The sequence below is a fragment of the Netta rufina genome (assembly GCF_964035555.1).
Source record: "Netta rufina genome assembly, chromosome: 13".
Taxonomy (NCBI): domain Eukaryota; kingdom Metazoa; phylum Chordata; class Aves; order Anseriformes; family Anatidae; genus Netta; species Netta rufina.
Window position 1 is genome coordinate 12,350,988 of NC_140136.1, and position 1,116,529 is coordinate 13,467,516.

Genomic DNA, 1,116,529 nt, shown 5'->3' on the forward strand with positions numbered 1-1,116,529 from the left:
TGGGACGGGACGGGATGGGATGGGAAGGAATGGGACGGGATGGGATGGGATGGGACGGGATAGGATGGGATGGGAAGGAGTGGGACGGGACGGGACCGAGCCGGGGCGCACAGAAGCGAGCCGAGCAGCGCAGAACCAACCCCAAGCCGATCCCATCCGCTCCGCTCCGAGCCCCGCCGTCCCCCCCGGTGTCCCCGCTCCGTCCCGGCCAACTTCTCCCATTGGCGAGGCGGCGGCAGCTCCGCCCCGCTCCGGGCGTTTATAACCGGCGGGGCGGCGGCCGCACGCGGCCGGGCGGCGCTCCCGGTGCCGGTGCCGGTGCTCGGGGGGCTGCCGGCGGCGTCGGGGGTTGCTCGGGGGGCGGATGGAGCGAGCGGAGCGCTGGGCGTACGGCGCGCTCTGGGCGGCGCTGGGCGGCAGCCTGGTGCTGCGGGCGGCCCGGAGGGACGTGGTGCTGGGCCGGGCGCTGCTGGTGCCGCTGGCGCTGCTGGCAGCCCTGCAGAGCCTGTGCCGAGCCTGCCTGCCCCTGCCCCTGGGGCTCGCCTTGGCCGCCGCCGCCGCCTGCTTGCTGCTCCGCCGGGCCCCGCCGCGCAGGTTGCTGCCGGTGGCGGGCAGAGCCGTGCTGGTGACAGGTGAGTGAGTGAGTGAGTGCCTGGGGGGGGTTCCCCCGGAGCTGCGCGATGCTGGGGGTGACGGCTCGCCTCGGGGCTGCCTCCTCCTCTTCCTCCCCCGGGGAGCCGCTCGCACCGCGTCCGGTCCAGCCGGGGTCCCCTCTCCCCTTCTCTGCCCTCTCTGGGAGCTGCTGGGGGTGGCCGAGGCTGTGTCCCCCTTCTCTGCAGTTTCCCTGTCCCCAGGATGTGCTGCTCAGCCCCTGCACGCCTCCTCGGATGCGGAGATATCGTGCACTCCCAGCTCAGTGTCTTCATCCTGGCTGTATTTCTTTGGGGTGTCCCCGTTTGCAAGCACCTCGTGTCCCCTCTCCTTCCTCCTGGCCATGTGCATGGGACAGCAAGGGCAGCCAGAGCCCCGTGGGGCACAGAGGGGTGCAGGTGGGCACCCCCGTGGTGGTGCAGGGCTCGGAGAGCCCCCAGCTCACACCAGGAGCTACAGAAGGGGACAAGCATCCCTGGCTTGTGATGGGGAGCACCAGCCTGAAGGGCTCTGCGGGCAGGTGGGAAGAGAAGCAGCTTGTGGGAGCACGGGGAGGCCTCCGAGGAGCGGGGCAGCGGATGAATGAATGACTGAATGAGCACAAGGCAGGGCTGCCTGGAGAGGATGCGTGCGTGACGGCCACACACAGCAGTCCCCGCCGGCCGGTGCCCCGTGGCTCACCTGGCTGCTGGCAGACCGGGTCAAGCCAGCCCCAGGCCTGGCATCGCCCGTGTAATGGGTGAGTCAGTGGCTGGAACAAGGTGTTCTTGCCCCGGTGTGCTGAAGTGACACCTCTGTGGCTCCGCCGTGTTTGCTCTGGGCTGTAAATACTTTGTGGTTTTACAGGTTGGAGGCGCAGCTGGCCGGGTCGGCGTTTCCTTGCCGCTGCTCCGGCAGGTGCCTGCGACGGTGCGGATGCGAAGGGCTGGGGCAGCATCAGCCCCCCGAGCATTTGCATGCCAATTAGCCCGATGCTTTCTGAGGATTAATCCTGCTCCTCCGGGCAGGCTGGGCTGCCGGCTGCCCTGTGAGAGCGGCAGTCTGTCCGTCCTCCTCCTGCCTATGGGAAGCAAAACCCCTCGGAGGGAGGGGAGCAGGGCTGGGTGCCTGGGGATGCAGGGCAGAGGCAGCAGCTGCGGAGCTCTTTGCTCTCTGTGCTGCTTGAAAAATGGAGCGGGACCTTCCTGGGGCAGGCTGGGAGTCAGCATCTGATGCTTTGGCTCCACGTAACCACCATGGAGGTGAACATCCATGGCTTGGCCTCTCCTGGTCCAGCACCTGAGCAGGGGGAGCTGCAGCACAACTCCAAGCAAGGGCCCACGCTCCATCTACCTGGCGTGGCTCGGTTATGAGCCCAGATCATCCTTTGGTCCTTTCTGGCCCTAGGGGATGTCTAAAATTCAGGGATTCCATCAAAACAGCCCAAGAAAAGTGGATTTCAGTGTTTGGAGCTGTGCAGCAAGGTGTCTGTTGATCCTTACACTTGGATGAGGAGCTGAAAGGAGTGAATCTTTGCTCAGATTGTGATGAAGCGAGCAGCTCCAAAATAACACAGAGTACTCAGCTGCTGGCTGGGGGGGTTATTTGGTTATTTGGGTGGTTTGGGCCCCTCGCATCCCTGCTCCTCCCTGGTGCCCACCAGCCTGCGGGGCCAGCGGGTGTGCATGGATTGCCCCAGCTCCAGGCAAAGCACCTGGGTGAGCAGGGGCAGCCAGCGGGCTGGCTGGGAGCGCGGCAGGTCTGGGTCAGGAGCATCGTTCCTCCTCCTTCCCCGCTGCAGGGGAAACTCGTTTTTCCTGGTGAGGCTCTCTGGTTACAATCGCATGCCCCATTAACAATCCGAAATGGGTCAGAGCTTCAGATCGTATTCAAGGTTAGCAGCGGTTTTGCAACTTGATCGTAGCCGAGCAGCGCTTCGGCGTTTCCCATGGACTCAACAGATGTTGAAGCATCTGGTGAGTGCAGCAGGACGGCGTGATTCAATCCAGATGTCCGGGCTCTCGCTGCTCGGCTGTGAAGGTGAACCGCTGTCCTTGTGAGAGCAGCAGCATCGCTCCCACCCCGACCCTCTGGGCTCTGGGTGCTGTCCTAAGCCCACTTCTTCTGTGGGTGACGGGGTGAAGACTTTGGAGCTGTTCAGCACTTTGTGCACGTGCTGGGGAGCAGTTGTTGGAGCCGGGTCCCTGGGCACCCCAGTTGCTGGGGATGAATTCTGTCCCGCTGGCTCTGCAGGGCAGCGTGTGCTGGTGCTGAGCACCCAGCACCGTGGGGATAATTGGGTTAAACGGGGCTGTCCCAGCAGCAGGTTGCTCCATGCCTCCAGCTCGTGCTTTCCATTGCTCCCAAGTGCTGGACGCAGCATGTCCAGCCCCCAGGAGCGTCCAGGACGCAGCAAACAGCTCATGGAGGCTGGTGGTGAGATGAGCAAAGCTCTGTCCTGGGCTGTGCTGAGCCTCCTGCAGCCTGCGGTGGCCGTGCCAGCCCCTGGGTGCCCGGGATCCCCGTCAGCAGCTGGCTGCAAATCAGATCGCTCCCTGCAACTGCCCTGGTTTTCCAGGGTCTATTAAAAATTAACAGCAGGGACAGCTATTCCTGCAAGCTGGGGTAAGGGGGGGGGGGACAGGACCCAAACCAAACACCCCAGCCCTGGTGCATGAGCAATCTTTTGCATTAAAAAAAAAAAAAAAAATCGAAAATAAAAGCAGCACTTAACTCTGGTCAGGGGTAGAAGCATCAGGTTGTTTTGCTGGGAGCGGAGCAGGAAACCTGCCTTTTCTGCTTCTCTTTGCAGCGCTGAAGCTCTTGCCTCACTCTGTCAGCAGTTCTCCAAGGCTTTAGGATTCTTCTTCCCCTTGATAAGCTTCAAAGCCAGCGATCTTCCCCAGCCCACCGCAAACATTTCGGTGCATGCGCTCAGCTTTTTCTCACCGATCCATGAAAGGAGCCCTCTCAGAGCCCTCTAATGACACAGACCCGCTGGGCACCACGCGTGTGTGTGTGTCACCAAAAAGCGATGAGCACAGCTAATTAGGAGGAGAAGCACAGCGAAGCTGCACGCTGCAGGAGGACGGAGCTGGTGGCGAGACCCAGGCGGGCTTGCTCAGCGCTCAGGGTTACGCCGGGACATGAGAGCAGCCAGGCAGAGGCTTCTCTGCAGAAATGAGAATGTCAGATGGTGCCGAGTGCCTCGGAAGCGGGGAAGTGTAGGCAGTTGCTGCCCTCTAGGCCAACGAGCAGCACATCTGCGCCGAGACCCCGGGTTGTGTTACCCGCTGGCTTGCCCCGAGCCGCGGTTCTGCTTACAGGGCAGCCGGGCTGCCCCCGTGGGGCTCGCCTCCCGCTCGGTGGGGTGATGCTGCAGGCTGGCGAGCCATTTACCTTCTCATAATCTCCCGTGGTCCATGCTGGAGGGTTGTAGGGCTTTCACCCCTTGCACTCTCCCCCTTTTCACCCCCTGGAATCCAGCCTGAGATCGCAATCTGAGCTCCCGCGGGGTGGGAAGCGTCAGGGACCTTTGCGGTCAGGCTGTAGGCACAGTTTGGGGCTGTTTTCCTTGACTCTTGCCAGAAGTGTGCCTGCTGTCTCCTTCCCCTGTTCTCCCCGCCTGCTGCAGCCTCCAGCCCCTGTTCTTTCCCCCCAGCCCATGCGTGCCTCCACGTGCATCGTATCACTCCCGCTTCCTTGTTCCCTGGAGGGCTGCCAAGCCCCAGCCTTTTATCAACTTTCTTGGTCGGGGCTGGCTTTCCTGTCGCACATGGTGCCGTCCCTGGATTTGGCTGTAATCTTGAGAAGCACTTTTCGGCTTTACAGGCTTTGCTGCCACGCGGCCCCCTCGCTGCGCCGCCGACCCCCCGGAGCCAGATGGTGGGAGCTGCCCGGGCAGCTGGGGATGCCGGGGAGGGACGGGCTGGTGGCTGCCCGGGGAAGAGGTGCCAGCCCCAGTGGTTTCTTTCATTGTTTCTTCTGCTGGTGGCGATTTTTCCAAGCTGGGTCTCAGCTTCTACCTCAAACACCCTTGGGGAGACCTGTGATCCCTCTCCAATTCCTCCTCTCCAGTGCTGGGGCTTCGCTTTGACATGCCATGCATCCATTTCTCGCATCCTTTCCCAAAGGCACCGTGACCCGTGGTTGCTCCCTCCCCAGGTCCGAGATCCCAGGTGGGGACAAGCCCTGTAACCTGGTGCGTGGCCATCCCATGGTGACTTGTCCCCACATCAGCTGGGACACTGCGCTATGCCTTTAGCGGCTGGTCCCAAGCAGATGTGTGCATGGGTGCTGCCCTGTGCCCCATCCTTCAGTGTGACCATGTGCTCAGAGGTGCTCTCCATGTGTTTTGGGGGCAAGGCACCAAAATTGGCTTGTGGCACTTGAGCTCTGCCTCTGACGAGCTGCTGGGAGCTGCTCCCTACAGCCTTCCATCGCCAAGACACCCCAACACTGACACAGCTCCATCAAAACCAGCCTGGCTTTACCGTACCGTCACGAGCAATGCCAGCTCTGAGCTGCTTAAAACCATCCAAAGCCAACTGAGACACAGCACAGTTGGCTTGGGGGGGCCCTCAGCGCCCACCCAGTGCCACCCCCTGCCACGGGCAGGGACACCCCCACCCCAGCAGGCTGCCCAAATCCCCATCCAGTGAGCACCGCCAGGGATGGGGCGTCCCCAGCTTCTCTGGGCAGCCTGTGCCAGGGCCTCACCACCCTCAGAGTGGAGGATTTTCTCCTAACATCTAATCTAAATCCCCCCGCTTTTAGTTCAAAGCTTTAGTTTAGCGCGGCCGTGGCTCTAGCTCATTGTGGTCATGGCTGGTGGAGATTCCTGGCTCTCCAGCCCGGATCCCACCCCGTGTCCTGGCCTCCCCGTGCTGTGGGAGGCTGGGTTGCCTTCGGTGCGGGCTCTGCTGTCCCTCGACGTGTCCCTGCTGCTGGCCCTGCGTCCTTCCCAGCGACAGCTCCCGCTGATGGATCGCCCTCGTGTCTCGGCAGCGCCGTGTCCCTGGTTCGCCGCGTTCCGCCCGAAGGTGATTATTCACCCGGTTATCGCTGAGGCTCTTCACAACTTCCTCTTCTTGGGGGGACATAAATTCCACATTAGCTTCGAAAGGAACACGCTGTGCCATCGCCCGGGCGGTGTTTGCGCTCGGATCTGTCACCACCTCGCTCATCCCCGCCCGGTTCCTGCAGCAGCCGAGGGGAGCGGGCACGGGGGGTGCGCAAATCCCAGCCCGTGGGGGGCCGGTGCCTCTCGGCGATGTGCCGCTTCTAGGAAATTCTCGGCACACGCTTTCTGTGAAACCCCAACTCTCTGCAATAGCTCCTGCTCAGAAGAGGCACTTCCTCCACCGCCGTGGTTTGCTGAGCCTCCCTTCAGCCCCGGTGCAGCAGCAGAGCACCGAGGTCTGGCCTTGGCACTGGGGGCACGCACCCTGCAGGTCCCTTGCTGTTCCTCACCAGCAGCTCATGGTGCCGGGTTGGGTTGTCTCCTGGGACGTCCTCCACCCGTTGCCCCTGCCTCTGAGGAAGACCCTGGTGCTTTTGCACAAGCATCTGCTGAGCCCGTTGATGCAATATTTGGGCTGAGCTCGGCAGATCTGGGTGGCAAGCAAGCTTGCAGCGTGCTGTGAGGCTCTGTGCAAGTGGCTGGGTCAACCCAGCCCTTGAGCATCGCACCAAGCACTGGTCTCCCTCAGCACAAGGTGCTCGGGCTCGTCCCTGTCCTGGCTGCTCTGCCACGAGTGGAGCTCATCACTCCATCACCCCTCGTTTGCAACCCGTGGTGCCCAGCTTTTGGGGCTGGGGGCAGGCAACTGGTGGTTTTTTGGTGCCTGATGTCTCCCCACGCTGATTTATCTCACACCTCCTCTGGTGACGTTGAGCCCCCAGCACTGACGCACTGGAGCGGGTACCTGCTGCTGCAAAATGGGCTTTAATTCGGGAGCCCTGCTCGCGCGTCCTCCAGGGCTCCTCTCCATCTTCACCGCCGCGCCCGGCTGCCGCTGGTTGTCAAGGCAGAAAATCAGATTTTCCCCCGCTTCTCTTTGGTTTGTTAAGTGAAACATATCCTCCCAGGCAGAGGTTACGGCACATAATGCTCCATAAACACTCGGCTGATCCTTTGTAATTCATACCATCTGGCTGCTCCAGCCCTGCCGCAGCCGGCAGCCTTGTTCCCCAGCCCCTGCTCGGGGGCAACAGGTCCCAGAGAGCCCCTTGGGGCTCTTTTTTTTGTTCTCTTGTGGCTTTTGGGGGGATGTATGGGTGGTGTGTCCCATGGATAACATGTCACAGGGATGGTGCATGCCATGGATGGTACATCCCATGGATGGTGCATCCCATGGATGGTGTGTCCCATGGATGATGTGTCCCATGGATGCTTTGTCCCGTGAGGACCAAGAGCAGCCAGCCAACAGCATCCTTTTCCTGTAAGGGCTGGGATTGGGGCAAACGTGAGCCAGGGTCCAATTTCAAATTAATCCTATTAAAATCCAGACGTTTAATTTAAAGGATCTTCGTGGTCAGACTTAAAAAACAATGGAGGGATGGGGCATGGGGCTGCTCCCCTGGTCCACGAGCCCCACCATGGGCTCAGGGTCCCAATAGAGGACACACCACTGCGGATGTGTCAGGGACACCCACCCATGCATGGGGGGATGTCACTTGCTGTCCCATTCCCGTCCCCTCACCAGGAATTCGGGGCTGGGACACTGCTCACCCCAAAAGACCTCTCCCAGGGCATTCCTTGCATCCCCAACCCACGCACTGGGGACAAGCAGCGTGGGCTGGGCTGCTGCCACCTTCCACCACTCCCCACCACCTCCTGCCACCCTGGGGCACGGGGGCTGCTCCCGGGGGACCCCATGACACGAAGCCACCCAGGGCACGGTTTCCTGGTGACAGGGAAGGAGATGGAGAGGCCGGGGCGGCTGCGGCGGCTCAGCTGCTGCGGGCACAGGTGCTGCTCCGGTCCCCTCCCTCGACGTGGCCCTGCCAAGAATTTGTTCCCTCTCGGCACGGGCTGACATCACCCGTTTATCGCTCCCCTCTCCAAACGCGCTCGGCATCCGGGAGGTGTTGGCCGCGGGGCCCTGCCCCAGACACACGGGCTTTTGTCTTCGCTTCTTCCTCCTGCCCACCCCGTGCGCCCCTCGGGGTGCCCGTGTCCCCTGCCCGGAGCAGCGGGGATGTCCGGCTCCTCCGTCTTTGTGCCATGGATGTTCCCCACCTGTTGATGCTGTTTCTTGCTGCTCTCTCTGTCCTCCTCCTCTCCATCCCAATCCCAATTCCCTCTGCGGAGCAATGTGGCCCCACATCCCTTGAGACCCTCGAGGACAAGCTCAGCATGACCCCCCCCAGCCCCTTTGCCACTGACACCCATGTTCTGTCTGCATCTGTCCAGCATCACCACCTGCAGCACCCGTCCCCTCCGTGCCACCACCGTGTCCTGCTCTGGCTGCGGGGCTCCCTCCTCTGCAAGGTTTTTTTTTTGTGGGGCAGGGGAAGGTCACCGCCTTGGCTGGGACCGGGGGCTTCCTTCCATCCCCGTGCCAGGCTCAGCCCCGGCAGCGTACGGAGCACCTCCGAGCAAAATGTCAGCCTTGTTTAGCTTGGCATCCCAGGCAGGATTTGCGCTTGAGCCTCTGGAAACAAGCAGCTCAGCGTGCTAATCCGCTTGGCCGCGGCGCCCGGCCCCCCTCCGGCTGATGGTGTCCTTGGGGCCGGCTCCGTCCTCGCCCTGGGCTTTGCTCGCACGAGACTCCGCAACCACAGGGCGCAGGAGGAGCTTTTGCTTTGCACCCTCTGGGATTTTCCACTTCTTTCAGCTTGGAAGAGGTTCAGGCACCTTGGGAGCAGTGCTGGTGCTTTGGGGGATGCTCAACCCCAGGGGCATCCCCTACCCAGCGGGGTCCCTGGGGATGCTGTGGGGTGGCTGTGGGGAGAGCAGGTCCCACGCACACCCCCGTGCTCTGAGATGTGACCCCGTGGGGATGAGGACATGCGGCTGGGGGGAAGCCACCCCCACTCCAGCAGCCCTGCGTCACGTCCCGTGTCGGCGGTGGGCACGGGGGGGTTGTGGTTTGACAGCTACCGGCTGGTAGCCGCCTTGTCTCCTGGCTCAGATCTGCTCAGCAAAACTGCGGCGGGCGCCTTGAGCACGTGTCCGGCCCCAGTGCCGGCTGCGGGAGGAGACCTGAGACAGCAAAATGTGAGCACACTGCATAGCCTGGTTAAGCACCCCCCCAAAAAAACGTGCCTGGACCGGAGCAGGAGAGCGGTGGCTGGGTGCTCAGCACCTGCAGAGTCTTTTGCTTGTGCTGGTGAGGAGCATCCCTGGGGCTGGGCAGAGGCAGTGCGAGGAGCACTGAGCATGCAGCATGGTGAGCATGCACTGCACCGAGCCTGAAATGTGCCAAGTAGGCAAACGTGAAGAGCCTGCGATGTGGTGAACATGCAACGCGATGAGCACACGCCGTGATGAGCACAAAATACAAGCACAAAAAATATGACAAGCTGTGCAAAGAGCATGCAGTGTGACGAGCACGCCAAGTGACGAGCATGCAATGCACCATGCATGCGAGGTGCTGAGCACGCAGAGCACTGAGCACACGATGCAGGCAGTGCTCATCTCCCTCCTCATCCTCTTCGCCACCCCCGAAGCTGGTGCTCAGTGCCCAAATGCGCCGCAGGATCCGGCCGAACCTCCTGCAGAGCCCCCGGGGCAGGCTCCCGTCCCCGTTTGCAGCCTGATTTTGCAACCCAGGCTTCGTCTCCGCTCGGCCCCTGCTCCGAGGCAGGCGCTGGATTGCCGCTGGCTCGGGGCCGCAGCGTGGGAGGGCCGGGGGGAGGCAGCTCCGCCGGCAGCCCCTCGCCACTCGAAGCAAAACCATTTGGCAGAGCCGGGGCTGGGACGGGGGAGAGCTGGCTTCTGCGGCCTCCTCGTGATGCAGCATCCTCCAAAGGACGCGTGCCCAGCGCCTCGGCTCAGACTGGCCGGCTCCAGCGCTCCCCGGAGGGGCGCAGCGGCTGCGGTCCCGGGGTTTGCTCCTCGCTCCGTGCCCAGCCCTGCGCTCGGGGGCATCGCGGGGTGTGCGGGTGCTGGGCACGGGTCGGGCAGCAGCACCGGTGCTTTTGGGGGTGAATTCAGCACCCCTCTTCTTTTGCTCCCGAGACCAGTCCCAGCAGCCTCCCTCCCCCGGTCCGGCCTTTATTTGCCTTTTCTCACGCTGAATTTTTGCCACGGCTGTGTTTTCCCATGTCTCCCCTCCCGGGAAGCCCGGCAGCGCGTTAACCTCCTCGGCCGGCCACCGCCTGAGACCTTAAATAACACCAGAGCATCGCCGCCCTCCTCCCGCCAGCCCCGAGCAGACTTTGTGTGTGTGTGTGTGTGAGAGACCGAGAGAATAAATTAAAACTTCCGAAACCAGCCTCCAAGGCACCACAAACCCTCCCAGCAATTGCTCCTAGCGCTGCCCGGCCGCGCTTTCTCCCTTCTCAGCAGCCTGGGCCAAAACAAGCCCGGCTCCCGCTGCAGCCTCCCTTGCCAGCCTTTGGGGATTTATTTATTTAATTATTTATTTGGTCTCCCTGGGATTTTTTTTTTTGGGGTGTTTTCAGGTGTTCTGAGGATCTGGCGTGCAGCCGAGGGGGTGCCGCTTTGTGCTGTGACCGGGAGCTTTCGTGTCCCCGGGGAAGGCAGCGGGGAGCCCTGGGGACACGGCTGCGTGCGCTTTTATTTTCCAACTTTATCTTTATTGCCGTTTTCTCCTGCCCTGTTGGGCAAGGCGAAATGCACCTCCGGCCCCTTCCCACCCGCTGAGCACCGCGGCGGCCGGCTCCGGGGCGTGTTATCGCGCTGGCGGCCGGCCAGGCTCCTTTATGGATTTATGACGCAGCAATAAAGTCGATGGGAGATGGGGACCCGGCCGTGGACACCGAGCCCAGCACAGCTTATCGGGCTGCCCCGGTGCTGGAGCAGGCAGCGCCCTGTTCCTGGCTGGGGGCGATGCAGCTGCACGCTGGCTCCAGGTGAAGGATATGGCCCCGTGCCTTTTCTTTTTCAATTACTTTTTAATTTTTAATTTAAAATCAGGGCTGGCTGCTTAACCCCGCTCGCTCCCCCCCTCCGTGCAGGTCACCAGCTGTCCCTTCGTCCTGCCCCGTGCAGGTCACGGGTGCCCCCAGGGAGCACCCAAGGGTGCCAGGGCACCCTCTGGGGCCCCGCGGGAGGGTGCAGGCGATGGGGCTGGCCTGGCAGCGCTCCCCCTGTTAATGGTTAATGCGGTCAGGCAGCTGGGGCGGCGCGGGGAGCTATCAGCACTGCCATCAGCCCCGGGAACACGCTGTACCGGGCCGGCTGTTTGTTTCCATCCCCGCGGCACCCATCTCCCTGCCGGCAGCACAGCCCTGGAGCTGTGGCTCTGCTCCGGCCGAGGGCACGAGGGACGTCCCACGGGGCTGCTCCCCCGGGGCTTGAAGGTGGCAGGAGAGGACCAGAATCGCTTTTTCTTCCCCCCCTCCCTTCCCCACCAGGTGCTGCTGTGTTTTTGGCACTATTTTCAGGAGGCTGAACGTGTTCGGGGAACTGCAGCATCTCCCACCTGGGCTTGTGCCGGTGTCTAGCGGTGGCTGGTGGAGGGGGTCTTTGGGATGCTGTACCCAGAGGGGGATGTTTGGGGGGTCCCCTGGCTCCCCACGGGGCTCTGGGATGTTCACGGGTGCCGGTTCAGAGCCCGCCAGGCCGGTGCCTCGCTGTGCCCGCGGGTGTCGAGCCTGCCCTCCGCGGTTTTATCAGCTCCTCGCATCAGCGGCACACTCGGGGCGATGGGTTTGCCGATAAGGGAGTGTTTTCTTCCTCCCATGCAAGAGAGAGAAAACAGCAGCTTCGTGACCTGCGGGTGCCCCAGGACAAGGTCACGTCCCCAGTGGGTGCTGGGGACCCTGGGGCTGGGGGCGTCGGGGACAGGGGGCACACGTCTGGTGGCTGTCGCCGGCCACCACGGGGCTCCTGTTGGCTCTTGCAGGCTGTGACTCCGGCTTCGGGCAGGCGACGGCGCGCCACCTGGATGCTTTGGGCTTCCGCGTGTTCGCCAGCGTGCTGGATCCACGGAGCCCCGGCGCCCAGGAGCTGCAGAAGAGCTGCTCACCCAGGCTGACGCTGCTGCAGATGGACCTGACCAAGCCCGAGGACATCCAGCGCGTCCTGCAGCACATCCAGGCTCACACCAACAGCTCAGGTGGGAGCCCGTGGCACCCCCGGTACCGTGTACAGCCCCCCCCGGGACCTCTGCTTGTGTGCAGCGTGGTGGTGCCCACCCACAGGCTGCATCCTTGGTTGCAGCCACGCTAAAAGCTCTGTCCCAAGGCACCCTGTGGCTCCGGGGGGGCAGGGTTCCCACCTGGGCCACTTTTTTGAGCGTCCCCCTTCCCCCAGGTCTCTGGGGTTTGGTGAACAACGCCGGCTTCAACGATATCATCGCGGACGCGGAGCTCTCGCCGCTGGGCAACTTCCGCACCTGCATGGAGGTGAACTTCTTCGGCTCGCTGGAGCTCACCAAGGGGCTGCTGCCCCTGCTCCGCTCCGCCGGCGGCCGCATCGTCACCGTCAGCAGCCCGGCGGGTGAGCAGCTGGGCTTTTGGTAGCCCAAACCTTTGCCCAGAGGGTGGGTGTGCAGCCCTTAGGGGTATTTTCTGCGTGGAGCTGCGTGGGAGCCGTGGGTTTGTCCTTTCTCCCCTCCAAGGTGACCTCCCGTTCCCCTGCCTGGCAGCCTACGGGGCATCAAAGGCTGCCCTCAGCCTGCTGATGGACACCTTCCGCAGCGAGCTCCAGCCCTGGGGCGTCAAAGTCAGCCTCATCCTGCCCGGGTACTTCAAAACAGGTGAGAGGCACCCAGCAGGCGGACCCGGAGCCCCGGGGAGGGACCCAAGGCAGCGGGGGAGCTGCGGCTGCAGGGTGCTGTGAGCGCAGGGGGGGCATCCCCGGCCACCACCCTGGGGAACGGGGCCAAATGGGTTCAGGGCTGAGTCCTATGGGGTGTGTGGGTGCTGGTACCTGTGGAAGGCTTGGTCAGGATCATGCCCTGCTGCCTGCTCCTTTACCTCTGGGATGGTTGAAGGTGGTGAGCACCATCTCCAGCCACCGCCTCTCCACGGTCTTTGAGCGCCCACCCCGTGGCAGATCTCCACCGGGGTTTTGGAGAGGTTTTTTGGACACGGCCGTATGAGCTCGGGCACCACGGGGCAGGGCAGGACGGGGGCGCCCAGCTCACGGTGTGGGGCTCACATCCCTGCAGGAACGTGCGACCCCGCCTTCTGGAACCTGCAGAAGCAGCAGCTGGTGGCCCGGCTGCCCCAGGAGCTGCTGCAGGCCTACGGCGAGGACTACGTGGAGGAGATCAACCGGCAGTTCATCCAGTTCATGAAGGTGGCCGTGGAGGACCTCAGCGCGGTGGTGAACAGCATCACGGACGGGCTCCTGGCTGCCAACCCCGCCGTGCGCTACTACCCAGGGCAGGGCCTTGGGCTGATGTATTTCATACACCGCTACCTGCCCTATTTCGTCCGAGACTTGTTCCTCAAAGGATTGTTCATCAACCCCAAGCTGCCCCGAGCGCTGCGGCCGGAGCAACACACGGCGGCGAAGGAGGCCTGACCTCGGCCCGCATGCGGTCGCGGGGCAGGAGGGAGCCTTCTCCTGGGATCGCCAGGCACAGCAGCCCCCGAGCGCGTGCGCAGCCGCCGGCATCGCCGCCCTCGTGCACCACGGGGGGGGGGGGGAACAATCAGCACTAGACCTAAAACCAAATCGCTTTCCCAAATCAGGCAGATGCAGATCTATTTTCTATCGTGCAAGAATCAACGTTTTTCTAGAGACTTTGTTTTTTTTGTTTGTTTGTTTGTTTTTGTATTTTTTCTAACCGTGCATCCTGCGACGGGGCCACTCTTGCCTGACTCTGCATCTCCGCACCAGGCGCTGGGACGTACCTGGGGCACTTCTCAGCTCCGTGGCAGCTCCCCGACCGCTGCTGGAGCTGCCTCCGTCTCCACCACCCCGCAGCTGGGTCGGGCACGGGGCGCTGCGGGTGCTGCCGTGCCAGCCCTGCCTCCCCGCGGTTCGTTTCACACTCCACGAGCTCCCAGCAAGAGCAGGAGGCTGCGGGCACTGCAGAGCTCTTCACCAGATGAACTACGTGATTGTCACTTTTTAAATAAATCTCTTCTTGATAAGCCACTGGGCTCTCGCAGTCTCCTTCTGCGTTTGGGGGTGCCCTGCCCAGAAGGGGCACCCCCAGCCAGCCCCGGGGCAGCCAGGAGAAGCACCCCGCCAGCACGGGGCCCTTGGGACGAGCGAGGAGGCGCTGGAGAAAGCAGGGAGAGCGCAGTGCAGTAGGCAGATATTTATTGGTGTGGAGAGGAGGGGGGTCACAGGGTAACAAACACTGCAGAGGTGACCACGGCACAAGCTGGGACAGAGCCGCTGCTGCCAGGCAGGACGGATGGGGAGCACCGGGAACTCCCCATCGAAGCCCCTCTGCAGCCCCCAGGCCAACCCCGAGGCAGACAGGGGGTGGCTCTGCCCCGGCACCAGGCGTGCCCTACATCCATGCAGCCACCCGGAGCAGGGCAGGGGCTCTCCCGTGTCGCAGCAGCACCCGCAGAGCCCAGAGCCTTGCACCTTGTGCCAGACACAGCTCCAAGCCACGGGGTTCGCAGGGGAGGAAGGAGCTCAGGCGGCTTACGGAGCCCTTTCAAGCTCCAGCGACCGAAGAGAGCAGCTTTTGAGGACGCTAGCCCTTAGTGCAGATGCTGCTGGAGCCGGGAGGAGCGCGCTCCACACATGCTCTGGCTCTGCCCTCACGTTCCCACAGGCTCCGTCCCAGCCCTGGCCAGGGCTGCTCAGCCTGTCCCACCTCAGGGTTCGCTACGAGGGATGCGGGGATTACACAGCAGCATTGGCTACGCTACAAATCACACTCCAACTAAATCTCACGGGGACAACGCTGAGGAGGAGGCGTGCTCAGAGCACTGACAGCAAGGACTCCTGGCCGTGGCAGACCCTGACGCACTCCTCTGCAGCGGTGGGAACCACTTGGAGGCAGCAAGCCCCGGCTGGTGCTTGCTCTGCGAGCAGAAGCACATACAGCAGGTTAGTACAGGAACACGGCTACTATGAGATACACGACAGGAGGCGTCCCTCCCGCTGCACAGGGCCAAGCCTGAGCCACCGGCCCCTCTGGACCCCTCACTGCACACACAACTCAAACTTCAGCTTGTGAATAATTTAACTAGCGACTGTACAGTTTCCCCATCCGAGCCAGTTCGACAGGTGGGACATCCCTGGAGTCTGGGCAAGGGGTAACTCGGGGGGCACGCAGAAGATAGACAGGGGTCCCTCTGGACTCCAGGGGTGGGAGGGTCGGGCAGGAGCAGGGCAGGGTTAGAAGATGGGAATGTAGTTGTCGATCTTGGTCCTGTGCCGCTGGGCGATGCACTCTGCGATCCACACGATGTTGCGGCACTCCTGCTCCTTCAGCTTCACGAAGGCGTAGAAGACTCCGAAGTGGAACTGGTTGAGGAACGCCAGCTTGTTCAGCTTCACCTGGGGAAAGCCCGGAGGAGGATGTCACTTGTCCACCTCTGCCAGGCTGTCCTCTGCTGGAGGAGGCAGCCCAGGCAAGGATGGAGCAGCTTGGAGGTCCTGCGACTTCCCCAGCAGGCTGGGGGCTCCTGGCTCAGAGAGGACAGGCTCTGGCACTTGAAGGGGGAAGGATTTACACCCTCACATGCTGCCAGAATCCTCCTTTCCCACATAATGACTCTGCTCTTGCTCTCGGTGGACCAAACATCCATCGGCAGCCCCAAACCTGCCTCCCACACTGCTCTAAGCTGTCTGGGTGACAACTTAGCACGAGGCTGGGCCCCCACAGCCATCAGTACTGAGCACCATTCCCTCCCTGGAGCACAGGGAGAGCATCCTCTTCCCTCCCCAAACTCTGCTGATCTGCAGCACTGACGCTTGGGAGCATCAGGCAGACAACCTTGCTGCTGCCCTGAGCTTTGGAGGAGGCCCAGGCAGCCACGCTTGTCGAGCGGTGTCTCAGGGCTCACTCACCTCATGCTCAAAGAACCTGTCTTCAAGGGTCTTGTCTCCAGGGTTGCTGCCAGCCCCTTCAAACAGCAGCTTGTACTCCTGCAGGAAGACATCACGAGAGGATGTACCCGATTCCAGTACCCTCAGCAGCACGCCTGGGCCCCATACATCAGACCCCCAGCCACTACGTCGTCAGCAGAGGACAGAGAAGCCAAAAGTCATCTGCCCTGAGAGCACACGAGCACACAGGATGCTGTGAGGCTGCACTGCACAGACCCCACCTGGGGACCTGCTGAAGACAACGCCCAGAAGAGCAGAGAATCTTTCATCTGTGAGCATCACAGGTCCAGCCAGGGATCCTGCCCCTCCACTGAAACGTGCAGTGCTCGTGGTGTGGTGCCTGCAGGCAGGATGCAGCAGGCACATCCCTTCCACGTACAGATCAGCATGTTTAGGCCATGCCCCTGCACCCACAAACACTGGCACACGCTGCTTCAGCAAGGGGACACCGAGCTCTCCGACCCCAAGTAACAGAGAACAGGCAGCCCCCACCCTAAGCTGTCCATCCACACGCTCCCCAAGCCCCTGAGAAGCTCTGAGGCAGAGCAGGTCCTTGCACCAGTCCCCCAAAGCACTCACGGGGTAGTAGTCAGCAACGTTTTTGACTTGTTCGTAGTCATCTGCTCTGGCCAGCTGAGCCAGCCCCTCGGGGTAGAGCTTGCCGCAGTGCGGGAACAGCTTCGCCCGGTCCTCCTTGGACAGCTCCGTGCCGAACGAGTTGATGGTGATAATGAAGGCCCTGCGGTCAGCTTCGAACTGCGGGAGAAGAGAGTTTCACCTCGGGCTGCAGGGGCTTTGACAGAGGTTGGTGGGTAACGGTGCTGCTCTGAACAGAGCCGCATCAGAGGGCGGCACGAGCTCGGTGCCTGGGACACACACAGCAGGGCTGGCTACACGTGGGGGCCACCTGCAGGACCACGAGGTGATGCCTGGAGAACTCAGGTGAGGAAATCCCCACCTCAGGCACAAGCCAAGGCACTGAACAGCATCCCAAGCATCTGAAATATGGGCGGAGTGCTGAGTATCACCACAGGAGTTTCCAGACCTACCTCCAGGATTGGACACATGGCATCTGCCGTGGTACCTCCAAGTGCCTTGCAGAACTTGTAGAAGGACTCCAGGTATGCCTGCAAGAGAGAGAAATGAGCGCTCTTCCACCCAGCTTCCTTTACTGCCCCACAGGGCCACTCAGGAGGGGGCAGAAGGCGAGCAGGGATGCTCCCAGACACTTTATAGCACAGCACAGCCTCTCTCACCCCGTGTGAACTTGGACACCAAGCCCACACGAGGGACAGTGCTTCCCCAGGAGCCGGAGACATGAAGGGCTGTGGTTTGGTTTGCTCAAGTGACTGGATGAGCTTAGAGCAGGCAGAACCCCAGGCAAGAAGGTTAAAGCCTATTTTGCTCCTTTGAGTGGTCTAACTCCAAAGCATTCGCTGAAGTTTCACATGGTTTCCTGACCCCGCTCTGGCCTCTCCAAGCATGCCAAGCCACACAACTATAGCTGCAAGACCTAAGCTCAGAAAGTAGCCCTGTGTAAGCGGAGTCGAGATGAGACAGGACATCTGTGAAGGAAACCAGCCATCCTCTGTAATTCTCTTTTCACACTGCAGCCGCTTGGTCTCCATCCCAACTGGAGCACTGCAGAAATCATACGAGGCTAGGCACAGCCAGGCTGCCTCCAGGAAACGTAATCCTTTGTGGAGATGTACCATAATCCAGCTGGAAGATGACTCCATCTCCCACGGGGAGCCGTGGAGGCAGAGCACGGCTGAAAGTGCCGTTCAGCAAAAACTTTCTCAGAAGAAACCATCATGTGCTAAAACACCTCCCTGCACAGAGCTGCGAGCGGGATCACATAAAAGGAATGGCAAAGCAACGATGCTGAGACATCACAAACCTCTGCCTCGTCATAAGATGGACCACAAAGATGTGTGCTGGACACCCTCGGCTCCAGAAAAGCACCTGGATTATTGTGTTTGGCAAATAGTTGACACCACATGGTGCACAAGGGCACTGCTGGGTGAGCACTGCTCATCACAGCAATGTGATGTGAGCAGCAGCCCAGCTGAAGGGCCTCCACACCAACGCACGCAGCATGGGAAACGAGCAGGAGGAGCTGGAAACCATGGTGCAGCGAGACAAACATGACCTGACTGCTGTCACGGACACGTGGTGGGATGGATCCCACAACTGGAGCGCTGGAACGGAGGGCCAGAAACCCTTCAGCAGGGATAGGCAGGGAAGGGAACTGATTGTGGAGAAACAGCCACGGACAGGTTGGGAGCTTGTGGGTGAGGGTTAAAGACCGATAAAGGACAGGTTGTGGTTGGGGTCTACCACAGGTTCAAGGAGCACCTGTGGATGAGGCATTTGGGCTTCGGCTGCAAGAAGTGTCGTGCTTGCACGCTCTCCTCCTGATAACTTTTACCATCTGGATTGTCAGCTTGGAAAATGACACAGCAGGCTGTAAGCAAACAAAATTCCTAGAGAACACTGAGGATAACTGCTTGGTCCAGCGTTACACAGAGCGAGCAGAGGGGAAGTGTTACAGACCTGGTGTTCACCAGCTCCAAAGAGCTCATTAAAAGAGGTCAAGACCGGAGGCAGTCTGGGCTGCAGCGACAACGCCCTGGTTGAGTTTGTGATCTCGAGGAATAAAGGCCTGGCAAAGGGCAAAGTCAGGGCCCTGAACTTCCGAAGAGTAAACTTCAAGCTATTTTAAGAGCTAGTAGATGACATCCCCTGGAACGCAGTCCTTAGGGACAAAGGAGCTGAGCAGAGCTGGCAGCTCTTGAAGGATGTTTTCCTTAGAGTGCAAGAACTCGCCATTCCTCCTATAAAAAAGCAATCGGGGAGGGCAGACAACTGGGGTGGCTGAGCAAGGACCTGCTGGTCAAACTGAGGCACAAGAAGGAAATGCACACGCAGAGGAATGACGGGGACACGCGGCCAGGGCTGCAGCACGGATGTGCAGGGATCCACCAGGGAACCTGGTGCCTTCTGTGATGGAGTGAGTGCATCGGTTGGCAAAGGAAGAACGACCAATGTCACCTACCTGCACTTCTGCAAGGCCTTTGACACGGTCCCACATGACACGCTGGTCTCCCAAGTGGAGTGATGGATTTGATGGGTGGATCACTCAGTGGGTAAGGAGTTGGCTCGATGGTCACACCCAGAGAGTGGCGGTCAATGGCTCTGTGTCCAAGTGGAGGCTGGTGACAAGTGGTGTCCCTCAGGGGTCTGTCCTAGGACTCGTACTGTTTAATAGCTTGAGCAACAACACAGACAGTGGGATCGAGTGCACCCTCAGCAAGTTTGCAGATGACACCAAGCTGAGTGGTGCAGTCGGTACATCAGAAGGAAGGGATGGCATCGAAAAGGACCTGGACAAGCTGGAGAATTGGGCCCACGTGAACCTAATGAGGTTCAACAAGGCCAAGTGCAAGGTGCTGCACCTGGACCAGGGCAATCCCAGACATGAGGACAGGCTGGGAGAAGAACTCATTGAGGGCAGCCCTGCAGAGAAGGACTTGGGCGTTCTGGTGGACAAAAAGCTCAACATGAGCCAGCAGTGTGCGCGCAAAGATGATCAAGGGGCTGGAGCACCTCTGCTGTGAGGAAAGGCAAGCACAGAGCATCACCCTGCAGAGCTATCACAGGAACAAGGGCACAGATATTGAACTTTGCTTGAGGTCCACAGACAAAGGATGCTGGACAAAAGGTTCAATCCCAGCTCTGCCCTTCCCAGAGCTCACAAGCAAGCTTTAGGCCTTAGAAGCAAAAATGGGTGAACTCAGATACCCAGCACTGAGTGAGAATCCAGCATCACAGGCATCATGGAGACACGGGCTGCAGGAAAGCTGCATGGGTACCCTCCCCTGCGGACCCCTCCACAGCTGACATCAATTTACAGGAAACTCTCCGCTGTCCAGAAAACCATATCGCAGAAATAGCAGTGTGCTTGCACTTAATAGTCTTCAGAAGTCTTTTATTTCCATGACACCACTCAATTACCCTCTGCCTCCTGTTAGTCTTGTTTGTCTTTCACATCCAGACTGAAGGGAGATCTGTGGCTGGGCTGTCCATGGTGACTCTTTTCAACATCATCCACAATTTTCATCATGATTCACTCCCCTTCCAGCTGAGGAACCCAAACCTTTTTTGTAGTTTCCTATACAGAAGTCATTGTACCCAAACCTTTATTATGTCTCTCTCAGCAACTTCTGTTCTGCTCTTCATATTTTGAGATGGGAGAGGAGAGGAACAGACCAGCAAATGCACAGGACAAATGCACTACAGATTTACGCAGCAGCACGGTGATGTTTGTGCAGTTCTCCCCTGTCCTACTGTTAAGAACAGACTGCCCTAGACAGAGACACACTTACTGAGGTCGGTCACAACCCAAGGGTTCATTTAGGTAGAAGAAGGAAACCTCACTCTACAAGTGGGATGAGGATTCCCTCCTTGCCTCTCCCGTGTAACACTCCACATTTATCCCCACTGATGTGTCTGCTGTGCGTTACTGTCCAGCCACAAAGCTCCTTCGGCAGGTTCCTACAGGCAGGTTGCCAGCAAAGGCTAGCAGCCAGCCAGCTTCGTTTCAAATATCCAATAAAGACACGGAAAAGAAGGAGTAAGCAGCAAAGATTACGATGCTGGCATGCCTCCACTGCTGACCTCCTTCTACTCGAAGAGCTGGCCGCTTTTATCTTCCGCTCCTCATTGTAAACATATTCAAGAACCTCCTCAGTTGCCACTGCTTACTTAAGAGCTTTCAGAAAGAAACATTTGTAATTGCTTTTCTCCTGTGAATCCTCCTCAAACCTCGTCTGTGTGCTTGTCCATTCCTTCAAGAAGTGCCTCCAGTAGGTCTGGGTGGCCATGAGCATCTATCCCTGGCACCCATCTGCTGTGCTCTTCAGAGCAGCTCCACAGAGACATCAGACCTGATTTTACTTCCCTAATCTGCCCACAAAGGCCATTTGCATTGTGTTATCCATTTTCCAGACCCTGAGGCTGCCAGTGAGCACCTGTAAGCTGCAGTCACCTCTTCCACCCCTGCATCCCCGTGATTTATTGCTGACAGAGCAAGCAGCCTGCCCCTGCTCTCCCCGGGGGCTGCTCGTTAGGAAGATCCAGTCCCAGCACACACTGAGAGGTACCAGGCAGTGACACTTCAGTTTAGGGCTAGGAAAAGCAGAAAGCAAAGGAGTAGCAGCCTCAGAAAGGAGATGGAAAGGACGTGGCAGCTGGGAGCCAAGGAGAGGGCACCCGCCAGCCTGTTTGCTCTGTGCTCGCCCTGCTCCCTGCCTCTCCCCGGCTCAATAAGGAGCTCTGCACCCTGCGAGGGTGCAGGTATTTATGCGTGCCGGCATACCTTCCCCCATTATAGCAAAAGATCGGTACATGCCAGAGGCCACACGCAGCTGGGCATGACTGCCAAAAGGCAGCAGCTTCTCCCCTCCCTTCACCTTCTTCCCTTCACGCCTGACCTGTTCTCCACCTCTCCAAACGGGTCAGGGCTTCCTTAGGAAGCAGAGGTCACAGTGACTGCTAGCTGGCCGTGACCGGTCAAAGCAAGGTTGGCAGATACAATCTGCATCCCACCCGTACTCCAGAGAGTCGAGATGAAGAGATAGCCACAGCCTGCACACAAACACACGCTTTTACACTGCCAGCTAAAACCAGACGGGGCCAGCAGAGGAGCTGACAGCTTCCCGTGCAGGCTCAGGACCAGGAGGTGCCGTAGCCCCTCCATGTCCCTGTGCCAACGCTCTCCCCAGCCTGCCCGATTCCTCCACCCCAGCTTTACTTTTGTCTGTGCTGCTCCACCAAGAGCATCTAATCCCTGCCACAGCCACTAAAGGCTTCAGGAGATTGCTGGAGACTCTTCTGAAGGAGCTCAGTACATCCAGGTCCACAAAAGTGCTTCGGCCAAGTTTAAGATCAAGCCACTCTGAATGCAGTAACCTCATGTCCAAACTCACCTGGGTAAGCAGCAGCCTTCTCCTGCCTGCCTGGGACCTGAGGAAGTTTATTCAAAGGCAGGACCTTTGCAAAATCTCATGCACAGACTCTTGACACTGACAACTCCAAAAAAAAATCACTCAGCCTAGCTCTGGTGCCCTGACTGCCGTGCTGGGTGTTCGGGTGCCAGGCCCCTCCAAGGGCATGGTCTTTACTTTCCAGCAGATGTAACTGGTTCTTGTGCACATCCACTCAATCACCACTCCCGGGAAGAAAACAGAGAGGAAGCAAATTTATTTTTGAATCTATTCTAAGAGGAGAATACCTTCTTCCCTCTATTTGAAGCAAGCCAGCCTCTCGGCTGGAGCTCCTGGCTGGGCAGAGCTGTGGTCACACTAACTAGGGAAGTTAACACCTCTGTCCCTTCCCAGTCTCATTTACCTTGTAGAGCGTGTTTCGAATGATTTCAATGTTCATTTCATCCAGGTCCTGTTCGGATATGCAGTCTTGGAAGAAAGCAGCTGAAAGAGAACCACAGACAGAGTTAGTGCTGCCCTAACCAGACCCACGCCCAGCCCTTCCCAGAGCAGTCGGAGAGCCCTCAACAATACCAGGCAGAAGCACGCTTTATGCTGAGCTGGTCTGGCACTCACCTTCAGTGCCACCAAATTACTGTGACTTAAAACCTCAGGCTCCACCACGGCTCTCCAGGCTGCAGTCATTTTGGGGGCACTCACCTGGAAGTCTTTCTTCGCCTCTGGAAGAATTTCTTCACCCTTTAGTCCTACCGTTTGGTTAACAGCCCATTCCAGGCAGAAATTCTCAGCATCAGTGCCAGATGAGCCCATGTTAAAAAAAAAAAAAAACAAACCCAAACCCAAAACTGTTCCCAGATGTAGGCTCTCAGAAGTGACAAGACAGCTTCCGAACTGCCTGCTGCAGCACAGCAGCAGTGTCTATGCATCTGTGAGACTGCAAGTCCTGAGGAAGCTCGTGTGCTTCTTGCTCCTCCAGCATCTTACGTGGGCTAAGGAGACACGGGGATACCACAGCCCCTGCAGCCTGGGACACCCCACGTTTGGAGTCAGGAGTGGTTGCCCCCTGGCAGGTCTGTCAGCCCTGTTTTCCTTTGATTTCTCTAGCCTGAGGTAAGCAGCAGGAGACAGGAGGAACTGGTGTGTTCTGGTGGGAAGCTCGGCCCAGACACTTTGCCAGATTATCTCCGGGAGGGCGTTTGGGAAGCTGTTACCACACAAAGAACACGAATGGGTTTCAGATCTAGCGCGGGGTACTACAAGCTGCAGATAAAGATGGGCCTTGTACATCTAGCCTGACAGCAGGCTGCTGTGCCACTCTCTTGTTAGCAAGAGCACAATGAGACCCATTGATGGGACTTGCCTGACTTCTTCAACTCTTCCCTCAGCAACCAATTCTGCTGAATTTGCTGCAGAGAGAAATATGATCTTTCCCAGTTCTGCACTCCGGCTGTGGGTAAGGGACATTGCGCTCACACCGAGAGCTGACCAGCGCTCTGCTGAACCAGGTACGCTCTGGGTTCACGCCTCTGGTGCCCACCACTCTCACTGCACGAGCTCCATGGCAGGGACAGCAGCCACGCTGGGGATCCAGAGTCCTGAGCAGTTTCTTTGCTACTCTTTGCAACAGCATCAGAGACCAATGCCACGTAGCTAGAGGCTCGCTACGGCTGGCAGAAATGAAAACCGAGTGTGCCAGGACTGGTTTTCACTGCAAGACTCACTGGCTAGCCCAGATAGCTAAGCAGTGGCTACTTCAGAGTAGCAGAGGAATGAGAACACAGCTATTTCAGTTCTTGGCCCTCCAATATCCCAAATTAGGCTAACAGCAAGACTTATTTTGCCCTGCTAACCTATGAAAGCCATTTGGGGTTAGGCATTCCTACCAAGCCACGTAGCTATTCAAGTCCTGCAGGAGATAGAGCTGCTGTTTCTTCGCGTGTGGTCACTGGAAGGAGTGCAAGTTAAACAACTGGAGCCTGCATGCTTGCTTGTTTAGGCAACACGGCTACTCCCCACGTACTCCTGCTGAAGAAATGCCACACTAGATGGTACACAGCCTCAAGGGCACAGCCGGGGCAAAGGTCTGAAGAACTTGGGCCAGCAGGGCAGAAGCAGGCCGGGCTTGCTCGTGTACAAGTGCCTGAACAGGAGAGCAAAGACCCTCAACCACCAGCTGCGTTCTCCAGATCCCCCCGGCAGCGTAACGAGGTGTTTTCACTCCATGCACAGCTTGAAGCTTGAAGCTTTCTTGAGAGCTAATAATACCTTTGAAATACTTGGTTCTATCTGATCCCCAAAGTGGGAAGCTTCACGCGTCCCCTTGAGGAGGATTTTCTTCCCACACACCATCCCTACCGCGGGCTCGGCTCCGCTGCGTGCAGCACTTCTCCCGCTGCGCTGTCCCACCTGGCGAGCCCACCACGCTCAGCTACACTCACACCCACGCCCAGGGAACACCAGGTAAGCTCATCGGCCTTGCTGCAGATGCTCCTTCCCTCCTCGGATGCCCGAGGGGAGCTAGACCTCTTTAGACATGTTCTCCCTCCTGTGCTGGGCTCTATCTGGCAAGCCGGTTTTCCATGACAGCTATCTGATGTGCCCCATTACTCCAGAGATCATTTGTGAAAGCACTTTCAGTTCCAGAAACGATGACTGCCATCAAAGACAATACGATGATTTAAGTGTTTTGCACTTTCTAGCAAGCCCAGATGAATGATTAATCCCTGACTCAGGCGTACCTCGTTACTTGTGCCCACAGATGCTAATTTAGAAAGTCTCCTGTGACTACCTCTCCTACTACTGCACAGAGACTTCCATATTTTCTCCACAACCACTTCCTACAACTTTTAGCTTTAAAGAACATGTCTGTCTGACTGGCTGTTCGTAAAACATTTGTTTTTACAGAGTCATGTGCCTCCCGGTCAAGGCTTGAAGCCCTGGGACAGTGCCTCAGTGCAGGGTCCTGCTACATAAACAGCTTAAAAAGCTTTTGGGTGCTTTTTGTTGTTGCTGTTGTTTAGTTTAGGAGGTTTTGGTGTATAAAGAGCTTTCCTCAATATAGAATTAATTTGATCAGTGTCAGAACAAGATCGGCCATGGGCAGAACTTCATCGTTATCTGCAAAAATTGCCTACAAGACATTGCTCAATGATCCAACCAGAAGTGCTGGAACGTAGAACAACATCACAGCAGAGGGTCTGCTAAGGTAGGGGGGGGGAACCAGGTGATCTTTAAGGTCCCTTCCAGCCCAAGTCATTCTATGGCCTTCGCTAAGGAAGGGCACGCACCACGTGTCCAACAATAATTATTACAAAGATCACTTTCTCCAAGACCTCTCGAGCTTTCTCCTTCCTCCCTGCTTCCAGGGCACGATTCCCAGAAGAGCTGGCAAGTGGCTACGTGTGGCAGATGAGATCTAACCGCACCTGCACTCCCGTGACAGCTCAAGGCTTGGCTCACACAAACCAAATTCCCCAACAGCCTGAGCTACCAGAGCGCTGCTTGGGACATTTGTTGAAGCACACAAGGCTCAATGGCCCTCCAGATGGAGAAACTGGCATGGGGCAGGCAGAAACATGAACTTAAGCCCAGCCACCGCAGGCAGTACAGCCACAGCTGTGCATTACCCACTGCTTTGTCTTCCTGGAGCACGACTTGGACCTAGTTGGACCCTGATAGACTGGAAAGGGAAAGGGACATCTGCTCCACGCACAGCTGAGGGGTACTTTGAAAGGCTCCACTCACCCAGGGGAGTGTCCACCAGGATGGCATTGTAGAGCTCCGCAGGCGTCTGAGCAATGTTCACGGCTTCCATCTGCTCAAAGCTTCCCAGAGGATGGCACTTGGGCACCAGCTCGGAGATGGAGCGCTGGTGCAGGGTCCCAGTGATGAGCAGAATGACGTTGTCGATCATGTAGCTGTACCTGCAGGAACCCAAGACAAAGCCTGTCACAGACGGGCTGCTGCTTCCTTAACATCTCCTCATCTTCCCTGCCTCGATATGGAGAGTCAGGTTCGTGCTACAGCTCAACTGCATCCCTTTGGCATCTCCCACTGACCAGTGAAGAGCAGTAGATGGGAAGGGAAGCTTTGTGGAGGTTTTTGGCCAACCCTCCTGCTCCAAGCACAGCCAGCTCAGGCTGCTCAGGGCTTTGTCCAGCTGAACTTTGAGTCATTTCCGAGGATGTGCAGCTCGCAACCTCCCTGGGGTTCTGCGCTCCAGTGTTTCTGACCACCCTCACAACACAAAGGCTCTTCCTAACAGCTCCTCAAGGAGCCTGGCTGTGTAGCTGGGAACAGCCGTCCCTCCAGCCGTCCTTCCAGCCTTCCCACTGTTCTCCTCGTGCTGCCTGCTCTGCACAGAGCAGCTCACCCGTGCCGAAGCCTCCAGCACCGCAGTGAAGGGGAACCCGCAGATAACCTGCCTCGAGCTCGGTTTGGGTGCCAGCAGCACCACTGCACCTTGCCAAGAGACGGAGAAAAGGTCACACCTCTGCACTACCACTCCCTCCTAAAAACAATGGGGCTGGCAGCTTTGGCACAACCTTTATTCATCCCCTCGTGGACCCACACAAAGCATTTTCACCCCTCTGCCATCAACGGATGCACGCTCTCACATTAACCCCTGCTACGAAGTCCCTAACCACGTCCTCTGCTTAAATTAGGCAGGATTAGGGATCAGGCTGCCTCGGGAGGGGTGTGAAGAAGTGCAAAGGAGGCACCAAAGCAAGTTTCAACTGGGGAGCAAAGCTGAGACTGAGAAATGGCCCTCGGTGCTTTGAGCAGTTGGTGAAAGGAGGCACAGACGGCCTGAAGACTGGGAACGTGAGAGCTGGTGGCCTCGTAAAGGGTCTAAACGAAGGGATAAAGGTGCCAGGCGAACACAAGGAAAAGCAGGAGCAGGAGTGGTGCTCTGGGCACCCTGACCATGAGCTGAGAGAGCTGGGAACCTGAGAAACGTGGAGCGAGAAGAGCTGCTGAGGTCAGAGGAAGGGGCACAGATGCTGAAAGAGCCCAGAAGATGCTGAAAGATGCCCAGAAGGGAACCTCAGCAGGAGCTGCTCCAAACCAGACAGGACGGGGCCTCAGTCTGTATGGCAGGTGGGGCTGTGTGAGGCTGGAGCAGCAAGCCCTGCTCGGTTCAGGCTCCCCATGGGTACCCGGGCACTGAAGCAAGGCAGCAGGAGCCGAGGCTTTAAGGGCAGCAGGACAGCGAGGCTCTGAGCACACCCCGCTGGGACAGGCAGGGGGATGCTGTGCCCGAGCTAACCGTGTGGCTGCTTCCCTTTGAAGCCCGGGAAGGGCAGGTGAGCAGAGCCAGTTACGGGCAGATTCCCGTCGTTTTTATTAGACAAGCTCAAATATACACTCAAACGGCACATCCATGAGCAAATCCACACCTTAGCTCCTCAAACAGGTGGTGCGGGGCTGGGCAGCGCCCCGCCGGCCCCATTACTTCTGCAGAGCGCCCTGCTGCACCCCGGGCAGCCTCGCAGGGACAGCAGAGCTCTCGGGGCACTGGGAAACCTCCCGCTGCCTGAAACCTGCAGGGTCATTATCCTCGTGCTGTTTGTGCAGCCCGATCTCCCCGGCAGCAAGAGGGGCTTGTTTGTAAGAGCCCAGGGCAAGTCCCTCGTGGCGCGGCGAGCGGCTGCTGCGGGTAAATACAGACATCTGCAGCTCCCTGGGGTGTGCCAGAGGAAAGGCAGAGCGTTAAGGGTCATTTTCCAGCTCTGCCATCTGCCCTCAGGCACACACAGGGCTTTTAGGACAGAGTGCATGGCAGCAGGGCTCTCGCCAAAGAAAGGTGACAATGTAGGGCCGGACCCCATTTCTTCAGCTTCCACGTTGGAGGAAGAGGTGAGGAAATCAATCACTTCATGATAGGCTCTTTCCTAGGCTCAGGAAGGAATCTTGCAATCCACAACCTATTTGTGACTTATTTGCAAGGAGCCCGGCCAGAGGTGGAGAGGGACCGAGACGAAATGCCTGGAGCCCTTTCTAGCTGTAGGACTTCCGAGCAGCTTAGCCTTGGTGTGCTGGATCAACGTTCACGGTCAGAAGAAGATTTTGTCCTTGCAGGAGTTACCCTGGGCAGAACAGCAGGAAATTTCACTTTTAAATTTCCTCTCTGACAGTGTTGCAAGCCCGTGCAGTAACGAGAGCTGCAGCAGGACAAAGGTCTTGGAGGGCCTGCCAAGGCCGGGCAGACACCAGCACACCCCAGTAACCCTGCCTGAGAGTTAGCTAAGGATGAATCCCGTTTCCTTCAGGCAAGCCCAGGCTCATACTCGGCCCCCGCTGCAACCCAGTAAAAATCGTTATGGCTTAGTCAGCCGTGGTTATGAGGTACATCTCCCGGTGCCAGGGCAGCTGGAGAAGCCTCTCCTCATCTGTGCACGGGGCAACGCTTGGCTTTCCCGTGCCAGGATCCCAACGAGAACGCATCTGCTCCCAGTAGCACAGCTGTACGAAAACCAGCGGAGAGGTCCTGGCTACTTCAGCACTTCCAGCCGAGCCCCACGGATCAGGTTTGTTGGTGGCAGCAGCTCTCCTCCAACTACTTTTTGAATTGAGTGGCCTTTGTCGTTGTCTTCCTCATCGCCTACCAGGTTCTTATCAGCTTCAAACGTTTCATGGTTAATGCACGCCCGGGCTCTTCAGGAAGACACGAGCCTGCTGCGTATTTGAGCTCCAAAAGCATTTTAACCTTCACTCTCCTTACAGCCGGTGAGGGGAGCGGGCTTTAGGGCACATGGCAGGGAACAGGAGCAGCACCACGAAGCCCTGCTGCAGCCTACGAGGCAAGAACAGGCTTCATGCTCGGGCTCTGAGCTGCTCCCTGCCCACACAGGGCCCGAAAGGGCTGGCTGGGTGATCCGCCAGCACTTCACGTGTACGCTCACATCCTGCCTTGCTTCGCTCACTCGATTCGAGGTGTGGCGTATTCCAGAAATTCACATTCACAGAAGCAGGGTTTCAGCCGATTCCTAGAAGCATCAATACCGGTTGACACTAGAGCAGCCTTTCTTACGTGGGGACAGGAAGGAGTTATCGAGCACAGACACATCACTCGCAGCAGGAGAGATGCTGCCTGACGGCTTCCTGAGGTCCGACACGGCCAGAGCAGTACCTGTGCTCCTCCAGCAGCACCCAGCTCAGCACCGTAGGACCAGGCAACGCTCAGCACACAGCACAGGAGCCAGGACAATGCCCAAAACAAGCCAAAATGTGCGTGGGGGGGCGGTGTGAAAGCCTGCCTTCCAGGTCAGAGAGATCCTCCTCACTTCTGGCTTCGGGAGGTGCGGTCACAGATGGGCACGGCGGAGGCCACCCCAGGAAAGCAGAGCAGAAGCAGGCTGAACGCTGAGAAAGGCTTTTCACCAGGGGAGCACATAAAATGCAGGAACGCTCATCACGTGGGGCGTTTACAACGCAGCCTGCAGGCACCAGGGCAGAGCCCTGCGAGGCAGCGACCCCACGACAGCAACGGCTTCTCCCTCCCCCACTTCCTAATCTAATCATAAAGAGTCATTGTCCCGCAGCAGATAGGTTGGGTTTTTTTTTTTTATTGCTTTCTGCTCCAGGATACTAAAGAAACCGTAAACAATACCGCAAGTGGTCACAAAGCATGACTAATGACAGAACACTGCATGACCTGCGTTTCTCAGGGATCCTCCGAAAGCCCTGCCAGACTGCAGTGCAACAGCTGCTCCGCGCAGGGTCAGGAGGACAGCCCGGGGGGCAGCGGTGAAACGCAGCAACCGGGGGGCTGGTGTGGGAGCAGAGCCCCTGGAAAAGTAAAAGGGCTCAGGGGCTTTGCGTGCGCTGCTGCCGGAGCCACAGGTTGAAGGGAAAGGCTGGGGATATCCACCCCGAGCCTCCTTTCTCCCCCAGTGCAGGAAAAAAGCTCGCCTCCCCCCCAGGGCTGCGATCCAGGCTTGCAGCTCGGAGTGACCTGAGTCATGCCAAGCTATTCTGAGCGCTCGTGGCCAAGCAGCCGGCGCTGCGTAAGCACAGCCAGCGCCGCAGCGAGGGGCCTGACCCTGCAGCTCGGTACCCGACCGCATCCCCGAGCGTGAGGGATGGGTTAAGGTATTGCTCAGGCAACTTCAAGGCTTTCCAAAACCAGCATCAGCCTTCAGCGCTGACCGATGCAAGGCAAAAGGCTCTGGGAGAGTGCCCTGGGCAGTTACTCAGATCACTGTAGAAACACGTGTTTATTTTGGGATGAAAGGGAAAACTCCAGCGGGATGAGAGCAGCGCTCTGAATTGTGTGAATTCTAGAGGCAGCTTTAAATTACTATGAAGTTGTACTGACTGCAGGCACTTACATTTAGTGCCTCCCTCTTGCAGCTCATTCAGTTCAGGGCTGGGGAAGAGCAGCGGCAGGAAGTATTTTGGGGTCAGTTGTAGCACTGCTTCCCTGGGGTTGTGCACAAGCAGCCAGGATCACCTCTACATCCCACGGGGTTCAAGACCCAAGCAAAGGTGCTGGTACACGGAGCCATTTCTTACATCTCTCTTGGGCTCCGAATGCAAGCAGCTGTTGGGGAAAGCAAGGTACAGGCTTCAAAGCACAAAGGAGCAGGAGCTGACCCTAAGAACAGTGCCAACACCTGAGAGGTTTGCATCTGGAGCATGGCTTTACCATTATCAGGACACAACCGTACAGCTGCCCTGAAGGGGAAAGGAAAGGGACCTCACCAAGATCCCAAGCTTCGAGGCTTGTTCGAGTAATAGACAGCACTGAACAGGATTAAATCCTGAATTTTTCAGCTCAGAGAAGAAGAAATCAGAGCAGCCGCTTCTGCTGATGAAGTTTTACCCCGTCTGCAGCCGAAGTTCAGGCAGTCCAGGGAACACAACCACAGCGCGATCACCTCCAGCGAGGTGTGCTGAGTGCTGACCTCTTTCTCTCTTTCTATGCTCTCTTTCCTAGCATCACACCAACAAAAACCACACGTAAGCGGTAGTTTTGTGAACCTGCTAAAGAGAAAGCTGAGAATTTTATGGTTGCCACCACAAACCAAGGGCACTCAGCCAATAAGTGGGTGCTCTACTAAACTTAGATCAACGAGACCATTTCACAGCAGAGCGCTATAACTTCACAGTACTACAGAGGCTGTGGCAGCCTTTCAAATCCAAGGATCCAGGAATGTTCTCAGCATTAATCTATATTTAGCCGCATCTCCACATGATTTTTACCATCTTTTAGTGAGTCTAGATCTCTTGGGATACTGACCTCAGTTTTCCAGTGGTATCATCCGGCAGCTTATAAGCACTCATTCAGCATTAGCCACAAAGGCTAATTAGAAGAAAAAAAATCAAAGAAGTGCTTTAATTTTGAAGTTTTATGAATATGATGATGTGTTCTAGATGCATACAACCCCCTGGAAACAGCAGAGTTGTCTTGAACCCCTCACAGCCTCGTGCAAGAGTCTCTGGTTGCTTAAATTCGATGCCTTAAAGCTTGACCTCACAGCTCAAGAAACACTAGGCTGGTACGCGAGGCTGAGCCCTGGCACTCTGCACTGTGCTGAGGCAGACTTGAGCACTAATTACATTTTAAATACTGGCCAGAAACATCTCATCATGCTGCCTGCACATAAACCAGCTGCAAAAGCCAAACTTGCATATACTATTTTGCTAAGTCGTGTGATGTGAGGAAGGTGGCAACGTTTACACAGAGTTGTGTGAGCATCTGTGGGCTTCCAACTGAAGAGGGACCAAGGCACGCCAGCCTTCAGAAGTAACATCTCTTGGCCTCCAGGCTCTCTTGGGGCTGAAACTGCCTGTCTAGCGCACTGAGAGAGGCAAATCTATGGGAAAGTAGAAGGAAAATGAAAGCTGCTGAGGTCTAACACCAAAAGACCTCGAGAAGAGTTTCCAGGAAGGAGTGAAGCACCTTACACGGGGGCAGAACATTCATCCAGCTGAAGGCGTGCAAGGTGCCTTCTGAAAAAGCTGCAACCATGCATAAATCCATCAGAGGAGCACAGGTAGCCTCACACCATACTCCTTCCCCCTTGCTTTAATGCCTCCAAGAGATACACTGCACAGAGAGAACTGTGAGAAGGAACAGGAGGCAAGGGCAAGAACCCTTCCTGCAGGCTGCAGAATAAGCAGAGAGAATCAGCTTTAAGCAAAGGCAGAGCAGGCAGTTAAATCCACACACTGCCTCTCGACGAAACAGCACCAGCGTGGATGTGGGTGTAGTGCAAGGTGATGTGTTCTCACCTAATCACCTACAGCTCGCCTGCTCGGGCCCCTTCCCGGGGCTGCAAAGCTTCGTTGGGAAGATTTATGTTTGTTAATGAAACAGGGGCTTCCATCTGGAGCTCATCACTACCATTTTGCTGCATCTTTATTACCACCAACAATAATCACAGAATATCCAAATTGGAAGGGACCCACAGGGATCATCGAGTCCAACTCCTGGACTCGCTTTAATAATGCTTTGCTGGCTTTTCTGAGGGTTGCTGCAGCTCGGTGTGCTTGCCAGGCACCATGCTAACACCTTCCAAGCGAAGAAGAACAGCGCTGGTCAGTAGAAGCAGGGTTATGGTGTCCCAGATTAAATGAACTGGCGAAGTGAAATGTTCTCCAGGTGCTACAGGCTTGGGAAAAAAGCACAACACACAGTGAAATCCACCTTTCAAAGAACACGCTGCCCTTTCCAAGGCGGACACCCACGGCTCCACAGTTTTCAGAGAGGACTCCTGCAGCCACCACGCAGGCACACAACCCAGTTAGCCTCCCCGACACTCATTCTGGGAAACTGGTGCAAGCAGGAGAGCAGATGCAGCTCTGATGCTACCACCCGGAGGACACAAGAGCCTGCGATTGTTTCCAGACCATTAGTTTTGTGCCCTCTTATTTTGAATGTTGCATAACACCCCTCCAAGAACTTGGCTTATCAGTTCAACTTTGCACTCCCTGCAAACAGGGAAGCTGTTTGTCAGGAACCTGTGCTGCTCTGCCAAAACCATCTCTGCCAGAAAAGGCTCATAAAACCTTTTATTGCAGGATCCCCAGCTGCTATGGTAATTTTTCCTCCCCAGTCCCACCTCCACCAAGGTCTCAACAACTAGTTGAAAATAGCAGAGTACAGTTTTCACCACAACAGCATTGGAAAAGATCCTCCAGGTTATTGCATTTGCCCAAGTAAATTGCCAGTGCCCGTAATGTAAAGCATTCGGAGCTATTTTTGTAAGAAAGGGCTTCAAAAGGAGGTAGTCATATTTTGTAACCTCACGCAGCGATGCCAGGATGCACACTCCAGTACATTTAGAATAAAGACAAGCAGCTTCCTACTCCAGAGGAGAGGATTATTGCTCTTCAGCTCAAGTAGCAGCTGAAACAGTTTGGCTTTAGAAAACCACTGCCGTAAGATTAAGTTTCAACTCGAAGTCATGCAGCAGAAACTAGATCTATCCAGTGCTGGGGAGAGGCAGAGCAGGAACGGGTCACGAAGAAGGTAGTAGAGGGAAGTGTCAGCTAAGAAAAGGCATGTGCAAGGGGAAAAAGTACATGCAGCCTCGTCAAAAACAGGTCTTGTGACCACAAAAAACACACCAGAAGCCAAGTTCCCAGGTACATCACCGGGGCAGCAAGGACCCTGTTCTTGAGGTCTAGCAGACTGGTGAGGCAGAGATAAATGATGCCCTAGCCTGTCCCCTGCTGACAGGCTCGATCGCAGACTTGGACGATGTGTTCACACCCGGCTTCACCTCCAGCTTTGCTCCTGCAGTGGCCTGAGTGGTTTCAGCAGCCAGCAGCAGCTCCCCCAGCCTGACTGTGAGATCGAGCCCTCCTCTGCCCACCAGCTTGCTGCAGGGGTGAAGGCTCTGAACGACTGCCCGAGCCCCCAGCCATGCTGCTGAGGAACTGGGCTTTCACCAGCAGGAAAAACCCTGTGCTGGAGCAAGGGCAAAAAGAGCTTTTCCCCCCCTCCACTGGAAAAATACCAAAGCTGACAATCTGATCAGGCTACAGCTGAGTAGAGTCAGGAGAAACGGCACGGAGCAGAGATAAAAGGATCCGATCTGAACGGCAGGCAGGAGCACTGGAAGGAAGGACAGACAGGACATGGCATTGTGTCAGGCTAACACAAAGAACAAAGCCTTCACAGAGAGGCAGGGCAGAACATCACTGAGAAGAACCTAAAACCCACTTCCATCCCGCAAGTCAATATGTGCTTGCTGAGTTCAGGAAGTGGGTTTTGCTGCTTCAAGTACACTTAATACCTGTTTGTTGCTGCCCTACAGAACGCTGCCACATTCCCTCAGCCAAGCAGGCAATTATTTGTGTTGGAGCAGGGAGGCTGACAGCCAGCTTGTGCCCATCGCTCCGACCCACTACGGGCGGCTGAAAAACACAGGGAAGCACCAGCAGGAGCAGCGAGGAGCCGCACAGCGAGGCACAGAGCTAGCAGGTGTTTTATAGGGGCCGTGGAAAGCTCAATAAGTTGAGTTCTCGGTAAGCTGAGTTCCTCCTTGCAGCAATGTGCAGCGGCACAGGAAGCCAACTACAGCTAGAACCTGAAAAAACAAGAGGGAAGTCAGCCAACTTCCTCAATATTTTGGTACTGACAACGCGGTGCTGCCACGGAGAGGATCGGGGCCAGGGAAGTCAGGAAAGGAGCACCACCGGACAGAAATCAGAGACACCAAGTGGCTTTTTGGGAACAAAGACCTTGCTTTGGGGCTGCTGCGTGGCTGAGTTCTTGGGGCGGCTCAGTCCGTGTGCTTTTAAACACCCTCCTCTGCCCCGGGCTCTGCAGGGGAGCTGGCTCCTGCTCACCTCGGTGGGTGCCCACCCTTAGCTCTGTGCTGCGGGCAGCTGCAGGGCTGGAGTGCCACCTTCTGGCAGGCTGCGGGCAGCACTGCCTCCTCCGGGAGCTGGTAAGGACAGCATCGGGGAACACGGGTCCTCTGGGAGCTCCTAACCCAGCTCAGAGCCAGAGGTGTGCCAGGGGGTTGGAGTTGGATGGTCTTTAAGGTCCCTTCCAACCCAAACCATTCTGTGATTCCACGATCTCCTCAGCAATGTGACCCAGGTTAAGGTCTGAGCACCCTCCAAAAACAGGTAACTCGCGCGTGGATCAACTCAAAAGCATCCCAGACTTCAGCCGGGTGTTCACAAACTAGAAAGCCTCTTTTTTTTTTAAATTCTTGATCCACCTCAGGGCACCAGCCATCTACAGCCGCGCTGCTCTCCGTGAGGCGGTACCTGTCCCGTGTGGCATCCTCCAATGTTTTCACAAAGGCCAAAAATTAAGTACATAAACAGCACCCTACACTAGCGAGTTTTGGAGCTGTACTGGACACGCCACAAAACATTTGCTTCCATTTTAAGCTTGACATACAGCTCCTGCAATTCCACGCCAGCTACCCAGAACACACATAGGAAGCTCCGAGTGCTGCAATGCTTTGAAGCTACTGCCCCCTGCCCCACACCAAGATCTACTGCAACCCCTGGGGCAGTTTCAGGGAACAGAACACAGCCTGAAAGGCACCCCAAGGAGTCACCTCTAGCCTACCCCCTTTTACACCATCCCATTCACTAAATATATTAGGATTATGAAGAGAAGGGCAAAACCAGCACCCTATCCAAACTCCTGGTGCTTCCCTATCCTCATTCTTCTGTTTTAACCTGTCTGCAGTGCCACCACTTCTAATATGCTGACAGCAACTCCCCCCTCGGTCCAGCTGAAGCCATGAACACATTCTGTGTTTCAGCAATATGCCACGGGTGTGATGAGGGCAGACCCCGAGGAGGCTGCTCCACCAGCAGCGCACCAGAACCACGACAAAATGCAACCGAATACTTGGACTCCTTGCAGAAAAGGCTCTGCAAGAGGGTGGAGACTCTTCCTGCGGGAAGAGTTTTTATTCTGCTTCATCTTCTGCCTTCCTCCAGGCTATGAAGACAGCGGCGTTAAAATCTCCAGTAAAAAGGAGAGATGAGAGCAGAGACAATTCAAGCAAGAAACGTCCTGTGCCAAATGGGAGCGATACGTCCGAGAAGAGATTAAGCAGTAGGCGAGATACACGGATATCTGCACGGGGTTGTTTTGTTCTGCACAGCTCTCCGCAATCAGAGACGGAGGCTGAACAAGATCAGAGTTAAATCAAGCTGAGAGCAAACACCAGCTTTAAAGCTAAATCATTCAAACGGCCAGGCTCTAACCCTGCTGATGTTTTTACAACAAATCCAAGTTTGGCCAATTGGCGTTTTGAAACTTCTCTTGTCTGAAGCTTCAGAAAATAGACGAGATTGCTCCACACAACTGCGATGACGACCTAGAAACTGCTCCAACCACTGCGAGTGCTGCTGCAAGATGCGGGCTTTGCCGTGCCTCGCTGATGTCATGCTGCGTATCCGGAGCCAGAGAAGGAAATTCCATGGGCTTTAGTGACAGGCACGTAAGAAAAAGCTACCTCTCAGAAAATAGGAAAGGCTTAAAAAAGACAGGCAGCTTTAGCACAGTGACCCAGAAAATTACAGATATGAGGCACTGGGTTAGACAAATGAGATAGCGGGACTGTTTAGACATGGAATGATTACAACAGGAAGGCTCTGCAAGAACGCGGTGCTATTTCGAGCCTTTTACATCAGCTGAAGCAGCTGTGGAACTGCACACACAGGAGCCCAGTGCCTGTTCACACACTGACAGAGGCATGCTGAGGCTGCCCCAACCCTGTCCTCTCCTGCTGCACACCCTAGACCCTCCTTTTCCCTAATTGTTGGATCCCACCAAGCTAGCTGAGGAAACTAAGTAAAGATTAACCCCAAAAGGAGAAAGTTGTTCAATTTTTGGCCAGCTCAGCTCCCTGAACCAGTTTACGATGGGGTCAGACGCAGGCTTACAGCCACCGGGATGGGATGGCAGGTAAGCAGCAGTGCAAACAAAGCACACACACCCTGGGAGCAAAAGCCTTTAGCACCACAGTGATGCTGCACCAGCTTGTTTGAGACCTCCAGAAGAGTTTCAAACAGCTGTGGAAAACACAGCAGGTACAGTGCTGAGCGTGGAAGGTTGTTCTGAGAGTCCCTAGAGGTTTTGTGTGCTGCTCCGAGCAGCTGGTACTCACGTAATGAAGTCCAGAAAACTCGCTAGGGGCTCGTAGGCGTGGTTCCTCATGTGCCGGAACTCCACCACCATCTTCTCCTTCAGCTTGTCGTCTATGACGGAGACGGTGAGCGGGGACGCCTCGTTGGCCAGGAAGTTCCCATAGTCGGTGCTCTGCAGGTGCAGCTTCAAGTCTGGAAAAGAAAGCACGGGTCCACGCTACAGGGTTTGTGCTGGGAAGGGTTCTGAGCATACCTGAGGGGGCTGGGGGTCAGCTCTGGGTATTCCCTTCTCTGAAAGGTCACCTGAAAAAAAAAACCCTACGCGTTAAGCCATGTGGTTACGTTTGTGCTCAGCTTTACTGAGGATGATCTAAATGCAGAAAAAAAAATCGGTTTCACTGCAGCAGCCATGCCCCATCTGAAAAGGGAAATGGTCACTGCCTGCATAACTGGGCACACCTTTCTGCCAGCTGTGCTCGGTAAGATGGAAGGCTGCTGATTTTCTAGGAAACAAGTCTTTGCTACTGGCCTTGATGTCTAGAGAACTGAATTCTTATTTCCTCTAGCCAGAAGTGCTCTGGACACAGGCTTCTGCGAAGTGACCAGGACCGAGAGCCCACCTGCCTCCAACAAACAGGTCCCCTCAGCAATGACTGGGAGGCAGGAGGCATCCGAAACACTTTCAAAGCCAAAGAGACGCAAGCAACAACCCTGAAATTACAACAACCTTGGTGAAGTCAGGCATTAAAAGGCAGAGAAGGGCTGGAAAAGCCCATCCTCACCCATCTCGCACAGCTGGCACTCCCTGCTCAGGATGGAGGAACACGCTCAGAAGCCTTCCTCCCATCCAGCTTCGAGCAGTTGTCTCTGGTACCCCTGCTGCAGGTCCGGTGCCCAACTGAGCTGCAGTGCTGGACAACAAGCAACCACAGCACGCTGAGCTCTGTCAAGATAAAAATCCCTGCGTGAGCCAAAGGCATTTAAGTGTCCGTATGGAAAAACTGAATCCAGAGCTGAGGAACGTCACAGAGTCCCATTCCTCAAAGCATTACGAGCTGCGCTGGTACACGGTGTTCAGCTCCCTTCAGCTTCACCTCGGAGGGCCAGTTAGGCAAGCATCCTCCCAGGGATCCAAGGCCTTTATGGGGGGAAAGGAGAATAGCTGGAAGAGTTTAGCCAAACCAGATGTGAACGCCCCGTCCAGAGAAAACAAACAGAAAACCCAAGAAACTTCTCCCTGCTTTCCCTGAAGCAGGAGCGCTGGGGTCGCCTTCCCCTCCTGCTGAGCCGTGCGTGTCCTCAGCACCACGGGATGAGCATGGCAACCTGCACATGGACAGAGAGGTAAGTGAGAAAAAGGAGTGTGTATATATGGCATGGGTCAAGCTGAGCTTGAGGAGACTGATCTCTTGACATTACAGTCAGCTACGGCCACGAGCTGGACAGCATTCTCAGCACTGAGCTCCAAGCTGAGCCTGTACTGTACAGCGTGACACTGGCCTCATCCAGAGGGGCAGAAGGGTCAGACAGCTTTCAGGCTGACTTAAATCCTTCTGGGTATTTCCAATGGGGTCCAGCAAAGACATTTTTGACCCAGCACTGTTTCGTTCCGAAGACGTTACCACTGCTGAGTCTCACAGGAAACAGATGGTGGTTATGGAGGGGGTGAAAAAAGGCCAGACACTTAATAGCACTCAGTTTCTGTCATGTTTCTCAGCAGTTTCCAGGACAGTTTCATACTCCACTTACTTTTAACAAGGAATCCTGGATGCAGCAAAGAGAGCTACTTGCTCAACAACTCGCACCGTGGCTGAAGCAAAGCAGAAACTGAACCTAGCTCCCTGCTCCCCAGGCTGTGCTGCAGCCCAACAGCTGTGCTCTGTTCCACCACGGCACCGTGAACTCCTGCTCGCACTTCTGAGATGGGAAAACACGGGCTGGATAACGGAGAGATGGAGGCTTTTTTTTTTCCCCCAACATGACCTTTCAAGGCTTTTGTGCCAAACTCAGAGAGCCCCTCGCCTCAGTGTGGCCTGCACAGGTTCGTTACTGCTGACGGTCACCTCCTACCTGATGGCAATCCCTTGGTGAGCCCTGCAAAACCCAGCTCCCAGGAAGCTCCCACCGAGCAGTTCTGCACCTCACTGGCTTCCGACAGCTAAGAGAGAGACAATATACCAGAATTAAGTCTTGCTGAGTTCTCACTCCCCCTAAAAATAAACCCTAAAGAGGTTTAGAGAGGTCTGGGCTAGAAACCAAGACCTAGAGCTACAAGGCAAACTGAGGCAACGCTGACATCAGCCTTTCCAAAACAAAAAGACTTTTAGATGAGCTTTGGAGTACGAGTGGAAACGAAGTGCTGCTGTCAGATCAGAGCTTTACCAGCTTGCGTTTAATGGAAGCACGGAGCAAGAGTCAGCAGCTGCTCACCAAGCATGAGAGAAAAGGTTCCAGGAGGAGGACTGTGCCCGTGGAATCAGGCTGCAGGGTAAGGCTCAGGGGACGGCAGCAGCGACACCCCCGTACCGCCCTGAGGAAAGCTCAGGCTGTGCAAAAAGGCATGTGATGTTGTTTTGCAGCTACACGGGAACTTGGAGAGGAAACCGCTCACTGCGCATCGTCCCACCAGATCTTGTTTCAGCAGGGAAACTTCCCAGGCTTTCAGCTTATTTCCTAGAGAAGAGAGGGGAGAAGTGTTTGAAGGATGCCTTGCGACAGCCCCATTGCAGCCACCAGCTCCATGAAGCTGCTCGCTGAAGCTATTTCTCAGCTCAAACGGCTCGCTGAGAGCAGTCCATGGTGCAGACAACACGGGGCTTTGGCTGCGTTTGCCCCGATTTCAGCTTCAGCTCTCCTCAACGAAAGCGACGGATTTGACCCAGCCCTGGAGCTGGGACCTCCCAGCAACACCAAGCCTCCTGCATTCCCCTGGACCGCGAGGGAAATGAAAACACCAAGGGAAAGCTGTAAGACTCCCGAGGCAGACAGTCCCATCCCCAACACCTTGGGCATGGCGGGAGGCCAGGCTGGGAAAGCTGGTGCCGAGCAGAGGGCTGGCAAAGAGAAGAGCTCAGCGCTTGTTCGGCGAGCTGTGTGCCACTTCTGGCCTGCCCGAGCTGCTGCGGGAAGGGACCTGGCGGTGCCACCGCCACCTCCTGCAGCTCAGCTCCCACCTCTGAGGCCACAAAAATCCTCCTTGCTGCCTGGCCAGGGATGGAGGGACAGGAAAAGCACAGCTAAGAGGGCAGAGCTGCCCCCCACGCGCTCTGGCTGTGCCTCGCAGCCTCTCCATCACCAGCTCCGAGCAAGCTCTGCCCGGCCGGAGCGTTTCATCCCACGCAGCGAGGGGGCTGCCCCCCACGCCACAGCACAGGAGCCAGCACAAGGCCGTGCTCTAACAGGACTGAGGTTTATGTAACACTTGGAAGTCGCTTTTACAGGCAAGGCCAGCCACAAGCTGCAGGAACCCAGCTCCTCTGCGCCTCCTCGCATCCAAGCGGACGGAACACATTTTCCAAGAGCCGGGCTGGGGTTGCAAACCCTGCCTCAAAGCACCCCACGGCGTAGCAGCGCCTCGCACGAGCCCGTCCTCCTCCAGCCGTGCTCCCCAGGTGCCATCCAGGAGGGTTTGGGAGGTGCTGACCGATCCTGGGGCTCTTCCCAGGTGGAATCCCCTGCCACAGGAGCCTCGGGAGCACGGTGCCTGACAAGCAGAGCCACTACTGAGCTGGAATTGGAAATCCTCACGCTGCTCGGGGCTCCCACCTGGAGATGAGCTGCTCCTGGCGAGCCCCTCCAGATGCTGACTAGCAGGCCTCAAGCTGGGGACCGCTTCCGAGGGGAGCACTTGCCTGTTTCGGCGCTTCTCCAGGTGGTTCACGCACTTTAAGAGCGTCCTGAGCCAGCAGCTGGCAAGGGAGCTCGTGAATCACCACGCTGCTTTTGTTCTCTCGCCTCCCCCGCAGAGCCCAGTAACTCACGGCTGGGTCACAGCTCCCAGAAAGCTGCCTCACGCGGGAACACAGCAGCTCCTCAGACCCACGTCCTTTTTTTTTTTTTTCCTGCTGGGTATTCCTGTGGAGCAGCACACGCCACGGTAATCTCGAGCACTTACAGCAGCCTCCTTCCAGCCCTCGGACCAGGCACTGCGATTTGGACACGGTTTGCTGCCAGCTGAAGCTTCCTTCGGTGCACAGCTGTGCCAGCGCCACATCTGGACCCTCCAGGTGACTTCTTGCGGGACCTCACAACCACAGCAGTAACAGGACCCTCCCCTGCAAATCTGCTTCATCACAACCCAGAATTGAGCTGTTACTCAGCCCTTCAGCCACCTGCCTGCCCCCAAAGCCTGCCCTGCATTACTCAGACACTCCTGGCGACCACCAGCTCATACGTCCACCCCGTGCTCTCCAGCACCCTCCTGAAGCCGTGCTGTTCAACACCGAGTTCAACTTTTGGGCGCTTCCAGCAAGGACTGTGAGTGAGAGGACGATCGGTCATGAAAGCTTCCACAGCTTCTGAGCTGAACCCATGTTTTTGTGCAATTACCTGCTGCAATCCCAACATCTTCTCACTCCATCGCTGCACATACACAAAATCAAAGCAGTCTCCCCATCAGCTGATCGCCCACGTCTCCCTCCAGAAGGCTGCAGCTCTCACCCCCCAGCCTGTCGCTGCGTTTATAGCCACTTCAGACGCTTCTGAAACAGATTCTCTGAAACCTGACTTGAGAAACGCCGAGAGACCCTTTCCTTTTCTGCAGAATTTCAGACTTTTCTGTGGTTGCAAACCAGCGTAAGTGATGTTCCACCTCTCCGGTGCCAGGCAGCAAATTCCACCGCACCACAGCTGGGCCCAGAAGCCACTTCTCTGGCCCTTTCCCCATCACTGTGTCACCTCTAACTCTCCACCTTCTGCTTCAGAGGTCCTCAGCCCATGCTCCTATCTCTGCCGAGGGAAACCATGGCTGCAACCTCCGAAGTCCCGGACGCTGCTGTGAAACCTAGCGAAGTTGAAGGGAAAAGCAACAAATCACTCAGAAGCTAGGAGGAACGGGGCAGAAGCAGTCCCACGCCGCAGGGACCGAGAGCAGAGGAGGAGGGACACCACCAGGACACCAGCAGCGAGGGGCTGCAGGCGATGTGTGCTGGGAAGGCCGGGCACTGCCATCTCCTACCAGGGGGCAGGAGCCAGACAAGGCATCAGGCAGCACCCGAGGAGCAGCTGACCTCAGGTGCCACCTGAAGCTCAGCCATGCGAGGCTGTGGGGTTGGTCTCCACCTGGTAAAGGGGGCCAGAACAAACAGCAGCGAGCCTCTGGTGAACCCTGCAGGAAGCCAGAGACCACAGCGTTTGGCACCACGGCTGGGCAAGGGCCGGCGTTTATTTTTGACGTGTTTTGCTTCAGCTTGCTTCAAGAGGAGAGCCCCGGCGGGCACAGGGCAGCCTCGGGGCTGCTGCTCTTTTGTCACACTCGCTGCGGGGCAAGAACACTCCCGAGCCCTGCTGCGGCCCCAGAGCTCTGCCTGGGGCATCAGATGTGGGATGGGAGCTCCTGCACAGCCACAACGCACCCCAGCGAGCCCAGGGCCAGCTCTTCACAAAAATAAAAGCAGATGCCAGGGCAGCAGCCCCGTCCTGTGTTTTCAGGAGGTCCCTGCACGTGTAAAGGCTGGGCTGCTGCACCTGCAGAGCTCCAGGCTCGGCCTGAAGCAGCCTCCAAGTTCCAGGTGGTCCTGAAGCGTGGCAGGGCTTAAATCCATCGCCTGGCCTCCAAGAGCATGGTGATAAAGCCCGAGAGAGAAGGGCAGCACGGCCTCTTCTGCTCCTCTCTTGGGGAAAGCAGACGTGGGGAGCGCTCGGCCTGCAGCACGATAAAGCCAAGGCCTCCATGGGAGGAAAGGAAGATCCTCGGGGCTCTCACAACAAAACTCTGCGCTCAGCAGGAGCCCGTGGCACACACAACACCCACATGCTGGAGCCAGGAGCGCACACAGGCCCTTGGTTCAGTGCAGAGCCTCCCTGTGCAGCGGGAGGACAGCCACGATGCATCCCCCCTGGCTCCAGTGCTTTTCAGAGAGTCATTAAGGTTGGAAAAGCCCTGCAAGACCATCCCCTGCCACCACTGTCACCACCAAACCATGTCCCCAAGCACCACGTCCAACCTCTCCTCGGACACCCCCAGGGACGTCCTCTGCCCCAGCCCAAGCACCCCCAGCTCCCTCAGCTGCTCCTCACAGGACTGGTGTTCTTTTTTAAAAAAAAAGTCATAAGTGGAAAAAGGCCTAAGAAAAAAAAGTCAGAAGTCAAGTCATAAGACTCCTCTCATACAGGAAGGCAGCAGGATGCTTGAAAACTGGCCACTGCTTTCTGGTGTCTCTTGCAAGCAGGCAGCCTGCAGTCAGAGCATTTCATCGCCTCTCCTCTGCATGGAGGAGGAGAGGGAAGGGGACAAGCCATCAGAGCACGGATGCCCCTGGAGGAAGCATTTAGGGCAGCAAGCCCTCAGCAACCCACCCCCGAGCTGACTGAGGCAGCAAAGCCACCCCGAGCAACCCTGGAAATGCTCTTCAGGGCTCACCACCAGCCTGGTGCTGGCTCGTTCCACAGCACCCAGCCCAAAACTACATCCCTGGGGACTCCTCCTTTCCTCAGGAACCACGTTTATCCATTATCTGCCTCTCCCAAAGGCACCTCTGAGGCTCAGCTGGCTCACACCAAGCCCAAAACAAGCCCCTGCCACTGCCCAGCTGGCTGCGTCCCAGCCCCATTGCCCTCAGCCAGCAGGGGAAGGTAAGCAGTGAGAGGGGAGGGAACGCTGATGAGAAGGTGCAGAAGGTCCTGCTCCTAAAGAAAATCCTTTTGCTCACTTCCCAAGCTCCGTACGCTGCCTGCAGGGCTGAACACCAACAGCAAGGCCTGCCTGGAACTGATATTCCTGTCCCAGATCGAGCTCCACTCCTTCCAGCAGCTCTGCTGTGCGACTCTACCCAGGGTACGATGTTCTCCAGAGCAGGCTCCAGACCTCCAGCAGGATGCTGCAGCTTCTAGGAGCTCAGCATCCTCCCGACAAGAGAAGTCGCAGCGACTCCTAAGCCTGGTTATCCAGGAGAGCGGTGTGCTTACACAGCTGGAACGGGGAAGCAGCTCCAAGCCCGTCACTGACACCTCGTGTCAGAAGCAGGAACTGGCTGCAGCGAGCTCCGAGCATCCCGCACGGGCACACCAGGACCTCTGGCTGGGGAACAGCCCCAGAACCAGGGCTCCTGGAGCTGAAAGAGAGCATTAAACAGGTTGTTGCTGAGGGGCTCCGGAAAAAGCATAAGCCAAAGCAGCCGTTGTGCTCTCCTGGTGATTCTCGTCACGTTTTCCAGCCCTTTTTAAAGCCAGGTGGGAGCCTGCCTGCTCACAGGGAGCTATATGGCTCCATGAGATGGCAGTAAGCAGTCTCAGCAGGAGTTTTAATCAGCTTACTTCGCGATCAGACGAGCAGGGATGGCAGAGGATCACGCAGAAAGGCAAGCCAGCACCTACCTCGATTTAGTGCCGAGAGAGAACGCACCTGGAAGTCTACAGAGCACAACAAACTGGTGCTGTGCTAGGAAAATCGTAGCTACAGGGACAGAGGAAAGAAATGGTCTGACCACAGACCTACGTAACCGATCACAAGCAACGTTCCTTGAAGGAAAGCCTTCTGCAGGAGCCAGGCAGAGGAGGAACGAGAACAGCAGCAGCTCAGAGCAGCCTTTGAGGTCTGAATGAGGCTTGACAAGGAGCACAGCAGCCAGCAGAGAGCCATCGGGGCAGGATGATAACGACACCGTGATAATCACACTGTCCTGAGCCACTTCAAATGCAGAAGGCACCACAGGAGGAGCCAAGCTTACGCAACTGGGTTAAGAAGGCAAAGAGAAGGGAGAGAAAAAGGAGAAGCTGAAAATACAGAAACACCCCAAAGAGGAATTAGTCCGCGGGGATACAGTTTCGGGCTGCTGACTAGCAAGGCCACAGGAATACCTCCTGTCACACTCCTTCGGGCCCTGTGCTCCACAGCAAGAACAATAAAGGCTCCTCTGCAGCTCTTTGCTTGCAGCAGTCTGCAGAAAATAAGCTTCTGCCCTACATAAAGGTATTACAGATACTTTTACGGTACACAAAGGCTGAAGCAAGCGAGAGCATTCCGTTCCCATTCTGTTGTCTAACATCTGGGTGAGCAGCTCCAGGTACACACAACCAAAGTCCACCTGCCAAGGACTCTCCCAGGTGCTGAGCTTGGATCTGAATCGCTCGGCAGCGACCAAGACAGAGCTGACACTTCAGAGAGTACCCCGAGCTGGAAGGGACCCACCAGGACCATCGAGTCCAGCTCCCGGCACCACACAGGTCCACCCAGCAATTCAGACCATAGGACTGAGAGCACAGTCCAAAGGGTTCTCAAACTCCAGCAGGCTCGGTGCTGTGACTGCGTCCCTGGGGAGCCTGTTCCAGTGTGCGACCACCCTCTTGGTGAAGAACGTCTTCCTGATGTCCAGCCTGAACCTCCCCTGCTGCATCTTGACTCCATTCCCTCAGGTCCTACCGCTGGTTACTAAAGAAAACCGATCGGCGTCTGCCCCTCCACTTCCCTTCACGAGGAAGTTGTGGACCATGATGAGGTCTCCCCTCAGCCTCCTCTTCTCCAGGCTGAACAGACCAAGCAACCTCAGCTGCTCCTTGTACATCTTCCCCTCAAGGCCCTTCACCATCTTTGCAGCCCTCCTCTGGACACTCTCCAACAGTTTCACGTCCTTTTTGTGCTGTGGCGCCCAGAATTGCACACAGTGCTCGAGGTGAGGCCGCACCAGAGGGACAATCCCTTCCCTCATCCAACTAGCGATGCCGTGCTTGGTGCACCCCAGGGTACATTTGGTCCTCCTGGCAGCCAGGGCACACTGCTGGCAAAAACCACCACACTCACCCCCAGCTTGCTAGCAGTTGCCTGGCATTTTCAGAAGTTTAGGACAAATCCAACCATTGCAGTGCCACTGACACCTAAAGACACGCCTGTCTCCGACCCGTTTCACTAGGGAGCAGGTGTTGGTGTTTGTGGGTTACAGGCAGATCCTCTTGGCACCTAGGATGGCACAGAGAGCAGCGTGGCACCGACCAACTGGGGTGGGATGGCCACAACCAAGTGGTGCAGTCGGTACACCAGAAGGAAGGGATGGCATCGAAAAGGACCTGGACAAGCTGGAGAATTGGGCCCACGAGAACCTAATGAGGTTCAACAAGGCCAAGTGCAAGGTGCTGCACCTGGGTGCGGGCAATCCCAGACATAAGGATAGGCTGGGAGAAGAATTCATTGAGAGCAGCCCTGCAGAGAAGGACTTGGGGGCTCTGGTGGACAAAAAGCTCGCTGTGAGGCAGCAGTGTGTGCTCGCAGCCCAGAAGGCCAACTGCATCCTGGGCTGCATTAAAAAAGGGGTGGGCAGCAGGGGACAGAGGGGATTGTCCCCCTCTGCTCTGCCCTTGTGAGACCCCACCTGGAGTGCTGCGTCCTCGATGACTCGATGATCTCGAGGTCTCTTCCAACCTCGACAATTCCACGATTCTGTCCAGGGCTGGAGCCCCCAGCACGAGGAGGACGTGGGGCTGTGGGAGCAGGTCCAGAGCAGGGACTCGAAGGTGACCAAGGGGCTGGAGCAGCCCTGCCGTGAGGGAAGGCTGAGGGAGGTGGGGGTGTTCACCCTGGGGAAGAGCAGGCTGTGGGGACACCTCACGGAGAGCTTATAAAAGGGCTGCAGAGGGACAATTTGCTTGGGTAGATGACGAGAGGACGAGGGGGAGCGGGCTTGGGCTGAAAGAGGGGAGATTTAGGTCGGATATGAGGAGGAAATCCTTCGCTCTGAGGGCGGGGGGAGGCCCTGCAGCGGGTCACCCAGAGAGGCTGGGGGTGCTGAAGGCAAGGTTAGACGAGGCTTTGGGCACAAAAAAACTTAAAAACATACATATAAAAACGTCATAAACACATAAATAAGCAAACACACAACAAGGACCCGACCCCCCCCCCCCCAATAGCTCACCCTCCAGGCTCTCGCACTGCACCAGGTTCACGTAGTCGCCGTGCCGCAGCACGCCCGCCTTGAAGCCTCGCACCAGCCCCTCTAGGTAGCCGTTGTCCACGTTGAAGTGGAGCTCGGGGCAACACGACATCATGGCGGCAGCGCCTCCTTTCCTCTCTTCGCCTTCCTTTCCCTTCCCTTCCCTTCCCTCCCCTTCCCCTTCCCCCGGCCGCTCGCCTGACGCCGGCCGCAGCCCCGCCCGCTTCACCGGCCCGGCGGGCCCTGCGCGGGAGGGAGGGGTTGGCGCGGAGGGGAGGGGATTGGGGGGGTTTGGGGGAGGTTTGGGGGGAATTTTGAAAAGGAGAGGGAGGGAGGGGGTTAGGGGAGGATGGGGGAGGCTGAGGGGGAGTCAGGGAGGAGGCTGAAAGGGTTTTAGGGGGAGTTTTAAGAGGAGACTCAGGGGGTCTGAGGGGGATCATGAGGGGATCGTGAGGGGGTCTTAGGAGGACGCTGAGGGGGAGTCACAGAGGAGCCTGAGGGGGTCTTAGGGGGGGTATTAAGGGGACAACTGAGGGGAATTGGAGTCGTAGAGGGGAAACTGAGGGGTAATTGGAGTCTTAGAGGGGAGTCTGGGGGGATTCTGAGGGGATCTTGGGGGGAGTCCTAATTGAGAGGCTGAGGGGTCAGAGGGAGTCTTAAAGGGGATCCTGAGGGGACCCTGGGGGAGGCTGAGGGGGGTCACAGAGGAGACTGAGGGGGTCTTAGGGGGAGTATTAAAGGGACACTGAGGGGAATTGGAGTCTTAGAGGGGAGTCTGAGGGGATTCTGAGTAGATCTTAGGGGGAGTCCTAAGGGAGAGACTGAGGGGGGTCAGAGAGAGTCTTAGGGGAGGGTCTGAGGGGAGTCTGGGGGGATTCTGAAGGGGTCTGAGGGGGAGGCTGAGGGGACTCTGAGAGGAGTCTGGGGGAGACTGAGGCTGATGGGGAGTCAGAGAGGAGCCTGAGGGGGTCTTAGGGGCAGTATTAAGGGGAGACTGAGGGGTAATTGGAGTCTTAGAGGGGAGTCTGGGGGGATTCTGAGGGGGATTCTGAGAGGAGTCTGAGGGAGAGTCTGACAGGAGTCAGGGAGAGCCTGAGGACAGTCTGAGGGAAGCCTGAAGGGACCCAGGGGGAAGCCTGAGGCACCCTGTGGGGAATCTGAGGGGATCCTCAGCCCCCCACCCCAGTACAGCCCCACACATCACACCGGAGCCCCCCCTGTGGGGAGGCATTTCCCATCGGGAAGTGTTTCTGTGCAATGCCGGTGGCTGAGCGCAGGCACAGGTCACCCAGAGGGGCCACGAGGTCTCCATCATCAGAGGTCTCCAAATCCACCCAGGCTTGGCGCTGGGTGGCCCTGCTGGAGCAGGGTGGCACTGGGTGACACCAGGAGGTCCCTGCCCACCCCAGTCACCCTGAGCAGGACACCAGCCCCAGTCTCGCTCAGTGATGGGTTTGCTATCGGCTGCTTTATTGGAGCTGCGGAGGAAGAGGCTCGTGGGGAGAGGCCCATAGTGGCCCCGAGGGGCGAGGAGCGGGCAGCCCGGCGGCACTAGTTCTTGCCACAGGGGAAATTGGTGCTGATCTTCCTGCAGTAGCAGAAAGCGTTGAAGAAGCGGCAGTAGCAGGTGGCGCAGGGGTCGCAGCAGGGGATCTGGTGGCCCAGGCAGGACTCCAGGAGGCGGACGCAGCGGCGGGGAGAGCGCTCTTCTCGGCCCGGAGCCTGCAGGGCTGTGGATGACGCCTGCCAGAGAGACGAGGAGGGAGAGGGTTTGTGGTCTGCTGGCTGGTGAGGAAGAATCATTTTGGAGAGAGCCAGGAGCCCAAGGCAGCTCCATCTCAAACAAAATAAGGCTTGCCAAAACCAGAGATATCCAAGAGAAGACACTCGGGGCTTTGTGCTGAACCCTTTTTTCACTTCAGCGGTTGATCCATGACCCCCTTGAGTCGGGTGTAGCAGGAGCAGGTCCTGCTTGGACCCTCCAAGGGGAAGGACGGGTCCGTGTTTTGCTCTAAAAGGACCTGACGGTCCTCAACAGTGGATTCCCTGCTCCCATTCCCTCTGGCTGGAGGTGTCCTCACAGTCCCCGCTGATTTTTACTGAACAATTGGTCTGGCTTGAGACATTTCAGAAGAGGATGTTTCACGCCCATTTTTCATTACGGAAACGCGTGGTGGGAAGTTTCAGTTCCCACACTTTCTTAGGAAATTAGGCCGGGAAACCTCGCCTGCCTCCAGAACTTCCTCCAGCCGCTTCCCCTCCCAGCCCCTGCAGCAGTGTCCCTGGAAGGCTGACCCCAAAGGAACAGCTTTCCCAGCCCCGTGATGTCCGGCTTCCCAAATCCCAGCATGTCCACGCTCCTCAGCGGACAGCGAAGGGATGCTCCCTTCCCAGACCATGTTTAGGGTTTGCTCCAAACCACCCCGACCACTAGGGCGTGGAGAAGCCCGGTGTGACTCAAAGCAGCCCTGGTCCTTTTTTATTTTTTATTTTTTTAAGGGAAACACAAGGTCACGGAGCAGTACCTGCGGTTCCAGCACACTGCTTTTCTGCAGGAGGTCACCATCAGCTTCTTGGACCTCCAGGGCCATCTGATCAAACTCCGTCCTGGGAAGAGCTCCTGCAAAACAGAGAGAGGCTGGACACTGGCACTGCAGGGGGGGCTCCCCGCTTGCATTTTGGGAGCCCGGGCGTGCCAGCAAGGGTCGGGGAGCGCAGGACTCACCTGCAGGCTCCACCACCACCTCCTTGACTTTCCGCAGCAGGCTGGGGTAGCGGGCTCTGTCTGCCCCGTACAGCCCGGTGCTCATCTTCTGCAGGTGGCCGTGGCTGAGGTCCGAGGTGAGGATGGCCTGGATGCCCTGCAGCAGCCCGTAGCACAGCAGCAGCACGTTCAGCATGGTCCTGGGGTGACCTGCATGGGGGGGACAGGGCCAGCGTAAGCCTGGTCCCCACCGCCACCGCCCAGGTAACTGAGGGACACGGTGCTGGCCAAGGGTGCTGGCCAAAGGTGCCCCTATGGGTGGCACCCGAGTTCAACAGCAAGAAGAAGAGGGAAAGCTGTGAGGTCTGATGCTCTGCCCCCACCACCAGACTTCAGATGGGAGCGTTGAAAGCAATCCAAAGCTGGTTCTGCCTCCCGGAGATGGGACTCCAGCTGTTTGTGGAGGCTCAGGGTCTCCCTGCCCATCTCCCACACCACCCCGAGGCCACACGTGCCCGCCTGCCAGTGCACAGGCTGCGGCCAAAACGAGTCCCACGAAGCTCTTGATAACACTTAGGCTCACAGAGCATGGAAACGCCGCTGGTTTTAAAGGCCAGAAGCTGATCCTTCCAGCCCGGGCTGCATCTGGGCTTCATCACATCGCTGGGGGGCTCTCCAGGTGCCAGCCCTCGAGCTGTGGTTCGTGCCCAACCTTAGGGACAGGTTTGCAACGCTCCGGGCAGGAGCTTGGTGCACGGACAGGAGCAACTTGGTGTGGCTGCAGCCTCCTGCACTGCACATGGCGTTGCACCCAGGGCCGCGGTGATGGAAACGTCCCCAAAGGCCCTGGGACTCCAGGGTCTGGATGTCACTGCAGAGTCCCTTTCGGGCACCTCCGAGCCATGCGGTTACCCCAATAACCCACAGAGGCTCATCGGGACGGCTGCTGAGCACCGAGTGTTTGGGTGCAGCCTCCTTTGCCCGGCCAAGCTGCCTGGAGCTCGGTTGCCATCATCTGATGTCCCCAGGTGGGACCAGCCCGTGGTTTCCCCCTGCCCCCTGCAGGGCTCCCTGCCCGTGGGGGAATCCAGATTTTCCTCTCCCAATGCAGGACAGGGCTGCGAGCTTCAGCAGCCTGAAAACCACGCGGGGAGCCAAAAAAAGGGACCCAGGAGTGGTGACCCTGTCCCATGCAGGCAGCCCAGACCCATGACACCCAGCTCCTGCTCCTTCAGTTGGGCCAAAAAGCCACTCAGGGGGCTCCAGCCTGGCAGCCCGGACCCACAGACCCCTCCTCACCCCATAAAACCACCCCACGCTGTGCCACGGGACCCCTACAGCCCAGCCCCATTCCCCAGACCCTTCCCCGGGGCAGAACCCCACCGACCTCCTCCGGGCACAGAGGGGCTCCGGGCGCGCTGCTCCGCCGGGCTCGCTCTCCGCCTCGACGCCGTCCCCACATGCTTACGGGAATTTATATCGGCTCCCTGCTAATTAAGTGCCGCGGCCGCGTCACTCCGCTAACCAGCGGGGATGTGGGCTGCTCTGGAAACGGGGCTTCGGCTGGCCGGGGAGGCGGGCGGTGCGTGGGAGGGGGGGCTCCTGCGTGGGGCTACGGCGAGGAGCTCAGCCCCACCTGCCCCAAAATCCAGGGGTGGCCACCCAGGGGTGCGAGGTCCCAGCTGCCCCGTGCCAGAGGAGCCTCCGGTTGTGCCCGGCCTCGCTCCATCATCCCTCGCCGTGCTTTGGAGAAGGGATCAAACATCAGCGCTGCTCTCCCGAGGCACCCAGAGCTCTCTGCTGCTTTTTGAGGGTCAAATTGCCCGTCCCTAGCTCCTGGCATGAACCCAACCACGGCTCAGAGCCCATTTGCAGCCTCCGCTCCCCGTCTGCAGGGCCTCGGGGCTCCCATCTGTGCCAGCAGCACCTCTCCTTCCTCGATCCCTTCCACAACCTGTGGCATCTCCGAGCTCCCTGCACACCCAGGGCTGCTCTCCGCCACGGTGAGGACGACCAGCAGCAGCCTCCAGCCCTGATGGCATCTTCCACAGCCCCATCGTGGCTCCTCGAGCCTCTGGGTGCCGGGACATTCAAGCACTGCTCCCAAACCCAAAGCTGCAGTGAAGCCTGGCGTGAGCTGGGCACGCTTGGAGGCAGCACCTCTGCCCCTGGGCAGCCTCTCACCCCGCTGGGATGTCCCCAGCCGCACTGTGGGGTCCCCCACACCCCACACACAGGGTGCAGGCCCCCCGTGCCCCTTCCCACTCCTGGTGGGCACCGAGTGCCCCCTGCCCCTACACCCCAGCGGGGTCTGGCTCCCAGGGGAGGGAGCAGCGAGCGGTGACGCCAACCCCGAGCGGGCTCAGCCTGGCTCATTAGGGTCCCGCTCATTAATGCCCGGCTCGTTAGGGTCTGGCTCATTAGGGCCGCGCTCGGAGGGCTTCTGGGAAGGCATTAGCGGAGCGGCGCTGAGAGCTTTTTCATCTGCCGGAGCTTTTTTTAGCCCCCCGGCCCCTAATTAGCTAAACGAGCCGCTTCCAGGAACGGCCCCGGGCTCCGGGTCCCCCCCCCGCAGGACCCCCGCATCCCAACCCCCCCCCCCCGTGCTGGGTGCGCTGAGCTGCGCCCGGCCTCAGCTCGGGGCCGGGGCCCTTTAAGGCGCGCCCCCGCGCCGCGTGACGTCAGCGGGGCGGGCGCGCCGCCGGGACGCAGCAGCCCCGCGGCCCCGAGCTCCGGCGGGCGGTGAGAGGCGGGGGGGGCAATGGGAAGGGGGTTTGGGGGTGCACTGGGGTCTGGGAGGGGGGTTTTGGGGTGCGAAAGGGTCTGGGAGGGGGGTTTTGGGGTGCGCAGGAGGCTCAGAGTGGGGTTTTGGGGTCTGCAGGGGTCTCGGAGTGGGGTTTTGGGGTGCAAAAGGGGCTGGGAGGGGGGTTTTGGGGTGCATTGGGGTCTCGGAGTGGGGTTTTGGGGTGCAAAAGGGTCTGGGAGTGGGATGTTAGGATGCACAGGGGGCTGGGACTGAGGTTTTGGGGTGCACAGGGGGCTGGAAGTGAGGTTTTGGGGTGTGCAGGGGTCTGGGAGTGGGGTTTTGGGGTGCACTGGGGTCTCGGAGTGGGGTTTTGGGGTGTTGGAGAGCTGGGAGTGAGGTTTTGGGGTGCTCACGGAGCTGGGAGTGGGGTGCTGGGATGTGCAGGGGTCTCAGAGTGGGGTTTTGGGGTGCACATTGGGCTAGGTGTAGGGTGTTAGGGTGCCTAGGGGACTGGGAGTGGGGTTTTGGGGTGCACAGGGGGCTGGGAATGAGGTTTTGGGGTGTTGGAGAGCTGGGAGTGAGGTTTTGGGGTGCTCATAGAGCTGGGAGTGGGGTGCTGGGGTGCACAGGGGTCTCAGTTGGGTTGTGGGGTGCACAAGGGTCTGGGTGTAGGGTGTTGGGGTATGCAGGGGGCAAGGAGTGGAGTGCTGGGAGTGGGGTTTTGGGGTGCACAAGGGTCTGGGAGTGGGGTGTTAGGGTGCACAGGAATCTGGGAATGAGATCTTGGGGTGCATAGGGATCTGGCAGTGGGGTTTTGGGGTGCTCAGGGGGCTGGGAGTGGGGTGCTGAGTGCTATGAGTGAAGATTTGGGGTGTGCAGGGAGTTGGGAGTGGGGTGCTGGGGTGCACTGTGGCCACAGGGTGGGGGTTTTGGGGTGCACAAGGGTGTGGATGTGGGGTGTTAGGGTGTACAGGGTCTGGCAGTGAGGTTTTGGGGTACCCAGGGAGCTGGGAGTGGGATGTTGAAGTGTGCAGGGGGCTGGGGGAGTGTTGGGGGCCTGGGAGTGGGGTTTTGGGGTGTGCATGGGGCTGGGGGGGTAGAGGTTGTGGAGTATTGGGGTGCTGAGGGCTGGAAGTAGGGTTTTGGGGTGTGCAGAAGACTGGGGATTGGGGTGCCCAGGGTTTTGGGGTGCTGGGAGGGCTGGAGGTTGGGGTGCTGGGGACCAGGGGATATTGGGGTGCCCAGGTTAGTGGGATACTGGAGGTTGGGATATTGGGGTGCTGAGGAATGGGGAGGTTGGTGTGTTGGGAATGGAAATTGGTGGTATTGGGGTGACTGGAGGTTGGGGTATTGGGGTGCCCAAGGGGATGGAGACCAGGGGGATATTGGTGTGCCCAGGGTTGTGGGGTTACTGGGATGCCCAGGGGACTGGGGTGCTGCGGGTTGGGGAGTGTTGGGGTGCCTGGGGTCATGGGGTAATGAGGCCTGGAATTTGGGGTTTCAGGGTGCTGGGGATGTGGAGATTGGGGTGCTCAAAGGGAAGGGGGTTATTGGGGTACTGGGAGACCGGAGTTGGGCTCCTTGTGGTGCCTGGGGTGCTGTGGGCCAGACTACGGGGGTGCAACACCATCAGTGCCGGGTCTCCACCGACCCCAAAGTCAGAGGGGGTGCCCGGTCCGCTCAGCACCCCCCCCCGTGGCCCTACAGCGCCCCATGCCTGTTTTTTGCCTGACGCCGCCATGGCCGAGGGGAAGATCGCGGGGCTGTACGACCTGGAGCGCACGCTGGGCAAGGGGCACTTCGCGGTGGTGAAGCTGGCGCGCCACGTCTTCACCGGGCAGCGCGTGGCCGTCAAGGTGATCGACAAGAGCAAGCTGGCGGGCGAGGCGGCGGGGCAGCTGCTGCAGGAGGTGCGCTGCATGAAGCTGGTGCAGCACCCCAACGTGGTGCGCCTCTACGAGGTGATCGACACCCACTCCAAGCTCTACCTCATCCTGGAGCTGGGCGACGGCGGCGACATGTTCGACCACATCATGCGGCACGAGGGCGGGCTGGCCGAGGGCCGCGCCAAGCACTACTTCGCCCAGATCGTCCACGCCATCTCCTACTGCCACAAGCTGCACGTGGTGCACCGCGACCTCAAGCCCGAGAACGTCGTCTTCTTCCAGGAGCAAGGGGTGGTCAAGCTCACGGACTTTGGCTTCAGCAACCGCTTCCAGCCCGGCAAGATGCTCACCACCAGCTGCGGCTCGCTGGCATACTCGGCGCCGGAGATCCTGCTGGGGGATGAGTACGACGCGCCGGCCGTGGGTAAGGGCGCAGCGAGCGGGTGATGCCCACCCCGAGCTCGTGCCTCCCTTGTGTGTGTGCTCGTTGCCCTGCCAGGATGTGGTGTACGGGTGTGAACGGGCTCGCTCTGCTTGTGCTCCCCCTTCCCGTGGTGTTTTGGGCATCCTCGGGGGACAAATCCTGCACTGGGTGCTCGGCCACAGCGGGAGGCTGAGCGAGGCTGACCCGGTGCAGCTCCAAGCCGGAGGCAATTCAGTGCCGGAAGGAAACCTGCTCGGGATGCTGCTGCCTGCAGCTCGGAAAGTTTCCTCTGCTTGGCCCCCGCCCTGCTGGAGCTTCCTGCCGGGGTTCGGGGCCCGTCCCGGGGCGCGGGGAGGCCCCACGGGGACAGCGGGGACGTGGGAGGAGAGGCAGGGCCGGGAGCAGCGCCAGCTCCGCTGGAATTTGGGGCAGGAGGATTGAGCAAAACAAAGCGCTGGAGCTCTTAAAGGCAACGGCCCGGTTTCAGCACGGAGGGGGAAGGATCCTAAAGCGGGAGCTGGCAGGGCTCAGAGGGGCGATGGAAGCACGAATGCCTAGCTCTGCAAAAGCAAATCAAGCGAGAAAGCCGGCGCAGATGAGAAATGTAAAAATGCGGGCACTTAAGGAGCTGAAGGTATTAGCAGAGAGCCCCGGGCCTGTGCTCAGCATCCTAAAAATAAAACGGTTCTGCAATAGCAAGAAAATCAGTCTCCGAGCTGCCACGGGGGGCGGGAGCGCTGCACGGGCGCGTTCCTGCCGCGGGTCCGTGTGGCAGTCACAGGGAGGCACGTGAAGATGACTGCTGCGGCTGGCGGCGGGGCTGGCCCTGGCCCTGTCCCCAGAGGAGGGCAGCGAGCCCGTTTGGGCCGGTGCCCACACAGCTGGGAGAGAACAGCTCGGGGCTGCTGCAGCCTGTAGGGCAGCAGGGAGCTGTGGTGACAGTGCCACCCCGCTTTGGGGACCCCCTCCAGAGGGGTTTGTGTAGCTGTGGGCTGTGGGTGCGTGCTGGAGCGCTGTCCCTAGGGGTCCCGGATGGATTATGGGCACCCAGTGCTTGGGCAGGTGGCCCACAGGTGGCTCTGGGTGACAGGGACGAGGCCGTGGTGCTGTGATGTGTCCTAAAGGGTGCTGATCCCTGCCGTGGCTGGATCCTGCCACCACCAGCCGGAGCCTTCCCGCTGGGTGTGCTCGGACCAAGACCCCAGGTGGTGGTCTCAGGGCTGCCCGGAGCTGTTGGGGTCACGCAGCCCCTGGTCCCACCTGTCCCCGCTGTCTTTGGGGTGTCCCCTCCAGCACATCCCAGTGCTGGGATCCAGCTGGGACCTGTGTAAGGGCATGGCTGAGCTGGGCTGAGTGCAGGTGATGAAAAACAGGGATGAGGAGGTGACAGAGCAGGTGGCCTTCACGCCCTGACCACCACCTCTTCTGTGAAGTCCCTGGGGACCTGCTTGGATATGGGATAGGCAAGATCCTTCCCCGTGTTGGTGGTGCCTGCTATGGGGCAGGACCTGGAGCAGCACCCCAAGGGACCTGCACGCTGCTGGAACCTGCTGGGGGGTACCTGGGCTCTCCTTGGGGGTCCTCAGCGATGCTGGGGGACATCAGCCTGGCCACGGCGGTCACGCTGGCTCGGGTTGCTGAACCTCCTCCTCCTCCTCTTCCTCTTGCAGACATCTGGAGCCTGGGCGTCATCCTCTACATGCTGGTGTGCGGGCAGCCGCCCTTCCAGGAGGCCAACGACAGCGAGACGCTCACCATGATCATGGACTGCCGCTACACCGTGCCCCCGCACGTCTCGGCACAGTGCTCCGAGTAGGCACCTCTCCCCGCTCTGTAACCCCGGGGCAGCTGTCCCCATCCCCGTGGGTGTCCCCGCGAGTGTCCCCGTCCCCGTGGGTGCCCCAGGATCGGGTTGGGGATGGGGGAAAGCTCCCGGCTGTGCACTGATGGAGGTTCCTGGTGTTGCTCCCTTCCCCGGGCAGCCTCATCTCCAGGATGCTGCAGCGGGACCCCCGGCAGCGAGCCTCCCTGGAGCAGATCGAGGGCCACGCGTGGCTGCAGGGGGTGGACCCGTCCCCCGCCAGCCGCTCCCTGCTGCCCCTCACCTCGCACAAGCGCGTGTCCCGGGAGGAGCACGAGATCATCATCCAGGCCATGACGTGCGGGCACATTGCCGACCGGGACACCATCCAGGAGTGAGTGTGGGGCACCTCTGCGGCCGGGACAAAGCGTTGGGAAAGAGGTTGGAGACCCCCAGGGTCGCCCCTGGGAGTGCCGCATCCCTCAGGCACTGATGCTCGGCCCTCCCTGTGTCGTGCAGGGCACTGGAGGCCGACCGCTACAACCACATCACGGCCACCTACTTCTTGCTGGCGGAGAGGATGCTGCGGGAGAAGCAGGAGGAGCAGGGCCGCCGCCGGAGCCTCCTCTACGACCTGGCCAAGCAGGTGCAGAGCAGGTGAGCCCCCGCCGCCTCCCCGTCTCCCCCCCAGCCCCACGCTGGGCGCTGACTCCTCCGCTCCTCTCCGCTCTCAGGACCGACCTCTCGGACACGTTCAGCCCCGTGGATGGCAGCAGTGGCCTTCAGCCCTTCGCGGAGGCGCCCGGCAGCCCCCAGCCACCCTCCCTGTCCTCCTGTGGGGACAGCGGTGACAGCGGCCGCGGCCTCCGCCAGCCCCCCCGGGTGCTGCTGAAGGCCCCCGCCATCGACACCGCCATCACCAAGAGCGCCCCGGCCCTGCAGCAGATCTGTGAAGAGGAGGAGGAAGAGGAGGAGGAGGAGGGCAGGCCCGCCGTGATGGAGAGGAAGAGCAGCTCGCTGAACCAGGAGCAGATGCGAGATTTCCTCCGTGCTGGGGCCCGCCGGCTGTCGTGCCGCGGGGAGGTGCCAGGCTGGGGGGCCGAGCCGGGGGGCTGGGGCGGGCGCCCGGGTGTCATCGGAGGCGGGCGAGGAGCCCCGGGGCCCCTGGAGCCCCCCAAGGGGAGGGAGGAGGACGTGGGGAGCCCCCAGGAAAGGGGGCCCGTCCTGCCGCCATCCCCAGACCCCACGGACAAATGCCAGGGGGCCCTCAGCAGCCCCCACATCCAGGCCCGGCGGGCGGTGGAGAGCTCGGGCCCGGGGGGCACCGAGGCGGGCGCGGAGAACGTGATAAAGCTGGACCCGGGGAAGGGCAAGAGCGGCAGCCTGCGGGACCGGCTCCTGCAGTTCCCTCTGTGTGAGAAAGCCCTGGCCTTCAGGATCCGGCCCAGCTCCAAGGAGAGCCTCCTGTCCCTGGGGCAGTTCAACTGCTGCCACGTCATTTAGCCCCGGGCAGGGGCTGTGTGCGTCCCCCCGCAGCCCCCCGGTGCTGCTGCACTGCTTCCACCCCGCTCGCCCCCATATCACCCCCATCGGCCACCTCCCTGCCGCGGGGCCGGCTGGGCACATGGAGGAGGGGGGGAGCTGGGCTGGGGTCCCTGCCCTCCCCGCTGTCCCCAGCACCCCGTGCTCAGGGATGGGTGGACAACGACATTTTTTTAACTACTAGAAAGAGTTTTTTTAAATAGTCTATTTTAATGTAATTAAATAAAGATGGCTATATTCCCCCCCCCCCAGAGCCTGAGCAACCCTGGGACTGTAGCCCCAGGGCCAGGCTGTCCTGCCTGCCCCCCCAGCCTGTCCCCCCCTCACCCCAGATGCGCTTCCTATTTATTACCTCTTTGTTTTCTTGCTGGCAAGAAATGAATGACGAGGGAGGCGGGCGCCCGGCCCGCTGCGCACTGAAGGGATGGGAGCCGCTGGGAAGCAAAGTTCATCGGTCCAATAAACCACGCTTCGGGTTTGATGCGGTTGCCTCTTCTTTCTGGGGTGGGGGTCTTATAGGAAGAGGAGGAGGTTACGGTGCGGGTTGGGTGGTGGATGGACAGACAGACAGGCAAAGCAGACCCCGGGTTGGGTGGTGGATGGACAGACAGACAGGCAAAGCAGACCCCGTGCGGGTTGGGTGGTGGATGGACAGACAGACAGGCAAAGCAGACCCCGTGTACATAGGAAAAGAGGCAGGAGAGGGTGCCTGGGGCAGGCTGCAGCCACCCCAGCCCTCGGGCTCCCCTTGCTCACACCTAAAGGATAAAGCTTTCGCCTGAACAGGGGCTTGAACCCTGGACCCTCAGATTAAAAGTCTGATGCTCTCCCAACTGAGCTATCCAGGCTCATGTTTGGGATTTTGGGTGATGCTCAGAACAGCCCCGTGAGCCCCCCCTGTCCCTGTGCCACCAGGGGGATGAGGTGGGGACTCGCTGCTCCCACCAGGCTGCCCCCAGAGCCCCTCTCCCTGCCCCTGTCCCGGGACACCGCGGGATGCCTGAGGGCAGCCGTGGGACCCCTGAGGGAGACGGGGTGAGCACAACCCAAGGCGCTGTGCTCGCCCAGCGGTCAGTGCTCTGCGCTGTGGCCGCAGCGACCTCGGTTCGACTCCGAGTCCCAGCAATGGTTTTGCAGAGACCCAAAGCAGCACCCACGTCCCACATTGTCCATTTTGCTCTCTGAAATGTTCCTCTGTATGCCCACAGCTGTGCGCTGGGCTGGACATAGGTGGACATGGGCACCTCGGGGAGCACAGGGAAGGGGCGTGAGGTGCTGGAGAGCCCAAAGCCTCCCTGCTTTTAGGGAGAGGAGGCGCTGAGGGGAGGCACTGAGGGGAAGCCATGAGGGGAGCCCGGCGCCATGGCCGCGCGCTCCGTTTTTGCCTCACGCTTCTCGTCGAGCCGCCCTCATTAAGCAGCTAATTGCCTCCCTGAGGAGATTTGAAGGGAGGATTTGAAGAGAGAAAAAGGAGGGGGGCGCTGTGAGGAGGCGGCGCTCCCTCCCCGCCGCCCTTTCGGGCCCTCGGCAGCCACCGTCGCGGGGCCGTGAGGCGGCAGCGAGATGGCGGCGGGCGGCGACCCCGCGGCGGCTTTCGTGGCGTGGTGCGGGGCGGCCGGCGTGAGGCTGAGCCCCAAGGTGCGGCCTGAGGGGACCGGGAGGGGGACATTGGGGGTGTCGGGGGTGTCCCCTGCCCTGCTGACGGGTCTCCTCTCGCCGCAGGTGCGCCTGAGCCGGCAGGGCACGGTGTCGGGCTACGGGCTGGTGGCAGGCGAGGAGCTGGCGGCGGGGGAGCTGCTGGTGGCCGTGCCGCGCCCCGCGCTGCTCTCCCAGCACACCTGCGGCATCCGCGGGCTGCTGAGGGACGGTGAGCACTGGGGAGGGGCCCAAAGTGTCCCCAGAGTCTCCCTAAAGTGTCCCCAAGGTGTCCCCAGAGTGGCCCCGGGGTGTCCCCAGGGTGCTGGTCCTGCCCGCAGGATGAGTCTGTCCCCCCCCCCCCGGTTCTAAGCAGGCTCCCGGGGGGCTTGTGGGCAGAGCGAATGGATGAAATCTGCCTTTAACCTGCTTTATTTTCTCTGTCATCGCTCTGTGCATAGCTCAGGACGCTCTGCAGAGCCAGTCCGGGTGGGTGCCGCTCCTGCTGGCCCTGCTCTACGAGTACACGGCCAGCAGCTCCCCGTGGAGGCCCTATTTTGCTCTCTGGGAGGACTTCAGGAGCTTGGATCACCCCATGTTCTGGTAAGGGGGCACAGGGGGATGTGGGGTGGCCCCTTGGGACAGGGCAGTGATGGGGATTCGGCCCCACAGCCTTAGGGGTGGAGGTGGTGCTGCTGGGAGACTCCATCTCCACTCATTTAGCCCTGTGCCAGGAGCCTGAGGGATGCTCCAGACCCTACCTGTAACAGCAATCAAAAATCCAGAGAGCAGGGGGAAGCTTAATTCCCTTTCCTTTATCAATTCCCTTTCCTTTAGGGGAAGGAGTTTACAGACCTTTCTTGCTGAAGCTGCTCTTTTCTTTGCACCAGGCCTGAAGAAGAAAGGAGCAGGCTGCTGCAGGGCACTGGCATCCCCGAAGCAGTAGACAAGGACCTGGCTAACATCCACCTGGAGTACAGCTCCATCGTCCTGCCCTTCATGCAGGCCCACCCCGACGTCTTTGACCCCAAGGTGCACACACTGGAGTTGTACAAGCAGCTGGTGGCATTTGTCATGGCTTACAGGTGAGGAGGGAGGGCTTTGTGCTGACAGAGAGGAGGCAAAAAGCAAATTGTAGGATGAGGGGATGGTGAAGGATCACAGGCTGCATTATTTAAAAGGTTGCAATTGCACAGGAGTGCAATGGTAAGCCAAATCCCTGTATTGCAAGATGTAAAATAGGCCTGTCTTCATGTCCCTTGTCTTAGTTTTCAGGAACCTTTGGACGAGGAAGATGAAGATGAGAAGGGACCCAATCCTCCCATGATGGTACCCGTAGCAGATATTTTGAATCACGTGGCCAACCACAACGCCAACCTGGAATATGCTCCTGTGAGTGGGAAGCTCTTGTACTGGGCCCCATCCCAGAGTTGAGGCCTTGTTCGTGCAAGGTTTGCTCACTGACTCCACAGCAGCACTACTCACCTGCCAGGGCAGCTCCCTCAGAAAGAAGAAGCTATTTTGCTTGACATAGGCAGCTGCTGCTTGCCTTGCCTTAGCCAGGAAAATCTTAGGGTCAGCTGAGCCTCTCTGAAGACACTTTTGCTGTAGGACAGGAGCTGAAGCTTGTTTTTCTCGTTGCCTGCTATTGTGCACACAAGGTAGCTTTTTCCCTAAGATTATAGGTAAGAGATTGCACATACCTGAATCACCTTCCTGGGAACGGCGCTGCTGAAGGAAAACCCAACACCCGTGCTCAAGAACCACCCCCTTCACAACTGGTAGGATTGCCACAGCTGCCTCTGAACCTCTCCCCTCTCTGCTTGCAGAAGTGTTTGCGCATGGTGACAACACGGCCCATCAGCAAAGGGCAAGAGATCTTCAACACCTACGGGCAGATGGCCAACTGGCAGCTCCTGCACATGTACGGCTTCGCGGAGCCCTATCCGGGCAACACCAACGACACGGCCGACATCCAGATGGTGACGGTGCGCAGGGCAGCGATGCAGCGTGAGTGGCACAGGGGGAAAGGGATGGAGCAGGGGTGGCTCCTGGTAAATAGTGATGTAATGAAACAGGGCTCGAGGATAAAGGGAAAATGAGGCTGTTCTGTAGCATTTCGAGAGCTGGGGCTGTGCCCTTTTCTGCCTCCTGTTTCCCCTTCCCCACCACTGCAAGGTGAGTTGGCTGTTGCAGCTCTGCCACGTTCCAAACAGGTGCCAAAAACGAAGCACAGCGGCAACTGGTCTCGGAGCAGTGGGACTTCTTGTGCCAGCTGGAGATGGTGGGGGAGGAAGGCGCCTTTGTGGTTGGCTGGGATGAGGTGCTGACAGAGGAAGAGCTGTCTGTGACCCTGAAGGTAAGCAACACTACACAGTTGCCAGGTGGAACAGCACGGACACTGCAGCTGCTTGAACAGCATGTGAAAGGGTGAAATGAAGGCAGACAAGCATGGGAAGGGATTTTGGTCCTAATATTTTGTGGGAAAGGAATTTGCAGGTGGCTTTGTGCTGTTTCACACATCCGTGAATTAGAAATAATGAGGAAATAAGCAGTAGAACCAAAACTTGAGCAAGGTTGAGATAAATTAACTTGGGTACAGTGTTGAAGATGAGCTTTGGGCAGTGGCTAATTGCTGGCTGGTTCGAGGCACGTGTCTGCGGGTCTCTAATCAATTTTATGACTGATTCAGGCACATGGACAGCACATGGGGCTACGGGGAAAGTATATGTAGTGGAGAAAGATAGCAATGACGGCCTTCTGTTCAAGAGCCATCAAGTGTCCATGTCTTTCATCTCTTCCATAGTCCTGTGTGGGAAGTGGTAGGGGTGTAGCTGCCCATCTGCCAGGCTTCCCATGGCTCTGTTACCGTCCTTCCCTGGAGCAGCCACCTGCCCTCAAGCAGCTCTGTAGGGTTGTTACCTTTGTAGGCAGCAGCTGAGGTTTCTGATTTGGAAGCTCTTTTAATCATGGAATCATAAAATGGCTTGGGTTGGAAGGGACCTTAAAGATGATCTAGTTCCAAGCCCCCTGCCATGTGCAGGGCTGCTGTCTGAGCTGGTTTTACTTGTACTGCAGCCAAGGAACAATTCACCTGCTCCCTGTGGCCCTAAGACTGCAGTTCTCTGGGGAGGAAAGCCTGACACACCCACGGTGCCACTGACCCGTCTCTTTGCCTGGGTCATTTCAGGTGCTGTGCATGTCAGAAGAAGAATTCAAGGAGTATAAGGAACAGGATGGCTGGGAAGATGACAGTGAGGAAGAGGAAAGCTCCACCCTTTCTAACGAAGCTCTCTCCAGACTTAAAGCCCCTTGCAAGAAACTCCTTTATGACAGTGTGCTGCTGACCCTGGAGTCCTACAGGTCAGACCTGAAAGCAGACCAGGACTTGCTAAAAAAGGAAGCTTATGAGAAACTGAGTCAAAGGGAGCAGCAAGCTTTGCATGTACGCTATGGACAGAAAAGGATCTTGCATCAGCTGCTAGAGCTGGTACGCTGAAAGCCTCACTGCCCCTGGAAGTGAACTGCCTGCAACTGTGCTCGTAGAGGGAAGGGCAGCCTTCAGCCTTCCCTTCTACAGCAGCGAGAATGGATGCCAAGATTGAATATGGACCCACTTGTTCCTCACGGTTTGTGGCTTTTCAGCTACCTCTACATAGATAAAAAAAAATCTTGCACAACAATAGCATTGTTGGGTGGCCTTATCTTTCAGGGAAAGCTCTGGAGCACAACTACTGTCTTTTTCTGAAGAACTTAAAATCCAGATCTGGTTGTTCAATGGTTGCTTAAGGGAGACAGACATACACCATCATAATAAAAAGTGAATTCCCTCATTCAGCATCCCAGGTTTAAAGCAAGAACTGCGCCTTGTCCAGGTGAACAGGGCAGAAAGAAAGCTAGCTGGTAGGTTCAGACTAGGGATGCTAACAAACAACTCTTCACACAATTTCTTAACACTAAGCATTTTACAAGTACGAGCCCATCTATCTCTGTTTTTTATGTATGGCAGAATGTTTCCTTTTACTTCTGTGAAAAGCACTCCTGTAAGGGCTTGAGAAGACCCCATGTAGGAGGGTCACAGGTCTGCAGCTGCTGTAGGTGAAGCATTTGATACCCGCACTCCAGCTGATGCGGTCCCTGAGCTCAGGCTCTGAGGGAACATTTCTTACCCAGTGCAGTCTACTTCAGCAGAGTGCAAAGCCCCAGCTAGAAGAGATCTTTGCTGCTGCTGTTACTGCAAACCGGCAAACCCCAGACTGTATCCCTGGGTATAAAGGTCAGCTACATCCCGAACTGCACTGCTGGGGCCAGGGTGCTTTAACATGACCCAGTGTGCTTCTCCCCACCCCTTTTACAGTGGTACAAGGCAGTGGCTGTTCAAAGTCCCAGGCTTGGCTCTTCACACAGCAGGCTACGCTTCAAACTATGCACACAGTGAACAGAAAGCCTTAAGTTCATCAACGTGAGTACATTCTACCCAGAGTCTCTGCTGGCAAGGACCCCAATAATCTCCGTGGAGTGACACCAGCAGTATTTGACAGTACCAGCTGCAGGATCCTTACCTGGTAAGAGGATATGAGATGTAGTTGCCTCTATCCTACCAGCCTGTAGGTAGGAAATTAACTTCCTGTAATGCAGGTTGGGATCTTGGCCGAGTCCTCTCTACCTTCAACTTTCTTACACCAACCTAGCAGTTCCTAAGGCCGGAAGAGAACTAGCCATGTACAGCAGCATTAGTACAGAACCAGAGAGACCTTTGAGCTTCAGCACAGCCAGTGTTAGGAGCCAGTAGGACAAGCCAAGAAGCTCTGCATACGGTTTTGTGAAGTAGCAGAGAAACCCCACCAAATTGGGGTAAAACTGGTTACTGATAATTCACTGTATTCTAACCAGGAGGGGAGAACAAGCTAGGAGTTTCAATACCGTAAGAAAATGATTCCAACTTTAAAATGTCCAATTTCAGCACAACTGCTGACCTGCCAAACAAAGGCCTGGGAAGTGTAGGAACTGGTAAGCAACTACTCCTTTAAGTTCTTGAGCCACAGTCCACCTGCATGTTTGGCTCCGTGGTCCCTTGGATCTCATTTTCTCTCTGTGCAGCAAAAGCACAGACAGGGAGAATCCCTAAAGCTCAGCAGGGAATCCTGACCTCTCTGCCCATGTAAAGAAGGAAGCAGTGAATCCCTTTTCCTTGTATGGTATAGGCTACAGGGAACATTAGCAGAGCATTAGCAGTGCTAAAGCTACCTATTCTTACAGGTTGAGCTAGCTAACTAGCAAGCTTGCACATATGCCTGCTGAAAGAAGCACCTTATCAGTGAGCAAATAATTAGAAACTAAGCTGGTGTGCTACCTTTGCTCTGCGTCCCTCCACTGCAGTCTCCTTTCCAGCCCAACTTTGTCAGAGATGAACTCATGAACTCACAACTACGGCGTCTCCATCTCCACACAGCTACTGTGCCCTTCCCTTTTGCACTTCAAAACGAGGCCCTATCTATATGCGTAACATTTTCCCTCTCGCCTCAATCCTAGAAGCAAACCCAGTTGCTCTTGCTAGACACTGCCCAAAATACACTGGGAAGTTGCAAATTTTGGATGGGTGGAAACGGACTTTGAAAGACATCATCTGGCCAGGTAGGATGGAACTGGAGAGAATAAGCACAGGGGCACGTGCTGCATGTCATGACTTTAATGTGTAACTACAGTATGCATACATACAAGAAGTGGGAGAACTAAAGCCCAAGAACTAGAAAGGCTACAAAATACAACACATGGACCAATACTTTACAAAACATTCAAAATCCTTACAAAATGGGCTGTATTGGTCCTTTTTTTCTTTGCTTTTGTTTTTTTTTTTTTGCGTGTTTTTTTCTTTTTTTTTAAACAAACTTATACTGTGTGGTCACAGGGTAGGGAAAGGTCTAGATTTATTCCCCCCCCTCCAAAATTTACAAGTGTCAGGAGGAAAAAAAAAAAAAAAAAAAAAAAAAAGCTATAGGCCTGGTCTCTGGTTTCTTTACTAAAAACAGCTGACCCTCTCCCAAAGGGCCTGAGGTGTGTCTTCAACAGAAAGGAGGCGTTCTCTGACTGCCACACCACTTGCTGTCTGTCAGCATTTGATGGGGTGGGGGGGAAAAGAAAAGCTGAACCTCAAATCCCTCCCTCACCCTTCCCCCTAACTCCATAATATTCCCATATTCCAAACGTATCCACCTTTTTTTTGTAAAACAACTTAGTGATTTAAAGGTCCCCCATCCACATAAAGAAAAAATAAGTTACATAATAATATAACTGGCTTTTCAATATTCTTTGGGAGTCTGGGAATGTCAGGACAAGGAGGTCTGCCCCAGACAAGTGCTTGGCATCAGCAGCTGCCCCTTTATTACAAGCTGGACAGGCACCAGTTACCCACCTGCCTTTTACACAATTTGCACAAACCCAAAAGTCCAGACAAATGTTTCTGTTCCTTGTATTTACACTAGTTCAAAATGATATTCACAGCATCTTCTGAATTTTGGCCAAAAGTCAAAAAACTTGTTTCAAACTTTGGAACGTGCCCACACAGACTTTCACCCAGGATCTGTTGCATGTAACCCAATCGAGGGAGCTGGGAAGGTCGGGAAGAGCCTTACGGATTCTTCTGTCGGTCGATGGGACGGGGACCTCCAGGCCGGCACGCTTACCGCACGAGATGCAGCTCACCTAACTGGCACCCGTCCCTTCCATCACTTGCTGGGCCTGCTTCTGCCCCATGCAGCACTGTGCAACCGACTGGAACAACCTGAGCACGGAAGCAGAGCATCGTTAGGTGCCTGAAGGGTATTCGTCCTTGCAATCTGACACGCTGCCACGTCCATCACCATAGGTGCACAAACTCACACTGCATGTGAATTAGCAAGCCCTCAGCTGGGCAAAGAGGGCCAGGATCTGATCTAGAGTGCTGCTACATCACAGAAATGCAATGCTCTCAGCTCAATCCCCATTAGGATACAGAGGAACAGTGTTTGAACAGTGCTGGCATTATAGAGCAGGCTGCTCTGAACCCTCTGTACTGAGGCTGGCGGCAGCCCTGTTCCCAGTTCCACAATCTTTTAAAAGCATCTCCAATATCTCCTCCCTTTGCAACCTAAAAATTCACTGTGGAACAAACATCCATGCACACAGGACAAGAAAACTTAGGCATCTCACAGTAGCCTGCTCTTGACTTCCAGTAATCCCTTTACATTCTGCTCTCAGGTTGTGTTTCCTCCTATTATGGCAGCAAAGGGTGCTTCCACTACAAAGCACCAGAAGCTCAAGGTACAGCTCAGCCCCTGCTTCAGGTATATTGTTCGAGTCGTTTTGTTGTTAAGTTATACTCACTTCTCAATTTCTGGAGCACAGTGAACAAACTCATGGTTCCAGAATTTAAATGCTGGATTTTTTATCAGCTCAATGAAAGTAATAAGGAGACCCCAGGGATGAGGTCTATTTACAATCAGTCGTTCCAAGAGAACCCTAGAATCCAAAAACAAGAACAGTTAGACCAACAAAGAACTGAAATACACAAGGAAGGAAAGCAGGAAGCTGAATTCCCTCTCACCTAGTGATCTGCTCCTGGATAGCCTCAGTGTTGGCCTCTGCAAACAGGTAAAGCATGGTGCAACTGAAGTAGTGGGTGTGACTGTTGGGATATCGCAGCTGGTTGGCGATTGCATTCAAGAAGAGGTACCGACCTGCAGAGGAGGAACAGCAACTATCAGTGGTTTTGCTTACACACCACACACACACTAAAACAACTCATGGGCTTAAGATTAAGGTTTGTGAGCCTGCCCTATACAGGTTCAAGAAACAAGAACAACTAAAGAACCCTATCAACCTGCACTGACGGGGCAGTAAGAATTCCATTCCTCTTCATTAAGCTGTTCTCTCATTCCCTTGCACACTTTCAGCATTTGGTTTTAATATTGCTCTCATATTCAGAGTTCGGTGTTCTAATGTAGCACTACTTACTGTGAATCCACAAGCAGCTATATGAAATCTTCAGCATTTCCCACAGCTCAACCAAGCTGCTGTTAAATTAGAAATGACGTGAACTACAAGTATTCCCAGCTCACCTTCAGTGTCCAGGTCTACAGCCAAATTCTGGAAGATGTCCATGTGCGCTGAGTGGGTAATGGTGCTCATGGACGGTGTGCTGCCTTTGTTGTGGATGTGCGCAATAGCTTGAGTACCTACGTAGAGCACCAGTGCATTAATCAGCTGGATGTTGTAGCGGTTGCCAGGTTCATTTGATACCTAATAGGAAAGATACAAAAAGCATTAACGTTTTATGTTCCTTCAGTAACCCACGGTACAGCATGTACAACAACAGCACCCAGACCATCTTGGTTATACAGAAGACAACACAGTTAGATGCCCACAAATTCAATCTGGCATTTTCCCTTTTGCAATACAGCGGTTATACATTCAAAAGCACCCAAGTGTTGACAGACTTGACATAGAATTTTTGCACTCCCTACTTGAAAGAAAAAGATTGCCTTTACCAAATCTGAATTCACTAGCCGTGCCACAGACTGCCTCAGATACACACTGCTTGTGTGAATTGGAGCAATTTTCTAAGGAAGTCTGACCTCAGTCCTGAATTCTGTTGTAAGCCATACCTCGTGATGTATTAAATGCATGGAGTTGGCTAAAAGCTCTGAGCTGGGCTTCAGCTAATTTGTCTTTTCTACACCCCCAAAGCATTATCATGCAGATCCACAGACTTCAGGAACTAATGACCACTTGGAGTAAGAATTTAATTAGTTTCTAAACCAGACTGCAATTGAGTTAAAGAATGCTGAATATCAGACAATGCCTGTGTAAACAGCGCTGGAATCATGTGATGCAAGCCACAGAATTCTTTATCACTCAGTGGTACGGGACAAAAGCAAGCTTGATACAATCAACTCTGACTACATTCTTCTCTAAGATTTGCGAGGTTGTACACTAGAAGCATGCAGGCAGAAGAGTCAGAGCTTTAGATAACCTCACTATAAGCATTTGGCAGCTCACAGAGATAAAACCAACTTCTCTTAAATTAGATCATTTTAGGGTTCCTAAAGTCAACACTCCTGTTTTCTTAAGTTGCCCTTCGATGAAACTGCTTAACAGACTTAACCCTGCTGGGAGGCTGGGGAAAGAAATACTCAGTGAATGGCATTTTCAGAGGCTTTTCTACTGTTTGGAACACATGCTTGCTACACACCAACATAATCCCTGCAAGGAAGGAAGGTGACTCAGCCAACGAGATCATTTGTCTCACACTACTCATTAAATCCAGCATCCTCAGAACCGAGCCACTCACTTGTAAGTTGCTGCGCAAGTCAGACAGAAAAGTAACTGGAGAACGGGTTTTGAGATAGGAATCCAAGTCTTTCTTGAACTGTGGTGGCATCACTCCAGTGAAATTGGTGAGTATTCGTGGAGCAATATTAATTTCACTTAACATGTCCACCTGTTAAGAGAAAAGCCAGTCAGCTAAAGCATAAACAATTTGTAAAGGAACAAATTACAACAACACGTAAGTGCTATTACATCAGCTACTGCTGGTGATAGCTTTTTCCTATGAGCAGGAGCTTTAGATAACCTCACTATAAGCAAACTTAAAAGGTGACTGTCTGGGAAGAGAGAGTGGAAGACAGAAGAATTCAAGCGGGAAGGCCACGGGGGAGTTCAGTCACTGCCTTTCAAGTCTCCCTCATCTACACTCAAGACGGTTTGGTAGTTGAAAAAAGTACAAAACATCCCTGTCGGTCAAGAATAGCCGCCTTCAGTCTCAGCAAGAGCTAGCTGAAAGAGTGTTGCCACTTTGCTCCCATTAGTCTGCATCACTCAAAGACAAAAAACAGGGCAATTTCAAAGCAGTGTGAGAAAGTTCATGCTGCCACAATCATTCCATGATTAGGACACTGGCGTACGCCCAAACATTTAATTGCATTAACACTTCTCAAAATCTCTCCTCATTATGCAAGAGGCTTGCTTCAGAACAGTGTTTTATCTCATTATTTTAAGATATGACAGCATCTGTTTCTCATTAAAAAGTACTTCTGATTAGTGCTTGGACACAGTAACTCTTTAACAATTGCTGAACTGAACTACAGCCCGCCCACATCCTGCAGAGCACGAACTGTTCAACACGTGCTGAACAGAACTGAGACAAGAACTATTAGCTGGACTTTCAAACCAAACTGCAAAGACTGCTTAAGTAGTCTGTTTTCCAGTGACAAATGAGATAGTGAAATGATAAAGATGCCCTAGCTCCAAGACCACATGCCAAGTCAAACCGAGGGGCATGGAGTCAGTCTCCCTTTGCAAAAGGAAAAGCCCCCCCATCTTCCATACAAAAGCTTGGATCTCATTGATACACTTCTTGGGTCACACAAGCCTCAGCACCCTGTCCTTACAGGCCGAATCTGCACAGATTTTGCAGAAAAGTTAAATATCTTCTGTTACTAGTGAAGTCAAGCCAGCGGAGGGAGGCTTTATGCTTCCAACTGCAACAAGTTTCGTACCACTGTTCTACAGGATGAGGACTGCATCCGCCTCTGCATGGAAACTGTCAAACATTGAGCATTACAAACATAACTGAATCCTACGTGCTTTAAAAAAATGCATTTCTGCCAGCTGCTATGTGGCTTACATTGCGAATGGCTGCATTAATTCAAGTATCAGTTAAACTGTTAAAAGAAGTGTTCACAGCCTGTTCCAAAATAACTGGATAAAAAGAATTTGGAGCATAAAAGTTTCCCGTTACTAACCTCAAGAAAATAAATCCTACCTTTAGATTGGGGGTGAAAGGGTCTGGAAGCCTCATGTTCCGTGGGAAGGCACTCAGGATCAGATTCCTTAGCTGAATACAGTTGGGTGGGATCACATCACAGAACCCATAGTGGTAGTCACAAAGAAATTCTGGGAAATCATGCAACAAGACCAGCAACACACGCAGAGTGCCCTGCAAAACCAAATAGAGTGGCTATAAAAGAGGTTCCTAATTGTTGAAACCTGCCCAAGAGCTTGCAAAATCATCTGTGTCATACAGTTAACATTAACAGAAAGACACCAATCTAGGCAGGTAGCCTGTTTCTGTCTCATGACAGATCTGTATTTAACTAAGAAATATTCCGTGAAAGAACAGTAAATGCTATTTTGCTACCAGAGTATGTTTTCCATTCCAATTCAACTCTGTTTTCAGGCTTTGGTTGGAAATAGCATCTATTAGCTGATATATATTTTTTACCTTGTAAAGAATTTGCATAGGTTTGGTGAGTTCCACGTTTCTGAGGAAAGGAGCCAAGTACTTGAAAAGATCGATCAGTAACTGGGCATACATAGGCCAACCCTGTCAAGAAAAAAAACAGCAGATAGTAAACGTGCAACAAAGAACAGCCATTTTTAAGTTCAAAGCCATAATTAGGTTGGTGTTCATATCAGCCTGGACCCCAAGTTAAGTCCTACTGCTAGTTCTATCAGTGACAGCAGCACCGCTCATTTCAAGGAGCTCAGCTGCACGCGACATGCTATGGGTGCTTCCCAAACACTCAACACACCATACTGAGATGACAGTATGAAGTCTAGACTACAGAGCTCTTCCAGACCTGGCAGTCATGTTTATTAAATTCCAATCACCCTCTACTCAATACTTTACTGACATACAGCCTCTCCTCCATGCAGTTAGGTTACTATGAATATGGAAGACAACACAAACAGAACAGCCATGCTAGTGCACTTCAAGAGATGTGAAACAGCATCACACCAGATAGGCATCCTTCTGCGTGAGCTTTTTAATTCAGAAAAGATAAATTGCAGCCACACCTTCTGCTGTGGTGTATGTGCCAGCATTCTTGCAATAAATATCCGGTGGGAGATCAGTTCCAGCCAGGCATAAACAAAACCTGGAGCTTTTGTAGGCCTCAGGATGTGAAATGTGTTACTGAAAGAAAAGTTAGAGCAGGTTAGAAGTGCACAGCAATAAGATTGCTTTTCATAACATTGAGAGAAAACAAACACAGCCCTAAAAGCAAGGCATTTTAGCATCTTGGTTTTACCAGTGATTTTCCTTAAAAACAAGCAAGTGGACAGTCTATAGGAGAACCAGTTATTCTGAATGTGATTAAGCCACCACAAAGGAACAGTCAAGATCAGCCTTCAGGTGAAAAATCTTGACCCTACCCGGAAAAGATGAGCACTGTGGCCACTCTCAAATACGTACCAGAAAGCTGTGAGTGTCTGGAAGTTGATGGTTTCCAGCACATGCTCAGGAGCATTTAATTCCAACAGCAACATGATGAAGATGCGATGGTAAGGAAGCTGCTGAAACTCACTCTGCCGAACATCGTGGTCTTGCAGAAGAACTCCCACCACAATACCAAGGACCTGAAGAGATCGACATATTTCAGTGGCAATGGCAAGAATTACTTTTTGGGTCATGTCACACAAACGCGTTAACCATCAGAAGAAATCAGCTCTAATAAAAAGCAAAAATTCCAGTTCCAAGTTAATACTACAGTCCATATCAGCAGTCCCCAAGCACTACACGTTGCTGTTGTGTAGATCACAACAGTTGACTGAGCACTGTTGAAAGGTCTTTGCTACCTATGACCACCTAGCTATAAGCCAAATAGTGTAGAAGTATATAGGGAAGGCCCTCAAAAATAAAAAAACAAAAAAAAGGCAGGACCCAGGAAATTACCAACATCAAACCACAGTTCCTAATGGCTCAGAACATCAGCTCAAGACCTAGTAGCTGACTTTTCCATTTCAAGGTACAAAGGTGACTTTCAGGTTTGATAGAAATCTTTGTGAATGAGAAAGCAACTTGGCATCCTGATATTCCACCCCATTTATCAGTTCAATGACCAACACATTCAAGCATTCAAGTCCTCATCTGGTATTTTATCAGTAGCCCACGTTAAGTCTACGCTTCACATCAGCAAAGGCAAACACCATTATGCACTTTAACTGCAAGGACAACAAAAACGGTTCACAACCTTGTTCAGGAGGTTGATCTTTGTAACAGTGTTGGTTGCCTCTCCAGAGTGTTTCACCAGCAGTGCAATAAGTCGCACAAAGGCATCCAGATTGTGGTAGCACTTGGCTCGAATCATAGTGGGGTTGGCAGCAGGGTTGTGCTGTTGCTCAGCCTGAGCACGATAGCTGATTTCAACACACATTTCGGTGCAAAGACGGAAAAAGCGGGTGATCAGGTCATCCGTTTTCAGGATTCCTTGCTGGTGCATCTATCAGGGAAAGGAAAAACCCTCAGAACCATAAATGCAACAAGTTCATTTTACAAATTATTTCAAACAACAAATGCTTTACATGGTATCCACCTTACCTGGAGAATTAATTTTTACCATGCTCTCATGTGCTAAGTAGCAAGCCATCTCCACTACTCTTCCCTAAGCTGAAAGTTTTCAACACAACTTGGTGGTGGCACCACAATTCTAGCACATTTACTCCCAAATAATCTTTTGATCCTAAATCTTTTCCCTCAACAGCAGAGCTGAGAAGCCTGCTTCAGTATCAGTTCTGCTACCAGCACTCAACCTTGCACAAAGCAGGTAAGAGGCAGCAGCAGTTTGGTCGGCCAGGCCTCGAGGAGCCCACACAGAGGTAACAAGCTGTGGGAAGGGCAGAGTTCAGCTAGCTGCTCAGTAAGCATCATGCTGTCACGTAGCAACACTCTGGAGGAGCTAACTGCATCTGGATAATAAGCTTTCTTTACAGGAACATAACATGAAGAGAATGGCTGGGTATGGTGGCTTTTTTTTTTTTGGCCCTTTTTCAGGGATTGTTTTTTAATACTACACATCAAAAGAGACCTGTTACCCACAGCATTAAAGCCATCAAAATTAAACCAAAACTGAACTACAGGAAGCCTCCGGGTTTTGTGTAAAGCATCTCGCTTCCGAACTCCTACTGCACAAACATGAAGCTATATGAACAGCACAATCACTGACTCAGAGAACTTCTAATATTTCTGGGGAGCCTTTTTTTTTTTATATATTATTAATAAAAGGCAATTCATGTATTTGCCTTGAAAGCTGTATGCGCCTTCTTGCTCTAAGAGCTAACAGAAAGAAAGCAATCTGGCTCCTCTAAGAGGTGTTAAGTCATTTAATGTCCAGTAATAAAAACTTTGTTTAATGCAATTATTATAAAACACTTCTTTAAAACCCACATCTGTCACCTGCAAGGAAAAAAATTATAAATACTGCAGTTTCATATATTTTGGTTAAACTTACAGAAGGTAAGCACACATGGCAAAAGAGTGAAGCAGGGCAAAAGCGCACTGAGTATTACGACTATACTATATTGAAGTATAGTTTGAGCATACTTCATGGTACAAAAACAGGTCGAAATGAAATGGGACCTGGGACCTAACAGAGGAAAAAATTTAAGAAGCCAGTAATAACACAGGATCCATTAAAACATTTAGAAAAGACTATGCAGGAGGAATCAGACCAACACAAGGAAACTAAGCAAAAAAAAAAAAAAAAACAATCATTGCATCAGTCAAGATCTTTATGCATACTACATAGCTTGAACTGCTTTTGATTGTTGGCAAAATCTGGCATGTCCGTGGTAGTAGCACCAAAATTTAAAACAGAACCAAATAAAAATAGAACAAAATGGGTGCTTCCTTGCAGCTGCAATCAAGGAGCTGCTAGGAACATGTTTTTGGGAAGATGACTGAAGGTAGTTTGTTACCCCACGTGCTGGGTTACTGAGTGCATCTCTTCTCAGTCACACCTGGATGGTAGGTGTGTGCTGTTCTGTTAAGATGCTCTGGAGCAAAAATGCTGGAGGGGCTGGCTGTTTAAATTTAGGTGCCACTCCAGCTAATGATTTTTCAAGTTTCTCCTCTCCAATGACTCCAGTTAGATAAAGGATTCCCCTTGTTCACATGGGCTGAAACAACTCACTTGCATCTCTACTAGTGATTTACGTCTGTAGGCCATCAAGAGCTTTTATTCTTACTTATAAGGAGCAACATTAGACAAGCTTCATTACACAGAGCATGTAAGAACTGCTGCCAACAGCTACCTCACTTGAATTCTTTATCCTACATGACTTATCCCAGTATTTATGGTTTGAACTGACAGCTTGTTGCCAGAGTACCTAAAGAAGAACCTTATCTGCTGAAGGGTTTCTACAGAACTTCAAAGGAAGACAGAACTTTGATAGTCAGTTTCAAAAGGATGTCTAGCATTGGTTATTACACTGCTTTAGAACGGAGGGCATCACACCCTACTTATGTTGAATAAAAAGCACCTTTCTTTCCAAAAGCTCTACCTGTCCAACAAACGCAGAGAACGCTTTGGTACTGTCGCGGCCCGCTGCAGCCGAATGGTAGAGGTTCACCCACTCCCTCAGCAGGTATTCTGCCTTCTCCCTCAGACCTGGTGGATCATCATACTCAGAGGCTTGGGAAATTCCAGAATGCATCATGAAATTGGGACCTCCGTGAGCACGGTCAATCATGGCTTCATAATTTGATCGGACCACTTCCATCAGCTGGGGTAATCTAATGCAACAGATCAGAGCAAGAGCTGGGTTAAAATTCTTTCTCCCTGTCCTGAGAGGGTACAAGAACAGAAAGCTCAATCAAGTATGTTTAAATGAAAGCAAATTTCACAAACACAGCGCATTTTTTTTTTTTTTTGATCTTCCAGTCCTCACTGGAACAGTAGACTATGTCCTGAAAGCAGACATTTATGAGGAAAGACAAAACACTGAAATCACGCAAGCTCTGAAAAAAAGCAATACACTGGAGTTGTGTTTCCATATCCTATGTGGAACATTTGTCATGTGAGATCAGTGGATGTTTCCTTTGTAGGCTCTGACTGAAGAAACCAAAAAGGTTATCCAATTTGATGAATTGCTTGTGATAAACAAAGAAATTAAAAATTTTAAAAGATAACACAATATTGCCTGAATTTGAAATAAAGCAGGAATTCAAGCAAGTTTCTCACAGTACCACGGTACTTTGGAGCACAGTGCACAGAAATTTTCCTGTGCAAGCATTCAGCAGCCTCTATTTTGACCAAAAATCTGAGCAATTACGTTAGCATGTCATTAGAACAACAAAACCATTTCAGCTAACACTAGACTGCAGCCACAGAGGAAGTTTAAAGCTGTATGATTTAGTGATACAAGACATTATCTAGATAACATTTCAAACCATAAGTGAGCATACAAGATAAGTAATATACTGCACAGTATTTCAATCTCACCCTTCTGGGGCGTTTCCTCTGGAATGAGCGTTAATCCTCATAAGTGTCTCGATCGTGTGGAACAGGTCTGCCTCTGTAACATGCGCGACACTTCTCTCGTCCACCAACAGGATCTTTACCAACTGCATGGCGAATGCCACAGCCATGTAGTTCAAGCCGTTCTCCATTGACTGCCAGAAAGAAAAAGGCATTAAGGCTGAAGTTCAACCACAAGTCTTAGGAAGAAGTGGCTGTAACTCTTCCCCTCCAAGAATGCATGTTCTCTTTACCTGAGCCAAGTGAAGATCGTACTGCTGCATGTTAACAAGGTGATTGCGGATTAGCAGCTCCACAGCTTCCACGTTGTACTTGTACTCATCCCTGCATTCAATCAGGCACCTGGAAGAATTTGACTTCTTTTCACAAGTGTACTCAAACTACAGAGTTTAAGTGAAGCAACACAAATCTAACACTAGAGAATCTCCACAATCCACTACTTAGCTCCAAAAGAAGCCTCTTCTGGAGGATTATTTAATGTAACATTTCAGTTCAGGAACAGTCGAGTCTCAAGCACTTGCTGCCCTGCACTACTGGCCAGAACAGCCCTCCCAGAGCTTCAGTCTATTCAGTATAAGAAGCTTTTCTTCTGAGCACAAAGTGGCATAGCTTCTAAAGCACTAGTGCTTCTGCTGCGGGCATACACCATTGTCATCTAGTTTGTGACTGCACGTAGAGAGGTTCTGTATAAATGAGGAAAAAACAGAGCACCTCCAATGCTTCACCCTATGAAAGAATCCTGCCATGTTCTAGGAGGAAGCTGCATTAACAAGACATCTCATTACTTTTAACGTTAAAAAGATTACTTTTCTGTCCGAGCTGCATCAGTGCAAAATATTAACAAGTGATTCAAAAATAATACAGTAACTCCCAAAAGATGAGGAAAGCTGCATCCATCCTCATGTTGTCTCATAACTGACCTAGTAATCTGTTTATTACACCACGGAGATCCATATGCACGACCGTCCTGCAGAGCCTTCAGCACAAGCAGATGACACTCACGGTAGCGCAGCAGGAGGTCAGCATCTGCCCCACTGGTGGCATCCAGTAAGCCCTCTACAGCCTAGAACAGATGCAACCTGTTAGCAGAGGAAAAACCAAGTCCGCTTCCAAATCTTACACAAACCAGATCAGCAGCACCTACCCCCAGAAGATTCGGCAGTTACATAAAAAGCTACAGTTTAGTCATTGCACTGACCCTGCTAATAAAACTGAGATTTTACCAGCTGTTGTGGCATCTCCACGTTCCCTGTACATGGCTGTCCTACCACAAACAAGCCCACGGTCTCACTATGGCCCACTGGCTTTATATACGCACTCAAGCAGTATGAAAAACCGCATCAGTTTGTGCTGCAGCTTCTGCGAGTCAAAGTCAAAGCTGTTCTACACATGGCTCATGGAAAGCCACATGAAAGAGGACACGCAGAACTTGACAGAGGACTCCTTCCAGATTCTTTAGACAAAGAGCTGCAGTGCTCTGATGCACCTGTGGTAATCTATATGAAATGGAAGTCCTTTACAGGGGAAAGCAAATTCATCTCTGTCCAAGTCTTAGTGTTGGTACCTATTTGAAGGATTTAGTCCCGACTAAGTCAGGAATACAGAGCTTCCACTGAAATGGTTTCCAGCTTCCAGTTACTTTTATTTTGCCACTGCTCTTGGATCCTCATGCAGACGGCTCATTGTCTTTCTACTGTTCTCAAACAGATCTTCCTCTGCATCTGTCACTGTGTTCTGCACTAGTTACTACACAGACTTTGGTGCCAGTTCATGTCACAGAGCTCACTGCAACGCTCCCCAGCTGGTAGTTTACTAGCTCTGGCTGGGACGGAGTTAGTTTTCTTCAGAGCAGCCCGTATGGTGCTGTGTTTTGGATTTGTTGCTGAAACAGTGTTGACAACAACGTTTTGGCAGTTGCTGAACAGTCTGTGCAGAGCACCACGGCTTTCTCTTTCCCACTCTGCACCCCCCAGAGTGAGTAGGCTGGGAGTGCGCAAGAGACTGGAAAGGTACACAGCCAGCAGAGCTGGCATCAACTGACCAGAGGAATATTCCATGATGTATGACATCATGCTCTAAAATAAAAGCTTAGGGAAAGGATGATTAGGGGGAGACATTCACGGTTATGATGTTTGTCTTCCCAAGCAAGCAGTACGCTCACTGAGGCCCTGCTTTCCAGGAAGTGGCTAACCATCTGCGTGCTGATGGGACGAAGAGATTTATTTTTTTTTGCTTTGTTTGTGCACACAGCTTTTGCTTTCCCTATTAAGCCATCATTAACTCAGTGCACAAGTCATTTTGCTTTCCCTTTATTTTTTCCCTGTCCCACAAAAGTGGAGTGAGTGAGCAGCTAGATGAGCACGTACTTAGTTACTGCAAAATACAAAGCAGAAGTGCACTGCTATAAAACCAGTACAACGTTCAATACAAGGTAGTTCAAGTAGCAATTCGAGTGTCTTATTAGACTCCGTCCTGAAATCAGAAACTATTCTTGACTGTAACAGCTCTCTACTTGCTGCATCTGGGCAAAACTCCCCTAAATCTCAGGATACTGTACCCACTTCTTCCTGCAGCACCTTGGCCAGAACACGTATTGTACCAAGAGAACAACCCAGCCCTCCTCCAGCTTTATTCACTGAATTTCCGAAGAGGGAGGTTGTTTAGTACCATTCACCAAGCAAGCTCCGCAGGATGCATGAGGATACGCAGTCACCACAAGTCAATCTACAACCAGTGAGCAATAAACCTGAGGTGAGCTGTAACAGGACAATTGTTAACACTCACCTTCTGCAGCAGCCCAAGCGCAGCGATAGCATCACGGGAGTTACGAGCCACTACTACGGCCTCCAAGAGGCTGCGCAGTGCTTGAGCCTGAGGATTCATGGCCAGGGTATGTGGAATGGACTGCAGGTGTTGCTCCAGTTCTGTCATACACTTGTCATAGATTTGTGCCACATCGTCTGTAGCCCAAGCTTGCTGCTTAAGAGAAGGTGGGAATGAGTGATTTTCACAAGGACCGTATTTTGAAACAAACACTGCTCTTCTCTTCTGTTTCAGAAATCATAGTGCCCAGAATGTAGTTTTCTACAGTAATATGGTTGGTTATGCTGGCATTTTAAACACACAAACATGGGTAAATTGAGCTGTAGAAATAACTAGGAAACAATTTTAGCAGTACTTGTAATCTCAAAATCAGTGCTTGCCATACATGACCTTCCCCAAAAGTAACCTGAACTCCGAACAACACTTTTCACTATTTAAAACCAGAAATAATATTACTAAGTTGAAGATGATGTTGCAGTCTATGTTAGAAAAACAGTAACAAATATGGTGTCCCAATCTATGTTACAAAAAAAACCAACAATAACTAAGACTGGGTGTAAGAACAGCTTTACATTGCCATTGGTTTAACTTTAAAACGAACAAACCTTTCAACCAGTATTCCCAAGCAATACAAATGCCCGATTTTTACTAGCCTTCCATCAAAGGACACAAGTTCTGCAGCGTTCACCAAAAGGGCCATGGTACTCAACCTAATTAGAAATCTCTACCTTCATAGGCTGAGCCAAGAATCCCGTAGGCTGAGTTAAGTCATTGGTAGGCAAGAAGCCAGGGACATTGCGTGCAAACTCTTCGTAAACAGCCAGCTGTTTTGGGTCCACACCTCCAACCTTTGCAATAAAAAGAAAAGGCATTAATCTCACTGCTAAGCACCGTAACAGTAAGGAACAAGGGCTACTTGTTTGTGTAACAGGTAGCTGCTCTGACACATTCATAAATAGAGTGACCTAGACATCAGGAAGTAAGGTTCTGCTGCCCTGCACGGAGGCCATATCCCTCCTGGCACACCACCTAACCAGAGGATTTTCTTTGACAACTGCAACTCATTCCCAGAAACAGAAAGAACTGAATACTGGCCTCACGCTTCTCAGAAGCATAAGAGAAATGCTCTGAAAGCACAAAGTATGCCCTTTAAAAGGAAGGAAGTATATAGGAGACAACAAAACAGACCAGTGATCTTTAAAATGTAAGGAACAGCAGAGTGGGAAAGATTTAACTTCCTCAGGGAATTGAGGAAGAAGATATGAACACTTATTCTGGAACAGTGTATGAATGTGTTTCCGTTACTAATCAAGCTAACAGCAGCTCCGCTCTTAGACCATGCAGAATTGCTCGGCTGAAGCTGCATCAACCATTCTTCGTTATCAGGAGAGGAAGAGCAGCATCGGCAGGTGGCTCAGTTAATATCCTCACCTTTAACCTGATCTGTTCTGGCATCCGTTCAGCTTGGTAAGTTAACACAACAGGATCACAGTACCGACGACCCTCTTGTCTAGCATGTTTTCTGAGCTCAAATTCCTGGGGAAGAAAGCCAAACACTGGATTTGAGACACAGTCTGGATGCATACGAACACGTATAAAAACCTTTCAAAGGCAGCACTCCCATACTTACAGTTGCTAGCCTCTTGTCCATTTCAGGGCCTGCCTTTTCCACAGCTGTCTTCTGGATAAAGCAGCACGCTAGCTCGCAGTTATCCTGTGCTAGCTGGGCAGCTGCTTGCTCCATCATGTCCCTCTGTTGTGGGGAGGCTGCCTATTGAAAAGCAGGACAATCAGTGAAAGCTGTACATTTTCACTGTACGTAGCCAGTCACAAAATCTGCACCACTGCACATACAGAATGCCAGCACAAAGAAGAAATGCTCCTAAGAAGAAATGCTCTTAGAAATGTGCTGTCTTGGCACAGAATACTCAATAATAAATTTGTTTTTGCATAGCTTTGAATAAAACATGTAGGCAAGAAGACAGTGAAGACGTTCAACAAGGAACAAAACAGCAGGAGGTTCCCCTTCCTTCCCACCAGCCTACCTCCAGAGTCTGACTGAAGCTCCTACAACAGATCCTAATACAGGAAGAGAAACCCTTGCACCAAGGCCTAAAGGTTTTTCCACCTCCGAGGTTGTAATCAGAAGATATAAGGGTGCCTCAACGCAAAACAGTAATCCCAAGCATTTTTTCAGTGGGTTCCCTTTCTGATATTTTTCATTTCCCCGGGAGTCTGCTTTATGTGAAAACTGAACAGATGGACTTCTTTTCCAGGGTGCAAAGCAGCAACTTCCATTGGAATACACGTATAAATGCACTCTCCAATCTCCTTGGATTTCCTTTCCCATTAAGACCTACCTTACTTCATTAATTTCTGAAAACTACACCGTTTCCTTCAAATAAAAGGAGTCCTTGCCTCATTAACGCACTGCGTGCGGTAAGCTAGATGTGAATTTTTAAGATGCCTTGTACAGCATTTCTGCAACACAGTGTGCTGTGTAATAATGTCATAAGAAAGCTTCCTTGGATTACAGCTGGACCTGTATCAATACCATACATCTTTAAGGGACTATTACATTGCTACGTTTTCATAATTCACTACATCTTGCAAGCATACAATACCCTACAAACCACATACAAAACCACCGTAGCATTTCTCCAATTGCCTCCCTGTCTGAACTGTGGTCAGATCTGATGAATCTGAACCAAAATATTTATGCCCCTCTTAACAGAGGTTCTTTTTCTTATGGTTATTTGCTTGACAGCCAAACTCTGATTAATTAATGAAGGTGCTAACAGCAGCCCCTGGCTCAGCTCTCACATTAAAGCAGACCTATCCCAACCTTAATTTGTGTTTAATATTGATAGCTTGGGTCATGAACTTGTCATACGGCTGTGCTACATCATCCATAGCCCAAGCTTGATGCTTAAGAGGACACAACCAGCTCTTGATCTCACCAGTCAGGTTGCTTAATGCTCTGAATATGAAGGGTCAACAGGGTTTGAGGCAGACTATCCATCCCATACGTATAAATGCTCTGTACGCCCTTCAGACCTTTAACTGGCTCAAGAGGGCAGGTTTTATCATGCAAGTGAGCAATTCCATTGCAAAAGGACCTTCCCACTTTCGTTCCCCATGAAATGGGCAATAGTGACACACCCTTAAGAGGTAGGCAGTCCTTCAGCTTCTTTTTAATCCCTGAAAGCATAGTGAAGTCTTGATCTTTCCAAGATATTCTGCTGTGTCTGTTGTGACACTGATTGCAAGCATAAGTCTTCTGGGTTCTGACCAGCAGTTCATGAATCATATTCCATTTCGCCAGGAGTGGAAAGTTACCTCTTTGACTCCAACTTTTCTTGTTTGCCAAAAGACTTGAAAATGTCCTCTAAAAATGCTAGCTGTTGAGGACAATCTTAACTACTAATCTGCTAACAGCAGAACTGAGTGAAATCTACCTGAAGCAGACAAGCGTACTGAGACAACCCATCACCAGAAAGGCCCAGAATCAACTCAATCCTCCCCATTCTAGCTTTTCTATCTCAAAAGCCATGGGAAGATAAGCACTTCAAAGCTTCCATGATGTGATCAAACTCAACAGCACATGTGAACAGCTCAGGGAGCTCGCAGGCGATGTTATGATGCCCACCTTTCAGGTTGAAGACTACACCACACGAGCTGTAAGCAGTTTTGCCCATTGTAATTCCTCAAGTCATGAGACTTGTCTGCTAAATTAATCTCCACACTAGTTAAGCCATGTAATGTTAATGAAGAAATCTACGCTTAAGAGGACTGATTTGCTAATGCTGTGTGTCTACACTTCCTGTGAGGTTGGAAATAAGCTTCTGACACAACGTGACTCTTACCCTCAGCGCAGTAGCAAAGCTGTTCTTCAGGTTGGTAGCTATGCTCATGAGCAAAGGTTCCCTGCAGGTAATCATGGCCATCCCGGCAGTCAGGTTCCGCATCATATGGTGTGCGGCCACACGCATCCGCGACTCCTCCGAATCCAGCGCGAAGTCCTTCCTGACTATCTGTTCGCACGTCGTCATGGCAATCTTGATGGACCGATCGACCACGGGATGGACGAGCTCTTGCACTGCTCGCTCAATCGCCTGCCGCACGCACTGCTTCAGCTGGGGGTGGGCCTGGAACAGCGGGATCTGGAGGAGGGTTAGGAATGTTACGTTAGAAGAGTACACCAGAATATCATCTACTCTAGATAGTCACATTTTTCAAACCATTTTTAACTATACTGTCACAGATCACATACAGTGTGGCACTTGTGTTCCACTTGCAGTTATTACAAAATCTATTTGATAATTCCGAAACTGCAACGCTTGCCACGCTTTCTTCCAAAGCTGCAGCTGAACACTGACTGGTAAAAAAAGACCAAGGAAGCTCTCCTTAAGCTGAAGTCCTGTGAGTAACTACCCCAACTCACATTTATTGCTAGAATTAAATTAGGAATTAACATATGTCACAGTGAAACTTGAGAATCTAGTAACTAATAGTTAATACTAATAACTTCCCAAATTTTCCATCTGGTTATTTGTTAGCGTTCATCCTCCTCATTACTTCTGAGAAGCAATACTCTACAAAATTGTTTGAACTTCTACCAGCTCTAACACTTACCGTAGGATTTAAGGTAATGTGTGGAGCCAACCCTCCTAAAGAATAAACGTTGATGTCATGGTAACTGTACTGGGGCTGTGGAGGAACCGTGGCTGTACAAGTGGTGCTGGTAGCTGGAGTTGTAGAAGCAGCTATAGAACACAAAAATGTTTATATTGAAGCATTACTGAGAGTGGTTATAGTGGAAGCATATACCTCTAATTTAAATCAGAAACTGATTAAGAAACAAAAGTTTGCAGTTTATTCATGAAGCCTCCTAAAGGTAACTTTTTTTCCCATTTCTGCAATGAGTAGTACCAAACTAACTTCAGTACATCTTAGCAGAGCTGCTTTATACAGCGTAGTTTAAACTCTGCTATCTCATTCACAGATCTCCCTGCTTCCGGTCCCTTCTGAAGGACAGTTACACACAGCACATGCAAAATTAGTCCTCAGGATGGCTTCTATTCCTTTCCCACCTCCAAGTTCTTTCTGTATGCCTGCATCTATTACAGGAACATTCAAGTGTTCTTAAGCACTCAGCAATATTACGACAGGGTACATGGCTTCACATTCTTCTCTGCAATAGCATAACCTGTGTTTATTAAAACTTGTACAGTGTGGTTCTGAGTTCTACCTGGAATGTACTTACTAGTTGTTGTGATGGGTGGTAGCTCTTCTGGCTGCTTCACATCTTTCTTTGGAGCAGAGAGCTGCTCATCCAGATTTTTCAGGCGATCCTTGTCTTTCAGGAGACTTCCAGGTTTCAACTCATTGATGTCTAATGCAAGATTCTTGCAGAGCACTTCAATCTCAAACTTTAGATTCAACTGTACAACAAATCTAGTTTAGGTTATGTCACAAGGAAACAACCCTGAAATATTTATTGGCAGCTCAACTACCAAGTTTCCCAGCCTAACCCACTGATCTCCCCACCCCATTTTTTTCTTTTTTAAAGACTTGGATAGTGACTGAGGATTAAACAGGCATCTTGCACATGCACACTAGCCTCACAGTAGTAGAGTTTCATCCAAGTTCTACTAAGTTAGTAATGCCCAGCTTTCCCCACACTAAAGCAAGAAGTGAAATTTGGTCCCACACAGAATCTATCTTTACTGCTATGTCAGGGAAACCTCATGCTCAGTAGGTATAGAAAAGAAAGATGTTTACTTTTAGGTCATGTTCTTGATGTAGCTCAGCTAAAACATTCATAATGGCCATCGTCCATGGGTTTGGAGGCCTGAAGACCTGCAAGAGAAAATGGAGCAGCATTACACAAAAATTCTTGAATGGCTTAGTTAATTTCTAACTGGGAATTTTTGAAGCACAGTTATGTGTGTATATTGAAAACTGCAGTTTGTAGAGCTGTAATTAGGGCTGAATTTATAATTCTGAGTGAAACTAGATCAAGAAGCAAGCTGAACACTGAACTGGAAAAACAAAGACTTGGTACTTCTGCAATCAGCTGTTCAGCTAAGCAAAACAGAGAGGAGCTGATCAGGGACAGGAGGGGCATATCAAGTGCAGAGGGAAGTAAACAGATCCTAGAACCCCTCCAATGGCTTCGGCATCCATCCATTTCTCAGTGGAGTTCTGTTTGGGGATACTGCAATTCGGTTCAGCCAACATTTTTTTAACTGCAAAAAGCTGCACAACCCACGTACTTTCTCTCACTTGAGCAGAACTCACACTTCAAGCCCCGATCTCTCTTCTCCCCCTCTATAAAATTTCATTAGCTTTCACTTTGTAAAAATAAAAGTTAATTTCTGAAATGCTTATCTTGCCAGTCAAACAATAACTGTGCCAGCACAAAGTCACTTACCACACTCCTGACACTGGATTCTAAGACTTTGGCAACAAATGGTACTACATAAAGCAATTCCTGCTGTCCCTTAACATATGCTTCCAGTAGCAGCGATTTCACATCCAAATCCTGAAAGATACCATCAACAAGTGATAAGTGGAAGAGGGCAGAAAAAACACCAAGACACCACAAAAATACCACTTACATGCTATTTCCTTACAGGATATAATGGCAAACTTGACTCAAGACAGTCCTTCAATTTTACAGACTGCTAAGGAGCAGTTGTTCTTTTGAACAAAGATTTACATACATGTGTTTTTACATAGAATTACTTCCTTCATCTTGCTGATTTAACTTCCCAAACAGCCTATGCTGCTGCTGCCTAACAACATAACGGTTTGTATCAAGCAAAACAGAAGCTCACCGTGTGCAAGATGGGCTTATTTTTAGCCAGTGTAATCATTCCCAGCCAGTGACCAAGGTTCTTTAACAAGGAACGGTCCGAGAAGTTGGCTGCAGCTTTATCTGATGTCAGTAGCACCTAATGAAAAAAGCAACTCAAGCAATGACTAGAAGATAATCACTCAAGGATAAAATCAAACAGTTGGTCTGACTCAAGACAGAAGTTTTAGAACACAGAGTTCTGAGCTAAACGTTACAGAGATTCTCAAAACCAGCCTTTACTTCAAGGCAGCACCCCATAAATCTGTACTGTAACAACTCCAAAATTCCTTTCTTTCAAGAGGATCAGAAAGGATTACACTTTTCCAGACCTTACAAGTTACTCTTGTCAAGATTGCTATGTCTACTCAGTAAAATGCAATTTGTGCGGGCAATGCTTCTTAACGCTTCATCACAGAGCTGAAGGCTACCATCTGCCTTTCTAGTGAAACAATTTAATTCTTATTTCAAGACTTAAATCATGCCCCAGCATTCTATTGTTAGCTCTGTTCCTTAGCTTCAGAGTAGCATCAGCTGAATAGAAGAAGGCCAGCTACGCTCCAAGAAGCCAGGAGATTCTTTTGCACTACAGCGTAACCCATGGCGGCTGGGAAATTCCACCAACAGGTTTAAAAATAGTGCTTGGTAGACAAACTTGTTTCACTCATCTCTTCTGCGCTATCCCTTCCCTTACCTCCTTACCTTCACATTTTTTTAGTCCTCCAGGGATTTTTATTTGTTACACCCCCGTTTTCTAAAACCTTTATTCACTAAAACGTTTAATCTTTAACCAAAACATCAGAATGTAAACATAAGAGCCACATTCTCCACACAAAAGAATGAAAGCACAAGCAAATTTTCCCTGTTATAATTTGCAAGCCTTGCATAAATTTAGAATTCCCCCCCCCAAAAAAAAAAAAAAGAATTCAAATGCAGATCTACCCTCTTAATCATTCCTGAACAAAAACAGAACTACCCTAGTAATTACAAAGGTAGCCTGTTAGCTGAAGCACAGATGTTCCACATCTGAAGATAAGACTAATGTTCTAAGGAGAACAGCACACCTCTAAGTCTTGAAATCTACCCAAGGTATTAGAAATCTTGCACTACTCACCTTGATGTTTCTGTAAGTTTCATTCAGAACCATTTTATTAAACTCCGGATTCTTAAGAGTGTCAAGGAAGTTTGAATATAAGCTGTGAAAATTTGGCTCAATACTGACTCTTTTCATCACGAGATACTGCGATACCCAAGGCATGAACTCTTCTTTCACTGTCTCCTTCAGTTCTTCAACCTGTCTCCACAGGAGAGAAAAAGCACACCACAACAGATATGAGAAGAGGACCACAAACTCATGGGGTCCTCTATTGTTTGTTTTTCTTTTAAACAGCTCTGAAATCAGTATTTCATTACCCAAAGATCCGGTCAACCAGTGAGGACTTAATCATAAAGTAAGTGAGGCACAATAGTTTCTCTCCCCTCCACTTCCCATCTTAATAGCAGGTAACTTCAAAATCTAGGGCTGTCAGTAGCTCATGTTAAGGCAGTCTGCCCGTAAGACAGATATCATATATGGCAGCAGTACTGCAAATTTCTACAAGTTCAGAAAGCTACCCCAAATTCCAGCTTGAAATGCAAGAACCTAGCAGCATAACTGCAATATCAAATTGTATCCTGCCCATTTATGACATGAATGTTTGAACAAACTTGTGTCTACTAGAAGTACTTTCCTGAAAAAAAACACAAAACTAGTATTTTACTGCAAAAATATCTGGCTATAGGAAAACAAGGTGACTTGTACAAGTTGAGTAAGATTAAGAATCTTTCACTTGTCCCTCTTTTCCCTGAAAAATTGCATGTTCAAAGAGGTTCAAACAACAAGCGATGGAACTATTTCCATGAGTGACTCCCCTCCCTTTTTTTTTTTCTCCAAATTTTATGAGTTGGAATTTTTTGAGAAACGTCACCTACCACTTTAGAATGGAATTCCAGAAATATATTAAAATTATTTTTACTAGTGTTCTTCCATACTTGCCTTCTGAGTCATGTTTGACTGAGACAGATTATTAAAGATGAAAGCAATTTTTTCCTGGACATTTTCTGGAGGTTCCACAATTCTCTCAGTTTGATCTGTTGCTACTAACAGCGTATCAATATTGGTGGTATTAATGGAAGGCTGTAGGGAAAACAAGAAGGTAAGAACAGACAATACCTAGAAGTAACATCAAAAGACAGTTTAACTCCATTTTGTCAAGTGAAAAAGAATTGAGCTTTTTCACATAATATCTACTGCCTCTGATGCATTTTTAGCAGCATTCTGAAGTAATTTTACTCTACGATGATCAAGACTCAGCAAAACAACTCTGCTGTATGAAGATCAACCCCTAACACTTCTGTTCATATATGGTAGGTGCCATTCCAATGGCACCCATCATGCTAGCAGTCTGCACACAGAGTTAGTCTGGAGAACATGACAGTACAGCAGCAAGCAGTACTTGGTACAACTTTAAGTCTCCAAGAGCACTTCAATACTAAAGTAGCAGAGAGGAATCCCACAGCTTTATCTGAGACCTTTGTTTTTTGACTTCCACCTCTAATTCAGGGAGCTTCTTTTAAGAGAAGCACCAGCAAGCAAGACAGACTTGACTTGTTGGTACATCTGTTACCCTACAGTCACAGCTCTACGTGTCCTCAGTGTACATGCGGGATCAAACATGCTCCACGCTGTGGAAGCACCCATACATCAATCTGTCAGCCCTGCATTAACTCTGACAGGTAGTTAAGAGTTACATCTACATAAGGGACTTAAGATTTGAGAAACCTAATGCAGTTAAATCTGCTAGGTCAGACATCATTTCTCAAGTCTTAGGCAGGATAGTAAATGCAACTGCTTCAGGAGTCCTATGGCACGTCATTAAGAGAAATTAATTCTGTAACTGTCTCGCTAACTAAAGCCACAAGAAAACCACCTTGCTATGCCAAAGTAATTTCACAGTTTCCTGATTAAAATGCATCCATACAAAAGCATGGGTCATATCTGAAAAGGTTATATGCTTTAGACAAAAAAAATATCGAGCAACAGGACTACGGCTTGAAAACTGGCGGTACAGAAATTTAACGGGGTTTTGTCTCCATGTACTCAGTCCAGATCAACAACTTAACTGTTACATCTCCTGTGAGGGCTCTGAAGTCACAGAATGCTTACCGGCACATCTTTCTTGAAGCTGACTCCAGTTGGTCGAGTGATTGTGATGGTTTTTGCAACAGTGGTTGTGGTTGAGGTGGTTACTATAGTGCTGACTTGGCCAGCAATAGGAGCTTTTGCTGGAACTTGGGCCTGGGCCTGAGCCTGGGCAAGTGCAATACTTCCAGGGGTGGTGATTGATCCCTGCATCTTCACAGGAGGATCTCTAGACTGCTGTCCGTATTCTATGTACTACAACAGGGTAAACAAACACACAGGAATTCACATACAGCAGTGTAAATAAGGAACAAGTTTTAGCACGAGCAGTATGAAGTATTAAAGATTGTCAGCAAACATTTAACACTAACGCCATTAAGACAATCTGCAAAATACCATCAAGCCCCTTTATAAAGGGCATGCCTTAGCACCATTTACTTCCCTTCTTTCTGGAGAAGGGCCAGAAGCTCTACCCCTGACCTCAGCAAGCAGTTATCTAGTGTCAAGAGACACAACATCCTAAAACATTTTACAGAGCACTACCCAGGAAATCCCATTCCTGCAGGGTTAACAGACCAAAACAGGGGGACTGCATAAAAAAATGTGTATCCAAAAACGTGCTACAAAGCCAGGAAGAAGTCCTCCCCCCAAGGATCCCTGCAGCCACATAAAAATGGTAGTCTGAAGCTCATAATGAATAAGTAAAAACCACAGTTTTTAAATCCTGTAAAGGAATTCTGCAGCAGATTTTCTTTTTTCTCCACTTAAATGCGTTTACCCAGGTATTTGTAACATCAAACAGCCATTCCAGGGACACAATCCAAAATGCACCAGTGAAGCTGAGACTGCTGTTGAACTTCACAGTTTCGGGTAGATGAAGTCTCACTGAACAAGCTGTATGTTTTTTTTTCTTATTCAGATTATGCTCCCAAACTCTGCCACTAGGATTAGTTTTTCTGTATATCTCCTACCCATGAAAGACAGACACCGCATGATCAACACTACTTTTACTCTCTGAACTACAGGGTATTTCCATTACTTTGATCAAACCTGCAGGAATTAAGTTTTTCTTGCCTTTATCTGGATTTTGTTATCAGGTCTGAGTGTGAAAGTATAAACACCTCTGAATACCCTCTATTTTACAGAGAAAGCACAAATCTTTAAGGGACTGGAATGTGACTCCATGGAAGCACTTTGAAATCTATGTGCATGACCATGTGTCCTGGTTGATCATGCAGTTAAACTCAAGCAGCTATTTCACTGCAAGCAACCCCAGCAGGTTTACAGGAACAGAAGGGTATTGAACAGCCACCTTCACACTTCAAGAAAGGGCATTTGATTCTCTGCACGTGCACTACCTAAAACTGTGGCAGCTTAAACCATTTCTCCAATGGAAAACAGCAAATCTGTTCAAAAGATTTCAAAACCACAGAAAGCCAGTGCACCAACGTGAAGCACTCACCTCCTGTAAGTGATGAGGGAACTGTATAAAGTGACTAATAGAAGCCAAGTGCTGACAATACTGGGGATAGTCCTTCAATCTGTCAGAAATAATACACGTTAGTCAGCAGCGTTAACCCTGATCAGAAACAATACTAGAGAGCAATATAAACTTAACACTGGTATGTCATTCCCATACTGCATCAGAATTAGTTCTGGTCTGCTCACAGCAGCTGTGCTATAAACAACATTTTCTACAAAGCAGTTTTTGTTACAAAAGCCCTTGAAATGAATTCATTTAAGAGCAAAACACAAGGTCAATTCACAGCAATCCAGCTTAACCTAAATCTCTATACTTCTGACTGAATACACAATTGCATTTATATTCAGCTTTCACAATAAGATTATTGCTAAGTGATTTGTAGACTGGCTCACTGTTTTGAACAGCAAATGAGAGTGCCCTTAACATCAAAGACGAAAGCTTCACCTAGGCACACTGATTATTATAATTCTACTTCTGAATGCTACACCATTACTACTCAGTGAGAGCAAAATCTTCAGGTCCCCCTTAAAGAGGTTTTTAAGAGAAGGAGCAAGGTGGTGGTTAAACCTCAAGTATGTCAGCCTCCAATGCCTTTATTCATTGTTGCTAAATCCGCAGCTACAATATCCAGCTCTGAATGCTGCAAGCAGCAGCTTTTAGAGCAGACAAAATACCATAGGGCAAGAGGTAACACGCTCCTTGCTTTTGAATCCACGCTGCAAGTCCACACATTTCTAGTCATTAAATAATTCCAAGGAACTTTTTAATACATTTCAAGTATCTTCCTCCAAAAATGGGTGTGCATTTTGTCCAGCGTGTAACAATCCTGCCACAACTACAGTCTGCCTTGGGAGCTTTCTCTGCATGCATTCCAATTAAGAATTTGAGAAAGTTTTTTTTTTTTTTTTTGTGAGAAAGTTTTATGTGTGTCACCAACCCACAGCTATTGACTTTCTGGAAGATTTGGGCACTGGAGTAATACCCTTCATAATCTTAGACAAAGTTAAAGTCGAGCATTCTGAGTAACAGACGATCCAGATGCCATACTGGAGATTCAAATTCAAACCCAAACTTAGTTCCTACCCAGTCTTTTTACTAATGAGTAGTGCAAATGGCACTATCAGAGGGCACCTGTTAAAAATATTTATATCCACTCCATTTCTAAAAAGCTGACAACTTCAGGCAACTCAACACTTCCCTGAATTATTTTTATAAAGGGAGGCCACTAAGTTTCAGCATCTCAGTTTGTCCCATATTTACACAGATACTGAATTTAATACTTGGATTTCAAACGAACCTAGCCACCCCTTTCCTAGCATATCACCATTTTGTTTCAGCTCAGCATTTATTAAAGGTAACCCTGAACTTGATATATGTAAATTTCTAATATATATAAGCAATCCTGTAGTGCATAACTAGTGCAGGTTCAAGGTTAACAAGACATTGCACAAATTGTTGGGAGTATTACCAAAAAAACACTCACCTATTTTTAAATCTATCTAGTGCAGCAATACCAAAATAGTACATTTTGGATGCAAAAGGCTTTCGTAAGGCTTCAAGAACATAGCGCAGGGCCAGGCCCAATGCCATATAAGTAACCAGTCCTTTCTCTATTATCCCACCAAAGAGGCAGGCTGTTATGTGCAGCTCTTTATCTGGGTACTGGGGAAAGAAACGGTATTCCTCAAACAAATTCCTCAGCATGCAGTTAAACACTTCTCGTTCCCGTTTAATGTTGGAGTCCTTAAACCTCTGCAGCATTTCCAAGACCTGCAAAGAAATTGGAAACTGTTACTACCAGATTTGCTTTATTTCAGCCCTTCTGCATCTACAGGTTAAGAACACAAGTAGCTAAGGTAGAGTGCACTACAAACCAAACAGCAAAGTAAACGTCTCATCAAGAAATAAATCTCATTTTAGCCAGTAGATGCCACATCACTACAATTAGCTTTATCTTTACACTTCAGCTTTGTTTCCTTTATTTTAAGTAACTGTCCTTAAATAAAATTTCTTGCTACCTCCTACCTCATTGCTTCAAAATTGGAAGATGTTGAACGTTAATTTACATTTTTCCTATAGTTTATAACCACATACATACATTAAATTAAGTCTGAAGTACTTCAGAGAGCAAGCACATCAAACTGATATGCTTCGATACTCATGGTTTGGTTACAACGAAAGTCATCATAATGTAGAATTGAGGACATTTTTATATATTTAGAAGTTGCAGTCATTTTTATATACTTTAAATACATCCAAAGCGTAAGCATAACTTAAGCACTTATTTTGAATATCCAAGCTTCCACTCCATACTGAAGTCTTGCCACCTGTGAGACTTGCATCATTTTAGGAAAGTTAGACGGCTAAAAAATTCAGTGCACAGGATGGAAAAGTTAGATGTAATGAGGAAGTTCACCAACTATATAGGTCTCTAGACAGGTGATGCAACTGCTACAGAACGGAACTTACCTCATCTACAGACATGGTCGGATGTGGTGGATGGTTATAAATACGCTGGAAGTAGCTGTTTGCCTCATCATCTATTTCTTTGCTAAAGTGCTGGTTAGCCTCTGGCCACACCTGAGATAAGTCAGCTGTTAAAAAAAAAAAAAAGGGACAGGCATTACCTTCAACTCCAAAGGGTCAGGATTTCATCTAGTCCTTTTCAACTCTTCCACAAATCTATACAAAGCCTGCTAGTTCTCATAAAAAACAATTACTTAACCTTTCTAGTTGACAGGAGTTCTTATTCAAAAATTTGTTTTCAAGACACTTTTGCAAAAGAACTGAATCCTGAAGATGGAATTAGCCTCATACTATTGTATTCCTAGAACCCACTGCAACCCAAGCTAGCCTCAACTGACACCTAAACCAAATGAATGTAAAACAGACTAGAATAAAGCATGCTACACAACACTAACATGCAGACAAACTTTCACACAGACTTTCAGGCCAGCCAGTGAGCTTCAAACAAGTTTATACTGAACGCTCAAGCCCAAAAAGAAAAAACAATGGTCACTAAAGCTGCCTTCACTGTACATCTATGGACATCTGCAACTTTTATGGAGCAGCTATCAAAGACAACAAAGGTATGTAACACCAGCAAGGGGGAAGATTTAGCATATGGCTAGACTTCCTAAAGAGAACATTTGTTTGCTTCAACATTTCACTGTGAACTTACTTAGAGATATAAATACGCTAAGGATAATGACTCAGTTTTAAGGACCAAATCATTCTTTAAAGAAAAAAGAAAAAAACAATCATATTCCTCCCATCAACCTGTTAGTCTTATTTCTTTCCAGTGGTGTTGCCCAATTCACAGGTCTCCTACAACAGGACCTTACCCAGGTAGTTCTGATGAACTTTGTTACAAACAAAACAAAGAACACCCTCTTACAACAAATATGTAACTCTCCAAAAAGCAGGGTAACACTTTTGTTCAAAACACAGCACAACAAAAAAAGGACATAGAAAGAGACTGTTCATGCAATTCCTTGACATTTATATTTACTCTGGTAGCTTTTTTTTTTTCTTCTTAAATCCCCTCCCAGCTACTTGGCAAGCTGCTAGTATAGAAGTTCAGAAGCACCTTTTCCAGCCCATCAGTACATGAGCCACGTTTCTACTATTTGTCACCTCCAGGTCCACACCACCCCCAAAGGAAATGCAGATTAACTGCAGACCACAGTCACACTTCACAGTCACAGACAACACTACCACTTACAAGGTTTCATCTTACTCTGCTGGAATGTAGGTTGGTTCAGTCCAGATGTGCTCAGCTTCCTTTGCACGAATGGGTCATTGTTCACTGCAGGGAGGCCCAGGGCTCCAGTTCCTATACCAGTCAGGCTACCCGTAGTAAGACCACCTACTGAAAAGCAAACAAGGCATCGGTCATCTCAGCTGCACCCTTCCTCGTACGCATGTATCACTTTCAGCACCTTGCTGTTTCCAAGAAATGTTCAGAGCCACGCAGCCTCCAAACTATCCAGTATCAAGCAGTTTTTTCCTCAAGCAATTCCTTATCTCTGTCCCAGCCTAAAATGATGCAGCTAAAATCCATCTAAAACATAAACCCTCTTGACTCTCAAATTTTATATCTACTGCAGTTGCAACATTTCAAAATGTTGTTTCAGCAGTGACCCAGGAGTAAGGGCTGTACGACTCCCTCCCCCACAACACCGCTGCCTGTCCAGTCTTTCCAGCCACAGCACTGACAACGGTCTTACAAAACACACCCCACAGACAGCAGTACCTGGAAGTTGTGAAGAGAGTCCTCCAATGCCACTGAAACCTGTTGTCTGGTTTTGGGTGGAAAGAGGGGGAAACGCTTTTGCTGGTGACTGAGGAGTACTGAACGCAGAGCCCAAGTTCGGAGGGAAGCCTTGCATGCTCTGGGTATGAGGAGCAGCTGAGCCACCTAAACTAAGAGATGCCATGCCCGCAAGCGAGTCGATCTGAATGAAAAAAGGGAAGATTATACACAGACAGACACAGACCGCAACCAAGCTCACTCTTTGCAGGTTTTGTATGAAGACAGCTTACATATTAAAACATCCTGAAAAGAGTTTTTCTGCACGGTCACTTTAAATTCTGAAGTCATCCAGATTACCCCAAAAAGGCTGTTTGTCTATAGAATGCTATTTCACTTATTCCTTTGCAATCCCATAAAATCCTACTCTGTCAAAGGTTTTACAGAAAGGCTGATTGTTCCCTAGTTTCTAATTAAGTATAACACAACAGTAAACACAAAAAGCAGTGTGTAGATTTTTGTGCTAGAGCAGTTTAAGCTCTGCGGTTTGAGAGCTCACCAAGACTTAATCAGGCTAACAGAATATTTAACTGTCTGAAGGATCCCAGACTGTCCACTTTTCATAGCTAAACACCTGAGAACACAGCCACCAATAAAAGCCATTAAGATCTGGGTGATGAGTAGGAGGGAAGGCACAGTACCAGCAGACATAGCAATAAATTAAGAGCTCCTGTCCAGGAACTGCAGAAAACTGTTACCTATCCAAAAGATGGCATGGATTCAGACTCACATCTGCTGCCCTACTTCTTCACATCAGTTATATGCAGCAGGTTGCCAGGATATTTGGTACATTTGATGAGCAACTTCAATAAAGTAACAATTCACATGGATACTGCTCTCTGTATCGAGTTTACATAATCTACTGATGCTTCAGACATTCTTCAATGCTGAATTGCCACTGATTCGTGTGAATAAGTTTTCACCATTTTAAAATCTGCCAATGAATGTAGTTGCTAGAAGCAAAATCTGTCTGCAATGTGTTGCTCCCAGAGGAGGAAGGGATGATGAGTGGCAGGGAGTAACTTAAATGTACCTTGTTTTTAAAAGAGCAGTTCAGTTGAGAGCTGAAGAGCCCCAGTTATAACAAGTCCTTACGCTCTAGCACTGTTGCTTGGCCCGTGAAGCTACAAACAAGACACATCAGGTTCAAAGGCAGTGCTTAATTCTCAAAAGTCTTAGAAATTTTTAGCACTTTAAAGAAACCCTCAGCTATTTTAAAATATACCAAACCTCTATCACTCTTCAGTGCTCCCATCCTGCTATACTTCCTTTATTTCTTACAGACATCCGTGATGTGAGAGACAGTTCTGAACTACAACCCTCAGGCATTAATCTGCTACAGGAGAAGTTATCTAAACATGCAAGCATAAAAAAAAACTAAGGGAGCCAGATGATGTTTTACGTAGTCCTGCTGAAAGAGCTCAAATAGTGCAGCAGAACTAATGTGAATCAATGTTTCTAAACCCACAGCGTGCTGTGATTTATCTACTACCTGTACAGGAGAGATGGCATCCAAGCTGCTCGCACTGGGTGGGCGTCCCTTTGGCATGACTCCGGGTGGCGGCTGCCTAGCCTTGTTCATGACGCTGCTGCAGTTGGCCACCATGGTGAGTATCGTCTCTGACAGCTCCTGAGAAACGCTCCTAGAGCAGAGGAGGAGGACAGTGAGGCATCAGCGTTCACCAAACTCACGCCCCTGATTGCTTTCCTTCAGGAAACAGGGCCACATTTCACAAACTGAAGCTGCAAAACAATCCCAGCAGAAACCACACTCACAACAATTGCGTTACAGCCATTTCACTTGGGATGAGCTCTATTTTATATAGAAAAAAACCTGCAACTATAATAATTCTCTGATAGCATATTCCCCCATTTTTAGTAACTCCAAATACTGTTATTCCAGCAAATAATGACTCAGAGAAAGCTGGGATGTGCATCTGTCTACCTGGCTTCAATAGCCCGTGGCAGAACAGACTGTCTGCAACGCTCTTTGCCTGCTGTTTGGTACAGGCTATACGCAGCTCAGCCTCATGAATTCAAACACACAACAGCTTCTGCTACAATCCCTTGGTCAAATCAGCTCCTCGAGGCTCCTCCCTGCTCCCAGACTTCAACATTCAGGATTGTTCCCACTTGGAGGATCGTTAGACAGTCTCTCCAGAAGAGAAATATGACAGGACTAAGAAGCTTGCACTACAGAGACACGCACAAACGATGGGAGTTAAATATCCCCCCCAGTTCCACTAAAATTCATCTGTCTGTAAACTGACAGACACGATTCATCGGACCATCAATAAGCATTTAACCAGAGGCAACAAATCTCTGCTTTTCAAACAGGTTGACTCAAAACCCAGCAAAACAGACTTAGGCCTGAAGGCACTGCACGACTGAGGGAAGCCAACACCTTTCTGAACAACTCCGTGTCTGGCTGCCAGGCTTCCTAAGGGGATGGAAAGCCAGCTCTGCTGCTGCTGTACCTAAAACCACAAACGTACCCATGCAACACTAACATTTCACTCGTGGAAAACACAGCCAACTATTTACACCTTTCTTAAGCTCTACCTTTTTGCTGAGTACAACTAAAGCAGCAAATTCCTTCCTGTAACTGTGCAACTGGGTTAAACTCATCTGGAGATTCCTCGTTTTCACTGAATTTTCACAAGCTTTTCACTGCACGGATGTCAGGATGAGGAGGAAAAGGAAGCAGAACCATCCCAGCAACTAGGGCAGGAAAAGCAAGTGCTGAGTAGCCCTCAGCTTTGGCAGCCGTCCCGTTACAGGCTGCACAGGGTTAAGGGCTTCAGCTTGTTCTCCCAAGCCAGTGCTCCACCACACAGTGTGGGAAAAAGCTGTCCTGGGACAGGCTGGAGAAGCTGGGGAGCTACCATGGACAGGCATCTTTCCAGGCAGGTCAATGTGCATTTCATCAACTGCTCCAGAAGCTGGCTCCTCCAAATGTTTTATATCCTCTTACCAGTGTCAAGAGACTGAAAAGCAAACTGCCTGGGAGGGTGGGTTTCAAAAAGAGATCAGAAACTCACCTTCAAAGCAAGCTCAGCTAAGGAAACACTTTGCATTTCTCCTTGACTCGAGTGTGAACAAACCAAAAGTTTTCTAATCAAGCTGTGAAAGCAGTAAAGTACCATCGACAAAAGACTTCATTTTAATCATCTGTGGGGAGTCTTTAAAAGTCCTTTGGAAACAAAGGTGTATATTTGCATGACCATTTCTGAATCTAAAGAATACTGAGAGGCTTCCTTACACAAAACCTGCATTTATTTATAGTTGTTTCCTCTTTGCAAGCCATACATCTGCTATAAATGCCCAGCAAGATATTTCTTGCCCTCTGTCATTTAAGATATGGCCTGTGAAACAGCCTGGCCACACAGGGAATCAGAAGGGATTTCTGTCTCAAGAAGGTGCAACCAGACCTGAAGACACAACTCTGAGGCACGGCATGAGGGAGGCTCAGAGTTTACGGCACATATTTACCTCCAACCCAATTCCCCAGAACCACAAATCCCCATAATGTGCTTGAGACCAACTAGCAGGAAGGAAAGCAGACACTCAAATACCACAGCGTGCTTTAAGACAGATCCCAACCTGCTGCAGCTAGAGGTTACTGATCACGGGGCAGCCCACGATGCATAACACAGCTTTAGAATCCTCAATTTGATGCTTATGGTGACCAGTTAGGTCATTCATGCTTTGGAGCAAACGACTTGCTTTTTGTCCTGCCACCTAGACAGATTAAAGATTAACTTTTTATGTCATGAGACGTTGCTGTATGTCAAGATATATACCACAGTATTTTTTAAATAGTACTGAGCTGCAGGTTTTCACAAAAGCTGCATCTGAGGCAAACGATGTGAAGTAGTAAACAGGGGGGCATGCTTCTTTATCCAACTAGATCTTAAAGCAAAAGTTCACATTTTTTCAATTCTATGTAAAAATATACTCAGTCAGCCAATCTCAGAGCCATTCCAGGAAGAGAACTGAGGGAAAATTGTGGAAAAGACAATTTTGAAAGATGAGTAATGAGGAGGGTCAGGGAACACAGTCGGCCAGCTTGAGGAGAAGAGAAGTGTCAGCCTAGAGGAAAGCTCCAGCTCGCCGATGGAGCAACTTCACATCTCTTGCATTTTTTTTTTTTCCATTTATACAAAAAGAAAACTGCTCTCAATTTCTTTGATTTCTTTACTGTTTCTGATTTCTTTCTGCTTTACCCATACAAGCCAGGAGCACCACTAGCACTCCTATTTTCTACCTCTGCCCATTCCTACCACCACTCATCTCTTTACAGAGGTATTGATGCACAAGCAGGGAGGATGCCTCTTCATTCCTTTAGGCACAGGCGGCCAGAAGCATCGCCCTGTCCTGAGGCCGGGAGTGAGGAGGAACCACCAGTGCTGCCAAACCGACTGTGCTGGGCATGGGCAGGTCCTGCTGCCACTCACCTCGCTGCAAATCCCTGGGGGGAGGACTTTTCACAAGCAGTTGGTTACCAAATCACACCCTCAGTCAGTAAGGCAGCTTGCGGTGCCAAAACCACCCTGGCTTCATTTGAAAAACACTAAGTAATAACAAGAATGCTTCTTTCTTTCTGAAGCCTCGCTGCTATGTGCCACAGCAGCACTACACAAACTGCATCAACACAAATAACGGGTCCCAGGGGCTAAAAAGTGTCCCACCTACAGCTTAACTGAAGGAAATGACTCCTAAATCAACTACCCCCAGGAGCAAACTTCAGGTGGTGAAGCAGAAGCACCCTCCCAGACATATTTAATGTTACTATGATTTTAGTCTCCCGGTCTTTCCAATGCCTGCTTCCATTTGTGACTGAAATGTAAACTAATCCAAGTGAGTGCTATCTGAAAGAAATTAAGCGTTTTCTCTTTAAGGCTTAAAGAGAATAACTCATGGAAAATGACTGCAAGTAGGTCACATTCTTGCATAAATGGGAATACAAGCGGCTATAAAAAGAAACCAGAAGCTGAGAGAACTGTGCCAGTGGAGAACTGCTAGCTTTTGGATTAACTGAATAAATAAAACTTGGTAACACATTAAGATTCAGAACACAGTGACATTAGATGCAAGTCAAGTCTACAATTAACTATTACATCTCTAAAATCTGGACGTGGCAACATGCAAAATACTGGAATTTCAGTCCAGTTTGTAGTCCCAGGAGATGATGTACGTGGAGTAACAGGCATTTTTTCAGTCCAGAAGATGGACTAGACAGTAACAATTCAGAAATAGGACTTGAAATTTAATTTTGTTTAGGAGAACCTTTTCTCCTAAAAATCTTACAAGGATGCCTGAAATTCCCTTGCAGTTCAGGCAGCAATCACAATGTTGGTATTTGTTTCCTTGCTGTTTACACAAGCTCGGAATCATCTGACACTTTGACATCTGTTTCCTCTATCTGTCAAGACATCACTGCATAACGACATAATCCTTAGACCAGCTACCATGCGCTTGGGTATGCCAGACTCCTTAGGTGTCAAAATTTAACACCAAAACCAGCCCCCTCTCCAGCTTCCAGACCCTCTGGCTCATGTGTCACACTGTGTTAAGCCTAGGGAACTCCAAAACATTACTGCAGTCAAATACCACCTTGATCTGACAGCATTAACAAGCAACACCACCAATATTTTGCAACATTTAGTCATTTTTACTTAAAACATTATTTAAAATTGATTTGTCCACTTTTGGCTCGCTTTAGTCTTTCTGTAACCTGCCTCTCCCTCTCGCAGAGGGCAGGTCTCTAGGACCCACACTATTTCCTTCAGGATTTTAGCTAAACAAATTCATCTGCAGAAGACCTTAGCTATTTTCCCATCCTTTGACTACTTTGAGACAGTTGGTATTTCAAGTAAAAACAAGCAAAGTTACGTGTCTAGTTTCAGTCTCAATTACATTACAATCTCCACCTCTCTTCTAAGCATAAGGAGCGCATTAGCCCTCTCTGCTAGGGCAGCAACCACATATTTGCCTAACATGATCAAAAAACCCTTTATAAAATCATTGTTTCCCATGATGCTGCCCCATTCTGTAGTTATGACTTTTGGACATTCCTTTTTGTCCAAGTCACAGCCCTGCCTCTTATAACTCTCAGCAACCCCTAAGAAACTCCAAACCAGCCGTGAACACGTGCAGTACGAGGCCAGCAAGCAGGCTTCAAGCAGATAACATTCAGGCTTAAGCAACGTTGCCCTTACCCAGCACAAGCTTGCAGACACGCCAACATAGTCGCCAAGGTTTCTGGAGGAAGCTGAGCACTTTTGGGTTGATCTTTTTCCGGAGCAAGGCCACCCAAGATAGATGGACATCTTCTCTTTAAGAAAGTCATGCAGGCCTGGATGAAGGGCTCCTGAGGAAAAACAAGTCAGCTTAATCTCCCAAACCACATCCAAGCCATTATTTCAAACTTGGCAATTGTACCGTGGGAAGAATCACGCTAAGCTATTATAGTTCAGTGAAAACGTTGAACTATCAGACCATGGACACTTTCCACAACCTTAAAGCTTCTTATAAGATTATCAAAGTGACTTAAGCTAGTCACCGACAGAATGCAGAAATAAAAAGAAAAATCCTGCTTTACCCCATGTTCCCGAATTTTATCTGTGAGCCATTTGTCAAGTTTGAGGTATTCCCGTCGAGAGGCAAGTGCAGCAAGGTCAATAACAAAGGCAAATGGAGTACCATTTAGCAGCATTGACAAGGCCTAAAGAAAAAAAAAATCAGAAGACTACTAGTGAAGACACAAGGATATCCCCTTCTCCTTCCTAATCCCCATATAGTTTTTAATAAAGAAGCCTCCCTATCACAGCCTGCTGTGCTTTCGTAGTCAACAAAAAGACTGGTACTATCAGCTTCACAGTTTGCTCGTGGCACAAATAAGAAGGAAGAGCTCTCATCTGAAAGCATTGCGTGGGCTTCTTGAAGAGACCTTGTGCTTATGGTTTTTTTCCTCTGTATGAAAATCTACCAGTAAGTGGCCAAGAACTACCAAGACAATTTTGCAACAGAATTAGTCAGAATAACCCAGTGTCTCCCTGCCAACAGACCTTAACCACTTCAGAGCCACTCTGAATGCATCTGATCAGCGTTCATCCTTGAACACAGGAACTGATATAACAAAACTAATTTGAAGCTCTTGCACTTTGGGACACCCAATTATTTTGCATCTAACTTTAGAAGTGATAAAGGCCTTTAAGAAGTCAGATGTAGCTTCCAGTCTCTTTTGTGAACGTGTAAACGATTGAAAAATAGCAGTATTCTCAAGAAACCCCCATTCCATCAACCTCAGTGGTGCCTCCTTCAAACAAATGTCTGAAGGATATTGTCTACATTCCCATTTCAATGGTATTCAAGGTTAAAACAGTTGAAGCTCTTCCTGGATTTACAGTACATGCATATAGCAAGCAGTTCCATTACACTGCTTCTTAGTAATCCTTACTAAATTAGTCACATCCAAGTTAAGCTTAGCCTTTGTTACAAGATGAGCAAGTCTGCATAAGACACCAGACAGAAAATAATAATGGTGCTTTGCAAAACTCACCTTCAAGTCTTGCGCCACATCAAGAATACGTGACAATTTTGCCTGGTCATACTGCTCCCCTCTCATGTACCATTCTGCCATTGCATGCATGATAAGCTGACGAATCGAAGGAGACTGACCCTAAGAAGAATTAAATTAGGATTGTACTTCATGCCTCTAGGAAAAGGATCAACTATTTGAACATTTAGTAGGTATCTTACCTCTAAAGCCTAACACACAAACATTTACTCTTCAGTTTAGAGCTTAGTTTCTTAGTTGGACTCTTAGCATGTGATCAATAAAACTATCCAGGAGTTCAACTAAAGGAACGATGAACATTCCTCTCAGTTACAGAGAAATAGCTCTTGGAATATGTGAATCACAGAACGTTCTGCCTGATGTGCTGCCTGAAGCCAGAGCTGCCATGTCACAGCCTGACATTGCAAAACCAGCATCTAGCTCTTTGCTCACACATGAGCAATCAAAGTGCAATTCGAGTAAATTTCTGCTGGCAGCAAGGGTTTTGCTTTCAGTTCCCACATCTGAGGAAGTCAAACATCCTCAAACTGTAGAGCAGCACCCTGTCACATGACAGCTATCACTCTGTACTTTATTTTGGAGCCTAGCCTGCTGAAAAATTGCATATTCTGCCATTTCAAGACCTTATGCAAAGAACACATCACTTCTATCCCACCCCCATTCTGCAGTTTAAAGATTAATACCAAGAAAACGTAACATCCATAGCACTTCAGCTAGTGAACAACCATGACTTTGCAATGAATATGGACCAAGAACCCCTGAAGTCAAGTTTTGTATCATCAACTCCACTGTACCTGAAAGGGCAATATATTTTCTCATGCAGATTCCCCTCCCACCCTAGAGGCTTCCTCTGCCTTAAGCTTCTTCCTATGACTTGTATTTACTTAACTACCAGTGAGCACAGTGATGAGAGCCATGATGAAAGGCAAATTATAAAAAAAACTACTTATTTGCCCATTAAAAACATAGGGTTTATATGCATAGTTGCCTTCTCTCAGCATGGAAGTTCTCTTTGAAGAAGGGCAGCAGCCAGTCCTAAATTTTCAGAAAACTACACTCTCACTACAAATTATGTTACATGCAGTTTCTTTATACCTAGAACAGTCTCCAATGCACTTTGCTAGAAGACAGAGGGTATCTTATTTTGAACCATTTCCTCTCTTACCGCTTAAAGTTTCTACGTTTTAAATGTGCCAGGCTGTCTCTCCCCCTTTGGCTTTCTGTCCCTCCCTCAAACTTGACATTTTAAGCAAAGGTTAAATGCCAGTGAAAACACTCACCTGTCCATGCCATGCATAGTGCAAAATGATGGCTGAGTTGGGATGGTTGCCAAGGAAAATCGGCATGAGCGTGGAGATGAGTTCATGGCGCAAGGTGTGCCAGGAAGTGTTGATCTGCAATAAGGCCAATACCAACATATCCGGGCAATGCTTGATAGGAAAACTGAAGAGCTGCTTAACCTGCTCGTACTGTCCCACTTCTGCCAATCGCAACAGAGATTCGATCAAATCCAGGCTCTTCCTAACAAAAGGAAAAAACAAACAGACAAGCCCCCCTTAAAGTTACAAGTAGTTTGCTTACAGGATCCTGGATTCAAACATTTTGTAGCATCAACTGCAAGACTACATAAAGTAACACCCGCTGCAAGCAGCCTGAAACTGCAGCTCCTGTCAAATCCAGTTAAGCCTACAGGAATATTCTTATATATGAGAAGTAACTTTTCTTTTTTTGAAGACAAAAACAAAAATTACACCAATTTAATAGCTTAAGAGCTCTTACTATTCTTTTAAGGAAGATGGAAAAACAAACTTTTTCTAAACCTGACAGTACACACCTGTGAAATCTGAAGATACTTTACTGTTGTCTATTTAAAAGATATAGACATTGTTACCTTCTCCCACTTTGACCATCTTTCCTATCCTTAATTCCTTGAATCAGGCTGTACAACAGGAATAGAAACAAATATCTGCATTGAAATCAGCTACAAGCTATATTAAAAGAAGCTGTAATTGTCAGCTCGAGGAGTCATATTACTCAGCTTTGTGCAATAACTGAGCAATAGCTCTATACATTTATTATTTAAATCCCAGGACTTATTTCATGTAAGTGGAACACGTTTCTCTAACGTCATCCTGGAAAAAGATTTAAATTATCTCCTCTATCCCTCTCCCTCCCCCCATATATTTGGATTCACCAAAATACACTGGCAGAAATTCTCCAGACAAGCAGAAGACTCCATTAAAAGCAACAACTAGCAAAACATTTTCAGATATTATGGAAGTACACAGGAAGTTCTAACGTGAAAACTTCCAGCAAACACTGAAAAATACTGACAGCCGATCAACTGTAATGTACACAGAGCTACAGACATATCATGTTGCATGAAGGTAAAGTCACATTTGAGCAGGTAAGTTGTCTTACTCTAAATCTAGGTAAGAAAAGCAGTTTGGGGAGAGCAGGTTTACCATGTGGCAATTTCTCGATTGTCATCCTCTGGTGGTGCTTTCAGGATGTCTGTGGCAACAGTATGACAAGCGTAGTCAGCAAAACAGAAGATGTCAGGGTTTATGAGGGAATGTTGAATGAAGGAGAGCTGGTGTAAGAGATATCAAAAATAGTTAGTTTAGGTCTTTGAAATTACAGGTTCCTTTCCACTACATCCAGGGACATTTCTGAGAGCAACACAAACCAACAAGGCAGTAGAAATGAGCCAAGATTGACTATAAGCATGTTTTACACCAGACTGAACTTCACTAGAGCATAAGAACTACTCTTCCCACGGTTTCTGAGCATGATAAATAAGCGTGTGCCCAGGGCACCTGCCTGCATTGTAGTGCTCTGCAGAGCTCTAGCCTTTGTGTAACCATGCAACCATGTTCTCAACCATGGCTTGTCTGGAAATGCACATTACCAATCCACAGCTGCCATTTGTGAAATTCAAGAACTTCTTAAGTTTTGTACAGACACAGACAAAACACTGGTAAACCTACCTGGCCCTCTGCATGTTTCCAAGGTCTGTATATGGCATTAACTGGAAAAACCTCCATGCCCAAGCCTCTCTGGATGCCAAACACCACAATATGCAGGCCCTTGCTGTCACGAATCTGAAATCCTGGGTGGTCCAATTCATAGGTTACTACTTTGAAGTCCAGGCTAGGATTCTGCATCCAGAAAAAACAAGGGACCAGTTAGCCTTTAGCATTACAATCTTTGGTACTTTCTTGTAAGAACCCCCACTTCGTCAGTATTTTGCTCAGCTTAACATCCTCCCAACTTTTAGTTGAAGGCAATTTGATTTAAAAAACACAACTTAGATAGTTTTGAGAACTCAATGCAAGTTACTGCTTGAAACCAGCCTGCGAATCTCACCTCCCCCAGCACCACAGCCAGTAGCTGTTCATCTTTCTAAACCTCTCTTTAACAAGTCTTTAAAAAAACAAAAAAAAAACACAAAAACAAACCAAAACCAACAAACACCCAAAAATCCACCCAGCACAGTTCCTTTCTTAGCATACTAACTGATTCCTTTTGTAGGCTTCCATATGCCCTCCAACAAGAAACAGAAGGATCTGACCAGCTGCCAAGCACAACTTGTTTTCCATTTGAAGGATTTACAGTGCAAGTGTTTGCAAGCACCTATTAGATTTTCAGCAATAGCATAAAACCTTCAGGATGAGGGGGTTTGGAGGGAACTATGGCAATTACAGAACAGACCTCTCCTTCCAAAGATAGGTGAGCACCACATACAAAAAGATAGATACTGACTGCTCACTGTGCAGTCAGTATCAATTTCCTGACAAGCTGATGTAACACAGGGTAAACGTGGACCACGTCAGATGTGTAAGAAAGGGCTCAGGCATGCTTACACAACTGGAAAGTTAGACAAAAGCATGAAGTGCCTGAAGAACAGACAATACTTCATTGATAACAGAATGAACATACAGGAGAACTCACGCTGTTTGTGCTAATAACTGCAGCTGTAGCTTACACGCTATGTGTATGCTTCCATAGAATGAAAAAAATTTAGAGCTGTTTCCTTAAAGGAAACAGAAGGTAGACGCAGTACAGAGCTCTCTAGGAATAAAAATAGTACACCTACATTAGCACACAAAACCTGTCATCTATACAGCACAATGGGACTCAGATACTGGTACATCATGTAGAAAAGTCTAGCTGTATTTTTTGAAAATGATTTGGAAAAAAAACGTAACAGCAGCTCCTTTGTAGATTAGAGGGACCACACAGAAAACTCACCCAATACACGGTAGGCAAAGGAAATGGTATTCGTGTTTCACTGTGTTAATTATGAAAATTGCTGCTTATAAAGCAGTGGAAAAGCTTTTCTATTTTTGAAACATCATCATGCACAAGAAGCACGGAGAGGTTTGGAATGAGTAGCTACAAAAATATTTTGGTTCATTTTAATGCCTGCAGTTAGAACCTTTGCAAAATAAGGTGCGTGACGTACAGACTCCTTCCACTGTTGAAAATAAATTCTTCAAACATAAAACCCCTCAGACAACACATGCTGGAGCACGTGGAAGCAAGCAGTGTGGAATGAATTGCAGGTTGCACCCACTTAGCCATTCAAGTAGTTTTTAGTTCTCACAATTCCTCAAAATACTCTTGTTCAAAGGGAAAAAGACAGCATTTAAGCACAGCAGCACAATTGTATTCATGAGTTTCAAAGGCATTCAGGCTGCTAGGAGCTTTTAAAAAAACACTTCATATTCACACTGGGCCACATCCTTTTTTCAGATGTTCTGCGTTCAAGGCCAAGGTGCTCACAGAACTTACCAACTCTTTAAGAACATCAATTAAGACCTCCACATTCCAGGTATGGGCTTGTGCTCCATCACTTTTATCCTTCCCATCACTCCAAATCCCACTGCCAGGAGCCGAAATAGACTGCAAATAAAATACACCCAGTCAAATACCAGCTGAAAAACACCAAGTCTCAGAAACCACTAACCACTAGAACTCTCTGCACTAAATGAGAAACAGAGGTTCAGCCTGGTAACGACGCCAGTTACACAGTTCTAAGAATCCCTCACTCAAAACTGTATTACAAGACATTTACGAGAGAACAAAAGGATAAATGTTGAATAATAAAAGCAAGTCTTAATTTTCAGTTAAAAAAACACATTCCCTCTCCCCCCACCCCGCCCAGACCACTCACTTGTAATGGAATACCATCTGTCAACCCTGAATGAGTTCGAGCCATCATCCCCAAAACCCTGGCAACCTGGGCAGCCGTGACTTCCCGGACACCAAACTGCATGATTATGTTGCGACATTCTTCAACACTAAGATGCAACAGAACAGACAGACCTTAGTACTAAAGCAGGTTTCACTGTGGCACAAAAAGCCATAAGAACTAAAGCACAGACTGTTGGGAGAAACTAATCGCAAATGGTAAAATATGACAATTTACTGGGCTTCACAGTTGTATCAGTCAAATGCTCCAACAAATTCTAAGGTAAGCAACAAGACAACTTAGGCAGAAAGTCCATGCAATTATTTCCACGAAGCATACAGTGCTGTGTATTTAATTCAAAGCTAGGCAGACTTAAGTCAGTGAGACACATTTGACAGCCTATGCCTTGTCAAAGTAAAAACACAGGGTAGGTTTAGCAGTGTTTGCTGTTAAAAGCACTTCTAAGTATTTATCTATGACACAGAGCTTCAAAGACTGAAGTTTTCTTCTAGCTGAAAGTGAAACAAAGGCTCCAACGACACATTTCAGCAATGCACATCACCAGTTTGACAAGGTAAACTGAAAATATGCAGCTTGACCTGATACAAGCCACAGTGTTTCTGATCAGAGGTCAGTAGCAAAAACATTCAAGGAACCAAGAGAGCAAACAATTACCAGAGGCTTAAACACTTATTTTTCTAAAAAAAATAAATTTAAAACTCAACTTTTTTTTTGCAATATTTGTTTCACTTTAACACTTAAAGAGGCCAGCAGTTAATACCTACGCAGCTTCAGCACAGATCAAGTATGTTTTATTTGCAGGCACATGCTAACGAATTCATTTTCAATACCTTGAACACATTTATGTCCTGTTTGTATTCCACCACATCAACAGAAGCTTAGTTAATACTATCTTTGAGATCTTATCACCTCCTCAGCATGGTCCAAAGTCTTTCAGAACACAAATTTATTTCTCCTAGCTTATGCTTCTTAAGTGAATCTTCCCTTAAGAAATGTTAGGTTCAAACTGAGGGCTGAACCTAAGTCAAAACTGGCCACACGTTTGCAGTCTCCTGCTAGCTAGGTATCAGAGAACTCTCATTGATCCCTAAAAACTGCATGAATAAATCCAATTCAGTTTTTGAAAAGGTAACAGATGCACAGTATGAAAGCTTTTAGTATATTCTAATTAACTCTTCACTAGAAGTCTAGCTTAGGTCTAGCTGCTTCTACTTTTCTGGTAACAATTCCAAATCTCACATGCATATAACCCATGTAATAGACTATTTGTGTTAGGTGCAAAGCTGTGTAGCACTGTGCATGCCGCTCCCAGCAAGTCCCCACAGCTCTGTACATGACAGCCCAATTCATGCAGCACAAGCAAGTGCAGTTAGAGCTGCATATAAAGCATTTCAGAGTAGGGGCAGATAGCAAGAGCATGGAATACTGTCGTGAGGATGTGGGTGAAGTATTTCTACAAATATACACACAAATTCAGGGGAAGTTTAAGGCAGCTGTGTTTTTACCAAAATAAGCCTAAGCAGGCACAGACCGAAGATGATGTCAGGATACTCTGCTTCATCACCAGCAATTCATTACCATAATTATACCCTACAGCTTCAAATAATCACTATTATGAAGTGTACCACACCCATCACAATCTAACACAAACAGAAAGCTGCTGTTGGTCAGCTCTCTTCAAAGAGAGATTATCATCTTTGGTTCTTCTCTGTTTCATGTGGACAGTGAACTAACAGGAGTCTGTCACAAGAACAGTTCTCCTTCAGGTCTAGTAGGGTTTAGTTTGAATTTATGCCTATCTGACTTTCCTGTTTTTATAAAAAAGAATGCTGGTCAAATCCTTCTCAAACCTTCCCAAGGAAGGTGAATACCTTTAGCTAACATTTCTTACCATGACAAAATCATACACAATTTCAACAGATACGCTATGCATGCTAGAAGCAAGACACAAAACAGGAATAAAAGCAGGTAACCTCATAATACTTCTAGTTATTTTAGTACTTAAAGTGTTCTTTTTCTTTACCTTTTGCCTCAAGGAAGAGAAAGAAAACCACCACCACCCAAGATGATCGATTCCACGTAAGAAATTGGGTTTTCCTACAAACCTTGTACAAAAGCCATAGCCAACTTCTTGCATGAAGTCTGCCAGAGAACTCTCCATCATTGTTTTGGCTATCCCTCCAGAATCAGGCAGGATCCTGTCCATTAGAATGTCCCGTTTTTCAGGGTATAGAAGTGGTGCAAGCACCACAGGACAACGCTCCTGGGGAAAATCTGAGGGCAAGAGGAACAAAACCCAAGTCAGTGTCAAAAACCCACAACACCAGTTACATGCAAGTGACTATTCAAAATAACTTGAGCGCTCTACTAGAACTTCCCTGCTGCTGCAGGTACCTGGAAAGCACTCAGAGCCTTCCTCCATCCCATCTACCAATTCTCTACTGGCACTTAAATATTCCTAGAGAACAAGAATGTAAAATAGGCTACACCTTAATACAGGTTCACACTGCAGCTGCCAAAAAAGGCTAGCAGCTGCAGTGGTAAGTTTACAACTAGATTGCCACTAACAGCAGTTATCCAAAAAAAAGCAGAGCAGGAAATAATACAGCAGTAAAGCAAGGCTCTCCTCCAAATCAAGAAGCATTAGGAAACTAAGGAGCTGCTACTGAGTGCTCAGCCTAAGATGTCCAGCAATCCAAGTGTGAAATTTGGGGATGGAAGGAGAGAATACTCCTTTCTTCCTTTCAGGGAAGCAAAGTTTAAGGGAGACACAGTCCTGAGAAAATCAGAGGTGTGGGTAGGAGTTTTACTCGCAGTGGAATGCAGCAGAGTAAAGACAACTCATGGGCAGGCCTTCCTTACGCAGCATTATCTTTAAGATGATGTGTAATACCTCCATACCCTTTGGGGCCATTCAGAGAAGAATTCCCAATTTCCCAAAGCAAAATGAGAGGAATAACAGAAGATAACCACTAATCAGCATTAAAGAAAGCACGACCTAAGAAGTTACACCTAAACAGAAGAAACATTCTGCTTTTGCACAAAGGGTGACGTCCTCCAGGCCTGGGCAGAACCAAGCAGTGTGTTGTGTTAAATGCAGTTAGCTCCTGAGCCCAAGTCCTGCTCATTCTGAAGGGTTTACAGCAAACAGTCTTGTTGTGGAAAGGAAGAGGCTACCAGTTCATAGCCCACTGTCAGCATCCCCTGCCATCACACAGGGACCACGGTAGATTCCAGGAAATTAACTATTTTTATTCAAAACCACTTCATTTGCTCTGCTAATATTTCCTCATAGATCTGCACCTAATATAAACACAACTTACCCATTCAAATATGTGGACTTTAATGCATGTTCCTTACCATGTAAGGAGCTCAAGTTTTTTCTACTACACTGTATGGGCTGCTGCAGGGAAAATTAACTCCATCCCAGACAGACCCAGCACAGGTGTTACTTCAGGTGAAGCTGTGCCATCCCACACAAGCAAACACACTAGCATATTCCCTTCGTTTACTTTGCTTATTTATCAAAACACTTTTTTAAAAAAAAAAAAAAAAAAAAAGCCTTGAGGTTGTCTCATGCTACTGCTCACCGAAAGAGAAATATGCTAAAACAACAGTATTTTTCTTCCAGTTTTGTTGTGAAGATTTAGTGAGCTCAACCTCACCCCCCCCTTTCAGCAGTCTGCACTGACTGTAAGTTACAAAAGCCCATCTCAGAACCTGCAGTTAGTCAGGCTCCAGAAAAACACCACACTTACCTCTACGTAATGTTTTGAGGAAAGCGTCAATTTGTTCCTGTCCCACCCCAAACGCTCCCTTCTGCCCAAAAAGGAGATGGGAGAGGAGAAGGTGCAGGACCTCTATTGCAATATCTTGGAAGCCACCTTCTTGATTTCCACTGACGTCCGCGTCAATGTAAGAGCGCAAAAGATCCGGGAGTTTCTGTTTGATGAACTGGGCAGCTTTAGAACACAAAAGAAACTGAAGTCAAAACCTGAAACTTCTTTTCAAGATAAAGACTCATTTTAGTTTAAGTACCATTCTCTTACCCAGAGTTCGTTTCCCACAAGCTGCAAGAGTTCCAACTTAAATAGAAACCTCACAATCCATAGCCCTGAGCTCAGTATTAGTGGACAGCTAAAAAGCTGAAAGATATCACAATATCTGAACTTGATTCATCATCTAGCACATCACTGATGGAAGGGACCCCCACCTTCATATAAGACAAGATGACCAAGCTACGTATTGACTCTCTCGAAACGCTCTTCGACTTCAGTAGCTCCCCTGATTGCAAGGTGATGCATGCAAACACCTATCCACCTCGAAAGTCCATCACTTACAAAGAAAAAAGGCGCTCTTGCTGCAATAGCTTGGAAGCTTCACTTACCAAAACCTCGTAGATCTGAGCTGAAAGAGTTCAGTAAAGCGAGACCGAATATCACCTACAAAGAAAAACAACCATCACAGTAAGGGGACTTCATCCTTTCCAACAAGCTCAGTCATAAAACACTGAAATATTTTGGAAATAAAACGTACACCTACCTCTTGAACTTTACTTAATTTGATGACTTTACTCAATTGGGCAAATAAATGGGGTGAAGGCTTTAGACTCTGAAATAGGTAAGAAGAGTTAAATAGAGCTGATTACATGATTAGTCTCCATGATTAGTCTCATTTGTCATGCAGCAGGAAAACTACAGCTCATTTAAAGGTCTTCAATTTCATTAACTGCTCTACTGTAGGTTAACACAAAGCCTGTATTGGTAAACTAAGCATCTCTAGAGCTATTTTTGGATACGTCTAGACTAAAAGTTTATTCCACATATCCCTCTATTAATCTATTTCAGCATTAAACCCCCATCATGGCTTTCATACTGAAAGAAACACATGAGCACTGATCATTTATTTTGGTACCGTCTGCCAGAAACAAGCCATCAGGAACTAACATTAGATTAAGCTTTTAAAATTAGTTTTTTGTTACTCTGAGTGACTGAGTAACTAGCTCAGTTTAACAAAACAGAACTTCCACCAAGCTCAATTTTTGAAGATTTTAACACAACTGAGCTTAGCCATAAAAAAAAAAAAAAAAACAATAGGAAAAACACAAGGGAAAAACAGGAGGATCCTTTTCAAAAAGCACACAGACCTTCTGATAGTGCAAGGGATTGTCAATGGCGTAGGACAGCGTCGAGATAAAGTTTGGTTTCGTAATCAGCGACGCACACTCCTGGATCAGAAATTGAGTCTGGAACGAACAAAATTTGAACATTCATATTGTTTCAACACAGAACAAGACAATAAAGCTGCTGCTTTTCACTAAATGCAGTATCATTAAATATAAGAAACCTTTAAGCCTTGCAAGTGCCTAAATTCTCATCAGCACTCATTTAACTAATTTCCTTTCAGTCAAGTTTACTTCAGGTTTTGTTTGGTTTTCCCTCTAAGATTAAGAAAGTGACCAAACATTTGCATAAAATGGCAAAGAAAACTGATTTGCAAACACACAACATTTCGTTTTCTGCAATTCATTCACACACACGCAATAGAGGATCTAAGAATATTTGGTTCTTACTTGTGTGCTAAAAAGTCTGTGCCAACATTGCTTAAGGATGAAAAACACTAGCCAGTACCAGACAAACCAGTTAGTGGACTGGGACAAAGTTCTGAAGAGACAAATACAGGCTTTTGAAGTAGAGCACTGTACGTGGTAAGAAGAAAAATTGTACTTGAGCTGCTTTTCCAGATGAAGGTATTTTAAGAGTCAGATATTAACAATTTTTGCCCTCAGACTAGAGGACTGCCAACATTTGCTTCCAATTGAAAAGCTGAATGACATAATAGTATTTTGCTTGAAGCTACCATCTTCAACCTCCCTTTGTGCTTAATAGAAAAATCTGCAACAGGATTTGATAACAAGCAACACTAACAAGCAGCTGCCTCAGTGCAAACTTTACCTGATGGAAATCTTTGCCACTGCTTTTACCATCGCCACTGAAATCCACGTGCGAGAATAGGCAGCGTAGTAAATGCCTGTCTGCCTCGGGACCGTGCCTGTTCACAATCTGGAAAAAAGCATCCAAAAACAACTTGGTAACAAACAGTCATTACACAGCATGATCTGGGACCAGCACTGTGGACAGAGCAGTGCTCTGAGTGCTTAATACATGTGGAGTTTCAACAGAATTGAGAACGTTTCCCTTTTAATTAATAACCTAGAAAACAAGTTATTAAACCTATTTGCAAATGAAAAGCATAAAAAGATAGGGAAAGAATCTAGACACAAGTCACTTTGAGAGAAGCAGTGCATTTCACAGGTAGGGTTTGTAAACAACCATTAAGAGGGGTTTTCAAGTCACTAGAGGGTGATTTTAAGCTTCTCTGCCACTAAAGCAGCCCGGAATCCACACGGTGCCATGGTCCTGCTTTCCCCCATATTTTTTCCTACCTCTTCTGTGCCTCAGTGTGCAAGAGTAGAGCCCTGAGACAGCCTGCATCTGTGTGCCACACCTATGTATCAGGTATTTCTCCCAGACAGGCCACTGTAGGGCACCTTCCTTCAGCTTGCAGACAGCTTCTACCTTGTCTCCCGGTCGTGACTGACTGCCACTACTACTCCAGGCCCTTTTTAGACAAAAAGGGAATACTATACAGTGTTCCCTGCCATGTAAAAAAAAAAAAAAAATAATTTCCCATTTGCTCATTAACAAACTTTAAAATCATGCTGCTGGGCAGCAAGCACTCAGCACATGATACTGTCCTTTGAGCTCATTCAGCCAAATTCTGTAGCTCAGTCTAAACAGGTGATTCACATGTGTTAGTTTCAACATCTCTTACTCATTATTAGATCTTCGTAACACCACTCCATTTCTGTTAGCGTGCCCTACGATTTGCCTTCAGCTTAACTCCTGGGTACAGCTCAGCTCATCAGCTTGCTGCCTGAAGCAGCTCCAGGTTGTTTTGGCCTGTTTCAGCCTGCATTCCTTTAAGCCTCACCTAACTGCACAGCACCACTCGTTTTCAGAAGAACCTAGAGTGGCAGAAGGTTCCAGTCACTTCATCACCAGCAACTTGCTTGATTTGTCCAAATGACAGCAGCTAACACCAAACCCCACCTCCACCTGTCAGCAAAGTTTGGCCATTGTTTCCACAGCGTGTGGAAGCACGCCCCGGCAGCTCTGCCCTGCGCTGTGACTTCCTCCACCAAGTTCAGGGCTGCACCCTGCCACAAACATCCTCGTCTGCTGGTTGTGCAAAGGGCCAGACAGCGTTGCTTCAGGCTGCATCCGCCTCAGCTTCTCCGAGGGCTCTGCTCAATTCCTCTATCGTTATCTGACCCTGGACTTCCCCTTCCCTCACGGGCTGCTCACTGCAGGGGCTGCCAAGTTTTGTTCTGCTGGAAAGGAACATCCGAGTCAGGATAGCTCTGCATCATGACCAGGGGCTGGAACATACACGCTGCTGATACATCAGCCCGGAGCAAACAGCCCCCTTCAGTTAGCTGACAGCACTGTCCTCAACGGCAGCTGCCCCCCAGGATTAAGTGGGAAGATGCTCGGATTCACGCAAAAGGAAATTCTAAGTGAAAAGCAAATTCTAAGTGAGCTCAGGCTTCAGAAAACAAGCAATTTGCTTAAACAACTCCAATTAAGCGTGTAGCTTGAGATATGGCAACCAGACTGGCACAAAACAGGATCAATCTTCAACGAGCTACTTGGTGCTGTAACCAAGATGAATTCACAAAAGCAGATGGACGCCGAAGAAAACTGCACACACTGAAGCTATCAACACGACATCTCTGCATCAGAATGAGATCGCTGCCTTGTTTAGGAGCAACTTGTGAAGGTTATGCATCTGAAAATTTAACACGCGGTGGGGGAAAGCGAAGGCTGGAAGTGCAGCGTCGCATTTTTCAACTCTCACTACACTTATTCTGTACTTCTATTCAGAAGTTCTTATTCTGTTTCCTAGAAGAACTGCTAGCTTTGTTGTAGGAAGAGCTGAAGGAAATCTTCGTTTGGCAGCCTTCCTACACACTGCCAAGACAGCGTACCTGCTCATAAAGTCATCCCTGAAGACCGGCTGCCCTGGGAAGAACAGCTGCTACAGCGTGTTTGCTGCTAAACACGGAGGGTTACAGCACAACTCCTGTTTCATGACAGCAGCTCAACAACAGCAGCACGTTACTCCAATAAAGCAGAAGCCTGGCACTTTTTCAGGGAAAGGGTAAAGCATTGTCTGCACCACGCCACGAATATGAGTCGAGTACACATTTACTCCCTAGTTAGTTCTGTAGCTTGTATTTCCAACTACATCCACAATATTCCAGGACAACAGCAGCCCTGGAGGTGCCAGTCTGTGTTTAAGAGGCCTTGAGCACTTACAAGAAACCTGCCTGCTTCTGGTAGCTGCAAAACCGAGCTCAGTTTTAATCTATAGGCAGCAGGACTGCCAGCGCTCTTCCCCTACCAATTACAGAGGATGAAGCTTGAGTGCTAACACTACTACGCCCTCCTAAAGACTCAGAGGAGCACAGTCTGGTGGCCCAGAGCTGCTACTCCAACATCTCTGCACTGTTTGGGGCAGGGCATCTGGTGGCACAGAAGAGGCTGAGGCACCTGACGCCTCCTGGGTGGCCCTACTGGAGCAGGGTGGCACCGGGTGACACCAGGAGGTCCCTGCCCACCCAGCTGCACCGTGATGCAGGATAAAGCTCAAACCACCCATATTCAGATTTAACATACAGGGACAAGTTGGATTTTGTTTAGGCAAACACGGGCTTAGCCCAGAAATAACTCTGCTTTTCAGCTCTGCTCATCTGAACGCGGACGGCTTTGCTTTCCTAGATGAATGTCCGCAAAGCCCTTCCCAGCTCTCCACTCGGGCTCTCCTTACCACTAATTCAGGAAAAAGGAAACCACAAAACCCATTTCAGAGGAAGCTGCTCTTTAGAATTCATCCCTTTGATAAATACATAGGAGATTCTTTTCTAAAATATACATTCTTTTTTTTTTTAAAAAAAGTCTTAAAGCATCACATATGTTAAATGATTACTGAAAGCATGTTAAAGCAAAAATCAGCTGCTCGAGCTCTGCCACAGTTACAGTCACTAGCGATGGATTCAAACGTGTCATTTTGGTCAGAAGTGCAAGCTGGAATAAAGCCAGGAGCTCAAGATCAGAGGCCCTTTTCACTAATCACTTGGGAAAGGAACAGCTCCAAGCATGCCTTTCCAGCCTGTGTGCTTAGACACGAACTTTGTAAAACTGAGTTATGCCAAAAATTTACACCAAGCAGCGCGCTGCGAGACAAAGGCAGTTGAGGCATGTACATGGAACCTCCAACTATCTAAGGCGAAATTGCACCAGGAACCACAAAAGTAAAGCGATACCAGCAAGTTAAAAAAACACCGGGGATCAAGGAGGTTTTAGGAATTTAGTTTTGAAATCCTAGATCCGTGTTATAATCAACTATACCCAATGCAGCCTTCCTGCTGACTAGCTCGCAGTCACTCAGCACAGCAAGAGGCCTGGGGTGGACCTGCTTTTAAACAAGTCTCTTGTTATAGAAACTGACTCTGCTTAGACCCTTTGGCCCCCAAATTTCATTCAAATCGCTATCGCACTGCAGCGGTGTAAGAAAAAAAAAGTTGAAGCAGCCCAGCTGCCTGCTGGGAACTGAACTAAACCCGTTTCTAAAACTGGCTCGGTAGCATTCACTTCCTCCTGAGTACTCTGCCCCGATAAGGGTTTTCAGCCCATCCTGCAAGTCAGAGCTATTTTTAAGAGGGTCAGCTGAACCACAATTGTTGCTCAGATTTTGGATCTTTCTTGGTTTCAATACGCAGCTACCCTGCCTGCCTTCTGAAAAACCAGGGGCAACACAGTTCCCTTGGCTCCACCAGCGTGCCACACTCCTTTGAAGCAGGTAAGGAACAAAAAAAGCTTCCATCCAAAGCAAGCAAAGGTATTCAGATGAACAATTTTTTCACTGCAACAACTGTGAACAGCAAATGTGTGTGGTTCCAACCCTCTCCCACCCAATTCTGTTCTTCAGGAGCATCCAGAAGTTGAAAACTTTAGCCTGAAGGAGTTCAGGGAAGCTTTGCACACCATACTCCAAGAGCAGGAGCTAATCCTAATATGCAACCACTAAATTATCCCGGTCTCAGGATAACATCCTGCTGCTGTATTCCACCGCTCGGCAAGCGAAACCAACAGGAACACCTCGGAGAAGCGAGCTGCGGTTCTTGGCGTCGGGGGAACAGAAACGTGCACGAGGAGAGAGAAACTCCATCCGACACTCCCATCGTTTCTTCCCAAAATTTCTTCCGCAGCACCTCTAGCTACTTACATGCTGTATTTCCTGCTGGCTGGCTCGGTAGTTTTTCTTGGTTAAATTGTCCACCAGGTAGCTGATTTGAGACAAGGCCAGCGAGAGCGAGTCAAGATTCATTGCTGGTTGGGGCGGAAGCAGGCGGCCGAGCCCGGCGCAAAATCACCATTATTCCCCTTTAGTCACCTCAGAGACAGGTTAATTGTTTTTCCCCCAATTAGCCTGTATCTGGTTGTGTTACTTTCTTCAGCTCTTCTTCCTCAGTTGTCTTCCTCTGTTCTGAAACATGGCACCTGAAAGACAAAAACCTGCATTAGCTTCGAGTCCTGGGGCAACTTTACAGCTGTGCTCCAGGCACTGCTGTTACCGTGTTGCAGATCATTACCCAATAAAGTTTTTCTTTCATTTCCCGATTAAAAAACCTTTAAAAAATGGACATAATATTAAAAAGCTCACGGTTTCTCTGCATGTTTGGATTTCCGGCAGAACACCATGCAGTGGAAACAAAACACAAACTCAGCGTTATGCCTAAGGGCCTTTTCTGCTCATAAGCTGAACTGCGGAACAGGAAAACTCCGGTTCACCAAAGATGTTGAGAACAGAGACATTTTTGATGGCTTAACTTACGTAAACCATTCAACGTAACTATGTCCACAAGGAAAAAGAAACGTTATTAAGTTTCCACAACACCAGCTCGGCTGTTTTCACACTCCCCAGCCACATTTATTCGTTTCAGCCAGAGGAATGCCCACCCTCTCAGCGCAGGAGAAAACAAGACGCATAATAAATGAGATCCCACCCAGCAACAATCGGGGGTCGCCATCAGCCAAGGCAACCATCGCAAATTTACAGGAAAACGCCACTTTTCAGCCATTTCTGCGGTATTTTCCCTCGCTGCTCTCCAAGTAGCATCGCACTCAGGCGCCCGCACCAAAACAAGGGATCGTGAATGAGCAACACGCGCCGAGAGCTGCAATAAACTAACCCTAACATTTGGCTTCCGCGGAAACAGCTTTCCAGCGAGCGAGAACAGCACAGCCTGCCAGCTTAATAAATTACTCTGCGAACACAGAACTTGGCACTTGACATCTCGTCTGTTAAATTACAGATTGCCAACGCGATAAAAATCGCATCCCAAAGCGAGTCCCGCGCAGCCAACAGTCAGAGGAGGCTCCCAGGAAGCTGGAAGGCGCCCTGGGAAGCGGCTCTGCAATTTGTCAGGGCTGGAAGCACGCTGGAGAGCCGCTGCTGTGAAGCTCCGCTCGATCAGGACACAAAGGTCACCAGGCTTCTTGCCAGGAGCCTGAAGATGCCGGTTGTGGAATAAAAACTCTTTCTTTGTGCTCTGGTTGCACGGATGAACGCCCAGCACACGGCTTCAGTGCCCCAGCCCTGCTGGATCATCAGCCCCACGGCCCTGCTGCTGCTGGGGCAGGGCAGTGAGCCTGAGTGAGTTGCAGGGTCATCCATTTTTTTTAAAGGAAAAAAATTTGCCAACTTCTGTATTGCAACAGAAACCCTGCGTATTCGGTGAAGCTACAGAAGATCCCACCTATGAAAAAAGCCCCTAGGTCTTACGACAAAACTTTTCCAACTAACATTGAGCACCTTCTTTTTAAGATTTCCAAGACAAGCTAGTAGTGTTACGAAAGGATTTCATAACATGCTTAAAACTGCAGCTAGGAAACTTGCCGTTTTTATTTGTGTACAGCTGGCAGGCTCCCTCACTACCTTACCTGCAGGTTTTTAACCCTAAAAGTTTTGTAGGAAGTGGAGTGAGTACACAAGTTACCAGGTTTCTCTGTAGCATGGTACCTGATTGGTTTTTGTAAGTGTTAAGTTAGTTTTAGAAAGCATCTGTGGACTAAATAGTAACTTTTAAAAGTACCACTAGACATCACAGGTGTATGCTGCCCAAGCAGATCCCACCAGCAAGGTTTAACACACCAGACAAACCTAAAGCTTCTGAAAGTATTTGCTTAAAACCAAACAGCTCCAAAGGCGCAGTGCTTCCAGCTGCAAAGCCCACCAAGCAGCACAAGCAGCCCAGCAACAGCCTGGTGCGGGCTCAAGAGCAGGACCCACGCCAGAGCTCCAACCCTGTCCCTCTGACAACACTCCCTGAAGCTTCAGAGCGTGCCTCTCCGGCCGCTAGGAATAAAACCAAACATTTCTCTGGGTATTGTTCCTCGGACTGAAGCAACCAGCACAGCATCGCACCCACCCCACCCCAAATTAAGCATTTAAGCCCTGGAGCTGGGCAGCAAACCGCTCTCCCCCAAGAGAGCAGAGAGCACCAGCCCTGCGTGCTGCGATCCCACGGAGGCACAACCACCATTCCCTCTTCCCAATCACAAAATCTGGCAGTGCCAGAGCCCACGATCGAGTCAAATCCAGGTTTTTCCTTCTCCAGGAGGCAGAGGGGACCCTGCAGCTCGAGGACGGAGCACAGCAGCTTCCTATTTACCCAGAGTAAGGCAGAGCCCCCAGGAAAGCAGCAGCGCACACAGGTAGCTCCCTGGCTGCCCAACACCAGGCTGAACGTCAATTTCTGCAGCAGGGATCGAGGAAGCTATGAATGCTATGCAAAGCAGGCTTTATTTTTAGATGCATATATTCTTGGTGGGAATCAATCTCCCTACCCTGGCCTCAGGAATTCAAGGAGCTCCCCGCGCACGGGGCACGCCTGCTGTCTGTACAGGTTCAGAAAATCTGAGCCTCGGCCAAAAAGACTTGACCAAAAATTTAAGTTTGCTGACAAAATCGGCAGCTCCTATCACACATTAATGGAATAAGGTATCAGACGCAGGACCTGGGAGCTCTTATTCACACATCAAAGCATCACCACTGGACGCTGCACAACACAGCGGATTTTTAAGAGGTAGAAAATACTTGCTGAAACCTGTAAGCACGAACACTTTCTAAGGAAATCGATGTGCCATCCACGCAACGTTTGGCAGGGAAAAGCTTCAGCTGATCCTCTTCAACACCAAAGCTCTGCGAGGTTACTATGTCAGAAATACGATACAATTCAAGGCAAGAATCCCAAAGCACAAAAGAGAAGACCAACATGTAACCAACAGCCAGGTTTGACCAGAACAAGTCCAGCCAAAACACTCCCGAATAACCCAAAGCAGATCTCTGGCAGTAACTACACCTCGCTGCTGAGGACGAGGGGAACAAATCTCAAGTCCTCCACGCATTCAGGAACAACCTTACGAAGAAAGTAACTTCAAACTTTAAGCCAAACTTTGGATTTTTTTTAATATATTTTTTTCAGAGCTAAATAACTACACTCCCTAGGTTTCAAGGGCTGTTTAAGCCATGTGTACTGCACAGGGAGGATAAAACAGCACAAGTGACAGAAACAGCAACGCAGTCACTGGCTAGGTTCTGAGCTCCTGCCACTAAAGAGCACACACTAAAAGTGCCACTGCTGAAGTTGTCCTTCAGAACACGGGCTCCTACCCGCTTCCTCAAATCCACACGCCAAGAGAGCACACAGGAGAGCAGCACACCTCTCCGAAGCCTCACGTGAGAAGTGCTCCAAGGGGGATGAGGGTTTTGAATCATGCCGCAGTTAATAGACTCCTGGATCTCATTTTGAAATCTACAGGGAAAAACCTTACAGCGTAAGTCAAGCAAAGAGAGAAATAAGCTACGGAATAATTTGCCTGGCTCAAATGTAGGTGTTTACACAGGAGAACCACCCACTTACTGGAAAGCTGCACACAATTCCAGTCAACTGGAAGCCACCGATGCTGCTCAGACACGTTACTTTCAGTTTCCACAGAGCGCCTGAGCTCAGCACGTACGTTTGTGCTGCTACGTTAAGGCCAGCTAAGCTTCAGGTCTGGAACCTACCTCAAAGACGCCAGGCAAGCATCATGACATGGCAACTCCAGGCATTTCACATCTCAACCAGGACTGTTTACAAACATCCAAGCAACTCTGACTTCCTACTTCCCCTTCAGTCCAACACCGCAGGATAAAGCTTCCACTGGAGGTGAGGACCCGCTCTCAAAAGCTCTGTGCTGCTTTGCCATCCAAGAAGTCTTTTAAAACAGTTAAAGGCTACTTCAAAGAGGCAAAGCAGAACTACAGCATCCACAGAACGTAAGAGAGAGCTGGTTGGAATCGCCACGTCCTCAGCCACAAATCTCAGGGGTAAGAATTCCCTACACCACGCTGTGATGCCTCTTCACAGGGTCACACAATGTCCCTATAAACGTTTCCTAAGGTGCACTTGCACAATTTCCCTTCCCTGTACTCAGTGTTTAACACACCAGTAGCTGCTGCTTCAGCACGACTTAAAAAGTGTTTGAAATCTAGGAGCACTATGCTAGAAGAAAAAATAATTAGGTATTTGTCTGAAAATAAGACAGGGAGATAGCAAGCTTGCTAGGAGCTTGGCTTCGAGAAACCAGAGCAAGAGGGTCAGTAGTTATCAGAATGCTTAAAAGCATGAAAGCAGAAAAAAACAAGCAAATAAGACTTGAGAAGGAACAGGCCCACGTCCTACCAGCTACGTTTGCTTCCTGTTTGGAAGAGTCACCTCACCTGGACCTATCCCACCTATAATTTAACTCCATGCCAATGTAGTTACCGTAGAAACAGGAAACACTTCAGTTATGTGCACTAAGAATGACTTGCCAGGAGTCACGCCTGTTTTGTTACCTGCTTAAAAAAACAAAAAAAAAGGGGGGGGGGGGGGGGGGGGGCAAGTTCCACCGTGAGCAGATGCCATGCTTCCTCCTCAGAAGTCAGATTCACGAGCAGACACCCCCTCAGCTCATCTCCTATCAAGAAATGAAGCGTCTGGCTCTGATTTTTTTGATTATTATCTCCATTTTGCTATAAACACAGCTCGAAGATCGTCTGAGCGAGTTGTTCACGGCTTGTTGGGGGTTAGGGCTGCTCGCTAACCCACCGGTACAACAGAACACGGGGCTCCCGGGGAGTAGCAACGACCACAACGGAGCTGCCTGACAGAGCGGCTGCCGGGACGGCCAACTGTTGATGTCCCACAGCGCTGCCATCCCCCCTTCTCCCACAGCCGTCCCTTGTACCGCACAGCCCGCCTGCAACCGCAGCACGGCGCCGAAACTCCCCTTTAGGGTCCTCCTGAGGGGGCTGCGCCTTCCCGGCCCTCCCAGGCGGCAACAAGCAGCGGGGATCCTCTGAGGGCACGGCCGGGCCCTCACGGCTCCCTCACGGTCCCCTCACGGCTCCACCAGCGGGCCGGGAGCCGAGGCGAGGCAGAAACCCTCACAGCCGAGCCCCCGGGGAGCCTCCCCACCTCAGCTCCCACAGCGCGGCCCGGCCCGGGGAGGCCTCATCCCCTCAGCGCCTCAGCAGCGCCTCAGCAGCGCCTCAGCAGCGCCTCAGCACCGCCGGGCCCCGGGCCTCCCAACCCCTCACCCTCCCCCGGGCCCAGCTCCGGTGCCCTCCGGTGGATCCCGGAGCCTCCCCTCACAGCCTCCGGGGCCTCACCTGGGGGCCGCCTGTGGCCGGAGCGGGGCGCGGGGCCGCGGCCTGTGCGCGCTGGGCTCCGCCGCTCCGCGACAAAATGGCGGCCGGGGTCGCGCGCTCACGTCGCGGCCTTTCCCCTCCCCCGTCCCCTCGCGGCACGCCAGCGGGAGGGAGGGGGGGGGTGGGTGGTGGCGAGGGGCGGGGCGAAAAGGGGTGGTCCCGCCCACCCGCGCAGGGGTTGGGCCAATGGGAGCGCGGCTCGCCGCGCGGTTCGGCCAATCGGCGCGGCGCGGCCTCGAGGGGGGGCGCTCGCCCGCCCCCGCTGGCCGCGCGGAGAGGGCGCCGCGCTCTGATTGGCCGCGAGGGTTGGGCCAATCGGGGGGGCCGGCTGGCGCCTGCGGGCGGAGCATGCGCGGCGGCGGCCAATCAGCGCCGGCAGCCGAGGCGAGGGCTGTCGGGCAGAGCCAATCAGCGCGGGGCAGGAAGAGGAAGCGGCGGGGAGCGCCAAAGGGCGCGAGGAGGCAGGAGGGGGGGGGGGGGGAGCGGCACCCCTCCCCCGCACCTCGCAGTGGTACGGCCCGCGCGCGGCTTCCCCCCCTCCCCCCCCGCCCCCCGTAGTGGTTCGGTCCCCTCAGCGCCCGCCGCCATTTTGTGCCCGCCCCGAGGCGGCGCCGGAGCCGACCGTTGGCGACCGTTGGTGGCCGTTGGTCGCCTCATGGGGCACGGCAGCGCCCCGCCGGGCCCTCACGGCTCCGGGCTGCCCCTGAGGCGGCCCTGCTAAGCCCCACGAGCTATGGCTGCCCGGCCCCGGGCTGTGGGGATGGGCCTGAGGGGCGCTGCGGGATGTGGGCCCGGCCCTGTGAGGGCTTCGAGGCCTCCGCCCGGCCCCCTGAGGCGTCCTGGGCCGGGAGCAGCCCCCCAGAGAGCACAGGGAGCCACACGCAGCACAACCGCACGTTTATTGATCCCGGTCAGCCGTGTTTACAGGTATTAAAGGCGGACAAAGGCCAGTAATCTGGTTACCTGCACTCCCACGGAGACACTGCACGCGTCCCACAGCCCATCTCCAGCCCAAGCCAATGCTGAGCATGGTTTGTACCCACCAAAGGCCCCAGTGAGCACCCCAGTCCTGCAGCTGGGCTCCCCTTCCTGCTCAGAGCCCTCCTGCTGTTAATGCAAACCCAAAAGAGACATTAAGGATGCTTTTGTCCACTTTTTTTAAACACCAAAAAGTTCTTCAAGCTCCTGCTCTTCAGCAGGAGAAGCACTGGAGGCAGCCTGTGCCTGCAGTGTTCGCACTCCCCTGTGGAGCACAGATGGGCTGTGTTTAGATGAGACACCCATTAACCCCAGGCCCTGAGGCTCCTTTCACCTCTTGTTCTCATCCTGGAAAAGCAAAGCGTGTTTGCACACACACACGGCATCCTCTGTCCTCCCTCCAGCTCTAGAGAGCTCCGCACACCAAAACACTTCTCTGTTCCCAGGCAAGCACACGGGTGACACAAATGGGGGGGCTGCTGGAGTCTGTTCTTGTCAAAGCTGAGGCTTGGAGCTACCTCGGAGGAGCTGGAGGGACACAATACTTCACACAGTCCCTCGAAACAATTTATTGGGGGGTTCTTTCTCATTCTCCATCTGGATTTTCCCCTCTTATCTCAAAGAGTGGTGGGGAATACTCGAAATGCAGAGCGGGATCTGGGAAGAAACATGCATTGGGGGCGAAGAGCCCTTCCCTGCAGCGCTGCGGGCTGAAGCCACCTCTCGTCAGCACATTTCCACACCGCAGGCACTGGGAGGGAGAGGTCACGCGCTGCCACGAGGACGGGCCCACGTGCTGTCCTCTCACCCACCGCCGGCTGGTCGCAGAGGGCAAGGAGCACAGCCAGGGCAACCTCAACGTCTCACGATTCACCTTAGGACACCTGGACGACGCACAAGGATATTTACACATCAATCCCTCCCTCCCCCAGGGATGTAAAAGGCAAAGATCTCGATTTTGAAAGTCTGATCAAGAGCAGCTGACTGCTGGGATTTCACCACCCCCAGCCCAATCTGCAGCTGGAGGAACTGAACCCAGAGAAACCATCAAGGAGCAGAAGTGAAACTTTCCAGAAGGGCTAAGGAGGAAGCGCCCAGAGCAACAACAGCCGGATACAGGGACTCAGCCGGACTGAGGGAACAACGTAAAATGGATTAACGCCGACTGCTTTATCCCTGAAGCATCCCTTAACACCTACACCTGCCCCATTCCTTGGACAGCCACCCGGGAAGAAGAGGATTTGAAAGTCAGAGATGAGCCCGGCCCTGGCGTAGTGCCTCCAGCAGGCCCTGCAGTCGCAGCACCTTCTCTAGTGAGTGCCAAGCCCCTGCGCGGAGGCTGGGCTGGCAGTGTAAACATTGCAGCGGCGCGGCGCTACCCGGGGTCCTCCCGATCCTCCTCCAGCAGCACGTTCAAACCAGGCTCAGCGTGCTGGTTGGTCCCTCTTCCAAACGGAAAGTGCAACCCAGGCAGAGGAAAATGGAAGAGGAAGCCCTGGCAGCACTGAGCTAGGACAGAAGACCGGCGAGATGAGCCACGGGAAAGCAAAACTCAAACCGAACCGAACGCTGGCAAGTTATGGCACGTTCCCTTTATGCAAGACGCTGTCTCCCTCCAACACTGTAGTGAGAACAAGGACTGGAGAGGAGTTCCCTTGACACGGAGGCTGCTTTCCTGTGCAAACCCCAAACGCCATCCCGTAGTGATGTCTGCCCTGGAGGGGCAGGAAGGATTTGACCTGGATGTCGGCACGGAGCGAGCGGGGATCTCCACGATCACAGCGCTCCCCTCCGCGGGGTCGCAGGTCTCCTGGTAGTGATGCTCTGGCTTCACCAGAGAGTCAGGGCCGAGGCGGCGAGCCTGACTGCCTGGTGCGTGCAGACAGTGAGATACGAGGCCCTGCAGGGCTCTTTCAGCAAAACCCCGGATTTCAGCGTTCCTCGTGGCTGCTCCCAATATACCCAAACGTTTCCTTCCCGCTCCCCCTTGGTCCTGGAGCAGGAAACGTGCTTCCCCGTGGCAGGCAGCCCGGAGAAGGCGTCAGGCTGTGAGATCCACAAAGATGGCATTGGCGGTGGTCTGGCCGAAGATGAAGGCTCCCAGGGTGACCATGAACACCCCGTAGCTGACCTGGGCCCACCAGCTGTGGACGCACAAGGACAGAGCGCGTTGTAGGTGGGACCTTCTCTACAAAATGCGCAGGGGGAGAGGGAAGCACGTTACCTGAGCGCCCTGGTTTCTTGGATCTCGGAGAGTTTGGCTTGAATCAGGCAGAGCCCTGAGAGGAAGAAGCAGCAAATTAAACCCAGCTGAGGACTGAACAGACGCCCTGCAGGCCAGGGAGCTGAGCTGCCACTGAGGCTGCCCTGCTGAGGGCAGGAGGGACAAATCCTCTCCTATTTCTCCTTGGCATCTTCCAGCCCATAGGAGATGTGCCACGGGAGAGGGGCAGAGCACGTTGCTGGCTGACGGGATACAAATTTTCCACCCCCCAGTCCTCACCTAGCCCCCTGCCTCTCCTACACTCCCAGTCACGGAGCAGAGACCAGTCAAACCAGTGGTCCTGCTCCTCTAAAGGCCCCCTTGCTCCCGTGTCCCCGTCCCGTCCCCTCCCTCTCTGAGATATGAGGCCAAGAGACCACCCCAGGACGCGGTACCTGGGAAGACGAAGATGAAGCAGGCGGCCAAGCCCCCGATGACGGAGATGACTTTGCCGATGTCAGGGATGAAGAGAGCCAGGAGAAGCGTCAGCAGGAACCAACTGACGGTCTGCAGCAGGCGCCTCCTCCGCTCCCGAACCACGTCCTCCTCCACCGTCACCCCGGTGTAGCGCAGCCAGAGGCCCTCCAGAACGGCCCTGCGGGCACGGAGCCGGGGAAGGAGGCTTCCAGCAGGGCTCCTCCTGCCCCTCCACCGCCGCCCTCCACTCACCGGCCGCAGAAATGCAGGATGGGGTAGGAGGTCAGCACGCACAGGATGATGAAAGCCCGGGCGAGGGCGACGGGGATGTCGTTGGAAGGGTAGGAGAGCAGCACGTCCTGGTCCACGCTGGCCCCAAACGTCAGGAAGCCGCAGACGCCTGCCGAAGGGCGCAGTCAGCGGGGGACATAGAAGGAGTCCCGTGGTTTAATCCCCTCCCTGTACCTCTGCTGCCCAGAGGATCTGTGTCCTCCAGGAGCTCGCCACAGCCACAGAAGCCACCCCGTGGTCCCCCTCACTTACCCGTGCCCGTATAGACAAAGAGAGCGATCACCATGGCCGCTGTCACCACCGCCCCCCAGGTCTTCACCTCCGGCTGCTTCATGCTGTTAAAGACGGGCACGCTGCTCACGTGGCACTGCCGGAGACACCAAGAGAGCGCGGGGACACGCGCTGGGCTGAGCCGGGGCAGCGGGAGCCGCGCAGGACCCCGTGCACCACACGCAGCCCCGGCAAAGCTCTGCCAGCGCTGCGATCCCCCAGAATTGTCACCGGAGAAGGCAGTGGGGGCAACGGGATTAAACGGGCCCATCTCTCCCCCACCCTGCTCACAAAGCAGCTCTTTGCCCAACTAAAAACCGCTCTCCTGCCAGGCTGGATCACACCAGGGACATGGGTTTTGGCTGAATGTCCAGGGAAATATCCCCAGACCAGATCAGGAGGGGGAGCGCCTGGCTCGTGGCCTTACCTGGAAGCCGAAGCAGATGGTGGGCATGGCGTTGAACACGGCCATCCAGCTGGAGGGGCTGGGGAGGGAAAAAGGCACCGGTCAGAGCAGGGGGATCGTTCCTCTGGTCATCTGCCCCCTCCTCAGCAGCCCCTCTCTCCATCCCTGTCCTCCTGTCCCCTGTGGTCTCCCCGGTCCCAGCTTTTGGGATTCCACCCCATCCCCAACAGCCTGCAAGATGTTTGCAGTGGAGGCAGACGGGGATGCTCTGATGTCTGACAAGGGTTCAGCTCAGGCCGCAGTGATGGGAGACCAGGACAGGATGCCTCCAACAGGCTTTTCTCTGCTCTTTCACCACCTGCTCCCACAAAACATGAGGAGACGCAGCCACCTGGAAGCTTTTGGCAGCAAAAAGGGACCTGGGAAGGGACCTTGGGAGGATCTGTCCCCAGCCCTTGCACCCAAGTCCCTGCCCGGCCCTGCGGTGCTGTCAGGGTCACATCTGCACATACCTGGTGGGGATCTCCACAGGCACAAGCTCCTTGTCAGGCCAGATGTACTTGATGATGATGACGGCCGTGACGTACCACGTGCCGATCACGCTCAGAGAGCTGTGAGAGGGGGCACAGAAAGCCCATCAGCGCCCCGCCTCCCAGCCCTGGGGACATCCCGGGGTCTCCTCCCGGCACCTCCAGCCCCATCCTTTTAAATTTTGGTTTAAATTTCGGTTTGGGGAGAGAGATGAACGTTAAAGGAGCGGCCGCGGTGTTTCCAGCCGTGAAGTTGCACCCAGACGCCTGGTGGAGCGTCCCCTCACCCACCTGGCGTACTTCTGGAAGCCGATCTCCTTGGGGATGGAGAGGGGCAGGATGAGGAGGAAGGCAGTGATGCTGATGGTGAACTTGCGGTCGGTGTACCAGCGGCTGCTCCCCGCTTCCTCGGGCTCCGTCACCAGCGCGGCGATGACTGCGGGGACAGAGGGGTTGTGCCTCCCGCCCCTCCCGTAGGAAGGGAGTTCGGCCGCTCGCTTTTTGGGGCACTTACTCTTGTCCTCCTGGTCTCCGATGATGATGAGGAAAGCGATGCAGGTGCCGAAGGTGTAGACGGCGATGGCCACCTCGCACAGCACGCCCGGCACCTTCCCGCACACCGCCCACACCACCTCTTGGTACGTCCGCTCGTTGCTGGCCTGTGAGCAGTACGCCAGGATGACCAGCCCCCCGATGATGAAGATCAGCATGCACTGCGGTGGGAAGAAGGAGCCAGAGCACACAGTGAGGCAGCAACAAGCCGAGGTCCCCAGGGTGCTCCGTGTCCCACGGGGCCACTCCAGGGCCACACATGGGGCCGTCCCCTCCATCTCTCACCATCTGCAGCGCGATGCCCGCGGCCACGCCGCCAGCCGTGTTGAAGGCAGCGGGGAAATTGAGCAGCCCGGCCCCGAGGGCGGCGTTCACCACGATGAAGACTGCGCCCAGCGCGGACGTGGCCCCCAAGCCGCTGCCTTGGCTCTCGCCGCTCTTGGGCACCGTCTCCACGCTGGGGCTCTGCAGGAGCCTGGCCCGTTCGCCGGCGTCGGCGCTCCACTCCCAGTCCCTGTAGTCACTGTTGATGCTCCCGGTGGCCTGAGCCATCTTCGGGCAGGATTTGTCCCTCTCGTGTCCCACTCGTGTCCCTCTCGTGTCCCACTAGTGTCCCACTACTGTCCTCCCACCGGGCTCAGCCGAGCAGCGTGAGGAGCGTCCCCAGCCAGCGCTGGATCCATCGGGCACGGGGACGGCACACGGCAGAGCAGGATCCGGGCGTTTCGCCGCTCCTGGAAGGGGACAGGGAGGGACAGGAACCTTCTGAGGATTGTTGGGAAACTGAGACACACCTCGGTGGCGTGGAGGGGCAGGCAGGGGGGTGGGCACCCCCCGGATCAGCCCTCCAGATGGATTTAAAAGACTGCAGCCAGCAGGGAGGTGGGACAGATGGCAGGGAAGGAGATCCACGTCCTCTGGTGGCACATGGATCAAAAATGTGGCCGGCCGGACCTGGGGCCACCCCAAAACCCTCTGACCTACAGCCTGCCATAACGAGGGACAGCGTGGGCTGACAACCGAGTGGGACAGAGCGAAAACGAGCTCCCCACGTCCCGGCTCGGGATCCCAGCACCCGGGCACCCAAATTTCAGCAGGGCTGCTCGGGGACGGAGGGCGCGGGCGGAGAACTCACCTCTGCTCTGTAAAATCCGGACCGGGGCCGGTGCCCGGAGCTCTGCCGGCGGTCCCGGGGCCTCCCCACGGGCTTCCCGTTCCTGCGGCCAGGAGCCCCGTGGCCACGGCTCCCGGCTCGCTGGGTTAAAGTCCGAGCCCGGGGGGCCTCAGCGAGCTTTGGGCACCCCCTGCGGCAAGGGGCAGCCTCGCATCCTTCAGCACCGCCCGGCCACGGGGCTACGGGGGCTACCGGGACCTGGCCCCTCCCGGCCCGGCTCAGCCCAGCCCCGGTGCCGGTGTCGCAGCCCCGCAGCCCCCGCTCAGCGCGCAGCCTGCCGGGGTTTGTAGGCTGCACCCAGCCTCCTCCCAGCCTGCGGGAATGGGGCGGGGGGAGCGAGGAGGGGCTGGGAAAGCAGGCGGGAGGAGGAAATTCTTGCGCTGGGAGGGGGGTGAGGAGCTGGAGGCTGGCCGGAGAGGCTGGGGATGCCCCATCCCTAAGGGTGTTGGACGCCAGGGTGGACAATGCTCTGATCTGATCTGGTGGTGGGGTCCCTGCCGTGGCACAGGGTGGATTTAGATGGGGTTCAAGGTCTCTCCCAACCCCAACCCATGCTGTGATTGCACAGCTACCTAAAAGGTGTGGGGGAGCTGGGGTCGGCCTCTTCTCACAGGTACCCAGGGATAGGAGCAGAGGGAATGGCCCCAAGCTGCACCAGAGGAGGTTCAGGTTGGAAATGAGGAGACATTGCTGCTCAGAAAGAGCAGTCAGGCACTGGGACGGGTTGCCAAGGGAGGTGGTGGAGTCAGCATCCCTGGGGGTGTTCAAGGAGAGGTTGGACGTGGTGCTTGGGGACAGGGTTCAGTGAGTGACAGTGGTGGTTGGACCAGGTGGTCTCGGAGGGGGCTTTTCCAACCTTAATGATCCATGCTCTTGGCCAAGGATCCCACTGAGATGGAGGAAGGTGGCAGCTACAGGAGCAGGGCCACAGTGTGGGGCTGGGCCCTTTGGGAACTCATAAAATAATCAACTGTGTAGGCAGCTGGGTTAGCTGCATGGGAGTCCCACAGCCCCTGCTGCATTTGGGACGAACACGTGGGCACTGCCCTCCCTGTTCAGATTGGGGTTTCACCAGCCCCGTCAGACTCCCTCTGCTGGCACAGCCCTGGAAGGGGACATCGGGTGTGTGGACGGGACAGAAAGCATCTGTACCATGATGGGAGGAAGGCCCAAGCTTGACCCCACCCTGCATCACTTTATTAGGATTAAAAAGCTCAGCGTTAAGCGAGGCACAGGGCATTTTGTCCTCACATCTTTACAAGGAGAGGATAGATTTTGAGCTACCAGCTCTGTGCTCGGGCTCCTTCTATCCCAATTTCTGGCATCACCAGACACGGGCTGAAGGGAGCAGACGAGATGACCACTCCCAGACCCCCACCTGAGGGTGGACACAGCTGGTTTGTGGCTGTGGGACACAGACCCTGGCTTGGAGGCAGAGCCAAGGTGCTGTGGGCAGAGCGGGGAGAGGCAGAAAAGCACAGAGAGCAGTTTTCAGAGAAGGTTCTTATTGAAGGGCAAGGAATTGTCACCTTATAGCAGGGGAAGGGAGGTTCAGAGCAGTGACAGGGGTCTGCCACACGCACCAACGCCACCGTGAATTACACTTGACAGATTTCCAGCTGCAAAGAGCAGAGCCCAGAGGGGAGCACGTTTTAGTAGTTACAAGTCCTCAGAGCCTTTACGGCCATTGTCGGGGGGCAGCTTCAGCGCTGCCTGGCTCTGAGGTGGAAAAGGAGGGGAGCCTGCAGCAGGATGGGTTCGGGAGGACACAGGAGTGATCCCAAACAGCCCCCCCTCAGCCCACCCCGCTCCCTGACCGCTGCTGCCCGGGCGAGCAGCCTCACAAAGCCTTCTCATGGAGAAATGAGCGTGGGCATGCCTTCGGTGCCTACGCAGGCAGGATGGCCGAGCGCTAACTGTTTGCTTCCTCCAGTGCAGACGGGTGCTGGGGCTGATGGGCAAAGGACGAGCAGCAGGGGAGGATGGCTGTGACACGGGGGAGCCAGCACTGCTGTCCCTGCTCCACAGCGTGGTGCGATTTTGACTAGGCTTCTACAACAACTCATCTACAAGATACATTCAGCAGCGGCGTTAAGTGCTGTGGTTGGAAGGTTTCTGCTTGCTTCCTTTCCTTCCCCTTCTTCCAGCAGCGGGGAAGGCCGACAGCTCCAGAGCACGCTCTGTCTTTACTTGGTGACCTGGTGGATGGCATGAGCCAGGTAACCCACGTTGCCCGACGTAACGCCCGCCATGGAGATTCGGCCGTCCTTTGTCATGTAGATGGAGAACTCCTTGATCAGCCGCTCCACCTGGGATGAAAGAGCAGAGTCGAAAATTCAGCACGACCTCTACTCTGGAAGATGTTCTTATCAAGAAAAACCTGTCCCTGGAGGCTTATCTGGCACCCACAGCCCACATCTTTCTGACAAGAACTGCAAAGAACACCTTGATACCAGGGGAATTGCGTTTACCTGCTCGGGCTTCAGCCCCGTGAAGCAGAACATGCCGATCTGGTCGGTGATGTGCTGCCAGTTGTGCGAGGATCCCTCTTTCTTGAGGTTGGACACCAGCTGAGTCCTCATGCCGATGATCCGGTCAGCCATGCCCTTCACCTCCACCAGCCTGAGAATTCAACCCAAAACCTGCTCAGAGCAGAGCTGTGATGCTCCAGTGCCACTCCCTATCCCCAGCTACCTGGGAAGCAACCCTCTCCACCTTGCACCCCAAAAACACAGGGTGTGCAACCCGAAGCAAAGCAAACCCCACAGAGCATGGACCTGTTGCCCCGGCTGGGCAGTTGCTTCTTTCTCCCAGCATCCAAAAGTGAAAAAAAAAAATGTTATTTATTCCGTTAACTGTTGGACACTACAGAAGAGTCTCAGCATCTCTCACTGCTGAAAGCCATGGCAGAACTGGAGGCCTCACGGCAGCACTACCCAAACACAAATACACATCAAATAACACCTGGGGTGTGCAGGGGTCTCCCACAACGCAGACAGCGCCAGCTCCACGGCCGTGCAGCGAGGAGACATCTCTGCCAGGTCCTGGATCTGGCCAAAGCAGTGCAGCCCCAGCGAGGCCCCGACACAGCCAGCCTTTGTCCTGCAGGGCCAGCTGCCACCAGGGACCCAGCACCCTGCAGGAGCAGCGCAGGCTGATGCCAGGAGGCTTGGGGCACGAGGGTTACATTCCTGAGCCTTTATTCCCAGGGGATTTAAGCTTCCACTTCCCCCACGTGAGGCTCAACGCTAGACTTGTAGCTACTCAAGTGGCTACAATGAGTTAAATCAGTCTTTTGTGCTCCCGAGACAAGCAGCTCTGCAGACTTCAATCCTAGGGAAGCTCTGTCGCCTCCTCTAGAGGGTTTTCTGCCTCAGTAACGCAAGGGAAACCCGCGTGTGTGAGCAGGGATTTCCCCAGAGGGCAGCAGCAGCTGGTGGTGCTGACTGTAACCCTGCAGCTATCAGCAGGGCAGGCAGCAAGCTCGGCTCCACGCCTCGCCTCATGGGCACTAGCAGCTCCCTCTTACCACTCCTTCCGCAGCTCGGGGGTGTTGAGGATGATGGAGGCGATGCGGGCTCCGTTCAGGGGTGGGTTGGAGTACATGGGACGGATGAGGATCTTCAGCTGTGACTCCACCCTCTTGGCTTCCTCTGCGTCGCTGCAGATCACCGTGAAGGCTCCCGCGCGCTCTCCTGAAACGGAGACAGCCCGGTCAGGTCCCAGCCTGTGGATATCCAGGGCTGGGGCAGGACTCCTCTGAACACCACGCTGATTTAGCACAGCCCTGCTTTCTAACGGGGTTCCTCAGCTCCCTCCTGCGCCCTGTTCAGTACCACAGGACAGCAGCTGGCACTGGGAGAACGCCAGGCATCTCTAGAAAGTCACTGGCTGCTAATCCAGCCTGGAATCGTCCCCGCACCACCCACCCAACTCACCGTACAGCCCCATGTTCTTGGCGTAGGACTGCGACAGCACGATGTTGATGCCCTGCTCGATGAAATGCCGCACGGCCCAGGCGTCTCGGTTGATGTCCCCGCTGGCAAAGCCCTGGTAGGCCATGTCGAAGTACACCAGGAGGTTCCGTTTCTGCCAGAGAAGTGACAGTGTCACCGAGCGGCCGGCTGGTGCTTGCGAGGAGACCCCAGGCACGTGAAAGAGGGAACCCAGAGTTGTGGTTTTCCCAAGAAGTGCGCAGCGTTCCCGGGACACCTCACTGCTCACCTTCACCATGGCTGCCATCTCCTTCCACTGCTCCTGCCGGGGATCCACTCCGGTGGGGTTGTGAGCACAGGCGTGCAAGAGGATGATGCTCTTTTCCGGAATTTTCTAAGGATGATGGAACAGATAATGAGGGATTGGCAACATCCGGGCACTCTCCTCAGGTGGAGAGATGAGGCTTGCCCTGGATGTGCCCTGCAGGGCTCCCAGCCTCCACTCAGCACCTCACCCATTCCCCACCTCACCTCCCTGCTTCCAGCTGTGAAAGGCAACTCACAGAAATGTCGTCCATGGCCCCAGCGAAGTCGAGGCTGCAGGTTTTGGGGTCGTAGTAGCGGTAAGCCTGGAGCTGCAAGCCCGCATCGCGGAAGATGGGTGTGTGATTGCCCCAGGAGGGTTTGGGTAGGTACACGTCGCGGCTGGACTTGAAGAACCGTTGCTGAGCAAGAGAAAGAGAGAGCGTTCAACAGCCTGGATCCAGCTCCCGCCAAAAGGATGTCTCTTCCTTCCCAGGCCGGCCAGGGACTCACCAAAAAATTGGCTCCAATTCGCAGAGATCCAGTCCCAGAAATACCCTGCACGGTGACATACTGCGAGGAGAGGAACACGAACAGGAGTCTGAGCAGACTGAGGAGCCTGGGGCTAACCAGCCAGCAGCTCCGAGGCACCAGCAGCCACGCCAGCCCTGCTTGGTGCCCACGTGCTGCCCACCCCCTGCTCCCCAGCCCGCTCCTTACCCGGCCGCTCTTGAAAGCCTCGCTGTTTTCGCCCAGCGCCAGCTCTGCCGATGCCCGGGTGAAATCGGCCAGCCCCCCGATAGGCAGGTACTCCTTGTCCATCTTCTTAGAGGCTATCATGGCCTCTGCCTGGAAAGGAGGACGCACGGTCAGCACGGAAAGCATCACCACGGAGAGGACGGAGGGCAGCTCACGGTCGCTTCTCTTCACATTTGCTCGCTCAGAAGCAGCAAAGGCCGACAGGAGCTTCCCCTCCCCTAGGGCCCATCCGAGCCAGAGGAGCAGCACATTTCTGGTGACACCCTGCTTTTACCATGGGACACGGTCCCCTGGCAGCCACCAGATCCCTCAGAGGAGGGCACCACTTCCAGCCCCGCACGAGCTAGCGCTGCTGCACAAGGACACACATTTCTTTGCCCACACTGGAACTGTCCCGCAGGATGGGGAGGCTTGGCTGTTATGGAGGAGCACAGACTCTCTACACACAGAGACACCCCAAACCAGGTAGGGCAGCAAGCCCTTCGTGGTGCCTTGTCATGCTGGGAAGGTTACTGAACTAGATAAGATTCAAAAATAAATAAAGAAATCCAGGAAACCCAGCCAATTTTGAAAGCAGCCTGACTGCCAGCCAGCCTTTGTTGGTGGCTGCCTCCAGCCTTGCTGATCTCTGCTCCCCTCCGGCAGCGCTGGCACCAGAACCAGTCCAAGTTTTTGTTTGACACAGCGTCAGAGAAAAATACGGCCACGTGGACAACTGGAGTGATCTGGGAACCCTGTTTGTGCTCTCAGAGTAGCGGGACGGACGCTGGCAGCGTTCACACAGCACCAGAAGCTCCTCCTGACACCACTTGGGCTCCCTGGGCATGACCCAGCTGCAGTGTGGGCAAGGGATGGCTTCAAATCCCACACCAGCGGCCTATTTCTACCCGCAGAGCCCCCGAAGGCTCCATAATCCCCTCAAGGGCAGCGTCCGCATCCAGCTCCCAGGCTGGCGTTTTAGGCTGGCTTATGGAGAAGCTGGGACAAAGGCTCAGCACAATTTCTAAGGCTAATCCGGCGAGGGGACAGCGTCAGCTCTTTCCTCAGCCCAGAGAACATCGGTTTGCTGAAGGAACACCTTGAGCTGCGCTGTGCTGGGGGGCTCCTGGACGTCAGCAATAAATTAGACAGCCCTGGAAGGGGCCAGGACGAATATTCCTGGTTTTACCCCTGGCCACGCAACCACCCCGTGCCCCAGAAGCGTTGGCACTGCCCGCAGAGCTCCCTGCACAGCGCCTGCAGCTCCCGGCTCACCTTGCGGACGCAGCTCAGCACGTAGGGCTTCCCGTTGTCGTCCCGGTACGCCCCCACGCCCAGGTTCATCTTCTTGGAGTTGGTGTCGCGCTTGAACGCTTCGGTCACCCCCAGGATAGGGTCGGGGGGACCCATCTCCACGTGGGACCACCATGAGCTGGAAGGGAAGGAGCAGCTCAGGGTTAGGAGGATGGGGCACAACCCCCCTGTGTCACCTCCAAGCACGGCAGGGACATTTTTGGGGGCCCAAGCAGAGCAGCAAGAGCGATGTATTCGCATGGAGCACCTCAGTGAGCTTCTTCTGAGATCCCAGAGAGGCTCTCGTGCATGAAGCCAACCTGCTGCTCCCACAGCGCTGGCTTCCTAGCAGCTATTTCCCCTCCCGGCCCTACAAACCCCGCCTGGCTCTCACACGGGGCTGTTCTGGCAATCAGGCAGGACGCTTTCTCCTCACTGCGATGAGCTCCTCGCAGCCAAGCACGAGCCCTCCCTGCGTCAGCTCCCGCTGCCGGGCGTCCTGAAGGCAGCGAGCTCCTCGGGACGCCAAGGCCAGGCTATAAAAAGCATCTCCTTGGGCCCAGCCTCCCCCCGGCCCGCTCAGGCTGCTGAAAACAGCAAGCACAACTCACAAGTCCCCTCATCTGGTTTAAAAACGGAAGTTTTTAGCCTCTCCAAACCCACGGAGGGGTAATTAGGACTCGTTGAGCACAGGATCAGCCTTGCAGGATGACTCAGTGGTGCCAGGACGCACCCCTAGCGGGACACAGCACATCCCTGCGTGGTTTACCTGGCCTGTGCTTATTTTGGCCCCGAGGGCTGCCCACCCAGAGGCTCCCGGTGTTGGAGGCGTTCAGGTCCTGCACACCTCAGCAGGTCACAGCTGTTGCAGCCAGCACTGATCCCGAGGGCATTTCCCTAAGCCCCAGGGCTCCCGAGTTAAGCACTTTTGTTCTGAGCCTTTCCATCAGCTTAGGGCTGCTTTAGGGCCTCTTTAGGGCCGATTTTCTCGTTCTCAGCCTGAGGGCTTCGGGGTGAAGGCAGCAGAAAGGCTCCTCTGCTGCTCCCAGGGAGCTGGCAGGAGGAAACAGCCCGCCAGGGGATGTCCAAACACACCCAGCAGGGATCAGCTGAAGCCTGCCCGAGGTGCTCGGGACCAGGGACCTAAGCCCTCAGGCCCTACCACACCCCTCGTTACCACCACGCGCCGTCCCTGCGCCGCATTCTAGTTTATTTCAGGCGATCCCAAGAGCGCTGCTCTCAGATAAAGGTCAGAGTTATAAACTGCCCAACCTCCCTGCCCACGCCGCGGGGCCGGAGAGGCGTTTTGGTGCCGAGCCCTAAGTGAAAAGCAGCTCAAGCTGCGGTTTCTCTGCCGGAGGTTTGCTCAGGGCAAGCCAGGAAAAGTTTTTCCGTCCACTTTTGGGCAGGAGTGAGTCAGCGCCGGGGCGTGGAGCGGGGCTGTTACCTTGCAGCCTCCCTGCTCTCTGCCAGGCCCTCCTCCACGTGCGATGGGGGGACAGGAAAGGCAGAAAACACAGCAGGAACCCCAAAAAGGAGCCTGCTAACAGCGTGTGCGGAACCCAGGGCTGTGCATTGGGGCTCCCAGCAAACTTTCCTCTGGGCAGGCACTCACGGCTCCACTGAAGGTTTCCTTTGTTCCTTTCCTTTATTCCCCACGCCGGGAGCTGCTTTCAGAGCCTCTGCCAAAGCCCTGCAAGCCCCAGCAGAGCACGAGGCCAAAGGCTCTGCGCCCGCGATGCCACAGCTACGGCAAATATTTACAGCGGGACGCCAACGGGACACTCCTGCCAGCCCCGAGAGCCCCGTGTGGCCATGGGGAGCCCTTGGTGGGCTCAGCCCCCTGAGCGCTGCCTCCACGGTGTCCCCAGGTGATGCTCTGTGGGTCTGGCTGCACCCCGTGACCCCACATCCATCCCTCTGCTGCCTTCAGAGGGGAGCCCGGCGCAGAACAGCTCCTGCGGGAACACCACGTGCCAGGCAGCAGCCCCCGACCCCATCTCAAGGTGCATGGGGTCCTTGGGCCCCCCTATCCCTGCTGCACACCCCCAGCCCCATTTCTTGGTGCACAGGACCCCCCCCCCATCGTGTATGCTGTACTTGGGACCCCACTGCACGCCCCCAGCCCCGTGCCCTGGTGCAGAGGAACCCCCTGTCCATCCCGGTGCCCAGACCTCCCCCACCCCATTATGTGACCCCAACCCCATATCTCACTGCACAGCGACCCCCTGCCCCATCCCACAGCGGGCAGCACCCCCCTGACCCCAATAAAGACCCCAGCTCCGTGTCCCGGCGCACAGAGCTCCCCAGCCCCCCTGCACGCCCCCAGCCCTATTCCCCGGGGGGCAGCGCCCCCCGCCCCAATACCGCCCCCCGCCCCATATCCTGGTGCACAGGGCCCCATCCCACAGCAGGCAGCTCCCCCCCGCCCCCATACAGCCCCCCCAGCCCCCTGCCCCATACGCGACTCTCAGCCCCCCCCCGCCCCATATCCCGGTACCCTCCGCCCCCCCCTCCCCGCCCCCTCCCCTCGCCCTCCACGCGCCCCCTCAAGGGCAGCCGGGGGCCGCCGGGCCCGGCCGCAGCCAATCAGAGCGCGCGCCCCCCGACTCGCCCGGCCGGCCCAGCCAATGGGCGCGCTGTCTCCATGGCAACGCCGCTCCCGCCCCCCCACCCACCGGCCTACGGGCCGCGCCGAGGGACACTCTTCCTCACCGCGAAGCCCCCCTCCCCGCCCCCCCCCATGAAGCCGCCCCCTCCCCACAAACGGCGGCGGCCGCGTCCCGGAGGCGGCGAAACGGCTCCGGTGCCGCCCCCACGAGGCCTCCGGGCCTCACCTGGCGCGGGCGGCGGCGGCGAGGCGGGGGGCGGCGAGGAAGCGGCAGCTCTGCAGCAGCGCCATGGCGGCGGGCGGCGTGAGGGCGGCCGGCAGATACAGCTCCCCGCGGCAGCGCACTGCGCATGCGCGGCGCCTCACAGGAAAGGCCACGCCCCTTCGTGGCCCCGCCCCCTCGCAGCTCCGCCCCGCCCACAGCGCCCCCTGGCGGCCTGGAGGGCCCCGTGCGGCAGCGCCCGGCGGGAGGCACTGGGGTGTACTGGGGTGTACTGGGGGGTACTGGGCGGTGCTGCACCCTGCTGGGCTGTACTGGACAGTGCTGCACCCTGCTGGGCTGTACTGGGGTGTACTGGGTTATACTGGGTTGTGCTGCACCCTGCTGGGCTGTACTGGGTTATACTGGGCTGTACTGGCCTAGACTGGGCTGTGCTGCACCACGTTGGCCTGCACTGGGCTATACTGGGATGCGCTGCACCCTGCTGGGCTGTACTGGGCTGGGCTGCACTGGGCGGTGCTGCACCCTGCTGGGCTGTACTGGGTCATACTGGGCTGTGCTGCACCCTGCTGGGCTGTACTGGGCTGTGATTCACCATACTGGGCTGTACGGGGCTGTGCTGCACCACATTGGCCTGCACTGGGCTATACTGGGATGTGCTGCACCCTGCTGGGCTGTACTGGGCTGCACTGGACTATACTGGGCTGTGCTCCAACCTACTGGGCTGCACTGGGCTGTACAGGACTGCACTGCACTGTACTGGTTGGTACTGGGCTATACTGGGCTGCACTACACTACACTGGGCTATACTTATGCTATACTGGGCTGTACTGCACCGTACTGAGCTGTACTGGGATATTCTGGGCTGTAAAGGACTGTACTGGTTTATACTGGGCTGTACAAGACTGCACTGCACCATACTGGGCTGCACTGGGCCATACTGGGCTGTAGTTATGTTATACTGGGCCCTACAGGGCTGCACCACACCGCACGGGGCTGCAGAGGGCAGCAGTGGGACACACTGGGCTGTACAGGACTGCACTGGGCCATACTGGGCTGTGCTGGGTTACGGGGGTCTGTACTGCCCCATACAGCCTGTACCGGGCCATACAGGACTGCACTGGGCTGCATTTATGTCATACTGGGACATACAGGTACAGGACCGCAGGGCGCCATACTGGGCAATACTTGCCTTATACCGGGCCTTACTGGTTTGTGCTGCACCATACTGGGCTATATATGACCGCCCTGCACCATAGCAGGCCATACAGGGACATATGGGGCTGTGCAGTCCCCCAGTGAACCACTGGGGATATACTGGGCCATACTGGGCTCCCCAGGGCCATACAGGACTGCACTGCACCATACTGGGCCGTACTGGGCCATACTGGCTGCCCCCTGCCCACCAAGCCCGGACCCCCTTGGCGTCCCCTACATCCACAGCCCCATGGGGCTGAAACCTGGTCCTGCCACCCCATTTCCCACAAAAAAAAAAAAAAAAAAAAAGCATTTTAGGGAAAAAAAAGAAGAAAAAAATCCAGCCATGAATGAATTTTGCGATCAGTTTTTTTTTTCCCATTTTTTTTATTATTTTTTTTGCTCTAAACCTATTGTTTTTGCCCTGGCGAGGCGGCCCAGCTGAGCCCCCGTGGTGCCGCGGCCCCCTCCCAGCTTTGTTTGCGAGCTCGTCTTTGGTAACCGAGAAAAAAAAATAAATATAAATAAATAAATAAAATCAACTCGAGAAGAGACCGGAACCCAAAATCATCCCCCCCTCCGAGAAATAAACAAAACAACCGAAAAGCAACCGGGTGGACGGGATGAAAACCGAAATAAATTAAAAAATAAATAATAGATGTTTATGCCTGATTTTAACGGGGGAAACGAAGCCGGGGCACGGGGAGGAGGAGGAGGAGGAGGGAGCCTAGACGGGGGGCTCGCTGCAGAGCACGATCTCCAGCTCCTTGCGGTACAGCCGGCCGCCGTCCGACAGGTTCATGATGCTGCGGCGGTAGTTGGTGAGCTGCTGGATGCTCATCTCCTGCGGGGGGAGAGGGGCTCGGCGCGCACCCTTGGGTGCTGGGGCCCCCCCGTTCCCTCCGTCGAGGAGCTGCTGTCACCTCCTGCCCTCCCGGGGTAGGATCCGTGGGGATGGGGACACGCGGGGTCCCCCCAGGCATGAGGGACCCCCCCCCGAGGGAGGTGTTCGTCCCCCAGGGCTCCGTCCCCCCCTGCCGGTCCCCGTTTACCTTCTTGTTCTTCTCGTAGAGGTCCTTCAGCAGCGCGTCCAGCTCGTGCTCGTCGATGAAGCCGCTCCCGTCCTGGCAGGGGGACGTGAGCAGGACACCAGCCCAGGACCATGCCGCGGCCCCAAATCTCCCACCCCGTGGAGGAATCGGGACATCTCCCCGAGGAGACCCCCCCCAGGGCCGCCACCTCCACCAGAATCTCCCCAAAGCGTCCCCCAAGCCCTGTGGGGTGGGAACAGCGCGGTGCTGAGCTGCTCCGTCCCCACATCCCACTCTTTGTCCCCATGTCCCCCACTTCGTCCCCACATCCCCATCTCCTTACCTTGTCATAAAACGCGAAGATAGCGTTGAATTCCTCCGAGGAGAGCTTCATCCCCTGGGCAGCGAGAGACACGGAGGCATGAAGGGGAGCACAGAGGCACATCGCAAACATAGGGTCAGAATTATATATAAACATATATATATATATATATTTATTATTATTATTTTTTTTACCTGAAACTTAAGAAGGAAGTTCTCTTGCACTGGCAGAAGCCTGAAAAGCAAGGGGTGGGTGGAAAATTGTGAGCCAGGCTTCCCCAAAACACCGCGGCGGAGCAGGCACCACCGCGGTGGCCGAAGTGGTGGCGGTGGGTGCAGAGCCCCCGCTCACAGCCCGCCCAATCCCTTCAGTGAGCAGGGAGCCCAATTTGGCCAAAATCACTATTTTTCCCCCCTTCTTTTGTTTTCCAGGGTCAGTTTTGGGCTGAATCCATCCCCGAGCCACCGCAGGGCATGGACGGGGTGGGGGCTCAGAGGGGCGGGAGCGCAGCCAGGTGTGGGATGGTGGCGCAGGGGGCACCTGGCACCCGACATCACCCTTCCAGAACGCAGATTTGGGGCTTTCTTCCTTAAAAACCACAACCAGCGAGGCCAGGTGGGTCCTCACAGTCCCGCCCTGACCCTTCTCCTTCTCAGGAGGACGCCGTGGGGTGGAGGAGAGCCAGAGCCACCTCCCCACGGGCATCTTTGGGGCTTCGTGTCCCTCCCCACCGCCCCGCGGCCTTACCGGGACATCTCGGAGAGCCCCAGCTTCCCGTCCCCGTTCATGTCGAACATCCGCAGCTGCAGGACACAAGCGGCCCCCGGTCACCCCCTGCTGCCCCAGCGCCCCACCGGGAGGGCAGCGATGGCTCCGGGCTCCCCCCCACCCCCTGTAGGGCTGGGCTGGGGGTGTCCCCCCCAGCTCCAGCTGCCACCTACGATGGTCTGCGTGTACTCCTGCAGCTTGGGCTCGTCGTATGGCCGGTTTGCCTTCTTCAGCAGGTCAGACAAGAAGCCCTGTGGGGGTAGGGGCCACGCCATCCCGCTGGTTGTCACCCCCCAGTGACAACGGGGACGTCCCCGCGCCCGCCCGCCCCGCTCGCAGCCCACCTTGAGCTCGTTGGCCTCGATGTAGCCGCTGCGGTCCGTGTCGTACCGTCTCCACGCCTGGGAAGGAGCCGCCGTGAGCCCCGGCGGGTGGCCCCGCACGGATCCTTACCCCAAGGGACACCCCCGCGGGGATGGGGACCCCGATCCCACCAGCGACCACCCCGCCTGCTGGGTCACCCACGGGGCAGGCGGCTTCTTGAGCTGTGGCTTTGCGCCGGGGTTGAGGCACCCTTGTCCTTGCTGCGGCTCGCCGAGCAGGTAATTAATATTTAATTACCTCCCCCAATTAAACGGAGCTCTCTGCTCTGCTTTCAGGTGTCGATGCTGGGGTCAATTTTCCCCCCAAAATTGCTCGGGGATGATTTATCCACCAGGCTGCTTTCTGGGGCCGGTTTTACCCCAAAAAGCAGAGGTTTGGGGCTGCTCCTGAAGATCTCCTCTCCCCGCAGCGCCGAGTACCAGTGCGAGGTGCTGGGCTGCCCCAAAGTGCCCCGAATCCGGGTGGATTTGGGTGGCAGTGCCACTTATTCTGGCAGAGGATCTGAGCACTGCAGCGCCGGGGAAGGTCCCCATGCATCCTGCCCCGCTCACCTCCATGAACTCTGCGCTGGAGCCCACGTGCTGGCGGAAACACAGCAGGAAATTCTCCTCCGTCGGCAGGATCTGGGCCAGCTGTGGGGACCGTGGGTGTCAGGGGGGCTCCAGGAGCTCAGGGTGCCCTGCTCGCAGCCCTGACCCAGCTTTGCCGAGCCCGGCTGCACTGCTGGTCCCGCAGCCCCGTCCTCCTCCTCCTCCTCCTCCTGCCTCGCTCACCTCGGCCATCTCGATTTTGCCGTCCGCGTTTTTGTCGTATTTGTGCATGAACTCCTTCATCTTGTCGCCCAGCTTGTCCTTCCGGGAGTCCTGCCGGCAGCGAGACGGGTCAGGAGCATTTTCCCTGCCTCGCTGTCACAACCCCGAGCTGTTCTTCCCATCCCATCCCATCCCATCCTATCCCATCCCTCCAGGACACGCAGCCCAGCCAGGGTGACATCAAATGGCACAAGTGACAGGGCCACCAGCGTCCCGACACACCCAGACTCAGCTTCCCATGCAGACCCGTGCCTCAGTTTCCCCCCCGTGCATTCAGGAAGCCCTGCAGCTCCCCCTGATGTTATTAATTAGGGTTTTTCTTCACGGCACGCTGCCACCGACCTGGCGGTGACCCGGGGGGGGTCCCCACCCGCGGGACCACGCCGTGCCCCAGCGAGGTGCAGCTGCCAGCAGCCCAAAATCTGGGGCAGGAGGGATGCGGGGAAGGAGGAAACAAAGCCAGGAGAGCCCCTTACCACCCCGGCCCCTTTCCGAGCGCTTTCCAGCTCCTGGAAGAAGTTTTCCAGCTCTTTCCCTTCGATGTAGCCATTTCCTGGGGAGGAAATTAGGAAAAAAAAAAAAAAGGGAGCTAAACCCCTCGGGTGTTTTCCAGGGCAGGGATATCCCCGGTGGATGTTTAATTAAACCTCTTGGTCCTGCTTGAGCATCCTCCAGCTTTTGGGAAATGGCGCAGCCCCGGGGTGGGACAGAGGTGGCCGAGGGCTGGGTGAGCATCCATAGCGTGTTCCCCCCCAAAATCCCCCAATCCTTCCCCGTTTCAGCCTCGGGGGCTGCTCAGGGCTCGGACCATCGGTGCCGGGGGACCCCATGGAGCGGCTCCACCATGGCTCCTGCAGGGGTCCCACCGGGACGAGGGGGTGGGCACCAGCCCGGCGGGGGATTTTGGGCTCCTTCTGCCTCCGTCACCCTCTACTGGGCTCCGTCACCCAGCCAAGGTCACGGCCGCGGCGTCCCCTTCCCAGCAGGGACCTCCTCGCCCTGGAGCTTCACCGGGGATGGGCACCAGCCCCTCGCTGCGTCTCTCCCGCTGCCCCCCGGCTGGTTTCGTCCTCCCCACGGGGACGCCCACCCTTGGGTGCCCACGTCCCCGTGCCACCGCCACCGGGCACCCCTGGGTCCCGTGGAGTGGGGCCGGCACCGGGAGCCCCGGGAGGGGGCAGCTGCAGCAGCTGGAATGAACCGCGGGGCACCCGGAGCTGCTCGCCCTTTTTCTTATTATTTTCGGCATTATTTTTGCTTCTTCTCTACACTTTTTGTGTCCCCCCTCCTTTTTTTCCACCATTTTTTTTCCCCAATTCGATTTGCCTTTTTTTTTGCCAGCCTGATACACCTTTTTCTTGCCAGTTTGTTTTGCCTTTTTTCTTTTTTGCCCCTTTTTGCCAATTCGTTTTGCCCTTTCTTGCCAGTTTGTTTTACCCTTTTTTGTCAGTTTGTTTTGCCCTTTTCCCCCTTTTTTGTTCCAACTTATTTTGCTCTTTTTTTTTTGCCCTTTTTCCTTTTTTTTTTTTTGCCAATTTGCTTTGCCCTTTTCCCATTTTTTCCCAATTTATTTTGCCAATTTTACCTTTTTTTCCCCCCCAATTTGTCTTACCCTTTCTCCCTCTCCTTTTTTTTTTGCCAGTTTGTTTTACTTTTATTTTTCCCCAATTTGTTTTGCCTTTTACCCTCTATTTTTTTTTGAATTTGTTTCATTTATTTACTTATTCCTAATTTGCTTTGCCGTTTTTTGTCATTTTTTGACCTTTTCTCTCTCTCTTTTGTTTTTTTTTTTGCCAGCCTGCTTTACCTTTTTCTTGCCTTTTTTTTTTTTTTCCAAATTGCTTTACCTTTTTACCCTTAATCTTCCCAATTTGCTTTACCTTTTTTCCTTTTTATTTTTTTTGCCAATTTGCTTTACCATTTTTTTGCCAAGTTGCTTTGCCTTTTCTCCCCCCTTTTTTTTTTGCCATTTTGCTTTACCATTTTTTGCCAAGTTGCTTTGCCTTTTTTCCCTTTTTTTTGGCCAAGTTGCTTTGCCTCCCCCCCCCCTTTTTTTTTGCCAATTTGTTTGCCTTCCCCCCCCCCCTTTTTTTTTGCCAATTTGTTTGCCTTCCCCCCCCCTTTTCTTCCCAATTTACTTTACCTTTTCTTCTTTTTTTTTTTTTGCCAATTTGTTTTACCATTTTTTACCAAGTTGCTTTGCCTTCCCCCCTCTTTTTTTTTGTTTTGCCTTTTTTCCCCTTTTTTCCCAATTTATTTTCCCTTTTTTTTTCCTTTTTTTTTTTTTTTTTTCCTCGCAACTCATCGCACTGATTCTTTTGATTCTTTTTTCCCCCTCTTTCTCGCATTCCCCTTCTCCTCCCTAGCATCATCATCATCAGGACACGGAGCATCCCATCCCACCCCATCCCATCCCAGGGACCCCCCCCACCCTTTATCCCCCCTCCCTGACCGTCGGTGTCGAAGTGCCTCCAGACGTCGAGGAACTGGGACGCGCTCAGCTCGGCCAGGTGCAGGTGCGGGGCGCGTTGCGGGGCCGCCCCCCCGTGCGGGACCGGGGCCGGGACCGGGGCCGCCGCCGCCTCCCTGCCGGCCATGCTCCGCCGCTGCCGCCGCCGCCGCCGCCTCCCCCTTTTATACCGGGACCGGCCCCCAGCCGCCGCCAGGGGGAGCCGGGGCACGGGGCGGGGGCGAGCGGGGGTGGGGGAGATGGGGGGACACGGGGCTGGGCTCGGCCCGAGGGGGTTTTGTGCTCCGCGCCCTGTCCTGAGCCGCTTCTGCCCGTGCTGCATCACCTGCCCCTGTCCTGGGTCGCCTGGCCTTGTGGTGTGCCTCCTGTCCTTGTTCTAGGTCACTTGTCCCCATCCTGTGCCACCTGCCCTTGTCCTGTGCCACCTGCCCCTGTCCTATGTCACTTGTCCCCATCCTGCATCACCTGCCCCTGCCCCATGTCACCTGCCCCTGTCCTATGTTACCTGCCCCTGCCCAATACCATCTACCCTTGTCCTGTGCCACCTGCCCCGTGTCACTTGTCCTTGTCCTGTGCCTCCTGCCCCTGTCCTGTGTCACTTGTCCCCGTCCTGTGCCACCTGCCCCCATCCTGTATCACCTGCCCCTGCCCTATGCCACCTGCCCCTGTCTTGTGTCACCTCTCCTTGTCCTGTGCCACCTGCCCTGCCTCGTATCATCTACCCCTGTCCCATGTCACCTGCCCCATGTCACCTAGCCCTGCCCTGTCACTTACCCCTGCCTATGCCACCTACCCTTGTCATCGCACCTGCCCTCTGTTACCCACCCTTGGTCAATGCCACCTCCCCCTGTCCTATGTCACCTGCCCCTGCCCCACATCACCTCCCCATCCTCACACCTCCCTCTGCCCTGTCCCCAACTCCTCCCCATCACTCTGTCCCTTCCTCCCTGCCCCGCCAGCCCCTGCCCGTGTCACCCAGCCATACCTGTCCCCACATCCCTGCCCCATGTCCCAGTGCTATGTCACCAAGAGGTGAGGGACAATGCCAGCAGCCAAGTGCCACCTGCACCCCCCCCCAGACACAAAACCTGCCCCTTTTGGAGGAAGAATTGAGGAGTTTTAACGAAGAGCAACCAGTTTTATCCCACAAAATTCCCCCGTGGGGACGTGCAGGATGTGGCCCCCAGACTTTGCCTGCCCTGCTGGGGGGTTTGGGGTGAGGGGGGAGCACTCCCCGCTCCTTGTCCCCAGGTCCCCAGGTGGCAGGGACACTACCCACGCCAGGCAGCATCCCCTGGCTTCTGCCACCGCCAGCCAGTGGGGAGCTGTTGTCATGGCTACGGGGGGGAAATGATAATTCACATCCCGAAGGCTCGGCCGATGATGGAATTGCTTAATTAATGACGAGGATGGACATGCTTAATTAATGAGAAGGATGCAGGGCAGTGCAGGCAGGCACTGGGCAGGGGCTTTGCGTCCCATGGGTGACAAAAGGATGAGCAGGGGGGCGAGGGGCTCCCCCGAGGGGCTGAGGCTTTTGGGATTGGGTTTGGGGACTCAGTGCCATGAATACATCCCCGAGCCCCGTGGTGCAGGGGCAAGATGCAGGCACAGGAGGGGAGATGCTGCAGCAGCATCCATCAGGATGGATCCATGGCAGGATGCTGAGAGCAGCCTCAGAGTGGGCACAGAGGCCCCAACAGGTGCTTTTGGTATTCATTTTACAGTTTCTGCATCCCCAAAAACTTCCTTTTCCTTTTGGATCATGATTCCTCTCTCTTCCCCCTTGCTTTTCCTTCCTCCTCCCTTCCAAGATTTGCCACTGAGAGAGGTGAGGATGGAGACAAGAGCATCGAGACTTTGTCAAGAAGACTTAAGTTTTGGGGAAAAATACACCAGAGCCCCCTTAGTTCAAATGCAGATTTTTGGTAAAGAGAAACCTCTGAAGGAGTTTTGATAACTTGAAGGCAAAGCACATATGCAGGTGCCAAGTAAGAACAAGCTTTATTTCCTCCCCGTTTCCTCCCCACACACTGTTGCAGTCCAACAGGCTGTGATCATGCGTGAGCTTTCACCCCAAAAGCCCCTTCTGGAGGGGCCGGGGGCCCTGCCTGGGCAGAGGAGCCCCTCCAGCTGCCCCCAGGCCGGTCCTGGTGCCTGGTGCCAGGCTATTTGGGGACTCCACCTGGCTCGGGAAGGGCCAGCACCACACAGGATTTGGGAAATTACCTGGCCACCCTCTGCCCTGTGACAAGCATGGGCTGGAACAAGCCCGAAAAGGGAGCAGGTGAAGCTGGCTGTAACGTCACCTCAGCCAACACCACAAACCACCGGTGCTGCAGGAGCACAGATTTTGGGCTTCCAGATTTGTGGGCTTCCAGGGGCTTTGGAGCAGGCCCTAGCCAGGCATCCCCAGCAGACACCGAGCCCCGTGCCTGTCTCTCACGGCTCTGGGGATCTGCCAGGGGTCGTCGGGAGCTGTTTGGAGCCAGAATGCTGCTGTGGCCCTCCTTGGCCAAGAGGACAGCTGGCTGCATACAGCAAATGTTTCAAAGCAAACCCTGGCTGAAGCACGGGGACAAGACCCCCGGTATATTCACAACCACGACAGCAGGAGGGGACAACCTCACCCCAGCACTCTCTGGGGTCTCCGTGCTGTTATATGAAGGTCAATGGCTGCGGTCGGGGGGCTCAGGGGCTCTCCCCCAGGCGTGTGGTGAGGCGCACCAGCAGCCTGCGCAGGGCCTCGGCCCGCGCCACCGAGACACGCAGCACGGCCTCGTGGCTGGCCTCCTCGGGGCTGCTGTAGCTCGTCGCTGCTCTGTTGGTGATGAGGGACAGCCCGAGGACACGCAGGCCACAGTGCCTGGCGACGATGACTTCTGGGACAGTGCTCATGCCTACGGTAGCGGAGGAGAGGATGGGGATGAGTCGGAAGGGTCGGGACAGGCACCAAAACGAGCTCTCATACAGCAGACCTGCAAGTGTTGAGGAACAGCCTTCCGCGAGCTGCTTCAGTGACCCAGGACCCCCTGAATCACAGCCTGGAGGAACCTGGGGATCCCAACGCTTACCTCCCTCATGCACAGGCAGGGTGGTTTCCACATCTGCCCTTCCTAAACCACCCAGACTCCCATGGAGGACTGCTCTGTATGGAAGGGGCACAGTGCCAAGAGGGCCACAATGTTAAAAATAACAGAAAAGCACTGTTTGTGATTGGGTCCCACCGAAGTGGAGCCACTCGAGTGTGTTGTATGGGAAATATGCAGAAGGTTTTGCTGGGCCCCTTTTCCTGGGCAGCCCGAAGCACACAGCGCTGTACTGCAGAACCATCCTAGGAGATGCACTAAGCAAGCAGGAATACATTTCTCTAGGCCTAGAAGACCTGGATGGAGACTGAAAGACTGGGGAGAGTCATCCATGGGCAGAACGAGTTATTTAAGCTCCTGTCCGACCCCACAAGAGCAGCCTGTGCTTCTTACCCACAGCATCTGCCCCCAGGGCCTGCAGCACGCGGCTCTCGGCGATGGTTTCATAGGAGGGACCAGCCAGCATGCAGTACACCCCTGTGTGGACGAAGCTCTGGAAGCCCAGCTCCTGCGCACTCTCCATCGCCAGGCTGAGCAGATCTGGGTCATAAGCATCAGACATGCAGGGAAACCTCACGCCGAGCCTGCAGGGCAGGAGAGGGCACAGCCAGGCTGGCATCGCTGCCCCTCCTGCTGGGTCTGACCCCCCAAAACCCTCCGCACGCCTTCAGGTCTGGTTTTGGTTCCTGGCACCGCAGGATCACACCTGGGGAGAGGAGCAGGTATAGGAGCTCCAGAGCCACATTTAGCTTTCATCCTGTGCTTCGAGGCTGGGTCTCTTACTTGCTCTGGATCCTAACACAGCAGCTCAGTCCTGCTGAGTTATCCCAGTCCTGCTCCTGCCTGAATCCTCCTATTGACTCACGCACAGCAGCAGCAGGTAGCAAGGGCTGGTGCACTGCTGCTAGCTGGCAGCCTGCTCCCAGCCCCGTTCCCCAGCTCAGTTCAGTTGGGTGGATCCGGTCGCTCACCCAGGCTACTAAAGCTCTGGCAGCCTTTCATGTTCCTCCAGCTGAACGCTTAGGGCAGTAGGTGGCTTATTTTGTGCTCATAAGCCCTAAAACATTATAAACAAACAACTTTCCTAGCTGCTCTAAGGGAATAAGCATTCATCAGCATGAAAATTGCTTCCTTCCTGAAGGACACCCAGCAATGCCAAGGCCAGTCTCTAATTTACTAGATCAAACCCCGAGATTCTTGCCTGTATTCCCTTTCCACATCACTTCATTGCCTCCAGTTTTTCTGTTGTGCTCAGATAAACCCTTCCTGGTGGCTGAGTTGGACTGGCTTTTAGAAAGGGTTTGCTCTCGTGAATCAGCTCGCAAAGTATTTCAGGACCCTTTGCCCATTCTGACACCTCGGCCAGCACCACAGAAGCCCCCAGGCGCTGCAGCCTGCACCAGGAAGGTGCCTCTGGGGGCACTGAGACAGCTATGCTGCCTTTGAATGCCGTCCAGATGAAGTTATTGTTTGCTTTTCCTCCTGCTCCTGAGCAATTTATGCAAGTCCAGAGAGCCGCAAGCACTCCTCCACGCGGCCTCTTTGCTTTTAATCATTTTTCCTCTAACGCCCAACAATACCTATGAAGACATTAGGATGTTCTGCTTTAGATGGGCACTGTCCTAGGCTGGAAGAGGCCATCGAGCTCAACCTCCTGCTCAAAGCATCTAGGTCCAGTAACAGCAGGAGCCCAGCAGTGAGGATGTGTTAGCAGCCCCTGTGCTCAGCCCGCAGGGAGGATCCTGCACACCCAGCACAGGATCCCTCTGCCCCAGCTCACGGCTCCAAGATCTGGAGGCCCCTAGGGAGGCTGCCAAGACAACCACCTCCCACCTGCAGAGGAGCTGTGATGCTAATGAAGGCTCCCCAGTTTAATGAGCTTCTTACACGGGTGGCATTGGTTCCCTTGTGGGGAGCTGGGTCCAACCTTCATCTCTCAGTATTTATCAGCAGGAACAACCAGCAGCCTGAGGCTGGGGTAGGAAAGGATTCACTGGTGGCAAGGGGCTGAGGGCTTAGCCAGGGACTAGGAAAGATGCAATTAGCTGTAAGGCCACTTAATTCCAGTGTGGGCCAGTAGGAAATGAAATGGGACAGAAGCTGAGCTACAAGTCTGCAAATATCCCCCCCTCCATCCAACTGCAGAAACACTTTTTTGCTCACCTTGCCCCAGGAGGAGGAGACCTTCTTACCTCTCATCATTTGGCCCACGCAGCGGGTTCTGCCCTCCCAAGCCAAACATGCTGATGTGGTCCCTGATGAACATGATGTCCCCCACCTGGAAGTGGTGGTTCAGTCCCCCGGCAGCATTTGTGGTAATCAGGACCTCCACCCCCAGGAGGGAGAAGACCCTGATGGGAAAGGTGACCTGCTGGGACCAAAGGCACACATAGGGTGAAGACCACAAGGCTCAGCTCAGGTGTTGGGTGTTGTTTGGTGTTCCAGGAACACAGTGTGAGGTCGGGCTTCACATGGGTGGGATTGCCAGATCGACTGAGAAGATGTGAGGATGCCAAGAAGAAAAAAATCAGAGTGGATCGCTAATGAAATTAAGGCTAAAGCAGGCATGAAGTAGCTGGTCAATTGTCTCCGTTCAATTACAGGTAGCAGCAGAAAAAGACATGACGACTGTGACCAAGAGCATTAAGAGCATAGGAAGGATGGGGAGAAAAGAGACAGCGCAGAGGGTTTGAACCAGGCTGCAGTGCCCTTCCTGGGGAGAAGGAGGGTTTGTAGGCAGCTCACGCTGTGCAGAAAGAGGCCTCTGTGAGCCCACAGGGAGACAAACTAACCCTTGTCTCCGATTTAAATTCCCCTTAATTTAAATAAAAATACTTCTAAAGTTTTAAAACATATTAAAAGCTAATTCTGAAATGAATACCATTAAAATTCAAGCCCAAATTTATTACAGTTGCACTCAGGTCGAATAAATGCAGCACAAAAAGAATATGCAGATAATTTTTCCTTGCTGGCAAGGTCTTGCAGAGATCAAACCGCTGCTGATTGGAGAAACTACTTATGCACATGGACCTGGAGCTTAATTGATACACCAGCTTCTTTACAGCAGCGATGCATTTTGCAGAAGTACAGAGAGTGCCTTCTTCATTTGGGCTTATTCACACTCAATAACCTGCTTATTGGGAGTTAAAGAACTGCTGGGAACTGAAAAAAAAAATCAAAAAGTTTGATTTTGAGGAGTGATAAAAGAACTGGAGTGATAGCTGCTGCTTCTGAATGTGAAGGAAACCGTGAGCAGAAATGATTTCCTAACTATGGTCATTAGCAAATGAGTTAATTTTAATAGACAAACATATTTCGATAATCTAGTTCTGGATCAAGTACATTAAAATAGTTTTGTTCTATAAAAGATGTGTTGCCAAGGATTACAGTTTGTATCCAAATGCAAACTGACCTTGGCCACAAGAAAAACCTCAAATCCAACTAAATAAGAGAGGAGTCCCTAAACTATCAGCCAGTAAGTGATATTTGGGCTTCCTAACAGAAATCTACAGATGGGCATCGTAGGCAACACGAATATGTGGAATCTCCATAGCTCTGTGTGTGAGCTGGGAGACTACACCCAATTAAACTAGCCAATGAGCTCTTTCTATGGGGAAAAAAAAAAAAAAAAAAAAAAAAAAAAAAAAAAAAAAAAAGCCTGAAACTATACAAATCTGAAAAGATGAAAATAGATTATTCCTATTAATCTGAATTTCCTGGCTGCTGCTTCAAACCATGATTGAACTGATGGAGTGGAGCCACGTGAATTAACCTGCCTTGCACTGTACGTGGTGTTGTGGATGCCTAACACCAGCTCCATGTGGAGGGAGCCCTCACTTTCAATTCCCCATTTAATTTTCTTTTTGCGGGAGAAATCTATTCGTACGCTCAGTGCCAGAGCTATCCTCCTGCAGCTAAGCATCGGAGCAAGCGGTGGTTTTCACCTCTTTGCAAAAACCTCTTTGGCTGCAGGAATGATCTGCTGGAGGACTCACCGTGCTGCCGGAGTACCCTTCGTAGCAGTGGAAGCGCCCCTGCATGCACACGCACGGCTGCCCGCTCAGCTCCCCGAACACCAACCTGCCCGCGTGCCCTGCGACTGGAAGGGAACTGTGTCACTGCGGGTACCAGGCTCGGGGTCTTGGCTTCTGCAGGGGTTTGTTGGCTGATTATGGGTTACAGCAGGGCCACGTGCTGCAGAGCTGAGGGCTGGAAGGTAAATAGCAATGGCAAAGTACGGAACCGTGCAGGTTTTTGTTTGTTTGGGGGTTTTGCGAAATTCTCCTGGTGCTTGTCCTACCGCTCAGCCTGATGAGACCACTGCTCCTGGAGCGTGCCACCAGAAGGAGCTCTGGCAGTGTGAGGGGCTGGTGGTGGTGCATCTGAGATATCGATTTCTGCTCATTGGCAGGGGGACCAAGGGCACAGCATTTCTCATTGGGCCCTACAGAGTCGTGAGATGCTCAGAACAAGCAGCCAGGAGTGAATTTGCACCGACGGCCTGCAGCTGATGTTCCAATTTCTTGAGTTTCCTTCTATCTAAGAAGGCTTTTCTTTTGGTTATAGAATTATAGGAATGTGTAGGTTGGAAAAGGCCATCAAAATCACCAAGTCCCACCACTAAACCACGTCCCTTAGTGCTTCATCCACACGTCCCTGAAACACATCAGGGATGGGGACACTACCACTTCCCTGGGCAACCCATTCCAATGCTTGGCCACCCTCCCCACCAAGAAATTCTTCCTGACATCCAATTAAACCTCCCTTGGCTCAACTAGAGGCCGTTAATCAACTTGAATTCTTTCTTGGTGATAGCAGAGCCGTTAATTTACAGCTATCACACGAAGGTGTGGTGCATGGTGTGGGACAAGGGCTGGTGGATGTTACTGAAGCTCTGTGAGCGCACATTGCCCCACCGAGGGACCCTTTGTGCCCAAAGCCAAGAGCTGAGGGAAGGGCTGGGTGCTGGTTTGAGTTGTCTACGTCTCTCTTTCTGCTGCTGGATGGGTTGCTGATGCCCGGGGTTGTGCCAACCTGTGCTCCGTGGGAAGTGGGGGATGTCCTCGTACGGAAAGACTGCCTTCTTCTCTAGCACATCAGCCAGATCGCCCAGCCCGGACCCGCAGATGATCGCCGTCTTTGGGCACTGAGCAGTGCGGGCTCGTAACCAATCTGCTGTTTCCTTGCACACCTCGTAGCTGCTCCTGCAGAAGGAGAAGAGGTCAGCGAACCTGTCAGCCCATCCGAGGAACAAATTTCAAAAGGTAACAGTCCTGAAAAGGTGCAAAGGAAAAAAAAATCATTAAGACTAAAATGATAGGAGCTTCACTGCTATTATGGAAGATGTTTCTCTACAGCAAACACTTAATCTCACATTTTACTCCAGGCCACTGGCAAATCATCTGAATCCTCTCTGCCAGTTTTATTCTGAAGCGGAAACTGGCTAATGATACCTATATAACACAAATGTCACAAGGCATTACAGTTCCTGCTTCTGATGCGTTCTGGTCTCTCCCGAGTTAGTGAAGGAATGGAAAAGCACAGTCTGAAAAATTGTAACCTCTGTGTGTGCATGGGGATGTCCAACCTGTGATGGGGAGGAGACAGGTCCAGGGGCAAGCACCATCTGCAGAGGTGGGGAACCCAAGCTCCAGAAGCTTTGGGGGCTTCTTTCCAGAACTGGCCATACTTCTCGGACATCCACCTGCTCTGTACCTGGTGGTTTCACTCGAGGATGCTGAACATGGATCTCTCATTCGCCCTCTCCACTGGGTTACACCTAGGCAGGAGGCCCAATGGCACAAGCCTACTTGAAACCAGAAATTAAGCCCACAGATTGGGGTTCCTGGGTTTACTTTGTCTGTTTTCAATGGGGCTGCTTAGATAAGACCCAAAAATGCATTTTATCCAGTGCTGAGGCACATTGTTGGAAGGTGGGATGGCAGAAGCTGGCATTGCATTGCCTGTTTTGTACCTCTCTCTGTTAAGAGAGACGGCTTTGATATTCAGCCTGGCTTCTATTCTTCAGTGCAGTATTCTTCAGATGCATTAGTCAGTTTTGAAATGCAATCAATAGAAGATTAATCCCATAATCCTGCTTAAAACAGGACAACAAAGACACTTTCCAAAAGTCAATGGCAAGGTTGATTGGAAAGTCTCTTCAAAAGCACGGGCGCTGATAGCATTTCTTGGTAGCAAATTGGTCATTGCCACCGATGGGTGCAATTAGGGACTGCAACCAACACAGGTGGGGCATGAAAGGCCTATCTGCCTATTATGGGCTGCCAGGGCCAGGCACCACGATGATGAAGGTGATGTAAAATTGACTGAAGACACTGATAAACAGTAACTTCATGATTTTCTTTTTTTTTTTTTTGGAACAGGTCTCTTGTTTCTGGTGACCTTGTTTGTGCTGCAATTCTGCTGCCTGCAGCCTTGGAGGATGTGCAGAAAAGCTTTCAAAGAGTTGCTCTGCATCCCAGGAGGTCTCAGGCCACTGACGAACAGGACCTAGGTGTCAGTGTAGACCTGGCTCATCTAACTGGAGCATCACATTCAAGCACAGGATCTCAATTCTATCATTCTCTTCCTTCAGGCTGAGGAGGCAGGTAGTTACTCCATGGGCTTCTTCTGCGAGCTTTTTCACCTCCTAGCTGTCCAGTGTCTGGTACAAACATGCTCCTAGTTAGGATCTGCGATGTCAAAAACACTTAAGTATCTCACAAATTTGTGATCCAATGGGATGAAACAACTTCCATAGTTCTGAGTTAAAATGAAGGGTCATTTAGCTGAAATATTTTTCAAAGGAGAAGTCTGGAAATGAGTGTATTTACCATAACATGTTGTTGAATTTTCCAAGTGTACCCTAAGCTCTTAAAATAAGCAAAAGTTATCAAACTGACATTATTGAAGCCTACACTCATCTGGCTGTATTATCCCTTGCCCAGCTACAGCTGTACCAGACAACAACTTTAAAAGTGCTTTACATATATTACGGAAGGACTCCCCACACATTTCTGTTGAATTACTGTAACCTTTATCCAGAAAAACTATCGAATAACTGAAACCCGTAGAGGGAACCAAGAGAATTTCAATGCAGCTCCCAGGCTGATGAGGCACCTGTGGCAGACGAGAGAAATAATGAGGTCACCAGCATCTGCTCTCTCACTGACAACCAGTCCCCAATCTCTTTCTCTTTTTGCATTTTTAAAGAAAGGTTCACATGCCCCTGAAAAATAACATTTAAATAATGGACATTATTCCTAAAAGCCCAGGAAGCTCGGGACAGGATGACGCTGATTCAACAACAGCTGAAGACAATGGGATTGACTGAGCTGTACAGGCTTTTGGGAGGGGGATTTTTTTTTCCTTCTAGTGCTGTCCCTAGTGTTGAGCTCCGTGATGCCCAAATCCATTTGCTGTGCCTGCCTGTGAGGCTTTCTGCTGGGTTCCCAGGAATTTCCCGGGTGCCCAGCAGCAGGAGACCACAACCCACGGGTCAGTGAATGCAGCATTCAGCCTGCAAGTGCACGAGCCCGAGGTCCGTGCAGGGTTTTTGGCAGCCTGAATGGGTACACGAAGCACAAAGCCCCCCGTAGCTGCTCCACCTCCCACCACGCACACCTAATGATAGTGCTCAGCGGCATCGCTTTGGATTAAATCACAGGATCGGCTGAAAGCACAATCCCCTGCATTGTGAGCGCTGTCATCCACTGGAGAGCCGCATCTGCTGCAGAGCACAGGACTGCCACCGATGACAGATCCTTTATGGCACAAAACCTCCCTGCTCGTTCTGGCTGGCAGCAAATCCATGTAAAATGCAGCTTTGCCGCACCAAGAGATGGAGGTTTATATTTCAGAGAGGGGCACACGCCTGGGCGACCAATGCCTCTGCCTCCGCTTCAGGTTTGCACCTCCTGGCCACGACCTCTGCCAAGGTCGCCTGCTGGCTGCCGAATTTCGTAACGCCAGCACCTGACACGGGCAGACGGCCAATTTCTCTCCGGTAACGAGATGTTTGCTCCTGAGCAGCCTCTGCCTGATGGCAGGAAGGAGGAGAGGGAAGCAGGGCAAGGCAGCGTGGCGCAGCTCCCCCATCCCCTTCCAGCCTCACCATTCCCATTGCACGGCGCCTTACCTGTCCTCCTCTGCATGGGCCATCTTCCACCTTGGCTACCAAAAAAGAAGGGGACGGCTGCTGGAAATGGAGCCACGGCTGTTGGAAAAGGGCAGAAAGGCCGAGGAGCAGATCCCCACGGGATGCCCCCAGTTGGGACCTGTGAGGCTTGGGTCCCCGAGGAGCTGGGGACATCAGCTGCTCTGCTCTTGTCCCCACGACGCCGAGCTTGGCGGAAAGCTGACGTGTGCACTTTTATAACGCAGGTGAAGCCTGGAGAAAGTTCACACGCAACTTTTCAGCAGCCTCTCGGAGTGGAGCAGCTGACAGCAAATCTGCATAGGTGTCACCTGCTGCTGTGACATCCAGACCCCTGGGAGCACGCAGAGCAGGACAGCCCATGCCACACAGCCCCGTGACAAACGATGAGACATCCCCGTGTCCCTTATCTTCCCTGGTCCCCAGCTCCCCCCAGATTTTCACTCATTTGATGGTTGTGTCCATCTCAAAAAGAATTACTGCCTCCAGCTATCCTAAGCCTGTTCAGCCGATTATGTTAGGGAAGACAGGAAAAAAAATAAATCAAGGCCCCACCCTACACCTTTCTGATTTCCAAAGCTGCTTCCAAGGCAATCAAGTGCCAAAAAAAATTTGCAGATTGGTGATGAGGAGAGAAGAGATGCTACGTGCCCTGGGTGAGAGGCAGCAGCTGCAGTGTGCTTTCACACCTTGCTGGATCCAGAAAGGCCTCATGGAACTAGAATTTATATTTATAAGTATTCCAGGCAGGGAGAAAGCCACAATCAGAGCTAGTCAAGTCTGAGACAAATCAGCCAGACATAAAGAACTTAGAAAATTGGGCTACCCCAGGTTTAGGTCTTGTAATGTTTCATAGGCCTTCCATTCAGGTTTGTGTGTTGGTCCTGAAGAGCACACATCAAACATCGCCTCGGTTGCCCCGGGAAGCTCTCAGAGAACTTCAAAGTCAAGCAGGGAAATAAATGCAGAAAGAAAAGCCTGGGTGTTTTGAGAGATACTTCATGTTGGAAGGAGCCTGCTCCAAGGCAGAAACCCACATCGTACCCCAGTACGGGCTCAGGTCCTTAAAAACAAGCAGGATTTAGGCATTAAGAGTAGCAGAAAGTTCTGTTGCTAAGAGGTTTTTGTCGAAAGGCACAACCGGCACCACAGAACAGAAGATGCATCTGAAGAGGAGCCACAAGCGCCCTTTCCCCTCAAGTTCTTGACCTTCTCCTTTTCTTCCTGGTATCACACTTCATCTCCTGAATCACTTTCTTTTAGAAAGCTTCCCAAGTCTCTCCCACAAAGACCAGAGGATGTGGGTGCTGCTGCTTTGGGAATCTGTCGTGCACTGCTGCATGGGGCAGCAGAGAAAAAACAACCCCACCGTCTCCCTTCCCATCCCCTCCTTCTTCAGCCATCCCCCCAAAATTCTTATTCTTCCACAGCAGGCAGAGGACCTTGTATTTTGCTGCCACTTGCCCAAAGCTGCAGTCTCAGGGCCACCCCCCTGCTCCTTCTGTCCCTTTTGCCCCCCGGAGCCCCTTGCCCCTCTCGCCAGCACTCAGCAGTCCTCTGAAAGCCATCGTCTGCCCCTGTTCATTTAACAGAGGGAGCAAAGCTGGGCCTCTAGCATTGATTTTCCACAGAGTTCTCTGGTATCAGCAGACTTCTGATGCCCCCAAGATATGTTCCCTTATTTAGCCTTAATCTGATTATGTTCATTAATCTGATTTTTTTTTTTTTTTTTTCCTGCAAAGGAGACAAGATATCACACAGCCTGAGAGCTCTCCCCAATTTGTTCTTGTCTAAGACAATCTCCTCCCTAGCTGGGATTTACATGGAAAACAGGATTACCAGAAAGGGACCATTTTATCTATCTTCCTGCAGCACCTGTTATTTAACAAAAGTTGCTCGAGGTTTAACCTGTGATGGTGCATTAGCTGGACAAGTACAAGATAAAGGCTCACTCTACTAGCAAAAAATGATTTCAGCATCGAGGGCATTTGTGCCTCTTTAGAGAGGAAAAGAAAAAACTAATTAAACCTCAGCTCCTGTATAGGTACTGTGGAGCAGATCTATCTGAAATAAGTTATTGAATAGATTGTATAATCCTTAAGAAAGAGTATTGACAACCTTTGTGTACATGTGTCCGCAGCAAAGCGCATCTGTAATCCCGATCTTATTGACCTGGTGTCATTCCAGTCCCATTCCGAGGCAGAACTTCAGCTGCTCTAGGCCGCAGACACCATCACCTGAAATAACTTCCTAACAGCGCTCTACATTCCCGCAGCAACTTCTATCTAAAGAAGTGTTGTGAAGTATTTTTGCACGTTTCGTTAAAACAGTTAATTAATGCTTTCGGGTAAGTCTCCCACGTCGCCAAGCATTCGCGTTATCGCAGCACCGAATTCTCTTGCAGCCTCCTCACGGGCGCCGCACGTCGTGGCTCCAGGGGAGCCAAGTGGGGTCTCTGCCCCTGGGGACAGCTTAAATCAGCCAGGCCCAGGGGGAAAAATCCCCCCAGCAGTGCCTTACAGGCATTGCCATACCCTCATGGTGCTTGCTGCCATCTCTGCCTGGGGGCATTTCCACCCAATTCTTAGACAGAAAAGCCAGGATTCTGCTTTGGTAAAACGGATAAACCCGGGAAAGATTTATGTTGCTTTCCTGCTGATTCAGCAAAGTGCAGGTTCCAGGTTTGGTTCCAAAATTCCTAAGTGCACTCTAAGAACTAACCAGGATTCCCACAGTAATTTGGAATTTCATTGCCTGAGAAGCTCGTCACATCTTTGCGTGCTTGCTATCGGAAACAGCCGCAGGAGCGTCACCGGCTGTAAGCAAGGTAAATACAAGCAAACAACTCATCAGCAGAGCTATTCCCCTGGAGACTGCTTTTATCTCCAGGAAGCCCTGCCCGAAGCCCACTGCCCATCACACTCCTTCAGGAGGGAGACCTGCACCCCCCGTGAGCGCAGGAAGGGGTGAGCAGGGGAGCAGAAACCCAGAAGCTGCTGCAAGAGCTTGTCATGGTTAGCTGAGCAAAACAAGACCTGAGCAATGCTCTGATGGCAGTCTGCAAATGTTGCCATGGAGGCAGGAGAGAGACAGAAACTTCAGACAGGCACCAGGACACTGGGGAGATGTGTGTGCAGTTAGGCTAGACATTAGCAAAAAGCTTTCAGCTTCCTGAATTGCACAGCTCTGAGCAGCCCCCCTGCAAGGGCACGGGGGGGAAAGGCTTCAGGGTGGAGATGGGTTTATGTAAGGGCTGGAGGAGGTGCACAGGCAGGGACACAGACACATCATTGATAAATTTTGTGCTAGCACTAAAAACTCACCTTTTCTGCTTTTGGGAATTAAGACTTTGGACTTGTTTGGATTTAGCCAAGTGATACCACTGCAATTAGGAAAAGAACTCAGCTGTCCTAAGGCCACGCAGCATTTCATCTTTAGCTCCAGGACAGGCGTCAGAGGTCGAAGGAAAAGGCTGGGGTTGTGGTTGGGGGAGCTCATGGAAGGGAAAGAAGTGCTCCTGTCAAGGAACTCAGCAGGAACGGGGTAAAAAGGATCACCTCGGGGTTTAGGGCCAGGAGCTTTCTGGAGGGCTAGGAACAGCACAGCCAGGGATCAGCAGTATGTCAGTCTTGGCATGAACGGGTGGGCTTCATGCTACAACGGTGCCTTGAGGCAGGCAGGAAAAACAGGTAGCTTGGGGAAAACACCTGGGAGCGTTTCAACAACAGCACAGTGAGGATATGTGGAAGAGAAACTGGGAATCCTGGTGGACTGGAAACTGCAGAATGCCAACCCCCCCTCAGGCCTACAATAAGCAAAAATAACTGAGAATTAAGGACTAAAAAATGAGTTAGAAATGCTTTCAGCCCTGGCACAGAAGAAAACATTTCTCAGATAGTTAAATGTTACAGTGACTGTATGCATCACTGCTGATTTCTGCAGTCAGATATATTTCCTTGTCTGGCACAGGTAGACGCAGTTCCTGCCCTGGCATCACAGCCAGCCTTTGGCCTGAAGCTCTGTAGACACAATTACCTCTCCATGGGAAGGATAAGGACACTTCCCCAAGCCATGACCACCTAGGACCAACGTTTATTCCATTCTGTGATCAGGTTCTTGCACTAGTCACTAACACCTTCACACAGCAGAGGCCAGACCTCTTACCCTTCTCCTGGGTCACGTTCCCACTCCCCCCAAAGCCTTTTTGGAGAGAACTGCTTTCTGGAGGCCAGCAGGTGAACACACTGCCCTTTGTAACCATGGTCCACCAGGAGGTATTTTTGCTGTCCCAACAGGCTCAGTGCTTTCTTAATAACTCATCTGCAGTGCAACGATGCCACAGAATTGAACTGGCTGTAGGGGTTCCCTTTTAGTTTCCATTTCAGTGATTTTTGTGTAGAGAAGCAAAGGCTGAAAAACTGCAAATCATTTTACCAGTCATCAACAGTAAATATTGGTTACTGAAGTCTCACAGCTCACTTTCCTTATAGCAGCAGACTGATCACAATTCCTCCAGTGAAGAAAACACAATATAAGACTTCAGGCTGCAAGCCAGAAGAGCCCTCACAGACCCATCCCCAAGGCCATGCCAAAGCACTGCATTAAGGACAACCAACCTTACACATTTTGGGGGCTGATCTTTAAAAGCAAGGTGAGAAGTAGCAGGTGTCCTGGAGAATCTATAGTTTTTTCTATGACTCTGCATGCTCTTTGCAGCTGCTTTCCTGTACATCTGATACAAATAAGAGATTCCAAAACCCTCCAGGAACATTTATCACATAGCATGGTGTGTGCATTTCACTGTTTCACATGTAAAAAAAAAAACAAAAACAAAACAAAAAAAAAAAAAGAAAAAAAAAGTCAGAGGCACAAGAAATACTACTTTATTTTTAATTTAAGAACACTTTGTAGTGTTTAACTGCACAATATTCGTTTAAGGATGCTCGCTCCTGTTCAGGGCTTTCAGTGCTACAGCTGTGCACGCATCTTATGATCTGATAGGCAGAAGGACAACAGGTCAGCTATTGACCACCTGATAGGAGATCAGCTCTGCAGAAGTGGAGCTAATCCAGAAAGCAAGTGCTATGTTCCCACACTGAGTTTCTCAGAAGAGAAGACTTCTGAGTATTAAGAATAAGATAGAAGTACCTACTTGAACTTCTGCATTAACTTGAGAAGATTTAATAAAGTGTAGGAGAAGTTCGCAAGCTGAGTCAACAGTTTAATTTCAGATTCAGAAAAAGCAACATTTTTCTTAATCGTGATATTTATCTGTATTGCTTTTAGCTTGGAATCTCATAACATTGCATGCTTACCGATGAATAATCCTTCCCAAAATTTTTGGAGAATACTCTCCTCATCAGTCCAGCAGATTGCAATATACAGGCATTATAAGCTGTAATAAAAGCCTAGAAGAAAAGGGCTGAAAAGGTAGAAGTCCTACTTTCATACCACTTCCCCTCAAGTGGCTGGATTGTACTTGCTCTCTTTTTGGTATTTTCTTAGGAAAAAAAATAAAAATAAAAAAATAAAAACACCTAAGGACTCAGTGGCATGTGAAAAAGTTATTTAGGCATTTGAGAAAAGTCAACTCTAAAACACAATGATTTAAAGAACCTGCTATCCACAAAACTCAGTGACTGCAATTCTGATAGCAGGTATGTAAGTGTGTGACAATAGTAAAAGGAAAGTAATTGAAACATCGCAGTATTACTGTGCTCACATCAGAAAAAAAAAAAAAAAAAAAAGGAAAGTTATATTTAGTTTCTTAACTACAAACACAAGGAGAAAATATTTGAGACCATAGAGAGCCTGTTATACTCTCAATAGAGCTAAGCTAAGAACAAAAGAAAATGTTATCAGTGACATTATTATTACAGCATGTTCCGTACAATGAAACTTAAAGAAAGACCACAAGAGACCCTAAAGAACCATCTATAGCCCCACCCCACCTTATTAACAATTTAACAGTTTCAACTTTCCCCTGCCTCTTTTTTTTTTATTATTTTTTTTTTATTTCTTTCCTCATTTTCAGTAGCCAAACACATTGATTGATTGGAGTGATTCTCAAACAAGCCAATCAAAGGGGGAAGAGGCTTTGCGCACAGGCATAAAAATCTTCCATCCACAGGTGAAGTTCCTTCTGGTGAAGGTTGTTTCTGAAATGGCAGCTAGTAAGTATCTTTGTTACACAATGTTTATCAAAGTTAAATATGCTAATTTTAGTTTTAAAATGTATTCTCTTCATTCTAAAGATTTAAAGTATAAAAACTCTAGTCTTGTGTTTGTATTTATGGGTAGCCTAACTTATACGTATTTTTCACATAATCACAGAATTATATGTATATCTAAAGTTCTTTCTGTTTCATAACAGTATTCCTTCAATATAGAAAGCAAATGTTTTGGCAGGGAGGTTTTTTATAAGCTTACATAGCCTGTCATAATTTTAACATAACAATTCCCTTATACTCTCCTGACAGCTATGGGATAGGATTTCTCACAGAACGGGAGAAAGGATTACCTATATATTATGACTATATCCTTAAGATGGATACGTCAAGACTTTATACTGATTACTTAACATCTAGCAAAATTTTCCATAGTTATACCAGTTTTGGAGTTCCTTGTACTCATAGTAAATTTCTGTGCTAAAGCAAATTCTGGCTTTGGGCTGGATCCCACTTTATCAATGAGAAATATGTGAGTGTAGAAGTTAATAGCAGCAAACCTGGCAACAAAGTGAAAAGAATTTCTGCTAACTCATGCTCCACTGTTGGCTGCTTGCTCCCAAACAAGATGGTGAGCATCTCATTTCCTAACCTGTGTGTAGTAAAATCCCAACAATGTTTAAAATACGAAGCTTGCACTTTCTGCTGTGGTAGTAGCTTTCTAGCCTGCTTTGACCTTTTTGCTTGCACTTGCTGATCTGGTGTCAGTATACGAAGTGTGTGCATGTTTCCAGGGATGCTGCAATGGGTAGATAATTACCAATTCTGCTTGTTGTTGCTGTTAGCATTTCAGGGCTCTTGCTTCTTGTATTACCTTGTGCTAACCCAAGTTCAGGTGACAAGTCTCCTAAGCCTTTAGAAAGGGCAGCAATGCGGGTTATCACAGACAAGAGGAAGCAGCAAGAGTTTTCTTAAGCCTAATGAGTGCCTATGTGTTGCAGCCAAAGCTTTGTTTTCAAACTTTTGAGCATCACTGCAGGTTCTGGAGATGGAGGTCCCACTGGAGACCATGTGCTGACACACTGTGTCCCCAGGGCTGGGAGCTGATGGTGCCTTGCTCTGTCTCCAGCCTGCTGGCAGCTTCCAGCTCTGCAGAGCTGGCCTCGGATGCAGGGAGAGCTCTGACCCTTCTCAAATGGGGCTGCTTCGGAGCTTTCATCCTTGTGTTTTTTTTTTTTTTTTTTTTTTTTTTTTGTTTTGTTTTGTTTTTGCCGAGTGACCTGTAAGTACAATCAGGTGGTGAGTATTTATGACCTATATAACTTCAATAAAGTCTCACTACTTCCTCCTGCAATGAGACATTCTTCCAGGCCGTGTTACTGCTGGGAGGCTGCTCCCTGCCTCCTCCCCTACAGAAACAAGCCAGCCAGGGGGTGAGTGGGGCTTGCGGGTGAAAACCCTGCTTTCCCCTCCCTGCCACCGCAGCCTTGCAGCACCTCCCCGTCCCCGCTACCACCACGGGCGCTACGGGGGGCACACGAACGGGTCCCCCCCCGGCCTCGCCGCTCGTCCCCCTCCTGAGAGGAGGAGGAGGAGGAGGAGGAGGAGGAGGGAGGAAGGCAGCGGGGCGGGGCGAGGGCCTGGGCTCCTGTAGCGCCGCCGGGGTAAGGAGCGGGGCCGGCGCTAGGCCCCGGTGAAGCCGCGGCCCTCGCGTAGCGAGCGGCCCCCGCGGGGAGCGGCCTCGGCGGGGAGCGGCCCCGGCGAAAGGCCGGGGTTGGGGGGAGGCGGCCGGGCCGCGGAGCGGAGCAGAGCGGGGGGCGGGTGGGGATGGGATGGGATGGGAAAAGAGGGGGAGGCCATTTCGCCGCTTCCCCGGGTGATGGAGGAGGAGAAGGGGTGCAGCGAGGGGTGCGGGTGGCTGGGTGCTGGGGGAGTGCTGGGATCTGCAGCAGGATGGAGCTGAGGCTGTGGCTACCGTAATGGTGACCTGGGGCATTGCTGAGCTTTGGGATTTGCTGTCCTGGGCCTTACCTAAAAGGCTGTGCCCACCGTTCTCCGTGAAAATGATGTAAAACTAGCGTAGGATGCAGAGCTTTCCCATACCGAGGGCTGTAAAGCCATCGTTTTATTGCTTGTCCCCAGCGTGTGTTGTGATAGAATACGTATTTCAGCTTCAACCTAGCCTTCATGAATGAAACTGAAACTAGGTGTGTTTACACACCGAAAGGCGGCTGAGCTGGGGAAACGAGAGTGCAAACTTCACCCAGATGCTCACCACGTGCTGCTACCCGGGCTGAGCCTTGTGAGGGAGGGAGCTGTGGCAGTGGGGCAGGGGTGGCCTGAAGAGGTACTTGGGTGAAAAGGGAAAAAGTGGGTTTGGGCCATTCTTTGTCCTCTTTACCTCCTCAATTTCTAAGCCCTTTCAGTTGTAATCTAATATTTTTCTTGGTAAACTGTTCTGTAATTCTTTACAATGCTGTTTTGTTGTACTGTGCTTCTGAGGTAATGAAGTGGATTTGGGGATGGTTAAAATGATGTGCTGAGGGATTTCCTGTCTCCTGTGGTAATTTTGATTAAATAGTGTTGCTTAAATGAAGAAGTCTTGGTTGTTGAGTATATTTCTGATTTATTTTTTTGAGGCTGTTAGTGGACCTAAACACTCTTGTGCTTTGTGCTGTGTACTGGAGCAGATGGCAGAAGATGCGCCAGCTTTGCGCAAGTATGCTCGTGTTTGCCTTGATCCATTCCGAGCACAACTTTGCACTATTCTGCTCATGAACATGAAGCACGAGTTAAGTGTTGGCCACAGATGCAAGAAAACCTTTTCTCGCTTCCAATTTGTCACCCCTTTTCCAGCAAGGAAAGCAAGGTGTAAGGATTTGAAGTGGCCTGGCCAAAGTGTCAGTCGTAACACTGTGCACAGAAAATGGGTTTTGATTGCAGGCTGGTGTTAAACCTCAAACAGCCCCTTAGCTGGAGACCCCCTTGTCATTGGGGTGCTTGTGAGGAGCTCTGCCAACATCTTGCTTGCTGGAACTAGAATGAATGTTAGCTGTGGTGGGTTGGCAGGGAAGGAAGGAACAACTGTGCTCCCTCTCTGAGCTGCCATTGCTTGTGCCCCTGAACTCCACGTACTTTGAACACTTGGATAAATACTGCTGTAATTGTGTGAAAAGAACTGTGGCCCACTTGGTTAATTTGTATAGGTTCTGGCATGTTCTGTGTTGTGCCCGAGATACTTGTATTTAAGTGTTTAGATGCATATAGTGAGTATTGAGAGCATGAAGAGCCAAAGCAGCAGCCAGCACTTCTTTGCTTCCTGTGAGCAGCATAACAGGTAATTGAACCTGTGACCCTCCTGATTTCCAAATAGCCCTTTTTCAACATAGCCCTCATTTATTTCATTTTTCTCAGTGATGGATGGTTCTGTGAAGATTTTTTTTCATTCTGTAATACAGAGGTTAAGCAAGAAGAATATTCTTTAAAAAAAGAAACCTGTTTGTATATGCTTGTGATTGAAATGACATTTTTCTCTCCTGTCACAACCAGGTTGTGAGTCAGTCCAAGAATGAACAAATGTAAGAAGCCCTACTTTGAACAGACTGCAAATCTTGAAAAATTCAGTCCTGAAATTCTTTCTGAAGTTGAGAAGCTCTTTGCCAAGAAGTTTTCTTATACAAAGCCACCGAATAAGGAATGGCAGCTACCAGATCCCAGTGATGCCTTTACATGCGATCACAAAGAATTCAACTCACTCCTTGCTCTGAAGTACTCGATGAATGAAGTGAAGAATCAGCTGAGTGATAAGAACCTTGATGAGTGGCATCAGCACACCTCACTTACCAATAAAGCAGGCAAAATAATTTCTCATGTGAAGAAGTCTGTGAATGCCGAGCTGTGTACCCAGGCCTGGTGCAAGTTTCATGAGATCCTGTGCACTTTTCCTCTTCTTCCTCCAGAAGCTCTTCAAGAGGGAGAACTGAATTCTGTTCACCTCTGTGAAGCACCTGGAGCGTTTATAGCCAGCCTCAATCACTACTTGAAGTCCCACCATATCCGTTGTGACTGGAATTGGGTAGCTAACACTCTGAACCCATATCACGAAGCAAATGACACCCTCACGATGATTATGGATGACCGTCTTATAGCAAATACGTTGCCCTGGTGGCACTTTGGCCCAGATAACACCGGTGATGTGATGACCTTGAAGCATCTGACAGGACTTCAGAACTTCGTGAGTCGTATGAGCACGGTTCACTTGGTAACTGCTGATGGCAGCTTTGATTGCCAAGGAAACCCAGGTGAACAGGAAGCTCTCGTCTCGCCCCTCCTTTACTGTGAGGCAGTCACTGCTTTAATGATCCTGGGTGCTGGGGGATCCTTTGTTTTGAAGATGTTCACCCTCTTTGAGCACTGTTCTACCAATCTGCTCTTTCTGCTGAACTGCTGTTTTGAGGAGGTCCACGTCTTTAAGCCAGCCACCAGCAAAGCTGGGAACTCAGAGGCCTATGTGGTTTGTCTTCGTTACATGGGCAGAGAGAGCATTCACCTGCTGCTTTCTAAGATGATACAGAACTTTGGAACAGAAATGGTCAACAAAGCTCTTTTTCCCCAGCACGTGATACCAGAATCTTTTCTTAAAATACATGAGGAATGTTGCATGTTCTTCCACAAGCGCCAGGTAGAGACCATCTGTGAGAACATCCAGCTCTTTGAGCGCATGGAAGAAGCAGAGCAGACAAAACTGGACAAGTTAAGAGATTGTGCGGTGGAGTTCTTCATGCAAAAATTTCATATGAAACCCATTACCAGAAATAACTGGCTTGTCAAGAAGTCTCAGACTGGTTGCAGCATGAATGCAAAATGGTTTGGGCAAAGGAACAAATATTTTAGTACGTACAATGAAAGGAAGATGCTGGAAACCCTTACATGGGATGATAAAGTCGCAAAGGGCTATTTTAATAAGTGGGCTGAAGAACATAACTTAAACAATGCTGGTAAAATGTGCACACTGGAAGGATTGTCTGGTAACATTAACTGTAACTTGTGGTTCATTTTGGAAGGAAAGAGGCTACCAATGGTGAAGTGTTCTCCATTTTGTGATGGTAAAGTCTTGGAAAATCTTAATGAAGCTATGAATGAATTGGTGGGGAGGCTGAAAAGCAGACCAGTGCTGCAGCAGTGTCACTCCTGTGAGGTTCTGCCTGGGGAGCTGGTACTGGCTGAAGTGTCTGATCTGTCCAGGTCTTATCAGGTGGCGCTCGATGAGAAGCGTGGGGACCAGTTCAAGTGCCTTGTGGTGGACTTTCCATCCCTTTGTGATGCAGAAAACCAAACTGGTATGGAAGTAAAGCTCCTAGATTCAGCCACGCTGCTGACTTTCAGCTTCTCTTTGCTTTACGATGGAACACCAGAATACCAGCAGCGGCTTTTGGAGTGTGTTCTGCATTCATTGAACCAGCTTACGGTGGGAGATGCCTTGATTCTGCCCATCCTTTCCAGTTTTACACGGTTCACAGCTGGCCTGGTCTTTATTCTGCATTGCTGCTTCAGATGCATCACATTTGCTTGTCCCATGTCCCACGAGCCGCTGAGGACCAGCGCTGCTTTGCTGTGTGTTGGTTATCGGGGCATCCCCGGCCACGTTGCTGAGTACCTGCAGCAGCTGCATAAACTGATGAGCTCCTTACTGGACTCGGACTCCCCCCAGCAAGTTTTGCAGTTCGTGCCGATGGAGTCTCTCCTCCAGGGCAAGCTGTTGGAGTTCTTGTGGGATTTGAACACAGCCATTGCAAAGAGACAGCTCCACTTGATTGTGCAAGCGAAGCAGCAGCAAATGACTAGCGATGGTTCACTATAAAATAATTGTAGGGCTGAGCAGGTTGCTGCAAGACCTCATTTCCCAGGCAGGTAGAAGTCAAAAACCTTGTTAATATGAAGGTAACGTCCCTGTAGGACTTTGACAGGGCATTGTTAGTGATGGGAGGAGGTTTTGAGCTGCCAATCCCACTTGCACCGTACTGCCTGTCCTGCAGGAACACGAGGCTTAATCTCAGGTGTGGGGGACTTGGGTGGGACAGGGATTGAAGTGAGAAACTTTCTTCTGTCACAGCTCCCTTCAGTGTTCCTAGCTGCCTTTGTGAGGAGGGGTGGGGTGGTGCTTTACCTCTTGCTTCTGGCCGGGCCCTGCTGGACCCAGTTGGCTGACGTTATCCCTCTTCTGTTGGACAAAACGTGGGAGTTCTGCCCCTAGGGTTTGGGGAAGCTGATGCTTGGGCCACAAACTGTGCAGTGTGCAGGCCTGATGCATGTCTGGAGGGCTCAGTGTCTCACAAGCAGGCAGCTGGCTCACGAAGACTGGGTTAAAAGCAGCTGTCTTTGAAGTGTCCAGGGGAAGATGCTCCTTGATTTTAATTTTGTGCGTGCCAAGAGCATGCTGTATGGCTTCTGACAGGTGATTGTATGGCCTCGCCTCCCCGCCCCATCAATGAATGGGCTGCTATAATTTTATTTTTAAGTTTATGGGCTCCTCCTTAAAATAATTTGAGACTCCTGAGTGAAAGTGAAGACTTGCATCTGCCTGCAGTAGCAGCTATTAATGAGGAACTGTAAATGATTTTCAGGCAAAAAGCACGGTCGTGTGCAGCGTTGTGTGCCAAGAAATGCTTTGGGGAGTGCTGGAGGAGTGTTAAGCTGAAGAAATATGTGATACTTTCTTTGGGAAAGTATGATTAAGATTTCATTTGGTTCTCCTCAGGGATAAAAATGATGAAATTGCTAACTGACTATTCCTTTAAGGGAGTCAAATTTTATTTTCCATATTGCTCCTTTGAGAGCGAAATTCTGAGACCTAACGTGTGCGTATTAACGTTTAGCTTGATGTTTGTGGCTTACATGGAAGAATCTGCTCGGAGGGAGGAATGAAACTTAAGGAGAAAAATGATTTGCTACTGATAGTGCAAGATCTTGTAGGAAAAGGTCAGAAGTGTGGAGTTAGAAGGAAAATGGTCTTCTGATTAATTACCAGTCACCTTCTGGAAGCACTTCTAATTATGTGATGTAGGAGTTTGAAGGATAATTGATTACTGGTAAGGATTAAACATACAGCTGAAAAACTGTTTTGTCTGGAGGTGCTGCACATTTATTAAGCTTTTTTTTTTTTTTTTTTGCCACATTGATTGGGGCAGAATTTAATGCGTTTAACAGTTCATTTTTCATTTAAGAATTTGATAGGTGAATGAGCTGCTGGCTCAGGTCTAATTGATAACATTTTCTAAAAATCTTGCTTTCTAAAAATCTTGCTTTTTACAGCTGCATATAAATGGAATCAGAAGTCTTCCTAACAAAAGCTGCTGGGCCTGGCCACTATTCCTTTTCATTTATTTAAATGAGCTTGCTCCTCTCGCTGTGAGCTGAGTCACGCTTCCTCCCTCCGACCAGGAAGGTAGGGGTAGAGGCTGATGTTGGGAGACGATGCAGTAAGAGCTTCTCCTCAAAACACCAAGTGCAAGCAGATGAATGGGTTAAAAAAATACTGAAAACTAAAAATAGGAAGGGAGGGAGAAATAATCTAGAAGAATGGATGACAAGGCAGGATCAAAGACCACCTGTGAAAGCCTTCATTATCAGAGTCAAGAAGCAGGATGAAGGCATTGTCCACCAGACACCCCTCTGTCTCTGCCACTGTTTCAGAGGTGATTTATGCCTCAAAATCCCCCTGAACTGAAGCATTTGAGAAGACTTCTGATACAGCAGGGGCAAATGAGATTAAGTGCATTTAAAAAAAACAAACATGGTATTTATCTACTGGATGGGATGCTCGTGCTATGCTACCCATGCCTCCATAGTAGAATATGACAATGTGAGTGTCTCATCCAGTAGCTAAATACCTTTTTGCTAACATTAGTCTGACACTTTAAAACTTTTTTTTATAGGTAAAATAAAATCCTGAGGTGACTGACACTGTGAGCGAACACATTTTCAAACTTTGTTGTTTTGTACATCTGACAAACTATGCAGACATCCTTGAGATTGTTCCCATCTGTATCATTTTGCCTCCCTTTCTTCCTGAATTTTTAGGACAAAGCATTGCAGATGGTCACAGAAGCTTGGGGGAATTAGGACTATGAACTTCAGGACACAGACTTCTAGGCTGAGCTACTGGGGGAATGTAATCCATTTGCTTGGAAGTACCAAAAAGGCGTTCAAACCCTACTTAAAAAAAAAAAAAACAAAAAAAACCAGATCTCTAAAATATGAGATCTAGCGCCATGCAGATCCTGATGCATGACTTGCTCTGGAATTGTTTATTGGCAGATGACAGGAGTGGATGGGAGGAATGCGTTGACAGCAGCTGCCCCTCCTGTTGAAAGATGAGGCTTGCAAAGGTTTTTTTTTTTGTTGTCCCAGTGGCAGAGGTTTCAAAGGTAGGAATGACGCTCGTCCTTTTAATTGTAAGAGTCCTGCATTGTCCTAGCTGTCCTTAGATCAAAGATTTATTGGAGGAAAGTGACACTTAATTTCTGTTGTGACTTTTGGAATATGGCAGAATGTATTAACCTTTGCGGACAGGGTCTGATGGCTCCTGCTTTCGTTGACGCTGTCAGTTCCTTCGGCCAATTTGATTTGGTTTTGGGTGATAGCTGATGAAGTGTCTGTGTCCTGGCTGCTTCTGAGCTGTTTTTTAAACCTATTTGAAGACAGGCTGGGTATCTGTTCTTGTTTCCCAGAGCTTCATGTTTCATGCAGAGATGTTGGGGGAAAAAATAAGGTGGCTGTGAGGCAATCAAGGTGCACACAAGCTTGAAGCAAATTTGGTTTTGTAGCCCTGCTGCTGCATGTGTCCAATGGAGGACGGATACCTGTGCCTACTGCTCAGCAAAGAGCTCTGTTGTCTTTTCTGAATCTTTGTCTCTTTTATTTTAAGCTAACATTTGACATAAATAGTCACATGGGAATTGAATGAATTGGGTACTTCAAGTAAAAATATTGGCATTTCTTTTTAGTTGAATTCTGTTAAAGTTCAGCGACTTGCCAGTTATTTTTACAGACTTTATATTGTATGTGGATTAATTTGGATGTGCACAGATTGTGTTCTTGCCACGGGCTTTCCAATTTAGTTTCTACAAAACATAATGAGATTTATGGTATGAAATCCGGTAGTCTATTAAAACAGTGCTAATTGGTGTCTATTTATCTTAATTTAAGCTGATCTATCAAATTATTGCTGGTAAAAGTAGAATATTTAACAGCATTATAGGCCATTAGAAGCACAACTTGGGATTTAGCAGGAGGGGCTTAATATTGCCTGTGTAGGAAGTGGGAGGAAGGGGGAAGAAAAATGAACAAGCCCCACACCTTGATTTCTGGCCACTTTAATAGAAAAATACTGACGCCTTGGTTCATGGCAAACAAAGGCTGGCCATTAAGCTGAAGCCTCAGCCTTACTTTACCTAAAAATCACTTGTTGACATCTGTTTAACTCAGATGATTTTCAGCATGCTAATTCTTAATGGTGAAGTGGGGGAAATCCCGTGTTCATTTGTCTCACCGTTTTAGGTGGTGTAAAATGGTTTTGTTACCAGTACTCATCCCCATTTCTTAATTTTAAACAAAAGCCTCCACTTCAGCTGTAACCTTTGAATGTCTCTTATTTTTTTTAGCACTTTCAAGACAGGGAGATTAACACTGCCTTGCCAGAGTCTGGTAATGTTTTTTTTCCATCTTTCTTGCAAGTCTTTTCGTGAATGCCATACTGATATCCTTAGTCCCAGTTCTTTTGTGTTTTATTCACCTGACAGAAAGATCAAACAGAGCTGTTTATGCCAGAAACACGCTCAGCCCGTGGCTGTTCATTTCGTACTCTTTAGGGACTAATTTGGATTGCCATCAAGCCTTCCCGTGTGACTCCTATGGGTCCAGAGCTTATTTCAAGTCTGAAATTTGCTAAGAGAATTAGCTGGTAGCTGTAGAGACTTAGGAAAAGCAGAACCTTTAAGAGACATTTAGATGTAGGACTTTTTCCCACCAGCAAGAAGAGGCCTTTCCTGGCTGAGAATTCTTTTTAAAAGAGCTACTTTGAGGCATAACCACCTGAGAAGGAAGGAGTTCACCAGTTGTGTGCTGCCTTTCCTGTAGGCACACAGCTGCATTCCTGTTGGCACGAGTGGAAACCCCCAGGATCGTACGGTGGGGAAGAATTTGCTTTGTAATTCCTCAATGTGTGCTTTTGTTTTGAAGGATGTATATATTTTCTTGAAGTAGATTAAGGGAGGTTGATTAAAGGATGATTATTGCATATTTTCATTTGGTCTGAGAATGTGTTAAAGACCTCTTTTTAAATGGAAAATTTATGTGGAAGAAATAAAACACTTTTATTTTGGATTAAATGTTGCTGTTTGTGTCTCTCTACCCAAACATGGAACAGAACAAGGAAGCACAGCAGGGAGAAGTCGGGGGAAGTTCAATACTTCACTTTTTTGGGCAGTTTTTTCTACCTGCCATTTGGATCTGTCCCCGATGAATGAAGGAGATGGGGCAGCCTGCTTAGCAGGGGGTGTCTGCTTCTCCATTCTGTCACTGCCTTTGCACTTTTCCACTTCAAAGACTCAGTGGCAAATGTGGCATGAGCATCGTGTGGGAGGCCTGTGTCAGGTTCCTGTGGCCCTGGTGTCCAGCCTGAAAACACACGCGCTTTCCATGGCTGCAATAGCCTACTTTTGCAGCAAGGTCTCTGTCTTAAGGATCTTCATCTTCTGGCTATGGCAGCCACTGTGGTAGGAAAAGCCTGATACACACTTCAATCCTGTCTGCCAAGTCTTTTATTACTCCTTATCCAAATGTTTTAATTCTAAACACTTGCCTTCATTGAATGGTATTACAGAAAAAAGCTGGGTACCTTATTTCTTAGGGCTGGCTCTGCTGTGCTGTGCTGACCAGGGTTGCAACTGTCTTTGGCTTGGCTGCCAGATTTGTCTCGTGACTTCTTGCTAACGAACTCTGACTGCAATTATTGATAATATTTTTCTGTTTTGGAAGTGAAGGAGGAGAACCCCAGATTAGGGAGCAGGGGAAGACCATTCTGTGTCCTACAGGTATAAGAGAAGTCTGCAATTTGGGGGATTTCAGGTATTTGGGGAAATCTTTAAATCTGAAAGAGGAGTTAAATGTATGCTTAGAGGTGGGACAGCATTGTCTCACTTGATTTTACTGAAGCTCTAGGCTTAAAGCATTGGCAGTGAACATCAAAATGTACTTCTCAGGACATGCAAGGAGTTCGGAAGCAAATGACCTCTGAAATGGCACACTGGGTTGGAAGGGCCTGTCTGAACGGCTACGCTGAATTTGGTGAAGGTATTGCTTATTGTAGTTTTACTGAATTACAGGAAAACGTAAATGCTCATAATTTTATTTAACTTACTAAACAGTTCTTTGAAATATTTGCTTTTCCAATACTGCGGAATAAATTTATTGAGAACATGAGACTATGTGAGGCTGAGAACATATGAGACTAGAAGCTAGACGTGGCTGTCTTCATTTTTGCTGTTACAGATCTTAAACTGTATATGTGATTTCTTCATTGCTTAAGGTCACTTTATACACTACATTATGTTGATTATATATCTTATTAAGATCTATCAAAATTTAAATACGCTAGCTGGTCTGCCAGCATCTGATTTTTAGTTGTCAAAGCTAAGGCAAATCACTGAATGGAGAAAATCAGCTCTTGCTGGCTGGGCAGAGATTTAGTGAACTCTTTCCCTCCTGTATCAGTTCCCAGTATCTGCCAGCATCACTGGGTAGATGAAATTTTACCTGTAATGCAACTCCTGTTTGAAGGCAACTAGCTCACCACAGTTAGTGGCCACTTCTCTTCAAGAATATCTTTCCTCTACAGGGAACCTGAACCCATTTATCCAAGTACATCTTCATAGTGTTTTATTAAATGGGGATGACTGCTTGCTAACTAATTGATTTATCTAAATTGGGAGATAGCAGGAAGAAGTGACCGTTGTTTGGTGATGAATTGATTTATCTAAATTGGGGGATCACAGAGAGAAGCGAGTCACCAAATCTTATTTGTTGCAGAAGTCAGAGATTATCATCTGTACAGCTATGAGATGGATGGACTGATGCTGCCTGATGGAAATGAAAGCTCATGCTGCAGCACCCTTAGGTCCTAAGCTGTCAGGTACCCGTGCCTCAAAACGATGACCCAGTAGCCAGTCAGTAATAAAACCTCAATTAGGCTAAGGAACACGGGGACTGCGGTGGTGAAGTGCCTTAATTTAAGTCTCCGGAGAGCTAAGGTGATTAAATACTTTATAATCAGTTGACTGCCCAAGGTTAGTGACAGAGCACTCCGTAGCTGTTGAGCTGAAATGTAATGAAATCTGTCTCGGGGTCACAATTAGACTCGGCCCCAAGGTGGCCACAAATAACGATGCTCTCTGGCAGATGTGCAGAGGAGTGGTGTGGGACAGGGCTGCTGCAGGCATCTGGGTCACAGGAGCAACACGAGCTGGGGCTCACTGCAGCCACACTGGTGTAAAGGAATGCAAAACACTCTGCAAGCTGCCTGGGTGCAGGGCCCTGCGTGGAACAGATGAGTAGTGCATGATGTTCAGGACTGCTCTGCCTAGGATTGGGGTGGTTGCATGATTTCTGGCTGGTGGAAATGCTGCTGGTCAGCCCTGGAGGCTTGCTGGTGCTCCTGAACGCACAGCAGCCCAGCATCTTGGAGCTGGCATTGAATGAGTTTGTGCAGGCTGCAGGGGACCTGCATCCAGCTGCTGCCTCGTCAGAGGGGAGCTGTAAACCCTGCAGAGCTGGCCTCTGCTCCCAGGGAACGCTCAAACCACTGCCGTGAGCTTGCACTTGGTATGGGAGCACCAGGGCAGGCTGGGTGTTTAATAGCTGTCAGTACCAGAACTTTAACTATAAATCACAAAGTAATTGATTTCGGGGTGTTAATGAAATGTAGATTTACAGCGAGGTGCAGTTATGCCTAAGATGCACAGTTAATAGCACTGGCTCTGCACAAAACCTAAATTGGCTTTGTGTTTCCATTATGCAACAGGGTAGCATAAGCCCATAAATTTATATTCATATAGATTGCTTGGCTCTTAATCATGAGTCTAGCTTTATGGAAGCTTGTGCGCCTCTGTGCTTAAGCACAGATTTTGGATTTGGAAACCTGGTCAGAGCTCTGGCTCTTGTCCACTTTTTGTTCGCGAACCTTCCCCATGGAGTGTGACAAAACTGGCCAAGAGGAGACAACATTACCTGATCAAACTTTTGTGGGGTTCTGGATATGAAGAGGATTAGGACTAAGTGAAATCCTATCTGGCTAGCTCCTCAGTGGGTTACAGAGGGGACAGGGTGCTGATCCTTAGGCGCTGGATGCTGGGTCGGGGGGGTTTGCAAAAGTGGAGCTAGGACAGGAGTTACAGACCAGTTTTGAGCCCTGTGGTGTGACTCTGGGAGTATTCAAGGTATTCAACCAGCCTCTGAGTAAGACTGGGTCGAGCATATGTGGTGCATCACAACACCTCCCTACTCCTACTGCTCCAACCATCCCATTGCTCTTTGCAGTCTTGAAGTGACCTGAACTGCTTCCCAGGGGGAGCGGTGACAGCAGCAGCAGTCTCGGGAGCATGAGTGGAAGTAATGAAGCAGTAATTAGCAATTAATAAAATGTGGTGAAACTTATAATTTTAATAACTGCTGCACTGGCCTAGAGGTTTGATGCTGAAATGTAGCAGTCCCTTGAAAATCTACAACTCTGAAGCTTAATTATGATAATTTCCCTTAGACACCATCTGCTCTTAGAGCCAACTTGAGTATTTATTTTTTTCCCCTGAAGTCAGCAGAGCTGTTAAGGACTCCACTTCTGTGGCTTTTCATAGCAGAGCTTAAATTGAAGCCGGGATTAGGATATTGGGGGGCTGAGGTGGCCTCTGTGGCTTATCATGCAGGGGCTGGAAAGCCAGGTTTTGCTAAGTAGCCAGCAGGCTCTGAGAGGTGTTGGAGTATGGAAGGAACCGGGAATGCCATGGCCAGAACTTCTTCTGGAGTTTGTGGAGGGTTAAACTTCATTTCCAGAGGGAGTACAAATTAGCTCTGCTGGCTGTATGCTCTTTTCCTTCCTGCATTAAACCCTCCCAAACCCACTGAGCAATGTCTGGAAGATGTCAAACCCTCGCAAACCCTGTGATATAATGAAAATGCAAAGTCACCTTCTGGCCTGACTTTACTGTTGGGTTACTGGCATCAGGCAAGCTCAGGGGCCAACAACCCTGTTCTGGGGAAGAGGGACAGTCCCAAAGCAGCGGTGATGCACGGTAGCAGAGCCCCTTGCTCCTCACATCTGTTGTTTTGTTTTGCTTTACCAGTCGTATGCTGTTTTATGCCTTGCTGAGCACGGTAAGGGCAGTTCAGGTCGGAAGCCAAATCAGATCACCGTTCCCTTATCTCTTAAAGATGAGCCTGAAGATTGGTCAGATCGTGAAAACAAACAGCCAAACAACCCCTGGCTTCCCCAACTCCCTCATGTCATCGCTGATGGCAGGACAGAGGAGCCAGTCAGTCAGGAGGGTCGGATTAAGCTGAATTCTTTTTTTTTTTTTTTTTTTCCCCTCTCAGCTCTAGAAATGCCCGACGGACTTGAACAGAGCAAAACACTTTTCAAGCAGCAAAGGTGAGAAAATGGGACAGGGGAATTGGAAAGATGCAAGTGCAATTTTAGACGTCATTCAGCTCCTCTGAAGGGCTGTGTTAAGGATTCAATTTTGTCTTGTGTAAATCAGTTTTAATTAATAGAGCAGATGCACCAACAATGCATCTGGAAATGAAACGGAGGGGAAAGAAAAGAGGCAGCTGGTGCTACTAGATGTAAATATTTGCTTTTTGGGAAGTGAAGCTCTGCTGCAGAAGCTTCAGAGACTCCATTTCAATTTGAGGAGCCTTTCTTTTGCCTGTGGAAATATGTGGAGCAGAAAAAATCAGCTGAGCCATAATGCTTTGTTTGATCCTAGTGCATGCAATGTAAGAAGCACACATTTTCTTGGAGCAGGGCCAGCACATGCAGTCTGGGCTCCTACTGAAATATTGAGGCCTAGCTCCGTATTGGTGTATGATGCATTAATTTCAGCAGAGCCGTCTGTACCAAGAAGCTTTCCCCTGGCCTCTGCAATACAGTCTTAATCAAGATGCTAATTATTGGCCCACTCGAGCAGGGCAGGGTGCGGTGACGTTGACTAAATCGGGCCTTGCTGGCAAACCAAGTGGAAGAGGTGCATGCATCTGAAAGCCTCTGAGGAGGCATGGCAGGCATGGATGTGGACTCTGAGCATGTCAAACTGAGGGTTTTAGGGGGGAAAATGGGCAAGATATGAAGCAGGGCTTTGTATGCTTGGATGGGACCCTCCACAGGTCTGCTGTGTTGTTTTTGAGTCTGCTTGAAGCGCAGAAGGGTTGTGTGCCAAATTTTTTCTCACTTCATTTCAATACCAGGCTTTTCCTCAGATCCCTGGCTGCTCATATTATGATGTGAAGAGCTTTTGTTCTTTTTTTGGTTATTGCCTATAACTGCTGAGGACTTGAAACGCAAGCCTAAAAGTGGAGGATTCTGAAGCAAATAAAGACGTAAACAAAACAAAAAAAGCAAGCGCACAAAAAGGGGGGGAAAAAAACAACTTCTAAACCAAGCTAAAACTGGAAAGCAGCAGAGTCCAACCTGGGACTGGCCATGCCAGAGGCAGACAAGAAGGAAAGGTTGATCCAGAGCAGGGTTTTGTGCTTCGTGCACCAGACAGGGGATGGGAAGGAACTGCCCTAGGTAGGGAAGGTGATAGCCCAGGCACTACTAGTGCTTATGGCAAGCTCTCCGAAGAGAAGACTGCCTGTCTTTCTCTGTATTTCTGTCTAGAGTAGTGTGTCTGGATTCCTTGTACCCAGCCTTGTAAGCATCTATAATGTAGGGAATGCTCAAATGTATTGTACTTGCATTGTTACAGTAATGCCTCGCTATCTGTTGCTTCCTTTTAGGGCTCTGCTGCCAGTTATTTGATGCCCTGCTCTGGTTCCTGCTGTCATTGTCCTGTTTTCCATCCTTCATCCTTAATTGACCTTCAGCAGCAGGAGTCTTGAAGGTGAAGGTGAAAACGTAATGAATCAGAGGAGGCAGCGGTGAAGGATTTGTCAGGTGCTCAGCCTCGCAGGTGAAGCAGCCGAGATCTTTCAGAACAGCGATCTCTCTTCCAAGATGGATCAGGCAGAGTTGCCCAGACACCATGAAGCTTGATTTTGTGTTATAAAGGGATCTTCAGCTCTAAACCTCGGGCGAGCAAGCAGTCATTTCTTGGTATCTGAAAAGCAGTCAATCTCCATTACTTCTGTCATTACCAGATGTTGAATTGGCAGCCTGCAACTCCAGTGGTCTTGCTTCTGTCTCTTCATCCTCCAGGTCATGTACGCTGTCTCTGTGTGTTTAGGCTGTGTGCATTTCTGAAGTCTGGGCACATTCCTCTCCGTCCCAGTGATTCCTATTCAGAAAAATTGAATTAATCACAGTCATGCTTTCAAGATTACATCCTCAGCAGGTGTCCTGGTTTCAGTTAGGACAGAGTTAATTTTCCTCCTAGTAGCTGGTAGGGTGCTATGGTTTGGATGAGAAGAGTGCTGATAACACACTGATGTTTTAATTGTTGTAATCTCATCCTAATACAAAACATAGCACCCTACCAGCTACTAAGAGGAAAATTAACTCTGTCCTAACTGAAACCAGGACAGCAGGTAAGGGGATATGCCTGAAACTGTTATTTGACTTTTTTTTTTTTTTTCCAGAGCCACTGTTTGAGTTAAACGAATTAAAAATGCTTGAACAGCAACGAGTACATGAAAATACTGCAAAGCTTTTTACTACAAATGCACTACTGCATTGCCCCGAACTGCAGAAGCTACCATGTAGAAAAGCAGTTAAAATAATTCTTTGCTGTTAAGGTTTTCTGGAAACTAAATGGAAGAAGAGTTCTGCTTCTGACTCTAATTCCTTCAGGACCCCCTGTAGCCAGGCTCAGTCTGTATTCCTGGGGTGCTCCTTTCTAGTCCTGGCCTTGTGACAAGAGTTGGTCCACTTGGTGTTTGTGCTACTTAAGTAGTTTATGGCAAAAACCAGATGTCTGCATCCAAGATCATGTTGATAATGTAGTTCCTGTTTATTCTGAGGCAGAGATGTTTCTGTTATGCTGTTATAGTTCCTGTTGCAGGGTCTTGTACCCGACTGAGTTTCCAGTGCAATCAGCTCAGGAAATCAGTGATACCCTCTACCACTTACCTGTTCGTGCACCTGAGTGGGACATCCTGTATCATAAACCTGGGATCAGTTTTAGCCACACAGTCCTTGCACAAGGTACTATTACACTGACAGCTAGAACACCTAGTCAGCAATGCAAAAAAAAACAAGGCAGGACATTGCTTTTCTGACCCAGGAAATCTGTTCCCAGCATGATTTGGCCACAAACACTAGGATCCAGGTGAAGTGTAGGTTACTGATCTGCTGTAATGAACTGGCTGGAAAGCTGTTGTATAAAATCACACCCTTTCTTGCTAAGAAACGGGAGATCTTTGCTTATTTAAAAACTGTCAGTTAACTTCTAGGTGCTGGAAGTAGTAGTTGGGGATTGGACACCTACTGTGTTGGCGTGGTACAGACATCTAGTTCTGGACTGTCAGGGCACAGCTAGCTTCAGGAAGGGTGTGGGGTGAGGAGGACAGTCTAGGCATAAAAGCAGAAGTTTGAGTGGCTAAGGATCCTGAGGTCCTTTGAGTTTGGGACTCAAGCACAATGAAAATGTGTTCAGGCTCAGTGGACTGATTGAGGGGCTATGGCAGGTAGGATGAGGTTGTGCCTAGAGAAAGAGCTCATGGCTCCCTGTTTAGTGCAGTCTGGAGCATTTTTTTATTCTTTTATTTTTATTTATTTATTTATTTATTTTTGCTTAAATGCTCATGTACCCACACTGTAGCCAGATGGCCACTTCTTGCCAGCACAGCCCCACTGACTGTCGTGCCCCATGAGTACAGCGGTGGTGGGTGGCAGATGAGTTCCCCGGCTGCACATTGCCTGTTGTCTTACCTGCTGTGAGTTTTGCATCTTCAAAACTAACAAAGTTCAGAATCTTTTATGAAGGGTGAAGTGCCCCTTAGTGATGCTGAGGCCCTTAGAAAAAAGCTTGTTGCCTTGAAGATTTGTTCTTTCCATTAACAGTAAATTGTACAGGAATTTGGTGTGACAAAGGGAAGTGTGAGAGCAGAGGGCATGAAAGACCACGCTGGCCTGTGGAAGAAGACCGACTGAAGGTTTTGTCAAGGACTGGACTTGCCAGCTTCCCACCAAGCTTTAAGATGCAGCTCTCAGCTCCATCTAGATGGAGCTCTGCTTCAGAGCTGCACTTGAAAACCTCATGGAGAATGAGCCTGCAGGGGGGACCGTAATTGCCATGTGTTGTGGCCGTAATGATATGGGGGAAAGAACAGGGGCAGCTGTAGGGAACAAATGAGATGTTATGCCTGACTCCCAGATCTCATTTTTCTGGGTGTTAGGTCTGTCCTGGAAGGCAGGAGGCGGGCTGGGAACCTGGCTCTCCTCAGCTGTGTGCATGCCCTCTTTTCATCCAGGCACAGCAGCGAGATGCCTGTCAGAAGGCAGGAGCAAGAAGAGAGACCGGGGCCAAGCTCTCTGCTAGCAGAACCACCCTAAACTCTGCCTCTGCACCAAAGGGTAACTTCCTTCCAGGGCTGGGGGGCTGAGCAAATGTTCCCCATGTAAGGGAAATGACTTGTTCTGTCTCCCGCTACCCTTTATGGGGTCAAACTCTGATGGATATGGGATCACTGCACAAAAGATGAGTTGTGTGGAGTTATTTTCAAAACGTAAGTGACCTCTAAACCAGAGCAGAGGAGAAAGGTCGGGGTGGCTGAGCTTTGGATTTAGCTCCTGCTGTGGCTCTCCAACAGGACCATGAGCAATTGCCCATCCTACTGTACGTGGCCATGAGCAGCACAGCCTGCTCTAACACCTGTCAAAGCCAGGAACAGTGAGCCTGTCGGATCAGGTGAGCATTCTTCTTTTTCCAGCTTCACTGGATGGAAAACAATTGTGTCCCTTCCTCACCCTGCCATCAGCTGTGACAGTCTCCGTATCCTTTACCTCTGGGCAGCAAAATGGGATGTTTGCCTTGTTACATGTGGTTTCCTTTAGGGCAAACAAAATACCAAGTAATTTTTTAAATTAATGTTAATTCTCATTCTGACTTCATGCAGTCTGGGCTCTCAAATCCTGACTGCTCTCCCCAGCCGTCCATCACCGACTCTCATGTTTTGATGGCTCTTGTCTCAAACAGTTGGGTAAAAAGACCTTGGTTATTTTCTTTCCTTTTTCCCCTCTGAGAAGTGTCTCATTTACTTTTTGCAGCTGTCCTGACTCTCTCCCCCTATCATTACTGTGAAGCAATGTGGCAATTACGGAGCTGGCCACCCCCGGGAGGAGGTGTGCTCCACTGGCTTTCAAAGAGTTTGCAGCACTGTACTTTGTGCTCAGCTCCAAAGCTCTTCTGTTCTCCCTGTGAAATGGGATTTAATGTTCCGCCGTTCCGAGTACAGTAGCATCTGTACAGATACAAAATGTCTGGATCATGGATTGGTTTCAGGAAGCTTCGATTCTTAATTTCCTTTGCAATTTATATTGCCCCACGCTTCCCCTTCCCTCTTCATTCCCCTCAGAGGACAGCTGTGGTCTTAACAGAGTATCTCAGGTGGTGTAAAAGCATCGATGGTTTTGGTGTTGAAGTGCCACGTGAGGACAGAGGAAACAGATATTAGGCTTTTTCTTGCAGCATCTGACCCTATCGTTGCAGTGCCAGAGGGGGATGCCCCTCCAGAAGGGATGGAGACGCTCAGGTCTCGTTGCTGTCAGCCCGTGGCAATGTCCTGGCTTGGTGGAACCGCTTCACAGCTGCCTGTCCTCCCCTGGCTCTTCTGGGTGCCCTGGCCCAAATCTGGAGCTGTTTGGTTCCTGCAGGCCAGCTGGCTGTTGTGGAAATCGAGGTGGTCAGGCAGCAGGGGCTGGGCTAATGAGAAAGGAAGGCTTTGGGGTCTAGCACTGATCCTGCTGAAGCCACGTACATCAATAATTCAGACTCCAATCCTATTGCTAGGGCTCAGCCAGACCTGGTGGTTTTTATTGAAGACAATGGGGTGTTTGGTAGTCGATGCCTAAACCTGTGGGCAACCTCAGTGCCATTTCTTTGGTAGCTTGTGGGAAGTATTTGGGGCTTTGTGTAAGGTGGTATAAAGCGATCCCACACAGCTAGAGGCCAGAGGGAAGGGTATTTTAGGGCTTTGAAGATCTCTGCTCCAGTGACAGCTGTCTTGCTGCTGCCGTGGTCAGGCTTGTTTCTTCACTTGTTTTGGAACCAATGAACAACAAAATCTCCTTTCGTTCCCTTTGCTCTGAGGTGGGAGAATTAAGTCTTAAGCCCTAGTAGAATTAATGAGTGTTTTGTCGGTCTCTTTCCCTGACGTGGGCTGGGTGCACCCCCCAGAAGCACAGGGTTTGGAGCACGGACTGGATGAGTTGGGAGGATTTCTGCCATCGGGGCTGAGCTGCAAAGGCAGCAGCAGGTAGGGGAGGGAGATGCTGGTCCTTGTGGTGGGCTGACCTCTCTTTTTGAGGGCCAGCTGCTAACAAGCTGCTTTCTGCTGGCAGGGCTGAGGGCCCATCAGTCTCCTTCCTCAGAGGTGAGCCCACAGGAGTCCCTTGCTACGGGCTTCGCTGCATAGCTTTGTTAGAGCCTGACAGCACTTGACGTTTCCCAGACAATGCTTAAATCTGCCAATTGGCAGTACTTAATGCTCTCCTTCTGGCCTTCCAGCAGTGGTGCCTCTAAACTTTTGTTTTCCCTTCAAAGCATGGTTAGCAAAAGCTTCTGCATTTTGTCACTTGCCAAATGCCACCAGTGAAGCTCGGCTCTTGTTGCTTTGGGCATTTACAGTTGCGTTTAATTAGGACATGTGCTTGTCTGGCCAGGGGCTGATGGACAGCTTGAGTGACAAAGACCAGGAGAAAAATAGAGGCTTTACTGTATAGCTACTTGAAGGAATATTTCTTTAGTCCAATTGTCTTTGGACGTGTCCTTTGGGAGGGGGATACCAGGCCTCAGAATTGATCTATTTTGACCATTTTTTTTAAGATCTGAACTCTTAAGGGTTAAAATACATTTGTCCATAAGAATCAAAATATGGGGACTTAGTAGTGCTCTAGATTGAACAGACAAAGGAGTTGACCTGCACTTAGCGAACTCCCTGGCTGTGAATAACTCAGCCAGCCCCGTGCCTCACCTGGAGACACCTGAGGCTTGTTTGGTGTTCACTGCAGAGACTTCAGGCTGTGACAGAGATGCGGCTGGTCTGCAAGTTATTGCTTTGCTGACCAGAAGGCAGGAGGCACTCTCAAGTAGCTTCTCTTGATGGAGACCTGAGACCTCTGCCTTTCAGTCCTGGACTTCAGACAGCGGCTTTCACAGATCCCATCTCTCATCTCAGGAGGGTACAGCTTTGCTTTGCCAAGGCTTGGTGGCTGAAGACATCCTCAACTGTAGATCCATAGGAGATATACCCCTCTAGCAAGCCATATTCTATCAAGATACCTATCAAGACACAGGGCAGCCTTAACAGTTAGACCCCTGGCTGTACGAACAGGCAGGCAGCAGCTCTGGCTTTGCCTTGGCTGGGCAGTGGATGCCTGCTCGATCCGCAGGGCTGCTGCAAGCATCCTCCCTGCAAGCAAGAATCTTCTGAGTGGCTGAGCTGAGATCTCCAGGTTCCTAATCAGAGGGAAGGCTGTCCCTGCCAAATCAGAGTTGGGCTCCTGATTGCATCCTGATAGAAAAGATTACTCATTCAGTGGAAAATAGAGCTACTATTTTATTGAGGGTTTCGGCATATGTTAGCTGAGCAAATCTTGGCACTCAGTCTGTGCTGTGGCTCTGCTTCTCTGAGCCCGTGAGCTGGCCTGACTCAGGAATGTTACTTGCTTTCTGTTTTTCCTCCTCTGTGTGGCTTGGGCACTACAGGAACCCTTTCCCTTCTTTCCATTTCAGCAGCCCATTGACCATATGCTCCATCAGGTTGTCTGGTACTCTGGCCTCTGTGTCTTGGCTGAAACCCTCTGCTTTGTACCAGCAACTGTCTTTCTGGATGCCGATCCATGCCTTGCTGTGTTTGTGTGCAGCTGATAGACCAGGAGATGATGGTGCAGAAGCCAGTGCTGTTGTTAAACCCCTGCTGCCACTGCGAGGAGCTCTGGGTGGTTTCAAAAGGGCATACTTCCTGAGACCAGAACTTAAAATTCCTATAACGTAGGTAACTGTGGCTGAGAGTTGTGTTTGTCCTTTAGGTACTATTGCCCCGAGGATCACATTTATTTCTTCCAGGAAAGAGAAAAAGGAGGAAACTCAACATACCAAAAAACAAGTCTAACTTTTCTTCCTGACTTTGTTACAAGAGCCAGTTCAGGTTGAATCACTGACATGCTGAGCCTTCCTCCTCTCACCGGGAGAAGTCTGGAAATCTGTATCTTCATATTTCTTACTAAAAATGTCCTAGCACAGACGTTCACACTTCACTATAACATATCTACTAGGAGCGGTTACAAGTCTGCACCAATTTATTGCAGTCAACCATGCTTAAAGTGAGTGGTGCCTATTCACCTTGCAGTAGTGACAAGGCTGAATTGAGGATGCTTTGAAAAATTCTTGCTATCAGGGCTTAGATTTTTGATATCATTCTTGCTCCCCATGTACAGTACTTGCCACAGGGATATCTAGACCAGCAGCATCTGCCTCCCCACGTCAGGGAGCACAGAGCCACTGGTGTGGACAGTGGTAAAGGTTTGGTTAACCCAGGTAAAGGTTTAGTGAACCCGATGTGCTGCATGCAGCCAGCTCTTTCAGGGCAAGGGAGAACATTTGCTGTGGAAGTATGTTGGATGATCTGGCCCATACCAGGTCTGCTGCTGCTAGTTAAAGATGGGATCTGTAGAACAGTGGCATTTGCTGTTCTGTTACCATCTAAATGTTGTTCTGACATCCTTGGTTGTTTCTCCATCCTAGCACCCAGCTTCTCTGCCCACCATTCCCCATGTGCAGAGCAACGTGCTAGAGTTCCAGCGTTGCCCTTGGGGACAGGCCTGGGTGCTGCTGCATTGCCAGACCGTGAAGAGGCAGGTATCCTACTCCATCTGCAGGGCCAAGGATATGCCAGCGTCTGCAGTTTATCTCCTGGTAGATCAGCTGCACAGAATAAATACGTGGATGGTGAGGAGAGGGCTGCGTGTCCTGATGCAGCTTGCTCAGTGTTGGAGGAACCGTTTGGAAACTCCGTTTGGACCATCGAGTCTTGATCTGACTCGTGCCAGAGATGCCCTATATACCATGGGGTCAGATATTCAGCCTCTCCTAGCTGTGGGACAGGCTGTAGGGTGTCGGGGGGCCCAGGCTACAGAAAGCAGAGAAGCCAGAGCACTAGCCAGCTCCTCTGCCTCCAGGCCTGGTGCTGCCGCTGCTTTTGGCTGATATCTGTGCTGTACCTGGAGTGAGAATCAGCCTTTGTTCCAGACCCAGCCTCCCAAAAAGTTGTTTCCCTGTTTCTGTGGGGTTACTGGTCCATTGCACATTCTCTGGCGCTCATATGCACAAGGCAGATAACCTCAGTGCCTTTCAGCTATACACGGGCCTCCCTCTTTGGTAGGAAGCAGCTGGCGTTTTTATCTCGGCTGATGGTTCAACAGATGGCTGCTTCACAACAAAAAGCAACCCAAACAGGAGACTTTCTTCTCTTCAATTACCCAAGGACTTTGAAGGTGTGTGCTGAGGTCGGCTCCCAGAGCAAGGGCTGCAGGATCACAGTGCAGAATGTCTCTTGTCACAGCCGATGACAAACTTGTGTCTGGAAACTTTGAAGGCAAATATGGGCTTATGGGGCCTGGAAGGTGGGGAATCTCCAGGCTGGGAGATATTAAACACTGCTGGATACGTCCATGTGCAATCTGATTTATCTTTGAACATTGGCCCTCTTGTGAGCAGGGGATTGCACCAGAGACATCCAAAAGTCCCTTCCTCCTAAACTTTTCCATGGCTTGGCCTGATCCAACTGATGATCATGCGCTCTGCTTTGTGAGGAGCAAGGGAAAGGAAGAGAAACGAGCATTACAGAACATCTGGAAATGCAGTGGTGTTCTTGTCTGCTGTAAGATCTGATTTGGGAGCAGCTGCCAGCTGCCTCTTCTCTTTGAGATGAATTCGTTTTACTGGAAAGACGGCTGCTGCTGCTCTGAAGTGGCCAGATGGACCCGTACTGAAGACTTGGGGGAATTTGGGAAGGCAGGGAGCCCACACTGGCAGCAGCCCCTGCCCTGCTGGGGTGCTGAGCAGGGCTTTGGGAGGAGTGTGCTGGGGGTCAGTTCCTTGTGTTGCTTCTTCCGAAGAGCAGCTGTTCCAGGCTTACCTGAATTATCACCATAATGAACAGAGCTTCCTTTGGGAATACATCCTCAGAGATAGCACTTGATATCTGACCCTTGTTTGCATTTCATGCCAGGTGTCTGAAATTTTGCCGTGGGCTCAAATGGACAGTTAGATCCAGGAGGAGAAGTGCGGGATTAGTTCCCAGGGAGACAGGATGTGTGCAAGTGTTTTATTCTCTCATAGCTTTTGCCGAAAACAAACAAGCTTTGTTGTGAGCCAGGAATAGCAGGACTAATGACGGGCACCTCTACAGGGTGATGTGCCTTCAGAGCTCTCTGCAAATGCCTGCCCATTTGTCTGCTCGTCGGGAGGGAGGGATGCTGCCTTCCCGACTGATTGCCTGTCCCTGACTGCCTTTCAGCTTGCTTTGCTAGCGAGACAGGAGAAAAAGGGCAGCCCTTCTGTGGCTTGTGAAGAGATGCAGCCCAGCAAGCTGGAAAGCCTGGAGGGGCTGCTCCAGGGCCCTCCCTTGGGTTCAGGATTGGGGAAGGAGGGAGCTGAGTGTCCAGCAAGGCAGGAGGACTTCCCGAGCAGCACAGGGCAGTGGAGCCAAGCCCAGGGACCAAAACTGCCTTTATGGGTTCAGGTGGCCTGGCGGAGAGGAGGTTTGTTACCTAACCCCTGCCTGTCTGGGGAGGGAGAGCTGGCAAAACAGCAAGAGCTGAGCTCTGTTCACAGCTGGAGCCCCCCCAGAGCCAGCCTGCACAGCTCCCTGCTTTCACCCAGAAGCATTACTTGGGGCTGGGTTATTTGCCCAGATCTGCTCTATAAGGAGACCCATCGTCTCCCCTTACAGCCCAGCTTTTCCTTGTGAAGGTTCGGTGTAGCAACACGGATAATTCCAGCTGTACCTTTAATGAGGTATCGTTGTAAATGGAGTTCTCGCTGCTTGTGAGACCAGCCAGGAGAACAAAACAAAAACAAAACAAAACACTTCCAAACAGACTTGGAAGTGTTTGTCTCCTAGTCATAGAACTAAAGCTAAGCCACCCACCTGTGCTCAGCCCCACAAGTTGTGGCTGTGAGATCTTAGCATCCAGCTCTCAATTCAGAAAGGGGGAGCAGCAGCTGGGCAGGGTTAAAAGAAGACATCTGCCTTGGGGCTGTGCTAAAGAAAAACCGTAGACCTTTATTTCTCACTAAGTTCAGCTGATGGATGCTTCGAGAAGGTCTTGGTGCTTGGTATAATTTTAATTTGCCCTGTTCTGTTTGTTTTTTTTTAGAGGTGGAGGGTGCTGTTTTGGGCTGAAGACACCAGCTGGACACTCAGTGCCCTTCCTTCGCTCTTTTCTGCAAGGTCTGTGGGTCGGTGGTGGGGGCAGGCAGCTGCCCCTGCCTGCAGACGTGCTGGGCATCTCACCCCACAGCAGAGGTGGAGTGTGACACCTTGTGTCCTCTGCAGGACAGGAACCTGCTCATGGGCAATTAATGCTGATACCTAAAACGCAGACCTTAATTTTCCTGCACATTATGATGGGCATCTCAGTTCTGTCTAAAAAGCTGATTTTTTTTTTTTTCCTTTAAGGACTGCAGCAAGCACATGCTTTAATGCGCTGATATAGCCAGCAGGCTTGAAGGATATGGGTGAGATAAGGTGTCCCATACTTTGGGCTCCAATCCAGTCAGCCTGGTGAAAGGCCTTTTGTACAAAGAAAGCTTATTCTCTTTGTTACTGAAGACACTGAGCTGCTCAGGCCTTACAAAAGGAGAAGCTAGATGAGCACTGCGGCATTCACAGAAATGTGGATGAGCTGTTTGTGAGCCCTTTGCCTTTTCTTAAATAACTAACTACTGCAGGACTTGGCTTACAGGGAAAAATCGAGTCCCAGGGAGATCAGTCAGGTTGCCTGGTCCCTGTAATGAGATCAGTGCAAGTCTCTGACACCCGCTGTCATCCTTGGTCTGTCTTTGGTCATGCTGCTTTTGGCATGGGAGGGATTATTTTTTTTTCTATCTGCAGGAAAGAGGAAAAGGTTGTAGATTGGGTATGAAAATGGATATTTTTTCCTGCTGTGGGAGTTAGGGATGAAGTCCTTGGGTTGGTGTGGTGGAAGTGAAGGCCCCTGGGTGAGGAGGAGTTGTTTGGGCTGCTTGTTTTGGCTTCTCCCTGCTACGGGGGGAATGATTGTGATTAATTGTAATTAAACTAATTGTTGTTAAGCCCATTTTAGGGATGTTTAACACTGATCTGGTAGAACCTGCTAACAGGTTCCTTTTTTCACCTCTGTCCTAGGTGAGTGGTGGCGTTTTTAAGTGTGACTCAGGATGCCCAGAAATGCCAAATTTCCAAGCCACATACAACTTGGGAAGGCTTCAGCTCACCCCTTCTCGCAGGGACAGGAGCATTCCTGGCCGTACAGTCCTCGTGCATCTGTCCTGATGAATTTCTTCCTGACAAGAGGATCTCTTGTTTACCAAGACTTAATTTGCTGCTGCTGTTTATTGCCCACCTGAAGTCCTCCTGCTGGCCTTGTTGTCCTTCCAAGAGCAGCCAATCATTCTCCCACTGCAGCGGGAAGAGGGATGGGGTCAGTGCTTGATGGCTGACAGCTCCTTTTTATGTTCCCATCTGTTCCCTCTTTTCCTTGTAATGAGATCAGGTGCCGGAGTGCACTGAGAGGACTTCTCAATGTGAGAGGAAGTCACAAATGGGGCACTTAGGTCCTTGCTTTCATCTTTGGCAGTGAGAGGCTGCTCAAATCAAACCTGCACCCTCTTGAGCTGCTCCTAGAACAGACCCAGTAACGGGAAACCGAAGCTGTGTGGTGGGGCTGCCAGCTCTGCATCAGGTGAGGCCTGCAGTGCTGAGCTCTGCCTTGCAGAGCTGCAAACCTGGGTTTGACTATTTTGCCAGTTTTTTCACTTCTATTTTTTTCATGGCTACTGTCTTGTCATCTATAACCCTGTCAGCTTTAAATAGTGTTATCTGTGGCTTGGCAGCTTTATTCTTTCAGGCCTTTGGTGCCCCCTGGGCAGACCCCTCCAGCTTTCTGATCAGCCTTTAGTGCCATGGCAGGCTCCAACCTGCTTTGTGTTGAGGTTTTCCCCTCTGCTTTTGGGGCCGTATGTTTATTACAAAACTGGCCTTTTATAGGTGGGAAGGTTTCTCTCAAGGACAACCTGCAGCAGGTGTTGGGGGCTGTTTTGGTTGCTGGCAGTGTCTTTATGGCTGTTCTTGTGATGTGTGAAGGATGGAAGGGATTTGAAGGAGAACCTAAGGAGCCTGTTAAACAACTCAGCTGGATCAGTCCATGGAGAATAGAAAGTTTCCCCTCCACTCCTGCTGCCAAAATGTGATGTGCTGGGAGTCAGTGTGGGGACATTGCTCACATAAAAGCCATAGAGTCCGGTAATACCCCCACATAGCCTCTTTTTAGGGATGTACTATGTGCCCAAACAGTGCTTTGGATTTAGCCCAGGACAACCTCCCTGTGGCTGTTCTTTACCAAAACCTCCCAGCTCTTTTGGCTAAAGGCATCCAGATACAAATACAGTCAAATATTTGAGCAAAAGACACTCCAGTGTCCCTTTTTAGGCAAAAGAGCAACAGCTTTGGGGTTTTGCTCGAGTTCAAACTCTGCTCCTGTGGCAGTCTGAAGGTGGCTAAAGTATCCAGCCTGCGAAGGCAACTGCCTGGAGCAAATGAAGCCACACTTAGCTTTTTGTTTGTTTTCCTCAGTGCTTGCTTTCCTTTGTAACTTGGCAGCAGAGCTGGCAGCTCGTGGTCGACGCGGTGCTTGCAACCAGCTCTTTCCTTCAGCGCCTCACAAGTGATTAATAAAACAGGCTACTCCTTGCACATCACTGCTTCTGAGCTCCTCGTGGTGCTTTGTAGCTGCTGTAACGGTGCCAGGTGCTCCTGTGGGCTCAGGCTGAAACGTGTCGCAGGCTGGGTTTGTCCTTTCTCTGTGTCCTGCTTACAACCGTATATTTTTCATCTTTCTTTCCCTTGCTTCAGGTAACAGAACCAGATGTTGGTGTTTGAAAATGCCCTGCAGGAGAGGAACTGGACCTGTGGATGGCGTACTTGCTGAGAGCCAAGGAGACCTATTGCATGGACTCTGGGCCGGTCCTAACACAAATGAAGCTGCCAAATGATGCTGGAAACCACAAGCTGTTGTAGACCAGGATAGGCAAGTGAGGGTTTTTTCCTCAGCCTGGAGGAGCTGCAGGGAGGAAGGTGCCTCTGGCATTGAGCTGTGAGCCCTGGAGCTGACCATAGCAGCATCCTGCTGGGCTATGGGTGCTCAGGTGTTACCATGTGTGATGCCAAGCAGTACTCGGGCTCCTGGAGGCCAGTTTCCCTGTGGAGTTGCTGCTTGGTCTGGCCAAATCTCCTCCTGCCCCATTCCTGTTTAAGGAGCTGAGACTGACCCCTGCTCTGCCCTGGTAGCCACAAAAGATCATGAAATGAAGACTTCAGTGTGGTGTGCAGCATATTTGCCCTCTGTGTCTCAAGGACTTCAGGTGGTCTTTACCTCACAGAGGTGACATGGGGCCAGGACAGCTGGGATTAAGGCATTCCTGGGGTTGTCACTATTATTGGACAGCCCTGTAATGGTATAGGTGATAGGTCCCTAGACACCTGTCCCCTTTCTTTAGACTGAGATGCTGTATGAGTGCTTGGAGTCAAGCCTCCATCCAAAACCTGCCTATCATCCTGTGGCCTTGTCTCCTGAGAATGACAGCCTCAGTTATTGCCTCGCTGCCCTCCATATCAGAGATTCCCCTTGAACTGTGATTAGCTTCTCGAGGCTTATATATTTTCTTGTGCATTTACCCACTACGACAGCTGGCTGGATTAAGTGGTTCCATAACATTAAGGGAAGAAAAAGAAACAAAACACCTCGGAGGCATTACATTTGTGGGGGACACGGTCTTTGCTCTCTTCTAAAGAGCTGTGGAGAGAAACAATTTACTTTTTTTTTTCCAATTTGATGGCTGCACAGATAATGTCAGGGTCTCCAAAATGTATGTATTTGACATATTGTCATGTTGTCTTGGAGAAGAGAGCTCAGGTTTTGGAAATGGGACTGAAAGTAAGCAAAAAGTAAGGAAACAATAGATTACCGTGATAGGAATAAAACAGGAGAAAAGCAAACCCAGGGCTGTGCACTGAGGTCTGTGCTACCAAGAAAATCAATGTTCTCTCGTACAACATGGGATTAAACTGCTCAGAGGAAGGCGGGGGGAATGTGGCTAAAAGGAGTCAAGTTTTATTCTCCTCTTTTCTCAGAGGGGAAAAGAAATATGAATCCTGCTTGAACTGAAGAGGATCATTTGGGACGTCACGAAGTTGCAGTTGGGTAAGTGACCTCAGTGCTGTTATTCAGTAAGAAACACTTTGATGGCATCTAACATTGTTGTAGATGCTGCGGGGTTGATGGGGTTAGCACGGTAATGATGCCAGGAGAGGTGCACTTCTGAGTGCCTGGTTCAAACCCACCTGGGGGCCCTGTTTTTGGTGTTCACACGGCAGGCAGTGCCGGTGTCATCAGGCCTCTCAGCTCAGAGCCTGTGGCAGGGCTTCTGGGAGGGGCTGATGGCACTCTGCATCCTCCTAACACTGCAGCAAGGGAGAAGTTAATAATGCATTGTGCCTGCCCACTGCCCTGCTGTGTGCTTGTTTGTTTCTGCAGGAGGATGAGGGCGATGTAAACAGCATTTCCCAGGGGCCAAGGAAAGGATTTTCAGCCCTGTTCAGCAGCTGCCTGCACGGACTGAGTTATCTGCACCTCTAGAGAGAGCAGGGCTGGGAGGTTTGTTCAGCCCCTGCTGGGCTGGTGACTTGTTTGGGGAGCTGGGGGAGCAGGGTGGGGAGGGAGGTGGATGGATTCTGTGCTGGGCTATACTTGGGTGTCACCCCCTGTCCCTTTCCTTGGGCTTTCCCCTTCCTTGGGACATGGCATGCTGCTTGGAGCAGAGCAAAACAAGGTTATGGGAGAGGTAATGCTTCTAATTAGGAGAGAATGAGACAAACCTTAGCAGAGACTTGTGCTTCTTCAAGCCAGAAACACAGGCAGCCAGCTGGGAGGCAAGTGTGAAGCAGGAGTGGTTGCTCAGAGTTGAGGTCTGTGGTGGCACTTGGGTATCGTGGCAGAAAGCAGTGGTGAGCTCCTGGAGCAGAGGGGGTGTTAGCAAGGGAAGAGGGGCTTGTTTGTCCTTTGGGAGCAGAGAGTAGGAATGGAGGAATGGAGAGGGGGCAGCTGGAATGGGTGGATGGGGCAGTGATGTGAACCCTGTACTTCATCTGAGCTTGTGGTCCTGAGCATCTGTGGATAAGTTTCCCTTTCTAGTCTCTGAGAATGCAGGTCTCCTGCTATGGCTGCTTCATTTGGTGATGAGCTTGCAAGCCTCTTCTGGAACTGATAAGCTGTGTCCTGAGGAAGAATCATGGAACAGATTCTGTCTCGTGTGCTTCAGTCCTGATGTGGGTATGCTGGTCAGTCCTGCTGCTAGGTATGATGCTTTCCTGGCCATGATGCTCCAACAAAGCAAGGAGAGCTTGCTTGGCCAGCACATCTCCACCATCCCTGGCCTGCACTTAATGCTGAGGCACTTGCTCCTCTTGCAGGAGCCCACCCAGATCCTTCCAGTCTTGATTCACCACCACCAAGGCTCTCCTGTGAGCCAGCTCTGGTAGCAGGGAGAGGATTTACATCTTGTGGGTGCATACTGTGTGTATGAGCAAAGTGTGTACCCCCAAATATTGATTTGATGTCCATTGCTGGTTAAAAAAGGCAGCTTGGCAGGGTTGTCTGCTGTCTGTAGAACCACGGTTATGGTGAAGAAGCTACAGGAGAAGCTGGCTGTGGCTTTCCTCTGCTCAGCTGCCACCAATGGAGGACAGCCTGGCTGATGGTGTACACCTGCAGTGACACTTCCCTGCCGTCCACTGTGCTGTCTATTGAGAATGTGATGTATTCGTTTCCCTCCAAGTCCCTGCCAGCTAGAAAAAGTAATAATCTGCAGTGTTTACCTTCCCTGTTCTCAGAAATTAAGCAGCTTTGGCAGAACGTATGTGTTTTGCAAAATGTTGGAGCCCCCCAAGGGTTTTGTGTGCAGAAGCTGAGAAAATTGAATAAAACAGTGCTTTGCACAGGGAGCATGCAGTCCTTTGGCTCCATCACCAGGGTCTCTGCAGCTCTCATCTCACTGCATTGGCTTTCACCTGCTTTCTGTGAGGGCTTTGAGTGATTAAGGTCTTGACAAAGGGATTTGACCCCTCTTTGGGCTGGCTCCAGGGTTACCCAGCCCAGAGAGGTGCCTGAGCCAGGAGCAGGGCTGAGCCCCCTGGGTGCTGTGCTTCTCCAACCTGCAGATGGCCTTGGTGTGCCCCTACAAAGTGGGGACCTCTTAAATGCTGTAATCTGGAATTTCCCCAGGGATAAACCATGTCCTTGTTTGTCCTGGCATCGTTGCCCTACAGTAGATGGGTTTGGATATGTTCAGCCTGGTGTCTGAGGTCCAGTCTTGGCAGTAGCAGATGGAGTTTTATCTGGAATTGAGGTAAGTTATGTTGTGGAAATGCTCACCTGCTGCTCTTCATCCAGCAGGCTGGCTGGTGCACAGCTGGGTGAGTCTCTGCACATCTCTGCCTTGGTACCAAGGTGGTTCTGCTCCTGCTGTGGCTGGCCGCAGCCCTGGGAAGGTAGAATCTGGATGTGGGAAGAGGAGCCATGGAGAGGAAGGCTTTACGGTTGAAGTCAGCACACAGGAAACTCTTAGCGTGGTTTATCCCTACCCAGCATGTTTGAGCTCCCCTATCACAGGCTTCTCCTATGCTGTTAATTCTGGTTTATTTTGAGAAGAACTTGTCTAGAAAGAAAAAAAAAAAAGCTTCAACTTTTTTTTTTTTTTTTGTGTGAAATTATCAGGCATCCTTACTGTGGTGTCCACTGGGTAAAGTGGGTGTAAGCAAACTGACCTGCACCCACTGCTCTCTGGCTGATGGAAGGAAAACACCTACAGGTCACATCTGGGCACTGACCTCAGAGCCCTGCCGTTCCCTCTGCCTGTTAATGACTTGCTCATCTCCGTAGCAGCGTGGGGAACATAAAGGAAAGAGAAGTCAGCACATAAGTAATGCAACTCTTGGGTCAAAGCACAGTGGGAGGATGAGCTCAGGTTGTTCCCCTGCTGAAGGCAGTATTGGGACAGGGTGCCTGCCTGGCCAGAGGGTGATTTGATGCCCTATGTACCAGGGGTGACTTATCGCAAGGATTTGAATCTCTTTTGCTTGATACTTTGAAGAGACTTTAAGGAATGCCTGATTCTCAATGTGCATATATATGTTCCATAATTATGTACCTCATCCTGTGACAGTAGATAACTCTGGCCTGAAAGCTTTGTTTTCCAGAATGACAGGATACCTCTGCAACTGTTCCTGACTGTGATGAGAAAGCCCTGATATAAGATGGCTGCTGAAGACTGATAGGAGAAAATATCTGCTAGCCTGGGAATTTGTCTTGGGGACCAGAGGAGCATCCTTGAGGAGTGCAGGTGGCATCCTTCAAGTTGTAGTTGGGCACCTGAGAACCAAAGATGTCCTGAAGATACCAATGTTAAAGAACAAAACAAACATTATTGTTCAAAGAAAAACAATGAAAACTAAAACCACCATCACCTATGAGCTGTCTCAGGAGGCTGGCTGAAGTTAGTAGCACCTACTGGTTACCTATAGATGTTGGTGTCCTATGCCCACTTAGGTCTCTGATATAAAATTGTCCGATTTTTACCCCAAGTGGAGATTCTCAGAGAAACTTCCCATGGTGCTTGTGCTCCTCTTGTTTTTGTTTCCCTCCTCAATCAGGCTGCAGGTTTGCTGGAACATTGGGTTAACTCTGATGCTCCACACACCATGATGTGGATCAGCTTTGAAGCGAGGCTGCTTTGGTCCTCTTCCTGGGGTGGTGGTTCTCTTGGGGATCAGTTTTAGACCCCTTTTAGGTTGATATGACCTAGACCCCCCTTATGGCATTGCTTTGAAGCATCTAGTGCTGGTGGTTTTATGATTGTGTATGTACATGATCTGTCATAAGCATAGTATTGGTAAGTATAACCTGTTATAAGCATAGTCCTGTTAAGTATAGGCTGTTGTAAATATATTTGCTTTTATGGTATTGAGTAATCCATAAGTATTAATTCATAAGTAGTTTAATTTATAAGTATTACTGATTTACTTAATAATGCATAAGTATTTTTCATTCCTCTAGTATTATTGATAAACTGGTATTGTAAGTTCAAACCTATATTTGCTGCTATATTACTGATTTTGTCCTACCTCTAATTGCCTTTATTTCTAACTGCTGCTACTATTAATTAGTGCTATTCTCTTAATAGCTACCGCATATATTTGCCTTATAATCACAGTATACTTGCTAATGGTGATTTGTGACCTGTAATAAAAACCAGCCTTCAGAAATAAAGCCTCTGTGCCTTTGTGTTAAGGAATCCTGCGAGCTTCCTGCTGTGATCCCTGCACACCTGTGGGCTGGGTAATCCCCACCTGGGGGCTGTGACATGGGGACGTGAGGCACAGGCTGCCAGCTGCAGTGCATTAATGGCTGTGGGCCTGCTCTGTTCCAGTTACTTAGGCAGAAGCCTTTTTGCCTGAGTGTTTAGAGAAGATGAATAGCTGATATGTTCTTTTAGATAATTATTTCGCACTTTGCAGTCCTGTGGCATTTGCCCAAGGCTTAGTTTGAGGCGTCTGGGACTGATTCCTGGCAAAATACTGGTGATGCTCACTACAAATGAGGAATTAATTTCTAGATACCTAATCCAGGAATGCTCTCACTTCCCATTTTATGAATTCAGTTTTCCACTGTGGTCCTGTCAGCCAGTGAATCAGTTCTTTCCTTAGCTGCAGGAGCATCTGTGGCTTGAAAAGGACATGAGGGGTTGAAGCAAAACTTGGGGAGCAGTGAACTCCCTTTAGCCCTGCATCTGACCCTGCACAAGTGCCCTGAGCAGAGGCGCTCAGGTGAAACGTGTTTGAGTGGACCACGGGGATGGAGCTCAGAGCCACCTGGAGCTCCTCAGTGACGGAGTGTGGAACAAGCTGTGTTCAGTGACGAGTCTACAGCTGTCTGAGGCTGCCCTTAAGGGAGGAGAGGGTTTATTACAGAGCTTTCCAGAGGTGGGGCTGCTTCCCCAGGGGTGACAAGGCTGTGCTGTGCCAGGCTGGGTGCTGCAGGAGCCCGGCAGAGCAGGTGAGCTGGGGACCAGGCTGTGACAAGGCACAGGAGGGGGCACCTCTGTGAACAGACAGCGCCTTTTGGGGGGCAATGCTGGCAGTTTTTTTTTTTTTTTTTTTTTTTTTTTTTACGGTACTTTAACATTCTCTGTTATCTGCACTTCCATCTGGTGTGTGGCTCTTTCCTCAATCAGCCCTGTGTTGTGGCTGGTGACAGACCTGGGAGAAGCACTGGGGTCTGCTGTGAGTTCCCCGGTCACCTCTCAGTTTTAGGATAAACACAGGGACCTGGCTGTGCCGGGAGAGCCTTCACTGTGAGCTTTTTGTGGTTATTATCTGCTTTCCCTGAGCCTTTGTTATTTGAGACAAGGTGCTGCTCACCACTAGTCCCTAGTGTCTGTGCCTCTTTCCTTACAAATACCAGGGGGATAAGAGCAGGGAAGCACAACTAGGTAACAGCAGGAGGAGAAGGAGCACCAGGCCTGTGCATGGGGTGGGTGCCGGGCGTCCCCACACCCAGCTGTGGCCCTTCTGCGTCCCGCCCGCCACCATGTCCCGCAGCCGTGGCCTCGCTGCCATGTCCCCGCTGCTGTGGTGACGTGAGGCCTGCGGGGCGGCCCTGTTGCTTTGGGAACGAGGAGGGCAACAACAGCCGGGCAGCCACAGCGCTGCGCGGCGGGGACTGGTGTGTGAGTGCGTCCACGGAGAGAGGAGGGCGGTTCTGGGGGCTGTGACCAGCCCCACAATGGGGTGATGATGGCTGCATGTCCCCGTCCCCTGTCCCGGATGAAATGGGGGGCTTTTGGTGCAGGGATCTGGGGACTGGTGGGCTGGGGGGGGAACACAACCCTGTGCGGTCCCATGGATCAGGAAGGGACATGGGTGACTGTGGTGCTTGCCTCCTGTGGGATCTGCTCCCCTGCCAGGAAGCTGACTTGGGGGTGAGATTGCACCCATGGAGTCAGATGAAGAGCAGGATTTGGGGATTTTTTGCTCCCCAAAAGCGAAGGATCCCAAACTTTTCCCTTTCTGCCCCTCTCTGAGCGTGCAGACCCGCAGCCAGGCTGGGGATGAGCTGTGGAGGGCAGTGGGATGCCCAGCCTGGATCCCAGAGGTCCCCATGAGCCTGAGGTGAGTCCTATGGGCTTCTGGATCCCTGGTTCTTGTGGGGGATGTCCTGGCCTTAATTCTTTGTAAACGGGGCATGAGAGAGCAAGCATAACCTGTAAAATGCTCTGAAGCATTTTGATGAAAAATGCAGCAGGTGGCATAGACCGGAGAGTTTTGTGGTCACCTCTTTCCTTGCATTTTAAATCTGTAGGTGATTTTCTAAGAGGAAATCCCTGGGTACATCTAGGGGAAAATACAAAGGCTTGGTGTCACTGTGATTCCAGCAGGGTGCGGATTGCTCTGAGTGGGTTCAGGAGCCTTGTGTCCCCTGTCCGAGGATGGGGATCGCTCTGTGAAGCCAAAGTATTTGGTATGAGGCTTGAGCCAGCCAAGGTGGGGTTTGGGGACTGAGGAGATTGCTCCTGCCTCTGCTTTTAGTTGGTTGCTTGTCTCCAGTTTGGTGTCTTGGAATTGAATTTGTTCTTAAATTCATGTTTATGTTCTTCCAGAAATCAAAACTGCACTGCGAGAACTGGGTATGTGAATATATATAGCTCTATTTCACAGAAGTTTCTGAAGATGGAGATTAAAACAGCTTGATTTGGGTGGAGGTTGGTAGGATTCGAGCACTATGGGCAATTCAGCCGAAGCCAGGTCCCTCAGGGTCGCTGCTGGTGAGAGCAGCTGGTCGGGATGCCAGCAGCAATGCAGTCTGTGCTATGCGCTGCAGGGCTGCGGGCTGGTGCTGCAGCAGCTGAGAGCTGGTTCAGAGAGGGACACTGGGTCTTTCAGGGATGCTGGCAGCCTCCCTTGTTCCAGCTTGGGCTGTGCAGGTAGGTGGTGGATTAATTAATTAATGCACATCGGCAGAACTGTAGCTACTGTTCACATGCTGGAAGCCCTTGGGGAATGCAGAATTGTTTCCTTTCACCGGAGCTGTTGTACGCGAGTGCGAGTCGCGTGTCCTAGCACTTCTAGGGTAAGAAATCACATGTGGATACAGCCTGATATTCATAGGAGTCTTTCTGTGATTTCCATGAACTTCGGATCAGGTCTTGACAGTAGCTAAAGAGTGATACTGCTCAGCTGACTCTGGATTCAGTGTTGCAGAGAAAGCTCTGACCCCATGCGTGGCTGCTTGTTCCTGACCTGGGCATCCATTTCTAGTCCTTTGGTTTGTTTTTCCACCCCCAGATTGTCAGCTGCTTGGAAGCTCTGAGTTACAAACCAAAACAATGTTCCAGCTGCCAGGAAATAAGCAAACAGAGAGGAGGAGTTGATGCCAGTTGCAAAGTCAGAGTAGCAGGGCTCAAACACTGGGAGAGGCAGCCAGGGAGGGCAAATAACACCAGAAAGACTTGATGCAGGAGCCATAGTTGCAAATTACAGCATGTGGGGCTGGGGAGCCTCCAGCAGACCCTTGGAGGAGAGTTTGGGCCACCTCAGTGCCAGCTGAGAGCTAGCTTAGCAAAGTACCAGGAAGGTGTATGCTAGACTCCTATTAATTATCTCGGCTGTGGTAGAGCTTTTGTAATAAATTGCAGGATGACAGCACTTAAGTGATAAAATATGGAGGGAGCGGAATATAAAGGTGGCAGGTGAGGCTTCCTGGGTAGTGAGACTTGATTTAGAAATCACTGAACCACTTAGCGGTGAGCTGGACGGGCAAGAGATTAGTCCTGGAAACTCCTCTTTTCCTTTCCTGGCTTCCTTGAGATGCTGTTTATATGGTAATTATGGCTAAGCAGGTGATATCTAGGCAAGAAATGTGATCTCGCTACTTAAGCCTGAGCGGGGCAAGATGATTTAGCTGAACAAAATTGTTCAATAGCATCCTGATGCTCAGTTTTAGCAGATCTCCTGTCTCTCTCTTCCAGCAAAGTGTAATAGAAAGGCCAATTATCCGGTTACTCCGGTGAGATGCTTTATCTCTGTGGGAGGAAGAAGGAAGGATTTATTGGGAGTGCTGAAGGAGGGTTCAGCCCCAGCTCTGTGCCCCTACAAGTGAAGCTGGGTGCTGCAGTGCACAGGGCATGAGGGCCAGCAGTCAGTGCCAGACCAGCTCAGAGGCTGCTGCTGCAGCACAAGTGGTGTGGGGTCCCTTGACATAAGAGTGCTAGCATGTGGCATTGTGATAGGCATGAAACTGCCTTTATATGAACCCCTCTTTTTTCTTAATGTCTAAGAAATTGGCTACTTATTCCTCATTTCATGTCTCTTCTGCGCAGCATCCTCGGAGAGCTGTTCAGTTTTACTTTAGAGGGAAACTGCTCGACAGATGCACAAAGGGATTTGGATGCTTTAGGGCCATATCTAAGTGCCTCCAGCAGCTTCTTCAAAAGAGCTTTTGCCAATCTCACAGGCACCAAGGGGCCTCTCTGTGCTTTGATTTGCTGCTGAACCTTCTGAATTTCCCAGTCCTGGCAGGACGGAGCTGGCCTGAAGCCCTGCCTGGTGCCTACAGGTCCATGCGATCCCACGTTGGTTGTGTGATCCCACGCTATCTCATGAGCCAGGTAGTGTTCAGAAGTTAATGCTGCTGCCCTAAAGAGGTGAAGGTGCTTTTATCAACCCCCAGGGTAGCTCATGCCCATAAGTCCCTGAGAGCAGGGGATGCTGTGCAGGCCCCTTGTTGCAAGGAGTCACTGCAGCAGCCGTGAGCCCACAACATCAGGCAAATCTTTTTCCTGCTCTCTGAAGATGTTCCTGGTCTCTCTTATTTTGATTTTTTCTCCTTCCAGAGACTGCTTAGTATTGCATTTTAAATAGCTATTAGCTAAAAGACTTTGTGATCCAAGGGAGCAGAGCCCACCAGCTCTACCCCTTCCTCCTTGCTTCCTTTGTGTGGCGTTGCTGGGAAGGGAAGCAGTGACCTTGCCTGGGCTGGCAGCTGGATGTCCAAGGTGCTCTGCTGGGACATGTGGGCTTGAATCACCAAAGCCGTGGAGAGTCTTGAGCTGAGCTCGCCCCTTCCCTGGGGTCTTACTTTAATATGGGGAGGAGGAAGCCTGCCTGGAAGGGGAATGGTCAGAGCAGATGCTGACCTTGGTGCCCACCTCAGTGCTCCAGCACTGCACGGCTTGTAGCTGGATCTTGGCCTGGCTCAAGCTTGGGTGGGTCTGGGGACAGAGCAAGGCATTAAAACCTTGCTTCAGGTGAGATCCTGTCCTAAATTCTTCTTGCAGTCAGAAAACCTGCATCCAAGCCCAAAGCTTTGCAGGTCTCCTGAGTCCACAGCTAGCACCCAAGCCAGTAGAGCAGCCCGGCTGGGGCTCTGCACCTTTGTTTAACGAGGGCAGTTCTTTCCTGGTCACAGGCTGCCTACTTCAGCAACTCGTTTGCTCCTTTGCCATGGCCCTAAAACTGGGAGTGAAGCATCTGTGTGAGGTAGTGCCCTGCAGGAGCTGTGAGGGTGCTCGGTGCCAGCTCATGCTGATGGGGTGCTGCTGCCCAGGAGGGCTGAGGGATTTGGCTTCCTCCATCTGCCCAGCAAGGCAAGAAATTTTGGGCTGGAAGCAGGAAATTGGTGTGTGTACGTGTGCTAATTGGAACAAGCTCATGGGGGGGGGTGTTCACGAGGTGTGGCAGCAGCAGAGGACACCCCCAAAGGCACATCCAGTGCTGCGGTGACAAGGTGCTCTGCCCTAGGTCAGGGTCCTCCAGGGGTGAGGAGAGCAGAAATTAAATCCTTGCTTTGTAAGACTGCACAGAAACGTTTTCTTTGCTCTTAAAGAAATGATTAGCTTGTCTGCAGTGTCCAAATTAATTTGTCTGATGTTCTGTGATGTTAACAAATGCTACTCGAAGGCGTGCTTTCCGACACTGCCGCAATCGTTCACTGCGGAGTGAGATGTTTAAGAAATAGATGGGCTGCAGTGGTTTGCAAGGCTGTAACTCTTCTGAAGGCATTTCAGTGACATCACAAACCACCGGAGGAAGGGACCACGGCAACCCACTGCGATTCTGAGGACGTGCAAGGCAGAAAGCAGCCTCGGTTCCAGCCTAGAGCAGCCCCAAATGCTCAAACATGTTTCTGTGCCTTCGGACGTGCTGGAGGGTTGAGGAGAGGGGCATGTGGGCATCCCCCTTTCCAAGTGCCATCGGTTGCCCTCCAGGTTCCCTTGGAAGCCACTGGCCCCGTCGGTTACTGCTCCCGAGCAGCACCGTTGTGCCAACGGCTCCCCCCGGGCTGAGCAGAGCCACCAACAGGCCCCGGTGGTTTGGGGAGCGAGGCCGGACACTGCACGAGGTGAATCCTCCCCGAGGAGCCCAGGTTACCCATTGCCCCTAAAGCACGGGGAGCAGAGCCCTGGGGCTGCGGCAGCTCCGTGCTGGAGGCTGGGGAGAGGTGGGGGGGGTGGACCTGGGAGCACTCTGGAAACGGGTGCCGTGGGCATGATGGACAGGATTAATTTCGAGTGGAGTGAAATTACAGCTGGGAAATTGTAACAAATAATCCAGTTATTCTCAAGACCCAGCAATAAAGCACGGAAATGCAGATTAATGTTGTATCATCCCCGTTTAAATTTCCCTTGAAAAATAGTTATTTCCAGCTGAAAATCCTAGCTCTTTGCTGGAGCGTGTCCCCATGCCTGCAGGACAGGGCTGTGCTCTTGTTCTTCGCAAGGACAGAGGGGTGCAGCCCCTTAGGTATCTGGTTGTGCTTTTGGGGTCCGGGGCTGCCTTTTAGTCCCATGTTTGTCTTTCCCAAGCATGGGATAAAGGGCCTGGTACCATGAACATACTCTTTGGGGAGTGAATTTAGGATCTTCCTGGGGCTGCTTTGCCTTCGTCCCTTTCCTGCACACCCCCTTTTTGTGGCTGGAGAACAGCCCACGGCCCTGCCAGCCCCTGCCCCTTGTGGAACAAAGGTCTGGAAAACCGCAATTATGAAGGAGTCTTAAGTGGCCCTGCTTTCACACATGTTGTGTTTACATTTGAGCTAATTGCTCATGTTCTTTTAATGGTTTTATGCTCTTATTTCTACTGTTACAGCCTGTAGGGAGCTTCGGGTTGGGTGTTAAGTGAAAATTAGGGCCCTCATTCTCCACGGAGAAATGCTCCTGGGCACTGGGGTAATTTCATGCCTGGAAGAAATCCTATTTGCTGGATAACTTTTGTAACTTAAGACAACCAAATTAGCCTTGAAAAAGGATAATTTCCCATCAGAGTGTGGAACTCTGTGCTCCAGTGGTTAGAAATGCGGCAAGGCTCCTTGCACGAAGGGAAAACTTGGCTGGTAAAGCAGGACAGGGCTGACTTGGTTAATGTGTGGGGCAGCCCCAATGCCTGACTTGAGGGGGATTAGTGGTGAGGTTTTGGCTGCTTGGGGGAGGCTGAGGGGAGCTGCTGAGGACTCAGAAGTGTTTTCCTCTTCACTGTGCTTCACCAAGCAGGCAGGGGCATTAGGTTTTTGCACAAGAAGGGTGCTGCAGCTTGGGGACACGGGTGCATCCTGCGGTGCTCTGCGAGTGGCACTGTCTGCGTTTGTACCAAGGGCCCCTGCATGGCTTGGGGGCGAATGCTTCTTGGTCACCCATGCCAGGAAGGAGGTGGCTTTTAGCCAGTAGGAACCTATTGGGAGGTGGTGGGAGGCTCTTTTTTTCCAGGCATGAGCATGGATAAGAGGAGAGTGGGTGCTGCTGGGGATCCTCATGCTCTTTTCTGGGTAGGAGAGATCATATCTCCATATCATCCTCTTTTAAGTCTCCTTGCTGCTTCTTGCAGGTAACCCAAGCCATGGCTGCCAGCAAGCTCCATCGCTCCATGGAGTCCTCCAGAAGCCCTGATGGGTTCCAGGGCAAAGCGGTGTCACCTCGTAATCAGCTGGTGGCTGAGGCAGAGGAGCCTGTGACAGTAAGTACCTGCTGGGGCCAGGCAGGAGCAGTTGAAGTTGGATTTTTTGAGCACAGATTCAGCTCTGCAAACTACAATGGGACGAGGATGATCCCTCATCACCCCCAGGTGCCTCCTCTGCATGCTGAGGCTCTGTCAAGGAGATGCCCCTGCAGGCTTCTGTAGGGGGGTCCATGAGGCCAGTCCAGGGAGCGAACAAGCACAAGTTAAAATGAGATGAACGAGGACTTGAACCTGTTCCTCTCCCCTTTGGCATTGGCACAGCGCTGCTTCCCTTGGCTCACCCACCAGGGACATCTCTGCATGCGGAGGGGTTGTGAGCACTGAGCGGGGGGCTCTGACAGCTCCCCCCACCTTCCTCAAAGGCCACGGCTCAATCCAGTGACGCTAAAGAGGAAACAAATACCCAAAGAGCAGAAATCCCCAAACATGTCACATCGAATCACAACAGAGAGGCTGATGGGACAGAGCTGCTCCGTTAGAGTGAGCGTGTTCCGCTCTATATAATTAATTTACTGGTGATGAATATTTCAGCAGGTAACTTACGGGGCTTCCAGGACTGTCCTAGCAAGCACAAATTATTCATTGGTGGTGCCTGAACAAGAAAAGCCTTTCTGGAGAAAGGCATCTCTGCAGCCCTGGCTGGTGTCTTGCCTTGCAGCTGACTCCCTCTGCCTTCCTGAAGGAGATGTCCCTCACCACCCAGCAGAGGCTGGCCACCGCTCGGGACACGCGCCGGCCCCACATTGTCCAGCTTCTGGACATGAGCGAAACCTCCCATCAAAAGGTAGCCTTTTCCTGCCCTTTTCCTCACTGTTTGATGTGACATTTGCAGTGCCTCCCTGAACGCCCACGTGGCTAGGTGCTGGTGCCCTTTGGAAGTGCTGCTGGTGGTGGGGTTCATCCTGCCTCGTGCTCAGGGAAAGGCAAAATGCTTCCTGCCCTGCTGAGGTGTTTCAGTGCTGGGCCAACATAAACCCTGCTGAAATCAGGGCGTTTTGCTGGAGGTTAGTTGCCCTGGCTGAAGCACAGCACTGGGGGAAGGATGGAGCAGGACATGAGCTGCCTTTTTCCATCCTCTGTCAGAAATGGCCACTTCTCCTCTCACTTTGGAGCAGTCACTGTCATGCTTGGGGTCGTGGCTCCCCTTGCTGGTGGCAGCATTGACCCTTGGAGCCTGTAGGCCCTACTCTAATTACTCAAGCTCATCAACAAAAACGACTGCATTGATATTTTGGGCTGGAACAGCAGCGGGGACACCTGAAGGTGCCTGGCTTCAGGCTGCATGCTGCTGTTGGGTGCCTACAGCTGGTGGGGTGAGTGGATGTGCTGCATCCAGAGCAAGCCTCCTGCCTGCTCAAAGCTGTTTCCAAAGGGGCTGCTCAGTGTGCAATGTGCTTTTGAGAGCTCCTGAGCAGAGAATGGGCAGCCAGAGACCTGTAACGGGTTGCTCCAGGATTGCCCTAGACAGTGGAGGAGACGAAGAGTAGCAGTATTAAACAAAACCATAATAGAATACAATAAATCATCCCTCCCAGTAAAGCTCATAGGAGAAGGGGATGCTGGATTCAGGCTTGCTCAAGTGTCCAGTAATGCTGACAAGGTGTGAACCTTACAACCATCCAGCATTCACCTCACTTGCCTTTTTCCTACCTCCTCTGTTGCTTTTTTGGCCTCCCCTCCTATGGTACTTTTCTGTGCTTGCTGCTTTCTAGGCTCCGTATCCCCATAGGCTTCCTGGGGACCCATGGGACTAGATCTGTCTTAGTACTGGGATGAGTTTTACCCTGTCTTAGAGCCCCACACAAGCTCTTGGGCTTGGGTTCCTCCCTGAACACTTCACAGCTGCCTTGGTGAGCACTTGGGAACTGTGTGGCCACACTAGCAGAGGGCTAAGCTGGAGGTGAGTGCAGCCTTGCTTTTGGCGAAGGCCTTCTGGAGAAACACCTCCAGGGATGCCTGCTAACTTGCTCCAGTAACTTGTGGTTGCTTCGGGAGGTAGGTGGGTGAGCTGCTGTTTCCCTAGAGGAGCTGGGCAGGTGTCCCCCTGAGTGTGTGCGGTGCAGGATGCCCCTTCGTGCATCCCTTCTCTCACGGATGCCTTGCATCTCCAGTTCTCAGCAGTTGACCTGGATCAGAGCTTGTTCCAGCCTTTCCCCTCAGAGGTGGTGTTTCAGAGCTATGTCCCCTGCGAGGTCTACGAGGTGCCGCTGGTTCTGAGGAACAACGACATGGTAAGTGCAGGACCGTGGAGGCTTAACGGGGGAAGAGCAAAGTACTCCACTGGGACACAGCATAGCAAGTTCCCTTCTGAAGCACAGCACACTCAGAATAACACATCTCATCTTCATTTTGTGAGGGTGTGGAAATCTTCCCATGTCGTGGGGATTCTCCCCATGGTGTTGGCCGTGCATTGGTGGGTTCTAACCCAAAGGAGCTCTTCCAGTCAGTGCTTTTCCTCTGGAAAGCTCTGCATTGGTGGCATATTGAGGGCTGCGTAGTTCTTTCCTTCTTTCATCGTGTTTCCCCTTGAATGCTTAGCGTTGGGCTCCTGCTAAGCTTGGTTTGATTCTGCCCAGGCTTTTCTAAGATGTGGCTCTCTGCTTCCCTTTGGAGAACCACAGCTTGTCCAGAGCCATGTGCTCTTGAAGGCCTTTGTCTTTACTCAAAACAACTCCTTACAGGTGGCATCCAAGAGATGGCCTCGTGGTGAAGAGGCACCTGAGCAGTGAGATGTGCCTGAGGGGAGGCCATGAACTGGCCCCCTCCCCAATTTACCTGCTGGGGGACACAGGTGGGCACAAGAGCCCTTGGGGGATGTGGCAGGTGGAGGAGCAGCGAGAGAAGATGAGTGTACCTGGAGACAACGGGGTGACTGAGGGCACAGTGTGGTCCCTCCCTTATTCCCATGGAGCTCCACTCCTGACGTCTCCCTTGGGAATATCAATAAGATGCAGCTTGGATGCCCAATATTCACGTAGTCTGCACGGTGATCTTGGGTGCTCAGTGCTGTGGGTGTCCTCTTTCCTGGTGAAGACCCCCCTCTGTTCCTTTTCCTACTGCTCTGCTTCGTTCCCACCAAGCCTCTTGGCTCCGGCTGACCCGTTATCTGTGTGGCACTTCAAAACGTTTGTCTCTGCCAAGTGTCGGTCAACAGGCAAACAGTTAATTTGCTCTATTCATGCTTCCTCAAGTGGAAAAGAACATCTGCATCAACATTTCTGCCATTCCCAGTAAAAAATAATAAACTTGTACAGCTGCACCTTGGGATTTGTATGCCCTACTGGGAGAGACAATGTGTGAATTGTTGATTTTTTTTTCCCTGAAATGAGTTAGTTCTCGAAGTTATTAAGACCTCATCCAGTGGACAGCACTGCTGTAAAAGTAGGATTTGCTCTAAGGAAGATCTTTGGAGTATTTTGTCATATGGAGATGCCAATCCCAAGAGGGGCTGTTGTATTCTAATTGTGTTGGCTCTTGGCAGTGTCCTGGAGAGAACAGCGCTGTGTGCTCCTGTAACTTTCTCACCGGGTTCTCTGAATGATATTGCCTTGTACCACGCAGTAACCTGAGACTGCTCTGTAAAATCCAGTATGTTACAGAGAGGCTCTGCAATGACCTGGGTGCAGAAGTGCTTTGGTGTGTACGTCCTGCCCTTGTCTGTTGTAAAGATGCTTTTTTGCCTTCAGGCTGCTCCTTATCCTCTGAGATGTTCTGGGTGGCTTTTGCTGAAGCCAGGAGCATGTGTGCTTGTCTTCCAAGGGTCTCAGTGACCAAAACATGCATGTGGTGGGGAATGGGCTCCTGGAAGCCACTGCCCTAGGGTGTCGTGGAGAGCCAAGGGCACTTGGAGGCTTCAGGGCTGCCTTGTATGTAGGGTACCAGGCTCCTGAGGGTGCTGCAGACCCGATGCGTGTTTCCAAGCCTCATGTGGGGTTGTTGTTCATCAGGAAAGCTGACTGCTGGCTGAAATTGCTTATTTGAGAGGCTGAGATGAGCTCTGGGGTGCTGGGGTCGATACCTGTGTACCAGAGGATGCCTTACTTGCTGTTCTGGGGGGCAGCAGCAGGCAGCACGGTGCCCACGGGGAGCAAGGCACACAAAGCTGCTTGGTTTCAATCACCAGGCGGCCTCTGGTAAGCTGGGATAGGGTCTTAATGACAAAACCAGCTGGTGAGTTGGTGCTGGCTGTGTATCTCAAGGCAGAAAAAGCCTCCGAAGCCCATAATTGATAGGCACAGCCTGGGGGGAGGAGGTAATGGTAGTCCAGCTGTCCATCACTCTGGCAAGCTGACTGCTCCAATCTCCTGGATCAGCCTTCCCAATGGAGCGTGGCGCTCCCTTGCTTCTTCACAGCCCCCTTTAGCAGCTCTTTGTCACCCCCCTTTTCTTCTAGGATCATCTTTGCCTTCTTATGTCCTCCTTTTTATCCCCAGTGTATTGCACAAATATACCTCCAGGGCTAAAAATGCTGTGGGAAGGTGGTTGAGGAAGGACGTCACCTGGACAGGGTCATGTCTTTTCTCTGTTTCCACCTGGGCTGAAAAATCTGATAGCTTCACGTTGTCCTTTGCAGGTACCTCGGCTGGTGAAGGTCGTCCTGGAGAGCTCACCTTATTTCAAGTTGATCAGCCCCACTGACGTGTGCCGTAAGGTGGCACCTGGCATGCCTTCCACCTTCCACATCCTTTTCACCCCTGAGGAGAACAAGGTGAGACAAGAGGTCCCAGGAGGCTGGTGCCTTTTGGTGGAGCATGAACCCATGGGGCTGGATTCAGAACGATGAGAAAGTGTGTGTTTAGGGATTTTTCCTGGTTTCAGTGGGGTTGTGCTGGAATCAGAACTGAGAGAGTCTTTCACCGTGGTAGAGGTCCTACTTAAGCTGTAGGTTCTTGTTTCAATCTGCTTTTGTGCTTCAGTGCTGGAACATTTAATGTTTAGTTGGTGTGGCTGTCCTTGTGCATGTTATTGTGGTGAGGGCTCTACTGATGGGCACCCATTCCATGCTACTGTGCTTGTTTCTGCACCAGGACAAATGTGTGAGGTCTCTCGGGGCATGGGCTGCTTGCTCATCTCTTATTTGCTGCTTAGTTATGCTTTAATTTCACAATTTGTCCCTTCCTAGAAGAGTAGATATAGACAACTACAAAGGAAATGCCCTGTGGTCCCCAGCTCGCTGTGCTTGTGGAATAATCTGTTCCTTCGGAGGGACTGAGAAATTATTTAACATCATTAATATTTAGGGTAAAAATTGGGTTTGCCTAGGGCAGTTCTACAAACTACCCAAGTGACACAAGAGTTTAGTCTCATGATGTAGGCTTTGCGAAGTGCACTGGTGCCTTTAAAATGTGATTTATCAGTATTAATTACTGAATGATCACTTCGGGGGGTGGAAGAGGAAAATGGGTGCCCACAAAGGGCAGAATGCTGCTCTTCAAGCTCAGAGGGGCAGCAGAACTATGTAGGGACATCACCAGAAGCAGAAGTTGGGTGGGATGACACAGAGAGCACTTGGGAAATGCATGGTCAGGAGGTGCACAGCGCCTTGAAACCCCCCTAAAAATGAGTTCTGGGTGATGCAGGGAACTGGGATGTAGGCACCAACCCCTCTGTCATGGCTGGGGAAGTCATCCTGGTGCGGGGCTGCTTTATGGGATTTTCTTGCTCTCATTTCTGATTCACAGAGCTGGGCTGCAGCTGAGCCCTCAAGAAGAGCAGCATGCAAGTGGTTAGGGGCTGAATGCCACATGCCATGTAGCCCTCGCTTGGAAAAAACGAGCGGTTTCTTGCTTGTTGGGAGCACGCTGCATGGTTGAGTTGTCAAAATCAACATGCAGCTGGCATGTCACAGTTTTCATTGGCACCCGTGTTGCAGACAAAATGCTCGTTTTTCTGCTGGGCATTGTTTTCAATGATTTACCCTGTCGTGCTCCATGTTATGGCTCTGGTTGTGCCGTGGGGGTGCCCTGGCAGCCCCTGTCTGGCTGGAAACCCTCGTGGAGCAAACCATCTGCAGGCAGGGATGCTTGTCTTGTCCTTTGGTTTTGTTCATAGATTATCTTGAAGGAAGGAGGCAAGAAGCATATAAAAACAGCACAGCCTACCTTTTTTTTTTCCCCCTTGCTCTCTATACTATAGCAATGCAATGTTTTCAGGCAATACCAGTTCAGTCTGTAAGGTTTGCAAAATTTGTCGCTGATGCTCAGCGGAGACTGAATTTAATGCTCATTGATTAATATGAAATATGACAGGACAATGAGTTATTATGTTACTGAAATTAACTCCTTTAAAATTCAGGCCAGCCCTGCTAGAGAAGCGTTGCAGCCTGCAGCAGCTATTGCAAGCGTATTTTTGGGATGAGTCCTGCGGGGAGGAGAGAGGACAAAAGATTGAGGCAAATGAAGCTGGGGCAAAAGGGCCGGTTTCAAAGCACCCTGTGAACCGGTAGCTGAGGAAGGCAGCAGAAGGGTACTCGTTCCTGTGCGATGCTATCATCACACTCCAGCCTCTCCTCGCTTAATGGCCCTTATTTTCCAGCCTTTATGGTATCGTGGTTTCAGCAGGGAGCTTCCCCGGTAGACTTCCTACATTACCTTACCCTACAGGACCTTTTTTTTTTTTTTTTTTATTTGCAGCTGTCTGCTGCAAAGAATTCACTGAAGTATTTTGAAGTTAGGTGGCTGACACCTGAGTTTGCTGGCTTCTTGGGCAGTTAATTACTGTCACGCTGCTATCAACCTTAATGTGAGCCCGGGATGACATCCCCGATGCCAGCAGCTGCGTTCATTTCAGTGGGCACTCATACAAATGCCAGCAGTCACACTTTGAAGGCTGGAGCTTGCGACTTATTAACTTTCGAAGGTGAATTAGGGAAAAGGCAGCATTGTGCAATGATTTCTACTTTCCTTGCAACAGAGAGGCGTCGTGTGAAGGATGAGGTCATATTTTCATGGAAATCTATAGCCTAAAGCTGGGTGTAAACACAGCACAACCTTTAAATCATGCAAGTGATGCAGCCCCTCTCTCTTCCAGACAGTTTTGTTTAGGAAAGTGCCTTTAAGCAGTCTGCTGAGGGGTTGCAGTTGTGAAGCACAGCAGGATTTAGGCCAGTTTCAGCTATGCCCTTAGACCGTAGCTGAGTGGGTGGCAGGGCCACCGGTGTCCTGGTGTTGTAGGAGGGGTTTGCAGCTGTCATTGTCCCATTCTCTGCAGCAGACCCCATGCATCACCATGCAGGTGGCCCTGGTGCTTGTGCCCCATGCAGGGGTTTGAGCTGGGACAGGTATCAATTCTTGGGCTTTCATTTACATCCCTGTTGATCCACTCCCTCCTTAGCAGTGACAATGACTTGAAAATGAGTTCCCATTATTTCCCTCAAATACCTCTGCTTGCTGAAGTTTCTTGCCTCGTTATCCCACTGCTGATCTGGGCTCCTTGTGTCCTCCTCTGTCTACCTGGCATCTGGAGGGGAGAGATAAGGAAATACAGCATGCCAAGGCTTAATAAGGCATGCAGCTTTCAATTGGATTTACAAAGCCTGTGTTACACCAGGGTGGCCAAAATAACAACAACAGAAAGTAAATTACTTGCTTTATTCACTAGTGTGGTTTCTGAGGATCCAAACAGCCCAGAACAAGAAGTATGCAGATGACAGTAGCTTCAAATTGGCAGGGGCTGCCCTTCTCCTTTATTTTAGAGGGCTTAGGCTTCAAGACTGAGTATGAAATTGCTAATTCAGAAAGGCTTGCTGCTGATGAAACTCCCTCCTGAAACATGATATTGGGTTCTGCAGTACCCTTCCTGGCATTTTACCCTCTAAAGATGAGAAGCCAAAGCCCTTCTGCAGTTTCCAGTGAAAATTTGAGATGTGTCTAGAAAAAAAAAGACCGTTCTTGATCCCTTTTTTTACATCTTGGATGCGACAGCATCTGTTACTGCAACTCTGAACCCCGGGTGAGCGCGCTGTGCCTTGCTGCTGGAGCAAGGTCTGCAGCCTGGTGGTGTCCTGGTGCCCAGGGCAGGGAGGAGGAGGCAGGGAAAGCCCAGGCACAGAGGGCTCTGGATGGGTTCTGGCTAAGGAAGCTCGATGCTAAGTGTAATTCCTGCTAAAACTTTATGCCATCGCATACTTGAAGCAGTAAGGAGATAATCTCAAACGAGTTCAGTGCCCCAGGTAGGCATGCCAGCAAGGCACCAGTCACTTATTGCAGAGAATTTACAAGGGAGACATGATTAAGGCATCAACCATGCCAGAATATTCAGCACAGAGGAAGCAAAGCTATCTTCTGCATCCCCTGAGGCTAGGATTAGACGCAGAGGGAAATGGAGATCAGACACGAGGAGAACTTTGTAAAGCTGGGTTAGAGCTGGAACGGGTGCTGGGGGCGGGAGGGAATTGTTAGTGCTAAAAGAGCCTGTTGGGGATCTCAGGAATAGTTTGGGCATAGGGCTGAGCCGCTTTGGGGTGGGAAGATGGACCAGACAGACCTTAAGGGGCTGTATCCCCAGCCTCGTCATTTATGGCACTACTTGGGGGGGGGGGAGAATAAACACCCCTGTGCACCAAACAGCTATCACAGCAGATATGGTGTCCAGCTTAGTGCTTCATCCAGGAGTGGCTGTGGATCGTGTGTGTGGATCTTTTCATGCTCTAATCCCTTATGGGAAATCTTTCTGTGTTGGCACTTCAGAATCAAAGCATCAGGTAATTTTTGTCCTCTGATGGCATAGAGGTGGCTCTGCCAGCTTGCTGTGAGAGCAGGTGAAGCAATGGGACTGCTTCCTCTTTGCAAGTTAACAAGACTTTAGTGGTCATCCCACTGGAATGAAAGGTCAATAAATAAAAACTACTACTGCATTATTGAACAAAGTGACAGAAAACAGCTGTTTTCCTTCTGCTGTGGTAATAAACGCACTTTTGCTGATCCTGTTTCTTGCCCCGCAGGATTACTTCCATGAGCTCACCTGCATCACGGAGAGGGAGAAGTTCATTGTGCCTATCCGAGCCATCGGTGCCCGAGCTATCCTGGACTTCCCCGACCAGCTCAACTTCTCAGTCTGCCCGGTCAAGCACAGCACCCAGAGAACTCTGCTGGTTCGCAACATCGGGAACCGGGAGGCCCGCTACCACATCAGCACCCAGAGGTAAAGGAGCTTGGCGTCCCGATTGTCCACAGAGCTGCTGTGTGATGGCATCGAGAGCCAGAGCATCTGTGCAGCTGTGTTGTAGCAGCTGGAAATGGGCAGGATGTAGGTTTTGCAGTCACTTAGTGCTTTAGGGATGGTGCAGTCTTGGATAACTGCAGCTAGCAGGGTTGTATAATGCAGTGGTGTGTATCCAGCACGGCATCTCACCAAGGTTCTGCAAGGGACATGTGAATGAGGGCAACTTGATGCCCTTGGGCTGGGCCAGATCCTGCACAGCAGACAGCTATAGAAGCTCAGGTCAGATAGACCTAGATCAGGGTTTAGAAATGGTCAGATATGAGCAGGTGAAAGAACCCATAAAGAATTTATTGTGTACTATCAGAGCTCAGGAGGTCAAAGCAATTGGTAGCGAAGCCCTGAAAATAACACTGTGGCTGGGGACCTTTATTTCACTGTAGGTTTGGTCTGGTCCCTGGGACCAAATATTAAGTGGAACGAGCTCTTCAGTGGAGATGAGCAGACCCTAACTTCAAAACTGCTCTACAGCTCCAAACCAGAATGCTAGTGGGGGCAAAAATGCAGCAAGTAGCTAGTGCAGGGATGGGGGCCCACCAAAGGCTGGTGAGGTTTCATAAACGGGGTTCTGGGATACTGCTCCTCCCTGGTTCCTTCCTAGGAATCAGCCTGTGAGGCCACAAAGTGGAGCAGGGAGGAGCATGGTGTCTTTTGAAGGGAAAGGGGTATATCCTATACAAATCCCACATGTATGCTGCTGCCTCTGCTGAAGCCTTGTAGCAGGGGAAAATCTGACAAGGTGCTTAGCATCTTTTCCAATATACTTACCAACTTGTCTAGCAAATGATATAACATATGTTGAATGCTATGGATATTAAAAGTTTAAGTTGGGTGATCAAATACCACAGTCCTGATTTGCAATAAGGAAATGGGAAGCATTAGAAAAGTTTTCTCCAACTACACAAAAAGCAGAGCTCTGGGTAACTGGATTCTGTGCATATGAAGATCAAAAGCCGATATGATTTCCCTTGTCTGTTGAGGGCGTCTGTCATCTCTTCCGTTTCATTACCAACTTCAGAAAACCAGTTTGAAATTTCAAACAGATGATTTAAATCCTTGACTATGAGCACCATTTCATTCTAATTAAGAGTGGCACCCACTTTCATTCAGATTTCTTCTGAGCTACTCAGAAGTTTCTGTGTTTCTGCTTTATCTCTTTTTTGCTTTTGTTCACTGAAATGTCATAAAGAATTCTTCAGTGGGATCTTTTTGAAAGGTTGAGTTCCTCTAATGCCTGTCTACCATCTGTCTATGTGCGTTCACAGATGTATAGGAAATGGGAGAAATTTGGGGAAAATGTGAGATGGAAATGGGATGATTTAGAATTATCAGGTAGAATCATAGAACAATTTAGGCTGGAAGGGACCTCTGGAGATCACTGGAGCAAACGCCCTGCTCAGAATTTGACCAGCATCAGAGTTTGATCAGGTTTGCAAGTGACACAGCTTCCTACTCGGGCCATTTTTGTGTTGAGTTTTCAATGTCTTCAACATTGGAGGTCCCATTGCTTTGCTGGCTTCTAGTGTTCGACCACCTGCATGGTGAGGCTTTTTTTCCCTAATATCTGCTGAGATTTTCCATTACTGCACCGTGTGTCCACTTCCCGTTGCCTTGTTCCCTGCACATCTCCAAGATCTCCCCTGTGCCCTCGGCTTTATGTAGCTGTAAGCAGCAGTGAGATCTGCATTCATCTTTCCTTCCAAAGGCTGAGCAATCCAGCATCTCCCTGTGCCCCAGCCCTACCACGTTGGCTTACTGAGCAGAGGCAGCGATCCCTTCCCTGGAGCTGCTGGTGCCCTCTTGTCCACGATGTCCTACATGTGTTTGGCCACCTGCCCGTTCTCCTCTTGTCAGCAAGCATCACCCTGAGGTCCTCTTCTGTAGAAACATTTTCTATCCATCAGCACCCAGCCTGTGCTGCTGCCTGGGGTTGTTCTGTCTTATATCCTTCAGGGCCCTTGACCATGCCCGTGAATTTCCACGTTTGTGAGTGAGCCTCATTGCTGCTTCTGATAGCAGGGCCCCAAAGCTGGCTCCTTGCTCGCCCTGCTGCAGGCACAGACGTACACCGAGCTCTGAGGTGAGGCTCTTGCTTCCAGCAACCCCAGCAGGAAAGAACTGGCCTCCCCCTGATGTGACGGGGGATCTGAGCCAGGCCGATGTGCTGCTCTGCAGGCTAATAGATCATTAGCCAGCAATTGTCTCTGAACGAATATATTTACACCGCCTCTAACAAAAGAGGCTGATTTCCTGCTAATGTTAGGGGATTAATTTCCCTGTTAGAGAGGGTGGAACAAAGGCTTGCATCATTATTAACAGAGGTAGTGAAGATTTAGCTTAATAAGTCACTACCTCCTGTGAATGACTTCCATAACGACTCAATGATTAATTACGGTCACAGTACGTTTTAAATTGTGCCGGGAGCTTTGGAAATGAATGACTTATGTTCCCTGTCCTAGAGAGCTTAGTGTAAATATGAGATGCGGTAATCAAGAGTTATGGCATAGGTACTTTGGGGAAGGAGTGGCAGCTTTATGGGCTTAAATTTGGATAATTTTATTCTGTTCTTATTTAGCAGATTATTTAAGCAGTTTAAGTTAAATGTATTTTTTTTTTTTTCAAAATAAAGATGCCCTTTTGTTGCAGTCTATCTGAATGTCATACAGCATCTGTGTATTGATATGACACATGCATATGGTAGGGAGAGGAACTGGTGGAGTAGAAGGGAACTAGAGACCTGTCTAAGCTTTTCGAGCCATCATCTGAGCTCTGTCTTACGGATTCCTTCTGCTTCTTCTGTCCTTATTCTCCATTCACACAAATGAAAGTTCCCTTTTTGTTGCTCCAACTTCCCTTTTTTTTTTTTTAATTTATTTTTTTAATCTAAAGAAATGCAGGCTCTCACCCGTTCATGAGCCTGCTGTGGATGCCACCATTTTGTAGCTGTTGTATTGCTCATCACCTTTCTTTGCCTCCTTCCTCTGCATTCCCTTCTCTGCAGCACTAAACATATGCTGTCTGCTTTCCACTTCAATGCATCTTTTAGTCCTGGGAAAATTGCACATGTGATTGCAAATGCCAGCCTCTCCTTTCAGTCAGAGCTCAGCTCTTGCATGTGGTCAGTTGGCGGGGACCCTCTGAATAGGGCCTGAGGACACCTATAGTTTCTGTGGCACACTTCACTCCAGGGAAGAGCTCCTAAGTGAATCCATGGAGCTCACTCAGCATCCTTCAGCTGTTCCCTTATCAGAGCTTTCCCTTGCCATGGCATCTACCAGAAAATATTACCATGTTTTGACCACCAGTGAACAAAACATTCCCCATTATGCAGTCTGGCATTATCTTGTCTGTGTTCCCTCTGCGTGACCATACCCAACTCCTTCTGCAAAACTTGATAATAAAAAATAATAATAGCATAAATATAGAAAGCCTCTTCCTCTCCTTTTCATTGTTAAGGCAGGATAATGAGTTTCTTCTCTGATATTCAAGAAGATAAATGTCATTCCAGTACACTCAGGTTGAAAATGGTGTCTGGAAGCACATCTCAGTGCAGCACTGCCTTCTTTCTTTAACCCCATCGTTGACAATGGCAAGCATCGTGCTATGCCATGCTTCAGGGCTGGGTAGGGTTGGCCTGAGATAGGCACCTCCATTTGGGAATGCCCCCACAAAGACTTGGAAGCTGGCAGGGTAAGATGCTGACTCCAGGCAGGGCTTTTCAGCACATGTGTGGAGGCTTGGATGGTCCAACAGGCTCACTTTACTGGAACAGTTACAAGCTTGACTGTGGCTGCTGTGCCATTACTAAAATTAATATATGCTGAGATTTAATGATAGATGAGGCAATTCAATCATCAGTAGATTGTGTTGTCTTTGGGGTAGGAGGCAGCTTTTAATGAAATCAGCGAGAAGGCTGAAAATTGACCATTTTTTTCCCCCGAATCAAATGTTTTTAAAATGCAGATTAAGGCCCTAGTAGACCAAAGAGAAAGTTTGTTTGGTCATGGAGATGAATGTACCATGGGACCTGGTGAAGGAGCCTCCTTGCACACTGTGTTTATCAAATGGCTGTAGGAGAAAGGTTTGAAAGCCTGAGTCATGGCTTTGCTCTGCCACTTGTTTCTAAGTTGTGAGGAGTATTTGGTGTCCTTATGGAACACGACGTTTGTCAGCCCTGTAAGGAAGGGGAGCTGATGCCTGGTGAAGGCAAGTTGTAAATGCCAAAATGTTTCATTATGAAATTGTTTCAAGTCTAGCGTCAACCCCTTTCCCAGGGGCAGTAATAGATGAGATCTCAGCAGGTACCAGCGGAAAGGCCTCCTGCAGATTGGCATGGCAAGTACCTGCATACAGGCTGGGGATCTGCCTGTCACTGCAAGGCACCACGGGCTTATTATAGATCTGGACCCGTGAAGCTTTGATGTGCACCAAAACAAACATCCACACAGACACAGTTGAAAAGTATGTCAGGAGAAAAGAAGCTGTTAAAAAACAAACCCCAAAGCTTATCTGTTGAAAGATTTCCTGTCCTTTGGGAGCAGTAGTGATTCATTAAAAGGGCAGATCTAAGAGGGCCAGAATTATCTTAAAGAGCAGCTTACAATTAAATCTCAATTAATGGATAAAAGGCCAAGGTTTAGCCTGCCAGCTCCATCTCTTGGCAGTGGTTTTCATTTGGCTATTACAACACATCAGCGATGTCTCCTCACCCTTTCTTATCTGTAGGCTGCAGGGAACAGTGTAGTTGTGTTGCCAGAAGTTTGGAGGAGTTGAGTTCAACCATGGGGCTCGCATTTGGGGTCTTGGAGCACCAGGTCTACGCGAGGGGTGATGAGCTCCTGCCACAGCAGTAGCAGTTGTCCTGTGGGTATGGTGTGGGGTGGGATGTAGGAAGTGCAGTGTCTGATTCATGCTCAGTTTTTCAGTGATCTGAATTATGGCTCTTGGCTATTCTCTGTTTCTCCTGACAGATAACAGGGAAGGGGCGTTCATCTTGCCAGGTGGCCGCCATCTGGAACGGGATGTATAGGCTCCCTCTAAAGCAGCATGGAGAAGTCACCTGAGGATGGGCTGTTTTTGCCAATTTGTCTCATGTTGTGCTTGTGTGGGGCACAACATGGTCCTGAACTTGGCTGGATCCTCCTCCTCTTGTGACAATGTGAAGCTAGGATGATGCCCTGTGTGTCTGGGGACCTCTCTGCCCTGGGGACAGAGGGCGAGCAAAGCTGGGCCTGGAGCCATGAGGCTCTGGGACAACGTGGGTGTCCCCAGCCACAATGTGGGACCATGCAGCATCCCTGTGCTCCTGCCACGTCCCACATCCAAGCACCAGCAGCAGTGCTCTCACTAAGAGTAATGGGAACAGGTCAGTCTGCTAATTGCAGCTCTCTCTCATTACTGAGCGGAAATGCCAGCAGTTTTATCAGCTGTCACTACTCATCTGAACAAAGTTCTGCTTGCGCACAGGTCCGGTTGTCCTCGTTATTTTTGTGGGTGCATTGCATTCTCTAATCACGGTAAAAAAAAAACACTCTTCAGAACAAGTTTTGGAGGTGGCAATTTGTCCACCAGCACAGTACTGAACAATAACTTGGGTCTTCTGAGTGGGGCTGTGCAGGCTGCCACCTTCCATCTGACTTTTCCGGAGAGCTATCCCCGAGCATTAAGGCAGATTTTCACGTCTGTCAGCTAAGAACTGTTTCCTTGGTGTCAAATCAGAATTGTTCACGGTAAAACCAAAGTACGCTGACACATTTTTAATAGGTATTTCCAGCACCTTGCACAGAATTTTTTCTGGTGGGCCAAGCAAGCATAATTCCCAAACTTGGATTACAGCCCAGGCTGTGTGGCTTGTGCATACAATGAACCCCTCCTGTTGACCCCACATCGGTGTGCTTCGTTTAGGGACTGAATCCTTGCTAAATGGAAATGGGATGCTCCTTTTGTTTCTCTATTTTCTTTGCTGTGGTATCACCAGTCTGCATTTGTACTCGGGTTTCTCTGATTGTTCCTTTTCTTCTTCTTATAGCAGCTTTCATTGAGATGCTGGTATAACATGCCCTTTCTTAGGTTAAAACAGGTTATTTTCAAAGAAAGAATTCTGAATTCTGCAAATTAAATCATAATTATTCTCTGGTCTTCTAGTAAGACTTTTCTCTGTATCTGATTTCTAGGCTGTAATCTCTTTGGAACAGACAGCCTTGACATTTGCATCTCTTGAGGTGAGGTTTATAGGTGGAAGGGTAAGAAAGACTGGAGGAAATTGGGGTCAGCTTGGCATGCAAATAGCAGTTTTAGTCTCTGCTGTTCAAAAACAATCCTCTGATTGCCTTGCTAGCAGTCTGACTCTTGGGACTTGCTGCGGAGAGGCAAAGCAGGATGCAGAATATGGGGAGAAAGAGGTCCCTTTGCTCTGTGTGATCTTCTGAGGGCTGGATCTCTTCAGAAGTGGTGGTAGCTGTATTTCCGATCCTGCGTGTTCTTTTCTCACTCTGCTGCTGTGTCACTTGGTATTGGCTTGCAGAGGGAAGGAGGTGAGCTAGTTCTAGGCCCCAAAGGGATTGTGGTCCCCAAATCCTCTGTGATGTCCCTGATGTCTGTCTTTGCCTTGCAGCCCCTTCTCTGTTGATCCCTCCATTGGGACTCTTGGGATTGGTGACACCATGCAAGTCACGGTGGAGTTCCACCCGCTGAAGACTGGGGACCATTCCAGCTCCCTGCAGGTTCACTACGACACAGGTGAGTGTGAGGCCATGCATGTTCCTTCAGGACACAGCCCTCCCCAAACCAAGTGGTGTTAAGTTTGCCTCCCAGTCACCAGCTGTCACTCCTCATTGTCCTAGCCAGCTCCCTTCCCTCCCAGGCAAAGAAACACAAAAAGATCCCATGTGGACAGGACGTGGACATCCACCTGGCTCCTTGTTGTGGCCTCCTGGAGCCCCATGCAGCCTCCTGGGGGATGAAGCCAGGATTTCACTCCTGACTCTCAGTACAACGCCCTGGTTACTTTTAAGCAAACCACTGACTGAGGAGCAGAGCAAGGGAATAATTAAGGGATTATCTCTTTAGCTTGGCAGCATACAAATAAGTAAAAAGGCTGCGGAGTTTAATTGCTGAAATGAAACCCAACCATTTAATCAATCGTTCTTAAAAGCCGCTCATCGCAGGTGCGGTGCGGAGCCCCAGGCGACGTGCCCCAGCCTTGTCCGGCACCGAGTCAGACTCCCCACGACTTGCATACAAAAAGCGGCTGTGCTGCTGCTGCAGAGCCACCGCCAGACTGTTTGTTATGAAACAAAAGTGCTAAGAGCTAAGTAGCACTTTAGGATGGCGGGAGGCATTTTGTTTGCATGGCTGTGGCTGTATTGACCCGCTAGCTCGCAGGTGGCAGTGGTTCTTCATGGGTCATAGAGTCCTTGTGATTTACAGGGCTGGGTGCACACAGTGTGGTTTTATTTCTTTTGCTGGGGTTACAAAGTTGGGTTACAGAGTTTACAGATATGTGAAGAAAATGTATTTGCAAGGAAAACCTGGCCTTCAGTGCTCTACGTGTCCAAACTCCTCCATGTCCCCCATGTGTGTGTCTGGATGTGAAAAACACTGAAATGAAGGTGGCTTGGGGTTTTCTGGGCTGCAGAACATCTATATTCATCACCTTAACCTCAGGTGGTGTCAGGCAGGGTTTTTGGAAGCAGCCTGGAAGCACACCTGCTGGCTCAAAAGGGTCCTGCATGTGGTGCCACTAAAAGCCTGGTTGGTGGCTTGGCTCTTCCCAGGTGACTGCTCCCAAGAAGCATCGCAGTATGATAGGGGGGTGATTTTCAAGCTGTAAGGCCAGATCCTGGGCTTGCACGTGGCTGTCTGCAGTGCCCATGGGACCTCGTGGCAAGGTGCTACCACACACTTCTAGTCCAGGAGAAGACTTGTGCAGCTCTGAAATGTCTCGTACCCTTTTTTCCCATCAGCTGCCGCATCCCTTGGGATCCTTTTGTCAGCACAGGAAGCCTCAGTAATTAGCAAAGCCCCACTGAGCTTGTGCATGGCTGACAGGCACGATATACTGAGATGCTTTTATTGCTGTCAGTGATAAAAGTAATTATGCAGATCATTTTCCGTCGGTGGCTCTGTGAGAGTGATGCAGCAGCAAAAGCCTAGGGGCAGGATCTTGCCTGCTTTGAGGGGAGAGATCAGAGGCAGTGAATTTTGGGAGACTGCATATCCAGGCAGAGCCAGCCCTGAAGCAAGAGTGTCTGCTCTGTTACTGTCCTGTCTCCTCGTGGCACAGAGCTCCTGAAAGCAGCTCTCCCAACCGAGATGTACTGAGGAACAGTCCTCAGTGCTGTTGGTCCTGCTGCAAGCCTCCAGCCTAGTGCTAAAAGCCCACCGAGGAGCCATCTGGGCATCTGACAGATGAACGCCCTGATTTCCTTTGGTTTCCCGCACACCACTACGCTCTGGGCTGGCAGTCCCTGAGCAGGAGCTCTCCTGGAGCAAATCTCAGCTCGTGTGCTGAGACACGATGTGGAGCTGAGCTTCTCCCACCCTGGGTCGGGGAAGGGCAGCCTGGTTAAGAAATATATATAACATGTTTTCCTGGGATGCCATGCCCTATGTGGGATGCCATGCCCTACAGCCCTCCTTGGTGTAACCACAGAGAGGATTTCTGTGCTGCAGAAGGCCATGGAGCAGCAAGAGGTAACTGCCAGCTGGAGAAAGCATGGGCATTTGGTTTCAAATGGGGAAAATGAGGTATGAGATCAAAGGGAAAAATTAAAGCATATTTAATAACAACTGATTAAGGAGCTGTTGTGGAGCTCTCTGGTCACCACGGAGCAGTAGGAAGTTAGCTGCAATGTGTTGGAGCCCTTTGGGGTTGGCATGGGGTTGCCAGCCAGGAATGCTGACTTTTGGGGATGTTGAGTCCCTGTCTCCAGCATCAGTTTTACCCACGTTGGCTGGATCAGCTTGCTGTAGTAAACCAGGCCACCCATGCAAGGGCTTGGCAGCATGCTTGTGATTGCTTTACCCATGTGGGAAACTGATTAAATCCCAGCCTGGTTTCTTTTTACTGCTCTTTGAGGCTAAACAAGTGAACAGAGGATGGGTCTGCTGGCACCCCGAATATCACAGTTACCTGCAATGATACAGCATCTGAAAACAGCACTCCCTGCTGTGATCTTCATCTGTGCTCAGATGGAGGCAACCTCCTCTACATAGCTCTGATCTCTTTCCTTTAAGAACCTCCTTCCTTCCCAGGGTCTTGTCGTCTGTCTTGTAAGGCTGGCATTGCAATCGATGGCTTCCAGGAACTTGTTTGAAAATGAAATGAGAACCATATCGATTCTCTCTTTAGAGAAAGCATTTTACTTTATTTTTTTTTTCTGAATCCAGTGATGGACATGAATAAGCAATAGGGTTTAGCTGAGGTTGAGCCCTTGCTGTGCTTTACCTTCCTGAAGTCCCTCAAGGCACTCGGAGGTGCTGCCCAAGGTAACGCAGCACCGAAGCACGTGGGGACCATGGTCTGCTGGTTTCTGCTGCGTGGAAAACTGGTGGGGACCCCATCTCCCCACCCTGGGGCCTCACCTCCCGCACCAGGTATATTTACAGCAGCTCTGTAGATTTGGGAGAGCCGGGGGCATCTTCTGATTCCTGACTTTGCATCTGGACAGCGGCAGCTCTGCAGCAGACTGAGGAGCTGTAACTAACACTTCACACAAATGGTTGGCTGTAGGCTTTTATAGCCCGAATCAATGAGGCTGATGAGGGGGGTTTAATTGGTCTCCAAAGCACTCATTTGCGTTGAAAGAGCTAATAGCTGACAAATGGTTCCTGCCTTTATTCAGATTTTCTGGAACCGCTTGCAATAATGCCTTTTTATACTGATTTAGATAACTTTGTCCTACCTCTTGCAAACAGAGCTGGACTTTTGCACCTCTCCAGGGCCTTGTGAGTCAGGACGGATGGTCTTACATGGGAGGTAGGTGAGGGGGGACAAGCAGCAAGATGAGCACAGCTTCCAGAGGTTGTTCTAGGGAGGGTGGTGGGGAATGCTCTGGGTGCTCCATCCCAGAAAAAGGAGCCTGTTCTGCTTTCTCAGAAGCTTGCAGCCTGTCGCTTAGACCACTGCCAGCTGGTCATTGTTTTCCATCTGTTTGCTTCAATTTTTGTCTCACGGCTACTTGCATTTGGGGCAGAAAGCCTCTTTTTCCACTTTGTGCCAAAGCGGTGACAGCCGTGCCGATGGGCCACACAGGGAGGCACCGGGGTGGGAGGCAACTGCGTGTGACAGCAGCAGGGAGAGAAGAATTATTTATCCCAGATCGATCTGAAAGTATTACACCCTCTGGAGTGAAAAGATCTGCTTTTATTTCATTTTATTTTTTTTTCCCCCCCTTACCAAATAGGACCTGGGAGGGATGACCCAATACTTGATTTCTTATTGAGATTATAAAAAGTTACGATGTGCAAAAATGCCAGTCTGCGGTCATGCAGATGGCTTCTGGAGTAAAACAGCGGTGTTTCTGCTGTTTGGGCATGCATTTCAGGAGTGCACAGCCCAGAGCATCTGCTGCAAGGCTCTCTGAGAAGTCCAGCTGTGTTTCCATGTCAGGCACTGCTTCGCTGAGGTCGCAGAGTGAGAGCCGTGTCTTGCTCTCTGTAGGAAGTGTATGAAAAACGTGCAAGGAGGAGAGAGCTGAGAGCCTGTGATAAAGGTGCTGTGTACATAATGATAGGGCAGAGAAGTCCGGGTTCAGTGAACGTGCCTTCATGGCAGCAGAGCATCCTCAAGTGCATACTGTGAACATCACCCCATCAAGACAAAAATAACCAGAGCTACATCCCTGCCAGAGCCAAGACTTTTCTTTAACTAACACATCAAACAACAGTGAGTCTTCAGTGAAATGTTGCATCCACTTTGGCACCTGGGATGGGAGGCAAGTCTCTTACGCCCTGATCCATGTGCACGTTGGACACATTGAACATTGCTGTACTCCCCCGTGGGCTCTGGAGCTGGCGGTTCGCTAGGCTGGAGGCTTTATTCTCATCTCTCTTTAGTAGCTGCTGCTGGTTTGGTCTTCTAAGAATTTGTCCCGTTGCTCTCTGGGTTTATAGCTGTTAGCCTCTACAGCATCCTACGGCAGCATGTTCTAACGGAAGGAATGTTCTCTGAAAAAGTACTACTTGTTTTATGTAACTTCTGAGAAAATTATTTTGGGTCCTTGGGTTCCTATCTTATGACTAATGGTGAGATTTTTCTCCTTATTGACATTCTCCAGGCCATTCATGCTTTTACAAACCTCTTAACTGTCTCCCCTGTGTATGTTTTCTAGGTCGAGGAATCCTATTCTGCCTCTCCTCATACAGAAGCAGCTCCATGCTTTTAATCATTCTTTCTGCCCTTCTCCGTTTGAAATGCTTCAACCTTTTTTTTTCTTTCTTTTTTTATTTTTTATTTTTTTATTTTTTTTTTTTTCCTTGAGATCACAACTACACCCAATATTTCAGCACCAAAACTCTGCCTGGTACTTCAAGACGTGTGTGGCCGCAGCTTTAGGCAGTGGGACAGTTGTAGTTTTCGTGGTGTTCATTCTGTGATGGTTCCTGCCACTGGTGTCTGGTGGTTGTAGAGCATCAGCTGGTGTTTCTCCGAGCTGGATGTTCTCCAGGCACCTTGCGCTTCTCCCACTTCTTGGTCGTGGTTCCTCTGCGTGCCAGGTATTCACAGGAGGAGAATTCACATGTCTGACTCTTCTGAACTTCATTTTTACATGTTAAGTTGCCCACTATAGAAAAGAGATTGTCTAGTTATTGGGAAAGTCGCTGTCTTTCTCACAACATACTTAGCTCTGGCCTGAAACCACCACTACTGCAGCTCCCTTCAAAGCAGGACGGAGGCAGGATGGCTAAATTCTTCCTAGTCCTGCCACCAGCTGTCACTTGCCTTGTTCCCTGAATGCTGTAAGTGCTGTCAGCTTAGGGGTAAACCTCTACAAGGACAGCAAGAAACTGAGTGCTTAAGGTAGTGCCCCAGACATCCTCGTGCTGTGCTCAGGGCAGCTATCAGGAGGTGGTAAATGTGCTGATCCTTGGAACAAATAATCCAGCTAAAAGCTGTAGATGGTTTATTTCTGTTAGCTGGGTTCTGCTCTGTTCCTTGTGCTTCTTCCAGCAAATGACCTGAGCTGAGCCAGGGCTCTGCTTTGCCTTGTTGCAGGTGAAGATGTTCACACAAGCCTTTATGGAGCAGCTGTAGACGTCAACATCAGGCTGGACAGGAACTCCTTGACAATCGAGAAGACTTACCTCACGCTGGCAAACCGCAGGTCGGTCGTCATCCACAATCGGAGTGAAATCATAGCCCACTTCCAGTGGAAGGCTTTCGTTACTCAGGAAGAGGAGGATCAGCACAAGCTGAGGTTTGTTTGAAGGGTTCGTTTCAGCACGGTACTTGCATGTGGCTTCAAAGGGGTGTTGGTGATCCCAAATGGATTGGGACGAGTAAGTCGTCTGAGGTGTTGGGGTGTGTGATGCTGAGTTTTGGGGCGATGGAGCTCAGCACTTCAGGATTTCTGCCCATACTCCAGCTGGGGATAATATTTTTGGGGAGAAAAGTTTGATCACAACAACTGGATTTCCTCAGACTGCAAACAGGCATTCTATGGGAGTGGAGCACAAAACCCTGAGATCTGGGGATTCCAGGGCTATGGGGGTCCATGAAGACTGCATTCAGTAGGAGCAGCACAGCTGCAGGTGACATCCCTGTTACAATACCTGCCCTGGTGTCTTTGTCCCATTTTTGATAAGATGAAGGCTCCTCTGCCAGTAACAAGCAGGCAGAGGGGTTCCTGCTGCAGGATGCTGAGCTGTCCTGCGCTGCCAGGTTTCCAGCACAATGAGGCACCTCGCTGCCTTAGGGGCTGGGTCTCTCCAGATCCCTTAGGGGTCTGCAGGAAAGGCAGGACATAGAGGCTTCAGCTCCCTGCGTGGAGGGATGGGGCAGACTGTGACGGTATTGCTGAAGTGACAAGGGCTGGGACAGGTCCTTCAGGGAGTCCCTTTGGTGGAGCTGGGGGATTTCCATCTCAGACAGCAAAGGTACACGTGCAGCCTGGGAAAATTACACTTACAAGCTTGGATGACTTAGGGAATCCTTGTGCAACTTCTCAGGCTTGGGTGGATGTAGGTATATTGGAGTTGCTCTGAGCCCATTGCTGATCAGGAGGCTGCCTTAAACTGGAGCACTTTTTAAGGGCTTCTGAGCAAATAAAGTTCAACATAATTAGGTCGGAAATGCCTTGAAGGCTAAAGCTAGTTTTCCACTGTTCTCTATTTTTAATTACAAAGCGTGTGACTTGAGTGCAAGCTCAATGTGTTAAAAGAAAACCTCATGACCTTCTCTTGGTGCTTCCCTGAACCCTTCCTTCACCATCTCTTCCTACCTGTCTCTGCCTGGACCCTGAGCCATCCCCTTTGCCCCAGAAGCAACCACTGTTTCCTCACAGTTACCATCCACCTGATTTTTTCCCCCAATTACATCTGATCTCATGCCAGTTTGAGTTCTAGGCTTTGTCCAGGGCATTCTGGTCTTCCTTGCTTGCAAGCCTCAGGGATGACCCTGGCTCCAATGCCCCTGCCCTGCTGCCACCCCCTTGATGCACACACTGTCATGTGCCCTGCTTGCTGGGGCTGCCCATCCCAGGAGGAACATCTGGGGCTTCACAAAACTGCCCGGTTATCAGTTGTGTTCATCCATGGGGCACGTGCTTGGGTCCCTGAGGGACAGCAGCATCTGCACAGAATTGTTGAGCTCTGCCCAGGAAACACCTGAGCTGAACCTGCAAATTGTGAGTGCAGCAGTGGTGCAGGTAGGGCTGCTGTGAGCTCCTTGGAGAAGGATTCGTTTGGGTTTGAAATTACATGAAACACAGAATTCGGCTGTGCCTTTGTGCCTTTCACACCTGTATCTGTTTCTTTGCCTCACAGCTTGGTGGGCTGGTCCTGAAGGATGGGGTTCCCACAAGATAATTCTCGTGGGGTGCCTCGGGCTGAGCAGGCACGTACAGAAACTTATAGAAATATGGGTGTGCTTGGGGCGCTATACAAGATATTCAGCTTTCTGGGCCTAAAAAATATGGGTTTTGTGTCACTCCTCTGCAGTTGAGGAAGTGAAAACCAAACCCTAGAGAAGCTGGAGGCCTCACAGCAGGGAAGTCTGTTCCATGGGGGTAGACTGCACTGGGTCCTGCACTGGGATTTGTCCCCAGGAGACCCAGATCACTAGGAGGGGACCATCCAGGGCTCTGCTCCACATCCCTCCAGGGACATGACGGTGGGATTGCTGCCTGTGGATGGAGGTTTGGTTCAGGATTGCTCATCTCAGTGCCTTCTACTCCAAAGCATTGTAGGTCGGCCATGGAGAAAGATTTCCTATTGCGCTCTACGGGGAGCTAGCCAAAGCAAGTATTTTTGGCACTAGTGACAGCATTTGCCCGAGGCTCTGTCTGTGTGCAGCTCGTAACGGCCACGACTGTATTTCCTTTCTAATTGCATTTGAATTTAGCAGGGTGATGACTGCTATCCTTTTTATTCTGCGTCACCTCAATTTGCCCCATACGGAGCCTTCCGCTCGTTCCCCCCGAGCTGTCACCTGCTGGGTCTTCATGGCCAGGGGACTGGAGCGTGAAGGGGGACAGCAGTGCGCCGGGTTGGAAGCTGCTGCTCTGTCACAGCGCTCCCTTCTCATCTCTTGATCGGGATCTTTAGACACCAGAATGATTTCTGCTGCCAGCGCAGGGAGAGACTGGGCCAGGCTCTGCGGAGAAGGCAGAGAAGAGGGGAGAGATGAGGCTGTTCAAGGCTGGACTGAAGGGGCTGAATTCAGAGGTGCTGGTCCTGACTTCTTTGCTGGGTGATGCTCCACAAAGTCCTTTACTCTGTTTTCATGTGCATAAAACCATCCGTTTCATCCAGCTGATGTGATGCTCAAGTCCATTAGTTTGCTTTTAAAATGCTCTGGGACCCTATTGCGGAAAACCTTGTAAGGAGCAGCAAGCAGATACCGTGTTCTGGTCCAAAAGAGAAGAAAAGCAGCTGATGCTAGTAAGCCGCAGCTGAGATGTGGTGAAGCACTGGGGTGGGTGCCCCGTGTTTCTGCTCCCTGCCTCCCATGAGCAGCTCCGTGGGTAGGAGAAGCCAGGTGGGGCAGCTGGTTGGATTCTCCTTTAGTTGCAGCAAAGGCTTTGGGTTTAGAGGCTCTGCTAGGAGCTGCTGGCTTTCAAAACCCTTTTCTCACCTTGTACTGAAAAGAAAATCACCTGCTGTACTGGCGAGCAGTGATCCAGCCCATGCAGGACCCCTGGGCTCTGGACGAGCCCCTCGCTGTGCTGCTGCAGCTCCTCGCTGAGCGTGTCGCCGGCCATGCTCTCGCACGGCAGCCTCTGCAAATATGCTGCTTATTAAATTATCCGCTTGGTTTCTCTCTCCCTGTGGCCTCAGGCTGTGTGGCAGGCTGCAGCAGCAGGAGGAGGGCGAGATGGATCGCTTCATCAAGGAGTGCGCCGTGGACCCCACTCTGCGAGAGCGCCTCACCGTGCTCTCCCGCATCTTCCACAACAAGCGGGCGAAGGTGCGGGGGGACTCCATGCTCTTCTCCGACAACATCTTCACCGTCGAGCCAGTGGTAAGCGACAGCCGAGAACCTCTCCCTTCTCCTCCTCCTGAAATGAGGTCGCTCGGCACATCCCTGCCTCGGCTGGCCTGGGAGAGAAGAGATCAGGTTTCTAGCAAGGCTGGGAGAGCGGAAAAAAAAAAAGCTGCAAGAAGCTGCACAAAGCTGAGCTGCTGAAGGGCTGTGAGTTTACTGCTGTAGGCAGCAGAGTGCTGCTGTGCTTGCTGGATTGTGTGGGGATGGGTCAGTACCTGGCCCTGTCTTACCTTGCTCTCCCCAGCATAAAATGGGGCTGGGAGCAGCTTCCAGTTCAGCCCAGTGTCTGAGGAGCTCCCTGGGAGCAAGGCAGCAGTGCTGGGCTGTGAGTGCTCGGCTCGTGCTTCCTGAGCTCTTCTCATCCATGCATCCATCTGAAATACACTTGGAGCTTGCAGAGGCAGCATTTCGGGCACACCTTACACGTCCTCTATTGCAGCTTAGCAAAGGACATCAGAGCATTGTCAGTTCACACAGTAATTCAAAAAAAAAAACACAACAAAACCAAAGGAGGCCAAACTCAGCCCAGGTTTAACTGTGGAAGTACCAATCCCTTCATGTACCATGTGTGAATCTCCTGCCCACTACCACCTCTGAGCCTGGACACAGGGCTGGTGGATTGAAACAGGCTTTTTGAGTTCTGCAACATGTAGTCACAGAAATATTTTTGCTTTTCTGTTTACACAAATCCCCAGGTGTTTCAATCAACCCAAGCTGTAACTGAGTATCTGCATGGTCTGAGGCAATGCCTGCTCTGAGCAGTGCAAAACCTCGGCTCATCTTTGGAGCAAACTCTAGAACGAGACCAACCTCTTATTTCCCTTAAAATAGGTGAAACTGTTTTTTTTCAGAGGAGGGGACCGTGTTCTCTTCCTTATAGCCCCGATGTGGCTGAGAGCCACCAAGGTCAGCACAACAACAGCAGTTTCACCTTGCTAGCTTATAGCAGCACAGTTGACCAGGATATAACATCAGAGAGGTAAGAACAGTGTTGTGAGCAGAAGCTGAGCACTAAAAGCATCCCGTGGGGCATCAGGGCAGTGTTTGGAGCGTGTCCCAGGGCTCAAGTCCTGACTGGAGACGTTTCCTAGCTGGCCCTGTTGCTGTTACACACCTTGCTCCAGGACTGACTCTAAATGAGCTTACACACGAGTCTCTCCCCTTCTGTCTTGTGCAGCATTGCCAGGCTTTTGTTTTCTATTAATTCCGTTATTTATAGAGCAACCATTTCCATATTCAGCTTTGGTCCCGTCTTTCTTTTCCCCCTGCCCAGCACGAGGATTTCTTTTCATCAAATAGGTATTTTGTCCTCTTTATCAAACGCAGAATCTGAAACTCCACCGTCAGTGACTCAGCCTCCTTCCTGGCGGTGGCCTCGTGCCCCTCTGCTTTGGCAGACACCCTTTGTGCTCTTCCAGGTAAACCTGATGAAGAGGATGCCCAAGGCTGGGACCTTGATGCCTCCACAGACCTTCTGGCCATCAGTAGAGGCTGCTCTCTTCTTCCTCTCATTGTCTCTGGTATACGAGAGCACCCAATGAAAATTACCAAATCCTTTTGTGACCAGGCACTGGAGGAAGGATGGGTTAAAGCTGATTCATTTTTAAAGCCCTCCAATTGTTTCCAGTAGTTAGGAAGCTGATGGAGGCTTACAGGCTGGAGAGCTTCCTGGGCAGGATGGCTCGGCGGAGTTTGTGCAGGAGTTTTGCTGCCCACGTGGATAATCATCCGCTGGTATTTTCAGCTGTGGCTGCCTGTAGAAGCTGCAGCAGATCGCTTCAGTCTGCGCGGGGTTAACGAGCTGATGAAAATTATAACACCGCCGAAGAGAAGGCAGTGATTTTGGAGCTACCACGTGACGACAAACATTTTGAGCAGCCGTCCGAGCCTGTGGGAAACAAGCTGTTACACAACTCCGACTTCCCCAATGCATCTCAGATTTGGCTTAATTTGTTTTTGCAAATACTCACAATATGTCAGCAGAAGCAGCTGCAGTAGAAGCCCAGGTGGCTACCGCAGGACAACGTCCTTGCTTTTTTGCTGCATCCTGCCCACCACAGCCCGGCTGTAAGTCACATTGCAAACACGTGGGAGCTGACTCCTTGGAAATGGAAACCAGGGGGAAAGGGAGGGCATGGGTTCGTTACCATTGCGCTGCCCTTGATGAGCCATCGCTGTCCTGCCCTTGCCTGGTGGTGATTCCTCAGCACCACGTGCGAGCTGGGAGCGGATGGAGGTGGTCTGCAGGATTTCCAGGTGTTGAATTTCCAGGTTGTGTTTTGGAGGCAGAGGTTGGGCCAGGAGGCAGCAGCATGGGAGTTCCCTGCCTCGGCTGGGGAACCAAGCTGCTGCCCATGCCCAGGGAGGTTCCTGCAGGTTGTGGCAGAAGGCACAGGCTCTGCTGAGAGCAGTGGTGCATCCTGCAGCCTGCCATGGGTTCAGCTATTTATGGGAAGAGGCAGCTGTTAGGACACACTTCGGGTGTTGTTTCGGTGCTTCTGTTGCCAGCAGGGTCTTTGGTTCGATGTCTGCTTTGAACAGCAACATCTATCCTATGGCTCACGTCCTCTTCTGCAAAACTAAGCAGAGGATTTGGTGAACTTCTCAAGAGCAGCTTGTTCTGCTTCAGGCTGTCAGGAAACTGGTGGATTCTCATTATTTAAGGACTGAGAGAGGGGAAAAAAGGGATCTGCAAACACCTGCAGTTGGATTCTTGCATGGAGACCACGTGTGCTGCTGTGAGTCCCAACGTGCTGCTGCATCACTCTGGCCACAGCCACTGCAGTTTTTGTGCTTCACCATCGTGTGTCCATCCTCTGCAATCGGTGCCACCAGCCTGAGGCTGCCATTGAGCTGTCAGCATCGTCATATGGTGTCTGCAGCACCCTGGGCTGGGTTCCTGCCCTTGATAACAGCCACAGCAGGGTCCCGTGCTCTGTGTTCTCCTTGCAGACAGCACACCAGCCCAGCAGACCACTTGCACCAGAGCTCTCAAGGCAGGCACGCCTGCAGCAGCTAGCCTGAAAGGGTGGGAAATGAAGCATATCCTTTTAACCAGCAGCCCTTGTTTTCCCAGGGGTAGCAGAAATGTGGTGAGGAACCTCTTCAACAGTCTATTTTAATTTCCCAGGAGAAATAACTCATAATATCTTCTAGCTTTATAGTCTGACATACTGCAATAACGAAGGGAGAAATGACCAGAATTTCCCAGAATAGTTATGACTGTCTTAAAAGAATTTGTTTTAGTCGTGGAACAGTAGAATGAAATGTAACTGGTAATTTTTTCTTGCCCTCCACCTTTGGAGTCAAGCCACCAGGCTTACAGACTCGCTGGCAGAACAGGGAAGTTTTCTCTGGATGGATTTCTAAAAGTCTTTCTTAAAAATAGGCTGCATCCTGCAGCAGGGTGATTTCACATCACGAGATGGGTCTGTTAACTGCTGATGAAGGCTTTCTTGCACGTGAGGATGAGTGCAAGGCTACGCTGATAACTCTGCATTAGAATTATCCTGGAGGGCTGTGCTGGAGCCTGGGTTTTGCTGCCAGTCCTTGGGCTTGTTTCCTCCAGAGCCTTGGAGGCGTCTCATCTGACCCTACGCTGGGATGGGGCCACGCTTCAGATTTATGGAGATGTCCCTTGCCAGGATCTCGGCGTGTCACTGAAAGGCTTCCTGGAGCGTTGTTCCCATCACCAGGGTCGTGTGCTGCACCCTCACCTGTACAGGCTGTAAAACATCTGCCCCGAGCCCTGGGCTGCCCCCCACGGATTAATTGTGCAGTGTGCGGGGACATCCCAGCAGCATTGCAGCAGTTGCTGTGGTCTTGGTGGTCCCACAAATCATCCCACCAGGAACAGAGTCACTCGGAGCAGCACCTGCAGAGACTCATTTCCCCTCCCTGGCTGTTTGGAGATGTAAATCTGCAGCGTTCTCCCAGGTTGTTGCTGAAGGTGTATTTCTTTTTGGTGTTGGGGCTGCCCCTCAGGCTATGCAGTGCTGTGGATCCTTGTTTTCCTCTGGCCAGTGCACTCCTGGTGTGGTGCAAGGACTGGAGAAGGGTTTTAGCTTATCCTGGGGTGCCCATGCTTTTTGCTTTTGGCACAAAACTTGGGGCTGGAGGAGAACCTGGGTTTGTTCTGCCTCGTATCCCCAGGCTCCCAATAGATTATCCAAGAGCATGGATGCCCTGAGACAGCCCGCTATACAGCGGGAGCTCTCCTTGGGACACTGGGGCTCTGGATTTTTTTTTGGCTGAAGGTCAGCCCCACTTCAAGGGGAGCACTGGTGGTGCTGCGGGACCCAGGCCGAGCTCTGCTGGGGGTCAAATCCTTGCTGTGCTCAGCTTCTGAACATGTTTTTGGAACATGGCTTTTAGGGTGCTCTCCCTGAACCCCTCCCTGCCACAGCTGCAACGTTTCCTGGTGCTGTTTTTGAGTGGTTTCCCACTCCTGTCCCTGCCTTCTGGCTCTGTGCCACCTCTCTGGGTCCCCGTGCACTGCCAGGCCTGTCCTTACTACGAGATACATTGCGGGGCCGAGCCCTGGTGCTGCATCGGCCCTATTTCCATCACAGATGTGCTGGCCTCAGAGCTGGTCGAATCTCACACTCAGCTAAACTCACTCAGCTAGAAAACCACGCTGTTGTTTGCAGATACATATTCATTAGGCCAACGGGTTTTTAATTTTCTCCCTTTCCTGCTTAGGTTCGTTTTTTGCTTATGAATTGCGTTACGCTCGCTTTCATTAACGGGAGATGTATTGCCTCTGTCAACCGCTGAGTAATAACCCAACTGCCCCGAGGTGCCCACGGGGCCAAGAAGTCTGATTTTGGTGTGTAAGGCAGCCCGCGAGCAGCAAAACTGGGCTCTGCCAGGCAGCTGACCTGGAAGAGTGGTTCTGCCGCATTACACCCACGGGAGTTTGTTGCTGGGTCTCTGGAAGGAGGGATGTGCTCTCGCTTCCTAGGCATGATTGGACTCAGTGGGAACTTGTTCTGCTACTATCAATGTTGATATAAAATATCAGCTTGCTTTTCCAGACACTTTCCAAAGATTTACAACAAACACGGAGTCCCAGCATTGGTCATTTTGTGGTAGGCGATGTCTGGGCTACCCAGGGGAAATTTCCCCTCGGTTCTGCTCTGTAGCAGAGCTCTTGGTCTTTGTGTGGAGGTGGTGTTGGACGATGGCCTCTTGTTTCTTTGGGTGCCTGCACAGGAGGCATTTGGTATTGCTGATCAGCCCACACCAATTAGATTAGACCCCGAGGAAATAACCCAGGGAAGCTTTGCCTTCACCCTATTCCTTGCAGGATCTGGCAGATGTTTCACCTCTATTTTTTTTTTTTGGAGTACAACCCAAGCAACTTTGTGCTTTCAGGCTTTGTGTTGATGTGCTGGCGGTGATTTCTGGGTGTTGGAGGAGGTTTCCTCCTCACCTGCTTTCTCCTTCATGCAGCTCTCTCTGAGCAGGCTGCGTGCTCTGGGAGCTGTTTGCAGCTGCAGCCCAACAACTCGCCGCATCTCTTCGATCTCCGCGGGAGCCGTCCTCTGAGCTCGAAGCACCGAGTCGATGGGAAGCGTTACGGCTGCTTAATATTCCTGCCCAAGGAGCGCCAGAGGCTCCTGTCAGCTCAGGACTCTTCTGGACAAAGCACTGAGGATACCCAGCAGCCAGCAGAATTAAGGCCCTACTTTGTTGATAGAATAATAACTCCGCTCTCTTTGTCTCCTTCAATTTCTTCATCCCTTGCAGGGTAGTATTATAATAATTGTCAGAACTGCGCGTTTATGCCAACAAAGGTACAAAGAAGCACTGGCGATGTTAGGGCTCGAGTCAGATGCTTGGGATGCCTCTAAGCAAGAGCACGACAAAAGCTATTTTACCTGATTTTTTTTTATTTTTTTTTGGGTTGAAAGAGGTGCAGAGCTGTAGCAAATGCCATCACTGTGTCTGATCCTGTGTTCAGGAACAGAGGGGGTGTGCATCCTGCAGAGGCAAACAGGCCACATCTGACTGTCAGCTCCTTCCTCTGATCTTTAACGAAATGCCCCTGCCAGGTACCAGCAGAGGTGAGGGATTTAGAAACAGGTGTTTTCAGCCGATACCAAACTCTCTGATAAGTTTTGTTGCTAAGCATTCACTTGCTCCTTGCTCTTCATTGATGCACGAATATAGGCTACAAGGCTGTGGTTGAAAAGGAGAAAGGTGATGTCTGGAGATATAACCGGTTTGCTGCCCACTTCTCTTTCAGGAGGGAGACATCTGGCCAAACTCCTCAGCTGAAATTAACGTGATCTTCAAACCCCGGGAAGCTCGAGTCTACCAGCAGACCATCTTCTGCGACATCTCAGGTACGGCTCCCCTCTCCCTCTTCCCTCGCCCACCGTGCTGGTGGCCTTGCCCTTCCTCTGGGGCTCTGTATGGTGCCTGTTATGCTCCATGAGTGGAAAGGAAACATCATTTTTTCCCCACGTTGTCCCCATTGAAGAGGAAGAGATGCGAGGCCGTGGTCCTCCAGCAGCCAGGCTGCTCTGTGCCGTTCCCTTCCGAGCTGGCGGATACAAATGTCACGGAGCAGCTTTTTATTTATACAGTAATTGCACGGGGTTTGCTTGGCAAATGCCACCTACGGTAATTACACAGGGCTTGTGTTAACAAACTGTCTTCCTGCCCGCCAGCTGCAGTTGTTAGAGATGTGGAAGGGAAGGGTTTATTTTAAAAGTTGTCTCCCGGGGGATGCTGCACGCCAGCTCTGTCGTCCATCGCTTTGCTGCAGGCATCTCCAGGGCTTGCACCAGCAGGGCTGCTCCATGGAGGAGAGGGAGGAAAACTGCTGGCGTGCAGTCCTGGAGCCAGCCTGGGCATGGAGCTGGGCAAGCAGCCTGCTTCTGGGAAAAGGAGCTCGCTCTTTCATGCCCCCGATGGGCCCACAGAGAGCTCAGCTCTTCCACTGGCTCCTTGCAGGATGACTTAGAGTAGGTCTTTTAAATTGTGCCGAGCCCCTCTCCTTGTAAAACCAGAGCAGATCCACTGTGCTATCAGGGTGGGAACTGTCAGAGTCAAGGTCCTTGGTGCAGAAAGAGTTTGAAGAAGAAACAGCCACTCTCAGGTAGGGAGTCAGTTGATTATGCCTTGTTTCCTCCAAGAAGCGTGGCTGTTCCTTGTGCATTTGGATGCTGGTCACAGGTGCCTTTGGAGTGCGATGTGCAGGTGGCCCACATGTCCCTTGCTGGGAATAGGTGGAGGTTTTGCCCTGAGGCATTGCACAGCTGGATCTCATGCCCCACGAGAAAGGTGTTTTGGCCTCCACTTCTCTGCAGGTGTCTCCTTGCGTTGCTTGGAAGGTCCTGGTGGATCAGGGGGTTTACAGAATTGATCAGCATCGTGCAACCTGCAAACCTGGCAGTTAAGAAGTGATTTGAAATTTGCTCTCAGCAAATATTTGAGCTCAGAATGAACCTTTAGTTATTCATGCAAATAAAACCACGGCTCTTGAGTTGCTGGAAGGAAGCATGCAGAAGAGGATGGGGGCTCAGAGGCACAACATCATTCAGTTTTCGGTTTGTCTGCTCTCAGAAATGTATTAGGCTTGGTATTAGGACTGATTTATTCCAAAATCCCTTAAGCCTCTCACAGGCCTGGGCCATGAGAGCTGGAGGAGCAAAGCCCCAAATGATGAGCCCAGGGGTAGAGCCGTGTGATGTGAAGCTATGGATCTCTGAAAATCATGTTCAAAACCAGCCACAAAACACGGGGCTGCTCTGTGAGCAGAAAACAGGTGTCAGAAGCAGCAGAAATTAAGGATTTTGACAGCAAAGTCCTGTGCCTTTGGGCCACTTGCACTGATTTGGAAGCAAGACAACTGTCTGGAAGCAGTGCTGGATTGCACGCCTTGCACAATGTGTCCAGGTATTATCCCTCCTGAGATCCAAATCTGCTCCACAGCATCGGGTGTGTGGGGTTGAGGCCCAAAAGGAGGCTTGTTTTTAGTCTCAGTCCTCCTGAGCAAGGCTGCCTGTACTTTAGTCTGCAAGGAAGAAGAGCAAAGTTTCTGTTATTTCCTAAATCTCCAGGACCAGCAGAGGGTTTCTGTGGGCCTCTAGGAGAGGTTGAGGACGTCCTGCAGGAGGAGGATCTGGTTGGTTCAGGTGCAGTGGCCGTGGGACACATTGCTCAGGTGCATGCACTTCAGCTTTGCAGTGTGATCATGGACAAAAGCTCATCACTTGAAAGCATTTGCCATTTCCTAAGAGCTTTGGTGGTTTAGACCTAGAGTTTTTAATGAAAATGAAGCCCCTCGTGATGCCAGATGGAGAAATCTTTTGACAGTGAGCACCCAATGCTGCCTCCTTTACTCTGTCTGTGAAAGAAAATCCACAGCCCTCCAATTAGTGTCTGAGCTGTGAAACACAACTCTCATCTCTGCTGTCGGCTGGCCTTTGGCTGTATCCATTTAAAAACTGTTGAATTCAACAAGGCTCCATAGCTCTTGCTTTCTGGCTTTGGGCTTTTATCGAACATCCTTACCTCGTGGCTGCGAGATCAAAAAGTCAGACGGCATTGAAAAGGCTGTGCCAGGAGAGTGTTTCAAGTTGTGGCACAGTCACCATGCTGTCGCATCTGGGTCCCTCTTTCCCACAGCAAGTCGTTTAGGATGTTTTTAGGGCATTTTTAATGGTGTGGCAGAATTAAAAATAAATAAAAAAAAAACAAAAAAACACAACCTTCAGACCCTAATCTTTAATAAATGGTGGGCATCACTCTACTTTCCTCTCCTCCTTCTGCTACTCACCTTCTGTGCAGGATGTGATGGCAGCAGGGAGACCCAAGCCCAGACTTGAGGTAGGATTCAGACTGCTCCAGTGGTTCAGAGCAATCTTTTGGACCCAAAACTCCTGTATTATGTCACCTTAACAGCCCTACAGAAGCAAAGGAGCATGGTGGAGTTCAGGTGTAAAGCTGTGCTCCTGCAGTGAGGCTGGCGGCTCTGGGGGGCTTCGTCTTGGGCCATGTGTGTCTGTCCTCGCTTCTGTTTCATGATCTTTGTGCCTTCACCTAATGGGTTTCAGCCTCACCCAAGCTCATGGGTGGAAGTTTGCAGATGATGTGTGAAGTTCAGTGTTTTTTCAGGGCACAAGCTGATGGCTGCGTTAGAGACTGTCCCAAGTGGGCACTCCTCATGCATCCCTGTGTCTTCTGCTGGAGCATCCAGAGCTGGTCCCTGCCCATGTGGGGACAGAGCCTGGCACTGAGGGGCACAGAGGGAACAATGGCACTGAGCTGGAAACCTCTCCAAACCTCTCCCCAGGCCGAGAGACCAGGCTGCCCCTGCGCGTCAAAGGGGAAGGCGAAGGGCCCAGGCTGCGCTTCAGCTTTGACCAGCTTGACGTCGGGAAGGTGTTCGTGGGATCAGCCCACAGCTACGAGGTGAGATGGAGGAGGTTGTGTTGGGTCTCAGCACAGCACTTCTGTGGTTGGGGTTCAAATCCAGGGGGCCAGGCAGAGTCTGGATGCTTTTGGTGGGGCCTGGGAGACGAATGTGGTGTGTCAAATCCTACTTCTACTCTTGGTAACCTTTGGGGGCAGCTGGGAGGCTTCGTGCACAAACTCAAGACCTGAAAGCAGCACTAGGTCGACAGGGTAAGTGTTCAGAGGCTATGGGTTCAGCCCTGGATGAAATGTGCCTCTGTACCCTGGCTGTTGAAAAGCAGCCAGAAGGAATTTGAAGTGCAACCCAGTGCAAAGAGGCTTTGGTGGAGCCATCCTGCCTGGTCCTGGGCGATGGAAACCACCCAGTCCCCAGCTCACATCTGGTCCTTGTGCAGAACCAGGGAGTACCCTCTGCTGCCTATCACCGAGCTTCAGACTTGGTGCCTCCCTGGCTCTATAAAGAACAAAGCCTTTCTGCAAATGAAGCCAAGAAACTTTCCATAGGTTTGCCCTACCAATAGCATAATTTTTTTTTTTTCAAATTAAAAAAAAAAAAAAGAAAGCAGAGCAACTGAGGTAGTAAATGAGGCAATGCATCATGCCAGACATTTTCAAAAGCTTGACTGTGGCAGGGAAGGACATGTTGAGGTGTTTTCTTACCAAAATATTTTGTGTTTGATGCATTTTTAATGCTGATACCTTATTGCTTCTCGCTATATCAATTTATTATTTTCATTACCTGAGAAAAGACGAATAAGCCGATGATGCTGTTAGTCAGTGCTGTCCGAAGCAGCTGGACTGGAGATAAACCTCAGCTCGGGTGGGCTCAATAAGTGTCCAGTGTACCAGTGTGGGGTTTGAATACCTGAATATTTTCAGCAGCAGCTGCAAAATTAAAAAGCAAAAGGACACTTTTATACATCTGTCTCAGTTTTTCCAGCAGATTTCTTGAGGGCAAAAAGTAGGGAAAAGAAATCCAACGTGCACAGACCAGTGCGTGGAGAGGGCAGGGTTCGCCCCACACCGGTCAGTAAGTGTACAGCTTTGCTGCAGGGGGTCTGGGGACACCACCAGCACTCCAGGAACCTGTGAGCACCTCGCAGAACTCTGCAAGTGCCCAGGGATCGTCGTGTGTTCAAGATAGTAGGTCTCTGAGTGTTCTACAAAACACAACATTGGTTCTAAATTCACTTTTTTTTTTTTTTTCTCTACGCAACAATAAAATCTTAGGCAATGGCTGCGACTGTTTGTAAAGAGAAATTCTCAAACAGGGGGAGCTGCTCTGCACCTTACTCTCATCCTTTCCTGGCACTGCTGGTTGAGCAGGCTAAGGAACTGGCAGACTAAAGAAAAAAATAAACCCAGAGTTGCTCCATTCATATGAAACACCTCCCCGTTGCATGAGGAGCCCAAAGGCAGAATTTGTCTTGCTGTATTTTCTTCGGCTTCTGCCAGGCAGCAGCACACAGCTGCCTTTTACAGATGTTAATTGTTTGACTAGAAAGCAGGTCAACCTTTTGTAAGAAAGGAAGATTCCTTACACGCTTACATTTCTCTCGCTGCTGCAGGCGGTCCTGTTCAACAAAGGAGCCATCGATGCCCTCTTTAACTTGACGCCTCCCACTACCGCTCTGGGCTCCTGCTTCACCTTCCTCCCCCGGGAGGGCATCCTCATGCCGGACGAGCTCCAGGTCATCCACATCTCCTTCAGCTCCACCATCCTGGGCCAGTTCAGCGAAGAATTCAGGTTCAGCGTGTATGGGTCTCCCGAGCCCGTGACCTTGACCATCAGGTGAGGACAGTCAAGGAGCTCAGTGGCACTGCCTGCTGTCCCTGGGTAGTCATGTCCCACCAACCTCCTCGTATGGTGGTGCAGGGAAAAAGGTGTCTGGGGGCTCAGCATGGGGATGCTGGGGTACGATTCCTAGCCTGGAGTCCTGCAGTTGTTTGCCAGAAGTCTAGTTGCCTGCAAGAGGGACAGCCGTGCCTCCCATGCTCTCAACACCACCCTTTAATGAAAAGCATTGGCTCCCTCTGGGAAGCAGCTTCAGCACCGTGACTTTTCCAGGACCCAGAATTTGGTGTTGGGTTCTTCTGTGGCTCCCTGGCACAGAAGCGAGGGTATGAGCACAGGCCAGTAGGGTTTTGGAGATAGCTGAAGTGATTCTGCACCCAGAAGCAGTGTTCTTAAAACCCTGCGTTAATAATTTGTACAAAACAGGGAGCTGCATCCTCAACATCACGTCTAATGATGATGTGTTGGGACAAGATGTTCTCCTGGCTCTGGTACCTCCTTCCTGCAGCCAGGGAAGTGCTGATGTGGCAGACAGGGAGCTCTGCAGCAACTGCGGGGACTTGGGCAGCATCCCTTGGGTTGGTGCCATCACAAGAGATAAGCCCACCAAGCAAAACCAGGGGAAATAAATAGAAGAGGCAAAGGTAGCTTCTTGGGACCAGAACACCACACGAGTTGGACCTTTCCATGGGCTGGTGGGACATCGTGGTGGAGGCAGGAAAGCTGGTGCTGGGTGCTCAGGAGCTTTGGGCTGGCTCTTCCTACTGGGTGGCTATTGGGAGGCACCAGAGCAAGCACTGGGGCAAGGCGTGGAGAAATGAACACAGCCTGCAAGTCATTTTTACCAAAGGAAAGGGAAAATAGGTTAAAAAGAGCAAAAAGGTTATGACTTTGCAAGAGAGAGGTGAGTGGGTCTGTTGACCTCTGGTAAAGAAACAATTATGTTGGCTTTGTGTTTGGAGGGAAAGTGATGCTTTTTTTGGAAATCAAGAGGGAACATTTCACAATCAAATAATTTATTCTCCTCTGTCCCTCCCCCCAAATTGGTCATGGGATGTTATTGCATAAGCAGCTTTCTCCTTGAGCAAGGGCAGGTTTTGATTGTGAAGATGTGCTTATCGCAGCTGCTGTAAAGGTTTTCTTGTCTCGTGCCCACTCTGCCCTGCGATGGCCATGCTCCTGAAGGAGGTGGCTGTCCGTGGGATTGGTCTCTTCTGTTTTCCCCCAGCTGAATGAAATGGCTCTGGTTTCTCCACTGATGCTCTGCCTCGCAGAGCTGCAGTCTCACTGCCAGCACTTTTCCCCTTTTTGTGGTCCCTCCCTGCCTTGTTCTGCCAGCACAGCCCTAAGATCAGTGCAGACCGCACTGCTCAGTGAAGGAGGATTGCTCTTCCTCTTGTTTTTGTTTTTTTTTTTTTCTTCCCCTTCTCCATCCTTTTACTCCTCCATCCTGTATGGTGGCTCCTTCACAACCCCTCTGATATTACCGCAGCCTCCCCGTCTGCTCCTGCCCTGCTGTCCCTCAGCAGGAGCTCCCGGTGCACCCTACTCCTCCCTTGAGTCCTGGAAAGACTCAAGGAGTAGGACTGAGGGAGGACACGTGCATTAAATAATGCTGCTGTAAGGCCAAGCTATTGCCAAAACCACTGCCTTTCTCCCCAGTTCTTGCAAGCTGTTGTGTACAGAGCTCAGGTAGTCGGGTGCGTGTAGCCTGAGCCTGGCAGGGCTCTGCTCCAGCAGTGTCCGCTGCGATACCCCATTTGGAGGTAGTTTTCCATCATCTCCTGGGATGGGGCTGTGATGGGAAGCATGTCTGCTCCCTTTGCGCTGTTCAGAGTGAGCTGCATGGGCTTGGGAGGTTAGGGCTGATCACACGAGGTCCCCAGGGAGGGAACTGATCAGCAGTGGGGATTTGTGAACTGGCTGCTTCTCAGGAACTGATGGGGTTTTGTGAATCAAGAATTAGCTTTGCACTGAAACTCCTAAAAGCCAGTTCTTCTGCGTGCTTCCTGACTGCATGATAACAAGATGCCTAAACCACAGGTTATTTTTTTCTTCTGCTTGGACACCGACCTTACGGGGTCTTGAATGCTCATTTCTCTGGTGTTCAGAGGATGGTGGGAACAGGGCTGCAGGGAGGAAGGCAGATCCCTCCTGCAGGGTGCTGAGGTCTGTTCGTCTGCAGAACAGGCATGAAGGGAGGCCTGTGGATAAAACTAGAAGGCACCATTCACTGTGGCCTCTGATTTTTAACTAAGAGGCACAGCTGGTGGTGATGGGCATCAGCCATGAAGTAATGGATGTGCAGCTCCAGGGGCAAGGAGATGTGCTGGGTTTGGGACGCTCACATTTGGTGTTTCAAGATGCATTGCTCATGGAGCTGTCAGCTGGTGCGCTGGTGACAAGCTGATGCTTTTGTCCATGGTGTAGAGCTGTTGCTGTTCTGGTGCTGGTCAATGGGTGTTTGGGGCTCCCCGGGCCTCAAAATCCTCCATTGTGTGCTCTAGGTCCCCTGAGGAAAAAGATCTTTGTAAGCTCCGTGGGAACACTAGTTCCAGCTAGAAAATGCCAAAGCAGGGAAAATACAGCTGGGAAGGCTGGTTACAGCAATTCCACTTTTGTGTGGGCACCTCCAAGTTCGTGTGTTGCAAATGGGGAGGTTGAGGCACGGGGCCATCACACATTTAAGGTCCTTCATCTGGCAAGCACTGAGTTGGGAGCATACCTGGCCTGGTGCCCCAAGCCAAAGCAGCTTTTGGTGGCCCTGCTTTGGCTGCTGCCTGCCCACGTGGGTGCCATGCTGAGCACATGGTTGCAGGGTGATGGAGCCGAGCACCTTGCCCTCCTCCTTCACCACCCCAACTCCTCCTCTGCCTGCCTTTGTCCCCGCAGGGGCTGTGTCATCGGGCCGACCTTTCACTTCGATGTGCCATCCCTCCGCTTCGGCGACGTCCCCTTTGGTGAGTGTGCCCTGGGGGTGTGGGAGGTGGGTGCTGTACCAAAATGGAGCATGCTGGTTGCAGGAGCATCTGTCAGGTTTGTGGCAGCCTTTGGGGTGCTAAAACCAGGGCTGCTGGCTGCCTAAACAGTATTGTGCCACTACTACTGCACACTCAGTCATGGGAAAAAGCTCATGGGCTGAAGCATGGATGCACCGGCATGTGTGAGAGCAAATTTCCAGCCCAAGTGCCCCAAAGGAGAATAAGAGGATTTGGATGTCTTTAAGAGTTTAGGGCAATGAGTGAGGGTTAAATGAGTGGAGTTTCCTATCGGTTCACCCTCTGCATCACGGAGATGGGGGAACAAAATCACAGTGGAACTGGCACCGAGCAGAATTTGTCCTTCACTGCTATTTTGAGCAAATGAAAGCCATGGTGAGGTCAAATAGAAATGAAGGAAATGAAAGCTGCTGCTTTACAGCGTCCCTCAAGCCCATTTAACCTGAAGCTCCCAATCCTTGGCAGCAGAACGACCACGAAGGGCCATGCTGCAGGAGGGCCCAGGGGAAGGGAGTGCTGGAGAAGGGCATTAAACCACATGCCTGCCTGTCGTGCTCCAGAGCCAGGCGCTGTGCGGGCACCCCGTTATCAGGTGCCGGGTATGGCACCAGGCACCGATGTCCCCAGAGGTGCAGGGTCCTGCTCCTCATCTGGCAGCGCCTGCGGCTGCACGTCCAGAGCATCCCCATTGAGATGCAGATTCTGATTTCTCCATCTCTAGCTCACAAAAGGCTTTTTTGCAGTGATGATCTGAAGTTGAAATGTGAAATCAATCATGGATTGATTGAAGGGCCATTATCATTCTGCGCCCGGGATGCCTCTGTGTTTTCATGCTGTTCGTGGACTTTTAAAGAAAACTCATTACCTTCTCTGAGCTGCTTCCTCCTCTCTCTGCATCACCACTTTTCACCTCTTTGTTTCCTTTTGACCAAATAAAACAAGAAACACGCCTGGCAGAAATGCGGTTACATAATACGGGATTCACCCGATGCAATCTGATTTCATTAACAAGGCCTTCTCAGCCGAATAAGGCAGCTTTTGTGGGTTTAGCTTCTTTCAACCATGCTAACGATTGTCTGCATCTGGCAGCTTTGGGATTCTGCAAACTCTGTGTTGGTCCTTGTGTACAAGGGAGCAATCGAAGCCAGTGTGGGTGCGACTTCCCTGCTTGTTAGGAAATACGAAGCACATTTCCTGCTGATTTCTAAGCCCCCTGTAAAGTTGGCTCTAAGGTGTCATGCACCCCAAAATAGGAGATCCTTTAACAGGAGCCTCCAGATGGACACGGGTGCTCTGTGAGGTCTGTGTTGTATTTTTCCAGCCTGACACGTACCCAAGGGGCACTGAAGGTGTCCCTTGGTGTCTGTGCTCCCACCCAGCCCTGTGTAAGTACGGTTAGATGCCTGTCTTAGAGGAATAGCAGCAACTTCTTGATCAGCTCAAGGTTGAAAGCAGGGCTTCAGGTCAGCCTCGGGATCTGAAAATCCATGGTTGGGGTGAAATTACCCTGCCTCAGCCCAGACTGCAGGCATTTGACAGTGAGCAGGAGGCATCTGAGGAAGCAATCAAACCCAGGAGCTGGAGGCTGACCTAGTGAGGTGGAGAACAGTGAGGGGGATCAGGAAGCAGGGAGACACAGAAGGGTCTGTAAAAACAGGCTAGGTGAGGGCACGGTGTGTGTGAATGCAGCTTTCAACTCAAAGTTCCTGCTAGTGGGTGCAGAACCTGCTTTTTATGGGTGATTTTTGTCCGTACAGGTAATCCAGCCGTGATGGGATCAGGGTAGAGAAAAAGTCCAACCCTCCAGCTGAGCTAGGTGTTGTGCTGATGAGCATCAGCCTCAGTTGATGATGAGAAGGAAGCACTGCGGGAGTGTTGCGCTTGCAGCGATTAACCAGAGGAGCCTGCAGGCTGGGATGCTGGCAGAAAAGCAGATGCAGCAATGAGCATTTTATATGCAGGCTTAGTTTCCAGTTACAGGAAGACTTTCACATCCTGGATCATGCCGAACACAAGTGATTTACTTGTAATTAAGTTGACTGGACTTTCCTCACAAACTTGTGGTAGTAGGATCACAAGAAAGCACATTGAAGAGTTTTTTTCTTTGCATAGTGCTGTAATTCCCAATTTCATCCTTCCTTTCTTTTACTGTAGATGCTCTTCAGTGGCAACCCACTGCCTTTACAGACTGAAAATCTTGGGGTATTTCATGGGTTTGAGATAGTGTTCAGCCTGAGCATGAATGGCAGAACTTGAATTTTATTGATTGGGTTTTCAGAATAGATAAATCCATTACTGTCTGTCTGGATGCACTCTGATAAATGAGAAGTGACTGGTGCTGGTTTGGGGGCGAAGGACAGGGCTCCTTGTGGTTAGAGAGAAGGAAAACCTCTGGTGATCGGCAGCGCTGGGAGCGAGCCGTGATGGGAGAGCGAAGGTTAACTCCTCGCTTAGCTTCTCAAACAGCTGTCATTCAGATTTGTCAAAAAGCTGCTTTCCAAGCCCAGGCTTTTATTACAGGATATTCACACTGGGAACCAAGGGATATCAGGGGCATATGCCTGTGTTTGTGTCATTTCGTAGGCTTTCCTCGCACCTTGTCGTGTCGCCTCAGTAACACCTCCCTGGTGCCCATGACGTTCAGCCTCCGCATTCCGGGGGACGGCTCTGGAGCCCCCAGCGTGAGCAGTTTTGTCCAGATGTCGGACAACACCCGCCTCTCCTGGAGAAACGGAGCTCACGGTGACCTCAAGCCCAGTGAATTTACTATAACACCCTGCAGAGGAACCGTCCGCTCCCAGGGACATCTGGATATCCAGGTACAGCACGGGTCCAGCCATATGTGCATCTTTCAGCAGGTGGGGATGAAGTTTCTCTTGTCTCTAATGGGGACAGAAAAAGCTGTGGCAGCCGTGAGCTGTCCAGCATCCACTGGGCCACTCTTTTCCCTTAGAAGGCTGAACTCCTACTGTTAAAGCCAACAGATTTCCTCTGGATTTATGCTATTGTCGCTGAGATTTAAAGTTAATGGAATAATTTTTGTACAGTGGTGAGTAGGGGAGGAAGAGCTTTAGTCGACTTGTGTTTTAATTTAGTTTGTGGGTGCCCTGATAGGTGCAAGGTGTGTTTAACAGCTCGGACATCATCAGAAGATTTGTGTTATTCCTAGAAACTGTGCTCCAGCATAAAATGAGAGCAAAATCCTCCCTTTCCTTATTGTGGAATGGAGGACCACAAAGGGTTCAGGCAGGCCAGCACACTGATGGCCTCAGTGTCACTTTGCTCTGTGCCATAATGTCCCAGGCTGGGAGCATCCATGCTCCAGTGGTGAGGCTCATGCTTGCTTCACTCCCAGAGCCTGTCTGGGATTAATTTGCCACTGCATTTTTATTCCAGGCAGTGTTTCTTGACCTGTGGGTTGTTAAAAACTGGCCCACTTTGTTAAAGAGCATTCCTTGGAAGGGAGCTTTGTTTCTCAATCCCCTTGCCCCTTTGGTCTCCATTAATCTGCAGTGAAATGCTTCCTGGAGCAGGAACATCTACAGCTCCTCGGTGGAGTCTTAGACAGCCCAGGCTGGTAGAACATTCTTCAGAGATGCTCTCTCCCACCCACTGGCCCCAGGTTTGCCTCATGCATGGGCAATGGCTCTGGGGAGTCAGCGGGTGTTTGCTCTTCTCTCCTGCCAGGTCACACTGTGCTCCAACACCGTGAGGCAGTACGAGCTGGCGCTGGTGGTGGACGTGGATGGTGTTGGCAAGGAGGTGCTGGCACTCCTCCTCACGGCCAGGTATCGTGCTTTCCTGCCAGCTCGTCCTCTCTCCTGGGGCTTCCACCACCTCTGTGCTGCCTTGCCCACAGCCTGCTTGCTCTGGCCCTGCTCAAGAAGCACAGTTTAATGAGCACGTTCTGCCCAGCTGGACGCAGAGTTAAATCAGCTATGAGAACAGCAGGGATTTGAGAGCGTCACGGGTCAAAAAGCACCTGTGTGCAACGAACAGGCATGGCCTGAGAGTTTTCCTAGAGGGAATGGTAATTACAGTCATGATTCGCCTGGTTTCTGGTGCTTGAAGTGCAATAAGTTTCCAAAGAGCCACCTTGCTTCTGCTTGCTAGGGGAGGGTGGGCTTGTGCTGGGTGGTGACCCAAAGGCTCTGTTCTTCCCATCTGGCACCCAGCAAGCTGCCTGCAACATGCTGGGGCTTGCTCAGCTGATGAAGGCGCAGGCAGAGGGGAAAGGGGCTCCTGGTGCAGCTGGTGGGGGGAGAATAGGGGCAAGATGGGGAAGGAAGGGAAAAGTCATCCTTGGTGCGAAGCGTGAGTGCAGTTTTCTCCGCTTTCCTCTGGTTCTGCTGACCATTAATTAATGTTCGAAGCCCAAAGTTGATCTTGTTGCAGCCAGACTCCAATCCCGGTGTGCTGCAGTAGGTGTCAGCTGAATTATGAGAGGGGTGCGGTTCAATCTGTCCATCTAATTACCTCGAAGTGCCCGACAGCCGGAATGATGTTATCTTCATAAGCCTTTTAGGATGACATCTGCAGCATCTGCCAGCTGAATGCTGCAGTATGGGAGGAGCAGTTTTACCCACAGGTCCTGGTACAAATTCCACCTTCTCTCGATCATCTCTTTGCCCAGGTGCGTTGTTCCTCCGCTGCGAGTGCTCAACCCTACAGTGAAGTTCGGGCGGTGCTTTCTGAAGCACCCCTACCAGCAGGAGCTCACCCTTGTGAACGACAGCGATGTTCCTGGCTGCTACGGGCTCCTCCCGCAGGTCTGGCCTCCTGTCTTCCTCCTCATGACCTTATCCAGGGGGTTGCCCAGAGTAGGAACTTACTTGGGGATAAGGGACAGCAAGGTGTATCCAGATACATATTTTTTTTCCCCTAAGAAACACGTATGCTATGGTTTAGGAAGCAATTCTAGTCTTTGGGGGTGTTTTTGTGCAGGAGGATTTAGGGAGTCACAAAGCCCTGCTGCAAGGGTTGCAGCAGCTGGGTGCCTTCAGCAGGAGCTGTTTCCCCACACCTGCTGGTGGACCCCTCGGGATGCTAAGCACATCCACGTCCCGCATCTGCTTTTGTGCCTTTTAGCTTTCTCCTAGGGGGTTGTCAGCTCCTTGACATTTACCACAATGACAATTTGCGTGGTTTTAGCTTCTCTCTGAGGTCGTTCTGAAGTCGTGTTCATCTCTGTCCCCCGCAGGAGCACAAGGAGGGCGCTGCCGTGTGGTACTCCAGCCCCGCGCCCTGCGGGATCATCCAGCCCCGCAGCTCGGTGCAGGTCCCGGTGGTGCTGGCAGCCCAGGTGACGGGGGAGCAGTGCACGGCCGCTGAGCTGGCGGTGTTTGGGAGAGAAGGAGCCCCGCTGGTGAGTCCCAGCAGCCGCATCCCTTCTGTCCCCATGGCTCATCCTGCTGGGTAGGGGAGAACGTGGGCAGGGGCCAGATTCTGCCATGTCCTGAGAGGTGTTTGCTATTCCTGGAAGTGAAAGAGGTGCCAGGAGCTCCACATCACACCCACCCGTGACTGGCAACCAGCCCAGTCCCACACCAGGGCAGTCCCCGGTCTCACTCTGCTGTCAGACAAACGCTGGCCGCTGCCTCATCGGGAGGTTTGCTGCGGAGCAGCCCTGGCCCTGCTACAGCACAGGGCATTCAAGAAACCAGGCTGGAGTGCAGTTCTGAGCTAATCTGGGCATAAACATCTCAGAAAACCACATCTGAGAAATATCCATCCTACTGCTTTGCCAAAATCCCCAGCCAGAGAGACGCGAGTGTCTGCACAGCTTGCATCTGCAGCACAGAGACCTTTTTCTACCAAGCTGGGAAATGGATGAGGCAAAGCTTTCCTTGGCTAACACCTTCTAAAATACGTTGTCCATAGTCATGCCTACACAGCAGCAGCAACAATGATAGCAAAAATTAGGCAAGAAAATCCTATGTAGTGTCCTGGCTTCATCTAGAACAAATTTAGGTAATTAAACTTTAATTGAAAGTGATTTTAACTTTTCAGTAGCTCTGCTAAAATGTCTTGTCATCCCTCTGAGCATGAAGTAGGATGTCAGAGGGTTGCTGGGAACCTTAAGCTTTCTGTAACAGAAAGGGAGGTTGACATTTTGAAAGCTGTTCGAGGGATTTGGGCTTTCATTAAAATGAATGGAGGAGATGCTGCTAAATCCCTCATACGCCACTGAGCATCTCAGCCCAGGGCTTTGTGGGGCTGAACGCAAACCAGGCAGGTGAATTTTGCAACAAAGCTGAAGTTTGGCAAAACAGTTGCTGATAAATGTAAAGCTCAGTTCCTTAAAGGGGAGGGTTTCTCCCTGGTAGAATAACCCAGTGGTTTAGCTGTTAGTTTGTTTTTTAACCACCTGTACCAGTGGTGTTTTCCTATCGTATCATTCAAATCTGTCCTCTGTGGAGTCGCCGCCGTGCGTTCCAATAAAACCAAACGGGAGCTTGTGCCTGCCTTGGGACCAGCACCAGAAGGCAAACCTAACTTCTGCCAAGGTTTTAGGGGAAACCTCCTGTGGATCCTTTGTCTACACCATGCAGTGTCTCCGTAGGGTTGTTGTCTGGTGCTTTGTTTGCAAGGGATTGCACACCTGCCTGACACTTGGGACCTTGCCTCTAAGACTGCTGAAAGGGGATTTTCTTGCCTCTTCCAAGAAATCTGTAGATAAAGGTGTGGGTGTTTTTTTTTTTTTTTTTTTTATATGAGCCTGTTATTGCTGAGGACATATGATAGTACACACTAACGAAGCCAAGCAGGTTTCCAGGTGGCCTGGGCACCCTCCAGCTGTTGTTCTGCTCATCTCCAAAGGGTTGTGCCCTGCCTTTTCTGCTCCTGCACCACTGTCAGCTGGGGGCACAGCTCATCCCAGCACCTCCTGCTTCCCAGGAGCCATGGGCAGCATTACCCAGAGCGCAGAGCTCTGCTCTCCTGGGGGTGAAAGCCCCATCGTTTCCTATGAGTTCAGCTCCTTATTTCTGGGGAATCAGTTTCAGAGCTTGATTTTGGCTCACATTTGCACACAGCAGCATCCTGTCAAGAGCACTTGCGGACGCTGCTCCTTCTGGCGGAGTTGGAGGAGTGATTCTGACAGCTGCCAATGCCCTGTCCTGCAGTCAGACATCAGCATGGGTTGTACATCGCAGAGAAAGGGTTTTGTGGTCAAATCCGACTCTGTGCCCTCCGGTGGATCGTACAGCATCTTGTCAGGGTTGGAGCTGGGTGCTTTGAGGTCTTGTTGGGGTGTTTGGGCCTGGTGAAAGCCAGCAGGGCTGGATAAATCCTCATAGTTTTAATGATGCAAGGAGGGGATTTAGTAAAAGGGGTCTGCATTTCTGCCCTGATGCTCTGCACTGCTTCTGCAAGAACAAAACTTTGGGGCCACAGACTGGTAAAGGAGAAAAACACTGAATGATGTAATTAATAATTGACTGTTACTCTTAGTGTTAGTTGCCTTCGAGCTGTGTTTTTGTATATTCCTAACCTTGAAGAGCCTGCTTTGCTTCTGATGTGTGCTGGTTTTTACAGGCATAGCTCTGATTTTCGTGGGGCTCCTATCCAAGCCACAGCAGGAGTCAGCAAGGGTGGTTTGGGGCAAAATTGAGCAATAAAAGGGGTGGGAGTGAGTGCAGGGCAGCAGAAGGAAAGCCAGCAGTGAGCAGGAGGTGTGGATGCAAGCACGAAAAAAGCAAGCAAGGGAAGCTGGGTTTCTGCACCCCCGATGAGGGAACTTGTGTCTTTCAGGTGGGATCACCCCATACCCCACACTTGCCACAGGTCTTTTGTATCAGTGTTACAACGCTAAAAGCTTCAATCAGCCATAATTACCCCTCAATCTAGGTGTACCTGGAGCGCTGTCTAATCTTTTTAACCTTTCCCTGTTTTTTGGGGGTCTTTTCTACATGCCTCCTGGAGCAGAAAATCCATTTAGTGAGCACCGGAGAAGGCCCAGTAGTCTACGTGCGTCCGAGTAAGATAGATTTTGGCAATATCCAAGTTCTGCAAGATGCTACCCGAATTCTCAACCTCTCCAACCAGGCGGTCATCCCTGCATCGTTCTGGGCAGAGATGGTAAGTGCTTTGTGAGGCTGTTTTCCAGCAAAATGCGACTGGTCCGTAGCAGCCTGTGACTTGGTCTTATACACAGCATTTCCATGTCATCATCTCAAAGAGAAAGGAAAATATTCCATGATCATGCAGCAAAAGGGGTTTTGGCTCTGTGAGGTTTTAGCTGGGGACTTCCTGGGAAAGTGGAGGATTTGCATAGATATGAGCAGACGTGAGTCCAGATCATTTCCACAAATTCTGTTTATTGTGTGAAAAAGCACAGGCTCAGCCTCCTGGGATGCGTGAGGGGCTGAATTTCCCTCTTGGGGCTTTTCCAGCTGCCTCACTCCAGTTTCTGTGCCCAGGTGGATGAATGTAAAGTGGGGAATTCCCAGGGCATTTGGTCTGGATCCACGATAAAAATTTGTTTTCCGCTGTAATCAGCCAAACACCCTTGGATGGGTGGTGCTTATTTATAAATGATAGGTGGTTTTTTTGCCTTTTTTTTTTTTTTTACATGATGTTATGTTATTGCTTGTACCTATGGCTGCTGTCCCAGTGCAATGCCTGCCTTCCCTCCCTGGGCAAGCCAGTGGGGCTTGCAGGGAATTTCTGTCTCTCAGTGCCCTTATTTATGGCACCGGGTGATAAATCCCCTCAATCTGCAAACATTGTGGCTAACTGATAAATAGAACAATAACGTAGGTCAGGCTGGTGGTTGGCCCTGATGATCTTGAAGGTCTTTTCCAATCTAAATGGCTCTGATAAATGAAAGCGGTGCAGAGGTAGACTTCTCTCGCGGTGAAAATGGGGGCTGTGATGCAGGGGAGCCCCTGGGGACCTGCTCCATCCTGATGGAGCAGGCGTGCAAGGTGTACTTGAGCCTCTCTCATCCTCAGCAGCTGCTTTGATGCTGTTCTGCTGCCTCCATTGAGGTTTTGCCCTTTGCTGCTGCTCCTGATGGGAAGAAGAGAGGACTGAATGGTTGGGGAGCTAAAACTGGAGACATGCTGAGGTGCCGGGGTGCACTGCGTGTGTTCGTCTGAGAGCAGAGTGGGCTTTGGATGTCCATCCATCCCTCCCCAGAAGCCTTGTGTTCCCCGAGATGCCAAAGCTGCTGCTTGGATTTCCTGCTCGGAGACTGCAGCAGGACAGAGCTGTCATTTCCCTGCCTCCCATCCGATGGCTAATCTTGAAGCCGCGGCTATTTGCGCCGAGGCTCATAGATCACAGCCCCCACTTGAAAGAAAGAGCTATCGATTGAAATTTTCACAGCAGCAATGTTAGAGTGCACAAATGGGCACCTCAACAAACTGAACGAGATTAAATTAAGTGGCAGCAACAGGGAAGGCTTCAGGAGTGTCTTCTTGCAGATACTCTGACTGTGATGTAAGGGATTCCTGGGTGTACCCCTGGTGCACGGGGTACCTTCCCCGCACCCATCTCCACTTCCCTCTGCTGGATGCTGGGGGCAGCCCTGAGCATCTCTGGCATCTCTGGTGAGTGTCCTGAAACCACCGCTGGTGTCCTGGCAGAACCAGGAGGTCTCCACGAGCCCTGTCCCTGCTTTGGGGTCAGCTTTCAGACAGCTTGCTCCAGGAGGCCAGGGCTTCTGCTACCAGGTGTTGAGAGCTTTGCAACCTCCCTGTGCAGAGACACTGGGTTCCTGCATGAGCAGAGATGTTGGCACTGTCCCTGCGCTTTGGGACATTGCAGACATGGCCTGGCCTGCTGAAGAGACCCCTCTGGGGGAGGATTTGCCTTTAGCTTCAGTAAACAGCAGGACAAGAAGGAGCTGTTTGAGCTTAGCTGGGGGCTGGTGTGACCTGCAGAAAGAGGTGGCTGCTTCTCCTCACTGCTGCTGTCATCTTTTCCCATTTCCTTAAGCATGGTGTGATTTTTGCCGTATCGACAAGCACAAAGCAGTCATATTGATCGATGGGAGTGCACGCTTTCCTCGCAGAAAGGCAGGGATGTGGCAGGAAAAAGCATTCATCTTAGATCACTTCCCCCTTGCTCTTCATCTGTCGCTCTGCCTTCGTGAGGGATTATTGTTCCATCATCAGCGATGGCACCTCCTGGCATCACAGGAGGTGGCTGCACGTCACGTCTGGGTGATCAGAAGGGAAAAGACGGGCTTGGTGTGAAGTCTTTGTTAATCAGCAGCTGCTTTCTTCTCCTGCTAGGACCACCATGCTGGGTCTGAGATGTGCTACCAGAGGGTGGGGAGTGGGAGTTTCCTAGTGCTTTGTAATTAGGGAGGAGGGAGCAAACCTTTCTTGGATATTCCCCTGCTACTGGTGGTGCTCTGCTTCCTGGTTTGGACCTCAGTTTAGGGTCCTTATCCTTAATCCAGAGCCTTGCGCTGTGGTGCTGGAGGTTGCTGTGCCTTGAGGTGCCCCAGACCCTGTCCCTGCCACCACTGTTAACGCCATTCCATCCATGCTCGGGCCTCGCTGGGCTTCAGAGCCATCAGATGAGCAGGTCAGGAGCATCCTCTGAAGGAGACGTCTCTTCTTCAGGAGGTGCTGGTGAGCAGGTCCCCTCCCGTGCTCCAGGAGACGAGCTGCAACAGGACTCAGCTGCAGCTGATGCCGTAGCTACAGCAAAGGTGCTCTGCTCTGTCTCCTACCTGGTGTTCACTGGGGCAAAATTGCTTCTTTGAAGTGTGTGAAGGTCCTGGTCAAACTCGGTGTAAGTGAGGGGAGAACGCACAGTTCCCATTCGCACACTTGCTTCTCTCCTCATTAGTGCAGGATTTGTTTCATTTACGAATTTCTGGTCTATTATCTCGAGCTTTTGCTGCGATTCCCTGTAATAAAGAAACAGCCATATGGAGAGACAGCACAAGGCAGAGATAGACGTACAAACAGTGCTGATAAACGGCTGCTGCTTCGGCGCTTCTGTCGCTGCTTCTGGCTGGCAAGGACTTTGTAGTGCGGGCTGCAGGGCAGGAGGTCTTCGGGGAGCATCAGCATCGCCCACAGCTCCCTCCAACTGCTCCTGCTGCAGTCAGAGCAGACTGGAGTTGGTACTTTTAAGTGTACTGTAAATTGGATTTTTTTTGTTTGTTTTTTTTCCCCAAGCATCTGCATAATTATCCGGCCCGTCAGTGTTTGCTCACAGCAAGGCACACGCAGACAGCACCATGCCCTTCAGATGTGAGCAGGCAGAGATAGCTGCGATGCTATTTGGAAACAAGTGTTTAAATAACTTCCTAGGGCATGGGCAGCACTTGCTGAGTGGCCTCTTCCAAGATGAGCAGAGGTTTTGAAGACGAGATGTGTGGGTTTAACTCTTTCCAGAGCTGTGCCACCAGAGCCTCGTGCTCTGAAAGCTCACCTTGAGACAAAAACCTTTGGTCTGGATTTTAAAGGCAGTGTTTTGCTAGTACAGCACTACCAACTCCTGCCCAGCTTGGGGTTCGGTCTTGCTGAAGCAGGAGGACCAGTTCCTTGCAGAAGTCCATGCTGGGAGCACAGCATCAGTCATGGATGTGGGTTATGACCAGGAACTTTCAGCCTCGTGCTGGCCATCAGTGGCACCAAAGCCTTCTGCATCCTTCCCAGGCATGGGTTGCACAGGATTAGGTTCTGGGCATGCAGCTTCTAGAAAGAAGAGCAGAGATTTGGAGGAGACTTTAGGAAAAGTGCCTAAAACTTGGTCCCAGGGAGGAGTTCTTATTGCATCAGTGTCTGACATGAATTCGTGCCCTTTCAAAATTGCTGTATTTCAGTAAACAAATAAATTGTTATTCTGCTCATCTAGGGAAACTGAACTCGCAGTATTCTGCTGCACTCGTTGGGCAACCAAATTAAAGAGTAGAAGAAGTCTTCAGGGCAATTGTGCTCCTAGAAGCAAGAGTGACTCAGCCGCGTGCTTTTCCCAAAGGAAGGCAAAAAGGGCTTGGTTATTAAATGTTCTGCTTGGCAGCAACCAGCCGAGCTGTGTCTGCATCCTGGCTGGCGAACCCCAGTGCTCGGAGCGCTGCTGGGGAGAGCTATGGGCAGGGGACACAGATGGCAACGAGCTTCGTTAGCTCGCTCAGCAGTCTGCGATGAGCTGGACTGAGCACGACAAATTAGGCTCCATTGTCAGTGGCAGCAAGTTCCACGCATCAATTTGGAATTATTATTATTATTTTCCCCCCGGCATTAGAGGCTCTGCCTTTTGGTGGCCAGAGTGTGGGCTCTGCTGCAAGCCCAGCTCACCTCCCTGGGCCTAGCCAAGCACGGCCAAGGCAGACACAAGGGACCAGGACCCGGGCGACCTAACGGGGACACAGCCCGTGCTTCTCATCCCTGCTGGGAATTTTTCTCCCATCACTTCATCCCAGTCCTCTCCTTCCAGCGAGCAGTGTGCTGCTGTGGCACTGGAAGTGGTCTCTGATCATGGTGGTTTCTTCCACCTTCTTTTTCCCTTGGTGTACTTGAGAAGATCCTTTTGAGCCAGCAGTAGCTGTTGTGCAGCATCATTCCTGGCTGCCTTACCTATTACCTAGTCACCCCTGAGTTTCCAGAGATGCTGGTTCAGTGTTCCTTTTTATATGCCTGTAGCCAGAAGACAAAATTGATGTTTTCTTGACGGTTCCCCTGCCTGGCTGAGATCCCAGATAAAACACCAGCCGTGTCCCTGCTCAGTTAGCTGGCCCTAAAAAAAAGGGTTGGTGAATGGGATGCTCCTGTGGGACTGTCCTGGAGCTGCCCATCTTTGTGGCACTCGTTGTTCTTTAGCAGGAACTTTAATCTCCCAGGCGCAGATTCTCAATTCTGCCTTTGGGAAAAGGTCCCAAGGTGCCCCCTGGGACAGCTAAACCACCTGGGGCAAAGCTCTGATGTGGGATGGGTGTTTCCCCTTCACACACAACCTCTACAAGGGGTAGTGGGTCAGCCTGGCAGGCTGGGAACACTCTCCAACCAATTTTGGCAGCTCTTACTCGCGATGGAAATCTGTCCTGTGAGAAGGCAATGATCCCAGCGTTCAACTTCTTGATTAAACGATTGATCCCAGCCCTTGCCTAGCACTCAGGGACTCTGCTGGCTGATAATGCAAGCTCCTACAGGGACAAAAATAGCCACTGCCTTTGTCTATTCAGTGCCTTAGAGCAATTGCATCATTTTCCAGAGCATTCAGGGGTAAGCAGGAACCAGGAATGCTATCAGAAGTCAGGTCTTAGTCTCCAGAGTGGCTTTTTTTTTTTATAGTTGGACTATGTGGCACTGCTTACCCCGAGCTCCAAGAGATTTCTGGTCTTGGGGACAGCCCCGACCAGCATGTGCAGAGGCTGCCCCAAAAACCTGTCTGAGGCTGGCCCGGCCGAGCCTTTTGGGCCTGGCAGGCTCCTGGCCAGCGATGCTCTGTGCTGCCTCTCGGACCCACGCCAAGCATAACCGAGGGAATGGGGACACCACAAATCCTCCTGCGGAGTCAGCTGCTGGGCTGCCAGGGCACGGTGGGTCTGTGCCGGGTCACCCTGGGAAATTCCCAGTCTGGCTCCCTCCAGCCAGCCTATCATTATTCCTCAGTGATGGTTTCTTGGGTCCAATTTACTGCCCGGCTGGTTGCCAAGCTTTGATGAATTAGCTTTGTCAGATAGCAGACTTGCAGATTCACCTCTGGAGCAGAGCTATCAGGTCTCCTTTTCAAGCGAGCTACCCTATGTCAGCATGAATCAGAGGAAAAGCTATACGTTAATGTCAAGGAAAAGTTAACACCCACTGGCGTGCTACGAACGTGTTCTCTGGCTGATTGCAGCGTGGTGGATCCCTCTAAGGCTGGTGACCAACCACGCAAGGACAAAAAGAGAGGGTTGGTAGGATCCAACCCACCTGAGGTCTGTTTTCTCTTGTCCACCAGCCTGGGCTGTGTGTTATCACTGGCTGGGATAAGGAGCCTCTGAGATGCAAATGAATTCAGGGCTGAGTTTTTGGTGGGGTTTCAGGAGGCCTGGTGACCATAGTGTCTCTCGGAAAGCAGGCTGAGCTCTGTGGACAGGTTTTACTATGTTTGTCATCTTCCAAGCATGCTAACCACCCTGCAGCAGAGTGGTTTTCCAGCACTGCTTCTCTGCATCCAAGGCCAAGGAAACCTCATGGGGTATATAAGTTATTCCTCAATGGATCAGCAGGTCCCAGACCTCAGAGAATAAATTGTGGATAATAATGAAAGGGAAAGAGCAGGAGTACAAATAAATAGTGTTGGGTAACTGCTTGCCCTGCCCTCCATGGAGAAGCAGGGCCTCAGTGACTGTGCTGACGACCTTCCCCCATGCCATTCTCTCTCTCTCTCTTTTTTTTTTTTTTTTAAGACTTTCTCTTGCAGCTCCAGATAACAAATTAAATGGAGCTGGGTTTATTAAATTTGCCAGTGCCTGGAATAACTCACTGCCTTTGGCACGCTCCGCCCTGGGCCCTCCTGGGCAGACCTGACCTGCTCTCCACGCAAGGTGCATCATAGCTGGGGCACCCGCAGACCCTGCTGGGACCCTGGGTGCCCAGCAAGTTATTGCTTCCCTGGCCTCCAGCTAGTCTTACCCTCATCATTAGCAGAGGTCTTCTGGGGCTATTTAAAATGTTTTCTGTGACTTTGAAGCACCACTTGGTTTTCTGATGTTGTTTTCCTGCTGGAGTTCAGTGCCACCAACCTGATGAAACTCAGGCTGACCTCACTCCAATCAGGAGCTGCTTGATTGTCAGGTCTATGAGCACATCCTTGCTTCTCATTTAAAACTACAATAATAATAATAAAAAAACCTCTTCTCTTACATAATACTGCAGCCTTTTGGGTGAGCAGTTAGTGCCAGTCATCCCAAACACGGCACCAAACCACGGGATGTGTACCATTAACACCACAACGTCTGTTTTGAAGCAGCACGTACACATCCCAGAACGTTTGGTGCTGGCCAGGGAGCACTGTATGTGTTTCTCGTCTGCTGCTAGCTTCTTCCCTGTGAATGTGGTTTTAGATGGGCTGGGGTCCAGCACCCCTACTGCCCCATCCACAGAGGAAGGTTCATGAGAAGCCAGAAGTGAATGCTTGGGAAGCTGTGGCTATGCCCACAAGGCACATATTTGCAATTTGCTTTCCACTTATTTCTTTATTGTCCTACTACAAACAGTTACAGCTGAGTTTTTGTCACTGGGGCACCTTGCTGCAGCTGACAGTCGGTGGGATCTGGGTGCTTCAGTCCTTCAGGTGCTGTTGAGAGACATTTCCCAGCTTTTAGGGAAGAAGGCTTTGGTGTCAGGGCCTTGGCAGGTTTTATGGAGTTTTATGGTTTTATGGAGTTCTTCTTTGGGCTCCCAGCTGGCAGGGGATTTGGGCAGTTCTGGCTTCCCCTGTCCTCGTGTCTTTGCAGAAACTCAGCCACTGGAGCCATGAAGCCGGGAGAAATAAAGTAGCTTCCTGGGTATGCTCTCCAAAAGAGAGACTGGAGGGGGAAGAAAATGAAAATCCCTTGGGTTGGGCAAAATTGGGTCAGTGAAGAGAGTCTGCTACCAGACAGGTAGAATAAGCTCCTGCATACTTGCTGTTTCCAGACCCCATAGGTTAGATTTAGTGAAATTAAACCTCCGTGCTTTTTACCCTCGTATCTTTTAGTCCTCCCTCTGCCTGCACTCTACAAGGCTCCACAGCTTTTACCATAATTTGGCACTTGTTTCTCTCACAGGTGGGCAAGGGCTCGCGCTGGAGGATTGAACCCCGTCGAGGCGAGATCCCCGCTGGGACTGAGGTGTCCATGGCCGTCATCGCCAACCTGGACGACACCGAGAAATTCAAGGACAAGGTGAAGCTCTGCATAGAGAACAGCAACACCTACGTGATCCCCGTCCAGGCAGTGGGCACTGGCACCACCATCGTCACCGACAAACCCTTCGCACCAGCGCTCACCCTGGGGCCACACTTCAGGTAAGGGCTGGGCAGGGCCGGGCCTTCAGGCCGAGCCTCCCACCCTGCTCGGGGCCCAGCCACCATTTTATTGCCATAGGAGGTGCAGGAATCCCTGTGGAAACGCTTTATGGCCATTCGAAGGGCATTAAGCACTCACTATCAAAAGCCACTGCCGTGAAACCAGTTGCTGTATTGTCAGTGAATTGCCCTGAGTTATAACACATTTATTTCCTCGCTTAAGATGTGGAGCAAACCAGCAGGTCCCAGAAGCCTCTGGCTGAAAAATGCCCCGTTACCAGTATAAACATGTTTCCCTTTGCAATAGTGTTGCTTGCTTTTCCGCTCGCTGTGGAGCATCGTTTCACAGCAGCGGAAAACCTGGCAGTAGCTTGTTAGCAGCTCCTTGACGAAATTAATGACGCTGTTTTATTTCCCCTCTGCCCAGGAGCACTGGAGGAGCAACAGAATTTGTCGTTGCCCTCAATCATCCCCCAACTCCCTTGTCTTCTCCTGCTTCCCCTCCGGGCTTCTTGTTATTAGACATACTCTTTCCTCGTTTCTCCTGCCTCGTGTTTTTGTTGTTTGTTTTTTTTTTTTTTTTTTTTTTTTTTTTCCTTTGCTGTCTCCTCCATCAAAGTGGCAGCAGCCTGAGGCACAGGCTGGAGGCTGGGGAGAGGCATGTCCCCTGGGCATGGCGGACCCTTTCCTGACTGGCTTTGGAAGTGAAAGGAGCAAACGTCTGCTCTGTCTGGGCAGGATAAATCAAGAGCTAATGGGGAAGGGCTTAGCTCGAAGGAAGGAATCAGCGTCTGCCAGCAGGGGAGGAAGGCAGGTCTTCCCCAGGTGCTCCTCAGCTACCTTGTGGTGGGCACCTCTTGGGCTGTGGGGCCCAGCATCTGGCTGAGCTGGGATTCCCCAGAGCCACCTCGGACAGCTGCAAGTTCTCCTCTCTTGCTGTCCACCAGATAAAATGTCTCATGCAGAGTTCTTGTGCACCAAACACTTCCTAGCAGTCTGTACCAAAGGCGAGTTTGTGCTACACCGTCACTTCTGCGTTTGTGTTTAGCTGCTTAGTGCAGATGTGTGTTTTGTAAGCTGCACGTTCTGTACCTCTCAAAGATGGTTAGCGTTCCAGGAACCGTTCATTTCCTGGCCAGGCTGAGATTTATGGAGGGTAGAATAATTACTCCAACTAGCCTGCAGTTAGTGTTTTCTCACGTGAAGGAATCAATTTCCATTGAACATTCATTTTGTCTTATATCTAGCTCCACTTAGTCATCCCCTGGTGTCGCTCAGCTACCTCAGCAGCCAGAGCTGGTCTTGCTGCTGTGTTCATACTGGGGAAACTTCCATCGATCCAGTGTCCCCACCGTGCGTTTATCTTCCTGAAGCACAGCACCAGCCATGCTGTTCAGGCACAGGATGGTGATGCGCTGTGGGCAGCGAGGGTTGGCTGCTCCCTAAGCATGGAAGCACCTGGGGAAATTATTCCAAGCGTCAAGCACAAAAGGCTGGTGATGCTCTGACCACAGGGCAGCCAGCCAGCTTGCCCCCAGCATCTCCCCAGTGGCCAAGATGTTCCTTGCAAACAGACCAGCTGCTGGATGCTGATAAACTTGGGGGCAAGCAAGATTTGGCTTCTGCTGTAGCTTTGAGCAAGGTCGGCCTTCTCAGAGGTGGCTTTACTGCTGAAGGTGCAGTTAATGGAATGGCACTGGGGTACCGGTGCTGGGTGACCACTGGGAAATCTCAGTTGTTTTTTTTGTTTGTTTGTTTGTTTTTTACTCTTCCCACCCTTTCTTCTCTTCCAGCTTGAGTCCTTGCTGTTACCACTTCAAGATAACGAACAAGGGAAGGCGAACCCATCAGCTCTACTGGACAACAGAAGGCTTTGCCCCGTTTCGCCAGCATGATCGTCTCCCTGCTGTCGGTAACACCAAGGGCAAAAACTCCTCCCAGAGGTCCCAGCCCGCATCTCCCGTGTTCAAGCTTCGACCGCTGAGGATGGAGCTGATGCCAGGCAGGACCATGGAGATGATGCTGGAAGGCTCCTCCAGCACTCCAAAGGTGAGGTCGAGCCCTTTCCACCAGGTCGCACCCACAGGGTCGTCTTCAGATACTTGCCTGAGAAAATGAGCAATTGCTTTTAAGAACTGATTTAACTTCACAAGTTACCATGGCAGCACCAGTTGATTTCCTTGCTGGCCACCATCAGTTGCTAAGGCTTTTCTTGTTTCTATAGCTACCATAAACCCATCTTGCTGATACCAAAATATGGGCTGAAGAAAGTGCTGCTTCGGTGGGCAGATGACAGGTTATAAGGTGTCACGTACTGGGACAGAAAGGAAGGGTAGAGAAAGGAGTTAGGCTCTCAGAAACTAGGAATGCAGGCAGAAAGTAAATTAAAGGAAAAAAAAAAAAAGTAATATGTCTGGGAAAAGCATCCAAAACACCTGTGGAGGGAGGGAGTGTCTGGGAGCAGCATCATTTTTCCTTTCTACATATATACAGGCAGAGGGCTTACCTAGCACCGAGTCCTGGAGGAGAAAAATGAATACAGTGCATCAGCTGTAATGATCACACAGGGACTTTCTCCACATGGGAAACTGTTCCCAGAGATCGTTAGAATTGACAGCTTGGGCTTGTGTCAATATTTCCATACCAGCTGGTCCCAGTGCCCCCAGGGCAGCCAGGTCTTGCAGTGAGGCTGTGCACCCTTGGGTCACAGCTTGGAGGGGAATGTTTCAATGGGATCACTGCATGTCCCGCCCAATACCAGCTCTGAAAAGTGTTTCAGAGAGTTGCCTCTGTGGCAGGGGGAGGAAGACTGGGTAATTCACTCAGCTGACTGATGGGACTCTCCTGTTATGTCCCTATGCAGTTTGGAGCTCCAAGGGTTTTTCTGGGGAGATGGAAAAGGTAACAGAAAGGAAATAAAAAGACTGGGGTAGTGGAGGGGATGTCCTGCTTGGAAAGCTGGAAGGGGATCTGTGAGCTCAGCTGGGACTACCTGGGGCTGACACCAAGCCCCTGGGAGGGGGCTGTCTCCTTCCTTGTGCCTGGAGAGCTTGGTGCTCTTCAGGTGGTCCAGAAGCCGAGCAACTTGTGTTAGGCAGCATCTCTGGAGGCTGCTGGCTCCAACAGAAGTTGGGCCAGGAGGTTGAAAAGTTGGGCAGAGGGGAGATTTGAGAAAGTTGATACCAATAGAAACCAGAATTTAAGAGCATTTCATTTGGGCAGAGGGCTTCCACCCAAGGCATGAGACATCTCATTCCTGGCGTTATTTCTTTTAAAATCAGACTTGGGAGACAGAGTGCATTCCTAGGAACGTGATCCCCTCTTCACCTGAAGGCAGGACAGCCATTGGGGTTTTTCCTGTGCATCCTTTCCACTAAGCTTCGGAGGGAATGTTTGGTGGCATTGGGTCCTCTTATCCCCTGTTTCCCTTAATACAGTTATTTTTGTAATGTCACCCTACAGCTTGTTGTAAGGGTTACGCTTAGCAATGAGGCACATCAAAGCGATGATTATTTGGGGTGTTAATTACTATGACTGCAGACAGCACATGGACTTCAAGTGCATTTTGTGGATGTTGGGGTGTGGCATTATGAAAGCTTGTGTGCTGAATAAAGAGGACACAGCATAAAGAGCAGGGGGAACTATTGAGGAGACCGACTGTATCTGTATGGCAGTAATATGGCCAAGGTCCCATGGCAAGGTGTGTCCCCAGGCTATCAAATCCTTCATGCCCGTGGCCGGCTGGCTGACAAACGCAGTGCCCTGCTCGTGCCCACCGGTGATGCGTGACTCTCGTGTGCAGGTGGTGACGGAGCGGCTGCTGTGCCACGCCATCATAGGCAGCAAGGCAGGGAAGGCACAGATAATGCAGGTGGACGTCACATGCGAGTTCGTGGCTCCCATCCTGCAGTTCTCCTCCAGGGAAATCACTTTCCGGGTGGAGAAGGTAAGTCTCTGGATTGCATCCTGGTGTTTAGCGGTGCAGCTGATGGCTGAATGTCACTTGTTAAGTCCAAGCACGCACACACCCAGGAGAAGGTAAACACCTCCAAGCCCACAGGGCTCTTACTATTGATTAGAATAGGACCAAGCTTTTGCTGTTAACACCAAGATCGTTACTTCAGTTCCCCTAGGGTCAGGACAGGCTCTCTAGGGCACAAAGTGAGTCGTTGGGACTATGACAGCAGCATAGGTGGTGTGTGGGTTGTGGAGGGCAGAGCCCTGCAGCGGTGTGATGCTCTGCCCCTCCTCGCCCCTCGTGGGGTTCTTTGTAGAGTTGTGGAGGGTGGTTTTAGAAACAGGACCTTCATTTCCTCACCCGTGTACAACTGGGATTGTGGCTTCTCCACAGAGGCTCTCTCATGGGCTCTTCTAGAGGGATACCAGTGTCTGAATTCATTGTAAAGGGAGGGTTCTGAAGGTCCTCCAAGGCACCCTGAGCATTGATCCTGCGGGGAAGTTGAGAAAACCGAGACTCCTGTCAACAGCTCAGGCTGATGAGGAAAAACTCACGGTCTCATCTCCCTTCTGCCTTCTCAGCTGTTGGTATGGATGCTAGCTCTTTGCATTTCCCCATCCTCACCGTGTTCAGACGACCTGCAGACGTCCTTCAGCTGCAGTGATGAGGGCAGAGCAGCTGCCCTTTGGTCTCTGGATCCTGCCTTCTGCATCATCTTTCCCTTTCCCCCAAGGTGTCTGAAAAAGAAAACACTTCATTATTTAGCTTCTGTGTTTTCAGTTCTCCCTGGCTCCCAGAGTGGAGCAGCTCGGATTTAATGGGAAGCTTTCTGGTCCTCCCTGCTGCCTGCCTGCGCTGTGCTTGTTGCCGTGCGCTCCCATTTATCGCGTGCTATGACACTGCAGATGTTTGGTATCAATTCATGTAGAACTTGTTTCCCAAACACTGCCTAGTTTGTCTAAACCGTACAGGAAGCCCAGGGAAATGCAGTAACAGGAAGAAATGGCTTAGGCTGGAGCTCTGCTTTAAAGCTACAGGCAGCTTGTCCCTAACGGGCAACAGAAGGCATGCTGCAACCCAACTGACGAGGCTTCTCACCACCTGTATGTGCAAGCAGATGTTTAAACTTAACCTTAGGGTGCTGCAGTCTCTCCAGTCCAAGTTAAATCCCGCTTGCTGTTCTCCTCTGATGAACCTCACTCTTTTCTAAGAGGCTAATTGAGCCAAGAAGGTTGTAAGAAATTACTGTATGTGAGTGGAAATGCATCTTCTGCCTTTTGGCCCAAGGGAGGATGCAAAACTGGAGAGGAACAACCTGAATTGGGTTTTTGTTTTGACCTTGTTGATGCATCTGCCTCCCCAGGGTCCTGTTCCCTTCTCTGTACGTGAGGCAATGATGTCTCCCAGTCCCCCAGGGGATCCCATAGCTTCTAAACATGAAAAGCATTCAAGGTTCTTTGAGAAAAGCCTTCTAGAAGGGTTTTCTCAAAGTGCAAAGTGGCAAACTTTTCTTATGAACAGCAAGTAGAGCTGTATGCATTTTGGGGGTTGAAAAATGTGAAACGCAACAGAAAGGGAAGGAGGTCCGTGGCCTTCAGTTTTCTCCCATTTGTTGTCTCCTGTAGCAACCCAGTGATGTCCTGACTCTGCAGTACAAGCCTCTTCATTTAAAAAACATCTCCTCCCTGCCGCTCAGCTTCGTCTTGCTCTTGGACCATCCCTTCCTGATCTGCGATGCAGAGCAGCAGCCCCTCTCGGCGGGTGTTGAGGTGAGGAGCGAGGGCCTGATGGCAGCGGTCCTCTGGTAGAGAAGCTCATTCCTGAGAGCCAGCAATGGTCAGGCCTGAACTAGAGTAGATGTGAAATGAGCTGCTGAAGGAAATGAGTTTTCAGAGCATGAAGCATTTGTTCTCGTAAGTAAATGTGTGTTTTCCCTCTCTGCTGCGAGCCTGAGGCTGCGGTGCCAGCGTGCGTGGGCTGAGTGTGAGGGTAAAGTTCTTCAAGAGTCAGGGCTGGAGGGCTGGCAGAGTGCTGGTGTGGTTGTGCTTCTAGCATACAGCCTTTGCAGGCCCAGAATTCAGTAGACTGATGCTTATTACCCTCATATTGACACAGAGAGCAGAAACGTAAGCCTGAGATGGTCTCAGATGAGTGTTTGTGGTGTGTGTGGTCAGACACATGCTGTGAAGATAAAGAGGGAGCTCACGCTGGCATCACACGTAGGGCATCGTGCCGGTGCCTGCTTCATGCTATCAGACCTTGGAACTTTATGAACTTCATCACACTGTTGATTAATATCTCCTCATCTCCTTGCAGCCAATGAAGCTGGGGGTAGGGGAGGAACTTCACCTCTCCATCAGATTTGACCCTGCATACAAAGAGGACCTGAATATCCGCATAGCAGAGAAGGCTCTGAAAATACAGTTTCTTGAGCACCCCCAGGAGGATCAGGTTACTGTTCGGGGAGAGGTCTACTTCCCAAACCTCCGTATCCAGACCATGGCCCTGGACTTCGGCTGCATCTTGAATGACACCGAAGACGTGCGTTACATCGAGATGTCCAACTGCAGCCCGCTTCTGGTGCGGTACCGCTGGGCCTTCCTGACGGGCAGCCACACGAGCCAGATGAGGTACGTGCCACTTTGCCCTCTCCTCGAAGCTCTTCTCCTTCCTGGGGGCCTGTCTGTGCTCTGCAAAGCCCGAGGCTGTTTGCCTGGGAGCTGACAAATTGCTTTCAATTCTCCCATCTGGAAATAACACCTGCCAGCTGTGGTCAGGGTGGATGCTCAGGCAAGAGGTGACCTCTGCCAGTTTCAAGCTGGGAAGGACAGAAAGTTCTCCAGCCATAAAACACCTCAAGCATAGCCCATAGAATCTCACTTTCTTATCTCTGAAGCTACAAAGTCACACATTGGCTCAGGCACTTGGATATACATCGTGGATGTATACCATGACCTCTCTTCCCTCCCTGCCAACCCTATTTGTTGTTGTCTTGCCCTACAAGCCCACATAGGCACAGCCACCAGAGCAATGTGCTGCTGCCCCAGCCTCTTGCTGCTGCTTTGCTACAGCCCCCGTACTGGTTCTGCTGGGGAAAGAAAGGTTCCTCCAGCCCTCCTCCGAGGCAAGCACCATCTCAGTAAAGTGTGTTTTGATCTATTAAATTCCATTCACAAAACAGCTCTTTGGGGCTGTTTTACAGCAAAACAACAGGTTCTGCTGGAGCTTTAGGTGCAGCTGCAGAGGTTGGTGGGAGCTCTCTCCTGATCACCCCCGGGGAGCAGGGCTATCCAGTGCTGGGCTGCAGCTGCCAAGCCCAGCAGCGATCTTGCAGTCACAGTCACACTGGAGCACGTTTTTAGCCGTTCTTCCCACTGTGGCCTCTACGTAGTACAAAAGTGGACGGTTTTAATTACAATAGCAAATGGTTTTTCCATAATGCCCTAGGAAACCTAGCAAGGTTAACCACTGTGTGTCGAAGTGCTGCTATTCCAAATAATACACACAATCAGTGAGCAGTCGTGTTTGGGGAACTGGGGTCTGGCTCAGAGGAGAAGACCTGCTGGGAGCTGGAAATCAGCGAGGGCTATGCGGAGGGCTCGGGGAAGAAGACCTGGCACTGGGGTACCCCATCACAGCTGGGTCTTAGCAGACAACAGAGCACCTATGGGGGCCCCTTCTTGATGCACTTCATAAGCAGACCCTGCAGGTTTCCAGTCGTGCAGGGAAAAGTCTGCAAAGAGAGGTGGGCACGCAGGAGGGGAGCGGGGCTGAAGTCTCTGCTTGGAGGCCTCTGTCATCTCCTGGTAAATTAGATTACGGTTTAATTACCAGCTAAAGGGAGAATCTAATTTTGATGACAGAACAATGCTTATATTTTATAATAACAGAGAAATAAGCACATTACTGCAAAGCCTGTGTGGAATTAATTTCCTCTGGGGCCACTTGTTGGCCGGTTGCCTGTTTATCTTTACTGTTATTTTTTTTGGAACCTCTTTGAGTTTTTGGAAATGTGAATGCTGAATCAGTTTTCGGTTTTTAATCACTGCGCCTCCGCCTAAATTGGCTTTGCTGGACCCAAACCTGCAGGTGCTCATTCTTCCAGAGGCTTCTAAGGCGCCCAGCCCTGCTGGCTGGGTAGCAGCCGGGGGTCCTCAGTATCTGGCAGGACAGCAGACTTTGCCCAGTGGTCTTTGGCATAGCCCCTTTGCTGGCTCATTAGCGACGTGGACATTAGGACAGCTCCCTTTTCTGCTCTGCATGCTAATTAAGCAGTAATGTACTCTCCCCGGGTCCCTCGGCAGACACCATGTGATGCTCCGTGGCAAGGCTGGAAATGAAGACAGTCTCCAAGCTATTAACACCTCAAATTGCTCATTAAGAGCCCAGCAGAAGGGCAGCATGTCAGATATTATTTCTGGTACCCATTAAGCACTGTTGGTATTCTAAATTATCAGATCAAACTAACTCAGCCTGACACGGAGAGAATCAAGCATCAGGTCCCACAAAAGTGAGATCGATTGAATTTAGCCATCCACACATCTAACCTGGCTGGAGGCCGTCGTCAGAGGCTCCCAGCATCAATCAGACACGCACATTTATTTTGGCCAGGAGAGAAAAATGTTGAGCAGAGCCACCACACGACAGCCCAAGCCTGGCTGTGTGCTCGGACGTGCCCAGACCACGCCAGCCATGCCCCTTCCCCAATGATGCTGAGCCATCAGCACCTTGTGGTTACTCCTCTCCTAGACCTACGTGGGCAGAGGCAGGCTGGGAACAGTCTCTCCCTTCCCCTTGGACCTCTGATAACTCAAAGCCAAGTTAAGGCTTTGCACCAAGGAGTTTTCTGCTGCCTCGGAAGGAATCTCCAGTGAGCCAGCCAGGATATGTAGCTCTGGAGCCACGTTCAAGCAACATCGTTCTTACCTTTAGGGTTTCTTGCCTGAAGACCAACTTGTCCCCCTCTCTAAGGGAAATATCCAGCCCCTCAGCTGTGTTCGGGATTCCCATCAAAAGGAAGACATTACATCCAAAAGTTGTACAAGGCTTTTCTTCCCGAATAACCAGAGCCCCCTGTGAATAACCAGAGCCCCCTTCCTGCTGCTGCCAAAGGCTTAGCCCCAAGCTATGCTGTTCTCTAGAGTTTCATTACTAAACAACAAGGCAGGGCTCTTCCTGAGCGCTGCTGTTCCTGCAGGACCCCTTTGTCCCTGTCCCCATTTCCTTCACGGGACACGCAGGATGCAGCTAGCACCCTGTCAGCTCTGTGTGCCGGGGAGGATCAGCCCGAAGCTCTGCACCTCGTGGCACGTGTCAGACCCGCTCCGTGCATCGACCCGATGTCTCTGCAGAGCAGCAACTTCTTGGCTGTGCATCCAGCACAATGAGTGGCCGGTAGATCTTTTGTGGATAGGGTTTGGTGAGCTAAACATGTCTAAAATGCCTGCCTTTCCTTTCCATCCAGGGTTTTCTCTGCCAATTTGTTTTGAACAAACAAGGAGTCTTTCTCCTCCCAAGCAGTTCTTCTGTGGCATTAATAATTCCTTGTTCCTCTGCCCTCCCTCCGTGTCCCCTGGCAGGCTGCACCGCAGGGGCCCTGCCAGCCAGATTCCTGCCTCGGTCCTGACAAAAACAATTCTTTGTTATACTTGATGGGGTTTTTGTTTTGTTGTTTTTATAATAAGGAAGAAATAGAAAACACAGACAATGAAAAACAGTGCCAGGCAAAAATCTGACAGCGGTGCTCTGTCAGCCACCGGAGGAGAGAGGTAGCAACAGGAGCAGCAAGAATATACATCTGAACCGCACGCGTCCACTGTGCCCCAGTGCTCAGGAGTCTCAGATGAGCCACAGGAGCACCTACCCTCTGAAAAAGTGCTATCACGGGCTGTGCTGTGTCTCGCTAAATTTTCAAGCCCCTTGGAGCAGCACGTTTGGGGTTTTGGTAGCATCAAGGACTCTGCTTGTCCCATAGCCCTCTTGTTCTGCTGGCAATGTGCTGCGAGCAGCCTGGGGAGCCCCTGCCACCCTGCTGCCACTCTGCGTGCCAACGGCAAGTAAGCTGACATGATTGTCCAGACCTCATTTCTCTTAATTTCTACAGTTGTTTCTCCACTTTCTCTCTTTTTCTACTTTACGCATTCCCTGCATCCAGCAGCTTTCAAGGGAAAACTCTTTCGAACCCACTGGCTCATTGCTCTGAGAGTGCTGTTTCCAGTATCATGCTCATTCTGGTGTGTCCCTGTCTCAGTCCTGTCTTCACAGGGTGGCTGAGGAATCTTTAAGCTTTTAGGAGAAGGTGCTCAAGCCAAATTTCAATCTTGGTATCAAATCTTTGCATGCCTGGGGGTGTGAATCTGCCTGGGGGTGTTTTTTGTGATTCCTTCCTAACACAGAGGTGATGGAGATGGTCCTGCAGAGCGAAGAGGCTGCGTGGTGCTCAGGAAGGATGTGTTTATTCTTGGCCAGATCCTTTGCACAGAGGGAGGCAGGAGCTCCTGGGGTGCCAGACACCCCGAGGGTCCTTCTGGGCCACCCTGTATGCCATGTGGTTTTTGAACCCACTGAACTCAGTCCCTCCCAGGGAGACCGTTCCTTCTCCTCAGCATGAAACCTTTCCATCCAGGAGCATGGTTTGCAGGGGCTCTTCCTTACTCAGGGGAAGTGTTGGCTCACCCCAGGTACAAAGCTTGTGGGTGCTGGGTCATTCCTCTCCTTCTCACCCACTGATTTCCCTGGCTTCTCCCATTTAACCCAACTCATCCCATTGCCTGCCTGGGTGAGGTGTTGAGCAGCTCCTGGGTATACTCACCAGCCCAGCAGAACCCATTAAAGAACTGGTTGGGGTGGCAGAGCAGCAGCTCCTCACTTCATTCCCTATAACAATATCTTTATCCTCACCTCATCCATCCCAATCCACTCTTCACCCTGGTCAGCTTTTCCCACTCATGGGCACCTCTTGGCTTCACCCTAGAGCCCTCCTTCCTCTTCGATGGCACCTGGCACCTCTCCCTTGCCTGCCTCCATCACTCCTTACCTGTCCTGAGGTGTCCCTGATGCCTCCTGGATGAGGCCACCCCATAGGGCTGTCCCTGGTCCCATCCCAAATGAGGCCAGGCTGCTCAGCTGTGACCACATTTCCTGCGAGTGCATCTGCCTCACCCTTGGTAAAACGGGTACTTATGTTGTGCCGTGACCTTTAACAATAATGCGGCGATGATGCTAACTAGCCATTTGCACAGCCCACATAAATGATGGTAAAAACCCTGCACGGCCATAAATCCGTCTGTAATGCGTGCTGGCGTGACGAGCCCGGCTCCTTCTGGACAGGGGATGGATGGCAGTGCCAGCGTCCTCAGCAGGGTGGAGCTCTGGCAAGTGGCTTATTTTGGGATGCTGCCCCAGGAAGGATATTAAACAAATGGGAGCTTTCTTAGGTTTGTTTTTTCATCTGCATTCTTTCCTGTTGCTCCTCTACCTCCTCCTGCCTCTCCCTCTGCGACCAGCTGCAGAACCCCATCGGGAAGGCACGCGGGGTTGGGATGTGCTGCATGGGGCAGCCTGCGTCAGCGTGGGCTGGTGGGGCTCAGCCGGAGAAGCTGAGGTGAGCAGAGATGTTTCCTCCCAGCTGAGGACTTCAGGACGTGCTTCAGGCCCTGTTTTGTTCATCCCTTTCACAAAGTGGTGGAGATCCAGCTTTGGTCTTCTGCAGTCCTCACCCTGCAGAGAGGATAAATGGAGAAATCTCATTATTCATGGCTGGGAGCCTTCTGTAAGCTCTCTTGGGCCCAGCTTGCTGTTCTCAACAGGCTGTGCTCAGCCTTCCTTGGCTCCCCATTTCCTAATACTTTTAGCAATTGCAGCCCCATCTTTTGTTGTTTGCTAGGCTCACACCTCATGAAGGCATCTCAAAAGGGTGAAGCTCCACATCCCCCGGGCGATCAGCTGCAGGAGACACTGCGGCCACCCCTCTGCCTGCAGAGTTACGTTTTGAAGTAGCTGGGAAGATTGTAGTCGTTGCTGATTACTTTAAACAGCACCTCCAAATTATGGCCGGCGTGGCTTGTTTAATTTCGAACCAAGAGTACAAATCGTGTTTATCATTAGAGCTCCTGATTTGTTCAGAGAGACCTTTGGCCAGGGTCTGATTGAGAAGCGTTTCTGTCTGATGGAGACTCGGGAGCTTCCTACCGCCTCACCTGATGTTTATCAATCACACAGCAAAGCAGGAGGAAGGAGAGGACTCGAAGGGAGATGTTTTGCAAATGTTTTATAAAATCAGAGCAGGTCCCAATAAATCCGGTAAGGTCAGTGGGGGAGACTTCTTCCAGCACAAATGCATGGAGAGAGGCAGAAGCTAGGGCAGAAGGAGCTTTCAAGACCCTCTCCCATTTTTCTCGTGGGAAGTGATGGGTCAGTTGAGGTTTTGGGTGTTTTCACGTGCACCAAATCTTTCTCAGCAGGAGATGAGGACTCTCAGTGTGCCCACAAATCAAATCCCGTGGTTCCCTCTGAAAGGTGCTGGGGAGCTTTGGTTGTGGCCACGGGAATGTGGCATGCTGCTCTGTGGGAACAGAATCCCTCAAAAAAATATATATAGAAAATAATACACATCAAAATTCTCCCTCACCTCTCAAAAGTGACCTTCTTGACTCAAAGAAGTAAAGTGTCTGCTAATACCACATATTAACTGTAAGTTAATTAAAACTCAGTCACAGTGGGACATCCCTGGACCGCTCGCTGCATCCTGATGCACGCCGAGCCCTGCACACGCAGAACAGGAGCTGGAGACATCACATCTCGTGGCAGTGCTGCTGCTCTCTTCTGTCTCACCTTGTCTGAATTTCAATAGGCTCTGTAAACAGCCGAGAAAATGAATTTATCCCAGAAAAGAAATACTCTTCACGGTTTTAGTTTCCTCTCTTGCTGCTCCAGTGCAGTGAGGAGGAGCAGAACTCTGCAACGAGCCCTCCTGAAAGAGGGGGCTCGCTCGCATCCACCCGTGGCTCTGGGGAAGTGCAGTTTTGGGGTGCCTGTCCCGATGCTCACAGCTCTTGCACAGCCTGAGCCAGCGGGCTCACGCCACCCCGCCTGCGTCTTCGCGTCGAGTTAGCGGCTGCGGTGTGACTTCTAGCTCCTCTATTTCGGGAGGAGGGTGTGGGAAGCAGTGTGAAGCTGTGCCCTGGCAGGCTGAGGTTTATTTCTAACCTCTCGCAGCGGGGCACCGTGCTGTCCTGGCCCTTCTCTCTCCCTGGTGCCCATCTAGCTCTGCTCCCATCTCATCCCCACGCTTTGTTCCACAGGCGGCTTGAGCTGCTCTCCCCCCAGTGCAGTGGGGCAGCCTGGAAGCGCTGGGTGGAGGATGTGCTTATGGGGTGGGAGATACAGAGCCAGAAGGTTACCGACCCCTCTGCCCCTTCTTTCTGCTTTCCTGAGACAGCTGCCTCTCCTTTGGGAAGGCTCCTTATCCCAATAAGCAGAAATACAGCAGCTTTCTGTGGACACCTCGCCTTCCTGGGGTGCGTGTAGCTCCCTGCCTTCCTTGTCTTACACTTCTCATTCATTTTGGCTTTCCCCCACTGGAAAGAGTCCCTGGCTGCGCTTTGTGCCTCTCCACAGCAGGGCTCGCTAATCACATCATCTCCCGGGCTCCCAGAGGGCTCCTGCTTTAGCGTGAAAAATGTTGTTGTTGTCTAGGCACCGCGGTCCTGTGAAGTTGCCTCAAACCATTCTATAGAACTAAAGGTAATTTAATAAATGATTATGGATTTTCTATCTCAGGGCTTTACCTCTCCTCAGGAGTTGTTATTAACTCGCAGTATTTATCTCAAGCAGCTCCGAGACGTGGTTTCATTTCCTGGCCAGGATGGATCGTGGCTGGCACTTTGGAGGCAATGTGCTGAACTGGTGCGGCATTGGAGGGCTTCCAGGGTCTCCCACCAGCACACCCCAACACGTACTGGGGTGCCACAGCTCAGGGAGAGAGCTCTGTGCAGGTGGGGCCATGGATGGGCATTGCTGTGCGGGGCAAGCAAATGCTTCCCTGCCCTCCGGCCCTGCTTTGTGCTGCCCTTCGGACACTGCCGGGGTCTTGGTGAGGCCCCAAGTCCACCCAAAGGCTGAGGCAGGTGGGACCTCTCTGGGGTGGTGGAAAACTTCCAATCCAGGAGCAAACACCAGGTGTAGACAGTAGCCAGATACTCACCAGGCAGAGATTTATTAAAGGGGGGCACTAAGATCCTATCTAGGAATGAAGCAGCCAAGGCTGCAGCTCAAACCTGCCTGGTTTGTCTGTGGGGAGCATCTGTCCATCCATGTGGTGTTGGAAGCCAGAGCAGAGCTGCCACAAGTGCTTACTGTGGTTTAAAACAGGGAACATAATCTAAATCCTCCGGGATTATTTAGAAACTTTGAACCATATACATTTATTGACAGTCGCTGGTCAAACTATAAACTCAAATCCATCTCTTAAATGAGCCCCTGAGCTGGTTTGCTGGATCGTTTCCCAAACCATTCCTCGAGCAGTTTGTGTTCAGAAACTGCTGGGTGATCACACTGTTGGATGGGGAATGCCCATAGCATGTCGGGAGCTGAATCACCACACAGGATTTGCAGTGTGTTGGTTAAAGATGACCAAAGCTTTCTTCCCCACAGTGCTAATTGCTGCTGGTGCTTTGGTGCTCATCAGCATTGACCTGCTCACGGCCACCAGGCTCATCCCCAGCATCCTGCCAAGGGGCCACGTGGGCTCATCCATCTTACACAGGCCTTCCTCCTTCCTGCTGCAGGTCCATGTTCAACCATTTTATTTTCCAGGTTCAGCCCTCCGGTACCTAAATATTTCATCCAACCTGAACCACCGCAAGAGGAGGGAGCCACGGTGGAGCCCTCAACATCCACAGAGAGCAGCTACAGGTCCGTGGGTGTGGAGGAGTCAGCCCAGGCCATGGGAGCAGCAGAAGACCCTGCCCAAGAGCCAGCAGATGCAGAGGACTCGCTGGAGGCAGAGGTAGATTTCTCTGTAGACCCACCACCTGTGTTGCTTCCCCCTGTGGGTATTGCAGTGACAGCCACAGAGCAGATGGGTGCTTTTCTACAACAAAGGGTTGTGGCCAAAGGCTGGTGTCTCTTGGCTTTGGGAATTGGTTTTGGTTTGCTGCCCTTGCTGGTGAGCCTTGCTTCTTTAGAGGCTGACCTCGGTGGTGGTGGGAGCTGGCACCTTGGTCTGCAGCCTGGGCGATAAAAAAAAAAAGGATGTGAGTAAGCATGAGAGGTTCAGGAAATGCCATGTATGCACAGGCAAAGCAAGGAAATCCAAGTGGATGTGGCCAAGTAATATCCAAAGTTGCCTCAGATCTGTTCTGCAGTTTTATCTTCTGCCCGTGTCAACATATCAAGGCAGTATCTGCACGGCCTTCCTGGGGAGAAGGGAGATACAAGTTTAGAAGTGGAGTGGTTAGCACCTTTGGGAATGCACACTTGGCAAAGCTTTGCTAGCTTTAAAAACGTGAGGATGACAGAAAGGGTGTTGAAACCAAGAGGCATGTCTGTATCAAGGGCCATGGATATGGAGAGGTTTAGGCAGGGCTGGAAATGAAATAATCCCACTATTGCCTCCTTCGGGGCTAAGGAGAAGGGCAGAGAGCTGTGCTCAGAGCCTTGCACTGCTAAAGCAAGCAGCAGTGGTTGTGTGTTTGCTGAAAGCTCTGTAACTGACCAAAAACTAAACTACACAAGGCCAAAAAGAAAAAAAAAGAAAAAAAAAAAAAAAAAGTATGCTTTGTAAAGTGTATTGAGGTAGTGCAAATCTTGCAATTTCTTCCTGAGAAGAAGACTGAGAAAACTCAGCCCACCCCTGTGCTTTATCTGCTGGGGAGACTGAGCCTCTAATTGGGTCTGGGGATGTCCCAGAAATACTCCTGCAGCTACTGCTGAAGTTGAGACCACAGCACAAAGCACTTGTTCACGTCAGGGAAGAAGCACATGTTCTTCAACTTCAAGAGCAATTACAAAGCCCTCATTTATAAACAGGGGTCAAAAGCCCAGGGATGAGGCTCCTTCTGAAAGACACTGCTTTTGAGGTTAAATACCACAGAGAACCATCTGTGAGATGGAAAACCATCTCGGCTGCTTTGTTCGGGGTGGGGATGTTCAAGAAGAACTCCGCAGTGAAGATTTTCAGTTCTGAAGAGCACACGAGATGAAACCTAAGCACCTCCTGAAGTGGGATAGTTCTGCCCAAGCACTTCCCAAGTCCTTATCTTTCAGTTTTTGATACATGCTGCTTGCAGCTGTTCCTACTTTTGGCAAGGAAACCCTAACCTGTGGGTTTGGGGGCTTGGGGTGATCTTTGGGCAGCGTTTGAACATGAGCAGTCCATGGTCTGCTGCTGGGAAGGTGGCAGAGGGGACTGGATGGCTAACACTGGCTCACCCTGAAGGCGATGCCCAACACGGATCTTCCCTTGTAGGGCACAAGCCTGGTGTTGAAGCATTGAGTGAGGGGGAGAAGGGGAGCTGTCCCGGGCAGGGGCAACACTAAATGACAATTGCAGGAACGAACCTGGGGTTGTCGTGTTGCGCAGCCTGTGTCTGGTCTGCCTGCAGTGGGTGCAAAAGGCCCCTCGAGGTCTTTGCCATGACCAAGCGTTGGGTACAGCTGCAGCTCCCGGGGGGCATTTTCCAGCTGCTGCCATGTGCTGCCGAGGAGCTGGCAAGTGCTGCGGAGTCTCAGAGCCAGGTGGAGATCAAGGACCTGATGGAGTTTGCGGAGAATGAGCCCCTCACCTTGGGTGTGGAGGAGGTAAGAGGGTACCTGCCCTGCCTGCCTGCCTTCCACCTTTCCAGCGTGGCACACCGATGGCCCCGGTGCTTCTTGGAGTGGCCTCGTGCCTCGAGCACAGCATCACAGCCCAGAAAGGCTGTGCAGGACACGTCCTAGGGCTGGCCGAGGTTCTCCCCTGCACAGCAGCTGGGGCAGGGTTAGTCATCCTGTTGGAGTTAATCAAGCGGGCATTGATTAGGAGTTTTCTGCAGTGGGTTTTGCTGTGGCATCTCCCCAAAGAGCAGCGTGCAAATCCAAGAGAGGATGGGAAGGACGAGGGCCTGCGAGCTGGGCTGGAGTCCTCCCCGAGGAGTCGCCTCCAAGTCTCACATTCCTCCAGAGGCAGTAAAAGCTGCCTCTAAAGGCACAGAGAGAAATCTTTGCTGCCAGACCTCCCACATTACATTAATGCACCATATTAATTAGTGAATTAAATAGCAAGCATGGGAGAAGGCTTTCCCATGGTCGCTCCTTGGAAGTGGAGTGGATGCAGGAGGAGGTTAGGATGAGTTTTGCCTGTTTGAGGGCTCCTCCAGAAACGTCCTTCACTCCAAGCCGAGGCTGTGGAGCTCCAGCCTCTCTCCAGAGCCCAAGGGCTGGGTGGCTCTTCTGCATCAATCCTGGCTTTCCAGATCTTGACTTCCCCTTCCTTTAGGTCTTTGACATCCTGCCGCTGTATGGCGTGCTGCAGCCCGGCGAGAGCCAGCGGGTCACCATCACCTTCTTCGGCCACGCCAACCTGGTCACCCACGTCACGGCGCTGTGCGAGGTGGAGGGAGGCCCGACCTACGAGGTGGCACTCAGCGGGGAGGCCTCGCTCCTCAGCTACCTCTTCGACATCAGAGAGATCGACTGCGGGCTGCAGGTACCGCAGCCGCTCCTGGTCTTGAAGCTCCTAACAGCTGAGGCCCAAGGAGATGCTCTTTTCTAATGCTCTTGATCAAGCAACAAAAGAAACCAGGCAGGAAGTTAACTTGAACTTCCCAGTCAGTGTAGAGGGAGAGAATTTCCCCAAATATCCCCTGCTTGCCTTATTTTCAGTTCAAACCCCCTCAGATACTTCTGGCTGTTGGCCCTGGTTGAATTGCCCCGGGTCTCCCTTTTTGCTGTTGCTGCTGGCTTGCAGGCAGGTGCCCATCCAGGTGTTGCAATGCACATGCCACTTTGCCAAGAATAAATGAAATATTGCAGCTAAGTGGTGGGGCAATGACCAAGAGAGCAGCCGCTGGGTTTTGGCACTGCTGACCAGGGCAGCTGCCCAGATCCGTCTGATTTTGGTGGAATTTTTGGCCCTGGCTGGTCCCAAAGCAGCTCTGCTTCCTGCAGAGCAACCTGAGAAGCAGAGGAAGCCCTGAGGAGCAAATTTCACTGGAGATGGGTGTTGGGGGCTGAAGGGGTTTTGCAAAGCAGGTTCCTCATGCTAGCTGAGGGCTGCTCACTAGATAGGAGCAGCAGATGATTGGCCATGCCCTGCCCTAAAGCAAGGGGGCAAGAACAGCGTCTAGGGGAAGGAGTCCTCCTCTTTGGTGCCTCAGCCATCTGACAGATGATGCCTTAAAGTGCAGAGGACTTTGCGTCCTCCTTGCTTGCTTTGTTGCTGAGCTTTATGGGGTTGCTATTGCATCCCTGTGAGCCCTCGCAGATCTGTTCCTGGGTCCTGCATCTGTGGGTTCCCCAGGTTTTGTCCTACCATTGTGGGTCAGCACTCATCTTCTGTCCTCCCTCCAGCTGTTTAACGAAGTCACGGAAGCCGAGCTCACCCTGCAGAACAGCGGGAAGGTGGGATTCAAGTACCAGGTGCTGAGCCCCAGCACGGCCCCCGCAGACAGCCCTCTGCCCGGCGTGCCCCTGGTCCTGCCCAGCACGGTGAGTGCAGGGGTAGCACCCCGGCCCCATGTCCTGCTGTCTGGGAGAGGGGTTATAAAGAAAAAAAAGGAGAAAAAGAAAACCCAAACACCAAACCAGCCAGCAGCAAGGGCTGTAAGCTGCTTAGGGACGGAAGGTCAAGTCCTGTTTGAGCCCCTTATGGGGGCAGGAGGCTCTGCACAAAGGACTTGGCAGCTCTCAGCCCCGGCTGCTGAGCTCTCTGCCTGTGCTGGCATTGGAGCCATGTGGTGTGGGCTCCTTGCAGGTCCCCCCCTTGTCCCTGTCCCCAGGAGAGCTGCCTGTCCCAGCCAGGTGAGGCTGAAGGCTCCTTCCCATGCGCTGAGCAGGAGCCCTCGCTGCCAGCTCAGCTCCTTCTCCTCCCTGGCTGCTGGCAGCATAGCACCAAGCTGGTGTTTTGCATCGTGTCCCACACCCATCCCGGCTGCTGTGGGACCCCAGGGGAGGGGAGCTGCCTGAAGGCACCAGTCTGCCCCTCACGAGCTGTCCTGCCCCCACACAACAGAAATGGGAGACCTGTGTTAACCTCTGTGCATCTCCAGCACATCCTCCTCCACTTTCTTGGCTGTTTTTTGGGACCAGACCCATCCCGTGCCCCAGCAGTGATGTCTGAGCTCCTGCATTTTGTGCATTTTGGCTGCTCTTGCTCAGGCATGCAGCTCCTTTGCCAGAAATTGGAAGCGCTGATGCAGGTCCCTCGGGCTCCAGCTGTGCTGCTCCGCAGGAGCTTTGTGGGGCAGCCAAGGAGGAGAGGAGTGCAGGGCAGTGGGATGCAGCACGGGGCTCTGTGCAGGAGCAGGCTGCTCTAGGAGCATCTCTCCTCCCAGCTCCTGCGTGCTGTGTGGTTATCTCCGAGCTGGAGCAGCGTTCCCCATCCATGCCCCTTTAGGAAGAAGTGGCCCAAAGGGTTTTAGTTTCTCCCATTTCCTCCTGCCCGTCTCCTACAAGGATGACACGCTGATGCCCTCTTGCTGCGAGCTTCTGAAGGCACAGCTGAGTCTTCAACAGCATCAGCCCCAGCAGCTGCCCATCGCCAAGCCCCCCTCTTGTCCCACACCCTGCAGGGTTACATCGGACCTGGCAAGGAGCAAGTACTGAAAATCTCCTACCTGCCGGGAGTGCCTGGAGTCTTCTGCAAGACTTTCCAGATCCAAGTGGGTCACCTGGAGCCAGAGAAATTCACCCTGAAAGGAGAGGGGAGCTTTCCCAGGATCTACTTGGATCTGCCCAGGAATATCAAAGGTAGGCGCTGTCCCTGGCCTCAGGAACATCTCCTGTTTTTCTCCCATGTTGTACGCCCAGCTCACACCAAGTCTGGAGGTTTCAGGGGTGTCAGCCCCCGATGCTCAGCCCTCTGCCTTCTTCTTGAGTCTCTAGCAGAGGAGGCCATGTGGCTTTGCCCCAGGAAACATCCTGCAGAGCTTGCCAGCATATCTGTTGGCTGGAAAGATGATAGCTGGACAGAAATGCTCGGGAAAGCTGTAACACAGAGCAGCAGGGCTTTTGGCAGGGGCAGATTTGCATCACACTGTGGGGGATGATGTGTTCCTGTGTGGGGAGGATGGTGGGTAGAAGTGAGCATCCCAAATCAGAGAGGAAGAGCAGCATCCACCTGCCCCAGCCTGCTGGCAGAGAGGACAACGTCAGGGGAGAGGAGAGGGGCTTCCCAGCTTAAATGGGATTGGCGCTGTGCCCACACCTCTATTTGTTGGATGTTTTCTTCAGGACATGAAAAATATGAGAAGGTCCTCAAGGAGGCGAAAGAAAAGATGGAGAAGGACGAACAAAGAGATGAAGCCGTTGTCCTGGGGGAGGCCACAGCCACTGAGCTGCCCATGGATGACTCAAGCACAGTGGTGAGAACGGCTGCTGCTCTGTGTGGCACATGCCACCCTCCTGCTGTACCCCACACCTGCAGCAGGGCCGTGCATGTCCCACCAGCACTTGGGACCTTCCTGGCCATGCGTCATCCCAGCATCATCCCAGGGGATTGCTCAGGTTGCCCACCTTGCAAGTGTCCTGCTAGAGATTGGGGTTTGGGTTCCTAGTGAGCACATCCGCAGCAGCAGTCCTGCATCCCTACTTCACCCCACTCCTGAGCTGCCACAGGCTTCCAGGCCAGTTCACAGACCCTTCTCCTGCTGCATTTGTTATTTGGATGAGAGAGTGTTGAAAGCACGGTGCCACTGCGTGCTGTAGGAGCAGGTAGGAAACTTGGCAGGGGGAAACTCAAGTGAAGGAACCTAGAGCCAGCAGCCTGACAGTGCCCTGGGCTTGTGCTGGGAGCTTCATCTCCAAAAGCACCAGCTTTGTAGTGGCTCCTGTCTCCAGAGAGCTTTTGTCCAAGATGCTGTGGCACCGACTGAGCGCCATGAGGTTCCTGGCTTGTCTGCATGTTTGTCTGGCCAGATCAGCTTTTATAATAGAGACCGGGCAGGCGAAGATGCTGAGTTCATTTCCTTTGACATAAGGTCCTGGCGAAGGGAGCAGGAGGCACTGCAGACCCTGAGACAGGAGGACCTCATCTCCCCTCTCGACAAGAGCAGGCTGGGCTGGGGAAGGACTTTTGCCAACCTCTGTCTTTGCTCCCCTCAGCTCAACACACGGCTGCAAATGCGGATGGAGGAGATGCTCATAGAGGAACACACCTTGGAGCAGCAGGAGCTCATTGCCTCCTGTCCCCCCGAGGATGCGGTCTTTGACCAGCGTGCTCGTCGGAGGCTCCTCAGGTCAGTGGGGGATCCTGGTCCCCGTCTCGGGGTGCCCTGAGGGTAACACCCAGCGGTGCTCCTCTGCTCCTGAGAGCTCCTGCAGAGCTGGGATGAGCTGGGGACTTCAGAAGGGGCCTGATCCTGAGGGGTTTGAAGTGTGGATGCCTGAGTGTCATCCCCTCTGCAGTGCCACCCATGAGATTTGGAGGTGCTCAGCTCCACACAGGCTCCATTCTTAGCCCTAAGGGGTCTCCAGTGCAGACCATTAACCCCACCCAGGCACTGTGGGCACCATGGAACCTCTGGAAGAAGCAACTCACAGTTGGTGTCATTCATCCAACAAATGGCTGAGGAAGGAGACACTCTGCAAAACAGCTCATTTTTGTGTTTCCCTGAGTGAGATTGCTCTAGAAAAAGACCTTCCCACAACTCTTGTTGGTTACTGTGTTTACTGGTGCTGCTTTGGGGATACAGGTGGTTGGTGAAGGTTTTCTGTGGGGCCAAGTCTTATTACAAGGTCCTGGAGCAATTTCATGCGTGGTCTGTACCACCAACTCCACCAAGACCATTGGAGGTCCAGTGCACTTATCTGCAACAGCTTTTTGTAGCAGAGGGGCTGTGACCAGTATCCACACACACTTATTCCCTTTTGAACATATTTCCTTTTGTTGTAAGGCCTCATTGCTAGCTCTGGTTTGAGGATTCCTGCTTATTCCTGCTTTCAGAGCCCAGCTGCCCGAGTACATCCTGGACTTTGGCTACGTCGTTCTCGGTAACATCCCCACGCACATCGTGAAGGTCACCAACACCGGGCAGTTCCCAGTGTCCTTCCACGCAGATGGACGGGTCCTGCGTGACTCAGGTACCCAGGGCTGGAGACCCTTCATGTGGGCTCAAAGGAGCCATCTCCCAAGGTGTAAGCCACTCGATATGTGGAGGGATTTGTGTGCTTGCTTGTACAGCTTGTTCTTCCTCAGGACACCATGCCCCGTGCTTTCGAGCCTGAGTTCTTCTGGCCAGAGACCTGGCCTGTCCCTGACTGCCCTAATGCTTCGCTGCAGGGGTGAGGTGGTCCCATCACCTCGGTCACCTCTCAGCATCTCCTGCTCTTGGGTGCCACGAGCACCACCTGAGGCTTTGGGCACTCTGTGGGCTTGTGTTGCAAACAGAGGGACCCTTTGTGGTTCAGAAGTGCTTTGGTGTACAGTTCCAAGTGCCAAAACACTTCTCTTAGTCCTTAATTGAGGAAACAGCTTGTGAGGTCTTCTGTTGTATCAAAGGAGGCTTCCAAATCAGGGTTTGAGGTAAAGCTGTAGTTCCATCAAACCATGAGTGTCTGAGGTGGTCAGGTGCCTCCTCCAAGTTGTCATCAGGGAACAAAAAGAACTTCACAGAGCATCCACACCTGTATGGCCGTAGCATGCTGGGGCCACATTTCCTGTCTCTTGTGTGTCTCAGCTGCTTTATTTTCATCTCTTGAAGGTTTCACTGTGGAGCTGGACCGTGTGAGGAACCTGCCGTACTGCGAGACCGAGACGTTCGAGGTGCGCTTCGACCCGCAGAGCGCCAGCGTGCCGCTGGGAGCAGTGGATGTGCTCCTGCCCATCAAGGTACCACACGCTCCTGTGCCCATGCCACCTTTTTTGGGGGCCCACCTCGGAGGGGGCACAGCAGTGGGTCTTGTCTGTGCTCTCAGCTGGATGCTCTGCTCCTCGCTAGGTAGCAGGAGGCCCCACGTTTCACATCTGCCTTCGTGCCACGGTGACTTTGCCATCCCTCAGCCTCTCCAGGGACAGGCTGGAGTTCTGCAGTGTGCAGTGTGGGCAGTGTCGGGAAGAAACCATCCAGCTCCACAATCAGTTCCAGGTTCCCTGTAAATGGTTCATCACCATAACAGAGCCTGTTAAGAAGGTAAAGCAATGACAACACAACATGTAGCTTCTCAGCTGTGTTTCCTTGGCCTCTCTTGCCTTTCCTTCCCCTGTAACTGCCTGAGCACTTGGGCTACAGTTCATGGAGGGGACAGAGTGAGACTGGTTCACCTGGACCAGTTCCCTGGCTGGTGCTGCCCTTGTTTGCCACCTCCACCCCTTCCTCCTCCTCTGAGGATGGAGCCTCCCTGTCCTCAGCACTGGGGCAGTGCAGGAATGGTGGGTCTGTCCTTGCAGATCCTGCCATGGGGTTGGTTTCTGTGCCCAGGTGGACAAGCATTTGCCAGCAAGCGTACGTCGGAAGCTGCAGCAGGAGGCGAAGGCCAAGCCCTGCGTCTTTGAGGCACTGCCCTTGGCTGGAGACCTCGCGCCGGGGCAGCGATGCAACATGCGGGTCAGGTTTTCACCCACAGAAGAGGTGAGAGGGGCAGGTGTCCACCACAGGATGGGCAGTGAGGTAGTGAGAGCCCAGCATAGGGAGCAGGGCACAAAGGCAGCCTCCACCACTGTATTTTGCCTTCCCAAAATAGAGCTTTCACCTGATCACCATGGCTTGGAGCCTGGCAGCGTGTGTCAGTATGTACATGGGTGTTCATGTGCCTGGAAACAGCCCCAGGGATGCTGCAGTTGCTAGCTGAGATGTAATCAGCTCACCTCTGGCTTTGAGCAGAGCCAGGCACCGAGCAGCATTGCTCCTAGCCAGCAAGAGCCCATCTTCCTCTGTCATATAGCTGATGTGTGCCTGATAACTCTATGTCTGGGCATCATCACCTCAGCAAGGAGGTGAAGCAGCTCCTGGGCCTGCAGGAGCCTGCTCCTGAGGACCTTGCTCCTGGGCATTGCACTCCTGTGTGGCTAGCTGAAAGCATTTGACCGACTATTTTAGAGCCACCTGACACCAGGGCACCCCTGTACTGCACTCCTGCTTCACCCCAAGCACCCAGAGCAGCATGCAGATGCTGTGTGCTGTAGAACCCCCACACTATGAGTAAATGTGTTTTCCACTCACCTCAGAAGTACCAGTAATACCCCAACCTTGGAGCAAGGGTTGAATTGGAGTCTCTGTCACCCAGGACTGCCTGTAGGAGCCTTCTGCCCTTCTCTCCTTCCAGAGATCCTACAGAAGCGAGCTGAAGGTTAACATCTGCCAGAGCAGCCAGCACTTCCAGCTGCCGGTCTTGGGGCACGGGCTGGAGCCACAGCTGGAGTTCAACCCCCCGGTGCTTGAGCTGGGACCAGTGCTGCCGTACAGCAGCGGGGCGGAGGGGACGGTGGTGGTGAAGAACCCGTGTGAGTTCCCCATTGAGTTTTACTCCCTGGAGTTCGACCAGCAGTACCTCGCTGAGGAGCAGGTGAGGAGGTCTGGGCCCCACGTGTGCTGCCATGGCCTCATGGCACTTCATTTCATGGAGGCAGTCCCCACTGGTGGCCTTTCAGGGTCAGCCAGCTCTGCTGGCAGGCTTTGGAGGATCTTGATTAGTCTATGATGGGTGGAAGGATCAAGGGAGAAGATCTAGGTTGGCTGGGAAAGCAGTTCATGTAATGGAGGTCTTCATGTAAGGGCTGGTTTCTCTTCCCCGCATGCACAGATTCTGCGGGTGCTGAAGGAGTACGATTGCCACAACACCCTGCTGCTGCCTCCGCGTGCCCCCGGCGAGAAGCTTCCCCCAGAGGTGCTGGAGTACTACCAGGAGCAGAAGAGGCTGCAGGATGAGCAGGGGAAGCCCAAGCCTGGGGAACCAGCAGGCCAAGACAATGGTGAGGCTCTGGCACTGGCTGCCCTGCATGTGGGCACAGCGGGGGGACCAGCACACGTATCCATGAACTCATTCTCCATGGAGGCAGGCTTCAGTCTGCCTTCAAGCATTTGTGCTCAATGGAGGGATTCTGGGGTGAAAGTCTGGTTTATGACCTGCATCTGCTACCAGCCCTGAGTGCAGCCACAGCAAGCTCATCCCTGCCTGCCATGGCCTGGGAAATACCCTCTAAATAACCAGAAGATCCTCTTGTGTCTTAACCACTAAGAATAAGATTGGATGAGTTCTTCAGCCAAGTCTAACATTACCAGCTATCCTATTTTAAATTTTCTCCCTCCCAACAACAAAAACACAAGCTCAAACTTCCCCAAAGGGCAGAGGAATCTTGGACAGGCTTCTATGTGCCTCGAGCATCTCCCTTCTTTGGGGGATTTTTCACCTTTTTGCATGTGGCCATGCAAAGTGACGAATGGCAAAGAGCAGCTTGCCTGGCCATGTTCTTCACCATCTGCCCTCTCTGTGTCCTTCTTCCTCAGCAAATGCCGAAGACATCCAATCTCTCTCAGATCAAGGAGGGAAGTACTCTGCTGGGATTGTGCACACCATCTCATCCCACAGCTCCATCATTCCCTTCTCCATGTTTGATGAAAACCAGTCCACCAAGGTAGACTCTAAATCTGAATTGGGAGAAGAGGAGGCAGAAGGTCTTGAGAAAAGGCGCTGGACAGGTAATGACCCTAAGATCTTTGCCTCTTCTGTGTCCATAGAAGCAGAAGGGCCTCCATGGAGGTCTTTGGCGTCACCTCCCATCACTCCACTGCAGCCTCATGACATCTTCACTTTTGCACACAAAGTCTGTAAGATCTTGACAAGAGTCTGGTGCAGGGACAAGAAAGAGGCAAGGGAAATTGTCCCCAGCTTTGCCAAATGAGCACCTCTGCCCCCAGGAGCCACTGGGATGTTGCTGTTCCCTTTCCTTGGCAAGGCAGTGCTCGCTCTGTGTGACCACGGTGGCTGAGGCAGCTTTTGGTGACCTCCTAAGAGCAGAGCTGGAGCTCTTTGACAGTGCTGTTGTGGAGAATTACATGTAAAAGCCCAGCCAGGCGTAATATTCCTAAATCACCCAGCTCTGTGGCAAAGGAGCCTGGAGGAGGAGAGCCTCTCCCTTGGGCCTGTGCGTGTCCTGCTCACTCAGAAGGCCCTGGGGCTTTGGAGCTGTTCGTGGAAGGAGACTTGGCCTGGTCCTCTGAGGCCCCTTTCTGCCACCCCGCTTACCATAGTGTGACCGGGCACCATCAGCAATGCTCAGGACAGACCCCAACCTGAGCAAGCCTTAGGGAAGAGCATGAGGAGTCCCCATGCATGGCGTTATTTCATGCATCCTCCTCTCCCGGGACCTGAGGGGACAGGGAAGAAGCCCAGGACCGGTGGCATGCAGCAGACTGACTCGTGTACCCGGTCCTGCCCAGCAGAGCACTGGCAGAGCACCAGCAGCAAGGACGCCGCGGGAGAGCTGGACGACAGCCCCGTCTGCAGGGCCATCGCCCGCCACCTCGGCCTCGACATCTCTGCAGAAGGCCGTGCAGCCCAAAACCGCAGAGGGATCATCATCATCATCCACGGGGCACCCCTGACGGGTACGTGTGATGTGGGGAACCAGGCCAGGGGTGTCCCGGGGGGCCGTGGTGCTTGGTTGGTGGGCTAAAGTGGGCAGACCTTGGATCCACTGTGCGTGACACAGCCCCAGCCTTCTCCTTAACCATGTCTTAACCCCAAACCATGCCTGGGTGTTGCACGACCCCTCTGGGACAGGCTGCCAAACATCTAGGACAGGAGTGGAGCACTCAGGCAACCACAGAGGACAAAGATCCCCCTTTGGCATGATCCCTCCATCCCCAGAGGATATTTCTAAGCACATCCAAGCTGCCTCTCTCTGGGTTTCCCATAAAGGAGTGACTCAGTGCGAGTGTCACCACGCTATTCTTCCTCTCCCTCCAGGAAAGACGTCGGCAGCAGTGGCCCTCTCCAGACACTACGGCGCGGCCTGCCTGACCATCGACTCGGTGGTGACCGAGGCCATCTCCGACAGGAGCAGCTCGGCCGGGCTCCGTGCACGGGAGCTGTGCCTCAGGGCAGCCATAGAGCAGAGCCACAAGGAGACGGAGGACGCCGGTAAGGCCTCTGAAAGCTGCCCCAGCCACCCGCTTCTTCTTCCCCCTGAAGTAGAAGTTTGCCAGCCCACAGCTCTGTTAGGGTGCTGTGTGTAGAGATGTAAAGCCAACTCATAAATCATCGCTGGTTAGGTGGAATCTCTTTATATTAAGGCTCACGCAGGGATGCTTATTCTTGCCCATGGGCTGCTTAGCACATGTCCTTTTTCCCAGGAGTGGTGAAGCGCACCTGCATTTTTCTCATTTTTTTTTTTTAATATTTCCTCAAAGCTGAATTCACCCTGCTCCTCACGGCCACCAGGCAGAACTGCTGCCCGTTTTAACGAGGAAAAAGCCCTCTGAAGTGGCTCATTAAGCACTAGATGCCTGACTTGGAGCGTGGTTTCACAAACATGAGAGAAAGGGAAGAATAGCCTCCCCAAGGAGCTTCAGATCAGAGACATGCTGAAGATCAACTCTTTTCTCCAGAGATTTTTCCTATATATGCTACCGGGTCACGCGGCTCGTGGATGGTGTGCTGTTCTCCACACGAGACCAGCAACTTTTAGGGTATTTTATCGGGCAGCTGGTGCTGTGAGCTGTGCAGGGTGAGGCCAGACCCTGCCTCTGGAGGGGAGGACTTGCACTGCCAAGCAAGGGAGAAGGCAGGATGGTTTGGGATATCCAGCGAGGAAGATGTAGCTCCAGTGGAGATGGCTGATGGCAGCTGGGGCATGGCTGTGTGTTACAGTGCCCAGGGGAGAATGCAGGATGGCTGCAAGGTAGGGAAACGGTGCTCCTGGGTGGCCAACCCTTGGCTCAATCCATAGGGGAGCTACCATACAAACGGTGTGTACTGCATGCAGACTGCCCTGTTTGGTAGGAAGGACACAGGGCTGTGCATTAAACCTCTCTGCCTTGAAAGCCCACTATCCAACGCTTACCTGCCGAGCTTCTGTCTCCTCCACAGGTCAAAGCACGGAGGCGTCCCTCAGCTTGCAGCCCAGCACTGAGGCCAGGCACAGCCCGGCCACGAGCCAGTCCAGCTCTGGGGACAAAGCCAGCCAGCACTCCATCGGCTCCCGCAGCCGGGCAAGTGCAGCAACAGGCAAGAGGAAGATGGATGGACACGGGTCCCAGTCCCAGAAACAGCAGCACGCGGACCTGGCAGGCTCATGGGTGATGACACCAGTAATGCATGGGACCTTTCAAGCTTTGTGCTGGCTGACACCCCAGCTCCAAGCAGATGGAGCTGCCTGCCTCTTTTCCAAAGTGTTTTATTTTCCTTGTGATGTCTGACACTGCAGGGCTCCTCCAGTTCTCACCGCGTCTCGCTGCTTCCCTGCTTTCCTTCACAGCAGTGGCTGAGCGTCGGCGGCAGCGGTGCAGGAGAGATGGGTTTGATGAGCTGCGTGCTTCCCGAGGACTTGCTGGGGGCCATCCTCTCGGAAAGGCTGCAGGCATGGCATTTCTCCTCTGCCTTTAGGGTCAGGAGGGTGGGGGGCAAATGATAACATCCCTGGTGCAAAGAGGCATGGGGATGCCTTCAGGGACTTGTTGGAGGGAGTGCTGGGTGGCCAGCAGCATCCTTGGGTGAAGCTGCAGATGCCATCAGGTGCATCAGCTCCAAGCTGATGGTCAGCATTTGGTTTGATTGCCAAGCTGAGAGCCTAATGCATGCTGCTACTGACTCTCTCTTCCTTTTTGGCATTATTCACAGCTGAGTGACTGCTACCAGGGAGTGGTGTTTGATGGCCTGGAGACCCTCTTTGCAGGCAGCATGGCATCTGCTCTCATCTGCCTGCTCAAAGCTGCCAGAAACCGGCCTCACATCTATTTTGTGAACCTCGTCCAGGATTATGCCTCTTTGAAAGCCAGAGAGGCAGCTGCAAAAGAGCAGGAAGGTGAGAACCATCTCTGTGCCCCTCAAATGTTCTCTCTCAAGCCCTCGGCCTCATCCATGTGTCCATTTGGGTGTTGTCGATGGAACCTGTAAGAGATGTTTTAATCCTTAATCCCTCTTGTGGCTGAGCATCTAAGCCCCGCGCAGGGCACGTGAGGCATGCAGGGCACAGAAGCGTTTTGGGGGATTCTCCAGCTGCAGCAGGGGTCTGGGCTGCCCACTGCCTCCTGGCAGGACGTCCAGCTGGGGCTGAGCAGGGCTCTGAGCCCTCTCAGCTCACCCAGAGCAGCCAGCTCTGCCTGCAGCCACTAACCATTCCTCCCCTGGCTTGTGCGGAAGAACGGGAGCAGGAGGAAGCTGCCAGGAGGGAGAAAGCACGCCTCCAGGAGATGGATGAGGAGGAGTACGATGCCCTCACGGAGGAGCAGAAAGCTCAGTTTGATGACAGTATACTACAAGTCCAGCGTGAGAGGAAGAAGAGGTCTGTAAGCTCCCCAGTAGTGTCCCTGAGGGGTTTCCCTGCTCCTGTCCCACATAGGACCCCTGAGCACCCACCTGATGCCCTTTCCCTCCCCACACTGGGTGCCAGCAGGCTGCTGGAGACCTTGGTCCAGCTCAGAGGGTTTTAAAACACAAGCCAGAAGTGTCACTGCAGTGCCAGTTCCACCTCACCAGTTCCCAAGGGGGGAAGGAGCTTTTCTCCAGGGAGATGAGGACGACCTCTCCGTTATCTTAGCAGCAAGCCCTCCAGCTTAGGCCCTGGCTGCAGGGAGCCGGTGGATCTTATCAGAGGAGCTGCACAATTTTGACCCAGACTTGGCTGGCCCTTCCAACCTTTCCTCAGTTCGGGTGTTCCCAATCTTCCCAGGTTGAGGGAAGCCCACAGAGGTGGTCTAATGGCTCTGCCTGGCCTCAGGGTCAGTGAATGAAGCAGGGGACCAGCTGGGGTTGCAGCCAGCCCAGCTTTCTGGTGGTGACTGTCAGGGACGTTTTTTGTTTGGTCTGCTGAAGGAAGATGGAGCGGCTGGCTCGAGAGCTTGAGGAAAAGCTCAAGCAAGAACTGGAACGCTTGAGGGAGGAAGAAGAGATGAAGAAGAAGTCCAGGCGGGGGAAGAGAGAGCTTGGGAAAGAAAAAGACAGTGCCTTGGGGAAGAAAAGCCAGCACGGAGGCAGACAGGTGGGTGGCTGTGTTTACAGAGAGGAGAAAAGCCCAAAACAGAAGGACCCTCTCGTTGAGTTGTACCACCCCACAAGAAGCCACACACTTCTGTGCCCAGGGATGGGTACCTGGCTGGGAGAACATGGGGCTGGGCTGGGAAACCACGCTGGTTGATCACAGTGCTTCTCCACCAGGGTGTTCTGATTTCCACCTCTATCATCACCATCCCACAGCACTGGGGTCGGTGCTTTGAAGTGCTCACTTCTTTTCCCCTCTCCTCCTGCCCAGAATTTGACCACCTCCACCAGCAACACCAACGTGTCCACCAGCAACCGCTCGGACATCAACGAAGGGGTAGACAAGAAGGGGCACCTGGACTCTGTTGCAGGTGACAAGGAAGACAAGAAAAAGCGGAGCAAGGTTCCCCTGACGGATGGCAGCACGGGGTCAGCTGTGCAACCCACAAAAGCTGAACAAGAGGAAGCCAAGCAGAAGACCATGAGCGATAGCGAGAAGGTCTTGGCCAAGAGGTTTAAGATCTATGAGGCATCACAGAAAGACATCGCATATATTTTGTCATCCTGGGACAGGGCTCAGGGCATTCTGCTGTCCCTTCTGAGCCAAGAGGAGGCAAGGCACCCAGCAGAAGACCAGCACCCACCTCTCTCCAGCCGCAAGAGCCGGAAGGACAGAGAGAAGGAGCGCCAGGAGAGGCTGGAGAAGGAGCGGGCGGAGAGGGAGCGGCTGGAAAAACTGAAGGCTATCGAGTGCAGGTTTTCTGGGCCGGAACGGGAAGGTGCAGACTCGTCAGCCAAGGGCCAGGATGTCGGGGTGCCTTGCTTGGACATCCAGGTGCTGAGCGCAGAAGATGCTACGGGGAAGATCCTGGAGAGCGGCAAGCTGCCCACGGCAGAGGAGGTAAAGCCCCTCGGGGCCCGGGTGCTGAGGTTTGGGTCCTGGTGCTTTGTGTCCCACCGGGTGACATCAGCACAGAGCCTTGTCCCAGGCTTGTTCCACCGTGGGTCCTCAGCAGCTACGTGGCTGGGGAGGTTCTCAGTGTCCCTTGTGTGGGTGGAAAGAGGGAGCACTCCCTGTTCAAGCATCTTGTCTGTTCCAAGACTTTCCTGGTCTGCAAATCATTAAAAATGGTCCCAGGGCAGGGTGACTCGTGGTCATTGCTTCCTCTAGGTCCCACTCATAGGTTCTGGCAATGCTCTGGAGACTCCCCACCCCACTCTACCCCACCAGGCATAAAAAACCACAGTACTCCATATCAAAACATTGCCAAAAGTTCAGTGCCTGTAGGGAAAGTGTATGAGGATGAAGATGATGAAGGACAAACAGGGTTTTCTCTTATCTTTTAGATCCTGGATAGCCTGGGACTGGGTCCCTCGGGGCCTCCCATTCCTCCTACCACATTTTACTCAGTGATCCACTACCCAGAGAAGAGGGTGGCCCCTGCAGGAGAAGCCCTCAAGCACTTCATCCTTGTTGCACCAGAAGGGGCGGTGGTGGAAGAAGAGAAGAAGGAAACGGAGAGCCTCATGGATGCTCCCATCACACTCACTGTGAAGGTGCCAGGGCAGAGGGCCGGGCTGGACGGGGTGTGGAGGGTGGGTGAGATGGAGAAGGAGGGCTGCAGGACGGGGATGTCTCGGGGCCAGTCTCACTTCTCTCTCCCTTTTCTTCCTTGGTGCCAAGGCGTCGGAGGAGCAGGTCACCCCCACCAGAAGCCGGTCGAGGAAAGAGAAGGCTGAGGGCATCCGGGAGGCTCTAAAAGAGAGGCGGAGCTCTGGCCGGAGCAAGAAACATCTCCAGGGACTGGGCATGGGGGCACCACCACCACGTCCCCCTGAGGTGGACCAAAGCAGCGTGGACTTGGGCCCACCTCTGGGGAAGCCCCTCAGGTGAGCCCCGAGGGCAGAGGGAGGCGGTGGGCGCGCTGGCCGTCCCACCAGGCGGGTAGCCCTGGGACAGTGAGTCCCAGCCCTCCTCCTGCTCTGGTTTTCTCATTAACAACATTTTGAAGTATCTTTTTTAACCACCAGGCTGAATAGCTTCCGGTGGATCGTGCCTGCCCGTGGCCAGGCTGAGCTGAAGGTACACTTCAGCTCCACGGTGCTGGGCCAGTTTGACCAGACGCTGCATTTTGAGATCCTGGGGACAAACCGACTGCACCAGCTGCACTGCAGGGGCACCTGCCTGTACCCCACCATCAGCCAGGACCCACGGTAAGGCTGCTCCGTGCAAACCTCCTGCTCTGCCTGCCCCTGCCTCTGGAGCTGGGGCTGCCCATTTTGCCCCAGTGACCACCTCCCCACTGCCTCGTGGCTCCTTTTAGCCCCATGATGAGCCCATTGTGTGCTGCCTGAGCACCCGAGCATCTCATCCCATGCTGGGAGCGGGGAACCCCAGCTGCTGCTGAGGGCTGTGGCTTTCTGGCCAGCTTTTCCACTTAGAGCTTCTCATCCTTTTGCTTTTTTTTCCCTGCCCAGGCTGGTGTTTCCTCACCGGAGGAAGAGCAAGGCAGATGGTGACATTGTTTTCAAGCAGTACATCATGAGCACAGGCGTATTCCACTTTGGGCCGCTGCTCTGCGGGAAGTCCAGAGACTGGTAGGTGCTCCCCAGCCAGCCATGGGCAGCCTGGTGCCCCCCACCAGGGCTGCGTGGCAGTTTTGGAGGCACCCTGTGCCCTCCCTCCCCATCTCCGACTCATCACTTAGGAAAATGAGCTTAATAGCAGACTGAACGAGCAATTACTCTGTGGATGGTGTTGGAAACCACTGATTGATTTGTAATGTAGTCAGGCTTTATGATGTGGCCTGTCAATGTGTATGTGTGTGACCTGCAGAGGAAGAAAAATAGGATTTATGTTTTCCTGAAACTTACTGCTGGATAAGGTCTGCTTATAAAAAGTCATTGGAGCTGCTGGTGTGTGTCTATTTTTAACTCTGATCTTTTTTTTTTTTTTTTTTTAATATTAGAAATGAAGCCCTTATCTTTATGGGAGCCCTGGAGATCTAGCGGTATTTTACAACTCAGGGGAATGAAATAAAAACTTTATTTTTTGATTTAAAAAAAAAAAAAAAAAAAACAAAGGGGGATCTTTAGCCAGCCTGATGAATGGTCTCAGGTTTCTGTTTGTTGTTTAACCATTTAACTCCAAGTGCTATTTCACACCTTAGGGAAGGGACACTTGTTAAATATAGCTCTCCTCTTGGGAATGCATCCTTTTCTTTTTTTTCCTTCCCGAGACTTTGAGCAAACCCATGAAACACAAGGCAGTCTCATGGCTTTTCTGAATGAGAAAAGCTAAACTATTTTTAAAATCCCTTTGCAAAGGCATTTTTTAAACCCTGCAGGGAAAGAAACTTACCAAAGCAGTGGGGAAGGGGCCATGTGCCTGACTGGCTTTTATTTGTGCAGGAACACTTGAATTTACATTTTGCAAAATGCTTTGTGGCTTGTGCATCGTCACGCTTCTAGGACAGGGGCACCAGGCGAAGGCGCAAACGTGGAGGTGCCAGAAGGCTGAGCCCACCATGCAACGTGCCCCTGAATGTGTTCCTTTTTCTTAGCCTGCTTGTTGGGTCATCCTGGGAGGCTGCAGAGAGCATCCTCCTGCCAGGACACAGCGTGGCCTCGGTGGGTGATAAAGGCAATGACTCCAGCAGCTCTGCTGCAGCCTTCTCCCCTTCTGTGGACAGGTACAAGGCACAGAACTACCCCAGCAACTGCGAGAAGATAACCATCCTCAACACCACCTCCTTGGAAGCAGAGGTGCATTTCTTCTTTGAGCACGACCTCAAAGCAGACACGTTCCTTTTGGACCCTCCCAGCATGACGCTGAAACCCAACGAGAAGCAGGTAGGGGACGGGCAGGCAGTGGTGGCAGCACCCAGGGGCTGCTCCTCCTGCTCACCAAACCCTCTTCTCTGCTTTTTTGGGGGGCTAGGAGCTGAGCCTTTGGGCGTACCCCACGTCAGCTGGCCTCATTGAAGACAACCTCGTGTGCTGCATTAAGGAGAACCCGGAGCCGGTGGTCTTCCCCTTGTGCTGCCAGGGGGTGCGGGTGGAGCTGGGGGTCAGCCCCAAGCAGGTGCACTTCGACAAGCTGCTGCTGCACAGGTCAGCTACCTGGGGGCCATCTGCTAGGGCAGGAACAAGAGCAGTTTGGGCTCTCTGGCTGGCTGTGTGCCTGCTTAGGATGGGACTGTACCGACATCTCCCCTCATCACTTCCCAGTCTCCAGCTCACCATTCCTCGCTGGCTGGGACATCCCGTGGTGGCTGTGAGCTCCACAGTCCCCAGCAGTGCTGGGCATTGGGTATCCTGATCCACAGCAGAGCTGTGTGTGCCCCGGTGCTCGTGTTAGCTGACTCCAGCTGGACATGCTGGAGAAGTCCCTGTTCCACGTGCTGTGGCCCTGAGCCACTGCTTCATCAGTGTCTCTCTGTTCCCAGGGGAAGAGCCTGCTGGTTCAGCTCCAGCTCTCCAAACACCACAGCAGTCCAGTTGCCCTTCCCTAACTCCCTTTTTCTGGCTGCTGTCCCCCAGGACCTCACCTCTCAGGCTTATCACATAGGGCAGACACCCAACTGGTCTCACCCATGGGGCTGCCCCGAGCTGCCTCCAGTCGCGATGCTCGCCCAGCCGCCGGTGCTGAGCATCCCCGTGTCCCTGCAGGAGGGACAGCAAGAAGCTGGTGCTGCGAAACTCCAACCCGCTGCCCGCAGCCTGGAGGCTCAGCGGGCTGGAAAACCTCGGCGAGGACTTCTCGGTGTCACAGGATGAAGGCGTGGTGGGGCCCTGCACAGAGCTGGAGGTGTACCTGCATTTCATGGCCACCAAGGCGCTGAGCGTGAAGAAGACCATCCGGCTGGAGGTGAGGGCACCCTGCTCTCCCCAGCAAGGCTCACCTGAGGTCCTGAGGGATGGAGGCAGTGCGGGGAGGGTATCCTTCAAAGAGGGCTAAAGGAGGAGGCTTCTTGAGCTTCCTTCTGCTTGTGATTTTGGGGTGGGCAGGTCTTAGCAGCAAGGGGCTCCTGCTGAAGAATGGCTTTTTGGAAACCAGGTGACTACTAGGGTGTTCTTGCAGCCGAGCTTCATCAAGCAAGTGTAAAACCACCACAGCAAGTAAATTGTGGAGTGAGGGAGAGATGTACATGCAGACACAAGCTGTGCCCCTGACGCCTGCTGCCTCAAACTGTATTTGCAATGCATCCCCGAGCATCCCCATCCCAGACAGCCGGGTGTTGTCCCCACGTGGTGTCAGCCTGGATCACGGGGCAGCATCCTGAGCCCATGCCACAGCACCTTGCTGCTCTGCAGGGCTGAATGCTGTCGTTTGGTTGTCCAGACATTGGTGCGTTCTCAGCACCCATCCTGAAGTCCATCTGTGGCTTTTAACATAGGGCAGCAAACTCTCACCCTGGGATTTTGTCCCCCATGGCTGCCTTTCAGTGAGGGTGCTGGGTGATTTAAGAGACCGATAGCCCACAAAGCAGGGGAGGCCATGGTGGAGCCAGCCAGTAGAGACAAGGACCATTCTGTCACCTACTGAAAGAATAGAGGAGAATTGTCCGAGCAGTGTTTGTTTCTTGCTGCCTCAGGTTTCAGATGCAGAGAACATCCTGGGGATTGTTCAGATTGAAAATATCCAGATCCACGCGGAGGCCTATGATGTTGCTCTGAGCATCACCATCCCTAAAGGTCAGTGGTTGCACCCAAACCAACATAGTCCAGGTTGCAGGCTGCTGGCATCTCCTGGAGGCGCAGCGTAGCACATAGAGTTGGTGGATCTGTGCTTGGAAGCAGAGAGATGGAAACCAGGCTCGTTAGCTGCTGACTCCTGCAGGTGCTCTCCAAGCAAGAGAAAGGGCAGCGGAGCAGCTAGGGAAAGCTCCCAGGATGGGGAAACCTGCTGAGGATTTTGTGATGTCTGAGAACTTTGTTTATGTACCTTGTCGCTTGGTGCAGCCTCCAGCAGCTCTCAGATATTCACCATCTCCTACCTCTCTCTGTGGGAACACTGCAGGTACAGATGGCAACGTGGATTTTGGAGTCCTTAAGGTGCTGGATGATACAAAGCAAGCACTGACCCTGAAGAACAAAGGGAAATATGAGATCGCATACAGGTGGGTCGCAGCTCTGGCTGCCTGCTCTGTCCGTGCACAGTGCCACCCTCTGCCCAGCTCTGTGTCCCGGTCTGTCCATGGCTGGAACCTTTTCCCATGCTGGCTTCCTCATAGTTTGGGTAAACACAAAATCCAGGCTCTCGTACCTCAAATATTTTAACAGAGCATACAGCCACAAGTAGTTCTTGTGGCTCAGCAGGAACCAAAAGAAGAGGCTGAAATTTAAGCTCCCCGTACTGCTGAGATTGGTTCCCTTCATTTGAGGGTGTACTCATTTCTCTCTGTGAAGGTCTTCAAAGGAGGGAATGACAAAATCAGTGTTCAATTGAGCTTACAGCACTCCTGTCTGTAGACTGTGTCAAAATCTGGGATTTCCCAAGCAGAAATGGATCCTTTCATTTATTTATTTTTTTTCCTTAAGGTCCTATGCAAGGTGCTGGCTGTGCTGCTGCCACCCAGGACCTCTAACCACGGAGGTCTTTGTTCCTTCCCTTTGTCCCCAGCTTCCTGATAGAAAATGCAGATACCAGCATCCCAGACTTGGCATCCCACTTCTCTATCCAGCCACAGGAAGGCATGCTGACCGTCTCTGAGCGCCCCGTGCAGGTCCAGCTGCTCTTCCACCCCAAGGCAGAAATAAGCATCGAGGACAAACCCATCCTGAAGTGCCAGGTGAGCTGCCCAAGCCAGGGGGCACTTGTCCAGGTGTTAGCAGGACGTGTGTCCCCTGGAAGGAAAGGTTTAGCTGGGGAACCCTCTCTTAGATGTATACAGCAGTCTTCCAGAAGCTGTTGGGGATGCTTCTTAAGTAGAGCTGAAAATCTGGCTCTGGAGGAGGCATTGAAACAGCTGGATTTAAATAGGGGAGGTTGAAGGGGACATGGGGTGGCATTAGGGGACAGCGGGGCTGGCTGCCTTGCTGCCTTACCAACCCCTCCCCTGGCTGCAGGTGATTGAGCCCAGCCTCTGCAATGGAGGGGAGACCATCGCCATCATCCCCGTGCGGGTGTCCGCCAAAGCTGTGTTCAGCAAGTACAGCATCACCCCGGCCTCGTTCATCAACTTCGGCGCCCTGGTCAACGGCACCAAGAAAACCTGCGCCATCACGCTGGAGAACAGAGGCAGCCTCGACTTTAAGTTCCTCGTCTGCAGAGCGGACCAGGATGTGTCTGGGCTGGCAAGGAAAAGGTGAGGGAAGAGCTGCAGCACCCTTCCCAGCCAGGGCTGCGGGAAGGGAAGGTGTGTGACCAGCAGGCTGGGCACTGGGTCCTGGTCCCTTTGTGAGCAGGGGACCCAAAATGCTTCAGTGTCTGCACGTGTAGGACAAAGCTGGTGGTATGGCTGGTCTGTCCCTGCCCTGTGGCAGCAGAAGGAGCCGTCAGGAATGTGAACCTGGAAGGATTTCCTTCATAGGGAGGAAGGTCAGCCCCTGGCCTCGGAGGATGGCCAGGGGAGCTCAGCACCGTGGGTGTTTCTGCTTTCTCCCCCCAGTGCCCTTTACAAGAAATCCAACCACTCCCAGGAGAATGAAAACGTAGGCAAGGTGATAACCTCTGCGAAGCAAAGCAAGCAGTCCCTGCAGAAGGAGACGAACACCTCCATGCAGGTGGGTGGCTCCTGCTCCCCCAGCGTGTGGCAGGGTCAGGGGGCTTGACTGTGCCTGGGACGGGGCTCATGGCTGTGGAATGGGATATGGTCTGTGTGTGCAGGTGCTTGGATCTCAATCCCTTCCCAGCCACCAGCAGAGGCTCGGACCTGGAGCCCTTTGGGGCTCTCCCTTCCCTGCCCTCTCACCGGGCCGCCTCTTTCCCCTCCCATCACTTCTCATGGTTGTTTCTGCTCTCCTGTTTTACCCTTGGAGGCTGAAGGATCCCAGCTACTGCCTTCACCCTTTACACCCAAACTTCCTTCTCAGTGTCACTTGGGACAAGCCAGCACAACCTCCTGGCTTGCTCACATCACCCTGGGGCTGCCCCTGGGCCTTGGACCATCCCTTCTTGCCCTTGGCCCATCTGGAGGCCAGGAGGTGGCACAGTCCTTGCTGGGGATGCCCAAGGCCAGGCTGCCAGCCCTCAGCCTCTCCCGGGGCTCTTTCTGCAGGCTCGCTTCACCGTGGGCATGTTCACGGTGTACCCCGGCTTCGGCTCCATCCATCCTGGGGACGAGCAGACAATCACGGTGGATTGCCACGCGGAGCCGCTGGGGCCGTGTGAGGAGCACCTCTCCATCGATATCAGCGACAGGGACCCCAGTGACAACCCCCTGGGCATCCCCTATACCCTGCTGGCCGAGTCCTGCCTCCCAGGTACGCCCATCCCCAGGTTCCCGTGGCCAGACCTGCTGCTGCTGAGCACCCGGACCTCTTGAAAGGGCTGCAACCCCTGAGGGTTTTCATGTGCACCAGTGGGAGAGGCTGGGAGGGGTACGTAGAAGGGCAAAGAGGAATTAATGCCCTTTAAGACTGAGGGTGCCTGGGCTTCCAGGCAAGAGTTTTGCAGTGACTTGGCCAGAAGGGGCTTATCAAGCCTTCTGTGAGGCCAACAAGGTCCAGCTAAACCCAGCAGGAAGCCTTCTCCATCTCAGCCCTCCCTCCTTTCTTCTCGCAGCGTTTGTGGCTGACGACGTAGGGTCCATCTTTGAGGAGCACCGCATCTGCAGCAACACCAACCTCTGCCAGATCCTGCAGACCATGCAGGACAAGGGCGTATTCATCACAGACGAGAACAAGTTCATCTTCACCAACGTCCTGGTTGGGCACCGGGCCACTGCTCGCTTCAAGATCCGCAACGTGGGCAAAGTCCCCTGCAACGTGGTCCTCTCCATCAGACCCATCTCTGGTAAGGTAAGAAATAGAAGCCAAGGCGATTGTTGTTCTTCTAAGGTAGGAGCCTGCCTCGTTCTCCAGGTGCACCTCACCCGTTCTAGTCCAGCTCTGTGCAGATGAAGCTATGGGGGAGAGCAGCAGCCCCAGGTGGCAGCTGGTTTGAACTCAGCATGTCTCAAGCAAGGTTTTGGCTCATTCCTCTGTTTGTGGAAGCACTCAGAGCAAGCTTTGGCCCTCCTGGGCTTTATGGCAGCTCCGTCTCTGAGGCCAGCACCACTTTGGAGCCACCCCCCGAGACAGAAGGGTCCTGTCCTGTCCCCAGCCACCATGACATGTATCAGACTACACCACACAGAAGGGTGTTTCCTCCTAACTCTGCTCCGTGCGCTTCCCCCAGCCCAACAGCCGCATCAGCGATGTTTTCGAAGTGGTCCCCGTCCAGATGTGTGTGCCCAGCCGCTCCCACACCTTCGCTACAGTGACCTTCACTCCACAAACCATGCAGAGCTACCAGTGCACTTTTGAAGCTTCACTTGATGCCCAGACAAGGTAATGCACCCTGTGAGCTCACAGGGGGACCTCTCTGATAGCTGCTTCTCCTCTGGCAGGATGTGGACCTGTCATCAATCCTGGCTCTTGTAGTAGCCCTAGGAAGAAGAGTTAGCACTGGATCACGTAGTAACTACTAGGTAGAGCAGGGCAGAAGAATAAGAGTCATAGTTTGGAGTGTATTATTGGCTATGAAGTCTGCTCAACGTTAGGTAGCCAACTGGAAGTTAGTGAATCAGAAAAATGTGGAGGTGCAGCTGCTGAGCTGGGGCTTTCCAAGGCCAAAGGGCTGGATGAAGTGGTTTCTGTGGCAGGAAGCCACCATACGTTATCTCCTCCTCGTTTATGTTCTAAGGAGACGACTGTATGTGATTAACCTAGGGTACGTCATGGTATTCCATATTAAAAAACAACTGCAGCCCTTGTAAAAGCAGCTGGTTACTCTGTCCTGGAACCACGTTCAGGACATGGGAGGATAGGGACAAGGGGTGCTGTGGGTGGCACACATTCATTGCCTGGCAAATGGAAAACGGGTTATTGCCAGCCAACAACGAATTCTCCTCTGCCCCTCCTGCAGCCCTACAGCAATTAAAGCCCAAAGCCTGACGTTTGATATCAGTGGAGAGGGGAATCTGCCTCGGGTCACGGTCCTGCGCCCGGTCCTTCACAGTAAGGGAGGGAACCCTCTGCTCCTCTTCAAGAAGCTGCTGCTGGGTGACTCCGAAAAACTCCCTCTGGTCCTTCATAACGCTGGCGGCGTACCCGTCCAGGTGAGGACTTGCCCGGGGAATGCACCCTCTGCTCTGGGAACAAGCCCTCCTCCCGTGGAGGAGAGAGAGGCCCCAGAAAACACGGCTGGGATGTGCTGCTACCCTGCATGACCCCTTCCCACCCCTCCCTGCTCGCGTTTTGGTTCTCAGTGGCAATGCGTGGTGTCCTAGTTACGTTATTTTCTATCTGACCACGTTTTTACTACATTTTCATTAAACTCAGTTGTCGTTTAATTCCATTCTGCTCATTACTTCTTAATACTCTGTCCTGTTTACTTATATTTTAACTACGTTCCATCACCTCTGACCACTTTTTCTGTCTGATTTTACTTCCACTTCACGCTAAGAGTTGTGTGTGAAGCAGAGCAGCGTGCTGGGTTCCTAGTGGTGGACCAGCAGCAGCTCAGTGGTGGTCCATGGGTTCTCCTGTACCCTCACAGATGCGGTCTTGCTGTGTTCCCTTTTCTCAGGTGATGATAGATCTGTTGGACGAAGGGGGGGTTTTCTTCCTGAGAGCCCGGCCAACCACGCAGTGCATCTACCAGGCTGCAGGTATGAAGGAGGACTCTGCTGGAGAAGGTAGATGCATTAACCATGGAGTGTGGTCATCCACACAGGGAAGGGTGTGCCCCGCTTATGGTTTGGCCAAGCAGCAGGTATTAGAGACAGTTTCTTCCCTGGGGCTTTCTCTACCCCTACCTTTTCACGTGGACTTTGCACCACAGATTGTGCTGCTCCAGAATTTCTTCCTAGCGAGCTGTAGGAATTTTTTCTGCTCTTCTGGGCATGGTGGGTCAAGCTGTGGGAAAGTCCTGGGGAACTATCAGCACTTCAGTTGGACCATCCGAGGTCTTTGCTGCATGTGGGGAGCTACCAGCCTGAACGAAGGCAGCCCTTGATCCCACAGCCAGCCACCAGAAGCCAAAAACACTATTTGATTCAGCTTAGGTATGGAAGGAGCTGGCTGGAGGCAGTTTGAGAGCCAGGTGTTAAGAAGTTAAGACACTTCAGGATATGCATGGTGTCATCATAGTCTTGTGAACACAGGAGGAACATCTAGAGCCTCTGGGGGGAGAATCTGTGCTTAGAAACAGCTGGGTTGCAGCCACTTATTCCTCTTATACCCTTTGGAGGTGTTTTCTCTGTACAGCTGTGTCCCTGTCTCTCACTTCACTCTGCAGGGACGAAGCCCCACACCGCTTCCCTGGTCCTGCACCGTGGGGAATCAGCAGAGTTCGACGTGCTTTTCAAACCCAGCCTGCCCCAGCGCGTGGAAGGGAAGATCCACCTGTCCGTGGTGGACAACCCCTACGAAGAGACCAACATTCAGCTGGTGGGTGAAGGCTACGAGGATGACTTCACGATAGACAATATCCATGGACTCGTGGCAGACAGCGCTGAGGAGAGCCCTGAGGAGACCTCTGAGGGTGATCTGGAGGAGGACACAATTGAAGGTAAGAGAGGAGAGGCTGCCAAGAGGGAATAAAGAATAGGAAAGTACACGTTTCTGTTCACCCTGGGCCAGTGTGGTGTGGCATAGCCTTAGTGGACAGATCCTGTTGCCTTCTGTAGCCTGCACAGCAGCCACACGTGGGAACACGAGGGCCACAGGAGGTCTATTGGCATGTGGTGTCCTGTGGGGATGAAGGCCATCTATGATCCCATATCCTCTCCACCAGGATGTCCCATGTCACTCACCAGGCCTGGTGGTCTGTGAGCGTGCCTGCCATGGGTATGCTGCAATGCACGTCCCTCTGCACCACGTTCAGGGACGTGTCAGGGTGTATCTCTGAGGGACGGGGGTAGAGCAGGGAAGTGCATCTCCCAGATGCAGGAGGGCTTGGAGCAAGGAAAAGAGTTGGACGTGCATGTTCTGGGGGTGGATGGACCTGGCTGCCCGCTGACATCCCTTGTGCTTCTTAACAGCTGTCAGAGCAGATCACATCCAGTTCGGGGACTGTCACATTGGGAAGCCCTACCAGGCCACCTTCACGATCACCAACCGCAGCCGGGCGGAGGCGATGCGGTTCGAGTGGCCGGCAGGCCCCCCGTTTCACTTCTCCCCCCAGGTGAGCTCAGGCAGTTCTGCCTTTCCCACTACCCAAACACTGCCAGACATCTCCTGGGATCCACCGGTGACTTTCCACGTACTGGTGCCACGTTTCAGTGCCCCAAGCAGATGCTGACTCTGCCAGACACGCAGCTTTGTTCGGGCAGGGCTCTCCACCCCACCAAAAAGGCTCTCTGCTATGGGAGGTGGTGTCCTCACTGCCGGTCCTGCCCTTGCTGCTGATTCCAGTTTGGTTGGCTCTCTGCTGTAGGTGGGACACCTCCATGCTGGCTGCACTAAGGACATCACAGTGACCTTGAAATCAGACGTGGCAGTCACCTTCAGAAGACAGCCTGTGAGGTGCAAGGTGGCCAGGATCGCCTTCCAGCTGCCACCGGAGCAGGTCACCGACTGGGACGACCGCCTGCGCACTGTCAAGTGGGTGGATACCACGAGGGACCAGGCAGCCACATGGCCTGTCAAGAAGAAGGTAAGGAGCACGACAGCAAAAGCTCACCCAGCTTCCACAAAACTAGGTGGCCACGGCAGCAGGCCACCATCTGCTGGCTTAGCAGTCCCTGCTTCCCCCTGAAATGTGAGCCATCTGTGAGTTTTAACCAGTGGTGTGTTTCTGGGGAGAGATGGATTCACTGCGACCTGTTATGCTCACACGAGATGGGGAAGTCTGTTGGTGAGAGGTGTTTTAGTCACTTGCAAATGTCGGTCTCAGAAGTGTTACAGCCCATGTTATTTTATTTTTAGAACATTTTATTTAGAACATTTTATATTTAGAACACATTTTAGGGTGTTAATAACTCTTCATCTGATTCAGTGCCTTTTGTGCCAATGGAGAGTTAACCCCACTGTGCTCTAGCTCTTCTTTTGAAGTGGAGAGTGAAACTTGCTCTCATCTGCGCACTCTGGCTAGCCCACTGGCACATTTTGGGTGAGCTCTGTTTATGCTACTGAGATTTCTGTTGTGGTCTCTATATCATGTGGGATATCTCATAATGGAGCAGCCCCAGCAGCATGGGGCAGTCATATGGGAGTCCAGAGTATAGTCTCTGGAAGCTCTTGCTTTCCTATAATTAGTGATGAAGCACTCTTGAGCGTCTCTTCTTTGGTTTCTGAGCTGTTGTAAGACCCCCAAACCATTTTTTTTCCTCCAACCTTCTACCATTAGTAGCCAGAGATTTCCCTTGTAAATTCATTCCCATCCCAGGATGCCTGGCAGCTGTTGTCCCACACGTGACATTTGGAAAGCACGTTCTAGATTTGTTCATTCTTGGGTTTCTCTATTCACGGAGCTCCACCAGGGGAGCTTAATCCCAATTTAGAGACGTGACAGATTTGTAGGGTGCCAGGAAAAAAGGTCGCTCTACAGAATTAGAACATGGGGACTGATAGCTGGTCATCATCCCCACCAGTGTGCTCACAGTCATGGTGGTGACTGCTTCAAGCAGCATGAAGGAACAAACACCTTAGTGATTAGCAGCAGGGCCAGATTTTGTCCTCCTTCCAGGGAAATAAATGGGAACGGTCCTTCCTAACCCCTAAACGTGGTTGGTTTTGGAGGCCCAAAGGCTCCAAGCTCAGTCTGGCTTTCTGGGCCCTGCTCAGTGATTCCTCCCTGTCCTCTTTGGAGGTGATTGAGACAGACCCAGAACCAGCACACAGCCTCCTGGAGAGGAGCAGCCGCGAGGTGGAGCTTCGCCTCAGCGCTGTCGTTGATTACGCCGAGTTCAAGCTGGAGACGGACGCGATTCAGTTCAAGGAGACCTTGCTCTTCCAGACGAGGACGTTCACGTGAGTGGTGAAGGTCAGGCAGGGAGCAGCCTTTGCCCAGGCCTGCCACAGCACCACACAGCCAGTGCCTGCTTCCCCAGAGCCGTGGTGGGCTCCAGTGGCCGCTGCTTTTCCTTCTACTCATGCTCCCATACCACCAGCCCCTGACACGCTCATTGCACAGCCATTTCATAAACCTCTTCCAATTTCCATCAGGCTGCTGAGACTTGGAGGGGAATGCTCCTGGCTGCGGTGCTGGGGAGGTGCAATTCTGATGGGCCTTTCTGCTGAGAGCAACCATGGTTTTGCTCTCCTTGCATGTTGCCAGTCCTCACTTGCTCAAGGACAAGTTTGCTGTCAAAATGATGCCAACTTGAGACATGAGGCTGGAATAAACCCCTTGGGTTAAGTCTCCCAGGCACCGTGTCTGCACCTTCCTCTAAATTCTAAACTTGCAATTACTTTGCCCCTGGCAGCCCAGGACAGCAATGGAGGCAAGGCTGGGGAAGAACACACTGCTCAGCACAAAGAAGGGCGCCAGGAGCCCACATGGCAGTGTTACTTCTCTACTTGGTTCAAATTTATGTTTTTTGCTTTGTTTTGTTTTGTTTTCCCTCTTGCTTTCCAGTTTCCAGCTGTCCAACACAGGGAACGTGGCCCTGGAATACACCTGGATGGAGGACGTGGGGGATGAAAGGGCAGCAAGCCGAGCTGGGGAGCTGCTCCTCACCACCCTGAAAGGTAAGGCACTGGCTCTGCGTGGCAGCTGGGGTTGCCCGGTGTGTTTTAGTCACTAATTTAAACTGGACTTAATGCTGTCTCTAAGAGATGAGGCTGTCTGACATGAAATAGCACCCAGAAATTTTCCCAGGTGCTATAACACACTGATCTCTACAGCTAGTTGACACAGGTTTGACCCAGGCCAATTCTGACAGTAGTTCCTGGAAATATTTTGGGAGCAAGCGCTGGCCAGAAACCATTCTGCGGGAGAAGTCTGCATCTAGTAACTCCATTCTGGAGATGGAGAGAGTTTAACACGGAGTGAAGCAGCTGGCTTCAGTCCTGCGCTCATTTAATTTGCTAACAGAGACATAGCCTTCATCTGTGGAGTGATGTTCAGTGTCGTGTCGTGTTTTGATCTAAGTAGTTCTCTCGTTCTGCTGGGCCTTTTCACTCTATTTGTCCTCTCCTGTCCCCAAATCTCCCTGCTGTCTGTCCTCACTTTCACACCTATCCTTGAGACTTTCCAGGATTACAACTCGGCCAGCAGTGACACAGGAGCAAGATGACCTTGACCACTCTGTTCCTCGATGGGAGACCTGCTGAAAGCATGGCCTTAGGGACATGCCAAGAGCATCCCGTCTCTCCTCCCATCCACTTGCAGCAGGAGGAGCACCAGATTCCTTCTTGGAAGAAGATGTCCTGCTAACCTCTTCCTTCATGCAGGGCATTTCGTCTCCTGTGCTTCTGGTGCCTCTGAGAAGCTCCAGCCCAGCCAGAGGGGCCACTCTCTGGGGCACGACTCGTCCTCCCTGAGCTCGCCCCCGAGCACCGTCTCTGCCACCTCGCTCTTCTCTGTCGAGCCCCGCAGTGGCACCATCCCTGCCGGCCAGGAGCAGCCCTTCCAGATGAAGTTCTCCCCGGTGTACATGGGGGACTTTGAGAGCCGCATGCTCTGCAGGTAGGAAGCATCCAGGATCGCTAACTTGTTAACTCAGGCTACCCTGAGTCATGGTATTGCCTCTGACTTGGGGGGTGGGAATGCAGAGCTGGGGACAGCAAACCCCAAGAGTCTGCAGAAACAACGAGCACTCAGGACCAAATAAAGATGGACTGGACTTGTAAAAGCAGATATGGAGACACTGGGAAATGACATTTTATTTTTAAGCTCCTGAAGGATTGCGAAATCTGGAATGAGAGATCCAGAAAGGCTGTCTAGGGGCCAGCTAACCCCTAGCTATGCTTTATCAGACAAACACGACCTCCTTCTCCATGCGGAAATTTGTGTGCTGCTCTAGGCACACCTCTGTTCATGTTTCTGCCATGTCAGCTTTGCAGTTCTGTTTGACAATGCTTGCACTGAGAGAGGATGCAGCACAAGCAGCCAGCAGTATGGAAATAATAACACCAGCCCCTTTCTTCCTAGTATTCCCAACCTGAAGCCGAATCAAAAGGGCCCAGAAGTGATCGTGAAGGGGAGAAGCCAGATGCCATTTTGCCACTTCGAGCTGGAAGACTCCGACTACATCACTGCAGAAAGGCGCAGCCCCGAGCTGCAGAACCCGAAGGGGACAACACTGGGCCTCAACACGAGGGTGGTCGAGTTTGCAGCAATCGGCGTGTGTAGCAGGAACAGCAGGTAGGTGTGGGCATGGCTGCCCCTGTTGATGGTCTCTTGGTCACCCCCCTCAACCAGAGACCTCTCCAGCTCCTCTTCCAAGCCCCATGGCACATCTGCACCACATCTGTGACCTGCTGACGTGGCTGGAACAAGCTGGTCAGTGGCCAAGACCACGTGGCCAATTTTTTTGTTCTCTTTGCCCTTTTCTTCAATATCACAGCTGGTAATGCCTCCTCAGTTGGTGTGGGTTAGTCTGGGAGGACCACGCATAGCCTGTGTTACGTGGCCATACAGCCTTTGTCCCTTTGAAAAGCATCCTCAGGACATTTTTGCTCCTTTGAGGCACCGGTCAACAGGGTCAGCAAAGGCTGCAACTAGTACAGACACTATCACCTTCCAAAGGAGTCTTGCTGAACTTGATTTACCTTTTTAATGTGCAAAAGTTTGCCTATGCCCTTGCTAATTTCTTTCTCAATGGCTGTTGTTATGTCTGCCTGGGAGACAAACAGGGCTCCCAAAAAGCAGCTGCAACGTTCATGGTGCCAGCATTGTCCACCTGTACCCAACAACTGGATGTCAACCAGGACTGGCGGTGCCTGATATTTGCAGCAGGATGGAATTATTGACCTCCCAATGCCACCTTCATAGTCTTTTTCACTTTGTGTGCCCAGGACCTTCATGGTTATGAACCCAACCAGTTCAGCATACTCCTTCCAGTGGACTTGCCAAGACCCTGCAGCTCCACCAGGACAGACAGCTTTCTTCTGCCTCACAGAGAGAGGGCAGATCCAGCCGGGGAAGAAAGCAGAGGTGGGTGCAGAAAGAGAAGAAGGTGGGTTCAGCACACATGCGCACCAGTTTGGCACCAGCTGTGTCTGCACTCTCGGGATGTCCCACCTCATTGTGAGCTTGCTAAACCATGAAGCAACCTTTGAATACAGCACAAACAAGCTGGGAGATGAACCTGTTGTCACACTGTACCCCACTGGCCATGCCTTTGGGCTGTAAGTGGCATGGTGGCCTCTTTCTGACTTGGCAGTGCATGAGGTGGAGCTTTCTGGGGTTTCTCTATGGTGCAGCATGCATCCCTCTTCCCTTACCCCTGCCAAGGGCAGCAACTTCCCTTCATTTGCCTCTTTCTCCCCAGATGAAGTTTGAATTCATCCCCCGGCATCTGGACATCACAGAGTCGTTTTGGGTCTTTACGATCCCTGAGCAGAGCGTTTCTGTCCCGTTCCTGCTGGTGGGCAACACCACCGACCCGCTGGTGACTCTGGACAGGTCCCACCTGAACTTCCACTTGCTGTTAGTCGGTGAGCACCACGGTTGTACCTTATGCACTCAGATGTGTGCTGCTCCAGTCCTCCTGCTCCAGCAAGCTCCAAAAAGGAAGCTGGAAATGGGATCAGGCACTGGTGTGAGCAGATCAGCCAGATCCTGGACATGAGTGTATGAGGGAGAGGAAGGGGAAGGGAGGGAGACGTGGGTGTTTGGGGCATAGTGCATGGCTGGGGCTTCTAAGAGAGGATTTGGAGGTGATACTGGGGATCCCAGGGGTCAGAAGCCCGTGCTCCCCCTGGCCAGGAGTACCATGCAGCAGTGGCCCAGCTGCCAAAGGGTTTGCAGCAGCTGCTCCATCCCTTCCCCAGGGCACAAGGTACACCAGACCATCTATATGATCAACAGCGAGAAAGAAGCCTTCAGCTTTGCCTTCAGAGAAAGCTCTCTCTTCTCAGAGGGATGCAACACCTCCGTGAAAATAGAGCCCCTGGAAGGCTCCATCGCTCCCCTTTCAAGGTAATGCAGCAGCATCCCTGGCCATGTTCCCTTTCCCACCTGCCAAACATTGCACGCTCACCTTGCTTTTGAGGCTTTCTCCCCTCTGTAGTCATGAGATGACTCGCAGCAATAGCACACGTCCAGCTTGTTTCAGTCCTTCCCCCCTGGGGACACCATGGGTCAGCACGTTTCTCTGTCTGGTGGCTGTGTCTGGGTTTCGCTGGACTTCCAGGCCCCTTTCCTAGAAAAGTGTGAGCTTGGATCTTTTATTTTTGATGACAAAAGCACATTCTGGGGCTTCACCCTGAGCCAAGGGCTGTGCAAGCAGTGCCACAGGCCACCAGCACACCTGCTGACCCACCGAGGATGTCCCTGTGCCTACTCATAGCCTGCCACAGTGCCTGGAGAGAATGTGAGCTCTGGGTGGCTTTGCTGTGGCTTAAAAGATGCTGAGTTGTGACCTGGCACCGGCTGTGTGATAAGAGAGCACCCCATATCAGTTACTGCTCTCCCATGAGCCAGGCAGTACAGGGCCAAAAAAGACGTCAGAGGTGGTGAACGGAGCAGAAAAAAGGGTCTCCTTTCCCCAGGCTTCCCATTACAGTCTCCTTCACACCGACACTGGAAGGAGAGGTGGTCTTCAACCTCAAGTGTGATGTCAAGAGGAAGACGGAGCCCCTCTGCTTGAATATCAAGGCCAGTGGCTACAGCACGAGTGTGTCCGTCAGGTGTGAGCATGGCGACGGCTGCAGCACCGAGCTCAGCACGCAGGACATCAACATCATTGATTTTGAGGAGGTGAGCAGGGCTTGGTTATCTTCGTTTAGGTGTATAAGCTGGTCTCAAGAGAGCGAGGCTGAGCCTTGACAGCGGTCCCCAGCCCCAGGAAGGCCCCAGGAGCACACGAGGAAGGAGCACGTGCTGTCAGCTGGTGCTCCACGTGTCCTCGCCTCTGTCTCCCTGCAGGTGCAGCTGAACGAGAGCACCAAGTGCGTCTTCAGCATCCACAATAGCGGAAAATTCGGCTTCAGCTTTTTGTGGGAGCTGAGCGGCCCTGCAGCCCGGGTGCAGCACCTCACCCTTGTCCCTCAGACGGGCAATGTGCAGGCTGAGAGCAAAGTGGAGACCCAGCTGGTCTTCCACCCACTGAAAATGTGCTCTTTAAAGGACGTGGAGCTGACGCTGCAGGTGAGGCACCCATGTTTGGCACGGGACCTTCGCCTTCCCCATGCACCAGCAGGAGCCATGACTCCCAAAAACCTTCCCCTCCCAGGCCACCTTCTGCTGTCCTTCGGCACCTGGTTTTCCTTATTGTCCCCCGTGCCATTCCTCAGCCACCTCTGCTGTTTGTGGTTGCAGTTCCCATCCCTTCAGCTGGCTCACGCTGTCTCTCTGCCCCCCAGATCAGCCAGGGTCCCACGTTTATCTGCATGTTCCTGGCCACCGTGGTAGTGCCCGCTGTCCAGTTCTCTACCACCAGACTCAACTTTGGAGCCTGCTTTGTCTACCAGGCTGGGATGCCACCTGCCCAGCAGATCCTCATCATCACGAACAAAGCAGACAAGGATGTCAGGTAGGGCCTCACACGCTCCTTCAGCCCTTGCTTGGTGTGTCCTGGCTCCATGTCCTTGCAGCAAGCAGGGCTGTTGGCCAAACAGGGGTTGGGCTGCATGAGGAGACAGGGTCGGGTGTCACAGGCAGGCTGAGCAGGCTGCACCGCTCTGCTCTGAGCTCCTGGGGTCTGACCAAAAGCCTGGCTGAGGTGTCCCAGGGAAGCCACAACAGCAGGGAGCTGGGTGCAGCCCGTGGACCCAGCCCATCCTGCACGCTGAGCGTGACACCCTGCCTGGCAGCAGGAGCCCCTATCTGTTTGTTGAGCTTTTCGGCTGCTTTACCCCAGAATTGATGCTATCTTTATGTTCAAACGTGCTGCTCCCTCCTGCTGTGACACAGCAGGCTCCTTTGTGCCCAGCTGTGCTGGCTGTGAGGCTTCACTAAGCATTCCCCTGGGATGCATTTGCCATCATTCACCTCTCCTCGGGCTGCCAGCCACACAAGGGACCAGGTCAGCCCATTTCCCACTGCTGAGCACGAGGAGACCTCATGCCAGGATAACGCACCCCGGGAGGGACCATCCGGGCCCTCCTGGCCTGAGGATGCAGTGAGAGGAGATGGGAGAGCCCCGAGCAGCCCCGATGTCTCTCGTGGAGCACACGCAGCCTTGTGACACCTCTGCTTCTCCCTGTGCTTTCTGCCAGCCTGAGCTGCCTGTTCGAAGGCACCGCGTACCTGGAGGTGGGCTGCCCAGCGTGCATCCTTCTCCCGGGAGGGGCCGTGGAGGTGCCCGTCACTTTCTATCCCAGAGAGGTTGCATCTTACCAGGAGCTCATCCGTTTTGAAATCAATGGCCTTTACCACCAGACTGTGGAGATCCAAGGAAGGGGCACGGAAATGAAGGTGGGATGACATCCAAATCCTAAAACTCGAGTTACAGCCCGCCAGCATGGCTCTCTCTCTCACTTCCCCACCCCTCTTCCCTTGCCCTCTTCTGCTTTTCTGCCATGAGGGGGTAGAAAACCTTTCCTCCTCCTTGCCTTTTGCTTCATACTAATCCCTCCTGCCTCAGGTTGATGTCGTGGAACCACAAGGAAAGGTGGTGAAGCTGGGAGCCCTCTCCATCGGGCAGACGGTGAAGAAGACTGTCACCATAGCAAACAACAGTCTCGCCCCGCTCACTTTCAAGCTCAGCTTCAAGTCCTCTGTGCCAGAGCTGCAAGAACACGGGGTAAGGCTGCTCCAGGTGGGAGCTAGCATTAATTGCAGTTGTGTGCTGTGTTGGCTGCCGGTGTGCTGCCCTGCCCTGCCTCCTGAGGGTGCTCGATCAGCAGATACCTGCGATGTGAGGTGTCACAGCTCCCCTAGCAGCCAGCAGTGAGAAGCAGGCACGATTCCTCTAGCTTGGTTCAAACACCAGTGTTTGGATGTGGCCGTGTATTTCAGATATGGGAAGGTAAGGGAGGCAAACCAGTCTTTGATGACCGAGAGTTACAGCTCTCTTGAGGTTTGCACAGAATGGCTTTGGAAGGTGCAGTCCTGCTTGCCATGGCCAGAAGGATGTGTCACAGGAAAACACCTTAAGAGGGCGAGATTCACAGCTCGGTTGCCAGATGAAGCAGTTTCCACCCGTTTCTTTGCGCAGGTTCTCTGCTTGCACCCCACCGGCGAACTGAATCTGAAGCCCAAAGGAGACACCTGCAAAGTGGAGGTGGTTTTCTCCCCAAAGCGCCGCATCCAGCCGTTCGCTGGGGAAGTGATTCTGGAGAGCAAGGGGCTGGCGCTCTCCCTCTTCATGGTGCGGGGCTCCTGCCAGGGCATCCACGTCAGCCTGGACCAGGAGCACCTCAACTTTGGAGCAGTGCTGCAGCAGAGCCAGGTGTCGCAGCGCATCGTCATGCAGAACACGGGAGACATAGGAGTCAAGTAAGGCAACCCCCTACTCCGTCTGAGCGCTGGGAGCTTGGGCGAGGGTTGGGTAGTGCTGTAGCTTGCCCAGACAGCTCTCCTCTGCTTTTCTCGTCCCACTGGAGAGCTGTGCAGCCGAGATTGTGCAGCTGGGATACACCCACATCTTTTATAGACGGGTGCAAGCTGAGTCCTGCTCAGCTTGAAACCTTGCCATCCCTGAGATCCTGCGGAGAAGCCCACAGGAGGTTTGGAGCAGCACATGGCATCCGCAGCCTCCCCATCGCTAATCCTTCCTTCTGTCTTTGTGCTCTCCTTGGCAAGGTTTAGGTGGGACGTCAAGAGCTTCAAGCCCGATTTCTCCATCAGCCCCACGAAGGGGTACATCTCCCCAGGAATGGACGTCCCCTTCGTCGTCAGCTTCCACCCCTTGAAGCCGAGCCTGGCCATCCAGTACGAGGGGCTGCGGTGCTCCATCCAGGGCAGTGAGCCACTGAGGCTTACGCTGGCAGGGTGCTGCCTGGAGGCCCCCGTGAGCAAAGAGGTAACAGCAGCAGGGCCAGGATGGAGACTGGAGGCCCCTCACCTGCTCCCCATTTCTTTCTCCCCTCCTTGGGAAGCTGCAGCCTCATCAGCAGCATGCAAAAGACTCGTTCCTCTCCCTTTTTCTGAGAACAAGCAGCTTGGTTGACCCCAAAGCCTATGGTCTGAATGGACATGTTGCATATAACTTTTCCTAAAATGTGTCTTGCTGCGCTCCAGAGCCTGGTATAGATCCGTTCGGAGTCCTTTACAGCTCTCCCAGTCCCCCAGACAGCGCAGGACCCCCTTCCAGCTGGGGCTGATAGCCCACACTGCCTGCCCCACAGCTCCCACCCCAACACCAGGCTTCTGCCTCTTCTTTTGCCCCCTCTGCCAGCTGGTGAGCAGGTGCCAGCCCCGTGGCAGTGAAAGGATCCCTCTGGACAGCCAGGCCCCCTCTGTGCTCCTCCGTTGCAGACGCTGATGTTTGCATGTGACGTGCGTGAGACACACAGCCAGACCGTCCTCCTGTCCAACCCGAGCAACGAGGCCTGCACCGTGAAGCCCATCATTGAGGGCGAACACTGGAAAGGGCCTGAATTTTTCCACCTGGAGGCCAACGAGCAAAACAAGCCCTACAAGATCACCTACAACCCCCTAACCATGAGCTCCGACAAAAAGAAGCACCAGGTATGTGACGGGCCAGCATGCTGACCCTTGTAGCATGACCCCCAGAGCTCCCCCTGCTTTGGGCAGGAGGTTGGACAAGATGTTCTCCCCCAAACCTGGGTTATGATCAACTTATCCTGTGATCCTCTGTTGGAAGCTGGGTTTCTGCGTGGCTAAAGGCCAGGCATAGAAGAGCTAATCTGAAAAGCCAGGTTGTCTGAAGGCCCAGGAAATGAGATTTATTCTCATGTTACAGCTCCTGGTCCCTGCCCGTGCAGCCCAGGGAGGCTCAGAGCCCTCCATGCTCAACCCTGTGGGCTGCACAAGCTCCCCAAGCCCTGGGCAGCACTGTGCTGCTGGTCCTGCCGTGGCTCGGGGTCTTTTTGCAACAAGGGGGGCAAAGCTGTGCTGCTGGTCTGAGAGCAGTCTGTCGGGTGGGATCCTGCCCAGGGCCTCTCTTGGCATCGCCTTCAGCGATGTGGGAGCTTTGGAAGGAGCCTTTCCTAAGGGGCCCAGGCTGAACAGAGAGGGGTGATTTTTCCCTTCCATTTCCATGTGCACTGTTTGTGAGACAAGCCCTTAGATCAAGGGTAGTCAAGCTTAGCAATGCCCTGTGCTTGTGCCAGCCTGAGCGGGGACAGTGACACCACCTCCACCTGTGGTCACAGCTCTACTGCCTGCATCACTCAGTGCTGCTCGAGTCACAAGGACCTACAACAGTCTGGGGGTGCTTGAGAGCCAGTAGCTGTTCTGGCCAGAAAGCAAAAGAGCTCACCCCATCCCGTTCTTTATTTCTAGGGCTCCATCTTCTTCCCCTTGCCAGACGGGACAGGTTTGCACTACCTCCTGCAGGGGACTGCTGAGGGCCCCAAGTGTTCGGGGACCATCGTTCGGGAGGTACCGTGCAGGACGTCCTACACCGAGCTCATCCCCGTCTCCAACTGGCTGAGCAGACCCCAGAGGTGAGTCGTGCCCCGAAGCCTCATCCCACCAGCAGTCCCTGCAGCGCCTGGGAGCTCCTTCCAGCAAGCTTCTCCTTGGCCACTTGTGGCCATGGGTGCCTGGGGTCACAGTGTCCATGTTCAGCCCCATCCTGCGGGGCTCTTTTGGGGTGCTGGCTCCCTCTGCTTGGTGCAGGGAGGAGGAGAGGGGCTGTGGTATTCCCCCCGTATCCTACAGGAGTCCTTCCCACTGACCTTCCTCACCTCCTCCTCATCCCCAGGTTCCTCGTGGTGATGGACATCCTCAAACCAGAGAACCTGGAGAGCGGCTCCATGCTGCGTGGGCTGGAGTACATTGACGTGCCTGGCTCCGACAAGAAGGACTACAAGCTCACCTTCCTGTCCTACAAGGAGGGCGTCTTTAGCGCAATGGTAAACGCAGACACCAGGCTGCAGGATCCTTCAAGGGGCTCTTCGGGGTCTTTCAAGGGGCTCTTTGCTCCCTGAGAAGCCCCGTGCCTGTTTTCACACCTCCAAGTGCCAAACGCGGGGCTGTAGGTCCTGGGTCCCACCAAACAGCAGGCACCTCCACCTTGCACTGTCGCTCTCAGTGCGAGTCCCCTCGAGGGCTGCGTAGTCCTCGTGGGTCGGGATGTTTGTGAGAGGGGAGCAGTTGAAGAACACAACGTGGAAATGCCTCGTGCTCCTCCTAGGTGGCTGCTGTGGCTGTCGTGGAGGCAGGGTGCTGAGCTGCAGGGCTCTGCAGGCCGACCTAGCACAGCTGGGGTGGGGTTTATCTGCAAAACGATCAGCATTTCCCTTTTTTTCTCCATCCCAGGTGACATTCCTCAACGAGGCGACCGAGGAGTACTTGTTTTACATGATCACTTTCAAGGCCACGGCTCCGGGACCTGTTGGCACCGTCGAAGTGAGCGCTGCTGTGCGGCAGAGCGTGTCTTCTGCCATCAGGGTGGACAACCCGCTGGCCATCCCCGTGGTGTTTGACGTCGATTGCAAAGTGCCTGACCTCAGCGTGCCCCCGCATTTCTCTGTGCCTGCCCGGGCAGAGGTAGGTACCCAGCTGCTCCCCGCGGCCCTTCTGGGAGAGAAACGGGGCTGCTCTCTGAGGATGGCAGCTCCCACTGCTAATATGAAGGGACAGAAGCATGTGAGAGTGTCTCTGGTGGGAATTGCCCTGCACTGATGCTCTTTGCACCCCTCGTGATGTGCAAAACCAGGAGCCGGTGTCCCTCAGGTCATCCTGTGAGCGTGCCTGCCCTGTGCCCCCCTGATCACTCTTCTTGGGGCCAGGCCCCGTGCAGGGTCACTGGGCTCTCCCGTGTCCTCACAAGCACCGTGCTCGATGGATGGGATGGCTCAGGCCGCCCAGGTGTCCTGAGAACTGCTGGAAACACTGAAAAGACAAAAATATCGCTAGAGCAGGAGCCACAATGAGGGGCTGGCAGTTAGTTGTGCCCCTCGGGAGCCACACAGCACGGCCTGAGCACACCCAGGGCTGCTTTCCCCCATCCTCTGCCTGACCCCGTGGCTTCTCCCTTCGTCCCTCCCAGGCTGACCTTGTCATCGAGTACCGGCCCCTGAAGGTGGGCGAGAGCGCCGGGCGCCTGACGCTCCACAGCAGCGATTTGGGCTCGTGCCACTACGAGCTGAGCCTGAGAGCCACCGCCAGCAAGCCGGAGAAGCCCCTCTACTTCTGCACCACGCTGGGCTCCAACCAGACCCTCACCGCCAAGCTCATGAACTACACCCGCCAAAGGACAGACTACGTCCTGCAGGTGAGCCCGGCGTGCTCTGGCTGCTGAGGGAATTGGGGAGCAGGGGCAGGAAAGGGAAAACGTGATGCAGGGGGGACCCTTGGTTTGTGTTTGTGCCTTGCTGTTCCTGTTCTCATCCCCCAAGCTCTGCTTTTCTGACCCCCTCCCCATCTCTTCTGCCCCCCGCGCAGACCGACTGCCCCGATTTCCAGACGGAGAAAGCCATCAGCATGCCCCCGGCCGGCGCGGGGGGCTCGGAAGTGTGCGTGGAGGTGACCTACGAGCCCTGCCAGCTGGGCGAGTCCCGGGCCACCCTACGGCTCTCGGGCCCCCCGGGGGGCGACTACAGCATCCCGCTCTTTGGCCTGGCCCTGCCACCCAAACCCCAGGGCCCCTTCCTCGTCAAGGCGGGCGGCAGCACCTCCATCCCCTTCAAGAACGTCTTCCTCCAGCCCACGGCCTTCACCTACAGCGTGGAGAACCCGGCCTTCGCCGTCCGGGCCACCGGGACTTTGCGCCCCAAGAAAACCATCTTCATGGCCGTCTCCTTCGAGGGCAGCCCGGGTGGTGGCAGGACCCCCGTCAGCAGCCGCCTGGTGGTCTCCTGCCCCCGGGCGGCCGGTGTGGGGTCGGGGGTCTCGTGGGTGTACTACCTGCGGGGCCTCCCCACCGACAAGTGACCGGGGGACCTCCGCAGGGATGGAGCTGATTGTGGGGGGCACTGCAGCTAAAGGGGGGTCACGGCAAATTGGGGGGAGCTTTGGGGGGCTTAATGGGGGCGTGGGGGGGCTATAGGGGGGAGTGGGGGGTTATAGGGCATGTTCTCTGTGATGGTTTTGGAATAAAGAGGGCAAAGCACGGAGCGAGGATGGTGATGGAGGCTGGGGGGGTGATGGAGGCTGGGGGGGGTGTTGGTCCTCCAGCCGCCAGGGGGGGGTCCTGAGAGGGCTGGGGGTCACGTGAGGGGTGCCGAGGGTCACGTGAGGGTTGGTGGAGGGTCACGTGAGGGGGGTGCGGAGCTCGGGGGGGGGTAGGTAGGGAGGGAGGGGAGGGGGGTAGGGAGGCCGCCGGTGCCATGAACGCGGAGCGGGACCTGGCGCCGCTGGCGCCCAGCGTGGTGCGGGCGCTAAACGACAAGCTGTACGAGAAGAGGAAGGTGGCGGCGCTGGAGATCGAGAAGTGAGCGGCGGGGGGCGGAAAGGGACGGGGGGAGGCACCGGGAGACCCCCCCCGTGGGTACCGGGATCCATCCCGTGGGTACCGGGAGCCCCCCGTGCGCACCGGGATCTCCCCGTGCGCACCCGGAGCTTCGCTCGCCCTGCTCCAGGACCGCGGTTTCTCACTTTGTGCCACCCCCAAATCCGATTTGGGACCTGCTGAGCGCCCACCGTGGGAAGGGTGCAAGGGGGAGGAAGCCAAGGGGCAGCCCTTGGGGGGGGGTGCCTGGGTTGAGGTCAGCCCAGACCTGCGGTGGAGCAGCACCCACAGCCTCAGCACTATGGAAAGAGGGACTCAGCACCCTGCTGGGGCACCTCCCGGCCCCCTGCCCTATAACGTGGGAGCAGCTCCTGCTTCCTGGCCCCATACATCACCCGTTGGGTGCCTCCCACAACCCCGAGCCCTTTAAACCCCGAGGGGCATAAAGCTGGCGCTGCCCAAGGAAAAACCCCACTGTGCGCCCTAAATCCCGGCGGTAAGGGGCTGCCTCCGAGCTGCTGGAGCTCGGTGCCCGTTCCTCCTGCTGGATGGGGTCTGGGGCTGGGCTGGGACTGGAGTCAGAGCTGTTCGCCTGCAATCAGCAGGTTTTTGGGGGGTTTCGTCTGCCACTGCTAAAAAACTCAGCTCCTGAGCGGAGCACAATGAGGGGCTTCATGATGACCCCGAGAAGGAGGAGGACGGCTGCTTTGCTCGCAGCAGGGTGAGAAGAACGCTGGCAATAATCATTTTTGGGGAAAAAGAGGTTGTAAATGTCTTTCTGGAATGATTTTCTGCATTACAAAGGGGGTAGTTGGGCAGCGATGCTTGTCTAGGAAGGGGCAATGTGGGATTTCCCAGCCCCTTGGCCCCTGTCTGGCGGCTCCACAGGATTAAAACACGAAGGGTGTTGGAGCAAAATCCTGAGCGTCAGAATTTCCCAAATACAGTACAGCAGCAGAATAAAAAAAATAATAATATTAAAAAAAAAAATAGAAAGAAAAAGGTATATGGAGTTTGGCACTGGAAATCTTTGTGCCTCCATCAAAGATTAAAGTAAGGATCCTTACTTAGGCTGAGACGCTGAGGCCTGTGGGGCTGCTCCATGTGCAGAAATCCAAGGGAATAAAAAGGGAAAAAGTTTTTTGGCTGCATTGGCCGGGAATCGAACCCGGGCCTCCCGCGTGGCAGGCGAGAATTCTACCACTGAACCACCAATGCCAGATGTGTGCAGCTGCCCCGCGCCCTGCCCTGAGGGTTTGGTGGGAGCAGCCCCCAGGGGTGGGGGTCACCGAGCCCCCCACCGAAAGCTGGTGCAGGAAGCAGCTCCAGGGAGAGGTGGGTATTTCACGGGGAAGCCCCGTCTGCTCGTCCTTAGATGTGGAGTGGATTTTTTTAAAAAATCCAAGAGGAACGTCAGCTGAAGCAACGGGTGGCTGGGGAGGTCCCAAATCTCTGTGCTGGGCATACGTCTGGTGGGAAATAATTCTGTGCTGAGCTGTCAGCGTGCTGGGCCATCATCTTGTGCTGTGTCGGGGCAAATGACCCTTGTATCCTGTAGGACAGCGTGTGTCCTGGTTGAACGGTGTCCTCGCCGCTTCCTCAAGTGGCTCTTGGGTTTGTGGCACTGACCTGGAGCTTGCTGGCCCCTGCTGCCCCAAGCGAGGTGCTTGGGCTTTAGGAGTGTTGTCCCCGTAAACCAACAGCCCTCAGTGTGAGCATCGCCTCGGCGTGGCCCACTCGGGGGACTGCTGAGAGGGGAAGGTGGGGTGGGACCTGCGATGGAAGCCTGAGCAGCAGCCTGAGGCACAGCCCCGTACGGAACAGAGGACCTGGTGGCTTCTTCTCCGGCCTCTCAGCCCCTTGGGAATGGAAGAAATCCTCCTCCCAGCCAGGTCTGGCATCCAGCCCTTCGAAAGTGCTGCTGCAAGCATGCAGCCCTGGTGAGGGGCCCTTGAGAGTTGATCCTGAGCTGGCTCTGGGCTCTGGTTCCTGGGTTGTGAGCTGCAAACAAGGCTGCAGGCGTGGACATGGGGTGCCTGGAGGGCTGGGGGCAGCAGAAGGGCAGCAAGCTGCTGGTGAACATGAGCAGGAAGAGTTCTGTGCTGCCAGACAAGGGTTTCACTTGTGCTCTCCGCAGACCTTCCCCTTTTTGCTACCTCTTCTTCATGTGCTGTACCCGCAGCTCCACATCCCCATTTGTGCCGGCCACGGGGAGCTGAGCCCAAAGGCGTTCACATCAGGCAAAATCTAAATCTTTTTGCTCTCCTCCTCTCTCCCCCCAAGGCTGGTGCGTGAGTTCGTGGCTCAGAACAACACGTCTCAGATCAAGCACGTCATCCAGATCCTGTCGCAGGAGTTCGCGCTCTCCCAGCACCCCCACAGCCGCAAAGGGGGGCTCATCGGCCTGGCCGCCTGCTCCATCGCCCTGGGCAAGGTAAGGGCGAGCGTTTTTTGGTTCCTGCACGCCACAGAGGGACAGAAACTGCTCCACGTGCCGCGTTAATTAGCCGTAGTGATGGGCTCAGAGCTCCGTCGGGCTTCTCGCTTACACCGCAGGGCTGATTTTGGAAAGGGCCCGCAAGGGAAGGAGTCAGCTTGGAACGTGGCAGGGCACGTGGCAAAGGCAGCATGGAGCTTGGGAGGAGCTGACTGTCCCTGCTAGAAGAGCTGAGAGGTGTAATTTATTTATTCACTTAATCCCCTTCCAATGAGAGTTTTATTCATTTATTCCCTTGTTCATTTAATCCCCTTCTTCTGATCAGCTGAATCGGCTGCTTTGAGGCCTGGCATCTTTGGCATTAGCTGCCTTTAAGCTGATGGCCACGTGGCTCTGGGCAGCGCTCCTGTCTTCATCCTGTTGTTAAAGCCCAGAGCCTCTTCCCAAAACACTCCTCTCTAGGATCTGTCAGCCCCAAAAGGGCCCCGGGACACAGCCTGGGAGCGTGCCCCACAGTCAGTGCGTGCTGCTGGGGCAGCCACGGAGGAGTCGGGTTTGGCGGCCTTGAAGGATGCTGATAAGTACCTGAATCTGCTGGTCTGCACCCTGTTGATTTCTTTACTATCTCCTGTGCTGGCTGCTCAAGAAACACCAGGCCGGTTCCCCCACGTGGGTTTGTTTTAACACAAATGAGCCCAGCTCCTGCCTCCACCCGTGTGCCTGCCGTACCAGTGAACCCCAAAGCCTTTTGGGCATGGGGTGGCCCGGTTACTGGCTGTATTCCCTCAGGGGCAGAGTCAGGTTCCGCCTGGCGTGGCTCCTTCATGCTGCAGCCTGTCCTGCAGCACGTAAAGCTACGAGTGTGCTCCCTGGGAGAGCGAGGCTGCACCGATCTCTCCTTGGAGCGAGAGCCCCAGAGCTGCTTCAGGTAGCAGCCAGCTCCGAGAGCTGTCTGTAGGCAGCCACACACCCCAAATCTGCTGGTTTCTGGGACCCGCGGTGGTGCCACCTCTCCCCTCTCCCTGCGGCGTGCTCCTCAGTAAGCAGCCTCCTCCTGCCCGCAGGACTCCGGGCTCTACCTGAAGGAGCTGATCGAGCCGGTGCTGACGTGCTTCAACGACGCCGACAGTCGGCTGCGGTACTACGCTTGTGAGGCCCTCTACAACATCGTGAAGGTGGCCCGAGGCTCCGTCCTCCCACACTTCAACGTGCTCTTCGATGGCCTCAGCAAGGTAAGGAGCTTCCTCTAACCCCCACGTGTTTTTCTTTCCTTCACCGGAGAAGTAAAGCCTCCTTCCTAGGCCTCCCCTTCCCTGGGTCAGACAAACCAAGCTGGCCGAGGTCATCTTTTCAGGCAAACTGGTTTGCTTTGACCAGGTGAAGGCTGTCCAAACAGTTCCTGCAGCAGCGTGCTGGCCCCGCAGTGTTGTAGATATTGGAGTTCACCATGTTCTCAGTCCTCACCTCCAGGATGCGTTTTTCTGCTCCTTGTTCAGTGGTGTAAGAAAACGAGGCTGCCAGAGCTGCTGCAGACGAGGTGGCTCTGCAGCACGATGTCTTTTTGGGGGGCTTGCAGGGTCAAAACCACATCTACACATCTGTGTTTGCAGTTTATCACTGCAAACTTGTTTTTTGGTGCCACCTGAGAACGTGGCTGCTGGCACACGGGAAGGTGATGGGTGCAGCAGGGAAGGACCTGCTGGTGCAATGATTTCTCTTTCTCTTTTCTGTTGTTTGCAGCTGGCTGCCGATCCTGACCCGAACGTCAAAAGTGGCTCCGAGCTTCTAGACCGGCTTCTCAAGGTATTTTTCCTCTTCCCGTTGAGGATTTTTCCTCTTCCCAGTGCGGGCACATGGCCACGCTGTGCCTGCGGGTACCTCTGCTGCCCGATGTGTCACAGCAGGGTGCTTGGGACACCGTGGTCCCCAGAGGCTGGAACCATCCCAGCACAGTTCTGTGGCTTCCCTGAAAGCGTTTCTTTCTGTCCCTGGCTGTAGCCCGTTAGATTGAGAGGCTGGAGGTGATCCCAGGCAGCGGGTTTGAGCAGCCAGCAGGTTATTGCAAAATGCAACGTGTGTATTTAGCTCTTGGGAGCCAGGTCTCAGGGGAAGCAAGGATTAGGTCTGAGTAAAGTTGTGTACACACCCCAGGAAGCAGCAGGGCTGCTGCTCTGATTCTCTTGCCTCCTCCCTTGCCTAAATGAATAATGAAGAGCAAAGCTGCTGCTCCTGAGGTGGGGCAGACATGGTTCCTCTTCCTGCTCTGCGTGCTGGGGAGGTTTTACTTGAGCAGACTTCCCAGTTCCTCTTCTGCTGGGGGAGGCACGCGGCTCCTGCCCTGGTAGCACAGCAGTCAGCAGCCACCTCGCTGCCTCTTCCTGCTGCACGGCTGCAGAGCCACCGATCGGCCCCGGTGTGAGCACCCAGCCGGGCAGCAAAACCCACCGAGCGTGGAGGAAGAGCTTTAAGGCAAAGCCGCGGGGCTCTCCGGTCGCCGACACACAGGATTACATCAAAGCTGCTCGGCCGTGTGTGCAGAACAGCAGCGAGGCGTGAATCAGAAGGGCAAGCCCCTCCTGCTCACATCCCAAGCAGGAGCCTTCCTCTGTGGGTCCAGCTCAGAGTTATTCACGGCCCGAGGGGAATTCCTGCCCCAGCCCTCAACAAACCACATGAGTCTTTCTCACGAGGACTCCCAAGGTCTCCCGGCTGTCTCTGACAGACCCGCTTATCGAGGATTTGAGGTCTTTTCCCCGTCATGTGCCTTAAAAGCAGCTGGCTGGGGGGGACTGCTTGGCCTTGGGGCATGCTCTGGGTGCTCGAGGTCCCTTCTGACACACTTGGGTTCTGCAGGACATCGTGACGGAGAGCAACCAGTTCGACTTGGTGGGCTTCATCCCGCTGCTGCGTGAGAGGATTTACTCCAACAACCAGTACGCCCGGCAGTTCATCATATCCTGGGTAGGTACACACGGGCTTCGTATGCAGCCTCTGAAACACTGCGGCCCCTCAGCATCCTCTGTCTGGGCAAGCAGCAGGTGGCCGTGGCGATGGGTGAACTCAGGGACCTGAATTTATTTGGGCAGGTTCTGTAAGCCAGCAGAGATTTTCATCTGCTCTTTGAAACGCCACCTCCCTGCCGTGTCGCTGTAGTCACGGGTACGTGATGTGCTTCTGCCAACCTGGTTCAGAGCTTTGCTCAGCGAGTTAGAAAACACCAAGCACTGCTCGTGTAAATCAATATATTGTGATCCAGAGGCTACAGTCTCCCGAGGGACACTGCTCCCTTCCTAAAGGAGGGGTTAAGGTACCCCTGCAAACCCAGCGGTGCTGGGGAGATGCTGCTCTCCAGGAGGCACAGATCTCCGTGAGCTTTCTCATTTCTGTGCAAGGCAGGAGCTGACACAGTCCACCCAGGGCTTTGGAGGGATGTGTGCCCTTGGGCTCTCTTTCAGCCTCACGATTTGCCGTTCCACATCTGCCTGCATGCACCGTGGCAGTCGTTCCTGCTCCCTGCTGTTACAGAGCTGTGATTGGAAATGCAGCAGTGCTGCAGACTGATCACCCGTCTCCTTTGCTAGCCTGGCTTCTTTCCACAGTGGGCAACTCCACACCATCTTCTTGTACTTCCCTCCTGGCCCACACGGCAGCCACGCTCCCCTCCTTCCTGCAGCCCAGCTCTGAATGCCTCTGTTCCTCAGCACTGCGCCAGATTTGTGCCGGTGGGGTTAGGTGGCTTCTCCAAAACTCACCCGTCTTTTCTCGCACCTTCCCTGAGCTAGATCCTGGTCTTAGAGTCTGTGCCTGACATCAACCTCTTGGATTACCTGCCAGAAATCCTGGACGGGCTCTTTCAGATCCTGGGAGACAACAGCAAAGAAATACGGAAGATGTGAGTGTGGGGCCTGGCTGGGTGCGGGTCCACGTTCTGCTCCGGGGCCAGCGCATGTCCCTGCCCCGGGCGGGTGCCTCGTTTGCTGTCACCCTTCACCAGCTTAATTCTTGTGTATAACCATAGCCAAACCGCTTGTGCGTGGTGGATCAAAGTGTCCTTGGCCAGGGCCTCACTCCCCCGGGTTGTTTTGGCTGCAGTGGCTGCGGGGGACGTCATGGTCTGGCTGTGCTGGCCGGGTTTGGCCGTACCTTCCCATCCCCTGAGCACAGCACCCTCGTTCCTTTGTGCTGCCGGGGCTGGGGGTGAGATTTGGGGGCCCGAGGGGGCTCAGCGGGGCACAGCACCAGCCCAGCAGCTCCTGGGAGCCGGCACCACGAGCTCACTTTTCAGCTCCACTGCCAGGTCTGAAGTCTTGAGGAGCGTTTTGAAGCTCAGGAGCGGCTGGGGGTTCGCAGGGAGATCAGAGGGGCTGTGCAGCAGGAGGACCTGTTTGCTCGGGCATAAATCAGTGGTGAGACAGGCCCAGGTCCATCCCACCACCAGGCCCTACTGGTTCCTCCGTGCTTCTGTGCTTCCCGGCGTGTGCATGTTCTTTGTTCTCGAGTGGGAAGACGTGTGGCACTTCCACTGCCTCCATCATTGCTGTTGGGGGTAAATTGGGACCAAAAACGGAGTGGGCACAGCAGGGTCTGCAGCCCAGCTCTTGCCCTTGCTACAAAGTCTGTGTCTGGAGCTCGTAGGAGAGCGTGGCTCCTTAAAACAAAACAAAAACAGGCATTACCCCTGGGGGCAGACGTGCTCGGTCTTCTGCTGAGGACCTGGGGCTAGGAGGAAGCAGGGGGGGTGAGCACAAGCCCCGTGACACCCGCGTCCCCTCTTGGCACGTGTGTCCAGGCTGCCCTCTGTACCTCCTAACTCACCCGCTCTGCCTGCCCGCAGGTGCGAGGTGGCCCTCGGGGAGTTCCTCAAGGAGATCAAGAAGAATCCTCCCAGCGTCAAGTTCGCAGAAATGGCCAATATCCTGGTGATCCACTGCCAGGCCGCGGGTGAGCAGTGCTCAGTGGGTTTGCCTCTTAACCAGCCCTGCTACCACCTTGCACCTTTGCTGTCCGTGCGTGAAAACCTTGCGAAGAGGCATCTAGACTAGAGTACTGGGTGGAGAAGGGGGCTTGTCAGCTCTGGTTGCACGTGGTCCCTGTCCCGTGGGGTTTGCTGTCTCTGTCTCACCTCTGCTTGTCCTGTTTTTTTGTTGTTTTTTTTTTCCCCCAGACGACCTGATCCAGCTGACGGCCATGTGCTGGATGAGGGAGTTCATCCAGCTGGCTGGCCGGGTGATGCTGCCCTACTCCTCGGGGATCCTGACCGCTGTCCTGCCCTGCCTCTCCTACGACGACCGCAAGAAGAGTATCCTTGTACCTGAGCTGCTCCCGGAGGCAGCCAGGAGCCTCGCCGAGAGCCAGAGCTTGCCCCGGCCGCGTGGATGCGAGGGGCGCTGGGGCTGGGGCCGGGGCTGCGGTGGCTCCTCCGCGCCTGGCCCCCTGCGGCACCGCGCATGCCTGGGACTGCGTGTTCCTTACACTGCCTCCACTCAGACATCAAAGAGGTGGCAAACGTGTGCAACCAGAGCCTGATGAAGCTCGTCATCCCGGAGGACGATGAAATGGATGAGGCCAAGCAGGCGACAGCCCCGCCGGCGGAGCCACCCTCGGAGGAGCCCGTCCCCGAGCCAGAGGCAGCGTCCAGCGGTGAGTCCATGTTCACCTGGGCTGTTAGAAGCGTGGTGAGGGTCTTTAGGATTAGTGCCAGGGTTGATTTGGTTATCTGGGGCAGGGAACTGTGCTTTCTATGAGCTTTGGAGTCCTGTTTCACCGATGATCCACTGCTGAGACAGACACGTTTGGTGCTGTCTGCAGAGCGGGTCGCTGATCCAGCCTGGAGCCCCACCAGTGCTGTACTCCCTGGGGAACACCCCCTCACCACATTCCACTTCGACTTAGCCATTAACTGACCTGGAAAAGATCATTTTAGTTAAATGATTAGTGTCTTGCTACATAACACAGGAAGAGAACAGCCTGTCTGTCCTGCAGCAGCTGGCTTGAGAGGAGCCACTGTCACCCCAAGGAGAGCTCAGAGCTGTGCTAGTCCTGGAAGACTGCTAACAGAAACCAGAGAGCATCAGCATGTGCATGGAGGGAAGTGTATGTTGCAGAAGGATAAAGAACAGAAAGAATTTTTGGTCCTTCCCAAGCTCATGGTGCTTTTGAGGCCATCACGCTTGCATTGTCCCAGTGCCAAGATGACCAGAAGGCTACAGCAGAACAGGAAAGACAAAAGGTGACAAGTGTGGTGGGAGGCCTGCAAGAGTAATGAAGGGAGAAAAAAGTAATCTGAGAGGGTTCTGGGGGACCGAGGCCTGCAGGCAGAGCAGCTTTAGCCTGCCAGCATCCCTTCAGCAGGCGCTGTTGTCCCAGGATGGCTTTGTGCTACCTCTGGCACGTGGCAGCCCAGGCACACGAAACACACAACATTTAAACGACATGGGCTGATTTTACTCTTCTAGGGCTGCGTGTTCAGCCCAGGGCTTTTCTATAACATATCCACAGGCAGCTTTTGGACCACCCTGCATGGGAAGGGGCAGGGGCAGGGGCTGGAGGCTGCAGCGGGAGGCGCTGGAGGCGATGCGCGCGGGGGCTGAGCAGCGCAGGCAGCATTGGTGGTTCAGTGGTAGAATTCTCGCCTGCCACGCGGGAGGCCCGGGTTCGATTCCCGGCCAATGCAGCAGCTTTTTGGAAGGGATGCAGGGGAAGAGCGTAATGCTGCGTTGCGGCAGCCAAACTTTTTTATTTTTTCCCCCTCCCCGAGTTGTCGTGAGGCGTTCTTTAGTTAAAATATCGAAGCAATTACGTTTTGCGTCGATATCTGCTCCTTCGGGTAGACGACGACGCACCTGGAGGCAGGCAGGAGGAGACAGATCTGTGATGCTTTACAGCCGAAATTCCCAGCTCTGCTCCCACTTTGTGCTGATGTGGCAGTTCTGCTGCGTGTGAGTAGAGGCAGCTGGCACAAGGGGGCATTCAGAGTCAAGCTCATCTTGTCACGGTGCTTTGTCACCGCGCTTCTAAGCCCCAGTTTCAAATGGTGGCCAGCACAGGCTCGTGGACTTGTGCAGACATCTGCGCTCTGCTGCACACCTGGAGCTCTAAAATCCCTTGCTGAAGGGTCTCTGGCTGAGCTAGAAGCAGCTTTGGTGGGGCTCAGCCTGTGTGCTTGTTTCCAAGTGGCTCCTCAGAGACCTCTGTCCAGCATGGAGCAGAGGCTGCTCGGGTTGCTTGGCCTCCATGTGGAGTCACACCACGGGGAAAAAGGGATCCCCGGGGGCCCTGGGCCCTGAAATGACGGCTGGTGATGGCTGTGCAGGAGGCCGTGCTGCCCTCCAGCCTCCCAGTCCTGCTCACTGCCTCCTCTCTGTCTGCCCCCAGGCTCTCTGGATGCATCTGGTGACTCCAGCGTGAGCAACACCGGCGTCTTCCCGGCGAGCAGGTAGGGGCTGCTCCTCGCAGGCTGACTGGGGGGTGCTGGCAGAGCCGAGGGGAAGCGTGCTGTGGGCTGAAAGCAAGCGGGGCCTCACGGCTCCCAGTGGGATGCACGACAAGGGATGCATCTGCACCAAAACCTCTCATTTCTGGCATAAATGGAGGGCTTTTGCCACCCTGTAAAGGCAGGAGGCCAGGTGAGGCAATGAGTCTGTGCACTCGGGTTTTTACACCTCTCCTGCGTTCAGTCCCGCCTGTTTGGAGGCTTCAGCTTAAAGAGGAGTGAAGGTGGGGAGGAGTGAACGCTTATTTTGCCTCTTCCACCTTGGCTGCGTGCAGCAGGAGGTCCTCGGTTCCTCCCCACGCTGCAGGGGGTTGATCTCACACGGAGGCATCGGCCTCGGGTGAACACCAAGCGCCTGAGGCTGGTGGAAGAGCTCAAGGCCCTCGGGGATCCGCGCTGCAGTCCTGGCAGCCCACCACGGCACGGAGCTGTGGGGCCGGCGCTGAGCAGCCCAGCTCCAGCTGCCTGGGGCTGAGGTGTCCTGGCAGCCACTGCCACCAGCCTGTCCCCCGCGTGGCATTTGTAGGGCCCACATCCCGGGGAGCTGCTTCGTGCCCAGCGCCATCCCTCCCCAAATCGCACCTAACTCCTCTCTCCTGCGCGTACCTTCCTTCTCATCCAGCTGTCGGTGAATTCAGTGACACATCCACCCTCTCCCCCAGCTATCCTGCTGCTGCCGCCGTTCCTTTTGTCAGAGATCATGATTTCCAGCACCTTCGTTGTGCTCCTGCCTATATTCCCTCCCTGTTGTGGTCCCCAGAATACGATGTGTTACTCCAGCTGCATCCTGACCTGTGGTACCCATCGGAGCACATCCCAGAGCTGGTGCCAGCTTCCCAGCTCTGCTCTCTGAACCCCCCCGCTTCCTTTATTTGCCTGCAGACTCCGTTTTGTGGCTGTCGAGTGGTTCTCCCCAGCTTTCCTGCAGTCCTGCTGGCCCTGCTCCCTGCCAGCCTCCTGCCTGCTTGGAGCAGGTGCCAAAGTGGGCGTATGGGGCTGAAACTTGAAGGGGGAAAGGGAGAAAACGCGAGGCACCGAGTCAAGGGGACACGCGGTAACGGAGTCTCTGTCCTGGAGATCTTAATCTGGGGAAGAGAGGGAGGAAAGGCAGCTCTGAGCTCAGCAGGAGGGATGCTGCTGTGCCCCGTGCTCGGTGGCTGTGGGTGTCCTTGGCTCCTGCCAGCTGCCCCACGCAGTGTAGGAGCTCAGTTTGGAGCAACACAGGCAGGGAAGCGTGGAGATGAGATTTTTGGCAAAGCGGCTTGGGTTTGAGCTCCCTGAAGCCTGCTGAGCAGGAGATGCCGGGCTGTGGCACGGGGCACACCTGCCAGGAAGCCTGTTTCACCATCCTGGCTCAGCACCGGGACCTGACAGCTTTTCCCCAGGGCACTCGCTGGGGGGTCTGGCAGGGGGTTGGGGGCTGTATGTGATCGATGGGAGTCTTGGACGCCTGCCTGGTGCTCTGTCTCTCGTCTCCGACTTGGATATTGCTTCTCTGCCCATCTGCTGGGGCAGCCAGCATCCAGGGGTTCAGGTCTGTGGGAAATCTGTCCTGTAGGAACTCGGAGAAGCCGAATTGCACCTCCAGAGCTGCAGGAGCAGAAGCAGGAGGGTGCTCTCAGCAATCCCTCGAGCCCGTGTACCCCAGGCTGCTGGCTGCAGGGCCAGGCAATGCCAGGCAGGCACAATTGAGAGCCGGGAGCAGGCAGCTGCCCGCGTGCCGAGTGCCCGCTGGGTGTCAAGGCAGCACCACGGGAAACCATTCTGCTGCCCTTCCAGGCCGGGAGGGCTGCAGCCGGAGGAAGCTGCAGCTGCCTTTTAGGATGAAGTCACTCTTTGCTCGTGTTTTTGTCCTCTTCCCCCCCCCCCCCCCCGGTCTCCCCCTGAGAGCAGCGCTGAAGCGTGGCCCCGCGCCAGGCGCCCGGCTCTCACGGCCCCTTCCCCTGCCCTCCCCGCGCAGCCACCAGCCGGCGTGAGGACGGCGAGGCAGCAGCAGGGGAAGGAGGACGACCTCGACCTCGTTCAGCAGGGGCAGAGAGAGGAGCCATGCAGCTTCACGGCCCGGCGGCCGCGGGCACGTCGCGTGGAGATGCGCCGCAGGGAGATGGCGAGGGCTGGATGCTCGGTGGGCGGATGCCGGGCGCATTCCTGTGGCCACAGTGACCCCCCCCTTGTCCTAAAACGTGCTGTCAGCTGTCCAGAAATGCTGCGTGGTGACTGCCAGCTTCGCTTGGAGGGAGCTTCCTGGTGGCATTCGCTTGGAAATCAGGGCTGGGGCTGTGCTGAGGCAGAAGCTGGCTCCCAGGAGAGGCTGGCTTCGGGGCTTCTGGGCAGGTGGGGTCCCTGCCATCAGCTTCTGCAGAAGAGAAGCGGACCAGAGCCACGTTCCAGAGCTGCTGGAGCCTTTCCGTGGCCTAGCTGATCCTGCCATCGCTAGTTTGAGCCCAGATCAGGAAGGGGAGGTCGAGTTGTGGCTCCTGGAGCGGAGTGCTGGTTTCCTTCCTTCCATGTGAGCTGCTGAAAGAGACGACGCAGACAGCTGTCCTGCCCCGAGGGACCGAAATGGAAGGCATGTTTCGGGCTCCTGTAACCTCATCCACATTTCAGTACAGGACTCGAGCAGTTTGAGGCCGCTTCCCAGCCGTCCTGCTTGGCTGGCAGGCACTCAGCAGGGCTGGATACGCAGGAGTTAAACAGGGGTGCTGGGATGATGATCCCACACCAAACCAGATAAGGGGCTGGGAGGCTCCGGAGGAGCCTTTGTGATCCTTGCCAATGCGAGGAAGATTTCTTTTGGGTGATGCTCAGCAGCACAGCAAGTCTCAGGTTTTGCTGCCTCTGGTCTCTGCTCCCGCAGTGGGACCGGGCTGCCTCCTTCCTGACCTGCCATACCCAGTGACCTCGGGGCACTGCTCCAGGTTCCCACAGCCCACAATCACCATCTAATGTGCCTCTGCCTCTCGGGCAGGGCTGACAGCTCCTGCAAGGCTGGAAACACGAGTCCCAGGCCGTGAGGACAGGCGTCGAGGCCGTCTCCCCCAGGACAGCAGCAGCGTGGTCTGCGGTACATCCAGATGCCGTCCCTGCCCCCTGTCACCCTGCGGAAAGGGCAGGCTGCTGCCACGTGGCTGAGCTGTCCGCGGCCGCCTCTAGATCAGACGATTTTAGATAATGGTAGGTAGGGCTGAGCACAAAGCTGAAATTGCAGCTTTGGGCTCCAGCATGGCTTCGTGGGGAGGCTCATCCCGGCCCGAGAGCCTCCTGATGCCGAGGGGAGCTGGGCTCTGCCTCGTGCTGGCCTTGGGCACCCTGCCCTAGCTTTTGTCACAGTGACCTGGGGCTGGCTGAGCAGGAGGAAGCCAGCAGCACGGACACAAGAGCAGTGGAGAATGAGAAAGTGACAGCTTGTGGCACGGGGAGCGGGGAGGAACTATTTACCTCCTGGCCAGTGGCTCCGGCCGGTTCAGCAGTCCAGCTGCCAGCCCATATGGGACGTGCCCTTGTGACTTGGACCGCAATGAAAGAACCTGGGTATTTCCACCCTTGGCACTGCAGCTTGCTGAGCCCGCTTAAAGGCTAGAGCCTGGCCCGGACCTTAACCTTGTCTGAAAACGGGGTCAGGAAAGCAGCTGGGCCGGGCAGGGGGCCAGGAGGGAGATGACAGCTCAGAGCCTGGCAGTGAAAAGCAGCTGCCGAGGAGAGAGATGGCAGAAGATCCTGAAGAAAGCAAAGAGCTGAAGAAAACAAGCTGATAAGGGAAATGGGGTGAAAACCATCCCCGTGGACTGACTGCTTGGAAAGAGAAAAGCGTGTGCGTGCTGGAGGATGCCTTCTGAGATGGGGAACGAGCTGACAGGACCGCTTGCAAGGAGGGGTCAGGTTCCCCAGCCACTGCTGGGAGGGGGAAAAATGCAAAAAACGGCTCCAATATCCAGAGGCGAGAGCCTGCTGCAGCTCCCACTGTTGCTAAATTCACCGTAAAACTGCTCGCTGCAGCACGAGAAGCACGCGGGAGGCGCCAGGGCTGCGCCAGCCCTCCGGAGCAGCGGGGGAGAAAGTAGGGTAGTGGGTGAGATGGAAGCGATCGCATCCGACATCTGCCCTGGCACAGCTGTCGATGCTGGGAGCCCGCGTGGCGGCCCGAGCGGATCGCATTAAGGCAATGCCATTACCCTCGCTCCCAGGCGCTCGCTCGGGGCTGCCTGGGGATTAAGGAAAGCCAGGACGCACGGGCAAGCCCTGAGCCGGCTGCAGGAGCGCTTGCAGTGCTTTACTAGCGCCTTTCTTCCTGGAAATGCAGCAAAATCTGGTGCTGCTCCTGCGTGGAGGGGCAGCGTGCCGCTGTGCACGTGCCATGGCACCAGGGAGAGGGTTTTGATGAGCTCGTTTTGCACAAGCAGGTAGGAAATGGCTCCGTTGCGGTGCTGCCGCAAACCGCACAGCCCTGCATCCCCAGCCAGCATCACCCACCGCTCCGGCATCTTCCCGTGCAAACACCAGGCACGTTCCTCACGTTACCCCCGAGATAACTCCCCTCCTGCGCAGGCAAAGGCGTGCTTTGGCGTGGAGATGTAATCAGGTCAAGGATTCGTGATGCTCTTCGGTCGGGAGCCTCGTGGCAGGTGGAGCACAGGGGAGGGAGTGGAGTCCGCAGGGAAACGGGTTGGTGAGAGCAGCCTCCTGGGTGAGCTGCTGCTGATCCCAGAAGAGGTGGGGAGCAGGAATTAGGGGGCTGGGGCAGGGGGGAGAGGTGCAGGACCATTCACTGACACCTCTCCAGGGTCAGAGTGGCTTAAATCCACAGGGATGCTGCTCTTGGGGGGGATCCCCCTCTCCTGAGCTCCTCCTGGGCCCTCCAAGCAGCAGCAGCAGCCTGAGTCCATCCCTCCTTCGTCTCTGCTCTGAATGTTTAGCCCTCGGCTGATGTTTGCAACATCAAAGCACAACTCCAGCCAGCTCACGAGGCAATTTGCGGGCCCGAGCATCTGTTACGTGACGCAGATGAAGCAGTCAGATACTTGCAGAGCTGTCAGGGGCCGCAGCCTCCTCATCCAGGCCTTATAACGCATGTCCTGGGGAGGATCAAATCCTATTAAGCCACACTTCTACTTGCAAATTATACCATGAAGAAGCCTGCCCTTTAGGATTTCTTATCAAACGTGATGCAGAGGAGCTCTGCACACCATAGAAAAACCTGCAGGAGCTTGGCCCAGCCTTGAATAATTCAGTGGCTTGGCTAGGAGAGGAGTGACTTGGCTCTGGCTCTTTGGTGCAGCTGCTCTTGGAGGTCTGCTTCACCCCTCGCTCCTCGGTCCAGTCCATGGCAAGCACAAAAGGGACAAAAAAATGCTGTAGCATCGCTTCTCCTGCTTTGGGGTCTCCTGGCTGTGCCAGACATGGGTCCTGTTTTGGGAGAAGCTGGAACGTGCTTCACCACAGTAAGAGCTGAGGGTCTGGAGGCCACCGGTGTTACAAAGGAGGCAGTGTCCTCATGAACCAAGGAGTTGCTCACTTTTGTCCCTGGATGATGAGTTGTCTTTAGCTTTCCTCTTGGCAGTGGCTTTTGGGAGCCACCATGGTGTCCTCGGGGTGGCCTTGTGGCAGAGCTGCCCCCCAAAACTGCTGGGGACCTCCTGCAGCCTTCAGTGGGGTTACAGGGCCGAATGCCCTCCCTTGGAGTGAGTGGTCCCAGCTAGTCAAGTCCAAGGACATTGAGTTGGTGTTCTCTGGAGACGTCTGAACCCATAAAACTTGGGTTGTGAATGTTTCATGTATCTTTAATCCTTGAACCCCAAACCTGGTGACTGCCACATGGACCAGCATCTCCACACAGCCGTGGCACTGGGTTCAGGAAGGAACGGGAAGGCCGGAGCAGCCAGGCCGGAGCTACCTGGGTGTTGTTGGTTTTGTTCAGTTCTCTCCCCGGGCTGAATTTACACCTGTGTGCAGCACGAGCCTGGCCTGTGTTGGTGGGACCTGAAAGCCCTGAGCTTGCTGCCATGTTCCTGTAACTCCTGAAGATACGAGCACAGGTCTTGGGCTGCCCTGAGCAGGTCTGGATGTACCAAATAAGAAATGTGGGTGGCAGGACTGCACGGGGCTGGATCAGGCCAGGGGGGTGGTTTGGATGTTTTAGGGTTTGGGCTGAAATGTTTGACACAGCCTGCGGTGTGCTATGAACCTCCTCGTCGTGGGAGGAGTGAGGTGGGCACCACAGCGCTGAACCCAGCCACTTTCTTTTCTGTGCAGCTCTGAAAGGATCCAGGTGACCCTGAACCTCGATGGCATCGTTCAGGTGCTGGACTGCCACCTTCACGACACCTCCATTGGGATGATGACCAGGATTGCGGTCCTGAAATGGCTCTACCACCTCTACATCAAGACTCCTCGGAAGGTAGGTGTAGGACTCAGCACCTGAGCCTCTGACTTCCTCGGTGGGGCTGAGGTTGTCAGCTCCCAGCTGCTCCTCGACTGGTACTTGGGTGGGAAAGGGGCACCCGGGCTTTGGTCTTTGTTCTTTGATCCAGTGGGATCGGGGTCTGGGGCAGCTGGAGGTGCTGCAGGAGGGCAGAGCCACGCTGACTTGGGGTTGGGCAGGGCATTGTCAGAAGGTTAGGAAAAAAACTGGGGTGTGTTGGCAATAAACCCCCAGGTTGAAGTTGGTCAGTGGGGCTTAACTATGGGGTAGCAGTGCAGGAAAAGAGTTGGATGCTTGGTTTAGGGACAGTCGTGGTGACGTGATCGTGGGCCTTTGCAGCATGGTACAGCTGTGCTGTGCTGCCCCAGAAGCAGATCTGTCTGCAGAGGTACCCCAATTTCTATCTTCAAATTGCCTTTAATTATCTTGATAGCTTTGTAACCAAATGTCTGCCTGCATTTTTCATGAAGGCTTCAGCTGCTACTAGCCCAGTAGCTTTAGGGAGATGCTTGCAGCTAGGATGGAAAATGCTGGTGAAGCTTTCAGCAGCATCCCCAGAGATGCAAGGAGTCCCTTGGAGGGTGACAGTGGGGCCTGTGGGACTGATGGTGTTCACCTCTCTGGTTCTAGATGTTCCGGCACACCGACAGCCTCTTCCCCATACTGCTGCGGACCCTCTCGGACGAGTCGGATGAGGTAGGTGCTGCTGCTGCTGGAAGTGCAGTGCTTCCAGTCTAACTGGAAGCTCCCCGTCCCCGCTTCCAGCCAAGTTTTGGAGCAGCTTTGCCTGGTTTGGTTGGGTTGAACCTGGGAATTTCAGGAGGTTTGGCCAGCGCTGACACCAGGGAGTTCAGCCCTGGTGGCCAGACCTGGAGCCCACAGGTAACAGGCTGCACCCTTACCAAGCTGAGAGTCCTGTTAGGCTGGTGTCGTTCGTACCTTTTGACTGTGTGAGGCTTCCTTTCCACCTCCGAGAGCTGGTCACTCCTAAAAATCCTTTTTGCCTGCCTGGGAAGGCTCAAGGCTCTGGGATTCAAGCGCCAGGTGTGATGTCTTTCCCTGGTGCCATGTGTGGGGCTGGGTCTTGGTCAGGCACTGGGTGAGTGGGAATTCAGACACCTCATGACAGCAGCATGAAGATGGGGATCATTTCCACCAGATGCCTTAAAAACTTAGCTGAGACCTGGCAAAGCAGTTAAGCAGTGCCCACCGCTGGCAGGGCCCCATCAGCCGTGCCTGGTAGAGCTGCCCCTGTGGTGCGACCGCCACGCTGCCCCGTGCTCAGGGGGCAGTCGCCTGCCTTTAGCCCCTTCCCGCATCCCCAGGCTCAGAATTCAGACACTACCTCATCTCATCGTCTGTGTCAACATGCCTTTGAGACACCCTCTGAGCAACCACGCCGGGTCCAGCCCGTGCAGCAACAGCACGCTGGGGCCTGGAACGGAGCTGCGGGGTAGGCCCAGACCCGCAGCGTTTTCCCTTTTCCCAGCAGGTCGAGCTTTATTCTTCCATGCTACACGGGATATTTGCCCCCACACGGGATATTTTCCCAGCAGGTTAAGCTTTATTCCTGGTGCCTGCTTCCCCACTGCTCCCAGGCACCCGCCACAGCAGGAGGCAGGGACGGTGCCCCCGCCAGGACTGGGGTGCTGCGTTCACACCGCGGCTCCTGGGGAGGACATAAAACGTGCCCAACTGTCCCCCCTTTGTAAATCCTGACTGTCCCCTCTTTGTAAACCCCTGCTGCAAAGGGCAGGGTGGGTTTTTAACTCTGGTGGTGTTTTTTGAAGTCGTTAAAGCTAAGGGGAAACGTCCATCTGTGCTGCTCTCTGCCCCAAGCCCATGCTGTAGGGGTGAGCTTTCAGGCCCGCTGGCTGGCTGTTAGACCCATAGCAGCAGCAGGATGGCTCAGGAGAGAGCCAAACAAATACTTGGCTCACTCCTCGCTGTCCCTGCTCTGCCCTGGCTCTCCAAGCCCCCTGCCTGCTCCTTGGCTTCCCAGTGCCATGCTTTCCACCTCCAGGTTGCTCCCTTCCTGAGATGCTGTGCCTCTTCTCCCGTGTCCTTCTCTTTCTTCCTCACCCCTTTTTTAGTTTCGTTTTCCATTCTGGTCTTCACAATACCAGCATCTTTCTCTTTTTTCCCCCCCTCTCTGCCACACTCTAGAGCATTCCTGGTGCCTGTGTGGGGTACCGGTGGCTTCGGGCCACGGCTGGTCAGGCACCGGTGGCGCTTCCCCTGCTGCTGGCCCGGGTTTAGATGCAGCTTGCACAAAGCTGCCGGCAGCCCTTGAAGCCTCTCAGGCCAGATCTTCCTCGTGGAATAAAAATCACACGCTCCCTGCTTGGGATTACACGCTCAGGGCATCAAACCCCAACGCCAGAATAAATCCCTGGTGCGAGGGGGTGTTAAGAGAGGAGGGAAGGGAACGAGCAAGCGAGGGAATGACTTGCACTTGCAAAGGCAAGCGGCTGCCTGGCCATTTTCCATACCCTGCTGCTTACGATGCAAACCTTTCCAAAAGAGTCCCCAAGTACACATCTGCCTTTGCAGTGCTCCAGAAAGCCTGCATCTTGCAGATAGTCTCTCCGGCTTGGCAGGAGACTGCAGTGAGTCATGTTGCAATTACACTGCTTATTAATATTTGAAAAAAGCAGTGAAGAAAGGACCCCGGTGATGCATTTCCTCCATGTGACATAACTGGGAATGGCTCAAAAGTAATTTTAAGCTGATTTATTTAATCCTGTCTTCTATTTATTTAAATGTTTGGGGGGGATTTTTTTGAAGGAAATCCATAGACAAGTCAATCCATTAAATATCACTGCTCAGCTGGCTCCCAGCCACGTTTGCTGCTCTCTGCAGAGGAAATAGAAATGACCAAAATAGTAGGAGGGGGGGGTTCGAGCCAAGCATTTTTGGGAACGATGAGGGCAAATTGAGATAGCTAACCTGGAATGTCAGCCCCTGCTAGAAAAGGGGGTGCAGGGTGCTCTTTAAGTCATGTTAGTCCTGCTCCCTGCTCAAGGGCACTGCGTGGTGTTCCTACACACATTCACGGTGCCCTGGGGCAGATTGGGATCCCCAAAAGCTCTCAGCTAATGGGCTGGGGATGGCCAGGTTAGCACGGGGACTGTGTTCAGGCACCTTGCCGTTAAGTCTGGTCTTGCTGAGCTGCTCTGAGTCTCTCCACGCGCTCGCCATAAATAATCGAGGAGGAATTTGGGCTGGATGGGGCTGAATCTGCGCCCTTTAAGTTGTCACGTATGTTTTTCATGTTCGAGCAGCACAAGGTGTTGCGCCACCTCCACCACGCTGAGCAGGGGCCAGCATCTCATGATGCATCTGTGGCGTCCTGAGTCATCGCCGCCTTCCCTCCTCTTCCCGGCCGTTCCCAGTTCCCCAGCGCCAGTGGAGAAACAGCCAAGAGACCTCGTTAAGATTCCCAAATGCAGCACAGCACAAAGGAGCTGGAGCGAAGCTGAAGCAAGCAATTCCCTTTGATACGTAGATGAGTCGGGATGCGAGACTCCTGGCTGTCAGGTTTTGGGTTGCTGCACTGCGTCGCCCTGCGCTGGCTCCATGCTTCCCTGCCCCGCGTTTCTCTGCGTGTCAAAGCTGGTTTGGGGCTCGGTTTTGAAAAGCACTGGTTAAAATTCGATGTGGTTAAAACACCCTAATGGTTCCGGGATAACAGGTTTGTGGTGAGCACGGCGTTTTCTGCACAAGCTGCTCCTTTCGTCTGTGCGGGTCTCGCAGCCCTGACTCCTGCTAGCGAGGGGCTGAAGGGCTGGTGGTGAAGAAAGCGAGAAGTCAGAGCCCGGGTGCCTTTGGGCAGAGGCTTTTCCATGCTCAGGTTAAAAGCACGGTTGCTGCTGGCTGTGGCTGAAGGCAAGCCATGCTCTGCAGGTTGTTGCCCTCTGCAAGCTCCTCTTGTAGCGGTGGTTTCCAGGTCGGCTGCTCGGCCGTGCCCGGGGGAACACAGCAGGGGATTTCTGAGAAAAACCTGCACCGGTGGCACTGCTTGTTTTCTCGGTTTGTCCTGCTTTCCTTTCTCCAGCTGCAAATGGGAGCTGTTTATTTACATCCTCCTGTTTGCTTATCTGCTGCTATCAGCCTCACTGGGGGCTGGAGGCTGTGCTGGGACCTTTGTCTGACTCACGCGAGCATGACGCACGAGGAGGAGCTGGGGTCTGATCTGAGGCAGGATAAAGTCCAGCTCCCTCTGTGCTCTGCTGACACGAAAACCCACCGGTGTTCATGCAGCGGGAACACCGGGCTCTAAATGCAGCAAGAAGATCCCAGCCATGCCCTAGCTTGCACCTTGCAGTTGTGTCTCCTGGAGCATCCCGAGCTGGGCCATCACCTTCTGAGTCCCTGCAAACCTCTCCCCTTGCGCCCAATTCCCCGTGAATGAGGCCGAACAAAAGCTTGTGCCAAAGCTGTCTGAGCATGGTGTGGTTCCAGTTGTGCTCCGCTGGGTTTAGCTCCGTCGTGCTCCTGCTCCTAGAGTTTAATCCCCTGTGCAAAGCAGCGAGCTGAAAGGGGCGAGCGCACCAGGAGGAGAGCGCTGACACGCCTGTGCCTGGCTTTTTGATGGTTTTTTGGTGGTAAATATTTTCCAGAGGGAGACTCGAGGCGACTGGATACCGGGGCAGGGAGGTTACCCGTCCTCGGGAGAAGTTACGCTTCAGGGTGCGCTTTAATGGCAGGGTATACAGAGAGGGGGATAATTTAAGTTGGGTCATGGAAAATGTGGTCAGCCCAGCCTCGGGTCTGTGCAAGCAGCCCAAAAACAGCGCCCATTGTGCTTTTGGCAGGCATTCAGCCCCCCAGGGGCACCAGCAGCTCCCTCCCACCAGCCTGCATCCCTCTCCGTGCATCCTTCATGGTGCTGCAGTGCACAGCAAACCCAGCTCGGTGGCACCAGGCTCCCCGTACCCCAATTAAACACCTCCAACAAGGTGCTGGGGGCTGTGGCAGCTCAGCAGAGTTCCGTGCATCTTCCCCGGGGGGCTGATTGCTTCTCCCTTCTTGCGGACAGCGTGCCCCAGGCCTGCCCTTGCACCCCAGGATGGGTGCAGACGGGGGATCTGTGAGAGCAGGAGGGAGGACGCGGAGTTCTCAGGTCTCTGGCGTGGTTTTGGCTGGCCGTGGCCGTGTTACCAACCAGCTCCCCCACCTGCTGTTTGTGCTGGTGCTGTGAAGGTGTGCTCACACGTCCTGGGATGATTTGCCCCAGGCAGAAGCCTCTTTCCCCTGTTCTAGCTTCTGTAAATGCCCCGGAGGTGCGAGGAGCAGCGCCGCAGAGGGGAGGAGAAGCCCCGGCCACGCTGCTCCCATCCCCTTCCAGCAGCAGGCTGAAATCTGGCGGCTGGAAGGGAAAAAAAAAAACCCTTGGCAGGATCAGAGGATAGAAGTTGCTGTGCTGGGGACCTGAAAAGAGGCCCGGTTAAATTGGTGTGGGAAGATTAATGGTGGTTTTTTTCTTCTTTTTTTTTGTTTTTAAAGCCGGCGGAGGGGGGGACGTGAGTTTGCTTTTCACACCGTGCGCGCCTGGGGCCCAGCCAGCCGTGCTGCTCGCTGCTCTTGGCTCTGGGACGGCGCTCCCGTGCTTTCCTCCCCTCCCCAGTAACATCTGCAGGGTTTGGAAGGAGAAAAAAACCACCTAGACAAACACGGCAAAGCCTTCAGAGCGCCTTGTGGAGCCCCAGAGCCGTGCCGAGCAGAGGGCAGGGGGCTGTGTGGGATGGCTGCTGAGGGGTGCAGGCGCATTTTGGCCAGAGGCAGAGCCCCAGCAGGGACACCAAGGGGACACTTGGCACGTGGGAAGGCGCCCGAGGGGAGCGCAGGAGGGGTGTCCGTCCATCTGTCCCGCTGTAAGGCTGGGCGTGAGATGGCAGAGCCGGCCCGGGCGCAATTCAAGCAGAAGGAGAGGTGAATTAACCCAACCTGGATCCTGAGAGACCTGGAGGGGGCTCGTGGCGTGCACCTCACACAGCCCCCGGGGAGGGGAAGGGTCTCCCACCCTCCTCCCATCCTCGCTGCAGGGCTGCTTCACCTCCCTCTTCCCTAAAACCCCCGGGGATCCAGCACTTGGCCCCAGGGCGAGCCCAGCCTTGGGCATCCTCGCGCCCTCTCCGGGGAGCTGGAGATGGCCCCGGCCCCTTCCTTGGATGGTCCCGGGGACTGGACCCAATGATCCCAGGGACGGGGACCCGCTGGCACAGCCGTCCCGTTGCCATGGCACTCGCAGCCCCTGCAGGATGCCGCTCTCTTGCAGCCTCCTCGTGCACAAAGCTGGGTCTCAGCTCGGCGCGGGGATGTGCGGCGCATACCAAGCGCTGCTGGCTCGGCTCCGGCCGCGGCCGGGAAGCCTCTCTGCAGCACGCGGGGCGGAGGCCGGGCCTCCCTGCCTCTTTCCCACGGCTGGAAAACCCCCCAGGCCTTCGCCTCTGCCCGCTTCCTCCTCTTCCTCCGGGGCCTCCCGCACCCATCCCTCCCGGCTCTTCTTTCCTACGGGTTTTTGCGATGGTTTCTCCTTACGGGGTTTCTCCTCCGTCCCCATCCACGCTGCAGCGACGCGTGTGTTTGCCCACCCTACAGAAAACGCCCTAAATTTGGGGGCTGTGACCAGGACGGGGCTGCGGGTGACACGATGCCCATGCCGTTTTGCAGCTCTCCAGCTGCTTTTTGCCCCCACCACCCCACTCCCGACGCTGCAGGGCCCCGGCAGTGAGCCAAAACCTTTGGGTCCCTGCTGCTTTTAGCCAAAGGCAACGAGAAGCCTCCAGGGGTGTTATTTACCCAGCTCGGTGCCTCCCCCTGAGCAGCACCCGCTGGCAACCAGGTCCCCCCGTGACGGCACCGCGGAGGCACCGTGGGCTGAGCTGCGCTCTCCTGGCCCCCAGGGACGGTTCCTCGGTGCCAAAGCTGCTGCTGGTGGTTGTTCTCCTCCCTGGGGTGGCTGCAGGCTGGGATTTGGTGGTGTTTGTGCTCCTGAGGTCCTCCCAGGCGTGTTGGAGCCGGGTGGTTAGCGGCTTTCCACGGCTGGCTCTGCATCCCCGAGCCGAGGAGGGTCAGGATGTGACCCAGGGGTACCAGAGGAGCTGATGGGGGCAGCAAGGTGCTCGTTTAGGTGCTCTGCATGCTGGTCATGGAGCAGCTCTCCCTGCTCCTCTCCCCCTGTCCGTGTCGTCCAAAGCCTGAGCACCAGGCTGTAAGGCTGTGGGGGCTTAAACCTCAGCGTAAAATTGACTGTAATTGCAAAAGAAAATCACTTAGGATCTTTATGCCATATAGAAAGCCAGGAGCACCTGCCTCTCGCATTATCAGGGTCCCTTTTCATATTCTTCACATTATAAAAATACATATTGTTGTTTTTTTTTTGTAGTGGGGTGAGGGTTTTCTTGGTGGCTCTGAAGCTAAAGCTTGTAGCTCCACAGAAAGATGCCCAGGGGCTCGTGAGAGCACGTGGAAAGCCCCCGGGGCTGTGCTGGGTACGGAGGGCTCCGAGGTGGCAGGCAACCCTTTTGGGCAGCCTCGCTGCACCACGCAGCCCTGGCACGTCAGGGAGGAGCGATGAGGCACCTAGACCCAAGGACATTTGGATGAAGAGGGCCCCAAAAATAGCTCGAGACATGAGAAGAGCTGGGGAAAAAAAAAAAAAAAAAAAAAAAAAAGAAAAGAGAACCTGTAATAATTCCTCAGAAGCTCTAAATATAGTCAGCGAGGGCTGACCTGGCTGGGGGAGGAAGGAGCTGCTGTGGGGTGCAGGGAGCTGGGGCTGCACTCGGGGAAAACCCCGAAATGGGGAGAGGGGGAAGCAAACCCCACTCCCGACTGAATGGGGCTTAATTTCCCGTGCTGCCCTGGGACTTGTGGAATACAAGCTGCTGGGCTTGTCCCCTTTTCTCTTTCCTGCCCCAGCTCCTCTGCAACCAGTTGAAAATCCTACTTTGGGCCCCACAGCCAGCCCTGTTTTCCCTGTGTCTTGGGATTTGGCGCTCACCCTCCCATCTCCCCTGCCCCAGCAGGGATTTTGGAAAGCAAAACCCTCCCCACAGCCCCTCTCCTCGTGTCATCGTCCCCGCTCACCCAGCGCTCTCCCTCTCCCTGCAGGTCATCCTGAAGGACCTCGAGGTGCTGGCCGAGATCGCCTCTTCCCCAGCGGGGCAGACCGAGGGGCACGGCCCCTCCGAGACCCCTGACCCACGCCCCAGCCAGGTGGAGCTGCACATCCCCGGCAGAAACAGCCAGCTGAGCGCCTCGGGTAAGTGCCCTCCGCTGCTTCTTGCTGCCTTTGGAGCTGAATCACAAAGCTAAGCCACTTGGTGCTAGGTGGCACCCGTCTCAGACCTCCTCAGGTGGAAGGGAAGGCTGCTCGTGGGCTAAGAAATCAAAATACCAGCTCCCACCCTGCATTGCTGGAGGCTTCGCTGTCTGTATTTCATTGCTCTTCCTTCTGGCTCATCTTCTGGGGAATTGGCCACGGTTAGCAGCAAGATGCTGCAGAGGTTGGTGTTGGGGGATGTTGCTGTTGCCCCTTTTTTTATGGGACCTTCGTTGGCAGCCTCTTTTCTGCCCACAGAAGCCCTCAGAGCCCTAAAGTGGCTCGGGACGGGCTGTTGGCTGCCACCCGAGGTGCCCAAAACGCAGCGCTGCGGAGGGCTCAGCCCGTGCCCGTGGCACAGCGCCTCGCCTGCTCGTGGCTGCGTGTGCTGAATGTGAACCACGGCGTCGCCCCGAGCCCTCAGAGAGATGCAAAAGGACAGTCCTATTGTTTGGGGACTTGGGAGGGGAAAAAAAAAGCCTTCCATTAATCATCCCAGCACATCAGGCTTTTTTTTTTTTTTTTTTTTTTCCACCTTCCCCTGTCTGTGGCTCATCCTCTGCAGTTGCTTGGCTGCCCCTTCTCCTCTGCTGCTATCGAGGAGCCTCCCGGTTGCGCTCCCCGAGCCAGGTCGTCCCGGCCAAAGACACATTTCATGTCAGCTCGGGATTGTAAACCACGAGCAGAGCCAAGGCTGCCTCTCCTGCGCAGCACGCAGCCGCCGCGCCTCGCAAAATCACCGCCGGAGCCTCGCTCCTGCTCCCGGGGCTGAGTTTCCTCCGAAGAGCACAAATAATTCCCCCCTCCCTGGGCTTGGGAAGGTCTGCAGCAGGAACCAGCCCAGGGTTTGAGGTTCCCTGAGCAGTTTGGGTTTTGCAGAGCTACCTGTCTCGGACACGTGGGGTGGAGGGGGGTTGCTGGAAGCCCGCTGAGCTCCGCGGGTGCCGGCGATGCGCCGGTGTCCCCAGCGAGGCTGCGTGGGTGGAGCAGCGCCCGCGGCGTTGGCCAAGCTGCCGAGGAGCTGCAGCTCAGCTCTTCGCTGATGGCTCTTGCCTGAGGTTTCCTTCCTTGTGGATTATCTAAAAATAGCAGGCTGGATGGCGCGCATCCCAGCGGCTGCCGTGGCCCCTCGTAGCTCTCGGGAGGAGCAGCCTGGCTCCAGCTATCACAGCGTGGCGTGGGGAAGAGCTGGGCTTCGCAGGGCCTCGTGCAGGGCTCTGGTTATCCCAGCGTGGCTGTGGTGACTGCAAAGACTCCTTTTTTTGTAGTTTTTTTTTTTTTTTGGGGTGGGAGCACGGCTGATAGCACCCCCCTGGTCTGCGCGATGCTGCGGTGACGGCGCTCCACGCGAACCCAACCTCTGCCCCGCACACCAGGCGTGGGCGAGCGCCCAGGCACCGCGTGTGCACCCCGAGGGAACTGGGTTTGGACCGGGTGTGCACCCCGAGGTGCTGCGTGACCCCACAGCAGCAGGACCTGGGTTTGGACCGGGGTGCAGGGCAGCAATCCCCAGACACAGCTCCCCGGGCGGTTCCGCACCGCGCTTTGCTTGCGTGGCCGTGTCTCGAGGGCAGGATGCTCTCTCTCTGCGCTCCTCCCTGGGGTTAAACCCACCTCCTTCATCTCCTTCAGAGGCGAGGTCTTCACTGGGAGGGGAGCTGCACGGGCTGGGTAATCTCAGATCCCCTCCTCTCCCACACCTGAGCCCCATTTGAGTGTGCAGCTTCACAGGTACCCTCCATCTCCGCAGGTGCTCTCCATCTCTACCTCAATCTCTGCCCCCCAAGGCGAGCAGCGAGGGCAGCAGGGGAGGCAGAGGGGGCCCGTGCCACGCTGCGGGCTTCCCCTGCTTCCTCTCTCACCCTTTCTTCCCCCGGGATGTGTTTATGCAGTTGTTTCCCTGCCATTCAGCTCGGTTTCCTTCAGATGCTCGTTGATTAGCCAGGAAAGCCGTGTCCCACTTCCGCAGCCCGTTCCCAGCTCGGGTTTTTATTTAGCTGCTTTGTTCTCTGCTTACATAAGGTCGGCTGCCCTCCGACGGCTCCCCCCTGGCCACAATGAGCCGGGGCAGGGCGAGGAGCGCGGTGCGTGGGACCCTCAGCATCCCTCCTCCAGCACCACGGGGAGGACGAGCTGCCCCGTCAGCCCCACGCGAGCGTGGCAGGGCGCTGGCCTCGGCTGTCACCTCGTCACCTTCTGCCTGGGGACGTAGCAGGGAGGACCAGGAGGAAACCTGCACGTTTCTTTGCTGCAATGTGTCGTGGTTTATGCCCCAAACGTGTCAGGGCATCCCCATGCCCTCGGCCTGGAGGTGGTCCCCAGGGAGCCGAAGCGCTCCCTTTGCCTCGGCTGCCCCCTGCGTAACCCGCAGAGCTGCAGGGGGGGTTGGAAATGTTGGTCCCCGAGCTCCTGGGGGTCCCTGAGGCAGCAAAGGAAAGCCGGCCCCTTGGCTGAGGCGTGCCAAAATGGCATTTTCCAGCAAAGTTTTGAGCGGGTCTGCGATTGTGAGTCGAAAGCATCCACAGCACACGGTGGGCTCTGGAGCAGCGCCGGCGTCTGGCACGCTCCCGGGGCTGTGCCGTGTGCCTCACCTCTCCCCGCGGAGCTGCCAGCACTCCGTGTCCCCATCCCCTTCCCTCCCACACGGCCCTGACGGGGCCTCAGCCCGCGGGGTGCCAGGCTGAGCCTCTGTCTGATGCTCTGACATCCCAGAAATCGCAAGCCCAGGGCTCTTTGGCCAGGCAGGGAGCAGAGCAGCCTCCGTGTGCCTGGGCATCCACGCGGGGAGCAGGCAGAGCGCAGCCCGGTGCTGTCGGTGAGTTCATTTCCTCAGCAGCATCCCAGGCCCTGTGGTTTGTGAGAGCCCAGCTGAGCTGCCGACACGTTCGTGTCTGTTTCCAGCTATTGGGTTTCGGTGGGAGAGTTTGCCTTTTTTTTTTTTAATATACATCTTTTTTTATTTTTTCTTAACGGCTCTATTTTTATCCCGCTCCGCGAGGCTTCGCTGCACTGTGTTTGCGAAAGCTCAAATTCAAAACATCCTGGGGAAGGCTGCCGGGGGGAGATGTGGTGCAGATTCCCACGTCTCCACACGGGGTTTCGCTGGGCTCCATCCTCCAGCGCCGCCTCCCACGCCGCCGGGGCCCACAGCTCGCCCTGGCCACTCACGGAGGACCGAGGGGAGGCATGAGGCCCCGGGGCTGGAGGGATGCTTGGGCAGGGCAGGGCGCTGGGTGTCCGGCTGCTGGGAGCAAAACCTCCTCCCAGACCTTCGTGAGCAAGGAAACAGCCTTAAAAACAGCCCTAAATCACCTCTTTTTGGTGATGGAGGCACAGCATCCACACTGCGGTGCTCAGCACACCGACCCCGTGCGCTCCTCTCCCCGCCAGCAGCTCTCAGCTCAGCCACCTCCTGTATCCCAGCCCCGGTTGGTGCTGAGATGGCTCTAATTATGGGTTAAAGTAAATCATTTTAGCTAAACCGCCACCAATGCCGTCGTGGGTAGCTGTTAAACAGCTTACCCGGATTTAGCCTGCTTCAGAAAGGAATCAATTCTGGTCAAATCGTGTTTAAATTCGGTTTAAATGGAGCCAAGCAAGCCTGCGCCGGTTTTAATTAGGACCAGTTTGAAAGTAATCATGGAAAATTAGCAAAACTTGTGTTCTCTGCTATGGTGAAATTCGGTGCTCGGTGGCCAAAGAAGGAAAATGTGAGTCAGCGCCCGCGTCCTCTCCCGGTGCAGTCTGGGGACACTTCACCCGCCGAAGGTTTCGAGACAGCTCCAGCCGTCAGGCAGCCAGACGGCCCGAATGTTCCCGGCTGCCATGCAATATATATTTATAAGGGCCTTAATATAGGTTCCTAATTGCCTGTCTCTCTTGATTTATAACGCGGCCCCATGAGCGATGGCAGCGCACCGGCGGCGCGAACCGCGGCGAGCGCTCGCAGCCACCCTGGCTCCGCGCGGCTTTTTCTGCCCCAGCCAGCATCCGGCGACCCCAAAAGCCAGAAGGATCGCGTGGCCCTGCTTACACCATCCGTATTCGTGCTGAAAACCAAGATCCAGCCAGCTTTTGCCCTTCTGCTCCCCTCGTGTCCCATGGGAAAGGACGAGCTGGGGGGCTGCCGCGTGGTGCGCTCGCAGCCGATCTGGCAGGTGGCTGATCTGCGACGCCTCGCGCCAGGGGAAGGGGGAGAGGTGCGAGCTCCAATTAATTAAGCCGCAGTTTTCTTAACACTTCTCCCCGCCTGTCTCTCGTGCCGTGAGGAGCTGCTCCTGCTGCCGTGCCGAGCCAGACCCCGCTGTGCAGCACCGTGAGCTGCGGGGCCACCCGCTGAGCAAGGCTGCTCTGGCACCGCGCTGCTCCGAAACGCAGGGCGAGCGGTGCCGAAACCTTCCCCAGGGATACCCACAGCTGCCTGGGGGCTGGCAGGAGGAAAGCCCAGCCTGGGGGAGGAAGGAGGCTGTGCCAGCCGTGTGTGCCTGCTCAAATCTGGGCCCCGTGCTCCTAAAACCACCATCGGGAGCTGGTAGGGGTGGAGGCGTGATGCGCGTCCCGCCTGGCCTGAGCAGCTCTGGGTCAGATGGCTTGGTGCTGCTGACAAAACAGGCCAAAAAAAAAAAACACTTCTCCAGCTTTGAAAGACAGTTTCCACCAGTTCTTTACTTCCCCTTCCCCAAAAAGAACAACTCGTGCTTTGGTCCCCTCAGACCTGCTGCTGGGAAGGTGCCGGGCTGAGCCCCTCGCTGCCTCCCCGTGTCCCCGCCACCGGGCAAGGGAAATCAGGCCGGGGGCTCTTCCATCAGCCCGGGCTTTGGCTGGTTGATTGCGTTTTTAATTGGCCGCTCTGTGCTCTGCTGCATCTTGACAGAAGCAGACAGCACACATAAATCAAACCCTGCACGTTGCCGTGCGATCTGGTGGGAGACTGAACGCTGACCGTGCTGGGGACGCTGCGGGACCCGTCCCAGCCATCCCGCACGGGGAGCTAGGGGAGATCCCCCCCTTGTTGCGAGCTCGCCTTTAAACACCCCCTCCAAACATTTGCTCTGAGCACTGCCCTGCAGAACAAACCATCCCTGCTGAAGTTGCACGGTGGGAAAGGCAATCTGTATCTGCCTGCGCTTCAAGCCCTGAAATGCTGTATTTTTCTAACTCCCTGTGCTCTCCCTGAGCTAGGAAATGCCTTTTCTCACCCCTCCCTGCCACCTACTAGGCTGTGAGTGGTTCCCCAGCCGCGGGGTGCTGGCTGCTGGCTCTGCCCACCACCACGGGTGCTGCCCCGAAGCGTCCATGCAGGCTGGTGGCACCTCGGGGTGCTTTGCGAGGGGGCCCAGCAGCACCTGCAGACGGGTGGCCCGTTTATGCATGGTCTTGGGCACCCCTTCTCTTCCCAGCTACTAAAATTGGTGTCTCTGGGACGGTCTCCCCAAAAGACCACTTCATCCTCGTGCCCTCCTCCGAGGGCTGGGAGCACCACGAGGTGCTTTGCCCTGGGATGGAGAGGGCTGGGGCAGGGCTGGTGCTGCTGGGCTGAGCAGGCACAGTTACACCAGGCTTGGAAATCTCGTTTTGGTGCCCCTACCCTTTCCCACCGAGTCCTGCGACTGTGTTTTGGGTGTCTGCTCTCTGACTGAGACAGTTTTAGCCAAAATAACCCAGCTGCTCTAATTTCCTCTCCCCTTCGCCCGCCTCCCCAGGTACGAAAGGCTTGGAGTGCTCTCCCTCCACCCCCACCATGAACTCCTACTTCTACAAGTTCATGATCAACCTGCTCAAGCGCTTCAGCAGCGAACGGAAACTCCTGGAGACGCGAGGAGCCTTCATCATCAGGTCAGAGCCCACCTCGCGGCCAGGGTGGGCTGGGAGAAAGGGTTTGGTGCCGGGCTCCCTCGCAGTGCCAGGAGCCAGAGCCCTTTTCGGCAGCCTCCCTGGCTAGCTGGCAGCCGAGGCCGGGCTTTCCAGAGCAAACCAACTCGCCTCTCGCGTGTCGAGGCACCGTAATTTCTGCTCCCAGCCCCCAAGGCAAAGTATCTCCGTGTTACACGGCGTTGTCGGGTTCTGGTTGGGAAACGAGCGGGCCAGCTGGAGCACGAAGGCCGTGCTTGCTCAGGGTGCCAAGTCGAGCCAATTCTTCCACCTGGCTCAGCGTGGCTTCACGGCGCACACGATGCTCGCCCCACAAGGAGCTTGCTCTGCAGGAGCCACATATTTAGGCTGCAAACATTGGCAGGATCTGTATTCGCTTCAGGAGCTGCAATCAGGCAGCAGAGGCAGGGAAAACCAGCGCTGCAGCAGCTGGCAGAGCGGCGGCGTCTTTAATGCAATGAAATCTGGGGCAAGGGACGCAAATTCCTCGGCTCGCTCAGCAATAATGGGCTTAGCGGTCAAGGCAGGGCTGAAAAATCAGCGAGGAGGGGGGCAGGACTCGGCGTTTTCCTCCCTGGGTTTCCGTGGAGCTCTCCCAGTGCCCCGAGGGCACCAAGTGCCCTGCACCACGGGGCTGCAGCGCCAGGACTGGGGAGGTTTCTCCCCACCCACCTTAAAGCCTTGTGCCTTATCCCAAATACCCCGTGAAAAGCTGTTTCTCCCCCCAAAAATCCAGCTGAGCATATGTTTTTTTTGCTCCAGACGGGAGTCTGGAAATGTTGCATTTAACCACACAGGGATCTAAGAATAGGGCAGGGAAAATATCCCGCTCGTAGCAGTCCTCTCAGCGCCTGCTGGGAGCGAGCAGGGCAGGGGAGGGGGCCCGACTGCTCATTAAACCAGCAGGGTAATTAGAGGGGCTCTGAGTAGCAATGGGGAGCCTGTGCGGGGTCACACTCAAATGCTCTCCCATCCGCTGCCACCTCCAATTTTTCCCTCCAGCTCCCCGACAGCCAGCGGGGCAGCTCCAGCCGCTGCTCTTTGCTGTGACTCACGCCCTGGGCTCCAGATGTGCAAAAAAAATCCCCATCAGTGCAAAAAAAAAAAAAACAACCCAAAAAAACAACGGCAAAAGCTCCTATCCTTTGTTATCCCTTGTCAAACGGCCTGGTGGCTCACGGGGGAGAGATCCGAGGGGGCTGGAGCCAGCGCAGCCGTTCTGGGCAGGGTGAGCCCTGGCCTCCAGCACTGGTGACTAACCCTGAAACCTACTGACGACAGCTTAAATGCCGGCGTTAACCACTTCCCCGCTGCCTCCGGGATCAGCGAGACGGGAATGGGGCGGGAGAGGTTTCACGGGACCCTCTGGAGGAGCTTGATCTGCTGCCAGAGCGCCCCACCAAATGTGGGAGCCTCGTGGCGCTATTTTTAGGCGCTGCTCGAATGAAAGCCACATGCGTGTTCCCACGTTACACCCCTCCCCTGTCCGCAAGCGGGTTCAGCTGTTCCACACCGCGGGGGGAGAAGCCAGCCCCATGTTTCCATGGGGGAAACGCTGGTGATATTTCATCCCCCCGCTCCCCTCCGCCACCGGGGACGGCGACGCGCCGCCGGCAGCTCCCCGCGTGCTGGCTGGGGCAGCGGGGAAGGAAGGCGAACCTGTTACCTGTAGGTAATGATTTCCAGCCGAAGGAACAGTGCTCAGTGGGATGGGAAACGTAGGGCAAGGATTTCAAGCCCAGCTCAGCATTTCTCCCCGTCGCCGTGCCGGTGCTGGCCAGGCTGGGCAAGCTCAAAGGTCCCTGGGGTCAGGCAGGGTGGCTGCGGTAGGGCAGTTTGTTTCCTGACCCAGCACGGGCTTGGGCACGTCCAGTTGCTGACTGCAGGGGTTCACAGCCTCTCTTCAAGTCCTTTCCTCACCTTTCTCCTTCAGCACTGGCTCAGGGTCTGTCTGTGACGTATCCAGCACAGCGCCGTGAGCTCCAGCCCCGGCACCACGCCTCGTCCGTGCCACCGGCACACAGGGCGAGTGTGTGGGTGCAGCAGAGCCCTGAGCAGGAGCAGGAGGGAAGGGAAACTCCTGGAAAGGGCTCTTCAGGGCTGCTTCGTGCCCGTTTGGTGCCCTGTAGGTGCTCAGGAGCGGGCACAGCCCTGCTCAGGGGTGTGCCGAGGGAGCCGCCCTGGTACCCATTGCCCCGAGCACCCCAGAGCAGATCGGGTTCATCTCTAGAGGCAAAAAGCCTTCCTGCCTCCACAGCGGGCTGCAGAATTCCAAGTGCTGCCTCCTCCTTCCTATCCAGACACGTCTGCACCCAAAAGCAGCTCCAAAGTGGTTTTTGGAGGCAGGAGCATCAGCCCCGTGCACTTCCCTTCGGCGTTACCTCTCGCTTTGGTGCCAAGAGCTCCTGGCCTGGCTGGGGAGCAGATAGCTGCCCTGTTTGGCACGTGGCAGTGAAGAAAATCTGGCTGGGCAGCACCCTGCTCTCCCCGACAAGGGAAAACAAAGTGAGCTGAGCCTGTGAACCGAGACAGGGACCCGCGAGGGGCAGCAGAGGGAGAGCAGTGATGGTGCCTCCAGCACAGTGTGGACATTCAGTGCCCTTGGCACGGGGGGGAGCAGCACCCCAAGCTGCTTGCTGCTCCCTCTGGCTTTCCCAGGGCTGTGCTGTCTGGATGGGGACAGACGGAGTGGGATGGGGGCCCTGGGGCTCACTGGGTTATGGATTTTCACCAGCACTGTGGGTTCAGAGAAGGGAGATGCTGGGGATCCCCTGTGGAGCAGGGGATGCCGAAACCACAGCCAGGGTTTCAAAGCCCTCCTCTTGTCCCTGTCCTGGCCACCCCCCTGCTCCTTTGTGGCCCTATTTGGGTGCCCAAAGGTTTTGATGCTTGCTGAGAAGCCCCCCTCAGTGTGCCCATGTTCTGGAGGCTCCCAGGGCTGGCCCATCCCCGTGCCCCCACCAAAAGCAGCTCGGCGAGGGGCGCGCGTCCTTCTCGTCCTTCTCGTCCTTCTTCTTCCTCTCCCCACCCTCCTGCGGAACAAGACCCGGGTTTGTTTTCACGTGAACCGTTCAGCGAAGTGCAGGGGAGAAGGGAAAAAAAAAAAAAAAAAAAGAAACGCAGCCCCTTTGATAAGCTGTGATATGAACTCGGGTAAAATCCAAACAGCTGTGATGGCTACAAGGGGAGCTTCTGTGTCGGGAGGCAGCGAGCCTGCGAAAACACGCGGCTCTGCCTGCCAGGATGCTCCCTGGCCGCCTGCCCTTTTGCTGTAACGAGCTGTGCACTTTCCCCCCCTCCCTGTTGCCTCGCAGAAAGGAATAACCGGAGAAAGCGTTTTAGTTTTGTTTTTTTTTTTTTCCTCCTGTTTTCCAAACCGAGGGCGGCGCTCCCCAGCCCAGGGCTCGGAGAGCGGCCCCCGGATGGGGTGGGGGCAGAGCTCGGGGTCGTCCCCGTCCCACCAGGAAGGTCCCCAGGTGCCAAAGGTTTGGGTCCAGCCCTTCAGCCCCGTATGTGGGTCAGCTTTGCCCCCTTTACGTAAGGGCCATTAGCATGCCCGGAGCCTCGCTCGCTTCCCAGGCTGCTGGTGAGGGCCACGGGGAGCGCTCGGCTCCAGCTCTCTGACACCCTCTGCATCCCCCTGGGGCACGTGCTGGAGGCTGGGGGGCAAAAATGCCCTTCAGCAGGGTGAGAGCTTGGACCTGGGGCTCTCAGGTGCTGGAATCAAGGTCTGCTTGTGCCTGCTGGGGTACAGGGGGCTGGGGCATCCTCCTGAGGACCAGCTCCTCCTCCGGAGCATCCCGGTGGGCTCAGGACACGGGTTTTAAGCACCCTACCCAGCAATCTGCCCTGGGACCCGTGTCCATCAGAGCTGTTGCGAGGCCCCGGTGCGTTTTCCTGCAGAAAAATGGAAAACACGTGCGAGCCGCGGCGCTGGCGTGGGCTGGGACTCATTAAGGTCAGCGAGAGTGTGGGGAGGAGGAAGGGGAAGTGTGCACCGGGGGGGGAGAAAATCCTCAGAAAGCAGCCGAGTTCCTTCCCAGGGCAGGTCCCGGGGGAGTTACGTGGTCTCCATCCCGGTGCTTTCCCCGGGATCCCAGCAGGGGCGAAGCACGAGCTCCGGAAAGGCGAGAGGAGGAGGGCTGGGTGAGCGGGGAGCTCGCAGCAGATGCAGGTTTCCCCGCAGCAGGATTTCCCCGAAGCAGGGTTTTGTTTGATCCCGCAAGCAGCTCCCAGGTTTTCTGCCCCATTTTCCTTGCCCGGTGGCTGCACCGAGAAGGGGGAGCCACGCACACGGGGTGGCCAGCCTGAGGTTTTTTTGGCCATCAGCTGGGAACCCACCCCGCTGGGCTGCAGAGGGATTGTCTGGTTGTGTTTCCTCCTTTCCTTTGCTTCACAGATGGGACACCTCGCTTTATAAAGAGCAAAATTTATTTTACGGAGCAAAAGCCACGACTGGAGGCTGGGAGGAGCAGAGTACTGGCATTTTTCCCCTCTGTCCTACAGGGGATCCTGCCCAGGATTATCCCTAGGGCGTGCTTGGTTAAAAACCCCCAGGCAGGGCTGAGGTTTGCATCCCCTCAAGGTTTTCTGTTCCTGGCTGCAGTGCAGCACCCTGCAGCACATCGCCCTGTGCCGGAGGGGCCCGATGGCACGCACAAGGCACCCGAGCATCCGACTGCTCCCATCCCGAGGGTCTGGGGGCTTTGGAGGAGAGAGGGCGAAGTGCCTGGAGCAGGAAGGGCCGCGTCCTGCCCTCGCAGCCAGCGGGGTTATCCACCAGGTGCTGGTGTGGATGCTCCAGGGACGGGGAGCACCCAGGTGCCACCAGCACCCACCCAGCGGTGAGGTTGCTGTAACTCCTGGCGCGAACGTGGATGGAGTTTTCAGAGCTCCTGCCTTGAACCCAGCGAGCAGGGGGGGGGTTCTTGCAGATATCTCGTTTTGGGGACGGTGGGGGCTCCCCTCACGAGCTTCCCGAGTAAAGGGATGGGCCGGGAGGAAACGCTTCCCCCTCTTCTGGCTGTGGGAGTGACCGTGAGACCCCAAGGAGCCACGCAGGGCGCAGGGAAATTCCCGCAGTGTTGGAGCAGGCAGAGAAAGGAGGATTCAGGCAGTTCCCAGCCTGCCCCGTCGGAGGGAGAGAGCACATCTCAGGCGTGGGGCTGGCGGTCCCCCCGCGAGGAATCCCTGCTCCCAGCACCCGTTGTGCCCACGGAAAGCATCCAGAGGAGCAAGGCGGCAGCCGGGCGGCTCGCACGCACGAGGAGCTTTTAGCCGAGCCCTCTTGCAGCCAAGCAGGAGGGGGAAAGGTTGCAAATTGCGTCCGAGCCTCCCGGTCCCTGCGGTTTTGCTGCTATTTTCTGCTCTCTTGCAGCTCGCGTGAGTGCTCGGGAGGGCAGCGGGGCCAGCAGGCAGGCGATGGATGACTCTGCACAAGGGCTGGGTGCTGCTCACAGCGCAGGAGCAGCGATGCCCGCCCCCGGGAGGGAGCTGCCACATCAGGGCTGGTGCTTTGGGGCAGGACGGGGCTGGGGCTGGGCTGCTCAAAACCTCCCGATGCTCAGCCAGAGCAGGGGAGAAGTCGGAGCAGTCCGGAGCTTGGGTACGAGGCGAGGGAGCTGAGGGCTTGTGCCTGGGGCAGGGATGAAGGTCGCTCGTCCTCCAGGGATGGAGCTCCCTAAAAAACATCCCTCATTCCCTTGGGGACACACATGGGCCGTGTTGCCTCTGTGCCAGCACTGTGCTGCTCGCTCACCTTCCCACAGAAGGAGCAGGAGCATTTTTATTCCCCCCAGCAGCGATGGGGAGGCTCCCGCCCCTGCCAGCCCTGCACGCCCCAAACGGGGTCAGCCTCTCCCAGCTCCTCTCGCCGCGGCTCCGCACCCGCTCCTTTAACCTATTTTATTGGCAGCGGAAAGAAATTATAGGGGTAGAAATAAGGCGCCTGTCAGTTTTCCTGAAAATTAGGCCACAGCTGTCAGGCTGGAAGGGGGGGATGCGTCTCAGAGGAAGGATCTTCGGAGCGCTGCTGTCGCGTTACGCAGCTCCCCAGCCCCTGCGCTTCCTCCCCTTGGAAACCTGTGGGGTTTTCTTTTCCTCTCCATCCTTTGGAGGACACGAAATCCTAAAAGCGTCGCCGCCTGGCGAGAGCGGGGCCGGTGTTTGTGCCCCCGGGCTGGGGCAGGTGCGGGGCCGTGCGTCACTCCTCCTGGCCCAGGAGGTGGCTGGCAGCCAGGTTTCTGCTCCTGTGGGCACGTCTGGACGGAGCCAGAGTTTCAGCCCTGCCGGGCACAAGCTGCGGTGCTTCTGCAGCTCCTCCTCGCCCAGGGCTCGAGGTGCCATGAGCCCGGGGCTGCACGGCTCCCCACAGCACAGCACAGTGCTTGCCACCCTCATCTCAGTGGCTCTGGTGTCATCAAGGCTTGGAAGCTGATCTTCCTGTGCCCGCTGGTCGAGCAATGCGTTGGGCACCTCTAGGTTGAGCCTTTCAGCCTTCCCCGTAGCTCAGCTCTCACCATTTTCCTACAAACGTGAGGTTTGAGGTCCTGCAGCCAGATCTTGCCCCCAGAACTCAGCAGCTTCACGAGTTGGAGAAGGGGAGCCTCGGGTGTTGTGGGGTTTTGCTTTCCTGGAGGGCTCGGGGCAGGGGAGCTGCTGGTTTTCTGGCTGAGCCCTGTGAGCTCTGCAGGTTGTGCCCCCATGGCTGAAGCAGCAGCAGCCCCCCTGCTCGGTGCAGCCTCTCTGCCCCTCTCGGAGCTGTGGCTGTGTCTGATTTCACCTGGAGGCATGGGGGCGCGCTCTGCAGGCTGCAGGTGACCTCTCCAAAGGGCACTGGCGTGCCGGAGAACGCCGAGGTGTGTTTTGGGCTGCCCTGTGCCAAAATCCTGCTGCGAGGGCGTTCAGGCCGATGCTTGCCTTGGCCTCGGTTGGGACCTGCCGTTCCCTGCCTCTCCCAGGCCAAAAGCCCTCGGGGGCTTCCCAGGCGCTCTGCCATCCCGGAGCAGCACCTCGGAGCCGTTCCTTTCCCGATGCTCCGAGCGCACCCAGCCCACGTGTCCCAAGGGATCGGGACTGTCACAGCCATCCCTGGGGACCCGTTGCCATTCAGCCAGGGAGGAGAGGGCTCAGCGCCGTGCTGGCACCGTGGCAGGCTCGGCTGTTGTTTCCCTGCCGAGCAGCCGGCCGTGGGAGGGATCCTTGTTTGCGGTGAAACACGCTGCGCATCTCCCCCGGGAGCAGAAGCAGCTCGGGGGCTGGCCCTGGCTGCTCGAGCAGAGCCCGGGCGTCTTTTCCCCGGCTGCAGGGAGAGGGCTGGGCCAAATTTGCCACGGGGGGGTCGATAATAACCGTCAGGAGGAGCTGGGGCTGGAGTTTTGCCTTTGGTGGAGATGGCACCGCGGGAGGAAGGGACCTCATGCGGTGCCGATGGGGCTCTGTGGCACATCCCGACCCCAGCAGGGCAGGCGGTGGGGCAGGAGCCTGGAGAAGAAGTTGAGGCTTTACCAACCCCAAAATTCCTCTGGTTGGAAGTCGGTGCCCAGCAGGGAGGAGGTGGAGGCAGGGAACCCCCAGACCTGCCCGCAGACGGAGCCCCGCTGCCCTCAAACTTCCAGGGCGCTGCTTTCTGCTTTCCTGCTTTCCTTCCCCACCCTGGAGGGGGAATGGCAGCAGCCTCGCGGCGTCCCCGCTCTCTCCTCCCTCTCCCTTCCCCGTCCTAATTCCTAAATTCCTAATTCCTCTGCGAATTCCTAAAGGGTCCCAGCTGCCGGGGACGCTGCTTCTCCTCGGGGGAGGACGGGGACAAGGACAGGGCTGAGCCGTGCTCGGTGCCAGGCTGCTGCGGGGAGGAAGGGCGGCAAGAAGCCTGGGGAGGAGCAGGGAGGGGAGAGGAAGAGGAGGGTGGGGAGGAAGCACCCAGGGGCACTGCCCTCCTCGCGGCCTTGTACCAGCAGGGCCGGAGGTGATGGGCTGGCCCCAAAAAAGCCAAAGGGCTCCCGGTGACCTTGGCACCCTGCTGGGGGTGGAAAGTTGTCCCCTCGTGTCCCCCTGTCCCCACCCTCCCCGCCGGCCGGCTCGCCTTCCCCTCGCGCCCAGGGGAGCGGCTCCGCGGGGCTCTCCCGTGTCACCCCCACTCCCCCAGCACTGGCAGTCAGCCTCAGCTGTCACGGCAGCTGCGGGGACGGCCACTTGTCCCCCACCACCACCCAGTGCTGCCAGAAATGTCCCCAGCCCCTGGGGGACAATTTGGGGCAGGGGGCGAGGAGCTGGTGGCTCGCCGCGGTCCCCCCTGGGAATCCCACTGCACACCGGGGAGGGGACCCCATGGATTTTGTTGGGTGAGCGCTGCCAAAGCCATCTCTGGTGGCTTTGGGGTCCCCAAAAAGCTGCTGCCCCCTGGCACAGTGGCTCTGCACCACCACAGCTCTCCTGGTGTGCAGGGGACGGTGGCACAGCGTGGCAGGGGGGGACATCCATGTACGGCCTCTCCATCGGTGCTGGGAGAGCAAGGGCAGAGGTTACCTGGTCTGGGCCAGGCTTTTTCCTCCTACAAAGCTTTTTTCCTCCTCCAGCTTTGGGTTTCGGCCCTTCTTCCCACAAAGGGTCCCAGCTGCACCCCACAGACGGGCACCCCAAACTTTCCGCTCCCATCTCCCAGCGAAATCCTGCCCGTGCAGGGCGAGGGGCGCGCCGTGCCCCGCTGCTCCTTCCACGCTGACCCGTTCCCAATTTCCCAGTGCCACCGAAAGGAGCAAGAAAACAAAAAAAAAAAAAAAAAAAAAAAAGGACAAAAAAAAAAAGTCCCAACCCAACCCAGCCCTTCCTCGCTAATCAAAACCAGGCCTGAAATTAGAAAGCTCTCCGCGCTGGGCGCTGGCTGGGAGCGCGGCGGCAGCCAGAGGGATGTCGGGGCAGCTATTTATGGAAAGCCATGCCTGATTTCGGACGGGACGGGGGCGGTGGGGGCCGGCCCTGGCGGGTTTGCCTCAATCCGCCTCCTCTGCAGCCCGTGGGCGGGCGAGGGCAGCTGTGGAGGTCCCCGAATCGCTGCGTCCCCCAGGGCTTTGCGCTCCCCGGGGCGCGTTTTGGCACGGCGTCGCTGCTCCGAGCCTGGGAGTGGGGACAGAGCCCGGGGGGCAGCGGTGGCGATGCCACCAGTTGTCACCGGGGCAGGAACCGGTGTCACCATGGGGCACGAGCTTGGATGTGCCCCGTTTGGGAGCCTCTGATCGCAGCCCACTCCTTTAGGACGCCCTGGGGAAGGGAAATTGGGTTAAAACAGCCAGGAAAGGGGTTCTCCCTGGGCACACACATCCCACACAGGCACGTGGGAAGCATCTCTGGAAGAGGCTGTGCACGGGGAGGGCACCCAGAGCACTGCAGGCGGTGGCTGCCCCCTTTTTTCCCCACCAGGGAGGCTCTGGAAGCCCCCACTGGCTGCCAGGAGGACACCGAGAGCACGTCCCCATCTCCTCGGGGTGCTCCCCTTCCCCTTTTCCTTCCCCCCCAGCCCTTCCCTCTCCCGATGCTCTCCCTCCTCTGGCGATCTCGTGCCTGAGGGGCACTGGTTATGTAAGAAGAAGGGGGCTCAGTGGGTAAATGAGCTGATTTGGCACTGCCCGAGGGCCGGGTTGGGTTATGTAAAGCCCTCACAGAGCACCGCTTTGTCCGGGTGCGCGGGGCTCCGAGCCGCTCCGCCGAGCCGCGAGGAAGACAGCTTTCTTCCTCCACGCCCCTCTTTGGGGCCAGAAAACCCATTTTCCACCCCCCTAGGACAGCTTTATCGGCCTCTTTGGAAGCATCCGCAGGGGCTCTTTGTGTCCTGGCTCCCCGGGGTGCCACGAGCCCCTGGCCTCTGCCCGCGGGGGCTGCAGGGAGGCTGGAGCCACTTGTTGGCTTCAGGTGCCATCAACCCCCTGCCCTGCTCCCCCAAATCGGGGATTGTGGTGCCACCACCCCGTCCCACAGGACCCCGAGAGGTGCAGGGCACCCGGAGCAGCAGGCAGGGGTCCAGGGGTCCTCAGCTTGGGGGCGCAGGAGCTCGGAGCAAAACGGGAAAGCCCCAAATCCCAACAAAGGCGGGAGAAAATCTGGTTTTGGGGTTTCGGCTCTGAGATGTTTGACCCCGTGGGGATGCCCAGGTTCGCTGCTGCTTGGACCAGCAGCGGGTGGTCCCGTGGCAGCTCCCGGTGTCCCCGTTTGCCACCCGTGGAGCTCCGTGCGGGAGGGATGCGGTGCGTGGGCTCGGGCCGGGGTCCCACGCTCATTAACCACCCGTCCCCTGTTGGTTTGTGTTTTCCGCGCGGCGCACAGGCAGCTCTGTCTACTTCTGAACGCAGAAAACATCTTCCACTCCATGGCCGACATCCTGCTGCGGGAAGAGGACCTCAAGTTCGCCTCCACCATGGTGCACACCCTGAACACCATCCTGCTCACCTCCTCTGAGCTCTTCCAGCTGAGGAACCAGCTGAAGGACCTGAGGACGCCGGTACGGGCACCTGGCTCCGTTTCACGTCGGGCAAACTGAGGCAGGGGTCGAATGCTTAGAGGCAGAGCACGGGTCACACATCCCGTGCAGTCCGGGGACCTCCAGGACACCCCCAGGTTTCCCTTTTCTCCCCCAGCACGTGAAGGGGCCCCCGATCCCCCTGTGTAAGCTGATCACGAGCCCCACGTGCCCTCCTCGGGCCCCCCGAGCCCCATGGCAGCTGCCACCTCCCCAGGAGACAGGTGATGGGGGCGAGCACCCCGCGGGGCCCCGCTGGTCCCGCAGCTGTTCCCGCAGCAAAGCCGCTCCCGGGGCAGCTGCCAGCAGTGGTGGTGGCCACGGGGGCACCCCAAAGACCAGGGCAGTGTCAGCACCGGGTGGGCTGGGGGGTGGGGAGGTGTCCCCCTGTGTTTTGGTGGCCTCCTTTCCTAACCCCCCCGTCGTCTTCTCTCCCCAGGAGAGCCGCAACCTGTTCTGCTGCCTGTACCGGTCCTGGTGCCACAACCCGGTGACAACCGTGTCCCTCTGCTTCCTCACCCAGAACTACAAGCACGCCTACGACCTCATCCAGAAGTTGTATCCTTCGGGGGGGGCTCTGCCGGGGCGCAGACAGGTCGGGGCAGTGCTTGCTGGGTGCCTCCCAGCCACTCTCCCTTTTATTTTTGGTGATGTAAGAGGACGGCGCACGATTCAGCCACCCAGGAGGGGAGGCTCCTTCCTCCCGGGGGGATGAAGGCTTTGGCCTCCCAGCCCCGTGTCCAGCAACACGAGCAGAGGGGATAATTTCTTTCCTTCTCTTTTTCCACCCCAAAATGTTACCTTGGAACCCCCATCCTCCACCCATCCGAGGCAGACTCCAAGCACATCGCGTCCCGGGGAGGCAGCGATGCCCCTGGGCAGCCTCAGCTCCATCTCCCCGAGGCTCCCACCTCTGCCTGGTGCAGGGTGAGGACACGCCAATGCCCTGCCCTTGTCAAGGCCCCTCTGAGGCAGCCATGGAGCCGAGATTTTGGTGCTCAGGGCCTGGGACGTGTCCCGGCAGAGCCAGCAGCCTGTGGGCCCCGTGGCACCGTGGTGAGCTCACCCTCTGCCCGCAGCACAAGGGATATTTCCCTGTGCAGCCACCCCAGTCCCACCCCGAGCCATGTCCCGTGGCACCACGCAGCTCTCAAACACATCCAGAGATTAGGATCCACCACTGAACTCGCAGCAGGGCCACAAGCCACAAATATTTGGGGTCCCCCCATTGCTGCCACCGTGCCCTCTCCTTCCCAAGGCGCATCCTTAACCGCCGTGCCCAGCGGGGACCTGGAGGTCACCGTGGACTTCCTCACCGAGGTGGACAAGCTGGTGCAGCTCATCGAGTGCCCCATATTCACCTGTGAGGCTCAGGACCATCTTTTGGAGTTTGCTCAAGGGGGGTGGGAAGCAGGGCCGGCAGCCCGGGCGCGTCCCCTCCCCGCTCCTTCGTGGCTGCCCGAATAAATAGAGCAGAAGTTATCGGGCCTGGTGCTGCCAGCCCGCCGCTCGCGCTGCCCGCCGGGGAGGCAGCCGGCCCCCGTATGTGGGTTAACGGAGCGAGAGGCCGTGGCACACAACAAAAGCCTGGGGGAGGAAGGAAGGAAGGACGGGGAGGGGTCCGGGGCCATGCGCAGCCCCGTGCCCGGCGGGATCAGCCCTACAAAACGGGCTGCTCCTGCCCCCGCGGGGGTCAGAGGGCAAAGCCTGACCCCCTGCTGCGCCCCACCGCTGGGTGCTGCACCCATGGGGTGTTCTCCTGATGAGGTTTTGTCCCACTGGAGGTTTTTCCCACTGGGGTTTTCTCCCTCTGGGGTTTTCTCCCACCAGCATTTGGCTGCCCCTGGGTTGCTTCTCCCCCGGGGACACCACCCCGAGGAGCAGCTGGGCATCAGGAAAACTCCCACTAAGGGCTCTGGGATGGCACTGCACGGGCCCAGGGCTGAGGAATATTTAGGGGCAGAGGTTCAGAGCAGACAGGGGGGCTCCTCGGGCTCAAACGAGCCCTGCTGGAGGCTGCCAACACACGGGGGGCACACGGGGAAGCGCAGCAGGCACGGTGCGATGCCGGGGGCTTCTACGGGGTCGGGAGGAACCTGGGGGTGTCGGGGCTGGAAGTAAAGCTCCTTCCTCCCCTCCTGCCTCTCCATCCTCTTCCTCTCTGCTTGCAGATCTCCGCCTGCAGCTGCTGGACGTGAAGAACAACCCCTACTTGATCAAGGCGCTGTACGGCCTGCTGATGCTGCTGCCCCAGAGCAGCGCCTTCCAGCTCCTCTCCCACCGGCTGCAGTGCGTGCCCAACCCCGAGCTCATGCAGAGCGCGTAGGTGCCAGGGATGGGGACAGGGATGGGATTGGGATGGGGACAGGATGGGGATGGGATTGGGGTTGGGATGGGGATGGGATGGGGATGGGGACGCCCCGTGCCAGGACCCCGCTCTGCCCCTGCCCCGCGGCTCCTCGGTGGCCGCGGCTGCTCCTTGCCCCGTGGCCGGGAGCTCTGGCTCGGGGTTTTTTTGTCTATATTTGGTAACCCTGGGAGGGCTGCGCCTCATCCGCAGGCATTTGGCATCCGGGATGGAAAATTTCACTTGTGGGGTCGCTATGGAAACCAGCAGAGCCATGGAGGAGGTTTTGACGGAGAGGGAAGGCAGCTCCCGGCGGCGCCTGGGAAAGCGTCCCCACCACGGCCGTGCTGCTGGCCGTCCGTCTGTCCATCCAGGCACCCAAAAGGACGGTGACACCTCGCCAGCGGGGGTGGCCATCCTCACCGGGGGCTTTTTGGCAGCCACTTTTGTGTCCCCTCCGCGGTGACATGCACTAGGGACAGCCCCGAGCCCTCCCCAGGGGCTGCAGCCTCCCGCCCGGCTCCTTTTGCCGTGGCCGGCCGCTGCTGGGGGGGGATTTTACTCATCAAGCCCCGGCTAACGAGCGGGGCCGGCCGCTCGCCGGCGATGGCGCACGGTGAAAGCTCTGCCTTCCTTTGCAAAACCCCGGAAAAAAAAAAAAAAAAAAAAAAAGAAAAAAAGGAGAGAAATGCTCCCGAGATGCGCCGTTTTCTGAGCCAGACCCCCACCGGCTCCACTCCTTCGCTTTTAACTCATCCCCTGGGCTGGCTTTCATCCGCCGTGCGCCACCGAGCTGGAGCTGGAGCCCGCAGCCCCGATTTTAATTGGAGGGGCAGGGAAGGGGGGGCTCTTTTTTTTTTTTTTTTTTTTTTTTTTTTCTTTTCCCCCCTCTCTCTCTTCCCTCGGCCGTGGCAGCCGGGTTTTCGGAGCGATCGGAGCTGTCAGACAGCCTGAGCATCTGATTAACGCTGACCTACATTCCTTCAAACACCGGAGGCTGCTTTCATAACCGCGAGCCCGGGCTGCCCCTCCCCGGGGAAGCCGTGCCACGATGGGGAGGCGGCGGCGTGCCGGGCACGAGGGGGCCTGGTCCCACCCCGCGGCCGTCCCCGCACGCAGATATTTATTTGGGCTTTCCTAAAGCCAGGCAGGGAAACTGAGGCACTGCCTTGGCGAGGCCGGGACCTCCACCTTGGGCACCAGACGTGCCTGGTGGCCTCCCTTGTGTCCTGGCCTCTCCCAGCCTCCGCAGGAGGGCACGAGGACTCGGCGGGGCTCGGCAAGGTGCCAGCCCCTCGGCTCGGCACCGGGGCGCGCGTCGCGGCGTGCCCTGCCCTCACCCTCTCCTTCCTCCCCGCAGGGACGGCAGCAGGGCGAGCGCGGGCTCCAAGAGGTCGGCGGCCTCCAACATCGACTACACGGAGCTGCTGCAGCACTTCGACAAGGTGCAGCACAAGCACCTGGAGGCTCGGCACCAGCGAGCCGGGCGCGCGGAGCAGCTGGAGCGGCGCGGCGTCCTCTGAGCAGCCCCGCGCGGCCGCCCGTGGGCACGGTTGCAGCGCTTGGGGCTAAGGGAAAAAGGGCACGGGGACAGCGGGTCCCCAGCACCCGGTGGTTTTCAGGGCAGAGGGAGATGGGCGCGGGGCTGGATTTTCCCCCTTCCGTGCCGCCTACATGCGGTGGGACCCCCAGGCCGTGCCCGGCGTGGCCGGGAGGAGGAGAGGCCGCGGGGAAGGCGCTGATTTCTTTCTCCTGCAGCAGGGCGAGCAAACTCCCCTCCGCTTCGCTAATGCCTTCCCCGTGACCGTCAGCTGAGAGCACGGCCTCCTGCCAGAGGGACCGGAGGGGAGGAAACGCACGGGGCAGGGAAGGAGGGAGCAAACGGGGTCCTCCCCGCCGGGAAAACGAGCACGGGCACCCACCCGCAGGCTGCCACGGCCCCGGGACCCCCGCAGCCCCCCAGCCCCGGGCACGGCCGGCAGCGCAGCCTTAACCCCGCGCCGGGCGCGGGTGCGGCAGAGCCCCCCTCGCTCTGTGCCCCCCGCATCCCTTCCTCCTTCCTATCGCGAGCTCCCCGCGACGAAATAAAGAGAGCAACGCAGAGCAGCCCTGTCCTGACCTTCCTGGCACGGCCGCTGCGGTGTGCCTGCTGCTGGGGCTCCCCGTATCCACATTTGGGGGTCTCTGTCCGTATCTGGGGCTCTCCATCCCCATATGGGGTTCTCCATCTGCATCTGGGGTTCCCCATCTGCACACAGGGTTCACCATGTGGGGCTCTCCATTCACATCCAGGTTTCCCCATCCACGTCTGGGGTTCTTCATCCACATATGGGGTTTCTCATCCACATCTGGGGTTCCCCGTCCACATACGGGGACTCCGCATCCACATCCAGGTTTCCCCATCCCCATCTGGGGCTCTGCATCCAGGGCTCCCCATCCGGATCTGGGGTTTCCCATCTGCAACTGGGGTTCCCCATCCACATCTGGAGCTCTCCATTCACATCTGGGGTTCTCCATCCACATCTGAGGCTCCCCATCTGGATTTGGGGTTCCCCATACAAATCAGAGGCTCCCTATCCACATCTGGGGCTCCCCATCCACACCTGGGGCTCCCCATTTGCATCCTAGACTCCCCGTACACATCCATCCCAAAGAGGAGCCCCAAACCTCCCAACCCTGGCTCTTGCTAGCCCAGAGGACCCCGCTCTGGCCCTGCCACGCTGGCCCCGGGGCTGCTCCCCTCCCTGGCAGGCACATCGGGGCTTTTCCTCCTGCTCCTCTCCCCGAGAAGGGGAAAAAGCAGCCGAAATTCTTCCAGGCCGTGGTCATGAAACCGCAGCGCGGTGACAGGCATTTTCCTGGCCCCGAGCAGCCGCTGCGCCCCGGCCAGCAGCGCCGAGGGGCCGCCGCGCACCGGGGTTTAGGGGGGGGGGCTGCGTTTTTTGGGGCATGGCTGCGCCCCTGACCCCATCCCGGTGCGTTTCGGGCCCTCACCTGATCCCGGGGAGGGGGCTGGAGGAACGTGGAGGGTTTTTATGGCCCCCGGCCTGTTTACAGCAGAGCTGGGCTCTGGCAGCGGGTTCCCCCCCCCCCCCCTCCCCGGCAGCCCCGCACCGAGGCTGCTTTGGACGGGATCAAGACATTCCTGGCATTCCCGGGAAAGGGCTTCCCAAACCCGCTGGTGGCGGGTTAATTTTAACAGCCAGCCCCGCAGGACGGGCCAGCCGTGCCTCCCCAAGCCCCCCGGCCACCTCTTGGGGCACAGAGGGGACATTGGGGGCCCCGCTGCCTGTTCCCTACCACTGCCGGACCCAGTGGGGTCGGGGTTTGGGGTAGAAATCCCAAATGGAGCATGAGGCTCTGAGCTGGTCCTTATGGGTGGTTGGTGACCAGTGGTGGCCCGAGCAGCGTGGTGACACCGGGACACAGCCACCAGGAAATTGGGGCTGTTTTCATGGCTGGATAGGGGATATAGGGGCAGCAGCCCCCTCTGTGCCCTGCCGGTGGTCCCAAACCAGGCTCAGCCCCCCCAGCACCCCTCGGGGTGCAGCTTGGTGCTGTCACCCCCCCCCCAGACCCCCGGGGCAGGGTCTCCCTGCGGGTTTCCCACACTTTCCAACCTCAAGACCCTAAAACCAGCCACGGAGCCCCCCGGGGATCCCTGCGGCGCACCCAGGCGTGGGACCCCCGGGTGGGGCAGACCCTCGGGGAGCCCCCCCAGCCCCGAGCATCCCTTGGCTCCCCCTTTTCCCAAAACCACCGCTCACCCCCCAATCCCCAACACCCCCCCAAACCCCTTTCCCCCCCCACCCCCCACACCCCCAGAGCCTCCCCCACCCCTTGGAGACGCCACCCCCGGTGGGGGGGGGGGTCCCACATATCCCCCCCCCACCCCCCAGCGCTGACCTCGCCCCCCACCCCTTTAACCCCACGCATCCCCGAGGATCCCCTCTCCTCCCCCCAACCCCCTCCAACCCCAAAAACCCCATAAACCCCCCCATAACCCTCCCCCGAGGAGGGGGGGGCGGGCGGCGCATGTGCCGCTCCGGAGCCCGCCCCGCTCCGCCCCGCTCCCCGCCGCCGCCCCGGGGGCTCCGCGCTCCGCTCCCCGGCCCCATTCCCGGTCCCATTCCCGGTGCCGGTCCCATTCCCGATCCCATTCCCTGTCCCCGTTCCTCCACCGCCTCCAAGGGGGGCTGCCGGGCCCCCGCACAGCCCGGGGGGGGGGGGCGATGCCCTGCGCGCCCCCCCGCCGCCAGCCCCGGCCCGGCCCCGCCGCCGTCGCAGCCCCCCCCCTTTTTTAAGCCCCCCCCCCCCAAAAAAAAAAAAAAAAAAAAAAACCTTTTTGGCCTCATCCCGATCCCAATCCCGAGCCTGGCCCCCCCCGCGCCCCCCCCCGGCGGCGCCCCCCGCCCCGGGCAGCCGCAGCGCCCGCCGCGATGGAGACGGCGGAGAAGGAGTGCGGAGCCCTCGGGGGGCTCTTCCAAGCCATCATTAACGACATGAAGGTAGGGCCCCCCCCCACCCCATCCCCCCCCCGAGCCCCTTATCCCCACCGGGGGGGTCCCCGCTCCACCCCGGGGTTGCCACCGGAGCCCCCCCCCCTCCCTCTGATCCCCCACCCCGGACCCCCTCCGGGTCCCCCCCCTGCTTGGCACCGATTTGGGGGGGGGGGACACCTTTGTGTGCCTGGGTTTCCCCCTCCCCCGGGAGCAAGGCTGGGTGCCCCCCCACCAAAAAAAAAAAAAAAAAAAAAAAAAAAAAGCTTTATTTCTCTATTTTTATTATTAGATTTTTTTTTGGCTCGATTTAAACAAAATGGGGATTTTTTTAATTTTTTTTTTTTTTTTGAGGGGGGGGACGGAATTTCTCGCTGCCCGGCCCCAGCGCTGGGGCTGCTGCCCCTGGGCACTCCGGGGGGCAGAGAGCTGCCTCCTTCCTCCTCCTCCTCCTCTTCCTCCCGCTCCCTGCTGCAGCCCCGGCCAGACAATGCTGTCATTGCCAAGGCAGGGGAGGGGGGATAAAAAAATAAAAGCCTCGCCGAGGAGGAGGTTAACCCCTTCGGGGGCCAACCGTGTCCCCACGGGGCTGGGAACGGGGGATTTTTTGGGGGGGAAGCCCCCCAGTGAGAAAATCCCCATGGCGCACGGGGACGGGTGGCGGGGTGACCCCAAAGCCCCCGGGGGCTGCGGTGCCGGGGGAGGACGGGGAGGCCGAGCTGGCCACGGCCTCCGAAATTCCCGTGCCCCAAAAGCTTGGGGCTGGGTTTGGGGCTCCCCCCTCTTCACCACCCCGATGTCTTTCACCCCCCTCCTGGGCAGCCCCTGCCTCAGTTTCCCCGTTCCCTCGGTGGCCCCGAGCCACCATCCCGGTGCCGGTGGCAGTGGGGACTCAACCCCATGGGGACAGCGCTGGGGAGGGGGCAGGAGCCCCTCACCCTGCTGCTGGGCACCGGCGGGCCAGGCTGGCTCCGTTTCCATGATATTGGCTGGAGGCTAAAAAAAAAATAACCAAAAAAAGGGCAGAAAACCGAAAAAAAACCCTGCTGCAGCTTCGGCTGCGCTCCTGCTGCGCACCGGAGGCCCCCCGGGCGCAGCGTCCCCACCGGTGCCGGTGTCACCACGTGGGTGTCCCGGGGCACCGGCGGGACCAGGGGACAGAATCAGTGCCAGCGTGGAGCGCAGTGATGTGCCCGGCACGGCGGGGACCTGCGGCGGTGACACCGGGGCGGAGGGACCTGGTTTGGGTGGCTTTGGGGGCTCGCCGGTGGCTTTTTGTCCCCCCCTTTGGTGGCTCGAGGCAGGAGGGCAGCGCAGCCCCGTGGTGGTCTCGGTGCCGGTGGGTTTGTCCGTGGGGGCTCCCCCGTTGTGCACAGCGTCCCCAGGTGACCTTGGCATGTCCTTGTCCCCGTTGTCCTTGTCCCTGCTGGCCTCATCCGCGTCCTCCTCCCGCCCGGTGCCCCAGAGGGATGGGGACGGTGACACCAGCCCCACGGCTCCGTCCTGGGTGGCCGGGGCACGGAGGTGGCCCGGGGACGTGGCTGTGGCCCGATGGATGTCACGCACCAAGGGGCACCCTGCGACCGTGCTGGACGGACCTGCGAGGAAAGGGAGGCTCCTGAGGGCTCCAAACCCGGCGCTGTCCCCGCTCCGCACAAGCCCTGTCCCCAAACGGGGCAGAAGTGCCACCAGGGCACCGACGGCCACCTCCAGGGACTTCACAAGGCTTGGAACTGCCATCGGATGGCCTCGCCGTGACAGCCTCGCCGGGATGGCCTCGCCGGGATGACTTTGCTGGGACACACGGCACTGGGACGGTGACACTGGGTTGGCACCAGGACTTGCCTCGCCGAGGTGGCACCGGGATTAACGGCACCGGGACCGGCCTCACCGCGATGGTGGCTCCACGATGGCCTCGCACCGGGATCGGCCTCGCTGGGACTGACCTCAAGACACCCCCCGGCACTGGGACGGCCTCGCGCTGGGACTGGTTTTACTGGGATGGCACCGGGATGGCCCCCCCGGCCCCTGCGCCCTGTCCCTGTCCCTTTGAGCCTCACCTCCCGGCCCTGCGATGAGGTCTCCGAAGGCCGAGGCTGGAAGGGGGAAATTTTAGGGTGTGGAGGGCAGGGGGGAAAGGGTGGTGGAGGACGGGGCGAGCGCTCAGCCTGTACTGGCCACCAGCCCGTCCCCGAGCTGCCCGCACCCCCCAGGGGGAGGCTGTGGGGGGGCTGTGCCCGAGGTGCAGGGTCTGACGGCCGCCTCCCCCCTTGCAGAGCTCCTACCCCATCTGGGAGGACTTCAACTCCAAGGCCACCAAGCTGCACTCCCAGCTCAGGTGAGCGCTCAGCAGGGGGGTGCCGGGGTTGGGGTGGTGCCAGATCCGTCCCCACCCCACCCACAGGGTGACACCGGTGTCCCTGTCCCCCCCCCAGGACCACGGTGCTGGCCGCGGTCGCCTTCCTGGATGCCTTCCAGAAAGTGGCCGACATGGCCACCAACACCCGAGGTAGGACCTGGGGGGGACACGGGGAGGGTTTGCTGGCAGGGGGGGGTCACGGCGCTGTGTGTGTCCCCCCCCCCGGGCTGGGGCTGCCCCCGCGCAGGCGCCGCTGGGCTGCCAAGCAGATGGTGCCGGCGGCACCCCGGCCATCTGGAGCTGCTGGCGAGGAGGAGGAGGAGGAGGAGGAGGAGGAGGAGGAGGAGGAAGGCTTGAGCCACAATCAGATTTGTCTCCCAGCCCCCAGCAGTGGGATTAGGGCGCCGAGGGGCTCGGGGGGTGCTGCAGGCGCCCGGGTGGAGGTGGCCGGGGGCGGATGGGGAGGAGGGGGCTGTGGGGTGCCCCCACGGCCCCACTGCGGGACCAGAGCTGGTTTCAGAGGCTTCACCCGGTTTTTTTTTGGGGTGTGTGGAGGCAGCACCCCGCTGCCTGGCCCACTGGCAGGGATTTCAGCCGGCGCTGCCCCCCCGTGGCCATCATTAGGCTTCAGAGTGAACGTCGCTCTGCCTGCCAAACGGGGGCGGCCCCTTGGCAAAGCCCCCAAAATGTGCCGCTCACGGAGCCCCTCGGGGGCTATCAATGGGCGGGGGGGGAGCCCCCAGACCCCGCTGGTCGCCCCCGGCTCTCAGTGAGCCCCTCTCTGCCCCCCCCATCCCCAGGGGCCACGCGGGACATCGGCTCCGCGCTCACCCGCATGTGCATGCGGCACCGCAGCATCGAGGCCAAGCTCCGGCAGTTCACCAAGTAGGTGCCCCGGTGGCGAGCCGGGAACCCCCCCCGGGGATTTTTTTTCCCCCCCCCCCAGACCCCACAGGGGGGTGGTCTCGGCCCCGTTCCCACCTCTCCTTTTCTCCTTTCGCGCCCCCTCTGCAGCGCCCTGATGGAGAGCCTGATCACCCCCCTGCAGGACAGGATCGAGGACTGGAAGAAAGCTGCCAACCAGCTGGACAAGGACCACGCCAAAGGTGTGTGGGGTTGTTTTTAAGGGTGGGGGGGCTGCTTTTTGGGGTGTGTGGGGGGGGGATGCTCGGTCCCACCCCACCCCTGTGCCCGCAGAGTACAAGCGGGCCCGCCACGAGATCAAGAAGAAGTCCTCGGACACGCTCAAGCTGCAGAAGAAGGCTCGCAAAGGTAGCGGGGGGGTCGCAGCGGGGTGGGGGGGCACGGGGGGGGGCCGGCCGGCGTTTCACAGCTCTCTCTCTCTCTCTCTCTCTCTGTCTCCTTCCCTCTCCTCCTCCCCTCCGCGTCCTCCCCACAGAGCTGCTGGGTAAGTGAACCGCTGCCCCCCCCCCCCCCCCGACCCACCTCTGCTCTTCCTTATCTGTGTCCTCCCCCCCCTTGGGCGAAAGCCAAGGACACCCCCCCTAAAGATGTCACCCCCGTGTCCCCCCCCCCATCCCTGCTTCCCCCCCCACACCCCCCGGCTCTTCCCTTTTGCTGGGGCTTTGTCTGTCTGTCCGTCTGTCTGTCTGTCTGTCCGTCTGTCTGTCCATCCGCGCTCTGCCCTGCTCACCGCCCCCCCCCATCACCACCATCCGTGGGGATGGCGATGTCCCCATCCAGCCAGTGATGTCCCCATTTGGGTGGTGATGTCCCCATCTGGACAGTGATGACCCCCTTCGGATGGCCATGTCCCCATCCAGATGACGATGTCCCCATATGGATGGCCATGTCCCCATTTGGGTGGCGATGTCCCCATACGGATGGCCGTGTCCCCATCCAGCCGGCCATGTCCACATTTGGGTGGCCACATTCCCGTTTGGATGGCCATGTCCCTACCCAGATGGCGATGTCCCCCTTTGGATGACAGTGTCCCCATTTGGGCAGCCATGTCCCCATCCGGACGGCCATGTCCCCATTGGGGTGGCCTTGTCCCCATTCAGCCAGCAATGTCCCCATTTGGATGGCCGTGTCCCCCTTTGGGTGGTGATGTCCCCATCCAGCCAGTGATGTCCCCATTGGGGTGGCCTTGTCCCCATTTGGGTGGCCATGTCCCCATCCAGATGGCCATGTCCCCACCCGGCCAGCAATGTCCCCCTTTGGACAGCGATGTCCCCCTTTGGATGGTGATGTCCCCATCCAGCCAGTGATGTCCCCATTTGGATGGCCATGTCCCCATTTGGGTTACCACGTCCCTATCTGGGTGGTGATGTCCCCATTTGGGTGTCCACGTCCCCATTTGGATGGCCACGTCCCCATTTGGGTGGCGATGTCCCCATCCAGATGGCCATGTCCCCATCCGTCCAGCAGTGTCCCCATTTGGGTGGCCACATCCCCATCCATCCGCACCCCTCGGTGGCTCACCCTCCCCAGGGGACGGGTCAGGGCCCCCAGCCCATGACGCAGCCATGCCTGATGTCCCCCCCCCGGTGTCCCCCCGGCAGGGAAGGGGGACCTGCAGCCCCAGCTGGACACGGCGCTGCAGGACGTCAACGACATGTACCTGCTGCTGGAGGAGACGGAGAAGCAGGCGGTGCGCCGGGCGCTCATCGAGGAGCGGGGCCGCTTCTGCACCTTCATCGCCTTCCTGCAGCCCGTGGTGGTGAGCCTTTGGGGAGCGGGGGGGGGGGGGGGGGGGGTTATTTTGGGGGTCCGCCACCACCATCAGGTGCTGATGGCCCCCTCCCCTGGCCCGGCACAGAACGGGGAGCTCACCATGCTGGGGGAGATCACCCACCTGCAGGGCATCATCGACGACCTGGCCGTGCTCACCGCCGAGCCCCACAAGCTGCCCCCCGCCAGCGAGCAGGTCAGCGGGGGGGGGGGACACGGGGTGGGATGGGGGGAGAAACGCTGCCCTGGGGGGGCTCCAACACGCTCCTTGCCGCAGGTGATCAAGGACCTGAAGGGCTCCGACTACAGCTGGTCCTACCAGACCCCCCCGTCCTCGCCCAGCAGCTCCAGCTCCCGCAAATCCAGCATGTGCAGGTGCGTCCTTCACCCCGGAGACCAGTGGTGGCCCACGGGGTCCCCAACTGGTGCCCAGTAACGCAGAGGGACTGGTCCCGGGACCCCCACCCCCAAGGGACTCGCGTGCCAAGCCTTGTTCTCAAGCTCTCCTCTCCTTCCTCTGCCCTCCCCGCTCCCCTCGCCCCCCGGCGCGCCCCCCCCAGCAGTGTCAGCAGTGCCAAGGGTGGCCTCCCGTGGTCCGGGGGGGCTCAGACGTGCTCGCCCTCCTCCACCTACCGCTACCGCAGCCTGGCCCAGCCGGCCAGCGCGGGCACGCGGCTCTCCAGCGTCTCCTCGCACGACTCCGGCTTCATCTCGCAGCAGGAGGCCGCCTACTCCAAGCCGCCCTCCCCGATGCCCTCGGACATCACCAGCCAGGTACGGGGAGAGGCAGAGGAGGGGGAGAGAGGGAAATGGAGCTCCCCAGCCTCGGTTTTCCCATCTGGAAAATGGGCGCAGTCCCCTGGTGCACACTTGGGAGGTGAACGTGGGGGATGCTGCGGGACAAACCCCTCCCATGCCCCCTCCCCATGTCCTAATCACCCCAAGGTTTTGGGGAGCCCCTTGGTACAGTCCCCAGATAAATTATTTCCCTATCCTGGGTACCGAGGATGCCCCAGGGCCCTCTGGACCTCACGGGGTGGGAGCGGGTGCGGTGGGCACGGCACTGGCTCACCGGGTGCGCTCTCTGCCCCCCTGCGCTCGCTGCTGCTCCTGGACCCGGGGCATGGCAGAAGTCCTCCAGCTCGGCGTCCTCGGAGGCCTCGGAGACGTGCCAGTCGGTCAGCGAGTGCAGCTCCCCCACCTCAGTGAGTCCTCCGTCCCCCACGGCCCCCAGGGTGAAGCCTTCATCGCCCTCCTCCTCTTCTTCCCCTCCATCCCGCGGTGCCCAAGCCCCGTGCCCACCCCGTGCCTCGGTGCTTGCAGGATTGGTCCAAGGCCAGCCCCTACGACCAGCCCGCCGTCAGCACCCTGCAGCGGCGCAAGGACCGCGTGGAGCACCTGAGGGAGGCCGAGGTGGGCTCAGCCACCGGCGCCTACCCGGGCATGGGCGCCGAGGACGCCCCCAGACCCCGAATGTCGCCGGCCACCATCGCCGCCAAGGTACCGGGGGGTGAGCGCGGCGGTGCTGGGTTCTTGGGGTGGTTCTGGGGGCTCCTTGTGGGGCTGACGGAGCTGCCTCGCCCCCGCAGCACGGCGAGGAGGTGTCCCCCGCCGCCAGCGACCTGGCCATGGTGTTGACACGGGGGCTGAGCCTGGAGCACCAGAAGAGCAGCCGGGACTCGCTGCAGTACTCCAGCGGCTACAGCACGCAGACCACCACCCCGTCCTGCTCCGAGGACACCATCCCCTCCCAAGGTACCCGTGGGGTGGAGGGCGCCTTGTAGCATCCCCGGGCTTTGGGGAGGGGGCACCGAGGCTGGGTTTGCACCCCTGGTGTTGCATGAGAGGCGCTGGGCTGGCGGCAGGGTGGAGCAGGAGGCGCAGCCTTCCCCACCCCGCGTGGGCACCGAGGTCCCACCCGGTTGCGTCGCTCCCGTTGCAAGGCTTCGCTCTTGTTTCGCAAGAGGGCACGAGCCTGGCCCCGATTCCTTTGGCCCTGCACCAGCACGGGGTGGGGAGGAGGGGGGACACCTCGTTGCAGCTGGTGGATTTGGGGCTGGGGGTGGGAAGGGTGCATGGAGGTGGTGGTCGCACCCATCGGTGCGCATGGTGCCGCGGCACATGGTGGGAGCGCGAAGCAAGGGGACCCTGGCCCTTTGGGTGTTTTTTGGGGCCAAGTTGGCCACCAAAGTTAGAGCTGATAGCTCTGGTGGTGGCCGTTGTGCCACGATGGCCGTGGCGTTGTGCGGCCACGAAGCGTCGCGTTGGTGGCTCGGCACACGGAGGTGCCCGGGGGCCGCCCGTGACCCCGGCTCGGTCCCCGCAGGCTCCGACTACGACTGCTACTCGGTGAACGGCGACGTGGAGTGCGAGCCCCAGAGCGACTTCGACAAGTCCTCCACCATCCCGCGCAACAGCAACATCGCCCAGAACTACCGGCGCATGATCCAGACCAAGCGCCCCGCCTCCACCGCCGGGCTGCCCAGCGGCACCAGCCTGCCGGCCGGCACCACGCCGGGGGTGGCCACCATCCGCCGCACGCCCTCCACCAAGCCCTCGGTGCGCCGCACGCTCTCCAACGCCGGCCCCATCCCCATCCGCCCGCCCATCGTCCCCGTCAAGACCCCCACGGTGCCCGACTCGCCCGCCTACGCCGGCCCCACGCGGGTGGGCAGCGAGGAGTGCGTGTTCTACGCCGAGGACGCCTCGCCCGGCCCCGTGGATTTTGCCAAAGCCTCGCCCAAGCGCTTGAGCCTCCCCAACACGGCGTGGGGCGGCGGCGGCGCGGCCGAGATCCCCGTCTACCCCGGCGCGGCGCCGCGTGGCACCGGCGCCGCCGAGGAGGAGGAGGATGAGGAGGAGGATGAGGAGGACCGGCAGCTGGCCGCCAACCGGCACAGCCTGGTGGAGAAGATCGGCGAGCTGGTGGCCGGTGCCCGCGCCCTGGGCGAGGGGCAGTTCCCCTTCCCCACCGCGCTGGAGGAGACCCCCGCGCCGCCCCCCGCGCCCGCCATGGACCCCCCGGCCGAAGACATGCTGGTGGCCATCCGGCGCGGCGTGCGCCTGCGCAGGACCGTCACCAACGACAGGTCGGCCCCGCGGATATCGTGATGGTGCCCGCGGGGACGCGGCGGCAGCGGCGGCACACGGCGGGGAGCGTGGGGATGGGAGCCCCAAGGGGGGGCGCGGGGACCCCCGGCCGCAGCAGGGCACGGCGCCCTCTCCCCTTCCCCCAGCCCTGTCCTCACCACGCTGGTCACCGCCTGCGTTGGTCCCTTCCCCGCCCCGTTTTTCTTCCCTTCCTCACGTTTTTGGGTTCCTTTCGTTAATTCCGTAGTGCGCTCCCGTCTCGCGCCCGTGTCTTGCGCTCTCCTGTTCCTGCTCCATCTCCCCGCCCATCTCCCTCCCCATCTCCCCATGTTGCCCTCCATCTCCCTTTCTCCCTCCCCATGTCCCCCTCCATCTCTCTCCCCATCTCTCCCTCCATCTTCCTCTCCATCTCCCATTTCTTGCCATCTCTCCATCTCCCCATCTTTTTCCCCATCTCTCCATCCATCTCCCTTCCCATCTTCCCCTCTCCCCCTCCATCTCTCCCCCTCCATCTCTCCATCTTCCTCCCCATCTCCCCCTTCATCTCCCCATCTTCTTCCCCATCTCCCCCTCCATCTCTCCATCTCTCTCCATTTCTCTCCATCTCCCCTCCTCCCTATCTCCCCATCTCCCCTCCATCTCCTTCTCCATCTCCCCATCTCTTCCTCCATCTCCCTTCCCATCTCCCCATCTCCCTCCCCATCTCTTCTCCCATCTCCCTCCCCACCTCCTTCTCCATCTCCCCATCTGCCTTCCAATCTACCCGTCTCCATCTCCCCATCTCCCCCTTCCTCAGCCCATTCTGCTCCCTGCTCCCTCCTCTTCCTCTCCCAAATTCTCCCTCCCTCCCCCTGCCCTTCCTCCTCCTCTCCCTTTCACCCTTTCCCCCCCCAGTCCCTCCCCAGCGCAGGACCCATCCGTCCCCATCCCCGTCCCCCTCCCCATCCCTCGGGGGGCGACGCCAGCCCCGGGGCAGCACAGCCCGGCCCCAGCCCCCCCTGTACATAGCTCGCCCCCGCCTAGGAGTAACCTCGTAGCCACCGCCCGGCCCCGGCCCCCCCGTCGTGACCCCCACGCGCTGATGACAAGTGACAAACGTCCGGGGTTGGGGGCGGGGGGGGGGGGGAGTCCTTCTCATTTTGTACAGAGAGCAAAAATTCCTTGGAAAAGAGAAAAAAAAAATTGTCTTTCGACTGAAGTAACTTTTCTGGTGCTGTTGTTAACCCGCTCCTTTACTTTCTTTTTTTTTAATTTATTTCCCCCCGTGCTCCCGCCTCCGCTTCCCCCCGCCCCCTCGGCCACGTTTCTTTCTTTTCTCCCCTCTTTTTTTTTTAATTTTTAATTTTATTTTATTTTTATTTTTTTTTTGGTGGTAACGTCCCCTATCCCCCACCCCCCCACCCCGAGCCCTTGATTTAAATAGTCACTGCTACGAGTAACGAATGCACTGTGAAGATTCCAGTATTAATAAAGGTTGTACTGTAATTAGCCCCGTCTGCGCCTCCGTTGGAACCGGGGGGGGCCCTGTCTCTCCCCCCAAAAAAAATTTTGGGGTGCTGTGGGGGCCCTCCCCACGTGGGGTGACGCTGCTGCTCCCTCCCCACCCCTCCCAGGGCGTCCCCGGCACCACCCCGACAATTACGGGGCCGTTTCCCAAGGGTTTGGGGGCGGACGCGTGGTGGTGACAGCGGTGCTGTGGGGCGGCCGTGGGGCAGCCGTGGGGCAGCTGTGGGGCAGCTGTGGGGCAGGAGGGAGGCAATGGAGGGGCCCGGAGCCCAGCACGTGCTGGTGACCGGCTGTGACGGTGGCGTGGGGCTGGGGCTGGTCAAACGTTTCCTGGAGCTGCCGAGCCCACCGCGGCGCCTCTTCGCCGCCTGCACCGACCCCGACGGGAAGGTGGGGACACGGGGGGGTCACCGTGACGGGGGGTGGGAGGGATGGAGGAGGTGGTGGGGATGGTGGAGGTGGTGGTGGTCTTGAGGATGGTGGTGGTGGAGGAGGTGGTGGGGATGGTGGTGGTGGTTGCAGGGCGCAGCTGCAGGCACCGCTTGCCCCACACCTTGCTCCGTGGGGCTCCTGGTGCCACCCCCTCAGCCCCGTTCCTCCCTCAGGCCCTCAACGAGCTGGCTCTGGGCACCCCCAACCTCGTGGTCCTGCCCCTCGGTAGGTGCCAGCACCCCAAAGCCCTGTCCCCCAAAATCCTGTCCCCCCCAACCGGGGCTGCTCAGTGCCCGGGAGCTGATTTGGGGCAACCCCCAGGGCCACCAGCATGTCCCTGCGGGTATCCCTGGGGGTGTCCTTGTGCAATTGTCCCTATGGGTTTCCCTAAGGGTGTCCTTGTGGTGTTGTCCCCGTGGGTGTCCCCTGGGTGTCCCCATGAGTGTCCTTATGGAATTGTCCCTATGGGTTCCCTGGGGGTGTCCTTGTGGTGGTGTCCCCATGGATATCCCTGGGGGTATCCCAGTGGGTGTCCACGTGGAGTTGTCCCTATGGGTTTCCCTAAAGGTGTCCTTGTGGTGTTGACCCCCTGTGGGTGTCCCATGTCCCCATGACATCCCCATGGCCGTCCCCATGGATGTCCTTGTGGACTTGTCCCTATGGCTTCCCCGTGGCTTCCCCATTGGTACCCCCGTGGGTGTCCCCATGAGGTCCTTGTGGTGTCCCCGTGGGTGTCCCCGCGCTGTCCCCCCTCAGATGTGACGGACGCGGGCAGCATCGGGGCGGCAGCGGGCCGGGTGCGGGAGGAGCTGCGCGGGGCCGGCCTCGGCCTCCTGATCAACAACGCGGGCGCGCGGCGCCGCAGCACGCTGCAGACCGAGACGGCCGAGAACATGGCCCTGCTCTACGCCACCAACACCGTCGGGCCCCTGCAGGTCACGCAGGTAGGGCTTGGCGGGAAGCCGCCCGACCCCAAAATTATAGGGTGGAGGCCTGAGGGTGACTCCGTGCCCTCCCCAGGCCTTCCTGCCCCTGCTGCAGGAGGCGGCGGAGGCCGGGCGCGGGCAGGGGCTGAGCTGCAGCCGGGCGGCCGTGGTCAACGTCTCCAGCGCCATGGGCTCCATCGGGGTGGTGGCGGCCTGGGGGGACGCTCAGGACGTCTCCTACCGCTGCAGCAAGGTATGGCACCAGGGAGGGGTGCGGGGTGACCCCAACACCCCCCCCCATAGGGTCCTCACCCACCGCTGTCCCCGCAGGCGGCGCTCAACATGCTGACCAAGTGCCAGGCGCTGCAGTACGGCGACAGCGGGATCCTCTGCGTGGCCATTGACCCCGGATACGTGGAGGCAGCGCCGGGGCGCCAGGCGGTGAGGGATGGGGGCGGCGACAGAGAGACATCATGGGGCAGAGAGACAGCATGGGTACCAGGCCCCATAGACGTAGCACCCCATGGGTATCGTAGCATCCCATGGACATAGCGCCCCATAGGTCGCATATCCCATGGATGTAGCACTCCAAGGATGGCATGCCCCATGGATGTAGTGCCATATAGACATAGTGTGCCTTGGCTATAGCACCCCATGGATATAGTGCCATATAGACATCGTGCCACATGGAAACAACACCCCATGGGCATAGCACCCCGTGAATACAGCACCCTGTGGATAGAGCACCCCGTGGGTATAGTGCCCCATGTGCATCACACCCCATGGACATAGAGCCCCATGGGTGTCATGCCCCGTGAGTATCACACCCCATGAGTATCACACCCCATGGATATTGCACCCCATGGATATCGTGTCCCATGGATATCGTGTCCCATAGACTTAACGCCCCATGGCTCTCATACCCCACAGCCACAGTGCCCCACAGATATCACACCCCACAGATACAGCCCCTGTGGATATCTCGCCCCACGGCCCTCCCTCCCCACCCGGGTCCCACAGGCTCCGCGCCACCGCAGCAAGGGGACAGTCCCGGGTTCTCCTTTGAACCGCTCGTTATTTCCCCATTTCTCACATTATTTCCTCATTTCCTGTATTATTTTCCCATTTCCTGCATTACTTTCCCATCTCCAGCGGGGCCGTGTGTCAGCAGAGGGCACCCCAGCCCCGTACTCCACCAGCCCCTCAAGCAGCCGTGGGGGCATCGCCACCCCGAGATGGGGTCATCCTGCCCCAAAAAAAGGCTGGAGAGGCTGGGGGCCTCTCCCTGGCCCCATGGCCTCATGGAAACGTTTTATTGCGCATCCAAAAATGGATTTTTTTCCAAAAAAAAAAAAATGAGACGCCGAGCTTCAGGCCCCCTTCTGGGTGAGCACGGGGGGACTCAGCGCCGCTGTCCTTGTCCCCGCAGGGCCCGGTGACGATGGAGGAGAGCACCCAGGGCGTCCTGCGCGTCCTCGCCGGCCTCTCGGCCTCCAGCAACGGCACCTTCTGGGACTGGCGGGGGCAGAGGCTGCCGTGGTGAGGGGGCAGGCCCCCGGCCCCGGGGCTGGAGAGCAATAAATGGCCACGGCCACGCTGGGACCGTGCCGTAAGGAGGTCCTGTGCCACCCGGCCCCATAGCTGGAAGGGCTGGGAGCTGGGGGGGAAGGTTTATCGGGTGGGAGGTCTATGGGGCAGGTGGCCTATGGGGTGGGGGGTTTATGGGGTGGGAGGTCTATGGGGTGGGAGGTTTATGGGGTGGGAGGTCTATGGGGTGGGAGGTTTATGGGGTGGGAGGTTTATGGGGTGGGAGGTCTGTGGGGTGGGAGGTTTATGGGGTGGGAGGTTTATGGGGCAGGACATCCATAAGGATGGATGTCCATTGGGTGGTAGGTAGGGCCATAGGGTAGAGTGTCTATGGGGAGGGACGTCTATGGGGTGGGAGGTCCATAAGGGAGGGATGGGTATGGGGTGGGATGTCTCGGTGGGGGAGGACGTCAATGGGGAGGGATGGCAATGGGGGGGAAGTTTATGGAGGGGACATCTGTGGAGTAGGATGGCTATGGGGTGGGAGGCCCATGGGGAGGGAGTGCCATAGGGTGGGATGTCTATGGGGCAGGAGGTCCATAGGGAGGGATGGCTATAGGACAGGAGGTCCATAGGGTGGGATGTCTATGGGGAGGGGCATCTATAGTGTAGGATGTCTATGGGGAGGGATGTCTATGGGGCGGGAGGTCCATGGGGTGGGATGTTTATGGGGAGGGACATCCATGGGGGCGGGAGGTTGATGGGACGGGATGGCCATGGGGCAGGATGCCCATGGGGTGGGCTGTCCATGGGGTGTGGGGGGGTGTCCATATGGTGGGGAGGGATGTCTATGGGGCAGAAGGTCCATGGGGCAGCATGCCAATGGAGGGGGACGTCCATAGGGGCAGGATGTCCAAGGGGAGGGACGTCCAAGGGGTGGATGTCTATGGGGTGGGAGGTCCCTGGGGCGCGATGTCCATAGGGCAGCTCCGGTCCCCCCCCTAAATCCACCCCCAGAGGCAGAGGAGCGGCGGCTCCGCCCTTCGGCCTCGGCCCCCCCCCCCCCATCCAAATCGGGGCCCGGGCTCGGTGCTGGGCGCCGCCAAGTGGTTAACGGAGACCGGGACGGGAGGAAAATGTTAAAAAACGGGGGAATTTTTTAAAGAGCTAAAAGAAATTTTAAAATAAAAATGCAAACTAAGGAAAGTTAAAAATAAAAATAAAAAAAAAGAAAATAAAGGAAAATAAAAGAAAATAATAAAGAAAAGAAGAAAATAAAAAAGAAGAAAAAATTAAAAAAAAATAAAATAAAATAAAAATAAAGAAGGAATAAAAAATAAAAAGTATAAAAGAATAAAAAAAATCAGACTAGAAAAATAAAAAAGAACACGAAATGCCCGAAGAGCCCCCCCCGGCGTGCCCTTCACCCTCCTCCTCCTCCTCCTCCTCCTCCTCCTCCTCGCCTGCTCCCCGCCTCGCCGCCGCTCTCCGTGGCTCCCCACCGACCTGGGCAGAGGGTCCGGGGGTCAGCGAGGGGGGGCAGCACCCAGGACCCCCCCCCGGCCCCCCTTTTCCCCACTCACAGGGAACCTGGAAGAGCATCCGCAGCACCCGCAGGCAGTTGTCCAGCAGCGCCTTGGGGCGCACGGCCTTGGGGCGCCGCTCGCCGCTGTGCAGCCGCTGCACCAGCTCGGCCACCGCCGCCGCCACGTCACTCTGTGGGGACACGGAACGATTTTGGGGTGAAAAGGGGTCTGGGGGAGGTGGGGAAGGGTGTAGGGAGGGGGCTGAATCGGTCGGGAGTCAGACACAGGCCTCCTGCGGCGGGGAAGGGCAGGGAGGCCGTCAGTAGGCTTCAGAGTTAACGCCGCAGCCATATGGGATAGCAAAGCTGGAGCTTTCCCCATGGGGCGCCCCAAAGGGCTGCACATCTGCAGTTGTGGGGTGCGGGGGAGCAGCGATGGGCTCCTGGGGTCTCCCCACCTCAAGGAGATAGGAGGCAAAAATTTTTGGGATTTCTGCATTGGCCGGGAATCGAACCCGGGCCTCCCGCGTGGCAGGCGAGAATTCTACCACTGAACCACCAATGCCAGATGTGGGGCACCCCACGGTGCTCGCCCACGGCCCTGCCCCATGTGTGGGGTCTGCCCATCCCCATTCCCCCCCCAGCTGGGCACCCCACAGCACCGGGACACGGCTGGGGCAGCACTGCCTGCCAAGGCCTGCCCCACACGGAACAGCCCCAGGGGGGCACCACGGCCCTATAAAAAGCTGAGACCCGTCCCACACAGCCACCAGTGCTGGGTGTGGGGCACCCCAAAATGGGGACAGGGACACCCCCCCAGATGCCACCTGGCTGGGGACCGTGGTGGTGCCACCCTGAGGGGGCGCAAACCCACAGCTGTGGGGTGCAGGGGGAGGTGGTGGTGGTGCTGGGGGGCGGGAAATCCCACAGGGAACAGCACCTGGGTGGCCCCACTAGGGAACTGGGGGGCAAAAAGTTTGGGGAAATCTCTGCATTGGCCGGGAATCGAACCCGGGCCTCCCGCGTGGCAGGCGAGAATTCTACCACTGAACCACCAATGCCAGATGTGGGGCACCCCACAGCACCCACCCCTTTGGTCCCAGGACAGGGGGGCAGCAACGGGGCAGGGGGGCAGCAGTGGGGCAGAGCCAGTGCTCACCTCCCACCCCACATCCCCCACCACCAGCGCCCCGTCCCACCGCCATGGGGCAGGAGGGCAGGGAGGCCGTCAGTAGGCTTCAGAGTTAACACCTCACTGACCCCAAAAAAAAAAACAACAAAAAAAGGGGAATTTTTGCATTGGCCGGGAATCGAACCCGGGCCTCCCGCGTGGCAGGCGAGAATTCTACCACTGAACCACCAATGCCAGATGTTTGGCCCTCCCCCGGCCCTCCCTCCCCTCCCCTCCCCGGGGTGGCGCTGACCCTTCCCCTCCCCACCTGCCGGTACTGCCCGTAGTGCTCCCGGCCCAGCGCGTCCAGCAGCCGGCCCAGGTCGCGGGCGTAGGGCCACGACGGGTGCTGCTCCGGGAGCACCTCGCGGAGCCGCTGCACGGCCTGCGCGCTGACGTGGAACCAGAGGTAGCGCAGAGAGGCCTCCGAGGCCGCCCCGGCGCGCTGCGGGGTGGGGGGAGGCCGGAGGGGGTGAGGCCGCGGCCTCCCCGCCACCAAAGCACCAAAACACCAAGCACCAACACCAAAACATCAACCCCCAAAACATCAAAACCCCAAACCTCCAAACCCCAAACCACCAAACCCCAACCCCAACTACCAAACCCCAACCACCAACCCCAAAACACCAAACCACCAATCTGCAAACCACCAAACCCCAACCACCAACCCCAAAACCCCAACCACCAACCCCAAAACACCAACCACCAAATCCCAAAACACCAAACCCCAAAACACAAAACCCCTAAACCCCAACCATCAACCCCAAAACACCAACCACCAAACCATCAAAACCACAAAAACCACCAAACCCCCAACCACTGAACCCCAACCCACCAACCCCAAAAGAACCAACCCACCAAACCCCAAAACCCCAACCACCAAACCCCAAAACACCAAACCACCAAACTGCAAACCACCAAACCCCAACCACCAACCCCAAAACACCAAACCCCAACCACCAACCCCAAAACCCAACCCACTAAACCCCAACCCACCAAATCCCAACCACTGACCCCAAAACCTCAACCCACCAAACCCCAAAACACCAAACCCCAAAACACCAACCCTCAAACCCCAACCATCAACCCCAATACCCCAACCACCAACCCCAAACCACCAAACCCCAAAGCCCAACCACCAAACCCCAACCCCCAAACCATCAAAACCACAAAAACCACCAAACCCCCAACCACTGAACCCCAACCCACCAACCCCAAAAGAACCAAACCCCAAACCACCAACCCCAAAACCCCAACCCACCAAACCCCAAAACACCAAACCCCAACCCACCAAACCCCAAAACACCAAACCCCAACCCACCAAACCCCAAAACACCAAACCCCAACTACCAACCCCAACCACCAACCCCAAAATCCCAACAACCAAGCCCCAAAACACCAAACCCCAACCACCAACCCCAAAACCCCAACCCCCAACCCCCATCCCACCACCACCACCGCCCCCACCCTGCCCTCGTCCCCATCCCGGCCCGGCCCCATCCTCACCAGCCGGGTGATGTTGGCCGGCCTCAGCACCTCCTCGTACTGCACCCGCAGCGTGTACCCGACGGGGAAGTAGTGCTTCTACCGGGGTGGGATGGAGGGCGCGGGGAAAAGAGCACAAGGGGCTGGCGGGGAGGAGGCCGGGCCTCCGGGCACCCCCAAAATGGAGGCTGCCCCCCCGAGGCATGCGGGGAGGCCGGGAGGCCGGGTACCGTGTACTGCAGGCGCTTCTCGTAGCCCAGCTGGTCCTGCAGTAGCCGCGCCAGCTCACACTCGCCCAGCGCGGCGGCCTCCAGCCTCAGCACAGCCAGGACACCTGCGGGCACCGCGTCAGCCTCCCCCCAGCACGGTGACACCCCGAGGGGTCACCCCGTGGGGACACCCCATGGGGACACCCCGAGGGGACACCCCGGTGACGCCCGTACTCACACAGCACGGCCGCGTAGCCCTGGTGCATGGTGACGGCGGGGGCGGGCGGCGGCGCAGCCTGCATGGCCGGGGGGCGCAGGGGACAGGGGACACGGGACAGGGGACGGCGCTCGGTGGTGGCCCCCCGATGGCTGCCACCTGCCATGGGGGTGGAGGGGGTCAGGATCGCTGTGTCCCCGTGCAATGTCCCCCCTGCTGCATCCCCACGCGGTGGCCCCGTGCCCACGTGTCCCCATATGGGGACTGCGCCGTGGCCCCGCTCAGTGTCCCATGCCAGGTCCCCACGTGGAGCCCAGGCCATGCTCCCTCGTGGTGTCCCCGTGCCCTATTCCCACGCCATGTCCTGACATGATGGCCCCGTGCCCTGTCCCCGGAGTGTGTCCCCTTTCCGTGCCCCCGCGCGCTGTCCCCACACGGTGTCCCCATGCCATATCCCCACATGGTGTCCCCAAGCCCTGCCACTGTGCCCTGTCCCCACTAAGTGTCCCCATGCCATGCGCCCACACGATGTCCCCCCGTCCTGTCCCCACATGGTGTCCCCATGTTCTGTCCCCACACCCCTGTGTGGTGTCCCCATGCCCCATCCCCATGCCATACCCCCTCAAAGTGTCCCCATGCCCTGACCCCACACGGTGTCCCCACACCATACCCCGACACAATGTCCCTGTGCCCCGTATCCCCACGTGGTGTCCCCACTCCCTGTCCCCTTGCCCTGTCCCCACACTTTGTCCCCATGCCCTAACCCCACGCGCTGTCCCCACGCCCTGACCCCACAGGATGTCCCCACGCCCCGTTCCCACGCCCTGTCCCCGAGCCCTGACCCCACGCAGTGTCCCCCCCACACCCCCTATATCCCCAAATCCCCCTCTCCCACCCCACACACCCCACGCGAGCCCCCCTCCTACCCCCCCGGTGCCCCCCGGTGCCCCCCTGATGTCCCCCGATGCCCACCTGGCGCTGCCGGTGCCGGTGCCGGTCCCTGTCCCTGTCCCTGTCCCTGTCCCTGTCCCGGTGCCGGTCCCGGTCCCCGTCCCGGTCCCTCCCGGTGGCGGCGGGGCCGTGCCGGGCTCCCCGGGAGGCGGTCGGGGGGGCGGCGGCGGGGCCGGCAGCGGGCGGGGCCGGCACCGGGACCGGCACCGGGCACCGGGCACCGTGCGCGGGGGGCGTACGGAGCCCCCGGAGCCCGGCACCCCCTTCCCCGCCTCCCCGGAGCCCCTGGGGGTGCCCAAAATCCGGGAGGACCCGCGCCGGACCCCCCCCCCGATCCCCTAAATCCGGTAACGGGAGGGATCGGGGAAATGGGGGGGGACCGGCACAGACCCCCCCCGGTTCTCCCGGAGCCCCCCCCCCCGGCGCTGGGAGCGGGGCGGCGCTGCCGGAGCCGCCGGGATTCCCCTGGCACCGAGTCAGGGCGGCGGCGGCTGCCAGGAGCTGCCCCCCCCCCGGCCCGGCCCCGCTTCCCCGAGCAGCCCGGGGGGGGGGCACCGGGTCCTTGGGACCCCCCGTGGGGGCACCCCGGGGGCGGTTCCCCCCTCGGCACGGTGCTGGGAGACCCCCGGGGAAAGGGACCCCCAAGTGGGGGCTCAAGGGGGGGGGTCCCAAACCGAGGCTGGAGCCCGCAGCCCCCCCCGGGGTGAAGCACGGAGCCCTCCCTGCCCCAAAAGTGGGGTGCTGGGGAAGGGGGGGCCCTTATGGGGTGCTGGAGCCCAAGGGTGCAGCCCCCGCCCCCCCCCCATAAGATGGAGGCGCGGGGAGGAGGCAGGGGAGGGTGCAAAGGGAAGGGGGCAAAGGGCAGGGTGACGAGGTGAGGATGAGGCTGGCACGGGAGGAAGGCACCCCAGGAGAGCGGGGGCAGGAAGGGGAATGCGCTGTGGGGTGGGGGAGCCCCCACCAAACCCCTATCCCCCCTCATGGGGCACCCCGGGGTCTCGCAGAGCCCCCCCAAACCCCCAAGGAGAGGCGGCGGAGTCGGAGCGGTTAAAAACCAGGCTTTTATTGCGTGCGCTGCTGGGGCACGGCGCGGAGCCGCGGCTCCTGCCAAAGGGGTTATGAAACGCAGCGAGGCCCGGAGCCGGGCCCTGCCTGCTGCTCCTCCCCGCCCCCGGGACAGCCGACATTGTACAAAACCCTATTTACAGAGAAAACAGGCAAAAACGGCGAGGTTCAACCCTCCTCGCCCTTCGGGAGGGAGCAGAGCGGCCGCGCACCCCCTGGACAGCCGCCCGCACCCCTGCGAACCCTGAGCCACGCCGCAGCTGCTCCCTTTTCCAAAAATCGGGGAATTTGCACAAAAAGCTCCCGTTCTACAAGGGTGCAGCTGGAGGGGCCAGGGCACGACCCCCTGAGGGGGTGGGGGGCGTCCTTCCTGCAGCGCTTCCCCCAGAGGACAGCCGGAACACCAGGAGCCCTCGCAGGAGCAGGGGGGTGCACGGGGAGAGCTGGTGGCTGCTGCTCAGTGGGATCGTGTGAGGTTGGAACATGAACCGAGGGGAAGGAAGCGCTGTTTTGAAAAGAAAACCAAAATGAAAACGACCCCACACACGTTCCTCCCTCCCCACGTGCTCGGGGAAGCACCCCCGGAGCACGGCGAGCCCCGCTCCCGCTCAGAAGGCGTAGCGCGTGCGGATGTCCTCCAGCTTCTTGGACACCTCGGGGGGCGTCCGGTCCAGCTCCTCGGCCACGTTCTTCTGCTTGTTGGGCTCCATCGAGTTGAACTGCTCGCACAGGTCCCCGTCGATCACGTTCTGGGGGGGGGGGGGGGAAGAAGGAGGGAAGTGAAGCAAGAGGGTGCGAGGGCACCGAGCCCTGCCTGAACGGGGAAAATGGCAGCAAAAGGGCTCATTCCTGGAGCTCCCTGGTCCCACAGCTCCTCAAACACTAAGTTTTGGTTGCCACCACGCCAGCTCTGGCTCACAAACCTCCCCCTCAACAAGGAGAGGACAGGATCTGCTGGCACAAGGTCCCCAAGCAGCCCCCGAAATGTGAGAACCGGCCCCACACCCGGACCCACCTTCACTGGGAAGTAGTAGGAGCGGAAACTGAGGTGGTCCCGCCCGCAGAGAGGGGGGTGCTCCGACCTCAAGTGCATCTCCACGTGCTGGAAGAAGTCGTGGTCCTGAGGAGAGAAGAGCACAGATCATTGCACGCTTACGGCATGCACGAGCCAGGCACCGCTGCTGCCACCAGGCTCGGCCAGGGCTGATGGTGGCCCAGCTCTGGTGGTCAGTAGCCCGGTTTTGGTGGTGGTCACCCCCTCATGTTGCTCCAGGAGGCCCCAAAAAAACGTGGCAGAGAATGCTGCCTCCGGGACATGAAGCACCAGGCCCCCTCAGACACAGGAGGGATTTCCAGCAGCAGTGGGATGAGAAAAGCTTTGAACTCTTGACGAGCCCCTTGCAGCAGGATGAGTTATCGAGCTCCTTCTCCTCGCCCTCGCATCTGAGCTGTCCCGCAGCCCCGCAGAGCCCTGGAGGTAGCTCGGGGATGCAGTGCAAACTGCAGCGTGATGACAGGGGCTGCTTACCTCGTGGGAAGTGAAGGGGACCAAGATCCCTATCCCCCCCGACAGGGTGGTGTAGACGAGGGATTCAGAGCCCCCGGGGATCAGCGTGGTCTTCTGCAGCGAGAGCACCGTCTCTCCCACGTGGTAGTTCATGATCACTTCGGCCTGGAAGTCGAGCACAGCAGCAGGGGCGTTCAGCTCGTATGAAAGCAGCAAAAGGAGAGGAAAAAAAAACAGATCCCACCACCCGCTAGCTCTGAGACTGCTTTACAACCAGCTGGCACAGCTCAGTGTGCTGCTCATCTACCTTCCAGCTAGGCAAAGGGATGTAACGAGGGCGAGGAGGAAAAGAAAACAAGTGTGCAGCTTCCACCCGATGGGCAGAGGCTGCATTTGGCTCCCAAGGATGCTGAAATCCCACCAGAGCAGCACAGAGGGTGTGGAGGAGCAGGACTGGCTCCGCAGCAAGCAGCACGTCCTCCTCCCACCAGGCCTTACCTTCTGCGACGCCCCGTTAAGGAGCCCCCGGTCCCACAGAGCTTTGTTGCCTGTGGGGTCCTCGTCTACCTCGTCGTTGGTGTTGGGAGGCAGCCTCACCTGTGTCAAAAGAGCAGGGAAGGGTCAGCAAGGTGCAGGGAAAGCCTTCGGGGCTCTGAACGGGCCACTCGGGTGTCTCCACATGAAAAGCTTTGTTATAATAAAAGCTTTTATTATTAAGATTTTATAAAATCATCAATTTGTCCCTTCCAGCAGGGGCTCCAGGGTTAAATGGCAACCGTGTTATTAAGACTGATGGCCCAAAAATGTGGGCAAGACCTCGAGCAGGCTCTGCCTGGCACGTGCAGGCCACGCAGGGAGGCAGGGTTGCTTTGGAGGCGGGTGCCCCCTAACGAGCCCAGCTCAGGGCAGGGACACCAAGAGCATTAATTTGTGTTTGATGGCCAAATCCTGCGGGCGTAACGCCCGACACTCGCCGCGCTCTGCGCTGCGAAGCGCCCGAGCACGCTTCAGGCAGAGATGAAAGCTCTGGCACAGGCTGCCTGCTCTCTCCTCCTCCCCGGCTGCAGGCCAGCCAAGCAGGGAACTGGAAGCACTGACAACACCGGCTCTCAGAGGAAGTGAGAGAGGAAACCAGCGCTGGTGCTGAGGTCTGGGCAGGGAAAGTGAGAGCCAGCACCCTGACACGAGTGGCTGAGAAATGGCCCACGAGACCAGGTGTTGATTCAAGGCTTACAGCAATTTCTGGGGTAAAGATAAAGTCATCGGATGCTTCAGAAACACAGTGGGTTTTGACCTGATGATTCTTTAGCTTGTTTGCTTTCGCTTAAACTGATAAACTGCAGCCGGCCGCTGTGACGACAGCCGGCACCCCATAAAAAACAAGGGAATGGCACAGGGCGTTGCCTCCAGCTGAGCACAGATTCTCATTCCTTTAAGACAAATCATGGGTGTTTTAAGGAAAAAGTCATCCGCGTTCAGAAAGCCCCAACCTCTCCGAGGCACAACTCACCACGCAGATGTTGCCGAATTTGTCGGCTCCGGCCACGGTGTCGTAATCCAGGAGGGTGGCGGTGGTGACCCACCGCGGGTAGGTGTCGTCGGCGAAGATGATGAGCTGGTTCTCGTTCCTTTTGTAGCGCACCCAGATGAAGCTCTCCTGGACGTCCGACACGATCACTCTGTGCCCGATGGTCTGGATCCCGCAGATGTAGTTGGCGATGTGCTGCGGGGGGAGAAAGGACAACGGCTGAGTGCCTCCACTAGGGAAATATAACCCAGCCAGGTGCCATCAGCTCCATCTGAGAGCGCTTCCCTCTGTGATTCAGGGCTGGCCGCCCATTTCTCAGCATCTCCTGTCGTATTTGGGGTACGTTGCAGCCCCAAGCTGAACACAGAGCCAACACAGGGCCCTTGCAAGGGATCATTTGTCTTTTATTGGGCTGTGAACGGATGCAAGAGCAGCAGCAGAGAACCAGCGCCATCAGCAAACCAGACATCAGCAGCAGGGCTTCCCCTCACTGCAGCAGCCCTGAAGGCCAGCTTCGATTTCTCATGCAAGTCATGCTCAGCAGAGAAGAAAAAAAAGAAAAAAAACAACAAAGGAAGAACAAACGTAACAAAAAGCCATTCCCCTCCAAGTTCCCAGCTTGCTGCGTTCGGCTGTGCAGCAGCCAGCACCTGGCACGGGTTCTGCAACCAGCATGAGGAGGAGGAGGATTTGGAGCAGGCAATTAACAGTGAGAAAACCACGCTCTGAAATTTTTCTTCAAGTCCCAGAGATGCGGAACAAGAAGGCCCATTGATCACAGGCCTTTCAAAGTCCAAGAAATACTTTTAAGAGAAAAATCCCCTTTTCAGTGCTCCAGCCATCTGCAGAGGTGCTCGTCCGCACCCAGCTTCTGTGCCCAGCCACGTAAGGAACTGCTCCCAGCAGCTCTCACGTTGCATCTGGACGGGACCTTTCACATTTGCAGCTCCTGCACACGTCAGTGAACAGCATTGAGGCAGCATGGGCAGAGCTGCTGAGGCTGCCCTGGGTGGGCACAGAGGCCTGGGCATAGCTCTCAAGTCCCAGGGCACACCAGGGGCTGCAGCAGCAGCAGCTAAAGCCTCGCTTCGCCCACAACGCAAGCAGCTGTGGTGAAGAACGAGAGCCAGTACCTTGTTCTCACACTTCCGAAGCAGCTTCTTCTTGCCCAGGTCGTACACACGCAGCAGCTTCCCAACCCCGATCAGGACTCGTCCTTGGAAGGGGGCGATGGCTGCGGGAACCTCCTCCACGGGGGTCTAGAGAGGAAGAAGAGGAAGGCCGTGAGATCCCCACCAGCAGAGCTGAGCTTGTGCAGAGCCTCAGGAGGCTCAGAGGCTCGCCAGCCTGCACCAAGGCTTTCAGCAGGCCGTCATCCTTTCAAACAGACAGGGAACCAAGGCACCCTCCCAGCGCCAGCACAGCCACAAGGGCGCTAACGCAGCTCTGGGCATGGATGGAGCCCAGCCGAGGGCAGGCGGCACAGAAGACAAAGGTCCTGCTGCCTCTGCTCCTCGTGTTGCTTTTATCCTCACCAGAAAGATTTGATGCTTTGCCTAAAACCACCCAGAGGGAGCTTCCAGTCAGCGTTCCTAGCTCGGCTGCCTTGGCTACGAGAAGTTGTTTCACACCAGCAGCTCCAAAGGGGGTGCCTGGTGGCACCAGAGGGCCGTGCTCCAGAACAGAGCCACCCGTGGCACCAGGACCGGAGACGCGAAGGAAGCCCCAATTCCCCCTCCCACGTGTTCAAACCCTGACGTGCTGGGAGCCCTTGGAAGAACACAATTGGGTTTCAATACAGAAAGCCTTGCTAAATCCCACGAGCCCTGCCAGCCAAGCTGTCCCCTGGGCAACCAGTGCGTCCTACACACAGCCAGCAGGCCTGGCGACAGCTTCGCGTGGCCAGCGCCGGGCCGAGCGCCTCGGCGCCAGGGCTCAAGCAGCCGAGTGTGAGCTCATTTCGTAAACAAGCGCCAGGAACAGCTCCCTGAGCTCGTGCTGAGGCACAAACAGAGCCGCTTCTCTCCCCTGCTCGGCGGGGGCAAGGAAAAAAACCACTCCTTTCCCATCTGCCAATTAGATAAGGCAGCTAAAGGAACGGACTGGGACTCCCAGGAGGTCTGCGTTGCATCCTCAGCTCTGCAGAAGACGCCCTGTGTGATTTTTGGGGGAGGCAGCTTGTTTTCTCAGAGGCTGTTTCCAGCCCAACACCCACGTGGTGATCCGAGGCAGCGCTCAGGGCGCCCAGCAGCCGTTCTCCTCCTCACCTTGTGCAGGAACTCCAGCTTCTCACCGCCGTTCACCAGCTTGTAGGTGTAGACGAAGCCCCCTGCAACCGAGCGCGGGTTCAGGATCAGGTCCTTGGCCACCCCCACCAGCACGTACCAGTCCTCGCCCGTGTTGGAGAAGCGGCACACGGCCACGCTGGGGGGGTAACGAGACACCGGGGGTCAGCGCCACTGCGACACAAACCCACCCGCAGCACAGCTCGTGCCTGCCCGGGTCAGCCCAGCCCTCCCGCCTCGAGCTTTCACTTCCAGAGGTCAGTTTTCCTCCCTGCAGTCGTGCCTGGAACAGATTCCTTCACTCCCCCATAAAAAAAGATGCGCTGCAGCTGTCTCACAAGCCCTAAGCAGCGCTTTTATGTTCTCGCAGCCTTGAGCCACATGCAAAGCCCCACTCCAAGCTCTTTTCCAAAGACTGTGCCAATTTGGACCGCGCGTGGAAGCTTCCTCCCCTTCCACCGTTATTTCCTGCCTGGTGCCTAGCTCAGCCAGGCTGGGAGTTCTGGACAAACAGGACAGAGCTTCTGGGCTAGCACGACCCAACCCCGCTCCACCTGCTGAGGCTCTGTGCTGCCTTCCCTGCATCCCTCCAACATTTCCCTTCCTGTCTCCTCTCGCTTATCTGCACGAGAAGGGGAAGTGAGCCAGCGCAGGACGTTCTCGTGTTCCCTCCTCTCTTATCTCTCACTCCCATCCCCGTGTTGTTCTTTAAGCACCAGGGCCCAGCGAATGAATTTGGAGAGCCGCACCAGCTCCCGGGGTCATGTGCAGACAGAGCAGGGTGGGATGGGAAGGAAAGGCAAGACAAAAGCTCTGAGCACGTGGCAATCCCTTCTGGGATTTCACCCGGCCTCCTGATAACGTGCTGCACCTGGGCTTCACCTCACAGTACCAACAGTTGAGGAAAATGATGAAAAAAAATGAATGGCCCACGTAAGACTCGGCAGCAGCAGGGATTTTTGCTGCGCCCGGCGCTGCTTCTTACCTGAAGGCGGCTTCGTTTTGCTCCAGCTGGACCAGATCCAAGGTGTTTCCCTGGATGGGGTTCATCACCCTGATAACGGAGGCCCACTGCCCGTTCCCTGCCTTGGGAGCGCCGAAGATGGACTCGGGCAGGTTCTCGTTCAGGAAGGCTGCGGCCATCTCCGCGGCCAGCTCCCGCTCGTCTTCGCCCGCAGCCTCCACCATTTCCTAGGGCAGGTTAAAAGAAGGGGAAGAAACAGCTCAGAGCCTTTCCTCGCAGACCTGGCAAGACCTAAAAGCCTTTGAATTGTGAAGCTCCCACGTGTCCTGAGCTCGTTCCCCCAGCAGGTCTCAGAGCACACTGTCAGCTCTTCCCGGCCCAAGGGGCGGCTGTCTGGGGAGCCGTTTCTCCAGAGCTCTGGAAACAACATTGAGCAAACTGAAGATGAAAACCCACCGAAACCCAAACATCCTCGCCGAGAACCCAGGCAACGGCGTTACGCAAGCAGGACTGTCCTCAGAAGGGGTTTTTAGGGCTTGTCATAACAGCACGCAAGGAGAGGAGTACTGAGGAGCATTGCATCCTGCTGACATTCACGTTTTGAGGCCGATTTCCACTCCCTTCAGCCCCTGTGCCCGTGCACAGCACAGAAAGGATCAGGCAGCAGCAGCTGGGACCGCCGAGAGGCGAGGGTTTCAGCAGAAGTGGTCCCCAGGGAAGGGACGTGTGTGCCACCTGTCCCCCAGCCCGCCTACCTCGGCCATCTGCTGCTTCCTCTGCGCCTTGGTGGCCTCGGTGTACGCGTTGTGGTCCGTCTCGATGATGATCAGGTTGTTGCTCTCGGGGTGAATGACGAATTTGCGGGGTGTGTACTGCAAGGGGAAGGCCACCTGGTTGAAGACTGCCCCCAGCTTCTCCAGCGCCAAAATCCTGGGGGACAAAGACGTGAGAAGAGGTCAACACAGTCCAGTGGCGACTGTCCCGTGGGAGGAGGGGCATCCAACGCTCCTCTAGTTACAACGGTATGAAAAACGCCAAAGCCTGGCCAGCCAGCCTTTCTTCTGCCCCTCGCCAGCTGAAATGCCAGTTCTTCTGGCATTTCGTGACTGAAAACCACAAGTCTCTCCAGAAAGAATGGCTCCTTTAAAAGCAGTGAATGCTGCAATAGCTCAGCGAGGACAGATATGAAGAAAGTGCCTGTTCAAGTGCATGAGGCAGAGCTCCCGAATTTGTGCTCCCTTGTTACTTTCAGATCAATGCAATCCCTACTTTAAAAACACAACAAACCCAGGCCTGTCATGCCTCCGGCTGCTCAGATGACGTGCCCTGATTTCTGCAAAGCAGCCAGTTCAGGTCATAAACCTGACGGTCCTAACGCACAACGGGCTCTCGGTTATCAACACCTTCCCCCGGTAAGGAGCAGCAAACTTAAGGATTACCCGAATCCCATTTTGTTATTTCAAAAAGCTACACGGCACCAACCGGAGAAGCGCACCGCACCCTGTTTCTTTTTGACATAAGCACCCTTCTGCTCCGTTTGCTTTCGGAAACACAGACAAGTGTTTCCACCAAATCATGACCCATAATCAAGTAACCTTGAAAAAAAGACTTCAGGTGAGTCACTTTACCCCTTTCCTTCTGAAGGCCCTCGTGGCGTCCCCTCAGTTCTTACCTCAGCGTGTTTGTGGAGATGGCCACAATGCCCTCGGGGCACTGCTCAGAGGCAAAACCAGAGGCAAACTCCAGGGTCTCGTAGGACAGGGGAGTCAGGTGGAAACGGGACTGGTAGGAGTAGCTGAGCCAGGAGCGGCTCGACATGGCCAGCACCTGAAGAGACAGAAAGCAGCGAGTTGGGCACAGCTGGGGACGGAGGCGAGCTCCTTCTGAGCAACAGGAGGGGTGTAGGTGAATGAACAGCACGGCAACGGACCCTCACTGCTGGAAAAGCTGAATAAATTCCTGTGCGTGGGCTCAGCCCAGCTCAGAGCAAACCTTCAGAAACACCGCTTGCTTTCAAGAGACAGCTCAGTCTGGGAATCGCGTATGACACCAAGAGGAGCTGTCAAGGCAATGGACGCTCAAACTGAGGTACAATAAATAGAATTTTATCTGTAAAACCCACGATCAACTAATACTTTCATGTCTTTAAAAAAAACAGAATGTTCTAATGGGAACAGGTCTTACAAAAGAACTACATCTGTAGCTCCATCACCCCTCAAGTGCTGTAGCTCTGCTTTGGAATCTAAGTGACAGCTACTTAAAAAAAAATAAATTAAAAAAGAAAGTAGCCCATTTCCAATCAATGAAGCTAAGGGAAACAAAGGAAGCAGACAGAGTTGTAACTCCTCCGCTTCCCACATCTGGCTAACCAACAGCAGCCCAACTTCCCTTTCTGCCTGACCAACAAGAGCTGGAGTTGCCCTGAGGCTGCTCGAAGCCACACACCAGCTGTCCCCGAGCGTGGTTTTTCCTCCCCAGGCTATCAGATGAGAAACCAAGACTGGTGTGGATGCCGAAAGTGCTCGGTTGCTCTCCCAGTTACAGCTGGGAGGCCGGCAGGAGCAAGTCAGACCCACCCCACGCACCACAACATGACAGCAGAGCTCGGATCCCCAGCTGCAGCCCCCTGTGCATTTCTCAACCCTGAAGGTGTCGTCCAAAAATGAGTCAGGCAGGGGGTGGCAGATCTCTCCCCCGGTGTCACATCAGAAGGGCTAAAACAGCACTTCCGATGAAACAAGTTCTTCCCTGCGAGCCAAATCCTACAAATATTTTCCTTGAGCCACGCATGTTGACATCCTAGCCCCTGGCTGTGCTGCTCTTGAGTGGTGCAGGAGACGAGCACGACCTGCATCCAGCGGCCCAGGAGCATGAGGCTCCCTGGGGCTGTCCACCGAGGCAGGCAGGACGAGCTTTTTCAGCGCCTCCGTGCCAAGAAATCTGTGTAGGGCTTTCCAGGCAAGCTGCAAACACGGCCTGGGGGCTGGATGACTCCCGTTCAGGCAAGGCAGGGCAGCACTGCACGTTAATTCCCAAGGAGTGTGGGGAGTAGTGACAGGAACAAGGGTGCCCGCGAGGCAGGCAGCTCCGTAACCAAGTGCTTCTGCTTCCCACCCTCACCCAGAGGGTCCCTGCCCACGAGGGAGGACAACGGGGCAGCTGTACGAGGGACTGGGGCCGTTCCCCTCGCCCCACTCACCGCCTCCTGGCCCTGCATCCGGACGCGGAAGAGCTTGACTGGCCGCGAGCCCAGGTACCTGGTCCTGGTATCGGAGAGATCTCCCGTCACGGGGTCCAGCACAGTTCGCAGCAGCACACCGTTCTTGGCAGCAGGAAATCAGAGTCAGGCCACGATTACACACACGGAACAACCAGCTACAGCCTCGCATTGCTCAAGACAGCAGAGAATTTCTGAAGAACTAGGCGTTTGTTTTCCTAGCTTCTGATACAACCCCTCCTGTAACCACTCGCTACCTGAATTGGCTTAGTGTCACAAACCAGAGCTGCTGTACACTCCCAAGAGGCAGAAAGGAATTAATATTAAAAAAAAAAAAAAAAGCAAAAGCAAAGAAACATTGACTAGGAATTCAGGTTCATCACATAGCCATGAAAACCTTGAGGACTGACTCAGTTTCCTAATCCCTCTCAGTACAGAGCATTCACCCCCCAAAGCCCACGCTGCTTAAGTTTGCTTTCTGACATCACTCGAGGCTGCTCTGGTTATTTTTACCACATGTTGAATTGTCAAAACAACATTTTTTGGTCCAGGATCACAGAGCCAGTACTGGATGCAGCAAAAACTGTGCAGCAGCAGAGTTATTAGAGCAGAGCCTGTGGTCGTGGGCAGTCACTTCCTTTGATATCCTGCCCTACAGGCAGTTTCTGGAGAAATGACCAACGTTTCACCCAGAAATTTGCAGAGCTTGCCCTCCTTGTGGAATGGAAGAGTACAACTTGTCCCACGCAAAGTCTGGGGGAATGTGCTGTCTCCTGCCTAGCCTCGGGTCTGGGAATGCAGGGGGAAACTTGCACTTGTGCCCCGCGAGCTCCCCGCTCACCTGCAGGCCGATGTTGAGGTAGAGGAAGCCGATGGAGCCCCGCTCGCCCAGCTCGTCCTGCTTCTCCGTGCCGCCCATCTCCACGATGCACAGCGACTCGGGCTGCGCGGGGAGGGCCTGCATGCTCAGCGGCTGCAAGCAGTCCTGCGGGAGGCAGAGGGGAAAAAGAAAAGGAAAAGAAGTCACAACAGGCACGGGGCTGACAGATTGTGGCAAGCAAGGAGTGGCAACAACCCCGCGGTCTGTAGAAGACGAGCTCTGAACACTCATCTGTCACAGGCAGAGGAACGATGCTGCTGCTTTGCTGCTAAACCCACTTGCAGAATGGGTTTGCTTTTACCACAGATACAAACAGTGAGAAGAGAGGGGGAAAAAAAAAGCTCTTTTATCTTATCTAGTAAATGGCCAGGCCTGAGCAAGACCTGATAAAAGAAAGGAATCTGTTTCAGGCTGGGATCCAGGGCCACGCTTCCTCTCAGCTTGGCAGAGAAGCCAGGCCAGTTAAAATTATTCCTTCCTGACATCCCCGGGACACGGCACAGCTCCTGAGCTCCCATCTGAATGCTCCGAGCCAAGAAGAGGCGAAGCCAGAGCCACTACTCACCGAAGGGTCGAGGGAAATAATCCTGACGGTGTTGTCCACCAGCCCGACGGCGAGGAAGCGGGAGCGCTGCTCGCCGGGCGGAACGTTGGCCAGGCTCATGCACACCACGTCAGCCGACATCTCCTTCCGCTCCGTGTACTCGTTCAGCTGTCCTGACTGAGACAGAGGAGCACAGGAGGCACAAAGTTTATTAATTACCTGGGCAACGGGGCAGACCAGCACCAAAATATCCCTCTAAACCCTTCCTTCAATTGTTTTTAAATTTATTTTGGAGATCGTGCTTTGAATTATTATTATTTTTTAAACTATTTCTGTACAGTCTTATTTCAGCGACACCTCAAAGGGCCAGAGCAGCAGGTCTGCTCCGGGGCAGGCGCCCCGTGCTCTGCCGTGCCCTCCCAGCCTCCCCCAGCAGGTTAACGCCACACATACCGGGTCCATCTCAAAGTAAACCAGCTCTCCTCCGGTCAGCGCTATCACCACCTGCCTCTGGTTCACAGCGCACTTGACGATGGTTTTCTTCCCGGGCGTCTTCCATTCGTTCACCCTTTTATCTGCTCGGATGTGCCGGATGCCATCCGGGTACACCTGAAGGACAAAAGGTCCCGTTAATTCCTGGATTCCCAACTTCCACCTCACCCACAATTCTGCCACAAGCAAGCCAAAGCAAGCACCACCTTGGCAGCACTGCCCTAGGTGCCAGAGGCCGGATTAGGACCACACCACTCACAGCTGGAAGCATTTTATCTCTGAACTACAGCAAAAAAACACTGAGCGTGCACTGAGGGAGTTTAGGAGTGTTTTCAGCTTGCCCAGTTTAACTAGCAGGGTAAAAGAGAGAAGCTGCAGAGGTGCCAGGAGCTGTCCTTTACCTGCACCAAAGCATCGTCCCCCAGCAGGGAGCAGGACAAGGTGGGCGTCGTACCCAGGAACCCCGAGTCCGTCACTTCTTCTACGGTCTCTCCGATGGACAGCACCAGCGTGGCGTTTACGAAGGACACGATGATATAGGCGTCAAATTCATCTGAGCAAGGGAGACAGGAGGGGGGAAAAAAAGACTTGGTTAAATAAATGCAAGGCTTCCCATCCGAATTAGCAGCCTGACGGATGTCTAGCAGTTACTCCTCAGCAGAGTTGCAGTGATTATTACATCTGCTGGCGGTGCTGTGTGAGTTCATCCCAGGGCACGCAGCGCAAAAGCCGTTCACCGCTGGGCTCTGAGGAACACCAGACCGAGCAATGATCTCTATACGGAGTCAGTTTGTGATGAATTGACTCTCTTTGCACGCATTCTGGCAAGCAACCCTACTGCTTTCCGAGGACGGCACAGGGCCTGCAGTTTTTAAGACCCCTGCCCCACCTCTCGTGAGGAGCTGGACCCAGATTTAATGCCCAGGGAGGCCCAGGTACAACAACCTGAGCCAGGAAAGCTGTGTGCAGAAACCACCCCGTGGATGCTGTGAACAGGAGTTTGCAAACCCCACCTCCACCCAGCATCCCCGCGATAACAGGCTGCAAATATTTAGGGTACGGGACAGCAGGTGAGCTCGGGGCTGGCCTGCTCCACCCGCACCCAGCAGCACAGCTGCCTTAACGCTCCCACTGCCGCCTGGGATGAGAAATTTCCACCTTTAACACAGAGCAAGAGGTGACCTTTACTCCTGCTGCTGCTGGTGACAGCACGGCAGCCATCACCTCCTGCTCTGGCTTCTCCCAGAGGGAAGAGCCTGGGAGAGTCCAGCAGCTCGGACAGGGAGAAGCTGTGCTAACAAAAACAGCCTGAACGGCTCACACGGAAACAGGGAAATTTCGTGGGAAACGGGGCAGGGGCAGCGTGCAGATGGAAAGCCCCAGCCTGCTGCTGCACGTCTGCGTTCTGCAGCCAGACAGGCAGTGAAGAGGGGAGGGGAGAGCCTCGTTAAAACAGAGGAATGAATGCAGCAGCAGCAACGAAGCCGGCTGGGAAACGGAGCCAGGAGCCTCAGCGGAGGAGTGAGATTGCCTCAGAGGAGCTTCTGGTGCTGTTGTCATGCACGTGCTGTTTCTTCAAGAGGAGAAATCCCTTTAACCCACTGCACCCGATTCCACCCCAAGCTCAGGCACCGCAGCACATGACTTAGCAGGTGAGGGGTATGAGAGCTGTCCCAGCTGTGCCCCCGAGCAGTTTCACCAGTTGGAAAACCAGGTGAAAGCAGTTTCACCCGTGGGAGACACGGAGAAGCAACCCACGCGTCTCAAGGCATGGAAGGAGAACAGAGCACTCCCACCAGGACAAGTACAGGCTGCCAGCAGGTAACACGCAGCCTGGTTCGGCTGCCTTTAAGCTGGTAACCGAAGCAAAGGTTCCAGGAACACAGCTTTTCCCTACCCACCCTGCTTAGAGGAAGGTGTTGCCAAATCTGCTGTGTCACGTCTGCAACCCAGTTCTGACATGCAGCTGAAAATATGCAAGTGAAGAAAACATCATTTTTTCTCTGAACATCTGGCGCGCAGGCGCCGATGGAGACCGAGGAGCTCTGCGCAGCTGAGGCAGCTCCAGCACTGCCCCGTGGCACAGCTCCAGCACTGCCCTCTCAGCGGTCACGGCCAGGACCTGCAGCACGCCCCCAGGCCCCGAGGGAGGCAGATCCACGCAGGGAAGTCAGGAAAACAAGAACGGAGCCTGCACAGAGAAACAGATCCCAACAGGATTCCTCTGCCACTCCCAGGGGGTGGTAGGGGTCCGGCGAGCCGTGCGCTGCCGCACACCGTTTGCTTTCTGCTCTAAACCGCGGCTTCTCCTAAAATTTGCACGCGTTGGTGAACACCAGAAGCCTGCAAGAATTCCTCGACTGCTTTAACTAGGGATTCTAGCAGTTCACTGCCCTTTAATTCATAAATATCCTGTAGACAGGATGTTCTAAAAATTCCATTGCAAAGAGCGTCGCTGCTTTCCAAACTTCTTGAGAGCTGCTCCTTCCCCCGGGGCCGTCACTCTCATGACAAACCTCCGTGTTCCAGCTGGAGGCTCACCCACGTGGGCTGCAGCAGGATGAAGAAAACCAAACAGATTCCCTTCGTCCTACTCCAAACAAAACTCGTTCCTGCCTCTCAAGGCTTCTAGCTCTTTCTTTGCCACTGCTTTAGTGGCAACCAGCGCGCGCCGTTCCTCCTGCGTCAGTAACGGTGACAAGTGCACTTCTGCTCCAAGCCCGCAAGCCTCGCTTCCTGCCTCTCTGCTGAGGCTTTGGGAATGAAAGTTTGGGTTGAGCAGGGTGAAGTCAGCCAGTAGGACGCATGCACCCAGCCTCAAACGATACCATTTTGCTTCAGAGAACTGCCTAGCTGAAATTCAGAAGGTTAAATCCCCGGGGCACACCGAGAAGTATTCTCAGCTGAAGAACAGAGCTTTCTGTTTGACAAGATACAACCCCAAGCACAGCACCAGGCTGCCCGGACCCAGGCAGACAGGCGTTACTCTGTGTGCATCACGAGGCTGCAGGGGTGATTAGCGCTGCCCTAATTGCTCCAGTTTGCCCCTTTCAGTCAGCAAATGACATTCCAGTGCCCGAGGAGCCACAGCTGGACTCGTTCTCCTGTGCCCTCAGCACACGTGTCCCGCAGCCCCGTGCACGCCGCGAGCAGCTAGGAAAACATCACGCTTCTGTCCAGGAACACCGTGCCTCTGCCCTTTCTGGGACTTGCCGGGAACTCGGTTGAGTTCAGCCCCTGATGTTCCACCACCGTGAGCCAGCCCACGCCCCGACACGGGCTTTCCACGTCCTGCGGCGTCTGGGTTTGCACAAACCCAGCAGCTCAGCGGGCAGGGACGAGCAGCGAGGAGCTTCAGGGCTACTCTCACTTGGCAGACCCGGGGGGATGCCAGCACATCTCCCTGGGCTCCTGTTTACTCCTGCAGCACTGACTCACTGCGCAGAGCTGCGTGTGCGGGAGCTGCCAGCTGCCTCCACGGCCCAGCCTCGAGCTCCCAGCCCTAGATACCCGGCTGCAAATACCCCAGGGTTTGGTGCAAAGCCCTCTGCTCCTGCCAGGACCACAGGGCAATCCCACGCCAGCAACACCTCAGGAATTATTCGTTATTTTCTCTGAGGGGGGAAACAAAACAAAGCAGCTTGGGAGCTCAGATCACCTCTCGAATGCACACCTGATTTTAGGCAGAGACACACTCAATTATTCTGTCCCCCAACGATCCTGAGAAGGAATGGGAGATGCCTTCTCTTCCTCAGCTACCAAAACCCAAAGGCACCCATCTCCAGCTACACGACAGCCTCCAGAGCTCATGCACTGAAAAGCTCAGCGGAAAGGGAGCCCCGGGACTTTGGGGTCGTGCGTGGTTAACCTGTGGGACCGCTCAGGAGCCCCTAGCAGTAGGTACACACCTGTGGTGATCAGCACCTCCACCACCAGCCACCTGTGGAAGAAAAAAAGAGGCTTGGTATTGGTAGTGTGCATCACCACGTACCAGCCAGGGTTAGTAGTGCTCCGAAAGCTGCCAGCCCGCACAGGTCTCTGAGGCCCTGCAGCACGCGCTCGCCATGGCACCGAGGCAGCCCGACTGCAAACTGAGCAGTTTTGAGATCAGGCAGCTGTCTGAAAGGGCTCTGCACTCTGATTAAAACCCACAGAAATTGTGTGAATTCAAAGAGCCGTGGCACGGTGACTGCTTTTACAGAGAAGCGAACTATTTAAAAAGCAGCAGGGCTCCCAGCAGCTTCCAGCATTTCTGGAGTCATGGAGAAGATCTTTGTGCTGAAACTCAGAAAATCTGGTAAGAGGAAAAAGAGGCAGCAGCAAGACCGGGCTGCTTTATGTAGGTTAGCGATGATCCTCCGTCCCCTGGAAGTCAAAGTGTTCCTCTGGAACCCCACCAGGAAAGGTTTTAAAGCCGTAAGGTCATGTCAGAAGTCCCGATCCCTCCAAGACAAACGACGTTACCAGCTCCTATTCTGGAGGGCAGGAGCACAAGAAACCGGAACGCCTCTTTTAAAGTAAATCACATGGTCTCTATATGAACTGTGGAAATATTTTCATTCCGAGCCCTTTCGTTTCTGGGAAATGCGCAGGCACTTCCCGCACAGGGTTCCTTCCATGCTGCTGGGGCAGTGCACCAGTCTCAGAACATAAATACACTGAAGGCAGGTCTCAGGTGGCAAGGAAAATCCCACAGCAACGCCTGCCACCCCCACAGGCTCCCTGGAAGACACGCTACCCCGAAACTGCTTAAAACCGAGATACCAGCCCAGGAGGAGGGGGTCTCTGCTGCTGCCATTTCTACACCCAGAGCATAAAACCACAGCGAGTCTCTGCGGGACAAGCACTGCCTCCCAACAGCCACGGAGACACACCAGCAACCCGACTGGTTTCATTCCGGGCATGCTTGGTATTTGAGGACCTCCGTTCTCACCCCCAAGAGAGGCAGAATGAGGGCTGACATTTCCTCCTATACTTTCGCAAGGCAAATCCATCATTTTGGAGCAGGTTAAAAAAATACGAGCAAACCCACAAGCTCATACAATTTGACAATTTCAACGATCAGGCTTCCTGGAACGCGCAGCACCCTCCATCCCGCTGGGGTTTTGAATAGGCAGCGCGTCCCAGCCCAAACAGGCTGTTTTCTTCACAGACAGGCACGGAGGGAAGTAATAAAATACAGATACTGCCGCCGATTTGTCTGCTTTGTTCCGTAATTCGCATCCTGCTGCCTCGCAAAGAGCTGATTCCTGCAGTTGTCAACACCTCTGGGGAACAGCGAGCGCGCTCCAGCACACAGCAGCGCCGCTGCCTGCTGATGGCAGAGCAAGAACTCGTGGAAAGGGCAAGAAAAATTCTGGAGACGCAGCACAGCAGGCGCTGGGGGCAGGTGTTTCTTTGTCAGAGGGAAGTGGGACAGTCCTAGGGGGGCTGCCACGTACAGACAGGTGTTTTGATTCGAATCGAGTTTCAGGGACAGCACACAGCCACCGTGCTGCACCCTTCCTACCTCCTCGGATAAAAGACTCCCCCAAAAAAACAGCAAAAGGACCCCAAAGCATGTCATCACCTCCCCGAGGTGATTTACGAGAACGCCACCTACCTTCAACGTGCCTCCTCACGGTCCACACAGCGTTGGGGTTACCGGGCAGCTCTGAGACGGCCATTTCGGACACCTAGGAGGAAACGAGGACCAGGTTCTTTTGATAACAGATGTTCGGGCTTACCGGGGGATTACTTACTGTAACAATCAGCCTTTTTAAGCTTTCCCACAACCAGGAAGGAAAACTATCCAATTCCCAGCTCTGATGCTCCCCCCGTGCCAGATGTGCAAGGGGGCAGAGCGCTGAGCAGCGCTGTTGCAACGCGAGGGCTCCAGCTCACCAGCTTTTACACGGGGTCAGCCGCCCCCAGCGCCGAGAGCAGCAGCAGCTGGCAGGGACGCTGCCAAAGCTCCAGCTCCAGACACTCGCATGTTCGGGGAGACAAAATGCAGGTGGTGTGCAGTCCGAACAAAAAGCCTTTGAGGCTGTGAGGGCAAACAGCACAGCCCTTCTACTTCCGAGGCACAAGCCTTGAGTTTTATTCTGCCTCCAGGCTACAGCGGAAGGTGAATCCCCTCCTCACAGGACCCTGAGATCATCTCCCCCTGCCTCCCGCTGTGTTTCTGAGGAGCTGCAGTCTCACCTCAAGCCCGTGCCTCAGAACCCTCAGAGAGGAGCGGGGCCCCCGGCCACAGGCCACGTACAGCTGGGGGGTGTCCTCGTTGGCCAGATCCGCGATCTGCAGGGAGGAACAGCATCAAATCATCCGCAGGAACAGGAAATAAAACCGAGCTCTGTGCGCCGTGCTACTGCTTTAATGCTTTCTTCAGCCACTAAAACCAATGAAGATGCCACACGGTGTGCTATCTGCTGCCCTGAAATGATGGCGAATTTTATCCAAACCCTCTGCAGAGGGGATGAGAGCTGGTTTAATGGTCAATAGAGGACCAGCACGGGACTGCTGGCTGACACCGTACATCCTGATGTGAATTTATCACCACGGGAATCAAAAGCTGCCACACCAGGTACCAGTCGCAGGCAGCTGGCTGAGGATTTATCAGGCCTGCTTTTCTATCTGCATTTAGTATGGCACAGAACTTCTGGGAAGCTAGGATTAACGTAGCTCTGGTGACTCTGCTTACATGCAAATACTCTGCAGAAAAGCAGAGGGAAAAACATCATGCCTCTGCAATTCCTCCAAGTGAGAAAGATCTGAGTGGGAGGGAGCTCGCTGATGGCAACGCACCTGACAACACAGAATAGGAGACAAACTGTCCAACTCATCCACCAGCACCAGGTTCTTGAGGGGCCGTGGCTGGAAGAAGAACGTATCTCCTTCCTCAAGGGGCATGGCAGAAGAGAACTCGGGCTCCTCGTCGTCGTCGCCCAGGTGAGCTATCTGGTACAGGTAGCTGAGACAGAGAGCAAGAGCACGCTGAGCACAAAGCACGGGCTGCTCCACGTCAGGCACAGCCAAATACTGGGCAGAGGGGTGGAGGAAATCCTTCCCTGTCCTACACAGCCATTAAAACTTAGCCTTAGGGATCGTTTCCTTCGTGACAAGAACACGTTACAAGGGGATCTGATGGCTGCTGAATGAGTAAATTAAATCGAGCTCTCCTTATCTCCAGCTGTCCCTGGAAAAGCATAGCAGAATTTTGGTGTTTTACCTTGAGCCTCAGAGATGCTCGTGGTAGAGCCAGAGCACTGGCGGCTGAGGCCACAAGCAGGGCCAACAGCTAAGACTGCAGCTCTGCAGCTCCCTGTTTTATTGGAGTATTCTCACCTCGTTACTTCTAACCTCACTCTCTATTCCATTTTATGGGTCTAAATAACACAACCATCAAGTTAAACTTCAGTGGAAAAAATGAATCCAGAAGGCCAGCAATTCAATTGCTGTTTTTAATATGTGCAAACGAACATGGCTTCCTCAAACGCTTGCTTTATAAAACCAAAATCAGCCGCTCTGGTGAACCAGAGGGAGCTCCCCCGCGTGGCTGACTCCGCAGATGCAGTCAGAAGAGCACAAACCTCCATTTCTGTGAGCACACCGCTGTAAAGCCACCTCCAAAGTCTTTCTCCAATCTCTGGACTATTCTTGACCCCCCAAATACAAGAGGAAGCCCTCGAGAATGATTATATTAAGAAGCGGGCCACACAGTTACTGATAAAAAAAACCCTACCTGCTCCCAAGTACGCCATAGGGTTTTGAGAGACTGTACTACACGTGCAAGTTCAGTGAAAATCAACCAAATTAACCAAAAGATAATTCCTTCATCAGGATACGACTGATCCTACATGAACCCTAAGTGCTCAGTTCTTCCAAAACCTGTTGCAGCAACATGTTATCTTCTGTCCTCTGCCCTCCAGTATTTAATCTGGATTGAACAACAAGAAAATTCCCCGTTCAGTCATAGCCTAACCCAATTGTTCTGCGCAAGCCATGTGAACAAAGCATTAATCCACTCATTAAAACAGAGATTGTCTTTTTATGTTCAGCAAGGGCAAGGGTCGGCTTGCAGTCCTGAACAGAAACAGGCTGTTTCAGGGGAAAAATGCTGATGTGAAATTGTTTACTCACTGGTTTCCAAATTCAGAAGCCACAAAGAGAAAGCCGGTCTTCAGCACGCACATGGCAGCAGCCACAGGAACGGTGTCGAAGTACTTGAGCCGAATCTCTGTCACCTGAAAGCAGACGAAGACGTGACTGTGCTTGCAGAGCACTAAAGCTGCACATATCCCTCGATAAGAAAGCCAGGCCTCCTGCTTCATCCTGAGGCTTCCTGGCTTTTGAAACACTGAGTCATTTTAGAAAAAAATGAAAGGCAGATGTGGAAGTTAACTGCCTAATAGGAAGAGGGAACTGGCTCTGTTTGCACATCACTGCACAGCAGCCGTCCTCCCCAAGTGCACAACTGTCCTGAGCAAACGTCTGCATCTGGCACGGTCGCAGCACCCCTTGGTGAAGCATTCGCAGACCACACGCCACCAGAGCTAAACCCAAACTATGAAGTTTGGGTTTAAACAAACTATGTCTGTTTAGAGAGTCAGGCAGAACAAAGAACCGAGGACTCTTTCGCAACGAGTTCTTTGTGTTGTTGTGTCACGGTGCTCACCATGTCTTCGTCGGTCTCCAGAGTGATTTTGAAGATGTCTCCCTGCTCCGTCTGGGCCAGGAAGAAGAACATGGACTTGGTCTTGTGCGTGGCGGAGCAGACAAAAATCATACCCCTCTCCGGGTCGTCCAAGTCGTTCTGCCAAGAGAGCAACGCAGGGGTCACTGGGGGAAGACTCAGAGCAAGCACAGCCACTGCCTGCAGCGCTCCCACCTCGTGGGTGCCCAACAACTGACCACACGGGGACAGGCTTTCAGCACAAAGCCCACACCCTGGCACATCCAGCACACCCTCCCCTGCAGGAAATACCTCCCTCAGGCGCTCTGCCTCAGCTCCCCCCCTCCCGCCCCTTTCGCCCTACTCCTGGAGGACCTCACATGTCAGAGCCCAGGGCTGCATCCCGCGAGCAGCACCGAGCTTTGGCAGGTGCTCAGAGCTCTGCCAGGACCTGCAGCAGCAGAGGAGGAGGAGGAGGGAGCAGCCGAAGATACGACAGAGCTGCTGCCGAATTCACCCACACCCACGACAGCAAGCGTGCCTCATCATCTGCAGTCATCCTCTCCCGCTGCCAGCGCTGCCTGATCAGAGCTTTTGTGGTGTCTGCAGCACGAGTCTCAGAGAAGAGACATGAATCCAACTCATCCCTTCAGGCTGCGCACACCCCCACGTGCCCACGTGCAAGGGAGACAACAAACTGCCAGGCCAGCACCCTCCCTCCTCGCTTAAAATCCTCCCGACGCAGGCAGACACCCAGCACACGTTCAGCACCCACAAGGATCGTCTCGCAAAAAGGGGAAGGGAGGAATCCCGGAGCTCTCACCCGTCTCCTGGGAATGGGGCATCTGATGTCAGGCTGGTCACCGAAGTTCTTGTATGTGATGTAGTTCTCTGAACAGATCAGCACCCCGCTGGGGCCGTCAGAACCACCAGGAACTGAAACGCAACAAAAAAACGTTACCCTGAAGAGTCCTTGCCACGGGTCTGACTTACTGCTTGTAATTATTTTAGTTTTCTTTAGAACCACACAGGTCCTGTTGCTCTGCATCACCCTAACCATGAGTCTGTTTTGACTGAGGAGAAAGAGACCCTAAACCAAGGGCTTGGAAGGAGAAAAAGATGTGATTTCAGACAAATTGCCTGCTTTATCCTTCACATCTCACTGTCTGGAAAGCCACGTCATGCCCCAAATACCAGCAGCCCATCAGTTTCCACTTGGGAACCTGCCTCCCACTCAATTTACACCGGTGGCTCAGACCAAACAACCCCCAGGACCTAAAGCAGCTCGGCGGCCGGTACCTGTTATAAGGAAGTTGCCGTGCTCTTCCAGGGGCTCGCTGTATTTCCTCACAACGTGGTTCAAACCCAGGTCCAGCTCGTAGAACGTCAACGTCTGCTGTGTGTTGGCTGCTGCCTCTCCCGTCGGATCGTTGTCTGCTTCCTGAAACAAACCACAGATGTTAAAATTTCAGATTTTAAATTGTTTCAAGCCACTGATGGCAGAACACTTTTGGTGGGAGCATTCTGAAGCGCTGGAGTTTTGAAGACAATGCACAAAAAAGGCTCAGAGGAAGCGAACGTGCATGTTTGCAGCTTAACAGCAAGACCCTGAGGAGAAGCACCGAGACAGAACAGAATCCCAGTTCTGACTGGAGGCACGACCAGAAGCAGGTGAGCTCGAGACAGAAATTCCCTGGGACAGCAAAGGCAGGCAGCGCTCCCTGCCTTCACGGGCAGAAGGGAAAGGGCAAAGAGAAATAAAGCACAAGGGACAGCGAAGGGCGGCCGGGTGCTTCTCACCTCGTAATCCATCTCCAGGCAGGCAAACATCGGGTTCTCAAACCCCACGTCGACTCCCACCACGTGGTAGACCAAGGTATTGGCCTTGTGCGCCTCCAGCGGGGAGGAGATGGTGAGGCGGGCGGCAGCGTCCCTGTTGAGGATGTACACCAGCTTCTGCTTCTCGATAGCGCCTGAAACGGGAGGGTGGCAGGGCAGTGGGGGCCACAAGGCTCCTCGTGCCCGCTTTCCCCTACACAGACAAACTTTGTGAGGAGGTGTCAGCGTTATTTCCGCTGCTGCGGGCACCCCGTGCCTCTAATTAACACCAAACGTTTAATTTTCAGTGCCTCAGACTCAAGCAGCAGCAGAACCCGCAGCTCCCTGGTGCCTAACGCTGCTCTTGGGGCCTGCCCAGCCCCGTGCTCGCTCCCATCAGCACCACACAGGCAGAGGGAGCTCACACACAAGGTTTCTGCTCCCACACCACGAGCTCGCCATCCTTTTGGCTGCAGAAGCACAACCGTTAGTGACACTGGCCAGCTGACCGAGGAACTGAGACAGCTGATGGCAAGTCTTATAAAAAAAATAAATAATAAAAAAGCCCACCCCAGGCTCCTCCTGCCTGCAAAGCCTGATCAGAAACGCATCTGGTTGTCCTCACAACTCATCTCGGAGAAGAGACATGAACTCACAGCATCATTTCAGGCTGTAGGACCTCCTGGAAACCCCAACATTTCTCCTTGACAGCGTGTGCCAGGGCTCTGTCTGCTCACCGTGAGGCAAGCTGCCTTCCCAAACTGTTGTGGACCAATTAAGTCGTGGGACAATTAAGCAGCAAGGAAGCAACCCACATGCCTGCACTCTCCCTGACGTGCCTAACAAACTTCCTGAACACAAATACCCCGTTTACACCTGGCAGGAGCTCGCTTCGAAGCTGCCACCCCCAGGCCAGGCACACGAAGCAGAAGAACCCAACCCTGGGCAACTCACTGATCATAACCGCGCGGCCCTTGGGGTCCACGGCCAGGTACTGCCCCGGCACGATCCTGCGGCAGCCGCTCTTGCCGAAAGTCTCCTGGTGGATCTTCTCGAAGACGTTTTTGGAGGGCTGGTACTCCAGGATGACGATGCGCCCCGAGTCGCTGCCCACCACGATGTAGTCCTTGGTGCCGCCCGTCAGGCGGAAGGCCATGAGCGAGCGGATGACCCCGAACACCTCCACGGTCAGCAGCGTGTGCACCTTCCCCGTGTTGGGGTCCGGGCGCAGCAGCTCCAGGATCTTGCCCCGGGACACGACGATTTCTTGCTGCTTGGTTCCTGCGGGGCCCAGAACGCAACGGGGTGAGCGGCAGCACGGCCTGAGAGCGCTCCCAGGCGCCTTGTGGTAAAAGCTTCTTGGTAATGAGAATTGAATGAGAATGAAATGACAATAACTGCAACTCATTAGCGTTTATTCACCGCCATAATTACTAATAAAAGAACGTAAAGTGACGCGTTCACCACTAACAACGATGCTGGAGCATCTGGGCGACGATCACAGACTCGTAGAATACCCCGAGTTGGATGGGTCCCATAAGGAACATCGAGTCCAACTCCTGGGATTAATCTTTGATTAATCTTTACAAAAGCTTTTACTCATTTTGGTGTATTTATTTTATTGCTTTATACAGCAATTATTATCATGCCATCTTGGCTCCTGCTTACCACCTTAATGCCTTTTCATTACTATCACCCTTTGCTTAGGAACTCAGTGCCCAGCCTGCGGTGCTGGGGGGCAGGGAAGGTACATTTTTGGGTTACTTTCCCATTTACAGAAAGAAAACTTCAACGGCAGGTAAGGAGCTGGAAGCAAACGAAACGCCCACCACCAGACTTCTCTCCATCCTTCCACAGGTCCCAGCCAAGCACTCTAGACAACAACAACAACCCCTGGGCATTTATTTCCTGCTGTAATCACTAATTAAGTGCACAAGGACTTGTTCATTACGAACAATGATGCTGGAGCACCTGGGTGACGACAGAAATGAACAAAACTCCCTGTTACCCCACCAAACTTCCCTCCACACACCCCAGAGGAGGCGACCCCCACCGCCCCGAGCCATACAGACACCGCGAGCTCCACCACCCCGCGCCCCGCAGCCCCTTTTTTTTCCCCTTTTCCCCCTTATTTTTTTTTCCCGCAGCTACCTGAGAAGTTGCCGTGGATGGCATAGCTGATGCCCGTGGCGCGCTGCAGCGTCAGGTTGTACAGGAACATGGTGGCGGCGCTCACCCCGCGGCCGGGCCGGGCCTAGAGCTTCACAGACGGGCACCCGTCAAACCCCCCGCGGCCTACCCCCGGCCTACCCCCCCCCCCCCCAAGCTTCCCTCGGCGCCATCTCCCCTCCGCCGCCCCCCATCCCCAAAATGTCGCCCCTCCCCGCTTCCCCCCGGCCCCGGGATGCGGCCGGAGCGGCCGTACCGTGCGGATGGCGGCGGGCGGCGGCGGATGGCGGCGGATGGGCGGATGGCGGCCTAGGCGGGCTCCCCGCCGGCCCGCTCCGCCATGAGCCCCGCGCCTCCCGCCCGGGGCTTTTTCCGCGCGAGGCCCCCGCGGGTTGTGAGGGGAGGGCTGCCCGCCGCGCTGCCTGAGAGAAAACCCACACCGAGCCGCCCTCTCGCCGCTCACGGAGGCTTCGAAAAAAATCCCCGGGGGTGTTCACGGCTCCGGGGAACCGGGAGGGAGGCGGGCGCGGGGCCGGTGGGCGGAGAGGGGCGGCGGAGGGCGGGCAGGCAGCGCGGGCAGCCCCGCGGACAGGGGCGGGAGGGGAGGAGGGGCCGGGGCCAAGATGGCGGCGGGGGGGGGCATGGAGCGGCTGAGGGCGATGACGGGGCTCGGGGAGCTGCAGGAGGCCTACGGGGAGCTCTGCAGGGAGGAGGTGGGGAAAGGAGGGAGAGGGAGGGGACGGGGAGGAAGGGGAGAGGGAGACAAGGAGGGAGGAAAGGGGAGAGGGAGGGAATGAGGAGGAAAGGAGGGAGAAGGAAAGGAGAGGAAGGGGAGAGGGGAAGGAGAGAGGGAGGAAAAGGGGAAAGGGAGGGAAGGAAGGGGAGAGGGATGGGGAGGGAGGGAAAAAGGGAGGAGGGAGGAAAGGAGAGGAAGGAGAGAGGGAAGGGGAGAGGGAGGAGGGATAGGGAAGGAGGGGGAGAAGGAAGAAAGGAAATAAGGGAGGAAGGGAGAAGAGAGGGAAGGAGAGGAAGGAAATGAAGGAAAAAAGGGGGGAAGAAAGGAGAGGGAGGGAAGGAGAGAGGGAAAAGAAGGAGGGGAGGAGGAAATAAGGGGGGAAGGAGAGAGGGATGAAAGGAAGGAGAGGGAGGGAATGAGGAGGAAAGGAGAGGAAGGGGAGAGGGAAAGAGAGAGGGAGGGAGGAAACAAGGGAGGAAGGGAGAGAGGAAGAGAAGGAGGGAGGGAAGAAGGAAAAAAGAGAGGGAGGGGAGGAGGAAATAAGGGAGGAAGGAGAGAGGGAAGGAGAGGAAGGTAATGAAGAGGAAAGGAGAAGAGAAGGAAGGGGAGAAGGGAAAGAGATGGAGGAAGGAGGGATAGGGAAGGAAGCAGAGAAGAAAGTAGGAAACAAGGGAGAGAGGAAGAGGAGGAAGGAGAGGAAGGAAATAAAGAAAGGAGGGAAGACGGAAAAAAGGGAGGGAGAGGGGAGGGAAAAAGGAAGAGAGGAAGGGAAGGAGAGGAGGAAAAAAGGGGGGAGAGGAAGGAGAGAGGGATGGGGAGGAAGGGATGAAAGGAAGGAGAGAGGGAGAGAAGGAAGAGGGAGGAATTGAGAGGGAGGGAATGAGGCGGAAAGGAGAAGAGAAGGAAGAAGGAAAGGAGAGGAAGGGGAGAAGGGAAAGAGAGGAAGGGAGGAAAAAGGGGAAAGGGAGGGAAGGGGAGAGGAAGGAGGAAAGGAGAAAGGAAAAGAAGGAAGGGGAGGAAAGAAATGAAAGAGAAAAAAGGGAGGGAAGGAACAAGGAAGTAGGGAGGGAAGGAGAGGGGAGGAAAAAGAGGAAGGGAAGGAAGGAGGGGGAAGGAGAGAGCAAGGGAAGGAGAAAAAAGGGAAAGAAGGAGAGAAGGTGAGAGAAAAGAGGGATAGGGAAGGAAGAAAGGAGGAAATAAGGGAGAGAGGAAGAGGAGGGAGGGAAGGAGGCAAAGGAAATAAAAGAAATAGAGGGAGGGATCAAGGAAGTAGGAAGAGAAGAAGGGAGGGAAGGAAAAAAAGGGAGAGAGGAAGGGAGGGAGGGAGAGGGGAAAGGAAGGAAGAAGGGAAAAAATGAAGGGGAGAGGGAGGGAAAGAGGAACAAGGGAGGGAAAGAGGAACAAGGGAGGGAGGGTCGCTCAGTGCAGGTGCAGCCACCAGGGCTGGGGGTGCTGGTGACAGCCCCAGGGGACCTGTGCTGGGGCTGGGGGTGAGCTCGGTTAAAAGACAGGCAATGAGGCAGTCAGCTTTGGGATTTTTACCCCACAAAATTAAAAAATAAATAAATAAAAAATCATATTGTGGGGTTAAAACGAGAGCTTAGGAGTGGGTTCACCGACACCTGAGCTCGAGGAGGCGCTAAAACCTCGCCTCTGGTGCTGAGCCCCTGCCCCTCGCCCCGCAGCAAGCCGTGCAGGAGGAGCTGGAGGCGCTGGTGGAGCAGCAGAGCGTGGTGGAGAACAAGATGGTAGCCCTACAGCGCATGGGGTCAGTGCCACGCCGCCTTCCTCTTCCTCACCAGGAGGGGACAGGGGCGTTCATCCACCCCCACGGCCCTTTCCAGGGCTGTCTGACTGCGTGCTTGGCTCCCGAAATAAAAGACTGGGGCTGGGTTTGGGGGAGGAAGCCAGCTTTTTAACAGTTTGGTGTGTTTTCTGCGCAGCCCCAACCTGCAGCTCATCGAGGGGGACGCCCAGCAGCTGGCGGGGATGATCGCCTTCACCTGCAGCCTGGCCGAGAACGTCAGCAGCAAGGTCCGGCAGCTCGACCTGGCCAAGGTGGGTGCACCACAGGGTTTGGGGCTCGGCCTCCTCAGGCTGCATGCCTGGAAAATAAACGGGGAAATGGGGAAATTGGGGTGCTGGGAACGGCCTCGGTGCTGCTGGGCGGTGGCTTCTGGGTGTTGGAGAGAATGAGAGTAAATAAAGCCTAGGATTTCCGTGTGGGGAGTAAATAACTTGGAGGATTTTCCACGTGGCAGCTGGCTGTCCAGCCTGTCCTTGTGGTTTCACGGCAAGGAAGCTGAGGTTGGTCTGTGTCAGCCCTCTGTTAGCTGTTGCCTTGCTGGGGATGGTCGTTGTCCCTCGATACCCTGGCTGTCCTCTTCTTTGCACGGGGATGGGCTCAGAGGGTTTAGGTTCCAGCTGCTCAGATCAAAACATGTCAAAATCAAATCATCATAATCACAACAGAGCGTGGCTCTGCCTCTGGGCTCTGCCGTTTCGGCTGGAGCACGGTCTGTGAGTTCAGCCTGAGCGCTGACGGACACGTGCTGCCATTTCAGACTCATTGGGCTTCCACCTTTCATTCTTTACAACCTTAAACTTCATTTATTCTGGAGATCCCGCTTCATGAGCTGCTTACTGTGCAGAGAAGCATGGCTTCGATCCGTTTCTTCCATCTTTTTCCCCTCGTGTTGCCCTCTCCATCCTTTCTTCCCGCTTCTCCTTCCCAGCAGGAGGCCCCACTGCTTTTCCCTTTCTTTCAGAACCGCCTCTACCAGGCCATCCAGCGAGCCGACGACATCCTGGACCTGAAGTTCTGCATGGACGGCGTGCAGACGGCCCTGCGGGGCGAAGATTACGAGCAGGCAGCAGCTCACATCCACCGCTACCTGTCCCTGGACAAATCCGTCATCGAGCTCAGTCGCCAGGGCAAGGAAGGTGAGGGCTGCTCCAGGGGGGTTTGGTGGGGGGGTGCCTCAGCTCAGCGGGCAAAGCAGGACATCCAAAGGTCACGTAGAGGATTAATTGAAGGAGAATCCCTAGCACGAGGTTTTAGTTGCATTTCTGATGGCAGCTGGGTGAAAAAATACGAAGGACAAAAGAAGAGAGGGAGGAATGTGATGGCTGCGGTGTGATACCAGGCAAAGCAGCTGGGCAGCAAGGAACGGGCTGGGTGAGCCCTGCAGAACCGTCCTGGTTGGTTGGGTCACGTCCCCTGCGTGAGAGCAACGTGCTGTTAGCTCTGCCCTTCTTCGAGCAGGGGGCATAATCGATGCCAACCTGAAGCTCCTGCAGGAGTCGGAGCAGCGCCTGAAGGCGATTGTCACCGAGAAGTTCGACACGGCGATGAAGCAGGGAGACCTGCCCCAGGTGGAGCGCTTCTTCAAGATCTTTCCCCTGCTGGGCTTACACGAGGAGGGGCTCAGCAAGTTCTCCGAGTACCTCTGCAAGCAGGTGAGGGTTTCTGGGGCTGCGAAACACGCAGAGACCTGGTCATCTCCTGGGGAAAGCAAAATCCAGCCTTGGCTGTGGCTTGTTCGTCTTTGAAGCCGTCGCTGGCCTTCAGCTGAGCTCTCTGCCTGTCCCTGCTGTCACACAGGTGGCCAAAAAAGCAGAGGAGAACCTGCAGCTGGTGATGGGGACAGACATGAGCGACCGTCGGGCTGCTGTCATCTTTGCAGACACCCTGACGCTCCTCTTCGAAGGTAATCTCCTCCCTCTTTGTGCAGCTGGATTGGAAGCAGTCCGTGATGGGATCCATTAATTTAAACACTTCAGTTTTAGTTCCAGGGGAGCATAAAACACCCTCTGAGCCATGGGAAGGTCACGCTGGAGGGAAGGGGACACAGACAGATGTTTTCCCAGCCAGGAGAGGGCATTAAACCAAGCAATCTGTCCTACCCACAGCGTGTGTAGGCACAAAGTGGGCTTGCAGAGGAATTTTTTGGCTTCCTCCAGGAATCGCTCTTCTTGTTCCCCGCAGGGTTTTCAGACCTGCAGCTCCCAGACAAACAAATCAGATCCCTAAAAGCTGAGCAGCTGTTGATGGCCCCAGGCTTGGCTCTTTGAGGAGGGACGTGGCAGCTTGGAAACGGAGAGGGAAAGGAGGAGGGGGAATACAAATGCTGTGTGGGAGCGTCGCCAAGGCAGTAATTGAGATCCCGTGGTGATTAACCCTCCTCCTCTGTTGTGCCCGCTGTAGTTCCAGGCTGTGGCACTGCCAAGTCACTGCCAGCCTGGCACCGTGCTGCTGTCGAAGGTCCTCAAAGCCAACGGGGCTTTCCTGGCAGGAGAGCCAGAAGAGGGGGAGAGGCACTAAGTGTTGAGGCAGAGAGTTGGTGAGAAGGAAGCAGTCTTGGAGAGAGGCTTCCTTGGAGAGGAGCTTTGTCTCCGAGCAGGTCCTGCCCTCACTAGTGCACGACGGAGAGGAGCAGAGCTTTCCTCGTGCTGCTTTTCCTAGCAGTGATGTTTTATAATTTGGTTGGTGCTGGATGTGGCTGGCAGCTGCGTGCCCCGCCAGGTTCAGCCTGGGCAGCCCCCTGCTGTGAAAGCCTCGCCCTTCCCCACCTTGCATCTTGCTGGGTGGGATGCAGCTGCCCACGTCCCATGGCAGGAGCTCTTCAGAGGTGGCTTAAACCCCAGGAGATGAGCACCACAGCCTTGCAGGAAGCAGGAGGGAAGCCAGAAGGCAGCGCATGCAGAGGGAAAGTGCTGTGGGAGAAGGGGTGGTGATGACAGAAAGCCCTTGGAGAGTGTCTGGACAGTGTGACCTGTTAATCCAGGCCTTGGCTGAGGCCCTGTACAGCTCTGCTCTGGGTCCAGGCTGAAGGAGAGCTCCTAACGAGGCTGCCTCTGGCTCCTGGGAGAGCAGAGTCCACCTGATCACTGTCTCTCCTCCCGCAGGGATCGCTCGCGTCGTGGAGACCCACCAGCCCATCGTGGAGACCTACTACGGGCCGGGGAGGCTCTACACCCTCATCAAGCACCTGCAAGGAGAGTGCGACCAGCAGGTGGAGAAGGTGGTGGAGAAGTTCGTCAAGGAGAGGGACTACCACAGGCAGGTAAGAGGGGGGTGATCCTGCCCCACGCAGCCGCCTGAGCCCCTCTGCGGGGCCCTGTCTGCCCTAGGGGGGAAGTTTGACCTCGTGTTTGGGGTGAAACCTTGCCTTACTCCATCCTTGTGATGGTTGAGGTGCTCCAGCCTGTAGCTGTCCTTTCTGTTGCAGAGGAGTCACCGTGAGCATGATAAGCAGACCCTGGGCACAGATTTATGTCCGTGAGGGTCTGTGGGGTGCTCTCAGCACACCCTGCCCCCTGCCTTGCTCCTGCTCGAGGCAGGACTGCTGTAACATCTCACAGTCACGTCCCTCGGTGCCTCTGTTGGTGTTCCCATCCCACAGCCCTCCCTGGCAGGCTCAGCTCTGTCCTGGAGGTAGTTCCCAGATGCAGTTCCCAGAGTGTCATCCTCCCTGGGCCACCGCACGAGAAGGGGCTGTTAGCTTCAGGGGCTGTTAGCAAACGCTGCGATGACTCCCATTTTGCACTTGCAGTTCCAGCAAGTTCAGAACAGCATGATGAGGAGTTCTGCGGAGAAGATTGAACCAAGGTAAAACAAAACCTCCTTCTGCTCGCAAATTTTCACTCATTTAGAGAACTCTTCCCATCTTCCCGAGGCTTTATGGTTACTGAACCTCAGCATCTGTGCGCTAGGTACCCTTCACTGCCCTTCAGTAAAGGCACCTTCCGTGGTGGTGCTTTATTTTGCTGACTCCTTATTTGAGGTCTTGGCCTTGAACGTTGCTGGAGGGCTGGGAATATCACCGTACTCAAAGCACTGAGGCTTTATTTGGCTCTTCCACCACTTGTTGATGGGCAGAGTGCAGTCCTTGGAGCCCGTGAACTGGAGCAGCTCTCCGGGCAGATAATTCATGGCGTAATTAGGAATAAATTTTTGGGTCCTTTCAATCTGTACTGCTGCTGTGGTGACGCTGTAACACCGGCATCTTGGTAATGAACTCGAGCACCCTCAGTCTCCCTTCTTTTCTATTTGTCCTGAGTATTTGCATAGCCCTTAGTAAAGCCATCTGAAGGTGCCCTCAGCCCATCCGGCACTGTGTGACTTCTGAACACGCCTTGAAAGCCAGCTTGTGTTCCTCAAACAAGGTGTCTGTGGACCTACCCCACCAGTTAGTCACTGGTAACGTGGTGATCCACTTACTCTTTGCTCTGAGTAACTGGGGATGCCTCCCAGGCTTTCTGAGCTTTTGCTTTTCCATCCACAGGACAAAGGTAACAGCTCCACATCCCGTTTGGGAGGCTGTGAGCAGTGTGTAAATGCTTTGTGCTGGCTGATGGAAAAGCTGAGCTGACAGTTTTCCTTCCGTGGTCCCCTCGGATCTGAGCGCTGTGTTCTGCCTTGTCACGTGCTTCTGCAGCTCCACAGCTCCCAGGCTGCTGAGCTTAAACTGCTTCTGCCTCATTTCCAGAAAAACACACAAATCCGGCTGGAGGGCTCTGGTCTGACCTCCTGCTCCACACAGGGCTGATTTTGAGGTTCAGTCAGGCTCACCTTCCTACAGTGATCTTATCATCATACTCTATGATGATTATCATAGACGGTAGGTCCCTTAAAAGGCAAATCCCTGAGATGGCAGCTGGCCTGTTGATCGTGAAAATAAAATGGGAAATAATCCCCAGGTGGGCTGGCGTCTCTTACTCAGGAAGATCTTCCTGGAATATGCCTGTAGGATTTTTTTTTGGTGGCTTCCCCCACATCCGAGGTCCGAGCTGTGTGCTTGGTGCTGGCAGAGTGCAGCCTGCCTTAAAGATGTGAGTCTCGTGGCTGGGCACAGAGCAGGGAATTGCTGCTGCTGCTGCAGGAACCTGCTGTAAAGCAGCTGCTGCTGGCCTGGTTTGCCACCGGGTGCCTGACAGGCGAGCTGCTGAGCCAATCCATCCTGGTGGCACTCGGCTGCTTCCCAGCACAACTTGACCCGTTTAATTCAGCGCACGGTGGTGAACTGTCAAGGCTAGGAGCAGCTCTCCACGTAAACGAGCTCCCCAAATATCCTTCCAAGCAGGGCTGGTGTTGTTTGCACGTAGCAGTTACTCTGCTGAGCTTTGCTACCTGATGGAAACGGGCAGCATTGGTCTCGGAGCAAAACAGAGAGCACTTCACGGGGTGAGTGGGCGTCCCTGCTCTCGATGTCTTGCTGCCTTGACTCTCGCTGTGCCCCCTTGCAGGGAACTCGACCCCATTTTGACAGAGGTCACCCTGATGAACGCCCGCAGCGAGCTCTACTTGAGGTTCATCAAGAGACGAATAACGGCGGACTTCGAGGTGGGAGACTCCATGGCCCCCGAGGAGGTGAAGCAAGGTAACGCCGGCAGCACCGCCGCCCGTGGGCTCTGCTCCTCGTGGAGCTGTAGCAGGTTGGGGTCAGGGCAGCGTGGCACAGCTGCAGGGGCACCCAGGGAGCACTCCGTGGAAAAGGACCACGGAGCCTGGCCTCCCCAGAGCTGTTTCTAGCAGTGAGCTTCCTGACAAAGCCCTACCGTAACCGTCCTGTGCACGGGGGCTTTTCAGACTCTGGTACATCTTAGTGAGGGAAGTTGGTTAGGTCACACAGGCTGCTACAGCTCTGCCAGGAAAAAAATATCTGGCTGCTGCACCAGGTGGCAGCACCCAGGCACTGTATGACCACAGAGGAGGGCAAGTTGAAGGGGAACTCTCTGAGAAGATCGTGACCAGCAGTTGGCATCACCAGGGCAGGAGGTGTTCCCTGGTTGATGTTCGAGTCCAATATCATCGAGTTATTCCCTCTAACAGGGAACCAGCCTTAGGAGTGACTGCAGAGCTTCCCTCTGACTGCAGCCCTTGGTCCAGCTGATGGTTTCCTCGATGTTTTGCAGAGCATCAGAAGCAGCTGGACAAGCTGCTCAACAACTGCCTGCTGAGCTGCACCATGCAGGAGCTCATCGGCTACTACATCACCATGGAGCAGTACTTCATGAGGGAGACTGTCAACAAGGTGAGGCTCAGAGGGCGTTTGCAGTAGCCTGTGCTCCGTGCCCACACCTCCAGGAGTCCCCAGGGAGGGCGATGGGCACGCAGCAGAGCTGTGGTGATTGTTGGGAAGGTCTGCCAGGGCCCCTGGCCTTGGAAAACAAGAGGTCTTTCCTGAGAGATCAGATCTGCCAGGCCTGGGGCTGCTGAACAGCAGGATAAGCGATAGCAGGTGGCACTCCACAGCTTGGTCTCGCTCCGAGAGGGCTCCTCTCTTCCCTCGCTGAGCTCAGGGCGCTGAGGCTGCTCTCTCTGCAGGCTGTGGCCATGGACAGCTACGAGAAAGGGCAGCTCACCTCCAGCATGGTGGACGACGTGTTTTACATCGTGAAGAAGTGCATCGGGCGGGCTCTGTCCAGCTCCAGCATAGACTGCCTCTGTGCCATGATCAACCACTCCACCACCGAGCTGGAGTCCGACTTCAGGTAAGGAAAAGACACCAGGTTCATCATAACCTCCCTTCTCCTCGTGTCCTGCACAAAATGTGCTGTCGGATGGCCTTCCTGTGCTCTCTGCCTTTGTCCCTCTGCTTTGTCATCTCTGGAAGGCGCTGGTAGGAAGCAGTGCTGGGCGTGCTTTCCTCCCAGCAGCAGTGCTCACCTGTAGGACAGGCAGCCACGGAAGAGAAAAAGGAACTTGATGGCACCGTGGTCACTCCCAGGCATTCTCTGGGTTGCCCGTGGGCCTGCTTGGCTGCCACTTGAACGATTGCCCAGTGGGCTTTGGGGTGAGCCTGCAGAAATTGGCCTGCTGCTGTTTCTCATCCCGGTGTGGGAGCGGAGAACTGACTGAAGCAACAGATTGCTGGCAGGATTTGAGGAAATATATTTTTTAAATTATTTTGTAACCTCAGCCTGGTATCTTTCAGACGATGATGGCAGGAGATACCTGCCATCCTTTGTCCCTCTGAAATTCCCCTTCCCTTTTCCAGGCTGCGCCTCAGCCCAGCACGGCTCTGTTGCCTCTTGCAGTGCTTGCTCTAAGCCCCGCGTGTCCCGCTTGCCCTGCAGGGAGGTTCTGTACAACAAGCTGAAGCAGGGCTTCCCGGCCACCACCTTCCAGGACTTCCAGAGAGGGGTGACCAGCGCCGTGAACATCATGCACAGCAGCCTGCAGCAGGGCAAGTTCGATACCAAGGGCATCGAGAGCACCGACGAGGCCAAGCAGTCCTTTCTGGTGGGTTTGGAAGCTGTCCTGGTAAAAGAAGAGTTGGGGTGAGGGGAAGGGCGATGGGGAAACTCACAGGAATGGGATCGGTGCAGCTGTCACAGTCAGAGAACCTGAAAACCTCTTTCAGGCACCTGCACCTTCCCCTAGATGAGAGAATTCCCTGTCCCACGCTCAGCACTCCTCCATCCTCGCTTACCAGATGGGAAATTTTCCATTAGAGCAGGGTTGTCTGCTCCCCTAGGCATGCAGGATCCTCCTCTTGCCTTCTACCAGCAGCACCAGAACTCTGTGCTCGAGCTGGCCAGAGCACAGCAGTGAGCGTTACAAATTCCCAGAGAGCTTTTGGAGGGCTGATGCTCCTGTGCTGTGCAGCACATCGTGTCCTTGCCTCTGGTGGGAGCTGCACAGGCCTTGCACTGGGGACAAGACCCTGCTGGGAGGGGATCTCTGCCTGGGTCTGCTCCCTGCTTTCAGCCAGAGCCCCTGGGAGCGCTGCAGAGGAGCTGGCTCAGCCATGAGCTGCTGTGAGCCTGCTGCACAGATTCCCTGGGCCTCCCACTGTACGAGGAGAGGAGGGAGCAGGAGGGACTGCTTTCGTTTCATTAAACCCGGTTACGGGTTTCGTGATGCAAAGCACTTGGAAGCGTCAGTTCTCCCTTTGGAATTCATCCTTCACCTGTCAGCTCGCCTCGTTCCCCCGGCTGCACAAAGCCCAGCCTTGTTCTGACAGTTCGGCTCCAGCAGGTAGAGAACAGCCTGTTCGGGGAGGAGCAGATACTCAGCTGGCAGGAGGGGTGCTGCTTCCTCCTGCCTGCACACGAACGCCTGCCCTCCTTCATCTCAATCATCACCTCCAGCTGCTCCTGAACTGTTGTTCTTCGTGACGCTGTCACAGAAAGGAGCAGAGATGTTGGGGGTACACCCCCCTCTTCCACCAGCTTGGGCTTTGCTGTCCACGATGTTGCAGAGCAGGGGACTGAACCACCTCAGCCTGCACCAGCTGCAGGCTCAGTGTGGTTGAGCTTCACGCAGCGATCTGATCACACCGCAGCACCTCTGCCCCCTCCAATATTTCCATTTCAGCCTGTAGCCATGAGCAGGGCACGGAGCAAGAGATGGGAAATTCCAGTGGTTTCTACTTGCCTTTCTTTTCCTTCCCCAGGTGACCTTAAACAACGTGGAGGTCTGCAGTGAAAACATCATGACCCTGAAGAAAACTTTGGAGGTGCGGTCTCGATTGTTTGCTGTTTTCTCTCTAATCAGACTCCCGCGGGGTGGGGTAAAATAAACTCTCTGGACTTTGCTTTGTTCAAACTCCTGCTATCTTCGCCCTCCAGCTGTAGGAAAGCAATTTTGAGCTGGCAGAGCAATCCCTGGCTGATACCTCAGTGGTGTAGCTCAGCCTGGCTGGAAATACCAGTTCCTATGTGTGGACCAAGCCGGGACTCAGTGCAATAAAACCATTTTATTGTGGTTCCCTGGTGCTGCCTCAGGTAGCCTGGGGCTTCCTTTCTTGCTGCTCTGTCCCCAGCAGCTCCTGCCTTTGCCGTGGGCTTGGTGGCTGTCCTGAATTTCAAGCCTGCTGCCAGGGCTGGGCGGTGAAGGGGCAGAGGGGAGCCCAGGGGATTCACGAGCAACCTGCCCGGGGGTCTCTTCCCGCAGAGCGACTGCGCCAAGCTGCTCAGCCAAGGCTTCGGGGGCGAACAGGCACAGGCCAAGATCGAGAGCTGCCTCTCCGACATGGCTGCTGTCTCCAACAAATTCCGGGACCTGCTGCAGGTGAGTGCAGGGCGCTGCTGCCGGCCAATTCGGGGAGAGGGGAGGCAGCCCACGCCTGGTGGCCCGCATCGAGGCCGTGTCTGGCTCCTGGCGTGCCGGCTGAGGGGTGCAGATGGAACCAAGCAATCCATTTTGAGGCACTCAAACGGATCCAGCCCATGTGCACAGCTGCACCAGCTGGCAGCCGGGTGAAAAATGCTGGAAGCAGCTGCAGAGGCAGAAGGAACGTCGTTCCCTTTGTCTTCGCTCAGCACAGAGCAGCAGTTGGTTGATTCAGCGTGTTCAGGAGCAGAAATACTGGTGGCTCCTCCGTTCTCCTTGTGGCCCAGCATGTTGTCAGCCTGTTCCGAGCCCCATGGGGCAGAGGGAAGAAGGGCTGCTGGTAGAGAAGATCACAGGAAGATTATCAGTGAACCTTCATGAGGCCTGTGGTCAGCACTGGAATCAAACAGCTCACTGATAAGGGGTAAAACTCTCCAGTCTGGCCTTAGTGCAGTATTAAAACGGTCTGCAAAGCACTCAGGAGGCTGAGCAGCAAGCTGCTGCGCTGCCTGAGTCACACGCACATGCAATTTGCCTTGGAAAAGGGCAATTGCCAGCAGGGCCTGCTCAGAAATGCCAATTTGAGTTAAAAACTCTCATCAGATGCCAGGCAGCGTTGGTACCCGAATAGCTTCGTGCTGGGTGAGCTTTCTTGACGTCGTGCTGAGCTAAATGGGGTGGCTGGCAGGAGAGGGCTTGCAGAGAGCTCTCAAGCAGTGGAGCGGAGTGAACAGCCTTGGCTGACAGCCTGCTGCTCGGGGGAGAGGCCGCGTGCTGGGGCTGCGATTAATTCGGGGCACTACCTCTGCTCGCAGCTTGTAGCCTCCTTTCAGCTTGTCCCGCCGTGCTGGGGGTGGGAGGCTGCAGCTCAGCCTCGTGCAGCCTCGGGGCCGATGTCCTTCCTTTTCTTGTCACCGTGGTGTCCTCGGAGCCACGCGGTGCTGGAAGAGCGTGGGATCTGGCTCCAGCTCCAGGATTTTGGGTTCATTTTCCTGTGGAAGTCTGCGGGTCGGTTTTCCCAGCTCGTGCTGAGGATGGAGGCAGCCTGGCCGCAGAGGTCGGGCGTCGTTGGACGTTGCCTGTGCTCAGTTCCCTCCTGTCCTCTTCTCACCCCCCTCAGGAAGGCGTCAGCGACCTGAACAACACGGCCATCAAGCCCCAGGTGAAGCCCTGGATCAACCTCTTCCTCTCCATCTCCCACAGCATCGAGGAGGTAAGGCTCAGCCCCTCCGCTTCCAGCTCCCTTCTGCGCTCTCCGTCAGCTTTCTGCTGTTCCTCAGCACGGAGAAACGGTGAAATACCCAGAACATGCTCACCAGCCCAGCCTGGAAAGGGGCAGCTGGCTTGACAGGAGCTCAAGAAGAAGCCCCGTGTTCACAGCAGGTCCCCCAAACAAACAGCCCTTCTTGTATCCCGTTGGCAGGAGGAGTTCAGCGAGTACGAAGCCAACGATCCCTGGGTCCAGCAGTTCATTGTGCACCTGGAGCAGCAGATGACAGAGTTTAAGGTGAGGAAAAAGGGTGTGGGGGGGATCCAGCAGCCTGCCAGCCTTCCACCAGGCGTCTCCCAGCTCTTCCCCTGCACTTGATTGCAGAGTTCTTGAGCCCCCCCTCGTACCTGGATCGCTTCTGCCAGCGCTGTCCGCTCGCAGAGTGTGGAAATAATATTCTTGGTGTGAGAGCTCTCCTAGAACTGTTCTTTTTTCTTTCTGCTCCTAGGCTGGCCTGTCCCCCGTGATTTACGATAACCTTACCGGCCTCATGACCAGCCTGATAGCCACCGAGCTGGAGAAAGTGCTCCTCAAATCCAGCTTCAACAGGGTAAGCAAAACGCTGCGCTGGGGAACATCTCGGCGCTGCCCAAGCTGTGCTAACAGAGCTCTCCCCGCAGCTGGGCGGCCTGCAGTTCGACAAGGAGCTGCGGTCCCTCATTGCCTATCTCACCACCGTCACCACCTGGACCATCCGCGACAAGTTCGCCCGCCTCTCCCAGATCGCCACCATCCTCAACCTGGAGCGGGTGAGCTGCGCTGACGGCGGTTTTTTGGGGGTTGCAGCAGCCCCAGCTGGGCTCCGTGTGGTGTCCTGGGCTCAGCCAGGCGTTGTCACACGTGTAGGGAGGAGAAAAACTGGGAAACTCACCCCAAAATTTGATGGGTGTTAGCCTGCGGGGGGGGTGATGGCAGGAAATCCTGCCCCTCCCGGTACGGCCCCAGCTGGAGTTTGGTTCCTGCAGCTCTCTCCCCTTTTTCCCCGCAGGTGACGGAGATCCTGGATTATTGGGGCCCCAACTCGGGCCCCCTCACCTGGCGCCTGACCCCTGCGGAGGTGCGGCGGGTGCTGGGGCTCCGCAAGGATTTCCGTGACGAGGACATCAAGCGCCTGCGCCTGTAGCTGCGCCCGGCCTCAGCACAAAGCCCTGGAGCCAGCCCCCGTCCTCTTATTTCTGTGAGGTTTTGGGGTGGTGGCTGCCCTTCTGCTCCCTTTCCTCAGAGCAAGAGGCTCTTCGGGGCACGGGACGGAGCGCCCCTGTCCTTTCGCAGGAGCAGAAAGAGGGCGGCAGAGGAAATCTCTCATGTTGAGAGCAGCTAACGCTAAATGGGCAAGTTTTTAGGGCCAGGCTGGTGCTAGCACACGGCTCTCCGTCCCTCAGGGGAGGATGCAGGAGGCTGGAGAAACCTGGGGGCTGTCAGAGCACCGCTGAGCTGCGCCCCTGCCTCCTGTGCTGCCCTGCTCCCTGCTCCCCTGGGTGTGGGGCTGCTCTCCCTGGGGGAAAGGGAAGCCTTCCTGGGGGGAGGGCACTTGGAAAACCATGAATTTTCCAAAGAAAATCCGCTGTAGGAAGCAGGGCTGGGAAAATAAACCTCGCCTGGCTGAGCAGCGAGCTTGAGATCTTTGTGTTTGTGTGCCTGGAGGGGGCTGGAGCCCTGAGCTGAGCCGGTTGCTGTTCCATCTCCCCTGCCCTGGGTCTTTGCTAGCTCAGGGAGAGGCTGGGGAGGGACAGAGGAGACCGAGCACAGTCTAGGAATGAGATTTTTTTATTCAAAAGAGCCTGCAGGGATCAGCAACTGCAGAAATAACCTCTGGGCTGGGGAGGGGGACGTGATTCCACACCCAGGGCTGGGGGGCCGGGCAGGAACACTCACCTTCCTCCTGCTGGAGGTTTCCTTCAGCGACTGCTAAAAGCAGGAGCAAACCCCCAGGCCCAGCTGTGCCCCCAGCTTCTGCCCGCCCGGCTCAGCGCAGCTCCGTGAGCCTAGGGGGTTTTCAGGCCCAGCAGCAGCACAAAAAGGCCACATCGAACCCAGGGAGACCCCGGGAGTCCTGCTGAGGAGCCTGAGGTCTGTGCTGCTCCCACACGGGGTGCCCTGGGGCACTGCTGGCTCTGTCAGCCCCGTGGGGAGGGGACGGCCCCGAGGGGAACGTTCCTGGCTCCTCAGCCCCGCATGTCCGTGATGAGCAGGGCAGAGCCGAGGCCCTCACACAGCCACGTCCTCTCCTGGAGGAGCGCTGGCGTCCAGCTCGCATCCCAAAACCTCCACTGAGATGCCCCCCGTGTCCACTTCGATGCTGTGGATGCTGAAATTACCCAGCCCCTGCCAAAAAAAAAGAGCAAAAGGGGCTGGAGGAGAGCTAACACAAGGGGCTCACCCCCATCAGCAACCCACCCGCGCTGCTGAGCTTTGCAGCAACCCCCTCTAGCACTTTGGGGCCAGGAAGTCTTTTTTTTACCTCAGTTTTGGCCAGAATTTGGTGCAGAGCCTCCTTCTGCCGCGGGGCTTTGGTGAGGACATAGAGGAAGCCGCCGCCGCCAGCGCCGGCCAAGCACTGCCCATGGACGTAGGGCCGGAGGGCGCCCATCATGCGCCCCACGGCCAGCGGCTCGCAGCCGGGGGCCATGCGCTTCTTCTGCTGCCAGTAGCGCTCCAGGCACGTGCCCAGGAGCTCCAGGTCACCTGCGGGAGGAAGCTCATGAAAATACGGCCCAAAAAATCCCAAATTGGGCAGTTTTTCTCCTTCTGGGGTAGGCGGAAACCTGGCCCTGCCCCCAGTGAGTTGAGTTCTGCCATCTCTCTGCCCCAGCCCTCTGCCTCCTGAGCAGGGCACCCCAGCACAGTTCATTTTTAACCCTCCCCAGGGGAGAATTTACTGATTTTCACGCTCCCGCTTCCCTTCTGCTGCAGCCCAGCAGCCAACCACCAAATAAATCCACCTCAAGGCCAGGCCTGCCCCCAGGCCCAGCAGATGACTCAGGAAAACCAACCAGACACCACACGCCCCGCAGGGACACTTCTAGCCCTGCTTCCTCCACGTCTTAACTGAAGTTTTGGGGCACTGCCTGTGACACGGGGGTGAGGACGTGAGGTTGCTGCAGCTCCCAGAGCCCGCACCACCCTAGCGTGTGCCCCCCAAGCCAGCAGGGACGCTCCTGGGGGTGTTTGTGTTGCTTAAAAGGGCCAGCCCGGTGCAGGGAAGGGGCTCCCACCTTGCCTCAAGGCCCGGGCACACTCCTCGGCGTTGCTCACCAGCGCGTGGGCGTTCTGCACGACGGAGGGCAGCCGGGCGTACCAGTTCCTCACCACGTCCTGCGGGAGAGGCCGGGCTCAGGGGAGGCAGCGCTGCACCCGCAGCCTCGCGGCGGGGCAGGGTTCAGGCTGCCAAACCCGAGGGGAAGCAGAGTTACCTGGAGCAGGTTGCGAGCCAGGCGAGTTTTCCCCGTGTACACCAGCAGCAGGTGGTCGCTGAGGGTGCGGGCGAAGCCCTCGGGCACTGAGATCTCCTCCACCTCCACCCGCAGCGGCAGCCGAGCCTTCGACCTCCCGATTTTGATGCCAGGCACCAGCCCGCCCACCTGGTCCTGCCAACCTCCGCCTGCAGGACACAGGGGGGGGGGCTCAGCCTCCTCCCGGCCCCCACCCCAAATTCTGGGGGCTCCCCCCGGTCCCTCTACCTGTGGTCAGCCTCTGCTCCAGGTGCAGCACGGCGTGGATGAGGGACTCGGTGCTCGCCGCCTTGCCGGCCGCCCGGTACAGCGAGGCCATCGCTGCGCCTGCCAGGATGCTGCTGGTGCCTGCGGGGAGGGGCAGGGTCAGGGCAGAGAGGGGGGACACAAATGCCACCCCCCATCCTTGAGGACGTACCCAGGCCGGAGCCGTGGGGCAGCTTGGACCAGGTGTGCACCTCAAAGCCGCCCCCGAAGCTGCGCATCAGCTGGGCCCGCAGGGGTTCCTGCGAGGGGAACTGCACGATCTGGGTGCAAATGAAGGCAGCTTTCAGCAAGGCCCCTGGAAATAAATAAAATTAAAAAAAAAAGATTAAAGCTGGCACCAGCTCCATCACCCACATCACCCCTGACAAGAAGAGGTGTAGGAACAGAGCAGGTCACTCCCAGCAGCTCGGGGCCACCAGGAGGACACCAAGTCGGGCACGCAGCCGGGTGCCACCTCACCTGGGGCGTGCGGCTGGCAGTAATCCCTCAAATCCTCCAGCTCCCGGCACACCAGCTCGGCCACCACCTCCCCTCGTGGCACACCGCCGAGGCTGAGGAGGCGCAGCTCCGGCTCGGGGATGCGCCGCACGCGGGCGCCGATGGGCCGGCAGCCGTCCACCAGCACCGCCACGTCCACCACGGCCCCCCCGTGCTCGTAGGTGATCGGGGGGGTGTCGCTCCAGCCCCCTGCCGAGGCACGCCGTCAGCCCCAGCTCCTTTTTTCCCCCCCATCCCCTCTGCCCCATTCGGGCTGGAAACGCTCACCGGAGAGGTCGAGGCGGGCCGGGCACGCGGCCTGCACCCAGCACCCCACGGGCGGCAGCTCCGCCGGCTCCACGGTGACGAAGCGGCAGGAGGACATCACCGCCTGCCGGATGAGGATCTGCTCGGCCCCCTCGTAGTGCCGGGCCGCCCTCACCAGCAGGTCGGGCCTGCAGAAAAAGCGACCCTGAGCCCACCTCCGAGCCTGCTGACCCCCGGGGTGGGATGCCAGCCACGCGCCAGCCCCCGCCTCACCCGCTCATCCATTTCTGCCGCTCGGCTGCCAGCTCCCGCACGCCGCCGGCGACGTCCCCGCTCTCCAGGCGCCTGAAGGCCGAAGCCCACCGGGTGTTGGCCGCGGGGCCGCTGCGCAAGCCCCCCTCGCCCTGTGCCAGGCAGCCCAGCACGTCGGCGATGCAGGCGAGCGCCCGGGCTGCGACACCCGCGTCATCGGCCGTGGAGGCAACTGGAAAACAAAAGGAGGTTGTGTCACACCAACCCAGTCCGATTCTGCAACAAGCTGACCCCAAAAGAGAGGGATCTGTGCGGCTTGAACGCCCTGCAGGCTCCTGCAGCGGGGCTGCCACGCGCTTACCCTCATCCAGCGTGCCCAGCACGGCCTCGTGGTAGCCCTCGTGGACGGCGCTGCGGATGAGGGGCAGGAGGCTGCCGTCCTGGCGCCCCAGCAGCACCCGGCGCACCTTGCGCTGGCCCTGCAGGAAGAAAAGGGCCCGGCGGGCGCCCAGCTCGGCCTCCTTGTCCAGGCAGGGCAGCAGCTCCTCCCAGGACATTCGCCAGGCCGCCCGCCAGCGTGCCAGCCGCCCGCCGGGCCCCGCCGTTGGGGCCAGCAGCCACAGCACGTCCTCCAGCCCCAGCGCCTCGGAGGCGTGCAGCACCGGGAAGAGCCGGGCGCTGAGCAGGCAGCGGCTGCTCGGCGGGGTCTGGGCGTCCCAAAGGTCCCCTTCCCTGGATGAGGGAGAGCCCATCAGCAGCGCCCCGAGGCTCGAGGGCAGCTTCCAGGTGGGGAGGAGGGGTTGAGGTGGCCACGATGCCTCCTGGTGTGGCCTTAGAGGTGCGGGGTGGCACTGGAAGCCCAGGGGAACCGGGTCCCTTGCTCTGTCGGAGCACGTGGCACTCACCATATGCCCGTCCGATGGAAAAACTCAGCCCAGGGCACATTGAGGTAGGTGGAAGCTTCAGCAGGGCTCTGGGGGGGACGCAGAGGGGTCGGTTACACCCCAGCCCCGCGGGGAATCCCGCCCCACCTCGCCCTCCCTCACCTGCCAGTCGTCGAGGCGGCCGCTGAGCGTGAAGACGCGGCAGGACAGGTCCCGCAGCCAGACGTGGTGGCCCTGGAGGACGACGTCGCGCAGGGGGCAGCCCTGCAGGGCTGGGGAGGAGCTCGCCGTGAGGCCCGAGAGGAGGCAGCCGGGGCCGATCTCCAGGGGACCCTGCGGAGGGAGCATCAGGACCATGAGCAGCCCCCCGAGCAGCCCCCGACCTTGGAAGGGGACAGACACCCCAGAAAACATGCAGTGGGCAGCAAAAACCAGGGCTGGGGTCGGTCACCAAGCTCTGAGGGGATACAGACTGCAGAAATTCATGCCTCTAGGGTCCAAAAAAGGCAGCCAGAAGGGGCAGGGCGCCCCAAAACTCACAGCGGGTCCCCTCCGAGTCCCCCCCGCCACCTACCTGCAGGTGACAGTGCTGGATGGCGCTGCCGGCCGCCAGGCGCACGGCTCCCTCCAGCAGGCTGTTGGTGACCGAGGAGCCGTCCTCCAGGAGCCAGGGCTGCTGCAGGGGGACACGGGGACGCCAGGGGCTGGCCACGCAGCGGGGAGCAACGTCCCAAAAAACGTGCCCGAGGGCGAAACGGGGCTGGAAGGACCTACGTCGGCCTGGGAGTGGGCTGTCTTGCAGAAGCGGAGGTGGCTGGCGGAGCCGGGCAGGAGCGTCAGGCTGCGGATGTGGTCGCTCGCCGACGCGGTCAGGTAGTCGTAGGACGCATCGGGGATGCAGGCTGCGGGGAGCCAGGAGAGCTGTCAGCATACGAACCGCAAACGCAGGGCCAGGAGATGCTCCTGGCATCCCCAGCAGCCCTCCCTGCTCTCCTCCTCCCCAGAGAAAGGGCTGGTACCAGGCCCTGACCCCAAATTTCTCCCCACCCAGGGGTCCAGGCCACGTCCCCACGCAGCGCCGCTCACCCACGCTGAGGGGGAAGGCGCGGAGAGATGCCCACAGCACGGAGCGGGCGCTCCTGGCGCTGGCGTCGCTGCCTCCCTTCACAAAGTCCTCCTCCGTCACCCCCCGCGCCATGCTCAGCACGATGTCGAAGAAGAGGGAGAGCTGGGGACAGAAGGGACGTCCCCGGGTACAGCCCCGCTGCAAGCACGGCACCCACGGGCGCCCCGTTGTCCCCGCGGGGTGTCACCTGGATGGGCGGCGCCCCCGAGTCCAGCCCCATGTAGGTGCAGGCGTCCAGGGGCGGGATGACGTGGGTGGCCAGGAGCTGCTCGGCGGCGTCCGAGGAGAAGAAAACCACCCCACAGACCTGCGGGGGCACAGCGGGGCCGAGGCCGTGCTGGCCCTGTCCCTCAGCGGGGCAGGCAGGTGACACGAGGGGAGGTGGCACGAGGGGAGGTGACACGGGTGACATACCAGCGGGACGCTGCCATCGGGCCCTGCACACTGCCGGATCTGCGCCTCCGTGCCTCTGTAGATGATGTCGTGCACCAGCCCCTGGGAGAAAGACAACCCCAAAGAGGATTTTGGGGCGCCCCACGCCACACAGGTCCCGCAGGAACAAAGGGATAGAGACCCCACAGGGCAGGGGAAGGGAGCGGGAAGCCCCCACCCCTCCAAAGGGGCTCTAGGAGGGTGATACCATTAGGACTGCTACCAACCTGCTCGTCAGCGAGGTACACCCCGTGGTTCCTGGCGTAGGCCTGGCTGCCGGGCACGGCAATCACTCGGACGCCCTGGAAGCCAGCCCAGTCGATGCCTGGGGACAGGGACACGAAGAAGTGCCTGCTGGCCCCACAAAGCCACCCAAAAACCAGCCACTGTGGCACCAGCACCTGGCCTCGGCCACACCAACCGCCCCCGAGCCCTTCTGGGTGCCACCCATGGGTGCGCTCTCAGCAGCGGGTGCCCAGCAGAGGCTGAAGTGGCCACACTGTTGCCACCACGAGCCCAAGCGGGTGCTGGAGGCAGGGCTGGCACCCACCCACCTGGCGCTGAGGGCACGGTGAGGAGCATGTCGGTGCTGCACACCCACAGGCCGGGCGGGGAGCCCACGCAGAGCTGCCAAGAGAAGAGCCGTGCGCTCAGGGGGGGCTCAGAAGGGGGCTCAGCCCCCATGGGGGCCACCCGGCGCCCTTGTCACCCTGCTGGCGGCACCCAAAGGTGCCCCAGGCCCACGTTGGTGCCGGGGTGAGCCCGTCCCACACGCACCCGGTGCGTCAGGGTGTGCAGCAGGCTGTCCAGGTTGCACACTGGGGCCTCGGCCGGGGCGTCGGGGTCCTCTGCGGGGAGGCAGGTGAAGGCCCGGCTGCAGTCATCGAAGGAGAATTCGCGGCCCTGGGGGGGGGGAGATGGAGCAGGGGGCTGTCAGCCAGGGGTCAGAGGGTCCCAGGATGGGTGGGGGGCCCATCTGCAGCCCCTGCCCTCACCATGTGCAGCACGAGGATCCGGGCATCCCTCAGGACATCGGAGGTCACCACCTGGGGGGGCAGAGCGGGGAGCAGTCGGCAGCGGGGACCCCCAGGACTCCCCCCCACACCCACCTCAGGACCTCCCCCAGTCCGGGACCCCCTTCCCCAATACCCACCCCCAGCACTCCGCCCTCAGGACCTCCCCCTCCCATTACCTTCCCCACCTGCGACCCTCCCCTCTCCCAGGACACCCCCTGCATTCCTCTCTCCCCAGGGACCTCCCTCCCCCAAAGCTTCCCCCTCCCTGTACCTCCTTCTCCCTCTGCCCCTCCCCACCTGGGACCCCCACCCCATGCTCCTGTACCCCTCTCCCTGCCCACCCCCTCCCCCCCCAAACCTCCTGCTCCCCCCAGAGCCCCATCCTGGGACCCTCCCCCTTCAGTATCACCCCTCTAGGCCCTACCCCTGCCCCTCCCCACCTTGGACCCCCCCTGTCCCAGGCCTTTCCCCTCCCCTCAGGACCTTCCTCCCCAAGCCCTCCCTCTCCCCCTGCCCCTCCCCAAATGCCCCCCCTCTCTCCCTAGGACCCCCGCCGGGACCCTAAAACCCTCTCCCCCAGGGAACCCCACACCCCCAGGCCCTCCCCCTCCCCCCAGGCCCCTATCCCTTGCCCCTCACCCCCAGGACCCCCTCAGACCCTCCCTCTCCCCCTGCCCTTCCCCACACCCCCTCCCTCCCCCCAGAACCCCCTCCTCTCCCCCTCTCCCCCAGGAGACCCCTCACCCCCAAGCCCTCCCCCACCCCCCAGGCCCCTCCCCACGCCCCCCCCCCCCATCTCACCGTGCCCCCCGCCCTGGCACTCAGCCTCTCGGCAGCCGCCAGCAGGGCGTTGAGGGTGGCCCCGCCGCTACCCAGGCGGGCCCAGGGGTCCTCCAGCACCACCACCAGGGGGGGCTCCGGGCCCAGCGCCCCCCGGCGCCGCCTCAGCTCCAGCTCTGCCGGGCGAGCAGGGGGAGCTGAGGGCCGGCTCCCCGCCACCCCCCGGCGCTGAGGGAGCCCCGGCCCCGCCGCTTGCCTCGCCGCAGGGCCGGCACGGAGCCGCCTGGCCGGCAGGTCAGCACCACCGCGGCCCAGCCGGCCGCCGCCGCCATCGCCTCAGCTTCGCCTCAGCTTCGCCTCAGGAGCCCCTTCCTCAGGCGGCGCCGCGGTGCCCGCTGGGAGTTGTAGTCCGCCGTGGCCCCGCCCTCCCGCCGCGCAGCGCTGGGGAGAGGCCGGCGCTGGACTACAACTCCCAGCGTGCACCGCGCGGGGGACTCCTTAAAGGCGCAGCGACCTCGCTCTGCGTCTGTGTGTGGGGGGGGGTTGTTAGGAATTAAAAAAAAAAGATTTTCGAGTATTTTGCCCCAAAAAAATAACTCACGGAGACCGTTGGCCCCCAAAAACGTCCTAAAAACACACAGCACGGCGGCAGGGGGTGGCGGGGCCTGAGGGAAACATGGCCAGGGCTGCCCTGTGCCCGTGGGTGGGGGGCTCCGTGAGGCACCGGGGGGGGTCCCTGAGGTCCCGGGGGGGTCTGTGGGGTCCCGGGGGGGGTCTGTGGGGTCCCGGGGGGTCCCGGCGCCGTCCCGGTTCCTACAAGTCCCACAACCCCCCCGGACTACAGCTCCCAGCCTGCCGGGCCCACCCCCCGCACGGCTCGGCCCGGCCCCGCGGAGGGCGCGGCGACGGTGGGGGGGGGGCGGCGGCGGCGGCGGGGCCCGGAGCGGAGCCAGGTGGGGCTGGGGCCGGGGGGGGGGCCGGGGGGAGATCGGGGGGGGGGGACCCCATGTGTGGGGCTGGGGGGGGGGGAGGGGAAAAAAGGGGATGGGGGGAAACGGGGGGGGGACGGGGGGGGGGCGTGAGGGGTGGGGGGAGAGCGCCCGGAGCCCCCCCGGGGTGGGCGAGGGGCTGGGGGGGGTCCTGGGGGTGCTTTGGGGGGTCCTGGGGGGGGTCCCGGGGGATGCTGGGGTTGTGGGGGGACGCAGGGGTATGGGGGGGTGAGCAGGGGGTGGTGTGAGTGCCCCTGGGGACAGCCGTGTCACCCGGGGGGGGCAGCGCCCACCCCCCTGTGCACCCCCCCATAAGGTGTTTTTTGGGGTCGGGGCTCCCAAACTGCCCCCTCCGGGCACCCCATGTCCCCTGCCGGCACCCACGGTGCTGTTAATTAACGGGGGACGGGGCTCACGCGGTGGCCTGCAATGGGGACGGGGGTGTCCGGACCTGGACACCCCCCCCCCAATTTTGGGGTGCCCAAATTGGGGCCGAGCAGCGAGGTCCCGACACGTTTCCTCATCCTGGCCCCCCGCTGACACCACCTCTGCTCCCCAGCCCCGAGGCCAAACCCTGGCGGTGCCAGCCCCGTGCTCCCCGCGGGTTTTCGGGGCAATGCAGCGGGTGCAGCACATGGGGGGCACAGGGGGACGTGGGGGCGAGGAGGTGCTGGGGGGTGCTGGGGGGGCTGAGCCCCCGCTGCGAGCGGCTGCTGCATGCCCACGGGGTGCGGGCTGTGGCTTGGTGGGAGCCGAGCCCGCGGGTCCCAACACGGTGCCTTAGGACAGGACCTGGTCATACGTGACCCGGTGGCTCGGTGGGACCCGAGTTGGTGGGATCTGACCTAATAGTCTGGTGGGACCTGATGCAGTGGTTCCCGACCCCATGGCTTGGTGGGACCCGACCTGGTCATACCCAGCTTAGTGGGATCTGAACTGGTGGGACCCAATGTGGTGGGACCCAGCCCAGTAGCTTTGGTGGGACCTGCCCCGGTGGCTTGGTGGGACACATCGTGGTGGCACCCAACCCGGTGGTCCTATGGGCCCTGACATGCTGGGACCCCCTGCTGGGACCCCGCACCCATGTCTGCAGGTGCTCAGTGCCCCCCTTCCTCCTCTCCTGCCCTCGGCGGGGTCCCGGAGAGAAGCTCCGGCGGTGCCACCACCATCCCGCTCCCTGAACCCTGGCCGGGGTTCGCCACATGGTGCTCGGCGCGCTGTCGGTCCCAAACCCTGTTTCTCCCTTCCTCCTCCTGCGGCAAACATCGGGCACCGCTGTCACCCCGTCACGATGCGCTGGGCGACGCTCGCCGGGTGCCTGGGGCGGGTGGCACCCCTGGGTGCGCCGTGGCCGCGATGCCGTGCTCACCAAGGGCTGGTTGCTTCGGGCATTAATTCTGCAGGAACGCCCTTGTAGGGTGCGTTCACCCCCAGCTGCGGGCGGGGAAATGCCCGCGGAGGGAGGATGCTCGCCGGCTGCATTCCTCTCTCAGCCTGGGCAAATATTTGAGAGCGGGTTAATAATTCGGGCAGGGTGCCGCCGGCGCACAGCTGGCTCTGCAAAGCGATCAGCCGCGGTGCCGGGGCGATTCTTGCCCTTATCCCCACGAGGGCTTTGCGGGGAGCGTCCCGGGTCCAACGTCCGTCCCTGTGCTCTCCGCTCCAGGCTGCTGTCCCCGAGGTGTCCCCAGCGCAGGGACGATGAGCGCTGCCGCAGCCCGGAGCCAGCTGGGGACGGGTCCCCGAGCCCGCAGAGCCACGGGGACGCGGAGCTACGGCTGAGCCCGGCGTGCCGAGCCGTGCCGTGCCGTGCCAGGCGGATGGAAAGCTGCACCCCAGCAGGTAGGGGTGCCCCAACCCACCCCATAGCAGCGCAAAGCCCTCCTGGCCCCCCGAGGCCTTGCGGGCCGGGCTTTGTGCCCCCACCCCACGGTGACCCACGTCTCTGCACCCCACAGGGAGCCCCGCCGGCCGCCTGCCTCCACCCCGTGCCCGCCGGCCCCCCTCCCACGCCCGCCCCGCGCCCCAGCCCTATGCCAGGCGAGCGGCGCCCGCCGTGCCCACCCGCCCGCCATGAAGTGCTCGCTGCGCCTCTGCTTCCTCTCGACCGCCTTCCTCCTCGTCTTCGTCATGTCCGTGCTCTTCACCTACTCCCACCACAGCATCGCCTACCTGGACCCCGGCGGGCTGGGCGGCATCCACCGGGTGAAGCTGGTGCCCGGCTACGCCGGCGTGCGGCGGCTCGGCCACGGGGGGCTGTACCCGAGGGGCTGCGCCTGCCGACGCTGCCCCGAGGACGCTGCCGACGCCGCGGCCGCCTGGTTTGACAGCCGCTACGACGGCCGCGTCTCCCCGGTGTGGACCAAGGAGAACATGGAGCTGCCGCCGGACGTCCAGCGGTGGTGGATGGTGAGCGTCCCACAGGGTGCGGGGCCCCAGCGCTTTGGAAACTCCTCCAGGCAGCGCCTCAGCCCTGCCTGTATGGCCACCGAGTGGCTCCGACCTGGTTTAATTGCCACGTGGGGCAGGCCCGGCATTTTGGGCCTCATTTCCTCTATTTTTAACTTTTTTTTTTTTTTTAAATCCTTTCCCCGCTTGCAGCTTCCCTCCCTTGCTCACCACCCTGTTTTGCCCTCTACTCGGGATCCTGCAGCATCTCCGCCCCGAGCCCCCACACTCGGAGCAGTGGGGAGGGGGCTGCCAGTGTCACCTCCCTCCCTGTCGCCCCGCAGATGCTGCAGCCCCAGTTCAAGTCCCACAACACGCAGGAGGTGCTGAGCAAGCTCTTCCAGATCGTGCCGGGCGAGAACCCCTACCGCTGGCGCGACCCGCGCCACTGCCGGCGCTGCGCCGTGGTGGGCAACTCGGGCAACCTGCGCGGCTCCGGCTACGGGCCCGAGATCGATGGGCACGACTTCGTCATGAGGTGAGGGCTGGGATGAGAAAACACGGCCCGAAATTGGGACCCCCACGGCCAGGCTGGGGGCTCGCCCGGCCCCTTCCGCACCCCAGCGCCCGCCTCTGTCCCCAGGATGAACCAGGCGCCCACGGTGGGCTTCGAGGGGGACGTGGGCGGCCGGACCACGCACCACTTCATGTACCCCGAGAGTGCCAAGAACCTGCCCGCCAACATCAGCTTCGTGCTGGTGCCCTTCAAGACCCTGGACCTGCTCTGGATTGCCAGCGCCCTCTCCACCGGCCAGATCAGGTTGTAAGTACCCGGCAGCACCGCCGTCATCCTCACTCGTGTCACCTGCAGAGGTGGCGTCGCCTCGGGGCCTTTTTGTCCCACGCTGGGAGTGGCGAATGATCGCTGCCGGGGCTCGCTGTGTTCCTCCATCCCATCTCCTCCATCCCCTCTGCTTTTCTTTTTTTGCCTCAGCACCTACGCGCCCGTGAAGCCTTTCCTGCGGGTGGACAAGGAAAAGGTAAGGACGGCCCCGCGCCTCTGCCCCCGGGGAGGGACAGACACGGCGTGCCGGGCTGCTCAGCCAGCATCCCTCCTCCCCTGGCTGCCAGGTGCAGATCTACAACCCTGCCTTCTTCAAGTACATCCACGACCGCTGGACGGAGCACCACGGGCGCTACCCCTCCACCGGCATGCTGGTGCTCTTCTTCGCCCTGCACGTCTGTGACGAGGTGGGTGGCAGTGGCACAGGGACACCTGCCAGGAGCTGGCTTATTTTTTTTTTTATTATTATTATTATTTTATTCCATTTTTGGGTGCTGACTCTCACCCCGCAGGTGAACGTCTTCGGGTTCGGCGCCGACAGCCGGGGCAACTGGCACCACTACTGGGAGAACAACCGCTACGCCGGCGAGTTCAGGAAGACCGGGGTGCACGACGCCGACTTCGAGGCGCACATCATCGACATGCTGGCCAAAACCAGCAGGATCGAGGTCTACCGGGGGAACTGAGGGCCGGACGGCGGCGCGTCCTCCAGCTCGCCCACGCCAAGGAGCGGGGCTCGGCGCCCGGCCGGCAGCGGGTGGCCCCAGCACCCGTGGGTGCTCGCCGGCAGCCCCCGGCCGGCAGCGTGGCCCCAATGGAGCTGCTCCGGGCAGCGCTCGGTGCCTGTGACCAATCAGGTTTTGAGCGAAAAAGGAGACTTTTTGTTGTTCTGGGGGTTTTTACTTAATATTATTGTTATTAAGGAACCTGCCTCAGCCGAGCGAGGATTTACAGACGCACTCAGCGCCCGGCCGGCGGGAGCGCCCGACTTGCATCTCTTTACAGTCAAACCAAATGCTGCTCTTTTTAAAATGAAAACAAACAAAAAGAAAACACACAACAACAAAAAAAAAAACCTGAAGCCTGGCGACTTCGGGAAGCACCCGAGCCAAGGGTCAAGTGACAATCAGCCCCCGAGGGCGTAGTTGTGTCGTGCCACCGTGCCGGCGTCCGACGGCCACCTCCTCCGGCTCTGCCTGTCCCCGGGTGCGGAAGCCACCGCTGCTTTCGTCCTATAATTTGATTTTTTTTTCTCCCCCCTTCGCTTGGCGACGTCCCTTTGCGGCTGCAATCCCGTGGTCCCCAGGAAGGGGAGGTCGGACTCCTGCGGTCCCGTTGCTGGAGCCTGCTGCGGCGATGCTGGCTCGGGGACGCCACCGTGCCAACCCCGCTGCGTCGGGGCCGGCGTCCTGGGCACTCTTTGCCCAAGGTTAAAGGTTAGGAGGAATTTGGGGTGGCCGCATGCAGCCGGCAGCTGAGAGACCTGCACAGCGGCAGCCTGGTCCCTCTGCAGCACCCCACGTCCCTGGTTACGGTGACACCCGATGCGCAGCAGCAGGCGCGTGGCGAGGGATGGAGCGGGCTTTCCCTGCCCTTTCAGAACAGAAAAAGGGCAGGCGGGGGCTGGCTTCAGCAGGTGGACGAAGCGTGCTTTTTCTTTTGTTGTTCCCCCGTTTGCTGGCTCTGGTGAGAAGCTGGAAACCCAAAGGCGTTGCTCTGCTCACGCCGGCAGGCGAGGCGTGGGATTTTTGGGATGGGGATTTTTGCAGGTCCCCAGGGCTAGCCCCACGCTCCCTGCTGCCGGTGGCACAGGCAGGGGTGCAGCCTCCTGGTGGTGTAATGAAAACCACTTTTCTTTTGGGCAATCAAGCAGCTGGGGTTGGGACGTGCTGGAAAGCTCAAGCCCAAGGCAATCATGGAGCCGCTGGGCGACACCAGCCCCGCGCCTCCACCCCAGGGAGAGCAGGGAGCGCTGGGGGCTTGGGGTTTTTTCCTTTCACATCTGGCTTTTCTGTAGCAGCCCCTTACCTGTTTCTCTGCTTTGGATTGATTTATTTTTTTCCACGGGGTTTTCTTTTTTTTTATTATTTTTGGAGGTTTCTCTCTGCAGTCGTGAAGTGCAAGGCTTGGGGCACCCGGGCTGGGCCCTTTCTCCTCTCTTCTGCCCACGGGGCTCCAATCCCAGGTTTTTTTTCTGGGCAGGTTTTGGTAGAAGCAGCCCCAGGACGCATCCTGCACCCTCCTGGGGCATTGCCTTGGCGTTTGGTCCGTTGATTTATTTTTTTTTAGGGGAAGAAAACCACAAAAAATCACAAAACCACGAGCAACAACGAGTGCCTTGACCATCTCCTGTCGGCCGCGCCGGACCAAGCCCGCTGCCAACACCACCCTGTGAGGTTGGGATGCACCAGGGCTGACCCCGGGGCTTCCTCCTCTTCTCCTTCCCCTCCTGGGGGGCACGGGGCGGCCTCGGGGCACCTCCTGGGTGCGGGGCAGACGCTGGGGAGGACGGATCCAGCGCGACGGGGCTGGACCAGCACTGCTCCCCGCTCCGGGCCAGACAATCACGGGGCGAGAGGATGCGCTGGGTCCCGAGCCCGCCGGCAGCACCGTGCCAGCATCCGACAGTTTTTCGGCTAACTTCCTTCCCCCCCACACACCTCCCTTTTTATTATTGTTATTATTATTATTATTATTGGTGTTGGTATTATTTAAAGCGTCCCGCCACGAGGACTCGCGACCACTCCACGCACGAGCATGCTGCACGCCCCGCGGGCGCTGCGCCTCCGAGCACCACTGTACTGTACATAGAGGAGACGTAGGCAGAGGCTACGGGCAGGGGGTGCCCGTTTTGGGGGCACAGAGGCAAAAAAAAGAGGTTTTGGGGGCCTCCATCACACGGTGCCCAAGCGGGAGAGGTGGCCCCGTGCCCTGCGCCACGGCCAGGGCGGTGCCCGTAGCTTCTGCCTACGCGGGTACTTCTGCACACAATTGTCTTAAACCAACTTTTTTTGGTTGTTTTTGTTTGTTTTTTTTTTAGTCAATAAAAATCATGCATCCAAAGCCCTCCGTGTTTCCCTCCTGTCCTCTCCTATAGCGTGCTCCTACAGAGAGAGGATGGATGAGAGATTTTCCATCTCCTGCTGGGAGTTAAAACTTGGGCATTTGTCTCAAGAACGGTTTTGGAGCATTTTCCCCAGGGCTTTGGGGAAAAATTTGGGGCATTTCCCCCATGGCAGGGAGCTGGCTCCATCCCTGCAGCAGGGCACAGCTCTCGGTCAGCCCACACTGTGGGGTTAGGGGTGCTCCAGGATCCAGCCCTGTCCACATCCTGGCAGGAAAGGCAATGAGCACAAGCTGAAACAAAGGAAATTCCACTGAAAGGGAAGCACAAGGGGGAAAAAAAATAAAAATAAAAACTCACCCTTTGTGTTCTGGCATCCCCAGGAGGGCTGCTGCAGCTGGGTGCTGGCAGAGGGCTGGGGCCAGAGGGGGCCGAAACCCCACACAGCGTTCTGGGGCCATGCACCACGCGCCCCAGGGGTTTCCTCCAGCCCCAGCCCCAGCCCCCAGCTCCCCTCACAGCCCCTGGAGGTGGGGACCACCACACGTCCCCCCGGGAAGCCACCCGAGGACCAAGGGGTTTGGATGCTGACGGGTAACAGAAGGCTCTCGTGTAACAAAGCGCCCGATTCGGGAGTAGTTAAAACGCCTCTTTATTAATATACAAACCCAGCAACGTTGAAGCCAACCAAAAAAAATTAAATGAAGTGAAGCACGATATAAATACAGCACACGAAATAACACGGCCTCGGAGGCGAGCAGCGAGCTCACCCCTCTGTGTGCGCTGGGGAACCGCCGCCCCTCACCCCACAGCTGGGCGCAGCCCTCAGAACCCCTCTGCCTCCCCCAAACCCCTCCGAGGCAGACCCCGGGGGGATGTTTCACAAACCCCACGGCTGAAGGGAGTGGGAAGTGTCACCACGCTGCCGGGATCCAGCCGCTGGTTGCCCTGCGACGGGCGCAGCGGTCGGGGGAAACCTCGCCTGGGCCGCCTCAGCCACGTCCATTGCACGACATTCACAAGCATAAGGCACTAGAAAGGGTTTTCTTGGTTAGAGCGGGGACTCGAAGTGAACTTGCCTCGGGTTCTAGCAGCTGGAGGGTTCAGGGCTTGTTGCTGTCCGTGCGAAGCGGAGTGTCCGTCGGTGGTGGCCGCCGGGTAACCACGCTGCTGGCGGGCGCAGCCGGCGTCAAGCACGTGCGTGGGAGGGTCAGCTGTCACCAGCTGGGCCAAAGCAATAAATATGAACCAGCACCGTCCCCCAGAGCCTCTTCTGTTATAAATCACCACTCCTCCTCACGGAGATGCCTCGCTCGGACCGGGCAGGGTGCCCAAACCGAGGCGACGCCAGCTCGGAAGCCATCCCGCCACCAGCAGCGCAGCCCTGGGACGAGCAGGAGATGAGGAGTCTCGGCCATCTGAGCACAAACGAGGTCTCCAGCACTGAGAAACCCTCGAACCTGCTACAGCACGAGCAACATCCTGAATAAACCCACTTCTGGAGAAAGAGGAACAGGCGCCGAGGCTCTGCCAAGGCTCTCCCAGCCTGCCCCGTGCGCCCCGAGCACAGCAAGAAACGGAGCGGCACGCACGGGCAGTGCACAAACCCCTAGCCAAAAAGCCTTAAGGCATTTACAAATATGTAAAGATTTGTTTTTTCCCCTCCCTCAAATGCACTCGCTGAGGGCTCTAAGCACGCTACAATCACAACGTTTAAGGAAAAGTGTAAAGTGCAAAGAAAATTCCCAACTGCTTTTCAGAGACAGCTTGGAGTCGTCTGGTGACGTGAATCCCTTCTCCCCCACGCCCCGTTTCCTGCCTGCGCATTAAAAACAACAGCAACAAAAAAAAAAAAGCAGCAACCAGCCCTAACAAACACTTACAGAAATGGTAGCTTAACACAAAAAAAGCATCCCGATGTGGGCAAAAAAATAAAAATAAAAAAAAAAATCAAGGCGATCAAGTATGACAATAAAAACGTTTGGGAAGACAAACCCGAAGGTGATGAAGTTTTTGCTGGACTCCACCAGCAGCAGCGTTCTGTTTGAAACAAGCAAGGCCTCTGCCCTTGCAAGCAATTTCTTTTCCAAACATGGAAAACTGCTTTTATTTTTTTGGACATTTCTTCTCAAAATGTAAACGTTTTGGTTAAAGCGTGCTGGAAGGCTACGGGCAGCCCCAGGTGAGCGCTGCACCAGCATGGTTAGCCGCTGCCTGCAGGAACACGCCAGGGAGAAACGAGAGTTTTGGGCAACCCCATACACGCTCCCCACCACCTCCATCAGGGCACGGCTTCCTCCACCTGAAGGAGAAGCAGCGGGGGGAAAGAAGTGATGTTGGGAACCATGCCCTGCTGCTTGGTTCTTAGCTAATGCTGCCCTGGCTCCGCCTGGAGCTTGCACTGCTCTAAACGGAGGATAGGATTAAAAAAATAGTGTTATTTTTCACCTCATCTGGCTCTCAGTCCAGATTCCTGCACAATGAGTCCTCCAGGCCCCAAGAAGAGGCTTGCAGGGGACGGGGCTGTAGTCCCAGAGCGAAGGCAGCTCCAGGCAGAGCCACAAGCCCGCGGGAGGCAAAGCGGTGGCAGCGCCTCGAAGCTGCAGAGCTGAAATTGATGCAAAGAGACAGATCTGGAGCAAAGCTGGCTCGGGCGATGAGGCGCTGGGCAGGGTGAAGAGAGGAAGGCTGCGGACGAGAGGTCCCAGCACTCAAGCTGGGGGTGTCAGGGGAACAGCAACGAGACCTGCGGCAGCCTGAATACAGCAGGGGAAGGGGGAACACGAACCCAGGCTTACAGCAAGACCTGGAGATGCAGGCACGCGGCCTCTGCTCCTCACCACTAACAGAGGAGCAACAACTGCCCCAGCACAGCCCATCAGATCCAGACACCGGTGTCAGCACGGAGCAGACGAGGAGGAATAAAGCCCGGCAAAGATAGAGGTGAAAAATCACCACAGCACACGCTCCTGGAACAGAAAACGTTTCCGAATGCGCAGCTTTGATTTTAACCTCAGGCCACCAAACAATCGAGTCCCTCTCCTCTAACACCAGTTTTACTCCAGCGTTTCAGCACCCCCTCGGGGACTAAAAAATACGAGAGCTTAGGCAAGGACACAAGGGTAAGGCCACGTAGCACGCCTGGAGAAGTCATTGAGGGGAGCTGGAGCGGGCTGCCCACAAAGCGCTGCCTCTGGCGCCTGCTCCCCGTGCTCCTCGGCCAAGTGGCACCTTCCTGGCCTCCAGGGACACTGCACAGCAGGGTGGATGCAGCACTCTGTCAGCAATCCCATGCAAATATGGCTTTCTGGGGAAGAAAAAGCACACCTACAAGTGCCACGTGCACATTTAATGGTCATCACTGACGGGTAACACGGTTATCCTAAGGCGGGTTATGCTCCACCTCCATATTTCAGCCAAAAAGGATGAATTCCTTTCTCATACCAAACTCCAGCCAACCTCCCTTCAAGCCTCAGTCTTGGCAAAGGTGCCTGGATGGAGGAAACCTGCAGGGCTGCTCACGTAGGAGAAGCGAGACTCGGACACCAGACACTGCTGCGACCACCACACATGGTGTGCGCCCCGTCCTGCTGCTGCTCCTCCTGCTGCTGCCCAGCACAGGCCCCCATCCCCTTCACAAGAGGGTGCTGGCTCAGTGTTTCCCATCCCTGCCTCGCAGTCCTACCACGCTGAACATGAACAAATCCCCTTTCTCAGCAAAGCACGGCATGTGATCTTACAGCCTGCACCATCCGGCACTGTGGGTATTAAGCTCGTGTCTCAGCAGCTTCCACAGGTCTGACGTCCAGTTTTCTAATCTCAAGTTGTACTGGAGGTGGTGACTCTTCAGTTGGTTTTGTTCTTCGTTTTCAAGCACCCTCCTTGCAGCCATCAGGAGGAGCCTTGCACCCCTGCTTCATGCCCTGCAAGAAAGCAGCACGCTAGAAGCCCCTCGCTCAGCCCCAGCATCTGGCCCTGTCCTAAAAGCTGCCATCCAGCTGTCCCCTCGGCTGCCACCCGAGCTGGAGAAGACAGACGACTCGGGGTACGGCCAGAAATCCCTGCCAGAAGTCACAGACTAATCTCGAGCAGCAGCTGAAGCCTCCAGGTTCAGACACGAAAGAACCAGAACTCGTCACCGGGAGAGCAGGAGCAGGCAGCTGCGAGCCGCAGGACTGCCAGCTGCCAGCAGCCCCCACCAGCAGCCTGCCGCTGCAGAGCACTGCCGTACCTCCCGCACGATGCACGTTTATTCTTGTTCTCTGCTCCTGGTTACCGATAGATCTAGACACAAAATAAACCTGAGCAGTCATAACGGCAGAAGGAGCTCACAAAACACCATTTTTGTTGTCAGGACTGCTGCGGGAAGAGAAAACCGTATCACAAGTTATCTGAGGAGTGAAGGGGAACCTATAAAATAGGGGAAAAAAAAAAACACAAGGAGGAATATAACCTGGCTGCAACTGAAGTGATGCTTCAGCACCGAAAGGACACACGCTGCTGACCTTTTGGTTCACTCTGAACTAATTATAATTCGCCAGAGCGAGTGGTTTAGCTGAGAGCTCTCCAGCAGCTGCTTTCAGTACTTCAGCCTGCCTCAGCTAGCACTTCGTGTCACTTGGTGTCCTCCCAGGGAAGCCTCTCATGTCCCTCCAGCGACAACACGTGGCACAGGCATCCTCCTCGAGAGCCCCAGTGCATGATTTTCAGGTAACATGCCAGTAGGGTAGAGGTCCTCCTTGCTACGTGCATCCAGAACGGGCACAGTGGGATCACGACATCTCTCCATGCACAAAAGGACTGATGTTAGTTTGTTGGTGTCTCATCACCCTTTCATTTCATTCCTTTATCCTAATACACCAGGCACAACTTCAATTCGGAGAGCAGCACCCAGGGATTTGGAAAGCCTGGGGAATTTTTGCACGTCCATTTCAAGTTTAGTTTGAAATCCCTAAAGAGGCCAGATGCTACAAAGGAATTCATCGTTTACAAAGGAGAGCACGCTCAAAGAAGCAACATCTACGTCCAAGCTCCTAGCCCACTAGCTTGAATCCTTCCTCCTCCCTTCATCCTATGCCCTGCCCCGATTCTCCACGACTGTTTCACAGCTTCTGCATCTCCCTGAATGGGAAAACTTGCTCTGACAACTTGTTTTTAAGGTGTAAAGGTTCTTCCCTCCGCGCTTCTTGCCTTAGGGCCATCCAGTTCCTTTTGTGCGCTGAGAACATCTCCATCACGAGCTGGCAGAGCAAAGACACGACCTCAAGCAACTAAAGCAGCAGAAAACAAACCCAAAGCAACAACTTGCAGAGGTTTCGAGCTCGTATTTACACTACTGATGCTCACCAGTTAAGTGGAAAAGAAAATGCCCCACGAGGTTCTGGATTACAAAGCGATCCCCATGCTGCCAGGGCTGGCCTCCGTGCAAGGCTGTGATTAAACTCCCCAGGGACGCTGGCATCAGCAGCAGCGGGAAGACGATGATGAGCGTGTGGGTGCCAGAGGCAGAGAAAACACCCAGCAGGTCTCCTTCCAGTAAACAGAGAACGGCTTCGGTTCTGATTGTGCTCACATTGGGAAGGGAAGGGCGTAAATCCGTGCGGTACAACTCAGCACTCCCCATTTTCTTCAGCATCAGTGCTTGAATCGGAGCACACTGACACCCCGAGAAGGGGTGAAGCCCCTGAACCACCTGAAGCAATTCGGAACCCAACTTCCACAGCCCCGAACTCCCTCTTTCACTCCCTTCAGGTGAGGTACTACAAAGAGAAGTGCAACAGATTTGAGGAGAGAACAGAAGACACCTTGCTGGAGTCCTGCAGGAGCTGCTGAGCTGCTGTCACCACCAGAATCCCCCGTGTTTCTCGGGGTCGTCCCAGCCCCACAGGTGAGATGAGCGCTGCGGGGTTTTCCTCTAGTTTTGGAGCAACCGAAGTCAGCCAAAACCACAAGATATCATCCCCTCCTGCTGCTCAAGTTCCATAAACACACACAGGTTTTACATGAAACCCTGCCAGACAAGCCTGATGGAGCCACACACACAAAGGAAAGTGAAGGAATATTCACACAGACTGTACACTGTGCAGCTGAAACAGAAGCAGCATTTCAACAGTGCTATGAACATTAAACACTAACATCTGCCCTTGTTAGAAATCGGTATTTTTGCTAATAAAAAACCCAACCCCGTTCCTTTACTGAAGTCAAACACACATGCTGCTCTTCGGCTGTATTTATAGAAGGCCGTCTAGCTTCAGCGACCCCAGGCAAAAAAAAAAAAATCCAACGGGAACAACACCAAAAAAACTTACCAGCACTACTGTCACCCCAGGGATCTGATGGTTAAGCCTACTCGACTCCCTGGTAGGGAAAAAAGGTGGATAAATGGTGAACAAGCTGGGTGATAACCCAAACCTGTCCGCTCGCTGCTGCTCACGCGGCGCTTCGCCTTGTGCCAGTGAGGTAGCTGATCAGACTATTGCTGCGCGCACCAACGCACCGACCCCTCTACAAAGTGGTTTGTGGGGAGCAAGGGGAAGTCCCAGCCTTCAGCCAAGGGGCCAGAGAAGGGCTGCAGTCCGCAGGAGGTCTCCTGGACCCTTCCCGTGTTGGAAGTTCCTTCCCGTGAAGGAGTTCCCCTTCACCCACCGTGGCACTGGGGAGCCTGGCAAGCGAAGGGCTGAAGGAGGGAGACGGGCAGGGTTGAGAAAGCTCGAGAGTTAAAAGTTTTAAAATATACAAAATGTAACACGCTGGAAAAAAGTTTAAAAGTGGCGAGATGAGAAAGGAAGAGAAAGAAATACGCGGGGTGAGGAGAGAGGACTGGGAGATGGTGGCAGGAGACTCCAGCCTGGGATGAGGAGCGGGGGTGTGCTCAGCTCTACTCCCTCTGGTAGCCGCTCAGTTCCACCTCGTCCTTGCGGCGCCGCTGCGTGAAGAGGGAGCTGAAGGGGTAGAGCTTGGCTTTGGCCTGGAAGCGCTGCCCGGCGATGTCGATCTCGTACTCGCCCTGGTTGATGAAGTCGGTCGTCACCACCAGCTCCTCGCCCGTCTTCTCGTCGAAGTGGTGCACGAAGCCCAGGCAGACGTGGCGCTCCAGCGTGTAGCTGTAGGCGCTGCTGGTGGTCTTGCCCACGTAGCGGCCGTTGCGGAAGATGGGCTCGCCCCACCAGGGCCAGAGGTCCATGTCCGTGTCGTGGTCCTCGAGGATGAACATGGTAAAGCGCTTGTACACGCCGTTCTGCTTCTGTTCCAGCAGCGCTTCCTGGCCGACGAACTGCATTCCCTGGGGAGGGAAGGAAGCATCAGCTGATGAAGGAGCACGGCACCTGCTGAGCTTTAACAGACAAACTTCCAGCACAAGGTCAAGGGGAGCTTGGAAGTCAGCAGGGCAGGCTGCTTCTGTGCACAGAAAGCCCGGCTCAGACAAAAGTTTCTTGTCACGTTTGTTGTTCCAGATGCTAAATGTATTAACAAATTCAAAATATTTGTGAAGCGGACCCTTAAATTCATTCTAGTTTTTACCACAGTGAAAACCACTGTAGTTTTCACCACTTGTCTGGTCCCAGAAGTCTACCACATTTCATAAACCAGAGAAAACATAGCCACATATCTAATTTTTGTCCCTCATCAGCGCATTTTCCTCTCTGACTTATCTCATACAAGCATTTGTTTTGGCTCGTACAAATACATAAGAAAGAAGGTAACAAGCAAGTGGCAGAGATGGCACCTGTCACCGCAACCAAGCAGGATACAGCTCGTACAAATACAGTACAAATACACTGAAACAGAACAGCACGGAGAGCTCCTGTCCCTGTCTGTCCTCATATGTTTTTAACTTCATTAAAAGCCAGCCTGCGCACCAGGTGGCATTTGCTTCAGCAGACCAGGAAAGCAGCTGGGATAAAGAAACCTGAGCACTGAGCACCTGTAAGGTACCCAGCACCCTGCTCTAAAGCAGGACACCACATAAATCGCTGGGAGTGCTGCCCAGGGAGGAGGGCAGAATATTTTTGGTATTTCTACCACAAATATTTCTTTACAAAGCACAAGGACACGGGTTATAGCTATGCACTCACAGCTCCATCAGAAGAGTGACACATCCGTGGCAGCGTTTTCACCTCTCCCACCCGTACCCCCTGCTGCAGGAGGTTTCAGCCTCCCACCGTACCTTATCCAGCTTGACCTGGAACTCGCGTCCACACTCCATAGGAGTGGTAAAGGCGTCCAGATCCTGGCCCCAGAAGGCAAAGAACTTCTCGATGCGCAGGCTGCGGAGCGCGTAGTAACCGGCGTTGCGGATGCCGTACTTCTGGCCCATGTTCATCACCTCGTTGTACACGTGGAGGGCGTACTGCAAAGGGAGGGTGAGACACAGAGCTGCAGAAAAACACTGGGAAAGAGTGGCAGCATCTGACACACCACCGCTGATGTTACTGTGCCCAGCCTCTGGCGCACGAGGTCTGGCCAGCTGGAGCACCAGGCAGAGCAGGGAAACTCCGCTGGTATAAAACAGACACTTTGTGACCCTGAGTCAGCATGGAAAGTGTTCCTGATTATGCATGCAAGCAGCTGTTTTAATGAGCTGAGGCTATCACGTACTCTTACCTCTATGGGAATATAAAGCATGAATCCAGGTTCTCCTGTGTGAGTGATACTCATCACACGGATGCCGTTAGCATAGCCCACGCTCATCTCCTGCAGAATCAGAGGGGGTGAAAACATCCAAACTGGAACACAGCACAGAGATCCAGGAGGAACACAGTAATACATAATGCAATCCACACCCGTCGGCCCTCTTCCCCTTCCTCAGGCAGTTCACCACTGGCACATGCTTCTGAGGAAATTTGTGTAAAAATCCAGACTGCAGTACCCAATATCCAGGCTTCTCAATCACTTGGTGATAAGCCTTCGAACTAGGTCAGGACAAAGGCTCGTGTTCTAAATACAAGACGGGAGGGGAGCTGAACTGCAGCTACCTTCCCAGCCTTTCACCATGACAGGAGACAGACTCCAGAGACACTGATCCCAGCTGCCCCTCAGATCGATGCTTTCTTAACTGATTACATCAAACATGCCAAGCCTACAGCAAGCAGAATACTGAAAACAGATTCGTATTTACCTATAAATTCAGCAAGTAGAATCCAAAGAAATGTAGGTAACAAAGTGAGCCTAACGAGTACATGACTAATCTAGCTCAGCTACTGCAGTGCATCTATACATAACTTCACCTCTAGCCACCCAAAACATCGTTCTTCCCCTTCCTCCACGCATGCTTCAAAAAACCTAGCAGAGCGAGGAGGAAGCACAGCCACTCACCTTGCAAAAGAGAGAGGGAAAGTGTTCTGGAGTTATGGGGGCATACGACAACTCTGACAAGACATCCACAGCACGAGGGCCTATCAGGTTCAGAGCTAAGGAGAGGAAGGTAACACCATTAGGATGAGACCAGAGAGGTCTTACCTGCTGTCTAACTTGCATATATGAACTAAATGATTTCTGTTTCTCTTTGGGAAGTTAGGAGCTGTGGAAAGTCTTAAAGTTCACTGAAAGAACAGGTTGTGTCATCAGGCTGTCTCCTGACAGTCCGTGTGAAAGGAAAGCTGCCTCCCAGCTCCCGGCTTGCTAGAAGGCAGTCTGAATTGCTGCTTTCATCCAACTGTTTGGAAAAGAGACCCAGCCGCCACTCTGGAGAGCTTAAACGATTGATTGGCACGCAGCACAAGACACCATTTGTGACTTCAGGCTGTAGAACAAGGCCTGCTTTCAGTGATTTCCTACCTGTGTACTTCCAGGTCACATCTTCCATGGTCAGGTTGCTGTCGTTAGGCAAGCGGTTCTTCAGCCAGGCCCAGCAGTGGACTTGCTGGTCAGTGGGGGAAATCATGAAGAAGCTGGAAGAGAAAAATCAAAACCAAGAAACAATGAAACTTGACAGGCACAGGATGATTCAGTTCATTCTTTGTCCGCAAACTACTGGAGCCATTCAGCAGCTTCCAAGATAACACCAGACCAAAATAAGCCGGTTTACAAAAACCACGACTGATGTCTCTGGATCAACACCACCACATCTGTCAGGACAGGAAACCTCAGCCTGCGAGCATTACCAGCAGCCTGGGGACAAGAAGGCAGCAGAAGGACCAGAAGCAGAATGCGGGCAGCTCTGCAGGAAGTTCACAAGGTAGCCCCAAAGTCAGAGTCATTTTGCAGACTGTATTTGCAGCTCTTTGAGACCAGTGATTCTGGCTACTCTTGACGGTCAGAAGAGTGCTTCATTCTCAAAGCAGTTTCTTGTTTCAGTCAAACTCTTTCCCTACACAATGGTGGTTATTATTACCAGTTTCCGAAAACAGAACTCCACTTGATATGTGAAAACAAGCTAGTCTCTTTCATGCTGACTGCGAGTTGAAGTACATTATTGACAGAGATAATATCTGCAGCAGTGATTAACAAGGAGGAAAGCTACCAGTTTCACACAGAGGCAGACAATGCTTTTAAACAGCACATGAATGCAGATGGAAGAAGAAGAGAATGAAAAGCTGCTTCTAATTATAAGAGCAGCAGAGAAGAATGCTCTCACACCAATACAAGGACAGCATACATAGAAAATGGTCTAGGGAAATGAATCCAACACTTGGCCGGGACATACCCGTGAAATAGTTTTTAAACACGAGGGTTTTTTTCTAATTAAATGCCAAACAGAACCCAAGTTGCTTAGTCTAAGGATGAGATCCTGTGATCATGTCAGTTTGCACCAGAGAGCATAAGAAAGAACCCCGGGTGAGTGCAGAGCTGAGAACTCGAGTAATGACACCACAAGGCAAGTTGAAACACTGAAAAAGAAATGTTTCAGCACGGTACTCCGATGAAAAGACTGGTCAGGAGCCAGTGAGCAAACATGTTTAGTTTGCTCTTTAAACGAATACTTAAGCAATAAAGTAATGACCGGAACAAATTTGCCAAAAACAAATTTGTCTTTCAATTGAGAAACTCAACATCTGAAGGCCAAACATTTTGTAGAAACCTGTACTTACTGATGTAGGGACCACAGATAAGTTTGGGAGCTCCCTCTCGTTTGAGCTACAGAATTAGGGATGAGTGTAGAATGGAGACTTTTCCTTTTTCCTTACAGGGCGTGGGGGTGGAATTTATGTTCTTCATTAAGAGGTTCTCAGAGGCTGCTGATAAAGATGCAGTCTGCACACCTACCTGCGTTTGCTCAGCCGTGCAATGCTGCAGTCATTCTCATAACCTCCTTTCTCATTGAGCATGCCGGTATGCACAACGTGCCCAACTGGCACATCCAGGTCGTTTGAGAAGAGGTATTGCAGACTCTCCAGCGCCTGGTCTCCCGTGGACTATGGGAATTGAAAGGGAGAGCAGGCAGATGAGCTGTCTGAGCGACACAAATTAACTGGGGCAGTTTAAGACTGCATCAACGTCCTGACCCAAATTCTTTCAATTCACATTGATAGGGACACAAACGTCTCAAGCTTAATAAGAGACAACGGTCACACAGTGCCGAAGGTCAAATCCTATTTACAGACTAAACTGGTATTTCTATGAAGTGGGCCCTCAACAGACAAAAGGCAATCTCAGGCAAATATTTGTTGCAGCCTGAATCTGGCCGTACAGCCTAATTTCTCTATCTATCCCTCAACAGGACTTGGAGGAGTTTGAATGCAGCCAACAGAAAATAAAGACCACCTCTGCAAGGTGATGCCTTGCCACCTCCTGGGTACTTACACTTATTTCAAACTTGGTGAAAGATGACATGTCAATGACACAAACTGCTTCCTTACAGCACTTGACTTCTGAACCCACGATATCAAACCAGTCCGGCTTGTAAAAGGTTTTGCTCTGATCCAAATCCAGCAGATCTAACGCAAGGAAGAGTCAAAGGGCAACTGATAAACCAAATGAACTACAATCTAATACATCAATCTGGACGCACTAGGCAGAATAAAATGCAGTCTCACCTTTCCCAGGTGGGACAAAGTATTTGACTCTCTCAAACCCGTGCTTCTCCATCCACCTGGCCCCCTGGGCATCCAGACGGTCATAGAGCGGGGAGGTGCGCAGCTGTCTGCCGGTCTGGAAGTCCCAGCGGGGAACCTTCAGATCACACATGAGGGCTGCAGTGGTCACAGAGATACGTTATTAGGTTAAGTAGTGATTTTTACCTTGGATTTTACTCCAGATTACAGATATGCATTCTTACTACACCCCAACCACCAATGAAATTCCCTCAAGACAGTTCTGACTTCTCCATTTTTTGAAATCAGCAAATCTCTTTTGATCCATTTATAGCTACACTAAATCAGAGCAACAAGATTTGCACAGAACACTTATATTTGTAGATACTCATGGTCTCATGACAATACTGTCAACATAACTTACCCAAACTCTCTATTTTCCATGCAGCCATGCTGACTAGCATTAATTATGCATGGTTTTTCCCTGACAGCACACTGCATCAGACACTGATCATTTAGACAATACCAGTAGCGGGGTAGGGAGCCCACAGCCACAAGGATCATCCACCACCTCCTTAAACACTGGCAGCTCAGCTTTTTCTAATTACTGAAGCTCTTCCAAATGTCTCCTATACCTTTTCAGCCATTCCATAATACTCTAATTTAGAAAACAAGTTACCCTAATGAATGTTTAGCATTCTCCCTGGTTGCCAGCAGGGAGTAGAACTCAAGGATGCTTCTTTACAAATGTTAAGCTTCTACATAGGGCACAAATTACTTAAAACTGATGCTGAGATAGCCTAATATTTCTTACTGAACAATTCTGTTTGTCTTTGCCTCCTAAGTAATGATTTTATTGTCGTTACCTGGTATTGGCACTGCTGAAAGAGCAGGTAGAGGGAAGAATGGATTATAGTGGGAATGTAACACCAGAAAAAATGAATACAGTATTTATCTTGTAAAAATTAGACTGATTCCTTAGCTATCTAAACCTCTAGAATCACGATCTATATTGGAAAGACACTCTAGAATAATGCCAAGAGTACAAACTGATTTTTCAGGGAAGAAAGGTCAAAGTGTAAGGTTTTTATTTCCTGAATATACCTAGAATCAAAGCTTTACCCAACTTCTCTGCTTTCACCTGAACACGTTTTTAGTTTAGACTTGGTGTTCAAGTAACTGCTCTTCTTTTGCAACTTACGCTTCTATTTGAAATTTAAAAGAAAGAATTGTCCACATTATCTCAGGACAGATAATCAAACAACAGGAGGAAATTATGCACGGCTTTACACAGGAACAATGGCATCTAAGATCTATTCTGCAAGGCATTTATCACCAACTCGGGCAAGAGAAAGCAGAATATGTTCTACCAAGACTTCTTGAATGGCATAAGATAACTAGATCACATACTGCTACGTCAGAAGTGATGGCATTTTCACGCTACACTGATGTGCAAACAATAACAGTGTTTGATACAGTGTAGTATTTCTTGTTAAGATCTTGGTATTGTTTTATTAGGCTGGAGTCCTACACAGATACACACAAACCTCCTCCTTATGGGAACATAAATAAATAGGAAAGAGCACCCTACCAACAGCATCTCTTTCAGAAAAGCTGGCAGGAATGCTGCTAACAAAGCAGCCAGCCTTTGCCTTCTTCTGGGAAGGAACTGCCTTGTCCCAGGGGAGGCCAGGGGGAAGGACGATGTTTCTCAGGGTTGTGACAGTTGACAGAGGACAGACAGCACAGCAAAGAGCAAGTCTTGGACATCCTGGTGAGCACTGCACGCAGAGACCTCACTTACGCATTACTTCCATCACACGGTGACGGAGGAAGGTGCGACTGCTCTGCAGAGTACCAAAGCGTTTCAAGTCCAGAGGCCAGACATTTTCTGACGGATAACCATTTACCATCCACTCTGCCAGGTACCTGATGGAAGCAGTAAAGAAAAACCAAGAAGTCAGTCAGTGTCTTAAAGAGTTTAGCTTTGAAGTCATAAGCAAGGCAATTTGGACATGAGAACTCCTCGCAGCAGGGAAAAAACAGAACTAACATGGTATTCCGAACACTAGCTGAATCTGGAAGGCTTTCCCATTATAAAACCCATCCAGCAGCTTTCCAAATTACTCATTTCCCATTAGGATAAAACACACAGGGCAGCAGGACACATGGTCAACAAAGCCAGGGACTGGACAGGCAGCCTGGCTGACACTCAGCCTACCCCACACAAAGGAGTGCTGAGCACATTTAGGTTGGAGTTAGGAAGCTGACTGCTTTGTCGTTTTTCAGTACCTGGTGTAGGCTCAGCCACAAACCATCAGTGACAGCGTTCATTTCAGCACGAGGGACCAGCCAAGTTATGTTTAGCTACACTTCTAGCAGTGAAGGAGGAAGGCATGCTCCAGAGCTAAAGGACAAAGGCAGCTCAGACAAAAGCAGAGCAGAAGGATCTGTTCACAGTCAGTAAACAGAAAAACAAAGGGGTTTGAGACTGATCATTAAAAGTTACATTAGCAAGCTAAGCTGCTTATTTTGAGGCTGTAGCAACAAACAGTCAAATAACGTTTTACCCTCAGAAGTGATTTTGATTCTCAAATAACCTTACTGCAAAGATTCTCTGTACTTCCATGTTATTTATGACAAAGAAAAATCACCATTTCCTTCTCTGCTGAGTTAAATTATTAGATAGACAGAAACTAATGGAAACAAGTGCAGATACTAACACTTGCCATGAAAAATGAGCAGCTTGCTAAGAAGGCTGTACAGCAGAAGGGATGCTGGGTTGCCAAAACCAAATGGCAATCAGAGAAAGCGATGATCATTTTGCAAGCAACTTTGCTGCTGGGATCACACTTACATGCCTGTCAAAGTATTTGCATTAACACAGGAATTGGAGCGTACTGGGAAGTGGCTACATCCCTAGCTCACTGGCAGAGGACAGTATTTAACTGTATTGGCAGCACCTGGCATCACACACATGGTGCTTTATCTGCTTTAGATTCACTCTCTTTTGGAGAAATTAATTGTTGTGTCAGCTTGAATGCTCTAAAGACTTCAGCCAAATAATAAATTAAAGGGATCGTGGAGCAGAGAAGATGAGGGACTGTGTGCTTTGTTAAGCTTTTCTCTCTTCCAGGTAGAAGAAAGTTTGGACCAGTTAGTCCTCAGGGAGCTCCTTCGATCCCCAGCAGGCTGCTGGTGACTGAGATGTGCAGGGTAGGAGAAGAATCCAGCACAGAGCTGGAGCACACACAGGACTGCTCTTCCCTGGGACTCAAGCTGGAGACAAAAGCGTCCTCTGTTGGTAGCAGAGGGGAGATGACAAATACTGACCAGAACATGTCACACAGAAGACTCATCTGAGCAGTCTTTTTTCTTGGTTAAAACCTTACTTACACACCGAACGGTGATAAACCACTTACTTGCCTGCTCCCCCACCATAAGAGATACCAGCCGAGTTCATGCCAGCCAGGACGAAGTAGCCGCGCACCGTGGGCGACTCGCCCATGATACACCGCATGTCTGGCGTGAAGGACTCCGGGCAGTTCACGAGCTGCATGATCTGCAGGGCCTCCAAATCCGGCATCCTGCGCAGAAGGGAACTCAGGAGCGGCTCTGGGATGGAGACAAAAGACAAAAAGTCAAGGCTTTCAATCTCAAAGCACTTCAGCATCAAAGCAGAGAGCGTGCTGGTGTCGGAACAGAAGGGAACACATTCGCTGGCTGAACAGTGTGCTGGCAGAACAGAAAACCTCAAACTACTCAAAATGGATCACCATTTTTCACACAGCACACCATAAAAGCAGCCCCACTGATTCAGACCAGTGGTGAAGGTCTGAGTCTGCAGCTGATTCAGGCCAGTGACGCCTTCCCCAGTGGAAACGTGTTCAGCTTTGCTAGGGAAAGCAGCAAGGAATGGATACCTAGCGAGGAGTAAGAACAGACAAATCTGTATGACACTGGCCCCACACATCCTGCCAGCCTCTGCTTACCTTCAGCAGTTTTCCTAAACCCCAGGAGGTTTTCCCTAAATACTAAGTGGTATTTACCAAATACTAACTGGTATTTGCTAAACACAAAAATAATATTTAATAAATGCTAGCTGGTATTTACCAAATAAAAATAATATTTACTAACTGGTAAACAGTGTTTACTAAATAGCAACCCTTAGTGGATCTCTTTTCCAAGGACTCGACCAGTCTTCCCCAAAACTCCTGAGAACACCTTGCAAGGCTGCCAAGGAGATATCCACACATCCAGTACTTGTGGTGAGAGGAATCACTGAGTTTGAAACTTAAACTCAATTAACTTTTTGATGGCCCCCAGCTGGCACAATGGAAGCAGCAGAGAACAGGAGATCCCTATCTAGAGTGGGATCTCACTCAACATTTCCTAGACCTCTGTTTACCTCCCTCTGGTCATCTATTCTTTCTTTTTTTTTGATCCCTGCCAGTCAGTCATCCCTCTCTTGGGAGCTGCTCCAAGCCCCGATCAGCTTCTAGCCGCTCTTTCACCAGTAAGATGACACCCTCTGCAGAACACCTCTTATCTGGCACGCCAAGGATAGGGAGCTGCGTGATGATTTTATTTTCTGCTCCTTTCCTAATAACTCCTTTATTTTTGCTTTGCCAGCTACTGAGCTGACACCTTCACAGAACTAAGAGAACCCCAAGGTCAGCTCAAAGCCCGTTGTTCTGTGCGGTGAAAATGAAGAGCACTCCCCAGCAGACACACCCTCACACACTTGCGTCACTTCACATTTATCCTCATTGAATTTCCTTGCCACTTTATTGCCCAGTCACGCTGGAAAGGTCCTTCGGCAATTCACAGCCTGATATTTGAGAGCTTTAATAAAAGGGTAAGCTGTCTACTTTGATCTTCTTGCCCAGGAGTTCCCTCTGCACCATACCCTAGATTAAAGTCCCCAAAATTCAGCACTAGTTACATTCCTCAGTTTTACACACAGGCTCTGAAATATTCAGATTCCACGTCACCTAAGAAGTCACAAGCAGAAGCCTGCTGAACTGCTCCTTCTGATGCCTTGTAACTCCCCAGGGCCTGTTGTTACAGGCTTCTTTTTTCCTACTGATAAAAAGAGGGCTCAGTTCTAGACTTGTTCTTACATCCAGCCCAACATTTCTGCAACAGTACAGGCTATTTTAAACTCTAAAGGTGTTCCAATCAGAGAGATCAGAGCAGGAACACGTGAGCCCAGGAACTGCAGCCCTAGAAGAGGATCAAATATTGGCTGAGTAAGCTCTGCCTGCTCAGCTACTCTGCACGTTTGAAGTGATAAAAAGGTAACGCTGGAACTTAGCGTGCAGCTGCTTCCGAAACCTGGGCAGTTTGCAGGTGCCAGCAAGCAGGGCTTTGCCATTCCAGCAGGATCTGGAAGACCAAAGAGGAGGTGGGTGCAACGCGTGAGCAGCTCGTTAGGGAAGCTGCTTTTCAATCAAGTCCGCGGTCATCTGCAGGTCTAAAAAACTTCTGCCGTAAGCCAGCACAGAGCTGCAGCCCATCCTGCCTCCACCCCATCTTAATTGTTTATGAAACCCATATATCATCTCTCAGACACAAAAACTAAATCAGTTCAGCCAGGGGAGCAGCTGGATGAACACGCTACTGCTGCAGAAAGACAGCAGGGAGTCTCACTGAGCCTGGAGACACAGGCAGAGATGTGTTCATGGGGGAAGCAAAGAGCTCTGACACAGGGCAGAACCGGTTCCCTCAGATAAAAGGGGAATCGAAGGCGCACAGAACTTACGAGGCATATGAGAGGGAAAAAATGGGACCTGGAGGCCATGCTATATTCTTTCCTACAGAAAGATCCCTCCATATAAAAAGATTTATACAGAATATTGAACCAGAAACAAATAATATAGGAAGAGAAAGAACATCTGGAAAGGACCAAGCCACCACACTGCTGATGGTGGGATGGATGGAGTCTGGGAAGCAGCACCAGTGAGTTCTGCTCATGATTTCTGCTCATGATTTCCTCCACTGGAAATGCACTTGGCAGGCAGTGCTGAAAGGAGCCACAGAAACAAAATGCCACAGCTGCATGGCGGGTCAGGAGTGCTGATCTACAGTCACAAGAGGAGCAGCACGTGGTGCTGACAGCCTGAAATCAAACGCAGGGGGAGAAGAGCGTTGGAAAGTTCATGCAGTACGCCACTGCGCTGGAGGAAATAAATACAAGCTAAAGGTTAGCGGGTGTTTTTAAACACTGCAAAGATGTTGACGTAGTCCTTGGTTAAGTGGTTTCATGCAAATTACTGACAAATGAAGAAATTAATGAATTTGAGAGAACATTCACCCTTCTCACACCTGTCAGAGAGAGGCAGAGAGACGCTAGCTGGTCTCTAACAGCCTGTCTGCCTTCTGCTGAAGCCACGTGCTTTATTGCTGCGGGCATCTCCCCCCCAACATACCAAAATGATCCCAATCTTCCTGGAGGTTCTGAATCTCCAGCTGGTTCCGTCCCTCCGTGAAAAGAGGCTTGGGGTTTTTCTCAAAGCCTCCCGAGAGGATGCCGCCCTGCCAGTTGCGGATGTAGATCCTGCCATCGGGGTCTACGATAGCTGCAGAGGAAAGAAAAGAGGTGGGAAAGGAGGTGAGAAGGGGCAGCGACCTCCGGCCATCTCACAGGCACCAGTGACAGGCTCTGCTGCCAAGCTAGCAGCCCACACCAAGGACCATTTCAGTCCCCCCAGCCCACACTTTTATGCTGTTTCTGGTCCTCACGTGGCCCCCAGTGTGCTGGTTTAGATGCCTAAATCAGCATCGATTCCCATCTCAGCCATGCAGGCTAACTTCTGGGCAGCACAAGAAACTGAGGAGAATCTAAAGGTCACCACAACCAGCAGGACAGCAGCATCAGGAGCAGGAAGACACAAGGATTTGCATCCCTGGTGGCACCAGCAGGCTGTTACGCTGGCTTAAATCCACTGGGAGTGCACCCAGGACCAGACCAAGAGACGTCCTGCCCTCCCCATCTTTCCCTTCATGTATTAAAACAGTTCAAATTAACGGGGGTGGGTCACTGAACCAGCCTGCTGCAGGCCACCAGCACAACGACAGCGGGCAGCAATGGGGTGAGGGCAAGCAGTCAGGTCAGGATTGCTTCTTCTGGTGGCAGTGCCAACTTGGAGCACTTAGACTGCACCTGACATGTTTCAGAGTGATTTTTTCCCCATGTACAGAAGAGCTGTGAACATATATACATTTAAGTTGCTCTAGAAAAGTAAAAGTGAAGCAGAGAGTCCAGTGAGAGAGCTGCATTCCTTGGAGAACATATATATGACTCCCTAGAAGCAGAAACTCTTACTAAAGACAGAATAAATAAGCAAAGCTCCCTACTTCCCCACCACAGTTTTCAAACAGAAGAGCTTTTATTGAAGAGATCCAAAAGCCAGAACATGGGGGAGGAGCAATTACCTCAAGTGCTTGGGTTGCCCCTACAGCTCATAGACATGTAAATGCCATTGTAAAGCCTTAGCTTCAGTTGGAGGAAAGGAATAGATGGGCCATTTGGGGACAGCAGCCTGCAAGGAAAACACAGTGCCAAGGCTAGCACCCTCTCCAGCCCACAGCCGCAACAATCCAAGTCTCAGGCACAGCAGCTAGCCAAGCTAGAGCCAAGGTCGTTCACCTGCTCTGCTGACAAGCTCTGGAAATCAATTCCTGCAGCAAAAGCTTTCCCCACAGTAAGGAAACAGATACCATTGAAAGAGGATATTCAAAGCAATTCAGCTAGAACACACTTCACAATTGCAATCGAGCTGAGAAGTGATAGTCCTTAGTCGGCTGTTTTGTCATAACACAAGGCACCTTGGAAAGGAGGATGTAATTCATCGAGGAAAGTGGAAAAAAAGCTGAAGAACCCTTACTTGGTACGCTGCTTGCCAGAGGTTCCTTCAAAGGATGTGTCAGGAGGTAGAAGTGCTCGCAGGCGTGGAGCGGGATGCTGACTGGTTCGTCCCCAGAGTGGCCCAACTCGTAGGCCCACTGCAATTACAAAACAAAACCAGGATGTAAAAGAAGAAAACTTATTCAAATGAGAAAGGCAGGAGAAAGGCATGCAAACCGATCATCTCTGTGGGTCTGCTTTCAAAAAGGCCAAAGACGTGGTTCAGTGCCCTAAACTTTAAACAAAGACATTTGTTTTCTGCTTTCTTAGAATTTGAGCTATCTGGGGCAAAGACTGTTTTTGTGTTCCCCATGTAATGTCTAGAAAAGCAGAACCCTGGCTCAAGCCTAGGAAGCATCAACATAAAACACGAAAGAAAAATAAGATTCACGTGCCACAGCCAAGGTGCCTGTGGTGCTGCCAGGGCCCCACACTGAGCAACAGCGGCTGTCAGGTGGATCTGCATGGTGGAGAAGCAATAATAGAAAGATAAAAAAAAGCAGAAAGTGACTTTTTTGTGTGTGTCAGGAGGGTGAGCCCACCATGAGACCCCACGCCCAGCGGTGCAGCAGCAAGCTACAGGGCTCCCCCAGCCTTTGTGCTGAGCACACAGCCACCTCCGCTGTCCTCCCTCAGGGCCCTGCTGCTCTGACTTGGAGCTACTCCAGTAAAGCAAGCCAAAGCACGAACCACAGTAAAGTCAAATAAAATGAAAATGAAGAAAGAGCACGTGTTCATTCATTTTTCTAATAAAGGAAATGTTTTTAGAATCCTATACCCAAGCAGCTGTAACTCAGCAATTTAAAGCAGAGGTTTTTCAGAGATGAAGAGAGACAACACTAAAAAAGGGGGACCGCAAGAGTTTCTTTAGCATACAACATGCAAGAAGTCAGGTGGGGGACTACTATTATCCTGTTCTGGCAGTCTGATCTAAAACAACATTCTTTGGGACAAACTGTTGTGGACTAGCAAGAGGCTTGCCTAGTCTGGCAGAAAGAAAGCACCGTTCTTTTTCTCGTTTTTCTTTCTGGAATTCCCTTAAAGATTTCCTTTAATAGCACAGCTGCATCCTAACCAAAGGGAAAAAGAAAGACAAGTTTGAATAATCCTACCTGGCCAGCACAGTTGACAAAGTACTGGCACTGAATCTTCCCTCTGTCGGTCTCAACTCCAGTCACACGGCCCTTCTGGATCAAGACGTGACTGACGCTCGTCCGTTCGTGAATCTGGACGCCTGAAGGGGACAAAGTCGGTGCAAAACAAGCCTTTGTTCTACAGCTACTAACATCAAGCCCTTAAGCTCAACTTAAAAGCTAATTTTCTCATAAAGACAAAAGTTTCTACGTTTTGTGCGACCATTCTGAAGGGAAATCCTGTAAAACAGCATACATACAAATTCTTCATTATGTAAGTGATAAGTTTATGAAGAATCACAGTATTTTTTCCCCACTTCTGGATGGCAGGTAGACCCCAGTATCAACAATATGGAAAAAAAAAGTGTAAACCACAGATTTCTCTCAATTACAATGCCTTTACGTGATCAAGTCTGTTGTTGTAGATTGCAAGACTGCTTCTTTCACAGGAAATCAGTTATTTTGTGGAAAAATAAATTAGCAGTAAGCAAAATAAAGCTGGACAAAAAGAAACTAAAAGCGGTATCTTCCTCAATAGCTTCTTCCAGCCTGATAAACTTTCATCCTTCGTGTACCTCACCTCCGTTATCAAAGTAACTTTTAGACCGCTCCAGTCTGCCAAAGTGCTACACGAACAGCATTTACTACTTCACTTCCAAAACATGTATGCCTAATGAAGTATTCCACAAGGAGCCAGTCAGATCTTTTCACTTCAGATAATTAAAACTCTTTCGATGTGTGATTTTGAGCCAGGTGCTATGAAGGGCTGTATTTCTGATGAAGCAGTGTGTGCTTATTCAGAGAAATATGTAACTAGCAAGTACAACAAACTGGTGCTTGATCCATCACATCAGTCCCCTAAAGATTCAGTATGTGAAAAAAAAATCAGTATGTGAAAAAAAAAATCAGCCTGATTATTGAGAAAAAAATTATTTCAAAGAATACAAACCATGTAGAAACAACCAACTTTTGGCCTTCAGCACTTAGCTAAGATCCCCAAACAGATGCAAGCCATCACTTCCTTTACTGGGAAGAAGGTAACTATCAGGCAGGGGAGCACCAGGAGACAAAAATCTCGTACCATTCCGTGAGGCAGCAGTTGCCAGAGCCAGACTGACGTTGGCAGAGGACACGAGTGCATCTTCTGGCACATACATGGCCCCCACAAGGTCGTGGATGTTGATAAGCGGGTGAAGCTGCGCCACTTGCTTCGGGGTGATAATTTCACACGGGATCCCCATTACACTGCCACAGAACACAAAGAAAATGTCGTTAGCATTGCAGGAGAGCTGATGGAAACTTAAAATGGGTTTTATTTCCTGCTTATACGTACTTCAGCGATGAAGCAATGCGTTTCAGAGAGATTAGTCGGTCCTGAGTCTGAGCCAGTGATATAGAGCCTGTCTTCATGTACCCTGTGACAATCACCAAAGTCAAGTCAGATTTGGACAGGAGCTTGAATTCCTTTTAATTTCAGACCCGTTGCTTTAATTAATCGCAGACCCGGTGCTTCCACTACTCAAGAGCCAGGAAACCCCAGATCCCCACGTAACTTTAAACATTTATCAGCCAGTTATCAAAAATTGCATTAGTCAACTTTTCCAAAGAGCACTTCAATTTTGACTTGGGCCCTAACTCTCCTTTGCACTGCATTTACTTGTGCTTATAAAACAGAGCCTACACATGGTATCTATTAAAAGAGAGAGAGGTTACTGGCAAAAAGGTGAAAATGAGAAACAAATACACAGAAAAATAAAACCTCAACAACTAAAGGACGACATTTTGTGACTCCACCACCTGTAATAGTTTAATAGTAACCTTAATTACAGGCACTTTTATTAATCCGTGTTGAGTTTGATGTGTATCACAAGTCTTTGCCAGCAGCAAACTTTCCGTGCTCAAGTTCTTCATCCCAGGCACATGCCTGAGCGTTTCGGAGGGAGAGGGGGAATTTCAACACAGTATTTCCAGGGAGACACTAGAGTAAAATATCTTGCTTTGCCTGGGCTTTAGAGCTGCTGTGAAGCTTTTTGCATTTCTGAGAAGCGAAACAGTGCAGAAAATGGGTCACTTGCTCTCGTCTCTTTTTAGTGCCCTTGTGAACAAAAATCCCCTATGTTTGTCCAAGCTACAGACAGCAGCTCACAGGCAGGTCTGAGCACCTGACACCCTTCCTCCCAACCCTCCAGTCAGATCACTGATGCTCTTTTGCATCTAATTCTGTCCAAATCCGTTATTTTGTTTTGAGCAGGAGCCACCAGCGCTCAAGACACTTACTTCAGGGCCAGCACTTCGACCCGACCTCCCAAAGGTTACCCGGTGCTCACCCCCCAGTACCTGTCTGCACGCCCGTCTCTTGCTCCAGCTGCTGGTACAGCTTGTTGGAGTAGTCTGCCATCTTCAGCTCGATGGACACGTGCCTGGCGGTGCTCACGATGCCCGCACAGAAGCGGGTGGTACCGGCAGCCAGCCTGCAAGGTAAGTTGAAAGAAGGCCTCAGGCAGCTGACGGGCAGGGAAGCCAGCACGGCTCCCCAGGAGGCTGCCCCAGAGGTTTCTGATGGCACAAAACACCCACCCGCTGCCCCCGTGCCCATCAGACCATGACTGCTCCCTTTGTCCAGCTGTAAATACCACCACAGACAACTTGAAAATCAGTTGAGCCCCTCGGGAGAAGCCTGCTGCATGTGAGAAGCCCCAGAGCCGTACGGTGGCTGATGCAGGGGTAACACAACAGCAGGGATGCTTCTGCTTTACCTCGCTTTTGGAAAAACCTTCTGTTCCAAACCCACTTCTCTCTAACTTGTCCTAACCGCTCGCATCTTTCGAAGAAAGCACTTAAAAAAAAATTAGCAAGCCAAGCTGCCTACCTGATTGCTTCTTTCTCCAAAGCCGGGTTTCCCTCAGAGCAAAATTAACTTGGATTCCTTTGAGCCCTGCACCTTTGCAGCTTGCACCAAGTCCCTTTTAGCGTGCAGCAGCTATGTAGATGCACATTTCTTCCCCTTTTTCATCTGCCCTTCAGGCACTGCCCACCTAGCTACCTGGGGAAGGGCTTCCACAGCGAGCCCTATAAAAAGCTCAGCAGCAGGGTTACATTTAAGCATTTCTCTCCCACTGCTTCCACGCCACTCGTGGCCACCTTCCCTGCTGCTCAAGCCACCCCGCGCTGCTCCACCCGCTGACCTCTGGCCTCGCAGCACGCCCTCAGGAAACCCAACACGAGCACCAGCTGCGTAAGGCATTCCCCTTGCTACACCCCTACAGCCGCAGCCAAAACTGCTGCAGCGGGGCTTTAAGCGGGCTCACCACAATCCTAAACTGCTCCTGGAAACGCAGCGGTGTTTTTCTGTGGGCACACGTGTGTGGATTGAGCTCGGAAACCTCCGAGGGAGAATTCCCTCTGCTGGCAGCTGCCAAGAGCCTGGTGCTTCCCAGCCAGGCGACGCCAAGCAGCCGGAGCTCCCTGCTCCTGGAAGCTCTGAGCTTCCAGCCCCACTGCGTGGTGCCAAGGTCCCAAAATACTTAATGAAGGCACCAAAAAAAGCACTTCCAAACCAAAAACCCGAACAGGCACGGGCTGGGCAGTCAGCTCCCAACAAGACCGACGTGCTCTGCCATCTCTCCAAGCCACGCCGCGTTTCACATCATTACCTGTGAGTAAAGCACCGACAGATGTGGCTGGAGCTGCTGCCTCTTGGGCCACCCCTACCGGCAGCTGTCCTGACCTCTGGGGCTCAGATCTGTGCAGATGGGCAGGAGGTAAATCGAAACCCCCTTCAAATACACACAAATGTATAAAAAAACAAGAGCACCTTCGTTGACTCCACCGTTTCCCATGCCTACACGCAAGTAACTTCAACATTCATGGCTGGGAGTCTGCAGAGAGAAGTTTAGGTGAAGAAAATATCCCCTGCTTCTCTGCCTAGGGGTCAGCTGAGAACTTGGTGGCACTGTAACAGTGGCCAAGCACAAGCTTAGTGGGAGAAACAAAACCAAAAACGCTCAGATTTCACATCCGTAGTTTGTGACCTCACGTCTTGCACGAAGGCTTTGTCTTTGCACTGTGCATTACCAAAACACCCCAAAACATCAGGGTTTGGTAGCAGGGGTGGCCCCTGTGAGAAGAAGCCAGCTGGGTCTGGCATGGGACGGCCCCACTTCCAGCCAGCCCCCAGAGAGACACCCACAGGGCACTGCTGGGCCCTCAGCAGCACCTCTAGGAAGGCAACTCATGGGCAACAAACGCCAGAGAGATGGAGGAGGAGCAAAAAGTAAACAAGGAAGAGATGAGGAAACCCCAAAGGCAGGGAGAAGGTGGAGAAGAAGGTCCAGGTGCTGGAGCAGGCATTTGCTGCAGCCCGAGGAAGGTCTCACAACAGAGCAGATGGATACTTCCAGAGGAACTGCAGCCCCTGGGCAGCTGCAGCAGGTTTCCCTGGAGGGCTGCAGCCTGGGGCAGAGCCTGCAGGGGACCAGGAGGAACCAGGGCAAAAGCAGGAGAGGGAGAAGCCACCGTGAATCCCCCGGCTCCCCTGTGAGGAAAGGAGGGGGCAGAAGGCTGTGCAGGGCAGGAACAAAGCTGAGGACAGGCCCGAAGAAAAGGAAAGCTGTTCTTCTAACATTTCTGCTTCTCCCTGCATGGATATATTTTGATTGCCAACACACCAATTAATTTCCCCTGCGTTTCTCTACTTCACCCCGGGCAGTGCGGGGCTGCCCACGGCCCTGTGCCGTGAAGCAGCACCAAGCTCCGCCAGCGACGGTCTGTCTGAACCCACCACGGCTGCGGCACTCAGCAAAGAGGCAGAAATGACAGAAATAAACACGGAAATGACAGAAACTGCTACAGAAATGACAGAAACACCCGGAGAAACGCCTCCAGGCCCGCCCCGCTGCAGCCCGCAGCCCCTACCTGCCCTGCTCCAGCAGCACCACGTCCCTCCAGCCCAGCTTGGCGAGGTGGTAGGCCACCGAGGCGCCCACCACGCCTCCGCCGCACACCACCACCTGCGCCTGGCCCGGCAGCGGGGCCGGCGGCGGCGCCTCGGAGGCCGCTGAGGTGCTCCGCGGGCAGCGGGCGGCCCCGCTCCAGCGGGAGGCGGCCGGGCGCCACCGCACGTCGGACAGCAGCCGCAGGAACATGGCAGCGGCGGCGGGGGAGGCCGGGGAAGGGGCGGGAGGGGAGCGGGGAGCGGGGGGGGCGGCACCGGGCCCCGCGGCCCCCTCACGGCCCCGCAGCGGGCGGCGGAGACGCCGCTGACCTTCCGCGCTTGACGGCAGGCGGCCGCCGCGCTTTACGGCAGGCGGGACGCGGCGCGACAGGCGGCCGGGGTCGTGAGGCACGGCCCGGCACGGGGCGAAGGGGGCGGAGTTACTTACATTTAACCCCGCCCCCTATTTGCATAACACCGCCCACCAGTCGCGTTAGTTTCGCACCTCCTATTTGCATAACCCCGCCCACCAACCACACGACCACGCCCCCAAGTGTATAACCCCGCCCCCTGTTGTGTGGCCCCGCCCCCTCTCTTCCCGCCCTCCCGCTCCTGACAGGAATTTTACCTCAGGGTCCCCCCCAAGGGTGCGTGAGGGGGCAGCTCGCTGCTTTCTGAGCTGTTCTACAAAAATAATGGAAAATGATGATTTTTTCTCCCAGTTTTACCTCACAGCCTGAGGGGTTCACCCCTTTTCCCCTCAAAAAATGTGTTCTCACAGGGAAATTAGGACATGAAAACAAGGCAAAGGCTGATGTTTGGGTTTTTTACACCACTAATAGGGTGCTCCTGGGGCTCCCCAGGCACCCAAGGGTGCACAGAGGTTTTACCCAAACCCATGAGCTCAATGAGCACATTCAGTTCCCATACAACGCACCCCAACAGCGCCGACTCAAAAAAATGCGAACACAACAAGTAAAAACCTGCAGACTCTTTTTATTAAATTCTCCCATTTCATCTGTACAGAAAAAATGCACATTATGTTCAGAATCTCAGTAACATCTCAAAATTACACAGCATGAACATGTAAAAAAAAAAAAAAAAAAAAAAAAACAAGGAACGGCCAGGATTTTATACACAGAAAGGAAGACAATTTACAAAAAAAAAAAAGTCTTGTTAATGTCACATTTTTTTAAAAAAAAAGAAACAAAACCTAAGTTCAAACAGCTTTTGCTGTACAATATGAATTTGTTGGGTCTGTTTTGTACACTATTCGGGGAGGCTTGCAGTATCCCTACACACTACCCGGAGCTCACTACGTGCGCCTGCGTGATCCCCTCTTACCCTCCCCTACCAACACCTCTAATTTCTCTTTTTTTCTTTTTTTTTTTTTTCCAGTCCAACACAAACATTAGTCACAGTTTCTGATCACGTCCATTCAGCACAAGTGTCAACGCATAATCTACGGGCGAAAGTCACACCTTTCCCTTTTCCTCTATTTTTAGTATTTCCCAAGCCGACAGCTACACAAGCACTTCTATTTAGTAAATATACTGGGGACGGGGGGGGGATGTGGTGGGATTTCTGGGTGTAACGATCCACCCAGGAATATCTTTTGCTCTTGATCAGCTACAGTATTAAATTCAGATGTTCTGGAAAGAGAGAACAGCAAGCAGCTTCTCCCCAGGATGTGGCAATGGATTATATTATTATTCCTCCCTGTCCCACACAGGCAAGTCTGCAGGTAGCATTCAGGAACCGTTGGGTGGATACGAAGCAGAATCCTAACAGTATAGGATAAAAACAGCTGTACCAATCTAATTCTTGTTTCTTGTGTGAGAACCGGATCCCCTCACACAGCAACTCATGAGTGGAGGTGAGCCTGCGGTTTTGGCCTCCGAGGGGAAGGACTGCACAAAGATCAGTACCTGGCAGCTGCTTTTAAGGTTTAAAAGCCCATGCTCAGTAGCGTGTTTTCACACAAACCACCTCTAAAGCTGTTTTGAGTCCGCAGAACGGTATTTTAATAGGGGCAGAAGTGCTCAATGAAATGTTCTGATTCCACACCACGCTCATGCACTCACACACACACACCTCAAAACTACCGTTTTTAAACAAAGCTGACAAAGTTAACAAAAAAAAATAAGTACTACAATCTTCTTGCAACTAAATAATAAAGTTGTGTTTTAACAGAAGTCACCATCCAACTTGAACACACTTCCTCTACAACGTTATCAGATTCAAGTGATCTCTGGCTTATCACATCGCTTCCCCACGGTACCCCCCACGATAAGTTCCCATATTGCTGCATCCTTCGTTCCTCTCCCTTATTTTCATACAATGAGCTTACTGTGGATTCTTTCAGAGCAATCTTGACTGTATTTGCATGGATCTTTACATGCCAGAATCTGGGTGAAATGCTTACATTTTATTACAGGATTACTTGAGCTCCATCAGGGCTTTTTCAACCCTCTTCAGTGAGGCAGACACAGCTGACGTTACTTCAAGTGCCAGGAATTTTGTTCCTACCCACATCAGTTCCTACAACAGCCTGAACGACAGAAGCAAGGCAGGAGAATCCAACATTGAAATGAAGCAAAAGGACTTGATTAGGCCCACTAGATAACAATAAATAAGATTATTTCTTAAGGTCAACGAGAATGCACACCAACAGGCTAGCTGGAGCGCAGTAACGAGGTGCACGTTGTGCACAGCCCTCCTTACCCACGTCATCTAAACCCATGCCACCACTCAGAAACACAGCTGAGCCCTCACCTCAGGAGGAAAACTGCCCCTAGCAGCAGCTCTCATCTCAACCAGGAGAAGGAGAAGAGACTCACGTGGCTGCATTGAATCCTGCATTGAGCAGTAAGGGTCAGAGAGAGGGAAGGGCACGCTGAGTCCTACCACACCACCACTTGTGGCTGATCACAGTTATTTCTAGCACTTTCCATGGAATCACATAAGTAAAAAGGCTTCCTTAAAGTCAAGGCAACAGCACAGGTTCGTACAGCCATTGATTTCCTTTCCCGCAGGGGAAAAATGTTACCTGCAGGCAAGATGTGCTGGCAACAGCACCAGCAGGTTATTTTTGGAAGAGTACTTGTGTGGGTTTCTGTGCTTTTTGAGACCTCTGGATTTTTAGGCATACACATGAAAAGGAGGAGAACATTTCCAGATAGGGATTGGTAAATTTCTAGTCAAAGAAAAAAAAGAAAAAAAAGCAAATTCGGTCATTAGCAGTGTTAGGAGGCCTGATTTTGAAACATGGGGTATAATGCTTAGAGATATAATGGCCTAGATCATCTGACCAGTGCTACACTATAAAAGGTGGGTCTTCACCCTAACAGCAAGGAAGGACATCTGAGGGAATCGAGCAGAAATTCACTCAATATCCCACCTTTGTTCTACAGGGCCTCCTGGCACCTCCGCTCGCACTGAACCACATTCCCTGGAGAGACTGCAAGAAACACCGCCGACTGCAGACCCCTCACACATAGCACTGGTTATGACTAGGCACACATTTCAGGGAAAAGCATCTATTCTAAACCATTTAGGACAGCTCTCTAACAGAGCTGTCTGTTCTAACGATCCTCAAGTGTCACAGCAAAACACGTCAGCCAGTCTCCAAAGCCTGCAAGAATAGAGGAAGCTTGGTTCTTGTACCTCAACCTTCTCCAAATTAAAAAGAAAGCAAACAAAAACCAGAAAGTAAAGAAGTTACCTTCAGAGCAAAACATGATTTACATTCAGAGCTACAGCTACAAACCTACAATTTTCACTGCAATGCCATTTGGAATTCAGTGGAAGATGCTACTTTTAGACAATAAACCATCTTAATTAGGTATTTCATCAAGCTAACCAGGTTACAAAATGCCTTTTCAGAAGTTATTTAGAAGCTTCAGGAGGTTAAAAATCCTCTGATAGGAATTCAGTTATGCCTGACAGACATTCAAGAAGCAGGGCTTGTGCCACGCGAGCAAGACTGCACAAAGATTCCACTTCCCTTCTGGGTAGCTCTGCAAACACACCTCGACAGCAGACATTTCAGCACTTGGACTGTCACACCAAACAAACCACTTTTATAACTGCCAAACCATCATTTGTGGTGTTACACACCAGTGCTACCTCGAGAGATGTGACCAAATGTCCCTTTGCTGTTCCAGTTCACCTTTACAGAGGGCCAGCTAAGGTCTACTAGCACCAGGGAACAGGGGTGAGAAAAAATTCAGGTTTCACTTCTGTTCTACCTAAGAACTTCACTGGAATCTATCACGTACACATTCTCTGCTCAGACTTCCTCTACTGCTTGCTCTATGCTCACACTACTTGGAGACAGAAGGGCTCGTGAAAAATTTGCTAGCATAGCAAGTCTAAGAGTGCATCGCTAACAGTTTGCTGTCCATCCTCGGAGTGGGATGAAGGGGCGTTGCGAAAAGCTTCTTTGTACACCTTTTCTAGCACTTCTCAGAGGCAGCAAAAGCCATCACAGTATTTTGTATGCGCCATTCTGTACATGCAGCATCAAGAGCATCAGCTGGTCCACATTCCAGAAGGTCTCACTACCCTCTCCCTGTTCTTCTAGAGACCACTACAGGGAACTGGGAATGTCAGATCTTACCTAGCAGTGCACTAAGTGGGAAAATAAAGTCGTGGTTCAAGCATCAGCCCAAGTTGGACAGGTTCAGGCGCATGATTGTTTTTGCAGCACGCACAGGGGAGCGCATCGAAGGGGCTAATAACGTCCATCCTGCTGTACAGGCTGACTCGTGCGGTCACCTCTGGGTTTCACCAACATATTCAATCGATCTCCTTGGGTTTTGGGCACTGCACGTGGCTTCTGACCTCCACTCCTCCTCGTGCTCAAGGAACAAAGATGACGGCAGTGGGCCACAACTACAGGTGCAGCATTCACAAGATACCTGGGCACTCAGGTATGAGTATCAGGTTCTGGAAGCATAACTATAGAGCTGAAGTGTGCACACTGATGTTAGCTAACAAATGTGCCATTTCCCTTATGGATCCAGACATTTCTGCCTTTCACACAGTACCCATCACCTTCCCATCCTCTCCTGCGTAGCCTTCTGGACCAGCACCCACATCCTACATCCCAGGAAACACCAGCCACTATCCTTATCAATTGTAGTTGTGGAAAACCTAAAAACACTCTTCAGTGCTACAATACAAACGATCAAGACCCGGACAGGTCAGCTGCAAACCCCTGCACCAGCCCACGAGGAGCTGTTTCACTGGGTATGTCGAGTGATCAGTCACATCACTGACAAAGCACTGTCCTGCCAGGGTGTCGGTACCGCCGGAGAGAGTTAATTCAGAAGGGGAACAGCTTAGCAGCAGCAAGGTAAAATAAAAGGAGTGTTAACATTTTACTTCATCATCACTAATACCAAGGTTGGCCGAGTTAACTGATCCGGGCACTCGATGCCCTCTGACAGCAGCACTGCACGCTACCGACAGGCTCTACGTGCCTCGTGTCTACACCGTGCCTTTGATCTACCGAAATACAAGTTGTACAGCTCACGTGAGGATTTGATCCTGGTCAGTATTTTATTCTATCTTGCGAGCGGCAGAGGAAGAAGGGGAGGACATCTTTTCAGCCAAAAAAAATCCACAGTAACAAAAGCAGAATATTCACTAGATGACACCAGCGACTGGCGTCCTTAGGTTGTCCAAGACTATGCTCTGAAGATGCTTTACATAAGATGAGCAAGATGTTCGAAACAAGGCCAACTGTGGTGTAAGATGCAATTTACCCTTAAATTTCCTGCCTCGATTTCACCCAGCCACAGAGGATGACTATATTTCAGTATGAACCATTACCTAAATCATGGTTGGTATGCAGATATATGTCTTTCTTTAAAAATTTACTTAAAAACTGCTTGAGCTGCAGGTCATATCAGTCTGATCTGGAGAGTGAAGGCAGTTCCAACAGTACAACAGAGACTTGTCTACAGGCAGGTCAACGAGAGTCTGCTAACAAAGGGATAACAAAAGCTGCTGGCTGGGCTGCCAATGTTGCACACAAACTTTCATAGGATGAAGATGCTGTGGATGAGATCCAGGATGGGAAAACTGAGCCAACACCTGCTGCTGTTCTAATTTTTTTTTTTTTTTTTTTAATTCTCCTCTCACGAGAGGGGGTGGGTAGACTATACAGAGGAGGGCTGTACAAAACTGGGCACTGGGCAGGCATTTCTTCAGCAGGCAATCCAGGCTCTACCTGTCCTTGAGCTCTCTTGTCACCCGCTTGGTGATGCGTCCACACATCAGGCCGATCAGGAAGAGTACACAGATGCCAACCGTGATCACAGACAGTATGTAGTTCTTGGACGGAGAGGTCATTACTTGCATGGCAAGGTCAGAAAAGCCTTCCGCTGGGGCAACCTGGGGGCGAGAAGGGAATAAATGAAGCGGGCAGCACTTTTTGTACGACTCTCAGCCTCGTTATTTATCAGGGTTAGCGTCTGCTACTGCTGCGGCCTCCCACTGCAGTCAGGTTTGGCTTGATCCCCAAGCAGCAGGCCTGTTGTGTGTCATGGAAAGGAACAACTGCTCAGGAGACAGCTTTACAAGCAGGAAGCTCTGCTGACCCCATTTCACCGCCCCAGACCTTCACCACAGGAGGCCAAGCCCCGCGTGCACAAAAGAGACTTTGATTCTGTACCAGCACAAATGCATCCCAGATGTGGAGACAAACACAAATACACGTTACAGAAATATAACGAGGCCTGATTTCTATTTTTTTCTGGACTAAAACCTCAAAATGCTAAACTTCATTCAAAGGCAAGAGCTTCTCTAGTGTTCAGGTTTTCAATAAAACAGCTTGCAACAGAAAGATCCAATGCCAAAAAATTGAGGGGGTTTTCTGAGCTCTGTCACCTTTGCAGCATAGCTCCACATTTCGATGCGATCGTTGAGGCGTTTCTTGCATTCGGGCTGCAACCTCACACGCTTATCTTCCAGGGCTTCCATTAAGCAGGACATCTCTGTAATGGGCAGAAGAGGGTGTTACAAAACAGAAACAGGGACTTCAACAACATGCTGCGGAAGGGCTGCTGCAGAGGAGCATTCGAGCATTTTAGTTCTATTAAAGGCTGAGAAATTTGAGAATTTTTTTTGAGAATTTTCACTTCTAAGAAGATTAACATTACATCTTGAAACTGTAGTTCGTGCGATTGACGTGACATTTTAGAAAGTTTCATAGATTTGAACCTTCAGCAAGCTGTTCTTTTAATTGTGCCACTGTCCTTTAGTAGTCAAAAAGATCAAATTCAGCTCAGGAAAGTCCACAGTGTGTCTGTCTCCTTTGGCTTGTTAGGAGTTTCTCTTGGTCACCAAGGACATTTTAGAAAGGTTTCACTTCCTACATTTTCGTAGTCCTTGCAAAGGAAATGGGATCACAACGTTTTGGGTGCCTACTTCACAAGTTCTTTCGTAAGCTCACAGATGAGACACTGGCACAATTTTTTTTGTTGTTTTATACTTCAAATGCCTTATTTGAATAATGCCTAATGGGATGCTTTCTGCTTTGCAGCAAAGAGTTACTTAATTCATAGCAAACAGGCTGTAAATTTAAACTAACTCCAGACTTTTTCAAACAATTGTCTGCAGTTCAAACACTCGGCGGCAGATCCCTCTCTAGGCTACAGGCTTCTGCATCTCTTCAGTGCAAAGACATTAGAACACACATCAAAAGAACTCCGACAAAACGGGAAATAAATAAAGGATATCCAGAATTTCAGAAGGGCATCCGGTAACCACCACGAAAGATAACAGTCAGGAAAACATTTCGTTGCTATTTTTAATGACCAACTCAGAAAGATGGAAAAGGTCAGAACTTTTTAACCCAGCAGCTTTTCTTAAAAAGCCATATGTACCAGCTAGCCAGCTAACATAGCGGCAACAGCGCAAGAGTTTTGACTTCAAACATGAAGAGAATGTGTTAGGAAATACCAAATAAATTATATTTATTTCAACTGGCTGGAACCTGTTGAACTTAGTCCTAGAGGACTTGAAACAGTTGATGAAATTGCAAAGCCTTAACAGCTAGGTGAACTTAGAAAATAAAGATTACCTATCCTCTGTAATATTGGAAAAGAAAAAAGTGATATATTCAAGCAGAGAAGAAAAGTAAGAGGATCAAAGGACTTCGGTTCAATTTTATCTGTCAAACACAGCCAAACAAAGGAAGGAGCCATGGACAAATACTGACGTGAACAAAGAAGGATCAGGGGGATTGGCTGAGAATAAATCTTGTGAGACCAAACTGATTTGCTTCTGTAAGAGAAGCAGCTTAGTTCCAGTGAAGCTTTTGATACAGTCTAATGTAACGCTCTGATGAGCTTGAGAGCTGTATCCTGTCTGAGGCTGATACAGGCCGGAGATAAGCATCACTGAAAAATTGAGTCCACTTAGTCCAGCCCATGCGTAGTAGGAGCTCGTTTGCAGCAGGATTTAACTGAGCAGGGGTTTTACAGGAGGGTTACGGATCTGGTGTCACACTTTTTTCAGTAATCACATGAACATAAAATATTCTCTTGTAAAATGGCAGATAAGGCTGCAAGAATATTACATTAGGATCACGGAATTGATCCCGCCTTGGGCAGGAGGGAGAACCAAAATGTTTCTTGATACACCCCTCAACCAGTGGCATCTACCACCTCTGCAGCAGTTCCACCTCATTACCCACAAAAGACCAGCAGAAATATCTGGTACTTAAGATAATGCTGGCAAGAAAAGGCAGCTTAAGGCCCTGAGGACTCAGAGGTTGCATGAGTAAAGCACGAGTACTTACGGCGCCCTCTCCCCGGTGGAATAGCAGCACAGTGGTGCTTGATGTCTAGGGCACAGGCTGTGTGCAGCACTGGGTCCACAAATATGTCTGCTTTGCTTTCTTTCAGCATGTTGAGCACTTCCTGGGGAGGGAGAAATTACAAATACATCTCAAAAAAAAGGAGAGAACAAAACAGCATCGCTCAGACTGCTCAATGTTTCTGACAGGTGCTCCATTTTTTAAATCTAGGATCATAAAGGTGACACTGCCGCTGGATAAGGGTACAAATGCTGGTTTAGGATGGATTAAATGTTTCTGCTTTTATAGTTACGTTTGCTAAAACTGCCATATTAATCTAAAATGCAAAATCAATTTTTGCCAGGGCTACTTCAGCTGGAATTGAAGTAAGGTTTCCTTGCCACAGGGCTGCTCGTACAGCCCTCAAGCCCAGGCAGTGCTGAGGCCACGCTCAGCGTTCAGGAAGCGTGCAAGGGAGACACCAACAGCAAACAGATTAACAACAAGAAACTTTAGCAACTCTAACTAGGAAAGGATCCAAGCCTGGAATTGCCAAGTGAGTGCTGTAGGCACAATTTTCACTGGCAAATTGAAATTTCCAGAACTCTGGCTTCACACTGACTGTAACGTGGCCTGGGCTGTGATCTGGAAAAATACTCGAGCACCAACTTCTGCAGGGACAGGATGCCTTTCAGAGCACGTTCAATTTACTTCCTTTACCTTCTTGCACATTTCAGTTTTTATTTTCAGCAGATTGACTTTCAGACATTCTTCCACCTGCCCGGTCTGCTCCTGAGCTGCTGCTTCTTCAGCACACAAACTGGAAATCTATTTTGAAAAAGGTATTTTAAGATGAGAAAGTAGTTCATGACAATCCTGTTTCTTGTAGCACACTGATATTTCAATACATTAGCTCATCAGAGCGTACAGCCAGAGAACAGGAGCTACTTTACCCCCAAGAATCCCCTAAGCCAAACATGAGCTGGCTCATTCGATTCACACACCCTTTGAAACCGAACAGCAAGAAGTCAATGTTGCTGTACTGAGAGCAAGAGGAGGAGGCAGGGAGGAAAACAGCACAGAAATACTGTTATGGTATAAAATAAGCAATATTTGAGACCTGGCCTATCTAAAGCTATTAGAAGAGAAAGGTCAGAAATCTGACTGTACTCCAGTTAAGGCTGACAAGACCAGAGAACAACTGCCCACCATCCTTCCCCCCATCTTTTTTTTTTTTTTCTTTAATACAACAACAAAGCAGTATTTTTCCATAGTGACAAGTACTGATGAGAAAGGACTTTGTTAAACACCAATGGAGTTTCCATCCTGAATAAGCAACTGCTGAGCCACTTTTCCTACCTCATCCGAACAGTGCATCTGGAGCTGGGGATCCAGACGATAATCAAGAGCTGATTCCTGGATTATCACTCGAATTTGGTCCTCACAGTCTGGAGAGAGACGCTATTAAGCGGAGAAAGTCATTAACCCATTCGATCACCTTTATTATCATAAATCAATCACCTGGCATTTCAACCTATGTATTCTATAACACTGAGTAGGAGCATAAAAACTCATTTACGTGCAGACTATCGTATATACTGAACACACCATGAGTCCAATTTTAATACATTGTTCGATGAGAATTGCACAGCACAATCCTGCAGCCTGATTTTTATACATCAGCTCTACTCACCTGGTCTGCATATTTCAGCTTCAGGCAGGAGATGACTTGCCCCTCCAGTTCTGTATCATCCTTAGCCCTGTTCAGGATGTTCTGGCAAAATTTCGGTATGTCTGCTTTGCAGGCCTTCCTGAGCACTGGGTTTAAACGGTAATCTAACCAGGAAAGAACACAGAACTTCATTAGATGTCTCAGATCACAGAACGTAACAGTCCAAGAGAGATTTGACAGAAGTTTCCTGGATGACATTCTTTTTCCCATAAATTTAATTCTGGGGATAAAACAGTATGTTCCCACTAATTCATTTTAACTTGTGAGGTAAGTGATGCTTCAGGAGTAAAGCAGACCTAACAACACGTGCTGACCCTCAAGAACTTGGCAGAATAAAGTCTGTGTGCACTGACAACTGGGAAAGAAAAAAATGAAGCCAATACTCTTCCAGCCATGCAGAAAATTCAACAGCTCAAAGGGCAGCTAGGCATTTTCAGAGGGGGATACCTGTGTTCTGGGTAATCTGGCGCTTGGTTATCATTTGCTTGCATTTAGGATCCATCACTTCACTGTTCTTGTTTTGCTTTAAACACTGCAGCATATTTTTTGAGTCTGCCTCTGGACAGAAACGCTACAAAGAAAAAAGTCCAAATTTCACCACAAACACTTGAAACAGCAGGAGCTCACAGATTGCAGAACCACACACCCGAGCTGGAGGCGCACACAGCTCCCTGCTCCCCAGCCCATCTCCAACTAGCCAGAGCAGAGCCACTCTAAATTGGCCATGGGCGTGAATACAAATATCTGTGCTTACAGAGCAAGCACTGAGCCGCACAGTCCTGACTAGCTTTTAGGCTGCAGCTTGTGTTGGTAACATCAAGAGCAATTTGCCTTTGATTTTTTCCAATTCTTAAGTTACAGCACATCTTTACAAGACATGCCCGTCGCATTAGATCCCATATCAAGCTGCTTTCATTCCCCTTTATTTTAGAAACTGGAAAGGTAATCCGTTAAGTCCAGACACACTCTGGTGCTCTGCGTAAGTGCTGGCTGGACAAAGTGACAATAAAATACTTCATTATTAGCATTCGGGGCAAGTTAAGACCACAGATAACAAGAAAGCTGAGAATAGGTCACTGATATTAACTTGTCCATTCCTGTCCTGAATGAGATAGCCAGAAGCTAACCAGCTTATCCACAATTCAGACCACATTATTTGTTTCTTCTGTTAGAAACCAATTCTGCAGCTCTAAGGTAAGGCTGGTGCATTTTCTAATCCTCGCTGTTTCAGAGAGGTTACAGGTCTTCCTTTAAAAGCACAGACCTGCTCTGAAGAGCACCAAATTCTCAACATGTTGAGAATTGCATGCTTGATGAAAATCTGCACACGCCAGGTCAGCAGCGAACCGACGATGTTATTCCTCTCTGTAATCATAACTTCTCAGTGTACAGGCTTTGATCTGATATTTAGAGGACGTAAAACTAAAAGAACCCCAAAGAAACCTTTGCCTGATTCAGAGTCAGGAACCTGATTGCTTTGCATAAAAGCAATTGTGCTTCTGAAACAAACACAGCCATTTTGTCACAAGTCTTTAAGGGAAGTTTAAAACAGACAGTTTAAGACACTAGAAAGGCTCTCATATCCCGACCTCCCCCCCAGATCAGCACACTATCCATCACCTTGATCATCTGCTTGCAGACTCTCATGAGCGTGTAGTCCAACTCCGGATCCATCATCTCTGTCTCCTGCAGTTTAAACACCTTCTGGTGGCACCGGGTGCTCAGCTGCTTCTTGATTTCTTTCAGGCATTCGATGATCTACAACACAGCGTTACAGGCATGACGGAGGCACCGTGGGCAGGATCGTGCCATATGCTGCTCCAAACCCAGCTACGTGCTCCCCTGCTGGCTCACCATCTTCACCTGACTTGTGCAGCTAAGTTTACGATGCTAGTATTTATCAAAAAAGCAATTACCAGGGCTGATATCCACCACTTGTCTTAAGCTCGTATTTTCCCACAAACTTAATGAAACAAAGGCCACCTGGACCTGTTCCAAAACCCCAAACCTCATCTTGAAGATTACACCCAAGCTATCTTCAGCAACATTTGCAGTAACCGGCAGCTAATAGCTTAAAATCAGCATTAAGTGAGGGATGCCTTGCTCACAGCACTGCATTCCCTCACTATTAATGCTTGCGAACTCGTAAAAAAAAAGTTAAATGCTCCAAAACACTGACAAAAGACTTCAGTGATATCAAAATGAAAACCTAAATCTGCATTCAGACACAAAAAAAAATGATCTTCACAAGTTTTCTGAAATGAAAGCACAAATTAAAGTGTAAATTATTAATATGATCTATTACCTGAGCATTGCCATAGGGCACATTTTGGCAGTAATTCTTGATGTCACTTTTACAAGCCTCATACAGTTCTGGTTCAAGCCTGATATCCTCGGTCTGCAGGATAAATTACAACACAAACTTTTCACTAGGAGTAATAATTAAAAGCTTAAACAGAGTCCTCTACTTATAAAAAGGAATTAACTGTCCCAACAGGCAAGTTGAATTTAAGGCTCTTAGAGGTAAGAAATGGTGTCAGTGGGAACTCAGCTACACAAATCCATAAGTGAATCAGTTTTGTGTGGTGGTGTTTGGTGTTGTGTTTTTTTTTGGTGGTGGTGGGTTTTTTCATTTGTTTTCATGCTAGAGAAAGTCTTCTCCATTTAAACCAAATTCCCAAGCTAAGAAGTTGTTTTCCCTGCTCCTCCTAAAATGGCATCAACACAAACGTCTGAGACAGCTAAAACTTTTCAGGTGAAAGCTAAAGGAAATTTTCATAGCCAACCATCTGTTGGGTGATCTAGAGAATGTGAACGAAGCTCCCTGCTTTTAGTGATGCCCACCACTTAAATTCTTCCATGTGAAAGCAAGAGCACTGCCTCTTCTGCTACAGGCCTACGAGAGGTGAAGCTCTGACATCCGAACTACCAGATAAAGCCCTCAAGTTTCTTGCTGTCAGTACTGCAGCAGGAAGCTAAGAGGCAGCCTCGCATACTAGAACAAGCACTATTCCTATTTATCCACTGAGCAACTTCGAGGGGCTAGAGTCAAGGTGATTCATCTCTTCTTGTTGCCTCAGTCTGCAAAACGAAGCTCGTATTCTCTCCTGGAGGACTTTAAGGACATCAGCACATGTAGCACATTGCTATTGAATGCCCAACATCATCATTTCTAGCTGAAACTCCAATGACCACTCAGCTTGCTTTAGCCTTCATGAGACTACACATAAGGCACTGAAGTAGACAATCAGTATTTTCACTGTGAAGGTCAATTGAGCCTGGATTTGTAAGAGAGGAGCGGAATAAAAATAAATTAGATACATCTTACAAATGAGCTTCATTATTTTTTTTCCAGGGTGGACAAGCTAGGAAACTCTGACTAAAAGACCTTGCTAGAAGAGCAGGCAGGCAAGAGTTTCATGCATGTTTACCATCTCCAGCTCCTCAACGCGCAGCTGCTTGCGGCACTTCAGAGACACCCTGTGCTCCTTGGCATCCTGCAAAGTATCGTTGCGCACAGTTGTGCTCAGACAGATCACTACATCCACCCTGCAGAAAAGACAAGAAGTTTTTTTTAACCCCTGTACTCTCCACTTCGATCAACCAGCACTGGTGTTGGAGCACCACACCAGAGAAATTTACACCAAGGATCTAAACATAAAAGTCCTTTGGGATCTACGGCTACTTCTAGCCTGGGTACAGCTCTGTACAGAGTAACTGATCACGATTAACCCCCTAAATTGGATGATATCTAATTGGGGTTTAAATCAGCAGGTGCAGTAATATATTCCAAACCCCACCACGCTCCCTGTACAACAAGACCTGCCCTCAAGTCACTGGGCACTTGAGAAAAGCCTTACTTAGCCTCAGAAATGCACGATGAAGGTGAATACCTACATGGATGGCACTGCAAACCATCCTTTTGCGTTATGGGAAGGGCATCTCTATCATAAAATGCAAATAGCCTTGCCACCCATGAACAGGATCAACCTTGTGTGTGATTTAGCCTTACATCGCTGGAGAAGGATATTAAAAACTTCCTCCTGAAATGAACAAGCCAGCTAAAGCAAGTGCAGTGTTTTCTTTTTCCAGCTCAGCAACTGAAACATTGGTAGCCTGTATCTCAGAGGATGATGGATCTAGCAAGGATATAGAGCATCCTGGGACACGGAGACCACAAATTGTGATTGCTAGCTATTTTCAGAGCATGAAAAATAATAAAGAGGAAAACTCATATGCAAGGGTAAGGCAGAAGTACTTTGAAAGAGGCAGGCAATGCCTCTACCTTAAGCATCTGCAGGACAATTATTAAGGAAAAACACAAAAAAATCAGCCTTCGGAGGAAGTCCAATGTTTTCTGTCATATGAAATATCTTGTAACTTTCTTACATATTTATACAATCAGGATGCTGCTTAGTTAAGCACTACCTACTTTTTTTTGATGTTGGGGCAAAGCTTCAGCACATCCTCCTTGCAAGCCATTTTAAACTTGTATGAGAACCTAAAGTCTTTCATTTGAACCTGCAGGAGAGAAAAGAAATTAGAAGTGTTGGTCACCTGGAGGGGAAAAAAAAAAAAAAAGTACATGCTGCCTGAAAGGACACTTGTTGAATCACACAATCAGCAGATGCTTCTGGCCACAACTTATCCACATGGAAGCAAGGGGGATGAAGAAGCTGGGACCCTGCCTACCATATGCCAGGCTGGAGGAGGGCCTGGGGATAAACCAGCTCCAGAAGTGACCCTTTATGACCAGGCATGCAAGTACAGTTGTCTGAACTCACAAAAGCAACTTCAATACAGCTGGAAATCAATCTCAGAAAAGGAAAGGGTTTCATAATTAGCTAATTCCTGTCAACACCCTCAACATACACAACCAGTTCCCACTGATAGCACAGAAAAGCACTACTCACCAGCTGGAAATGAGTAACTCCGATGGCACATTTTTCGTTCATTTCCTTCTGGTGTTTGTTCTGTATTAGACACTCCATCAGGTCCCCAGAATCAATCTGGTTATCTGCAACCTCCTGAAGGACACACAAAAGGCTTAAAAAATGAGCTACTCCCTCCAAGTCATGATTTTTTACACTCCTTTAGCCCACTGCGACCAGAAAATAATTGAGAGCAGTGGAATTTACAGTCTCACTCTCATGAGCTTACACTCACCATCAACTCACCATGTAGCACACAAGCATTTACAGATACAGTTCAGAAAAGAATTGTTTCAGACGCATGCATGCTTTACACTCATGAGAAAACAATGCAGAGACTCAATGCCTCCATGAAATATTACATTTAGGTGCCTCTACTGCTCTGTAACTACTCAATCCTAGAGCAATGTAAGAAGCTATTTCAGCAATGTGAGCAGCTGCACACAGAGGAGTGGCTGGACGCAGTGCTCGGGGGCAAGGGGAAGGAAAAGCTTAATTTCCAATCTACTGTGAAGAGTAACTTTAAAATTGCCCTGTAATTGGAAATCTTCCATCTCCAGCTTTTGTGCTGGGGCTCTGACAACAGCAAAAGTGCCACATGGAGGTAAGAATTCCTGTGTTGGTCCCCCCCCAGCCTCCATCAAAGACTTCTGTAACTGCTTACTTCTGATTTTTACCTCTGGAGAGCAGAAAGTACGTCAAGAACTAATAATACAATCTCTAACCTTTCCCTCAGTGCTCTTTCCCAAAGATATTCAGACTGCTAAGCACTCACGTGACAGAAGGTCTGGATAATGGGCTCGCACGCTCTCATCAACAAGGCTTCGATTTGAATGTCCTGCAGAAAAAATGCACTATTTCATTTTCACAGTAAATGGACAAGGAAAAAACTATGAAAAAAAACTGTCACAAGTTAACTGGAGCCAGTGTAGAGGGCCTTTGTTCGGCTGCAATTCAGCCAGCTCCACCCTTCAGTTCTGGAAATGCTGGAGTTCACTGCTGCCAGTAATGTGGCAAATGCACGACAAGCCTTCCGGACTAAGGGACAAGCTTGGCCTCCACAGATTAAAAACTCACTGCTTGGATAATGTAGTCTGTCTCCTCCAAATCGGATACTGCAGCACCAGAAGGCACCCTACACTCAGGTAGGAGTTAAAAATTAATGGTAGTTCTGAACAAACCATTTTGTAACGCTGGAAGGAAGTGTCCCCTAGGGCACAGGGTTGACTGAAGAGGTACAGGGAACAATTTGGTGCAAGACAGTCAAACACGCAGCTTCCGAAAGCAAACAAAGCTGCTGACCTCACTGAAAAACCCTAAGCAACATACTCGGTAGTTATTTCCTGCAAAATATTCGGGACCCAGGGGGAAGTTGCAACATGGTACTCAAAATTACTTGCAAGTAGAACAAAAAATGAAGTCCCAGAAACGTTTTCCTCATCCCTGGAAGTGTTTAAGGCCAGGTCGGACAGAGCTTTGAGCAACCTGGTCTAGTGGAAGGTGTCTCTGTGCATGGCAGGGGGTTGGAATTGGCTGAGCTTTAAGGTCCCTTCCAACCCAAACCATTCTATGATATTTTGACTTGTACTAAAGGCGACTGGGTTACCTGCTCGAGACATCCTAGCTTCAGTGCCACAAGCTACTATAGGCTGGTGATGGCATTTCTCCTGCTTACAATCCTTAACTGCTGTTCCATTCTCTTCCTCAAGAACCTCACATGAAAACTAACACTGTACAGGGTAAAAGAAATGGCCTCTGCTTAATCTCAGAAATGTGCATTTCTGCAGCTACCTTTTTTTTTTTTTTTAATAGTGTCAAAATGATATTTTTAACTAGCTGTGCTCAACTCTCTCCTGAATTGCAGGCTGGGAACTGCTCACCTCAGACTCCAGCTCAGTAAGGTTTCCCACTATGTCTCTGCAATCAGACACCAAGTCGTCAAGATGGTCCTGAAGGCATTCCAGCTCCTATTAAAACAGACATTTCAGCGTGCGGTCTGAGAAACCAAGTTCAAAATTCAGGCTTGAAAGTGCAACACATACAAAACTGCCTTCCTTTTCATAAAGTCTTAAATCTCATTTAATGCTGCCCCTGCGACTGGCACTCATAGTTCAGGCTCCTAAATGCTCAGCACCATCTTCCGTCCTACCTTTGCCTTTTACAGTATCATTTGGTGAAAAGAATCAGCAGTCCTGCAGCTTTACTTGCACAATAAATGGAGGATTACAGGCAATATCCCCAGAATCTGCACTCTGGCAGCAAGTGTTAGACCTGAAATGCTGTCAATACGCTGATCTTTCATTTCTCAAGGAGAAGCCTCCCAAAATAGCATATTATGTGAAAGCAGTTAAACAGTTGCTTTGAGCCAGTATCGGTATTTTCTTTTTGATTATTAACAGTTCTGAATACGGGGAACATTGCATTTTTCTATCTGATAACAACATATTCAATTAAAAAACATGTTTTTCCTATTCAAATGGAAAACATGCCAACAATTTTTCTTAAGTTGTACAATTTTTGCATGTTGCACAAACGCACCAGTTCGAATTCCCCAGACTCGGTGCTGGTGGATTTTGTTTAGGTTTTGCTTTGTTTTACAGGGCAGCAGGTATGTGCAGAGAGTGACTGAGAGCACCGGTCTAAAACGTTGCTGCTGTTCTCAGAAGCCGCACGAAGCACTTTCACTTCTGGAATATCACATTTAGTTTGCCCTTTGCATAACCTTAATGAGGAGTTAATTACCCAAACTTCCAGTCTGCAATAGACACTTCAAAAAGTCAATGGCGTATGCTCTGCTGCATCTGCTGGCGAATGGCTCCTTCCCTACAGCTATGCTAGGGCACAGCAATTTAACATGAAAGTATTTGTTGAAACTTTGTTAAAGAGCAGCAGATGTTAGCTCAGCTCTCTATAAACACAGGAAGCATGTCAGTATTTGCCAAATGGGAACAGGATAAAGTTTATGTGGGAAATGTCAAGCTCGTAATAGAGTATTACAAATAAGAGTCAGGGTGGGGTTGCTTCAATGAAGTCCTTCTCGTTAGCTGTCCCCTTTCCCCATCTCATTCCTCTCACGTCGCTGCAGCCGTGCTGTCGGTGCAAAGCTTCTTCAGACGCCCTCAGTCTCAGCCTAGTGTAGTTTATGTTTCAAACTGCATGCATTTTTAATAGAATCTGGGCTATAAAGGGACAACTAGCTACGAGATATTCCTTTATCCCGCCCTCCTCGTGCCCTTCCCACTCTCCTGGCTCTGAAGACGAGGCCGCAGCCGTGCCGTGCACAGTACCTGCCCTGTCTCTGTCTTTTCGCTGCACCACTTCCCCAGGTCTATCATGCACTTGTCCTGCAGGGCTGGGTCCAGCTTCACGTCCATGGCCCGCTGGTGGAGGATGCGCTGTACCTCCGCTCGGCACTCCCGCGATAGCTGCAGAGGGGGCAAAGAGCATTTAGCACACGGGGTCTCCAAACGTGTACGGGACACTGCTGGGTGATTTAATTGGAATGACCACAAAATGCCCGGCCATCCGCAGTCCCAGGAGTCCTCCAGTGCTCAGCACGAGCCCGCTGGGGCCCACATGAGCCATCAGCCTCTGGGAGTTTGGAGTTTTGTCACGCCTTTCTTTCCATCAAAGGAAATTCAAAAGCAAGAGAAGGTTTAAGATGTCAAAGCAGCAAAGGTCCCTAGATTATCTGTTGCATCTCCTCTTCATTCAAAGCTACAGGCTGCTTAGGGAGAAGAAAGCCAGAATGGCTTTTGGTCCTCAAGACCAAAAAGGGAAGCCCAGCACAAGGCAGCGTAGTCCAGCTACAAATTCCTTTCAGCAATCCCTACTGCAGCATAACAGAGCCAGCAATTGTCAAACACTGTCGAAGCTGAGGAACAGACTAACAGTAGAAAATTCAAGAGATACTGCTGCGGTGCTTGCCAGACCTCAAGTGCACCGGTCAAAGCTTAAAACGTTACACACAACTTCCAGGGCTTTGGATCTTAGCTGGCATTTCACAGACAGCACCGCAGAAAGTAGAGATACAACCTCTAATGAGCTTGCTTTCAAACACTAAATTTCAAAATGACAGCTGCTCCCTTGGCCTACTTTCTAAAAGAAAAATACATTTAACAGCCTTTTCTCTCTGATATTATTTGCAGGGTGGCTATTGATTTCTTTGGTCAGCACTAATATAAAATGGAATTAAAAAGTCTCAACTCAGCACGCTAAGCAAGTGCATTAAAAAATATTCCTACAAGTGAGACGCTTTCAATCAATACTTGACCTCTGCCACAACAGACCTTTTATACCAAACTGTAGAAATTAATTTTTAAGCCAGCCCATTGTGTAACCCCAACTCCTGGGGGCCGTTACAGTACACTGCCACAAGAAACGGAACAGAGAACCCAGCTGCTTTCAAGGGAGCGTCTTGATAAAGGCACGAGAGGGCAGCAAACTTGAAAAGAGTAGCTCTGATCCCAACCAACGTGACGATGGCGGATCTCCAGACTGCAGGGCAGCAAGTCAGATCCCTACTGTCTTCTTTAAAGGCAGCATAAGCACATTTACCCGGACAGTGCGCTCCGAAGAATTGAAAGCGTGCTTTATATCAATAGGAAGAGTTTAACAGACTATAATCTGAAGTTGCACTCAATTCCAAACTTAATTAGAAACAGCTGAGGAAAGCTGGGCTTGGGAAGGCCTTTTAGCATAAAACCCATTGTGCTAGCTATCTGCAAGGAATCACATTACGCTTTGGAAAGAGGAGGAAGGACTGGCTGTGTCTGTGCAGACATTCACAAGGAGCTGTCAGCACACAATTCCCCCTGGGGGCAATTGGCCCATCTCAGCGTGATCGTTTTGCCTTACCAGAACAGTAACACAGACCTTCAGGGCACGCTCAAGAAGGAGCTGGGCATCTGAACTAGCGCAAGAAATGCCCGTGGTAAAACTTCTTACCAGCTCCTGAGAGTTCTTGCAGTTGCAGCACAGCGAGTCCCACTTCCAGATGCAGGTTACAACCAGCACATAGCACAAATCAAGCAGCAGAAGGCTGCAGGCCAGCACTTACCCTCCTTCCCTGCTCCTCGGTGCGGTAGGCATGCCTGTACAAGCAGGAGAACACCGCCCCCGGGGGCATCAGCTCGCTCGTCTCGTTCCAGCCGTGGGTATGGCACAGGCGGGAGGCGTCTCCCTGACACTTGCGGTACAGGACCGTGTCCAACCTGCAGACAGAGAAGCCACCACTAGCACTTCCATTCCTGGGGCACCTCACACGCTCCAACCTTCAGCCTTTCTCATTCTGAAGTGCTTCTGAGGCAGAAAAATCCACCTCAAGTTTCCTACACCACCACATCATCTAGCAGCAGCACCCAGCCAGCTGAACCACCTGGTGGCAAAATGCCTGCCCATCAGGTTGGGATCAACTCCGTAGTCTTGCAAAATTACATCAAGATCTTTAATTACAGATCCAATCTTCAATGCTTCCCATTCTCTTCTACCTCATGTCAGCCAAACGCTGATATGTGAAAAAAGAAGTCATCTCCTTGACGTGCTACAGCAGCAGCAATGTGCATGCCGTGTTCTGCTCGTACAGTATCTTACATTTACCTTGCACTGCTGCCATTTTGAAACGCCAGTTTCATACAAATCTGAGCTAGATTAATTATTGTCTGCTCTGGATCTGTGCTAACTGCAGGCTCAGCCGTCCCTTACTTTTGCATACAAGAAAACTGCAAGAGCAGATTTCTTAAGACAACGCCTACTTAGATTAAAACTAAGGCAGAGATTGCCAACTTCCCGGAATGGAAACCTGATTTCTACAATGCTTTAGAAGGTATCAAAGTATACCAGTGGACAAAATTATACTGACAGCAATAAAAGTAGAAAGAAAACCACGAAGATCTCTATTCTGAACATCTACACTAGGCATCGAGTACAACAGTTTCAGGGAACAATGGTTAAACAAGAAAGGCGAACCAACGCTGCCCTGCCTGCAATATGAATTAAGATTATCTTTATTCCCAGCAAAATGCAAATACTCATTTTTTGCTTTCTTCCAATCAAAGTGTGGCTCAAATAATATTTCCAGCCTCAGCTGGAAACATGGCAGAGGCAGGAAAACCAGTGATGAAGGGGAAAAACAGGAGGAGGAAAAAAATTAAGTATTCTTGTCTAGCTATGGAGGCAATTATCGAGATGACTAAACAAGCAGCCACGAAGCCGTAGGTTCTGTGGTCCGTGAAGCTTCTTGTGTTTTAGAAGCAGAAGATCACAGAGCATATCAGCTCTTAACTACCGGCAGCGCTGCCCACAGGTACCGCTGGGACTCAGATTTTCCTCGTGTCTGATTTGAATGCCCTCTGCAGCAACTGCAGCCCAGAGCTTCTGGCCTTGCACTCCCCTCAGGGTCACTGAGAATCATTGTTCCATCTCTTGCAGAACCCCCCCATTTGATGTACTCCAATTCTTTACCTCTCAACCTTCTTCAGAAGAAAAGCCAAACGTTTATTTTTTTCCTCGTTGCTCATGTTTAACAAATTTATACCCCACTTGCAGTCATCTTAACCCACACAGGCACAGGGGGCTCTGCAGATACCTCAAAGCCCTGCTGTGTTTTGATGAAAAAGCTGGAAAAGTTGTGCTCCAAAGGGAATCGTGTCCACTCTGCAGGCTGTAATCACACCTAGACAGTTTCAAACAAGGCAGAAGCAGGAGCAGGAGACCTACAACCACAGCTCTGTGACATTTGGTAGCTTGTTTTCCTAACTCCCCTTTTGTAGCACACAGCAGATAAACTGGCTGCCTCCTACACGTAAAGTGACCTTCACTGTGGCCAGAAAAACTTCTTTTAATGAAAGATGTGTTGAATTTCAGAACTCAATCTCAAGGCACCTCCTAGGGCTGCACCATTTCTTTTAAGTGTATAAAAAAGCCTAAGTGGGCATCACCCTTACTTTTCCTCACCAGCTTTTGCTTTTATTCATCTAGGCAGGTATTGATGCCCTACAGACCTGGCACAATTAGAAGTTCGCTCTCATTTCAACAAGAACAAGCAATGCTGTTTGGAAGGGATTCCTAACGCATCCAAACACTAAACACAAGCAGCAAGCGAGGACACAGTTTGTTTTACAGTACTCACTTCCAGTCACGAGATATAAAATACTGGAGCTCCAGGAGCCTGTGCTCGCAGTCCTCCACCATCTTTTCTGTATATAAGTGCTCCATCAGGCAAGACAGAATCCTGCAACCAGAAGAAAAGGAGTTAGGCAAGGGACACGATCATGCTGAGCTCCCTTGTAGCAGTCAGCATTGCTAAATCAGTCTTCCCAACAAGCCATAGATAAGACACTCAAACCCAGTGAAGATGATCTTTCTCCTTCAAAAAGAGGACGTCAAAAACAGCTACATACCACATTTACACCCTCACGTTTCCCCTTTTTAGTTATCTCAGCAAAGCTGACACATAACAGAACTGTAAGGGGTATTTTAGAGAGAGCCTGGCTCAGGAGACGATACCCATCAGGCCCAAGATGAAGGAGCCGTTTGGCTCTGCAGCAGGGGTTTGCTTAACCAGCCTTTCAAGGCTTGCTGCCTCTCTTTGTGATATTGCTAAAGACTTATGTAGTGAGGGAAATTAGCACATCAAGCGTTACAAATGTAAGCCTGAGAAATCTACGTCCCTCAGCAGCGCAAACCCGCTCTGATATGGGAGCTCTGGGCCTGCTTACAGGGCAGGGAGGGAGGCAGAGCTTGGTTCACACCTCAAACCCTGCGGGAATGGCAAGGACTCATTCCTGGCCTGGATTTAGTATCTACACCGCTCAGCCACGCAGCCTCTGCGGGTGCCCAAGGTGACCAGGAGCCCGGTGTAACTGCGAGCCACCTACATGGGGTCCCCGGAGCGGATGTGCTTGCAGGCCGTCTGTATGACCGACTCGCAGGCCTCGTTCAGCGCGCGGTCGATGCGGTAATCTGCCCCGGGGTCGGTCTCCTGGATCAGCGTTTGGAGCTGGAAGAAAGAAATTGTGGACAGGGGAACTCAGTGTAACGCCCAAACCTTTCTTGTGCCTTGATGGCAGCCGCATCCTATAAAGCTGACAGCAGGCATGTGAATTTGTCACATTTCCATGGCTATTACCTACTGCTCTAAGCTGAAACGCAAACCAGTGTTTAAAGTACAGCTGCCGAGCTACAAACAAAGCCGAAAACATTTCTGAATTGTCTGGAGAGGACACCAGACAAATACGGGATGAAATGTCACACCCCATGCAGCAGCATCTCCTCAGGGATGCCTGCTTGAGCTTTTAGAAGCCAAGGGAACCACAATTAGACCTATAGTACAAAATTTATTAGCATATTATTTATTAGCATATATATATAATAATATAAATAATTTATTTAAAAAACATATAAATTATAAAAAAGCATATAAATAAATTATTATTTATTAGCATATATCACAGAAAAAGCAGGGTGCTGGTTCTCCTTCTCCTTATCTACTTAGTTCTGGGGGAGCAGGCAGCTTTCTCAGCCATCACCAGCCCTGAAGCCGCTTCACCTCCCAGAGACCGACAAGCCACAGGGTGAACCAGTGTCACTGTTCTACAGGCAAATGTTTTCAGCTGACAAAATGAGAGGAAAAAAAAAAAAAAAAGAGCTTGCTTGGAAGGCAGCTGCACATGGACATCCAATGGTTGTTGTCCTGACACCTACCCAACCAGATCCAAAGCACAGCTGCAATTTTATCCTCCAGCTTCCACAGCCTGCACCTAAACGCCACCCAGCAAGCCTTCAGCCTGGAGAAAAGGAAAGCTGGCACTATTTATCCAGCGGGAAGCTTCTGACCAAGGCAGACCCATGACGCCTGGGAGGAACACCAGGTTTTCTGCAGCTCAGTTCTGGCTGAAGGATGCGGGCAGCTTGGAAGAGCACTGCTGAGCAGGCACAGACTGTTGGGTCAAAAATTCTTGGGGTATTTTCAGAGCAAATGGATGCTGCACGTGGGACACTGGTCCTGCTCCGTGTCAGAGGTATATGTAAAACGGGGTCAGGTGTGATACTGGAGCTCCTCCCTCGAGGGAGGATGGAAGAATAAAACCTCAGACCTGACATTTTAAGGTTAAATTTAAGGTGAATAAATCGGCAGCGTTTCAGAGGTACCAGCTCAATTCCAAGCATCCTGACCTCGCCGTGCTGCCTGGGGCATGACTGCAGGATGCCCGGCCCCGATTCCCACCCCAGTGGGAGATGCAAAGCTGGGAGCCAGTGCCCTGGCTGCAGGGAGGGGAATATTGGCCCCGCTAACAGGAGTGAGGGTTTTACAGAAGTTCCTCCCCTCCACAGCTAACCCTGGGTGCTAAAAGCAGCTGGATAAGCTTTGTAATCCTCAACTTTCAACTGACTTGGAGCTAAATTCAGTTAATTATCGATTTATTAGCCATATTAAGAACTGAAAGCAGGGATATCTGCCCTTTTAGCCGGGATTACCATCTTACATGCTCAAGGGACTAAACAGAAAAACCCGCAAAGGCCAGAGCAACAGAAAAGCCACTTATTTTCAAAGCAAATCCGAGGTGTTAGCTCCCCCAAAGCAACACGGAGCTTGCTTTATGTGGCAGGATGTGCTCCAGTTCTACCTCCTTTGAGAGGATTTCTTTCCCCATCACAAAATGCAAGGGCCCACAGAAGCACGCTAACAGCACGCATCTCCTCACTGAGGGCAAGGAACCTTTTATAAATCATCTGAGGGCTTGTAGTTGCTCTTGGCAGACGGGCAAACACCCTCCTTTCGTAATGCAACACAAGCAGAACGATGCAGGTCAGTCGAAGAGAAAACAGGTCCAAGTTGGACGCTTCCCACCCCAATTTCATCTGGCAAACTGTGCGGGCAGGAGCCTGGCCATGCAGCACCTACAGTGGGGGACTGCAGGACAACGCCACTGCCCCGGGCTAGCCAAGGGACCAGGGCACTACCAGCAATACCTCATGATGTTAATTAAGCACCAGAACAAGGCTGGGACACTCCAAGTACAAAAACCAATGTCTGGAGACAGACCCAAAGCAGTTTTCCGACAACGTTCCCCTCCCTCTAAAGTTACCATAGGAAGTAAAAGCAGGGAGCTCGTTCCAACACAATAAATCCAAACACAATAAATCCAAAAACGGAACAATAAATCCAAACGGAACAAAAGCAGTGACAGCAGACAGCCACACCAACCCAGCCAGCACCACTCACAAGCAAATCCACCAACAATTTGGCACCTCGGAAGTTGTAGGTAGCTCTACAACAGCACTATGCCAGGCCCCAGGTACCAGGACATTTTTATTTTTATCCTTGCAATCATCTATTTTCTTTTGCCCACAAAAATTAAATGGCATTTTGTAACATTGGCATTCAATTTGCTCACATTGCCTCTTGCAGAGGCCACAGCAGAGGTCATTCCACATCACGGGGAGCCGTTACCAAGCCCAGCTGTGGCACAAACTTACTGCACAAAAACGTAGCAGCAGCTTCATGGGAAAGGAACCAAAAACAACCTCCGTCTAGATTTCCACAAGCATATTTTCCCCCCAAAGTCTGAAATCTCCTATCACTTTTGGGAGGTTTCCTGCCTCAGCTGAAGACTTACCCTGAGCACACATTTCATCATTTGGAAGTTATTCCCAAGAACCAACTCCTGGTAATTTGCAGGTACTCAAGGACTGAGGCAGAAAGTTTAGGTTCACATTTGAAATTTCATCACAGAAATGTCCTATGCCTTAAAAAAAATAGCAGATACTCATTTCTTTGACAACACACGCAGCTAACATTTAGGATAGCATAAATGGCAACGTTTTGGCCCCAGGCTTTAAACTACATTTCCAGTGGAAATGGACTATGGAAGCTCCATGTATCGTGGGAGGTCAAGAGCATCCATCTCCCAAACTCCTACATCAGCAGGAGCACTCCTCAGCTGCTGTCTGCATTGGTGTCACTTTTCCAGGCTCATCTCACACACGTGGGCTGAAGGGTCACTAAAACCAGGATTAGGTATGGAAACATAACACCATGTTAAGCAGCACTAACGAGCTGGGAAAAGTATTAAATAATCACTTTCAATTTAAAGAGACTACAGATGGGACACAACTGGGCCTAAACTAAATTTTTAAAAAGGCAAAAAAAGAATCAGCCCATTTTAAGAAGGTATTTTGGAGAAGAATGACCATTCGCTTCAGTGGCTGCAACCACAACGGTGCGCAGCAGCACGCTGTCCCTGATGTTCCACATCCATCATTCAAGATCAAATAGCAAAAGTAAAAAATACTGAGTGGGGAGTTTCTTTGAGACGATTTGGAGCATTTCCACCAACAGAGGCACAGGAGGGGAAGGAGAGGGAATGTTTTAAAACATAAGGTTTCCCTACAGCTTACATCCAGGACAGACTTCCGCAACACGAGAAGTGCTGGAGATCAAATACAAAACCCAGAGCAACTCAGGTGGTATTTTTTGAGAAGGAAGCACTGCTGACGTGCTGCTAAACCCCAAAGTTACACTTCCTATCACGGTAACAGGTAACCGACAGGCAGGTCGCTGCCCGTGAGTGCTTTAGCAGCCCCGCTCCCCAGACCCGAGGTGAGGAAAGCCCCCTTACCGCCTGCTGGCAGTTGAGCCCGACGTTGCCCTTCTCCCCCCGCACCACCTTCATCAGGCAGTGCAGCGTGCGCCCTTTGCGGTGCAGGCCGGAGCAGTGGTGCTCGATCTCCCCCCGGCAGCTGAGGATGATTTCGGGGCTCAGGGAGAAGTCCTCCATCAGCATGCGCCGGTAGTCCAGCATTTCGCCCTGGCACTCGCTGCTCACTTGCCGACCTAAAGCCAAGAGAAGGAGACGAGATTTAGTCCTGGCGCCCTTCTCGACCTGGATTCTTTGGGCTACCGTGGTGCTGGAAGGACAGGGACAGCACCCACAAGATGAGCAAATCCTGATGGCAACCAGCGTGCCACGGCAGGCACCTGGGGACTAGACCAAGCATTGCTTTGGATCTTTTCATTTCACTGAACCTCCAAGATCACAGTTCTGTGGATAAAAAATGCTTCTGGGAAGATGAGGAGAATATTATGTTGGATCCCGCAGTACAGGAGCTGCTTTTGAAGAGCAGCTGAAAACGCTCGGTGCATCTGCAGCTCTGCTGCACGGGTTACCTGCCACCTGTACACTCCAGTGTGTGCTTTTAACTCTGGGAATGGAAGTCACCTCTGGTAATTTACCAGCTTGATACGGAACTGGAGGAGGAATCTGTCTGGACAGCATGGTAAATGCCTTCTCTGAGGAAAGGTTTTCTAGATCAACAGTACATATGTGCTCAGGAAGCCAAAAAAAAAAAAATAGGACACATTACCAGGAGAACATACTGAGCGTCTAGCTAACCAACTGTGGTACAAAGTTTACCTTTAAAAACGTTTACATCCACTGTCAGCTCTTCTATAATCCCATCTAGATAGGTTGTTTTGGGAATCAAGAGGAATGTGATGGCTTTTTTCTCCTCCCTAGCCTCCCACCACGCTCTGTTCACACGGGCACAGCTCCCCACTAACGGAGGCCCTACCACACCGCAGGGGCTCCCAGGCATTTTTGGGCAAATACTTGGGAGTGTGAGGGACAACAAGTGTTCCTCCAGGGCTGTGCTTCATGCCTGAGCCACACCAAAGCCTGTTCTGTGGAAGCTGAAGTCAGGAACTGAACAGAAGTTTTCTGTAAATCAGGAAAACACCTGCCCTACTGCAGGGTGAGGAAGAAAACTCTTCTGCAAACAGCACACATCATTTCCACATCAATCAGAAAGGACGAGCTATTCAAACTCGTGAATGCAGGCTGCTTGCAGAGGTACAGCAGCCTTCGCCTTCCCCTCCTGTGCCAGAGGCACTGCAGCACGCAGCCATGCCGCTGAATCATAAACCACCAGCTGCACGCCAGGGGAAACACAAACAGTTCTCCAGTGCAGATGCAGAGGATTAAAACATGCCATTTTTACACGTTATGGCAACTTCATGGAGAACCTTCAACGAGGTCTCGCTGTACAGGGGGGCCTATATTGCCTTTGGGACAGTCACTGGTGTTAAGTTAGTGTAAGCCAGAGATGTCTTAAGTGTATAAAGGATGTTCTCACACTTACCAGCCTTCTATGCAGCATAAACTAGGGAAGGGGTATAGAAATTAAGGCATTTACCCAACCTACATAACTGTAGAGGAAGAGACATTACTTACAAGAGGCACAGGATTAAGTGGAGGCATGGGAGTGAGCCCTGTCTTTCCCCGAGTGGTGATAAACAAGATGCCCGTTGTGTTTTAAACTAGCACCATAGTTAATGCTTACTGCACAGGAGGGGAAAAAAAAAAGAGCTGTTTGAGTCCATAGTGAATAGAAGGATTTGCGATTACACATCAGTCCAAGTGGGATTTACTATTTTGCATTTTAAACTTCTTGCCTAGGCAATAAAAGCCAGTGTCAGAGGCTTACTCAGCTATCCTCATCCTCAAAACACCGCCAAGGAAAGCGTCACAATGAGGAAACCTGCCTTTGGAACAGATGATGGGAGGTTACTTGGAGGAGGTGACCACAAATAGGAGCTGAAGCTGCTCGTTCAACGTCCAAGGGAAAACTTTTAACATCAACACCCCACAAGTGGCATCTCTCGGGTCAGCTCCACTCACCTCTGTGCACAGCCGACTCCAGGCACATCAGGAGGTAGGACAGCCTGGCCTCCCGGGAGCGGGGAAGGTTCTCCACGTTGCAGCGGTACTTCTTCAGGTCACTCTTGCAGGACTTGGCCAGTGAGTAACTGACTTTGTAGTCCTGGGCAATCAGCTTCTGGCGTGTGGTCAGCGCGTCACGGCACTGCAGGGGACAGGGTAACTGGATTAGCCTCCACGTGGCACAGCAGAGAGCTGGATGCTGCTGCCTAGGCTTCAGGCTGGGTTTTTAAAAGACTAAAGCTCTAAAATTCACGCGGTTAAGCTGGACTGCAGTTAAATCTGGCTCTGCTCACAGAAGCTGGGCGGTTAACAACCCACACAGGTCGACAGGCCGAGGGTTTTAAAGGCTCTCTTTTCAGGGATCCCTGCTTCAAACTGCACATTCATCCCGCTGTCTGTGAAAGGCGCTGGCTGGGAGCATGACTCACGGCAGTAACTGAGATCAGGCGCTGACATTTATCCCAGCTCTGGTACACGCTCACCCCGTGCCCTCAAGCAGCAACTTTTCCCAGTCACATTTACACAGCAGCAGGCTCTGGGGATTTGTGCCATCAGACAACAGCCAGGAATTTCTTCCCATTTTCCCACAAGCGGTGGGACTCACAAGGATGTGCTGTGCCCAGACCTGAGCCCAGGAGCTGCGAGAACAACCCTTTAAGCTCCCACAACACCAACGACTTCGCCTGTCCCACCCTGGCAGCCACAAAAGCAAGAGCAGATTTTGTGCCCCTGCTGCTCGGCAAACTGGGCCCTCAGAGCACCCAGCTCCCTCCCTGCCAAGCCATCTGCTGCAGCTCTGCCTGACCTCTCGACACCCTATATCCAGGCCTTACAAAGCCAGGCAGCTTAGGGTGGAAGAGACCCCGCAAAAACAGCCTCTGTACAACATAAAAGGGGCTAAGCAAAAAGAGCAGCCCGGTTTGGTAACCTGTCTGTACAGAATGAAACCTTTCAAGCCCTCGGGGATTACTCCCTCAGCTTTGGATTTGTTAATTGGAAGTAAGCTTGCAGATGGCTAATGTGTTTAAGGAAAAGAGTCTGATCACCCCCAGCCTCTGCACTGGGCTTCTTCAGCAGAGCTGCTCCGAAGAAGGCCTTACAGATTCCCATCTTGGTATCCCTTCAGTTGATGTAATTCCTTTTAATCCCCAAAATGCTGCTGCTGCAGAAATCACTGAAGGCACTGCTGCCTCCCTCAAACACCTACGCTGACACAGCTGCACACAAACTGCGTTCAGGACTGACTTTCCCGAACAACTTTGTTGGTGGTGTTGCAGAGCACATCCTCAGGATCAGCACAAGGAAAACTTCCCTAACTCAGCTGTGCCTCTTTCCCACGCACTTCCCTACTTTGTAGTCAGCCTCCTAAAGCCTTGAAAACAAAATAAAATAGACAGCTTCCCGTGCCAAGACATTTGGTCATTTTGTTTCTGACGTGCACATTGTGAGAGCGTTTACCAAGGCTCATACCCACCACGCGGCAGCTTCCACTTTCAGCACTTAAATCACAGCGCTCCCACTTCAGCTCCGAGCTTCCCTTCCCCAATTACCCTCCCAAAAGCTTTGATTTCTTTAAATCCTTCAACTTTAAAGGCTGGAACTCGAACGCAATTAATCCAAGCTATCAGCATGGAGCTGGGAACACAAGCGTATCAAAGCAAAGGCTCTGCTGGAGCGGCTGTTATCGGACCACGGAGGTGATGGATTTTCCCCAGCACGGGCGAGGAACAACGGAGGAGCCTGGGCTGACGAAGGACCCGACGGTTTCTGCATTAAGGACGTGTCTCCCTGAGACAGACACCTACCTTCTCACTCATTGATTCCTCAAACTTGTGATTAAAGAGGCACTTGTAAACTCGGCCTTCCCCAGCCTGCGTCTGTGAAGCAGAACAGCAATATTTACCGTTAGAGATGGGGCAGCTGATGCTTCACGGGCAGGCTAAACTACGCCGCAAGGGATTTCTTTTATAACCTTGAAAGATGTTAAAGTTAATATTTTAAGTGACAGTGATGGCTTCAGTGCTATTTTTTTCTAAAATCTGATCGCATTCAACCCCCTTTTAGCAAGCAGCCCGTCAGCAGACAAAAGCTAACTCTGACTGAGCACCACTCACCTCTGCTGCCTCCTCCCCATTCGAGAGGCTCCACTCCCCTGCACACCCCCGATGCCCGCTCAGCCCATTAACCCACTAAAAATAATGCTTGTTTGTTGGGCAAGTGAACTCAATACCAGATTTATTGCAAAATGACAGCTACAAGGTGCCTGTTTTCAGCGTTACACGATCTTGCTCAGGCTCCGCGCTAACATTTCACTCCCATTCCCAATGCATTCATTTTTTTTTATTTATTTTTACTGAAGGCTGGAGGAAACTACTCACGTTTTCACAAAATCTCTCTCTGTCGTCCCGGCAGGCGAAGTAGAGGTGCCGGTCCAGGTGGAAGTCATCGGAGGAGAGCTCGGCCACCCGAAGAATGGCCTTCTTGCACTGATCGGACACCTGCACCCGGGGATCGGTCTCCTCCGCCTCCTTCACCAGGCCTTTCTCCAGGCACGCCACCACCTCCCCTTGCGAGTGGGCATCCTGCACGGCAAGAGCAAGAGAGAATCTGTAACCCAGGCATTTACACAGCCCAGTGACCCGTGACGCTGGATTAGCACCGCAGAAATGAAGCAAGAAACAAACCACCTACACGCAGAGCTCAGAATTAATGACATTTACATCCAGAGAGGCAGCTGTCGGTGCCTGCCCCGTCCCCACACTTCATATATCTCCATCCTGATGGTCACCGTGCCATTCCCCCTTGCTGGGCTCTGGGTTTGGTTCAGTGGGACTTAATGGGATTGCCACCACCCGGAGCAGTTCACCAAGGCAGCCGAATTACCTCTCTGCCCACGCGGCTCTCTCTTGCCATGGCAACAGCAAGTGCCAGCATCATGCTAACAACATCCTGGGGGGAGATAAAGCAGTGTTTCTCCATGCCGAGGCAAGCCCTCACCAAGGGGGGTGATCAGGAGCAAAGCTAAAAGGGCCACAAGGGAACTTTGGCCAAACGCAGGATTCTTGGTGCTAAGGCCTCCAAAAAAAAAAAAAAGGAATTAAAAAATTCAAAGTGTTCAGTGGTAGGTGAAGTCTTGGACAAAAAAGCAGCTCTGGCCCAACACCGTACCCCAAGTCCACTGTCCAGCAAGCCCGAGGGAGCCCAAAGACAACATGGGTCCACGACCAGAGTCCACAAAATAAACAGAGCCCACGCTCTGTAATAGAGCAGGGAAGAGGCAGCACGAGGCTGATGAAGGCTCCTGGTCCCTTCCTACGTTTTTTGTGTGTTTAGGAGGAGATCCACACCCCCCTGATATCCCTATGGGTCCAGTTCCTCAAAAAACAGGAACACTTCTGGAATAGATCAAGGCTTCTGCACGTTTTTCCTGCAAAGACAACCTGCTGTACCTCCAGTTCCCTAACTCACGCCTCCGTGCCATGAGAGGACATTGCCCCTAAGCTCATGTCGGGCAGGCAGAGGGTACAACGAGGTCTGAACGTCTGCATACAACCGAGCCACCGAAGCTGGCACCGCAGTGACTGCTCAGGGACAGCTTTCCAGCTCACGCTGCCACATCGGTGAGCACCAGCAAGGGACCTGCATCCTTAAAACGTGACCCTGACTACTCAAAGCCAAGCAACCCTCCCAAAACTTTGTTCTGCCATTCCTCCTCCTTCGATTCCCGTTTTAATTCTGCCCCGCTGGGAGCACAGGCGGAATCAGCCCGTTGAAGTCATGAAGCAACACCCGGATGCACCGTCAGGTTCAGAGGGCTAAAAGCAGTTCCCTTCCTAAAAAGCAGAAAACCCCAAAACCACACTCCCCAGCCCCCTCCGTTTGTTTGGTTTTTCCCTGCAGTGGGAGCTGGCAAATTGCTCACGCTGGCCAGGAATCAGCACCTTTGAGGAAATTAATTCTATACCACCAGCCGTTTTAGGGCTGACCCCAACAGCAACCCGAGCGATGCCAGTTAGAGGAGCACGTTCACCGCATGACTTGAACTTGCCATTTACCCGTAACCACGCCAAACACAAACTCCGTTCCCCAAATCCTCGTGGTCAGCCCGAAGCAGTGATTACAGACAGGAGCTGGCAAGAGCAAACGCTCTTCTGGAGGGGCAGAAGTTGCCAGGTTTCTTCCAGCGTGGCCAACGTGAAATTAAACCCATTTTAACCAGCGAGAAGACACTGATTTATGGATGCAGGACACTGGGTGTTTACTGTCGCGTCCCAAGGACACAGCGTGTTGTAACAAATTCACCGCACCGCTTTGCAAACCATTTTTACGTCTGGGTACATCAGCTTGCAGTGCTGGCTACCCCGTGCTGCTGCCCTGTACGAGAGCAGGTTTCAACCACACCAGAGTGAAGTCAGACCCACGTACAGGTCAGCTCTTGTGCTGAATTTCGGCCACCGTGCTCCTTCAAGGGGCAGCCCCAAGGTAAGTCACCTCGTGCAGGTCCTGGCTACTTCGTCACGTGAAGGCACCGCGCTGCTGGCCGAGGGAGGAACACGGGCAGGGCTCGGAGGATGTGATTTGGAGAAATGTCAGCTCAATTACTACCGGCTGAAAGGAGCAACCTGAGTTTTCAAAGCTTAATTAAGGTAAATGCTTAAATGCCCAGCCCAGCCGAGCATCACTAAGCACAGAACACGAGCTCCTGGCAAGGTGAAGGGCCACCAGCTCATCGTATCTGTGCCATGCATCACAAAGGCATACAAAAATCCCACTCGGGTGTACACTTGTTGCCTTACTGAAGTGCATTCTAACTTCTCCCACCTTTTCAAGTCTTAAATACAGCAAATATTAGCCTGTAATTAAAGACTGTGCCCCCAGAAAGCTGTTTCTCTCTCCGACACCTTGTCACCAAAAAACCTCCACCTTACAGCTGAAGACCTCTGAGCGTTTTCCCCAAGTCAGGACTCCCCAGAATCGCTGCAGGGACCGACAGAGTCTAGGCTTCACTTCTCCAGCACAATATCGAAATACAAGAGACCAAATCTAAAAAAAACTTGCACATTTCTTGGAGCTGTTGCCTCATCGCTATAATTCTTAAAGAATTTCACCCCAAAGTTGCAGAGATCCGTTAAACATACAAGATAATTATCTAGGATGGGGTGTCTTGAAACTCCGCGTCATTTTATGAAACGATATATTTAGACCACAAAGGGTACGAACAACTTCTCAATACTGTCCTATGGCACTTGAAGCCACAGAAAAATGGAACTAAGTTCTAAATTCTTGCTGCAGTTCTTGCTGTAGCGAGGTGGGGGTTGGCCTGTTCTCCCACGTGCCTGGTGACAGGACGAGGGGGAATGGGCTTAAGTTGAGCCAGGGGAGTTTTAGGTTAGATGTTAGGAAGAATTTCTTCACTGAAAGGGTTGTTAGACATTGGAACAGGCTGCCCAGGGAAGTGGTGGAGTCACCATCCCTGGAAGTCTTCAAAAGACGTTTAGATGTAGAGCTTAGGGATATGGTTTAGTGGAGGGCTGTTAGCGTTAGGTTGGAGGTTGGACTCGATGACCTTGAGGTCTCTTCCAACCTTGAAATTCTGTGATTCTGTGATTCTGTGAAATGTGCCAGAGCAAACCTCACTTCAGCACAACGCTTTGAGAGACTTTAATGCTTCTGGCCAAAATTCAACCTCTGGGCATATGTCTTGGGGGAAAGACAGAATTTTAAACACCTCGTTTCTTGCTACTCTTTTTCTATCCCGAGGCCCTCCCCACAAAAATAGTTTAGGCTTTGCAATCCCTGTTTATTTTTTCTCATTTTCGGCAGCTCCCCCGCACAGACTTTATTCTGCCTGGGACCTGGCACCCGTTGAGCTCAGCTGCTCCAGCTGCACACTCGCAGAGATGACCTCGGAAAGTGAGCAGATAAGAGTACAACAAGCGGCACACAGGAGGGAAAACACAACCTGCCTTATCTGCACAGCACCGTGCTCCGAACAGCCTGGGGCAGCCCTGGGAAACCAGCAGCCTCTGGGCCCAGCAGATCTGTCAAAGCTCCCCCGTGGGGCTGGTTTGGGTGCCAGGATGGCAGGGATTGATCGTGATGAGGTGTCTCCCAGCACTTCAGCTGACAGCAGTGTCCTAGTAGCATTCCGTGTGAATGAGACTGAAATTATTGGACTTCAGTGATCGTCCAGTACTCCTGTGGAAGCAGGGACAGCGCGAGAGCATCCACACTGGTCTCTTTGTGGGTCTATTTCAGGAATCTGAAAAATACTATTACCTGGCAAACTGCTACAACAGATGTACACTTCTGTCCCCTTAATTACAGGCAATAATCAGCTCCAGCCTGGACATCCTGGTGAAACCCGAATTAGCACCAGGGCAGCTCCACGCTGCCATTAATTTGCTCCAAGCCCCTGAATTACTGGGAGTGGGAAAGCAGCGAGCTCGAGCTCGTTCTGACAGGCAGCTCGAGAAGAAGAGCTCAGTTACAATTCCTGATTTCAATTTCAAATTAGATTCCTATCACACAAAGACAAAGCAGGCTTTAAATGCCAGGAGACCACACTCAACATAAAGCACAACAGCCAACTGGGAAGGTGACCGAATCTGCTCCTAAACATTTCTCCAGGAACTGGGGGGGAAAAAAAAAAAAAAAAAAACACAATCCAGGCACGCTACGAAACTTAATGCTTTCAAGTGACACTTGTACAACCTTTCTTCTACGTCCTGCAAAATGAATTCTACATTCAGACTGAGACTTCCAGGCTGCACTTCTCGGCTCTTAGAGAACAGAAAGCCAACAAGAAAACGTGGAGGAGAAAGCACAGAAAGCACTACATCACAAACAACAAAAGCAGCAGGAACAGAACTCAATTAGGAAATAAAAAGCTAAAATAAAGGATAGAAAAGGAAGACGGTTAGCTAGCGGAACAGCTGCAAGAATACCTATTGAGGAGCCTTTTACAGTTAAAGCAGCCCGTTTACCCCAGCTACGATGATGAAGCTGTCACAGGTAATACTGCAGCCCATGGGCAGCCTGATGTGGGTGCAGTTAGCGGTCTAGCAGCGCTTATCTCCATAAAAACGAGACGCATCTCTTCCCTCATCTTTCTCCTCAGGTGTCCAGATCCCATTTATTAAATTCGCAGCTATGTTCAGCCACACAAAAGGCTAACGACTATTTCTCTCCAGGCAACTCTCAGAAGCTGCAGCACGGAAACAAAACCCCAACCAGCATCTGATGGGAGTAAATGAGATGCGATTTCTCCACAGCAGAAATGGGACAGCACAGAACACCAACAAAAGAAACGCTTGCACAGCCATTTATAGCTGTTCCCATAGCAGTACAAAACACTCCAATTGCTCTAAGTGCCGATGATGACAGCACAACAAAGGAAATCATCCGACAGGCTGCCACGCTTTCCCGAACCGCGGCAAAATATCCTGGGTTGGGCACCAAAAAAGCGAGGAACGTGCTCAAACTGCGCCAGCCCCCACAAAGAGCCGGTCATGGACTCACTTTGCCATCCGTGCCTGCTGCTGCTGCTGCCCCGAGTGGCAGGCACGGACCAGAAAAGGGACACGGGCTGCAGAAGTAACCCCCGTGTTAACAAACCTGCCAGCACGGGCAGACACGGCTCACCTGCCTGAAATCCACGCTGAGGTCCCCATCATCACCTAGGTCCCTTCCATGCTAGCACAACTATTTTGGTTTTAACTCATTTTAACTCGGTGACGCCACAGGTAGCAGGCAGACCTGGCAGCCAGGACTCCCAGAAACTCTTCCAACCCCCAGGGACTGTCAGAAGCACCTTCTCACGGGGGATGAAGAGACTCACGAGAGGAAAAGGCAGATGCTACTTTATGGAGAAAGCCTTCTCCAGTCTGAATCCACGGTGCCTGCAAGTTCCTCCCACTTCTACAGCTGCTTTTATTCCTGAAAACAAGGACTGTGCTGAAAACAAGTATTCTTGTGCTTTGTGCTGCTCAGCTGGGTCTTTGGAACATACAGCAGGACCTCAATTTAACACCCCATGGATGCAAAGCTGCTTAGAGCAACAAACATCTCAAACAAGAAAGACTCACTATGACAAGATAGCTTAGCATCCAGTTGTGTTGGTTTTTTTTTAAACAAAAGCATATTTATTACATTTTTTCACCTCCTCATTAATAGCCGATTTAACAGCCTAATTCCTAAAAACGGAAGAACTATAATTTAGAGAGCACTGTAAAAAGTTGAAAGGCTAATTTTAACTTTATTCCTAAAAATAAAACTTACCATCAAGAAAGGCCCTCGCTCATGCAGCACCACATAACTGCTGCCTGCATTTGCCTCACTGAAGTAGGGAAGGAAAGGCAGGGCAATGAAAATAAACTCACATCTAATAACCACAAACTGTTCTCTGCATCAACTTCCACTCAAGTCTCATTTGGCCCTGATTTATTTAGGAAAACCAGCACAGTATTAGATCAGTGCTACTGATCTGTGATGCTAGGTGTAAGTACCCTTCAAACTCTTCTTTTGGGGTGGACAGGGAAAAGAAAAAGCGAACAAATAGAAGCTCTTGAACCCCTCTGTCACTGCACATCTTACGGGTTAGCACAGGGTGCATTACCTTGATAACTTTCCTGCAACAGCAACGACAAGACTGTGCAATGAGTCTAGCAATAGGCGTGCTTTAATCTAGTGCCTGGTTTCATCATACCGAGTCAGGCCTGACAGAGAGCAATCCAAAAGCCAGCTGCCTACCGCCTCACCTGGGGTGCAGCAGGTGAAGGGAAGACAAATGAAAGTCGTCTCTGGGAACAGCAGCTCCTCAGAGCGATAAATGCCTATTTATTAAAAAGGAACTCTGCAGAATCAGGACATCCTTTGCAGATGGATTAAATACGCCACGGATTTTCTCAGTTGCAAGTAAGACAATAACACGGGTGCAGAATCCACATCATTTTCCTTAAGCGAATCGCTTTTACAACCCCATCGACAATCTCCATGTTCTCTGGATACCTTTTCTCCGGGTCGAATGCTGCCACATTTCAGGAGATTGATGTCAGCCTTGCAGTCGTCCATGAAGCCACAGATCAGCCGATAATCGCTGAAGATAATGGCTGTCATTTTAGTGATGTACTGATGGCACTGGTACTCGGTGATGTTGCCTCTGTGATCCACCAAACACGACACCAGGAAGCCTTTACCAACGGGTTCATCTGCACACTCCTTGATCTGTTAAAAGAAAAGAAGAATATCAGTACAGTGGGGCTGCAGCTACTGATTTTAACCTTTTGTTTGGTTTTTTAGAAGTATCCTCAAAGAAACTTGCATCCACAGTTTCAAAACCTGCTGGCAAAGAAACTCTCTCGGCTTTGGGTCAATTTTCAGCAAGTCAGAACACTTGAAAATTCCTCAGAAGTGAAAAATGCCTCATTTGTGCCAGTATCTGGAGAAAGAAAACGCAGTGACCTTGAGGATTATAAGCCCTCTTGCTCAATAATCATCTTTCATAATAATCACATTGAACCCCTGCAATCATGTGCATTTGTAGGAGAAATTATAGTTTGAGAACCTTTATTTAGAAAACGGAGCATATTACAGCATCACTAAATCACGCTCGGACCCCCATTAACCACCTGACCTCTCACAATATAGCAGTTTGGCTAGAAGTGAGAATGATTCAAAAGCCAACACAATATTTATCGAACTGTTTATAACTTGCTGCAAGCTGAAAATATTACTGTACAGGAAAATTCTCAATTTCGTTTTTATCAGGCTCGCAGGAACCGACTGTTGGCAGTAAACCATTTTACAGAGCGGTCTGAAAAAATAAAAATAAAAAAAAATCAGCGCTAACAGAAGCTGAAAGCTGCGCGGGGATCGGAGGGCAGCGTATGTGAGCAGACAGGTCCCCAAATTAAATCACAGCCTGCCCTGCTCGGGGAAGCAGGCAGCGAGGCAGGAACATCACCTCCAGAAGTAAGAGATGCAGGAGGTTTTGGCAGGGACTTTGCAAAGACGGGGGAGAAGGAGGCTGCTCGTCAGCTGCGACTGCTCCCTGAGGAGGGCTGGGATCAGGAGAAGACCCAAATTACAGACCTCTCAGCCCTGGTATGTCCACGCTGAAATATGTGCTCAGTGCTGGCATCCCATTAAGAGGAATGCTGGAAATTGAAGCCACGAGGACAGCACGCTTGACAGTGAGATGCTAAAGTCCAGCCGCAAGCATTTGTCAAGCAATAGGTACGTGGGTTGACTTGATTGCAAGGATTTGCTCCTGTGCAGATGCTGGAGGGCTCGTTGGTCCCAAAGGAGCTCTGACAGCAACCCAAACACCAGCTGGGCTCTGATACCTGGCAGGGGCAGCGCTAAGAGGTGCAGCGAGCCGTTTCCTCAACTCTCCAACACCACGTTGGAATCTTCACACTGCAAATCTTAATAGAGACACATTTCTAGGAAGACACTAATTCGAAGAAGAATTAATTCAGGGCATCCTGTGACAGACTCAGATGGGTCAGATGCAAGGAATGAAACAGGTCTGCCTCCACCTCACTTTATGAGGCCATTTTTTCCATGTAAGAGCTAAAACATGCAACATTTTAAAAAAAAGATTATTTGAAGGCAGGTGTAGACTGGTAGAGCATTTCGTATTTAATCTCGGGGTGTCGTGTGCCAAGAGCCCAGCTTTGGAAACAGCCCCGGAGCTGCATGGTAGGCCAAGCGGTTGCGTTATTGCCTCACCACTTCTAAGGCAACCAGCTGTAATTCTGGATTTAAACTAAGGCCCAAGCTCATAGCATTGCAACAGTTAAGGAAAAAGTTGGCATTCACATCAAATCTATGATTAGCTGATAAAATTTAAGGTGGGATTTCCAGAATGTACCCAGTTGGGATCGTCATCAATACCCGAATGACTTTTTACTAGGAATTGCTCTTCTGGTAGTCTTTTGTTCTTGATACGAAGCAATACTAAGACTCCAAGCTCAGTCACACAACAAGAGAACACCTACTTGGTAGCATCAGCTAAAGACAAATACTACTAGGCAGCATGTTAACAGCACACTGCCCGCTGTATGTTCAACTTCTGTAGAAATTCTGTCATAAATTAGCAGCATGGTTTATGCACCTGCCTCAGAATCAGGTGTCAGAAGATCAAACAAGATTGATACTTATCCAGCCTTTCTTCTTCCTTTCAATAAAAAGCACTCGAAGGTAAAATACCTGCAATTCATGCCATCGTTCACCACAATTTAAGCAGAACTCCACTGGTTAACACACAGCTGAAGTTCTGTGCTGCTCCCGCTGCTTTTAGACAACGTATCCCAGATTTAGAGGGCACCATTTACAGTGCCAGGCTGTCACTGTACAGAAGTGGTAATTACACAGACTGTTAAAAGAGCATTTTCAAGAATGCCTCGGTTGTAAAAATTCTGCAGTAGTCTCATGACATGAAACAGGGAGGGAAAAATCTTTCCTGTGGCTGCAAAAAGCGGGATCCAACAGGCAGTGCCTGATTTTGGGAGCTACCAAACTCCAAACACAACATAAAGCTTCCATGCAAGCCGTTCTCCTTCCACTGTTCAATACTCCAGCCTTCCGTGTTGGCTGTTTTCCTTGACCCTTCCTTATTCTAAATGCTTTATCACTCATGCTATTCTTACCACAACTCAGCTGGTGCTAACAGAAGGAGAAATGGGCCGTAGTCAGCCACGAGGAAACAGCAGTGGCACATCCCTCATCTATCCCACTAATTCCTGAACTTTTGGGGCCATGCTGCTGTTGACACCCTCAGTTTCTCAGACCTATGCATGTTCTTCTTAAATCAGCTGAAAATTTTGTAAAGAAAAGGGAACAGCGTAGTTGATCCCAACACAGTTCCATCAAACACATGAGGACCTGGGGAACCACAAAGGAGCCAGCACCTAGAGTGAACTGAACCTTTAAAAAGACAAGTTTAAAAATCATGCCAGGCAGCATGATTCTTGCCCCATCAGCTCCCCTGTGAGGCTGAGAGCACAGCCACAGGAGCTCTAAAATGAGCACAAGGAAAGACGTGATCAGGTCTTGAAAGCTGGGCTGAGGTGTTCTGATGCTGGAGACAGAGCACCAGCTCCTCGTGCACTCTAAAAATAGGGAGTTCCTAACAGAGAGTCCCTGGAGTATTTAGCTTCGAGCTTAGAAGAAAAAAATATGTTGATTCATGATTTGATGTCAATTTGTCTATCCCTTTTGCTAGCCAGCCAGAATCAAAACTAGCCTTGCTCTAAAAGTTCAGCAGAACCCTTGCTACACCAACCCTGCTACAGCTGTTGAGCACTTGCTGACAGGGACATCAGCCCATCATTTCTTCCATTTTTTGGTACCTTTGCCCGGCACCACTAAGGTCACGGGCTTTTTCAGCAAGAAGGCTGCATGAATTACACCCAGGAATCTGGCACATAAGGCAAGAGCTTACCCAAAACGCTGCTGGCACACTGATTTTCCGTCACAAGGAGGCAAGAAAAATCTTAGTGCCACAAGAGCAGCCGTGCCTCTCTTGGCTTACCTCTGCAATAGTGGACTTGCAGACTTCTCTGGCCACGGATTCGAACTTCGGATCTGTAGTCAGGTTCAGCTTGTAGTTCCACAGGAGCTAGAGAGGGGAAAAAAAGGACAAAATGAAGGTTTAAGAGCTTCCCGTGGATAATGAGGAATTGCTGTTTCGCTTCAGAAAAGCAGCAAACATCAACACCCCACACTGGTACCTTCGTCCTTCCACAGCACAGCCATCAGTGCAAAGTCTCCTTGACAACAACTTCTGTCTTTCATTTCCTCAAGAGTTTTATCTTGGACACATTCAGACTGCTAGAAATCTCCCTATAAGGTCATGAGCTGACTCATTACAAGGAAATACATTTAATGAAGATATTTTCATAACCAGAAGGGATCACACAATGAAAGCTGTAGCTTGCCACCTGCTGCATATTTAGCAATCTTTAGCCCACCACTTTCTGTGCCGTGGCTCATCTCCCTGACACAAATGCTTTACCAGAAACAAAGTCCTCGATACGAGCAGATTTCGTATAGAAAAAGCTAAAAAAGCCTAGCAAAAAAAGGAAGGGGACAATGCATTTGGTCCCGTATTCGCTTCCCTCTGCCAGGGGCTGAACCCAGGCAGCTTTTTGGAGGCAGACACAGTGCAGCCCTACAGGTTCTCTCCTGCTGAGCCGTTTCATACATTGCAGGTTGCTCTGCAAGACGGCTCAGGGAGGATGACTCTTCTGCTAGGAGCCAGAGATTAGCTCATGCAGAAGCCTGGATGCATTGGGTCATCCCGCAGGAATCAATCTTGGGCAAGTTCCACTCTGCAGACACACACACACACCCCAGGTCTCCTCCTCAGGCACCACAAAGTAAAAATAAAAGGCAGCAAAACCTCAGCAAATTAATTGCAGAGAGGTTGCCCAAGAGCAGCTCTGTTAGCTCATCTGGTTTCCTCTAGGAACTCGTTACATTTAAACATTTTCAATTAACATAAAGATTAAACAGTTTTTAAAAATTAATTTTAAACGCTCTGCCTTCACGGCAAGAATTAAAATGCTAAATAGTTTGGTCAAACTCCTATTTTGAAAAGCGTTGTACACAGAGGAGACGCAGGAACATGCAGAGACACGGGGCAGGCAGCTCCGCATCGCCGCCACGAGGGTGCAAACACAAAGAACTAGAAACGCACCATCTTCCACACCTCCCCTCACGGCTCTGAAGTTGTGAGAAGTTAAAAATATATATATATAAAATAACATGATTCAAGCCTATTTTGGAGGGTGTAAGTTGTAAACATAGAGGTTTAACAGAGAGGAGTGAACTAGCAGGCAGCCCTTGCAAAGAGCGGTGCGTGCCTCCCAGCCAGGACCAGAAGGGCAAAAATAAGGGGTGACAGCATCCAAAGGCACTCTGCGCGTGCAACCTCAGGCTCTGGAGGGCATCTCGATTCAGAATTGCCCAAGGAAAACATCCCACAGGCGGAAGGGAGGTTATGCTTGTGGCTTGACAACCCAGATTTTGGAGCTCGGCAATGTTTTCCCAGGAGATGACCAGAAGGCTGCAGAGAGGCAAAGAAAACTGAAGCAAGACTGCGTCTCTGTGGCCTGGTTTTCCATTTTTTCACCGTGGATTTCTGCTGGCATATGGGTTAAGCACCAGGTACACATTTTAACACTGAAGTCTTCTCTCTCTCCAAAATAAGACCTAAAACCAGAAGCCTGATGCGCCCTTCACCCACGCAACACAGAGTTACAGCTGCCACAAAGTCAGGCGGCACAGGGCTAAGGGTTAAATTAGAAACAACTGGAAATGCCAGCTTGTACAGCACAGCTGGCTCTTGCTCCTGGCATTTATCTTCCAATAATAAACCTAAATACAGCTTCTGAAGCACCTGAAGCAAAGACCACTGCTGATGAACGTGTTTGTCTGTTCGTGTCCATGGCTAAAAAATCAAGGATCCCGATAACGTGTGCTGTAACAGAAGGCCAAGGAGAGAAGCCAAAGGAAATGTAATGCCAATCTTAGCTCTGACCTTTTTTTTTTTTTTCCTTTTTCCCTGTAGTCTTGGGATTTGAAGAGTCAGCTTGATAGTCTGAAAACTGGCTAACAGTTTGCTCAGTGTTAAACACAGTGCTGCGAGGGAATCTGCTCTAAAACTAGCCAAGTGGTTCAAACTGCCTCTAAATATCACACCCTGATGGCATTTCCCAAGCAAGTCTAAGAATTTAGCAGCTGTGAAAGCAATACAGAAGGCTTCGACAGCTGAAGCTGAGAGTTTAAATTCAGCACCGCTCACATCTCTCCCAGAAGGAGCGCAGCGTATTGCTCCCAGCAACTCACGGGAACCACCCCCCGAGCGTAAATTGGGAAATAAATTGGGAAAGACGTCTGCTGTCCTCCTCCGACACGGAAATACAGTGTGTGGAGCACTTGATGTTCCTTCCTGCAGTCTCCAGTAAGACCGTGCTGGCTATACTGGGCTACAGAAGTCGCCACGTGCTCTTCCTCCGTTGGCCAACGACTCAGGGGTGTCCTGACCAAGGCCTTCTGCAAGCCCTGTGCCAAACAGGGAACGTGAGCTGTGAATGCTGCAGTGAAAGGCTGAATAAAACAAAAGAGTACTTACGTGGTTGCAGTCTGAAGAGATTTCGTTGTCTGGCTGAAAGGAGAAAAAAAAAAGGCGCGTCAGTTCACGGCTGCGTTTACCACGCAGAACAATATAAGCTCGTAGGAACTACCATATCACCAACTGATTTCCATTTGACACAACTGATAGGAGACGTTAGAAGCTGCACATGGTATCTACGGGCCAGAAAGACCGGAACACCAGGGACAACCCTGTCCCACCTCCGCAGAACACAAATGGCACAAGCAGCAGCCTTTATGTGACTACCACAGAGCCGCAATGGGCACGCTTGTGCTCAGACCTGCTTCCCAAACCGACAAAGCACCTGTAGGAAAATGTGGCCATGGAGTTAAGACAAAAACCCACCTTCGTGCACACAACTGAAGGACAAAGGCAGCCTAGCTTGCCTCAATTTGCCAGCCCAGGTAACTCTCTGGGAGCAAACGGTGGCGCTCCAGGGGGAGCTGCTGGCAGCGCCCTGCCTCCTGCTGATCCCTTCAGCCCCTACTCGTTGCCTTTCTGCTTTTTTTTTCCTTTTCCAGCCACCAAAGAGAGCTCAGGGCCCCAGGGACGAGGCAGAACCAGCCCTGAAGCTGGGGCAGCCCAGGAGCCCCTCAAAGCAGGTGTTTTTTCACCATGGGGTGCTCGCACCATCGCTGCTTCGGGGAGCGCAAACACAAGTCATGGGAAAAAGGAAGCACAGAAAGGCTTCCAAGCCCTTAATTACAGCCATTATTAACTAAAGCACTTACTTTGTATAGCAGGAAGTGGCAAAAATTACTTCTGCAGTTAAGAATTAAAACAAAGAAATCACCTGAAGGCTCACTGTAATTAGGCACGGTTTGGTCAGGATGTCACCACCCAAACCATCTCTCCCGGAGTAACCATGAACTTGAAAATTAGGGTTTCAAGCTTTGTCTTAGAGACTAACAGACACCTGTTTGGTACCCTCAGACTGCAGGACTGGTCCTCACAACAGAAAAAACAGGATGACACCCAAACTGCACCGTTTCAGAGAAGCACCTCCCCAAAGCCAACGCTATCGGGACTTAGGAGGCGATTCCCCCTTAACTTTCTGCACCCGTGCTAATCGCTCGGTGACAAAGCAAATTTCCAAAGCAGCCAGAATACCCTCAGTTGGCATCGCTGTTTCAGCCCAGGCCAGCTTCTTCATGAAATTCTGTACGTCAGCAGTGCAATTAGCCCATTGTGGCCAGGACGTATCTGCTGCCAGCCAAGCAGGAGGACTTGGGAGGGCCAGAGAGAGCTTTCCCAAAGCACCTCTTGGCTGCCTCAGCTCCTCCAACCTCATTCACTTTGCTTCAAATCTAGCAAAGATTAAAACTTTTTTCCTGGAAAGATGAGCCCGGGGAGATAACAGACTGGTTTGCACCAGCCTGGGAAGCTGAGGCAAGCTTTTCCTGAAACGCACGACATTAACATAGCAGACGTTCAAATACCCGCCTTCCCCGCGCTCTGCAGCAAACCTCAGCTCTGAAAAAACCAGCCTGATTTCTTTCAGTGCTGCTGGGAAGAGCAGTGGAAGCTCAACGGGACCCCAAGCGAGCCCTGCCTACACTCAGAGCTGAGTGCTCCAGCTCGCAGCAGCGCCCGACGGAGCCGGCAGCCCTCGGTCCTCACCTCCTGCCATGTGGGTGCAGCCTCGGTGGAGGAATGACCTCCACCTGGGAGGCAGGAACCACGGGGATAAGGGAAAGGTAAGGAGCAGACAGCACCAGGAGCTGCACCACATCACGTTTTGGGAAAGGAAGCCAATGGGGAGGAGGCCATCATACAGAGCAAGGAGAGAGAAGGACTCCGCTTGCACCTGACGGAAGGATTAAAGGCTGGTTCACAGCAGGGACGTGTCCCTGCGGGCTCCTTCAGGCTCTTGCTTTTTAGCAGTTTAGTTTAAGACAGAAAAAGCACTGCCTTGCACGTGATCAACAGCCCCGTGAACTCCAAAGGCTGGTGTGAAGCCCTGCCACAAGCTCGCCAGCATCGCCTTCCCCATCCTCCCGGCCTCAGCTCGCTCAAGGAGCCGTACCACAGAGTGACCTGGGCAAGTCCCCGGTACGATTCATGCCACCAGACTGTAATAAGCAAGTCAAGAATCCTAAATGTCCACCAAGGAAGAAACAAAGTCTTGGGAGAGCTCTGCACAGATCGCTTTAATCACCACCCTGACCTTCCTTTCCTTCGCTCGTGCAAACAGGAGAGCCTGAGGCCAGCCACGTGAGTGCCTTCATCCCCAGGTTTTAATCCCTCTGCAGAGCAGGGGATGACAGCAGCCGCTTCCACTGATCTTTTGGGGCCAGAGCAGCAAGCACTCATTGGAAAGGACCGAGCAAGCCAGGTGTTCTCCACCTGAACTCAGGATTAGGTTGCAAGGAGATTGGATGGATCAATGAGGAAAGGATGCCAACTAAGGCAGCCGCCTTCCCACGAAGGAGAGGGCAGGCAGCAGTCCGGGCAGCACGTGTGACCCGTTACAGAGCACAGCACGGATGGATACGCAGAAGAAATCAGCTCATGGGGTCCAGCCGGTGTTGGATTTCCCCGTTTTGACCTTACACAAATAAACATTTGTCACCACTACCTGCCGAGAGGTGACCCAGGGGTTTCTAACACAGAGGCTGTGGAGCTGCTCAAGGGAAAGGATCTGGGAGCTGCGTCCTTCCCCTGGGTACCAGCAGTCCCTTTGTGCCAACACACCCCGCTGGGATGGGCAGCTCACAATAAGGCAATTCAGTGCTCAGGTATCAGGGCTGAAAAGAGCACGAGCCCCGTGCAAGGCAGGGAGCGAGGAGAGATCCGGGAGAGCCGCCCTCCTGCAGACCTTCCCCTCCCCAGGCGAGGGCAAGGAGCGATTCTGCAGAACAGCCCGGGGGAACGTCAGCAGATACAGCAGCCTGGGCAAGAATCAACACGGCTTTTGTTTAAAAAAAGGAAAAAAAAAAAAGAAAAAACAAACCATCGCACAGCCACCCATGCCTCCAACCTGCTGAAACTTCCTGGAGCGCGTGCCAGCGAGCAGATGGCTACAGTAAGCCATTTTCACACATCCTGCAATCCTGCAAGAGTCATGTGCGATACAGAAGTTAAACCGGAGACAACCGGAGCTCCAAACAGACGAGCAGGCTTCGTAACTTAATGACACGTTTAGTGAGCAAGGAGAGTTCAACTCGTTAAGCCGCGCTCCAAACGCCCCGCAACGCCGAGAGATGGCGGCGCCAAAACCAAACCCGTGGCAGCGAAAGCCTCTCACCTTGATCATTCCCAATTTTAAAGGAGTTTTTTGGAGGAAGCGCAGCACCGGGCTCCCAGCTCCCACAGAGCCGGGTTATTTCAGCCCAGGTTTCACACGCTGCTTTAGCTGAGCTGGAAGGGGAGGGCCGAGCTAAGGGACCCCCTTGGAGCTATTTTCAGCAGTTCATTTTCGTACCCACACACTCGGCAGAAAAGCTCCAGGTGCCACGCACCCACCAGGAAAACCCAAGGGAGACCTGAGGCTCCCCAAGGCCACGGTGACAGTGGTGTAAAACTGCCTGTAGGACGTCCCAAAGCATTTATGGCATCAAATATTTTCAGGTTTGTCACGCCGTACTGCACAGAGCTGAGAAGAGCCATGCTGCACGCCAGTTCTTGCCTTGGCACCGCTTCAAAGGGCCAGAAGTTTGGACTTCAAAATGCTTCAAGAGATCAGCCCCTGCCAGAAAAAAAAGCTGACTTCCTCCGTTACTCATTCCCGAGCTCTCCCAAAGAAACTTCTCGGCAGAAAGCCGCCTGGTTGCTGAAAAGCAGCGCGTCCTGTCCCACTGCGGAGGCCAAAACCGCAGAGAGACGCCTCGATGAACTCCTCTGGGAAGCTGGCAGGAAGCAAAAACAGGCCTGGGGCGGCGGTGAGGGGCAACTCCCCACAGCATCCCTTCGGTGAGACTCTCAGCTCCACCCGCAGAAGCCTGGGGGATGTTTTTGGGGAGCCCCAGAGGCACACGGTGCCCTGCTCCCACTTGGAGACCCTCGTTAAGAGGAGGGCTGCAGGGGAGACGTGTGCCAAAAAAAATCCCGCTCCCTACGCTGCCCGGTGCTTCAGAGGGCGATTTCAGAAAGCAGCACGGAGCTGTGCAGTGCCTGGGACAAGCCACGAGGGGTTTCGGTCACAAAGAGCTGCCCACCAGCACCACATCCCACCGAGAAACCCAAGAAATTTGGGAGTGCGTGCAGCAGGGAGAGCCGAGACCCCTCCTCGATGACAGGGAGACGAAGCAAGCATCCACGGGATGGAGCCAGGAACAAGGCTGGGGAAGATGCGCCCACCCTAGAGATCATGGGGTGATCTGGGGCAGCAGGAGCAGGATTTTTGGGGATCCCCGGGGGGCTGCTGGTGCTGAGGATGGTGATACAGGAGCCCTGTAACACGCTGCCACCGCAAGCCTTCAGCTGCTGCTCCAGGAACCCACACGGGCAGAGCGTGTTCTCCACCCCGCCGTACCCTGAGGCCACCGAGGAGGAACTGAAAATCTCTTTTTTTTCATAAACTAAGAAATAAAAAAAAAAAAAATCATTTATGCAAATCTTAAGGTCGTGACCAGGACAGCAAGACTTCGAACAAGTCACAGAGGTTTTCCCACGTGCAGCAACTGCTCTGATCCCGTATTTATTTCGGTTCTGCTTTAACAATACTCATCTTCTGCTTCTTAATTAAATCGCCACTTCCATCCAAAAGCAGCTTGATGAATGGAGAAGTAATTCAGGAGATAATGCCTTACCATTTTTAAACGTTATTTAAAAGATAGAAACATTAAGATGCGAGCATTTAAATAATTACAGAGCTTATCAATTTAGTCAAGAAAAACACCAAGCTTGGCAGTGAAGGCTAAAATTAGCCACAAAATAATATAACCAGCCTAGAAAACTCTAGAAAGATTACTACAGCGTTCAAGCAAGACTGAAATTATTCAAATCTGGGCTTCTGGCTTATTTAAATCAACCTGCCTGGGAGCGACGCAAATCGTGGTGGTAAATTGATTTCCCTGGCGTCTGTTTCTCCTCTCTCCTGAGAGCCACAGAGAGAAAAAGGAGGGGAGCAGGAAGCCAAGCCGAGGCCAGCCGATGCACAACTTGCCAGGGGTGCTCCCTGCTCCGGGCCAGCCCAACGGGCCCGAGGTGCCAGCACCCACGCGAGCCGGGCGCGCGCTGGCTGAGGACCCGACGGATGTGCTGAGCCTCTCGGTGCCACGCTGAGATCCGGATTTTAATTCCTGGAGCTGGTACAACGTGGCATGGCCCACGCTTTAATTTTTTCCCCTTACTCGCTAGCCTTTGCTGTGCTTTGGCAACGCACGCCTGGACCTCGTGCGCAAGGGGACGCTGGAAACTTTCAGCAAGCCTGCGGTGCCAACACCTCCTCCGAGGTGAAAAAGGCAGGGCTGCTTCAGGCCTGCTAAGGGGCAGAGCGCGGCGTCTCACTGCAAAGCAAGAAAACACCGGATTAAATAAACACCGAGGGCATTTACCAAACGAATTCTGCTGGCGTGAGGCTTGGCGGGGAGGGGCTGGACCCCAGCCCCATGGCCACCGGGGAGTTTTACTGCTCGGGCTCTCCTTCGGCACCGAGCAGGCTGAATGAAGGTGGCTGCTGCCTGGTGGCTGCTCCCCGGGAAGCTGCGTTTTGCATCGGAGGAGCTCTCCAGAAAGGGCTGCTGGAGACATCTGCAGCAGCAGGGCAGTGAGTCACCAGCCCGGGCCTGATTCATCGCGCCCGGCGCTATTTAGGAACCCGAGAGCGGGACGCACGGGAGAGGTGGATGCGAGCGACGAGTCGTTTGAAGGGTCTAGATGTAAACCAACCTGATTTACATGCATTTGTTTCCTTTTTTTTTGTTTTCTTTTTCTTTTTTTTTCTTTTTTTTTTTTTTTTTGCCTGGGCAACATTTCTTCAACGGCACAAGCCCACGGCGGCGCTGGGTGCAGAGGCGGCAGAACTTTAACCCGGATGAATCACAATGTTTTCCTTGCGTTACTGGAGGAAAAAGCAAACTCAAATGTTTATTTTAACCCCAGATAAAATCATTTGGATTTTGTTCAACAGAATTCAACGTGAATAAGTCTTCCGAGGCACCGCGAAAGCAAGGTTTCCATGGGACTAGCAGCAAACCAGCAAATCAAAATTCCGCTCGCCTTCAGAAGACGCAAACAAAAGCCTTGCTGCAGATCCAAAGCTCCTTCCTTCGGTTTATCCCTCCGATAAAGGGCTCGGGGCTGCTTTATTGCAGCTATGCCAGGGGTTCGAGCTGACTGGTCCCCAGGAGAAGGCAGGCAGGGGCACGGAGCTGCCTCTTCTGCCGGAGGAAGCTGCCTTCAGTGCCCTGCGTGTTTCTGAGGGCTCCTTCCCAAACGCACAAGCGTTTTTCAGCTCAAACTGCTGGGCTCAATCGTGATATAGATAGCTAGAGCCGCTCAGCCAAGCGCTTTGCTTGAAAACGCCGGCTGCGATGGTAATTCGGAGGATTTAAAATGATACCACGGTAAGCAGCCAGATCAGCTTCCCTTAGGCCAAGCGAAGAAATTACAGCTGACTAGTTTTACACAGATGAGCAAGCTTAAAAAAAAAACATAATACGTACTCGGTGCTGGATGTTAAGTGAGCTCAGGAGCTTTCTGGAAAGCAGCGTTAGTAGAAAGACGCCTTACTGGTAGCGGGGAGCCAGACACCTGCACACAAATCCTTCCAATTACCGCTTCCATAACTCCCACTTAAAAAGCTATGAATAAAGACAAGCTGCAATTAAAAGCCTGAGCACACCTCCAGCTCCTCTGCTAACATCTATGGAGTGAAATAACGGGGGAAGGAGGGACAGGGAGGGAAAGCAGTGACCCCATCCCCACCTAGCACGATCCTCCACGCCAAATCCTTGATTTTTTTTGGTTTCATCCAAGGGAACTTCAGAGCTGAAGTCCATAGCAGGTAGCAGAGGTCACTTGGCACACGCTGGTCACTGCTGATGGTCGGTAGATGGCTGTTATTGATGGTTGTTCACATCACAGTGATGTTCTCCTACCACCTGAAGGCCAGGCGTGACTGCAGGATGAACGTGGAGCTAGAAAGCTCTGCCCCCGTGGAAATCCACAGCGGACAGGCCCCAGTTTTCATGGGGACTTGCAGCTCGCTGATGGCAAAGCTCAGACAGCTGCAGAACGCAGCGAGACCATTTGGTCCCACCCAACAGGCAGAGTAAAGCTGTTTTCCTTAGCAAGTAACACTCAGAAGAGGACTTTAAGAAATCCCCTCATACCAAAGTAGAACAAAGATCCCAACTGCGCACACGACACAGTTACAAAGGCAGCAGCAAGCTCCTGGGGGTGTGCAGGGGAAAACCCAATGGCACTGCCCTCACAGAGGTGCCTTTTTTATTATTTTTTTTACCCCACGCAAGCATTTAAGTCCCTTGCAAGCAGATCTCTATCTGAATGACAAGGGGAAAAAAGGTGCTGGTGGTGTGCAGCTTTTGCAACACCAAGGTAAGACCAAAATGATTTACGCACAGGTCAACACCGCTGCCAAAAAAAATAAATAAATTTATATATATATATAAAATGTATTATTTTTATTTCTTTTTTTTGGTGTCCTTGACCAGACCAGGTGGTCTTGCTCAGGGAGAAATTAGCTGCTGGGTGCCAGCCTCCATACAAATACCCCCCAGATTATCAAGTAATTTATGCAGGCATTTTTACACCTGTCATATAACTCGGAGTAGAGAAGAGGCTGAAGATATGATTGTCCTGTGACAATTCAAGGCAAGACAAAACCCAGAAGAGAGGCACTACACACCAGCAGGAAGAAGCTGCGTGTTCCTAGGTGAGGCAGGAACCTTTGTGCCTGGCACAAGAGCAGGGAAGCTGCCTCTGCCACGAGGCACACGCTGCTCTTCTGGGTGGAAACTGAGCCTCAGGAAAACACAGGCTAAAAAATGAGCATCCAGGGCTCCGCTGGCACCGTTTGGGTACGAGCCCAAGCGTGACACGAGCAGAGTTTGAGGCATCTGAAAAACAGAAGCAGATGGAGAAGAAACCCAAGAGCGCGATTCCTCCAGCGATTATTTGGCACCGAGATGCAACCATCGGGGTTTCCCCCCAGTAAAAAAAAAAAAAATCCCTGTACGATGGCTTCCCTTTTATCAACTACATCTGAGCTCAGATGTTGCAGGAAGGAGGAGATGCTGCCCTGTGTGGGGAGAGCCAGGTCCCTCCTCTGTTGGTGCACCACCACCAGCTGCATTTTGCAGCCGCACAGCTCCTGGCTCCGGCGATCCGGGGGCACGGCACCACGTTAGCTCCATCCCAGCTGCCCTCGGGAACAAGAGGCAGAGACAGAAAAGCCTCGGAGCTAGTTAAGAACTGCCACATTCAGGCATTTTTCACTTTACCGCACACGGACCAAGCGTTCCAAAAAAAACAACATTTTCAGGCTTCCTGAAGCCCCCAAAATTCAGGTTTATATCTGAAGCTGTAACAGGGCATCTACCAGCTTCCCTGGGGCAACCCGAGGCACCTGAGGATATTTTTATAACTGATAATCTACCAAATTGCCTTGACGTTGAGAGGCCGAGATGCCAAGATCCCACAGAGTGAGGCTTCTGGGGTCCTTTTGGGTGCATTTAAGCACAGCGATTCAGGCAAAGCTTATCAAAGCCCAAGCTGCAGTTTTACAACAATGTTGACTCTGCAAGCACAGAATAAACCCCAAACCCATAAAAGTCACCCTCCCTGCTTCTCAGGAACCCCTGGGGGTGGGGGAGCCGCTCAGTTGCTGCTTTTCAGATGTGAAGCTGCTCACGGCAGCCGCTGGCAGTGAAGGTGACACAGGAAAACCTGAGCTGCCACTGCCCTGCTCCCAGATAAATAAATGGGCAGGTACACGTATATATATATATATGTAAATACATATAAATATAATTCTGCTGTGGCAGAGCAGAATGCAAATCGGATGAAAAAAAGGTAGCCAATTACAGATTAATCTCAGGAAGTTTCAGGCCTTATTCTGAAGCCTTCACCAACGCGTCTTCCTGTGCTAAGACGCACCGTGGGTCTCAAAACCAAGAGGAACAGCAAAAATGGTAATTTGTTCCTTACCAGCGACACCAGCAGCTGTATGCAGAGCCCACAGCTTGCAGCCCGAGCACTCTGCAGGCCAGCACGGCGTTGCTGGAGGCATGCGGCAACCGCAAGAGCCCCCGCGCCAAACCCGACCTGCTTCGAGGAGGGTTATTTTGCTCTGACTAAGCTCCCCGGCGTGTCACCACAAGCGCCAGCGCGGCAGTTTCCCACAGGTTCACACATTTGCAAGTAATAATTGCAGACAAACGAGGCTTCTGCCCATTTGAACTCGCGAAGCCGCTTCTCGGAGCGCGAGCGCTGCTCTCCCGGTGGCAGGTCCGCGTCCTCAAGCAACCAACTGCTCAAAGACCACAGCCTCCACAAACCCGAGCTGTTCCACGGGGAAGCAAGTGCCTTATTAAAGCACGTATCCCTCTCTCACGCTTCCCAGCGAGCCGCCCTGAGCTGATCCCCGCTGCTGAAGGACGAGCTGAGCGAGGATGGCACCGAGCGCAGCCCCCGGCAGCGGGAGGACGGGAGCTCCGCAGCTACCCAAATAAAAACCACTTCTGCAAAAGCCACTGGCTGTGGTTTGCTCTGCAGGAAGGTGCAAGGACATCTGCCCAGCCTCGGGGGACAGGCACCAACCCTGCAAGTTCCCCCTGCTGCAAGATCCCCCTCCAGCAGCAGAGGCAGCAAGTCCCCAGCATGGCACAAGGTTATCTGGGGGAGCCCATCTCCCTCTGTGCCGCTTTAAGAACTGAGCAGACCATCACATGGACCTGAACCCCGGTGGGGCACTAAGCCTGCTGACTTCTTGCACTAGGACACCCCATAAAACGCTCAGCAAGGCATTTCTGGGAGGCACCACGGGAAGCCTCGGTGGAACCGGCGAGGTCTTGCTAACGCAGGTGGGGCTCAGCCAGCAGCCGGCTCTCCCTGCCCTTGGAGATAAGGAAAAAGGGAGTTAATCCATCAATTATCTGAGCTGAAGGCTTGATCCTTCTCCCCCGTCTTCTCTTGAAAGTTGCAGCGGGATGGGATTAGCAGAGCGAGGCTTTGTGCTGTCCTGCAGGGAGGCGTGCAGCTCCGGGGCTCTGCGCAGCGGCAGGCAGCCAGCAGCAAGGTGCCTTCATTCGGGTTTAATTCTCCTAAGGGAGACCTCCACCTGCTCGAAAGGCAAAGCACAGCCCGCAACAATTCTCCCGCGTTGAAGAGCCACTCATGCTGGCTTTTCAGAAGTCTTCCCTTATCCTCAGGCTCCTCCAGATGCAGTTTTTCACGGAGCTACTCCTAGAACGACGATGTGAGGACGCGGCACTGCCTGCGACCGAACCGGCCCAAACTAACAGCAAACTCCACAAAAATAACAAACTTCAGCTGCGTGGGGGGAAAACAGGCTTCTGAGCATTTACCCGCCTCACCCTTTCCATTCCTGATTTGCCCAGCTCGCATCAAAGATCTCTCTGAGTTGCCAGCACCAGAAACAAGCTGCGACCCCAAAACCAAGCGGGGTTTTATTGAACCTTAAGCAGATCGTGACAATGTGACTCGATCAACTGCTGCCATCCTTGGGGTAGGGGATGGGGGCACAGGAATGATGAAGAGGTAAAGATAAGTGATGTTGGATAAGGAGATGCCTCAAGGACAACGGCACAGCCCCGCTCTCTGACCATACCCACACCAAATTAACTCCTGCCTGATGAACAAAGCCTCTTCCTAAAGACGTGTGTATCAGCATTTAATGAAAACCTCAATTTTAAGCGATGACAAGCACTGATAACAGTGATATCCTCACCTCGCTGGCACCCCTAACACTGCTCTCAGACCCCAATCTCTTCCCAAAATTGCTGCAACGCCTCCGAGGAGCGCAGCCCTCCTGACAGCCGGCTTCAAGGAGCCTACAACACCCCAAACGACCCCCTGCAAGAGGCAACAGGCACCCCAATCCCCCCAGAAAAATGGATTTTGTTAAGTGCAGGAAGGAGCCTTTTGGTAGCGGGGGAATTGCCCCGCTGCAGCAGGGGCAATGCAGGAGGGCTGGAGCTGCAACAGATGCCAGGGATTTCCCATCTCCAGCATTGAGCAGTTAATTTGCATGCTAATTAGGAACAGGTCAGCAGGAAATTACAGCAGACAGCCTTCTATTGGGGCTGGGGAGGACATGGATGCATTCCTCATCCCACAGGGCCTCCAGCAGCATCCCTGGTCAGCGAGGAGCCCCGGAGCAGCCACGTGGGGACACAGCAGCTCCGAGACCTGCAGAGCAAAGAAACCCACCTGAGCCACACCAGGTGGGGGAAATAACAGAGAGGGAGCCTAAACGGGCCCATCCCACTCGCTGGCAGCACCAGGATTAAGGAAAAAAAGCACCAGGGGCAGTTCAGGCACCTGGAAGCACATCTTGCAACACCCCCTTACCTTCGAGCTGCCTCACACCCCACAATACTTGGGGAGCTGTGCGGAAATCAGAGCCCCCCTCAGCTCAGGTTTAGGGGGCTGATGTTGCCAAACCCCATAAACCTCACTCAGTGCTGCTCACCCTCACTCATGAGCCTTGCAGGCAGCGCAGCTTCTGAGATTTCTTTTATCCAGAGCCTCCGAGATTGATTGCTCGGAGTTATTAGAAAATAACCACGCCGATCAAAAAAAAAAGAGCCACGGTATTACCAGGCCGGGTCTCATTTATTGTATTTTTAATTTCTGTTACTGCAGAGCCAGAGGCAACAGGCTGGACACATCCCAGACACCGAGCTCCACGAAGTGACTGCCCTCGCCCCCTTCAGCCACCCCCCAGGGGGCTCCAGCCCTTTGGGGCACGTTGGGTGCCGCGACGAGCTCCAGGAGCTGCAGCTGAGCCAGGTTTGGGGGCCAGGAGCTGAAGGGTTGGGGCCTTCCCCATTCAGCCACAGGTCCCTGGGGCCGGGGACCACCAGCTGTGCCCCCACCGCCTGCAGAGATGGGTTTAAGGCCAGGAGCCAGCCCATCGCGGGACACCCTGCTTTGCTTTCAGGCACCCAAGAGGCCAAGGGAAAGCTCAAAATTCAATTATGTTATCGGCCAGGGAATTACACAAAATTAAGCAGTAAATGATGAAAATCCTGCGCTATTACTGCAAAAAAACTCATCGCTTTTTCTCCTATGAAGGCCAAAGGACCACGGCCTTTTCCCCACGTTCGCTGGGCTGCCAGCAGAGCACGCAGCGGGACCCTCGCCAGGCATCCACTGAAACCACAGACGGGCTTTGCCTCTTCCCAGAGGGTTTTTGCAGCACATTTCAAGCCTCTAATAACGCCTGCAGAAGTCCAGGGCCCAGCCGTGCTCTGCTCTCTCATCGTGCTGCCTTCAGGTGACGTCTCCGCGGGCTTCCTCCAAGTTCACGCAGGTGTTTGGGGTCTAACAATGGAGCTGTAAGGCTGTTTGCACCCCTAACCACCTGCCAGGCTCAATTCTGGAAAGCTCAGCGGCTCGGGATCTCTTCTGTCGGTGATCAGCTGCTGAATCCAGCGGGACCCAGCGAGGGTTTGGGATCTTCAGCAGGACCTGGGTGCTCGTGGCCGTTTCTAAGCCAGCACAACCCGGTACCTGGTTACAGGGTGCTCCTCCTAGTGCCTCCACTTCTGGAAATAAGACACACGCTTCTTCCCAGCCCCCTGTGCCACCACCCAAAGCACGGGAAGGGGGAAGGATTCGAGCGGTGCCTAAAGCCTCAGCATGCCCTCATCATCTGCTACCACTCGCCAAGACCTGGCGTCCACTGACACCAATTCACGCACAGGGAAGTGCAGAAAACCAAGTGTGAGATACCACCAGCCACGGCTCTGCTACGGGTCACCTCGACATACACACATGCAAATATTTCCAGGCTCTGCCCTCTGTTAGGGAGCCACACACACCTCCTGCCTCCTCAGCCTGCAGCAGGAACGTGAAGCAGGTTCCAAGCCTACAGCACAAAGCAGATTTCAATATATCTAAATATTGGAATAATCTAGGTATTTATAACGTTATTCAAAAACTTGCGTTCCCTCCAACTATCAGCTCTTTCAAACCCATTCCTTCATCCCCTAAAACTTTCATAATTCAAGTTTTTGGGAGCATTTAAGGCTTCAGCCTCGAGTACTGATGGCCTCCAAACACCTAAAGCCCCGGCGAACCAGAGCTCTGCAGACCAAGCATCCCCAGTTGTTTTGATGATATGCAGAAAAATTTAAATATATATATAGCAGATTTAAAAAAAAAATAAATTTGCGAGTAGTTTGAGGCGTCTCCAGTGTATTGATCAAGAACTTAATAGAGTAATTAGCCGGGGTTCATTAAAGCATGCTTTCCATTAGGCTCCCCAGTCATCTCATCGGAATTCATTTACGCGGCCGCGTGCCACAGGTGCAGAGCGCTCACCCCCCCCAGGCAGCCCCCAGGAGGGACACCTCGTCCTGCACCAGGGCCTCACCCCATCCATCCCACATGGATGGGACCAATTCCTCTCCCGAACTTTGGCTGCCAGTTCTGGGGCCTCAGCTCACAGCTCGGTCTGTCCGAGGATGGTAACATCTGAAGCAGGAGGGCCAACAGCCATTAGCAGCTCACTGCTCCTAAATTTAATTAGTTTCCGTGAGTCAAATCAGTTGCCTAGACCCCAGATGTGCCCCGATTGGTGTTAATTGTATGAGGTGCTGAAAGCTGTAAGCTGATTGTGCCTCAGCACCAGGGAAGGCTGGCCTTACAAACGGGGCTTTTGGAGAAGCACAAAAACCCCTGGGGAAGGGAAATCAGAAGCTTGTGATCTCCTTCCCTGCCTGCCACGAGACAAGGTGACCGGCTGAGAAAGGAAAAACCTAAAAATGTATGTAGTTAGCCCACCCCATCTCTGGTATCTCCGTGTTAGAAGAGCCCAAGCCAGGCTTTCGATCCCACACAGTGCACGCTCCTCGCCCTGAACGGCCGGACACATTCCCGAGACAACCCCTCCTTCAAAGGGGAGCATTAGAAACAGAGAACGGGGCTGCAAGCAAACAATTTGGGAATAAATGAGGCGAATCGAGTGCAGAAAGTCTTCAGGTGGATGAGCTACATCTGGAACCTGAAGGCCCCGCTGGACACACCGCGTTTTACCCCCAGAGTCTCTCTGAGCTCCTCTGGCAGCAGCTACATTGAAATATCCTGGGGAGTGCCCGCAGAGGCCAGCTCCTCCATACAGAGCCAAAAAAAAGATAATACTGGTAAAGAAATCCAAGCTAGAGCTGTTTCCCCTCATGGGAGAAGGGCAATCCCACAGCGATTTAGTCCCCAAGCCAACTGGGGGCTCTCTTTAAGTTACTTGCAACTCGCTGCTCAGCTCAGAAAATTTCAGCTTAGGTTCACTAACGGGTTTTGTAAAAATTAAACACCTTAAAAAAAAACAGCCCTTGATCACACGAAATAATTTGGGGTATGTCAGGTTATTCAAGCACGAGCGTGACCAGCAGGGCAGGCCTCTCCTCCACTCCATGGGCATCTCTCCAGGGAGCAAGGGCAATTCCGACAGCTTTTAGCCGTATTTCCCTCAATAAGAGGGAAAACTCAACTGGAGGACTCTTCTTGAAGACTCAGCTGATCCTACCCCTCTTCCAGGGCAAGGAGGAGTCTATCGCTTTGTCACCCAGCCAAAACCATTAAGACTTCAACGTAAATATTCCCGTGGCCGAAATCCCAGCCATGTGCCAGGCAATCCAAGCACTGAAAGGTTCTGACAGAAGCCTCCTATTTGCTTTTCCTCAAAGCCACTCGCTCCTTCCAGCCACCGTGCTCGTGTCATCAGGCCAAGCCCGTGACTTTTATCAGCACCAAAGGCCACCTCACCCCGTGGGGCACTACAACATGCTTCTAGGAAAAAAGAGAGACCAGGCTGGAGGAACAGCTCCTGTGCCTTGGAAAGACTCAATTAAGATTTGGCTAGCGTGGCCTCGGTTTGACACGTGAAAAACAAAAAATATAACAAATTCCATGTTAAAGGAAAAAGAAGAGCATCCACCTTTGATGCTGAGCGTGGCCATGAACTGAGAGGACCCTCGGCACATCCCTCTCTCCAAGCAGGAGCAGCAGGAGGGCACCAAGCTCATGTCTCCAGGTGATTTGGGGTTAGCAGCATACATAGAAGCAATCTCACTGTGAAAGCTCCGGGTTTGTGCCTGAGCACAGCACCCAAAGCAGCATTACGGGTGGGATCCACGTCGATGCGGCGTTGCTCAGGGCACAACAAAGCAGCCAGCAGCTCCCCAAACGCCACCCGTGGGCAGCGCTCCTGGAGCCGAGCCATCGCTCCACCACCTTCCAGAGCTGACCTCCTGCCTCACCTTGTTTTATGGCTTTTAATGCTAGGAGAGAGCCTGCACCAGGCGAGCAAAGAGCCGAAGGAAAGCCGTGCCAAGCCCCAAAAGGGCTGCTCAGAAGTGCTTCCAGCAGCGCGGCTCCCAGGGTAGCGCACTGCAATATCGGGCTGGCTCCTCGAGTTTATTTTTAAGTGCTTCCTGAGAACAAAAGTTCAGTTCGGAAAGGCTCTTCTGGCCCCATTTCAGAACAGAGCAATCAAAGCATATGAAATACCCTGCCTTAAACCTGAAACGCTAACGTTGTGAGGTGACAGAGAGGATCTCGACCACGTGAGTACCTAAGGGCTGTGGGTTACTCTCTTCCCTTGTTTTTAAGGTCTTCCTTTTTACTGTCCTGTTACATTCACAGAGGTGGCTTTTTGTTTAAGGCAAACCCCTGACCTCCTCACATCCCAGCCCCAAAGCAGTGGCCCAACAAGGCAGAGCACCAGGGTCCCAGCTCCCTGCAGAACCAGGAGCACGTCGGGATGGCAACCTTGATAACGCTGCCGTGCTATCTGGAGCCATCCCTGCTCCCCGACCGTAACCCACAGGAAGGACTTGGCCCATCTCAGACAGCACACCAGATCTTCGAAAAGAGGACCTGGTCTCAGCTGGGAGCTGCTCAGAGGAATGACACAGCCTCCAAGCACGAGCACTGGGTTTGGCGTGGACAGCCCCGAGGCAGAACAGACGCGGCGCTGGTCGAGGGTACCACGCACTGCTGCGGGCTGGGGTGGGAGGATTTTTGGTGATGGCTCGTTGTGTGGAGAAAAAGGAAGAGCCCCACACTTCTGTCTGGTGCTGTGTTGGGATTTCTCGAGGCAGGCTCAACACCACCATCGCTCACTGCACAAGACGCAGGGAGGACCCGTGCCATAAGTCAGCATTTTGGCTTCTTCTGCCGAAACAACGACTTGATCTGGCTAAGTAGAAACAAAACGAGTGAAGACGGCTGTCTGGAAGCTGAGAAATAGGCCACGTTACCACTTCCACAAGACCTTCGAGTCCTGCTGCAGACACTGACTCGAGCAGCCGTTCTCTAGCCACGGCTGCTGAGCAGCCCCTAACCGCGTTTCCCTCTGGTAAGTGCTGACCTGAAATCCTGCTGAATCCCTGCCTGAAAAGCAGGCACTCGCAGAAAATCCATGTTTAAAGCAGAAAAAATGGATTATTAAGGCTCCCACAAGACACCTCCCATCACAACCACACTACAGCACGGTGAATGTCCCCTGTCCCAGGCCGGCTGACGAGCCCTCCCCACGCAGTGCTCCACGCGACTCGTTAGGAGCACAGCTCCAATCACCAGCCACAAAATGGGAATTAGAGACTTCTCCGTGCTCCTTTAATGATGCTAACCATGACAGACAGGAGTCTGAGCCTTCGTTCACAAGGTTGGCAGCAAGAAAGGCTGTGCCAGCGTACCTGGTGCTTGTGCAGTCAGCTCCCGAGGCTTCGGTGAGGTCCAGCAGCTGTGCACAGCAGCACACCCAGCACGTGTCTCCAACACCCAAACACCACGAGCACTGTGCTTGCGGCACCAACTCTGAACTGACAGCCAAAAAAACAAGGGGGAACCCCAAGCGTTATGTGAGGAGCAGCAGAGAAGGCTTGGAAAGCGCGAATCCCAGCCAACAGCTCTCTCTGCCCATGCTTACTGGGGGCTCCAAGTCACAACTGGCCTGTCCAACCCTACAGTACAAGGATTATGCTGCCATCCACTTCTTTAGACCCACAGGCTTAAAGGACAGGCCACACGCAGGGACAGACACCAAGCTGATAACAATAACTCACTTTAAGCTTCTTCCAGACCTTCCTTCAGCTCAGCTGGAGACCCATCCAATGGAAGCTGACTCGGGACCGCTGCAGCAGGTTTAGGAGCCGGGCAGCTTTTCTTTTTTCTTTTTAATTCCACCACGAGTTTTTTGTAGGGCAATTACTTCATCCCTTCAGAGAAGGCACGCTCTGCTGAGCTTGCTTTGCCGCTCGCTTGGTGGCGAGCATTTTACCAGGCAGTGACCCGACGGTCTAGAAAAGCCTCAATTATCAAACTACTGAGCACAAGGAGGAGCAGTGAAGTCTCCTGTTAAAACCCAACGGATCTAGCACCAGATCACAGACAGGTGTTGGGGTGGGTTAGGCATTTTGTTTTAAAGCAGAACCCGGCACATTTGGCTGAATAATTCCACACAGCAGGGCTGCCATGTGGCTGTTCACCTCAGCTGCACCAACAGAGCCGGCTGCCACCTCCAGGAGGGACTCGACCTCCCCAGGACCAAAGAACTATGAGAAGTGTTTCACAAACACGCTCCACTCTTGCAGCTGCAGTAGCTGAAAGCACTGTGGGCACGTAGAGCAAGGCTCAGTACATCAAATCCTACCTTTTTGTCACTCCAGTTGTTCCTAATGTTTTGTTTGTGTCTCTGCCCAAAAGAACTGCAGCAAATAAACGTCCCCGTCCTGGTGTCAGCACGATTAACGTGCATCTGTCCCCATGCCACCTGACAAAGAGGCACTGGATGCCCACCAGCAGCCTTAAACCCCATAAGCTGGTGCCTGGGGAAGAGAGATCTTTGCTCCTGACCCGACCCAGCACCACAGGTACCTGGGAACCAAACACCCAAAACCTGAGAGGACCCCACGATGACAGAGCCAGCAGCCAGCGGCCCTGATTTATTTTAAGTGCCATAGCAACCAACTTCACAGAGCTTAAAACTAAATTAGAAGATCAAAAAGTTATTGTGAAGCAAGATTTCAAATGAAAAGGTAATTACCTAGACCTTTTATCCGTCCAATTCTTCCCCCTTTTTTTTTTTTAAATCAGGAAGAATACCTGCAGGGCTTTTTCAGAAGCAAGCGCGCACCTCCCAACAGAGCGAGACAAGCGGAGCCTACCAGGAAAGCGGTGCTCACGTGCTGGGAAGCTGCTCCATCGAGAACGAGCATCTGGACACCATCCCTGGACCAGGAACACGGCACACAGCCTGCCTAGGAACTCTTCCTTCAAACCTTTTGGTTCCAAATGTGATGTCCCCAAGGAGAAGGGGCTGTAAGCTGGGGGAAAAACCACCCGTACCCGGCCCTACTGCCACCACCCAGCCTCGGATCTGCCACACGCCTACCTAGAGGGCTGAGATGGTCACTCTGTCACCAAACCATGGCACGGCTCGCTCAGCTCATGCTTGGAGGCACACATGGGGACACATGGCAGTATAAAAGGGGCGAGGAGCCACTGGGCTGCTCAGGGATCAGAACCAGCCCATGCCGGGCTCGCAAGGCTCACTGCACCCCACAGGAAGCCAAAGGCAGATGCCGAAGGCGTCCCCATCACAAACAAGGCTGCTGAAGTGTGTTTAGGGTTTCACTGAAGGACATGACCATAAAAGCCTAAAGTAATTTGGGCTTGTAGTACCTGGGCACGTGGAAAGATTGGGGACAGAACAGAACCCTGGCTCAGGAGCCACCGGCAGTGTTCCAGTCTCACCTCCATCATTTCCTTTTGCTGCTGCTCGTTGTTCTTCCAAACCTTACCCTTCCAGATCCCCTCCTCCCGAGCCAAACCACTCCCCTCCTGCCCCTTTGGAGGATCCATCTCCCCTCTACAGGCTACAGGAGGAGGAGAAACCATACCGAGGGTCCAAATCAACTTGCACCCACCACAAACCACCAGGAATTCTTCGTCAAGCCCAGCCCAAGGCAGAACGCTACCTGGAGATCTCCAGGACAGGGACAGGGGCTTCCCCTCATACAGCATCCAGCTCCAGTCCCATCATTAATTCAGCCTCTCAAATTAGCTCAACTTCATCTGCTGGGAAGAAGTTGTTCCCCTTATGGATGTCGCAGTCCCTGGATCCCGTGCCCCACACGGGTGGCTCTGAACCAGCACCGGCTCAACAGCCCTCAGAAAAAAGGGACAGCAGAAGCAAAGCCCTCGGCGAGGCTTAAGGTACATCCTCCAGGTTTCTGATCATCGCCTTAAAAACAAATCCCTGCGTGTGCTGATGTCTGAAGCCGATGATCCTGCTGTAGGCACTGCCGGAGCAACCCCACAGAGCAAGCAGCGAAACAACCACCCTCAAGGCTTCAGGATTGGCCTCCCTTGTCCTTAACCCCTCCCCAATGCCAAAAGAGACGCGTTTTTCCCCAAAAAGCAGAGCATTTCAGCCCAGTTACCCCATCCCTGCCATAAGGTCGCTACCAAAGAAGCTCATCCCCCCCAGATGAAGCAGCCCAAACCACAAGGGCTCATCCCACCTCCACCGTGACCCTCTGAGCTCAACAAAAATTACTTTGCCTTATCCTGCATCAAAATTACACCGGTGGATGTGCATTGTCATTGCTAGCTCACACAAACACTTCATATATATATATATTTTTACAAGTGCAATGCTCAACAATCATGACACCGAGTTAGCTCACCAATTAATCAGACCTGAGATGCATTAACAGTAAAATGATGCTAAGAAACCAGTTCAGTGCTTCCCTGGCTGAGGTATTTCCATACCTGCTAACGTTTCCTACCTCAAAAATCAACAACTCGGTCATGCTTCAAATGCAAATCATCATTAAACATGAAAAGAAACTCACCTGGCAAATATGTGAATATTTCATGGGTTTCTTTGTACTAGAACCACCACGAAAATTAGCTTAATGGGCAGCTCGTAAAGGAGAGCTCCAAGCTGCAGCCTTCACACTCAGAGACAGGCAGGCTCTGAAGTCTCCCTAGGAGCAGGCCGGCAACGGGAATCGCTTGGAAAAACACTCTTTAAAACACAATTTTGAAAGACAAACGCACGCAGCACCCTGCTTCTGCTCCTTCCATGTCTCAGCATGAAACTGCTCAGATGAAAACAAGAGCTCTGATGGCAACGTTGAAGTAACTCCAAACAGCGACGCAACCAGCACGCAAATCACTTGAAGCAGAAGAAGAAAAGCACTCAGAAAACTCACCCAAATGTGCGTTTTGCTGATTACCAGGACGTTTAAGCTGGCAGGCTCAGCCCGCTCCATGCTGCGGGTCAGGAGCAGCCTCGCACTGCTCTGCCAGGAGAGGAAAGCTGGGAGAGCAAGGGGAGGTCCTGTCCTTGGGTTTCAGGCAGCTGAACCACACCTGGAGGGCAGCAGGTCCCCTCCAGCACCTCCTTGGCTTTGTAGAAGTATTTGAGATCAGTCTGATGTTTGTTTTTTTGAAAAAATTTTAAAAATACGCAGTGCTCAACTACCTGTGTTAAGAACGCTTCAAATCGACAGGCTACGAGCAACCTCTCGCAGCCAGACCTTTAAAAAGCAGGGTTTGGGTTTTTTGACAGCTCTACCTTGTTTCTATTTTATTTATTTCTTTTTCTCTAAGTTCCTGTTACACAGCTTCTCTCAGCAATCCCCTGTAACCCACCAACCAGAACCACGAATCTCACGATCAGCCAGCAGGGACAAGGGGAGGACGTGCCCCGAAGCGGCAGATACCAGAACCACACAGCCGTGGCGCTCACACAGGCCACCAGAACAAGTCATCCCGCTCACCTGCGGGCTACGAAATCTGAAGGAAGGTTTCACACAGCTCCTGATTACTCTGGTTTTAGAGTACCGTCGCTATTCTGTATCACATTATCAAGGGGAAAAAAAAAAGGTGCCGCTCTCAGTACTGCTCCCAGTTCCAAACTGGAAGTTTCTCCACTTCAGAGGAACTTTTCCATCGAGAAAAACAAAACCACCTGAAGAGCCATGAAGAAGGCAGCTGCCTTTTGCTGCAGCCCAACTTTTCTTTTTATTTTTTTTTTAAACCAGGCTCCAAAAACTTCAGCTTGTCGTCGCTCTCCCCCCTACCAGACGGGACTGCTACACTTCAGGTGCTGCCCACGCCAGCTGCAAGAAGTTTTTCCAATAGGGGTAACAGCTGAAACACCACTCGGTTCCTCAGCTGCTGCCTTCGGCACAAAGAAAACCCCCCAGGGGATGCCTGGCCCACGTGCAGCCCAACATTTACGACTCGTTTCGCTGAACAGGGGCTCCTTTGGGGAGAAACCTCACCCCGGGTGTCCCACTGTTGCCTGGGATGTCGCCCCCAAAGGGAAAGGAAAACCACAAGCAGGCTCAGCACCGACCTGGGCTCCTACCTGCCAAAACGAAGCCAGGCACCCCCCCGAGCCCCTTGAACTCCATAAAACAGCCTGACCATCCCGGCTGAGAGCTGCTGAACAGCACCGCTGAGAGGTCCTGTGCGCTAAAATGGCTGAAAACCAATAAGCACTGGGAGCGTGAGGAATAAAAAAAAAAAAAAAAAAAAAGAAAGAAAGAAGAAGGGAGGAGCCTCACAATTGGAAAGAAAGGAATAACAAGGGCTCGTCTTTTGGCAGGCGGCTGGCTCCTGAGGCACCTCCTGCAGCCCGGACACCCGGAGGGGCTCGGGGACGGCGCCGCCCTACAAAGGGCCCCGGAGCCCCCGGCATGGGGCGAGGTGTTCCTGCAGCAAACCCCGAGCACTTTGGGGCCCCGGTGGGCTCAGGCATCAGGGTAGCTGTTGCCAGCACCTCGCATGTCCAACGTTAAGCCCGAAGTTGGATTAAAAACCCAAACCAGGGTCTTTGGGGGGGGGGGGTTAAGCTGGGAATCACCACCGGTTGCCCACCCCAAAGCTCCCCTCGGTGACAGCAGCCATCGAGATGCTGCCGTCTGCTGCCCCCAAAATAACAGAGGAGAAACGAGCAGTTTTTCCCCCAAACACCTCCCCGCTTGCTCAAAGCCTTAAAACCGCCCCGGCCTGATGTTCTCGGACTTGACAGAAGGGAAACCAAAAACTCAGCACCAGCACCGCCCCCTGCCCACCAAAACCACCCCCCCACAGCCCCCAAACCCCACCGAACAGCGGGGTGGCGGATGGGCCCCGAAACCCCCCTGAGGCCACCCCACAGCAGAGGAACCCCCCCACGGCCCCCTCACACCCCCTCGGCGTGGGGGCAGCGCTGACGGCCCCTGCCTGCTGGGTGGCGACCCCCGGAGCCCCCCAGGACCCTAAAAAAAAAAAAAACAGAGACCACGGGAGAGCCCCCAGGACCCCTCAGCGCCCCCTGAGGGCCAGCAGGGCCCCCTCCTGGAGAACTCCTGAGGGCTGCAGCGCCTCGGGGGCCCTGAGGGGGCATTGAGGGACCCCTGAGGGACCCGTGAGGGACCCCCTGAGCCCCCCCCGCCCCCCCCCCTCTTTGTTCGCCGCCTCCCCCCCGCGGCCCGGCCCCTCACCTCGCGGACATCCTGCAGGCACTCGAGCACGGCCAGGTTGTTGGCCCAGCTGTGCTTGGAGCAGAGCCGCACCACGTCCTCGCGGCACACCGCCTCCTCAGACAGCTTCCAGCCGCCGCCGGAGCCCCCCCCTCCACCTCCAACACCGCTCCGGGGCCCCCGCGGGCCACCTCCTCCTCCTCCACCACCACCACCTCCACCTCCTCCTCCTCCTCCCACCATCGCTGCTCCTCCTCCAGGTCCCTGCAAGGCCCCTCCGGGCACCGGGGGAGCCCCCGGGGCCGGCCCGGCCGCCGCGGCCGCTGTGGCGAGGAGCAGGAGCGGGAGGAGCGCGGGGCCCGGCCCGCGGCCCCGGACACGTCCGCACGGCGCCATCTTGGCTCCGCCACCGCCGGCGCGCCCCGCACGGCCCGGCCCCGCCCCCCCGCGCCTGACGTCACCGCCGCGCGCCACGCCCCCTTTCCGTGTATGGGGGGGTGGCCACGCCCACTCGGCGCGCAGCCTGCGCTGTGGTGCCCCCCCCGCCTCATGGTGTGGCCGCCATGATGGGTGGCACTGCTGGTGTACTAAAAAGATGGGGGAGCCCAGCCGTGCAGCTGGTCCAGCCACCCCCTGCCACCACTGTCATGTACCTAAGCACCACGTCCAACCTCGCCTTGAGCACCCCCAGGGATAAGACATGTCTCCAAGTAGAATCCTTGAATCATCAGGGTTGGAAAGCCCTCCACATCATCTGGTCCAAACACCAATGTCACCCACTGAACCGCGTCCCCAAGCATCACGTCCAATCTCTCCTTGAGCACCCCCACGGATAAACCATGTCTCCAAGTAGAATTCTAGACTCATTAAGGTTGGAAAAGCCCTCCAAGGTCAGCTGGTCCAACCGCCCCCTACCACCACCATCACCCACTGAACCATGTCCTCATGCACCACATTGAACCTCTCCTTGAACACCCCCAGGGATAAACCATGTCTCCAAGTAGAATTCTACACTCATTAAGGTTGGAAAGCCCTCCAAATCACCTGGTCCAACCATCCCGTACCATTGTCACCCACCAAACCATGTCCCCAGGCACCACACCCAGCCTCTCCTTGAGCACCCCCAGGGATAAGCCATGTCCCCAAGTAGAATCCTTGAATCATCAGGGTTGGAAAGCCCTCCACATCATCTGGTCCAACCACCAATGTCACCCACTAAACCGTGTCCCCAAGCACCACATTGAATATCTCCTTGAGAACACACAGGGACAAACCATGTCTCCAAGTAGAATTCTAGACTCATTAAGGTTGGAAAAGCCCTCCAAGATCATCTGGTCCTACTGCCCCCTACCACCAATATCACCCACTAACCATGTCCCCAAGCACCACATCCAACCTTTCCTTGAACACCCCCAGGGACGGTGATGCCGCCACCTCCCTGGTGGCAACCCGTCCCAATGCCTGACTGCTCTTTCTGAGCAGCAATGTCTCCTCATTTCCAACCTGAACCTCCCCTGACACAACTTGAGGCCATTCCCTCTGCTGCTATCACTGGGTACCTGTGAGAAGAGGCTGACCCCCAGCTCCCCACAGCTTCATTTCAGGCAGTTGCAGAGAGCAATGAAGTCTCCCCTGAGCCTGCTCTTCCCCAGACCAAACACCCCCAGTGCCCTCAGCCACTCCTCACAGGACTTGTGCTCCAGACCCCTCACCACCTTCATAGCCCTGCTCTGGACACGTTCCAGAGTCCCCAACAGTCCCCAACAACCATCACCATGGTCCCTGGTCACCTTCACAGCCCCAACCACCCTCACAGGGCCCAGACAACAACACGAACCCCACCACCATCACCATGGTCCCCAACCATCCTCACAGCCCCAAACACCATCACGGGCCTCAGCTGCCATCCTCAAGTCCCCAGCCACCATCGTGGGCCCCAGGTGCCATCACAGGCCCGACAGGAGGCTGAGAGAGCTGGGGGTGTTCAGCATGGAGAAGAGGAGGCCTTGGGGACACCTCAGTGTGACCTTTCAGTACTTAAAGGGGTTTTATAAAAAGGATGGAGAAGGGACTCTTTACTTGGGTAGATAATGATAGGACAAGAGGGAGTGGGCCGCTGGGTGTGTGTAGGCACCAGAGCCCTTCTGTCCCAGCTGGAGCAGGACACCTCAAATCAGCAGCTGTGAGTCCCCTGGCTATGGGACACGTTTCTTAATGACCAATTAATTAGGGACAGGCACTGGACACAGCACCAGGAGCCGCCTCATTGCTCTGGCTGTTCTCAAACATCCACAGCGGTTTTCCACTGTGGCTTTCTGGTGGCAAACCAATGCTGCAGAAGGGGATGTAGGGCAAAGCCACTAAGCAGAAACTAAACCAAAACACCGGGACCTGGGGCCTGTCTGTCCTTCCAGCAGGCTGTGTGCTGAACGTACAACTCCCCAGGTCTCTGGGTATTTTTACAGATTTAAAGGAACTTTTACAGATTTAAAGAAATCGTGATGTTTTGCCACGTGCAATACTCGCAGGCCAGCTGAACCTCCAAACGTGGAGTCACAGCTGCAAGGCTAAAAACGGCACAAGTGTGACTTGGAGAAGCAGAGAGGAGGAAAGCAAAGCTGGCTTGTGGGAAGCTGAGCGACGGGCAAGGAGAGGAGACGGGGAGAGGAGAGGAGCTGCAGGAGGCCCTGAAGCAGAGGGGAGAAGGGGATGAACCCAGGACAACAGAGAGGGGGTGATGGGGAAGGGGACAAAGTGAGGAGAAAGGAGGATGAAGGAAGGCAGACGGCAGCGTGCCAGCCCCCGTGGCTGCTGAAATCGCTGCCACCAGCTCCCACTCGGGTGTCTTCATTTACAGCACAATCCACGTGCGCTGGTGCTTGCCAAAACGCTGAACTGGTGCCACTGGCAGCGAGAGCAGGGAGCTGAGCTTCAGGCATGCTCACGATCCTGGCAAAGCAGCCTGACCCTGAATGTCCCACATCAGGCATCCAAAATTCGTGCCCAGTTTTTGCTTTAAATCTCGTTGTGCCTCCATTCCCGTCTGTGGAACGAGGGTAACAACGTCACTCTTCTCAGAGGGGTATTGTGGAGACTCTTCAAAGACTGAGAAGGTCTTGGCTGTGCAGATGGCAGACATAGGAAAACCCATGAGAAAATGAATAATTGGATGCCTAAAGCTGTTTTTGACTGGTGTGTAGCATGGAAAACTTGAGGCCAACTATTGAATGAAGAAGAAAAAAACAAAATATCAAAGAGCTGCTCATTGCTCCAAGATGCTCATGCACAAGGTCTCATGGCTCTCATGGGATCTTGCATGGCCACACCTGTGGCCCCTTTGGAGGGACCAGGCTTTGTCCCTGCTGCCCACAAGAGAGGCCACTGCACCAGGATGCCCCTGACCCTGGATCCAGCACAGCTCCTGTGCAGGACCCTCAGCTTCAGGGCTGGGATTTGGCATTTCACACTTAGCGGGGTGCTGTTAGGGCTCCATCTTCCCCCCCCGGGGACAGAGAAAAACAGGTGCCCCCATAAGAGTCTTCTCGTCCCCAAAGCAGGGCTTTACGACAGGTGAGATGAGCCAAGCTCTGCAAGTTCTTACAAAGGTGATAGAGTTGGGGCAGAGCGATTTGCTCAATACCACTTTTGACAGACAGACAAATTGAATTTTTCCACCCCCACTGCATGCATTGGGTCAAGTAAGAGAGATTAGGTGAAAAGATATAAAGAAAAAAGCACACACAGAGACAGCAACTGTGCCCTCACGGATGAAAGGTGGAAGGAAATGGTGGTTGCAAGAATAAATTGAGTCAAAAAGGGGCATTTTCAGGGAGCGTGCTTGCTCTCTGCACCATGAGCAAGAAATTTCTGCTTTCAGAAATACCGCCAGGTTTCCTTGCAGCCTGAGCTTTGGCCCTAAACCCTCCTCCTGGCCGGCAGCCTGAGGCATGAGCAGCCAGCAACCCCAGGCTTGGAAATGAGAGGGAAAGAAGATGGAACAGAGAGGTCCTGAGTGCCTGCATCGCTACTCCCCACAGCCCCACAGGGTGGGTTTTAGCCCAGTGCTGCCAGCTGAGATGCTAAAACCCTGGGGCTAACCCCGACACTGCTGCAGCTTTCCTGGGCTTTGGCTGGCCCCCTCTCACAACTGGTTTCACCCCAAAAGATTAAAGTGCCCGGCCACACTGCGTGGCAGCCCACTGCGATCTGTCCGGTCACACACCGGCTTTGGTGCCGGATCAGCTGAAAGCGGTGCTGCAAGCATGCAGCTTCCCCTGGGAGCAGGGGAATTTCAGGGTAAAAAATATCTGTTTTGAGTTGTGTTTTGTCTCACAGGCAGTGTTCGCAGTGCCTCCTGCCGTGGCTGCTGCTCCAAACCCAAAATCTCACCCCGAGCACTGCAATGCTGCTGCAGGGGTGGATGGCAAAGCCCTGGCACGGCCACCCTGCAGCACCTGCAGTGCAGTTCAGGGATGGGTGAGGCCAGCCTGCCTCCAGCAGCATTTCCAGTCCTCCTGGAAAGCACAACGAAAGCTTCAGGACTGCCTCAGGAACACGTTGGGTTGGCACCAGCTTGCTGCAGGCAGCATCCACCCAGCCCTGCTCACCTCCAGCTTGCAGAGTGCAGCACTAAGGGGCAAAAGGGCTCGTTTTGGTGGCCAGCATCCAATATGGGACCTTCCTGACCCCACTTAATGAAGATAATCATAATAAAAACCCCGTGTCATTGACACCTTGCACAACACGTGCAAAATCAGCGCGTGAACTGGTCAGACTGGGAGCTTTCCCCAGTGCTAAACCAGTAGGAGGGAGCTGATCTGACCCTCACCAGGGTATGTGCTCACCCCACAAGGACATGGCTCAGCCGGTGGCCAAATTCAGGCACCACTAGGGCTCCGTGTGAGCCCCGCTATGAGGCTACTGCAGCTCCCCTGCAGCTGGCCCCTTTGGCAGCCCCACACATAGCCCCATTTTGCTGCCTCGCTTGCCCACTACTTGCAAAGGGACCAAGCTCTAAAGCAACATCTGGCCCCAGGATGCCCTCAGATCATAGCTCTGGGGGGATTCTAGCAGGCAAAGGCTGGTTTTAGCAAGTTTCTCTATTTATTTTTAGGCCTTTCTGGTCTTTAGCAGGCTAGCTAGCAGGGCTCACCATGGCCAGGATGCTACACGGCGGCTTCCTGGGAATTGGGTCACGCAACAGAAATATGGTGGGATGAGGAAAATTGGAAGGACAGAAACAATAGAAACAGCCCCAAAGGAGCAGCACAACGTGGTGGGAGGACAACGCTCTCCACTTGGAGCAACAAAAGCTCAAAAAGCTCTGCCAAATCTGGAGGGCTCCATCTCCATCCTGCCCCCGGGGAAGGACGCAGCCCTGCGCCAGGAGCTTTGCCCAGGTGGAGATACGGAGACGCAGGGGAGGGAGGTGGGTGAGCTGGCAGTGTCCCCGTGCTTCTTGCGCTTGATGCTGGGAACGCGGTGCTCGGAGAGCGGCTCCGTGCTGGCACCCGGGGGCTGCGCAGCTGGAAACACTTAAAAACAAAAGGCAGCAACATCCACCCCGCGCTTGGCAGCCGCTGGGGCCGAGTGGAAGTTATTGGAAAGGCTTTGCCCAGCGCCAGGGCTGGCTCCGGTCCTCCATCTATCGCAGGACCAGGAGGAGGAGTGGAGACACAGAGCCAGGGCACCGCTTCCTTCTCCCCATGCCCTCAGGAGCCCTCCGGAGTCGCTTTTTGACAAGAAGCAGCCCCGGTCCTGCAGAGATTCCTGCGCTCATGGGAAGCCTCCTCCCCAGCCTGGGGCTGTAGGGTCCTGCACACCCCGTCCCCAAAGGAGCATTTCATAAAGAAGAGCCCCACGCTCGCCGTGCCCACGCAGCAAGTTCACCAAGAAAGAGAGATTTCTTAGTGCATAGCGACATCTCTGCCCGTGCTGCAACCCCAGCGGCTCGTTGCGAGAGCAGCCCAGCCCCCAGATGCCACGATTTAAGGGTTTTTACCACCAAAGCTCTCAGACACCTACTGGCGTAGGGGCAGCGCACCCAAATCTCACTGCCTCGAGCAACAAAACGTGGCCCCCAGCTTCACAGAGCGAGGCAGGGGCGAGTGTGCCTCCTGCTCCTTCCCAGCAGCGCCTCGCCCTCCAGCTCAGCCCCTGGGGGAGAAGAAAAGCTCATCCTCGATCTGCACAGGGTCCAAGCTTTAATTGGATGCAGACCATGGGCATGGTGCCGAATCCAGGCTCGGCCACCAAACAGGGCTGGGGCTCTCCCTTTGCACGCTGAGTGCCTCCCTCCGGAGCTCGGGGTCCCCACGGCTTCAGATTTATGTGCACAACATGCACAGGTTTGCCCCACTTCGTCCCATCTCCTGTTGCAGGCCATGGTCTTCTCGTACCTTCACTCAGCCGCATCAGGAAACAACCAGAGCACGGCCAGGTTCAGCTTCCAAGGGAGTTGTGGAGAACCAGGAGACAACATTTCAGCTACAGCCTCTGTCCAGGGGAGCCTCACGCCTCCTGCACACAGCTCTTTATTGGGCCTGACGTGACATTCACGTTCTGCACACCGTTAACCCGTCTGCGCTTCACAAAGTGTCAGGAGCCCCAGGTCATTTCTGCAGAGCCGGGCGCTCCCCGCACTGACACAGCTCTGTGCTGCAGTCAGCGCTCACCTCTCCAAAAAATAAGAAGCCAGCACGTTGCAGCCCTTCCTCCCCTGTGCCACAATTCCTTCCCCATCCTGCCTGAGCGCCCGCTGCTGCTCCCAGTGTGATGCCATCCAGGTGGCTCGCTCCATTCCACCACCACTGCCACTAGCAGAAAGCCCAGCGTTAACCCCAAATTAATCATGCTTCACCAGGTGGGATAATCACTGAAGTTCGTTTGAGGCACTTCATCTTGAGCAGCACAGCCTAGACAGGGCCTGTTACCTGCTAGTTGCGTCCCAAGGTCACTTTGAGGATTAGATAAATATTTCAGGGCGTAGTTCACCACTTCCTCTATTTTTTTTTTTTTATTTTATTTTTTTTTACTACTTTTACAAGAGACAGGATGCATGCCCTTGGTGCTCTCAAGAGGCACTGCTACTGCTCCAAGATGTTATCAGTCAACGCCCTGAGCACCATTTTCCTGCAGGTACCTGAGCGCAGTGCAGTGCCAGGGCACCCCCAGGTCTCCTTGCCCTCCGAGTGCAGCTGATCTTTCTTTTTTAGCAAAGACGAGTAAACGGAGCAAGAGGCGTTTCTGCCTTTTCAGCATTGTCTCTAAATATCTTCAGATCAGCTCAAAGGGAAATAAGCGATAACAATTTTTGAGCCAGTCTGAAGTCAGTGCAGGCTGTTTACGCCAACGTGCTCGATTTTGCAGGCAGAGCAGGCTGAGAGGGCTCCTTGTCCCCGTCACAAAGCAGAGCAGAAGCCCAGGTCTGTTAAGGAATTCACTGCAATTAAAAAAAATAAATAAATCTGCTAACCTACATTAGCACAAGATCTTGCCCCCTCTCCCTGCAAACACAACCAAAGGCCAGTGGGATGCTCTGGTTACTCTGGTGAAACAAGACTCAGCTTGAGCTCCTCGTTTCGCCTGATGCATTGCCTGGCTTGAACCCAACTCCATTTGGGACACACGAAATCGCCGCTTCTCCTCCCTCCGGCTCAGCCAGAGCCAGGCGCTGCGCTGCCAGGTCCTGCCGCGTGTGCACGCAGCCAGGAGCCAGGCCCCAGCTGCAGGGAGCGCAGCGCTGCCCCGCTTCCATCACAGCCACTGCGGGAGCCACGGCCAAACCTTCCCAGAGACAGCAGCAGAAATAGCTGCAGAAAAGGCCGGAGGAGCAGCTCAGCCTCTGCCGACAGATCCTCCCCATCCCCGCATCGGCCCCTTTGACTCCAGACAGAGATGAGCGCCTATTTAATTAACACGTTCGACCTTTCATCAGTCCTCAGTGCAGACAGCTTTCTGCAGGCGAGTTAGGGGCTCTTTCCTGGAGCCTGCTGCGGATCTGTGACGAGGACAACATGCAAGGCTCTTCACATCTAAAATCTTTAAAAAAAAATCTCTCAAACTCCGGATTTGAAAACAGAGGAGATGAAGGTATCTCCCATTCATTTACCATTTTAATAGAAATTAAGTTCTTTTATTCCTGCAGGGCCATATCAAAAATAGATAACAAGTGCTATCTCAAAATTCAGAAGCTGGGCAGCGTTAGTTCCTTTCTTCCCTGTGTATATATATAAAAATTTCCATTTTTGGGGGTCAGAGTTAAGGGTTACAGTTGACTGGGCATAAATGCCTCAAAACAGTCAAGAAGAAGTACGTTCGTGGGGAACCGCTTGCTGCTCCTGGTTTCAGCCGTGTTACCAGAGACCTTCTCGTAACGTTCCTCTTTCAAGACCATTGTTAAAATGCCAAAAAGTCTCACACCGAGTTTGTTTCAAGTTAAAAGGCTGCCCCAGGTACGCAGCCCAGCTTTGCTCAGCCCTCTCCTTCCCCTGGGCTGATCAGAGCAGCGTGGTTCAGGACTCTTCCTCCACCAACAGCCGCCCCTATTTCAGCCTGAACCTCGGTGCCGCGTGGAAACATCACAAAGCACGAGAAGCCTTCCCTGCGCTGGGGACGCTCCCTCACGCTCACAAAATAGAGCACATACTGCTAAGATGCATTTCTAAGGTACAGCAGCACCAACTATAGTTGAAAAACACTTTATTTTTACAGTGTATAAAAGCATAGAAAGACTATTATACAGAAAAATACAAAGCTGAGCAGAGAGCTCAGTCTCGTTTGTTAGAGGTAAGACAAACAGGCTCATCCCGCACGCATCCCAGACTTCAGAAAACAAAACTGTGCTGGCAGTTTAAGTGGGAACACACTCAACCTGCCCACGACAGATGCTGCTTACCACAGCCAGAGGCAGAGCTGTGCCTGGGGACGTGTTTCCAGCACAGGAACTTGTCTTGCGGCTTCTCCAACATCCTTGCAGCTTCGCTTTCCCTACACAAAATGAAAGCTAAGTCTTGTTGCACCATCTGACTTGGAAATGAGCACTCTCATGCCCGCAGCATATTTACAGGAAAGGTGCTACGAATCCCCCAGACCTGGCCAGGGCTCGTACCCCGACACACGGCCCCACAGAGGCGCTACGGGGCTGGCTCGGCTTCACAGCAGCGAGGCTGCAGCACACGCACACACCGGGACAACCGGACGCTGCCTGGGGCTGGCAGCGAGGATTTAAGGACTGAAAAGGGTCACTGAAAGGAGGCTGATGAAATCCCTGAGTTTCCACGGTTCCCAAAGCCAAGGAGGAGGGGGGGAAGTCAGCGATCTTTTCCAAATTCTGGCCTGTTTCAGTGCATCAGTGTCTTTAAGGGAGGACACCGTGAACTGCAGCAGCGCAAGAATTACCTCCTGCTCCTTACCTTCAGTCCTCTAGGAGTCGAGTTCCCATTTCCCACCACCAAACTGCCCAAGTTTGCTTGGATGTTGGCGGTGGGTGAAGGGGAAATAGAGAAGGGGAAAGAAACAGGTAGAATTAAGGAATTACAGTGCAAAATATATGCTTATGGGGAGAGAAACAAGACAGCTCCACAGATTTTTCAAGCCCGTTCTCTCCACGGCCATGCCACGGGGCCTCTCCTCAGCAGGGAGGAGCTGCCAACTGCCTTTGCCCTCGACCGTCAAAAAAAGAACACGGGAGCACGTTCTCTGAAGTAGTGAACTCGCTTTTACACCAAGCATCAGCAGCGCCAGCGAGATGCCAAAGCGCCGCCTCCTCATCACCCGGTGATCACAGCAGGGCTCCACGCCAAAGTACAGCGGGAGTCGCGGGGCTTCAAGTTCCTTTTGTTTTGGCGATCCGCAGAAGAGCCTTGCGAATCCCCGTGCTCCCTTCACACGGGAGAAGAGTGCAGCAACACACGCTGGAGACAGGCCAAGAATTATTGCTGTGCTGAGGCAGCTTGCTCAGGATGACTGAAGAAAATTGACCAGAGAAGAAATAACGACAGGCCTAAAAGGAAAGATGGAGGAAGAAGGGAAGCGCCGCAGGCACCTGAGTGTCCCAGTTCCTGCTGACTGCCAGGAAAGTGCTGTGGCAGCTCCTGCCTCCCAGGAGCAGCATGTGGAGGACAGCCGAGCCCAGCCTGTTGCTGTGGGGTTCAGCAGCAGCACGTCTGGAAGCCCCCGGGGCAGGCACCGCTCACTGCCACTTGTAGATATTCACCATCTTCTCGGTGAGCGTGGCCAGCAGGTGGCTTTGGTTCACCTCCAAGGGGCAGATGTCCAGCACGGGCAGGTCAGCCTGCAGCTTCTGCAGCAAGGAGCCACTGCCGGCATCCCAGAGCTGTGGGACAGAAAAGGTCAAGGACTGCAGCAGTTTCCTCTCCCACCCAAAACGGAGCTTTTCTCCCTAAAGAGAACTGCCCCCCCCCCTCCCATGATGTGGACAGCCCTCATGTCTGGAGGAGGTTGTCCCTGAAGGGGGCCACTCCTGGCCATCCTTGTCCTGAAGAACTGCCTCTCCTTCCTCCCAGTCCCTGAATAAGCCAAAGCTGGCTCTTCCAGACAGCCTGTGCGCTGCTATTTGCCTTCCTCGCTTCCTTCAGGATCTTGAGCTCCACTGTGGCCAAGGCTGCTGCTGATTACCACATCCCTGACTATTTCTTGTTTGCTGAAGAGCAGACTTAGGAAAGCACCATCTCATCTGGCACCTCAGTTAGGGAGAGGTTCCTGATGCTCTCCAGAAACATTTCTGGATTGCCTGTGTCTTCCTGTGGTGCCCCAAGCATTAGGGAGGTTCATACCTGATCCTGACTCAGCAGCTCTCCTGCAGCCTGCTGCCCGTCCTCTGCACCTCAGCTGCGTTTCCACCGACTTCCTTCCAAGCCTTCTCCTCACCCTCCCTCTTTCCTAAGGAGCCCGTGTCCACCCCTCACAGCACTTCCTGCGCTGCTGCCCCACCACATCTCAGTTTCTCCAGTCGTGCCTAGTGCTCGGCAGGGACAAGGCGCCCACCTACATCCCTGTGAGACACCAGGGGCTCGCTGCCTACGCTCCTTTTGGTGGATGTGGACCGCAGGCTGATGTTGGCCAACATCCCACGCCATCAGCAAGTGGCTAGAGGCAAGCACAACACACCAGCCTGCACAGTGACAAAACAATTCCTACCAAAACACACCGACGCTGTGACTGCTTAGGTTTCAATTCCCTAAGAATTGCAATAAAACCCTCCACCCCGCTGAAGGAAACAGGAAATACCATGGCAGAATTAGATGCCTCATCGCCAGCACACACGAAGATGCTGCCATCGTCCTCCGGGCTCTGGAAAATGGCGTTCTTGGTCAGCAGCTTGCAGGTGGGCCCAGCACTGAAAGTCTGCACTGGGTTAGAAGAACACACCACGTCTTCCGAGGCTTCTGTCAGGGGGCTGCAGGTCAGTTCCATCATGACACAACGCACACAGGGGTTGTTTTTACCTGCAAAAGTAAAGAGAGAGCTTTGAAAAATTTATTTGTGGACTAACTTAACCGTAGGAAGACGAGCAACACCACCTCATAGCTGCCTCCTTTTGCCCTCACCCTTTTATCTATGTGCAGACACCCGTTACCATGGACAAAGCAAGTTCTACATTTTCACAGTGTGCTCAACCCCAAAGTTAACTGAGAAACTCAAATATCTGGGCAGAGCACCAACAAAAAAAGCCCACTGTAGTTTCACACTGTTACGTACTAGGCCTGTAGGTTGCGAGGCAGTGCCGCGTGTTGATCTCTGTCTGAATATCAATGCATCCTCCTGGTTCCAGCAGCAGGTGATGAGGCCGGTAGGAGTTGCCAGCCTTCTGTTCCCAAAAACAGGCTCCTTCCAAGGTCCCAGCTAGTATCCCGCCGTAAGGCAACGAGGCCGAGGCCATCCGGGGCAGGTAAGACAGCGACACCATGGGGCACCTGAAAGGATGATAGGCAGCAGTCAGTGCTGCCAGCTGTGGGCGTGCTGGCGTCCTGCCTCGCTGCTCAGAGCCACCACAAAGAAAGGAGCCGAGACAGGCTGCAAAACGGAGCCCCAGCGGGTTTGACAAAGATACATGAAGTTCAGAAAAGATATAAAAAATAAAAAATAAGAAGTTTTTATGTTTTAAGTGGGAATCAGAGAGCATACACCAGCTGTGAAAAGAGATTCACAGCTCTGACACCCCAGATAGGGGGCAGCAGGCTTCAGCAGTCAGCAGGACAGAACTTACTTGTGGAAGGGCCTTCCCTCACTGCAGGTCGCGTCCGTAGAGACAAAAGCAGCTCCCCCAGGGTGTTTAAAAGCAACCTGGTGTAGCCCAGAGACCCACCTCAGCCTGCCTTGCATCCCATCTCTCAGCTTGTGATTGTCTTGGCCAGCCAGTCTGCTTTGGTCTTCCCACTAAGCAAGTCCACACAGCTTAGGGGAAACCCCTCCAGTACACCCTTTTAAATCACCACTTGATTCCCAGTAGAAGAGATGGAAGCAGCAGGGCCTTACGCCTCTCTGCAATTTCTTCTTTTCTACAAGAAATGCTAAACCCAGCTCCAAAACCGAGCCAGTTCTACTGCTTAGTTGTAGGAGTGCTGGGCCCGCTTCTGACTGCTGCATGCTTTCACAAGATGCAGTGGCCAAGGAACCATACCAAGTTATGCACGTACCGTGCAACCTTATGGGAGGTTTCTCATGTCTGTGAGAAGTCTGAATTTTTGAGCAACAGGTTCACATAAAGCAGTTTAGATGATTACAATTGCTGTTTGATTTATGGAGGAAGCTGAGGTCAGCTTCCCACATACTAGTAAAGCTGAGGAGCTGCAAATCCTTATGTCATACCTGGACTTCTGAGGGACCAGTTCCTGGACGTGGGAGTTGGTGTCTCTCAAATCGTAGATCATGATGGAGCCGTTGACCAACCCAGCGTAGATGTAATTCGTGTCATCAAGACACCAGCAGCAGCTCCAGACAGGACGGCCAGTATTGTATGTCTGCACCACAGTGTTTGTTGCCAAGCTGCAGGAGAAAACCAAGATGTTGGCCCTTTGCATGAGCATCTGCGCATAAGAAAGCAGCATAATTAAGGCAACAAATCTAGCTTTTAAGTCTTGAGATTCCCTTGGACTGAATTCTGAATTAATTCTTCCTGTACTCCATATGTGAATCTGGAAAATCTAGACAGAATAATTGCTTTGATATTGTTTGTGAAGTAATTTACAATTCTTCCAGGCCAAGGCTTCCTTTTCTAGATTGATCTTCAGAGACTGGAGTAGGAAGCCTCAGAGCAGGGTCTCATCTGCCTTACTGGAAGAAATTTAAGTTACTTTTCCTGGAAGCAATTAGAGAAACCACGCTAGTGTAATCCCGTAACACTGCATATTCCTGACAGCACAGTGCTCACCTCTTCAGATTATGTCTCATTAATTATCTCCCTCTTTTTACATGAGGGGGACAATACTCATGCCTCAAAAGAAACCAGTTTAAACAGGAGTGAGAGCAAGTGGAGTAAAGACTGTAAAAAAACACATTTATAGTGTTAATTCTTTAGAAACTCAAGTTGGGGAAAGCTGAAGAGAATACATGGAGGGGCACAACTCAGAAGAGCAAAGTTGTCGGACTAAAATGTGTTTGCCAAGGGTGGTATTGTCAATGCAGGCTCAGCACAGGGAGTCTAGTGAGAGAGAGAAGAGAACACACGCTGAAGTAACTCTGGGTAGCCTTTAAAGCACACAGATTTTTCCTTGGGGAAGCCAATTATGTGCAGAACTCCAGAGAAGTAATTTCTCCCAGGTAAGTATAAGACCACAAAGACAAACCTGGCTGGTAAAAACTGACAGGGAGTTTTGTCTTAAAACAGCAGCTAGTTAAAAATCAGAAACATACTAACAAGAAACCAAACCTTGCAAAACCAGAGCTTTGGTGTTATTTTTAGACACCTACAAGCAAGCACAAGAGACAGTGACACTGTGGATGACTCCTTTTGGTAGGGTGACTAGAAAACCAGTAACCACAGAAGAAAGATGACCAAAGGGGGGCTCTTCTTTCAGGCAGGGACCAGCAGACGACTGAAGATGCTGCTGAAGCAAGCACTTAACTGCAACACGTCCTGGGATGGAGCACAAAGGCAAGAGGATCACAGGTTCTCATGCAGCCAATCAGGCAGTGAGAGACAGATGTGGGAGTCAAGTGTCTGAGCAGGTTCTGTGACAGAAAGCCTCTGCAGATTAAACCATGAAAAGAATTCCAACCGAGGAGGCTGGTAGCCTGACGTGCTGGCTTTATCATCAGAGACAGGCAGGTTGTTTACTTTTTACTAGTCTAACAAGCATTTCAACATGGCACAGGGAACGGGAAAGCAAGCATTTTTTGCATTTTTGTTGCAGTATTAAGTTCTCCTCATTATTTCACACAGGGGAAAGAATTCAGTCGTATGACACCCTCTGCCTAACCCTATTCTGACGGATGTGCATAAAGATGTTACTGGAACTCGGTGAGACCAATCAGGCAGCCAGCTTGTGAAGCAGCTCACACCTGAAGGGCAGCACAGAGCAGCAAGAAAACACTCATATGCTGAGAACTCCACCAGGACTGAAGCAATTTCTCTCTCAGCCTCTGCATAATTAGCTTCCAACCTGCTGCTTGAAGTCTCTGCTAGCTCTAGAGCCTCTAGCACATGCTCAATGATAATGCCTCATATCCCAGCTAACACCGAGCTCCACAAGGAGTTTAAGGCCAGAGAAGCTGACATCAGTGCAGGGAAGAAGTGCCCAACCCAAACAATCATTTCTGCTTGATGCCATGCAAGTTGCCATGTCCCACATCTCACTGCAGGAACAGAAAACCAAGCAGACAGTAAATTTCACATCTGTACACTTGTTCTCAACAGAACTGGGACAATCGCTGCTGAATGACTTGTTTGCCACCAAAACCTACCCAGGGAAGGTATCAGACAGGAAGCTCCAGAAGATCTCCACCTAAAAGACCTGAATGCAAACAAGTCTTCCCCTCTGTCAGTTCCTGCATCAGGAAGGATACACTGACTTCATCTTAGCAGCACCTTTTGGAAAGCAGAACAGCAAGCGCTACAAGGCATGCTTAAGGTGACACAGAACCAAATGCAGTTCTGCACAAAGAAAAAGTCAGCTGGGAAATGCTGCTCCCCCCCAGCAGGGCTCACCTGGTCAGTTTGAGAGTGCTGTCTAGAGCGGCGGAGAGCAGCAAGCCGTCCGCACGACTGCCAAAAGCCAGCCCCCGAATCTGTTTGCTGTGGATGGGGATGTACTGACTGCTCTTCAGGTTGGCCACGCTCATCATCTTAACACCACAGCCTGCCAGGGAGACAAACAAAGCAGGTTATCATCAAACAGACGTGCAAAAGCAAACTCGGCGTTAGAATTCTTGCTACAAGGGTCTGCTGCTTCTTGGCTGGTTTCTTCAAAGACATTCTAGCCTAGCTGGAAGCACACGCAGCAGAATTACAGGGCAATTTGAGAACGAGTGTCACTGCAAAGAATGGTTACAGGTGAACTTCACCTACATGTCACAAAGCCTCCGTACAGAGAGGAATTCCTCAGCTCCAAAAAGCTGGAAAAGTAAGGCCAGCTGAAGGCAGAAAACAATGCCGTTACGCCTATAGATAAGGCACATTAACCTGTGAGCCATTAACCAAATAAAGTAAGTTTCATCATCCAGAAAGCATGCAAGTGCTTCGCAAATAGTCTCTCAGACTCCTAATGCCACATCTCCTTCATCCAACAGGAAGCTGGCGCAGGCCCAGCTGTCAGCTCGCTTGCCCCTGGCCCTAACATGACAGGCACAGGGCTGCCCAGGACTCCTCGGCTTCCTATTCCCCCCACTGGGAGACAGGGCTCCAACACTTATATTAAAAGCTTTTTTTTTTCTTTTTATTTTTTTTTGAGGAGTTTGTTGACAGACCAGCTGCACGTGGGTCAAGCCACCTACTGAGCGCGGAGCAATGTTTCTCACTCAAGCTCTGGAAGCTTCTCTGCCTGCCCTGGCGTGCTGACCTCTCATTCTGTCTCGCTCCCCTTTGCCAGGAGCATCACACACGCCTGTCACCTTCCTGCAGATGTGGCACTTGAGCAGAGGAGCCCAAGATCCTCTGCTAGGATCCTGCTGGCGAAGTGAGGGGGGGAGACAGATCACCTTGCCAGGCAGAAGCTACCGAAGCAGAGATGAACCAGGGGGAATCTTAGGAGCATCCCCAGCTTATAAGGCACGTGGAAAGGTCAAGCCAGAGGAGGGAGCAAGCAGAAAACACGTTTCACTTTTGTAAGCCTCCAAATGTCCCCTACAAGCCCCCAAATCTTGGCTCGCTTCTTTACCAGGAATAAAAGTAGACTGTGGAGAAGGCTGCGACACCACGAGACAGCCCAGCGAGTCGCAGTATGCCATCACTCTGCAGTTCCCTGCCTGAGACACCAGGAAGGCCTTCTCCAGGTGGTACTTGCGCTGGCTCTGGCTGCAGGGGAGGCCGCCTGGGAAGCCGGTGCGGAAGCTGCCAGGTTGCTGAGAAGCACTCACGCTGTGCTGGGCCACCAGAGCCTTCAGCTCCTGCAAGGAAAAAGACCTCAGAAAGCTTTAGTACTCCTCTGGAGACCCTGTGCCACCCGTCCCAGGTGCTCCGAGGGTCCTCATTCTCCGACAAGGAGGGAGGATCCGGGCAGCTCCACTTCCACGCTGTCCCTGAAGCGCTGGGTTTCCACGTCCCCTGGCTGCGAGAACAACAAAATCACTCAGCAGGCTCTGCAGGCGCTGGTAGAATCTTCTCCGAGTCCGTTACTGGATGTATCAGACCCCATGAAGAGAGGGCTCTCGGGCAACAGATAAAAGCCAGTAACAATTATTACCAGATCAATGCTGTTTAGAAGAGAACAAGCTGCCAAGTATCGCATGCCGCTCAACCGCAAGAGACAGTCAATTAGAAGCATTTTCCAGAATTTCCAGAATGCCTCCCCCCACCCCAAAGGCCCCAGTTTCAACGCAGACTGACTTGTTTCCTGCAACACCCTCTATTTAATGAGGATGACCCTGTTCTTGTAAACCCCGGCCGGCAAATTCCAGGAACAACAACTCTCCAGGGCTCCAGCCTCGTTTTCTGCTTCCTCCCCCCCTCTCCCTCAGCTGAAGCGTGCTCAAGGATGCTCGCCAGAGCCTTTGCCAAGGACAGCTTCCACCAGAGCATCAGCAACAAGCAAGGTGTTCCTAGAGTTCCTCCTTCCTCAGAGATCTTCAGGGTGAAGTGGCAATGGGAGGAGCAGCACTTTTTGGTGAATTTGAGCCACGGCCAACGACAACGTCCCCAGAAAGCGTCCTGACCAAGTGGGCGTGCTCCAAGAGCACACGCCAGGCAGTGCAGTGCCCCAGGGCATCACAGGGAGCGTACACACACACGGAAAATTGCTACTTGCTTTCTGTTGTCTGAGCAACATAGATTAAGCTTCAAATACTCCATAATTTTTAAACGATTAAGGGCCACGGGAGTGATATTAGGGACGTATTAGTAGGTTGCGAGCTAGCTTCAATATTGAAGCAGCCACCACCACTTAACTCACACCGAAGCAAAGGCAACAAACCTCAGAGAGGGAAGACCAGAGATCAAGCTCTGCGTTATCAGTTGTCATCGAGCCCTGCAACTTTGGAAAACGGCTCAAGAGGAGAGCAACTCCGGTATTTTCCAGAGGTCTGATCTGTTTTGCATCAAACACCTTCCAAATTCACCAAGGGAATAAAAAAAGGACTTGAAGACTCAAGATGATCCCATTTGAGCAAAGACAAAACGTGGGGAGGAAGCAGGGGTACAGAGGGTGCCAGAACGCTTACAGTCTAACCTGTAGCTTCAGGCTTAGAGTGAGGAGGCAGTGAAAACACAAGGAACTTCCAAGAAAGCAACTTCTAATCAAAAAACTAATAAGCTCCATTTCTTAAAGGCAGGAGGGTGCCACTACCACTGAGCATGAGAAGAGATTAAAATTATTTGTTGCTCTGGGGAGTTTGTAAAGCTCTCCTTGCCACCTGCACTCAACATTTACATTTTGACATGAGATATTCATTAAGGCAGGCAGTTAAAAACTGTCAGTGCAGCGTACAGCAGCTAAACACAGCAGACAGAGCCAGCAGAACCAGGGAGTCTTACTGGAGACACATCGCCAAGGTGACCAGAAGCATTGCACCAAAAACCAAACCCCGCTAACTGCGCTCAGGATGCCCTTTTGGCAGCAGAAGCTGATGCATCCTCTGAAATGTTCTGAAGACTTCTCCCGGCTCCTGCTGTTGCCTGAGGGCCTGGAGGACACGTTCATCCCTGCACACACACCCTGAGTGCTTCCTAGATCCCAGCTTACTGCTATGATGAGTGAACTGTCACACGGGTCAGGGAAAGAAGGGGATATAGAGCCAAGTACTTCCTGAGGAGCATGCACGAGGAGCAGAAACAGGAGAGGACAGAACAAGAAAGAAAACAACCAGCTGCAGCCAGCTTTCTGTGGTGGATTGGGTTACAGTGGCAGCAGCCGACCCAAAGCCTACAGACAAAGGCAGTTATCAGATGACAGCCACCCTCTGGCTGCGCTCCCACAGACCTCTGAGAGAAGTCACGCCTGCCATCCCGCACTACAGCCTCAGCCTTGCATTTAACAGAGATAAACGCGTGACCCCACAACCTCCAGCTGCAGCGCAGCACTGCAGGCATTGAACCTGAACCAAGGGAGGCTGGAAACAGCATTTTAATTGGCCTCACTGCAAGCAGCAGCTGAAGGAAACACCAGCTTTTCTTACCACCCATAGATCTTCCCCCGACACCCACTGCAGGTGAACAAAGATCACAAAGGTGAAAGATTTTTTTTTTAATGAAATGTAACAATTACCCTAACATTTTTCCAAAGTTATTAGGTTGGCATTTTTATTGCTGTCTTGACATCCAATTCCTTTTGGTTGCTCTACAGCCTAGAGAGCTTACACTGAGAACTGTAGCAGATTCAGGAAGCGTACAGCAGCGGTTCACGTCTGTTTCCCAGGATCTTGGTGCTCACAAGGGAAAAACCAGGCAAAAGCCAGGCTTCAGCAGCACTGTTCCCAAAATGTTCAAGTCTTTGCCCACCACACAGCACAGAGCTCTCACCAGCGTTGTTTCTGCATGTGAACATGCTGCGTGTGCTGTGCTTTTTCCCCAGTTTTGGTTAGTTATCCTCTCGCCATGCAACTGCAAGTTGCTTTGCTCATATTTTGATATAGCTAAAGACAAAGATAGCCCTTTTCTAGACTAATTCATCTTAAACACTTCATTAACAAAGCTGAAGCCAGTTCATCTTTGTGACCCTAGTGGAGCAGAGAAGGGGAAAAAGCACACAAATCTGAAAAAGGGTCACAGCAAGTGACATGACTAATAATGACCCAGCTCAAGTGCATTAATGATAGGAAAGGGCTCACACAACAGCTTTTTTGGGGTAACTGATGGCCCGTGCCTTCTGTAGGACTTAAAGACACCAAGATTTGTATGGAACAAATGAGCATAGCTCTTCCAGTCCTGTGCAGCTGAACTTTTCCACATTCAGCCTCTGGATGTGCAGGTGTTTCATAAGTTTCTTTTGCAATCCCACAGCACTGCTTTCTGTGGTGACTTAAACCTTTCTATACCAAACACAGCTCCTTGTACAATCAGTAACACCGCTTGCTGAAAGTACAAGGGCAGCAAACTTAAGGAACAATGAGCTAAGTTCTTTAGTAGATGCTAGGGAAAAAGCTCTCACTGAGGACAGCCAGACAGAGCCTTGCCCAGAGAGGTTTTGCAGCCTGCTTGTGGCACTACAAACCCGACATGCCAACGCCCTGAGCAACCTAATGCGATGCCGAAGTTCCTCAGCTAGGGTTGGACTAGAAGCCTCCAGGGATCCCGTCCTGTCTAAATGACTCTCTGCAGGCAGCTGCTTTACTAGATGACCTCTCATAAAATAAGGAACTGGTTAGGCATAACCTCAGAATATAAACCCATGGTTTAGCAACTTATTCTAGACTTCCTGCTGATTTATGGCTCCCCAGCAAATTGTTTTTGCTTTGTTTTTTAAACTTCCAGTTCATTCACAGTATAGACAAGTACCTTGAAATTGCTTCCAGCATTCACATCAAGCACTACAGGACAGTGATGAATGCAGTATAAATACTGAACCAGAGCTTAAGAACACAGGGTACTTAATCTTTATAACGTGCAACTTCAAGTCAATTAGACTGGATTCTCTATCATTTAACACCAAAAGAACAGCAGGAAGATGCTATGGACCTGCAGTTCTATCGTATTCACATTGTTCTTTAGCCAAATTTTATAGTGGGCCAGCTTTCTCATTCGCTTGGTGATCATATCTGCCTGAATTCCTGCACGAAGCTGTAATTTATAGAGCTTTATGTTACATCACATGGGAAAACTTCAGAAAAGGGTATGTTTCTTCATGTAAGATGTAAATAGCCAAGGCTATAAAAAAAATCCGGAAGTAGAAAGAAGCATAGAAGAAATGAAACATTAAGAAATTAGACAAATTTATCATCTACTTCATACAACAACAAAAAAGTAGCAAATTGGTTGTGAAAGAGGCTACTGGAAAACTTAGAACTGGTGGAATACACAAGATAATTCACAGCTGGGAAGTACCAGCAAAGTCCACAGTTTTACAATCCTGTAAATGCAGCCGGGACAGATTACAAAACATCACAGTGTTGCATGAGCCAGAAAGGAAGAGGCTGTTTAGCAACCAGTCATTTACTTTCAGTAATTTCTATTCTAAGGGGACAGAGGCGCTTCTTCGCAGCTGTTCAGCCCCAGCCTACCCTAATGACAAGCTCATGGCACCAGAAGGTGCTTAAGCTAAACACCAACTGATCTTTGCAAGACATTTCGTTGTTTTGTTTTGCTTTTGTAAACAGCCACAAACATACTTTCTCACAAACTATTTCTCAAAAACTTGACTATCCAGTGAAAATACACCCTAGGGATTTTCAAAGCTCGTTTTGGTACAGTTAGGGAAAGATAAGGAGAACGCATTTTGGCACTGTATTACCAGACCTTGCCAGCCACCACAAAACCTGAGCAACCTGCAACATCAGCAGCCAAAAGCACCTCCTGTTAAGCTCTACGTGCAGCTTCCAGTCTTAGAAGCAAGTCAGCATTATGTAGTGTACGTGAATATGCTCACCTGGGATGTTTAGGATACTCCCAATGATTCACCAGATGAGGTTACTAGATCTTGCTGCTTATTAAAACTGAAAGCCTGCTTTCTCTCCTCTGAGGGAGCAGGGAAAAGAAAGCTGAAGAGAAAGGGAGGCTGCTGTGTATCGGTGGTGTTGGACTCACCTGAACTTGCCTGCGGAGCTTGCTGCATTCGTCTGTCAGAACCTGCAACTGGAGACGGCTCTGTGCAGACTCCAGCTCGGCCTGCCTGCGCAACATTTGCTCCTTTTCTATGGACCTGGATGGAAAACAGAAGAAATGCAACCCTTAGGACTAGGAATTGTCTAGGATGCCTCCACGCTGCCCAAACTTTGTTCCTGCTTTATTCCAAGCAGGTCCTGCTCAGGTAAATATGAAAGCAACAGAAGTCTGGTACCATGTTCACCCAGTCCGTTCACCTCAAGATGTTCTCAGTTATGCAACTGCACTGCATGACTCACACAATTATTGTTCCATCGAAAGAACAGCCTTTCTCCTCACCCTCTCCAAATGTGCTAATTTAGTGAAGGAAAGCAGAGAAAGAAATCAGTTGTTTCCTGCTCCACCCCCCGAAACAGCTTAGCAAATTCTATACCATCAACATCCACGTAATCCATCATGTCAGTAACACAGCCAGTCACAACACAGCGAGATCGTTAGGCTTTTTTCTTCTACGAGCAACTGATCTTGCATTTCAGGAAAATACTGCCGTATCAGAACTAGACAGACACAGATAAACTCTGTGAAACCCGTAGGAGCTGTACTTACTACCTCACCTTGAGCCTAGATGTGCATACACAGAGTTTAACAGCAGCAGTTTTGGTAACATGCTTCCATTTTGCTCTCCTAAGTACTTTACATATGACTGAGCGGTTAAGGAGGGGAAAAACCAGCAACATTCCTTAACATTATTTGCATATTTGGTCCATAATGTGGCCACTGCATCCTGTGCTTCAAAAGCTGCAATAGTCTGCTATAATAAGATAGATCTAGTTTGTCTTTGTAACCTTAAAACACAGCCTTGCATGTTTACCCAGCGCAGAGTTCTGTTCTTTCCCTATTGCCTTATCATGTTATTTTTCTGTTGCATAAGAAACAGGTGAAATTCCGTATTTAACCATGGAAACATTCTTTACACAAGCACCCAGAGCCCGAAGGCTGGCGTTTCTGAATGCGAGGAACGAAACCTGTGAGCTTATACCCAGCTCAAGGCTCTGCACAAACAGTATCGATGTATCAGTGTTCCCATTTGTCCTCTGCTCGTGGCTACGTGCCACCAGGCAGCCGCTGCCAGCAGCTTAACAGGACCGACGGGCAGCCACCGCTGTCTGCCTCCCCACAAAGCCAGGAGGCAGGGGGTGATGCATTATTGCACGTGGGGAATTGCTGCTGAGGGATTCTGAGACACAAGCGGCAGTCAGACAGCTGCCTCCACCCAAGAAGTAACGAGATTTAAGCACCCAAATGCTGCTGTGCTTTTGGAACAAAAATTAAAAAAAATAATGTGTGTAATCCTTATGTATTGATTGTTTTGCAGTGTCTATCCACTAAAAAAGTGTGACCCTTCTAGAGGAACAGATCAAACACTGTCAGACAGTGGCAATCTGGACAGAACAGATACTTTCCCCTCATGACATTTACCTCACTATCCTAGTAATTATTCATCAGAAGGATTTGGGAGGAGTTTCTGTTGAAAGACCATGTTAGAAGAATAGCAATATGCTTCGGAACACGTTATGGAGAACCCAATTAAATTCTATTCACTTCAAGATTCGGGAAAACTCAGAAGTCTGCAGCCTTTTGATTTCAGAACAGTATCTGTGACAGCATTTTAGTGAAAAGAAATTAGTGCCCATTTTCCTACCCACTGTTCCCTTTTTCAAAAAAAAAAATCTACATTGAAGTTGGAAGGGGGAGTAGAGTCCCAGTAATGCTTGCTGACCTTTTGTAAGTAAAGCTACATGAAGAGTTTGACAAAGCAAGATGGAAAGTGATTCATACGAGAGATTACTCTGTTTAATGCATGCAGAAGAGATGACAGAAAAGGTCAGTTATTCACCCTCTTTGCATTTCTAATTACACTTTTCTCATCTAATGATGAATTAGCAATATACAGCTTTTTGGCAACAACTCTGCGTGTTCTCCCGCGGTGACATTTCAGGAAACAGTACAAGACAGCTTTAGCAACTTCAGTGCCACAAAGCACAAACTCGGGATTCCTGCTCCAAAGGAAATTTCTCCGTACAGGTAAGGCGGGCAGAACGCAGCAAGAAGTGGTTTGTTAGGACAACCATCCCCAAGGGGATGCACAAATTGCTTTCGATAACACAGGAAATTAAAGCATGAAGTAAAAGCCAGGCTGCAGCTTTCCTTGACACGCAACCAGCGAGGCTGTGTGTTTAGGTGGAGCCTCCGTACCTCTTCATGCGTTCCTGCTCGCTGGTGTCCAGCGCTTTCAGAGTACGGGCGTACAGCACCACGATGTCAGAGCGTTTCGCCTTCTTATTGCACTGAAAAAAAAAAAAACCAACATCTGTTCACCTTCAAGAACATCACTGCCAAACCATGCGTCCCGACAGCTTGCTAGGCATTATTCTGAACAATCCTTCGAGTTTTGAAGGGAGGGGGTGTCTACTTATAAAAACAAAGCCCCAAGTCAGAAATATAACTCATCAACTGGAGCTCCGATAGGGGCTACAACAGTTTAGGTCCTGGATCCTATTGCACCTTTAAAAAGGCATCTCCTTGCTTCCTACTAAATTTGTTTTACTAAAGCACCAGAAACACAACGTGGCCGGGTAAGATCCATGGAGGGCAAAAAAATTACAGTGAAGCAGAGGAAAACATCCAGAGCAACACAGCAGCCCCACCTCCGCTTTGAAAGCACGAAGACTGGCTACTTGGACAGCAGGCTAGATTTGGGCACCTGAGTCTGCTCCCAACAACGTTAATTATGTATTATATTCCTCTGATCAAATCCTGTAGGTCCAAATCCACAAAAACACTCCTGTAGCAGTATCAAACACCAACACCCCCCGATTTCAGTGATACCAAGGCAATCAGACACTTCAGTAATTTTGTGCATCTGCCCGTGACCACTTCATAGTTTACATCCTTACAATGCAGGGGTCGCACCTCCCTGGGTTGGGACTGCAAGAAATGACAGCATCTGCAAGCTTCCTGCTTTGCAAACACACTTCACTGATCAGAAGAGAGGCAGCGAGCGCTGAGATCAAGTAAACTCTGCCAAGAGGTAAATTACTATATGCGCTTAAATTGTAGACTTCTCTATTATTTAGCAGCATGAAGATACCGTGGGCAACAGCTTCAGATCAGACAGCTCCCCCACACACCTCAAAAAACTGCTTTGCAGAGCAGTAAGAGGCTAAGACAGCTTTCCTGGCAGCCAACGGCTGTCACTGGCAGGGCCTGGCACGCTGCAATTTCACAGGATCTTGCACTCAAGCCACTTAGTACACAGAGCAACACACAGCAGCCCTCTGCTATTCAATTAGAGAGGGCCCCGTCGCAAAGGATGGCGACTGAAAACAAAGGGAAGATGATTGAGCTGCAAGGTTGTCTCCAGAGCAGGAAGTGCTTGCAGGAAATTTTCCTCCAGTGATGTAATTACTGGAAAAGGTAGCGAGCATCCCTCGCAAGTTGTTAGGGCTCAGCAAGAAAGCAGACAGGGTTCCGAAGAGCAGAGATGTCACGAAGGTCTCTGAGAATTTTGTCTGGGCATAGAGTGGACAAAAAGCTTACACAGAACTGACAGAGATGAGAAAAATTAGGTTTGGGCCTCTGCCATGGCAACAGCGGGTCTTTAGGTTTAATCACAGCACCCATCAACAGCAAGCTTCTTGTTGGGAGGAGGAATCCTGCACCAAGTGAAGCAAAACTATGGGAACTCTACAAATGACAAAGCCAACGAAACCCCAGGCTTCCAGCCGCTGAGAGAGAAAGCAGCAGAACAAATCCCATTTACAAGGTACTTGTTGACCTATTTTTTTTTTTGGTCAACATTCCTTTCTGGAAAAAAGGAATTAGGAATGGGAATACATCACAGGAAGGCACAGACCTAATCAAAAAGATCCATATTATCCATGAATCTTATTACCCAAAAGGAAAAGAAAGCACCTTAAAAGCAGGTCTACCACTTGCAACTGCTCGTTACAGGGTGCAGCGTATTTCTCAGTCCACTCTGCCCAAGCTGCCTGCACAACCTGACCCTTAGGCTGCAAAAGCAGATGCAGTTCAGAACAGATGACTAACCTATTGAAAACGTTTCTCCAACAGACTTCTAGTCCAATAACGCATTCTTTATGCTAAATTAATGGCTTCTAGGAATCGGTCTGCCATTCCTGCACTCCAGGAGTGCAGCGCAGCGTTCTGAAACCAATTACAGGCTTAGCACTTGAACGAGCAAACTTCTGAATCTGCAAGTCACAAACGCTCTACTTCAGGGGAGAAAATCCATGCTGGAATCCTCCCCTTGAAGCACTGCTATCTGTGCCTGGGCTACCTGCATCCAAATAATTGTGATTTGGGTTATTTCTGACAGCGGGTAGCATGAGATTCTTTATGCAACAAGCAGCTGTAGCTGTTACAGTGCCCCCCTCGGTGCACAAAACCACCCTGGGGTTTTACCTGGGGGCACTTCCCGGCCTGCCCCCTGAGCCACCTCTCAATGCAGGTGTAACCGAAGAGGTGCCCGCAGCGCAGCGCCGACAGGCGGTGGTCCCCAGCGTTGGTCCACTGCTCAAAACAGATGGCACAGGTATCCCCCTCCTCCTCCTCCTCCAGTGGGGCAACAGGAACCGAGGGCTCTGGCTCCTTTAGTGGAGATCTCTAAGATTTAAGAAAAAAATATATAAGCATTTCTTTAGGTAAACGCAGCATTTACCATATTTGATCCATTTCCAGGAGCGTTTAGGTCACCTTACCTGCTTTTGCTGGACTTCAGCCCCTTCATCTTCGTAACTTCCACGTCCTGCAGAAGCTTGAGGCAGCTCTGCTTGGGCCTGACTGGAAACTGAGAAAAGCACCGCTTCAATAAACTGATACATATTGAGGGAGAGGGCTTCTCCTCGACTGGATCCATAATCATCAGGGCATCAGTAACAGCACAGGTGAGGCACAAAGCTTTGGATCAACAACCTGGGTAGGGAAGGCCATGCAGTTTGCCTGCACACCATTCTCTTAACCAACTGCAGCACTGAAGAGCTTTCTGCCCCTTTTTTTTCTAGAAGGATGCAGAATTCCAGCGTATTCAGTGTCAGAAGAGATCCTTTAAAGACAGCCATTGTCTTCATTGTGCAGACTTCTCTGACCTGCTGGAAGCAAACACGCCTGCACACAGGCCCATAGCTGGGCTGCTGTAAGGTTACAGCCCCGCATCACCGTGCCCACAGACACCCATACACACAAGTTCTTTTTCCAAGGGTTCCAAGTGTGCATGTCTCACATGCCAGAGGCATTTCCCACATGCTGCTTGTCCGTTCACCCTGACCTGAGCAGCTTTCTAACCAGTGGTTACCCAAGGCCACGTCGTTTTGTGGTGTCCCCTTGAGCCCTTGTGCTGGAGCTGGGGCACGCAGCAGCACCAGGCTTGGATTCCTACCACCAGCACACTAAAAAAGGGGCAGAAAGAACTTTCTCCCCACCCTTCCCTGGGGAAACAAGAGAGTTCACAGTGACAGTTAGCATCCAAGGCAGACATTCTCAGTCCACTGGAGAAGTAGCACCTAGCCCTGCCTAAGGCTAATAAGATTTTCAGCCTGTACAGTGCTGGGCGGAACAGGAACCAGCAGCTTATATAAGCAAGACAAGGGGATTCCAGAAAACCCAACAGAGAGCATATGTTCACACAATACCAGACAGCACTTAACAGCTTGAGCTCCTGTCACGTGTAAGACTAGCTGAGAGCAAGTGGAAGGAAATCTGTTCAAAGGAGCCCTCTTAGATATAAGCCCCCCAAAAAGGTATCCAGGGAGGTTTGGTTTTGATTGTCTAGCCTAAGGGCAGAGAGAAGTGTAAGGACGTTCCTTAGAGCCCGGCATTTCTAAGAAATAGAGAAATTAAAAATATATTTCTCGTATTCTCTGAGCATCAATAACCTTGAATACCAAAGTACTACTTGCCACTCTTACATAAACTACATATGTTCATCACAAACCATGTCACTGAATGCGTGGCAGCCTGCAAACGTGAGTTTAAATAAAGAACTGCAAGCCAGAACAAGCTGAGGAAAGAAAGACAAAGCCCTGCCTTGAGCACCTCTATCTTCTCAGCTCAGTGCCACAGGAAGTTACAGGAATGAGAACTCTAACCCAAACGCAGACAAAAGCACAAATAATAATAAAAAAAAAAAATCCTGACTCAGACCCCTCTGAAAACTGAAAGCCCTGCTTATCTCCAGAGACATGACTTGATGTCCTCAAAAATATTCCTCAACAATAAATAAGAGAGGAAATGTTCCAAGCAACAGCCTCTAAATGTGAAGTTATTTTGAACACTTCCAGGATTATTTATAAGCGAGAGCCTGCAAATAGCAGAAAGATTATGTCTGAGATCACGGCAGCAGTCACGTGTTGCTGCTGCTGCTCTTTGGAGCCGCTTGCCAGCGAGCCTTGTGGTGGCAACCCGCTCCCGCCAGCTGCGGGCACAACGATCTCCGAGCACCGTCTGTTGGGAAGCTCGAGAGGATTTCCCTGCTGGGCTCTGAAGCAACGAAATGAGTTTCTGGAATTAAGTACAAACCTGAGCTGGCTGCTGCAGGTGTCTCCCGGGCTGCTGGGGATGGTGGTGCTGCAGCCTCCGCCTCTTCTTCCTCCTCCTCCTCCTCAGAAGCGCTGCTGGCAGAGCCACTCAGCTCTGTTTCAGGAGACCCCTCTTCCTGGCTGCTCCCCGCCACACGCGAGGGCTCCAGACGTGCAGCCGCTGTGGTAGCTTGCTCCTGGCTCCTGCTGATTTGGAAGTAACTGTCCAACGGTGCCCTGCGTCCAGAGAAGGGAGAAATGAAAGCCAGGGTGATTTCAGGTAGGCTGAAGGCTCTGAATGCTTCCCCCAGCTGGTTTGCAGCACAGTTCCCAGGCTGTGAGTGCACATAAGAAGGGATCAGTCAGCAAGACAGCCCCTGTGTGGGAGAGGGGCAACCCCACACAGCCGTGAGCAATCAGCAGTGGCACAGAATCACTCAGGTGAACTCTGAACCCTCAGGCCATCCAGGCCAACGTTTTACACGGTACTGAAGTCCACCACTAAGCCACATCACTAAGCTCTGCATCTCCACGCTCCTCGAAGCCCTCCAGGGATGGCGACTCAACCACCTCCCTGGGCAGCCTGTTCCAACACTGCACAGCCCTTTCCATAAAGAAACTTCTCCCAAAACCCATCCCAAAACGCAGCACCCATCCATTCTGCCCAGCCCGTGGAACTCCTATGCTGTAATTACAATTATAACCCAGACCTGGATCCCACTGCCCCTGGTAATAATGAGATAAACGAGGCTCGTACCAGAGCCTCACCCCACCGACTACTTTCTGCCTTCCCCCTTCTTTTCCCCAGAGACTTCACCCCTGGAAAGTAACTTCTTCCCCTTGCCCTGCACCAGCTCCTCAATTATCCTGCAGGTTCAAAGCAGAGTTTTTGCCAGGTTGCCTTCCAGCCCCGAGAACTGCAGTGACCTTCATGAGCAATCCACGGGCAAACAGTGTAGTAATGTTTAATCACTGGGGAGGAAAGGAGATGTCGGTCTGACTGCATTTAAAGACAGGGCTCCAGTTAATTATAATTTCACCCTCGGCATTTACAAAAGCTACAGAGATGAGACAGAAACCAAACAGACCAGAAATAGGGATTTCTTTCTGGCTAAGGAGTGTGCCCACTCATCACCTTTCAAACTCATTACTAACAGTGTTAAACACAGGATTTTTTACTTTCTTTGCCTGAAGATAACAAAACAACGTGTTAGTTTGCTTGTTTGTGAAAGCTTCTGCAGCAAGGGCCACCAGAGCACCTAATGAGACAACCTCAAAACAAAGGTGAAAGGCAGCAGAGCTCAGTGGAGCTCATGCTAAGCGCTGGCTGGAAGTGCTGAGGCGGTTCTGCTGCAGGAAGCACCACCAGGAGCCCGGCAGAGCCACGGAACGGGGGGAGCAGAGGCTCTGCACGTCAGAAAGCGTGGAAGGGCTCACAGGTCAACAGTAAGTGAAGAAACAGGGGGGAGGATTCATTTAACGAGGAGCAAAGACGCCGCCAGGTGAGATCAGAGTTCTGCCCACGGTGCTTCAGAGGTTTGTGAGGTGCTCAGAATTCAGCCACAGCCCTGGAGCGAGGAAGCACAGCACAAATCACTGCTGATTTACCTGGCACTGACTGTCCTCTGGGAGCCCCCGATCCTCTGCTGCCTGCGAGCCCTTCTCACTCGTGGCCGTGCCACAGCCTGCGACCCAGGCACCAGCGGGAGCTGATCCAACACCCCCAGAAACCTCTGCAGTCCACTGGGATTCACTGGGTGGTCGGGTCTGGCAGCTGCTTGCCCTGTCCCAGCGCTCGATGTGCCAACAGTCTCATCCTCGTCGTCAGAAATGATGGTCACGCCGCCTCCTTCGCTGCTCAGCACCACAGTGTGGCCTGAGGGCTCCGGGGGAAGCATCCCGTGGTTCTCTGCGGGGTCATCAGCCACTGGCTGGAGGTCGACTTCCATCTCTTCTTGAGCCATTCCTGTCAAGGGTTGAAGCAGAAATCTCACATCTGTAAGTCTGCACCCTGCTTGTAGCCTGACAGCAGTGACTAAACAAGCCTTTACAACTCAGGCTGCAGATACTTTGTCCTTTTGCCTCAGACATGCAGCAGAAAACCCAACTGCCCCTGTCAATAAGCGTGCACGAGCTGGCCCAGCAGGCAGCACCGTCCTCAAGTCCCTGACCCGAAGTCTTGGGCTCAGCAACAGCCAGCACCAAATGCAGGCTGAAAAACCATGTTGAGTGAGCCTTGGGGGAGTGGGGAAAGTCAGGGGGTGTTTGTTGCTGTTATTGAACTGCCAGTGAATGCATCTGCATCTCAGAGGACGGTTTGGAGATATCCTAGAGACTCCCCCTGGTGAAAAATGCTGCACGAGCACTGACAAATAGAGCCAGGAGCGAGCGGTGCGTCTGCCCATCGCACTGATCTCTCTGGAGGCTCTCATTTATTTCAATAAAACTCCATTACGATACCAGATCACCATGACTCTTACCCACAGCTTATTTAAGAGGCCCTTCTGCTACCTGACCTTCACCAGCACCGTGCAAACCCAGAAAGGGTACCAGAGCAAAACCCACAACCGAGACATTTTGGGCAGCAAGTTACCCCCAGTGTCAGCATTTGTGGACCCACATTCATCTGAGACTGGACAAACATTAAATTTGCAGTAAAAGCCTCAAGTATGTTAAAAACGGATGCCCTGCAAGCCTCTGTGGGACAAAGATTTCAGTTTTTTTCCTCCTAGAAGGACTACCCTAGGTTTTAAGGAAAAACAGAAGAAAAACAGTCTGTGTTGCTGGATATCATGCTGCTCTTGGCCACGGAACTGGACAGCCCCCCTGCTCTGCAGGCAGGCTGCAACACAAAAAAAAGGCTTCAGGATTATTTCATTAACTGAACAAATGAAAAAAAGTCGCCTAAAGAGGTGGAGGGAGAGGGGATTAAATTCTGCAGCCTGCCAAAGGTCATTCACCTTCTCAAAAATACCGAGGCAGTCATAAATATGAAAAGCCTTGGGGACAGCAGGCCTTCAGCATTATTCAGCCCAAAGCACACACCAAAACTTATTAGGATAGGCACTGTGCAGACAGAGCAAAGACTGCTTTTAGGTCAAATAATAACTGGAGAATGCGTATGAAGTTACTAGAGGTGGATATGCTAATGCTATTATGTTTCGGTAGACCTTTTAATAAACTCTAATTTTCTAGTCCTATCCTAATTACCACTTCCAGCCTAAGTTATGCCAAAAAGGAGATACAAACCCCGCCTCTCACCTGGTCAAGAGCCACCAGTTAACAACGAAGCGCTGCTCCCTAGCACTAAACTCACATTCACGGGAAGATTGCCCCCCAGGAGCACATCAGAATCATTATTCCTCTCCTAAGGGATGACTTAAAAATATTGCATGTATTCGCTACTGTGGGTTAACTAACCCTGTGTGTTTTGCGGAAAGAAAGGTGTTCATAGCAGCGCTTCCACCACTTATTTTTGGAGTCTTTCTGACAGGGTGACGGGCCAGAGCTTCCTTGTGACAGCCAGCTTCGTGTGGCAGCACGCAGAGCAGCCTGTACGCAGGACACCCCTACAACCAAGCTTCCTGGGCGCAGATAATTAAGAAATTCATTAAGGGGAGCACCCAGAGGACGAACCTTAACGACCCAACGAATCCTGCCTACCAGCGCAGCAGGAGGCACCTGCAGGGCCGAGCACGGCAGCGCAGCTTCCCCTCACGGACAGCCGCCTGTAGGGTCACCGCGCTGCACCTGCTTCAAAGCTTTTTTTGGCAGGATGAGCCAAAAAAAGGGAAAATATCAAAATTTTGCCAAAAAACTAAGTTTAGCCACGAAAAACACACAAAACTTAGCAAGCGACCACCACGCGAGGCACCGCAGCACGCAGGGCCTTAGAGGAGCCGATTTAGGCAGGGCTGGAGCCCGAAGCGCCTCAGGCGCGGCCTCGCCCCCCCCCCCCCGGCCCGGCCCTGCCCCTCCCCGCCCCCCCCTCAGGGCCCGGCCGCCCCCGGCGCTGCGGCCCCGCGCCCCTCACACGGCGGCTCCCGGGGCCCCGAACCGGAGGGAACCGAGCCGGGGGACGGGGACAGAGCCGGGACGAGGACAGAGCCGGCCCGGGGGCGAACCGGAGGGGGCCCAGCCCAGCCCCGCCGTCCCCGCTCACCTCACGGCGGCCCCGCTCGAGCGCCCCGCCGCCCCGCCCCCCCGCCGTCCTATTGGCCGGCCGCTGCCCCCGCCGCCGCTTCTATTGGGCGAGCAGGCGCGCGTCACGTTTTTTATTGGTTAAGAGCTGTGTCAATCCGCCGCTAGGGGGAGGGAGGGGGATGGAGAAGGGGCGGCTGCGCTGATTGGGCAGCGGGCCCGGCAAACCGGCGGCGGAGAGCCGCGGGTGAGAGGGCGGTGATAGGTCAGAGGGGCAGGGAGGGCGGGGCAAAGAGTCCGGAAGCGCGTTCTCATTGGCTGAGGGGCGGCTGGGGCGAAATGAGCGGGAGAGGGGAACGGATTCAAACGGAGGCGGGGAGGGGGCGTTGCCATGGCAACGGGGCCCACCAGGCCCCGGGGCACCCTTGGGTGCCCCTTCAGCCCTGTCAGTCGCATGAAACACCACACAAGTACACGAATGTCGTGGTTTAACCCAGCCGGCAGCTAAACACCACGCAGCCGTTCGCTCACCCTCCCCCCTCCCTCTCTGGGACGGGGGAGAGAAATGGAAAGTGAAGCCCGTGAATTGAGATAAAGACAGTTTAATAAGATAGGAAAATAATAATAATAATAATAACAATAATAACAATAATAATACAATGATGATAATAGTACTAGTAATAATAATATGTACAAACAAGTGATGCACAATGCAATTGCTCACCACCCGCTGACTGATGCCCAGCCTAACCCCGAGCAGTCCGGCCCCCTCCCCCGGCTAGCCACCCCTATATATTGCTCAGCATGACCCCAGATGGTATGGAATACCCCTTTGGCTAGTTTGGGTCACCTGTCCTGGGTCTGTCCCCTCCCAGCTCTTACTGCACCCCCAGCCTGCCCGTTGGCAGGACAGAGCAAGATGTCCTTGGCTTGGTGTAAGCACTGCTCTGCAACAATTAAAACATCGGGGTGTTACGCACTCTTCTCATCCTAAGCCAAAACACAGCACCCTACCAGCTACTAGGAGGAAAATTAACTCTGTCCTAACTGAAACCAGGACAACGAATAAATGCGCGTTGAGCCACGGACACTCGCAAACACGGGGAAGGGGCAGGGCGCTGGGCTCCATGGGTCCCCCGCAGTCATCTCCCCTGGCTCCTGCTCTTCTCCAGGGCCGCCAGCGAGTCCACGATCCCTGCCAACACACGGCACCCTCAGCACTCATGGCACTTCCCAACCCTCAGAGCAACCATTTGTCCCAGCCCCACCAGCTGTAAACGTGGCACAGTCTTCCCCAGAGCACAGCAATGCCCCCGTTCGGTGATTTGCGGCATCCCAGAATCACTAAGAAAAGCCCCCCAAGATCGTTAAATTAATTAATTGCTCTCACACCGTGCCAGCTGGGCAGCCAGGTGGTTATGGTCATGGCGTGGGTAAAGGCTGAGCGCACAGACTGTGAACGCACCAGCTACACTCTTGTGTTAGGGGGCTTGGTGTCAGTAGGGCAAGGAGTGATCCCCAAAGACAAAATCCTTCTTTTTCCATTTCAAATGGAAAACAAGGGGCAGATTAACCACTGAAGCAGCCGCCTGAGGGGTGCACGGGGCCCTGGGGCAGATGTCCAGGACACTCACGCTCAGCACACGGGCGCAGGGATGGGTCAAAGGCCCGGCACTCATCGATGATTTTCCTCAGCTCTTCGGGACAATCATCCCCAACAGGGTCCTGGTACTGGTGGTCGCAGATTTTATCTCTGATCTCCTGGAGGGAGCAGCCTAGGCAACACGTGTGCCAGCAGGGACATCAGGAGGGTGTCTTCACACCAGAGCCATCCTGCAGCCTCCTCCATGGAGGAGCCAGCAGAGGAGCCACCCGAATTGAGCCTGTAATGAACCCCTCCCGTCTTTGCCAAAACACTACTGGGCTTCGCAGAAGCACGGAAATGTCTCAATGCTTCAGTGCACACGAACAGCAAATAGAGACGACCTTTTGTGCATGTTTGTGGTTTAAGCGTGTGCTGAAGCTGTGGAGACGTCATGCAGAGCCAGGCACTGAGACCCACACAGCCAAGGCCCCAGCAGCCAAGCTTTTACTCAGGGCACCAGATCACTTCTGTCTCACCTTCAAATGGGATTTTGGAGGTTGCAATCTCCCACAGCACGATCCCGAAGCTGGAATGAGACAAGCAAGAGTCTCTCAGCATTGATTCCACCACCACCTCATCCTCCTTTCTAACAGAGGGAGCTGCTGGGCTATGCCAAGCCCGGTGGGCTGCATGTATCTCTGATTAAACCTGGCCTTCACCCACAGCTTGAGAGCTAGTCCGCTCCCCCAGGAGGGGACTGGTGGGGCAGACACACCTGTATATTTCACAGGACCTCTTGTAGGGGTAGTAGATGTCCTTCAGGTTCTCGGGGGCAACATAAGCCAACATAGACACTTGGTTCCAGCTCTTTTTGGCTTTCCTCTTGATGGAGGACTCTGTTTCACACAGCTCAAATCCCGACAGCTGATTGTGAGAATGAGAAAGGGAAAAGTGTTAGAAGTGCAGGGCTGGTTGCTGGTTCTCAGGTCAAGTTTTGAGGCCAGTTGGGTTGTGTGGTGGGGTTTTCCTTTCCTAACATCCACAGTTAGCAGCTAAATGCAAACTCACCACCCTCCTCTACATTTAGAGCAGGTACCCGAGACAGACACCTGGTAAAAATACAAGTTAATTTTAATTGTCATTAAATAGCCTTATTTTCGGAAGAGCTGAGGAACTGCTCACATTGCTCTCTGTGCAGTACAGAAACCTATAGCATGGCTGGGGATGGACCTGAGCTGGAGAAAACAGAGCAAGGTGCCTGCAACCACACATGCTGCCCGGCACAATGCTCTTTCTGTGAGTGAAACCATAGGTAGAGGTAGGGGATTCACCTCCCTACCTTCATCTTGTCCTAGGTCTCAGAAAAGCTTAATGTTGCTGCTGATAAAACAGAGCTAAATGGTGAGCTGAGGTGTAAGTGTCTGAGGTGACGGGGAGGTGACTCCCCCAGTTGTTATTCTGGGCTATCACGGTTCACTTCTGTGTTGGTGGGGGGAGAGGTCCGTAGAAAAAGCCCAAACTCCACAGAGCTTCTCCAGGCGTGGTCCTTACCTTCACGCAGTAATCTCCAGCCACCAGGAACTTGTTGCTGCAGATGCAGCCGTGCAGTCGGGACTTCTCCTCTGTCTGGTGCAACCTGCAGCCGGACAGAACCAAGGGCAACACGAGGTCATGGACCCAGCCTCACCTCTGGGCTCCCTCCCATCACGACATAATGAGCCCTGTGGATGAGCAGGGCCCGTAAGGAGAACCAGCCATGCTGTAGGGTCCTCCTGAAGCTGCCCTATGGGTGCTGGGGAGGAGAGGGAACAGGGTTTCTCCCTTTCAGGCCTTTATAAGCTTTGAGGCAGATGTAGGGGCCAGTGACCGTGGGAAAAGGGGCACTGCTGCATCCAAACCACGTCTGACCTCTTCGCCAGCCTCCCATCCCAGTGTCGCAGGCATCCCAGGTGGCAGAAATGGGGTCTCACGGGATGCCAAGAGGTACCAAGCACAATTTGTGGTTCCCCTAGTGGACTAAATCACCGATTGAGGCAGGAGCTCACCTGTAAAGACCCCTGGCGGCTCCCAGGGCCATCCGAATGCGGATCTCCCAGGAGAGATGGCGCTGCTTGGTCAGCACCTCCCGCAGCGTCCCGTGCTTGCAGTACTCCATGACGATGGAGAAGCAGGGGCTCCCGTCTGAGCAAAAAGATGCCTGATGAGGGTGCTGTTGGGCAGCAGCTGGCCCGGGGTGCCGGTGGCACAGCCACCAGCGAGGACAGCCACGGCCCAGGCTTTGGCAGCCCGTGCCAAGGGGGTCCTGGGGTCTGCATCGACCACGGGAAGCCAGTGCTGGCTCTGCTTGGCAGAACTGGCTGGGTGTCTTTGAATTTTTGGGGATCTGGTGTAAAGCATTAGTGCTTTACAGCTGGGACCTGCCCCTTTCCTGTGAGTCTGGAGTCTGCGAACCCCTCGAGCATCCCCGCCTTGTGTCACCTCAACCCACCGGGGAGCGGAAGGGTGACAGGAACGCCTCCCCCTTACCTTTCTCCTCAATGCAGATCCCGTACATGCGCAGGATGTTCGGAGACTCAAACTTCTTCAGGGTCTGAATCTCCTTCTCGAAGATGTCTCTCACCTTCCTGCAGAGAGGGGCAGCAGGGTGAGGTCCCCAGGCGAGGCGCTCGGTGCCACCCTCCCTGCTCGGTGCCACCTCCCAGCCCAGCACAACTCACGTCGTGTCGGTGGTCAGCGGCCTCTTGAAGGTTTTGATGGCCACGGGGTACTTGAGATATTCTCCCTCATAGAGGTCGTAGCGCTCGGTGTCCTGCAGGTGCCTGTAGAAGGTGAGCTGGTCCCTCTCGATCTCGGTGATATCTTCTCTTTTACCAACGTTGACCTTCTTCAAGCCTGCTCCCGCACACCAGGAGGGAACGAGGGGCAGGTTAGGCAGGGCTGGGGGCTGCTGGTTGTTTTGGCAGAGCATTTTACGCCAGCCTTTGGTCTTGCTAAAAGGGGAAGGGACGCGTTGCACAGCTCCTGAGCTGTGCTTGGGTTTGCAACACCCACTTACTGTCCATCACGCGCACGATTTTGCTCAGCTCGCTCTGCATCCAGTCCACCTTGTCCTCCATGCACTGCCTGTCCATGTAGATCTCCCTGGCCCCATCTCTGGGCTCTTCGGTACCTGGCAAAGGACAGGCGTGGAGGTGGGTGGGAGGAACGAGCTTTGTTTCCCTCCTGCTTTCAAGAGCCCTTGGGCTTTCCCCAGCTGACGCCACGGGGGCCACAGCTGGGCTGGGGAGGGCTGCCGAGCTCCGACCTTAGGGAAATGAGGCCAAACGCACACTTACTCGCAAGCACCTGGTCCAGGAAAGCCCTGTCATCCCTCAGATCCTCGGCGTCTTGCCTGCGGCAGGTTTTTGACTGAAACGCTGCCAGGAAAGCCTGCTTCTGCTCTGCCTGCAGCAGCAGCGAGAGCCCCTGGGCCACGTCCTCCAGGCTCTCGTTCACCCAGACGAACTCCTCGCCGCTGCTGCGGGCGCTCAGGAACTTCTGGATCCAGCTGGCCTGGCTGTACTTGGTCACCAGCTTCTGCGCCTCCTCCAGCGCCTGCAGCAGCTTCTTCAGCATCTGCTCTTCGTGGTGGGAGATGTGCCACCACGGCTGGGCCTGCAGGATCCGCACGGGCTCCAGCAGGATCTGGATGCGCTCCACCAGGCGCTGGCACTGGTGCTTGCAGCACTTGACGTGCTCGAACTGGCTGTGGATGGCCTGGGCCACGCAGAGGACCCTCTCCACGATGTCCATGCTCGCAGCAGAGGGCTTGGGGACGTGGGACAGCGGCGTCTGGTGAAGGTGCTCCCCTGGCAATGCTCGTGGGTCAGTTTAATTCGGCTCTTCCCCGCCTTAACTGTGAGGGAACAGCCCGATTAAGGAGGGAACAGCCTTAACTGTGAGGGAACAGCGCGTCATTTTCTGTAAATTAAGGCAGAAGTCGCCATGCCCAGCCAGCTCGCACGCTGAGCAGGGTCAGCGGTCATCCAAGGAGCATCCCTGGCTATCACACCGCGCCGGTCCTGCCCTGTGCATCTTCGGCCATAAAGACCTGTTCTGTTTCCAGCCGATGCTTCTCTGCATTCCCACCCACCCTATCAAAGCCTTCACACGCTCTCCCCGTCCCATCCTCTTCGTATTTTCCCCTCTCCCCCAAGGAAGAGCCTCCCCCGCTTGGCAAAATGAGCGCAGCTGCGTTTACCTGGCTCCGCGCCGCTCGCTTCCTCCTCGGCCGCCTCTGCAGACTGGGGAGGAACTGGGGGACAGGAGCATTTATCGGGTGCTTTCCCCCCTCCTGGGTGCCGCGGGCAGCGGAAGGGGCGTTGTGCAACGCCGCGCAGCGTCGCCCTTCCAGGAAAGCTGCTCCGGCTGACGGAGGAGGGGGACGAGGCACACGGTGCCCCCCGGCTCCCCCCGCGCTGGGTTTGGGGTGCTGGGGATGGGATCGCCCATGGAAAGTGCCCTGGGGAAGTGTCTGGGACCCGTTACGATGCCGGCTGCTGTCTCAGCTCTTTTTGCCATGCAGAGGGCAGTGCAAAGTGCTCGGCCTCAGCTCTGCATCCCGCTGAGCTTTCCCCACGGGGTCCTCCAGAGCATCCCAGCCTCATGTGAGGGATGCCGGGCAGGGCTCTGTGCCCATCCCTTTTTCCAGCCCAGCCTCGAGCCCTCCCTGCTCTGTCCGGTATCAAAGGAAGCGAGCGGCAGGCGCAGGAACCGACGCTCGACCTCTGCGGGAAGGGCAGGAAGCGGCGCAGGCCGATTTTCGGAAGCGCGAGGCCACGCATGACACCCATTGCCCAACATTGGTGATTTCAGCCTGGCACCTCTCCACCTCCCCCGCCTGCTGTCACGCCGTCCTCACCCCCCCCGGGCACGAAGCATCCCCCCCGGGCAGCCCAAACCAGTGCCCTGCTCGATGGAACAACCACAGGTGCCCAGGGGCCACCCCAGCCCCCTGGGGTTACCTTTTAGGAAGCACAGGGAGCCGGGCCCTTTTTAAAGGGTTTTATTTTTCAAAATATACAGCTTATTTACAGGTGTAGTGTCTACAGTTTTACATATAACTTTATTCCAGACCTTTAAATATCCGCAGTAAACATTAGAAAAAAAAAAAATAAATCACAGGATCAGGGAAAAAAAAAAAAAAAAAAAAAAAAGAGGCATCTTTTAGTGATTCCGTTCATTGGAGTTTAGGTTTCAGACAGCTGACAGCTACAAAAAACGTGGACTTGATAAATCTGGCAGAGAGATATGGCACGCTGGTTAGAAAAAGGCAAAAACCAGCAGGCTGTGCTGGTTTGGTGGTGATTTTTTTTGCATTTGTTTTGTTTGTTTTTTTTCCACCCCTCCCCAAGTGCCCCAAGACACAGAAGCCCCCGGGTAGGAGCTGGGAGAACTGCAGCATGTCGGGCACCTGGGGGGGGGCACCCCATAAGGGCTGGGGGTCGGGGGGGCTCCGGCGAGGTGCAGGGCAGAGGGAGGAGGGCTGGGGGGCTCGAGGCGCCGGGCACTTCATCCTTTGGGCGCAGAGCTGCCCCCACATCAGTGCCCGCAGCCTCCTCCTGCCCCTTCCCCGCATCCTTGCCCCCCAGCCCCGGGGGCAGCGCGGAGGGGATGGTGCAGCCCCCCCGGGGGGGGACGGGGAGGAAGAGGAGGGACGGTGCAGACCCTCAGCAGCACAATAAGGTCCCCACACGGCCCCGGTGGTGCTGGAGGTGTTGGGTGAGGGGCAGGGCTCCAGCCTTGCCCCCGGCACCGCGGGCGGGATGGGGACAAGGTTGGGGCCACCACGGGGATGCTTCGGAGAGGGGTCAGTGCCACGTCCCCCAGGAATGAGGGCTGGGGAGGGACACCAGCCAGGAGGGACAGAGCTGGGGCCGTCAGTCCTCTTTCTCGAAGGTCTCCTCCTCGGGGATGAGCGTCCGGAAGGGGCGATCCCAGAAGCGGGTGCTGATGCCGAAACCTAAAGGGAAGGGGGAAAAAGCGCTCAGCCCGCGGTGCTGCTGTCGCTGCTGGGGGTGAGTTAACCAAACTGCTGCCACCGCCACCAAAACGGGCAGCCAGGACAGGGCTGGTGACACCCCGAGATTTCCAGGACCCTGCCCCACGCAGCGGGGACACAGCGGAGCAGGGGGCTGGGCTGGTGATGGCACCAGCAGCGTCCCCGCGGAGAGGAGTGCCGGCGTTTTGGGGAGGGAGGCTCGCCACCCAGCCCTGGGGTGACAAACCAGGGCGAGGAGGAAGAGCAGAGGGACAAAAGGAGGTGGCTGGGACGATAACTTATCAGGATGGGGCGCTTTCTCCTAGGAAACCGGGCAAAGGGCAGGTTGAGCAAGCGCCGGGCTGCGGCAGAGCGAGGGAAACCCGCGGCCTCACCCTGCACCCGCCAACGCCGCCCGCGAGGAGGAGACGAGCGCCACGGCCCGGCACCTCTGCGCCCCCACGGCACCAAGGTGGGCACACGGGGGGCTCCCCTCAATCCCCCAGGTAACTCCCAGCCCCTGCCGTGAGGCTGTTTTTTTCCCCCAAACTTCTGGGAAGCACGCGTGGCGCTACCTGATTTTTGGTGCTCGAAGTGGTGCTTGACGTGGTACGCCTTCAGCCCGTACAGGTAGGTGCCTTTCTTCGGCGAGCCGTAGTGGAGGTAGTAGTGCATCATGTCGTACACCACGTAGCCGCAGAGCCCCCCGACGAAGACGGAGAGCCCCAGCACCTCGGGCAGCAGGAGCTGCAGCACGCCGTAGAAGAAGCCGATGACCAGCGACGCCGGCACCGGGGGGAAGACCAGGCGGGAGCTGTCAAAGGGAGACTGGGAGAGGAGCAGAGCAGGATGGTGAGCTCCTCACACCCCCAAACGAAACCAAGGCGCACCCACCCCGCAGGGCTGTCTCATCTGAACGCGAGCCACGCATCCGGGACACCAATTTGGGAAAAGCCAGCGGTGCAGCACCCCGAAAGGCTCGCAGAGACACCCGGAGCAGCCCCCGACTTCGGCTCACGGGTCCTTGGCGCAACGGGGACGTTTCCTCCAGCGAAGCTAGAGGGAGCCCACTGCTTCCAAGGCTCTCACCGCCCTCACCAGCATTAGGCAAGGGCCCCGATTGCTCGGGGTGAAGACACCATGGGTGGCGGGGAGCACGCAGCGCCAGGCAGCCCCCGCGCCCCCGGCCCCGCGGCTCACCTTGTGGTGCTGCCCGTGCAGCAAGAAGTGCAGGGTGATGAGATAGTAGTTGCTAGCGGGTGGCTTCATGTGGAAGACAAAGCGGTGGATGAGGTACTCAAGCAGGGACCACAGGAACATCCCCAGGAGGAAGATGAAGGGGAAGTAGTATTTGTGCACGGGGATGGAGTACTCTACACAAGGAGACATGCGGCGGTCAGCCAGGCAGGGGGGGCTTCGGGTGCTTTTATCCAGTGCCATGCTCACACCGAGGAAGCTCGCCTCTCCCCAGCACCCAGCCCACGGGTTTGTTTGACTCCTACCAATTCCCACTCTCTGTGGAAGCAGCCGGGCGCCACTCGGGGCTGGAGGCACCCCCTGGTCCTTACAAAGCTGCTGCGCCCACCCCAACGAGCAGGAGGGACCCAACAGACACAGGGATGGCCAAACAGCGCTGCTGCTGCTGCGGTTTTGTTCTGCAGGGAGCAGATCTGTCGGGTGCTTTCCCCCCACACAGCATTTTTCCACCTCCTCCTCCTCTCGGTGCCCACAAGCCCTGCATCCCCGCTGGCAAAAAAAATAATAATTCACCCCGTTCATTCTTGCTAGCGAGATCCCCCAAAGCTGAGCGTTTTGGCAGCTGGACAAAACACCCTCTCAGCAGCAAGGTGCCGGAGGCAGATTCCTCCGAGAGGAATCAGGGAGGGGCACATCCCAAAATTCAAGCCCACCAGCTGGCAGCACTCGTGCCCCAGCCACATGGCTGCGAGCGGTGCAGCTCCGGGCTGCCCAAATTTCTTGCTTGTGCCATGGGCTAATGCAGCAAATCCTGCGAGCACACGGGCAGACGTGAAAGAGATTTGCAGGAGGGGAAAACAAAACAAAACCAGAAAAAAAAAAAAAAAGGTATCAAAAAGCTATCAAAACCTGGGCTGAGCGGGGCAGGTCGGCGAGAGGGGGCCGGCGCGGGCGCAGCTGGCACCGGGTGGCACCTTGCGGCGAGGGAGCCGGGCAAACAACAAAGCACCCGGCCCCCCCCGGCCCCCCGCCCCTGCTTCCCGGGGGCGCAGACAGTGGCAGATTGAAGGGCAGGCGCTCGGGGCGAACAAGCCCCGCACTGTGCGCGGCCGGCGGCGCTGAGAGCCGGGTTTGTTCGCCGCAGCCGCCCGGCCCCGGTGCCAGCGCTGCGGTGGGTGTCAGCACCCGGGAATGGGGAGGGGGGGGAGAACGCACCCCCAGCGGCGAGCTGCAGGGCTTTATTTTGGGGATGGAGGAGAGGGAAAAAAATGTATTCAGGGGGAGGTGGGGTGATGGAGGGAGGCGAGCTCGGGCTGTGAACCAGCGCAGGAGGCTTCGTGCCGGGGACGTGCTGGTGGGAACGGGGCTGGGGGCTTGTGCGCTGCTCTCACAGACACATGCTGGAAGCTGGGGATGGGGAAGGGATGAGCAGAGGCTCCGTCCTCCCAGCGGGCCTCGTACCTGTGGTGAAGGAGGAGAAGAGCCTGGTGTTGCCCTGCGCGAGGGACGTGTAGCTGACCCAGCTGAGATAGAGCACCACGGGGGTCCACACCAGGAACACCACGTACCTGCAGGGCGAGGGGAGACGTCAGTGTGCCACCCCACCCCATCCCATCCCATCCCATCCCCATCCCATCCCATCCCATCCCCATCCCATCCCGGGGCACTCACCACGCCGTCTTGGAGAGGGACTCGAGGAAATCCGAGTGGAAGAGGCGGATGGGCCTGTCCACGGGCTGGTGCACCCACTCGTCGTACTTCTCCCCCAGGTAGCCCACCTGCCACAGCAAGGGCTTCCTCCAGTCCACCAGGTCCTGTGGGGAGAAATAATGGAGCGGTGTGGTAACACTCGGCTGGGTAAAACCATGGCACCCATGCCTTTTTTGGGGATTCCCATGCTGGCACAGGAAGCCGGCCCCGCTGCTATCACCCACAGGCACCGTGCACTTTGTCCCCGTGCCACCTTCGGCCCCGATAACCGCGGCTCGCCCCCCGCGGGCTGTCCAAACAAGAGGGGTTTTCTCCTGGCGGTGAGGACGCGGTGGTTTGGGGGTCTCCTCCTGGCCTGCGGGGTCTAGGAAGGGATGGATGTGATCGCCCAGAGGGGCAACCCCAGCCCAAACGGGGATGGAGACAGAGAGACCCCGCTCCAGGGAGGTTTCAGGGCAAAAAAAGGTCGGTTTGGGATGCAGCCAAAGGGAAGATTCCCTTTAAAAGGCAATCAGTGGCAAAATATTTACAGGGGTTGGTGAAGGGCTCCTTGCCACTCAAAGAAAAACAAAAAATCCTTTTGCAAGATAAAAGCAGTCCCCTGAGCTCCCCGGGGCCGTGCTTGGTACGGCGGCCACGGGCTGCAGGGGCACCCAAAGGCACCTTGGGGACGGGGCAGGCAGCAGAGCTCACCCTGCCCGGCCGCTGCACCCCTCACTGCTCAGTCCGGAGGACAAACAAACACAACAATAATAATAAAAATAAAAATAAACAGCACAAGGCGTGGCTTGGCAGCCTGCCCCGTGCCAAAGGGCAAAGCTGCTGTCAAAGGAAGCCACCACCTCCCCCAGGGAGCCGCCCCACAGCCCCTCACCTTGTCCACGTCCACGGTTTTACAGCGGGGGTCCAGCCGGCGCGCTGGCGGGGCTGCTGCATCTGTTGGCTTCTCTGTTTTGGGGCAGCTCTGCAAAGAGAAGGAAAAACCCCAGGATGAGAGCAGGGCTCGGGGTGGTGACTGCAAATGAGCACGAGCAACGTGTCCCGGCGCTCAGCCTGCGTTTCGGCTGCATCCCCACGGTGGTACAGCACAACGAGCTGGGGAAACAACAAGTGGAGCTTCCCAGCTCACCGTGGTGGCAAAGCAGAGGTTCCTGGGCTCTTCCCAACCATTTTTCCCCTTCTCATAGCCTGGTGAGCCCTGTCCTGAGCCTGCTGGGCTCGCCGCAGGAGAAGCAGCACCTGGCATCGCAGGGTTGGTGCATGCAGCACCTTTCCTCCAGGCCCACAGCCCGCTGCTCCCTGGGGAAAGCCCGGTTTTGGCCGGGGTCCCTGAGGAACCCCAAGCCCACGGGGCTGAGGCTGAGCTGCACCGGGCTGCTTTGGCTGGAGAGGGCACCGTGGTGAGCAGGGTGCTTGGGCGCAGAGGGACCTTTGGGTGCGAGGATGGAGAAAGCGAAGGAAGCTCCCTGGGGAGCCGAGTGCTGAGACCAACCGCGGCTCCACCTGCACCAGTGGGGAATTTGTGGTGTCCCCATGCGAGCCCATGGCCGCTGGTGCCCCCACAGGGCTGGCTCCCCAGGCAGGACGTGCCAAACGTGCCTTTTCCCCACTCAATCACCTTGGGTGACCCATTAACCAGCCAGCAGGCCACGGCACGTCCAGGCAGCCCCGCCGGGCTTTCTGTGTGCGGACAACAACAGGATTTTTCCCCGTAGGGACGGGACGGTCCCCTCGAGCTCCGCGGGGAGGCGGTGAAGGTGACACTGGCAGTGGGGACCCTGCAGGAGCGGCGTCACCGCGGCGGGGCGGACGGGACTTTACTCGGCCGGGCGCACGTGACGCTGACGCGGGGCCTCCGGAGTGTTTGCTGATACCAGACGCTGCTGGAGGGACGGGCGCCCATCCCACCTCCCGGTGAGCCTCGTCCCAGAGGGCGAGGAACCAGCAGGTGACTCGTGCTGGGCAGCAGAGCTGACATTTCCAGCCAGGCAGGACCGCGGCAGGCAGCAATTTCAGCTCCGATGCACCTCCCTCTGTCCATCTTGAAAGGTCTCCACTGGCATTTCGCTCTCGGTGTGCTCCTTCTTTCAGCCACACGGTGCAAAATCCAGGTGGAGGTGGATGAGTTAGAGGTTCTCCAGAGTGCTCTAGTGCTCCTCCTTGCATGTGCTTTGGTGGAAAATCCATCTTCCAGTAAAGGAGCCCAGTTTTGACACATGCATCATCAGCTCGACACCGGCAGAGAGGGTGCTGGTGTCCCAGCGCCGCGCCTCCCCGCTCCGAAACGTCCACATGCCTCAAATTCCTCCACCCCTGCATCGCTCCCCGGCCGGCCACGGGCGGCTCCGCTTTCCAAGGATGCTCCAAAAAAAGACGGGGAGGACACAAGTGACACCCCGGCGGGGTGACAGCCCCGGCGACGTGCTCGCCATCGCCCTGCATGACGCAGCGCCCGGCCTCGCCCGAGTCGCCTCCACCCCCTCATCCTGCACGGACACTGCCTCGCCCGCTGCCAGCACCCATGGGTGCTGCCCCGAGGAGGGCTCGCCGCTCTTCACCCCGTGGCTCAGAGCCCCTGGTGTCACCAAAGCAGGGGACAGCCCCGTGGCGTGGGTGCCACCAGGGAAGCTGGCCCTGATGGCAGCTGGAGGAGGACAAGGAGGAGGCTCGCTCTGCCCGCGGGTGATGCTGCCGCCTCTGCCTCGTCTCCAGGAAAACAGGTCCTGCCAGGAAAGCCTTGCGAGAGGAGAGGCCTGATGTAACCAAGGGAAAGTTACGCCTACGAAACGCTGCCACCTCCCTGTGCCTCTCCTGGGACGGAGACCAGCACGACCAGAGGCCGAGGTGTGAGGCCGTGAGCGTGCCCCCAACTGGGCTTCGTGCACGGCAACCCCACCGGCACACGGAGAGCCACGGTGCCACCAACACCTCTGCCAAAGAGCAGGACCATGAAAAGGAGACGGAAGGTGACTTGTCCCAATAAAAAGAAAAAAAAAGTCCCACCACGCCACGTTTTATTACACCACCTCCAAACGGGCGAGCGCCCACGTAGGGGTGAGCTCACGCTGTGAAGGGGAGCGAGGGCAGCACAGCCCCGCACGCGGTGGGAGCGGTGCAGGCACCGCGGCGAGGGACAGGGGATTTGCGGTGATTCACGGCCGCGTCACGCAGCCCCGAGGAGGCTGTGATGAAAGCCTCTCGTTGCTCAAATTGGAGGGGTAATTACACGAGCTGGTTTCCCTCTAGCAAGGCTGTTAAAATCCACTGGCTACTTTGGCTAATTATCGCTCCGTGCTTTGATCTCCTCTCTATTCTGTTTGCATAGATAAAGTGTGGCGCTTCATGGTTGTTTTTTTTTTTTTTTTTTTTTTTTTTCTTTTTTAATCAAACTGGGGCTCAGTGATTCGGTCCGGGGCGAGCCAGGAGCGTCCACGGGGACCCGGTCACCCCGCTCTGCGGTCACACCGGGCTCTCATTTAATAACCTCAGGTTTCTGCAGGACGTCCCACTGGAGGGGCACTACTGGTGGGCTCCCGCGAAACCCTAGGAGGGAGACACCTGCCCGAAAAACCAACCCTTGGGTTCAGGCGGCGACGGCACAGGTGGCAGCGCCAGAACTCGTCCATCCGGTAGCTGCGCGCACCCCAACCCGTCGGGCTTGTTGCGCGCGGGAGGAGGCGGCGGTGTCCCAACAAAGGAGTTGCCACGGCCGGGATCCGAGGGTGGAAGAGCCGAGCACGGCACCGGGGCGCGGAACAAAGCCCCGTCTGTGCGGCCGCCACTGCGCGGGGCCGAGCGCTGCGCCCTCGGGGAGGAGGGGACCGAGCAAACAGCGCGTGGGGATGCGCCCTCGGTCACCGACCCCGCTGCGCTGACACCGGGGGCTCGGCTCCCCTCCGAGCATCGCCGGGAGCTTCCTGCTGTGCCCGGAGGGTCCCGAGCCGCCGGGATGCCGGTGCTGTCACGTCAGCCTGTCCTGGATCCCCCGCACCGCTGTGCCCGCGGATCCCAGCCCCGCTGGCGTCAGGAGCACTGCAGTGCCTGGGTGTGCCCCGTACGCCCTAGACCTTTGCACCACGTCTGCCTCTGGCACCGTGCGTGCTGGGTGCTCAGCGCGCACCCTGCCCCTCGCACGCCCCGAGCTCCCCAGGCCCTGCACGGCCTGGACCCGAGCACCCTGCTGACCCTACGTGCTGCACACACCCCAAACCCTCCGCACCCTGTAGCCCTGAGAGGTGGGACCCAGAGCATCCCACACAGCTCAGCCATGATACACCATGGGTGTGGGGTGCACCACAGACCCCATACAGCTCTGTCCTTGTGCTCCCCGTACACACGGCACCCTATAGACCCCATACAGCTGTACTGTCACACTCTGTGCACCTGGGTGCCCCACAGACCTCATACAACTCTGCCCCTATGCTCCTTAGATGCAGGGCACCCTACAGACCCTAACCAGCTCTACTGCCACACTCCCTGGACCTGGGTGCCCTGCAGACCCCACACAGCTCCCCCCACCTCTGGGCACCCTGTAGACCCCATACAGCTGTGTCCCCACACCCCCTGCACAAAGGACACCCCATAGACCCCACACAGCTCCCTCCACCCCTGGGCACAATATAGAACCCCACACACCTCCACCCCCATACTCCCTTGACACAGGACACCCTATAGACCCCATACAGCTCCAATCCCACACTCCCTGGATGAAGGGCACCCTATAGACCCCCCACAGCTCCAACCCCACACTCCCTGGATGACGGGCACCATATACGCCCCACACAGCCCCTCGCACCCCTGTGCACCCCACAGACCCCATACACCTCTATCCCCCCATTCCCTGCACACAGGACACCCCATAGACCCTACACACCTCCACCCCCACACTCCCTGGATGGAGGACACCCTATAGACCCCATACAGCTTCCCCCACCCCTACACACCCCATAGACCCCACACAGCTCCGTGCGCCCCCGTGCGCCCCCGTGCGCCACACAGCCCCACGCCCCCCGCTGCTGCTGCTACCTGCCGGGAGCCTTCCTCCTCCTCCTCCTCCTCCTCCTCGTCGTCGTCGTCGCGCAGCTCTCCCAGGTAGTACTGCTCGAGCCAGCGGCGGGCGTTGGCGGAGTGCCGGTGCGGGGGCCCGTCCAGCGCCGCGCTCACGTCGGTGCCGGCTCGGCGCCGCAGCAGCTGCTCGCCGCCGGGGTGGAGGCGCACGAAGGCGCTGAGGTCGTAGAGGCGCCGGCGGCACCGCACCACGCACGAGCCCTGCGCGCAGCGCGCCCGCACCTCGGCGGCGCTGAACGAGCGCGGCGGAGCCGCCATGGCCCCGACCGGCCCCGGCCCCGGCCCCGGCCCCGGCTCGGCCCCAAAACCCGCTCCCGGCCCCGGCCCGGCCCCGGCCCGGCCCCGCTGTGCCGCCCGCCGGCCCCCGCCGCCAGCATTAACCCGGCCGCGCCGCCGGGGATCCGCCCCCCAGGGTGCTGATTGGGTGGGGAGGGAGAGGGGGCGGGGCTTGTGGGGAAAGGGGAGGGGTTTGGGGGAGAGGGGGAGGGGTTATGGGGAAAGGGGGTGGGGTTTGTGGGGAGGGGGTGGGGTTTGGGGGAGAGGGGGAGGGGCTTCGGGGGAGAGGGGGAGGGGCTTCGGGGGAGAGGGGGGAGGGGCTTTGGGGAAGCTCCGCCCACCTGCAGGGGTGGGGGTGGGGGGGTGGGGGTGCATGGGGAGGGGTGTATGGTATGGGGGGGTATGGGGTACAGGGGGTATATGGGGTGTATGTGGGGTATAGAGGGTGTATGGGGTGTATGGGGTATATGGGGTGTGCAGGGTATACAGGATATATGGGGTGTATGTCGTATGGGGTATGTGGGGTATGCAGTGTATTGGGTATATGGGGTATAGGGTATATGGGGTGTATGGGGTACATGGGGTATGGGGTATATGGGGTATATGGGGTGTATGGGGTATGGGGTATGAGGTGTATGGGGTGTATGGGGTGATGAGTATGTGAGGCGATGGAGTGATGGGGGTATAGGGATGTGGGGTGATGGAGGAAAGGGGATATGGGGTGATGAGGGTGTGCGGGTACTGGGCGATGGAGGAATGGGGTGACAGGGGAATGAGGGGATGAGGGGAGGGGGTACGGGGTGAGGGGGGAGTGGGGCATTCCTGGGGAGTGGGGGTACGGGGTGATGGGGGTATGGGGTGATGGGGGAATTTGGGCACCCCAGGGGAAAAAGCCTGCCCCGTGTCACGCACAGCGAGCCGGCAGCAGGTTCAGTTCACCAATTAATAAAAGTTGCCTTCGTAATTAGCCTGGGGGGGGGGGGCAGCACTACGGGGGCACCCCAGCCGCTGTGTTGGGTTTGGGGTTGCGGGGGCCGCTTTGGGGTGACGTCCCCACCCCAAGGGCCGGCCACACGCCGGCAAATTTTGGCGTCGCCGCCGCCAGGCCCCAGCCCCGGCTTAATGCGGGGTGCACCCTGCCCAGGAATGCCGACCCGGGCGGCCCCCCTGGCCCTGCCCCAGCCTCCCCCCAGATTTTGGGGTGCTGCAGCAGCCCCGCGGGGCGTTGAGCGAAGCCTTTAATCGAGGCGGATGCAAAACTCGCTGCGGCTCCGGCGCGACGCCTCCCTCCCAGCCCCAAGACCTTTGGGGCAGCAGCTCGGGGCAAAAAGTCCTCGTTTTGGGGTCATTTTGCATCCCAACGAGGGCAGAGGGGTCCCTGGGTGGCGCGTCCTCGGGGCAGGGGTGCTGATGGGGCCGGGGTCCCCGGGCACACCCAGGGTGGGGGGTGACAGCCCCACAGCACCCACAATGGTGCCGGGGGTCCCTGGTGTGGCTGTGGGGCCGGAGCCAGGGTTCCCATGGGGTGGCAGCGGGGTCCCCAGCTGCCAGTGCTGAGCTCGGCGCTTTGTCGAGGCAGGGCGGCTCCCGTTTTAGGATTTTTGGGAGAGTGTGGGGGCGGAGGCGGATCCGGACAGGCCAGGGCACTCAGCCGGAGCCTTGGGGCACCTCTGGGCCGCTGCACCCAAATGGGGCGGGGGGGGGGGGGCTCAGCAGGGCCCACCGTGTCCCCAAGTGCCCAGCACCCCGGGGTGCGCGGGGACCCCGGCTGTGACCGTCCCCACGGGCACTTCCTTGGCCCCGACCGACGCTCACGGTGCCTGGACTGGTTCAGCTGGTGGACGGACGGACGGACAGAGGGACACTGGGGACAGCAGGAATGTGCCAAAGGGGTTGGGGCAGGACGAGCCCCGCGGCACGGCACGGGTGGCGCTGGGGTAACGTGGCTGCAGAGGAAGGGGCCGATATGGGGGGGGCTTTTCCTTGGCGCCTCCTCCATCCCCATCCCCATCCCCGTCCCCCTGCCCAGCTGGGGGTGAATTTCGGAGGAGGATTTGGGGAGCTCCTTGCTCTTGGCATCGTTATTCCGACCTGCCAGGCGCTCCCCCCGATTCCTGCCCTCGCCAGGCTGCGGGTGGGTGAGGAGCAGCCCTGCCTGCCTCCTCGCCGCCGCGTTGAGCAACGCCATTCCCAGGGCAACCACGGCACACGCTGCAGGGCGTGAGACGAGCGCCCGCAGCGTCCGGGAAGAAATTCCAGCTCCCTCGGTGGGGTTGCACAAACCCAGCCAGCGCCTCGCCACCTTCCCGGGCAGCATCGGCCGCCCTCCGCCCGAGCGGTGCCCAGATGCTGCGCAGATAGCCCGTAATGAACTGCAACGAGGCACGTCAATAGGGCCACCCGCCAGCCCGTCACCTCCAAATAACACCTCTCCTTCCCCTTCCAGCATGGAAACGCTTCCGAGGCGGGCGGCTGTCACGTAGGGAGGCGCAGGGTGGGAGCACCCCAGGGGTGACCGCGGGACGCAGACGCCGCCCGGGGCTCTGCCGAGGTGCAGGATGGAGGGTTTGGCGTGCCGGCAGCTCCGGGAGCACGGTGCTGTGTTGTGCAAGAGCTGTGCCAAGCCCCACGGGCGGTCACGTCGCTCCTGGGGGAATGGGGAGGCTGCTGGAGCCAGGGGATGTGGGTACGGGGATAGGGATGGGGACAGTGCGGTGGCACCGCGCCAGGAGGAGCTGCTCCATGTGGGCTCCTCGTGGAGAGCGAGCACAGCTCGGTGCGGACAGCTCTTAGGAAAATAACTTTAATGGTTCACACAGAGCCTGCTCGGGCCCCTGCAGGAGGGCACAGCTCGAGGTGGCACAGTGCGGGGACAGGTGCTGGCGTGGGGCTCGTCCTGGCCCCACATTTGCCCAAAATCAAAGCTGAGGGTGCAGGCTGCTGAGGAGGGGCAGGGGCTGTGCATGTTATGTGTTTAACTTCAGGCAGGTGCACAACAATGTGCAGGTGCAGCCCCAAACAGAGGGATCAAAGCGGGATGTTAGCAAACTGAAGCTCCACGGGGATGAAAATCACAAACCTTTTACCTCCCATGCCCTTCTAAAACCCCTTTTCCCCTGGAAATTGCTGCCTCCCTGACCCCGTCACTGCAGCAACTCATCCCAAATCACTCATCACTTCCCCCCCAGCTAAAACAAGCCGCAAGGAGCAAGTGTCCTCCCTGTGTCTTCTCGAGAAGGAAGCTGAGGCTTTCCAAAATGCCCCCAGGTGCTGCCCTGCACGGGAGGAGACCCGGGCTGGGACGCGGGGTGCAGATCCCCGGGGAGGCAGCTGCCTCTCCCAGCCACGAGGATGAGGCAGGGACGAGGCAGGGACAGGCGAGCTAAAGTGCACTGCACCACCCTGCCTGAGCCAAGCCCGGAGACACTGCGGGGTAATAAAGTGCCGGAGGAAAGCAGCTAAACCCTGGGGACTTTGGCCGCAGAGCTGGGCTTTTCACACCAGCTGCAGCTCCTGCCCAGCGAGGAGGAAGCCGTTTAGGAAATCATCTTGAAAAGCACAGTGTCACGCTGTTGCTTTATGGGGTAACCTAAATGATGTAAACAGACATTCAGAATCAGGGCCCCGGCGCTTGGGGAGCTCTGAGCACAGTCACTCTCCGAGCACGGCGTGCAGTTAGCCCGTCGAGCTCACTGCTGCCTGCAAATTATTTCTGTAATCAAATTAATTCTGTATGAAGTGTGTGAAGAAGACTCTTTTGATCACTCTAGGGCCCCTACAAAGGCACCACCTAGCTGGAGCGAATTCAGCTCTGCCCGTTGAGTGCTTTCCAAAGGAACCTTTTAATTCCTCCTCAGCCCAGCAGAGACTCGCCCCTGCCATGCGCCCTCCTGCAGGAGCAGTTGGTTTCTGTGGCCTGGCATCCATCGCCAGCAACGGAGGCCAGGAGTTTGGTCACAGCGGTCTGAAAGCAGCCCGGGAAGCGCAGGAAGAGTGGAAGCACTTGGAAACGTCCCTGCAGCGCACCGCCGGGAGGTCCTGCGCCGTCCCTGCAGCATCCCCAGCCACCGCGGGGCAGAGCTTGGGAATTAAACATCAAACCCAGTTCGTGGCGTGCCCTGCTCTCCCCCCCCTGGCTCAGAAGGTGCTCTCGAGCAGGCAGTGGCAGCCGCAGCCCGTGGGGCACACCTCCTGCGTGCGAAACCACTCCATCATATGGCTGGTGTGGCCGCCGTGGCCGCAGGTGAGGCAGAAGTTGGAGGAGCCGCGCACGGCCACGTGGCAGATGGCGCACTGGAAGGTGAAGCCCTTGCAGATGGCGCACTGGGTGCCCCGCACCTCGCTGCGGCAGTGGCTGCAGTACACACCGAACTCTGCGGGGAGAAAGGAAATCCAGAGCAAGAGTTAGTGCTGGTGGCAACGGGGGCAAAGAAGCCCTGCGCAGACGGAGTGCCCTGAGCCCACCGCCCAAAAGATCTGCCTCAAATCAGCCCCGGAGGGATCCTCCTCGGGGTGGGAGGACAGTTTGTGTCTCATGGATCTCAGTTTGGTCTCTGAAGAGGAGCCAAGACACCAGCCACCAGTGAGGAGGGCAGTCAGCTCGCTGGCCCAGCAGCTCAAGGGCTGTGGGGTGGGAACATGCCAGAGCTCCAGCTTGGGACACACTGTGGAGAGGAAGGCTTCCCACTGCTCTCATCTGCCTCACAGCTCTCTGAAGTGTACCCAAGAACAGGAACAGCCTTTGTTTCTTATCATGGGGAGCACAGGGCACGCTCGGTCAGCAGTATTGATGTCCTGACAGCCAGCCAAGGAGGAGCAGTGGCAGTGCCCGAACTCACCCGTTTTCACTGCAGTTTCTGCCCATCCCACATGACGAGGAGAGGCTGCAACCAGAGCCAAGCAAGCAGCCACTGCTCCTGTGGCACCTCTCACCATGTCTCTTCTCCCAGTGCCTCTTCTCCCAGAGGCCTGGGAGGAATTTTCAGCCTTGCAGGAGATGTGACAGCCTACGGTCACTGCACCAGCACCTGCGAACCTCACTGCCACCCCGAGCTAACGCTGTGTGCTGGCAGAGCTCACCTCTGGGCAGGGCAGTGGGTATTTTCATCATGCTGCCTGCACCTTCCCGAGCCCCGAGGCAGAGCCGTGACCCTGCCTGGACAACACAAGGCACGGCAGGCACTCACCAATTCCTTTGTGGGGGTCAGGAGGACAGGAGACAAACTTCAGGACCTCGGCCCGCTTCTCCCGCAGCCCCCAGCGATACAGGATTTCTCCGTAGCACTTCTTGAAGTCATCAAACTGCTGAGTGTTGGCAGGGTCCAGGAGCCTAGAGGGACAAACGGTGCTGTCACCCGCACTATGTGCTCTCAGGGACTCTGGCTGCAATCCTCTTCCCAGCAGTGGCTACACAACCCGCTCGCATCGCCGGGCGAGCAGCAGGCTGCTTGCCACGCGTTGCTGAAAAGCTGCTGAACACCCACGGGGCTGCCCTCTGCTTGTTCTGCCCTCAAGGGCATGCTGAATGGGGGGACTACCCCTTGGGGCACCCACCACAGCCGTTTATAGGTGCACAGACGCAATCCCAACAGACTGATCCGCACTATGATGCTTTTATCCACGTTACAACCTAAATGGAGAGGTCTAGGAGCAGGCTTGCTGCTCCCCTCCTGCTTCCACAGCTCCAGCCTGCTCGGGCACGGAGCCCTACAGCCGAGCGCCCCGAGGCACGCCACCACCTACCGTTTGTTCTTCTCGTGCTGGTCCTTCTCACGCTCCCGGGGGTCGGGGTAGGGCAGGTTGCCGTATCGGAAGTCATCCGGCGAGGACTCGCACCAGGGCGTGGATGCCTGCTCCGCGTCCTTGTTGGCTGCAGACACCAGAAGGCTGTGAGCACACCCCGCAAAAAAAATCCACAAAACTAACAGGGAGGAATCCCTCCGGCCTTCCTCTCCAGACAAAAAGTATTGGGGCAACCCCTTGGAGAGCGCATGGCAACGTTAACCCCAGCAGGCCTGGGCTCCTCTTTCCCAGGAGGGAAGATTCCCATCACCCGGCTGCTCTTACGTAAAGGGGCCTCTGTAGCAAGGTCCTGCCCTGGAGGCAGGGAGACGACTGCTAATAGCTGCTCCAAGACAACATCACCGCCCCGTTAAGTTAACCCCCATCCTCCACTCTTTCCCATGTCAAAGATGCCTCGATAAGGCTCTGGAAGGGTACAGAGCTGCTGCTAACGGGGCCGATGCTGCCCCAAGGCCACCCATCTCTCAGCTTCACCCTGGAGAATGGCTGGTTTTTGACAGCTTCACGGATCAGCAGGAAATGTCACCAGGGCCACCAAGAAGCCAGCCTTCCCCACCGCTGCTGCCTCTCCAGGCACAGAAGGAAGCAGGGGGATGACTGTCACCCCGAATCCCGTGGCATCAGCTGGCTGATGACACTGCAAGGCCGCTCTGGGTGATCGATGAATGACTGTGGCACCTTGGAGAGGTGCCAGAAGGCTGGAGGAGAGCAAACGTCACTCCTATCTTGAAAAAAAAAAGGAAGGAGGACAAAGGGAACTACAGGCTGGTCGGCCTCACCTCAGTTCTGGGGAAGGCAAGGAAGCTAATCCTGGAAACCATTTCCAGGCACAGGAAGGACAAGAAAAGCATGGGGAGCAGTCAGCACGGATTCCTCATGGGGAAGTCATTTTTGACTGACCTGATAGCCTTCTACAATAAAATAACTGGCTTGGCAGACGAGGGGAGAGCAGGTGGAAAGGTGTTGTCTACCTTCACTCCAGTAAGGCTTTTGACCCTGGCTCCCATCAGATCCTCACAGGAGCTGTTGGAGCACGGGCTGGCTGAGCAGAGAGGTGGTTTAAGAACTGGCTGAGCAGCTGAGCCCACAGGGTGGTGATCAGGGGAACAAAGTCTAGTTGGAGGCCAGTAACTAGCGCTGCGCCCCAGGGGTCAACACTGGGTCTGGTCCTGTTTAACGTCTTCATTAATGGTCTGGATGATGTGGCAGAGAGTTTACTAATGACACGAAACTGGGAGGAGCGGCTGATATGCCAGAGGGCTGCGCTGCCAGCCGGAGAGACAGCAACAGGCCGGACAAATGGGCCAACAGGAACCTCACAAAGCTCAACAGGGAAATGCAAAGCCCTGCACCTGGGGAGGAACAGCCTCAGGCACCAGGACATGCTGGAAAGCAGCTGAGACAAGGACCTGGGGGTCCTGGTGGACACCAAGCTGAACGTCAGCCAGCAATGTGTCCTTGCCACAAAGAAGGGCGTTGGTGTCCTGGGCTGCATTAGCCAGAGCGTTGCCAGCAGGTCAAGGGAGGTGAATCTGCTCCTCTGCTCAGCACTGGAGTGCTGGGTCCAGGTCCAGGAGACATGGACTTATTGCAGAGTCCAGAGAAGGGTAACAGAGGTGATTAAGGGACTGCAGGAAAGGCTATGAGGAAGCCTTCCTATGAGGAAAGGCGGAGAGAGCTGGGACTGCTGATCCTGGAGAAGAGGGAGCTCAGGGAAGGTCTCGACCAATGTCCAGAAACTACTGAAGGGAGGTTGCAAAGAGCCAGGCTTTTTTTTCCCCCAGCTCAGCATGTCTAGAGGGGCTGTGGCAGTTTCTCCAAAGCCCAGAGGCAGAAGGAGCAGGACTGTGGGACCACCAACACGGTTACTGCAAGCTGTGCTCACTTCCAGCCAAAGAGCTGCAGCACACACCCTAGGTGCAGAAAGCTGCTGGGGCAGAGCACATCGGCAGTCACAGCCAGTGCTAACTCCCTTCCTTCCTCCACACAGGAGCTGTCTAAGACCTAGGCCAGAAGGGAGGCGGATTCCTCTCTCTACTCCCCAGGTTTTGGTACCTATGCTCCAGCCTCCGGTGCCAAGTCCAGGATCTGACATGCTGGAACAGGAGCCGGAGGACGTAAAGCTGGGCTGTTGAGGGGGAAAGGAGAGGAAATCATGTCAGCTACGTGAGAGATGTTCAAAGGTATCTGAGACAAAGGGGAAAGAAACGGCTGTCGTACGTATCGGCTGTGGGAGGCCAGGTTGGAGGCACGCTGAGGGAAGGGGCCGGAGGAATTCGGGCAGCCCTGGAGCCGGGACTGGGCTTCAAACACGCTGCACAGCATGGCCAGGGTCTGCACGTCGTGGAGCTGCGAGTAATGAGCCAGCCTGGGAAACGAGAGAGGCAGAGCATGAGACTGGGCAGAGGTCAGCAGCAAAAGCATTGAGACTCCAAGGCAACGAACTTCAAGCCCGCTGCCTGAATCGATTTGGGCACATCGGTGCCCACGGGAGGCACGTGTGCTCTGCACGCCTGGGCTGTATCTTCTGCCACACCTTCCAGGAGCATAGTCCTCCTAACAGGTGGGGGAAAGCTGGGAACTTTGGCAATCCAGCAGCACTCCGGGCCTGATTACCCCGGCTCTGTGCAGCTTCAACAACGAGGCCTGCAGGACTCGTGGCTATTCAGGCTGGAGCCATTAAACTCCCCCCGAGCCACAACGCCTTTTTGACGAGACCCTCTGCCCACAAGCATTCTGCGTTCAGACCCCGAGGCAAAAAGCCCACCGCAGGTCTTCTGGATCGCCGTGAAGTTTCTGGATTGCTCTGAAGGCTGAGAGCAAAGCTCCCGTGCTGCCCTCCGCTGCTGCTGCCCAGCAGGAGGGAGCTAGGTCAAGCCGCGGTATGCAAAGCCCAGCACACAAATCCTGCGTCTCCCAGTGGGACGGATCAGCAGACAGTTAATTACTAGTAATTCTCTCTCCTAAACAGATTCACTGGCAGGAAGAATTTTGTGGCTAGCACTTGGCTTTGAGACCAGGGGGGTGATTTCCCAGGAATGGCAGCAGTGAATTTGAAGGTGAACCAAGCCAACGCGATCATTTAGGAGGTGGGGAGCAGAAACCCCAAATCTCTCCTCCTAAGGCAGGCACCGCAGGCACGCTGCAAAGCAGAGCTCCAGCTGCACCTGGGCTATTGCTCAACGCCAGCCAAGGGACACCCGGATGCCTGACGGGAGGCCAAATGCTGCCTCCTGCGTGTCATAAACATACTTGCATAAACACACTTCCCGTCCTGATGCACCTCGGGCTTGAGAGAGGAAAAAAAGACAAGGTGTGGCACCACGCCAAGGCTGAAATGATGCCGTACAACATACATAGTCATGAAGGGCTCCCTCTGCTTCAGCAACCATTCCCAGTCCCTCCCCAGCGTTCAGAGACCTACAGGGACTCCAGTAATTGACGTCCAAATGGATGTTGTGCCCAAGGTATCTCCAAATCTGGGTCAGACTTCGGTCCAAGACAGAGATCAGTGGCTACCATGGCCAGTGACCAAACCTGGCAGACAGGAAGGAAAAACATCAAAGCTACAATTAGAAACTGCCAGACTGCGAGGGTATAGGTGTGCACAGATTCACTCGCAGATAAATATTAATGGCATTTTTTTACTTATTGTGTTTTAAAACCAAGAGGGAGCAGTTCCAGCCTCAGTGTGACAAGTTATATCAAGAGTAACACAAAGCTGAAGCCTTCCATGTCCCACTTGCTTTAAGACTGGGTTAAACCATAGACTGTTCTTCCTCAGAGTTTACCAGGAGAGTTTAAACAGACCTGTTAGTTCACTTTATGTTCACAAACCACAAAAGGGTTTAAATTTGATAAAGTACTTTCTCACATGCCATGTTTCTTCTTCATTCACCTCCCTTTACTTTACTCTGGAAACAGTTCCCCCTTTTCAGTCTCCATCCCACTGATGGCATACGACTGCATCAAATCTAGGACTGGTTTTTGTGCTGTGCCTTTTTAAAATGGAGCAAGTAAAACATGGTATGCCAGGGAAAATCAAAGTTGCTGGTTGGGTATAAAAAAAACAGGAAAGTGAATGTGATGCTGGAAAGACAACAAATCAGAGGAGACAACCAGAGCTGATGACACAGGAGGATTGTGGGGACAATGCAAGTGCTCCACGTACCCAGAAGAGCAGCCAGCAACCATAATCCTACAGCTGCTCACTGTGAGCTGGAGAGAAACTGAGCAAAGAAACTGAAACAAGGACAGACCTGAGAACAAGACAGCACGGAAAGGAACCTGGAAAGATGTCACTTCCCACACTGCTACAGAGTAAGTCCCATATGTAACTGCACTGCTCACGTCTCCATGAATGCCATGAACAAGGCAAGCTGCAAGACAGGCTGGAGTTACATGGGTGTCCTGGTTTCAGTTCAGACAGAGTTAATTTTCTTCCTAGTAGCTGGTAGGGTGCTGTGTTTTGGCTTAGGATGAGAAGAGTGCTGATAACACCCCGATATTTTAATTGTTGCAGAGCAGTGCTTACACCAAGCCAAGGACATCTTGCTCTGTCCTGCCAGCAGGCAGGCTGGGGTGCAGTAAGAGCTGGGAGGGGACAGACCCAGGACAGGTGACCCAAACTAGCCAAAGGGGTATTCCATCCCATCTGGGGTCATGCTGAGCAATATATAGGGGTGGGTGGCTGGGGGAGGGGGCCGGGACTGCTTGGGGGTAGACTGGGCATCAGTCAGCGGGTGGTGAGCAATTGCATTGTGCATCACTTGTTTGTACACGTTATTAGTAGTAGTACTATTATCATCATTATTGTTATTATTATTATTATTGTTACTGTTATTTCCCTGTCTAAATAAACTGTCTCTATCTCAACTCCCAGGCTTCACTTTTCCTTTTCTCTCCCCCATCCCAGAGAGGAAGGTGGGAGGGTGAGCGAACGGCCGTGTGGTGTCTAGCTGCCAGCTGGGTTAAACCACAACAATGGGCCAGGGAAAATAACAAAGCAAGTAACAGGTATCAGAAAAGTCCTACTGAAGTTATTCCACCAAAGCTCTGCTCCTCCAGGCAAACCAGGCAGCAAAATGAAGCACAGGGGTTACCAGACCTACCTTCTCTCTAGCTGAGCCCACCATGAAGCTAAAAACCTGACAGCAAGACAACAGCTTGAGTTGGTTTCTGCTTAGATCAGGTAAAGCTCTGGCCATTCCCTGCCCAGAGCTAGGGGGAGCCAAAAGCTCAGGAGAGGTGCAGAGGCTCCTCTGGCAGTGCCAGCCACAGCCAGCTCCTGGCAAAAGCTCTGCCTGTTGCTGTGGGCTGATCACACGGCAAGAGACTGGCCAAAATGGGCATTTTTCTCCAATTACTCGTTGAAGCTGGGGTCTCTGGGCTCAGGTTCTTCTTGGGGAGAAGCTAGCTGCAGTTAGCACGTAGTGCCAGAGCGGATGAGTGCTGAGATAATTACAACGGGAATGATTACGTAAGGCAAAACCACCGATGAAAATACAAGCAGCAGCCAGGCAGCTTTGTGCACTGTTACTTCCTCTGCAGGCCCAAAAGCAGGCTGCATCCCCAGCTTTGCCTGCAGGAACCCCCTGAAACGTGTGCAAGACCCTGCTGGCAGCCCTGGGAAGGGACCTCTCGATGCCAAGAGCGAGGAGATACAGAGCACCCCTGCAGCTGGTCCACAGGCCTCGGTTTGTTGAACATTTCAGACTCTCTGGAACAAGTGCTGAGCCCAGCTGGCTGTTCGGGTATCAAGGTGACAGCACAAGCAGTTTGGGAAAGAGGTCTGAATCAACACAATACCTGCACGAGATCCCTCCGTCCAACAGCCAAGGCGGAGGCAGCATTCTTCTGGCAGGTCTCCTGGATATTGTTCACATTCAGTCTGAAAAGCAAGCAGATAGATGAGCTCTCTGGTCGGCGTGGTACCCACAGAGGTGGGGTGATGAGGGGGTGATGTGGTTCTGGCAGCAGCGAGCAGTCCAGAATCTGCTGATCAATCTGAAACTGCAAGCACGACGAGGATCCCATCCTGCCCTCTGCTGTTCTCCGGGGATCACTGCCATCCTCCTGGCAACCCCACCGTTCACCTTCCCTAGCACACTGCTAATTTATCAAGCTCCAAACTAGCTTGGTCCCAAGACACCACTTCCACGAGGATGTGGGATTCAACTTGTGGCAGAACACCACCAAGCCAAGAGTTGTTCCTGTCCCTAGAAGCCACCAGATGCGTGGTCCTGTTCCCAGCCAGCCTGCGGGCCTGCTCTGCTCGACTGCAGGGACCCAGCTGCAGACTTGGACTCTTGAAATTTCTACTGCTGAAGATCTTACAGCAAATCGGAAAGGCTCAGGCTCTTTACAAATGAGATACCCAGAGAAGAAAGTTCCATGAGGACTTTTTAAAGAACATTTATACGAACATTTTAATAATACAGAAAAGGGAGAAGGAAGATTTTCTTCCTCCTCTGTTGCCTCCTTTAAGAAGGGCAGCCTGCTTCTTCCCTGCATGTTTACAGAGTGCAAACTGTGAAGGATCAGCCAGCATTACCAATGCTAAGGAAGCAAAAACTCACAAAAAGAGATTTCATAGCTATCTGAATTAGACACTTTGGGAAAAGATGCTCCTTGTTTATAAACACATAAACAAAACCCAGAACTTCTCCATCCTTTTCATTAAGGTAGGAGAACTTGCTGCACAGACACTGGCATGCATGTATAATCAGGTCTCCGAGGGAATGAGGCATTCCAAATACTTCTGAAATTAAAAATCCTTATGAGCCAAGAGCAGTTTAGAGCATGAGAATATGCATTTATTGGGATTTTTTTTTAAGCTGTGCACTGAACTGCAGAGTTCGTCAAGATTTAAGAGATAATCTTTAAGATTTGAGAGATAATTTGTATCAATAACTTCTCTTTCTGGCTTACAAAGAACCGAACCTCTAAGAGTTGCGGAGATGATGCTGGAGCACCAGTTCAGCCTCTGCATACAATACGCCACCACAAATTCCTTCCACCACGCTTTTCAGATTTCTAGGAGACGAGTCTCCTCTCACGGGGGGAGAGGGGCACCACAAGAAAGCAGCAAGACAAGGCTAAAGGAAGAAGGTAGGGAAACATTCAAACACTCGAAGGATTAAAGCACAGCAATGCCAACGACAGCTGCTTTCCTTCGGGAAAGGATCCCAAGCTGATACTCACATGTAGAGCTCTCCCAGCAACTTGTGCACGGGCAGCAAGCAGGAAATATCTTGTATAATGACTTTTCCGGCGGCTTTGATGGGTCGGTTGTTGGCATCTGTCCCCTCTCGTTTGCTTTTCCACCTCCTGGATTTCTGCAGAACGAATGGCAGCGTGTTACCGGGGAGGACAGCAGGCGTCTCGGGCCGGGGAACAATGCACTAGGGTGAGGAACAATGCAAGCAGCACCCAAACCTGCCTCTCAGAAGGCTCTGTGCTACCCTGGAAAACATCCATGACATGCCCAGGAGAACAAGCATCTCCATCTGTAGGGAGTGAAAAGCAGGTCAAGGCAGCGAGCTCAAGGTCAAACTCACTCAAAAAGCATTTTGTGAGTTCCCCTGTGAAAGCCAATACGAGAAGGAATCAGCATCGGGATGCCAATCAAACCCAGGAGGGTTTGGCAGGAGGACAGCTCAATTATCACCCTCGTTAGGGGTCTGGGAACCCTCTGCACACAGACCACCGCTGACTTCAGCCAACGCTCAGCACAGAGACACGTGGGAGCAGCTTCTGCTTGCCCTCAGCTTCAGGGCAAGCCCACAGGTCCAGACTCTTGCTCTCCTCTTTCTGTGTCCTGTTTAGCACCAGGACAGGGCTCCCACCTCTCCTGCTTTATCAGCAGCTCCACACAAACGGCAGGTGATAAAGCAGGGCCCACGCTTTCCTAACAACCCCTCGCTACCAGGTTTGCAGCTATTTATGGCTGGCTCAGGACATGAGGCTGAGGGGAGAAGAAAGGAGAGGAATCGACACAGGGGAACAAAACCAGGAGCCCAAATACTCCCCGTAATGGACACGGAGGCCATCCGCATGCCAAGCTGCATAAAGCTCCCTTGGCCTTACGATGCCCTGCAGGGTATTTGGCTTCTCATCGTGGCCTCTCCTCGCTCCAGGAGGCCGGCGAGGAGGGACGAGGACGTGCAGCAGCATTGCAGGCACTGGAGCTCCACGAGGGAAGCTCTGGCTGCTCTGCAGGGCTCCTAGGAAAGCAGCGGATGCTTCGCAATGCTGCTCTCCTGTGGCAAGTCCCCTCACTGACACAAGGTGCCGATGCTCCTACACAGAAGCATCCCCTAAAAGTCTAAAACGCTCTCTTACCGTTGGGCAGACAACACCTCTTGGGCTAACACCTAGAAATATTGCTGCCCCTTCCGTGATGAAGGATTTGGAGCAGCCAAATGCCACCGGTGTGCAGCAAAGACTTGCTGATGCTGCCAAAAACACGGGAGCAAAGCTTGGGAGCCCCAGCACAAGGACATGCCACGCTGGAAGAGCTGCCAGGCTGCTCACAGCACGGCCCGTCAGCAGCCAACATTCGTGCTGCATCTCAGCAGGCATCCGAAGCCAGGCCTGCAGGGGCAGAGCCGCGCTCTGCAGGTGATTTGGAGAGCACCTGGCCACCTCCAAGCGAGGCAGGTTCCCTGCCCTGTTACTGGGGACAGATTCAGCCTGCTCCCGCCAGAGCCGACTGAAGAAGCCTCCCAACAGGTATTTCAAAGACTGGAAACACGGACAACACATACCACTTTCCACAGGCACTTGTGGGTTGTTTTTTTTTTTGGAGAATGACAGCAAATGAGGATGAGAATGGAAAAGAGAGCCCACGAATGGTTTCCACCGCTTGCTGTTAGCATAGCACCAGACAAATGAAGACACTAGATGCATCAGAGCCCCTCCAAAACCTGGACTCGCAACAAAATCTTCCTGCTTTCTTCCTCCTAGCACTGCCTGGTTGTTAGCAGAAAGGAAAGCCCTGATTCTTTACTGGGGCAGCGACAGGAGCAGGGTTAGGCAAGGGCCACACGCCCTGCTGGTACTACGCTGCTGTGACCATTGACCATAGAAATCCTACAGCCACGTGGACAGCCACCATGAAAAACGTCTCACTGGTTTTAACAATTTGCCTCAGTTAGCTACAGCAGCTACGTGTCAGAAAGAAAATGACCATCAGAAGCACGGGAACATCAGTGATGAAGTACAGCTCGTTACCTCTGACAGCAGGGCAAGTTCTAGCTTGAACCTCGTGACTACTGGAGCGTTACAGGGATTGCTCTCCACCAGGCTGCACTGGAACACTTTCAGCAGGAGTTACCAAAGGCAAGGAGAGCTCTAGCTTGGGTCTGCCTGGCCAAGGTCCACCACAAGGTTTCCTCTCTCCCTTCTGCTCCAAGTTGTCTCCCAGGAGGATCTCCCACTACCCAAAGGAGCCACAGAGGCTGGCAGGCGTCAGGGCAGGGCAGAAGACGTGCCTCTTCCTAGGGGTTGGAGCACAGGTCAGAGGGGAGCAGGGAGCACAGTGGCTGGAGCAGAAATCAGCATGCGTGCACCAAGCTAACTAGTGACAGGAGGGCACACACTGGCTTTCTGCAACCTAGAGCCCACGCTAGGGAGAACTGCATCTACCCAGCTGCTCCTGGGAGCTTAAGGAGAGGGAGAAAAGGAAGAAAACAGCGGTGGTGATAGCAAATTAAGACTCATCAGCTCCTCAGAGCACCAGAAGGAAAGAAACCAGAGCGTTGATGACAATCATGGGGTTGGAGGTGACAGCGGGGAACAGCACTGAACGACGACTAAAGAAGCCAGCCTGTACCTGCGCTACCATACCCAAGGCTGCAATTTGCTGCAATCCGAGGTGACAACGATGGCAGTAAATGGGTTACACGTAGAAAACAGACAGCCCAAGAATAAGCCACCAACTGCTTCGCAGCAACCATCACCGTCAGTGCGTACTCAGCAGAAGTCAGTACGAAATGCTGCATGCCTGCTGGAAAGGATGCCGAGCCGGGGCGCGTGCGCCTCTGGGTCCTGCCGAGGCAGGAGGTGCCCTAAGGAGGATCATGAAACGTGCAGTGCCTGTTTCACGTCAGTGTATGCCAAATCTCAGGGTATAAACTCACATCAGTAAGGCGAAGGGCAAGGTTGCAGACCAAAAGGAAAAGGCTCGATGCCAGAAGTGAAGCTGCGTGAGGGTATGTACCAAATAAAAGAGTTAAGCCAGCTCAAAGTCAGGTTCAAGCTGCTTCTAAGGTTTTTCTTTTTAAATATGATTTTAAAATCACTGCCTTCCTGTGCGTTCCTTTATTCTGAACAACTGCCTACAGCTTAACTCCCCTGTGCAGGTCATGCAGCACTGCCTGGATTTTATCTTCAAAATAATCAACGTTTACTATTCACAGCATCTCCCACAGTACCAGGCTACTTCCACGGACAGGCAAAAAAGTTGAGGCACTTTTGAATCAAGTGTCCCAAAGCAGGAATATTTCTTTTTCTTCCCTGTGTCTTCGCCTTGAGCACCAGTGCCAACTTAGGAGAGCACGATTAGACTCTTCCCAAGGTTATCCACAAACACAATCAGTATTTCAAGGCTTTGACTGCCCCATGTATCATTTTTTTTTAAGTATACGTTACATAAAATTATAACTTTATCTCTTCACCACGTGTTCTTCCTTCCAAGCCAGTGGGGCAAGCAAATTAAACTGTGGCCCTGGGTGCACCACCATTTACCACATTAAAAACTAGCATGTTCTTTTCCTGTTTTTTTTTTTTTTTTTCTTTTTTTTTTTTTCTCCTTCCTCTTTCAATCAATCCCTAATCCAAGACAGAACTTCGTTTCTTGCCTCTACTCCTCACATTTCATTAGCTCTTCACAAAAAGCCTCTGGAGTCAAGTAAATTACTTCTGTTTTCTTTCACCTATTATTTGCTAGTATAGTCTTAGAGTTCTTGTAATTAGGAAGGCTTGATCCTATTATACCAAGTTAAATTAGGTGTTACAGGATTCTATTTTATTCCCTGCTGTCTTGTGAGGAGAGAGCATGAAGGTGAACAGCCGTGAAAAAAGTTCAAAGCATCAGACCTAAAGAGACCATCTTTAGACTGGAGTTTTCTAAGCTCTGCCTGTGCTTGGCAGATGACTGATGTGACAGTAATTGCCCAAATTTGCAGCACAGCTTGAGCAACGCTGATATCAAGACATTCATGTTCAAGCTTGAGGGACTTGTGGACCTGACTAAAGGAAAACACTTGTCAAAGCAGGCTTGGAAGGGCAGGTGCCAGGAGGAAGGAGTACCAGCCAGGTGGTGTGATTCTAAGGGCTCACAAATTAAGGAGAAATCCCACTCACTGCTCCAGGAAATAAGACTTTCTGGTGCATCGCACATGCTCGTTTCATTGAGATGACAGATCGTTATCAGCAGCTCAACCAGTTTGTTTCTTCCGCAGTTCTTAAACGGTGCCATGCCAGCAGCTTGCTGCTCCTTGATATTATTTTCCAGCAACTCCTCCCTCTCCAGAAGGGCTTCATCTTTTTCAGAAATGAGGTGTTCTAATGTCACCCTCCTCAGCTGGTTGATGCTGCATAATAATCGTTCAACTCCTCTGCAGCGCACACTCTGCTTCTTAGGGGTCGATCCTTTTTTACACTTCAAATTACCCCTTGGCATCCTTTCCTGGCTGCTAAGCCAGGTAAAATAGGCATGTCATGAGTCAGTACTTGTACCCTTTGAACTTGTGTCTGCTCCTGTCCGCTTACACTTGCGTTTGCTCCCCCTGAAACCCTATGTGGAGTGCAAGTCCCCCACCTCTGTGCAGGTTACTCAAAGGCAGGCAGGTGGCATTTTATTCTTGGGCCCTTGGGCAGAAGACAGGGTAATATCAAGGACAGTATTAGCACAGCGCACAGTACCGGGAAGTCGTTAATTGCTTGTATGGACCAACGTCGCCGGGCAGAGCGAGGAGACATCTGTATGTGAAAACATTATACCCAGGAAAAGGGAAGAAAGACACCAAGAAAATTAAAGACAAAGGTAAATAAACTGGAAACGAAAAGTGCCCTGAACCAGCAGAGTAAAAGATACTATTCCCCATGGTTCTGTTACACAGTGGACAGTTGCAAACCGAGATCCCCGCTTTCATCCACGCACAATTGCACTATACGTTACCTACGGACCTGGCAAAATGTGGGCTGCTGGAGGGAAGATTTCAGTGATCTCAACCCTGAACAGTCTCCCACATGGAGTTGTACTACCCCAACAGGCGTGTGTCCTTGTTCACACCATGATGTGACAGCAGAGAGGACAACACCACGCTGCCCCACGTGCCAGGCTCCTGCTCTAGCCAGTTTTCCCCTTTTTGGCTGAAGAGGAAGGCAGCCAAATGTGACCCCAGCTGCACCATTTTTAACCCAGCCCTCTGACATGGAAATCTGCAGCAAGCTAAACAAACCCTCCTGCTCACTCAGCCATCCCTTTAACATCCAGCATCCTCCAGGACTTCGTTCACTGGAACCTGCTGCAACTGTTCACTTTCATTTCGAAAGCAATAAAAGACAAGCGGCAGGGTATTAGAAGGGATGCAGAGACCTGTACCCAGAGACCTGTACCTGAGGAACTCATTTGGATTGAGTGAGCAATCAAGTTCACTGACTGACCATGCAGAACAGCTCCAGAAGTAGGCTTTCATTACGAACCTGCAGATATTTCATTAAGCACTCAGCGCAGGATTATAACAATAAACTGAATCTCTCAAAGCACATCATTGTGGGCTCACCTGACAAAGATATTTGTTACAGTTCTGGAAGAGTCAACACAATAAAAAGGGGAAGAACAGGGTTATTTGTGTTGTGTGCAATGTATTTCGCATTTATTTTCAGCTGATGACAGGCAGTCCTCATCATCAGGCATGCCTGAGCCTCTGCCTCCCCTTGCAGCTCACTGGGAGAAGCTGAGGATGAGGCTCTGTCTGAGGACTGCCTGGCCCCATGGAGAGAGAAAAGGCTGCAGCCTTGTGCTACGTGTTCCTCCGCTGCATCTCGCAAGAGAGGGCGAAAAGGATTAGCAGAAGGAAATTCAGTTTAGTGGAGAGCAAGCAAAACTAAGCTCAGTCACCCCACTAAGTCCTGCTCTCCTGTAGGCAGCCGCTGCTGCCAGCCCTTGGGACTCGTGGCTCCGCTCCCCCGTGTGGAGCTTGCGAGGGCTGCAAGCAGCCAAAGCCCGAGGGAAGCCCTGAGAAGCAGGAGCAGCTTCCAGGCTCTGCCGTGACAGAAGCGTGAGGACACCACAGGCACCAGCCATGGGCATGGCTGTCCCTTAGGCAAGGCTGAGCAGTGCCCAGGTCCCCGCCAGCACAACCCTTTAACTGGAGCGAGAAAACCACGGCCATGCACTGCCTTTAAGAGAAATCCAGGTTTGAAACGCTGATGGCATTGCCACAGTATAAATGCAGATTCTCCTTTCTGCTGCTTTCTATACTACTAGCTTTTTAGACTACTACTTTTTAGTTCCTGTTGACTTCTTTTTTGTAGGAAGGAAGAAAGGAGGAGCATGCATGCATGAATAATGTGAGAAAGATATATACGTGTGTATATATACATACACACACATTTAAATGAGCACAGAAGGGCTGAACATCACATTTAGTTTCAGTTTGGTTTACTAAGGAGATCTCTACTAGGCTCAGCAGCTCCCCTGCTTTTATGGGGACATGACACATTCCCTGTCTGGCAATGCACAAATCCCATTTGTTTGTTAATGGTGGTTGCTGCATGGGATTTAAGTTTAAATACTTGGTTATGTCTGACAAATTCAGTTTAGGGGCTGAAGTTACATAACCTGGTAGTTTACTGCACAATTTCAACTTTTATTTAATGCAAATATGAAATCCAAGCTTTCAGAGCTCCCAAGACTCAGACTCTGGGGTTTTTATGCCTTAAAATCCTCACAATGAAATGCCATAAGAATATTTAGCATTGATTTAACAAAGGCTGGGACATCAACTCCCAAAGAGTCAGAAAACCTTTGCTGAAGGGAGATGATGTGAGGTTTTTTGATCTATTCCATCTGCAGGAACATTTGAGCTAGCTCTCTGCTAGGGCCCTTACCCTTCTTCCAACCCAGCATGTGAGGACGCAGCCTGGCACGGGGACAGGGAAGGAATTTTCCCTGGCTTTCAGCAGACGTGGCAACACACATGCTTTACTCTCTAGATCCACCCCTCCCAAAATCTTGTCACCATCAATACGCGGACTGGGGAGACAGGTCACATGAAATTGCACCAAGCTGCTTCCACACGTTATTTTTAGCCTTGTCTGTCATCTTAGAGAGCTGCGTGTCAGAGACAAGCACGCTGCAGAGGACAGAGGTAGCTCTTTAAATAAACTCTCCTGCAAAGCCTGGAACAGGCTGTAATTCCTGTACCAGTCAGCACCATTTTCTCCTCTCATCAAAAGAAGTCTGGGGAGGGGCAATAAAAATCACTAGAATGCGAACACCCAGAGTCTTCTGGGATCTGTATGGAAGCAAAACTCTACCAGGAGCAGAGCCTCTCCCCATGCCTGGTGTGTGTAAGAACTAACTCACATTACATACGCAGGACACAATCCCAGAGGGGTCGGCTGTCGTGTTCAGGACTACTGGAAAACCTAGACCTATTTCAGCACCAAGGGAGAACGAGAGCTCAAGGCTGTGATTTCCCTTCTGCTCCCGTGACAGGAGCTCCTGAGCTCCACCGCAGCAGAGTGTGGGTAGCTCTTCGCTTTTGCTGGGTACCTGGAAACTCTCCCTTGCTGCAGCAGATGTGAGGTGTGTGCCCTCACCACAGACAGTGGGCAAACTGCTTATATGCCTTGAATTTTCAGGCTCTAAGTGGAAGCTTACCATATTTTTGTAAGCAGCCCCATGCTGAAGCACAGGGAGTTTGTCTCAGAGCAAGCTGCATGGCTGATTACTCCCACAGCATCTGCTCCAGGCACATCAGGCCATCAACTGCTTCGGAAATACCCTGCGGCCACCCTACAATTACCAAGTGGTGTTTTGCACCCTCCCCATGCCCTGGAAGGGCACAATCCTCTCTCCCCCAAAGCCTTGCTTGTAAACAGCAATGGTAACAAGACCTGCGCCTAAAACAGAGGTACATAGATTGGAAGTTCTTTGGAGAAACATACGGGGATGATTTTTGTTTAAAGTAGTCCAGAGGCACATATCCCTGCAAGAGACACCTGTAACAGAAATGAGCCAAATACACCCCATAATTCAGGAGAGGTTACTGATAAGCTTCACAGAGCCCTCTGCAGCTACATACATCAGGGAGAACAGAGAAAAAGAGTGGCCTACATGTACTTATCTGGAGACTACAGCTTCAAGTGTGAGATCTTAACTCTACATAATGCAAAGGGAGAGAGTGTAATGTACTGAAGGAAGCTGTGATGGTCAGTCTAGAGAGATATCAAAATAAGCAAGTCAAAGGCTGGATCGGCAAAGAGGTTACTAACAGGAGATAAAGCCACGTGACATTTTTAGAGAGCTGCCTATAAAAGGATGCCTTCTTGAGAGGAATATGAAACTTCTGTTACCAGCAATGCTCTCAGCCGTACAAAGAGAACACAAGTCATAACAGCTGAAGTGCTAGGAGAGGCTTTCTGGCCCGGTACTTACCCTCTCTTTGTAGTAGAAGGAGCTAATGGAGACCTGCTCCTTCTCGCTGCGTGTAGGGCTCCCGCTGTACAAACGCAGATTGCCCGGGGTCTCTGTGCGGATCTTCATTGGGGTAATGAGGCCGCTGTGGTACGCTGATAAAGCTGACAGGGACCTAGAAACAAGAGAACACTTTCAGCAGGAGCTTACATCCACCACGGTGCTCTGGAGGCTGAGAACGACACCTCTAACCCAAGCTGTTTCACTCTTTCTGAGGGCTGGCAGTTCAAAGATCAGGCAGACCTCAGCTACAACACCAGGTACTCACCTGGGTGTGGGTTCTGTTGGGGACACGGCACGGTGCATGGTCATGGGCCTCGTGAAATACACCAGGTACCCTGCAGAGACAGGACACAGCATAAAGATCCCGCGACAAGGAGCAGACTGCTTGGGGTGGTATCAAGGAGCAGGGGGCTCATCCATTTCTCTGAGTGTTTCTCAACCCAAATCCACTTCTTCCAAACCCATTAAAGAGCACGTTTTGTTGAGCTGACTGCTTTATAAGCACCAACACCACGTGTTAGAGACGAGATGGTAGAAGAAAAGGAGCAAATACACGTACTTCTGTGTTTTAACTCTTCACCAGAATTTGTCAGTGATACTACAGAGGCAAGTGCAGCGATACACAGCTATACAGAGGAACCCTGAGAGCTGCTATGACTCTTCTCTTCAAAAGGATAACCTGAGCCATCTGAGGCCAACTCCAGGCACTCTCACAGGCTTTACCCCATTTGTTGGCATCTCAAGTGTCCTCAGCCACCCACTCCACTACAAGAGTTTCAGGACTTAGCAGGTTTCACTGAGCCTATTCAAAGCAGTATTACTGTTTTACTTCTGCTGGGAATTTGGTGAGGCCTATAGGAAAAGCAGCTTTCAAAACATGCTCCAATTGTTAGGTACAGGAGAGTCATGCCTGCATCTGAAACACCACAGTGAAACTTAACACCTCTTCTCAGACCTTAACCTGTTTTTTTTGGGACAAGGGAAAGGGTTCAGAATGATAAAAGAGTAGTTAATAACAACAATACCCATTCAGCAAGGGGGTAAATTGAGTCCAAAATCGCAGGAATTTTGTGAAGGCCTGAGAGCCTGAGAGTATGTCCAGCAGTTTGATGCTGGTAGGAGGGAAATGGGCAAGGAAAAAAGCTACTCCCCGTCTTCTGTAAAAGAGGTGTGTCAGTACCTCTGGCAGGCCTCAGGCCAAGGGCCACCTCTTAATTCAGTCCTGGGTTTCCAGATCCTAAAATTCTATATGCAACACCATGTATGCAGTTGCTAACTAGGCTCATTACCTATAAATTTATCACAATATTGCTACTTTAGTAGGGTTTCTTGCTTGTTGCATGGCAGCAACTATAACCTCATCTTGTTCAGAGGCCTGAGTGTTCCCCTAGACACTAAAGGGACCATTCCCCTGAGAGCTGCTGTAATGTATCAGCGACGGGGCTGACCTGCACCACAGAACCGGGCTCCCGAGGTCCGTGGAAACGGGATGTTGGAGTCCTGGTAGGAGCCGTAGGCGTTGGAGACCCGGGCGAACGTGGGCAACGGGGGCGTCACGGAGTTCGACAAAGCGTAGGGATTGCTGGACGTGCTGTCCTCTTGGTTCTGAAACAGGAGGTACCCAAGATCACACTCCTGATGCCACAGGAAGGAAACCACTAAACCACTGGGTATCCTAGTGCCAAGCAGCCTCGGGGCAGGTGCCTCCCCTCTGAACTGAAGCAGATCAAGCACAGAGCATGGCTACTGCTCTGGCTGCAAAGGCACTTGCAGGCATGTGTACCTGTGAGCAAAGTGCTGCTCTGCACTCTGATCTCTCCCACCACAGCTGTGCTGAAATTCAGAGCTCAGCTAGGGCGAAAAACTGGTCTCATGGGAAAACTATATAGAAAATCTGACCTTCAGACTCCAGATATGGCTCCCAAGAACAAAACAGGGAGCTGAGCTAAACCCAACACCTCCATGATGCAAGCGAGACAAAGTCTCCTTGAAGAGGAATACTTCCACAACCCACACAACTGTGGGGGTGTCAAAAACAGGCTGGGCACCTTAAATGAGGAAAACAGGTGGTGTGAGCCAGGTATGAGCAACTGGGAGACCTCAAGCCTGTCCAGAGGAATTTTAGCAGAAATCCGCATTTATCTGGATAAGCTAAAGAATTTCTTTAGACCACAGCTGTAAAGGCAGCAGCATCTGGCTCAAATCATCTAATTTCCATACAAGTGGTGAGAAGTTCCCACTCACAACAGTACTGCTGAAACTAAACAGAATTCAGCTTTCCATGTTAAAAAAAAAAAACAAAAAAACACTCCTTATTTGTGATGAATAAACAAAGCCTCTTCAAAAAGAAAACTGAGGAACCTCTCTAATCTTTTCCTGAATGCTGAAAACACCCACTCTGGCACACTGCACCCACACACAGACCTAACACCTGACACTGGGATGCTGAGTAGGTATCACAGATCTCTCAGCTAAGGGCAGAGTGGGACTTGTGTTTCCCCGCAGTATCATCCCTACAAAACCTTAGCACGAAGCTTCAGAAAAAAAAAAAAAAAAAAAAGAAAGAAAAAACAACAGACTTTCACAGCTTTGAAGACCTTAGAATAGGACTGGCAGGATCTCTGACTGGAACTGAGGAGGTAAAGACATCTGCCACTGCCTTTCAGACAAGAATGAATCCATCGCCTCCCTGAAAACTTATTTTCTTTCACAGTTGACAACCATGCCCTGGCAGTCAAGGATCTACTCAGAGCTGGGAAGCTACCATGCACTGCTTGGCTTCTGGAGCTGCTGTGATGCTCCAACTCCCCATAATTCCTGCTGACCTGAATATTAGTGAGCATGCAGAGTTCCCCAAAGCAACAAACCTTCAGGGCCTGATTTTCAGAAATAATGCATCTAATCACCCACTCAGTTTTCTTCAACATTAACCACCAGCGCTTACACAGATGTAGCAGCCAGTCACAGGGGTCTATTTACACATCTAATGAGGCCGGACTCTCACTGCAGAGTCAGAAGCGTGGGATGTGGGAGAAGACAACAAACTAGGGCAGAAAGCCCATGTAATTCTCCATACCACAACAGACTCCAGCCATGAGACCAGCTGACGCAGGCAGGGCTCCAGGCAGCTCTGGTTCCGCTTCACTTTCTGCAGAGAAGTGTCTTTCAATATCTGGAATACAAACAAGACGCAGCTTGAATCATGGTTACTTCCACACCTTCCCACATCCTTTTTTTGTCTGCAGAGCAGCAAAGTTACCAGGCTGCAGAGTCTGAAGGGCCAGAGGCATCCCAGAACACCTACTGGAGCCACACTGGAGTGGGTTGCACTGGTGTGCTGCCTGCCTTGAGCTTTCATCAGAGCTCTGAAGGGTCACCTGGGTTCTGATCCAGGATTCAGGCTTCTGTTTTACTGTAACCCATACATTCCATACCAGTTTGTGGCAAACTGGATCCATCTCTTTCAAGAAGGAACCCAAATCGATCCATTTACCTGATATGCAGGCTTGGACCTAAGCCTGAGGCTGAATTTGCTATCAAGGTAGCCAGTGCAACCCTAGCACACAGCACTGTCAGACTCAGGGGGATCAAAGCATTAAAGACTGAGGTGCTCAAACACTTAGAAATCTCTGGTTTTGCTTCCTCCCCTTGAAGAGCAGTTTCTCATCATCCCTTTCCATTCAGATGCTGACCATTCCACATGGTCAGCACAGTAAAAAAGAAAAAAACGTTTCCTCTCACCAAGGAGGACACAAAATATTCTCCCCTCAAGCTCTGAGGGGAACATAACAAAATTCAGTGACTACAAGCCCAAAGACAACAGCACTGTATGTCTCTACCCCTACATCTCTACCATGTATCTGTTTTAATTTAGGAAACAGCCTACAACCTCACCCTTCCTTTGTGGTCCTAGGGTAAATCAAGGTTGTTGCTCCTATTGTGTTTATAGAAGGCAAGAGAGAGCAGCTCTTCTTGCTGGAAAGGGCTTTCAGCAGCAGTAGGATTTTCTATACCAGATGATCAAACACCTGGTCTGGAATTTGTGGGGTTGGTGTAAAAAGTTCTCTGGTTTTTAAAACAGTTTGTGGAGGAGAGCATGAAGCAACATGCCAGCTCAGAAATACCATACTTTCTGTAGCTGGATGCTTATATGGTCATTTGGTCTATTAAGGGATTGGGGGAAACTGCATGAGAAGAAGGATGATAGGAATGGTATTCTACATGAATGTAGAATAGCAGGGAAAAACACACTCACAGTGCATTAGTGAAGGAAGGCAAATACTGGGCTGCAAAGCCAACAAATACGTCACCCTAGGGGCTCCAAAATACATTAGTTCTAGCAGTGGTCTGTGGTATATCTTCGGCAAGGTCTGATGTCTTACTGTGTCAGGAATCTAGACACCAGGTGTCGAGCACGTGTGTATTTGTACAGACCGTGTACGCTCCACACACACCTTCAGCAGCTTGGCCTTCATGGAGGCAGTGATCGAGGTCGGGTTGATGAACTGGAAGGACGGCGCGGCGTTATTGGGGTATTGGACAGGGAACATCACCAGCATCCTGACTCGGTGGTTGCCGCAGTGCACTGACACCGTGCAGCTCCGATTCACCGCATCCATCTGTGCGAGGGAAAGCAATCGCTCTGTAGTTACATCTCCAAGGACCTCTAAACTCACAGTGCCTTAAATCCACGCTGAGGGGCTGATTCCTCTGCACGTAAGATGAAGTCATGCTGTTCTCAAAAGCAGCAAACACAGTGACAGCAAAAACCCCAGGCAGAGGGGAGCAGCCGTCACCACGAGCCCTGCAGCTCCTGCAGACGGCAGCCAGCACAGGCTGCTCCACTTCACCTGGCTGTGGAGGGCTCCAGGCCCAGTAACAGGCACCATCCAGGGTCACATCCCACTGTCTCAGAAAGATGCAGAAGGATGTGAAACCACAGGGGTGGGGAAAGAGGGCAGGCAGTGCCTTAAGCCTCCCATCCCAGTACTCTGAGGGACAGAGCAAGGGCTGAGCAGACTAAGTTCAGAAACAGCTGAAATGAGATCAGCTCCACGTACTGGAAGAAGTCACTTTGCAGTCTTGGCAGGGAGGAAAACACAGTCCAGCCTTCTTGGGATCAGTGCCAGGGTACTTGCTGAGCTGAAATGCCTCCCTCACTCCCAGTGTTTGGGATTATCCTCTTTTCTGCTACCCCCGGCCAAAAAAGATCTCGACAGCTCAAAATAAACCTTGTTTACAGGCAGCAGTCACTGCAGCAGAAGGGTTCCCCTCAATAGGCTCTGATGAGCCAGCTTGCCCACATTCCCTCCTAGCCAGTCAGCAGAAGGAAACTCCCTACCTCCACGTTGACATTTCGGATCTGCACGTTGATCAGCGAAAACTCCTGCTGCAGCGTTTGAGGCAGCCCCAGCTGGTCTGTCTTCTTCCCCACCAGGAGGTCATTCAGGAAGTCTTCTTTTAAGGCTGACAGGAGAGATGCAGAACAGACTGAGACAAGTTACAGGAGACCTTTGGCACGCGATGCCGGGAGGCAGCCAAGAGAGCAGGCTTTTCTCTGCTCCTTGAAGTATGAGTTTTACCTGGCAGAGACCTGTGAGCTGGAAGGTCTCGGCTGCTGTTTAGAGGCAGGCTTCAGAGACTTGCTCTTAAAAAACACCAAACCTGTCTGCACGCTGGTTTCCGAGGAAAGTTACAGAAGCCACCTGCATTTTGTACAGCCCTAAATGGTCTGGTCTCTACTCTTCTGAGATACCTTCTCCTCCCCACACAGTACTGCCAGGGTCACAAACAGCTGAAGTGGAGCCTCTTGGTCCAGCTGCCAAAGCAGTCTCCAGGAGGAGCTCTGGTCTTTGGGATTCACACCCCACCACTCGTGGCTTTCAGGGAATGTGTCCAAAGCAATCTGATGAATACGGCTTTGGGAAAGAGGCGAGGGTATTTCTGGCCCTAAGAGAGGTTTAATTCATTTGATGCAGCAGTGTGCTTTTAATGTTGCAAAGCACTCTAGTGAGTAATTCTTCAAGACTCATTTAAATGCTGGATCTAACCGTCCAGTTCCACTGTCAGTGTTTTTTCAGGAGGACAATAACCCCTCAAACACAGGACTGATTTAAAGAGCCAGGCAAGCACTGCAGGACATGAGAAATTAGGGTTAAAATAGCCAAGTGGACTGTGTTTCAGAAGAACTGGGCTCTGCCTGTTGTTGTGCCTGGCTCTTGCCTTGACCCTTGCGACATACCTCATTAGGACAGGGGCAGCTCCTGCTGGAGGGGGTTTCGTGTGGCAACCTTTCCTAAGAAGGCCAAATATATCTTTTGATGGTGGTTCCCAAGGCCACAAGGCAAGTCCCACTTACTCAGCTGTCATTCTCACCCTTGATGTTGCACAGACTACTCTTAGGGAGAAAAAAAAAAAAAAAAAAAAGACAAGAAATGCAGAAAGCTATCCTTTACCAGGTTTTGCCTGAAAGTCACTGACTTTGCTGCTGGGACAAATACATCTGGCTTTATTGCTGCCCGGTTGTTTGCTGAATTTGGATAGGTAGGACGCTTAGCTACTCATTCCTATTTGTGATTTTATTAGTGCTTAGATATACTTCACAATAGGGAGCTGGAAAAGGGATTAAAGGAAGATCAGTGGCTCTGAGGGAAGATAATTATTTCTAACTCAAGACGCCACATAGCTTACTGAAAAGCCACCTCTGAGGTTCCTAAAATGGGCACTGCCTTCTCTTTGTCTTCTATCCCCATTCCCTTCCAAATAGCTTCTAATCCCCAGAAACCCACATATTTGTCTAGATTCCTGAAGATCTTTTATAGGCAACAACCAGTGAGGACAGCTGTATACTGACGACACAGCTGGGGGGCTTTCTGATTTATCTGCAGAGCCCTGTTCTCTTCAAAGATCCCCCAAAGTGCTTTACTAATGTAACACGGAGACTCTGCTGCTGAAATCAACAGTCCACAATAGCTTTTAGGCTAGAAAGGACTGAAATACCTACCTAGGGACTTGCTTGCGCATTGATCCTGAAGTCATGCTATTTGCAGCAAAATCTGCCCTGCTACAGAAAGTCATTTTTATTCCCTTTGGCCGCAAAGGAAACCTTACTGGCCTGAACCAAAACCAGATTCACAAAGAAACCATGTAGGACATATGAATGTGATGTTGTCAAGGACAGTGAAAGACACTCTCCTTTGGAAAAAAGATGTCAGGCAGACAAAAACAAGAACCCTTCTCAATGCTCCCTGCTAGAAGCTGTGCTTCCCCATGCAGTACTGCTCGCGGTGAGCACAGGTAGCCAGGGTACTTGCCATCATATTATAAAACTCTCACGTAGGTAGAGGTGCTGGCTACTTTTCAAAACTTGTTCTGCTGCCACACAGGAGAGTTTACAGAGGAACTTCACTGGGCAGGAAACTTCCAGTTAGGAAGAGCTACCTCCCCAAAAGGACTCAGACCACCTCCTTTATTCAGAGGACAGTCATTAGACCATTTCCTCACCTTCTCTCAAATCTGTTGGCAAGCAAAAAGGAGAAACAAATTGCTTTTCTGTAAACTTGCCACATGGGGATCCGATGTAGCACTCTGCCACAATACAGAACAAGAGAACTGAATTTAAACCCAAGCTGACACAAAGCCATGGGAGAACCCAATTCTTATCCTCAATATTAGATGTAGAAAGCTCTTTAGAGGGCTTTTTCTCGTGCACATCATCACCTTGGGTCTCAGCTGATGCAACCCCTTCTGTTCTATTCTAACCTCTTCAAACACTACCACCCATGAATGTTTAACCTGGCCAGATCCTAAACCACACAAACCCTCCTTTACATTCCTGCCTTTGTTTGCCTTCTCTTCCATAAAACCAAATCAATACTTGCTGTTAAGCCCGTTCCCATTCACCTTTCTGGTGCTCACAGCCCTGCCCCTCCGCTCTGCCAGCCTTAAGCCACCTCTCCTCAACACGTGCAGAAAGACACAGCAGCTCTCTCCACACTACTTCGGTGGCTGGGAGAAGACATCTGCAACATGTCCATGTCCTCAGACCAGTTCACACAGCGACTCTAGCAGAAGGGTTTCGATACCAGGTAAGCAGTTTGTGTCAGAGCGCTTTCCCTTTTCTGTGGGGCTCATCTCTCAGCTTAAAACAAAACACATTCTCAAGAAGCTGACCCGACTTTCTGATTACCTTATTCTTGTCAGGAAGTCACAGCTAAGACCTAAGGACAATGCAATTAAATGCTAGCAGTGACAAGGAAGAGACCTGTTTTAGAGCTAGAATGACATCATTGTGTTAGAGGAGAAAAATTTGGAAGGACAAGCCTGAGAAACCCCTCGTGGCTTTCCGCCTCCCAAACTGGGAATCCATTGATCTTTGAAACAGGATCAGTTTTTGCTTTGCCTATGGTGTTACTTTCTTATGCCATGATGCATCCCAACGCAAATTGAGCTCGCGTTTAGAGTTCCACAACCCATCACTTGCCTCACCTTCCTCATCCCCGTGCCCAGAGTTATGCTGGGGCTCAGAGTCCTGGGGATGAAGGGTCTTGTCTGGCTCCGACAGAAGAGAAATCCCATCAACGAGGTCATCAACTCCATCCAGGATATCATTAGCACACAACTGAAAAGAACAAGCAGAGCCACATGCTGCACAATGGAAACCAAACCACGGAAAGAAACACCACTAAACCACTCATTTCTGGATTTCCAAGCTAGGTTTGTCCACTCAACAGCCATGGCTTTAAGACCTTGGCATTGTTACTGTCACAAGACGTGTTATTTTCCCCTTTCCAGCATCCTCCCCTTTGTCACCTCAGACAGCCTGGCCAAACCTCCTGCTCCCTTACAAAAGCCACTGAACTGACGTGGCCAGTCTAAGTAACAGAGATTTTACTTTAAACTACAGGTGAATGCCTTTAAGTCCTTAAATTAATGTGTGTGTGTCAAAAGTAATTTAATTTTTTAGATCAGATGTGACAGTAGCATGCTTCCTGCTTTTGATATTTACACTCCAGTAGGATTTGGAGGCCCAGGTAAATACCACAGGCTCCAGTGATCCAAGTCTTGTACCAAAAAGAGACCATGAAAACTTGTATTTTAAAGTTCAGCACAAGAAAAGAAGGGAAGATGAAGAGAAGAAACACAGAGAGAAGAAAGGATAAGGTTATGATATAGCAAGTTACAGCATTGGTCACCAGCAACATGTCATCGTGTGTGTAGTTTGATAAAGACTGAGAACAAGAGGGGAGCAGGGGCCAACGAGGGAAGAGACAAACAATTGATTCAAAGACAGGACAGAAATAAAATATATCAGGTAGGAGTAAAGGGTGACTTTTCACAGAAAAGGTTTGTTACAGACCTGCAGGACTCCTGCAGGATCTGTGCTGGGACACATGCTTCTCAACATATTCATTAAAGACCTAGAATAGGAGGTGAATAGCGACATGACCATGTTTGCTGATGCCACCAAGTTATGCAGGGTAACATAAGTGACTGCCAACAGCCACAGAAGGACCTTACAGGAAGAACTGCATTAAAATGGAAGATGAATTTCAGTTCAGATAAATATAAAGCAATGCATACAGGCAAAAAATGGCAAATTCAAGCTGAGGGAACAAAACAGAGGCCAGACTAAGCTGATGTTTTCATGGAATTATGCCCAGCAATTTAAAAACAAACTGAGTATTGAGAATTCTTTGCTAAGAACAAGTTCTGATTCCCATCCCAAAAAGGATATAGTAGAACTGAAAAAGGGTTGTGAAAGACAAAAGGATGATCAAAATTCTTGTACGGGGGATGACAGAAATCAAGACCTTTTGACTTGACAAAGGAGGCAGCTGAGGAGGGATATGATGGAGGTTTACAGAATCATCAGTAGCACAGACAAGATGGTGTAGGATTGGCTGCTCATTTCTTTAATACAAGAGCTAGTACGTTTCAAACAAAACTAGCAGGTAGCAAAGGTGCTGCTTTTCCACACAACATGCAGAAAAGCCATGGAACTCCTCATCATGGGATGTTTAGGATGACAGAAATGTACACAGGTCCAAGAAAAGACAGAACAAATCAAGGGAAGTGGAGTCCATCGAGCTCCATTAGATACAAAGATGGCCAGGCTTGGTAAGCCTCTTAAGCTGTAAACTACGGGAGCCTGGGAGAGCATGTGAGAAATGTCACTCCATACTTGCCTCGTTCTTATTGTCTTCCAAGACATCCCCAGCTGAAGATGAGCCAGAGGGAGCAACATGGGCCATCGTGGCCATGTGAACCTCTGGTCTGACGCAGCAGAGCTGTCCTAGTGATTGCATCAGCACTCTGCAACTGCTGCCAGGCAGCAGAACAACAGGACACACGCTGCCTGCACCAGGCTAAGAGGCAGTGGAAACACAAGAGGAAGCAGAGGGCACGATCCCTACATTTACCTGGTACCTCGAATGCCAAAAAAGAGCCTCGTCTGGCAGCCATGGAGGCAACACAGGTAGTAACTGATCTCCACCTTCCCCAAATGCCTCGTATGGTTACTGTTAGATGATAAAGTGCCTTGGCACACACAGAGGCCTCAGCACAGGTCTCCCTGGGGATGTTTCTGGCCACACCTGGGCTGGAGTTAAAGGGGGGAAGTAAAGTGGCAGCTGGCTGCTCTGCATCTGCAGCTCTAGGACACCAGAGGAGTGACTGGGAGTGCAAGGAAGGGGAGGTGAATACAGCCTGTAGGAAAACTGCCTCCAGTTTAAGAGTGCAAGTGTTTACGTACCCGCTGCAGCTGCGAGTCAATCCGCCACATCCGCAGGGTCTGATCGCGGGACCACGTAACCAGCTGGTAGTCTTTCGAACCTAAAAAGGACAGAAACTTATAGACCCAGCTGAAAGCAGGGCCCATCGCAGCACTGCTGTTAGTGTAAACAGACACAAGCAAGCCAGCAGGGAGGATAAGGCACTAAACAAAGGCAGAACTCACGAGTCCTATCCTGCCTTGAACTGACCCAGGCTCATCAGCCTTTATCCCTCCTGCACCAGTTACCACACCTCGAAACAGGGCATAATTTACAGACAGGATAGAATGAACGTGATACCAGTTTGCAAACTAGGAATGAACAGGATCAACTACGACGCTTATTTAACCAGAAGAAATAACATAGTAGAGAAATGGATTTATTTTTATGAGAACTGCAAAGTTGAAACAGGTGATGAACTAAAATATCTCGATGCAGATGTTTTTGCAGCATTTCTAAGCTACAGCAGCTGGTTCTATCCTTCCTCCCTTTCCTTCTGAAAGACGCAGATAATGCCAAGAGAAGTTCAAGTTGTAACAAAATACATCTAGCCACATACTATCTATCAGCAGATAAAGGTATCCAGACTTATTTATGTCCACGTTTAGGCCTTGTGATACAGTTTAGGTTTCCCTTGTCAAACAGCTGCCGTGTTTAAGAATTTGCTACTGCACAGCTGCTTCCTACGCCCCTCTACTGAGGCACGGGGGCTGTCTAAATTCAGCACAAAAGATTCTGTGGAAGGAGAGCCGAGCTATCTTGGTTGCCTGCACTGATGCAGCCTAGGAATGCTTGCGTGATTGATTAATGTTGCTTGAGATGAGGATGACTTCAAGCCTTGGATATGTATCTATGAACTCAGCTAAGAGCACAATTACAGTTCAGGTCTGCTCGACTGTTCACAGACAAGCTGTCTTAGGCTGCACCTTGTTGGTGCACAGGCTCCAAGGGCAGGAGATTACACCCCAGAGAACAAGCACAGGAGTCCCATTCACTCACAGTGCAGAGAAGAAACCAACTCCTGGCTCAACTTTGAGCCAGCATCCTTGCTGATCTGGACTCTCCCATCACGTGTGTGCTTTTACACAGCGCTGCAAAGCAGCACCAAAGCCAGGCGTGCTCGTTCTGTCGATGGCAGCTGAGGTTTCTGGAAACAAAGCTGTGCTCTGTGTCATTATCCAACCTCTAACACGGAATTTCCTATATTTAGCTGCCTACACTGGAAAATTTAGTCAGGATTTAACTCTGACAGCAGCCTCCCATCCCACGCTCTCCTTCCCCTGCCATTGCCAGCACACCACAGATAAGGCAGGTGCTGGGCGCGCCAGTTCTGGGGCTGGGATACGCTGGAGGCTGTGATCTGGGCAGCGATGTGAGGGGTTAACTGGGTGCCTGCAGCTCTGAGCAGGGGGAGGGTCCCTGCGCTGTACACCCACCTAATTGTTGGTACAACTTATTCTGAAAGATCCATTTAAACCAGACTCGCAGGGGAGAGGAAGCAATTAAGAGTCACCGCTGACCCACTCGGCATTCAGTGGGTTTGCTTCGTTAGCATGGAAACAACGGGGAAATACTTCTGTGGCCGCTGCCATAAAATCAGTACAAAACAGCTGTGACTTGAGGGAGATGGCAGGCAGGGCTGGAAGGCAAGTAGGAGCTGCTTCAGGGAAAGGCAGGAGCCAAAAGGTGATGGCATGAGCATCGCAGCCAGGAGTCTAGCCTCTGCACCCATGGAAAGCCAACGGGTAGCAGTGCAGGGGAGACACACCTGGTTCTGGACTCACCTTCTTTCTGTTTCCTCCACTGAAACTCCAGCACCACGTCATCGTGCCCCACGAAAGTATGCACAGGCGTGTTCAAGTCAAAGACATTCCAGAGCAGCAGACTGTTCTCTCGCCGGAGCTGGGGGACCATCACTGTCACCAGCCCGTTGCTGAAAGGCTTGAGAGAGAAACACCCTCCTGGTTAACCTCAGGGAGTTATGCCCCCATGCTGTCAGCGTGCCCTGTAATTCTTTCTTTTTGCCATTAACAAGAACAAATTGGCTTTAAAGGAACTCAGCACTAAACAGAAACAGGCCTAAATCGGGAGAGGTTGGAAGGCAAGAGGCTGTTGTGCAAAACCAGCATCTTACAAGGGAAAAGATATAATAAGCTCAGAGGTATTCACTGCAGCCCACTTAAGATTTGCCATTTCTTTCTGCTTCTCCCTGACTTCTCAGCTGTGAGGCCGCAGGGGTTTCACCACTGACTTTTCACATGGGATCCTTGCTGCAGCTTGCCAAGAACTGCAATAACTGCCTCCTAGGGACCGAGCCCTGGCAGCTGCTCAGGGCCACACTGTAACCCACTCCCACAGCCCCACTAGGGGATAGGGAAAGGGGACCAAAGCCTCAAGGCACAGCACTGACTTCAGGACACATCCAGATACAACTGGCTGCTTGCTCTATAAGGCAACAGCTCGTGGATCTGACGTGCTGTAAGAGCCCACTGTGGCACACTTACAGATCCTGGGAGCAGGGCAAGTGCTCAGAGAGGGCAGAAGGCTGCTGCACTGCTCTGTGCTGCAGGTGCCAGTGCTGGACTTGAATGGAGAAACAGGACAGCGATAGCAGCAGCTGATTTCTGAGCCTCCTTGCTCCCACCCACACCTGGGTTTTATCCCCAGGAGGATGATGCAAAAGACTGGGGATCTCACTCTGCCAGCAATTCTTTCTCCCAGGTGCCCCCACTGCAGATATTGCTTTTCTTGGCCCTTTAAGCACCACGAGGGATTTTAAAATCAACCTAACATCCAGAAGAAGCGTTGAGAAGCCCTTCAGCAGCTCTTTATTTAATGTGCCTTCATGCATTCGCTCTCACAGCACAAGTGGGGCTGGTGGGTGTTTCTCACTCACCGTGTATCTTGCCTTCCAGACGGGAACCTGGCAGGGAAGGATATTGAGGTATTTTCGAGGCTGACGGTAATCCCAGAACTTCAAAAAAAAAACAACAGAAAGACCAGGAAAGGCACAAGTCAGCTGGCCATACTTTTAAGCTGCAGTTTTCCATGTGGCTCGCAGATAGAACAGTGAGAAACATGCCAGGGTGCCCACAGCATCATTAGTAACCCCATCCATTAACAGCAGAGATGGCCCCAAAGGATGAATATCAAGCTATCAGCATCTGGCAGCAGCTCTTAGACAACGAGCGACTTGAGGTCATGCTCACAGTGATCAGAGCTGGAGTAATTAGAGCAGGGAGACAGGCAGCCTGCTTGGGCTTTCGGAGCTATAAGGTACCCTGCAGGCTCCTAGCCAATGTGCCAGCCCAGGCTGGAGGCAGGCCCACCCTGCTGTTACTGCTCATTTCGTAATGAAGAACCTAACCTTTGGCTTTGCTAGAATACACATCAATTGCATTCACCTCGGAGCTTAGCTAAACGTGAAGGGATTGCATTTGGCTGACGTACCAAGCACACTATTCCTCCCCTACCCCCCAAGTGAAAAGCTCTGCGTAGCAATGCTTGCAGGCTTGCTGATAACCCAACCTGACATGAATTTGGGAACCCCAGGGGCTGGAGCACATCTCACACCAAGCTGCTGTGATCAGCTTGAGGCTGGCAACACCGCATTTTGGGTGGAAGGCTCTTCTGGCGAGCGACAGGCAGAGGCAGATTTTTCAGCTTCAGTACTGCCCAAATCACCGCAGCCAAGTTAACCATGGCAAGCATACGTGCACCCATCCTGCAGTGACTTCTGTGTCTATTCCACAAGTGTGCCCCTGGCTCAACGCACATAGGCTGCCAGAAACCCAAAAATAAGGACTCAGATCCTGCCAGGAGGATGCACTTCCCAAAGCAGCAGCAGGGATGTGCTGCACCACCCCGACACCTCCCAGGCAGGAGCCCCAGGAGCAGCACTTACCCGCACGGAGTTGTCCTGGCTGGACGTGGCCAGCGTGTACTCATTGTCAGGATGCCAATCCAGGCCGTGGATCTTCGAGAGATGAGCTGCTAAGTATTCCACTGCAGTGCTGGGTTTCTGGAAGGAGACATTTTCATTCTCAGCACGGGACTTCTGGAATTTGGTCTAGTTCTTTGGTATAAAAAGAGACACTTTAACAAGGGCAAGAGGTAGAACACCCTCCTCCCAGGGAAAGGCATTAGCTCAGCAAAAGTAGGTGAAGGAAAAGTGCTGTGAAAGGTGTGGCAAACTCCACAGCGACCGAGTGCAACCCAGCACCACACTTTTATGCTCAGTAAAGCAGTTAAGTACTCTGAGATCAACAGTAAAGTGTAAAATGGGCATAATTTCTGGGGAAGGAGGTTATCTACACACTCTTTTCAGTCTCCTGAGCTCCCAAGTGTCTCTGGTTTCCCTCTAAGTTTTCTCTAAATCAGCCCACAAAAGAGACTGGGGAAAAAGCAGTATTTTTTTTCTTGGTATTTATCTGTGAATAGAGGGACACCTGCATCAGCGCGGTGGGAATATGCACGGGTGGCTCAAGAGAGCCTCAACTCACCCTTTTGTCCCATATTCGGACATCCCCATCGTGGCTTGTGGCTAAACAGTTGGCATTCTTCTTGTTCCATTTGACCTGGGAAGCTCCAGCTGCAGCACAAACAGGGCAGGTCAAAACAGGCAATTAACAAGTGGCACAGCACGCTCCTCACCTCTCCTTGGGGATGCTCTTAGCACAAGAAAGTCCTTCAGAGGAAAGATACCCCAGAAGCCAGCATGAAGGCTGGCTGAAAGTGAGTAAATCTTGATTCCTCAGCTTAATGTTTGTGCTCTGAAGACCTCAAAGCATGTGTGCTGTCATGCCACAGGATGCACTGGATTAAAATATACACGTCCAGATGGAACAAACTTCTTCCATACAAGAATTGCAGGTTCATCAACCCCCTCCCAAATCCCTTCTGTTTTCATTCAAGCTGCTTCCCAGTGCCCACAGACAGATTCATTTGTTTCCTCAACACTCTCCATGCTCTCTGATGCAACACAGGACAACAGTGTCCTCCATCTATCATTAACAGAGGTGTGGGAGAGGACTGTGGTGCAGGTGGACCACGAGGCTGGCCAGCTGGAGGTGAGCACACCAAGTGGCCACCTCAGAAACTGGCAAAATACACCAAAAGTCAAAGACATCAGTGGCAGATTCACCCTCCCAGTCTGGCAAACAGCTAGCCTGGGGGAAAAGAGCTGCAAACAGGCTGTGTTGATTGAGCTGATCCACTCACTGAGGGGTACACAAACGTCTGGACTAGCACTAAAGAGAACCAGGCTTGGAGGAAGGAGGGTGTATGGGGAGCTGGCTATTGGGCTGGCTCGGCTGACCTGTGGAACCTCACCCCAGGCACCAGAACAGAATGCTGCGTCTCCAATTCTGCAAGGTTTTTGCTGCTTCTCTCCAATTCTGTACGTTTTTTGCTGCTTCTCTCCAATTCTGCAAGGTTTTTGCTGCTTCTCTCCAATTCTGCAAGGTTTTTGTTGCACTGTGGTCGAGAGGCTTACCAGCTGGGAGGCAAGGAGAGGCTGCAGATGTGCAGCCTACAGAGCTGAACCGAGCAGCAGAACACGAGATGCGTGTTACGAGGACTGCTGCAGTGCTGGGATCAGTACCTCAGGAAAAGGACACGTTTTCCTCGTCATCTGCACTTCACCCTCCTCCAGCACCAACCGGTCGGGACTGACAGGCGCTGGCAGGCGGTGAGGTGATACAGGCAGCACTGCCAACAGCCATGACAAGCGCCTTTCCAGAGCAGGTGCAGCCCACAGAAAGGGTTTTCGTGTCATCGCTGCAGCTCCCAGCACGCTGAAGGTGCTCCAGGGATGCACAATGCAGCCTGGTACAGCTCCCGGCCCCTCAAGGGGGGCGGGCTGGGCTGTCGGCAGTCACCACCTCTGCCTGGAGCGCAGTTGGGGTTCTCAGCTGATTCAGCCAAGCACAACAGGACACGGAGACATCGCAGAGAAGCAGCACGCAGGGGACAAGCAGCGTGGCAGGGTGGTTAAGTAGGGTGGAAGCTGTTCACATCCAGAAGGCAAAAGTGCCTGCTGGCTGGCAGGTGAAGGAACACAGAAGCTCCTTTTGTTACCATTCACCCTCTCCTAAAAATCAGCAGCACCAGGGAACCCTTCCTCTTCATCCTTACACCCCTTCAGCATTCTGCTCCTCCAAAAGGAGCTGTGAACCAAAGCCTCTCAGGCTGCTGCATGGGACAAAAACACGCGGTGGCACTTCTGTACTCCACCACGTTCAGCCTCAGAGCACGAAGGAAGAAAGGAACAACAGCAGGGGTGCACAACGCTGAATTTATATATTAAACATGACAACATCACACACACACAGCATTCTTACCGACTGCAGAGAGCGAGACCGTGGGCTTCCTGGTGTCTCTGAAACACAAGGTGGTGAATGTGAGCACCCAGGGCACAGCCCAGCAGGCCCAGCCTCCCCAGGGAGCTCCTCGCTGCGCCAGGACTAATTTGATTGCTGCCTCTTGGGAGTTAATGTGCCTCCTGCTTACTTAAATTGTAAATCTAAAACTCAAATACGCCACATTAAATGGAATAATCAAGAAGTAATGAGCTGGAGGACAGCAGCCATTATCAGCACAGAATGCAGCAACAAATTTAGGACCTAGGATGGAGCAGGAGGGGACGTGAGGGAAGAGAAACACGTGCACTGGGTGGCATGTTGCTACCAGGCAGGCAGAGGAAACACTGGGCTCACTGAAGTTGTTAAGGAAGCAACAAAACCACCCTTCCCAGGAGAACTGAAGTGAACAAACAGAGCTGTGGAAAAAAAAAATCAACAAAAGCCACGGATGTGTTTGTCGAGCCATTGCAGACCCTGATTCAAGGCAGATGGAGCAGTGACTTCAGAGCAAAGGCTTCATGTCCAGGATGCAACAACGTTAACAGGATGTAAACCCAGCTACACAGACTCTACAGACCAATTTCTGTGGTGATACAGGCCAGTGTGGCACCATGACAGCTCACAGCAGCCAGGACATGAATCAAGGCAGTAATTCAATCCTTGACATTGCTCCTCGGGAAGTCACCTGCCCTTTCGGGGAAAAAATGCCAGTGGAGACAAGGAATAGTGTCTTCAGCTTTTCAGGTTAGCTGAAAAGCCAAGTATTTTCTGGAATGAACTGCATCTCTCCTACCAAGAATTTCTGTCTAATCAGAAAGTTGTTTTGTAGGAAAAAATAAGTGGGGAACTTCCAGCTCCTCTTACTGCACGATTACTTCCCCAGAGCTTCATTAGAGGCTTCACCAGGATGTTCTCTTGCTGGAGGCCAGCAGCCCTCAGGACTCACTGCCCTTGGACACTCAGACCTTGCTAGTCAGTACATGCAGGATGCAGACGTGTCAGAGACTAAGCAAGCATTTTGGGACGTTTTTGATACACACAGGCACAAAATGGTGGAAGGGCACAGCAGAGTTAAAGCAGGGCTCCTGACACAACCTTCAGAGACTTTTTTTTTTTTGCTTGGCACTAAGATAGTATCACAGGAAAACACAACCAGCAGTTATTGTCTCTCTGTCTTTTAATTACACATTAATAATATATTGCCGCTCTCCAGCACCGTTTAACCAAGGATCTAAGTGCTTTGTAGGAGCTAAACAAGCCTCAGGGTACCCTGGTGCAGTGGGGTTATATAATTATCCTTCTATTATAACTGAGCAAGGGAGGCAGAGAGGAACAAAGTGACTTGCCAGGGGTCATAAAGAGTTGCTGTGCAGCCAGCATGAGGACCCATGAGCCCCAGTGCCAGCTCCCTGCTTCCCAGGTATAAAATGTGGAGCTTTAATACTGGCGGGTTTGGACGGATCTGCTACTGTGAAATTACTCATGATAGAAAGCACCAGGAATCCGGGGAAGTCATGAATTGGAAAAGGTTCCTGAACAGCACTGCCAGTCTTCACAGAACTGAGGGAGAGTCAGCTACAGTCACTGAATTTAGAGGAAAATGACTGCAGGATCATGAAATGGTGCTCACTCACTCAGCTAAAGGGGAAAAGAAATCTTGAGGAACACCCTTGGGTTCCAGGAAGAGCTTCCAAGGAAAGCTCTGAAGTAGCTAGGGAGAGAAGGCAGTCGGTATTTTTTCCCCACTCAGGAGTATGACTGTGACTAAACCATACCTGCTTCCCTTCACTGACTCTGAGCTGGCTTGGAAGGAGGGGACCAGAAGCCACCTTCGAGGTCATGGGAAGGGGACGGAGCCCTTTGTAAGCAAAGCTGAAAAGCAGCACCCTTCAGTGCATGCTTTGCCCTGCAAGCTGCTAATTATAGAAACGAGCCCAGTGATTTCCCTGCAGTTCAGAGGCAGACTGCTTCTTACTTGATGTCCCAGATGTAGATGTACGTGTCAACGGAACTGGTGACCAGCAGGTCTGGCTCAAACACCGCCCAGTCCAAGTCACTGCAAATGCAAAGTCAGAGTGGGAAAGCAGAGACAAGCAGTTAGCATCAACAATTAAGTAAACAACAAGATCTTAATCATTTTTCTAAGTAAATTCCAAGAAGCAATGACATACTTCTAGGTAAATTCCAGTGAAACATCCCCCTAGCCCTGAGCTTTTTAGCTGCCACATGCGCTTGTTCTTTCCCCCACAGGAACAGGCACACTGCGAGCTCCCTGTTACCACACATTTTTGGCATCAACCCTTCGTTCTGGAATGCCTTCCTGTTGGGCTCACCAGGTGCACCTGGGACACAGAGAGCCTCCAGGCAGCCCAAACAATTTCAATTTCCTGCGATTACTTTTCATAGTCAGGAGCTGGAGTAAAAGCACCGTTTCACCTGCATTTCCAGCCCAGCACCAAAGCACACCCCTGGAACTACAGGCAGAGATCTTCCATGCGCCACTAACCCACCGTGAACTCCATCTGTGGGATTACCTGCTTTAATTCAGCTCTGTCACACAGAAACATGGCTGAGATTCAATTTAATAAACATGCTGCTGCTATCTGTTTCCCTGCTGATGGTCCTGTTTATTACAAGGACAGCAGCCTAAGGCAATGACACTAAAGCCATCAAGGGCTATGTGAATATTCTGGGGGAGCCACTTCACATCTGACATCTTCTCCAGATGGGAAGGCAAGGCAGAAGGGCAGAGAGCGAGTAAAAACAGGCTCAGAGTAGAACCTGAGCAGGGTCAGGACCGAAACATTCTTTTCAATGTAACAACTCTTTGTTTTCCACCCAGCAGTTCACAGCACGGCTTGTTCCTCACCTGATCACGCGTGTGTGTCCTTGCAAGGATGTGCAAACTTCCCCGTTACCTTCCTTCCACTTATACAGGTCAACTCGCTGGTTGCTCTGAAATTAAAAGGCAGAAAGAAGACAATGGCAGGCAAACAAGGCCGGGCAGGAAGCCACGTGCCAGGACCAGGCTCCTTTCCCTTTGAATAACCTGTTGCCAATCAGTCCCATTGTGGAGAGCAAAGGCCGTGCCCAGAGGAGGAGAACAAAGATGAACCTACAGGCTGCAAGGACTCAAAAGCCTACGCTTTAATCACATCCACTTAAAATTGGAGATAAACAAGAACGGGAGAAAAATCACATTGCAAAACGTTTCCATGAAATGATGTTCTCAGAACTTGTATTTCCTAACAAGCAGCTGTGACTGCAGGCAGCCAAATTCTCTCCGCAGGAATACCCTGCCAGTCTGCTCGTGTTCACAACCAGTTCTCAGCGAGGGAGGTGATGGATCACCACTGGTCCTCCTCAACATCCCCTCAATTCCCTCCTGAGATAATCAGGGCCGCTGCAAAATGAGACCAGCACAGTCTGACGGCTTCAGGGTCACCTCCTCAAGGGTACTTCCATTGTTGCCAGCCCAGAAAAAAAAAAGAGCTCGAAGTGCTTATCACTAACCGTAAACCACAGGAGCAAACCAGATGAATCAATGACAATGTTATTTAGGGCTTCTTCACTCATTCCAGGAATAAATCCTCCCCCAAACCCAGCCACACACACACAGTTATTTGAAACTAGCTGTTGTACTTCAAGTTCATGTTCTGCCTCAACCAAAATTTACTTCTTGCTCCTGAAAGATTAGAGCAGGCCTGGGCTGAATTGCCTTTTGGGGTGCATAAATAGCACCAAGCGCTGTGGGTCTTGAGCCCTGGCTGGAAATTCATGTTGGTTTGGCAAAAATCAAAATAATAGCTCTTCAAAATTTGATCTTCTTTAGCCCCTCATTTTCAAGCGTACATGCAGACGAGGATAAAGATAATAGAGACCAGACAAATTTTACAGTCTGTGGCCTTTTTTTCCTACCCAAAGCTGCTTCATAAGAATTTGAACTTGCAAACGGATAAAACACTCCAGCCTTCCCTGAAATGGAAGGCCTCCTCCCAGCTCAGCAATAATATATGGCATTTCTCTAACAGCTCACAGCAGGGCTGCACAAGAGCTTGGGGCAAGGAAAACTCCTTGCATGTTTCTCACTGACAGAAAGACTTAAGAGAGGAGAGTGGAATTACCCAACAGGATTTGTCCAGGACTCCAGAGGCGATGCTACAAGATAAGAACCACCAGAAGTGTCTCAGGCTTTTAGTGGGGCATCTCACGTGGAAAGCACTGCCTGTGGCACCAGGTGTGGCAGAACGACCTCCTCCCACCAGAAGCACTTCTTATAAAAGCACTTTTTATAAAAAAAGTGCTTTTTATAAAAGCACTTTTTATAAAAAAAGTGCTTCTGATGATAAGAAAGAGCACAAACTTCCAACGATTTCATCACCCTCTTCAAGCATTTGTGACCACACAACAAGAGTAACGAGGATCTAGCACGGAAAACAATGGCATTTCTAAACAACAGCTTAGGACTCCCCAGAAATGCGCTCGAGCCAGAGGGCTGCCACGGCTGAGCCCAGCAAGAGGACGTGTTTCAGCTCTTCTGGAAGGAAGCCAAAACAAGGAGAAGCCCTTATCCAAGCACAAGGACAGGCTCCCCCTCTGTCTGCACCGTTTCCAGTCAATTGCACTGCAAAGCAGGTAAAGCTTTTTGCGAGCAGGATGGAAGCCTCTGAACGGGGATGCAGAGGGGTAAGGACCCTCGGGACTGTCTACAAGACCTGCGTGGTGCACATCAGCTGGCTCCGTGGGACGACTTCATCAGAGGACTCGTGAAGGATCAAAAGCCAGCCTGAGTCCAAACGGAGCCAGCTGCATCTTTACAGCACTGAATCCGAGCTAATTTAGCCTTCCTGATCTAACTTCACCCCCCCTAGGCACGGCCCTGCACAAGCACATCCAGACCTGACCGGGAAGGCAGACCCGAGCACACAGCACGAGTCCCTTTCCACTTCCAAACAGGACCGGCTGAATTCCAGTCCCAGGGCAGGGCCATGCTGCATCAGCACCGGGACGCCAGCTAACTGGGAGACGGCTGCTAGGGAGGTGTTCCTGACCCAAATTGGGAAACCTGCCTGATCCCATCTTGGGGATCCCTCGCCTGATGTGCATCAGCAACTATGTCTTAGCATCTTCATTTACAACCAGGAGCAGCCAGGTTTGATGCCACCTACGACTAGCTGAACGGAAGGATGGCTGCTGAAGGCTTCTACAAGCAGGCAGGAACTTTTAAGACATCATTCATGCACCAGAGCTGGCAGGAGAAAGACTGGGGGTCAGGGAATGTCAGAGAGCAAACTGGGAAAGGCTGTAACTGGCACCACTGGTCCCCTTTTCAGGCCACCTTCAGTGTCAGTAGTAGCCAGCCCTGGAGGCAAAAGGAACAACAAATCCCCAGGAATCATCTTCAGCTCAGTGTTTCCTCAAAACAATAGATGAAACCTGCCCACCCCACCTATTTCAGGATGCAACAGCAAAGGTGTCTGCGAAGAAAATAAAGGTTTGTGCCCAACTAGTGCCAGTAGCTACCAACCACAGCTGGCAGGAGCTCAGCACGCTGGGTGAACGAGCTACAGGGCACAACAGACTGAGTAAAGAGCCACAGGCTGTGCTCAAGCCTCAGATGGCCACGAGACCTGCCCTTTTTAAACACTGTTTGCACTACTGCTTCTTCAGACCAGCTGATTTACTTCTCCACACACAAAATAAGAACTCCTTGCTGACCTGGTGCCTGCCCACCTGCCAGCCCAGGTGGTTACAGCGGTGAGCCAGCATTGACTTGTGCTATTTACGGGCTGCCTGGTGCACCACATCCCACCAGGAAGGCAGGCAGGCAAAAACGAAACAGCACAGAGCAAGAAATTCAATACATGTGCAGATCTCATAACAGAACGGAGGGCAGAAACAGAACATCCCCTTCCCTGCCAGCAAAGGACCGGCTGGACGCCTGATTTACCTGGCAAGGTGCTTTACGAAAGACAAGGAAGCAAAACTGGGCTCAACAATAACTGAGAGCCGCCAAGCCCAGCGCCTCACCTCGCTGGCAGCAAATCAGAATTTGCTTCACCTTGCTACGGGGCTTGCAGAGGCACGCCCGTGCCGGCCCCACACAGCCCTCCCGGTGCAGTTTCACCCACGAAAGCCTGGGGAAGAGCACGAGCTGCAGCTTTTAAAGGAGTGAGCTTACCGAAGCCGCGAAGTAGTAGGAGCAGCTGTCGTGGGGGTTCCACTGCACCGCCCCGATGTCCCACTTGCTCTGCCGGGAGATCTTGCGGTGACCCTCGTTCGGGGCATCCAGGTTGACTATGTAGAGGAACCGGCGGCTGCAAGGCAGAGATACAACAAGGCTGCATCACACGCTCCTTATCTGCAAAGCACAAGCTCCCAGGGAACTTACAGCCTGGTCACCAGAACACCAAGGGAAGCTTTTAACGAGCTTTGCGAAAAGACCTCCCTGAGAACGCTAGGTTTGACCACCTAATTCCAAAAGGAGCATATTTAATAAAAAATAAAAATCAAGACATGGAAATTAGAATCTGCAAACGCAGTGGGCAGCTCAGACCACAGAAAGCCGCAGATAACTAGGGCGCAGAGGGAAGCACTGGGAAACGGTGCCCTGGCAGAGGTGGCTGGGGGTTTTCACACCACACAGCTTGGGGGATTGGGTCTGCAGAGGGTACAAGCACAGCCGGGCAGAGCCAGCTCAGCTGCAGCAGCTCGTTGACATGGGTGGACACAACCCTGCACTGGCCTGGCTGCATTACTGACCTGAGCTAACCCTATTTGCAGCAGCGAGACGTTTTGTATGATGCTGCAGCTGAGCTCATCCACCCTGCTGGACCCGGCCCGCTCCCCGCAGAGCGAGGTGAGGCATCGCTCCCTCCAGCCTGATTCACCTTCGGAGCGAGATAAACCACCCAGAAATAATTGTAAGGCAGCTGAACCCTAATGGAAGACCAGCCCCAAAATACAGGGAGCCATACATAATTAACCACGTCAGCACCACGTATGTCAGCTGCACAGCAAGCTCACAGCTGCTCTCAGCGCCGTGAGTTTTCCCAAGAGAAAGAGCACAGGGAGCACCTTGGCTGCCTTTCCACACCAAAGCCCTCGGGGCTACCAGCTCTGAAGGTGCTGGAGCCTCTGAGGCTCTTACCCAGCTTTAATAAGAAAGGAGGCGAATGCTGCTGGAGAAGCCTGAAGAGCAGCTGGAGCTGGTGCTGAGCAGCAGGCTGCCCTCAGCTTGCTTCTGGCCCAAATAAACCTGGAGCCATGCAGGTGTAAGAACAGGCAGAGTCAGACCCAAACCCAAGAGCTGGCTGCCTCTGCGCAGGGCTCTGCATGGAAGCAAGAAGGCCTCCGAGCTGTGCCCAGCCACCCTTTTCCTCCCAGACCAACCAAAGGAACTGGAAAGGAGCATCCAAATCGGTGTGGTAACCAACACAGGACGGTGGCAGCTGGGCAGGCTCCTGCTGAGCACCCAGTACGGTGCCTCGGTGTCCCCGTTACGGCCCCCTGGAAGTCCCACAGCTGGTTTATCAGAGGTACAGAGACAGACAAGGCAAGGACCGGCACGCACAGGGACACATCGCCGTCAGATCGGCCCTGCTAACACCTTGTGGCAATGGTAAAGGGAGATGGGAGAGCATGGGGTAGAAAACAAGCCCTGAGAAACCACTCTCGGTGAGGATCATCCCTGCTGAGCCAACCAAGGCACAGGTCAGACAGCTTGGCTCCTCTGACCCAGCACACCACGGGGATCTCTGGGGCAAATTTCATCTCGAGCATATGACTTAATCCATATTTTCACAGAAAACACATCAGGGCAGTCACAGCAGTGCTTTATTTTGCTGTTGGTGCCGGCTTCAAACTCCGCATCCCATGGGAAACGAGCCCCAGATCCTCTTCACGAAGCCCCGACCAGAACTCAGCTGCACCTCTCCAAAATATTTCATCAGCCCTTGAGCTGAGGGCAGCTGGAGGCTGCTGCTGGGGCTCGGGGCAGGGCCTGGCACACATTTCTAGCGGGACTGTCACACTCACCCTGAGAGGACCGCGTGCTGTCCCAGGCAGTCCACTGACATAGCAGTTGCCTGTTAAAGAGAAACAGAGAACAAGACTAAATCATCGCTGTCAGGGCAGCCTCGCAGTCACAGGCACAGCTCCGGGGGGGGCTCAGGGAAACCCCCAAGCTCATCTGCAAGGCACAAACTGACACGGTAAGGGTCAAAGCTGAGAGCTCAGGGCTGGCAGAAGTAACATCCTTATGGGGTCAGAGGGGTGACGGTGTGACAGTTGATTTTAGGATGCAGGTTAGCACAGAGAAAACATCATTTTATTTTTTTTTAAAGTAAAATGAAGCCAAGATGTGGCAAACACCACGACGAGCACCAAGACCTTGCTCTGTTCTCCCTGCTATGGCAATCACAGCTGCTGCCGTTCAATCAGCAATCTCTAATAATCCTTATTAATCAGCCCCTGCTCCTGCTCAGGAGCTTGCTCAGCCTCTCTCTCTTCCATTGCAGGGCCAGATTTAATTATATAGGCACTGGGAGGTAGAAGTGCAGCCATTTGTACGTGGCTGGTCTCCGAACAGGATGGCTAAGAGGCATCAGAATTCACTCCTCGTGCAGGAGGCTGGGATAACTTAAGTGCCATAAGGAAAAAAAAAATAGACTGAAAATTGTTTCCACTCCCTTCATTCAGAACAGAATTGGACAACGATCTCGTTTACTTGCCCAGAGAACAAAGGGAAATTTGACTTGAAAAGCTGAGCAGTTCGCCCCATAAACATAGATCTGACTTCAAGGCAGATCTTAGCACCGGCAGCACAGAAGCAGGATGTGCCCCACATTCTTCAGCCTCGCTGCTGTCATCTTCAAAGCCGCCCGTCTGAAGGCTCCGCGTGTCTCTGCCGCTGCTCGCGATGCCGCTAAGTACTCTCAGCACGGATCCTACACGACTTCAGGATGTCCCACAGCTGCTGCTTGGAAGCAGCACTAAAAGCAGACAGCCAGCACAGTGATCCCCTTCCATTTCAACCAGATTTGACAGAATCTTTTTTTTTTTTCAACCCTTCTGAGTACTGACCGTCCTCAAGTGCAGTCTTCTGGCAAGGTCTTCCTAATCCTAAAGCTAATACTTGAAATAAAGAGCCACTTTTTAAATCTCTAAATGGCAAAGAAATAAACCCAGCTTCCTTGATTACACATCACCTTGCAAAATAACTTGCGTTATTAAATCTATACCCAAAAAAAAAATCAAGCAGGAGAAGGAAGTTTTCCCAGATGATGCACATTTTGCTTGAGATGAACTCAAATGAGGATCACCAAAGCCAATACCACAACCAGAGCTTGCTCACATGATGGAGAGCTCGCCAGCCAACATATTTCACACAGCTTTGGCCACCTTTCCCCAAGGTAGAAGAACAGCAGTCCATTTAAAGTGATTGATAACTTCATGTACAAGTTTATTTTTCTGGCGTTGGCAGCAGGATCGCATCAATCCTGAAGAATTGTTTTTAATAATGAACACTGGTAAACTGTTTTTCCATGCACTCAGCATCAGAAAATGTAATGACTAATTATATCAAAGTAAAAACCTTCACGTGTCAGGCTGCTACTGTGTTGGGTCGCAAATTAAGTCATTTTGTGGGAAGGTTTTCCCTCCTATGTTACAGCCTCTTATCTAGGCGACAGGGAAAAAAGCCCTCAGCAGCTGTCAGATGCATTTAACGCGCCGTGCACGTCGGTCTTCACAGCACAGCCTTCCAGAAGGGGGAAGCTGCAACACAACAAACCAACCTGAAAAGGGTCTTTATCCTAAAACAATCAGATTGGCTGGAGCTGCTGTTGAGGAGCACCAATTATCCCACTAAGCACGGTAGGCACACCGCACGTCTGAAAACCAGCTCTGAGCCCAGAAAGTATCTTCTGCAAATACCTGCTACAAGTGGTTGGCAGCTGGTTTGGCAGACACATAGGGTGATAAATGCAGCAGCTGCCCACTCTTTGAGTTATCTTGGTTTTGGGGTAGCGATGTCGGAGACAGCACGGCCTCCAGGCCGAGCTCCAGCCTGGTACAGGAACGTACCAGCTGAGGTGTTTCCAGTTCTTAATCTCGGGTTCCCTATCCGCAAAGATCTTTCACACAGACTCCTAAAAAAGGCTCGAGCCCAAATACATAAATAAGGTTAGTCTGAAAGCAGCAGCCTAGCGGCCCTGGATGCTGGAGCTCTCTGGTTTCACAGGAGGGAGCAGGCAGGTCAGAAGAGCTCTGGAAAGCACCAGAGTCAGCTGAAACGACCAAAATACCAGTGGTGAACCTCCCTGCTAAGGCATACCCCATGAGACTGCGAGGCAGTGCTGCAGAAGGGGCTCGCACACCTGTTCCTTCCCCCTCTGCAAGTCATTATGAACAAGCAACCAAGTCAGCAGGCACGTCTCTCCGAGCCAGACGCAATTTGAAGCCGTGATCTAGGAGCGAGCGCCTTCGGAGCTCGGTTTCCTGAGAGCAAATCCTCACCACGAGGCGAGACGGCTCCAAGAACTTCTTCCAGGAGGAGCACGAGGCCGACATAAAGCTCCCCAGGGACAGGGCTGGAGAGCTGGGTTAGATTACAGGCTGGATGTGACGTGTAGGACTCAACACACCTGGTGAGCACAGAGCTGACACTGCTCTGAAATACAAGGATGAACTAGGAATTGAGAGATTTTTCACACCTATTTTTTATTTTTCTGGGTTTCCTGCTGAAGCAGCTCATGGTTCACTCACCTGGCTCAGCCCTGGGAAACAACCGGCAATGCCTTAAAAAAAAAAAAAAGCAAAAACCTGTTTCTCAGAATAGCTCCTGAAAAGGTGTGTAAGCAAAATCTGAAGGGAGTTCTCCTGGAAGCAGCAACTTCAAAAATAAAAGCTGATTTTTTTGCTATTTAAAACCCAAACCCGCTTTTCCTGCTGACCGAGCCGCGCTGTAATGGTCTCGGGGGAAAAACGAAGAAAGCTGTGTGGGAAGAGGTAATGAATTCTGTTAGGCCTGCCAATAATTGGGCAAAATGGATGTTTCTGGGATGTAACTGAAATTGGAAATAAAGCGCCTCGTGAATTGAGGCACCATGCCTGTAACCTGGAAGGGAAATGGAAACATGCAGTGGTTCTGTTATGGTGTCTGCTATTTCTACAAGTGCCTAGGCCAGGAGCTTGCAACCTATATTTGGAAAATAGAAGAAAAAGGGGGAAAAGCCGTGCTGGCTACACCCTCATTAAAATAAACAGGACCACCGGGGGCTGCTCCGTGCCCGTGCCCTCGCAGCGGGACACGAGAGCTGCGGACGCTGCAGCCTGCGAAGCCTCGAGAGCCACTCTGCGGCCTTTTCACCAAAAACCCCCGAAATGACCCCAAAACCGCGCCCCCCCCCCCCAGACCTGTGCGTCCCGGAACTCCACCACCACATTCTCGCTGCTCCAGCGCGCCGCCATCTTGCGCCGCCCCGCCGCCGGCCATGGGGGCGGGGCGAGCGGGGAGGGAGGGGCGGAGCCTCAGCCGCGGGGGGTGCTGGGAAATGTAGTTTTACCACCCCTAAACCACCGCCGCCCGCACACGGCTCCCGGTGCGGGCGGAGAGGGGGCTGCTGGGAAATGGAGTCCACCCGCTTTGTCCCGGGGAGAGGCGAGGGGGCTGCTGGGAGTTGTAGTTCCCCCCGCACCCCCCGTGCAGCACCGAGCCCCCCGCTCCCGGTGCCGCGCCCCCCGGTGCCCGCAGCCCCCGGTGCCTCCCGCGGGGCCTCGCTCTCCCCTCGGGGCTCCGCGGGCGGGGCGGGCGCTGCCCACGCATCCCGAGCCCGGAGCCCTGCAGGGCTGAACGGGGGGGTTCGGGGTATCCCCGGTGGGGCGAACGGCGGAGCCCCGGTGGGCTCGGGGGCGGCCCCGGTACCGGTGCCTCGTCCCCGGGCAGCAGCGCAGGGGTTAAGGGCGGCGGGGCCGGGGGGGGCCGGGGGCGGGAGCATGCGTGCTGCCGGCCTCTATTGTCTCCGCCGCGGCGCCCAGCACCCAGCACCCAGCCGGTGGCGGCGGCGGCGGCGGCGGCGGCGGCGGTGGCGGGGCCGGGCCCGGCGGAGCGCGGAGCCGCGGAGCGGGGCCCGGCCGCCCCTATGGGCCGCAGCTGATCGCCGCCCGCGGGCCCCCCCAGGCAGGAGCCAGGCGGTCGGGGAGCCCCGGCCCGGCCCCGCAGCCCCCCCCCCCCTTCCTCCCCCATCCATCCCATCCCATCCCATCCCCTCCCCATCCCCTCCCGGTCCTCCCTTTCCCTCCCGGTGCCCCCCCCCCCCGTGCCTCCTCGCGGGGCTCCCGGGATGGCCGGGGCGGGGGCGGGCCGGCGGCCGTAGCCGCTTTTTCCCCCCCCCCCCCCCCCACCTCCACCCCCTTTAAACCCCCTTCAACCCCCCTGAAGCCTCCCCCACCCCATCCCCTCCCCTCCCTTCCCCGCCGCCTTCCTTCCGCCTCCTCCTCCTCCTCCCCGCCGCCACCGCCAGCACCGGGGGCCGGCTCTGGGCTTCCCTCCGGCCCCCGTTCCCGTTGCCGGTCCCGGCGGTGTGCCCATGGGGGGCAAGCAGAGCACGGCGGCCCGCTCGCGGGGTCCCTTCCCCGGGGTGGCGGCGGATGACAGCGCCGTGCCGCCGCCGGGAGGCGGGGGGGGGCCGCCCCCGTTCGGCCATTACCGGCCGGGGGTGGGAGGAGGAGGAGGAGGAGGAGGAGGAGGAGGAGGAGGGGGGGGGGGGCGGCGGAGGTGCCATGGGGCTGCGCAGCCGCTCGGTCAGCTCGGTGGCCGGGATGGGCGTGATGGAGCCGGCGGGCGGCGGAGCCGTCCCCTTCGGGCTGTACGGCCGGGCGGCGGCGGGGGAGGCCGAGAGAGCCCCGGGCATCGGTGGTGGAGGTGGAGGTGGAGGTGGTGGAGGTGGTGGTGGTGGTGGTGGAGGGGGACCGGGGACCGACTCCACGTACGCCCATGGCAACGGTTACCAGGAGACGGGAGGCGGTCGCCATAGGGACGGGATGCTCTACCTGGGTGCCCGGGCCTCGCTGGCCGACGCGCTGCCCCTGCACATCGCCCCGCGCTGGTTCGGAGCGCACAGCGGTGAGTGGCACCCCCAGCACCCTGCCCCTGCTCCCTGCCTTGGGTTTGGGTGAGCCCAAGGCTTGGCTTCGCCTCTTGCTGCCTTCTCCGGTGCTCTCCCCGCTCCTCGTCCCGCTGCTGGGTGGGATGCGTTGGGTATGGTCGTCCCCAAGCTGTTTGCTGTGCTTTGTCTCTGCTTTTTTCGGCTTCTTCCCTGCTTGTCGTCCTGGGTTGTGTTGGGCATGGCCACCCCAAGTCCTTCTCCTCGCTTCACCTCCCTTCTTCCAGCCCTTTCCCTGCTCATCACTCTGGGTTGCATTGGGCACAGCCACCCCCAGACCTTTCCCCTCACTCCATCCCCCTTTTTCCATCCCCTTCCCCACTCATCACCCTGGGTTGCGTTGGGCATGGCCACCCCCAGACCCTCTCCTCACTCCATCCCCCCTTTTCCAGCCCCTTCTCCACTCATTGTCCTAGGCCATGTTGGGCAAGGCCACCCCTGAACCCTCTCCTCACTCCATCCCCCTTTCCCATCCCCTTCCCCACTCACCACTCTGGGTTGTGTTGGGCATGGCCACCCCCAGATCCTTCCCCTCACTTCACTTCCCTTTTTCCAGCCCCATCCCTGCTCATCATCCTGGGTTGCATTGGGCACAGCCACCCCCAGGCCATTCCCCTTGCTTCATCCCCCTTTTTTCCATCCCTTTCCCTGCTCACCATCCTAGGTTGTGTTGGGCACAGCTGCCCCCAGAGCCTTCCCCTCATTTCATCCCCTTTTTCTAACCCCTTCATACTCATTGTCCTGGCTTGCCTTGCTCATGACCACCTCCAGATCCTTCCCCTTGCTTCACCCCCCTTTCCCCAGCCCCTTCCCTCCTCATCACCCCAGGTTGGGCCCGGCCACCCCCATTATTTGGGAGGAGGGTGGGCAGCCCCCCGCTTTGTCTGCTCTTATCCTAAATAATTTGCCCCCTTTCCAGCATGGGCTGGGGATGGGTGCCCGTGCAGTGGTTGTGTCAAGGTCAAGGCAGGCAGGGGCGGTGGGAGGAGGAGGTTTTCCCCCCGGGAGGTGTTATTTTGGGGACGTGTCATCCTCGTGGGGCTCGGGGAGAACAGGGGGAAGGTGCCCGAGGATGGTGTCGGGGTGCTGTAGCCCGAGCTCTGGCTTTTGAGGGTCGCTTTGAGTTCCTCGTGCTGCTTTCGGAGGTGTGTGTGGGGTGTCAGGCAGTTCTCCTGCCTCAGGTACCAGGGAAAAGGGCTCGAGAGCGAGATGTGGGATTTTTTTTCTCCTTTGTTTCTCCGGGGAGAGGCCGGAGCGGGTGTTCCCGTTCCAGCTGGCACCGTGGCGATGCCGGGGAGGAAGCCGAGGAGGAACTGCCTGCCTCTTTAACGGGGCCGGGGCGCTCCTACAGGAAACGTGTGGGGCCGAGGGGAGGGGGCAAGGCTGTGTCCCCCCCAAAAAAAACCCCTGGCGGGTGTCCCGGTGCCCGGGGAGCTCGGCGTGTGAGCGGGGCTGTGTCACTGACCCACTTTCGGCTGGGTACGGGGAGCGAGGTGGGAGGTCCTCCCTTCCCCTCCTGGCTAGGGGGAAGGCATTTCGGGGATGTCTCCGTGCGTTTCCTGGAACAGGCTGGGATTCCTCTCCCACCCGGCCCCTCCGCTCCCTTCTGGAGCATGACGCGGTCTGGGAATTTCATAACGCGCCTCGGGACAATGCCTCGCTCTCAGGAAGGCTGGAAACCGAACCAGTGGACGAGAACAAAGTGCAGAACGAGCCTCGTGGGGCCCCGTTTCCTACATCCAGCTTGGGTTTGTTCCCCGAGGGCTGCTCTTCCCAGCTGGAGCGGGACCACCTCTCCTTGTCTCCTGCCCCCAAGTGGGCTGGAGAGGAGAGGGGGTCCCTAGTGGGGTTTGGGCAGGACTGGCACTGCTCCCTGGGGGGATTCTCCGCAGGACCACCCTGTAGCTAACACAGAGATGATCACTGGCAGGCTACGGCTGATTTTTAAACAACTATTCCCAAACTACAGCGCCGAGAGGCAAAAACCTGTTCGTAAAAACCAACCGGCTGTGGAACGGAGCGAGCTTTCCCCGGGTGCTGATGTGAATCAGCGCGGTGCTGTCCGGCCTGGAGGATCGCAGCACGGGCCATGGGAAGTGCCACAAGGACTGGGTTCTTCCAGTGCCTCCTTCGGGGCCCTCCGAGAGCGTTTGAGCAGCGCCGAAGCGTGCCCAGGCGGCAGCGAGAGCCCCTCGGACCCTCCAAAGCCTCTCCTGATGGTGTTGCTTCCCCGTCGTGAATTAACAGTGACAGGATGCTTAAAAACCGGTCGGAAAACTTGTCAGGCCTTACTAAACTCCTGCGTTCCTCCTCTTAGCCTAGGAGGTTAACGGGGAGGCTGCGAGGAGTGAAGGAGCAGGGCTACGAACCCGTCTCGGCACGTGGGGAAGGCTCGTTGTGGGCTGGCTCTCAGCAGCACGCGTTCCCTCTCCCGATGAAGCGGATCCCGTTTCCTGCTGGGGCTTTTCCCAGGCGTGCCCGCTGCACCTGAAACCGCTCTGGGATTTCCGTGCCTGCCCCGGGTTTCGGAGACCCGCCTCGTGCCTGGCGCTGCTGGGAGGTGACGAAGCAGCTTGGGCAATTCTGGAGTTTTGCTCGCCGCGTGTGAGCGCCCTGCCCCGTCACCAGACCTCACAACGCCAAGGCCGGGAGGAAAAACACGGAAAAAGGAGACTCGTGGCTTAACGCCGCGCACCTCCAGGTCTGCGCGGTTCTCTTGGCGCTGCTCGTGTTGTTTGTCTCCATCGGGGGATCTTGAGGACTTGGCAGAGGCTGTAAGTAGCTTAAAGTTTCTCGGGAAATCCCCCTCGTCGCCCAAAGCCCTGGAGTGTTTAAAGCTCTGTAAATCCACATCTCCCCGTCAGCCAGTTTAGCCCGGGGAAGCTCATCCTTCTGCGCGCTGCCGTCAGGAATATCGCAGCCTCCTGGCAAAACGAGCTGTCTGGGATAGAAGCAGCAAAGCTGGGAGGCCTCCTCTGCCAAACTGCCTGCCACCGAGTGGAGCAGGGGGATGTCCGGCCCCGCTGATCCTCCGGGCAGGTCGGAGAGGGAAAGGAGCTGGAAACATCATCCAGCCCTGGGTCAGGGCTCGCTCACCGAGGGACGAGCTGAAGATGGATGAATGCCCAGCCAGCTGGCAAGGGGCATGCCTGCAGCACGGCCTTGCACGAGCACGGAGCTCTCCCTACCCTAAAAGAGGATGGATTTGCTCTAGCGAGCTGCTGGAGGGACTCCACGTTTGGCTGTGGGTTTCCCTACACCACCTCTTCGAGACGTGGACATGGCACATGAAGCATCCTCCCTCTGCAGGGGCAGGGCGCTCCCAGCCCTACAGAAACCTGCCCTGGGAAATCTCGTTTCGCCAGGGGGAGCTTCTGCAGGAGGCACTCGCCCCAACTTTTGGTGTTGGTTTGGTGCTGGGGGAGCGGCGCAGTCCCGACAGCTCCCCAGGCAGCAACATTGAGCAGGAGAGGCCCAGGGACAAGGCAGCAGCTCCTCTGGAAGGCAGGAGCACCAAATACCACCAAAACACGGCTTTAATGTGCGCCAGCAGCCCGCAGATGAAGTTCAGTGTGTCGGTGTGGTGCATTATCTCCTGGCCCCGCAGCGAGAGCAAGCAGAGGCTTTCCCTGCCTTTACCACTCCTGCACCCTGCAGGAATCCCTTGGCTGCCTCACCTGGGCACTGGGCACTAATTACCAGGCCTGCTAACGAGCTTGGCTGGGCTCGCTCCGCTCTAAACCCGCGTGTAAATGCGAGCAGGGAGCTGTGTGCGCGGTGCTCCCGGGGCTGACCCACTTCCTAGCCAGGATCGTCGGCTTATCCCACGCCGGTTTGTTTTGCTGAGATGGTTGTTCCAGTGCCTGGAATAAGCGTGAAGGTTTTTCTGGTAGTTATTAACGTGCTCTCAGGGCTCCTCTCCCTCGGCGGCGCTGGCCGGAGGATCGATGAGCCGCGGACATCTTTGGTGGAGGAGCAGGACCAGGGCTGGCAGCCGGCCAGGGGAGCTCGGGGAATCATGGGAAGATGCTATTAAACGGTGACAATTAATTGTGAAAGGAGCGCAGGGAGGGAGAAAAACCCGCTTTGGGGGCAAAAAAATGTGTGTTTTTTCCCCTGATGCCGTGGCACCACAGCAGGCCGGCGGGTGACCGCGAGGCGCGTCTCATCCCCTGCTGCTGGTGCGCCCGAACCCCAGCTGTGCCGAAAACCTGGGTTTGAATCCCCGTGACCTGGCTTTCTGCCGGTTTTCCCAGTTTTATCCCAGTTTTCAACGTGCCTGCTGAAAACTGTGCTCGGCTCCGGGGGAGCTTGGAGCAGGCCGGGGAGGCGCAGCTGCAGGAAGCCGCTCGCCTGGGGCCCCTTCTCGTGCCGCCCCGCGGCGTTTCCGTGGGCAGAGCCCAGCCAGGCGGGCTTCCTGCCCTGCAGGGAGGGGAGCACCTGCTGCAGGGGGCGAGGGCTGCTTACCCCCCTGGGTTTTGGGTAAAATCCTTCGCTGGTCTGAGGGTTATTGCTATAAGGAGCATTTCTCTCTCCAGTGCCGTGCCGGACAGGCTGCAGCGTGGCTGGGCCGTGGATCTGGCTCTCCTTTCCTTCCCCTCCTGCCCTGTAGAGCTCAGCGATGCCAGCTGCCATCGGGACAGCCTCAGGGTTGTGCTGTATGGGCAGCGTTAGCTGGGGAAATTCTGCCTCTCTGCTCGGCTTGCACCCCTGTGGGCATCACCAGCTGCACAGGAGCCAGGCCACGTGCTCTGCGCACCCATTTTGGGGTGCTTTGTAGGGGATTGTTGGAAACATCGACCCTGTCACCAGCTTTAGCGACGGCAGCAGAAGTTTCCGAGGGCTGTGCTTGCCCCCAAGCCCCCTGGGCTCGCTGCTCGTTGAGGTGACACCAGCCATGGCTCCGGGGGGACCGGTGCCCGCTGGGCGTGGAAATGGGGCTGCGCCGGGGTACGCGCAGTGGCAGGGACAGAGAATTGAACCGAAAGCAGCTCCGAGCTGTTTCCTGGCCCTGGCAGGAAGGACGGCGTGACAACGGCGGGTATTTTTAGAGGCCAGCTGCTTGCAACGCAAGAGGAAAGCAGCAGCAGAGGCTTTGTAGGGGCTTCTGCTGGCGCCTCCGAGCTGCGCCGACCTGCCCGCCATGCCCATCGCGCCACGGCTGGTGCCCCTCCGAGCCTGCAGGGTTTCATGTTTGTGTTTTTAGGGTTTTATTTAGAGAAGTCTGCCTCGCTGGTGAGGGAAAACCCGCAGCTTCTCCTGTAGCTGTAGTAATTCCTCGGGAGCCCCACTGCGTGTAGAGCTGCGTTTCATCGGAGCGCCGTGGTGGCACCAGGCCCCCGTTTCGGCCCATCCCTCAGAGGCCACGACAGCTGTAGCCGGGGAGGACGAGGGCCTGTCCTTATCCAGCTGCCCCAAATTCTTATCTGGAGGGAGAAGGAGTGGCTGTGGGGCCGGGATAGGTTTGGGGCAAGCTGGGGGTGTGCAGGATGGGGCTGAGGACCTTGCAGGGAGCGGAGCTTTGTCCCCATCCCCGTTCCCATCGCCGAGCACGGTCCCCATGCCGTGCCACGCACCAGCACCAGGGCTCTGGGAGCGGGGCTGAGCCAGGCTCGGGCATTTCACAGCATCTCGTGCAGGGCAGGTGGCCAGGCCACCTCCTTCCCACGTGAAATATCCCAGCGGAAAAAAATCAGAGCGCTCAGGCCAGCCCCGTGGACGCAGGACTCCTCTGCTTCGCTTTGCTGTTCTCTGGGATGCTAAAATTAGCTTTGGGCTACACGCTATTCCTTAGGAAGCTCATTCCCTGCAGCTGGGGGTGTTTTCTGCGGTAAAGCAGGACTAGCTGGAGGCAGGGCGAGCATCCCGGGCTGGAGGGACTGATCCTGCGGCACAGCCGGGGCTGCAGGAAGGATAAAATACCTGTACTTTGATCCAGAAATGGTGGCTGCAGCCCTAAAAGGGGCTGGCAAGGGGGGGATGCGTGGGCTGTAGCAGCTGTTTGCACGAGGATGTGGGTGCGAGGAGGCAGGAGGAGGCACCAGGGCTCTGCTTCGGCTGCGTGGCTGGACACCCCGGTGTTTCCTGCACTTCTCTCCTGCTTGGCCACGTCTTCACCTGACACAAGGCATCTCCCTCGGCCAGGAGCACAGGATGAGAGCAGGAGACGTGGCCAAGGTTTCCAAACCTCCAGCCGGCAGCCTGGGGCTTACCCCTGAACTCGGGGTGCTCCATGGGGTGGCGGAGCTCAGTGTGATGTCCCACGAGGCTGGAGGCAGCCGGGGAGGCAGGGATTTCCTACAGCAGCATCGGGAGCAATTCCTGGTGGGGTACGGCCGTGGTTGTGGTTACGGATGGGTTGGAAACTGCCTTTACCCTCCCAAAGCCCTGCGATGGCCCGGTGGTGCTTTTGGCACCGTCAGGGTTAACCGCGGGGTGTTTTCAGCTCTTTTAGGATCTGCTGGAGGCTTCAGAGGTTCCCAGCTCTGCTCTGCCAGGCTCTCTAAAATTAACCGTGTAACCTGCCTAAAAATACTCAGAGGGCACCAGCCCCCGGAGAGCGCGAGCGCTGCTTGCTCACGGTTTCTAGACCGAGCCGTCGGAGAGATGAGGTCACCTCGCGGCGTGTTTCACAACCCTGGAAAGCCCTTGGCTTTCTCAAAGGCTGCAAGATAACCTCGTCCTCAAACCCCACCTGCCCCCGGGGGCTCCAGCAGAGCAGCGGGCAGCTCGGGCCAGGATGGGTGCTGAGAGCTGGGGGCTGCGCCCATCCCGCAGCACCCAGGGAGGCACAAAGGGTCCTGGACCTCCCCGTGGGCACGGGAGGCCAGGAGAGGAGGAATAGCTGAGCCCTTCCCCTCTCTTTTTTTTTTTTTTTTTTTTTTTTTTTTTTAGGTGTGTGGGAGGAGGACGGAAAGGGCTGGAGGAGGAGGAGGAGGGAGGGAGGGAGCTGAATTTTCCATGAGCAGCTGTCAAAACGTAATCTCCTGCGTCGCTCGCGCAGGCAGGATCGATTAACGGGGATTTCGGGGACCTGGAAACCACCGTGGCAGGGTGTGGGCAGCGGCCCCTCGGGGCACCCCTCGCCCACGTCTGGGGCCGGCTGTCCCCTGGCTCCTGGTGGGATTGATGGGTCCGTGGGGACCCCCGGGAGCATCGCCCCTGCCCCCCGGCAGCTGCTCTCGCAACGCGGGGAATTTGTGCCGACAGCTGGGGCGCAGCCTCTCCGCGCTGGCTCCTCGCTCCGGCCCAGACAGGCCCATTTGTGCAGTTGCATTTTCATCTTTTTTTTTTAAAGAAATTATTATTATTCCTCCCCCTGCCTCCACCTCGTGAAAGGCTGAGCCTGGAAAGCCTGCGCTTGGCCGAGCCCCAGCCCCGCTCGGCATCGCGCCGCTCACGTGCATCAGGGCCCCTTCTCGGGGTTCACACCCCACATTTGGGCATCCTCCCCGTGTCCTTGCTTTGGGGACGCGGTGGCGGGGGTCCCTGTCCTTCCCCAGCTCCCTTTGCCCAGCTCGAATGTCTCGTAGGGCCCTGCTGGGTGCCAGCAGATCTGGGGCAGCCGTTTAAAATAGCGCCTTGGCACAGAAAAAAGGGGGGGGACCGGGGCTTTGGCACCGACAGTGCTGGAGGAAATGAGGTCTTGCGGAGACGTGGGCCCTTCCCAGCAGCTCGCTGCGGGTCAGCAAGGAGCTGCTGGTCACAAAAACCTGGGGATGTCGCTGCTGGAAGCGGGTCCCTGGGGCTGGGCTGGGTGCCCGTGGTGCTGCGGGCTCGGTTCAGGCGGGGACGGGGAGCGTGTCCCCGGGGGGAGGCAGGCTGGGAGGCTATCCGAGCCCTCTCTATAAATACACAGGCAGGGTAAACACTTGGGAGGGGAAAAAAAGGCTATTTAAGCAAGCGGGCCCTGCTGCCACGAGGTATAAATTGGTCAGGAGCAATTTTAGGTTGGCAACGGGACGGCACATCGACCCTGTGCCTCCCGGCTCTGTCCCTTCGGCTGGGGCAAGGCACGGTGTGGGGCTGGAGGGGTGAGCAGGGTCCCCAAGTGTCCCTTCTGCTCCCAGCCACCCGCAGCACTCGTCCTTGCTGAGATTTCCTGAGGAATTTCCCCCCTTGAGGGGAAGAGGGTCAGCGGCTCTGTCCGAGGCTTTCCAAGAACCCCCCAAATCCCCCTGCCACATCCACTTGGTGGCAAACAAGAACCCTGATTCATCCTCAGATAATTTGTGTACGCTCCTTTTCTTCCCTGAACAGGCTTTGCATATCTATGAAGCGAGCTCTTAAGCAGCACTGCAGTCAAACCTGATCTGCTTTTAGAAGACGGGTCCTTAAATTACCCGCTCCCTCTCTGCAGGCAGGGAATTGCTCTGGTGCAGACCCGCGGCGGTGGCCTCTGCCTCTTCACGGCCTCTGTTGGAGCTCTGTTGGGGCACGGAGCCGGGCTGCAGGAGGGCAGGGAGCCCCGGGCACCGTCCCGAGCCTATGACCTGTGTCTGGGTTGGGGTTTTGCTCGCTGGAGGTGCTGTTTTTGCTCACACGCTGCGAGGTGGAGCGCTGGGGGGATGCTGGGCTGGCTCCCCTGGTTAGGAGATGCCTCCGAGGGGCTGGAAGGAGGCAAAACCTCCTCAATGCGCTTCCAGATGGTCCCTTAATTGCTGTCTGTGGCCAGAAATGAGACAAAAGCACTGAGGCAAGATTAGAGATGGACGGGGAGAGGGGATGCGCCGTGCCGTGGAGCCAGCGGGATGGGCTGAACCCAGAACCCGGGGGGTCTGGCTGAGCCCGGGGTGTCACTGGGGACTTTTGGGACGTGGCACGGCCACAACCTCCTCCCGGGGCGGTGGCAGGGGGACGTGTCCCCAAGTCACAGACCAGCCCCTCGGTGCTGCGTGCCCGGGGCTGCTCCTCGCCCTTTAAAGCCGGGGAGCAGCTGGTGGCCACGTGTGCTCCACCTTGGCTCGCGCCCTGCGCCCTCTGCGCCACCGGGCACCCCGGCTCGGGCGGCTGTCCCCACGCTGCCACTGCGGGCGGCCACCACGCAGGATGAGCGCAGGGCCAGCGGGCACGGCGTGGGGCAGGTGCCACCATGCAGGCGGCGGGTGAGGGCGCGGGGTACCCCCGGGGGGCTCCCCGGGATGCAGGGTGGGCTCTGCTCCTCCTCCTCCTCCTCCTCCCCTCGCTGAGGGCTCTTCTCTCTGCTCTCCCTCCAGGTTTCAAGTGCCCCATTTGCTCCAAATCCGTGGCTTCTGACGAGATGGAAATGCACTTTATCATGTGTCTGAGCAAACCTCGCCTCTCCTACAACGGTAAGGGCGCGGGGACGCTCCGGGCGGGCGAGAGGGACACTCGGGCACGCTGGGGCTGCGGGCTTGCCAAGAGGGCTGCGCTCCAGCTGCTGTCTGTGGCTCACCGTCCCTGCCTTGTCCTTGCTGCTTTCCCCTGGGGACCTTTTGTAACGTGTCCCTGTCCCCATGTTGCTCACCGTGCCATGCCGTGCTGGAGGGACCCGTCCCATGCTTATATCCTGCCCCACAAGGGCAGGGCTCACGGTGGTGGTTTTTTGGAGCGCCGGCAAAACCCAGCTCGGTGGGAAACCCGTGTGGGACGAACCCCCCACGGCCCGAGCAGGGGGACACGGTCTCACCGCTGCCCTCTCCTCCCAGATGACGTGCTGACCAAGGACGCCGGCGAGTGCGTGATCTGCCTGGAGGAGCTGCTGCAGGGGGACACGATAGCCAGGCTGCCCTGCCTCTGCATTTATCACAAAAGGTACGGCGAGGGGACGGCAGGGGGGTGCCGGGGGGGTGGCAGCCTGGTGGTGACACGCTCTCCTCTCCCCAGCTGTATAGATTCATGGTTTGAAGTGAACAGATCGTGCCCAGAGCATCCTTCTGATTGACCCGCCGGGCGTGCTTGCTGACTTCTCTTTAAGGTGAGCCCGCAGCGGGGTGGAGAACGGGGCTGTTTTCCTCTTAAGCCCTCTTGGATGGTTCCAAAATTGTGGGGGGGGCGGGCAGGAGGGTTGGGGAGGGGGACGTGTGGCTCCTGCACCCACCGTGCTCACGCGTCGTCGTCTCTGTTCGCAGGGCACCTTGCTATACCTGCTGTACCTCCTCTCCCTGTCCCACCACCCGCCCCGCCTGGAGTTTTGGGCTGACGTTCAATTCCTCGAGAAGATTTAAAAATTAAAACCCAGAAACTTGAATCCACTTGGGACAACAGCGATTATTTTTTTTTTAATTTTATTTTATTATTTTTATTTGTCTTTTTTTTTAATTTAAAAGATTTAAAAAAAAAAAAAAGAATAAGAACCATCCAGGAGGAGAGACAGTGTGAGAAAAGCGGAGCGACCCGCTCTCCCCTCCGCAGCCGCTGGCCACGAGGAGGGATCTGCCACCACGGGAGGCCACGGGGACGCTCCCGAACGCCCTCAGCCCAAACCCTGCCATGATGTTTGGCCTTTTTCTCCCCGAAACGACCGGAGACGCCGCCGGGGGACAGCCGGCCAAACGGAGCACGCGGCACCTCTCACCGGCAACCCCCCCACCTCCCACCCGGACTCGCCTGGCGCCCCGGGGGCTCTGCTCGGTTTTTTTGCACTGACTAAAAGGGGAATTTTCTCCTCTCTCCCTTTTGGAGATCTCCACCCCGGCCCCGGCAGCGCGTGGCGGGGACTCTGCCCCACGCCGGGAGCGGGGCCACCGCTCTCCCCCCGCCACGGCGCAGGGGGGGGGGTTGTGTCTTTCAAGTGTTTACAATGAGAAAAACAAAAAAACAAAAAAAAAAAAAAAAGGAAAAAAAAAAACAAAAACAGAGAAAACCGACAAAACAGCAACAAAAAAAAAAATAATAATTAAATGAAGCTTCGTGTTGACTGGCGTGTTCTTCGATTTGAGCTTCCCTGCCCCGGTGATGTTTACAGACTGGTCACTCTTTAACTCAGCTATAACCACTCAGAGACTGGACAGCCGCAGCATCCCCGCCGCCCCCCCCCCCGCCGTTGCCAAATTTAACCCCCCCCACCCTTTTCTTCCCGTCGCCTTCCAGCCGAATCCTTTTGGGGAGGGGATTTGGGAGGCCTCCTGTTGGACCCCCCAAAGCGTGAGCGTCTCGCCCGGACGCCCTCGGCCCCGCCGCCGCGCGCTCCCCTCCGGTGGGTGACGGACCCCCCCCGTGTGACGGCCGTGCCCCCCGTCCCCGTCCCCTCCCGGCGCGGCGGGCATGTTTTCGTTGGTGAGACCTCCCCTGCCGGTGGCCGTGCCCCCGCGGGAAACGTTTCTGTATTTATATATTAAAAAAAAATCCAAAAAAAAAAAAAAACCACACACAAAAAAAAAATCGGGGAGGGGGAAACGAGTTCAAGAGCTTGGGGGGAGCTTCCTTCATTAGTCAAGGTGTTTTGATATGGTATTAAAACAATGTTCAATAAAATATTCACTGTTATTTTATTTCACTGGCCTTCTTGGAGAAGCGGGGGTTCGCGGGGGGGTGCCGGAGCCCCCTCCCCACAAGTCCCCAAAAAGCCAGGGGTGCGGCGTGCTTCCTCGGGGTGGGGTGGGGTGGGGTGGTGGGCGCTCACAGCACCTTGCCGGGGTTCATCAGGTGGTGGGGGTCCAGGGCCGCCTTGATGCGGCGCATGGTGTCCAGCCCCTGGGGGCCCAGCTCCTCCCGCAGCAGCTCCCGCTTGCCCAGCCCCACGCCGTGCTCCCCGGTGCAGGTGCCACCCGCCGCCAGCGCCCGCCTGGGGGACGGGGACATCAGCGGGGACGTCCCGGGGGGGTCCCCAAAGCCGCCCGTGCGCCCGTGCACTCCCAACCTGCCCAGGCGCTCGGCGAAGTCGTGGACGCGCCGAGCCTCGTCCGGGTCCTCGGGGTGGAAGACGAGGATGCAGTGGAAGTTGCCGTCGCCCACGTGTCCCACCATGGGCCCTGCGGGGACAACGGGGCTGAGCGGGGGCAGCGGGGCGGGGAGGTGGTGCAGGGGGAGGCAGCGCTCACCGGTGAGGCCGGCGTCCCGCAGGTCCCGCTGGGTCTCCACCACGACGCCGGGCAGGCGGGAGATGGGCACGCAGACGTCGGTGGAGTAGCCCTGGGGATGGGGAGACGTGAGCAGGGGTGCGCGGGGACACTGCGGGGAGGGGGACGCGGCGCTGCCGCCCCTCACCTGGCAGCCAGGCCGCAGGGCCAGGGCGGCGAACCAGGCGCTGTGGCGTGCGGACCAGAGCTGCTCGCGCTCCTCCGGCGCCCGCGCCCAGGCCGGGATGGAGCCGCCGTGCAGCCGCACCAGCTCCTCTGAGGTGGTGGGAGATGGTGCCGGGGTGGCTGGAGCCACAGCAGCCCCCCGACGTGTACCCATTCCCCCCGAGACCCAGTCTGGGTGCTTGGGGTGCCCCAGAGCCCGGTGTGGCCCCAGCACCCAGCCCTGTCCCAGAGCACCAGCCCTTGACCACCTCCCATGTCCCCTCACCCCAGATCCTCACCAGGGACCCCCAGCCCTGTTCCTGTGCCCCCCATCCCCAGCCCTGCTCCCTGTCCCTCCCCCAGGACCCTGCTGTGCACCCACCATGGACACCCCTCCCTCACCGTGGGGCCCCATTGGGACCCAGCCCCATTTCCCCACCATAGCCCCGTCCCCATCCCCGTCCCCATGTCCTGGTCCCCCTCCCGGTCCCCCCCCGGCCCTACCCGCCTGCTGCTGCTGCTCGGCCAGGCCCTGCTGGGAGCCGTGCAGCTCCAGGAACAGCGTGGCCGCCTCCGGCAGCTCCAGCCTGCTGTAGCGGCTGCAGGCGCCTGCCATCACCTCATCCAGGAGCTCTGGGTGGGAGGAGGAGGCAGTGAGACCCGTGGGGTTGTCCCTATCCCCGTCCTCTCCCTGTCCCTGTCCTCTCTCCATCCTGTCCTTGTTGCCATCCTTACCCAATCCCACCCTCCCCGTGCCCCCCGCAGCACCCACCGATGCGTGCCACGGGCACTGCCGCCTGCAGCACCTGCACGGTGCAGGCCACGGCCGCCTGCACGCTGGGGAAGGAGCAGACAGCAGCAGCCACGGCCTCAGGCAGCGGGTGCAGCCGCAGCGTCGCCTGCGTCAGGAAGCCCAGGGTGCCCTCGGAGCCCACGAAGAGCGAGGTCAGGTCGTAGCCGGCCGCGCTTTTCCTGCACGGGGGCGGGTGAGCGGGTGCCAAGAGACCCCAGCCTGGTTGTCCCCTGTGTCCCCCCCCGGGTACCTGGCCTGGCGCCCGGGGCCGGCGGTGTGCAGCAGGCTCCCGTCGGGCAGCACCACGCGCAGGTTGAGCACGTTGGGCCGCATGGTGCCGTAGCGCACGGCGTTGGTGCCCGAGGCGCCCGTGGCCGCCATGCCGCACAGCGAGGCGTCCGCCCCGGGGTCTGGGAACGGGCAGCAGGAGGGCAAACGGGACGGGGACAGGGAGAGGGGACCCCGCTGTGACAGCAGCCCGTGGCACCAGGACCCCGGGGACAACGGCACCCCCCAGCCCATGGCACCCCTGGGATCTGGGCACCCCCAGCCCGCACCCATCTGCAGCACCCCCAGCCCCACTGGCACGCCCGCTGCTCCCAGCACCCCCAGTCTCATGGGCACCCCAGCACCCCCAGTGCTCCCAGTAACCAGAACAGCCCTAAGCCACCCAGTCCAACCCCCACGTCTTGTCCCATGGGCACCCCGATCCCTTCCCAGTGCTCCCAGTGCCCACAGGACCTACAATCCCATGGGCTCCCCTGTCCATCCCAGTGCTCCCAGTGCTCCCAGCACCCCTTGACCCCCGCAGCGGGTGCCGCGCCCACAGTACCGACAGGGAACCAGAGCCCGGTGCCACGCAGGTGGCTGTTGAGGGCCTTGCGGGTGACGCCGGGCTCCACGGCCACCGAGAAGTCCTCGATGCTCAGCTCCGAGATGGTGGCCATGCGGCTCAGGTCGAAGCAGACACCGCCCTGGCAGGGGCACGGCTCGGCTCGCACCGGGCACCGCGGGGCACACAGGGGGATGGGGACGGGGGTCTCCGTACCTGCACGGCGTTGACGCCGCCCTCGAGCCCGGTGCCGGTGCCAAAGGGCACCATGGGGACGCGGTGGCGGTGGCAGAGCGCTGCCAGCTCCTGCACCTGCGCCACGTCCTGGGGCCACACCACGGCATCCGGGGGCGCGCACCTGGGGACAGAGCGGCCCCGCTGCCCCCGCTGTGCACAAAAGACCCCCGGAACCATCCCCAAACTGGGGGTCCCGGTGCCCCTCCCCAACCTGTGCATGGACTCATCGTGCCCATGCTGCTCGCACACCGCTGCCGCCGTGGAGACGTTGGGGCCGCCGACCACATCCCGAAGGGCTTCCAGCAAGCCGGGGGGCAGCGGGCGCTGTGCGGGGGAGTGTGGGGAACAGTCAGGGGGGGCAGGTTCCCCGCGCCCACCCCCTGTGCCCCCCTCTCTCTGCCTCTGGGGGGACCCCAGCGCCGGTCCCGTCCCCACCTTGCTGCAGCAGCCGCGGCGCCCCACGGCCCCCACCAGCCCCAGCGCCCGCCGCAAGGCCATGGTGGGGACAGGGCCCAGCTGCTCCCGGCCCCTTGGCCTGGCCCCAAGGCCCCGCTGCTCCCTCCCGCGCCACAGGCGTTAAGGTGGCTCCGCACACCGCCGCCTCTGGCAGACACCGGCCTCTCGGCCCCTCGGCTGTCCCACGGCCCCGACACCGGCCCTGCTCCTGGCCTCGGGCACCGGGGAGCCCGTTCCTGTTACCCCGTGGCCCCAGGACTGTGTGGGGTTTGGGGGGCACCCACGCGTTGCCCCGCTACCGGGTGCCGGCTCCTGTCCCCAAGGAACCACTTGTGCCCGGCCTCCGCTGAGCGTGGCCGGGTGTCCACGTGCCCAAACAGCCACCCCGGTGTCCCCGCTCGCGGCCCCGTGTCCCCACCCTCCTCCCACTGAGGTTCCCGAGCAAGGAGGCGGCAGGTCGGGGAGCACAGAGCTTTATTTCGGGCCTCAGTTGGCCGCCAGCACAGAGTCGATCCAGGCGCGCAGCTCGGTGACGCGGGTGTACACGCCGGGCATGGAGGTGGAGCAGCTGCTGCTGCCCCACGAGACGATGCCCACCAGGGTCCAGGCGCCGTCCTTCTGGCACACCAGCGGGCCCCCGGAGTCGCCCTGCGGGCAGCGGGGTGAGGCTGGGGTCGGAGCAAGGGGAAGCGGGGCTGGGGCCGGGGTCGGGGCCGTGGCCACGTACCATGCAGGAGGAGGCTCCGTCAGCGCCGGCGCACACCATCATGTTGTAGATGCGGAACCCCCAGTACTGCTTGCACTGCGCGTTGGTGAGCAGGGGCAGGGCCACTTGCTGCAGCACCGCCGGCGTCGTGTCAGCTGTGAGCGAGCACGGAGGCGTCAGCACCACCGTGTCCCATGGGAGGGGAATGGGGACAGGGAGGGGAACGGGGACGGGGACGGGGACGCGGTACCAGAGGCGTCGGTGAGCCCCCAGCCCGTGGTGACGCAGGTCAGGCCCCCGGGGAAGTCATCAGTGGCCTGGGGCAGGCAGACGGGGGACACGCGGGCGTTCAGCTGCGCCGGGGTGGCCAGCTTGATCAGCGTGATGTCGTTGCGGATGGTCAGCGAGCTGTAACTGGGGTTGCGGAAGACCTGCAGCAGGTGGCAGCGCTCCCAGTGCCCACACCCCCGGCTGGGGCAGCGGGCGCTCACGGGGACGGACGGGGACCCCCGGGCACGGGTGCCAGCCCCCAGGACTCAGGGGTGTCGGGGCCGTCCCAGGGGCTGGCGGGGACCCATGCAGCAGGGGGGACTGGTGGGACCTGGGTCAGACCCCACAGGACTGTCCTGGGGCTGCTGGGGGCCAGGGAGCAGGGACCGAGGCCCAGAGCCCACCCCAAGGACCCAGGGCCTGAAGAGAGCAGGAGGAGGGACTCCATGGGGAACCCATCCCTGATACGAGGGGCACCAGACACGCCGTGGGGACCTGACCCTGGGGACAAGGGGCCCGTGGTCCCGCAGGGCTCCCGGCGGTGGCCACAGCACCCGCAGGCACCCGGCCCCACGCCGGCTGTACCTTGGCGATGGACAGCCTCTGCACGTCCCCGGACTCGGTCTCCTGGTCGTACTCGCCCAGCACCACGGCGTCAGTGGTCCTGGGCAAGGCAGACGCTGAGCCCCAGGGGCGCGGGCACCCCACGGACCCACGGCCGCCCCCGCCACCCCACGGCCACCCTGCACCTACTTGACGCCGCAGTGGGCAGCGGTGACCACCCACTGCTCGCTGATCAGGGACCCGCCGCAGAAGTGGAAGTTGCCGTAGCGCTGCCGGACAGAGAGCTGCTGTCAGCCCCGCACCACGCGGCCCCAGTCCCGGTCCCGGTCCCGTTCCCGAGGCGGGCACTCACCTGCAGGGACACCTGCCAGGGCCAGGAGCCGGGCACCGCCGGCTCCCCGTTGACGATGCGGTTGTAGCCGCGGATGACGGGTGCGATGGCGGGCACGCCGCAGCCTGCGGGACGGGCGCAGCCGTGGGACAGGGCCCTCGGCCGCTCCGGCCCCGCTCCCCAGACCCAGCCCTAAGCCTCCCCGGCCCGCCCAGCCCCGGCCCCACGCACTTGCCGCGGCGCCCGCCAGAGCCAGGCAGCTCAGCAGCCACAGCAGAGCCATCGTCGATCGCAGGGAACAGGCTGGGCACGGGGCACGGCGCCTCTTATACACCCGCGGTCCCCGTGCTGGCCTTGGGGTGGTGGCCTTCAGCGATAGCGCGGCACCGTGCCCGCACTGGCACCGTGAGGGTCACCCAACCCCAGGGTGCCACATGGGACGTGGCCTTGGAGCCACCACAGCCCCCAAATGTCCTGGGAACAGCCAGCTGAAAGGCAGCTTTGCTGAAACTGCTCGCGGTGCTCAAAGTCGTGGTGGACTCCTTGTTGACCATGAGCTAGCGATGTCCCTTGAGGCATAGACCAGGAAGGGCCTCCTGGGTGCATCGGGCAGAGGGGTGCTGGTGGGTGGGGTTCCCCTGACCCTCTGCACCCCTGGCTGGGTGTTGGGCACAGCACTGGGACAAGACAGGTGTGGGCACCCCGGGGAGCCCAGGGAAGGGGTGCGAGGTGCTGGAGAGCCTGGAGCACCCCTGCAATTAGGGAGGGGAGGCCAGGAGCTGGGACCCTCAGGGGGGGTGCAGCAGATGGGGAGGACCCCGTTCATGGCTGCGTGCAGGTGGCTGCAATGGGATGGAGCCAGGTGCTGCTCAGCAGTGTCTGGGGATGGGGTGAGGGGCAGCAGGCACCATGCGGCGCTCAGGAGGTTCCCCCCACACGCTGGGAAGTGTTTCTGTGCAGTGCGGGGGGCTGAGAATGGGCACAGGTCCCCCAGAGGGTCCTTGTGGTCTCCATCATTGGAGGTCTCCAAACCCACCTGGGCTTGGTGCTGGGCACCAGCACTGGCTGGCCCTGCTGGAGCAGGGTGGCACTGGGTGACACCAGGAGATCTCTGCCCACCCCAGACACGCTGCAATCACCTGCCCCTCACACAGGGTCACAGAGTGCTATGGGGCCGGGACTTATCTCCCACCAACAGCATCCAACGTCCTTTGGCCAAGGCTACCTGTCCCCAGGTGTGATGCTCCCAGACCCTGTCCAGGCATGGTGCCATGTGCCGCGCTATCGCTGAAGGCCACCACCCCAAGGCCAGCACGGGGACCGCGGGTGTATAAGAGGCGCCGTGCCCCGTGCCCAGCCTGTTCCCTGCGATCGACGATGGCTCTTCTGTGGCTGCTGAGCTGCCTGGCCCTGGCGGGCTCTGCCCGCGCCGCGGCAAGTGCGTGGGGCCGGGGCTGGGCGGGCCGGGGAGGCTTAGGGCTGGGTCTGGGGAGCGGGGCCGGAGCGGCCGAGGGCCCTGTCCCACGGCTGCGCCCGTCCCGCAGGCTGCGGCGTGCCCGCCATCGCACCCGTCATCCGCGGCTACAACCGCATCGTCAACGGGGAGCCGGCGGTGCCCGGCTCCTGGCCCTGGCAGGTGTCCCTGCAGGTGAGTGCCCGCCTCGGGAACGGGACCGGGACCGGGACTGGGGCCGCGTGGTGCGGGGCTGACAGCAGCTCTCTGTCCGGCAGCGCTACGGCAACTTCCACTTCTGCGGCGGGTCCCTGATCAGCGAGCAGTGGGTGGTCACCGCTGCCCACTGCGGCGTCAAGTAGGTGCAGGGTGGCCGTGGGGTGGCGGGGGCGGCCGTGGGTCCGTGGGGTGCCCGCACCCCTGGGGCTCAGCGTCTGCCTTGCCCAGGACCACTGACGCCGTGGTGCTGGGCGAGTACGACCAGGAGACCGAGTCCGGGGACGTGCAGAGGCTGTCCATCGCCAAGGTACGGCCGGCGTGGGGCCGGGTGCCTGCGGGTGCTGTGGCCACCGCCGGGAGCCCTGCGGGACCACGGGCCCCTTGTCCCCAGGGTCAGGTCCTCACGGTGTGCGTGGTGCCCCTCGTGTCAGGGATGGGTTCCCCATGGAGTCCCTCCTCCTGCTTTCTTCAGGGCTTGGGTCCTTGGGATGGGCTCTGGGCCTCAGTCCCTGCTCCCTGGCCCCCAGCAGCCCCAGGACAGTCCCCTGGTGTCTGACCCAGGTCCCACCAGTCCCCCCTGCTGCATGGGTCTCCGCCAGCCCCTGGGACGGCCCCGACACCCCTGAGTCCCGGGGGCTGGCACCCGTGCCCGGGGGTCCCCATCCGTCCCCGTCAGCGCCCGCTGCCCCAGCCGGGGGTGCGGGCACTGGGAGCGCTGCCGCCTGCTGCAGGTCTTCCGCAACCCCAGCTACAGCTCGCTGACCATCCGCAACGACATCACGCTGATCAAGCTGGCCACCCCGGCGCAGCTGAACGCCCGCGTGTCCCCCGTCTGCCTGCCCCAGGCCACCGATGACTTCCCCGGGGGCCTGACCTGCGTCACCACGGGCTGGGGGCTCACCGACGCCTCCGGTACCGCGTCCCTGTCCCCATCCCTGTTCCCATTGCCCTCCCCGTCCCGTCCCCAGGGGCTGTGCGGGTGCTGACGCCTCCGTGCTCGCTCGCAGCCGACACGACGCCGGCGGTGCTGCAGCAAGTGGCCCTGCCCCTGCTCACCAACGCGCAGTGCAAGCAGTACTGGGGGTTCCGCATCTACAACATGATGGTGTGCGCCGGCGCTGACGGAGCCTCTTCCTGCATGGTACGTGGCCACGGCCCCGACCCCAGCCCCAGCCCCGATGCCCCTTGCTCCGACCCCAGCCTCACCCCGCTGCCCGCAGGGCGACTCCGGGGGCCCGCTGGTGTGCCAGAAGGACGGCGCCTGGACCCTGGTGGGCATCGTCTCGTGGGGCAGCAGCAGCTGCTCCACCTCCGTGCCCACCGTGTACACCCGCGTCACCGAGCTGCGCGCCTGGATCGACTCCGTGCTGGCGGCCAACTGAGGCCCGAAATAAAGCTCTGTCCCCCTGACCTGCCGCCTCCTTGCTCGGGAACCTCAGTGGGAGGAGGGTGGGGACACGGGGCCGCGAGCGGGGACACCGGGGTGGCTGTTTGGGCACGTGGACACCCGGCCACGCTCAGCGGAGGCCGGGCACAAGTGGTTCCTTGGGGACAGGAGCCGGCACCCGGTAGCGGGGCAACGCGTGGGTGCCCCCCAAACCCCACACAGTCCCGGGGCCATGGGGTCACAGGAACGGGCTCCCCAGTGCCCGAGGCCAGGAGCAGGGCCGGTGTCGGGGCCGTGGGACAGCCGAGGGGCCGAGGGGCCGGTGTCTGCCAGAGGCGGCGGTGTGCGGAGCCACCTTAACGCCTGTGGCGCGGGAGGGAGCAGCGGGGCCTTGGGGCCAGGCCAAGGGGCTGGGAGCAGCTGGGCCCTGTCCCCACCATGGCCCTGCGGCGGGCGCTGGGGCTGGCGGGGGCCGTGGGGCGCCGCGGCTGCTGCAGCAAGGTGGGGACGGGACCGGCACTGGGGTCCTGTCAGGGATGGGGATGGGGCCACGGTCAGGAAATGGGGCTGGGTCCCAGTGGGGCCCCATGGTGAGGGAGGGGTGCCCATGGTGGGTGCACAGCAGGGTCCTGGGGGAGGGACAGGGAGTAGGGATGGGGATGGGGGGCACAGGAACAGGGCCGGGGGCTGTGGTGGGGATCTGGGGTGAGGGACATGGGGTTGGGACAGGAACTGGTGCCCAGGGGCCACACACCACAGTACCTGGCTCACCACCCTGGCCCTGTACCTGGCTGCCAGGTGAGGGGCGGCAGCACCGTGTCCCCCTCCCCACGGTGTCCCCATGTACTCCCCCATACCCGTCCCCATCCCTCTGGCAGCACACCCCACCCAGGGCTACTCCACCGATGTCTGCGTGCCCATCTCCCGCCTGCCCGGCATCGTTGTGGGGACCCAGAGGGACCTGCAGGACCCGTAGGACACCAGCCCCACTGGTGAGCACTACCTCCCCCTGCACCACCTCCCCGCCCCGCTGCCCCCGCTCAGCCCCGTCCCCATTTTGGGACACGTGGGCGACGGCAACTTCCACTGCATCCTCGTCTTGCAGCCCCAGGACACAGACACCCAGGCACCGCGGGTGTTTCTAGGTAAATCTTTATGCTGCTGTGGGACCGGGGGGGGGCTGAGTTGGGGTGGGGGCTGCGACTCCGTGGCTCCGGGAACCGTCGGAAGCTTCCCCAGTGTTCAGAAGGCACCAATGTCAGTTTGCGTTTCGGTTACAGCTGGTAGGGCAGCAAAACCCGAGACAGGAAAATGCAAAGGCTCGAGCCCCTCCCGCCCCCAGCCCACCCGTCGCCCCTTCTCCAGCCATTCAGGACCCTATTTACACCCCCAGCCAGGTGCTGGTGCGCAGGGCACGGCCCGACATCTCCCTCACGCTGCTCCCCGGCCTGGGCCGTCTCCACCGCAACGGGCGATTGCCACACCGCTACAGGTGCTGGCTGACGTGCCCCGATGGAGACCACGGCCACAGCATCGCCCCAAAGCGCCCTGCACAGCCCCCTCTGCCAGCCCCATCTCGAGTCAAGCAAAGGGCTGAGGGCAGCAGCGAGGGACCGGGCACGAAGCCGCCTCCCGGCACCACGGGCATGGCTCTGACACCAATCTCAAGAGGAAGAGGAGGAAGGGGGATGATGGCCACAGCCCCTCGGCCCTGGATGAGCGGATCCCCGGGCCCCCAGTGCGTGGTAGTGTCTATGTACAGGTCCATTTCCATCGGGCAGGGGGCTCGTGTTGAGGGGACGGCGTGAGGGAGCAGCAGCCCGGGGCCATCACATGGCCGCCAGCTGGCCCAGCACCATCCTGAACTGCTGCGTGCTGTTGGCGAGGTCCTTGACGCGCTCCACCATGTCCTTAGAGGCCGCGGGAGAGGGGTAGTGGAGCGCGGCCGCCTTGGTGGTGACCACGATCTCCTTGAGCATCTCGCAGAGGAGGTTGCTGTAGTGCGTCACCTTGTGCCGGACGTCCTGGGCCTTGGCCTGGCGGGACAGCGTGTCGCCGATGAAGACGAGCTTGTGGGCGCTGAGGATGATGAACTTGCTGTGGGCCACGAAGATCTTGGGGGGCTGGTTGGTGCTGACGGCGGTGAAGAAGGCGTCGACGGCGTTGGTGAGCGTGGTGAGGTTGGCCTCGCACTGCTCCAGGTAGAAGAGGAGGAGCTGGCGGTCGGCGGCACACAGCGCGCCGCCGCCCCGCGCCGGGCCGTAGTGCTGGGGGGGGCTCCAGTTGGACAGGTCGTTGTCGATGGGGCGCGTCACCTCCTGCTCCAGCCGCTCAAACTGCTTCAGCTGCGGAGAGGACGGGCGTGAGGACGGGGCAGGGCGGCCACCGAGCCCCGAGGTGACGGCTGTGCCCCAGGGGGATGCTGCCACATGGATGGTGACAGCCCCAGGAAGAGGATGGCCACGCCAGGCTCCTCTCCGGCATCAGACAGGCCAGATGCTGCCACACAGAGCCATGGGAGAGGCTCACTGTCCCCACTCGAGGCTGTGGGGACAAGGGGAGCAGGAGCCAAACCCCGCTGCCCTCCCCATAGCAGGGTCCCCGGTGAGCCGTGCCCAGAGGTGCCCGCCTGCCCATCCCGTCCCCGTTACCTGCTGGTGCTCCAGCTGGTCCTTGCTCTGCCGGATGATGTTGCCTTTCTCCAGCAGCTCCTTCTGGGTCTTCTCAAACTCCTCCTTGCCCTGAAGGGGAGGAAGGAGCATGAGAATGGGGCAAACCGCCGGCCTCACCAGGAACGAGCCCCCCACCCGGCACTGGGATGCCCCCAGTTCCCACAGCAGGAGGGTGAAAATAAGACCGGGGTGGCTGTGCACGGCCAGAATTGCCACCACAGCCACAGAAGGGCTACCCCAGACCCCACACCAACACGTTGTGAGCCAAAACCCCCCTGTGGGTGGCACCACAGCGCCTCGCACCACCAGGCGCCCCCTTCCCGTGCCCACCTGGAGGTGGACGTAGTCGTAATCCTCCATCCAGCCGCTCTCGTTGTTCTCGTAGGGGCCGTCGGGCGACTCCTGTGCCAGCAGCTTGGGCGGGGAGGGCAGGGGCCGCGACTGGATGCTGCTGGCCTTGTCGGAGGGGTGCGCGGGCCCGTGCCCGTTGCCCTCCGGCGCCTGCTTTGTCCGTTTGAAGAGGAGGGAGGCATTGCCGTGCAGGAAGGAGGCCAGCTGCTTGGTATCGTCGGGCACGCCGCGCGAGTACATGACGAAGAGCTCCAGGTCGTCCGTGCCCGGCTTGCCACCCACCAAAGCGTTCGGAGCCCAGTGGCACGCGTCCAGCGCCTGGCTGTGCCTCCCCAGGGCCTGGTACACCTCCTCCATCTTCTGCAGCTGCTTGCTGAGCTTGGCGTAGAGGGAGCGGTCCGAGGCCTGGGCGGCGTTGCCCACCGCCCCCCGGGCGAACTCCAGCAGGTCCCGGAGGGCCGCCTGGACGCCCTCCGCCGCCCCACGGATGCTGGCAGCGTTGGCCTCCATGTGCTCAGCGCTGCGCCAGTTGGCGCTGATGAAGGACATGAGGTAGGAGACGGCGCCGCCGATGCCGTGCTGGAGCTTGGCCAGCATCTCCATGGCAGCGTCCAAGTCCAGGGAGAACTCCTTGCCGGCCCCTTTGGCCGGCTCCTTCACAGGCACCACGTCCAGCGAGGAGGTGGAGATGTTGCTGCGGGTGCTGCCCGTGCTGGAGGCCGAGAGCCGCTTGCCGTCAGCCGCCTTGGCCTCGCGGTCCACCTGCGGCGGCACGTCGTAGATGTACTCGCCCTCCGTGTCCACCGAGCCCTTGCTGGGGGCGTGCAGGTCCCGGGGCACATCGTACACCTCCTGGGAGGGGAAGGACGACAGCTTCTTGAGGCTGGGGGGCACGTCGTAGATCTCGTGGGAGAGCGAGGGCTCGGGGGCGCATTTCCCGGCCGCTGGCGGCACGTCGTAGACGTCCTCGGGCAGGTAGGGCTCCTGCTGCGTGAGGACGAGGGGGTGGCGGGTCGGGTCGAAAGCTTTCTGCTTGGCGAAGGCGGGGGGCACGTCATAGGTCTCCTCCCGCACGGGGCCATCGGGCACGTCCTTGCTGACGGAGGGCGGCACGTCGTAGACCTGCAAGGGCACCAACGGGCACCGTCGGCTGCGCTCAGGCGTGTGCGTGCCGGCAGCGCCGCGCGCGTGGGAGGGAGGCAGAGCCCGGCACTCGCCCGAGGGTCTCACTGCGCCCTGCTGCACGTAGGCACCGGCTCCAGACGTGCCAGCAGCACGGGGAAGGATGGGTGCACGACACAGCCCCGCGGTACCCCCGGCCTCGCGCGTCCCCTTTGGTGCCAAAGCTTTCCCCGCCGCACTTACGGTTTGGTGCAGGTTCTTCTCCACGCTGGGGGGCACGTCGTAGATTTCTTGCCCCGGGTCCTGCCCGTTGGGACCCTTGACTGCCATCGGGGGGGTGTCGTAGACCTGCAGTGGGACAGAACGGCGTGTGAGGAACACCCAATTCCTCCCTGGGGAGGACAGAGGCAGCCCCAAAGCCCACCCAGCCGGGGATCCCCGGGTGTGATTTCCCCGCGTTGTACCGGAGCGTCTCCTCCAGTTCCTGCCCCGCCACCCCCACGAGGAGACCCACCTCCTGGCTGACCTGGCTGGGGAGCCCGCCGCGGACGGGCGGCACGTCGTAGATCTCCTGGGAGCCCGAGGAGTGGAGGTGGCGGGGAAAATCGTATTCATCCTGCTCCCCCTTGGGCGAGTCGTAGACGTACACCTGCCCCACGCGGCTGGGCAGCAGGACCTAGGAGAGGGAGAAAGGGCCGAGTTTGGAGCGTCCCCTTGCTCCTGCATCCCCCACCCTCCATAATCCTGAGCCCGTTTGGGTGCTGGGTGAGGAGCTCGGCGGAGCCCATCTGGCACTGGGTGCCCACGGGAGGGCGCTCCCCGGCCAGGCGTGCCGCTGTCACCACCAGGCTCTGCGGTGACGCCGGGGGGACGGAGATGAGATCACCAGTTATTTATAGCAGCGAGCCTCGGCTAGAGACAAAGCCCAGCCGGCACGGCCGCGGTGTGCAAATGGCAACGGTGACCCGGAGATTAATTCGGGCACCGAGCCGCGGGCCGGGATCTGCCAACGCCCGGAGGGTTCGGTGCCCGCTGCGCCACCGTGTCGCGGTGGCACCACGGTCTTCCTGGCACGAAGCGGCCAGGGGAGCTTTCAGGATGCCCCACGCAACGGGGTGAGAAGCCGGTGCCCTGTCCGTGAGTCACGGGGCTTGGCAGCCCTGCTACACCGGCTGAGTCAGGGCTGCCTTCCTGGAAACCACGCTCCGGCACGGCCGAAAGCGCCTCGCTGCCCTCCCCGGGAGAAGGAGCGTCCTGGCACGGCCGCGAGGCGCTGGCACCGGGTGTTCCCAGGAGGGAGGACACATCTCGGCAGCACCGCAGGTACCGCGGGTACCTCCCTGCGCTGGATGCGGCACCGGGAGGGGCTTCGCCAAGCAGCGCTTTGGTCATCCCACCATCTCCGTGGACGTGCCCTAAATAATGCCCACACCAAGGGGCCAGCGGGACCTGCGAGCCGTGCCAGGAACCCACACCACGCAGGGCATCCCAGCCCCAGTGAGCACCCCCGGTGTACCCACTCCTGTCACCGGCACAGGGAACAATGCCCACGCTTCCACAAGGTCCAAGAGATGGCACCGGGCAGATAAACCTGACCATGGGGCCCAGCAGCCCTGGTGTCCACCAGCCACCACAGAGCACAGTGCAAACAGACCCCAAACAACCCCCGACCCCCACCCAAGGCAGCATCCAGACCCCCAATCCTACCTTTCCCGAGGGCTTGTGCCCTTCCCAGCTCCTGCTGTCCAAAGATGGGGGCACCTGGTAGATGTCTTGAGCCTGGCCCACCGAGGGAGGGACCTGGTATATATCCTGGGGGGGGCTGGCAGAGCCCACGGGGTACGCGTCCGCCGCTTGGCTCAGGGACGGGGGCACCTGGTAGATCTCCTGCCCGGGGCTGGGGAAGGCGTGGGGCGGCGTCTGCTTCGGGTAGGCGGGCGGCTGCTTAGCCGGGGCCGGGGGAAACTGTCCGGTGGGCGCCGAGCCCGGGTAGAGGCCCTGCTGTCCCTTGCTGGGGACCGGCATCAGGTAGACATTGTCCCCTTGGGGCGCGTAGGCAGGGTGCATGGGGGTGTACTGCGAGGCGGGCGACAGCGGGACATAGCCCCCTTGGTGGTGGTAAGGCAGGGCGGGCTGCGGCACCGGGGGCTGCGGCGCTGCCTGTCCTTGCCCCGTGCCGGCCGCTTGCTGCTGCTGCTGCTGCTGCTGCTGCTGCTGCTGCTGCTTCTTGTCGTACATGCCCACCAGGATCTTGAGGCGGTTCCCCGGCACGATGCCCTGCCGGCCGTGGAGGGAGCAGAGCCACCAGCCGTCCAGCCCCTGCGTGTTGCGCTCCAGCACCGTCATGATGTCGCCCTTGCGGAAGGAGAGCTCGTCCGGGGACTCGGCCACATTGTCGTACAGCGCCTTGGCCAGCACGTTCTGCAAGACAGCCCCGCGCCGGGGGGGTGAGCCGGCACCGCCGCCACCAGAGGAAGGCAGGTCGGGAGTCATCCCGGGATCTCAAAGCCTCCCTGGCTCCTCCACCGCCTCTTCTGCACCCCCACCCTTGGGTGCTTGGCACCCGAGCACCCAACGCGCAGCGGGGACCGAACCCCGAGGCTCTCCCGCGTCCCCCCTCGTCCGCTCGCCCTCCTCCAGCCGCCGCTTCCTCCCCACTCCAGTTCAACCCATCCTTCCCGGAGGTGGTGCTAGGAAGGGGCCGAACCCTTTCGCGTCCTGGTTTCGGGGACCTCCTCTGCCTTTCCCTCCCCTTCCCGCCGGGGAGGAAGTGCCAGGGCCGTGACTCAGCCAGGGCCGGAGAATTCCCCACCGGCTGCCGAGCGAGTGGAGGGCACGCGAGCACCGCAACCCCCCGGGACGTGCACCCGGGGCTTGTCCCTTGTTGGGACCCGGTGGCCGTGGTGCTGGCCGGCCCCATGGCAGATGTTGGGGGTGCCACGAGCGTGGCGCGGGCGCACCTGCGGAGCTGGCGGCAGGGCTCGGGGGCTCCTTGCCACGGCCTCCTTGGGGAAAAGCGAGGCTGAGGACAGAGCAGGGGGCTTCTTGGCCACCAGCACGCGGCGTCGAGCCCGCTTAGGGCTACGGGAACCGGGGCACGGGGTGGGGAGAGCCACCGCAGCCAGCCCCGTGGCACCGCCGCCTGCCCGCGCCCCGTCCGAGGCTGTGCCCAAGAGCGAGGCCGCCCCATCTCCTGGGGCACCCCCGGGACGTGTCCCCGGGGGCATCAAGCACCAGCTCCACCACCGCCATCCCTTCCCCACGGGGGCCGAGCAACCCCCTCCGGTGCCCCAAAATCCCCCCCCACCACCCAAACCGCGCAACCGGGGGCAGGGCCGGGGGGGCTGCGCCGTGCCCCCACTCCCCCCCACCACCTCCCCAGCGCCCCAAACCCAGCAGGGGCAGGGGGAGAAGGGCCGTGCTGCCCCCGCTCTCACCAGGTAGTTCATCTTCCCCGCTCCCCGCGGCGCTGCGGCGGCACAAAGCGGCGGGGACGGGGCCGGCGGCGCGGCCCGAGCGCGGAGCAGCGGCGGCGGCGGCCGCCCGGGACCGGGACCGGGGCCGGGGCCGGGGCCGGGGCCGAAGCCGGGGCCGGGGCCGGGGCCGGGGCCGGGGCCTGTGTGCGGAGGGCGGGCGGGCGGCGCTGCGGCGGTGGTGGCGGCGGCGGCCCCGCCGGAGGGATCATTCCAGCGCCCTGCCAGCAGCGGCCCCGCCGGCCCCGCTCCGCCCATGGGCTGCGCCCGCACCGGCGGGAGGCGGCGCTCGGGCGGGAGGGAGCGAGCGGGGGAGCGGCAGCCAAGGGGGACCGGGAACGGGGTCGCCGCTTGGGGTTGGGGCTCCCCCGGTGGGGTTTGGGTGCCCTCCTTGGGTTTTGGACGCCCCCGTTGCGTTTGGGCTCCCCCGTTGCGTTTGGGCTCCCCGTTGCTTTTTGGACGCCCCCCTTGGGTTTTGGACGCCCCCCTTGGGTTTTGGACGCCCCCATAGGGTTTTGGGCTCCCCGCTCGTTTTTGGATGTCCCTGTTGGGTTTTGGACGCCCCAATAGGGTTTTGGGATCCCCCATTGGGTTTTGGACGCCCCCATTGCGTTTGGGCTCCCCGTTGGGTTTTGGACGCCCCCCTTGGGTTTTGGGCTCCCCCATTGGGTTTTGGATGCCCTCAATGGGTTTTGGACACCCCTGTTGTGTTTGGGCTCCCCGTTGGGTTTTGGACGCCCCCCTTGGGTTTTGGGCTCCCCGTTGGGTTTGGGTTTTGGGGTCAGGCTGTGAGGGGCCAGCTCGAGGCGCATGGAGCGTGTGTTGGCCGCTGTTGGCTTCTCCCACCCACATCCCATCCTGAGGCCATCCCAGCTGGAGGCCTCGGTGCGATAACCCCGCTGAAGGCAGTGGCGGGGGCTGCGGTCGAGCCCGCAGACCACAGCCGGAGGTCGGCAGCTTCCTCCCAGCGGGGCCGGCAGCTCGCGGCGCTCGGCGTCCCCAGGCAGCGTCTCCCTGAAGCTGAGCCTGCCTGCAGAAGGCACCGAGGGGTGGTGAGCGCCCTGCCCTGCCGGGATGCTCGGTGTCACCCTCGGGGACACGCTGCCCGGCCCGCAGTGGCCCCATCCCAGCCAGTGCCCGGAGCAGGATGCTCGCGGCGCAGCACGGGCGCTTAAAAGCAAGCAGGAATTTTTAATTTCCCCTCCCTGTGGCAACGCTCTGATCAAAGCGGGCCCGTGCCGGTGTTTGATCCCGGCCATTTTTGTTGCTTCGGAGCCAAAATCGCTGCTTGCATCTGAGGAGCGCCCCGAGCTGGCAAAGGCTCCTGCAAGCCCCGTGCCTCCACCGGGGAAGCACCCGGGGGGCCACAGGCACGGGCAGGTTCCCTTCTGCTTCTCCCACCTCAAAGAAAATGAAATGCTAAAAGGAAAGCTGAAAAATGCAGAGTTCTGGGGGCCCTGGGGTTGCGCGGAGCTGCTGCGGCTCATCCCGCGCTGCCGGCGGTGGGTTTTGGCAAGGGGCAGAGCTGCACCAGCACCGTGCCTGGCCTGGGGGGGTATTTAACCTCCCCCCGCCCCGCTCAGCACCCCAAATCCATGTCCTGCAGCTGGGGGACGTCGGCCCCAAACAGAGCGACCGGGGGCACGTGGCTTTGGTGCAGCCCACCCCAGCAGGCACCTGAACACAGGGCCGGGCATTTCGGGAGGGGGGATGCTGCGTCGCCCCAGTGACAGTTGCTATGGAAAAAGCTCAGCGGTGAAATTTCCAACATTTTCACATGGCCGTCGTCATTTCTGGGAGTCCCCCGCATCCGGAGGGGCAGGCACAGTGGCTCCACGCGGAGCAAGCTGCCGCGGTGCCCGCAGGGTCTTCCTGCTTTTCCCTCTGGGTCCTGGCTTGGGAAGGCGTTGGAAGACCCCAAATCTTGGTGTCACCTGCATGGGGCCAAGAAGAGCAGGGCCAGGCCAGGGGGGTGTTTTGGAGAGCTCAGCCTCTACCCAAGCCGGGGCACGGCTCCAGGCGACCAGGACATTGGGGAAAGGTGGCACTGGGACGCTCGTGGGGCTCGTGGAGCCGTCCCCAGCGGGACCAGAGGCATTTGGTCGCCTGCACGCGGCTCCGTCCTTCGGAAAGCTGCCTCCTGGAGCAGCAATAGGATTACACGGGACTGAGTCTCCTAGCAATGAACGGATAAATAAATCCTATAAGGCAGTAGGGGATTTATTAGACTTCAATATTGGGGAAATAATGAGGGCATTTCTCTTGGCTTGTAGTATCACGGGACCCAACAGGATCACAACAAGGGTTTATCCCCGTGCCTTTCCGTGGCGTTGGGCAGGTTTTCAGCCGCGGGGACGAGAGGCAGAGCCCTTTTCATGAGGTTAAACCCAGCCCTGCTCCTTCCCAACAGGGCTGAGACCCCAGGATGGCGTTGGGGACCAAAACGGCAGAGCTGGCAGCTTTTCCCAGGGGGGAGGGGAGAAAAGCCATTTTCCTGTTCCTCTGCAGCCCACGGTGGCGATGCGGAGCCGGGATGGACCCCGTAACAGGGCGCTGGGGCAGGCGCACACAATCGCTGCCTTGTTCGGGGCCGAGAGCACAAGGGGCCCGTTCAGGCGGCCGGGGCTGGGGGCCGGGCAGCGCTGGTTGCCCCCCGTGCCCAAACGCAGGGCCCGGCCCGCGGAGGATGCAGCGGCCGCGCGGAAATTCAGCAGGAGCGTGGGCTGGGGGGCTCCGGGCTCCGCTCGGGGCCGTGCACCGGGGCCGGCCCCTTTGTGGGGAGGCGGGCGATGGAAATAGCGAGCGGAATGGTTTTGTGTTGGCTTTTTGGTTTTTTTTTTTTTTTTTTTCTTCCTAAGCAGCCGAGCTGTGTTTTCTGGAGCCCTGTAAATCACTCCTCGTCTTCAGGAAAGAGAGGCGAGGAATACATGACCCAAGCGAGGAAAAACGCAGGACGCTCGGGAGCGCTGGCAGAGGAAACCAGAAATGAGCCCTGGGCTGGAGCTGCCCCCTCCAAACTGTCCCCAGGGAGCAGAGGGGCTGGGACAGCCGGCACCTGGGCAGGGACAGCGCGGGGACAGCTCGGGGACGGCTCGGGGACAGCTCAGGGACGGGTCATGGAGGCAGCGGCACGCGGAGACGCAGCCCGGCGCAGTGGGGAGCCGTCAGCCCGCTGGCTTCCAGCAGGTCAGGTTGCTTCCAAGATCTCAAAAACATCCACGTTCGCTCAGCCGAAGGGAAGCGAGCAGAGAAAATGGAGCGTTATGGGGCTGGCAGGAACCAGGGAGCCCTGGGGTTCCCAAATCACCAGCGTGCCAATGGGGGGGACTGGTGTCAGCCCCCATCGGTGCCGGGGAGCCTGCAGGGAGCTGTCTGGGGGCAGGCGGTGGGATGGGGAGGATTTCTGCTCAACCTGGGAGTTTACACACCTGCCTGCCATGGGACTGGGCTGGGCTAGGTGCCTCTGGTCTTCTTTAGGGGCTCCAAAGTCCCCCTGCTCCATGCCCATGCAATATCCCCTGCGGCCATAAGGCTCACTGGCGCAAGGGCTGGCCATGCTGCAGGGAGGCTGCTCCGGGCCCCAAAATGCTCATGGCCATGGTGGCTGCCGCTCCTGGGACAGAAATTGTCCTGCAGCACCATCGGGGGGGATCCCCACGGGGATTTGGGGCACCCTGAGTGTGTCCCAGTCTCACCGTCCGCTCGCAAAGCTCCCTCCTGCTGTTACTGTGACCAGTTTGGGAGCGTCGGGGAGATGCGAGCGTTTCCCAGCCCCTTTGTTTTGTTTTTGTCAAATCTCAGGCTCGGTGGAAGCAGCTCGGTAACAGCTTATCCTGCGTGTAACACGGCGCCAAGGGCTGCGGCTCCCCCGAGCACGTGGTGTTTTGTTCCCGTCCATCCCTCCCCGCGTCCCCGGCGCGAGGGCTGACTCAGCAGCCGCCACGTGAGCCCCGAGCTGAGCCCAGGCTCGGAGCCGCGGCACGGGGCCAAGCGCGCCAGCGGCGAGGCCGGGACTGGTGCCGTGCTCTGCCTGGCGCAGGGACAGCACAGGAGGAGGCCGGGGCTGCCCCTGCCCAGGGAAAGGCTGCGAGGATGAGCACGGCCCCGGCCCGGGGAGCTGCTGGCCGCAGGAGGGATGGCTGAGGTGACGGCACTTGCTGGCCTCCAGCTCCTCACCCCACGCCCAAGTTCTGCCCTCCCAGGGAGCTTTCCCCGTGGATATCGCTGCCTTTGGCGGGTTTCCTTGCTCCTGCAGCACTGCCACGGCCGGGCTGTGCTGGCCCCAGTTGTGGATTTGATCCCAGAGCCCCGAGCCTCCTGCCCAGAGCCACGGCTGTGACTACGAGGCTGCTACGGAGGCAGGCAGCGAGCAGGGCCACAGTTGCACACCCATATCCATGACCCTGACTTTCTTTGCCTGATGCAAACCGAGCCAGGCTGCGAGCACACGAGAGCATCGGGATGGAATACTTTATTCATGTGAACAGATCCTGGCCCGTCCTGCCTGCTGCAGCTGCTCCCATCTCCTCGACGGAGCGAACAAGGGAGGATTTCTTCCTCGGCTTGCTTAAAAAGCCCCAGCACCATCAGACCCCACAGACAAGTACAGACAGTTTGGCTTTGTCTGGGCGAGAGCGCAGAGGGGCAGGGAAGGCTGCGGGGCTGGCAGAGCGGGGAGAAGGGCTGCAGCCCCGAATCCCAGGGCTCGCACACACACGGCAGCCACGAAGCCTTTCCTGCAGCTCCTCTCTCACCACAAACGTCGGCCGAGCCGCAACCTGGCTTTATCCTCCTGCCCCTGGCTCCAGCAGCGTCCCAGGGGTGGCAAAGGATCGGTGCCACGGGGTCGCTTCTGTCACCTGCCGGGCGATTGACCCCTCGAAGCGCCCCCTGCCCACTGACAAAGACCCTCCCCAAACATTACAGTAAAAGGAAAAACCTGCCGGGACCTACAGGCTTGGGTAGAGAACGGTTCCCGTGCCCCGTGGTCAGGTGGGGGCCGGCAGCCCCCCAGCTGGGGCACGGAAGCCAGCGGGACCCCACAGCCGTCCCTGGCCCCTCAGGGCTTCATCCTGCTCAGCCTGATGTCGCGCTCGATCTCGAACTGCCTGTGATCCACGCGCTCCAGGAACGCTTTCCTCTCGATGTACCTGCGGGGAAGAGAGAGGCAGAGATGCTGTAAGCAGCGCCCGCAGCCTGGCACCGAGGGGACCCCAGGGGACGGGCAGAAAAGGATGCTGAAACGGCTCCGTGGCTGGAGAGGTGCCCCCACCACCACCTCGGGACTCACAGCAGTATGGGGTGAAGGGTCCTGGGGTGAAGCCCAGGGGTACCCCATGCTCCTGGGCTCTTTTTGTGACGGAGAAATGACCTTCACAGCCAACCTGAAGCTTTGGGGCAGCTCCTCAGCAGGAGAGAGCTCTGCTGCTGCCCCTGGCCTCCAGGTGATCCTGTAAAGCGTCCCCCAAACCCACTGATAGCAGCACAGCCACGTGCAAGCAGGGAACAGGCTCGGGAAGCATTAGGGCCACGAAGAGCATCACCCAGCAAGCCTGCTGCAGCTGAGAGCAGCCCCAAACTCGCCTCGCCCTCGCAGCCAGGCACCTAAACGCCGCAGGGAGGGAAGCGAGCACGCCTGCGCCCCCGCCAAGCACCTTGCCGCTCATTAATGCTGCGCAGCCGAATTTGAATGCACTTTGCTGCAAACCCTTGCCACGGCTAGCCCGGGGCTGTGCTGCTAATTAACCTACAGAGGGAGCGAAATTGCAATTCAGAACGGGGGCTGTAATTGAATCATCACAATTGTTTTGCATTTGTTCCACAGCGGCGAGCGCCGGGCTGTCACGACAAGGTCATTACGCCTGGCACCGGGCACGGCACGAGCTGCTGCCTCTGGCTTCTCCCCGCCGGCCACCGCAGCGCTGGCGCTGGTGGCACCAAGCCCCTGCCTGAGCCAAGAGCCAGAGGAGAGCTCCGCATCACCACAGCCCGTGGTTAATTAATCCAAATGCGCCGCAGAGGCTGATTGTCCCCGCTTCGGTCCCCGGCAGCATCTCCTCCTGCTCTGTGCTGACAGAAATGGGTCAGCCCAGTGCTGCCAGCCTGTGGGGCCTGGCTCGGTGTGACGGGGACAGCGTGCTGGCCTCGGGGGGGCTCTTCCTGGCCACCTGCCCCTGGCAGGGTGAGGGGACCGTGCGCTGAGACCTCCGCCCCGCGCTGGCTCAGGAAAGGCAGGCAGGGGAGTGTCACTTCCCGTTGTCCCCGCGAGCGCGGAGGTGACCCATGCCTGGGGACAGGAGAGGCCAGGGGAAGGAAATCGGGGGGGTCCTGTTGTACACGACAATGTCACGGGGCTTCAGGGGGCGGTTTTCCTCCCCCTCCTCAGCTCAGCACCCACCACAAGCATGGCAAGCGAGGGCCAAGCCCCCCTGGCCCTTTGCTTGTCCCAGCCCCAGTGAGGAGGCAGCCTCGTGGATGGCCCCGCACCGCCCCGGGGCAGCGACACGGCTCACAGAGCAGGAGCACCTGGAGCAGCGACAGCAGCCTGGGGGTGTTTTCTGTCCCCTGCCAGGCTCCATCCATCCCCCGTTGGGTCCTGCCTGCGCCCAGAGCGGGGTGCTCCCCCGCCGGGGCTGCCCTACAAAGGTGGCCCAGTTTGGAGGCTGCTTTGCAGTCCCAGCTAGGGAAGACATCGCAGAGGCAGATCAGCAGCACAGGCCAGCTGCCTCCCCTCCTGGCTTCGGTCCTTCCTTGGAAAACCAGGGATCTGGCACAAGGATCCTGCTGCAGGGGAAGAAGAGATTCGGGCCGGGTGATATGAGGGGTGGGAAGGCAGAGAGAGGGCAGGGTTGAAAGGTGACTAACCACTCCTTGCGGTTTTGATAGATGTGTAAATGATTGCCCCGCTGAAGGGCGAGCAGAGGCGTCCCAGCCTGCCTTAAAGGAGCAGAGGGAGCTCCGGGAGGGACAGCAGGCTGCTGGAGGAGGGCCTGAGAGCAGCAGGTGCCCTGCCCGCACCACCTGCCCCGCCGGCACCTCCGAGCAGGAGCGCAGCGAGCTGTCCTGCTCATGTTTTGGGGGTAGAGAAGCAGCACCAAATGTTCACACAGGCCCCCAGGCCTGCTCGGAGAGCTGGCTCCAGATTGTGAAAGGCACTCTGGGGGAGAAGCAGCGCGTTCCTGCAGCGGGACGGAGACAGTCGGGCTCTTTGTGGTGGCTCTGCCCTGAGCAGCCAAGGGCCAGAGCCAGGATCACGCTTGGCAGCGTGGGCAGGGCAGATCCAAGGGCGGAGGGGCACTGTGGGAGGGTGCGGGACTGAACTGAGTGATAAAGCACCTCTCTGAAACACAAAATCAGGTCCGGTGGAATGCAGAAGCTCTGAGATTTTCCTGCAGACAGACTGGAAGAAGAGCTCATAATCCAAATCCATTTTATGAGCCGCCCGCTACGGCGCTTACATTTTCCCAGAGCTTAGCAAAGCGCCTGCGGTGTGCGCGCCGCTTGTGATCGCGTTATCCTTCCCTGCAGCACGTTATTAGCTTTCTGGTTTATTTACAGCAGCGCCATTTACTTTTACGACCCCTCCATTAGCTTCGTCGGGGTGAACATTGCTCAGCGCCCCGGCTTTGCGCACGCCTTTACGCAGGAGGACGGCGCGCAGCCGCAGCCGCAGCACGTCATTTGCAGAAGAGAACAAAAAAAAAACCCCATACCTCCCAACCTGAGGCTTTTTTTTTTAAATAAAAAACAAAAAAACAGGGCAAAGGCAGCTGTGTTTCCTCCTGGGAGTGCTGCACTAGGCTGGTTCACGCCGCATGGGTCCCGCTAGCAGGAGATAAAGCACAGCCAGGCTCTGCGTCAGCCGGGCTTCGAGTCACGAGGCTGTGAGCAAAGCGAGAGGTGTGCCCACACCTGCTGCAGGCTTCACCCGACCTCCTGCAGCGCCTAAAGCAGCTGTAGGTATCCCTAGAATGGATTCCCAAGAAACCCCGTGGGTTTCCTAGACTCTGCAGCACACGATGGGGTTCCTGCATCCATAGGGAAACGCTGGGCTGGGATTAAACCCCTCTTACCCGTCCTTCCCTCGGTTATGGATCGCCAGCTCCTCCACGATGCCTTCCTCCTCCTTGAAGTTCTCCCAGTCCAGCTTAGACTTCTCCAGCGTGCTCATCTTCTGCTTTTTGGAGCCGATCTTCCCCAGGAGGCTGCTCATGCCGCTCGGCCTCTTCACCCTGAGGGAGAGGAGGAGGCGAACGTTACCTAAATGCGGGGACACAACAATTAATGGTGGAGCTGAGAAACGTCACGGGGGAGAGGTGGCCTCGGTGAGGCGAGCCACGGCCACCGAGCAGATGGCCACCAGCTCCAGGCAGCAAGGTCACACTCCCTGCGGATCCTGCCCGCTGCCTGGGAGCGGCGGAGTTCATTACACGCATGCTTTTTGGTGAAAGGGCTTTTTCATGTGTCTCCTGAAGAGAACAGAGAGCTTTCAGGCCAAGGGAGATCATTAAACCATCCCATTTGACCCCTCGCACGCACCAGGCCAAGCCGTCGCACCGAGCACCTCGGTGCTGAGCCCAGCTCTTTGTCCTCGGGTCGAGGCGCCGGCTGCTGGCCGGGATCCAGCCTCAGTGCGTCACCAGCGCTGAGAGCACGTCGAGGAATTAACCATTTCCTCAGTACTTTCTGAGCGAGCTTCATCTCACCCAGCTCCACCTTCTGGGCACTGCATTTATCCGAAACCCCAAAGCCCCTCGGTGCCCAGGCAGCCCCCACAGCGCAGTGAAGGTGCACCTGCATTTTCTTGAACTTCTCATTGGACAGAGGGGGCTCTTTATGCCTCTCACTGTGATGCATTTTGTCCCAGCCCCTCTATCATTTCTAGGGATTTGTCCCCCTGCTTAACCACAGAAGGGTTGGAAGGACCTCAAAACCCACCTTCGCCTTTCACCTCCTTCTTCTTAGAAGCCCCAAATCCCACCCCTGCGTGCCAGGGCCCCCGAATCTCAGCTTTCAGCTGGGAAAGGCACACAGAGGGACTCGGGGTCAGCGGGTCGCCGCCCGGGGAAGACAATTCTCAAAGCTCGGAACCAGCAAAACAAACTCGCCTTAACCCCTTCCCCAAGCGGCCGGGGAGAGGGGGGCAAACAGCATCCCGTGGAACTCCTTGTTTGCACACATTCCAGAGATAACTCCGCGTCTGCGAGGCCCTTGCCTCTGCGAAAAGCCGGGGAGGAAATGATTCTCGTTCCAGGGAGCCGGGGGAATGCGGGGAGGGGGCCCCAGGAGGGCGGCCAGGTGAGCGGCAGCCTGCTCGCCGTCGGAGCTCTCCAGGCCAGCCGGCCTCGGGATGGCCTCCAGAGCTGCTGTCGGGTCCTTAGCAGGGTTTGTGCTTCCGTCACTCACGAGGTTCCGAAGAAAAATAATTGCAGGGTTTGTATGGAATGAAATCAAAGAAAGTGGCATCTTTGTAAGGCTCGGCTGGGAGATTTGCAGCATGGGAACACCTGGCCATGGTCACTTGGGGTTGCAGCTTCCCGATGTAGGCGTATTTTGGGTACAAGTCCCCAAATTAAGGGCATCTGGACAAGCTCCGTATCTGCGGGACAGAGGAGTGGACGTGTCCTAGGGCCTGGCCCTCTTATTTCTTCCAGCCCTAGGGCAACATGCCATGCAGGCAGGACGATCTTCTGTCCTTTATCCACCTCTTCGAGATGTCCGCACCGTGATCATGCAATAAAATCTTCATCCTCGCTCGCTCCTCAGCCCTCCCTGACTTTGCAGGACACGACGGCTCCGAGGCTCCTTATCTGAGGTCGCAACGGGGAGAAAAATGCTGCAGGGCACCCCTGGAACCGTGCACGAGAGACAAACAGGGCTGCAGGCCCTTGCACAACCACCCAGCCTCCCATCAGATGAGCGCGCAGGTTGTGAGGGAGGGGGAGGAGAGGAGATAGGGCAAACGAGAAGGCGAAACCAAACAAAATATTGGGCAAGAAGCGTGCCCCGTGGCGTTCCCTGCTGCCTGGGAGGCGGTGTTTGTGCTGAGCGGGGTCACCGTGCCGCCCGGGGCCAGGAGCGGGCAGACACGGGGGATGTTTGAGGAGAATCCGAAGGATGGAGGAGAAAATTCTGCCGGGCTGGCTCCAATCAGGGTCAGTGATCCAGGCTGATAGTTAGTGCGGTGTTGAGCACAGAGCATGGGATGGCTGAGGTTGGAGGGGACCTCAGCCTCGACGAGGACCTCAAAGGAAGCAGGAGAAGCACCACAGCGTGCGCGGCAGCCAGGGCGTGATGCGGGAGCTGCTGGGTAGCCTCGGGTTTTAGCTTGAAGATGTCCTGAGACAGAGCCAGAGCAGTGCGACCTCTGATCCCACTCACAGATCACTGCGAGGGTGAGGAACCGCGGGCTGCTGTCCCTGGATGCCTCTGGGTGGGTGGGAGCCTTCCAGCCGCTTGGTGGCTGCACTGCAGACCCTACAAAAGCACCTGGGAGCCACAGCAAGGTTTCTGCGGGGTGTTTGAGGCACAGGGCGACGAGCAGGCTCCGAGGCAAGCTCCCACACGCCGAGGCCGATGCCTTTTCTGCCGCTCCTCGGGCTGTCAGCGGGGAAGAGCCGAGCTGGGACCGAGGCCAAGCGGGCAGGCTGGGCTGCAGCACGCTGCCCTGTATGGCCTGGGACACGCTGCAGGCTGCTGCCTTCCCCAAACCACCACGAGGACAACCACGAGCGAGGGGAACCCGAGGGAAGGTGGCTCCCGGCCGTGGAAGCAGAGGCAGCGCCTCCAGGCTGGAGGAAGGTCGCTCCGCACAGATCTTGGCTCCCGGGGGAATCCCTGGCATAAACCAACAACGTCTGCACACACATCCATTGGCAACGCTGCTCCAGGCCTCCTCTTGGCTGAAGAGCTCGGGAATATCCCTTAACAGACACGGCTCACCCTATATCTGAGGCTGCACAGCCCGGGGTATGAATACAGACCTCCAGCATCAGCTCCCTAAAGCACACAGCCACCAGCAGCCCCTTCCAGGCAAGGCAACCCGTGGAAAAAGGGCAGCCTTGTCCTCGAGCTGGGCAAATCCGTGTCCCCAAACGCTGCTGGTGCGGGGTGTCAGCCCCGTGCCGGGCTGTGCCACCTGGCTCTGCTCCTCCTGCTGTGCTCGGGGCTGCCGCTGGCTCCTGGCTGTGCCGAGCCTTTCATCGCCCCGCGCAAACCCGCAGCCGACCTGGGGGTGGGAATTCCTCGGCCTGTGCCAAAACGAAGTAAATGAGAGACATTAAAGTCCAATTAAAAACTTGCTTGGCCTTAAATGCCTCATCTGTTTAAAAGGCAAGGAAAGGGGCCTGATTAATTGCATTCAGTGCCAACAAGAGGAGTTATTACCCTTTTTTTGTACTCATTAAGGGTATCTGCCGTGGCATCTTTAATCACCAAGGCATTTAAAAGAGAGAAAGTAATTTGCTAAGACATAATGGATCCCAGGGATGAGAATCAGGACAACGGCCTATTTAGGACACAGAGCCACGCTCTGACTCTCCGCAATTAAAAAGCATGGCCCCAATCAGCCCCTGAGCCAGCACACTTGTCTGTGAGCTCTGCCTCGGCAGGGGGATTCCCTGTGCCCGTTGTGTGTCTTCAGGACAAGGACTGTGCCCAGCAGGGCCATATGAAGGGACAAGCAGCACGCAAAGGGCTCCCGTGCTGTCCCACTGCAGGTGACCACCACCCGTCCTCAAAATGGAGGCTTCTTCCCATCTCAGCGGGAGCCTGCAGCCCGACCCCGAGCTCTGTGAATCGCTGTCTCATAATGTCAGTGGTGGCTGGAGATGTGCCTGCTTCCAAAGTGACAGAATTAATCACGGGTTTTCTGAAATAATGCCCAAGCAGCAGGAGAATAGGGCTACAAGGGGCCTGGCCGCCAAAGGGAGATGTGTTCCTCTCCTGGTTACCCCAAGACGGGTGCTTGGAGAGGCTCCTGAAGCCAATCCCACGGGCGCTGGAGCTTTCAGGACTTCATCAGCCTCTCCCTTGTGTAAGCTTTCTTGTTATCTTCCTCGTAGCCACCCAGAACGGATCATTCCCTCGCTTTTTGCAGCAGCCTTTTATGCCTTTGAGCGCGTTCCGCCCCCCCCTGCTCAGCCTGCCCTTTCCTAGACTAAACAACCCCAGCTCTTTCAAGCTTTCCTCATTCCTCGCGGCTTCCAGCCCGCTGACCGTGCTCGCTGCTCTCCCCGCACTCCCTCCTTTTGGCCCACATCCTCCTGGAAACGCGGCGTCCAAACCGGGATGGTGCCGGCAGCAGCAGGAATGCTCCGCGCGCCTGGCGAAGCACGCGGCTCCTCCCCGGCCTCCTGTGACGTGAGCCTTTTTCACAGCCCTGTGACACCCGTGAGTCACCCCGGGGCTGATTCACTCGGATCCGTGTCTGCCTGGATGCTGCCAGGCCGATCTTTCCTGCTCTGATGCGTGCGGAGGATGGCTACGAGCCGAAGGCAGAGCTTTGTGCCGGTCCTCTGGTGGGCCAGTGCGTTTTGCAGAATCGTGGAGAAGATCTTCAGCATCCCCAAGGCCAACTTTCATCCTATCCTAAGCCACGTCCCTCAGTGCCACGTCCACATGCCCATGGGGACTGCACCGCTGACCCAGCAGCATGCTCCATGCACCAGCCTTTGGCACCGCGCGTCTTGGACATCCCTGCACGGCACCTTGAGGACTGACGCCTGGAAATGACCTCCCAGGTCCTTCTTCTGTCTTTGTGCAACACCCCCGGAGAGCAGCCAGCAGCTGGCCAAGCTCCAGTTGGCCAAACCAGACCAAACCCATGGCCAGAAGGCGAGGCCAGCAGGGTCAGGTGGCAGGATGCACGGTGACACTGCAGCCCCCCTCACCCCATGAGTGCCCACAGGCTGGCCAAGGAGCCAGCAGCATCCCCAGCTCCTGCTCTCCCCTTTTTGGGCTCCGAAGCCCTCCGCTGCTGTTTCTGCTGGCTCCTCGGGAGCAGGCAGACTGCAGACCCCGTGCTGCTGCTCCTCAGATGCTCCTCGTGGATAACAGCCTCTCTAGCAGGAGTGCTTCTGCCTGCTCTCCGTATTTTAGGAGGGACCCAATCCATACGAAGCCAACAGCGAGCACAAAATAGGCTGTGGCTGCTGCTCAGCCAACACCCTGCTTCTTGCCAAGGAGCATTTTTGGGAGACGGCGTGAGCCAACACCTAAGAGCACAGTCAGTGCTGGGCACGAACCACGTTTGTGAGCGAGATGGTTGTTTTTTCCCCAAAAAAATGAAGCACAGGCCCCCAGCCCCGTTAGGCAGCGTGGCTAATTAACCTGTTCTGCCCACGAGGAGCTGGTGATGCTGCAGGTGAGCAGCCTGTTTGTTTGGGTGATGCTGATCCCACGGGGCATCCTGCACACCCTGCAGCTACGTGGTGGAGACGACAGCACCACAGAGCGGGCGGATCACCTTCTCTGCCCTCCTCACGGGTTTTTGCACCTCCAGGAGCGGAGACAATTTTGTGCCCAGCCCTCTGGTTCCCAGCAGAAGAACCCAACCCAAACACGAGCTGTAACACCAAACATTTCCCTGCTGCCTCCCTCCTGTTGTGCAGTGCCCAACAGTGTCACCTTGAGCCAGGCAGCCCTGAAAGCGCCACACTCACCGTCAAGTCTTGGCTTTCCCGAGCCCCTGGCCTTCTCAGCACGCTGCCCTCACCAAGGGCAAGGCCAAATCTCACAGCGAGCAGTCACCCACCTGCATTATAAGGGCTCCCGGCTGTCCCCACCTGGCCGAGCACCTGCCTGCCCTCCCCAGCCCACAACCGGCGAGCGCTGCGCAGACACGGGGTCACCCCAACCGCGCTGACGTGGGGACGCAGGTGAGAACCGGCCCCTCGGCGGGGAGAGGAGCACAAAAGGGTTTGCAAGCACTCCAGTCTGCCCCTGCCCCGAGCTGCCGTGCAGCTGCATAGTTTCCTCAGCAGCAGGAAATGGTTCTCATACGAGCTAACCACAGCTGGGCAGCGCCGCGGCCAGTGAATGCCTCGGTTTGAACCAGGGGACGATTTTTGCCCGCTGCACCACGGATTGCCTGTCCTGCCATCCTCCTGTCGGGTCCTCCAGCCATTCCTCAGCTGTGCCACAGGGAAGGCCTGCAGGAGCCAGGCTGGCAGCCCCCGTACCAGCTCCGTGCCCTGCTCCCAGCCTCCCGCCCCGATGCAGGACTGGGAACACTGGCAGGAGGAAGCTGGGCGCGTGGCACGAGGGGCAGCCCGTGGCGTTTGCTCCCAAAGCTCCGGCTGGAGGGAGCAGGCTGCTGCAGGACGCCTGGTGCCAGCTTGCAGGGACGTCCCCTGGGGAGGTGACACGGCTCTTCGTCCTCTCCAGACCCTAAAAGCACCCAGCTCTTCCCCTTTTCCTCGCCCTGCAGAACCGTACACCGAGGGAAGGGACAAGGGGGTGCTGTGCCCACCCAGCCTTTCCCTGAGCGGGCAGCACCCCACAAGCACCCCGGAGGGGCAGGCAGAGGAGCAGGGGGTGGGTTCCCATCTGGGAGGCTTGGGGGGACATATCTGAGCCCCACGCAGCCCCTGGGGATCTCGCTGGCTCCGCCAGGGCCCCCGACCTGCCGGTCCCCTTATCGGCAGGAAAACCTCGTTAGGGAAGGGACCGCGGCTTCCTGCTGGGGCCCGGAGCCTTTGTGAAGGCGCTGCTGCCTCCAGGAGCTGGAGGAAGCCCCGTATTTTCCTCAGGCCTGGCTGTCAACAACAGAGGGGGAGCTGGGGGTGCAGGGCAGCATTGGGGACGAGGCCGGGGTGGCACAAGGCCCCTCTGTGCCAGCAGAGCCTCGCAGGGTGGCATTGTGGAGCCAGGGCTGGCTCCCCTCCAGCACAGCACAGACAGAGGCTGTTCCTCCAGCGGGCTCCCCTAACGCGCTGGCCACTTGGGAACACCGATGGGGTCAGGTCTGGGGACAGCAGAGACCCCGCAGACCCAGCAGCACAAACCCGACTGCACCTTCTGCACGCCGACCAGCCCCTGGGCGAGCTCTCCGCGTGCTTCGAGGTTCCTGCTCATGATGATGTGCAAAAACCTGGTGAAGCTGGGCTTGTGATAGCTGAGGGGGGGAGAAAATACTGAGAATTATCATTAAAATCCTTCACGCTAGAAAAACACACAGGCATCACCCCAAACCCCGTGCTGTGCCCGTGTCTGGGCACCCCCAGACGCGTGCCTTGCCTTTCAGATGTTTGCAGCTCCCTCTGACCTCACCGGGTTGAGCTGAGACGTTTCAAATTAAAACAGCCCCGACCACAGCTCTGGGCTGGGACCAAGCACAGGCCATTTTTTATCTTAAAAGGCATTTGTTTGAGAACGCTCAGAGCCGCTGCAACCGGCGGCACTGAAATTAGCTCACCGTGGGACCTTAAAAAGGTCGACATCTCGCTCTGCGAAACGACGCGGCTCTGAATCGGAGACCAAGCCTTAAAAAAAAAGCACGGTTAGGAAGAAATCGCTGGCAAGCCGAGGAGGAATTCTGCCTGCCTGCCTTGGGAGGCTCGCTCCCTTCTCCTTTGTCTGACAGCGGAGCTTTTGTTTGGGATTTCGGCGCTGAGCAGCCCCCAGCTACGCGGGGAATGTCTCCCTTCCGAGGAGCCCCCAGCCTGCTGCGGGGACTCCGCTTTAATCGGCGGAGGAAAAAAAAAAACAAAACCCAAAAACCTGTGCCCGAGCAGTGCTGCTAATGGAATTGTTCCAGCGCTAACGGGATTTCCAGTGAATGAGCAGGGACGGCGGAGCAGCTGGGGCGATTCCCAGGTCTCTTTAGGGTGGGAGGCGGCTCTGACAGCCCCACCAGCCTGAGAACACGGCCCCCAGCCCCCCCTGCCAGGCAGGAGCCCCTGGGTTCCCTGCTCAGCCCCTCGGCCTCCAGGCTTTGATGAAAACGAGGAGAGAAAGCCAGGAGAGGAGCGGGGAGGGTCCCCCTGCGCCCTCAGCGATTAATCCGCCAGCTTTAAGTCCCCGGGCAGAACAAACACGCCGCCTGCCACCGGCAAATGTTTGCCAAGCTCGGGGCAGGGGAAAGTTCCCAGGAAATTCAAGGGGGAGGTGAGCAAACGGCAGGGCTGGCACAGCCCCGGCGCTGTAATGAGTAACCAGCACGAGCCGCCCGGCGCAGCAGCTGCTTTGCTGTGTCGTGCAAGGAAAGAAAGAGCACCAATATCATCTATTATCGGCCCCTGGAAAGCCTGTCCTGGCAGCGTGTGGGGCTACAGGGGACAATAAGCGTTTGGGCACTGTTAGGAGCAGCCATAAAACAAGAATTAGGGCTGGAGCACCTTTAATTGCTTTGGGGAAGGGCGGCTCCGCCGGGGCTTCAGTCGGTTACCTGCTCCCCTGCTCTGGCACAGGGTGAGAGGATCCAGATCAAAGGAGGTGTTTCAGGGGGCAAGGAGTGGAGGGAAGCACCCTACAACCTTTAGAGATGTTTGCACACAAGGCCTCAAGCCCAACCCCAGGAGAAAGCAAGCAATAAAAAGCTGGCTGGTGGAAGGGCGCGCTTTCCTCTTCAAATACAACCCCCTAAGGCTGCAAAAACGGCCCGGTGACAACCCAAAGGCAAAGCAGAGAGCCCGAAAGGTACAGAAGAGGACAAAATAAGATTATCTTGTGTTTTTTTTCCCCCCAGGGTTTCACTGAAGCATTTTGAAGGCCTGCTACCTCTGAGTGCCTTCCAGTGTTGGCGGCCGCTGCTTGGAGGCGCTGCCCTTCCTCTCCCCTGCAAACAGATTTAGGTTTCCAGCCCCAAGAGGCAGAGCCTGCGGCCAGCTGAGCTCTCCCAGCCACAACCCCAGTTGTCACCTTCCTGCTGGAGGCCCACGGGTGACAAACTCCCCTTTTTGTCCCCCCCAGGGCAGCCGGGATGCTCCTGAAGGGAGCTGCGGCTTTCGCAGCCACCATCCACCTACCCACAGCCACTCGGGAACCAGAGCGCTGGTGGGACGTGGGGACCACAGCCCCCAACACGCAGGGCCAGGCTTTTTGGTGACACAGCGTCTCTGGAATTCACTGCTGAGTGTCCCACAGCCTCTGCCTGGGAGGATGCCAGGGCCTTTTCCCAAATCCTGCGTGACCCACCAGCTGCTGAGGGCACGGCCGCGCTCCCCGCGTGCATCATCCGCCGAGGAGACAACGGCAGCCACTGCTGAGCGCAGGGACTGACGCTTCCCATGCTCTCAGCCGGAGCCAGCAGCTTCGTTCGGGTCCCCAGCTCTCCCATCTGACCCCCAGCAGGTCACTCGGCCCCTTCGTAGCCCGGTTTTTGTCTCCGGGGGCAGCGAGCGGCGCAGCGGCACTGAGCGAGGCGGGCACGCTGCCAGGGGAGGCCTCGAGCTCCTTGGGGGATCTGGAACCGGTCCGTGGTAAACGCATTAACCATGGGAACGGCTTCCCAAAGGATGTGGTGGCTCCCCAATTTAAGGCTTTCCATTGTGGATGCCTCTTTGGAAAACGCAGGCTGCATCTCCACAGCCTGCGCTCAGGGAACCGCCGCAACCCCAGCGCCTGCTGCCCCCAGAGCGCGTCCCGGCTGAAATTCAGTGACCCCCAGGGCTCCGAGGGGCATGGGACAGCCCGTGAAGTGTTTCATCTGTGTGCTGAGGAAATAACATCACCTCTGAACCTCGCAGGTGGCCAGCTCAGCGCTCCGTGACGCAGGGCTCTGTCCCCAGTAGCACCGATTCCTCCACGCAAGGCGCTGCAGCCCGTTCTCGAGCGAGAAGGGCCACGGATTTGGGGATTATCACCACGGATGGTGCCTTTTGCACGTTGCCGTGTCAATTCATCGCTTTTCTGTCCCTTTTTCAGCCCAATTTCCAGCCATTTGTGACCTGCCCCAGGCCAGCAGAACCCCCTTTGACTCAATCTGGGCAGTCCCCTGAACATCACCCTCCAGCTGTTTGGTTTTGTTTTGTTTTTAATAACACATCAGACCTGCTGGTGAAAGTCCATCCATTCCTTCATCACTTCAGTCCATTTCCCTGGCACAGCTCCTTAGTGATGCTCCTGGATGGGGTCCTGGTGAAAGCCTTTGGGGCACCCACACCTCTAGCAAAAAGCCCAGAGGAAAGCCTAAACCCTACAGAGCTGCACCTCCTTATCTCTGCTTTTGAATTTCTCCTCTCCAGGGTCTGTAATTAGAGGCTTGAGGAGGCAGCACCAAACAAAACCTCAGCAACCCCCTCCGGGACGTTGCTGCTACGCTTCTGGGACCCTTTTCCTTCCAGTCCCAGCCTGACCCATCTCTGCACGCGCAGAAGCCTGAGCAGGGTGAGAGCCTTGCCAAGGGAAGAAGCTCTCACACTGCTCTCCTCTGAGAAAGTGGCACAAAGGAAAAAAAAAAAAAAAAGCCCAGAAGGGATGGCTCGCATCCCTGGGTCATGGAAAAGAGCTGGAAAAGGCTCTGCCCCAGGAGGACAGAGTGCCAGCGCTTCTTTTTTTAACTTAGTCAGCAGCTGCAGGATTTGGGCTGCGTTAAAAGCCTCTTTTACCCTGGCTGCTGCAAAGGAAGCCACCTCCCGCCTCTCCCCTCCCGAATAAAAGGCCACCGAAGCCCGCAGGCAGACATCCTGCAACATCACCTCTGCCCGAGGTGGCAGCTCCAGCCCTCTGAGCGCACACCAGGCTCGGACAGAAACCCTGGGGCTGTAGGCGCCCCTCCTTACCCCCTCTCCCACTCGCCTGCGTGTTGCTGCACGCAGCAGCCCTCTCTCCTGGAGAGAGGCTCAGCCAGAGCTCGATTCAATGATGTATTTCAGATGTATTTCACCAGAACACGTGCGAGTGGCTGCGGTGTTTGTCAGGTCAGAGCAGCCAGAGGCAGAGAGCGAGCACTGAACCAGTCACCTCGCACTATGCGCCGCTCCCCACCGGCTTTTTCTAACCCTACCCCCATTTATAGATTAATCTGCTGGATCAGTAATTTAGGCCGCTCGGTGGCTAGCATTCAAAAGCCCTCATTTCTTCCTGGGAAGGCTGAAAACCTGCTCGTGATTTACAAAATTACCGCCGGGTCTCTGGTGGCTGGGGCATTTGTCGGGGGCAGGTGTTGCGCATTAGCCACATTCCCCCCTCCCTGCCCTCGGCCAGGTTTAATGGCAGCAATAAAACACCAACTGCAGCGGCTCCAGAGCAGCAGAGCAAGCAGCAGCCTCGTCCTCCTCCCCATTTCCAGCCTGCTGGGTGGTATTAAGGCTTTTGGATGATGTCTAACAACCAACTGGGGTGGGGGAGAAGCAGCCAAGCAATCCGAGCCCTCCCCACGCCCCGGGCAGGGTGCCCCGACCTCCCAGGGCCAGGGGGGTGCTGGGCGAACAAACCAGAGCAGGATTTGGAGAGGGAAGGAAGAAGCCTGCCCCTGCTCACAGCTAGCCCCTCCTTCCGTCCAGCCCTTCCCAGAGCTGCTGCTATCTTGCAGGCAGCAGGAGCAGCCTTCCTTCCTCAGCAGCACCGAGCAGGGCGCCTCCAAAACCCTCGCTGGAAACGAAATCTCTGCGAGCAAGGAGCGCTTCTTCAGCTGGCTCTCGGCTCCAGCGGTTTCATAACACAAAAGGAAGCCGGGATCCCTCGGGGCTCAGATTTTTCCAAGCTGGGTAAACACAAACACCCATTACTCGTAGGCGCAGCAAGTGGGACAAAGGATGCGCGGCCAGGTAGGTGCCTGAGCGCTGCTGGGGGACGTGCGGAAACACGCGCAGGGCCTGGAAACCTCCGGCACCGAGACGTGGCTCCAGCCCGCGCCGCTTTCAAGTCTGCCTTCGAGCTGAAAGAGCAGCCTTTGTTGTCTGCAACGTTACCAGTTCAGAAAAAAAAGCACCGCCGCTCAGCCCCTCCAGCCCCAAAGGTTTGTTTCTCAACCCAAAATGCTCAGCCCCTCTACCCCAAAGGTTTGTTTCTCAACCCAAAACGTCAGCTCCTTAATAGCCGAGGGTGGGAGCCTGGTGGTCATTAGGCAGGTTGTGGTTAAGTGCCCTGCGTGCAGCTGCTCAGGGCGCTGTTCCCTACAGGATCCAAATGGTGAGCCTGTGCACCTCAGCGAGCAATCTTGTTTAGTGGTCAATTAGCAGGGATGTGCTCTTCGGAGCTAAAACTCACTGCAGACAAAATCCTTACCTGGGAAGACGGGGACACGTGTAAGAGTTTCACCCCAATCTCGTGTAAGAACCAGGACAGAGATCCTGGATAATAACAAGATTTCTTTAGACTAAAAAGGAGCCAAAAGAAAAAACCCAACCGCCTCCCTACGAAGCACCGCCTCTCAACATGAGATGAAAACGGGGCAAATTACAGCCCCCCAGCAGCCTCTCCCCTGGGGGATTTGGATATCCAAGCCCCGTAGGACCGCATGGGAGAAGGAAACAGCTAACGAGAGGCAGATCTGCACCGTGTTACGTATTGGCACCAGGCACGTTTCAGCCCGGGGCAGGCCACCTCCATCAGCCACGTGCTTGCAGCCAGCAGCGAAGCAGAGCACAAACCCCAGTGTCACAGGCACAGGCCCAGCGGTGTAACCAGGAGCACGCGGGCACTTCTCTGCACCCGCCAGCTCCAGGGCTCCCAAGTCCTGAGTCAGCCTCCGCACCCCTCCAGCTGAGGGTAGTTGAAAAGCCACCAGAGCAGGAACTTTGGTTTCTCTACTCGAAGGCTGAGGTCCTTACCTGGCCCAGGACTTGAGGGTTGGGAGAAAAACACTAAATATTTTAGATCAGCAGCTCGTTCAATCCAGGACAACCCCGGGGATCTGCAGTGAGACTTGACCCAGATGCTCAGCCGCAAGCCAGCCCAGAGGGTCGGATGGAAAGGTTGGTGCCGCCGGTGCTCGGCACCCAGCCCCTCTCCTCAGGGTTTCAGCAACCAGAGCCAAGGCTTAACACAGCCCACGGGCTCTGAATGCCCACGTTGTGCCCCTGGAACAGAAGCAGCTCACTGTGCAGCCCTGAGGAGTAAGAGCGTGCTGTGGACGCTGTCAATAGTGGCACGGTGACAACGCAGAAATCCCAGGATTCCAGGAAAACGCTCCTCTGGGTCATGCAGCGGCACGGCAGAGGCAATATGAATGGGTCTGCAAGTCAAATTTGGGTTCCTCCAAGCTTGTGGGTTACCACAAACTGCTCTGTGTGCTGAAACCCACCCTGGGGACCCTGACTTACTCTGCTGCAAGGGGAGTTGCTTGAGAGCAAGGGGAATACAGAGAGGCTCAATAGCAAGCCTGGTGACAACGTGCAAGAAGAAACCAAAGTGTACTTTCTCCTCTGTTATCATTCCCACACTGCCTCTGGACAGCAGTAACAGCAGCTAGGCAAGAATGTCCAAACAGCACGACTGTCCCAACATCCTTTATCAGCAGCAAAGCTGAGTGAGATCAATTCTCAGTGGCAAAAGGCTGCAGAGCGACGCTGCCACCCGAGGCAGCCCCTTTTCACAACACTGCCTCGCTTAAACACGGTGACTCAGAGTAAATTCTGCTGGAAGACAAACTGACAGCCCTCGCCGTTTAACTACAGGCCTGAAGGCACAGCTTAGAAGCGGGATTCTTACACTACGAACAAAAATCCCCTTTGGTTTTCTTCTCCCTCGTAGCAAACCCCTCCAGGAGCATCTCCCAGGTGGGGCGCCGACCCGAGCAGACCCTGCTGCGTTCAGCTCCTCAGAGAACAGGGCAGGGGGGGAAGCCTGCATCGGTGCAATCCCCGGTAACCACTTCAGAAGGCGAGTGTTTATTTTACCTGGCTCCTCTGCTTCACGAGGATGAGGCAGAATTTCCCTGCTGGCTTCCTGACCTCGCACGTTTGGTTGGGCGAGATGTGGGAAGCGCCGAGCGCTTCTTCTGAAACTCAGGAGGAGCAGAGGGACCACAGCTGGAGGTGGTTCCTGGTTTGCAGCATCAGGGCCGCTCGCCCAGCTCCCCCAGGGCAGCCAGAGCTGCCTACATCCCCCCTCCAGCCCCCAAGGAAAAGGCATCCCAAGCTGTCAGCGAGGCTTTTTACACCACACAACCCCCAAATCCCCTTGAAGCAACTCCCCGGCTTGTTCCGACCTGCGTGAGGACGAGCGGCTGGGCTGGCAGGAGGGCGTTAAACATCTCAGGCTGCTCCCGAGAAGCCTGGGTGGGAACTGCTCACGCCCTGCCCAGGCAGATGCGAGCTTTTCGCTGCTCATTTCTGGGAGCAGAGCTGCTGCGAGGAGAACATCTCTGCTCCCTCCGAGGGGACGGGAAAGCTGCTGGCTCTGCTTGAGGCTGGGACCCACGCCTTTCTCCCCCTCCCACATTTTTAAACACGGACAGCTGGAAAAATGTCTCCCAACTCTTTTCCTTTTTGGTGTTCCTTCCCAAAAGGGTTTGGTACTCAGTGGAGACAGCAAAAACAAATGGCTACGGGATCTTTCAAAGCCTCTCGTATTACAGGCACGAAGCAGAGAGATCTTCCTGCCCTTTGTTGTTCCCATCTGCAGCGTGCAGAGCCCCATATATTTAATTCCCACGTACGCCGCTCGGTCTCCTACATAGCGAGCGAGGCTACGTCATGAGAACTCCGGCACGACAAATCCTTACCCATCAATTTTGGGAACTGGGGCAGGGCTGTGGTGAGCAGGAGCCCAGGAGGGACGTGGTTTTATTCCCTGTAGGATCTCCACGCATTCCCCACCCCGCTCAGAGGAAGCAGCGGGGAAGAGAGGAGCGTGTTAGAGGCTCCAGCCTTTGGTCTTTTTCCTATCTGCAAATGCAAGTTTCTTATTAAAAGATGAAGAAAAAAACATTTTATCCTCCATGCCTGGACGTAATCTTTAAATACCTAGTGAAATCTAAGTAATTGAGATCTGCTTTCAGCAGCTGTGGGCTCACTCCTCCCTTTCATGTACCCAGACAGAAGCTGCTGAGGACTGAGGCTTATTTTGCTTAAAAACGACCAAGTTTGATCGCTGTGCCTGGCGAGGAATATTAAAAGCAGTGACAAGTCCAACATAATCCAGCTGCGTCGTAGCTTCTATTTTTTTTTCCCCGTTTAAGTGCTCTCCTCCTCACTTCTTACTGCAAGGACAGTGTGGGTGCAGCCCAGCTTTCTGGGCGCTAAACTTAGGGCGATTAAAAGGGCTTGACTGGAAAAGCAGCACAACTTCTGGAGTGCACCCACGAACTAAACCCCTCCTTGCGTGTCATGCGCTGCACACAAGTCCACAGCTTCAAAGAGGCTTCAGAGAGGCACCCTTTGACTTTCTGAATGCAGTGCTAAACCACTTTCACCTTTTGATGCCAGCTCTGTTCTCCGTGAGGAACTGGCAGGGCTGCAGTGAGAACCCGGGGCTCTCCCACGTGCTCCAGGGACGGCGCTCGCTGCGCTCTCTGCTCAGAAGGATGACAGATGTTTCCCTGCACACACAGACCTCATTTTTATTTTCCTAAAGAAATGCCTTAAAAGCTGCTAAGCGGCTCTGGCTGAACGAGTGCTGGTTAAACAAGGGCGTGCGCCCGAGGAAGCGAGTTGCCACAACGCTTTTCTTCCTCTAAGCACCAGGAGAAACACCACTGCCTGCTCGGACTTGCTCCGACGACCAAATTACTCTCCCAGCCAAGCGTGTGCGTTATTTCGAGCTCGAGAGCTTTCAATCAGCGCTCACAGCTGCCTTGCTGTGGGCTGGGTGAAAGGAAGAGCACCTCCCTCAGCAGGAGGGACGTCCTCCTGCGGAAAGCCGCGGGCTGAGGCCGAGCCCGACCTTTTGTGATGCCTGCTAACCCAAAAGCTGCACTTCGGCTCTTAAATTCATCAGGGCGACAGCGCAGCCACGTGATCCGACAACTCATGGTGTATTTTGGGGCTGGGAGCTGTTTCCAAGCAGCAGGGAGAAAACCTCAGGCTGCCCACGGCCACAGTGGGTACCTCCAGCACGGAGCAAGCTCAGGCACTCGTGCAGCTGCTGCCCTGAGCCCCACAGGGAGTGTATGGAGCATCTCAAGGGGATTCCCTCATACATTGAACCTGGGCCAGCTGCTTTCTCTGCAGAGCAAACCCAAGCCGAGCTCTCTCGTGGGCTGACAGCTCCACCTCTTCTGCAGCAGGTCCACCCGGTGCCCCCAAATTCACTGCCACCAAGCCCCAGCACACCTCTGGCCTCACCTCTCCAGGCTGCCCCAGGGGATGGATTTAAGCACTACAGCTCCGGGAAGGCAGCGACCCTCCTCTTGCTGCTACATTCTTTTTTTTTCCTTCGAAGGACAGAGGGGAAGGAGACGTTTGCTATCAGTGAACCAAGAACAAACAATGCTTTCATCAGCAGATGCTCTCCTTGGGCATCTTGCCACCACGAGGGAGATGTAAGAGCACGACCGAGGTGCTTGCTCCGAGCAGGCACCAAGCATCCGACAGCAAAACGGAGCCGGGCCCGGCCCCTCCGCAAGGAGGACATTGTGAATAGAGGTAGCAAGCTCCAGCACGGGGCATAAACAAGCTCCCGCACATAATGGACATTGTTAGGTGGCTCAATAGGTGACTGACCCAAAGGAAAGTGGAGCTCCACAATGCCGGGCTCGAGCTCTGCCTCTCTGAACGCCCAGCCCAAGGCATCCCCACGCGCTGAGCGCAGCTGGATCGTTTTGTGTTTCGCACTGTCCGCTTCCTCCCGAGTTCCCCTGGTTTCCTTCCATTTGTACGACGAGCCTTTGTTCTTTCTCTGCCCTCTTCCTCCTCCTATTTTGAAGCGTACAGATGCAGGCTGAGGGCGGGGAAGCGAGCAGAGTCACAGCACGTTAGAAAAACAACTTTCATAGCTCACACCTAGCCGCACCAAACCACAATAGCCCAGCTCTAGCTCCGTATGGAAGTAGTGACCCCTGGATGCAAGAGGTAGGACTCCTCCAGACTTCAACCACAAAGAATTTTGTCTCTATCAAACATTAAGGAGCTAAAATAGGGCCTTTTGTGAAATTCATTTCATCCTAGTACTAGCTGTTGAAACACCGTACATGAGATTTTCCTCCAAGACCTTAATTAGGGTGGAATATACCTCTTTTTCCATCACCAGGTCTTGATGTTCTGCAGTAGGCTGCATGGCAGAGTTATCCCAACCTTGAACACGGTGTAACTGAGAAATGCATCCTGAGAGACCAGCCTGAGATCCTTGCAGTCTTCACACAGGAGGAAGGCATCCCCACGCTGCGTTTGGGCAGCGCCCGGTGCTCCCACCAGGACACCCTTCACGTCGCCCAGGTTCCCTGCAACCTTTTCTTCCCAAACAGCCAAAGCCAACCTGTGCGTGTCAGGGCTCCGGCAGCACTTGAGCTTACCAGAGCTGTCAGCTCCTTCAGAGATAATCATCACCTGCCAGAAACGCAGAGCAGACTGGGGAAGGGATAAGGGTTAACAGGAGGAAACAGGAATAAGCACCTCGAGCTGCAGCCAAGGCAATCAAGGAACCGAATTCAGCTGCTTCAGTAAGTACCTTTTAATGCAACACGTCCCTCCTCCAGCGCAGCAGTCCTAGGGCGATTCCACAATAGTCCTGTGCCTGGGGCTTTAAATTTGCTAATAAACAGCCTGAGCACTCGTGCACACGATGGATGTGGGGGAGGGAGAAGAAAGATTTCAGATTACAGCAAGAACAGCGTTTGTCGCTTGCTCTAGTTGGTGCGAGAGGCAGTTTCCAGGCTCTTGGACTCGGGAGGAATATTTTCTGTTCCATTCCTGATGTGCTTGGCTGCTTTCTGCCAAGGCCTGTTTTAAATCCATTAATGAAACTAGGCCGAGCCTGTGTAACTTTTTAATCCCCACCAAGTGGAAAAATGGCACTCGGGTGTATTTCTGGGAAGGACAGGCACCCATCGTTCCCACCGCCGTCGCGTGCAGCGCTGCTCCACGGCCACCTCCTCCAAAGCCACTTTCTCTACAAACACTCCTCATGCCGTAAGCAATGCCCATCCACCTCCCTGGAGGCTCCCAGGATTTCAGCTTTCATGAGTTTAAATCCTTTAAGGACACAAACCACCACGAGCTACAACACAAACTGCGTCTAGGACACAGCCCTTCTCCAGAGATCTGGAGAGGAAATCCCAAACCCTTCCATGGAAAGAAAAAAAACAGAATTATTCCAGCACGTAAGAGGAAAATCCTCTCTTCCAGAGTGTTTATGTTAAGGCACTAGAAGGCTGAGATTCTTGAACAAGAAAAAACGTAACCTAAGTTAAAGGACACCGTGACAGCTAATAAAACGGGCACCAGTTCTGTTAGAGCAGCAGTATTTTTGGCAGGGGTATTTTAAACCCAACCTCCTGTTCCATGAACAGCAGCGGCCTGAACGGGAAGGATTGCTGAGTCAGCTTCTGCCTCGGGCTTCACAATGTGCTCTGTGTTTTCCAGCAGGCTGTAATCTACCAGGAGAAGCTGAACTGGCTCCGAGGGGATGAACATAAGAGCTTTGAGGAAATCTAGGAAGAAACGTATGAAACCAAAGCCTCTGTTTAATTAAAAAGCTGAGGGAAGTGCTATCACGGGGTCTGGGTGCGCAGAGACCACCAGCACTAGCATGCAGGTGACTGCAGCGATGCCCTTTTGGGACACAAGATGTGTTGTTTTTCTTCAACCCTAAGCCACTTCCTTTCATTTAGTCCCTCCACATTACGCGAAACTTCAGCTGAATTAATAGACTGGCTTGTCAGCCCCAGTACTCTCAGCATAGTTTGCTTACTTACGTGAGATTACAATAGAGCTTTATAGGCTCTTTTCTTTTCCTTTCCTTCTTTTTTCCTTTCTTTTCTTTTCCTTTTCCCCCACCGGGCTTTTCCTTCCCACAGCACACGCACACCAACCCCTGACCACATCCTTCCACCCGGTGCTCGAGGTGCTGAGACCTCTCCAGCACAGGACCAGAGCGGGGTCCTCTCCTGCACAGCTTCCTCCTGCCCAGACAAGCCCCAGCCTCTGCCACCCACGTCAACACCACCCCTATTTCCAATATTCCTCCCAGCAGGAGCTATGCCCTAGACCAGAACAGCCTGCAGAAGTTAAAAAAAAGCACCCAGCATCTCTCTGTCTCCAGCAGGAGAGGAAGGGGGCTGCAATCCCTGAGGAAGCAGGCGCTGCCCAGCAAATCCAGCTCTGGGAGAGCTGGTTGGAGCTGGCACAGCGAGGCACAGACCAGCATGGGTTTGGAAGCAGCACGGCTCAGCCTGCACAGAGCCATGCTTTTGCTTTCAAGCCCTCCAAGAAGCAGCAGCAGGTACGCTCTGTGGGCTCCATGGCACGCACAAGCCACTCGAGGGGTCTCGTGCTGGAGCCAGGGCAAGAAACCCCAAGCGTTCCCAGTGCAGATCAGTGCTGCCTGCGGCTCCGAGTCCTACAAGGCTGGGAGAGATGAGCTTAGCGCTGGAAGCTGTTTTACAGGGAGTTTCTCAGCCCTCACTGTGCCTTCTGGACGACTGCTGGCCTTGATTAGGTGACGAGGAGCCCCCAGCAGAACCACGCAGCCCTCTCAGAGCAGAGGCACTGCGATTACCACGACCTACCACATCCAGCTCGCCACGCCTGAGCATTTCCAAGGAACAGGGTCTTCACCTTTTCCTCCACAGCAATCAATCCATAGGCGCCTGGATTTCTGGGCAGCTGCTTTCCTCTCAGTTACATCACAAATCAAAGTAAATAAGAAACTCTCTGCCAGGGGGCCTTTTCCTAAGGCTCATTCTTTTCTCTATCTTTCTGTTCCCATTCCCAGCCCTACAATTCCACAGCCCGCGCACCCAGGAGGACCCCGTCCATTCTTCCTGCATCTGAAGCACGTTAGCGCTTTCTTTTATTTTGCACAACACCGAGATCCCCGTGGCATTCAGCAAAAGCTCTGAGCCAATGCTTGAAGGCTTCCCAGACCGTCACAGCCACAGCCCTGCTGTATTGGTATCAGCATTTAAAAATCAACAGGCCCTTTTCCTTTCAGCACAGGCCGTGGATCCGGGTTTATCACCGACGGCAAATAAAGTTTTTTAAAAAAAACACACACACACAACCCAGGCTCAAGGTGCACGCGCAGAAAGGGCGGCGCTGACGCAGCGGCCAGCCTGCTGGTACCCACCCTGGCGCTTATCTCCGTGTACGAGGAAGAAAGCTCGCTCACACACAGATATATGGCTCTGCAGTTTGCCCTTGGTTAAGCTGGGAAGTGCCATAAATCAGCCACTGTGCATCCTCGGATCCGGAGGCAGACCTAGGGAGAGTGGGAGGGCAGCAGCAGACTCTGATTAAGCAGCAGCAAACACAGCCACGTCCTAGCGACATCGAAATCCAGGCCACAGGAGCAGAGCGCAACCAATTTGCCGGATTCTGGGCAGCTCTGGTGTATTTTTAACCGGTTCAAACAGTTTGCTCAACAATTAGCTGCTGCAGTTAATTATCCTCAAAGAAAGGGAAGGATCCTTCGCTTCTCAAGGTCTCCAGGACTGGGTAAAGTCCTGAGGGCACACCAAGGTTTGGCACTGGGAGAAGCGTGCCGTGCTGGAGCTGGGGCCAGATGAACTCAGAAGCATTGCTGGCCTTCACCCTGGCAGAGATTTTAGTTGAAATCTCTGGGGTACACAACCAGGACAGTGCCAAACATTTCCACCTATCCCAGTAACCACCAGCAAACACCCCAAACCCGCTATTTCGGCTCGGTTGCTGAAGAGAATGGTGCTGGAGTGCCTCCTGCAAAGCACAGGCAAAGAAAGGGTGCCGGGGGGTTGTGTTTTCCAGGGATTTGTGTTTTTCTCATTGCTCCTCAACGCAGATCAGCAGAAGGAGCCAGGGTGGGCTCGTAAAGGCGCCGTGGTCCCGTGCACGCTGTCCAAAGCTGCTTCAGGCTAAAGAAGTCTGTGATGGTTTAGTCTGCCAGCGTGGATGGGACTGGACCGCGCTCAAAGCCCTCCTCTTGTTCCAGGCAGGGAGCTGCCTCCAAATAACCTTCTTGAATGACTTGGGACCCTGCACTTGTACTGGCTAAGAAATAAACGAGCTGATTCAGGCCCCATCCTGACACAGGGGTTAGGATGGAGCCCACCAAGTCCCCAGCTCCTGAGCTCCTGGGGCTTCCAGCGGCACGAGGGGCTCAGATCTTCCTCTTCTTACAGCACAGACAATAAAAACCCTTCACAACATGCAGATTTTCCTGTGTACTCCACGTAGCTGTAACCTACAGCACCCTCAAACCTTGGTGTCTGCCTGGGAATCTGACTGCTGGAAGTCGACAGGGCTCACGCTGCCAGGGCTGAGCCCCTGGGGCTTGCCCGCAGCACAGGAGGTGCAGAACGGGGAGGAAAAGCAGAGCAAGAAGGACTGAAAGCTTTGCTTTGGGAATCCTGCATGGAGCATTACTTGGGAGTTTCCAGGACCACCCCAGGATGCTTTGTTTGTAAGTTTGATGCAAAGACTTGAGGCTTATAGCGGCAGTGGCTGATATCCAGCCCCTCCCCGGCGCATCCCGCAGCAGACAAAGCAGCAGCTCTGGCACAAAGACGAGCGCGTGCCGGGGATGTGCCAACTTCTGCCGGGGTTTGCAGCCCCGGGATGCCGCCGCGCTCCAGGTTTTTCCCAGCCTGGGGCAGAGCCCACATGGATTTACGTTCTGGGTCCTGCCAGCATGATCTCACCGCCTCCTAAAGGAGGAGAACGGCCAGAAATCCCACGGCCAGAGAGGACACTGGTGTATTTGCTTACGGGCATCAGACTGGACGTTCATTTCAGGTGACTTCAGCAGCCGAGGACCACGCAGCACGGACAGCTGGCACAACGCAGAGCAGGAAGGAATGGAAGCTGACTGAGGGGGTCATACCTTGCCCTGCAGTCACAGCACTTCTGTTTGTTTGGTTGTAAGAGCTCCTGCTAAAACACAACGGTCACAAAACCCTGCAGCAAGGAAGGAGACAGCTATCACGTAGAGTCTTCATAGCCAGCCCAAAGCACACGACCTGTCTCGCACTGATCCCTTTGCAGAGGCCATGTAATTCTCTGCAAGTTGTTTTGTTTCCAAAACAAAGGCTACACGCTCTCCTTTGACTTGGGAAAGTAGGGAAAAAAAAAAAAAATCCCCCACAACGCAAACAGCCAAACAGTGCTGGCGAGGCTCTCCAGCGCGCGTGTGTGAGCGGGGAGGAAGCGGAGAGCCAGCAGAGAGCCAGTCCAGCTTTCCAAAGGGTTATTGCAAACAGCAGGGAGGGAGAAGGGATTTTACACATTAGGAAAAACACCACGACGGTGCCGAGCTTAAAGCGAACGCTGCACAAGAGGCCCTGCACTGTTCAGCACTTCTCTAATGCAAAATGTGTGCTACAGGGCAGGACGGAGGCCCTGGCAGCGGGGTGGATGCTGCAGGAGCCGTTGTGGCCTGGTGCGGAGCAGCGTGCCAGGTGCTGCACAAAGGAGCCTCCACCTCTGGGAATTCACACGTGTATTGGCACGGCAGCACTTTAAATGTCACAAATCCGGGGGCAAAATACACAAAAAAAGCACCTGAAACCTCCTTGGATTTAAGTGAGGGGCAAGACTAAGAGCCTAAACACCTCTGTGGGTTCTGGCCTAAGCAACTTGCCGTGCGTCATCCGGAGGGCATGGCCAAGCCAAGGACGTCCCCGCGTATCCGTCCCGGGGGAGTCAGGGCTATCGTGCACACCAGCTGCTTCGCCAGGCTTCCTGCGAGGAGCAATCTGCAGGTCACAGCTGAAGAGGCAGGCACGCTGCGTAGCAGCCGTCCTGGAAGGAAACGGCACGGCCACGCCAGAAAAGAAAAAAAATGACTCTTTCGGTGCTCTCCCAAGAAAGTTTAATAAATCTCAGCTTGCATTCGCTTACGCCTCTCCTTTTCCACAACGCTTCGCCGTGCTGGCCGCGGCAGCTCCCGGGGAGCCAGGAGGGTTTGCCTGCCTCCAGCAGCAGGAAGGGGGGCAGGGGGAGACGAAGCCTTGGGCTGAATTCCCACCGGCTTTAGGACAGCCACGAGCTGCAATCAGCCAGCTCCTGCTGCGGGTTGGCTTTAACCCCCTCCCTGCTGGTGAGCAGGCAGCCCACCCACCTGTCAACGGTGACGCACGCCGTGGGCTTACTCAGCCCCAAGGCACAACAGGCAGCACCTGAACACCAGCCATTTGCTTTCTCCCTGGGTTTTCCAGCCGTCAGGAAGGTGGAAGTTTCTCCTACGCTTGCATTCGGGGTTGTTTCAACCCAGCCTGCTGCTCTCGAGCCTCCCTGCAGCTTAAAGAAAAAAAAAAAATAAAATCGTGCTACAGCCCAACACTGCACATGCCCAGGACTTGTTACTTCAAGAAATACCATCATTGTTCTCAGCCCGGGCGGGTTGGCGATGAACAGACGTCTGCATTGTCCACCGGCTGCCTGGGGGCTTACAGCAACAGCACTGGAGTGCAGCTCCCAAAAGGGCATCAAAGCTGCTGCTGGGAGCAGGTCAAAGAGCCCTTTATCTACCTTTGCTGATAACCGGTGGGAGATGCTACGAAAAGACCAAAAAGAGAGGGCACAAAATGCGTCTTTCTTCGGGATTCCTAGAAAAATGAGTGGTCTCCAGCAGGCATTAAATAAATCAGGTTCCTCAGCTCCCTGCCTTGGGGAGAACCAGCGCCCTTGGGCACCTGGAGAGAGCACAGTCCTGTTATTGACCCAGGCAGGGGTTCCTCAGTGCCCCCAGGACCGTGCTCGCTCCGCAGAGCGCAGTGCCGAGGGCTCTGGGGCAAAGCCGACCGGGCAGCAGCCCAACACACCGGGAAGGCTTTGAAACTCCGCAGATAGGGAAATGAAGCACTCCACGGCTTGGCAGAGCGGATTAGAGCACTCCGGAGAGCCCCAGACAGCCTGCAGCTTGTTCAAGGTGCCCTTTCTGCTCAGCCCATGCACCAGATCCTCGAGGCTCCGGGTTGCAAGACAGGAATGAGGGGAGTGAAAATCTGGGAGCTTCCTCACCTCACCAGGACTGCAAAAGCTGAAGTGCAAGCCAGCCCCCAAACCAGAACCAGGAGGAGGAACCCCCCCGGCTGGCACGGCCACGCTCGCTCAGGGACCGCTCTGGAAACAGAGGAACAGTTGCAGGGAGTGCTGCCAACCGGAGGGGTTATCGCTCCCTTCGAGAGCTCACATTCACACCAACACCTCCTTTAAGGCCCAGAGCCAGCATTTTGAGTCGGTAACTTTCCCATTTAATCCTAATTGCTCGACTTCACGTCTTGATCCCCAGCGAGCCAGCCTGGGCTTGCCTGTTTTCTAAGCCTAGCCCTGCACGAGGCTGACAACCCAGCAGCAGATCAAAGTTTTGGCTAACAAACCCGCTGGAAAATATTGCTCTGCTGATTTTTCCATGAATGGAGCCACCAGTATGGGATTTTCCATGAATGAAGCCACCAGCAGCACTGCCCGAAAGCAGGGTGCTCCCTGCCACCGACTGCCCCCCTCCAGCCCAACTTAGCTGGCTCCTTTTTAATGAAGAACGGCTCAGCTGCACTTTTTTTTTTGTTGACATGGGAAAAAGCGAGGAAAGGGAGTGTGGGAAAGCAAGCTGATGTAACCAACACAAGCATCTGCTACGGGGGAGCTGCCGGAGGGACGTGGTGCAGCTCGGTTAATGCGCAAGGAGGCACGATAAAAGCAAAAGAAGGCAGGAGTGGAAACAATCTGCTTGGTAGGCTCCCCCCCAAGCCATGGCACAGCTGGGAACAGGATCCACCTCCAGTCCCAAGCTTTAACCTTAAGAAAAAGGCTTCCCCTCTCACCTCATTGCAGCCAGACCGCGGCTAACAGGGGAAGGTGTGGGGGCTTCCCTCCGTAACCTTGCGAGGGGCCTGGAATACAAATACAGCTGGCTTCGTTCCCCATTAGCAGTTAATTTCCTCAATCATTTTCACAGAGGGAGAAGGAGAAAACGCTCGTGATCTAAGAGATGAAAGCAAATGAAAATAAGCCTCATAAAAACCTGCGCTGCCCTAAGGGAAAACGGCCCCACGACTTTCATTGGGGAAACTATCAAAGGCCCCGCTCTGGTGGGGGGTTGTTTGTATTTTATAAGACAGATGCTTTAGGGAGTCTAAGTCCTCAAATAGCTGACATTCCTTTCTGCTGAACCTCCAGCAAGGCTGGAAAAAAAAAAAAAAGAAACAGCTGATCCCAGTTAGTCCAGCCCGGGGATTCGGCTCAGCCACATCAAGACTGAGGACTGAAGCACGGCACGGAGCCGTACGGGCACCACTGGACTTTTTTCCAACACGATGCCATCGCCCCGAGCAAAACCATCCACACACGTGCTGGCGTATCAAGGCTGCAGGACAGCAGGGGCTGGAGCTAGAGATCTCATTCATTTCTGCTGCAAACCAGAGGCCGGGGCAGACAGCGTTGACTCACTCTGCCTGAGAACGAGCACAGACTGCTCCTGGGAAACTATTTGCGAGGAGGATGTGTGGCGCACGTTTCGCTTTCGGTCTGGGACATCGGGTACGGGACTGGCTCCACGAGATCCCAGAGGGTGAGGGCGTGTGGCAATCCTAACGCACAGGCGTGTGGCAATCGGCGTGGGTTTGTGGAGGAGGAGGAGGAAGAGGAGGAGGACCCTTCTCTTCCACACCGACCCAGCCATCGTTTTCCAAATTTCCAAGCTTCCCTTTCCCTGCACACGCAAGCACCTTGCCACGCTGATCCCCACGGGGTAATTAATCCCAGTCCACCTTGCAAATAGGGCAAAGTACTCCAAAAAAGCACACAGCCTCATTACCGCATTGATTCCGAGTGGATTTGCATGAACCAGTGGACAGACACTAACAAGGAATAATTAAATCAAACCAAAAAAAAAAAAAAAAAGGATTTAAGACCTAAAGAGAAATTGTTCACTTGGAGCAGCCACTGCCACATTTAATCTTTGACAACCAAAGTATATGAATAGGAAATAAGTGGAACTAGCTCTAGGGCACACGAATATTGCCCCTGGCTGGTTCATCCTGTTGTGCACTGAGAAATATGCCGTGTACTACTCACGTCCAGACGTTTGGCTGCAGTGCAAGGGGCTGGGACTTCTCGGTCTGAGAGAACAGCACTCTCTGGAGCACAGCAAGGGAAGCGCACGAGGAAGCTGATGACTGAAATCCCTACCAAGAACAGAGCCATTCAGCTGCTCCAGTGACTATTTAAAAAAATACAACACCTCCAGCTACCCAGAAGGTCGTGATTATTTGCTTTATTTGCATCCCCGTTCAGCCCCTACATGTAAAACGTGCAAGTTTTTGCTAAATAACCAGTTGGTGCTGAGCTGGAATTGGAATGCAAATTCCTGCTTTCTGAAGGAAAAAGGCCTCAGGGGCTGCTGTGAAATGAAGCTGCTCCCCGGAGGCACGAGTGCTGCAGCACTGGCTCAAGATCACCTGAGGTTCGGAGAACCCGAAGAGCCTGTGCCTGCCTCACCAGTGCCCGTTTCAGATCCCAAGGAACTGGTGTTAGACACAGCAAAGGGACCCAGTTAGCTCCAGCCAGGTCATGCAGCAGGAGTATCTTTTGCAAGAAAAGCTTCGGATGCAAAGCAGCCTCTAGAAGCAGCCAGGCTCGAGGGGAAGCGTAGCTTCCAAATTACATTAAGGAGTCAGATGCTGCAAACAGGCTCAAGGTCCTCCAAGGACAGCGCAAGGAGCTGACCCATCCGTCTCCTCCCACCAGGACTGCCACCACTTCTCCTCCCGCACACGAGCTGGGAGAGGAGCCACGCACAGATGTCTTCCTGCCGAAATCCCCCTGCTCCAACAGTAGCACGCCGCACAGTAAATGACTTCCAAAAGCAAAGCCCTGAAGCTTTGCACATCATTTAACGGCCAGCCTACGTGAGCTGCCCTGTTGGAGATTAGAAAAAAAAAAAAAAAAAGCACTCACGGTGAAGAGGCTGGAGGTTATCTTGCTCTCTTTGCTCAGGGCAAGCATTTGTCTCTGGGGCAGAGCTCTTGTGCACTGCTCCTGCTGCCAGCTCTTGCACTGAGGTCAAAACCCTCACGGACCAAGCACCAAACCTACCGAAAGCCGTGGGAGCAGCGCTGCTCACTTCAGTCAGATTTCACCCTGCGTTTCTACCAGGCTGCAAGGAAGGCGTGAAGAGGCCCAGGAGGTCACGCATCCACCGCTGTAATTCCAGGCAGGATCAGACAGAGAAGCAACAGCTGGGCTGAGCGAGCAAGTCCACGTTTAATTACAAGCGGTTTCGGTAATGAGCGAACGCGAGAACAAAGCCAGTGCTAAACCTCCCTTTTTCATCCTGGCTCCCGTTCAGGCCACGTAGAAACAGCTGCCTAGAGGGGGATCTCAAGTAAGATCCCCCAGCAGCACTTTTTTCCTTTCATCTCGCACATTTTCGTGATTGCACAGAACCCCCATTCCCTAGGTGAGGTCGCTGTGCTTCAAAAAGCAGTGAGGACTGAGCAGGAGGACCCAAACCTCCATGGGTGCCTCCCAGCCTCGCTCACCCTCCTCCCAGTGTCACACACACACGTACATGCACACAGCCATTTTGCAGTTAAGCTACGTGGAGGCTCTCATTTACTTGAGCTATAGCAGGGTGTTGCAAAGCAGGTTTACTAGCAGCAGGAAGCAGCTCTCAGAGCACCAGGGCTGCCCATCGAGCTGTTGGGTCACACGCTGATGGCCAGGAGCTGCTCTCGCTGCCTCCAAAATGCTCAGGAGTGGTGACAAGGATGGGAAACAGACCCTAAGACACACACACACACAGGCAAGGTTTGTGAACACCAGGCCAGCTGCCACAGTGTTCCGAGAGCTTGGTGCCATAAGAGGACACGATGGGAATCGTCAGGAGGCTGGGAAACCACCAGGGCCCTGGGAACCGAGGGCTTCTGACCTCTCCAGCAAAGCCTGCTGCGAGAACTGGGTGGGATGTTTCGTATGCCTGGCTTTAATTACAGCCAAGTGTTTCACTTGGTCCCCTCCAGCCACCCCCACGTCCCTTACGAGCCGGCTTTTTATAGCGCATCCGGTGGGGCCATTCAGCACATTGAGGAAATGCACTTTCAGCCCCAAACATCCCAGCCCCGCACCAGTGAGCTGCGAGGGTTTGCAGCGCGGGGATGCAGTGCCGGATGTTTAGCTCGGTGACCGCCGCTTTCCTGGATTGCTTCTGCCTGTTTAGAGAAAGGAAATTCAATAAACATGGGGCAGGCTGGGTGCACCCAGAAATAATGCAAGCTGCTTGCAAGGTACAGGAGGAAAAGGCAGATGGGGAAGCAGCTCCGAGCTGCTCAACCCCCTGTATGCAGGACGAGGTTTATTTACTTTTTTTGTTTTATTACAGCTGACACAAAGCTCCTGGAGGCTGACACCGGCTCCCTGAACTGTGGATGTCCACAGGCACATGCAGGATCCCTGATTATGTGCATTGCGGTGCCTGCTGGTGATGCTGACCCTGACGGGGACTCCATCTCTATGCACAAGAGAGAAACACATCCATCCTCCCACGTCTGTACTGCACGTAGCCAAAGGACACCAGTAAAAAACCAGCAGGACACGCTGGGCTCCGTCCTTCCCCCCACCAGGCCTTGCAGCTCCAAGGGGAGCAAAGTCAGGGCTTGGACAATAGCTCAGCACCTCAAACCTGTGGCATTTTCTTAGCATAAGGGACCTGCAGTTGGTTTTAAAAAGCACCGCAAGCCTGGCAATAGTTTTCTCACCTGAAAATACCCCGGTTAGCTTCCCAGCTGGAAGCATCATGTTTTCTGGCAGGCTCAGAGACGTCCCTCAGGTACTATTTGAAGGTGGAAAGCTTCCAGACGGAGGGCACACGCTGCCAGGCTGCCCCAGAATCACCTGCTGTACCTTCTAGAGCACTGCTGGGCTCCTCACACCGAGGTGACGCCTCTGCCGTAGCGTCACCACACCACCTCCAGCATATTCAGCAGCAGGGCTGGCTGCTCCGAAGGAAGGCGAAATCCACAGCCCTCAGCAAGCCAGGCAGCCTCATATTCTGGGCAAGCGACAGTCACGGTGACATCAGGCGCTGGCAAGCTGAATGACAACCTAATTAAGGCTAACAAGGGCTCTCTGAGTGAGCCACCAAACCTGCCTGCACTCAGAGCAGCGGGGAGATCGCCAGGGGGACTGAGAGGGGTTTGGAGAGACCCGAGTGCCAGCAGGGTACAGAGCTGCCACCTGCACCCCCTCTGTGGCTGGCCAAAACGAAGCAGGAACACTGATCCAGCCCAAAGCAAGGCTCTCCAGCACAACGCCACCACGCCACTTACGTTAAAACCAGCCAGCTCTGCAGGGACAAACCGTCGTGTGGCACGGAGAGCAGGAGCCAAGCTACACTCATCTGTTTGTTCATTCATCGCAGGAACAGCAGCTGCTAAGTCACGCACACGCCGCACGCTGTGCTCTTGCCACCCTGATGTAGCTACGAGCTGGAGGCACGAGTGACAATCCAGCTGCAGGGACTGAATCAGGCCCTATCTCGGGGAAAGGCAGCCTGAAATCACGCCGGGGAATGGCTCTGCAGCAGATGGGAAGGACAATGTAGGTATTTGAAGGGCCTTGTGTCTGCGTGACCAGCCCGTACCCAGCTTATGTCTTTCAGCTCTAAACGCAGATGGCTGACTTAATAAAAATCATTGTTGGGAGAGAGGCAGCTCCCCCGCTGCCGAGAAGCTCGCGATCTCCCAAGCTCACCACGAAGCACAGTGACACGTCAGAGGCCCAGACCTGACCCCTTTGTATCTCTGACAAGCAGCATCATAATCTCTTAATTATGTGCCAGAGCTCGAACAAACAGCATCAAATCCATGCTGTAATGGCACTGGAGAACATCGGAGAGGCAGAAACATGTCTCATTCACTCCCCCAAAGTTTGTAAGTCACAGCCCAGCCCGTTGTGGCTTTTTATGGTCCACGGAAGCACCTTTCAAAGGAACTGCAGGCAACCTCAGGCATGTTCCTGGGCTACCTCCAGTTCCATCACGCCGCTCAAGACACTGAAAACAACATTTCCTTACTGGGATGAAGGATTTATGAGGATTGAGAAATTCAAGTCTGCACCTATGAAGTGAGTCACTGGGACTCACAGCGCGCCTCCCTCCCCACAGATCATCACCCCTTCCAGGCTCAGTTCTGCTCCCACTGAAATCCCGCAGGAAACAAACATCCAATAGCTTAAAATATCACAGGGCAGAGCCTGCAGTGCTGACTGGAGTGCCACATCTCTTGCTAAAGGTCCATACTGGGCAGAGAAGCCACAAACTCACCCAGAGACTGTTGGGAGGGAAGCTGGAGCCGACGACTGCCGCTTCTCCTGCTGCTTCAGAAAAGATTTTGCTTCTTTTGAGGTTGCGTCCACTTCTTTAGTCACTCTGTTGGAGGAAACAGACAAACCAGAGTAAGGAAGAGCCAAACTGACAACAGCAAAAGCAAAGATCCAGCAAGGAAACAGAAAACAAGTCCAAGAGCCGGGCTGCTGAGCACACCACCTGCACCAAGATCACCTCCGTCAGCTGCAAGCTCAACTTCCACCTTGTTGAGATTTCATTGCAATTACAGCCCCTCTGCACTCACAGAAGAAAAAAGGAAAGGAGCAGCTAAGTAGAGCTGGGGGAAGGATTTTTTCTGCACGAACAGGAGCGCTTATTCATCCAAACAGGCCAGCCTCACTCCAAAGCACTGAATGCTCTGCTCGGGTCACCGGGGGGCAACTCCAGCCTCTTAATTGGGCTCTTGATGTCCTCATTTGTTGGGCAGTGAGGCAGCCCTTCTGTGACAGCTGTTCTGCCACCCACGGCACGGGGGGGTTGGCCACATCTGCAACCCACGCCGGAGCAGGAGCCTGGTGCAGGGGTGGGAAAGGAGAGAGAAAGCTCTGACGAGGCAGGATGCTGAAACGTGCTCTCATTTCCCAGTTTGTTTTTGTCTGAGGCCCTCGGGGTGTAAAATACTGAACTTCAAAAAAAAAAATTGTAGATCTATACGGCATCTACAATAGGGAATGAATTATGATCACGAGAAAGAATCTCCAGAAAACCACTCAATAATTAATTGTTGGAAACCCCAGCTACTTTAGCCCCCTCATTCGCACTGCCCTGCCTCCAGCAACACGCTTAGCACGCTTTCAGTGGCTCTGAATGAGGTTACCCTGGTTTGCCAAGCTAACAATTTTGCTCCCTTCAATAACAAATCCATAAGCCCTGGGCCTCGATCTGCAGAGAATAAAGACCTGAAGGAGGCAGCCTGACTCACGGCTTGGTCAGCCCAGCATCAGGCCCCTTTCCTGAAAGCCTCACCGGTCGCAGGATCTGCCCTGTTAAAATTCAGGCCAAGAGCTGCTGCCTGCTACCCACTGAAGCAGCTCCTGCAGTGAGTCTGGCACCAAAGCTGGCAGCTGGGGCAATGGCACACGAGCCTGCGGCCCCAAAGCTCCCTCCTGGCAGGAGCTGGCTGCAGGATTCCTGCCGGACCCCAGCACACGCAGAGCCAGCTGGATCGCTGCTCCAAACGCTGGCAGGGAGGAAAGCACAGCGGAGTTATTTGTTAAGCCCAGAGGCATCAGCACCCTGAAATCCCACTCGCACAGACCCAGCGCACACACGTCCCCTGCTGACAGGGAATCAGTGCAGAAGCTGATAGGGAAACTGTTCTTCCACCTTCTCCCCAGACAGCAGACACGATGGAGAAGGCACGTTCAGACAAGAATTAATGCTTGCACTGAACACGTCCTGCTCAGCCCCGTGCTGCCAGTGTTGAACAGATTAACCCCATTTCCCCCTCTGCACGGGCACACACCTTCCAGCCCGGTGGCAGTCGTGTGAACAGAGACAAATCCCACGTTATGAATATTCAGAAGGACTCGCTGATCCGATCGGGAAGGAGCTGGTGGGAAAAGCAGTTCCGGAAGAAACAAAAGCCCTGATGTGCCGTCACCACCCCAGCCATCCCAAACACACCGCCCACTCGCAGCCCCCAGCAGCCGCGTCATGCAGCGATCACCCCCAAAGGTTGCTCTGTGTGCATGGATTTCCTCCAGCAGGATGAACTCGGCATCTCCACGCAGCCACAATTCCCCACGGAGCCCACCCTGAGCTGAGTACAGCCCCGCAGCCTGTTTGTGCGTGCCGCACCACCCCGGTCAGCCGCCCACCACCGCTCTGAGTCCCTGAGTCACCGGGAGGAACAGCAGGCACACAGCTGGGGAGGCACAGCACAGCAAAAAAGCATCCTGGGGGAAAAAAAAATCCCTGTGCTGGCCTCCTTCAAAGAGCTGCCAGGTCCTCAGTGCAGCCTCAGCGCCTCCTGGGCTAGGTCGCACACCCTGCGAGCTGCTGGGACTGGGGCAGTGTTGGATGAAGGATGCAGCACCTGGAAAGGCAGACGATGTGACAAGCAGCACCCGATGGCACGTGTTGTGCTGGGAGGTGACAGCCCAGCTCCTTGGGGTGCTGTGTGCTCGACTTCCACAAGCCCAGGAGAAAGCTGCAAGCAAATAGTTCACAGGATCTGGGGTGAGTGATGGAGAGCAGCTCTGCAAAGCTTGCTGCAGAGCAGGACCTGAGCACAGGGCCCCTGGTCTTGTCTTAACATCACGACACCTTCAGCCTGCTCCAACCCAGAGAAAAAACGCTTGGTTCACTTTTTTTGGCCTGTCGGTGGCTGCTCAAAGTGTATTTTTGAGACTGTTCGTCGCAGCGACAGAGCTGCAAAGCTGTGTGCAACCTGTTCCAGCAGGACCGCCCGGCTGGGGACAGAGGAATGCAGCAGGAACGCCATTAAAACTGACCTTTGGAGGCAACGCCATCACAAGACCCCCTGATTGCCTCATAAAACCGAACAAAAGCAGCTCCCAGGCAGGCTGGGGCTGGGCTGGTGCCAGCAGCCCTTGCTGCTCCACCAGGAATGACAAAAGCAGGAATATTCAAGGGCTTTGCTTGGTATTAGCTCAGGTTATGCACATCTCATCCTTCCTCACATACCAGGCCAGGGAGGGAAAAAAATCCTCTGGTCTGCATTATTAGGGGAGACAATAACTCCCCATGCAGAAACCAAAACACTTCTTGCTCCTCAGGGGTAGCCGTGAGAGCCGTTAATCCAGCTGGAAGAAATCACAGTCATTACTAAGGAAAATTACAAGACCTTTCACTTTTAAATACTCCACAAATAACTGTTTGCCCGGCTGTTTACTGGGATGCCATTCACACGTTATAATCCAGGAATAAACATGAAAATAAGGATATTGTCAGCAATAAAACGAGGAGCTAGTGCCTCGCCCACTTGCAGACCCTGTAATTCACACGCACAACCACTCGTTTCATCACTTCCCCGTGAAGATTTCGTTATTCTGCTGTGGCATTAAATTGCTTAATGAGACCTCCAGAACATGAAGCACCTATCCCCAGGTGGCTCGATACAACGGCATTATTCTAACCAAATCACCTGGGGTGCAGCAGGCTGAGAAAGCACGGGCTGGTATTTGGGACTGGGAGCTGAGAGGACAGCCAGGACCCCTCACTGCTGCAGCACAAAGGTGCCACCTCCCCTGAAATCCGTGCTGAGGATGGGCGAGCACAAGTGGAAGCTCTGGAGAACGCCAACTTTTTACCCCTCGTGCTCAGGACACTCGGTCCTCACCTGGGAAACCTGCCCCAGTTTAGACCTGACACAATTAGAAAACTTTCCACATCATCCTCACGCTGGTAGCTCTGGGGAATCGCAGGCAGAGAGGGGGGAAACGAGGCTAATTATCCTTTTTCAATATTCCCCATCTGTGCGTAGCCTCATTAAGCGGCCCTCCAGCTTTCTGGAATGATCACTTGAGGATCAAACAATACTCATCTACAGGAGATTGTAAAAATAAAATAAAAATAAATAAAATAAAATAAACCACTGAACCCTTCTGAGCCAAGAGGAATACTGCCTTTAAATCCACTTGGAGGTGGTTTTGGGGGCCTCCCATGCTTGCAGTGCCGTGGCCTGATGCTCTCCCCAGCCAGATGCACCTGTCTGGTGCAGGTGGCTCCAGCCCACGTGCGTTCAGCACCTCCAGAGAGAGTCAAGCCTCTGCACAACCAGAGCTCCAGGCCACACCAGCTGCACACTGGATGTGTATTTAATGTATGCTGGATTACCTGATGGAAAGCAAACAGAGCAAAAAGGAACAGGTCCCCAGCGCTCACTCACATTGTCTAATTTCAAGGTAAAAGGTCAGTTTTCCCTCTTAAAATACAAAGAAAACCATTCTCTGAACCTTGCTCTTCAAACCAGGTGGGAGAAGCTACTCCTTGGGAAACGGAGCCTGTTCCCTGAAGGAAAACAGGCAAGATCAGGCTGGACTGACTGCTAATTCTGCGGGCTGTCTATCTGTGTGGAAGCTGCTGGCTGGTTTTTAACACGAAACAAATCTGATCTGAGCTCTCCTGGAGTCAGGCAAGGGCCACGCTGCCTGCCTGGTGCTGTTCCTCACAGCAGGCGTGTGCTGCTACCCACCCGGTCAGCCCAGCACCAAAAAACCATCCACCTGAGAAGCAGTGGAAGCAAAAGGTGCCTTAGCAGAAATAATGCACTGAAGTGCTTATGAAATCCACGTCCTCATAAGCCTGAAGGAGTTGATCACCCCCAGCCAGGGCACAGGTCTTTGCCTCCCTGTTGCCTGGAGCTTTACCCACCTTGGTTCTAAGCATCCACAAGCACCAGGTCTCTGCTCGCTGCCTCCCCTCATTTTTATTTGCACCTCCCCAGAGGGTTACTGCAAATTAGGGAGCACACCTCGAAGCTGAGCAGTCCAGGTGAACAGATGGATGCTGCTGCTCTGTGCGAGTGCGACAGGCCTCTGACCCTGTTAGCCACGAGCAGCAAGCACCCTGACAGCAAGGCAGATACCTGCAACCCCTCAGACCCTGCGAAGCACTGCAGCACCCCTGTTATGGGTCCCTCTTCTTGCCTGGGGAAGAAATGTTGTAGGTTCAATGAATCAGGGCTCAAAATTCACTTACAGCTATGAGCACAGACACAGAGGTTACACAGATGGCAGCAGGAGCCACCACACCACGAGGCAGAAGCATCCCCGTGGAGGAAAGGCCAGGCTAAGCCTGACTCAGTTTGTAACGTGTTAATGAGATAGCGAGGCAGGGAACAGCTTTGCCTTCCCTTCAGGCTAACACACAAACCCTCCTGGTTCAGAATCTCAGAGTAAGAAAAAAAAATCCATCTGGCAAGCTGCACTTTCCAGTAGGGGAAACCCCAAGCCCATGGGCTGCAGAGGCGGCTCTGCCAGCATCTCAGCAGACATCAAAAGCCCCTTTCTGAGCCTGGAGCTGTCAGGAACGAGTCGGCAGCGTGGAGGAGAGGGAAACACGGCCAGCAGTGAAGAGCTGGGAGCTGAGGCCCTGCAACAAAGGCACAAACAGAGGGACGAAGGAGTCCCTTATTGCCCAACAGCAAAAGAGCAGCTGTGTGACCCAAAAAGGTCACTGAGCACCTTTTGTTTCCAGCCTTAAAAGTCAGGAAATTGTCTGAGAGCCAGGTACAGGAACAATGTCCCCTTCGTTACGCACTGGGAAAGGGAGGAATCCTTTCTTAAGCTCGGCACTCACTATTTCCACACAAACTACACAGGCCACAGGCAGAAAACACTCAGAGGAACCTGCAATGGGAGAAGGCAGCTGGTCATCCAGAACCTGGTGCTGTGCCCAGATCCCACAGGCTTGGCAGAGTTAGCCTGCAGGTCAAGATGTCTTTTTGGAGATGTTTTGAGGCTCTTTCCACCTTTGGAGATCCCAGCTGAGCCCTCTTTTCCATCGCACTGATTGCCAGCAAAAACACAGACCCAACACCAGCGCTCACCAGTTGTTTCCTTGTGAGCACCAAGCCACGAGAGCAGCATGAGCTGACTTCCAGCTGGACACCTGCTCAGTCACTGGTGGGTTTTCAAAAGCACGGTAACATAAGGGAGAAAGACAGGAGTCAGCGTGCTCCTGAATGCCAAAAACACCCTGGACAAGCCTGGCACTGCTATGTGACACTTTGCAAGTCGCAGCCCCTCGGTGCTTCAGTTTCCCAGCTAAGCAGGAGCCCCATCTGCACATCCCTTAATGAAAACCCCTGACCAGAGCTGTTCACGAGGCCATGCCCCTTCTCAAAGCACATTAAGCAGCCTGTGACATGATTTACTTTAGGAGCAAGTGCTCTGGCTTAAATTTCTGGTTGCGTTTTGTGTCCCCGTCCATGAAGTTTAATTTCTGCAGCAAACCTCTAGGGAGTGAACCAGCACAAAGGGAAGCTCCAGCTCACACTGAAGGACCTCAGCTCAGGACCCTGTCACATTACACAGCATTTGGATTCCCCAAGGAAGTGCTGAAGCATCAGGGAATTGATGCACGCAGAGGAAAGGTTATCAAAACGTGCCCCCAGGACCTTTTTGTTCTTAAGCCTCTTTTGCAAGGTAGCATATTTTCACTTACTGGCTTCCAAGAAAAAAAATCAATAGCTTATTTTGGAACTGGAAAAAGCCAATACAAGCCACGGATAGCCGAGGCGTGCTCTGACATCTAAAAATAACAATGTAAGGAGAGGAACAGGGAGGCTGCTGCCTGCCCTCCGCTCTGCCAACATCAGCACTTCGGGGCTTGTTTGTAGAGAAGTTACCCTCATGTTTTAGGCTTCCACCTCTGAACAGCATCCCACCGACGTGCCATTTAATTCTGGGTGGTTTGATTCTGTCTTCAGGTCCCAAGGCAACACCCCCAGCCTACTGCTCAGAAGTGCTATGTCACTGGGAAGTGGTTAAAGCACATTTCTCCACAAGCCCTTAGCAAAAGAGGACTGAGGATAAAACCCTACAGACATACAGCATCGCCTGTCATCAGACCAAACCAGATCTAATGGTCCTCAACGAGACAATGAGACTTCGGAATGGCTTTTCAAGGAGTTACTGATACTCATTATGCTGAGTTTTCCCTTTTTCCTAGCTACTGCAGTGAGAGCCATTGCAAAAAGTGCACCAAAATACAAGGAGTGGTCTCTTCCTCTGCCCTGATCAGCTCAGATTGCTGCCTTCCTTTTTTTTTTATTATTTTTTTTTAATCTCATCCACCACGTCTGGTGGAAGCTGTGTTTCACTTTCTACCCACTTGTAAAAAAAAAAAAAAGGGTTTTCCAAACACCACACATTCTCAGCCACCTTCTCACTCACAGGTACAACCATCACATCAAAGGCTTTTGCAAAAAAACACTTGGGAAGCACACACACGGACCTTGAGCTCAAGCAGCCCTCCACCTACATCACCACTACCCAGATGTGCACCCAAACTGCTGATCTTCCTTCTGATTTTAAGAGCAAATGTCTTTCACTCAGCATTGCACAAAACCCCACGAGCACGGAGCAAATGACCGAGGTTCACACCCAGCAAGAAGCACGAGCATGCTGCCAACTCCGTGCTATTCATCAGCAGAGTTTCCTGAACAGCATCAGAAGGAAAGGCGAGAGTTAACGGCGTTACATGTTCTCTCAGAGCTAATTAGCCTAACACATCTGACTGAGCCATGCTGAGACCACAGAGCAAGAACACAGATGGACAATTACACATTTCTTCAATTATTCTGTGCCAGCTCTAAATCCTGAGACTTGGGGGAGCAAATTCCCTGCTCGTTTTTCCCCCCTCCCTTTGAAATAAATTAACTCCACCATCCTGAGCAGTGTCCCCACTCCAGCTATCACCCAGACAAGCTATCACCCTTACCCCTTTTCAAAGCAAAGCAACAAAGCAGGAGGCAGTCCCCCAAACTGCCTGGCTCCCACCCGCTTTGTTGCCCAGCTTCACCACATTTGGTCTCCTTGATCACACGAGGAGCAGAGAGGACCAGCAGCCACAGAGAAGGAAATAAGAGGCTACACAAGGCTTTGTGAAATCTTGGGCTGTTCTCAGATGGCCAATGACAAAGGAGAGACACGTTATCAGGAAAAGGGCTTTTGCCAGCACAGAAAAGCCTCCAAGAAACTCCAGAAAAGAACCTGCCCACCACCACACCACTTCACCTTCACTTCTACTGCTCCAAAGGTCCTGAATTTCACCATTAAAACTCATTACTTCAACTTAAAGCCCAATTTCAGGCCCTTAAGGTCCATCATACAAACCATCTACTCTGAATAATCTTTTTTTTTTTTTTTTCCTCAATCCTGAAAGCAAGCTGCAAACCTCTGAAGCAGCAACACAAATTGAGGAGTGAGTTTGTTTGCAGGAACACCCTAGAAAATAACCATTTGCAAACAAGACCAAACGAAAATCAGGTTCTCTTCCATCCCACACTTCAACTATGGCCAGTGAAGTATCAACCTCAACCAGTACAGAAAACCAGTAATTACTACAATCATTTAACTGTTTGGTACATTTTTAAATTTAAACAACATTTACGTACATCTTTAGATCCCTATATTCTGCTTCAATGTGCACTAGCCCCACTGTTGGGCTACGAGCCCTTTTCCTGGCCCTTCCCAGATCTATTTGGTACACGCAGTGTGTGAGGGAGGCTTGGATCCCCTGGGAGCCCAGGTCACGAGGCACAGGAGACCCAAGGAATCAGGGGGCATCTTCACCTCCAGCATGCCTCAGTTTTCCTATTCCTAAATGGGGAATAACAATTCTTAAAAAGCGCTTTGAGACAGTCAGTTCTGTAAGAAAGCTAAGGATTTTCTTCCCTTTCTATCTGTAAAGCTTTCAAGGACTTCAAACACACATCAGAGCCTTCTGTTCCTTTGTATGTACCTCTGGACTAAATGCCTCGCTGAAACCCACTTGAAAGCAATCCCCAAAAGCAAACAATATCCGTGGAACTGGGTCATCAGCAGCCCCCTGGGGCAAGAAAAAAACCCCGCCATATGCTTGGTGATTTTCAGGACAGAATTTAGCCTGAAAGCTGTCCCAGTGAGAGCACCGTACCCCACCGAACGTGGGCCCTTCCTGCATGGAGTTTTTAAAGCAATGTTAAGCTTTAATCAGGCAAACTGAGGAATACTTTCAGAAGCAGCCTGAATTAATCAAGGAACAGGCATTTAAGAAGCGGATAAAGATTACCAAGATCAACCTGGAAAGATGAGCTTCATTCAGACTCAGCCAAACCTCGTCCAGCTGCTCAGCCTTCAGACACGGAGGTACCTGAAGAGTTGCTGGACAAACATTTACCTGTTATGCAGGGTCCATAAAACAACCCCCAGCTCCCTGGCCCTACACCTTCTGGCCCAGGGCCCCGTGTCCTGCTGTTTAGGACACGCACAATGCCTTCAGCACTCGCTGGGGGCTCAGTAGAAGGACATGCAGCTTGGAAAAAGCTTCTGGTTGGATCTTTGCACCTGCTTACCTCAGCATCTTGACAGCAACAGAAAGCTTGTGCTGCAGACAGAGGTTTTGAAACCTTTTTCCTGAAACATTTCTACAGGGATCCAGGCCCAGCACCCTGCCAGCAGGCACAGCTTGCGTGACAACTCTGGCCCCAGAGGCGGTGAGAAGCCAGGAATTGCTCACATCAAGGAACACCTGCCAGACGTGGGAAAGCTAAAAGAAATGGGTTCAGAGCACGCAAGCACAGCGACGATGCTCAAGAAAAGGCTCAAGGGTTAATGCAAAAATCTGACCTGGGAGTTCTCCAGGGGCCAGTAGCAGCCATACCTGAGATGTTGGCTGCTTGCAGAGAGCACCAGCAGCAAGGACTGGAGGGGAAGAGAGCTGAGGTCTGAGCACCGAGCCTGCTGGGAGCTCTTCTGGATCCCAAAAATAAGCACATACGCACAGAATTATGAAACTTCCAGTTTTGAGTTCTTTATTTGGAGCTTGCAATTACCCCTGAACAAAGCAGGGTCTCGAGCACAGGCCTCCCATTCCTGAATTAGCACCTAAGCCACACATCATTACTCATTTTGCACTTCTGCAAGTCAAATGAAGGTACACGGAGGATGTTTCCACTTAAAATCCATTCTTTCTAACATTCGATGACCTGACTTTGTCCTTCCTTTCCAACTTGTTGCCCTGGCTGTGACGAATACCCAGGGGCTGGGCCAGCTCCATTCACGTGAGCCACCTCCTGCTGCAGCCCTGGACAGACACAGAGGTGACTTTCATGGAAGGAGGGCAAAAGAACAGAACACTGAGCTCAGCAGAGGCTTAAAGAAACCCGACGGCCAAAATAGTTGGGACTGCCAGAGAAAGCCAGCCTCATCGCACAGCTATTGCATTTTGCAACAGATAAACCCTGGCACCGGGGACGTGGCTCCCTACTAATGCATCCTACATCAGAAGTTCACAAACCAGAAGTTTCAAGAGGACTTAAATCTCCTCTGGCAGGGAGAAATGTCTTGAACTCCCACTCGGATGGTGAACCTACCCTTGCAGTTCCCCCTGCCCACAGTCACAGCCCTCGGGGTGACAGTCACCTGCTGCTCCTCAGCTGTGTAACACCAGAAAGGGACGAAAAAGAGAAAAGCCACAACTGGAGACAACAGAAATCCATTACAAAGACTATTTCTAGTCCCAGGATTCAAGAGCTTTGGTTTTGCAAGATGTTACTAAATCATGCATTTTGTAAAAATTAAAAGCCACAGAATTTAGTTCTTTATTTGGTGATTTACAATAGTCTGAACCTAAAGTTCAGCATTAGCAACCGGTAAAAGCACAAACTAATTAAAACAGGCACCACTAAGTGCAGCTATAATATTTAGGGGTGTTGACAGCTTAGAAAGGAAGCTCTTTCACTATTCTAGTGTAACCCTGCAGCTAGAGATTTCTTTCAGGAGACTTTTACTACTCCAATCATGCAAGAGAGATCTTTCATCTTCTTACAGGGGAAAATAAATTGTTCTGCAACATGAGATCAGGGCTAAATGATCTTCTGTTAAGGGCTTCAATGAGCAGACTGTGGAAATTTGTGCCCTGAATCTCTCAGCGCTTAAACACTGATCTAAATTCTTCTCAAGCTTTCAGAAGAGCAACGCTCCAAAGTAGCCTCAAACCATTCAGAAAGGAAAGCGACAGAGAGCGCTCTCTCATTTCAGTTCTTTCAGCCCCGAAAAGCGCGCGCACAGCTACCGTGTGTTGTCCTTTGTAACCAACAACTCACCAGCTGCTTCCCCAGGCAAGGAAGTCAGCATTTGGTATTCAGAGCATTTGCAGCCATTAGGGTCAAAGACAACCTCCTGCTAGAGGAAAGAAAAAGCAGCCCTCTGGCACTCGCCTGTCAGGCTAAAAGCACCAGCAGCTGTAGCAGGGCTAGCTCCTGACATCCTACCCACCTAGCGCAACGCGAGGCAGAGCAAACACCACCAAAGCTCCAGCTTTTAATGGGATCTGGCAGCCGCAAAAATCAAGGGGGAACACGGCAGGATTGTTCTGTTATCAAAGAGCTGCAGAAAGCAGCCTGCTGCAACTCCAGCACCAGCAGAGAGCAGCCCTCCGGGTCCCGTGGCAGCTTTGTTGCTGGCTCTGAGACCTGTTGATACAACAGCTGCTGTAAACAAGAAGTACATTAGCGGTGGCTCGCAGGATTACAGCCTCGTTGTTGCCCAAGCTCCAGCTTTTGCCTGTTTGAAACAAATTCAGTAGAAGCCTGCATCCGTTCCTTTGCAGATCCCCAAGGGAAACAGTCAATACGGAGTAAAGGATACCAGAAAAGCAACTGCTGTTGAAAAATATGCTTTTATCTAACTTGGAAGCTTTTTATTACAGCTATTAAAAAATGATAGATAAGATAACGATGTTGAAACCACAACGTCAGCATCTTGGGAGCTCTGACCAAGTTCTGTTCACATAAGGCGAGCCACTTTTGGGAGGACAGTTTCCCCAATGCCTCCAACTAAAATTAACAATAAAAGCAAGAGCAGCACTGGTAAAACTAATCTGCACCCACCACACAAAACTTAGAATGCCAGAATGACTCAGATATCTGATTTTAAGTGTAAACAATTATTATCCGGGGCTTCTTTTCACAGAGCCAGGTAAACAAGAAGCTTCAAGGCAGGCATTTTCACAAGCTCCCTACTTTAAACAGTCCTACTTCAAAGCGTTAGTGCACAAAAAAAATTCCTTTCTCGTGTTCTGAAGTCCTACATGGCAAGTTTTCTTGTAAATCAACCCCCTCCTCTAGGGGATGCACTTCTGCTCGTGTCAGGACTCGGCACTCCCCTACAACACATGGCTGGACGTGTCCAGACTTCAAAGAAGGTTGCAGGCTGATTTCACGTGGCTCCAGAGCACCAGGAATGCAGCTCTGCCCCGTGCCACCTGATGAGATGTCATAACCCAACAGGCTTTTGTGTGAGCCTGCAAACCTGGAGCTTCACCCATCCTTACCTGGGAGGACATCGCGTTTGAAACTCTTTTTCCACACCTCAGAAAAAGCAGGGACAAACAACGAGCTGGCTGCTGAGAGGACCGTGCATCAGGAAACAAATGTCTGTCTGTAATCCTGCTACAGATTTCTACGTGTCCATGGGAAAAATTTCATCTCCCCTGTGCAAAAAGGGGATGATAACTCTCGCAGATCTGCTGCAGTGGTACAATTCTGTATTTCATCAGGAACAAAGGCTATTCCTACAGTCCAGATCGTACAGGGAAATGGGAAAGGCACCGCTATGACTCACGGCTCCCCTCAGATTTTTCAGGCAGCAGTGCCGACATGAAAAGCAAGAGCAATGGAAGCCCCAGCTCCCAGCTTCCTCCTCCAGATCCGGGCAGCTCAGGCGTTACTGCTGGGAACTGCTGCCCTCTGCTGTCACACAAAACACAGGCGAAATTCTCATCTGACAAAGCCAGATTTCAAAGGGCCCCATGGTTTTGGTCTTGAACCTTTACACCTTAGTTGCCTGCCCCTTTTTGCAGCTCATCCCATGCAGCCTCCTGCAAGCCAAAGGTGAAATTGATGATTTCACTTAGCCCATCACCTTTGCTGCAGCTGTTTCAGACAAGAGGTTAGCCATTAGTTCAGTAAAACACCTCTTACTATCTGCAGATCTTTGTACTGGATTGTGCACAATGCCAGGGAACATGCTAGCAGATATCCTGCCCTCGGCACTGGGTTCAGACTAGACTGAAGGAATACAAAGGGCTGAAGGAATAAAATGCACAGCTGTCATGCCTGCGTGGCCACATTCGATTCTCTCCTTGTTTTAACTCTGTGGCAGTGCCACCATTTAATACACTGTCCACACAGGAGGCCTAAACAAATTTAAAGGAATATTCTGATGCTACAATGTGAAGGCTGAGGTCTACATCTAAAGATGCAGCCCTCAGGCAGAAGAATCCTGGCCTCATTTCCCTTGAGGTCCTTCTGTGCTCAGGATTAAAAGCATAAAGGGACAAGGAGAGGATACACCACGCATCCCCAGCCTGCCGGCAGCAGAACGACACCTGCTCTGCACAGAGCTGCCAACTCACCTGACTTCCTCACCAGCAAAGTCAAACACTTTGGTGATTGTCACTTTTCCTGAATCTTTTGGCTTCTCGGAGTCTTTTGGTTTCTCCTGAAGCTTCTTCACATTCTTCTCTTCTTCAGCCTGTGAATACAGGAAGGAGAAAGCAAAGCAATGCATTGGTGCAGCCAAACCAAGTCACTGTTCCGAGTGGCCGAGGACCCAAGACAGACCTCAGGCAGCACCATGGTTTAGTCTTGCTGGTCAAAGCACGTCACCCACAGACAAGAAAAAGGGAGAGTCCCTGCTGCTAGAAGGAAACTCCCCGTCTCCTTCCCAAACTCTCATTGGAAGTCAAGATTTAGAACAGACCCAAAATGAGAAGTGAAACTGTAATTAAATATAGGAACTGACAAGAATATATTGCTGCACTTCAGAAAGCAAGCACAACTCTGAAGAATTCAGTTTTCCCAAATCAAGCACAGCCAAACGGCAAAGCTGCCAGGGTGGATTAAACAGAAATACATTCGGTTCTGCCCAAAAACATACAAGATCCATCGGTAGCAAAAGCAAGGCTGATCTTCACCAAGAGCCCTGAAGATACCAGACCGTTTGTCAATAACATTGAGAGGAAAATAGCTTTCTTAAGCTATCTGTCCACACTGCCTCTTTATTTACACAGTAACAATTAGAGCTTTTAATGTTATACGTGAAAATCCTCAGACTGTGCACATAATCAATGCAAAAACTTGAATTCGTGCTCAAAATCAACCACACACTGAGGCCAGCTTCAGAAAACAAGTCCAAATTAAGAAGTTCACGAGAAGAGCAGAGGAATTGCATCTCCATAAATTATTCCAGACTGCAGGGGAACTTTTAATGACCACATGTGTTCTAGTGATCCACGCGTAAAACTAGAACTGCTCAGAAGAGAACTTTTCCTCTCTCCTTCTCTCTTGCCTACCTACAGCCACCTCAGCTGCTCAACCAGGATCAACTGAGGTGGAGAGAAGCGTCAGGCTTCAGAGAGAAGGGCTCTTCTGAAAGTTGCAGCTTATGCAGCTACGCTGTTCTCCAGCTTTCCAGCAGTTAGAGAAAGAAGCGTCACACAATGAGAACTGTTCTCCTCACACATCACTTGTTCAAGAGTCAAGATTATAGTTATAAAAGATTATTTTGGCCAATCCCTTAAAAAAAAGGAATCACTCATAGCAACAGAGGGGCAGCGGTGCCTCTCCTCTGTCTCCCTAGCTTTGGAGCAGCGGGACAGGCACAAGAAGCCACGGGGGAGAGTTGTACACACAAGGTAACTAGGACCAGGCCTCACTGTGCTGTTTCTGCATCACAAGGGGATCCCACCACCAGGAAGGGAAGCCACCAGGGCTCCCTGGGACACTCAAGGATGCTGACAAGCATTTCCAAAAAGTCAGCGCCACCAGACTATGGACCTCCCTGGATGGAAGGCCACCAGCTGCATATGTTTTGCCCATGGTGGGGCTCCAGACTTACAAGATGGATGGGGCAGGAGCAAATCCATCCCCTCCACCAGCCAGAACCAGCACCTCCCAACTTCAGGCCCTTCCCACACACATCCCCTCGGTGAAGGCCCCGGTACCTTGTCAGCTTGCGTGGCCACCGCCGCTTTGGGCTTCTGTCCCACATCGCTAAGGAAGCTGGCCCAAAGCGCGTCCTCTTTCTTTTTCTCTTCTTCTTCTCTGTCTTTTTCTTCCTCCTTCAAGTTGTCCTCCTCCTCCTCTTCACTTTCCTGAGCCTTTCCTTCCTCTTTCTCATCGGGCTCTAGCACGAGGCCTCCTTTCTTCCTCTTCCTGGAAGCAGACACCCAAAAAACCATGCTGAGACCCTGCAGCACCACCCCAGACCCCAAACTTAGGTGGGCGAAACTATACAGATGCCTCATATTCTGGCTACAGCACCCTGGGAGGCTTCCCCTAACCTCGGAGGGGGTGAGCTGGTTAATTACAGGCCTGCCCTGATCAGAAACGACAGTAATTAGGTGGAAAACGTGGTGAGAAGCCCGGAATGGGGCTTACAGGGGGGCATACAGTGTGGGCATACAGGTGGATCGTGGAGGAACCTCCAGGTGAGGAGGCCTTAAACATGCCTTGTGTGTGTGGTTTGAGGATCCCCAAATGAAAAACTGCTTAATTACGGGCATTATTAACGGACCTAATTAGCCGCTGGTGAGGGTCCCGAGGCTTCCCACCCTTTCACCCCCCAACCCCGAGCCACACCGCGCACCACAACGAGACATTTCTCCTCACCGGGCATCCCTCGAACCACAAACCCTCGCGGAGCACCGGACAGCGCCAAAAAAAGGACAAATTTCGGTGAATTCCCCGTCACGGCCGCGTCCCTACCTGGCGGCGGGGCGGCGGGGGCTGCTCCTGGCGCGGGCTGCCCGGGGCCGCGCCTCCTCCTCCTCCTCCTCCAGCAGCTCGCCGCCCTCATCCTCGCTGTACTCCGCGCCTGCGGGCACAACCGGCAACGCACGGCGGTCATTAGACCCCCCGGTGATGAATTAAGCTCCCCGGTGATTAATTAAGCTCCCCTAATCAGCCCCGGCCCGGCGGGAGGCTCACCCGAGGGCACGTAGTCCTCGTCCTCGGCCGAGCTGTACGCCTCCTCCTCACAGCCCGACATGGAGCCGCCGGTAACCACCGAGAGCCGCCGCCGCCGCCAGAGCGCCGCCCCCGCCGCCGCCGCCGCCCTGCAGCGCCCCCTAGCGGGGAGGACCCCGTCTCACGCCCTGTGGGGAAGCCCGGCCCGCAGCCCCTCCGCTTCCGGGTGTCGCCCCGCAGCCGTTGCCATGGCAGCGCGGTGCTGGTTGGCGGGTGGAGGTGCCTGTCAGCGCGCTGCGCTCTCCTATTGGACGAGGCGGGAGGAGGAGGGAGGGGCTGGTGAAGCGATGGAGGGCGGCGAGGCGAGCGGCGGGCTGCTGCAGCAGATCCTCAGCCTGCGCCTGGTGCCGCGCTCCGGCAACGGCACCGCCGCCTACTCCAACCCGCTGGCGGCCTTCTCAGGTACGGACACAACCGAGAACGGGGCTGGGCGCCGGGCCCGGCCTTCCCGGGGGGCCGCTGGAGGCCGCTGGGCCTACCTCGGGCCTACCCCGGGCCTACCCCGGGCCTGCCCGGCTCCCCCGTGACGCGCCGTCCCCCCGCAGAGATGTGGTACGGTGTGTTCCTCTGGGCGCTCGTCTCCTCGCTCTCCTTCCACGTCCCCGCCGCCCTGCTCGCCCTCTTCACGCTGCGGCGCCACAAGTACGGCCGCTTCATGTCGCTGGGCCTGCTGCTGATGGGCATCGTGGGACCCATCACCGCCGGCATCCTCACCAGTACGGCACCGGCCGCGCAACCTGCTTTGGGCAAAAAACACCCAGGTTTGGGGGCTGTGTAAAAAATGGGCTGTATCCATGGGCTGGCTCATCATGGTTTGGAGCCAGAGGCTGTCCTCAGACAGCTCAGCACCTCACAGGGATCTTGGCAGAGCTCTGCCAACGCTTTTCTCCATGAATCTCCGTTGCCATCCACATTCGTTGCCTGGTTGATAAGATTTATCACATACCCAGCCCACTGTTCTCCTTCAGAGCCCCCCGCTTCCTCCAGGTAGCCCCCTCCCCGTGGCACAGCCATGTGTTTTCCACCCCACGCAGTAACCTTTCTGCTTTCTCCCCCTCTCCGCAGGTGCTGCCATCGCAGGAGTTTACAGAGCCGCAGGGAAAAACATGATTCCCTTCGAAGCCCTCATTTTAGGCGTGGGTCAGACCTTCTGTGTGGTGGTGGTTTCGTTCCTACGGATTTTAGCCACTCTCTAGCTTTCCTTCGGATGTTAGCGCTTGAAAATGGAAGGGGCCCCAAAGACCTGCCCCACTCCTGGGCTCTGTGAATCAAGTAACGAGGGAGCACAACTCGAGGGGTGCCTCAGTGTGCGCTTCCTCCCCTGCTCGAGGCTGTGTGAAGGCTTTCTGCCTCCAGGCCGGTGGCAGAGCCTGATCTGAAGGGCTGTGTGCCACAAACACGCACTGGAGAACGTGCTTTCTGTAACTTCTGTTGCTCGCGTGCCACCGTAACAGCTGGGTTAGCTCCCCCTGGCACTGCTGAAGCTGTGCCACCAATCCCGAGCAAACAGCTGCAAGCAACGACCAGCACTGGCTGCTTCCCGGCCAAAATGTGCCACCAAACGGGTCCCCGGTCTGCTTTAGAAATTAAGATGAGATTTATTAATTTTGTTACATTTTCGTAACACTAAGTGCCAAGTGAAACTTTATTTCCCTGGAGGAGGCTCGGCTACCTTCTGCAGGTGACAAATTGTGGCAGCAGCAGAGCATAACTGAACAGCAACCACACCTGCTGTGGTGTCTTCAGCGCTCAGTTAATGCTTTGACCTCTTGCTGCGTTGTTTGCAGTGAGCCCAAAGCTCTTTTAGTGAGAAATTTCCTTTATTGTTTTTCTTCTGGCCCTATCTTTGCCAGGTCATGCTCATGGTGAAGTTGGGGAGCAGCAAAAGGAAAAATCATAGCTGAGAATGAAACCTTGTGGCCGAGAGCTGTGAACGTGCCTCAGGGGCAAGGGAAATGGTGTGAAAGTTGTGATTTTAATTAATTTTATTACTGTGAAGCTCTTCAGACACTGGACATCCTGCCCGGAAGCTGCACCCCGCTGCCTGCAGCAGCAATCCCAGGGCACGTGTGAGCGTGCACCGTTCTTTCTCGGGCTTTGGAGGAGATCTGCGTTCCTGAACTCATCCTGATTTCACCTGCTGAACGTGCTCATGTTGGTGTGGGAGAATTGGGCATCTTCACTGGCGTGCAAGCATAATTTTAGATGTCCCTCAACCCCTACTGGCCGAGGTGCACTCCCTCCTAACACACTGATTTAGCTTTAAGTGACTTTTCATTAATTCTTCATCTGCCCCTTGCCTGGAGGTGTGCTGTGCGCTCAGGGCTCTCAGGTGTGCTCTCTGGGGGCTGGGTTTTGGGGCCGTGGGGAGGCTGGGGCTGAATCCTGAGGCTTTTGCTGCGTGGAGTAGCCAGCCCCAGGGCTTTGCTGTGGTCCCCGCGTGTTTCGTAGCCGCTGCCATCATCTGGGTTGCAGAAGGGAGGCACCATCCGTGTCCAGCCTTCCAGGCCACGCTTCCCACCTGGGTTGTTCCTGAACTCGTTGGGTTTCCAGAGCAGCTCGCCCTCCGTGCCTGATCCCCCCCTGTACGGCCAGTGGTGATCCACAAAGGTGATGAAACAGCCCTGAACGGCATCGTGTGCATCATGAAAAAGAAATTCTCTCGCTGTGATACGACTTCTCTTGATCAGTCCTCTGGCAGCGGATGGAGAAAGCTCTTTTTCAGGAGCTTGAAGGAGAATACACTCAATTTTAGCCTGTGTTAATCCAGGGAATAAAGCTGTGAATTTTAGGAGCTGAATGCAAATCCTTCTCCTTGGCTGGGCAGGGTCTGAGCCCTGGGGCTCTGGTGGGGCCTCTCCCCTCTGCGCTTCCTGCCCCAAACAAAAAGGAGTAACAAGAGATCTGCTTGGATCTCCTGCCCCTTCCTGCTGCTTATTTCAAATCACCTCGCACAGCTTGTGCCTGGAGCACCTGGTTTAATTCACTGACCCGTCCTGTCCTTTCCCAGATGGATTAAAAGGGCTGGGGCTGGACGGGGCAGGGCTGGCCGTACTATCCTGCTGGTGCCCTGAGCCTACTCCCCTCATCCTGGAGAACAAATGGAAAAAAAATCACCAGGGCAGACAGAAAACCCCCTGCTCTCTGCCTGCTGAAATCTCCCAGGGTCTGCTTTGTGTGTTTGCAGCTGTGAAATTTGCAGGGAATTCATGTAAAGAAGAGGGGAAGGGTTGGCTGCTGCCTTCTCTTGGTGGGTTTTAGTGACGGGGGCGAGCTTTGAGTCCCTTTAGTCACCATGGAGCACAACAGGAACCTTGGCATCCCCAGCTGCCCGCCTGCAATAAAACCAGACCCAAAGAGCTGAAGCACCAGGGCAGTCTGAACGCAGGTTCCTCCCTCTCATCACGTTATTTCATTGTCCCCTTCGCCTTCCTTCAAGCAGAGGAATCTCCTGAGTCTTCAGCAGGTGGTGGGTGGCTCCGCTCGGGCAGAAGGGTGCGGGAAGGCTGGGGTTTAGAAATGCTGTTGCACTGGGCTGGGTAAGTACCCCCTGACTGCTTCGGAGAAGAAAATTCCCGATACACCACAACACGAGCTTGCCAAAAGCTCTAAAGAGCTTGAAAATAAAATGGAAATGCCAAGAGCCCAGCAGGGAACTCCACGCAGAGAAACCTTCCTCCCGGAGAGTTTTATTTTTCTACTGGCACTGATGATCCTGGCGGTGACGATCAGTAAACGCTGTAATGAGTGAGGTGAGCGGAGTCGTGTGTTTGTTTGGCAGGAGGGTTGGGTGGTGAGGAGGTTGGTGTTGATTTTGGGAAGCCATGCTCCTTTTTGCCTGGTGCAGGGCTGGTTTCTCCTGTCCAGGGCTGTCTGCCCCAGGGCTGGCAGGTTCCTTGCTCTCTGCAGCCCCGTGGGGTGGTTCTCGGTTGGGGAAGGTGGCTTTGATGGGGACAACACCTGCATGACGGGGTGTGCATTATTTTATAGCTACACACAGCCTATAAAAATCACCAAAACGAGCTTTTCTAAGAGCACAGCAGCAGTGTGCATTAGGGATTCCCCAAATCACCCCGCTGCTGCCACCAATGCATGCTCCTTCCTCCCCCAACCCCCTTCCCAGTCGCCCAGCTCATAACTGGCCTGAGACAATGATGCGGCGGGGGCTTCACTGGCAGTAGAAGGTGAGGACGTTCTCCTGGTTTCCCCTGGTCAGGACGACGGGGGGCCTCAGGTCCCGCGAGAGGCTCTCGAGCCAGGCCATGTAGAGGGAGCTGGGGCAGCGCCCCTTCCTGCCCACGGGCAGCGTGCTGCGGGACGGGGCCGCCTCAGCGAGGGCACGGCCTCCTCCGGCACTGATTTTCAGCCTTTTTTCCCTTAAAAAAAGCTCCTCTCCCTCCAGGGCCAAACCTCTTGGTGTTGCCCCATCCCACTAGGGTGTCCAGGCCCCGAGGGAGTGCGAGGAAGGGGAGCGGGGGGATCCCAGCACCTACATGGCGATGAGCGCCGCGTCCTGCGAGTGCTGCAGCAAGATCTCGTTCAGCCTCACTTGCCGGAGAGACTGCGGAGCAAACAGCGAGGCTTCAGGAAAATAACCTAATATTTAGGAAATATCCATGCCGGGGGCAGAAAATAACCTAATATTTAGGAAATATCCACACCGGGGGCACCATGGCCCCGCGGCGAGCCACCACGCTGTCCCCAAGCACCCCAGGGAGGACTGGCCACAAGAACTTGGCACTCTGAAAATTTGGGGAGTGGGGTTCCCAGAACCACAGGGTTTGGACTCAGAAGCAGGAAACCCTTCACAGACCTTGGCTCTGTGCTTGCGGAGCTCCTCGTCGGAGATCTTCCAGGGACAGCCGTGCCTCATCTCGCCCACCACGGCCTCGTCCTTGAAGCCATCATTCAGCCTGAAGGGCGCGACCAGGTCATCGAACCTCTTGATGCTGCGAGACGAGGAGGGCAAATGACAAATTTTTAAAAATATATCTGGGGAACTTTTTAGTTTCTTCGTGTTTTTAGCAAAGCTTTTTTCCCTGAGTGCTCCACAGCCAGGATTTACTTAATGCTTGTTATTATATTATCTCTTATTCCTTATATTAATACACAGAAATTTAGATTTTCCCAGCACACTGTGACTGTGAGCCGGGGCTCGGCCCTATCACAGCAGCATCCCCCTGCCCCGCGTGCCCAGCCCCATATCTCTGCAAAGCGTGGGGTCCCCTTGTGCCAAAATCAGGGGGCCTGTGCACAGCACAAGGAGTCTCAGGTATCCAGGGGATGCATTTACTGCTCCGGCCGGGGCTTCTGGTTGATGTCGGGCAGGACGTGGACCTCGTGGAAGCCCAGGCGGAATTTGCTCAGCAGTGACACGATCCTGCCACATAGAAAGGGACAATTTCCAAAAATCGGGGACATGCCCCAGCTGCTGAGCTGGAGCACCCACACGATACCGGTCTGGCACGTACGCCTTCCTCTCCTCGTCCATCCTGTCGATCTGCCCGCCGACAAACACCCGGATCTTGCATTTTCCCCACCGCTTCTTGCGCCCGAGGAGGTAGGGGATGAGCAGCGTCAGCCCTGCGGGACACGGCCGCGTTCACCCCGGGGCGTTTTTAACCTGCTCCCACCCTCTTCTACCGCCTGCTCCCGCAGCATGGGGCAGAGCTCACCTCCGTCGTCGAAGAGCCAGTAAATGTCGATGGTTTTCTTGCCTTGCTGGCTCTGGAAGACGGTGCTCGCCTGCTGCTCGGCTGCCAGCTCCACGGGGTCGGCTGTGAAGACACACACCGCTGCCAACCCCTCCCCACAGCACTGCTCCATTATGGGGGTGAGCAAACCACCTTCTTGTCCCTGGTGAGCTCAAATCCTGTCCCCTGGGTGCAAATCCAGCTCCCCAGAATGAACCCTCAGGCTACAGGACGCTCTGGGCATCCCCAGCTGAGGACTGACCGGTGCCCGAGGCCCTGCCCTGAACTTAATTAATTGGGGAGGGAGGAGAGGAGCATGGGCAGTGGGGTATGACCCCTAGGAACACCCAAATTCAGCGTCCTGCCCCACTTTGGTGCACCAGACCCCATAACTGGGGCGGTCCCCATCAGTGCCATGTCCCCGAGCCCCGTGCAGCTTGCTGTGTGGGACGGTCACCGAGCAGCCCCGGGGACATGCACACCCATCCCCAGCCCGGTGGTGACATCCCACTGCGGCCTTCGCATGGGGACGAGTCCCATGGGACCCATCTCTTGACACTCACTGTGAGCTTGCACCACGCGGGAGACGTTCAGCCCCTCCTTCATCCTCAGCAGGCACACGCCGTACTTGAAATCAAAGGCATCGCTGGAAGGAGAAAGAAGGCAGCTGGCGGTGCTGGCTGTCCCCATCAGACCGTCACCGGGGTGGGGACAGCTCGGCGTGACCCCGCTGCAGGTGGCAGGGGGTCAGCAGCCCCAGGGCACGCACTGCAGGATGCCCACATAATCCTCCACGCTCTGCGGCGTGGCCGCCTGCCAGTCCCTCTTGTAGCCCAGCGCCAGGATGTTGGGCCTCATCTTCCCCAGCCCGGCAGCCTCGGGGGGAAAGGAAGCAATGGCAGTAATTAATTCCTGCACCAGGAATTAATGCCCGCCCCGCACGGCGTGGCGTGTCCCTCTGCGTGGGGACGGGGAGGGCTGAGGGTGGCTCTACCTGCATCAGCATCTGGACGCCGCTTCGCAGGTCCTCTGCCAGCACATCGCTGTAGAAAGCCTTGATCTTCCTCTTGAGGAGCCACCTGCTGTGGCCGTCCGACGACAGCCTGGACTCGGGCATCTGCTGCTTGCGGGGGCCCTGGTGGGGAGCAGGGGAGGGGGCACGGCCACCACGTGCAACTGGTGGCCCCTGCGGTCCCCTGTTATCCCCTGCTGTGCTTTGGTTGCTGAGGAGCACCGGCTCCTCTCTCCCCAAATTGTTGGCAAGACCCAGATTTAAGCACTGCGTGCTTGGGAAGTTGTTATCACACTGGGAAAAATGGCAAATTTTGGTTTCCAGCCCTGACTCTGCTGTTTGCACAGTGGCAAATGCTGGTGCTGGTGACCCTGGATGGAGAGCAGCCTGACCAGGCACCCTCTGGGCCCCAATATTTCCTCCTCAGACAAGAGCAGAGGGTTCTCATCCCCTGTCCTCTGACCAATGTTTTCGTCCTACAGGAGCAACCCTGCCCCGGGCTGGGCAAGGGGAAGCCCTCAGGGCCACCCCAGCTCTTTGTCATTACTGCTTAACGAGCTGGGGAGCTCGCACCCAGGGCACAGCCCGGCCCCACTCACGATCAGCACGTTGCCGCAGATCATCAGGCTGAGGTTCTTGGTGAAGGTGCCCACGAAATCCACCAGCGCCGGGCGAAAGTTGGGGGGCCCGGTCAGGACCAGGCACTGGGGCCTGAGGAGGGGAGAAAGGAGAGGACACGGGGTGGCACCGAGCCTCTCTGAGTGTCCTGGCTACCCCTGTTCCCCCTCCTTCATGGCACCGAACCCAGACCCCCTTGCCTGTAGTTCTTGATGTGCTCGTCCACCTCGCTGAGCCCCACCGAGTAGCTCAGGGCCATGTTGTAGGAGCTGGCTTGCATGGAGGAGCCCCAGTTCACGTCTGCACAGAGGGGAAGGATCAGCAATGGGGACAAACACCCCGGGGGGGACACGGGGCTGTCCCTGGAGCCACCACGCACCTGGCTTCTTGTAGAGGACGTAGCCCAGGAGGAAGACGACGATGCCGAGGGCGATGAGGGCTGCCCACCAGGTCAGCAGGAACATGATGACCACCGAGACGGCGGCACCGAAGAGCGCGGCCCACTTGCTGTAGTACCGAAAGGAGGGTCGCCAGCCTGCACGCAAACACAGCGGCTGCTGCCGGCTGTCCTCACCCCACAGCCGGGATGGAGCCGGGGCCAGGCCAGGGCCCACCTGGGGAGTTGGTGATGGAGGCGTGGAAGCAGCTGAAGTTGATGAGGGCATAGGAGCAGAGGAAAAAGTTGGAGATGATGGGGGCGATGGCGTTGAGCTCGGCTGTTGAGGAGGGCAGGACAGGGCGGTCATCGGTGTGCCAGGGCCGCCGGGTGGGACCGAGCCGGCATGGCCTGGGGTGGGAAGCACCCACCGATGAGGATGAAGCCGACGGCAATAACATAGGTGAGCATGTAGCCACGGATGGGCTCGTTGTTCTTCCCGTAGCCCTTCCCGAAGAAGCCTATGAGAGGGTAGAGCTGGTCCTTGCAGAGGCACTGCAGGGAGAAAGGCGTGAGAGGCACCGGGCCGTCCCCTCCACATCTCTGCTGACAGCGTGGGGACGGGGACAGGGACAGGCCCTCACCTGGAAGACCTTGGGGGCTGAGACGAGGCAGGCCAACGCTGAGGACAGGGTGGCACCAAAGATCCCCGCCGTGATGAGGGGACCGAATCCCGACACCATGCTCATGCTCTGCCCAAGAACCCGGCGGTCAGGATCCCTCGTGCATCATCCTGCACCCCGACCCTAAAGGATTTCCAGCCCCCAGCCCCTTCCCTCAGCGCTGCCCCATTCTACATCAGAAAAAAAGCAGCGAAAGCAGCCAGCAGCAGAGCCTGATTCTGGCTGATCGGAGCCGAGGGGGCCCCGGGCACACCTGGTAGTGGTTGCTGAGCCCGTAGGGGCAGCTGTGCCGCTGGGCACAGTCGGTGAAGTTCCAGCCGAAGCCACAGGCCAGCCCCTCGCAGCCCGGTGAGCCCAGGGGCACGCTGTCGTTCAGGCTGCCCGAGGCGTCCCGGACCAGGCAGGCACCTGCAGGGCACAGTGAAGCTCGTGTCTTGCTCGCCCACCAACCCCAAAAGATGCTGGGGCACCGCTCCTGGCTCTCACCACCCCTCTTCTCCTCCCCATTTCATGCGGATCCCACCTGCCCACGCTCACCTATGGTAGCAGACAGCAGCAGGTAGGATATCGTGGTCCAGAAGATGGCCATCAAGGTACCCTTGGGGATGGCCACGGCAGGATCCTGTCCGAGGGAGGTGCAGAGGGAAGCAAAGCAGCCTTCCAGGCACCCCCAGTGATGGTTTTGGCCCACCCAAATTTCTTGCCCATCCAGTTTCCCGTCCTGAGATCTGCCAACTCACATGGGGACAGTGAAAACCTACCTTCAGATCACCCGAAATGTTGGCCCCAGCCAAGATGCCGGTTGCCGACGGAAAGAAAATGGAAAACAAGCTGAAGAAGGAGCCCTCGGGTCCACGCCAGCTGGGCACCAAGTTCTGGACAAAGATGTCGGCTGGGGAGGAAGCAGAGCAGAAGCATCTCCACCCAGCTCTGCACGGCTGGCTGCTCCCAAACCTTTCTCGCAGCACTGCATGGAGCCCAGGTCCACGGTGGACCCACCTCTGTAGCCAAAGAAGCCCTTGGCTTGCTTCTCCGCGGTGGCCGGGATCACCGTCCCCACCAGGTAGTTGGCGAAGGAGACCAGGATGACCAAGAAGAAGAGGACCTGGGCCTGGGGGAGCAGAAAGGGGCAGCCGGCTCCCCTGGGCTGGAGGCCAGGCTGGCCGAGGGGGCGAGCACTACCTTTGCCTCCCACTCCATGCCGGCCAGCGAGATGCCCAGCAGCAGGGTGACGGTCACCACGCCGATGATGCGGATGTCGTTGGTGGGGTCCACCATGAGGGTGTCATGCTCCTGGGGAGGGGGCACCATCAGCAGTTGGGAATCAAACCTTCCCGTGGCAAACCACCATCAGTTTTAGCAGCTAAGGGTTCATTACCAGCGTTAACCCATGCATCGGTTGATAACTCAGGGTGCTGGGAGGTGCGGAGCTGTGTTCTTACCTGCAGCAGGTCCCGGACGGTTTCTGCAAAGCCCACCGTGTGCATGGCCACAGCCACCGCGTTGGCGAAGGCAAAAATGAGCCCAATGGAGCCGCCCAGCTCCGGCCCGAGGCTTCTTGAGATGAGGAAGTAGGTGCCCCCTGTGGTGCAGAAAACCCACTGGCAGGGCTGCCTTCCCCTGCTCCTCCCCCAAAAAAACCACGGAGGTAACAGGAACCAGCCATTAAGGGGCATTTGCTGCTGGAAAGGCCACCCAAAATTCCTTTCTGCTCAGTGTTTCCCTGCGAGATGGTGGCCACCAGCAGGATGCTGTGGGCTGCCACACTCAGCGTGGTGGCTTGGGAGGAGCTGGGAGAAGTTTTTAGGGCGGTTGCATCAGCAGAGGCTGTGAGGAACCTGCTCCCTCAGCAGGTTTGGGGTGTTCGGCGGGGTTGTGGGGCTGGGGACGCGGTACCTGACTTCACTTTGCCGTTGGTGGATATGGCGGAGATGGACAGGCCGGTGATGGTGGTCACCGTCACCGACATCAGGATGATGAGCCACGTCAGGGCTGTGCGGGAGAGGACCGATGGCACCCACCGGCTGGGTGCCGCCAGCAGGCCCATCCCCACCTGCACCCAAGTGTTTTGGGCTACGGGGAGCCTGGTGCCATTGTCCCCCCACCCCGCCAGGGCACCCACCGATTCCCGCCTGGGCCGTGATCCAGGGCAGGCGCAGGTAGAGGATCACTCCCCAGATGTTCAGCATGCAGCGGATCTGGAGGGGACAGAGATGGGGACATCGTCCGTGAGCACAGGTGGCACCTGGGGACAGCCAGGGACACCCTGGCTCTGCTGGTCTTCAGATTAACACCATGGGGGGGCAGGAGAAAAATCTGGAGCATGGACAGTCACAAAAAAAAATGATATATCAGGAAAAAAACCATGATGGGCAGAGGAGGACCCCGCACTCACCATCACGCCCTTCACCCATCCGAAGCGGACGGGCTCCGGTGTGGGGGCCCTGCCCGGCCCCTCCTCGGCATCGGGGAGGCCGTCACTGCGCTGGGGCTCAGGCACTGGCACGCAGAGGTGGCCCTGGTCGGGCTGCGGGGACGAGGGGACCGAGGTCACCGTGGAGCTGACCCAGGAGCATCACCCAGCACCCAGGCAGAGCACAGCCGGGAGACATCGGGACCGGCCTTACCTCGAGGATGGAGCGCAGGTCGGCCAGCGAGGGCCTCCCCCTCTTGGCCTCACCCACGCCCTTGCTGTTGGCGTAGTGCTCGTAGGCGGGCACCACGTCCACCGTGTTGTAGCCGAAGGTCCTGGTGCAGAGGGTGCTGCCCGAGAGCTGCGTGCCCTCGCAGCCTGCCGTGGCCTCGCAGGGAGGCCGCCCGGCCTCCTCCACGCCCAGCAGGGTGCTGATGGTGAAGCGGCCGCTGCAGTGGGACAGGGGCTCCGGGCAGGGCAGCTCGGACATTTTTGGCTGCTGAGGTCCTGCTCATGGTGCCGGGGTCGGGCTCAGGGGATTTATACCCGGCCAAACCAGGGCGAGCCACCTGGCACCCCCCCAGCGCCACGGGGGACGCGATCGGCTCGAACCACCCCGAGCTGGCCAGGGGGAAAAAAATAGCCGGGGGAGGTATCAAAAATGCCATAATCAGCATCACTGGCTTCCAGTGCCTGATCGGGGCCATGATAACGGATTGGAGATTAAGTCCCAAGGACAGAGCGGCAGAGAAGCACGGTGCTGAGCTTGCCTCCGGCCCCAACACAGGAACATTCAGTTCCCACCTGGATTTATTATGGAAAACAGCAGCAAGTCCCATGCACATTGCCCCTGCCCTAGGGTACTGCCCCAGACCCAGCAGACCCCATAAATCATCTCAGCTGCTGCTGGCGGTGCTGAGCTGTGCTGGATGTGTGAAACCAGGGGAAATGGGGGAGGAAGAAACCACAGGATGAGGGAGGTGTCCCAGGGCTGGGGGGCAAAGATGCTCACAGCCCCATAACCCCACCAGAAACCCCTCTGGATCCCAGGATGGGGGAACTGCTGAATGCCCATGATCCAAATCTCCCCCAAAACGACATCCCTCGTTTAACCCTTCCCCCCTTGACAAAACACACGCAGATGCTCACTTTGCAGCAGCCAGAGGCTGGGAGAGGGATGGGCGCCTTTTATATGGAGCTGGGCGTCACACGTGCACCAAAAGCCATTACAGATAAGATCGCTGAGGACAGCGAACAAGGCAGGCAATAAAATTTGAGGGCAACGCTGCAGCCCATTGGAATTTCACCCCACTTACTTTGTGAGTTAATGGAAAATTCGGGTTGCCTGGCCCGCTGCCTCAGGCTGCCTTTCGCACTCACACACAAATTTTAACCTGGTTTTTGAGGACTTGCTCTTGCATTGCTTGTGCGTGGGCAGACACCACCCTCGATCACACATGGCCGGTGTAGAGCTGCTTCCCTGGGGAGCCGAGGACAGGCAGCGCCTGTATTTTGCACAGTGGTGCGAAATACAACACAGCACTCCTGGTGCCACTGCTGTCCCCAGTGGAGGTGGCATGAGCCCTGCACACCCAGCCTTCCTGGGGGCCTGGATCTCCAGGGGGAACCCGGATCTCCTGAGGAGGAAGCCCAGCAGCCCACTCACCTGCACGTACATGGGGATGGAGATGGAAGCCACCAGGACCCAGCCGCATTCCCCGTGGAACAGCCGGGTGTTTGCATCCTGCCCACGTAATGCCCAAACTCTGCCCCTGCTCCCAGCCCAAATCGTGCCAGGAGGTGAGCAGCTCCCTGCAGGGAGAGCATCCTGCCTCGCAGGGCTCAGGAGACACCAGGGAGAACTGCCCAGACTCGGTACATTTCCAATCTCTGCTTATGTGAAGAGCAATGAGATGCAACGAGGAGAAAGCTTCAGGCTTTCAGCAGCTAAGGCAATACCTCCTGCAAGGACATCAGCCTCCGCCCGCAACAGAAACAGCAGCAGACTCGTGCCTAGAAGCAACATCTTTATTTCAGACCATCATTATTTCACCTGAAAACATTAACTGGCCCCAAACCGGGCAAATCGCAGGGAACCTCTTAAACAAAAGGAGGTGAAGCACAGCAGAAAGATGCTCCAGGAGAGGCACAAGGACTCCGGATGACAGGCGAAGAGCGAAGCAAGTGGTATGATGCAACCCTGGTGTAGTGAAATAGCCGGATAGTAGGATGCGCTTGTCGTCGGCCTGATTCACAACACCAGCTGCAGCAACAATACCGGGGCCGTCCCGCGCCGGCGGCAGCTCCTGGGGACCACGAGCAGAACGAGGAGAGCGTTTGGGCCGAGCTGCTGGTCCACTCTGGCTATTAAACACCTCAAATAAACCTTCATCTAGTTAGGCAGGGAACGGTTCGATGCTCAATATGTGGCTTCTTTTAAAGGTTGGCAAGGCACTGGATTCCTCCAGGTCTTTATTTAAGTTGCAATTGTCCCGTTTCTATCTCTAAGAGGGAACCTACCACCTGGATGATGCGGGCCACGCAATTAGAGCCGGGATTTAGCCCTGACTGCACCGAGCACGGATTTAGCACCAACCACACCGCACAGAGCAGGGCTGATCTCCTCCACGCAGCAGGGAAGGAAGCCTGGAAGGAGAAAAAAGGTGGTTATTCAGGCAGCTGCTGGCAACCTCACCTGGTGGGCCAAAGGGATCGCTTCCCGTCCTCCAGACAGCAAATACCTGACCGGGACTAGACGAGCCAAGCACACACAGCGATAACACTGCAGGTGCCACTGTGAAAATACTGAGAAGAGAGAGCATTACTGGGGGAAAACACCAAAAAAATGAGCTGAGAAGAGGACAGGACCCACCGGTATCTGCCAGCTCCATGGCAGTTTGTAGGCAGGGACCTTCGAGGAACATTTCAGCAGATTTTCTGCTTGTTGGCACGTGGCAGCTAGCTGTCTTTATTAGCTCAATTTACTTTTTACCAGCAGCCCACAATTAAGCTCTTGGCAGAGATTTAACTCCCCTCCTACTGGACAGGTAACATAAGCCAGACATTTACAATGAGCATTTCCAAATTTCCCTGCAATTCCCCTGTAATCCCAGAACACATCAGCCAAGACCTCTCTTGACAAAGGGCTTCAAGCTTTAAAAACTTCAAAGCTTTAAGCTCTGTTAGGCTGGTATCATGGCACTTATGGGAGTTTCACTACAGATGAGCCACGAGAACCCTGGACAATGGATCTGATGCCCTGCACGTCACTGCTGCATCTGTGCAGGGGCAGCACGCCCAGAGACACACAGCTTTCACCCTTTCAGCCCTCTCAAGCAACACCAGCGTGGGCTGCTTTAGATCTTAACCAGTGAGCCATCCCCCAGGCTGCATTTCATTTTCCACCTGCAGAGTCTGTATTGCAGAGGATTAATCCTGCAGCAGGAAAGGGCACAGGGAAATTATCCTAAATTTAATCTGCAGCATGAATCTGTGCTTTTTTTTTTTTTTTTTTTTTTTGTACAAAGGAGCAGAGCTCCGCTGACTTCAGACATTTTGTCAGTTTATAGCAAGAATAAATTCAGCTCTCAGATGAGAACCCGTTTCTGCCACGAACTCTGCCAGGCAAATCACACCCGCTGACTCGCTCAGATGTTCACTTTGGCCTTTGTGGGTTTGTCCAAAGAGCCCCAAGCCCTCTATACGCACAAGGAGCATTCCCAATATCTCAATTATTTACACAAGGGAAGCAAAACCACGTCCTCATTGTGATACCTGGCGCAATGGCTAGAAATCAGGAATTGTGTGACGGACAAGCAGCAGCTCCACAACCTTTATGCAGGCTCCTACGGAGAATCTGTAATTATTGGTTTTAAGAGGGCCACGGTAAAGCTCACACCAAGGCACTCTCTTGCCCTCCTAGTCAGCAGCCGGCTCTGTGGGACACGGATGACACTAGTTTGGGAAGGGAAATGAGAAAATGCTGCTCCAAGTAATTGCACATGGAAAATCAGGGTCACTCTTGATAGCCTTACATTACATATGCACAAATTCCTCCCTGTTACAAAGGGAGTGGTCAGTGACAATACCTTCAAGCAGGCTGCTCCAAACAACGTATGAATTTAATGACATCCCAAAAAACCCCTGCAGCAGACGAAGTTGAATAAATGAAGCCGAGGCATGAAGGTACAGCGGGTTACGAACTCCACTCCCGCAGCAAACATCTGGGTCAGAAACCTGAGGGAGCACGGCCAGGTTGTTCTTTCCAGAGGAGCATGAACACAGACGCTGGAAGGCGTGGGGTGGAGAGCAAGCAGTGACATCTGGAAACCACGGGGGTGCCTTGTTCAGCATCTACCTCAGTGCAGCAGAGCCCGTGAAGCCGTGCAGGGGAGCCAGGCTTGCTGGATCCAGGCTGGAGCCCACTGCTCCTGGGACCATGGGAGGACTGCTGGGCTGTGATATCCGCCACCTGCACACACCTAGGAAGAAATCACAGGGAGTCAGAAGGAAGGAAATGAACCCCAACTATCCACGGCACCTTCTGGTACACCTGCAGCCTCTCACATCTTGCCTCAGATGGTGCTGGGCCTTACCTCCACAGGGCTGCTCGCAGGGCTTGGGATCCCTGCAGGGGATTTGCTTCTGCCAGCAGGTCGCAGAAGGCCCTTCCGAGCTTTTGGGACAACGCATGAAACAATTCAGCTTCTGCTCAGCTTACCAGGGACCAGCACAAGAGCTCAGCTGAGCAGGATGGCAGGAGAAAAACAAGGTCCCACAAACAGCAGTGGGGAGAGCGGTGCCTGCGTGAAGGGAGGAAGAGGAGAGGGCATTTTGAGGCAGGGCAGCCTCCCTGCTTCCACCACAGGCTCTGGCAGCGCCGTCCCTCTGGCTGGGGTCACAGGCTGCCCGAGGACAGACATGGGCCCGCCGGTCACTGCAGCGAGGTGCTCCAGTGCTGGGAGTAACCCAGGGACAGGGGCTGAGTGCCAGCAAGGAAAACTAGGAGCTGGCTTTATCCTGCAGGGCTGCATGTGGGGCAGCCAAGGCCAAGCAGGTTTCTCTGTGAGTTTCAGGAGATGCCTGAAGGTACCTACCTTCTGGGGACTTGTTCTCCAGATCAGATGAATTTTGGAGCTGAGGTACACTGAGATGCCTTCACACACAAATGCCAGCAAAGTAAATCACCAGCAAAGCCCCCCACACTCACCTGCTGACACTGCTGGGCCCACCAGGACCTCCCAGTAACTCACCAAATCCCCCTCACTCGCAGGGTGATGGTCCAGGCCTCTCGTTTTCCCTTCCAGCAGGAGAAAGGACACGCTCCTGAACCTGTCTGACTGACAGGGCTCCCCACGTCACCATCCTTCAGCCAAAAGAGCCTCGAGCATGCCACAGGACCTCTCAGTGCCACCGGCAATCCCTAGCTATGCTGCTGGTGTCCCCAATGGCCAGCTTGCTCATGCCATGAGACATGGTTTAGGGTGGTTTGGCAAGCCATTCCTGGTGAAAAGGTTGACTAGATTGACACTGCAACTTTTTTTGGTAGAGAAATGAGGAAGTCAGTCAAATATCCTTCAGTGCAGGTTACACTTACTGCAAGAAATGGACATTAATTCTCCCCAACAATAATTCAACATGCAAAGGCTGAAATCAGCTCCCACATTCTGTTGCCTATCCAGGAGCGTACATGTTCTCATATCCCAACAATTCAAATGCAGCGAGGGTAAAACAGCAGCAGAGCCGAGGGGTAGGTGTGTCGGGAGCAGTAAGAGCTGTAATTACCATTCCTCCCACTTCATTTCAAAGCTATAGTCAAGGCAGCTACATTCAAGCTGCAGGAAAAAAAAATCTTGTAATGTAACAGGGCTTTCACACTGATTTAATTGTAGCTCAAAACATTTAAACTATGCCAAGGAGCATTATTTAATGCCCCTCACTTGAATGGGACACAGGTTTCCCACGGAACCAAGAGCAGTACCTGTCCCTGCCCACAGCACCCACACAGACTCCTCGGGCAGCTTCCTTGCTTCCCCTGGGGATCTCAACTTGGGATCATTTTGAACTCGACTGTTAAAAACCCACATGTCAAGTACAAATTGTCTCCTATCCAGATATACCTGTCCCCAATCTCAGCTCCTCCTGCAAAAACTTCAGCAGAGCTGCAGGATTTGCAAAGCCGTGTAAACCTGAGGCACTCAACAATTTAAAGATAAAGGAGGCTGCAGCACATGGAACTCACCTGCAGCACCAACACTCCTCCCCACAAGACAACGTTACGGACAGACGGCAGCACGCCACGTGTGGTATATCAAACTTGCAACATTTAACATGCATCCGAAAAAAAAGAACTCCAAAAATTTCCCATCTGTACGTTGAGCATTAAATCAAAGTTCTTACTCTGAACTTCCTCTTTCACTACAAAATTGTTCGTTTACCTCCCTGCTGCAGGACTGACTTCTCTCTGCACGGCCCGCTTACTCACCGAGAATGATTTTCTAAATATAAACCAATTTAAAACAAAATTAATAAAAACAAAAACACACACAAAAAAACCAAAATCAGTGAAAATGAAAATGTCAAAAACAAATAGAAATCAAAGAAATTTATTGCCATCAACAAAAATACAGGATACAAAACGGCACTGGTCCCACCCCTGAACGCACTAACGACAGGCACAGGTTGCTGCAACCCTACGAGAAGCTGCTCTGCTAGTTCATAAGGACCTCCATTTGCACCAATCTTGCATTCGTGTCTCCAGACGTTCTGTAAGGGATCATTCCAGCAAACGTTATCAGAGCACGAGCTTGAGATCGAAGTTGCTAGAATAGAAAAACAAAGCACAGTTACTGGAGTATCCAAAAAAACCTACACCACCACGAAATCTGGGTTAGACACAAGTTAAGCACTTGCCTTTTCAAACAAGCAAGTATTATGTTTACACTCAGAACTGCTCTCTGGGTGACATAACTCCACATTGGGATGGAAATATGATTTGTTTCCTTTTCCAACCATTATAAGCACGGTGAGTCGCTCACTCGCTTAAAAATGCCCATTTATTTAAGATTACCCAAGAAAAAAATGTTTTCAACAATGTGGAGCATCACTGTATTGCAATCATCTTCAATCTCTGCATGGAACAGTCTGTCCCTGGGCAACACGAGTCTTTCCCACTTGGCAAAATAAAAATAAAAAAAGGACCCTGCTGAAATGCTGCATTACCACCCTCAAAGCACAAGCACTAGAACCAAACTGGCAGTGCGACGCGCACCCTGAGGTCTTTGGCCTCACCTACAACACCCTGACAGCTCTTCAATCCGTAACATGCCGAGTACCTGTGGAGGTTTGGCTAAAGTAACCAAAACCTCTTCTTGTGCACCCAGGAGGCTATGTCACAGCTGGAAGTTAGGATTTTTTTCCCCCATTTCTTTCCCCCGTTAATAGATTACAGGGAAAAATCAATCCAACAGCTGGCGGGCACCAGGAAGATACAGAAACTCTGAATTTTTATGGCAGACTGCGTAGATTGTTTTGTTTGCTTGTAGTGTTTTCCTTCTTAAATATTAGGCAGCTCTGAATTACTCTGCTGGAAGATCCTACGGTTCAAATCCTCCCTCAGTCTGCTGACTGCAGGGAAAGCTGAAGCGATGTTGGTCATTGTGGGCACACGGGCGGTGACCCTGACAGCAGGGACTGACAAACCAGGGAGTGACTGAAGCCCATTACGTGGCTGGGAACAGTAACAAACACCAGCTCTGATCGCCATCTGGGCAATTCTACTCCTTCTTCAGTGTGCTGATAAACCAGGCGGTTACCCAGTGGATGAGCTTTGTAAGCTGGTAAGAGGAAGAGCTGGGGTGCTCAGCTGATAGCATTGTTTCAAGACGCTGCATGGGGTAGGGAAGTAAGTTGTATTTGGCACCGAGATCACAGCCATTTCACTGTCACTGCCACTATGCTGTCTGAAAGAGAGCTACGATGTCTGCAGAGCCCCAGGGCCTGGCAGAAATACAGGGCAGAGCTCCCACCTCGGGCTGTATTCCTGTGTGGCCAAGGACGAATACCTGGAGCTGCAAAGATCAGGGCAACATAGCACTCCTCCCTTCACGTGCTGCAGCTCAGGAGTGGCAGAAGGCAGTGCAGCACAGCAGGGGACTCCTGAACAAGAAGCAGGATGGAGCCTGACCCCATTGCTCCAAGCTTCCAGTGTGGTTTCCAGAGCTGCTACCACCCACCCAATTAACACCAATGTACTGCCTGCTTAACAAGGTGCCTTAAAAATCAGTTTCAGTGATGGTCAATCTCTCTTTTACTGCTTCCAAATGGCTACACAGAGTTGTGTGCATCACTTGTAACCTGCTGTGTTCATGGGGACATCAAAATAGGTGGTGGGTGAATAATGCACATCGAGTTGTCTGGTTCTTATTTAAATACAAAATAAAAAAAAAAAAAAAAAAGAGGAAAAACCTCTCACTGCGACTAAAAAGGCTCAGGAGCAGCGTGAATTACCATTCCCTTTATCTTTTTGGTAGCAAAAAGTCAAAACAAGAGGAGGGGTTGCAAGCAGCAGTCCTTTGGGAAGCAAGAACAGGGGCGTGCAGAGGTTAAGAGCGGCCCGGAGGTCCACATGTTCTGGTGGCTGTAATTACTTAATGAACGTGGAAGTCACTTGTGATTTAAAATAAGACCACAAACAAACCTGAATTCCATTCCGTTCATGACCTAATTTTGCCACCCAGATAATGTCCCTGGGCTGCTGCAGGGGGTTGGTCACCCCGGACCAGGCCGGGGAGCTCAGGCACTGCTGTCACACGCTGGTGGCATCTGGGTCACGGCTGGCAGCGACAGCTTCCAGAGCCACAATCTTTGCCTGAAATCTGACAAAGTGGATCAGGCCAAGTGGGACAGGACTTTGCTCCCTCCTTCCCTAAGCCAATTAATGTGTGAATGTGTCAATATATATGTGTGTAAATATATATATATCTAAAAGTCACAAAACAGAGCTTAGGTAATTTCTTTGTGAAATAAAGATTCTTCTAAACCCAGCTCTGACTCCAAACTTGCTGATTTTTGAATACAGCACATTTTGACTTTGAAATGGAATAGGAGATGTTTTAGCAGAGAGCTTTACTGGGTCACAGGGCTCTAGAGGTACTTCTCCCTCTCCATCCTGCCCCTGCTGCTGGGTCCACACGGTTCCTGCAAAACTCCCTCTGCTCCCTGCCTGTCACAGCAGGGTCCCACCAGGGCAGTCAGCAGAGCAGTGCTGGGCATCAGAGGGCAAATTTAAGAGCTGTATGTTCCTGCTCGGGGGGACTCTGCTCCCTGCTACGTGAAACAAGCCTCAGACTTGGAACAGCTACTGCCTCGTGTTTTCAAATTCCTCTGATGAATCTCTCTGCTCGGTTTGAATCTCTTTGCTCAGATGGATGTAGAGAAAACCTAGGGATTTCAAAGACCTGCTTGAGGAAAGGTGCTTTTCTTGCTTGCACTGTCTACTGGGCAATGCACTGAGACTGTTAAAGCTTCTGGAAGACCACACGGTGTTAGTGACTTCCCCCAAATTTCCTTCCTTGCAGAGAAAGGAAAAGCTGCCTTTCCCCCAGGGAAGTTCAAAAGGAACTTGCCGAGCACAGCCTGCAGAAGCTTGCATCTGCCACCTCTGCTCAGCTGAATGGGGAGGGTTTTGCTGAAGGAACACCTCCCCACGTTCGAAATGCCCTCGTTGCTTCCCTCCTCTACATCCCCCAGCTGTTTCCCAGGCAGGGAAACTGGCACGATCTAGCTTCCCACTCCCACATTGTCAGAGGAGATTCTGCAGGGTAAGACGACAGGGGAGCATGTCTTAAAGCTATCCTTAGCCTACCTTCCATGTGTCCAAACCTGATATTTTTCTACGCATGCAAATCAGGCAGCTGGGAGCTTCAAGCCTATAGATTTTTTTTCCAGCTAATCCTACACCAGAAGATTCATGCTCCCTTCTGCCATTATAATCACTCAACTATTTCTCTTATCACATCCCCGCGTACAGAGGCAGCAGGCATTTGTTCCCTCTGATGGTTTAAGCACTGCTTTTATTGAGCTCTGCAGCCAGAGATCCACGAGTTAGACCCTGTGTCCTCTACCACCAGCGATGCCCTACTGCTACGAGACCCCACCGCAAGGCCAGCAACTGGATTAACAAAACTTCATGCCTGAAGAAGAAAACTTTTGAGGGTGTTGAGCTTGATAAATCAGCTGTCATGCTACTCACACTGAGATGACACCTGACAGGGTTACACCCAAACAGAGATGGTAGATGTTGCTACGTAAGGCACAACGCTGCAGTCACAAAACTGAAAGAAAAGGCTCACTCGAAAAGCAAGGGGCTCAGGCTGTTTGCTCAGTGCCACACCCTTGTGAACCCACAGAGAAGATAACAGACTGTGTTATCCTGGACTCACAACAGAATTTAAGGTGGGGAGAGTCTAAGCAGCGTGCATCCTTCTCTGATTTTGCCAGTCTAGAGTCCAAGTGCAGTTGCAAGGCCAGATCCTGTAACTCACACATGGGCTGTACCCCAAAGACAAAAGCTGCATCGTTAACTCCAACCTTTCATCTTCTAATGCAATTTAAAAATGCTACCAAGACTTTCACCAATATTGAAATTTACAGATCAAAGGCACTTTTGCAGATGTCTGAAGCCTGGAAAAAAGCTGGCTGAGGCCCAAGTTGTTTTTCAATCTCAAATAGGAGCTGATACGTATTTCCTGATCCGTAGGACAGAATGAGTGCTTTGGCCTTGATTTTTAAGTGCCTACGACAGCTTTAATTTAGTAAGAGCTATGAGACCAAAATCCACGGCAGCTAAGCTGAGCACATTTTTGCTTTATGGAGTATTTACAGGTGAGTGCCCACACACCAGCCTGTGTCCTTTAAGTGGTGTTATTAAGAGATCCCTTTTTTGTGGCTGAAGACGCAGCCTTCCATCCGTGGATGCAGGAAATGCTTCAGCAGCAAGTCTAGCAGTTAAGTCCAACCCAACCTTGCCAGCCGTTTAAACCAGACAGCCAGAGCAAGCACCTCAGCACCTGAAAGCTGCCCACACTGCTGCAAAGACAGCAGAACAACACCGGCAAACCACTACAGCCATCCACCAAGTGAATATATCTGATGGTCTTGGTGTGTTGCTCATGGAAATTTGAAATGTCTTTGCAAATGTCTGTCTGTGCCATTATGGAAGCAAGCCAGGGAGAGGAGTGCAGTGCCTTTCCCCAGGGCACCAACTCAAATGACAGAGGTGGAAATCTGGTTCTTGAAAATCAGCTCAAGTTTAAAGGCAACATCAGCTATCCTAGAGACACTGCACTGTTCACATCTGTCAACTACAGAAGATCCTACCAAGAAGCAAACGGAATGCTTATTTCTTCTTGCCAGGATATATATTGTTACATATTGTTAGTTAGCTCTGTGCCATTTAGAGCAATACCCTTTCTTTACACAAAGGTGAAGTTACAAGAGACTGGCCTCAGGACAAGTAACTGAAAAGGCTAGTTGCTTGAAACCAAAGACTGATAGAGATGCTCAGTTGAAGCCCAATCCCTTGAAAGTCAGGGGAAAAAACTAGGAAAACTTGTCAGACAGTGAGGATTATAATCTTACCGAATCTCTGTCTTCCATTACGCGCTGGGGTCTGGCAGGAGTGGCAGGGCTTGTGCCTTTCATCCGCTTATACTGGGTGAACAAAATATTCATGGTTGCAAGCAGGACCTCGGATAAATTGTGCCTGATCTACACAAAGGAGAGAAAAAGAGAAGATTCATTGTAATGAAGAGCAGGTTGACAGAATCATTAGCGCTGCTCAATGACATCAGGAAACCAAGCAATGAGAGTTGTGGTTGATAATTCCTTATGTAACAGTCACACATTTAATGGTTACCCCTACCAGGACTGCATGACCTGGCAAAAAATGTTATCCATAGACTTGGGACAGGCATGCAGAACAGCTGCATCTTCATGTTGGGCAGCGACAGTCCAGATATAACACAAAGCACTTGAATACACACACAAGAACACCCAAACAAAAACCTGATGCCATCAGCCGTACCAAGAGGATAATTTCCCAAGTTTTCCAAGAGCATATTGCACATTCAATTTACAGCCTAGGATTGCACAGCATCCCAGAAAACAAGTCCTGCTCACAATCACTGGTGCATGATTCATTGCTACACATAAGCAAACCAACAGAACCAAGAGCAAATCTTTACTTTTGTACAGTTGTTCTGTCTTGGGCTGCTGTTCATTTGCCTGACACTCCTCCATTCATTTCCCAGGTGACACTAACTGGTAGAGTAGCTTCTTTCAATTTACTGCGATGCAGAATAAATCAGGTTTGGAGAGCAGAGGCAATTATTAGTATTAGAATCCAGGTGTTGTTCCGCAGAGGTGAATCTAACTAAGCAAGTTCAAAACTATTCAGATCTACAGACTCCTTCTGCAAAGTGGAGAAAAAAATTCTGAGCATGGTTTGTAGTGCTCCAAAGAGCAGCGTTACAGAGAAAGAGCAGCAATCCAAGAGTCTACTTGCATGAATGCAAAATAATTCCGTCCTATTTCCCTTTAAAGAATAAGAATGATGAGATTAAACGGTTTTAACATCCTTTTAGCATGGAAAAGTATTTTGGAAGCTAAAAACAAGAAACACTACTTACTTCATCACTGAAATTCCGGAAGGCTGCAACTCTCTCCTCCACGCAATCTTGGCTAAGAGGTACAAGCTTTAGGCGTTCGATAATCTTCAAAAAGAAAAGCACAAATCAGGGTAGACAATCAATGCTCTATATATTCTAAACTAGTAAAGTATGTTTTTGAAGTGCTAATGAAATGCTCCCAACTCCATTCAAGAGAAATCAGTTCACTGTTATTTACTGGTTTATGCCCTGACTTTGCTGAGGAGAAATATTTTGTTCAAGGACTAGAAAATATTTCCAGAAAGATCTTCCCGATTATCAAGCACCAGGAAAGAAACACATTTTTAAATTCCTATAGCATTGCAGCACCTTCTAACTCATTAAATGTAATTTTTTATTTTAAGTGATGTTATGAGACATCCTGGGTTTTCAAGGGCATTAGTAAGGCTGCACTTCAAACAGAACTCTTGAAACTTACATCAAAGGCCCTGTCAATGTGACCGGCATGATATTCATCAAAAAACATGATTAAGTCTAGCAGAAGGTAGAACGTGGAGTCAATGGACTTCTTTGCACTTATCCCCTGAGCTTTGTACCTGAAAGAAAATGTTTTACAATTTTATTGTGCAAAATGGCAACCACTTATAAGCATGCACTTGCAATTCTTTGAAGCAGAGACATCAAGCACAAGGACGGAAGGCATCTAACAAAGGACAACTTCAGTTTTTCTTAACCGAGAGGCAGAATTTTCACAGGTTTTGGCTTTTCTTAAAAATCCTTTTAGTCGCTTTTAATTTTCCATCAAATCCAGCATTTGTCTCCTTTTCAGTGTTTACACTTTCCATATTCACAGAGAGAACACTGACAGAAACTCAGGAGCTGCAAGGCAAGTGCTGAACAAAGCTGTTTAACACGCTGGTTTACAGCAGACAATTCAGCAGCACAACTGCCTGCTTCAGGCAAAAAGCTAAGAAATGGATTAGATGCTTCTGCATGATCTCTCTCTAGTTACACTTGCCAGAAGATGACTTGGAGAGCTGTCTGATTGCGCTTCTAACAGCACAAGCAGGTCAGAAAGGAGCTCCTTCCTCAAAGTAATAGTAAGAGTGGTCAAATGCATGGCACACACCAGCCTCGGGGCTGCTGCAGGAGGAAGGGAGATGCCCCTCAGCCTTTTCTGTTGGGTATTTTCCCTGCTCCTTCAAAACGCCACAAGAATGGGCAGAGAGCTCAGCGCCCAGAGGTGCTGACTGCAGCACAGCACATGCAGAAAGGCCCCAGTTACCCCGATGAGCTAATCAGGACTGTTCTGGCTTTGGAATCCATAAGGTTTGCTGCTGTCAAGTGGCATTACTGAGCAGTAATATTTGGTGCTCTCACGCAGATCCAACAAGTACCAAAACAAAGCCCATTGCAGCCTCTGCTGAAGCTTAAACTGAAACCACAGGTTTCATTCTCTTTAGTGTCTGCTGGAGAATGAGGCTCTTGCTAAGTCAATACGGCACCAATTTTCGCTCTGTTGCCAGCCTAGCTAAAAGAAAGAAAGGCTGACTGAAGGAGTGGACTGGCAAATGTCACTTTCAAAAGAAGAAAGGCAAAGGCCCCTGACTGAAATCAATACATTCTTCTATTTGTCTTTGCAACTTCGAAGTGCCTGCAAGCTTGCTTGGTTTATTTTTATTCACGAGAACACGTCAGGAAAAAGCAGCAAGACATTTCTCACAGGCACCTAGATCTTGCCCTAGTAAAATATGGGAATTGTCCGTGGCAATCACTGTGACAAGATGCATCAAAAGATGATTAAAAAAGTCCCAAAGCTATTTTGCAATTAGTACCTTTCAGAAGCAGAGAAGCAGCTTATTCCTAACTTCTAGCTGCTAATGAATCTTGAGCACTGATGTCTCTTAAGCACGTAGCCTCATTAACACACTGACACTGCAGATGATATTCCTTTTGGTCACTTCCACATCTTGTTCTTTTTTAAGCACTGCACTTTTCTAAGTAACAGGTTGTGGAAATGAAGTCTGTTTATGATAATCACATACATGCTCAACTTAAATGTCCCCTTTTTATCTCGCAAGCAGTTCATTAAAGCAGCAGCAAAACAAAGTTTTCCAACAGCCCAACTCCCTTCTCTGCTGTTACAACTCAGAATTACTGGGTTTGTAGAACTCTCCTGTTTCCAACTATGGAATTGCGTGCAATGAATCTGCAGCTTTTGTTTATGATACTTTGTTTTAAAAATCACCTAAAACACCTAATTCCTTTTATTTAGTGCTCCTTAATAGGCTCTATCTGCCAGGTAGCAATCTTGTAAATCCCTTTTCCTTATTCACCTACAGATAAAGCTTCTTGACACGTTAACCTGGCCTGCCTCTGAAGATTACCTTCCTGGTTTCAGTACTGCAAGCCATTGCAAGCAGGACAGGGTAAATTGTCATTTTCTTGTCTTCATGAATACCTTGCTGCAAATAAGAGCCTAAGGCTGACTTGAGTCCAGTCCTGACCCCTTGTCTTACCTCTCTGCAACTGAATGGGCCATGTTCTTCAACCGCTCTTTGTTCGACTGGGGAGTGCTGATCTGGGGAACGACGGGGCTGAGGAGCTTGTTCATCAGTTCCAAAACTTTGTCAGGGTTCTGTTGAGGTTAAGGTTGCACACAAGTAAAAGGAACATGACAGGATGTTAAAGTCACTGAAAAAGCAGAAAGGTTATTCCAGTGGTGCCCTGGGCATCCTCAGAGATGTCTCCCTCCCACAAAGAGTCAACATCACTTTAGCTGTAAGCAATGTAATGCTGTTAGCTCATGTGAGATAGTATTGAAAAAAAGAACCATACAACATTTAATTCCCCCCTGCAAGACACTGGCTATTGCTGTAACCCCTTTTATTTTTATTTTTTCCAAATATATTTCAAAAGGAAACAGGAACTGATTACAAAGCCCAGCTATTTTAGAGTTCAGTTCGCTATCAGTTCAATTGGAAGAGTACACCCCAGGTAAGTCACATTACTGGCCAGGACCATCATGCACAGGGCAACCAGTTCAATAGATGACACTGATCAAGAACCTGGGATGTCCTAAATCAGAATGGGCTGGAGAACAATTTATCCACATTTTCTCAAAGAAACCCTCTTTAAGCAGAAAAAGGCTCTGCCCAAACTGCACAAATAGTCTACTGGAATAAGGTAAATCAATGAGATTACGTTTAACCTCCTAATCACAGTGAATGTGTTTGAGAAAAAATGCTGAAGCAAGTACTTATTTAAGGCAGCACATAGAAGATAGTTACCTTTGCAAGGTCATATAGTTTTGCAGCTTCTTCAAACAATCCTTTATTTTCTGCTGCAGAAGCCACTTTGTTAATGATAGGTTTTGTGTCACTATTAAACTTGTCTATCACTCCAGGCTACAGAGATGAGACAAATGAAAGGAGAGGAGAGAAAAGAAATCAGAGTGCTTAATATTCTGTCAAGTGTATTTCAAGACAATGAATATTTTACATCTTGGATTATGACTAGAATGGCCTGTACATTTCCATGGGAATGTGCAGAAGGACCATGTTAAAAATAGAAGGAGCTCTTGTGAGACTTTCTCCAAAAGAGTCAGCATTGAGACATTTGCAGTTTCTAAGTTATTTAAAATGACCCAGACAACAGGTCAAATAATATACTATTTTAATTTGCTGATGACCAGTTACAGGGAAATAGAAAATATGGAAACCTTCTGTATATAACATGCCAAGGTCTCCGGGGTTGCTGTTTGTGTGTATTGACTTGACGGATTGCAAGTTAGATTTTACACTGACAAAAGAAAGTGTCAAAAGAACTTTACATGAAACAATAAACAAGTACAATAGAAGAGAGGAAAAAGGCAATATCATCTGGAAAGGAATTTACCATACTTAAGGACGTAAAAGTAAGATTACACTATCAAGAAGAATTTATCTTAAAACTGTGATTGCTAAATTGCTGGTTTCATACTAAAGAAACACAAGAATACAATTACATGTAAAATGGATCGATTAAAATCAAGCAAACAGGATTCATCGCTAACGTTATAATCTATCTGTATTGGAAAGAACAGTGAAATGAAAAATAATTGGTAAAGAAGATTACCGAGTTCACCTCATATGTGCAATCCCATGATTTTTAAACCAACAGAAGAAAAACATCCAAAAGAAAACCCTGCCAGAAATCAGTTGTTTGGTTTTTGTTTGTTTGTTTGTTTGTTTTGACAGCGGCAATGATTGCAGCATGAGCCCTAACCTTAAGTTTTAACTGATTCTGGAGTCTGCTTGATGTATGGAGCAGAACAAGTTGCTGCAGTGCACAGTAAAACTTCACTGATTATCCAAAATGTTCTATTATTTGCATGCACTCTCTTTACAGTCAAAACCTTAAGTCTTCCTTTATTTTCTAACTGTGCAAACAGTGATTTAACCTGTGATGGCAGGTCATGGATTATTCTATAAAAGGATACAATACTTGAAAAAAACAGCATTTATTCAAACACGGCAATAATTTGACTGGTGATAAATGAAGAAAGGCTGGATAATCTCATAACTACTTTGGAAATCACATGTGATTTGTACTTTTTAGTATTAAAATAGACACGTCAATTATTAACTCACCTTTCTACTACCATCATTTTCTAGCTTTCCAAGAATCATGTCAAACTATATCCACAGAGACGTAAAGTAGCAAAAAAGGAAACAAAAAAAGAGAGATGAAATGCATGTATTTCACAACATATTTACCAAGTACAAAGACGCAGTTGTGGGTGAATGAAAAACAGGGGTTGACATCAGTATTTATATATAAGGAACACAAAAAGACCTGATTAAGTATTTTAAACATACTGTCATTGCTATCATCTCCCCCCCAGCTAGGTCTGCATGAGGCAAAAGGAAAAACAAAGACTGTCTTGCCTAAGGAAGTGTTCAATGAAGAAATGAATTTCAGTTTAAGTGAGCAAGTACAACACGGACCAACATACCTCTCTGCTTTCGATTACTAGTTCACTAACACAACGCAAGAACATATTCTCTCCTTGGCTGTCCTTCTCATTCCTACAAAACAAATGGGAGGAGGGAGGAATTTTTGCAAGGACATCCCAGATAATAACTAAGTAGCATCACTAGAAGGAAATTTAGAGAGACATATGGGCTCCTACCTGAGAAAGTAAAAATACTGCAGGGCTTCTCTTGGATCCGTTGATTCAAATTTCCGGGTGTAAAGCATCAGAAGCCGCACAAAATTGAGACGCCTGACAGCAGGAGGGTCACCAGCCTCATGGCTTACTGCAATGTCAGAAACAACACAATTGGAGTAGGTAATGCCAGCAAATGTTGCTCTGATCTTCATCACAAGTTAGTCAGAGACATAATCCTGAGCTCTAATGCAACTAAAATGATTAACTTTTAGGAGATTGTGCTGGTAAATATTGTTTGTTTAGTCAGTTACATAGAGCTGCGGTGTCTACAGGGTGCTACAGGGGCTCAAAATATTCCATTATTGTAAATGTGCAGGACTTACATAGCTGTGCGCTCTGCCCAGAAGATTTCAGGAGCAATTTTAACTCAAACAGGACCAAAGCAACATGAACAGCATGACAACGCAAACGCTCTGTCCGAAATAGAAAAGCAATCGCAGCTTCGAACTGTGCTGTCAGGAACAATACTTGGAAGTAGAGGAAAGGCTGGTGGTTCACTGCAAAATGTGATTCACCTGAGAAAACAAATACACACACACAGAGCTAGTGAAAATGGTTTGACAATCAAATTGCTGACAGGGGAAGCTTCTTGTCACAATGTATGTTTGTTCAGTGACAACAGAAATAAACACGCTAGACAAAACTGAATACCTAATCACACATCAGTGGACTATCTGTAACTGTTCCTCTGCAAATATATCCTCAAAGACACGCCATAAAAACATTCAGGAAATGAAAGAATAAAATTACTCAAAAAAAGTTCCTTTTTTTCTTTCTTTTCAGACAGCCATCAAGTCTGACTGCAATAGATTCTCTATTGGCCACAACTTTGTCTTCATTTATGTGTATGCCAAGCAGACCAAATAACGTTATAAACCTGGATTTTCCTACTCAATGACACCAATAGTAGCTTATTATGTTTCTTTTCCATTCAATTTTATCTGGGTGTAAGTCATGCTGCAAACTACAAAGGTGTAGAGAATCAAATTCTTTATGTTTCTCATGGTCAAAATGACCCGTGTTTTATTGATCAAAAGATGGTGATGCACAAAGATATTCTCTTGGGCCATGATTGTTCCTAAAACTTTCCAAAGTGTAAAGAACTGTGATTTGGATCCCTTGCAGATTACAAATGATAATTTTGTAACACACAGAATTCTTTCATCATGTCTTACTGAAATCTGCCATTCCTCTAGGGAAACTTACTGCTCATGAACACTCTAAAGAGGCCTGTGATGGAGAGCTAGAGGCTTTATGTGCAGTCCAGGGTTTGTGTAATAACAATTGGAAAGTGCCCTAAGGAGAAAAGCAGAACCTTAGTGGCAGATCTCTTTGGGGTTTCTTACCATAGTCCTCTAGCAGCTGCTTCTGGAACTGTGATAACGTTAATCGGTCTTGCGGAGAGCTTGCACCATCGTCATCAAAACACACTTGATTCAGCTAAAAACATCCAAAAAAAAAACATGTTTCCACTTCACCTTGCTCAATGGATGCATTTAGAAGATCTTTGTTCAATCTGAAGCCCTATCAGGTTTTGGCCAACTGACTATAAATTACTAGTCACAGCAGCAGGTCCATCCATTGCTGGGAAGCAAAGTTCTCTAACACAGTAGCAGCACAAATACATGCAGATACAACCCAAGAGTCCTTTTGCTTCCGTCCATTTCAAACTTGAATACAGGGACTCGGAATACCCACTGATAAATTAAGATTATTTTCCCCCCAATCTTAAATCCAATCTTAAATATATCATTTTATTCCCTCTCTTCAATGGGTACTGACCAGTATCCATCGTGCCTCCAAACCTCTAAGAACTTTGTCTACTGGAGACAAGGACATTGTCTTCCTATTGATTGACACCAACATTTCAGCCATAATCCATCCAGAAAGGAAAATTCACAATGGATCCTCACTGTAGCAAGCTAACGCTACTTGTAAAAAGAGCTGGTGAAGATCAGTGTGAAGTAAAGAACACGACACTTCCAGAAAAGTGCCCCCAGGTTAGCACCTGGATAGTACAGAGGGTAAGACTAGCCCAGGGACTCGAGTTCCCAGCCCTTCACTATCTGCAGGCCAAGTCACATATATTATATTGGTGCAAAAAATGGACCTGGAATTAAGGGAGGTTAGCAGAGCTGACATGTAGCATCGCACAGACTTGTTCTTAAAAAAGAAAAGCAAACAAAACAAACAACCTCAACATCCACCCTTACTTTTAGCCAAAGATAATCTTCCGTTTTATCAGCAACTTCACTCTGGTTATCTGTAATGTCACAACGGCCAATAATACAATAAACAGCCCTCTTGTACGGGTCAGTGTTGTTCCTCAGAGCTCGTCTGTAATGGAGACGCAGCTTGTTTTCTGTGGCAGCAGATAATCTAAGGGAAAAAAATGAAGAAAAGATACAAGGGAATTAGGAAAAGATATAAAACCCATCTCCCCCTGTCTGAGGAGATCTGGACAGAAATCAATAATAAAAGCTGCATATTCACAGCAGAAGTATACTGGAAGATGTTTCTTGCACTATTTACAATTGTAGGTAAAACTATCACTTGCTAATTTAATTGTCTAATTAAAATTATGAGGATCATCTTCAAATGCCCATTGCAAGAAAAATCAGAGCACTTTTGGAGGGCATTAATATTGCTGTAGGTGAGATATTGTCTAACCCTCTGCGATTTCAACATTTCAGAGAACGTTAGTTTTGAAACACACGTTACATTTTTTCAAACAATTCTTTCACTGTGAAGATTTCTAGACTTCAAAGCCAAAAATTAAAATATGCACACTTCTCACATGTAACTTAGGAAGGTATTAAAACCACCAGAAAGCTATCACCACCAGAAGAGACTTGAGTCTTTTATGGAAATACCAAAACACTATTTCACTTCTCCACAGAAATTTCTACCCCTTGAAGATTTTGCTAAGTTTCCAGTTACCTTCTATCTTTACTGTGCATGTATTCCTGAAACCAGGTTTTAAACTCTCCCAGCTGGTGCTGTGCCCGTTTCACCACATGCATGGCCGCATTCAGGTCTCCACAGCGCATGCAGTAGTAGATCAGTGCCCAGACAGGATGGCCTTCCACCTCACCGTCCTGAAAATGAAAGATAATTTTTTTAAAAAGCAGCCCATTTGAAATATTATTTGCCTAGCTTATATTTCTGCCCTTATACCCATACATCAATTTGGGTAAAAATTCTGTTTGTGGTACAGGAGTCAGAGATCGTGAGGTTTAAGTTCAGCGAAAGCTGCGCACATTCTAGCAGTGAAGGATGGGATTCTCTTCTGCTTGCCCTGCTCTGGATGAGGATCTGGCAATCCTCTAACTAGCATTCAGATATCCTCTCCACCCAGACAGTCAATCTGGATTAGGCTACTGAGGTATTCAAAACATTTGTAGTGAAACAGAAAGATACCAGACTAATTGTATACCAGCAGGTAAGCAAAGGACAGCTACTCTCAATTATGTGGTTTCTAATGTTACATATCTATTATTCAACTTGTAATTTTTCAGCCTAACCTTATTTGCCTTGTTGATTTTGTAGGTGCGCAGCTCTGCACTTTCTACTCTGTGAAGATAAACAGGATTCCATTGAGATTCCTAAATAAGAGGCTACAATTCAGATTAATGTCTTACGCATTTTGTCATCAACAACCCTTGTCACCGTCTTATAATTGGAAAAAATAGAAAAAAGCCAAGCAGGGGAGAGTATGTTTCTGCTTTTCTGAAACATCACAACAGAGTTTAATACTTGCTCGTTTCTATTTAAAAAGGCCATCGTAAGAAACCACAGTTCCTGGAATCTAAAATTCTCAAATTACTGAGCACCGCCTTACATCTGGGGCTAGCTCTGAACGCAGTCAAACTGATTTTATCTATCTTCCGTTTTCCTAACAGAAAATTCTAGAAAAGGAGTAAGAGCCCACTGCCTTGAGAACTGTTTAAACAGTAGCAGACCATCAGAGGTTGCACGAGTTTCCTGGCTGTGCTGGAACAAACATAAGTGTTGTTATTTTAGCCCAGGTGCTGAAGGTGGTGGACATACCTGGAGACCAGGGACGGGCGCAGGCAGTTTGATGTTCAGGTAACTGCGGACCAGCTGGTAGGTCCCTGGAACTCCACCCAGCTGAGCCTGGTGCAGGTTTCCAAAGACAGTCACGAAGGTGTAATTTTTGTAACTGAAAAGCAAAACAAAGACATGCAAACAGACCGAAATTTACTTGCTAGAAAAAACATCCATTGCTTTTCAAATCCACCCGAATCAGCAATTTAAAGCAAATCACCGTGATGTTTCCAACATTATCATTACAGCAAAATGAGGCAAAAACTTTTGTTGATTTAGGAAGATGGTTGTATTCAGCAGTCTCAAGAGAAACCACATTTGGAGACTGGTATACTGCTCCAGGTTCAACTCTCTATTATGAGGTTCTTCTCATTAGGTTCTCTCAGAAATAAGTTAAACTTAATCATGTAGCTGCCAAAAAAACTTTCCATGCTACTGCTTTTCCAGTCAGTACTGTCATAAAATAACACTTAAAAACACTGCAGTTGTGTTTCTCCTCTTCCCTGCCCTGTGGAGGAAGCAAACCTTGGGGCCACGGACCTATCTGAGGGAAATCACTGAGAAAGAGAATATAAAAGACTGGTAAAGGCAACTTTGAGAACGCTTTCTAGAAGGAATCAAAGCCTTTAATCAGTGTAGGTCAATTTAACAAATATTTAATATTAGTTAAATATTTGTTTAGAAGAAGGGGTCTCAAAAATTTGCATGCTGAAGGAATATCTATACAAATTGCAGCAATAATTTTGTTGAAGTTCTTCACCCCCCCAGCACAAAACACACCAGTGCATGTACAGGACTTCCTACTTGGGCTCCTAGCTACAGACCACCGAACTATTAGACTAAAAAACCCTATGCCTAACGTAAGCAAGCATGAACACACCTTTGTAACTAATATTATGGCTGAGTTAAGCCCAAGTTCCTCAGGGTTTAAGATCACACCTGCTCCAAAGGCACTGATGGAAGGCCAGCTGTTAGCTGCATTTTATCTCCTCCCCTTACACGTGATGGGCCACAGAAGCATGCAAACACCCCAGAATCAGGGCTTGTTTTGCCACTTAGCCAATTCCTGCTAGGAAGAAATAAAAAGCTACAATACAAGGCATGCAGGCTTAAAAAGAGATCAAGTCTGAAGAGCTCGGCTTCTGCCCCGGGAAGGTTTGGGGTGGGAACTCTATGTAACCGCATGCCTAATTTCAGCTAGCATTTAATGGGACTGTGACAACTTAGCGAGTTGGATATTTGGCAAATTGGGTTTAAAGTCTAACTGGCTCATCACGCAATGTTGCGACTGAAGAACTGGGAACAGAGGACTCTTCTGATGTGTCAAGTTTCTCTGCGCACAGACAGGCATGCCGCCAGCACCCCTGGGTGATGAGCACTGATGAGGAGCTGCAACCAACCGTTAGGGGCAAAGAGGCTGCGCCAGGAGGAGAAAACATCTCTTCCCAGTGTGCTCTGTCAGAGTGCAGAACCTTCAGAGCTCACGTGGTGGAACTGTACCTGTAACAAATGCCCACGCACTACACTGCATCCATTGTTTGCTTTCCACTGCTGAACTATCCTGCTAGCGTTACATTGGCAGCTATTTGGGAAGAGACTGCAACATCCAGGTTTGTGGGCACACGTGCAGGGAGCAGCTAATACTGCCAACAGGGGGATTCAGCCTTGGCTTTCTCTCTGCAGCCTGTCTGCTCCACGGCCTGCAACTCTGCAAGCATTTTCCTGGTCAAGGACCTTAGGCCCCTGCGATAGTTGCTGCTGCAGACAGCAAGCCTCTTTCCAGAGTCCGAAAATCATTGCTAGGTGTCTCAACTACAGCCCCTTGAAATGTTACAAAAAACTTTCAGGGCAGAAATGGCACGAACAAAACTTGAGTCATTGCTCCAGATATGTTCCCCCAGTGCCGTCCTCATTTCTACCCAGCACTAGCTCCTGACAGGTAATCAGCAATCAGAAAGGGAGTATGGAAAATGAGAGATTTGTTGTAGAGGGGGAACAGATCTCTTCCCACAAATGAAAAATCTTCACATATCACTGTGACAGATACAAAATCTTTAAAGGCAACATTGAAGAAAGAATAAAAGATCTTTTTGTCTTCTCAACAAGCTCCCAGTGGATTCAAGGCCTTTTTAGTTAAAACAGTTTTTAACTAAAACAATTTTATACTCAAGTGGCTGCTCTAAGCCCCTTAGAACAGAAAAGACATGCAACAGACACTTCTTGCAAGCAGCACGAAGTAACTGACTTGTTAATATGCTTGTGTGTGTTAACAAGTCATTCTGGGTTATTAGGGAGATCTATCAGACTGTGTTATCCAGAGTATTCACCTTACCTTTGTTCGAGGTAGTGCAGAGCCTGCCTCACGAAGTCCATGCGCACCTCCAAGTTGGTGCGGACTTTCAGGACGTCGCTAGCAGAAACCAGGCGAACGTCGGTCATTTGTTTCACCATGGCCCACAGGTCGGAGATGTTCTGTGAACAAAACGTTCCACACAACAGTGATTAGAGGTGAACAAGCAACCCTGTTTTGAGCTATGTGGTGTTTTGATGCTAAAGCAGAAGTACAAAGACATACTGCAGGTGAGTAATTTCAGCCAGTTTAGATTTTACAACGGAGACACTGGGTGCAATCCTGAAGGTGAGCCCCTTCTGTCCTGCAGAATACAAATCTCACAGGCTTCTCTGCCTAATGCTTGTGTAAAGAGATGGCTATAAATATTTTACCTGCAGTTGTCAGCCAGTACCAACAATTTCCCAGACCAGGCTGGGTATTAGGTGCTCGGCTTCCTTCCCCATTTCCGGCTCATATATCCCACTCCAAAAATACCACATCAGCTTTTCACGTAAGTGATTGCTCTGGTTGTCATTGGAAAGCTGTGCAATCAGCTGTGACGTGACATGTCTAAAGGGCTTAGACAAAGACTCCGTTACAAAAAGAGGCTGAAAACCATCCGGGTCTGCTCATTCCCAAGGATGAGATCGTATCAGTACCTACAGGACTGGAGCATCCCCGCTGAAACGGCAAAACCCTGACAAGTAACAGCACTGTTAGCTTCAGCAAGGGCAGCTGTTTGATCGCGGTGCTTCAAAGCAGCAAGAATATTGAAACTCACCTTGCTGTCCCTAGCAAAGCGAACAGAGCTGTTCAAAGCAAAGAAGCACATCTGTAATTTAGAGCCGACCCAAGCATTTGCCTCTCAGCTTCTGAACAGCTTTTTGCTCTCTCCATTTGCAGTCTTTCCACGACATGACACTTCTGCAGTATTTTCCCCCAGGCATTTCTAAAAGGTGGCCAGGTTTGTGCATTTGTTTTTTTTTGGGGGGTGGATCAAGGCAACACAATTAAAAGAAAAGGGGGAAAAAAAAGAAAAGGAGATGGATCATCGATTTAAAGTCAACCTTGCAGGCTTTGGCTGGCTTTACACCTTGCTGTGGGACTCTACTTCAGTCCTAGTGGAGACTGGTTGAAGACCCTTCACCTACAGCTAAATATGTCCAAAGAATATTAGGAGATCACATTTTGGAAACAGAACTCTGTAGAACCCATTTAAAGTGGAAAGCATTTATTTTTTTTCTCTGACAGCTCATCACTCATGACAGGACACTACAATGAAACCAGGCTCTTCTCTTCCCTGTTTTGTTAAGAAATTTTCACCGTGACCACGTTCATCACAGGTGGGCCCTGCTGGACTAAAGAAGATTCCAGTGTTGGCTCTGTTTTCTGTGGAGCCATGCAATTTATTTTTTTTGGCAATATCAGTATTTTTCCACCAGTGTCAGCAGGCTGTTAATCACAGCTGAAAACAGCTTAAATACATTTCCTCGTGTTAACTTATTGGCAGTACCTTATCATCCAACTCTACAACAGCAGCACAAAGGTCCACCAGGTTAGGCTGCAGATGTCCGTTCACTATCTTCTCGTTATAAATATAAATCTGAAACACATTGAAAGCAAGTTTTAACAACACATACCACTCTCCTTCCCCCTCCCCAGCCACGGCAGCAGAATCTGACCCAGATTTCAAGAACTGTCCCCAGCAGGTCCCTTCTGCCTCCCTCCCACGTTAGCTGGTTGTCGTCTGCACAGAGAAGAAAGGGACAAAGGCAAAAACCTCCACAACACCCCAAAGCCTGCCTGAAGGCCAGAAGCAATCCACCAGCTGTTCAGGGGTTCTGCACAGCAAAGCACTGCACTGCACGCCACGTTAGACTAATTGGAGCTAATTGTTGGAGGACAAAGATTCAAGAAGAGACGTGACAACTGAATGGCAGTGATATTCCCCTACACTGCAGCCTGATATAACAGAATTTCACTGCTTTCTGCTGCAAGAATTCAGGGAACTGTGACACAAAGAGATGAGAACAGAAACTCAGTCCTTCAAAACATGCTCCAAAACTTGCCCCCCCCGCACTGTTTTAAGTAAATCTTGGTCTCCATTTACCTACTGGGATTGTTTATTCTATCCTCATCCCAAAGACCTTGCAGCTCCCTTTGAAAGTAATCATTCCCAATGCCAGAAAGGCACTGCTGTCATACTTTGAGTCCTTTCTTCTTGCAAACACTGCTTCTTCAACATTACCAGCATGCAAACCAGACGTGAAGCTCAGGATCGCAAACAAAATTTAGCATCAGTGAAACCACGGACTTCATTGTGTTTCTGGGAAATAGTTTAAGTTATCCATGAAGAATAATAATTTCAGTGTAATTAAAACACATTTCATGGCTGACGATGAGCTGTAACAGCATGGACTCCCAGGTCTTCCAACTACCTGGGGAAATACACAGGGGCAGCTTTGAAACCCAGATTTTCCTGCACTCAAGCAGGGTGGAGTCAAAAACATTTCAGCCAGGGCAGCTTCTCCAGAGGGCAGGCAGTGGCTGAAAGAACCGTGCTGCAGGCAGAAGCCAGCACTAGCACTGCTAGAAAAGTTGAGTTTTATACATCCACAAAACATCCAGGAGCAATGCTGATAGCCTGAAAGCATGGGTGCAATCACACCACTTGAAAGACCCTTAGATGCGGGATTACGCTCAAGATGGAACAAATTAATGCACTAATAATAACCGCTAAATCAAATATACACTTGATCAGCACAACCATGCACCTTATTTTGTGATTCACTTCCTCAGTTACCATAACTGAATGCAGACACAGAAAAACAGATGTACAAGCTGCTATCAAGCTCAGCAAAGGCTGAGCCAAGGCACACAATAACAGTAATTGTGTGCAAATTAGGCAGCGCTTTGTCTACGCGCTTCTACATATTCCAGTTGGAAAAATCAAGTCCTTCTCTTTCATTTTGTTTCCAGCAGTGCTGGTAAACAGATCATCTCAAATAACAAAAGTAACAAATTGGTTATGTAAAGGTTTATCAATTCCCTCTGAAATTTTTCAGAGGGAGCCTAATGCCACCAGACATTAATTCATAGCTGCTGCACTAAAGCTCCTCATAATTGATCCTATTAAAATGGGATATAATTTGACAAATATCAGGATTAAGACTTCAGCATGTTTTCCCCTACATGCAGACATCCGAAAAGTGATCTTCCTTCCACACGTGAGAATAAAGGGCATGTAACTCTTCTTTTGCATAATATTACACGGTGACATGAACTCCTAAAACATTTTTTGAAAGGTTAAAACTTTTAATTTACTGTATGAACATAAACGACTTCTACAGTCACATATGTTGCTCCGGATCTCCTTTTGACACAAATCCTGTCGTAGACAGACGAGCGCATTTCCAAAAATGTCAGGCTAACTTTCTGTATTTTCCAATTGCATTTTAATCCCGGGCAGATGTCTTCGTGCTCTACCTTCCGTATCTCTTTACACATTACGCTCACAGATTTTTATTTCCCACCTCTATGTAGAGAACGACGCTCAGCCATGGGTTTTATGCTCCTTTCCAGCACACTCACCTGCCGAGCATATGCCATCTCCACGCTGTCCAGGGAGCTGCGACCTGGAGGGCCCGACTCACCAGCATAGCTGGGCTGTTTAACAAGAAGCATAAAGGTTATTAAACTTGTATTAATTTTTTCTTCCCCAATACAGCCAAACCCTGTAGCCTGTATATTCAATTTTACTCATCTGAGTGTTTTATACTTAGGACATAAAATTACTGCAACGCGTTTAACCAATGTATCTACTCCTAAGGTACAGCAAAAACACCTCTGCTCCTGTCACAACTTACCAGGTTCTGCAAGGAAGAGGCACGCTGTCACTGCAATCCCCTTTTATCTTCCCAACGAAGCTTCAACTTTCTCAAGAGACACAAATCCTACTTATTCAGTGCGCAAACTAACCATTAGCTCTCCAGAATTAGGACATCAGCGTGCCTCATTAGCATCTTGTAATTTTAATTCTTTGCTTTGTTTCCTGAAAGGTTGCTTATTGGCATGCTCAGTATCTCTCTGAGAAGCAGCCAGTCCGAACCTGCATGGCAGCGAGGAGGCAGGCTGTGACAGACCAGCTCAATGGATGCAGTCCAGCAAATCTGACACTTTTTTTGCCCCAGTGCCATGACGCTGACACAAAATGGGGCTGGAGCATGCAATTATCTGCTGAAAAATGCCCCAGTGCTGCTCAGCTGGAGGAGGAAGAAGGAAGCTGGCAATATACTGACCTGAAAAAAACTTCCTACCCATGGAGTCTACACAAGTGTTGAAATATTTCCACTGTAGAGTTAGAGGTCAGCTGATAAAGAGTCATGGCATGGACGATTTGTAATTTTTTTTGGTGAAACTTGAAATATAATACTACTGTAATGTTCTAGTGCCACAAAGCTATCCTTACAAATGCTCCCCACAAACCGCAGGTATGTTTTCAGTATAGCCACCACTAAACACAAATGTTCACCACCCTGGAGGAAAAAAACCTCACAGCTAAATATGCAGCCCTCCAACGTTTCCAGCTTCGTATAGATGTAGCTCTTTATTTCAGCATTGCAAGTCTTGGGTTTGAAAAATAAAGTGCAATTATTTTAAAGACAGATCCCTTTGAGGTAAGCAGTCCTTTAATATCAGCTGCTTCTCGAGGAGCACTATAGCCACGATGGGCTGAAGATAAAAGCAAGACAAGCTTAGTACAGCAGCGTAATAGTTACTAAGCCGACGGACACAGTTGGGGCAGGAGAGAAGGAATAGACAAGCCCTTAGAAAAACAACCATGTTTTGAGGTCTGAAGCCAAAGCAGCAGCATTTACATTTCCGACTTCAAACCCCAAAGCTCATTTGCCTGTCCCAGCAGCAGATGTCACCTCTCCACGCACACCTTGCTCCGCTCGCTTCAGGTCTCTAGCTCAGGTACAGCTACAAGATCTAAGCTGGCTGTTTATTTTTACCACAAGAGAGGATGTGAACTACAGAAGGTAAATACTGAATGCAGCTCTAAGCATACACCAGGAACAGGACTCATGCCATGTAACTCCAGTCCATGTCTATTCCTTTAAACTGGAACCAGTAACTTTTTTCAAAGAGCAGGCACATCTGCAGAGCTTTAAAATTCAGCTTTTCCCCAAAGTCGGTTCTAGCTAGCTGCACATCGTCCTCGTGAGCTGTTACACTGCTCCCCACCAATACTGTCAAACAGCTTCACTTCTTCTCACGGTGGTTACCCAGAACTGTAATACTGTGCAGGTACAATCACCGCCAAGTATTGCTCAAGGACATGTTCCAGTCTTTCCTGGAAGAGTTAAGCTAAATTTGACCAACTTGCTGTACAAAAAAAAAAGAAAAAAAAAAAAAACACAGCAGAAAGTCCAAATGTAATGGAAAACTCTTCCTTTCAACTTGAAACTTCAGCTTTGCTGACACCAGCTGTACTCTGGCACGGCAGGACCAAGGTGCCCCAATGATTCGCTCAGATTTCAAGGAACAGGTTGCTTCTCTCCTGATGAAATTGTAAAAAAATTATCATTTCAAATAAGAGGAGCTGCTGATAGGGTCTTCCAAAGAATCTCGTATTTTCCTGGGCTGTATCCCAACTTTGAAACAAAATAATACAAACCCGTGAAATTCCACACAGTCTATGCAGTGAAGCATTTGGGAAGCACTGACTGTTTTAATTTGGTAACAGGTAACCAGGGAACCTTCTGTTGTGTAAGACTGCCCTTACCCTCAGGAGTTTATGTTCTTACAAAGGCTGTAATTGTCCTAGTCCACGAGCTCAGAGCAGGGAAATTTTTGCAATTTAAAACAAAGACAAATGAAGTCACGAGTGCAACAGCCACAGAGCTGTTCTGAGCTAGCTAGGCATTTATGTGAAGATAAGGGCATGGCCCCTATTCAGAAATTGTAAGAGATTTGTGATATTTATGCTTTGTGCACTGCGTACAACAGTTGACTGCAAAATAAAAAGTACTCAGTTTTGTTTGTCCCTGGTATAGTGAGATCTAAATGAAGGTATCAAATACAAACCTGAAAAATCCTTTGAATTGCTGAAATTAATTTATCACTGCATTCATTGCTCAGTAATAATGCAATTTAAATTATGTTCAACCTGACAGTAAAATCAAGATTCATTTAGACCTTAGGCAGCACAAACAAAATACCTCACCAAAACCCACTTTCTTTTTGCAACTGAACTTACCCCAAAAATATTGCTCAGAGTTACTCCTAATGGATACTGATATTCAGAAGTATTTGCATTTTTCTTTCAGTGCCAAAGCATCTGACACGAATTCCTTTAAACCCACCTAAAAACGACAAATTCTTTGTTCTAAAGAACAAAGAAGCCGTTAAAGCAGGTTTCCTGGGAAACAGACGTGATGGCAGAAATAGCGCTTTGCAGCCTTCCCCTCTGCTGTGCTAGATAAATTGCAGAGTTATTTAAAGTAACACTAAATTATGGACGCTGTCATTAATTACTGATGAGGTTTCATCTTCTAAAGCAAGAAGGGTACATTGTGACTCTGTGTCACTTTTCAACCAGCGCTCAAACACCAGAAATACAAGGACTGGGGCTTTATTTTGTGAATCCAGTTCCTTTTTCTCCTGCTGTTGTACCGCAGCACCAACGAGCAGCATCTCTGTGGCTGCCTTTCCAGAAAGCAGCGTAGGACTGGCAGGTTCAAACCCACAGGTAAGGATCTGAATTCAAGAGTGCATGTCTGAAACCACAGAATGAATGTTTAGGGTTTTTTGCTTCTCTCCTTTCTCTAATTTTAATTTTCCCCTATCCATTACACTTTGAGGATCACTTATTAGCGATTTGCCACAGCCGAGACCTGACACATTGCAGGTAAATTCTTTAAATGCCCTCAACCAGCTTGGCCTTCCAGTGAGAAAAAAAAATAATAAATCAGGAATACCAGAATTTGTCTTGCTTTTCTTATGCTTTTCTTTCCTACAGCAAGAACCACAGGAGCTAGAGCATTTCCTATTTTTTTTTCCATCTCATGCGTGCATTCTGTCTCTATCTTTGAATTATTAAATGTAAATAGTAAAAACAAAAAAAGGACCTAGCTCATTGAAGTATCTCATGGTCGGGCTAAAGGGAAATTTCAAAAGGGAAACTACAGCAGTGAGTCAGCATGGGGAAGGCCGTTTCCAGTCTTTACCCCCAGCTGCAGAAATGGATAGGTGTGCAGGCAAACCCTCCGTAGCCAGCAGAGGCATCTGCCACTGCTCAGGAGGAAATTTGGGGCTGGGGGAGGATATCTTTTTGCAGCAAGTCAGAACTTCCCAACTTTTCAAGCAAGGAAAAGATGATGAAGGATGTGCTGAAAACAGCAGCTAGGTGCGTACGAGAAGAATTATGTTTTAGGTCAGCTCCTGAAGCGTAACTGGAGCAAGCACATGCTAAAAAGGAAAAGTTGGTAATGCTCAAGGACTGCAGAAGTACAAACACACACATCTCTGCCTCTCTGCTCTGTGGTTGCTCACGCAGCTCGTGCTGTTTCAGTCAATCACGTTTGCTTCTCCCTGCCCTGAATTGAGGTCTTTCCAAAAGATTCTTCAGAGCCGTGCTATTTATTTTGAACATTATCCATTTGCAAAAACTGCAATTAGACCGCGCCACCAGCGCAGTTTTATCTTGAAATTCATTTAGCTGAACGATGCCGCTTTTCAAAGGAGTCCTTCATTTGTACTCAGCCAAGCATTCAGCCTCGCTTGTGCACCCAACTGCACGCCCAGAAAGCTGCATTATTCATCGCCCTCATATGCATATGCACATTCCTCAGCAGAAGGCTGGGCAGACATTTTGTCAGCTCTCCAAATGGCTTGGCCACTAGATGCAGCGCATAACTACGCAGGAGACCGAGCTGGAGAGACACCATCAAAACCCATCGTGGTGCAGCGGGGGAGAGGAGAGGATCCTGAGCTCCTTGGGATTTAGGGGATGTGAAATCATTACACGGAGGGCAGAGGAGAAAGCAAGAGTGACGGCGTCTCTCAGGCACTGCGGGAGCAGGCTGCTCGACAGCAGGAGGGGAAGAGCTTGGGGAGGGGGTGGAAGGAAAAAAAAAGGAATAAAAGGACAAAAGAAATGCCTCAGAACCTAGCAGAACAAGACTCGGAACAAACACCTTGAGAATGTAACATAGGTGTTTGATATCCTGAAAACAAAAGCCAGGCTTTCTTCCCTCCTCCCAAGCAGCACCCGTTTTTAGTTCGGTTTTTCCCTTACAGGGAAAAAGCCCAGGCTGGAGGACGAGGCAGAGGAGAAACCACTAATGGCAAGTCCTGCGCTAGCTTCTTTGAATCATGAGCTTTGCCTGTTAATTGGTCTTATTTTCATGAATAATGTGTTGGTATTTCACTCTGCCCAAATTAGCTTGCCCAAAGCTTGAGAATTGGCTCGCAGGCAGACCGGCCCCCTGCTGTGTTTGGATCTGTGCCTTTTCAGTTGATTCTCCATCTCCAGAGGATATCAATTAAACCTCTACTATATTCCACAGGCTGTGTCTGTTTGTGTCACACACACAAAAAACTTATTTGACTGGAACAAGGCTTTAGAAGAACAACCTGCTGTGGGGAGGTTAGATAACAGGCTTTTAACACAGTAGATGCACTTCAAACCTCTCAGACCTTTGACTTCTTGAGGCTAAGACTGGAATATATCAAGGATTTTAAATGCTCTTGAAATGACATACCGATACCACGAGTGCTTTGAAAGGGAGAGTGGAGTATTACCGAGCGATGGCGTACACTGAGTCTTTAAACTCATTCATGGAAACTATTAAAGGATTTTTCCCCCCTCCCACCAATTTGATGCTTGGCATCTCAAGTGCCACGGGCTGGGGTTAGTGTCCATTTCGATACTGAAACAGCAGAAAAGGGGTTTGGGCTTTTCAGAGAAGGTTATCATATTGCTTCTCCCAGCAGCCGGTATCCACACTTTGGAAGGCAAACCCCACACCAGTAACTCACACAAATCAAAGATGGTAGAAGCTATTAGAACAGCTGCCAAGTCTGCAGACTCGCCTCCTAAAGTAATGGGAGAGCTGTTCCTAGCTTTAAATGAATTCAGCCTGCATTATTTAACATCTCTAATAGTAGCACACTGGACAGCCTTCTGAAAAGTCACAGTGAAGTATCAGTAAAATACGTTCTAGGGAAAATAGCTTCTATAAAGGGATGTATGCTAACTGGGATTAACCTATATTTAAAAGAACAGTAATCAGAAAGGGACATTTCATTAACAGCTTTAATTATTTCCAAATCCCTATACAGGTCATACCCCATTAACACCAAGAGCTTTTTTTCCCCTTTTAATGCAGTTTGCAGTTCTATAAGTCACCCCAATGAAAAAAATATATATATAAAAAGGGGAATTGCATGGGGAAGATTGCTATAAAAAAAATTGGGTCTGTCTTCTGGCCTGAAAGCACAGCAATGCTCTTTCCCTACTGCCTCTCCTCTCAAGGTTAAGTTTTTGATGGAGCAGTATGCTGGGGCTGCGATGCAACTTCATGCTCCAGGGATCCCAGCTGATGTCTGACGCCTCTGGCTCACAGGGGTGGAGCTCCCACAACCCTGCACGTAGCCGTGCCGTGCTCTGCTCATGGCACTGCAGCATTTTAAGAAAAAATGAAGTTTTAAATTGTAACATGATACACGTAATGTTCTGAGTTACTAGTCAATACCTTTTCAAGTCAAACAGGGGCTGTCTTGCCCAAAGGATCTGGTCACCACTGGATTAACCTTGAATTGCTGAATGCAAGAGGCCTTAGAGGCACAACAGTGAGAGAGCAAGGTAAAAGGAAAGTATACTCTCTCTTTGGTTTTTATTTTGAATATTCATCTGGTGTTGCCAAGAAACCCAAGAGACTTCCACACCCTCCTACGAAAAGCCATAAATCCTGCCTAGTAAACAGTGATAAGGGGGAGAGACATTGCAAGACCTGTTTGGGAGAACAGCTATACCTGAGAAGCTGTCTGGTCTCATTAGTTCTGCAAAGCTTCCCTGAAGGAGAAGTTCACCCCGACGTGTTTTCTGTCTGCTGGGTGTATCGATCTCCTATGCACTAGAGGGACTGAGCTTCCAACTTGCACAAAAAAAACAGCTTCAGCAACAGGAGCTCCGCTGCCTGCGCCTATCAGTCAATAAAAACGAAGGTTTGATACTTTGCTAGGCAACGCATTCTACTAGTTGCAACCATGTTTAAGTTAAACAGAGCTTTAATACCACTTATTTTCAACGGCTGTAGCCATAAAATAATCCAGAGGTGGTTTCAGCAGCATCAGTGCCAACTGAGTGTGACCACGCAGTGTTCAGGAAGGCAGTTACCTCATTTTCCTGGGTGAAATCGAGAGCATCTTCCCCCGATGCCAGCAGGGTGTGAAGAATCCTTTGTTTCACCTGTTCCCACTCCACCAGCATCGATTCTCGGTGATACTCCTCAGCCATAGCAAAAGTCTGTTGAGGAAGAAGAGCTAAGGAATAGACAGAAACAGCAAACAGCATGCAACCACTAACCCACTCTGCTGTTAACAGACCAGCTTAAAATAGCAACTAGCTAAATCAACCTGGTCAGCCCTCAAGAGCTAATGATTTGCTGGATATTATCAGGCCCCCTGTTAGGAATGAGGGGATTCAGAAAATAGGTGTGCGTGAATGAACATAGCTCTTGTGTACCCAGCTACCAAATCATCAGATCTTTGTCTTTTCTGTGGTGCTGACACACAGAAAGCCCAGCAGGTTGGAAATGGGCAGGCTGAGATGCTACCTACAATTGCTCACAACTTCAGGATTTTCTTGAGCTCTTCCATTTCCCTCAGCAGCAACAGCTGCAACTTCTGTGTAAGACGCCTGGATCTGAACTACCCACTTCACCCCACTGGAGCACAGACCTAACGTGTACCAGCAGCAGTCCTGGTTTACAGCACTGCAGAATGAGCAGAGGGGGCAGCAGCACGTGCCAAGCTCTGACCCTGTTACAGGGCTAAGACAACGAGCGTGGAAGTTAAGGGCTCCCTGCCCTCTGCCCACCTCCCTCAGCCCAAACCTTTCGTTAATTTAGCAGCTTGCCACCCAGCTGCGTGCACACAATATCCAGGTCTCCATTGATGTGTGTGGTTTGTTGAGCCCTGTTTTTCTACTGGCAAACAGCTCTTCGCCTCCCAGGAGGTGATAAAGGTTTGATGCACTGCATTGTTAATAGAGATGTCTGTTTATAGCCCGTATTTAATTTTCAGGTCTTTATCAGTATGTTTTTCCTTTTAAATAGGAAATATGATGCAAGAACATTAATAATATTAAGGAAGATCAATGGGTGCCAGAGAACCAGAAAGCCTTTCTCATCTGGAAAACAAGTACAGTAAATCACATAGAATCACATCCTGAAAAGAAACACCCTTTAAAATGGCTGATGTGCTACAACAGCTCCGGATCTGATGGAGGAATGCATGGAGGGAAAGAGCTCTGCTCAACACTCCTTATTTTGGCAACGAGCATTAGGATATCGAAGACGCTTCTCTGCTGTTCCTTTTATTGCTGGAGTGATGCTAGCCAGCAGCCTTGAGTACACTGGGACAGAAAATGCTCTTATTTCCACTAATTCTGGAGAAGAAGCCACACACTGCTACTTTATCTTTCCCAACCCTCTCTCTCGCTCTCTCTTTCAAATCACTTTGAGCTGCAGTGTACATAACTACGTGTTTTGGCTGCCTGAATAAGATTTAATCTCTTATGGGCTGCTTTTAGGGTATTGTCAATTAAACATTCCCCAGTATAAGCAAATGGGTAAAAGGCAGTGACATTTGACAAACATTTAATTATGGTGCACGCGTGCAACTAGAGCATATGATTTTTGTTTCTTGCCTTATAATATAAAATCATTTTATACTTTCATGATGGAATGTAGGTCTTCTTACTTTCACTATAATCACTTCAATGGGGGTTTAAATATGCTTCAATAATTACAGCTTAATTATATGTAATTAAAATAATTTAATAATGCTTAAGTACCATTCCTTATCATTTGAAATAAACACAGGCTCAGTTCTAAACCTGGTGCCCCAACTAGACATGTAGGGAAACGATCGTAACATAAGCACTGGAAGCATACAGTGACATTTCGAAGCAGCAGCTTCAAGACAAACAGGAAGCGTTTTTCCACACTGCATAATTCAACTGTGGAAATCATTGCCCCCGAATATGACATACCAAAAGCCTTAATAGACTCAGGACCACAATATGATGAATTTCACATCAGCTCAGAAAATCATACAACAACTATTTGATTGAGGTGCAAAGATGAACGGGGGAAGGCTCAATCTTTTTCCCTTACAGACTGCCTAAGCATTGGTCCCCTCTGAGGACAGAAAACTGGGCTCAAACCCTAACCCTTTCTCTGAGCTTAAGTGACAACTCTTACTTTCTTACTGGAGCAATTTTTTTGCACCGCTTCAACAACTGTTTTTAATATACATGAGTTTTGCTGTGGATGGTGTAAGCAGCATCGTGTTCTGGTTGTCTTACAGACAAGAATTACGCCTTGCAGTACTGCTGCTGCATGGGTCTGAACATAGTCATGTGGAGAGCACCACGCTTCAACTCCTGTAACCTGGGGAAACAGCCGCCACAAATCCACAGAGCATCACCACTGTACAAGGCACAAGGTACTTCTCAGAGCAAAAAAAAAAAATGACATTATCCTAGCGTTATCACCTCTAGAAAAGACGGCACTCGTAGAGAGAGGGTTAGAGGATGCTGTGCCTTATAAGCAGCTGCTTTGTTCAAACTCAGATTTAACACCGTGAGCTTCCAGACCCTACCTAATACTGCAGCTGAAATGCAACAAAATTATTTCTGGAAATTCTAAGCAGCTATTTTGACATCTGACTATTCTATATTCTGTAGACAGCCCTCCTAAATTCCACAAGGTTTATTAAATGTCTAATTTATAAAAGATTCCTCAAGATCCACCACCTCCCTCCCCTTTTGTGCCTGTGTTCTTTTTTTTTTTTTTGTGTGTGTGGTTTGATTTGTTTATAAAAAAGGTATTTGCTTCCAACTTACCCTTTTCCTGGACTCTTCAATGGCTGACAGCAAGGCATTATCTTTTTCATTCTTCAGGAATCCCTGCAGAAAAGGAGAAACAGAGCCTCAGTCTAAAAGCCACCTCGCGCTACCATCAGATACGTATTGTACTACTCAGCTCTTTCAACTCCACGAAGTGCTGGCAGCTCTCCCCAGTCCATTCCAGAGAAGTTTAAAGGTCACTTCACTTCACCAGAGGTACAGCAAGATGCCCATACAGAGCAGTGTGAAAATGAAAATGCATTAATCCCCTGTTTTAATATGCATTAAATCCTGGTGAAATATCCTGCTTCTATTCTTTTTTATCTCTGTGTCCCAGCAACTGCTTCCTCTTGCTCTCTATTTGAGGGAGCTAGGATGAAAGCTGGTAGGAGCGATAAGCACAGATAAGATTGTTGGACTTGAGTATGTTAAAAAAAAAAGAAAAAAAGGTTTTGACTTGGCAGCTTCAGGCAGGAGTGGAGCTCTTGTGGGCCCGATAGGAACTGTGAAAAAGCTTCAAAAATAATCAGTTGAAAAAGGATGAAAGTAACTAAACAGTTGGAAAGCACAGAGGAGAAGTTTACTGCATAGTCCTTCCTTACACACAGCTGGAGCCGTTAAAAAATTTAGAGTTATATTTTTAGCATATCAATAAATCTCAAAACAGGTCTGGTGTATGTGAACCAATTCAAATGAGCCACAGTTTCTTATCCTAAACATTACTTTTGTGACCAATACTAGCAAAGACGTGATAACCTGCATTTAATGAATACCTGTGGAGTAAGCTGCTGCAACGTACACAGGGAACAAATGGGAAACATTTATTACAACCCAACATGAACACCTTTATTTTACATATTTATTGGTATAACACCGATTAAACAAACCCAGTTGATTTGACCCCCCAGACTTCAATTTAGTCATTCTCCAAAACATCAACAAAAAAACCCTTTTGTTTCCCTCTGAAGTAATCATCAATAACTTTATCAGCTCCAAGTGCTAATACTTTGAGTCTGCATGCTCGTTGCACAGACCTAAAATTAAAGAGGCCACTGACAGCTCAAGGGAGTGGGAACTCAACGTGCTGTGCTTCACGCTTTTACAACGAGGATATACAACTGCAGCAGTGCGGGACTGAATTCGTCAGGATTTAGGAGGCTTTCATGCTCTTCATTCGCTACATCTTGCTGCAAATCAATGCTTCCTGCCCCAACGATCTGCCAATATCGGTATCGATCCTTACACCCTAGCTCAAGCTGCAGCTCTCCAGGGGAGCACGGGTCCTGCAGCAGGACAGTAACCCACTGCCATGAGGGTTTGGACCCTTGGGAAAATATAGTTATGGTAGGTCTGAGAAATAGCACTGCAGCTGTATTACAACAGATATCAGATTGCTACTTTGGTCTGAGAGGCGAGGAAGGTTTGTGGTTTCTCAGAAATGAGGCAAATTGGCAGACAACGTAGGTGTGCTGTCTGCCTTCCTGTTACCCAGCACCCGCGGGTGAAACCAAGGGCATGGCAACCTTCCCTTCTCAAACTCATAGAGCAGGCAGTACGTGGTTATAGGACATCCTCTGACCCCCTTCAGCTGAAATAGGAACGTGACCCCTTTCTGTGCGGCAGGTAGAGACAGAACTGCAGCCCCCTGGGACAGACAAGCGACGCAGCTCCCCCAGAGAAAGCCCCTGAATTATATATGGGAAAAGGGGCTACTGGCACACAGCATAGTCTTCATTTCTTGATCCACGTCCCACTTTATTTTTAGACAATGCCCGCAGAGAAAGCGCAGTTACAATCTGGAGAAGGGAAGCTAAATGCAGCTCCTTGCACGTGTCTGGGGACCGAACACTCCTGCAGCTGCCGCAGGCACCTAATGGGGCCAACACCCAGTCTGGGCTTCTTGCGGGAGAGGTGGGGAGGGATGGAGACGTGCCTTCTTAAGGTTTGTCCTTGGCTGCAAGGTTGGAAGGTCTGCAAAAGGGCAGCAAGTCTTCCTTTCCTCCTTCTCTCCTTTCCTCCCATTCCCAAAGTGGGTTGAAGAAGAATTCCCTGGAGTTACACTTAAGGAGCACACCTCGAAAGCACACACCAGCTTACGAACAAAAGACATACCTGCACGTCTGACAGCAGGGATCTGATGCAGCAGAGCCCAGCACCGTTTGCCATATCCTTTAACAACGCTGCTAATTTTACATGCAAAAGCCCCCCACCGCCTCAGGGACGCAGACCTGCAGCTACGTGGATGCGATGGAAGGTGCTAGCACGCTGTGGCAGGCACTGCAGCTTGCAGACGTGCTGGGTACCCTCCTCCCTGCTCCCTCTGCAAGTCCTGGGCTCCTGAAAGCCCTGAGATAGACCTCATAGAGACAGAAACGAAGAGGTCAACAATTCCACCAAATAAAACAATTATTTTGCAATACACGGGGTAAAACGCTATTTGCTGCGTGAAAGGTGACCAAAGGGAAGAGAAGACAGCTTGGGTACCTGCCTAGAAACATACACAGCAGTGATGGTAAACCACAGTGTGATATAAGTGTGCTAGAACTTCCCTTGGAGACCATAAATCCAGGCTGAGTATCGCTCGTAATGAAACCTCCCCACTCCTGGAGTTCACTAGGACCATTTAAGGGATTAGATGACACTGAACGCCAATCAGGGGATGGTAATTGTCTTTTTCCACCTCAAAACCAACTCTTTTAGGAAATGAAAATCTTCACACGTCTCATATATCTATATTGGCTCACTAACAGAAGGCCCATCTTAAAAATGTTGGTTCAATGCTTTGTGCTAAATGTGACTGTAGCACAATTGCTACCGCAGTTAATTACAGCCTAATTATTACAGCTCAGGAGAGGGAGCTTCAGCAACCGACGCTGGGGTTCCTGCTACCATTAACGAGACTGCTTCTGCCTAGGCCAAAGAGCAGTTCCTGCAGTTGTCACTCTGGGCTCTGGTAGCCAAAATTCATACCTTAAAATAAAGATTGTAGGGCTGCTCTCCCAGCATTTATTCCCCGGCTTATTGCATTGCCACCTAGTGGTGCAGCGTGCTCTGGTCACTGCCCGTTTAGCTTTCACTTACCTATATAACACCAGTGTCCACCTGCTACAAGCTAAAGCAGAGCTCTCTGGAACAAGGGTGGGCAGGAGGATGGAAGCGATGGGCTTCATGCTGGAGAATTTTGGCCCCACGAAAATCCCAGGCCGTGTAACAGCGTTAAGGATTTGCATTATCTATGGAGCTGAGCCTTGAACAGCACCGGGTTGTGCTTACCGAGCTGTGCCTGCCCTAAAAGCTTTCTGCAGTCCCAAAGGGAAGGTTTGACTTTGCCACCACCGCCTGCAGACTGTAACAAGGATACGGAGGCACAGCAGCCAGCGGGCACGGTGGGTCCAGGGGAGTACATGACCCATATCGCAGGAGCTGCCCTCTCGGGGGAGATGCCAACGATTGTACAAGGAGCAGCGACACGTTGCTTCGGATTTGGTATCCGAAGAGAGAAGCAGAAGGAGAACAGATATTGTTAGGAGACAAAGGGCTATTTCACAGCGGCAGATGGCAGAGATAGGAATAGCTAACGGGAGCATCGCTAAAACCTCAGAGGTGAAATCCTCACCTTGGGGCTCCCCACACAAGTTCTGCCATGGCAGGGATCCCAAAACAGCCTGGATTTTGCTTGAAAATGAAACCGTGTCTTATTTCCCCGAGGCAGGTTTAGGAAAAAAGCTCACAGAGCCCTACAGTCACATCATGCTGTCCTGCTTCAGTGTGTGACTTGCGGCATTTGATTTTCCTGTGCTCCCGTGGGACACCCACGCTCTCCTCCCGCACCTCGCTTGGAAGGGAAGCGGCACGTCTCTCTTCCATCACAGGTTCTCCGCAACACTCGCTGCTGTTTCCCAAGTGCGATTTGTACAGTATCTGACAAATCTGACAAAAAGAGATATTTGCCAAACGGGGACATGGGCCTGGAAATACACCCACTCTCCCACCTTCAGGTTCCCATTTTCCAGCGAGTCCCATTGCTTGATCTTGCATTTCTGCCGACCCTCAGCATCCTTCCCCAGCACGTTACAGCTCCTTTTGGTTCTCTTACCCCTTGAATTCCTGTTTTATCTCCTGAATTTCTCTCTGCCAGCTACAATCCAGCCCTGCTTGGTACCAAATCAGAGTCCTCTGCTCCTACAACACTTGGCCCGACCTCCCCAGCCATCCGTGATGCCTCACTCCCTGCCCCTTGCTCCCCACAGCCCTTAATCCCATCTACTCCACCCCACTTCCAGCTCTGGCTTGTAGCCCTTCAGAAGAGATGCCTGCCAGCTGCTGAGCTCTGCCAGGTGCATGCAGGAACCTGCGATGGAGAGGCTACGAGCACGGCGTGCAGAGATCTGTGTGGAGGCTCACCTTGGCTCCTGGCCACCCCAGTGCAACCACGGGGAAAATGGGGCAACGGGGTGGGCCTCTAAAAGGGTATTAGCAGGTGCTTTTCACAACAAAAAGAGCCACAGCCAAAGTGCGTATGACACATGCATTTTCAGAGTTTCATCTCTGAGGTTACTCACCTTAAGCTTCGTTTGAAACTTGAGGGGTAAGGAAGGTTTGGGTGAGAATGGAGGCAAAGCACGGCCATTTCACTTGGTCCGCCAGGCCCTCACCACCGTGACGGGAGAGGAAATTGCCAGAAGATGGTGTTCTCCACCACACGCACACACAATTTTCAAGAATCCTATCCAGGAGGATGTGCTCAGAGGTGCCCCAGCAGCACAGGGCAGGCCCCGGGCAGGCCGTGCCATGTCCCCGCTCTCTACTGCCATCCCTCATGGCGGGCGGGTGCTGCTGGTGTGACAGGAACCAGCCTTGCTCTGGCCTGAATTCCAGCAAGAAAGAGTTTGAGTAACTAAGTCATTATCAGTACGAAAAGGCACGCATGCACTGACGGTCTCTTTTTGACAGAAGATTGAAAGTCTTTTCCATTTACTGCAGTAAATGAGGTTAGTAAACTCTCTCCTGGCTGATAGAAGTCTCTTAATTACTTCCATCAGCCAGGCCATACTTTTAATACTTGATCTTGGTATTCAAGCTGTCAAGAGTAGGCAAATGTTGCCAAATAGTATACTGAGGCCTTGGATGTTGACAGCGATGCTTATTTTTCACTGGCAGGGGAAGAAAGGAGAAAATGAAACGAACAATCTGGGCCATTTCAAGTCAATTGCTCTTTGATTAAAATATTTTCAAGTGCTGGATTTCCGGTAGATCCAGTGAATCCTTCAAAAGGCCAGCAGGGATGACGACTACACCATTAACAAAAATCACTCTTCAGCAGTGGGAACAGTAGCTCCAGACGAAGCACCTGATATAGTTATCCCTACCAGCAAATTTTTTTTAATTGTTATTTTAAAAAGATTTGCTTAACACAATCCTACACATCTGAGCACACTCACAGAGGTGGTGCATTCTGGCACAGCCCTGCCAGCCATGTTTCTCTCTGGAAGGAAAAATAGGATAAGGAACAAATCAGCGTACACAAATGTACACTGAAAAGGAAGGTCTGAGTGGGCTCACCCCATATTAATGCCTTCAATCCAGATTGTCAAAAATCTACACCTTCCAGAGATAGGATGAGCCTGAGGAAAGAAAACCCTTGTTGAAAAGCACAACATCATGGTCTCAACTGCTCAGTATGAGGAAACGTGCCTTTTCCCCATCTAATGTGGAAAGGACAAATGGTAAAGGTCATGCCTGACTTCCCCACGAGCCTGCAATTCCTGGATCTAGTAACACGAGAAGTCTGCCTGGCCTAAGACAGCTGAGCTTGTCAAACTGCAATGAGTGGTTCAGAAGTTCCTTACTACCATATTTAGAGTAAGAAATTCTCCAATGTTTCCTAAAAAATTAATACACTGTAGACTAAACAGGAGAAAAAGCAGGGAAAACCAGACGGATTTATAGTTTGCTGAGTCTCGAGAGCCAGTTGTTGCATCAGAGGCTTTCAAAGGAACTTAAAAGGGGAAAATATGCAGACTGATAACTAACACTAAATTCAGCCAAATATTGCGGTTGGAGAGGATTTGCTGCTCTGCTACCTACCTTCAGAGGTTGTCTCAAAGCACGTCCACCAGCACGCAGTGACTGTGCTCCATGCTCGTAGGCAGCACTCCCATTCAATTCATGCAAAAGCAAAGGTGGGAGAGCTCCTCCCTGCCCTGCGAGCAGACAGCATTTCAACGGCGGTGAGTCACGAAAATATACAAACCCCAGCCCGAGCTCTGCTCCACTGCACGACTAGCAGTGATTTTACAGATCGTTGCACTTCCAAAGCAGCTGACTTTCTGCTCCAGCAAAATCAAACGTTGCAAAGCCGCAATGCCGCCGTCCTTCCCGGCAGAGCCGCGGCAGTGCGGACCTCCCTCCTGCGGCAGCGAGTGTCGGTGCCTGCACCATTGCAGTGGGGTGCTCAGCAGGCACAGCGCCTCGCAGAAGAAGGAGCAAGAGCATTGCCATTTACCTGCGAGGCTTCCTCGACACCCTCTGTGCAGGGTGGAAGACGCACGGCAGTGATCCTGGCCTGGATACGAGCCCTCAGTAAGGGCCTGACCCACCGCCAGCATGGCCTCGATGCGATGCACAGTGTTGAATGCCATTTTTTTGGTATTATTTTACTGTTTTTAGGCCGGTCGATCTGTGAAACTCAAGCAGTTTTCACAGTAATCTTCAGACCGCATCCAGGAACCTTGGGTTTTGTGGTGGTGGATAAATATCATTCCTTCTACCCGTGACAGGAGAAACTCCAACTGCCGCAAGAGCCACTCCTCGTGAAATCACACATCAGCAGAAGCTGGGGCAGATGGCGTGTGCTCTTTGACTCTTGCTGGGGCCGTTTGAACCTGGCAAATGAAGACTGGAAACATGCTCCTTTGGTTTCCAGTCTTTGAGGGAAGAAATACAAACACCCCTTAGGTCCTGCTCCAGCCAGGAGGCCACCTGGCAGGCACGGCAGGGCTAGTGCCAAACCACCTGGTAACACCAAACCTTCCCAGCATCAAGTGGCACCGGCAAAGCCCACAGCCAGCCTCAGTCCTCTGACGTGCATTTGTGCAAATAATATCATTTTCTGGGAAATACAAAGGCAGATAGCTTTATCGTGCGGGGCGTATTGAGGCAATGCTACCGCTCATGTTCCCCGCTGGAGTATGGTGCCAGGCACTTACTGTTGTATTTAGAAGTGACTTAATTTTCTTGTTACACAAGGAGCTAATTGCTACGTTCCTATGCATTTTAGGACTTTACAAGGTACATCAGAGAAGCTTGCAAGATTTAAAAATCTCAAGCAGAATGGTAAAATTGTGTGAAGTGCAACACTTGGTTCTAGAAAACTGAATATGTCAACCACTGTAACATATATATTACTTGTACAGCGTATCTAATTATTACAAATTTAGTAAATATTTGTATTATGTGTTGTGTCTTTCTCCTTCATCAGAGACAATCTGAAACAATGTCAGTTATACACACCAGTCTTCCATTCTCAGGCTGTGGAAATCTTTGCCATGTCACGATGGGATGCACAGAGCGCAGGGGAACGCTGTTAGAAGTGGTTTCAACAGGGACTTCTCAAAGTCACAAACGCGTTAATGGCATAAAGCTTATATAACACCTTTTTTAACCTAAAATTTTAGAACAAAGGTGCTCAGAGTGAGATTCTCTTTCAAGTACAATTATCAACCTCCACCGCACAGATCATTTTGGCAGCAATTGTTAATGCAACACAAAAATAGCGTAAGGAACAGCGCTACCTTCTCTGGCGGCTCCTCTCTCCCTCCCCAGGCATTACTCATTTTCCATCTCCCTGCGATGCGACTGGGAGCTGCTTAGCAAGGATCCCAGGTCCCACCACCGTTAGAAATGCCAAGGAAATCTGTGCAATAGGTATGACACATATAACCAAGTTGAAAGTCTTAAATAACCCTAACGTGCTGAGAGATCACGCAAGGAACAGGAGGAAGAGAAGCAATGGGAAAGAAAACGTCAGAGCTAGAGAAGGAAGGTGGGCAGACCCTCACCCACGGAGTACAGCAGGAGGAAATGCTACACAGGAGGCACCAGAAGCAGCTTGCTCAGCTGGCTAACACCCGCACATCACACCTGACGGCACCTCAGACAGCGTTTCCATTAGTTTTAACGGATATGGAGGAACCCAATGCCACAAAGACAATTAAACGTTGCCCCGCTTGCAATACAACTTGTTCAGTGAGAGCAGAGCAGAGCAGCAGGACCAGCTGCCCACCAGAAGCCCAACGTGGTCCCTGCTATTTCGCCATCAGCGACAACATCTGCACAGAGCAAGCAAACCACACCCCAGAAGCCATGGGGCCGACTAGTTTTTGGCAGTCTGGAATCCGAGCTTGTTCATCAAGTTCCCAAATGCACAGCCCTTTGTTTTTCTCGAGGTGTTTAAATGCAGAGGGATGACCTTGGTGTGGAGCCTCGCTCCATGCCATGATGAGCAGCTCCAATTCCTCCCTGGTGCTATAAAAGCACTCATATTAGCATCCTGATTAAAAAATACAAACGAAAATACCAACGCTCTTCTCCAGTCCTACACAAATCACAGATGTGCCACAAAAGTCACGGTCGGAACAAAACTCGGGGTTTTAGCTGTTTCCTGAGCTCTATTTGAAATAAACCATGAGTTACTGCCAAAGGGCTTGAGCTCAATAATACAAGCTTACAATTAAAAATATTTACAGCGTGCTAATTTCTGATCACCCACTGGATGAAGTTACCCTACCCGCCTTCCTGGTATCATGCTTTTCGTAATACTGTGAAAATAAATACCAATTTAAATGATTTTAAAGCTCCATCGTATAGCCATAACCAAGCCTGTAATGCAATACCTCTCACTGAAAACAGCCTTGCATCAGGCAGAAGCATCCTTCAAATCAAGCCATCAGAACTAATTTCACTGATGACGCCATTTTCTTATTTCTTTCGCTGCCATTTTAGCATCGAGGTTCCTCCACGCTTTCTCGGGAAGTCGCTGCGCCTTCCTCTCCCTCTAAGAGGAGGATGCTCAAAAAGAAGAGCGGCGAATAAATCCTGAATGTTCAATTTCTGCCCGTGTCACCTCCTTGCATCTCGGGGAGGAGAGACAAGGCTGCCCTGGCAGACCACACCTCGATTTACTGTACCGAGAGCTGCTGGGGAGTCTCCCGAGATGGAGCACACCGAGAAACCGGCCCCTGGGAATCCACCGGCACCGCACGGAAAATTCAGAAAGCCGAGGGAAGAGGAGTGTCCAGCCCTGCTGCAGGAGGATAGGCTTTCCCTGCGAGTACCATAGCAAACAGCAGCTAATAAGGGAGTAGTTTGAAAAGAAAAAGGCATAAAGGAGGCACAGTGACGAGCTTGCGGTGGCTGTCACCGGACTAATTGCACAACGTTAGCATCAGCACGGAGGCAGATACAATAACCCGCTCAGCCTGGCAGCAGAAAATTCATTTCTCGGGATATGTTCATGTCTGAAAGCCGAGCTGCCTTCCCTACCAGCTGATGAAGCATTTCCCAGCCCCGAGTGGCACATTTCTTATGGAGCAACCAGCAAGAAGGAGAAATTATTAAGCAAATCTGATAATTATTAATACCCAGCCTCCTCTAACCCACTTCTCCAAATCTAAACGCAGTCCTTCAGCCTCCCCCATCCCCACTGAGCACCTTATCCTTTTGCTGGTCTGGTTTGGAGCATGCCAGCTCTCCCTTCTGAGAAACAGGGGAGTTGTCAGGCTCTTTTTGGAAACGAAGCACATCATTATTTGCACATCTCTTCTTTCACAATCTCAGATATTTAAGAAAAATAAATACTTTCAGGTTAATGTAAAACTGTATGTAAAAAAAAAAAAAAAAAGGCAATGAAAAAACTGTTCTTTTTACCTTCTCTGGATGCAAGTGGTGAGCCTGGCAGCGCTCTGAGCCCCATCCTCTCCCTGCTCCCAGACCGAGCGGGGCTGTAGGATTTCTCCTGCTGTGCTCCCATCCCGCGGCAGGGCAAAGCCTGCGCGCCGCCTCCCCAGCGCTCCTCGCGGGCGCTGCTTGGCTCGCCACGGCGGTGGAGGAAAGCCAAGCCCCAAGCTTTCAGTCTCCATCCGCCTGCACGCCAAGCACCAAGCGATGTGGGCAGCTGCCCCCCCGGCACCACGAGTCCCAGAGCCGAGGGGACCGGGGACACCGGGGACGTGCCCCGGCACAGGTGGCTCTGCCCGGCGCGGCGCTTCCACCGCGGGATTTCCCCGTCGTGCGGCTATCTGACGTCTCCCTGAGAAACCCACACGGGCAAAGCAAGCCTTTCAAAAAGTTAAATCTACTTTATTTCGCTGACAGGGGCCGGCTAGCACTGAAAAAGGGAGAGGCATGTACTGCACTGTTAAGAAAAAACGCCTTTTTGGGGGATTTAAGTACACCGGAATCACGAGGAAGTGAGGAAATGTAAAGTTCACTCCTCTTAAATAACACATGATTTCCCCAAATCAGCCATCTGAGCAAGAAAAACAAGCCCGAATCTGTTAGCCCCTTCTGCCTCAGTATTTTTAACTAAATCACAGCTATTTTGTTCAGCCAGTAGGCACTTCCAGCATAGCAGCACGTCCTTCGAATAAACAGAAAGATTCCACTGACTGTGAAAGCAAGAAGCCGGAGCAGCTCGTGTGTGATATCTTTAAATCCCTAAGCATGCATGTGGTCCTTAAAAACGGTGTTTTCTCACTACATTACTGCTACATTTCACAAAGTTAATTATTTAAATTGTCCATGAATTATTAATCACCGATCATTAAAATAAAAAAAAAAGCACAAGTCCGGAATATACCTGCTCCAATCACGCCATTTGTACTTATAACGCTCAGCCATTCTTGAGCCCAGGGAGGAAAGCATTTACTGGAAGTCTCTGCTGCACCAAATGGCACGTTACAATAAACATTTTTTTTTTTTTTTTTTCCTTTTCTGCCTTTTTTCCCTATTGTGCTGCCAGCCCAAGGTTTCAACTTTTCCGACGCGGGGCACGGGAGCGGTGTGCTGAGGATGCAGGGGAGACAAAAGGTTTCCATCTCCCCCCCCCGGCTGTACTCCACCCTGGCTAAGGAACCCTCCAGCAGCGCGTGCCTTCGTCTGCGCCGTGCATTAACGAGGCACGCAAGCTTTCGGACTCCAATGTAAATGAAATGCCAACTCCAGATGCTGCCAGCAGATAGCAGGGAGAAGCCCGCTGTAAGGGACCTACAGCTAATTATTAATTACCGTGGCTCGGTCATTTTCCATACGTTCATTTACGGAGCCGGGATGAACTCCGTCTCCCACCCACTTCAGACAAAGGAAAATAATTTGCACCACCACCAAGCGCAGGGCTCAGCGAGGCAGCTCCCAGGCGGGTCGGTGGAGATGCTTCCTCCGTCTTTTTACCCCCGCAAGCCACACATCTCATTGTGCTGCACCTGAGGAAGCAATTTTGTGCTGAGCAGCTTCTGCAGAAAGACCTCCAGCACAGGTAAGCTGGGTTAAAAAGGCAACTTTTTGGCCAAGTGCTGCCGCCGCTTCCCCTTGCCGACAGCTCAGTGAACAAAAGGAGGGCGCAGGAGGTGGCACGGTGGAACCTTCCCACCCGGGCAGGGATGCTCTGTGCCATCCCAACCTAGCACATCTCATGAACCCACTTCTCCTCCCTGTACAAATTAAAAAACCTCCGAAAGAGCAAGAGAAAGAAGCGACCCACCCCACGCTTCTGCCCCCGAGCAGAGCCTGCAGGTCGCACAGAGCCCGAGTGCGTGGGGCTGAGAGCACAAATTCAGCTGCCACCCACCCTGCCGGTCATGGCCACCACACCTATATACACGTTCAGCCCCCGATCGCTGCTCTTTCCTACTGTTCCACTGGCTTAACCCCTTTCTGATCACATCCTCGTCACTTGAAAGAGAGGTGGGGTCCAGGCTGCAGACTGGAGTTGACTAGGCAAATCTACTTCACCCTCTTATTCAAGAAACTGAGAAAAAAATGCAAATCTAGACACCTCGGTTACTCTGGTAAGTGGAAATATTTTCCGACAGACTGTTCCTATTTCCATTTGCATCACACATCCAAAATCCTTACTTCCAAATAAAATTAAAGAAAGTTCAGCATGTCTTTAAATAAATCACAAGTGCATCTGCAGGACCAGAGGAAGGAGTAGACCGACATCTCTGCACCACAATGAAAACTAAGCAAATCACACCATAAGGCAGCGTTCCTTATCTTTTGTTAAAAACCCTTCCGTAGACGTTTCACAGCCTAGGGAAGAAAAAAAACAGGGATAAAGACATTCAGAAAGTTAGGCTAGTGCATTTCTCCTCGCATTGACAGCGAAATCGGCAGCGTTGAAGAGGATTTCTGCAAGGCGAGACCCGAGCAGAGGCTGGGCTGCCCCACCCAGCAGCTGCTCCCGAGCAGGAGAGCACCGCAAGGTATCGGCACCGAGCTCGGGGTGCCCTTTTTGCCACCAAAGGACAATTTCCCCCCAAAGTCCCCACCTGCTCGTTTCACCGCTCACCTGCCCCTCGCAACAGCACAAAGAAAAAGCACGGTAAAAGACACCTGGAGGAGAGCTCCTGCCGAAGCAAGCTTTTCCCCTTCGCTTCAGACGTTTGGGAAGAGCCGTTCCTACCTGTAGATCTCAGTACTGCGGAGTTACCAACCTGCTAACGCTGGCTCTAAGCGCCACGCTTCAACTGCCTGGTACTCGGGCTCACACGGCTGTACCTCTCTGCATTAACGCTCGAGTTTTCCCATCTTTAAAAAAATAAGAAAAAAAAGGAAAAAACAAAAAAAGACAGAAAAACCTGCAAGTCCTGAAATGGCCGAGACAGCGAAGAGTCCTGCAAGACAATAAGAAGGCAGCTGCTCTCCCCGGCTGAACACCGCTGCCCGCAAAGCAGCTATGTCTTTTTTTTTTTTTTTTTCCAGCGGTGTGCTTTATTCAAATTCTAGGGAAAGCATCAGCCTGAAACCAGAAACTGATGGGAGTACCAGTTTATAGGTTACAGAGGATATTTTATTGTTAACGGACTGTACCATGTAGGGACCGGGAGGGGGTGAGGCGGCGTGCAGGCGAGAGGAGAGAGCACGATTTTTTTTTTTTCCCTTTCCCCGAGCCGCTGCAATTACTCTGATGTGAATTTTTGATGACTTCCGACATATTGCATGGTTAATAATCGGCTCAGCTGTCATGTCTGGTTAATGTGGAAAATGCATTTGCTGCATTGTGATGCAGCACCGCGGCCACAGACTGTAGCACCAGTTGTGAAGCTATTCCCTTCGCCGAGCTGCATGAATTTGCACATACCATGAGGCTGGAATAAACGCCAGTTTGATGTGATACAGCATCAGCAATGCCTCTGCCATTTTAGCCCCGCAGAGCTGCTGAAACTACTTGTACCGGCTCATCATCTCGCCGCATATTAATCGGTGTCGACGTTGTCACGGGGGGCTCTGATTCCCCATTGTTTTGCTGGCCCCGGTTATTCAGCAGTTAAAAGCTGTAGATAGTATTTACATTAAACGGTGGTCGTCTCCGTAGCTCTGAAGAGGTCGCTTAATTGTATGCACGGGTACCTCCATGAAACTGTCAGCACGACAGGCGCAGCCCTGTTATTAATACACGCTCAGCCTGGCTGCGTCTTCCTCCGTGCGATCCTTACCCATTAAATATATATAAATGTATGTATATAAAAGCGTCCTCATTGCAAATGATGGGGCACGAGGGGTAAAAACACGCTGCTTAGCAATAAAGAGGATTTTATTCGCCACGTACCACTTCTTCCCGCACACTTTAAGCACCAAACGAGAAGTGCAAGGTTACGCAAAACCCCAACGTGTGCCTTCCCTTGTCGCCAATAGAAAAACAATGCTGCGAGCGACCGTGCAATTACGAGAGGGGATGTAAAACAGCAGAGATGAAGCCATGCTAAGAGCCAGTCACCCGATGATTAAAGTCAGGCCAGTATATTCCAGCAGTCAGGTGATGGTGCCATCATTACAGTGCAGAAAGCCAGAGAAACATCGAGAAACGGACCACCCCCAGCTCAAGGAAAAAAAAAAAATTAGAAGCACTGAAGAAATAAGGAATGCATTTGCTAGTAGGCAAAACGCATGAGCCTGAAGAAGGGTTTTACCAAACAGTGTCGCTTCTGTGGGGTTAACCCGCCGTGCCAGCACAGCTCCCTCCAGCCTCCAGCTGCTGGTGGCACTCCCTAACTCTGAATTTTCTCCTAAAACCCCGAGTGACAGCCCTGCTGCACTCACACTGCATCTCCCAGCTCTAGGAGTCTGCCTGCTGCTGAAGGCACGTCCTCTGTTTGGAAGCACTTGGCCACAAAAATCCCAATTTGGGATGTCCACATTGGGATCTCCTGAGGCACAAGATGCTCTCATCCGCTACCATTGACCTGTCTGCAGAATCATCCCGAAACCCAAGCAAGCCACTATTTCCATTTTTGCCTTAATTAAAACCACACTGCAGGGGTATTGGCTGGACACAAAGTACCAGGGAAAATGGTGCAGAGCATTTTACAGAGGGGAAAAACAGGCTCTGCATTAACGGTGCACTTTCTGGTTTGGGAGCAGTTCCACTTGCCGGTGTCAGGTTTTCAGAAGGTGCTCAGTGACTCAGGCTTATCTACTTCCAGCGGCATCGCTGGGCACCTGGCACAAGTCAGAGCTGCACTGGCACAGAGGCTGCTCGAGAACAGGGCGTTTTGGCTTGGAAACCAGCAAACTTGATCCTAGGAGCGATTTCTCAAACCACTGCAAGGAGCAAACTCCCCGTGCTGGTAACCCAAGAAACGCCGCACAGAACTCCTGAATCCCTGCATCGGGAGTCTCTGAGTGGAAAAAACAGGACCAAAAACATTGATGCTCTGAAAGGAAAACCCCTGATCACTACCAGCTACACCCCAAAGCACAAGTAAAGTCCATTGAGGGGGAGGATTAATGCCTGGATTAATCTAACCCAGGCATTTCTGAGCATCCCTGCCTCGCAGTGTCCCTGCAGCCATGCTCACCTCGCCGCTCTCCCCTGGTTTTGGGTCGCTTTTCCACCTCCTTACCTCCAGCTCACACAACCTGCCAGCTGTACGGTGCCACGAGCACAGGAGACACACACAGAGCTTCTGCTTTCCAGGCACACTTTAAACAGGTGAAGGGCATTACCTGGAGAGACAGCCAGCTCTTTGGGACAGGGAGTCGGGGAGCACAGTGGATCTGGAGCCGCCAGCAGCAGCTCTGAAGATGCTGTTTCACAGACAGAGGTTCTCTGTTGTTTTCCAGCCACGTATTGTACTGCAGAAGCTACTCCCAGCTGCAGAAGCACGCAGTACAGATCAGCACAGCTTATACTCGCCTTTTACAGATTTCATTTTCAGCTCCCAGCGCTGCAGGGGAAGCTTCCCCAGCGTGGCTCGGCTTCCCTTACCTAGGGGGTTCCTTAAAGCAACAGCCTTGACGGGTAGGACCAGAAACTATTCCCTCCAAATGGCTGTTAGCATAACCAGCACTGAGGGGTAGCCACGCTAAGATGTCGGAACCGCTGTCTCTGTTGCAGGAAATCAATTTAGCAGCATTCAGCTGGCTCACGCATCAATCAATCCTGCACTCAGATGTGACTTTGGGAGGAAACAGGGAAAAAAAACCTACTCGGGGTTACTGGGCCACAGCTAAGGAAAGCCGTCAGAGTTTTACTTCTGAGAAGAAAGCACCGTATCCCAAAGAAATATGATGCAAAGATCACGCAGAAGCCCCATGAATTGTTTTAATGTTTTTTGTGATGCTCGCAGTGGAGTCATTTGGATAACCCACACCCCTAACTGGGTGATTTCATGTAGCAGCAGGTAAAGATAACATCAGCTGTTTGATCACAGAAGATAGGTTGGGTTTAGATTTTTTTTGTTGCTGTTCTTAAAACCAGTTGATTTCAATTTGAAAGGCAAGAGAGTCAGGCAGACTTTTCAGTTCCTGACAGCACATGAATATCCTCCTGTGTCCACATCACTCCCTCGCTGCCCCTCCGGGTGCCCAACCGTACATTGCCTACCAGGACATCCTTCCCTCTCCATTGCATCTCTGGGGTGAAGGAGATTCCTTCACAATAACCATGAAATCAAAGATGCTATCATCCCTACCCTAAAGCCAAGAAAAAACCCTAAAGCATCCTAGGATACAGTCTCTGTAGTCTCTTTTCCCTTTCTTTCGGAGCCTAACATTGGGCGGGGGAGAGGAGACAAATACAAAAATCACCCCTGGATCTACTCCTGTATGAGCTTTTTTTTTTCCTTTTTTTTAAAAAAAAAAAAAAAAAAAAAAAAAAAAAAAAGTCCTACAGCTGCAATGCCTCCTACCAGCAAGCAGCATTAGCCAGCAAAAAACCAGCAGACATTGCTGGCAGCAGCGAGTTAAATCAGGGACAGGTAGCTCCTTCCCGAAAATCTTTTCCTCTCTGCTTAATCCAGCGCTGTGGCAGCAGCAAATACTGCACTGTCATAGTGGGTCTGGAGAGTGCCTTAGAGCATTATCTCCTTCCTCTCTGCAAGGCTGGCAGCGATTATCCAGCACTAATGACAAGCTAGGTCTCCTCGGAAGGAGGCTGTCACACCGCGTGCGCTGCGCTCCCAGCTCTGCGCACTCATCCTCTTCCTCCGGAGGGACGTGGAGAGAGGAGCCAGCGGTTCAGGAGCTGGGTTTGGGCTGGTTAAGGGTAGAGAAGACAGGGAGAAAATAAAGTTTACGCTTCCTTTTGTATCAATACAGCGATATTGCCACGCAAACAGTGCAGAAAGGCAGCTGGGATGAGCCTATCATAATGCTGCCGGCCTATCTGGCAGGGAATTTGGGCTCCGTGGCAAAGGGCTGATTTTTGTGGGCTAGGAGAACGTGAGTTACCCAAAGCTGAAGCAAAAGGGAGGACTGAGAAGTGATCGGCCTCCAGCAATACTTGGTGGCCTCTTCTAGCAGGGGAAAACCCAGAAACCTGGCCGGAGTGTGAGCCACAGGCTTCTTACAGAGCTCAAAGCAGGCTCCAGTTTTACCGCAGCTTTTTGGGGCTCACCGTGCCCTGGCCAGGAGGCAGGAAGGAAACACACTGAGTGGGGAAGCAGCCCTGACAGCACCGATGCAGAAACGCTGCTTTTTGACCTAGGAATGGGGAAAAGAAACACAAATCTGGTAAAATCAGGAAAGCGACAGTCCCAAGCCAAGCGGAGGAGGGGGAAGCCCGGGCAGAGGGGATTAGCAGCGACACTGGCAGCGCTGTTCTGCCATCCCCGCCCCGCACCCCAATTAGCGGTATCATTTGTCGGGATGAATGGGGAACTTGCACTCAATTCGGCAATTTGACAGAGTGTCACTGAGCTACCTCCCGTCCATATTTATCCGAGAGGCGAGAGCAGGAACCGGTTTTAATTAGAGCCTTTTGAACAAAGGACCAGGGGTATTACCCATGCTCTCACCATCAAGCGATAATTGAGATGTAATCGTTTAAACAAAGCGCAACAAGTGTCCATTTACCCAAAGCCATTGTTAAATATCTACTAGGAGATTATTTTCAAAATTATAATGTGCCATGAATATTCAAAACCACTTTCCTTCTTTAGCGTTAAAAAGAATAATCACCTTAAAAAAAAAAAAAAAAAAAAAAAGCACAACTGGAAGCCAAACAGCTATTTTGCAGCAGAATTTGAGGAGGGTTTTAAACGTGCCAGGGGTAATTTACAGGGACTGGGGGGGGGGGAAGGAGCGATGGCTCTGGCTTTTGGAGCCTGGAAAGCCCTCTTTTGTACAGCATTAGTGCATGCTCTGTAATTATGCAGGGAACGTGTTAATTTTTAATTCGGAATGCTAACCCTTTTATATATATAAATATATATATATTTTTATATATATATACAAGCTCTGAATGTCAATGCCTCTCACAGACGACTGCCAGCAGTGCCGTGACCACAGGCAGGTCCCTCCTCTTGCAGGGAGGTCGGGCACAGCGCGCTGCAAAGCAGCTGAACCCACGGTAAAACAGCTTTTAGAAAACCATCGCCGTGGTGTCACAGCAGGCAAAACCCTCTCGGCCCCACAACCTATCACACCAGGTCACTGCTACTCACACCTTTGTTCCTGCAGGTCTTTCTAGCTGCTGAATCGAGCACGGCTCTGCGAGAAGCTGAATTCCCACACCCCTCGTGTTGTCGCACAGGTGAGCACGGGGAGGTGACCCTAACACCACCTGGAGGCCCAAACAAGTTAATAACCCAAACACCAAGCCCATCTTTCCCCTCTTCCAACTCATACCAACGCCCCCGCGACGTCCTCAACCCATGGAGCCCTGATTTAGGAGCACCTCTGACACAGCCTGGCAATGAATCATTAACTCCAGCAGAAACCGCAGAGCACCAGCTCGCAGCAAGCAGGATCCTCCTGCGATGATTAGCCAGAATGCAATTATCTGTGCTCCTGCTCCTCGCGCAACGTCGCTGAGCTCTCCATCGCACCAAGCCCAACAGGCACCACGCAGACATCCACACGGGAACAGAAAAAAGTCCGTGCTTTTACCTTTGTTTCCCCAGGGCTCTTATTAATTGTGAGTGGTCTAAGAGAGCTCTGCCTCCCCCTGCACGGCAGCGACCACCCGTGGATGTGCATCACTGGAAAAAGGGCGACACACGCAGAACCGAGCCCAGCAGCAGCATCGCGACACACGGAGAGAGCAACCTGCTCAGCTCTCTGCCAAGGGAACCTCAACAGCTCCCAATATCAAAGTAAAAGGGGCTGAGAGAGGCATAAAATCAGAGCAGTGACAGGATTGAGCAGGTCGCCTTACACCCAAGATGTGCACGGCTGCTTGCTTGGGACAGGACACCACGCAGCTCCATATGAACACTGGGGAGGCAGGGCAAAGACAGCATTCTCCATTTTCCTTAGCAGGGAAGCTAAATTTGTGCTTTTCCTTTATATTCCAGCTGCCAGCTCTGAAGAAAGCAGCACAGGAACTGCTGGCCTGCGAGAGAAGTGAAACACCCACGAGCAGGGTGGTTACAAACAGCTTTGTCAAACCAGCCACGGGTTTTTCCTAGTGGAAGCACCACTGAAATTGGTATTGGCATCTCGGTGGGCTTCGTTAGGAGTCAGGTCTACTCCGTCCAGGCCTTTATGCTGGGCTCATCATGTTAATATCCACGTGCCTTCCGGTCCTGCAGCAACACGCTGGCCACGCCTGCTTGGTTAATGGTTCAAGATTGTCATCACCACCAGAATGATTAACAAGCTGTACGTATTTATCAATACATTAGCACCAAGTCTCCTCCCAAGTAATGTTTCTACACAGGATGGGTTGGCAGAGTTGGAAGACAAACAAAAACCTGTCCTTCGCCAACCAAATGAAGTTGGTCGGAGGGTTTTATCACCTGGAGGAAACGTTTGTTTCTTCGCTCGGCTCTCCTCGCCTTGTCACCTCGGATTAGAGGATATTGGGGATACAGCTTCTCGCAGAGGAACTACAAGTGTCCATCTCTGGAGCTCAACTAAAAGGGAAGATGAAGGGATGAACAGCGTAGCTTGCCCTTAAAGCACTGCACATCGAAACTAAGGAGGTCTGATCTGGAATTCCACACCCAGAAGACTGCAGTTATCAATATTACTCCTTTTGTACTCACACACCCTTCACCATTCCCAATGATCTTCCATTTGGACATTTTTTCCCCCTTTTTACTTTGGAAAATTACTGTGTGATCTTGCTTTTGAGTTATCACCCAGTAACTCCTTGCAGAGACAGTGGCAAGAATTGGGCTGGCTGGAGAACAGGAACAGAGGTCAAAGAGAACTGGGAGGGCCCAAACCTCGGGGCTCAGTCGAGATGAAGGATCACCGCCGCCACGCGTCCCCAGGTGGGCTGGTTGTGGTGAGGCAGCAGCAAACATCTGGAGACAGGCTGAGCTCAAGGACTTTGTGCAGAGATTTGGAAACAACTTGGGTAGGAGACCCTTGTTGTTAGACCTTACCATCAGCTTCTCGTCTGTCCAAACTCTCCAAAACTGGAGGTAAGAGGAAACCCCCCAAAAACGGAGTTACAGCCTGTCCGGTTAGAAAAGGAGCAAGGACTCATCGAGATGAGGGAGGGGAACACGCACAGCTTTCACTGAGAGCAATGTGCACAGCCACACAACATGGGGATTGGTCTCACCAAACCAGAACAGCCTTTTCAAGCAGATCAAGGACCCTCAGGAAGGGATGGATGCTGACTCAGGAAACCATTAAAAGGACAAAGTGACTTTCAAACAGAGGTCACCTGTTCAAACTGGAACTAGATGAGCACCGGTCAGGACTAAAGCAAGTAAGGACTGATTAGTGGTTTTAACAAAAACGTCCCTGATCTCCCTTCAGCTCCAGCTGTTCCAGTGCTCATATTGCAAGTTTATGGCAGAAAGTGACAGAACTCCCTGCCCTACCCCCCCAAGACCAGCCAAAAATCAGCAGGCACCCAGAGAGCAAGTGCTTCCCACTGCAGGAACAGCACAAGTGTGAGAGCTGCTCAGCCCTATGCTCAAAACAGATCAAATATTTCTGTCGGTCGTGGCTGCCTCCCTTACAGGGTTCTCCTGCTTGGTGCTGAACACGTGTAGGCAACCTACTGCAGCTGGATCCCCACCTTCCACCTAGCATCGTCTGTAAGCAAGCACAAAGATCACATGGCAGGTTTTGAGTGGATGCTGTCGATGCATTTTCATGTACAATTACTTAGCTAATTCGTTAGCCTTGTACAACTTACTCATCCAAGAAACAGAGACCCAGCAGATATCAGCTCTGATTTTCGTTAGAGACCTTGCACCACCACAGGCTCAGAACCCTTGTTGCAAACCTTTCAGACAGGGTTCCAGGACCTATTTTGCTAACAAAAAATAGCAAATACACAATGTTGAGCATGCAGGAGTCACATCCAGCAGCATAGCTGCTCTAACTCTGCTCACCAAGCAAAGCTTGAGCATTTCCATCCATCTTCCCAGGGAACTGGTAGGTCCTCCACTGCACCACACTGTACAATACAGAGACACCCCACAAAGCAATTTCCTTCCTACTATTATTAGGCACAACTCACCTGCTTGGAGTTTGGGTCGAACCACTGCTCGTTTAGCAAACATTTCCTTGCAGAGCAGCAGCTTCAATAGCATGGTGATGATAAAAACACACCGCTGCTTATTGTTAAATAGGAAGATCAGCTGCTAGGCAATTATGATGGAGGGTATTGTCCATGGAGTGTTACCAAACTGTGTTCTTGCAAGTGACACTAACTCCTGTGCATTTCTTATAAAATAAATGTATGTATTTATTATAAAATCACAGAATATCCCAAGGTCGTAGGGACCCCCAAGCACCACTGAGTCCAATCCCTGGCTCCATACAGGACCACCCCAAAACCACACCATACATCTGAGACTGTTGTCTTCTCAGCAATGTTTTTTGAACTCCAGCAGCTCGGTGCCATGCCCACATCCCTGGGCAGCCTGTCCCAGTGCCCAAGCACCTCTGGGTGCAGAACCTTTCCCTAACCCCCAGCCTGACCCTCCCCTGTCCCAGCTCCATGCCGTCCCCTCGGGTCCTGGCACTGTCCCCAGAGAGCAGAGCTCAGCGCCTGCCCCTCCTGAGTAAAGCTGGAAGTAAAAAGAAAACTTGATTTCATTTCTGAAGAAACTTTTATTAATATTTGCTCCAAAGGAGATCTTCCAGCTTCAGCTTAATACTCCCCCAAACACGTTTCCCCTGGGGTCCTCCATTACCAGCAAGGGCTCTCCTTGCGCGTCCACATGTTCTTGCAACAGATTCTCTTTGCTATCTAATTTGAGAGCCTTAGGTGTTAAGCATTCGAGGAATGCAATCAAATCCTGCCCCTTCCAGGCCTCCTGGGACACCTATTAATTCACCCTCCTGTAGAGAAAGAGTTTATCATCTCCTGCAATTGCCAGTATCTAAAAAAGTGGAACAGGGCAACTTAAATTGGCATGGCAATTATTTAACATCTATAAATAGTTGTTGCCACGGTGTAAATTAAATTGCTGTACGGTAACATCCTCTTTTCTATCTTTTAAGGCTCAAGTCTGATTAAGGCAGGTAAGCAGGGGCCATGCCACACAAGAGCCACTGGGAAGGGAATACAAGTGCTCAGGAACAGGGCTCTACGCCACACAAAGGTGAGCTGGAAACCCAGCGTAGCTCATTAGGTTCTTTTTCTCATTTAGTAGGAAAAAAAATAATTTCCACGCTGCTTCACGATCTGTCCCCCAAACACAACACACTGAAATGTCCCCGTGAAATCCGCAGACCAACCATGGTAATTCAATGGGTAAGAACTGCGCAGGGAAAGGAAGTCCTACAGGTTGTTTTTTGTTTTTTTTTTCCAAAAGGGTTTTTCCAGCATCCTTGTTGCCTTAGGAAATGAGGATGCTGCCTTGCACAGAACCACCAGGCTGACGGGCTACTGGAACAGGCGGGTTGGGGAAGGTCAGATGGGGACTGAGGGGGACACAGAACCCAAAATCTTCAAGGGCAGGAAAAATGTAACAGAGATACCAGCACAAGTTTCACCTGGGTCACGGCACCACCCACACTGGCACGTGCTTTGGAGATGGAGAAACCGCTCCTGGTTCCCAGTGGGAGGAAAGCTTTCTCTCTCTGGGCAAAAGTATCATACACATTTCCTTGAAAAAGGCAGAATCTAACAGGTAATAACCCTGCTTCATGGCAGCTTGTTATTTAATGGAAAGCTGGAATGACAAGAAAGGGGCCGCAGCGAGTCCTGGCTACAGGTCTGGGCACGAAAGATGCAATGCCACCCAGGACAGCAGCCAGAGGGCAAACTCCTGGCTCCGCACCTTCTGTGAATCCCATCCTGCACATCTGGGAGAGCAGAAAGCTGTGTCAGCCTCCCTTCACTTCCAGTGCTTATTTTGAGGTGTATTATAGTTATTAAGGCTTGGTGTAATTATTCTTTGTGGCAGGCTGTGAAAGGCAGCGTTACTGCCTTACAGTGCCAGGTCGCTGAACAACAGCCTTTTCCACCAAAAGCACGTTCCCATCCCCACCCAAAAGCGAAGACACGCAGAAAGTGAAGCAAGCTTCATCCTTTCTGCTTTATGACAGCTTCTGTAAATGGGAGACAGAAAAGCCAGGGAGAGGAGAAGAAAGAAAACTTGGTATGCAACCTGAAAAAGCACTGTTCCAGAGAGCAACTGGGAATGGAGGGCTCGGGGCACTGCTGGCTGACTGCGATGGCAAATGGTTTGGTAAAAGCCTTCGTTAGAAGCCTGCCAGCCCTTCCTGCCTTACCGATACCAAATGGTGACTGCAATCAGGAAAGCTGCTTTGTGCAAAGGCTGTCTCTGCACAGCAGCACTGGCATCAGGCCTCCCACACCCATATTCAACTCTCTGCAGCCTCTTCTACAAGCTAGGACTGTCCCATCAGTAACGTGGCCCTGAGCCTTGAGCCCAAGGAGCAGGTGGGACAGGTACCATTGCCTACCTGGGGGTAAACACCCCTGGGAGCTGATAGTGCTGCAGGGAGACAGAGCCCTGTCTCACATCTCAGAAGAGTTATAAGCTGCCAAGAATATTTTTATGGGAAGTGCTACTGATGCTTAACACCAACAAAACCTTCCTCTCGAAAAAAACATGACTTGTTTTAATCCAATAAACTACGGAGTCAGTACCACTACTCTGCATCCCCGAACGTCTCTGTCGGGGGCTCAGCAAGCACTGGGTGTCTCAAAGATAAAATGAGAAATTTCAAAGGCACAAACCTCAAAACATCAGGACTGCTGCCTCCTTCCCTCTGTCCCCATCTTCAGATGTTCCTTTTAGCACGTAAAGGTTAATGAGCCAAAAAAAAACCAACAAAACAAGCAAACAAGGAAACCTGAGACTTGCCTTTTTTTTTTTTTTTTTTTTTAAATCCAAACCACATTAGTACTTTTGGAGAGCCAGATTATATCATAAAACGCAGGATTTCAACACTCTGGCACCAGGCCAGCGTTTTAATGGACGTTCAGACACGAAGGAAATGGCTGTGCATTAAGCCTACCAATAAGTCAACAATCGATACCCCGGTATTACAGTAAAAATACAATGCCCCCTTTGTAACCGCTCCCGGCCTCGTCCTTCTTTGTCAAGCTCAGCTCTAAATAATAATAAAAAATAAAAAAATAAAGTCTGGAAGCAAGAAATGAAGCATGGTTATTTCACAGCTACCAAACGGTACAGATGTGCGTATTATAAACAGGAAAGTCAGGAATAAGAAGGGCAGAACTTCAGACACAAAATTAACCAAGCAGGTCAAGAGGTAAGAGCAGCAAAATACAGAAACCTCAAAGCCAAGCCCCAAGCAAGTGCAGATCAGCAGCCTGATTCCAGCTTTATCTCCAAAGAGCATCTCAACCAAAAGAAAACAAAAAAAAAAAAGAATTGCATCAGAGCAAGCTAACATTTGGGTTTTAATCTAATTCATAGATTTTAATTGCCTGCACAACGTCAGCCTTGCACGTCCCCCCAGCGTAAGCCATCAGCTGGATCAGCCCAAGGCAAGCTCTGCAGAGGACGGGGCTGGACGCCCTCTGGAAAGCAGGAGCACCAGGCAGGATTGCTCTGCCATGGAACAAATGCTTGAAATTTAGTTAACTCTGCCTTCCCATTCTGAGACACGGTCGTAAGGCTGAGCCACTGCTACATTTCTGAGCAGTGGAAAAAACCTCGGGTTTATGGGCAGCTGGAGCAGCTGCCCGCGCCCAGGGTCGGCCTGTTTTTCAGGAAGAAACGGTGGCAACCACCGATCCAGTGCTGTGAAACCTGGATGTGAAAACAGGAGGACAAAACCAATTCCAATTGATCATTTTTATCTCCACAGCCTGGAGAGCTCAGTGCTGAAATGGAACTTCATCATGGAACGGTTAAGCCAGCGTAATAGCTTGGGTAAACACGCCGGCTGAATTCTCCATTTTCTTCCTCGAGTCTGCAAATACACAGAGGGAAACAGAGAACGATTGTTTCAGAAATCCTGCCACAGATCCTTTACGTTTATTTGCTAAAACTATCTCCCGTCCCTGGGGCTTCAGCTCTAAACAAGCACACGGCAGGGCTAGGAATATGGAAAGGCTTCTCGCTGATGGTTTCGGGTCTGGGCACCCACACCTCGAGGTTCAGCTCTGCAAAAGGACCCAAGGCAGCAAGCCCAGCAGCTGAAGAACAGGGCTGTGCATGTGTTCGAGGACCACAGAGCTGTCCTTGGGTGCACAAACCCAGCTCTGCAGCTGGGTACGTGTCCAGCAATGGGCTGGGACGGATCTCAGATCATGAGGTTTTGCTGCTCTGTCTCAAGCACTCTCTAGGATCAAGCACATCCCAAATAATCCATCCCAAGCGAGGGTCGCCATACAAAATGCTGCTGTGTAAAATGATTATATCGGGCAGCAGGCAGTAGCTGTATTGACTCCTCCAGCCCCAGCCTGCGACTCTAATCAACTGGCAGCGCAATCGAAGGGTTTGTGTGGCCACAGCTTCAGCCCAGAGAAGCTGAAGATCACCAGCTCAGACTGGCTGATAGCCACTGCAGATGGCTTTGCAGTAAGAGGGTGGTTTCAGCCTGTAGCACAGCTTCGGTTCCTCGTTTCAGGTGGGACAGGAGCTCTGCTGACAGCCAGCCTGGTACAGGGGCAGCCGGAAAGCACCGACAAAGAGGAACAGCCTCTGCTTCCCCTGGGCTAGTACCTGAGGGAGGGAAGGTGGAAGCCAGATAAATGCTGCTGAGCACCGAGCAGGAGTGCAAACAGCAAGGAGGTCTGAGGAAACAGCAACAAGGAAAACATCCGCATAAAGCCCTCACTACAGACCTTGCGAGAGCCAGCAGTAAATGCAACCTTTATTTCACAGGTGAAGAAACTGCTGCATAGGAAGGCAAGCTCAAAGTCAAGCATGAAAATCAGGAAAAAATTGGATCCAGTTCTCCCCATTTCCTGCGCTGAAAACCAGCTGCTGCAGAAGGCTGTTTTCTAAGTAAATATACCCACCGTGGGGTGCCAGGCAGGCAGGGATCCAGGAACTCAAGGGTCAGGCGCTATTCAATATTTGAATCAGTGCAATAAAACACCGCATAAATATTTAAACTGGCATCCCTGCTCCAAAATACTCTTGGAACACATTTCAACTGCTTGCTTTCAAAGTTGGGAACTCTCCTTCCTTTCCTTCTTCTGTCCTGGGGAAGATCTGAAAACAACCCAAAGAGGCTCCCGTTTCCTGCTTGCCCAGAGCCCATCTGACAGCAGTCTGTGTGTTTTTGTGCTGCTTTGTGTCAGCAAAGAACAAATGGATAAATCTAAAGCACTGAAAACCCACATCCTTGGCTCTTTGTGACGGCCTTGCTCTAAATTCTCGCAGGAGAAAAAGACCTCCAGGATCACTCTCCATTTTTATATCGAATTTATAACCTCTGGCTTCAGAAACTAAATGTTTGGCTTCTACTTTAGCTGTTCTCACAACGTGTGCTATAAAATAACTTCAGACAACATTTCTCGTTTGACACTTCCAGAGGAGGAAGGACACAGTATTGGCTTGGGTGTGAATATAAATCAAGAAGTCAAAGCCCAGTGACAAATGCATTTTGTTTTTTCATATGAAATTGAAGCTCTTAATTATTTCAGCTTGGTACAGGAAAAGCCGTGACAGTCATCGATATAAGTTATGGTTTGAGATTTTTAAGGCAGCAATTTCTATCAGTAGTCATAACCTGTGCTTCCCTGCACACCCCCTGCCCTCAAGCTATAACATTCAATAGGAGAGGACCTGCTGTGGGAAGAGGATGAAGCTGTGTAGGTGTGCACAGGCAATACCCCACCTGCCCAGCTGTCTGCTCTGATGGATGTACCAGTCCTGGGACCTCCCCAGGCACGTTCAGTGCTGATTCACAGAGCTTACTCCTACTTCAGCCTTCATCCCGCCACGTTTCTATATCCTAGGCCTGTCAGTAAAATTATCCTCTAAAATTTATCCTCTAAAACAGGTTAAGATTTAACTGATAGTCAAAAACTCTAAAAGGTTCCAGTAAGAATTCTGTTATTAGCACCATCAGGTTTTTGTAATAAACCCCACACAGCTACTGACCACAGAGATGTGCCGTGGCATCTGACATCTGCAGTTTTGCTTCTCCTCCTGCTAACAATAGGTTATTCAGCTGATGCTGCTAGTAGCACCTATGTAAATCTTTCAAGAGATTAACAGTTAAAGTGAATTAAGAAAGCATGGAGTGGAAGCCAGCTCTTCCTTAACAGTTTTAATTTTGCTGGGCTATCAGAAGTAACCAAATCTTGGTTATTAATGTGAAAGGAAGATCTGATGATCCTCCAAGATGCGATTACTCTGTCAGAATGTACCTCTGTGTATCAAAAAGCACTGCTTCTGTACAAACATTTTGAAGGGTAGTGCTGCACTTTAATCATTTATACTGGTGATGGCCCTAGAAAACAGGAATAGCCCAAAGGGATCAGCTGCAAGACCTCCAGTCTCAGGAAGCAAAGTTTAGACTGCGAAGCTGCCTCCATCAACAAAAGCTAAATTAATACTTATAATTATTTACTAATACTTGAATTAGCACTGCTTTCACAAATGCAACCTGTAACTTTTTAATGCCATCAGCCTTGCACAAAGCAACATTACTGGGTGTGACCACATGGAAGTCTCAGAGGAAGATTTTGCCACTGCTGATGCTGATATGCTATCACAGCTGACTTGTTCTAGAAACTGTAAGCTCAGTTTTTAAGATAAGTATTTGATACTTCACAGCAAGGCCAAGTATCTGGTGTTAGAAGTGTTGCAAAGGGTTGCTCTAAAACTGGGGGAAAAAAAAGTAGAATAGATAAATAAGCTTGGGAGGGGATTTTAAACTCTGAGGTCCTACCTTGCTTGGCCAGCAAAAGGCTCCATGAATTCATACATGTAACAGAACTCCTCAGCTTCTGGAGGAAGTGCATTAACTACAGCTTCAGCTAACAAAACAAACTGCAACACTTGCTGAAAAATAAATGGTGAAAGAAACAAAAAGGCCCTTTCTTTAGTCACATGCAAGAGGGATTCAATTTCACTGTCTACTGCATGCATTTTATATAAGGCAGATCGGTCCGGGATACCGGCAGAGATGGTTTTCAATTTATCACTTTGGAACTTCAGTCAGAAAAAAAGATGAAATCAAGCAAGCGATTGCCTCTGACACTAGGGAAAGAGCCTCACTAAAAGCACAGCCTGATGGCTGTCTACACTCCTCGGTGGCATGTACAACCAGATCACAACTCTTCTGCCAGATATAGTGCTCTGCATGTTCCGCTTGCTTCAAGTCAGTTAATCAGCATATAAAAGAGTGCCAGTAAAGCCCACTCCCATTCTGAATTGTGACTATTCTTCTCCTGATTCAGTATCTGACTAATTTCAAAGTTTCCAAGGTAAGGTTCAAATAAAGCGTCAGAGAAATTCTGTTTCAAGAACCCACTGAACCATCTGCTCCTGCAAACTGAGATGGAGCCACGGGCCAGGCAAAGAACACCCTCTGCACTGTGTACTCACGTAAAAGAGGCTTTAGATAAGAAGTCTGCCCCATCTCCCTTGGCCTGAGATGGCGATAATCATTTGCAAAGTATTCTGCTTCCCATGGATGACAACAGTCAAGGGTGCTACAAGGCAGGAGACACCTCAGAGGTCTTATAAAATTAATGGGTTTAGAAGCAGCACCAGCAGGGCAGCAAGACGAACCTCCTCTGGCTCCAGTTGGGCACTCCCAATGTGCAACACCTTCCCCTGAGCTGTTTCTGCAATGAAACGAGTCTTTGAGTTTTGCTTCCCACCTTCCCCTCAGAATACGTGGTTCCAAGCAGCGTTTGTTGCCAGGATGCACTGCTACCACGTAACACGTTGGCTGGCAATTGGTATTTCATCTGAGAAGGAAAATGTTACAGGCACTTCAAGAGGCAACACATGCGGAAGAGTTTGAGGAAGAAGGGTTGTGGGAAACGACACAAACAAGAGAAGATGGAGCTATTGAGACAAACAGCTAAATCCTGCCCTTGAAGGCAGACTGCAGGATCAGTCCCCTGATGCTGGTTGTGCTGCTGGAAGGAGATCTGCTGACCGAAAAAGCGAGACTTCTTCCTGGTGCTACCCTGCAAAAAGCATGTCATCTCTGCCACTCGTGGGGACAGGCTCTCACGTTTCCTCCCCAGACCCTGAGCCCCCGTGTGGAGGAATTTATCCCTGGAAAAAACCCCGGAGTCTTTTCAGACCGAGTGCTACCCCACTGGCTTGATGCACCTACTGTAAAGAAAGGGCCTGAGACAGCCTGGAAGATGCTAGTGGCCTTCTCAGAGCTTTCAAATGTCAGCACAAAGCACCTTACATGCTGGAAAGACTCCTCCAAAGCACCTGAAAGATAACGTGAGGGGCTTGGACAAAGCCAGGGAACACCCAGAGGGAAGGAAAGGAGATGATGGTTCTGCTGCTGGAAAATCTAACTGCATACCAGCCACCACTACACCAGCTACAGAACAACTCTCAGCCAAAGGTTTTAAGACAGCTAATTGATGGTAACCCCTTCCTAGCTCAGTTCCAGCAACAGGGAGCCAGAGGCAGCATTCATTTTGAGTGCTTGCTTCCATAACTCACAAAACCATAAGCTTATAATAAAGCAAAGGCTATCGTGAAGATGCGAAGTCTTTCCTCAGAAGAAAAAAATCATGAGCACATTAGAAAACAGAGAATAAGGCATTTTTAAGGATACAACCCCCCAGACAAACAGCAAAACACTCAGCGCAGCACATTAACTAATTACGCAGAGCACTACCGCGCACTTCGTCCCAGCAGCAAATACGAAGCCAAGCATTAACCTCAGTCAAATAGCAAAACAAAAATAAGAGAAGTGATATCGATTCGCAGTATCTGTTGAGCAATCCAGCTTCTTACCATTAGAAATGACCTGCAGATTTTCAGGATAAGCCATCTTTAACCTTGGAAAAATTAAATCAAGCTAGACAGGGACTAAGAGAAGAAATATAGCAGGGCTAGCTCCACTGTACAGAGCCCAGAAATATCCGAAATACTGAGCCCAAAGGTGTAATTCCAGTGAGGTGCTCTTTGCACTCAGCCTCCACCCATAGCTCACACAGGGACCTCAGGCTGGGGATGCTCCCTTTTAGTCAAGACAATGGTGGGTCTTTTGCCTACTGCATTAGTGCTCATTTCAGACTCGTTAAAGCCTTTACGTTTTTCTATCTACTCAGCAGACAGGGTAAACGGATTTTAACATGCCATTTTGTGTTACAAGCCTTGGGGCAGGAGAGGAAAGAAATAATGAATGTTTCATCGGAGTTACTATATGGTAACCATAGCAGGCAAAATCAATTACCGCCGCGAGGATCTGGAGATAACGTGTAGGTTCCCACTCATCTGCTTGAAATGTTTTTTCCTCCGTTCCCTCTCCCACTTCTCCTCAAATCTCCTCTCTCATATCTTAGAATCTGGCCCGAAGAATCCTGCTGGCTTGCAACCACCGAGATAAGGATTTGTCATGATGCTGTACGATATCCCCACCTGTGCGCTCCCACTTATCTGAGCTCAGATCAAATCCTTCACAGCTTGCCACTTCTGCCTTTCACACCCAGTTTGGCTGTGCTGAACTCTGTTATCAGGGAAGCCAAACAATGCTGGGGCTTTATCAAGAGCACTGCGCCAACCGGACAGCCAGTCTCAAAGGAGACTGCAGAACAGACCTGAGGAATTAGCAAAATTATCCCCATGATGTGACTGAACACATTGAGGATGGGTAATATTAAAAAGGAACCCAGTAAGAGGAGATGTGCTCCAATAAATATCTAACTCATCCAGAAAGGGCAGATCCAGAAATCCAGCTCATACGACTCCGAGCAACAAGCAAAGGACGTCTGCTGAAATTTAAACGATGCCAAGCTCAAAACCAGTAAGAGGAAATAAATTTTAACACAATCTGTAATTGAATTGGGGAACTTACTACCACAGGAAGACGGCAGGGCCAAAATATAATGGGATTAAAAAACTGACTCAGTGTGTATATGGATATTGATAATATCTAGGGCTGTGTTTAACGATAAAATTGTGGGAAGAGTTATTACACCCCGTGCTTCAGGGTTCTACCAACCAGTATCTAACCACCAGAGAACAGGGTGAAGCCTCATTTATTAGGAGACAAGCAGACATCCCCATGAACTTCTTTGTCAGTGTTCCTCCTCTGAATTGCCCCGTGCTGCACACGAAAGCAGCAGAGTAGACTTGTCCCAAATCCAACCTAATAAATCACCCACAACAAATTTACTTGCAACTATTCCCACATCTCCGATTCCAGCCTAGGACAGCCAACCGAACCATTCAAAAAGCTTTAATCCAGCTCCTGAAACCAAAATTAAACGCTGACGTGTTTACCACATTTCAGTTTTTCTCATTCAGAAGCCTTTAAATGGCATTCACACACCACTGGCAAGCCTTCCCCTCGCTCCCCAAAATACCACAAGTTGGAAGAATTTCTCTCCCCTTCCCCACCTCCACCCCACTGCAGATCTGGCAGAATCCAGGCATCGGTGCTTTAAAAGGACACCCCAGAGACTTGCACTGCTGTCAAAAAAGCTGGTGACACGTTAATTTATTCTCCATAAGGTTATTTTAAAACCAAGCCTCTCCGAGCTCCTCCAGCCATTTTTACCAAGTGGCAATTAAGCACCTAGTTCCAATTAAGTTTTTAGAAAACTGACTGCATCTTTGCTGTGGCTCAAAGCACTACGTACAAAGATTCATCCTGGTTAAAGCTAGGATGGATCTTGCCTTGCTAGGATGGATCATGTCTTGCATGCTTGCTAAGACACAAACGATGGAATGAAGAAGACCATTTCCAGCTCCTCTCCCTGAATTTCCTTTGGTCATTTCCCCACGTACAGAAAACCAGCACATCAGACATTTCACGACTGCTTTGTGTTCAAACAGGCCTTCAGTGGTTTGGCTCAGGTGGGTGGGTAACGCTCTCGCAACCAAAATCTTGTCAAAGAACAGAACTGAGTAAAGAGTGGGCAGGAGGTAATGAGCATACCCAAAGTAGAAGGCAAAGGGAATAAACCCAAATGGATTAAGAATGAAATGAGAATGGAGGGAAGCGGAGAAATTAAGGGCAGGGAAGACAACAGAAGGGAGGCAGTGAGAACAGAAGTTGTGCCCAAAACCCAGCTGAGGGAAGTGAATGTATGCATGTGGCCCCAGACCCACCTCAGAAGGGTGCAGCCGTCCTTCGGGAAAGTATCTTGACAGGAACACAAATTCATTTTGCCTTCAAAAAGTTAGGAAACACACAAACGCACCACCTGAACATTTCATCTGCAAGCTGCCAAACGTCCAGGCTGTTCTGTATGGGGAAGCCAAAGCACACCGGTGCTTGGATACCCACACAGCAGCAACACACTTATTAGTTAGTGACTGCCTTAAACCAAAGCCTGATAATGCCTAGGATTAAGATTTTGGATGAGGAGTCAAACTGCCTAATTACTACAGGGCAGGCACAACAATACACCTGTGGCCTTTCCCAGATGGCTGAATTACCCCCATGGCTTTGCGACAAACCCCAGCACAATTCAGCACAGCAGTAACACTTGCAAGAGGCTGGAGCAAATTAGGGGGGCTTGAAAGGAGGGCAAGGAGCTGCAGCAGCTTTTATTGTTTGGGTGGTTTGTTTTTTTAACTAGATCTGATGCACTGGCTCATTGGAAAAAGTGCCCATGGTTTTCTACTTGCGACACAGGAGCTTGGTGTGGTGATCCGTCCTGCTCACGCTACAAACTGTTCTTGGTAAGGAGTGATGTGCTTGGTTCAGCTCGCAGTGCTGTGAGCAATTAGTTGAGAAAGGTGCTTAAGCCAATGCTTAAAAAGCAAAGATATTAGCAGAAAAAAAAAAAAGCACAGTTCAGGGGAAAGGTAAGCAAAGCACCTCTCTTTGTATTGGTCAGCTCCGTGCCACTCTGTCCCCGTTCAGAGAAGTCTGCTGAGTGGTGAACTCTTTTCTTTCCATTAAAATTTCTTTAAATCTTCTTTTCAGAACTGAAATACAGCTGACTTCTAGGCAAATTTTCATTTTCCAAACCCAAACCTCTGGCACTATAGCTGAAATCCATTAACGCACTGCAACCCCAGGAAGGAAAGCTTCTGCCACCCCTGACAAGACCCAGTATCCAGATCTGTTTGTGGCTACAAGTGAGGCTTCTGAGCACAAAGACTCTGCTTCCACTTTCCCCAGCAGCACCAGGTGGCCATACCAGGGCCCCTGCGTGCAAGAATTGGATTACCTCAAGAATAAAGCCCCCCCAAACTCTGGCCATTATGTTGTTGCTATCCAAAATGCTGTTAATACTTTAGAAATCTAAATTAACTTACTCATTTTTCACTTATTTTTCATAAAAGCAACAAGGATGAATCAGGTTCACGTCTGTTTATAATCAGTTCCACTATTAAATTCCTGCACTGCCTTGCATATCTGTTAGATCAGAGCTATAGCTAAGGTACTGGAAATATCCAAGCCTTCTCCAATTAAGTTTATACTTTCTCTGTAATGGTTTCAGAACTAACGGGAGTATCAGTATTTTGTAAAACAACGGAGTGGTACTTTGCAAAAGCTTCATTTGGGCCTCCAATAAATAAAGCCACCTCTTTAGCTCATTTGTTCTAATGTGACACACGGAGGTGGCAAATTGTGATGTTGTATGAATTCCTGTATCAGTATCATGTCTTTGCACCACTTCCTATAATCGGAGTCTAAAACGTGCTATGAAATTGTTCCAGCACCACGAAAACACTGACTCCAGCAGTTCATTTACAGACTGTCCAGGTCAGCAGTCGATACAAGACCTCAGCGAGCACTAAATTCACGTGGGATGTTAAAAGGCACTGGGTTGCCAGAAGCACTGTCCTCCTGGTAAGGTGCAACACGGATCCTAAAAAGCAGTACTGATCCCGCAGTAATCCCTGCAACAACAACGCTGATCCAGGTAGGGTCTTGGTGAAGTTCTGACTTGGATGATCACGTTCCACCACGCAGGGTGTGCTCCTGAGTGCCTGCCACACGCCAAGCTGTCTCCTGCAGCAGAAGGTCTGTTTGCCCTTCACAGGAGTTAGCATTTGATGAGGAATTGGAACTGTTTTCCTCAAAGAGCAGAGCTATGCAGCAGGCTCCAAAGGGGAAGGGTGGGGATGAAGCCAAGTGTTATGACTCAAAATCTGGTCTCTGTTTTAAGATGTTTGTGACAAATCTCAAAGGTGTTTATTAAAAGTCAACCACTGTACCTATTTGAGATGCAAAGAGCATAGCTGGATTAAGCAGACAGGAAATATAAAATGTGCCAGGACATAGCAGAATTTAAATAGATCAATAAACATAGCCACTAGAACAAGAATTCTCAATTTTTCCATCTCATGACCTTGCATTAGCATCAAGTTTTAAAGTGTCCCTTTCAGGCTGTCTTTGCTTACCCAGGGAGGAAGGAAAAGGGAGGCAGACCACGTCTCCTCTCCACCGTTAGGAATTTACAATCAGAATCATGTTGAACTGGAAGGGCCCTACATAATTACTCCGACTGGCACACAACCAAAAAAACGCAGGCAGTTCAGTATCACTGTGAGCGAGGGTAATCTGGATAACAGATGAAATGCCACAGAGTACCAGACAGTATTCTACGTTAAATGTGCTGTGGTCTTCTCCCCTCCTGCCCCCCAACACTTGTTTTATTTTCACATTAATAAGGCCAAGGTAATTTAAAGCTGCAGTGCTGATTCATGCTATTAAGCCAGTGATGGGAACTAGAGGAAACTGCTAGTAGATGTAAACTAGGCATGCGAGGGAGAAAGTGACAAGCAAAAAAAAAAAAAAGAAAAAAAGGCATTACCAACGTTTTTGCCTTTTTTTTGTCCTTTTATATAGTCTTACTCGCTTGCCTGCTGTGCATCATTTCACCAGCCAGCTATGGAAAAGGGAACCCTACGCTCTTACACCCCAGGCACACCTCCGTGTCTCCCAGGGCATTCTCTGATCAGGGGTCCTGGGAGGCTGAGCGGTGTCAGGAAGGAGGCAGAGAGGCCTCATCGAGGCTGCGTGCTGTGAAAGCCCTCGCACATCGCAGCACTGTGCAGAGAGCCACGGGCAGGCTGCAGCTTCCCTTCCAAGGTTTGCATGAAGTCGTTACCTTCATTTCTCCCTTCTTCTGGTGATTTATATTTCTCAGGGCCCGATGCCTTAGTACAGTGCTCCATTTGCTGCATGCCAAACACCCATTCATTCCTCACAAAGGCTTTCTTCAATTGTCTTAAAACTGCCTCTGGCCATATTTAATTGCCAGAATATTTATATTTTTCATTTGCATACCAAATGTATACATTAGGGGTCAAATCCTTAATGAAATCAATTAAAAAGCTAACCCAGGTTAGTGGGGTTTGATCCTAGCATGCACTTCTAATGGGAATTAAAAAAAAAAAAAAAAAAAAAAAAAAAAGGGACTTCCAAGAACCTCCATAGAGAGGAGCAACAGCTTTTGAAGAATCCACAGTTAAATCTACAGAGAATTTTTTTTTCCTTAGGACTGCAGCAATGAGAAAAAAAAAAAAAAAAAAAAAAAAAAAACAACAGCAGCTAACAACTAACCCTAAATAAAATGAAAAGACAAGGCAGAAGATTGTCCTTGTGTTCCTTGTCCTGGCTCTGCAATGGTTAAAGGGTCCCCACAGCTGTGCTGGCATCATCGATTAGGGTGAAGGAGGAAGCGACAGGAAAATAAAGCCACCTTAATTTCAAGCTCCATTAGAACTGAAGGACTTGGGGGGTGGGGGAAATCAATGTTTGGCAAATAGGAAAAGGACAAAAATCTGCAAAAGGAAAAATACATTTTCAGGCTAAGCCAATGCAAACAATGGATGGCGAACAGCACTCGAGGTTGCCCCTTTAAGGTTGTGTCAGCATTTCCATTTATAAACCCTGATTTTAGTTACACTCTAGTAGATTACCACAGGCTTTGGTGTTATTCTAGTAGATACCACAGAGTCTATCACAAATGATAATGTGCAATAGCAGTAAAGGCTCACTGAATAACGCACCCTTTCAGTGCCTGATATCAGTCAGCAGTTTTGATTTGAGAGTTGCACACTACATACAGCGAGGCACACCACACAGCCCTGGGGTCAGCACCTTGGGACCAGATTCTCCCTCAAGAACTCCAACCTTAAAGCAAAAAGTCAGAGCTGCTGCTGGTACACAGCCTGCTTACAGCACTCTGCAAAACTTGAAAATATCCCAGATCCTTCACTTCAGTCTGCCTCGGCGGCCACTTGGAGAGGTTCGAGCCTAACCTTCTGCCCTCATTTAGATAAAAGCTCTTACTTCTCTTTCTGGACCTCTGAAGAGCTACTGGGTCAATAAACATCCACACCCAGGAATCAAGAAGAAAGCCTGGTATGCAAGCTTTCATTTCGGTTTTGCCTAGCTCAGAAGCCCACGCTGGAACTGTTGTACAAGCAGGGAAGCGAGAGCCTCGCTGGAGGCCAACAACATTTCCCTCAGGCTTTCCAAGCAGATAAAACAGGGTAAGCAAGAAGAGCTCACATCTATTTCGAGAACCCATTTTCAAAGGTCTGCAGAGAGCTGGACTGAGCCTTAGAAGGTAAAACGATGCCATTTCTTACAAATACCACCGTGATTTGGGGCTTAAACATTTTAAAACAGGTACACAGGGGGCTAAAGCTAGTATCAAACCACCAGTACATACAAAACATACAGGGCAGTGCAATGCCTCCTGCAATCAGCCAAAATACCTCTGTGGGTATAAACTGGGCTCTGATCTTGCAACTCATCCCTACCAGGTACCCCAAATGTTTAATCAGAGCAGCGCTGAACCTCTCTGACATCCATGCCTGACAAGCAGCACAAATGCAAGAGCCAGGTCCTAGCTCATGTGCCACAACTGCTCAGCCTTTTGTATACTTGTAGTAATTCCTCCTCTTCTGTACTCCTGCTACAAGAGTACATCACAGCTCACCTTTAGGGAATCGTGGAGAAATACTGGCGTTCTGTTCAGAAAAGGGATTACATTTATAGGCACACACCCCATCTTTGCAGAGATGGGCTTGCATCATCCACACTTGCATGAGATTTTTAAAAGCCGTGAAGACACAACAAAGGAAAAAAGTGCATTTATCTGTTAAACACGGCATCAAGACCACCAGGAATCGCTTGACTACCCTTTTCTACTCTGAAAAGATTTTGCCAAAATAGGGCTTACTGACAAGTAAAAGAAATAATCTTGATCTTGATAAACTCTGAGGTAGGAATTAACACGAACTGGATTTGCTCTGAGAAGTGTTTGTTGTGCTGTATACAGTTTAGGAACAGCCTTTGAAAGGAGAGAGGAAAAATACAAATTCCTATAATTTAGAGGCAAGCCTAAAGTCTTTTTCATAATCTTCCCGGCCTACTGCTCTAGTGGGAGACATTTCCTGGACTCGCAACCCTTTTATGTACAAGCAATCTACATTTTACAACTGATAAATAATTCAGATAATTAATTGAGCTGCAATTTGCTGCACTTCTTTTTAGTCAGCACTATGGCATACAGTTTAAAAGAGGCTCTGTACAGAAGGTTCCTCGTGCTTGTTAACCCAATCTGAAGCTTCTGTTAGGTCAATTCCTAGATTCTCTTAACGCTTTCTGAGCATCTCACAATATCAGCATCCAGGAACTTCATGCCCTAGACGCTCCCCTGCATGACTTGTCTTGCTGTGACTTACTCTCCCTAGAAGAAGCAGGGTATTTCCTGGAATTCTTCCTCTGCAGTGCTGATCGCCCTCATTTGAGAGATTAGATTCTAGCAAATCTCTCTCTGCTGCCCACATACAGGCTGCTAGAATAGACCACAACACTAGAAGGAACACAGGCAGTAAGTAAATACTTCAGGGAAGAAAACTGAAGAAGCTCAAGCAAGCAAACTGTCAGGGAAATCACTGATTTCTTCTTTTTCAGCAATTACCATGGAGGCAAAGGAGTGATGGGGGAGCATACGGCAGGAAGTCTAAGGAGTATTTTCAAGCCCTAAGAGCTTTGATAGAATATTAAAGTCAGCAGAACCCTAAAATTCATACAGTAAACATTTAATCATATTAGTAACCTTTGCTTAAGTGCAGCAGTCAGCAGTGCCTAAGCAAGAGGTCTGTGTTTCTGGCACAAATGCCCATGTTCACCTCCAGAGATGCCACCTACTCCTGCAATGTGGTGTATGTAGGCTGTACCCACGCAGTCCCACTGCAGCTTTACAGGAAGGAAGAACGCACTTGCAGTTTCAGGTACCTTAAGAAACAAAGTTTCAGCCTGCTAATCAAATGCTGTGAAGTATTCATGAAGTGATAACACTAATTGCACCAGCTGAAGCCTGAGGGATGCTACACATACAACGGCAATTTAAGTGCTGAAGAGCCTACAGATGACACAAACAGGTTTCAGGCAAGAAAAGAATTTGCTGCAACCCATACCAGCTTGTGGATATAATGCTGAGCATCAAGAAAAGAAAGTAAAATGCAACAAAGAAAGGACAGCTGAGTCCATAACACTGCTAAGCTGTGAACTGAGCTCATTAATTACTTGGGAAGAAGTTTGTGTTGGTTAAAAAAAAAAACTAGTGGTAGTGCTGGCTGCAGGCTTGATGCAGAACTGAATCGCTCCTCACAAGCTGCAGAATTACAGCCTACCAGTGTGTCTGTGCAAATACCAAGTAACAGCAGAGGAATAGTAAAGCCCTGCAAGATTGCTTCCTTCTATCACGCTGCGCTCCGGGATGCAACGGCAGCAACCATGGAGGGAGAGTTCCACCCAGGATAAAAGGACATTTATTGTCCTTTCATTTGGGACATCTGACCCAAAGCAAACACAATGAATCTGAAGAAACCTTAGGAAACTAATTAGCCAGGGAGAATGAAAACAGATCCCAATACAGTAGCCAGGGAGAATGAAAACGGATCCCAATACAATCAGAAGGTACAAGTAACATAGGAAGCTTTTGTAGTACATTTTTATCAAAATATCAAATAATTTTAAGACCTACCTGGTTAGCAGAACTAACAAAAAGATAACTGAAGTATAATACAAAGGTGCTCTTACATAAGAAAACCTTACTAAAAACTACTTAAAGGACAAGATCCTGTTGTTGGCAACCATGTACCAGTACCTACAGACAAGAACAGAGCCTTGTCCATGTTCTAAGCAAGTATTTTCGAACCACAAACCACTGTCAACATCAGCCAGACAGCCTGAGAAGTGACTGCAAAGACCATCACACAAAGCAGAGGACAATGTTCTGCAAAATAGAAGAAAAATCCTTGCACCTGTCAACCACAAAATAAGCAGGGACAAAACACTGAGCACTCAGACATTACCACTAGCCGGGTAAAATCACCTAGAACCGAGCACCTCACCAGGCTTCCCTCTGCAGATCAGTTTTAGCTAATTTACAAACGTTTTTTGCACAACAACTTGCAGATTTGAAGCCCATGTGTACTAGGGAACGTGAGTAGTTAGGTTTAAATTCAAGTGATCAGTGATTAAATCACCAGCGTTAATCACGATTCTAAATGGCAAGCAGCGAACTTTGATTTAAATTATTGATTTTGATCCTGGTTTTCATTTGTACTTTTTAGCTGGTTTCCTAATGGAAGGGTTGAATTCCATTGGCTGATTGGGCCATTTAAACACATTGATTTGCAATTAACTACTGCTTCTAATGCTGAACTTGAAACATTTCTTAAACACGAGGATACAATTGTATCTATACTCACAATACAAAGCTGATTTAAAAGGCATATTTGTTCAGAATCTTAAAGTTTGAAAACAAAGAATGGAAAATTTCTTATTTACTAGATTCCATTTACACAGGCCCTTACATGTTTGTATCAAGTTAGATTTGGTTGCAAATTAAAATTCAATGAGAAATAAACCATATAAAAATGTTCAATTAAACTGCCTGATACATAGAAAAAGAGTACTCAACTTGTATTTCAGAACATTTGCATTTCAAATAGTCTCTTTTACAGAATAAAAATCACTAACTTTAGTAGCAAAAAGGTGGATTTAAAATGATAGCCAGAAACAGCATTTCAGCATCTAGAGATGGAAAGGGAGCGGTTTTAAAGAAACTTGCACAAACCCATGCAAGGTAAGGACACAATTCCTGCAGAAATCACCTGAAGGTGAAATGAATGGGACTCGGGTACCCAGTGTGTTTAGGCATGGCTGAAAATCTCTTCATTTCAGGAGATAAAATACTCCAAAAAAATCTGCTCCGGCTTTCTTCAAGCTTTAGCAATTAAAATCTTATTTAAGGCTTATTTTTTGTTTTAAAAAGGCTTGCTTTAAATTTAAGTCATCTTTCTAGCAAGCTTGGTTCATTGTATAAATTGCCATAAATTAAAAACAAAGCTTTTATTTTTGAAGGAATAAATGCACTCTAAAATGAAAAACATTCCACCATTGACTTGGTTCAAAACCAAAATAAAGATGGGAAAATATACTGAGAAGGTCACCAGAACGTGCTGGTGATCAAACGATAGGGCCTTAAGATCTGGTGTAATTAAGGAAGAAGAGAGCCTTCACGTTGTAGTCAGCAGGAAAATAAAGCCAGCTATGAGCATTATGCAGTCCTATCAAGGAGCACGGCTGTTTTCCCACAAGCCACATCTCAAAATTCAAAGAGTCAAAAGCTCCACTGCTTCTGGGCTTGAGAATCTACAACAGCATTGCTCTTGAAGGATGAAGAAAAAAACACCAGAAATCAAAGAATTAACAACAGTAGTAAACCCAAAGAAGAAAAGGAAGAGTTCTTGAAAAAAGTGACAGAACGGGGCCAAGGAAAACATGCACAAAGTTTAACATCACTAATTAAACACAACAACATTAAAATTGGAACAAAGGAATAAAAGGAGAAAAAGGGAATGATGCCAATGGTTGTACAGCTCTCGAGCTATTATCATGCAATGAAGCCTCCAATTGCACTACTTTTTGGTGAAAGAGTGAAAAATCATGTGGGGAGAATGAGAAATGGCAGCCAAATATGCCAGGAATTGTCAGAAGGTGAAGAGAGAGGGTATAAGCTTTCAAATGATTAACCAATAATTCTGACTATTACAATTTTCAAAGCAACACACGACATTACTCAGTTAAGAGCCAGTTATCGAATTGATGAACACTGCAGATTTCTTCTTCATCAGGAAAAGCAGTACACAAATATGCTGTAAGGGCAGGCAAATATCATAAAGCAAAAAAAGACGGGTCACGTTAATTTGTAAGGTATCTGGTGACATTCAAGACAAAGTTAACAAGATTAAATCACACTGGAAAAGCACAGGAAAAGCAGCAGTCAGTCTACCACTTGGACGAGGTAACCTGAGACGCAGCAAAAGAAAAAGCCATACTCACCTCCGCTGCATATGAACTTAACTGCCCCCTATTACATAGAACACCTTGAAAATCCGAAGTAGTTCTGCATGTGTTCTTCCATCAGATATTTAAAAAGGACTCAAAATTAGGAGAAGCATCCCTCAAATCAACAAAGACAGCAAGTGCCTAGTTCCTCTTGACTTCAGAGGAAGTTTGGAACTTAAGATGTTTCTGCAAATCTGGTACTTAGTGCTGCTTCTCATGGCTAACTCTTCCTTCACTGAAAGAAGAAAGCACATGTACCCTCTGTGCTTCCTCTAGCCAGTGGATTAAACACAAAACAAGCCTATTTCCACAACAGTGTCAGTGCAAAACTACTTCCACAACAGCCTGAGAGGAGCTTTGAACCAGAGCCCAGGAAGAGCAGTTAAGGGGAGTGTGACACGTGTCAGAATTGGCCCTACCTGGATGTCAGTGTCCTTCACGGGTTCAAGAGGCTCAAACGTAGTGGCTGCACTTAGACTCTCGAGTCGCTGAGAGATATGAGATATATCAAGTCCTCGGGACCCAAGAAGAACAGACCTGTAAGGAAGAAATTGTGCAGGTATGAAATCACGCAGACAGCTACCAGGAAAAACTCTAAACCCAACCCGCTGTCCATCTTTGGGTCAGCAGCTAGCCAGGTGCTGTCAGTGCTTCCAGCTGATGTGAGAAATGCATGAACCCAAACCTTGCAGAGCCACACACATGTATCTAACCCCCCCTCAGCCCTGCTGAACACTTTCTGCTGTTCCACTGCAGTACGGCACAGCTGCCAAGTTCTTCCAGACAGAAAAACTCTACAGCGCATTGGTAAATGTCCTCAGCAGCGGCTGCACCAAGGTACTGCATTTCTTGGCTTTAGCACCTGAAACTGGGAACAGTTTGCTTCTCAGACGAATCCTTCAGTTACTAATTTATTTTTTTGTAAGAAGATGCGGAAGGAGAAAGCAGCTTTGCAGCCATTCTGTTTCTCCTGAGCACATCCTCCTGGCGCAGCTCCCCACACCTTAAAAACCAAGCCCACAAACATTTCGCACCCCCTGCTTTCAGTTTCCAGCACAGGGGCTCAGTACTTACGCCTTAACATCCGCAGTCTCCTGGGAAGTGCGGGTCAGGGTGCGGGAGCGCAGCCGCTCCCCAGCCTGCTGGATCTCCTGCAGGTTGCGCTCCACGTGCGGGAGCTCGGAGATGCCCTCTGTCTCAGCTGCCAGCTGCTCTGCCTGCTGCAGGAGCTCTCCAAAGCCTTCGGTGTCCATCTCTGTTGCAGGTTTCACCTAAGACGCACAGAAACCTGCAGAGAAAAGAGAAAAGGGGAAATCTGAGCAAATTCTTGTGTGGCTATAAGCAGTGTCCATACCTACGGGTACACAGAGAGACCAGCAAAGAGCTGAGCTTCTAGAGCAGGACACCACTCTGTTCATCCTCCCTGCAGAGGATGTAGCAGAAGCACATAAACATTCAGGAAATTTTCAAGTGCTCTCAGAGCAAGGTGCCTTGCAGGACCATGTTTTAAGGCAGATCTCCAGACCTGTCAGAAGTGCATGTGGCAGCTCACACACTGCCTTGATACAAAGGGGAACAAACAGAAAGCAGAGAAGTCCAAGTGAAAGATTTGGTATTAATTCAGCTATAAAGCTCTTGTGTATACACATTTTTATATCATAAATGGAGATACACATATGCACGCATACATATGTATATATACAGGCTGAAAATACGCATAGCTTCAACATGAGGTTAAATAAACAGCAGAAGACAAGTATGTGTATGTGCAGAGACAGCCATAACACGCCATCTATTAAAACGTGTTAATCCATGTCATCAGCCTCAAGGAAACATAAATGCACGCTGTTGCAATGCAGAAGATGGGAGTCCTCCCTCAATACGTGTAGAAAGCCCTCCCAGCGCTTGTGAGGGCTGCCTGCATGGACCCAGTGAGAGAACAGCAGGGAGAGCAGAGAGCAATGGCTCTGAGAGCTGAGGTCCTTAGGGCATCACGCCGTGCCAGGTTCAGAATGCAGCCGGTTGTTTTCACAGAGCAGACAAATGTATACGCCCAGGATCAACGTGGAAAAACCAGGGAGTCACAACAGTGTCCATATTAATGGAAAAGGAAAACCAAACCCTCAACTTCAGGCCCCAAATCCATGATTTGCAGCCAGGTCAGTGACACGCCACGAGCACCCCACTGCCCCCAGGTCACAGGAGAGGGTCTCTGACAGCAGGCCGTGCTGCACAGTGCTACAAGACTTCAGCAACTCGAGCTCCCTCATTTACTAAATGAAAATCAAGAGCAATCGGCTCAAGAGCACCCACCGAGAAGAAGACAGGGAATTTTTACAGCTCAGGACCAACCTACAACTCCAGCATTTGTTGGTACCCCCAACCTTTCCAAAGCATTCTACCGGCACAATTCTACTTTCCTGCTGTTCCACCATTCCTAAGCACAACTTCCAGGGACAAGAGCAGTGCTTTAGATGTGGACAAGAAGCGATTTAAGAGCACTGTGTGATGGTTCAGACACACACGATTAGAGAGAGAAACTGATCCCTGCCCCTTGCACATGGCTGCTGCCTGGGCGCCAAGACAAACCCAGGTGTCCAGGCAGAGAGAATTTCCCCAGCACTCCTCACTAATTTCGGGGGGAGGCAGCAACCCTACCTGCACTGCCTCGCTCATCAGGCAAGACAGCAGGGACTGGATTTGTGTGAGCAGCTCAGCACGGCTCTGAGATGGGAGTGGAGAGGGGTGTGGTGGAAGCCAGCAGCTTCGTGCCCTGCAATGCAGCACACAGCATCCTCCCGGCGCTCACTTGCGGTAACTCAGGTGCAGCCCTGCCAGAAGCAGCCCCTGTTGGCAGGCGCTGACCAGAACAGCCACACGCCCACGAGCAAGGCGAGCAGATCCCCCGGGAGCAGCGACTGCGAGAGCAGCCCAGGCTTCAGCTCGATTGGATTCGATCCGGTCCACTTCCTCCTTTCATTAAGAGCGAGATAAAAAGCCGGGAGCGTAAGAAGGCACTAACTTCTCCGAGAGCACTGGAACCAGAAGCATGGGGGATCAGCGCGCTGTAAAACAGCTCCCCAACCTGCACTTTTTAGCCACGGATGCCATGTCAGTGCCATATGCAGTCTGCCCCATAAAGCTGCTGATGTAGGACAGCCGCAGTGACTCTGGAAAACAGGCTGAATTCAACAAATACAGAATAAACTTATTGGGAGCAAGCTAAACTACCTGAGATTATAGCCCAGCACTGACAGTGACAGCTCAAAACTTAGCTAGAGCACCACCAGCAGCTTTGTCCAGGGGACAGAAGGCCAATATTTATAGCAGCACGAACGAGTTCGTCTCCACGCTGACAGAATTTACTGCATTCGGGAGACTGCAGTCTGCCTCTCAGCGCCGCCCGGCGAGATGGGAACTGCTGCCACAGTAACGAGCAGAGCCACGGCAGATTTTCATGTCTGGCTGGGGAAAGTGCAACAACTGACACCTAAGGGAAAGAAAAATACATCAGAAACTAAACCAGCTTCTGTGAAACCAGATCGACCCCGGGCTAAAAGCCAGGACTGAAAAGGCTCCTCTGTAAAAACAACTTTGATGGCTTATCAATAGAGGCTGCTGCATTAGGCTAGTACTCCACGTCCAACAAAGCCCCAGTTTTATGTTTTTCCAACATTTAAAAGCACGTATAAACACCATATATTGTATGAGTTGGCGGGACGTAAGCCAAAATGAAATCAGAAAAGATGACGACAGGTTTCTTGGGTCTCTTCCGACTATAAATGTCGATCACCTGAAAAAAAATAAAGATCTCTGCGTCCTACAACGCTGCCTAACCAAATGTAGCTACGGTACTCCACACACGGCCGTGTCAAACATTTTAGCTCACCAGCTTCAGAAAGACTCAGAGCTGAAAGACTCCGACGTGTGAGCAAGCGTCTGTTGTACTTCACATACTGACAGCCTTTGTGTCATCTCATTAGCTAACTTTGAGAAACAGACTAAAAATTCAGATTGATCTAGCGCTTCAAAAAAAGGAAGACTTCACAGGAGGGAGGGGAAGCCTCACCCGCTGCAGTCAGAGTAGCTGCCACACCAGAACAGCTCCACGAGTTGCAAAGAGATTCGCCCAAAGGGGAAAGGAAGGAGAAATCCAGTGCTTGAGTTGGGATTGGTTTCTTTTGGAAGGAAGATGGAGAAGGTAGGGCAGGATGATGGGGGTAAGATCAGCCAAGATCTGAGGCGAGAGTGAGGATGTGCTTGTCTGCCAGACACTGTCATGGAGCTTTTTGGGGCAGGACAAGGCAGAAGTGGCGTGGACCTACTGACCCTGCACCAGGAGCGGAGAGAGCCCGTCTGGTTCAACTCCTGAGGGCTCCTCCTGCCTTGTTTCCATGTCCAGAAGTGCCCGAGTACAACCCAAACACCTGCTGCACATTTCCAACAAATTGCCCTCCACAGTGCAAAGCACAGCAGCCAGCATTTAACCAGGTTGATGCAGGAAAATCCCAAACAGGCCACACAGTAACCAGTTCTTCTTAAACTTACTGTTTTTTCTGCCACCCACCAATTAATCCTCCCCACCGCCCATGGGGTTCCCAGTCCTGTAGGGGTTGTTGGTGAGCTCATCTGTAGGGAGGTCTGTACACGTCCAGTCCCTCTATGACTGCTGCTAAGCACTCGGTCTCAAAGAGCTCCTACAGTGCATATGTTGAATAAAAAGTGCGTAAAAATGCTTCTTTCGCGGTCTTAAACGCACTGACATTCAGTTACTTCTCTCGCACAGTGATAAAGGACAAATGAGGGGACACGGCCCTCCACTGCCCTGCTCATTACTTAATGTGGAACCAGCAGCTGGCACTTTAAACATTTTATTCCAATGCATACCTCCATGAACTTATCAACGCTGACTTATCTGCCAGCTGGCCTCGAAGCTCCTTACAAAGACCTCAAGTCCCCTAAAACCTGACTCAGCTGGCAGCTTCGCCACCCCAGCCCTCTGCCCCTTTCCCAGAGGCTCGGTACTTGCTGCCAGCACCCGATTCCCACCTCAGCAGGCCACCAACTTCTGCAGGGTGGCCAGCAGACCGCTCGTTAGGTACCACATTTCATTTGACAGTTCACATTCCTCAGATGAAGTCCCTCATTGGCACCTGGACTGGAGTTCAACCCCAGTTGATACAAGGGGGTTTAGGGCAGTGGTGGATGTGTCCCTACGGCTGGCAGCTACATCCCAACCCCAGCACGCCCACAGCTCCCGCTGTCACACTAAGGCAGCTACAAGGGACTGACAGATACTGTTCTTCAGGGTCAGAAAGAAGGGTTCTACAGCTGAGATGCTTTCTTAAGAAAATCTTATCGTCATCTTTGCCTGCTTTGCACAAGAAGTCAGCGTTACTGCTGGTGAAAGCGGCTGTGAGCTGGGGCAGGGTGAAAAGGCTGAGCCAGCGCTCTCATTTGGGTACCTTCTGCCCACCACAGAATCATTAGGGGTGGAAAAGCCCTCCAAGATCACCTGGTCCAACCATCCCCACCACCATCACTCACCAAACCCTGTCCCCAAGCACCACATCCAACCTTTTCCTTGACACCCCCAGGGATGGTGACTCCACCACCTCCTTGGGCAACCCGTCCCAATGCCTGACCGCTCTTTCTGAGCAGCAATGTCTCCTCATTGCCAACCTGAGCCTCCCCTGGCACAACTTGAGGCCATTCCCTCTGCTGCTATCACTGGATACCTGCAAGAGGCCGACCCCAGCTCCCCACAGCTTCACTTCAGGCAGCTGCAGAGAGCAGTGAGGTCTCCCTGAGCCTCTGCTGCTCAAACACCCAAACACCCCCAGTGCCCTCCCAGGGCCCTTTCCCTTGCCCAGTTTCCCAGCCACCCCTCCCGCCCCGTCCCCCAAACCCCTGCCGGGCCAAGCCCGGGGGTGAGACCGGGACCTGCCCAGGGGCTCACAGGAGGTCCCACCGAGGGGCTTGCGGCCCGGGGGAGCCCCGCTTGGGGCTGAGGGGAAGGAGCCCAGGCCGAGGGGCGGCTGCTGAGAGCTCAGGGCCCGGGGAGGGATCGGGAGGGGGCCGGGGATAAGGAGCGGGGAGCGGAGGGGACAGGGGGATGCCCCCGCTGCCCGCCCACCCGCCGCCATGACACGCCCGCGCGGGCCCTCACCTGCCCGCCGCTCCAGCCGCCGCGCGCCCCCGCCCCGCACGCCCATTGGTCACCCTTATCCCCTCCTCCGCTCTCCCATTGGCCGAAACGAAGCGCTTCCCGGCGCCGCGCGCTCCCATTGGTCGAGCCCGTGAACTTTCCCCCCTCCCTGCGCGCTAGCTCCCGCCTTCACTGTCTCCTCGCGACAAGAGGCGCACACGGGCGGCGCGGCGGGGAGGGGGGGGCGGCTTCTGGGCCGCGGGTTCGAGGCTGCCCCCCGCCGCTACTCCGTGTAGGGTCTTGTTTTTTTGTGTTTGTTTTCCCAAAATATTTTTGAGATTAGTCAAATTCATCCCATTTGATCTACACACGTACAGCAACTAGTATTAATTAATGTGCACGCTCCTCCTTCTGAGGTTATTAATAAATCTCGTGCTATTTAATTCTGGAGTACTATTTTTGTGAATTTACCTAACTTATTTTCTAGTTCTTCAATACAATACATTTACCATACTTTTGTATTTTGAGATATTTACAGAAGCTTTTTCTAATTCACTTGCCCTTAACCGAGGTAAAAACCACCTTGCAAAACTGAAATGCTCGAGAATTTTACTAAAGGATTATCTGGAGTCTGCCTAATCCTGCGGGTGGTCTCAGGGGGCTTTGGCTGTGTGTCTAACATATTCAGTACAGTGTGGATTATTCCCTACTTCATGGATAATATTTCCACACCCAGGGTCAGTAATATTGCCCCCTGAGTTTCTATCAATGTTGTTTACAAGGCACCTTTGATAACACGGGATATTGTAGCCAGGATTACGTGTAGGGAGCTCAACTTCAAAATCTATTCCTTCCCGGGACTGAGTATGATCTGTCATTCGTAGAAATCTAGCGAATCCAGAAACAGTTGCTGCTGGAAATAGCAATCAGGGACAAGGCCTTTTCAACCTTTCTAGGCATCTGGGTGCAAATCCAACAATTATTTGGAGACAGAACTCAAGAGATGTTCTGGATTAATTGGAAATGCTGATTTTTTCCTCCATCCTATCACAAATCCATTGAGAATAGGTATTACTAAAATAAACTTAAAATACATCATTTACGTATATATATATATATACACACCTATAATAATTAATAAATAATAATAAAGAAAACCAATAAAAATCACAAACTAATCAGGATTCTTCTGGTGGGGATTAAATAACCCCCTTTCTCCCACTTCCAGGGAATGTTCCCTGGAAACACTCCAATTCTGTGTAATCCAATCCCTTTTACTCATTAATTCATTATGAATTCTTCTAAGGAGAAGTTAAAGGTTTACAATGGATAGTTTTGACAGTTTTAACCTTAAAAGTTTTTGTTAATGCAGTCTCCCAGGTATCAGGGTTAACTGATGCTTGTACCCAGGTATGAGCCCACCCTTTCTCAAGCCGTTCTCAGTGCTGTCTCAGTAGCAGGAGCACTTGGAACAGTCCATCCCATGCAGGTTGCAGGTTCAATTCTCTCCATGTTCACATCAGAACCCAACCTCCTGCTCAGAATGGATGGATCAGGGCTTCCAAGGGTGGTTTGTTTTTTTTTGGGACAGAGGTGGGGTGTGCTGCCGAGCATCTCACTTCACACTCCACCAAGAGTCTCCCCGAACCCAACCCGAGGCAAGATACAGCCACGCTGCAATAACTACACAGCTGACTTCAAATACAGAAAATTAGTTCTCGACTGCAAAAACACAACTTAGTTTCTCACACTAATTAGCTTCAATTAATAACAGGGATAGGCGGTGCTTGCTCACAGCGCCTGAAATCGCATGCACACAGATGGGAAAAATTTGAAAAAAAAATATAAAGTATGAATTTTTTGAGTTTTCTTGACTTTTAGGTGGGATGGGTGCAGGTGGGATGGGTGCTGGGTGCCCCACTGGGATGGGTGCCCCAAGGAGGGCTGCTGGGACAGGCAGAGGGCAGCAAACCCCCACCAATGGATTGGGTTGGGGAGGCTTGGGATGTGCTGCTCCCTGGCACTGGTGTCCCCCCATGTCCCCCACCTGTGTGGGTGTCCCCTGTGTGCAGCCCCCCAGGGCCCGGTCACCCCCCAGTGCCAGCCTCGCTTCCCATCCCCTTCCACTATACAGGTGCATGGGACAAGGGCATCTCCTGCTTCATTTGGTACAAATCACAAAAATTGACTTTTTCCATTGAAAAATGCTCCCCCAGAACCCCAGGTCACATCACAGGTGTCCCCTGTCCCTCTGTTTGGAGGACGGGGACACGAGGTCCCAGCACGCAGCGCTGTCCCAACCCCATTCCCCGCCCCTCCCACTTTCGAGCCAGGCATCTTCCCACGAGATTTATTTTAAAAATAAATACATAAATGCAATACTATGCATTTAGGGCAAGGCAGGTCACCCCCAACCTGTCTCCTCTGTTGCAACAGGAGGTGCCGGGAGGCTGCTTAGGCAGCAGAGCCAGGTTCCCAGCCCCGCTGCATGGGGCGCGCCCATGGGACGTGCGAGGGCAGGCAGCACCCGCGGCAGGGGCAGGGGCTCCCCGGCCCACACTTTCGCTTGGCAGGCATTTTCGGAAGGAAAACAGGGCCTGGGCACCTTCCCACGGCCCCCCCCACCCTGCAACCAGCACCCTCCCACCTCGTTTTCCACCCCTGAGGTGCAGGAGCCAACCTGGGCCATGCCACGGATCCTGAATCTCCATCCTGGCCAGGCAGCACCCAGAGCCCCCCCGGCTTGCTGGGGGCTGCCCCAGGGGGCACAGAGAGCCCCAACCTCTCCCTGGGGATGCTGCAGTGCCCCCAGTCCATGGGGGGGACAAGGGGACTTGGAGCAGCCCCCATCCCATCACGAGCGGTGTCGGCACTCAGCACTCCAGCAGCTTCAGCCAAACTCATTTATTTTCTCCATGGGTACGGAAGATACAAAACATGTAAAAATAAGCTTTTTTTTTTTCCTTTTTTTTTTTTTGTGTTCCCCATCCCTTCGTCACCCTCCCATCCCCGAAGCGTGCAGGCTATTTACAGGCGGAGGCGGGCGGCTCAGTGGCAGCAGCTGCACTTGCTGCTGGTCGGCTCCTTGCAGATGCAGCCCTTGGCGCAGTTGTTGCAGCCGGCGGGGCAGCAGGAGCAGCAGCCTGAGGGGGGGGAACACGAGAGTTAGGGGGGGTGAGATTTAGGGAAGGCAAGAATTAGGGGAGTGGGAAGGCAAGGAGTGAGGTTTAGGGGGTTGGGATGCGATGGGGGGGTCCCCAGGCGATGGGGAGAATGGGGTGATCCAGAAGGCAGGGCTGGGGTCCCAAATGGGAGGAAAATGGGGGGCTCCATGGGGGTCCTGAAGGGTTGGGGGAACCCCAGGGAAAAGGGAGGGAGAAATCACCATGGACATCTCTATGGGGAGCACACAGGGGTCCCACAGGGCAGGGTGTCCCCAGGGGGTGTCTGTAGGGGGGGTTCCCCATGGGCAGGAGGGATGGGGGGGGTGCCCATGGGGGTCTCACAGGGGAGAGATGGAGGGGGGTCCCCATGGGGGTCCAACTGGGTAGGGATGCATGGTGGTGTCCCCATGAGGGTCCCACTGGGTAGGGATGGGTGGTGATGTCCCCATGGGGGTCCCACAGGGGAGGGATGGGGGCACCACAGGGCAGGGACCCCCAGACCCCAACTCACTCTTGCGGCAGCTCCGGCAGCGGCAGTTCTTGCACTTGCAGGACCCAGCGCAGGAGCAGGAGTCACCTGGGGAGGGAGAGAAAGCGTGAGCCAAAATGAGCCAAAATGAGCCAAACCGAGCCAAAACGAGCCGGGCTGAACCGAGCCAAGCCAGGCTGAACCAAGCTGAGCTGGGCTGAGCCGATCCGAGCCCACTTACCAGCAGCACATGTGCAGTCCTGGGGGTCCATGGCTCGGCTCGGGTAAGCAAGTCTTGTCTTGGCTTGGCTCGGGTAGTCACGGCACGGCACGGCTCGGCTCGCAGCAGTGCTGAGTCCCGCCACCCGCCCGTTATTTATCAGGCTGGGGCGGCGCTGGGCGCTGCACACGGCAGGGCGGTGCTGGGCCGTGCCGTGCCGTGCCGAGCCGTGCCGTGCTCACCGAGGGGCCGTGCTGAACGGGGCTGTGCCGTGCTCACAGAGCGGGCTGAGCCGTGCCAAGTCGTGTCGTGTTCACTGGGGGGCCGTGCTGAACCGGGCCGTGCTCACCGAGGGGCCGTGCACAACGCGGGGCCGTGCCGTGCTCACCCGTGCCGTGCTCACCCGGGTCATGGCCATGCCCTCTGTACCCCCCCCCTGCACCCCTTGGTGGCCCCCCCATGCATGGGGACACCCCCAGCAGCCGCCCCCACCCGGCTTCCTGCGTATGGGGTGAGGGGGAAAGGGGCTGAGATCCCCCAAAATTGGGGCATCGCAGCCTGGTGACAGCCACAGGTGTCCCCCTCACGGCCCCCTCGCCACGTAATGGTGGCAGCAGCCAGGGACAGGCTGTCCCTGCTTTCAGCCTTTATTGCAAAATAAAGGGGAAATTTGAGGGGTGAATTTCTGGTGTGCATCCTGGCAGAGCCTCCGGGACACGGAGCTGGGGCTGGTCTGTGACACCGCAGGGTTTGGGGGCTGTTGTTCCTCCTCCCGGCTTTGCACCCGGCGGAGCCGAGGGAACGTAAACACGGGGCCGTGTGCGTTGGCCGCCGGCCGAGCGGCGGAGAGGAAAAGGTCGAGGTCCGGGCCCACGTGCGGTGGCGAACGCCGCTTGCAAAACCGCTTCCCGTAGGCCCCGGTGCCGCGGGCCCGGTGCGCACGACACGAAACTGGAGGAGCACGGCCCGGGACGCGCACCCGGGGCCTTTCTGGGAAGGGGCTGAGCGGCTCGGGTACGAGCTGTGGTATTAGGGCAGCCAAAAATTGAGCAGAGGACAGCTGCTTCTCATCACGGTCCCGTATCCGAAAGGCAGAACTGCGGTGCCCCAGGGACCTGTCACACCCCGTTGTGCACCCCGCACTGCCAGGTGTGAGCCATCAGGGGGGTTCAGATGAAATTGTGTTTTCGTATAACTTCATTAAACCACTGTGAAGCCCAGGGTGGGGGACAGGCTTGTCCTCAGGGTTCCTGATGTGCAAAAAGCTGCTGTGAATTGCAGCACGGCCAAACCCGGGTAGGAAAAATCAGCCAGAGGCTGCTCAAAGCGAAGAGACATCCACAGCCTGACCCCATTGCTCCTCCTGCTTGTTATGGGCTCACCGATGATGTTTTTACCCAGATGGCATTTACATCTCGCTGGGCAAGAAGCCCCCTGGATGGCAGGTGGGGGACAGCCAGTGCACGTGGGACGGGGACAGACCGTCCGGGTGGTGCTGGCACGATTTAGCCCCAAGCCACGTGCTGGAGCTGCCCCGTGCCTGCGGGGTTCCTGCGCTGACCTACATTCGGTGGCAGGAGAGCGTGCTTCGTGCACATCGGAAGCTGGGGGGGACGGTGGCACCGCAGGGGATGCCGTGGGGAAGAGCCCTTCTGCAGCAAAGGGGAGACCACCGGGGGTCAGTGCCATGAGTGGGGGTCCCTCGGCCCCTGCCTCAGCCCTGGCAGCAGTGGTTGGGTCAGGGAAGCTTTTGCAGCAAAAAGAGGGTGGTGAAAGGTTGCCCTGTGGCATGGCAGGTGTCACACCCTACTGTGGGCATCACACCCCATTGTGAGTATTGCACCCTACTGTGGGCATCACACCCCATTGTGGGCATCGCATCCTATTGTGGGCATCACACCCCACTGTGGGCATCACACCCCACGGTGGGCATTGCACCCCATTACAGGCATCGCACCCCATTGTGGGCATCACACCCCATTGTGGGCATCACACCCTGTTGTATGCATTGCCTCCCATCCTGGGCATCACACCCCATGCCCATCACACCCCATTACATGTGTCACACCCCATCCTGGGCCTCCCACCCCATCACAGGCATTGCACCCCATGGTGTCCGAGCCACCCCAAGCCCCACCAGGGAGCAGATCTGGCGGCTCTCCCAGGCAGCCCCGCTCTGCTGCCAGGAGGGAAAGCGAGCTCCTGGCCCTGCCGCCCCACCTGCCCCGCAAACATCACCCCTGGAAATGGGCACGGCGCAGCCTTCATTACCGCCCTGTTGACGAACTGCTTGTAATAAGGAGCTGCTCATTAGCCCCGAGGAGGATTTCTGGTGTAGGAGGGAGCCTGGGATTTGCCCTTGGGTAACAAGAGGGCGGGAAGAAAAAAAAAAAGAAAACAACAACAACAACAAAAAACAAACTAACCAGAAAATTACCGTGTTGTGAAGGGAAAGTGTTAAACCCAGAGCAAGTGCTAGGGGAGGTCGGAGGCTGGAAGAAAGGAGCAAAACAAGCCCTGAGATGCGTGCCAGCCCATGAGCCAGGCTGGCGAGCTCCCCAGGTGGGCGTTTTGCCACGATCCCCCCCTAAAAAAAAAATTTTTTTCTGCCGCCCCGTGCGACACCGGAGACCAGAGAGAGGCAGCGGCCGGGTGTTTATATACACATCGCTTTATTTAGGTAGCTCAGCGCACGCCACGCGTGCCAAACACTGAAGGTATCGGAACGCACATATAAAAAAACCACAGAGAATAAAGTTAGTTTTCTTCGGCTCCCCCCAGGGTCAGCGCGGCGGGGGGGGGCTGCCCGCCGGCCCCTACTTGCAGCAGCTGCACTTGGCGGAGGGGGGCCCTTTGCAGACGCAGCCCTGCGCGCACTTGGCACATCCCGCGGGGCAGCAGGAGCAGCAGCCTGGGAGGGGAGGAAAATAAATTTAGGGGGGTGTTCTCCGAAGGGTGTGTGTGGGTGGGTTCCCACCGCCCCCCCCCGCGTCATGCTGTGATGGATGAGTATCCACCCCAGGCTAATTTTAGCAGTGTCCCCCCCCTCCCCTTCCCTGCCTTTGGGTGCCTTTCCTGGGTGGCTTTGAGCCAGGGCTGGCCCTGGGGGGGTGCAGGCTCCCCAGGGGGGCCCTGTTACCCATGCAGCCCTCCCCCCCAGCACCTTTCTGGCCAGGGTGAGTGGGTCTGGAGCAAACAGAGGATGTTGCAGTGCCAGTGTCCCTTCCCCCCAAGGACATTGCCTGGCGCTGAGCCTCGGACACCAGCGAGGGACACGCTGTTTTTTTGGGTTACACGGGGTGCCCTGTATTGCTTATGGGGAAGCCACCTCCCTCTTTGGGGGCAAAAAAAAATAAATAGGAGGAGTAAACTGATGTCTGGGAAGGGGATTCCTGAGTCTGTCTCTGTTTAATGTGCCTACAGATGTGTGGTGGAAAAAAAAAAACACACGAGGGTTTCTGATCTCCGGGGGCTCGGGGGCCTCCTTACCTTTTTTGCACGACGTGCATTTGCAGTTTTTACATTTGCAGTTGTCCCCGCAGGTGCAGTTGCCACCTGAAAGAGAGAAAAGGAGGGAAAAAAAAACAGGGGGGGTGAGGAGGCAGAGTATCCCCAGCTCCGCAGCCCGGGCTCAGCATCCCGTCCCGAGCATCCCTGCTGCTCTAGCAACATCCCACATCCCTCGCCCCGCATCCCGCACCGCGGCACAGTGCCCCACGGCTGGCTCGGGGAGGATTTTAGGGTGGCCGGGCTGGGCAGGATGAATCCAGGGCAGCCCCGCAGGGATGCTCCAGCGCTTGGCGAGGGAGCGTTGGCTTACCAGTGGCGCAAGGGCAGTCCTGGGAGTCCATGCTGCGGCTGCGGGACGCGTTGGCAATGGGAAACTGGGCTTCGGGCCGGCCGCGCTGCTGCTGCTATTTATCCCTAGCAGGGAGAGAGCGAGTGCAAAACCTCCGCCCCTCGCTGCCTGCGCACGGCTCTGCCCGGCTGCTGCCCCGGGCGCTGCTGATTCACCGCCCGGGCGGCCACCACGGGGGCCCTGATCCCCTCCCCGGTGGTGGGTGACGGCGGGCTGGGTCACTGCTGCCTCGGGGATGGATGGACGGATGGATGGATGGACAGATGGACGCACAGACACGTGGGCGCAGAGAACGGGCGGCTCATCACACCGCTGCCTCCCTGTTCCTCCTCCCGTAGCACCCACGTTGATAAAACCACGGGATGTAGCCCCCAAAAAATCACACGAGCCCACCGCAGCCCCCTCCTCACTGTGGAGGTCCCCAGACCCCGTCCCATGCCTCCGCCGCCCTCCCCGCCAGCAGCAAAACCAACGAGCCCGACTGGCCCAGCCGGAGCCCACGTCCCCTCCGGCACCCCGCCACGGTGCCCCCTCCCACCCTCCTTAATTAATTTCCGTGCTCAATTAGCCGCGAGGAGGGCGGCGGGGGAGCCACGTCGCTGCCCGTCGGCTTGGCCAACTGTGCCGGCGGCTGCCGGGTGCTGGGCTCGCTGGCTTTGCTCACCCACTCGAAAGAGCTGCGGGGATCCGGGGTGGAAGGTGCGATCGAAATGATGCGTTTATTTGACGAAATGAAAGCAATTTCAGCACGCGGGGAGGGACTGCCCTACGGCCAGCGGGCTCTGCCAGCCGTGGAGCATCCTCCTGTGTGCGGAGGCTTTCCCCATACTGAATGTGGCCCCCTCCTTGCCCCTGGGGTTTTTCACTAGTGACACGTCTCACTCTGCTTTTAGCATCCCACTGAGCCCCTGAAAAATCGCTGTGACTGCTCCAGGCTCCGGTGCCTCCCCTCTGAGCATCCCATTTTCCGGGGCGCTCCCTAAAGACACATCCCTGGAAGCAGGGGCCAGGCACGGGGGTGATGGGAAGCACCCCACCAGCTCCTGGTATCGCCCACGAGCAGATTTTGGGGTGACAGGTGCCTGCCGTGCACCTGGGAACGCACTTGTCCCCGCAGCCCACGGTGGCTGTGCTGGGAAACTCCTTTGCTTCAGGGTTTTATCCGGGCTGGGCTTTTGCCCGCGGTGCCTCGCTGCTGCGTTGGAGGCGATGCTAATCCAGCCAAAACGTGGGGCCAGGGAGTATTTTTACCACCCAGCTGTCTGGGCACGTTGGGAGCTTGTTCGGTGACCTAGTGGGGAAAGGTGCCAGCGGCCCCGTCTCCGCGTCTCTGCTGGCGGAGCTGGGCGCCGGTGGGAAATGTGCGCAGAAAAGCCCCAGGGAGGCAGAGCTGATGGGCTCGCTCCTCGTCCCAGCCACCCGGCAGCGTGCTGAGTCTCGGTGGACGCTCATCCCCACGTCCCCAACACACATGACAAGCCGGCGAGGTGACAAGCCGTGCAGGAAAGGGCTGGGGCTCTCTGAAGATGCATGCCGGGGCTGCTTGCGTGCAGATCAGCAAGATGCTTGGGTCCAGCTCCCAAATCTGGCCCCGAGCGGCTCTTGAGACAGCGCTGCTGGCAACGGGCTGCGGGTGGAAATAGCTCCTGGGAGGTGCCACACAAATGTCACGCTGCTGAATGTCACCGTGCCAGCGGTCAGGTGCCGTGCCAAGGGTGTTAGCCGCTCCCCGCGGCGTGGCCGGGCCCCACGGGGATGATCCTGAGTGCTTGGGAGCAGGCAAACACAGCCGTGCCTGGGGACATGAGTGGCGCCGGTGCCGTTCACCCACATCACGCCATCAGCTGGGGTTGTCACCACCCGCCCGGGCACACGGGGATGTGACAGGGAGGTCCCACGCGTGCCCTGCTCCTGGGACAAGGAGCTGAGTTTTGGCTGGGCAGGAAATTGCTCCCAGTGCACCCCGACGGAGGGATGCGGACAGGACACGGTGCCACGGGAGGCACCGGTGCCATGGCTGCTGCCACAGCCAAGGTGTGGGGGGGCTGCCCGGCAATGGGGGCTGTGTTAAAGGCTGGGGAGGCCGAGGTGAGGGCTGCATGCCGGCAGCCAGGCAGCTCCCCATGCTTCCCCTTTCCTCGAGGAGGCTTGGCCACATTGGTGGCATCTCCTCGAGGAACAGGGAGGTTGGAGCCAGGCTGCGTGACTCATTCGCTCTCTTCCTCGTCTGCTCTCAGCTTGGCCACGAGCTCTTTTCTCCCCTGCTTTGCATGAAGGAAGGGAGCAGCTTCCCTCCCACGGGAGGGAGACTTCCCATCCTGGGGAACGGGTGACGGAGGCGCTCAGGTGCTCTGCTGCGAGGTGCCACCATCCCGTGACGGGCACGCGCGTCACCCAGCTGTGGGTGGCTGAAAGCAGGTGGCAGCGGTGACTCCATGGGCAGGTGATGGGTCTGCTGCGGGTGACAGCCACCACGCAGCAAATCCTGCCAAGGAGATGCAGGCTCCTCGTGCCCTGGTGGTGTCCCCTCGAGCAGCAATATGTTTTTTGGCCATGCTCAGCATCCCCAGGAGATGCTGGGCTGCTCCAGCCAACCATCACGGTTCAATACGATAGGGATCAGGGCCTGGGTGATGAAATTGGTGTGGGCATGGCTTGGAGACCCCAGGGACGCTCACTGGGGTCTGTGTTCCCTCACCACACCTCGCTGCTCAGCTTTTTATCTAAAATAGGGAAAACAAGGGGGCATGAGCAGCCGGCCAGCCCGGCCCACACATCCTAACCGCTGAAAACCAGGAGGAAACCACAGGGGTGATTGCTGCTTGGAAAGCAGGCTCGACTTTCATTTTGCAGGTATCTCAGGTCATTATTTGCTGATGATAAACAAGTGTTTGGAGCACGGGAAATAGGTGCCGGCGTTGTTTTGTTGTGCCGGTGCTTGCCAGCCCCTTGGCAGAGGAGGCAGGGGATGAATCACGGCGCTGAGTGTGCGTGTGCGAAGCCTTGGAAGCCGTTTGGGAGCGACGTGAGGTCGGCGGGCTGACATCATGCATGGAAGTTGCTTTATTTTCCCAGAATTAGGGAAAACAGGAGCTTTCCCACCTCGCCCCATCCGCGCCCACTCCTCCGGGTCAGCTATAGGCAGGGCACAACGTTTCCATCCACCTGAGTGAAAGCAGCCCTCAGTGGGCTCCGCAAAGCCCCTCGCAGGAGAAATGCACCTTCAGCGAGAGCCGCTGCCCGTCGGAAGGCTTTTAGCAGCTTTTCATTAAAAGGGAATTGCACGGCGTGCAATAACGCGGTGCTTTCACAACTCCGCACCGGGCTTTGATGTGGGTTGTTTGGGATCCGCGTTGCAACGCACCGGGCTGTGACTCAAGGCTGCTGGCTTCGGAGGCTTGTCCTGTGGCTCTGGGCAAGCGGCTTTCGCTTCGTGCCGTATTTTTATCTGTGCGCCAGCTATCAGCATCGCCTTCCCCTTAGAAAATAAATTAAAAAAAAAACAAAACACGCGGGGAGGGTGGTGATTTGCTAATTATTTGCTCTTAATGAAGAGCTAGCGGAGCGGTACCACGTGCTGGTGGCTCCGCTGGGGCGAAGCTGGCCCTGCAGCCCCCTTGGTGGGCACCCCGGGGGGATGCTCCGGGCGCTCCCGGTGTTCCTAGCAGGTTTTGGGGCCGGGCGATGTCTGTTTGGGCACGCCTGGGAGATGAAAGGGCTGCTTCCCTTTTTGATCCTGAAACTCTCATAAATGTTAATGGGAATTACTTCAAGGTCTAATGAGGGCAGAACTGCAGCCCCCAAGGGGAGCAAGGGGCGAGGATGGATGAAGCTTTGGCTGGGAAATAGGAACACTCACGAGAGCTGAGCTGGGGCTCACACTGACCCCCCAGGACGGACACCCCAGTGTCTTTCTGTCCCACCGCCCAGCGTTGCTGGCACTGCCTGCTTCATTAGGCATCATCTGAACTCTCATCATCATCGTAACTCACCAGCCTGATGCTTTCCCAGTGTGCAGCTCGGATTTTTTTTTTTCCCCTGCTCCTTCCCTTCCCTTTGTGTTTCTCAGGTTCCCACAGACTTCAAACTCACCTGCTCCAACTGCTCGCCGCCTCCCCTGGCTGAAACGTGACCTGAAGTTTCCAAGTATCATTACCTTGGGCATATTTAATTTCATTTTTTCCCCCACTTGCTAATTTTCAGAATTAGAAGCCAAGGGAAGAGCGATGAGCAATCCCCCGGGACGTTAAGCAGACACTTGTCTGAGCTTGCACAACACCAACCCCCTCCGTGCAAGCACACCGAATAAAAGGATGCTATGCTCTCCTTGATGTCTTCATAGCCTGCATCTGCCCAGTGCCAGAAACCGTGCAAGCGGTGGCCCTGGTCCTGTGCCCATGGAAAAAGCTCACGTAGCCAATGCTTTTGGGAAGGCAGTAGCTCTCTCAACCCCAATCCCAACCCCAATCCCAATCCCCATCCCCATTCCCATCCCCACTTCTCCCCCAGCCCTCGCTATCCCCCCTCGGAGGGCTGGCGATGGTGATTTTTGCCAACATTTAACCCAGCCACCCACCGCTCGATATCTGAGCAGGGTTTTACATCTTGCCAGGGAACATCAGGCAGGAAGCTCCGGTCAGATAAGGACGTGGTGAATTTCGAGCTATATTTGAAGTTTTTGCCAATAAACAGCTCCTGGGTGGGCAGCGATGCTCGTCCTGCCACTGCCACTGCCAGCTCCTCCTCGCGCAGCCGAGCTTTGCCTAGGAAGACAACAAATGGTGCCAGCTGTGTTTTGGTAAAGCCAAATTCCCCTGGGAGCTACAAAGAGGCCAACACCAAGTGCTGGATCCTCAGGTCGGCGTGATGGTGACTCCTGGTGCTTACGAGAGCCCCGGAGCTGATGGACAGTGGCCATGAAAACAGGCTGGGAAGGCCCTTGCCTCTGCACAGCTCGCTGAAATTTTATTTTAAATAAAATAGCTGTGTGCCTTGAAGGGACTGTCCTGCTCTCTGTAACTGTGCTTTTTAAATTAAGGGATATGAACGCTAAAAAGGGGATGGCACCGTTTTCCTGGCTCTGCTGTATATCAGCAGGACGGACAGAAGACAGATGCGGTACGGACGGAGGCGCCAGCCTGCAGCAGGCAGAGGAAGGCAGAAGGGCTCTGAGGTGGCCCTTTCCTGGCTGAATTTAACTCCTGGTGGGCTTTCACAGCTCTTCTCCTCCTCACCTTGCCTGAAAAACCCAGCCTGACCTCGGGGTGCTGCTCCTCAGAGCACAGCTGAGGGGAAGGCATGGGGCTCACTGGTGCCGCCAACTGCCCCGAGCCCCCCAACTGTCCCCAATAACCCCCCCAATCCCCCAATTGCCCCCCTGCTTTGCCAGTTGCCCCCTTAGCTGCCCCTGTGCTACCTCAACTGCCCCCATGCCCCTCAAACTGCCCCTTAATTGCCCCCTCCAGCCCCCCCAGCTGCCCCTGTGCCTCTCCAACTACCCCAAATGCCCCCGCCTCTAACCACCCCACCACCTAACTGCCCCCCAATTGCCTCCCGTACCTTATTGTTCCCCATCTCCTCACCTCACTACCCTCGCCTAACTGCCCCCCATATCTTATTGTCCTCCCCAACTGCCCCCAAAACACCCTACCTCCCCCCCACCTCCCTAACTGCCCCCCAACTTCCCCATCTCTAGCTGCCCCCCACCTAACTGCCCCCTCCCCACTCTAACTGCCCCCCCAGCTCTTTAACTGCCCCCTCATCTCTCTCACTGCCTCTACTGCCCCCCACCACTCCAACTGCCCCCCCAGCTTTCTAATTGCCCCCTCACCACCCTAACTGCCCCCCTAATTGCCCCCTCAGCCCCCAGTTACCCCTCAGCCCCTCACAGCCCCTCACCGCCCCCCCTCCCGCTCCGCCCCGTGACGCGGCTCCGTGCGCGGGCGGCGCTAAGCCCAGGCCCGAGCCGCGCTGTGGCGGTGCCGGTCCCGGTCCCGGTCCCGGTCCCCGTCCCCCCGCCATGCTGGTCCCCGTCTTCACCCTGAAGCTGAGCCACAAGCTCGTGCCCCGCACCGTGGCGCTGGGCCGCTTCGACGGGACCCACCCGTGCCTGGCGGCCGCCACCCAAGCGGGCAAGGTAACGGCGGGGGAGGGGGGAGAGGCAGCAGCAGGGGGGCGGCGCGGGGCGCTCCCTCACTGCCTCCCCCCCTTCTGCTCCCCTCAGGTCTTCATCCACAGCCCGCACAGCCCCGGCCACCGGCCCGGCCCCAGCCGCATGGTGCCGAGCGGCCAGGACGCCGCCGTCTCGCTCCTCAACATCAACCAGGCCATCTCCTGCATCAGCGCCGGGCCGCTGCGCCCGCAGCCGGCCGCCGACTGCCTGCTGGTGGGCACCGCCACCAGCCTGCTGGCCTACGACGTGCACGACAACTCGGAGCTGTTCTACCGAGAGGCGAGTCGAGGCGTGCTGCCTGCCCCTCGAAAATAAAGTGTTACTAGGAGGCGTATACATCAGGGACAAAGCGTTAGTAGGGTGTCTAGCTGTGTATGTGTGAGGATATAGGATGTGCACCTGTGTATACAAAGCATTAGTAGGGTGTATACCCACGTTTGTGTGAGGGAGAGCACGTTACCATAACACATCAACCTAGCAAGGCAAAATTTATACATTTTACTCAGTGTCTAGAGCTCAGCTAAGCTCATTTTTTCACCCTCATCTCTCCAGGTCACACATAGTGACAGGAAGTGTGGGTTTTAGCAAGGAATCAAAATATAAGGAAAAACTTGAAGAGGTCTTGGATTTACATGACAGCACAACTCACTTTGTAGTACAAGGTTAATGGTCAACACACGTGCATAACTAGTCAAAACACCTTAATTCTTGGCTTTATAACCCCCCTAATTCACCAGTGGGCCCGACTTCACGTCTGGTTTCTCGTTAGCCCCTTTCAGAAATGGTGGTTGTCAGTTTTGTCTTGCCTTATGACAACCCCGCTGTAACTGCACCCACAAAGTGGAAGGGGAGCACACACCCAGGTTATGCTGCAAGACTCTGGCACTGCTAGAAAGGAGACAAATGTGGTAATGTGGGAAGCTTTTTTAATCGGTGTGCTCTGATGTCACATTATTTGTTTTGTTTTGTTTTCCTTTAATGTTTCTCTGTAGGTTTCCGATGGAGCCAATGCAATAGTTCTTGGAAAGCTGGGAGATATCACATCTCCACTTGCTATTATTGGTGGCAACTGTGCCCTGCAAGGCTTTGATTACAAAGGAAACGACCTTTTTTGGACGGTAGGGCTACACATAAATGCTTTTGATGTTATTAAAAGATTCATTTGGTGGCACTAATTGCTGTGGATTTTTTTTAATACAGTATATGTTAATTTGGTTGTTGAACAGCTAAGATCTTTCTTAATTTATTTCAGAGCTCAAATTCTATGTGTTTGACCATGTATTTAGTGCATTCAGATGTTACTCAAGTACTTGACTGCACTCATTGCAGCTGAGATAATAAAAAGTGTAGCTTCTGACAGCTATCAGTGTTGAAAATGGTCTTTCTCGTTTTAGGTTACTGGAGACAATGTTCGTTCGTTAGCACTGTGCGACTTTGATGGTGATGGCAAAACGGAGGTTTGTTTGTAACCACTTACATGTGAATTCAGCTGTTTTCATGGTCTTATAGTGGTAGGAAAAAAACAAAAGTGCATTATCAAATACAACTGACGTACTACCAGTGACAGTGATCCCTGTGGGGAAGCTATCCCTTTTTCAGGCTCCAGCCTGGCAGAACCAGGCACCATTGCTCAATCTGCATATGGGGAGCAGCCCTGCTCTCTGGCACTACTTGGAATGTGTGAAACGAGGCATATTTGGGGGCTTCACAGTATTGCTGCCTTGCCTTGGTGAATAGATGGCCAGCTGCGATGGAAACTTCTCTCATGTTTTTTGAACTATACCAGAAATACAGGGGAAATACAATGAAACATCTCTGATCATCAGTTGCAAGGCATCTGTTTCAGTCATATTTTTTGAACATGTTTATAAATATTTTTTTAAGTGGCAGAGGTACAACTCGCAAGCATCTTACAGTGAAAGTGAGCCCTTAAAAAGCTGTGCTGCGAAGCACGTCACTTATGATTGCCAAAATCACAGAGTCTGTCTTTGCCTCCATTCTACCTGTTTCTTCTCCACAGTGATGCGAGGAAATAGTATGTTCCTTACTTTTCGGATTTAAAATGAGAAGAGTAGCACGCATCTTGCTGATAGGATGTGAGACATGATAGGAAACAGCTGCTGTTCTAATCACGCAGACTGCGATGGATGGGTGACGTGAATTTGGGTGGCATCTTCTGTTTTTGTAAATGTTCCTCCATCCTGTGTGAATTGAAGGATCTTGACTATAAACATGACTATTAAAGAAAAAATAATGGCTTCCTAGTATGCTTCAGATGCAAATAAATAACCTGTTAAGTCATCACACTAGAAGTACGTACTTTTGTCATCTTCCAATTTTAATCAGAATTAATTTAAGCTCTTCTCTTGAATTCCCAGGAAGTCCTCATTTGTGATGTTTCCTTGAACTATGTCATGTTTATAGTAACATGTACATGGCCTCTACATCTTTGGTGTTTCTTATAGCTGCTGTGCTGGTGCAGACCCTTTGTTTGATTGGGATCTTTAGGAAACAGAAAATCTTACAGGTTTTACAATCAATGTCAGCACAGTGATGGTTATAGAAAGCAGAGGCAGTGGATAAAGGTTCTTGCCTTCTGTGAGAAAACAGGGAAACTGATCGGTAGTGCTATCTGTAAATGTTTTGCACTTGGGCTTCTAAGTGCTTTTTTTGTTCTGTTTTTCTGCTTGACAAAGGTTCAGTCTCAGCAGTTGGTATAATCTGTTGCTGCTTTGAGCTAGGCAGGGTTGGATGCCTTAACCAACCAACTTACACGGCCAGTTAGCCCAGCATCCATTTTCTGAGATTTTTTGGGTTCTTTTTACTCTTAATTGTCTACAAGATTTTTTGTAAGCTGTGGTTTAAGTGAAACTGCATCTGGTTTACAACTGAAATTGATTTTTTTTGTTGGTTTGTTTTATCTGATAAGTGGATGTGCTAACTTTATTTCTGTTTTTCCCCCGTGAAAATACATGTATGTCTACATTTAAAATGGACCGATTTTTAAACCCGCGTGACTAGACTTCTGTCATTTAATAGCTAGCACAACTGATTTGTTCAAGTCACTGTCTTAGGATGTTAGATTGGCAAGATGGGAGAAAGTAAACAGTGTCAGAGACTAGGGGGACGGAGGGGGAGTTTTTCCTTACTTTTTCACGTTTGAGTCCAGGGGCATGAAAGTCACCAAGGTGGACAACTTCAATAAAATCAAATTAGTAAAGCATCTTCTAGGCACCTGTATGTGATGCAGGGTCACCAGTAACTGATGTGGCTTTCTGTGCATTTAGCTAGTTGCTGCTCGATGGTGGAGTCATGGCTTGTCAAGAAATCTCTACAATTTTATTTGCAATAAATTATTTCAATAGCTACAGTAAGCTTAGGCTTGTGTAATTTAGTTTGTCATAATTTGAAGCACCTTTACCTTGGAAGAAGAAAAGTCTTGCTTATTTATTTATTTATTTATTTAAATCCAATTTTGGTATGTGTTTGTATCCATTCTGCCAAGTAAAGATGGAAGGCTCATTGGTTCCAGTGGGGAAAGGCACTACTGAGTTTTAAGCTTTGATTTATATATCATTTTCTGTCATTGTTTAGATGGGTGCAGGACTGTTCCTTGCTTTCTCCTTTTCAGTTAATACCTTCTACCTGCTCAAACCTAGGAAATAGGAAACAAGCTAATAAATAGATGATAAGGAGTGAGAATGCAGAAGACCTGATTCACTGCTGATGTCCTATCTGTGTAATCGTTTACATCAAGCTAAAGCCCATTTTGCCCTTGCTTTGTGGTAGTGGCAGCCACCATCTGTAGGAGAGGCAGTGATGGTTACTTGGGTTCATTGGGTTTGAGCATTTACACGAGGGCTGGCTGGTCAGTGAAAGGTTTTCCAGCTGTTTGTAGCAAGTTTGTAGTAAGTCAGAACTTTGTATGCCCCCTGCTCCAGCACAGGCAACGCAGTATTTTGGTGTTTATAATTGTGGTTACAAATGATAACAGCAAGAAAATAGCATAGCCCTGATGCTCCAAAGTATCTCTTCTCATTCCTACCCCAGATGTTTCACGGTGCTTTTGTAGAGTCCAACTTGCCGAAAAAGTGTGACTAGTACTCAATCAATGGGGAACTTCTGAAAGCTTTTTTTGACTGAGGGTGCCCTTTGTTCTCCTGGCAACATTTCCTATTGCTGTTGAAACCTCTCCATTGCTGGACTTGGAATATTTATTTGCTTTCTCCGTACAACAGTCTGTGATTTTTATTTTCTTGCCTCGATTAAGCCTTGTTAAGGTAGATTTCATTATTTTTGCAGCTTCTTGTTGGCTCTGAAGATTTTGATATCAGAGTATTTAAAGAAGATGAGATTGTGGCGGAAATGTCAGAAACAGAGGTAAATTATTTCTAGCTAACGTTTATTACACAGATGAAGTTGAAAATGTTGTGTACTATAAAGCTTTTCTGGTTACTCTGGTTCAAATGTATTGTGTAGTTAAATAGTTACTTAACGGTTTGGCACGGTATCTATCCAGCTAGCATTGCAAAAGTTAGGGTTTAACAACATCTTCAATAACACTTGCACGGGGTTTCTTGCTTTTTTATTTGTTTACAAACCTTTAACCAGACTAAGGAAAGTAATTATTGTCTGACTGAAAAGCAGGGCCCTGTTCAAAGGTGGTTGTGGTTCCAGGAAGGAGCCCACTGACCGAAGCTCTTAGTGCCTCCTGAGCAACAGGACGTCTTCTGCTGCTGTTTTCCTCAAAAGTATTGACACAATCATGATGGGACAACTTGTCCCCGTGTGTATCCACACGGTGTGTGGCTGTGTACAAGGGGGCCACCCAGGCAAAACTGGAGGTTTGTATTGCAGTTGGTCGTACGCTGGCTGCACAAAGAGGGCTGCACTTTTGTGGTGCCTGGAGTACAACCTTTGTCCTTGAAGATCTGAGGACTCCTTGCTGCCAGAGTTAGGGCTAAAAGGCTTAGTTAGCTATTAAACGACTTAGAAAGAGCTCTTAAAGATGAATGAGGGCAGTGTTCCAGGAAAAGGAGCTGTTAATATAGCTAGAATTAGAACTGGGCATAACAGAATGCATCCCAGTATCTGTGCAACAGCCAATCCAGAGTCATGTTGGGATTTCCAGTTAAGGGGAAGTGAATGGTCCATCACTCTCATGTATCGTTTGCTTCCAGATCTACAGTAGAGTTGTTTCAAATTCACACCTGTAGAGCCTTAAGAGGCCCGTTACAGTCTTACTGTTCTAATTTGAAAGGGCACAGCTGCACCTAAACCTTTCCTTTTAGGAAGGCAAGTGCAGGAGACGGTGGCTTTGCACATTATACACATATTGGAAGACTTGAATAGTTTGCATTTTCTGTGTTTATTTGCTTCTTCTGATGAAAATGAGATCACAAAAGCTGTTGTGTTGTGATTCTTGAATTTATAAATGCACACTTTGGGTATGCAGGGTATTGTTGCCTCTGTGACTTTTTGTCTGTTGCTGGGGTCTTCTGTCCTCGCTGGGTGCTCGCAGTTTGGAGGGTGCTGTTACTTGGGAAAGGCTTTGGAGAAGGTCCACAAGAGGGAACGGTGAAGGGTTTGGAAACCGTGCTCTGTAGCAAAAAAAATCCAGGAGCACAGTCAGCTGAGTTTAATGCAGCTTACATGTTGCTTTCATGACTGTCTGCAGACACCCGCCTGTAGGACTGAATTGTTGCCAAGAGCTCTGATTAAGGACACCACGCATAGCAATGTGGAGTGGCTGTAGCCTGAAAGCAGACACTAAGGTGCACATGCTAAACGGTGGGGATGATTGCTACCTTCTCTGTGACTTCAGCAGAGGCAGGGGTGGATTCAGTTTCACTGGGAGTCTTCACAGCAAGGTCTGGTTTTTAGAGAAGTGCTGGAGTTCAAGAAGGAGTTAATTTTAAGGAAATCTCATGAGCTACCTTGTATGGGAGACCAGACAGACTCTTGTACTTGTTCCTCCCAACATTAAGATCTCTAGTATTTGTGCAAGGTGAAAGGATGCGTGTCCAAGCACTGAGAGACCTTGCTCAGTGAAGAACTGTGAATTAATGCTTCTCAAAAGGAGGGAGAAATGGTCTGGGTTATGGCTCTCAGGTCTTTTCCTGGAGCTGTTGCTTGTTCAGGTAATACCCAGCCCGCTGTTGTAATTGTCTTCCTGAAAAACTCCGACCGTGGGAGCTGTTAATTTTTATCTTGCTAATCTTAGGAAAAGGTTTTCTACCAACATCTCTAGGGCTTTCCCAGCCCTTGTCATGTTGAACTCTTTGGCATCCTCAGATCCTGAAGATTTAAGGAGTGTTGTGTGTCTGGAGCAGGTTTTCGGTGGCAATGTATTAGCACTGATGACCACAGGAATCCTGTGAGCAGTTGGGCTGCTGATTGTGGTAGTAAATATTTGATCAAAAAACACAGTTTGAGGGCAATTCTGCAATCTTTGCTGAATTGCATGTTAACATTGGCAATGCGGCTTGTGTGGGGAAATCCTACAAGGCCTTTGGTCATGTCAAATTGAGTTTTAAAAATAGTTATTTCAATATTTAGTGCTCTGTACAGTAGACTTACAGTTAAATTTCAATTAATGTACAGTTCATGTGATAGAGATGGCGTATAGTCTGTTCTCTGGTACTTGAAGATGCAGAAGTAGATGTGTCCTGCCTGATTCATGTATTTTCTCTCTCTGTCTGCCCTTTCCCTTTCCCCCACAAGACTGTTACAGCACTTAGCCCCATGTACGGCAGTCGCTTTGGCTATGCTCTTTCTAACGGGACGGTCGGAGTTTATGACAAGACAGCCCGCTACTGGAGGATTAAGGTTAGTCCAATGCTGGAATGACATCACAGAAAGTTTGAATTCTCCTGAGGGTTTGGTGGCTAGTCTCTGGTCGTTCTGGTAACACCAAAACTCCTCAGAAGAATTTGAAATTTTCTTCTGAGCATAGCAATTAATGTAACTTTGTTGTTACAAAATCTACCCATTTTTATAGATGCATGCAAAATTAGTAACGTGTCAGTTCCTTCAGCACTTTTGGGACTACTGATGATGGCTTTAACAGCCCTGGTAAAACCGTACATCTGGGGATGCTTCAGCTTTGCAGGGTCACTTAAGGAACAGAGATGCAACAGCAAAATGTGAACTATTTGTTAGAAAATGCTTCTGGCTGCATTGTTGAATCAATAAACTCTTTTTCAAAGACCGAATTCATCTTGCATTGTATATGTTCAAAGCTAATTTTTCTACATCAAAAGCAAGGAGTTGCTGTAGCTAATCACTGTTGGGAAGAGCTTTCATTTTAATATTCTTAATATAGCACAGATTAGAACAGCCTATTCAATAGCAATAAGAAGGATTCCTTGGGAGGTGGCAGGAAGAGGTTAATGGCTTTCCTCAGTGGTCTCATTTTATGAAAATGTTGAAACTGATATTTTTTCTAGAAAATCTGTTTTTTATACTTTCTGAATTCTAATCATCTGCTTGGATGAAAATTATTCAAGGGAAAAATCAGGTTCTTTGAGAGCAGTGGACTAGATTCATAATGCGAGAGCGAAAGATTTCGAAGATGTGTGTGATCTTGCAGATAGTGATGCTGTAACTTCCTTTTAAGAGAAGTTTTTCTGTTCCTTTCTGTGGACTTATTCTTCAGTGTCTTGCATGTATCAAGCATGTGCAGGTTAGAAAACATACCCCATTGTAGTTTGTTCTTTGTTTTCTGTCCTCAGTCTAAGAACCACGCGATGAGCATACATGCGTTTGACCTCAACTCTGATGGGGTGTGCGAGCTGATCACTGGCTGGTCCAATGGGAAGGTGAGCTCATACTGGGGAAAAACGAGGAGGTGTAAATCTGGAAGCTGTGTTTTAACAGGGTTGTTAATTTTTCTGAAGTAGAACAGACAAAATATTAAAAGACTGTTGAAAAATGAGCGCTGAAGTATTATTATGGTAAACTTAGTTTGTCTGGCGAATCCTGTGCCAAATGCAAGATCAGTCAGAGAAAATCTTCCTCTGCTTGCTTCAGAGTCAATTGCTAAGGTGTGGCAAGTTGTTTCTATAGTAGCAGAGATCATACGCCACATCCTACAGATCTCAAGTCTCTTCGGCTGTGTCTTGGGTGCATGCTAATAATCTGCCGTGCACCCTGGATGTTCTCAAACTACAGGGGAAAAAAGGAGTGGTTATGTAAGAGGAGAACGGCGTCGGCCTTGACTGTGGCAGGATTAGAGTAAATCCATCAAAGTATTATTTAATCCTATGTAAAGGCATGCTATACAGCTCGGTGTAGTCTCTTAAGCCTGTTGCTTGGTATTTCCCTTTGCCAGAAATGACTGTTCTAGCTGCCAAATCTCTCTTGGACACAGCTTGCAAATTTTTTTTTTTGGTAAATCTGTGCTTCTTTCTTAGCACCTCTCATTACTCTCATTAGCCTGGAGGAATTTAATTAACTTCATATCAAGCTGGCAGTCTAGAGCCCAGATATGTTGTAATTTATGTTGGATTAGGTGTATAACATCATTAAAGAGAGAACCTCTCCTTGCTGTACTCCTTTTTCTGTTCTTTTCAACTGGCAGTCTCTACCCTGCGTGTTGGTCTGAAACAGTCCCTAGCTCCTAGAAAGAGTAATGTTGGTCCCATGCTTTGCAAGAGACACTATCCACAGACCTGAGCTCCCCTCTCCATCAAAAGATAACTAAAGGTTGTGACATGTGCGTAAAGGTAGTTCATCAGTCAAGGACAGCAAATAAGACGAGACACTGTAAATACTGCATTAAGGTTATTTACAGTTTGATGCATCCACATGTGCACAACCTTCCCTCTGCAGGCTTGCAGATGACTTTTTTTTTCCTGTTGTTTGTAACTTGGGGAAGTATCTCTGAAGAGCAGTTCCTTCTGGCTGAGTCTGTCTAGAGGTCATTTGATAACGCATTTTTCATCTGGAGCGTTCTGATCAGCAGAACTGCAGGTTCATCCATCTGCAGTTCCGTGAGTGGAGCTGCCTTTCAGTTAACAACCCGGAGTATGGTGTGGCATTTATTTTGGAGCTAGCTTATTTGTTCATGCTGTGTCTTGGAACTCTTTGCTGTTCCAGGTTGATGCGCGCAGTGACCGAACGGGGGAGGTCATTTTTAAGGACAACTTTGCCTCCTCGATTGCAGGCGTGGTGGAGGGGGATTACAGGATGGATGGGAGCACCCAGTTAATCTGCTGTTCAGTTGACGGTGAAGGTAAGAGCATTGTTCAGGATACTAATTTAACATACAGTGATATCAGGCACATCACGTCATCTCAGATTACCTAACCGCTGTTTCGGTTCCACAGGCATTTTTGTGTGCCAAATTCCCTTTGCTTTGTGCAAAGTTAAGGGAATTTTGTGTTAGGCTATCTGCAAACAGGACTTTGAATATCGCTTTCTCCATGATAATCAGTGTGCATTTCGTTATGGTCCAAGAAGCCATCAGAATTTGTTTGCCTAATAGAAAATGTCCCTTCCTAATAATGCAAAGAGGAACATGCTCAGTAAAGACCACAGTTTTTCAGGCAACATTATGAAAGATCAATATATGGGAAATACGTGCTAGTTGTTGGGTTGCTTAACAGTGGATAAACGGGGTTAGAGAGCTTCAGGTGCATGTATTTTGGTTTTGTTCGAAAGATGAGTTGTTAATTGTGTTAGAAATTTTGGATGTCAACAGCCCTTTGTTTCCTGGGAATTTCTCTTCTGAGACTGTAGAACTGGTGGATTTGTCCCACCAGACTTTCAGGCAGTGAGACCTGGTTACTGTGACTGGAAACAGATACGATTGGAGATCATTTAAATAAGTTCAGCATGAATTTACGGGCATGCACGATGGCTCCAGGAAAGGCACTGGTGTGATTATCCAACTGCTTGGCTTCAATGACCTGAGACAAACAGGTCTGGCACAGCCCACTGGAACAAAAGCCTGTCCTTGTTAAATAGCGCAGTGTTTTTCTGTCTCTCTTAATCACAGGCTGCTGGGAAGTGCTGGACTTTGGCTTCAGCATTGAAACCCTTTTCCCAGGCTTACAGAAGGGGGATGTTGTATGCAGTATCCTAGCAGAGCTGTGTAGGTTAATATCACCAACATGCTCATGCTCTTCTTATGTGTGTGTTGGAAGCCTTGGCACAGTGGGGATCCCTTTAGGCTGGAGCCTTTAGGCAGGGCTAAAAATAAAGAATAAACAGAAACTAATTAATAAAAAAAAAAGGCACTACTAAATAGTAATAGTAAATAATATTAATAATTACTAAATCATAATACAAAAATAAACACTGTATGGGCAAGCCTCTGCATTCTCACAATGCTTGTCATTGCATGTCATTAGAGTTCTGTTTGGGACTGGCTTCCTTCCACACGAGGTCAATTGTAGGATTGAGAACATTGTTTTTCTGTGTATCAGTGTATTTTCTGGCTTGCTCTCATCTAAAAGAAATGATTGACCTGCAAATAATAAAGTGAGCCCTTTTACTGGAGGGCATTGTGCACCCTGAATGTGTTTTTCTGTGTTCCTACAACTTTTAACTGGGGTTACGCCGTTGGGCAGCGTATTCTTTACAGGTGTCAGATTTTTCTGTGTGTTTTGTTTCTGTGCAGTCCGAGGCTATCTGCCAGGAGGTGAGGAGATGAAGGGAAACCTGATGGATACAAGTGCTGAGCAGGACCTGATCCGAGAACTTAGCCAAAAGAAACAAAATCTGCTCTTGGAATTAAGAAATTATGAGGAAAACGCCAAGGTACTATTTGAACAATGTGTAGGGCTAAAACCTGTCTTCCCATTGCTATAAATCTGTTGTAATCTGAGAGGAGGTCGTGGGGCAGCCTGGACAAGTCAGAGCTGTAACCTGCAATCAGCAGTGAGATTGTCTGCCTGGGATTCCTGCTTGCATGTCTGGCTCGCGCCTTGTGCAAGTTCAGAACTTGCTTTTCTTTCTGTAATAAGTAACGTGCTCCTTGCCTCATCAGCTCAATGGAGCAGTTGGGTTTGGAGCTGGGTTTTGTTCAGCCCTGTGCATCAGCTTACGACTGAAAATTGTAATTTTCCATGCCTAAGCCAACTTGGGAGTCGGAGAGGATTGTGTGAGAGCACTGCCAAGGTACACCGGCAGCGCGCTTGTGGCTTGATGGGGAAGGTGCAGAATTACAGGGCTTTGAAAAATAGTCTGAGGGAAGAGCAGGCTTATGTTTGAAAAGTAAATAACCACCGCAGCAAAAGCATGGAATTTTTGCTTAAAGTTAAATATATGCAAAGTGCTTTTCTGAATGGAGGTTTGGGTACAGAGCTGAGCTCCATCAACAAGAAAGCACTTGAACAAATTGTGGCACAAGGGTCCACAGCTTCGTGCCTAATCCAGCTGCTGTTTATAAATACGGGAGGTGTCTGGGCATTGCAGCCTTCTCCTGCAGGAAAAGAGAACTGACTTACACACGTTTTCTAGGTTGCTTGAATGAAAATCTTGAAATTCTGATACTGAAGGGTATGTGTTTTGGAACAGGCTGAACAGAACACTCAACTGAAGGAAGCTGATGGGCAGAGAGGTGTGATTCCAGCAAACACCCAACTCCAGACCTCCCTGTCAGTTAATCTGGGCTCTGACAGCCAGTCTGCCCACGTGGAGCTGTGTATTTCCACCACAAATGGTGAGTGGTAACCTGCAACCATTGGCATTTATTTCCATGTAAATTCATGCAAACATTTAGTTATATTTAGCTGATGATTTGCCTGTCTCCCCTTTATTGTCTGTAATTTCCCCTATGTGGTTGCTTTCCTTTCACAGTTTTGAATCAGCTGTGCTCCTTTGATGGGTCTGGGGAAGGGGGAGGAGTTTGCTGGAATTTACTTCTTGTGTTTTGTTTTCCAAGGCAATTAACATTTAACTTGGATGAAATGAGTTTTGGTGATCCCTGCAACATTCCTTGTGTTGACTGTAAAGAGTAAAAAAGGAACACCGTGCTATTCCTCTGTGAAAGAATGAGTGCAGTGGTCAGTATAGGGGGATACGCCTCTGTCACAACATTTTTGTTGTAAAAAGCAAACAAAAAACAGCTGAGCAAAACAACATAAAAAAATCTGTTCCAAAAATTAATGGACAATCTTGGTTGTTTATGGGTGGATTACCTGGTACGTGTTAAACTGTGTAAGGAATGCAGAGACTACCACAGCAGCTTTGAGCTCAGGTTGTGTTCAGTTAAGTCTCTGTGCTCGTGAGGGTGTTGCATGAATACAGCTAGGCCTCAGCTGCAAGACAGAAACTGCCCCAAAGCAGCCTATTCACCTAGCACTAGGTATGTTGAGAATGCAATCAGATCCAGATGTGGTAGTGCTGGTCGTTTGCAATATGTTAACAGTTTAGAGGAGGGCTGTAAAGAGTTGCCTGTGCTTAATTCTGGGGAAAAAAAAAAAAAAAAAAGATTTTTTTTCGAGAGGACAGCTGTTAATTTAGAAACTATTTTTTCTTTCCGTTGCTAAGACACAATCATCCGTGCTGTGCTGATCTTTGCTGAAGGCATATTTGAAGGAGAGAGCCACGTGGTACACCCCAGTCTCCAGAACCTCTCAGGTTGTGTTCGGGTTCCCCTTACTCCACCCAAAGATGTCCCCGTGGATTTGCACATCAAAGCCTTCGTGGGTTACAGGAACAGGTGAGGTTTGTGCTGTGAACTCTGCTGGTCTCCAGTGTGTGACAGGAAACACCAGTGATGTGGCTTCATGCTTGTCCCACGGGAACTGCACCGTTAATTCCCTAATGCCTCACTTCTCTTGTTAGTGGAAGGCGAGCTGGAATACTTTCTTAAAAATACTGTTACGCTGAGCTCTGGTCCAGTTGGTTACTGGGACCTGCTGTGCTCTGGCTTTGCCTTTGGCTTCTTGTCCAAGCCTGCTTTCTTGTGGATCTCTGGAGGGAGCCATGAGAGGCAGAGGCTGTATCCAGACTGCCTGCTCTAAGGGTTTGCTGCTCCAGGGGCCTGAATGGTGGCAGTTCTTACCATAATACTTGGGTAAACCTGGAGTCACTGTGCTGTCTTTCAAGCTAAAAAGTAACCCTGAACCCATTTGACTTTGGGGCAAGTAGAAAGCAGCATATGCCTGATTTCAAGACAACGTTTTTCCAGTTTCCTCTTCGTATATACTTTCAAAAAAACCCAAAACTTTCTCCCTGCTCACATCTGCCAGAACTGGCAGCGTCCCAGGAAGCAGCATCCTTTCGCTAAACAGGGAGGTGTATTTTGAGTGCTGGCCAAGCACTGCAGAAGAACAGAAGGAACTGAATTCCTTTTTTTTGTTTCCTCTGTTTGTCTAATTTACTGCTTTTAATAGTTCAGAAAGGCTGTTCATAAAATACCCAGTCACATAATGGAACCTTAAACGTGTAAGCCTAAAGAATATATTTCATTGGAAGGATTATGGAAAGTGAAAGCAATAGGGAGGAATCATTCAACCTCGTAAAGAGATGCGATAAGCCTGGAATATCCAATTTCTACTGCATCCAGCTGCTTTCCAGCAGTAACCCATTGGTTGCATTGCTGGAAGCAGTGGATGTTTATACCCAGGTAAAAAAAGAACCAGGAGCCCTTGCAAATAGGTGAATCACTGTTATGTTTGTAATTGTCTCTGTATTTTCCCTTTTGATTGCTTCCAGCACACAGTTCCATGTCTTTGAGCTGACGAGACAGCTTCCCCGCTTCTCCATGTATGCCCTGAGCAGCCCAGACTCAGCCACGGAGCCGCTGAGCTTTGTTAACTGCACAATGAATGAGAGGCCACAGAGGGTGAGTTTCTGCTCTAAATCCTAATTTCTAGTCCTGTTTACTGATGATGCTTTTCATAGCAACTGGAGGGTTTGCAGTTAGCTTGAGGTTTCCAGGAGCAAAGATTATTATGCAGTGGACTGCGTTTCTAGCCTTTGGAGTCTGTATGTTACAGCTTGACTTGGTAGTGTTTTTTTTTTTGTTTTATTTTGTTTTAATTTTTAAAAATGCCTCACTTGAGACATTCCCAGCTTCAGGGATTCCTGCAGCTGCAGGAAATAATGACCTGAGATCATGAGGTATTTCAGATATTATCTTGTTTGCTCTGTGATGACTGATAGAGTGCGAGTGGCAGGATCCCTGTAGTGAGTGATGAATGTTATAAATAGAGAACAGGATAAAGGCCCAGGTAACGGCTCAGATACCTAGCAGCTGAGCAGTGGTGCTGTAGTTTTGGTTCTGAAAGATCTGAATTGTGGGATGGTGGTGATCAGAGCTGGCCATTTCCCTCATAACGGTGAGGCTTTGCTATATGTGTGTCACCTTTCCTGCATTAAGTAGCCAACACAAAAAACAAACAAACAAAAAAGATGAAACACGCTTTCCTTTAAATTCTTGTAATAGAACCAAGCTTGCTTCCTAGCTTTCTCCAGTCTCCAGGCCTGGTCTTATGCTTTGACCTTGAGCTGTGGTTTTATATTGTTAGGTTTGATTTCCTTAAATATATTCAGTTTAGGAGCAGTGAGCCAACTGTCCCCACCCTAGCAAGTTCATGACATGCATTTAGGGGATGAAACTTAGTGAATGAAACTCCCAAGCTACCCTGAACAGCCCTGCTGCCCTGTGCACATGTAAGGGCACTGCATGGCTCTCTAGATTTTCTGCACAGGTGATGGCTGATGCTCTTCGTTCTTTGTTTTATTTTTATTTTTTGCCAGATTGTTATGTGGCTGAACCAGAGCTTCTTGCTGCCAGAGGATGCAGAGTTTCAGAGTGCTCCCTTTCAGGTTTGCTTCACTTCCCTTCGTAACGCAGGTCAGCTCTTCATCAAAATCAAGTCTGGCGGAGAGGTGAGTAACTTCACAGATGAGGGGAACGGCCATGTAATTATACACCAGTGAAACTTAAAGGTGGTGCCAAGGGGAGGCTGTAAAATTGTAGGAGGACTGAACAGACAGAGGAAGTACTCAAGTTCCACGGATGATTTTGGCAACTTTTGAGTCTGTGTTACTCTTAGTGGGTGAAATTCCATTGCCACTCAACAAAGCAAATTGTTTAGCCTACAGATCTGTAGGAAGGTATTTGTTCCCACACAGAGTGGGAAGCCACAATTTGAGGCCCAGGGGCTGCCCATAACTCCTGTACTGGCCTTGTATGCACAAATTCCTTTTTCCTCAAGCCTAAATAAAAGCCCCTTTGAAATCGGTGTCTCCTTATCTCCAGCGAGCCTTAGAGCTTATTCTTGGAACAATCTTGCCTCTTAGAGTGAACTGCTATGGGCCTTGATGTCTGTTCTAGAGGCAGTCCTGCTGAGCAGTTTCAGGAGATATTTGGTCATGGAAGAGCCTTTAAGTGCTTTCTTGTCCTTTCTGACAGATTTCAATTAGCACGGATGATATTGATTTAGCTGGTGACATTATCCAGTCAATGGCCTCCTTTCTGGCAATTGAAGATCTGCAGGTGGAAGCAGATTTCCCTGCGTACTTTGAGGAGCTGAAGACAGTGTTGGTCAAGGTGAGGAAGCATCGGGCATTTTTAAAATGGCAGCTAAGCAGTCACTGGGGACATTGGTGTGAGAGGAGAAGTTGAGGATCTCTAAGCTGCTTTGTCTTCTTGGTGTAAATCAGCCAGCAGTGGTGCGCTGTGTATTCTGTGCAAAGGACAAAGGGGTTCCCTCAGTCTTCTTTTTATTCTTTGTTGTATGGAACAGGGTCTTGGTCCCCAGCAGCTGAGCACTTAGAATAATGTAAATATATTGTCTGGAAGACAGCTGTGGATTTGGGTCAGGGCATAAGGTCTGCATCTTAGCAGAGCACTTCTTTCTGTGGGACAAGGTACTGCCCTGGCAGCCAGGGGTTAGGGGAAGGAGGATGGTGCTAGGGATGCAGGTAGGTTAAGGTGGGATGTTACTTCCTCTTGTGCTGAGTTGAGGTGTTCCTGTATGCCCTGAATGGCAGGGGGCCTTTTCTCACGAACTTTTTCCTTGGACAGGTGGACGAGCACCACTCAGTGAATCAGAGGCTCACTGCTGACATGGCCGAGCACTCCAACCTCATCCGCAGCATGCTGGTTCAGGCGGAAGATGCGCGACTCCTGGGAGACATGTGAGCAGTTGCCACTTTGTATGTTTTGGGTGTAGAACAGCCAGCCTTTGCTTTTCAGGCAGAAAAAAAGCACAAAAGCGTTTGTGTGGTGTGGTGGTTTTCCAGTTACAATTCTTCATGCAGAATTGGTACCTTGGCTGCTCCCACCATGAGCTGATTTTTAGGTAGAAAACTAGCCTGGGGAAGACAAAAGGGCAGGGTTAGGGGCTTAGTGTGGAACAGGCAGGGGGAGTTGGCCTTGAGAAGGTGATATATTAGAAAAGACACATTAAGGGAAGAAGGAATTAAAAGCTGTCCGTGGTGTGTGAACCTCTGAGAACACCAGGAAATAAATTTTAAGTGCCAGTCCCTTCACTCTGACTTGTGTGTTCGCTAATTTCCTGCCTTGACTGTGAAGGGTGACAGGAAAGAGGTCGGAACTTCTGCAGAGCAGAGCAGTGTCACTTTCACTGGGGAACGTGGCATCTCCTGTTTGGAGAACGTAACTACAAAAATAGACTCCTTATTCAGTTAAATAATGAGGTTAACCAACACGTCTAGACAAGTCTGCTGTCCTGTAGCTGCAGCCATGGAGGTAATGGTGGCAGCCATCACAACCATGCAGTGTTACACCTTTGTATTGACAGACCAGGAATTATTTTCTTGTCCCTAGAGATTCAACTAACCGTGCTGATTGTTCCCCCAGGAAAAACATGAAAAAACGGTACATCGAGCTGTATGATCTTAATAGAGATTTAATAAATCAATACAAAATTCGTTGCAACAATCACACTGAGCTGTTGAATAATCTGAAAGCCGTGAACCAAGCAATCCAGAGGGCAGGCAGGTTACGTGGTAAGTATGCGTATTGGGAGGGCACGGGGAGTCCTGGATCCCACTGGGGCAGATAAGATGCATCTCAGAGGCCACCTGGTTTGCCTAAGTGGCTGCAGGCTGCTTGCCCTGAAGCTAAATCAGTAGAAGTAACCTTTCATTGCTCAGTCCTAGCCGATTGCCTGTGACAATGAGCTGTGAGTGTCCAATATAATCTGGGATCACAGTATTTTGGAAAGAACAGTTCAAAGCAGTTTTCAGGTATAGAAATCACTAGTTTTGTTGAACACAATTTTTAAAACAGTTGTAGTGTTTAAGTTCTTCACTTATAACCTAGTTTAAAAAAAAAAAGGAAGAAAGCTATCAACTCAAGCAAGGCTGTTTATGTTATTGTTAGTTCTGTTGGTCTTTGGAGAAGGAGTTTGTTGTTGTTTTTGTTTTTTGTTTTGTATTTATAGCATTTCCCTTTCAACAAGTCCTTTAGGCTGCCCTGTAATACAGCTATGGAAAATTCTTTAAAGAAATTATTTTATTTATATATTAAGAAAAAGGCAAGGTGGGACTTTGCTGTTTGTGTAAAAATTTGTGAAAGAACACCCTACATTTTGATCTTTATAAATATTTGTACCTTTTTTTTTTTTTTTTTTTTTTTACTCAATAACTGAACTGTTTTTTCTTTTTTTTTTTTTCTTTTCTATTCACAGTTGGCAAACCTAAAACACAAGTGATCACTGCTTGTCGGGATGCAATAAGAAGCAACAACTTTAATGTGCTGTTCAGGATAATGCGTGTGGGGACAGCATCATCTTAAAACGACTAGAGGAGCAGCAGTTGTGTAGTGGTGATGTTTCCGTGCAGTAGGCAGTTACTGGACCAAAAACGAGACAAGCATTTAAGTTCCCTGCTCCATTGTAGAGTGGAGTAAATGCAAAGGTAGGATTTGAGTTAAGTCATCAGGCAAGAACTGGTATTTATGCAGGCCAAAGGACAGGAAGCTTCAGAGTTTAAGTGCAGATGTGGTGTTTATGTAAGGCAGAGGTATAACCTTGAAACACTAATTTTTCTTACATGACCTTATTTATGTATTTTAATATATTTTGTAGTTACGGCATCAGTCTTTACCATTAAAACACAGACTGGTTTGACTGCTTTTGTTGTGATTTAGTCGGGGAGATGTGTACGGTTAAGTTATTTGCTGGAAAATGAAGCAGTTGTCTGGTTTCTGCATACACCAAGTTGGGAATATGTCTATTACTGTATTTGCATTGTGGCTTAAGAACCTGGAGGTGAATGTGAAGTCAAACTGAAATGCAAGACCATGAGCCTGCTAGCTTTGGAATTGAGTTTTTGGAACTTGCCTCCAACTTCTGTTGTCAGCTACTGGCTTGTGCTCCCGTATAGAGTTATTCTGTGGTAGAGAACCCCTGGTTTTATTGTGGGAATGTGCTGCTTCCTGGGTAAATTGCAGCCCACTGCACTAGAAGCACCAAAAGGAAAACATCTTCTTGCTGGCTTTTAAGCCAGATGATCCTTGAAAGCTGTCCGGTTCCAGGATAGGAAGGTAGGAAGCGGTCGGTTTCATATTTGATGCTCTCCCCACACCCAGATTGCAGGAAGTTGTCCTTCCAGCTGCTTGTTCCCTGCTACTGCTGGATGAAACTGCAGATACTGAGGTGGGTAAGGGCGTATTTCAGGAATGAGGAAAACAAACTACACACCCAAGCTTGGTGCATACTTATGAAGAGGTAGCAGTACATAATGGGATCAAAAGAAAGTATTGAAAAATCTCTTGGCCCTTGGCTCAAAACTGTTTATTAGTTGTGGGATCTCTTAAATTGGATTAAAATACTACAGTAGAACTGTAGTTTAGATATAAAGATATTTCAGAACCTTTGCCAAAACAAATTCCTACTAGAAGCTAAAAATATCCTGGACAGGATGGCGGCTGGGTGCCAGTGTTCCTGCTCCTGCACCATTCATCATGTCTACCACTGCATGGATCAATCTGCAGCACGGCGGGGAGTAGGCAGTCCATCACATCTGTGAAAGGATGTTCTTGGGTAGCTTCTCAGGGTTGTCAGCAGTACTCGCCTCCTGTAACTGCTCTGTCTATTTGCTAATACCAAATTAAAAGCAGCAGCCCACTGTTCGCTACGGGGCAGGCAGCTGAATGGGGAAATTAATTCTTGCAATGTGTTCTAATCTCCAAAACAGCCCCTTGCCAGTGCTTCACCCCTTCAAGATGAAGAATTACACTGCCAAATGCGTGGATCTCTGTCACTTCCAATCTGCAGCAAGAGCTCATTTGAATCCTTTTAAGAACCTGGTTGTTAGTCAAATCCAGCTTCTTGGTGAAAAGGGTGGTGAGCCACCCGTGCTGTTCTAAGCGAGCAAGCTGTAAGACTTGATTATGGAACAGTCTCCTGGCATAAGTCTCGGGCTTTCTGCCACCTGCTGTACTTGTTCCCACTGTTTCCAGCTCTTCTTTTGCTCTTTACATTCAAAATCCTAATGCTTGCTTAGCTGCATTTCTGTAGTCCGTTCAATGATCAGAGAGTGTCTGTGCTCAGAAAGCAGCTTTCCCATCAGCCTGACTTCCAGGGCTACACATCAGGCACTTCCAGTCCCGGCTCTGTTTGGCTCTTGGCAGCCTGTGTCACTGTCAGTCCTGCGGTCACAGTCCAGACCTCTGATACGGCTGATTTCCCCCGGCTAGGTTTCTGACAACAAATTTGTCATTTATTTTCCCGTAAAAACAACTTCTGTCTTTGCCAAAGGTACAATCCACATCCTGTAAGCTGAAGTGATACAAAGCTTGCAGTTGCTTGTTGAAATAAAGCAGCCCTTGGCTGGCACACAGCAGCAAGTTGACATAAGCAGCGTGCGCAGCTGAACCTGCACCAAGAAATGAGTAGCAAACAATCTGTACTGGTAAGATTCAGTCCAGGGCTATTGCGCAGTAATCCTCTTCTCGGGAACGGGAGGGGAATTGTTCACAACAAGTTAAGCCACTGGGCAAGTACAAAGTGAACTCTAAAATCACACTAGTAGCACTGCACGTTAGTTGCTAAAAATTATTGGGAAAGACTGCTTGGACAGCAGCAGGCCTTGGTATGTGCACTGGGAATTGGGTTCAGGCCATTTTCCTGCCCCTCTGGGGCATTTTGGTGCCTGCCTGAAATTGAAACTTGCACTGGGGCTCTGCTGTGCCTGCAGGCAGTGTGCTCACGGGCACATGGCTTTCCCGTAAGGTCCCTTTGCTGCCTTAGAAATGTGCTGCCGAAATCCTGTGCTGGATCAGTGCCCTCTGAAGAGGGAGCTGTGCAACAGGGATTTCCTGTGTCCTAGTTCAAGTTCTGTTTTGGAGTTTAAGAACAAACAAACAAGAAAATGGAACTGACAGCTGACAATAGGTTACCGGATTTTAGCCACACTTTCTCCAAGTCCCGTGGATTGCTGTTCATCTCGATTAATCCTAATTCACTGAATACCTGATGTCAGAACTTAACTTGCTGTGTGTTTATGAATGCAAAAATCATTCCTTCAGGTCTGGTCTACAGCTAAACTGTATTGAATCACTTCAGTTTTCAGCTCCTTGGCAAACAGGCAACAACCAGATCCTGAAAAATTTGTCACAGAGCATTTGAATAACTCAGCACTTCAATAACTGAAAGCTGCTGGTACCCTGCATCAAATGCCAGGGTTCTTGGCTGTGGCAGTGCAGTAATCTGGTGGGAAATGTGCATCCTCGTGTAGCTGAGCTGGTCAGCTTTTGCAGGAGGCTGTCTTGCCTGGTATGAAGCTTCTGTTCTCAGCTGCTGCACACTCTGTACCCTGTTGTTCATTTGCTATTCTGTCCTTATTTGTTTTTCTGTATTTTTCTGCTTTCTCTCTTGGTGGGCAGTACATATTTCATATATCCCTTAATGCTCAGGGTATGCTGTAGGCAGCTGCACATACACACATCAATAAGAGCATCTCTAGAGAGGGCTGCCATCACAGGCACAGTCTAAATTCGGGTCCCTCCCTCTCCCCATCAAGTAGCTACTGTCACCTGGAATTTCACTGGGCTACCTGTACGTAACAGGAAGCGTGGGAGAAGAGAAATGTGTTGTTTTTTAGGTCTTTCAATGCTAAGTGCAAATTTGGCTTCTTAGGTTACTTCATCTCAGTCACCTGAGGCAGAAGGGTGTTTCCTTGTACAATCGGAGAGATAACTGGCTCGCTCAAGTAGAGGCTGGTATGCCCTCTAGTGTATTGTTTATTATTAAAAAGCAGTAAGCTTCAAGAAGTACAGCTTCCTCCCAGTCTTTTGGGAGGCTGTTCCAAGACCTACCAAACACACTCTTAGGCTGACAATGCAGAAGAATATGTAATTTCTTTTTGTTAATTAACTTACTCCCAACTTTGCCTAGTTGACTGCACTGTGAACAGCTGTGGTATCTGTAACCTTTGTTTGCAACTGCACAAATGTTTTTGATTTTTTTCCCTTTGAATTCTCCTGTTATTTTGTCTTTTTCTACTGTAGCAGCTCAGAGTAAGGACTTCTTTCTCCTCGTGAATAGCTGTTGCCTAGAAATGTACTAGTGCCTCAGAAATTAACCGGAATTAGTGATTCACAGAGTTCAATGCACATTTCAGTATTTGTTCCTAGCTTCATGCCCTTGTAAGCAGCTTAAACAGTAGCAGAGGGACACTAAAACTGAAAGTGTCTGCAGTGCACAGAGAAGCCAGTTTAGGAAAACAAGTCATAGTGTGAACAAGACCATGTCCATCTCTCTCGTAATCCATTTCAGAATAAAGTCACAGCCGAAGCCCTTGCTGCTTCTGCGCTGAGGGTGCGGAGTGTTTGTTCCAACACAACTTGCCTTACTTTGAGCTTGCTGATCCTCTGCTGCTAGCTGTGGTCTTACACCACCCCAGGTGTCTGCAGTGAGAATACACCTGGAGCTGGAGATGTAGCAGGCTAAACCAAAGTCCCTCTCCTGACCCAGAAGCTTCAGGAGGGAAATGAATGTGCACGCTTCCCAGCTTGCTGCAGGCCCGTAGCCTACATTGTCTGGCTTGGCTGATCTGCAAGAACACCTGGCTGATCTGAGAGTACACCTGCGTCTCTCCAGTGCAGAAAAGCTTTAGGCAAGCATGTGCATGCCAGGGCCAAGGCTACAGCGTGGTGTTCTGCTGCCCAGCTGGCTGGCCTCCCTCAGTGCTCAGCACACATTCTGCAACAGCACCTCTTAGTGGGCTGACAGCACCCCAGGGGTGACACGTCCAGCACAGCCCTGCTTGCAATTAACATGGCAGGCAGGCTACAATTAGTGAAAGCGCGTTCGCAGGGAAGGTATGGCACCAAGACCACAACGTTTCTTACAGCAGTTAGCTGCCTACCACAAGAATTGCATACCTGCTACCTGGAAAGATCTGAGCACCCTTTCTCCAATGACAGAAGCCACCCTGGAGCTTAGCAGCCCCTGAGACAGAACTGTCGAAGTGACAAGAGGCTATGCTGTAGGTGATCCTCCTGCTCCCTGGGGTCGATGAGCCAAAAGAGGTGAGTTGACACCTTCCTGCTCCCAGCCCAACCTCTCCTGAGACTGGAGCCACAACTCCTTCATACCAGAAGCACGAAGCTGTCCCAGGACACGCTCACAAGTAGAGGAGTACATAGGAGCAGGTCTCTCCTCTCACCTACTGCTTGACTTGTAAATTCTTTGGAGTAGGGGCTGCATCTGAGTCTGCCTGCACAGCATTTAGCATAATGAAGTCCAGCTCCCTATTACAGGGCCAAGGCCTTGTCAATGCCAGCGGCTTCAGAGTCTCGCTTTCTTCCTTTGCAATTCCCTAAAGCTGTACAGCTGGAAAAACCTCTTATTTCCCAGGGCAATTCCATTATTTCTGACACTACAAAAGGTGAACAGTTAAGCTCCAGAAAATGTCTTGGGTATTTTGTAACAGAACTTGCTCAGCTACAGGTTGAAGCATTCAACTGACACATTTTTTTTTTATTATTATTTTTTTAATAAAAGTCATCAGCCTAGGGCCATGCACGGTTGTAATTTTCATCCTGACAGATGAGAGACTCATCCCACCATGCTATTTCCATGAGAGAACAGCTGGAAAGCTGTGATACAGTAGTTATCAGTTGCATGGGGATGCTCCCTTCCACGTACCATTAAAAGCAGTGAAGAGCACGTGTTATAACCAAGTCAGGAGACTGGATTTCCGTGTGTACAGTTAATTAAAAAAAGTCACCTGGACCCTCTTTGAAGGGTACAGTTTGTATACAATGAGATCAAGTTAGCTAAGTCAAACTAAGTTTGTTGATGCTAACATCAAAGTTTGTCTGGGCTTAGGCAGGCCCCAGCTTGGACAGAAACCTGCCCAAAGCCACTATTTTCAGTGACAAGGGTCACTCAACCATCACTCATAATAGACAAATGAAAAATCCCAAAATCCTTTTCTGTTTGGATGCTTTTTCAGGCGTGCCAAGCTGCGGTGATTGATGTATTTCACAAACTTCATAGTTTCTTTGTCTCTATATACCAGGGCCAAGCAGTTGTCCTCTGGGTTCACTGTCAAGAGCTAGAAGGCACAAAAGTAAGGGAAAAAATTATTTTCAAAAACTTGCTTTGCTAGAGTCTTAAGGTTTATAGTGAACGCTCGCCTCTCAAAGCTGAACCCAGAGCTACACCCATGAGCTGTAATTCAGGCAGGAAGCTCGAGAGTAGACATAAAGTTCCCGTGTGATACCAAGCACCCCCAACATTATATTATCATTAGGACAAAGTGTAATTGTGCCCCTCAACTCTAAACATTTTTTATCTACTTTGCAACTAGTAACTGAGCTCCTTACCTCTTCATCTTCACCTTTAGCAATGTAGGAAGTAAAGCCACCATATTCTGGATCCCAGTCTGCAAACAGAACAGAAAGATTCTGAAAGAGTTGAACACCGTCCAGACTCCACGCAGCGTTCTTGGAGACACAGTTTTCTTGCCCCACTCAGCACAGTGGCTAGATCCAGGATTATCCCTGATTTACCTCCTGACAGGCTATTTTTTCCCCCTTTACATTCAGAAATGACTTGAAGCAACCATGCAAAATTTGCCTTTTAGCACAGGCAGGCCATTTAAGGTTGTTTGGCTCTCTGCACCCCACGTGCAGAACAGTTTTGCCTTAGCAGATATGCAAAAGGATTTCAATTCAAGCATGTGCCAGGTGGCTTCAGCCATGCATTCTGGGCTTATCTTGTCAAAAATGCTTATGTTTATATTTTTGTTTTCACCATTATCCAACTAGCAATCAATCTAAAATGCCTCAACATGCCTAAAGAAACTTTAAAAACCCCTAGGCTTTGTGAATTGGAGACGCTGATGGTTTTGATGAGCAAAAAAAAGCCAAAAGGAACACTTTCAGCAGGCATTCTGGCTACCTGGACCTCCCCCAGTGGGAGGAAAGCCCCCAAGGTCCCCGTCCTTTCCCTCTGCCCCAGCGAGCCCCCCAGGCGCCACCTCCCGGCTGGAAGAGGAGAGGTCATGGGGAAGCAGAGTCAAAGCTGATCCCATGGCCACACTTCCAAATCTCTGCGTAAGGACCACTGAAACCAGTGCTTATGTAAAAGAAACTTTGAGGATAAAATCTACAAAGCCCTTTCAGGTAAGAAAAGCATGGAAATTTCTGCTGCTGTAGCAATGCTCAGAATTCAAAGCCTTCCCTTTAGGCAAACCTTGTCAAGGAGAATGAGTTACCTTTCTCTTTTGTCTGCTTACCTTCACAGCCACAGAAGAAGAGTAGGTCGAGAGCAAACTCAGTTGCTTGAGCATCATGGACTAGAGTGTAGTGCCCGTTGGTCCAGCGTCGCAGCTCCCCTGCGCACACAGGGGTACTTGAGCCTATGGGAGGGAACAAATGCCAGGGAAAACAATGAAGTTGACCAGTAGTTTGCTCCTGCTAAGCTCTAAGTATGTGGGGAGCAAGCCCCTGCACTGTTCACACCGCTGTGAAGCCCTCTTTGCTGGCCCCAGCAAACATAAAGGGAAGAAAAAGTAAAACATCTCATGTTAACTTCTTTTTCAGAGGTGACTCTTAGTTATGCCCTTTGTACAATGTGGGGCAGAGGTGGGGGATGACAAGATTTGCTCTCTGACAGGTCCAAGAGGCGACGTGGCTTGGTTTAACCAGTTCTTCCTTGTGTTTTGTAGTTGTCCCCCTGCACCACCCCAGATTTACAGTACAGCTCTGAACTTCAAAAGCCAGCAACAACCTGTCTGCTCTGCAAGTACACTGCGAAACCAGTCGATGCTTCAGGGAAGATAGTGCTCTGAACTCACTCTTCATGTGAATCCCAGGCAGGTACATCAGAATTTGGGAAAGCCTTTCTTTTCTCATGGCCCCAGCTCAGTTTTCAATCCATGCAGCCTCAAACTATGCCTTCCTCCTACACAAGTTTAAAATCACACAGCAGGAGCATTGTAGATAGAAAAAGCAAATGTCTAGCTGTGGAAATCAGAAAAAAAAACAACAAAGCTTTTGTACCACTGAAGTGTTTGGGTGGGATTTTCAGTAGGACTCGGTTTTTGATTCCTTTTTCTTCCAATGTCCATAAAAGATGAACATTTTTAAAAAATCTACCCTTAAACTTCAAAGCTACTGCCTTAAATAAACAGCACCAGTCCGTGATTCCAAAATTAATATTATTGTTTATATACGATATCTTATTGCTGGCAATTAATTTCTTGTTTAGGCTGGCAGCAAATACTGAAAGGTTATATCTTAATTTTAGGTATTAGTTTTCTAAATCCAAAATTACCTTTACTTCTGATCTCTTCACTTCCTTCTATTTGATTTGGTCTCTTACATAAAAATCTATTTTATATGGAGCAGGAACATGTGGATGTAGAAACCATGTAACTATTGGCAAAGGATTATCGGGCAATCAACAGCCTTCCCTCCTCACCCATGCTTTAACTCCCGCAGAAGTCTTGTCCTATAGACTTGGGGCTGACAAGGTCTGTTCAAAATGCTGCTCCAATGCATTATTTTAGTCCAAATTCTTCTGCAATGGTGGCTTTTTTTTTTGGATACCCCATCTGACATGTTCCAAATCCCATGTTTGTGCCCTGCACTTGCTGCAGGTGAAATTCTACTTCCATGAGAATCTCTGGGAATTCTGCTACCAAAACCCTTGAAGTCAGGATTCTGCTCTAGTCCTTTCAGGCTGCTGCTGCTCCACTTACCGTTCTGTGTCTCGCTGTCTTGTGCTTCGGGGATGTCGTCAGGCTGGTCAGGCTGATGGGCACTGCCATCAGCGTGTTGCTCAGTCCCATCCTGCCTGGGTTTGGGACTGCTGTGCCCAGCACTGTCTGCTGCTCTTCCTTCCCCAGCATCTTCATCCTCATTGGAAGGTGCCAAGAAGTGCAGCTTCAGGCCAGTGAAGTTGGAAAGCAGTAAAAACAAAGCCTCTGAGCGTAAGAACTGCAGGAAGTTCTTCAGGATGTCAGGGAGGCTGTCCTCCTCTGCTGCCTCGTAGAGTCTGAAAGACAGCAGAGGTATCAGCAGTGGGGAACCGATGGCCACGTCGGTCAGCGCAGCCTCACGGCAGCTCCTGCTTGGCATGGTCAGTAGAAGCAGGATGCTGTTATTTCCTACCTTTTGTTGGGAGGCCCCCGGGTATTCCACTGGATGTCTTTGTTCTCCAAAGCTTCACACAGTAGTTGAAATTTCTCTTTCTACAAGAGAAAGATAGTGCAGAAACTTGAATATTTACCCTCCAGGTCTCTCTTGGTGTATTACAAGCAGCCATCCTACACTCATACATAAGGCACTTGAACTTTTTCTTTAACTTGTCTGTGGCTCCTAAGGACTGCTGAACTGAAGGGCACAGGCTGGGCAGGCATAGTGAATTTTCAATGCCAGTGACTAATAGATAAGACATTACTTGATTTTCTTCTGGGTGAAAATGTAATTTCACTGAGATATGGATGCTCAGTAAAGCAGGGGTAAGTCAGCCTTGAGAAGCAAAGCCTTTTAAGTAAGACAAAACCATTGCGGGTATTTGTTTTACATACAGGTCGAGTTCCCTGAGTGCTCCTTAGCTGTGAGAGCTTGAGGGACAGGTAAGGACACTCCGGTCACCACAGGAAGGATGACGTGTTTCCATCCTTCTGCTTTGCTTCTAGTAGGAAAAAAGAATGGTAAAGCAAAGTTTGTGGGTTTTGATGTGTCCCTACACAGCAGTGTACAGGCAGCGAGCAGGTGATCCAACCACAGAATCACAGAATGGCTGAGGTTGGAAGGGACTTGTTGAGGTCACCTCGTCCTTTCACACCTTCAGGGTGTGAAATTAGGTGTTTTAGTTGCTGTACAAGCAAGGCCTTTCCCAGCCTGCGTGATGTGTGGTCACTACTAGCCCCAAGACCCATTCTGGCAGGCCGCATCAGATGGAACCACGGGGCTCACCTTAAGAAAATCCTTCAGGAGAATTTCTGATCGCTCCTCAAATTCCTCCTGGATTTGAGCTTGGGAGTCCATGTCCAAATAAACTACATTGATCCACTCGTACAAGATTTCATGCTGGAAGGGAAATGGATTTGAACAGTGTATTTACAAAAGTAAGAATGATTCCCCAGTTCCTCTTTGCCCAACTGGTCACAGAGCTAGATTCCACCCCCAAGACTCCATTTATTTCTTTTTTTTAATTGCACAAGGAGTATTAGCTGCATTCTCTGTGCTGTTGTTGGCATGCACAATGGACAGAGTAAAAAGAGATATACAAGAGGGAAACTAGCCACAAATGTATGGACAGAAACAAAAAGAATGGGATAAGTTAAGATTAAAGCATCCCCAAGCACTGGTGTGTCCCAAGCAGGTACTCCAGCTGCCATGAAAGAAATGGAAATGCAGGTAAGCAAATCTAGGCTTGCTACTCACATCGTAAGGGATGTGTGGGCTCCTGGGCAAGGGAGCTTCAATGTAGGGTGCAGGTCTGTCTATTGGTGGGCCGTGAAACCAGCCGCTCACTGACAGGCGGCACTTCTCCTCCGACAGGATCTCTGACACCTGTAACAACGTTGAGCAGTACGTTACTGTTTAGACCACGTAACAGGCTACATAGACTCATCATAAGACGCAGACTTGACTCCAGAGAGCCTACTAGATGCAGACAGGAGTCAGACAAGGGCTAGAGCAAACTGGGTTATTCTCTGTTCACACAGAGGGGACGAAAGGAAACTCTGATGCTCAAATCCATTGTAGATTTCCAAAATCTGATCCTGAGCTTTCACTTTAAGCACCCAGCAGAACCCACTCCCCCTCTCTGATGGCTTCAGCAAAGGTTGAGTCACTTTACTATTAAAAGTAACGTCAGTTTTCTACCACTTGTCCTGTTGAAGAACCAGCCAGCACAGGCTGCAAAACTTAGCTGCCACAGGTTCATCTGGATACTCAGAATACAGATGAGCTCGTGGGCCACAGCAGGCTATACTGGTCTCACTTCTGTCTTTTACTTTTTAAAAAGTGCTGTAAAACAAGCCATCATGAAGGGCACTTGCCTGATGCCTTTGGCTCTGGATTAAACCTTTCAGACTAAGAGCTAGTCTTTTATCCTGGCATTTAAACTGGTCTGTGGAAACCCTTGTTTTTCACAGCGATAGCCACTGTTAAACATTGATTTAATTGAATTGTGCACAGACATAAATTGGGCTAAACTGAACAGCTGCAGATTCGAGAGTGCTGAACTGTAATGGCACTGTGAAGAGAGAGCCATCCCCTTACGACTGGTTGCTAGCCTCCAACTGTCATAAATTTCCAAATAGCACATGAAGACTTTGGAATTTCTTCCCCAAGATAATGAAGCTAGACGGATGGTTTAAAGCTGGCTTTGTCAGTTCCTTCCTCCTCAAAGTCACTAGCCTTTAAAACACAGCACTTCGCATAATTATCTGTCCTGACTGCGTACATTTCTCCCTTTTCCTTCTCCCCAACCCACCAGGACTGTTATTACACACGGAATGAATAACCACAACAGTGAGAAAAATCAAAATGAATAAAAGGCAGCTCCTTGCCTGGTGGAAAGAGACTGGAGACACTTCAAAGAAAACCAGCGTGTTCCACGAAGGCATTAATGACTTGATGATTTTCTGTGGCTGAAAGTGTTCTGAGGAGGAAGAAAGCATACTCTGATTAAGATAAGAACTGGTGCTTGCGAGGAACTGACGTTTCTCTCCGCCTTCATGATGTTGTGACCGGTGAGACACCTGGGTGTAAGGTGTGGAGCTCAGAGCAAGAGCCTGATGAGCAATCAGTGAACTTTTATTGCTGGAAAGGGAAGTTATCTTCGTCACATTAAAGTTCTAAGCACAGTTACTGGCTTCACTTCTATCCTGCCTCCACTCTTGGCTCCTTCAAAAAAGCAGGGAAAAAAAGGATTCCCCTCTTTACTGGCCTCTCTTTTTCCTCTGCTGTCACCCCCTTGCTTTGTCTGCAAAGACTACTACAGCCCTTCTCTCCAAGGTGCAAATTTTATCTATATGTCAGCTTTTCTGAATGAAGAATAAATTATTTATCTTCCTTGTACTGCTTGAGGGCAGAGTTGCTGCAAGGGCCACATAAGCTTCATCTTTTCCAGCCCCCTGAGGCTGAGCTCCAAGCCCTTACCATCTGTGCTAAACAGGTCCAGCGTCCCCCCGTCGCTCTTCTCCCAGGGTGGCACGAGGTACAGGATGAAAGCAATCCTCCGACCCTCCAGCTCATCGTCGTGGCACAGTAAGACATCTGCAATTACACATATTTTGCTGCACTAGAACCTCTTATACGTACAATTAATTTCAGTGGCTCCTTCTCAGCGTTGTCCCCACACAGATACAAGAATAAATGTGCCCTGCCCAAGAACTGTAGTGTCACCTGTCAGCATCACCAGCACAGCAAGAGTAACGCTGTGGGGTTTTGCTGTAAGTGATGGATTAGCCCACTCTGACGATGCAGACAGTTACAATTCTTGTCACCCACCCTCTGCAGCTATTGCTGGGTACAGTGGACAGAGATTCCTACATTAATCGGGGATTCAAGGTCTGATTCTTTAATGCCCCACTGCCCTTTGAGGAGGTTTGTTGCTAGAAGGGGGTGGATCTCTTAAGAAGAGGCCAACGGTTGGTTGTGCAGAAAACCTTTGAGTTAAGAGCAGTACAAATATCCCCGGCCTGAGGTGATTTTTCATGACGAAAAGGCTAGGTGAGGTGACTGCAGCGATAGCTTTTCCGTAACCTGGACCTCACACGTGTTTCTTCTCCCTGATCGTGACTTTTGCCAGTTTCTTGGACCTTCCTGGCATTAGAAGGGGCTCGCAGGGGGGTTTGGAGGGTCTTCTGCAGAAACACAGCTCCCTGCACCCCCACAGCAGCGTCAGGGACGGGGCTGCTGGCAGACTGACCGGTACACTCGTATTTAGCGCAGGAGATGTCGATGGTGGGCTCCAGCTCGATCTGGGTGACAGCAGACAGCCACGCTCGGACGTCTCCGCTCAGCGCTCGCCTGCGGAGCGAAGCACGAGGTATAGGGCAGGCTCGGGGCCGGCCCCGGCTCCTACCCGAGGATCCCCGGGCCTTTACCTCAGCGCGGCGACGTGCGGCTCCGGCCGGGCCCCCAGCTCCTCGGACTGTGGCACCCCAAGGACGGGCAGGAGGGAAGTGGTTAGGGCAGCCCTGCTCCCCAACACCCCCGGGGTCCTGCTGGAATCTCCTGGACCCTGCTCCTGGACACCCCTCGGCCCCCAAAACCCTGGTCCCTGCTCCCCAGCTGCCCCAGGCCTCGCTCCCATCCCCAGACCCCCCGGTCCGTGTCTTCTGCTTCCCAGTCCCCCCAGACCCCCTCCAACACACGACCCCTGCTCCCCAGACCCCCTCACCCCAGACTCTCCCCCAACGCTCCCTGGATCCCACTTCCTGGACCCCCCTAACCCCAGATACCCCCATCCCTTGACCCCAGATGCCCTGATTCCTTATTCCCTGACCCCAGACACCCCCGTTCTCCACTCCCTGACCCCAGAACCTCCCGGTCCCCATTCCCTGACCCCAGACGCCCCTTGTTCCCCATCCCCTGACCCCAGATCTTCCCCGATCCCCGCTCCCTGACCCCAGAACCCCCCATTCCCCATCCCCTGACCCCAGACACCCCCACTTCCCGACCCCAAACCCCCCCGATCCCCACTCCCTGACCCCAAACACCCCTGGTCCCCATCCCCCTCCCCCAGAACCCCCCTGTTCCCCATCCCCTGACCCCAGACAACCTGCGGTCCCCACTCCCTGACCCCAGACACCCCCCGTTGCCCACTCTGTGACCCCAGAACCCCCCCCGATCTCCACTCCCTGACCCCAAACACCCCCGGTCCCCATCCCCATCCACCAGAACCCCCCCGCTCCTTGTTCCCTGACCCCAGACACCCCCCATCCCCCATCCCCTGACACCAGACACCCCCTAGTCCCCACTCCCTGACGCCAGAACCCCCCATTCCCCATCCCCATGAACCCCCCCGATCCCCACTCCCTGACCACAAACACCCCCCGTTGCCCATCCCTTCACCCCAGACGCCCCCCGTCCCCCATCCCCTGACCCCAAACCCCCCTGTTCCCCACTCCCTGACCCCAGACATCCCTGTTCCCTATCCCCTGACCCCAGAACCCTCCCATTCCCCACTCCCTGACCCCAGACACCCCCTAGTCCCCTCTCCCTGATCCCAGATGCCCCCTGTTCCCTATCCCCAGACCCCCCATCTCCCCATCCCCTGACCCCAAAACCCCCCTGCTCCCCACTCCCTGACCCCAGAACCCCTCGAGCTCCATCCTCATCCCCCAGAACTGCCCGCTCCCCATCCCTTGACCCCAAACACCCCCATTCCACACTCCCTAACCCCAGACCTCCCCGATCCCCACTCCCTGACCCCAAACACCCCCATTCCCCATCCCCATCCCCCAGAACCCCCCCGTTCCCCATCCCTTCACCCCAGACGCCCCCCGTCCCCCATCCCCTGACCCCAAGCACCTCCCGTTCCCCACTCCCTGACCCCAGAACCCCCCATTGCCTATCCCCTGACCCCAAACGCCCCCGTTCCCCATCCCCTAACCCCCTCCCCGCACCTGCCGCCCGGAGACGAGGTCGTTGCGGCGCGGTGTGAAGCCGAGGCCCAGCAGCTCATCGCTCAGCTCCGCCGCGAAGGCCGGGCTGCGCAGGAAGCGGGGCAGCACCCCGTGCCGGAACGGCGCCGGCTCCACCGACACCGCCTCTGAGGGGGCACAAACGGCGCTGAGGGCACCGGGGGGGGGCACCGGGGATGGGGAGAACCGGGGGTTAAAGGGGTGTGTGGGGGGGGGGCACAACCGGGCTCCTACCGTCCCGCAGCGGCTCCCCGCGGGCCCAAGCCGCCGCCGCCCGCTCCCTCAGCGCCGCATCGCCCAGGGCAGCGCAGAGCTGGGCGCTGGCCGCCCGCCGCCCCCGCTTCTCCTCACCGCCTCCCCCCGCCGCCGCCGCTCCGCGCCGCTTCGCCCCCATGGCGCTGGCGGGCTGAGGCGGGGACTACAACTCCCAGCGCCCCCCGCGCGCGCGCGCGGGAGGACCTCGTCTCTATGGTCGGAAGCGCGGCGCGTTGAGGCGGCTTCCGGGTGGTTGATGGCGGACGGCGCTCCCGCCGGCCTGCTGCCCTCGCCGCCATGTCGGTGGTGCCGCCCAACCGCTCGCAGACCGGCTGGCCCCGCGGGGTCAACCAGTTCGGCAATAAGTACATCCAGCAGACCAAGCCGCTCACCCTCGAGAGGACCATCAACCTGTGAGGGCCCCGACAGCGCTCGGCCCGCGTCGGGGGAGGCTGTGAGGGGCCCTGGGGGGCTGCTGAGGGGCCCTGGGGGGCTGCTGAGGGGCCCTGGGGGGCTGCTGAGGGGCTCTGGGGGGCTGCTGAGGGGCTCTGGGGGTTTCTGAGGGGCTCTGGGGGGCTCTGAGGGGTTCTGGGGGGCTCTGAGGGGTTCTGGGTGCAGCAAGGGAGGCTTTCAGACAGGAGCAGAGGCTCAGGGCAGAGCTCATTGCTCTCTGCAACTGCCTGAGTGGAAGCTGTGGGGAGCTGGGGTCGGCCTCTTCTCACAGGTACCCAGCAATAGGATTAGACGGAATGGCCTCAAGTTGTGCCAGGGGAGGTTCAGGTTGGAAATGAGGAGACATAGCTGCTCAGAAAGAGCGGTCAGGCACTGGGACAGGTTGCCCAGGGAAGTGGTGGCATCACCGTCCCTGGGGGTGTTCAGGGAGAGGTTGGACGTGGTGCCTGGGGACATGGTTAGTGGGTGACAGCAGTGGTCAGACCAGGTGATCTTAGAGGTCTCTTCCAACCTGTATGAATCTATGGTTCTATGTTTCTAGGGGGTCAGGGAAGAGGTGGCTCGGGGTGAAGGGTGGCCCCTCTGCCCCTCTTGCAGCTTTCAGGGTGACTCCTGGGAGAGCAGAGGGGCTCTGCTGCCCTTGGGCTCACCCAGCATGTGGTTAGATCCCCCTGCTGCCAAGTGAGCCAGGTGTTTTAATTCAACTTCACTTTGGTTGCTACCTGACAAAGTTTGTATCTGTGGCAATTAGAGCAATTATTTGCTGCACGTACTTTTATTGCATGAGAAGGCACCTATTCCTGCTGCCTTCTCTGAGTAAACTCTGATGCATTCTTTGGGAAATACGCCTGTCAAGCTGCAAAGCAGTAAATGTGAACTGCAATAGTCCATATTTGCTGTTAGCCCTTAATCAAACAAATTAGTGTGTATTGCTTGGTACAGCTGGGTTTATTCACAGTTAGAGTCTTATTGCAGAAGTTTGAATGTTAGTTTCAAAGGTTGGGATATTTTTGTGGTGTTTCTGAAGAGAAGAATCAGCAGGAAACTATTCCCAACTTTTTTTTGTAAAGCACGAGCTAACACTTTTGAGGTAGGAACTAATGTACCCACACACACATGGTATAGGGTATTACAGGGTAACACAGTGGGTTGTTAGTATGGCTGTCTGGGAATCAGAAAGAAAGGAAATGAATGGAAACGTAGGTGGTTCTAAGTGCAGGGGAGAAGCTTGCTCATGAAGGTACCACAGCTAGGATAATTTTGGTTCACTTGTGTGCCTGAGAATGGCTCCAGCAGCTGGAAGTGGCTTGTGATTTCTTTGTTACTTGCATTTAGTTGGACAATAATGTTTTCTTCTTGCCCTCTGTGCCTTCTTGGACTGTTTAATTTCTTAAGTTTTCCTTTCTTCTGATTCTTCTCTCTCTACTTGGTCCCTGTTGCCTGTAGAAATCCCTTCAGGGTACGCTGCGTTGTTCCTAGAGGAAGCAGAGGTCCAGCACCAAAGCCACCTGCGTGATCTGCTCAAGCTCTTCTTACCCCAGGCCCCCAGCCCTGCCCTTGACATTCAGTGTTCCCCTTCCATGATCCAGGCATCTCATTTTCCCCATCAAAGCAAACCCTCTTCTAACAGTTCAGTTCTCAGGCTCTTCATCACTCCTGCAGAAACAGGAGCTGTCCCGTGCAGCTTCCATCCTTCCCAGCAGTTCTCTCCCGTCCCTTTCCCATCTCCTCTCAGAGCCTCAGCTGCCGTTGCTCTGTGGTGTGCAGGTCCAAGTGGGCTGCTGGCACGTCTGGAGTTCCCTGCCTGCTTCTGAATCAGCCCCGTAACATCGTGTCCGGTCAGCCTGGCTTCCTGTGCTTGTGTCTCCTCGAGCAGATCTTGAAGTCATGCGGGTGCTGCAACTCAGCTTGCCACCTCCCTATGAGAGCAACCGAGTTACCCTTTGCTCAAGCAGGGACAGTTTGTGTGCTTGTGATTTAAATCCAGCCTTCTTGTCATGCTGTAACCTATTTCTTTTCCTTATAGGTATCCTCTTACCAACTATACCTTTGGTACAAAGGAGCCCCTCTATGAGAAGGACAGCTCAGTGGCAGCTCGCTTTCAACGCATGAGAGAAGAATTTGACAAAATCGGCATGAGGCGGACCGTGGAAGGGGTTCTGATCGTACACGAGCATAGGCTGCCCCACGTGCTGTTACTGCAGCTGGGGACGACTTTCTTCAAGCTGTAAGTCTCTGCTTATTGTACCGACCTTCCTAATCCAACCTTAACATCCCAGACCTCTAAATGTGCTTATTAGAAGCTAAAATGTGGCTGGCTCTGTTAGGAGTTCTGAAGAGGATTCATTTGTTGCCAGGACATAATCTGGGAAAAGGTTTTTTGGATGATGTTTTCTTCTGAAATACGTGTGTTTGACTCATGAGTGGGGTCACTTTGGGTTTGGACCAGCTGGAAATCTTAGTTACAGTGCATCAGCAGTCCTGTTTAACGCTCTTATCAGAGACAGCCTTTTGTTCTCACACTGCTAGGAAAGCTGTTATGCTTAAATACCCCTATGGTGTGGCTGCAGAAATGGTAAAGTGAAGCTCGGGGCATAAACCCTGATAAACACGGAACGGGATCCGTTTACAAAACTGCTGGGTAGGCTGGAGGCAATAAGAAAGGCATTTGAATGTGTGAGGAAAAACATGTCAGTTAGTTTAATAGTTTTCGCTACTGGAGTGAAATTTTAGTTTGGATCATACGTTTGTGGTGGTGGAGCTTGTTTTCTTGTTTTAAACTGGGTGGACTGAACTTGAGACGAGTTACAACCAGTAACACACGCAGTGGATGTTCTTAACGCTTGCGGTGTTTGCTCTCAAGTGAGGGGGAAAAATCTAACTTGGTATCCAGGTGCTTTTTAGACATTTTGATGTGGGATGTGTGTGTGGACTAAGTAGGCTGGGCTCTGACCATTTTTCAGAAAAACTTGTGATGTAAATCTCCTTTTATTCTTTCATTAATCTTGCATTAAATGCAGGAAGGTTCCCCACTTGACTTTTATGCTTCTATGTGCTTCACTAAGGGCTGCTTTTGAGATTAGAACAACTACAGTTGATACTTACAACCTTTTCTTTGATTTCTGATGGTTTTGTATTGCTGTTTAAGTTTTACCTTTTAAATGCCCTGTTCATTAACAAGTGTATTGTCATACTTTTGTCCCATTGACGTTAAAGTCTTGTGTACAGTTTTATTTTTCAAAGGGACATGTGGTAGTCCTTTTAGTTTTGGTGAAGGCTATCCTTTTGTCTTAAGCTTTAACAAGGTTAGATGTGGAAGTTCAGGTGCAAGAGCCTTGAGTGAATTCGTAGCTCCCTGCCTGGAAGCATGTCCGAACTTACCTGTGAAAGCCTGTCAATACTGTAACGCGTAAACCTAGCTTTAATCATTGATTATTTTAACAGACCTGGTGGTGAACTCAATCCAGGAGAAGATGAGGTAGAGGGGCTCAAACGCTTAATGACAGAGGTCTGTTTTCTTTCGTTACGTTGCAATTCTGGAATGTTATAGAATGTTGAATTATTCTAGAGTTAGTAGAATAGCCAAAGAATTAAAGTAGTCTCCTTATCACTTCTGTTATTCTGATGCCTTTGAGTTTGGTTGTAAAATGTTCTTGGGCAGCTAACAAAGTAAAGCAGTCGGTTCTCGTTCACCTGCATGGTGAGAGGGTGACCGAGCGGTCCAGTGGCAGCCCCCTACCTACCACTCAAGCCCTGTGCTCGCTTTCAGCTTTGCTTTTGGGCTGGCTTCAGGCAAGTGAGTGTGTAGGTGGGCTGTAAACTATGATGTTGAGCACGACTGAGGACTAGTTTTTGAGGCAGTTTTCACAACACACCGATTAATAGCTTAAATGCGCTCTGCTGAACCTCAGTTAATACTGTCGGGTAGTATAATGTGGCATTTTGTTCTTCCACTGGTAGTACAACTGAACGTAGCATGGAATTTGGAATGTTTTCTAAAGTGTCCTTGTCCTGTCAAGAGAGGTTTCTATGATAAAATGTCACTTTACACAAATATTCTTTAAAAAATAAATAAATAAAAAAGCTGTTCCAGAGTAGCCCTGATCTACATCCCTTATTACAGCAAGTCTTTGTGCTTCCAGTGTATGTTTTCTGAAATTTTTGCTGGGGTATTTAATTTTGACTGTGACTGGGTATTTGATAGATACTGGGCCGTCAGGATGGTGTTCAACAAGACTGGGTGATCGATGACTGCATTGGCAACTGGTGGAGACCGAACTTCGAACCTCCGCAGGTGAGCACTTCTCTTGGCTTTCATTTTCTTAAATATTGATAATTTTTTCCAAAAGTCTTCAACCTGCCAGTTGGGATTTTAGACTACCTGCTACATGAGCCATTAGTTTTTTTTGTTTTTTTTTTTTTTTAATCTATTTCATCTACTTTCTGTGACTGAGGACAAACTCCAAAGTTTTTCTTCTGGAAACTGCCTCTGCCTCCTCACAGCTGTCCTGATGAATGAGAAAGCATGGCTGTAATAGTTTCCAGTTCCTTGCTAAGATAGGCACTCCATTTAAACTCATTTAAGCTATTTTAACCACAATGGAAACTTTTTCACTGGTACAGATGGAGCAGATGCCCTGTGAATAAAATGGTCTGACTGCTCCAGTTCTGAATGCTTCGATCCTGCGAATACTTGCTCAGTTTGCTATTACACATTTCTGTTGTGTTAACTGGTAACGAGTGTTGGTACCTCTTGAGATCCTCTGGAGAGTTGTGAAGGCAACAGGATTCCTTCTTGATCCTTTCTCACAAAAGCTGTTTTCATTATTTGTTGCCATGAAAAAACAACGTAGGACGTGCTGAAAACTCGGACAGTGCTTAATAACTTATATATGAGCATTTAAGAACACACAGTATTTTCAAAGCTCTGTACAACCAAACTTTTTATTTTTCTTCCAGTATCCCTATATCCCAGCTCATATTACAAAACCAAAAGAGCACAAAAAGCTTTTCTTGGTCCAGCTTCAAGAAAAGGGTAAGTGTTTGCTACAGAATATTGTATTTATAAAACTCTAAATGCTCGCACTTCATGCAAGGAAATGTGGTAGCAAGTTAATTTTCATATGCTTGCAGTTGTTTATAGTTAAGCATTAAAAAAAATAAATTCTGGTATCAGTTTTGAAGCTAGGTGATCCTTTGAACACAAGGTCCTAGTAAATTCCCATTCTTGCTCCCACACCATGTGTACAACTCTGTATTTAACTGTGAAGGGAATAAACCTGCTCTAGTACTACAGTGCTGTATGTAGCAATCTTGCTTAGAGATTGGGGGGGTGATACCTTGTCTGAATGCTTGGTGGATGTTTTTTTGTTTGTTTGTTTCATATTAATCAACTCACCTTTATTTGTAGCTTTGTTTGCAGTCCCCAAAAATTACAAACTGGTCGCTGCACCGTTGTTTGAGCTCTATGACAACGCACCGGGATATGGACCTATTATTTCCAGCCTTCCTCAACTTTTGAGCAGGTATGTTATGTTCATATGTGAGGTAGTTTTGGGGAACTTTGACACCAAAGCAAGGCTAGGCACTACAGAAGCAAATTATGAAAAGGTTGCAGCTGTCCCAAAGAGCTTAGAGTTTGTCTCGCACAAGTTGTGGTGGATGCATAATGTCAGGTGAAGAGCTGAGGGGCACGAGGACGTATTAGATGGTGTGGACACTTCAGAGGCAGTGGTTGCATCTTGCCAGCACCAAAATCCCATTTGGAAGTTTTAACAGAGGAAAACCTGAAAGTGCGCGCGCAGCTTCGCCCCTGCTAAGTACCAGCTTCTTCCAAGTGTTTGGGACAGTGTGAGAGGAAAAGCCAAGATGCTTATTTGAAGCACTGAGTTATGTGCTGTGTGTTTTCCTCCGTCTAGTCCCAGTTTTGGTACTTGTTGCTCAGGGCCTTTCCCCCTCCCTGGTCTGTTTAAAGTACCAGGGAAGCACGGGCTATTACACAGCCAAACTCCAGTTTGGCACCAGAGCAATGGCTGCATCCCAACAAAGGACATCAGGAAGCTGAGATGGAGGCTTCCTTTCGCTTTGTGTGTGCACAGTGCTATTCTGTCTGCTGGGAAATGTAGTTTACAGGAATTAGCGCTTCTGCTGAGTCTGTCTGCTACCTTTCGAGTGTGTAAAGCAGGCTCTGATGACAAATGCTGTGAAAGAGTTGCCGATGGGTTACATAACTCTCACTGGTATTTTCATATCTGTGAAGCTCTCTAAAGAGATGAAATAATTATTTCTTTTGCAGCCTTAAGAGACAGATGTGCAATGCTAGCATAGCATTGGCTGTTAAAAATAACGCTTCTTGCTATGCTAAAGTCGTCTTATGGAAAAAAAAATCACTTTTCCTCTGTCAGATGGAGTCTTATCAAGAGCAAAACCAAAACATTTGCTTATTCATTCCAAAATGTCAGTTAAATGAAAACAACAAAAGTCTCTCATGTGGTATAACCCTTTTAATTTTAGGTTCAACTTTATCTACAACTGAGCTCCCATATACCCGAAGAGTCTGACAGAAGAAGCCGTCTCTGTGAGCACAGCTTTAAAATGTAGAAAAAAGAATGTGTGTGACAAGGATTTTTTTTATGTTGTTCTTTACCTGAAGTCCACTGAACTTTCTCTTGTATGAATAGAGAAGCGAATCTCAACTGTTTGAGTAGTGGGATGGCAATGTGATAGATATCAGTGTTTTAATCACTTTTCATTGTAATACTCACCTTTTTTTTGTACAACATTAAACAAAATGGGTCTGATTCTCTTTGTCTTCCAGTGTGTTTTTTTTTTTTCTGTGGTTGTCTTCTACTTTTAAGAGCATATTTTAAAATTTGTTACTTGAGCAATACAGAAAACCTCGAGAACAAGAGGAGGATCTGACCATTCAGGGCACATCCGACTGTGCCCTAATTTTCATCCCTGAGCAGAGACTTAGTCTGAGGGAGAGATTCAGAAGTACAACTAGGTGCAAGATAATTTTGAGCCTTTTTTTAACTTGGAGAACTGAGTTTCTGTTTTGAGCGAGAGTATAAATAATTAAAGCCATTTTAAAAAACTTATTCAAAATAATCTGTAGGCATTGCTGTTTGTACAGGGCTTTCACAAAATAAAACGTGCATCTTCACCCTCTCTGTCCCCTGAAGAAAGCAGCAGACTAACACAAGTCAATTCTGCTGGACAGGCCTGAGAGCCAATTAAATCCAGAAGTGAGATTCATTTTATATATTTGTAGCAGGACTGAGCTTGGCTCATGTTGGAGTGTGCCAATGCCTCATGCATGCGGTTCTGCATGATGCCGACCTCCTGGTGCTGTGTCATGGTGCGAGGGATCCCAGCACCCCAGCTCCCTCTTCTTAACGCTTCAGCCTCCTGCAGGTTGCAGCAGCCCACACATCTCCACGCGTTTTTATTCGCATACTCAGCCGCTGCCTTCACCCTTCTGCCGCAGCCTTGCTCCGAATCCCGCTCGTGCCCTGTGCCGGGCGGCGGACCCGCCCCTCCCCGGCTCGGGGGGACCCCAACGGCCGCCCGGGGGCCGCTCCTCAGCACCCCCCGCCCCGAGCCGGGAGCCGGGGCCGCTCCCCGGGGCCTTCCCTTCCCCTTCTCTTTCTCCTTCTCCTTCCCCTTCCCCGGCCCCGGCGGGGGCGGCGCGGCCCGGCCCCGGCGAGGGGCGGTACCGGGGGCCGTGCGGGCGGGCTGTAGGCCGCAGGAAGCGGGCCCGCGGCCCGCAGGGGGGCTCCGCGATGCCGCTGCTGTTCCTGGAGCGCTTCCCCTGGCCCAGCCTCCGCACCTACACCGCGCTCAGCGCCCTGGCGCTGCTGGCAGCCGCCCTCAGCGCCTACCGAGCCCTCGGACGGGCCCCCGAAGCCGCCGCCGGCTCCACCGCCGAGCTGCAGGCGCGGGGCGGGCCGCGGGCCCTGGACGTCGCCTCCTTCCTGCTCGCCGACAGCCTCTGCGTCTGGGTGAGGCCCGGGATGGCCGCCGGGGGCTCGGCCCTCAGCGCCCCGCTGCCCCCGGGGCTCCCCCGGAGCTCCCCCGGGCTCCCCCTCCCGGGTCCTGCAGCGGGGCCGGGGCCTGTGGTGGTGGGCGGGGGGGCTCGGCTGCAGCCCTGCTTGGGCGCCCGGGCTGAGGGTGAGGGGGGCAGCGGGGCCTGAGCTCTTCCCGGTGAGAGGTTTGGGGGAAAATCGGGGGAAATCGGCACTGCGGAGGGGGTGCTGCGGGGCCTGGGGCACTTGCAGCCCTGGAAGTGCTCAGGTGGCTCGGCTGGGGAGCTTTGCGAGGCTCTATCAGCGCTTTGAGCCCACGCTTTCTTTATTTTTTTTTCAAGATTTAACACTTAAAGTCATGTAGATAAGAGGAAGCATCCACACATTCTTTAAAAAAAATACTTATATATCTCTAGAAGCCCAAACAAGTTTCAGAGACGATAGCGTAAGAGTAAATTTCTCGCTTTGCTGATTTCCCTGTGGTCTGGCTGGAGTCAAGGCTCGGCAGGGGGATGTCAGAAATGCCCGGCTGAAATCTTGCTGCTGAACTTCCTGATGTTTGTCAGTGAAAGGTGGTGTTTGCTGTAATGCAGGTGTCCGGCTTCCTCGCTTGGCCGAGGCTAAGGTTTTGAGAATGCTGAGCACATTCAGCCTGCTGAGGCTGTTCGGAAACTTGGCGTTAGGACCTTAAATTAAGAGCCCTGGAAAAGTTGATTGTGTGCCTTAGGCATGACAGGGCGATGCTGCATCATCACCTCCCCCCACCTCTTAGTGTTTTGGGTAGGTCAACAGATAATTACAAATTTCTTCATCAGATCTGACAGTTTTCCAGGCCCGCGTGTTCGGCTCCTTACTGGTTTGCTTTAAAGCAGGCTCCCAGGAAAGATGTGAGCAGGGTTGTTACAGAAAGCTTGCATGCTACTGTGTGTTTCAAGTAACAACAGATTGAAGGTGGAGTTGTTTAAGTGTATGCTTAACATGCAGCTCCTGCACGTGAAGCAAAATAAGCGTCCTGGCGAGCTGTAGGTTTTGACCCCATGCTCCTTAGTGCTAAAGTTTGCTAATCTGCATAAAACAGTTTATCGCAAAGCGTTGGGTTTGTTGGATTTACTGGTATATCAAGTGTTAGTATTTCTAGAAAGGAGTTGTGACTTATCAGCTACTGTCCCTATCTTAGAAGAGGCCAGGCTTAAATTTCACCAAAAAAAAAAAAAAAAAAGGCAGCCAGAACTATTTAATAAACAAAGGAAGGCTCTGTTAGACTCGTTCTTTCCCCCTCTCTCCCTCCCTTTTTGAGTAGGGCAAAAGTATTTGTTACTGACTGCTTTATTCCCTTGCAGGTACTAGTGAACACTGCCTGCTGTTTTCTGATGTTGGTTGCTAAACTAATCCAGTATGTGGTGTTTGGTCCTCTTCGTGTCAGCGAGAGGCAGGTAAGAGAGCAATGCATTGCCCTGGTGTCTCTGGTGTTGAATAATTTCGTGGTGTGTGACTGGTGTGTTTTTCTATAGGGAACTGCTTAAGTTACACAATAAATTTTAAAACAAATTTAATTCCTACTACTTGGAGTTCTCACTTCTGAAAATGGTATCCAGTGACACCATACAGAAAACAATCCACCCAAGAAACCCCTCATAGTTAGCCAGTATATCTGCAGTTACAAACTTCCAGTTCATGTCTGGAGCAAACCTTTCTTTTTCATTGTCCTAATTATATTTTATAAGCCCACGGTCAGCTTGAAAATCTTGCTTCCTTAATATACACTTGGTCAGATTTCTTACAAGTCCACCTTGTCTCATGGTATTTATAACATCCATATATTCTTCCCTAGTCTGATTGCATTTGGCAGCATTTCCCCATTACATTTCATAGTTAGTTATCAGCACTGGCAGCTGGAGTTCCCTCTTGTACTTTGATTTTTGCTTTGACTGCTCGAGAAGTGCACGTGCTCTCCAGCCCCAGGCACTGAGTGGATGGCTGATTCACCCCAGGTGTAAGAGGCAGTAGGTAGGCATGTGCCCAGAGAAAGGGGGTGATTAGGTCTGAAGGCTCATACTGCTCGTCCTGCTCTGAGGCTAGGTGAGAATGTTTTTAAAAATACAGCAAGAGGACCAATAAAGCCCCATTTTATTTTTAAAGCAGGATCCTGCAAAAGATGAAAGCAGCAGCAGTGGTGGAATAGTATATATTTTAAAAACAATTGTGTAATTGCAGTGCTCTAGGAAAAATCAGGCCATGATTATTTTTGACACGCAGAGCCGAGGCACCTAAATCTTCATGAATAACTGTGGATCCCTCACAGTGTATTGTGCTTGTGATTCCCTCCCCTTACAGCCTCCAAGTGAGGTGTTTTACAACCAGGGCACGCTGAAATTGCATTGGGCCAGACTTTTTTCCCATCTGTGTTGACTGTGAGGATGTGGCATTGTAACCAGTGATAATTTCCAAGACGTTCTCCACCCTCTTAAAACGAGAAGTGGCAGGCAATAACTGTGGATCCCTTTGCTTTTGGACAGTGGGATAAGCTTCAGTCCTCATTTAGAGGTTATTAACATTGGTGAGCCAAAAGTGGCAGCATTGGGAAGGAATTCTGGGTGTGTCTTAACTCTTGTCCTGGTGATTTCATTGTGTTCCTTAACCAAGCATTCTATTCCATAACATTGTTCTCTCCTGAACAAACTGTCTTTCTGTCTGCTGCTTGAGAAGATCATACTTTTTCTTTCATGCTGCATGTGCGTGGGAATAGTTTTTTTTTTTTTTTTATATTGCTCATCCATTTCATTCTCCACTGTAGGCATTGTGCTTTTTAAGAGCTGACTTTTTATCTTTATCTCTACTTTTGACAGGTACTTGTGGGAGCATGGTGCTAGGCTATTTGGACATCTTGTCTAGCTTAATGTGGCTGTTCTTCTGGTCAGCACAGCAGGGAGAACTTTGTGTCTGAGGCCCAGTAGCTGTGTTGCTTGGGTGTGGAAAATCAAATATTAGGGACTTCTAATGTTTTTAGTATTTTTTTTTTTTTAATTCAGTAATGGTAGCAAATAACTATTATAGATGTGTATGCATCTGGCTTTTGCTAACACATTGTCATGTTCCTGTTTCCATCTTCTTTCTCTCTTTCCCTCCCTCACTCCCCTACATATTATTTACTTTGGGCAGGGAGTTTTATGCATGTGGATTATCAGTGCTTTCACGGCAGTAACCAAACATCTTCCTTTTCAGCATCTCAAGGATAAGTTTTGGAATTTCATCTTCTACAAGTTCATCTTTATTTTTGGCGTGCTGAATGTTCAGACAGTGGAAGAAGTGGTCATGTGGTGCCTCTGGTTCTCTGGGCTCGTGTTTCTTCATCTCATGGTTCAGCTCTGCAAGGATCGCTTTGAATATGTAAGTTCTGATTAAGGGCTATCTTTTGGGTTATGCAAATTCCACTTCTGGTTTAGGCACTGGCTCATTAGAGGTTGCAAACAGATCATTGAGACCTTTTCCCCACCTGAGGTGCTGAACATGTGCACCTTCCATTAGCTTCAAATAGGTGCTTAGGAATGCCACATCAATCTTACTCCTTCAGTTTTCCCAGCAGATAAATAGAGCCGAAGAGGTTTATTTTCTTTAATAAATTGCTCCTTGCATGTGCCCTGTAATTACTGTTACATAATGCTGTGCGATGTTTTCATAGCTCTTCTCTGTGAAGAAATCTTGACAACAGAACATCCCGTAAAACAGTGCCCTTCAGGAGTGGTCCATAAAACCTCCTTCTGTGAATTCCGTGCTCATGTTTCAAGCTCATTTACATCTACCCAGTGTTGACTGCCAATGTCTGTATAATACACAGCACAACATTCTTCATAAGATATATCCAGTTTCTGTTAATACCAGGAATAATTTTGGTTGAGAGACACAAGTATGCTAGGCAAGGAAGAGGGAACTGGAATTTGAACAATAAATCTTGCTCTTTAAACATTTATAATGCACATACATTTTCCTCAGCTTCTCTGTCCTGGATAAACCTTTGAACTAAATTGAATCCATGAATTTCCCTTTGGTAGCTTTGCAATTTATTATTATTTTTATTAATGTCCAGTAAGGCCTGTTAATTCACAAGTAGCTAAGCACTAAGCTTGAAATTAGATTGGTTGGGGTTAGGAAAATCGAGGCAGAAATGAACGAGGCAGACATATAGTAGTCTTGGTGTAGTTCAGAAAGCTGTAAAAGAACAAAGCTCATGTGGGAAAGAATCCTTATTATACCCCTCTGCCTTCAAAGCACGTATATAAAACAAGGAAGAAAGAACCAATTTAAAAACAAAGGGAGTCAACTTCAGTCAGACCAGAATGAAGCTTTGGGCAACTCCTTTCCTCGTCCCATTCTTCCCTTTCCTACCCTGAAAATAAGGGGATGTAACGTTAAAATCCATCACCTCTTGGGTCATTTTTGATTTATACAGTAGCCTACTGTTAAAGTAGTTTAGATAATTAATATGTTATATATGCTATTGAATGAGACACAAAACTATTTTCAGTAGGCTCTGTCCAGCAGTCTCTAGCTGCAAGTGAGTTTTGGGGGGAGATCTCTAGTTTTATCAATGTCGTTAAGTTCTGGAAGATAAAGCTGGACAAATTCAGGTTAGCTGTGAGGTAAAAGAAAAAACACGCAGAGTAATTACTCCCATTGCTCAAAGCCCTTAAATCAAGGTTAGGTGTCTTTCTAAAGCACATGTTCATCTGAAGCAGATGCTGTGGGTTTGATACAGAAACTACTGGGTGAGAAAGTGCCTGTGTTTTTCTCACACAGGTGACCTGAACATTGTATCAGATAATCATAATGATCCTTTCTGGCTTGAAAAAAACACCCTGTGAATGTAAATGACAGGGAGATGAGCAATGCTTTGGGATGGTGCATGGTTTTAGCTTTATTCCACACCACTTACTGCTACTCTGCATGGTTGAGGTTGCAAAACCTCATGGTTTTATTCTGGAAAGCAAAAGATTTTCCTGAACTAGGAGGTGAGTATGGAGGGCAGGGTGGATGAAGTGCTTCTTTAAACCTGTTACTTATGTTTTTGTGTTGCAGCTCTCCTTTTCTCCTACGACACCCATGAGCAGCCACATCAGAGTGCTGACCCTGCTCATCGCCATGCTCCTGTCCTGCTGCGGCCTGGCTGTCGTCTGTGCAGTTATTGGCTACACCCATGGCATGCACACCTTGGCTTTCATGGCAGCAGAGGTGAGGCTACCTTCGGGTGTCTTTGTTTCTGCCGTGCTTTTCATTCCTTCTTTGGGGTGTATGACACTCCTTGGTGGGTTTTCTTTTAGCTTCCCACAAGGAAGAAACTCTGAAGATGCATAAAATCCCCCCCTCTTTGTTTTAGAGTAGTTGCCAGATCTGCGTGCTTTCCCTGCTTAGAGCTTAACCCCACAAATACTCTTTGTCTGAAGAAAAGGATGAGAAGCTAAATCCGTAAGATGATGCTGAAATCAAGTGGCAGGGTATGAAAAAATAATGGTTGTGCTTCATGAACATTGCAAGAAGGGTTAGTTGAAATGGCCATTAGAGAGAGAGAGAGAGGGTGTACACGAACATGTAATGTGCACTTCAGCCTGTTTCTCTGAGGTGGTATTTTCTATTTCATTTCTCCCAGACAGGAGCATGACTAACATCGTTCCCCTAAGGCATGCTCATGGGGTTTGCTTCTGTTTGTGTGAAAAGTTGCATCCTGGGTGAGCTGAGCAGCTCGTGTTTGTGCACTCCTCTAAACATCAATACGTTTGTGGGGCAAGCATCAATGTGTTTGTGGGGCAAAGATCGGCATGCTTGTGACACGGTGGTTGTTGCACTCTGCCTGAGGAAGTGACAGTCTTACAGGGGTGGCAACCAGTGTAGCTGCAATTAAGTCACACAGGCACATCCTTAGTTCAGATAGCATGTGTGATTTATTTTGCCTTTCCACTATCTTGAATTCATACTCAGAGTTAGTGAGGAGGACAGAAAACAATCAGCTGGTACATCTTAGGGTACTGTGCTGGTCACACCACAGCTCAGTTATTTAACACATCGATTTACTTTCCCTTAAATACAAGAATATGCTGTGGGGCCAGGTTTGCAGTTACGTGATGGAAGGATACTGAAGATTTCTGTCTAATAGCTGGGGTTTCATTCGTGGTGCATCTTTTATCTTGGCTTGGCAGAAGGAAGTATCTGCCTTGTACCCGCCTGGGGCAGGTTTATCAGGGAGGGTCATGGTTCTGAAGTGTTGCTTCTTGGCTCTGAACAATGTCTTGGTGGACGTGTTTTGGGCTGCAGGATGGGGCCCAGGTATTTGTTCCAGTGGGTTCTGTTCTGCCTGCTTATTAATAAAGGAGAGCGTAAGTGTGTGGTCCTCAACCAAGCTGTAGGTGTGCAGCAGAGGAGGTTTGTGGAGAATGTGTAGGAAAAGGTCTCCTGGTGTTTGAGGCTGTTTGGAGCTGAGGTTTGCTGCTGGATTTGATAACCACAGGTTGATTCCAGAAAGCTGCCTGATCGTTCACTGACCTCACTGATACTTTGGCCTCTGCAGTACCCAAAAGCAGTCAGCTCCAAGTCTCTGCTTTGTGTACGCAAATGAGCCCTTCTGGCTGTTGTGACTCACCTCCCTGATAACGGCCCTGGCTGTTTTCTCATAGTTCATGATAAAATACAGCACAGAACCATTCCCTCTTTACTCTTTGTCCTGTTTGCAATTTTATAGACTTTTCACCTGTTTCCCTTCTGATTCTCCTTCCAGCAGAAGAAATCTAGTCTGTTTAATCTTTCCTCATGTGAAATTGTCCAACCTTGTCCTTTCCTGCACCTTTTTAATATGGGTGGCCGTGGGGAGTTTCCTTGGTTTCGGTAGCCAGCACTCATGTAAATGGAGTAAAGCATTCAGGCTTCTTTCCGTACAGGTACTAGCAGTGACACCTCGTGGTCCTCGAGCTCTCAGCACTTTTTGCATCAAAGCTTGAAGGCTGAAATGTTTTCTTGGTGGTGGCTCGGGTGACGCTGTTCGAGAGGGACCCTGCCAAACGTGTTCCATTAGTGTGTGTTTAATTACATTAAGTTGCATTAAGTTATTCATCTCTCTCCTGACTCTGCAAGCATTGATTTTTAGTTTGATGCCTGAGGGTTTTCAGTAGAGCAATACGGATGTTTTCCTTGGGCTTTAGCTAGGCGTCCCCTTGTTCTGTGGTATTGGTCAGTGTTTTCCTTCCTGCAAAGGGCGGATGTGAAATGTGGAAGTGCCCAGAGAAGGTTGAATAAGGACAGTCTGGCTGTTTCTTCTTTTTCTGTATGTGAACACTGAGGATTGTTTTGCTGTAATGTCTGCCACTGGAGAATTACAGTGTAATAATGACCATCCTGTCCCTCTTCGCACCTTTCTTATTTTAAGAAACTATTTCTCCATTCCTGCAGCAAACGTACTCTAATCCAGTTCCGTATGTCTCAGTTAAGCCCGTATAATTAACGATAGCGATGTTCAGATCTCGGCATCATGCCTTCCAGGTATTAGTGTATTTTCCTGCATAACTTCTTGTCCCACACCCATCATCTTACTGCCTCCCAGCAGCATGTTCACGTACAGGACCAGTACCTGCCAGCTGCCTCCTGGCACAGAGACCCCCGGGGACAGGAGTGTGTGCAGCGAGGCAGTTTGATCAGAGCAGAGCAAGAGCTGTGTGAGTGTCGTCACTGACAGCATCCTGCCATGCGCTCAGACCCCAGGCTGCCCAGTTGTGTAACTGGTGATGCAACGTTACACACTCTGCAAAGTATCTCAGCGTGCTGAAAGGCATTTCTGGAAACACTGGAGGAACTGGAGGCCATCGCCGTGACCCAGTCCTTGTTGTTCTGGTGCTGATGCTCTCGCTGCCTCAGCACTAACCGGTACAAATCATGTCTTGGCAACAAAACGTTGAAATTTTAAAGAGGAGTACTGAAATTCTGTAGATTCCAAATGCTGACTTACATTTTAACCTCTCTGGAAAGTTTCAGAGTTGGAGTCTTCAGCTTTCTACCTGACAGATGTCTTCCTTATTGGAGACGATGCCGTGCAGGCTGGTTTGTGCTCAATGGCATATCCATCCAGCAGCTCAGGTTCTGTTTTACCACTTGCATGGTTAGAATTTGGACATATTTACTTTTTTCTGTGGTCTGCTCAAAGCTTCTCTGTAGCCAGAAACCTCCTGAGAACAAAGTGCAGCCTCTTTCTGTTACCCACAGACGGGGTAACGGAGACAGGAGGGGGTCTCATGACATGCCCCACAGGAGCAGCTGATGTGTTGATTGAGATTTTTATGAAAGATGTTTGTCTTGAGAACAGAACAGGGTGCTAGGTGACTCGCTGTTACGTTCTTGGTTGTTTCTGTGTTATTTGAACGATTTGTGTGTCTCATCCTGAAGCCCTTGTTAGGACAAAAGTTGACTGGTGTGATAGGCACAGAAAAAAAATTACTTAAAGCCACCTAGTAAATAGTTGGCAGATATGCTGGACATTACTGAGGGTTAAATATGCTTAGAGAAGCATTTTAAGAACACTTTTTACAAATGGAAAAAGTATTCAGAACAACTGTTTTAGTGCTGTACCAGGAAGGTAGCGTTTTGGACTGTTTTTGCATGACTATTTAATGCTTATGCTGAAAGTATGCCATCAGGCAGCTTTAGAGAAGTGGTTTGCAGTTGCTCCTCACAAGTCCTTTGCATCTTGGTGTCTCTTGGCAGTTGCCAGCCATGGGGTGGCATGGGCAGTGTGCAGGGGGCTTGTCCTGCCTGATCTCTCACTGGGATGGTACAGCAAAGGGAGGGGACGCTGGGGCCAGACAGGTGAGACAGAGAGAGAGGTGACCTAGAAACCTCTGCAGAGGTCTAGAAACACACCTTTGTGGTGACTTGTCTTCAGACTTCTGGTCTGCTTGCACTTCGTGATGCACTCAGGTTTTTTCTCTGTGCTCAACCTAGAGAAGTAAGTATCACTGGGGAGAGAAGTTATTTAGCCCTTGTTCACATCTTAGCAAAAGGGGGGAAATGACTTGAAAGTGCTTCTCTGGTTCTTCCTCCAGTTGCTGCTGCTGTCTGGTTCAGCATTTTCTTTAGTGGTGGGATGAGGAGGGGCCTGCTGCCCTCACCAGGAGGTGATGGGTGGGATTGTGGTATCGATGCCAAGTGATGAGAATTGGAAATGATAATGTCACATAAATGGGGGGGGGAAAGAGGGGCTTAGAGGCTGTGATGCTCGTGGCTGCTCTGTGAGCACTGCGTGTTTGAGCTCTGCAAGGATCAATTTCTTCTCTGTGTGGAAGAAATTTCAATTTATGTATAATCTTCATGTTTATTACAGGTACATTACACACATGCAGTCATCTGTAATGACCGTTGTTTCACAGGAATTTGTTCAGCTGCACTAAATACGTTGTGTTTGAGCCCTCAGCCCCTGCCTCAGTACCACTGCCCATGCCAGGATGTTGTTAACGTGTCATTTTTTTCCTTTTTTGCAGTCTCTGCTTGTGACAGTCAGAACTGCTCACGTGATTTTACGGTGAGTAGCCCGTGTTTTCTGTGATGGTTGTTCAAGAAGGTAGCGTACACGGCGTGTGCATTTAAGAGCTGTGTGTAGTTAACTTGCTGAATTGCAAATGTGTATTTGGAGATGGGCAAAGGCAGTTAACTTCTGCCCCTACTGCTTTTTAAATACAATTTCTGCAATGCATGGATAGCTTTAGTGGGTGCTCGTAGTACTGTGCTAAGGTATGGATTAAAACGCTGCTGCCTGGGGATTGATTTATGCTATTTAATGTTATTTTACTGGTTTTCTTTTAAGATCTTGATCTCTGTAACTTTTCCTTGAAAGAAGTAGCATGCATGTGTATCTGTAAGGCACGTGTAGGACATGATGTGTAGGGCAGAACCTCTTTGTTCTGGTCACCATTGGCCTTTCAGGTCTGTCATGAAGCTCCAAAATCTTGCCTGAGAAGCACTTGAGAAGCTGAAAAATGTGGGTCTCTAGTTAATGAAAAACATAAAACAATGTTACTCTCTCTGCTCTCGCAGATATGTAATTCATCTCTGGGATCTCAACCATGAAGGAACATGGGAAGGCAAAGGCACTTACGTGTACTACACGGATTTTATCATGGAGCTCACCCTGCTTTCGCTGGACTTGATGCATCACATTCACATGCTGGTATGAAATATTGGAGATAATGTTGAGCAAAGAAACTTGCCTTAAAATAGAGTGTTGGGTATATGCATTTTAAATATATATAATTATTGTTTTGCTTATTTTATGAACCAACTGTAGAAAAGTCTTTAAATTAAGAGGAGAATGTAGAACAGGGGATTCTGTCATTCCTTCCTCCTGTGCAGTTTGAAGTCCTCACAAATAATTTTGTTATGGAGTATGAACTATGGCATAATTACCTATTTAATAGGTGTTTAATTAGCTCTGTTATTGAGTAATCAGACTGAATTATTTTCACTGGTAGCAGTGGATGGTAAAATGAATGACACTTGAATACAGTTTATCCTCATTACAAATGCTGTGCTGCTCATGTTTGAGGACGTAAAGAGCAGCAGTTCCTGTGCACAAGCGTGGTTAGTTTGCTCTCAAGTACTGGTTTCTTGAAACATTTTTCGCTTAAGAGCTGATGCAGTTTCTTGTGGCTGCCTCCTGGTTCCCACAGTGTTTGTTTCTGATCACTTTTCTCTCTTTTCTCCTTTCTTTCGCAAAGCTGTTTGGCAATATCTGGCTGTCAATGGCGAGCCTGGTGATTTTCATGCAGCTGCGCTACCTGTTTCATGAGGTTCAACGAAGAATTCGGCGGCACAAGAACTACCTGCGTGTGGTTGGAAACATGGAGGCTAGGTGAGCTTCTTACTCGCTCCGGGGTACTGGTTTTTATCTTGGATAGAGAATCCCAGTCAAGAAGTTGGGGTTCTCTTGTGTTACTTTGAAACATGATGACATGTTGTGATCTGGAGAGATAGTCTTCCAAATCCAACTCTTAAATCTTCACACTCTAGGGATACGTAGGAGTGACTTTTATAAAAGCAGTATGTCAGGTAACAACCATTATTGGTCACAAGTGAACTCCCCTGTCCAGTATTTCTTCTCCCTTGTCTACTGCCCTAAGCGGTAGGGGTGGCACAAGCTCTGCAGAGCTCTGCCTGGTTCAGTTGTCACATATTGACTTTGGCTGGGATAGAAATAAATGCTTTTAATTTCCTTAGGCCATGCCATTCAGTTACTGCCTGAAATTTAATCAAAATATTAATTAAAAAAGATCTGTTCAGCCTTTAAGTATGAGTTTATTAAACAGACTCCAAACTAGTTCTGTACTTGGAGTGGAGCTGAGAGCCCCTCAGGATTACTTTACGCCATCCCTCTGTACTCTGGCGGTGTGGCAATGTAGAGAAATGGAGAGGCCTGCTAAAACCTAGGGTTGTGCCATGTGCTTTGTTTTTCTTTTTTTCTTTTTTTTTTTTGTTTTTCTTTGTGAAAGGTTATCTAGTGTCTGTAATAGCAGGCTAAGAGCTGCAGAACAAAGTTCATCCCCAGTGCATTATTTCTTTTCAGTAAGATGCAATTGCTAAACTCCTCGAAGTTACTCACAAAGCTGTTTGAGTTGCAAGTGTCTTATCTCAGACATCTTATCTGAGTCATTTAACATGGTTTTGTCATCCTGATTGTCCTGGAAGAACCACATTCTAGCTTCTTGCTGAAGTTGTCAGTGGAAGCTGGCTTCATGCATTTGTGTAGTTGGTTATCACATATATTCCACACGAGCAGTACTGTGAAATATATACTATATATATATATATATATATATATATATATATATATATATATATATATATATATATATACACATAATACTGTTGTTATAACACTCACCTCTATACTGTCTGTTTTGGGGTATTATGTATTACAGTACAGCATGGCACTGTAATTTAAAAAATGTGATATTTTAATTCAAAGACAAGTGGGGGTTGGTAAAATCTGAGGGCAAAATCAGTCAGACCATAAATGCTCATGATCCCGAGAAGGCATCTTAATGGGTACAGCTATTAAAATTCACTTAAAAAATGACGTAAGTGAAATCTATACAGGTTATAACTTGAGGTTCTCTACCTAATGATCGTACTCCTTGGAAGATAATACGTCAAAGCTATTTGAACTTAGGACATAGTCAGAGATGTGCCAAAAATGTCTGTAAGAAGGCATGGAAGGGATGTGTGTGAGAAACTTCCTTTGCAGCATGAGTTCTGGTTATGGAAAAGATAAATATTCTGGCACACCTCATCCAAGGGAAAGTTAACACTGAGATTAAGGTTTTCTCAGTGCAGGATTCTCTACACAGGAGGCTGTGCTGAGATGGGGCAATCATGATTTCTGTCTCTTCCTTTTTCTTCGCAGGTTTGCAGTTGCAACACCAGAGGAGCTTGCAGTCAATAATGACGACTGTGCCATTTGCTGGGACTCCATGCAGTCTGCACGTAAACTCCCTTGCGGCCATCTCTTCCACAAGTAGGTTGCTGGGGCTGGGGGGAGTGGAACTGACCATAGAAAGGAAGGGTTATGTGGGCATGGCTGAAAATTACAGCAGGCTGACAACCAACCAGTTGTTGGCAAAGCTGGGATTGCTTCCTGCCTGGGCTCGCTTGGTCTGTTTCTAATTACAAAGTAAAGGTCACGTTCACTTCTGTCATTTTCATGTTCTGGTTGTTTCACTTGGCCCATTCTATTTTCCCTCAAACTAACAATTGTGTCTTCTCAGCTGATGGGCAGATAATGATAAAATGTGATCTCAATTGCAAGTCTGTACCCTGCTTTGCTGTGTAAATGCTGGGTAAAACAGACTCTTTTTTTCCCACCTTTAGTTTATCCCAGACTTTTCTTCTTCCATAAGGGTGTGTTGGTTTTCAGGTGATTGAAAAAAATAGTTAGATTCCTCTGTGCTTTTCGGGTACCTACTTTAAAGAGAAAACAAGCAAATATTTTTCTGTATAGCACATCCAGACATGGTGATGAATGCTCCAGGATGCTTGTGAAGGTCAGGTCTGATTATGTGATTCCATGGGGCTGTGAGTTCACAGGGCTGTGAAGGAGGTTAAACAAACTAGCTCAAGAGGTCCCCAGGCAGCTGGTGACTGGAACGGGGAAGCTCTTGACCAGAGGAATGATCTGCATCCTGTTTCTTGCACTCACTCAGCAGTGAACCACAGTAGATGTTTGTGAAGGCAGGGTGCACTTTACACGCACCTTTTCTTAGATCACAGAATCACAGAATTTCTAGGTTGGAAGAGACCTCCAAGATCACCTAGTCCAACCTCTGACCTAACACTAACCAGTCCTCCACTAAAACAGATCACTGAGCTCTACATCTAAACATCTTTTAAAGACCTCCAGGGATGGTGGAGGCCCATCAGGCACGTGGGAGAACAGACCAACCCCCACCTCGCTACAGCCTCCCTTGAGGTACCTATAGAGAGCAATAAGGTCGCCCCTGAGCCTCCTCTTCTCCAGGCTGAACAAGCCCAGCTCCCTCAGCCGCTCCTCGTAGGACTTGTTCTCCAGGCCCCTCACCAGCTTCGTCGCCCTTCTCTGCACCCGCTCAAGCACCTCCATGTCCTTCTTGTAGCGAGGGGCCCAAAACTGAACACAGTACTCGAGGTGCGGCCTCACCAGAGCTGAGTACAGGGGGACGATCACCTCCCTAGCCCTGCTGGTCACACTGTTCCTGATACAAGCCAGGATGCCGTTGGCCTTCTTGGCCACCTGAGCACACTGCTGGCTCATATTCAGCCGACTATCCACCATCACTCCCAGGTCCTTCTCTGCCTGGCAGCTCTCCAACCATTCCTCTCCCAGCCTGTAGCTCTGCTTGGGGTTATTGCGCCCCAGGTGCAGGACCCGGCACTTGGCCTTGTTGAACTTCATGCAGTTGACCTCAGCCCATCGGTGCAGCCTATCCAGATCCTCCTGCAGAGCCTTCCTACCCTCGAACAGATCGACACACGCCTAACTTGGTGTCATCGTACACCAGTCCAAGCCATGAGTAGCCAGTTTCTTGAGGAGAACGTGCTTAGGGACAAAAGGAGATATGGGGCTTGAATCGGGAATTTCTGAAGTGCCTGGTGGGTTAATGTGCACGGTCAGTTAAATTCTCCCTGCGGTGTCATGTGAGAAGATTCCTTTCCACAAATAGCTTTTTACTTTTCTGGTAGCTGTCAGAGCAGAGGTTATAATCTGTGTGCTAATTTGTTGTCACTTGTGACAAACCTTGCCATAAATATTTATCTGTGTTCCAAGAAGTCTCTAATGACATAATTTGCCTCAGTAGCAGAGACTCCTCTTGCAGTGCTACTGAATCGTGTGAATATTTAATCACCTCCTGAGCACTTGAGAAGCCCAGGGTCTCCTCTTCAGAAAGTTGTTTTCTCTGTGTCTAAAATGACCCATCTGCCTCTTTCCTGAATAAGTTCCCTTACCTCATTGGTGCATTTAGGGAGGGAACATATTGCAGTGAATGACTTAGGCTTGCATATAAAAATAGGCATAATTAATAACCCTATATACCAGATAAAAATGGCTTCTCTCCTCACAAAAGCCTGGTGATTTCGCCAACATGGAGCTTTTGTGTCCATTCTCAATGTCATGTGAATTCTGTCACAGCTGTGTATTTGGAGTAGAAGATGGCAGGGATGATTCACATTGCTGAGATCATTAATACGGAGATAAACAGCTGAAGTTTAATGGGAGTGGGTGTCTCAATCTTTTAGGCTCTGTAGAAACTCTCTTCATCTTTTAGGAAGCACTCAGCCAATTTCAAAACGCTTGTTGCCCTGAAACCTTGCCAGCCTGACCTGGTTTTAGCCATCCTCCTGGAGGTGATCAACCCTTTGGCTGGGTGCTGGTGCAGGCTGGAATGGTCCCTGGGGCTTCCAGCACCTGGGTGGCTGGGTTTATTTGACCATTTTTTGTGTCTCTACATTTCCAAAATGCTTTGAGATCTCCTGCTGGAAAAAAAACAAAACAAAACCAACACACCCTCCAAGTGTGAAGTATGTGTTGTAGTCCTGAAATGTGTGTTGTGTTCGGTTCTGTGAAATTCAGTCTTCCATGCTGAAAATCTGGTTTTACGTGCAAAAAAATACCTCAGTTGGGTCATAGCAGTCTGAATCAAAAAGTAGGCACGGCTCTGAGTGTTGAAACCTGCATTTCAAACGTTTCTCACTTTCTGCAAGACAGTGAATGCTCAGAATTAGGTGAGCATTGCCATGGCACAGCACTGGTTTATACTTGTCTATTGAGAAAGTGCCCTGAGTTGTACTCACTTTGGTGGGACGTGTCCCTGCCTGTGGCAGGGGGTTGGAGTTGGATGAGTTTTAAGGTCCCTTCCAATCCAAACCATCTGAAGAAATATTTGTCCAGTTGCTTTTTGTCCTTTTTCAGCTGGATTTTTCAGCAGGGTTGTGAGACAAAAGACACGCTTTGTTTCACCTTCCAGGCAAAACCTACTTGCTCTGAGCTAGAGGGTCAGCAGGCTGGCAGAGCGTTGAAGTTCGGGATAAATCTGCAAGCTTCTTTATAAAAAGTGAACACCTAGAGTGTTTTCATCTGGAAGAAGTAAGAAGCCTGTGCCAGTTGTCAGGAGCTCATCAGGTGTATCTCACAAATCATCTCAAAGCAGTTCACGTGGATTTGTTGGTGTTCTGTACAGAATACACTACAGCTACTCGATGTACTTCTGATACTGACGTCTCGGAACATTGCTGTAAACTCACTACAATATTACTGTTTTCCTCTCAGCTCATGCCTGCGGTCCTGGCTGGAACAAGATACATCTTGCCCAACCTGCAGAATGTCTCTTAATATCACTGACAGCCATCACGTGAGGGAGGATCACCAAAGGGAAAATCTGGAGGAGAACCTGGGCCCTGTGGCAGTAGCAGAAGGCAGACCACGCTTGAACCAGCACAATCATTTCTTCCACTTCGATGGTGAGTTGAGCACATCTGACATCCTCTGCTGTTGCCCAAATAAACAGAGGGAACAGCCTTGCATAGGAGTGAATTCTGTTCATGTTTCTTACTGCTCTTTTGTCTCTGAAGTTGTCCAGAGCCATAAGGATTTCTTGAAAGATTTTGTGCCGATAAGTGCTTCTTTTTTCTTGATTTGTTCAGGTTAACAGTTTCACTGCTGGCATTTATCCATTGCATGCCCTGCTGACCAACAGAATGGGAAACTCCTGTGTCTTGTTTTGCCACCAGGTGGCTGGTTAATTGCTGACAGCTGGGAAGGGAGTCTGTGTGGGACAGTCTAGAACTGAACCTTTCCCCTATCCCTGGGTAACGTGAAGTTCTCACAATTCCATTTGCCACTCAATAACCTTGTAGTGGTTGGTCAGGTACAGAAGTCTGCAGAAGCTGCTTCTTAGAAGTCCTGTAACTGGAACAGCTTCACATATTAGTTCCAGGGAGTTCAGTAGCCTATTACAAGTACTCACAAAACCTGTGCGTCTTAGGCCATGATGAGCTGTGTGTGTGCAGACAAACTTTCCCTGCAAGAGACAATTTATAAGGAATATCCTCCTTTTTATTTTTTTACAGTGTGTGCTTGTCTGCCACAGTTTCCTAGGGTTTTGCTGGCAGTCTTGTTACTTATCAGTAGGTTTCACTAGTGCAAATATTCATCTCTGGGCTCTGTCCTTGTGGAGCTCCTGTTAATGTGTATAGCTGAGATGCTGCAAGCTTGCACAGTGAGCTGTTCTTTGTTTTTGTAGCCTTTGGAGATTGTGGGGGAGAATAACGAGCAGAGAGGGTCAGGCGCTTCTAAGTATTGAGACCTGCTGATAGCTTCTTGCATGGCTCCCACTTTTGGGGTGTTTTAGGTCTCTGAGAGACATTTATATTTAGAATACCATTCTGTGTTGTGATAGCTGTCCTCCCCAGTGCTTTCCTGTGGCTTGAAGACCCATAAAATTACTGTGAAGACAGGAGGAGAAATTGCGTAGCTCAAACCACGCATTTATTTAAATGGAAACGGGGAAGGAGGAGGGAATCAGCCACATGCCCTTCTCTGAGCCTGAGCACATAACTACAGCAGTCGCTTGAAGTTACTCTGTCCCCACGTAGTGATGTTTTCTCAGTGATGCCAGCCACTTATTATCTGACCCATTTTGGGACTACTTTGAGGTTGTTTAGAAGCAGGCCTGTTTTTAGTGAAATTGCTGGAGTTATTCGTGTGTTCCAGAACTGAATTGGGTTCTGGATTATTTTAATTTTCTCTCTAATGGGAACATTAAAGCAAGAAAACGAGGTGTTCTTGTTTTCTTGATCCTCTTCAGGCTTTGAGATTGTTAAGCCACTGTGAGTGTGTTTCAAGAGATTGTCCTGTCTTTTGGGAGGCCGGCAGGTACTGACTCACACCAGCCAACTCCATCTTTGAGAAACCTTACGGATGGATTGCAATGCAGAACTCCTCATATGTACCTTGTGGAAAGACGATGACTTGAATTGAATACACACAGGAGTACTTCACCTGCTTAGAACCTCTTATATTCCTGCTTCATTCCTTGGTGATTTCTTTTTCTCAGGTTCTCGAATTGCCAGCTGGCTGCCCAGTTTTTCAGTAGAAGTGATGCACACTACAAACATCCTTGGTATTGCACAAGCCAGCAACTCCCAGCTCAACGCTATGGTAAGACTACTTCAATGTTTTGGACCTCAGCCCTCCTGTTTGTGTGAGGAGGGAAAGAGCTGCATATAGTTAGAGAACAGAAGGAGGAAGGAAATCAAAACAGTACTTAGGAGTGAGAAAAGCTTTATTTCATTGAAGCTAGGGCTGTAGGTTGATTCAGACGTGCAAACGCAAAAGGACAGGGCTGGAGGTAAGAAAGTGATGGAGAAAAGTTGCATGTACTTTTGTGGGGTATAGGTGCACGTGGGTAGACCTTTTCTCAAATTGCTTGGTGTGACTGCAGGTTTTTTTTCACTACTTGGCTTCACTAACAGCTTCCAGTAGCGAAGGGTCAGAGTCTGCAACCAGAAAATGTCGTTGTTGGCCAAGTGGCAACTGGTCAACCCCTTTCTCTGTGTTTTTTTTTTTTTTTTTTAATATATATTTATTTTTAATAGCACTAAGCTCCAAGATAGCTGTATCTGTTGGGGAGTATTGTCAGTGTGGGATGGGGCTCTCTGTAGCACAGTCGACTTGCTGATTCATGATGATAATAGGAGTGTTGAGGATGAAGTCCCAGGTTTGATGACATCATGAATAAACACTCCAATGTAGAACAAAAAGAGAAGGATATGACATCATGCAATATAAATATTTAAGTTTATTTAGTTTGAGAAGTGCCATTTCCTTTAAGTTCTTCAAGCTGTTTTGTGCCCTAAGGTAATATGTGTTCAGTGAGGGGCCTCCTGAAGACAATGAAGTTTTCTGAATATGATATCTCTCCATAGCCTTTGTGATTGTTTAATCCTCAATAGGATAAGGCCACAAGTTTTAGGGGGCTTGGGGTCAGGGACTTGAAAGGTGTTGGGAGATGATTTGGTGTGTTAAATATGCAGGGACTCTCCATTGAAGGTCAGCTTAGTTTTCTTTTACAGGACAGCGTGACACTAATGGGCTTTTATGCAGGATAAATAATGATTTTCTATCGCTGTGCATTATTAAAAGTAGCAACAACTTATATTAAAATCCCTGCTTTAGTAATTTGCTAACCTGGGCCTTTCTGTTAGTGTTACGTGTTTTTAATAGAAGCTAAGTGAAATTCTGTTGTGTTACTGAATAAAACCTTAGGGGAGTGTTTCAAGGGAAAGACCAGAGGCTGAAATGCTAGGTCAGTTGTTTTGGTCACAGATAAGTACAATGGAGAGTTAAGTTTGCTGTAGTTGTGTGTGTTTGAACTCACTGTCAGCTGGTGCACAGTTTTTGCTTTGCTTTCCATACACCTTCTACTCTTATTTGTGTTGTTCTCAGTTTTTTCCCTTCTAACTTTCAGCATTAGTTAAAATACAGATTTTAATATTTAATAAAGCCCGTCTGTTGGACTCTAAAAGCATATGCTTTGTCTGCCCTCTTTTATCTGTTTCATTCAGATACCATTTAAGTAACTTGAAATCCAATAACAATGCCCTGACAACTCTGGTTTAATTTGCTTGAGCTTTCAGACTGTATTAGAGCTGGTTTGTAGGCAGGATGGCTGGGGAGAATAGGCGATTAAAGCTTATTCTGCTTGTCCTTACCATTTTGGAAACCTGTCTGGGACAGAGCAAAATGATATTTATATTTTTTAATATTGAGCTAACTTTCAGTCACACCTGAATTTTGTACAGATCTTTATTAAAAGGGCTGTCATAAAATGAGGGTTGGGAAGCTTGTGAAGCCTTTGTGCATCTACAAGCGCAAAGGAACAGGAACCTAAATTTTCAGACCATGTGATGTCTCCATAGGAGTTGCAGTTTTGCTGTTGGCTTCAGTGGAGTCAAAATACTGCCCTGTAAGTCACTGCCAGCATAGGTTGTACTTTTTTTTTTTTTTTAATTTTTTAAAATTTTTGTTTCATATGTGGGTTATGATATCCTAAACAGCATCTTTGAACTGCTCTTTTTTTTTTTTTTTTTTTTTTTTTCCTGGTAAGATACTTAACCAGCTAACTTCTAATTATCCCTGATACTAACTGTATAAACCTTGCTTTCTCCAGGCTCATCAGATTCAGGAGATGTTCCCTCAGGTTCCTTATCACTTAGTTCTACAGGATCTGCAGCTAACTCGCTCCGTAGAGATAACCACTGACAACATCTTAGAAGGGCGCATCCAGGTACCTTTCCCCACACAGGTAAGTCACCAGACCATGTACCTAAAATGTCTGTCTTACCACAGAACTGAGCTTGTTGGGGTGGGCATGGGATAAGTCAAAGCACTGAATCCAGCTTAGTTTAACGCAATGTTATTCTTCAGATTTTACCTGCATGAAGGTGTTGCAGTCGGAAGAGCCAAACCAGTTTTGGCTGCCTGGTATATGATGTGTTTTCACACAGCCATGTCTGACTTTAATCAGAATTCCTCACTGTTGTGTATGATTCAAGTATACACATCCAGTCCTTGCTGTAGCACTCGGAAGGCCTTCTGATATGTTAGGTTAATAGCTGTTGTCTCAGTTGTGCTTTAGCATTATCCATGTGCAATACAGGACGCTTTCTTTATGGAGGAAAGCTAGAAATCTATCACCCACGCATGCAGGATGCCCCTGATCAGTACGATTGGACTGTTGGGTGCATCCAGTACTTGTCTGTACCATCTCAAATGTGCTACAGAGTGCCAAATTCTAGTTAAAAACAAACAAAAATAAATAAATAAATAAAACCCTTGGGATTTGTTTTTCCTTTGTTTAAAGCTCCGTAAATGCAGTATATTCAGTCATGTACCAAAAATATATTGAAAATGTCCTAGCTAGACTAGAGACAAATATTTGTTCAGTTACAGCAGCTCTTCCCCGTTGCTCGTGTGCAGAGCCTTTAGAACATTTCCAGTTGATTTCTCTGCTGACACGTAATTGAATTGTACTATTTAGGAAGGTTTTCTGCAAAGAAAGTATACGGCAAAATGATGCCGTGTTCTTAATTAGCGATAGCAGATTTCAGTAAAGCAGTCTGGGGACAAAATTTGTGCTAATAAGAATATTGAATTCTGGTTGTGTGCTCATCAGATAGTGCTGTTATCTGGAGTGCAGTTCCAGTCTGTGTGTGGGGAAGCAGAGAGAATTCTCTTTCAACACAGTGCATTCTGTTTATTGCTTACTTATCTGTTTCTAAATTGAACACAACACATGATGTGGCAGAAGGCAGAGTCTGAATGTGTTCGAAGGGCTTGTTTTTGTTTTGTCATTTCACACGCTGTATTAAACCCATGATTCTTGCATTTCAGCGTGTAGAAAACGTTAGACCTGCAACAAACAACCCTGTGGAACGGCACAGTACGGATCAGGAGGATACTGAAACTGTCACCCAGGTAACTTGGCATAAAAATGGCCAAAAAGCACAGTTAGAAATTGTATGGACAGAGAAGTGAGTTCGGTTCAGTATCAGATCAGGCTGGTGGCCGCCCTCTGCATTTCACAGGCAACTGAAGTGCTGTAATCTCTGATGACTTCAGTGTGGTGGTCTTGTAAAGAATTCTTATTTTTCCGTCTGAATATAAGAAAACACATCTTTACCATGAGGGTGACAGAGCACTGGACCAGATTGCCCAGAGAGACTCTTGAGTCTCCTTCTCTGGAGTTGTTCAAAACCCTCCTGTGCAACATGAATTTGGGGACCCTGCCTGGCAGGGGAGTTGGACCAGATGATCTCCAGAGATCCCTTCTAACCTCAGCCATGCTTGGATTCTCTGTATATTTCTTTTTACTAAGCTTTTGTTCATTTCTTCAATGAAAGTGCTCTCTTGTGATGCAAAGAACAGATGATCGCGTCTTTGTGTCTGTCAGGCCCACCCCATCTATGGAGTGGGAAGAGCAAGACAGCAGATGCTTTGCTCTTCGTGTTCCCATTCGCATCCTGTAGGTCTCCAGAGACTTCCCTGAAAATGAGTAGTGTTTCTCTTCTGGGTGTAAGAATTCTTTGTGATCTGGAGGAAGCACTGCAGACCTGGGGAGCTTTACTGTGAGTGGAGTGGGATACAAACAGGGCCAGGAGACAGTAGCCCTTTTACATGCAAAGCACGGGAATGACTTTTTGCTTTTCCTCTTGAAGGATTTAAAGCAGCATGGCCTAGATAAAATGAGATGGGAAGAAGAAAAATAGCTTGCAAGTAGAGTGAGGTCACATCGCACTTCTGTTTTTCCCTGCCTGGAGTAATGAAACCGTGAGGGTTTCTGTTCTATGAACCTTCCTCTCAGCTGGGTTAGAAAGAGAGTGGATTTGTAAGGTGGGCAACTTTCTGACCTCTGCAGCCTTTATTAGCCTAAGTAGCCAACCTGCCACTCGCTTGGAATTGAAGAGCAGCAGTTCCCTCATGAGCAGGGAGCGAGACGCAGGAAGCTTTGCTTTGGTTCTGCTGCTGAGGCTGAAGAAGAGGTGGTGGGGGGTGGGTACAGGTGGTTGATAAAAGCCTGCACTAGGAGATACAGAACTGTAGGAATGCAAATCTTGGCCTGGATCTAACAACTCTTGTGTAACTTTTTGAGTTAATTAGAATGTTTTGGTAGTGTTTTCTCTGTTCCTTGTGAGTAAAATCTCTGTTTCTACAAACAGCCTTGAACTGGTTTATGTTAGCTGGGAGCTGGCTTCAGGTCCTGCTTGTGTGTTTGTGTTGCTGTCCCTTCCTTTCTTCCTGCCTGGCTCTGCCTGTGTCTCTGTCCTGCTACTGAACTTAAAAAACCTGGGAGGGGACTTCAAATGTGGTGACCTTGAAGGTGTGCCTGGTGTGAGTTACAGCTCAGGCCTTTGTTAACATGAAGTGTTGTAGCTGGAGCAAACTAAACTTGCTAACTGGATGTTTTTTACTGTCCCGAATGGGACTTGCAGGCAAAGGCTGAAGAGGGGGCCTGAGCTGACCATGTGCTGAGGAACTGGCTGCTGGGTGCAGCAGGGGATGTGCCCATTGCTGCTCTCCCTCTCCTGCCTCCTGCGTGCACGAGGGTCACAGGCCAGTGTCTGAACAGGGCAGCTCAGCCAGTCCCTCTGCTCCAGTTGCTTGTATTTAAGTTGGGGGCATGCAATTAAAACAAGCAGGCTTGCTGCTAAAGGCTTTGACTTCTGTGTTGTAGACCTGGCTGCCTGCCTGTTTTGGTCCATGTTTTCTCCTTCCTGCTGCATCCACACCATCCTCTGGTTGTACTGCAGGTGGACTTTACAGAAATGCCCCTCTGCGGACCTTGCCACAGGAGGGCTGTGCTGGGAGGCCTTAGTGTTTGAACACATTCCTTGGCAGGACAGGAGACGAGTGATTTTCTAAGGATGTGAGGCCAGACTGATTGCTCTGTGCCTTTAGCATTCATTTAGGCTGGCTCAGAACAAGCTGACCACTCTTGTTAGGTAGCCACAGGGGTCTGCCTGGGAGACAAGCTTGCTCAGCTCCGTTCTGCTGATACTTCTTCTGTTGCTGAGGGAAGACTTGGGAGCTCAGGGCCATCCCCTAGGAAACTCCAGTCTATTTTTCTCTCTCTTCAGTTTTGATTTCAGTTTTTAACCAAGTACTTGGCATATTAAAGACTTTTTGCCAGGAGAATATTTTGTTGTAGTCAGTCAAGCTCTTGTCTGTGTGGAAAGATCTAGCAGCAAACAAGCTACTTCAGCAGATTGCACTTGATTTTTAAGAAGCTTTTTGAATGCAAGAGGGGAGGGACATTAGGAGCCCTCATCATCACACGTGGGCGAGACTTGCATTTCCAAATAGTGGAAAAATGTAACTTCACACCTTATGACACAGCCCCCAAGAGAGAGCCTGGCAGCTCTAGTTCCTTTGTGTTGCAGCTTTACAGTAGATTTTACAAGCTTTCAATCTTATCTTCTCTTTTTTTAAATGAATATGCCCACTGGTAGTCTTTGTACATCTCCAACATCATGGCAAACCCATTAGGGGAGCTCACATGCTCAAATAAAAGCACCCTTCTTCATGGCCAAGGTAGGTTTTCCTCTGCGTGTAGTGTTACAACTTAATTCAGTCTAGAATTCTAAGATCTTAAGATAGAGATAATGACATTTCCCCTCCCCCCATCATACGTAACTTGTGGTTTTGGGGTGTCAGTGCTGCCATAAGGATAGCTCGGAGACATTTCTGAGCATCAGCACAATATAAATTGTTAAAGGCTATTTGTGAGATAATGCTCTGAACATTGCCTACCTCTACCAGTGTTGGCCTGTGCACTTAATAAGATGCTGTGCACATACTTTTCTCCTGCTGTATATTGAAATGTTAATGCTTCCAGCAGTGTGCATAATGCTCGATGTGCTCCCTCTCTATCCCTATCGTATTTGCCCTCCCTTTTTTCTGACTCTGCTGTTAACTCCCTGTAAGAACGGGTCCATGAGCAGCTAGAGCTGCTTCCTGCAACCTTGTATTTTGACGTGCTGAAATGTATTTGAAGATTATCCTTTAATTTTTTTTTGTGTGTGTTTATCTGTTAATCCTGAGTTTGGGTAGGGCTGTTCAGACATACCTAGTAAGCTGTCATTATAAGGCCGAAACTTTCCTGGTGCTGCTGCTGCCCCTCCTTGAGAATCCTGTTTATTGTCATTGCTTAAATGCTTGGTGGCTCTGTGCAGAAACACTTCCAAGGCATCCCATGGTTTTCATGCACTTACTGATTTTATCTTGGAGGAGTGGGTTCTGTAGCGTGAAGGTTTCTGCATCTGACACCTGCTCTGATACTGAGCCTTGTCATAACTCCTCCTGCAATTAGTTTTGATCCTTTTGTCTTCAAAACTCCTCAGGGCTCTCTTGTGTTCTTACAGAACAATGCTCAGGGGATTGATTTTTGTATCTTTGTAGCTTTACAAGAAAGAAGTGCAGTTGCATCTTCTAATGGGGGAAAAACGTGAGCTTGTCTGGGCTTTGGCCATAACGAGTACCCTCCTTGCTGCCTTACCTGGCCGAGCTCCCCTGTTCCTTGTCTTTGACGGATGTGGTGATGAGAAGCAGCACTTGGGGTGCTCTGTGCCTGCTCTTCTGGATCTGCTGAGGTCATCCTGCCCTGGGTAAACAGGATCAGATCCTTTAGGGGAGCTCTGCCATCCTCCCCTTGGTTGAGGCAGGCCAGCAGTATCCCCATCTCATTACCCCAGCATTAATCTGTCTGCTACAGGGAGCCCTCCCCTAAGTTCTGTCTTGCTGGGCGCCATCTGAAGGCGTTGTGTGAGTGAGCTGGCACTTTGGGGACATCTCTAGGATTTTGGGGTGACTCAGCTTGCCGTGCACATCATATGTTAAAATCCATGCACTGTACACTGTGCCCATGCTGCTGGGATTTGAGCAGTGGTCCCTTTGTACCCACCTGCCCCCGTCATGTCTCCTGCAGTGGCTGAGAGACCCAAACCTAGGAGCTGGCTTGGCTAGTAGCTCTCTGCTGCATCCTCCTTGTTTCAGAAATCCTCTGGGATGCCAAATGATAGCTCAGCTCTCAAGCCTTTCATCGAGGCGATTTGTTTCTTGAAGCTGCCGCGCTCAGCAGCATCTTGTTTTCCCCGGCAGAGCTGATCTGATTGTGTGTGACAGGACGTGGTCAGGATCCGACGCTTCACCTGCGCTGCTGTACCGGCGTCAGCAGCTCAATTTTCACATCGGTGATGCCCGCCAGCTGTCCAGGGGGAAGAGGTGTATGTGCAGGGCCGCCAGCTTCTTTTATTGACACGCTGGGCTCGGGACAGTTGCCAGCCTCACTCCAGCGGTCCCGACCCGCGGTAATTCGGGTGCTGCAGACCCTGCTACCGAGGCCTCGTAAAATCCCTTCTCACGCCCACGTCCTCTTCGCAAGCACATTTGCTGTTCTTCCCGTGCTGTGTGGATTTCTGCCTTTTAGCTTCTTTACTGTTACGCTGCTTATCAAGTCAGCCCCAGAATCTGGCTGTATCAAATGCCCCGTTTTCAGACAGCATTAATTATGAGTAATTAATGTTTATGTCTTTGAGATCACTTTCAAACATAGCGTACGAGATAGAGCATTACAGAATACAGGCGCTTTGAACGTGCTTTGAATTAGCTTTGTTCTGTACTTTGGCTGGGGCTTTCAAAGGAAACCAAGGGAGACTCTAGCTTCTTCCAGTGCCTCAGAAAATGACAGTTCTTTGTAGCTCGTTATTTTGATGCAAAGAAGCCCTGTTAGCAAATTTTGCACAGACTTGCGACTTCTTTTCTATAAACTTTTCATCTCTCCTCCTTCCCCTTTTTCTTTTAGACGGAGAGAGTACCACTTGAACTGAACTCGAGACTGGAAGAAATGGTAGAATTCAGCGAAATGGAAGCAGAACCCAGTGAGGCAGAAGATTTTGAAGCCAGGGGGAGTCGCTTTTCAAAGTCAGCTGATGAAAGGCAGCGCATGTTGGTTCAGCGGAAGGAGGACTTGTTGCAGCAAGCTCGGAAGTATGTTCCTCCCTAAAACTCCAGCCTGGCCTCTCAGTTACACTTCCTCCAGAATGTTTTTTGAATGGATTATGACCACTGAAAGATTGGGTTGGTGCAAAACATATTAAGAGGAACAAATACATTGGTACAGCAGGCTCAGGTTGCTGTTTAAGACAACTGTCACTGATAATCCCAGTTTTGAAATAGCGTCATGTGTCACAACAGGCACACAGCTTCCTAAGTGGTGATCCAAAGCTCTTTGAAATCATGGGATGATTTCTTCAGCTTCAGTGAGCTTTAGTGTGAGCCTGTAGTAAGTGAGAGAACATTATTTGTACTGAGCCCTCTTGTGCACCGTAGTTTACCTCCTAGCTTAGGTGTCAGCCAACACTGTGTGTGTTGCAACTGAGTTTACTGTCTGGCACTGCTCTTTGCAAATGCAGAGCAAGAACCCTAAGCAGTAAGCAGCACAAAGATGACAGACTGCCACTAACTAAAACATGCCAGAGGAGCTCATGATTAACCAGTCAGCACTGTTGAAGGGGGCATGACCGACTCCCTTCCAGCTCAGTTAGTAATAGGTCTTGTATGTAGAGTCTGATTTCACATGAGTTAGTCATGTTGGTGAGTTCTGCTCACATCTAGTTGCTGATTTAAAAAAAAAAAAAAAAAAAAAAGGAAGGAAAAACACTTTGCAGCTGTAGATAAATTTTTTTTAGCATTTGTAACAAGCTTTGTCCCTGCCATTTTATCTCAGGGAGGCCATAGAAAGGGTCTACAAAAAGTACATTGAGTTGTCCCCCCCTCATACTGAAATGCTGTCATGTGAATAACTGGGGGTATGATGGCTTTGAACTGTTTATCTCTAAATAGGCTTTCTCCCAAAACAATTTTTTTCTTTGAAAAATGTTTTTTAGAGAAACAAAAGCATTTTTGATGTTGTGATCACTAGTTCCTTATTTGTGTTGGAGAGCTGTGGAAGTGCAAACTACTGTCTTTTGTTACTACCTGCAAAAATGGGTTGGGCTAGTAACTCTGGATGCTGCTTCCCTGTATTTCTGTATTACCTGAGGCTTTGCAGCTGAAGTGCCCTTCCTTCGAAGGCTTACTTCTTGTCAGTGACTGACTTCTTGGGGTAGACACCACCTGCACCTGGAATGTGCAGGTGGAATAATGGAGAAACAGAGACTCAGTAACTCACCTGAAGTCTCAGTGAGCTGCTGTGGGTTATGAGTAGAGCCCAGACCTCTAGAACCGGCTCCCACTCATATGCACAAGGATCTTGCACTGGGTTTCTCGCACTCTGTGCAGTGTGCCATGGGCTGTCTTTGAGTACAGAGCCTGTGTGTGCTTGCACGGTATTTTCCAGCTTTCAGTATGCCTTAACCCCCACCTTGCTTCCTGGATGTACCAGCTGAGTATTTTCCAGAGCCAAATGAGGTGGGCTCTGCTCACCCATCTTCCTTTTTCCTCTTGTAGGCGTTACTTAAACAAAACCTCTGACGAGGAGCTGACCACAGAGAAGCCCTCGCTGCCCGAGGGAGCCTCCGCCGACCCCGTCACCCTGCGCCGCAGGACGCTAGCTGCCGCCGCCGAACGGAGACTTCAGATGCAGCAAAACTCTTAGCGCTCGCTGCTTCTCCTTCCTCCTCCTCCTCGTGAGCAATGTTGAATAAATAAATGAAATAAAAAAAAAACCCTGCGCTTTCTATACCAGCAGGAAAGTGTCACTTCAGAGTTCAGCTAGCTGTGCTGCCGAGTGAGCTGGCTGCCTCTCTGCTGTATAAAGCATGTGGTCTAATAATGTTTGGACAGCTGACAAATTAACCTTTTTTGTAATATTTTCTATGTGACATTGATCCCCTCCACAAACAAAGGCGATTTGTAAGCCTCGGGCATGATTTCTGCAGCTAGCGTGAGGTGTGCGGCTGACTGCACTGCAGAAGCTGGGGAAAGTGTGTTTGAAATGAGCAGCTCTGGGTGCAGGTCACAGAGGGCACTGGCAAGTTCAGCTTGAGACCAGGGAGAGTTATTCCGAGAGGGGAAGAAAGCTTAGAAATTTGCAGCAAACCCTGCGTTAGATGAGCAGGTCCCTGCTCTTAGGTTCCTGCTCGTATCGAGAGTGAAGGAAGGGTGCTCTGCAGGCCAGCTGGAAGGGCTGGAGTGGTATCGCTGGGAAGTCAGGGTTTAGGCTGGATGGAAGCTGTCTAGCTACATAATGTAGAAAAAAATGAAATCATGAATTGTGCAGCAAAGTGCTAATTCGCATTGATTCCAGCATAAACTAGTTTGTTTACCATTGCTGGGCTCTTCTGCACTGGCAGACTTGTAGTTCTGCTCACTCCCCGGGGCTGTGCTATTTTCCCTTGTCTTTTATGGCCAGAAAGAAGTGAGAGACTGGGAGGAAGCGAGTGTTGAAGAAGGGGCGCAAGGGGAGGCTGTTGCCCCTGGCATTCAGTGTTACGTTAAGCCGATGGAGTACAATCGAAAAGCCTGCCTGTTTCGGACTTCAGAGCAACATGGATGGACTTCAAGGAAGAGGCTGGAGATAGCTCTGATATCTTGCTTTTTTATTTCATTTTTAACCCCACGACTTCACCACGAGACTAGAAGAATTGGGGCAGCTGGGCCTTAGGCAGGCTGCAATTCAATCTGCTAACCTGTGATTTTTCTAAAGAACTTTTGACACGAGATGCACTTGGAACCGGCAATGCTAGCTTGCATAGTTGAATTTTACATGGCAGCGACTTAATTCTTAAATTCCTGATGAGTGACTTCTAGCATCACTGCCCTTTAGAAGGAGCCCAGTATTATCTAGAATTGTTGGTAACTTTTTTTACTGTTGGTTTTTAGGGACATTTAAAGGTGAACTTAATGAAAGGAGTTGCATTGATGTTTAGGTGAAAATAATTTATTTCAATAAAACTTTTTGGGAAGCCTTACCTTGCAATGCTGTTAGTAAACTTCAAAGAATTTTTTTGAGATCATTGGTTTTGCTCAGAGCACAGCTGTTTGTTTTTATTGTTTAAAAAAAAAAATAAAATCTTGGTCAGTGTTGGAAATTGTTTGGAAATTTCTGTAGTGTGTCTTATGTTCCTGGCATGTGTTTGGTTTGTAAATGCAGCACTTGCACTTTCGTCGTGACAGGAAGGGGGACCAAGGGGAACACAGCGGGTTTAGGGAAGGTTTTTCCAAGCCCTCGGTTGTAGACCAGTTACTGGGACTGGAATCCAGCCATGCTGTGAGCATGAAGTTGGAAGAGAAATAGTATCTGGAGGACTGTAAAAATGAAGCAGGGTTTTGAACTGTCTGATTGACCGCCCCAGCATTTATCACCACACACTCACAAAAACTGTTCCCTGGCTTCTGATGTCCGTGCTGGTCTGGGAAGATACCAGCAAAGTGGCTGCCCATGGCCAGCACCCTTCTCCCTTTGTGCTGAGGGCCCTGCTGTGGGTTGTGTGAAGCTGGTGGCAGCTTTGATCCCTTCATCATCATCCCGTGGCTGCTCCAAAGCAGAAGGTGAGCTGGTCTTGCACAAACCCCTCTTGCTGTGGAGCCTCCAGTGGCTGAGCTCAGAGTGGGGGTGAGCAAAGGGGGCGCCCGGTTCGTGTGGTGGAGGCGAGCGTCCTGGAGCTGAAACCAGGAGCGGAGGGAGAGCTTCAGAGACCCCTGGGCAATTCCTCGTGGATTCATCTCCTCCTCTTGTGTTCCTGACCGCCTGCGGGTGGCTTTCCCCTTCATCCTGCTCCCTGGTGGCTCCCTCTGGTGCTGGCCCTGGCCAGCTGTGGGACGGCATCCGAGTGATGTTGGTGCTGAGGGTGCATTAGGGCAGGGGTCAGTGGTGGTCTCTTGGCTCCACTTCCCTGGAAAGGGAGAAGCTCACTTGGCTTTCCCTGCATCGATGCGAGCCGCATCTGTCCCACCAGAGCACCACAACCAGCAGGAACCGTGAAGAAATAACTTCACCAGTGTGGGACGGAGCACCTGATCTAGCCCAGCTTCCCCTGCTCCATCCAGTTCTGTGTCCTGGGCAGCTCGGGGTGCACCCGAGGCAGTGGTGACCCCCTCCCCATGGCCCAGTGGGGTTCGAAAGTGTTCCTCCACCTCCTGGGCAGCTCCAGCCCTGCTCCAGCCAAGGCCCCAGTGCCCGCTGCCTGCTACCGGGGCCCTGCAGGGTGCCCGGCCTCTGGCGCCCCTTGGGCCATGAGCTCGGTGGCTCTCAGTGCTCCCTGCCCCTCGCTGGGCTTTCTGCTCTGGCTGAGAGCTGAGAACCCACTGAGAACCCGCATCCTGCCCCGGGATGAACGCGGCTGGGGCCTGGATGAGGCGTGAGGGCCTGAGGCCGCGCAGAGCCCCCCTCACACCCGGCCGCAGCCAGCGTGGTGAGGCCGTCCCACTGCGTGTGAAGATGTTGGGGTGTGCCGGGTGTCCCTGCTGGCACCGGGAAGCCCATCTCTGCTTCAGAACCGTGTTTGCTGCTGTCCCAGGCACGAGCGAAGCGCTGAAACCGGCCAGGCTGTCCGCAGGCTCTGCCCTGCACCACACCTTGAGGGGATTTTCGCAGCCCGCACAAACAGCCAGGGCTTGGGTTGCCGCGGTTCTCCTCCTCGCCATGCCAGCCCCAGGCAGTTTGGCCTCACGTGCACAAACAGCAGCTTTAGCAGGTGAAAATCGCTTTGCTGCGATTGTCCCCCAAGGCGTGCTCCTAGTCCCAGCAGATGCCTTCTGCTGCTTCTCTGGGGCAGTTTGTGGGGAGCGAGCGAAACAACCCCAAAAAGTGCCCTCGAGCTCAATCTTGGGGTCTGCCCTCGGCCCAAAGCTGCCCAAAGCCTCGCAGGGGTCAAGCTGTGCTCCCTCGGCCTCCCGGTCACCCTGGCAGCGGGGTGAAGGCGATTTTGGATAAAATTACTGTTCACATGGGGTGGGAGCAACAACCAGGCAGGTCCCACACCCCCACCCCACAAAAAGCCTAATTTTTCCTGACCACCCTGCACCAAGCAGCATCGGTGTGGGTTGGTTCTTTCAGCATTGCAAAAAAAAGGTGATTTTTTAATTCTTTTTTTCCATTTTTTTCCTTCCCTTAGAAAGGCAAAGCGAAGCGGGAGCGCGGCGAAAGAAGCAGCCGGAGACGCGGGAGGGGAGAGCCCGGGGTACAGACAAACATTCTCTTTATTGAGCTACACATGAATTTTCCATTAGTCAGAGAAAGAGATTGGCAGTGTGTAATATATCACAGAAACCTCACTGATTGGTAATAGAAAGGCTTAGAAAGACCTGGCGCTTTATATATATATATATATAATATTTTTAGTTTCCTCTTTATTTATTCATTTTCTTTTAAACAGGTGTGACTGCTCTTCTTCAGCAAAGATAACTCTTAAAAGTGAAACCGTGAAGACGTCTGGTTACTAATCAAAGTAGAAATGGTGAAGGATTGGTCATGAAAACTGTGGCTTTAATGTAAACACTACATTCGATTTTTTTTTTAATTTTTTTTTTTACTTTTTGTGGTTTTGTGTGTTTTTTAAAATTTTTAAATTATTTTCATTCTCTCTTTTTTGTATTTTTGTCTTTTTTTTGTTTGTTTTTAAAGTTTTTTTCTTTTTTTTCTTTTTTTCTTTTTTTTGCAGCACAAACATCCCCACATGAGAAAAAACACCATTCACTAAAAGGGAGGACATGGGGTGGGGGGGAGAGAGGGAAGGGGGGGAGAAAAAAGCAGCACAAAAAAGCATTCACTGGAAAGAGTTAAAAATGAATAAAATGAATAAAAACAAAACAAAAAGAAAAAAAAAAGAAAAAAAAAAGAAAAAAATATGTATATATGTATAACCCCTCCCCGAAGCCCCCAAATCAACCCCGAATGGGAAAATAAAGACGCGGAAGCTGGTCTGGTGTGAAACACGGGGTTTTTGGGAGCGGAGGTGGAGGCCGGGCAGGGCTGTGCTTCTGGATACGGGCCGGAGGCTGAACGAGGCGCCGGAGCCAGGAGGGGATGGAAAAAATGGGGGAAAAAACCCCGGAATGGAGAGCGCCGCCGGCCGCACCCCTGGCTCCCGGCTGGGGAGGGATTTACCTAAAGTGAGGTGGAAAATTTAAAAAACGAAACGAAACCAAAAAGCCCCAAAAGAGGGGAGCGAACGCCAGCTCGTCCCTGCCCGCACGGAGGATGCGCCGCCGCGCTTTCTGCCCAAAACAGCCAGGAAAAGGGAAATGGGAAAAGATCTTTTGTTTGTTTGTTTCCCTTTTTAGCTAGGACGCACGGCGAGGAGGGAGTTCTTTTTTTTTTTTTTTTTTCTTTTTCTTTTTATCCTATTTCCCTCTTTTTTTTTTTTTTCTTTTTTTTTTATTAAAAATAACATCCTTGAGCTTCCCGCCGCAGCGGCTGACCCTGGCCGCGGGGCACTGGAAATAAAACCGGTTCATCGTAAGAAGAAGAAGTCAAAAAAGAGAAAAAAAACAAACAAACGAACCAAAACTACCGAAAATAACCCAAACCCGCTCAAAGACGCGCCGGGAGGAGACGCTCCCCCCCGAGAGCACCGGCACGGGGCCGCGGGCAGGATCCGGCCCCAGCCCCACCGGGGGGTGGCCAGAGCTGGAGGTGCCCCAAAACCCCCAGGGCGCCCCCAGCTGAGGCCAGGGACCCCCCTTCTGCCCGCAGCTCTTCGAGACAAACTAAAAAGGTGGTCGTGGATTTGTTTTTTTTTTTATATATATATATACGTATATATATAATTTCCCTTATGCCTTTTTATTTACCAACTTGCATGATTATGATTACGATTTTTTTTTTAAATTTTATTATTTTTTCTTTTTTTTTTTTCCTCTCGTTCGGTTTGGTTGTTTCTTTCGTTTCGCTTGGTGTGTGTAAGTGTGTGTGTGTGTGTGTGCGTGCGCGTGGCCGCGTCGCTTCTCTTCTGCTTCGCCCCTCTCCCCGCGCCGCCGCGGCCGCGGGGGCTCAGTACAAGCCGCAGCCCCGCAGGTTGTTGGCGATGATGATGTCGGTGACGGCGTCGAAGACCACCTGGATGTTGTTCGTGTCCGTGGCGCACGTCATGTGGCAGTAAATCTCCTTGTTGGGCGAGCGGTTTTTGCTCTCGAATTGTGCTTGGATGTAGGCGGCCGCGTCCTCGTAGGTGTTGGGACCTGCGGGCACAGGGGGGGACAGCGCGGGGGGCGTCAGGGACAGGCACTGCTACCCCCCTGCCACACTGCTGGAAAAGTATTTTGTCTCGAAAAGAGCAGGCAAAACCCCTTTTAGTCCTTTTTTTTTTTTTTTTTTTAACCCAGGTGAGATTTTCTTCCAGCAGCCCATCAGTGTGGCCCTGGGTCTCAGCCTTGCTCCCCAGCATCCGAGGGGCACCACACTGAGGCCCCCCTGGCACAAGCAGGCACAACACCCATGGTGCTGCCACCACAAGCTGGGAGCAGGGGTTACCCTTTCCCCTTATCCCTCCCCTTTCCCAAATTTTTCCCCTATTTCCCCCACAATCTACCCCTTTTCCTCCCACATTTCCCCATTTTTCCCCCTTTTCCCTTTCTTTTCCCCCCAAATCATGAGCACCTGGGCTCTGCCTCCCCACCTCCCTCCCCAGGTGTCGCTGCTTTGCCCTCCCCGCCCCGCTCCTCTGTTTCCCCCCGGTGAAGGCAGGCAGCCCCCAGCTGCCCCTGCCTGGGCTGGAGGGATGCTCGGTGGTCCCTGAGGGATGCTCATCTTGGCCCCAGGGTAAGTTCCCCGCAGCACATCCCGCTGTGCACAGGGGTGAAAGGCCGGGGGGCCACATGCCCCCCGGTCAGGCAGGCAGGGCCTGGGAGCACTGGGTGCCCTCTCCAGCATCACCTATGGGTGCCCTCAGGGGGAAGCTGGGGCTGAACAGGAGCTTGATCCAGGAGTTTGGGACGGGTGAGGGGCAGCCGGTGGGGCTGGAGCCCCTTGGGGATGTGTCGCTGTCTGTTGGCTTGGCCCCCTTGGTGAGTTTTGCTCCAGCATTGTGAGCTGGAAGTGGGGGGCAGCTGAGTCCAAAAATGTGCATTATTGCATTAAGCTGCTTATGGCAGTGAGAGTGGCTGTGCCCGGCCCCTCACGGAGAGCCACAAAGCCTGAATTATGCCCCTGAAATCGCCTTTGGAAGAGCAGCTATTATCTGGAGATTTACTTTTCTTTTCCATCTCGATGCTTCCCCTCCTTCCTGGTGCAGGTGGGGGCTGAAGGCATGGGGAGGTGACCGGGTGCCATCAGGCTGCCCCCATTAGGGCAGCAGGAGCTGGGAGGTGCTGAAAAGCTCCTGGGTGGCTTTGGACATCCCAGCACATGACCTGGGAAGGGGAAAAGCTGCTGCATGCTGGTGGTGCTGTGAAGCCTCCAGGGGATGCTGGTGCCTTGTGCTGCTGGGGGCCGGGGCCAGCCCCTGGGTGCTGGGCGAAGCTGCTGACATCAGGTGGGGTGAGGGTCAGGAAAAAAAACACTATCAGAGTGGATTTCTTTCTACAGCACTGTCTTGATTCCGTTTCCTCCGAGCTGAGTTGGTTTCACTCACAAGCTGGTATAATTCCCGAGTGATTTCACCCATTTCTGTTGTGACGGGGCTCCTCCCTTCCAGCGGTGTGCCCCGTGTGAGGGGACGCAGGCGGGAGCCCCATCTTCAAGGCCCTCTCGTCTCTGCTCCTGCAGTCATGCTCCAGGCACAGTCAGCAAACCCTAGGGCCGAGCGTCCTCTGGTGGGTCTCGTGGCCTTGGTTTTCCTCTCTTTCCATGCCCAGTGCTTTCCCTTTGCTGGCTTTTCTTGCTTTTCTCACTCCCCTTGGTGGGACCGCAGGGGTCGTGCTCCAGAGAGCTGCTGTTCCTCTGGGGATGCACCAGGAGCTCTCTGCCCTGATGGCTGCTCTTGTGCTCTTGCCACAATAATTCCCCAAACACAAGCCATGGCTCAACCCCAAGAGGTGCCCCTTGGGGTGCTGGGGCCATCCCATGGATTGGAGGTGGGCAGTGCGATCGCTGCCCTGTGAAGGCGATGGGTGCCCCCGTCCCCCCACACCCCGTGGTGCGGCGCGGCCCTGGCACGTACCTGTGTATTCGGGGAAGCAGATGGTCAGAGGAGACTTCTTGATCTTCTCGGCAAATAGGTCTTTCTTGTTGAGGAAGAGAATGATGGAGGTATCAATGAAGAATTTGTTGTTACAGATGGAGTCGAAGAGCATGAGAGATTCGTGCATGCGGTTCTGCAGCAGGGAGCACGCGGGGAGGAGAGAGAGGAGAGAAAGGCAAAGAGAGAGAAAGAGTTAGAGGAGAGGAGGACTTCTTCTTCCACTGCACTGAAATGGTTAGAAAGCAAAACCTCAGTGAGACAGGGCTGGATTGAGCTGGGGGCACGGGAAGGGGAGGCCGGGTGTGGAGGCCGCGGCCTGTGCTGGGCCTCCCTGCCGGCTGCTCCAGCAGGGGCAGGTGCTGGGGTTTTAGGTTAGTGGGGGGAAGAAAATCATTCACTCATCCCTTTAAAGAGATGTCCTGTCCCTGCTGGGCCCTTCTGCCCCTTGTGAGGCCTTCCACCTCCACAGACACCGTGGTGGAGGCTGGGGGGCACCAAGGAGCCCAGCAGGGTGTGTATGGGCTGCGTCATGGAGGAGCCTGAGCAGGGACGTGGAGGCAACTGCTAAGACCTTCTTTATTTTTAATTATCCTTTCCGAAGCTCCACTTGGAGCCTGTTTTCCCCAAGCTACAGGAGCTGTTGGCAGAGAGGAGGCGGAGTGGACAGAGGGAGAGGAGAGAAGGAGGCGAGGTGAGGTGAGGCTCCTCCGCCAGCTCGGTGCAGGCTTGGGGGCAGCCGCACACTGCTGGTAGTGAGAGGGGAGGGAAGGCAGGGCACAGCTCTCAGATCCACCTCCATCATTAACTTACTCTGGAAATTAGCACGAAGCCATGCCCAGCTGCTCCACGGCAAAATCCAGGAGAGGCCGCAGGCACCGCAGTGCTCGCGGACGCCCAGCACAGCCGGGGTGGCTTGGGCTTGCCTGGATTCATGAGAGCACACGTGTTTGCTAATGAAATGATGACCCAATTACACATTTTGGAGTTTTCCATGAATGTTTTATTAGTGAGTCATTTTCTTAGCTACACTCTGACTGCAGCTTTTGCATGCAAAATTTAGCAGATGTCTGATTTCATCTTGAAAGGCTTTGAGATTACGCTGTTGTTTCCTTGGCAAGGAGTAGCTGTGAATGCCAAGTAGTCGCTTTCCAAAGCTTCTGGACCTCATTTGATCGTTATCTTTTTTTTAAGGAACTTTTTTAATGGGAAAGCAGGAAAACCACCGCAGATGGATGTGGCTCTTCTTGCCTTGATCGAATGGCCTTTGCAAAAAACGCTGGGTCTTGAGGTTTTGGTGGCAAGTAGCTGGGTGGGTTTTCACTGGTTTCAGCTCTTTGTTCATCCCATTTTGTTCCATAAATGCGTGTTAAAGAAAGGAGTGCTGCTGGAGGAGCAGCTGAAACAAACAAAGGCTGTGCCTGGGGGAATCCAAGCCCCAATACAAAGATAACCCTGGTAACTTCCAAGCCCTGGATATCTGAGCAGGATGGCATCCCGGGGGAGATCTTACGGGATCCCTCATACAAATAGCAAAGGCAAATCCCTTCTCCCTGAGCCGGTCGTCATCTTCAGAGCTGGCCTGAGATCCTGCCTGGGCTGCAGGCTGGGAGGTTCGGGAGCTGCTGAGGCCGGGTCCAGCTGAAGTTACACCACTGAAAACTGGTGAAGTCAACAGGAATAACATCTAACTTCCCATGTTCGGGCTGATGGAAAATTTTCCCTTGCTGTCTTCGAGTTTGTATTTGTGCTCTCTGTTCCTTGCCTCCAGTGATGGAAGCCCTTTGGTTCAGACACAAAAGAGCAAACTGACACGAGTTATTTTGAAGGGACCGAGAGGTGCTCCGAGTATTGTGTCACTGCAATGGGGAGAAAGCACGACTTACTGAAACGAACCAGAAATAGCTCTTTTGTCGCTGTGCTGATTGATGGAGGAAAAGCAATGCAAAACTTGCTGCTTGTAACAATTTGCAACCACGACATGAGAGGAAAGCTCGGGGAAGCGGGGACACTGCCAACAAGCAAAGGACACCAGCCATGCTGCCCACATCACCCCGCTTTACTTAAATGGCTTTCATGCAGGTGCTTGGATCAGATAAACACCACAGACAAGCTTGGAGCAGATAAAAGATCACAGCCAAATGTCAGATCTTTAAGGCAGAAGGGGTCAGGGTGCAGGTGGCTGCTCTCATGCCCCGGTGTTGTCGCACTTGGCAGCGAGTGGCATGGATGCAAGGGCAATCACTCACCTTTTGGGCTGATCCTTCCCAAATTCCTTATTGCCAGGTGAGTGAGGCTGGGACGGACAACTGCCATGGGCTGGACGGACAGACAGATGCTCTGCCATGGCTTCGGCAGTGCCGCAGGACGGTGACAGACAGCACGGAGCAGCAGGGCCGAGAAAAAGCAGCGCACGCTCAAGGGAGACACAATAAAACCCTCTCACGCTAGAAAAGAGCTGGCACTTTATTAACATTTTGTAACTAATAAATACATTACCGACAGCCAATAAATTATTACAATCGCTAACGCTCTATGAAACCAACGGACAGTCACTCTTCGTACAAAATTACAGTTAATACAGGCTGGGCCATCGAACATGCAGGAGGAACGGCTCGGCGGGGGGGCGGCACGAGGGGGCCCCCGGCGATCCGTCGGGAAGAGGTCGGTGGCGGAGAGGGGACAGCGGGCAGGGCGGCCCCGAGGCACGGTGACGGTCACTGTTCCCTTGTTGAGCTGGAGGGAGGGGAAAGGGAGGCGGGGGGAGAGGGCTGAGGGTGTTAAATGGGGTTTTAATGGGGTGGTGCCTTGTCTTTAAACATGATGTGCGTGTGAGGCGGAGAGGGTGAGGCTGTCCTGGGTGAGCTGCGGTCCTGGAGCTGGGCTGGGGAGGGCTTGGGGGGATGTGGGGATCATAGAAAATGAGAGGGGTTGGCACAGCCCTGGGGAGAGGGTGGTGAGGACCTCGTGCTGGTACCTGCTGTGCTCTCCTCTCCCCACCTGGAGCCTGGTGTTCGGAGGCAGAGCCTCCTGCCAGCGCCACGGGACAGCCAGGGTTTGGTTGTGAGACTGACGTGAAGGCTCTGTCAGGGTGGGTGATGCAGCTGTGGCTTTTTTTTTTTTTTTTTGGGTGCAATATTGCAAATCGCAGAGGGAGAAGGTCCCAGCAGGGGACCTGAGTTGGCTTCTCCCAGCTGTGGGGTGCCAGCTGGGAGGCTCTGGTCCTCCTCCAGCAGATGTGTTGGCTTTCAAGGGCCAGCACATGTGCCCTGCCAGGGGCAGCATGGATCAAGATCTCCCCAGAGCCCACAGGCTGCTGGCTCGGACACGAGCAGTCCTGGCAGAAGTCCCTCTCTATGGCCACGTTCTCAGCACAGCCTCCTATATAGGTCACGTACCTCTATCTGTCAGCATCCATTACACTGTGTCATCGCAGGCGCTCAGAAATTACCATCTACACTCAAGTCTCGGGGCTCTTGGGGAGTGTTTCTGGCTGCTCTTTCCTCGGGGGAAATGGAGGCAAGACCACAGTCTGTTCTTCTGGGCAGCCTGTGCTGGGCTGTGCCCGATGGGGCTGGGAGCATTTCCTGGCTGGTTTGGGGTGGTGCTGTGCTGCACCATCCCTGCTGACCTGCACACTTCCACTAATGGGTATTTCAGGCTACTTGGATGTGGCTGGGGAGTTTTTGGTAATAAGCGTGAAGCCAAACCTGGCCCATGACAAAGACATGGATGTACCAGAGCTGCTTGTACCTAACAGAGCTGATGCTCAGCCTCGTTCCCAGGAGACCTCCCACAAATACCTTGTGTGCCATGGTGCAGGGTCTGGCAAACTGGGGTGTTCTGGCAAAAGGACATCTTACGGGGCTAACTCTCACCTCTTGAAGACCACTCCTGGCCTGGAAGCAAAGCCATGATCAATTAAAGCCATGCCACGATCAATTAAAGGCACTGGATGTATTTTAGCACATGGTACAGTATAGGCTGCTCTTGTTAAAACCTCTAGTGTCCTTTAAAACAAAATTGTGTGTCCTGAGGATGTCCTCTGAGGATGTCCTCCCCTCCATGGAGGTCCAGCTCTGGAGCCTGGGATTTGCCCACATCGTGCTGCACCTGGACCCTGGGCCTTGCTGGGAAAGTAAGGAGAGCCCTGAGCCAGGGTGAGCAGCGAATTCTCACAAACTCCTGATAGAGGTGGGAGTACTGGGAAGTGTTTTTTGGAGGCCGCTGGGGCACCGCAGGAGGCAGTGGCAGCAGGGATGGGCCCACACTAGCAGCCAGAAGGCCCTGCAGAGAGCTTGCACTTCCCTGGGCCACCCCTGAAAGCCAGAGCATGGTAAGAAAAATCTGGCCTTTGGGATAGGGAGCTGTGTGTGCAGCTGTGCTCCCCTGGCCTGTATTTATTGCTGTAAGCCCCGCTGCTGCTGCCTCCTATGTGAGGTGGTGGCACATCCCAGTGCCTCATCTAGGGGTTCATAGCAAGCTTTTCCTTCCACAGGTTTCTCTATTCTGTTGAAATTGCTTTTTAAATAAGGGTCCTATGGGAATTTTTTCATCCTGTGTATCCACACACCCGACCCTCTCGTTGCTGATGGAGTATGAGGAGGGTTTCTGTCTGTCTGCTGCTGCCCGAAGCTCACCGTGACTTGTCAGAGCTGCCCTGAACGCGGTGCCACGTGGATGCTGCTGCTGGACCGGGTCATTAAAACCTGCATCCACTGAGCCACCAGCAGGCAGGCCAAAATCAGGCACCGTTTGCATGTTCCCCTATTAGCTCTGAAGGGTACACACAACATCTCTAGGCAATTCCTGCAAGGACTGCCAGGGTTGAGGACTGAGAAAAAGCACCGGGCAAAAAAATTGCCTGCGAAAGGCACATCTGTCAGAAAGGGCCTGGGAGGGATGCAGGAACCCAGCGGTGAGTAATGCTTTGGCAGGCGTTCTTGGAGACAAAAAAAAAACCTATACAAGGCCATCAAGTGGGAAAAATAGTAGTGTTTAACGCTGAAAGCATTTCATCTTTCAAACACCGTTTCAAGCCTTTGTCAGTTAATCCTCACGACACTTCTGTGAGGGAGGGAATGTCAGCAGCAGCAGCTGAAATGAAGCTTTAGATGTACAATATGCCAAAGAAAATGAAAGAAAAGGCTCAGTGTGTCAACATTTCCTCCTCTTTTTCTCCCCTGCGTCCCTGAGGAGTGCCAGCTGGGGATGATAACCAACTGCCTGGGGATGCTGCCGGGGCTGGGTGGCTTTGCACCTCCTGGTCCCCTTTTGGGGTGCCCGAATCCAGCCCAGCGCAGGGTGTGAGAGCATCCGGCAGGACGGGTGGTACAGCTGCATTTAGCAGAGTTTGGGGCTAATTCAGATTTTCTTCCCCAAAATATTCCTGCATGCTTTATGCTGGAAACTCCTGGAGCTTTGGCTTGGTTTTGCCTTCAGTGGGGACAGCTTCTGTTACGTGCTGGATCGGAGGAAATGTCACGCACAGCGAGGGGTGGAAATAGAAAGCCTCCCAGCTCCTAGAGCTGCTGATCAAATTATTCTGATGGAGCTTCCTAAAGCGCTGCTCTGCTGCCCGTGTAGGCACCAGTGCACTGCTGTTCACAGCTTCACCCTGGGTCTGGCAATAATGTGCACTTTAGGTATCAAATGTAACTAATGTGCAGCTTTCTAGCCCTTGTCTTGATGCTCAGTGCAGGTGAACATCACCCGAGCAAGCTCCAGGAGCCTCCCTGTCGACCTGGGTCCCTCCAGCTAATTTCCTGCCTCCTTCCACGCCAGGAGCACCGTCCCGCTGCTGTTGTGCACTGCCTTGAAAAGCAAAGCATGGAGATGAGTTAATTTGATAACCTCAGGCTGCCGTGCAAGAAGAGGGCTCTGCATCGGGCGGAGGGGAGGTTTGTGGGGGGAGACCTGAGTCCTGCGTATTTCTCTGTCCTATTCAGTGCCTGTTGAGGCACTCAGCTCCTCTTCCTGCAAGAAGCGCTGGTGGCATTTTACTGTCATTCCCTAGGCTTTAGTCTGGGGGTGAGAGCTCAGCACGCCTAGAAATCTTTCTGAGGCTGGGGCAGGCAGCTGGTACCTCCTAGGGAACCAGAGAGAACTGGGCACGTGTTGAAAACCCTTTCTTTGAGGATCCTTCCCCCTGACTCTGAAACTCCTGGGCTAAAACAAAGCTACATGCAGGTGCCTCGTGTTCAGGGCTCCTTTTGGCTGATGGCTGTGCAGCAACGTGCTGGCACTGTGGAGGGGCTGGGGGCTGCCAGAGGACTTTAAGGCTGAGATTCCTCTGACTCTGCCAGAGGAATTTAAGGCTGAGATGGTGAAGAGAAAGGTGGCTTGTGCCGGAGCAGAGACCTGGTGTTATGGCTGGGAGCATCCAGCAGAGGAGCAGCGAGCCCTCCCTGTGCAATGTGAAACAGTTCTATAATTACATGCTAATTCAGGGGGTGCTGACACAGCTGTGAGCCACACGATGGGGTGAGGTGGGTGAGCACCACCTTGCTTTCCTCCTGCCCTGCATCCTGGGGTTCTGTCAGACCCCCGCCAGCACCGTTCCTGGCAGAGCACAGCCTTGGATGGTGAAACCCCTCCAGCCTCCCAGGAACTCTTCTCTCCCCATCTTCCCTTCCTCCCTGCTGCCTCAACCTGCCTCATTTCCCTTCTGCAACTTCTGCCCCAAACTGAGCCCCCCAGACCCCCAGCTCCTGTCCCCTCCGTCCCTTCCTACCTGCTCCTCACCCTGCCTCCCGCACCCCCGCTCACCTGGCCCCTCGCCTTTGGGCTGTGCTGCTTTGGCCTGCTCTCACGTCGCCTCTCCTGGCTGGGCACAGCAAGAAAACAGCCGTTCTCCTGCTCAGATGTGGCACTGGAGGAGTCCCAGACCTCTCGAGAGCTGAAAGCAAGCCCTGGTGGGGGCTCTGAGGAGAGGGCAGCTGGACTCGTGGCTGTCCTGGAAAGACTCTCACTCGTGGACTTCCACAAGAGGCAGGGAAGGAGCTGGGAGGTGGCTGTCTCACTTTGGGGTGGACTATTAAGGGTCCCTCTGTGTTCCCAGAGGTCACACCTGACCTCTCAGGCTCCCCCTCCAACTTCACCTGGAGCTTGTGGCGATGGCAGGCCACACGTGCCCCAGCCCAGCCTTGCTCATCCTTCCCTCTGTGCCCACACCTTCTGTCATGCTGGGTGCTGCTCTCATCCTTTCCACACCTTCCCCCCTGCCTTTCCTTCCTTTCTTTCCTCTCTCCCTTGCACTTGTCCTTCCTGCTCCATCACTTGGCACAAATCAGCTCCCTGAGCCTTCCCTCCCCGTTAATAAACCATCCCTCATGCTTTGGATATGGGTAAAGAGGTGACCCGGTGGGGGCACCAATCCTGGAGCCACCTCTCCTGGATGCTCAGGGAGGAGGTGACACGAGCCACCCACTTCTGCTCAGCCAGGAGGCTCCGGTTGGAGGCCTAGGGGCATTTACATGAGCCAAAGGGATCCCTCGCACCCCACCATCACCCAAACCTGGTGAGGTTTCCAAAATCACCCCTCTGCATTTTAGGTACGTGAAGGTCAAACCCTGGCTTTGCGGGGATGGCGAGGGCTGTGCCTTGCCACGAGCATCCCTGGTGCTGACTGTGGTGCACACGCAGCCCCGAATGGGACACATCCTGCCTCAACTGCATGGCACACAGGGAAATCCCCATCACCTGCTGGCCACGGGCATCCTCACGGAATCGTCTAGGTTGGAAGAGCCCTCCAAGGTCACCATCCTCGTTACAGCCCAGCCCGCTCCGTGCAGCAGCTCCGTGGGACGGGAGTAAGGTCCGGGTTACTGAGAACACTAGGCAGATTTTAACGTTAATTTTGGAAAACTGGAGGTAAAACTGTTACTGGTAATGAATGCTTTTAGGCAATGCTTAGTAGGTTTTGTTACTGCGTCCGTCTTAGACACCAGCACAACTCGGTATGGCTGTTTCACTTGTTCAAAGAGCTGGCTGAAAAAAGGGAGAATGTACAAAGCCAGGCTGCCGGGGCTGCGTTCAGCACCCCCTCTGGCTCTGGGGTGGGAACTGGAGCCACAGGGTACCTTCAAAATGATCACGTGTCTAGTACTTCTCAAACAAATAATAATTGTGAAAAAAGATAAATAAGGAGAATTACAAATATCCCTTATTTTCAAGGGAAAAAAAAAAGAGGTTTTGGTTCCAAACTATGCTGTTGCTGACAAATATTTTAAGGCTTTGAGTTTTTCTTTTTTTTGTAAATGGAGTATTTCTGGTTTTTGGCAGTTGAAATGCACTTTGTGGGAAATGTATTAGCTCCCTCTACAGCACTGTGAACTGGAACGGAAGAGTAGAAAGAGGCAGCGTGGGGAATTCACCCAAAATAAACCAAAACAAAATCAAACGGGGCTGGGGGGAGGCAGAACTTGCTGCAGAGTTTCCTGGGGCAGAAGGAGGGGTTTACGTACTCCTTCCTCATCGCCTTCCGAGGAGGAGGAGAAGAAAGAGAGAGGACCTGTCCGCGGGGCTGCGGGCGCTCCTGGCGGCTGCGAGGAGAGGAGGGGAGGAGAGGGCTTTAGTAGAGTCCGCATCCCCGCAGGTTGTTGGCGATGATGACATCCGTGACGGCGTCGAAGACGAACTGGATGTTGTTGGTGTCGGTGGCGCAGGTGATGTGCGTGTAGATCTCCTTGTTGGGGGACTTGTTCTTGCTCTCGTACTGAGCCTGGATGTAAGCCACTGCCTCGGTGAAAGAGTTGGGGCCTGCGAGAGAGCCAAGAGGAAAGGAAAAAAGAGGAGGTTAAAGCAGTCCCATAGCCCTACATCTGCAGGGGGAGGGTCAGCAGCTGCTGACACCACGAGCAGCACGCTGTGTAGGAATGAGGGGGGCTCGCAGGGGTTTTGGGGGTCCAGCTGCCACCACGTGCAGGGAACTGGTCCCAGGGCCGGGCACTGCTAACAGCCTGATGCTGTGAGGAAGAGGATGGCTCCACCTGAGCCATCTCAGCCCTGGCTTTGTGTAGGGCTGCTGTTCGTCACGCACGGAGGGGAAATGGGTGAGGGAGAGGGGGCAGGCTCTTGGGCAGCCTGTGACGAGAAACCCAAAATAAACTCCTCATGATGGTGACAAAAAAAGGAGTTAAAAAAACCTGCCAGGAATGTGGTAAGTACTTGACCTGGTGAAAAGGTTGCAATTGTTTTCCTTTTTTAGACTTTTTTTTTTGATTAAAATGTCAGCTTTTAATGGAAAAGAGGAGTTAAAACATCCACGAATTGGGGACAGCAATGGTAACCGTGTCCTCCTTTCCCTGAACTGCTAAGAGAAAAGGATTTGAAAAGAACTAACCTGTGTTACAGAGAAATGTGGCATTTTTCTTTCTTTTTTTTTTTTCCCACAAAACCCAAAAATGCTAACTCAAAATATCCTTTTTTTTCATGAACCAGGATTGCAGCACCCTCTGCTAAAGCTGTGGCTAAAATCATGCCACGAAGAGTGGCTTGTTCTGATGTACGTAGGTGTCTGTGCCAAACCCCAGCTCTTACCCATCAGGTTTGGTGTTGAAAAGCTACAAAATGAGTGGCTACACAACAGAGAAGATCCTTTTTCATTTGGGCAGACTCGACACTGGCTAACACACACACAGCTCCCCAGGGCACGTGCTTAGACCTGGTCAACCTAACTTCTCCTGGCCCTTGGAGGGACCCAAGCTGGAGGGACCCTCGATGGGGCTTTAGTGGTGGGAAATGTTGGTAGGGGCTGGAGAGAACATTCTGGAAGTAAGACGGGCAAAATACCAGGAGCAGGCTGTTGCACGAGGATCGGTGTAAAGAATTTGGGACTAGATCCACACACAGTATGCAAACGGGAGGCATTTTATGAAAGGGAAGTTGGGCTCTTAAAAAACTGAGGGTTTAAATCCCTTCTGAGCTAGCAGGGAATCACTAAGGCCAGCTTGGTTTAAAATGTGCCCTGGATTCTGCTGCTGCTTTGCTTAGTATTGTGGATTAGTTAAAAGCATGGGTGAATTAAGGGGATGGAAACAGTCAGTGCTCAAGCACGCAGCGAGCGAATTTGTGAATGCAGTCTTCTAATAATTCTCTGTCAGCAGAACTAATGGACATTAGAAACTTCATTTTATTAAAAGCATTTTGTGTAACCGACTTTTGATGTTAGAAGCCCGCCCGTTTGATTTATGGGCTTTCATCAAATATTTCTTTTTAGCTCCAGGGCAACTGTGCCCTTAATGCTGCTTTTTCACCAGGTCACCAGGCCAACTGCAGGCGTTTCTTGGTGGGCTTTCTTTGATATGTACGAAGCAGACTTCTGAGGGCCTCATCCTCCGAGCCTCCCCTGGCTGATTCCTTCGTGGCCGAGGAGCCATGGTCAGCAAAGCACGAGGGAGAGAGCTGAAGGGATCTGCCTGGGTCTAAAGTCTGGGCTTAATGTTAGCACGTGCTGACCTCCGTCTTGTGACAGGACTGCTGGGCGCCTCTGGGTGAGGCATTCCTCACTGCTGGCTCACCTCCCTGTTGGAGCAGAACCAGGACTTTCAGTGCCTTGGTGAAGAACAGGAGGGGATCTTGTGGGGCGTTTTAAAAGGCTGAGGGGATAAGCTTGCAGCTCAGCTCTCATTTTCCTGAAGAGGAATGCTGCTGGGGAGTCACCTCCTTCTCCACCACCACCCCGTGCCCCCGCACAGCCTCTGCAGTGGTACAAGAGAGGAGAGCTCTGGGGCTGCCATTGTGATGAGTCCCAAAATCCAGAATGGCACCTCAAGGAAATTTAATGCATGTTTGGGGTACTCTGAGAACTGGGAAGGATTGCTTTGGTTTACTGCCTCGTACTGAAGAGCTCTAGAAGCAAGCTGTTTGTTTTCCTCTGCTGAGAACGTAGCCACACGTGTACCAGGGTCTGCCTCCCACACTGAACTCATCTCTTGAGCTGGAATAATTTAGGGATGAAAAATTAAATCTGAGACTACAATCCCTGCTGTTCTTGTATCTCGACCAGCCGAAGCTTGTAAGAATATTATTTCAGTGCAGGGTTACTGGGAGACTGCAGTAAAGATTAACAAAATCAGGTCCGCAAAATGTGAAGAAGAAAGAGTGAAAGGTGCAGGTTCACTTCACTGGGAAAAGGGAAAAAAAGGAAGAGGGTATAAGAAAAAACCTTCCAGTATAAAAAAGTGCAGCTATAAAGAAGGTGGTGTGCAGCTGCTCTACAAGCCATCCAAAAGAGGGCAAGCAACAACCTCCTCTGCAACCAAGAAAAATTTGGGGCTGGCACTATTGTGAACTGTAAAGACTGAAATTTCCATTATTAGATCTTTAAGACAAACGTGCCAGGAATATTTTGGTTCTGTCCGGACCAAGGGGACAATTAGCTGGCCAAAATTCCAAACCTTCCCCAGAGAGGAAGCCTACAGATGTTCTTCTGAACTCAATCAGAGTCATTCAGCTCCACGTTCATCTCCCATTCAGCCCGAAGGAGCAAGGGTGGATCGCTCCTGCCTATTCGTAGGGAAAATCCAGTGCTTAGTGATAAGAAGCTCTGGTTAATAATTTGCTGGCCTGCCCAGAAATGTGACACTCTTGGTACTCCCGGCTCTCAGCTACGTTTTCTGACAAAGAGATCTGGTTCTCTGTCTGTCAGCTTGATTCATCTGGATGTCTCCGGTGAGCTTAAATAATTCATGACGATAAAAGTTTATTTTTATGCTCTCTCGGAATGGTAATGAGGGTTTGTGGAAGCTGGCGCGATGCAGCGGGAAGCAGCGGGGTGCAGCTGCAGACTTCGCATGGGTGATGTGTGCTCATCATTAGCGGGTCAGATGCCAGGCGGCCAGCAGGAGCGAGGGCTTCTTGCACGCTGCCCTGTTGCAGAGCCCCAGCTCTGATCTCCAAGCATCATCACAGCCTCCTTCTCCCCAGCAAGGCTCAGGGCATGGCTTGCCATGGCTCCTTTGTGCCTGTGCTATGGGTTACGAGGTGTGTGTGGCACAAGGAAATCAAGCGCCTTGTCTGAACTTGCATTTAACTGGAAGAGTTTTTGTGTCCAGATGCTTGATGTTAGCAAGACTGAGAGTGAAACTGGGGGTCTCCCAAACTAATGGGACAAAACTTCTACAGCTTGCACTGAAGAAAGGAAGCTGTGGGACCTGCTGGCTGGGAGCTTGTGGCCCTTTGGTAGTGGTCAGGAGTCACACCCGGATCCTGTGTCAACAAGGACCCACAGGGGGCAGTGATGGGTTCTGAACCAGCAAAACTTGGACTCTGTCCATGGGCAGCCTCACAAACCCTGTCCCAGAGACCATCTCCCTGTTTGTGATGGCTGAGCTCACTGGGCCTTTCTGCCAGACCTGCCAGAGGGATCAGAGCTGGGGCTGGAAACCAGGGCACAGCTCCTGGATCTAAGCCATCCTCGTGCTTTACGTGGGCCACTGAACAGCCCCAAGGAGATGGTGGGGGCATTTATTGAGATAAAACTTGTGCAATAAGGCTGATGGGAATCCTAGCTGTGCATCCCGAAATCTTTAGCCTCACTGCCTGCAACACAGCCCAGTAACGCCCTGGATGGGGAATGCTGTGTGCAGCCACTTGCTCTCTGCTATGCAGTCGTGTACATCCAGCATTGTCATTACCTGTGTACTCAGGAAAGCAGATAGTCAGTGGAGATTTCTTAATTTTCTCCTCAAATATGTCCTTCTTGTTTAGAAAGAGGATGATAGATGTATCTGTGAACCACTTGTTGTTGCAGATGCTGTCAAACAGCTTCAGTGATTCGTGCATACGGTTCTGCAATAGAAAGGAGAGATCACATCAGGCCGAAGGCAGCGACTCGGGGATGTTCAACATGTAAGGAAGTCTAAAAAAACTAAATTAAGGAGGAAAACAAACAAAAAAAAAGAACAGCTACAATATACATAATAAATTATGTATACATACAGCTGAACGTATACATACACAGATGCAATCCCTAGGACACTGGACGTACAGTTAGTAACTTAAGGGCATTTAACTATACAGAGCTGTTTTGATTTTGCATAGCATATAATTTACTGGATCCCAGCTCATATAAATCATCATGCACCATGCATGGATGGGAAATTATTTTTGCCCTTTTTGATCAGATTCATGTGTCGGTGTAGCTCATGCAGATTTTCTAAAACTTTTTTTTTTTTTTAAACTTTCTTGAGTGTGTGGCACACAATTGGTTGGGTACATTAACCAAGGACTGGGAGATCCTTGAATTAATCTAGAGTTGGAAGCAGACACCCAGGTGACATAAGTTTGGAAATGACCTTGCCGTGACCTTTGCCTGGTTTTGTTATTTTGTTTAGTGCTGTTGTCTGTTGTTGTGCTTTTCTTTTTTTTTTAAATTTGTATTTTTAGTTCTCTTTGAAAGTGGCTCAACAAGAAGTGTCTGGCAAAGAGAGGAAAAAAAAGGAGAAAAAGGAAGAGGAAAAAGTATAAAAAAGAAAAAAGGAAGGAAGGGCATCTCAGAAGGACCAGACTACATGTCAGCCAGCTAGCACTGATGTTAGCACATGCCTCTAGGAAGAACATTAGCTGCTCGCCAGGAGGAGAGCCGTGAATTCAAATGCACACACAGCGAGAGGTCAGCTTTTTGGTTATGGGTCATGCAAAAACCGACACAGGAAAGAAGAGAGAGATAAAAAGGATTGAAAAAAGACCAGTTAGAGAGCTGCAAAGTCCGCCACGTGGTTTCATGGTGGTGGAAAGAGCTCACGGCAAAGTCAACCAAGAGTCATGTTCCCCGCTGCTTTCAACTCTCAACTCAAGTTTCTTTTTTTTTTTTTTCTTGGTTCAAGAGAAGCTCCATACCTGCCAAATTTGGTTGGTCTCTCAAATGCTCATTTTTTGGCCTTTGTTTGGCTAGATAAGGTCGGGCGGCCGAGGAAAAGTTGTGAAGGTGCTGAGGCTTGGTGCTGTTTGGCGTGAGAGGCCGCTGCCGGAGTGCGCACGCCGGTCGCGTGGCCGTCTCTCCACCGGGAGCGGGGCAGCAGAGAGAGCAGGCGCCGTGAGGACGGGGTTACCAAAGGCAAATCGGGTTACAGGCCGGCTCCTCGGCTCGTCCCCGCGGCAGCTCCTTGGGACAGCACTCCCCAAACCCGCTAGTGCACACACAAGATGTTACAGCCAACGCAGGAGACATGCTAGAGAGAACAGGGCTGCGCGCGCCGGCAGCTTAATTGAGCCCGGTGCGTTATTGATTAACGCCTTCCTTTTCACCGACACGCGTCAGCTGCTGCTGAACGTTTTAGTTAGATGCAAGAGGCCCTGTGGAAAGAAGCAGCCGACGCAGCCCGGAGGGAAAGGGGACGCTGCCGCCGGGTGCTTTGCAGAGCTCGCGGTGAGCGAGCACCTCTCCGCCCCGCAGCGGCGCATGGGGAAGCCGCGGTCGTGTACAGCTGGAGAAATGCATTTTTTTATGGGCCTCGGTTGGAAGATGTTCGCGTATCTGGATCATCCCACGTTTGTGTGCTGTTTTTCTGCTAACTCACTGTGTGCGGGCTGCTGTGGGAGCCACAGAGCAACGCTCCTCTGTTACTCGTGGTCTCAAAATTGTAACCGCGTAGGAACCCACAGACATTTTGTACAGGAGGTCCTTGGCTACCCACAGCCCTTCGGGAGGAGAGAAGAAATCGGAGGGTGGTCAGGGGAACAGAAAGCAAATATAATCAATCAACTGTTTTCAAGCAGGGTCCCTCAGAGAACATTTTTAAGAACATTTTTATCATCCTCACTGATGTAAAATAAAAGCAGAGAGAAACAGACGAACGCTGGCCATGGTTTAAGCGAATAATCTCGTTCGCGGCAGCCTTCGGCCTCGGTGTCACCGTACTTACCGTGCCGCACCTCGCCGGCCCCGTGCCAGCGGGGCATCAGGTTTGGGTAGGAGAGAGAAGCCAAAGCCTTCTCCTGGGATGGTTCCCAGGAGCTTCACGGTTAGGTGAAGCTTACTCTCCTAGGGCAGCAAGGCTATGTAAGGACCCTACAAAATCCTTCTGCTCCTCTTCTATGGCTCAATTAGTTTGCATTGATACCTGTTATTTGCATTGTTATTGCATTGATACCTGTTAGGACATGACAGTGTTTCCCCAAGACGCAGTGACTCTTAGCATTCAGCCTGACGGAACATACATGCAACGCAAACCAGTGCATCCCTGGAGGGAATGACAGTCAGGACAAAAATCCCCTTTCCTTTCAAATTCCCAAGGTGGGTTTTGAAGCTCCGTGAGGCTGCTGACCTGGCTGCCTGCTCTGCGTAGGGAGATTTTTGCCCTACCTCTGTTGCTTAGCTGGGCAAACACCACCACGGCTCTGCTCACTCTTCCTTATTCACTCAGGAGAGGTTCTGGTCCTAAAACCCACCTTTTCCTTTTCCTACTGCCCCATGGGGAATGCTCTCGTGTCGCAGAGGGCTCCTGGGAACCCACCAGAGCAGCTCCCCGTTTCCACAAGCTGTCCTGTACCACCTCACTCCAGGAATGGCTCCCTGCCTGCCCTCCACAAACACTCACAACCCCTCTTATTTTTTTCCCCAGAGCTCAGGAGCAGAGCCGGTTGTTTCTGCAACACAGCTGCTGCGATCTTTTTTGTTCTCCTCCACGACTAAGAGCCAACTGTCATGCAAACCGTGAGGCCACTGACCATTATCCTCAGCACAGAAACTCCACATCCCCCTCCTGGTTGATTTCCTAAGATGCCCAAGCTGCTGCCACTTGCTTCGTCACTGCTGAGGAAATCTCCGAGTGCTGCAATTCAATTTTCAGTGCCCAATGGCAGCAGGGAGAGCACGCTAACCAGGTCAGGCAATGAAATACGAACTAACAGGCCCGCCACTAATGCACACCAAGGGTCACCAGCACCGTGCCTTCTCCTCATTACACGTTCAGCAACGGGAACACAAACAATACCTTCATATCTTAGCCAGATATGGATGACCTAAATATCTCAGTTTCAGAGGCAGCAATATGCAGCATCTCCTTCTCTTGCCATGGCTCCGTTGCATTTCTGAGGAGGAACCAAAGAGGACAGTAGAGGTTCCCATGACAGGTCCCATGCCACTGCTGGCTTTAAAACATTTAAAAGGAACAACGTGCATCTGCCTTTGTTAATCAGCTGCTCCTCTTTTGCTGGTTATTATGACTGATGTCCCTCTCCCCTCCTCCTAGTTACAAGTCTGAGTCTTTTCCTTCTCCAGCCTCATCTTATCAAACATAAAGATAAGCCAAAAATGAGACAAAATAGCATCATTAGGCAAAAACACAATCTACTGAGCTGCTCAGCCAGTTACAGGGAGATGTTGCCACTGTGTACAAAAACCCCACAGCAGACAAGCAGACAGCCACGCAAGTCCTTGCATCAGTAGCTGCAGGGGAGGTGTAATACCTTGAAGGCAGCGTCTTGTCCATTGCAGTGGGTTGGGCAGGGTGTGCAGTTTTGGCTGCTGAGCTCAGGCTGTGTCTGGCAGCAGTGGCACTGCCTGAATTTCCCTGCGGGTTTGCTCCTCTCTGCTTGTGAGCCGGGCACGCACAGTGCCCAGCAGCCTGGCCGTGGGACGTGGTGCTGCAGGAGAAGTGGTGTGAGTGGTGTCTGGGGCAGTGTGCGTGGCTGGACTCAACAGGGCTGGGTGCTCCTGTGCAGAATGTGGTCTCTGGGGGCAAATGGGCATCTAAATCACGGGTGCAGAGAGATTTCCTTCTGATCTGGATGCAGAGAAGTACTTGCCTTCTGTGACTCCCATGGTGTTGCTCTTTGTGGCAGGGAATTGGAGCGAAAACACATCCCTTAAAAGACGATCTGGTCTTGCTGAGAGAGGGCTCTGCACACAACAGCTCATGTTAGCTGCTGCAGGAGGATGGGTGCTGAGTCTTTCGGAACAAAGAGTGCAAAAAACTTCAAAAAAAACCCTTACCAGCTTATGAATGTGCTTTACATTTAAGGGAAGGGGCAGGTCAGTGGGCATTTCACTTGGCCCCCTTTAACCAGCTCTTTGCTCAGTCCTGTTTGAAAGGATTTAGAGCAAACCCGTTGTTCGTGGGCTTATTTCCATGTCACAAGCTGACCCTACCACTATGCTGATCCCAGTGCTCTGACGTTAACCAGAGCTGAGCAAGGTGAGCCCTTGCTCCGTGGTGAGGTCTTTGAACACATTTGCACTGCAGCTTCATCAGCCCAAAGTGTGGCCTGGCTTACAGAAGCATAAAAAAGCCATTGTGAAATCCCATGATTATTGTCACCTGGACACTGAATGCACCAGGAAACGCTGTTCCCTCCACGCGCCAGCTTTTCAAGTGGTTTTTGGGCACCCAGCATGTAGCAGGGCTCCTTCCTTCTCACAGCTCCGTGCCAGCAACGAGAGCACTACAGGTCTTTTCACATCTGGACAGCCCCCGATCTCCAGTGGCTTACTGAAGCTGGAAGTGCCTCCACCACAGTGCACATTTCTATGGGAAATGAAGATGGAGGAACAGCATCCAGCTCTTAGCTGCCTCCTCTTTTGTGTTTTCTAAGTCAGAAGCAATAAAAGCTGATTTACGTCATTAGAGGCAGCAGATGTGACGGATGCAGGCAGACGGCAGATCAGCTGACTGAAGAGATGCTGCTTTTACTGCTGGTTTTTGGACGGCAACCACGTTATCGGGGGAGAGAGAGGGTGCTAGGGGGTGAAGCTGAGAGAGGACCGAGGTCTGTGGGTGCCGAGTTTCCCACCTGCCCTTTGCGCAGTGGGTCCAGCAGGGCAGACAAGATGCGACACCGTCGTTCCTCTGATTTGCATCGGCCTCGCTCAGGGTTGTTTATTTGGGTTAGGCGGGGGCGTCCTGCAGCGTGGCAGAGTTGGTGCCGAATCCTCTCCCCATTTACACTGAATGTGTAAATGAACAGCAGCTGCCTCTGCCCTCCTGTTGCTCTGCATCCCCAGAAATGCTTTGTGAAAATTGTTTTAAGCAGCGAGCGAATGTCAGCGCTGCGGCAGAGCCCTCCTGATGCAAAAGCAAAGTCAGCGCTGCACAAATCCTGGCTTCTACAGCAGGGCATTTGAGAGAGGAGGCTGAGGCACCCTGCTCAGGGCTTTTCTGTGCCAGGAGGGAACTGGTAGTGGCCCTTGGCTTCACGGTTTGGGTGACAAACCCCTAGTCATACCTACAGAACACCTTGTTCTCTTCTCACGCCACACGTTTGCTCACTGCCCTGCACGTCTGTCCTCTCCCTGTGTATTGTTCATGTCCTTGGTGTGCTTGCCCTGACCAGCTGTACGGCATTGAGTTAACGGCTGGGTTTTTCACATCACATTGGGAGGTTTTGATTCCTCCCCAGTGAATCCTACAGGACTGAGCATCCTGGAGCATATCGGGGCTGGAGACAGAGAGAGGTGAGAACTGAGGATGTAGGGTATCTCATGTCGGGTATCTCATGTAGGGTATCTCATGTAGGGTATCTCATGTAGGGTATCTCATGTTGGGTATCTCAGTCAGTCTCGAGCTACCTGGAGGGCCACAGGTGGGATGTTAACACCGTCCTGAATTCCAGCATCAGTATGACCTAAACAAACAGGTGACTTTATCCAACAGTCTGCCAGAGTTCAAATATTTAGCTTGGAAGAGGCTGCAAACCACAGCTCCACCAATCTTTTTGGGAAGAGACACCTGATAACGAATAGCAACCACTGCCTCAGTTCCTTCCTCATCAACAGCCTCCTGCAGGACTAACATCCTTACAAGCAGAAGAATAAACGCCTTCAGACAGATGGGGCTGGCTGGAGCAAGCCCTTCATGATGCTGTAGGCTGGGCACAGACGAAATAATTTCCTTAGCCAGGGTACAGCCTTTGACTCCTTTTTGTTAGACAAATGCAACCGTGTGCTTGCCTCACTTGTTGGTCCTTAAAGCTTTTGTTTCCATCATGCTGAATGAATGGCTAGAATTCAATAATGAGTCTTCCTGCATCCTTTCTGTGTATTTAAATCATTTGTATTAATTGCACTCCTTCTAATACCAGGGAGCACGCAGGTCCTTGCTAACTTTGTTTCCAGATGGTATTTTGAGCCTAATGTCACAGTGGGAAGTTATAAAAGCACTCCTAGAGCAAATTACCTAAGGAATCAAACAGTTCCAGTTTCACTCATAAAAAAATGAATTTCTGTAGCCTGAAGAAATAGGTTAAACTCCTGGCCTGAGCCTGCCTCAGGAGGGCATGGCCTTCCCACACCTCTCATCACCACGGTGTGACCAATTCCTTCAATTTGTTTTAAAAGCCCACCTATCTGCATCCCCTCTGCTTCTGGATATTGAGTCCTGTTAACATGCTTTGAAAATACACAGGTCAGCTGGAAAAGAGAAATACAACACCAGCACAAGGAACCATTACCTGGGAGTGCAGGACTTGGTTCTGAGGAGTGTGGAGGAGGACAAGTCTCCCCAGGATGTCAGTGAAAGGGGGAACGACCGACAAAAGCACATTGCTGTAGCGCCACAGCCAGCATAAGGCCATCTCCGAGCAGTTGCTGGCCACGCAGTGTCCCGTAAAGAAGCGTCGGGGCCTCCAAGACCCGGCTGGCACTCACCGTGGTTTCGTCTTCATGGAGCACCTGGTCGTAGCCGCTCAGCGCGACGCAGAAAATGATCGCTGTGACATCCTCAAAGCAGTGGATCCACTTCTTGCGTTCTGACCTCTGGCCTCCGACATCAAAGAGCCTGTGGCACAGGGGGGGACCGTCAGCGCTTGCTCTTTGTTAGATAAGAGGAAACTTTAACAGCGTGGGCGTTTTCTGGCCATAATGTCCCTGGGAGGCTCCGAACACAAAGCACCAGGTTGTTAACCACTGTCTCGGTCTCTTTGCTGGCTGACATCACAACCATCGATAAATAGTGTCAGCCAGACGTGATTTAACTCATTTTGGAGAAAATATGTGTATATTTACAAGGCTTTATCAGACCTGGGGCCAACTCATATTGCGTTTCTAAACAAAGAGGTGGCGGTTGGGTTAGAAGAAGGTACCATGAGCTCATATCTTAAAGGCAGTGATTTTCAAGACAGGATTTACAAACTTTTCATGTTGCTGTACCCCAGAAATACTGCATCCTCTGCAGTGGGAGCCATCAGTGCATTAACTGGCAGGTTAATACCTTCTCTTTGGGGAACCACAGGGGAACACTGTGACAAATGAACACTGAAAATTTCCTGCTGTGTGCAGTTTCAGACTAACCTGAAGTGGAGGTTTTTGAATGTGAAGTGGGTTTCTACGATGCCAGTTGTTTTGACCCTGGTTCGAAGGATATCCTGCTCCGTGGGCTGGTAGTCTGCAGCTCCGATTCGATCTAAGCTGTCTAGGTAGCTAAAAGAAAGAGAGAAGGAGAAAAGAAAACAAAAGCAGATAAGACTCACATTAATCTTTGTCAATCTCAGATGAATCCTTCAGCTTCCTATTAATCATTTTCAATCTCATTTTTCATGGCTGAACGTATCGTGGCTGAAGAAGAAAACCCTTCTCCTATGCTGGGGAGAAAGAAACGTTACAAACCCCACTATCCTAAGCATAAAATCTGATAGTGAACTGAAAGCAGGAAATTAAGTGTTTGTGTGTTGTGAGCCCTGATGGCAATCTGTGAAAATACATAGTTTTAATATTACCTGCTATTTTTATTCCCTGAGGGACGAAAGTCCCAGTCAGGCCATTGTGCTGGGTGCTGTCCCCAGCGCAGGCTTTTCTGTAAGGACTTATTCACAACGTCACAGGCTCTCCAGATAAGAGGCTGGAGCAGAGAGGTCTCTCTGCTGGAACAGGCAGGTCGAGCCACCTTTGGGAGATGCCGCTCTCCGCTGGGAAAGGAAAGGAGCCCAGGCAGCTTGCTGGGACGAGATGCTGTGCTTTCAGTCAGCTCGAATTAAGTGAGATGAAGCTGCCCGAGTGAGTCACTGCCTCAGCCTGAAATCGAACACGGGGCTGTGACTGCAGGAGATACACCACTTGGACCACATCCAGGGGCCAGCTCAGATGGTGGTAATCTGGGAGTTTACATCAGGGTTTTTTTTGGGGGGGTGGAAGGGAGATTTAGCTTTCTAACACACTCGGATAGTTTAAAAATATTTACCCTTATTCTGGTCCTGGCTTGAAATCTGTGAATGCAGGCATAACTTTTATATACTGAAACCTTGGGTATGAAGTCCTATCTTTGGGTGTGTTTGTAGAGGAACCCAGGAGCTGTGTAAATATGACCACAATCCATTTTGTCATTCGCATTCAAGATAATTTTTAAAACAACCTAGGCCAATGAAATAGAATTTATAAAGAAAAGAGGAATTTGTTTTGGACTAAAATTCAATATGAATTATGAACACCTGGTTGCATCACACTGCAAAGTCTTTCCCACCACTGTCAAGCTGGACACGGACACTCCCGTTCCTCTCGAAGGGCACTGACGTGCATTGCAGAGCCCAAACACCTGCCTCTAGCTCCAGGAGCATCAATGTCACACGCGTGAGATGCTCTCGACGTACTGGGACTGTAACAAAGCCGGTCTGCGCATGAGCACTGGTTTTGCCATTTGTGTTTTGGGCAGCCTGGGTGTTGCCCAGCAGTAAGAAGAGCTGTGCAGCTCCTCTGACATCAGGAAGACATCGTTCTTGCCGGTGAGTGTGAGTTTACCAGGGAGTAGAGGAAAGCCCAGCGGGCAGCTGGCAGGGCTGTGCCATGTCCCTGTACTGCTGTCCCCTGCCCTCCATGCTGCTCCCCAGCCCTGCCTGCAACACCCTGTCCTGCTGCTCGAGACAATTCCCCTGCTGCACCAGGGGACAGGAGAAGGCTTTGTGTGCTGGAGGAGGGCGCTGAGTACATCGTCTGGTGCACTGGAGCCACGAACTCTCTGCACTCATTTTCACAGGCTTTCATGCCCACCCTGCTAGCTGGGAAAACCAGACAAACTCTAGGCTAAGGTGAAAACCAAGCCTTATCCTACTCACATCCTATATTTTGGCTACCCACCATTTTTATCACCCTTTATTTTTGCTAAAGAGTTGCAAGAATCGTGTCACCCCAAGAAAAGTACATAAGCTAAGCACGGTTGTTTTTACTCTGCCCTTTTTTCAAGCATTTAAAGATACTGTGGCTTTGTGACAGCTGCTCCCTTAATAGCCTTATGATGGGCCCTGGGGAGACGAATGGGGCTTCATTAGCTTGTGCTTGAAATAAGGCCCTTTGCTGTGATGGCTGAAGCCACGATCACTCCTCTCTTCACAACCTGTTGTCAACTTCTGTTATTTAAGACAGCCGCATTTCTGCATCCCCACAGCTGGAGACAGCTCTGCGGGGCTGTTATTGAGAGACCCAAGCTTTCCCCAGTGCTCAGGAACAAGCCCTTAAATGCTTCGTGGAGAGGGTAGAAAGTGGATGGGAAAGCGCAAGACTTTTCATTTTAACCTGTTCCCTATTAATTACTCTTGCCTTGAAGATCCTCCTTTCATGCTGGGAGTGCAGCAGATGAAGAACTCCGCTGTGAACTGGCCAAAGGACTCAGCATTGCAGCAGTCCCTGTGCTGGGACATTATCAGGTGGCTGTCCCTGTCCCCACCAGCAGTGATCACGTACATGCAGCTCATAGCTCTGCCATGTGGCATGTCCCTTGGTGCCCAGCAGCAAATGAGCTCCAGATTTTATGTGAACCTGCAAAAAATTTGGCTCTGTGGCTTCCCTCGCCCATCCCTGTCCACAGCAGTGATGCAGCTCCCGGTGCCTCCATCCCTCAGGGGCTGGTGGGAGCAGAGGCAGCCTCTAGAGGGGGCAGGACGATTGCAGTAGAGGGAGGAGAGCTGAGCAGGATCCACCCCATCCACCCTCTCCTCCCGGACAGTGTCCAGCTCCTGGTCCCAGCCTGGGGTATCTCCATAGGAAGTGGGGCTGGGAGGGTCTCTGGCACCTGTCCAGCGAGCAGCAGCGATGCTGTGGGCTGTCAGGGCGCTGCTTCCCAGTGCTGAACTGGTGCTGTGATGGAGGACAACTCAACATCCCCAGCACGCAGCCTCCCCTGCCTTTGGGGAGCTGAGTGCCATAAGTCTGGTGGCTCGGGGTCACTCACAGACCCCAGCTCCGATCTGAGCTTCCCCACACATCCTTTGCCTTTTCTATTAATGCCTCTTCTCTCTATCTCTTTCCTCATTTCTATTCCTTTCCACAATTCTTTCTGTGTTTTTCAATGCCTGAAATTATTTCAGTTTCCTGGGTCTGCTTTTCGTCTGTCCTGGTAGTCCTGTGAGGGTCAGCCATCAGCTTATCGGAGCCTATATAACATCTTCAGTGCTGTTTTCAAGGCTGCATTCCAAAACTGTTCGCTCTCCTGGCTGCTCCCACCAGGAATCTCCCCCGTCTGCAGCAGATTTTTTCCCCCAGACTTGACCACAGCTGAGCTGGGCTCCACTGGTGTGAGCCCCGTGTTTCCCAGCTCTGCCAAAAGCCCTGCCGGAGGAGCGTGCCACTGCACAGCCGCCGTGCTAACACCCAGCTGCAGGAACGGGAGGCTCAGGCAGGCTGCTGTTCAGCTGCCGAGCTGATTTTAGCTCCTTGTTGCCTGGGGGTATCTCCTGTTCCTGCTGGAGGCATCTCCGAGGCTTCAAAGGAGCACCCGTGTGGCTTGGCAGGACCTGGTGGTGCGAGCTGAGGGTGCAGCGTGTTCGAGGAGCCACCTGCTCGGGAAGAGGGACGTCCAGGTGGGGACAAATTGCTGCACATGGCGTTGGATGGCAGCACTCCCGGTACACCCTTTGAACTGCAAATCTGAAGGCCAAACTGTTGCTAGAGACAATCAGTTGTCGCAGCCAACTGGCTCGATGACACATAATCCCCTCAGAAGCCGGCATCTGTTTAACTAGCAGAAATAAGAGCACTTTGGAGGCTGGGGAGCGAGCGCTCAGCTCTCCCCGCTCTACGTCATCCCCGTTGTTGCTTTGTGCTGGCACCAGAGCATCTTCTGCTCCCAGGCTCGGGGGGTTTGCAAACTGGAGTGGAAGCGTATCTGAAATGACACATCGGCTCTTACTTGCTGCCTGCGTTGCCCAGGGCTTGCAGGGGTTAAAAAAAAGCTGCAGAAAGGTTAGGAGGTTTTTGAGTACATAAGTAACCCTCTAGCATTTACGCTCCCGAGCTGAGCAGCTCCATTACTGCTTATATCTTTTATCTTAAATGCTTTGTTTTGAAGCAGATTGCAGGTTTCTGAGTCACTCGGTTTATCAGGCTCAGGGACGTGAAGCCCAACTACATTACGCTGCCAAAAGCAAAATGCACAAGGAGTGGCATTTCCCAAAGACAGGGAGAGGAGCAGATCGGTGTGAGGCTACGAAAGGCAGACGCTCTGTAAGGACTAGCTGATACTGAGTCTCCTCCCAGGGTAATGTTGAAAATCGGGAGTAAATATAGTTTCTAACGGCATGTGGTAGCAGCACTGCTGATGCCAGAGACGCTGCGTGTAGGAAGGGCTGTTGTGGGAGTTACCTCTGGGAACAGAGTGGTGACGGCCTACGTGCACGGCGTGGACGGGGACCCTTCCCCAGGCACCCTGCCACCATGGAAACTCCTCCTGGGTCTGCGTCTGTGCCAAAGGCTCTGCAGGCTGCTATTTGCAATGAAGAAGCGTAGCTGAGGTCCCCGGCTGTGGTCAGAGCTGGATACCTGTGGCATGGCTTACACAGATGTGAACATTCACATGGGTTGAGGTTAATGGCAGTAAAATAGTTCATTCTCTTTGGTTGCCTCGAAGGCAGCATCTTGGCAGTCTTTTTGCCAGCAGCATCCAAATTGCTGTGCCCCAGGCACTACGTGTGCCCGAGGTGCTAACGCAGCTCCAAGCCCATGTCCTCAGTGCTCACCAAGCCGTGGTGAAAGGGCAGCCCCAGCTTGTGTGCTGGTCTGGGGCAGATCTGGGGACAGAGGGGTAGGAAGGCAAGAAAACAAGCCTGCAGGCGGTGGAATCTTCTCAGATATTCCTTTGTGGTCCTGGTCCTGGCCTCTGTCCATGTCTCCTCCCTGAATGAAAGGCCACGTGTGGGATACTCCAGCGTTGCTGCGCTGGCTTGGGTTGCATTCGATTGGGAAATCAGAGCACCATTTGTCAGCAGAAGCAGCTGAGTCACTGCTGGGTTATTTTCTGCTCCTTGTACAGAGGCGCTTGAGGGTTAGCTCCAACATGATGGCATGGTAGCTGCTGGCAAATGCTGACTTTTTAATCAAGGTTGTCATGAGCAGAATTCAATTCATCTCACTCCAGATGTTATTGTGGAGACGTCTCCACCCAGGCTGGTTGCACTGAGCTCCTTCACAGCTCATGGATGGAAAAGGGCATTTCAAATGTCTGCTGTCTGCTTCTGACATTACCTTGTACCCTAACTTCTTCCTTTCATTTGACAATGAACCAATAGCTCGATGTATATTTAGCATTAAACCATTTAATATTTAGTAGCTGCAGAGCAAGGAGACAGAGGAAAATCACTGGGCTTGGAGAGTGTCAGTATAGTAAACTCATAGTATCTTCCACCAGGAGAGAAAAAATGTGTGGGTGCTGCTTCCAGAAGGTGTGATACGACAGCACGGCTGCCCAGACCAGCTGGCTCTGGGCAAACACCCTGAGGTTGTGGCACCACAGTATTTTTCCTGCAGACACCGTGCCCAGCCGTATTGGCTATATTATTTTAGGGCAAGGGGAAGAAAACCCCACAGTCCACCCTCAGAGCCCAGCGCTCCTCCAGCACACACAGCGGTGATGTAACACGTCTTAAATAATCATCAGTTATGAAATGCTTGAAATGTCGCCAGGCAGTTGTATTGTGTCCCTTCAGAAATCAATAGCACCTAGGCGCAGGAAGCACAGCGCTCGCACACATGCGCAGAGCGCGCTGTCACAGAAGCACCGAATATCCTGAGTTGGAAGGGACCCACGAGGACCGTGTCCAACTCCTGGCTCCACACAGGACCGCCCCAAAATCAGACCATATGCCTGAGAGCGCTGTCCAAAAGCTTTCTGAACTCCGGCAGCTCGGTGCTGTGATTGCTGCCCTGGGGAGCCTGTCCCAGTGCCCGAGCACCCTCTGGGTGCAGAACCTTTCCCTAACCCTCAGCCTGACCCTCCCCATCCCAGCTCCATGCCGTCCCCTTGGGTCCTGTCGCTGTCCCCAGAGAGCAGAGCTCAGCGCCTGCCCCTCCGCTCCCCTCGTGAGGGAGCTGCAGGCCGCCATGAGGCCTCCCCTCAGCCTGCTCTGCTTGGGGCGGAACACACCAAGGCACCTCAGCCACTCCTCATACACCTTGCCCTCTACACACTTCCCTGTCTTTGTAGTCCTCCTTTGGACACTCAAATAGTTTCATGTCCTTTATTGTTTCACCCCAAACCACACTGTGTTCGCAGCGAGGCCGCAGGAGGCAGAGCAGAGCGGGACAGTCCCTTCCCTTGGCTGGCCATGCCGGGCCTGAGGCACCCGGGGACATGTTTGGCCTCGCGGCTGCCAGGCCTGCTGCTGGCTCATGTTCCACTTGCTGGCAACCAGAACCCCCAGATCCCTTTCCACGGGGCTGCTCTCCAGCCTCTCGCCCCATAATCTGTACATACAGCCAGGGCTGCCCCCTCCCAGGTGCCGAATCTGGCATTTGCCCTTGTTAAACGTCGTATTGTTGGTGATGGCCCAGCTGCCTAACTTGCCAACATCTCTCTTCAAGGCCTCTCTAACCCTCAAGGGAGTCAACAGCTCCTCCCAATCTAGAATCATCTGCAAAGTTACTCAAAACACATTCTAGTCCTACAGCCAAGTCATTTATAGAAACATTAAAGAGAATTAATCTCTAAAATTGATTTAGGGCCTAAGTGGCCCTAAAATGGAGCTCTGGGGATCCCCACTAGTGACTAGTTACTGATGAAACCCTATTTACTAGAACCCTTTGAGCCTGCCCCACCAACCAGTTGTTCACCCATCGTATTGTGCACTTGGCTAGCTGTATGCTGGACATTTTGTCCAGAAGGGTACCATGAGAAGCGGTATCAAAAGCTTTGCTGAAACCCAAAACTGGCTTCTGTGGGTCAACTAGGTGGCTAACCTTGTCATAAAAGGACATTAGATAAACAGGACCTGCCCCTCGTTCTTCCTTAACTAGAAAGTCCCCTCCCCTACATGGCAGGCTCTGCTGTCCTGCTTCTAACCAGAAATTATCCTATGTCCAACCAGACGAGATACCAACACAAGATACTCCCCAGACTCCCACCCCGAAATCCAACCAGCACCATGGCCCTTCTGGTGACTGCCTGCTGCATGGGAACGTCCAGGCAGCTTCAGCCACAAAATGAAAATGTCGTGGCCAGCACTGCTGTGGCCCATGGATGTACAGCAAAGAGACGGCTGTGAGGTGTTGGGCTGCTTTTCTCCAGCACACCATGTGGGTGCCAGGCGGGGAATGTGGCTAGCCACACGCTTTCAGGCCTGTTAGCAGAGAGCCAATGCACCACGAATGGGAGCCAAGCTGCTTGCTGGCTGCTAGCAGCAGCGGTGATGGTCACCAGGACCACACACTGGGGTCGTTTTCCTGCATGAGCTCTGCTGGATGGTGCTGGGATCTCATTACCCTCCCTCGGGAAATGAGGAGGATGTTCCCTGCTGTGAAAGGATGCTGCCAGATCTTGACAGGAGGGATGCTGTGTTGCAATGCATTTTTTAACCTGCACAGAAGTGGAACCCTGCTGCTGGTCTGGATCACAGGCTGTTTGCTCAGACCTTGCTGGCTGCAGGTGTGAGGATGCATCCACAAAAAGGGGAAAGGAATCGTGCAGGCGACTGTACAGAGCTTGTACATCAAGTTCAGCTTGGCAAGATGATATTAAACTAATGATAGACAGGAGGAGTGAACAAAAGCAGGTTGGAGCTTAGCTGTCCTAGTTAGACTTTCAGCTTTCCAAAGCATGACTGGATCCAGAACAATTTTTAGCATCGCATGTGGATGAGCAGTGTCACTAAATAGCAACCATATAACAAAGGCTTTTCAGGACATAAAGGGAGTTGGAGCTCCTGGTCCCCAGGGTGAGCTGCTGGCTGGCTTTGCTCACCAGTGCTGCTTTGGCCAGCAATACAGCAAGGTCTTGTTGCTGCTGGAATAAAAAGACACGGGTATGGCTTGAGTTCATGCTCAGAGAGCTCTGGCTCGGGGGGCGGTGGGCGTTGCAGGAAAAGCCAACGTGAACAGCCTAGTGCTGTGTCAGAGATGTTTTAGGAGCAGCCCTGGGAAAGCAGATGTGGGCTCATCTTTCTGCAATGAAATTTGAAAATTGAAAGGTATGTAAGGAGAGATGATAAAGACTTTTTTTTTTTTTTTTTTTTTTTTTTTTAATGTACTGGAGCCCTTTCTAAGGAAAAAAGCCATGTGTCTGGATCAAAGACCCACCTAGCTTAACCAGTGTCCAAGAACAGATGTTGAGAGCTGAGTACAAATACAGGGCAAGCATGCCATAATCAGACTCTTTTTCCAGACCCCAATCCTTTACGGGTAATGCAGTTTCAAAGAGAAGGGTGATACCTTCATACTTATTAACCATCAATGATTTTACTTCCAGAAATTTCTCTAGGCACTTTAAAAAGCAATGCAAACCTCTAACAGCCACATCTGCAAGAAGGAATTTCACAGCTCAGCTACCCTGTGTGCGAAAAACTGCCACTTTCTTGCCTTTTTAAACTGCTATGTCAGGTTTTAACATTGTTAGTGCCTGTATGGGAACAGCTGTCCTCTGCCTCCTCCCCGTTCTCCACCTGTTTCTCCCTAGACCTCCACACATCCCCTGCAGAGCATCCCTGCTCCGGCGGGGAGAGGCCCCTTCTGCTGAGACATTCCTGCATGGAAGCACCTCTGAACCTTTCATCACACCAGGACAGGGAGTTTCTAATCTGAGATGGGAAAAGGAGGGAGCCACAACTGCCTTATCTCCATGGAACCGACTGCTTTGCTGTCCCTTTGCAGTCCCTTAACACGATGCTGCTACTGGAAGATGGAGATAGTTTAGCAGCTGCCCTCCCGGAGCTGCTGCACGGGCACGGTTTGCTAGCAGTGGTGTAATTCCTTCGAGAAGTTTACTCATCTCGGCATTATCGCTGTTTAGATAAAGCCTCTGTGATTGAAATCGTTGTTTAGCGCAGAGCCGCTGACCACTGGACACCCTCGCGTTTGTTTTCATAAGTGAAGGATTTGTCCGGGGGCTGGGTGGACCTTTCCAGCGGGGCTACGTAAATCCTGGCACGCCGGGATGACGCACGGCTCCGGCTGCACAACTTCTCCGGGGGCCCTTGCTGTCCCGGTGGCCTCGCACGCCAGCACAGAAGCGGGTGCTGGCCAGGCATCAGCAGAAGCCCCAAAAGGCTCCAGCCTCCCTTTTCCTTCACGCGAGCCTCCCCTTATGTCTAGTGGCCAGCTCGGCAGGAAAAGAGATGAGCTGGAGTGGGGATGAAGTGTGGTGGGGTTTGGTACCTGGGGTGTGAGCAGGATTTATGCCTAAATCATTAAGCAGTAGGGTTTGATGCTTTCTTTTGCTCCAGGGACTGCTGTTGTAAACCTACTGAGGCTGGAGCTGATGGCTTCCTATACTGTAAAATAAAAAGGGAAGAAAAGAAATAAAAAGGAAGAAAGGAGAGAAAAGGAAAGGGAATTTGGGATAATGAAGGGCTTGTGCTGAACTGGAGCCCCAGTCATAAGACCACAGCCTCTGTGCCCAGACACAGGGGGACACAAACAAACCCATGGATGAGCAAATGCACAAAGTCACAAAGGCTTCCTCACCGCCACCCTCATCACATCGCACTGCGGCTCACTTCATTGCCCTGGGGCCATCTCACAAGCTAATTACTCCAACCCTGGAAAGCAAACAGCTGTGGCCACCCACGAAACCAGGCCTGCAGACGTTCCCTGTTTGATCAGCCACCGGCCAGAGAGATTCATCGGGGTGTGAAGGAAGGCCCGGGACATCCATACAGACACTTGTGGCAGTAGGGAATGCAGCATTAACATCTTCATTTCTAAGCAGAAAATAAAATAAAATGAAATAAAATCGAGCTGTTGTGTTCGCGTAGTGTCTGTCTGTTGCAGGGATGGCCCTGGTGAGGGATTTAGGTCTAATATGCCAAAGAGAAGCATTAGTTAATGAGAGCTGAGCTCCTGCATCGAGTGGACAGAGGATGTCCACAGCGGGGCGATGGCATGGCTATGCAGAGCGGGGCGGGTTTCTCTGTCTGAAGCTGACTGTGGTCAGGGACCTCACTGAAACACTTGCTGTGCACCTGAGGAAGTCGGGTTCTGGTGATGGAGTGGGAATCAGGCCACTGGATCTCACCTGTCTGTTTTCCTGGCCTGTTAGCAAGCCATGGGGACTGCTCCTCCCAAACCCCATGGAAGCATCCCTGCCAGAAGCTGCGGGTACCAAACGCAGCCGGTGCTCTGCCCTGGACAGGTGTGAGGCACAGCCAGCAAGGGCAAAACCCGGGCAGTTTACCCCTGGCTGTGCACTGAGGATGTCTTTGTTATCCCAGACGTACGTGGAGCTCGTGGGCATGTGCAATCCGTGCTGTGCACATGGGCTCTCTGGTACTTCTCAGCGGCTGTCAGCCTGAGGCTCCTCTGAGAACGGCTCGGCTCGTGGGATTGCAGCATCTTGGTTTCAGTCCAGGCCGGATCCAGAAGCAGAGGCATGTAGGGGAAAATGCATGGAGTTTCTCATTCTGTCAGACAGCACTCAGCTGCGCAGGCAGGAGGCTCGTCCTCGCCGGGTGTCGGAACAGCTCGCTGGGTCCCTCCAGGCAGGGCTGCCACCTGGGCCAGCCACTGACCCCACACTTCTCCTCTCCTTCTTTTATGGCACGAGCAACCTCAGAGCACCCCTTGCGTCCATATAACCACCCCGGGGGTAGTGCCTGCAGCCCAGCTGGTAGCAGCTTGCTCGAGGTCCCTGCAGGAGCGGGGTGACCCCTCCGTTCAGGTTAAGATGTGCACATGACAAAATTCACTTGGGATGCTCTATGGACAGCCTGAGGGGGCTGCAGGCCACGGTGCTGCAGCCCGCCAGGCATCTGACCACGAGCGGTCAGCTCAGCGCGAGGGCTTTGAGCTGCCCCCGGAGTGCTTCACCTTCACTGGCAGCACGGAGCTGGCCCGGAGCAGCGTGAGGTCTGGAAACCATCAGCAATCCTGCCAGACAACGCCGACATCGCTGCCAGAAAATCTAAAAGCTGGTGTCGAGCTTCCTCTTGGCTGCGGAACGGGAGGAGAGCGGCTCGAGCAGGCAGCTGGGCAGCACAGCATCGCCCTCGCTGCCGCTGGAGCCCCGCGATTCCCGCTGGGCATGATGGATGCGTCCGCCCGGCCTCCCGCCCGAGCAGGGGGATGTTGTTACTCACACGTGCTTGGGGAGGAATACAAGTATTAAGGGGATGGATGGCTCGCCCGAGGACACAACAGGAAGCTTGTGGCGGCGCTTGGAAGCCGCTTTGGGTTTCCTAAATCACGGGCAGGAGCTTCAACCACAGGAACTTGCAGCACTGGGTGTTGTAACACTTAAGCAGTGATCCTGCTCCTCACAGGGATCCTGCCCATGTAGGGGCAGATAGCATCGAGCTGTTAGAAATTTATATTCCCCACATTAAGAGCAACCCATAAAATGATGTTAAAATTGATGAATAAATTTTAAGTCGGGGATTTGAAGAGCGATAACAGAAATGCTTGTTTTGTTCTTTTCTTTTTTGGTGAACGAAGGCGGCTGAAAATGGATGCTGTTGTGTACTCCGCTGCTCCAACCAGTGTAATTTCATGCATTCCTGTATGGGTTTTGATGAGTTCTGCAGATCAATGGTGCTGCATTTAAACACAAGCTAAGCGGTAATTACAGATGCATGCAAGAGTTATTTATTTGGTGGCACTGCACCAGCTGATGGGAGGATTGGCCGTGTCCAATCAATGTTTGAAGCTTCTCAGAATAAAGAGCCTTTTGGCTCCCAAAGCAAACTGAAAATGGAAAATAACCCCCGAGTCCCAGGAGGAGCCCCTCGTGTCCTCACAGGGAGCGCTGTGGGATGGGTCTGGGTCACCTCCTCCCCACGTCTCTGCCCCATTGCTTGTGCTCAGCCTTGCCATCGCACACCGATGCCTTGTTTGTGTTGGGTCTTCCTCATGGTCTCGCTGCGTGGCCTTGGGGCTGAGGGTTGGGCTGGTGGGAATTAAGGCAGAAGTAGAGGCAGCAGGGGCAAAGCAAAACCCACAGCCTCCCGTGGTTCTGGGGGCAAGGGAAGACAAAGAGGACGATGAATGGCACGAGCAGGGCGGACCACAGCCGTGGGCTGCTCGCTGAGATGCTCCCAAAGCTCCCACAGCCTCATGGCCAGCCCCAGCAGCTTGAGGGGCTCCCAGCCCACATCTGGCTGAGCACCACGGCCGGTGCTGCTGCTCTCGGGGCAGAGACCACGCTCTGCTCGGGGATGGAGAGCAGGGAAAGAGGCCAGAAAGCTCCCAGGTGCGTGCTGATCGCCAGGCACCGCAGTCAGAGAAGCCTTTGGAAAGATAAACAGGACGTGTGGGTGACCTCTGTGCATTTAGCACATCTTCTATTTACTAGCAACTATTTTAAGCAGATGCTCTTGGGTCTCACAGATGTCTGAACCAAGGCAGCAGGGCTGAGCCTCAGTTCCCTGCTCAGCCTCAGTTGTAGCACCCAGCTCCACCCATGCTGGGTGCACAGGCACCCCTAAGGGTGGCTCTCCTGGGTGGGACGCAGGAGTTGGGTTCCTGGGTAGAAATGTGTAGCCTTCAAAAGTACTTATCTTCTTTTTATTTTGATGAGTTTCTTTGTAGCTTCTCTATTTGTGTCATTTCTTTGTTAATGTCTTTTTGCTCAATGAGCTGTTCCTCAAGGGATTTGTTTAATGCCAAGTTGCCGGTTCCATTACTTTAATTCGAGTGAAGGTTTTTACCTGGACTCCTTTATCAACGCCCAGCTCTCAACAGATGCTTACTGGTGGCAGTCCCGTGTTTCTGCGGACTTTCTCCTATTCCTGTACCTTGCAGATTTGGCCTCGCTGCCCAGCGCATCCCCAGCTCACTATTTCTCACGTTGTGGGTTGCAAACCCACGGAACGGTTTGGCTGGAAATGCTCAGACTGACAGTGCTGCTGCTCAGGAGCAAGCCATGCCCTGGATTTTCCCGAGTGAGGCTTTGGAGATGGTTATTGTAAAACCCTGGGTACCCTGTGCAACACTGATGGGCTGGGAAATGCCGATGTGTGCCCCTAGAGGTGCTGTCAGAGTCTCGCTGACAGCTCACGGGATGTTTTGTGACCTGGGCTGGTGGTTTTGGGGCACTGCCTCTCTTTTCAGCGCTGGTGCTCCCCGCAAACCTGCTGCTCAGCCCCGGGTGACGGCGCAGCCGGCAGGGAAGGGGTTACAGCGAGGCAGAGTGCATCATAAATCCCAGCAAGAGGGAGGCTGGGACTCCGTGCCAAAATCAGAGCTGACACTTCCTTGGCGCGGCTCCACGGTGCGGTTTGTGCCTGCTTTCTTTTCCCCTCTATCTCTTCCCTCCGCTCCCAACGGCTCGGAGAAGGCTCTGCCGAAAAGCCAGGCTCCGGAGCATTTCTCCCCTCCTTTCCCAACACCTTCAGCCCCAGAAGAGACCCCGGGGGACCTCTGAGGAGGTGCCTGCTCCCTTCACTCAAACACTTCAATGCATTGTACGTGCCGGAGGTGGGGAAGGTGCAGGCAGGGGGGTTTGGCACAAGGACGGGCGTTTGCTCTGCCCGTACTCCAGCCTCCTTGGGCACTGAGCTGCGCCGTTGTCACCAAACCCATCGGCCCTTCCTGGAGCCTGCGCATGGCTGTAGGCTGTCAGGGGCTCAGGAAAATAGGAGCTGGGGGTTTGGAGGTCTGTAGTGATGGGAAAAGGTCAAAAAGTCAGCCTCAAGTGCATCTGGCCCGTCGTGGCTGGCTGCCTGCCCAGATCAATGATTGTCTCATCAGCGGGTGCATCCTCAGGCTTTGGGGGGGAAAAAAAAGAAGATAGGGAGCTCTTGTCACCTCTCCAGGAGAAGGAGGAGGCAGGAAGGCCATACCTGGCACGAACCCAGCCCCAGATCTGGGCGATGCTCATCACCCCGCTCCTGCTGCCTCGGTGGAGCCGCGGGGGCTGACGGAGCAGCCGGGCGTGCAGAGCTCTGCGGGGCTGTGAATGAAATCCTGGGGGAAAGCAGAGCCTGGCACAGCCTGAGGCATCGGCCACGTGCGTGTCACCGAGCCCTGTCCCCAGCCGTGGCCATCAGCGTGGAAGCACCAAGAAACGTGGTACGAGGGGACCGCCGAAAAAGCAGCTGGAAGTCAGTGGGTGCGGGTTGGAAACTGGCTCAGTGCTTGGCCTGGGTAAGCAAGAAATTAAGCGGTGTTTGCTGCAGGGCTGATTAGGGCCATTAGATCAATTAGTGGGGGAAACGATCGCTGCCCGGGGCTCCACGAGGTGAATCCTGACTCCCACACGACCGCCTGGGCTGAGCGCTGGGACTCTCCGGCCGTGGAGGTGGACACCAAAACCTCCCGAGCTCTTCCCCTGCCCACCCGTGCCAGGCTGAGGGCTGCTGCCTTGCTTTGCTTCATCCTTCGCCGCCCTCACCACCGTGGGCTTCAGCATCTCATAAATATGTGTATTTATTGTCAACGTGCCCCAGAGCTCAGGGGTATCGTGAGGAGCTTGAACCTGCGCCCCCCAACCCTGCTCTGCCCTTCACGGTGCTGCATCCCCGTCCCTGCCTGCTCCTGTGGTTTCCCTGCTGCTGTCACGGCGTTTGCTACTTTTGTTTTTTTCATTTTTGTTCTCTCTTAAAGCCCTGGCCCCGCAAGGCTGGATATTAGATGGACTATTTGCTTAAGGAAATAAAAAAGGACTTTCCAGCCCTCCTGTTCACAGACAAAAGGCTTTACAGCCTAAGCCAGGGGGCTTAGGAAGCAGCAGATAAAAGCAATTTTCCAATGGTTGTCTTAATATATATTGAAAAACGTGGGCTTTTTAAGCTAAGCTCATGATTGGTTTCGGATTTTACTCATAACCTCAAACACCTGCGCGTGGCGATGCTGCGCTTCTTGCTGCTTGGGGGCAGCCAGAGTGGGAAGGAGGGGAAAAGGGAGACAAACCCATCCCGCGTGAGCAGGGCTGCTCTGCCCTGCCCTGTCCTGCCCGTCCTGGGCTCAGCGTGGCTCCTCCTGAGCCGTTCATCTCCTTTTCCTTCCAAGCCAGAACGATTTCTGGGCCAGGAGCCGGGGGCCACCCCGTCACTGCGTCGCCACCGGTGTCTGCAGCCCCACGTGGAAGATGCTTTGCGCTGTCCCGGAGCCTGCCTCCAAAGAAATCCCTGCGTTCCTGCCATTCTTTGCCATTTAAGGATTTAAATGAGCAGCAAATCCATCGGGAAGCAGGCACGACCTCCGCGCTCGCCTCCCGGAGCAGCCGGTGCCAGACCTGACGCCGGGCATGTGAAGAAGAGCCCCGGCGAGCAGCAGGCTCCTGCCAGCTCTGCTGGCTGATGCACCACAGACCTGCAGCACCGCAGGGAGCAGCCGGGTCCCAACCTGGCCCCGAGACCCCCGAGAGCATCCCTGTGCGAGCGATGCCCTTCGCTTCGCGGGGGCTGTGACAGTGCAGCTGAGCGCACGCGGTGCCAACTGCAAGGTGCGAAAAAGGAGAGGGAAATTGGGGCTCCTCCGGGGCCAGGCTGGAGCTGCCTGGATCTCGAGCATCTCAGGGTTTTGGGGTAAGAGATGGGGGCTTGCAGGGGACACCCCAGCCCTGGAGCTGCCGTCCTGCTGTGTGGCTGGGGGCTGCGAGCCCACGGAGCCGGTGGGAAAGGGGGTAGGAGATGGGTATCAGTGAGAAAACGACCGGAGCGAAACAAACAAAAGGAAAAAAAACACACACACACACACAAAAAACCCCAACCCACCCCAGCCCATGGTGGCAGCCTGCCAGTTCCAGCTGGTTTCGTAAGGACATCGCAGCCTAAAAATACACAAAGAGTCGGCCAAAAAAAAGTCGGATCTTTCTGCACCGAATCTGTCACCCCCAGCCCTCTGCGAGGAAGGAGCCGTTTCTGTCGGAGCTGTCAGGCAGCGATGGGAACAGATTAGGCAGGGTGCAAGGCTACGGTTCAACAGGTCGCCTTTGGGGGGAAATCGAAGCGAGGTTACTGGTGGTGCTGGCTGTTCCTGCTCTCTGAACCAGCCATGGGAAGGGAAGAGCTTGTTGCCAAACCCTGGCAGCGTTCCCTTCTCCAGGCAAAGCGGCCACGCAGGGGCTCAGTGTTTGCCACCCGGTTCCTGCAGCCTCGTACCCTGGACAAGCCATTGCCTGGTGTCTGTACAGGCCAAGAGAATCCAAACTTCACTAAAAAAACCTTTTATTTTCTTTCTTTCCAGGCCATGAGCTGATTTCTGCACAAATGAACTCTGGCTGCCAACTCCCCTTAGCCAAGCCGCGGCACCCGAAGGAGCCTGCTGGCATCATTTTCGATTCAACAGGGGTGGTTCCCAGGTTTGGGAAGGAGACAAAATGATAACCAGGATATTTTCTGCTAGTGCCAGACCATCTCCTGGTCTGACAGAGCCCCTGGTGCAAACGGGAGAACCAGCACGAGCTGCTGCCCTCATCCTACCCCTCTGGGTGGGAGCTTCACCGACACTGGGACAGCCCCGACTGGTACTGCGGGTCATTAAACAGCAATTTATTTAGTCAGGAGAGGTTTTACAAAGCCCCAGGCCAAATGCAGCATTATTATGATGCCACATGGCAGTGCAGAAAGGGATGGAGGAGGAAGGTGCTGCTGAGCCCTGGCCCCCAAGGAGCAAACTCCTGCCCGCAGCGCAGTCTGGGCTGTCCCCTGGGTCTGTTCCCACGGGTCTTAGAGAGATTTTTTGGGGTAAAGGTGGATTAGGAGGGGAGAAGTGACAGTGCTGTGCCACCAGTTTTGGCCTCCATAGCCAAGGAGGTGCTGAGCTTTTAGAGGAGCTGGCTGCAGAATTAACATTCCTACTTGTAGGTGGGTTTGCTGGTGAGGAAACTCAGTCCTCACAGCCTCCGGGCAGCGTTTGGTGGGCTGGGCAGGCGAGCGTTGCTTCACAGCCACGTTGGAAACACCACCACATGGCCTCCACCCTGCTTTGGGCCAAAAGAGGCATCCCTGGGAGAGGCTGCACCTGATTTTGGTGAAATTGGCTCTCCAGATGAACGAAGACTGGGGTTGGGATGCTGGAAACCATCGAGCTGCTTTCCAAGAGCACATCCTTCCCGTTGTGCTGTTGCTCCAGCTCACACTCAGAAGCAGCCTCGTAACAATCGTGATCCCTTAACTTCTGAGTCAAACCCTGGAGCTTGGGACCTCCAGCGAGCCCTCAGTTCTGCGAGGCTGCAATTTTGTCTCCTGGCTGGGATAACGGAGGCGTCGCTACCAGAGCCAGCCCCACCGCAGACCTGGCACCCCCAGATGTGGCGGAGCTGCTCCTCCCTGCAAATCCCATTTGCATCTCATCTGGGGGGATCTGCGCCACGTTGGCGACTCCAGGCAGCCAGCTCCGGCCCTTAGGAGCTCTTTTGTTCTGCTTATCGCAGGGGGAACTTCATTATTCAAAGCTGGTGGGCATATTTACTTACAGGGGTAAATTAAACCATAAATTCAGACAAATGTATCTACATCTCTGCCCGTGATGTATTTTCCCTGTCTGCTTGGGCTCTAAGACACAAAGGTGGATTGTTCAATAAACAGTGCAATGCAGTCATCCCAATTAATTGGATTGTTCCATTTACGCTGCTACTCCCCCCAATTAAACACAAATGAGCTCAAGTGACAGGCACGAATAAGAAGGGCGGACAGAAAACCATATTCTAATGCAAAAGCTGTGATAAGAAAATGAAATCTATGCACCTGATGGGAATATTAATGCAAAACCTTGACCTATAATTTTTCTTTCTTCAGTCTGAGAGCGCCAGCAACAATTGCAGCTCATTAAAACGGACCGTGTCCTGATAGCTGTGCGTAATGCCCACGTCCCACAAGTCCCATGATCCGAACGCTTACCTTGCTGCCAAAAGCAATTTCGCAGAGCTGCACGGTCCTGAAGCACAGAGCACTCGCCTGGGGTAATGAAGCCTGGGCGTATCGCTTGCACAAGTACTAAATTAGGGCTGGTGGGCTAAATAGGATCGGCTATCCACTGCCTGGCCGTGCGTAGCCTCTTCTCCAGAGTCCCTAGGAAAGCTGCACTGCTCTCCAGCCCCATCTCGGCCAGAGGTGTCCCAGTGACTTGGGGACACCCGCACACGAGGTGCCTTTGGAGCTGGAGGGAGGGTCACCGCCCGCGGTGCTCTCAGCTCATGGGGTCTGTGGCAACAGCCCCAACCCTGAACACCCCTTCTCCCTTCTGAACACGGCGTTATGACGGGGAAAAAAGCCAGCAAGCAAACCCAGAAATGCTGGTTTCGATGGACCTTGGGATTTCAGCCAGCCCGTCCCCTCGTTCAACGCAGCACCAACTTCAAAGCTAACTTCAGTTTGAGACTCAGGGGGCTGAGCCGTGAGCAGTGCCAAGGACGGAGATTTTACAGCCTCTCTGGGCAACCTGTTCCGATGGCGCCGTGCTGGGGCTCAGCCTAGAAGCAGTCCCTATATCACGACAACGTCTGGCTCTAATTTCTTAGCTCTTTTTTTGCGAGGTAAAGTGCGCGTTGGCATGTGGGATGCAATGAGCTTTGGCAAGGAAGGCGATACCAGCACGCAAAGACAATTCCTCTGCAAAGGAAAGAGATCAGAAAGCAGCCCCACGTGAGGCAGGGCGAGGGGGAAGGCAGAGGTATTTTATCCTGCGTTTGGTGCCACATTTCCACAAGGCCCTGCCAGAGCAGCTCCTGGAGATGGAGCGACTGAAGCAGTGTCCGGATTGGGCTTGGTTTTTGGCACAGCCCGGAGATGTCAGGGCTGCAGCTAGCTGTGCCAGGGCAGCCGACACAATCGCATCTCTCCCCCTCTCTGGGCACAGCGAGGTCTGAATCCCTCCTCGGAGGCAGCTCTCCCTCCCTCTGCTCCCAGCACCGAGAGCCAAAGGCAGCAGCGAGCTTCCCAGCCCTGACACCTCAGACGTGTGAAGACGGATGGGTTGAACGCAGGCCTAAAATGCTTTGCAGTTTCACGGTAGTTTCACAGCCCTGGCATTACCGAATGATCTTTCAATGTACTTGGAAGCAGGAGGAGAATAACTTGAGATGGATTCTGGCTTTCTTGTGTGTGTGGACGTGCAAACTGGCTCTGCCTACACATCTTGCCTGTGTGGATAGGCACATGGCAAACTGCTGCTCGTGTGGCTCCGTCTGCTCCGTTCCCCTCAAGTTTGGGGCTTTTCAAGGCAGGTCCCCGGCCCTGGGTGCTTCAGATCCCAGCTGCCCTCTGCACTGTCCTCCACTGACCAGGCTAGCGAGGAACTCGAGGATGGGAAACACAAGGCAGTTTTTACATCCGAACAAAAGCAGGAGATTAAGGAAACCAGCTGGAAACCTCCATTTTGCTGATTTTGAAAGCAAAATGTGGGTCACAGATGTGCTTCCACAGACAGAAATTGGCTGGACAAGAAAAGGCATCAGCAATGCCCAGACTTTTTGATGATCAGAGGTAGATTTAGCTCCCAGGCACGGAGACAAGAAAGGAAGAGGAGACGAAGTAGGAATAAAAACATAATCAAGAGATTAGGAATGTAGAACTCAACCCACCCGTAAATTTGCCTTAGGGAATGATGAAAAAATGCAGTAATGAAAAATGATGAAACCCACTGCTACTTCTTGCTCTCTTCCCTTCTCTTCCTGTCCGCATTGTTTTACTTTTTGCTGTACAAGACGCAGGAGGCCTCTTATGGAACCTCCCCTTTCCCTCTGTCTCATTTTTGCTTTGCAGAAGTGCTATTTTCTACTTTTCCTTTGCAGTAGGTATTAAAACCATGCTAAAGACAGGCTGAATTTAGAGCCTAAAAGAAGTAAAAGTTGCAGGAAAGTCCACGCTGTTAGGCAGGCATGCACGGGAGAGCAGACAGCGATGTGCTCCTGCCCATCTTTGATAGGAGGGACGTTATTAATCACTCTGTGTTTAGGCTAATAAGAAATATTACATCTATTTTCAGAGAAATTAACGACAGACTAATAAGAACCATGCTGCTAGCTCTCGGAGGCTGTTGATTAGCCTGTGCCTTGGTCTCCCAGGGCACAGAGCAGAAGGCCTGTTGTCTGAGCCATTAAAAAAAAAAAAAAAAGTCAAGGTAAAACCCTGGAAGAGCACCGCAGGATCACTGCTGCGCTGGCCAGGGGAGCGAGGCTGGTGACAGAGCAGGGCTGGCTTTGTCTGGCTGCTCTGTCTCGTTGGAGGCCGTCACTGCGGAAGCTACAGGACGCAGGGGACAGTCACAGTGTCTGGCCCATGTCCCTTCATTAAATAAAGCAGACGCTAATGCCCCAGGCCAGGGCTGACCTCGGAGCAAAGCCCAAGCAGCAGTTCCTTGAAAATGTTTCTGAAAAGCTCGCAGCATAGCCAGGGGCGTGCGGCACCTGGGGACGAGGGGAGGTGCCCGAGCTGCTCCTGATGCTCTCCTGCTGCTGGCCACCAGCCCGCGGGTCACCCAGCCACCTTCAGGCTATGTGACACACGCCGAGCAGCCGTGAGCCCTGGCCCCAGCAGCAAACTTCCCAAACTTCCCTCCTGCCAAAAGCGCCAGTCCCAGCACCAAGGGGAGCCCGAAATAACAGAGGTGCCAGTACACTGTCAGCCCAGCTCACCTCCATCACTGGTTTTCAACCTCTGGAGAACTCCACATTCAGCTTTTTTTCTGGGACTTATTTTTCTCAGCCCTAATGAAAACCTGTTTTGTAGTTGCTGGTGTTTCAAAGCCTGTATCAGTGTCAATACAGAGAAGTCCTTTCCCAAGAGAGAAGAACAAAAAACAGAAATCTGTCTCTCTCTTTTTTTTTTTTTTCTTTTTCTCATGCAGAAGAAAACAACCCCGAAGCACTGCAAGATTAAATGAGAAATGTGCCTCTTTCCACTGGGTGTCCACTGGGCGTGAATAAGTGCCAAGTGAGCTCTCGCTTCCATCGCCATCTGGTGCGAGGCACCAGGGCCTGGAGGTGCAGCGGGACGCCTGGAGGCCCCGCTGCCCGTGGTGGCTGAGCCCCCAGAGGCTCCTGAACGAGATGCAAAGGGCTTTGGTACCTTCAGCACACGAACTGTTGTCCAGCCACAGCAGAACCAGCAGCCTGGGGCAGGAGAGGCCGGGGTTTTCTCAGCCCGTGGGTAGGAAACAGGAGCGCTCCTCTAGGGAAAGCTCTGGGTCCTCTTCTTGTGACAGATTTGTGGCATCGCCACCCCCTTGAAAGGTGGTTTTTGAGTCCCCAGTTGTGAGAAGTGGGAAATGCTCCAAAAGCCATTTTGCCAGCTTCATGTGGCAGATCTCTGCCTTGGGTGCATCCAAGCGGGTGAACAGCAATGCACCCTGCCCCCAGCTCCCTGGGAATGCGGGTCTGTGTGCTCCCATTCTTCATTCACACGGCTGAATCCATCATTTATCTGCCCTATTATAAAAGATAGCATCGATGTTTAACCAAATAAGAGGCATAGCTTAGTGATGGGACCCGGCAGGGCAGCCTGATGGTTGGACTTGGTGATCTTGAAGGCCTTTTCCCAACCTAGACAGTTCCCTGATTCAACTGATTGCAGAAGGAGCAGTGAAGCTCCTGCTTGCTCCAGCAAGCCTGAATTTCTCCTCTCCTTCCATCCTTTCTCCTATTATCTCCTCTCTTTTTGCGTTGACTGGCTTGAGAATCCCAGTGCAGCACAAGAGACTTTGTTAGACACCGAAAATAATTGCACTGGGCTGCAACTACGCGTTGATATTGTTGTGAATACCACAGCACAGAGCCTAGAAGCTGCTTGTGGTTTCAGAGCTCTTGCTGATGAATTGCCCAGCATCTGGTCACATTGGGAGGGCTACGCTTGTTATTTTCAACTGCTGTAGTGCACGGAAGGAAAATCAAAATGCTTTCCTCAAGGTAATTGGCTCTAAAACAATTGAAGAATTTTCCACAAGGTTGTAATGCAATTAGGACTGGCATTTTCTACAATTTATCTCTCTAATGGTATGCTTTTGCCATCAGATCCTTATTTTGTGCGAAAAAATAAAAACTGGCAAGAAAAGGCAGATTTTGCTGTTACCGGCAATGCAATATAGATTAAGCAGAGCTGTCCACCCAGTCGTGATTAAAAGTCAGCATAATGTTGGGATTGTCACTCGGCTGTAGTCGTTCGTGGTGTGGAACGGTCGGGTGGGATGCTGTGACACCAGGCACACATCTGCAGAGCTCCCGTTTGGGTTTCAGGCGGTGCCAAGCGATGTGTCATCGCCGCTCGCGTTCTGCTGCAGCGCCGCAAGAGCAGAAATAATTCTGCGCTCCCAAAGTGCCCTGCCAGCTTGGATGGGAGGAGCTGGTGCAGGCTGGTGACAATCAGGGCCACCGCACGGAGCAAAATCATCAGCCACCCCGGCGTTTGGGTCCGTGTTTTGATCGGCATCCAGGAAAAGTCTAAGCAGAGGTGCCAGACAATCCAAGCAGGCAGCAGCTCCCGAAGAGCATGAGTCAGCTGCTGGACTTGTTGACACGGGACACTGCGAAAGCCAGAAGCATGGACAGAGCATTCCCCTGTCACCACTCTGGGAAACCTCTACTGCTGTGGCTCTCGAAGCAGACTGCTGGGGAGTAACTGGGAAAAGGATCACTCTGTGCTTGCTCGTTCCTCATACTTCACCACGATTTACTGAGTACTGTCCAAGACACAGTACAGGGCCACGGGGACTTTTTGCTTGACTGCAACAGCTGCTGGGACTGAAATTATGGCATGAAATGCTTTGTCTCCCTGCCTAGGTAGAGGCGGGCACGTTGGAAGGATTACCATTAGGAATGGGTCTGAGCTGGAACAGGGGGAACACTCAGTGTTTCTTCAGAGCCAGAGCAGCTCTTTATGGGCAAATGTCCTGTTTTTATAATGGGGTGAACCAAAGCCATGGACTCCATCACCATGAAGAAAACCTCTGGCCGTGGTCCCTAATGGTATGGATGCCATTGACGGTATTATGAGAATAATGCGCCGCCGCCGTAAATGCAAATACTTCCCCTACCCTTCTGTAGGGCTATCAGAAAAACAAACCCGAGAGCTGTACTGCTATACAAAGCAGGGCACCACACCCTCCTGTTATCTGTCAGACAAATGAAGAAGCCATCGGCCACGGACACGGGTTGGTCTGTCTCAGTTGGTTTGTAGAAACCAACCTTGAACAGCTTGGAAGCAGTTTGAGCACCTGGCCTCAGGGTCCTGGACCCCAGACTGGCCAGAGGGGGACAGGGAAGTCCTGCCTGCGCCTTCCTACCTTGCAGCAGCCTGTGACACATCACAGATCCTCCTCTGTAAGCAAAGCCATGATCAGATCCAGTGCTGGGAGGCAGCTAACACCTTTGGGGTCATTTTGGTTAAAATTTTAACAAGTCCAAATGCAGCTGCTTAACACAAAAATGTATCAACGGGGGTACTCACTATTGGGCCGAGTCGTTAAGTTGATATTCCCGGGACCTGTTGAAGCATTCCTGGATCCCGGAGTCTGCCCAGAGTCTCATCATAGCCGACAGCAGCTCTGGAGAGAAGGGCTCTGTGTCCTCCATCCGACTTACGACGTCGCAGACCATCTTGGCATCAGCCTGCAGAGGGAAGAAAGGAGAGGTCACACGGATGCTGAAGGCAGGAGATTTCAGAAACAGCGCACCAGGCCTTCAGGGGCAGGGGGCTGTGTATTCGGGATGGGGCTTTGGGATCCACACTGTATGCTCCAGCAGGAAGGGCAAAAGGAGGATGGAGCAAGATTTCCTTGGAAATCTTGTCCTCCTTTTGCCCTTCTCGTCCTCCTTTTGCCCTTCCTGCTGGAGCAGGATCGGGTCCTTGTGCAGCCCACCTCGTGCCAACACATATTGCTCATCCGCAGACAACTGAGCTGGCACTACATATGGGCAGAGCCTCTCGGTAGCAGGAAGAAATCCAGGTATGCACAAATACATCCTACACCTATCGGAGTGCTGCATCCCCTGCAATGATCCCTGTTTTACCAGGTTCGTGACCTTGCTGAAGCAGGGACCATCTGCAGCAGAAAGGGCAGCAGAAAGGCTCCAAAAACAGTGCTTTTCAGCTGCTGGTTTATTGCTTTTTTTGTGAATTCCTGTTCTTTCCTACCAGCCTGTCTCTGCGACGGGGGCTAACTCCTGTTAACATAACACCTTGGCTGTCTGCGCCGCTTTGTGACTCAGATGGAGAGGAATCTCCTGTGGTTAAGGAGTATGGCAGGGCGGGCAGGGCCAGCTGGTGGTTTTCGGATGGAATCTTTTTTCGGTGAGAAAAATCTGATTCACTGGAACCGCAACTTCTCCTGCAGGATATTGCTCTGACACAGCCTGGGTCTGGAAGATGTCTCAGATTTGGGATGGGAACGTCTAGACAGGCTCGGAACAGCTGAGCGCAGCCCTCCTGTGACGGCCCGCAGGGGCTGGTGCTTCCCTCGTTGGTGAAGCAGGACACCCGAATTCGTGGCCACCTCTGCTCGCGTTGCAGTAAGGAGCCCTCCCGCATCCCTCCCCCCAGGCTCCTGGAAGCCCAGGGGTGCCGGCTAATCCGCAGAGGTTTTCTTTCATAGCTTTGTTAATTGAAAAAATTGGCGAAGTCTCACATTTCTGCCAGCTGACACAAAACCAATTATTATTACTATAATTAATTGGCAAAGAGGAGCTCTTATCCTGCATTTGTGCTTACAGCAAGCTGGTGCAGACGACCTCCTCGTTTCATTACCTTTACTCACGTCCCATTTGTATATCCCTGTTGCCATCCCTGTACATCCCCATCCCCGTTTCCCCCTGGGCTGGATCTCTTTGGGCAGCTGTAGGGTTCCCAAGGGCATCGGGACGGTGCCACCTCCCCAGCCCGCTGGAGAATCAGCCCCCTGGGGTCCAGGCTACCAAAACATGAGTGCGGGATGTCCCCAGTCCTGTGCTCCCGTGTCTCTGCTGTACGAAGAGGAGATGGAAAACAAAACGAGCTGCCCTAGGGACTGTTCCTTCGGTCACTGCGATGATTAGATGTGGGGGAGCACCACGAGAACCTGGTTGCATGGCTAGGAAAGACAACGTGTATGTGCACGGCCAGGATCAAAACCCTTCTGCAGCCCCTGTTTAATGAAACTGATGAAAAATCACTGGGCACCGAGCTGCTAGCACTGGAGACAGAAGCTGCTGGAGATTTCAACACTCGAAGAGCTTCAGTTCCCCAGAACATCAGGTCCTTACGGGCTGAAGGCTCAGTACTGTATGGAGACATCATCCCATAAAACTTAATGGGGGGGAGTCTCTACGCTTTGAAGACTTTATGAACATGAAGTCTTTTTTTCACAGAATGCTTAACTTCATTTTGTAGTGCCCAGAAATCCTTCCAGCCCTCCGAACAGCCTCTGCTCATTTTCGAGAAATAGTATTGGTGACTCACGCCTCAAAGCCAAGGCAAACGAAGAACCTTGAAGAGTTCACTTCATTTCAAAAGCTTGTTTTCTGCCCCGGAGGGCTTCGTGAGCTCAGTGAATATTCATAAATCATCGGTATGGCTTCCCTGCCCTGCTGCAGCTGTAATTCTCCTCCTTCCCCAGGTTCTAAATAACAGGAGAGCTGCTAAAGGCCAGCGGGCTCGGGGCTGCCGTCCAGCTCACGGACACGCTGCTGACTTCAGCTGTGTGCTTAGCAAGCTGCCCAAACTGCTCTGCAGCGAGATGCTTTCGGTTAGGGGGGTAGGAAGCCTCTCTTATGTTACCTGCAATAAGGTAGGGGGGATTTACAGGCCTAAGTCTCAGATCTGCTCATCTCTGATGGCCTCTTGGCCTTGGTGTCCCCTCGCAGGGACAAGCATCCCCGGCCACAGGTATCACGTCTGCTCGGGCCGGCCGTGGGGCTCAGCTCGCAGGGCAGGGCGTTATTTTGGTCGATGTGAACACAGAGAAGCTGCAGCATCCCTGCAGTCCCTGGGAGTCTCTTTTGGGGACTTGAGGCTCCCTGCAGGAGCTGCAGCTGGGGCAGGAGGGCTCCTTGCTCCTGCTGAACGGGAGCAGCCCTGTCCCAGGCTGGGTTTTGTTTTGCCCAGCGAACCATTTCACTCTCGATTTTGTACACCCAGCAAAAGCAGGGGAAAGGAGCAGCTTTAAAAATACTCCTCCCCCCTACCAAGGATAAAACCCCTCTGTCAAGGAGCGTGGGGCCATCCGCGAGTCCATGCATTTGTTAGATGCTTTAACGAGCAATTAAGGAGCCAGGAAGAGCAGATCCCCCTTTCTCTTCTGGCTCTCCAGGCTGCATCTCAAGCTGGGAATGACATTAAAATCTGCAGCCCCCTCCGGGCCCAGCAGGTAGGTTTTTAAATACTGCCTGATTGACTTTTCTCCTCGTGCCTCCCCCGGGCCTGGCGCTCCCTCTTCTCCCGAGGTGAGAGGCGCTGAGCCTCCTGCCACGCTTTGCGGCTGTGCCGAAGCGAGCAATTAAATAAAGCAAAACAAACCAGACCAAGCGCCCCCCCAGCCGCCTCCCGCCCCGCCTCGCAGCTCCCATCCGACGGGGATTGAGTTAATGAATATCACGGTGGTATTTCAGCTACCTCCGGAGCTAAAAATAAGCAGCCGCCTGCCCCTGGGACCGCTGGAAGGAGGCACAAAATGGTGCGGTGCTTCCTCCTCCAGCCCTGCCCCTGCACGTCCCCAGAGCCTCCCCTCCGTGCTCTCGGGGTGGGTAGCACTCGCCATCTCGTCTCTGGGGTGATGCTGAGAAGGGTGCTGTGATTTCCAGGCTGGTGGGCACGATTTTCATGCCTCCGAAGAGGTCTCATCCGCTCGGTTGAGTCTTGGGAGGCTGGGAGAAGCTCGCTCAGCTCGCTGCCTCCTTAGCTGGGTGTCGCGGCAAGGGCTGGGGTGATTTAATGTGGAGCTGACGGGTTTTGGGGTTGGTGCTGGTCTCCTTCAGGCTGGTTCTGATCTGGGAGGAGCATGACCCCCGGCATCCCGCCGCTACATCAAGTGGCTGGCGTTTTGTCACTGCGGGTCAGACCCTGACCTCAAGCTGATTGTCTTTGGGTTATTCATTACCGAGAGCAGGACTCGTTCAGCTCTGTGTCACTCCCGAGTGCTCAATGTGTCCACCTACAGCAGGAAAATCGCAGCTGGCTGGCTGGGCGTTGGCTGTGAGAAAGAGCCGAGCTCCCAAACTGTGGGACCACAAATCACATGCTCGGTCTCTAACGATCAAGCTAAAAGACCAAATGGCCCCTTGTTAAAAAGCAAACCTACGCTCCTGGGGAGGAACGGCTGGGACAAAGCAGAGTTGACAAGGCAGTGAAGTCCCCGGACAGAGGTGAAGAAGCAGCTTGGTAACTTTCTGGGAAGCCACCGAAACTTTTCTCTTCACCCTGCATCTATCCGGGCATCAGACATGCGGTATAAAGCCAGTTCACACGGGGAGCTGCTTCCTCACTAACCTGGACATAACTACGGTTATTTAATTGTCTCCCATATGTCATTGTCACCGAGCACACAGGGGATGTGCAGCAAGCAAACTTACGACTTCGCTTGCAGCAGCCACACACCCCAATTAATTTGTTACCTTGCTGGAAGGAAGAGGGGCTCCCCATAGCAGGCAGACATTACCGGCAGTCATGTTTGTCTGTGCAAGCCATTATTTTTCATCATGCAGATATAAATCACTCCTAATTATTTGTTCCTCACCCAGCTACGATCTGTGCCTGCAAATGTCAGCGGCGCTGCTCATGCCCCTGCCGCAGCGTTGCACTGAAGTGGGGCTCCAAGGTCCCCATCGCTCTGACCATCCGGCTGCGACCCTTTGAGCTGTCTGGACATTAATTAGGGGACGTTTTTCCCCATTAAGCAACAGTCTTCTGGATGGAGAGACTTTAGGGGAAAGGGAGAGACTTTTAGGAGAGACTTGTAGAGACTTATGTGGAGCTATGTGGTACAAATCTGCTAAACCTCACACAGCTGCACTGACTTAGGCTCACAGGAGAGCTGACCCCGCTGTGCCATACTGTATGGCGCTTTCTTTGGAGAACTAAATCTCAGTAAATATCATTTTTTTGCTGTTATTTACTCTGATTAATCATACATGCCACTCAGCCCATCTCAAAGGTTAACACTAGGGCAATTTCCTCTGGTGGCGTGTTGTACTCCAAGCTGCATCTCAGCATTGCAGAAAAAGAGAAAAAGAGCAGCATTAAACCTTCCTGGTGGTGCAAGAAAAATCAGAGATGTGGTGCTTGCCATCAGCAAGGCAGTCTTGCGTAACCCAAAAAAAAAAAAAGAGGAGTGGCTGTGGCCAGCCAGGAACCTGGGTGAAATCGAACTGATTTACTGAAAGCATCCAGCAGCTGCAATGGATGTCCCTGGAGGGTGGATTTTTTTGGGGGACCAGATCCTGGCCTCGAGGCACAGCTATGTGCATCTCTGCCACGCCAGGGAGAGAAACGAGGGCCTGTAACTCGGGGGCAGAACGTGGCTCATAAACCAAAAACCTCCTCCTTAGGCAGCAGCTCGGGAATCTGGACCGTGTTTCACAGCTGAAGTGTGGCTGCAGCACAGCAAAAGCTGGTTATTTTCACACTCCTTGCAGCCTGAATGAATTCTGGAAACAAAGCAAAGCTTGGGAATACGCCTCTTCCAGAGGCAGTCAGGGCCCGGGTCCAAGTCCATAGGAGTTTCTGCAGGCACTGAACAAACAGCCACATGTATGACTCTCCCCCTCACACTCCCCCTCTCTCACACATCTGTGTCTCAGTGCTGACCCCCCGAATCTGTGGAAATCTGGCACGAGGCCATCGCTGTGCACCACGGCAGTGCTGGCCTTCCCCTCCTTCAGACACCCACCCGCCTCCACGCTTAGTGCAGGCCTCCCACCTCTGCCGGGCACTGGGCTTGCTGGGCACGCAACCCGACAGGCCCTGGAAGGTGCTGAGCTCTGATAAAAACCTCTTTAGTGCCTTGAAGCCTAACCCTTTAGGGCACACCTCGAGGTGAGACCCAAAAACGCATCCCCCTGCCTGGACCTGGTGTCCTCAGACAGGCCCTGGCGGTGCCTGCAGCCTGCGGGGCCTGCGGTGCTCTGGCACCGAGGCAATGCCCGTGGTGCTCTCTAACGACCTGCAGGCAGCCAAGCCGAGCCCACCAAATTCAGTTAGCTCTGGCTGCCTTTCCACAACATCACGCCAGCCCGTCTTCCACCCTGCCCGTGTCCCAGGGCTCACGGGAAGGCTGGGCGGCTCGGGCGCAGGGCTGCTGGCAGGCAGTGTTGTGCAGGGAGCAGCCCAACAGCCCTGACGTGCACAGCTCTCCTCCCGAGGCCGTGCTGTCTGGCTCGCAATTAGCAAAGACCTGGTTTTTATATCCTGCTGGAGCCAGGACGGGCCCTTCACCTCGAACTGCCTTGGCCAAGCAACGTGTGTGTGCCTGCTGTTTGGTCTAGGAGCTCCCTTCCTCCCGAAACGCCGCTGCTGCCGTGCTTTCTGCCCGCTGCTCTGCCTGGGGAGACACCGAGCAGGGCTGATAGCGGAGGTTATCACGGCTCCAAGGCAGCTTTGTCTTCGGTACTACTTCGGTTCCTAGCCATTCTGTGTGATACCGCAGCCAAATAAAGCCGGCGAGCCCTTATGTGGGTACAAGCCTCGTTCCCCCTTCCCCGTTTGCTTGGCCCCGCTGACTGTGCCTGGCAATCCTGGGAGCTGATGAAGGGGAACACAGCAGAGAGAGGAGCTGGTTTTCCATGCAAGGATGGGAACGCCAGGAAGCGTGTGTGAAATGGTCTCAAAATAGGTCCTGAACCACTAGCTGCACTGAAGGGTAAGGAAATGCCCCTCAGAACCAATTTCCTTTTTCTGTCGCAGGAAACCTCCTCCTTCATATTATATCCTCATATCCCTTTGCGAGGGAGCAGGTGGAGGCTAACAGGTGAAAAAGTGGCACCTTGTCAGCATCCCTCTGAGGACAGACACTTCGGTGGCTCCTCGGACCTACAGGCACCAAGCAAAGGGCCTGGGTAAGGGAGACCCGCGAGCCCAAACCTGATCCTGTGCTCACGGAGAGGGCTGGCGGTACCTTCAGGCACACACAGCGCTGCCCACCAGGGAGAGGATGAGCGAGGGAGGTGCAGATGGGGGACATTACCCGCATGGCTTCCTGCTCGGCAGGGAAGGGCTCTGACGCGGCGGCGAGGAGGGGACTGGGAGCTTGGAAAGCTGAGGGAGCGAAATCCTCGCGCTGCGTTGCTCTCGCTGCTCTGCCCTTCTCCTCTCTCCAAAATTGTCTCTGCTGGGTGGAAGTCCATAAAATTAAGCAGCGGCGGAGTGCTTATGGTGCAGTAAACGGCAGGGGAATGTCTGATATCCCCCGGTGGGAGAGCAGCTGGGGAAACCGCATCGGCTCCTGCGATGTGCAAAATAAATGAACTGTCCTGCAGTCCCTGCCAAGCGACGGGCTGAACACGGGCTGGGGGCTCCGGGAACACGCTGGGGTCCCATGGAGCCTCTGCTGGGTTCAGGAATTAGCCCTGGCTTTAGCCTGCGCGTTTTCCACTCTTTGGATGTCTTGAAGATTTTCCACATCAGCATCCCGCCCGCTGCAGGGTGGCAGGGCAGGGGGGGGCCGAATCTGTCCTGAGAGCTCTCCCAGCCACAAAGGGGAAGGGGCAGAACGGGAAAAAAGCCCCGGTGCTGGGAGCATTCTCAGTACAAAGCAGGATTTTTTAACATCCCTGGCTAAACGCCGCTCTTGTATGATGATTTATAGGGCAGCGTCCTCCTGCCGGGAAGCCGTGCGGTGCGGGAACCCAGTAATTAGCGCAATGTTCAAGGCTCAATGCTGAACGCTGGGTGCTCATATCCACTCCACAATTAATCCAGCAGACTTATCAGCGCGTCGTATGACGAGGGACCAAGTCTGTAGGTTGCAGCTCCCTGAAGGAACTGCTGGTGTCTCAACCAGAAAGAGCCTTGTTTCACTTTATGGTCCTATTTCACTTGGAGCTCTGTATTGAAGATATGTACTTTAGAGGACAAGGTGGACAGAAAAAAATCCACACACACCAGAATTTCAGCTTTCCTACCAAATTTCAGCTCCTTGTGGCATCCTTGTTGCCTTTTTTTCTTCGCTGTAAGCTGGACTTGCACTTGGGATATCTGCTTAGGGATTTCTTCCTGCTCTCCACTGAAACAGCCACAGCAGGGGGTCGGTGGGGTGTCCACTGCCCACGCCGTCTGCCTGACAGGGTGTCCCAAAATTATTTCTTAGACCGATGGTGGGAGAGCAGCTATCACAGATGCCAAGTAATAATGGATTTTCCACTTGACAGCAGAACTTAAAATTAGATGATGTGAAAAATCAGCTTGGATCAAACATTTCCCCCTGCCGCCTTCTATAAAGCCCCCCAAACCTCTGAAAATTTCATTTCACACCCAGTCAAAGCACTTTCCTTGAGCCCTACCAATATACTTCGTCTTGGTTTTGGTTTTTCAGGGGGTGGGAGGTTATTGTCTGCAATGCAGGCCAATTTTCAAGCAAAAAATCTGTTTCCAAATGAAAAGTTGGAAAAAATCATCAAATCACTCCAGCCTTTCAGGACTGAAAATTTATTTTCTTCCTTTTGAAAAATTCTCCAAATGTTCAAAGAACCTCATCTTGGCCATGACTACCTCTAGATTTTGATCTCATTTAACAAGTGTTTTTGTTTCCCTTTAGTCTGTTTTTCAGTAAATTCATCAAATATTTCTGTCCAGGTCTAGCAATAAGCACACCAGGACCCTGCTTATCAGGCATCCTTTGTTTGCCGCTTATTTACAGTTTTAATTTGGATTCGACCCACAATTTTCTGTCTTTCCATCTGGTATTCCTTCATCAAATGCCTCACAAGATGATCACCGCTGGGTGCAGATGAAAGGGTTTTGCTCGTGTTCGACTTGAGCTTCACACGAGCAAACGGGGCTCGCAAAGCCTGACATCTACACGCCCCAGGAAATTGCGCCAGAAACGGCTTCCAAAATTCAGCGAGGCTGCACGTACCCCAGGGAAACGTTTGAAACTGCCGTTCTTAAAGCTTTGGGGATGTCTGCAAGCCCCCAGAGTAAATCCCAGTGAAGCAAGTCCTTCCTCCTCAGCTTCTGGAGAAGAGCAAGAGCGTGTGGACCTAGGGTCCAGTGGAAGCACAGCGTGGCAGGATTAACGTTGTAGACAATTTTTTTCCAGTTCCAGAGGAAGGAAAAAGCTCCGAGGAGGGTTTATGGTCAGGATGCACGTACGCATGACGAGAGACAGGATGGCACTGGGGTTTTATAGCTGTCCTGGCAGTTGGCTGAACATTAACTACCAGGGCATCGCGTACGGCAGCGAGGGCACTTGGGGAACTGAGTCACTTCTGCAAACTCGCCTCGGCTTCCTCTGTTTGTTTAAAAAGTACGTGGGGAAGAGGGCCCCCAGAAAAACGGCAGCGCTCTGCTTTACACAGCTTTCCCTCCCAAGCACGACGATCTTCTGGGGAGCAGCTATAAAAAGAGAAGATGGAAAATCTGCTCTGCGTTGTGTGCAAACCTGCAGTTGCTCCAAGATGTTCCCTGGCAGCGGCTCCCAATGCAGCTAACGAAGGCAGCTGCCCCAGTAACGCACACACCTACTGCCTCTGACTACGCTGGGTTCATTCCTTTTTCTTTTTCTTTTTTTTTTTTCCTTTTCAGTCTCCAGCTGCACACAGGCAGCGATGGAGCCACATGGAGATGCTGGAGGTCTCCGTGCTCACGTTAACGTGGTGCAGGGGATGGGCTGAGATGAGACGAGAAGCAATTTGCTGGTCAGAAGGTTTCCCCCATGACTTATCATTCCTACAGCCTTCATTTACCTTCCCTACCTCTTCATTTCCAGCTGCTCACAGACTTTCTTTGCAGGGAAGACCAAGAAGCCTGAGAAATGGGGAATGAGAAGCATTTGGATGTGGTCCTGCTGGGAGGAGAAGAGGAATCTGGTGGGGTCCGTAGGCCTGCTGAGGACATGGGTGCAGAAGTGGCTGTTGGAGGTGTTTGTGGCTGCCTACGAGCCCCAGTTTATAGGGGATGAAGGACAAATTTGCAGCTAAATCTCTCCTGCGCTGCTCTATCTCCAGTAAAATCGAGCCCCCAGTGCCTGCAGGAGGCTCGGAGGAGCTGTGCCTTTGATCAGCAGGGCTTACAGAGACTCACCCTCAGCAAGTTTCTGCTCAGCAGAGCCAAGTCCACGCTCACAGACTTGCTTATACGTGGTTCCGCATTGCTGCAGAGAAACATTGTCCTATATTTTTCTTACAGGAGCAGCAAGAAAGTTCCCCAAACCTCTGGCAGGGCACGGATGGGAGAAGGAGAAAGAGGGCAGGAGGGAAACCTGGTGGCCTGGGGCCACCTCTGGTCACCTCTGTCTTGTCTGTGCCCATGGCTGGGCACAGGGCTCGGGGTTGGTTTCCTGCCAGGCTGAGAAATGGCACAGAAAGGCCACTTCTGGGGAGCCAGGGGTGAGCGTTTCCACTCCAGGGGAATCTGTGCTCAGGGCTATTAGCAGGAACTTTTATTTTCAGAGAGGGTGGATAAATGGGACTTCAGGTGCAGCATCGGATGACAGGTTAGTCTGTAAAATAAGATGCCAGCAGAGAAACATCTTTGGAACGGCTTAACGAGGATAGGCAGAAATAGGCTGGGGGCCCAGAAGAAACCTTTGATGCTGTTGTGTTTATTTATTATTCATTCTCCTGGCACGAATATAGCATCAAAGAGTGTCAAAACCAAAAGGCCCATAACCTGCCGTAGCTGGATTAGTCCTACATCTCCGTGACCACAGCGTCATGTAGTATTGGCAAGGGTGCCAATCGCTCCGGTGAGGATGTACAAGAAGGGATAGGAAAATCTGGGAGCATCCCGAGTCTCAGCAACGATGGAAAAAGGTATGAAACAGCAAAAGTGCTCATCCCTGCGTATCCCTCTGTGCTACGGGTGGGGAATCCCCCTAAGGCACGGCGCTGCCCTTGCAGAGCATCTCCAGCCCCTCACACCCCTGTGCAGCTGCGGCCAGGCAGTGCTCAGCTCCGCAGCATCCTCCTTCTGTGCTCTCCTCCTTCCCCTCTGCTGCTTCCCCCGCTCTTTGCGGGAGCCAGCCCGGCTGTGCCAGGCATCCAGCTGCTGCAGCTGGGAGCCCCCTCGCGTCCCACGGAGCAGAGGATGGCGCTGGCATGAGGAGCAAGGCCTAGACGCTGATTTAAAAATAAAATAAAAATATATATCTACATACATTCATTTTTTTCTGCAATACTTTTGCTGGTTTGGAAATATTTCAGCTACCAGCAGCGGATTAGGGAGCTTCTTTCAATCAGCTTTTGTTTCTTTTTTCGTTTATATCCACCTTTGCAGCAGCCTACAAGGAAGCCTTCACCCCGTGGGGGCCCCGCAGCAGCCCCGCACCTCTCCCACGGCCACACTCGGGGCAGGAGGAGCTGCACAGCTCCGAGCTGGGGGGCTCCTCGTGCTGCTCCCCGCCTCGTCCCGTGGCACAGGGCAGGAAAACTCGGAGCTGGGCTTGGAAAGCTGCCTCTGCCACCACCACCAGCCTCCAGCAACGCCCCTGCATGCGCGGCGCTCCCCGGAGACGCAGGGCACATCCCCAGCGGGGCGAGCGATGCCATGGAGCCCGTGGCTACTTTCTGCGCTGGCTACGAGCCCACTGCACCGTTGTGTGGTTAGCCAAAATAACCTACAAGTAGTTGGGAGCAGGCAGAGCGATCCCAGAGACTCCAGCCATCGCAGGGGCTTTGTTTCCAAGGCGACATCTTGTCTCCTAGCTGCAAAAGGCCACGGGAATGAAGGCAGCCTATGGAAAATGAATAGCTCGGTGACAACAACAACAAAAATCTGCCGGGGAGCGTATCGGGAAGGGAGGGAGAGAGGGGTGTCCTTAGGGGGGGCAGGAAAGAGCCAGGAGTGGCTGCACGGAGCAGGGGAATGGACAGGGTGCGATTTATCCCCCGAGAAGCCCGGTCCTGCCCCCATTGAAATGCACAGCGCCGCTTCCATCGCCTTCATGGGAGCAGGGGAGCTTGCACAAATCAGCTATTCTTTTCTTTCCCCTTTTTTAAGCTACAGTGTTTGAAGATCCGAGCTAGTTAAAAATAATCCATTGTCCGAGGCAGAGCCTTGCCGGGGCCCGGGAGCTCTGCGGCACCGCTGGGAACCGCGCCGGGTCCCCGCTGCCTCCTGGCCCCGCACCGCAGGGCAGCGGGACGGGACATGCCGCAGGACATCCCTCACAACCTCCCCATTACAAAGGAAACCCTTTTCCCCTCATTTTGGAGGCTTCCAGAGCTGTACAGCACGTTACCCTGAATATCCACGTCAACCCGAGCTGCAGAATTAACCCGGTTTGGTTGTGCTAAGGCTGGAAGTGGGCTGTGGGTGAAGCCTGTGACACCCGTGTCCCTGTCCCACAGCACCCTGCCTGGATGAGGAAAGGCTGCGGTGCCATTTATTGTGCTCCTCGCCCTTAAGTGAGTGGCTGCAGTGGTAAATGTCCCTGGGATTGTTTATGGGATTTATATCAGACTGGGAGAGCAGACTTTGCCTGCAGATGCCCTGCTCTTGCTTTCCCTTCCCTGCCGTCTCACAGGAACGCCTAAAAGCTTGGGGTGGTGAATGCCAAGCCAGCTGCTGGATCCTTGGGTCAGGCTCGGAGGAGGAGAAGGAGGAGAAGGAAGAAGCGTGAGCTTTTCCCCAGGCTGGAGCCAGCCTTGGGTCAGCACAGCACAAGGCAGCCCTGGCAGCGTGGGCTCTCCCCAGCCCAGCAGCAGGAGCAGGACGGGATCTCCTCCTGCCCCTGCTTTCCTTCACCCCCTTTCCTCCCCCTCCTTTTCCTCAGAGGCTCTTCTGGATGATGAACGACTTGCCCATTGATGTCCTGCCTGACGCTGAGACATTTTATTTAACGGATGTCTTTCCTTTGTACCTCCTCTCAATCAATACCATGCGAGCGAAAGGTTGGGGAAGGCAGAGCCGCTGCCTCAGCCCGGCATGGGAAATGCTCCCCCCGTGCTTTTTTTTTTTTTTTTGCACCCTCTGCTGTGGGCAGAGCAGCTCCGCACGGCTGGATGACTGCTGTTTATTATTCATCGTGGTATGCTATGTGGAGCTCTAGCTGAGCAAGTCTTGAGACCGAGTGGGTTTGCTTCTCGCTCCCTCTCCCTGGAATGGTTTTCTTGCAGCTTAGTGCCAGGGAATTCCTCCCAGACCGCCCCAGCTGGGAGCAAACCTGGACAACGGGGAGCTCTTGTGGCCTGGGACCGGTAGGGACAAGACTCAGTTTTAAGAATCACAAAAAGCATCCCTATGAGCAGCCCTGAAAAGCTGTAGCAAACAACAGAATGATACGGCCGGGGTTTATGGGCTGTGGTGACTTCTCCTTGCCGGACAAGGCTTGCTGTGCTTCAGGAGACAGCGATCTTCCCCTGGACACAGCTAACGATGCCAGGGGCTGGTGTCTTGGGTGTCAGATCCTGACACTGTTTGCATCAAAACCAGCACGTGCACAATCCTGACGTGCCTGAACTCCATTCCTAGAGGAAATGATTCCTACAGGCCAGATCCAGTTTTCACTTGCAAATACTCCAGGGCCACTCTCGAGGCTCCCAGCCACACTTAAACGCACCATGTGCTTCTTTGTTGGCACCACCCTCCGTACAACCAGCTCTCAGAATAGCTCATAATATTAATACCTGGGTTGGGATTTTCTAAAGCACTTGCTATTGACCTAACCTGAGCCACGCTGAGCCCAACAGTAGACTGCTATCAACAGGGCAAAATGAAGGCTCCTGAAAATCCCATTGCTTAGGCATAATAGAGAAAATAGGCTTTTCAGGACGGATTTTTCCTGGCTTGTTAAAAATTCTCATCTAGACTTCTCTTAAAATGAACCAGCTCGGATCTTTCATGGTATCTGCAGACGGCCAGGCTTGCCATTATGTCTGAATGAATAAGCGTGGTCAGAGCTGGTGGTGCGGCCAGCTGGGTGACCAGCTCCTGCTCACGGTTTGCTGGCTGATTTCTCACCTTGTTTTACTTCAAGAGCCCTCAAGCAGGTGACAATGCAGCTGTTACCCTTGATCCTAATACAACCAGGAGCTGAGCTCCTGTTGGACAGCCTGGAGCACACCAGTCCCTTCCGGAAAACCTGCCCAATTTTCTGTGCCCCCCTCGTGGCATCCTTCCTCTGGCTTAGCTCCTTCCTCTGGCTTAGCTCCTTCCTCTGGCTTAGCTCTCCTGCTCGCTCTTGACAGACACACGCACAGCTTGGTGTCCAGACCCGTGGCACAGCGATGCACAGCGCTCAGATCCCTTCTGCAGATACAAATTGTCAAGTTTTACCACCTCCCTTTCAGCTGCTATCTTCAGGTCAAGCTGGAAACGCGTTTCCAGTAGGTGTTGGCCGACCAGAATAAAGCTCTCCAGAGCTCCTCGCCGCTTCTTGTGAGCCACCCCGTTTGGTAACGAGGCCGTTGCTGGAGCAGCGCTATGTTCCTCTGTCCCTGCCAAAACCCCACTCCCTCCTATTCAGCTCCACAAGATGCAAAAAGCCCGGTGCTGCCAAGTGTCCTTTCAGCTGCCAGAGGAGCAGCAGCTAATCAAACGAATGAAAGCGCCGGGCCGAGAGCCCCAGCTCGCAGCTCGCTGACCCCAGGCTAGCAGCTCGGGGCTCACGGCCGGCTCCGAGCGGCTCCATCCTCACCCCATCCCTGCACGGACACCGGGGAGGAGCTGGGGACAGGCACGGCCTCACCGGCCCCATCCCTGCCTGGGTTATCCCCCGTTGCGAGCGCTGCTGTGCTGATCCCGGAGGCACACCATGCTCGTGTTTGCGAGTCCTTTTCACAAATCCCTTGCTGCAGTGCCAGCTTCCTATCTCTCCCTGCGCCCCCTCCCCTTATTTCCCACATCGGAGAGAAAAGCCTCATGCTGGGCTTTTCACGTCCCTCGTTCCCAACGCTGCCGGGCGAGAGGCCCGCTGCTACCTGATGAAACCAGCATCGCCGCGCCGCCTCCGCTGCTGCCGGGCACTCATCTCCACCAGCTGAGGATGGGGTTTGTTTTCGGCTGCTTCCCCGGGACATTCTTCCATCTCTTCATTTTTAGCACTGGCATGAAGTATTTAGAGCATAAAATGACTAATTTGCCTCTCTGCAGCCGCTGCGTTTTGAGGCCGTTTGGGAATTGCTGAGGTTCTTTGCCACCTACAGCCCAGTGAGTTTATTAAAGAGATCTTACGTTTCCGAGGCCCTTCGTAGCCCAAATAACTTCACACAAACCGCTTATTTGCCACGGAGCCATCACCGTGCAAGCGGCTGGGACACGGATTAAGGGCAGGGGCTGAGGATATCCAGGCAGGGCCTCGATACCACACCGAAAGGTTTAGGACAAGAAGTGAGAAGACGGCTTTGCCAAACCAACAGCACCAAGCTCTCCCTTTCAGCTGGAGTCGCTCCAGTGCTTTTGGCTCTCCTGGTGCTCTCAGACACCGCGCAGAATATTTAAGGAGGCGAAAAAAGTAATCTGCACGCTCTGGATTTCAGCCAGGGCGCCGCTGTAAACGCTTCTCCTCTCTTGCAAGGAAGCGCCGTGGGCCTTGCAAAGGTCACGGGCGCTCGGCTGATGGGTTTGGTGTCCCTCACACCCACACGGTGCCCCTTGGGGCGCAGGAAGGCTGAAACCAACACCGAGTGCTGAGGGACTGGGCCTGTGGCAATGGGACCTCACCATGAGCAGAGGTGGCATGTTGGCCTTCTGGCTGTAAAATCCACCTGCAAGCTCTGTGTGAGGCTGGGGATAAGAAACTTCTGTGCAACCCAGCCTAACCCAGCTTCCCTCCTGCGATTCCAGGTCCCTCCAAGTCCCAGCACCCTTCTCTGCCTGACCCCTCAGGCCGACAACGCACACCTTTATCTGCACCGGGTTTGTGGCATTTCCAGGCCCTTGCTGCACCTCAGCACGTTTTTTCCTCCTTTTTCTCTCTTTATTTTTACAAAAAGCCGCAGAGAAACCCCTCCGACACCAGGGCCTGTCCAACAACCAGCTGCAAAAAAACCCAGAAGCAACAAGCTCCCCCCGCCAGCCTGCCAGGCCAGCCTGCTGGGCTCGTGATCTAATAAGCTCTTCCATTTTCATCTTAACTGTCCTCAGCCCCCGAAAGGGCAATGAGCGCTGGCAGGATTTTCCTGTGTTCGTAAATATTTCCCTGCTGCTGCGTGCGGGCTGGTTTTGCCTTTCTGCATCCGCGGCTGAAGATGGCTGCTCTGCCAGCTCGCCATGTAAATTTAATCGCGTTCCGAAACCTCTGCCCTACATAAACGCGGGCGTATTTCATCCGAGGTGGGACCTGTTAGCGGAGGAGCGCCGTCGCTAAATCATTCAGGAGGTTATTGTTTGAAGTGCGCGCAGTCAACGAGCGTCTCGGCTATCACAGCTCCAAAAAAGCGGGGGGAGGCGGAGGAAGGGACGAGCGGGGCTCATGGAAACCTCTCTAAATGAAGGAGCCGAGATCAACGAGGGCTCAACAGGGCACTGCCAACCGGCAGGGGTGGCCCCATGAGGACGGGCCAGCTGCAAGCAGCTCCACAAATTATTCACTGGCAATTGCTTTCTTGCCGCTGCCCTGACTTATTTACACTCCGAAAGATTTCTGAAGTGTGTTTATTTAAGAAAGATGAATCCGGAGGCTCTGGGAGGGGAGCGGAGCCTTCCAAAGAAACGCAGCCCCAGCACGGCACCGCTCCTTTCGCTCCTTAACCCCTCCACGCGAGGAGGAGGCAGGGAGCTGAGTGCAAATTCCAGCATTTCAGCCCTCGTTTAGCAAATTCCCCACTTTTCCCCAAGAAGTTCTGTGCCATCAGTACGTGAAAGCACCCAAATCCTTGTCTTCCATGCTGTGAAGTAACAGGCTGTAATTCTAGGAACTGCGAGGGCATCAGAGCCCTCACCGGCTCCACAAGGAGCCTCGCACAGACACTGCCATCCCTCACCCAGCTCGTAAAGCAGCTAAAAAACTTGGAGCCCCGAGTTTCTGAGCTGTTTTCAGTCACTTAATTGGTGATGCAGCCCTGTGTATCTGCATCTCTGTCCTTTACTGATTCATCCGTTCCCCAAGCAAATGCTGAAAATGAATTTGCTTTTTTTACACCTGCAAATTGCAGAAGCAAACGAGCTGCCTGCGCAAGTGCTGTATTTTAAGATGCCAGCCCCGTCTCTGGGAGGGCATAATTAGGCAGATGTTTATCTGCCCCTAACGAGTTGGGCTCACCCAGCAGCGAGCCGTAAGGGCTAAACCTGCCCACTCTGTACATCCTCCAGTAACCCCCCCTGCATTTCAGAGCCTCCCACAAGGGACATCATTGTCCTGGCTCTGGAGCAATGCGTCTAAGGCTGACCTAGCCACCTGCGGCTCGCCTCTGCCCTCATCCATGCCAGCTTAATGCAGGAATCTCAGCCAAGGAAGCAAAGCACTGCGGATGACATAGAGGTACGTGATCTCTACAGATGTGTAGTGACGAAAAGCTGCCTTGTTTGCAAGCTCAGAGGACAGCCCGACTCAGTTCTACATGGTTTGTCCGATGCAAGAAACATTTGGTGCTCTGCCTGCTCCTGGAGCAGCCCAGGGATGGCAATGCCACATGGCGTGGCTCTTGGCCAAGCTCCAGGTAAGGCATTGTCTTCTTGTTGCCTGTCTGCCTCTGATGCTGCTCAGCCCCTTGGACACTTAGGGCTTAGGGCCTTTCTTATTTCCACCTCAGTCCAGCTGCACGTGTAATTAATGGGGTGCTTGGTCCCAGCGCGCTCTGCAGCTCTTGTACAGGCACCTTTGACTCCACCTGGCCTTCCCAAGCCCTGGAACTAGAGCGGCACGTACTCACTTTTACGAGGAGTGAAATATGTCTCTCCCTGCTCAGCACTCTCTGTTTTGACTTTTGGCAGCAGGCTTTCAGATTCCGATAATTCGCGTGCGTCGCAAGGTGGCAAAGCTCTTAAAAACACAATTTAATTTTGGTCTCACTGCTGATCAGCCCAGTGGGAATTCTGACTTAATCAAACTTTAATGTTTTCCTTGTAAATTTCAGAAAAAGTCAGTAATTGGTCTGGTAATTGAATTTTCAGATCATGTATCAAAGGAATAATGTCATGCATGGGATAAGCAGCAGTCTGCTTCTGGAAGCCCAAACATCTGAAATGGAAAATTCTGCAGAATTTAGATAAAGATGCGAGTATACTGCTGTAGAGCTAAGAATAGACCGTATTATTTATATCGTCAAAGGAAGCGGCTGAAATCACAGAGATCTTCAGAGAGTAAAGATGCTCAGACAGTTCTGCACAGGAATCGTGTTCACGGAGCTGAAGTGGAAAGCTCCTGACGGCCCAGCACAGGCACGCCGGTCCCAGCGGGCCCAACAGACCGGGCTGCGCTTCACGCCGCAGAGACGTCTCAGCCTTCTCCCTCCTGCACAACGCGCTCAGGGCATCTTCCAAGCACCCAAGCAGGCAGGAGGGAGGAACTCGCCTTCTGCAGAGGCATCCTGTGCTCCATCAGGTGCCCGAGTCCCAAAGTGCTGCCTTTTCCCCGTGTCTCTGGCAGAGAGCTCTGTTGCAGGGACTCGTTAGCGTTTCCCCGTTGGGTTGCTCTCCGGGTCTAGTCCTTTTCAGAAGTTGCCTTCTGACTAGATCAAAACATGAAGCAGCTAGTGGGAAAAATTCTAAGCATCCTTTTAATTAAAAATATAATAAAATCAAGGCCTCACGGCCATAACACATGACCGTGTCTCTCTGAAGTTCACATACTTCAAGAGCTGTGCCCCTCTCTCCTGGGACTATGACACTCAGTTTTTCCTGTCCTTCAGATGCTTTCAAGCTCAGAAGCCTTTCCAGAAGTACATTAAATGCCTGCTTTTAGTCCTTGCTTAATTTTTCCTTTTTTTCCTCAGCATGTTTCTTGTCTTTGCACTGATGTTTTCTGCCTTGTTCTCCATCTCTCCAGTCGAAGCTGAGCATCTCCAACCCTGAAGAGTATTTGGAGGCGAGGGTCCTGCTTCCTCTCTCTGAGTCTGCCTCTCCAGTGGCCCTGGTGAAATTGCTCCTGTTTCCACTGGCATGCAGCAGAGGAGAAGGAGAGACCAGGAATCTGCTCATCTGCTCCTCCCGCTTCCCTGTGGCACCTCTCCTCCACCAAGGCAAGGCCAAAAGGCACTGGGGCAGGTTGCCCAGAGAGGTTGTGGATGCCCCATCCCTGGAGGTGCTCAAGGCCGGGCTGGATGGGGCCTTGGCCAACCTGATCTGGAGGGTGGCATCCCTGCTGTGGCAGGGGGTTGGAACTGGGTGGTCTTTAAGGTCCCTCCCAACCCGAGCCATTCAATAAAAATAAAAAAAGTACATAATGATAATGAAAAAGGCTAGGCGAGGTGAGGGCTGAGCGTGCCCTGCCCACCCACAGGACTGGGAGACAGCTGCTTGGTAGGAAGCAGGCGTGCAGCCCTCTGAGATCCTCGGGTGCCAGATGAAGGTACCCACCTTCCTGTGGGAGAGATGCTCATGCTAATTCAGCTTTCTTTCACCTTTTTTTTTTTTTTTGACACTAGATGTCTATTCAGCTTTGCCAATCCTGTGTCCATCAGAGCCAACGGGAGGCTTGAGTTTCTCCTCTGTGCCGTGACAAGTAGAATTTGCATCGGTTTTCGCAAAACAAATGTGTCACCAGATTTTGGCAGGTGGTTCTCTCCCTGTCTCATTTAGGCAGGATCAAATTCTGTCACTTGAGCAGTATCAAATGTTTTCATTACAGTAATGACAAAATATTCGCCTTTAATTTCTTCCTTGCACTTTAATTTTCCTCTCACCTCCACTTATCAGCTAGCAGTGCTCCGTGCCGTGCAGCAGGAAGGAAGACACGCAGAGCGCTCTGCTCAGCTTGTCACTGTCAGAAATTCCCGCAGACTCAATTTCCCTGAAAATTGGGGGATTTTGAGAAAGCTGCATTTTTAGAAAGAAAATTACTTCCAGGGAAAGAAAGAAAATTGTTCAGAGCGTGCGTGCTGGCATTCAGCTCCTTCCATCTCGGGGAAGGGGAGTAGGTCTTAAATTCACTCGCTTGAATGCGCAGGGGGAGAAAAAAAAGGCTCTGATTTGCTTTGATGATCAAACCCTCCAAAATATCAGTTTCCTGCCCATCATTCAGAGCATGTTCATGTCAGACGGCAACAGGAGGGAAAGTTTATCCTTGAAACCTCCAGCTGCACGGGCCGCTTGCCACCGCCGGGCTTGGTGGTCATTCCCACCCTGAGCACAAGAGCCATGGCGAGGTGGAAGGGTTGGTTATATTTGTGGGCACGTTCATCTTCAGGTCCATAAATGCCTTTGTTTCCTGGAGGAAGCTGTTTGTTAATAGCTCCTTCTGTTCAGAAGAGCAGAAGTGACGTGCTAATTGATCCACAAGGCGGCTTTTGCCCACCAGCACGCACGGAAGCAGCCACAAGGACCTCGGGTACTCTCGCCCCGATGGTGGAGGTCCAAGTGCAGCACCTGCGTGGTGTTGCTGTGGGGACAAGAAGCAACCCCTGGCTTCATCCTTCAGTGTTGTGGTGGCGATGCCTCCTAGCGTGTCACTGGGAAGGAACCAGCTCCTGCTTCCCTCCCTCGGGGACCAGAGCAGTGCCTGGACACCAAACTGAAGGCAGCCCCCATTGCGGAGAGGACAGGAGTCAGTCTTTCACCCTCTCACATGCACGCACAAACTCAAGGCCAGGCAGGTCTGATGCTTCTAAATTTTTAAAGAAGTTGTCCAGATGTTCCTGTAACTTCCCCATTATTTGGTGAGGTTTCGTGTCACTGGAGTCGCTCCTGCTCTGCGCTGCTGGGAGTGCGGGTGGACCAAGTCCTCTGAAACCATTGTGTTGGCACAGCAGTTCTCCTGAAGGCAGCACGGGTGACTCCTTTTTGAGCAAAACTCCATAAACCTACTCTCCTCCCATACTGCAGCTTCAGAAAGGTCAAAGCATCACCATCAGATCTTTCTCAACGGGTCCAAGCTAGACAAATGTCTGCAGTTCCTAAGAGGCTCAGCCAACGTGAGAAAGGACACAAGATGCTTCTACTGCATCTCAGGCATGGGACGGGCAAAATGAAAGGACTCTGGTGGGCTCCCAGTCCTCCTCGAAGGAACAGAGCCAGGGCACAGGGCCGGAGAGCCCCCAGCTCCCTGTTGGTGCCAGGCTGTGCGGAGAGGAAAGGGGTGGTCGTGTTGATCTGAGCGCTGCGTGGGGGCACAGCGAGGGTGGCGGCCCCTTCTGCTCAGGAGCGCTGCCGGAAACCCAGCCCCAGAGGAAGCTCCAAAAGAGCTGAGAAAGCGACCGACACGTGGGAGGTTCGGAGGCGATGACGAAGAAGCAGTGGAGGGGAAGGGGGCTCCCGGTGGCACCTAACTTCCCGCAGCGAGATGTGAAACATCACACCCCGGGCAGCACCAGGGATGTAGCTGCGCCCCGAGCCAGCTCTTCCCCCACGCGGTTCCCACAGCGATTTTCTTTTCCAAGAAAACATCAGGGGAATGGGCTGCGATAGCCCAAGTTGTTGCCATTCCTCTGACTGCTGTGGGGCCTGATAGTGAGAAACTCTCCGAGTTACTGGGCAGTGCACATCCCAGGGAGTGCTACCGGGTGCACCCTTAAGGCTTATTGGAAGGAATAGCGTGGTTTTGCAATGGAAAAAGCAGAAGAACAAGGGTTAACCACACAGATGCCTGCTGACAGGGCAGCAGAAGCAAGCTGGACAGCGAGGGTGGGATTTAGGAATTATCTCTCCGAGCATCGTCGGGCTCCCGAGCAGGAACAGCTGCAGCCGGTCTCTGCTGAAAGATGCTGACAGATATTTGGGGCCCAGCCTTAGCAGGGAGCTCTTCTTCAGATGATTACACAGCCAGTACTACTCACCTGCTAATGATCTTCTGCTAATGATGGTGAGCAGAGCCACGTAAACAGAGGCACCGGTGCACCCCAAGGGCTTTTGCACTGGGGACTGGGGAGGGCGGGATGTGGGAGCGCTGAGCTGGGGGGGGTGCTTTGGGAGGCAGCTCTCTGCCTCCCTTAACTCGAGGGCTTGATGTGCCCAAGACAATAAGTGGTGTTAAAATGCAGCAATTAGGGCGTCTGTAAGAAAATTCATGCTCTGCTTTAAGGGGCTTCTGCCAAGCACTACCAGGAGGTTAGCAGAACTCACCAGGGCTTCTGACAGCAGGTATTTTCTTTATGATGGGGCTGTTGATATGCAAGCAAGAGATGGAGGGTTGCAGCTGATGTCTTCTCTCCTTCCTTTCACTCTCATTTTTCTCTTTTGACCCTCTGAGGCTCTATCTGCACTCAACAGACCCTCCAAAATAGTCATCTGCCTAGGTCTGGAGAGGAAAAAATGCCCATTTCTCGAGTGTTACACAAGCTATCTGCCCCCAGCTGATTCTCCCTGCAACCTGAGGACTCTTCTCCAGCCAGCTGTTTGCCTGGAGGCTACAAACACCTGCTCTGCCTCAAAAACAGCTCCAGCAGCTCCCTCCAACACGTCAGAAGACAGCAAATTGAACAGCAGACAGACCTCCCCTCAAGGGGAAAACTCTTCTGGGAAGCAGAGGATGGTTTATCCACACAAGTGACTGTGTAATTTTCTACTTGTTGATGGCCGCAGGCACATCAAAGTTTCCTGAGCTGTGCCCTCGGTTCCCAGCAGGGCTCACGGGCTGGGCTCCATCCCATAGCTGAAGCCATCAGCCGCGCCGGGCTTTGCACCGTCTCTCAAAGCAGACCCAGGCCACAGCTTTGAGACTACAGAACGAATTTTAAGTCTTTGACAGTTTGAGAGGGAAAGGATTTCCACCACCTTCACAATAAAGGCTTTCCCTGGCTCTGGCTCAACTGCTTGGGAGTCGCAGCGATGTAGGAGGTCCTTCTGATTTTAGGGTTCCCGTAACTGAGAGCAGTTAAGTGTAACTCAGACAGGCAGGAGAGGGAATCCAGGAGGTGTGAAATCTAAGCCTTAGGTTTTTTACTAAGGTTCTTAAAGAAGAGGAAAACGACAAAGGGTACTGTAAACTGGAGGCTGGAGCCTTGGAGGCTCCACCAAATTTGACTTCTGAACACCTTTACTTCTCTTTGCAGCTGGGTTTTGCTCTTATTTACACTATTCCTGTCTTGCTTTGTGGATGTGCAATTTCCCTGCTCACCTTCTGGACATGTGAACCTGTCGTACCACCCTGCAAGGTGTCCCTGCTGTGCTCTAAAGCTGTTCAGCAACCTACCGGCCAGATCTAGCCAAAAAAACCCTCATCAGACAACCCTGCTACAGAGCCCCAGAGTGCCCGTAAGTGCTATGGGGAGTGTGCAAGAAATAGGAGATTTCCAACCCTACTGTGCCCTACCTTAACGTGTTGTTTGGGGGTGAAAGCCACAAAATTCAGCCTAATTGCATGAAGCATCAAAAGCTTCCAGGTTTGTTCAGGGGCAGAGCTGGTACTGGCTGATTCCAAACCCAAGTGCTCCCCAGCCCGCGCAGTGTTACACAGCCTGGTGGATTTGAAATCCATGCACCAGGAGTTCCCAAAGCTCGTAACTTTTAAAGTTTGCGAGGTTGCCCTCCTGATGCCTGTGTATCAGCCAAGTGAGGCTTGAAGACTCGGCACTGAGTCACGGGAAGGCAGGATGTGTTTTGAAACACTGGGAAAGTTCACAGCTCCAAACCGCCCTGACCCATGACTCAGGCTGCGTGTAAGCACTGCACAAAATTTCACATTAAGGTCAAGTTCAGAAACAGAAGATTCCAGCATTAAAATAAATGACTTGAAAGAGTTCAGAGGAGTAACGGGAAGCTGGGTCTTGGCTGAAAGATGCCCGACATCTTCAAAAGTGGGAGAATCTTAGGATTCTCCCCGACAGGCCTCATTTCTACTCATGTAATGAAATGGAGGTGCTGAGCTGGCAAGGCTTGGAGTACAGACAAATTTCCTAGTGAACTAACAAAAACTTCATGATACCCTGGGCCTGCCAGTTCCCTGTTTGGATGCTCAGAGACGTGGGCATCCAACATCAAGCAGAGGAGCTTGAAGATGTTAGCAGTGACCCTGTGGACCACCACCAGCATGGACTGTCCCGTGTAGACCACTCACGCGGACAGAAAATCCCACGTTTCTAGTCTGTCAAGCACGTTTCAAGTTCCCAAACTAGAACAGCACAGGCAAAAGGGGAAAAGAAAAGGTTGTGAGGTGGGGAGCATGAGACAGAGAGATGGATGCAGATACAAGACAAGCCAGAGCCGAGTACTGTCTGACTTCTCGGTCCCCTGAGCGTCAGGAACACTCTGCTGCAGTTGTTCTCTCTCTGCCAGCCTGGCATACGACCAAACTAAAACTAGAGAATATTTTTTGCGATGCAGCGTTTTTCCTCTGAACCCACCCCATGAGATGTTACAGGTATCAGGCACAGATACCTAATATAAGCAAGAGAAAAAGCACTGGCATGAAGCTGGAAGCAGAGCTCAGGCAAGCAAAGCTTACGGCAGATGGGGGATGGCCACTGGGTACATGGGCAGCCTGATGTGGCTGACCTCTCTGGGAAGAAGCTGACTGAGAAAAAGAGATCCTACAGGGCAGGAAGGGAAAAGAATTAGCAAGGGAAGTTTATTGTCTGCTTATGCACGTGCCAGGCTTAGGTGAAAACACAGAACTTAAGTTTGTCTGCCTCACTCTTCATTATCAGGCTGTTGCCTCACGTTAGATCATCTTACTCAATATACAAAATCTCTCTTGGGGGTAACTTTCACAAAACACTTATTTTTGCCATCATTTTTTGCTACATCAACTGCTTTCCCCATGAGCTAAAACTGATGCTTACGATCACGCTTGCAAATGTCAAAGTTCTCCAAGAATCAGCACAGGCCCGTGTTTACCTGGGAAGCAGGCTATTTTAAAATCTTTTGCAGGAAAGAAAAATCCATGCTTAGGCAAAAAATGTATTTAAATAGCAGTTTGCTTGGCGTCATTATCACAAATACAAAACCATGCGGGGACTTCTTTTGTGTGCTGAATATTTCATTCAGTCCTGCAGTGCAGTGACTCCCTAAACCTTTAGTGATCTGAGATCTGCTTTTGAGGCACTAATTTGCTGTTGCCATGACATTGTTAATGTCTGAATTGCTTTTTTTAACCGCTCTTTTTCTTTTTTTTTCAATCTCTTGCAGAGGCATTCTGAAACAGTGGGCATGAGATGATCTTGTGGAACAGGCTGTGTGTCCTCAAAAACAGCAGAGTGGTGTTCACTCACAGGCTGGCTGATACAGCCCTGATGGCTGGCTGGCTGATTACAGCCCTGCCAGATGATAGGTTTTTAACTGCAGAAACCACACTGAGCACACCTGACCTAGTCAAAACACTTCTGGCTTTGGGTGTAGGGGATGAGAGGTGGGGAACTATTTCATCTGCTCTATTTTTTACTTTTTTTTTAAAGTGACATTCAGGAAAAAAATGTCACCAAATAAGCAAAATTCATTGCTTCCTTATGCCTAACTGGGCTTCCAGAGTGAGCAGAGTGGAAGGAATGGCATTGCATTGCTTGGCAGGCAGTGTATTAATGTACTTGCCTCCCATACCCAGCCTGGAATGGAGAAATCTCTGTCAAAGGCAGCTTTAGCAGAACAGCATTGCTTGCTTGGGAAACCCTTTTTGCAGGAGATGGGCTTCCTTGGATGGGATAACCCCTTCCAGTCACCCGGCAACTGAACTATACAGCAGCCTTTGCTGTTCGGGGGTTTAAAGAGGGCTTTTGCAGGTGTTCTGGGAAATGGCTCAGTCCTTCCCTCTGACCAGCCCACCTGGATGCGCACATCAAACAGAGGCTGAGATCAGCTGCTGCCCACGCTTACTCTTACAGCACCGATGGGTTCCCTTAAGGCCTGGCCAGATGTGGAATCCTAGAATCATCCTGGTTAGAAAAGACCTTCAAGATCACCAGGTCCAACCACCCCCCCTACTACCAGTGTCACCCAGTAAGCCACGTGGTCGGAGTCTTTGCAATCCCATTTCCATACCGGGGTGCTGCTGGCTTTCATCCCAGCTGATTTACAGCCTAGTGGGCAGCGGCTCCTCTCCTACCGGGCTTTCTCAAGTCCAAGAGCTGCTTTCCATTCAGTAGGAAGGAATGGGGCTGGAAGTGTTGGGCCTTTTGGGGCCATGCAGAGTGCAAAGCGCCACTTCAAACCTAATAACCCGTAATGGCTTTGAATATTTCCTTGCTTCAGTCTCCGTTTTTATAGGTGTATCTGGAAATAAATAGTGCTCTTGGAACACGCTAGCAGTGACATCTGAGTATTTCCAGGAACGCACACTATAAAAATGTCTGCCCACCACTGAAAGGAACAGAGATCGACATTTCAGATAACAAACAAATGCCTTTGATTTCCTCCCTGTGCCAAGGAACACTGATATTGTCTCTGTCTCCTGGGCATTCTTCAATGTGCCTCATTAGGCCGTTATGAAATGTTGCTCTATTTGTTCTCTGCTAAAGTAGCAAAACAAGCCTTGGGGCCAGGTTGACTTCGGTGGAGCCGGCTGGATTTCCACGGGCTGAGGATCTGACCTCCGCGGGGATGCTTGCGCCGAGCGGCCGCAGCGGGGAGGGCTGCTGGAAGAGGGAGGGAAGGCGATCCCCTGGCAGCTCCTCGCTCTTTGCTTCTCTCCAGACAGCTCCGCAAAGGAAGGCCCTAACTTGGGGCTGCTGCTCTCTTCATGGAGGGGCTTGGCAAGACAAATCCTGCCGTGTTAACGCACATCTGCAGGACCTGAAAGGCTTCATTCAGTCGTTAAGGGAGAGGTGGAGGCAACGGCAGACATGGAGCACTTTCAGAAACTTTCCTCCCCGAATTGGAGCTCTTAAGCTGCACAGTTAGCTGAGAAGAGCTCCCTGAAAGCATCAGAGGGACTCTGCAGTCCTACTCTGTTTTTTCCCTATGAATACCAGGGAAATGTTTTTGGTTTTGATTGTAATAAACACGTTTGAGAAGCATAACAGCGCCGCAGTTAAACGCGCGTGGGAGACCCTTCTGCAGTGAATACTGCCTGCGTGTTTAACAACTTCTTAGAGTCCACACCCATTAAGCTGGCTTTTAACGAGTCAGCCTGGGTACCTGATCTGCACACACGAGGCGAGCAGCTGTATGCACGTGGTCAGTCCCAGGAACACACAGAATCGGCCCGCTCCTCCTCTGCGAGTGCCCGTGTCGCTGTGGTGCTGGGGGATGTCTCGTCCCGCCCCGTGCTCCTCCAGTGGCTGTTTGCTTCGCCACCGTCCAGCTACTCTCCGGATCTTGCCCTCTGTAATGAATAATCTCCAAGTCGAAGTGGTGAGGACCCATTTCCATTTTTAGAGATCTGAATGCCAGCCACAAACTGAGATGCAGATTGCTATGGAGATCTACCAAATATGGACTCCTGAAAATTCAGGCCTTTCGCAAAGGTCAGGAGGGACTGGGATTGCAAAAAACTTTTCTAGCCTGGCAATCTGGCTCCAAGTTGCCATGCTTTGGACCAAGTGACCCCTGACGTTGGACAGAGCTTGAACAGTGTCTTTTAATCCTAGCTGTTGGGATGATTCCATGTGAACCCACAGCAGCTCTAAGGACAAATGAGGGCTGCACATAATTGCTGGCTTCAAACCCTCGAAGAGCTCTCCCTACGTGACATAGGTAACGCACAACTTGAAAGGCCTGAGATGCAGCAAATTAGAGTGGAGCGAAGGAGGACTGTAGTTCCAGTGTCTAATTAGAAAGCACTGTGAATTACACACTTTTTCGGTTATAAATAGGACAGCTGGGTAGGCCAGGAGTAAGTTGCTTCTTGAGATCTGGTGCTGTACCAAAGGATGGGGCCTGAGCAGGAGTTTGAGCAAAATGGGGCAAACGGAGCCGGTGGCAGCAGCAGGAGCTCACCGTGTAGACGACAGAGGTTTGGTGCAGCCTCCAGACACAGCCTGCCTTCCTCCACGTACACATCGGTGTGGGAACAGCTCTGGTGAGGCTCCTGGGCTCCGTGTGGCTGCAGCCTCCCTGGCCTGACACGTTGGCCATGTGCAGACACCGCGGCGCTGCCCCCAGCCCTTCTGGCCCTGCTGTCTCCCTGCCCAAGGAGGTCTGCTTTGGAGTGGACGCCCTGAGAGTTCCTCCGTGCTCCCATCTCAGTCCCCCGAGGGCACTTCTGCGAGACACACCAATTTGCTTTGACATTTAATAAACTGCTCTATTTTTAATTTTGTTTCTTACTCGTCCATTAGAGCGCCTGGCTGCCATGGGAACGGAAGGACATCAATAAAAGAATGCGAACAACAGATTTGTGTGACACCCAGGAACCCAGGTGGCAAAAAGAGCAGGGTCCTGCTTGCCCCTTCTGTGTGGGGTGGCTCCGTCGGTCTGTCCGGCTGTGCCACGAGGGCCCTTCTGTTTTAACCGGGTACGAGAGAGAGAAAAAGCACTGGCAGGGCTGTTGGGGTCTCCTTCCTGACAGCTCACCTTAAGGGATGGCAAAGGAAGCATAACTCCAGATAAAAAGCCTTGGGCAGTGGATTCTGAATGAAAAACTCTTCACACCTCTTTACAAGAGGTGTTGGCCACGAAGCCCGTGTGCTCAGGCCGTGCTGCAGGGAGCGCTACGGCGCCGCTGTCTCTCCGCAGAGGGGCACTGCAGAGTTTTGAAGCCCGGGGATGATGAAGGCTTGGTGGTGAGGATGGTCCACGTGAGCCATCTGCCCTCTTGGGTTGCTCTCTGCCACGCTGGATGTCATATCTGCAGAGGCAGAGCCTGCTCTTGGAAGCACGCCATGCCCAGCGATAAGTCGCTGCCTTTTGGACGGGACAGCTTTAGCCCTGGTTATTTCGGCCTGTCCCAGTCAAAAGCTCAACTCGTGGATGAAAGCAATAGCTATTCGCAGAGCGAGGAGAGTACATGCAGATCTGACCTTTAGAACAACCTTTTGCAGTTGCGGAGATGCTACTTTTATCGTGCCATTACTTGATATCCTTTTTAGCATTCAGCTAGGAGTTACTGCCCCTTGCTTTCCCGTAAGAGCTGGAAAGAGCCGTCTGAGGAGCTTTGGTGGCGGTCCTGCACGTGAAACCGAACCTCTTCTCCTTCCACACATCAAACACTTCATTCCTGACCACTTCTAGAATATGGCCATTCGGATTTCGGTCTGAGGCACTGCCTCAGGTGCCCTGGCCTTCCAGCTGTACCTCCGGGTGTGTGCACAAAGGTGCTGGCTGTCCTGCTGCCCGCTTCAAGCCCAGCTGTGCCTTCGAGTAAGCCACCACAGGGGCCAAGGGAAAAATGGTGAGGAAGAAACAAAGCAAAGCCAGCAGCTCCCCGCCCGACCCGAGCAGACCCCAGCCTTTACCCTGACAATGTTCCCCCTCTGCTAGACCAGCACACAAAGAACCCAGCTCAGTTGGGAACGGCCCTGGTACCATTCAGCCTCCTTCGTGGCGTTCACCGCAGCCTGACCAGTGACTGCTGGCAACTGGGACAGGCGCTGAACCAGGAATTGCACAACCACTACGAAGGGAAATCTGATTTTTCTGGCTCAGGCAACTTGCAGGACTAATTCTGCCTGACCCCAGGCACCACACCACAGCTCCTTACAGGAGAGGGCTGATAGCAGTGTGCTGGTTCTGCCTGGTTGTCTTACAGGGCCGGGAAGGGCTGCTGGGGGGCACATCTTTCTCTTCCTAAAGGCTCACTGAAGACTCACTGGCACTGGAACAAATTCCCAGGGACATCCTGGAGGGTTTCAAGGCGAGTTAGATAATGATAGTGTACAGCGATACGCCTCCCCTCCCCACCAGCCCTCGCTGTTTATTTCCTTCACACTTGCCCAATGCCAAGTTGACGGCAGAGGAGAAAAGGGGCGCTGTGCAATAGCCTGTCCACTCCTTCAGTCCTCACTGCTCTTAGACCAGCCCGGATAAACGCAGCCGAAAATGTGTGCTGACAAACAGCATGACCAAAAACTGTGGGGTCTCGCCTGCCCAGGATTTCGGGGCCCTGCAGAGCAGCAGAGGAAAGGCAGCTTGCAGCATGGAGGGGATTTCTGCTGCCAGCTCTGTCCTCGCCATCGTGCTTTTTCCAGACAGAGCCATCAGCTCGCTCCTTGCCTCACGGAGCAGCAGTGCCGAGGGAAGGATTGCCAGGGATGTCTGCCCGGGGCCAGCCTTGCACACCCGGCAGCTCCTCTGGGAAGAAGGGAGCCAGAAGAGGCTGCCTGCCTGAGAGGTGGCCCTGGAGGTGATTCAGTGTGCTGAAACGGCTGTGCCAGCAGCCCACGGCCGTGAAACAGGCAGAGGTGTAGTTTGGGCCCAGCTGCTCTTGGTTTCTGAAACCTCATGGCCAAGAGCCTGCCTTGGTTTTTGGCCCTGCTGCTGAAATCGCTGCGAGTGCTGATGCTGGGGGCTGGCATCGAGCTGCCGGCACACAGTTCAGGGCTCTGGGGTCGGGGTTTTCTTGTGCACGCACACTTTTTGCCTGGACCCAACAGAGACACACGAGATGCTCATCTCTTAGTCCGCAGTGCCCTGAAGTGCTGCTGAGCCAAAGACAGCTCCGCAGAGCCTCGTGTGCTGCTGCAAATCATCCCATCGCCTTCCCAGAGACTTTGCTTTTGGAGTGGAAGTTGAAGAAATGAGGATTTTTGCCTACTCACTCATCACAAGACCAGCCCGAGCTTGGCTCATGCTCCACCATCACGCTGAATAGGGTTTTTTTGAGCCTTGGTACATTTTTTTGCCTCTGGAGCGCATTAAATAAAGCAGCCCGCAGTAGCAGCACACGGACACCACCCTCGGGCAGCAGCTCTAACCCCCTGCAGCTTCCCAGGTAAAGGAGCTCAGGGGTAGAAGCGAGCAAGGGAAGACCCTGCAACGAGGCAGCAGTGGAGAGAAGCAGAGCTTGAACTCGTCGACAAAACCCGGGTGGCTTGTGAGGGGTCACCAGCAAGGAAAATAAGCGAGGCTGCAATAAAACGAAGGGGTGTGTAAATCTAAATCCCAGGGACTCGAGCAAGGGCAGCCCAAATATCGCCGCATGGAAACCTCTGCATGCTCATAAATACAGCAGTGGGTCTTGGCAAGAGAAAGGCTGCACTAAGCCGATCGCACCAATGGCAGTAATTAAGGCGAACAAAGGCCAGAAGAAAAATGGCTTCGAGATCTTTGGCTCAGGTGCTCTTTGAACCAGGGCTGGAGGGAGGCCGTTCCCCCAGCAGAGGAGGAACACCACGGAGCAGCTATCCGGCTCCACGCTGCAGATGAGGCCGGAGCGCAGAAGACATGAATCCAACAGTGCCCGAGGAGAGTTTGCTGCATGAATAGCGATTACTGAAACTGAAATTTGGGGAGGAAAACCTAACCCAAAAATCCCCTGGTTTTGGCATCCACAAAAATGTCACGCTGCGCCTCCAGACAGGTTGTGTTGCCAAAACCTGTGCTGCCTACAAGGAAAAAAAAAAAAAAGCAGAAATGTTATGAAATGAAGGAGGAAGGAATGGAGACAAGACCTGGTTCTCCCTTGGAAGAAACTAACTCCTAACTTCACAGGCTGAAATCAAACTTGCTGGACTGAGACCGCTGGGATCTCTTCCTTCTCAGAAAAAAAATTTCCATTGTTGCCTGGAATATCATGTACCAGTTCTAAAAGCTCTCATTATTTAAAATAAAAATTCAATAAAATTGGCAAACGAAACATTCTCCTGGCCTCAGAAAATGCTCTCTGCTCCTCCACCGCTGCCTCCTGTTGCACGGACACGCACGGGTGGGGACCTGGGATGAGCCGTGCCCCACGGGGAGCCAAACAACAAAATTGTGTTCAACGCATGGCCCAACGGCCCAGAGACCTGGCCACCATCTGGAATGCATATCCAGCAAGAAAAACTGGACAAATAACCCCCCTTCCTGCCAAGGAGCACACATCTCAGGATGGTTTCACACTGCGAAGAGGTGGGTGGGAACGGCTGGGCTTCCAGGAGGACGACCACCGAGCTAACTGGAGCACACGAGGTCTCCTGGGGGAGCTTCTGTGCATGACTTGGTTCTCTGTTCCCGTGATCCTGGCATAAATGAGGAGTAATTGCTCTGCAATCAATGGAGTTAATCTCGCCTTACACCAGGAAAAGGAAGAGTTAATGGTAAATGGCTGACCTAAGGGAATTATTTGTTATGGGAGGGAAAGGATCTAGCAACAGCCATCGAAACAGACATAATGTGCTGCAAACCAGGGGCTCCTACAGCCCTGGAAAATGAAGGAAATGGGTTTAAAGCCGGGGTTTTGACTCTCTGTGGCCGTAAGGCACTGCCAGCATCAGCTCCCGAGCGCGCTGGGACACGCAGGGGGATGTGCTGCCTTGCCCCAAGCGCCGTGGCTGCAGAAGGATGGGGCGTCCTCTGCCCCCAGCCACCAGCTATCAAAAAACCGAAGCGGACAGGGGCTGATTCCTGTCTGCTGTGTCTGTTTTTGCACAGTTTCGAGCTGTGTCTTTGACCACAAGGTTAAACATTGCCACGGTGCAGAATGACACTGTTTCACTGCAGCTCTGGGGGCTTTGTTGTTTCTGGTCTCCGTCTGGAGATGGATTCTTCCCTTCCCTTGAATGAAAGGCGGGGAAATCCTGCCTTGCCTCGTGCTGAGTCGGTCCTGCCCAGGTGAACGGCGTATCTGGGAGCCGTGCGGGTCCTGTTCCCTTCCAGCCAGCCAGAAGTCTTCACGCTTCGCTCAGCAGACGAGGCTCGTGTCAAAGCAGTAACATTAGCTGTGAAGTGAGCTCCCGTATGGTGTCTTTAACCACTTATTGCCAACGTACACAGCGCTGATTAACAGCTCAGGAAAACCTGTGTGCAGGCAATGAACTCCTCACGTGCGGCAGGCCCCACGCATCACCTTCCACCTCCCACAAGACGGACGTGGTGCAGTTCGAGGTCCCAGCGCCTCCTCCCAGGGGCCAGCAGCCATCCCCGCGGTGGCTGTACGCGCCCCTGCCCATTTGCCCTGGCAGGGACAGGTTTCCCCTCGAGCAGGAGCAGGCTGGGGTGGGGTGCGGATGCACATTTTAATTTCCTGCGTGCTCAAGGGCAGAGCTGGAGCTCCTGTCTCTTTGCCTCAATAGCTTGGTGCAGTTCCCTCTGCCTTCTGCAGGGACTTGCACGGGGACAGCTACGGCTGGCTCCTGGCTCAGCTGGGCTCTGCAGGGGACAGGACAGGGCATGGTGCCCAACCTCCCCTGCCCCGGTGGCACTGGCATGGAAGCAGCAGGATGCCCGGGATTACTGCAGGCATGGCAGGGCGGCTGCCCAGGCTCTCCTCCCTCCTCCTTTCCCCTCCCGTCCCAAGCCCAGCCTGCCCGTGCTGCTGAGAAGCCCCAAGCTGTTTCGGAGCAAAGCCTGTGCCACCCCTCGCTGCGCTCCCTGAATAAACATCAAATGGCAGAGCCGAGGGAGAGGTCCCTTCCCAAGACGTTTGCCGTGTGCCTTTTTGTGAGTTACGCGCCAGAGAGCTCTTAAAGGCCAGGGATGCCCTGCATAAATGTTTTCATTTTACATCTGGAGACATTCAAATAATAGGAACATCATAGAAAGCATTTGGAAAACAAATATTTTAAATGGTGCTCTAAAACCGGTGAGTAAGCAGCGTGACTCAGCAGCGCTTCCCAACACTTCCCAGAAGAGATGGAAATAAATCCACCTAATAACTGACGTGCATTGGAAATGTGCTGAGTAGTTCGTAGCTCTCTGAGGCTGCTGCTGGGAGAGGTGACTTGCAAACACACCTGAAGGGAGCAGCCTGCCTGCGTGGGGCATGCAGAGGTCACGGCCAGATGCAGCCTGAACTTCAGTCTCAAACACGGGGGCGGCATCTGGAAGGCTTTGAGCGAGTGCTTCATCACCCATCGGGTCAGAGACACAGACAGCATCTCCAAAGCTGCTACCGTGGCACACGTTAAACCTCGGTGCCTCAGCTCTGCACTACACGAAATAGCTACCCGGATTTTTTGTGCTGGTCTTTCAATCCCTTTATGGACAGAGAGGCTGTAGAGAAGGCCAAACAGCATCTCACAGCGCTCACTGGCAGTTTCGTGCTGTCCCATCGTGACCCCCTGCAGGGGCTCTCAAGGAGCCATCTCCAGGCAGCACCCCGTGGAAATGGGAAGCAGCACCCAGCGCCTGTGTCAGTCCCACAGCTCCTTCAGCCTCTCCCGTGCCACGAGTGCTTCCCTGCCACATAACCCTGGTGGCAGCTCTCACTGCGGCCGCATTTGAATAACAAATCTCACAAGGGAAGGCTGGCAGCCCTTCTTCCAAGGGAATGGCTTTTTTTTTTTTTTCCCCTTTTCAAACTAAAAATACTCCCTGCATCATCCAAAAAAAAACTATCAAACACACAAAGCTCAAGGGGAAGAATACATCACCCTCTTGGTGAAAAGAGAGCCTGCAGGCAGGGAGCAGGAGCGACCAGCCTCCCTGCAGCACGGGCTCCGCGTGTCCCCAGGGTTTGGGGATGCTGCACAGCGCTGGGGGACACGGGGCTCCTCAGTTACACCCCACGGAGCACTAGTGCTCCTCACTACCCAGAAATCACGCCTAAAATGGCAGCTGAAAGCTGAAGCACCAGAAACAAAACAGCTCCGAGGATGGGCTTGCACCTGAAGACTTGGTGTTTCCACCAGCCGGGGACCAAACAGCGCCGGGTGACTTCACCTGAACGTTGTCTCCTGCTGGCTGGCTCGTAATTTAAAGGCAATACTCGTAATTTAAAAACCACCTTTGGTTTTATTCTCCCCCACAAATGTCCTCAGGCCACTCTTAGCCCTTCACATTTTAATTCCCCAAGGCTGGGCGGCCCTTCGAGAGCAGGTTGTCCTGACCTCTGCTGATGGCATGGACAGAAGAGGGGAGGTACTACGTGTCCGAGCCTGTGTCTGGCTGGAATTCCCTTTCCTGGCATCTGTGACCACTGCCTTGTCCTCTCACTGTCTCGCCGTGTATCCCTGGGAAGACTCCGGCACCCTTTCCTTTAAAACCCTCTCTAGGTGGTGAAAGATGTGATCAGATGCAATCTAGAGGTTGGCGTTGGAGCTAGACAACTGTGGTCTCTTTCTTATCAGCAGTTCCCTGAGACATTTCTTTCCCTCTGTTTTTCTTCAAAAGAGAATTTAAAGGCTAATTTTAATTGATGGCATCTGTTCTGGTCACTGGTTTGATAGCATGAGCCATAAAGCCAAGCTCAGATTGGAATGCAGCTTGGGAGAAAGTGTCAGCAGCGTGCAGTGCCAAGCACTCACCAAAGAAACAGATCTGAATGGCATTTTGAGGTGTGACTGCAGCAATTCTTCTCATCTGCCTCACTCAGACAGGATGCTGAAGTGGATCAAAACACTTTTTTTTCCCCCTAGAAATGTGTTTCTTAGGAACAGGTTTCCAAGTGCGGAGGGATTGGCAGAAGGGGTGAACACCTCTCCCGTCCCGTCCCCCGCCTGCTGCCCATTCACCACCACTGCGCCGGCCCACGGCTTCAGGGAGACTCCAAAAAACACACCCGGTGCTTACGTTTGCGTGAGGATGCACAGGTTGCCTTGACAACACGACAGGAACCATCCCGAAGCAGGCCCCACACCGCGGCACCGGGCGCCCAGCACGTTCCCAACGCGCTACGCGACGGCCGCCCACTCCCCCTGCCTCCTGCCGGCTCCATTTCGCACGGCCTTTTTTCCCTCTTTAGGAATTTTAACTAAAAATACGCCTGCTGGGCCACTCTGGGGGAGTAAAGGGGAAAGGAAATTTTGGTTTTTAGGGCTCCGGTGGTGATCGGTTGTCTTGTAGGGGCAGGGAAGGTGGTTGATGCTGCTGGGTGTAGCAGCCTTTTGCTTGCCCCGAGCACCTGGCTGTTTGCTCTGCCATTGCATCCTGGAGGCTGTTTCTGCTCCAGTCCCCATCCCTCCCCTTCTCCTCAGCGCTGGTACCATCACCCTCCCGCACAAACTCAGGATTTCTTCCCCTGCCTGTGGCAGAGCAGGGTTCCGACTCTCGTTTATTGCCCTATAAATAGCGGCAAGGCAGGCGGTGCCAGACCTCAGGTCACATTTCAGCCCTGAATGAATTGCCAGTTTGCTATTGTAATTACCCAGGTTGGAAGGGAGGACGGATTGACAAACTTAGCCTAAGTAAACTCTCCGAGAAGACTTGGCAACCTCCACCTCTACAACCTGCTTATTTAATTGGAGGGCTCTTCTAGGCCAAATCCTGTCTGCGAGCGCGCCCCGTGATGTGTTTATAGCCATGGCACAAGCTGATTTTGTCTCCACGCTAAATGCTCTCTATTAGGAGCATGACTACAGAGGAACAGACACTGCTGCTGGGGCGAGCCTTGGTGCTGTACGGAGAGCATCACGGAGTGACTGCACGGCCACGGCTCAGCCTGGCAGCAGCACGGGGCCAAGCTGTGCTGCTGCAGCAAAGCAAAGCGAAGCGAAGCAAAGCAAAGCAAAGCGAAGCGAAGTGAAGTGAAGTGAAGTGAAGTGAAGTGAAGTGAAGTGAAGTGAAACAAAGTGAAGCAAAGTGAAGCAAAGCAAAGTCTCCTGGGTCCAGCCACATGTCTCCACCGGTGTGGCCGGGCTCCTGCAGTGGGTCTGACCCCCTAAGAGGCAGAGGGAAGCCATGGAAGTAGACGGCTTCAGGCTCTTTTGGTGCAGAGGACTATCATAAACTGTCTTCATACTCTGCTCTTACTTTACTGTGATCATTAACTACAGCAAGATTTTGTATTTTCAGGGGCTCAAGGGACTGGAAGGTGGCAAAGGAGGAAAATACATCAGAGGGATATGGAAGAGAGAGCTTCTGGCTACAGAGCCTCCAACAGAGCTTGAGCTGGGCTTTGTGCTCTCTTTTCTTTCTCCCCCACCCTCATTTTGCAGCACTGATTCCCAACACATGGGCCACCTCGGCCAACAACAAGAAGCCTGCCTTGACTGAGCCAACCATCTCCCCGGCAACAAGGCAGGCTGAGAAAATAACAAGTGCTTTCCTTTTCGTTTCATTTTGCCCACCTCTCGAGCAATGCCCTGCCTTTTATTTGGCCCCGCTGCTCCAAAACCTGAACGCTGGGAGCTGAAATGCACGTTGTGGAGGGACGAAGAGGGGGCGAGCGAGGAAGCTGGCTTTGGCCTTAACGGGGGAACCCGACAGATCTTTGGGCGCTGGCGAAGGACGGGCTGAAGCATTTGCCTGGTGTTGTTCCAGCGGTGAGCCCATCGCACCCAGCACTGCAGGAACTGCAGGGCATGCAGCAAGCAAGCAGGCTGCAGCTGCTGCTGGACATCCAGGCTAACACTGATGACCAGACCCAATTAACACTTCGGTTACGTTCCCATCGCTGCCATCAGCTGCCTGGGCGCAGGCTGGAGGCAGCTCCCACACACAGTGCCCCCCGTGCCAGCCCGCTCCGCTGGGTTGTTTGATTGCATTAAACAGATTAAAAACAAACCACTTATTTATTTTTTCACATCACCAACTGGTATTTTAAAATGTCACACCTCTATGTCTCTCTATAGCTCCTCAGCACAGGAGTTAGATGTTGTATAAAACATCAGGCCGCCGCAGACACGTTTTGCTACAAAGCCTGAAAGGGAAAAAAAATCCCCGTAGAAAATTTTTAACACTTCAGCCGCTTTGTAGTTTTCCCTTTCATAGCTGAAGCAGAGCCATTTCCAGACTCCCACTGGGGAAAAAAAAATCAATTTTAAGGCCATTTCCTGCCACCTCCCAAACCCTGGGCCTGTGAACCTGCCACCACCCCAGGTGTTTGTATCTGATCCCGGCGCCTGATACTGGGATTCTCTGTTGAGTAATTATGGAACGATTTCAGCCTATTTCTGTCTGGTTTATGCTAATACCAACACACTCGACAGCTGGTTTTGTAGCCTTTGTGGGTTCATTTCCTCTGTGCTAGGCAGGGAGGAAGGACAGAGTGCCGATGGCCCAGAAGTTGAGGGACACCTCCAGGCCTCCGGCAGGCCCCATCCCCTCAGGGACTGCTCTTTTCCCCCCCTGACTGCTTGTGGCATGTGAAAAGGTTGGTGGCATCGCACTGACACTGCTCTTCGGGAGTTTCAGACAGACCCTCTGGGCTGTGTGCCGGTGGCAATGTGATGTGTGAGGGCGGGATGTGCTCCATCTGCCCGTGCAGGGCAAGGAACGGCGACCCGGGAGCTGCCTGCAGACCATGAACCTTTCGCCAGGCAGACAGAAAGCCTGTTCCTGGAGCAAGCACCACGTATAGAAGTGAAATCCTACACACAGACTGTTTGTCCCTAACCTGGGGGCAGGTCCTTATCGGCAGAGCAGGTCAGCGAGACCTGAAGTGTCTGCTTTTTGTGATTAATTTTGTCTTTTTAGCTCATATTTCCTATCTTGATCGCCTTTTGACGGACAGGAGCAAAGAGATTTAGCCTGGACTCTTCCCCCAGCCTTTCACTTCCATTAGACTAAATACTGGCGGCATAATTAAGGGCAGCAGAAAAAGGAGACAAGCGAGAGAGGATTTGGTTATTTTACCTCAATAACAAAAGTACAAACTGTCCAGTTCACACTTATTACGTAGGGGAGGCTGAGGTGGCTTTTTCCCTCGCTCTGAACATTGCCAGCGTGCCATTCTGAAGGAATAATGGAGGAGAAGCATCTCCGTGGAGTCTGGGGGGGGAAAACTGTCAGAACCAAGCAGAGCCTCGAGAAAACCTGTCCTGGGGCCATGTCCCCTCCATCCCTGCTGCTGAACAGGGGTCGGAGCAGCCCAGCTCCAGCTCCCCTTTGCTGAAGCCCTTTCTCCTGGGGGCTTAAGTGATGAGCAGGGAAAATCCCCCACAAAAAGATTTGCATCGGAAACCCTTGGCCGGGGAATGACTTTTAAAATAGAAAAGCTCTGCTTCAAAAGGGATGAACTGTGTAGCGTAATACTCAACAAATCGCCTGTTTAATGGCCTCTCTTTATAGCAGCTGTGTATTAATAACAAAAGCAGGGGAGCAGAAGCCCTGCATTTCTTTGCAAGATTAAAATAAATGGCATTTCCTACTAATACCAGCAACTTGCTGCGGAGGTTGGCTAAGAGAAAGGAGCAAGTGGAAGCCCCCAGCCTGAGAGGCCATTTCTTGGTTTCTTTCCCTTCCATCTGCTGCTGGATGAAGGAGTGCTAAGCCTACGGAGGGAGAAGACACTGAGTCACCCCCTCCCTGATAGTGAGGATCTGAAGATCTGTACTGCCATAAAGCTGAAGTTGAAACACGAGTGGTTCATGCCAGGTACATGGTGAAACATCACGGGGACACTAAAACAGTGGTGCAGGCTGCCCAAAGAGTCTCCATCCTCGGGGGATTTCAGACCTGACTGGATAAAGCCCTGAGCAAACCTGGACCTCAGAGCTCACCTTGCCTGCTCAGGAGCTTGGGCCAGATGCCTCCTGAGGTCCTCTCTAGCCTGAGTTCCTTTATGATCCTAGGGCATTTGGCATCTTTTCCGTAGGAATATGAATGGAGGTGACATTTCATGCAGCCCAGAAGTCCATCTCTCATTCCTGGCAGCCCTGATAACAGCCCTCCTGCTCCGTGCCCCCTGCTTCGCCAGGCCTGACACTGAAGCAATGCTGAGCTTCCTTCCTTAGAATTAGGGCTTCGGGCATTACAAAAAGAAAAGAAAATTTACAATTTCAAGCTGTCTGCCACAGACTGTTTATCAGACATGGAGAATGATTTGTTTCTGTTTTCCTGGACATAGGTTTTTAGCTGAGACAAGATACGTTGCCTTGCTGAGAGCTGAGTCACTGAGTAATCAACAGATTAATGTAGTCAGTTTGAAAGCCATCAGCATTAGTTCTCGGCAAGCTCACAAGAACTCCATTATTGTATCATCACTACATTTGGGATGAAAAAGTCTCCAGGATTTAGAGTTCCTGAGGGAAAGATCCCTAGATGCAAAGAAATCCAAATGCCCCTTTGCGACTGGGAGACATAAAGTACCTCTTTATGCAGGAACACCACAGCAGGATTTTGGCATCCCTTCCACCGAATGCTTTTATTATCAACCCTTAGATAGGAGTTTGGGGTATGTAATACATCTGTCATTTGATAGCTACCTAAAAATAGTCATGATAAACTCAGCGGCATACAGGACTTCGCCTCTACCAGGTCTTTAATCTGAAATTATTTTATTTCCAGTGAAACCAAGTAGTTTTACTTTCTGCAAAATGAGTGGTCTTGACTTCCCTAGGGCTCTGTGTTTCTTCATGTGAGCTTGCTTTAATCCACAAAGGCAAAAAGGAGAGACAGAGGATGGCAGAGTCACCCGGCAAAGGAGCCACTGTTTAAAAATAGGGAGCTGGTTAAAGTAACAACACAGGAGCAACTGCAGAAGGACAGGCTAGCTTAGGTGTGTGGCCTGAGGAGACTGCCAGACATCCACTTGTTATTCTGGCAGAAACACGCCAACGCTGCTACCCAAGACCCTGTCTGTAATAGCCCCAGTGGATCAACGCACCTTCCTGTTTGCAAGCGAAACTGCTGCCTGGGCACGCTTGGATGGGGGACGTGAGTAAAAGCCAGTCAAGCCCCTGCAAAAGCGCAGTTCATCCTAAAAGCCTTCCTCCATTAACAGGCTGGTGGAAGGGATCAGCAAGGCTTCTCCCCGAGACATCACTTCTTGCAGCTCAGCACCCAGCACACGCGCAGTGGACAGGACACATCTCCTCACTGTTGCCCCAGGACTGTCAGTACCTCTTTCTTTAGGCTGTCCCGAGATGAACAGAATTATTTTTCACGTGGCCTGGCCAGTGCCAGGGCACGAGAGATTGTGGCTGTTGTGACACAGAGCTCCCCAGGGCCACGCTTCCGAACGTAGTGGGTATGTCATGTGCAATTGCAGCGACGCACCTATTTGTTACACAAACCGCACGCAATAGGCAACAAACAGCAACGCGAATCTGTCCCCCTCCCTCCTTTTGCCCCCAAGACATTCAGATCACGCTAACACATCCTGTTTGTGCTCTGGAGCACCCCGGCACTCCGCAGGCTGTGCGCAAGCAGCGGTGACTTTAACTCACCCGTCGCTCCTTATCTCCATACTCGATGCCCAAGGTATCCATGGCGCGCACGATAGCTGCCAGTGACTGTATGGTGTTGCTGTAGACCACCGGCTTGTACTGCTTCACGTCCTCTCCCGAGAAGCCATCCTCGTGGATGATCCTGGAGAAAAAGCAGAGGACAAAAACCTGTTGAGAATGGCATTTCAGCAGGGGAAGCATTTCAAACAGTGCTGTGTTCCTTTGAAGCGCACACCTGCCAGCCTGACCCAGGTGATTTAGGCAGCATTTCTTTTTACACCTCCCTGGTTGTTCACCACGAGGGCATCCCAGCCCGCCCCTTCTGCTCTTTGCTGAGGTCTGGTGTCCCACTTGGAGCCTGGTCAGCCCCCTGCTCACATCTGTGCCGGTCCCAAGGAGGAGGTTTCCACGTCCCAGCTTATCTTTCCTGTCCATGTCTACAGAATTAGGCTCACAGATCAGATCTAAATGACCGCAAACAGGTGATGGAAAACCTTAAGTCGTGGCTGCCCCTTTTCATAGTAACTCCTGGGGCGCCTACAAAAGGAGCCCGAGTCGAAATCCCCCATGTGCACGCGGACACAGGCATGGATAAAAGAAGAGATTTAGCTGTGTAGCACACCAAGGGCTTACAGCCCTTCACACACCTCCTTCCCAAGCCGTGCTGAGAGTTTTTGGGCCCTCAGACTCTGCAAAAGGAAATATCTGATGGAGTGAGACCCTGCCATGGCCCCACGCCTGGGGGGCAGCCTCACAGTGCTCCTCCCAGCCCAGATCCTCCTCAGAGGCCCATAGCAGGACACAAAATCCTGCACTTGCCTGGGCAGCAGCCTGGCCCCTGAGATTTCTCCATCTCTCAGGGACTGGAGAGCTATGGCAGGGTGTGTGCAGAGCACAGCCAGCGTTCCCAGAGCTAACTGAGTTTGACAACCATTCTTCCCGGTGAAGACATAAGTTATGATCCCGTCTCTTAAATGCTAGCAGAGCAGATGATCCGCTTAGCCCAAACGCACTCCTTCCTTGCTCAGCCTCAGATCTCACCGGACACCAGATAAGATTCGGTAACAGATTTGCCACTGATAAAACCAAGCAGCCTGTCCATAACAGGACTTTTTATTTTTTTATCTTTGCTGCATCACAAACCAAGGTCCTGACCAACACTGGCATCTCCCCCCGGGACAGGGAGGTCTAGCAGGGATCGTATGTGAGCTTGCAACGGAGACAGCGCCAGGGTGGCAGCGGAGAGCGGGGCCGGCAGCCAGCCTCCTGTTACTGCTGGATGGCTACACCCAGAGCAGGGAGACACAGCAAGGCACAGCTCCACTTCCCACGACATGAAGCTCCCAACAAGGTGCTTTAAGGCAAGTGGCAACCCTCTGCCCTCCCCAGCACAACACTGAACTCCAGCCTCCTGGCAGGACTCGCTCCAACACACCTCCAGTCCTGCAGAAACACAGCTGCAAGCAGAGGACGTGGGGCAGCTCAGATTAACAGTCCGGGGCATTTTGAAGCTGCTGATCTGAGTCTCTGGGCAGAAACCCCGCTCAGAGCTAGTCTGGGTTTTTAAGAAGACTTACGGACAGCACCCAGTGCTCACGGCTCAGTAACAGGGAAGGAGCGGGGCCCGGAGCCGGGTGTGAGCAGCACGTCGCACGGCTCAGTGAGCGTTGCCGGGACGAGCTGCTGAAGCGCTGGGAAACGCGCTTGGCCAAGAGCTGCAGTCAAACCTGAGGAGTTACGGCCGGCACGAAGCACAGGGATCTGCTGAATTCAGCCCCTTCGGCACCAGTTCCCCCAGCAGGCAGCACGGCAGCCACAAGCACGGCAGGACAGGGGGCCTGGGGAGGCAGGGGGCTGGCACCAGCATCTCCTGAAATAACTCATCCCTCTCGGCTGCTCGCTTTGGGGTGGGAGCTGGGGGCAGGGGGCACTGAATGGTGTTCAGGGCAATGAAGAGAAGGGAACAGAAGGGAATATTGAAGGGGTGAGAAGAGGAGCAGGCACAAGGGGCAGTGTAAGGGCTGCAGGACGCAGGGGGGATGTGTCTGGTCCTGACGCTCTGCTGCACTGGGGGAAAGGGGAGCAAGGAAACCTTGGGCTGGTTTGGGTTGTGTCCATCACCGACAGGCATCAGCTAGGGCCAGGGCTCAGCAGGAAGAGGTGAGCTCTGCCCTCTTTTAAAACATCTCCATCCCCCAGCCATGAAGTTGTTGCCCGACACTTCCATGTCTAAGTGCAAACCCTCGGCGTTTCCAAACCCTCCAGGGCAGCGAGCCCCCTGCCACGCAGGGGCAGAGCTAAGCGACGGAGGGCAGCTCCGGTGTCCCTCAGCAAACATCCTGCTGACGGGGCAGCACGCTGACGTCCTTCAGAGCGCGGACATAAAAGCGTTGCTTTTAAACGGGGCATAAAAGAACACGGAGGAAAAAAAAACAAAAAGCAACCCGATTGTTCTTCTGTGAAATTTCTCTGGGAAGGCAGCCACCGCGGCTGAAAGCAGCGCTGCAGATGCCAGTATTGAAGTTTTGCTGTAGGAAGTACCTACGGATTAATCAATCACGCAGTTAGCACATTACCTAAGATTTGAGCGAGCAAATCCCCACTGACTAGTGCTGTTCCAAAGGCTGCTAGGACACCGTGAACTGGTTTATTGTCCTATATGCTTTCAGCAAAACGCTTCCCTTCTTGCTCGCCTTGGTGAGCTGCTCGCTGAGCCCTTCTGGCAGCCTCTTCTGTGGTTCTTTGGGAATGTTCCTGCTGCCACTCACCCTGTTGGGATGTGCCCGTCTCCTTGCCTGCAGGACAGCTGCTGTGCTTTGTTTTACGGGGACAGACCCTCACGACGTTACCTCCAAAGCTCCAGCAGCGCCCGGGAGGTGCTCTGCTAGGGGAACAGCCCCAGGACACGAGCAGCGGTGGGTTTCGGACCCTACAGGCGGCTGTGGCCATTAGAAATGCAAAGCGTGTAGGAAGGAATAGAGCAGCGTGTCAAGGCTGGGAAGCCTTTAAAGATTCAGGCAGGGTGGGCTGCTCCTTAAGCAACTTGCAAATTCATGGGAACAGAGAGTTTTCAGCTCTAAAAAGTTGAGTCCTGTTTTCCAAAGGGCTTGTGTTTGTTTCTGCCTGAAATCCATGCTCTGCCACGCTGGAGCTGGTTCTTCCCAGGGCAGAGGAAGAAAAGGGATTTAAGAGGATCCCGGGGGCTGCGGAGGGGGGGGGAGACAATGCTGTAATTTTTTAAAGCGATTCTGAGCAATTAAAAAGCCATTTCATTCACCGAGTGATTAATGAACCGCCGTGCTCTGAATGGGATGGTGCGAGACGCCTGACACGAGCTGACTGCCTACCGGCCCCCTTCGTGCCTGCTTCCTGCCCACCGCCACCAAGCCCATGTGCTTGCATCTTACACTGTCATACCCATTCTAGGGTGGCTTTAACAGACAGGTATCTGCTGAGGAGAAGGGCTCTGCTGAAGGGCAGATCTTCTGCCAACCCCCAGCAAGGAATTAATCCCGAAGAAGCGCCCAGTGCCTCGGTGATTATTGCTTAATTACCAAATAAATGAAATCCTTGGAAGCAGGGGTTGCATTCCGCGTAGCAGCTCGCTTTGGCTTCCATTCAGCAAAGCACTTAGGTGCCTTCAGCCTTTCGCTTAGAAATTGAGCATATACAAAGAGCAAAGCCCCGGATCGCTCTGTCACACGTCCCCGCCGCCATGCGGTGCCCTGGCCATTGGGAAATGGTTTTCTGAGCGAAACACACCATGGCTCCAACTCAGTAGGGCTGGGTCTCAACCTTCGGGCTGATCTCGGCTTACCCAGGGGGAATACTTGTCCGTCTGTCCCCAAAACTTCCCTGCCAGACCCCTGGGTCCTCTGCTCTGCCCCCGAAACCGCTGGCACCCTGTGCTCCAGGAGGAAGCGGTGCTACCCGCCCATTTTTACATCAGATGTGGGGTAACTTTAGCCAGGCTGTCCCTCCAGGTCACTTTGTGAAAGTCAGGTGGGGCCATCCCCAAAATGTAGACCTGGCATCAACTATTGCTCTCCTCCTTCCTGCCCAGGAAGGAAATGAGATTAATTTAATGTCCCTCGGTTTCCGAATAAGCCCCGCTGGATGTCCCCCATCTCCCTTTTTATATCCTAGGTGCTTACAAACTATTTGATAGTTCAGCTCCTTTGAAAACTTCTGGAAGTTGACTGGTCTGTATCTCTTTGACTCCTCTTTTCTCCCTCTGCATTTGGAGACGAGCACCATTCCTGCATTTTTCCTGTCTCATGGTACCTCTCCAATCCTCCCAGTGCCCTCAAGAAGTGCTCAGCGATCAGCAGCAGGGCTGCTGCCAACATCTCTGTGCCCCCTTCTCCAGCATGCTCCATCCTTTTTGTAGCTTTGCGTGCAGGCATCTCCACCTTCTTACTTTTCCCAAGCCTCCAGCCACAGCCTCTGAAACATTTCCCAAATTCAGGGAACCTTGTGTGGCTTCGAGCTGTCGGCAGCGCCGTGAAAGACGTACGTGGAGACTTCCAATTACCTAGCAGAGACAATAAATCCCATACTGTTCCTGCTCTACCAACGATGATTTACTTTCAATCAGCAGGATGTTTCCAGCCGAATGAAGTTTTTCCGTATCAGTGCACATCTCTGGGACCGCAGCGATTTGCTTGAATAAAACTGGGCACGACGGCGCCGGGAGATGATTACACCAGGAGCGCGCCGCCAGCAAACACCTCGCAAGCGAACGGCCCAGCTCCTCTAAAAGCAGTCCTTGCTCCTCACCTGCATCTTCACAAATTAAGGGACTGAAGGCACAGCTTTTGGACGGAGATGAATTTCACCTCCCAGGGCTGCGGGTGTGGGGAAGGAAGATGCTGAGCACCGCTCAGCTGGGCTCAGGATTGTCCCCTACATCCTCAGCAGCCCAGGGGAGCTCGCAAATGCACCCCGATATCCTGCAAGGGAAAACTCCAAAAGCTCTGTGGGCTCTGCTTGCAAACGGGAAGAAAGAAGCATGCAAAAAGCCCTTACTTTAGTACGCAGGGACGGGAAACGGTTGATCAAATTTTGATGGAAAATTTTCTGCCAGACATAATCAGTTATTTTTTAGAATTATTTTTATCTCCATGCGAGGCTAAAAAGTTTGTTTATGGGAGAGTTCTGAAGCTAAATTCCAGTGATTTTGTTCTCACTCGTTTAATAGCTTGAAATGCGATTAAAAACTCCTGGATTATGTTAAACTAAATCAACGCAGATGCCCATGACCTTGTGGTTCAAAGGCTGCAAAAACCCCGTTCAGACCTTCGGGACAGGATGAAAATCCCTCAAAACTCTCAGACTTCTTCCACTCGGGCCGTGCTTGCATGACACATCGTACATCCTATTCCTGCAAGAAATTTGCCGAGGCAGAGATTAAGATGCCTGCTTTCTGCAAAGAAAAACAACTTCCTTAGTCAGGGCGACCTGGGAGTCGCAGACGGAGCTCGTTTTAAAGAGTTTAACATTTTCAACCTGGATTTTTAACGCCCGTGCAAGAAATACGGATGGAGCCCCGTGACAGAATCCCAGCTGGGGGAAATCTCCTTCGTGGAGGAAATACCTTCGGGTCACTCAAAACTGAATTCCTACCACCGAAGTATTTCTTGCATGCAAAAATGTTATTGTTACCGACCAGCTGGTTCCTGTTAAAAAATAAGCAAATCCATCAGGAGATTGAAAATATGCTGCCAAAACCTACAGCCCTGGACACGTTTGAGTTTATCCCTCCTCAGATGAACTGCAAAAGTTTCATGGACCTGCACCGGGCAGCAGCATTTGTGCTCCTCTAAGGCAGAATTTGTGTCCAATATCGATGTGTGTAAGTAGCTCTAATGCCTTCACGAGGTCCAGTTCAAGCTAGCCATGTGCTTCTGTACCGTAACTGCTGGCCAGAAAGCTAAACTTGATGTTATGAGAAACTCTTGTATGCCTTATTTTTGCCTGTAGCTGAAGTGCTGTTGAGCTAGCAGTGACTGGCTTCCAGGCAGGTTGGGGCCAGACCCTGATCTACCTGAAAGCCATTCCTTTCAGCTTGGTTTCAGGTGTATTAAACCTGCAGAGTACTCTTCATTTCCAGTTTATTACAGCCCAGAACTAGAAACAAGCACACCAAAGAGCACTGCCAACGTGGTGCTGCGTCCCTGAGGTCCTATGGCTTTTCTGAAGCAGCTCTTAGTTGGATTATTTCCTAACTGAGGTCTGCATTAATGCTTCATTTTGGCTCTGGGATACCCTGAGGGGTTTCCTGGGCCGTGTTCTCAGTTCCCTGCCACGTGCCTTTCACTGGGTGGTGTTTTTTGCACCATGCTTTTGGGATGCACCAACGACCCTTCCTTGGCTTGCTCCATGAGGCTGTTTCAGTATTGCCATTTCCTAGCAGGAAGCAGGGCAGCGAAATGCTCTGTTTTTAAGTGTGTGTACACAAAATAGGAGTGTAAATAGCCTACTACATCCTGAAAGCAACGAATTGCTGATGATAAATGGAAGATGCCACTACTGCTGCTTCACCAGAAGGCAACGCTGAGCAGGCAGGGCACAGCCAGCTGGTGCACGAGTGCTCCTGCCAGACCTGACGGGAACGTGGCCGCCCTTTGGCATTTAACAACACAGAGCCAGGAAAAGGAAGCACCCTGGGGAAGAAGCAGCACCCACACCAAGCCTCTTTGTGCCCAGGGGCAGCAAAAAGCTTGGCTGTACTTGCACAGTTCACCCTACTGACAGCATTCCTCCGTAGACACCAAGGGGAAGACCCCAGCAGCGATGGAGGAACCCAACCCCAAATTCAGAGCATCTCTTTCGACCTCCTGTAATTTGGTGTTGTCCCTAAACATATTTAGCCCCTTTCCAAAAGGCAAACGATGGTGGAGGTGGCTCCTTCGTGGACGCCGAGGACAGGCCCCCAGCACCACGGCACTGCTCCAGGGCAGAGCCCGACCTCAGCCCCTTCCTGGCAGCACGCAGACGGGTGGGTGCTGCTGGGAGGTGTCAGAGGAGAAAATCCACCCCATCTGCTAACATAGGAGAAGCACGAATCTCTCCTCCTTGCTGCCTGAAGTCACTTTCACGCGCTGCCAAAAGCCAAACTAAAAACCTGCCCGATGGGGAAGGAAAAAGAGCAAGGAGGGGTGCAGGCGAGGCTGTCCTCAACCAGCCCCGGGCAGGGAGCAGGCTTGGGCTTTATGTAAGGTCAGGGCACTGGCACGGTTTGGTTGCAGTGAAATTTGGAGTTGTGTAACTTTGCTAACATGCCCTCTCCGGGGGCCTTGAATATCGAGATCAAATCCTGCCTACCCTCCGTGCACCTAATTAGCTGTAATATGCATCCTGCTCTGCTCAGTGCGACCAGCGAAGGAACACAGTCAAAACCCATTAGCTCAGGCTTTCTTTTGATTAAAAAAAAAGACAGCTGGGCAGCAGAGAGTCCTGCAGCAGCGCTTGCATTAGATGAGATTGCATTTTTCTGGGGAAAACGCCTCGGGGCCAGGAGGGTTTCGAATAGCACCAGCGGAGGCTGATGGCCGCGCTCGTCTTCTTGGTGCACTCCCAAATAATAATGCAGCGAGGGACGGAGGGTTCCTGCTCGCAGTGACTCGGTTTCTGATGCCATGCGATGGGCTACGCTGTCAGTCTCCTTTGTCCATGCTCTGCCTGGGACCAATGAGATCCCCCCGGGAAAAAAAATCCACGGGGCCGGTGATGACCCACATGCGCGAATTCTCATTAATTCCTCGGTCGTGTTACATAAGGTCATTTTGTTGAATTAAAATTATTGGGATTAATCCTCTTAAATGTTCTCTTAGATGCATGGGGGATCCAAGCGCAGCTGGATCATCCCGCAGCTGGTTCTAGAAAGTCAAAACAGTGTTTTAAAGCCCCGTAATGGTTTTGTTAAATTCATCCCCCGAACAAGGACACAAAGCAGCTTTTTCTGGCTTTTTTAGATCACTTACAACTTCTGTAAGCTGTCATTAACTATCATCAGAGCCTGAAAAATGAGGCAAATGGGTTCAATGTCAGTTTTACTGCCCAAACCTAAATAATATTTTTGGTTTCCCATCTGCCTCATCTGAAGTGTTTTGATAGCTGGAAGGTGACTTTGCCTTTCAAACCCTTTCCCGATTTTGGTCTCCATAACCAAACACCCCTTGGACAACGGAGGAAACGGGAGAAGTATTCAGCCTCTTTATCTGCCCGTGGAGCCCATCCTCACAAACACTGCCAAATCCCACACCAAAAATAAAGCATATTGCTTTTTTTTTTTTTTTTTTTTTGCATATTTTGCCTGGCTGCCCAGAGCCTGCAGTTCAGCGGTGCATGATGCTCTCCGCAGATCAGTGACGGGTTTGGTGGGATGTACGTGGCTCCTCACGAAGCAAACCCTGCCTTCCAAAGCCCCCCAGTCTACCAAAATCCCTTGGGAGCCAAAGCTACTTCCCCCGTGCCTAGGGCTGATCTCGCAGAGCTGAAACATTTGCGTGCCGTAGCCGTGCTGTCGCTCCTTAGGAATCATGTGCTGCCATGAAAACGCTCAGCTAAAATAAAAACATGCTGTAAAGCAGCTTTGCTTTTTCAGGCTATCAAACCTTGCAGCGTCTGTCTTTCTGAAGGCCTGGCTGATGGGTTTGATTAGCTCTGGTAGCAGATCTGTGTTCTTCAGTGCGTTTGGTGCTTTAACAAGCTGGGCTGAGAAGGAATCGATTCCAGCAGGAGTGCTTCTGCCATTCCTTGCACCCTGGCCCTCCTTCCTGGCATGATTACAGCTCAGGGGCTCCATCTCTGAGCGCTGTGCTTGCCCCAAGCCCCCAGGAGCATCTCATCTGAGTAATTGTTTTTTTCTTGCAGTGTGGCTGCAGTTTGTGCTGTGGAGATAAGGACACGGGGGATGCCCCGTCCTCCGGAGCTGCTGCTCAGTGTGCTCTGTGCGCTGACACTTCCCAGGCTGAGGAGTTTGAGCTGAAACGTGGCAGATTTGGCATTTGAGGATTCCACCCACACGGTTAGTACGGTCCCACAGCAGGAAGGAGGTTATGCTGCGCTCAGAATTAATGCCATGCGTTTGGAGGTATTTAAATCTGAACTTTCCACACCTGTACTCAGAGCACAGGTTATCCGAAGGGAAGACAAACACACAGCCTTTCCCTGACACCTGCCGCAAATATTCAGTCAAACAGCATCAACCTTTTAGTTCTCACCTGCAGCTGAGGCTTAGAAAATACTGAGGGCGACAAGCCCTGGACTGGTCCAACTCTGCACACACACCCAAAGAGGGGCCCTGCCTCTGCTCCACATCTCCCCTGCCACAGCTCCGAGACAGGGAACAGCCTTTCCCCAAGGGTTCCCCATCCTTTGGGTCAAGGTATCCCAACTGCTGTGGTTTGAGAAAGCACTGGAAGACCTGGGGCATCCTCAGTGCCTTGCGGCATGTCCTGGCACCAAGGGCTCTGCTCCTGGGACTTGCTGCGTGCAGAGGCTCCTCTCCTTCCCCTCCACCTCCTCATCCTCTCCTTCACCTCCTCCCTTTCTCTTCTGCCTCCTCTCCCTCTCCTCCACCTCTTTTCCCTCTCCTCTGCCTCCTCTCCTCTCCCCAGGCCACTGCAGCCGCCACGTTGTGGAGCAGGAGGTGCAGCCAGGAGGAGGTGCGTGCCCCGGTGCAGATGGCTGTGAGAACATCGCTCCTCAGGCCACGTGTGGCCCTGCAGTGGGTTCAGAGCAGCTCAGTGATGTCCTTTGGTGGCCACATCAGCCTCACCCAGCTCCCCGTGTGGCTCCTGGCACGGCAGCTCCTGCCAGCGGAGGAGAGGGATCGAGAACAGAGTGCCTGGGGTACCCTGGCCAGACACTCCTGCATCTGAAAGCCTGGTGCAGAGCCAGACCTGCACTTAAGTTCTCCTCGCCAGGCCCCGGTTCTGTTAATGGGAGTCCCAGGAGCTCTGCTCTACCAAGAAATAACCCGGAGACTGCTGGGAAGCAGCCCCTCGGGCCAGCCACCAGAGAGCCCGCTTGGCACCTCTTCCTCCACCCCATTTCGCTGCATGGTGGCTGCCAGACCCAGGCAGAAGCAGCGAATGGCACGGTACGAGCAGCTCTCAGCGGGTGTACGTACCAGTCCTGGCTCAGGAAGCCACCACCAGCTTCCGAGACAGACACAGCTGTAACGGAGAGCGGCCCCACACACAAATCCATGGGTAAATGGATTTGCCATTGTGCTGGGAAGTGACCATGGTGACAAACATCTCCAAAAATCAGTACATTCCTCCTCCCACTCTCATCGATCCTTGTCATCCCCCTCGTCCTTATCTCCAACTGCAAAATCCCTTACTGATTTCAGTCGCAAATGCCCGTGCATCTTCCCTGGCAGTACCGGCGAGCGGGACGCAGCGCAAAGTACCCGCAGCTCCTTCCAAAGCGTCTGGCGAGATTCCGTAACTCTGCCTGGTAATAAATCCACTCCGCATCTGAGAGTTGGAGTTCAGGCGCACCCCGAGCATTATTTAACCATCCCTGGTGTAAAACATTCCTGCCGTATGGAGAGCTTTGATTGGATTCGCAGAGGCTGGTGTTTAATTAGCTTACACTACTCCGACTCGCTCTTCCCACCCACGTAGTCGGTGCGCTGCTGGCATTTGGATGATGCAACTTTTGGAGGGGGGAAGCTTTTATTTTTCCAGAAAGCATCTAGGAAACTTCGGAGACCTCAAAGCATTTGAGGTTTCCGACAGCACAATCCTTCCCCTTCCTCCCTGGCTGCTGCCCAGCACGAGGAGCCGGGTTCAGCCAGGGCCGAGAGCTCTCCGTGAGCTCTTTGCCCTGCCTGGGGAAACGGGGCTGTGGTGAGCACGAGGAGGTCTCTGCTCGCTTCCTTGTGACCACGCACACTGCAGAAGCCTCTATCGCATTTGAGAGGGCAGCACAAACAATTGCAAACCACCTTGTTTCCCTCACAGCTCGACCTGAGCCCTGGCAGGTGGTGTCTGAGCGTGTCTTGCTGCCCCACGTCCCTTCTTCACCTGCGTCCCCATGAGCAGCCCGCAGCTGGGATGATCTTTCAGCGATCTTCAGACGATCTCTCAGGGCCCCTTCCAGCCCCTGACAGCCTGTGCGGCCACAGGGTCTGGCGAGGTGGGCTGCTGGGCCACAGCGGGGAGGGGAAGCCAACAAATGCCAAGAATATCTGGGCTTTGGAAACGGAGAAGGGAGCTCTGATTTAGTATTTAATAGCGCTGCCGGCATCCCCTTTAAACAGCACTGATCGTAAATTCCTGATATCTATAGGATAGATTTACAGCCGACGGGATACGGGGAAACGTGTGACAAAAAGCAGCCCCTAATCTATAAGCAGAGGCAATACTGCTGAGTAACCCGAGGCAAACAAGTGGCTCATTAACCAATCAATCGATCGGGTTAAATGCAATAACTCACACGAAACGCTGCTCGGCCACGCAGGCTGGAAGCCCGGCTGCTCCCTGCACATGCAGGACGGCCACGGCCCTGGGAGAAGGCTGGAGGGCTGCACACTTCTGTCCCTGCTGCTCTGTTCCCTGCTGGTGTCTGAGCAAGAGCCTGAGAAAGGGGCAAGGGAATGGGGAAGAAGGGAAGGAGACGGATGGAGCGCGGAGGGGAAAGTGTTCTCCAGGGAGCCCAGGTATGGCTGGGGGGCAGCTGCTATTCCCCCTGTGTCCTGGCCTCTTGGGGACTTTGGTGAGATGGTGTGTGTTGAAACTCATCCCAAAATGCTCCCATATCAGGGCATGATGCTAGGCCGTTCCTTTCTCTTTATTCCTAAAGCTCCCGGGCAGCGAGGCTTTCACCTCTTCTCCAGGAACAGTGAGCCAGCGCAACACATCTCACCATTAGAAATATTTCCTGCTGTCCACTCACGATTTATCTATTGACGAACTCAAATGCAGCTTCCTTAATGTCATTCAAGCGGCTATTTTTAGGGCCAGCGCTGCCAGCAGAAATAATAGGCCTGGTGCATTTTTTCCCCCTGCAGAATGAGGTTTCCGAAATTATAGACGGGAGCGCTAAGGGAGCGCCAAGAATGCTGTGACGGCGAGGACGTCGGGTCGCAGATCACCACGCTTCTCCCCCCTTGCACGCACACAGCAAGCAGGCACACGTCCTCGCGGGATCATTTGCCACCGCAGTCGCTGCTTGGTGCTGGAAACTGTCCCTGGCAAGGAAGCGTTTCATGCTTTTTATCCCAAAAGATCTTGGAGAAGTCCTCCCCGCTCCCGTGGCTTTCCTGTGTGGCTCTGTGGACGCAGTTGGGCCCAGAGGAGCTCTCAGGTTTTTGGGTTTGTGCGGTGCAGCGCTGGACTCGTGCCCGTGGTTCCTGGGCTTCCCGCGGCGGGGCAGCCAGCAGAGCTCCTCGCCCAAGTCGGGCGAGCACCGTGCACTGCCACGGCAACAAAAAGGAAGAAAAGCTTTCTGTTCCCAGGCATTTAACCAAATCAGATCAATGGCGTTTGCCAGCCCAGCAGGGCTACGTGTGGCTTTTGTCTCTCCTGCTCACAGTCACTAGTGCCCAAGGCTTGGGGTTGCACTCCCCTGAGCTCATTTCCCTGTGTACATTGGGGTTTCTTTGCATACCCAAATCCTCATTACCACTCCAAACCCCGGTAAATTACGGGAATGGTGGCTGATAAAAGTCCTCTAACTTAAAGCAACGGTGAGCCTGCTGTCACCGAAAGCACTGGTCCGGGCTGTAGAGGCGTGCAAGAAGCGAGCAGGGGATGTAACCAGGAGCAAGCTGTCGGGGCAGTTAGGATGGGAAGACACAGCGGTTCTAGTGGTGGTCACACAGGTACCGGGGCAGCCAGGGCCCTCCGAGCCAGGGCTCGTGGTGCACAGCCCCAGGATTGTCTCCTACCCCCCTGCAGAGCTGCTGCAGCAGAAGGGATCGTGGCACGTGGAAAGCAAACGTGGCTGAGTCAAAACGAACCCAGATGTGCTGAGGGCACGAGGTAACGGGGGCCAGAAATAGCGATATTGGCACAGCCTTGGCAGCCAGCACTCAGACAGGTAAAACTCTGACATGCCCCCAGGGCCCACGAGAATTAGACGGATGGGAAGAAACCAGCTTGGAATAGCTACGTGTTGAAACAATGAATGTGTGTCCTTCTGGGTTTCATCAAGAAAGAGGCTGTAGGAGAAGCCGGGTCCTAAAAAGAACAGAGGAAGAGCCTGGGAGGAGCGGGAGACTCCGCTCCATCACCCAGGGCTGGGCTCCTCTGGATGCGTTGCTGCGAGGCAGAGGGCCCGTAACAGCCCGGGTTTCGACCCTCCTGAAACCCACGAGGGTTTCCTTCTCTTCCCCAGGAGTCGGATCAGGCCCCGGGAATGCATTTGTTTGTTTTTCCCTTGTCATCAGGCTGCCTTTGGCTGAGAGCTACAATCCATTCAGGGAGGACCTGTTTATCTGTGAGAATAGCAGCACTGCTGTTAAGAGGTAAGAGTGGGAGTGTGCTTCAGGCAAAAAAACGCAGATTATAGCCCCGCTAGTAATGAATCCAGCACAGAGAGAAAGAAATGCAGAACGTTCTAATTTTCTGAATAGATTTAATTCCATTTTGTTCCCGGCGAGTCCCTTCGCTGACAATTGTCTGAGTGGAGGGAGGAAAAAAGGGTTCCAAGCAAAACACTTGTCCATGAAGGATGTTATTAAAATGTCCTACTTGAACACTGGCGCTCTGCAGACCAGAGGCGCAGAACGCGAGCGGGCTCTCTCCCTCAGCCGAGCTTTGTGGAAAGGCAGCGTGTTTGGCGATTATTTTCCAAAAGCGCAATTGCTGTCATCAGAATTTGAGCTGGCTTGACTTGTCCTGCCCGATTTAGCACCCACTCCACCAGGGTGGGTTCAGGAGTTCAACGAGAACTTGAGTGTTGTTGGATTTGCAGCAGGCTTAGAAAACACTCAGGAAAACAATAGGGGGAGAGAACAGATGGGGAATACATGCAGAGTGGGGGCGAAGACCAGAGAGTGGTCAGGGAAATTAAATAATTCCTGTGGCAAGTGAAAATCTACTGTGGCAAAATTCTCCACTGGGGTAAACTTCCAGCACTTGGCTTCCGAGGACTCATGCTAACTCTCACCCGCGTAAAGACCTGGTTCGGTGGATTTGCTAAATCTGGTCCTTTCAGCAGAGAATTTGGCTGCAAGACTGCAGCAGGGATGTCAGCCAAGCTGTAGCAGAGAAGTTGGCCCCACCATCTTCTGACTTGCTTTTCTTTAAAGGCCTGGGCAGTGGGTCCCATCCCCCTGCGGGTGCAGTGAACGGGATGGGTTCCCGTGAGACAGGAGCGTACCAAAACCTGGAACCAGGACAACCAAACACAAGCTTGCAGGAGGAACTTGCTGAGGACCGTCACTCTTCTGCTTGTGTGGGTAGCAGCACTGTCCCCAGCGTGCTCGGCCTCTTCCCTCGTGAAGATCACCGTCCCTGCCCCTAAACTCGGGCTATGTGACCGTGCTGTTATTGGTGCACGCGATGCTGAGCACAGGGCAGCGCTGCTCTGGCTCCTGCTTCTTGCAGACGCAGAAAGGACAGAGCACAAAGGCAAACACAGCCCCTCCTGCGCATGTGACAGTCACAGCACCAGCAAGTCGCCGTCAGCTGCCTCATTCCTCCTGACAGGTCCTGTCCTGAAACAATGTCTTAGAGTCTGCAGCTGGTCTGGATTTTCCGTATACAGCTGGAACTGCCAAAGGAACAGAAAAAGCTGGGGTAGCAGAAAAGCTGCCGCTCGCTTTGGAAAGAAAAACCTTTCCCAGCAGTTTGCGTGCAACCGATCGAGGCAGTTTGCCATCCTCCCTGGGGTGGAAGTGCAACCGAAGCATCTCTGAGCACAGGGGGAAGGATTGTGCTCTGCTGCTGCACAGAGAAGGTATTTCCCAGGGAGGGACTGCACAGCTCCCGTGCCTTGCATTTCCTTTGTTATATTCACTTGGCTCTGGAGCTGGGGCTCCAAACACTGGGGTTGTTTCCTGCGGGACACCTGGCTGGTGCAGAGCGTCCCTGTCCCAACAAGAACCTGCCTTACCTTGAGTTATGCCCCCACAGCACAGCTGCAGCTCCGGGACAGCCTAACTTCTTCTCCCTGAATGCACCTTGATAGCTGTTTCCCAGCTTTCCCTCACTGGTTTTCGTGGGCTGTCGCAGCAGAACTGATTCTGTTGCTGAATTTCTCAGCCCTTGCAGCTCCTCCCCAGTATTTTGGAGCCACATCTTATCCAGCTCTTCTTATCTTGCTGCCCCAGTGAATGAGAATGAGCCCAGCACAGGGACCACTGCTGGACTGCTGCCAGTGCAGGAGAAAGGGAGAAAAAATCCCAACCAAGCAGCAACTCAGCCCCTCGGCCCCGAAAATCCCCAGCCTCTTCCCAGCCTCGAAGAGCAGTGATCCTCCACCCTGTGCTGAAAGAAGGCTGTGATGACACCGAGAGCTGCAGGAAGGTGGCACGGTGCAACTGGGGCACTGTCACCTTGGAGAGGTGACAAGGTGGTGGCAGGGGAGGGAGGCTGTGTCTGGAGGTTGTGGTGGTTTTGGTGAGTGGTTTGGGACTGGAGCTGCCAGGCTGGAAGAGAGAAGAGGGAGAGGAGCGCCCACAAGGCATCGGCCCTGCTAAGGAAACCCGCTCCCTACAGGCACATGGGAGGGAAATCCCAGCCGGGATTTCTAAGCTTTATCCATCTTGCCATGGTTTCCTGCCTTGCCGTTGTTTACCAGCTTAACAAACTGAAGACTGTTTGAAAGAGATCACCCCTTAATCTGGCTTGTCCTGAGACCAATAGGAGAGGAGGAAGGCAAGGTCACGCACATCCGAGGCCAGCACAGAGCTGAAACATCCTTATTTATCTTCCCTAAGCTGTTCTAAATTTTATCTCCTTCGAGATATATTGGAGTAATCAAGACCAGAATTGGGCGGTGACTGGGACCGTTGGACAGGTCCCGGCTGTCTGTACCCCGTCGTTATTTTTGGTGCGGTCTGAATTTCACCCTGTTTGGTTCCTGGTGCTGTGCAAGGCTCGGGAACAGACATAATGCAAAGCTCCAGGCGAGTGCCTCCTGCCTTCCCCTGTCCTGTGCAGCACTGCCAGGTGTCTGCAGGAAAGTCGCCCCCAAGAGTTTATTCAGGCATCCCTACAAAGTGAAAAGCACTCCCCTAAATATCTGTTTTGGGAAAGCCGGTCCAAGGAGTGAGACAGACAGCTGAGCACAAACCCATTTTTTAGAAGCTAAGTTTAAGGTTGGCTAAAAATATGGCCTATCCCTTCCAGGGGTTACTTTGCTTACGGTGCAGACAGGAATAAAGCTATTAGTGACTGAGCATTCGGAGTATTTGAGGCTGGTGTTTGTCTGTCAGTCACTCGTCCTCCAAAACATTCTTGTCACCATTTGGAAAGCAAGCGGGATGTGCGCGCCGGCCGGGAGGGGACAGAGGAGCTGTAAGAGCTGTGGATGGGAGGAAAAGCGGGGACTAAAGGACACAGGAAGGAGGAGAGAAAGGAAAAAAGCTGTTAATGAGGAAAAATACTGAAAGCCCCAAACGTCTGGGACAATTTCCATTTACTTTTAGAGGTACTTTTTAGAGGAAGAAAATAGTTAGGTGTAGGGAAAAACAAAAACCAAAAGCACTTGTTTACAAAAAGAACCCCCCCAAAACAAACAAACAAACAAAAAGATAAAGAACGTGTACTAGGAAGAGCAAATGAGTGGAGATGACATGGAAGAAGAGAAAGAGGAGAAGTCACCATGAGCAAACACAAAACTGCAAGGGCAGAGCGGGGACAGTACGGGCACGCAGGGCACTCCTGAGCACAGGCAGCGCCGCTTTCCAGGCATAACCTGGGGGACGAGGAGTTACTCAGGGTAAATGTCTGCTGCAGTCCATGAAGTTGGGCTAACCAGATTGAGAGCTGAGTCACTTAGAGCAATCCTTCCGAGGAGCTCATCAATTTGAGTAAAGCTTCAGCCTTGGGCTACAGCGCGTGGCTCTCCTTGGCTTCGCCCTGCCACGCAGTGCTGCTGAGGCCGGTGGTGCTCTGAGGACTTTGGTTGGTAAGAGGGAGAAGAAATCGTCTGGGGCAGGGGCTGGGTCCCAGTGGTGCAGTGGGAAGGGAGAAGGCAGCTTTGATGCAGAGAGAGCAATGGGAGGCACAGCGAGGCCTCCCCTGCAGGTGTGCTTGCTCTGTAGCAGGTCCCAGCGCGCTGCACCGGGCGTTTTATGACAAAAAAATCCATCCAGCCCATAAAAACAATCTGACTCTCCAGAAAGATAAGGGGTACAGCTGCAAACTCACCAGGATGAAATCCTGTTTGCTTCTCTTAAGCTCCCACCAGCCACCAGGCTGTAAACACTGCTCGCGGCAGGTCTGCAAGGTGTAAACCCTTCTGCAACCTTTTACTGCAGGGCTAGTGAGGAATTATGCCAGTGATATGAACAGGTTCTAAATATTGAGGTGTTTAAATAAATGAAGCTTTCACATATTTCCAGAATCTGTTCTTCACGCTGTGCTGGGGGGCTGTCCAAACTGTACACCAAAGCACAAATGCATTTTAAGAGAGCAGAAGATTAATGTCAGGCTCAGAACGTTATCAGTGTGTGTGCTGAGAGCTGCTCCAGGCCCTCTGCCACCAGCTAGACAAGCCTCAACTCACCACCGAAGGAGCCCCAATTTTCTGAGCATTGGGGCCAAACGACCAGGACGGAGGCCAGGAGGAGATGTTTCCTTTTCCCGAGATGTTGAGCAAGGAGGGGATCTCTCAGCCATGTACCAAGTGTCCCTGTGAGGGGGCTTAGCCAAAGGAATACGTGGTGCTGCTCATTCGGTCACTGCAAGGGAAATTAATCCAGAAATGACCCCATGATCGGCTTCCTGAACACACGGGGCATATTCAGAGTGCTTTGGAGAAACTGCTCACTTGGAGCACCTGGAGAGCTTCAAAGCAGGTGTCCTGACCTGCCCACACCCCACCTTCCTCTGTGACATCCAGGTGCCGCTCACAATTTGGGACTTTCCCCGTGCCTGTAATCGCACTGCGGGACCGCAGAGCACGCCTAAGTGAAGATGTGCGGCTCTGACCTGAGCAACTGTCTCCTTTTATTAGTGCTGTTGTGTCGGCATTTTCAGTGGGGTTACAATTAATTAAAATTCCCTATTAATTAAAATGTTTTGCGACAACAACAACGGCAAAAATTGCTTGGAGAAAAGCCTACGTGAAGTGAAACTGGAGCCTGGTCCGCATGAATATGCATGGAGCCCAAAGGACGCTGCATTAGCATGCGTGCAGCCGGTCCCCAACGTAAGCGATGCAGCGGAGGAGGAAGAACGTAGAGGCGAGGAGGATACAAAAATAGGGGTGTAAAATTTTGCATCACCCTCTGTATTTCCCCCTCTGCTCTAACTCGGAGTTTAAGCGCATGGAAATGCCGTGGCTTTCACTACAGGTGGGTGAACGTGTGGGTTTTCCAGGAAACGAGGGCCTGGGCAGCGCTCCTGCTCCTTGCTCCGACCGCCCTCTGCCACCAAAGTCTGCACCAGTCCCTTTCCCCCACTGGGCTGCAAAACGCAGGCAACGCCGCTCCCCTCTCTGCGTGAAGCTCTCTGAGGAATGAAGAGAAAGGAATCGAGTACAGAGCAAGCAATGTGTGGTGGCAATTGACTCTGTTTCCTTCTCGCCTTTGTCAGGTCTGTACCATGGCGGGAGGCGGCTCCAGGGCTGAGAAGAAATCTTTGTTGGCGCTCTGCAAGCCCCGCAGCACACCGGCATTGTCAGAGCCGGGGCTGAATGGTTCCACCGGGGATCCAGACCCCGCTCTTTCGGGAAAGCAGCAAGCCTCAGTAACTAGCTGGTGCTATTACTGGAGCCGGGTAATTAACACTTCTGTGATTTTACGAGGAAAATGGTGTGTTGTTGCTGGGAGCGCGGGGGGCCAGGGCGCCCCTTTCTGCGAGCGTAAGCAGCACCGTGCCCGGCTCTGCCTCTCCCAAGGCAGGCTCCATATGCAGCACCAGCAAAGGGGGTGATGTGCCTTCCCCTTCCCCTCCCTTCTTCTTTAAAACACTTTTTTTTTTTGGCAGGCACTCCTCCTACTTCAGCGATTTAGAGGCTACGGGGAAGAAATCATCCTCAGAAAGAGCAATTTGAAGCAATGCCTGTCTACAAATGGCGCACGCTTATGCAACGGCTGCGTGCCAGCGGCGGCGTGCAGCTCTGCTCGGCTCCGCTTTAGGACCAAAAAGGAATTTTTGCCTCCTGCAGACCAAGGCAGAAAAGAGGCAGGAGGGGTCTCCTCCTTCAGCAGGGTTACCAAAAAGCCCTCTTCCCCAGGACCGGTGCCAGGTAAAGGTAAAAGGCTTCCAGGGAGGGACGAGACACAAAATGACCATGCAGCCACCATCACTGGCAAGGCTACGTACAAAAGTTGGCAAAAAAAAAAAAGAATATTGATTATTAGATGTTTTGCAGATATTCATGTGCTCAAGAAGGTGACAGGTATGAAATTTATACTCTGAAGCATATAAGAAATGCACTATTAGTCTCTCTTTTTAAAGCATAATGAACACGCAAGCTTCTTTCTAGTTCTAATTGGATTTTTAAGGTTTATGGATCCACCTTCAACTTCTGGGCTACTCTAGAGGAGGAGATTATTCTCCCCCAAACTGAGGTTTCTCAAATTCCCTTGACTTAAGGGGCTTTGAGGCAAATCCAGGAGGCATCAGGAGAGCTGCAAGGGCAGGCATGGGAAACCTGAGCACAGTAGACACTGAAATCATGACAGTAGAGCCACAGAATCCCATCACTACAGCTTATTTTTTCAAAGAATAGAATCACCAAGCTCAAATTGATTAATATACACAATTATTTGCTAAAGTAAAGGTCCAGTTACATTCACTGACTGCTCCAAGAGTTTGGCTGTCCAACTGAGATGCATAATACCTTACGACTGCTTTAAAGATGACCAACATGGCTTCTTCTTTTCAAATACTAAATGCTTAGATTGTGCTTTGAAGCGGGACTGTTGTGTTTTTTATGATACTTAAAACCCAGCAGGCAATCAGCTAAGGGACTCCCAAGCCAGCCCCAGCTCTGCAGCACTACGCAGTGAGCAAGCTCAGTGAATCAGATTCATTTCCTCCAAGACCCAAAGGTAGCAACGAGCCATGCTGGATATTTCCCGAGAAAATAAGTGGCCGTGACAAAGAGTCCTCCCAGCCCAGGGAGGCACCAACCTGTTCTTCCAAATGCCGCAGAGATCCCTGGAGTTTTACTGCTTCTGATTTGTTTCAAATACGTGAAACGAAACACCCTGCCCTTGGCTACTGGCATGGCCCCACTGTGCTGCAGGAATGGCAGCGGTGGCAGGACAGGGGCTGGCTCCACCAAACGTCCCTGCCTCACCTTCCAGAGCCAGCCCCGGCGCAGGGCTCTCCTCCAAATGCATTTCCCTTCACACACTTAAGCAGTGGTTTGCTGGTATTCAAGCACAGGACACGGAAGACCCCAATCCTACAAACATCAACGCCTCATTTTAGCCCCTGAGCAGTCCTGGAGGCTTAGATGTGAGTACAAGTACAGCCAGGACAAAATGCTTAGCGTATTAAGGGAAATATTTAGACAACAGGAAACAAAATGTAGTGTTAAACACTAATTTAAGTGATGTTTATGTAACGTTGGGGCATATGTAGGGCTAACAACTGGTTATAGATCAGAGCAAGTGAGTAACGTAAGGACATACTAATTAAAAATCCAGTCTTCAGTCAGTCACGGGTTTTCTTTCCTGCTCTGTTACTCTGGTTTTTGATTAGAAAGTAATCATCACATTACACAATATTTCTCCTCATTAAACTACAAAAGCAACAAAGATCCCTTGCTTCTTTGGCCAATTAGTGCCTGTGTACAATCACGGGGAATACAAATCAAAGCGTGGCTCAGCTCTGACCTAATAAGACATCCACGCAAAAGCTAAGCTCCGCAGTTTTTTGTTACTACAGCGTTTTTTTCCCCTTTACTACAAAGCAGTAGGCACTGAACACTAGGCCCTGTCTCAGAAAATGCAGAGCGGCCATTGAGGGGGCTGGCAGAGCTCCTTGGTGGCTCTGGTTTACCTTGAGGAGCTCCGAAGGGATGCTCGTGCACCCAACCGGGGCTGTTGGGGCTCGCAGCGATGGCAGCTCAAAGAAGCTGAGCGGGAGGACGGAGCCCACGGCAAGGCTGGCACAGCTCTGCACCTCCCCGGGCAAACCCTGAGAACAGGGGCCTGGAGGGCTGCTACGCCCCTCCTACAACCAGCCCCGCTCCCACTTTTTCCTTTCCCTCTAAGAAAAAGGCCGTTTGCAGAGTTTGTACTTCTCCACCCGCCCCCGCCCCAAATCCCTGTAAGTGATTCTCACTTAAACCAATTTTGCTCTCCCACTGAGTGCCGAAGTGTTGCGAGTCGCGCTGCGCCGTGCTCTTCCCGCCCACCCGCCATCCATTTTCTGACCAATTTCCTTCTGACACACGTCTCCGCCGTCTCCAGAATCACTTCTGGATTTGGCCTGAATTGGAGAATTACATCCTGCAACCCTGCTAAAAACCTGCACTTTATTACCTCTGCCAGGAGGTGTGTGCACCGGGGATCGCATCTTTTTTGGTTGTTTTTCAGAGCAAACGGAGGGGGAAGCACCAAGGAGGGGACTGCGAGGCTGGAGCCTCGGCTCGTGTTCCCCACTCCTCCAGCTGCTCATCAGCGCTGTTCTACTGAAGCTGGTTAATGAGCACGGTCAGTAAGTGGGCTCCTGCTGCCCCTCTCTCAGAAGTATTTCAGTTTCTTGGCCAATTTTGTTGCAGCTTTGAAGGCACTGAGCTCCTGGCAGTGCCATGGAAGCAGAAGGCAGAGGAGAGAAACCCTCCTCACACACCAGCAAAGCCAGATCAGGGCTTGCTCCTGAGAAAATGCTACCTGGAGCTGGAATTCATTGCTCCCTCTGCTCACGGCATGATTTGATTAATCCGGAGGTTTGAAAGGAGAGGAGAGCATCAGCCAGAACATATGCTTCTGTGCAGCAGGGACCAGCTTTCTGTGCTGGATGTACAGTTCCTGGCACGATGGGATCTTGATTGACTTACAGCTTGCGTGCGCTCCAGCAAAACCCTGATTTAATCGCAGGAACAGCTCCTGCTCCCTTCCTGACTTCCACAGGATGGTTCTCCGTGAAGGACAGGGTCCCTCCATCACCTGTTTCTGCAGGGATTCGCCTCGCTGCAGAGCTCGCTGCCCCTGTAGCTCGGGGCTGACCTGGGATGCCTACGTGCTGCACCAACCGCGTCACCTCCTGCCGCGTGCTCTGCTCCTCCAGCCCAGCGTAGCGGCGTCTCCGCTGCTCCAAGTGGAACAAATGTCACCGCCCTGTTTCGCGTCGTCTCCTGCTGCTGTCTGCTTTTATTTTGGGTCCTGCTGGCTGTCAGGGCAGGAGCGCAATCCTGCTTTTGGGAGGTTCAACCAGAGAGTTTCACTTGCAAGCCGAACAGCCCAGTGCTAAATGGGTAACGGGCTTTTTTTTTATGGAGAAAAACTGAATCTTCCCCTTGGAAAGAGATCTTCGGGGCCTTGTCTGGCCTGCTTAAGCCAGCACGGATCAGTCGCTGTCCTCAAGCTGGACAGGCAGCGTGGCACTGTGGCAGTGCTGGCCCCTGCGTGCCCCATGCTGCCGAACTGCCGTCACCTCTGAGCCAATTTCCCATCCCAAGGCAGCACGGGGGTGAATATTCACTGATGGAAGCCCTCCGGAAAGCAAGCCCGATAAAAGCTCTGCCCTAATGGGATGCCTTTCCAGGGATATTTGCTGTGCCCATCGATGCCTCCAGCGCCCTCCCTTCTGCGGAACGAACGAGCGATGCCATGAGGGGATCTGGCGTGGGGAGGCTTCGTTAGCCTGACACGATCTCAGAACGGCTAAACGGGGCAAAACAACGTGTATTTGTGCTCAGATCCCGGTGATGTTTATTTACTAGGACAAATATAGCTGAGGGTTGCAGCTTATCAACGCTCGCTTTATTTCGAGGGCAAATTGCTACCGTGGAACCAGCCATTTGCTGTTTCCCTGCCATCGCCCAACAAAGGCAGCTCGCTTTACCAAGTCGGCTAATGACCGGCCAAGTCACCTCACGTGGATTATAAACATAAAAAGCACAAAAGGCTCGGGATGAAAAATAACAATTTCCCCCACTCGCTTTTGTGGTCAAACAGTGGGGAATTCGTAGTAGAAAATTCTGCTTTGAAATAGAAAAATAATAGTAACAGTGAAAACAAATGACAAGGTCTCAGTTTTATTGAGCTTTACCGAGCCTTGAAAACCCACAAGTTTTGCTGTTGGAGTGCACGAGGATTCATTCAAAAGTCAATAATCAGCAGAGAGGGATTAGTGCCTTCCAATAACTGCTCGGACTACAAAGACAGGAAGAGGCTCCAGCAGCAGTCATTATCTTATCCCTTTACACTGGCTCGCGGCCCCGCGTTTCACATGCACTTATGTTTACTATTATGGCAACAAAGCAAATTTGAGCAGAGCAATGCCAAGAAATAATCCGACGGCACCTTCGGATCAAATCTTCCTTGATACCTAAGGAATTTGCTGAGATGCTGGGGCCCGACCTGGCTTTCCTGGAGCAAGGAACAGCTCTGCGGCACGCGGCCCTGTGGGCAGCACCGAGTGCTGGCACGCTTCCAGCCCTTGGGACACGCTTCCTTTCTGCTCCTCCACCTCTCAGCTAGCCTGGACAGGCCTCCGATGCTTTCATTTTTTTCTCTGCAGGCACCACAGCCCCAGGTTATTCGCCTTCCTCAGCTGTGGTCCAAGCTCTGTTCCCCGTTCTGCAGTACCCGCAGACAGATTTGCGTAGAAGCTGTAAGAAATCAACTGGAGATGGCAAGTTCGATACCAGATGAAATTGTTTGGGGTATCTGCAAGATGGCTTATTCATCTAACAGGTTCCCAAAGACCTGAAGCATGGAATCGGTTATCTTAACACAAATCTACAGATCATAAACTCTCTCATTTGGGGTTTGAAGTCCCACTTGCATCCCGGTCAGCACCCTGCGTTTTACTGCTACTCCTCACGGCCTTTTGAGAAAATGCTCTGCGCTTCTGCTTTGCTGCGCCACAGCTGCAGAATAAGAAAGAGAAGTAAAAGCCGTCTGCATGCTTTTGTATTCTCCCTGCCACACAAAAACACACTTAGAGCAGACCTCCCCAGCTGAGGACCTCAGAGCATGTGGAGATCTGTGAGCCACTGGCCCTCTGGATCTTTACCCTAGCAGCCACACGGACAAGGCAGGGAGCTGGAATGAGTTTGGGCACAGACACAGGTGATAAACCCTGCCCTGAAACGTGGCACAGGCCCACAGGGTGCACCCGGTCCTGGGGGCTGATCCTGGGGCTGCCTGTACCCGGAGCTGAGCGAGCGGATAGGGGCAGCTGGGCTTGGGGGTGCCACTGCTGGGGAAGTACCGTCGGCTGGTTTCCACCTCTTCTGGCAGAGAAAAGCAGTTTTCTTCCCTTTAGGATTTGGAGGAACTGCCCTGAAAGCCACTGGTCCAGAGTCTGGGGCTTGTGCCTCTCGACTCACCTCCGGGTTTGTATTACCACGAGCGTCAGGCAGAGCCATGTCTCCAGCTGCAGCCCGAAGCCTCTCCTAGGACGATGAAGCCCCTGCAGAGCGCTCCCTGGAAGCCAGGGCAGGACGACTGTGATGGGTTTGTCACACACGGCTTGGTGCACGCTGCCCTGACACCAATGGGAGAACTCCTTCTGGGCTACACACCTGCACTGCTGCTGGGGGAGCGCTAAACGCCCAAACCAAAAGCCTGATTTTTCTCAATTTTGTGTGAATTCAGTGCCAACAGGTCTCTCCTCCATAGCATTCCCATGGTTTGTCCTGTGTCCCTACAGGGGCACTGCGTGTGCAGTGTCTGGGCTCCAGGAACTACGCCAGCCAGCTCCCCCATGCAATATGGCACAGGGCTGGGACATGGGGTTATGTGATGATGAAGGGATCACTGGTGCCAGCCCCCGAGCAGCAGCCCTTTTTTTTGGTGTAGAGCATTCCCTCAAAGCAGCCTGCACTGCCTGCTGGAGCAGGACGGACCACTGGTGGTCTGCAAATCGACCGCAGAGCCCCGCTGAGCTAGGGCTGGCTGCGGCAGGGCAGATGGCAGCCCTATATAAGAGCTATGCTATATAGCTCAGCGAGGGGGGCTCGTGCAGATCCCAAAGCTTGGGGTCCCTCTGCTTCCATCCCTGTGCTTTCAGGTTACAAAAAGCAGCGGGGTTGGGAGAGCCCGGCCCCACCTCGCCCCCACCAGAAGACACAGGCTAAAGGCAAAGATAAGCCCCACAAAGGCTCCTGCTGCAAAGCCGCCTGTATCAACAAGCCCCAGCTCCCGCGGCTCGGTGACCGGGCTGCCCAGCGCCCCCGGTCAATAAAGGGCCGATTCTCCTCCCTTTCGGGAAACAATGTGTTCCACACACTGACACAAACACCGGCCCCTCGGCGAGCCCCGGCAGTGTCAGGGGGTGTCAGGCTCTGCCCGGCGGGCTAACAAAGGCGCGAGCCCGCGGCCAATCTCCTCCTGCCATCGCGGGCTGCCCTCGCTGCGCTGAGCATGATTTTTTTTTTTCTCCTAATGGAAATGAAGAAAACCTCCAGCGCAGATAATCCCCCATTATAACGGCAGTACGTTCGGGACAGGGGCCAAGCAGCGTGAAGAACAAGCCAAATCTCTTTTACTTAAAGGCTGGCCGGGATGTGATAATGTAATGACTTCGGTCTCGATGTTTCAAACGCCATTCGCTGAGATTGACTTCGCATATAGATGGTATTGGCCGCGATAATTAAGAACGAGGAACAGATAGCATTGGCCAGCTTCTCCTTCCAAAAAAAAAATGGTACCTGTTTGCAAGCAGCCCAGGAGCCCCCTAAATCTGAGCCCAGGTTAGTCCCACACCAATTTCATGGGGTGCTGGATCAGCCTGTACATGCTGGGAGCTTCTTCTGGCAACGTGGGCTTCCCAAAGTGGGGTAACCCCGGCTGCTGCTTGCCTTCCTGGTGTCTGATAGCCACCTCGCATTTGTTTTGCAGAAATACAGCACAGCTCAAGCCCTGCTACTACATGCTAGCTTAAAATGGCTTTCAATTACGATTAGCGGGGTTTGAAAGGGGATTGTGCTGACATCTCCAAAGAAGCAAAATATTTATGGGAGAAATTAAGCCACTGGAATGACTGGTGGTGTTGAACGTGCTCCTCATGCAGCTGGCAAAGAGCAAAACAAAGCTGCAATAAACTGATGACAACCACTTTCTAGAGGAGCGATGGCTTATCTCAGCAGAGAGAAGACCCCTCAGCTTCTAAGCTACAGCAGGTTATTAACCGAGCATTCGCACACCTCTCCCACAAAACACGAGGAAGAAGCAACCAGAGCAAGCAGAACAGATCACTTCCTCGATCCCATACCCATGTAACTGAGGGCAGAAGGTGATGTGAGTGCACAACGCCACCATTCTGATTTAATGTACCCACTTCACCTCATTTTGATGGCTATGTAAGGTGGAAAGCAACGGGGAAACGTGTTCCTTGTCCCTTTCAAGTCTTCCAGTTGCAAACAAACCCAGGCCTTCAGGAGAAATGCCTGTCTGCCACTGGACAGGTTTTGGAATGGTTACAAACACAAGATCTATCGTCCTCGTTGAATTTGTCGCCAGCCCTAGGCACATAATAAAAATGGTGTCTTATTTGAATGTTTTTATCTTCCTGGCCATGCAATTTAGCTCCTTGCAGGGTGGTCATTTATTTTCTCCACTGTTGCCTTCTTCATTTGCTGCATTTAAGGCTGAAATCAAGACTCAGCAGCAGCCTTGAGCAGGGCGTCAATGCTGGTTTGAATTTTCCTTGTCTTCTGTTTAATTGAATTTTCATTTGTATCTCCTCAGCTGTTCCCCTCGGAGGCCTTTCCCTCCCTGCCCCCCTGTTCTCCACTCATCCATACAGATCATGCAAGCGTTTCTGGCAAGCACCAGCTGCAGATACTGAGAGATCTTGGGCATCTTCTACTTTTAGAAAACCACCAAGAGGCCAAATAACACCAGCGCTTGTTCCGTGAAGCTTGAAGCCTGCTTTTCAGAAAGACCAGTCACTTTATTAGCTGTACTGCTCCCTGCGAAACACGTGGCGAGACTCGCAGGACTGCAGAGCCACGCGTCTGTCGACAGAGGACAAAAAGCCATAGGGTTTTGGTTTTTCTTCAGCTGGAAGTAGCTCTGTGCTGGGTAATTTTCGTACCATGGACTCACACAGCTTATTTGGGATTACGTTCCACTTAGTGGTCTGGAAGTCTGACCTCCCCTGGGACTTCTGCGGTTTGGGAATGTGCTGCGTTGGTTTGTGATGCCTTCGAATCCTTCCTGCAAAGGATTTTTGGATTTTACAGGAAGGGTGAGAATGGCAAAGAGAGGAAGGTCAAGGTCTGCGCACACTGTCTCCAGGCTGAAAGGAGGGAGGTGCACTGAAAAGTCGCAGGGGCCCTGCACTTCTCCTCCACATCCTCCAAAAGCTGCCCTGAGCTCGTGGCAGGCCAACACTCCAAAGGCAGCCTAGCCACGGCCTGTCTATTTTTGATTCGTTTCCCATCACTGTGATCACTGTGTGAACAATTCCCAGCTGAGGCCAGCTCCTCTTTCACTGGAAATGCTCGGTACAGGAGAAAAAAAAGCCCTGCTAGCTCCTCTGCCAAACCTTGCCCCAAAAGGCTAGAAAGCTAAAGGCTAGCCCAGAGACTGCCCGGTCTGTATTTCTGCTCCAACAACTGACATCATTTAAGCTCTCCTGAGCTGGGAAGTGATTAGAAGAAGCAAGAGGAAACGTCAGAGAAAAATTTCAAGCTATTGGAGAAAGTTCTTTCATGTGCAATCTGTTAGATGCTTAACCACTGCAGAGAGGACTGGTGCACAACTGTGGAAATCTCAGGGCCTGCTTCATTTACAAGTAAATCACACGAAACACTGAGCGATACGCGATCAAGGAGAGCTCTACATTAGGACAGAGCTGGACAAAATGACCTTTCCATGACCTACTTCATCACAGACGAGTACAATTTCTGCTTGTAATTCATTATTCTGAAGCTGTTTACCATTTTGTCCACGACAAGGTCAACTTCCATCAATCAGTTCCTGAACCTGGAATTCCCGGACCTTTATCCAAATAGCATTCGGAGAAAACAAAGACACTTATTTGAATATTCACCTTTCTTGCTCCTGTGCAGGGCGCTCCATTCATCACTGCGAAGCTGGCACTCGCTGTGACAGTGACGCTCTGTCAGTCTGCCATAACCTGGGAGCCGGTCAGGGTATGTTCTGCTACCGAGTGAAAGGCTCCAGCACTCCAGCCATTAATAATTAAGGGTGGCTCTGCTGTTGGAGCTAAGATCTGGGTTAGTTTCTATGTACATTTGCACGTATTCTTACACTGCTGTTGGGTGCACACTGCATGGACTCTGGGGAAGTGCTCCAGTGCCTCTTCGCTTACCGACTTGCACCGAGGGGTCTTCCAGGAGAGACTAAATCACATTGGAGAAGGCTTGCTCGTAAGTGAAGCTGAACTGAAACACTTTCTCTTCCTTTTCTCTGTGCTTTTGGGCTGCTTAGGGAAGGCTGTACGTTCAGAAAGGAAAAGCACGTGGTACCATTTTGTCTTTTAGCTTGCAGAGGTGGGGGTCCTTTCATTTAGGAAATTAGACTCCAGGACTTAGCATGCACACGGAGCTTTCTAGGATCTGTCATGTCGGCACTCCCTTTCTATCAAATCCTACCGCAGGCATTTAACACCGGGAATGGGGGGTTACCATTTCTCCTGCCAGCCTTTGCCCTTCTTACCAGCTCTGACAGCTCTGATCCACTTACTCTTGGCACTTGCTTCGAGCAAGGTTCACACAAGGTTCACAAGGTGTCCGTGACCAGCCCGTGCAGCGGTGTACCGAGCTGTTGGCAGTCCTGTGGGTGACTGCTTAGGAAGCAACCTCGTTTTGTTAGCCAGGGCCAGAACTTGATCACTATTCCTCTTCTGGCTCCTGGTTTTGGAGATCAGGCTCTGCCTCTTTCTGCCTCCCATATGCTCCTCACTGTCAGCATCACGTTCTTGCCTTGACTGGCAGCGCCAAACCTCTGCCAGGCTGGTCATTTCTCTCCTGCTCGGTTATGAGTGATGTTACAAGCCAACGAACTAAGTACTTAGGGCCTTCATTTCTAATTCCCCAGGGAAAAATGAAGGAACTTGGCTGGAGACTGAAAGCGACTGGTGTAAATGCAGTGGGAGAGGTGGTTCATTCACATTCAGAAGCGATTCAGAGAACCCCAAACCGTCTGGTGTGGATTTTGTTATTTCCTACGCTACTTAACACGTGGCTCTTCTTCTTGGGAAAAAGGCTGATTGTGCAAATGCCTCTCTTAAGGAAAAGAGGAAACACCAGGCTCCTGGAGGAAAGCTGGCCTGACAGAGATGTGGCAGACTCCCCCGATGCTTTTGTGAGGCTCTGGATGTGACAAATATCTCTCACGAGAAGGACCTCCTAGCCTGGCTTACTTCTGGAAAGAGCAGGAAAGGTGTCTGAGTGAAGCTGTGAACTGGTGAGCCCCTGGGAGGTGAGGGAGCATTGGGACAGCTCGTGGCTGGAGGGGAGAGGTGGTGGGGCCGGCAGTTCTGTATGCAGTGCTCTCCCCTTTGAAGGGCTGTGGCACAGCAGAGCTGTGCGAGCCTCCCCTGCACCAACCACAGCAACGGCAGGCTGGTAATGCAGGCTTCAGAATCTGCTCTGGGTAAAACAGAATTTGAAAATGCTGCTCAGCACCTGTATAAGCAGGGTTCTGTGGCATTTGGGCAGTCCACTGGAGTAATGTTACCTTATAACTTACAAAGACTCTGTCTGAGGCTTAGGCAAAATAAAAGAGAAGTCTCCAAACCCCAGGACAACTACGGCTTGTTACAAAACCAGGCAGATCATTCTAGTGTGAAGCAAACCTGAGCTTTGCATTAAAAATGTAAATGTGATTGAAAAAGCATAACCAGATGGAATGGATTTGACCTCTGCAAGCATAAAAGATGGCCTAACTAAGCTGAAGCAGCAACAAACAGTTGCACTTTCCTTTTCATTGCACTGAGGGTCACGGGAAGTTTATTTAAAACAACACATTTTCAAGCCAGTGGAAGACTTGCAGTGCTCTTACAGGAACTAATAGAAGAAAACAAGGCTGCCTTGGAAAAACCCCACCGCATCATTTAAATACCTAAGGATACAGAAGGACTTTTCAAAAACTACATCTCAAAGTCTTTGAAAGTGACCGATTTACCTTCAAAAAATTAAGCCCCGGTACAGCCAAGCAGCCAGGAGTGACTGAATCTTTCAGTACAATCTCACATCTCAACCTACAATGCATTCCTGCCTTACGTGGGCGCATTTGATGGACAGATCATTCTGCTGCCTGCTCTGTTTTTTGAGTTACGTTAACCCAGAGCAGTGCCAGAGCCTGGTTCACTGCAGCACCGTATCCACAGCAGTCCCCTGGGTAACAAAGAGCAGGGACAGACAGGGGTGACTTAAACCCATGCCACCAAGGAAAAGAGATGTTAATCAACCCCCAGCTTAGGATTTCAGAAGGCTGCCTGAGAAATGCTGCATGGAATCAGTCCAAGAAAACCGCACCCAGAAGCAAAGAAACAAGCCAAAGTGGTGTGAATTAAAATCAGCAACCAACTACTCCTCGCTGAGCCTGGCTGTTTGTGTATTCTAGGGGAAAGCTCTGGTAACACTGCATAAGGTTGCCCCTCAGCTGGTTTCCAAACTACCAGTTTATTTCCAGAACATAGTTAGTTGAGGAAGAAGTTAGAAACCTTCAGCAGGAGACTGATTTGGGTTTTCTTGTTACAGAATTTTTGAATAACCGAGGCTAGAGGTTGCTGCCCAGAGCAGATGTACTGTCTCGCATTGAACGGGTTGCTCAGGTCCTTGTCCTGCCGAGGTTTGGAAATCTCCTACAGACAGACAGTATTGCTTCTTCTCTTGGTGCAAACAACACTTGCAAATAACTGCAGAAGGAATAAATTTGAGAGCTGGTACCTGAGGCAAAAAGGAAACAAAGGCTGCATGAAAAAGGCCGTGACAAAAGAAGCCTTTGTTTCTCGATCTGCATTTTCCAAGAGGTGTGAGAAACACAGGGTAAGTATTTGGATGAAGGCTGTTTGCGTGCAATCACCCACTTCTCCGCAAGCCCATGGCTATTGATGGGCACATGATTAGAAAACCCCATTGTGCTGAGGTTTGGGACCTGAGCGTGAATGAAACATGAGCTACGGCCAGTGCTGGGACTTCACCGCGTGCAGATTAGTAGCATCTCCAACTTGGCAGCACTGCAAGTCCTGTGGCCTCGCCGTCAGCGCGGTGAGCAGTTGGTTCTGTCTCGAAACCAGCCAGCTGCGGGGTCAGCGCTGCTGCAAGCCCACAGCAGAGAGCGAAGCACCAAGCATGTCCTCGGGAGGACGGAGGTGATGGTTTTGCTGAACGAGGAGGATTGTCCTCAAGAACAGACGGAGCAGGATGTGCTGGAGAGCTTCACACAGGCGCTGTGCCCAAGTGAATGAGGGGGCCAATAAAATAATCTTCGTTATTTTAAAAATCTCGGTATATTTATCCCCCACTTGTTATGGAATTTAAATACACCAGTCTGGCTGTGTTTATATCCTTGTTATGTGTAAGATGTTTTTTCTGCATTTTACTGGAAACCCCCAAAAAACATTTCAAAGTCCTATGTAGGAGCACTTAAAAAATCAGAATGTAAATTTAATCCTGAATATCTGAAGGCCTCACCTATTTATTTGACCACCACAAATGGAAAAAAAACCCTACAGTTTGATCTCTCCGGTCAGAACTAAAAGTACCAGTGTAATAATCAATTTTCATGCCCTGTCACGTAGGGAAAAAAACATTACAAATGGTTATTTATGCAAGTAGGAATGAGAAATAAACCTATTTCTTGAAAAGATATGAAAGGAGAAAAAGGAGATGAACATGCCTGATGCCAGCAGAAAGCGCTGCCGAGCCTTGAGCTTGTGTCTGGCAAAACGCTGATCCCCTGCCCCCTGCCTCCTTGTGACCTCAGCGCCCCCAGAGATGGGGTAACAAAGCACGGCCCACCCGCCCATACACCTGCAGCCCGACTGAACCATCCCAAAGGCGCCCACGGAGCAGCAGCGGGTTTCCCGTGTGGGATGTGGCCGGGCAGCAGCCACCTGGGAGTTGAGGCAGCACTTTGGGCTTTCTGCTGAGCTGTAAATCAGGAGGAGATAAATTTATCCTACAGCTAAACTGAGGAAAACAAGGGCACGCTACCAGGAGCTTTCCGCTTTATTAAGTAACTATCTCCTCATTCATGTGGAAAAAATTGTCCAATTTGGCTCAATAATTAATCACCGAAGGGTGACTGGTGATTAATGAACAGCACGACGCCGTTGTGAGGCGTATGCTCATCACAGTCGCTCTCCTGCATCCTACGATCTGTGCTGGTGTCACCGGTGAAGTGTGAGGACAGGGCACGGCTGTGACACGGGCACGGGCACTCCGGTGATGAGCAGCTCTTAGAATTTAGCAGCTAGGAGGTCAGGCCACCTTGCCCGACCTTGGAAAGGAGCCACTGCCACTGATGTCAACGTGCCTTTCCCACCTTGCCCCTAATCAGGTGTTTAGACCTCTCTGGTCAACGGGAAGGGCTCTCTAGCTGCAGCACGCTGTAAGCGCCCCTCCTCTAACACCCTCCTGCAGTACCTACAGGTGCAAAGAGGCTCTGAAAGCAAGCACAGTTTCCCCAAATCTACTGAATCAAGGCTTTAGTGGCCAAACGGACGCTGTCCCACACAAAACCCAACATGAGGATGGTGTGTGCCTCCTGTGGGCACAGCTAAGCAGAACCCCAGGCTCTGGAGGAGCACGTGCCCTGCTGCCGCAGAGGTGCAGGAGGGAGGAGGATGGACTCACGTAGGCTTAGCTCTTGCTGCCTCCAGTTGGAACACGTAGATCCGCCGTGTGGTGCCCCTGCAGAGATCTGAAAATCTCACCGGTAGCTTCAGCGAGAGGCAGAGCTGGCCAGCAGCTCCTCACCGAGCTCCCTCGGCAGCACAGAGGTGGCACTGCTTCATGCCAGCCACCAAGACGAGGTGCTGGGGGCCAGGAGCCCGATGCCAGCAAGTCCCAGGCCGCCGAGGCAGCGCAGAACAGGGCTGTGATGAGCACACAGAGCAGCACTGGCGGTGGGGAAACAGCTCCATGTTGCTGCGGCCACGTACCACAGCTCCAGAGAGCCGGCAGTAAAACCTCTCATGTGCTATCTAGATTATTGTGCCTAACATCCATTTTGTGTGCTCAGCCTCTCCTATGCGCTGTCGGTGCCTGGTGCTTCAGAATCGGAGCTCCTAACTCCAATCGCCTCTTCCAGGGAGAGGATAAACCACAGCACTCTGCTAGGAGACGCTACGCATTTTTTATCATTTAAGTGATATTTTCCTCAATACCGGCCCGTTCTTATCTCACCCCCTTCAGTAACAATTCACAGGTAATGCAGAAACCCTCCAAGTCTTGTACCAGACTGTTACAGTGTGTACAAGTCGCTGTCGATGATGCTCTTGTAGACAAGAGCATTTAATACAGGTTTAAAGTTGCCGGAGAGCCTCGGAGCACGTTGAGTCACTGCTCTGCCCTTCAGGCTGATTTAAGCACCGGGGGTGACGTTTTGGAGCAGGGGCACACACAGAGGTGAGGCGCCCATGCCCAGCTTCCCTGCCAAAGTGCTAACAGCCAAGTGATGAATTCTCTGAGTTGGGTATTTTGGGAGTAGGGTTTCCTTCCAGACCAGCGAAACCCTGCTGAGCCCCTCTCCGTTCACCAAAGCTGCTCCTAGAGACACCCCACGGCCTCCTGATGCGAAACGTGTACTTCAAAACGTGTACGGAGGGGCTGCCAGGTGCCGAAGAGGAGAAAGCCCCTTTCCTTGTTATTAAGCCCCGCATTTAGTACCAGCATTGGATCCTGCTTCTGTCCAGCCCGCTCTGGGTTGCCCTGAGCAGCACATCCCCAGGCAGCCGCAGGGAATGGCGACGAGCACCTCAGCACGCTTCCTGGGATGCCTCGTCTCCAAGCTTTCTCCAAAAGCAGCTCCTGCATTGTTAGCCAAGCCGAATTCCCGTTCAAAGGCTACAGGCAGGATCCAGGATAAAATCACCTTTGGTTCCTGAGGACACAAACCCCTCAGAACAGGGGTGAGGGGGATAACTAAGAGCCATGGCCCAAAATCTCAAGCCCTGGGGAGGTCCCTCCGTTATCCACATTCTTTTTCTCTCTTTCTAGCTGTTGTACTTCAGCTCCCTTACTTTAACCTTACAAACGTTATACTTGGATGGAAGGTCTGCTGATGCACTGATATAATTTCCAGTGACCAAGCAGAGCAGGACGTGCCCGAGAATAAAGAAAACCGAAGCAATTTAAGCTCTTCTCTTTCAATGTCAAAACTGTTATCGATTAGCAATTTGAAAACAGATGTGATGTCAGCTTACTATACAATTCCCCGGGCTCCTTCCTGAGAGAGCGCTCCTCGGTTCTTTCTCAATTAACTTGAAAGTTGGGGGAGATAAGCAGTTTTATTGGTGAGCTAAGAAATGCCTCCATCAAGAGTTTTATTATATTATCACCATAAGCAGACAATGATTGAGCTTTGGATTAAATTTCTCCTTTTTGCTCAGCACTAGAAAAGCATCAGTATCTTTGCTTTGTGTTATCCAGCAGCATTTTTCAGCCCTTTGCATTCCCTGATTTGAGGCAGAATCCTAAGAGCATCTTATAATCAGGACTGTAATCCTCCAGCCTCCATACATCTGCCATTGGCATGAATGGCCTTGAAAATAAAACGAGAGTGATTCAATTAACAGTTAAGGGGGATTTTTGCATTATGCGCAGCACTCCTTCAGCATTAGGAAAATCAAGGCAAAAATAATTAGTATTTCCCTCTAAGAATGGTATCAAAGAGTTTTTGAGGCAAGAAAAATGACCTTAGGTTTTAAAGTGCCGACGCTTTACAAAATGTCAGTTTCAGAATTTTTGGTTTCCTGTTTTTGTGGATGAAGCTTGGCCATCTCCTGGACCCCACCAAGTGCCACGCAACAGCTGAGATTCATCAGATCTCCTAAAAATTGCACATTGGACAGACATCATCTAGGAAGAATTTGGTCCAAAGTCCAGTGAGGTCAAAGAGAGGATTTGGGGACAAGAGCAATCAAATTGACTTGAAATAAGTGTAGCCACTGGTTTCTGTACCACTAATGAAAACAAAAATCTAGCAGTTGAGATGTATTTGGTTTCCTTGTCTTCACTTGGGCTGATTTTATTGTGCTCCCAATTCTCAAGTCCCTGGGCTAGACTAAATACATTTATTTCTTATCTTGTCTCTAAAGTGAGGAGAACTGGAAGTTTTCTTTCAAAACCAAAGTGAACACAAAAGCAAGAATCCCTGAAACAGAGCTCACCCCCTCGTTATGCCAGCCCAGGTCCCACAGAGGCCATTTGAGGCTCTCCAGAAAGCCCCAAATCTCATGAAATTTGCAGTTGCACCAGGAAGAGAGACACCACTCTTAAATACCCACACCACCTGAATCTGACCAGCTACGAGAAGGTTTTGCCGATTCTCTCCTGCCTAAGCTTCTCTTCCTTCAGCCTCTCATTATGAATACAGGACCAGACCCTGCCTTCTGCACTCAGTTGTGCTCAGAGTTTCACCACGGACCTCACGGCACAGCCTTTCTCCATCGTTGTGCTGTGAACTGCTGCTGGCTCACACGAAAAGCTTTTCACCTCCCTCACAGCTTGAGCAGGAGGTGAACGAGCTCTGAAGTTTGCAAAATCAAGCTCTTGCACCCTGCACTGGCGACAGGCTTTCTAGCTGCAAACCACCAGCTTCAGCAGTCAGTCATGACTTTTTATCTTGCAAATAAATCCAGGAGAAACCAGGGGGGCTTGATGCTTACGGGGCAGGCTGTAACTCTGCAAAGTGGCAGAAGAAACGCTCCCGCAGGTAACTCGTGATGGCTCTGAGACATTGCTCACCCCCTGGCTCTTGCCAGCAGTGACTCTTTGCTTCATTTCATGCTTTCTCTTGACCAGAGTAAGTAGAAGAGCCAAGGAGCTGCCTCTACCTCCATCACTCTATCTCTTTTCGGCTCCTCCTCTCCCTTCTTTTCATGATCTGCCCCAGGTAAGCATGCTGGGGAACTCACATCTGGGATGAAGCTGCATCCCAGACAGGCAGAAAAGGACAGGCTGAGGAGGAAAACCACAACTTCTCTTCAAGTGTCATGACTCAACCTAACGTTTCTTAAAACTTCTGGGTTAGCCAAACATAAAATAAAACATCCCCGGCTACATTTGTGCAGATTTGTCTCTTTCTTCAGAGCTCATTAGAAGAACCGCTTTCATCTCGTTAGATTGCTAAAACATTTCCAACAGGACTAGATGTGTCATGTCAGAATATGACAGGCAAATTTCTTTTAAGGTTTTAAAACTAGGTTGAAAGAGGAGAAGCTATGCAGTTCACTGTTGTCACTGCAAGATATTTTTACTGTTATGAATTCCTAAAACAAGAAACAAATTAAGAACTGTCAAGGAAAAAGAAAAACCCAAACCCAAAATGTATTCCGTCTTGCCTGCTAATACAGTTACTGCTCTTCTCTGAAATCTCTCCCAGGCTAATAACAAGAGCCTTAACACCCAGGTCAGGATGCAGCAGAGCAGGTGGCAGGAGGTGAGCAGACCAGCAGGAAGGCTGCAGCTCCTTCCCCTGCTTACTGGTGCCCAGCTCAAATCCTGCTGGCCCCGAGGGGCGGGACAGACGCCGCCGACACGGAGGCGAAGCCCCCGCAGGGCGAGGTGCTCCCGGGGAAGGGGCCGCGAGTGGGAAATCGCTAGGGCTGGAGACAGACACGCCGCGAAGAGCGAGGCCTCGAGTGGGTGTTCACAAGACATCATTTCGTTTTGGTGGCATTTACCACCACGTCGCTGAGACGGGCTGTAAAAGCAGTGGGTGGGGACTGCTTCTCACTCCAAAGAAGTTCATCAGATTAGAAGTAATTCAGTTACCCGGAGAGCAAGCAGAGCCCGGGGCTGTTTTGAGGGGCTCTCTGAAAAAGGTCAAACCGATAGATCAGGCGGCTATTGGGACTGACGGCCGTTGGGGAGAAGGCAGCAGGTAAGGAAAGATAAGCGCTGTACGGCGACCTATTCTCCTCCCGATCACACATTCCCATCCTTGTCATAACTTAAAAACAATCCACGAAAAAACGGAACTGCAAGAAGCCTGATGAGTGAGGTCCTGCCAGCACTGCTGCTTCTGCAGAGGCAAAAGCCAGAAGAAACACCCCAAAACAACAACATTTTTGCTGCGGGCAGGTGAAGCCCTGAGTCCTCCCAAATGCCGTAGCCATCACCATCCATCCCCTCATTGGGAAGGTGGAATAGTGCCCCGGCTCCCCACCCGGAAAGGTGGCAGGACGCTGGGTTTGAAGCCATGCCAGCTAACTCAGCCTCTACATTTGCATTTAAACACTGAATTCCCCAGCAGCTTCATGCTGATGGTAGCAGAGGGTGTTCCCCTTGCAGTAACACACCCGTTCCCACCACAGGACCGCTGTATGCACCTCAGTATTCTGCTGGGCAGGGACAGAGCGAGGTGTGCTGGGTGTCCGCCTAGTCCGGGGCCGTTTGATGAACAAACATTCAGCAGAGTTGTAAGACCCTGAAAAATTCCCCCGGGCAAACAACAGGTCTTGCCTTGGTGCTATGATCCAACCATTCCAGAAAATATCACATATTCTAAATTCTGCATGCGCTCAGTGTTTATTTCAAGATCTAAGAGCTAAAGAGATGTTGACAGTCATTGCAGTTCTACGTCAGTGTGAACCCGCTGAGGCTGGGTGCTGGAAGACAAATTTCTCCTGTACAATATCTCTCGCCCCCTGGCTGGGATATTCAAAGGAGCCCCAGATTTGCTTGGTTAAAGCTGGTTTTTAGTCTAAGCCGAGGCCGATCACTGATTCTGAGCACCGAGGCACACCCTGGGGCTGCACTGGCCTCACACCTCTCAAGATTGCTCCCCCCAGCAGCATGGCCCCAACCCCACATTTTACAGCACGGGCGAAGTCGTGAAGCAATAACGAGCAAACGTCATCAGCTAAGATGGGTGCAGCCAAAGCACAAGGGCTGAGGGTGCCTACAGCACCACGGCTGCTCAGGACAGTGCCATTCCCAGCCCGTGCTGCTGCTGCCCGAGGCACACGCTAGCCTCCAGTCCCAGCTGCCCATCATGCACCCACTCCTCTTCCTGCGCTGGGGAACTCCCCGCTCACCAGCTGAAAGGCAGCCCCGAACACTTGAGGAAAACATCCTGCATTCATTTGATAAATCCTACTCCCCACCCTGGCTAAACTCCCAAATTACAGCGGTTTCTACCTGTCCCTTCTCCCACTACCTAAAATTTCATGGATTAACTGGACAGCGCGTAGCCTCTTCTCAGCCCTCCGCTAACAATGTCTGCTCCCTGTTCCTTTGTCTAAGCATATTCTCATCTGTCTACACATTCCTGCGCTTCTCTGCAAGGCGATATCCAAGTGTGAAACTGCTTTAGCCATTCACAAGGAGGAGATTTATGATCTAGAAGCACACCAATAACACAGTATTAAAAAAATAAAATAGCAGTCTCTTTCATCAAAATCTAATGAACGTGCAATTTAATCTTTATTAAGAATTCATTAGGTTCTCAGCAAGCCTGTCTAATGGAGCTTGACCAGGTGAAATGCTAATGCCTGCATTATATTTAAATTAATTTTCAGAAATGTTAATTTCCCCCAGTCGCTCCCTGCACATCGCTCTCCCCCCCGGCGCCCGCGGCTGCGCGGCTCCCTCCAGCTCCTGCCGCCGTGCTCCTAGCAACACCGCTGTCCCCACCCCAGCCTCTGCACAGTTCGCTGGAGTTCGCAGGCTGGCGGCCGCCTCCCCGCTCCCCGCGCTGCGAGCTTCCACCATGGCAGCCGCCGCCGCATTTTCCAGCCGGGTACAAACCCGCCAGCTACTGCGCGTTACTCCCAGAGTGTTTTGCTGGGGAGATGTACTACAGGGTGTTTTTCAGGCCTTAGTATTCCGGGCTAGTCCAGCAAACCGGTTGTTAGCTTGGTCCAACGTGCTTTAAGAAACAAGAGCTGTGCTCACTGGGAAAGAGGAATCCCTGGGCGCTCATTGTGTAAGCCACCGCGGCCACAGCCCGCTCCCGACTCCACACATCTGCCCCGGTGCGCTGTGATGCTGGTGCTACAGCCTCTCCCCCCAGCCAAACCCCACCGCCCGCCATTCCAGCACGCTTCTGCAGAAGCGATTCCTAGAGATTAAATAATTTATTGCCATTCATCTGCAGTAACATCTCTCCCGATCCATCTCTCACACGCAAATGAGCGCAAACCAAACCCATCCTCCTGGCCCCACAGCCAAGTGTCGGGGTGGAAAACCTCCTTTCCAAAGGGGGCTTGACAGAAATAGGGCGCACAAATCTCCGTGGGTGAGGCCGCCGTGCCCACCGTGCGCCGAAGGGAGGCTCCTCTCCACCAGCCCTGCAGCGCCGGAGGGTTGCCTCGGGTGGGGCTGGCGGTTTGGTCCCCTGGGGCTGGACACAGCGGCCACAGGAGTGGGGCAGAAACACGGGGGTCACCCCCTTGGGTCACCCCTAGGGTTTGGCGAGGACGAGCACACACCCTTAGGGGAGGTGGTTTTGGGGAATAAGGGGGGGGGGGGGGGTGTTGCCGAGCGGCTGCGAACCCCTTCGGCTATTTCCGAGCCTGCTCGGCTTCTCCCCGCCCGCCTCCGAAGGCGGCCGAGCCGGCAACGGGAGGAGCCGAGCGGAGCCGAAGCCGGGCAGCGCTGCCGGCGGTTCGAGGCCCCGCTGGGCGCTGTCCACCACGGGAACCGCCTGAAAGCCGCAGCCGTGCCGGGACTGCGGATGGCAGCGGCGGAGCCCTCCCCGTGTGGCCGTCCCCCCCCCCCCCTTTCCTCGGGTACCGGAGCCGGTTCCCCGGGGGCCATCCATCCCTCTGCGCCCCCCGCGATGGCGCCGCCTCGCCCCGCCGTGTGCCGGGGGATTTGGGGGGGGATTTTCGGCGTGTTGGGATTAAAAAAAAAAAAAAAAAAGGGGGGGAAAGGGAAGGGAAGAAGAGCGGCTCCCCAGGCTCCTCGCTGCACCTGCTGCCCCACGGGAGGCGTTCCCGCAGGGAACGGGGCTCCAAGCCCTCGTTTATGGCCCGGTGCTTAATTGTAATTAAGCACGGGGAGAGGCCGGCTAACGGGGCCCGGGCCTCAGCGAGGGGCAGCCCGAGGCGTAGGAAGGAGCTGGTTCTTCTCCATATTGTCGCCTTTTTTTTTTTTTTTGTTTATTTGCTCCCCCTCCTTTTTTTTTTTTTTTTTTTTTTTTTTTTAATACCCCGCTTTCAATCTAATTGCCGATCGGCGGCCAAATTCAACCCCTCCGTTAATTAAAACGCTAACAAAAAAAAAAAAAAAAAAAAAAAATCTCCCTTAAAAGGGGCTCGGAGTGGCAGGGCGCCTGGCTTTAAATCCGCATTACGGGAGGATTTGACCACACAGCGGCCCCCCTCACAGGGCTGCGGGGCGGCTGCGACCCCCCCTGCTGCAAGGAGCCCCCTCAGGGCCCCCCAGAGCCCCCTCACGGACCCTCAGGGCCCCCTCAAAGCCCCTCAGAGCCCCCTTAGGGCCCCTCAGAACCCCCTCACGGACCCTCAGAGCCTCCTCTGGGCCCCTCAGAGCCCCCACACAGCCCCATCAGGGGCCTTTAGAGCCCCTCAAGGCCCCCTCAGAGCCTTCTCAGATCCCCCTCAGGGCCTCTCAGAACCCCTCAGAGCCCCTTCAGAAACCCCTCAGAGCCCCTGAAAAAACCCTCAGGGCCCCTCAGAGCCCCTGAAAACCCCCTCAGGGCCCCTCAGAACCTCTCAGAGCCCCTCCCGGCCCCTCAGAGCCCTTCAGAGCCCCCTCAGGGGCTCCCTCCCGGCCCCTCAGCGCCCCCTCAGGGCCCTTCCCATCCCCTCAGCGCCCCTTTAGGACCCCTTAGAACCCTTTCAGCATCCCCCCGGAGCCCCCCAAGCCCGGCTCCGGCACTTCGCCTCCCCTTTTCGGGCCCCGGCGGCCCTTTCAGCACCACGGCGGCCCCGAACAGCAGCGGCAGGGGCCGGGCGCCGCCTTCCCGCCGCGGCGGTCCCCTCAGGTAAACATGGCGCCCGCGGCCCTCGCTCACCTCAGCGAGCCCCCGCCCCGCCGCGCCCCGCCCGGCCCCGCACTTACTTCATCTGCTTCACGATCGTGCTCTTCCCCGACTCCCCGGCCCCTGTCGGGACAGAGAAAAGGCGGTGAGAGAAAATGGGAGTGGGGGGGGGGGGGGGAGGCAGGCGGCCGAGTTTCGGGGATTGAGCGGGGCTCACCGAGCAGGAGGAGTTTCACGTCTTTGGCGGCGCTGATCCCGTCCTCCTTGAGGTTCTTCTCGATGGCCTTGCTCCGCTCCAGGGCGGCCCGCTCCTCGGCGCTCAGGGTACATCCCATGGCGGCCCCGTAAAGATTAAAAAAATTAAAAAAAAAAAAAAAAAAAAAAAGGTAGGGGGGGGGGAAGGATAAAAAAAAAAAAAAAAAAAAGCAGCCCCCGCCGCCGCCGCCGCCGCCTGGGCTGCAGAGAGGAGGCCGGGGGCGCGCACACACCGCGGTCGTGCGGCGGGGAGGGATGGAAGGGAGGCGGCGATCGGGCTCCGGGCACCGCAGCGGGGCTGGCGGCTGCCTCCTGCCCCTCTCCCCGCGGCTCAGCGCATCCAGCGGGGCTGCGGGCACGGCGAGCTCTTCCCGGCCGGGAGGCGGAGGCGGGGGCGGAGGAGGAGGAGGAGGAGGAGGAGGAGGAGGAGGAGGAGGAGGAGGAGGAGGAGGAGGAAGGACTCCTCGCCGCTCCCGGCTGTGGCGCTCTCCGCTCCGAGCGGGCGGCGGGGCTGTGACGGGAGGCGGGGAGGGGAGGGAGGGAGGGGAGGGAGGGGAGGGGGCGCGCCGGGGCTCCGCGCTCCCGCCGGCCGCGCCCGCTCCCGTGACGCGCGCGGCCCGCGCATGCTCGTGGCGGCCCCGCCTCAGCGCCGCCCGCCTGAGGGGAGCGCGGAGCTCGGGGGGCTCCTCAGGGAGGCGCCGCTGCCATGGAGCCCCCCCTCCCGCCCCCCGAGCGCGGCTCCTTACCCCTTTCCCCGGCCCTCCTGCCCGCTGCCCCCGGTTCCCGGCTCCTTTCTTCCCCCTGTAACCGCGGCTGGGAGCTGGCCGTGTGGCCGCCGGCTTGTTTCTGTCACCGCTTGTCACGCGAATCCTTGGCACGCTGCGTGTGAGACGTCGAGTGCAGCCGCCATTTTGGGCTGTGCTCTCCCTCAGCCTGCCTAACGGGCCCTCAGGGTTATGTTTTCCCTCAGCCTGGACCATTTTGGGCTGTGTTCTCCCTCAGCCTACCGAACGAGCCCTTAGGGTTATGTTTTCCCTCAGCCTTTTGGGTTCGTTTGGTGTGGCTTGCGGTGTGATCAGGGCTTTCCTGCTGCCACATAACCTGCCTCCATGTCACCACCACTCCGTGCTATAATCTAGGAACTCCAGCGGGTTAAAATCCTGCGATTTTCCTGGCTGGGAATAAAGAAGGAAAGAAAAAATGTCAATGGGGAAAATAAAGCAGATAGGGCTTTGTTTTAAATTCGTTCCTGCTGGACCAAACAAGTCACGATATATGCAACTTTAATCCATACCATTGATTGATATGTGGCAGCCCGACTATAAAAAGATTTAGAGGGAAAAGGAGGAAGCGTCGAGCGCAGCGAACTAAAATGCATTAAGGAAAAATGATCAAAATCAAGGTGTACTGGCTGACGTGTGGAAAGGACACCCCACGCCCTCAATAAACGAGAAGGAAAGGAAGGTGTGAGTGAATGGGCAGCTGTTTTTTCCTCTAAACCCTGCTCCACCTCCCTACAGGTTGGGAAAAGGAGGCACGAGGCATGCTGCGAGCATCACTGCGTGGTGTGAGGGACCCATAAGCAAACACTGGCTCCAGACAGGGCCAGGGCAGCCCCGTGGGGCTCAGGGGGCTGCCATCACTTGTGTTGGGAGCAGGACACCCTGGGCTCACGCTACGTTGGCCTTTCTTCCTCTGAGCTCTTCTGGGAGCTGCTCTCCCGAGTTCCTCACCTCCCATATCCACACACCCTTCCTCTAGGGGTGGAAATGTGATTTCTGACAGCACTCTGTTTTGAGCACAACTTCCCTAGCACTTTCCTTCCAGGCAAACATCACCTCCTTCCAGCACTGCTTCCCATCCTGCCTCCCCTCCCGTAAAATGTGGTTTCCATTTTGCCTCCACACCCCTGCAATGAAGGGGGAAAACACGGTGTGTGGTTAACGAGGTAAAGAAGAGACGTGAAGCAGGAGCAGACAAAAGAAATCAAAAGGAAACTCATAAATAATGTTAGTGTATTCAGGGACCGGTAATATTTACCACACATTTGTGAGCTAATAGGTACTGAATATCTGAATTTGGGGTAATTTATTTCTGGAAGCTCAGGGGATGGAGGCGATGCCTGCATGGACAAGCAAGCCTACTGCATGCGTTCAGCGGGGAATATGCGGAGATGGGAGTGGTTACAGAGCAGTTCCTGCTCTTTCGTATTCGCGCAAATCTCTTGTGTAAAATCAATAGGATCAGAATTTCAATCAATAGGTTTCATTTCAATGGTACCAGCCGGAGGGCATTATGAGAAGTGCAGTATAGGAAAAGCACAATCAAGAAGTCCAGAGGCAGTGTCCTCATGAGATGGCTGCATTTACTTCCCATCTTCTCCAGCAGCTTGCCAGCCTTGGAGTCATATTGGGATGCTCTCCGAGGATTTTAGTAAGAGAATTAGTCTTTTGTATCAGCCTCTGGCTACTCGTTATTGGGCAAATTTGTAGCCTGCACCTCCTGCCATGGAGAAAATTATTTCTCTTCTGCTTGACCAGTGCAAAGTCTGCACTCGGCCTTTGTCCCACATGCACTCCCAGTCTCTCCACCGGTATCTGCTGAGTTCTTCCTTAAGGGAAAATTGGAAGTGGTCAAGTCTTCTGCTTTTTCTCTCCGCTCTCAGAAAGATTCAGGGGAGCAGCTGCAAAAACGAGCCATTTTTATGCAGCTGCTAATTGAGCAGAGCTGATGGAAATGTTTCCTTTGAAATTTTTGTAGTGGGAAATTTCATTTTTTGACAAATCTGCTTTTTTGTGGCAGATGAATTTCGAGAACATGAAAAGAAAAAAAGCCTTCCTCCCCCACCAAACAATCAAAATATGTACCAGCCTACTTGGCTTTTGAGATAAATATGTTGGGTTTTGTTGCTGAAAATGATGTTTCCATTTTTCAGGAGCTGACAGAAGTCCTCTTCTAATAAAAAAGTGGTTGCTGTCAGTAACAACTTCAGATAAAAACAGGCTCATTTTATTTCACTTATTTATTTTTTACTTAAATATGACAGAACCTCTCCATAAAAGGTGGAGATGAGAACCCTATTTTTCTGTCCAGTCCTGCAATTAACCTATCTCACCTGAGGTGTGTGAAGAACACACTTCTGTCTGCTTGGACTATTATCTTTGCAAACATCAGAGTCATCAGTATATCTTAAAACAAAGTCTTTGTTCTACATCTCTGATCTGGCCTCAACGTGAGCAAGCCTTCTGCAATCAGTTTTCAACCGTCCTGCTAGAAATAAATAAATAAATAAATAAATAAATAAATTAGATATTTATTTCTTTAAGAAGTGAAGGATGGTAGCAGAATAGATGGATGCATTTAAAACCTCCTGCACCAGAGTGATGTCGCTGTATAAACGGGGACTTGGTGGTCTCAGCGTGCTGTGCTCCTGCAGGTGATCCGGTGTCTCTGAAGGTCCTGGCTGTGTCCAGACGGTGGGAGAGAGGTGTCCTCCAGCACGCAGGTGCTCTGGCTTCCTTCCAGCTCAGCATCTTCTCCTTCTTCTCACAGCAACACAGCATGATGAGGTGGATGCCACGGAACACGTCTGGACCCAGGACATAGGAAGCCCTCCTGGGTGTCACAGTGCGGACGTGGCCTCAGGGAGCATTACAAACTGTGGCCACACGCGGCAAGTGAAGCTGCACTAACGTCAGAGGGAGCATCGCATCGGATCCCGTCCCTGTAATCAGCTGATACTGCTCCTTCTGCAGTGTGCTGGTGGGCGGTGTGAAGAGGGAGTGGAGCAAACCCGGTGTAAGGTGACCATAGGAGGCGAGCTGCAGGGCTTTGCGGCTTGTCCTTCCCCTCCTACTTCTGCATTGTTCTGGACAACCCATAATCTTACGGTTCTTCAGGACGGTTTTAATGCACATGCTAATGGAACTGCCACCGATCCCATGGAGAGGCAGCAATGCATTCTGGCAGATCTCACCATTAGGAAGTTTTCCCCGGATATTCAGCCTAATTTTTCATTCTTTAAATTGATGTCAATTACCCCCCAGCTAAACCTAGTTATGCAGTGGAAGACAGGTTTAAAATACTGCATGATCTCACTAAATTGGAGAAATGGACTGAAATCAATACAATGAGAGGCAATAAGAATGCCCATAAAGGTTAAGTGGTTGATGGAGGAAGGATTAATGAAATGCACAGATACTAGGTCAAATTGCAAATATCCTTACTTCATTCTTACTCACTCTATACTCCACAAGTATGTGCTACTCCAGCAAATCGAATGAGGAGGCACTGCAGAATTTGACTAGTGACTACCAGCCCCAAAGAAGTTAGGCAGCCTGACCACATTTAGCAAAATGCTGAAAAGCCTTCTTTTGTTGTTAGTTTTTTAAGTCTACCCAGGTGGGCAATGGTAACTACAGGACCTGGGAGCCACTGACAGCTGCTGTGTTGGAATTAGGTGAAGTTTTGGGGCTGGGGCACATGGGGCTGGAAATGTTTGCCATCTGGAGCAGCAGTGATCAGTGCATTTGCACATTAGCATGCAGAGATAAAATGGCTCATCTCTGAAGTACTTAGAACTAAGCTCAGACAAAATTGTTCATGCCACAGAGATGAGGAGAAGCGAGAGAGCCTGGGATGTGTTCAGAGGAAAGGAACAAATGCCAGGTTAAAGATCTGCTGGGGAAGCAGAACTGCATGAAGTGGGGTGGAGGAGCCCTCGCAAGAAAGGGCTGTCTACCTGTCCCACGAGACAGCAGCTGAATGGAGCATTGCTCAGTGCTGTGGCTCACACCAACGATTTCCCAAGGATCCAGATCAGTTTCTGCAGAATCGAGGGTTTTACATAAAATTAAAAGTTTCTACTACTTCTTACTTAAGTCTGCAGAGAGCCCCAAGTTCTGGTGCTCAAAGTGAGGACGAACTTGTCAATGACCCCCAGGGAGGTGTGAACTCCTCTCCCTTTCCTGCAGTGACTTTCAGCTCCCAGCTCTAAGGAGACTTTTCAGTGTCAGTGTTTTCTGTTTTCTAGTGGTTCAGGGACACATGGCAGATAAAGAGAAGAGCTTGTAGGCCTAAGAAAAAATAAATAAATCAGAAGCTGAATAATTAACTGCTGCGCTGCTGATCATCGGAGGGGAAATCAGAACAGATCCCCCTGTGGGTATTTTCATTCCTGGGACAGGGTTTCATAGAGATGCGTTATTTTCTGTCCCTTCATCCGATCCAGTTTATGCCCGGGTGGCACCGTGGCTATACATACCTGGGTGGTGATGCAGGCTCCTAAATGGTACAGAACTAAAAGCGGGGAAGAAACTTATTTCCATCTGCTCTCTGCAGATAGAACGTATAATAATAGCGTGAATGGTTCAGCAGGTGCACAAGTAACCTTGAAAGGCTGTGAAATGGAAGCTACACGGTGTTGTCCTTCGGGCGAGGGAGAGACAGTGCCGAGAAAGAGACAGGGTGGCTGACCTTGGCTTGGGGCTTAGAGCGGACGAGGGCCCTGTCAGCCCTTTGCCATTCCTATTTCCTCGGTGTTAAGGATAATGACTTCACAGGAGTGGAAAAAAATCTGCCGTGATCCAGGAAAGCTGGATAGAGATGTAGCCGTGATTCCTCCCTATGGAAAAATCAGTCAGTGCTGGGTCCTGCTGAAACCGAGTTGAACCTTCTGAGTGCTCCGGGAGAAGCCAGGTTTAACCTGCTGCGTTAAGCATTCGAGCTCAAACCTGCAGCTGATTGCCTGCGAGTGTCAGTTCATCCAGCTACTGCCATCAGGTGCAGGATTTGGGCAGACAATTCGAGCAGCTCCGCTTACAGCACTTCAGGAACATTCCTGTTTTTATATAAATGCTATCCAGAAACCTTGCAGCTCTCATTCACACAAGTAGTCCTGATGAGTGATCTTATGGAGGAATGCTAATTCAGTCCCTAAAAATATGAGTGTATACTTGCTTCACAGCTCTCAGAAGCTAGCTCTAAGTCCAAATATACCGTTAGTTAAATGCAACTCCTACCATTTTTCTCTGCAGAACCCTTTCGGTATTTTTTGTACGGAATCATCACATTGTTCTTCCATTAGAATTATGTGTTACAATATTTAAAATAAGCATCTGCTTTACCAAGTGTTATTTCAGAGTCATGCGATGCTTCCTGATTGTAAGTACCGATGTGATTCACGACGGCTAGCTTTAGCTGACAGAGGCTATAATCAGTGTACAAAAAGAGACACTCCTCCAGCGGAGGATGAGTAATGGGAATCATCTCTCACCTCTGATTTTGAAGAGAGCCTACAGAGACTGGCTGTCCTTGGCTGGAGTTAACCTTCGTGCGCATCCCTCACAACGCTCTGAACCAAGGACTTGCTTTGGCTGGAAGGCAAGGGGGGAGAGCAGATCCCGCACAGGCGAAACAGGCGGTGTTATTCTGAGAAGGTCACACTGGGGGAAATGCCATCTCAAGCAAGGATGAAACCGTACCTCGAGCAAACACCCTATCTGGAGTATCAGTGCACTCAGCTAACACCAAAATATTGGCTGGATGCTAAAATTGATCCAGGTTCAAAAAGCAGCAGGAAAAAAAAGTCATGGAGAAAGCGTCCGTCAAAGACTATTGCATACACAGAATTACTGGTGCTGCCTGAAGATGTCCCCGGGTGGCAGGCTGCCAGGAGCCACGAGCACAAAGAGAGAGGGTGCCCAACGTGTGCCTTGCACCCTCCTGCTGCCGTGCACCCTCCTACTGCCGCCTCTGGTCAGCAGGGTTGACTCCCAGTCAAGGAAACCGAGCTGGGCACATCAGAGGTTGGGTGGTGGAGCCGTCCTTACTCACAGCCAGCAAGTCCCTTAACGCCTGCCAAGAGGAGAGCGCTTCTCTGGATGTCTGCTGTTGGCCGTCTCTCTTTCTTCACCAGCAGTGAAACTCCTCCTGATTTCGACGGTGTCAGAAACTTAGAGCCTGGTCAGCCCCAGAGTTCTGCATTAGTGATTCAGACGTGGCAAAATGCACCATCACAGCACAACGACCACACAGGTCTGTGGTAGCCCAGCTTACTCATATAGTTGACAGCTGCCTGGACCAGAAAAATCCCAAGTTTGGCTGAAAATGGGTATCCCATGGCCAAAAAAGTGCTTTTCAAAGGTACCGTGTGAATGTCCTGACCTCCAACAGAATTGCGCCCAGGATCTTTTGATGCCACGTGGGAGCTCTGGCAACCTGCGTTGATGTGAGGATTAAGCTGGCTACCCCTTGCTTTCTTTCTCCTTGAGTTTTTCATGGAGTAGCCCGCTCTTTTCTTCACCCCTTGCACTGCTGGGGAGAATTACTTGGAGCTGTTAAAGATCTGTTAAAGAGCTGTTAAAGATCTGCCGTATACCACCTTTAGCAGGGGATAATTTGAGACATAAGCAGGCCTGCATTTCCCTGTTTCCATTTGGGATGAAGAACATTGTTTGATCATAAGGTATTAACAGCTTCTTGAATTTTCACTAGGCAACCTTCAGGAAAATGTTGCATCCCTGAGCATATACACCGAAATGATGTTTCTTTCTACCCTCTCTCCTCTGCTTTTCTTCACGTGAAGAACAAGTTAGGGCAACAAGAGGTTTTTAGCGCTGAAGATAAACACGGCAGGATTTCACCTCCATGTACAAAGTCAGAAGTTGCTTGGATGAAGGTACGGAGGGGAAATTTAGGCCTCCCCTCTTGTCAGCAATGCGCATCCTCATGCTGACCCCGGGGGTCCTGCACTGCCCAGCGGCACAAAGGCGTGCTCGTGGAGCTGGACTGCTCCGAGCAGACATCTCTGCCTGGTTAACCATGTCTTCCCTTGGATTTCACCACAGTGGGACACTGAAGTCCCTACTGGCTCCCCCTAAATCTCTGCCTGGTGCCATCAGACACGCAGGTGGGCAGGAGAGCCTCCCAGGAATATTTGTGGTTGTCCTGGGCAGATGAAGTCTAACAAAATTCCTCGCTATGTAGGGAGAACTGGAAAAGCCTTGTCCAAAGGAAACCTTATCCTGAGCAAATCTCAGATGCCTTAGATCCTTCTTCAGATCTTGTTCTACGTTTCCTCTTTTCTTTGTGCCGTGTTCTTTCTCCAGCTGCTTCCTTTGCTCCTACTGCCCTTCCTCATTTCGCTCCACGCTCTTATTCCCAGGTTTGGTTTCTGGGTCAGATTCCTGCTCCGCTTTAGAGAGCAGACGGGGGAAATGCTTGGGCTGGAGTTTGCAACCCGTGTCCTTTCTGTGCAAGGCTGGGGTGAGCCTGCAACCCACAGATAAGGAACCCGCCTGCGAGTTCCTACTTCAGCTGCGGCCCCAGGGTGGCACGGGGTGCTGCGACTGCTGGTAAGCAGAAACCCTGCTATCGGAGCGTGACCTCGCTACCCGGGAAGCTTTTATCTTCCAAATACCTTTCGCTTTGGTCTGAGCTCGCCAGCCCTGAGACAAAACTCAGGCGCTGCCCACGCTCTGCTCGCCTCCCGCGCTGCCGGGCAGCAATCTGGCCGCGCTTCGACACGGGCTGTTTGCACAAGGCCGGGCACGATCGCCTTCACATGACTTCAGGCCAGCTCCGAGCATGGCAAAACCTTCAGGGAGGTTGTGAGGTCTGCATTACACATCCTTGCCAGGAAATTCGCCCGGCGGTGACGGCCCTGGGTGGGCACGGCGTTAGAGCACAGCAGCTATTTCCTAGCGGCAACCGAGACGGCTCCGTCCGTGCAGCTCCTCTGCTGACAGCAGCGATCCTGCCTTTCCCCTGCAGCAGGACAGCCCTGCCTCCGTTGGAAGCTGGAGGGGTCGGGGTTATCTGAAACTCCCACCCGCCTGGTACATTGCTTCTCTTGCAGAATATTTAACTTTCAGGCCATGGAGACCACATCAAGCTTCATCAGCCGATGTCGAACGCTTCTGAAGTTTCAATTGCTTCCTCGCCTGAGATGGAGCTATCATTTTTATTGCTTTGGTTGCTTAGGCAGGGAGAGGGAGAGACGAGCAAATCAGTACAACTCTCTTGAATTAGGATTGATTTTCATGAATTCTTCTTGGTGATTTTGAAGCACAATTGTTTCTAAAACATTTAATTGATTGCGATGTTTTTTTTCCTCCTTCCTTCTTTTCAGCAGCGCTTGTCCCCAGCCATTTGCCGCTGCTGGAAGAGAGGGAAAAAAAAAAAAAAAGAAAACAAGAAAAAAGCCCTGTGTGAGATCAGGATTTCAACGCATTACGCACCAAAACATTTGTTGCTATTTACTTTTAGAAGTGCCTTTCTGCGGCGGCGGGGCCGGGGCTGCCATCTGTTCGGGATTACGCTGCCGAGCGAACCTGGCGCAGGTGTGGGCATCTCTCAGGGCTGGAGAGCCCCGCGGCAGCCAGCGTGCGTTGCTCGGGCACCCCGCTTCCAGGGCTGGAGCTGAAATCCTCCTCTCCCCTCCCCTCCACAACACTTTGCTGCGCTGGGTGCTAATTATTAACACGGCGATTGTTGCCTTTGCAGCTGCAGCTCTCCACTGCTGGTCTCTTTTGTGCCCGCAGCCCGTGCTGGCTCCTGCTTCGTGGCCAGGACAAGTGGCAGTGCGAGGCTGGAAGTGGGGTTTTTTGGGTGCTTTTTTCCATCTGGCCATCAGGGCGCGGAGCCCAGGGAGCTCTGCTTCTGCCAAGTGCAGGGGTGGGCTTGCTGCGGGTCCCCTCCGTGTGCTGCGAGTCCCCAACACGCTGCTGGTGCGGAGGGCAGATGGATCTGCTTTGCTAGGGGGCTGCTGCCTGGATAAGTAAAGACAGCCAGAAATAATAAACAATTTAGAGATGGACAAAACTGAAGCTCTCAGGTGCTTGAATTGTTGCTAAATTGCTTCTCAGCTCCTTCAGGAAACTAGACGCACGCATTGCCCCCGTTCCTCTCCCCTGTACGCATCCACGGGTGCTGCCCAGGAATTATTTGCATGGGTAGCAGAGCTTTGCTTTCAAGCAAACCACGTCGCAAGGAATGCAGAGCGCTGGCGGCATCCCAGGCCTTGCGGCTGGGGCTGGATTTCCCCTCTCCTCTCCCTCCTTCCCCAGCCCCGCTGCTCTTTGGGGGAGACCCGAAGCCTCCGGCCCCAGCCCGGCGAGCTGGCGGGATGCTGCGCCACAGCCTGGGGCAGCTGCGGGCAATCTGCTCGCTCGGGTTATGAAATCAAGGCCGGGGCTGTAATAGGGAATTAATCTTTTCCAATTGCCCTTTAGCCCATACAGTTCTGACCGGCTCGGTATTAATATTTTAAGTGGATTTTATAAGCTTGCTGGAAAAGCCGTGCTGGAGGAGGGGGGGAGAGATGGCCTGCTCGCTGCAAAACAACGCCGCTTAACCCTTTGGGTTCCTCCGCTGTCAGGCGGAGCTTAATTATTTAATTAGCCATGTGGATTCGCCTGAGTTTTTTGCACATCCAAGCCATCGCTCGAGCAATTAGCAGGCTGCTCTGATGAGCGGCAGCGCTGCATGAACCCGTTACTTAGAACATCATTGGTGCCAGGGGGTCACAGGACACATCGGCAGCCGTCACACTGAGCAGAAACCTTCCCGTGCCACCACTCGGGCTCACCGGGAGTCAAAAAAAGGAGTTTTTTCATGCGCAGGAAGGGTTTTGTGTTACTGAGCCTCTCCGGAGTGTAACAGAGCAAAGGCTTTGGGTAGGAGGAGCGAGGGAGCTGGATGCTTGCTAGTGATGGGGAGAGCTGGGAGAGAGGCGGGCAGAGGGCGGCTTTGGGCATAAGGAGAGGTGGGAATGGGGAAATTTCACCCGTGAGAAGGGAAAGAGCAAAGGGGAGGTCAGAGCTGGTGCAGGGCTGGAGGTTAGAAACATGCCAGGTGCCAGCAGGAGCTGGGCACAGCCTGGCGAGGCGCTGGGCACTTCAGCTCCAGCCAGCAAGAGAGGGCCTGAAGTGAACCCAGCAGCTTCGATTATCGGTCCTTTGGAAAGCAACTTACCCTGTGCATCGCCCCCCTAAAGTTGGGTTTGGTTTCTCTGCCCTTAATTGCCTTACTTTGTCAACTTTTGTTTGATGGGAAATCAATCTCGGTGCTTTTGCTATTGCTTTTCCAAGGAAGCCTCCCCATTCTCCAAGTTACCCCATTAATATTTATTGCGCTGGCAGGTAGGACCCTGAATTAACGTTTCTGTTATTTCCCTGTCTCCCTGGTGCTTTCTCTGTACTTTTGATCAATGTTCAAGCTGCTTTCACTCCATAAATTTATTGCCCTACATTTCCTCCTGCAGCCTCTGAGCTGCAGCTGTATTTTGCTTGCAGGTCTCCCGCATCCACCTCTCCTGAGAGCTGCCTTCCTCTAGCAGTGTCCTGTAGCTGTGTCCATCTACACGGGGACAGGTTTCGTGTGTGAAGGTGGTGAAGATGTTCTCCAGGGGGATGGCATGAGCTCAGGACACTTCTCTGCCCCAAACAGAGACCCGGCATTTGGCACGTGATGGATTTTGGCAGGGTGACCAAGGCGGGTTGGTGAGTTGTGAGAGCTGATCCCAGCCCCGGGCTGCTCTCTGCCGTGTTTCAAGGAAAATTCACAGAACAGAAAAAAAAAAGTTGTGCCTTCTGGAGCCGAACGAGACAGGGGCCCAGCCGTGGGTGTCTGAGGGTGCTTTGCACGGGGACGGTGGGACGTGGGTGCTGCGTGGGGCTGGATCAGGGCCTCGCCGCGCTTCCTGCAGGCATTGTTCAGCTCCGCTTCCTTCCTCCCCGCCGGGAGCTGCGGGATGGAGGCTGCAGCTCCGGGGTTGGGAGGAAGGAATCTTCCTGAGCGGGGTTCCCATCGTGGATTCTGCAAGCTGAGGTTTGGCTCCTGCCATTAGGAGACAATCCAATCACACTGAGTGCCCCGTGTTGCATCCCCAGCCCATGGCCGTGGGGAGGTGATACAGCCTGGCCACGGGGCAAGGAACCAGGAGGATTTTCCTCCCTGAGTGCAAGACGGAGGTGCTCACCTTGCTGTGTGGCCCCTGTAATAGCTGTCAGCATTTAGTATCATCCTTCTTAATAAAAAGGAGAAAAAAAATAACACTTTGTCCATCTCGCCTTGGGTTTGTTTTCTTTTCCCTTCCCTTTTTCCTCTGTTTTTCCCTCCCCTTGCACTGAGGCTTTGCCACAGACAGAGCAGCTCAGAGCACCCCAGTGGCCTCTCCATCCCAGGAGAAAGCTCTTTTAGGAAAACCAGGTGCAAGTTTTCACTGTACATCCATCCTAAAAACTGCTCTGTGTGCCGGGAGCACCTTTCAGCTGCCAGTTTCAAAACCTTCAATGAATGGAGCTCCCCAGCAGTGGTCAGGTCGGTCAGGTCTTCTCCAACCTCAATGAACCCTTGAGCAGTGTCCACGTACCTTGCTGTGCTCAGCCTGGGGCTGGCCGCGCTGCTCCAGCCCCATTTGGCACCACCACAGAGGCAAGGGGTTATTTTGGGCTGATCTAGTGCTTTTCCACCACCGAGAGGGCCGTGGCTTGGATCCCAGCTGGAGCAGAGACTATTTCTTGACCTAAATTAGCAGGTTGGGTCCCGTGCGCCCTCCCACTGGCTCCCGTCTCATATTTCCCTCGCAGGACACAACCTCACCTTCTTGCTTCGACTTTTGCACAGCGCTGGGCACAGCAGGGCTTCATCCAGAATCCCACAAAAACAAGAATGCGCTAAAATTAGCGTTTGTCCCCAGAACAGCTCGCGGCTCAGTGGAAGCGGAGCTGATTCCTGTGTCTCGCTTGGCAGAAGAGCAGCGTGAGCTCCCTGTCCGCAGGCAGGGTGTGGATGTTCAAACCCACCCTTGCAGCATTCAGATGATTTTTTATTTTCATTTTTTCCTTTTTATGAATGCCCTTGAAACACCGATTCCTCAATATTTTTCCTCTCCATGGGCACGAGGCGTTTGCTGGCTCTTTGGAGCCCCCAGGATCGTCTCCTCCCTGCACCCCTGGTGCTGGGGCTGGACCCAAAGCAAGGAAGAGCAGAGATGGGAGAGAGCAAAGCGGAGCCCTGGGATTTCTCACCAGCCCCATGAACAAAAATTATTTCCAGAGTCATGGTTGTTTCTCCCAGCTCCAGCAGTACCCACCAGGCAGCAGCGTTGGGTGATGGGTTGGGTTTCTGGGGGGCTGAAAATGTTTGTGGAAAAGGGTCTGCCTGCTGTGGAGGAGCACACAGGATGCTCTTTGTCTCAATAAATTAAATGCATAGAAAATAAAGTTGTTTTTTTTTTTTTTTTTTCTCTAAACTCATCCTTCTCCCTCCCCAGACCAGCCAAACACTAATATTTGCATTATGTTTGCAGTGATGCCAACGTTTAGAGAAAATGATCTTGAGGTGTCATTGCAGAAGAGAAATATTTTGTTGCATGCTGTGTGGATCACTCAGCGCTCCGTAGCTCTCCTTTTTGGTGTCAGAATATTGTGAGTATTGGGTCAAAAACTCAGGTCAAACCATCTCAGTCCCTCTATGCAGATGCCATTCACCCATCCATCCATCCATCCATCCATCCATCCATCCATCCATCCATCCATCTCCTTTGTCCACATCTGGAGCAGGAGCAGAAAGCTGGTGGCAACAACAGCAACTTAATTAAGTCTGGTAACAAATTGGTGGACAGCAGGAAGCCTTTCAAAGGAAAAACTGCCCAGGCTGCTGTGGTTGGACACCGAGCTTGGAGGGAAAAAGGGAGGAAAAAAAAAAAAAAAAAAAAAAAAGCAGCAAATTTTTCTCAAACTTGATTTTCTGGATTATTTTTAGAGCATAACGCTTGGATCTGACTCATGGGCATAGCCATAGGAGACATCCCTTTCATGCTCGTACCTTATCGCTATGCCGACACGCTGGTTTTTATCTGCAGCTCGACATCTTTTGGATCTGGCCTCGCAGACAGCAGCAAGAAGGGCAAATCCGCTCCCTTGCACTCGCTGTGCTGCGTATGCAGAGCACGCCGATTTGAAATTATAATCCTTCCTGTTGTTTCCCTGCCCTGCACACCCTGCCTGTATATACTGCTCCTTTTAGTTCTAGTTAGAAGTTGCCGCTGCATTTCTTTGATGTGGCTGCTGCCTCGGGTCTGTGATGCTCGTGTGGCTTTTCTGGGCCGTCATTACCGCGGCGCTCGTTGCCGTGCTGCCGGGAGGCTTTGCAGGGCCTTTTTATTTTTCCCTGCAGCTCAGGATGGAACAAAACTACACCAAATGGCGTTGTGTCCTTTGTCCTTTGCCTGGATGAGCTCTGCCCCTGGCTTGCTGACGTCCCCAGCTGGGTGTGAGGACCTTGGTGTCGCACAACCCAACGCCGTCCCTTCTGCCTCCGGAGCCCATCGCCGTAGTACCGAGGAGCTCTGCTCACCGACTGCCATTTGGCAGATGACCACTCCTCCAATCTCACTGCTCACAAAGGATTGCTGGCTGCTGCCTCGCTGCCCCGAGCCCTTTTTCTACTCCTGGTGTCGGCAAAGCCACGAGCAGAAATCCCCCGCCTGCCCTCTGCATCCCCACAGCTGGCACCCAGGTGGGAGGGTGGCTCTGGTGCTCTGGCACCTTGCTGGTGTCCGCAGGGGAGGTTTGCCCCCAGGAGGAGCTTCACCTGGGAAGAGGCTGGGTAATGAATCATTCATGTGATGGAGCTCTTCCTTTTGCTCCCTGTGAGCTGCAGGGAAGAAGTTACCATTCCCTCCAGGAGGCAATTTCTGAACTGTGGGGAAACACAGGAGCAAGTTCATTAGCGAAAGCCAACAGAAAAATTCAAGACGCATGAAGGGTTTTGACTCATGCTGTACAAATAGAGGAATCACTCCAGAGTGTGCCACAATTGATACATTGAGATAAGATCCCAAAACTTTGGCTTTCCACAGCACTGGTTATTTGAGCATCCCACTGTTCTGGGAGTCCGCAATCCGTGCATGAAGCACCCCAGCTGATGGATACGGGGGGCTCGTGCTGGAGAAGCAGAAAATGCCCCAAAATATCAGCACACACACAGCCCGGAGTGCTTCAGCCTGCAGCCGGTCACAGCACATCCATGCAGAGGGGATGAGCACTTGCCAAGTTTCTTTTTTCTCCTTGGCTGAGCTGACAGAACACAGGCATGCGCGCAGGAAGGGAGCCCTGCTTCTCATTCCGTGTGAAACTTCCACTCCTGTGTGGCACGGAGCACTTCTGAGCGAGAGGCTGTTCCCAATCCCATGCCCTGTGCATTGAAAATGTGCTCCAGCCACACGGCGTGCTCGGAAAACGGAGCAATTTGCATTGCAGAGCAGTTTGGGGGAGATAAATATGAGGTTGGATGCTTGTGGGGACAAGGACGTGGCATCCTTACTGCATGCTGCTAAGCCAGGAAGCAGGGAGAGCAGTGAAAGGTCTGCATTTCGGGAGCTCATCGGTGCAAGGCAGCATTAAAAAAACAAAAATCCGTGCCTGCCTTTGGAGCCGGAGTATTTTTGCCCTTGCAGGAGGAAGCGAGCACTTAGCAGCGTGCTTAAGAAGCAGACTTTCCTGAGTCCCGTTCCAGCATTGGTGTGGCTGGGTGAGCACTCACACCTCTGCCTCGGGGCCTGGGGCTCACAGAGCGGCCGTGCACGGGCAGGAGGCGTCCCTCTGGCCCCACAGAGCATCGTGGTTTGCTGAGGGTCCTGAGCGGGGGCAGTGGCTGGGGGCACGTGGGGATTGGGGCTGGGGTTGTCTCAGGACGTGTTCACCAAGTCGAGACGTAATGCTGGCAGAACGAGTTAAAACAATTTTCCTTTTATTATATTGAATGTGTGGATACTTCACCTAAAGCATCGCTTTCTGCATCGCCCAACAAAGCCTCACTACTTCAGTGTCAGATGAAAATAGGCACCCAGCTGCATGCAGCTGGGAACAAGAGCTCCTTTTTGGACATTTTAGGACCCTTCATTTCGCGTTGTTTCTTGAATTGAGATGTCCTTCCTAGAGGTAACACTTAACCAGGGGCACCCACAGGGTTTATGAGAGGCTTTAAAGATCCTTCTGGCAGTGATGCTGTGGTGGGATGCAGGTAACATGTGGACCTGCTCCAGGCTTGGGTCTTGCCCAGCTGGTGGTGGTGGAGCCACCCTGGACCATGCACGCACACCCTTTAGGGCTGCTGCGTTCGGGGGAGAGGGACATGGCCACGATTTCTTGGGGAGCACAAGGGAGCAGCCAGTGGGGTCCCATGGGGACACACTGGGGACACAGAGGAAGCCCTGGCATGCCTCAGGATGCTCAGACTCCGGCTCCCAAGGAGGAGAAGCTGGGCTGCTCAGCTTTTAACCTGTCATTAAATCACATTGTGCTGGGACGGGCACCTGCAGCTCGCTGCCTCCCTGCCCCAGCACAGAGTGAGGATGCTCTGCAAGGTCGTGGTGGGCAGCAGAAGCCCTGTGCTAGCGTTAAATTATGGGTCGTTGAGGAGTAATTTAATTTAAGTGCTTTCTGGGTGGGGAGGGATCTTCTCTCTCTGCCTTCGTTGCAAGGAGGGCGAGTGGCATGTGGTGTGCAGGAGACCTCCTCATCCCTTGTGTGCTTTGGAGTCCGAACATAACCCGAGCCATGGGACTAATTAGCCAGAAACCTCATCTCCTGGTTTTGGGGCCGCCCCATCCCACACAAGGACATGTCTGGGGCACGGGGGCTCGCTGGGGACATGGGGCAGTGATGCCACGGCCCCATGCTCACGGCTGCCTGCAAAGGGCATTGCAAGGGAGGAAAAGAAGGGATCGGCGAGACTCAAATTACCGATGTACAAGCGTAGGAAGCAGAGAAATATATTCCCTGGATATTAATTGCCTCTAAAATGTCCTTCTTTTCCAGTGAGCGGGTACTTTAGGCAACTGGATATAGGGCGGACACACGGCCCCTGGAACTCCGGCACGGGCGTCCTCAAGGTGGATGCTTTAGAGCATTGGGGGGCCACACTGAAAATAAGGGTTAGGATTATTTCCCGTGTGCTTTGGGGTGATGTCTCCCAGTGTACGTTACTGCAGGGCTTGGGCATCCCTGGCTGGATCAAAACGGATTTTTTGTTTTTCATTTTTTTTACTCATCTTGGCATAAAATTGTTTCTGTGTTAGGGCAGGAGGAGGCAGAGGGCAGCTCCTGTCACCAACCCTGACAGAAAAGCTCAACGCGCCTTCCCAAAATGCCAGAGCTGGTTGTTTCACCATTCTCTGAATGAAACAGGCTTCAAATGTTGGCCTGGAGCTGACCTTTGGCCACAAAATTACCTCTCCTCAAATAAATAATAGAAGCAAACAACAAATGCAGAATGTGGGGTGAATTTCCTTCCACCTATGGAGGTGTTGGGGTTTGGGTTTTTTTTGGACTGCAGTGGAAACACTGAAAGCACAAAGTCACCTTGGCTCACCCTGAAGTGACTTTACTTCAGCTTCTCATCATTAAATGCCAGCAAGTGGAAGGCAGCAATTACGGGAAGAGCATTTTTCTGACATCAAGGCAACACCAAGCGGGCACACAGCTCCCCGTCTCCCCTGGGAGCCCCGCGTGCCCAGAGGGTTTCCAAAAAGATCTCCCTTTTCCTTGGACATAACTTGGGGTCCCCGTGGGCTGCCGTGGGGTTACTGGTGGTTATTGGTGGTTTTCTGGGTGCTGTGGTGCTGGGACCAGAGTCACAGCCCCGAACCAGGAGGATGTTGCAGCATCTCCTGCGGGGAGCTCTTGGGGCCAGGTGATTTATAAGATAATATTGTCTTACTTCTCTTCCTTTCTGCTCTTAGTTTTTACAGTTTCACAGTCAAGTTTAAAAGGGAAAAAAAAAAATCAAAGAAGAAATACCATCAGATCTGCAAGCAAATAGAAGAATTTAGAAGCTGAGATGCCAATGCACAAGCACAGAAAGAGGTTCCAAGGATCTCTCAGCAGTGATGTGTTGCTGCTGGGAGGGTCTCATGGCCACAGCGAGCCAAATCCTTGCTGTTCCCTGGTCTTTGTCTACCTCACTGCATACGTCCTTGTCCCCCAGATGTCAGCTCCGAGGACCTGGACTCATCTCCCAGGCACCAAAGCCACGGGTGAAGGAGCCCACGCCACTCTCTCACAAGGCTCACAGCCCCCTGCAGGGGTGGCACATCCATTTTCCATCCTGCTTTCTCCTTCCCCTCATCCACTTTGCTTTTCGGAGACCTGTGGGGCTTCCTGTTTCTCTCTGCACCCCTCTGGAGCCGCCTGCCCTGCAGGTAGGCTTCTTTTTCCCGTGCAAATACGCCAAACGTGGCTGGCACTAATTATAGCGGCGATGATACGCCGGCTATTTCTGTCTCCCTTCGCTGCTGTCGAGCGTATGGCTTCCTGCCACTTCCCACCAGCAGCGTTAGTCAGACCCAGATTTCAGTGTCCAGGAATCTCTCCCCACGGCTATTTTTATGGGATCCTGGTTTCTGCAGGGATAAAAACACATCTCTGCACCCAGAGTGGGGATGGAACAGGATGGATGGGATGGACGTGCCATTGAATGGATGTGGCATGGGATGGATGTGCCATGGGAAGGATGGGATGGATGGGATGGATGTGCCATGGGATGGATGGGATGGATGTGCCATGGGATGGATGTGCCATGGGATGGATGGGATGGATGTGGCATGGGATGGATGTGCCATGGTTTGGATGGCCTTGCCTGCACCTGAGAGGTGGATCTCATGTTCCAGCCCGGGTCACACCAGGTTAAACCCAACCAAGCAAGCTGGCCCAGAGAGATATTTAAAGCACCAAATCCCATCCTGACCCTGAAGATGGATATTCATATTTCACTCAACACGGATATTCACCTACTTAGAAAAAATAATACAACGCTAAGTGCTTTCTTCCACGGGCCTGCTTTTGCCTGTCAGCGTGTGTAATCCTAATCCCCTGGCACGGCTCAGCCAGCATCCCCGGGGATGGTGCCTGGCACGGGGAGGATGCGCGGGGTGGTGGGAGCGGGGACGAAGAGCTGGTGTCGCTGTGAGGGGACTGGATCCGTCCCCCTGATGCTGGAGGCTCGGAGCTGGGTGGTGATGGGGAAACCCAGGGTGGAGGAGGCAGCGTGTCAGGTCTGCAGCTGCCTTATAGAAATGCTCCAAGCCCTGGCATCCTGCAGAAATGTGAGCACCGAGGGTGTTGAGCAAATATTCCCCATCCTCTGAGCACTCTGGCACCTATACCCAAATATTTATTTACACCCCGGGTATTGTTTATGCCGTGGAGGGATGCAGACCTGGCCATTAGGGCAGGATTTGCCCCTCCTTTTGGATTCCCAAACTGCTGCTGATGGGAAGCATTGCAGCAGCAGCTAGGGGTGTTAGCCCCAGCACCAGGCAGCACCAGCGGAGCCTCCTTGTGCTGCTTGGGGATCCCGACTGGAAGCAACCTGAAAAGAAATGACGAATCCATGTGAAACAGTGGCTATTTGGGTTGGCAGAAAGCGAGCTCGCTCCTCAGCCCACTGGGGAGATGAAAATAGCATCCTCTGGGGCTCTGCTTTGGAAAATATTTGGAATATTTTTAGAAAAAAAAGAATAGGAAAACTCAGAGTTATGTTTAGTAGCAGAAGCCGGCTGGCTCCCGAGCTGGAAAATGGCAGGGGTGAATATAATTTCCAGGCCACAAAATCACAGACAGTTGCCGGACAGGACTCAGGGATGAGCCCAGTGAGGGCAGGAGCTCCCTGCCAGCCCACGGGGGGGACAGTGGGGACACGGTGGAGCACAGGGCAGGAGGCACAGGCAGCTGCATGCCAGGAGTGTTGGGGGATGCTCCATGCCATCAGCCGCGTGTTTCTCATTCAGGCCATTCATATTTTATCCCTTTTTCAAGGCTAATGATGCTGGAACGCTGTAGGCTCATAAATAATGTCGGCTGGTGCAAGGCTGCATTAAAGCTTAACGAAATTCCTCCTGGGTCGGGTGAGTGGTCTTGACCACAGGCTGCATCCTCCATCTCTGCCCTCTCCATCTCCACCACTTCCATCTCCATCGTTGCCCTCTCCAACTCCATCATTTTGCTTTCCATCTCCACCATTGCCCTCCTCATTCCCATCCCTGCCCTCTCCATCCCCATCCCTGCCCTCTCCACCCCTGCCCTCCCCATCCTCTGTCCCTGCCCTCCTCTGACCCAAAATCCAGGGCTTTCTCCCAGCCTCCTTCGGAGGAAAGCGGAGCCGACTCGCTCCAGTTCCCTAGCAACACTGCTCACCCTCACGTTCTCCCTTCTGGGGGAGTCCTTTGGGCATCGTGCCCAGCACAAGCCCCAAACTTCTGGATTTGGGGACAAACGGTGCCCCTGAGTGTGTCCCCCAGGGTGTCCCCAGAGCCCCGTGGGCACCGGGTGCTCACAAGGGGATGCCCATCGGGTTACAGGCGATGCTGCAAGCGGGGGATTTCCAACACGCAGCGGAGGATTTGCTCGATGAGCCAGCCATGCACACCTAGGAGAAGATTAGCACGAGCGAAAACAATTACGTGCTTGGACAAGGAGGGGAAGAATTTCAACGGCGCGTTTGAAGTGATTTAAGAGTGGTTAAGCGCGCCTTTCTGCAGGGTTAGCGGGAAGATTAGTTTCAGCAAATTGCTCACCAGGACGAGTTTGGGAAATGTTTGGCAGGCTGCGGAGAGGCTGCTGAGAGCGTGGTGGGGAGCGAGCCACCCCACAGAGCAGCTCTCCACGAAGCACAGATGATGTTGGAAGGGACCATCCTGATTTTCATGTGGTTTTGCTTTTTTTCCCCCATTTTTTGTGCAAAGTGGAGATGTGTTAGCCCCGTTTTATTTTCTCTCCACCATGCAAAGCCATGGGGCAGGAGCTGGGCATGAAAAATTTTGGCTGTCCTTTGCATTGTGGCTTCTCTTCGGGCTGGAAACATCAAGGTTTGCAAGGCTCGAGGAGTGTGGGAGCTTCCCCCCACCTCTGCGCCCAGCATTGAATTTCTCTAACAAAATGTTCCTCTTGCAGTGCCAGGGCAAAACTCTGCGTGTTTGCTGCTTTTGGTGGCGTTTTGCTGGAAATCACGGCTTCGGGCCGCCGGGCTTTGCGTGTTTGGGTCACGGGGGCGAATGCTTTCCACGGGGAAAATAAATAAAGCTCTGGTGAGTACAAATGTTTTGGGGCCCTGCAGGTCAGATATTGCGAAAACTGTCCCAGTATTGTTTCAAAGGGAAAAATGCAGGGAAATTAATTATTGAGGATTTTCCAGTGTGGCTTCCACCCTAAACCCTGGGATTTCTGCAAGGAGTTTTGGGGCACCACTGCATTCACCAGCAAGGCTCCATCTCCCAGATTGAGACCCCAAATCTGAGGCTTTTCTGAAGCTTGTATGATTTTCTAAACAACGTAATGGGATTTAATACAAATTCATATCCTTGCCGTAAATTTATTTTGCGTGTTATCTTTAAAAGCCTTCCAAAAATGCACGGCTTTGCTCTTTCAAATTTTTAAATACACATTTGCATGCAAACTTGTAACTTAAAATTATAAATTTAAATGCACGTTTTGCCTTTGCTGTTGTTGGCAGTGTTTTTTCCCAAGCCAGAGACATTATCCTGATCACTCAGCCGAAACGTGTAAGGATTTCGCTGCCTCCAGAAAAAAAAGCGTTCTGGCTGTTGTAAGGCGTGCTGAAACAAAGCTCTCTGTGCTACTCCTCTGGCTTAATTTTACAACGAGCGCATCATTCCCGATGACTGGCATGGAGTGGGATCTCCTGTCGGATTTTGCATGCCATCACCCCTTGTGTTTTCAGCCAGGCTTCCCCCAAGGGGGGGGTCCCTACGGTGCTGGTCCCCAGTGGGGCTCCGAGCATCCCTACAGTGCGCCCAGGCTCCGAGCCACGGGGTGTTCCAGGTGCTAATTGCTGATCACTTTGGTAAGAGAAATTGCTCCGACAATTTGTACGTGTGTACGTGGAAGCAAAGCCCAAGTGATTACAGGGAGAAATAAATAAATAAATAAATAAATAAATCAGATGTTAGCATTTATATGAAAAAAGGTCTCGTGGTGATTAAATATTTCAGTGGGTTGCTCTTTACTGATGCAAAACTAATCAGCTTCTGGGTGATATTTGGGAAAAGCTCTGAGCTGTGTCAGGTTTAATATCCCGATTGCAGTAGGCTGGGGTATAAAAGACAGCGAGTTACAAAATAATTCTTCTCTGCTGTGTGAAACACCGTCCCCAGGCAGACACACGTGCCGACGTGGGTTCTCCTTGTTGCTGGAGGTAATTAGGGACTGGCTTCAGACCTGACCAGAGCAGCTCCTAGGATGCACTGAGCTGGTGGTTCCTCTTTTTGTGTTAAACCTTCCCTTTTGGGGCTCGGGGATGGGTTTATTTGTGCATCTCTTTGCTACGTGGACTATGGGACATTCCCTGCCTGTGCTGCAAAAAGCAGCACCATCTCCTGGCAGGCCCTCGTGGTGCTGGATTTCAGGGCAGCAGCCAGCTGGATGATGATGACGAGCAATCATTTTGAGATAAATATCCCCAAATGACCCAAAATATCAACAAGTCAGCCGAGGGGATTTAAAGGGCTGAGCGAGAGCAGCGCAAAGGGCCCAGCTGTGCGGTGGCAGACGGCGCTGTTTAAGGCACAGGGCTGCAGTCCTGCTCCCGTGGCCAATGAAGTCGATATTCCACTGTTAATTCACCATTTTGCAGCTGTGCTCAGGCACTTGGATCAAAAAAAAAATTGCAAACTTAGGAAAAAAAAATAATAAAGACGTCAGTTCCTGCTGCTACAACCCCAGAGCTGTGCCTGCCAGGTCAGGGTCGCGGGTTTGGGGCAGAACCCAGCACCCAGCCCAGGAATTTGCCCTTTTTTATCTGCAAGGCCTCGCAAGCCGCAGACGGGACATTACCAACATTTTTTTAGAGCACTGGGATGCTCGTGGCATCCCCTGTGCCGGGCAGATGGGAGAGGGCTGGGGGGCACTATGCTCACCCCCAGCAAGCCGGGAGAGAACTGGGGATGTCACCAGGTTGAGCATCCCCAGCGGATGCAGTACATACATCTACTTATTATTATTATTATTATGACTACGACTACTACGACTGCTACAACTGCTACAACTGCTACAACTACTACTCCTCTTACTATTACTATTACCACTTCATTTCTGCAGGCTGCTCCAAGGCAGAGCAGCACCCGCTGATGGAAACTGCCGCCGGCAGCCAGCCTGCAGCCCACTCGCGCCTTAATCCGCCCCGACAGATGCTGGTGAGGAAAGGCTCCTGCAGCAGGATCGGGCCCCCTGCCCAGCACTTCATCCCTTAAAAGCTCTGCGTTATCCCCAGCACGGCCCTGGGGCACGGCGGTTAATGCCACATGGAGGTGGTGCTGTCCCCATAGCATCCCCACCGGCATCGCCTTATCCCAGCACACCACAGACCCAAAGTATTCAGGGAGGAAAAGCTAAATGCATTTCTATTTATTTATTTATTTATTTAATTTATTTATTACTTTTTTTGTGTGTGTGTTTGTTTTAAGCTTTTTTATGGGAAAAAGGGATAAAAAAAACCAGCTGCTGCAATGGGTTGGCAGCGCAGAGCCCTGCACTGCTCCTCCAGCTCAGGCTTATGCTGTGCCAGGAGGGTTTATTTTTGGGGTGATGCTGTGGGATGCCTGGCAATTGCTGATTTTGACATCAGCCCTACATCAGCCCTACAGTTGGGCGATGGATGGCATCTCATCCAATGCAGGTACAGGAGATGTAGAGGGGACTAGGTGGCATTTTTGAGTCACAACATTTCTTTTTTATTATTTTTTTTTCTTGCACAGAAGTAGGAAGAGCCATGTCAGGTGAAATGTGTCATGAATTCCTGTTTTATTCATCAAACTTGTTAGCAAAGGGGAAAAAAAACACGACATACTTTTTTTCCAGGTCGGTAACTTTCACACTGGTTGCCTAAGAGGATTTTTTCCTTTTTTTGAACTGACGTTTTCATACCCTATGTCCCTCGGTGCCTAGAGAACCAACTCAGGCTCTGAAATCAAACCTGTCACCCAAGCCAGTTGCCCATCCCTAGCACCAGGGTGGGCTGAATTTTCCAGTCCCCCTTCCTGCAAGCCCAAATCCTTTCCTGATGGCTTTTCTTGGGCCACCGCCTGCAGAAACCCTTCTTATTGCTGCTCCTCAGTGGGCATATTTGGGGTAAAAAATACATTTGTGGTGCACTCCCCTGGTTCTGGGGCTGGGTGGCCTTGCGGGGGCTCGGCGGGTGCTTGCTGTGCCCCGTTTATCGGTTGGGCAGATGGAGAGGGACCACGGTGTCCCCAGGGCTTATCAGGCCTTGGGAAGCTTCCCCACAGACCTTCGCCCTCCTGCTGGCTGCCGGCTGTGAGCAAACCCTCTCTTTTCCCCCTCCCTGTGGCAGTGGGGCCAGGAGCTCCTCCAGGATATCCTGCGGCCCCGGCCGGATCCGGGAACAATGCGCGGGGCTGGGACGGCGTCCCCTCGGAGCTGGGTTTCCTCCCCGGGTCTCACCCCTCTCCTACCACCGGTACTGTGCATCCCCATCCCAATCCCACTCCCAATCCCATACCATCCCTATCCTCATCCTATTCCCATCCCTATCCCCATTCCCATTCCCATCCCATCCCATCCCATCCCAATCCCCTAAATTGGGGAAAATCATCATCTGCTTTGTGTTTCTTTTACCCCTTTGGGAAGAAAGCTCCTTGGGGCAGCTCAGGTGCATCTTCCAGCTAAATCCTGCCCCGCACCCAATAGGGCCATGTCCCACCACGTCCCGCTGAAGCCCTTCCCTCTGCAGGAAACCCGTTATTTGCTTCCAGTTTATTGAGTCCAGCTTCCTTCCTTTCTCCCTCATTGTGCGCTGCACAATCACTGGGAGCATTTGAAGCATTCCCCAAGCACCTCTTTGTGGGGTCGTACGTTGGGGGGTGTTTTTGTAGGCTCATTTCTCATCTCTGGGGGTTCAAAGCTCTATGAGCAGCTCTGGCAGCTCCCTGATTTATGGACCTGTCCCAGGCCCCACTTTTGGGGAAACCTCCCCATCCGTGTCACTGCGCTTGGGCGAGGGATGGAATAGTTGGGATGACACGAGTCTGGGATCTGGGTGAATAAAATATTTGGGGCACAGAGCAAACCCAAAAACACCCTGGTGAGTGTGGACATGAGCTCCAGGCACCAGATGAGGTTCGGTGATGGGACTCGTTAGGTCAGGTTGATGGCTCGACTTGATGATTTTGAAGGTCTATTTCCAACTTCAATTCCACAATTCTACGTATGGTCTTTGCAGCATTCCTAAATTTGGGTTTATTTCTTACCCTGGCCCATAGCAAGACAAATACATAAATTCTGAAGTTTTTTTTTTTTTGCAGGTTTAGGGCCGGCGGGGCCGGTTTGCCAGCGCACACTGCCACCTTCAGCATCTCGCAGGAGGAGCTGCCTGGAGCCAGCCAGCACCCGTGGCTCGCTGGTTCCCCCGTAGCTGCTGGGATGTAAATTCATCCATTAAAGATGAAATCCCACCAGGATGGGGCTGCACACGGTGGGGACGGAGCGTGGGAGGAGAAGGAGCAGGAGCTGGGTGACAGCACACATCTGAGGGAAGAGTTGGTGGATGAGAGGCACAGCACAGCTGCGTAACTAATGTAAAAAAATAAATATATACACAAATACATCTCCCAAGGAGATTTTTTGGACAGTACCAGAGTAATAGGGATTATTAGATATATAATATGGAGCATCCTGTCCACTGGCTGAGCCTCTTAGAGCTACGTGGGGCAGAACCAAGCGGGGGCTGTAGCTCACGGCACAGTGCCCAACACCGGCATCGCCCCTCAGGGCTCTGCGACCACTTTTCCCCCTCATGAGGAGAAGCTGATGGGGCCCCCGAGCCGTGCCCTTCTCCTCCTCTTCCTCTGCCAGCCTCCTTCCCTCTGGTGGAGGAGGCTCCTACCAGAGCCGGGGATGTTGTGTAGCTGAAACAAGATTAATTACAGCCCGGAGCGCGCACCGGGAGGAGCGCTGCTCGCTCCTGCAGACGAAGGCAGCGTGTTTGCACAAAGCTCCTTTATAAACTCGCGGGGGTTTGAGGTTTGCTTGGCTTCGTTTTCCTCCCTTCTCCCTATTCTTCAGAGCCGAGCGCTAAATCAACACCATATGACGTCTGGCTCGTTTTCTCATTAGAGAGGCTCCGTTAACCGTGTAATTTCCCAGCTTCGCGTCGCATCCCTGCTACTTCCCCGCCGCCTCCCGGGGGCTGGCACCGGGAAAAAACCCAAATCACCTCCAGGGGCTTCCCCTGGGCTTCACGGTTGGGGCTGGTACATCAACGCACACTTGCTGATGGTCCTTTGGGTCTTTCTCCCTGATGCTATCCCATGCGTGTGCCCTCCTCCCTGCAGCACCAGGGGCTCCAGTGGCTTTCCCAGGTCCTTTAGTACCCCACCAGCATCATTTTCCCTGCTGGCCATGGTCACCCAGATGCTCCCGTGCCCCAGTGTGAGACCACGAGGGGTTTAGGGACAGCACGATGTACCCCAGTGAGGTTTTGGATGCACAAGGGTGAGGATGGATGGGGCTCTGGGTGATGTGTGAGGCACGGGGTCCAGTCCGAGCTGCTCCCCACCCGCCTCCAAACCTCCTGCCTTCTCTGGAAAATAAACCCTTGAAAAAAAAAAGGAAAAAAAGAAAAAAAATAAACAATTTCCAGTGCTGGAAAAAGTACTTAAAACTCAGCGGGGAGTAGCCCAGACATTAAATAGCTTTGAAATGCTGTTGTACCGAGCAGAAAACGGCGTTTTTTGTACCAGCCTGGGGGGCTGGAAGGCATTGAATTGAGCCAGGGCACAGGAGGGAAGCCCGGCGGCTGGGCGAGGGCGCCTTGGTGGTGGGGCACCACCTTGGTGTGTGTCCTGAGGGGTTTGTACGGGGTATTTTGTGTAATTTGTGAAATTTGGGTAATTCTGTGCATGCTGTGAATGCTGCGTATTTCATGTATTCTGTGTATTTTGTGCACTATGTGTATGTTGCACAGGTCTTGCATTTTACATATTCCGTGCATTTTATGTCCGAAGTACCTGGATATTTTGCATTTTGGGCTTTTCTGGCCCAAAGCGCTCCCGGCTCCCGCAGCCGCAGCCTCGGTAGCGCAGCGGCCGCCAGGGGGCGCCGCGGGGCCGGGGAGGGCGCGGGGCTGGGGGGGGACCCGGGCGGCCCCCGCGGCCTCGCTTGACTGCAGTGTTTGATTGTGGGCACGCGCATTTACTATTGTTATTTCTATTATTTTCATTTTTGGTATTTTTATTTTTAGTATTTCTGGTTTATTCTTGTTTATTTTATTATTATTTTTTTCTTTTTAGTACTTTTAAAGTACTTTTCTTCTTTTCAGCATTTTCATTTTAGCATTTTTATCGTTATTATTTTAATTTTTATTATTTTTAGTATTTTTGGTTTACTATTATTATTGTTATTATTCTTTATTTTTAGTATTTTAAAGTATTTTTTCTTGTCAGTATTTTAAATAATTTTTTCTTGTTAGTATTTTAAAGCATTTTTCTTTTAGCTTTTTTTCTTTTCAGCATTCTCATTTTAGTATTTTTATTCTATCTTTTACTATTTTCATTCTGATTGTTTTTATTTGGGGGATTTTTGATTTATTTTAACTATTTTGCTATTATTTTTGGTTTATTATTACGATCTTACTATATTTTTGTTTTAACATTCCTATTTCACTATTTTTTCCTCAATTGTTAGCATTTTATTTTATTCAAATATTCATATTTTATTTATTTAATATTTATTTTAAATTTTAATATTTATGTTATCTTATTTTAATATTTTTGTATTTATATTTATATTTTTATTATTAATATATTTTCTATTTTATTTATTATTTGTATTTTATTATTTGTATTTTATTATTTTTATTTTATTTTTAGTGTGGTTATTATCTCATTTTGTTGCCTTTTTTTTTAGCACTCCTATTATTTTATTTTTCCCTATTCTTATTTCATTACCTAACTCTTTAGGATACCCACTTTACTATTGTTATTTTAATTAACAAGTCTTTATTTCTATTTTCTGCGTTGCCCCATGGCCAGCACACAGCACGGCGGCAGTGACCGTGGTCCGGCCATGAGATCAGCCTTCGAGGCCGTGACATGGAGGGGACAGAGTGAAGGCCCGGGCAGGTGTCCCCAAGGGAGGTGCCCCACGGGCAGCGGCCAGCCCCGTGTATTTATGGCCTCCCCACCAGCCTGCCCTCGCCTAATGGGGTTTCTCCAGGCCTCCTCCAGCCATTTTTGAGGCTCTCACCACCAGCGCTGTCTCGAGGTCCGCACCAACCTCCCGACGGCGCCAGCGCTCAGTGGGGAAGCTGTGAGCGCCGCGGACGTGCTTGGTGGCGGCAGAAAAGTGCTTGTGCAGCCAAAATGGTGGTTTCTGGCCTCAGAAAGGGGCCAGCAGGAGGTGGCGGCCACAGGGCGAGGCACGAGGTGGCTGCGCTGAGTGTGGTGTCCCCAGGCTGCTGCTCGGCCTCCCGCCAGGCCTTACCCCTGGTGTTGTATTTATAATACCCCCAGAACTTGTAACACCCCCAAAATCTATAATACCCCCAGGATTTATAACACACAGAGGATTTATAACACATATTTTGTGGAAATATCCCTGAAGCAAGCAGCTTTTGCTCTCCCTGGGGTGTCTCGGAGGGGCTGTGGTGTGTGCCTGCAGCCGCCCCGGCCCAGGGCCACGCACGGCGCTTCAGCATTGGGAGCACCAGTGAAGGAAGGGCAGCCTCTGCTTTGGGGACCCGAGCCCAAGGATGAGCACCCCTCGGTGCCCCTTGGATCCCCCAAAAGGCTGGGGTGTCCCCTCTGAGGGTCCTAGGGGATTACAGCCTGTGGCTGGCCATCGCTTTGGGGAGCGACGCTGTCGGCAGGCACGGCCAGCCCCTGACTGTACTTTAGCCTAAAATAAAATCCCCCTGAAATTACCAAAAAAAAAAAAAAAAAAAGCCCAGACGAATAAATAATTCACGCTGGCAAGAGCACAAAATCCTTAAGAATCCACCTTCCATTATACGCCCACAAACTGTTCAAAATGCAAAAAGAAACAACCAAAAAAATAAAACTAATCGGCAGCCTTGGGTCTGACGGCAGCAAGAGGGGACAGCAGCGGGGACAGTCCTTCAGCGGTGGCTCTGGCCCCATGCTTGGAGGTGGCCGGACCACACAAAGTCTCCGTGTCCCCCTCTCCTCTTCCCCCCCCCAAAGAACGGTGTGACAAAAATGCGCGAAATCCTCAAACTCAAACAAGGTTTGCCCGCCACAAATTACAGGGGAGATTTCCAGAGGAATTCACTACCAGAAAAGTGGCTGGATGGTAAATATTTGGGATGGAGACCTCCGAGCAGGACTGCAGGGGAGGGTAGGAAATAATCCTGACCCTACCCAGGTAATTACAGCCCGTTTCCCAAAAAAAATATCCCTTTGAAGGCTCCTTCCACGCAGCAGGGAGCGGGTACAGCAGGCCTGCGGCAGCTGCATTTCCATCAGCAAGGAGATCTTGTGCTGGCAGAGCACTTCTGCAATTCCCCCTTTTCCCCATGTTGTTCCCCTCCTTTTTTTTTTTTTTTTTCATAAGATAAATCGATGCTAAACCAGCTCCCTGCACCCCAACAGCCCCAAAACTCAATTTAAGCATTAAATGTGATGCTTCCTCCGAGCCCAGTAGCGGCGTCGCCACGGTCTCTGCAACTGGAGGTGGGAAGCCTTGCCAGAGCAGCCCCGCTCCGTTCTGCATGTACAATATTTTCATTGTTGTTTTTTTTTTTTTTTTTTTTTTTTTTTTTCCTCCATTAAATAAATGGTTGGCACAGCGTGGCTTTAAGCGCTGCTCTGGCTGCTGCCGTGCCAATTTAAACTTGGGGTTTTCTATTAAAAGCTCCCAGCTCCCTAACCGAGGTGTTCTCCATCGCAGGCTGTCGGCACAGGGGGGATGGGATGGGGATTTCTTGTTTTCACTTCATCCCGCCCTAGAAAATGAGATTTGATGATGCTGGAGCCACTGTGTGCTCCAGCAGCTGCACGGGGAAGATCTCATCCTGCAAAACCAAGGTGGTGGGGTCCTGTGCCCTTCATTTGAGCAGGATACGTGCTGGGACACAATAAATGGATGGGGAAGGGAGGGAAAACCCAACACCACTGGCCAGAAGGGCAAGATGTATTAATTGAGCTGCATTAATGAGCCTGGCTCACGCTAAAGGAATTTACAGGCCTGGGTTAGGTCTGATTTAGCAGAGGGTTTGTAGCGGTGGCTGGGCGCTGGGGGCAGCCGCTGGATAGCCCCAGTGGGGGTGGCACATGGATGCTCTTGGATACTTGTAAAGTTTTGGGGGGGTTTTGGCCTTGTTCCTGCAGAAAATGACCCGAATGAGCTGGATCTCAGCTCTTCCAAGCAGAGCAGAGCACAGCTCCTGCCCCTGGAGGGGATTTTGGAGCTGTTGCAGCAAGAGGAGCACATCCCAGGAGGGGAGAAGCCAGCACCGAGGGGACAGAGGAAGCCTCAGCATCTCCGGGCAGGGCAGACGGAGGCTTTGTTAGCCATCAGTAGGACGGAAACTAAGCGCCATGTCCAATTATCTCCCCCGTGAGTCACTCAGAGCACTGCTAATTTATTTATTTTTTCCCACGGCCAAGAGTTCCCAGAAATGGGTGAACCCCCAGCGTGGCTGCGGGCAGGCGGGGAGGGATGCAGCGAGCCCAGCCGCAGCGCCTGCCCAGCAAAACGGGGTAAAAACAGCTATTGAGAGCTCGCGAGCTCTTCCTAAGCACTACTCAGGCTAATTATTTTTCAAGACAAAAGGAAAAAGGGGAAAAATAATAAAAAAAAATCCTCCTATTTACTCATGTTGAAGGTGAAAACGTCAGCCTGCGCTGGGGGCAGAGCACAGGCTCTGGCTGGGGCCACATCCAGCCCCACCGCAACATCCTGAGCAGTGCAGCCACCCGCTGTAATCACCCGTTCTTCCCCCCTCCTCTCCCCCCAACACTTCCTAATTATATTCCATTTCAAGATTATTGCAATATAATTGCATTACGGAAGACAGCTACAATTTCGCATTAAGGCGTGCGTCTTCGCGAAGGTGCAGAGCGCGGCGTGGAGCGGTAATGGAGCTGACCGCAAGCACTCAGGAAAAGAGCTCTTAGCCCTGCTAACAAGCTTGCTCGCGTTGAGCCTGGGCTGAATTCCTCCCTCTGCCCCTTCCCTCCTCTCCAAGGCATGTTTTTGCTGGGGGCTGCAGCATCACAGGGCAAAAAAGCAGCCTTGGCTTGAGGGGTTGCGTGGAATTTGCTCTTTTAGCTTTAAAATGGCACAGTGTGCTGCTTGCTAAATCCCAGGGTAGGGGCATAGCGCCTGGTTCTGTGCAGGTGGAGATGCTCTGGTGTAAGGAAAGCAAAGGGGGCACCTTTATTACCCTGCATTATCCGTTATCCCACAATGTGCATGGCACCAGTTCTCGTTGCTCCGACCAGGTGCCCCCGGTCTGCATCGCAGCCGGCTGCAAGGCTGGAGACAAAAACCGAGCTTTGCAAGCATCGCAGGTGCGGGAGCTGCTGTCACAAGCCCTACCACACATATTCCTGTGGGTCTGAATGGAGATGCCTGCTGAGGGCCCCAGCATCACTGCTGGCCTTGCAGGTGGGGAAACTGAGGCTGGGACCTGCCCCCAGCCACCCTACAAGCTCTCCCCTCCCGCCGACCCTCCTGTCTGCCCTCAGCTCCGCCGGAGCCGCCTCACACCCTTGAGTCCCACTCCAGACAGAAACGCCAAGCGATCATGATTTATTATTATTATTATTACCCCTGCTATTACTATAGCTGCCTAGCTAATCCCCTGTCAGGATACAAATGTGCCTCCCCTTCCAGCCTGTGAGTGTCCTGCTTAATGACGCCGTTTTCCTCTGCTTGGTACCGCCAGCTCTGACACGGGGACGCAAATGGCACGGGGAGAGCTCCCACCATGGGGCGCATCCAGAAGGGTCCTTCCAGCAGCAGACATCCCGCTCGGCGGCCTTCCCTTCCCTTCCTTCCCTTCCCTCCCTTCCCTCCTCTGTTATGAGGATGAAATCAGCGGGATGGGACGCAGCCATTAGCACGCACTCACGCTGAAAAGGATGGGGGCGAAGAAGCAACCAACGCCACGCGGCCTGGGATAATTGAATGAAAATTTAATGAGCGCTTGCGAGAAGACGTTCAGGGAAGTGGCAATCGATAGAAAGCTGATTTCCCGTTTTTGACACCAGCCGAAAGCTGCCTGCGCCGGCCAAAAGAAGTGAGGTGGGAGGAATCCGAGGTGGTCCTTCCAAAAATGAGGTGGTCCTTCCAAAAACTCCTGGCTACACGTGCTCCCCGCTCCGGCGTTTCCCCTCCGCTGCGCGCACAACGGTCCTTTTGTTAAATTTCACATCCTGGAAGCATTTAATGGCGTTTTTATTTTTAATCCGTCACATGTGTTGTGTTTGGACGAATCTGGCGGGGCCGTGCTCCCCAGAAGCTCTTTTCCGGCATCGCTGCATCGCTCATAACTTAACCTGCTGGCAGCGCGGGGACGCGCTCAGCCCTCGTTGTGTGAGCATCGTCAGGCGTGCGGGGACCCCGTGGCTGCCCCCAGCAGATGGGACAGCCCAAGGACGGGGTGATGGAATCCTGCCCCGAGCCCCGTAAAATATTCAAGGGCCTTTGCTCCTGGTGGGAAGCGTGTCGGGAGCCCTGGCTGTAAACGTGGTGGCGAGGTGCTGCGCGGAGCCCAGCTTGCATTCAGGCAGAGGAGCCTGCGAGCACATCTGGAGCCTCTAATAATTCGGGCCGCGGAGAAAACTCAGCTAACACCCACACGAAGTGCCTTTGTGCAGTCCCTCAGAAGTGCCTGGTTCCCAATCTGCGGATTTCTCCTCTAATGAACTCCAGATTTTGTTTTGAACATCAGATAAAGTTTATTTCGCTGCTATATAAAGCATCGTCGCCCCAGCCAGCAGGAAGCAAGAGCCGAGTCCCTAAGAGTGCTCCTGCGTGCTCCGGGATGGGTCCCCACGTTGGGGACAGCGGGGCGGTGACAAATGCCCCTTCAGCTGCCCCTCACTGGTCCAAGAAAATGATGGAGGGGCAGATTTTGTAGCTGCCAGGCTCAGGCTGCCTGTACTCATTTATTTATTTATTATATGGTCAGAGTATTAAACCAGAGGAGCACTCAGGTTTGGGCTGCCACCCAGGGAGACCCCTCTCGGAGACATCAGCCCTATGGGGGCAAACATCACTGCTGCTGGAAACGCTCCAAGGGCCGAGGGCTTTCCCCATGCCCCAGCCACCGAGCAGGGGGTGCAGCTCTGCGGGGGCACGAGGCCTCATCATTGATGGGCTGGGGACTTTCGGTGCTGATTTTTCGCCCTCTCCATCAAAAGCCACACGTGCACCCCAAAAGTTGGCACCGGCAGCACCCGCCCTGTGAAGAATAAATGCCATTCACCGGGCTTCGGAGCCTGGGCTCGTTAAGTCAATGTCTGCACGGCTCCAGGACTACCCTGGAGATCAGCTCAGGGCTTGGGGGTTTGGGGTGTTTTATTTTGTCTTGTTTTTGGTACTGGAATTGAAGCTAATTGTCTGACAAATCCCGGCTTTGTCGTAGATTTGTAATAAAGCCCCAAAGCGAAGGAAAATTCTGCCCTGGGTGGAGTCCAGCGGTGCCGCGGTGCGCTCGGACGGTGTTCAAGCCGTGGATTTATTTTGTCTTCGGGGACTGCATCCCTCAGAGCTGGCTTGGGCAGCGCGAGCCTTGGCCACTCCCGGAGAATAAACCTCGCTGGATAAACTGTGAAGAACCGGGAGACAAACATCCCATTCACCCGGGCCTCCTGGAAAACTCATTGGGATCAAAGCCGCTGCCAAACCCGCTGCAACAGAGCCGCCTCTCTCCGGCTGCCTGCATCTGGGCGCGAATGCTGCGGTGGCATGGGCACAAGGATGTGCTGCAGGCTCGGGGCTGTGCTGTGGGCAAGGAGAACGGTCCTGGGGGACGGGGAGCTCGGAGGATGAGCTGGGATTTTGTCGGTGCGAGCTGATGGTGTTTTGGTGGGGATGCGGTGCTGCACTCAGAGCAGAGAGCGGCGGTGCCTGGGTGGTGGCGGGATCGAGCCTTGCTCAGCCCTGCTCCTGCTTGGCAAAGGGCAGCTCCCCCCATGCATGCCTGCTGCACCCACCTGCAGCCCCGCACCCAGCCTGCCAACACCTTTCTCACCCACACCTGCTTTTTTTCAGGGCAAGTTTTGGGGCTCTCCCCAAAATGTCAGCACTGTGGCGGGACGTGGAGGTGTCTGCAGGGCAGAGCGCCGGCAGGAATGCTCTGCTGCAGGTGCCCATGATGCATAATGCCTTTAGTGCAAATCAAACCCTCTCGGAGAGCACAGCCCTTCATTCCCAGCCCAGTTATCACCACGCAGGGCTGCAGGGCGGGCTGGGGATGTGGGGGGCTCCATCCCCGAGCCCCCGACCCACGCTGCATCTCGTACAGGTACGGCATCCTGCCCAGGAGCTATGGGAGCCAGATGGCAGGAGCAGCGCTTGCTTTGCTCTCAATACAAGGCATAGGAAAGTCCAAGCAGAGAGCATTTATTGATTTTAATGAAAATAATATGTTGCCTCGAACGAGGATGTTAATTAAAAGGCACCCGCCGCTGTTTATCGGTAAAGAGAGCAGCGAGCTGGGGAGCTCGTGCCAAAACCTCCCCGCGTGGCACCGAAAAGCAACCCAGGGCTGGCAAACAATGTCCCTGGAAAACTGGGGGGGGGGGGGGGGGGGGGGGGGGGATAAAAATAATAGCACAACCCAGGCGATGGCAGTGTGTGGGTGTGAGTAAACACAGCCCCGGCTGCCCTGTTTACTTAATAATTTCACACAATGGCATCCTTTATAGAGATAGAGTTTTGTTTTTCTCCTCCTCGTTATGCATGAGACCACTGCGCAGACAAAGAGGCACCGCACGCATCAAAACTTGCTACATCTTGCCTGGAGGCAGCAGATTTCAAAGCAAAATTGAATTCTTAAGGCCCCGTGGAAAAGTTACTAAACCTGCCATTCGGGGTCTGCTGGCACCGAGGCATTAATGCAAAAAAGGGACTGAAAAATGGGCAAAACGGGCTAAAAAGTCCCCGGCTGCCCTCGAGCATCTCCCTTCTCCCCAGGTCCTTATTGATGTGAGCTCACGGGTGGCTTTGGGGTTGCTCCCAGCCCTGTTCCCTGCAGGAACGCCGTCTGGAGGCGATGACGACAAAAACCTACAGAGAAAATAAGTTCGGTTGCTTTATTAAGCAATAATCTATTAAGAACGCCTCTGTGGGCTTTGGCCCGCTTTAATACAGAGCTCAAGGCTAGAAGCAAAGTCAGCGCCAAGATCAACCCATTACTGGAGGTAATTCCTGTAATTTTCTATTAGATTGCTGGTCTGGGATGCTCAGAAGCCTCGCGGAGGCTCTGGAAGCCGGGCAGCTTTTCTCTGCTCGCCCTGCCGCGCACCAACCCGCAGACGCTGATTTCGGGGTCCCCCCCGCGCACCCCGCCCCGGCTCTGCGCCATCCAAGCCTCCGTGATGCTCCGGGGCACGTCGCAAACAACCACGGGACGTGTTTACTCCTGCGCTCGCCTCCCCGAGAGCTTCAAACAAATCCTGAATCCACCTCTCCTCCGCTTCCTGGGGCAGGTCTGGGGCAGCGGGCGCAGCTCCCCGGCTCCACAGCACTGCAATGCCCAGCGGAGGGGGGCAAAACCATGCATGGATGGGAAGCAAGAGCTCCTCCTGGACCTGCTCGGTTCCTCGCCGGGCAGAAGCACATCCAGGAGCTGGGCAGGAGCACATCCAGCAGCTCCCCGGGTGCTAGGAGGGCTGGCGGCAGCAGGCACGCAGGCAGCGCAGGGCTGCTCCTGCAGCCTGCCCGCAGGCAGCCAGACAGCAAACGGGTTGAAATTTTGGTTAGAAAATGGGTTTTGTTGCTCGGTTGTTGTTTTTGTTGTTGTTGTTTCCCCCCTCCCGGGTCTGAAAGAGGAGGGATGAGTCATCTCCCAGCTTTCCTCAATGAGAGATCTGAAGTGCTTTTGGGAAAAAAAAAAAAAAAAAGAAAGAAAGAAGACAAACCAAAACACGTCTGTTGTTTTAATCGCCGCGCAGTTTCACAAGACATAGCTGGCCTGGCCTGTGATGCAACTCGGCGTCTTCTTCCAAGTCACACACTCGTATTTTTGGCTTTCTCCAGACGCCCTCTGAAGGGCTGCAAATCTTGCTCAACGCGCACCCCTCACCGAAGCGCCCGGCGCTGCCCCTCTCTGAGCATGCAGCAGCCTCGGGACGAGCAGAGCACCTCCTGGGGACGAGGCGGCTGCTGGTGTCGGTGTTTTAATTGCAACTGGCACTGAGCAAGCAGGCGTTGCTGCCGGCTGCCCGGCAAGCTGCTGCTGCTGCGGCTGCATTCACGCCCCACGTGCAAAAAGGGTTTCGGAGGCGCCGTCGGGGGCTGAATGCAGCTCAGCGTACCCTCCGGCTTGCTCCTCAGCACCAAAATGCACCCAGACATGCAAGGAAGGCAAATGCACGGCGTGCAATAAAGGAGCGAGCTGCAGCCCGGAGGGGGGGTTGATATAAAATAGCAATCGATCTTTATCCGAGGCTAAGAGCCGGCTGCTGAGCCTGCAAAGGCACGCCGCCGCGCTCCGAGTCTGGGCGAGGGTGCTGGAGCAAAGGGCAGAGCTGTTCGCTCCTGCCAAGGCTCGGCCCAGGCAGCTTTGCGTGGAGGGATTTTTTTTTTTTTTTTTTTTTTTTTTTTTTCCCTTCTATTTAATGCAAAAAAGGGAGCTCATGGTCCTCATCTGCAGCTCGTAGGCACCCGCATCCCTGCTGCTCCGCCATCACCTGCCCGGCACCTTTCTCCTGGGACCCTTCACGGGTGTGTTTTTGGCCATGGTGCCCTCACTAAATGCTGCTCATCCTCCTTCACTATTAACGTGCTTGCTTTATGGGAGCAAAGTCGTGGTTTCCTAGGGAAAATGGCTTTTTTTATGGCCAGGTTATGAGGTGGATGACCACGCAGAACATGAACACTGATGAGAGCTGCTCCATTTCCCAGACGGGGCAGCTGGGGCCAAGGGAGCCCTTTGGGGCCAGGAGAGAGGGTGGTGGGAGCATGGCCATGGGGTTGGTGCCAGGGGCAGTTGTTTTGGCGTGGGGAAGGGCTCATCCCCATCACCTGGGGGCTATAAAAGTCTGCAGCCGGGCTGGGCTTCTGCCTCTGGCTGTGCCTGCACCCAAAGCGAGGGCCTTTTGGGTCTGTTGAAGGTACCTGTGATGCTCCTGAATTGGGGGGGGGGCTGGCTCAGGGTGCTCGGCTCCCAGCAGAGCTCCTTCAGGGCAGAGGAGGAAGCAGGAGCCCATTTGCATGCCACCACGGCCTCGCCCTGCCCCAACCAAACCCGCAGCGCGCCTCGTGCCTGCTCCCTAATTTATGGCAGGGAGGGGACGGTGAGGGGGAGTCGGGGAGCGAGAAGCAAACGTGGCCATTATGCATGCAAATTCGGCGCTTCTGGTTCTCCCGTGCTTCCCTCCGTGCGCCCCCGTGTATTTTCCCACCGCTGATGGCTCCTTGTCCCCCCCGGTTGTTGTCACACAGGTGCAAAGGGGGCTGGGTGAGGAGCAGGGCAGCTCGGGCTGTCCCACCCCTGTGCCAGGTGTCCCCATCCCCGTGCCTACCCCCTTTTCCCCAGGGCCACATTCGGGATGGAGAACGAAGCCAGAACTTCACCTCTCCCCCATCCCACAGCCCCCAGCGGGCTTTCCCTCTGCTATTTTCTGTTTTTCCCCGCGAGGAGCTGCCCTCCTGGTGTACCCCATGGCGTGGCACCACCGAGCCAGGACCTCAGCTTCCCCCTCTCCCCGTCGGAGGGGGGAGATTTGCCCATCCCTGCACGCGGGGAGGGAGCACAGCTTTCCAAGCAGCCTGGCCTCGAGCACAGCTCCTCCAGGATGAGGCCGCGGGAGAGCAGGATCCGTCCGCCCGCGTCTCCTGCAGCCAGGCTCCGTAATGAGCCCGTCCTTTGTGCGCCGAGCGGGAATGGAAACAGCAGCCCTCCGGGCTGACCCCAGACAATTGTTTTCAGCAAAGAGGGCTGTGGAGGCAATTAATGGTGTTTAAGCGAAAGAAATAAAACAGCAATGCTGTATCTAGAAACTCTTCTGAGGCCCAGAGCCTTGACAGAAAGATCTATTGCTTTAGCATTGCTGTCAGAATAAATGACCCTCCTGAGAGAAGTATTTTTGAGGCTCTTTCTGCCCCACTGGACATAATTTAAGAAATGCATTACCACGAGAAATCACTAATTTTAGCCAGCAGATGAGTTGCAAAGGGTCATATTTTTCCTCGTGCGTTCCAAGGACAGTGGATATATTATTAGAGAGCCGTAACGCAAACAGTAGCTCCTGATTAGAAGCGACCATCAGCAGCGCTGCTCCAATTAGGCCCAGGCATCACATTCCCCAGCACGCACAGGGAGTTAGCAAACCTCCTCCTGCCCTGCCGGGAGCTGAGGGACGGGCTGGGAAGAGGCCGTCTGTCCATCTGTCTGTCTGTCCAGGCCCGCTGTGAAGTTTCTTGGCGAGAGCCAGCTCCTCGAGTGGAGCTGTCAGCGAGCCCCAGCCCTGCTGGCATGGGGCCGCCTCTGCCAGGAGGGCGTTTTTGGGCTCCTGCCCCTGCTGGGAAGCTGCCCCATGCCAGTTCCCGATGACGAGGACACTCAAACCCCTGGGGAACCGAACCGAGACCACCGCAGTCACTTCACGGAGACCACCAAGCGGCCATCTGAGATCAATTAGCTTGTCATTACTCATCCCCAGCAGATCTGAACTGCTGACCTGCGAGTGAAAGTCCACATATCCGTCCCCCAGTGCTGCACAGACCCATCCAGCTCCCTAATGAGAGGAGCTTCCTCTGACAACACAGCCGTCGTGCTCTGGCTGCCCATCGCTGCTCCCATCAGCTCGGACCCCAAGGCAGGATTTTGCCCAGTTTTCCAGAGAGGTGGGAGGCTCTGGGACAGCAGCCTGGTGACCAGAGGAGGATGGCTGCTGGTGGTGATAATTTATAACAAAACCAGGGCTTGAAATGCTCTTTTTGCTTTTCATTGGGATACCAGCACCTGGTTGTTTTGTTATTGTAAATGGCTATTCATAACTGGTTAGTAGTAGAAATTATGGCTTTATTTACTGAGGGTAATAAATATGTAATCCTGAGGTGGTATTTATTGGGCCATGTGTATTGAAAGTTCATTATTTATATGAGGGTATTTAACACGGAAGAAGATACAGCCTTTTTTAATTAAAGGAGTGTGAACTTAACTGAAGCCTTTGCTGCCTGCTAGGGCTGTAATTACTGCAGATGATTCAATTCTTTGCTTAAATCTCAAAGATCCACAACCTCCTTCCCCATGTAAATCTGTGTTCTTGCCTATCTGTTCTCCGGCAGCGTACGGGGAACAAAGGCAAAGAGCATTAACCCCAACCTTGAATTACTGCGGGACGACCCGGCAGGATGAGCTCTGCCTGCAAGAGCTGCTCCCAACCCGCAGAGCTCCTGAAACATCTCCGGCCCTAAATCCTCCCATCCATGCATGGCTGCAGGGCCACTGTCGGCAGCACAGCTCGGTTTTTGCCTTAAGCTTCCCTGTTTCAGCATGGTTTAGGGCCGATGTTGGCCTCTCCGTGGCTGTTTTAATTAATTAATTTGCCCCTGGCAAATGGCAATGGACAGTGTCAGAGGGAGCTGGTTTGGTGTTAGTTGTGTATGGTGGAAAGCCAGAGAGTACTGGGTTTTAAGAATGTGCCTCAATCTAAACTGTGCTGATATAAAGAGAGATTTTTGGGAAATTGCCACAGCTTGGGAAATAGTTGGTCTTTTTTTTTTTTTTTTTTTTTTTTTTTGTAGCTGCTTGAAAATCCTGGAGTTAATCAGAACTGTACCCTTTCTGATTAAAACTCTTTGAATGCTTTCTTTGCTGTACTTTTAAATTCCCAGTAAATCAATGCCTCCATGGAATCGTTCAATTGACGTAAATTTGTTCCACCTAAAATAAATAGCCAGTTTGAGGAAGCGATAGGAAATTGTTAATTCATCATTGCCTGGCTTCCCCCGGCATACATTTCTCCTAATCAAAATGCAACCTGATGCTCAGTCCAAGGAAAGCATGTCAGAGTCCATCACACACCACAGGCTTCCAAAACTTCTCTAAATCTGATAGCAGGAGAGCGCCATACATCTTAGCCATTAATACGTGCGGTGGGAAGATGAATGGAAGGCTCAGCTTTCCCCGCAGTCGCAGCAACCTGTAACTGATGTCCTTTCCACGAGATTCATGAGCTGATGGAGCAGTGTGGAGGGACGTTTCCATGTACTGGGCTGCAGTCTCAGGTTTCAGTGTTTAAATGAGGGAAAAAAAAAATTAAAAATCAAGTCTTTCAGCCTTGATTCAAAACAAATTTGAAGCACAAGCTTGCATCTCATTCATGTGCGGAATAAAAGTATTCCTGAACTGGGGCTGTGCTGGTGGGCACTGGTCATTGGAAACATATTGGTGATTTAAACAGAGCGGCTGCTCTTGCTCTGTCCTTGCTGTCCTGCAAGTTGTGACAAAGCCACGCATGACAAGCCCTCCCCTCGGGGCTAGGACAGGGCATCTTGCAAGAAAGTCCCACGAGGGTAATGAAACCTTGGCCGAAGGATCAGGCTGCAGTTTGTTCTGCTGCTGTTGAAGTCCCTCTGAGTTACATGCAAAGTGCGTGCACCTTCTGCAAGAAGGGAAACGTGGCCCTCGGGCTCCTGAGTCCCCAGCACCTGGAGCAGCGTCTGACCCGGTGACTGCTCCCTCCGTGTCCCTGTCGTTGTCCCTGGGGACCTGTACCTGCTCCCAGGTGCTGGGCACTACCTCTAAACGGGCGTGCTGCAGGGGGTGCCTGCCCTGGCAGAGGCTTTGTGCACCTGAAATGAGAATTAGAGAATCCAAAAGGCCATTAAGGAATTTAAATAGTTTGAGTACATTAGTGGAAAAATGTGAGACAGCAGTGGAGGGGAGATGCTCTCTGGGAGGGTCCAAGACTTTGTGAAAGACGGGGTGAAACAAGGAGAGGATGGAGCTGGGACTGCATGGAGAGGAGCTCGCTGCCGGGCGGTTTCACGGACCCGCAGTGTTCTCCAGCCTCTGTTCTCAGGACGTTGGGTGGGTTTGTTGTTTTTTTTAAATCATCTTTTGTGTTTTCTGAAGTCCTTGAACAGAAAGTAAGATGAATTTTTTTTTTTTTTTTTAAAAAAAAAAAGAGCGAGCATTTTGTCTAAGAAGACAAAGTGCTGAATTTGAGCCTCCTTTTCATCTTCCAGCACGGTCATGTGTTCCTCGGCTACATGTGTTTTCTTACAGAGAGAAGCGTAATCAGCTTTGCATCCTGCATCGCCACGAGCACTTCCTCTTCAGTTCAAAGGCAGTGCAGAGGATTTGAGATCGAGAGACCCGACTTCATGTCCATATTCATGCACACCTCTGCTTTGCTTGTGCTTTAAGTGCAGCTCCTTCTGCTTAATAACCGAGGCTCGGCGAGCCTGTTTTCTCACTTTTGGGTGGTGGTAGCTTTGCTTTCCTTGGAGAAAAGCTCTTGTTTGTCGTTAAATACTGGTGTTTGGGCAACAAAGCGGAGGAGGCTGCAGTCTTCACACCAAGAGTTGAGCAGCCTGCCTCTGCACTCAGGACTGCAGGGATCCACCCCTCCGTTTTGCCTACATAAGCATAAAAAAAGGTGGATTGCAGGTGGCTTCAGAGGAAAAGAAAAAAAAAAAAAAAGAAAGACAATGTGCAGAGCTGACTTTCAAAGCACTTTGCATGCTCTTTGCATGAAACCGTGCACAGGCAGCAGGAGCGAGCAGCGAGCGAAGCCACGGCATGCTGCTCCCAGGTTTTTGGGAGATGTTTGATGGCATTGATGTCAGGATTGATAAACACACTGCTAGTGACAAATGCTGGGAGACGGACCTGCGGGAGGGCACCGCTGGGACTTTCTGTTCTCTGGGTGGGGACAGCAGTGGCGTGTGGCTTTGACACCAAGCTCTGCTTACCTAAAGAGCAGGCTGACTCAACCAGCTTTAATTTCATTGAGCTCAAAAGTCATTGCTGAGCATTTTGGGGTCAGTAGCTAATTGAACTTTAGGTGCTGAGGGATTTTTGCAGTGAATAGAAAGTGGGGGCTTTTCCCAGCTTCGTGGTTTTGGGGGAAATTCAGTTCAGGGAGACGCTTTCAGATATTTGCGGCTTCTTCTATAGGGAAAAAAAATAATCTCTAGCCATGCACAGGGGAGAAAACCTGCTGAAATTCAGCCTTTTGCTGCCAAGATGTACAGTGCAGTGGGTAATGACACACCTTGAAACAGAGAGTAGGACCTTAGGGCTCTGCTCTGAAGTGCTTTATTGGCAGCTCTTACCAGTAAGTCCGGAGAGCTTGACTCGCTCTCTTCTTCTAGGAACAATTTCCCTGGCCATTGCCTCACAGCTGAGTGGTGCCCAGGCTGTGGCTTTCAGCAGAGAAAGAGAGCTGCAAATAAGAGTTAGGTAAGCTTGTTTTTCCCTTTATAGGATTCTGCAAGCTTACTGTGGAGGTGATGAAGGACTGTGCGGCCCGGGGGCAGATCTGTCAGGGAGGTAATTCCCAATTGCTGCTGTGGGTTGTCCTGGTTCAGTCTGGCTGAGAGAGGAGCCAAAGGTGCAGATCCCCTAAATCCCTGCCTGGTTTTTGCTGTAGGCAGAAGGCTGACCCGAGCGGCCACACATCACCTCCTTGACCCTAAAGCCGTAGCGCATGAGACACACATGGTTTTTATCCTGGGAAATGAAGGTTGCTGCAGTTTCCTACCTGATAAAGACATACTAAAGGGCACAACTCAGAAATGGTAGCAGACTCCTTACCCGCGCAGAAAGAGCCATTAAGATACCAGGGTGGAAAAGGAGCACGTTGCCAAACTGAGTGAGAGCAGATGTGATAGAGGCCGGGATCCAGCGCTGTGGGAAATCAGTCTGCAGAGAGCTCAGTGAGACCGGATCCTGAATGAATTGTGGCTGTTTCCCATCTAGAGGGAAATGAAAGAAAAACAGGTGAACAGTTTGGTGCTACTGAGAAAATTACCGTAAATAGGAAGGATGTGAAAACCGGGCCTGAAAGAGAGCAGGGTAGGAGAAACACAACACCTCTGGATCTCAAAAGATCTGTGAAGCTCAAAACTGATATTCATAGATTTGTCGGCACAAGATAACATCAAGGAAGCTGCTGTTAAGAGCAAAAGAGAAGTGGTGAGGAACCAAGCCGTTCCCAGGGCCGCAAGCTGCCCACCAGACTTCCTTGGCTGGCAGCAGTAGGACGTTTGCTGTTCAATCTTCTGACACTCTCAAGAGGCTTCCTCCCTTTCCCAAAGGATTCCTCTGTGAGCTTCTGCAATTAAAATGTGACTTGGAGAGAGAAGGAACAGGAACTGCAAACGAACAGGAATTCCTGTTTTATGAAGCTGTTAGACATCCAGTGAAGACCCGCCAGGTTGGAAGTGGAGGGAAGAAGTTGAAAAGTTGATGATGAAAATGGGGAGGAAAAACTGTGACCAGATTTTTTCCTCCAAAAGATGGAGTTAGAGCAGACTGCTAGATAAAAGGGATGTCTGTAACCTTGGATCTGACAAGAGTGGAAATCCCCTGGCTGGAGAAAAGAAGAAAGAGAGGATGAGGTAGCTGTAAGGAGATCCTAGGGCACTGGGCTCAGATAAACCCTAGAGCAGAAGCAGCAGCCAAAAAAAAAAAAGGAACCCCATCAATCAGTGGCTGTGAAAATGTGTGTGTAAACTTTTCTGAAATTCCCAGGGAGAAGAATGATTCGGGTTGAGAAGCGATGAATGCAGAACTCTCAGTACTGGTGTCATCAGCCCTACCCGAGCTGGTTTTTTGGATAAGCTCGGGCCAAGGCGCACAGCCCCCATGCGCCTCCACTTCATCACGTCTTTTGGGTGGGGGTAGAAATATCACCACAGTTAAAGCAGGGAGCAATGGATCACTTCAACAGTTATAAAATCCTTCTACAGAGGGAAAAGCATTGTTCACTGCTAGCGTGCTTCAATGATTGTGTGTCGAGAGTTTGGCCATGTCACCTTGTTCTCTTCTTGGCTCCTTGCCACGGCAGGGACGGTTGCGCTCCATCTGCTTCTAACCACCTCCCGCGATGGAAGCCGATTTCTCCCAGGGTATCCATCCCAGGCCTTGAGTACCTTTACAGCTAAATGTTCTCCTCCTCCCTAATCTTGATCCTGCTGCTGTGACTTGAAGCCGTTCATTACAGCTCGGCCTTATCTGCCATGGAGTGGTGGTTTCTGTAGGGACAAGCGGTGTCTGCGTTTTTCTGAGTGGGCATGCATGGATCAGGAGTGTCGGGTGGTTTTCATTGTAAGAAGCAGTCTGACTGCTTACAGCCTTGCCAAAGCTATTTAGGCTAAAGCTTTTCCACGCCAGGCATTTCCCTCAAGCTGTTTTCCACCCCCTTCTTTTTTTTTTTTTTTCCTCCTCTTTGCCTTTTTTTTGTGTTTTAAAATGCAGCCAAAAATCTCAGCTGTTTCTGAGAGCGAGGTTATGGCTGAATGGGAGAACCTTGGTGGTGGGGCTATTTTTGGAAGCCTTGAGAGCTCTGGAAGAGGGATCTGGAAAGTGGGAGCAGGGCTGGGACTTGGAGATCAGCTGGCCAGGTACAGCGACAGCTCTCCGTGGCAGACACGGGTCAGAGACTGTCGGGTTTGTACCAAGATGCTTCCCGTGAGAGGTGCCAGGAGCCGTTCTCCTTGTCCTGAAAGGACTTTCTGTCCTAAAAGCCTCACCCTGCCACAGCTCAGCTTGACGCTGGCTTCATAGCGAAGCAAGGTGTGGGAGATCACTATACCTGTGTGCTTTTTTTCCCCCCCTCTCCATCCTCCTACATCGCAAATCGCTGAGTCTGCAGGTCAAATTCAAGAAAATTTGAGAGTGGGAGGGAAAGAGGGTTTCAGAGAAATTCCTGTGAAAAGCTTAAACCTAGGTGGTGTGGGAGAATGGAGGTGCAAATCCTAAGGAAGGCAGCCTGCCTTTGTTTTCACGCTCCCCAGAGCAGCTTGTCTTTGTGTAGAATAACACTGTCATTTGTTAACGCTCCTGCGACGGGATCCAACTTTGTATTTGAGCTCTATTTTTCCTTCTTTGGCTTTCAATTTTTTTTTCTCCCCCAACAGCTAAGACTGCTCACAATCCAGGATCTCCGATGAAACCAGATCTGCCTTCGATACACATTAATCATGTCTGGATTACGGGGTTTGAGCAGCCACTGGAATTTCTTTCTAGTGAAACTGTGGAAGTGACCTTTGCTTCTCCCCGTGCCATGGGTCAGTCTCGAACTTCGCTGGACGTCTCCAAATGCTGCAGCTGCTGACGGAGACCACAGAGGTGACCGAGAGGTGAAGAACAACCTCTCGCTGCTCTGCTGCCTCGTTTCCTTCGCTGCTGGCTCAGAGACATCTTGCTGGTCTCCTTTCTGGGCAGGGGGAGCAGAGCACAAATATGCGGTGGAGAAATTACAGTGCTAAAGAATCGGAGGGGAAAATCCACATCTAATAGGAAAATCCTAGGGTAGAGAGTGCCGAGGAATCTGTCTTGGGCCGTAAAGAAGGCAGAGGGGTAGCTGTAAATACAGCCTTCAACCTGGGACATGCAATCAAATCTGCACGGGGAAATTCTTGGGCCCTTACGAAGCCAAAGGGAAGTTTGCGAGGCTTCGCTCGGGCTCAGGGCGCGCCCGCTTGGATCGAGCCGGGGGAACCGGGGCCATCCTCATTTCTAGGCAGTAAAAACAAATAGCTGGGGCAGCGGAGGAGAAGCCTGAAAACAAAGTTACTATCAACACCCTCGACTCTTTGAAATCCCTTCCAAATTCTCAAAGGATAAGATCAATGCGAACAAAAACAATAACAGCGCTGTATTAAAAGAAGGTGAAAAGGCAGCTCCCTCAGCAGCACACACCCAACAAATGGGTTTTGCTTTGCTTTCTCTGAGCTGGCAGGAGGCAGGCAGGGTTAGGTAGAGCCCCAGAGCAGCAGCCAGGTATTTAAATTCTTTTTTTAACTTTCTTTGCAGACTCCGTAATGAAAGCAGCGGTCTGCGTCCCCCTGTGCCGGAGTGCTCCAAACCTGCCCGTGATGGAATGTGCTGATAAAGAGGAAAATTTCCTTGCGGACTTGGTCTGAGACGCAAATTTAAATATTGCTAATTTTCAGTATCAGCCTCAGCAAGAGAAATCGCCGCCCTGGGATCCGTCTGTAAATGGTGGCAGCTCTTCCTGCCCTGAAGTCTGCTTAGACAACACACTGCGTGGCTTCAAATCCCGGTCTCTGTGAAGCACTGATTTCTCCAAAATCATAGGGAGACAGCCTGTGATCCACTTGTTACAATACGATGTGGCTGCCTGGCATGTCAGGTGTATGGAAACGTATGTTTTTGTGAAGTAATTAGCGTGCAATAAGTCAGCAGAGCTCAGCTCAGTTCTGAAACACCACTTCCCCCTTGCAAATGAAATTCATTCTCTAAGAAAAAAGATTTTTCTAGTAACCTGGTGGTTTGAAGGTTGGTGGTTTTGCTGCCTTTTATGAGGCACATTTAAAGTTGGGCACACTTTGAAAGGCAGAGAAAGCAAGAAGACTGAATGACAGTAGAAAACTTTAACCCAGCTATGTTTAAGGGTAACTTCCTGAAAAGAGAATATGGGGGTTAAACAAAACTCTCATTATGATTAATGTAAATTGTGCCGATAACTCCTCTGGTGTTGTGTCAGACAACACACATGGAACTTTGGAAGAGAAGGTTTTTTGTGCATTGTTTCTCACTAACAAAACATTTTCAGTTTCAATGCATTTGTGGCAAATCTCTCCTATCACGCAGTTTGCCAGGATTTGTATTTCAGCAGGGCAAGGTCTTAGATCTTAGACTAGAGTTGGGAGTTCATTTCTGCTTTGACTATAGAGAAGATTTAAAAAGAAAAAGGCTTCATGAATGCAATGGCTTTCCACCACTGGATCTGTGAAAGTAGAGATGTTCAGCTCAAAGCTTACAAGAATACCCTCGCTGGAATCCAAAGAGTCCCTTGGATGTTATCTGTACCAAGACTGAATCACCTCTAACAGTTGCACTGTTTATAAATCAAATGTATTGCAGATTATAGCTCTGAGCTCACTCAGTGATAAACATTCACATGAGAAGCAAGAATGGGACTTTGAGTCAGTCCCTATTTAGCCTTCTCCCCCACCATCTCCATTTCAGCCCTGAAATAGCTATCCCTACAAGGGTTTGTCATCCATGCCTTGAGTTTGCACAAGCCCGGTGCTGCTCACACAGGAGGAGGAAGGGATGGCTGCAGGACCAGGTGCTCGTGCTGTCCTGCACGCAAGCTGCTCTTCCATCAGCCACAAGCTTGGCGTCGAGCAGTTTTTAACATCTCTGTGCAGGCGAGCAGAAAAACAACAACAACAAAACTGAAGATAGAAAGAGAAGACAAGCAAATGTAATTAACCCAGGGAGATGGATTTAGCTTTAGCTTATCAGACAGAGATTTGGCTGGTGGAGGCTTCTAGAGCAAACACATGGGTTTTTTACTGTTTTTTTTTACTGGTTTTTAAGCTCACTGCTTGTGACCATGTAGTGTCACTGGGTCCTTCATGTGGAAGAAAACCTCAGATGTCCTGTGTGTGCAACTTTTTATCCCCTCCATGCTGCCAGACTGCTGCAGCTGGGTCGTGCTGGCCCCAAGGAACTGAAACTGTCTGCACCGTCCATTCTCATGCTGCTTTCTGGAAGCCCTCGAGATCAAAATATCTGCAGGGACTTCGAGAACGGCGACAAGATTACAGATCTTGTCCAACATCTATGTCTTGGGCTTAAATGTTCTTTAAAATGCCCGCAAGGCTGCTGAAGTTTTGACTGGATTAAGAAATCCAATGTGATGAGACACCGTCACAGATAGAAGCACAGTAGATAATACACAGGACAAGCCATGCCTGAACAACACACGACTGACTGCTGTAAGGACGGTGTGCATGGCAGTAGCAGCATCTTCAGAAGTAATTTCACGAAGGCAGTTTTTAAACACTTCCTTTTATGTATGTGGGCTTGGGTGAGTCATGCCTTGAGCTCAGTTAAACTTTCTCCTCGTTGCTCAACATCACAGATAATGACAGTGTCTGGGTATTTACATAGAGATTTCGATATCTTCATCTGGGGATGTCGAGTTGTTTGATAGGAGGGGAATGGAGGAATGAGAGGTGAAGAGAGATGCCCAAAGTCACTTAGCAGGCTGTAGGCAGAGCAGGGCAAGGCGCTCAGTCCTGTTCACCAGACTATGGAGACGCAGACTTCGCATACTACTTTCCACATTGTGATGCAATTGGTGAAATGGAAAAAGGGTTTTAACACAAAAGCTTTTAACATGAAAGCTATATAGCTCCTCTGTCAAAACATACATAGATTGCACAGGATCCTAGAAAAGTATGTCTACTTCACTCATCGTTACTATTCCTATTAACCAGTACAAAAGTCAAGTAGCCTTCTGGGATAATCTGTTTTAGTTCTCCAACTGATTGTGTAGTTCAGCCCCCATTGCCTCATCAGAGAATTAATTGGTTCTGATGTTCTCAAATTTCATTTCATGTTGGTTTCCAGAAAAACGCTTGTATTCCCCTGGTTAATTGAAAAATTTAAACAGATTTTCAATTCATTATGACGTTGTGTTTTCCTAAGACGGTGCCAAGCTCAAAAAAATTCAGAGGCTGCCTTTGCTGCATCAGCCACGTGTACCTGGTGTACTTCTGCCGTCGCACACATCTCCCACCTTTTTGTGGTTAGTTGTTGGTATGAGAATGTCAGAAAAGTGTGTTCAGGTGGATGTCACAGGCTGTGCATCCCGTGGTAGATATGATACATGTATTAAAGTGTGTTTCTTTGTGAAGCACACCGGGCCCTTGAAAGCATCCAGATCGCTAGGCCAAGAAAAGTGGCCAAGATGGTGTGTTTTTTTTTAACTGACTTTCCATTCAGGCTTGTCTATGAAGTCTTAGGTCCCTTGTTGCACTGTGGTCACATCCCAAGTGGAAGCAGAGGTGTCAGCCCATCTGCTTCTGCACTGGGGTCATGGTCAGTAGGGTGCTTCAGAGAGGGAAGGGTCTCCTGCACCCTGGCCAAGTACTCCAAATGCTTGGGAGCGACAAGGGCTCATGAGGAGTCATGTTCCCGCGAGGGAAAGACCCGTTCAGTTACTTCAAGTAGCACCTGCAGGTATCTTTTAGGAAAAAGGTTCTGGGTTTGGTATCTGGATTGGACAGATGCATCTCTCCTGGAGCCTGGTTTAGAGAAAAGAGATATCAGGTGCTGCTTCCTCACTCATACCTGCCATGCTTAGCATTTTTGAACTGGTAGGCAGCTTCCCACTCAGAATGTAACATTAGGTTTTGTTTAGCTGTTGTGGTATTGCTCTTATCTCTTTCTCCGTGCTATTTAAGATGTTTAGGTATTAACTTTGGACTTAACCAAGTCCAGAAAAGCTGTGTATCGTTGCTTTTACCTACGTACATCTCCATGTACCGTGCTTCCACAGACATGAATTGACTTTAGATCGTGGCCCTCAGCACTGCCCATATGCCTCATTAGGGTTAGTCTGGGAGACTGTACTGGTGTACACCACAGAGACATGAGATAAGATAGATCCATATGCTGATTTATGCAGGCTAGGCATGAAAGGCTGCTCTGTAGATGAATTAGAAACCTTCAGGATGGTTTCTGTTTGTGTCTGCGAGTCCATAAACTGATCAGCAATGCCCCAGGTTGCTGGTGGGAAGCCTTCAGTGAGGATATCCCAGTTGGGAGCATTGGTTGTAGTTGCAGGGAAACAAAAATCAGTCTGCAGCGAAGAGAGCTATCAATTCATTTGCTCTTTTTCTCCCTCTCTGTCTCCCCCTGAATTTTGTGTAACTCATAAGCATAGACCTTGCGTAAGGAGATCGCATTTCACACTTAATGCGCATAATTATATCTTGCAAACAGTTTATTAATGGATATATAATCATAGAGTAGCTTGTATATACATAACACTGGTGTTTGATTATGCTGCAGCTGCCATAGATCAATGGATACACAGGAGTCTTGCTTATTAGTGTCTCGCATGCACAAAGTCTAGAGAGTAATTCAACATCGGTACCACACAGTTGTTCATCAAATACTGCTACGTAGGGGAAACCAGAAAGTTTAAAGACATGGTAGAGAAGGGCTGTTAGTAAGATCAGTACATACGAGACCTGCCACTTGAAGAAAATTCCCTTTCTCAGAAACGTCCGCTCTGTAAACCTTTAAGAGGTATTCTTCCCTAATTGTCCGTGCACTGTAAACACTTTAGCTTTTATTTCGAAAAGGGATATCTTCTGAGAAATCGCTCTGAAAGTAGCATGTCTACGAGTCTGACCATTTCTATTTTCTGAAGGTGACTCACGCCGAGGCCCAACGAGCAGGCTAAGTTCTCAGCTTGTGAATCAACAGCACAAGGATCTACAGACCAAGGTATGACTACTAACACTTCAGCAGCCTGAGCTGCACTGAAAGGGTTTGCAGCAATGTTGTTGAGACCAATAACACATAAGGCAATGCACAAGGAGGAAGATTCTAGCTTGTTTTGGCGTGTAGACGATACAGCACTAAAAAGTAAAAGCAAAAAATGGTGCGTTGAGCTGCAGAATGCCCACGAGTTTGTATCCCATCTCCAACGTGATAACCTCAGCTTTCCCTCCCGTGTCCCCCAGCTACCACCTGCAAAGCTCCTTCTGATCTGCATGGATGTTGTATGTCTGGCCAGGTGCCAGCAGCTGTGGCCAAGCAGGGTAAATAACAATCGAAATTCTGCTGTAGCCTGTCATGCAGTGAAGGCATTCATTTGTGTGCCTCTCCTATATCTGTCTGGGAATTAAAAAATAAATAAATTAGGAACTTTTCTATCTTTAAGACCTGAGTTGCCTTAGTAATTGCTTGGGGCTGCATGGGGTAGTGAAGGGAATAGCTGGGCAATTTTGTAAGCTTCCCGTGATGAGAAAACAGGCCTTTTTTTTTTTTTTTTTTTCCCAGTTATATCTCTTATTATGTGAAGGAATCAGATCTCTTCACCAAGGAGGTATTCTTCAGAGTTCATTTTTTCAAGTCATCTTTGCCTAGAGAAACTGGATAAATTCAGAAGAATAATATGAAGCTGTGTGACTGTTTTCTATCTCACCCCTTCCTGCTATTCTCTTTTTGCACCAGACCAAGGGAGGCAACAGACAGAGGCAGCGACTGATCTGGTACAGACTTTCCAATAATATTGACTCACTTTATTTAAAACAAAAACTTTGCAGGGGACAGATGAAAACACCAGGATGACAAATGCCAAACAAAAGGCTGTGGGAAGGAAAGCAAATTTATGTTGTTTCCAAATAAAGTCTTGAAAAATATGGACCAAGAAAGAAAAAAAAAAAAAAAAAAAAAAAGGACAAAATAAAATTAAAAAAAAAAAAAACACAACAGCTTGCTAAGTGATTATGACTCCTATTTCTTATTTTAGGGTTTTACAAACACTCGTCTTGCTTTTGACCTTCATAACTTTTTTTTTTTTAATGTTGTTTTGGAAAAGGCATGTTCAGTTGGTGCTGGGGGGGCAGGAGCTATGCGATGTACTAGCGAGTAATGAAAGATTACTAGAGGTTAAGGAAGCAGATTTCTACTTTATGAACTTGGCAGCTCTCCTGCAGGTCTACGCACTTGGTATTGATCTTGCTGTAAGATGAATAGATATGGATTTTAAAAAAAATAAAATCTTTTGGGGGGACCTCTAAATATGCCTGACATTCATGAGAATTTTGCTTAAGGGTTGGTATTAATCTAAATTAATCAAGATAATACATAACATTTCTATGTTTTCGGTCTCAGTGCAGCTTCTTTTCAGATTAGGTTATTATTGAAGAAATGTTTTTAAACAGTTCTTTTAGCACTTTTAACTTCTGAATGTACACGCATAGCTGCATTACAGTAACAAAGTGAAAATGGGAAGATACAGCTTTAACACATCTGGAGTTATTGCCTAAATCTGCTGGTTCCACTGATCACAAATGTATTAAACTTCCTGAAGAATATTTTCTACATTTAGAAAAAAAATAAATCATTTTTTTTTATGAAGTCTGTATACAAAATAGTTAAGGAATAGAGACGCTTCCCTCATTTTTTGTTAATTTGCTAGTACTTGATTCACATCATGCCTTCTGGCTAACCTTAGTATTGCCCTCTTTCAATTTGCATGAGTACATGTAAAGTTAAGCTTGTAATGCTGAGAGATTAGAAAACCTCATTTCTTTATCAAAAGATCTAATACGCTCTAATATTTTTATGCTGGCAATAGGCAGTGTACGATCCAATTGTTTTTTGGCGTGTGCACCTACCCTTACGACACTGCTAAAGAGCAAGGAAGGATTGTAGGAAAAAAAAAAAAAATCATTAGGATATGGATGGAATAAAAAGGTTTAGGGATAGGTGATGCACGTCCAGCCAGGCTCCCTGATTGAATCAGGTCCTGCAGAATGCCTGTTTGGGAGGAAGGGGAGTTAAGTTGCAGTCTCAGTGCTGTGTTTTTGACGTGTATGTGAAGTGAAATGCTGGGCTTTCTGCTCTAGGTCAATGCCAGGATTTCAAAGGCACTGAGCATCCCCGCTGTGGGCTGTCGAGCAGTTGGCACCTCCTCTCTTCCCCGAGCAGGCCCCTCACCCACGGCCATGCCCTGCTCAGGCAGCGCTCGTTCCCTGTTGCTCTTGCACAGGCAAGGGGTCTGATGTAGCCCCCACAATTTTGTGTTTTGTAAAGCAGCAAGGAAGCAGGAAAGGGTTTGTTTCCTTTGGCAGTGGTGGGGTACGGCCTCGGGGCCACCCTTTATACCAAGCCAGATGCCAATGGGTCCTTGCGCTGGCTGTTGGGCTCTCAGTGGCCATGAGGGGAGCTCCCTCATGGGGTGAGGTTGAAGGGTACCCCGTCTACACTCACAAGCCCGGGGCTGTGACATGGCCACCTCTCCCTTCTCCTGACCCAAATGGGACAGCAGGTACAGGGCACAGCCCTGCTTGGTGCTCCCTGGCTTGTAACAGGAATAGTGCAGCCAGCAGGACCAGGGAGGTGATCGTCCCCCTGTACTCTGCTCTGGTGAGGCCGCACCTCAAGCACTGTGTTCAGCTTTGGGCATCTCACTACCAGAAGGACATTGAGGCCATGAAGCATGCACAAAGAAGGGCTACGAAGCTGGTGAGGGATCTGGAGCACAAGTCCTGTGAGGAGCGGCTGAGGGCACTGGGGGTGTTTGGTCTGGAGCAGAGGTTCAGGGGAGACCTCATTGCTCTCTGCAACTGCCTGAAGTGAAGCTGTGGGGAGCTGGGGGTCAGCCTCCTCTTGCAGGTACCCAGTGATAGCAGCAGAGGGAATGGCCTCAAGTTGTGCCAGGGGAGGTTCAGGTTGGAAATGAGGAGACGTTTCTGCTCAGAAAGAGCGGTCAGGTGTTGGGATGGGTTGCCCAAGGAGGTGGCGGCATCACTGTCCCCAGGGGTGTTCAAGGTTGGACATGGTGCTTGGGGACATGGTTCAGTGGGTGATGTTGGTCGTTGGACCAGGTGATCTTGGAGGGCTTTTCCAACCCTAATGATTCCAGGATTCCTGGTGTCCCTGAGTGGACAGCACCCACCATGGGGTTGAGGGAGGACTGAGGGGGGCGGGAAGGGACTTAGAAGGGCTGAGGGGGACTGGAGGTGACTGAAGGGGGCTGAGGGTGGTTGAGGGGACTGGAAGTGACTGAGTGGAGCTGAGGGGGCTGAAGGGCGCTGAGGGTGCCATCCCGCCCTCCCTCAGCAGCTCTGCTGCTGCTCCCCTCGCAGCAGGAAGCCGGAAACCATCTGAACGAGCCGCGTTAGCGAAAAAAAGGGGAGCGAGGCGGCTCCCCTCACCATGAGGCGGGGGGGGCGCCATCCCCCCTCCTCCTCCTCCCCTCGCGCTTCCCCTTTCCCGCCTCAGCGGGCGGCGCGCGAGCCCCCGAGGCGCAGCAGCAGCAGGAGCAGCAGCAGCACCAGCACTAGTGGCAGCAGTAGCAGCAGTACCAGCAGCACTAGCAGCAGCAGTACCAGCAGCAGCGCAAGCGCAGTGGTAGCGGCGGAGTTGTGAATGGCGCGGCTGTGCCCGGCCGGAGTTGGCGGGGCGGGGAGGAAGTCGGAGGGGAGGGGGCGGGGGCGGGCGGCGGCTGTGCGCGCGCGGCGGGGGGAGGAGGAGGAGGAGGAGGAGGAGGAGGAGGAGGAGGAGAAGGGAGGGGGGGGGCGCCGGCTGGGGGCTAACAAAGGGCGAGGCGTAGCGCCGGGGCTGGGACAGGGAGGAGGAGGAGGGACGAAGGGAGGAGGAGGAGGAGGAGGAGGAGGGGGGAGGAAGGGCAGCCGGCGGCCCCACCACCATGCCGCGGGTCGTCCCCGACCAGCGGAGCAAGTTCGAGAACGAGGAGTTCTTCAGGAAGCTGAGCCGCGAGTGCGAGGTGAGGCAGAGGAGGGAGGGAGGGAGGAAGGCTGATGGGGGGAGGCTGGCCTCACCGAGGGGAAACTTTCCTCATGGGGACCTGGAGGGGTGTGTGTGTGGGGGGTGTAGCGCAGTCTGTGCGCCGCGCTGCCCCTTATCTTCCCCCCCTGATTGAGCGCCCTGTGCCCCGCAGATTAAATACACCGGCTTCAGGGACCGGCCCCACGAGGAGAGGCAGGCCCGCTTCCAAAACGCCTGCCGGGACGGCCGCTCCGAGATCGTAAGTGGGGCCGGGGGGCGTTTGGGGGGGTCCCCGGGGTGGGTTTGGGGCCCCCTCGGGGCGCTGTGGGGGTCCCCGGGGCTCCCCCCGGGCTGGGACCGCGGCGCTGCCTCCCCGAAAAGTTTGGGTGAGCTCCGAGGAGGAGGAGGAGAGGAGGAAGGCGCCGAAGCAATTAAGCCCAAAGGCTCCTTGCTGGGTGTGGCGGGGCTCTGGCTGCTCCTCGGCCGGCCCTTTGCCCGAAAGTTGTGTTTGGGTTGTTTTTTCCCCCTCCTTTTTTCCCCCCTTTTTCCTCTAAATAACAAACGCTGCGGTGCGGGCTTCGCAGCAGAGCGAGGATTCCCCTCAGGGGACGCAGGCGAGGAGCCCGCGGAGCCTTCACTTTCAGATTTTAATGCTTATTCTCTGAGGAAACAGTAATTTTCGGAGCTGAAATCGTCCAAAGGAGCTAGCTAAAAGTCCCCGAATGGGCTGCGTGATGTGTCCGTGAGCTCAAGCGAACGCTCTTCAAAATCAGGCTTTGGAAGTGGCAACTTGAGCCCTGTTTTCCCTCATTCATTAGGGTTAGCCCGGGCTCTGCTGAATTAAAGTGTGAGACGAAGTGCGGCTCGCAGCAGCCGAGAAGTGACTGGCTATTTCCTGGTTTGCTTGCTGCTATATGTTCCTTCTGTAAGATCGGCGTGGTGTAGTGTTTCTGCGAGGCTGTTAACTCTTAACTGCTCCCCAAATGCAGAAGTAACCTCTTTTTTCGTTTAAAAGATAGTGAGAAAAGAAGGTAAAAGTTCCCTTCCCGCAGAAGCGACCCCTACTTTCACCTAGTTTGGTTTTATGGCGATTCTGTCATTTCCCTCAGCGTGGGTCGTAGTGTCGGCTAGGTTGGAGAAGACCTCAGAGATCACCTAGGTATTACTAGTCAGCTCACAGTGAAATCCTTTATGCAGCACCGTACCGAAATATAATTGAATACTAATTACCACAGCCGATCCTGTTTATTTGCATTTCTGTGTAAAAGGGTATCCTTACCTTGTACTAAGTAACTTTATTTTACCTAGATCTTACCCATCTGTGGGTTTTGAACCTGTAATACTATTTTATGAGAGGCCTCCTGTTGTCAGTCTCCCTTATTTTAGTATGTTTTTGCATTAATTTTTCATTGTTTGCTCCCTTTAAAAAGTCACCAGGGAAACAATGGGTAGGTAAGGAAAACAATTGTCTGCAAGCATTTGAAGTTCCTGAACAGGTGACAGTGCAGCGTATACCTGATTCCTTCCCTTAGAAAACAAACAAACAAAGGACGTTTAGCTTAGAACTAGCTTTCTAATGCCACATACGCAGTTATTTCTATAAATGGGAAATCGCTGTAGGTTCACCTTTGTACTTCTAAGCCTGCCGTCTTTCCCTGCCAGAACTTCATCCCTTGGAAGCCACCAGCAATGTCTGTTCTACATATTTTTTCATCTACTTAATTATAAAACAGCCTCTACATTTCTTGATCTGAAACATCTGGTTTTGTTCTGTGAACAGGGCACAAGCAGTCGGGTTTATTTGGAAACGTAGTGTGTGTAATGACTGATGTTAAAAAGAGCTAGCAGTTGTACTTTTTTTTTTTCAGTCTTGAATGTTTTTCCAGACATCAAGGATTTATTCTTTTATCTCCAAAGGGAGCCTTTGCAAATGACCTTACATATTTTTAAATAGACAAAAAAAAAAAAAAAAAAAAGGCAGAGAACAGCTTAAGGATTTAACGTGGAACTGGCGATAGGTTGCTGGTTACTTCGATTAAATAGCTCTTGATTGAGCAAGGAAAATAATGACCAGTATTAATGGAAAAAGTAACTGAGATTGCTGTTTCACTGGTGTTAAATTGCTTTGATAACTTGAAAATAACTTTGCATTTGCAATTTGTTTTCGGAGGCTTCCTAACTGCGCTTGGTTGGAAGGCACTTGCTTGTGTTTACGTTGCCTAGATGTAGGTCAGATCACCCTGGTGCTACCTGATAAGCTTTTTAGCATTTCAGACAGAGCTTTAAAAGGCTCTGTATAGCAAATTACAATTTCGCTAATTTCAAGTATACTACTTTGATAATAATGTGATGATGATAATTGCTATTTTATTCCTTACCTTAAGGAAAATTCTGGGTCCAGGGTAGTTCTCTGTGGTTACTAGCAAGACCGTTCTTCAATTTTTCAGTATTGACCGATGATTTTCACACATGGTATTTTAATCGGGTGGTTTTATCTTTACAAAGGGAGAAAGCAGGCTTCAGCAATCAAGAGAGTAAGTTTTCCACGCAGCTTTTAAAGAGCTGGTGGCCTAAATGTTGCCTGCATGACTCCATGAGGATGTGGGAATTTGTCTACTTTCATTTTCTTTTCTCTTTTTTTTTTTTTTGCTAATATTATTCCCATGCTTTTTCACGTTCCTCCAGCACATGCAGGGGGTGGGAAGAATCGGGTGCTTCTCTGCCTCGCTCAGATTCCCAGAAAGCAAGGGAAGTTCTGGCCCAGTATCCCCAGGACCTATGGGTGCTGGAGCGGTCCAGAGGGCTGCAGAGGTTGCACTCCTGGGCACCTGGCATAAATTGAGGAGTGCAAAAGACGTATTTGCTAAAGATGCTGGGAGATGGGAAGGTAGTTTGTGTGTAGAGTAGTAACTTAGAGTAGCAAAGGGGGTAGGAGAAGCAAGCTGGATGCTAATGATCTGCAGCCCCTGGCAGTTTTGGTGCTTTTTGGGCAAGTGTATTGCTGATGAAGCTTCTGTTACCTTGATGGAAATGTCTCAGGGTATCATACTGCAAAGAAGTGTTAATGCACGGGTATGGTATCCCTTCAGTACGAGTAGGACAGATTCTTAATTTTTAATGATGTCAAGAATGGGTTTAGCAGGTGATTTAAAAAAATAATATATATAAAATAAAAAAATAGCCTGGGATGGAACTTGATTGTAGAGCATTGGTCTCCCGTGGTGGGGGGGAGGAAAGTCAAGACAAAGCACTTCTACTTTCAAAATGGGAGGTATTAATCCTGTGACAGTGTTGCAGTACATGACCGGAACTATCTTAAATAACATGTAGAGCTATTGTGTCATAGGCAGCAGCACGGTTATATTTATACCATGAAGCTGCTCTATTCTGGCTTGCTTGAAAGGAATCTGCTTGTCAGGAAAATCCAACTATTTGGATAGTATCTGTGTAGCTTTTAAGGAAAAAAAAAATGTATTCTGGATTAATGACCATTTAAATCTAAGTGATCATGGTAATCAATACAGTGTGATTTGATTGCAACAAAACATGTTTGACCCTGAGATTTTGAGCAGAGTTGTGTTCTGGCGGTGTGTTCCAGTATTCGCATGCTTGAAGGATGCACTGTAGTGTATCAGAGAAGGGAGACACCGTGAATCAGATTGTGGAAGCAAAAACCTATTTTTTTCCCCATCTAGAAGTTGGCATGCTGCTTGGTGCTGATAAGATGTACAAATAAATACAGAGTTCCTAAAGAAAACAATCTTATTTTCATTGGAAGCCGTAGGAAATATTTACTTGAGAGCAGTGTATGCTTTTTTCCAGTATGGTTAAGTTAGTCCCTCTAATGACTTTACAAAGGGCTGCAGCTGGGAGAAATTCCTCAATTCCTATTCCAAGGTGTTCTCCCTGATGCAGCATCCTGGATCTCACCACTTTCTTAATGTGACAGCAGGACTTTGTCCTGGGAACTTTAACAGAGCTGAATTGACGCTTGCTTGCAGACAATGCAATAGGAATATCTGCTTTTCAGGTCAGATAACTGTTCATCAAGGTGCAAGTGTATTCTGAGAAGAAACAGCTCCTTTCCTCGCAAAAAAAGTTGTCCCTGGTAACAGGTCTCTGGAGTTCATTTTCCTCCAGAACGACTTCTTTTTAGGGATATGCAAGCTCTTTAAAAAGCGTAGGCAATTTTTAATGTTTTAGATACTAAGTTGGTGTAGGGTATCCAGACAGAACCGAAATGACAGATTCTAATGTCAGCAAAACTGATTTGAAAGAAGTATTGATTCCATGTTGTATTTTATATCCGAAGCAGCCAATGGCAAATGTTGTCAAAATGGAATCAGATGTTTGTAACTTAATACTTAAGAAAAATGATGAGTGCATGTTTTTGACTTTAAGTATTCTCTATGCTGCCTGGCTTAAGACATAAACTGATGTAAAAATAAATGACTGCCTGCATAATTTATGTAATGTCTTGCTCCCTGATCCTGTTTGTATTGATTTTTCTAAAAGGCTTTTGTGGCCACAGGAACCAATCTGTCTCTCCAGTTTTTTCCGGCCAGCTGGCAGGGGGAGCAGCGACAGACACCGACCCGGGAGTATGTCGACTTTGAAAGAGAAGGAGGCAAGGTAAGAAGGAAATTGCTGCAACTGAAAGAAACGTTTATGCTGTGCTTGTGGTCTGATTAGTATGGGCTGCGTGTATGATGTGAAATTACTAATAATTCCCATCTTGGTGCATGTAGGTAGTCTGCAAGTGTGACTGCAAGCCAGTACAATACTGGTATAAATATTAACATTGTTTTGAAACGTGTTAATATTTTTGGAGGGAAACACGTGGCTGGTCCTGGTGGCTCTTCATTATTTTGAAGAACAGAACTTTCTTCGGTCATGCTACCTTAGAATTTTGGGAGCAGCTTAAATTGTTAATGGTGTATTTCTAGAGTGGTAGAGAAATCAGACGTTGGCTGCCCAGTTGTGGTGGGCTAACGAACATTTGCCTTCTGACCTCATTACTTCATTGGGTCTTAGGTTGCCAGTTGACACAGCAAGCAGTCAACGTGGTGTCGAGTGGAATGAGTCTTTTTTTCCCCCCCCCCCCACTTTCACCATAAGTGGTAATACAGAATAAGCATTGCTTTCAAAATTGATTCGTGACATTTGATTTCTTTCTGAGGTGGTTGTCCCGTGGACTGACACTGAAAGCAGGAGTTCCTTAATGACAGTGATATTACTGCGAAGCTGTGTGAGAATTAAAGCCAGAAACCTTGCTTAGTCTGGTCAGTTAAAATGAAGTTACTGAAATCGCTTATAACTGGTTTTGTTTTACAGGAAAAACATACCTTTTAGAAATGTAGATGCTGTCTCTTACCTATGCTGCTCTAGATGCCTTGGAACTGATCCAAAGATCACTGAAGTCAATAGGAGACTTTCTGCTGACCTCAGTAGGTTTGGACCAGCACTTAAGGCCTCTCGGCCTTTCAGGTTCAGGCTAATTTCTCTACAGCTCTTTGACTTTAAAGATTTTAATAGACTATAAAGTTCTGGCTTCTGCCTAAAAGTTTTTGCCCAATCTCATAATGAGTAGCAGTTAACATTACCAGATCTAACAGGCTGGAGGAAATATTTGAAGCGTGTTCAGGGTTGACGATATATTGCATCTTTTAACTGCTGCTAGGTAGGAAGATAAATATTTCCTATGGTGGGGAAAACCTGGTTGGAAGAAAAAAAAATTCCTGAGGGCAGATATGGTATTTGGAATTGAACTTAACGAGTTTTTTTGGAAAAAATTGTTTTCCGTTCAGTCCTGTGAGGCTTCCAGAAGTTTGACGAACCGGGGGAGAGGGAGTGAAGTTGGCTATGCTGGGCACTGACTGCTTTGCTTTGCTAAGGAAGCTGAATTGAATCTGGCTCTTACTGAAAAATATTGATTCTGGCTCACAATTGAAAGAGGAATTTTTCTTGTAATGTGTAAGAAGACTGAGGTCTTTCTTCTTGCCAGTTCAAAAATAATTTTATTTACTCCTATATATTTTTTAACTTTATTTTCCCTGAATGAATTCTTAAAGTACTGAACTATTTCATCCATTTCCTTGTGTTGGCTTAATCAGGTAAGAACCAGGCAGATAAGCTGCGTATTAGAATAGAGCAGGAGTCTCTTCATGTGTGCCACTCCCTGTTTTATGTCTGTTTACAGTAAATTCTAGAGTGCTTCACTAGATTGTTCAGTCTTTCATCCAAAAAGAGGCTGGAGGTGGACACACTAATAAATGGGATTAGCGTTATGCTCCAGGACAAGCAAATCACAAATTTGCCATTGTAATCAGGCTTTACTATTGTGAATCACGTGTGAACGCAGGCTCTGCACAAAATTAAACTCGCCTGAAAGTAAGCCACTCCCATAACTTCAGAAGAGGAGCAAGCAGAACGGGAGAGAGCTGCTTACGTTATCAACAGAAACAGTTAAGTGTTTTATCAGTTGAATGGTCTGAGATTTTTTTGTTCTCTGTAGATTTCTGTAGCCTGGCTTTATTAAGAATTTCTTTCATAGGCTTCGGCAGTCTCTTAACGCCATGTGATTTCTGTAGCTCTGTGCAACATTGTTTTATGAGCTTTGATTCTTCAGGCAGTGCATAATGTGTGTTTGTTCATCACTGGAGCTAAGCCAGCAAGGCATGTTTTTAATTATATGAATAAAAAAAGGCTATGGGGGGAGCTGTCAGTTAATTATTATTTTAGGCATTAGTTTGAGATCTAGAATGCAGATAAACTTTCCAGCGCTAGAATATTTATATTCTGGAATTCTGCTTCACTGTTTGGCCAAGCAAGTGATGGCCCAAAATAGTTTATCCAGAGTTTGAGCGTGTCACTGTTGTGCCCAAGGAGCTTTGTACATATCGACAAAGTTACCAGCGTGGCATCTGCTGGGATTGCCTTCTTAAATGACTGAATTTTAGAAAGAGAAACACCCTTGTGAATCCACGTGAAAAGTCAGGACTCTGTAAATATTTCCTTTGTAGGCTTGAGGTTTTTCAGCCTGGTATTTCTTAACGCGGGGATTTTTCCTATGCTTTATTTGACTTTTAATGTTTCTGGTGTTCATGATGGTTGGGTAGGCCACTAGTGGATACCCAGTCTTCATTAATTCAAAAATAGAACAGCAAAGTGTTCACTTGAGTTTAAAATGAATAGAAATATTGAGCTGAATCTTTTAATATCGTGTGTTCTCTTTGTTTATTAGCAAAAGTAATTAGGTATTTTAGAGTTGTTGGTTTTTTTAGGTTTGTCATAGCAAAAGAATACAGAGCAGTAAAACTTGCTCCCTAGATTCCTGGACTGTAGGAATTGTAGGATGCTATTTCATTGCAGCCTTGTGTGGGGTGGGGAGTGCCAAATTGAGTGTGTCCTCTGTCCAGATACCTGAATCGTACTGAGGCTTTGTGGTCCCGCGTATTGTCAGGTAGCATCCGTTTCTTTCTTTTCTTTTTCCTTTAAGAACACACAAATAAATGTTTTTAAGAAACCCAGAGGCAGGTGGTGTAGTAGCATCATCTGTTGGCTGAAATCTCATTGTCCCCTTGTTCTGTTAAGAACTGTGAGATCAATTTTTTTTTCATCATTCATTTTGTATTCTTTTCACAGTAAGATAAAATACCTCTGTTTTTTCTTTCATTTTTCTAAGTCTTATATATAGCTCTGGTCTTTCTTGCCTCAAAGCATGTTAGTTCTCAGATGTTCTTTTATTGTTTAAATATCGGTTACTGCGCCGATGAAGTGTGTGAAGTTGTTCTACTTCCCCTCCCCTTTCTAATACTCTTCTCCATCTCATTTCTAATGCAGCTGAACTTCCTGTCTGCTGCTCAGCAGCAGCTGCTCATAAACCAGAATCTTCAGCACAGGCTTATTTTAGTGCCATACATGGCGAACTCCACGATTCCGGAGCACAGCGCGTCAGACAGGCTTGAAATCGATTTGGGGTACCTGGTACACCACACATGAGATGTAGTTGGACTTTCTGCTCCCTAGGCCATTATCTCTGTTCCAGCCATAAGTAAAGAATACTGGACTTTAGTTTTCTTCCTGGTAGTGCTGAGTTTCTCCTCATGTGCCGTTTTTCTGTCCTAAGTAGGAAATTTACGTAGCTTGAAGTTGATTTTAATTGCTTCGATGAATCATAAAACCTGGGATTTCTGTCACACTGGAGACACCACAGCAGTTACAGAAATATAGAGTGAGAGAGGTGGTGTATTTGAGTAAAAACTAAATTTAAATGGCAGTCAACAGCGCTCATTTTGCACTTGTCCCCTTCTCTCACGAGAATTAGTTATGTGGCTTGATGAATAGCACTTGTCCCCACAGCAACTTTTTCTTCTGACGTCAGCAATAAACTTTGGCGGGTGATTGGGATGACATATTGACCGCTCTGTTTCTTGAGCAAATGCAGTTTCTAGTCAAACATAGGATCGTGGTGTACCCAGCAGGATTTGCTTGGAAAACGAAAGCTTAATTTATGAGTAATGCCTGAATACCTCTGCTAACCTGCGTTGAATCAGAGGTTTCTTTGGTTCACACCTCTATTTGAAGAATTTAGCTGAAATATTACTTCATCCAAACCAAGTTGGAGTAGCAGGTTTCTTTGGTACGCTTTTGAACAAATAAGAGAATCTAACTTACGGTTTCAGCTCTCAGTTCTTACACTGCTGTAGTGCCAAAGAGCTATTTTCTTTACATTGCTCTATTTTCAGCCCACCAGTAGCTGGGACCTGGGGAATTTTTCCATCTAAAATGTTCTCACTGCTGGTGGAGTTGCTGTATGTGTTCCCTGGAAGAAAGGAGCTTTGATGGTGTGCTACCGTCTCAGCCATGAGATAAGTCACCAAGACTTTGTCATTTCTACATGGTGGCATGTAAGGTGTGACAGACAGCAAATGCCAGCATTTAAGCAGTGCTGTGCACATTGTGTGGCTCGTCTCTTAGTATGTGAGGCCATCTGCTGAGGACGGTCCGCTTTCCAGGAGCTGTCCTGCAGGACTGCAGAGCAGCCTTGCTGCTTCACAGATGAAAGCTCAGGAGTTGAGGATCCTTGCGTGGCTTTCTACAGTCCCTAACTGATCTTTAGGCTAGCTCCTAATGCCCCAGTGGATTAGGGTAGCAGTATTTTAGGGCCAAATAGCGAGCCTGTTCAGCTGCTGATCTCTCCCTTTGTTTTAGCAGAATAACACAGGATTACTGTTCTGGCTTATTTTCAATTTAGCACAGGAACACTGAGCAGAGGACATCTGAGTGGAGCCCTGACGAAGCCCCCATCACTGATGCTCGCTTGTGGCTCTCAGGCTCCTTCTGTAGGTGTTGAAGAAGAAAGTCAGTGTGTGTTTGTTCTGACAGCAGGTACACAGGGTTGGTCTTGTAACCAGTTCATGTTCAGCCTGACAAAACAGCTTGCTCATTTCTTTGCTTATTTATTGGAGTTGTGTGTCAGGGGTCCTCTAAAGCCTTAGTAGGTAAGAATCCACTTCCCTACACGGTCCCCTTGATCAATTTGATACAGGATTGTGTGTATGGTCTGCGTAAATATTTCTAGTAGATGCTTGTGTTTTTACATTTTATGATGGTGTGTTTAAGATCTCTTTTATTTTAGCAGAGACTGCTCAGGTTCCTCTCTTTCTCCCTCCCCAGATATGTCACTTTATGTGTCTATAGCCTTTTTCTTTAGCAGAGAGTGAAACTTGCTTGTTTTAACTAGATACTTCGAGGTGGTATTCTTTATGACCTGCTGTTGCTTCCAGCAGAGCTACCAAATTGAGACTCTTGTTGAAGCTGAGTAGTCACAGCATCCATATTTGCTCTTTATTTTCCTTCAAAAATGGGAAATTCCTCTATTTGCGTCCTGTTCGTACACTGTTAACAGGAGCTTGTTGTTGGGGGGGAAGAGAAATCTTTAGAGCTCCTAGCTTGTTAGGTACATATTGTCCTGTGCTGGCAGGCAGCCACGGGCTGAGGTTTGGACAGTTGTTCCTGAAGACTGATTTATCCTAGGGTGCTCTCCTCCATTAGAGCATGAGTCACAGCGGGCATCTCTCATGTGACAAGTATCCACAGCCTTTTCCCCTTAACCCGTTCTCTCCCCTGTCCTCCAAATACTTCTGTCACCGCACGCAGCCTTGTTCATCCTTTCTGGTACATGACACGCTTGTACCATTTTGAAGCAATGCTTATGAACCGCACTTAAAAACATGTTTGTGCCATTTGTGGTGCCTGCCTATTGGCTCTCGCTGTAGGTCCCAAGTCCTTAAGATCTGCCATCAGTAAACCTTTTTTTGATTAGCTTTTATTACATGTTGTAGAAGCAGTTATTCAGTCATACTTTATATATAACCTCAAGCTTTTTCCAGAGGTCTAAATGCATCCATTAGAGTTGTATAGACAAGACATCAAAATTACTCATACCCATCCTCCTAGAGTTTCCCAGAAGAGAAACAAAACCGGGGCAAGTTAGTGAGCTAAATTTTGCATTTGGGAACCGGTGATGATACATAAGGACAGATGAGTGTAGCGTGGATGAAAGCAGTACTTAAGATCCCTGCAGCTTAGACTTTGGAAGAAATCCAGACATTTGGATTGTTGAATCCTCTTGTTTGCATATCAGTCTCCACTTACTAAACAAAGCTGTTAACATTATGCTTCTTTGCTCTTCTTTTAAATGAATGAGAAAAAGATGAGCATCACTGTTGAAGATGTCTGTTTCTTTGTGAAAAATCACTTAATACCTCAGTCTCAAAGAAATACTCAATAAGGTGATTAAACGCTAGCTACAAGAAACTCATTTTTTTGCAGAGTTACTGAAGTGTTTCTTCAAGCTTTATTGTCCTAAGCACAAGTAACAAAATGAGCTAATTAGCTTGCTTAATTGCATATTTGATGTTTAGCAAGTTGGCCTGGTGAAATATGTACTGTGACAATAATATAGATAAAATAAGGACTTTTTCTCGTGCAAGGTTGCTGTTCCAAGCACATACGAGTATTAATGAGCAGGTCATATTCTGGGGAATAGTTGATCTGCAGATGTTTTATCCATATATTTTCTGCAACTTGTTTTATCTGTTCCTCTGGTATAAATGCAGAGCACAAAATCTATGGAAAGTGTCATGAAAAGGTTTTAAATCTGTCATAACTTTTCAAGTAAGGGTCGTGAAACATCAATTTTCTGTTGAAATAGAGTGACTGAGGACAGAATGGTGTCTGTCACAGATCTCAATTCAAGGTCTGAAATCTAGGGAAGAAAGCAGCTGTGGGAGAGTAAGTGGGAGCCTTTATGTCATGGCATCATAGAATTGTGATGTCCTCATGAAATCCTCTTGATAGTGACCAAGAAGCCGTGAATATTGATGAAACCGTTCAGAGGTGATGAGAAGAAATTATAGCTTGCTTCCAGATAGTGTATTCCTTTAAAAAATGGAAGGGGAGGAAAAAAAAAAAAAAAAGGAAAGCCCACATTCTTTGGTAGAGGCAATATTGGGCTTTTTTTGTTTTCTTTTTGGAAAACTAATATAAGCCTAGAGAATGCTTAAGAATGGGAAAGCTCAAGCAGGAAAGCGTCTAGACAAAATAAAACAACTACGGTAGTGTATTTTTCTCATGCTGCTAAAGAGTGTTTGGGGATTTCTTCATAAAGCCTGCATGCTTCTCTGGTTGTTATTACTACTATTTTTTTTGGATGTTGAGGGCAACTACTTCCCCTTGGGTATGGGAGCAGCGGGCAATCATCTTGTATCCGGATGCTTCCAACAAGGGGAAGCAGAGCACAGTACCCTGCGATGCGACTGTAAAACCTGGTAGCCTGGTGGGTTTCCATCAAGGAAAACTCGGGTGTTTAGTTACAGCAGACCAGAAAGCTGGTGTTTGTAATCACTTCAAAAGAGCTTGCAACAAAATTCGTGGAACACACAGGATGGCACTTTCTTGACAAAGCAGTCAAAGAAGCAGCAGGAATTTTTTTTTTTTTAGCTCTGTTCTGGTATCTGGAACTTGAGGCTCAGGCTTTTGAGGAAGTATAACTCATGTCAGCTATGATTGCTTTTTGTTTTTTGAACTTAAAGAAAAAGAATCAGTAGGTGGCCTATAGGGAGCAAAAATAAATAGTGCATAAGGGTTTGAATCAGTTCCCCTCTCCCACGGACCATGTTGGTTCTGCTGGTTCTGTCCTTGCTTGGTCGTGCATTTTGACTTACTAAAGGTATGGTTACGTTATTCACCATCTTTAACTGAATTTTACAGATTTCCAAAGGATTTTGCTGTTTGGAGAACTTGCTATTGAGAATATATCTGCAAATGTTACTTCACTAAAGGAAATTCTAAGCCATTGCTAACGATGATTCTCTGCAGAAGCTGATAATTTTCTACAGAGTAACTTTGACACTATAAAATTTTATTGGGTGATGAGCGCTAAGTAGTTATGTTATGCAAAAAAACAAAAATGACTAGCTCGGATTGTTTTACGGCTTGATGCTGTACTACTTGTTGAATAAATATTCATGCACTAGTCCTTGACTGCACTTCTTACTGTATGTGCCTAATTTCTGTGAAAGAACCTGATTCAGTTATGTTTGTGGTTAGGAAAGTACAGCAAAACGAATCAAATGTAAAAGTACAGAAAAATGAATTTAACTTTTTTTTTTTTTACATTTGTACCATCTTTTTCTTTATTCTTTTTTTCTTCACCTACCACTTTGTGCCCATCTTTCCTCCTTTTTTTTTTTTTTTTTTTGTCTTTTTCCCTTTGGAAGTGATGAACATTTCTCAAGCCAATTTTGGGGGTAGGAGAAAGGCCAGATAGTAAGTGTCATCATTGTTACTGTGTTTTGATACTTGGATTAGTTTCAGGAAAAAAAAAAAGCCAAGGATTTCAAGTGCTGTGGATGCTGCAGCTCCTTCAGAATAGCTTTGAAGGATGAGGGCCAAAGGCCAACCTCACCCAACACAAGATCTTATGTCTTGTCTGTCAGATAGCCTCGCTCTTCTTGCTTTGCATGTTAGCTTTAGCTGGAAAGGATCAGAAGGAGTACCTCTTACTCCTGTTCAAGTTCTTTTTTATGGGTGTGCCAGTTCTTCTATTGTTTAATTATTTTTAAAAGGGGACATCTGGTCTGTCTTTGTGCTTTTTTCTTTTCTTTCCCCAGTAAGTTCTGGTTTAATGCAGTTTATTTGTACAGCTTGTGGGCCTTTTTCAGTTTTTCCAGACTTAGATCCTGCTTAAGGGGGAGGCTGTCAAAGTGCTCGAGAACAAAATGAAGGCAGAAAGGGCAATTTTTCTTTCTCCTCTCTTGCTCAGGTCAGCTCCCAGGTGGTTTTTATTAGTTGCTTGGCCATATTGTCAAAATCAGGTATTTTTCTGGTTGAGTACACTCTCATTACACGTTTCAAATTCTCAGTTTAAAAACACAGGTTTAAGAGACTGTTTATTTGCACACAAGTGGCATGATATAAATACTATGTTTTAGATAAACCTCTCTTTCTAAACCTTCTTTGGAGTTTCTAGCTATAACTGGCTTTTGTTATAATATTTTCTGAAAGCTTGAAAAGAACTAATTTCCCTACCAATTTTGAAATTTGTGTCTGGAAAATATGTTCTGTCAACGTGGCAGAGAACAGTGTGTGTCCCTGTTAGTGAACTGGTTTTGTGAGCAGGAGAGTTCCTCAGTTACGTGTGTGCATTCTTGGAGAAACAGAAGAGCAGTGGTCTCTCTGCAGTATTTTGCTGCAACAGCATTCTTGTTAAATGTTGCTCTTAGAAAAATGGGACTTTTTAAATATGTGCCCTTTTGGGAGAGGAGATGTAAAATCCAGCTGTAACGATGAAAGACCCTGTAAATTTTCACAGGGGAAAACCCCACCACGTATTTGCCTTTCAGATTATCCCGATGTTCTGCTCCTTGCATTTTTGCTGATTCTGAGTTCTAGCTCTGTGGTTGGTTTTTCCTATTTGAAGGCACACAGTCTGAGCATGAAACATTTAATGTTGGGAAGCACTGGGGCTTTTTTGTAGCAACACTGCAAAAAAAAAAAAAAAAAAAAAGCCACCTGTTCTTTGCTTTGTATTAGGGTGTTTTTTGGGGGTAGTTTTGGTCAAGTGTAGTGTGTATTTCCTTCTCAGTCCAACTACAATATTTTGGAAAGATGAACCGTGTCTGCAGATGTTTATTAAACAAGTATTGCTTCTGTACAATAGCATGTTAGATTTTTCTATGGTAACTTTTAAGCATAAGTACTGACCAGTCATCTTAATCCAGGGAAAAAATGCTGAGGTCTCCACAGATTTTAATCACATTTGTTGTTCTGACATCATTAATGATTCATGCCTGTTTTTAGTTACAACTTGTTATTTAGTTAGCTGAAATAGTAACCTGCATCATTTAATGAAGTGTTGATCTGCTTTGGAAACAGAGTCTAAACTATGGTTCCATAGTTTAGCTAATTACACAAAACAAAACAAGAAAAAGATATTTTTTATAGAAATGACTTGAAGTGACTTGTAAATTCTAGCTCCCCAGTAAAGTTGAAAAAACAATTTTCTACTTTTATTTTTCCAACTTAGAGAAACCAAACCAAAAATCATCACTGTAGCATTTTGGCGCTATAGAAAGTGTGTTGAGAGAGGCTTTGGCACAGCTCTGACACTGCTCCCAAGATGGTTTTAGCAGGGGTCTGTACCTGAATTTCTTTACCTGAATTTGCTTGTAAAAATGGATGGTGCTGTGCTTGTAATTGTATCTAGACAGGCGTTTCTCAAAACTTGAGTTCTGTTTATGATAAAGCCCAGGTGATTTCTGTATGCACACCTTAGAACCGACCCAGGTGCATCCTGCCAGGCAATCAGGCTTTGCTCTGAAACTGGAAATTACAGCGGGCATTTTCTGAGCTGGTTCTGCAGCTCTGAATCTGAGTGCCTGCTTTCCTGAGGGAGTACGCTAAGGGAATGCTGTCGCTTGTTGTCCAAATGCATCTGCTATAGCCAGACAGCTAAAATAAGTACTTGGGGTGTTCTTTGGTGGAACTTACTGAGTGTTTTTTGAGATTGCAAAATGCCTCAAGCTAATATTTCAGGTTGCATCTTGAATCATCTTTGCCATTAGCATGTGTAAATTCATAAGTTTCTTTGGGGGGGGGAATACATTTATGAGTCTAAAACTTGTGCTAAAACAATCCCACAACCAACACCACCAAAAAAAGTTGCATTCTTCTGAATCCTGAATTTAGCGTGAACAATATTTCGGTAACTGTCAAACTAAAATAAATGTTGCCCTAAAAGGGGAAATACAGGGGTTTAATATCTTAGCAACAATTTTAATTGCTTATGTGCAACGCAGCCATGCAAGTAATAAATGAATTAGCCCTGTGCTCAGCTATTTTTACTTCTTTCTCGTTGCTATTAAAATTCTCATACAGACTGTTAGCAATCCATGGGATAGTTTGTAGTTCAGCAAATTCTTTTCTTCAATATGATTTGTTCCTGACGGTGTATTTGTATTTCTACTGCTTTTTGTTCTTAAAACAACAAAAAAAAAAGTGTGAAAGGCTGCATTTAGAAATCTATTTTATTTTTTTTCCAAGCATAGTAGTCTAGATTGAGATTCAGCAAGCATAGTGGTATGGATATTTCTGTTTTGCTTAAGGAACTGACCTTTGTCCTAGCTGATGAAATAGGGTTGCTCTATTTAATTTTGAATGTTAAGAATTTCTGGAAGGAAAGATTCTGAAAGCTAACGTCTGGGATGGCTTTCTTGCATTTTGTCTGTTTTTATGGTGTGTGTAGCTAACACAGAGGAAAGCTAAGAAGTTGAAAAGGGCTTTTTACAGAGAACGTTTCATGCCCTACCGTAGACTGATCATTCCCAGTCTTACCAGCCTCTTCCCAGGTTCCTTACCCAGCCAGAAGCTACAAGAGAAATACCTTCACATGCACGATGAGGATGAGGAAGAGCCGAGCCATCGGAGCAGGCTGCAGGTGGAGAGATGATGGTGGTGTGTGGGGTGTCCTGTGCCCACCGCCCTGCCCTGCAGTCTCTCATCAGCATCTGTGCATGAGCTGCTGAGGGCCTGCGGTGATTTGGGTGCCACCCTTGAGGGACCTACGGGCTGTATTCATCGTGAAAACCACAGCTCGGTCATCCACGTACGGCTCTTTAGGAAAGAGTCGTGTTTTGTCAGGAAGTATCACTTCCTTTGCGTTTTTACAGAAGGGTGTGAAGTCTGAACTCGAACAGAACCTTGGTTTTGTAGGGTGGAAACCATTTCAAGATGCAGCTTTCCAAGTAACTTGAAACGTTTTTCTTTTGTTTTTAAAGGCATGATAATTGTACACTTTGAAGTGAGATAGATATAAGGATTGATATAAATTTGTTGGCTTTTATGAGCTCTTCCAGTTTGTAGTGATGCGTCTGTAGTTCTCAGATTAAAAGCACCAGAAAGTGTTGTTTTCCTGGTGATTTTAAATGCGATTTTTTCCTCCATTTCCATTCACTGTTTTGGCCCCAGGGCTCTGTCACAGAGGTTCTGTTTCAGAAGGAACCGATGCTCTGACACTTGCTGTAAACTACATTGACTTGGTTATTTTTCGTTAGTTTCTTTTATTTATTGATCTCTCATGTTTTAAGTCTGAAGCCTTGCATGGAGGTGTCAGCTTCTACTGCAACTTCAGATGTTCAAGTAATTTAGCTCCGAAATTGGAACTGTTCTTTTTCCCTAAATAAATAGCTAAGGGTTTTAGTGTCTGTTCTGTTGCAAAACTTCAGATGGTGTTTTATTGGTCTTTCATCAGCTGCTGCTCCCCCTCCTGCCCTGCTCCCTTTCTGAAGCCCTCTGATCAGGATGCTCACACGAGAGTCACGGTGTCTGGGGAGGGCAGGCTGACTCAACAGCCATGCCAAATTGGTATGGCAAGACCACAGCCTTTTATTTACGAAAACGCCTGTGTACTCCTTTGAGACTTCTGTTAAAGGAAAAAGATGAATGTACGGTTTCCTCTTTGACTAGGTAGTCTCCTTTTACTCAGCAGCGTCCAGAGGTGGTGGTGGTGTGAGAAGCTGAAACGATGAGGTTAGCCTTAACCCATTTAACATCTTTCGTACTTGGGGTAAATGTTTACAGCTGTTTCTTTCTTAGTGGTCAGTGTTTCATACGTGAAGTCACCGGGGAGGCTGCTGTTGAAATATTTCGAAGCGGGGTATGATTCAGGGGAAGGAGCAGGACTGGGGCGTACGTACGTGGCTCGTGTGAGCGGTTATGAATGGGCAGCCGTGTGACGAGGCAGAGGGTGAGTCAGGACCGAGTGGCTTCTGAAAGAATGCCTTTTGCTCCAGCCTGCTGGGAAAATGAAAACAGACGGGAGGGGACGGCACCACTTGGCTGGGGACTGGTGTTTCCTGGGGGGGTCAAGTCCGTCCCAGCAGCGGTACGGTGCTGATTCATTAGTCAGTGGGTGGTGAGAACCGAGTGCTGTCTGGGGGAGGAAATGGTCAGGGTGCTTTAGGGAGAAGGAACATTTTCTCTAACTGCAGGATGTGTGGATGGAGCGTTCAGATAGCGTATCTGCATTGCATCAGTTAAATACCCTGGTGTTGTGAGATAAGGATTTACTAGAGGACAAAAATAGGATGTGAAACTGAGGTTTTACGTCTTGTGCTCAACTGTTCTCAATGACAAGAAAAAAGGTGTTTGTCTGCTTCACTTTATTCAAATCAAGTCTGGCTTCTACGGTAAGAACGAGCGGTGTTACTTGAGCCAAGCCCCTGATTTTTATTTTTTTTTTCTTGGAACAGCAAAGTTAACTCTCAGTTGCAGTTGGAGAAGGTTACTGATTCAAATTCAGGTGAAGAAAAATAACGTAAAACATTTCAAAGAGCACCAAAGGGAAGGTGAGGTGAGATGCTGCATGTTGAAAGCATGGCACAGAGGTCTGCTGGTGTGTTGAGAAAGCACAAGCACAGCTCAGCTACATTGAGCGTAATGGATTTGTGCAGCATCTTCCCAAGTTCACGTGTGTTTGTGGTGTTGCTCATCCTCAAGCCAGGTAATCTGCCCTGAGATAAGCGTGTTTACTCCTCCTGGCTTTTAGGGCAGCAAACAGAGCATTTGTTTGAACTCTGAGAGCCAACCTGTTTCCAGCATCAGACATGTCTGCTTTTCTCTTTTTTTTTTTTTTTTTAAAAAAAAAAAAAGTCTAATGCTACAGTGGTTTATAGTGGGAGTTGTAAGTGGAAATTGTATCTTGAAGTGAAAGGAAATTTTTTGCGTAACAGCCACCAGAACAAAAATTCAGCTGCTTTAAGCTAGTAAGAAGTACGGATTTCAATATGTGACAGTTTACCTAGGTCTCCAAATCTTACAAGCCTGGCTCCTAAATGCTCTTATTGAACGTACCAGATGGGTCGGGAATGGTTTATAAGATTATATAAATGCAGTTAATCTGGGGTTAGCAACAAAGCCTTGAAAGAGTTTTTCTAGCAAAGTCATCCTTTTATCTGGTTTTAATCCAAGTCTTATAGTTCAGTAATATTAAGGGGGGGAATTGGGATCTTTATAGAAATCAGGTGGCTTTTTTCCTTTGCCATCTTGCTGTGGTTGTCATCAGGCAATTTTCAGAACCGAGCTCTGAAAGTTCTTAAAAGATAACTTTGTGCTGGATTTTGAGGTGTGCTAACATCACGCGATCGTAGACAAGGGCAGTAATTTATTAACGTTCTGTTAGGTTTGGAAATGGAGAGGGAACCAGCATGGCTTTATCTGAAAAGAAGGAAATGTGTGGTTAAACGGTTTTGGCTTCAGTCTTAGGTGGTTTCCATTCCCCAGAAAGAAGAGAGGGGGGAAAGGAGTCTAAATTCCTTTCTCTACAATAAAGGAAAAAAGCGCCGGTTTGTTTTATTGTGTGTAGTAATGAGAGAGTTCATGCGCAGGCACATGCAGCTTTCAGTGTGAATTACACTAAATTTGAGTGATTATATGGTAACTCCCAACTCAAATAGCTTGCTAAGAAATTCACCCTGTCAGAAGTGAAAAACATTCATTATCTGGGGTTTGATGCTAGGAGAAGCGAAGCCCCGCTGAAACCAGTGGTGTAAAGCTTTCAGGGCTCTGATTGAGGAGCAAGGGCAGGGTACCTTATGCTTTATCTCGAGAGGTCAGGCTTCTTGCCTGTGGCTGGCGAGCTGCTTTATCAGCTGCTGCTCAGCGTGCCTCGAGCAGATAGCAGGCATCAGGAATCACATCCCTTCTGTCAGCTCCTTCCCCGTGTGCCCCCTTGACTTCTGAAAACTTCCAGCAGTGCTTGGGCTTCGGGTGATGCTCAGGGTACTGACTGTGAGGCACTGAGCCCTCGCAGCTGCACCTGAGCTACCTCTGCCTGCTCTGAGCTACCCAAAGCTCGCATGGACCGCATGAGCAGCTGCAGGGTAATTGGACAACGCTGTTGAAACATGGCAGGCAGTGACAGCCTGATAGTCCTAGTCGAATAAATGAGCAAACAAAAAAATCCCTTCTGGGCAACCTGCAGAGCTAAATGTTATCATTTCTGGCAATGTTGATGGGAAATCAAAAAATTCCAGGTTTCTGCTTTGGGCCAAAAGTTTGGGGAAAGTAAGTGAAAGGTAAACTCTAAACTGAGGTCAGCAATTTTTTTTAGAAAAAAACAAGCAGTGTTAGAGTACAGGTTGTCAGGTCTGTCAAGACCTGTAGCTGGGTTTATGCTGCTTTTTTCTCATTCAATTATTCTGCGTTCTTAGAAGAGGATGGCTCTCGATTTTAATGGCCCCCCTCTCTTTGCCTTCCACTTCTAAACCAATGAAACGCATCACTTCGATGACGTGCATACCATCACTGTATTTCTTGCAGGATGAATGAGCCAAGACTGTGCTGAAAGGGAGTGATGTTGTATTTAGCATGTACGAAGTGATTAATCTTGAAAGGAGGGCTGCAGGAGGTGGTTTCCTGGCAGTCTACGTCTTACTCATGCTGGTTCTGCCTCCCCAGCTCCCAGGGCCTCGGCTGGCGGGTCCCTGCAGCAGGGATAGGTGGGACAGCTGGGCTGAGAGCACAGGGACAGAAAACCAGTGCATATTCTTTGTGGAGAGCCTGCAGTAGGAGCTGATATGAAGATGATGTGCTTGAAGTCACCCTTGTTTCTTTGTTATTGTGCTACTGCTGCATGCTGTACTAATTAAAACATCTAGAGCGTTACATACTGAAGTGTGGCGAGTTGTAAAAATTAAGCTCAGTGAGCAAACGTGCTGCATTTTATTGGTGAATAATGTTACTTGTTTGCCATTTGGATTCGTGTTATTTGTCTGTTGCTTTTCTTCTTCCTTTTTATGTTGTGAAGTGCTTCATTTTACCCAGACAGCCTCTGCAGGAGGAAGGCAGGCTTCCCGTCCCGCTGCACCTCCTGGCCTGCCCTTTTTCTGCTCGAGTGCCCTTAGCTGCTGAGCGTGGAGCTGAGCGGGCAGGCACAGCCAGGGTGCTTTGAAGTGCACCGTAGCACTAAACATCAATTACAGTCTGCTGGTGAGGGTTTGCCAGAGGATGAATTCAGAGCGATTAGAGGAGACACTGTGTGAAATTTCCCCTGGTGAGCCGGGCTGCTCCTGAAGACTGGCATTTTGAGTGTCTCGGCAGCCTTACATCTGGAACGGGTGCTGGCCTGCGCGTAGGGTTTGCCTCCCTGGCAATTCAGCATAGACAAACTTCTGTTCTGCAAGTGGTTTGGCTTGCCAAGTAGGCTGAAATAGCTACTAGAGGATGACTTTTTTTTTTCTTCATGACTTGGGTAATTTTGCTGCGTGAGGTTTTTTTTGAGACAGATCTCATTAACCGTAGGGTGTCAGACTTGTTTAGTGCTGTGTTTGCTTCTTGTTCAGTTTCTTTGTGGAGATTAATCTTGGCCTTTAGAAGGGGGAAATGCTTCTGTTTTAAATCACGGTATCATCCACCCTTATCTAGCTGTAGGGCCTTAAGCTTGTGCGTAATTCCTTGCTGCTGTTCGAAACACAGATTGATGCAGGAGTTGGGTTTTGATCATCTGGTGTTGCTTCTTTTGAAAAGACTTTCACAAATGCTAAAGAAGACAAGGGATGACTTTATTTTCAGCCTGGTGTGTATGTGTGATGTATTTTGCTACATTCATTTTTGTGAATTGAGGAGGACTGAAACTGGTGCTTGCTCTTTGTTGAAAGAACTCACATACGGGGTAAAATGTAGTGCTTTTGGGGAAGAGGAAAATGTTCGTTTAACCATTTAAATGCTCTGTGAAGGATCTTCCAGTCTGGCAGCATGCCACTTTCCCCGTGATGCAATGGTAAGCTGACAAGAAAAACAGTTACTTTAACTGGAAGCAGTAATAGAGTTCTAACCAAATCCTTGTGCACGCCAGTTTATAAAATGAGAACACAGCTCAAATTTATTCCATCGAGTACAGCAGGCAAAAGTTTCAGCATTCGCTTGATTAAAACGAGTTCTTGGAAAGGAGGCAGGAGAAGCTGTTAAGTGGAGTCTCATGTTACCAGCTGGCCTGGGTGTTCTTCTAAGAATACATATAGAAGCTTCCCGCATCGCTATTTTCATTTTGCAGGCATGTGTTTAATGCCTTCAAACTTACAGCGTGTGCTTTGCTTTTATTTCAGGTGTACTTGAAGGCACCTATGATCCTCAATGGTGTCTGTGTAATCTGGAAAGGCTGGATAGACTTACAGAGACTGGATGGTATGGGCTGCCTGGAATTTGACGAAGAGAGAGCACAGGTAAGACAGCATGCCCGGGCTGCTCTGCCTCAGACATTTCTTCTCCTGGAAGACAACGTGCAGTCAGGTAGCAATCACACGTGGTAATTTGCTTGCTTTCTGCCTTCTCTTTGAGTACAATTCCAAAGAATATTCACAGTACAGAAGTTCAGAAATGTGGTTGTAGCTAAATCAGTGTTTTAATTACAGTAAAACATTAGGGGCAGGAATCTTACAGCTTACAGCTGTAGCTTACAGCTTTGTGGAGTGGCTTAGTGCTATTACTATGCTACAGAGTAGTAAATCTTAAAGTATTGGGAAAGCTATTACTGTAACATGAAGCAATTTAACTGGCAAGTCTTTACCAGTTCATTACTTTTTTTTTTTTTTTTCCTAAGTAGCTTTTTTGTTTTATTACATGGTGTTGTTGTGAGGAGAGGAGAACAGGGACTCAGAACAAGAGGGGCAGGGATGAATAGAGCTTTTTCATCTGCTCTCTGTAACAGTGGGAAGCTGCTTTAAGGTATGGCAGCTTTTAAGAAACCTGCTTCCTATCTACCTGCTTCCTACCACTGAAGTGACTTTTAGCAGCTGGATCTTTGGACATGCACAAGAAGAAAGCAAACACAGAGGAAATAACTTAAGTCTATATAACATAAAAAAACTTCACTTGCACAGCTGTAGGAATACTTAATTTATGTAGACTTAAAAAGCAAATAATGTCTGTCTTAAGTGAACCTTGGTAACAAAGTTACTTAACTGATATTAAAAGCTGCTGCTCCATTCTGTGTGGGCCTCCACAAAGATCACGATATACTTCAACATGTCTTTGCACTTGACAGTAAGCTGGATACAACATCAGTTATCAGGCTTGTGACTTAGAATCTATAGTTTATGGCGAACTCAGTAGTTCGTCTTGTATTTTGAGAGTTTAGAAGTGTTAGGATTACACAAAAGCATGGCTTAAAGAGCTTCTAAGTACGAATTACCTTTACTTTCTCATCATTCTGATCAATGGGAATACATTTACATAATAAAAATTGCAAGGTAAATAATTGCAGAAACATCTACACCTGAAGTAGTCTTAGTATTTTCACTTGCAAACACTGGTTCACAAGAGTTTGGGAGCATGATTTGGATTTGTTCTGGACAGAACTGAACAGAAGGAGATCCTTCAGAACCACATCTCATGCACTTTGACCTCTAACGGGTCAGGCTAGAAAGTAAAGTCCAAAGCAAAACCTTTTACAGTGAGCACAATGTGGATGTCAGGTTCTTACTTCACTTTATAGGTCCTCTCCTGGCGAGCTGCACCACATTTATTGCAGCTGTTAGCTGTAGCCCTTTCTCTGTGAAGGAAATAATCCAGGCGAAGATGTGTGTATGATATGCTCACTCATGACTCCAGTCAAATTATCCTTAGAATAATGATTTTGACATGAACACATGAACCTGGGCGATGTCTAAATGCTTCTGACCAACTGTGCTTTTGCTGTTTCTTTTTGGGGTTTGTAGCTCTCCAGGGGCTGCTTCTGGCAGTTGTGCACTGGAGCTGCTTTAAATAAGGATGTATTTTCTGTTTCTGCTGTGTGCATCTTGTTCTCAGCTGTCCTCAGGGCTTCCCTTTTAGTCATTCTGAAGCCACACTTGGTCACTACTTAATAAATAGCGACCCTGTAGTTCCAATTAAATGCAAGGAGCGCTCTTCTCTTCCAGATGTGCAGAACTGGAGGCCATATTAATTAATTAATTAGTTTCCATTCAAGAGTTAGAAGTATGTAAATCAGATTTTATGTGGAAATGTGTAGTTGCACGCTTTGCGGTGCCTTGCCTCTCCCAGACTTCAGAAACCAATTAACGCATTAGTGAGATCATGTTATTGTGACTGTGTCCTGGCTTAAATACAAGTACTTTGTGTCAAAACCGTGTCTTTCAAATAGTCACAGCCCTGTGTGCTTTCTTCAGGATGTCTAGAGTAGCTGGTAGCACTGTTCTCAGATCAGCATGCCACCTTTGGTTAATCTGGGGGAGAGGCTGCAGAACCAAGCTTTCCCTTGAGTGCTGCTATTAGCGTTACAGCAGCCTTCTCTTTGGAGCTGGGTGTCAGCATTTGAGATAGCTACATTTCTGCTGCAGCAGCGTTTTCTTTAAAAAGAGAGTAACTGCTATAGGCTCTATGGGTTAGAACTCTTTTTGATTGTATGGCTTATACACCAAGGTCAGATGCAGACCCCTGAGGATTGTGCAAGAAAAATCCCACGTTTCTTGGTCCGTGCCTATCATGTCAAAACTGAGAGCAGAGCGACAGGGACGTGTGTTCAGGAGGAGGTAGCGTCACCCTTCTCCAGAACTAGATAGCTCCTGAAAAACATGGGCACCCTTCCAGCAAGAAAGGGTGGTCAAGTGACCTGCGGGTTCAGTGCTTCTCATCTAATTTCATGACATGTTTTTGCATGCTCTTGGATTATTTTAGTTCCCTGACATGCATGCTTGGTTTCAAGTACACTTAAGAATTCCTTATTGTTGTCTTCAGAGGGTATTTGTGCACTGAGCATATGATTTATTTATTTTTTTATATTCCCTCACAAAAAAAAAAAGCATGCGCACTCTCAGATGCCAGTGCTTTCTTGTATTTCAAGTTCAGGGTGCTGAGCTGGAGGTATTGCACAAGGTATCTGCAGAGATACACTTGCACTCAGCTACAAGTGTGTAATCAATTTTCAATTCATGATTCTTAGCATAACTAGTTAAGGTTATGTTAAGTGCAAGTCAGAGGAAAAAAATACTGAAAATGTAAAAGATATAAAAACTTCAATTGTTTTTCTACATGTTTTCCCCAAGGTTTGCAGTGCTAACAATCTTTTACATTCTTTAGTTTCCCTTTTTCCTGTATTTGCCATTTGTTTCCTCTCCTAGAACTGTTTTAATACTGCTAGTGGCAATTGATCTAACTGTTGATGTTGATCCCAAAATAACACTGGTGTCAGAACTGGTTCAAGTGCTTCATGATACGTGGCGTAGTATCAGTGGTGCCCATTGTTTTGTCATGTGAGGTCCTAGCAGTGTTCATTGCTCCCCACACCCCTGCTGGTTTTGGGTAAGCTTGCCTTACACAAATCTAATGCTCTTGCATTTTCCGGTCTCTTACCACTACTTAATAACCAATACTGGGTCAGCTACTTTTTTTCCTTGCTGCCACAGTTTTGGAATGATACTATCCTTCAGCAGGTCAAAAAATACCTCAGGAAGGAAAGCTGCATGCATAATAAAGTACTTCAATTGTAACTTCTAAGCTAGTGCTCTTTCTGTTTAATCCATTCATCTATTCCTGCTAAGCAACCTTACCTTTTTTTACTGGAGGCCCTGATTCACAGCTGCTTTTTGAGGCTTTGCTGGGCTAATGAACATAAAGCTCCACATAGGTGCTTGGGTATCTTCCCCACCTGGGTCTGAAACTTCTCTAAATTTGATCTTTGTTTGGAGCCTCACTAAAAGGCTGTTTACATCCTCAGTACTTTTGTATCTCTTCTGTAATACCACATTCTTGCTATGTAGTTCTGTAGTTAGAAATTATTGTCCTTAGAAAGGCTTTTCCTTCTGGACTCTGGTGATTGGTAGGTGGGGATATGGGCAAGTCTCTTGAGTTTATTTTTTTTTCTGATTTGGGGGCTGTTTTACTCTGTTTTCACATTGATATGGTTCATGCTTGCATATTCATTTTATTAGTAGATTCATAGCAGGAGCATTTTTACTGAATAAAAGTAATATTTATAGGCTTCATACCACAAAATTTGCGAGGCTGTAGTTACTAGATTTTGGTGACATTTGAAAAAGGGTTGTTAAAGTCGTGTTGTATGAGATTCTGAGACATTTAGCTTCTCTCATAACACATCACCAAGACCAGAGCAGATTTTTATTTTTTTTTAACTTAACCATGAAGCATCAAAATGTGACTTCTTCTTTCTTAGACTTTAGTAAACCAGTTTTTCAGTTGTCAACACACTACCACGCTGATTCCTCTCTGAAATTTTAACTTAGTATTTTTTTGGTTACAAACATTTTTTTAAATATCCTGGCTGAGGCTGTGTTAGCTTCTTATTACGCTTCAAATGATGGTAAAAATGTAGAAATCTTCTACAGAAAAATCCTTTTTTATTTAAATCTACCTCTTCCCTCCAAAAAAGAAGTACTAATGACATTTTATGTAGCTTTATAAATTAGAAACAAGGCAACTTTTCTGCAGTCATCGGAGACACAAACCTACCTATTTTATCTCTATCCTTGTGTGTCATTAAGAGCAAACTTCCTGCTGTCTGACATTGGTTGTTACGTGTTGCATAAGCGTTAAGATATAGCTAAAAAGGACTGAATTCTACTTTTAAAAATAGTAGTGTCAAACCTACCTTATGGGCAGCTTTAAATGTTGCCTTTCAGCATAGCTTTCTGGGGAGCTGGCTGTGCAGTTATTGACTGACAGCTGTTTGTATTTAACTGTGTTAGGCCACGAGGGGCACTCATTCACATCACTTCACAAAGTAGCTTCAGGGTGCATGATTGTGCCGTTGGCAAAAAAAGCAATTTAACATTCTCTCAGACTAGAGATGTTTTATCTGAAATTAAAAAATTTATGCACTTAATCCCTTGGTGTATTAAAACTTCGAGTTCTCACAATGTTTTTGTCCTCTCCCAGTCAAGGTTAGGGTTTTTTCTGTTTTTTTAAAGAATTGTAGACTTGAAAATAACATTTGTGTGTATGTGGGAGTGATAAGCAGAGTTAGGACTAATTATAGGTGGAAAGTTATGAGGGAGGAAAGACAATACAGCTTATCACTTACTGTTCTGTTGATCCTTTGAGCATTAATTAAACATATTCCCATGCATAAGCCACTGCTAAAAACAAACAATAGGGTTGCTGTAGGATTCCTCTGCATTTTATGTGCATACATACAAATTAGTGAAAGAATAACTTCTGCTTTGCATTTTGCAGCTAAACCTGAGCAATTTAAACGCTATGTAAGGATTAGGAAGTATGTTTGTACTGGCGCACCTTCAGCAGCTTTTGATAAAACGAAAGATTAAATTGGTCTGTAGCTTGGGTAATACCTTTTTTCTTTTTTTTAAAGGAAGATAATTAAATTGCCATTACGTTATCATGATGCCAGTGAACTGTCTCAATATACTTGTGAATACTGTCTTCAAAATGACTTTTACAAGGAAGATAAAATGTATTGCCTCTTTCCTATAACTTCTGAGAATTTCTAGCTTTCAGATGATTAAGCAGCATTTTAAACTACTGTTGCAAATCGGTTCTCCTTTGGAAATGCATTTAAGTAGTAGCTGTGTTGCAGCTTTGGTTACCTCTGCCATAGTGATGAAGGTAGGTAGTAATTCATTAACCTATATGAGCAATTCCTGAACTCATCTGTGCTCTAGCAGGTTCCTCAGTGGACACTAGTCTTGGCCGCTGTCAAATGATTCCCGGTATTCAAACAAAATGTAGTGTGGTGAAAGTTAGGGTTGCTTTTTGTGTCACTCTCTGTCATCTGTTTTGGTAGCAGGAGGATGCATTGGCACAGCAAGCCTTTGAAGAAGCTCGGAGAAGAACTCGCGAATTCGAGGATAGAGACAGGTCTCATCGGGAGGAAATGGAGGTGAGGGTTTCACAGCTGCTGTCAGTAACTGGTTAGTACTTTCCCAAACTTTAGATTGTTTGAATTGATTTGTCTGTGTGTACCATGTTGTGGATTTTGTTTGTTGTTCAATTTTTGTCGTGTAAAAATCGCAAAATGTGTTGCTTTAAACTCTCCTAAGAAGGAGTTCCAAATGTTCAAAGTTGACAAGAAATCTCCAATTTCTAACACTTTATTCCTTTCTGTAGATGATCTATGGGTTTTTTTGGTGGGTACTTAAGGTGCGAGGCTACACTTGTTCGCAGAGCTGCCATCTCTCTGTCAAAGGATGCTTTGATGGCAGCTACAGGCATCTTTTGCCTCCCATGCGTTTCCTATGGGTGCAGAAAAGGCTTGGGGAGCTGCTGGCAGATAACTTTGTAGCTAGCTGGCTGTTCCATGTTGCAGAATACATAACCAATTAACTTACTCAGATACTAGTCAAACTCTAGTTTTCTTCTCGCTTTGTTCTTACTGGTGGGGAGTATTACTCCTCTCCTTCCTTTCAGTGGTATAGTTCCCACTACCTTGTGCTTTGCTCTTAAATGTTCTTTTTTTTTTTTCCCCTCAATGAGAGCAGAAATTACTGGGATCTAGAAAAGAGGAGCCAGAAACAGGAATGGAAACCAGCTGCTCTAAGATGTCAGTAAGGCAGGAGCTGGAAGAGGACAAGTAGTACATAAGGAGAGCTTCCAAGGCAAGTTAAGGCAGCCTGTCAGTCAAGCAGAGGAAAGGATAAGGCAGAAGGAGTTTGAATTTATTTCCTTTGCTAACTTTCCTTCTTACTCCCTGCTTTATCAGTATGGTCTGACCTTAATCAAACATGACCAATCTGCTGCTTCTCAGGGTTTTGAAAGCTTTGTTGTTGTTATACTGCTAAACTGCTTTTATTCTGGCATCTTCTCTGATAATTGAGGTGGTTGGGCAGGCTTTCCTTCCTTCCAACTGAGAGTGGAAGGCATTCAGCATGACAATGAGAGGGAAGAGAGATGCAGAGAAGAATAACCATCACTTTGAAGAGGTGGCCAGTGTTCTTTTACAAATGCAGATGTGGCTAGGTCAGATGTCAGCTGTTGCAAAACTAAAATCCTTGCCTTTAAAGCTTCTCTACCCCCAGATCCTTGTAAGAGCAAGACTACCTGGATCACTTTGTCTCTAGTCACATCGTAGCTGGAACCTGCTTGTAAGTTGAGTTCAGAATTAAGTTAATCTTGGAGCTTGTCATGCAGATTTGAGGCAGCCTGCCTTAATTTTAATAACACAATAGAAACTTTAAGACCAGCTTTAAATCTTTGATCTTAATTTATATATCGAGTTTTGCTTGATTCATTTTCCTCTACCGTGCCCTTCTTACCTATTCCTGTTACTCTTCTTGCTGAATGCTGAAGCTTTAAAATATCAAAAGCTTTAAAATTATCAAAAAATATCAATATAACTTTTGCAGTTCTGTGGGACTTGTTCTTTCCTCCAAGTGTAGAAACCCCTTATTTGCATCTAAGATGCACAGAAACTTTCAACTTGACAGTGAGATTGAGGGAATACCAAGCGTCTGTGGCTTCACAACAGACATCAAAGCTCGTGACACCGAGGTACAAAAAAATCAACATCCCTGGCCATCTGCAGGAACTGGACTCAATAACTTATGAAAATACTCTTGCTTTTAATAACATAGCAGCCAGTTGTTACTCAATGATGTCCTTATTAGCTTCCAATACCCATTTTCTATTAAAACAAGAACAGCCATTGTCTATCGCTGAAACCCTGGCATGGATCACCTACAAAAAGGACAAAAAGGAAAAATAAAGGATTTTAAATGTGATTAAGCAGAATAAAAATGAATTGCCAAATTAACTTCAAATTTATTTGATACCAAATAGAGATTTTTTTAATTAATTGCAATACATTTTGCTATGTGTGTTTTTATTTTTATTTTACTGTGCATGTTTAATATGTTTAACCAAGCAATATTTCCTCAGTTACTTGTAGGTCTGACTTTTTTTTTATATTTACATTTTCTTATTTGTATGTTTGGGGGAAGACTTCCTGGCTACATACCTAGAATGTTTACAGATGAGTTTTTTCACTCTGGGTGTCAAAACTCCCATAAAAATTGGGATCTGGGGGCTGGGGAATAACAGACTTGCAATAATGCATTCCTCAGGAGTAATCAGGTTTCCAAATAATTGTCTGGGTGACTTCTTTGCAGTTGTATTCTAATGCAGCTTTTCAGCAGAATGAAAAAAAAAATTAGTGTTGCTGTGTTTGTTGTATTTATGGCCTCTGAATTTTCCAGTGCTTACAGTCTTGGTCAGCTCAGAATTATGGTTTGACAGTTACAAAATGTTAGTCCGAACAGTATTGTGGACTGTTTGTGTAATTTCAGTAGTTCAGACTGTATCTTTGGTTGCACTACAGAGATTGTACTTGAAGATTTTAGAGGGCAGTTAGAAAAGGTAGTTCTAAGCATTATGAGTGCATTTTTGTTACACTACATACAGATGGAGTTCCCCACAGCATAGACTTTTTGATGTTATCTGCACATCTCATCGTTAATAAAATTTCAGATTTTTTTTCCTGCTAAGCATGGCATGGACAGTGAAACTTGGAATTGCCAGACTTGGACCAGGATTGCATCAGCATTAGGGATTGCTTGAGGAATTGCGACACTGTCTGTATAAAAGCAGATTTTTGACTGTAGAATTAGAGCTGAAATGCCTTTAATAGAGACCAGATTCTGCTGCAGTGGGGGAGGGAAGGAGAATCCTGCAGTATTCCACCCACTCCTACCCAAAACAGAGGCGCCAGCTCTTTGGAAACATTCATCCGTCCAAAGCCTGGCAGCATATGAAAATGATCAGACTCAATTCTTTATTTATACAGCTTTGTGTAGAAAAAAATTCCTATCTGAAGTCTGTCTGTAGACTTTTAAAGCAAAGTGGTATATTCTTGCCTAGGAGCAATCCCAGTGAAAGTTCCTGAGCAGTTTAAAACAGTTGTGTGGGGCAGCTGGAGATTTGTATGGTTGTACTTTGAAAGGGAAAAAATAGCAAGTGCAGTAACACTTAATAATAAAAAGTAGAATACTAACCATTCCTTAAGTGTCCTCTCAGAATTAGTAGTGGCTGCTAGGTTGTGCTTGATTTGTTTTCCAAACGTGATCATATTTTGGTCCGGTTATAGCATTTGTCCTAATGTAAGTAGGATGTATTACTCTTGGGTGTGAATGGCTTTAGGAATTTTGCTTTAAGGTTTTAAGCAAAATGTGTTTAAAATGAGTTGCAATGTGTCCTGTTATACTTGCGACATGTTTCAGTTCTGAATCTGAGATGGTTTTGGTTTTTGTCAGCTTATGTAGGTTGGTCACATCGGATACCACAAATCCTGCCTCACTGCATTCAGAACTCCTTTGTTTCAAAGATGCTTCTGAAGTCAGAGAGTGTTTTTAATTACTGCCTTCAAAATTAATAATATATTCTAATGACTTTCACTTTTTACAAAAATGTTAGCATGCTGAGACAGTAAGGATTTAATAATACACATGAAGGAAGACCTTATCCCCAGGTGAAGCCTACTGTAAGAAATAAATAACTGTCTGAAGTTTCATAAGCTTGGGAGCACCGAGCTACTTGGCAAACTCATGCTGTTCAGTGACTTCACACCAGCTGAAGGCCAAGTTCTCTCTCCATAAGCGAGCACCACACCATGGTGAACTTGGTCCAAGGCCATCCTTTTAGCCCTGTATTCGGGAACTGATGCCATTAAGCAGGTATACGAACTTGAAATACTCGTACTTTGGCAGAGGGGAGCAAACAGACTGAAGAGACAGCAGGGATGGCAGCAAGGCAGATGATGATTTTCATCATCTCTTTATCCCTTTTTCTTGGACAAGAGAGTCAATACCTGCGTTCCCTTCTGTTTGGTGTGGTTTCGGTATGAATGACCAGAGTGCAGCCTCACGATAAGAAATGCTTGCTGGAAATTACCATGAGGTTGCTGTCTAAAAACGCTTGAGTCTTCCAGTAAAAACTTCTTGCTTTTTATTCAGCATTCTGACTGTAGTAACATGAAGCAAAATGTGTCCAGAATGACTTTGAGATATTTAAACAGCCCCCATTTGGTGAAGCTGGGATACCCTGAAAGTAACAGCCTGTGGTCAGTCCAGGAGGAGCAGCCCTCAGGTACCTCCTGCCAGCTGGAGCAAAAAGTATCAAGAAAAAGTATCAAGCCATGGATTTTCAGCAATGAATAAGGAGTAGAGGGTATCCTGTCTGTTGTTATACTTTCAGATACTTCTTATGACTGTTTAGGTAGGGCAAACGATAGCTTTAAAACAGAAACAAAAAGTTATTTGAGTGCGCAGTGTGCCCCACTCTTTCTCTTTTGCTTAGCCAAATGTGTTCTACAGCTTGGTTTATTTGGGGGTGGGTTGGATCTGTTGTCGGTTTTCGGATGTAATTTGTTCAGCAGGCATTTTTGAAATGTAATATTTTTCTATTTTGTGTTCGTTTCCCATCTTACTGCCATGCTTTTTGTTTTAACAACAATGCAAGTAGAGAGGCAGAGTGATCTGCTCTTCCCTGAAACAGTGTAGTCTAGCAATTTGTCTGTTTGTGGTCTTGTGCTAAATATAAATAACATTAATGGTGAAGCAGAGCCATTTTAGGAAACTGCATGAAATTCTCATTTAAAAAACCTTCACATTTTGTTGGGGGAAAAAAATGTTTTGAAACTTTTTGTTGTTTCTTCCACTAGAAATCCCTCTCAAGACAAAGCACCGTATTTTTTAAAGCAAACAGTTCACAATTGAAACAAAACCTAGTAGTAGGCCTCGTTGTTGTCCAGGCTTCTAGGAAGCGAAGTCCTTCTCCCTGCTTAAAGGAAAAGAAGCAAGATGAAACTACCAGTGTAAACAACTGCCCTAATTATAGGTATCTTGTTAGGGTACAACTTGCTTCAGCAGAAAAGACAGTATTCCAGTCAGTTTTCTTTTTTCCTATTTGTTCCTCGTCAAACTCCAACTTGAGTTTTTCCTCAAAAAAATAATCTGGAATGAACTTAATTACTACTAATTGTGTACTCTCTAAAATGACATAAAATTACGTCATTTAGTCTAAACTTTATCAAAGCTTTTTGGTCGTGAAAGGAACCCAAACCGTTACTTGGTAACAGTGGGTAGTACAGACTTGTGTGTGTGTGTATAGAGAGAAAATGTTTTTGATATTCAAGATGCATGCAGCACAACTGAGGAGAAAAAAGGCATTAAAGCGTGTGCGTGTGAATATATGTTGCCCGAAAGGGTCTTGTGATGTGCATGCAGTGCCAGTAGGCTGGTAACATTATGACTAGATCGTTTCTCAAGAACTTCTAAACAGCTGAGATTTCTGTAAAAGTGCTAGGGAATGCATATATTGGAAAAAACAATTTGTGCTGTACAGAATCAATGCTGGGTATAGTACGGAAGAGATCAATTTTGCAAATCAGGGAATAGTGTAATATAAGCATCTTCCTTTAGTCAATGAAGGTTAGAAAGGGGCTGAGCAACGGAGGAATACTGTCTGGAGGCAATCAATGTTAATTATAAATTTATAACCTTTATACCAGCCTTCAAACAGTACTTTCTAAAAGGAAACATTTTAAGCTTTTTTTTTCTAGTTTTCAAGCAAAAGTTTAAATTTTACTAGGCTGTACTTGCAGCTCTTAAGAGCTTACTCTGTTCACGTGGTTTTTTCAGTCCAGTTACCAGTATGGAGTACTAAAATCAGTAGCATTGTCATCGATTTTAAACAAAGATAAAACAGTTGCAAGGACTTCAGGCAAGTGAATTTGGAATTCGTTATTAAACTGCGTGTACTCGGTCTGGTCATGCTCTGCAGCCCTGTAGTAGTTGCTGGTGAGAGCAGGCTCAGCATGTAACACAACTGCCATGTGCTTTTAGGTTCTAGGAAGTAGGTCTCTAGAAGCTTGAAATGAAGTCTCGACTGAGGTAGGTGCTAAATGATTTTAATCTTTGTCAGGAAAACTGTATTTTGTCTTTCAGTGAGCAGAAAAAGCAATGAAACTTGATACAAGAATAAAATAGCGCATTGGGTACGGAGTTTGTAACAGTAATTGTTCTGTAAGGACTCCAAATGTCCACATCTCTTACCAAATTTGAAAGAATTTTCCATTATTGGAGTAATTTAAGCGGTACTTGACATAGTTTAAAAAAAAAAAAAGATCAAGATGACTACTTCATCCCAGGTTTAGGTGGAACCGGCTAGGGCCGGCAAACAAAGCAACTGCTGATGCTGGATCTGGGCTGTGGAGTCTCTAAGTATTTCTCTAAGTATTTTTCTCTCTGCTTCTGGTTCTTTGTTTGGGTGTTGGTTGTTTCTTTTGGTTTGTTGCTTTTTTTTTTTTTTTTTTCCTTTTGGTCTTGCGGTTGTATGCGTTTTAGAAAAGTATCTGCAATGTGTTCTCAAATTTTTTTTTAAATCCTTTTCAGGAGGTTAACAGACCTTCTAAGAGAATCCAAATGTTCACTGTTTAGTTTTTCATAACGTAGCTTGATTTTTCACTTATTTAGTAAATTATAGATGATGGATGCCAAGGCACATAATGCATCTGCACCGTCTGCTTCAGCAGGATGGAGCTGCCAGAATGCAATTAAAGAATTGCAGTGGGGTTGTACATGGAATGGCTTTATTTAGGCTACTCTTTGTGGCAGCCCTTATTCAAATTATCTCCCAGTTTCTTCTTCCCTTCCTCCCTTCCCCTACACAAGTGTCCCATTATCTTGCTGATACTGCTGGTAAAGAGAGGTGAAGAGCTGTGCCCCAAAACCTCCAGAGAGTCAGGATGCCCAAGGGAGGGAGAAACCTGTGGGTATGAATTGCTCTCATCAATGACTCCCACCCAACACACATGCTTGACAAGTCACATCTGAGGATTTGCAGAGGGCTTGCTGCAGGGTTTCAGGCTGACAGAGGGGAGTGAACAATATTAAGCATGGAGGAATCGAGAGCTGGTGCAAACAGGACTAATAGGAGTATTCAGTTGCATTGTTCCATTATTTTCACGAGTAGGGTGTAGTTACAGACTCAAAGGCAGCTTAAGCAGTTCTGCTGGCAGTATTGAAAGCATGACCAACAGCAGGAGGGGGATGGTGTCCGACTGCCTTGGCTGCTGGAGAAACTGCTGGTGTGTGTGCCTTCCTCCAGAGTTGTCATTACTCTTAGATCTGTTTTACCCAAGTGTCCTATTGTAGATGCTCCAGCATGATCCCTGTCCAAAAGACTCAACTGTAAGCTGATGTTCTGATGGCTTCAAGCTATCTAATTTAATGAGATGAAAATTAATAAAATACAGATCCTACTACATCATACTCCTGAAATGACTTTTAGCCCATACTTAGGCTTGGGAAGAGCTCAGAGATGCAAGGTTGAAGAGAGCTGAGGTGCAAAAGTATCATCGTGGGTGCTTCTTGTCGTTGTTTACCATCAACTCAAACTGCTCTTGTTAGTAACTTCTACCTTGTTTATTAGGGTGTTTTTCCCCCTGTGGTATCAGCAGATGAATTCAGTGTAAATAAATCTAGAATAGCATACTATAGGAGGCTTTGAAATGTGTTCTTTTGCCAAACAAGTTCCTGCAATTCTTGCAGTCAGTCGTCATGCCGTCTCCTACTTTAGAGGTTTTAAATGGCTCGTGGCCAGTCGTAATTCCTTCCGTATTGCAGAAGATTTGCATGGCTTCATGCGCTGAAAGCTGAGCACGAAGTATTTTTGGGTATTGAAACTCCCGACATGTCCTTTATCTTAACCATTCAATTTCAGGATATTTGGAAGGAAGCTGGCAGAACTGGTTAAAATGCATTCATTTTCAGGAAAATACCAACTGCCGCGGGGTCCGTGCAGTATTTACAAGTTTATGCTGCCAATAGTTGTGACCCTTTCAGCTGAGTAACGTTCAGAGTAGTCTTCCTTCAAACTTAAAATCAGTATTTGACTGAAAATTGAAATACGCTGAGATAAGATGAATAACTACTGTTTTCTCATGACTCATTACGCATGACTCATGGCAGCGTACTCCATTTCCTCGTGGCAAAGATAGATGCATCTTTTTTAATTGAAACAAGTCTCAGTCTTTGAGGAGCTGAGCTCGTTATTCATAGAGAGCAATTCTCCTGCTTCTGCAGGGCTTCATAAGATATGCATTTCAAAAATTACAGCGAATGCTGCAATTCAGAGGGTTGATTAGAGTGTATGGGACCCAAAATGAGAGATTTCTGGAAATTGCCATTTTTATGTCCGTAAAAAGAATGGTCAGCTTCCTTTGAAAGGCTGAGGTGACCAACCAGGTACTGCCATGCAGGTGGGTGTTAAGAATCTGGGGGCATTTCTTATGAAAGCTGTATTTTGCCCTTTGTCCGTGGCCAAAACATCACCTAATTCCTGATGCTCTACAGTGTGCTTGCTGTCTGCATATGTGGTGAATCCTCCTCCTCTTCATGAGTATTTGTAACTTTTACATAGATACATGGTGCTTTTAGCATGTAAAGCACTCCTGTAGTCATTCGTACTGTGCCCGTGTGCCTTGGTGGGGCAGTGTCTGGCAGAAGGAGCATGTTTCATGTGCATTCCTGCACAGTGGTACAGCGCAAGTAGTTGAGGGCTTCTGAGAGAGACAGAGCTGTCATTCCAACACATAGGAGCTGCACATGTAAATCCCCACTTACTGAAATGCAAAATTACACCTTTATCCACATGTGCTGCTCTAAGACATTGTAATGACTGCTTTCAGTACATTTGAGGGTAATTTGTCATGCCTTTTGCATATCGCTTGAAAGGGCAAATCTGGTAGTTGTTTGCAGAAGCCACTACTGAACCCTTCAAGTAGCAGCGATCGCTTGAATCATGTGAATTCTTTCATACGGTTTGAAAGGAAAGGCCCCTTTAGGCACAGCGTAAATGCAACCATATGCCCTTACCTTGGAGTCTTTGCTGAATTTTGACAATAAAATTGCTGTGTTTATGATTACTTTGCTGAAGAAGCAGCTCTGTTGCTTTCAAGGCAGAGAGACAGCAGCAATTAACTTGCTGTCCTTCTTTAGTAAGTGTAAAATATGCTTGATTACTAAATTGATAACTAAATAAATTAATATAACTAGGATTATAGTAACATGTAAGGACTGTGTGCCTTTATTTCTCAGAAGAAACGGGAGGCAGTTAAAATGAGAAGAAACCTTGGCACGATCTGGTCAGTGGGAGAAGTGTATGCAAAGTGGAGCTGTTATCCTTTTGTTACTTTTAGTACAGCTCTTAAGTTGGTGCGGAAGCATCTGTTTGGACTTGCAGAACAACAATCTTGTGTTCAGAAAAACCATTACATCCCAGTTCGGTTTTCTGTCAAAAAAAAATAAAACTGAAGCGTGGCATTCATTGTTAACTTTGCCTATTGGTATCACTGGATAAGGTGAATGATTTGGGTTTTGAAAATAACACGAAAATCGCAATTAAATGCGGTTTCCTACAATTCTGCATCTCTGCTAAGAAGGCAGTTTGCGAAAGTTGCTTGAGTGGCTGGAAGGAGTGTGCTCATTAGCATTCAAAATCTCGAGCGCTGTACATGAGTGCACCTGCTTGTGCTACAGTGATCCCTCCGATTACTGAGAAGTCTGTGGGTTTGTGCCCCAACAGGGATGGCGGTGGTTGTTTTCGGTGTTCTTCTGTGCGTGGGCAAAAGGCTGCTTCCTTCAGTCAGGGTACAGCCTGCATCAGTGGAACAGAGAGAGAAGATCTAACCCATGGATATCTAAAATCCAACAGCGATCCTATTTATGTACTGGACACATAAACGTACCAGGTACTGGTTGTGGTATTGAAAATAGTGACCGTGTTTCCAAATCAGCACTGGCAACGTAGCCACCAAGAGGGTGCAGGAGGGAGCGTCCTCTCTGGAAGCATGCTGACAAGTAGAGGGGTTTATTAATGGATGTGGTGCCCATCAGAATGGGATCATTGCACGGGAAAGGCAAATGTGGCTTGAGATCAGTATTTAAATAGTGGAAGGAAGCACGACTCCTTGTGGGTGAAGCCAGCCAATTGTGCTGGCAGTGTGAACTTAGCCAGATGAGAGGAACGGTAGGTAAGGGAGGAAGAAGTGAGCATGGAAAGCAGCAGAAAATGGTGCTGGCAGGCCAGGCCGGAGGGTTTGGGAGCTGGCAGACATGGCTCGCTTGCAGTTGAGCATGGGAGGGAAGCAGCAGCGTGCTGTGAACTGGGCTAACCGCCCTGCGGCGGCAGGGCTTCCTCTGTGTCAGTAAATGTGACTCAGAAGAGCCCAGGGAGCATCGCGGAGCAGCCGGCGTGTCGCTGTTAGTCACTGCTTAGCTGAAATGCCCGTATTGTTCGGTGGCACCGTGTGAACCCGATAATTGCCTAAGCCTCGCATATCCCGGTACTGCTGCCCGCACTGAGCCTGTCCTGCCCCTTCCACCAAAGCACAAAGAGCTTTCTGAAGGAGGGAAGGGTCATTTGTTTGTTTTTTTTTTTTTGGGGGGGGGGTTAGGTTGTTTCTTTTTTATTGTTTTTAGTGGTTATTTTTCAGCTTTTTTTTAAGAATGCTATTTTGAAGCCCTGAG

At 52.2% G+C, this 1,116,529-nt stretch overlaps 43 protein-coding genes across 59 annotated transcripts in view; 17 read left to right on the top strand and 26 right to left on the bottom strand.

Moving 5' to 3' along the window:
* Positions 1-364: 364 nt before the first annotated feature.
* Positions 365-13,297, top strand: HSD11B2 (hydroxysteroid 11-beta dehydrogenase 2; the record flags this gene model as incomplete). The annotated part of the gene is made up of 5 exons (XM_084294834.1): positions 365-632; positions 11,670-11,882; positions 12,080-12,265; positions 12,387-12,524; positions 12,939-13,297. 5 exons carry the CDS (start codon positions 365-367, stop codon positions 13,295-13,297), a joined length of 1,164 nt encoding a protein of 387 aa, XP_084150960.1.
* A 741-nt stretch (positions 13,298-14,038) lies between these two features.
* ATP6V0D1 (ATPase H+ transporting V0 subunit d1) lies at positions 14,039-47,119 on the bottom strand. The gene is made up of 8 exons (XM_084294788.1): positions 46,944-47,119; positions 36,903-37,074; positions 25,549-25,727; positions 22,208-22,287; positions 16,846-16,923; positions 16,376-16,552; positions 15,758-15,835; positions 14,039-15,244 (listed from the first exon to the last, which is right to left on the bottom strand). Exons 1-8 carry the CDS (start codon positions 47,074-47,076, stop codon positions 15,083-15,085), a joined length of 1,059 nt encoding a protein of 352 aa, XP_084150914.1. The 5' UTR covers positions 47,077-47,119; the 3' UTR covers positions 14,039-15,082.
* A 1,393-nt stretch (positions 47,120-48,512) lies between these two features.
* On the bottom strand, positions 48,513-49,861 carry AGRP (agouti related neuropeptide; the record flags this gene model as incomplete). Its single annotated transcript, XM_084294723.1, has 3 exons — positions 48,513-48,704; positions 49,487-49,581; positions 49,687-49,861. 3 exons carry the CDS (start codon positions 49,859-49,861, stop codon positions 48,513-48,515), a joined length of 462 nt encoding a protein of 153 aa, XP_084150849.1.
* Positions 49,862-52,361: 2,500 nt separating this feature from the next.
* On the top strand, positions 52,362-58,523 carry LOC311214113 (SNF-related serine/threonine-protein kinase-like). The gene is made up of 6 exons (XM_084294557.1): positions 52,362-52,407; positions 54,119-54,721; positions 56,392-56,533; positions 56,704-56,916; positions 57,042-57,179; positions 57,257-58,523. Exons 2-6 carry the CDS (start codon positions 54,151-54,153, stop codon positions 58,023-58,025), a joined length of 1,833 nt encoding a protein of 610 aa, XP_084150683.1. The 5' UTR covers positions 52,362-52,407; positions 54,119-54,150; the 3' UTR covers positions 58,026-58,523.
* A 1,082-nt stretch (positions 58,524-59,605) lies between these two features.
* On the top strand, positions 59,606-63,430 carry SETD6 (SET domain containing 6, protein lysine methyltransferase). Its single transcript, XM_084294715.1, has 8 exons — positions 59,606-59,702; positions 59,787-59,931; positions 60,161-60,302; positions 60,590-60,784; positions 60,968-61,091; positions 61,529-61,709; positions 61,916-62,058; positions 62,890-63,430. Exons 1-8 carry the CDS (start codon positions 59,628-59,630, stop codon positions 63,196-63,198), a joined length of 1,314 nt encoding a protein of 437 aa, XP_084150841.1. The 5' UTR covers positions 59,606-59,627; the 3' UTR covers positions 63,199-63,430.
* Positions 63,431-65,395: 1,965 nt separating this feature from the next.
* On the bottom strand, positions 65,396-123,399 carry CNOT1 (CCR4-NOT transcription complex subunit 1). 5 transcript variants are annotated; one of them, XM_084294588.1, is made up of 49 exons: positions 123,278-123,399; positions 117,803-118,077; positions 113,407-113,514; positions 112,599-112,697; positions 111,995-112,063; positions 111,840-111,894; positions 111,211-111,414; positions 109,558-109,726; positions 107,414-107,540; positions 107,032-107,142; positions 105,225-105,395; positions 104,700-104,827; positions 103,515-103,755; positions 102,217-102,336; positions 101,257-101,379; positions 100,874-101,025; positions 96,145-96,295; positions 94,596-94,797; positions 94,065-94,208; positions 92,810-92,934; positions 91,824-92,110; positions 90,320-90,398; positions 88,882-89,112; positions 87,712-87,852; positions 86,791-86,970; positions 85,660-85,776; positions 85,254-85,364; positions 84,602-84,679; positions 84,084-84,261; positions 83,453-83,583; positions 82,684-82,980; positions 80,448-80,588; positions 80,249-80,353; positions 79,546-79,665; positions 78,779-78,970; positions 76,915-77,057; positions 76,228-76,336; positions 75,959-76,128; positions 74,997-75,249; positions 72,710-72,958; positions 71,932-72,095; positions 71,535-71,652; positions 70,960-71,061; positions 70,501-70,674; positions 69,028-69,177; positions 67,796-67,976; positions 67,282-67,414; positions 67,062-67,196; positions 65,396-66,480 (listed from the first exon to the last, which is right to left on the bottom strand). In XM_084294588.1, the coding sequence occupies exons 2-49, from the start codon at positions 117,902-117,904 to the stop codon at positions 66,402-66,404; spliced, it is 7,149 nt and encodes a 2,382-aa protein (XP_084150714.1). In that variant the 5' UTR covers positions 117,905-118,077; positions 123,278-123,399; the 3' UTR covers positions 65,396-66,401. The 5 variants fall into 5 exon arrangements, with proteins under 5 accessions (XP_084150714.1, XP_084150715.1, XP_084150713.1 ...); XM_084294589.1 differs by having other exon boundaries at positions 94,080-94,211; XM_084294587.1 differs by having other exon boundaries at positions 94,065-94,211.
* Positions 123,400-126,205: 2,806 nt separating this feature from the next.
* SLC38A7 (solute carrier family 38 member 7) lies at positions 126,206-130,442 on the bottom strand. The gene is made up of 11 exons (XM_084294416.1): positions 130,159-130,442; positions 129,309-129,757; positions 128,986-129,184; positions 128,763-128,907; positions 128,454-128,552; positions 127,963-128,020; positions 127,518-127,632; positions 127,227-127,374; positions 126,953-127,152; positions 126,519-126,573; positions 126,206-126,438 (listed from the first exon to the last, which is right to left on the bottom strand). The coding sequence occupies exons 2-11, from the start codon at positions 129,573-129,575 to the stop codon at positions 126,336-126,338; spliced, it is 1,389 nt and encodes a 462-aa protein (XP_084150542.1). The 5' UTR covers positions 129,576-129,757; positions 130,159-130,442; the 3' UTR covers positions 126,206-126,335.
* A 1,240-nt stretch (positions 130,443-131,682) lies between these two features.
* Positions 131,683-139,437, bottom strand: GOT2 (glutamic-oxaloacetic transaminase 2). The gene is made up of 10 exons (XM_084294984.1): positions 139,304-139,437; positions 136,449-136,605; positions 135,156-135,284; positions 134,949-135,008; positions 134,696-134,857; positions 134,422-134,526; positions 134,136-134,286; positions 133,727-133,892; positions 132,669-132,819; positions 131,683-132,506 (listed from the first exon to the last, which is right to left on the bottom strand). The coding sequence occupies exons 1-10, from the start codon at positions 139,366-139,368 to the stop codon at positions 132,384-132,386; spliced, it is 1,269 nt and encodes a 422-aa protein (XP_084151110.1). The 5' UTR covers positions 139,369-139,437; the 3' UTR covers positions 131,683-132,383.
* Positions 139,438-141,221: 1,784 nt separating this feature from the next.
* CALB2 (calbindin 2) lies at positions 141,222-146,408 on the bottom strand (the record flags this gene model as incomplete). Its single annotated transcript, XM_084294835.1, has 11 exons — positions 141,222-141,338; positions 141,547-141,618; positions 141,869-141,922; positions 142,042-142,081; positions 142,595-142,650; positions 142,789-142,866; positions 142,960-143,016; positions 143,551-143,631; positions 143,773-143,862; positions 144,288-144,364; positions 146,264-146,408. 11 exons carry the CDS (start codon positions 146,406-146,408, stop codon positions 141,222-141,224), a joined length of 867 nt encoding a protein of 288 aa, XP_084150961.1.
* Positions 146,409-148,972: 2,564 nt separating this feature from the next.
* PNP (purine nucleoside phosphorylase) lies at positions 148,973-157,530 on the bottom strand (the record flags this gene model as incomplete). The annotated part of the gene is made up of 6 exons (XM_084294838.1): positions 148,973-149,181; positions 149,764-149,954; positions 151,563-151,738; positions 153,366-153,469; positions 154,405-154,574; positions 157,508-157,530. 6 exons carry the CDS (start codon positions 157,528-157,530, stop codon positions 148,973-148,975), a joined length of 873 nt encoding a protein of 290 aa, XP_084150964.1.
* Positions 157,531-167,254: 9,724 nt separating this feature from the next.
* On the top strand, positions 167,255-169,552 carry CMTR2 (cap methyltransferase 2; the record flags this gene model as incomplete). Its single annotated transcript, XM_084294426.1, has 1 exon — positions 167,255-169,552. Exon 1 carries the CDS (start codon positions 167,261-167,263, stop codon positions 169,550-169,552), a length of 2,292 nt encoding a protein of 763 aa, XP_084150552.1. The 5' UTR covers positions 167,255-167,260.
* A 35,771-nt stretch (positions 169,553-205,323) lies between these two features.
* On the top strand, positions 205,324-317,115 carry HYDIN (HYDIN axonemal central pair apparatus protein; the record flags this gene model as incomplete). Its single annotated transcript, XM_084294839.1, has 84 exons — positions 205,324-205,440; positions 206,102-206,227; positions 207,555-207,674; positions 210,017-210,151; positions 214,385-214,584; positions 221,276-221,400; positions 226,880-227,081; positions 230,161-230,344; positions 236,619-236,718; positions 239,676-239,794; positions 241,366-241,589; positions 244,485-244,552; positions 247,175-247,410; positions 248,279-248,379; positions 249,225-249,360; positions 249,792-249,956; positions 252,518-252,670; positions 260,316-260,554; positions 262,348-262,603; positions 264,357-264,500; positions 266,138-266,281; positions 266,829-267,142; positions 275,328-275,520; positions 277,197-277,313; positions 277,990-278,199; positions 279,063-279,200; positions 280,283-280,460; positions 280,944-281,074; positions 281,814-281,947; positions 282,655-282,791; positions 283,412-283,539; positions 283,649-283,840; positions 284,129-284,278; positions 284,973-285,212; positions 285,450-285,618; positions 286,154-286,345; positions 287,087-287,254; positions 287,616-287,789; positions 288,738-288,946; positions 289,075-289,227; positions 289,488-289,671; positions 290,010-290,155; positions 290,686-290,847; positions 291,118-291,747; positions 292,194-292,403; positions 292,531-292,736; positions 292,878-293,060; positions 293,325-293,444; positions 294,539-294,698; positions 294,787-294,959; positions 295,518-295,716; positions 296,444-296,543; positions 296,869-296,968; positions 297,472-297,640; positions 297,918-298,156; positions 298,460-298,574; positions 299,069-299,273; positions 299,575-299,810; positions 300,190-300,341; positions 300,919-301,111; positions 301,582-301,690; positions 302,293-302,565; positions 303,038-303,180; positions 303,433-303,651; positions 304,807-304,967; positions 305,575-305,687; positions 306,393-306,627; positions 307,093-307,305; positions 307,959-308,097; positions 308,435-308,600; positions 308,937-309,084; positions 309,657-309,864; positions 310,033-310,254; positions 310,470-310,639; positions 311,325-311,523; positions 311,693-311,851; positions 312,266-312,546; positions 312,853-313,072; positions 313,528-313,740; positions 314,518-314,681; positions 314,942-315,092; positions 315,499-315,729; positions 316,232-316,456; positions 316,627-317,115. The coding sequence occupies 84 exons, from the start codon at positions 205,324-205,326 to the stop codon at positions 317,113-317,115; spliced, it is 15,354 nt and encodes a 5,117-aa protein (XP_084150965.1).
* A 367-nt stretch (positions 317,116-317,482) lies between these two features.
* Positions 317,483-363,134, top strand: VAC14 (VAC14 component of PIKFYVE complex). The gene is made up of 19 exons (XM_084294652.1): positions 317,483-317,614; positions 319,916-320,066; positions 321,134-321,301; positions 321,810-321,872; positions 322,923-323,030; positions 323,852-323,961; positions 324,904-325,010; positions 325,234-325,368; positions 325,557-325,709; positions 327,444-327,504; positions 333,811-333,955; positions 334,610-334,675; positions 342,098-342,248; positions 348,011-348,143; positions 358,494-358,668; positions 359,126-359,244; positions 359,970-360,049; positions 360,858-361,008; positions 362,394-363,134. The coding sequence occupies exons 1-19, from the start codon at positions 317,511-317,513 to the stop codon at positions 362,554-362,556; spliced, it is 2,343 nt and encodes a 780-aa protein (XP_084150778.1). The 5' UTR covers positions 317,483-317,510; the 3' UTR covers positions 362,557-363,134.
* Positions 363,135-365,417: 2,283 nt separating this feature from the next.
* MTSS2 (MTSS I-BAR domain containing 2) lies at positions 365,418-373,877 on the top strand. The gene is made up of 14 exons (XM_084294428.1): positions 365,418-365,541; positions 367,809-367,870; positions 367,968-368,041; positions 368,692-368,776; positions 368,906-368,997; positions 369,089-369,163; positions 370,417-370,574; positions 370,674-370,781; positions 370,863-370,960; positions 371,146-371,359; positions 371,716-371,790; positions 371,909-372,085; positions 372,175-372,340; positions 372,912-373,877. The coding sequence occupies exons 1-14, from the start codon at positions 365,473-365,475 to the stop codon at positions 373,694-373,696; spliced, it is 2,238 nt and encodes a 745-aa protein (XP_084150554.1). The 5' UTR covers positions 365,418-365,472; the 3' UTR covers positions 373,697-373,877.
* Positions 373,878-375,433: 1,556 nt separating this feature from the next.
* LOC311214328 (C-signal-like) lies at positions 375,434-379,041 on the top strand (the record flags this gene model as incomplete). Its single annotated transcript, XM_084294840.1, has 6 exons — positions 375,434-375,571; positions 375,787-375,838; positions 376,370-376,557; positions 376,634-376,792; positions 376,870-376,980; positions 377,969-379,041. The coding sequence occupies 6 exons, from the start codon at positions 375,434-375,436 to the stop codon at positions 378,080-378,082; spliced, it is 762 nt and encodes a 253-aa protein (XP_084150966.1). The 3' UTR covers positions 378,083-379,041.
* A 162-nt stretch (positions 379,042-379,203) lies between these two features.
* Positions 379,204-383,753, bottom strand: IL34 (interleukin 34). Its single transcript, XM_084294918.1, has 7 exons — positions 383,646-383,753; positions 382,695-382,832; positions 382,478-382,581; positions 382,269-382,346; positions 381,031-381,207; positions 379,650-379,782; positions 379,204-379,572 (listed from the first exon to the last, which is right to left on the bottom strand). The coding sequence occupies exons 2-7, from the start codon at positions 382,756-382,758 to the stop codon at positions 379,490-379,492; spliced, it is 639 nt and encodes a 212-aa protein (XP_084151044.1). The 5' UTR covers positions 382,759-382,832; positions 383,646-383,753; the 3' UTR covers positions 379,204-379,489.
* A 916-nt stretch (positions 383,754-384,669) lies between these two features.
* SF3B3 (splicing factor 3b subunit 3) lies at positions 384,670-409,157 on the bottom strand. 2 transcript variants are annotated; one of them, XM_084294705.1, is made up of 26 exons: positions 409,006-409,157; positions 408,732-408,840; positions 407,535-407,861; positions 406,563-406,735; positions 406,062-406,203; positions 405,586-405,698; positions 404,766-404,903; positions 404,231-404,334; positions 402,896-403,061; positions 402,293-402,388; positions 401,709-401,781; positions 396,508-396,659; positions 396,068-396,223; positions 395,636-395,791; positions 395,032-395,175; positions 394,173-394,295; positions 392,646-392,800; positions 391,729-391,903; positions 390,995-391,200; positions 389,992-390,148; positions 388,858-388,983; positions 387,707-387,919; positions 386,695-386,793; positions 386,218-386,361; positions 385,705-385,809; positions 384,670-385,438 (listed from the first exon to the last, which is right to left on the bottom strand). In XM_084294705.1, the coding sequence occupies exons 2-26, from the start codon at positions 408,799-408,801 to the stop codon at positions 385,298-385,300; spliced, it is 3,654 nt and encodes a 1,217-aa protein (XP_084150831.1). In that variant the 5' UTR covers positions 408,802-408,840; positions 409,006-409,157; the 3' UTR covers positions 384,670-385,297. The 2 variants fall into 2 exon arrangements, with proteins under 2 accessions (XP_084150831.1, XP_084150832.1); XM_084294706.1 differs by having other exon boundaries at positions 408,732-408,834; positions 409,006-409,106.
* Positions 409,158-409,370: 213 nt separating this feature from the next.
* On the top strand, positions 409,371-423,395 carry COG4 (component of oligomeric golgi complex 4). Its single transcript, XM_084294604.1, has 19 exons — positions 409,371-409,462; positions 411,171-411,253; positions 411,429-411,543; positions 412,254-412,428; positions 412,751-412,944; positions 413,090-413,195; positions 414,394-414,551; positions 415,041-415,096; positions 416,734-416,867; positions 417,403-417,521; positions 417,815-417,981; positions 418,567-418,732; positions 419,889-419,951; positions 420,389-420,505; positions 421,668-421,760; positions 421,971-422,054; positions 422,266-422,367; positions 422,438-422,566; positions 422,806-423,395. The coding sequence occupies exons 1-19, from the start codon at positions 409,373-409,375 to the stop codon at positions 422,938-422,940; spliced, it is 2,286 nt and encodes a 761-aa protein (XP_084150730.1). The 5' UTR covers positions 409,371-409,372; the 3' UTR covers positions 422,941-423,395.
* A 191-nt stretch (positions 423,396-423,586) lies between these two features.
* On the bottom strand, positions 423,587-431,143 carry FCSK (fucose kinase). Of its 2 annotated transcripts, none has more exons than XM_084294975.1 (23): positions 431,027-431,143; positions 430,792-430,946; positions 429,970-430,020; positions 429,752-429,877; positions 429,529-429,601; positions 429,202-429,299; positions 428,957-429,037; positions 428,730-428,849; positions 428,503-428,644; positions 428,191-428,318; positions 427,991-428,089; positions 427,579-427,749; positions 427,438-427,505; positions 426,894-427,264; positions 426,554-426,764; positions 426,302-426,468; positions 425,996-426,223; positions 425,688-425,831; positions 425,498-425,617; positions 425,231-425,418; positions 425,033-425,132; positions 424,279-424,502; positions 423,587-424,142 (listed from the first exon to the last, which is right to left on the bottom strand). In XM_084294975.1, the coding sequence occupies exons 1-23, from the start codon at positions 431,100-431,102 to the stop codon at positions 424,026-424,028; spliced, it is 3,258 nt and encodes a 1,085-aa protein (XP_084151101.1). In that variant the 5' UTR covers positions 431,103-431,143; the 3' UTR covers positions 423,587-424,025. The 2 variants fall into 2 exon arrangements, with proteins under 2 accessions (XP_084151101.1, XP_084151100.1); XM_084294974.1 differs by having other exon boundaries at positions 427,991-428,092.
* A 512-nt stretch (positions 431,144-431,655) lies between these two features.
* On the top strand, positions 431,656-438,053 carry ST3GAL2 (ST3 beta-galactoside alpha-2,3-sialyltransferase 2). Its single transcript, XM_084294505.1, has 8 exons — positions 431,656-431,723; positions 433,426-433,601; positions 433,718-434,168; positions 434,492-434,685; positions 434,791-434,970; positions 435,142-435,187; positions 435,279-435,398; positions 435,504-438,053. The coding sequence occupies exons 3-8, from the start codon at positions 433,833-433,835 to the stop codon at positions 435,675-435,677; spliced, it is 1,050 nt and encodes a 349-aa protein (XP_084150631.1). The 5' UTR covers positions 431,656-431,723; positions 433,426-433,601; positions 433,718-433,832; the 3' UTR covers positions 435,678-438,053.
* Positions 438,054-438,683: 630 nt separating this feature from the next.
* PDPR (pyruvate dehydrogenase phosphatase regulatory subunit) lies at positions 438,684-464,374 on the bottom strand. 5 transcript variants are annotated; one of them, XR_014618818.1, is made up of 18 exons: positions 463,984-464,374; positions 461,407-461,540; positions 460,403-460,484; positions 460,151-460,314; positions 459,049-459,170; positions 457,917-458,034; positions 456,459-456,608; positions 453,450-453,642; positions 451,832-451,956; positions 450,031-450,186; positions 449,798-449,931; positions 449,261-449,409; positions 447,833-447,945; positions 447,371-447,465; positions 446,660-446,749; positions 446,223-446,405; positions 444,364-445,337; positions 438,684-439,439 (listed from the first exon to the last, which is right to left on the bottom strand). XR_014618818.1 is itself a non-coding variant. In XM_084294502.1 (17 exons), exons 1-17 carry the CDS (start codon positions 464,211-464,213, stop codon positions 444,933-444,935), a joined length of 2,643 nt encoding a protein of 880 aa, XP_084150628.1. In that variant the 5' UTR covers positions 464,214-464,374; the 3' UTR covers positions 438,684-444,932. The 5 variants fall into 5 exon arrangements, 3 of the variants coding, with proteins under 3 accessions (XP_084150628.1, XP_084150629.1, XP_084150630.1); XR_014618819.1 differs by having other exon boundaries at positions 438,684-439,518; XM_084294502.1 differs by having other exon boundaries at positions 438,684-445,337.
* A 608-nt stretch (positions 464,375-464,982) lies between these two features.
* On the bottom strand, positions 464,983-531,391 carry GLG1 (golgi glycoprotein 1; the record flags this gene model as incomplete). Its single annotated transcript, XM_084294749.1, has 26 exons — positions 464,983-470,404; positions 470,900-471,006; positions 472,815-472,935; positions 473,532-473,639; positions 474,171-474,272; positions 474,505-474,647; positions 474,991-475,114; positions 476,164-476,301; positions 476,849-476,941; positions 477,975-478,092; positions 478,976-479,064; positions 479,457-479,570; positions 480,250-480,312; positions 481,355-481,441; positions 482,762-482,899; positions 484,534-484,687; positions 486,604-486,705; positions 487,352-487,473; positions 491,096-491,310; positions 493,154-493,337; positions 495,001-495,072; positions 495,574-495,777; positions 502,205-502,420; positions 505,734-505,820; positions 508,338-508,370; positions 531,017-531,391. 26 exons carry the CDS (start codon positions 531,389-531,391, stop codon positions 470,237-470,239), a joined length of 3,477 nt encoding a protein of 1,158 aa, XP_084150875.1. The 3' UTR covers positions 464,983-470,236.
* Positions 531,392-539,918: 8,527 nt separating this feature from the next.
* RFWD3 (ring finger and WD repeat domain 3) lies at positions 539,919-560,925 on the bottom strand (the record flags this gene model as incomplete). The annotated part of the gene is made up of 12 exons (XM_084294841.1): positions 539,919-541,331; positions 542,246-542,463; positions 542,717-542,931; positions 543,827-544,003; positions 546,165-546,315; positions 547,333-547,561; positions 552,348-552,462; positions 554,622-554,713; positions 556,851-557,051; positions 557,147-557,235; positions 558,963-559,198; positions 560,570-560,925. The coding sequence occupies 12 exons, from the start codon at positions 560,923-560,925 to the stop codon at positions 541,188-541,190; spliced, it is 2,223 nt and encodes a 740-aa protein (XP_084150967.1). The 3' UTR covers positions 539,919-541,187.
* Positions 560,926-563,917: 2,992 nt separating this feature from the next.
* Positions 563,918-568,493, bottom strand: MLKL (mixed lineage kinase domain like pseudokinase). The gene is made up of 10 exons (XM_084294401.1): positions 568,022-568,493; positions 567,742-567,855; positions 567,404-567,578; positions 567,213-567,310; positions 566,732-566,867; positions 566,238-566,322; positions 565,462-565,610; positions 565,223-565,272; positions 564,736-564,876; positions 563,918-564,296 (listed from the first exon to the last, which is right to left on the bottom strand). The coding sequence occupies exons 1-10, from the start codon at positions 568,476-568,478 to the stop codon at positions 564,244-564,246; spliced, it is 1,458 nt and encodes a 485-aa protein (XP_084150527.1). The 5' UTR covers positions 568,479-568,493; the 3' UTR covers positions 563,918-564,243.
* Positions 568,494-570,604: 2,111 nt separating this feature from the next.
* Positions 570,605-578,937, bottom strand: FA2H (fatty acid 2-hydroxylase; the record flags this gene model as incomplete). The annotated part of the gene is made up of 7 exons (XM_084294952.1): positions 570,605-570,687; positions 571,281-571,533; positions 571,906-572,078; positions 573,364-573,470; positions 573,574-573,716; positions 574,487-574,576; positions 578,638-578,937. 7 exons carry the CDS (start codon positions 578,935-578,937, stop codon positions 570,605-570,607), a joined length of 1,149 nt encoding a protein of 382 aa, XP_084151078.1.
* A 3,434-nt stretch (positions 578,938-582,371) lies between these two features.
* WDR59 (WD repeat domain 59) lies at positions 582,372-629,247 on the bottom strand. 2 transcript variants are annotated; one of them, XM_084294929.1, is made up of 26 exons: positions 629,025-629,244; positions 625,644-625,693; positions 623,788-623,923; positions 620,476-620,561; positions 619,582-619,662; positions 617,586-617,623; positions 615,747-615,835; positions 615,149-615,265; positions 614,141-614,218; positions 613,029-613,185; positions 611,226-611,305; positions 608,960-609,092; positions 605,814-605,938; positions 604,927-605,091; positions 603,549-603,644; positions 601,921-602,077; positions 600,738-600,807; positions 600,431-600,584; positions 591,961-592,094; positions 590,566-590,647; positions 588,182-588,294; positions 586,978-587,125; positions 586,813-586,885; positions 584,698-584,824; positions 584,142-584,284; positions 582,372-583,328 (listed from the first exon to the last, which is right to left on the bottom strand). In XM_084294929.1, exons 1-26 carry the CDS (start codon positions 629,076-629,078, stop codon positions 583,093-583,095), a joined length of 2,922 nt encoding a protein of 973 aa, XP_084151055.1. In that variant the 5' UTR covers positions 629,079-629,244; the 3' UTR covers positions 582,372-583,092. The 2 variants fall into 2 exon arrangements, with proteins under 2 accessions (XP_084151055.1, XP_084151056.1); XM_084294930.1 differs by lacking the exons at positions 582,372-583,328; positions 584,142-584,284; positions 584,698-584,824; positions 586,813-586,885 and having other exon boundaries at positions 587,013-587,125; positions 588,178-588,294; positions 629,025-629,247.
* Positions 629,248-629,635: 388 nt separating this feature from the next.
* On the top strand, positions 629,636-642,097 carry ZNRF1 (zinc and ring finger 1). Its single transcript, XM_084294928.1, is given in 6 exon segments — positions 629,636-630,366; positions 630,368-630,732; positions 639,988-640,083; positions 640,441-640,546; positions 640,619-640,709; positions 640,864-642,097. Coding segments are annotated over 5 exon segments (795 nt in total). The 5' UTR covers positions 629,636-630,196; the 3' UTR covers positions 640,677-640,709; positions 640,864-642,097.
* A 101-nt stretch (positions 642,098-642,198) lies between these two features.
* Positions 642,199-645,582, bottom strand: LDHD (lactate dehydrogenase D). The gene is made up of 11 exons (XM_084294926.1): positions 645,255-645,582; positions 645,031-645,143; positions 644,799-644,940; positions 644,583-644,724; positions 644,001-644,160; positions 643,730-643,929; positions 643,462-643,590; positions 642,941-643,068; positions 642,775-642,865; positions 642,594-642,705; positions 642,199-642,518 (listed from the first exon to the last, which is right to left on the bottom strand). Exons 1-11 carry the CDS (start codon positions 645,315-645,317, stop codon positions 642,353-642,355), a joined length of 1,446 nt encoding a protein of 481 aa, XP_084151052.1. The 5' UTR covers positions 645,318-645,582; the 3' UTR covers positions 642,199-642,352.
* Positions 645,583-645,761: 179 nt separating this feature from the next.
* LOC311214057 (chymotrypsinogen 2-like) lies at positions 645,762-647,429 on the bottom strand (the record flags this gene model as incomplete). Its single annotated transcript, XM_084294453.1, has 7 exons — positions 645,762-645,923; positions 646,003-646,136; positions 646,232-646,412; positions 646,837-646,915; positions 647,005-647,084; positions 647,168-647,271; positions 647,378-647,429. The coding sequence occupies 7 exons, from the start codon at positions 647,427-647,429 to the stop codon at positions 645,762-645,764; spliced, it is 792 nt and encodes a 263-aa protein (XP_084150579.1).
* A 1,094-nt stretch (positions 647,430-648,523) lies between these two features.
* On the top strand, positions 648,524-650,200 carry LOC311214292 (chymotrypsinogen B-like; the record flags this gene model as incomplete). The annotated part of the gene is made up of 7 exons (XM_084294803.1): positions 648,524-648,584; positions 648,691-648,794; positions 648,878-648,957; positions 649,047-649,125; positions 649,550-649,730; positions 649,826-649,959; positions 650,039-650,200. The coding sequence occupies 7 exons, from the start codon at positions 648,524-648,526 to the stop codon at positions 650,198-650,200; spliced, it is 801 nt and encodes a 266-aa protein (XP_084150929.1).
* Positions 650,201-651,352: 1,152 nt separating this feature from the next.
* BCAR1 (BCAR1 scaffold protein, Cas family member) lies at positions 651,353-658,061 on the bottom strand. Of its 2 annotated transcripts, none has more exons than XM_084294963.1 (7): positions 657,788-658,061; positions 656,058-656,771; positions 654,865-655,026; positions 654,594-654,698; positions 653,208-654,350; positions 652,857-652,946; positions 651,353-652,550 (listed from the first exon to the last, which is right to left on the bottom strand). In XM_084294963.1, exons 1-7 carry the CDS (start codon positions 657,797-657,799, stop codon positions 652,035-652,037), a joined length of 2,742 nt encoding a protein of 913 aa, XP_084151089.1. In that variant the 5' UTR covers positions 657,800-658,061; the 3' UTR covers positions 651,353-652,034. The 2 variants fall into 2 exon arrangements, with proteins under 2 accessions (XP_084151089.1, XP_084151088.1); XM_084294962.1 differs by having other exon boundaries at positions 654,877-655,026; positions 657,788-657,934.
* A 4,133-nt stretch (positions 658,062-662,194) lies between these two features.
* CFDP1 (craniofacial development protein 1) lies at positions 662,195-711,900 on the bottom strand. Its single transcript, XM_084294912.1, has 7 exons — positions 711,831-711,900; positions 711,609-711,717; positions 710,846-711,056; positions 709,256-709,374; positions 696,104-696,208; positions 665,896-666,054; positions 662,195-662,973 (listed from the first exon to the last, which is right to left on the bottom strand). Exons 1-7 carry the CDS (start codon positions 711,889-711,891, stop codon positions 662,883-662,885), a joined length of 855 nt encoding a protein of 284 aa, XP_084151038.1. The 5' UTR covers positions 711,892-711,900; the 3' UTR covers positions 662,195-662,882.
* A 240-nt stretch (positions 711,901-712,140) lies between these two features.
* Positions 712,141-715,572, top strand: TMEM170A (transmembrane protein 170A). Its single transcript, XM_084294446.1, has 3 exons — positions 712,141-712,271; positions 712,415-712,585; positions 712,935-715,572. Exons 1-3 carry the CDS (start codon positions 712,157-712,159, stop codon positions 713,063-713,065), a joined length of 417 nt encoding a protein of 138 aa, XP_084150572.1. The 5' UTR covers positions 712,141-712,156; the 3' UTR covers positions 713,066-715,572.
* A 465-nt stretch (positions 715,573-716,037) lies between these two features.
* SLC12A3 (solute carrier family 12 member 3) lies at positions 716,038-723,154 on the bottom strand (the record flags this gene model as incomplete). The annotated part of the gene is given in 26 exon segments (XM_084294575.1): positions 716,038-716,179; positions 716,363-716,430; positions 716,683-716,818; positions 717,163-717,249; positions 717,341-717,452; positions 717,545-717,674; positions 717,676-717,725; positions 718,126-718,208; positions 718,332-718,438; positions 718,557-718,697; positions 719,174-719,285; positions 719,393-719,492; positions 719,572-719,727; positions 719,807-719,908; positions 720,000-720,123; positions 720,213-720,320; positions 720,505-720,659; positions 720,789-720,873; positions 721,013-721,143; positions 721,251-721,362; positions 721,434-721,544; positions 721,694-721,833; positions 722,148-722,243; positions 722,374-722,449; positions 722,647-722,778; positions 722,879-723,154. Coding segments are annotated over 26 exon segments (3,072 nt in total).
* A 5,889-nt stretch (positions 723,155-729,043) lies between these two features.
* NUP93 (nucleoporin 93) lies at positions 729,044-807,864 on the bottom strand. Of its 3 annotated transcripts, none has more exons than XM_084294579.1 (22): positions 807,841-807,864; positions 802,746-802,959; positions 802,091-802,208; positions 760,083-760,145; positions 757,350-757,478; positions 750,536-750,610; positions 748,458-748,547; positions 746,945-747,084; positions 744,595-744,727; positions 743,485-743,642; positions 742,758-742,923; positions 741,891-741,984; positions 740,868-741,059; positions 740,506-740,632; positions 740,329-740,401; positions 739,964-740,008; positions 738,623-738,739; positions 737,852-737,970; positions 735,811-735,928; positions 735,354-735,437; positions 734,305-734,433; positions 729,044-729,485 (listed from the first exon to the last, which is right to left on the bottom strand). In XM_084294579.1, the coding sequence occupies exons 2-22, from the start codon at positions 802,922-802,924 to the stop codon at positions 729,375-729,377; spliced, it is 2,460 nt and encodes an 819-aa protein (XP_084150705.1). In that variant the 5' UTR covers positions 802,925-802,959; positions 807,841-807,864; the 3' UTR covers positions 729,044-729,374. The 3 variants fall into 3 exon arrangements, with proteins under 3 accessions (XP_084150705.1, XP_084150704.1, XP_084150706.1); XM_084294578.1 differs by lacking the exon at positions 807,841-807,864 and adding an exon at positions 804,903-804,999; XM_084294580.1 differs by lacking the exons at positions 802,091-802,208; positions 802,746-802,959; positions 807,841-807,864 and adding an exon at positions 770,013-770,071.
* Positions 807,865-810,708: 2,844 nt separating this feature from the next.
* Positions 810,709-811,851, bottom strand: LOC311214117 (metallothionein). Its single transcript, XM_084294561.1, has 3 exons — positions 811,694-811,851; positions 811,495-811,560; positions 810,709-810,962 (listed from the first exon to the last, which is right to left on the bottom strand). The coding sequence occupies exons 1-3, from the start codon at positions 811,722-811,724 to the stop codon at positions 810,868-810,870; spliced, it is 192 nt and encodes a 63-aa protein (XP_084150687.1). The 5' UTR covers positions 811,725-811,851; the 3' UTR covers positions 810,709-810,867.
* Positions 811,852-814,325: 2,474 nt separating this feature from the next.
* On the bottom strand, positions 814,326-815,613 carry LOC311214151 (metallothionein-1). Its single transcript, XM_084294612.1, has 3 exons — positions 815,493-815,613; positions 815,162-815,227; positions 814,326-814,583 (listed from the first exon to the last, which is right to left on the bottom strand). The coding sequence occupies exons 1-3, from the start codon at positions 815,521-815,523 to the stop codon at positions 814,489-814,491; spliced, it is 192 nt and encodes a 63-aa protein (XP_084150738.1). The 5' UTR covers positions 815,524-815,613; the 3' UTR covers positions 814,326-814,488.
* A 5,870-nt stretch (positions 815,614-821,483) lies between these two features.
* On the top strand, positions 821,484-839,762 carry BBS2 (Bardet-Biedl syndrome 2). The gene is made up of 17 exons (XM_084294432.1): positions 821,484-821,667; positions 821,755-821,982; positions 822,696-822,821; positions 823,098-823,160; positions 826,006-826,083; positions 828,427-828,531; positions 829,437-829,523; positions 830,803-830,938; positions 832,328-832,467; positions 833,227-833,371; positions 834,202-834,373; positions 835,372-835,501; positions 836,419-836,550; positions 837,077-837,214; positions 837,692-837,804; positions 838,490-838,638; positions 839,322-839,762. The coding sequence occupies exons 1-17, from the start codon at positions 821,551-821,553 to the stop codon at positions 839,426-839,428; spliced, it is 2,166 nt and encodes a 721-aa protein (XP_084150558.1). The 5' UTR covers positions 821,484-821,550; the 3' UTR covers positions 839,429-839,762.
* A 4,860-nt stretch (positions 839,763-844,622) lies between these two features.
* On the bottom strand, positions 844,623-854,155 carry OGFOD1 (2-oxoglutarate and iron dependent oxygenase domain containing 1; the record flags this gene model as incomplete). Its single annotated transcript, XM_084294581.1, has 13 exons — positions 844,623-845,199; positions 845,471-845,529; positions 846,385-846,507; positions 847,852-848,147; positions 848,264-848,343; positions 849,074-849,187; positions 849,545-849,673; positions 850,678-850,769; positions 851,270-851,386; positions 852,042-852,142; positions 852,220-852,266; positions 853,744-853,889; positions 853,996-854,155. 13 exons carry the CDS (start codon positions 854,153-854,155, stop codon positions 845,038-845,040), a joined length of 1,626 nt encoding a protein of 541 aa, XP_084150707.1. The 3' UTR covers positions 844,623-845,037.
* A 97-nt stretch (positions 854,156-854,252) lies between these two features.
* NUDT21 (nudix hydrolase 21) lies at positions 854,253-861,269 on the top strand. The gene is made up of 7 exons (XM_084294666.1): positions 854,253-854,429; positions 856,496-856,696; positions 857,914-857,977; positions 858,674-858,763; positions 859,429-859,504; positions 859,880-859,994; positions 860,983-861,269. The coding sequence occupies exons 1-7, from the start codon at positions 854,314-854,316 to the stop codon at positions 861,002-861,004; spliced, it is 684 nt and encodes a 227-aa protein (XP_084150792.1). The 5' UTR covers positions 854,253-854,313; the 3' UTR covers positions 861,005-861,269.
* Positions 861,270-862,173: 904 nt separating this feature from the next.
* On the top strand, positions 862,174-891,638 carry AMFR (autocrine motility factor receptor). Its single transcript, XM_084294431.1, has 14 exons — positions 862,174-862,472; positions 863,837-863,929; positions 865,719-865,883; positions 867,570-867,722; positions 872,006-872,046; positions 872,559-872,691; positions 873,239-873,372; positions 874,924-875,034; positions 878,320-878,510; positions 880,106-880,209; positions 882,221-882,355; positions 883,444-883,527; positions 888,410-888,594; positions 890,056-891,638. Exons 1-14 carry the CDS (start codon positions 862,254-862,256, stop codon positions 890,201-890,203), a joined length of 1,896 nt encoding a protein of 631 aa, XP_084150557.1. The 5' UTR covers positions 862,174-862,253; the 3' UTR covers positions 890,204-891,638.
* A 3,902-nt stretch (positions 891,639-895,540) lies between these two features.
* Positions 895,541-1,023,850, bottom strand: GNAO1 (G protein subunit alpha o1; the record flags this gene model as incomplete). 2 transcript variants are annotated; one of them, XM_084294848.1, is made up of 8 exons in its annotated part: positions 895,541-895,728; positions 897,648-897,801; positions 917,254-917,383; positions 917,896-918,024; positions 941,331-941,491; positions 982,097-982,238; positions 1,023,596-1,023,638; positions 1,023,733-1,023,850. In XM_084294848.1, 8 exons carry the CDS (start codon positions 1,023,848-1,023,850, stop codon positions 895,541-895,543), a joined length of 1,065 nt encoding a protein of 354 aa, XP_084150974.1. The 2 variants fall into 2 exon arrangements, with proteins under 2 accessions (XP_084150974.1, XP_084150975.1); XM_084294849.1 differs by lacking the exons at positions 895,541-895,728; positions 897,648-897,801 and adding exons at positions 906,238-906,425; positions 910,304-910,457.
* Positions 1,023,851-1,078,331: 54,481 nt separating this feature from the next.
* CBFB (core-binding factor subunit beta) overlaps positions 1,078,332-1,116,529 on the top strand; it is a 41,887-nt gene continuing 3,689 nt past the window's right edge. The window contains exons 1-5 of one of the 2 annotated variants that reach the window (XM_084294955.1): positions 1,078,332-1,078,473; positions 1,078,648-1,078,734; positions 1,082,991-1,083,107; positions 1,100,144-1,100,260; positions 1,105,795-1,105,890. In XM_084294955.1, coding sequence (XP_084151081.1) covers positions 1,078,396-1,078,473; positions 1,078,648-1,078,734; positions 1,082,991-1,083,107; positions 1,100,144-1,100,260; positions 1,105,795-1,105,890 — 495 coding nt within the window. In that variant the 5' untranslated portion in view covers positions 1,078,332-1,078,395. Of the gene's footprint in view, positions 1,078,474-1,078,647; positions 1,078,735-1,082,990; positions 1,083,108-1,100,143; positions 1,100,261-1,105,794; positions 1,105,922-1,116,529 lie in introns of both variants that reach the window. The other variant, XM_084294956.1, reaches the window with a different exon arrangement.

What these genes read in the sequence shown, in the direction of transcription:
- BCAR1 (XM_084294963.1), bottom strand. An exon ending in GGCACAAGCCCTCGGGAAAG is followed by an intron (nt 655,027 to 656,057) that starts GTAGGATTGGGG and finishes TCCCTCTCCTAG; the next exon opens with GTCCTGCTGCCCAGCCGCGT. An exon ending in CCAGCCAGGTCAGCCAGGAG is followed by an intron (nt 654,699 to 654,864) that starts GTGGGTCTCCTC and finishes GTCCCACTGCAG; the next exon opens with GTCTACGACACCCCCCCGAT.
- CFDP1 (XM_084294912.1), bottom strand. Translation starts at nt 711,891, where the DNA reads ATGTCGGGCTGTGAGGAGGAGGCGTACAGCTCGGCCGAGGACGAGGAC. An exon ending in CGAGGACTACGTGCCCTCGG is followed by an intron (nt 711,718 to 711,830) that starts GTGAGCCTCCCG and finishes TTGTGCCCGCAG; the next exon opens with GCGCGGAGTACAGCGAGGAT. An exon ending in CATAACCGAGGGAAGGACGG is followed by an intron (nt 662,974 to 665,895) that starts GTAAGAGGGGTT and finishes TCTTCCCCGCAG; the next exon opens with GTACATCGAGAGGAAAGCGT.
- WDR59 (XM_084294929.1), bottom strand. Translation starts at nt 629,078, where the DNA reads ATGGCGGCGCGCTGGAGCAGCGAGAATGTGGTGGTGGAGTTCCGGGAC. An exon ending in GCCAGGACAACTCCGTGCGG is followed by an intron (nt 614,219 to 615,148) that starts GTAAGTGCTGCT and finishes TTTTTTTTGAAG; the next exon opens with TTCTGGGATTACCGTCAGCC. An exon ending in CATGGCTGGAGTCTGTTGTG is followed by an intron (nt 602,078 to 603,548) that starts GTATGGAGAATT and finishes CTCCTGTTTCAG; the next exon opens with AACCAAGAGGACAGCACGTC.
- LOC311214113 (XM_084294557.1), top strand. Translation starts at nt 54,151, where the DNA reads ATGGCCGAGGGGAAGATCGCGGGGCTGTACGACCTGGAGCGCACGCTG. An exon ending in GTACGACGCGCCGGCCGTGG is followed by an intron (nt 54,722 to 56,391) that starts GTAAGGGCGCAG and finishes TTCCTCTTGCAG; the next exon opens with ACATCTGGAGCCTGGGCGTC. An exon ending in GCCAAGCAGGTGCAGAGCAG is followed by an intron (nt 57,180 to 57,256) that starts GTGAGCCCCCGC and finishes CTCCGCTCTCAG; the next exon opens with GACCGACCTCTCGGACACGT.
- LOC311214117 (XM_084294561.1), bottom strand. Translation starts at nt 811,724, where the DNA reads ATGGACCCCCAGGACTGCACATGTGCTGCTG. An exon ending in GGACTGCACATGTGCTGCTG is followed by an intron (nt 811,561 to 811,693) that starts GTAAGTGGGCTC and finishes CTCCCTCCCCAG; the next exon opens with GTGACTCCTGCTCCTGCGCT. An exon ending in CTGCCGGAGCTGCCGCAAGA is followed by an intron (nt 810,963 to 811,494) that starts GTGAGTTGGGGT and finishes CCCCCCCCTCAG; the next exon opens with GCTGCTGCTCCTGCTGCCCC.
- AMFR (XM_084294431.1), top strand. Translation starts at nt 862,254, where the DNA reads ATGCCGCTGCTGTTCCTGGAGCGCTTCCCCTGGCCCAGCCTCCGCACC. An exon ending in GTTGGAAACATGGAGGCTAG is followed by an intron (nt 873,373 to 874,923) that starts GTGAGCTTCTTA and finishes TTTTCTTCGCAG; the next exon opens with GTTTGCAGTTGCAACACCAG. An exon ending in AGGTACCTTTCCCCACACAG is followed by an intron (nt 882,356 to 883,443) that starts GTAAGTCACCAG and finishes CTTGCATTTCAG; the next exon opens with CGTGTAGAAAACGTTAGACC.
- FCSK (XM_084294974.1), bottom strand. Translation starts at nt 431,102, where the DNA reads ATGGCGGCGGCGGCCGGCTGGGCCGCGGTGGTGCTGACCTGCCGGCCA. An exon ending in GTGCCAGGGCGGGGGGCACG is followed by an intron (nt 430,021 to 430,791) that starts GTGAGATGGGGG and finishes CTGCCCCCCCAG; the next exon opens with GTGGTGACCTCCGATGTCCT. An exon ending in CGCCTTCCCCCTCAGCGTGG is followed by an intron (nt 428,319 to 428,502) that starts GTGAGCGGCGCT and finishes GGCTCCCCGCAG; the next exon opens with CCTGCATCCCCGATGCGTCC.
- VAC14 (XM_084294652.1), top strand. Translation starts at nt 317,511, where the DNA reads ATGAACGCGGAGCGGGACCTGGCGCCGCTGGCGCCCAGCGTGGTGCGG. An exon ending in ACATCAAGACTCCTCGGAAG is followed by an intron (nt 333,956 to 334,609) that starts GTAGGTGTAGGA and finishes CTCTGGTTCTAG; the next exon opens with ATGTTCCGGCACACCGACAG. An exon ending in TCTCGGACGAGTCGGATGAG is followed by an intron (nt 334,676 to 342,097) that starts GTAGGTGCTGCT and finishes CTCTCCCTGCAG; the next exon opens with GTCATCCTGAAGGACCTCGA.
- COG4 (XM_084294604.1), top strand. Translation starts at nt 409,373, where the DNA reads ATGGCGGCGGGGGGGGGCATGGAGCGGCTGAGGGCGATGACGGGGCTC. An exon ending in GTAGCCCTACAGCGCATGGG is followed by an intron (nt 411,254 to 411,428) that starts GTCAGTGCCACG and finishes TTTTCTGCGCAG; the next exon opens with CCCCAACCTGCAGCTCATCG. An exon ending in TGAGGGAGACTGTCAACAAG is followed by an intron (nt 417,522 to 417,814) that starts GTGAGGCTCAGA and finishes CTCTCTCTGCAG; the next exon opens with GCTGTGGCCATGGACAGCTA.
- NUP93 (XM_084294579.1), bottom strand. Translation starts at nt 802,924, where the DNA reads ATGGACACCGAAGGCTTTGGAGAGCTCCTGCAGCAGGCAGAGCAGCTG. An exon ending in CGCCCGTCCCTGGTCTCCAG is followed by an intron (nt 743,643 to 744,594) that starts GTATGTCCACCA and finishes TTTCATTTTCAG; the next exon opens with GACGGTGAGGTGGAAGGCCA. An exon ending in TCCGGAATTTCAGTGATGAA is followed by an intron (nt 734,434 to 735,353) that starts GTAAGTAGTGTT and finishes TCCTTTGTGTAG; the next exon opens with ATCAGGCACAATTTATCCGA.
- GOT2 (XM_084294984.1), bottom strand. Translation starts at nt 139,368, where the DNA reads ATGGCGCTGCTGCAGAGCTGCCGCTTCCTCGCCGCCCCCCGCCTCGCC. An exon ending in GCCGCCGCCGCCCGCGCCAG is followed by an intron (nt 136,606 to 139,303) that starts GTGAGGCCCGGA and finishes CTTCCCTTCCAG; the next exon opens with CTCATGGTGGTCCCACGTGG. An exon ending in TGCTGAGCTGCGTCCGCAAG is followed by an intron (nt 135,285 to 136,448) that starts GTGAGCCGGGAG and finishes CCTCCTTTCCAG; the next exon opens with GCAGAGGCCATGATAGCCTC.
- SF3B3 (XM_084294705.1), bottom strand. Translation starts at nt 408,801, where the DNA reads ATGTTCCTGTACAACCTGACGCTGCAGCGCGCCACGGGCATCAGCTAT. An exon ending in CATCCACGGCAACTTCTCAG is followed by an intron (nt 407,862 to 408,731) that starts GTAGCTGCGGGA and finishes TGGGCCCCGCAG; the next exon opens with GAACCAAGCAGCAAGAAATC. An exon ending in TGGAGACCGACGAAGACATG is followed by an intron (nt 404,335 to 404,765) that starts GTGAGCACCGTG and finishes GTCTGCTTTCAG; the next exon opens with GTGACAGAGATTCGGCTCAA.
- PDPR (XM_084294502.1), bottom strand. Translation starts at nt 464,213, where the DNA reads ATGTTCCTGCGGCTGCTGTCCGACGTGCGGTGGCGCCCGGCCGCCTCC. An exon ending in TGCTTTATATTCCCATAGAG is followed by an intron (nt 446,406 to 446,659) that starts GTAAGAGTACGT and finishes CTCCCTTTGCAG; the next exon opens with TACGCCCTCCACGTGTACAA. An exon ending in TCCAGGTCAAGCTGGATAAG is followed by an intron (nt 445,338 to 446,222) that starts GTACGGTGGGAG and finishes TTCCCTCCCCAG; the next exon opens with GGAATGCAGTTCGTCGGCCA.
- MTSS2 (XM_084294428.1), top strand. Translation starts at nt 365,473, where the DNA reads ATGGAGACGGCGGAGAAGGAGTGCGGAGCCCTCGGGGGGCTCTTCCAA. An exon ending in AAGCTGCACTCCCAGCTCAG is followed by an intron (nt 367,871 to 367,967) that starts GTGAGCGCTCAG and finishes TCCCCCCCCCAG; the next exon opens with GACCACGGTGCTGGCCGCGG. An exon ending in CGGCCACCATCGCCGCCAAG is followed by an intron (nt 372,086 to 372,174) that starts GTACCGGGGGGT and finishes TCGCCCCCGCAG; the next exon opens with CACGGCGAGGAGGTGTCCCC.
- MLKL (XM_084294401.1), bottom strand. Translation starts at nt 568,478, where the DNA reads ATGGACATCGTGGAGAGGGTCCTCTGCGTGGCCCAGGCCATCCACAGC. An exon ending in CCTGGACCAGGTGCTTGCGA is followed by an intron (nt 567,856 to 568,021) that starts GTAAGTGTGCGT and finishes GTCCTTTGCCAG; the next exon opens with GTACCGAAGAGCCCAGAGAT. An exon ending in GCCGCCAGGGGTCTTTACAG is followed by an intron (nt 566,323 to 566,731) that starts GTGAGCTCCTGC and finishes GTCCGGCTGCAG; the next exon opens with GTTGCACCAGACAGAGGAGA.
- LOC311214151 (XM_084294612.1), bottom strand. Translation starts at nt 815,523, where the DNA reads ATGGACTCCCAGGACTGCCCTTGCGCCACTG. An exon ending in GGACTGCCCTTGCGCCACTG is followed by an intron (nt 815,228 to 815,492) that starts GTAAGCCAACGC and finishes TCTCTCTTTCAG; the next exon opens with GTGGCAACTGCACCTGCGGG. An exon ending in ATGCACGTCGTGCAAAAAAG is followed by an intron (nt 814,584 to 815,161) that starts GTAAGGAGGCCC and finishes CTCCCCTCCCAG; the next exon opens with GCTGCTGCTCCTGCTGCCCC.
- IL34 (XM_084294918.1), bottom strand. Translation starts at nt 382,758, where the DNA reads ATGCAGGCTGCGCCGCCGCCCGCCCCCGCCGTCACCATGCACCAGGGC. An exon ending in AGAAGCGCCTGCAGTACACG is followed by an intron (nt 382,347 to 382,477) that starts GTACCCGGCCTC and finishes CCACCCCGGTAG; the next exon opens with AAGCACTACTTCCCCGTCGG. An exon ending in CGGCCAACATCACCCGGCTG is followed by an intron (nt 381,208 to 382,268) that starts GTGAGGATGGGG and finishes CCCACCCCGCAG; the next exon opens with CGCGCCGGGGCGGCCTCGGA.
- ST3GAL2 (XM_084294505.1), top strand. Translation starts at nt 433,833, where the DNA reads ATGAAGTGCTCGCTGCGCCTCTGCTTCCTCTCGACCGCCTTCCTCCTC. An exon ending in ACGTCCAGCGGTGGTGGATG is followed by an intron (nt 434,169 to 434,491) that starts GTGAGCGTCCCA and finishes GTCGCCCCGCAG; the next exon opens with ATGCTGCAGCCCCAGTTCAA. An exon ending in TCCACCGGCCAGATCAGGTT is followed by an intron (nt 434,971 to 435,141) that starts GTAAGTACCCGG and finishes TTTTTGCCTCAG; the next exon opens with CACCTACGCGCCCGTGAAGC.
- TMEM170A (XM_084294446.1), top strand. Translation starts at nt 712,157, where the DNA reads ATGGAGGGCGGCGAGGCGAGCGGCGGGCTGCTGCAGCAGATCCTCAGC. An exon ending in CCCGCTGGCGGCCTTCTCAG is followed by an intron (nt 712,272 to 712,414) that starts GTACGGACACAA and finishes GTCCCCCCGCAG; the next exon opens with AGATGTGGTACGGTGTGTTC. An exon ending in CACCGCCGGCATCCTCACCA is followed by an intron (nt 712,586 to 712,934) that starts GTACGGCACCGG and finishes CCCTCTCCGCAG; the next exon opens with GTGCTGCCATCGCAGGAGTT.
- BBS2 (XM_084294432.1), top strand. Translation starts at nt 821,551, where the DNA reads ATGCTGGTCCCCGTCTTCACCCTGAAGCTGAGCCACAAGCTCGTGCCC. An exon ending in CGGAAATGTCAGAAACAGAG is followed by an intron (nt 826,084 to 828,426) that starts GTAAATTATTTC and finishes TTCCCCCACAAG; the next exon opens with ACTGTTACAGCACTTAGCCC. An exon ending in CTGTTCAGTTGACGGTGAAG is followed by an intron (nt 830,939 to 832,327) that starts GTAAGAGCATTG and finishes GTTTCTGTGCAG; the next exon opens with TCCGAGGCTATCTGCCAGGA.
- CNOT1 (XM_084294587.1), bottom strand. Translation starts at nt 117,904, where the DNA reads ATGAATCTTGACTCGCTCTCGCTGGCCTTGTCTCAAATCAGCTACCTG. An exon ending in AATCCAGTGTCAGGAGTGTG is followed by an intron (nt 84,680 to 85,253) that starts GTAAGTGACTTT and finishes TTTCTCTTGCAG; the next exon opens with GTCTTCAGGCCTCCAAACCC. An exon ending in AGAGGAAACGCCCCAGAAGG is followed by an intron (nt 75,250 to 75,958) that starts GTGAGATTGAAA and finishes CTGTTGCATTAG; the next exon opens with ATTACCCCAGCTGATGGAAG.
- SETD6 (XM_084294715.1), top strand. Translation starts at nt 59,628, where the DNA reads ATGGCGGCGGGCGGCGACCCCGCGGCGGCTTTCGTGGCGTGGTGCGGG. An exon ending in GCATTTGTCATGGCTTACAG is followed by an intron (nt 60,785 to 60,967) that starts GTGAGGAGGGAG and finishes CCCTTGTCTTAG; the next exon opens with TTTTCAGGAACCTTTGGACG. An exon ending in GCGCAGGGCAGCGATGCAGC is followed by an intron (nt 61,710 to 61,915) that starts GTGAGTGGCACA and finishes CGTTCCAAACAG; the next exon opens with GTGCCAAAAACGAAGCACAG.
- NUDT21 (XM_084294666.1), top strand. Translation starts at nt 854,314, where the DNA reads ATGTCGGTGGTGCCGCCCAACCGCTCGCAGACCGGCTGGCCCCGCGGG. An exon ending in CGAACTTCGAACCTCCGCAG is followed by an intron (nt 858,764 to 859,428) that starts GTGAGCACTTCT and finishes TTTTTCTTCCAG; the next exon opens with TATCCCTATATCCCAGCTCA. An exon ending in CTTCCTCAACTTTTGAGCAG is followed by an intron (nt 859,995 to 860,982) that starts GTATGTTATGTT and finishes TTTTAATTTTAG; the next exon opens with GTTCAACTTTATCTACAACT.
- ATP6V0D1 (XM_084294788.1), bottom strand. Translation starts at nt 47,076, where the DNA reads ATGATGTCGTGTTGCCCCGAGCTCCACTTCAACGTGGACAACGGCTAC. An exon ending in CCTGGTGGACACTCCCCTGG is followed by an intron (nt 22,288 to 25,548) that starts GTGAGTGGAGCC and finishes GTTCTCTTTCAG; the next exon opens with CTGCTTTCTTCCAAGACTGC. An exon ending in TTCGAAACACGCTCTACAAG is followed by an intron (nt 16,924 to 22,207) that starts GTAAATGAGACT and finishes TCTCTCTTGCAG; the next exon opens with GCATACCTGGAGTCCTTCTA.
- SLC38A7 (XM_084294416.1), bottom strand. Translation starts at nt 129,575, where the DNA reads ATGGCTCAGGCCACCGGGAGCATCAACAGTGACTACAGGGACTGGGAG. An exon ending in CCTGTGGAGATCCCCACCAG is followed by an intron (nt 128,021 to 128,453) that starts GTATGTGCAGAT and finishes TTCCCTCCCCAG; the next exon opens with CCCCTCCAGCTGGATGGCCG. An exon ending in ATCCTGCATTTCTGCGGCCG is followed by an intron (nt 127,153 to 127,226) that starts GTGAGTGGAGGG and finishes CCGTGCCCGCAG; the next exon opens with GGCCGTTCTGGAGGGCCTCT.
- LDHD (XM_084294926.1), bottom strand. Translation starts at nt 645,317, where the DNA reads ATGGCCTTGCGGCGGGCGCTGGGGCTGGTGGGGGCCGTGGGGCGCCGC. An exon ending in CACGATGAGTCCATGCACAG is followed by an intron (nt 644,941 to 645,030) that starts GTTGGGGAGGGG and finishes CTCTGTCCCCAG; the next exon opens with GTGCGCGCCCCCGGATGCCG. An exon ending in GCGGCGTCAACGCCGTGCAG is followed by an intron (nt 644,725 to 644,798) that starts GTACGGAGACCC and finishes TGCCCCTGCCAG; the next exon opens with GGCGGTGTCTGCTTCGACCT.